This window comes from Schistocerca serialis, chromosome 11, assembly GCF_023864345.2.
Source record: "Schistocerca serialis cubense isolate TAMUIC-IGC-003099 chromosome 11, iqSchSeri2.2, whole genome shotgun sequence".
In the NCBI taxonomy this organism is placed as follows: domain Eukaryota; kingdom Metazoa; phylum Arthropoda; class Insecta; order Orthoptera; family Acrididae; genus Schistocerca; species Schistocerca serialis.
Window position 1 is genome coordinate 86,990,030 of NC_064648.1, and position 1,153,433 is coordinate 88,143,462.

At 43.8% G+C, this 1,153,433-nt stretch overlaps 1 protein-coding gene, 1 non-coding gene and 1 pseudogene across 2 annotated transcripts; 2 read left to right on the forward strand and 1 right to left on the reverse strand.

Moving 5' to 3' along the window:
• Positions 1 to 31,554: 31,554 nt before the first annotated feature.
• Positions 31,555 to 890,423, reverse strand: LOC126426481 (adenylate cyclase type 5-like). Its single transcript, XM_050088392.1, has 21 exons — positions 890,052 to 890,423; positions 609,656 to 609,805; positions 472,251 to 472,372; positions 445,503 to 445,595; positions 298,308 to 298,454; positions 292,729 to 292,887; positions 279,301 to 279,472; positions 267,592 to 267,686; positions 256,342 to 256,498; positions 249,490 to 249,587; positions 235,354 to 235,438; positions 225,988 to 226,104; positions 202,607 to 202,744; positions 184,719 to 184,849; positions 179,990 to 180,141; positions 156,067 to 156,179; positions 132,154 to 132,373; positions 119,513 to 119,644; positions 106,696 to 106,820; positions 44,761 to 44,967; positions 31,555 to 31,651 (listed from the first exon to the last, which is right to left on the reverse strand). The coding sequence occupies exons 1-20, from the start codon at positions 890,421 to 890,423 to the stop codon at positions 44,761 to 44,763; spliced, it is 2,985 nt and encodes a 994-aa protein (XP_049944349.1). The 3' UTR covers positions 31,555 to 31,651.
• Positions 348,330 to 348,403, forward strand: Trnat-ugu (transfer RNA threonine (anticodon UGU)). The gene has a single exon. It is a non-coding gene; the product is annotated as a tRNA-Thr (tRNA).
• LOC126427561 (5S ribosomal RNA) lies at positions 625,591 to 625,708 on the forward strand (annotated as a pseudogene).
• Positions 890,424 to 1,153,433: the final 263,010 nt, after the last annotated feature.

Sequence of the window (1,153,433 nt, forward strand, 5' to 3'; positions counted from 1 at the left end):
GAATGCGACTTGCAAAGGCGATGTTTTTAATTACTGTAGTACCATCTTCTTCAATTTCCTGAAAAATGTGTACGCCTAAAGCGGTGTTAGAACTGTCTGTGGCAATGGAAAAATTTCTGGTAGGATCTGGGTGTGATAAAAGTGGTGCATTCAACAAGGCATGTTTCAAATTAACAAACTCAGACTGTGCTTGGCTTTCCCAGGACCAAATAGTGTTTTTACCCGTCAACTGGCATAATCTAGGGGTGTCTTAAGCAGAGTAATGAATAAATTTACGGAAAAAGTTAATTAAACCCAGAAAGCTGCGTAGTTGTTTCTTCGTCGTTGGAACGGTAATGTCACGTAAAGCTTGAAGTTTTTCCAGGTCAGGCGCAATGCCTTCTGCTGAAATTACATGTCCAAGAAATTTTATAGAAGTCTTGCCAAAGTGTGATATGCTAAGATTAACTGTGAGTCCTTGTGCACGAAAAGTTTGCAACAGTTGTTCAAGAATCAGACCGTGTTCAGACCAGTTAGCTACGGCGATAAGGATGTCGTCTACATATGTAGTGATTCTGTCTTTGAGTTCTGTCGGAAGTATAGTATTTAAACCGCGAATAAATACTGCTGAAGAAATTGTTAATCCGAACGGTAATTTGCAAAATTGATAACAATCACCAAAACAGAGAAAAGCTGTGTACTTTCTGCAATTCGGATGGAGCTGAATTTGCCAAAATCCCGATTTCAAATCTAATGTGGAATAAACAGCAGTACCATGAAATTTCTGTAGAAGTTCTTCTAGTGTCTGTGGGCGATCTGTTTCATTAACAATAATGTCGTTCACATGACGCGAATCAAGTACGAGGCGAAGTGAGCCATCCTTTTTCTTAACAATATGGAGCGGGTTTATGTACGGACCAACTGCCGGTTCAATAATTCCTTGATCTAGCATAGCTTGTAATTCTTTCTTAGCTTGTTCTCTGTGAATATAAGGAATAGGGTAATGTTTGGCTTTAAATGTGTCGTGCTGTTTAAATTGAAATTCATACATGAAACCGGACATAGTACCAGGGATGTTGTCAAAAACTGGAGCTTGCTGTAAAAGAATATTGCGTAGTTGAGTACGTTCGACGTCTGTATTTACACTGCTTTGTTTTACTTTTTCACAAATCATCTGCATAACGTCTTAGTCAGCTTCGTCTGGTGTATTATAATTGTGTACGTACGTATCGGTGAACAGTGTCGAATGACAGTCTATGTCACGCGATGTAGAAATGACCTCTGTTCGATTAATTACCTGTTTGTCTGCAGATAAAACGTGCTGAAATTCTAATGCCAGTTGTACATTTTCATCCTTTAACATTAAATAGGAATTTTGAAAGTCAATAACTGCGTCCTGTTGTACCAAAAAACTCGTACCTAAAATAACGTCTGTTGTCAATAAGGGAACAATCCAAAAATTTGAGTGGAACGTATGACCTGCAATACAAAATGATAAGTGTGTCTGTAATTTTACATCTACTCCTTTACCAGATACTGCTCCTTTTACTTTAGTTTTGCCTAATGGTAACGTCGGATAGGTATTCTCTTTGTTGCACTCGTTGAAAGTTTCCTCATTTATAACTGACATAGGTGATCCAGAATCGATTACTGCTGAAAATGTGTATGATCCAATCTTTACATCAACGACAGGGTGGGAAATGGTTGTTTGAATAACTGGTTTTTCATGTAAAAGTGTGTCTCGGATGTCGTCAAAAGTAATAACATTTTCGTGAACAAGAGTCTGTGTATTGCTTACGTTGGAGGAAGGTTCTATCTTCACTGTATCTAGTCAAATTCTATCTGACGTGCTGTTATTTGCGGGAGGATGCTGTGGCATTTCGACTATTTGTACTATTCTGTTATTTCTTCCTGACGCATTAGGTTCGGGATGATATCTACTGTCTGGTTCATTCATCTGTTGTTGCGGATGATTCTGCTGCTGGTAAGACCGACTGCTACGCTGAAAACTGTGCTCATTACTTTTACGTCTGTCATGATAATCATTGCTATACGGCGCGTTGCGATAGGAATTGAAATGATGTGTCTTCTTTACGTAGTGATTTCCTTGATGCTGCGCGTTACTATTTGGCGGAGCCGACGCTATATGTGTAGGCGGCGAAACATTAAGACTTGGTTGACCTTGCAGACTACATTGTTGCTTAGGTATGCTAACCGACTGGTTTTGTTGATGTTGTGGGGAAAAGCCTCTATTGTTGCCAAACTGTCTTTGCTGTTGCTGATAACTACGAGGATACTGATAATTAAAATTTTGTATGTTATTAAAGTTTTGATGGTTGTCATTCCTGGACCGTCTATCACCTTTGCTATTAAAATAGCGTGGCTGATCGTAATTGCCGTATGCTTGGCGGCCTTGGGTATGGTGTGAAAAATTTTTGTTTATGAACGAATAGTCTGATTGCTGAACTTCCAAAAGCTGTAACAGATCTCTAAATGCTGAAATATTTTCTTTCTGCTGTCCTGTTAAAAAAGATACTCTTAACGATCGTAGTAATTTAGAAATACACAATTGTATAAGTGCTGATTCACTGTATGGGTCACTTAAGTATTGGTTTTGTTGGACCATTTGTTCAAAAAATTGCGTGACAGTGGGAAAATTCGAGTTCTCATAATTCGGTAAGCTAATTAATTGATCCTTGATTCCGCGCTGTGTCGTCTTCGACCAATACGCTGACAGAAAAGCATTCTGAAATTCTTCTACTGAATAACATTGTCCCGCGATCGGTCTCATACGAGTTGCCGGTTCGCCTTCCAAAAAACCGCAAATAAATTCAAGTTTGTGTGTTACGGTCCAAGTTGGTGGAAAAGCAAAGCTAAATTGTTGTATCCAATCCAAAGGGTGAATCTGTGTTCTGTCATTTTTAAATACCTTAAATTTCCTAACGGATAGAAAGTGCTTGTAATCAAAATTTTCGCCTCTGAATGTCTGAACAGGTTCAGGATTGTATGATAATCTGTTTGTCTGTGACTGTTCTGAATCTAAGTCACGTAATCTTTGTAAATTACCTAAATTATACTGGCTGTGTGAGTGTGAGAAATGTTCGGAGAGTGGCGTATGCTGTGTCGTGTTACAGGCTGAGACATTTCTCATCTCTGTCACTTCTTGCTGTAAAGACGACACTTCTCTACGCAATGTATTATTGGACGAACTTATCTCACTGATTGTCTGCTGTAAATTTTGGAATTCGGGTGTCTGATTGAAAGAAATTGGTGACGTATCGTCTGATTCGGTATCATTGTTATTTTCGATAATGTCAATACGACTGGCCAATTCATCAAATTTTTCAGTCATTGCTTTTACCTGATCGTCATTTTTGGTGTCACAAATATTAATTTGTTTTTGGATTTTACGGGTAGTTTTGTTCAATTTCTTAACGTCTGCTTTAAATGGAATCGGGATCCTGTATTAATTCCAATTGTTCAAGTCTGCTGGTCACTGTCTGAAAGTCTACTGTGTGTGTGTCTGTTTTTGTTTTAAGATCAGAGATTTCATCATGCAATTCGGTGTTCAACTGTTTGATAGTATTGATTTCATCTGATACTGCAGCAATGTTGTTGTCTACGTATGGTTTTGCTTTCGTAAACAATTTACGATTATCTTCCTGTCTCTGTGCAGTAATTGTTTCCATGACTTGTTTCTTTACTTTGTTCTGTTCCTGTATAAATTTACGGTAACGCGTTTCACTGTTTTGTATGTGGTGATTAAAACGTTCGCCAATTTGGCTGTTTTGTTGTTCGAATTTCGTGTCTACTTTCCCATCCAGTGTGCGTGGACGTTCTGATGACATTTTAAACTCGTCGCGTAACTGTGTTGCGTTCTCAGAACATTGTTCAGCGACTGCACTAATTTCATCTCTAAGTAATTTGGTTGTGGTTGCATGTGTATTACTTAATTCTTGTGCCACAGATCTAATTTCTTCACTACTGTTCCTAGCACAAGCCTTAATTTCCTCACGTAATTGTTCTTTAGTATCATGACATAGCACGGGAACGGCTGTAATCTGTTCACTAAGTTGTTTGAAATTGTTGTCTTGTTTTTCATTCGACTGTTTGAGATTTTCATTAAGTTGTTTGTTCGATTCATTAAGGTTGTCGTGTTTTTCATTCAACTGTTTGAGATTTTCATTAAGTTGTTTATAATTGTTGTCTTGTTTTTCATTAAGTTGTTTGTTCTGGTTGTCGTATTTTTCATTGAGTTGTAGTAATAATGCCATAACTTGATCCAACCCAAAATTAGCGACTCTATTTTCTGTGCTGTGTGATGATGTATCTGCATGTGTCACGTTTTGTGTAACCATTTCGTCATTGCCTGATTCATGAAAAGGTTTGCTAATCGGATGTGCTCTGTTGGTCACTACATCGGAATCAAATAAATCTGACGCGTTTTGTGTATATTGTTCACCTTCGTTAGAAACATTTGTCTGTTCAGTGTGTAAACTTTGCAAATCAGGTGCTTCAAAATGGGCAGCGTTCATTGTAACGGAACGTGCCGCGTCATCAATTGTCGTTAAATTAACAGTGGACACAATTGAATTTGTTTGCTCATCATTAGGATTAAAATCATTACTAGTGGTCGGTACGCACTGACTATCTGTAATTAGAGGATTATCATTATGACACTGAGTGTCGATAGTATTATCGGTCAAATTATTCGAGTCGGCTTTCTCACTCATTGCACATCGCGATGTACTGTTAGCAGTTTTTCGCGGCATTTTCACAAATCAAAGCTAAGCACAAAATCAAACAAAAACAAAGCAAAAATGGAACAAATACAATTACAACAAAGAGAAATAAATTGCCGATGATCTGTGAAAGAAAGAGTGACAAGTTAGTAAATGCGTTGCGCCAGATGCAAACTCCATTTAACATTAAGCAAATAAGAGCAGATATATAACTGACTACTTCTCAGAAATTCGCAAAAATACGACCCTGGCCGGTTGTCGACAAGTGTAACCTCTCAACAATAAAATAATATAAATAATATTCACATTTAGCGTAACTACCCAACAGTGAAAATATGAATAGCATTGACATTTAGTGTAACCTAGCAACACTTTATTGTTCCGTAACCTACCAATAATAACGTGACTAATTTCTCAATAAAATTGTGCCTCACTTATAACCTTTCATTAATTGACTGTGATTTTAAACTGGTGAATTTTCGGCGTCAGCAGTGCTGCGTCATGGCCCTGAAAGATCATTATGAATAAATTGAAAATTCTTACCTCAATAAGGTCGCCGGATAACGCATATATATCTGCTCCTATAAGAAATTATTCTGGCACAGCCGAGTGCAATCCTGGCAGATGGATTTGTCGTGTAAAAAAAAAGAAACAACTGATTTTTCTTTACAATAATCGGGATGACCATGGATTGGGGAAATTAGTAAATTTTTTAAATTGAGATGAGTGATTGTCAACAGTTACTTTTTATAAGAAAGATTATTATTAAGAGATTTTTTTAGAAACATTTACATTGGATTTGATATAGCAGTACTACATACACGCGAGGCTACTTTTACCTTATACTACAACGCACAGGCTCCGCCATCGCTGCCCACGACCGGCCCAGCCAACTCGACACACACGACTGCACTATAGCAGCGTTGCCAACTCTAAAAAATCCATGTCGCTAGATTCAATATCAAAAGAACTGGTTTTACTAGGGGTGTGCCGAAAATTTCGTGCTGTGAATGGTGCAATAAGGCAGTGGGGGGGGGGGGGGGGGGGGTAATAAAATATTAATAAAAATTCTCATACGTAACTGCTATATTGTCTTAATTAAATGACGCATCTCTTGCAACAACATACATGCAAAATACGCTAACGTTTAATTAAACATGTTATCATAATTGACGCAACACCTAAATTGTTGTTTCAATAACATTAGTCAAATATACTAGAAATATACAACTATATTTGTAACAAAAGAAAGCAAGAACTCAAATTAGGTTACAAAATATATACATACCGGTATGTGTGCTATTCATCGTCGTCACTCAGAAGCTCGAATGACTCTTCCGTTTCATGCTCTGACAGAACTGTAGTTCATGTAGAGGGTTGAACGTCGATCAAAAGATGATGTTGCAGTTTGACTGGTTTTGTCGCAAAAGAATACTTTTGTTCGTTCCAATAAGCTCCAATACGTCTTGTCGCAAAAGAATAACTTTTGTTCGTTCCAATAAGCTCCAATACGTCTGACGGTATGTCAGAAGATGCACAATCTTTATTTTGTTTCTTCAGCTGGTCTCTCAATATGATCAAAGCATTCTCTTTAACGATAATCTGTTACGTTTAGTTTTTATAATGTTCATGTTGTTGTTGTTGTGGTCTTCAGTCCTGAGACTGGTTTGATGCAGCTCTCCATGCTACTCTATACTGTGCAAGCTTTTTCATCTCCCAGTACCTACTGCAACCTACATCCTTCTGAATCTGCTTAGTGTATTCATCTCTTGGTCTCCCTCTACGATTTTTACCCTCCACGCTGCCCTCCAATACTAAATTGGTGATCCCTTGATGCCTCAGAACATGTCCTACCAACCGATCCCTTCTTCTGGTCAAGTTGTGCCACAAACTTCTCTCCTCCCCAATCCTATTCAATACCTCCTCATTAGTTATGTGATCTACCCATCTAGTCTTCAGCATTCTTCTGTAGCACCACATTTCGAAAGCTTCTATTCTCTTCTTGTCCAAACTATTTATCGTCCATGTTTCACTTCCATACATGGCTACACTCCATACGAATACTTTCAGAAATGACTTCCTGACACTTAAATCAATACTGGATGTTAACAAATTTCTCTTCTTCAGAAACGCTTTCCTTGCCATTGCCAGCCTACATTTTATATCCTCTCTACTTCGACCATCATCAGTTATTTTGCTCCCCAAATAGCAAAACTCCTTTACTACTTTAAGTGCCTCATTTCCTAATCTAATTCCCTCAGCATCACCTGACTTAATTAGACTACATTCCATTATCCTTGTTTTGCTTTTGTTGATGTTCATCTTATATCCTCCTTTCAAGACACTGTCCATTCCATTCAACTGCTCTTCCAAGTCCTTTGCTGTCTCTGACAGAATTACAATGTCATCGGCGAACCTCAAAGTTTTTATTTCTTCTCCATGAATTTTAATACCTACCCCGAATTTTTCTTTTGTTTCCTTTACTGCTTGCTCAATATACAGATTGAACAACATCGGGGAGAAGCTACAACCCTGTCTTACTCCCTTCCCAACCACTGCTTCCCTTTCATGTCCCTCGACTCTTATAACTGCCATCTGGTTTCTGTACAAATTGTAAATAGCCTTTCGCTCCCTGTATTTTACCCCTGCCACCTTTAGAATTTGAAAGAGAGTATTCCAGTCAACATTGTCAAAAGCTTTCTCTAAGTCTACAAATGCTAGAAACGTAGGTTTGCCTTTCCTTAATCTTTCTTCTAAGATAACTCGTAAGGTCAGTATTGCCTCACGTGTTCCAGTGTTTCTACGGAATCCAAACTGATCTTCCCCGAGGTTGGCTTCTACTAGTTTTTCCATTCGTCTGTAAAGAATTCGTGTTAGTATTTTGCAGCTGTGACTTATTAAGCTGATAGTTCGGTAATTTTCACATCTGTCAACACCTGCTTTCTTTGGGATTGGAATTATTATATTCTTCTTGAAGTCTGAGGGTATTTCGCCTGTTTCATACATCTTGCTCACCAGATGGTAGAGTTTTGTCAGGACTGGCTCTCCCAAGGCCGTCAGTAGTTCCAATGGAATATTGTCTACTCCGGGGGCCTTGTTTCGACTCAGGTCTTTCAGTGCTCTGTCAAACTCTTCACGCAGTATCGTATCTCCCATTTCATCTTCATCTACATCCTCTTCCATTTCCATAATATTGTCCTCAAGTACATCGCCCTTGTATAGACCCTCTATATACTCCTTCCACCTTTCTGCTTTCCCTTCTTTGCTTAGAACTGGGTTTCCATCTGAGCTCTTGATATTCATACAAGTCGTTCTCTTATCTCCACAGGTCTCTTTAATTTTCCTGTAGGCGGTATCTACCTTACCCCTAGTGAGATAGGCCTCTACATCCTTACATTTGTCCTCTAGCCATCCCTGCTTAGCCATTTTGCACTTCCTGTCGATCTCATTTTTGAGACGTTTGTATTCCTTTTTGCCTGTTTCACTTACTGCATTTTTATATTTTCTCCTTTCATCAATTAAATTCAATATTTCTTCTGTTACCCAAGGATTTCTACTAGCCCTCATCTTTTCACCTACTTGATCCTCTGCTGCCTTCACTACTTCATCCCTCAAAGCTACCCATTCTTCTTCTACTGTATTTATTTCCCCCATTCCTGTCAATTGCTCCCTTATGCTCTCCCTGAATCTCTGTACAACCTCTGGTTCTTTTAGTTTATCCAGGTCCCATCTCCTTAAATTCCCACCTTTTTGCAGTTTCTTCAGTTTTAATCTACAGGTCATAACCAATAGATTGTGGTCAGAGTCCACATCTGCCCCTGGAAATGTCTTACAATTTAAAACCTGGTTCCTAAATCTCTGTCTTACCATTATATAATCTATCTGATACCTTTTAGTATCTCCAAGGTTCTTCCATGTATACAACCTTCTTTCATGATTCTTAAACCAAGTGTTAGTTATGATTATGTTGTGCTCTGTGCAAAATTCTACCAGGCGGCTTCCTCTTTCATTTCTGTCCCCCAATCCATATTCACCTACTATGTTTCCTTCTCTCCCTTTTCCTACACTCGAATTCCAGTCACCCATGACTATTAAATTTTCGTCTCCCTTCACAATCTGAATAATTTCTTTTATTTCATCATACATTTCTTCAATTTCTTCGTCATCTGCAGAGCTAGTTGGCATATAAACTTGTACTACTGTAGTAGGTGTGGGCTTCGTGTCTATCTTGGCCACAATAATGCATTCACTATGCTGTTTGTAGTAGCTTACCCGCATTCCTATTTTCCTATTCATTATTAAACCTACTCCTGCATTACCCCTATTTGATTTTGTGTTTATAACCCTGTAGTCACCTGACCAGAAGTCTTGTTCCTCCTGCCACCGAACTTCACTAATTCCCACTATATCTAACTTCAACCTATCCATTTCCCTTTTGAAATTTTCTAACCTACCTGCCCGATTAAGGGATCTGACATTCCACGCTCTGATCCGTAGAACGCCAGTTTTCTTTCTCCTGATAAAGACATCCTCTTGAGTAGTCCCCGCCCAGAGATCCGAATGGGGGACTATTTTACCTCCGGAATATTTTACCCAAGAGGACGCCATCATCATGTAATCATACAGTAAAGCTGCATGCCCTCGGGAAAAATTACGGCTGTAGTTTCCCCTTGCTTTCAGCCGTTCGCAGTACCAGCACAGCAAGGCCGTTTCGGTTATTGTTACAAGGCCAGATCAGTCAATCATCCAGACTGTCGCCCTTGCAACTACTGAAAAGGCTGCTGCCCCTCTTCAGGAACCACACGTTTGTCTGGCCTCTCAACAGATACCCCTCCGTTGTGGTTGCACCTACGGTATGGCTATCTGTATCGCTGAGGCACGCAAGCCTCCCCACCAACGGCAAGGTCCATGGTTCATGAACTGAATATTATTTCCACTTCTGCATTTGAATGCAGTAGGCATAGAACAGTCATTGCTAGCTGTGAAATAAAAAAAAAAAAGGTTTCTCCCCTGCGACATTTTTATACTGCAAAACCTCACTCCAAAATCGAACCGTGTTAGTAGTGTTATTCCACCTAATCAAGTTGATATTATGCCATTCTTGCAGCATACCGTCTACGAAGTCGCCACTAAAACCCAATTCTTTGGCTACATCCGCTACAGCATTATTTTTATTCACTTTTAGTTTTTCTTCAACATTCAGCATTGACTTTTTTCCAGGATCGTAACGTTACTTGGCAGTCTTTGTTGAATTTCTTTTATGCTATTTGTGCGTCTTTTAAAGCATGTTTAAGGTAAATCATGTAAAGATGATTTGAGTCGTCACAATACAACTTGTACAAAAGATCGGCAGTGTAACAATTGTCTTGAACCATGGCAAGTGATAAATGTAGCTTTAGTTCTTCCCACTGCTCCAGAATTCTTGATATTGCTGGTTCAATTGAAAACCAACATGTTACGCAGACCTTCAAAATTTTTAGTGGCTGTTTTCCACAATTTATTGTCTCATAAACCTTTTTATATTCCTGTTGTCTTTTGGGTGAAATGGAGAACCAATTGTAGGTTTCCCATACAAGAAACTATGTTTCTAGGTATGGTATTCACTGAGGCGTTCGAAACTGCAATCTGAAGAGTGACAAATGCAACGGATCAATACCAAATGCTTCAAACCATATTCTCTCTTGAGTTGTTCGAAAAGCCCATTGTTTATTCCAACCATTGCAGAAGCATTATCTGTGCCAATTCCTATCATATTAGCGATTGAAAGTTTGAGATCTTTCAAAGAATTCACAAGAACAGCAACCAGATTTCTTGCATCTGCAGTTTCTACTACAGCGAGTTTGAGAAATGCTGATCAAATGGTTTGGTTGTTTACACTATAGTACCGTATAACGATACCTAGAATTTTAGATATTGATACATCTGTGGATTCATCTATTAGTACACTGTATTTTTGGTTACCAATATCTTCAATGGAGCCAAAACTTAAGTTATACTGTTAGTGCACTTTGTACGATGTAATTGCATGTTTTTAGCGCCCTCATCACCGGAAAACACATTCTTGCACAGTATTCCTAAATGATCTACAGCTAAAATAGAACAATTTTCAGCAATAAATAAAGAAAGGGCGCCTTCCGCTCTGCTTGCTATTCTAACTGTAGTTTTCGGAACGATTTTCACAGGTAAGGTGGTTTGTGTTTCTTTTTAAATCAATTTTTTGTCTATGCCTAATAGTTTTCAATGCTTTCTTATATCACACAATTTAGCGTAAAGCTCTGTTGCACATACTTGACATCTTGCCTTGGATAAGTCTCCAACGACTGGTTTCAGCCATCCATTGAATGCAGGTTCTGCTTCCCACGCATCCCGATATTTTTGAGCGTACTGCTTCTTCTTCTGCGGTAAATCCATTATGTAAGCCACCACAACGTAAGTTTCACCAATTTATAATCACTGAAAATACATTAAAACTCAGGCGAACTAGAGGTCAAGAAACAATGTTCTCACTCAGTAACTCGATATCAGTCCTATTGTTCATTGTTTAAAACGTAATAATGTCTCAGATACCCCCACCGAATTATTCTGTGCATTTGGTAATAATTTGACTGCGAGTTAACATTTCGAAAAATTAGAGGTTGCTGGACAGAAATGTATTTTATTGTACTCAATATTACGTATGTTTTTTGTCAATTCGAAAAACAAAGGGAGTTCAAAAGTTGAAGAATTATAGATCGATACGCTATCGACGATAACAGGCTAGTGGGTAATAAATAATGAATTTTTCTATAGTCAAGGTTTTCTTACTCTTTAGGCAATTCCCACATTCAGGTTTACTAAATGCTGAACAGCGCTACATGATCTGCTAAGAACTTAATTTAACTTAGTAAATCTAGAACAAAGTCAGTGTAGTACCCATTCTATCGTTAAAATCTTAGTTTTGTTAATGAAAATACTGGCCCAAAACAGTTTTGATTTGTGCTTCAAAAGTCGTCAGAACTCCAAAAGTCGCCAGATTAGTCGCTAAATAATTTTTGTCACTAAAAAGTTTTCTTTTGTCGCTAAGACGAAGGCAAAAGTCGCCATTACTAGCGACAAAGTCGCTAAATTGGCAACACTGCACGATAGAAACACAGTTCCTACTGCATACAACACTGCTCTCTGGTCTGAGATTCTCTTACAGCTTACATATCGCAGGCAGCGCGTGAGCAATCCATCGAAATTACATCTGCTCGAGTGCGCTAGCAACAAATTCCTTAATCATGGACCTCTTACATCGGTTGTACCGTGTCCTGAGGCCAGATGGCCTTCAGGTGTTTTAACTTGTCCTTGAGATCCTTAACAATGACACTGGGACAGAGTTAGCATCGAATTTGGTCCTACTCATGTTATATCAGGGACAGATCTAAGGATATTGCTGGTCATAGGAGTTATAAAGGCACATTTGCATGCCGAGCGTGAGTTTCCGCGGAAACGCGAAATACTAATTAAATAAATAATCAGTGACAAATAAATAAAGCCTATGGCACACAACTGCAGCGCTGTGTCGCTGATAAAACAAAAGCACAATTACGTTACTCTTATGTTTGTTTAAGAAAGAGAGAGCTCTGGTTGAAGTGGTGCGAGAAGCACGTATTTTATTTTATTGTCTGGCACACCGCCATATTTCATGTTATAGAAGAATACTGCGAGTTGCAACCACACTAGGCACTCGATTCTGTAAAGAATTTATATTTATAAAAGTATGAACTGTAGGCTTATTCATTGAATATATCTGATTTAACTAACTGTGTAACTTTTTTATGTTTAGTAGACAATCACCTCTGTACGACGTATTGGCATGGCTGGCAAATTATTGTAATATTGAGATTTAGATTATGAGTCCGCACCTACCGCAGCAGTCTTTGGAAACGATTTAATTACGAAGTCCGATTATTCAGTTTTATTTCATGGTCAACTACGAGTAACATTGCCTTTACGAAAAAGCCATTGTCAAGCGTCTGATAACGAAAATTAAACGTCCACGTTCCACATAAGCAAATACAATTGCAATCACAATCACCATCATACAGATAGAATAATCAATATCTAAATAACAATAGATTTTTATTTATTTATTTTATTTATTTTATATTGGCGACTGCGTGTCGGACTTGTTATTTTGTCATTTGTTACATTGTTCTCTTTGTTTCATGTAAAAAAATCAACTTTCTGGACCTGGACGTCAATGTATGAGAGATAACAAAATCTGAAGATATTTTCCAATTCTGAAATTTTGCGGGAAGACGCAATGAAACTTCCAGCAAAATAAGGTAAGACGCAGCATCTTTGCATTGGTAGGCTTGACCAGACGTATAATTCAGTGTATTAGCTTTTCAGTAAATTCTGTAGTTTTTCTTTTCTGCATAACAGTTTCAGTGATAAATTTCATTCTCAGTACTTTTCCCTAAACAATAACGTATGCAACAATACCAATACACGAGTGTACAATATGGCCGACTTCTGTACGATATCATGTAACATGGCCAGCAGCCATTACCAATAATCTCAAATTCAGTTTATATTTTTATATTAACAGACAGCCATTGTTGCTACGAGCGATTCATGCTCAACTACATTTTATTTTAAAATCAGTGTCAAAAATTTTCTTGAAACATATATCACGTGTGGCATGGTAATAACTAGAAAACAATACGCAAAAATGGAACAGCAGGGACGTACTATTCAGACGCAATCCGACTCGGACGTGAGACAAGTGTTAGAAAATGACTTTACGACAGCAACCGGTAGTGACGATTCATCAAACATTGACGCAAGTGTTGACGAAAATTTTGACAATAGGCCGTCCACTACAAAAATTTCAAAATCTCAATCAGAGCCCATGTTAATGCATGACGTCACGTCTAATGACGCGGCGGGGGCAGAGACCTTGCAAACGGTAAACATTGCCGACATGTTACAAATGCTAATGAAACAAAACGCAGAAAACATGGCAACCTTAAAGGCACAATTAGAGACACAAAATGAACAGTTAAAAACACAAAATGACGAAATCAAATCTGATCTCATAGCAATCAAGATAGGTAATGACACTTTGTGTAAACGTGTGGAACTTATAGACGCCACACTGACCAAACAGATGACCGAACTCAGTACTAACTTTTCCCAGCTCAATACGAGACAAGAAAAGACTACAACTGACGTAGCACTTTTACAGACACAAGTAAAAAACCTTAATGTCACGTGTGAAGTTCTTACTGAACAAATTCAAACATATCCTTCAGTACATGACAACCTTGAAAAACGAATTACTGACGTACAGAATAAATTTGACAATGTTGAACAACACCTGACTGACATCTTACAATCAGATGCCACAGCTCATTTTCAAAATATTAATAAAGAATTTCATGATTGGGTTGAGAACAAAGACAAACATTTTGATAGATGCTTACGTGAAAATTTACCAACAATTGTGCACGACTCCGTAGCGCAATACATTACTGATAACAAACAGCTGATCAGTGACGCAGTACAATCCGTCACTGCACCCATGAGACAATTCACCGATCAACTACAGTCTGAATGTAACGAAAATATCAGTCAAAATGTACAGTTCAGAAACCAATATACATTCGAGTATGATACACACATTCCGCACACGACAAATACACAAGAACAAAACACACCATGACTACAACACATACCACGATGTGGAAACACAAACACAAGCTATTATCATGGTAAACCACAGCAACATTATCGTAATTACTCGCCAGCTGAACATACCAGTAATTACAGTGGAATAAATCCATATCACAATGCGAAGGAAGATGAAAGCTTAATGAAACACAGGCAATTTCAGATTTTTATCCCAGAAAAACGAACCATTCATCCGGTGATTTTTCTTAAATCTTTTAGTAACGCATTTCCACGCACTTGGAGTGACCGGAAAAGGATTTCATATATTGTCGGTTACATCCAAGGCGATGCAGCTGTCTGGGCATACAGTCAAGCTGACGTATGTACCACGTACAGTGAGTTTGAGCGTGCTTTTCTGAACAAATTCTGGTCGCAATCCGTCCAGGAGCGACTCAGAAGACAAATTTTAGAACCTGAAACTTTTAACAGTAAAAATGGTAACTTACGCAGATATTTTGAAAAATACTTGAACATGGGACACTTTTTAGACGAACCAGTCGCAACGCGTGATATACTCCGAGCGTTGAAGGCCAAATTGCCTTTCAACATTAAGGAAAAACTCCTACATATCCCGGATGACGATTCAGATTATTTTTTAACAGCTTTAGATTCGGTTGACATGTTACTTGAAGATCAGCGCTTCGCGCGGCAAAACAGCAGCCACAATGTTTACACTAGTGGTATGCAAAACATGCAGGCTTGCCAACACAATTCTGGCGCGCCCACAGTTGGATACGCGGTACAACAAAAACAGCAAACTCACATGCCGTCTCATTACGGAAATCAAAATCAACACGCGTATTCCAATACAAACAATAGTTACAAATGGTTCAAATGGCTCTGAGCACTATGGGACTCAACTGCTGAGGTCATTAGTCCCCTAGAACTTAGAACTAGTTAAACCTAACTAACCTAAGGACATCACAAACATACATGCCCGAGGCAGGATTCGAACCTGCGACCGTAGCGGTCTTGCGGTTCCAGACTGCAGCGCCTTTAACCGCACGGCCACTTCGGCCGGCGCAATAGTTACAACAGTAATAACATTTCATGCGGCAATCCATACAAAAGGCACCGCGGTAATAACTACAACGGTAACAACGGATACAAAGGTAATAACAAAAACACAAACAGAAATAGAAATAATAGTAACTACGAGCCAAGACAGCATCAAGGTTGGACTCGTAACGATCAGTACTTTCATTCAAACTCTGCTTTACCACAGCAGCCACCAGGTCAAAATTGGAGCATACCTTACGACCGACAGGTAAGTTATAATGCGCAACAGCAACAACAACCGCAAAAGTTTGGAGATCATAATAGGCAATATCCGAATGTGAATATAATAGAAATGACACCTGATGCACAACCTCAATCTGTGTCAGTACCTAGTACAAATGATAATCCAACAAACTAGAAACAGTCACTACTTTGCCCCAGGTCGTGGCTGAAGAATTCTTGGGGGGCGACTTCAATGTTAATCAGTTATTTGACACCACACTTGAACAACAGAATAATGATATGCCGAGTAATTCTAAACAAAAACTACCTGTTTTATTTCTAAGATACAACCACAATAACAATATATCAGATGAACTTTTACAAGACAGTACACAATGTCGTTTAAACACAAATGAAATTGTTTTAGCATCTACTACTGGTGTAGTAGGTGGGATTCCAACTACTATTATCCTAGATACAGGTGCAGCTGTGAGCGTTTTGTCTTTTAATTTCTATAAAAAGATGTGTGAATTGGAACCTGTGCCTGAGTTTCCTGCCCAAAACTGTAAAATAACTACTGCACTAGGTAATAAGTCATGTAGGGTTACGAAGCAAGTTTTTGTAAACGTTAAAATAGGTAATGGAACCGTACAATGGCCATTCCTGGTTGTACAAAACCTTGTGACAAATTGCATATTAGGAATAGATATTATGAGCGAGAAGGACTGCATTATAGACTTCTCCAAAGGTAAATGTATTTTAAATGATAAAGGCAGTGTAATTATTATTGATTTGGACAGGAGAACTCTAAAGCATGACAAACACTGTACAGGGTACAAGGTTCAGTTAGTACTTGACAATGACATTCAAGACATGCAAACACACTCATCTGACACAGAGCTAATGGACTTGAAAACATTGCTTGATCATAAGATAAGTGAAGCTACAGCTCTCAGTGTACATGAACGTATAAAACTACAGGAAGTGTTATCCAAATATTTACAAGTTTTTACCAACGATTAGGTGTCATCAACACGTATGTGTACAAGATTGAAGTTAAGCCTCACAAGATCTTCTACCATAAGACATATAACGTACCGTTATCTCAACGACCTGCTGTGTGGCAAGAATTAAAACAAATGTTAGACTGGAAGGTCATTGAACCATCCACCTCACCTTATTGTAGTCCTCTACTTGTTGTCAAAAAATCAAATGGAAGCATTAGGTTAGTGTTAGACGCACGAGCTATTAATGAAATAATTTTACCGGTTCACACAAAACCTGAAAATTTAGAAGAGCAATTACAGAAATTTCTAGATGCAAAATATTTTTCCACAATAGATCTCGCTAATTCGTTTTGGCAGGTGGGTATCACTCCTGATTCTCGGAAATATACTGCATTTATGTTCGGGGGGCGAACCTATCAGTTTTGTGTTCTACCCTTCGGACTGAATGTCAGCTCTGGGGTATTCATTACAGCCCTGGATACCGTGCTTGGCGACGATTTAGTTGAGACAGTCACACACTATGTAGATGATATACTGATAGCTACACAATCTTGGAATGAACACGTTGACACTCTTCAAAGAATTTTAGAAAAATTTGCACAAGCTGGAGTCACAGCCAACCTAATAAAATCAAAATTTGGTTGCAGTGAGATAAAATATTTAGGACATATCATTAATTCACAGGGCATACGTCCGGATCCCAGTAAATTAGATGCTATCAGAAACTTTCCTAGCCCTCGAACTAAAAAGCAGTTAAAATCATTCCTTGGGCTATGTTCATTTTTCAGACGTTTTTTGCCACAACCACTTTTGAACAGTAAACATCTGCTAAATCTACTCAGAAAGAATCAAGTTTGGATCTGGTCGGAACAGTGCCAGAATGACTTTAATACAATTAAACATGCTTTAGTGAATGCTAACATATTGAGCCATCCAGATTTCAATTTAGATTTTTGTATGACTTGTGACGCTTCACGTACTGGCTTGGGCTGTTGCTTATTTCAAGTTGTAAAGAATAAAGAGGAGGAACAGATAAGAATTATTGGGTTTGCGAGTCGCACTCTAACTGAATGTGAGCGTACATACTCCACTACTGAGTTAGAAACACTTTCCATAGTATGGGCATTCAAGAAATTCAATTATTATTTATTTGGAAAACATACGGTAATTTACACCGATCACCAGGCCCTGACATTTTTGTTAACTTGTAAACTTGTACATCCTAGACTATCACGATGGGCAGTTACACTTCAGAACTACTCTTTTGAAATTAAGTACATAAGAGGTAAGGACAACACCATTGCAGACACTTTGTCTAGACTTCCACAAGGTATGAATGATACCAACAGTGACTTAGAAAATATAAATGACTACAGGATTCTCTTAATGCAAGACAAGCAGTATCACCAATATTATATTGATATGTGCAGAAACATGGCTGAATTACAAAAATCTGATCCTCACTGGTATAAGATAATAACATTACTGGTAGAAAAACACAATCATCCTTTGACTAAGTATTACAAGTTACACAATGATGTGTTATTTTACCGCCGACATCCAAATGCTACTAACTGGTGTCTATGCATTCCCAAAGAGTCTGAACGTAATCTAATTTGGCACACACACTTAGTTTGGGGTCATTATGGGACGAAAAAGTGTTTGGCAAAGCTCAGCACATACTGTTATTTTAGCAATATGAGGAGAAAAATTTACAGGGAACTAAAAACATGTGTCATATGTCAAAAATCAAAACCTCAGAATTTATCCACAAAAACAGATTTACATTCTATTTTACCCAGTAAACCCCTGGAAATTCTGTGTACTGACATCAGTGGACCGCATCCAGCAAGCTCTGGAGGCGTCAAATATATCTTAGCTTTTTACGATATATTTTCTAAACATGTAAAACTTTATGCTTTAAAATCCGCCACTGCAAATGCTATAATACGAAGATTCTCAAGTGATTACCTGACGCACGTGGGAAAACCTAAAGCAATTCTATCAGATAATGCAGGATACTACTCTGGGTACAAATGGAGAAATTTCTTGAAGGACAATAACATCAAAAGTATATTTATTTCGAGGTTTAGTTCACAATGTAACGCGACTGAGAGACTTTTCCGAGAATTAAATCGATTCATGAGGACCTATATTTCATCAAAACATACTAATTGGGTGTCCTACCTAAGTCTTTTCGAAGACATACACAATAACTTAAATATTTACGATACGAATTACACACCTAACGAGATCATGTTCAATTGCAAACAGAACGATCAGTGGATAGAACCATTACCTAAGTTGTCAGACAAGGAAATCACACCTGAACAGAAAATAAAAGAAGTATTGACTACATTGACACATCACGCACAAATACGAAACAAACATCACAGAAACATAATAAAAAGAAAACAAAAATTCGAGGTAGGAATGCTTGTACTACTTCGTACTCATCATAAATCTGTAGCACTCAAACGACGCAACGCTAAGTGGCGTCTGCTATATGAAGGACCTTATATAATTGTTAACATACCGCATCCTGGTGCGTATCTGTTACAACATCCTAGAACTAACAAAATTATTGGGCTATACGCACACCGAGATCTTAGAGCATTTCATGCTGAATAATGTCAAGGTCATACCCATCAAAATATTGCTAAGCAACTCGAAAAACTCTGTTGTTACAACACAGATAATAAGTAGTATAGAAATTTTCATTTCAGCGGTTCCAGTGACGCAGTTGAAGACAGAAGAACTCTTCTTTCAGCGCGCGCCTCCACCTGAAAGACGGAATATTAAAGTAAAATTTATGATTACGTAGCAGTGGATGACATATTAATTTTTCACGGAACATTTGTTACTGAAGGTACCACTGACTTGGTGTGACACCTGACGAACTGACAGACGTCATCTGTGAAGCGATCTTTTACTTTGAGAAATAGATTAGACGCACATCTCTTAACACGAAAAGCATCTATCAGTAGTCAAGGCCACACAGACACTCTACACACACGCACAAAACGCGAGGAATCGAACATTTTCTCTCTCTTACTATTTTGAATATTTATTGAGTAGTGAAAACGCCTGGTCTTGCCTACTGATGTAATGAATGTTGTGTCTAACCTATCTTAATTTCAGATGACATCACAAAAAACATCGATAATATCCCAGCAAAACCGCTAAAGAGGATGTAAATATCTGCAATTCATGAAATCAAATGTGACACAATGTAATAACCTATAGCGATGTAATGATGATGTAAACATGTTTATGTGCAACTATATTATGTTTATGCTAAGAAAATATGTGACGTGGGTATGTATAATTACTTATTTTTTAAACTGATGTATAGTGTAACTGTTACTATGTAAAAATTTGAACAAAACGAGTGCCAAAAAGACATTGCATAGTGAACCACTGTTCACGGACATTAACGAACATTACTAACTCTGCAACTACGCGGAAACCTATGTGAAAGAAACTGTTAATGCCATTCATTATGCAGCGTTTCAACGTAAACGCGATGAACGATTTCCTTGATTAATAACTACGAACATTTAGGTGAGCTATATTCAGAAAAAAACTGAAAATGTGAAGTGCATAATTCGTGCATCGTCTAGTGACATTACTACAGTACCCAACTTCAAGATGTTAACTGGATTAAATGGACACAAAGTGCCTGTCCAGAAAACAACACGACGGGTGGAAGAATTTTGGTTAGAACTTCAGGGAATGAAATGTTCTCGAAATGTGACGGACACTCTTACCTGGATTGTCCAAGGATCGACGCCAGCTATGTGCCGTCCGAGGTTCTGCAACCAAGCTTCCACGGAATGTAAAAAACGAACTGCACGTGGACCAATTACTCGACGGGTCACGTCTGATCTGTAATAAGCAATGCTTTTAGTCACAACCAACTGCATCACTACGACCATAATGGAAATGAGAAATGGACACGCTTATGTATTAATCACGTTGTTATACAACGATGTTACTGTGATCAAAAAACTTTACCACGACGATACTAACCTGTAAAAAATTATTGTGCAGCGGATGAATATGAACTGTAATAACGACACGATGTGTATAGGTCAACGCACCTGAAAAATACAGACATTTTTCTTTGAAGTATTTCAAAACAATACTATGTAACTAAGAACATTCAACAATCTAAGTTGTATTGTGTTATAACAAATATTGTAAATTTAAAACTAAGTTACCTGTCATAGAATGTAGTTTTCATATGTAATCTTGGTTGAATATTTTCTTTGTGCAACGACTGAAAAACGCGCGCACACGAACAATATGAACTGCAATACTGTGCCGCGTGATCTAACTGTACGATATAACGGCAGTGCCGCAGTTACACAGACGCTTCTGCGCATGCGCACACTCTATCTGCCAACATTAGAACTTTTACGGCGCACCCGCGTCATTCAAATTTTGTATATAATGTGTATAATGTGTAATGTAAGTCATGTAAATAGTTGTAGATAACTTAGATTTTCTTGTGCCTTTAGGTGAATTGCTCGCCTGCAGGTGTGTCCTTTAGCCTCGCAATTCAGGGGGCAATATAAAGGCACATTTGCATGCCGAGCGTGAGTTTCTGCGGAAACGCGAAATACTAATTAAATAAATAATCAGTGACAAATAAATAAAGCCTATGGCACACAACTGCAGCGCTGTGTCGCTGATAAAACAAAAGCACAATTACGTTACTCTTATGTTTGTTTAAGAAAGAGAGAGCTCTGGTTGAAGTGGTGCGAGAAGCACGTATTTTATTTTACTGTCTGGCACACCGCCATATTTCATGTTATAGAAGAATACTGCGAGTTGCAACCACACTAGGCACTCGATTCTGTAAAGAATTTATATTTATAAAAGTAAGTAGGATTATGAACTGTAGGCTTATTCATTGAATATATCTGATTTAACTAACTGTGTAACTTTTTTATGTTTAGTAGACAATCACCTCTGTACGACGTATTGACATGGCTGGCAAATTATTGTAATATTGAGATTTAGATTATGAGTCCGCACCTACCGCAGCAGTCTTTGGAAACGATTTAATTACGAAGTCCGATTATTCAGTTTTATTTCACGGTCAACTACGAGTAACATTGCCTTTACGAAAAAGCCATTGTCAAGCGTCTGATAACGAAAATTAAACGTCCACGTTCCAGATAAGCAAGTACAATTGCAATCACAATCATCATCATACAGATAGAATAATTAACATATTTAAAATAACAACAATATATTTTTATTTATTTATTTTATTTATTTTATAGAGTACCTCAACATTACGTAGATAGTTGATCAAGGCACATGTAATATGTGGATGGGCGTTGTCCTACTGAGAAATGGCACTACAATACTGTTGTATGAGAGGTCGCACATGACGATGCAGGATGTCTGTGACTTACCATTATGCCATCAGAATACCCACAGTTACAATCGGCCATGACCGGAACTCACACCTGATGGTTCACCACACCATTATTCCAAGAGTAACATCACTGTACGTCTCGAAATTGTTGGAAGAATGGGGTCTCCGCCCAGCTAGCTTCCATACTTGGTGGTGATAGTCACGTGGTGTAGTGCCGAAATGTGAAACATCACTGAACAAAATACAAAACCATTCAACCACAATCCACACTGTCTGCCCATCATACCACTCTAGCCACAACCATTTGTGTTGTGGTGTTAATGGTGTTCTAAACGTAAACAGGTATTCATTAGTCCTGCCAGTGCTAGTCTCCAACCATTGGTACAAAATGACACATGATGTGGCCGGGAGTCCATTATTTGTTCTCCCATGGCAAGCACAGATGTGATGGGGTTACAATGTTCTTGTGTAAAATACGGTGATACTCCATTGTGGTGGTTAGACCTGTTTGGCAGGAACCTTGATGACATGAGTGCTTGCCATCAGGCTCCCTTGCAGCCCACATTCTGGCCAGTGTCATATCCAAATGCCCAAAAAGTCTGGATATTGCACGTGAATGTCCTTTCAAACTTTTGACCTGAAATGGAAACTCTTACAAATGCATACAGAAAACAATTCTGGATTACAGTGATGTCATCCTGCAAAATCTTTCTTTTGAAACCACATGGCGTCTGAACTGCTTGTGAATGCCTGCATTTTATATATAGCTGACAATCAACTTTTTGCTTATATTTCATCATCTTATGCGAAACCATCCTAGCTATTTGTGCAAGCAGGTGCACAGATTCCATACATTCTGTCTCTTCTATTGTGTTATTGATGCACTTCAGCACCTCATATATCTTCTCAACCGTAATGCTCTTGTCTGAGCAACACTCGTTTGGTCCATAAAAAAATCTTTTATTTCCTACTCCATCACTCAGTCACTTTCTTGATGTCTTCTTCAGTAGCAGAAATCTGATGGTGGTATGACATCCCACCTTACATCAGAAAAGTGAATAATATCCCCAGCTTAAAAAGAATGTTAATGACATATCTACTGAAACAATAATAATGCCGACCTTTAAGCCCTTTACATCCTTTATTCCAAACATATATTCCTATTTTATCAGTGCTTTTGGCTGGCATGTTCTGCTCAAATTTCTCTCCCTCAGAAGCCTTTATATTAGCAAATATCAATTTCCTAAACTTATAAATATTTTGTATTTGATTATTATTATTATTATAATTATTACTATTATTGTTATTATTATCAATGACAGCAGCAGCAGTATCAGTTGTAGAAGTACCACGTCCTTTTGCTTTTGCTACTGCCTTTATCCAGCATTGTGGGATACCCTTCCTGCCGCCACCCCATAACCCGCCCCCCCCCCCCCCAGGACGGAATTAGTGTACCCCAGCTGTCTGCATCCAGTGTAAATCGTGAAATAGTGTGAATGTGTTACAAATGTCTGCGAGTCATGTAAGTGAGGCGGGACGAGGGGACCAGCCCAGTGTTCACCTAGTCGCATGTGGAAAACCGCCTAAAAACCACATCCAGGCTGGCTGGCACACCAGTCGTTGTTAATCCGCCGGGTGTATTCGATCCGTGGCCAGCGCGCCTACCCGAGTCCAGGAAGTAGCACGTTAGTGCTCTCAGCTACCCTGGTGGGTTAGTAGAAGTACCACTTATACTAACTTTATTCTTTATTAGTATTATTTATGCACATTGTCTCTACATACATTCAAATCATTATCAGTTCTATTCATATATATTAAAATTCATATATATTAAAATTTCAGTTATTTCTTGAGTAACTATGATGTAACAAAAATGTTGTATACGTGAAACTCTGGTTTGATGTAAGAGAGGTTCAGAAGAACCTAGTTTGATCAGGTTAAGTATATACACTGATCATCAAAAATGGTAATAATGACGAAAATAATAATAATTTCCAATATTTTATGACAAAACATATACTTGATTCTTTATTTACAATGTACAACACACATACAAGTTATCTTACATTTCACAATTTGAGATTCATCTCTAATTTCATAGACAAGTTTTGAATAAGAAAAATACAACACTCACTTTAAAATTAAATGATTCTCTAAGTAACAGCAGTTGTGACAGACAACAGACTACAGAATTTTATATCTACTGAATATTTGCAGAGTAAAAAAACAACCTTATGAGTTATCATATACTGTGAAGTTTTTGGCAGAAACAGAACCTTGTACAGAATTCCTAATAAATTATTATGAATACTGTCCAGTAGGTGTCATAACACTGTAGAAATCCAAAAAAGATGTGTTTCTTTTAGTTCAATCGACCTCCTTGGAAGTAGTTTACATAATCCTAAGAAAAAATACGGATATCCAGAGTATTTAAAGTGAAAAGAAACGTGTTTGTATTCAAAGTAATGACTGAACAATTATGAGGTACGAAATTGTCAGGTGTTTGGAATTGTGTGTTTCATTAATTTCATCACATGCTGGGACAACACGTCTCTACTTCTGCAAATTCCACTTGTAGAATTCCTTCTTACCTAACGGTTTGCAGCAGAAGCTTAGTTTGGAAAATTGTGAGTTCAAGAGAAAATATGCTGGTTTTAATAATATGATAAAGGCTCATGTTTGTTCTCCCTCTGGAACGTTTTCCAGAGATAGAACTGAAGCAAACTATGTCACTATCTGAGTTTAATGAAATGGTGTCAGCTATGTGGAGTCAGAGTTTGTGTGAATTATGAGAAGCAGCAAAAGACAGTTTTTAAAATGAGACAGGGTACACAGTTAGAGACATTTGGATTTCTGTTTCATATTTTCAGTTAATGGATATCTTTCAGCATTTTGCTTATAAAAACCAAATAAATCAGCAGCAGTTACCCATTTTGTTGAAATGGGATACACTGTTGAAAGATATTGAAAATAATCTTAAGATCCTACACTTGCATGACAAAAGATGAAATATAATCATACTAAAATATTTAAAAATCTTCAGATACAAAATTACCCAGCTGGAGTTCTAAATATTTTCTAGACCCGTTGAATTAAAACATACCCTAATTGTAATTCCTGTTTCATGTCATCTCCTCGTGTTTCTTCAAAAACAGACTAAAAATTTGTAAAAACACACTGTCCATTTTTTAAATCTAATTAACATAATTTCTCATAGTAGTAACTAAATTACAGACGTCGACAGTCATTTTATTTCTTGGAACAAAAAAAGTTTGTAAAGATAATAAGATCTGAGCTTTTTCAGAAATATGTTGTGTATGAACTCAATAACATGAAGTTTTCGTCCCTACACTTCCAGTCAGAACAGTGAATGTAGAACTTTTTAAAGTCGAAAATAAGCCACTAAAACAACTACAGCTGAAGGCAAACACACGCAGACATGATACCAATCTCAAAAGCAATCGAAGTGTTTCCCAAGATACAAGGAACACATTCCACACTTGCTGCTACAAAAAAAAGAAAAATCGTGTATTACAAAGTTTAATGAAGTGTAAGAGTGAAGAATGTGGGAGTCAATAGACTACTTATGAAACCGTTATGTATCACAGGAAGCTCCTATCATAGTACGAACACACTACAACAGAAAGGTATGTTTCTAGGGCATGAAATATGTGTTTGTGTTTTCATGATTTCACGGGAATAATCTGTAGTTACACACATGTTTCTTCAAGTGACATTTATTTTGCAGTTATTCACATCTTTTAATAATTAACTGATGCTTGGAATGTAAAAACATAATTTCTATTTCTTTAATTAAGAAGAAAAATAATTAACAATGGAGATTAATCTTACAGCTGCCTGGGTTGCTAGTATTGTTCTAAGTGTCAGATGTTAATAACTTTTACTGCAGTGAGGGCCACAACTATATATGTCAGATTGTTTTTACATAATGCATGCATAACAACATTAGCTTCTCTCAGATCCAATTGCCTTACAATTTCAAGGCGGAAAACCTGATGTGAAAGTTGAACACCCTGCGGAAGAAGATTTCACACTGAGATAAACATTGAAAATTGAAAGTATGAGACCGAAACGCAGGCAGTCAACAAATTTTTACTTATAAAATTTGTATATTTGAGTGTCACTGTGTGCCAGATAAAACCACTGCGAATGAAAAAAGTAAGATGGAGTGTTGTATACAATTCAGCCTTGCAAGTGGTGAGTTTTGGATTCCCCATCCTACTGCTTAGAACGTCTTTGCAGGAGGAATAATGTCAGAAGCTGTATGTTCACTACTGGAAAACCATGACAGCAGAAGTGAATGTTGCAGATTAATTCAGGAAGTATTCAGTAAAGGTGATCAGGCTGCCAGTTTGCTTTTCAACGGTACTGTTCATCTAAACTCAATAACAGTAAGTCTTCAACCTTTCCGAAAATAGGATCGGGATATTACCAATCTGCCATAAAGAATGAATGAGACACTGCAAAGTTAAACATGTTCTGTGTTCTCTCAAAACAAAAAATTGGGTTTTTATTCCATTCACGGAATTATGACTGTTACTGCAAGATGGTTCTCCACCCTCCAGCCCTGTGGAATGCTTATGTGCTTTGCTGCTGGAATTAGGCATTCCCAGTGTGAAGGTTAATTTACGTGTACTTTAATCGGAATGTATGTGTGTGTGTGTGTGTGTGTGTGTGTGTGTGTGTGTGTGTGTGAGAGAGAGAGAGAGAGAGAGAGAGAAGCCAGTTCACTTCATGGGAATAGCGTTTAATTAATAATCTTTGTCCCTAATTAAGGTTTCATTTCTGCCAAAAACATTAATTGGCATTTGACACAACGAAAGAAAACATATAGTTCATTCCAAATGTAAATCAGTTACTTTGGAAAACCTCTTCAAATGAGGAGCAGCATATAATAACATTAAATATCAGGCAGGATTAAAGGAATATTGGAACATTGAGAGATTTTAATAATTTATGCTTCCCCTAAGTACCTCTGATACAGACATCTTACATTAATTCCTAGGAAACGGAAATTCACTTCCATTAGCTCTCATGAGTTAGCTGTTAACTTTTGAGAAAAAAAAAGTTGTTTATTCAGATGAGGCTATGAAGTACTGAATATTTCCATAAAAGAAAACAATAATACAGATTAAAAAGGCAGGCTGAAAGAACAACGTTAATTTTGATGTGACAAGAAAATGCTTTGTAAAGACAATGTTTGGTTTCAAAAGTCCTATCCGATTATGTGCTTGTGAGGTGTGGTGATGATATCATAATTCTGTTAGAGACAGGACAGGACATAGAAGAGCAGTTCAGCAGTCTTAATGGTGTTGTAAAAAGAGATTATAAGATGAATATCAACAAAAGTAAAACAAGGGTAACTGCATGTAAACGAATTAAAGTAGGCAAAGCTGAGGGAATTAGTCAGGAAATAGTACACCAAAAGTAGTTGATGAGTTTTGTTACTTCGGCAACAAAATAAGCTGCGAGGCTGAAGTAGAGAGTGCTTAAAACTGAAACAGGCTATAGCAAGAAAATCAATTCTTGACAAGCAGGTATTGCTAACATCAAATAAGAATTTAAATGTAAGGAATTATTTTGTGAAGGCATTTGCCTGGAGTGTAAGAGATCTGTACAGAAGTGCAACATGGACAATAAGTAGATCGGACAAGAAGAGAAAAGGAGATTTCGAAATGTGGTGCTTTACAAGAATGCTAAAGATTCAATAGGCAGATGGCGATACTAATCAGAAGATATTTAACTAACTGGCAAGAAAAGAATTTGTAGCAAAACTTGACTAAAAAATTCTCAATTGATAGGACACATTCTGAGGCACCAAGGAATCACAAATTTAGTACTTGGGGAAAGTGTATGGGCTTAAAAATAAAAATACCAAGGCTTAAATACAGTAAGGAGTTTCAAATGAATGTAGGTTTGCAGCCTTTGGACTGAGGACCACAACAACAACAACAAAGGATCACAGATACGTTAGTGTCAACAATGGAGATAGTCACTTGCAAATTAGTACAGATACTGGCAAGGACTTGGTTGGGTTTTGGTGTAAGAATGTTTTAGTGACTTAAGCAGCATTTCAGGGCCACCATTGCTGACTAATATGTCACCCACCGAGCACTAGTAACAGTACTGAATGACAGCAACTGGTGCGACCAATTCTAGAATATTGTTCTCGCATTTGGAGTTGTCTTCAAGTAGCCCATGACAGCAGACAGAGATTAAATTCAGAGACGCACTGCTAGATTCATAATGTGTCAGTATAGCACATACAAAGCTATGACACAATTGACAGAGGAAGTTAGAAGGGAAACATTCAGAAAAAGATGACATAGTTCTTAGGAAACCCTATAGAATAAATTTAGAGAATCTAAATATTTTCACATATACAAATTATTAAGGGTCCCAGTTTTAATCTACGCACATATACAGTTGAAAGCTGGACTAAGGAGATAGACAAATTAAGAAGATTTGAACTAAAAAATGTTTGAACATGTAAGAGTTAGCAGTACTGTTGAATGAATCATCCTACAATATCATGAAGTTTATAAATTGGTACAAAATAACAGATACAGTAGAAAAAATTAAAGCCAAAGTAGTCCTTAATAATAATAATAATAGTATCTGTTGTGAAAATATAAGCTCGCATTCAAATATCTTTCACAAAAATAGAATAAGTGACAAAAATAAAAGAGGCACCTAATTTATGGAACACAGAATTTGCAAAAACTAATGAGGCAAAAAATTTTAATATCTTGTTGAAGTAATACCGAAGAATGTCAGTGGTGCAGAGGCTAAAAAAATGCCAAGTAAGATGGAATTGGACTTTCAGTGACAAAATACGTCTACTATAAGAGCTACGGCATTACATTATAGTATTATAGTCACATAACCAGAATGTTTCTACTTATCCCAATGCCTGGGACTGACTAAGGCAGAAGAAACAAAAAGCATGCAAAAGAAAGAGAGTAAATTCTGAAGAAAAAATCTGGTACCAATAAAACGCAATGGCTATTACCAGACAAAGAGTAATGAAGACCTGTTCGAGAGAATTGGACTACTAAATGTAACAGTGGGAAACATGGAATGATGTTCTAGAGCCATCCAGCTCAGATAAATGAAAACATGATGTATAAGGGAATTTTAGAGCATGTCAACTGAAAAAAGGATCCCTGCTGCAAGCAGCTCCAAGAAATTCAAAGCGATATGATAGAGATTAAGATTGAAAAACGTGATATTCTGCATAGAGACATATTTTCACAGAATGTTTTAGATTCCCATCCCTGTAGGCAACCAAAATACAATATTGGGTTGAAGTGCTCAGATGTTCAGATATAATAGAACTCTGACTGAATAAAAAATTATTGGAAGAATACTGATGTAAAAATCAGAAGTACTCATTTATGGGGACCATAGAAGTGTCAAATTGAGTAAAAATAAGAAGTAACAACTTTTCATTGAGAGTTAATGTGTAGAAATTTGACTTTCATTTTCCACATTTTGTTATAAACAACCAAGTTTCAGAAAATATTTGTAGCTAGCTATATATATGTATATATATATATATATATATATATATATATATATACACATTGATCATAATACTGGAACATTTATAAAAATGTTTGTAAATATATGGTTACCCTGTTTTCATACATTTATGTCCATTTCACAATTAACAATTTTTTGATTTGGAAGTTTGCTATTTGATTGGTGAGTAAACATCTACTAAAAACAATCAAACACACACACACACACACACACACACACACACAGACACACACCCAAAGAGACATCACAAAAATGTACAATTTTCTGGAATGTACTTTCTTTTCTGCCATATCTTCTCGTGTAACATGTCTTCAGTGTTCACATATCATGCTGGTTTATTTAGCAGTGACATGGAAAACTGCATGTACCACAGAAGGCCAAAAAACCTAGAGACATACAAATTTATACATAGAAAAAGCACTGCTACACTGTCATTCCTTTAGAGCACCATTAGAGTGGATGAAAGATGAGAAAGTTGGGCCACTGAGTAGCCATGAAGAATTGAGGCATCGAGCTTAGGCCAGAAAAAGACGCCAAAAGTCCAGAGCATTTGGCAGTGAGTGGTCCATAGGAGTGAAGCGAAAAATAGTTTTAAACACCACCCACAAAAGATTTCAGATACTTAGGTGATTTTCTTCCTTCTCAGTGATTACACAGTTTATGTTTACAAGTATAAACACTAATTCTTATAACATCAAAAGACATCAATTCGTTTCCAATACAGTTGATTCATCTACAGCTAATGTTTAAAATGTTGTTAATTCATAGATTTTGAGCCAGTGGTTACTAGTATCCTTTTAATATAGGTATTATAATTTGTGTTTTTAAACAGTAAACTGAATTAGAAATTGTCACACTCATTTCATAAATGGAATAATTTCTCAGTATATTTTTTTCATGTCTTTGTTTCCAAGCTTCTTAGAATATGTTTTTGGAATTAGACTGTTACACCAGTTAAAATAAGTTGAAATAAATTAAGTGACCTGCACCGCTTTTCAAAGACATAATAGTGGCAGCACACTTTAATGTTAAATAAACCAGTCCTTCACACTCAAATATTATTTTGCACCTAAATGTTCATGTGTTTGCAAGTGGTGTCATGTGAAAAACTATCATTTTAGACGAGATCCTAGTCTCTTCTTAAAATTCTTATGACACATTATCCCAAACAATGGCCAATAGAAATTTAAGTTTGCATTTGTTATTAAACCCAGAACTGCAGTATCTCATACAAACGTTTGAGTCAGGAAATAATACAATTTTCTCTTAAAGGTATCATTGGAGACATACTCTCATTTGGCTGTATGGACACTCAGTTACATGGCTTTCCAACTTAAAGTAGCGTTTGTTGTCAATAAAGTTTATTTAAATATTTATAATAGGTATGAACTGTAGCAATTTAAAGGGGAAACTACTCGCTAAACTGTCGATAAATGATCATCAGTGCAGCCAACTTACTTGAAGTGTTTAAGGAAACAATACATCTATAGCCCCAGGTTTTACAGCAAAATTATTAATCCACAACATGCTGTACTTAAAATATGATGGAACCTACATATTTACTATTATCCTCTATTACTGATGGAACACATATGTGATTCATTTAGTTTGAAATAATAACACTATTCACTGAGTACATTAATGTTTTGAGACAGATACTAGAAAGTTCTTGATTTGGCACTTTATAACAATAATGTGATGGTTTCCTCCATAGTTATGAAGAAACTAGTATAACATTCTTGATTTCACTCATCCTGTCATATTGTAATAAGTCCTCTTACTTAATTGTAGTCCACACTTACATAACATTCTTCATTTCACTCATCTTATGTCATATTATTGAGACTTTCCAGTAGAAATACTTTTCATTGCAAACATGCTTCCTGTTGTTCTTATTACAGTAAAGTTCAGGATAAAGGATAAAATTCCATCACAGAGTTGTGTTCATAGCTCATAAAAGTTGCAAAGAGATTTTCATTAGGTCTCTTGCAGTATCTTGCCAGGAAGACATTCAGGTGTCACTGTTACTTCTGGGATAGCCGAAACTGGAAGAGAAAAAAAAAGCATTTTTGAGTCTACAGTACTGAGGGTTGTGGTGCAAATACATTTTAGATTGCTTACCACTACACAACATTAGCAGAGTTTAAGGTATATTTAAGTATAGTTATAATTTGCCACTAGTGCCTTGTTGTAGCCAACCAAATCTGCTCTACACACTGATCAGCCAGATATTGGGAATGAGCATGTGAAAGATACATAATGTACTAAAGTAGGTGTCTAGCAGGTAATAGGGTTAAATGGATAACTATTATTCTGGGAACAGACGAAGTATAGGGACAGCTACTAGTCGATTTTAAATATCCATACATCATCTGGTACTGTAGACACTCAGTATAGGAAACAAATGTGAGCAGTAGCATAACAGAATGTGTAGTATCTATTGTGATAGGTACAAATTTAATAGTGAATGTCATTCATTGCTTGTTATCAGAACCAGAACTTCACAAAACCCATGTGTCAGTGTACATCAGAAAGTTAGCAGATGAAAATGAGATGTGATTATGTTGTTTCATAATATTCTGCTTGATTTGTTTATATTAAGCAGGCTCTGAAAATATATTTACTGTTTCTAGTTTTCAATATGTTTCCATGTCTAATGAACTGCATTTGTTAACATATTCATTACAATGTGTAAAAAAACATTTATTGCTTTGAAAGTTCAAAACATACTTTTATGAAGAACAGACCATAAATTACCAAGCAGTGATTATTTAAGTTGTTTTCTATTACTTTGTTTGTCAACTTTTTCTATGACATCCACACAATATTTACAATCTACAGTTGGAGTAATAAATAAATAAATATACTGTCAATTAACATACCTTTGTTAACAGTTCGAAAAAGGATCCAATCCATCATAGCATCTATTCCAATAAACATTTCAGAACAGTTCCAAGTCTGTCCAACAGTTCACAGCTTCTACAGGCTCATACATTGGAGTTATTCTGCCACTCGCTATCTTGGATATTTTATGCTAACGAAATCCATGCTACTGCACTTTTGGGATAATTTTTGTCTAGAAAAAGTGATGTTTTGCTACCAGAAAACTACTTAAATAAAAGGCAGGTGGAATTCATTTATTTGTAGAAATTAATTACTATCTAAGTAATACCCACAAATCAGTAATCAACACAATATTTATCACTGTACCATCGAAAGTAGCTGTGAAGGTTATTGATGAGAAAATTGAGACAACTTTGCAGCACTAATAAAGTGGATCGATGTAGCTCCACAATATTTCCATTACTTTGTTTTAAACCTGATTTAGCTTGAGATGGATTTTATTATGTGGGTAATGAGTTACACTGAGAGATTAATGTTGTTATTAGTATGATACGAGAGTAAAAAGGAGCAAAGACCTCGCCAACATATGGATTACATCACTGAAAATACGAAAGAATGCCTGGAATCCATAAGAAATGGAACCACATGCTCTTTATATCACAAAATGCTTCTAAACCAATTCCAGGAACTACTAAACAATGTAAGAAGAGAAAAATCCAGACAGTGCTTGATTATTCTAGTGATGAAGACATATTACAAGGAGAAATTCTTGATGACAATAAAGACAAACATTTGGAACCATACAGAAGAAATCAAATGACATGTGTTAGCATCATCTACGGAGAATGAAGAGTACTTATGAAAACCACTGGCAAAATTGAAACCAATAAGATAGAGAATTCGTGTGTTTGGATGAAAGTAAACATTATCCTGATGTTATTGAAAGTTTTAACGGAGACAGTGCAACTGTAAATACCATGATAATAAACATGCATTTTTTCACAATAATGAAGGATATATTTATGGAGGTATGTTCGATCTTTGCAACTAAATGATAGGCAGTTTGTTTCTTGCCCTAGGCGTTTCCCTTCTTTTATTGATGAATCGTCTTCAGTTTCCTGTAATACGTGTTTGTTTTTATATACATAATGAGTGCATTGCGTAGCAGTTACAAGTATGTTACAATGTTACGTTTTTTTCATATTTTACTCTTGGTTTTCAGGTTACAAACAACTTTTGCAGCACATGTTTCGTGAAGTTAAACTATCGTTTGGTGCTACTTAGGATTTCCAATGTTGCTAGTCCACATGTGTGATCAAATAAATAAATAAATAAAATAAAAAAATCCACTCTCACAAAGAATGACACATTCACACATAAGAAAACACACACACATATACACACAAAAAGAAGTGAACAAATATCAAACTCCACACACAACACACACAAAAGACAAAACATAAACACACAGTGGCAGTTGGCAACACTACACACAGTTCACACACGCACATTCAACACACAATGAAAAGTGCAAGTGAAGTGTTGAACTAAACGCGATTGAAAGACACTGGAAATTGGCCATCTGGAGTATGGGGACCGAGTACACATATCTGCAGGGTCACAAAAATGGACTAGTAACATTGGAAATCATAAGTAACTCAAGCAATAACTTACATGCACGAAATTTGTGCTGCGGAAGTTCTTTCTAACCTGAAATACAAGAGGAAAACATGAGAACACGTAATATAGTAACATGCTTGTACTGCATAGCGCACTTGCTGTACATACAAAAATAAACATTTATTACAGGCCACTGCAGACGCTTTATAAACAAAAGAAGCGAAACGAGTATGGCAAAAACAAACCGTTTTTTCATTTATTTGCAAAGAAGGAACATATCTCCATGAATTTTGATGTAACTAAGGATGACAGGAAACAGAAAAAATGGGAGGATATTGTTGAATCTAGTATTTATTTTCTCAGTTCCACAGTTGGTCAACGGTCATGAATTGTGCTTAATATTTTCTTTGTTTAGTCAGTAACATTTTGACACACCAACATACCTAATGAAATATTGATCTCTTTTTTGATAGCAAAAACACTAAATTTTGTTCACGTTTGTTACTTTTTTTTTACAACTTATATTACAAAAAGTTGTGTTCCTCTGTATTTTTGTAGTATTTGTCTCTCTGATTCCAAAAAGTACATAGATGTTGGTTTAATATGGTCTTATCAGGTAACTCAATAAATTTTAAAGAGGGTGACATTGGCCCAAGCTATTACACTGTCTTAAAGTGTATATTAATTGAAACAAAGTAAGCCACTCCAGCAGCTATTTTGCTCCAATTTTTGAAAGATTATAATATTTCAAAAATAAGTCTTTGATATCATTCTGTGTTGCTAGATGGTTTCTATATTGTTCTAGAATGGACTAACTTCATTTTCAAAAGTCATTGTACAGCACTACTATGCATTACATGATTTTGTTTGAAAAACTGTCCAAAAGGGGAGGAAAGTAACCCCACTTGACAGTAATGAGAACATGGATTGTAAGAAATGTTGCTCTTATTAACACTGTGTTACGAAATTTTCTCACTATGTTCTTAACGTAAGTAATGACACCTAATAGAGATGTGTGGCAACAGTATGGAGAAATGAAAATGGTGAAGTTAACTGGTCAAAAGGAAGGACGAGAAATAAAAGAATAATGTTAGTAGGGGATATGGGAGGAAGAAAACAGAAACACAAAGGGATGAGAAACGCAGTGTAGGCAGTCTGACCATTAATGGTTCCCTGCTGGATAGAGGGAAAACAGATGGGATATGCCTAGAGGGAAGCTGCATCAATGTTAACAGGTGCACAGTGGATATGGATAAGGTGCAGGTTATAAGGTATATCTTGTTCCGGGGTCGTGTGGCTGAAGTGGAGAAAGAAATGCAAAAAGTTTAGTGTTGTGAAAAGGCGAAGCGAAGATGCTGGGTATATCCAATCTCATTTTGCAGTTATGGAATAGCTAGTGAGCACAGCAATGCTTCGCAATTGCTAAATACGAATATGTATGGAAATTGGATATTCATCCTAATCTTCTTCCCTCCACTTCTTCTGCCCCAATTTTCTGACCATCTCCTCCGCCTCCCCCTCTCCTTATGCCTCATCTCTCCTCCCCTCTTTCTGACGATCTCCTCATCCATTTCCTCCCAGCTCTGGGTTCTCTTACCTCTCTCTCTGACTTTAGACCTTCTATATTGTTACTGCAAACGAAACCTTGATTGCGAATTGAAATCGCTTAAAATAAGTAGGTAAATCGGTTTGGATCATTGGCATGTGGGGTGTGATACGCTTCGTAGTATTACAGGTGGTTACAAAATATTACGATAGCTTGGTAGTAAAGGATATTGTGTGTAACATTGGCACTGTTTCCAATATTGCAGTTCAAGACAGAAGTTAAAGGCTTGTAGAAAATAAACTAACGCTAAATCGCAGCAAGATTCAGTTTTTCCGGCTTCTAAAACACAAATCAAAGAAACCTGACGTGCTAATCACACTGAATCGGCATATGATTAGTAAGACTAAACAGTTCAAATTTCTAGGCATTCAGATCGATAGTAAGCTGTTGTGGAAAGCCCACATTCAGGGCATTGTTCAAAAACTTCATGCTGCCATTTTTACTGTTAGCTGCCGTTTTTAATATTACAGCAGTACCAGTAACAAGTGATAGTTCGACTCGAAAAGCAGTCTGATTTGCCTATTTTCATTCGATTATGACACGTGGTATTATATTTTGGAGTAAAACATCCCATTCTCAAAAGGAGTTTTCGCCTCAGAAAAGGGCGGCTCGGACCACAAGTGGTGTTAAGTTCGCGAACCTCTTGTCGACCCCTGTTCTTTGGTCTGGGTATTCAGACACTGGCCTCTCAACATTTATATTCTTTAATGTCGTTTTTGGCTAACAGTATCAGCTTATTCCCAAGAATTAGCGGTTCTCACTCCGTTAATACTACGCAGAAATCCATCTGCATTTGGACCGCACCTCCTCCTCTCTTGTGCAGAAAGGCACACAATATTCTGCTGCAGCTATTTTCGGTAAGCTGCCACAAGATATCAAAAATTTTAGCAGTGTTCCAAGCGCTTTCAAACCTAAACTGAAGAGTTTCACCGGCCGCGGTGGTGTAGCGGTTCTAGGCGCTCAGTCAGGAACCGCGAATCCTGCCTCGGGCATGGATGTGTGTGATGTCCTTACGTTAGTTCGGTTTAAGTAGTTCTACGTTCTAGGGGACTGATGACCACAGATGTTGAGTCCCATAGTGCTCAGAGCCATTTGAACCATTTTTTGAAGGGTTTCCTCATAGGTAACGACTTCTGTTGTGTCGAGGAGGTTCTTGAAAAATTAATCTACTTGCTGTGTTACACTGTTGGTTGCATTTGTATAAACTTGTAGCTTGTCGTCTTTTTGGGATTCATAAACATTTTATCCTATTTATTATTACTTTTGTGTTGTAATTTTATGTAGCGAAACGTTCCACGACCTTGGAGATTTACTCCTGAATTTGATCATACGGATCTACTCGTGTAAATTAAAAATGAAAAAAGGGACACCTGTCCAGTTTCTGTCTCTCCTTGAGAGTAGCTTTAGTGACAGTACTTATCATAGTTTTAATCTGTGAATGGCTGCGTTTACAAAGTACCGATTCAGTACTTGTATTCTAATCATAAGCCGGCAGGGCATAAATATTACTTCCCCCTCTTCTGTAAAATTATCAGAGAGGAATGAATTAAAACAGTATATTGTTGTGTTTGCAATTTTTTGTCGGAAAAATGTATGTAAGAAGAGAAAATACGTACAGGAGAAACAATTTGTCTAAAGGGTTAAATACCCTCCTATCGCAGTCGAAACTGACAGCGAGGTAGAAATCGCAATTGCTCGTTTTGGCAGCAGAGGGCAGCATTTTGTCTCTCTCAGTCGGTGGTTGATGTGGTTCATATGGGATACATATCGCCCGCTAATGTAATATGAAGTTCCGACCTTTCGAACTTCTACTTCTCACATCTGTGTAGTGCTAGCCTGTAGCGAGATGCTTTCGGAACTTGGAGAAAAATACTATGGACTATGCGGTGGATCTATAGAAGGCTGTGGGCGATCAAACGAGCCGGCACGAAAATCAGATAGAGTCACCATTTTCTCAATTCCAAGAATGTCTGAAGCAACAAATTGTGTTTTCTTGTATATTACAGACGTTCCAGAATGAAATTTTCTCTCTGCAGCGGAGTGTGCGCTGATGTAAAACTTCCTGGCAGATGAAGACTGTGTGTTGGGCAGAGACTCGGACTCTGGACCTTCGCCTTTCGCAAGAAAGTGCTCTACCGACTGAGTAAAGCTGTGAGGAGACGTTGTGAGTCGTGCTTCGGGAGCTCAGCCTTTAGTGCACTTCCCCAGGAAACGCAAAGGTCCCGAATTCGAGTCTTGGCCAAGCACGCAGTTTTTACTTGCCAGGAAGTTTCATGACAGACATTGTTTTGAAACTTTAATACATATCTCAGCAGTTATGCTAGTTCGTACATTATTTATGTATCAAGTGGGACGTATATGCCAGAGAAAACTTCGCAGAATGTAGAAAACATTGATGCGGGGTATGTCAAAGGAATCTTCAAATGTTGTACTGAAAAATTTTGTGAGGTATTTCAGTTTTTCGTTTTCATTGGAATAAATGTGTTTTGATATGGATCTGTTAAACTTTTTTCCATGATTGATAAAATCATCCTAAAATTAAAAATCTAGCTCCGAAAAATCCTGTGTTTTCATGAAAACATGGATCTAATAAGCTTCGTGGGACAAATGCGACCCACTCTACCAATTTTCGAAACTTAACAATTTTGGTAGTGCAAGTGTGTTATTTATATGCAGACGTGGTGGGTGTTCTTTCAGACATCGAATAGAACAGACGCAATACATTCGTATAATTGATTCGCCTAGGTGGACAATGGGTCCGCCTTCTTCAGTGCGGTTGCACAAGTGTATCCGAGCCCTGGCGGGAATCTCAGAGTAGCGATCGTGAAGGAAATGGGCAGTGGCTGCGGGTAGGTGACGCTCGGTGGTGTGCAGCACGCAAGGCGTGCCGAGGTAGTCGGTGCAGTTGCGCTAACGCACAGTCGTTACCACACCTGCCCAGTAAGCAGGAGGTCCTGGGTTTGAGACCCAGCCAGGCACACATTTTCACCCATCGCCGATGTTTCTGCGTAATGTCCCGAAGCAGCTGACATCAGTAATCCCTTTCGTTTCGTTTCCTTCCCCTCCTCCACCTTCAGTTTAAATATAGAGTGTTATTTATCACAAAGGAAGACAGTTTTCGACCTATTATTTTCCAAATGTATGCAAAATAAACTTCATCATGAAAGAGTTACGAGAAAACCTGTACATAGTCATCAAAGAAATACACAGCCTGTGCCTATCCAAATGTTCATTAGAATAACGTGTAAAAGTTCGAAGTAAATCTGTCAAGAACTTAAGGAGATTTTTGATAACAGCGTTGCTCCTTAATACACCGATAGAAAAGAAAAAATCGCAGCACCAAGAAGAAGTTCTGCGACATAAAAGAAAGTCGGTAGACGTGGTTGCACACCTGAAAGGAGACGTCTATTCAAGTTTCACACCAGCTCTATAAGAGTGGCGCTGGGAGCAGCAATATGAGGATGTAAATCAAGTTTTCTTTAAATACACGCTGTAACGGTCGTGAGTGTGACTCACCTATGAGACTCGACGTGGTGAGTCCATGTTGGCCGGCCGCGGTGGCCGTGCGGTTCTAGGCACTCCAGTCCGGAGCCGCGCTGCTGCTACGGTCGCAGGTTCGAATCCTGCCTCGGGCATGGGTGTGTGTGATGTCCTTAGGTTAGTTAGGTTTAAGTAGTTCTAAGTTCTAGGGGACTGATGACCACAGCAGTTGAGTCCCATAGTGCTCAGAGCCATTTGAACCGTTTGAGTCCATGTTAAGAATGCCTCTAAGGCGACAAAGACGCCATTATCAACACTGCAGTGTGTTTGAACGAGGTTGTGCAAAAGGGCTACAAGAAGCTGGATGTGCCATCTGTGGTATTGCAAAAAAGACTTGGCGGGAATGTAGCTTCTGTACACGATTGCTGCCAGAGGTGGTCGCAAGAAGACAGGGCCCCGCAGTACCATGTGGGATTACCGAGAGGGAAGTCAACTGTGTTCGGCTGATAGCTCTGGCGCATCATACTGCATCTGCAGCAGCCATTTGGCCAGCAGTTGGCACCACTGTGACACAGCGGACTGTAGCGTGCATTCCAATGACCCCACGCCACCGCCATTTGCGACTTCCGTGGTCTCAAGCGAGAGGTCACTAGAGGGCTGGGTGGAGGTCTGTTGAGTTTCCTGACGGAAGCCGGTTGTGCCTCAGTGCAAATGAGGGCCGTACATTGGTTTGAAGGGGGCCGGCTGAGGGCAAGTAACCAACTTGCCTGCATGCTAGACACAATAGGCCTACACCCGGAGGTATGGTCTTGGATGCGGTTCCATGTGACTGTGTGGAGCACTCTCGTGGTTATCCCACGCACCCTGACTGCAAATTTGTACGTCAGTCTGGTGATTCGATCTGCTGTACTGCCATTTATGAACAGCATTCCAGGCGGTGTTTACCAACAGCATAACGCTCGCCCACATACCGGCTTTGTAACCCGACATGCTCTGTGGAGTGCCGACATGTTGCCTTGGCCTGCTCAGTCACCAGATTTGTCATCAGTGAAGCATATATGGGACATCATCAGAGGACAACTCCGTTGTCATCCACACCTAGCATTAAGTGTCCCTTCATTGCCCCACCGAATGCAACAGACATGGAACTGACATCTGTCACCTGTACAACACAATGCATGCACGTTTCCATGCTCGCATTCAACATTCTGGCAGTTACACCGATTAATAATGTGCTAGCATTTCACATTTGCAATAGCTTATCTCGTGGTTACAGTAATCAGTGATCTTCCTATGTTAATCACTTAAATATGTTACCTAGACAAATGCATTCCAGAAATTTCATTATTCTGTAATGCATACGTGCATTCCCTTCACGTATTTAGGCCAAGCATTACACACATTTATACAATTGGTAGCAGCGAGGCTACACGTACATCTGACAATTACGCGTCAGCAAGGAGTATTAATGATTTTATATATATATATATATATATATATATATATATATATATATATATATATATATATACACACTGCTGGCCACCGTAAATGCAACACCAAGAAAGACAAGAGATAGCACAACAAGATTTATTTTGTAGATAACATGTTGACCGAGTATCAAATGATTACGTTTACAGACGTCTGTGACATGTGGTTCCTGCCAGAATCAGTAGCCAGAGTAGCCGCCATTGTTGGAGATCACCGCTGCCACACGTCTCGGCATTGAGTGAAAGAGACGTTGGATGTGTTCCTGGGGTACAGCAGCCCAAGCAGCTTCCACACGTTGCCAAAGATCATCTGGTGTGGCAGCTGGGGATGTAATCTGGGTCACTCGTTGAGCAACCATGTACCACATGTTTTCTGTCGGCGAAAGATCCGGAGAGCGAGCCGGCCAGGGAAGCAATTCAATATGGTGATTGACGAAGAACCTTTGGACAATGCGTGCCACGTGTGGTCGCGCATTATCCTGTTGAAATATGGCTGTGGCCGAGCCCTGAAGGTAAGGAAGGACAACTGGCTCCAGCACCTCGGATATGTAGCGCCGGCGATTTAAAGTACCGGCAATGCGTACTAGAGGCGTGCGAGAGTAATATCCAATACCGCCCCATACCATAATACCCGGTGCAAGACCAGTGTGGCGGTGCATAATGCAGCTGTCCAGCATCCTCTCTCCACGGTGTCTCCACACTCGAATCCGACCATCGTGGTGCTGCAGACAGAAGCGTGCCTCGTCAGTAAAGACAACGTCATTCCATTCTGCCGTCCACATCCGTCTGTCATCACACCATTGGCGACGGAGACGTCTGTGGTTCTGCGTCAATGGAAGACGAAGCAATGGACGTCTTGCGGACAGACCAATCTGCTGTAAACGGCGTCGAATGGTACGCGCAGACACTGGATGATGCGTTGCAGACGCAATGTGCTGTGCTATGGTTCGGGATGTCACTGAGCGATCCGTCACTGCCACGCGCACAATTTGGCTATCAGCACGTGCAATGGTGCACCGAGGTGAATGCGATCGACCACGTCGGTCCGTCGTACCCTCCTGCATCCAACGGTCACATATCCGCATTACAGTTGTTTGGTTTCGTCCAACACGACTAGCGATTTCTCTGTATGATAATCCACAATCTCGGTAAGCCACTATCCTTCCTCTGTCGAACTCGGATACTTGATGAAAAGATGTTCGCTGTTGTCTACGAGGCATAACTGATCGTCTTGTGAAACAACCACAAGGTAATCACACGTGCCGAACGTACACTCGTCGAAATCGCCAAGCCTTAAATGGCGCTATGAGGTGGCGCCACAGGCGCGCGTGATGTGCGTCTGCGCTGAAATTCTAATCAGTTGCATATATCATCGCTGCAAACCCATGGTGTAAATTTCACTTGATTCGGATGCTTACTTCAGGGTGTTGCATTTACGGTGGCCAGCAGTGTATATATATATGAAACGAGTGAGGTGTTCCTATTGGCTGAGGGAGAAAGGTGGGGTCTCTCTTGTCATTCGCCAAGACAGGGCGAGTTTGCAGCGAGGCGCCACTCAAAACGCACGGTCGAGTAACCGGGGGCGGCTCTGAAAGAACGGTCGCGAGTAAATATTCCGGCTATTAAACAAGATATAAAGTGAAGGTATTAGTTATCAGAACGCCACGTGTCGTGGGCAGTGTCTATCAAGAGTATGGAAAGTGAGAACTGTGTTAATGTGTTGTAAAGGGCTGAATGTAACGGCGTAGCCCAGAGCCGCCATATTGCAAATCCTGTGACGTGTCTTTATTAAAACGAGTGCAGTACAAAACGTTGTTGACATTTAACAATTGGCATCCCGAAACACTCCACTTCAGCAGGATCAAAACCTACACGGAACCTGGCGCCTGAGCTCCACTACTGTGCGACGAGGGACTACCGAAGCAGCAAGACACCGGGTTAGTGATACACCGACCAGAGAAGTACTCCCTTCTAGCTAAAATGCCGCTGAGGGCATTGTAAGTCTACATGAATAATACTTTGGTACTACAATTTTTTCCATTAGCGTCTATTACATATACTGGGTAATGAAAAAGTCAGTATAAATTTGAAAACTGAATAAATCACGGAATAATGTAGATAGAGAGGTACAAATTGACACACATGATTGGAATGACATGGGGTTTTATTAGAACAAAAAACAAAAATTACAAAAGTTCAAAAAATATCCGAGAGATGGCTCTTCATCTGTTCAGAATAGCAATAATAAGCATAACAAAGTAAGACAAAGAAAATCTGATCTTCTTTACAGGAAATGCTCAATATGTCCACCATCATTCCTCAACAATAGCTGTAGTCGAGGAATAATGTTGTGAACAGCACTGTAAAGCATGTCCGGAGTTATGGTGAGGCATTAGCGTCGGATGTTGTCTTTCAGCATCCCTAGAGATGTCGGTCGATCACGATACACTTGCGACTCCAGGTTAACCCCAAAGCTAATAATCGTACGGACTAAGGTCTGGGGATCTGGGAGGCCAAGCATGACGAAAGTGGGGCCTGAGAACACGATCATCACCAAACGACGCGCGCAAGATATCTTTCACGCGTCTAGCAATATGGGGTGGAGCGCCATCCTGCATAAACATCGTACGTTCCAGCAGGTGTTTATCAGCCAGGCTGGGGATGATGCGATTCTGCAGCATATCGGCATACCTCTCACCCGTCACGGTAGCGGTTACAAAACCAGAATCACGCATTTCCTCGAAGAAAAAAGGCCCGCTAACGGTAGATGTGGTAAATCCGACCCATACCGTGACTTTCTCGTCGTGCAATGGAGTTTCCACGACAGTTCTAGGATTTTCGGTAGCCCAAATTCTGCAGTTGTGGGCGTTGACAGACCCTCGGAGCGTGAAATGAGCTTCGTCGGTCCACAACACGTTACTCAACCAATCGTCATCTTCCGCCATCTTTTGAAACGCCCACACCGCAAATGCCCTCCGCTTCACTAAATCGCCAGGTAACAGTTCATGATGCCGATGGATTTTGTACGGATAGCATCGGAGGGTACGCCTCAGTGCCAACGAAACAGTAGTGTATGGAATGCCGGTGCGACGTGCGACTGCACGAGCGCTGATTTCCCCATGCAAAGACGAACCCGCTACAGTCTCCATTTCTTCCTGAACTGTCTCAGCAGCATTACGCCCTGTGCTCGATCGGCCACTACTGGGTCTATCGTCCAAACAACCCGTAGCTTCGAACTTCGAAATCATTCTCGCCATAGCTGCATTTTTCAACGGACCTTTACCCGTTCGAATCCCCTTCCTATGGCGATAGGATCGTAACGCTGAACTAGCACACAGCCCATTCCGATAATACAGCTTCACTAAAAGCGCCTTTTCAGGTAACGTCAACATGCTGTGACTGCTGGCGCATCTGATTCTCTCTCTCATTACAGCTCCTTTTATACACGATTGTCATGCGCAGTCACTGACGTTTTGCTGTCCAGCGCCATCTGTCGGACATTTTGTGAACTTTGTTTTTTTTTTTTTTGGTCTAATAAAACCCCATGTCATTCTAAGCATATCAATTTTTACCTCTCTATCTACATTATCCCGTGGTTTATTGTTTTCAAATTCATACTGACTTTTTGATCACCCGGTATAGTTAGGTATCATATACATTAAAAACAGCCTATGTCCGTCACAATGTTCATTACAGTATCGTATAAAAATATGATGGAAAATGGTCAAGAACTTTTAGAGGTTTTTGGTACGAACGTAAAACAACGACTTGATGTAGTAGTGTGAGGAGGGGTATTGAGGACACCAGAAACCAATGAAGTAAACAGTGTGTGTGAATATCGCGTCGCCTACCTGTCCACATCCAGCCTGAGAATAGGACGGACTTAGATGATGGACGAACAGAATGTTACAAACATATCTTAGGTAGGCTTTCATAGCTGTCTCGAGTCGTCTGTATTGTTAATATCCTGTACGGAACCCCGTTTTTGTGTGTTGTTTCCTGTTTTGTTAGCGAGTGCCATGACGTGCTGCCCAACAATTGAAGTTGTTCTTGTAGGTGGCTTCTAGGGAACACGATGACCAGGTGAGAGGAGGCGGCTGCTCGCAGTACCTACCTAGCTCTCGGACGCTCCACCGCTGTTACCGTCACCACTGGGCGCCGGCGGCGGCTCTGATGACGCTGGCGTCGACGGCGCCGGCGTGGTGGCGTACCCATTGAGGAAGTAGGTGACCATCTCGCCCTTGCCCTTAACCTTGATGGTGCCGCGGCAGGTGAGCGGGTAGCCCTTGGCGTGCAGTATGTGGTACATCTCCTGCGTGACCTGCACACAAGACATCTAGGTGAGGCGAAGAAGACGCTGGGGTACTATCATTATCAATTATACAGGGTGCGTCTAGGAGGTCTTTACGACTGTACAACTTTACATTGTACAAAAGAAGTTTGTTGGGGTAGTATGAAAGCTTTCACGACCGGATGACATATCTTCTGGTAAACCTTCCGGGATGTAAGGTCGTGGTCCATGAAACTCTTCAGCTCCTAACGTTTCGTCCAGAGCTGCGCAAGACTCACCGGAGGAGAAACACCCCTCTGAAGATGTCCAGTGCAGCTCTGGACGAAACGTTAGGAGCTGAAGAGTTTCATGGACCACGACCTTACATCCCGGAAGGTTTACCAGAAGATTTGTTGGGATAGCTTACAGAATCGGTAGATGTGTCATTTTGTAGCAAGCAACTTTAAGTTTGACATAAAAGTGTCAAGTGTAATTTTGGTTCGATGTAACTACCATCTGCAATGTGGCAGACATCCCACCAGTAACCAATATCTTCCCGGCCACGACATCTTGGTAGATGATTGTTGCAGTGTCTGTGTGTTTATGGGTTGTATTTTTTCATATGACTTGTCAAGCCAGTGGCAGCACGGCATCTCTTGCCGCAATTGTCACAAGTGCATCTGGCTGCTGAGGCGGGAGCAGTGGTAGCATTGTGAAGCTTTTTGTGCCTTAATCTGTCTAACAAGCCTTCATCATGCTTCGACATTACAGATGATATATCATCACGCCACTCTGGTCTCATGCTAGCCCGTGCCTCCCATCTGTTTGTGTCGATTCCAAAGCTCTCCATATCTCGTTTACAGGAGTCCTTGAACCTCAATACAGGACGTCCTACAGGTCTTTTGGCTATAGAGATCTCTCCAAGCATCACCAAGCAGGGGAGTAACATATCCATAGTCCTTAAGGAGACACCAGAGAAAGAAATCCAGTGGCCCTTTACAGCCAGTTCACCGACCTGTGAAGTGATTATCGGAGAAACCTCGAACTTCCATTAGGAGATGAGGTGGTCCACCGTCTTGCTAGCAGTAAACCATCCCGTCTCGGTCATCTTCATCGACTTGTGGAATTAAACGTTTTCGAGCACATCCAGATACACAATGCCAGCGACAGTTTTCTCCATGAAGGAGAAAGGGCTGTGCACTTTCAGTTTGCTAACAGCACAAAACACTTTAACTTTGGGGCTGTCATGAACGTGTTCCAGGATTGAATGTGGATTTTTGCTGTCTCAAATTGTTCAGCCGTTGACACAGTGGTGACAACGGTTCCTATCAGATCACCGAAGTTAAAGCGCTGTCGGACTGGGCTGTCGGACTCGGTCTGCTGAGCGCTGTTGGGAAGAGGGCTGCACTCAGCCCTTGTGAGGCAAACTGAGGAGCTACTTCATTGAGGAGTACCGCCTCTCGTCTCGTAAACTGACATACAGCCAGGAGAGCTGTGTGCTGACCACATGCCTCTCCGTATCTGCCTTCTGAGTTGCTTATGGTCTGAGGATGACACGGCGGCCGGTCGGTACCGGTGGCCATTCATGGCCTGTTTGGACAGAGTTTTAGTTTTCTTATTCTGCATTGTGGGCGTTCACCATGGCAGTGATACGAAGTTTACGCCGAACAGCTGATGCAGAATTCGTTTCATGGAACCAAAATACACAGTGAGCAAGCTCCGCATTGGTGAAAGCAGCCATTTTAACTGTGCACCACACTGGCACTCCTGTGTATGGAATGGGACGCACCAAGCATGGCTAACCTATACACGGAATATTTCGAGGAGGGAGCATTGGACACGGCTCCAGTGAAACCGAAAGCAGTTTACAGATATGTGGATGACACCTTTGTGGTCTGGCCACATGGTAAAGATAAACCACTTGAGCTCCTGCAGCACCTCAGCGGTATACATGAAAACATCAAGATTACCATGGAGATAGAGAAAAACGGAAGCCTACCCTTCATGAACATCCTGGTTACTAGAAACGCAGGAGGCACGCTGGGACATTCGGTATACAGGAAGGAAACACATACGAACCTATATCTCAGTGCTAGGAGCTGTCACCATCCAGCGCAAGTTCGGGGCCTTATTGTGAAAAACTTACAAAAAAATTATGATTCATAGTATTGCCCATCACTGGACACTACATTCTCCCGTCTTTCGGATAGCATACGACTCCCGTGTCGGAAGAACTGGGCGTCTTTTGTAGGGATCCATGAATCGATTCAATTTTGTTTTTGTTCATATGGTCGGAAGTGCTGGTCAGCCCGCCGGCAGCTGTGGCCCAGCGGTTCTAGGCGCTTCAGTCCGGAACCGTGCTGCTGCTACGGTCGCAGGTTCGAATCCTGCCTCGGACATGGATGTGTGTGATGTCCTTAGGTTAGTTAGGTTTAAGTAGTTCTAAGTCTTGGGGACTGATGACCTCAGATGTTAAGTCCCATAGTGCTCAGAGCCATTTGAACGATATTTTTGAAAGTCTGCAATCACATAAAACTTAAGGTTTTTGGCTACAAAATGACACATCTAGCGATTCTGTAAGTTACTGCAATAAATTTCTATATCATTCCAAAGTTGTTACATCCTTTTTGATTGACGCTGTATTGTGCAATAACGCTTTGACGCGGAATGATAGGCGATTAAGGCGCTGCTGTTGTGATAAGGGGACGTCCGCTAATTACTTAAGTTCAAAACAGAGGAGGGGCCCAGCAAAATCTCACCAAATTTCATTTAGAGGGTTGTGGGACTGGGGGTCAGAGGGTGGGGGGAGGGGGGGGGAAGTGGAAGGGGGGGAGGGGAGGAAGGAGCAATGAAAATCCCACGCCAACTTCTAAATTCAGAGAATATGGGTGGGGCGTTTAATAAGCAACGCAACGCATTCTTTTTTCACGGCAAATTTCGGTTGAGAAAATGCGGAATTTGTTGTGGGACATCGTCGAATGTTCCCGCTTCAGCCCCCATAGTTTGATGAAGTTCCGATAGTTGGCACTGCTATATGTCGGTTGTAACGTGGCGTCTATAACAGAGGTGAGTTCCGAGCATAGATCGGCGGTTGCACTACGTCTACAGAAATTTGACAGCTAACAAAAGCACGATGAGTCGTTGGGCGCGGCGTCTGTTGAAGTGGCCCCCAGCCTTTATGACCTCTCTGATCCGCCCTGAATGCTTTACACGCGTGCATGCCTGAGATTTCCCGATTTTAAACAAGTAGTCACGAGCACTAGAGTTCATTCAGTCATGTCAGTCGGAATCACTCCATGTCAGTCAGAGAGTTCCGTCGTGATGTTACGAAACGCATATAAACCTCAAGTTATTGAGCTCGACATGGATTTGTATCAAAACTTTTACAGTGCGTATGTTAAGCGACACGCCGACAAGTCGGAACAAACGTGTGAGCAAGATATTAATCGTTTGTGGAAGGAAGCTAAGCTGAATTTGACCTGTAAGGTACAAACAATGTTGTCTTTTATCTGCAAAGGAAGTAGAGCTTCAATAACATTTAATGAATATATATTATATCAATAAAAGATCAATTTTTCTAGGTTTCCGTCGAAAAGGTTAATACTGTTTTCGTGGAGCCATTTTCTTCCTCCGTCTGTGTCTGTCCTTCCGAATACTACTCAGGGTCGGCATATGTAAAATAAAGTGTTTTTAACAAGTGAGAAAAATGTGTTTTAATCACTTGTTAAAATCGCTTTTTAGTACACTTTACAAATAAAAAAATTAGTTTTATAAAATTGTTATAATGAATGTTTAAAAAACAAATTTTCAACATTTATTTTTACATATTTTTACCCGACCAGCTCCCCTCCCATCTTGGTGGGTTTTGGTGAAATCTCACCAAGACAGGAGGGGAGCTGCAAATTTTAAACAAAAACCTTCCTGTAATTAATTGTCATCCCCTAATGCTCTAATTTCTTGCAAGCAGAAAAAGGTGGATGAAAAATTTGGTCAAGGAGCGTTGAAGACCGCTGACGAAAACTTATGTAGAGAATTGAGTTTAAAACAAAAAACCAATGATTATCTAAGTTTTTGTGTGTTGAGGGTCCAATATTTAATACATTACTGAAAATTATTATTTCCATTGACAGGCACTTGTCCCCTCTCTCTCCCTCCCCCTGCAGATAAATTCCTTGCGAACGCCAATATCTCCATCATCAGAAAACAAAATTATACATCTACATCAATTCTGAAATTCACCATACGGTGCTTGGCGGAGGTAACTCCCCACCACTACTAGTCATTTCCTTTCCTGTTCCACTAGCAAACAGAGCAAGGGAAAAACGACTATGTACATGCGATCGTATGGGCCCTAACTTATCTAGTCTTATCTTCGTGGACCTTACACTCAATGCATGTTCGTGGCAGTAGAATCATTCGGCAGTCAGCTTTAAATGTCGGTTCTCAAAATTTTCTCAATAGTGTTTGTCGAAAAGAACGCTGCATTCCCTCCAGGAATTCCCATTTGAGTTTCTCAAGTATCTCCCTAACATTTAAATTTTGTTTGAACGTACCAATAACAAACCTAGCATCCCGCCTCTGAATTTTTTTTCTTTCTTTTTTTTTTTTAAAAAAAAAAAAAGAAGATCCGACCTGATACGGATCCGAAATACTCCAGCAGTACTCAAGAATAGTTATCGCTAGCGTCCTATACGCAGTCTTCTTTACAGATCAACCACACTTTCCTAAAATTCTCCCAATAAACCGAAGTCGACCTTCCCTACGATAATCTTCACGTGCTAGTTCCTTTCCTATCGCTTTGCAACGTTACGCCCAGATATTCAAACGTCGTGACTGAGTAAAGCTTTACACTACTAATGCTGTTTCCGAATATTCTGGGTTGGTTTTGCTACTCATCCGCATTAACTTACGTTTTTCTACATTCAGACGTAGCTGTCATTCATCACACCATCCAGAAACTTTAAGTCAACTCTATCCTCATACAGTCACCCAACTTCCACACCTCCGTACACTACAGCATCATCAGCAAACAACCGCAGACTGCTGCCCACCCTGGGCGACAAATCATTTTTCTATATACAGAACAGCAGCGGTCCTATCACACGTCCCTGGGGCGCTCCTGACGATGATGAACACTCGCCGTCGAGGACAACATACTGGTTCTGTAACTTAAGAAGCCTTCGAGCCACTCACGTATCTGTCAATCTATTTCACACGCTCGTACCTTCTTTTAACAGCATGCAATGGGGCACCGAGTCAAACGCTTTCCGGTAGCCTAGAAATAAGGAATCTGCCTGTTGCCCTTCATCTGTAGTTCTCAGTATATCATGTGAGAAACGGACACGCTGATTGGTGAGCATAAGATTCTCCATCTCAAGAAAATTTATTGAATTCTGAGAATGTGTTCAAGGATTCTGCAGCAAACCAGTGTTAAAGATATTGGTCTGTAATTTTGAAGGTCTGTTTATTTACCCTTCTTTTATACAGCAACCCCCTGCGCTTTCTTCCAGTGGGTTGGGACTTTGCTCTGGACGAGGGATTCGCGATTAATGTAGGTAGGGGGCAATGCCGTAGAGTACTCTTCGAGAAACGGAATTAGGATTCCAAACGGGTGTCACAGTTTCGCGTACCTGTTACGCTATGATACCTTCCCGCTACCAATCTTTCCAAGACTTTAAATTTACAAGTACAGTTTTACCTCACATTGTCTGAGACATACACTACTGGCCATTAAAATTGCTACACCAAGAACAAATATATTATACTAGAACTGACATGTGATTACATTTTCACGCAGTTTGGGTGCATAGGTCCTGAGAAATCAGTACCCAGAACAACCACCTCTGGCCGTAATAACGGCCTTGACACGCCTGGGCATTGAGTCATACAGAGCTTGGATGGCATGTACAGGCACAGCTGCCCATGCAGCTTCAACGCGATACCACAGTTCATCAAGAGTAGTGACTGGCATATTGTGACGAGCCAGTTGCTCGGCCACCATTGACCAGACGTTTTCAGCTGATGAGAGATCTGGAGAATGTGCTTTCTGTATCCAGAAAGGCCCGTACAGGACCTGCAACATGCGGTCGTGCATTATCCTTCTGAAATGTAGGGTTTCGCAGGGATCGAATGAAGGGTAGAGCCACGGGTCGTAACATATTTGAAATGTAACGTCCACTGTTCAAAGTGCCGTCAATGCGAACAAGAGGTGACCGTGTAACCAATGGCACCCAATACCATCACGCTGGGTGATACGCCAGTATGGCGATGATGAATACACGCTTCCAATGTGCGTTCACCGGGATGACGCCAAACACGGATGCGACCATCGTGATGCTGTAAACAGAACCTGGATTCATCCGAAAAAATGACGTTTTGCCATTCGTGCACCGAGGTTCATCATTGAGTACACCTTCGCAGGCGCTCCTGCCTGTGATGCAGCGTCAAGGGTAACCGCAGCCATAGTCTCCGAGCTGATAGTCCATGCTGCTTCAAACGTCGTCGAACTGTTCGTGCAGATGGTTGTTGTCTTGCAAACGTCCCCATCTGTTGACTCAGGGATCGAGACGTGGCTGCACGATCCGTTACAGCCATGCGGATAAGATGCCTGTCATCTCGACTGCTATTGATACGAGGCCGTTGGGATCCAGCACGGCGTTCCGTATTATCCTCCTGAACCCACCGATTCCATATTCTGCTAACAGTCATTGGATCTCGACCAACGCGAGCAGCAATGTCGCGATACGATAAACCGCAAACGCGATAGGCTGCAATACGACCTTTATCGAAGACGGAAACGTGATGGTACGCATTTCTCCTCCTTAGATGGAGCATCACAACTACGTTTCACCGGGCAACGCTGGTCAACTGCTGTTTGCGTATGAGAAATCGGTTGGAAACTTTCCTCATGTCAGCACGTTGTAGGTGGTTTCGCGTCTGGAGCACGTCATCTTCGTGGTGTAGCAATTTTAATGGCCAGTAGTGTAGTTATGTGAACTTGCCATGCATGCACTTAGGCATTATATTCGGGTAATGTAGGAAAAGATAAATATCTTCATATATAATGTACTTCCCGAGGGGGAACCTGTTCCCCTACCGGGCGCGTCCCCAGGTGGCGGATAGGGGAAAGCTCTACAGATATGTAGGGTAGGTGGGAAATAAAATACCACCCGTGGACCAACACAGGACCAGAAATCCAAAGGCGACTGTCTCACATTGGGCGGTCTTTGGTCAGCGTCTGTTCCCCAGGTTAGGGGCGGCTGGGAAAAACCTCCAGGGCTAACAACCGTGGTTGTAAATTTGTGGCTCGAAGAGTCACCCCTTACATAATACTATCAATCATGGAAGAGTGTAATGTGAAACAAATTACCCCAGGTGGACAATCCACCGCACCAAGGTGCGCAAGCAGACTATCGGATTCTGGGGAGTCTGCAGCATTGCACAGAGATGAATTGGGACATGATAAGACATCAAGCAAATTGAAATGTAAAAAAACAAGTTACATAGCTACTTTCAATGTAAACTCTCTTTTAAAAACAGGAAAATTAAAACATCTTACAGATACCCTCAAACATCATAGAATACTCATAACATCACTACAAGAAACTCGATACATAGATGAAAACAATTTTGATTCCGGAGGTTTCAGAATATACAAAGGAAAGGTAGGCAAAAGAATAATGAAAAACACACCCCACCCGGAACGGGCTTTATAATAGATAAAAGTATTTTAGACTCCATTATCAGCTTTCAATCACAATCGGAAAGACTCTCCACACTCACTTTTAAATCTGCTAATAGAGTATACACAATTGTGAATGCACATGCCCCCATAAATGAAGACAATAGGAAAAATAAGGAAAAGGTGGAACGTTTTTGGGAACAACTAGATGACGTGGTGCAAAAGATCCCAGACAAACACAACATCATACTTACGGGGGACTTCAATGCTCAAGTAGGAAAAGAGAAGAAATACAAAAATATTGTTGGAAACTACCCAGCGCACAATAGAACTAACCAAAATGGAGTCAGATTAGTAGAACTCTGCCAAGCGCATGGCTTGATCCTGAAATCCACAGCCTTTAAGAGACTACCCAGAAAACAGAAGACATGGACCTCACCAAACCCACACTTGGGTGAATTTCAACTTGATCATGTGGCGATAAAATGGAAACACCATACAGAAATACAAAATGTCAAAGTACTCAGAGGAGCAAACTTGGATTCTGATCATTATCTTTCTAAAATAAAACTCAAAATTATCCCCAAAAGGAAAGATAGAAACAGTAAACCCAAAAGCAGAAGATACGATCCAGAAAAGATAATGAATTCGAAGGAGTTTCCCCTCACGACTCAAGATATAAGGAACCAAAATTGGCATCAAATGAAGGAAAGCCTACTAACCAAAGCTGAACAAATAGCACCTATAACCAAAATCAAAAAACACGCATGGTGGACAGAGGAATGTGACAATCTTATTGAGCAAAGAAAGAAAGCATGGCAACAGATGCAATCTCAGAAAAATGAATATAATAGGCAAAATTTCCTGAGTGTAAGAAAACTAGGGAGTAAAAACCTCAAAAGAATTAAAAAAGCACAAGAAGATCAACTCCTTTTGCAGATCAACGAAGACTTCAACAAAACAAGACTAGGAGCTTTTACAGAACTTTTAAACAAAAAATAACCAAGTACAGCCCACCGACACTCCAATTACAAGATAAAAATGGTAATATTGCACACAACAACAGGGATAATTGCAAAATTTTGAGGGAATATTTCAGAAACCTTCTCAACTGTAAAGAACCAATTGAAAAAATGGATTTCAGCAACTCAATTTCAACAAGTCCTAACTCAGAACCACCCACCGTCGAGGAACTACAAACAATCATTTTGAATCTCAAAAACTATAAGGCTTCGGGAGAGAACCAAATTACAGCTGAATTGTGGAAAAATGTCAATAGAAATGCCATAGAATCTCTCCAAAACATATTTGAAGAAATATGGAAAACAGAAAGAATTCCGGATGAATGGAAGATGGCCCTCATTCACCCAATTCATAAGAGGGGATCCAGAACAGACCCCAACAATTACAGAGGGATTTCGCTCCTTGACGTAACATACAAAATACTGTCTAAAGTCCTTTTGAACAGAGCAGAACCCCAGCTAGATTGTCAACTTGGAGAATACCAGGCAGGCTTCAGGAAGGGAAGATCCTGCCCAGAACAAATTCTAAACCTCAAAAATCTTATGGCCTATCAAAAATCGAGAGCAAAAGCGTATGTCATCACATTCATTGACTTTCAAAAGGCGTACGACTCCATAGACAGGGAATCTCTAATCTCCATATTAAAAGAATTGAACCTAGACAATAAAACTACAAACCTAATTAGAGAAACCATCACCAACACATACTCCAAAATTAAATTTATGGGAGAACTCTCAGACCTATTTGAGATAAAAACTGGAGTACGACAAGGTGATGGACTCTCTCCATTGTTATTTAACTGTGCCCTAGAAAAAATAGTAAGAGAATGGAACAAGAAAATCAATAGTGGAATCCGACTAGGAACAAAAAACAAAGGCATCAAGGTTAATTGCCTAGCATTTGCAGATGATATGGCCCTACTAGCTGAAACATGGGAAGAAGCCAAAGAACAGATCCTCGAATTACAGAAACAAGCAGAGAAAATAGGCCTTAAAATTTCTTTTGAAAAAACCAAAATAATCACAAATATAAAAAAGCCAATGAAATATCTTAAAGTAAGAGACCAAAAGATCGAAATTGTTAAAGAATTCAAATATCTTGGTGAATGGATTAGCTGGAACGCCCTTGAGAAAAAAGCAATAGAATTAAGAAGAAACAAAGTTGAACTAGCCTTTCAGATTACTAAAAATACTTATAATAAAAAGTCCCTCTCATGGAATTCAAAAATAAAACATTACAACACTGTCATTAAACCAGAAGCACTATATGCAGCTGAGACATTATCTATCACTAACCATGGCCCAATTGAAAGGCTAGAGATCAAAGAAAGAAAAATATTGAGAAAAATTTTAGGCCCCAAATTTCATAACGACAAACTAATTCATACCAAAAATGAAACACTCTACAAAACCACAGAAAAACTTTCGGATACAATGAGGAAAAGAAGAATTGAGTTTTATGGGCACATTCTCAGAATGAACCCAAACAGACTTACAAAAAGAATGTTTGACTACTTCAGGAATAAAAAATCCAAACCAAATTGGTTTATCCAAACAGAGAAAGACTTAAGAGAACTACACATCACAGAAAAAATGCTCAAAGACAGGACCGCAAAAATGATAAGCAAAGACAGAAAAGAAGGATTCCAGCTCCAAAATAGAAAGAAAAGAACGATTGTCATCTCTGATGAGGAAAGAAAAGCAAGATCAGAAAGAATGAAGCAGTACTGGGCGAAAAGAAAGGCACAGAACACACAGAAGTGATTGATTCAACGTACCCCAAAGTTGGGTGAAACGAAGAAGAAGAAGAAGAAGAATGTACTTATACCCATAGTTTTGCATTAATTAAATTTTTTAAAACCATCATCCTTCAATCCTTCATGTCCCTCTGCTGCAGTTTTCTGAGCAACGAATCATATGATTCGAAACACTTTGTTCTGAACGCATTGCCCCTAACATCCGCAATGCCGACATATCGTGGGTGTCGCAGATAAAAGTAGCCCATGTGAGCATCAACGAAATGCAGTGAAATTACAGAAGCGACGGGCTGAATTGAACTTACGATTTATTTACAGTGAAAAATACATTAAAGAAGACGCTGAAAGTGAACCCCTGCAACATCAATACAGAGCTGTGCACATCAAAGCGTATTATAATACATCGGCCCTAAAGTTCGGATATCGATGGCGGCCACTTCACGGCTGGTTTGAAGGGTTTTAACCCTTAACATTCCAAGTTCTGTCTCACAGACCGCTAGGGTTCATTCTTACACTTTGCTAATGCATGATGGTGGAGTAGGAAATTACAGCGTTGTTTACCTGTTCCTTCCGGAAGCTGCCGTGGTTTCTCTCGTCAGTACCCACCTATATTATTACTGCTTCAATTACACTAGCAGTCTCTGAGACAGCACTTGCATTATGGATTCAGTAGCCAGATCTTCGTCTGCTGTTCATATTACAGACTCTGACATTGAGTACACTGTTTTAAAATGGTCTGAGGACAGTTTAAGAAGTGATGTTGGCTCAGACAGTGACAATGAAATTTCAAGTGAACATAATTCAGAACAGGAACAGTGCCAAAGTGAAGAATTTTTTTTCTGCCTGTGAATTCCTTGAATGAAACAAGTGATCAAGGTGACGGAGAAAGAAGTGTAGAGACTGAATCTTTAGCTACAAGTTTTGCTAGAAATATATGGGATGAAACAAATGTCGCTGATGGTCAAAGCCTCTTCCAATAATGGCCAATGACATTGTTTTTCAACACGTTGGTCGTAAGTGAGGTGAATGTGTTTGTCCTCCACAATTCCTACAAAGACAATATTCAGGTGAGTCGCTTTAATTTTTCGAAGCTTGCAAACCCATTGGTGATAATACCACAGACAAAAAGCGAGTCAACACTATCACGTATCCCGTGAATTTCGTGCACCCATTGTCCGTGTTTTGGGCATAAAGCAAAAGTGAAAGTCGTTGTAAGAAGATTGGATACACGTAAAAGTAGTGAGACGTCTTATACTCGTCGTTGTTGCAAGGAGCCAATCTAATTTAAAATCCCTACAACAATTTCCAACGAGAGTGTAAAGAAAACTTCCAAGGAAGAAATTAAAATCCAAAAAGTACTAGCGTAATTTTTATTTTTCAATGTTTTATGGGAGCTTTTATATTTTTATTATTCCATGTATAATAAACAATAAAAAAACTAAAATTTAGACTGCAAGGTATTTGCGTTTCCATAGCATTACCATCATCATGTAATATTATGTTCATTTTGCGCAGTTTCCTGTTTATGCACTCCTTTTTCGTAAAAATAAACTTTAAAATTTATTTGTAATATTTTTTGAGAGGTAGTAATGTAACCTTTTACATAAAAACTGAAATGTTTCACTGAAATTGCTGAATGTAATTTTTATGGATATTGATATACAGTAAACTGGATAGCAGTCTGCCATACTGCGCCTGGGAAGAGTGTTGTACTATCTCTTTATATTCGATGAATTATTCTGATACAATTCTACCCTTGAATGACGTTTACAAATTTTCTATCTTCTTACTCGCAGAATCCATGCACAAAGTAGTTTCATACAATAGCTATGCCATGAGCGCATAATTATTCTTTATAGTACTCTCTCTGGTGGTTGTTAGAAAAAAAGAAAGCTTCCGAGATTGTCTTCGTGCCGATTAGCCTGAGCCTGGTTTGGAAGAACTGTAATCTTATTATTGAGATTTATGACAGAAGATAACTGATACGAAACTGTACGATTAAAAGGGAAATATATATATATTGCTCCTTCATACAAAAGGTGTGTATTTGACATTTGAGAATTAAGGATATTCATCGATACATTGCGTAGTTGTTAATCAGAAGGGAACTTCCGAAAGACTGGATACGAACCTGCATTTAATAATCCTAGAGTTCCATTACTTCTTCGGAAGGTTAAACTTCATCAAAGCCAAATATCCGCTTGATCTGAGGTTTGCTGACTGATTATACAACGCTCCCAAAATTATGAGGCATTTTATTTGTACAGAATAGCAGACTGCCGCAAAGCACGAGCCTGCAGAGAAGAAGAATCATCGCCTGATTTCATTCTAACAAGTAAAATTTCTGAATCGTTTTGAGTGACTGAGCTATGACTGTGTTTCCTATCAATAATGATTGATCGCTCGAACGAATTGAGAACTACACAATCACGTAGATAGGAGGAAAAATTACAGTGTGATAAAAGAAAGACCTGGGAAGCTAACGATTAATAGTCAGATTAAACACTTCGTGTTAAAAAAAAAGACAAAAAAGAAGGATATAAGCGAAAACCGTTGTTTCAGCAATAGCCGCAGTCCCTAGCATAGATTTGTAAAGCACAATAACAACAGCAACAACTAATTACAAATTAAACAAGCGAAAGGTACTGTTTTCTAGGTAGGTATTTCTCACCTGTTACAAACGAAATGAAAAATTTTTTTCTGATTTTTGACTGCAAACTTGCATGATCTTATGTCCATGTCGTGAAAACTTTTGCGATGAAAAAAATTTACGCTCACTGTACAGTACCTTAATTTGCCAATTCTGAAAAATGAAACAAGTAAAATAAAAATTTCTGCATGCCGTTGCGGACAAGATGTATCTGGCGTTTGCTAAGCGATCAGGAACTTTAATTCTCAAAGTACAGCTGGGTGGTTGAAAAAGAACGAATAGAATTCAGTTGTTTGTTACAAACTATGAAAGATAGAAACGCATGTCACTTGGTCGAAGAAGGTTCTCTTTTGACACGGCTGCACCGTTGTTTGTTTTTTAGAAAAAAAAGATAGAAACACAAAGCGTAGCTCACTTGATCAAAGAAGGTTCAAACTATTGACAGAGCTGCACTGTTGTTTGTTTTCAGAAATATGGCAACCACACCACAAGAGAAATTATTTAGTCGCGATGTCAGTCCATTGTCCAAGTACAATCTCCATTTCCGCCTCCGATTCAGGAAGAAGCCGCCACCGCACAAGCATATTTGTGACTGTCATACAAAACTATTGGAACTTGGTGGGTACCCTGAAAGGGTACAGGACTACCCGACATACAGAAGATTTGGCTCATTGGGTACAGTATTACCCGTTGTATAACACCATACTTCGTTGTTCTTGTCAGGACAACGGTTTTATGGTAACACTATTTTATTCAATACACTATTTTAGTCATTTATTCATTCATTTTATATACACTATTTTATTCAATAGACTGAAAACGGATACTGATGTAGAAAAGAAGACTAGTTTGGATATTGAATTACTCATATGTGCACTTCCTTCAAAAATAGATTCCTGTATCCAGTTTTGTGATGTTTGAGAAATGAGTGAATGGTTTGTTGTCTGCTGACCACAGATAGTGAATGTAGAATCTGTAATTATCTCTGACACAGTCCTCTGGTCACCTTGGGCAGAACCAAAGAAAGGAAGTATTCCACAGCACTAGAGGCCCTGTGTGTGGTTGACCGCACTTCTGTGGAAGAGTGGGATGGCCTGGGGGACGGCCATGTTCCTGCACTTTGTCGCTGGTTCCTGAAGTGGAAACACCTGTTTTCAGTGTGCTACGTAAAAATTAAGGAATATGGGAATGGTATTCATGTGGAATATTTAAGAATAGCTAGAAATAATGATTTCCCTTTTCAGAATATTGACGAGAACAAAACTTTTTGGTGGGAGATTCAGGTAAAGGTAGGCAGGTAAAATGCATGGGGAATTTAGGATTCGTTGGTAGTGGGTAGTGGCCAACGGTCATAATGAAACCACATTTATTTTAAGCTGAGATACTTGCGTGTGTAAATTTGAGCTGAGAATATTTAAGAATTGCGTGTGCAGAATCTGAATTAGGAACAAGCACTTCCACATGGGCAGTACTGACTTTGTCTCAAACTGACCAACAGACAGTCGAAAACAGAGGTGCTTGTGCAAACTTCCAGCTGAGGATCCGTGTGTGAGCTAATTAAGTAATCATGATACCAAAATTACCGTTATTAAATACATTCGTGTGAAGCGAGTTAGAAATTTCGATACTTTGAGACAGAAAAAGGTGATTTAGCCATGTGCCCAGCAACACAATGAGTGTTACATTGCAGAGGGAGATGAGCATAAATCCTCCAGAGAGTGTGGCAGGTCCGTAGGAAATGTTACGTGCGAAATGTAATCCGAAGGTCTGGGCTGAAATTTTGCTGTGGGAAATATTTGTTACGTACTGGCAAAAGCCGGTTGTTCTGTTTTATTTACATGTTTAATCTGTGTAATTTGAATGTGGCGACTTAGTTACAAGTACTGCACCAAAAAGCAAGAATTTTCTTTGAATAACCTGACCGCTAGTAAATTCTCTAGGTTATTAATGAATGGGCTTATGAGTGTGAGTGTGTGTGTGTGTGTGTGTGTGTGTGTGTGTGTGTGTGTGTGTGTGTATGTGAGAGAGAGAGAGAGAGAGAGAGAAGTTCTAGATATCCGTAGTAATCCAGAAAGTGCAATGTAGTGATAAGGAAAAACATTAAGAGACCATAGGATACTGAAATGTGTACGTAATATCATACCCACTGGCAGAGAATTCCTTGTTTTCTTTTATATTTAAATGTATTGCAGGAAATTTTGTGTCATTGGGGTGGTACTCTCTCAGAAACTAATAGAGGAGATACGAAACAAAATGGTGGTCATGGTCATTAAGTAGAGGGTAGCCATTTCGTTCAGATATTTTTGCCATCAGCTCCTTATTACTATACTACCCAAGCGCTGATTAAAATGAATGAAATAGAATGGGAATGTGGTCTTGCCGAGGTGGAGTGAGTCCATCGGAAATGTTACAGACAGTGCCATACTTAAAATTTATTAGTCAGATGCGTTTAATTCCGTTGCGTTGAGATGATTTTTAAAAAAAAGGGAAAAAAAATAATAGCAAAACATTTGCGTAATATAGCTTTGCTATTAATTTACAGTAGCAGTGGCTACGATAAGTCATATCAACATTTCAGATGCACAAATATTAAAAGCACTCGCTTGGTAGGCCACACATCTAGTAAGCCTCACTGCTAGATGCAACAGATGGGAGAGTTGCGACCGGAAATGTTAACAGTACTAACGTCTCAATGCAAAGGGAAGAGAACCTGGTTGGCCACGCACGTCTGATGAAAATGTCGAGTGTATGGGAGACGCGTTCACACGAAGCCCTCGGAAGTCCACAAGACGGGCAGACCAAGAACTTCTACGTCCTCAAACAACGGTATGGCGTGTTCTGAAAGGACACATGCATATACACAACTGGCCATTAAAAAAGCTACACCAAGAAGAAATGCAGATGGTAAACTGGTATCCATTGGACAAATATATTATACTAGAACTGACATGTGATTACATTTTCACGCAATTTGGGTGTATAGATCCTGAGAAATCAGTACCCAGAACAACCACCTCTGGCCGTAATAACGGCCTTGATACGCCTGGGCATTGAGTCAAATACAGCTCGGACCACAGTTCGTCAAGAGTAGTGACTGGCGTATTGTGACGAGCCAGTTGCTCGGCCACCATTGACCAGACGTTTTGAATTGGTGAGAGATCTGGAGAATGTGCTGGCCAGGGCAGCAGTCGAACATTTTCTGTATCCAGAAAGGCCCGTACAGGACCTGCAACATGCGATCGTGCATTATCCTGCTGAAATGTAGGGTTTTGCAGAGAGCCACTGGTCGTAACACATCTGAAATGTAACGTCCACTGTGCAAAGAGCCGTCAATGCGAACAAGAGGTGACCGAGACGTATAACCAATGGCAACCCATACCACCACGCCAGGTGATACGCCAGTATGGCGATGAAGAATACACGCTTCCAATGAGCTTTCACCGCGATGACGCCAAACACGGATGCAGCCATCGTGATACTGTAAACAGAAGCTGGATTCATCTGAAAAAATGACGTTTTGCCATTCGTGCACCCAGGTTCGTCGTTGAGTACACCATCGCAGGCGCTCCTGTCTGTGATGCAGCGCCACGGGTAATCGCAGCCAGGGTCCCCGAGCTGATAGTCCGTGATGCTGCAAACGTCGTCGAACTGTTCGTGCAGATGGTTGTTGTCTTGCAGACGTCCCCATCTGTTGACTCAGGGATCGAGACGTGGCTGCACGATCCGTTACAGCCATGCGGATAAGATGCCTGTCATCTCGACTGCTAGTGATAGGAGGCCGTTGGGATCCAGCACGGCGTTCCGTATTACCCTCCTGAACCCACCGATTCCATATTCTGCTAACAGTCATTGGATCTCGACCAACGCGAGCAGCAATGTCGCGATACGATAAACCGCAATCGCGATAGGCTACAATCCGACCTTTATCAAAGTCAGAAACGTGATGGTACGCATTCCTCCTCCTTACACGAGGCAACACAACAAAGTTTCACCAGGCAACGCCTGTCAACTGCTGAAACTTCCTGGCACATTAAAACTGTGTACCGGACCGAGACTCGACGTCGGGACATTTGCCTTTCGCGGGCAAGTGCTCTACCACACACTCCGCTGTAGAGTGAAAATTTCATTCAAGAAACATCCCCCAGGCTGTGGCTAAGCCATGTCTCCGCAATATCCTTTCTTTCAGGAGTGCTAGTTCTGCAAGGTTCGCAGGAGAGCTTCTGTATAGTTTGGAATGTAGGAGACGAGGTACTGGCAGAAGTAAAGCTGTGAGGACGGGGCGTGAGTCGTGTTGGGTAGCTCAGTTGGTGGAGCACTTGCCCGCGAGAGGCAAAGGTCCCGAGTTCGAGTCTCGGTCCGGCACACAGTTTTAATCTGCCAGGAAGTTTCATATCAGCGCACACTCCGCTGTAGAGTGAAAATTTCATTCCTGTCATCTGCTGTCTGTGTATGAGAAATCGGTTGGAAACTTTCCTCATGTCAGCACTTTGTAGGTGTCGCCACCGGCGCCAACCTTGTGTGAATGCTCTGAAAAGCTAATCATTTTGCATATCCTGTCGGTTAAATTTCGCGTCTGTAGCACGTCGTCCTCGTGGTGTAGCAATTTTAATGGCCAGTAGTGTATAAAGCCTCAGAAGTTGCAGTTACTGGAGCAACTGCGTCCCGGCGGCCACAACAAAAGTTAGGAATTTTGCATTTCAGTTCTCCAAGATATGGCAGAAGGCACTTTTTCCGAATGACTTCATCTTCCCAGACGAATTGACCTTTTATCTACCGGTTACAGTAAATCGCCGTCATATAAGAATTTTGTGTCACAAAGTAATGGTGCTGTCGTCGAACTGAATGTATTTTCTGGTGTTTTTATTCACAAAGTTGATGGATCTTTCTTTCTGGCGGAAGAAACTGTGAAAAGAATGTAATACTATGACACGCTGCAAAATTGGTTATTTCGTCAACTTCGCGAAGATTCCAGTGATTTTTATGCATACTAACGTGCGCCTCACTGTCACCTTGAGGTGCGACGTTATCTTAACAACGCCATCCCACAACGCTGGATTGGAAGAGGTACAGAACATAGCTTTTGGCCTCCCAAGTTGGCAGACCTCACAACTTGAGTCTTTTTTTTCTGCTATAATACGTAAGACACACAGTCTTTATCCCACTTACTACAGCTACTCTTCAGGGTGTGCGAAATCGAGTCGTTGGAGATGTCGATTCAATGAACAGCGACCCGCTGATTCGCGTGTGGAATGAAATAGACTACTGTTTCGACGTTTATCGATCAACGCATGGTGCTCATTTTAAGTTGTATAGTGTCTGTGCAAACATGAAACTTCGAACCTGCTTCTAACCAGTGCGCAAATTGTTTCTATCTTTCATACACCCCGGTTCCCATAACTCCTCAAGATACACGTTGACTGTGGATATTGTACCACAGACACAGTCCCTTTGACTGTTCAGAGATGTCACTAAACCCTGCCCAAAGATGTAAACAGCCATGCATGAGCAGCGCCTTGTGGACGAAGGGGATGCGACAGCCGATCAGTTCCAGTCATTCCACCAGGAAGGAGGTGGTGTCTGTAGTTCAACCATGCCTATACGGTCAATACCGCTGTTCCATCGCGTCTGCATTGTTACTTTGTGCCACGAAGGGCTCTCAACAGGGGAAGTGCCCAGGTGTCTCGCAGTGAACCAAAGCGATGTTGTTCGGACATGGAGGAGGTACAGAGAGACTGTCTCTAGGTTATGACATGCCTCGCTCAGACCGCCCAAGGGCTACTGATGTAGTCGACGAGCGCTACCTACGGATTATGGCTCGGAGGAACCGTGACAGCAACGCCACCATATTGGATAATGCTTTTCGTGCAGCCACAGGTCGTCGTGTTACGACTCAAAATGTGCGCAATAGGCTGCATGATGCGCAACTTCATTCCCGATGTCCATGGTGAGGTCCACTTTTGCAACCACGACACCGTGCAGCGCGGTACAGATGGGCCCAACAACATGCCGAATGGACCGCTCAGGATTGGTATCACGTTCTCTCCACTGAGGAGAGTCGCATATGCCTTCAACCAGACAATCGTCGGAGACGTGTTTGGAGGCAACCCGGTCAGGCTGAACGAATTAGACACACTGTGCAGCAAGGTGGAGGTTTCTTGCTGTTTCGGGGTGACATTATGCACGGCCGACGTATACCGCTGGTGGTCACGGAAGGCGCCATAACGGCTGTACGATACGCGAATGCCATCCTCCGACCGATAGTGCAGCCGAAAGCGCAGCCCCCCTCGTGCACATCTTGTGAATGACTTCCTTCAGGATAGCGACATCGCTCGACTAGAGTGGTCGACATATTCTCCAGACATGAACCCTATCGAACATGCCTGGGATGGATTGAAAAGGGCTGTTTGTGGACGACGTGACCCACCAACCACTCTGATTGAACTACGCCGAATCGCCGTTGAGGAGTGGAACAATCTGTACCACCAGTGCCGTGATGAACTTGTGGATAGTATGCCACGACGAATGCAGGCATGTATGAATTCAAGAGGACGTGCTACTGGGTATTAGAGGTACTGGTGTGTACAGCCATCTGGACCACCACCTCTGAAGGTCTCGCTATATGATGGTACAACATGTAATGTATGGTTTTCGTGAGCAATAAAAAGAGCGAAAATGATGTTTATGCAGATCTCTATTCGAATTTTCTGTACAGGTTCCGGAACTCTCGGGACGGAGGTGATGCAAACCTTTTTTGGATGTGTGTAGTTTGTCTGTAACAAACAACTGAATTCTGTTCTTTCTTTTTGAATCACCTCGTACGTCCTGCAGTACAAAAAAAAAAAAATGGTTCAAATGGCTCTGAGCAATATGGGACTTAACATCTATGGTCATCAGTCCCCTAGAACTTAGAACTACCTAAACCTAACTAACCTAAGGACATCACACAACACCCAGTCATCACAAGGCACCTGCAGCACACTTCCTGATCTTATGTCGTTCACGTTTTTTAGTTTCTTTCCGAAATTCGTTCGCAGCTAACTTGAATTTCTCTCGGTCTCGGCAGGAACTGACGTTTGTTGCGCAGTACTACCCTTACTCGACGGTATATCGAGTGACCATCAATATTTTTATGTGACTCTTCAAGCTTCCACGGCGGATATGTTGTAAATAAATAGTCTTCACGGGTTTTACCGCGCGACTGTCCGACATCTTCAAGTGGTTGAGCCTTGCTGGTGGATAGGTACGACTGGCGATATCCGCACGTCGACGACCCTGTATATAGAACACGAGCGCGAGGAATGCGCAGGCGCGGAAATCACGCATGCGTAAATGAAATAAAATGATCGTATGACATTGTTGATGACTTGCAGATAGATGGCGCCATACTCAAACGCCCTCTGCCTAAAATCACAGAGCGGCCCTCCTGTGCGTGTACTGTATGCTATGTTTACCAACAGTGCGGCCAGACGTTGTTGTTGTTGTTGTGGTCTTCAGTCCTGAGACTGGTTTGATGCAGCTCTCCATGCTACTCTATCCTGTGCAAGCTTCTTCATCTCCCAGTACCTACTGCAACCTACATCCTTCTGAATCTGCTTAGTGTATCTTGCTCTCCCTCTACGATTTTTACCCTCCACGCTGCCCTCCAATGCTAAATTTGTCATCCCTTGATGCCTCAAAACATGTCCTACCAACCGATCCCTTCTTCTAGTCAAGTTGTGCCACAAACTTCTCTTCTCCCCAATCCTATTCAATACCTCCTCATTAGTTACGTGATCTACCCACCTTATCTTCAGCATTCTTCTGTAGTACCACATTTCGAAAGCTTCTATTCTCTTCTTGTCCAAACTAGTTATCGTCCATGTTTCACTTCCATACATGGCTACACTCCATACAAATACTTTCAGAAACGACTTCCTGACACTTAAATCTATACTCGATGTTAACAAATTTCTCTTCTTCAGAAACGATTTCCTTGCCATTGCCAGTCTACATTTTATATCCTCTCTACTTCGACCATCATCAGTTATTTTACTCCCTAAATAGCAAAACTCCTTTACTACTTTATGTGTCTCATTTCCTAATCTAATCCCCTCAGCGTCACCCGATTTAATTTGACTACATTCCATTATCCTCGTTTTGCTTTTGTTGATGTTCATCTTATATCCTTCTTTCAAGACACTGTCCATCCCGTTCAACTGCTCTTCCAAGTCCTTTGCTGTCTCTGACAGAATTACAATGTCATTGGCGAACCTCAAAGTTCTTATTTCTTCTCCATGGATTTTAATACCTACTCCGAATTTTTCTTTTGTTTCCTTTACTGCTTGCTCAATATACAGATTGAATAACAGACGTTAATCACAAAAAACCGTACTAGATCAATGTAACGGCGGGTCTGTTATAAAAAAAATCTTGATTTTCTCGCCGTGATTTAGCAGCAGCCAATGCACGGTACCAGACTGTGCTGAGTTGATCATCCCTGTTGATGAGATTATTGGCTGTACGGATATGTATTGCTTCCTTGATGTCGCAATCTCAGAAAGATGACGTCGGGGATAAGACTTCCGTCTTTTCACAAACCATGCGATGTCCTGTATTCAGGCAGTGTTCTGCAATTGCCGAATGGTGTAGTTGTGTACGACGATGATGCCTCCCCGCAGCGTTCTTGTACTGTGTGAAATGTCTGGCCTATCTGTGCCGCCCCACACTGACAAGGAATCTTATACACAGACTCGTCATAACATTGGTCTGGTATTGGTCTAGTATGTGTCGTCTAGTATGTGACGTCTGGCCGCACTGTTAGTAAACTTAGCGTATACCGCATGCCCAGGGGGCCACTCTGCGATTTTCGCCGGAGGGCGTTTGAGAATGGCGCCATCTATGTGCAAATCATAGCACATGTGTGACTTCCGCACCTGCGCATTCTCTGCGCGTGTGTTCTATATACAGGGCCTCGACGTGCAGACACCTTTTAATTCTGTGGCCAACTTTTCACCTGTGCGTGTGACTTCAGTGTCTCTTTTGTGTTCTACGAATCGCCAACTGTGTTTTTTAACTTTATGTCGACCTTTTTGTTTAAATTGTCCCCCCATGAACGTCTCCATGTCAGTATATTTTTACCTCCATTATCTCCCAGATGTGAAAATTACCGAACTATCAGTTTAATAAGTCACAGCTGCAAAATACTAACGCGAATTCTTTACAGACCAATGGAAAAACTGATAGAAGCCGACCTTGGGGAAGATCAGTTTGGATTCCATAGAAATGTTGGAACACGTGAGGCAATACTGACCCTACGACTTATCTTAGAAGAAAGATTAAGGAAAGGCAAACCTACGTTTCTAGCATTTGTAGACTTAGAGAAAGCTTTTGACAATGTTAACTGGAATACTCTCTTTCAAATTCTTAAGGTGGCAGGGGTAAAATACAGGGAGCGAAAGGCTATTTACAATTTGTACAGAAAGCAGATGGCAGTTATAAGAGTCGAGGGGTATGAAAGGCAAGCAGTGGTTGGGAAGGGAGTGAGACAGGGTTGTTGCCTATCCCCGATGTCATTCAATCTGTATATTGAGCAAGTAATAAAGGAAACAAAAGAAAAGTTGGGAGTATGAATTAAAATCCATGGAGAAGAAATAAAAACTTTGAGGTTCGCCGATGACATTGTAATTCTGTCAGAGACAGCAAAGGACTTGGAAGAGCAGTTGAACGGAATGGACAGTATCTTGAAAGGAAGATATAAGATGAAGATCAACAAAACCAAAACTAGGATAATTAAAAGTAGTCGATTTAAGTCGGTTGACGCTGAGGGAATTAGATTAGGAAATGAGACACTTAAAGTAGTAAAGGAGTTTTGCTATTTGGGGAGCAAAATAACGAAGTAGAGAGGATATAAAAAATAGACTGGCAATGGCAAGGAAAGCGTTTCTGAAGAAGAAAAATTTGTTAACATCGAGTGTAGATTTAAGTGTCAGGAAGTCGTTTCTGAAAGTATTTGTATGGAGTGTAGCCATGTATGGAAGTGAAACATGGACGATAAATAGTTTAGACAAGAAGAGAATAGAAGTTTTCGAAATGTGGTGCTACAGAAGAATGCTGAAGATTAGATGGGTAGACCACATAACTAATGAAGAGGTATTGAATACAATTGGGGAGAAGAGGAGTTTGTGGCACAACTTGACTAGAAGAAGGGATCGGTTGGTAGGACATGTTTTGAGACATCGAGGGATCACCAATTTAGTGTTGGAGGGCAGCGTGGAGGGTAAAAATCGTAGAGGGAGACCAAGAGATGAAAACAATAAGCAGACTCAGAATGATGTAGGCTGTAGTAGGTACTGGGAGATGAAGAAGCTTGCACAGGATAGAGTAGCGTGGAGGGCTGCATCAAACCAGTCTCAGGACTGGAGACCACAACAACAACAATATCTCCCCTTACTCTACTCTCCATACCCTCGCCCAAGGTGGCTTTCACCAAGTCCCCCTCCCTGATGATGCCGTCCTCCCCTCCATCTACTCCTGCTACCAACTTTGATCCTCCCCATCCACCCCCTGTGTTTTTTCCCTTCTCTCCCTCCTCACTTCCTCCCTCCTTTCTCTCCGCCAGGCCTCCACCAAACCCCTACCTTCTTTCCTCCCACTCCCATGTCCTCTGCCACTGGCGTCTACACCCTCCCCTCTCCCTCCTCCCCCACCTTTTCCTCTTTTTGGCGGGTCCTCGGACCCGTACACGTATAGTGAACATTCACACGCCAGAGATCATCGCCTAGTGTTTGTGTGTGCTGTCGTGTTCGTGTTCCAGTGTTGCAATGTTTCATCGTTTGCGCTCCAACATTCGCGTGTGTCATCTCTGTGCGTGTCCACTTTTCTGAACGTTTTTCTTTTGGACACTGCGCCCGTGAACGGCTCCGTGTGTTTTACTTTTGTATTTCTACGTTTGTATATCCACCATGTCTGTTCTGCGATTGTCTCCTTTTATATCACTAGTCGTATCTGTGGCCGAAGAGCGACGTAGTATGCCGCTGCTGGCCTACCTGTATCAGGTGTGAAAATAACAATAAAGAAAAAAAAAAACCTTACTCTGTTTTATGTCTCCCCTTTTTATCGCCTTATATGTAACATTTTATTCTAGTATTAGTTGTCATATCCAATTGGGGCACGGGAATGAAATCACAATAAAGAAAAAAAAAAAGTGCAGACACCATCAGTCGTACACAGCCCAAGGTTCAACCACCTGAAGACGTTGGGTAGTTGCTCCAACGAAATATTGTGGAATTTGTACAGTGTCACCCGATGGCAAACCCGTGCAGACTGTCTGCAGTATTATTATAGCTCTGCAGTGTCCTTCAATATATTGCGCAAAAGCGGCAACACCGGTCTCAGAGACTTGCGTATCTCTCCACTACGAAGTGATTGTTGTGCCGTGTTGTTCCGTGTCGCATCCTAAGGCATCTGTTGATGATGAGTGACGGAGCGGTTCCTGGGCCATGACGGCAAGCAGCAGATGCACTTCCCTGTCCTCTGAGGAGAGCAGACCGCAGTGCTTTACAGTGGTAGAAAGTGTTGGTGAATGTTGCGCGTAGGAGAGCGAGAATGAAGGAATTTATATACCCAAGGGCGGAGGTGGGAGCTTGGCACGAGAGAAGAAGAGAGAGAAAGAGAGCGAGAATCTCGGCATAATTACATTTTTTGCTGACAGCAGAACGTAATTGAGAGTTTAAAAAAATGCAAGAAGCCTGAAAATAACGGAATTGTGACTTGTGTTATGCCTTCATTTACTAGCTTCTTGTTTCTTTTATTGTCAGAAGTTACAATAAAAGTAGAATAAAAAATGGCGTCCTTTATTATTTCGGTAACAGACAAACGAACTATCCTCTCCGTTATACTCGCTATGCAAGCAAAGTTAAATATTTTACTTCGTGAAAAACTTGTAAATTTTTAGGGCTGCGTTCAGATATTTTCGGTATATATTTTATCTCTCTCCGGACCCTTTCCTAGATAGTAAGAAAAGTACTGCCAGCAGTTACTATAAACAGCTTCATTTGAAGCTGCACGTTTCGATTTTCCAGGATTCTTACAGTCTTTGTTGTGCTATGCGCCTACACACATCGCCAAAGTGCTCTTGTCGGCAACCTGTGCCTCGTGTCCTGTTAGGCGTTTTCGTCAGGAACGAAACTATTTCAGTCATGTTATAGAAGTTCACTTTGTAATGAATCATGCGCCTCCAACATTACATTTTAATATATATAGAGATGGAAATGTCGTGTGGCTAGGGCCTCCCGTCGGGTAGACCGTTCGCCTGGTGCAGGTCTTTCGATTTGACGCCACTTCGGCGACCTGCGCGTCTATGGGGATGAAATGATGATGATTGGGACAACACAACACCCAGTCCCTGAGCGGAGAAAATTTCCGATCCAGCCGGGAATCGAACCCGGGCCCTTAGGATTGACAGTCTGTCACGGGGCGGACGTACACTCCTGGAAATTGAAATAAGAACACCCTGAATTCATTGTCCCAGGAAGGGGAAACTTTATTGACACATTCCTGGGGTCAGATACATCACATGATCACACTGACAGAACCACAGGCACATAGACACAGGCAACAGAGCATGCACAATGTCGGCACTAGTACAGTGTATATCCACCTTTCGCAGCAATGCAGGCTGCTATTCTCCCATGGAGACGATCGTAGAGGTGCTGGATGTAGTCCTGTGGAACGGCTTGCCATGCCATTTCCACCTGGCGCCTCAGTTGGACCAGCGTTCGTGCTGGACATGCAGACCGCGTGAGACGACGCTTCATCCAATCCCAAACATGCTCAATGGGGGACAGATCCGGAGATCTTGCTGGCCAGGGTAGTTGACTTACACCTTCTAGAGCACGTTGGGTGGCACGGGATACATGCGGACGTGCATTGTCTTGTTGGATCAGCAAGTTCCCTTGCCAGTCTAGGAATGATAGAACGATGGGTTCGATGACGGTTTGGATGTACCGTGCACTATTCAGTGTCCCCTCGACGATCACCAGTGGTGTACGGCCAGTGTAGGAGATGGCTCCCCACACCATGATGCCGGGTGTTGGCCCTGTGTGCCTCGGTCGTATGCAGTCCTGATTGTGGCGCTCACCTGCACGGCGCCAAACACGCATACGACCATCATTGGCACCAAGGCAGAAGCGACTCTCATCGCTGGACGAGAAGTCTCCATTCGTCCCTCCATTCACGCCTGTCGCGACACCACTGGAGGCGGGCTGCACGATGTTGGGGCGTGAGCGGAAGACGGCCTAACGGTGTGCGGAACCGTAGCCCAGCTTCATGGAGACGGTTGCGAATGGTCCTCGCCGATACCCCAGGAGCAACAGTGTCCCTAATTTGCCGGGAAGTGGCGGTGCGGTCCCCTACGGCACTGCGTAGGATCCTACGGTCTTGGCGTGCATCCGTGCGTCGCTGCGGTCCGGTCCCAGGTCGACGGGCACGTGCACCTTCCGCCGACCACTGGCGACAACATCGATGTACTGTGGAGACCTCACGCCCCACGTGTTGAGCAATTCGGCGGTACGTCCACCCGGCCTCCCGCATGCCCACTATACGCCCTCGCTCAAAGTCCGTCAACTGCACATACGGTTCACGTCCACGCTGTCGCGGCATGCTACCAGTGTTAAAGACTGCGATGGAGCTCCGTATGCCACGGCAAACTGGCTGACACTGACGGTGGCGGTGCACAAATGCTGCGCAGCTAGCGCCATTCGACGGCCAACACCGCGGTTCCTGGTGTGTCCGCTGTGCCGTGCGTGTGATCATTGCTTGTACAGCCCTCTCGCAGTGTCCGGAGCAAGTATGGTGGGTCTGACACACCGGTGTCAATGTGTTCTTTTTTCCATTTCCAGGAGTGTATATAGAGATAACCGAGACCATGTATACTATAGATTCTTGCAGAGGTTAAAATTATCTCAGCTGTTTCACTAAAAGAATTCATATGACGTTGTATACGATGTATTGTTTCGGGCTAAAAAATGCATAAAAAAAAGAAATTAATGTGTTACAATCGATATGTACTAATAGTTAAAGTTACTGTTCTTTTAAGAATAATTGGAATAACAAAATTCCTGGCACACCTAAAATTCATGTTATTAATTGGGCAATCAAACGCTAATTATTATATTTGTTTCTAGATTTATTTATGAAATAATGATGTAATTTGGTAAAGATTCTACTCCGGTCGAGAAAGTTTGCAGAGTCTTTTGCTTTGTAAACTCTTTGGAAATGGTGTGCACTGCACATTGCAAGTAGTAGTGGGCATGCTTCAGATGGAAGTAGACGTTTTTATAAGTTTGTCACCAACAACGTAATTATTGGTTTTTTGAATGTGGGAATTATAAAGTCGGTGTGATTTAGAAGAATGGGATAAAATAAAAAGATTTTCATAGCAACAGGCAACTGTTCAGCAGTTATTTCGTCTTCAAGAACCCAGAACCTTAAATCAAAATTTTCTGCAGCAAGAACGTATTGCTAGACACAACAAAATTTTGAGCCAGCAACAACAACAACGACGAGATAGGCAAGATAAGTAAAAAAGCTCTTCTTTCGTAATCTTACTCCTCTGGAAGTTTTCAAAATTTTTGCAAGGAATGAGAACTTAAATGGGAATGTGTGTGTGTGTGTGGGGGGGGGGGGGGTAAGATTACAACTTGTTGTTGAAAGGCACAGGAAGTAATCGATAAGAAGCTAATCCCGTATATGTGAAAGTAACTCTGTCACCTTTCCAAAGCTGAACCACTGAAGCGAATTCTATCAAGTTTGGTATGGAGATAGCCTGAACCTTGAGGAACAACATATTTATCAGCTGGCAGAGATGATAGTAGTCTATAACAGTGAATGAAGGCAGCAAAAAGTTTGCTGGCAATGCACTCCTCCGCAATACGCTGTGCAGGCGATAAGAGCTGCGTCATATTGGAAAGTTCGAAACTGTAGATCTCAAAAAGATTACACGAAAGTCCACGACAGCATACGCTTATCTTGTACTGTTCAGCCATAAGCAGAATTTTTGTCTTCCGACTGCGGCCAGTGTAGCGAATCAGAAAGAGAAAAATGGTGACTGGGAGTGAACCACAGAAAATAAACATTTGTTCTCGCTGGACTTGTTTGTTGGTATCTTTAAGATCTATTTTTTAATATGACATCCAGTTATGTAGTACATACTCATTAGGCAGCGTGTTGCTCCCGGCAAATTTATTACTTTACGTGGATACAATTCTGATTAAACTAGCCTTAAAAATATTCATAGAAATCGGTCCGTTCGTGTCGATACTGTGAAGCCATAGACATACAATGACTTACAGCACCTGCGGCGGAGGGGACGACGCACATGGCGAATTATGCTTCTCCGATACTTACTCATTGTAACAATATTACTGATACGCGAGCGAAGCCGCGGGTAAAGTCTACTTGAAAACACGAATAAACGGCCGCTGTTAGTAATCGATGGAGAACTTTCGGAAATGCTTACAGATGCCACTCTTTTTAAGTACCAGTGTACAGCTATGGTTCGAAGTTATTTCATCTCCTGCCTCAGTCAGATTAATTGAATAATTCGTTTTCGCGGAAGATTCAAACTCCCGTATTCAACACAGTTCTTTGCAGCTATTAAAATTTAATTTCTTAGAAATTAGAAACTTCGACGGCATTTTTGCGCACACCAAATATAAACGTTTCTCGTGACAGTAGAAATATTTTTCTAGAAAGACTTTTCTGCATACTTTCGTTGATCGAAAAAGCTTTCTTGAAAACTTGTCATATTTTGCGCAGAAACTTTACAAGGCGCGAATCACGAAGTGATTCAATACAACGCGTTACTAAAATTAATTTCTAATATGGGATACATTGAGGTGACAGTGATGGGATAGCGATGCGCACATATACAGATGGCGGTGCCGCGCGGGATTAGCCGAGCGGGCTTAGGCGCTACAGTCACGGACTGTGCGGCTGGTCCCGGCGGAGGTTCGAGTCCTCCCTCGGGCATGGGTGTGGGTCCTTAGGATAATTTAGGTTAAGTAGTGTGTAAAATTTGAAGACATCGAAAAAGATATGATTGTCGGAAGAACAGACTCAGCATACAGGAAAGTCAAAACAACCTTTGGTGACATTAAAAGCAACGGTGGTAAAGTTCAGAGTGCAACGGGAATTCCACTGTTAAATGCAGAGGAGAGAGCAGATAGGTGGAAAGAATACATTGAAAGCCTCTATGAGGGTGAAGATTTGTCTGATGTGATAGAAGAAGAAACAGGAGTCGATTTAGAAGAGATAGGGGATCCAGTATCAGAATCGGAATTTAAAAGAGCTTTGGAGGACTTACGGTCAAATTAGGCAGAAGGGATAGATAACATTCCATCAGAATTTCTAAAATCATTGGGGGAAGTGGCAACAAAACGACTATTCACGTTGGTATGTAGAATATATGAGTCTGGCGACATACCATCTGACTTTCGGAAAAGCATCATCCACACAATGCCGAAGACGGCAAGAGCTGACAAGTGCGAGAGTTTTCGCACAATGAGCTTAACAGCTCATGCATCGAAGCTGCTTACAAGAATAATATACAAAAGAATGGAAAAATGGAAAAGAAAATTGAGAATGCGCTAGGTGACGATCAGTTTGGCTTTAGGAAAAGTAAAGGGACGAGAGAGGCAATTCTGACGTTACGGCTAATAATGGAAGCAAGGCTAAAGAAAAATCAAGACACTTTCATAGAATTTGTCGACCTGGAAAAAGCGTTCGACAATATAAAATGGTGCAAGCTGTTCGAGAGTCTGAAAAAAGTAGGGGTAAGTACAATATGTACAACAACCAAGAGGGAATAATAAGAGTGGACGCTCAAGAACGAAGTGCTCGTATTAAGAAGGGTGTAAGACAAGGCTGTAGCCTTTCGCCCCTACTCTTCAATCTGTACATAGAGGAAGCAATGATGGAAATAAAAGAAAAGTTCAGGAGTGGAATTAAAATACAAGGTGAAAAGATATCAATGATACGATTCGCTGATGACATTGCTATCCTGAGTGAAAGTGAAGAAGAATTAAATGATCTGCTGAACGGAATGAACAGTCTAATGAGGACACAGTATGGTTTGAGAGTAAATCGCAGAAAGACGAAGGTAATGAGAAGTAGTAGAAATGAGAAACTTAACATCAGGATTGATGGTCACGAAGTCAATGAAGTTAAGGAATTCTGCTACCTAGGCAGTAAAATAACCAATGACGGACGGAGCAAGGAGGACATCAAAAGCAGACTCGCTATGGCAAAGAAGGCATTTTTGGCGAAGAAAAGTCTACTAATATCAAATCCCGGCCTTAATTTGAGGAAGAAATTTCTGAGGATGTACGTCTGGAGTACAGCATTGTATGGTAGTGAAACATGGACTGTGGGAAAACCGGAACAGAAGAGAATCGAAGCATTTGAGATGTGGTGCTACAGACGAATGTTGAAAATTAGGTGGACTGATAAGGTAAGGAATGAGGAGGTTCTACGCAGAATCGGAGAGGAAAGGAATATGCGGAAAACACTGATAAGGAGAAGGGACAGGATGATAGGACATCCGTTAAGGCATGAGGGAATGACTTCCACGGTACTAGAGGGAGCTGTACAGGACAAAAACTGTAGAGGAAGACAGAGATTGGAATACGTCAAGCAAGTAATTGAGGACGTAGGTTGCAAGCGCTACTCTGAGATGAAGAGGTTAGCACGGGAAAGGAATTCGTGGCGGGCCGCATCAAACCAGTCAGTAGACTGATGACCAAAAAAAAAAAAGTGTGTAAGCTTAGGGACTGATGACTTAGCAGTTAAGTGCCATTTGCACATTTTCGATGGCGGCAGTGACGCACACACAGGGTACAAAAGGCCAGTGCATTGGCGGAGCTGTCATTTGCACTCGGGTCATTCATGTGCATAGCTTTTCGACATGGTTACGCCTACGCAGTGGGAATTAAAAGATTCTGAATGCGGGCTGTTTGTTGGAGCTAGATGCATGGGGCACACCATTTCGGAAATCGCTAGGGAATTCAGTATTCCGAGATCCACAGTGTCAACAGTGCGCCGACAGTACCAGATCTGGGGCACTACCTCTCGCCACGGACAACGCAGTGTCCGACGGCGTACGCTTAACGACCGGCAGCAGCGGCGTTTGCCTACAGTTGTCAGTGCTAACAGACAAGCAACACTGTATGAAATACCCGCAGTGTGAGACGAACGTACCCGTTAGGACAGTGCGGCGAAATATGGCGTTTGTGGGCTGTGGTAGCAGACGACCGACGCGACTGCCTGTGTTAACTAAACTCGCCAGTGGCAGTTGGGCAGTCTCTCAGTCTCGGCAAGTCTGGTCAGTTGGTCAGCCAATTTAGTCTCGGTCTGTCTCTCGTCCGCATTGGAGAGGCAGTTGTGTCTGTCTGTCGTCTGGAGTGCTAGTATGTGTTAGGCCGCCAGTCTGCTCGAGTTGCTCGGGTAACGGGCATTGGCGGTTGGATCGATCGGTTGGTCGGTCGCGCACTGAGACACGAGATGACTTGTCCGTCTGGAGCGTCGGCGCATGTGAGGTCACCACGTGAGTCCAGTGGGCCGCGCCGTATAGCGAGGGGTAGTGGCTTCGCGGCCGACACGAGAGCAACAGGAGTCAACCCACGACGTCGGTCTGGCCGGTCCGAGCTGCGACGCCGTGAGACGGTAGATCGGCGCGCCTTCCTGCGTCCGCTGAAGGCGCTGGCAGCGGACGGTTCGGGAGAGCGATTTGGGGGTGCTGCGCCAGGTCTTCGCCAGAAATCGCAGGTTATTAGAAGTTAAGTGGTTGGAGATATGTTGTTTCAGTTACTTGTCAAATTCTACTTGTGTGGTTGGTCAGTCTCTCGACCCCAGCTTGCTCCTTTGTCTCTCGTCCGCATTTGTTAGACAGTTAGTGTCGGTCTGTTTGTCTGTCGGTGTGCCGTACGTTAATAGCTGCCTCTGTCATGTTTGTCGGATTCGGTGTTAACGAATTTATAGAATTAAGGTAAGGGCCGAATTCCTGAAATATGTTTTTATCTTGCCTATCATCTTCCGAGGCGGTATATGTGTAATGTAGAGCATGTTGTACAGTTTATGTAAGTCTGAATTTCACGTTTTTTTTTTTTTTTTAAATAGTCATTTTATAAAGTTGCCACCCTTCCACAGTAAGAGCCCTTTTAAAAACAAATTGCACTTTTGGTGGAAAATAAGTTCTTAGTGTGAGTGTTTGTACCATTTCCATCCCTCTTACGGGGTGCACTGTTAATGTGTTTGTATGAGTTGTTAAAAATTTTAGTTTAAAGCAATCTGGTGTGTTGCAGCAGCAGTGTAGTTTTTCAGAGGTCGTTGTGAGCGGTCGTGACTACGGCCGTGTTGAAAGGGAGCAGGCAAGCTTCTCAGCCCGAAGGCTCCTACTGTAACAAAAAAAAATTTATTCTGCCTCTGAATTATTGTAACTTGATATTTCGAGGGTGCTTTTCCGCTTATAATTTTAAAACTGTTTTGAAAAAAGCTTTTAGGAATAAAATGCACATTTGTTAAATTGTAACTTGGTATTTCGAAGGTGCTTTTCTGCTTATAAATTTTAAATCTGTTTTTGAAAAGGCTTTTATGAATAAAATTTCCATTGGTAGAAATTTAATTTGTTTCCATCAGTTACTCCTTGGCAACTAGTTCCAAGCTCAAATAGTGTGTTAATGTTCTTGATGAATCGGTAGTAAATAAAGTAAATTCTTTAAGAAAAGATTTTGAAAGTAAATTTTCACGGTTCAGACGTATGGTTGACGACAAATGGAAGTTTGGGTATGGCCGTGAGTCGAGCACAGATAGGCATATGGTAAGGCGACCGCTGGCGATAAGCGGGAAATACGGGATCGAGTCCCGGTGCGGCACAAATTTTCGGTGTCGTCATTCCATTCAGCAGCTGACGGTAGTCGTTATTCCCAACTCCGAATTCATCTGATGAGACTGTTGAGGAGTCTTTGGGAGACATAGTCCCATTCCTCTCTCAAGGCCGTTTCCAGTTCTTGCAACGTTCGGAGAAGGTGTGTTTGTTGAGAAACACGTCTGCCAAGAGCATTCAGGGCATCTACTGTGGGGTTTAGTTGTGAGGAGTATGCAGGCTATTGCATACGTTGAATATCATCAGTCTCCACTGTGTCTCCCACACTTCAGCGGTCCTGTGTGGGCCGGTTTGACATCCATAAACAGACAGTCGCGAAATACTGCACCCCTAAACAGACAGACGTGATCCAGAATAATCTCCCCCTAATACCGTTACGGCATTCGTGAGGACGACGGTTCAATCCCGCGTCCGGCCATCCTCATTTAGGTTTTCCGTGATTTCCCAGAATCGCTCCAGGCAAATGCCGGGATAGTTCCTTTCAAAAGGCACGGCCGACTTCCTTCCCCGTCCTTCCCTAATCCGACGAGACCGATGACCTCGCTGTCTGGTCTCCTTCCCCAAAACAACCCAACCCCAATACTGCTACGCTGTAACGGTACCTCGCAAAAATATATACTGCGGAGTTCGGCCACTGAGCATAATGCCTGCCCACCTCTAGCCAATACCGATGCTGTTCAGAAAATTCTGAGCTCTGTAGCGTGTTCGCCCCCCTCTCTCTCCACACTAACCAGTGGCCAGAGTCACTTGCTAAAATGAAGAGAGATTCGTCGGAGAACTTCACTGTCGCTGGCCCCAATCAACATACGCTATGTGATCAAAAGTATACAGACACCTGACTGGAAATCACTTACAAGTTCGTGGCGCCCTCCATCGGTAATGCTGGAATTCAGTATAGTGTTGGCCCACCCTTAGCCTTGATGATAGCTTCCACTCTCGCACGCAGGTTCAATCAGAAGCTGGAAGGTTTCTTGGGGAACGGCAGCCCATTCTTCACGGAGTGCTGCAGTGACGAGAGGTATCGATGTCGGTTGGTGAGCCTTGGCACGAAGTCAGCGTTCCAAAACATCCCAAATGTGTTCTGTAGGATTCAGGCCAGCACTCTGTGCAGGCCAGTCCATTACAGGGATGTTATTGTCGTGTAATAACTCCGCCACAAGCCATGCATTACGAACTTGTGCTCGATCGTGTTGAAAGATGCAATCGCCATCTCCGAATTGTTCTTCAACAGTGGGAAGCAAGAAGGTGCTTAAAACATCAGTGTAGGCCTGTGCTGCGATAGTTTCACGTGAAACAACAAGGGGTGCGAGCCTCCTCATTGAAAAACACGATCACTCCATAATACCATCGCCTCTGAATTTTACTGTTGGCACTACACACACTGGCATATGACGTTCGCCAGGCATTCGCCATACCCATAAACTGCCATCGGATCGCCACATTGCGTAGCGTGATTCGTCACTCCATACAATGTTTCTTCACTGTACATTCGTCCAATGTTTACGCTTCTTACACCAAGCGAGGCGTCGTTCGGCATTTACCGGTGTCATGTATGGCTTATGAGTACCCTCTCGACCGTGATATCCAAGTTTTCTTACCTGCCGACTAACTGTCACAGTACTTGCAGTGGATCTTGATGGAGTTTGGAATTCCTGTGTAATGATCTTGATAGGTGTCTGCCTATTCCACATTATGACCCTCTTCAACTGTCAGCTGTCTCCGTCAGTCAACAGACGAGGTCGGCCTGTACGCTTTTGCGCTGTACATGTCTCTTCACGTTTCCACCTCAGAATCACATCGGAAACAGTAGACCTAGGGATGTTTAGGAGTGTGGTAATTTCGCGTGCTGTCGTATGACACAAGTGACACCCAATGACATGACCTCGTTCGAAGTCCTTGAGTTCCGCGAAGCGCCCCATTCTGCTCTGCCACGATGTCTAATAACTGCTGAGGTCGCTGATATGGAGTACCTGCCAGTAGGTGGCATCACAATGCAGCTAATATGAAAAATGTATGTTTTTGCTGGTGTCTGGACTCTCTTGATCACATAGTGTACTCCTTACACCAATGAACTGTTTCTGGACGACGGAGTGGTTGAAGTGGGACGCCTGATTTAAGCGCCGCGAAATGGTTCTCACAGAGACATGTGTACCGGCCACGGTTGCTAGGTCTGCAGCGATCTACCTAGGAGTGAGACGTTTGTTCCCTTTCGGCACTAGGACTATGTATCGATCTCGTTAAGGTGTGGTGATCCATCTACGACCACTGGAATGCGTTTGCATAGCATTTCCCTCTTCAGCGGCCTTTTTTAATTGCGAGATGACAATTTTGGACACACCCATTACTATGGACACAGCAGTGACATTTTGACCGGCTTCTAGCCGTCCAACTGCTCGTGTAGGATCGTAAGCTCTGAAATGGTGTCTTGCAGACATGTTGCCGTACCACACACAATGTCACACTAATCAGTTCGACAACATCCTTCGTCAGCGCTGTACTTTGCATGAACTGTCGAATGAATGTCCTTCGCTGCCGTGAACACGTCCCGCCCTCTACATTTCCTTTTACTGTAGTTGGTCAGGTGTTCCGCAGCAACTGTCGGTTGATCAGTAGCAATTGGCAGTTGTTGGTCAGCAAGTGTCGGGTGTTCCTTAGCTATTGTCAAGCAGTGAATTCCCATTTTGACGTGTTTAAAGTCAGTCTAAACAAGTTTCGTCATTTATATGCTAGAAGGTCTCCAATTAGGTGCCTCGTAGTAGAATTGCGTGTGTTAGCCCTAGAATTATGACTAGATATCTTTAAATGTTTGTTTCGTGGTAGCACGTGATATATGGATGCATTTGCACATGAATGTTGTTCATGGTGAACAGTTTCTTTTAGGGGTTTTTCATACGATCTACGCATGGTATGGTCTGAGGTGGGTCCTATATTTGGCCCTTTGACACGTCTTGGACATACATTTTATGTATATGACATAAATATGCCCCTCAACGTATATTTTGGCACGACATATAGTTCATGTCTCTTCACTTTACTCGTTACTGAGGTAGTCTCTTTCTTACGTTTTACAACTGAGAATTGTATACTTTCACACGACATATAGATCATGTGTTCACTTTACTTCCGTCTCTTTCATAAATATATCATTTGTAGTTTTTTTGCCATTCAGTAGGTTATTTAGGTGTTGTGCAGATAATGTATGTCAAACTGTCCAATAAAAATCATGGGATAGTTATTTAATGAAATTATTAATAAATAGCATAATTTTTACAATGTATAGGGTGGAAATTTGTTATGGTATACTTTAGGTATGTGACAATGGATGTATCTGTTCATTCTATCATTACTGTAAATCCACTTGTAGAGTCTTGTCCTTGATTCTCGTTCTGCTTTTAATCTGTCTTTCTATTGCATGGTTAAGTTGAAATGCTATCGTTACTATTTGTGCATACAGGCCCAAAGATGGGGCACTGAAGCGACGAAACTGGTGGGTACACAATAACTGAGATCATAAAGATGGCTGTAGGCATTTCATTTTGTTACAAAAAGCCATAAGTAGAATTCTTCTGTTTGCTAACAACGTTTCACTGTTATAAAAGTATACAGTGTATGTGTGTCTAAACGTTGGTTACAGAAACGTTAAAAATATGAAGCAAATGGAGAAGGTACTTTTTAAGATTTTTGGCAAAAATATACTCCTTTTATGAATTATATATATATATATATATATATATATATATATATATATATATATATATATATATATATATATACTCTGCAAATCACATTTAAGTGCCTGGCAGAGGGTTCATCGAACCACCTTCACAATCTCTATTATTCCAATCTCGTATAGCAAGCGGAAAGAATGAACACCTGTATCTTTCCGTACGAGCTCTGATTTCCCTTATTTTATCTTGGTGATCGTTCCTCCCTATGTAGGTCGGAGTCAACAAAATATTTTCGCATTTAGAGGAGAAAGTTGGTGATTGGAATTTCGTGAGAAGATTCCGTCTCAACGAAAAAGGCCTTTCTTTTAATGATGTCCAGCCCAAATCCTGTATTGCTTCTGTGACACTCTCTCCCATATTTCGCGATAATACAAAAAGTGCTGCCTTTCTTTGAAGTTTTTCGATGTACTCCATCAGCCCTATCTGGTAACGATCCCACACCGTGCAGCGGTAATCTAAAAGAGGATGGACCAGTGTAGTGTAGGCAGTCTCCTTAGTAAATCTGTTACATTTTCTAAGTGTCCTGCCAGTAAAATACAGTCTTTGGTTAGCCTTCCCCACTACATTTTCTATGTGTTCCTTCCAATTTATGTTGTTCGTTATAGTAATACCTAGGTATTTAGTTGAATTTACGGCTTTTAGATTAGACTGATCTATCGTGTAATCGAAGTTTAACGAGTTCCTTTCAGTACTCATGTGGATGATCTCACACTTTTCGTTATTTAGGGTCAAATGGCTCTGAGCACTATGGGACTTAACATCACTTTTAGTCAATTAATTGGTCTAAATGTAATAATTTGTTTCCATTACTGTGTCACATCATTTTAATTTTAATAGCAACTTCTTCATTTGTTCGCATTTTTCTTTTTCTAGTTTAAGTCTTTGTTCGTGAGTTTTTCATTTTTCGATTTAATGTCTTTTGTTTACTCACCCTGTTTTTTCTTCCACATTATTGTTTTCATTACATTCATAATTCACTTTGTTTGAATTTTGTCATACTTATAAAACCTTCTTTCATTTAAAGTTTCACTGGCATTATTTTGTTTATAGTTGAATAAGTATTTAGTTTATGTTTGAATGTTTCTATGATGGTTATCATGCAAAAAAAGTTGCACAGCTGGTAACGAAAAATACTTTTTCACACCACTGTACAGTAAAAATAAACATTTATTTGGTATTTTGTTTTTTAACTGATAGACCGAAATTTTCAAATAATTGAATATTGTAATAGATAACATAATTAAATTCAGATTCACAAAAATTCCGATTAGGAAAAGAATGATATAAAGAAAAAATGAAACAAATGAAAAATGTTGGTTCGGTGACTAAAATAACGTGACAAAGAAATATAGATTAAAAAATGGATTTTAACCCTACGAACGAGGGCCCACCAGGGTTAATAGCTGTAGTGTGTGATACCTGGGATCTTAACAAGCATCTCACGTCTGGGACTTCTCCATCTTAGTTTATAGCAATTTATATCTTCACATTTACTGTGTGTTCAGGTTTTTGATTGTACATAGCCACAGTCTAACATAACAGTCGCTGCAATCCGTCTCGTATTTAAAATAAGATTTTCACTCTGCAGTGGAGTGTGCGCAGATACGAAACTTCCCGGCAGATTAAAACTGTGTGCCCGAGTTCGAGTCACACAGTTTTAATCTGCCAGGAAGTGTCACATCAGTTGGCTTTAATGTATTTTTTTTCTTTCTATTCCTTTATTTTAATCACCATATGAACTTTTATCATTTGTTTCGTTTTTTCTTTATATAATCCTTTTTCAATCTGAATCCGCCCCCGTTAGCTGAGTGGCCAGCGCAGCGGAATACCACGCCAAGGGGCTCGGGTTCGATTCCCAGCTGGAGCAGGAGATTTTCTCCGCCCAGGGGCTGCGTGTTGTGTTGTCCGCATCATCATTTCATCCCCATCTCCGACGCGCAAGTCGCCCAATGTGGCGTCGAATGCAATAAGTACTTGCCCTCGGCAGCCGAACTTCCCCGAATGGGGGACTCCCGGCCCGCAATGTCGTACGCTCATTTCCATTTCCTATTGGAATGTTCGTGAATATCAATTTAGGTGTATTTATCTATCATATCATTCAATTATTTGAAAATTCCGAGTTATAAGTTAAAAAGCAAAATACTAAACAATCTATTTATATTGCCTGTGCAGTGATGTGAAAAATGTATTTTTCTTTACCAAATGTGCATGGTCTTGTTTGTAGTCGTCGTACAAACATTTAAAACATAACCTAAATACGTTTAGTACTACGGACAAAATAAAGCAGATGAAAATATAAATGAAAGAAGAGTTTATATGTATAGCGAAATTCAAAGAAAATGAGAAACAGATTTAATGAAAGGAATAACGTGGACGAAAAAGCAGGATGATTAAACAAGAGAAATTAAATCATAATTAATACATCAAATTAATTAAAAACAAGTGAACTAAAATTTCAGCTGAGAAAACAATACGAAGAAAAATGAGAGCAAATGAAGAGGGTGATATTAAAATGACGTGACAAAAGAATGGAAAGAAGAAATTACATTTAAACCAATTATTTGAATAAAACAGATGAGGAAAGTCATTCCAATAAAGATTTTAAAATGAAAAAAAATTACTGCAACTGAAGAGATTTTAACCCACAGGCCCTTGATTACGTAGACATCATCCTGCCCATTACACTATATCACCGTAGTGTAAAATTCGAGTTCTTTAACCCAAACTGCGACGCCACCGGACTTTAAAATTCGAGTTGTTTGTCGCTGTCGTGCATCACGGGGTATTCCCAAATATTTTAGTTTCGATAGTCACCTACGTGAACGTAGAGTAGGTTTCAAAATGTCGATCGCATTCCAAAGTATCTCTTCCTACTTCTATGTTTCAACGGCTTATGGAGAAATAACGCTCTCCTAAAATTCTACACGTATGTTGTATATTTGTTTTTCTTGTTAACCCGCTGCAGTGCATCACAGAATATAGCCAAACTTCTTGATTTCGATTGTCACCTATGTAGTCACCCACTTGAAGATAGAGTAGGTTTCAAAATGTCGATCGCACTCAAAAATATCTCCATACTTCTATGTTTCAACGGCTTATGAAGAAATTACGCTTTCCTAAAATTCTACACGTATGTTGTGTCTGATGTTTGTGTTTCTTGTTAACCCGCTGCAGTGCATCACAGAATATACCCAAACTTCTTGATTTCTACTAAATGTCGATCGAACGAAGGGGTAGCTCGTTACGTTATTGTTTCATTGGATACTTCTTGATTTCTACTAAGTGTCGATCGAACGAAGGGGTAGCTCGTTACGTTATTGTTTCATTGGATACTGGAGCCATAACGCTCTCCAAAAATTTTGTATGTATAATGTGTCTCATATTTACGTAAATTGTTAACCCTAATCGATTTATGAGGAGCGAATTGATATCGATGTAGCATTATGTGCATCAAACGAGTAGATATGTCGCTCCTCTTTTGCAGTCACGTTACTCGCTGTAGTAATAGTAACTGAAATAAACAAAAGTCTGTCGATGATATTTTATGTGGACAACGGGCGCTAAGTTGTTCGTTTAATGCGAAGTCTTGAGTTTGTATGCATTGGTGCCACTGGGATCTACCGGTGGCGCCGCTCAGCGGCGCAGAAGAGAGTTAGGCGTCCTCCCCACTGAGGCGCTTGCCTGGCGGACGGACTAGGCAGCGGCGGGTTCAGACAACGCCACGTAGGCAATGAACCGCGTACACAACAGCATACATAAATAACCACGGAAATTACTCGAGAGCGCACGAACAAACATTTCAGTTTGCCCTCATGAAAATCTTTCCTCATATCTGCATATACGATACACGTTTAAGAAATGTCATTTCATGATTTCATTCATCATAATCGATGTTTCTGGATAGCCTTCAGCTGTGTCATTTACGATTTAAATGTTGAAAAACTGCCTTATTTTTCACGTTTAATCCCCTCTGCAGGTGTGCCCCAGGGTTCTGTCCTCTCCCGTCTCCGCTACCTCCTGTACACGGCAGATATGCCTCACCCCCCCTTCAGTACACCTCCAGCAGTATGCCGATGACACCGCATTCCTCGCCCTCGCTCCTACGCTCCAACGGTCCCAACGCCTTCTCCAGAATCACCTTGACCTTTTTGCTGCATGGTGTTACCAGTGGCTCCTGACAATCAATCCTTCCAAGACCCAGCCAATCATCGCAGGTCGTACCACTCGCTCCTTCCGGTTCCAGAATTTCTCCCTTACTGTCTGCGCCCGTCCTGTCCGCATCTCCCCCACTCTCACCTACCTTGGCCTCACCACTGATCGTCACCTCACCTGGATCCCTCATCTCCACTTCATCCAGTCCAAAGTCCACAACCGTCTCCGACTCCTCAAACTCCTCTCTGGCCGGACATGGGGTTGCACCCCTCTACCATCCTCCATAACTACAAATCCTTAATCTGTCCCATCCTCTGTTATGCCAGTCCCGCCTGGATATCTCCCCCCCCCCCCCCCCTCCAAATTCTGTAAGTACCTCCAGATCCTTGAGCGTCATGCACTCCGCCTCGCCTTCCGTATATGCCTCCATCCCCCACGCGGAATCCCCTATGACCTCATTCCTTTCCCCTATCTGCTCCTATTCCTCGAACATATCCGCATACTCTACACCTCCCGCCGCCTTGATCCCCCTCACCCCCTGGTTGATCCTCTCCTCTCCTGTCCCTACCCCCTGCCACGCCTTCACTGTTGTGTCCCCCCTCCATCTCTACACCCTTCCTTTCCCAAGGTGGCTTCCATCAACTTCCCCTCCTGGATGATGCCCTCTCTCCCTCCATCAATCCCTCCTATCAACTCTGATCCTCACCCCCCATCCTTTCCTCCGTTCTTTTCCTGGGCTCCCTCTTCCCCCCTCTTCCATCCTGTTTTCTCCCCGCCAAACCTCTCCCTACCTCCATTCTCCCCCCCCCCCCAAGTCCTTTTTTATTCCCCTCCTCTGCCTTCCCCATTCCCTGTTACATCTGCTAAGCACCCCCTACCCCTCTTATGGGTCCTCATCCTCCATCGGCTCCTTTTCCCCCTCCCCCCTTCGCTTTTCCTCTCCTTTCCCCCTTTTTTACTTTTCCATCATCTGTCCAGTTTCCCCCCCCACCTGTTCTCGGCTGTGGTATGTCACATTTGCCAGCTTTTTAGTGCGGTGTTCCAGTGAATGTTCAGTGTTGTTTCGTCTTTCTAGTGTTGCGAACAGAAACTATGCTGTTGCTGGGTGTCAATTTTATGTCTTCTGCGAACAGAAACCATACTGTCGCCATGTTTTTTTTAATTGTCTGTCTATTATTTTACCTGCCTGCTTTTTATGTATTTTATTAGCATCATCACCCCTTTGTTCTATGTTTTAAGTTCCACAATTTTTTATCCATGTTACTGTTTAAGTCTCGGATTTTATCACCTGTTTTTATTATTTGTTCTCTTCATCTTATTAAAACAAAGTCTGTAGGCTGAAGAGCGGCATACTAAGCTGCTGCCAGCCCGCCCCCTTTGGGGGGGGGAATCGAAATTCAATAAAGGAAAAAAAAATCACGTTTAATATGACGCCTTTTGAGAAAAGCTTTTCACTGCACCAATCTTCTTTTACATCCTTTACTTTTTATATGTAAGCTTAACATCATCCACAGTGCAGCAACTTAGAAATGAGGTGGATGCTGTAGCTTTGTACGATTCCATCCGCTTATTCCGGTTTTTGTTCTCAGCATGCTTTGTGTTCTTCGTACTCTTCAACGACCATTTCCCCCTCATCGGTCCGAATCCTCCCTCCACCCCCATCTGCCACCGTGTCGCCACTACAGTGCTGTTTTAAGTGAATGTTCAGTATTGTGCGTCCCCTGTCAGGGTTGCGAACAGCCACCATACTGTCGCTAGTTGTATTTCTTATCTCGTGCTTACAGAAACCAGACTGTCGCATTGTTTTTTTTTTTAACTACTTGCTGTGTGTGTTCATCCCCATTGTCAACGCCGTATTTTTACATTTTAAATTCCACAACTTCCCGTCATTTTACAGTTTTTTACAATGTCATCGTTTTATCACCTGTTTTTATTGTTTGTTTATATTCCCATTATGTTTTTTAACTTTTCTGCAGGCGGTAGAGCGGCCTATTTCGCTGCTGCCAGCCCGCCCCTCCCTCGTGGGGGGAATTGAAATGCAATAAAGAAAAAAAAAATTCAATGATCAATGCGGTGGTGGCGACGTACCGGATACATTTCACCATTTTATAGCTTAAATGCACTAAAGAAAGCGAGGCTACATGTAAACAGCGGCCCTCGCTCTAACTTTTATCGAAGATTTTTGCTACAGGCTTTCTTACTACATGGCCACGCTTCGAGCATCGTGACGTCATGACTAGGCGTCTCCAAGCCGACGTTTATCCATGAGTCACAGAGTCCCGTACAGCACACGAAAACATTTCATACTTTCACGGAAAACTGCGAACGGCGTTTTTGTACGTAAATCCGTAAACGGGAGTGGACGGCACGTTTTCTCACTACTCACCATCCGAATGTCCCGTGATAGATTCCATTCACGTTGACAGGGTGCATACCGCACGGTCAGAACATTACGCCTACGTAAACAGAAAGACGCAACTCTCAACGGTTTCCTAGAAAACCGAGTTTCAATTTTTTTTTCTTTATTTTGAAGCCTTTACAAGAACGGTAGGCCGGCAACGAACTATCTACGCCACTCTTCGGCCACAGAGCAAGCATGCAGGAAGCATGAAGACAGCAAAACAACCGAACATGGTGGATAAAAATGGGAGACAGACATAGTAAAATAAATGCAGCCATTCACGGGCGCACTGTTTGGATAAGGAACGTTCATCACTGTACACAACGGGGAAGAACAAGCTTACACACGCGAACGGAGGAGCACAAATGAAGAGACACTGAAGCACTGACGCGAAGACACACACGAGCACTGGCGACGATCTCCAGCACACATAGATGAACTGTTCACGGACAAAGCTGGGGACCTACCAAAGGGTAGAGGCGCGGGTAGGAGGGAGAGGGGGAGGATGTTGATGCCAGTGGCAGAGGAGAAGGGAGGGGGAGGGCGGAGGGTAGGGGGGGTTGTGGAAACCCAGGGGGACGGGTGGGAGGGAGGAAGAGAGAAGTGAGAGAAGGGAAAGAGGGTGCCCTGGAGGAAAAACACAGGGGGAGGAAGGGGATTATCAAAGTTGGTAGGAGGGGTAGATGGAGTGGATGATGGCATCATCAGGGAGGGGGAGTTGGCGGAAGCCACCTTTGGCATGGGTATGAAGAGTAGAGAGATGGAGAGCGGGTGGGAGTACAGGCACGGCAGCGGACGAGGGTGGGAAAGGATGGGAGAGACAAGCAGGTGAATACTTTCAAAGTTTAAGCAGTGCTTATATACTTCGCAGGACCGCTAGTCTTCGAGGTGTCTACAACCGAGCCGATAAGTCCTTAATTTTATAAGCACAATGTTTCTAGATCGAATCTTGCACTGGTGCTACTTTTTTATTTTCACGTAATTCGCACTACAGGTATATTATGATTGTGCAAATTCTCAATATGTAATGATTCATTTGTTTTTCCTAATCTTTACCCACATAAAGGAGTAAACTTATTCTTCTGAAAGAGACTGGGGAAAAAATGATACACGAGAAACTTTTGCCAAGTCAGTAGGCCATTTCGTTCATATTCTTGTATATACAGGGTGACAATTACTGAACTATATGAAATAAAATCGCCGTAACTTCTGAACGGTTTGCGTTAAGACGTTAAAACTGCACGGTTCGCCGAGGGGCACGATGGGAATTAGTATGCGCTGTACGGTTTGGTTGAGCGACGTAGCACACCTTCATTTGGATGGCTTCCTCAATAAACAAGACTGGAACATTTGGGGGACTGATGTCGCGATCCAGAAGTATCTTTACCTCAAGGGGTGGCTGTGTGGTGTACAGCGTCCCGTTACGGAATAATCGGCGCGATATTCCTCGATGGCGCGGTGACTCCCGAACGCTACATGAAGGTTTTGGAAGATAATTTCATTCATCCCCATTACCCAGAGTGACCCTGAATTCGACAATATGTGGTTCGTGCAAGACGGAGCTCGAGCCCATCGAAGCAGGAGAGTGTTTGATGTCCTGGAGGAGCACTCTGGGGACCGCATTCTGGCTCTGGGGTGCCCACAGGCCACTTCCATGGGCCTCGATTGGTCACCGTATTCTCCGGATCTGAACACATGCGACTCTCTTTTCTGGAGCTATAGTAAAGAAGAGGTGAACAGCAATAACCCTAAAACCACTGCTGAGCTGAAAACAGCCATTTAGGAGGCCATTGACAGCATCGGTTTTCCTACATTTCAGGGGGTCATGGAGAATTTCGCTATTCGTCTGCGTCACATCATCGCCAATGATTGCAGGCATATCGAACATGTCATAACCTAAATCTGAATATCTGTAGAGACGTTTCTCACATAGTTCAATAATCGTCACCGTATACAAATGTGACAAGTATAATACGTAACCTATGCAACTCTGCACGAATCAGGATAATACTGATCACAGGAAAATCGAAAGCATTATTATGACGCATGGCACAGGCAAAGAGCCCCAAATTTTTCCATGTCCATTATTTTTTCGGTACATCTATTGCAAAACGGACTTCGTACAGGTTCATAAACAGTTCCCAGTAGTCACACAATTTCGCGACGTATCACGCATATCGAACAATATTACAGAATATAGCTGCAGACAGGTAAAAAAATGGTTCAAATGGCTCTGAGCACTATGGGACTTAACATCTGAGTTCATCAGTCCCATAGACTTAGAACTACTTAAACCTAACTAACATAAGGACATCACACACTACCATGCCCGAGGCAGGATTCGAACCTGCGACCATAGCAGCAGCACGGTTCCGGACCGAAGCGCTTAGAACCGCTCGGCCACAACGGCCGGCGCAGACAGGTAAAAAAAATGTTGTATCGGTAGCGAGATTCGATCTGGAGAAGTCGCCTTTACGAAACTAAGAACTTGGTCACTCGGTTGCGGATTTCGTACAGTCACAGCGACACTATAAAGTACAACATGTGATAAAAAGTATCCGGACACCTCCAAAATCATACATTTTTCATATTAGCTGCATTGTGCTGCCACCTACTACGAGGTACTCCAATAAGCGACCTCAGTAGTCATTAGACATCGCGAGAGAGCAGAAGGGGCGCTCCATGGAACTCATGGAACTCCAACATGGTCAGGTGATTAGGTGTCACTTGTGTCATACCTCTGTACGCGAGATTTCCACGCTCCTAAACATCCCTAGGTCCACTGTTTCGGATGTGATATGAAGTGGAAACGTGAAGGGACACGTACAGAACAAAAGAGTACAGGCGGAACTCGTCTGTTGACTGACAGAGACCGCCGACAGTTGAAGAGGTTCGTGATGTATAATAAGCAGACATCTATCCAGACCATCACACGGGAATTCCAAACTGCATCACGATCCACTGCTAGTACTTTGACAGTTACGCGGGAGGTGAGAAAACTAGGATTTCATGGTCGAGCGGCTGCTCATAAGCCACACATCACGCCGGTAAATGCCAAACGACGCCTCGCTTGGTGTAAGGAGCGTAAACATGGGACGGTTGAACGGTGGAAAAGCGTTGTGTCGAGTGACAAATCACGGTACACAATGTGACGATCCCATGGCAGGGTGTGGGTACGGCGAATGCCCGGTGAACGTCATCTGCCAGCGTGTGTAGTGCCAACAGTAAAATTCGGAGGCGGTGGTGTTATCGTGTGGTCGTGTTTTTCGTGGAGGGGGCTTGCACCCCTTGTTGTTTCGTGTAGCACTATCAAAGCACAGGCCTACATTGATGTTATGAGCACGTTGTTGCTTTCCACTGTTGAAGAGCAATTCGGGGATGGCGATTGCACCTTTCAACACGATCGAGCACCTGTTCATAATGCACGTCCTGTGGCGGAGTGGTTACACCACAATAACATCCCTGTAATGGACTGTCCTGCACAGCGTCCTGACCTGAATCCTATGGCACACCTTTGGGATGTTTTGGAACACAGACTTCGTCCCAGGCCTCACCCACTGACATCGAGACCTTTCCTCAGTGCAGCACTCCGTGAAGCATGGGCTGCCATTTCCAAAGAAACCTTCCAGCACCTGATGGAACGTATGCCTGCGAGATTGGAAGCTGTCATCAAGGGTAAGGGTGGGCCAACATCATACTGAATTACAGCGTTACCGATGGAGGGCGACACACGAAGTTGTAAGTAATTTTCAGCCAGGTGTCCGGATATTTCTACTCACATAGTGTACATCAGTACGTCAAAGATTGTCAGACTCAGTTTCCTAGGAACCGTTTGAGAGTTTCGTCGCTTACATATTTCAAATGGTTCAAATGTCTCTGAGCACTATGGGACTCAACATCTGAGGTCATAAGTCCCCTAGAACTTAGAACTACTTAAACCTCACTAACCTAAGGACATCACACACATCCATGCCCGAGGCAGGATTCGAACCTGCGACCGTAGCGGTCGCGCGGTTCCAGACTGAAGCGCCTAGAACCGCTCGGCCACACCGGCCGGCTGTACATATTTCAAAGTCCCGCTCATGCCATACATATCCTTAAGTCATTTTCAGCCAGGTGTCCGGATACTTTTACACACATAGTGTGCATCAGTACGTCAAAAATTCCTAGGAACCGGTTGAGAGTTTCGTCGCTTACATATTTCAAAGTCTCGCTCATGCCATACGTATCCTGTCAATACGAATCGATATCGTACGCTCCTATTGTCAGCGCGTTCTGTAGGGTGACAAGCCCACCTCTGCATTAAAAAGCTAAGTGAAGTGTTCAGTGATGGAAAATAAAAAATGCGACATCTGAATAGCATCACTGACAAAAAACACTACGAAGAAGCAGAGAAAAAGGAAGATGACGAAAATATGACTAGCGTCGTCCCATTTCTTGCAGAAAGACCCCTGTTTGATTCCTGGTACCCACTCACATTATATTCTGGAACAGGGGGCATTCAGTGTCGTAATACATGATGAGGTTCTAGAATAAAGATCAACGGCATTATCAGGATTTATATACTGGAAATGACGGGTGGTAGCATTGTCGATATGCTGATCACACGCACCCCGGTCACAGGTCCGTCCCCTAACTGCCCTTTAGGGGGCATTAGGAACAGGCCTAAGTACTAATCCCTAAGTGATGTTTACCTTTTAAATCTGCATACATTGTATATTATTACACTGTTTATAGTGTTGCTTACAATTCGCAAACGAGAGCTCCAAACGCAGAATAGAATCCACCATTTTTAACTGTAAAAACTTGATTAAAAACAGTTTGAAAGGTGGCTACACTGAGCCACAGCGCCAGAGATTGCGCCAAAGAGTATTATTCAGCCGCCTCCACTGGCAGTGCTTGGGGAGAACTTGTAGTAGTCAGTGCTTGTTGAGAACTCGTGGGAGTCAGTGCTTGCTGAGATGTGGTAGTGAAGAGTGCTTGTCGAGAGGTCGTGGTGGAGAGTTCTTGTTGAGATGTGGTAGTAGAGAGTCGGTGTGGAGATATATTGTAATGATTAGAGTGATTTTGGTCAATATATGAAGGTAAAAGAAAAAAATTTTTTCCTTTTCTTTTTATTATCTCAGTGTCTTAAATAATGCAGCATTACAGGTTCAGTCAACAAAGCATCTGGCTTGTGTTCTTGTATTAGAGTGTAATTCTGCTTTCCTTACGCAATTATAGTATTTATATTTTTTTAATTACTTCAGTGTAAATGATATTTAAAATTTCTTGTCTTAGTGAAGAAGAACCGTGCCAGATGTGTACGTTGAATCACACTTCCACACACAGAACAGCTACACTTGTGCTTTGTTGGATTCGTAGGTTTTATAGTTGCTGGGGACTTAATTAATTAATTGTATTAACGAAAATTTTCATTTCATTCTTTGTTGTTGTTCCATACAGTCAGATTGCGGACAAAAACTAGTCAGGGCCAACCGTTTACGAGACACAGCGTAATCGGACATACAGCTACGAACGAAAAATAAAAAATTATTTTCAAGTATATTTAATTAAGCCCCCATGCAAGTTGCATAGATTTTTTCACAGTTTGTTTCTATGCAACTTGCATAGATTTTTTCACAGTTTGTTTCTATTTTCGCTCTCTCTCTCTCTCTCTCTCTCTCTCTCTCTCTCTCTCTCTCTCTCACACACACACACACACACACACACACACACACACACACACACACACACACACACACACAAAAGAGTGTGCGCAAGCACACACGGGTGGGACAGCAATGAGACACAGCTAATGACATAAAAACAAATAAATTGAAATAAATAGACGTTACTAAATGGCTCTGAGCACTATGGGACTCAACTGCTGAGGTCATTAGTCCCCTAAAACTTAGAACTAGTTAAACCTAACTAACCTAAGGACATCACAAACATCCATGCCCGAGGCAGGATTCGAACCTGCGACCGTAGCGGTCTTGCGGTTCCAGACTGCAGCGCCTTTAACCGCACGGCCACTTCGGCCGGCTAGACGTTACTACCAGTCTTGCAACTTTCGCAGGAGAGCTTCTGCGAAGCCTGTAAAGTGGAAGATTAGGTACTGGCGAAAGTGAAGCTGTGACGACGGGCTCATTAGCTAGAGCTTGCCCGCAGAAGGCAAAGATCCCGAGTTCGAATCTCGGTCTGGCACACACGATTTTTATCTGCATGGAAGTTTAAATTTTACCAGTACAGCGAAAAACTAATCCAAGTTGAAAATTTATTGATTCGATGCCTAGTTTTGGGCAGAGACTCATTTTGAAATCGTCGTAACAAACTCGAAAATCGTATTTCCAAAGAAGTCAAAAATGTGCAGTGAACATTCACAGAGCATGAAGATTTTAATTTTACGTCTGCTGTAAGTTTCAGTGCTTATACGCTGAGGTGACAAAAGCCATGGAACACCTAAAAACGTGTCGGATCTCCTTTTCTACGGCAGAGTGCAGCAAATAGACATGACATGGACTCAACAAGTCGTTGGAAGTCCTGGGCAGGAATATTAAGCCATGCTGCCTCTATGGTCGTCCATAACTGCGAAATTGTTGCCGGTGCACCATTTTGTGCACGAAGTGAGTTCTCGATTAGGTACGGTAACTGTGCGATGGGATTCATGTCGGGCGATGTGGGTGGCCAAATCAATCGCTGGGGTTACCCGGCACGTGCCTCAACGAATTCGTGAAGAATTGCGACCTGGTGGCATGACACTGTTATTTGGAAACACGAACTCCTCGAATGGCTGCAATTCCTATCGATTTCTGTTGAATGTTCAACGAAATCCACGTCGTCAGGAATCCAACAGAGGGTGCCTCCTGTAACACGATGAACAGATTTAATGAAATCATTGAAGATTTATGTGTTTCTGTATTGTGCTTCTGATGTTTTACAACTATTTGCTTCGAGCTAGTTTCAGTGCCTGGCAATTTCTAAGGAACAGAGACATTATTGGACAGGAATAATCACGGGGGGATGGTGGACGACATGAAACACAGTAAATACGAAACAGAGTATATTCATAAGGAAAAATAGTGTATCCTGATTATTCTTCTATCAAGATGGCTCAACCAATTCCTATCGTTCTCCTTGTACTGTACTCAGGAAGCTAAATCCTCGACATTCTGTGATATAGGGAGCATGATTCTGTGCTTCCACCTTGCAGTGGAACGTATTTGTTTCTAATACATATTTACAAATGTTGTAAGTTTTTTGATCATTGAATCTCGTGGATATTTAATAACATTAATAAGCGGTTGCAACTTAAATAGCGGCAACACTTCTGCAGATACGCAATCCAACAGAATCATATGGCATTGTTTATACCATACATTATTTCATGGTGATATGCTAACATTTTAATATGTTATTCCATGAGTAAAACTAAAGAAAAAAGTGCATATAAACGTAGGTCCGCAAACATTTAGTTACGGAACTACGGCTGATAAAAGATTTTTGACTGAAATTTAGCGACTACGCTTGTACGACGCCATCGAAAAGCTGTACGAGGTTAAAGTAAAGCACGATTTCCATTTATTTTGTTCTTATTGGTCTGGTGAATCTAATAAAACATGTCCCAGACGTGAATCTGCAGTAGTTTTCCATAACATCCAGAGAAGCAAATATTATTACACAAGTAAATTTGTTTACTTTCCATTAAGAACGTAGAAACGTTTATAACACTTGCACTTGGCGGCCGAACGCAACTGGGACATCCCAGCCAACAATGCCATACAACATTTAATTATGTCATTGTTGGCAACCGTTAGTGAGTTGTTTCAGTCTTTTGCTAAACTTGAGTCGATTTTGTTTTCTGTATTGTTCAGTGAAAGAACACAATTACAACAGTGCATTAAAGTAGACGTCTTAGATTGTTTGCAGATGATGCTCTCATTTACCGTCTTGTAAAGTCATCAGGTGACCAATACTAATAGCAAAATGACTTAGAGAAGATATCTGTATGGTGCGAAAAGTGGCAATTGATCCCGAATAAAGAAAAGTGTGAAGTTATTCACATGAGTACTAAAAGAAATCCGCTAAATTTCGATTACGCAATTCAACTAAACGATTAAAATTACAAATACCCTAAATTGGAACGATCACATAGATAATGTTGTGGGTAGAGCCGACCAAAGACTGCGATTCATTGCCAGAACACTTAGAAGGTGCAACAGGTCCAGAGACTGCTTACACCACGCTTGTCCGCCCTATTCTGGAGTATCGCTGTTCGGTGTGGGATCCGCATCAGGGGGGATTGACGGATGGCATGGAAAAAGCACAAAGAAGGGCAGCACGTTTCGTATTATCGCGAAATAGGGGAGATCGTGTCACAGACATGACACGTGAATTGGATTGGTAATCATTGAAACAAAGGCGTTTTTCGTTACATCGGGATCTTCTCATGAAATTTCAATCACCAATTTTCTCCTCCGATTGCGAAAACGTTCTGTTGGCACCCACCTACATAAGGAGAAATGATCATCACGATAAAATAAGAGAAATCAGGGCTCGCACAGAAAAATCCGAGTGCTCGTTTTTCCCGCGTGCCGTTCGAGAGTGGAACGGTAGAGATACAGCTTGATGGTGGTTCATTGAACACTTTCCAGGAACTTTATTGTGAATAGCAGAGTAATCACGTAGGTGTAAATGTGTAGATGAACCACATAGCAACTGTTGCGGTTTGTAGATTACTTGTGAAATTGGGGTACTTCTCAAATTTACGACGATGGAATATGCCGATACAGCATTTATTTATGGCAAATCTGATGATAACAATGTCCGTTTAAAACTTTGTGCAATTGTCTGGAATTTAAAAAGCAAATTGGGCCAAGTTGTTAATAAATTAAAATTTTCCGAAATTACATCTTTGCTTCTCTGGATGTTCTGGAAAACTACTGCAGATACACGTCTGGGACATGTTTTATTAGATTCACCAGATCAATAACAGCAAAATAAATGGAAACCGTGGTTTACTTTAATCTCGTACAGTTTTGCGATGGCTTCATATTAGCGAAGTACTAAGTTTCGCCGGCCGGAGTGACCGAGCGCTTCTAGGCGCTACAGTCTGGCACAGCGCGACCGCTAGGGTCGCAGGTTCGAATCCTGCCTCGGGCATGGATGTGTGTGATGTCCTAAGGTTAGTTAGGTTTACGTAGTTCTAAGTTCTAGGGGACTGATGACCTCAGCAGTTAAGTCCCATAGGGCTCAGAGCCATTTGAAGCATTTTTTTATTAAGCTTCAGGCAAAATCTTTTTTTAGCCGTAACTTCGTAACTAAACATTTGCAGACCTATGTTTATATGAAGTTTTGTTCTTTAGTTTTACTTGTAGAATAACATATTAAAATATTTGCATATCTTAGTGAATCATCCCGCATATGTCACAGCGCAAATGCACTTTCCTTTTCCAAATGACACGCGTGTGCAAGTATGAGAGGGACAGGGCCTTGCGTAGTGGATGGTCTCATACAGTCATGTCAACATGTTTTATAAACGTCAAAAACACTGTTGAATAAAACCTGGATGTTCCAGAGTGCGTACAGAATGACAGTGTCCTTATGGTCTGAAATAGGTTTATGGGAAATCTGCATTGCCTTACGATGGACTCAAAGCACTGGAATGCCATAAAGTGACAGTTTAAAATGTCTATTTTTGGCATTCAATGAATGTGATGTGAACTCTAACTTCATTCGATGTACTCATACTTGATGCCTGTACTCTTCACATTTGAAACAAGAGTTTTCAATAGTCGACGTGTTATGCCACCTAGGTTTTGAGTACAAGCACCGTGATCTTTGATTGTTAGTAGCATTGTCGTTGCTGCAGCGGGTAACACGTCTCGTTCCAGAACCGTTACTGCAAATGTGACGTCATTTTGACAACGTACGGAATATAGACTACCGCGTGATTGGCTGTCGACTTTTGTTAGCGTTCGATTCAGGCGTCTCACAAGACTTGATCACTACCTTTGCATACGACACGTCTTCCGAAAGACGAAATCCGAATTTAGGAAACCGTTTCTCGCTGTCGTATTTACATGTTACTATCTGAAGCGGATTTGGTAGCCCAGTTAAATATGGTGCCAGGAAAACAGCTGATTCAGCCAGTACAAACGCTGTTTCTCTTCGATTAGACGAGGTACGAACAGCTTCAACGTAATATTTCTACTTACCTTTAACTATACAAAAAGCCACTCCCTTCATATTAGGCGAAAATTTTTAAAAACAAGACGATACATTACAGCACAAGCATGTTTCACAGCCGGTTACTGTTTACTCGGGAAGGAAAATCGATTGCTGAACTGCAACACCGGTAACTAGAAGAGGATTTCCAGAATCGATTTTGAAGTGTTTACATGACCGCCCAGGAGCAGTATTGGGAAATCGGTTTAAGAAATCCGGTTTTGGGACCCCCGTGTAAATGGGGTGCATGCACTTGTGTAGGAGATTTATAAAAACACGTCATTCATGGAATTATTTATTATAATTATTGCTATAATTAAATGTCACATAATGATTTATCGACAGTTAATGCCTTCATATAAGAGTGCTGTCTGAGGAGTGGGTTGCTATCGACAATAATTTACAAATAAAGCATGAAACACGCTCATATTATAATATGTAGTATGGTGTTTCGAGGTAAGAGAGCACTGCAAATTTATCACAAACACATTATAACATTACTTGTTTACGGTTCATTTAAATTTTTACAATTTTTTTGTTTTTGTTTAAGAATTTTCGTCTATTTGCTATACTGGAGTTTGAAGTTCTATGCATTGTATGTGAGTAATGCATGTAAAATACTACGTAAATTGTTTATTATGTTAAATAATTTTCTGATGACATTTTGTATTTAAAAATATTTGCGTGTATAAATTGTTCATGTTGATGTAAATTTGACAATTTAAGAAATGGTCACACTTAGGAACAACGTAAGAAATAGGTTGTGCAAAAACAGACATAATGTCTTATGGGATAACAGCAATCAGTGATTTTATAATGTTACTTAAAATCCGTCTTGATTGCAAATTTTGTTTTTTTATTCATATGACCGGTTTCGATTCATTCAGAACCATCTTCAGATCTGATATTTCAGTTACGTCACGTAGCATGTGAAAGTTGCTGGATTTGGACGGGTTACTCCTGTGACTGAAATATCAGATCTGAAGATGGTTCTGAATGAACCGAAACCGGTCATATGAATAAGGAAAAAAAAATGCAATCAAGACGGATTTTAAGTAACATTAAGAAATAGGTGTTATGTAAAAGCCAGTGTGCTTTTGTTCGAAACGAAAGTGTATCTGGGGAGTGGAAAAGGGGAAATGGCGCGCTACCTAGAGCAGGCGTGGGAAGTAAGTAACACAGTGTGTAAGCAGCAGAGGCATTGTGGAGCAGAGGAAGCTTTGCCTGCAAATTTGCACAAAAATGCCTCGGATGAAGACTGCAAACGGCTTACGGCATATCTGCGAGTTGTTGGGTAGCTCTGTGTAGAACTGAAAGACTCCAAGAAGACAAATTTAGCCCATACAGCAAGAGACTTCCAGCGTAGTGCAGCCGTCATAATTGTTCGCCACACCCAAGCCTACAGCCACCAGAGAAGATTTTTTTTGTTGTATTTTTACTTTTGTACAGCGTTAACCATTAATTTAAACTGCGTTTTAAAAATCATTCTTGAACTTTAAAGAAACTGGTTCACTCTGTTATTTCATCCTAATCATACACCTATATAGGGTTCCTTCCTAGTGTTCGATTAATGCTAGTATCCTGTTTTACAGACTTATGAAGTGCCAAGTTAATACAAAGGGGCACAATTTAAATTGCTTTTCTGTGAATAATAAAAAAGTTTTCTTAACTATTGGAAAGTGTTATAGTAAAAGTTCGCTTATGTAAAATTCAACCAGAGTAAAGCCAAGTTACTTGAGTCTGTTAAATGGCTATACCGAATTAGTTCAAAGAGTAATAACTTTTGAAAGTAAATTTCTGTAAGAAAGAGGTTTTCTTGAAGTGAAATGTTCAATACAAAAAGTGTGTGCTTTAGTATCTAAGTATTTTATTATTTAAGTTGGTTGATTATGGAAAGTGCTTATCTAAAAGTCCTCCCCCCCCCCCCCTGGCCAATTTTTTTTTAGCTTCCTTTAAGTTATCTACTGAGCTTTTCCTCTTTTAAAAACGTAATGTATAAGAGTGTAGTCCAACATTGTTTAAGTGGAGTAGTAATATTTATTTGAAGAACCAAATTAAATGGTAGCAAGAAAGTAGGCAAAATTCATACTTCTGCTTTTCCAATACATCACTGTTTCATTGCCTGGATAGGCTGGCGACCGTTAGTACAACTTTTAAACTACTAAATGAAGTTGGACCCGAGTTGACATAGCATCTGAATAATAACATTCATACTGTGTTTCTATGTAACCGCTGGGTAAGGTCTTAGGAAAAGAATTGAATAGTCTGATATACTTTTCCATTAGACACAACACACGGTCAAACCCTGTAAAAAAGGTAACTCTGTTGATTAACGTTTCCTATTAACGGGACTGTCTTACCATAGTGGACTTTATTTGGAAACTAAACTAAATTTGACTTTTCCAGTGACAAGACTTTTTGTTCTGTTGGGGTATAGTATGCGTGGCAACATAGAGACAGGGTTTCCTGTTATTTAGGTAAAAGCATACTAAATTACAATAGTAGTGGTAGGGTTATAACTTCACCTTTATCATAAAATGTAACTTAATAACGTATCAGCAACATAAACCTTCAATAAATACTATAAAGACAGGAAGTAAAGATCACGCAATTGCGCGGTAACTTAATGGATAACGTCGTTGTTTCAGGAATCTGTTGTTATGGGTTCGAATTTTGCTATACGCCAATATTTTTTTCCGTGTTTGCGTTGCTATGATGAATGTAATACAAGTATTTCCTGCAATATTTGGTGTTTTTACATTCCGTCTGATCTGAGAACGAAGGATGAAACAAATATTTAGCGATTACCGAGCGTGCGGTTAGGCAGGAACCAAAGAGGAAGGTTTAAATTGCTGCGAGTGAATCGAGGAGCAATAACATTCATATTCTTCCTCGTCACAGCCAATCATGCGGTCGTCAGTATTGCACGCGACTTCAGAATAACGTCTCGTTTGCAGGAAATGTTGTAAAACGACTGTTATCCTAGCTGTAGCATTCCAAGAGGAGCCAAGTAAGTGCGATACTGGACACACTACTGGACAGTTTGGAAATAGTTTGCTACACACGGAAACAAAAGTACACAGGGTGTTCAGATCTGGAAATGTAATTTGGTGCAGATTAATTTGAGAAGTGAAAATTTTCAGGTAACGTTGCTGCTGCACTGCTTTCTCGTGCGTAAATTGTGATGTGTCTGAATAAGGGAAAGACTTAATGCATTTTTCTTCATCGGTTTGGGTTACTTAGTTCGATTAATGAAACGTGTTTGGACAAAGTTACCAGTTCACATATCTTGCACTCGGGTTCAGAAATTTACCACTGCTTTACCATTCGTTTAATTCACTTCAAGGCAAAGTAACATTTTTTGCAAAAAGTAATTTTTATAAAGATCATTGGAATTGTCAAAGAATGAGCATTCACTGTAGAGTATTTTTGGATGGTTAACTTCTTTTCAATCATTTAGCAAGTTTAAAATTCTACCACTGTCTCCTCACGAGAGTTTATTCCTTGATTACACTACTGGCCATTAAAATCGCTGCACCAAGAAGAAATGCAGATGATAAACGGGTATTCATTGGACAAACATATTATACTACAACTGACATGTGATTACATTTTCACGCAATTTGGGTGCATAGATCCTGAGAAATCAGTACCCAGAACAACCACCTCTGGCCGTTTAACGGCCTTGATGCGCCTGGGCATTGAGTCAAACTGAGCTCGGATGGCGTGTAGAGGTACAGCTGCCCATGCAGCCTCACCACGATACCACAGTTGCGTATTGCAACGAGCCAGTTACTCGGCCACCATTGACCACACGTTTCCAATTGGTGAGAGATCTGGAGAATGTGCTGGAAAGGGCAGCGGTCGACCATTTTCTGTATCCAGAAAGGCTCGTACAGGACCTGCAACATGCGGTCATGCATTATCCTGCTGAAATGTAGGGTTTCACAGGGATCGAATGAAGGGTAGAGCCACGGGTCGAAACACATCTGAAATGTAACGTCCACTGTTCAAAGTGCCATCAATGCGAACAAGAGGTGACCGAGACGTGTAACCAATAGCACCCCATACCATCATGCCGGATGATACGCCAGTATGGCGATGACGAATACATGCTTCCAATGTGCGTTCACCGCGATGTCACCAAACATGGATACGACCATCATGATACTGTAAACAGAACCTGGATTCATCCGAAAAAATGACGTTTTGCCATTCGTGCACCCAGGTTCGTCGTCGAGTACACTATCGCAGGCGCTCCTGTCTGTGATGCAACATCAAGGTTAACCGCAGCCATGGTCTCCGAGATGATAGCCCATGATGTTGCAAACGTCATAGAACTGTTCGTGCAGATGGTTGTTGTCTTGCATACGTCTTCACCTGTTGACTCAGGGATCGAGACGTGGCTGCACGATCCGTTACAGCCATGCGGATAAGATGCCTGTCATCTCGACTGCTAATGATACGAGGCCGTTGGGATCCAGCACGGCGTTCCGTATTACTCTCCTGAACCCACCAATTCCATATTCTGCTAACAGTCATTGGATCTCTAAACCGCAATCGCGATAGGCTACAATCCGACCTTTATCAAAGTCGGAAACGTGATGGTACGCATTTCTCCTCCTTACACGAGGCATCACAACAACGTTTCACCAGGCTACACCGATCAACTGCTGTTTGTGTATGAGAAACCGGTTGGAAACTTTCCTCATGTCAGCACGTTGTAGATGTCGCCACCTGCGCCAACCTTGTGTGAATGCTCTGATAAGCTAATCATTTTAATATCACAGCATCTTCTTCCTGTCGGTTAAATTTCGCGTCTGTAGCACATCTCCGTGGTGTAGCAATTTTAATGGCCAGTAGTGTATGTGTGTTGTCGATAGCACTTTCCGGAACACCGTCTTTGAAAGCATAATCCACTGAGAAAATTCCTTGTACTGGACTGAGCAAGGCTGTATGTCTTATGTACTTGGTTTGTTGCTGCGCTGTGATTTCGTTCTAGCAATACCTAGTGTCCGTTGCTACAGGTAAGCCATGAAAATTAGTTGGGGCCACTTTCACATTACAGTCAGGATAAGAGATAAACCATTTACAGTTAGTCATTGCATTCCAGATGTATCACCGCGTCCAGTTTATGTAAAATTCAGTTTTAAATTACACTGATGTGGCAAAAGTCATGGGGTACCTCCTAATATCGTGTCGAATCTCCTTTCGTCCAGGCATAGTGCAACAGCTCTATGTCGCATGGATTCAACAAGTCGTTGGACGCTCCCTGCAGAAATATTGAGCCATGCTCGCTCTTCAGCCATCCATAATTCCGAAGGTGTTGCCAGAGCAGAGTTTTTTGCACGCACTGACCTCTCGGTTAAGTCCAATAAATGTTCGATGGGATTCACGTCGAGCGATCTGAATGGCCAAATCATTCGCTCAAACTGTCCAAAATGTTCTTTAAGCGAATCCTGAACAAGTGAGGCTCTGTGACATGACGCATTATCACCAACAAAAGTTCCATCGTTGTATCGGAACATGAAGTCTATGACTGGCTGCAAACGGTCTCTGTGTAGCAGACCATAACCAGGATCCAGTCCATTCCACATAAACACAGCCCAGACCATTATGGGGCCACCACTAGCTGGCACAGTGCTATGTTGACAACTGGGGTCCACATCATCTTGTGATCTGCGCCGCACTCGAACCTTATAATAGGCTCTTGCCAGCTATTTGAGGATTCATCTCAGCATCCACTGTTTTCCAGTCGTCTAACGTCCAACCAATATGGTCACGAGCCCAGGAGAGGCGCTACAGGTGCTGTTGTGGTGCTGCCAAAGACACTCCTGTCAGTCGTTTGGTGTTGTAGCCCTTTCACACAAAATTTCGCTCTAATGTCCTAACGGATACGTTCGTGCCACATTGATTTCTGCGCTTATTTCGCACCGTGTTGCTCGTCTGTTAGCACTGACAACTCTACATAAATGGCGCTGCTCTCGGTCGTTATGTGAAGACCGTCGGTCACTGCGTTGTCTGTGGTAAGAGACAGCGCCACTAACCTGATATTCTCGGCACACTCTTGACACTGTGGATCCCGCAATATTATATTCCCTATCGATTTCCGAAGTGGAATGTCCCAAGCATCTAACTCCAACTACCACTCCGCGTTCACAGTCTGCTAATTCCCGTCATGCGGCTATAATCACGTCGGAAACCTGTTCATGTGAATCATCTGAGTACAAATGACAACCCCGCCAATACAATGGTCTTTTATACCTTTTGTTCGTGACACTACTGCTATCTGTATATGTGCATATCACTCTCCCATGACTTATCATCTCAGTGTGGTGTCCGCAGCTCGTTGTCTAGTGCCTAGTGTTGCTGCCTCTGGATCACAAGGCCCAGGCTGGCTCGGGGATTTTCCCCGCCTAGGGACTGGGTTGAGCCGTGGTAAAAATTGCTGTTTTGAAGAGCACGATGCAGCGAGTAGTGCGAAGCAGTCGCCCTCCGTTTCTGGATGTGGCGCCGCTGTGGCAATCGCAGCTTTGGTGTCTCCCTCTGGTGGGAAAGGGGAAAGGTTGCCTGTTCACGTGCATTTAAGGGGCGCTATCAGCTCGCCAGTTGTACACCCTTCATCTCCTTTCCCAAGGTGGCTTCCACCAACTCCCCCTCCCGGATGATGCCCTCACTCCCTCCATTTATCCCTCCTATCAACTCTGATCCTCACTCACCCTCCTTTCCTCTGTCCTTTTCCCGGGATCCCTCTCCCCCCCTTCCATCCTCTTTTTTCCCCACCTCTCCTCTCTCTGCCCCCTTCTCTCCCCTGAGTCCTTTTGCATCTCCCTCCTCTCCCTTTTCTCATTCCCTCTCGCATCTGCCCTGCCCCTCTCCCCCCTTACGAGTCCTCTCCCTCCTTGGTTCCCCCCCTTTTCGTTTTTCCTCTTGGGAAGTGTTGCGAATGGCCATCATACTGTCGCTGGCTGTGATTTTTTATCTCTTGCAAACAGAAACCGGACTGTCGCCAAGTTTTTTTTTTTTTAAAATTGTGTGTCTACTATGTTACCTGTCTGATTCCTGTGTATTTTATTAACATTGCCAACCCCTTTGCTTTCTGTTTTAACTTTCCGCATTTTTTCGCCATTTTACACTTTGTCACCGTTTTATCGCCTGTTTCTTGTTTCTTTTCTTCTTCCGTTTTTAAAAAAGTATATAGTCTCTAGAGCAGCGTACTAAGCTACTGTCAGCCCGCCCCCTTCGGGGGGAATCGAAATACAATAAAGGAAAAAAAAAACCTCGCCAGTCGGTCAGTCGGGGTCAGTCTCTCGTCCCCACCTTGCTATTCTGTCTCTCGTCCGCATTTGTTAGGCAGTTAGTGTCTGTCTGTCGTTTGGAGTGCTAGTATGTCTGTCGTCGGATCAACCTTTAAAGCCGGCAAAATGAGAGTCTTTCCACTCCGCCAGTAAGAGAACTCAGCGAGTGGTCGCCCAGTCGGGGCTTAGTTCCTGCATCTGAGTCTGCGCGTTAGGCCGCCAGTCTGCTAGAGTTTGCTCAGGCAATGGTCATTGGCGGTTGGATCGATCGGTTGGTCGGTTGCGCACTGAGACACCAGATGACTTGTCCGCCTTGAGCGTTGGCGCATGTGAGGTCGCCACGTGATTCCAGTGGGCCGCGCCGTATAGTGAGGGGTAGTGGCTTCGCGGTCGACAAGAGAGCAACAGGAATCAACCCACGACATCAGTCTGGCCGGGGCGAGCCGCAACGCCGTGAGACGGGAGATCAGCGTGCCTTCCTGCGTGCGTTGAAGCGGCTGGCAGCGGACGGTTCGGGAGAGCGATTTGGGGTTGCTGCGCCAGATCTTCTCGAGAAATCGCAGTTTATTAGAAGTTAAGTGATTGGTGATATCTTGTTTGATTTACTCTTGTTAAATTCTACTTGTTTTCTTGGTGAGGTCACCAGCCGTTTTGCTTTGGGGTCGTCCCACCATTCTTCTCCGTTTGCCCACCAACATCACAATCATTTCAGTGTAATGCACTCTGATGAGCATTCTACCTGTCACACAGACCTGCAGCTTTTATCATTTTCATACCCACCAATGGTATGCCCCTATTTAAGATTCCAACCTTACTGTAAACGTGTCAGTCCAAATGGAGATGCTGATCTGTAGGGTCCACACCAGCGACCTGTATGTTCTGTAGCAGTACTCAGTCAGCCAGCACAAGGTTAGATCTGTCACAACCCACATCCCTGGCATCAGAAGCTACCACACCACTGACCTGTATCTTGTCGAGCACGCCTGTGGAGTCCATGCGGCTGGCCACGTTCACGGCATTCCCCCAGATGTCGTATTGGGGCTTGCGGGCTCCGATCACTCCAGCAACCACCGGGCCGATGTTGATGCCTGAAACACGTGCACCAAACCCAAAGTAGCTTTCGCTCTGACTCTTTTGCTAGACTAGAGAAGATGAGCCATACTTGTCAATGTAGGTAAAAAGGGGAGGCCACGACGCTGGGGGGTCACAGATTAGCGAAATGCCTTGTACATGCAATTTGGTAAGGTACCCAAAACCACTTTGCACCTCGACACTTCGAGCTGCAAACACAGGGGCACGACCCATTTGGCAGTTACCCTGCGTAGTGGTGAGACGTTGCTAACGCAGCAACCACCAATACTGTAGTTCCAAATTTTTCAAATATCACAGAATTTGCACTCCTACGACAAAAATTATGTTGGAGCGGGAGTCGAAACGTCGCTTCATACACGTTCGTCCAACGGCGCTACACCGCTAACCACATAACCACCATGAATTCGAACGTCCGCTAGCTGTGCACAGATACATAAGCCACATAACAGATGCGAAAAACTTCTCTTGAACTTTTCTAGGAATTGCCAGAGTAGTGCATCATACGGCTTGCACGTTATGTCGCTTTAATTGCCTATTAAAGGTCTACGGAGTTTGAAGTAAATCCGTGATCCCAAAGTCATGGCCTCCGCTCGTAAGTCAGTATCCATGTAGTGCTGTGCTGGCAGTCTAGATTGCGGTTGCCCGCAGTTCGTGGTCTTGTGGCTAGCGTTGCTGCCTCTGGATCACAGGGTCCCAGGTTAGATTCCCGGCCTGAATGGGGATTTTCTCTGCCCGGGGACTGGGTGTTTGTGTTGTCCTCATCATTTCATCATCATCGTCATTCGTGACAGTGGCTAAAAATTGGACTGTGTAGAAACTGGGACTTCGTATGGGCGCTCATGACCACGCAGTTGAACGCCCCACAAACCAAACATCATCATTAGAGTGCGGCTAGGTAGTTATCCAGTGAGTTACAGGTTTCATACATCATTTCAACGATTCTTTAATCCAAATGCGGCGGAACGAGTCAGTTTAGAGAAGATGTATACGTGATTACTGCCAGAACTAATGAACACATTATTTTATTAGTCCTACTCATGCAACTACACATAAGAACAAGGTGTTTTTTCTATATAACGTCTACGCCTCCATGACCACTCCGGAATTTACAATCAAGTGTCTGGCAGAGGGTTCATCGAACCACCTTCAAGTTACATCTCTACTGTTCCGCTCTCGAGAAGTTCGCGATAAAAACGAACACTTAAATCTTTCCGTGCGAACTCTGATTCCTCTTATTTTATTACAGTGACCATTTCTCCCTATGTAAGTGGACGCCTACAAAATATTTTCGCATTCGGAGGAGAAAGTTGCTCACTAAAATTTCATCAGAAGATCCTACCGCCACGAAAAACGCATCTGTTTAAATGATTACCACCCCAATTCGCGTATCATATCTGTGGTACTCTCTCCTCTGTTTCACGATGATACAAAACGAACTGCCCTTCTTTGAACTTCTTCGATGTCCTCCGTCAATCCTATCTGATGCGGATCCTGCACCGCACAGAAATACCCAGAAGAGGACGGACAAGTGTAGTGTAAGCAATCTCTTCGGTACACCTGTCTAAGTGCTCTGCAAGGAAAACGCAGTCTTTGGTATGCCTTCCCCACAATATATTGCATGTGACTGTTCCAATTTACGTTATTCGTAGCAATAATCCCTAAGTATTTAGTTGTATTCACATCCTTTAGATTTGTGTGATTTATTACGCAACCGAAATTTAGCGGATTCCTTTTAGCACTCATGTGGTTGAGTTCTCACTTTTCATTATTCACAGTCGACTGCCACTTTTCGCATCGTACAGATATCTTGTCTAAATGCTTTTGCAATTAGTTTTGATCATCTGATGACCTTACAGGACGGTAAATGACATAATCATCTGCAAATAATCTAAGATGAAGGTCAGATTGTATCCTAATTTGATTATGTAGATCAGGAACAGCAGAGGGCCTGTAACACTTCCTTGGGGAACGCCAGATATGACGTCTGTTTTACGCGATGAATTTCCGTCAGTTATTACGAACTGTGACCTTTCCGACAGGGAATCACGAATCCAGTCACACAACTGAGACGTTACTGCACAGGAACGCAATTTAATTAGAAGCCGTTTGTGAAGCATGGTGTCATAAGCCTTCTGGAAATCTAAAAATGTGGAACCCATTAGAAATTCCCTGTTGATAACACTCATTACTTTGTGTGAATAAAGGGCGAGCTGTATATCACGATAACGATATTTCCTGAATCCATGTTATTTGTTTGTCAATAAATCGTTATATTCATGGTAACTGATAATGTTGTAAACATAAATTCGTCCACGGAATAGAAGAAATTATCCAGGAGACGTGATTTGCGCTTACATTTAAATTTTGCTGTTATTTCCAATAATTATCCCTTTTTGGGAAATTTGTAACAGAGGATTACTAAGTGGAGATTGTTGAAGCAGAAGTAGCGTTTGCAGTTTTTGAAATGAAGTGTGTAGTTGGGTGGTAATCGTATGAGAATATGAGACGAGCATTAGCAGAAAGAGGCATAGAAACCAGAACAGCAGAAGAAACAGGAAGAGTAATTAAAACCAGAACTGGAATTGAAATGAAAATAGAAAAAAAAGATGAAAACAATATACGACATAAAAAGAGTAATCTACAATTACAAGAATAGAAACAAAACCAAGAACGGATAGAAACAGGAAAGAAAATACGACTGAAAACACTATTAGGAAGAGGAAAAGCAACACCAATAAACCCTAATAGGAATAAAGCCTGGAACAGAAATGAAAACAAAAGATGGAACGAGATATGAGAATAGAAATAGAAATTCTAAAGAAAATAGAAACTGACACAAGAATGTAAACTGAAATACGAACACAAGTAGGAACTAACGTAGGAAAATGAATATAGGGGATGTAAGGAAAGCAATAGCAAAAAATAGCGCGTGGTTAAGTATTCAATAATAGAACAAATAGGTTCTGTTAAACATGGATTGGCAAATATGCCGTTTCCAAGATAACTGCGAGTGTATGCATGTGAGCCACCATAGTGAAGTATTGTCCTGTTTACAATGCGTTCATCGCAAGAATAAATCTGATGTAAACATTACATAGTGTATTCTCCCGCATTCGTTAGAACCTCTTTGATTTTCGTTTCACGTGGAGCCGAAACCAAGCTCCCTGAAATACATTGAAGTACGATAATAAGGATATGTTTTATGCTGTGCGTTACTCGCACACAGACTCAGCGATGATACGGAGGGGCCGCTATACGGAAACATTTACTTTGACGGCATTGCCCAGCCATCTAGTCCAAATAAGCTCCACTGATGTAAGCAGCTGCAGTTAAGACGTAGAAAGAGACGAACACAGCAACAATATAGCTTCGAATGTCATTTTATTTTTAAACAGAATGAAACAATATATGCAAAGCTCTAGTAACATGCTTCCTAGGTGACCAAGCAGAAAACATAACGTGCTCTCCTTTCTTAGCTAACATAGTATTGTAATAAAGAACAACTTGAAAACAGCTACGTGTGATGTGAAAGTGTGTTGCAAGGATTTCATCCTGTAATTAAACACGATTTTCTCAAAAGCGGTTGAGACTTTCGTCTTGCTGTTTACGTCTGTTAAAGTCCTAGGCGTGTCCTGCACACCCTGTCAATATGAATCGAAACTGTGAGGGGAAGTTCGTACGGTCCCCAAGTAAGTGTGATGCTAATAACTGCTCATATGCTCTTTCTAGCAATAGTATTCACCTAACATTCTCGATGGGTTTATTAACTTTACTAACCATCTTACCCGCGATGAAAATTTGCTGTACACTCGCACGACTTAAAGAGGCTTCACACGCCTAGTTGTCGTAATTGAATGCAGATCATCTCGTAAATCTTGAGAAGAGTATACAGGGTGGTCCCTTGATAGTGACCGGGCCAAATATCTCACGAAATAAGCATCAAGCGGAAAAACTCCAAAGAACGAAACTCGTCTAGCTTGAAGGAGGAAACCAGATGGCGCTATGGTTGGCCCGCTAGATGGCGCTGCCATAGGTCAAACGGATATCAACTGCGTTTTTTTTTTAAATAGGAACCCCCATTTTTATTACATATTCGTGTAGTACGTAAAGAAATATGAATCTTTTAGTTGGACCACTTCTTTCGCTTTGTGATAGATGGCGCTGTAATAGTCACAAACGTGGTATCACGTAACATTCTGCCGGTATTTGCTTCGTGATGCATAACCCGAGTTAAAATGGACCGTTTACCTATTGCGGAAAAGGTCGATATCGTGTCGATGTATGGCTATTGTGATTACAATTCCCAACGGGCGTGTGCTATGTATGCTGCTCGGTATCCTGGACGACATCATCGAAGTGCCCCGACTGTTCGCCGGATAGTTACGTTATTTAAGGAATCAGGAAGTGTTGAGCCACATGTGAAACGTCAACCACGACCTGCAACAAATGATGATTCCCAAGTACGTGTTTTAGCTGCTGTCGTGGCTATCCGCACATCAGTAGCAGACAAATTGTGCGAGAATCGGGAATCTCAAAAACGTCGGTGTTGAGAATGCTACATCAACATCGATTGCAGCCGTACCATATTTCTATACACCAGGAATTGCATGTCGACGACTTTGAACGTCGTGTACAGTTCTGACACTGGGCACAAGAAAAATTACGGGCTGACGACAGATGTTTTGCACGCGTTCTATTTAGCGATGAAGCGTCATTCACCAACAGCGGTAACGTAAACCGGCATGATATGCACTATTGGGCAACGTAAAATCCAAGATGGCTGCCACAAGTGGAACATCAGCGACCTTGGCGGGTTAATGTATGGTGCGGCGTTATGGGAGGAAGGATAACTGGGCCCCATTTTATCGATGGCAATCTAAGTGGTGGAATGTATGCTAATTTGCTACGTAATGTTCTACCGATGATAGTACAAGATGTATCACTGAATGACAGAATGGCGATGTACTTCCAACATGATGGATGTCCAGCACATAGCTCGCTTGCGGCTGAAGCGGTATAGAATAACATATTTCATGACTGGTGGATTGGTCGTCGAAGTACCATACAGTGGCCCACACGTTCACCAGATCTGACGTCCACGGATTTCTTTCTGTGGGGAAAGTTTAAGGATGTATGCTATCAGATTTAAAAACAGCCGACCCGTTGCAAAGGATAAAGTAATCTTTACCTAGGTTTCGATAAGTTTAAACCTATCTTCTTCAGAAGTCGGCACTATTATATTAACATGGCGTAATACGTCGTTGCCATTTTTACAAACGTCTCCGTAGCTCCATTAGTCAAAATCAGATTATTTATCTGACAACCCTACTCTTAGGGCAATATCTGATTTTGACTAATGGAGCTACGGAGACGTTTGTAAAAGTGGCAACGACGTATTACGCCATGTTAATATAATAGTGCCGACTTCTGAAGAAGACAGGTTTAAACTTATCGAAACCTAGGTAAAGATTACTTTATCCTTTGCAACGGGTCGGCTGTTTTTAAATCTAATTACGTGGAACCCTTGCTGTTACGCAGCTATGTTTAAAATAATATATGCTATCGTTATCCACCGACAACGCCTGACAACCTGCGTCAGCGCATTGTCAATGCATGTGCGAACATAACGGAAGGCGAACTACTCGCTGTTGAGAGGAATGTCTTTACACGTATTGCCAAATGCATTGAGGTTGACGGACATCATTTTTAGCATTTATTGCATTAATGTGGTATTTAGAGGTATTCACGCTGTAACAGCATGCGTTCTCAGAAATGATGAGTTCACAAAGGTACATTTATGACATTGGAACAACTGAAATAAAATGTTCAAACGTACCTACGTTCTGTATTTTAATTTACAAAACTTACCTTTTACCAACTGTTCTTCCAAAATTGTGAGCCATATGTCTGTGACTATTACAGCGCCATCTATCACAAAGTGTAAAACGTGGTCCAACTAAAACATTCATATTTCTTTACGTACTACACGAATATGTAATTAAAAATGGGGGTTCCTATTTTAAAAAGCGCAGTTGATATCCGTTTGACCTATGACAGCGCCATCTAGCGGACCAACCATAGCGCCATCTGGTTTCCCCCTTCAAGCTAGACCAGTATATAAAATAAATAAATAAAATAAAATATTAATTATTAATTATGTATGATAGTGATTGTATGTAATTAATATTTGCTTATCTGGAACGTGGACGTTTAATTATTCGGTATCAGACGCTTGACAATGGCTTTTTCGTAAATGTAATGTTATTCGTAGTTGACCGTGAAATAAGACTCAAATAATCGGACTTCGTATTTAAATCGTTTCCAAAGACTGCTGCGGTAGGTGCGGACTCAAATCTAAACCTCAATATTAGGATAATTTGCCAGCCATGTCAATACGTCGTACAGAGGTGACTGTCTACTAAACATAGAAAGTTTACACAGTTAGTTAAATCAGATATATTCAACGAGTAAACCTACAGTTAAATAATTCTACTTACTTTCATAAATATAAATTCTTTACAGAATCGAGTGCCTAGTAAGATTGCAACTCGCAGTGTTCTTATATAACATCAAATATGGCGGTGTGCCAGTCAATGAAATATACGTGCTTCCCGCACCACTTGTCCAAGACCTCTCCTCTTAAAGAAACATAAGAGTATCGTAATTGTGTTTTTGTTTTATCAGCGACACAGCGCTGCAGTTCTGTGCCATAGGCTTTATTTATTTGTCACAGATTAATTATTTAATTAAGATTTCGCGTTTCCGAGGAAACTCACGCACGGCATGCAAATGTGCCTTTATAAGTATCGTTCTTTGTAGTTTTTTCGTTTGATGCTTATTTCGTGAGATATTTGGCCCGGTCACCATCAATGGACCACCCTGAATACTTTGCCGCTGCAATTCGTCAATCGCGTCACTGCCATTAGTGTACACTTCACTTTTGAGGTGAGCTGAGACAAAGGATCCCAGGGGACTGCGGCAAGGTGGCGTTGCCGACTGAGGCACAGGATCTCTTCGACTTGTTCACCTCGGACCACATCAGTGCTGGCTCATCACGCGTGAAGTACGTCCCCTAACCGTGGGATGTGGCTGAAATTTCAATCCATATACGGAAAGCCTTCCAAATTCGTCTGTACTAACTATAATGGTAGCTCATGCCGTAGTCAGTGGCGACTTGTAACCACTGCTTGTGGACGAGTTTCCTCTGGAGTGTTTTCGCCGCTACTGTCATACACACGGTCCAGTCACATTAATTCGGCCACCGCCTGTGTTCAGCGCCAACGTGCAATAGCCACTCACAGGCTGCAGGTGACAGCAGCAGCTGTGGAGGGTATATAAAACGTGTTGAGCAATGTCGAAAGCAGTGCAATCTCGTCGTAATGTGGAAACGGAGCGATTTAGCTGGCATTCAAAAGGGCATCATCTCGCCTTTCTGGCCAAGGGTGGAAGTATTTCCGCAACGGTTTGTCATCGACGTTGACATATACTGTGCATGACAAAGCGGCTCTATCCAAAAGGGTGCCAAGGCAACTGCGATACACCACGGGCCATAGTTGACAGGGCTGAACTACCACAGTGGAGGTGTGTGCCGGCGAACAGACATGCAGAATGTTGAGCATCTGATGGCCCAGATGAACCGAAGGGCTGCCTACAGCGTCTCCTCAACGACTGTTCAGTGAACGTTGCTGTGTACGGGCCTCCGCGTTAGGCACCTGGTTCGTACCCCCGTGCTGACTGCTCTTCATCAGCGATGAAGGCCTAAACTTTCACACCAGTACTGCAACTGGGCAAGCGACAGGTGGCCTCTTCAGATGAATCGTGTTTTACGCTCCATCAGACGGAGGGCTGTTGGTGTGGAAGTACATGCAACAATCGTCAGAAGTGTCCAGGACGTAGGAGGGAACGTTATGGTCTTGGAGCTGTTTTCGTGGAATCCCCTGGGTGATCTCATCGTTATGGAAGGCACAATAGATCAACACAAGTATGCATCTATCCTAGAGCACCGTACCCACCCATACATGCAGTTGTTTTTCCTCGGCAAGATGGTATCTACCAGCAGGACAACACAATGTGTCACACAGCTCATAGTGTATCTGCGTGTTTCGAAGAGCTCCAGGATGCGCTTACCGTGCTCCCCTGACCACTGAACTGCCCTGACTCAAACCCAATCGACAATGACGATGATGTTTCCAGAATGATATTTTCACTCCGCAGCGGAGTGTGCGCTGATATGAAACTTCCTGGCAGATTAAAACTGTGTGCCGGACCGAGACTCGAACTCGGGACCTTTGCATTTCGCGGGCAAGTGCTCTACCAACTGAGCTACCCAAGCACGACTCACGCCCCGTCCTCACAGCTCTACTTCTGCCAGTACCTCGCCTCATACCTTCCAAACTTTACAGAAGCTCTCCTGCGAACCCTGCAGAACTAGCACTCCTGGAAGAAAGGATATTGCGGAGACATGGTTTAGCCACAGCTTGGGGGATGTTTCCAGAATGAGATTTTCACTCTGTAGCGGAGTGTGCGCTGATATGAAACTTCCTGGCAGATTAAAACTGTGTGCCCGACCGAGACTCGAACTCGAGACCTTTGCCTTTCGTGGGCAAATGCTCTCCCAACTGAGTTTCATGACGATGTTTGCTTTTGGGGGCGCTCAACTGCGCGGTCATCAGCGCCCATACAAAGTCCAATCTAGCCACTGTCACGAATGATAATGATGGTGATCATGATGATGATGACGATGAAATGATAACACAGAAACGTAGACCCTGATCATAGAAAATCCCCAACCTGGCAAGTAATTGAACCCGGGACCCCATAATCCAGAGGCCGCAACGCTAGCCACTAGACCACGAGCTGCAAAACCAATCGAGACTCTGTGGGGCGAAGTTGACTGGGCTGTTCGCAGCATGGAGCCTCAAGCGAGAAACTTGGAGCAGCTGGCTACGGCACTGAAATCGGCACGTTACATCCTTCACGCTACCTTCCGGAACCTCACTTCCTGCACGTCTCACAGCAGTCCACTCTGCAAAAGGTGTCTACTGAAGCTTTCGAAATGTGCGCACATTAATGTGAGTGGACAGTGCACTTTTACCCACACTAGTTTTCCTGTTACTTATGACGCAACCTGTGTACAGGAAAATAGGTAGGAATAGATTAGAAAAGAGTGGAACATTAGTAAAACAGAATACGAATGTTGTTTTCCCGTTCCGTCGCGAGCCACAGCGAATTAGAAAAATGTTTTATTTGCAACATTTAACTACACCTGCCAGCTGTTTCTCTACGTAGTCCCCACTCTAACTAAGACATTTGTTGCAGCTTGGCACAAACTTTCCAATACCCTCATCTCATCACAGAAAGCTGCATGAAATCAGAGGAAATCCCTCAGCAGGCTTTTCACACTCACCCAGACAGACCACTGATCTAGGCATCTTTATGTGCTCACTGTGTGCACAGAACTGAAAAGTGACATGATGCAATCGACAGACATACCAGTGATACTGCGCAAAACATCCAAAGTGTGATTTTAATTCCGCGGCTGATCGGAGGTTTCAAAAAGTAGCCCACACACATTAAAACATTTTTGATCCCGTTTAACAGTTGCAATATTATGTCGTTAACTTTGTCTGGATTTAAAGTAAACATGAGTACAAGAGCGAGGTCAAAGTTTGTAGGTGTAGCAACCTGAGACTGTTTTTCTGAGGCCCATTTAACATTCTCTTTGGGAGTAGATCCCGTACCAGAAGGCCTGTAATCCAAGCGCTTTGGCAGGTTCAGTCTCTTCTTTAAACTAAGAAAGTTTTCCAGACATAAACATGATATCAAATTCGGCTAATAGGACAGATTCTTCATACCCACTCCATCTTCCCAATGGGATAATAAATAGTGTCTCAATCCCCTCACAGCCATGTTCCATCAGTGCTGAATGAATACTAGTACCCCTCTTATGTGGGCTCCATGAGCTGTACATGAAGTGGAATGGGTAAAAATCAAATACCTCTCATAGCTGCGCTGTGTTTGGCAACGAACAGGTATCGGCATCCCCCCCCCCCCTCCCCTCAGGTGAACTTCACTCAGCGTTGAATGGATAACAATAATCCACCCCCTCCTTGGAGGCAGGTTCCGCTCAGCATTGTACATGTACCAACCCCCTGTAGGTGGTCTATTTTCGGCATTGAATGGGTATGAATACCGTCCCATAGGTGGCATAGCTGCTTGATGCATCAGTCCATTCCCCTGTTCCCCTGATAGCGTGGCAGGTGATGTATATAGGTTTTCACCAGTTATTTCACAAAGAACAGTGCAATAGCACATATCACCAGTGTGTCTGTTACAAAATTACCAGGAGAACACAAAGTTATGGGGTGTGTTCTCGCGTTGTTCTGCTTGAAATAACCGCGCATAATTTCGTTATTGTCAGTTCGGGATGTGTCTTCGGATTGTACTGCATGAAATTACCGCAGATAATTTCGTTAATTGTTAGTTCTCTCAAAAAAGGTTGCAGTGTATTACTCATGTACGTATTATATCTATCATGCGAAACCCAATCTGCACTTTCACACATGACATCCTGAAAACCACGGATCAGGGCTAATAAGTAGATTCAGCATTTCTTGACTTCCGTTAATGTCGAACAAGCCGTTTGTTTCCCTGATACACTGAATTATTCACGAAGGATTTATCCGAATGGGGCTGAAATCGGTAGATGTGATGCAGAGGTACAGACAAACAAATGTTTACAATTTCAGAAAAATTGGATTATTTATTCAAGAGAAAGAGCTTCACAAATTCAGAAAGTCAATAAGGCATTGGTCAACTTCTGGTCCTCATGCAAGCAGTTACTGGGCTTGGCATTGCCTCACACTGATTGACACATTTGTTGAATGTCCTCCTGAGGAATACCCTTCCACATTCTGTCCGACTGGTGCATTATATCGTCAATATCCCCAGCTCGTTGGAGGGTCCTACACTTAATGATCCAAACGTTCTCAATTGGGGAGAGATCCAGCTACCTTGTTGGCCAAGAACGAAAACAAGCAGCGGAAGCACTTGTCGTGTTCGGGCAGTCATTATCTTGCTGAAATGCAAGCTCAGGATGGCGTGACATGAAGGCAATAAAACGTGGCGTAGAATATCGTCGACGTACCGCTGAGGTTTAAGGTGCCTCGGATGACAGTTAAAGGATCTTGCTATGAAATGAAATGGCATCCCAGACCATCACTTCTGGGTCGGGCTGTATGGTGGCTGATAGGCTGGTATACCACCGCTGTCTGTGGCCCCTCCAGACACGTCTTTGCTAATCATCAGGGCCTGGAATCTCGTTGTCTGGAGGGGAATTACGAGTCCCGCTTCGAACTGAGCACCAGTGATCAGTGAAGACTTGTCTGGAGATGGCCCAGACAGCGCTGGGATACCAAGCAGACTGTCACCTGTCATACAGTACGACAACCGGAAGTGATGGTGTGGAGTTTCATTTCATTTCGTTGCAGGACCCATTTGGATGTTATCAGTGGCACCCTTCAGTACAGTGGTACCCCGTTCTGTTGCCCTTCATGGCAAGTCGTCCTGGGCTCGCATTTTAGCAAATGGTTCAAAATGGCTCTGAGCACTATGGGACTTAACTTCTGAGGTCATCAGTCCCCTAGAACTTAGAACTACTTAAACCTAACTAACCTAAGGGCATCACACACATCCATGCCCGAGGCAGGATTCGGACCTGCGACCGTAGCGGTCGCGCGGTTCCAGACAGTAGCGCCTAGAACTACTCGGTCACCCCGGCCGGCGCATTTTAGCAACAGAATATCCATCTGCACATCGTGAGAGTTTGTACTGCTTGTCTTCTTGCCCAGTAAACTCTACCTTGGCCAGCAAGATCGTCAGATGTCTTCCCAACCAGGTCGGGACAGTGATGATCTAGCGCGTAGCTGGACAAAATGTGGCATGATATCCCTAAGGCCCTAAGGAGACATCCAACAACTCTATCAATCAATGTCAAGCCGAATAACTGCTTGCGTAAGGGCTAGAGGTGGACCAAAGCGTTATTGACTTGACGAATTTCTCACTCTCCTTCTCTTGAATAAACTATCAATTTTTCCTTAAATTGTATTCATTTGAATGTCTGTACATGTGCGTCGCATCTATTGACTTCCGTCCCGTTCGAATAATTCGTTCGTGATACGTCGTGTTTGTTTTTCTTTTTTATTTCTTAGAATGTACATATTAGAACTACTGTCTCACTTCTGTACATATTGTAGACAGCCTTTTGCTCCCTGTGTTTCATCCCGTTTATCCTCTGAAATTTAAAAAGGCTAGAGCAGAAACCATTGTCAAAGACTTGTTCTGGATCTTCAAATCATATAAATTTAAGGTTACCTTTCTTCAACTTACAGTATATTCTATGAAAAGTCGTAGTGCCAGTATTACGTTGAGTGTTCCTGTATTCCTCCAGCATCCAAACTCATCTTCCCCGAGATTGGCTTGTACCAGTCTCTCCATTCTTCCGTAGCTAATTCGTGTTATATAGCAGCCACAAGCAGCCACGACTCACGACACCTGTTTTATTTGGCTGACTGACTACCTCTTCAGCCGGGCAGTATTTACGGGACAGACGCACCGCCAGTAAGGCGCCAGCAGCAGCATTAACATTTTTTTCTGGCTATTACAGCAAAATTTGGACCGACAGACTTACCGATACGGATGCGGAAGTTGTTGAAGGAGTGTTCGTTGACGTACGCGAGCTGCTCTCGGATCCTGAGGGCGTAGTCCGCCATGGCCGAAACGTGCCGGTAGCCCTTCAGGTCGCACATGCTCTTCGTAAGCCCTGGAACCGAAAACAAAGAGTCACACTGAAGTTGCCGCACGCTCTGCGGCGGTGCAACCGGCTAACAATTCGGGTGCATCGATGCTGGCGAATTGCGTCGTTTTTTAAGACATATCAATATAAAGAGCGGATGGTACTTCAGCAGAAGAACCACAGGAGGTTTTGAACAGATGGCAAGAATATATTGAATGTTTGTTTAAGGGGGAGGAAATACAAAGCGAAATTAATGTCGAAGAGGAGCAATATGTGCCAGAAGATGGAAAGGGATTCACCATCTTGGAAGTAGAAGTAGAAAAGGCGCTGAAGGAGATGAAGAATAGGAAAGCATGTGGAATTGATGATTTTCCAGCAGAACTGTGGAAGAGTCTGGGAAACAAGGCAAGAAAAGAAATAGTCTACCATGGTAATGAGATATATGACAAAGGGGAATGGCCTGAGGACTTCCTTGCAACAGTTATGGTACGAATAGAGAAAAAGAGAAACACTAAAAAATGTGAGGCGCGTAGGATCATCAGTCTAATTTCTCATGCAGCTAAAGTGTTGCTGAAAGTGTTGAAAAGAAGGCTATATGGCCAGCTGGATAGAGGGATTGCAGAGGAGCGGTTCGGATATAGAAGAGGAAAAGGAACAAGAGATGCTATTGGCCTGTAAAGAACTATAGGGGAAACATATATGGAAAAAGGTAGAGAAATCTTTGCTATTTTTATAGATTTAGAAAAGGTTTTTGACAGAGTTCAGTGGAACAAGCTGATGGATATTTTGAAGAGGAAAGGAGTAGATTGGAAAGAGAGACGACTGGTACAGAGTCTATATTTACACCAGAAAGTAAGGATAAGGATTGGAAATGAAATGTCAGAAGGAAGCAGCATTTGACGAGGTGACAGACAAGGTTGTTGCCTTTCCCCACTGTTGTTTTACACATACTTTGAAGAGATTATTGCGAAGGGCTTAAATGGGAAAAGAGGAATATGTACTGATGGAAAGAGAATAGAATGTGTAAGATTTGCTGATGACATGGTATTAGTGGCAGGAAGTGAGCGGATGTAAATAGCATGCTGAAAGATCTGAATGAAGCTTGTGTGGAATATGGGATGCAAATAAACACAGCAAAAACAAAGAGTATGGTCATCAGTACAAGATGCAGACTGTCCAATATTAAAATAGGACTATCTACCATTAGCCAAGTAAGTGCATTTGGATATCTTGGAAGCACAGTAACTGAAGACTTGAGATGTCACCAGGAGGTAAAAACTCGAATTGCCATAGCAAAGGAGGCATTCAACAGAAAGAGGAGACTGTTATGTGGCAAATTAGATAAAGGACTAAGGAAAAGGATTGGCAAATGGTTTCTCTGGAGTGTGGCACTATATGGTGCAGGAACATGGATGGTGAGACGAGAGGATGAAAAAACGTTAGAAGCATTTCAGATGTGGATGTGGAGAAGACGGGAGAGGAGAAGCTGGATGGGAAGAGTGAGTAATGAAAGAGTATTGGAAAGGGTTGGTGAGAGAAGATGTCTGCTAAAGGTTATACGAGAAAGGAAGGAGAACTCGTTGGGAAATTCTTTGAGAAGGGAGTGCTTGCTAGCAGATGCTTTGCAAGGACTGCTTTGTGGGAGAAGACTGAGGGGAAGAAGTAGGTACGAGGTGATAGACGACATAAAGAGAAGAGGAAATAATGCGGACCTGAAGAGGATGGCAGAAGACTGGACAGCCTGAAGAACTACCATGTTGAAACCTGCCCCTTGGCAGAACAGTAAAGATGATTAAGGCGCGGTTCTCCCTTAAAAATGTCAAAAAATCGATTTCTTTCTTACTGCATTTTTTGAAAGGTATATGTGTCTAGACTGTTGGGATGAAAAGGTTTTTCAATTACTGCATTACAAAAGTTTCTATAGCCTGTTGTTGAAAGCAGTGTCACGGCCGCCGAGGGAGCTCTCAGCCAGAGAGTGCCGGCTCAGGTAGAAAACTTGTCACGCCGTGACGCACGGTCACAAAATGTGCGAGCATGCAGATTCGCCAAAAAATCTGACCAACAACGTGTGCAGACTGCCCAGTTCAGCATATCCGGCTCAGCCATCTCGAGTTTTCTGGCCAAGAAGAACGAGGGAACTTCTCTCCAGGAACAATTCGACTTAGAGGAAGGGTAGATTTACGACCCTGGAATTTCAGATTAAACGTAAGTAAGGAAAACAGTTTGTTGGTGAAATTTTGGTCAAAATGGGTCAAAACATAATTTTTGGTCCGCCATATTGGATTAGCCGTTTTGAAATTTGAAAATCTAATCCCTGATTTGTGTTCAGCGACATCAGAAATATATAATAACAAGTAGCTTTATGAAAATTGAGCTGTCAATACATATAAAAGTTTCCCTTTAAACTTTACACAGGTAACTCTCGAGAGACGATTTCTCAAAACTGCGTTCAGCATAAAATAAAGACGGTTCCACCTATTAACTTCTAACTTTGATCCCCAAAAAGTAAACACTTTTCTTGAGAGATTATACCTAAAATATATGAAACTGGGTAATATTAACCATTTTTTGTAAGAGTATAAAGAGTGAAACAGACTCCCAAAAATCGAACTCAAAGTTCGAGTTAGCACCACATCGCTAAATTTGAGGTTATTTCATTGTGGTTAGGTATAAGCTCCCATAAATTTAATGTGGTATCGACTGACGTTATCCATTTTTGATTTCGGACAACTCCTGAGGAGCTAAACTACACGCAGTCTGCATGCTTCATACTCGCAGGCCCTTGATCAGACCATAATTACAGGCTCCATTTTGTCTTTTTTTTTACTGAAAAGCAAAAGCAAAGTTAAAAGTATAATCAATCATAGCTCCAAAACAGATCCTTTGTCTGTCTTTTCATTGTTTAAAAAAAATTCCCAGCTTTGCCTATTTTTTGCTCATTTGAATAAGAACCTCGCCTTAAGACACAACCTCTTACATCTATGTGTATGCTTCTCAAGGTACCTTACGGTGTGTGGTGGAGGGTACTTCTAGTGCAATTATTATTCTGTCCTGCGCTGTCCTTGTTCTATTGACGAATGGTGCGTGGGGAAAACAATGGACGGTTAGTCTCTGTACTGCCTCTAACTCCTCTCACCTTCACGTGGGGGCTATTTCGCGAGACAGACGGGCCAAAAAACAAAAAATAAAAAAAAAAACCATGAGAAATGCAGAAGGCACAAAACCTGGACTGTGAAGCACTGGAAGAAAGTATTCTGGTCAGATGAGTCTTGTTGCACACTGTCTCCAACTTCTGGCCAACTTTGCATGCCACGAGTCAAAGACGGGGGAGGGGGGGGGGGGGAGGAAGCGGCTGCGGTGATAATTGGGGCAGCCGTATCATGGTATTCCAGGGGCCCCATGAATACACAGCAAGGTCTCGTTATTGGCAAGCATTCTGCGATCATTTTGGCTGAAGAGGTCCATCTCATGGCACAATGTCGGTTCCCAAATGATGACACTGCGTTGCAAGGCTACAGGGCCCCAGTTCACACAGCTTGCGTTGTGTAGGTGTGGTCTCGTGAGTTCGAGAATGAACTGTCACACATCCTCCTGTCCACCACACGATCACCTGATCCCGATATTACTGAGCCTCTGTAGTCCATTTTGGAGAGAAGGTTGTGCGATCGCTACCCACCTCCTTTGTCGTTACCGGAACGTGCCTCTATTTTGCAGGGAGAACAGTATAAGATTCCCTTGAAAACCATGCAGAACTTGTATTTATCCATTACGAGACGACTCGAAGCTGTCTTGAATGCCAACTACGGCGTATTAGGCAAGGTAATGGGCTGTGTTTTTTGGTGTTTTCATATCTTTGTCCTACCCTGTATGTGGGACGAAGTATTACTCTGTCAGCCTAAAAGTTTTAGACGCTGGAGTAAGAAAAAAAAATTGAGAAAAGCTCAGACGGGGGTTTTACTGCTCCAAGTATTCTATGTAGTCTCTGTCAGTTCAAGGGGGGAGGAAGAGATTAATGTTTAACGTCCCGTCGACAATGAGGTCATCAGAGACGGAGCACAAGCTCGGATTAGGGAAGGATGGGGAAGGAAAACGGCCGTGCCCTTGCGGAGGAACCATCCCGGCATTTGCCTTAAGCAATTTAGGGATGTTGCAGAAAACCTAAATCACGACGGCCGGACGTGGGTTCGAAGCGTCTCCTCCCAAATACGAGTCCACTGCACTAACCCACTCGCTCTGTCAGCGAGCACGTTCGTACGACCACCTTGGAACCGTCAGGAAAGCCCTTCTTTCGGATATTATTCAATTCGCAGGTTGCCTTCGTTCGAATGTTGGTTATGTCGTCAACATATTGACGTTCCACTCGAATTTTTATTTCTGGAAGCAAGAAAAATTCACTCGGTACGAAATCGGATGCACATGAAGGTCCGTTGAGAAATGAGACTTGTTTTAAGTGTTCCCCGCCTGAATCGGTGGAAACGGAACCTTTACAGCATAGCTTTGCTGTCTGTCTGTGTGTCCCACTGTTAACAGCCCTTTGTCTCGGGAACGGAGAGATGTATCGAGTTGTAATATATGGCACATTTTAAGGTCTATGGATCATTGGCAATGTAAAAATGTGAAGTGTCTAAGGCGACGCGGTAAAAAGTCACGGTCGTATATGTCACATATTTTGATACTCGCAAATTCGTTCATCAAAACCTAACGTGTACTTGCCCTTGACGTAGAAGCATGAAAATTGGTAAAAAGCAAAGTTTCGCAATATAAGTAAAGAAAGAAAAAGTCAGAAAATTCCGACTTCGAACTTGAAATTAAAATATTCTCGCAATTCTCGGTATAACTGGGACCGATACCTTGGCAGTATCACCGTCGATAACAGGCGAAAATCTTCTCAAACCTCTGTTCACGAAATGGATAAACTGTCTATATACACAATGAAGTCCGCATGGAAGACTCAGTGCGCGAGTCTTGTTCGCACAGTGTGTCCAGATTTTTCATCAGATACCGCACTATAGCTGCACACGTCCGAGCCGGCGTGCTGTCGTGAAGCAAGGAGAACTCCCTCCCCTTCAACTGTTGCTGACGACGCCGCTGAATCTTCTTGCAGAATCGACCCGTGACAGCTAAGAAATACAGGAAATTTACAGCGGTGCAGTCGGGAATGCAGTCCCTGTGGGTAATGTCTCGAGCATCAAACAAAGCGACTGGCGTTGTCTTCACTTTCGATTTTGTCATTCGGACATGCTTCGGTCTTGGCGAGACTTCGGAGACACATTCTGCACTTTGTCGTTTTGAGATAGGTTCGAATTGATAACACGAATCTCATTTGATCCATTATAAATGGTTTTTGAAAGCCAGCGACTGTGAAAACAATAGGTTGGTTCATAAATAAATCTTCTGCTATCAGCCACGATTTTCTTTATTTACTTTTCGCACGACGCGTTTCGGGAAATAATTCCCATCTTCAAGTGCGTTTTTTGTGTGTATTACGCCATTCCTATTGATGTCGTCAATGTGCGAGAGTCTGCTTCATTTCGCTGACTTTTAAGTTTTCTAGTGGTTCATTTGTTTATATAAGATATTTTCGATGTTTAAAGTGTACAGTCATTCCCTTGCAGGTCTTTCGGCTACTCGCCAGTTATCTGGCGCTGCGGTCTTTCTGTAGAATATTCTGCGTATACTTTCACGCAGCGTTCTGCCTTTATCCATTACATCAGTTATTTAAGCCGTAGACGATAATGGCCTTACACTGAGGCGACAGAAGTGACGGGACAGCGATATGCACATATACAGATGGCGGTAGTATCGCGTACGCAGCGAATAAAAGGGTAGTTCATTGGTGGAGCTGTCTCTGCCCCCCCCCCCCCCCAAATTCTATAAGTCCCTCCAGATCCTTGAGCGTCATGCACTCCGCCTCGTGTTCCATATACACCTCCCGTCCCCCACGCGGATCCTCTATGACCTCATTCCTTTCCCCTATCCGCTCCTATTACTCGAACATATCCACTACACCTCCCGCCGGCTTGATCCCCCTCACCCCCTGGTTGCTCCTCTCCTCTCCCATCCCCGCCCCCCTGCCACGTCTTCACTGTTGTGTCCCCCCTACCCTCCATCTCTACATCCTTCATTTCCTTTCCCAAGGTGGCTTCCATCAACTCCCCTCCCGGATGATGCCCTCTCTCCATCCATTTATCCCTCCTATCAACTCTGATCCTCACTCCCCCTCCTTTCCTCTGTCCTTTTCCCAGGCTCCCTCTCCCCCCCCCCTCCATCCTCTTTTTTTCCCAACCTCCCCTCTCTCTGCCCCCTTTCGCATTTCCCTCCTCTGCCTCTTCTCGTTCCCTCTCGCGTCTGCCCTGCCCCTCTGCCCCCTTATGAGTACTCTCCCTCCTTCGTTCCCCCCTTTTCGTTTTTTCCTCTCCTCCCTCCTTGTTTTTCCCCTCCCCCAGGTCCCCCCCCCCCCATCTGCTTTTGGCTCGGGAGTGTCATCTTTGTGCCACCATTTTCGTGCAGTGTTTTACAGTGAGTGTTTTTACAGTGAGTGTTCCGTGTTGTGTCTTTTGGGAAGTGTTGCGAACGGCCATCATACTGTCGCTGGGTGTGATTTTTTTACCTGTTGTGAACAGAAACCAGACTGCCGCCATGTTTTTTTTTTTTTTAATTGTGTGTCTCCTATGTTACTTGTTTGATTCCTGTGTATTTTATTAACGTTGCCAACCCCTTTTGCTTCCTGTTTTAACTTTCGGCATTTTTCTGCCATTTTCACCTTAAGTCGCCGTTTTATCACCTGTTTTTCTTGTTTCTTTCTTCTTCCGTTTTTAAAAAAGTCTGTAGGCTGTAGAGCAGCGTATTAAGCTGCTGCCAACCCCCCCTTCGGGGGGAATTGAAAATCAATAAAGAAAAAGAAAAGTGGAGCTGCCACTTGCACTAAGGTGATTCACATGATAAAGTTTATGGCCTCACGACGTGAATTAACAGACTTCAGCTAAGCATAGGACATTCGCTTTCGGAAATCGTTAGTGCTTTCAATATTTCGAGATGTACAGTGTATAAAGTGTACCGAGAATACCAAATTTCAGGTAGTACGTCTCACCACGACCGACATAATGCCCGAGAGCCTTCACTTTACGGCCGAGAGCAACAGAGTTCGCCTATAATTGTCAGTGCTAACAGACAAGCAACACTGCGTGAAATAACCGCAGAAATCAATGTGGCACGTACGACAAATGTATCTGTTAGAACAGTGCGGCGAAGTGTGGCGTTAATGGGCCACGGCAACAGACGACCGACGCGAATGCTTTTGCTAACAGCACGCATCGCCTCATCTGGGCTCGTGACCATACCGGCTGGACCAAAGGCGACTGGCAAATCAGATACATATCAGTCTGGGTTGGTAGGAGCTGATGGTATGGTTCGAGAGTGATGCAGGCCCCATGATTCAGCTTGTCAACAAGGTAGTGTACAACAAGCTGATGTGAGCTAGATATGGTATGCACTGTCTCTACATGGAACAGCCTACAAACACCAGACAGGGCTTCGTGGACCAATGATACCGACCAGCCTTAGTCATTAGGTGTCGCCGGATGCAGATATGGTGCCGCTACTTCTCAGTCAAGTAGCTCCTCAATTGGCTTCACAAGCCTGAGTGGAACCCCGCTCGCCAACAGCACTCGGCAGATCAGTACGAGGAAGCCCTAGATCACTTAACTTCGGTGATCTCAGGGGAACAGCGTTATCACTGCGGCAGGTCCGCTGGCCATGAAATGCACTTGGTCCTGATTGTGTTCGGCTACTTCGAGACCATTTCCTGACATTCGTGGACTTTATGTTCCCAAAGAACGATGGATGACATGTCACTGGGCCGTAGTTGTTCACGATTGGTTTGGAGAGCATTCTGGGCAATTCGAGAGAATGATCTGACCACTTAGATCGCCCAACATGAATTCCATCCAACATTTATGGTACATAATCAAGAGGTCAGTTGGTGCACAAAATCCTGCACTGGCAAGACCTTCAGAATTCCGGATGCCTATGGAGACAACATGTACCTAATTTTCTGCATCGGACTTCCAACAACTTGTTGAGCCCATGCCACGACCATTTGTTGCATTACGCCGGGTAAAAGGGTGTCTGAAAGGATACATACACCTTAGTGTATAGTATGTCCTATCAGTACTTCCGAAATTACATTTACGTTGATCAGTTTTGCTCCTTTACGAATAACGTGTTGAGTTCTGCCTGCAAGGAAGTCTTGAATATAGTTACAAATCTAGTCCGACACTCGGTAAGTTCGCATTGTGCCTACTGGGCAACTGTATCGAACACCTACCCGAAGTCAGGGAACGCGGTATCTACCTCGGCACCGGTATCTGCTGCCTTTTGGGTGTCATGGAGGAACGGACCTAACTGCGTTTCACAATACCATTGGTTACGGACTCCGTGTCGATTCCTGCAGAGGAAACACCGATTTTGCACAACTGAGCTCACCCTGTTCGTCCACGAGAACCAGAAGTCGGCAGATACCGGCGCCGAGGTCGATGTACTGTTATTTGGCTTTCGGAAGGTGTTCGATACAGTTGCCATCTAATCCACAGTAGCAGACCAGCTGTGACACTGGACTGAAGAGTTTCTAGCAAAGAGAGCACAGCATGATGTTCTGAACGGAGAGAAATCTTCAGATGTAAAAGCGACATTGGGCGACCGAGTGAGGTGGCGCAGTGGTTAGCCGCTGGACTCGCATTCGGAAGGACGACGGTTCCAACCCGCGTCTGGCCTCCCTCATTTAGGTTCTCTGTGATTTCTCCAAATCGCTCCAGGCAAATGCCGGCCGTCATGGTTGCTCCGAAAGGGCACGGCCGACTCCCTTCCCCATCCTTGACACCTCGCTGTTTGGTCCCCTCCCCCAAATCAACCAACCAACCAGTATTGGGCGCACCCCAAAGGAGTGTTACAGTAGCACTAACCTAGAACTCTGTGCTTCGCTCCGGTAGACTAAGGTGTGCACAGATTTCTTTGTTTTTATTTAAGATTTCGTGTGTTGTTACGCCTGTTACTCATGTGTAGATCTACACACTGTGCGGAAAGTATACAAACTCAACGCAAACTAACCTGTAGATAGGGCGTTAAAATTTAATAAAGCATCTATATCTCCATCTGCATGGATAGTCTGTAAATCACACTTAAGTGTCAGGCAGAGTGTTTGTTTAACCCCCTTCACAATAATTCTCTATTATTCTACTCTCCAAAAGCGCGCAGAAAAAAAACGAACGTCTGTATCTTCCCGTTCGACCTCTGATCTTCGCTTATTTTAGTATTATGATCGTTTCTCCCTGTGTAGAAAAGAGTCAACAAAACATTTTCGCATTCGGAGGAGAAAGTTGGTGATTGAAATTTCCGTCGTAACGAGAAACGCCTTTCTTTTAATAATGTTCACCTCAAATCCTCATCGTGTCCGTGACGCTCCCTCCCCTATTTCGCGATGATACAAAACATGCGGCTCTTCTTTGAACTTTCTCGATTTGGTAAGGATCCCACACATCGCAGCAGTACTCCAAAAGAGGGCGGTCAAGCGTAGTGTAGGCAGTCTCTGTAGTAATCTGATGCATCCTCTATGTGTTCTGCCAGTAAAACGCAGTCTTTGGATCGCTTTCACCACAACATTTTACATGTGTTCTTTCCAACGTAAGTTGTTCGTAATTGTAATTCCTAGGCATTTAGGTGAATTTATAGCGTTTAGATTTGGTTCATTTATCGTGTAACCGAAGTTTAACGGATTATTTTTAGGACTCACGTGGATGAGGGTTAATTGCCAATTTTCGCACCGAATAGGTATCTTTTCTAAATCGTTTTCCAATTTGTTTATCTTCTCATGGTTTTTCTAGACATGAACGACAGCATCATCTGCAACAATAAGAACTGAAAATTAAAAAAACAATTAATTATATTTATACATTCTTCCACACATTGTCCACGTGCGAATCAACAATCTAGAAACACCGTCCCTGGTCATGACAAACGGATATTCCTGTGGATGGAATCATATTTAAACGTGGCATCAGTAATGATTAATTTGCGTAGTAATTGCAACAAAAATAATTTTGTAAAGATATTTTAGGGCTACTAAAAAACTGACGTGTTATAGATCCGTTTCTTTTCCTGTGTAATTATGACAAAGTCGTTATGTCGTGGTGATACATTTCTTTGATTTAGTTCACAAACTGCAACATCTTTTAAACTTTTCTGATTAATCGAGGCCATAGTGGCATGATCTTTCCCGGATGTACTTCTGACGAAAAAGCTGTCCTGGTAGTCGGAGTTGGAGGTGTTTGTTAATTCTGCCTTTTGAGATCATGCGGTAATATTTCCACAGAAAGTTTCATCTGCTAACACATTTTTTTTTCTACCGGAGAAAAAATACCGATTTCCATTTAAATATGTTTAATATACCGAAATCCCCTATTACATTTGCTCAGAGATTGAATTTTCAAAAACATTGAAACACGTACTTCTTTTTATCTCTAACCGATAAGGTAACTACAAAGTTTCATAAATTTAACTTTAAAAATGCTTTCATAACGAAATATTTTCACAAAACTTTCCTTTCCCTATTTCCTCCCCCTCCCCCTAAGGGATTGAATTTCCAAAACCACTGACACACATATTTCTTTATTCATAACCGAGAAGTCAAATACGATTTTTCATAGCTGTGACTTTAAAAGCTTTAGCAGTTAAAGTCACGTGATAGCGAAATGCAAATATACATATGGCGGCAGTATCCCGTACAGAAGGTATAAAAGTGCGATGCATTGGCAAATCTGTCATTTGTACTCGTTGTGACCCTAGTGAAAACATTTCCGACGTGACTATGGCCGCAGGGCGGGAGTTAACAGACTTTGAACGCAGAATGGTAGTTACAGACAGACACATGGGAAAATTTGCATTTCGGGAATCTATACGGTGACGTAGGTTAAGGTCGAAAGAATCACGCCTTGCCACCATTCACCCTAGTGAGCCTTAGTTTGCTAGAACCAGACAAAAAAGACTGGTTGCATAGTGTAATGGTTAAGGTACTGACCTCTCATATGAACGTTTGTTGGTTCAAATCTCGTAAGTTACGTTAAATGTTTTTTTAATTTTTAATCTTTATCCAAATGAACTTGATCGTTATTTTATTCAATTAATATGTTTACCCATAGTTTATTTTTTCTATTCCTCTGTTACTTTAATCAACGTTTTAACTACTTCAATTGCTGTTAATTTTCTTCCTGCCATTCTTTTTACAATTGGAACCTTCGTCCTTGCGAATTTAATTATTTTTATGTATCTGTCATAATGTTTAAACATTTGAAAATGCCGATCTGTCGGTTAAAAAACAAAAGACGAAATGATCCATTTATACTGACTGTGCAGTGATGTCAAGAATATATATTTCGTGTGGCCGATCGGTTCTAGGCGGTCTAGTCCGGAACCACGCTGCTGCTGCGGTCACAGGTTCGAATCCAGCCTCGAGCATGGATGTGTGGATGTGTGTGATGTTCCTAGGTTAGTTAAGTTTAAGTAGTTCTACGTGTAGGGGACTGAAGACCTCAGATGTTAAGTCCCATAGTGCTTAGAGCCATTTGATATATTTCGTTACAAGATGTATATCTTCGTGCATGGCAATCATCAGACAAACATTTAAAAGATATTCTAGAACTGTGGACAAAATACCACGGATGGTGATTTAATGAAAACAAGGTTCATAAGTAAAATGAAATTCAAGAAAAATGAAAAATAGAAATAAAGAATGCAATAACATTGATGAAAGTATAAGGTGCAAAAATAGAAACAATTAAATCGGAGTTAATACATAACAGTAGTCAAAATCACATGTTCACGGATTACATGTGGGAAAAGACTGACAGCAAGATAATTGAGAGCAGATGATGTATTTCATACGATGACTAATAGGACTTCACAAAGGAATAGTAAAAAATATATTTAAACCGATTGATTGTATAAATATAATGATCGAAGTCATCTTGATATAGATATAAAAATACAAAAAATTGAAAGTATTCAACAAGACTGGAACCCACACCATTTTGCGTATGAGGCCAGTACATTAAACCTTATTCTACGGAACCAATCTGTAAATTTTTACTATTTTTAAACATATAGAGCATCACGTGAAATTTCGAAATTATTTCGTCAATTATTCGCAGACAAGAGGCCACCAGGGCGAATAGCTGCAGGATGTGATTCCTTGGTCCTTAACCTACATCACCACACAGATGGTTTCAAAAAGCCGATCCCACCGCTATCTCACATTTGGACATGTTAAACACAATAAGTGCACATAGAAGGGGTACATGGATTCTTCTCCAAGGGATGGGACGGCGGAAGCAGGCAGTTTTAAAAATATCTCTGGGAATGGCATTCCATTTTAATTAGGATCTCTGTACACGTATACCAATCCATATCTGGCGTTGCACGGTTGCTCGGCGCCGAGAAGGGAAGGAGTAAGGAAGGTAGGAAGGGTTTCAGCCGAGCCGACCAACCTGAGGCGGCCATGTAGGTGGCGCCGGTGGTCTTGATCTTCTCGACGCACTGGAAGCGCTCCTCGGACAGCAGCTCGTCGAAGTCGGCGATGATCTCGTTGAGCAGCCGCAGGCACTCGACGCCCTCGTTGTTCGCCTCCAGCTCGACGTAGAACTCGGAGAAGTTGGGGATGGTTGCGAACATGACGCACACCGACTCGCACTGCTCGTGGTACAGGTCCTACAGACATACATACACACTGGTGGGGGTTTCCACATGTGGTGCAATGGAACGAATGCTTGCTTGATCAAGAGTACTGCGACACCTGTTAGCGGACAAAATATGACGGGTGTGAACCCTCCTCCTTTATGACGGCTTAAATTGTGCTGGGGACACTTTTGGTGAAGTATCTGAATGTCTGTGGAAGAATGGCAGCCCATCCGTCCTCAAGAGTCGAAACAAGAAAAGGTAGTGATGGTGGACCCTGAGATCTGGACCTAAGTCGACCCTCTAACTCATCCCAAAAATATTCAGTTGGGTTCAGGTGTGGACTGTGGGCAGTTCAGTCCACTTCAGGCATCTTATTCTCCACAAATCACTGCCACACAGATTCTGATTCATGAGGGGGTCCAATGTCATGTTGCGCCAAACTATCATCATCTCAAAACTGTTAAATATGTCCCACATCCTACCACATTTAGCTTTTTCTCATGTGCAATAAAAAAAAAATCACCCCATTACGACGAAAAACACTCCCACACCATAGTAGCACCTCCTCCGCAACTTCATTGTAGACACTACACATGATTGCAAGCAATTTTTTCCAGGGATTCGCCAAATTCTAACCCTTGATTGCTAAAAATGTAGTGTGGTTCATGTCTCCATATCACTCGCTTTCATTCATCTACTCTCCAGTGGCGTCTCTCTTTACACCATTTCAAGCAACACTTAGCACTGAAAACAGAAATGTGTAGCTTATGAGGAGTTGCTTGACCATTGTATCCCAGTCATTTCAACTTGATATGCACAGTAATTTGCAAGATGGATTGCTGGTGGTACTCTGCTACTCCCGACTGACTCCTTGCACTGGTTTCATGTGATCTTTTATCAGCCTCAGTAATGCTCGTTGTTCCCTGTCCATCAGTACATGCCATCTGGAGGTCTTGGTTTAGCTATGGTTATTTCTTCACCTTTCCACTTCAGAATCATATCACCATCAGTCGACGGGGGCAGCTTCAGAATGACTGAAATGTCTGTGGTGGATTTATTATCCGTGTAGCATCCTATGAACTACTCCAGTTTCGAAGTCTCTTAGCTCTCCTATGCTTTTCTATTGAAAACACAATACTCTCTGCATCAATTTAAACTGTTGGGTCCTTCTCCTGTAATATCTAGCGGTTATTTCCGCATTAAATAGGAGTTTTCAGATACTTTTGATCAAGATAATGCATATTGATGAGCCAAACCTGTTCAAAAACGCCTTTGTCCACCTCTGGAACGCTAAACTGGAGCGGTTCTGCGTGTCATGGATGGCAAGTGATCGGTTGGTTCCAAAGGTATGGAGCACCAGATTTCCACATACAAGTGATGCAATTTTGGATCATTTGTTTGTCATCGCGGTACAGTGCCGGTGCAGGTGCGTGCGTTTTGAAGTTCAGTATTCAGCCAAGATTTTTGAGGATGGAACTTCACAACAGACGACCCTTACATGTTCCCATGCTGACTCAATGATATCATCAATTACGATCGCACTGGGCATGAGTTCATCGAGATTGGAGCATAAATCAATGGAAACGTGTTCAAATAACTTATGGGCTTGCTGCCGGTTGTCGTCGTCGGCCACCGCCGATATTTCGACGGGAGCACACCCTGCCATTCTCAAGGCACAACTGGTAAGGAGGAAGCAGTGTGCAAGGGAATTTAATACCTCGGTTCACAGAGCAGAAACAAGTAAGATACCTTATACAGAACAAGTAACCGCAGAGTCAACACAAAACCAAAGATAACCAACAGCAGAAATATAGTGACTATTAATAAACAGGTGAGGTAGCACTAATTCTGTCCGTCTGTTTATTGACGAGAGACAGAGCCGGATTCCAAGCAGCATTTAAACAAAATCCACCATCTCTGTTTATAACGTTGCTTGATAGTTTGATTTCAACAGCTTCCTTAATGATACTATCCAAATAGCTGGGCGTGCAAAGCCAGAATCTCCGTGTTGTTGTATTCCATAGGATGAACGGTGTCAAGGCAATGTTCTGCAATAGCGGATTTGCTCGGCAGAAATATGGTGTAAAATGTGTTTTTCGACCACTTTCTAAGATTAAGGTCCTGTTGGCGTCCGTAAAAGATGATCTTGGTTTGCGTAAGGCTAGTGTCAATCGTATTCGTTGCAGCTGTGGCATGTCATATATTGGTCAGACAATCAGGACTGTGGAAGACCGGTGTATTGAACATGAACGTCACACACGCATACAACAGCCGAGCAAATCCGTTATTGCAGAACGTTGCGTTGACACCGGTCATCCTATGGAATACAGCAACACGGAGATTCTGGCTTGCACGTCCAGCTACTGGGACAGTGTTATTAAGGAAGCTGTTGAAATCAAACTATCAAGCAACCTTATAAACAGAGACGGTGAGTTTTGTTTAAATGATGCTTGGAATCCGGCTCTGTCTCTCGTCAAAAAACAGAGGGACAGAATTAGTGCTACCTCACCTGTTTATTATTTCCGATGTTGGTTATCTTTGGTTGTGTGTTGACTCTGCGGTTACTTGTTCTGTACAAGGTATCTTACTTGTTTCTGCTCTGTGAACCGAGGTATTAAATTCCCTTGCACACTGCTTCCTCCTTGCAGTTGTGCCTTGAGAATGGCAGGGTGTGCTCCCGTCGAAATATCGGCGGTGGTCGACGACGTCAACCGGCAGCAAGCCCGTAAGTTATTTGAACATTCATTTCGCCGGGAAAAGTTAAGGTCTCACAATGGAAACGTGTTTCTGATACAGATATAAAAGATATGACAATGATGGGACACTGTGTTTACGAACATATGACGAAAGGTGAAAACTTAAGTTCAAATGAACATGTACAGTTTCCCTTTGGCCTTTTTAAAATTAAGTTTCTGTTATGAAAATGTTAAATAACAATATTGAATTTAATTCCAGTTTCATCTTTAAATTACAATAACAATAACAACTTAATTTTCATCTTTTCTTAAATGTAATGGTTCCTAGGTATGTAAAAAATATTTTCATTTTCTTGTTAAATGTAAAAGTTTGTGTGTGCTAGAAAAAATAATATTTTCCTTTGGAACCACTCTGCATCACGTTATTTAAAAATCTTCAGTGGGACAGTGTTCGCACCTGTGATGAATTTCTTAACTGATTTTGAGATATCTTCAGCTGCCATTATCTTTATTTGATATGCGTTTGTATAATTTTGGCCTTCAGCTATTTTCACGTATCTGAAACAGAAGCACTGCGCATTGAATCCATTGATACCACTTCCGAATTTAACATAGAAATGAGTCATATCCTAATATGTACCAGGAGGATACTAGCTTAATTTATAGAGACGTTGCTAATGGTATCTTATGCCACGATAATCTTTGCTCCTATGCTTGCATATAATTGTCAAAATATAAACTGTAAGTAGTTTCTCGTATTGTAGTAGCATGTTAGTTTTGAGCAGTTGTTTCTAACATGCATGTACTAGAAAGATTATAACTATTTTCGAGAAATTCGTTAATGGTACATTAAGCCATATAGGTCTTTGATCCTATGTCTGTTTCATATTTTATTAATAATTTATCGTCCATCGTTGTTGTAAATATGACTGCATGTAATATCCAGAAGCAGGTTGGAAATATTTATTGGGGCACACCACTTCCAAGCAGTTGTTACAAAGAACTTGTAGATTTGGTTTAATGTACCATTTACGAATTTCCATAATAATTACAATCTTTCTTGTGTATGTACATCACCAACATTGACCATATATATGAATTTTGCAACAACTGTTCAAAACCAACAAATATGAAAAATTATTTCCAATTTACTTTATGACAAATTATGTAATCATGGGAGCAAATATTTAATAACATGATAAACCAATAACGAATCCTCTATTAACAATCTTATAATTCTTCTAGGATGTCTTAGGCTATGACTTGTTCTTAAGTTCAATTCGTAAGTGATAACACATCCAATGTAAAATGCTTCCGCTTTGTTGTTGTTGTTGTGGCCTTCAGTCCTGAGACTGGTTTGATGCAGCTCTCCATGCTACCCTGTCCTGTGCAAGCTTCTTCATCTCCCAGTACCTACCACAACCGACATCCTTCTGAATCTGCTTAGTGTATCCATCTCTTGGTCTCCCTCTACGATTTTTACCCTCCATGCTGCCCTCCAATAATAAAATTGATGATCCCTTGATACCTCAGAACATGTCCTACCAACCGATCCCTTCTTCCAGTCAAATTGAGCCACAAACTCCTCTTCTCGCCAATTCTATTCAATACCTCCTCATTAGTTATGTGATCTACCCATCTAATCTTCAGCATTCTTCTGCAGCACCACACTTCGAAAGCTTCTATTCTCTTCTTGTCCAAACTATTTATCGTCCATGTTTCACTTCCATACATGGCTACACTCCATAAAAATACTTTCAGAAACGACTTCCTGACACTTAAATCTATACTGGATGCTAACAAATTTCTCTTCTTCAGAAACGCTTTCCTTGCCATTGCCAGTCTACATTTTATATCCTCTCTACTTCGACCATCATCAGTTATTCTGCTCCCGAAATAGCAAAACTCCTTTACTACTATAAGTGTCTCATTTCCTAATCTAAATTCCCTCAGCATCGCCCGACTTCCGCTTTAGATACTTGAAAATGGCCTAAGACCGAATTGTACGACTGCACAACGAACTAAGAAAGTGTGAGCTGATGGCATCACAATTCTATAAAAATACATTATTTAGCGTATTTTTGTAACTCTATCAGCAATTTTTGTGTAGGGCACAGGCCATTTTGCGTGGTTGTGCGATTCAGATATAACCAGACGATGGCGTAAGAGGTGGAAAACCAGTTTCTAACCAAATAAATAATATTTTGCAGCATATCACGAAGGTAATTCCTTTTTAATATTAAAGTACTTAGATTTGTTATCAACAAAATCAGGTGTTTGTCCATGGGCTTAACAGCACCCTGCAATCGTATTATCAACAAATAAACCGTAAAAACAGAAATTAACTTAACTTCATTCTGACTGACTGAGTGTGTAAGAGTTACACTGTGAATCTTTTCATTGTGGCTATATTGAATGGTTGATGGAAGACTGTATAAGACTGACTAGGGACCATATGGTTTTTTCAAGAATGAATAAAGTGGGTTAAAACTGAGAGACTGTTGTCATTATAGCACTGTTGGGAAGCAACAGATCCCTATATGCACAGGGAGCAGTGTGCAGGTTGATTTTAGCACATGGTAAAATTCAGTAGCTGCGTATGTATCTGATGTAAACTCTACGACTTTCATTCTCCCGATAACCGCTAATATTCCATGAACTATTGTTATTAAAATAAATATGAAATAATTAACTGGGGGATGCTGTTCTTTAAGTAGTGAATTCATACTTAATATTGAAATGATAATTTCAAGCTAAACGCACATAAATTCGTAGTATTAAACCAATCTGGAGGTCGTATTATGTAATGGAGGAGTGTTTCATAAATTTCCATGGTCCTTACTACTTAGTAAATGAAAGGCATATACTGAAAAAAAGTAAATGGAAAAATAGTATCTGGTAGTTGGTTATTGACCGACATATTTTCACTAGGACTTCACCGAACTGTGCTACCATACCAAGGAAATGAAGTGGAAGAAAAAAATTAAAGAAATGTAACATCTATTTAAACAATTCTGTGTACATTTTTGCTAACGCAAAAACATTAACTGTTAGGAACATTAATCTTCATGTGCTTCGAAAAGAGAATAAGTAAGGAAATCGTCATTATAGCACTGAGGTGCAAAAACAAATGGAAATATAAATTGCTATTCCTTGATAACTACTCTGGGTGTTTCATGTAAAAGGATATTTACAGTAAATGTCTGATATACACTACTGCTCACGAAAATTGCTACACCACGAAGATGACGTGCTACAGACTCGAAATTTAACCGACAGGAAGAAGATGCTGTGATATGCAAATGATTAGCTTTTCAAAGCATTCACACAAGGTTGGCGCCGGTGGCGACACCTACAACGTGCTGACATGAGGGAAGTTTCCAACCGATTTCTCATACACAAACAGCAGTTGACAGGTGTTGCCTGGTGAAACTTTGTTGTGATGCCTCGTGTAAGGAGGAGAAATGCGTACCATCACGTTTCCGACTTTGATCAAAGGTCGGATTGTAGCCTATCGCGATTGCGGTTTATCGTATCACGACATTGCTGCTCGCGTTGGTGGAGATCCAATGCCTGTTAGCAGAATATGGAATCGGTGGGTTCAGGAGGGTAATGCGGACCGCCGTGCTGGATCCCAAGGATCTCGTATCATTAGCAGTCGAGATGACAGGCATCTTATCCGCATGGCTGTAACGGATCGTGCAGTCACGTCTCGATCCCTAACAGATGGGGACGTTTGCAAGACAACAACCATGTAATCAAATGCAGTTGCAGTATAATATATTTGTCCAATGAATACCCGTTTATCATCTGCATTTATTCTTGGTGTAGCAATTTTAATGACCAGTAGTGTATATGTAATCGCATAAATAAATTTGGGAGCTTCATTATCATAGCACTTTCAAACCCTTTCCCAGGCATTCTAATATAAACTATTCAAAAAATAAAAAAACAGTTGTCACTTCTGCGAAATCATGTACTTATACCCCATTGCGAAGGATACGTTTAAAATTTGGCTCAAAGGTGCATCGAACTTCCTCTGTAACGATGCAAAACCGTGGCGGAGGGCGACATCACTCTCGAGGTTTGGAATACGTCAAACAGCAAGGTGTCGAAACGTGCGAAAACAAGGCCACAGCTAAGAAGTTCATGGCTGTAAGGTTGGTTAATGGTGTTACACTGGCACGAGTTTTCACCATAATTCTCCCCAACGCCATAATGGAAGTGTCCATGATGGGACAGTCGCCACACTCTGCCTTAGGTACATCTCACCCCTTCTATAGACAACTGTGCTATGGACGTCAGAACACCAGCATCCAGCATTGGAATCGCAATTTTCTTATGGGTGGCCGAAGAAAGCATTTCAGACACACCGTGGCTCACGATCGACACGAACGGTCCTCAGCAGGTGGCGTAAAGGGTGTCAGTGTAACCATCCCTTCCCTTAGGGCGTCGATTCCACCCTACTTCAAACCCTATTGTACGTGAGAAGACCGCTCTGCTGTGTAGTGCGACGACAATTTTTAGCAGGGTGGAACCGCTAGAGCTCATTCAAAAGCATTCGAGGAAATATGGAGTGATCTATAGCCACAAAGGTTGTTTATGCTTTTTATCTCTCCTGTTTCGCACCCTCCTGTGGCGTGATGCTACCTTGACATGTGTGTGAATAAAATGGCAAACGGTTCCTCTAAGATTCCCCAGCTTCAGCAACACACATGCACCTTTGCCGAGCACATTAAAATTGTACCTGTCGGAGATCGACGTCCATCCAATTTAAGTGGTGGCTTGCAGTTGCGCCTCAGGGCAGGTGAGCTCCCCCCCCCCCCCCCCCCAACACTTAGGTGGGGCTGCCTGCCCTCAGGTGCTAGAGCAGCTGCGAGGCACTACTCAGCTGAATGGGTGTCGGTGCCTCTGACATGTGCATTTTTAACGTGCTCGGCAAAGGTGCATGTGTGTTGCTGAAACTGGGGAATCTTAAGAGGAAACGTTTGCCATTTTATTCACACATATGTAAAGGCTGCATCCCTCCATAACGACAACACAGGAGGGTCCTAGTGATTCCACTCAGTATACCAGAGAAAAGGATTGTGGTCGTACTACACACTAAGTTGGTCAGATCAACGTTCATAGTTTTACAGCTCCATGATGTTATGGTGTACTGGGTGCGACGAATTGATATTGCGGTGAACGGCTTATACCGACTGCAAGAATCGGACGTTCCGTGCTACGAACCCTTCTCTGTGTCTTACCGAACCGTTGTTTAATGGACTCTTCGTGAAGGAAATGGAGAGATCGGGCGTGTGAGAGAGAGAGAGGGATTGTATTGTTGTCAGACGCCATTACGGTATACAGGGTGAGTCACTAACTATTGTTACCAACAATAACTCCGAAAGTATGATAGTAGCTGAAAAGTTCGTGGGACAAATGTTGCATAGGGCAACTGGCGCCATAATATGACGCTGCTTTTTTGTTGCTAGGTGGGGTCGCTTCAGAGACGTGAGGGTCAACTTTGTTTTTTCTTTTTTTTTTACGTGAGATGGTATAGTTTGGTACTTATTTTCTGATAGCTGCTATCGAGACGAATCCAATGATGTGCAACAGTAAGGTCAACGAAGGTCAAAAAGGTGACATGAACGCCCATTTGTAGGTGTTCGAAGTGATGACTATTGGTGTCGATGCAGTGCTGCAGTCTTCTTGTAATGGAGTGAGTCGTATTCCTTATCACTTCGGCACTTATCGAAGCACATGCTCTGACAATTCTCTCTCGTGTATCGTGCAAATAGTAAATATCCACCGAATACGGCGTATCCATCTAACGTGCCATTGACATGTAAACACCATTCGACAGTTTCGCAATACAACACTAATAGGAACGGTAAGACTAGTATCATCGAAGCAAGCCAATGTGAATTATGTATTCCTTCGAAGAACAAGTCGATATGCTTCTCATTTACAGAGAAAGCTAACGAAATTCAGTGACAGCTAGAGACTTATACGCTGAAAGATATCCTCTACGTCCTCACCCTACACGTCGTACATTTAAATATTTAGTGCGACGCACACAACCCGTACCAGTTAATTCTTGGTGGAGACTGATACGGTAAGGATGATATTTATGGCGATGCAGAACACGAACAACACTACTCTGGCTCATGGCAGATTGCCTTGCGATTTGACGCGAACTAACACAAGAATCTCAAACCATAGTGGCAAGAGTACCAATTTCCGTTTCCTTGTCAGTAACTTTCCTTTGTCGGATATGTTTCCGACGCGTTAAAGACCCAGATGTGCTAAATTTATCATACACATATTTAAATATACGAGGTGCAGGGAGAGTACGTTGAGGCTATCTTTCAGCGTATAAGCCTCTAGCTCTCACTGAATTTCGTTAGCTTTCTCTGTAAATGAGAAGCATATCGACTTGTTCTTCGAAGGAATACATCATTCACATTGGCTTACTTCGACGATACTAGTCTTACCGTTCCTATTAGTGTTGTATTGGGAAACTGTCGAATGGTGTTTACATGTGAATGGCACTTTAGATGGGTGCTCAAAAATGGTTCAAATGGCTCTGAGCACTATGGGACTTAACTTCTGTGGTCATCAGTCCCTAGAACCTAGAACTACTTAAACCTAACTAACGTAGGGACATCACACACATCCATGCCTAAGGCAGGATTCGGACCTGCGACCGTAGCGGTCGCGCGGTTCCAGACTGTAGCGCCTAGAACAGCTCGGCTACTCCAGCTGGCTAGATGGATGCGCCGTATTCGGTGAATGTTTACTATTAGCAGGACATACGAGAGAGAATTGTCAGCGCATGTGCTTCGATAAGTGCTGAAGTGATAAGAAACCTTACTGTTACACATCATTGGATTCGTCTCGATAGCCGCTATCAGGAAATAAGTACCAAACTATGGCATCCCATGTAAAAAAAAACAAAGTTGACCTTCATATGATCTGAAGCGATCCCACTTAGCAACCAAAAACCAACATCGTATGGCCCCCGTTGTCCCATGCAACTTTTGTCCCACAAAGTTTACAGCTCCTACTTTCGGAGTTATTCTAGGTGGCAATAGTTAGTGACTCACACTGTACAGTAAATGTTCAAATACTTCTTTGCACAAAATAAAATCCAATAATTAACATCAAGTATTCATGGCGTGTATAATTACATTCAGAAATTAGTTAATTGTCATGTACAGGTACTACGAGACGTAGATCGTTCGGAGGTGAAGTTTGGAACGATAGCGCTAACCTGCATTTTCCACGGTCTCAATTCGTCGAGAGATTATCTCCGAATTAATAAACTTTAGCTTGTCACATTGTTGGACCTGTCGCCCAGATTCATCAAACAACATAGCACACAGTTGCGTCGAACGATCTGAGTAGCGAGTAAAAGGTTTTAGAGATTTCAGGCAGAGCAGATAACGACGAGGAATTCCCGCGAGATCGCCGCTGCGGAATACATCCCTTGCTCTCCTGTGGTATTTAAAACGAAATATTTATATTTTCCACGTTTTCAGGAGAATAAGGATAAAATTAAATAAGAAACTAAATTAAACCACTAAAGCCAATAACTAAACCAATAATTAAAATAAAAGCACGTATAAAGAACATTTATTTATAATAATGAGTACATAAAGGGTCCCATGCATCAACCTGTGACTCTGGGCCCATGGGAGTGAAACGCGTCATTCATTGCCTGTCACATGCAACCATAATATATAGGATTCAGTAAGAGAATCTAACCAGCCTCTTTCACTCCACCTCCTATAAGAGGTGCCCCTGTCAAGCCGAGCAACCCAGTGGAAGGGTGGGTAACTAATCCCAGAGAGAAGCTGGGTCGGGGAGCCGATCAGTGCTGGGGGCTCCAAGGCTCACAACCTTGACAGGATCTTGGTCAGTGCGAAATATCGTCAACCCCAAGAAACAGTTTTCAACTGACAAATCGATGGAGGAAAGCTCAGCAAATCCTAATGCCCCAGGTGGTACCCAATCCACCGTCGCCTTGGATGACGCATGCAGGCTTTTGGATTCTGGGGAGCCCGCACCAACATGCTTGCAGGTATCGGAGACTCCTGCAAAGATTAAGCACAAGCGCCCAAATTACTTTTCCACCTTTAATGCCAACTCAGTTATGAAGCCAGGTAAACTAAAACAACTTACAGATACCCTGCAGCAACGTAAGATACTAATTGCAGCGATTCAAGAAACAAGATTCACAGATGAACATACTTTGGAGTCAGAGGGCTACAGAATTTTTAAAGGTAAAACTGTCAAACGCGTTGTAAAAACTATTCCTCATCTTTCCACAGTATTTATAGTCAACAAGAACATTCTAGATTCCATCATAGACTTTAGCTCACGAAATAGACGAATCCCTACAACTTCTTTCCGAAGCACAAGTAGAGTTTGCAGCATTGTGAATGTTCGTGCACCTACCTACCAGGCAAACAAGAGAGATCCGAAAGAAACAGATGAATTTTGGGAATAACTAGAAGACTTCCTACCCAAGATCCCAGACAAACACATCATCATCCTGGTTGGATACTTCAGTGCGCAACTTGGCAAGGAGAGAAAATTCCTAGACATTGTTGGAAATTACCCAGCACATAAAAGAACCAGCCGTAATGGAGAGAGACTCGTGAAATTGTGTAAAGCTTTTAACCTAGTCATGAAATCAACAGCGTTCAAACACTTTCCAACAAAACAGAAAACTTGGTCAATCACAAATCCGCATCTTCTAGAATATAAAACTGATCACGTTTCCATCACCCGAAAAGCACAGCGGGAGATCCAGAAAGTTAAAGTTCTGAGGAATGCCAATCTGTATTTAGATCACTATCTTTCAAAGATTAAAATTAGGCTAATTCCAAGAAGTTCCAGAAAAACCTAGGCAAAGAAGATAGACAGATTTGACACGGAAAAGCTGATGTCCAGTCGAGAATTCACTCGTAAACTTTAATCCTTGGATCCAGAGTGCTGGGAATAATTGCAACAAGCTCTGGTCAGAACAGCAAAGGAAACTGTTCCGCGTCTGAAACCGGAGAAGCATGCTTCGTGGAACAGTGAATGTGAGGAAGCAGTGAAGCAACGACAGCTTCCGTGGCAGAGATGGAATGCCAAAAAAAAAAAAAAAAAAAAAAAAAAAAAACGTGAAACTAAAAAAACTAACTTCCTGGATGGTAGAAAACATGCTGCAAAGATCATACGGGGCGTGAAGCGTACATTTGAGAAAATGAAGTTGGCACAAATTGAACAAGACTTCCAGACGACAAATACACGAAACTTCAAAGCTCCAAACGGGAAGCTAGCTCACAATAATAAAGACAAATGCCAGATATTGAAGAATTACTTTACAGCTCTTCTGAATTGTGAACCTCCAAACTCCACATTTCCCTTTACCAACTATGTAGGAGTACACCAAAAGTCATCATGAGCCACGAAAGAGGAAATCAAGCTAATTATTCACTCGCTTAAAAACACGAGGGGAAGATTCTACAATTGCTGATCTTTGGAAGTATGCCGGGTATAAGGCAGTGGATAAACTAACAGAAATTTTATCAGCGAGATTTGAGAAACTGAAAGACTTCCACATGGCCAGAATTATGCTCTAATTCATCCTCTTCGTAAGAAAGGAGACAGATGTAAATAACTATCGTGGTATCCCTCTCTTATCAACAACCTATAAGATTCTGTCGAAAGCTCTGCAAACTATGTCAGAAGAACAGCTAGACCCACAGCTGGGAGAGTGTCAAGGAGGTTTCAGGAAGAGCGATCATGCGTCGAACAGATATTGAACCTCGGATCCATCCTTTCTTACCTGAAGCTCAGGAATAAAAATTTTGTTGCGACCTTTGTGGATTTCAAAAAGGCATGCGACTCGATTGATCGTAAAACTCTGATCAGAATTCTAGAAGAACTTGGGGGATTTCAAAAAGGCATGCGACTCGATTGATCGTAAAACTCTGATCAGAATTGTAGAAGAACTTGGCCTAGACAAGAAGACCAAAGCGATAATCCAGCAAACACTAACCGACACAACTTCAAAAGTTAAATTTAGAGGATAAACACCAGAAGCTTTTGAAATAAAGACTGGAGTGAGGCAAGGAGATGGTCTCTCACATCTGCCCTTCAACTGTGCCCTCGAGAAGGTAATTAGTGAGTGGCGCAAATAACTGGAAAACCAAGGAATTGAAACTGGTGTCAGGCTGGCTTACAAGAAACAAAATCTTGAACTTGATTGTCTCGGTTTTGCGGATGATCTTGCAATTTTTTTCTGATTCCACGGAAACAGCTGAGAGACAGATTAATGAGCTTAAAGTACAAGCGCAGGAGACTGGCCTCCAAATTTCATTTGAGAAAACCGAGTTTATAACGAACATAAATTCACCACAAAGGGAGCTTGTAGGGGGTCAAGGCAAAAATTAAGCCAGTTTAAAAGTTTAAATATCTTGGAGAATGGATAACAGCCATCTTATCAGAGAAAGAAGCCTTTATACCAAGCACGAACAAAATGGGAATGGCATTCCATTTAATCAAAAACATCTACAACAAAAGATCGGTATCGTTCAACCTAAAGTTAAGGCATTACTGCATTGTTATCCGTCCGGAGGTCTTGTACGCTTCTGAATGCCTAGCAATGAACAAAAAAGGCCTAATCGAAAAACTGGAGGCCAAGGAAACGAAGATTTTGAGAAAGATCTTAGGTCCCATCAAGGAGAATGGAGAATATAGAAGACGTCATAATCATAAACTGTATTCCGACATAGAGAAGATAACCGATACCATCCGGAAAAGAAGGATCATGTTTCGTGGACATATGGCCCGAATGAGCCATGGAAGACTCACCAATCGTATGATCACCTACTTTCAGGAGAAGAAAAGAAAATGGGCTTGATTCATAGAGGTGGAGAAAGGTCTTAAAGAAGTGGGGATCACCCATGATGACATCTTAGAGCGTGTCCCACTCTAGGAGAAACTTATGGCGTCGCAGGATTTCCAAGAAAGGCCAAAACTAAAAACAGGAAAGGCTTGGACCCAGGAAAGGAAAGAGCAACAACGAGAACGAATGCGGGAGCACTGGGCAAACGTCAACACACGACAAGCAGGACAGTTGAAATAACGTGGTCCAAAGATGGCCTATACGAAATGAATGAATGGATAAATAAATAAATAATATTTTTAATTAACCAATCAATAATAATATATTAAAATGTTCGGACCGTCCAGGGAGTGTCAGCGGTGTCGAATGTTGTCAAGAACATTCCCTTGCTCACTGGACTATGAACTGTAGTTTTCGACCGCGAACGGTGTGGGAATCAAAGCCCCAAAGGAAGTAATGGTCACGTGGACACCCTTTATGCCCCTTTCTCATGGCTCTTCGTGTCGATTCCGAGCGTCGGTGTGTCTCAAATGTTTTCCTCGACCACCCCTAGGAAATCAGCTTGATTCCAACGCTGTGTGCCGCTGTTTTGACGCCCATCACAGAGAAATCCAGAGGTGAAATGTGGGTAAGAGGCAGTTTGACGACTTTCCAATCGTGTGTCACGTCCATGAAGCGCTGGGCACAATTTTCTTGGAATTTGGTGCCAGTGTGACGGCATTAACGCACCGTAAGCCTCACACGAGCTCCTGAGCTGCGGCCTTTTTCTTCGCATGTGTCGACACCTTCTTGTCTGAAACGTCGCCAAGCCCGAGGGTGGCGTTGCAGGACGCCATGCTCTTGCACCGTCACAGAAGAAGGTTTTAGAGACATTTGTGTCAATTATATGCTTCTCAGTGGGAGCCAATTACAGGGATTCGCAAAAGCGACAACTGTTTTACTTTGAGTAGTGTATATACACAGCAACACAGAAAAAACAAGCGTCCAGAAGGTATGGTCGGGCGTCAATATACACTCCTGGAAATGGAAAAAAGAACACATTGACACCGGTGTGTCAGACCCACCATACTTGCTCCGGACACTGCGAGAGGGCTGTACAAGCAATGATCACACGCACGGCACAGCGGACACACCAGGAACCGCGGTGTTGGCCGTCGAATGGCGCTAGCTGCGCAGCATTTGTGCACCGCCGCCGTCAGTGTCAGCCAGTTTGCCGTGGCATACGGAGCTCCATCGCAGTCTTTAACACTGGTAGCATGCCGCGACAGCGTGGACGTGAACCGTATGTGCAGTTGACGGACTTTGAGCGAGGGCGTATAGTGGGCATGCGGGAGGCGGTGGACGTACCGCCGTATTGCTCAACACGTGGGGCGTGAGGTCTCCACAGTACATCGATGTTGTCGCCAGTGGTCGGAGGAAGGTGCACGTGCCCGTCGACCTGGGACCGGAACGCAGCGACGCACGGATGCACGCCAAGACCGTAGGATCCTACACAGTGCCGTAGGGGACCGCACCGCCACTTCCCAGCAAATTAGGGACACTGTCGCTCCTGGGGTATCGGCGAGGACCATTCGCAACCGTCTCCATGAAGCTGGGCTACGGTCCCGCACACCGTTAGGCCGTCTTCCGCTCACGCCCCAACATCGTGCAGCCCGCCTCCAGTGGTGTCGCGGCAGGCGTGAATGGAGGGACGAATGGAGACGTGTCGTCTTCAGCGATGAGAGTCGCTTCTGCCTTGGTGCCAATGATGGTCGTATGCGTGTTTGGCGCCGTGCAGGTGAGCGCCACAATCAGGACTGCATACGACCGCGGCACACAGGGCCAACACCCGGCATCATGGTGTGGGGAGCGATCTCCTACACTGGCCGTACACCACTGGGGGTCGTCGAGGGGACACTGAATAGTGCACGGTACATCTAAACCGTCATCGAACCCATCGTTCTACCATTCCTAGACCGGCAAGGGAACTTGCTGTTCCAACAGGACAATGCACGTCCGCATGTATCCCGTGCCACCCAACGTGCTCTAGAAGGTGTAAGTCAACTACCCTGGCCAGCAAGATCTCCGGATCTGTCCCCCATTGAGCATGTTTGGGACTGGATGAAGCGTCGTCTCACGCGGTCTGCACGTCCAGCACGAACGCTGGTCCAACTGAGGCGCCAGGTGGAAATGGCATGGCAAGCCGTTCCACAGGACTACATCCAGCATCTCTACGATCGTCTCCATGGGAGAATAGCAGCCTGCATTGCTGCGAAAGGTGGATATACACTGTACTAGTGCCGACATTGTGCATGCTCTGTTGCCTGTGTCTATGTGCCTGTGGTTCTGCCAGTGTGATCATGTGATGTATCTGACCCCAGGAATGTGTGAATAAAGTTTCCCCTTCCTGGGACAATGAATTCACGGTGTTCTTATTTCAATTTCCAGGAGTGTAACTTTCATCGCATGAACACCATCGGGACGAGGGTATATGAATGATTAGAGTTGCAATTTTCTGTGTCAGGTGGAAAGGTCAGGAACCTACATTAGTATGGTTGGTATTTAGGTTTGTTACCAGGCCTGTAAAGGTATATAAGCAACTTGAATAGCGTCAGATGTTGCACGATCGCTGTGAAGACACGGAGATGTGTACTCGTGTGAGACCGCTTTATCAGCATTGGTCAGAATTTCGAATAGACCTCATTTTGGGTTCAAATGAAATTGCTCTGAGCACTATGGACATCTGAGGTCGTCAGTCCCCTAGAACGCAGAACTACTTAAACCTAACTAACGTAAGGACATCACACACATCCATGCCCAAAGCAGGACTCGAACCTGCGACCGTAGCAGTCGCGCGGTTCCCCTGATTTTGGGTCTCCAACATGCCAGCTGGTCGAATTGTGCAATATATCCACATTATTCGAATGTAATGGTGTCCGGATGCTGGGCTGTATAGAAACGTGAGGGTAGGTACATTCACTGTCAAGGCTGGAGCCGACCACGTGTAACCACCACAGGGAGGAGGAGCACTGTCCTGTGCACCAAGCACATAGTAAACCCTTTCAGATCTGCGGCTGCCATCAGAGAGCAAGTAATGGATTCCCTGCAACATTCTCTGTCATCCAACTCCATCAGAGACTAGCAGCAGCCGAGTTACGGAATTATTGTACCATGCGGAAGCTGCATTCAGAGTGGTACGAAATGTTCAAATGGACCAAACTGCTAAGGTCATCAGTCCCTAGACTTCACACCTAACCCATGGCCTAGGTAGGACTCGAACCTCCAGCGGGAGAGTGGTACCGTGAGCAGGTGACATGGAATACTGATCAATGGCGTCGCATTGTGTTCAGGGATGAATCGCGGCTCTCCAGTGCCCTGCATGTCCACTGTCGGCGAGTATGGAGATGACCTTTGATGGGGTCCTTTTCTTCGAATGTTTTGGAGAACCACAGTGTTGTTACTCCTGCTGTTCCGGCGCGGGGACGCATCGGGTATGACTTTAAGGGTACTCCGAGGGCACAGCAGTATGAGGACATCCTGCGCCCTCGTGTGGTATCCTTCATGCAATAGTATTGGAGCGCCGTTTTTCAACACAACTACGCTAGTTCACAGATGACACGTGGCTTCATGAACTGCGTGCATGACGCTGAGGCACACTCGTGGTCAGAAAAAGACCCACATCTGTCCCCAGTAGAAGCTGTGTGGGAGCAGCTCAGATGTAAACCCTGTCCTGTTGCCAGTATCTAGGATATCGAAGACAGAAAGGCTATAACGTCATAGTGATAAGTTGCCTCAAACTGCTAAGTTCTCTCTGATTTTGAATTGAGTTTCCAAAGACTAGGTTTAATTTCATCTTCTTCTCGATTTCTGGGTGCTTCCCCTTTTTATTTGCCATGGAAACATCCAAAAGAGCAAGAAGAACGGAGACTGTATACATGTAGGATGTCCATAGTTAAAGTTACCAGTTTCAAAACGCCGTAGAAAGAGAACCACCGTTCAAAACCACCTTAAATTTGAACACCATGTTATTGGTGCTGGGAGATACGTCACGGAAAGGAAAACAAAAACAAACCGAAAATTTGGCCAGAAAGCACACCAACAGGCGCGCGGCTGTTCCTCAGGTTGCGTCCGAGACGCCCAACATGACTCTTCATGAAGGATCGCGCGCTGCTTGTGAAAAGCTTTTTTACACTAAAGCACCACAGAGGGGTTGGGTTGGGTTGTTTGGGGGAAGAGACCGAACGGCGAGGTCATCGGTCTCATCGGATTACAGATGGATGGGGGATGAAGTCGGCCATGCCCTTTCGATGGAACCATCCCGGCATTTGCCTGGAGCGATTTAGGGAAATCACGGAAAACCTAAATGAGGATGGCCGGACGCGGGACTGAACCGTCACCCTCCCAGATGCGAGTCCAGTTTGCTAACCACTGCGTCACCTCGCTCGGTCGAAGCACCAAAGAAACTGGTTAACGCATGCGTGTTCAGATACAGAGATATGTAGACAGACAGAATACGACGCTGCGGTCGCCAAGGTCTATATAAGACAATTGTCTGGCACAGTTACATCGGTTACTGCTGCTACAATGGCAGGTTATCGAGATTTAAGTGAGTTTGAACGTGGTGTTATAGTCGGCGCACGAGCGATGGGACACAGTATCTCCGAGGTAGTGATGAAATGGGGATTTCCCCGTACGATCATTTCACGAGTGTACCGTGAGTATAAGGATTCAGGTAAAACATGAAATCTCCGACCTTGCTGCGACCGGAAAAAGATCCTGCAAGAACGGGACCAACGACGACTGAAGAGAATCCTTCAGCGTGACAGAAGTGCAACCCTTCAGTAAGTTACTGCAGATTTCAATGCTGGGCCATCAACAAGTGTCAGCGTGCGAACCATTCAACGAAACATCATCGATGTGGCCTTCGGAGCCAAAGGCCACTCGTGTACCCTTGATGACTGTATGTCACAAAGGTTTACCCCTCGCCCGTCAACACCGACGCAGACTGTTGATGCCTGGAAACATGTTGCCTGATCGGGCGAGTCTCGTTTCAGATTTTATTGAGCGGATGGACGTGTACAGGTACGAAGACAGCATCATGAATCCCTGCACCTTGCATTTCAGCAGAGGCTGTTCATGCTGGTGGAGGCTCTGTAATGGTTGTGGGCGTGTGCAGTTGGACTGATATGTAACGGGACTGCTCATATAGCTAGATACGATTCTGGTGACATGTACGTAAGTATCCTGTTTGATCACGTGCATCCATTCATGTCCATTGTCTGTTCCGACGGACTTGGGCGATTTCAGCAGGGCAATGCGAGATCCTACACATCCAGAATTGCTATACAGTGGCTCCAAGAACACTCTTCCACTGTCCACCAAACTCCCCGGACATGAACATTATTGAGCATATCTGGGATGCGTTGCAACGTGCTGTTCAGAAGAGATCTCCACCGCCTCGTACCCTCACACGAATTTATTACAGCCCTACAGGATTGATGGTGTCAGTTCCCTCCAGCACTATTTCAGGCATTAGTCGAGTCCATGCCACGTCGTGTTGCAACACTTTTGCGTGCTCGCGTGGGCCCCATATGATATCAGACATGTGTACCAGTTTCTTTGGCTCTTCAGTGCATGAGAATGGTGGCTGTGCGCCAGTAGCCCTACAGAAGTTCTGGACACTCAGGGGTATGAGAAAAGACATTGGATAGGGAGAACATGATATCGAAATTCGAAAAGACAGCTTCTTTTGACTTGCGACGGAGGGAGGAAAGCAGTCGATCCACAGTCTGTCAAAGATGTAACCACAACATTCCAGGAGCGGTCGAACAGTGGTCTGCAAACATGCAACACTAGGGGAATTGCCTGAACATTGCACATGCCTGCAAGCATGGTGCATGAAATTCTACGAAAAATCCTGCAGTGCTATGGATGTAAAATCACCCATGTTCAGGAGTTGCTTCCTGCTGACCTTCCAGAAAACCAAACGTTCGGTCTCTTGTTCACACGGAAGCGGACAACAAGTAGATTATGGGAAAATGAACATCGACACGCACGTGAACTGGTTCAAAAATGGTTCAAATGGCTCTGAGCACTATGGGACTTAACATCTGTGGTCATCAGTCCCCTAGAACTTAGAACTACTTAAACCGAACTAGCCTAAGGACATCACACACATCCATGCCCGAAGCAGGATTCGAACCTGCGACCGTAGCGGTTCCGCGGTTGCAGACTGTAGCGCCTAGAACCGCTCGGCCACCCCGGCCAGGGCGGATCTTGGTCTGAGGACAGTTACAAACCGATGTTTTCCGTCCGACATGGAACGACCTTGCCTTGGTGGATGAGCTTACCCAACACTGCGACAAATGTTGACTGCCGATCTTGTTCATTCATGAGCACTGAACAGTACGGGTGGCGTGTGTGCAACTTGAACCATAGCCGTCCTACTGCGATTAATCTGTGATTTGAGGGCGACCCCACTACGTTAAGACACCTACAGCTCCATCTATTTTTGAAATTTTCGTTAAGTTTCTTTCGTGCAATGTCCTTTTCCCCTGTGCCAATAATGTACTGTTCATATTTGACGTCAGTCTGAGCAGTCGTTTCCTTTCTACAGCGCTTTGAAAGCGACACCCTGTACACCGTGTTTTTCCTTAAGATTCAAATGGTTGAAATAGCTCTGAGCACTATGGGACGTAACATCTGAGGTCATCAGTCCCCTAGAACTTAGAGCTACTTAAACCTAACTAACCTAAAGACATAACCCCCCCCCCCACCCACCTACCCACCCATCTGCCCTTGGCTATTCCGAAGTGTTGTGAACAGAAATCATACTGTCCCTGGGTGTGATTTTTATATCTCTTGGGCACATAAACCAGACTATCGCCATGTTTTTTTAATTGTCTGTCTACTATTTTACCTGTATGCTTCCGGTGTATTTTATTAGCATTGCCAACCCTTTGTTTTATGTTTTAACTTTACACAATTTTCCGCCGTTTTACAATTTACGTCACCGTTTTATCGCCTGCTTTTATTGTGTCTTATCTTCTTCTTACGTTTTAAAAAGTCTGTAGGCTGAAGAGCAGCGTACTAAGCTGCTGCCAGCACGGCCCCTTAGGGGGGAATCGAAGTTCAATAAAGGAAAGAAAAAAAGACATCACACAAACCCATGCCCGAGGCAGATTTCGAACCTGTGACCGCAGTAGCCGCGTGGTTCAGGACTGAAGCGCCTAGAACCGCTCGGCCACCGCGGTCGGCTTTTCCGTAAGAGCGTGCAAAAATGTAACCGGCCACAGACACTGCTCCTCTGAACAATTTGACGTAGGGAAAAGCCAGCTTAAGGAGACTTGGAAGGAAACTTCATTGTCTAGCAATCCTGTTTTCCAGCTTATTTACAACTAACATGCATACAAGTTTATACGTATTGTCCTGTTTATTTACATGTATACTCTTTATTTGCTGCAAGGAAACGAGGAGCACGAGACTGATTACCAGGAAGTCATCATGCAGGTTTTGTTTACTTTAGTTGTGCATATCGTATTTACATTGTCCCATCACAGAATGTGCTCTGAATCAACGATAGACGCATTAATGAATCAGTGCTATTCAAAGATGTACCAGTACAGTGCGATGGAGTTGTACCGTTACAGTTTTGCAGAACCCACTGACATGCAACTTGTGTATGGGGAAGTACGGTGCAACGCTTTCACTGCTGAAAGGCTGTACAGGGAACGATTTCGTAACAGGCATGACGAGTGTTTATTTCTCTCGATCGACGAATTCGGGAGACTGGTTCATTTGGAAGAAGAAACGAGGGACCTGGCAACATGAGGAGCACTGGCATACCTGATTTTGAAGAGGAGATGCCGGGACGTGTTGCAGTGGACCCCAATACAAGTGCTCGTCGTATTGCACGTGAAATGGGCGCTGCACATGCTAGCGTGTGGCGAAGTACTCCACGAACAACAATTACAGCCACATCACCCGCCACGAGTCCATGCAATGCTTGTGACTGACTTTGCACCAAGGCTCGCAGTGTGTCAGTGGCTGCTCCAACAACTGATTGGTAGACCAGATTTCCTGCAAATCGTGCTGCTTACTGACCAGGTCTCACTGGATCCTGATGGTATTGCGAACAGCAGGAATAGCCATGTATGGGATGAGGTAAACCCTCACACTGTTGTAGAGACACGCCATCAAGCAGGTTTTGCAGTGAATATCTGGGCCAGAGTTGTAGGCGACAATCTCAGCCGGCCGTTGTGGCCGAGCGGTTCTAGGCGCGTCAGTCCCGAACCAAGCTGCTGCTACAGTCGCAGGTTCGAATCCTGCCTCGGGCATGGATGTGTGTGCTGTCCTTAAGTTAATTAGGTTTAAGTAGTTCTAAGTTCTAGGGGACTGATGACCTGAGATGTTACGTCCCATAGTGCTCTGAGCCATTTGAACCATTTGATAATCTCATTGGGACATATCTTCTACCTGGCCATCTGAATGGCCACCCGTACTTGAGCTTCGTGCAAAGAGTTCTACTTGGGTTGTTGGAAAACGTATCCTTGGCTGCTCCTGAGAGGACGTGGATACAACACGACGGTGCACCGCCTTACTTCACTGTGGATGTCCGCAACCATCTCAGTGCTGTATTTCTTGGTCGGTTGATTGGAAGGGGAGTTCTTATTCCATGGCCTGCGAGGTCACCTGACGTGAATGGCCTTGATTATTTTCTGCGAGGATATCTAAAGTCACTTGTGTATGAGACCCCAGTGGATATGGAGATGGAATTAGTTGCCAGTATTGTAGCTGCCTGTGATGCGATTCGAAACACACCAGGGACATTTGTCAATATTACGCACAGCCTTGTCATCAAATATGGGGTGTCTAGGAATCCTCCATACTCGGTTCGCTAGACAATCAATTCAAAGAAGTCATACTAATGAATTTTATTACCAAACGAAAAGAGAGAAAAATTTTGCAATTACGCAGCTGTGTAACAAGCCAGGAGCGACTTACAAAATGAGCAATCTTCTTCCGTATAAACAATTCAAAGTCTGTGCTACATGGAGTGTTCAAGCGAAGTAACCAGAGTTGAAGCTGCTATAGAGTTCGCTAGTCTTGAAGCTGCTATTCAGCTGGGGCGTCACCAGTCGGTCGCGGCGCTTATGTCCTCTTCACATAGGGACCGCTGCTGTTGCGTTGTCGTCCTGGAGAGGGGTCGGTCAGCGTGCGATTGGCTGACGTCTTCTTCACAGCCTTCTGTTCCCTGTCGTTCCCGACTGGTGTGCCGGCGCTTGGCTTTACGCCGTAACAGTCAGCGTGCGTCAGAATCTTGTTCGCCTGTGTCATGCTTGCATTGAGGCTGGTGGCCGTCAGTTACAGTACATTTTGTAAGGTACAGTACACATGGCCCGTTTATTGTGTGAATGAAGGTATTTCCAGTTACCTGTCATCATCTTTGTTTCCCCTGTATCCAACATCTGGTACCAATGGTACTTCCCCACTTTACTCGGTCTTACCACCATTCTTCTTCCACAATTTGGTCCCCTAGCAGGTTTTTCCTCTTTAAACTCATCTTTAGTGTATCAATCCATCTTGTTCTCGGTCTTTCCAGTTACATGTAGCTAATGTAAATAAAAAAGTACACATGAATTTGATTTCGTACATATTACATCCTTAAGCTGGCTTATCCACCCCAGCTTCCCTACTCAAATTGTTCAGTAGAGCATCCTCTATGTCTTGTTCAATTTTTGCACGCCCTTATGGAAACACCCTGTGCGTGTAGTTAAAGAGAGAGATAAAAGTTTGAACTCGTGTAAAAGGAAATGCACAATCTCTTAATACTTAAAAAGGTCGTAATTCGTAGTGTTACAGCAATCTTAAGCCTCGAATACTTGACTTGGTTGTCGATAATTGTGTTTTTGTTGCTGTTACATTCTCAGTGCGTAAAAATCACGAAAAATGGGGCTCGGATTAACACCTGGCTTGTTACTTGTGAGAGAGAAGGGTGAGCACTTGGTTCGTTCGTGGGGCTGAGCTGAGACAGAGCGTTAATTCGCTCGACTGAGCGACACGCCCTCGCTTCTCTCTACCACAGACCTCACTGAGAAGGGGGTCTCCATAAGTACTAGGGGCTGAGTGGAGGCAGCCGCCGCAGCCGCGCTGACACTCACGTCGACGGAGTTCTTGTCGCCGCGCAGGAAGTGCTGCGCCACGTGCACCGGAAGTATGTTGGCCAGCAGCTTCCGGTTGTACGCCTGCAGGTGCTCCACGTCCTCCTTCTCCTCTGCAACAAGCCAAGCGACGCGCAGCGTTAGTCCTAAGTGCCTGGTGCAGAGTTAAAGTGGAGCGAATCCGCTGAATTGAGAGAAAGGACAGTAAAAGTTAAATCACTTGAATTAATTAACAATGCGATTGAAACAAAGTTTGCGAATGATCGGTATGTATGTAAATGATCAGTCGCATCTTGATAAGCTTTCAAAGTGGTGCAAAGATTGGCAATATGTCAGACAGAAGTTCCTCGCAGATTAAAAGTGTGTGTTGGACCGAAACTCGAACTCGGGACCTTTGCCTTTCACGAGCAAGTGCTCTACCGACTGAGCTACCCACTTAAGACTCACGACCTCTCATCACAGCTCTACTTCCGGCAGTACCTAGTCTCTTACCTTCCACGCTTCACAGAAGCTCTCCTGTGATCCTTGCAAGACCAACACTCCTGGAAGAAAGGATGAATGAAATGGCCGTACGGCATTGCTGGCCGGGAGACCCCATCCTGCGAAGTTCGGCCGCAGAGTGCGAGTCTTATTTCAGTCGACGCCACATTGGGCGACTCGGGTGCCAGTGATGAGGATGAAATGATGATGAGGACAACACAACACCCAGCCCGCAAGCTGGGAATCGAACCCAAGCCCGCTGCATGGGAGGTAAGGACGTTACCGTCAGGCTAAGCATGCCGATGGAAGAAAGGATATTGGGGAGAGATGGCTTAGCCACAGCCTGGGGGATGTTTCCGGAATGAGATTTTCACTCTGCAGCGGAGTGTGCGCTGATATTAAACTTTCTGGGAGATTAAAACTGTGTGCCGGACAGAGACTCGAACTTGGTACCTTTGGCTTTCAAGGGCTTTCATATCATCGCGCACTCCGCTGCATAGTGAAAATTCCATTCTGGAAACATCCCATAGTCTGTGGCTAAGCCATTTCTCGGAATTTTCCATTCTTTCAGGAGCGCTAGTCTTGCAAGGTTCACAGAAAAGCTGTGAAGCATGGAAGGTAGGAGGCGAGATACTGGCGGATGTAAAGCTGTGATGACGTGGTCGTGAGTCGTGCTTAGGTAGAATGGGAAAGCACTTACCCGCGAAAGGCAAAAGGCCCCGTATTTCACTCTCGGTCTGGCACACCGTTTTAATCTGACAGTAGGTTTCATATCAGTGCACATTTCGCTGCAGAGTGAAAATTTCATTCTGGAATACGTGAGACCTTAGTTTCTACCGGCGTATAAGATGTTCAAATAACTTACGGGAATGCAGCCGAATGATGTCGCCGACAATCGTCGATATTTCGACAGGACAACAACCTGCCATTTCCAAGACAAAACTGCGGCATTACGCGTTGCGCAAACGAATGTAAAATCTCGGTTTTCAATAAACTCCATAAAGATAATACACACACACACACACACACACACACACACACACACACACACACTGCTAGCATTAGCGCCATCACAAACCAAGGATGACCGACGTCGGAAGTCATCGATAGTGAAATTTATAATCAGCGGGTGGGCTCGCATAAACCCTGCCCCTCTGTTTCTTGTCAAGTGAAAGAGCTGGTTTAAATACGGAACTCAAACAAATACCGCCATCTCTATTTATATGGATATTTACTAATTTATTTTCAACAGCTTCCTTAGTAACACTATTCCAATAACTCGAAATGCATACCAGAATATCCATGTTGTTATACTCCATACCATGACTGGTGTCAAAACAATATTCTACAATAACGGATTTGCTGGGCTGTCGTAAGTATATGTGCCGGTTATGCTCAGTACACCTGTCCCCCATAGCGCTGGTAGTCTGACCAATGTAAGACATGCCACAACTAAAACTAAATCCGATATGTCGACATTAAAAAATACCCTATCGGTCCCAGACGTTTAAACAAAAAATATACATACATCAACGGAGTAAATATCGACGTATCGGCCTATGAAAATATCGGCTGCACGTTGTAAATATAATGCCAGTTTTTGAGTTGTATGTTTAATTACCGACTCATTATTAGATATTCTGTATATAAACGAGCTGTACGTCACAGTTTCTGTTGGTAGCGCCGAGCGCCGATTACGTCAGCATTTCACGTCTCCACCTGCCGCAAAGACCGGTCTTGTCGTTCACATTGTTCTTCATCAAAAAAATGGCTCTGAGCACTATGGGACTCAACTGCTGTGGTCATCAGTCCCCTAGAACTTAGAACTACTTAAACCTAACTAACCTAAGGACATCACACACATCCATGCCCCAGGCAGGATTCGAACCTGCGACCGTAGCAGTCGCACGGTGTTGTTCATCATTTTGAGCAAATGATTCTGAAGAATACCGATGTGATGAAATAGTACACCAGCTGCCTTAATTTTTTTAACCCAACTTGTGAGCTCTTTCTTGCTTTCTTGACATCGGAAATCTTGATATTCCATTCAAACTTACGCCCCCCCCACCCGCCCCCACCTTCTAGTGCAATCTAACTTCTTGTTTTGTGCCACCTGTATTTGCTTCACACAGTCAAAGAGAAAGACTGGACCTGTTGAAAGCTCAGAGCTGTATCACTCCTTCATACATTGAATGAAAAATTATGCTCGACTAACATTTCAAAAGAACAACTTCAAATATTTACCGCACACTGCGAAAAAAATAAAAATATCGCGACTCGATATTGCCATTTTGATATCGACATATCGGAGAAGAAATTATCGCCATTGCATATTGACATTTCCTGGGGAATATATCGATATACCGATATTTTATCAACAGCCCTAACCACAACTGCAACGACAACTCTAGACACCCGCCTTACGCAAACCAAGATGATCCTTCACGGAATGGGCCGGCCGCGGTGGCCGTGCGGTTCTAGGCGCTCCAGTCCGGAGCAGCGCTGCTGCTACGGTCGCAGGTTCGAATCCTGCCTCGGGCATGGGTGTGTGTGATGTCCTTAGGTTAGTTAGGTTTAAGTAGTTCTAAGTTATAAGGGACTAATGACCACAGCAGTTGAGTCCCGTAGTGCTCAGAGCCATTTGAGCCTTCACGGAACGTAAAAGGACCCTGGTCTCAGGTAGTGGTCGAAAGACACACTTCACATCATATTTTCGCAAAATATGACCAATCCTTTTTGAAAAGCTCCCTGCGTAGGACGGAAAGGACTTTGGCGCCAAATTAGTGTTATCAACACTCACCCGATGCACAGTTGGTCGGTAGCGGAATGCTCGTTTAATCTGTCTTTCAGTATATAACCATTCTGACGAAAGTTGACTTGAAGATGGGCTAACTCAGCTGACAAAACTTCAGGGTCTGAAATGACGTGTGCCCTGTGAGCCAAGGGAAGAACTATCCCCCTCACCTTGAGCTGTCATGCACTTTCAGCTATTGTGATAGTGTTATTAAGGAACCTGTTGAAATTAGATTAGCAATGAACCTTATACACTGAAGAACCAAGCTTAATATTGTGTAGGGCCCCTTTGAGCACGCAGAAGTGCAGCAACACGACGTGCCATGGTCTCCAGTAATGTCTAGAACAGTCGTGCAGGGAACTGACACCATGAATCCTGCAGGCCTGCCCATAAATCAGCAAGAATACGAAGGGGTGGAGATCTCTTCCGAACAGCACGTTGCAAGGCGTCCCAGATATGCTCAATAACGTTCATGTCTGGGGAGTATGGTGGCCAGCGGAAGTGTTTAAACGCAGAAGAATGTTCCTGGAGCCACTCCGTAGCAATAATGGACGTGTAGGGTGTCGCACTATCTGCTAGAATTGCCCGAGCCCTTCCGAATGCACAATGGACATGAATGCATGCAAGTGATCAGACAGGATGCTTACGTATGTGACTCCTATCAGAGTCGTATCTAGACATATGAGGCGTCCCATATCACTCCAACTGCACACACCCCACACCACTACAGAGCCTCCACCACCTTGAACAGTTCTCCTGTTGACATGCTGCGTACATGGATTCATGATCTTTTCTCCATACCTGTGCACTCCATCCGCTCGATGCAATTTGAAACGAGACTCGTCGGACTAGGCAACATTTTTCTAGTCATCAATAGTCCAATGTGACTGTTGACAGACCCAGGCCATGAGTAAAAGCTTTGTGTCGTGCAGTCATCAAGGGTACACGAGTGGGCCATCGGCTCCGAAAGCCCATATCGATGATGTTTCGTTGAATGGTTCGCACTGACACTTGTTGACAGCCCAGCATTGAAATCTGCAACAAATTGCGGAAGCGTTGCACTTCTGTCATGTTGAACAGTATGATGTTTTGTAAAACAGCGCACACTCCGCTGCAGAGTGAAAATCTCATTCTGGAAACATCTCCCAGGCTGTGGTTAAGCCATGTCTCCGCTATATCCTCTCTTTCAGGAGTGCTAGTTCTGCAAGGTTCGCAGGAGAGCTTCTGTAAAGTTTGGAAGGTAGGAGACGAGGTACTGGCAGAAGTAAAGCTGTGAGTACCGGGCGTGAGTCGTGCTTCGGTAGCTCAGTTGGTAGAGCACTTGCCCGCGACAGGCAAAGGTCCCGAGTTCGAGTCTCGGTCGGGCACACAGTTTTAATCTGCCAGGAAGTTTCATATCAGCGCACACTCCGCTGCAGAGTGAAAATCTCATTCTGGAAACATCCTCCAGGCTGTGGCTAAGCCATGTCTCCGCAATATCCTTTCTTTCAGGAGTGCTAGTTCTGCAAGGTTCGCAGCAGAGCTTCTGTAAAGTATGGAAGGTAGGAGACGAGGTACTGGCAGAAGTAAAGCTGTGAGTACCGGGCGTGAGTCGTGCTTCGGTAGCTCAGTTGGTAGAGCACTTGCCCGCGACAGGCAAAGGTCCCGAGTTTGAGTCTCGGTCGGGCACACAGTTTTAATCTGCCAGGAAGTTTCATATCAGCGCACACTCCGCTGCAGAGTGAAAATCTCATTCTGGTATGATGTTTTACCGGATTCGTGATATTCACGGTACTCTCGTGAAATGGTAGTACGGGATAGTCCCCACTTCATCACCATCTCGGAGATGCTCTGTCCCATCGTTCCTGTGCAGACTATAACACCACGTTCAAACGCACTTAAATCGTGACAAACTGGCGTTGTAGCAGCAGTAACTGATGTAACAACTGTGCCAGGCACTTGTTGTCTTATATAGGCGTTGCCGACCGGAGCGTCGTAGTCTGCCTGTTAACATACATCTGTACTGGAATACGCATAGCCAGTTTCTTTGGCACTTCAGCGTAAACAGAGGTGGTGGTTTTTGTTTGAATTCTGCATGGAATCCTGCTCTCTCGATTGTCAAAACACAGAGGAGCAGCGTTTATGCTACCTCACCCGTTGACTGTTAATTTCACTATGGATAATATCTGACGTCGCTCATCTTTGGTTTGTGATGGTGCTAGTGTTAGCGATGTTCTTGCACAGCGCTTACTTGGTTCAGTTTTCAATTGAAAATGATGAGTGATTTGAACATTGGCAATACGCTTTTTGTGTTCAGATGTGTAAAACTTTTCACTTCACGAAATGAAGAAAGATAGTATCCTATGACTACAGCAACAACGAGTCACAATTGAGATAGGACAAGTCATACAAACAGCTGGGTGTTATTCTTTGCAGGGATATTAAATAGAAAAATATGAAACAGAACAATCACATAGGCCTATTTGTGTGTAAACCAGGTAACAGACTACAGTTTATTGGTAGAACACTGAGGAACAAGCAGCCGATCTGCAAAATAGACTGCTTGTTAATCATTTGTTCGATGCATCCTAGAATACAGCTCAAGTGTGTGGGACTCATATCAAGTAGGACTAATAGGGGATATTGAACATATACAGAGGAGGGCGACACGAATCGTCACAGCTTTGTTTAACGCGTGGGAGACTAGCTCAGAGATGCTGAAATAACTGATGTGGCTGGCACTTGAAGATGAAGGCAAACTATCTCGAGAAAGCCTACTTAAAAAGTTTCAAAAATCGGTATTAAATGACGTCTCTAGGAATAGACTACAACTCCCTACTTATTGCTCACACAGGGATTGTGCGGACAAGATTAAATTAATCACACCATGCACAGAGGTGATACATAATCATTCTTCCCGTGCACATACGTAAGAGGTCTGATCAAAAAGTAACTGAAATTTTTGTTTTCCTTAAGGGGGTAGGACGTCAAACAGGCCGACTTGGAGCAGGAGAGGCACCAAAGGGAATTTTAGTTTCCACAGTCTATACTTTTACAAATAAATTCATAAAACTTTGTCAGTATGAACAGGAAGGATTCAGGATTCACAGTCGTAGCTGTGGAAGTTGAAAAACATAGCAAAATACATTATTTTTACATTTGAAGTTTCATCATTTTTCACTTACTATTGGCTGCAGTTGTTGCTATCGTTACACTTTTCTTCATAAGTAAGAGAGTTTCTTCGATGAATTTTGCACAGCATACAAACCATGCTTACAGGTGTATGAAACTCTAGAATTTATTTAATTTATGAAAAAATGAATGAGGTGTTACATTTTAACCTTAATATTTAGAAAAAACTAAAATTTTATAGTTATATATCTCAATTTTTATCACAGTTCTTAATAGATTTGAAAAACTCTAGAGTTTCACACACACCCCAAGTATGGTTTGTATGCTGTGCAAAGTTCATCAAAGAGTCTGTCCTACTTATGAAGAAAAGTGTACCTATAGCTACAGATGCAGCCATTAGTAAGTGAAAAAATTATGAAATTTCAGATGTAAAAAAAATTTACTTTGTTATGTTTATGAACTTTCACTGCTATGAGTGTGAATCCTTAATCCTTCCTGGTCATGCTGACAAAGTTTTATGAATTTATTTGTAAAATTATAGACAGTGGAAATCAATGTGTCCTGTCTTGCCTTTCCTGCTCCAAATCGGCCCGTTTGACGTCCTACCCCCTTTGAAGAATCTTTATTTATTCACTAACATGAACTCAGCCGGCTTCAAAGTAATCCCTCTCTGGTATAATACACCTGTTCCAGTCCTTCTTTCAACCTTGGAAGTACTTCTGGAAGTCACACCTTCAGACGTACCGGTTTTATCTCATCAGTGGTGGCAAAACGATGTCCTTTCGTGGCTCTCTTCAGGCTCGGGAGTAGAAAGCAGTCGGCGGGTTCAATATCAGCCCGCGGCTTCAAGGTCAACATCGACATCGCGGCGCACCACCACCTACTGCTAAAATGTTCCTGCGCCTCTCGTTGTCACTATAAACCTCAGTTAACGGATCAGTGTGACTTGAGCAGATGTGCAGGATGCCTCGGAGACGTATATGCCAACGATACCGTCAAATCAATTAGTTTGAAAAAGGGCGCATTATTGGCATGAGAGAATGTGATGGCTCCATCCGGGAAATTGCTACTCCTGTGGGACGAGGTGTTGGGCAGTGCAACAGATGTGCGTGTGCAGAATGGTTCACGGAAGGCCGTAGAACACGACGAGATGGATCAGGTCGCACCAGCCAGACCATCCCCCGAGAAGATCGACACCTCACCAGAATGGCACTGCAGGGCAGATCTGCGTCCTATTCAACACTGGCGCAACAGTGGTAAACCGTAACACATCATACACCATCAGGGGTGACATCCCGTCGCCGTTTGTTACGGTATGGGTTACGTGAGCGTCGTCCACGTCTCCACCTACCTTTGACGAATGTACAGAAGCATGCTAGATGACAACGGTGTACGCAACGACATCACTGTGGATAGGAATGGCATCAGATAGTGTTTTCAGACGAATCCAGCAACAGTTCGTCTGAAAATGGTGGCCGCATTTCGGTTCTCCGCAGACAGGGGGAGCGGCATCTTAGGTTAGGTTAGGTTAGGTTAGGTTCACAGTTGGTGTGTGTTCAGAAGAACGCGGCCGGTATGACCCACGTGAATGACATCCTGCGAGTTGTAGCCACACCCTTTCTGCACAACATCCCACACGCCATTTTTCAGCAAGACAATGCACGACCTGCTTGATCCAGCAGGATGTCAGCCTTTTGCCCTGGCCCACCACAAGGTCAGACTTGTGGCCAGGGAAAGTGTGTGGAATATGTTGAAACAACAGATGCAGCGCTGTGTCCCAGTGCCACCGACAACAGATGAACTTTGGTACCAGGTCAGAGCAGAATGAATGGCTATAACACAGGATGCCATTCGCGCCTTATACGCGTCGATGCCATCATGCATGAAAAAAAGTTACCAGGGTCCTCTGCCTACTTGACAACAGGACACACGCTGAACCGAGGTGACTGAAATGCTAATCACTTCTGCAAGGCGTATTAATGTACATGTCCTATGAATATGGTCCTATATTCTAGTCGTTCATGGTGTTGTGTTTTTTCTCAACATGAGTCTCCGAGTTTCATTGTTTACTTATGAAACATTTAAACCCAAAATATACACCATAACGCTGTATCATAAGACTGCATTACTGCGATTTACTAGCGCCCTGAAAACAATTCACTGTACTTCTCAGGGAGAAAGATCTAGATAGCATTTGGCAGACAGAATTTTAACTATCGAATTGGTTCAATAATACACTGAAATGTAATGTATCTTTACCATACGACAATAACGTCTACCGAGACCGAGCGGGGTGGCGCAGTGGTTAGACACTGGACTCGCATTCGGGAGGACGACGGTTCAATCCCGCGTCCGGCCATCCAGATTTAGGTTTTCCGTGATTTCCCTAAATCATTCCAGGCAAATACCGGGATGGTTCCTCTGAAAGGGCACGGCCGACTTCCTTCCCAATCCTTCCCTAATCCGATGAGACCGATGACCATGCTGTCTGGTCTCCTTCCCCAAACCAACCAACCAACGTCTACCGAGAACTACACAAAAACTGACTTGGTTCATTTTATCTACATCTACATCTACATCTATACTCCGCGAGCCACCTTACGGTGTGTGGCGGAGGGTACTTATTGTACCACTATCTGATCCCCCCTTCCCTGTTCCATTCACGAATTGTGCGTGGGAAGAACGACTGCTTGTAAGTCTCCGTATTTGCTCTAATTTCTCGGATCTTTTCGTTGTGATCATTACGCGAGATATATGTGGGCGGTAGTAATATGTTGCCCATCTCTTCCCGGAATGTGCTCTCTCGTAATTTCGATAATAAACCTCTCCGTATTGCGTAACGCCTTTCTTGAAGTGTCCGCCACTGGAGCTTGTTCAGCATCTCCGTAACGCTCTCGCGCTGACTAAATGTCCCCATGACGAATCGCGCTGCTTTTCGCTGGATCATGTCTATCTCTTCTATTAATCCAACCTGGTAAGGGTCCCATACTGATGAGCAATACTCAAGAATCGGACGAACAAGCGTTTTGTAAGCTACTTCTTTCGTCGATGAGTCACATTTTCTTAGAATTCTTCCTATGAATCTCAACCTGGCGCCTGCTTTTCCCACTATTTGTTTTATGTGATCATTCCACTTCAGATCGCTCCGGATAGTAACTCCTAAGTATTTTACGTTCGTTACCGCTTCCAATGATTTACCACCTATGGCATAATCGTACTGAAATGGATTTCTGCCCCTATGTATGCGCATTATATTACATTTATCTACGTTTAGGGAAAGCTGCCAGCTGTCGCACCATGCATTAATCCTCTGCAGGTCCTCCTGGAGTACGTACGAGTCTTCTGATGTTGCTACTTTCTTGTAGACAACCGTGTCATCTGCAAATAGCCTCACGGAGCTACCGATGTTGTCAACTAAGTCATTTATGTATATTGTAAACAATAAAGGTCCTATCACGCTTCCCTGCGGTACTCCCGAAATTACCTCTACATGTGCAGATTTTGAACCGTTAAGAATGACATGTTGTGTTCTTTCTTCTAGGAAATCCTGAATCCAATCACAAACCTGGTCCGATATTCCGTAAGCTCGTATTTTTTTCACTAAACGTAAGTGCGGAACCGTATCAAATGCCTTCCTGAAGTCCAGGAATACGGCATCAATCTGCTCGCCAGTGTCTACGGCACTGTGAATTTCTTGGGCAAATAGGGCGAGCTGAGTTTCACATGATCTCTGTTTGCGGAATCCATGTTGGTTATGATGAAGGAGATTTGTATTATCTAAGAACGTCATAATACGAGAACACAAAACATGTTCCATTATTCTACAACAGATTGACGTAAGCGAAATAGGCCTATAATTATTCGCATCTGATTTATGACCCTTCTTGAAAATGGGAACGACCTGCGCTTTCTTCCAGTCGCTAGGTACTTTACGTTCTTCCAGCGATCTACGATAAATTGCTGATAGAAAGGGGGCAAGTTCTTTAGCATAATCACTGTAGAATCTTAAGGGTATCTCGTCTGGTCCGGATGCTTTTCCGCTACTAAGTGATAGCAGTATTTTAAGCATTTTTTATTCTCACAACCAGCCGATTATCCGTGCTTGCCCACATGCTCGTTTTGGTTAAATGCTTGAGGCGATCGAAAACAACACTCCCTAGAAATTACGCAATCAATCTTTAAATTTTTTTCCGAATTTCCATAGCCAAACAAAGAGTAGGAAATGCACAAATGAGGTATCGTAGTGACCAAAATGAGATGTACTTTTGTAAGACAGATTGACTTGCTTTAAAGTGATCAGGGTAATTAATTAGTGACCTGAGGGAAAGCGAAATATTTTATAAACAGGTGCTGCCAGCTATGTACTGTCAAAAATATTACAGTACAAATTGAGGCTTCTCTACTTTCTCGTGATCTGTATACTATTAATGATATTATCACACGATCGACATATAAATATAGAATGTATGGAAAACAATCATCCGGTTTTAAAAATTCGTAACTATTATGTTATTTTACATAAGTGCGTGAACAACTATAATACGTGGATCAGAATTCTCACAATGTAATCTACAAACTCGACCGCTGTTGAGGATTCAAATCCAAAAAATCAGGATACCTGATCTTATGGTGCAGGGAACTAACTGGTGTCTAGTCAGAGGGTGCAGTATATGTGACTACGGATGTTCATGTTTTGACGACATATATTGGAGATTTGTATCATTTTAACTGTAACGAGTATAAAAAACTTAAGCATTGAATTTCAGGCTTGCACAGATTCGTACGAGATTTAAACTAAGCAACCACCAACTGTTTGGGTGATGAAAGATGAACCGAAACCCATAACTGAACCTTGTTCGAGGATTATTTGCACCGCTACGGCCGCAGGTTCGAATCCTGCCTCGGTCATGGATGTGTGTGATGTCCTTAGGTTAGTTAGGTTTACTCAGTTCTAAGTTCTAGGGGACTGATGACCTCAGATGCTAAGTCCCGTAGTGCTCAGAGCCATTTGAACCATTTGAGCCATATTTGAGGAATAGAAGCGAGTGATTAATGTCTCATTGCCCGTTTTTATCTCCTTTATCCCCTAACGTCTTTTCTTTTCGTTTCCTGATGTCAAACAGATATGTATACACAGCGACTGTCATCACTTCAAGATGCAGTTCAGCCCTTATGAGGGCCCAGAAAAAATAGTGAGAACAATGGGTGTAGAATAGGTACAAACAGATGCAAAATTGTGTAAATGTAAAGGTGAATACTTTGATTAAAAAAAAGGATATATAAGATTTGAACTGGACAAGGTATAACTAACGACCTTTACATAAAAAATGCCTCTCTAATAATGTATAAAAAAGGCATTACAATACAGTGGCGAGAATGTGTACATGCAAGCGAAATTCTACATTAAATTTTAATTTCGATAAATTGAAATATCATAAAGTCGAACCATTAGGAACATATTAGACTCGTGAAAAGCTATGAAAGGTTGGAAACTATGGAGTAAGAATGAAATTCATCGAAATGTAGGAAACATATGAAAGTAATGAGGAAAACAAGACAGACATTTTTTGTACACTTATACCGAAGGAAGTCCGCAGCTCATGGTCTCGCTTCCCGAGCACGGTGTCCCTGGTTCGATTCCCGGCGGGGTCAGGGATTTTCACCTGCCTCGAGATGACTGGGTGTTGTTGTGTCGTCTTCATCATCATCATTCATCCCCATTACGGTCGGAGGAAGGTAATGGCAAACCACCTCCGCTAGGACCTTGCCTAGTACAGCGGTGCGGGTCTCCTGCATCGTCCCCCACACTCTGTTACGGAGTATGGGACTTCATCATCATCATACCGAATGAAAGACAGTAGATTAAGCAAGGAGATCTTCAAGGTTTGTGGGATAAAAAGTCAGAAACAAGTTTGATCGACGAAGTGAAAAAAGATTTAGAAATATGAAAGCCGAAAAAACAACTGACAGATAAGTATTTAGAGAAAAATTATTGAATATGTTGGGAAAAAAATTGTTTTGAGATGGTCAGAAGACAGGATGAAAGAAATGGTGAACAAATGGAACAGTGGAGAAAGAAGAGGACAGAACAACGAGTAAGAAATTGAAATTGGCATGTGGCCCTCACTTGCCCCATCCGAGAACAAAAATTGTATGTAACGAAACGATTTGCCACCAGTGGCTTTGCTAAAACTATAAAGGTATCCGTCATATAATAGGACAAGAGCGAGAAAAAGATTGTAAATAGCCTCTGGTCGCCTTCTATTGCTCAGCATTGTGTAGCATGACACGGGTCGCCAACCTTCAGAGTGTCCAAATTCAGGAAAACATAACTTTCCGAATGATAACAGGGGGATGGGAGATACGTACCCACTGCACAAATTGAGTCTGAGTATTACTCGCCAGAGCAATCATGAAAATTAGATATCATTGTATACGGCAACTTTAAAATATCACCGATGGCTTTGTTCTCAACAAAACGCAAATTTTACAGTATTTTGACAAGATCATCGGTGCCAGCTGCTAACACAGTCATATACACTGGCGAATAGTTTACCACTCCCTGATACTATAAACTGCAGGAACGCGCTCTTCTCTGATTGGCTGATTCCAGTGGTGGGGTTGGGTTGGGTTGTTTTGGGGAAGGAGGCCAGACAGCGAGGTCATCGGTCTCATCGGTTTAGGGATGGACGGGGAAGGAAGTCGGCCGTGCCCTTTGAAAGGAACCATCCCGGCATTTGTCTGGAGCGATTTAGGGAAATCACGGAAAACCTAAATCAGGATGGCCGGACGCGGGATTGAATCGTCGTCCTCCCGAATGCGAGTCCAGTGGTGGCCAATGAGAGTTGTACTGTTCTCATATACGAGTAATTAAGAAAAACTGACTATCTCAGCTGTAAATTGGAGTTTGTATTAATTTTCAAAATATGATTTCCTAAAAACCAAATGAAGAACAATTAATCATAGCTTTACTCGTATTGTACACTGATCCGCCGGAGCATAACGACCACAGATCTACTATCCATATAAGCCAGTCCAGGCGATAGTAAAGTCACGTGGTGAGGAATGACGGCTAGTGAAACACGCAAGGTGCATATAGTACAAGTCTGCGCGCTGTCTCTGCGTAGAACGGGGAAGGCGCGCGATCTGTCTTAGTTTGACTGAGGGCAGATTATGACGGCCTGGAGGCTCGGAACAAGCATTTTGGAAACTGCACAACTTGCCGAGTGTTCGAGGAGTGCTGTGGTGAATGTTCCAACACGTGCCAAAACCAAAGTGAAACAACGTCAAGATAATGTGCGGTTGGGTGACCGCTCCTAATTTAAAAAATTCGGACATTGTACGCTGGGCAGATTGGTAAAACAGGAAGGCGGTGAACTGTGGCGGAATTAACATTAGACTTTAATGTTAGACGGAGTACAAGTATGTCTGAACACACAGTGCACCGAATACTCCCAACAGCGGGCCTCCACAGCCAACGACCCGTGAATGTGCCAGTGTTAACACCACGACACTGGCAACTGCGGCTGAAATGGTTACGTGATCATCGGCACTGGACGCTAGCTGAGTGGCAGAGCGTTGCACAGTCTGGTAAATTCTGATACCTTCTTCACCATGTCGACGAGAGGGCGCGAATCCACTGTCTTCCAGGGGAACAGCTCCTTGACACCTGTACTGTAGGATAGAGACAAGATGGCGGCGCCTCCATTATGCGCTGGGGAAAGTGCACGTTGGCATCCGTCCGTCCAGTGGAGTTAGTGTAAGGCGCCATGACGGCCAAGAAGTATTATGCATTGGGTGCAGACCACGTACACCCCTTCGCGACGATGGCGTTTACCAGTTTCCAACAAGATAATGCGACATGTCACAAGGCCATGGAATGGTTCAAGGAGCACGGTGCCGAGATCCAATTTATGAGCTGACTCCCCAACTCGCCAGATCTGAACCCCATCGAACCCATCTAGGGCGTGACTGGACGTTGTCTCTGAGGTCATCGCCCCCCTCCCAGAAATTTGGGGGAATTAGGTGACTTGTGTGTGCAGGTGTGGAGACGTGTCGCCGTTGTTATTCATGTCAACGATGGACATACAAGCAATTAGGTAGGTGGTCCCAGTGTTTTGGCTGATCAGTGTAGAGCAGTGTTAAGATATTGCTTCTCCGATATAATTAGCAGCCGTTTCCACAATTTCGTTTCACCCACTGAACGTGTCCCCGTCCACTATTGCACAACATCCTCTCACAGACTGAGACATTCGTAACTGCTCGCACATACGAGATTCATTCTTCGTGTATGTTTCACATTTACTTGCCACATATTCTAATAACATGTAACTAACGCAAAGTTTTTATTTTAAGGAAATTTATCCATCCCCAAAATAATAAAAAACGTTAACTTGAAATTTCAGTATAACTGCAGTATATGAAGGGTCTTTAACACTGTTTCATGGAAACAGATAAAAGTAAAATCGCAAGCTGGCACACGTTTTTGCCTCTTGCTACGAGGATCTCTCCAAAATAAATAGTCAAAGTTTTTTTTAACATACAATTTATATCTTTCATATACCACCGTGAACCATAGACCTTGCTGTTAGTGGAATGGCTTGCGTGTCTCAGCAATACAGATAGCCATACTGTAGGTGAAATCACAGTGGAACGGTATCTGTTGACAGACCAGACAAAACGGTAAAAACGGATGCCTTATAAGATGGCTACGCTGTATGTCTGTCTATCTGTCTATGTGTTTGACTGTACAAAACCCTTTCCCAAAGGACCAATGGGACGAATCAAGCCTACATTACATATTAAAGTCTACGCTACACTGGCTGTGTGAAAAAAATGAAGCTCCAAAGTCAATGCAATCAAAACATACGTCCATTTATGTCACATATTTAGAAACTCACAAACTCACTTATCAAAACCTCCACACTACTTCCCGCTGACCGAGACTCATGAAAATTGCCAAGAATCAACGTTTCACCCTACAACGACGAAGAAATGCGAAAATTGTTAATCTGTAAGATATCTTTCCAGTATCAATGTCAATAACAGGCGAAAATCCTCAAGACTCTCGATTTTCGGAATGGATGAATTATCTATATAGATAAATAAGTTTGTACAGAACCCTCAGTGTGCGAGTCCATCCCACACCTGGCCAATTTTTATTCCAAATAGTCTCAAAACCTTTGTGCGCCTGCTTAGCTGGGTGGTAACGTCCTCGCCTCCATTCAAGCGGGCCTGGGTTCGATTCCCAGTCGGGTTAGAGATTTTCTCCTTTCGGGGACTGGGTGTTGTGTTGTCCTCATCATCATTTCATCCTCATCGCCGGCGCGCAAGCCACCCAGTGTGGCGTCGAATCAGATAAGACTTGCAATTGGCGGCCGAACTTCCCCAAATGGGGACCTCCCGGCCAACGATGTCATACGCTCTTTTCCATTTTTTCCATCACTTTGAACGGCATTACGCCGCAGTGGAACAAAGGGCTGTATACCTGTACCGCATTAGTCAGGACCAGTACGCTTGAGACACTGTTTAGCGGCCTTCACAGCGGAGTCATCATCTTTAAATCTCGTTCCTCGAAGCGATTCCTTCAGTTCACCGAAGACGTGGTGACCACACTGTGTCAGATAAGGGCAGTAGAATTAGAGTTTCAGTGTTGTCCGCCCAAGCTTGGTAACCTCGGTGCAGGTTTCGACACTGACATGTGGCCGGGTGTATTCTACAACAGAGAAACATCGTCTTTTTCCCGACGTTGTCGAAAGCGACACATTCGAGCGCCAGGTTTTGGAGGATTGCTACATACACTTCAGGACTGATAGTAGTTTCGTGTGGATTGGTCCATAAGGATAAGTGTTTCTGAATTTAAAAAAACGACACAGCAACGGTCAGTATCCCTGCTCGAAGCACAGCTTCGGACTTCTTCTGCTTCAGCGAGTTTGGATAATGCAATGCCATCGATTGCCTCTTCGTCCCAGTTCAAAATGACGCAACTAGTTTTCATCTCCGGTCACAATTCTTCCAGGGAAGTCGTTTCCAAAATCCTCGAACTGTTACAAAAGTTCACAGCACACTGTGTTCGATTTTTTATTTATTTTATTTATTTTTTTGGCATCATTAAACATTCTCGGAACTGCCCTGGTGCATAACTTTTTCAACTGTTGAGTAGTCTGCACACGTTCGCTTCTCCCATTCTCACTTGGATTGACAGCCAGTTCACTGTCACACGTTTGCGAGCCAGAAATCAGATTGTGAATACGGTGCACGTTATTACGACTGTTCAGAAAAGTCTAACGCTGAGTGGGAGGTCCTGAACATTGTTGTGCCCACTCTCATCAGATAACCTGCTTACCCACCGACTGACTGTACTGCGGTCAGCAGCGTCATCTCCATATACCTCTCAAAATCTCCTGTGAATGTCAGTCAGTGTCTATGTCTCACAACTTAGGAAGTCTACACTCATCAGTCAAAACATTATGACCACAGTCGACAGTGAGGTTGGATGCCGCTTGGTGGTGTTGCTAGTTCGTGACGCGTCAATTAAAGTGGGTAAGCGGAGCTTACACGGACGGGGGATCACCATAGTGAAGATATGAGCTGAGAACGGGGAAATGCACTGACATAAGCGACTTTGACAAAGGGCGGATCATTATCACTCCGAGCCTGTCAACGAGCGTCTCGAAAACGACGAGGTTGTTCGAATGTGCACGTGCTACTGTCGTGAGCGTCTACGGAAAGAGATCGGACAGTGAAACTACCACTAGGCGATAAATGGTTGGAGGTCTACGGCTCATCACAGAATGTGGAGTTCGGAGGCTTGTCTGCTCTATACGGTTAGACAGATGGTGATCTGTGGCATCTCTGCCTAAAGAGCACAGTGCGGTACGAGAACAAATGTTCTGGTGCACGCCGTTCATCGTACACTGTAAAACATAGAGCTCCACACGACGCGTTCACATGTTGACCCAACAACATCGTCAATTACGATTGGAGTGGCCATGGGACCATCAAGACTCGACCGTCGATCAATGGAAACGTATCCGCTCTTCGGGAGAACCATACTTGTGCTACATTAGGTGGACGGCAGTCTCGACAAACTCCGTGATCGGGGTGAACGACGGCTCGTAACTTGCAGCGCGCCACGAGCACTGGCTGGTGCGAGCAGTATTACGCTATGGCAGACATTCTCTTGCGCTTAAATGGCGTCTGTGATAATAACTGAAGACACGCTGACAGCTGCGAACCACCTGCATCCGTTCATGCTTGATGTCTTCCCCGACGGCGATGTCATCTTTCAGCAGTATAACTGTCCGTGTCTCGGAGCCAGAACATTTCTACACTGATTTGAGGAGCATTGTAGTGAACGCACATTGAGGTCTCGGCGTCCAAATTCGCCTGATGTAAATCCTATCGCGCCCATCTGGGTCGCTATCGGTGCCATCACAACCTATGCAAATCAGCGGCCGGTTATTACCCGAATTACATGACCTATGCTTAGATATCTAATGCCACCTACCTCCATAACTGATCGGTTGTTGGACCCCCTCCGTCTAATAGGCGCTGCTCATGCATCGTTGTTTACATCTTTGGGCGGGTTTAGTGACATCTCTGAACAGTCAAAGGCACTGTGTGTGTGATACAATATCCGCAGGCAGCGTCTTTCTTCAAGAGTTCTGGGAACCAGGGTGATGCAAAACCTTTTTTTTTTCTTTTTGTGCGTAGCAACAACGCATTTTTAGGAATTTTTTCGAAAGTCACTATTACCAGAGATATACTGAGCAATAGTTTACCGTCCCTAACCCATTTTACGTGTTAGGTATGGGAAACTACTGTTACGTTATTAGTAAAAATATTGTTACGAGACTGGTAACAAAACTTTTACTGAGAAATTACTATGCATTAGTATTATTAATACTTCACAATCAACTGATCACTTTCTCACTTGACTAATCTTCACCTACGCACTTACTACCACCAGGACTTTTTACTTATTCTGCTTCTGAATGTAAACAAGCTTCCTATTCGGCGAGTAGTCCGCATTTATAACGCTACGTACCGAAGATTCTCTGTACAAGAAAATGATAGAATATTCGCGGCTTTTCTCGAACATATGTCAGAGAGATTAACGTATCAAGATCACTAGAATGGCCGCGACATTTCTTGTAGGTATGTGTGCCAGACAGATACGTATAAAATACGATGACGCGGACGCGCGTTGTACATAGGAAAGTACAACTACTCCATAACTCGATTCAGTGAAATCGACTGACGAAAGAAACGAACGAATTGCGTGCAGGTTGCCTGGCGGGAGTGGCGCGGGTGGCAATCATGGCGGCCCCGCAAGGGGGGGGGGGGGGGGGGTTAGTTGCTTGCTCATACAGCCACAGGAAGATGCACCCCCTCATTGCGTTAGGAATCATCGCAATTCGATAGTAGTTGACTGGCGGAACGTAATGTGGTCTGACAAATCACATATTTGCCTATATCGAAATGATGCATGTCACCGACGGCAAATGATGCATTTCATACTGAATGTGGGCAAGGTCCGTTTCAAGCTGGAGATGGGTCTGTGATGTTTAGGCGGTGTTTTTCTTATCGCGAATTGGGCCCCTCCACTGAGATGACGACTAACTTCAACCAGGATGTTTATTTAGACATTCTGAACGGTCGGGTGCTACCTTTCAGTCAACATTTGCATCATGAGTATACTGTTGATACCCCTATTTTACAAGACTAAAACAGAGTACATCGTGCTGGAAGAATATGTGACTGGTTTCCAGAACACTCCACACACTCTATTTCACCTCGACTGGCCTGCAAAATCACCTGACTGTAATCCCACAGAAACTCTCTGGAACGTCAAAATATCCACGGGTGTCCTGCCGGTCTACAGTTTCCAACGGCCACAATATTTCGGCGATCTTACATGTCCCCATCATGAGGTGAACTGACGGACTGAGCTCCTGTGAACGTGCCGGTACGGAGATCCGTACGCTATGGCTGCTCAGGGGGAACTGGGTTCGGTCGCGGCGGCGGCCGATTTAAATACCCTCCGCCCGCGGCGCACTCCCTCCACCGTCAGCGCCCCGCGCCGCGGTCGCGCGGTGGAACAGATTGCGACGGTGTCTAAGATGATGTCGGTGAGATGGCTCTGTCCGCCGTGGTCGTCACAACTATACGTTTGCTCGATTTACTCTTGATTAACCCAATCGCTGGTTCCCAAGCCTTGCTAAGATTATAGCCACAGTCACGGTTTATGAGGTCGTCATTGGTGCTTGGGATCCAGCCATTGGGTTAATCAAGAGTAAATCGAGCAAACATATAGTTGTGACGACCACGGCGGACAGAGTCATCACACCGACGTCATCTTAGACACCGTCGCAATCTGTTCCACCGCGCGACCGTGGCGCGGGGCGCGGACGGCGGAGGGAGTGCGCCGCGGGCGGAGGGTATTTAAATCGGCCGTCGCCGCGACCGAACCCAGTTCCCCCTGAGCAGCCATAGCGTACGGATCTCCGTACCGGCACGTTCACAGGAGCTCAGTCCGTCAGTTCACCTCATGATGGCGACATGTATGATCGCCGAAATATTGTGGCCGTTGGACACTGTAGACCGGCAGTACACCCGTGGATATTTTGATTATCAAATACGCCGGAAGTAACTCAAGAATCTCTGGAACATGTTCAAACAGCTGGTAAAATGCCAACATCAGCGTGTCCACAATTTGGTGGAATTCCGAGATCATATGCTCAGCGAGTGGTTTAATCCAGATGCGACGTACATGCACAACATTACGGACTCACTTCCTAACCAAATGCAAGTGGTTGCCAAGTCCAGAGGTGGAATTACACCGTATTAAGTGATCCCCCCCATGAACCATGGACCTTGCCGTTGGTGGGGAGGCTTGCGTGCCTCAGCGATACAGATAGCCGTACCGTAGGTACAACCACAACGGAGGGGTATCTGTTGAGAGGCCAGACAAACGTGTGGTTCCTGAAGAGGGGCAGCAGCCTTTTCAGTACTTGCAAGGGCAACAGTCTGGATGATTGACTGATCTGGCCTTGTAACAATAACCAAAACGGCCTTGCTGTGCTGGTACTGCGAACGGCTGAAAGCAAGGGGAAACTACGGCCGTAATTTTTCCCGAGGGCATGCAGCTTTACTGTATGATTAAATAAATGATGATGGCGTCCTCTTGGGTAAAATATTCCGGAGGTAAAATAGTCCCCCATTCGGATCTCCGGGCGGGGACTACTCAAGAGGATATCGTTATCAGGAGAAAGAAAACTGGCGTTCTACGGATCGGAGCGTGGAATATCAGATCCCTTAATCGGGCAGGTAGGTTAGAAAATTTAAAAAGGGAAACGGATAGGTTAAAGTTAGATATAGTGGGAATTAGTGAAGTTCGGTGGCAGGAGGGACAAGACTTCTGGTCAGGTGACTACAGGGTTATAAACACAAAGTCAAATAGGGGTAATGCAGGAGTAGGTTTAATAATGAATAGGAAAATAGGAATGCGGGTAAGCTACTACAAACAGCATAGTGAACGCATTTTGTGGCCAAGATAGATACGAAGCCCACACCTACTACAGTAGTACAAGTTTATATGCCAACTAGCTCTGCAGATGACGAAGAAATTGAAGAAATGTATGATGAAATAAAAGAAATTATTCAGATAGTGAAGGGAGACGAAAATTTAATAGTCATGGGTGACTGGAATTCGAGTGTAGGAAAAGGGAGAGAAGGAAACGTAGTAGGTGAATATGGATTGGGGCTAAGAAATGAAAGAGGAAGCCGCCTGATAGAATTTTGCACAGAGCACAACTTAATCATAGCTAACACTTGGTTTAAGAATCATGATAGAAGGTTGTATACATGGAAGAACCCTGGAGATACTAAAAGGTATCAGATAGATTATATAATGGTAAGACAGAGATTTAGGAACCAGGTTTTAAATTGTAAGACATTTCCAGGGGCAGATGTGGACTCTGACCACAATCTATTGGTTATGACCTGTAGATTAAAACTGAAGAAACTGCAAAAGGGTGGGAATTTAAGGAGATGGGACCTGGATAAACTGAAAGAACCAGAGGTTGTACAGAGTTTCAGGGAGACCATAAGGGAACAATTGAAAGGAATGGGGGAAAGAAATACAGTAGAAGAAGAATGGGTAGCTCTGAGGGATGAAGTAGTGAAGGCAGCAGACGATCAAGTAGGTAAGAAGAAGAGGGTTAGTAGAAATCCTTGGGTAACAGAAGAAATATTGAATTTAATTGATGAAAGGAGAAAATATAAAAATGCAGTAAATGAAGCAGGCAAAAAGGAATACAAACGTCTCAAAAATGAGATCGACAGGAAGTGCAAAATGGCTAAGCAGGGATGGCTAGAGGACAAATGTAAGGATGTAGAGGCTTATCTCACTAGGGGTAAGATAGATACTGCCTACAGGAAAATTAAAGAGACCTTTGGAGATAAGAGAACCACATGTACGAGGATCAAGAGCTCAGATGGAAACCCAGTTCTAAGCAAAGAAGGGAAAGCAGAAAGGTGGAAGGAGTATTTAGAGGGTCTATACAAGGGCGATGCACTTGAGGACAATATTATGGAAATGGAAGAGGATGTAGATGAAGATGAAATGGGAGATACGATACTGCGTGAAGAGTTTGACAGAGCACTGAAGGACCTGAGTCGAAACAAGTCTCCCGGAGTAGACAACATTCCATTGGAACTATTGACGGCCTTGGGAGAGCCAGTCCTGACAAAACTCTACCATCTGGTGAGCAATATGTATGAAACAGGCGAAATACCCTCAGACTTCAACAAGAATATAATAATTCCAATCCCAAAGAAAGCAGGTGTTGACAGATGTGAAAATTACCGAACAATCAGTTTAATAAGCCACAGCTGCAAAGTACTAACACGAATTCTTTACAGACGAATGGAAAAACTAGTAGAAGCCGACCTCGGGGAAGATCAGTTTGGATTCCGTAGAAATACTGGAACACGTGAGGCAATACTGACCTTACGACTTATCTTAGAAGAAAGATTAAGGAAAGGCAAACCTACGTTTCTAGCATTTGTAGACTTAGAGAAAGCTTTTGACAATGTTGACTGGAATACTCTCTTTCAAATTCTAAAGGTGGCAGGGGTAAAATACAGGGAGCGAAAGGCTATTTACAACTTTTACAGAAATCAGATGGCAGTTATAAGAGTTGAGGGACATGAAAGGGAAGCAGTCGTTGGGAAGGGAGTAAGACAGGGTTGTAGCCTCTCCCCAATGTTATTCAATCTCTATATTGAGTAAGCAGTAAAGGAAACAAAAGAAAAATTTGGAGTAGGTATTAAAATCCATGGAGAAGAAATAAAAACTTTGAGGTTCTCCGATGACAATGTAATTCTGTCAGAGACAGCAAAGGACTTGGAAGAGCAGTTGAACGGAATGGACAGTGTCTTGAAAGGAGGGTATAAGATGAACATCAACAAAAGCAATACGTGGATAATGGAATGTAGTCGAATTAAGTCGGGTGATGCTGAGGGAATTAGATTAGGAAATGAGACATTTAAAGTAGTAAAGGAGTTTTGCTATTTGGGGAGCAAAATAACTGATGACGGTCGAAGTAGAGAGGATATAAAATGTAGACTGGCAATGGCAAGGAAAGCGTTTCTCAAGAAGAGAAATTTGTTAACATCGAGTATAGATTTAAGTGTCAGGAAGTTATTTCTGAAAGTATTTGTATGGAGTGTAGCCATGTATGGAAGTGAAACATGGACGGTAAATAGTTTGGACAAGAAGAGAGTAGAAGGTTTTGAAATATGGTGCTACAGAAGAATGCTGAAGATTAGATGGGTAGATCACATAACTAATGAGGAAGTATTGAATAGAATTGGGGAGAAGCGGAGCTTGTGGCACAACTTGACCAGAAGAAGGGATCGGTTGATAGGACATGTTCTGAGGCATCAAGGGATCACCAATTTAGTATTGGAGGGCAGCGTGGAGGGTAAAAATCATAGGGGGAGACCAAGAGATGAATACACTAAGCAGATTCAGAAGGATGTAGGTTGCAGTAGGTACTGGGAGATGAAGAAGCTTGCACAGGATAGAGTAGCATGGAGAGCTGCATCAAACCAGTCTCAGGACTGAAGACCACAACAACAACAACAACAAGTGATGCTTGTAACGATTTCTCCACAAGTGATCAATTTTTTGTGAGGTAAGCTTATTTTATTAAAAAGGTTGAATTCAATTTGATTACCAGCGGGAAGGATATGTCTGTGACCTCTGCAAATAGCAAAGGTATAGAACTAATGCTAGATTGTTTAAAAAACTTTGTGAAAATTGTTTGAAGTGATTTTCATATTGGCTCATGCACTCTGGCATGCCAGATAACACATCACATAACTTGGTAACCAGCCACTTGGACTCTTTTTCCTCACAGCATCTGCCATGTGCAGAACTGCCTCTACGAATAAACTATGTATCGGTATGCGACACGCTTACTAGCGTGGTGGCACCTGGGAGCTGAGTGGTGTGGCGCGGCGGCTCACCTGTGGCCTGCAGCTTCCAGAGGAAGTCCAGCCGGTAGGTGGCCTCGGTCTGCTGCGCGTGGATCACCAGCGCCGCCAGGCAGCCCAGCAGCACCACCACCAGCAGGTAGCGCGACGGCAGCTCGTCGTCCGGCCGCGTCCGCGTGCTGAAACTGCCGCCACAGGGGGGTGAGCGAGCGCACCAGAAGGGAGGACAACAGCGTGCTTCAGTTGCCAGTTCCCAAGCAGAAATTGTTCCGCTCGTATTCAGGGTTAAATGAAAATTAATTGATGCAGTAGTAACAAAACATATGGTGCATGGAACTTGTGGTGCACTTAACCAAAATTCTGTGTGAATGAGAGATGACAAAACTGCAAAAAACTTGCTAAAGATAAATTTAGTTGGCCCATGACTTTGAAGCTTGCACTAGTCTTGAAAAAGTAAAATATATTTATAAATATGAATGTAAAGGATATGATAGTGCAACTATAGAAGTAGGCAGTCAAAAAACACATGGGAATGAAGAAGTTGAAATTGAAGTGGTCAATTTTGTGAACAGCCATGTCAAGCGTTGTGGCATATTAGTGAATTTCCAAATCATTTTCAGTTGCACACCGTCATTGATCTTGACATTTATTTACAACTGATACATAGGGTTTACTTCAGAATAGGAGAAGAATGAGAAGCAGTGGAAAATGTGGAAAAACCGAATTACTATCATTCTTTGTATTAAATGAAACCCCAGATGACTGGACAACCTTGGCCTCATCAGACGAGTCCACATTTTAGTTGGTAAGACCTGATGGAGCGAGTGTGGCACAGAGAGTCTACGAAGCCATGGACCCAAGTTGTCAACAAGGCACTGTGCAAACTGGTGATGGCTCCATAACGGTGTGGGCTGTGTTTACATGGAATGGACTGTGGTCCATCGAACCGACCAGTGGCTGGAAATGTTTATGTATGGCTGGTTGGGGACCATTTCAAGCCATTTATGCAGTTCGTGTTCCCAAACAACGATGGAATTTTTGTGGATAACACTGGACAATGACGCGAGGCCACAGTCGTTAGCGATTGGTTTGACTAACATCCTGGACAGTTCGAGCGAATAATTTGGCCACCCAGATCGCCCGACGTGAATGCCATAGAGCATTTATGGGACGTAATCGAGAGGGCAGTTGGAGCACAAAATGCTACACCAGTAACACTTTCGCAATTATGGACGACTATAGAGGCCGCATGGCTCAATATTTCTGCAGGCGACTTCCAACGAGTTGTTGAGTCCATGGCACCTCGAGCTGCTGCAGTTCGCAAGCCAAAAGCACATCCGACACGATATAATGAGGTATCCCATGACTTACGTCACCTCTGAGTATTTTACATAATAAATGAAATCATTAGAGAAAAAATTAACTTTGAAATGATTGGATGCTACATATGCTCAAAGATATTTCTGTTATCATGAAATTCAGTGTTCCAAATCAGCATTGGTCAATGTTTCAGCTCGAATTTATAAACACAGTCGAAATTTTGCGAGTACATGGAAATATGAAAAGTAAAGAAAACAGATTCTGAACTAAAATAAAATAAGAAATATGCGCTGTTGCCATACTATTCTTGACCACTACATTGGGTGCAAGTTAATGCAAGATCCCATCTGCAGTTGACACCACAAAAGCCTTGAGGTATGTGTTTAAGGTATGGTAAGAAATTCCTCGGGCTTACAGTTGTTATACGTAATTAGGCAGCCTAGTAGAATTTGTACCGAATGTATTCGTCACATGACTGAAAAATGAAACAATTAAGGAGTCCTGGTACTCCAAAGTAGCTGAAACTCCAACATGATAAAAATTTTATCGGTCGAAAAAGAACGAGACAGGAGAACAAATACAATCTTCCATGGGTAGTACACTCAGTCTACGAGCCACATGGACATACAGATTACGACGCCATGTTGCAGTAGTTTACCTGAGCGCATCAGGCCCGAGAGGTTGTGCGGAACCTGTTGATTTCGTGACCAAATCAGTTTACTATCTTGATGCTCATTAGTCGCGACAGTTAGATACATCAGAATTGCGATGGTAACTCACAATTACGATAACATCTGGTCCACAAACGTCTCTGTGGTAGCACTTGTTAGCAACATTTTTGGTATGAAGAAAGTGAATGCTTTCTTTGCTGTGTGGCGAGTACTGAATGCCGAAATGAAATCACTTTTTGGCAATCAGGCTAAATGTTCTTGTGATACACTACCCTCTATACAGGTGCTCAAAAATTACCGTCACAATCTTCTAGGGATTGTAGAGGGGTGTGAGTATATAATATTTTGAATAGGAATCCATGTCCGGAAACGTATTGTTTCCGTGCTGCAGCCGTTTAAAAACTTGTCTGCCATATAGATATGCAACAGCATACTCACTGTAGGGGTTGGTTACGGCTGCAGTCATTTGATGTCCATCCTACGTCTCTGAAGTGGTTCGTGCCTCATTCAGGCGTCTGTGAATAATAAAGCAATGCGGTTGAGTGCACGTTTGCAAAATACACGGACATGACCCTTCTGAATGGCGAAGCTCACGCTAATGCGAGAGCTGCTCGTCACTTTCAACAAGATCGTTCTCCACAACGTCCCAATCCATCGCATACCCTTTTCGCCACAAGGCAGCAACAGCTTTGAGAAAGGGGTACCTTCACCGTCAGCAGGCGCGACTGCGATGCTCCAAGGAGACGCCGGGCACCCGAGCTAGAAGAGGCCGTGGTGGACCACGTTGAAGAGAAGTCGTGGACGACTACACGAGCAACTTCTTTGGATGTTCATGAGAGGAACTATGAAACAAGTTAGGTACCGGGTCGCGCTTAATTAATTATTCGTAAAAGTGGTCGCATTGCCAACATGTTGTCAAATGCTTATGTAGCACGGAAACGGCACTTTTCTGGAAATGGGTTCCAATTCAAAATATTGTCTATCCGTTCCCCTCTAGGTGTCCTCTATTTGTACCGATATTTCCAAACACCCTGTATATTGCAAACTTCGAAAATGCTGGTGATCTTTATCAAACAACTGTCCTGACGCGACGTATCGCCGCAAATCGGAAAGTAAATATTTTTAGGCACTATTGCTTGCATTTATTTTTAGTCTTATGCTACTCATTTCTTTAATTCTGAGGACTTTCTTGCTGTTTACATTTGAGAATACTATCATGACACCGTCTCTTTTTTTCAGGCAGCCTACACGAAATACGTAGGCTGCAGTAAGCACAGAAAAAAAGAAACATGATTACGTGGAAAGTTAATCTGGTACAGATATTTTGAAATTAAAGTTGGATTCAGTGGCAAATTATCTTCCACAAACAGAGTATCTCCTTCTTGTAACTATAACGGATTCTTTTGTCGACTAGTGAATTGTTCGACGTCATAGTGTTGCGTAACATCACTGAAGAGACACTCTCTCGCTCACCCCAAATTATCATGTTAGATTTCTGAAATCATCTGTTTTCCATGATTTTTTGTGTGCGGTACTTCCTTGCGGAGCAAATGCTCGCAGCCGGTCCATTAAACACAGTTTGTCTACAGTAAGATAACTTTTGCTGCTCATTTCAGTTATTTCAAATTTAATGAATGTGCTAATATTCTTGTAAATGTATTCGTGGGTCTCTGTGAAGCAATACATGTCGTTAGTAGTGTCTGTAAGTCGATTCTCGGTTGAGAAGAATTGTGCTGTTCCCTTCTGTTTTTATTTTTAACCATGGTTGATCACCTCGGTGTAATATAGCTTGAGGCTAAGAAGGGTATTAGTATTAACCCTAGCAATACCAATGCACTTTTAATAACGGAGTGATATATTCTACACCAATTCATTGTGGGCAGGAGGGGGAGGGGGAAAAGGGGGGTACTTTATGTCCACTACAGAAAAGGGGTAAAAATGACAGATACAAATTTCGTTATTTGCTGTTGAGTTTTATTGACAACATGCTCTTCGTGAAACGTAAACTTTCACAGACGGAAATCTCACAATTCATAAAATGTTCCAGGCTGTTATGTCACGGACGAATAGATGTCACTTTAAATCTGATCTTTCGTCCCCATCTGTGGAGGACATTTTCAAGGCAGGTTGCAGCTTTGTTGAATGTCCTCTTTACACCCTCGCTCAGTTGCGAGCCAAAGTGTGAACGGGACATTCAACAGAGCTACAATCACCCTTGAAAATGTCCTCCACAGATGAGGACAAAGCATCAGGTTTTAAAGTGAAATACATTCGATCATGGTATAATACCCCAGAACATTTTATTAATTGTAACATTGTTTCTAAAGTGATACCGATGAATATGTAGAGTTCAGAAGGTGAAAATACCTCTTAATACAATTATTTACTAAATAAGACATTGACTTCAAGAAGTAACATCTACTGCTAAATGTTGCAGGGGGAGAAGGGTGGAGGCAGGATGGAGAGAGAATTTATGACCACCTGAGTTACACATAATTCTTTGGTCAAGCTGATCTGAAAAAAAATTTAAACAGTTTTAGAAACTAGGTGAAGCATTCATTAAAAACTCAATTTTAAAATGTAAAGTACCCATTTAGATTACAATATTTAAAAAAACATGGGCATAAATCACCCTCCCCGACCCATCTACACTCCACAAATACTATTGCCAGGAAAAAATCCTGCAGTTGGTGAAGAATCTAGTGCTGTGGAGCAAGAGTGTTCATTTCTAGAAACCCTGCTGTATGTGGAGACCGTTTGCAGAGACTCACCTGGCATGGAGTGTCAGCAGACCGAGGTAGCCAAAGCAGATGCACGAGAGCACCAGCAGCTTGGCCAGGCTGATGAGGATCTGGTAGACGGCGCACATCACCATCGCCATCATCACGCACAGCGTCAGGAACTACAACATGGTGGGAGATGGGATGTACGGTGAAAAGGTGATGGAGCCTACATGAGAGGTGTACGGGCTACTGCTGACCATTAAATTAGAAACGCCGGTAAAGTTGCCGAGTAATGCAGATTTTGCAAGTAAAAAATATTTATGAGAATATCTGATTAAAATTGTAAGGCATTTTGCGAAATTTAGAACACAGAGCAAGAGACTGTCGAGATGACCTCATCTTGGGTGTCAGACAAGTGCACAGAATTCTGTGCTGTTTCAGTTTATACAGGCTGAGTCAAGAAGGATTTTACAACTTTGGAATGATATAGATATTTATTGAGATAGCTAACAGAATTGGTACATGTCTCATTTTGCAGTTAATATCAAGTTTGATACAAATAGTGCATCAGTACCCCAATGTTCTTGATAAACCTGCTTCATCGATAAATAATGCATCTTTTCATTATAGGATAGCTCATCCAAATTGGAAGGTCTTAAACTTTTGTCATCTTCATCAACTATTTAAACAATCTTACAATATTTAAGCGTATATAAATAAAGGTGCTTCTACTATTTACAAAAAATGACCAAGTGGTGAAGTAGTGTTATTTGTTGGCAATCTAATATATATGACGAATTTACATTCATTACAATTAATGCCAGGATATCTAAAGCTACTACCTAGTACAGGATTAAATCAAGATTTAAATTAGATGGTGTACTCAATACATTTTCATGTAGAAAGTTTTTATTCTTTGATTTTTTCTCTATGCACAATTGGATGAATATCGTTTTAAGATTAAAATGTGAGGCACTATAAACAGACAATTTTCAGAATTATCTGCAGGAATAAATTCTGTGTTTAGATATATTAGTAAGATGATGTGTTTTTTCAAGGATAGTACATTCTGTGAATATAATGAATTCGCAAAAAAGTATTTAGAGCAGGTACTGCTGACTTATTTTTGTTTGCTAGTGACTGCAATAAATTTTCAGCATTAGCTTGGGAGCTAATAAAAATATTCAAAGATGGATTACAAAAACTAAAACATACAAATTTCTAAACTTTTCTATTAATTTTTTTTCTAGTAAAATGGAAGAAGCAAGATGTATGAACCAGCAGCTAAAGCAGTCTTCGGATTGGATGCAGTCCAAAGACAGCACCAGCTGTTATCTGCTAAACTGAGAAGTCAATTTTACTTCGCAGAAAAACACAAAAGTTCGTTATAGGACAATGTATATTATTATGTTAATCACTTGAAATGGCTTCTGAGTAGGGACATTTGAAGATATTGTTGTCAATGAAAAATGATGGAAAGGATCAAATTGAAGGTGCAAAAATGTGCTGTCAAGAAATTGAAGATTTAGATAGTTTTTATCCAAACCTATAACGCAAATGCAAACATTCAGCTACTTGTAAGAATTGTCATCTGTAAAATATCAACAATAAGAAATCTGTATGTGATAAGTCAAATTAATTTCAAATTCATATGAAATTTTATTTTTAATACATATGATACTTAAATGGAGTAGTTCACGATTTCTCAACTGCATGATGACTGTAGAAGAAATAATTTGACTGGAGGTAGTAAATTAAGTAAAGCTGCTCTAATTACATGTATTAATATTTATTGTTGGAAACTGTTATCTTATTCTAAGATTGGAAATGATGAAATTTTTCAAAATACTGAAAATAAACCATTCAAAGAAATATTTCCTTGTTCTGCTAATGTATTTGAGAAATCAAGAGACAGAAGAACAGATAGAAATTATCTATTTGATGAAACATTTTCTGACAGACTACTGACAGTATATAACGAAAGTAATCTGGAGTTAATTGTCCTAATTTTTCTTGAATAAATCAAAGCCCAAAAGTTCTGATTATAGGGAAAATGTATCTAAAATTTCACTGTGGATAGAAATTAAATTTCAATTGTTTTTGTGACTACAAAATGCAGACAAGTAAAAATATTGTGGAATTTACATTTCAAATACAAAACTATAAAATCAGTAGAGTAAGAGAGAGTTAATTAAAAAAGTGAGAGAGGGAAACAAAATATTTTATCAAGAACATTGAATTTTCTAGATCATGATTCTGATTGAACATTGAACATTTTACTAGCTTGCAATTAGTAATTGATAGATATGTTCCATTAAGAGGCTCATCTTACATCCAAAAAATGAAAAATTAAAAATGCATTAGTGTACTAAATATTTATCAAAATTTAGGCTATTAAACACGCTTTGTTTCCTGCAGGTAAGAATGCAGATAGCATCGCAAAATACAGAAATGTTGATTGTGATACTGATCAGAAACTTGAAAATCTTGAATACATGTGGTGGTTGACATTAGTCCAAAAATTGAGATTTAAATTAATGTATTTATTAGTGTTAATTAATTTGATGAAAAGTATCAAGAACATCCATTAAAAATAACGAAATGTAAGAGAGAGAGAGAGAGAGACATATATATTTATTTCATCTAAAAAATGGCGAACATTCACATTACTTCCACGTAAAAATTTATATAGGCTTCTTTTGAGGCAAATTACACAACAGAAGAAGCAAAATCCATTTGAGATACATGTTTGTTCCACTTCAACAGGAAGGTGGAATTAGTCATGTATCAAACAGCTTAGTTAACAAACCATTAAAAGTAGACTTACCAAATAAAGGTCCATATGTTGGTTTTCAAAATTATCGGTGTACATATAAAGTTCCATTTGGTATTTATGCAGATTCTGAGATTTTTTTATCAAAGATGGACAATTGTCAATCAAATCCAGAAAAATCATATTTAATGAACCATCAGAAATATAAACCAAGTGATTCCCATTGTTATATTAAATAAATAAATGGACACTACAAGAATTTAGTCACATATTGAGAACAAAATCGTCACAAAAATTCTTGGTAAATATGAAAAAAGATAGTGAAGAATTTGGAAAAAATTATTTTGAAATTGAAGAAATGAGACCATTAACATCTGAAGTTTAGTCAAGACACATAAGATTTAATATATATGCTCGTTATATATACATTATTATACAAAAAAGTAAAAATTTAACAGGAAAGTACATCAATCTGTTGTATAAGAGATCTCATTTATAACTGAAGAATCCTAGTTTTGTACCGATTTATTTACATAATGTCTCACAATATGATTCTCATCTCTTCAAAAAATAACTCAATTATGATAACAAAGCATCTGGGAAAAACTTTCTAATGTTTCGCATGTGATCCTTCCTCCTTGATGAAAGAATTGAAGATTTGCAGATGAGATTTACTGAAAAATGTAAATTTATGGATTCAAGTCTTGACTTTCATCAAGTTTGAGGAAGGATCACATGCGAAACATTAGAAAGTGTTTCCCAGATGATTTATTCAATCTAGTGATTATAAAAGGCGACTATCCATATGATTACATGGGTTCTTGGAAGAAATTTGAAGAGACACAGCTTCTATCAAATGAAGCATTTTACAGTAAACTGAATGACTGTGAAAAGTGATCAATATGATCACCATGTGAAAGTAGTTTAGGAAAAATTTAATATCAATATATGTTTAAAAATTTCCGAAAAACGTGTAAAATGTATAACTGGAATGATTCTTTGTTTATCTTGAGACACAATGCAAAAAGTGCTAGCACAACTACTAGAATTATATATGGTTATGACATTACTCTAGTAATAGAAAAAGGAGTAAGAGGTGACATATCGCAGTGATGTAAAAGATATGTGAAAGCAAATAACAAATATATGAAAGATTATGAGGTACAAAAGATATCCCATTATTTAATGTATTTAGATGCAACAGTCCATAAGGCTATGCTATGACTCAATATTTGCTATATAGAGAATTTAAATGTGATTATCCAGATAATTTTGATACTAGAAAAACAAGTGGAATGTTAGACACTTCCCAAGTAGGCTAAATATTTAAAGTATGAGTAGATTTAGTCTATCCTAGAGAACTCAATGATCTACAAAAAGCTATACTATTAGCTCCTCAAAATAAAATTGTGCATGGAACTAAAGAAAGTAAGCTGTTGACTACTTTTGCTAACAAGTGTAATTGTGTACTGGTTTTAAGAAAGAAGATAACAGAAATACACAGAGTCTTAAAATTTAAACAATGTGATTGGTTAAAGAAATACACTCCTGGAAATGGAAAAAAGAACACATTGACACCGGTGTGTCAGACCCACCATACTTGCTCCGGACACTGCGAGAGGGCTGTACAAGCAATGATCACACGCACGGCACAGCGGACACACCAGGAACCGCGGTGTTGGCCGTCGAATGGCGCTAGCTGCGCAGCATTTGTGCACCGCCGCCGTCAGTGTCAGCCAGTTTGCCGTGGCATACGGAGCTCCATCGCAGTCTTTAACACTGGTAGCATGCCGCGACAGCGTGGACGTGAACCGTATGTGCAGTTGACGGACTTTGAGCGAGGGCGTATAGTGGGCACGCGGGAGGCCGGCTGGACGTACCGCCGAATTGCTCAACACGTGGGGCGTGAGGTCTCCACAGTACATCGATGTTGTCGCCAGTGGTCGGCGGAAGGTGCACGTGCCCGTCGACCTGGGACCGGACCGCAGCGACGCACGGACGCACGCCAAGACCGTAGGATCCTACGCAGTGCCGTAGGGGACCGCACCGCCACTTCCCAGCAAATTAGGGACACTGTTGCTCCTGGGGTATCGGCGAGGACCATTCGCAACCGTCTCCATGAAGCTGGGCTACGGTCCCGCACACCGTTAGGCCGTCTTCCGCTCACGCCCCAACATCGTGCAGCCCGCCTCCAGTGGTGTCGCGACAGGCGTGAATGGAGGGACGAATGGAGACGTGTCGTCTTCAGCGATGAGAGTCGCTTCTGCCTTGGTGCCAATGATGGTCGTATGCGTGTTTGGCGCCGTGCAGGTGAGCGCCACAATCAGGACTGCATACGACCGAGGCACACAGGGCCAACACCCGGCATCATGGTGTGGGGAGCGATCTCCTACACTGGCCGTGCACCACTGGTGATCGTCGAGGGGACACTGAATAGTGCACGGTACATCCAAACCGTCATCGAACCCATCGTTCTACCATTCCTAGACCGGCAAGGGAACTTGCTGTTCCAACAGGACAATGCACGTCCACATGTATCCCGTGCCACCCAACGTGCTCTAGAAGGTGTAAGTCAACTACCCTGGCCAGCAAGATCTCTGGATCTGTCCCCCATTGAGCATGTTTGGGACTGGATGAAGCGTCGTCTCACGCGGTCTGCACGTCCAGCACGAACGCTGGTCCAACTGAGGCGCCAGGTGGAAATGGCATGGCAAGCCGTTCCACAGGACTACATCCAGCAGCTCTACGATCGTCTCCATGGGAGAATAGCAGCCTGCATTGCTGCGAAAGGTGGATATACACTGTACTAGTGCCGACATTGTGCATGCTCTGTTGCCTGTGTCTATGTGCCTGTGGTTCTGTCAGTGTGATCATGTGATGTATCTGACCCCACGAATGTGTCAATAAAGTTTCCCCTTCCTGGGACAATGAATTCACGGTGTTCTTATTTCAATTTCCAGGAGTGTATATAGAGTTGAATACAGAAATGAGGGTGAAACGAAAGACTGATTTTAAAAAAGACTTTTACAAACTGATGAATAATTCAGTGTTTAGGAAGACAATGGTGAATATAAGAAACAGAGTGGATAGAAAACTAGTTTCCGATGCAGATAAATGTAATGGACTTGTGCCGAAGCCAACCTTCAAAGCAAGAGAAATATTTAGTGAAAATCTTATTGTCATCCTTATGGATAAGACAAAAATTGCTTTCAATAAATTCATGTTGACATGAGTACTCTTGATGTACGCTGAGGTATGAAATTGATGATGTAATTATTAAACCAAAATATAGTGAAAATCAAGATACAGACAGCTATAGTATAACATACATACTGAAGATTCTTATGAAGAGATGAAATCAATGCGAGATAAATTTTATACTAATGTTTATCCAGTAGATAGTATCCATGTTATTCCATAAGAAAACAAGAAAATTTTAGGAAAAAGAAATATAGTGGAAAAATAATGTAAGAATATTGTGGTCTGAGAACAAAAAATGCTAATAAAGTTGTTGACCATATAGAGAAAAAATCTAAAAGAGTCAAGAAATGTGCTTTTAAAAATAAAATATATATAGAAGATTATAAAAAATGTTTCTTTTAATATTATTGAGCAATACAGCACTATGAATGTGATACAAAGCATTAAACTTGGAATTTAGTCAGTTGGCATAAGGAAAAAGGCGCTGAGCCCACAAGATGATAAAGGAAACGTTTTGGAAAAAAAGAGATGTAATGCCATACAGACATTATTCATTATTATCAACAGTATAGTCTTCGTTTTCTTTACAAAATAAAAATATTAATAAAAATGTTCTCTATGTAATTGGAATGCCTACTGAAGAACCTCAACAACATAAGCAATTCTAATTTCTACAAAGAAATTAGTGAGTACAGGAAAATGTTTTTTATAATATTACTTGCTGTGAATACTTGAGTACTACTAGCAGGGTGAAAGCTGAAGAGATTAAGATTATGTTACCAGATAAGATATTTGAAATTAATAGCTGAAGGGATTTTTAATTTTTTGGAGAAGGGCAGAATAAATTTAAATGCAAAAAATGAAGAAACTTAATAATAATGAATTTCATGATCTCTACTTTGAAATTTTTTCTTAATTTTTATAATTTTTAAATGGCCAATGCAAATCAGTGCAGTCAGCATACAGAAATAAAAAAAATCTTGAAAACTTCTCTAATGATAAACATCGACAAGATAAGTATTACAATATGTATAATGAATCTAATAAAGAGATACCAGAAAATTAAAGTTACATGGTAGAACTGTGGTCAAGTGTGCACCCGGACAACATGAAAAATCAACAGTTCATAACAATCTTATGTCTGCTGAAGAAGAAAAAATTAAAACAATTTTAGGGCAATATTAAATAATAAAAGAATTTGTTTCCCTCGTTTTCTTAAACTTGATTTTCGTTTTCCTCCTTAGGAAAATTTGATTTTCTTAGGCAAAAGGGAAAAATAAGAAAAAACAAAGGTTAATTAAAAATAGAAAACATATTGAAAACTGAAAAATTCGTTAACAATCAGAAAAAAACAGTTTATAGTAGAAAAAATCTGTTGGTGTTTGGGTTCGATGGATTTGGGAGAAATGAACCAAACCTACAGATTTTTATTACTTTTCTCATACGCCCTTTCTTTGCATACGCCACTGCTGTGGCGGGGATATGGGAGTTCCTATTTTAAGGCAGCGAGCAGGTAAACATGTAATAACATGAAGATGTGTTAAGCTAGCTAACAAAATGTATTCAGTGGAGCAGAGCAGCGTCAACACAGTAGCCATTGCCAACAAACGACGCGACAAACTGAACTCCCCTCCCCCTTTCCCTGGCACTCCCCCCTCCCCATGCTCGCCTCAGGAGCGTCGACCCTGTGCGGCCACATAACGAGGCCCTCACAGCCCTTAAGGGCCTCTTAGGGCGGCTTGAGCCCGCTAAGCTCAGCCTGTGTATACGAGACCCGCTTACGTGCGCCGATGTCAGGAAACGAACTGATAAACAAAAATAAAACATAGAGTTTTGAGAGTGAGGAAATAAAATGGAACTACGCTCAATTGCCAAGCATAAAGGGCTGGTTTAAGGCCTAAGCAACACAAACGGCGCAAGCTCACATGTGCAGAATATGTGTAAACGGTTTACTGAAGGCAATTTGTACTGAAAACTGACACAGGGAATGAATATGGTTACCGAAGCGAACCCCACTCCAGTAAACATCTATCCACAAACATTCCGTTTGTGAGATAGTTGCAAGGGTCTAACTACCAACCTCAAACTTTGTCTGAATGAGCACCATATTCTATAACGAACTTACGAGCGGCTCATAACCATATATTTTCAAGTAAGGGAACAGATGGCTTTGGAGCAATATCAACAAAACTAACAGAAGCAAGTAGCAGAGTAAAAGGAAATTTTAGTGTAGACCATTACGCTGCTGTTGAAGTCTTTTGTTATCCTTTTATTGCAGATTTCCGAATCAGAATTCCGTCAAGTACGCTAACAAATCCAGTGGCGGAAATAAATCGGAACATCAAAAAATAATTAACGCACAGTAATGAAATTTCGGGAATACATGTGTGTAAATAACATACACTGGCGTGCAAAAGTAAAGCAACAAACAGAAATTTTGCAACGTTGCATTTATTTTGCAGCAAAACAGTACAATCAGGCGACAGTAAAGTAGAAACGGTATAAAGAAAACAGAACAGAAAAAACTGCAACATGCGTAACGGTAGACAAAAATGTTCTTCATTTTTTCCTACTTAGCGGATTTACGTACAGATTCCGACAACTGGTTTAATGCACTCAGTATGGAGTGTGGCCACCTCTGGCAAAAATACAGGTCTCACAAACGACAAGGCACGCTGAAATGGTGCCATAAATCTCATGTTGAAGCAATAACCGGCATTCTTCCTGCAGCGTTACTCGCAAGACATGAAGAGTGGTTGGTGGATGCTGACGTGATGCAACCTGTGACCCTAGTGCATCCCATACGTACTCTATGGGATTCAGATCGGGAGAGCGAGCAAGCCGCGCCATGCATGCAGTATCTTCCATTTCCGAGAAAGTATCAACAACGCGTTCTCTATGAAGTCAAGCGTTATAGTCCAGCAATAAGAAGTCTGGGCTCACAACACCTCGCAACAACCGCACATGATGTCCCTACGTCTCGTCACGATACCCGACAGAAGTTAACCCTTGCCGATTTGACCGTACAGTTTCATGAAGAGGGGTTCGAGTGGTCAACATAATCCCTGTCGTCATCATTAAGGGTCGTCCTCGATTTTAGTCTCTTTCCACTATGGTTGGGCGCCACCAAATCGTGTTCTAAGGCAGTACCGTCGTGCCTTTACAGCCAAATAACGGTCGCCTCTTTATGGCATTTCACTTGGTCGGCCCCACCCTCGTCTTTGGGATACAGTTGGGTTGTTTTGAGGGAGGAGACCAGGCAGCGAGGTCATCGGTCTCATCGGATTAGGGAAGGGCGGGGAAGGAAGTCATCCGTGCCTTTTGAAAGGAACCATCCCGGCATTTGCCTGGAGTGATTTAGGGATATCACGGAAAACCTAAATCAGGATGGGCGGAGCTGGGATTGAGCCGTCGTCCTCCCAAATGCGAGTCCTAGCCACTGCGCCACGTCGCTCGGTGGATACAGTTCCGATCACTATAAACTGTCGCCACATCTGAAAAACAACAGAACGATTCACAGTAAGCCATCGGGCGCCACCAGTTTGCTACAGTCCAACTTCTGTTCTTCCTATGGGCTTCCACCGTAGAGAGTCTGGTAGGCGTCTTCTCTGTGTCATACTGCACCGTCTGCAACTGTGCACACAACGATTGTGGATGCGGAACTAACTGGAAAACACGATCCCTTTAGACAGGTGCCTTGATTTCATCGTCGGAGTGGTTGTATGTTGACCAAAATGCCTTCTTCCATACAGGACATTATCGTACAGACATCTGCTGACAGTTTGTCTGATTATATTGCGAATTAGACACAGGACGGGGAAATAGTGGTTTAGTACTTTAATTTTGGCCACCAACGTACGTAAGTGATTAACACTGCAAAATCACAGGTTAATATAAGCGAGATATAAGCCACTGCGCCGGCCGCTGGTGGCCGAGCGGTTCTGGCGCTACAGCCTGGAACCGCGCGACCGCTACGGTCGCAGGTTCGAATCCTGCCTCGGGCATGGATGTGTGTGTTGCCCTTAGGTTAGTTAGGTTTAAGTAGTTCTAAGTTCTAAGGGACTTATGACCTCAGCAGTTGAGTCCCATAGTGCTCGGAGCCATTTAAGCCACTGCAGGATGTGAAGTGCTGGTGCATTAATAACCGGTGTACCCGCCAAATTTTGAATGGAGGCATGCAAACGTTCATTCATTGTACAGATTCCGGATGTGAGTTTATGGGCTGGAGTTCCACGCCTGTTGAACTTGGTCAGTCAATACAGGGACGGTTAACGGTGGAGTCATCGTTCGATGACGTACTACTTGTGCTCGATTGGAAGCGGATCTGTTGAATCGGGCTGGCCAAGGCAACGAGTCGATGCTCTGTACACTATTTTGGGTTATAATAGCGGTATGTGGGCGAGCGTTATCCTGTTGGAAAACACCTCCTGGAATACTGTTCATGAAAGGCAGTACGGCAGGTTCAGTCACCAGAGTGATGTACAAATTAGCAGTCAGGGTGCACGGGACAACCACAGCAGTGCTCCTGATGTCATACGAAATCGCACCTCAGACTGTAACTCCAGGTGTAGGTCTGCTGGTGTCAGGCTTGGAGAGAAGTTTATTTCAGGCTCACAACTGGCCTCTGTTTTCATCTGTCAGTGTATTTATACTTATTGACCTAGTACCTCATGCGATTGGAAGTAAATATCACGAAATTCCACACTTAGCCCAACAAACTGCTACTATCTGCCGATATTAACACGGCAAAAGACATACGAAAAGAGAAGGAATGCCAGACAAATGGTTCAAATGGCTGTGAGCACTATGAGACTCAACATCTGAGGTCATCAGTCCCCTAGGACTTAGAAGTACTTAAACCTAACTAACCTAAGGACATCACACACATACGTGCCCGAGGCAGGATTCGAACCTGCGACCGTAGCGGTCGCGCGGTTCCAGACTGAAGCGCCTAGAACCGCTCGGCCACTCCGGCCGGATGAATGCTGGACAGTACAAGTACGTATGACTAGGCAAAGGTAGATGGTGCCTATTGGAAAATTAAAGAAAGCTACAGCGAAAAGAAAACCAGTTGCTTCAATAACAAGAGTGCATGCGGAAGTCAATGCTAAGCAAAGAAGATAAAGCAGAAATTTGAACTGAATATCTAAAAGTGTTACACAAGAGAAATAAATTCAAAGACAATACAATAAAAACGCAAGGGGAAGAAAATGATACTGCGAGAAGCATTCGACAGAGCACTCAAAGAATTAAATCGAATCGAGGCCCCTAGGTTGGACGGCAGTCGCTCAGATTTATCGAGATCTTTCGGAAAGCCAGCGATGACACAACTTTTCCACCTGATAGGAAATACTGGCGAATATCCTCAGACCTTACGAAGAATGCAGTAATGCCAAAGGCACATGCTCACAAATGTGAGTACTGCCGAACCATAAGTTTAATACACGGAAGTGACTGAAGTTATGGGATAGCGATGTGCACATTTGCAGATGGTGATCGTATCGCATACAGAAAGGATGAAGGTCAGTTCATTAGCAGAGCTGTCATTTGTACTCAGGTGTTTCATGTCAAAAGATTTCCGGCGTGGTGATGGTCACTGGGCGGAAATTAGTAGACTGCCGGCCGGAGTGGCCGAGCGGTTCTAGGCGCTACAGTCTGGAACCGCGCGATCGCTACGGTCACAGGTTCGAATCCTGCCTCGGGCATGGATGTGTGTGATGTCCTTAGGTTAGTTAGGTTTAAGTAGTTCTAAGTTCTAGGGGACTGATGACCTCAGAAGTCCCATAGTGCTCAGAGCCATTTGAACCATTAATAGACGGTTGATGCAGAATGGTAATTGGAGGGAGACACATGGGACATTCCATAGGAAATATAATATTTTGAGATCCACAGTGTCAAGAGTTCGCCGAGAATACCGAATTTTAGGCACTGTCAGTGACCATGAACAACTCAGTGGCCGACGGTCTTCACTTAACCACAGGGAGCAGCGGCATTTGCGTAGAGTTGTCAGTGCTAACAGATGAGTAACACTGCGTGACATAACCGCAGAAACGACGAACTCATCTGCTAGGATAGCGCTGCGAAATTGGGCATTAATGGGCTATGGCAGCAGAGGCGGACGCGAGTGTGTTTGCTAACAGCACAAAGTCACCTGGGCTCGTGACCATATCGTTTGGAACCTAGACTACTGGAAAACCGTGGCCTTGTCAGATGTGCCCAGATTTCAGTTGGTAAGAGCTGATGTGTGTGGCGCAGACCTCACAGAGCCATTAAAGAAAGTTGCCAACAAGGCACTGTGAGTGTTGGTGGTGGCTGCTTATTGGTGTGGGTTGTCTTTGAATGGAATGGACAGGGTGCTCTGGTCCAACGGAACCGCTTATTAACTGGAAATGGTTACGTTAGACTCCTTGGAGACCATTTGCAGCCATTCATGGACTTCATGTCCCCAAACAACGATGGAGTTATTATGGATGATAATGGACCATCTCACTGGGCCACAGTTGTTTGCGATTGATTTGAAGAACATTCTGGACAGTTCCAGCGAATGATTTGGCCCAACGTGAATCCCATGAACATTCGTATGATGTAATCGAGAGGTCAGTTCGTGCACAAAACCCTGCATTGGCAAAACCTTTGCAATTATGGACGACGGTAGAGTCAGCATGGTTCAATATTTCGATAGGCGACGCCCAAAGACTTGTTGAGTTAACGTCAAGTCGAGGTGTTGGACTACACTGGGAAAAAGGAGGTCCGACACGGTATAAGGAGGTACTTCATGACTTCTGTCACCTCAGTTCGTGGCACGACGTGACTGAAAGAAGGGTTTGGTTGATAGGATTGTATCTGCAGTGTTCAGGATTGGTCATTTTAGTAAAGGAGAGAAGTGTAGGAGATACAAATTGTAGATGGAAATCAAGAATGTAATACAGTAAGCATGTTCTAATGGAGGTAGGTTGCAACACCAATGCAGAGATGAAGGGGCTGGCTAAGGATAGAGTAGCATGGAGAGCTGCATCAAACCAATACTCGGACGGAAAACCACCACGAGAGTAGCGCTTCTGCTACCCATTATGGAGCAGCGGTATTTTACATAAGAGAGGATTCATCCAGTCGCAATCACCATCTGTAGTGCACTGTTAATTGGTGTACCCTGTACGCGGTACATAGTCACTTATTGTGGACACAGATGCAATTTAGTTGACGTATTTTATGACATACACTGACGGAAGGAAATGTGGAACGAAAGTCAGGACGCATGTTTCTACATCTGAAAGATGATATCTACTCAAATTTCGCGCCAGTCGGATAAGAGCGCGACTATGAGGATGAAAATCAGGTTTGCTTTTAATATACGTTGTAACGGTCGTAACCGTTATCTACTTTTGAAACCGACGTAATGAACTGATGTTAATGAAGAATTCCTTTAAGGTGACAAAGACGCCATTATCAACTTCTCACTGAGTTCGAACGAGCTTGTCCAATAGAGATACCTGGATGTTCCTTCTGCTAAATTGCAGGAAGTCTTGGCAGGAATGTAGCGACTGTACAAGTACGTGATTGCTGGCAGAGGTGGTCACGAGAATGTACGGTCGCAAGAAGACCAGTCTCCGTGCAGCGACATGGCACTATCGAGAGGGAAGACCGACGTGTTCGGCGTATGGCTCTGGCACATTGCACTGCATCTACAGCAGCAATTTGGGCGGTAGTAGGAATCACAGTGACACAAAAAAACTCTTATAAATAGGTTACTTGAAGGACAGCTTCGAACCAGACACCCTGTAGCGTGCATTCCAATGACACGAAACCACCGCCTTTTGCGAATCCAGTATGTCAGCGAGAACTCATTGGAGGACAGGTTGAAGGTCTCTTGAGTTTTCTGATGAAACTTCGTTCTACCTCAGTGCCAGTGATGGCTGCGTGTTGATTATTAAGAGGCCAAGGAGAGCTTCTGTAAAGTTTGGAAGGTAGGAGACGAGGCACTGGGCAGAAGTAAAGCTGTGAGGACGGGGCGTGAGTCGTGCTTCGGTAGCTCAGTTGGTAGAGCACTTGCCCGTGAAAGGCAAAGGTCCCAGGTTCGAATCTCGGTCCGGCACACAGTTTTGATGTGCCAGGAAGTTTCATATCAGTGCACACTCCGCTGCAGAGTGAAAATCTCATTCTGGAAACATCCCCCAGGCTGTGGCTAAGCCATGTCTCCGCAATATCCTTTCTTTCAGGAGTGCTAGTTCTGCAGGGTTCGCAGGAGAGCTTCTGTAAAGTTTGGAAGGTAGGAGACGAGGTACTGGCAGAAGTAAAGCTGTGAGGACGGGTCGTGAGTCGTGATTGGGTAGGTCAGTTGGTAGAGCACTTGGCCGCGAAAGGCAAAGGTCCCGAGTTCGAGTTTCGGTCCTGCACACAATTTTTATCTGTTAGGAAGTATCAAGTACAGACAGTTCAAAATCATGACCTCCACGTTTACCAGACATAACCCCTTTGACTTTCTTCTGGGATTACGACAAGAAGAATGTGTTCAGAACACCAGTTACTGATGTGCAAACTGTTATGGGACGAATACAAGATTCTGCCGAGGCGATGACAGAAGAGATGTTGGCAAAGACAGGAAGACGTGGAAGGAAACTGAGGATCTCCTAGACGTTCTACGGGCAACGAACAGTATGAGTTAAGCTACGAGGCGCGTTGAATAAGTAATGGAACACTTTTGCGGTATTTGTTGTGGAATATGGTGGACTATTCCCGCTTCAGCCCCTGTAATTTCATGAAGTTCCGATAGGTGGCGGCGCTGTACGTAGCCTTCAAACTGAAGTCCGTAATGGAGGCGAGTTCCACGCAGAGAGCTGTTCCTGAGTTTCTTTTGGCGAGAAACCAGAGCCTCATACATATTCATAGGCGCTTGCAGAATGTTTACGGACACCTGGCAGCAAAAAAAAGCACGGTGAGTCGTTCGGCGAGGTGTCTGCCATCATCGCAATTAGGTCGCGTAAACTCGTCCGATGTCCCGCGTGCCGCCCGCCCACACACTGCAGTGACTCCTACAATGTTGGAACGCGCGGACAGTCTCATTCGAGGTGATCCGCGGCTCACAATCAAATATCTCGCTGCATCACTGGTCGCCTCCGTTGGTAGTGGTGGTACACTCATCCACCAGTCTAAGTACTCAAAGGTGTGTGCGCCCACAGCACTCCTTGCTGTCTAGCAAAAGACCATGCAGAACAACGAAGGACCATCGCTGCGCAATTGCTCGTGCTTTTGCGAGGCTGATCGCGACAGTCTTTTGTCTAGTATTGCCAGAGGCGATGAAACACAGATTCAGCACTTCAAACCGGACACAAAACCACCGTCCAATGAGTGGCGTCACACCACTTCTCCTCCGAAGCAAAAGTTCAAAGCCGCACCCGCAGCCAGTTAAGCCATGGCAACGGTCTTCCGGGTTTCTGGAGGGGTTATTATGTTTCATGTCTTCCTTCATGGGGCAACGGTCAACTTTAAAGTACTCTGTGCTACACTCGGAAAATTGAAGAAACAACTTCAGTGTTGAAACTCCCTGGCAGATTAAAACTGTGTGCCCGACCGAGACTCGAACTCGGGACCTTTGCCTTTCGCAGGCAAGTGCTCTACCATCTGAGCTACCGAAGCACGACTCACGCCCGGTACTCACAGCTTTACTTCTGCCAGTATCTCGTCTCCTACATTCCAAACTTTGCCCGCGAAAGGCAAAGGTCCCGAGTTCGAGTCTCGGTCGGGCACACAGTTTTAATCTGCCAGGAAGTTTCATATCAGCGCACACTCCGCTGCAGAGTGAAAATCTCATTCTGGAACTTCAGTGCTTTCGTCGCCACAAAACTTCAAAAGAACTTGCTTTTTTTCTTTTTTAATGACAACACAAGTTCTCACAGAAGTGTTCGGATCCATGAGGAGATCACAAAACTTCATTGGATTGTTCTTCCTCATCCACCCTACAGCCCGGATCTCGCACCTTCCGACTTCCATCTGTTTGGAGCAATGAACGATGGACTCCGTGGGAAGCAGTACTTGGAAGTGCGGAGGTTATTGATGCAGAACGACTTTGTCTCCGATGTCGACCGATGTGCCATGTAGGAACACAGGCGTTCCCAGTAACATAGTTTAAGGCCATCGCAAAGATACAAAAATAGAGTTTTGCATCCAAAAGAGTAGTGAGCAAAATGGTGTACTGGAATCCTGGAGAAAAGCAACATGTTTTCAGAAAAAAAGTGTTGAATAACTTACTGAAGGCTCCTTGTATCATTCGCAAGAACCTGCACAGCTGTAGTTCCTTAGAAATACATTTGTATAATCTCTGAATGAAATTATGATCACCCTGTTGCTTCTTCAGGAAAAAAAGGAATATAGCGGGCTTTTATGTAGCTGTATTCCACAGGGATATGCACAGTTTTTGAGTGATTTGCTGTAAGGACATTGGACGTGCTAATATCGCAATAGAAGATTCTGCCCACAATGATATTCAAATTCATGGCACTTCAACTTTTTTAGTCCTGTCTTCCTCAGTTGCGTGTAATATTACGCTATATTGATTATTTTTACTTATGGACCGTCTGACAGCAACTGAATAAAACAAAACTTTAGTGCCACACGCGTTTCGCCTTTATTTTCTGTAAGGCATCATCAGTGGCCTAAAATATGTACATATCTTGCCTATCTTATGGTGCATGAAATATTTTACGGGCCAGTTTTATTCTGGCCACGCTGCACCACTGCAGTCGTGTTTTCTAGAGCTTTCGAATGCCATTACAAATAGTCTACCATTTCATTTAAGAAAACCGTACCTGCTTCAATACCTCAGGTAATACAAGACCTAAATGTGTCGACCATTCAAAAAAATTACGTTCCGCTCTGCATACTATCATTTGCCGAAACCTCTTTCCCACCGTATTGTAGCGTTCACAAACTAAAACTTAAGTAACTGTCCCCCGCATAGCCACAATTTTGTGACACTTAGTTGAAAAGATGAAGAAGAATGTTAGCGAAACAAACAATAAAATCCTTTTCAAGTGGTATTCGACAGCAGCAATACCTTCTGAAAAATGCGTGGCAGAAAGTTCTTTGTATTCACTTGTTATTACGTAGGGTTCTAATCATAAATCACCATCCTGGTGTGAAACAATGGACAATACGTCTCATATTTCACAGAAACTGGGCCGTGGAAAAAGATTTCCTGTATATTCAGTACAATTTTGCACATGTTGGATAGTGAAAATTCACAAACATGAAGCTGAGGTCCGTTTAACAGCTACACACTAAGGGTTGCAATAATAATAAATGAATACAAAACAGCTTTTTGTGATGCATGTTTGAAAATTACTATTAATAACAACAACAATGGTTAGTAATGAAGATTGTCTCTAGGGTACTGTGGTGAGATTTTGTGACACTCTCCCAGTGTGGTTTATTGTGATGGTAGTGGTGTTAATGGTACTGGTCTTAATGGTTAATGGTTAATGGTGTGGTGTTAATGAAGGTAGTGTAATGATGGAATTGATGATGCTGGTAGTGCTGCTTATGAACGTTGCAGTGAAGGTGTGAGAGTGATGCTGATGATAATAATGGTGGGGGTTACAGTAGTGGTGGTGTTGGTTGTGGATGTTGTAAGGATGTCAGTTATGGACACTGACATGGAAATGGTTGTAACGGAAACAATGGTGGTGGTACTAGTATTTGTGGTTCTGGAGTTAGATGATGATGGTAGTGGGGGTTGCGCTAATAGTGTGAGGGTAGAGATGAAACGGTGATGGTGGAAATGAAGGAGGAGGAGGAGGAAGACCGTTTTTGGATTCAAAGTAATGTAATATTAGGGCCCATTTCAAAAATATTGAGATATGATGCTCATTGTGGGAAGATGTATTGGTTTCGTGTAACACTCCATGTGCTGGAGACTTGTAGGAGGGTCATTGGAGGTGACACCCTGAGAGCAGACAGCTGGACTCACGTCAAACACGTAGGCCTCCTGGCAGCCCGCCTCCTCCTGGAGCCTGAGCCTCTCCAGCGCCGCCACGCTGGAGCGCGACGTGTTGGGGGAGGCCCACTGGTCCAGCCGCGGGTGGTGGCACGGCTCCAGCCGCACGAACTGCAACATAGTGACAGAGTGGAGCACGTCACGTGCCAGGTTCCGTTCACACACTCATTCGTCAGCAGTCCATCAAAGTTCAGAGTAATTCAAAGCAGATGTCAATTATTTTTTAAAGAGAAACTATGGAAGCTAGAAACACATTGTGCATGTCTCTAGACAGAGAAAGGACCAAAGTCTTATGTTCGCACAGACAATATACTATATACTCAACATGACCACCATGCCTTACTCGAGAAACATCGAAACGGTAGTCCATATGATTCCACACACTAATCAAAAGGTCCATGTTTATTGACTCGACAGTTTCAACACATCGATTTGTCAGCTCTTGAAGAGTTCCTGCCATAGATGGCACAAAGACTGTGTCCTGTATGTGCTCCTACAGAAGAAAAACTCAAGGTGTGAGATCTGGTGACCTGGGAGGCCAAAAGCAATTAGCACGACCTTGTTGTCCACCTCTCCCAATCCAACGTTGTCGGATGGTATTGTTAAGATAACGCCATACCTCACTGTGAAAGTGAGGTGGGGCGCAACCCGCTTAAAAATGAAATCATTAGAACCTTCGTGAAGCTGAGGAAACAACCAGTTTCGTAGCACGTGCAGGTATGACATTCCTGTCACACTTTCCTCCCCAAAAGAGGAAGGTCCTCAAACATTATGAACAGAAACGGCCCAAAACAAATTCAGTTTCGGTGAGTCTTCTGTATGTTCGAAGACGACGCCAGGACTTTGTGAACCCCCCAAAGTCTTGCTTACGGCGCTTTACTTTAGCCGATGGGTGAAACGTCGATTCATACAAAAAGACGAGTCACTCGGAAAAAAAGTGTCCTCTGCCATATCCTGGAGAGCTGGTCACTGGTACGCAATTGCTCCAGTACCTGCCACTTGTAATGCTTCATGTGGAACAAGCCAGACCGTTGTTTGAGGAAGTTGAAACTCTTGGCCTGCCCGTCTTGTGGACTTTCGAAGACTCCGTGTGAACGCATCTCGGATACATTCGGCATTTTCATCAGATGTGTGTCGCCGACCAGTGCTCTTCCCTTTGCATTGAAACAACCAACTTCCAAGAATTTTTTGTGCCGGTCACAAGTCTGCTTGTGTACTTTGCACTTGAACAGTGGATTATTTCGCGTGAATTCCAGCACACAAAATGATTTCTCTTGTGGAGTATTCACCACATTGTTACAAAAGAAACAAAAAAAAAACAGTGCAGCTGTGTCAAAATTTTACACCTTCCTCTATCTAGTGACATGCGGAATGTGTTTCTCTTATTTTTTGTCTGTAATACACAACTGGAATGTGTTCTTACTTTTTTAATCACTCTGTATATCTGTGCAGCCCCACCATGATGTTAGCAGTACAGCAGTCAGCTAATGGCCATAGCCTAACTACGCATCGCTCCACGGGCTGTAAGCAATTCGGACACCGCAGGAGGCGGTACAACAGCTCTGCTTTCACAAAATATGTAATGTTACATCCACTTTTATGAAGTTTAGAATGCAGCTGACAGTCGTAGGGCAACGGAGCAGCAGTTTGCAAGCTTGTAGTATTTGCTGCGGCGCCTGCAGTTGTTATCAATAGAGTTAGCTTTCAGAATTAGCAGATTTTAAACGAAATTGTAGAATTTGCGGCTGCGGCACTGCCTGTGGCTGTTGTCAATACAGTATTGCAATCAATGCAGTTTTAATTTTCAACCAAGTCTGCAATATTATAACCACTGTTTACTAGGATTAGTATAATTTTCAAAGTTTTTGAAAAAAGAATTTTTAGTATTTGTATGAGAATGTGATTCACACGAAAACATATTGCTCGTGGTGTCTGTCAAATACGCCGTATCACATTTCCTAAGTTGGCCCAGTGCGTGAAAGTCAACTGTCGAAAGGACAGACAGTTCGAATATATACTGTAAGAACAACGTTTATATATTAGACTGGAATTACAGTTAACCCAGAAAAGTCGTGGATACATCCTCATATCGTGTTAAAAAAAAATGTTCAGATGTGCGTGAAATCTCATGGGACTTAAAAATAGGTTCAAGTGGCTCTGAGCACTATGGGACTTAAGATCTGAGGTCATCAGGCCCCTGGAACTTAGAACTACTTAAACCTAACTAAGCTAAGGACATGACACACATCCATGCCCGAGGCAGGATTCGAACCTGCGATCGTAGCGGTCTCGCGGTTCCGGACTGAAGCGCCTAGAACCGCACGGCCACCGCGGCCGGCGGGACTTAACTGCTAAGGTCATCATTCCCTAAGCTTACACAGTACTTAACCTAAATTATCCTAAGCACAAACACCCACACACACCCACACACACCCATGTCCGAGGGAGGACTCGAACCTCCGCCGGGACCAGCCGCACAGTCCATGATTGCAGCGCCCAAGACCGCTCGGCTAATCCCGGGCGGCTAATATCGTGTTGGACCTCCTTTTATCGAGCGCAGTGCAGCAATTCGAAAAAGCATGGACTCAACAACTCTTTGGAAACTCACCTGCAGGTATACTGAGCCATACTGCCTCTATAGCCGCCCATAAATGCGAAAGTGTTGGTGGTGCAGAATTTTGTGCACGAACTGACCTGTCCATTATGCACCACAGATGTTCGATAGGATTCATGCCGAGCAATCAGTGTGGCCATATAATTTGCTCTGATTATGCAAAATGCTCTTCAAACCAATTCCAGACAATTATGGTCCGGTGACATTGTCATCCACAAAAATTCTACTGTTGTTTGGGAACATTGAGTCTTGGAAGTAGCTGAACGTAAACATTTCCAGTCGACGATCGGTTCAGTTGGACCAGAACACTCAGCCCCCATTCCATGTAAACACAGCGCACACCATTTGGGAGCCACCACCGGTTTGCACAGTGACTTGTTGACAACTTGGCTCCATGCCTTCGTGGGATCTCCGCCACCCTAGAAGCCTACCATCAGCTGTTACTAACTGAAACAGGAGCTCGTCTGGCCAGGCAACGGTTTTCCGTCGTCTATGGTCCAACTGATATGATCACGAGCCCAAGAGAGCCGCTGCAGGCTATGTCTGCTGCCATATCCCAGTAACGCCAAATTTCGTCACGTCGTATCTGATACGCTCGTCTTACGTCGCACATTGATTTCTGTGGTTATTTTATGCAGCGTTGCTTGTCTGTTAGCACTAACAACTCTACGCGAACGCCGCTGCTCTCGGTCGTTAAGTGAAGGCCGTCGGCCACTGCGTTGTCTGTGGTGAGAGGTAATGCCTCACATCTGGTAGTCTCAGCACACTCTTGATCTGTCGATCTCTTGTATTCCATAACGGTTTATTAAGTGGAATGTCCCATGCGTCTAGCTCCATCTTACATTCCGCGTTCAAAGTCTGTTAATTCCCGCAGTGCTGCTACAATCACGTAGGAAACGCTTTCTCGCGAATCAGCTAAGTACAAATGAAAACGCCGCCAACGCACTGCCCTTTTATACCTACTGTACGCGGTACTACAGCAACCTGTATTTGTTCGTATCGCCATCCCATGAGTTTTGTCACCACAGTTCGTTTTACATCGCATGATAAAGACGCAGGTGCGTCAGAACCGTTGTAATGAACCTTCGTGCCCGCGCGGAGTGGCCGCGCTGTTTGAGGCGCCTTGTCACGGATTGCGTGACCCCTTCCGCCGGAGGTTCGAGTCCTCCCACGGGCGGGGTGTGTGTGCTGTTCTTAGCAATAAGTTAGTTTAAGTAGTGTGTAAGTCTAGGGACCGATGACCTCAGCAGTTTGGTCCCTTAGGAATTCACACACATTTGAACATTCGTGATTTGTACGTGAGGATGCCTCAGAATTATTATGTACTTTAACATGTTGTATTTATATTTTTCGCTAATGACGGACTTTTTGGCATAAGCAGTGCTTCGAAAAGGAACAGACTCGTTCGAAAAATAGTCACCATTTACGAGTATGTATGCAACGGTGACTGGAAACTAAATAAACAATAGTAAATATTTCTGGTTACGAACGGCCTACTGTGGACATTCCACATGTGATTTATATTTGTAGAGAAAAGTTGGAAAGATACCACTATGTTTCCCTCTGTTCTTTGTATCATTACAAGTTCTATACGAGTTTTCTCAGGTCATAGGGAGACTGGTGATATTAAGTCAGTACTGTATCTATAGAGATGTTTGTAGACTGCCAAGCCAAAGAAAATAAGCTTAGCAACACGGAACATAGCTAAGAATCATCCCGACTAAACCAGCTTTCAAATAAAAAAAAAAACTACATTAAAATCGGATCTTTTGTTTGGGAGATACGATGCCACACACAGGTACATACGTTAAACTCTTAACAGCCCTCTGTTTGCGTGGGGGATTAAAAAGGCACGAGTATTGATTCCTATGTCCTGTGCATCATTGGAAGCCCGAAGCTGCGTTTAAACGCGTGTGGCTTCCGTATGGTCGCCTGTGTTTGCCTCACATGCAAGCAGATGTATGAGTGTGAGCGCACGCCGCTTTCACGACATGCGCGCGTCCCTGACTCCAGTAACACCTAGGCAGAAGTGTGCAGTGACCAAGATGTCCGCCCTGCTAGCACCAGCTGTGGCCGCAGCCGGCACATTGTGAGACAGACAACTAAATCGTACAAAGAAGCCTACATACTGTGATAATAGCACATTTTGCATGTTGCATGTGTGAGAGTCGTTAAGAGATTAAGATGGAAAGGAAAAAATGAAATAATGGTATGGCATAGCCGGCCTGGAGGCCCCATCCAGGGAAGTTTGACTGCCGAGTGCAAGTCTTATTACAGTCGACGCCGCACTGGGCGACTCACGTGCTGGTGATGAGGATGAAACGATGTTGAGGACAACACAACAGCCAGTCCACGAGCGGAGAAAATCTCCAACCCTGCGGGAATCGAACCCGGGCCCACTGAATGGCATGCAAGCATGTAACCACTCAGCTAAGCAGGCGGACAGACAGCAAGCAGAATTGTATTTAGTAACTTCATGCACGAATTCGAAGTGAAACTTATTTCTGTTTTGGGAAACAAAACAAAGAGATACTTTATCAACAAGAACAAGATTACCTCTGCTCCGACACTTCGAATCTTTAGCTACTGGGGACAGTTATTAGCCCAGTTTGTGGGTCCTTTCAACCTACCGAGCGAGATGGCGCAGTGGTTAGCACACTGGACTCGCATTCGGGAGGACGACGGTTCAATCCCGTCTCCGGCCATCCTGATTTAGGTATTCCGTGATTTCCCTAAATCGCTTCAGGCAAATGCCGGGATGGTTCCTTTGAAAGGGCATGGCCGATTTCCTTCCCCATCCTTCCCTCACCCGAGCTTGCGCTCTGTCTCTAATGACCTCGTTGTCGACGGAACGTTAATCACTAATCTCCTCCTCCTCCTCCTTTCAACCTACCCACTGCGTCGACATCTGTTAGTATTGGGACAAAGAGTGTCAGTCCACTCTGCATTGTTGCCAGGTGTATCCAAGATGGCGTCGTTTAGACTTGGCAACAGTGCATGACATCATCCAAGATGGCGGCCATGACGTCATTCAAGATGACGGGAAGTTTGACTTTTGGCGGAAAGAAGGTCAGTTGGGCTACCTCCACTGACCTAACCCCCCCAGAAAATGGCTGGAAGTTCAAATTCCAACAGAATAATGCATCACACCAAGGTTGTCTCTAATAAACAAAAAGAAAACCGCGTGAAGATAGGTCACTCAGGCTAAACTAAGGCACCCGACCACTACTTCCTCCTTCAAACTTGCGCGAAGTTCAAATTCCAACCGGATAATGCACCACACCACTGTTATCTCTACTAAGCAAAGAAAATCGTGGGAAGGTAGGCCACTCGGGCTACCTCCACTAACCTAAGTCACCCGACCGCCACTTCCTCCTACGAACTGACACCAACTTTGAATTTTGGCGGTAAACAAAACTGACTTGCTGTTTCGCTGCTAAGGTAAAAAAAGATGGTGAGAAAGAAAGCACACTTGTACTAACCTCACTCGCCATCTCCTCCTAATGATTCATGGGAAAAAAGGACTTCTCTTAATTGTTTAAACAATTTCATGCAGATGTGTTCACCACTGGGTCCAGAGCCCAACTGGCTTAGTACGCATCGCCACCAGCAGAGGGCGCTCTCATGACATCAGGTGATGACGCAAGTACCATAATCCAAGTTGGCAGCACCCAGTGTGTCACCACGAGGTCCAGACCCCAATGCACTTAGTACATTTCATCGCCTCCCGAGGGCGCTACCGTGATGTCAGGTGATGGCGCAAATAGTTATTCAAGATTCTTGCATACATTTTGTTCTCCACGTGCTCGAGGACATAGCCAATGCAAGATCCCATTACACAATCGAAGATCGTCTGCTCCTCTCACACGTTTATAACAGGATACGAGGCGAGTGTATGGCCAGCGAGCATGCGACTGATGACGTCACAGCCTCCAGCCAGCATGTTCATACTCGCACCACAGATAGTCTTCTGAAAATACCCTAACGGATTTAACTGAACACATGTGACACAAATAGTGCATCCAATATATCAGTTACCTAAGGACTAAATTACAATTCAATTTCAATTATATTCTGTAAATGAATGTACCATTTCGATATTGTATTATGAAATGAGAATTTTCACATTTTCCCACTAGGAGCACAATGTTCATTCATTCATGTTGTAGAAACCCACCAACCCCTAAAATGCTGCACTCCTATTGGCTACTGCGTTAATCACGTGATTCTATGCCATAGAACCACAGATGGTAGTCTGTAGGGGGAAAATGCGCGAAAATGACTCAGGCTGCACTGGGATGCTGCTGTTTGAGAGTAAGGAAAGATTGCATTCTATTTATTTTTGAACATTTTATTTATCACACTGATACAAAAGACATGCTTGGGGCTATCTCACACAGCCCACAGACCTGTAAACTACTCCTAAATAACGCTCTCCAGACACGCAAACAACTTCTAACAAGGGAACCTCCCCATCGCACCCCCCTCAGATTTAGTTATAAGTTGGCACAGTGGATAGGCCTTGAAAAACTGAACACAGATCAATCGAGAGAACAGGAAGAAGTTGTGTGGAACTATGAAAAAAATGAGCAAAACATACAAACCGAGTAGTACATGCGCAATATGGGCAACTTCATTGACTACATAACCCAGGAGCGCCGTGGTCCCGTGGTTAGCGTGAGCAGCTGCGAAACGTGAGGTCCTTGGTTCAAGTCTTCCCTTGAGTCAAAATTTTAATTTTTTATTTTCAGACAATTATTATCTGTCCGTCCTCCGACCGATGCGAGGTAACTGCGCGGTAGTGAATTGCAGTGCGTCAGGAAAAATGGAGAAAAGACTGGTGAAAGACTTTAATGAACGTGTGATTGCTCCTTACGCGGACAAAGATTTTGCCTTACTCCTTGACAGCTATACAGGACAGAAGGATCAGGCATTGTACAATTTTAGTGTGGGAGTAGACGTGATTGCCATTCCTCCAGGTTGTACAACTCTTGTGCAACCGTTAGATATGTTTGCTTTTCGGCAAGTGAAATACTTTGTGAAAAGATTCTATGATTTTGCGAAGCTGCACAGGTACACAGAGCAGTATTGTTTACGTGATCGTGTGTCAATTATCAAAGTTTAGGCACTCACACATAATCAACTTCGCTCTCCAAAATTCCAGGACATGTTCAGATTTGCTTGGAAATATGCAGGATTTGACGGTCTCACACGGAAAAATTTGAAAACGTTAAAAACATATGTTTTGACAGAGCACAAGGAAAACTGTGCGACTGTGAAACTGTTCCATTCATTTGTTGCAGTTTATGTGACAAACTCTTATGTTTTCATCACTTTCTTGGGAGTGATTATTACATCCAGAAGAAAACCTAAATCGGGCAAAGTAGAAGAATCTTTTCACCCATTCGCCAAGTGCACAAGTTAGGTGCGCCGACAACATATTCCTGTCATGTGACGCACATGCCGTCACCAGTGTCGTATAGAATATATCAGACGTGTTTTTCTGTGGAGGAACCGGTTGACCTATGACCTTGCGATCAAATGTTTTCGGTCCCCATTGGAGAGGCACGTCCTTTCGTCTACTAATCGCACGGTTTTGCGGTGCGGTCGCAAAACACACACTAAACTTATTGCAGTGAACAGAGACGTCAATGAACGAACGGACAGATCATAACTTTGCGAAAATAACGAAAGTAAAATTTTCAGTCGAGGGATGACTTGAACCAAGGACGTCTCGTTCCGCAGCTGCTTACGCTAACCACGGGACCATGATGTTGCCTATATTGCACATGCACTACTCAGTTTGTATATTTTGCTTATTTTTTCAGAGTTCCACACAACTTCTTCCTGTTTTCTCGATTGAGCTGTGTTCAGTTTTTCAACGCCTATCCACTGTGCCAACTTATAACTAAATCTGAGTGGGGTGCGATGGGGAGGTTCCCTTGTAAGTTTCCTAAATAATTTCATTACACACTTGCAGACTCCTCCTAAATAATGCAGCACACGGATGTGTAGACACGCTCAATACTCGTAAACTGTCGAAATAACGCATAACGCAGCCGACAGACCTGCTCACAAAATAATGCAATCAATGCAAGCAAGCATCCTCTGCCCACTCAGTCTGCCAGCTCAGTAGAGTGCACAGGCAACCCCAACGAAGTGGCACTGCCGTCAGCTGTCAAACTACACACAGGTGCCCTTTTCATACTTGACACCAGAGAAATTCCTATTGCAATACAAGGTCAACTAGACACCGATGATCACGTGATCAGATAGGAGTGAAGACTTATTTACAGAACGCAGACGCTCCAAGCTGCGCCACACGCACGTGGTCCGATGCGGCCGACGTGAACGGGCGGGAAAGCAGACGTGAGCCGCTGCCGGTGCAGGTGTAAGCTGCTTCTATTTTTGAGTATGCATTTACTGTTGTATACTGACGTTACAGATCTTCAAGGCTCAGACCCCATATGTGAGACACCTTAGGGCAGCACTTGTCTTTCCCGCTGATGACAGAATAGCACAGCCTGCTGTCCCCCTAATGGAACATACGAGATGTGTACCCACCCTAGCGTCACTGACACCTCAATGCGAAACGTCCATGTGGCGACTCGCCGTCTAAAATTCTTCCAATGTTATTCTTATGCCGCATTGCTTTTTTAAAAAAATAAGAACCAAGTCGTCCTCTCAGGAATTGTATATAGTCCTACAAATAGTGAATGCTCGTTCCCTAAATGTCTCAGCTTGCATGCACCAAAATTGTTGTCCTAACACAACCTGTTTACGAAAATAGCGCCGAATGCAGTCCTCCTCAAGGGCCTAACGTTGTACCCAGTCCATCACATGGGCCTTCATGCTTCCAACATACACAAACATTCCCTCCGCTATACAGGCTGTTACAAAAAGGTACTGCCAAACTTTGAGGAAACATTCCTCACACACAAAGAAAGAAAATATGTTATGTGGACATGTGTCCGGAAACGCTTAATTTCCATGTTAGAGCTCATTTTAGTTTCGTCCACCTACGCTCAATGGAGCACGTTATCATGATTTCATACGGGATACTCTACCTGTGATGCTAGAACATGTGCCTTTACAAATACGACACAACATGTGGTCCATGCACGATGGAGCTCCTGCACATTTCAGTCGAAGTGTTCGTACGCTTCTCAACAACAGATTCGGTGACCGATGGATTGGTAGAGGCGGACTAATTCCGTGGCCTCCACGCTCTCCTGACCTCAACCCTCTTCACTTTCATTTATGGGGGCATTTGAAAGCTCTTGTCTACGCAAGCCCGGTACCAATAGTAGAGACTCTTCGTGCTCGTATTTTGGACGGCTGTGATACAATACGCCATTCTCCAGGGCTGCATCAGCGCATCAGGGATTCCATGCGACGGAGGGTGGATGCATGTATCCTCGCTAGAGAGGACATTTTGAACCTTTCTTGTAACAAAGTGTTTGAAGTCACGCTGGTACGTTCTGTTGCTGTGTGTTTCCATTCGATGATTAATGTGATTTGAAGAGAAGTAATAAAATGAGCTCTAACATGGAAAGTAAGAGTTTCCGGACACATGTCCACATAACATATTTTCTTCTTGAGGAATGTTTCCTGAAAGTTTGGCCGTACCTTTTTGTAACACCCTGTATAGATGCTCCTATATCCCAGCACAAACGATGCGAATGAATCGAGCATTCTTATTGGCTATTATCGAATCTGCCCGCCGAACTACTGACACCGCGCGGTATCGAACCACTGCCCGCCTTTCTCTTTTCCTTCTGCAGACGAGACTTTCATCAGTTATTTTACACAGATCGTCATTTTGCACTGACAATTAAATCATACAGACTACCATACATATCGCCAAATACAGAAAGACTCTTATCATAGGACACACTCATCCTCTCTAGCCATCCCATAACATACACCATATTAACTTTACAATGCAATATATAGACTTTTTACACACGATAAGCCACAGTAACTTTACAATACAATATATACACGTTTTACACAAACAGTGCAGTTATCTTTTATATCTGTACAGCACCCAAAAAAATTATCGTATGCATACACTCACACTGGCTATATCTCACCATGCTACCCAGTCTTAGGGAAGCGCCATCTGCACCGACAACTAAACCTCGCAAAATCTCATATATATCATCAAATATGGAAAGACTCTTACTCAACTACACTGTTCTCCCACTGAGGACAGCAGCTTGAATATTGAACTACAACGGCTACACGGCAGAATGAACTCCAAGTGGTATATTTAAAGGGAGAGTGTCACGTGCATAAACGTGTACTAAGGCGCACCCGTTTACCCTCGGCATAAACGCGTTACTGCTCCTGCTTCCTTGCTTGCTCACTTTTTTCTGCACACATCTCCAGACTCGGGGATTACAAGAACACACATATTGTCGCCATAGTATTATACCACTTTCCCGGTACTTCTCGAAATCAAGCACTACACAGTATCCTACCTATTCCCAGCGCAACACAATTCCAAAGATATAGACTGGAAATTATTTCTCTACAACCCCAAACTTTAGTGAGGTGCGGCCTGCTGTAAACTACTGGGTAACTAGAAACCAATAGAGGAAACTGTTATTTCCACTCTCGAATACTGATGTAGGTGATGTAACAGATCCCAAATCAGTCCTATAATTTACAAGCGAACTAAGGTCTTTCCCATTGCTACAGAACAGGCAAACGTGTCTTCCATACACCACAGTTGATCTTCTCTCAACTAAATAAAGGCGCTAAGTGCGCAGAAGCAGTCAAGTGAACGATTTACATGAGAGGGAATAACGGTCCAACGCAAACGCACCATCTTCTCAAATTTCCACTTGATCACGACAGCTGCCCAATACATACTAAGTGTTAGTTCACTATTCGGTCGTCTAGAGGACTGCAAAGTTAACTTAGATACATTCCTGCACTCCAACAGGCCTATGCATTCGGACAGGTGCTGCTGTTAACGAGAAACCTGAATCATTACCACCATGGGCCATGCATACATGTAATCATTCTAGAAAGCCGGGCCGGCCGCGGTGGCCAAGCCGTTCTAGGCGCGCAGTCCGGAACCGCGCGACTGCTACGGTCGCAGGTTCAAATCCTGCCTCGGGCATCGATGTGTGTCATGTCCTTAGGTTAGTTAGGTTTAAGTAGTTCTAAGTTCTAGGGGACTAATGACCTCAGATGTTAAGTCCCATAGTGCTCAGAGCAATTTTTTTTAGAAAGCCGGTCATATATATCTTTTATCATTGTACTTGCAATTATATGTTACTATCGTGGTCTCAATTCAACGGAATTCGACAATGAGCGAAGTATCGGAAATACACGCTGCTGTCAGCAGTGGCTCTGAAAATGGAAATATCTGTACCCTCCTTACGACTGGACATACTCTTCCCTTTGCTATCACAGTACTCCAAGTCAAATCCATACCATAATTTCCACTGTACATAGAAATTTCCTCCACACAAATATATATTTTATAAAACCTGATGCTCAAATGCGAACATATGACGCAGCCCTTACTACTAAGTATGATATTCCGTCAATAACTGATTGCCCACGATACGAAATAATAGTGAACGAAAATCAGCGATGGGTGTGCACGTCTACTACGTTTGTCTTGCCAGTCATACCATTGTGTCTTAGAAAGAGAGTCGTAATTGGCTAGATGTTAAAGAAAAAACCGACTGCACCAACCACAGCATGTTACTGCCACAAGCAGTCTTGGTTCTACAGGTGCACACAAGTATCCAAGTTAAAAGCTATACCCGCTTTACAAATCAAGGTACGACATGAACCCTGAATGAGGTAGGTTTTTTTCCGAACTAGATAATTCTATAGTATTTTTAGCGCATTCTCTCTCGATACCGTATCAGAGTTTCGGCGATATATCGACTGATTGAGAAGGAGCACAAACAGTAGTAGTAGATGATGTGCCAATTGAGGTCGTAAGAAGAAAAATGTACACTAGCTTCTCAGATCTCTACTGTTACGCTATCCGCTAGAAATGATATTAATGATTTGGAATCAAGTCTTTCGATTCAAGCACATACCTGCATCGGATCACACCCACAAGTGAATCATATTTCTCACACTCCCATATCTCGAAACGAGTCACCTTCCTCGAACCTATGTGCTACAGTAAAATCCCAACCTTGTTTTAGCCAGCCGCTACGCATCTTGCACCTGATCCCATTTCTACAACCTCGCGCATGTGATCGTTCCATTTTAAGTCGGAACAGAGCAGAAGTCGGAGAAAACCATACCCACAACGTTCTGCAACCTGCGTAGAAACAGAACGACCTGAGTTAGTGCAACAGGGCCGTGTTTTGACCATTCGACGGAAATGCGCGCAATATGCTACATCCCCAAACTACATACAAGTACTGCAGATCCGCATCCATTCAAATCAATCAGTCTAATATGCTGTCATCGTTATTCTCTATCTCCCCCCCCCCCCCCCAAACAGAGAAAAATTACGAACTATAGAATGTCCACTAACTTCATCCGATATATAAGTCACCTAGACACCGATGCTGACGCAATTACTCAAAGTCGCAGTGGAGCTCCAGCGTGGAGGAAGAGAGGAAGAGATTTCGCAATGCTCCCCCAGAATAACACAGCGTGCAGCCATCCACGCATTCCTAACGGTTTACCAAGTCCATCACCTCAAACTGCTGCTGCTACTGCCGCCTATTAAATATACAGGCACCTCAGAAGCCACTTTAAAGTTTGATCACCTATACTGTAGGCGAATGATCGTCTGAGACGCTCCATATGGTCCTGTTTAGCTGCTTCATACTCTGTTTTCTAACACGCCTTTGTACAATGTCAAAGATTTCGTTGTTCTGCCACAAATTCGAGACCTGGGCCAGATTGCAAACTGACATTAAGAAGTTCTGATCCACGGCCTCTCGCAGGAAACTAGACGTTGCACGGTGTAAATCATATTCTTATGGCGGATAGCAAAACACTGGATGATTTTAAATAAGAGAAAATTACAACATAAACAAATTGGAAGAGTTTTAGGGCGTTGCATTCCGAAGTTGATTCACGAGCTATACATTTAGTTAGACTCATCTCTCACGCTGATGGAATAGCTGACGACTCTGCATTCCCATTCGACTGATTTCTCATATTGCACTCATGTACGCGATCACTGTTTCGCTGCTAGCAACCCCCCAGAAGTTGCCCCCCCCCCCCCCATCCACCAAAACTTGGTCCCCAACTCAAACAAGCGATATCAGTCAATCATTATGTGGTAACCAGTGCACAGATGGGCTGGAAAAGACACCACCAATGTACTCTAATAATAAAAATCACATTTCATAGCACAAAGAATTTCACAATAACTTCAGCACTGGCCACTCATGTCCCCAATTTCAGTATCATCTAAACCAGCCCCTCTCCACTTTGCTTGTATCATTGCGAACATGGAGAGATGACTGTGCAATATGTCCATTCAGTGTTAATTCTCGAACACATAAATCATCAAAGTTTACCAGACAGCGCTCCACATATTTCTATCACCTTGAGCATAGTGTTTAATTTACCATCTATCTCACTGTGTATGGGAGTCACAGAGCATTCTCGCTGTCTTAGGATAAAATTAGAGAGTGAAAGACCCTCCTCACACTGTCGTTGACCAACCAGCCCTGCAGCACCGCTAGCGAATTAATCTGCAACGGACCAGAAGAAGACCGCTACACTCCACGTCTCGTGAATGAATTGAGCTTTTCGAGTCCTAACCCATCCAAGTGCACGAGATTTCTCGAGATGCGACCATGTCGAGGAGCTCAGCACTCCTTATCGATGTACAGTAACAGGCTTCAAATTGTCATCATGTAACAGCAGACAGTTAAGAAGAACAAGAAAGGAATGATTTTTGTAAGCGATGGAGCTCCAGATGGATGGAGTTCGACGCATTTTTACGTAAATCAACCAAGCTATCAACTCTAAAGTACTGTTCTAGAGTCTAGAATCGGTACCTGGAAGGTATTGGTAAGAGAGAACATAAACACACGCACTCCTAAGGCTACAACGTTCTACACTTAGAACGAGCCTATAATGTTTGATCACTTGCGTTTCCAACCTATCAGACATATGAAATGTAGCGTTGTTAATATTCCATTGTGAGAAATATATTTAAAGCGCATAACATAAACTATGTTATCGAACCGTAAAACACTTGCTCTGCATGATATGAGCACAATATAGCTTTGGTTGGTTGGCTGTTTCGGGGAAGGAGACCAGACAGCGAGGTCATCGGTCTCATCGGATTAGGGAAGGACGGGGAAGGAAGTCGGCCGTGCCCTTTGAAAGGAACCATCCCGGCATTTGCCTGGAGCGATTTAGGGAAATCACGGAAAACCTAAATCAGGACGGCCGGACGCGATATTGAACCGTCGTTCTCCCGAATGCGAGTCCAGTGTCTAACCACTGCGCCACCTCGCTCGGTCAATATAGCTTTCCGGAGCTGTATAGTGTCCACTGCTCACATCCGAATGCCTACATCAGAACTATATAAAATGATCGCTAGTAGCGGGCGATACATCCTAGAAGGAAACAAATAAACGCATAGCAGCAGCGTCCGTCATGTGAAAATTACGTCATTCCATCACTAGCTCTGTAAACAGACATCTGTCAGGCAATTGTGTACACGGGGATTGCAACGCCTCACAGGCTCCTATCACTAACTTAGTTATGATGCTGAAGTCTCAATATTACAACCAAGATGCGTTAGGGGGGATGGAATACATCACATGAATCAAAGTTCATTTAGAGGGATGTGTCAAGTTTCATCACACATGAGCTGGAAGTCCTCTGATGACAGACAGGTTTACCATTAACGATCGAAAGTAGACAGTGCATTAAACCGCATACAGAACATGTGGCTGTATACGAGTAGAACGTGGGCTATGTCACGTGACTGATGCATCCGGACAGAACACTGGAAAAAAATAGACCTGCAGCAACTTCTCCTTCTCTAGAATGAATCAGTCAACCATTAAATCGTACCTCATTACATCTCTATCCAAATCTATCACCCCATCCACTCTCTGTTATCCTTAATTGCAGATGCACGTAAGTTCGGTTGTGAATCGTTCTCTGTCCTCCTGAAAAGCATCAAATAAAGTAGTCAACTCGCCTGTCCCACTGGTACCTCAATAATATAGTATAATACTACTTCAATTCCCTTTGTTTCGAAGTCGACGTTTTCCTGGATTCCTCCTGTTACCACATACTTGTTCCCATGTACAAATTGTTCGGAGCGAACCAGAAGATACGCAAGTACATCCTCAATTTTACAGCATTTTGGTGTATACTCTGTCGATTTCTACCTATTCCCTCGTTATTTCTCGCAATTCTATCGATTTTAGGTCAGATCTATCCACGCAATCAGGACATAACATTTCATTCTGTGTTCTAAAATTTCCTGTAAATGTAGCACAGCTGCCAGCACATAGCCCAAATGCACTGATCGGGAGGCATAATATAGCACTGTACTTGACTATATCCAGTCACCTCCACATTCGAAGAGCGTTTGCTCTGTTTTCTGTATGTCTGTGTATATGCACACCTCACAGATGGCCCCAGGAGCCACCCCCCTCTGCTGGTAGACCACACTTCGAACATAGAAGACGTGTCCAGACGTAATGCATGGTTGGTCCACCCGCGAACCCTGTCACAGATGTGGCGTATGGTGGATCCGTCTCCGAACATAGGTATGTATATATAGTCCACAGCAGATCCACACTTGAATGCTAACTTGGATGTGGTATATTGTGGACCTGCATCCCAACACCGCTTCGTACATTGTGCGTGACAGATCCACTTCCAAACCCTATCCTATGTGCACCATATTGTGGATCTCCATCTCAACACCGCTCTGGAAATAGTGCATGGTGGATCCACCTTCAATCCCTATCCCAGGCATGGCATATTGTGTATCCACATCTCAAAACCGATCCAGATATAACACATGGGGGATCCACATTCAAACGCTAACTCGAGACTACTATGGGTCCTGGGGGCCTGTCGGCTGTCATTCGTTTCATTATGCCTTTATCGACCATGGAGAATTAGACGATTCGGCAAAATTACTAAAGTGTAAGTAAATTTGAATGTGTGTAGAAGGCCTGTATCTGCTAACACAATGAGGCTCAGTAAAGAAAACACCAGACAGAGAGACCAGGAGACAGAATAGCTCGGCAGTTGCAATACACGTTTCTGTCCATGCACACAAACCACAGGTACACGTCGCTTTGCAGCTTTATATGTGCCCTTTTGCCTCTTCGTGCAATGGGCGCATTTGTCAAGAATGCATGGAAAGCTGCACAAGTGGAGTGTGCAAATGATTCATCACCAAGTAGATAACTGACTCGCTTTGTACATATGATAATTTATGCTATCCTTATATTCTAAGCCGGCCGCTGTGGCCGAGCGGTTATAGGCGCCTCAGTCCAGCACAACATGGCTGCTACAGTCGTAGGTTCGAATCCTGCCTTGGGCATGGATGTGTGTGATGTCCTTAGGTTAGTTCTAAGTCTAGGGGACAGATGACCTCAGGTGTTAAGGCCCATAGTGCTCAGAGCCATTTTTTTATATTCTGTATAGTAAATTTGGTTGGAATCCCTACAGACGTTCAAGAAGTATAGATTAACATAAGCAACCATATAGACACATACATTTTCCTGTTTGCACCACTGTCGTGCCTTTCCCACTTAGTATAAGCAGCGTTCAATAACTGATGCTACACTTATTTTTCTGAGAGCAGTTTGGTTTTACACTGAATTTCAATACACTATATATATATTCTCCAGTCTATGGCTACAAAACCCCGTTATTTAACATAAAATTCTTTCAGTGTGATGGCCTTATGCCACCTTACTGGGAGGCCCTGGATGACCGCGTGGTACTACTGTACTGGTCGATGTCCAAACCAACATCTTGCTGCATCAATAACCTCCCAATCATCAACACACTGATTTCCACGGAGTGTATCCTTCTTTGGGCCAAACGGATAGAGTCAGAAGATTCGAGATCCAGGTTGTAGGGTGGATGAGGAAGAACGCTCCCATGAACTTTTATGAGATCCTCTCAGGTGCGCAGACTTTTGTGAGGTCTTGCGTTATCATGGAGAAGCAGAAATTTATTTTCTGAAATCGTTTCTTCAGTTTCATTAGGGTAGCGCAATACACTTCAGAGTTATTCATTGCACCATGAGAGAGGACATGAAACATGGTAAACCCTTCAGAGGCCCAGAAGACTGTCATGGCTTTGCCGGCCGAAGGGGGCGGCTTTGAAATTTTCTTTCAGAGGAGGGATGGTGTGGCGCCACTTCATGGATTGCCTTTTTTCCGATTAGAAGTGATGAACCCATGTTTCATTGCCTGTGACGATGTTCGACAAAAGTTTGCCGCGATCAGTCTCGTAACACGCAAGCAGTTAGATGCAGATAGTACTTCGATGCTATTTATGATCTTCTGTCAGTGATGAGGAATCCAGCAGGTGCACACCTTTGAGTACCACAATACGTGAACAAGTGTGTCAGCACTACCAAGAGAGACGTTAAGTTATGCACCCAGGTGATCCATCGATCACCTCGAATGAGAGTCTGCACATGTTCCAAAATTGCATAAATCACAGCTGTGTGCGGCCGGCCGGCATGTTGGAGATACTTGTTTCGATGACGACAGACACCATGCTTTTGTTGACTACCAAGTCTCCGTAGAGGTGTTAGAAGTGCAAACGAATATCTGCAATGTTCTGATTTTTCGCCAAAAGAAACTCAGTTGCAGCTCTGTGCTTGGTACGGATCTCCATTACAGACGCTATTTTGAAAGCTAAGTATAGCGCCGCATCATATCGAAAATTCATGCAACTAAATGGGTTGAAGTCGGAATATTCCACGATGTTCCTTTACAAATTCTGCAGTGTTTCAACCAAAACTGACCGAGAAAAAAAAAGTCGTGCATTACCTGTTGAGCGCCTCTCGTATTTGTTTTTAATTGGACATTAGCTTCTCAATATTTTTTAGTCCATCATAAATAGTTACGAACGGCAACCTGTCAGCTGAATGTAAAAATCACCCTGGATTCTCAGTGCAGTTGAAAACAGTGCGCCCACTCTCCATTCGTGAATGATGTGATAAAATTCTGTTTAATTCTTCTTTCGAGTGATTTGCGTGTTATGTCCGCTTATTCAATGCCTCTGCTGACCATGGCCAGTTTCTAAATAAGAATAGAAATGTCAAACATTCCACGCAACATTTTCCACAGAAGCCGTGTTGGTGGTATTGTGTTTTTGAAATTCTGTTCCATGTTCCTAGACTCGTTCCAAGTGCAATATCGTGGAGACATGGTTTTAGAAATCCATTACTACACTCATGCTCATAAATTAAGGATAATGCTGATACATGGTGAAACAACGCTCTGGTGGGCGGTTTGCGGGTTTAAATCATCTCAGGGCATGACCATGCAGTGCGGTCGTCGCACGGTGGCGCTGGCAGCAGTCCACATACGCAGAGGTGTGTTGGTGCATGTCAGAGTATGGTGCAGCGAGTAAGTGTGCAGAAGGTTTCAGACGTGCTAATGGTGACTGTCTGTTGAAAATGGCCCAAAGAACACATATTGATGACGTTATGAGTGGTAGAATACTAGCGCGACGGAAGGCTGGTCAAACACAGCAGGTCGTAGTACAGGCCCTCCGTGTGCCACAAAGTGTGATCTCAAGATTATGGCAACGATTCCAGCAGACAGGAAACGTGTCCAGGTGCTACAGTACGGGACGTCCACAGTGTTCAACACCACAAGAAGATCGATATCTCACCATCAGTGCCCGCAGACGGCCATGGCGTATTGTAGGTAGCCTCGCTTGGACCTTACCACAGCCACTGGAACAGTTGTCTCCAGACACACAGTCTACAGACTGAAGAGACATGGTTTATTCGCCCAGAGACCTGCAAGGTGCATTCCATTGACCCCTGGTCACAGGAGAGCCTGTAAAGCCTGGTGTCAAGAACACAGTACGTGGCCACTGGAACGGTGGTCCCAGGTTATGTTCACGGACGAGCCTAGGTATAGTCTGGACAGTGATTCTCGCTGGGTTTTCATCTGATGTGAATCAGGAACCAGATACCAACCCCTTAATGTCCTTGAAAGGGACCTGTATGGAGGTCATGGTTTGATGATGTGGGGTGGGATTATGATTGATGCATGTACACCCCTGCATGTCTTCGACAGAGGAACTGTAACAGGTCAGGTGTTTCAGGACGTCATTTTGCACCAGTATGTCCGCCTTTTCAGCAGTGCAGTGGGTCCCACCTTCCTCCTGATGGATGGTAATGCATGGCCCCACTGAGCTGCCATCGTTGAGGAGTACCTTGAAACAGATCAGGCAAATGGAGTGGCCTGGCTGTCCTCCAGACCCAAACCCCATCGAGAACGTCTGGGATGCTCTCGGTTGACGTATTGCTGCACGTCTTCAAACCCCTATGACACTTCAGAAGCTCCAATAGACACTGGTGCAAGAATGGGAGGCTATGCCCCATCAGCTGCTCGACCACCTGATCCAGAGTATGGCAACCTATTGTGCAGCGTGTGTGCTTGTGCATGGTGATCATATCCCATACTGATGTCGGGGTACATGCGCAGGAAACAGTGGCGTTTCGTAGCACATGTGTTTCAGGACAGTTTTCTCAACTTATCACCAATACCATGTACTTACAGATCTGTGTCATGTGTGTTCCCTATGCACCTATGCTATTAGCGCCAGTTTTGTATAGTGCCACGTTGTGTGGCACCACATTCTGCAAATATTCTTAATTTATGAGCATGAGTGTAGATGGTGCCTGGTGTTTGTGACAAGCAGTGCTTCCCAATGGAGTTGCCAACAATAAGAGAATAACAAAGAAAGTACTACAGTTACTTATTTGGGATGATTATGCAGCGGAGTTGTTATGTAAATAAAATAAAAGTGTATTACAGCCCACTGAAGATGCTACATATATATAAAGAAGCAGAACTCCTATGGCACAACACAAACAGCTGGAATATACCTTCAAGAATGTATATGATATTTTAAAAATACTTTGGCAAATACTGCTGACATGTTCCTTGGATGCAAACAAGCAAAAAGTTCATATAAACATACGTCCAAAAAATCTTTCGTTATCGAGTTTTTCATGAAAGTCTACAATTTAGGTGTTGGTAGCTCATTAACATATAAGCTCATAATAAATGCTCGAAATGTCCTCCTCTTTTTCCTAAACACGCTGCACTCATCGAAGTACTGACTGTCGATCCACTTCAAATACTCCCTGATAGTTTTAAATGGTTCCACATGTTTGCATGACACGTTAATGAAGAGTTTCTGCATTCAGCTGGTTAGCTGCATATATCGTTAGTTTTAGGTCCCCCAGAGACAATAATCTAGTGCTTGGAGGTGTATGGAACGTCCAGGCCATGGAACTGTTCCTCATCTACCTGTCCATCTGTCACAGTGGGTACCAGCATGTGCATCTACAACACTGAAACTGAAAGATGGTGGAGCTCCATCACGCATAAATCATGCGTTTCTTATTAGCTGCAAAGTCACTGCTTCCAGCAGGTTTTTGAGTGTAGACAGTACCTGTCAGATGTGGCGTGGAGAAGTAGGACCCTACCAGACAGTCATCTACAGTTGCAGCCCACACATTAATCTTAAACTGATGCTGATGTTTAGCCTATGCTGTAGCTCAAGGACTGCGATTGGCCCATGTGTATTGCTTATGGCAATTTATTAGTTCATCTCTTCCAAACATTACCTAAGCTGTAAACAAAACTGATGAGATAAAATACATATTGGCAGCTTGTACAACAAATTAAGGACAATAGTTTTCCTGCGGTGAGTGATCAGCAGTCATAACACCCTGCACACGTTGAAGAGGATATGGGTACACAAGCTGCTTGTAAACTGTGCTTTATGCTGAAGTTGGCGACGTACGTACCAGATGCCAGGGTCACTTGTCTTGAGCTGATAGCTGCCTCTTCCTCAACAGGCCATAAAACATGCTCTTCCTGATCTGGTGTACGAGTAAGATATGGTCTTCCTAGATCTATAGTTTATGGTGCTATGTTCACTCCTCGGCAAGTGCAGCTGTCCACCATTGAATCTTTTATCATTAATGCGGCTGTCGCAAAACCGTGTGTGGTCGTTCACAAAATGAATTCCCTGCTGTGCTTGAATGGGGCAATTCCAGTTAACACACACCTGTACTACATGTATACAATGGGTACAATGAAGACAGAGGAATGATGGACGTGAACATTTGTCGGAGGTCGCCACCTGGGATACAGAGAGTCAAAAGAGTGCATGTACAAGTGGAGGTGTTGGTCTGAAACTGGAAAGCCTCTGAGTAGCAACTTTCATCAACAACTCCCAAGGGCCAAGAGGAGACACCTCTGCATGAAAGCAGGAGAGCTATTGGGAATGTGTTAAGCATCGATAAAGGGAGTGGAGCATTATTAGAATTGAATTAGTTATTCTCAATGTTTACAAATCATAGTTCTTCTGCAGCAACCTGAGGTGTTGCTAATTCAGCTGCGTGTTGGATCCTAGCTGACATCCATCTTCTGCCTCCATGTCCGGCATGACATGAATTTTCCCGAGGCTATGTGAGTGATTTTGAATAAACCTTTTTCTAATTTCTACCCCATACTATTCTGTTTCATACCAAATAACTCAGAAACGAAGTATTTTGTGACATATGTTTATTTGGACTGTTTCCTTGTTTTTCTTTAACGAACCTGTCCCCTAAGTTTGTAAAAATATTTTTTAAACACCTTGCAGAAGCAAATAACGAACGATGGAAAATATTAAAATTCACAATTCTTTTCTTAATTTCGTTCATCATATTAGACGTTTTGTGAAATCCTACAAATATATCATTACGATTTAAATAATGAAAATCACACATGCAATCATCACCAAACATATTCATGTAAACAAATGCACAAATGTACTTGAAAATGAGAAGAAATTCTAGAAACGCATTGTGCTAAGCTGCAAAAAAGTAACTGGTGCAGAGTTCATAATTTAAATCAGAAGAATTTCTTATTATTAGTGTTTGTAGCTGAAGACATTGTTTGACAGAGTGAAGCATCCGGTAGTAGCAGTGCAACGCCATGAATAGCTCGCAGGTGCTCGGCGATGCGCTCGCTGCCATGGTGGGAGCGACTTACCAGGGGGGGGGGGGGACCACCAACGTGGTAGGGGTAACTTACCATGGGGGGGGGGGGGGGAGGAACGCCACCAGCGTGGGAGGAGCGACTTAGCAGGGGGAGAGCGTCACCAGCGTGGTAGGGGCGACTTACCAGGGGGGAGAGTGCCACCAGCGTGGTAGGGGCGACTTACCATGGGGGAGAGCGCCACCAGAGTGGTAGGGGCGACTTACCAGGGGGGAGAGCGCCACCAGAGTGGTACGGGCGACTTACCAGGGGGGGGGGGGAGCGCCACCAGCGTGGTAGTGGCGACTTACCAGGGGGGGGAAGCGCCACCAGAGTGGTAGGGGCGACTTACCAGGGGGGAGAGCGCCACCAGCGTGGTAGGGGCGACTTACCATGGGGGAGAGCGCCACCAGAGTGGTAGGGGTGACTTACCACGGGGGAGAGCGCCACCAGAGTGGTAGGGGCGACTTATCAGGGGGGAGAGCGCCACCAGAGTGGTAGGGGCGACTTACCAGGGGGGAGAGCGCCACCAGCGTAGTAGCAGCTAGCGAGACGGCCGCCAGCAGCTGCGCCGCCGCACGGTCCTGGAACACCTTCTCTGACAGCCTGCGGATGGGGCCCGGCGCGGACTGTAACAACACACAGTGAAATAAGTGGGTGGGCAGCCATCTGCGGTTGTTTCCTGACGCTGCTGTTATGTACAGGAGGGAGTCAAAGGAGAGTGATTGTAGAAAGATACAAGGTGAATTACAACAAAAGTTTTATAGCCTCAGTCTCTATGTAGAAATTTTATTTTTTCCTATCTCAGGGAATAAATCAGACTTGCAGTGCGTAATTGTAAGATGTACACTGAAGCGCCAAAGAAATTGGTATAGGCATGAGTATGCAAATGTACAGATATGTAAACAGGCAGAATACGGAGATGTGGTCAGCAACTCCTATATAAGATGACAAGTGTCTGGCACACTTGTTAGATTGGTTACTGTTGCTACAATCGAAGGTTATCAAGATTTAAGTGAGTTTCAACGTGGTGATATACTCAGCACACGAGCAATGGGACACACCATCTCTTCGGTAGCAATGAACTGGGGATTTTCCCATACAACCATTTCACGAGTGTACTGTGAACATCAGGAATCTGGTAAAACATCAAATCTCAGACATCAGTGCCCTGGAAAAAGATTCTGCAAGCATGGGACCAATGTCGACTGAAGAGAATTGTTCAGCATGACAGAAGTGCAACCCTTCCGCAAATTGCTGCAGAGTTCAATGCTGGGCCATCAACAAGTGTCAGCGTCCAAACCATTCAATGAAACATTATCCATATGGGCTTTTGGAGCTGAAGGTCCACTTGTGTACCCTTGATGACTGCACAGCACAAAGCTTTACACCTAGCCTGGGGCTGTCAACACTGACATTGGACTGTTGATGACTGGAAACAGTTTGCATGGTCAGACGAGTCTCAATTCAAATGGTATCGAGCAGACGGATATGTACAGATATGGAGACAATCTCATGAGTCAATGGACCCTGCATATCAGTAGGCGACTGTTCAGGGTGGTGGAGGCTGTGTAATGATGTGGGGCGTATGCAGTTAGAGTGATATGGGACCCCTGATATGTGTAGACAGGTGAAACGCATGTAAGCATTCTGTCTGATCACCTGCATCCACTCATGTCCATTGTTTATTCCAACGGGTAATTCCAGCAGGACATCACGACAGCCCAAACGTCAAGAATTGCTAGAGAGTGACTGCAGGAGCACTCTTCTGAGCTTAAACACTTCCGCTGGCCACCAAACTCCCCAGACATGAAGATTATTGAGCATATATGGAGTGCCTTGTAACATGCTGTTGAGAAGAGATCTCCACCCTGTCGTACTCTTATGGATTTATGGACAGCCCTGCAGGATGCATTGTGTCAGTTCCGTTCAGCACTACTTCAGACATTAATCGAGTACATGCCACGTCCTGTTGCGGCACTTCAGAGTGTTCGTGGAGGCCCTACACGACTTTAGGCAGGTGTACCTGTTTCTTTGGCACTTCAGTGTACTTTACAACGTGTGCTTTCACTGTATCACTTGTTTTCCATCTCTGCATGTTCCGAGTGGATTGCACCAGATGCTCAAAAAAGGTGTTCATCACAGTGTCAGTACGTCTTCGAAAAATGAACTTGATTTCTGTATGTTTTTAATAATTTTGTACTAGAATGTGTTTAGGCCCTGCTGTAATATGCTAATAGAGCCGACACTATAGAGTAGGTGGATGTTTATTTCATCACAACAATATAGCCATTTATTGTTTTTGGTGCTACACAGGGACTACATTTGGCAACTACCGTACTTATATTTTCATACTTCAGTGACATTGTTTTTATAACTTTTAGGTGTTTAACATTGAATTTTCCAGATGTTGCACATATTCAAATTATTTTCTAACATAAATACTGTTCACTTCGAACATGTTCTATAACTTTTATGAATCACACCAATTTTTTAATTTCAGTATTTTGCGCAAGAACAATGCATTGATCAACAATATAAACTTTTCATTCACAAAATCTAAGCTTAGGACTGAGGAGAATAGTCCGACTGAAATTACCTGACAGTTGAGGTCTGTCACTCGCCGCTACAGTGTTGCCACGTCGGCTGCCGGCCACCTCTCGGTTATAGGCGAGACACAGACATGGCGGGTCATTTCACAAATGCCGTTAAGGGGGGTAGGACCTGAAACGGGCGGACTTGGAGCAGGAGAGGCACCACAGGACATTTTAATGTCCACTGTCTATACTTTTACAAATAAATTGATAAAACTTTGTAAGCATGACCAGGAAGGATTCGGGATTCACACTCGTGGCAGTGGAAGTTCAAAAACATAACAAAATAAATTTTTTTACATGTGAAATTTCATCATTTTTTCGCTTACTATTGGCTGCATTTGTTGCTATAGGTACTTGTGAAGAAAACTGTACCTATAGCAACAAATGCAGCCAACAGTAAGTGAAAAAATGATGAAATTTCACATGTAAAAAAATTTATTTTGTTATGTTTTTGAACTTTCGCTGCTACGAGTGTGAATCCTGAATCCTTCCTGGTCATGCTGACAAAATTTTATGAATTTATTTTGTAATATCTCTTTATATTCGATGAATTATTCTGATACAATTCTACCCTTGAATGACATTTACTAATTCTCTATCTTCATATTCGCAGAATCCATGTGCAAAGTAGTTTCATACAATAGCTATGCCATGAGCGCATAATTATTCTTTGTGGTACTCTCTCTGGTGGTTGTTAGAAAAAAGCTTCCGAGATTGTCTTCGTGCCGATTAGCCTTAGCATTGTTTGAAGAATTGTAATCTGAATATTGAGATTTATGACAAAAGATAACTGATACGAAATTGTGCGATTAAAAGGGAAACATATATATATTGCTCCTTGATACAAAAGGTGTCTAACAATTTACATTATTTGACATTTGAGAATTAATGATATTCATCGATATATTGCGTAGTTGTTAATCAGAAGGGAACTTCCGAAAGACTGGATACGAACCTGCATTTAATAATCGAAGAGCTCCATTAATTCTTCGGAAGGTTAAACTTCATCAAAGCCAAATATCCGCTTGATCTGAGGTTTCCCGACTGATTATACAACGCTCCCAAAATTACGAGGCATTTTATTTGTACAGATTAGCAGACTGCCGCAAAGCACGAGCCTCCAGAGAAGAAGAATCATCGCCTGATTTCATTCGAACAAGTAAAATTTCTGAATCATTTTGAGTGACTGAGCTATGACTGTGTTTCCTATTATGAATGATTGATTGCTCGAACGAATTGAGAACTACATAATTACATAGGTAGGAGGAAAAATTACACTTTGTAAAAGTATAGACAGTGGAAATTAAAATGTCCTGTGATGCCTCTCGTGGTCCAAGTCGGCCCGTTTGACGTCCAACCCCCCTTAATGGTAGACGACGCGTTTTGTAGCCCAGAGCCTAAACTCATGTCCTGACCTAACCATAGCCTCATGATATGCTATGTATTCGAGAAAGCTGCATTCAAGAATCTGCAGCAGAACTAAAATCACGATCGCTTTATTTACGGCGTTTGGAAAGCTGCAAACCCAGAACAGAAGACCGAGCGAGGTGGCGCAGTGGTTAGCACACTGAACTCGCATTCGGGAGGACGACGGTTCAATCCCGTCTCCGGCCATCCTGATTTAGGTTTTCCGTGATTTCCCTAAATCGCTTCAGGCAAATGCCGGGACGGTTCCTTTCAAACGGCACGGCCGATTTCCTTCCCCATCCTTACCTCACCCGCGCTTGCGCTCCGTCTCTAATGACCTCGTTGTCGACGGGACGTTAAACACTAATATCCTCCTCCTCCCAGAACAGAAGAAATTTAGTTTCGGCGCTAAAAGAAAACTGTAATTTCTCGATATCGTGGGTTACATGAAGGTAAAATCAAACTCGCTACACGAACTGCTGAGTTACCAACTGGTCGGCGGTCCTCATTCGTATTTGGTTACAGATTATAGGCGATACAGGCACATTCCACACGAAAAAAGAATGATAGGAAGAAAATGAGAGAAAATAAAAAAAATCAGTACGATAATGAAAATGATGTGACGAAGAATTAGAAATAAAAAAATACATTTAAACCAATTAATTGAATGAAAATAATAATCAGAGGCATTTGATTAGACTTAGAAGTAAAAATTTTCGTTGCATTTAAGGAGATCGAACCGACAGCTTTCAACACAGCAGGTTAATACGCAATCCATTGCTCTAGCCTGCAGCACTGAAGTAAGTTCTTATATTTATGGCTGCGCTCATTCAGTCACAGCGATGAATTGCAGCCTTAAAAAATTCGGCTTCACGCAATTTCGCGCGAAGCTGATCCAATGTAAGCCTATCTTGGTAATGATGCTAAGTGTATACCTGGTGCTGAATCGCAGAAGTATCGAGCAGTGTTTACTTGGTGCTGTGTATGAAACGTCTATATTTGATTAGCGTAGTTGGGTGTGTGTGTGCGCACCCTCGCTTGTGTATGTGCACGTGTTGCTTTTGGTGTGGTTGTCATTTTTGATTAAATACGAAATAAAAGTGCCAGACCCATGATACGGGTTCCAAACACGTCTAGAAAGAAGGAACTGGAAGTGAATAGACAAAGTGTTGACGCAGCTTGGCAACAGCGAACGGTTCTGGCGTGAAGTTCAGCGCTCTGATTGTAGGACACTGGCTCCAACGCTTGAAGTGTCAACTATCAAGCAATTTTAATCAGAGTATTGTTGGTGAGAAGAATTCCAGCTAGCTCTGAATGTAGAACAAAGGAAGTTGATGCAGATAAGTAGGAAAAACAGATCCGTAATGTTCCGATAGAGCATTAGTACAGTCCTGCTTGACACAGTCACCTCATTTAAATGTCTGGGCTTAACGTTGCAAAGTGACGTGAAATGGGACAAGCATGTGAGGACTGCGATAGGGAAGGTGAATGGTCCACTTTGCTTTACTGGGAAAATTTTGTGAAACTGTGGTTCATCTGTAAAGGAGGCCACGTATGGAACGCTAGTGCGACCTGTTCTTGAGTATTGCTCGAGTGTTTAGGGTCTGCTCCAGGTCGGATGAGAGGAATACTTCGACGAAATTCAGAGGCGGGCTTCTAGATTTGTTACCAGTATGTTTGAACAACACCTAAGCGTTATGGAGATGCTTCGGGAACTCACGTGGGAGGGTAGGCGACGTTCTATTAAGAAAAGGAGGCTGTAAACGTGGAACGGACAAGGTTTCAGATCGATTATATAATGATAAGACAGAGATTTCGGGACCAGAATATAAATTGTAAAACATTTCCAAGGGCAGATGCGAACTCTGACGATAAATTATTGGTTATGAAATGAATATTAAAACTGAAGCAATTGCAAAAAGGTAGGACATTAAAGAGCTGATATTTCATACGTTGAACGAAAGGTTTTTTAAAGTTCGGGGGGGGGGGGGGGGGAGTTCTGGGCAACGATTGCCTGAGAACAGTTGAAAAGGAATGCAGCAGAAAACGAATGGGAAGCTTTGAGACATGAAATATGATGACAGCAAAGGATGAAATACGTAAAAAGACAAGGAAGTAGAAATACTTCATAAAACGGGACATATTAAGTCTAACTGCTGAAAGTAGAAAATATAAAAATGCAGCAAATGAAGCAGGCTAAAGGGAATACAAACGTATAAAAATGAGATTGACAGGAAGTCGAAAATTGCTAAGCAGGAGTGGCTAGAGGACAAATGTAATGATTTAGAAGCATCTTTAACTAGGTAAAAGATGAATACCGCCTACAGGAAAATTAAAGGGGCTTTTGGAGAACAGAGAGGCAGCTGCATTAATATCAAAACCAGTCCTAGCAAAGAAGGGGATGTTCAGAGGTGTAAGAAGTAAGTAGTGGATATATACAAGGGACATAAGCTTGAAGGCAGTATTATGGTAATCGAAGAGGATGTAAATGAAGATGATATTGGAAATATAATATGTGAGAAGAATTTGACAGGGACCTAAGTCAAAACAAGGTCTCAAGAGCGGACGACATTCTGTGAGAACTACCGATAGCCTTGGGAGAGCCAACGGTGACAAAACTCTTAGATGCAAGATGTATGAAACAGATGGTATACCCTCAGACTTCAAGAAGACTATAATAATTCCAATTACAAAGAAAGCAGGTGCTGACACGTGTGAATATTACCGAACTACCAGTTTAACAACTCACGATTGCAAAATACTAACACGAATCCTTTACAGGAGAATGGAAAAAACTGGTAGAAGCCGACTTCTGGAAAAATCAGTTTCAAATTTGGAGAAATGTAAGAAGACACGAGGCAATACTGACCCTACGACTTCTCTTAGAAGATCTGATAAAGAAAGGCATACTTACGTCTATAACGTTTGTAGACTTAGAGAATTCTTTGGAAATGTTGAGTGGAATACTTCATTTGAAATTCTGGAGGTAGCACAAATAAAATACGGGCAGCAAAACGCTATTTACAACTTGTACACAAACCAAAAGGCAGTTATAAAAGTAGACGGACATAACAGGGAAGCAGTGGTTGAGAAGGGAGTGAAACAGATTTGTAGGCTATCTCCCATGTTATTCAATCTGTACACTGAGCGAGCTGTAAGGGAAACCAAACAAAACTTCGGAGTTAAAGTTCGGGGAGGAGGAACAAAAGCTTTGAGATGTGGCGATGACATTGTAATTCTGTCAGAGACAGCAAAGGACTTAGAAGAGTAGTTGAGCGGAATGGACAGTATCTTGGAAGGAGGATATAAGATGAACATCAACAAAAGCAAGACAAAGGTAATGAAATGTTGTCGAACTAAATCAGGTGATGCTGAGAGAGTTAGATTACGAAACGAGACACCTAAAGTAGTGGATGATTTTTGGTATTTGGACAGCAAAATAACTAATGAAAGCTGAAGTAGAGAGGATATAAAATGGAGATTGGCAATGGCAAGAAACGCGTTTCTGAAGAAGAGAAATTTGTTAAAATCGGATTCAAGTATTAGAAATTTTCTGAAGGTAATAGTATGGAGTGATGTATGGAAGTGAAACAGAGGCGATAAACAGTTTAGATAAGAAGAGAATAGAAGCTTTTAAAATGCGGTGCTGTAGAAGAACGCTGCAGATTTTTGGCATAATTTGACTAGAAGAAGGGATAGGTTATAGGATACTTTCTGAGACATCAAGCGGACGACAGTTTTATGCTTGAGGAAGTGTGGGGGTAAAAACCGTAGAGGGAGATCAAGAGATGAGTACAGTAAGCAGATTCAGAAGGATGTAGGTTGCAGTAGTTACTCAGAGATGAAGAAGCTTGCACAGGATAGAGTAGCATGGAGAGGTGCATCAAACCAGTCTCAGGACTGAAGACCACAACAAAAACAACAACATGTTTCGCATATAGCATTAGCAGTGTTCTGCTTGATACAATCACGCCATTTAGATATCTGGACTTAGCGTAGCAGAGTGTGAAGATTGCGGTAGGGAAGATTATTAGCCAGCTTCGGTTTATTGGGAGGATTTTGTGAAAGAGTGGTTTGCCTGTAAAGGAGACCTCATATAGGACGCTAGTGCGACTTATTCGTGAGTACTGCTGGAGCGTTTGGGATATATACCAGGTCAGATTGAACGAAGACGTCGAAGCAAATCAGACGCGAGCTGCTAGATTTGGTACCGGTAGGTTCGAAAAACACGCAAGTGTTACGGAGATGCTTTGCGAACTCAAATGGGAATCCCTGGAGGGAAGACAACGTTCTTTTAGTGGAGCACTATTGAGAAAATCTGGAGACCCGGTATTTGAAAGTGACTACAGAACGACTCTACCGCCGCCATTCAAAAATTTCGCGTAAGGGCCATGATGAGAAATTATGGCGCATACAGAGGCATACAGGCAGTTGTTTTTCCCTCGCTTTGTTTGCGAATGGAACAGAAAAGCAAATGACTTGTAGTGGTGCAGGGTACCTTCCGCCACGCACGTATTGTGACTTGTGGAGTGTGTATGTAGATGTAGTTGTTGTAGAAACTCGTGAGCTCGTACGTAGTCCTGCCATACGTCGCTGATACATGGTTTTTCTTTGCATTTTTCGCCTTATTAGAAACGCAGTAGTAATGAGTGCGAAACCATGTGATGATTAATAAGAGTCTAAAGGTCATTCTTCATTTTTTAAATGTTTTGGCGGAGCGAAAACAAACCGCTCTACGTATTACACAGTGGAGCCTTGTTCGATTTTCATAGCGAAACGAAGTGTGTGCGCAGTGGGTAAACGGCGCATCAAATTGAGCAGAATGAAGTCTAGTTTCAGAAAAAAATACATTTAATTACTTGAATAAATGAAAAGCACCAGTAAATGTCTTAAGATGGCCTTGTAAGCAGAAGACCAGTTTACAATAAAAGTAATATTGTAGAACAAAAGCAAACTGGTGCTTTTCATTTATTATAATGTTGTTCTACCAAGAACCGACGGAAGATTCTGTTAATATAATTACTTGAAAGTTCCCAGGGTAGTTAAGAGACTCTTGACTAGTGATTTGAGTTAAAACTAAAATATTGGACAAAGAGCTGGTTATAGCTACGTAAATGATATATCAAAAACTTGATCTCTTCGAGGTCAAGCTATTTTGCGCACAAAAAGGAACATTGGTGTCTTATTTAACAGTTAGACAGGTGTTTTTCTGTAAAGTACTAAATTCAGGACATTTCACGGACAAAGGACGCTAGAAAAACAATTCATGCTGGCTGAACAAGTCTTGAAAATAACAAAAAATCTTTGAAAAAAAAAAAGGTGAAACGTGTTGTGAAATGGTTGTCTAAATGTAAGAAATTAGATACAATATAGATACATTTGATGTACCTTTGAAATTTAATGTTCTGTTGGGAACTCATTCCTATAGTTTCAGTGTATGGCTGAAGACGGAATTACACTATTCCGAAACCGGTCGTAAACCATAAAATAGTTTCGGTTCAACAACTGTCGAGGTTTTCGTATTTTCTGAAAACTGGCATAGAAATAAAATGAGTGTTGTGATGTTGCGTGTTACACAATTATTACTTCTACACAAGTTCTGACAGCAAATCCCGTAGATCTACTCCAGTATTTTTCTGTGTAATAATTCTATGGTAGTAGCTCTTAGTGTGGAAATTCAGTTGAACATACCCCATTCCATCGGAGGGCAGAAAATAATAGTGCTACGAAAAGTACCCTCCGCCACACACCATAATTTGGCTCGCGTCGTACAAACGTCGATGCAGGATTAATGCAGAGGAGTGTGTGCAGCACAACACGGAATCTGATACCTTTTCGTCAGCTGGTGTGCTAATGAACTGTGCAGCTACTGACCTTAGAACCGTCGACTATGATTATGTAGTTGACAGCCACCAGGACAATGACCCCAATGGCCATGCAGACGTACATCGGTATTGAGCTGCAACAAGGGAACGAGAGATCATGTAAGGCAAGTCGCTCTGGTCTGCAACAGTAAAAGACTGCTAGTTATGTAAAAAGAAGTAACTTAGTCCGTAAAGTTTTTGCCTAGTAAACATTAAACAGATTCTTCAATTTACAGTGATAGCAGCTTCCTTTACCCGTATTTGAATTCTACATTTATCATCGTATTCAAGAGTTAATTAATAAATATGCAAACATTATTGCTTTATGAAAAAAGTTATTTTATTTTTAATTAGTAATCCCATGAATATGTGGGTATACCTAATAAAATTATGCAGGGTGTTTCAGGAGGTATTGTAAATATTTCACAAGGTGATAGTGTAGAGGAATTGAAAAAAAAAAAAAACATATAACATGTGTCCAATTTTTATTGAGTACAGAGATGCAGTTGTTGGTATGTAACTCAAAAAAAAACTTAAAGCAAAGGCAATACCAATGCATTTTTGACTTCTCTTGACAACTTCACGTGCAGCTCATCTGAGGTCGTCTTTGTCTCACCGCGCGGAGTGGCTGCGCAGTTTGAGGCGCTATATCACGGATTGCGCGGCCCCTCCCGCCGCATGTTCGAGTCCACCCTCGGGCATGGATATGTCTGTCGTTCTTAGCATAAGTCAGTTTAAGTAGTATGTAAGTATAGGGCCCGATGACCTCAGGAGTTTGGTCCCTTAGGAATTCACACACATCTGAACATTCGTCTTTGCGTCCTTTTATGTGGGCTGCACTACTCACAATCGTAACGATCAAATAGGCTCTTGTTGTTACTTTTTCTTTGTAGACTTCGCCTTTCAACCATACTCACAGGCAAAAAAAGGCACCACACGACCACCCCACACCGAATCCAGGGTTATTGTGCGATTCGATCCCCAGTGGATCCCCCCCCCGGGAACGTCTCATACCAGACGAGTGTAACCCCAAATGTTTGCATGGTATAATAATAATGGTAAAGGGTATGTGGAGGCAGTGTTTGTGCAGCAATCGCCGACATAGTGTAACTGAGGCACAATAAGGGGAGCCAGCCCGGATTCGCCGAGGCAGATGGAAAACCGCCTAAAAACCGTCCACAGGGTGGCCGGCACACCGGACCTCCACGCTAATCTTCCGGGTGGATTCGTGTCGGGGAAAAGCACGCCTTTGCGCTCAGGAAGCAGCGAGTTAGACCACGCGGCTTACATGTGGGTACTTGTCTTGCTCCATACAACGCTATTTCCTCACTCGCAGCTTGACACGTGGCTGTGAAACACCGTACAGTCCAGCGAAAAAATCTGTCTCCTCTCAGGCGCTAGTCGTGTGGCGCTGTATAGATCTGCATAGCGGTGGTGAGTACATTGATTTCACAGTCATGTGATAGTTGTGGGATCGTGACCACAGTCCTGTACCTGCAGAATTCCTACACCTGCTGATACGTTTTTCCTTCTTACAAGACGTAGAGCACGAATGTCTGACAAACAAACACATTCGTATGTGGTATCTCAATGAGAAGCCTGTCCACCTCGGTAGCTGTGTGGTCATTGAAGCGGATTTCTAAGCGAGGTGCCCATGTTCGATTCCCGGTAGCTCGCAGATTTCCTCCACTCGGGGACAGGGTGTTGTGTTCTCCCTACATTAGTATCGTCGTAGTTGATATTATGCTGTTAAGATGTGTGAATGTGCACGGTCCAAAAGCCAGTAAACTGGAAAAAAATGTGAAACCCACTTTGTTAATTTTCTTACATTCTGTTACACCACAGAATAGTAAGAGGTTGAAAATTAGAAAATTTTACTAAAACTCACTCGCCTTGCTACAAGCAAAGTGTGGCCACGCCAGAGGTAGAGACAGAAGCAGAAAATAAGTGGTATGTCGCAAGTGGAACGGGCTTCAGCATGTTACAACACCGCACCGAGACAGAGGGCGAACACGAACTCGGCAGAAAACAGCAAGGGACAGAAAACCAATGGAAACATAACAAGCATATCAGTTAGCTTGTAAGAGATGGTGGCAAGAAATTGAACATATTTCATGAGAACCAGATCAGAGTTGTTAAGAGCCTGTTAGGTAAATACAGCAGAATCAGAATGACACATGCAATCACTACGAACCGAGCATTGCGTCATAGCCTCACTTTAGCTCCCTTGAATACTCCAGCTCTCCACCTCTCTAGGAATTGATCATTGGGATCGATGGCGTTGACAGTAATAGCACTCGATTCCGTGATTACTATACTGTAGGAAATCTACATACCCCAGAACAGTCTACGAACCGGCCGATGATATACTTCTGATGACGATCTTCACCTGATGAACGTCATACTGTTTGCCCCCTACCAACTGCTGATGGAGAAGCTGACTGCCTTCCGACAACACCACACCAGCACCGAATTTCAGCGTGGAAACCGGCAACAGGGCCTCGTGGGGTCCACCATGCCGTTCAACACTTAGGTACCTCTGAGTGCTGAAACCATTTTGGCCGGTAGGAAGGAGATCGACCGGCCACACGACTTCAGACAACACCACATCGCGGATGCGTCATCAAGGATCAACATAGGATTCGGAGTGGGATCGAGCACAAACTCCAGCAGAGCTGGCTCGGAAGCCATGAACATCAATCCAACACGCAGCTGAATGAGACATCGGCTACAAGGCCTGTGTGGAACAAGGCGACTGTACAAATGGTTAACAAATAATTGAACTTTTACAGCGTTTTCAATAGTGACAGAGACGCTTCACAGGTACCCAATTGGTATCCTCACTCATGCGCAGGAGTCTCAGCTTGGCCTCTGTATAATTCGTAACGTAGATAGCATTACTGATACCTGCTCTTTCGGTCACACTGAAATGTTAATAGTCTGCACATCCAAGAACGTAGTACACTTAATGTTGATCTGATACTTGTTGCACACTGTGCGTTGGAATTTTAATGGGCAACAGTGTGACTGACGACTGCTAATGCAGTTCATGTCAGTACGTTCCACAGTAACAAATAACCGTAAAACATCCATGTGGTGTCCCAAACCAACGATAGGCGGTAGAAATTGAGCATTTAATAGCTGGAGCTGAATATAAAGACCGTCCGGGGTGGCCGAGCGGTTATAGGCGCTACAGTCTCTTCTGTGTGTTTTCAGTACTGTAGCTATTATCATTTCAGCCGGTCGCGGTGGTCTAGCGGTTCTCGGCGCTCAGTCCGGAACCGCGCGACTGCTACGGTCGCAGGTTCGAATCCTGCCTCGCGCATGGGTGTGTGTGATGTTCTTAGGTTAGTTAGGTTTAAGTAGTTCTAAGTTCTAGGGGACTGATGACCTCAGGAGTTAAGTCCCATAGTGCTCAGAGCCATTTGAACCATTTGAATACAAAGTTTGTTGTTGATGTTAAATACGACTGAATCAGGCAATGTATCGCAAATGCTAAATATGTGCCGGATTCGGATGAGCGTTCTAATACCCTTTGCCCCCTCTGTGTCTGTCCATTTCCTCCCCCTCTCAGTCCAGCTCCTCTTCCCCCCTCATCTCTTTTCCTCAGACTTGTTTACTTGTACTGTAAACGAAACCTTGATTGGCCACTGAAATCGCTTGAAATTAATACATAAATCGCTTGGTACCACTCGAATACGCGTTATGAGACACACCTTTCCAGCTGCTGGATATGTGACGACAGCAGATACTGTGACAGTATTTGAGCATAGTTTTCATCGGCGAACGGGTAGGATTACAAAGTTCCGGACGATTCATATTCCGTAGTAGTATTTTAACCGTAAGTCGATAAGCCATAAACATAGCTTTGCTGTTTTCTCCTAAAGCCTATCGTGAGGAAAAAACAAAAACTACCTTGGTGTAGATGCAGTTCTTGTTTGAGAAACAATTTGTCAAATGGTTTAAATACCCTCCGACAATAGTTAACACCGACTATCTGAAAGAAAACGAAATGGCATATTTTAGCAGCACAGCACTTTTTTTTCACAGTCAGTTTTAAGAGAAAATCTGTTCATTGTTCTTTAAAAACATACGTAGCCTATGTCCGTCCAAACCTTTATTAGAGTATTGGCTAAAAGTTTGAAATAAATTGGTTAAGAACTTTTCGAAAATTTTACAAACTATGTTGCGACTGTATATATCGTACTCACTCAGTCTTCAGGCCACGAGTGGCCTACGGGGACCATCCGACCGCCGTGTCATTCTTACAGGAGGATGCGGATAGGAGGGGCGTGTGGTCAGCACACCGCTCTCCCGGTCGTTATAATGGTTTTCTTTGACCGAAGCCGCTACTATTCGGTCGAGTAGCTCCTCAGTTGGCATCACGAGGCTGAGTGCACCCCGAAAAATGGCAATAGCGGATGGCGGCTCGATGGTCACCCATCCAAATGCCGGCCACGCCCAACAACGCTTAACTTTGGTGATCTCACGGGAACTGATGTATCCACTGCGGCAAGGCCGTTGCCCGCTGTATACATCGTACATCTGTATATTACATGTAGAAAAACTTGCAGCCTACCATGACCTTCTGAATACTTATTAGAGCTTCGTATAAAAATTTGAAGTAAATCGGTCAAAAGCTCTTCGAAACTCTTGCTAACTTTTACCTGTTATGTCTTATATCTGTCTATTACATTTACTAAAAATATTGTATATGGCCTATGTCTGTCAAGATGCTTATTATAGTATCGCGTACAAATTTGAACTAAATCGGTCAAGAACTTTTCTCGACATTTTTGGTAACAGCATTAAACAACGTCTTGTCTTTTTACAGCAATTCAGGTTTACCCTGTGGTGACATCAGACATAGGGTAGCTATATGCACATACCCGAATGGCGGTAGCATTCCATACACAAAGGGCACTGGTTGGACTATCATTTGTACTCAGGTGATTCATACGAAAAGTTTTCCGAAGTGAATTTGGTGACACAACGGAAATTAACAGATGGTGAGCGCGGAATGGTAGCTGGATCTAGACGCATGGGACATTCCATTTCGGAAATCGTTGGGGAATTCAGTATTCCGCGATCCACTGTGCCAAGAGTCTGCCGAGAATACCAAATTTCAAGCATTAGTCCTCACCTCGAACGGCACAGTAACTGACGGCCTTCAATTAATGACCGAAAGCAGCAGCTTTTACGTAGAGTTGTCAGTGCTAACATACAAACAACACTGTATGAAATAACAGCAGAAGCAGAAATCAATATTGGATGTACGACGAACGCATCCATTATGACAGTGCGGCGAAATTTCGCGTTAATAAGCTGTGGCAGAAGACGACCCACTCGTCTGACTTCTCTAACATCACAACATCGCCAGCAGAGCATCTCCTGGGCTCGTGACCACATCGGTTGGACCCTAGACGACTAGAAAACCTAGGCCTGGTCAGACGGGACCCGATTTCAGTTGGTAAGAGCTGACGATATGGTTCGAGTGTGACACAGACCCCACGTTGCCGTGGATTCAAGTTGTCAACAAGGCATTGTGCAAGCTGTTGGCGGCTCCACACTAGTGTGGGCTGTGTTTACATGGAGTGGACTGAGTCCTCTGGTTCCAGTAAACCAATAATTGCCTGGGAATGGTTATGTTCAGCTACTTGGAGACCGTTTGCAGCCGGCCGGAGTGGCTCAACGTTTCTAGGCGCTTCAGTCTGGAACCGCACAACCGCTACGGTCGCAGGATCGAATCCTGCCTCGAACATGGATGTGTGTGATGTCCTTAGGTTAGTTAGGTTTAAGTACTTCTCCGTTCTAGGGGACTGACGACCTCAGATGTTAAGTCCCATAGTGCTCAGAGCCATTTGAACCATTTGCAGCCATTGATGGACTTCATGTTCCCAAACAACGACGGAATTTTTATGGATCACAATATGTCGTATCACCTGGCCATAATTGTTTGGCGATTGGTTTGAAAAACCTTCTGGACAGTACATGTCAATACTTGGGCCTCTCAAATTGGCTGACACGAATCCCATCAAACATAATTGAGAGGTCAGTTCATGCACAAAATCCTGCACTGGCTACGCTTTCACAATTATGAATGGCTGTAGAAGTAGCAATGCTCAATATTGTTGAAGGAGACCTCCAACGACTTGTTGAGTCCATGTCACGTCCAACTGTTGCACTATGCTGGACAGGTATCCCATGAGTTTCTCCCCTCTATGTATACTTCAAAGGGATAATGTGACCTCATAGCAGCTGCACAAGTCAATGCCCTTCAGTCTCAGTGTGGAAATTAAGTCTCGCATGCTGTCTGTGAAGTGGTCGGTATGTTGTTGCTCAAGCACGTGCCATTCCTGAGACCATCAAGCGAGTGAGGAGGTTTCCCACGACGACATACTGCAAGTTGCAACCGGCCGCAGCATGATGAGTGGGGAATATGTCAGCAGACACAGCAAGCCACTCCATTTCGTTGCTCCTTGCGTCTTGAAGGAAGGCATTCACGAGGACAGGCTTCAACACTTCAAAGGACAAATCCATCGCCAGGTTATCGACTGTGGGGCTGCTCAATAATTTATAGGATCCTGTCCTAATACTGCACAGTCCTCAAACTACCCTTGCTAACGAAGAGAGATGTCCCACATCCAAATGCGGTACTGGCCCAAGACGTGACCGATCCACATCCCTGCTCAAACCGTGAGACTGAAAGCCTGAGACATGCACTGTTAGTTGGCCGCCTCCACATCCTTCTACCTCACCTGTCGGGCATTACGCAAACCCTGAATTCGTTGGTAAGAACAACCTGACGCGACTGATACAGGTTCCATTACATGTGCCCCTTGCTCACCATCTTCCGCACCGTGGTGCTGGGAGGTGGGTGGTGTTCTTCGTAATGGAAGCCTAGAGTCTAAATTAATGGTGTGGAGACGGCTGAGTAATTGCCGGATCGAAAAAGACTTTCTGCAGTTAAGAAGAAGCTCAAGTGTCTTCTTTCCTTACGGAAATTAACATCTATGGCTATTTGCCTGTTTCAAATAACGAAGCAAATTCACGAACAGTTCTTTTTCTGGGCAGCTGCAGCTGTACAAGTCCACTTTGTAAATCGAAGGAACTGCACAGTAGTTGCTCAACCAACAATATGTTATTGCTTGCACGACCCATTTCGGTATACTAAATTCCCACTATCTGGCGTAAACACTATGTACGTATTACTACATAGTATTTTTTTTTTGTTTTTGAATTGCATCTTAGATCTTCTGTGTTTTAGCTGATCCTTGTTTTCTCGTTATGATGTCATTTTGGTAAATTCCTAGATTCTCCCCTTTTACACTCCTGGAAATGGAAAAAAGAACACATTGACACCGGTGTGTCAGACCCACCATACTTGCTCCGGACACTGCGAGAGGGCTGTACAAGCAATGATCACACGCACGGCACAGCGGACACACCAGCAAGTGCGGTGTTGGCCGTCGAATGGCGCTAGCTGCGCAGCATTTGTGCACCGCCGCCGTCAGTGTCAGCCAATTTGCCGTGGCATACGGAGCTCCATCGCAGTCTTTAACACTGGTAGCATGCCGCGACAGCGTGGACGTGAACCGTATGTGCAGTTGACGGACTTTGAGCGAGGGCGTATAGTGGGCATGCGGGAGGCCGGGTGGACGTACCGCCGAATTGCTCAACACGTGGGGCGTCAGGTCTCCACAGTACATCGATGTTGTCGCCAGTGGTCGGCGGAAGGTGCACGTGCCCGTCGACCTGGGACCGGACCGCAGCGACGCACGGATGCACGCCAAGACCGTAGGATCCTACGCAGTGCCGTAGGGGACCGCACCGCCACTTCCCAGCAAATTAGGGACACTGTTGGTCCTGGGGTATCGGCGAGGACCATTCGCAACCGTCTCCATGAAGCTGGGCTACGGTCCCGCACACCGTTAGGCCGTCTTCCGCTCACGCCCCAACATCGTGCAGCCCGCCTCCAGTGGTGTCGCGACAGGCGTGAATGGAGGGACGAATGGAGACGTGTCGTCTTCAGCGATGAGAGTCGCTTCTGCCTTGGTGCCAATGATGGTCGTATGCGTGTTTGGCGCCGTGCAGGTGAGCGCTACAATCAGGACTGCATACGACCGAGGCACACAGGGCCAACACCCGGCATCATGGTGTGGGGAGCGATCTCCTACACTGGCCGTACACCACTGGTGATCGTCGAGGGGACACTGAATAGTGCACGGTACATCCAAACCATCATCGAACCCATCGTTCTACCATTCCTAGACCGGCAAGGGAACTTGCTGTTCCAACAGGACAATGCACGTCCGCATGTATCCCGTGCCACCCAACGTGCTCTAGAAGGTGTAAGTCAACTACCCTGGCCAGCAAGATCTCCGGATCTGTCCCCCATTGAGCATGTTTGGGACTGGATGAAGCGTCGTCTCACGCGGTCTGCACGTCCAGCACGAACGCTGGTCCAACTGAGGCGCCAGGTGGAAATGGCACGGCAAGCCGTTCCACAGGACTACATCCAGCATCTCTACGATCGTCTCCATGGGAGAATAGCAGCCTGCATTGCTGCGAAAGGTGGATATACACTGTACTAGTGCCGACATTGTGCATGCTCTGTTGCCTGTGTCTATGTGCCTGTGGTTCTGTCAGTGTGATCATGTGATGTATCTGACCCCAGGAATATGCCAATAAAGTTTCCCCTTCCTGGGACAATGAATTCACGGTGTTCTTATTTCAATTTCCAGGAGTGTATTTTATACTTGACATGGAACTTTTGTTCCATAACAACATTGGGGTGGAAGATGACCTCAGTCCGTTAAGTGCTCCTTTTTTATTGATTCATTTCGAAGGTTTTAAGCGTATAACCGCTTATCCATTACATTTTCCATTTTTTGAGAATTTCGTGCCCTAGTCTCTTAACATATTCTTTTAATCCTTACAGTCCACACCAGTTGATGAGGTTTTAGCATTCTGAAACGATTTGTGTAAGCAATAAAGTATCGTTGATTCATCAACTGTTGTGTGGGTTCTTCAGTTTGCAAAATGAAGCAAGTGCTCTCATTTTCGCCCAATTACTCTTCCTTTGCCATTTGTCTCTCAGTTGGTCATGGTTCATTTGTTTACACCTTCTCTTCATCATTTCTGTTCTGTCACGTTCGTCTTTCTCCCCCTCTGATAACACTTCGGTCACTTCCATTACTGGTACTGCCCACAGTTTGCATCTACCTGTGCGTAAGATATTGTCCTACGTTTCACGAACAACTAACTTTAAATGAGATCATTATTAACCACCGCCCCTACACGCCCACCCCAAATGGGAGCAGAGGTCGCTTTTCAGCGCTGTAGACAGTGTATGGTTGCTGACGTAAATAGCAGCAGGGAAGTGGTGTCTAACGTGCCCATCGGTTGCATGGTATCAGGGCAGTAAAATGGGTGGACACAGAGACATGACAGAGTTGCACAAAGGACTTACCATGTATGGACGTGCCCATGCTTTCACCTTGAATAAAGCCACTGGATTTGTTAAAGTATCAGCGCGGTAGGTCATAAAATATATAGCCGGCAACGATTTGATATGAATGTCACACCTTGTCAACGACAATCGCGTTCAGACCTGACAGTGCTGCTGTCAGTGAATGTACCGGGTGATCAAAAAGTCAGTATAAATTTGAAAAATCAATAAATCACGGAATAATGTCGATAGAGAGGTTCAAATTGACACACATGCTTGGAATGACATGGGGTTTTATTAGAACAAAAAAAAATACAAAAGTTCAAAAAATGTCCGACAGATGGCGCTTCATCTGATCAGAATAGCAATAATAAGCATAACAAAGTGACACAAAGCTAAGATGATGTTGCTCAATATGCCCACCATCATTCCTCAACAATAGCTGTAGTCCAGGAATAATGCTGTGAACAGCACTGTAAAGCATGTCCGGGGTTATGGTGAGGCATTGGCGTTGGATGTCTTTCAGCATCCCTAGAGATGTCGGCCGATCACGATACACTTGCGACTTCAGGTAACCCCAAAGCCAATAATCTCACGGACTGAGGTCTGCGGAACTGGGAGGCCAAGCATGACGAAAGTGGCAGCTGAGCACACGATCATCACCAAACGACGCGCGCAAGAGATCTTTCACGTGTCTAGCAATTTTTTTTGTTCTAATAAAACCCCATGTCATTCCAAGCATGTGTGTCAATTTTTACCTCTATATCTATACTAGTCCGTAGTTTATTAAGTTTTCAAATTTATATTGACTTTTTGATCACCTGGTAGTTAGATCTCAAGCAATTTCTGAACAAACACTGCGAACTGCGTGCAACACAGACATTTGGAGCAGCATACCACGCAAAAGGCTGCCGCTCAGAACGGCAGAGAAAACGTCACGCCTTCAATTGCCAAAACAACACAGAAGCCGGACAAAACCTTCCAGCAACTGAGTAGGGTGGTCCGATGAGGCATGAGTTTGCTTCTACTCATAAGATGCTACGCATCAAGCTCTCTAAAGGTTCAATGACGCTTTTACTAAGAAGTGGACCTTTGACGTTTTGAGGGTGTTTCTTCATAGCTCGAGGGTCAGGGCGTGACTGGTACGGTGGTGAGTGAGTCGGCTGATGGAAAATGAAGCGTCACCTCCAAGGCTGAAAGTGGGCAGCAGCTGTGGGGGTACCTAGAATTGTTGGGCAAATTGCTAGTAAAACATCCCTGGTTGTAACAGCCTCTAATTCATACCAACTACACTGGTAGAGCCCTACCCAGAGAGCACATTTTTGGTCTCAACGACACGTGTATTTGGGAAACAGGACACCCGATGTTGGGAATAGATCACGATCTCGTTATTTTACATAGACAGGACAAAGGCAATAAGCTGGACCTAAAAGAACAGATGGAAATTACGATACATAGCGTGGACAATCAGAACACACTGAATGAACAGCTAACTGGTGATACAAATAACTTTTTCAAACATTCCACTGGTTTCTTTTAGTAACTACATTTTTAGCAATTGGCAGTATACCATCATTTCATGAGGTCCTTGGAACATGTGTACGCTATCTGTTTGTATAGACATCTCTGTGACTACCTTGTTTACTTGCGCGTGAGCTCACTCGCGTTTCAGTGTCGTGTTTGGCTACGTGGTGTGTGGTATCAACGAAGACGCACGGGCGGTTTACGACGATAGAGGAGAGAGCCATGTGGTTAGATGTTGAACACCATAGGCGACACCATTTTAGAGTTTTTTATATTTTGACGACTATGTGGAGATGCACCTTGGAAGACACGGCTGCAACAAGGGAAGTAGCCACGATGTTTTAATTTTATTATCAATTTTATTGTGACTGGGGCATGTTCCATTTTAAAGTTTTAACAGGTTCTTTTACTTTTTATTATTCTGATCATGGAAGCTTGACTTCCGAAACGCGTCAATCTTAGTGTTTTACAGTATAAACAAGTGGTTGAGCAGATATATTTTTTAACATTGACATTCACAACCACGATCTCTAATGCAGTATGGATAAAATCAAAGTTCAATGACGCGTTTACTAAGAAGTGGATCTGTGATGTTTTGAGGGTGTTTTTTCATAGCTTGAGGATTAGGACGTGACTGGTGCGGTGGTGAGCGAGTCGACTGATGGAAAATGAAGCGTCACCTCCAAGGCTGAAAGTGGACAGCAGCTGTGGGGGTACCTGGAATTGTTGGGCAAATTGCTAGTAAAACATCCCCGGTTGTAACAGCCTCTAATTCATACCAACTATACTGGTAGAGCCCTACCCAGAGAGCACATTTTTGGTCTCAACGACATACGTGGATACTGGAGCACGGTGTACCAGTGTTAGCACTTTGTCCGCCCAGCAGACAAACCATGCGAGAAGCCACAGTTGCTGACGTCCACAAAACCACAGAGCCCTGACACAAGCGCTGTATGATCGGTGAGGGATCACCATGGCAGCTCCACATGGTTCAACAGCTCCACTGTTGTAGTGACAAGACACCAGGATGAATGGTCTTTAAACTGTGGAGCCCACCATCACCATAGATGATGGCGAGTGCCCACCCTGAGCCATGGATTTTGGCTCACTCGTTCAGATTATTGTTAACACAAAACACGATGTTTATTTCAATATTCTTGGTAATCAAGTGTTTCGTTTCCTGTACACCTCATGGTGAGTATATCGTCGACAGTCCCATCTGCCGAGATGAGAACAGCCATGTTCACAAGGCTGCATCCATATTTTCCTGGTTGACGAACACTCTGGTACCTTATTGCATCTTGACTGGGCTGCCACACCACTTTACCCTATTCTCACATAAAATGCCTGGGACTATTCTGAACAGTGTGTGAAATGTAGCAAACAACGGCCTTGCAATTTGGGAAATTTACGAGATCTAATCAGCGCTGAGTGTCTTCAGCTGGGTATGGCATACGTGCAGCAACTTGTAGACTCTCTTTGTTGCACAACTGGGTGCATTACCAAGGCTAGAGGTGGTGCCACATGGATTAGTGTCACAGCTCGTGGGTGGGTGACAAATTTTTATTTCATTTCATTATCAACTCAGAATTTTTAAACGGTTTTTACGGAATCTGTTACAGCTACTACTTAGCCTTGATTTCCATGCTTATCATAAGACCATTCCCAAAATACACACATCAAAAAACTTTTTGCATCACCCCAGTTCCCAGAACACTTGAGGATAGACTTTCACTGTGGATATTATATCACAGACTGCTCAGAGATGTCATTAAACCCGCCCAAAAATGTAAAGAACCATGCATGAGAAGCGCCTACTAGACGGAAGGGGTCCGACAGCTGATCAGTTACAGTCATTCGACCAAAAAGTAGGCACACGGCTCGTGTTGTCTGTTGTTCTATCATGTCTAGGTCAATGGCGCGATTCGGTCACATCCGCATCGTTACTTTGTGCCAGGAAGGGCTCTCAGCAAGGGAAGTGTCCAGGCGTCTCGGAGTGAGCCAAAGCGATGTTGTTCGGTCATGGAGGAGATACAGAAAGACAGGAACTGAAGACGACATGCCTCGCTCAGGCCGCCCAACGGCTACTATTGCAGTGGATGACCGCTACCTACGTATTGTGGCTCGGTGGAACCCTGACAACAAAAGCACCATGTTGAACAATGCTTTTCGTGCTGCCACAGGACGTCGTGTTATGACTCACTCTGTGGGCAATAGACTACATGGTGCGCAGCTTCACTGCCGACGTCCACACCGAAGTCCATCTTTTTCAACCACGGCACCATGCAGTGCAGTTCAGATGGTCCCAACAACATACCGAATGAACTGCTCGGGATTGGCATCACTGATGTCGCATATGCCTTCAATCGTTGGAAACGTGTTTGGAGGCAACCCGGTCAGGCTGAAGGACTTAGACACATTGTCCAGCGAGTGCAGCAAGGTGGAGGGTCCCTGCAGTTTTAGGGTGGTGTTATGTGAGTCCGACGTACGCTACTGGTGGTCAGGGAAGGCGCCATAATGACTGTACGATACGTGAATGCCATCCTCCAGCCGATAGTGCAACCATATCAGCAGCATATTGGCGAGGCATTCGTCTTCACGGACGACAACTCGCGCTCCCATCGTGCACATCTTGTGAATGACTTCCTTCAGGATAACGACATCGCTCGACTAGTGTGGCCAGCATGTTCTCCAGGCATGAACGCTATCGAACATGCCTGGGATAGATTGAAAATGCTGTTTATTGATGGCGTGACCCACCAACCATTCTGAGGGATCTATGCCGAATGGCCGTTGAGGAGTGGGACAATGTGATCCAACAATGCATTGATGAACTTGTGGACAGTATGCCACGACGAACACAGGCATGCATCAGTGGTACTGGGTATTAGAGGTACCAGTGTGTACAGCAATCTGGGCCACCACCTCTGAAAGTTTCGCTGTATGGTGATACAACATGCAATGTGTGTTTCTCATGAGCAACAAAAAGGGCGGAAATGATATGTTGATCCCTATTCCAGGCTGTACAGGTTCTGGAACTCTCGAACCGAGGTGATGCAAAACTTTTTTAAATTTGTGTACGTGTCTTGTCACTATAAAGAAGTACAATAACAAAAAAACTATCCTACTGAGAGAAAAAATCAGAACAAAGGATATGAATGTAAAACTTACTGTGGCATGATGATGAGCTCGACCAGCATGATGGACAGGAAGATGAAGAAGGAGCTGAAGAAGTAGGTCGACATCATGCGATCGCCCTCCTTGGAGTACTGCAACACAGCGAGAAGTCCTTTTTTATGTGTAAAGCATGCCCACAGCTGCAGCACAACATAGATATCACCACTGTGCACAGAATTTCTGGTATGGCTCAAGCGCTGTGAGCCTGCCGTTGTACAGCAAGCAACCCATGCTCTGACTCCGTCAAGTTGTCTTAGCCTCGTTATGTGGGTTACGTACGGCCTTGGAAAGATATCAGAGGAAATCGTTGCACCACGCAATAGTCGCATCTCCACAGTATATGGTAATGTATGCTATACAATATCTTATACAGAGTGAAAATTATTCAAAAACCGACTAAATTTTAGGGCTTGTGTGGGAATCCAAAACAAACGTTTTCTCTAAGGTAATAATGTGATTTTAAAATGAATTGATCCACATCATCACGGTTCATCAATTATGTAACCTTCTTGGACCCATAGCCAAAAAACACAGCAGATGTAACATTTTATCACTTGTGGGGGGGGGGGGGAGGTACAAGAAAATACATGGGTACATATAAGCTAATGTAGCTTTTACTGCTCGAAAGATATTTGAATCAAATTTGACATGTTGACAATATGTTATTGGTTTTAAAGAAATTTATTTTTTTAACTGTTTATCAAGTAATTTGATGAGGCTTGGCTGGATACTTTTGGAACACTTGCTATCACACGAGGAACATTTTCTCAAACATTACTTCACTTATCACTTTCAAAATGCGGTAGGTTATTCTTGGCAATTAGATAAACAAATATGCACAGCAGTTTTTGAGTATCAGTCTTACAACCCAGCAATAATTTTTTAAATTTGTGTGTGTAATACAGAGTAATTTTTACTTTAAAAAAATAAATAAATTGGACAGTGAGAAATTTTGTAGCACAGTGGTATTATAGTAAGTACAAAACTTCAACTATTTATCTGAAATGGTTCAGAAGAAAATGTCTCTTATACACAGAATAACGAAACTTGCAACAAATGTAGAAAAAGCATTTTGCTAGGATTTATTAAAGAAACAAGTACCTTAATGTTGTGCATCGTCATACATTTGGCCTGTTGGTCTTCATGTAGATCTTTCCTTCTAGTCTGAGCCTTCTGGCATGCTCTTTTGGAAATGTCCTTCGTTGACATTTCAGAAATAGCATTAAGCACATCATCAGCCTTCTTCAACAGGTTTTCAGAGAACCAATCAACGTCAAATGCTGGTCTCATCACAGTCCTGATTCTTCCAGTGTTACCACCATTGAATGCCAGACATGCATCATATGTGTAAATTTTAACAATAGGAGATAAGCAAAATGTTGTCTTTGTGCTTCTCTTCTAAATGAAGTTATTAAAGCTGTCATTCAGGTTTTGTCTTCCACTGTGTGTGCACTTCTTTAATAAATGGTAATTAATCGATTGAACTATCTCATGGTGAGAAATTAGAAAGAGCGATCTGTTTTACTTGGTAAAAACTTTCTAAAGCCAATATCACATCAATCTTTCTTTATTTACAGACCTTATATACCGTCTAAGGTGGTCCTTTAGTGGTTAGGACATTAAAGTTAACAGATGTGCTAATGTGCTTTTTATTGTGTACTGGGTTTATATAATGTAACAGTCATCTGTGAGCGCTGCATATATAAACACACCCTTGGCCACAAGGTGTTGTTTGATAATATGTGTTTCATTTATGACTGACATTTGTATAGTGCGATACATTTTATCTACATGGGAATTTGGCGCGAGGTCCAACTCAAAATAAACATATTTGAGAACATATTTTTGAAGACCTGGAGATGACAGCAAAGTATGTCGACATCGTTGTTTGTAAGTAAAGAAATATTTATGCATCCTCGACTTTAGAAAGTTTTTACCTGGTAAATCAGCTCACAACATTATATACCGGGTGATCAAAAACTCAGTATAAATTTGAAAACTTAATAAACCACCGAATAGTGTAGATAAAGGGGCAATAACTGACACACATGCTTCGAATGACATGGGGTTTTATTAGAACCAAAAAAAGCAAAGTATTGCTAGATGCGTGAAAGATCTCTTGCGAGCGTCGTTTGGTGATGATCGTGTGCTCAGCCGCCACTTTCGTCATGCTTGGCCTCCCAGGTCCCCAGACGTCAGTCGGTGCGATTATTGGCTTTGGGGTTACCTGAAGACGCAAGTGTGTCGTGATCGACCGACATCTCTAGGGATGCTGAAAGATAACATCCGACGCCAATGCCTCACCGTAACTCCGGACATGCTTTACAGTGCTGTTCACAACATTATTCCTCAACTACAGCTATTGTTGAGGAATGATGGTGGACATATTGAGCATTTCCTGTAAAGAACATGATCTTTACTTTGTCTTAGTTTGTTATGCCAATAATTGCTATTCTGATCAGATGCGCTATTTTTTGAACATTTGTATTTTTTGGGTTCTAATAAAACCCCATGTTATTCCAAGCATGTGTGTCAATTTGTACGTTTCTATCTACATTATTCCGTGATTTATTCAGTTTTCAAATTTATAATGACTTTTAGATCACCAGTACTCTACGGTTGTCTTCTCTGACGGTAAAAAATTATGAAATAACGAAAACATGGGCACAGTTGTGTAGAAAATAGGGCGTGGGCTGTGCACTGATTAAAACGATTTTATATATATATATATATATATATATATATATATATATATATATATATATATATAAGAGAGAGTCCCCCCATGAACCATGGACCTTGCCATTGGTGGGGAGTCTTGCGTGCCTCAGCGATACAGATGGCCGTACCGTAGGTGCAACCACAACGGAGGGGTATCTGTTGAGAGGCCAGACAAACATGTGGTTCCTGAAGAGGGGCAGCAGCCTTTTCAGTAGTTGCAGGGGCAACAGTCTGGATGATTGACTGATCTGGCCTTGTAACATTAACCAAAACGGCCTTGCTGTGCTGGTACTGCGAACGGCTGAAAGCAAGGGGAAACTACAGCCGTAATTTTTCCCGAGGACATGCAGCTTTACTGTATGATTAAATGATGATGGCGTCCTCTTGGGTAAAATATTCCGGAGGTAAAATAGTCCCCCATTCGGATCTCTGGGCAGGGACTACTCAAGAGAACGTCATTATCAGGAGAAAGAAAACTGGCATTCTACGGATCGGAGCGTGGAATGTCAGATCCCTTAATCAGGCAGGTAGGTTAGAATACCTAAAAAGGGAAATGGATAGGTTAAAGTTAGATATAGTGGGAATTAGTGAAGTTCGGTGGCAGGAGGAACAAGACTTTTGGTCAGACGAATACAGGGTTATAAATACAAAATCAAATAGGGGTAATGCAGGAGTAGGTTTAATAATGAAAAAAAAAATAGGAGTGCAGGTTAGCTACTACAAACAGCATAGTGAACGCATTATTGTGGCCAAGATAGACACAAAGCCCATGCCTACTACAGTAGTCAAGTTTATATGCCAACTAGCTCAGCAGATGATGAAGAAATAGATGAAATGTATGATGAGATAAAAGAAATTATTCAGGTAGTGAAGGGAGACGAAAATTTAACAGTCATGGGTGACTGTAATTCGTCAGTAGGAAAAGGGAGAGAAGGAAACATAGTAGGTGAATATGGATTGGGGGGAAGGAATGAGAGAGGAAGCCGCCTTGTACAATTTTGCACAGAGCATAACTTAATCATAGCTAACACTTGGTTCAAGAATCATAAAAGAAGATTGTACACCTGGAAGAATCCTGGAGATACTAAAGGGTATCAGATAGATTATATAATGGTAAGACAGAGATTTAGGAACCAGGTTTTAAATTGTAAGACATTTCCTGGGGCAGATGTGGATTCTGACCACAATCTATTGGTTATGAACTGCAGATTGAAACTGAAGAAACTGCAAAAAGGTGGGAATTCAAGGAGATGGGACCTGGATAAACTGAAAGAACCAGAGGTTGTAGAGAGTTTCAGGGAGAGCATAAGGAAACAATTGACAGGAATGGGGGAAAGAAATACAGTAGAAGAAGAATGGGTAGCTCTGAGGGATAAAGTAGTGAAGGCAGCAGACGATCAAGTAGGTAAAAAGACGAGGGCTAATAGAAACCCTTGGGTAACAGAAGAAATATTGAATTTAATTGATGAAAGGAGAAAATATAAAAATGCAGTAAATGAAGCAGGCAAAAAGGAATACAAACGTCTCAAAAATGATATCGACAGGAAGTGCAAAATGGCTAAGCAGGGATGGCTAGAGGACAAATGTAAGGATGTAGAGGCTTGTCTCACTAGGGGTAAGATAGATACTGCCTACAGGAGAATTAAAGAGACCTTTGGAGAGAAGAGAACGACTTGTATGAATATCAAGAGCTCAGATGGCAACCCAGTTCTAAGCAAAGAAGGGAAGGCAGAAAGGTGGAAGGAGTATATAGAGGGTGTATACAAGGGCGATGTACTTGAGGACAATATTATGGAAATGGAAGAGGATGTAGATGAAGACGAAATGGGAGATAAGATACTGCGTGAAGAGTTTGACAGAGCACTGAAAGACCTGAGTCGAAACAAGGCCCCCAGAGTAGACAACATTCCATTAGAACTACTGATGGCCTCGGGAGAGCCAGTCATGACAAAACTCTACCATCTGGTGAGCACGATATATGAGACGGGCGAAATACCCTCAGACTTCAAGAAGAATATAAGAATTCCAATCCCAAAGAAAGCAGGTGTTGACAGATGTGAATATTACCGAACTATTAGTTTAATAAGTCACAGCTGCAAAATACTAACGCGAATTCTTTACAGACGAATGGAAAAACTGGTAGAAGCCGACCTCGGGGAAGATCAGTTTGGATTCCGTAGAAATGTTGGAACACGTGAGGCAATACTGACCTTACGACTTATCTTAGAAGAAAGATTAAGAAAAGGCAAACGTATGTTTCTAGCATTTTTAGACTTAGAGAAGGCTTTTGACAATGTTAACTGGAATACTCTCTTTCAAATTCTGAAGGTGGCAGGGGTAAAATACAGGGAGCGAAAGGCTATTTACAATTTGTACAGAAACCAGATGGCAGTTATAAGAGTCGAGGGGCATGAAAGGGAAGCAGTGGTTGGGAAAGGAGTGAGACAGGGTTGTAGCCTTTCCCCGATGTTATTCAATCTGTATATTGAGCAAGCAGTAAAGGAAACAAAAGAAAAATTCGGAGTAGGTATTAAAATTCGTGGAGAAGAAATAAAAACTTTGAGGTTCGCCGATGACGTTGTAATTCTGTCAGAGACAGCAAAGGGCTTGGAAGAGCAGTTGAACGGAATGGACAGTGTCTTGAAAGGAGGATATAAGATGAACATCAACAAAAGCAAAACGAGGATAATGCAGTGTAGTCAAATTAAGTCGGGTGATGCTGAGGGAATTGGATTAGGAAATGAGACACTTAAAGCAGTAAAGGAGTTTTGCTATTTAGGGAGTAAAATAACCGATGATGGTCGAAGTAGAGAGGATATAAAATGTAGACTGGCTATGGCAAGGAAAGCGTTTCTGAAGAAGAGAAATTTGTTAACATCGAGTATAGATTTAAGTGTCAGGAAGCCGTTTCTGAAAGTATTTGTATGGAGTGTAGCCATGTATGGAAGTGAAACATGGACGATTACTAGTTTGGACAAGAAGAGAATAGAAGCTTTCGAAATGTGGTGCTACAGTAGAATGCTGAAGATAAGGTGGGTAGATCATGTAACTAATGAGGAGGTATTGAATAGGATTGGTGAGAAGAGAAGTTTGTGGCACAACTTGACTAGAAGAAGGGATCGGTTGGTGGGACATGTTTTGAGGCATCGAGGGATCACAAATTTAGCATTGGAGGGCACCGTGGAGGGTAGAAATCGTAGAGGGAGACCAAGAGATGAATACACTAAGCAGATTCAGAAGGATGTAGGTTGCAGTAGGTACTGGGAGATGAAGAAGCTTGCACAGGATAGAGTAGCATGGAGAGCTGCGTCAAACCAGTCTCAGGACTGAAGACCACAACAACAACAACAAGAAGAGAGAGTGTCTAAATGTCATCTCGTTTCAACCAGTGCACAGCCCACGCCATATATATATCGAGAGAGAGAGATAGGAACACTTTTTTTAAAGGAGAAATCAATGTAGAACTGGTCAACACTGATTTCTCCTTTAAAAAAGTATTTTTATCTGCTCTAAAGAAAGCAAAATTTTGTATACATCTACGTGTGGTATCTGTTCTTTAGGACATGTCCCATGGAGCAGACACCATTTTAATCTAGCAGCCAGTATGAATTAAGCTACAAAGGAGTCACAGACACTGGCTGCTTAAATCAATGGGGGAAGTTGAAAATTTGTGATGGCTTAGGATCTGAACCTGGACACCCTGCTTATTAGGGAGAGGCTCTCACCACTAACCCATCTAGACAAAGTGGTCATCGCAGTTGCATTGACTATGCTAGCATGTCTCCCGTCATATCTTCACCCTGCTCGAACTCTTACAGGAATCGGCGAAACGCTGCGAGTAAAGTGGATAATGGGCAAGCGGTACTACACAAGTAGAGTATGGATAAGTTGGGGTAATCCGTGCAGTCCTGGCCATCGCTGTGGCCAGATGGGTTGCTGGTCAGAGTATCTGCCTAGTATGCAGGAGAGCTGTATTCGAGTCCCAGTGTGGCAAAAGTTTTTAGCTTTCCCCATTGGTTTAAATCAATGCCCAGTCACAGTCAATATCTATAATTCCTCTGTCTTTTCGTATTTATTGTTTTGCTACACACTGTATAGAGGATAGAGCGAGCGGTGCGGGCGTACCTTCTCCTCTATGTCGGCCTTGCGGAAGGTGAGCAGCAGACTCTTGCAGTGCTCGGCGCGCAGGCGGTCTATGCTGCGGGCGTCGATGGCCCGCATCAGGTACTCGTTGACCTCGTCCTCAGGGTCCTTCTCCTCGAGGCTCTCCCCGTAGCCCAGCCTGTGCAAGGACAGAGAAGTAAACACGTCACACCACGTTACCAGTCGTATTCCGTGCATCACGTGAATAGGGGACTTTGGGATTAGGAAACACGTCACTCACCTTCAGCCTACAAGAGGCTCCGTGTTTGTTGAAATCGTGAAATACTCAATTGTTTCATTGATCTTAATATACTGAATTTCCACTTTTCAATGATACATAACGCAAATATACATTGATGTGACAAAAGTCACGGGATAGCGACATGCACGTATACAGGTGGTGGCAGTATCGCATACGAAACATGCACTACTGGCCATTAAAACTGCTACACAAAGAAGGAGTGCAGATGATAAATCGGTATTCGTTGGACAAATATATTATACTACAACTGACATGTGATTACATTTTCACGCAATTTGGGTGCGTAGATCCTGAGAAATCAGAACCCAGAACAACCACCTCTGGCCGTAATAACGGCCTTGATACGCCTGGGCGTTGAGTCAAACAGAGCTTGGATGGCGTGTACAGGTACAGCTGCCCATGCAGCTTCAACACGATACCACAGTTCATCACGAGTAGTGACTGGCGCATTGTGACGAGCCAATTGCTCGGCCACCATTGACCAGACGTTTTCAGTTGGTGAGACATCTGGACAATGTGCTGGCCAGGGCAGTAGTCGAACATTTTCTGTATCCAGAAAGGCCCGTACAGGGCCTGCAACACGCGGTCGTGCATTATTCTGTTGAAATGTAGTGTTTCACGGGCATCGAATGAAGGGCAGAGCCACGGGTCGTAACACATCTGAAATGTAACGTAAACTGTTCAAAGTGCCGCTAATGCGAACAAGAGGTGACCGAGACGTGTAACCAATGGCACACCATGCGCTTCCAATGTGCGTTCACCGCGATGTCGTCAAACACGGATGTGGCCATCATGATGCTGTAAACAGAACCTGGATTCATCCGAAAAAATGACTTTTTGCCATTCGTGCACCCAGGTTCGTCGTTGAGTACACCATCGCAGGCGCTCCTGCCTGTGATGCAGCGTCATGGGTAGCCGCAGCCATAGTCTCCGAGCTGATAGTTCATGCTGCTGCAAACGTCGTCAAACTGTTCGTGCAGACGGTTGTTGTCTTACAAACGTCCCCATCTCAGGGATCGAGACGTGGCTGCACGATCAGTTACAGTCACGCAGATAAGATGCCTGTCATCTCGACTGCTACTGATACGAGGCCGTTGGGAGCCAGCACGGGGTTCCGTATTACCATCATGAACCCACCAATTCCATACTCTGCTAACAGTCATTGGATCTCGACCAGCGCGAGCACTAATGTCGCGATACGATAAACCGCATTCGCGATAGGCTACAATCCGACCTATATCAAAGTCAGAAACGTGATTTCTCCCCCTTACACGAGGCAGCACAACAACGTTTCACCAGGCAACGCCGGTCAACTGCTGTTTGTGTAAGAGAAATCGGTTGGAAACTTTCCTCATGTCAGCAGGTTGAAGGTGTCGCCACCGGCGCCAACCTTGTGTCAATGCTCTGAAAAGCTAATCATTTCGATAGCACAGCATCTTCTTCTTGTCGCTTAAATTTCGCGTCTCTAGCACATCTTCGTGGTGTAGCAAATTTAATGGCCAGTGGAGTATATAAAGGGCGGAGCTGTCATTTATACTCATATGATTCACCTGAAAACGTTTGCGATGTAATTATCGTCGTACGACGCTAATTAACAGATTTTTAACCTGTAATGGTAGTTGGAGCTATACAGATGGGACATTCCGTTTCGAAAATCATATGGGAATTCAATATTCCGAGATCCACGATGTCAAGAGTGTCTAGAGATTACCACGTTGCAGCCAGTACGTCTCAATGCATTGTCCGACGGCCTACGCTGAACGACCGACATTAGCATCGTTTGTATAGAGTTGTCAGTGCTAGAAGACAAGAAACACTGTGTGAAATAGCCGTAGAAGTTAATGTGGGAGATACGACAAACGTATTCGCTGGAACAGTGGGGCGAAATCTGGCATTAGTGGGCTGTGGCAGCAGACGGACGACGCGACTGCCTTTGCTAACAGCTCGACGTCGCCTGCAACGCCTAACCTGGACTCGCGACCATATCTGTTGGACTCTGGACGACTGGAAGACCGTGGCCTCCTCAGATGAGTCCAGATTTTAGCTGATGTTAGGGTTGCAGCGTGGCGCAGATCCCACGAAGTCATGGACCCAAGCTGTCAACAGGTCTCTGTTCAACCTGCTGGTGGTTGCATAATGGTGCAGGCTCTGTTGACATGGAATAGACTAGGTTCTCTTGTCCAGCTGAACCAATCATCGAATGAAATGGTTATTTTTGGCTACTTGGAGACCATATACAACCATTTGTGGACTTCATGTTCTCAAACAACGATTGAATTTTTATCGATGACATTGTGTCATGTCACAGGGTCACAGTTGTTCGTGAAAGGTTTGAAGAACATTCTGCAAAATTCTAATGTATGATTTGTCTACCAAGTTCGCCCGATATGAATTCCATCGAACATTTATGGTACAAAATCGACAGGTCGGTTCGTGCACAGCCAATTTACAGTGACAACACTTTTGCAATCATGGATGGCTATAGAGTCGACATGGCTCAGCATTTCTGCTGGGGATATCCAACGACTTGTTGAGTCCATGTCACGTCGAGCATGGTCTCAAACTGGGTGAGGAAGAGAATCCAGAGAAAATGTAACTATCACTAAACTGCAGTGCGTAGATCATGTGTAAAAGTGAGAGGGGTATGAGGATGCGGTGACTCATAACTGTTCACAAGGGAAACACATTGGAAGATGGCAGAGGATTAGATGGTAAGGACAGAATTCCAGAATCTGCCATTGATAAAATTCAAAATAATAATGGCACAGTCATCATGCGAAATGTTTGTAGTGTAGAAGACATGTCAAAAGTTATAGGGGCAATTACGTTTCACCTCTCTTCGACAGACCATAAACCCATTCATGGCCTGCACTGTGCAGGAAATGCCTCATCGTGCAAATACAACAGACTATAGAAAAATGATGAAAAATGTATTCACAAATCAGCTGTACTTATCTAGTAAATGTAGAAACTTTCTTATTTATGATGTACACTTTTAACAGAAAATAATTATTATCTTAAAAATAAGCACTATATTTAGAAATCCTTGTGCGAAAATGGTTAGAAATATGTAACTCACAAGCCATGATTTTTCCAAAATTTTATTCCCCAATATTTTCTGATAGAACATACCTTCCATATAAACAAGTTTTACTTTATTTAACATAGGTATTATCAACCTGTCCAGATACCCTTAAGAACAAACAATGAACTGACATAACACTACAAGCCAACATTGTCTTACAGTGTTAATATTGCATTGCATGGCCAAAAACTGAAACTCCCAGAAGAGGAGGAGGGAACAAAATGAAACTTGACAGTTTGACAGGGTTTGTATTCTCATTTCAGTGAATTAAAAATTGAGTCGAATTTATAAATAACTTTACAGTATCAGTCCACCTATCAGTATGACGTTGCACCACCTCTGCTCTGGCTTCATGCACAGATTCACTTTGGAAGGATGTCATAGAACAGTCGTATCTCCTCCTGAGGCAGGACAACTGTTGTAAGTCATCTTTGACATCCCAGGTACTGACAGTGGGACAGAGTTTACGTCTCAGCTGTCCCCAGCATGTTCTATTGGGGACAGATCTGTGGATCTTGCTGCAGACAGTTCCCAGAGACATGCGCACTGTCCTGTTGGAAAATGAAACCACGATGCTATCGCATAACATGTAACGCATTAAGACACGGGATGGCTGTGATTTACTGCCATATTAACAGAGTGCCTTCAACAACTACCAGCTGTGACCCAAAGCCAAACCTGGTAGTTCCCACATCATAAGACTAGTACCAATACTGTTGTGCCTCTGTAAAACATTGGAACAGTGGAACATCTTCCCAGGTCATTGCCATAATCATTGACTATGGTCATCTGTGGTAATGCACAACTGGAATTCATCATTGAAGACAATGTAGCGATACTCACAAGCAGTCCATGCGTCCCAATCATAGAATCACTCCCAGCTCAGCCATTTTTATTTTAGTTATGATCCCATTGTTGCTAATCTTTTAAATGTCTATTTGACACTATGGTTTATTTGACTATGGTTTATTATTTGACTATGGTTTATTTCACAATATGGTTATTATCTAACCAATGCTCTGCAATAACACAAAATGTTGCACAAAGTCCATTACTTGTACTTGGGTAGAAGGTGCTGATGTAAAGTGATTGTTGGACAATCCTCCACTGTGATGGTCAGACGGTGTCAACCACAACCTTGCTCACAAATATGCCTGCCCTCAATTTCCTATGCAGCCCCACAATAAGCCACTGTCACATCCAAATGTCGTGCAGATCTGGATATCGCATGAGTCAACCAGCTGGCCAAATGCACACCAAAAATAAGGCCGCTTTCAAATCCGGTGAGCTGCTGGTAATGCTGTCTCAAATGAGTACGTGGCCTCTCTGTATCCTTCAAAGTGATCATTCAACACCTGGCGGTGTTGTCGTCCATTATATCTCTTACCAGTCCTTGTAATAACACTGAATACGAACACCACTAACATACACTGGTGGACATTCTACCAGTCTCAGGTACTCTATTTCTACCCATGTAAATATTCACTGATGATATGTAGATGAATGAAGTTACAATGCCATCCAATGCTGTCTTTGGGTGCTTCACTTTTTCTCTTCAGAAGTGTACAATTAAAGAATTTAATTTTCTCCACTGACACTCTGTTCCCCATAGCCAGTACACTTAATATGTGCAAGAAATGTTTATACTCCTTCCGCAGGTGCTAAGTGTAATAGGTAAAAAAAATGTGAAACACCTTTTTATCTAAGAACTGCTACCACACAAACATATAAACACACATTTCAAACGCATATTACATGTAACTGCATAACGTGTATATTTACAAAGCTTAGTTAGACAGTCCACATTACTGTGATGAAGTACTGTACAAATCAGATTTTACATAAGTCATGCTTTTTGCTATTATTAACTATATATATATATATATATATATATATATATATATATATATATATATATATACTACGGAATTCTACAGGGGAGCAGGAGCAGTTGGTCACCTCTAGCTATTCCTGGCTTATTGTTAGTAAATGTTATTAATGATGATTATTTATGCTTGTGGCAGTTAATACAACTCATATTTACCAAATGTAGTTGTTATTTTGAGTATTAGTACTCATCCTCATGCATAAGTAATACTTCATAGCCATAAGGGAGAACAGCCAGTTGAGTCCATACCATAAATAATTCGTACTGCACGTTTTTGGAGGTGAATAAAATTAGCCTGGCTCGATGAGTTACTCCTACACAGTGTGTTTCAAAAATAATTTTACAAACTTTGGGGACAGGTTCCTTACACCAAAAGAAAAAAAGAGTTCGTGTAAACGTATGTCCGAAAATCCTTAGCTTTCGAGTTATTAGTGAAAGATTATCTTCAACGGATTTTGAAGTGCAAACCAACTTCACTTGTCTATGCACGCATTTGATGCATTGTATCCTAGTTGATGCTGGATCACAGGGAGACTTGTTTACATTCGCCACACATCTGTCTTCAACGTGTCCATTGTGAACATGTACTACAGGTAGTGTGTTAGCTAATAGTGCTCCATTCAAACATGATAAGGTATTCATTTCTTGAGCTGGCAGACATATTCTTTGTGTACAGTTACACGAATGGTAATGAACATGGGGTTGCACGGCTGTACCAGACGACGTTAGTCACCCAATCTTCATTACTGTGTATTGTCATATAGAAGAGACGGGAACTGTAGCACGACAGACTCTTCAGCGAGGAACACCATCTGTTGCTCTTAAAGCGGCTGGAACAGCACCTTGTAAGGGCTGTTGAGGAAGAGCCAGACCAGTGGCTCTAACGTGGTACATCGCTAAGTTCATCATAGATGATATGTGCAGGGCCGGTCAGCCACCATGGGAGAACTTTCGACTGTGGGTCGTTGCACAAACTGCCAATCCATTGTTTACAAGGACATTATTCAGAACACCCTTAACTACTAGCACATGTACCCCTCCAAATAATAAAGGTTTAAGCATGATGTAGCTGCAGCACATTTCTGTCTCAGTAGTAGAGATGGATGAACTGGTTTCTACCACGACAGATGGACAGGTAGCGGAGGACCATTTCCATGGCCTGCACATTCCCTTGACTTTCACGGTTTGGATAATTAACTCTGGGAGCCACCGTAAACAATTTAAACTATGTGATCAAAAGTATCCGGACACCTCCAAAAATATACGTTTTTCATATTAGATGCATTGTGCTGCCACCTACTGCCAGGTACTCGATATCAGCGAACGCTTTCAGCTGATTGGGTGTCACCTGTGTCATACATCCGTACGCCAGATTTCCACAGTCCTAAACATCACTAGGCCCACTGTTTCCGATGTGATAGCGAAGATGAAACGTGAAGAGATGCGTACAGCACAAAAGCGTACAGGCTGACCTCGTCTGTTAACTGACAGAGACAGCCAACAATTGAAGAGGGTCGTAATGTGTAATAGGCAGACATCTATCCAAACCATCACACAGGAATTCCAACTGCATCAGGATGCGCAGCAAGTACTATGACAGTTAGGTGGCAGGTGAGAAAATTTGGAGTTTATGGTTGAGCAGCTGCTCATAAGCCACACATCACGGCGGTAAATGCCAAACGACACCTCGCTTGGTGTAAGGAGCGTAGACATCGGACCATTTAACACTGGAAAAACGTTGTGTAGAGTTACGAATTAGGGTACACAATGTGGTGGTCCGATGGCAGGGTGTGGGTATGGCGAATGCCTGGTGAACGTCATCTGCCAGCATGTACAGTGCCAACAGTGGTATTCGGAGGTGCTGGTGTTATGGTGTGGTCGGGTTTTTCATGGAGGGGGCTTGCACCCCTTGTTGTTTTGCACGGCACTATCACAGGACAGGCCTACACTAATGTTTTAAGCACCTTCTTCCTTCCCAGTGTTGAAGAGCAATTTGAAAATGGCGATTGCATCTTTCAACACGATAGTGCACGTGTTCATAATGCACGGCCTGTGGCGGAGTGGTTACACGACAGTAACATCCCTGTCGTGGACTGACCTGCACAGAATCCTGACCTGAATCCTGTAGGACACCTTCGGGATGTTTTGAAATGCCGACTTCTCGCCAGGCCTCACCGACCGACATGGATACCTCTCCTCAATGCAGCACTCCTTGAAGAATGGGCTGCTATTCCCCGAGAAACTTTTCAGCACCTGATTGAACATATGCCTGCGAGAGTGGAAGTTGTCATCAAGGCTAATGCTGGGCCACCAGCATTAATGATGGAGGGCGCCACAAACTTGAAAGTCATTTGCAGCCAGGTGTCCCAATACTTTTGATCACATAGTGTATTACGAGAAGAATGTGAAACTAAAGCTAAGGTTGTATCCAGCTGTATTGTGAAACAGTTGGTAATCAGCGCTGCTGAATAAAATGAATGTAATGTGTGCATTCGTCACAGTCCTGCTCTCTCTCTCCCTCTCCTTCTTTTCTATCTCGTAGTTTTTTCATCTGCTGCAACCATCAGCCGAGACAATTTTGACGCCATGTGCAAATTTGATACATATGCTAGGCTATCAGGTTCTCTTGTAGGCACGCCATTTACTAAATGACGACGAGAAACGCGAGAATGTTTCGAAGTAGTCCATTGCTTACGATCAACAGTATTCCTCTTCAGTGCTGTGGTCCAAGCTATCCACTTAGTCGTGGGTTGCTTATCATTTGGAAAGGAGAAGAACTATGTGACTGTATGTGAAGTTAAAACCAATGACAGAAGAACTGTAACTATCCTTCCTACAGCCTGAAGTTCGCTGCTTGATGAGTAATCGTTTACTCACTGGAGACTGTTGCAAGGCTGTCTGCTAGTCTGTAGTACTTGCAGTGTGCAAGTCTCCATTTAGACATGTATAAATAAACGGAAAGGATTTCAGATCATCAAAGGAAACTCAACATCAACCTTCTGTTGTCATCAGTACTGTTGACAACGCAACGGAAACCTCTTGCGGTATGTTGTTTTTGAAATGAGCTCTTCTTATCATTAGGTTCAAATGGTTCAAATGGTTCTGAGCACTATGGGACTTAAGAGCTATGGTCATCAGTCCCCTAGAACTTAGAACTACTTAAACCTAACTAACATAAGGACAGCACACAACACCCAGTCATCACGAGGCAGAGAAAATCCCTGACCCCGCCGGGAATCGAACCTGGGAACCTGGGTGTGGGAAGCGAGAAATCATTAGGTATGAGGGTCATTCAATAATTAAAGAGACAAATTGGTCTGGAGAAAAAAGCGTTTATTTTTACAAAACATTACCTTTCTACTTTTCATCATAATCTACGTGAAAATTTATGCACTTGTTCCAACGGGTTACAAGCTTTTTGATTCCAGCTGCAAAAAACTCTTTATCTTGATGTTTGAACCAATTTCCCTCAAACTTTTTTACGTCCTCGTTGTCCTGGAACCTCTTCCTAAGTAATGCCTCCTTCAGAGCACCAAACAAATGGAAATCACAAGGTGATAAATTATAACTGTAGGGGGGATGGGGCAGTATTTCCCAGCACATTTTGTGGATGGTATCACGGGTTAGTTGAGCAATATGAGGAGCTGCGTTGTCTTGCTGGAGAATCACACCTCTCCCCTGAGATCCACGACGTCTCTCCCTCACGGCTGGCTTCACCTTGTTTAAAAGCAAATCCGAGTAGTGTTGGCTGTTCATTGTACGCTGCTCTTCGAGATAATAACAATACTGGACCTTCGGCATCCCAAAACACTGCCAACATGACTTTTCCTGCTAATGCTTGGGTTTTGAATTTTTTCTTGACAGGTTAATTGGCGTGCTTCCATTCCATGCTCTGTCTTTTTGATTCTGGCTCATAATAGTGAACCCAAGTTTCATAACAAGTTAAAATTTTGTTGAGGAAGTGCTCACTCTCTCTTTCATAACATTCCTTTAGCTCTGTGCACACTCTCAACCTTGTTTCCTTGTGTAGCCGCGTCAACTCCTTTGGGACCCATCTTGCACGTGTGTTGCGGTACTTCAGCTTCTTAGAGATAATGTTATGAACTGTACCATTACTAACTTGAACCTTATCAGCTATCATTTCCATAGTCACAGGGCTGTCGGCACGAATAATGTCACCAATTAGACTTTCAAGTGAGGGAGTTGAAATTGTAACTGGTCAGCCAGAACGGTGTCCATCAGTCACTGAGTTGCGACCATTTATGCACTGCTCTACCCATTTGTAAAAATTTGCACCATTCATACAACCATCACCATAAACGTTAGACATTCTGCAGTATATATTCTCTGGTTTCTCGCCTTCAGCAAGTAAAAAAGAATAACAGGACGTTGTTCAACTAATGTGGATGTTTCAAGCCGACTAGCCATCATGAAATGCGTTTTTGAGGTTATAAACAAAACAATGTAGATACACCAGCTGATCAGGACTCATCCCAGTGATGGCAACTTAAAGGCATAAAAGTACTAAACGTGCCCCACAAACAGTTATTTCACGAGACGAAATTGTCTTTTCTATTATTGAATGACACTCATAGATAGTTACTCTGCAGATTTCATAGATACTGTAATGATTTTTATGTCATATTTTTATGTACTAACGGTGTAAAGATGAACCTCCGGTTAGCACAAACCCGTTAGAGCATTGTGGAATGATCTCATGTGATTTTATCGTAAAAATATAAAAACCGTATCCAATCGCTTAATCTACAAAGACAGTATGTATTGGAACATTGTTCCTGTGAAACAGCGATCCAAATTTAAAGTAAAAGCTTTTGATTAATGTAAAATGTTGAAATTTAAAACTAAATAATCAAGTGACTGGTTTTGATAGTATTACGATCATCATCAGACCATTAAAACTATCCAAGAAGAGTAATAAAAAGTTCCAGAGCATAAGAGTTACGTTGTTGTTGTTGTGGTCTTCAGTCCTGAAACTGGTTTGATGCAGCTCTCCATGCTACTCTATCCTGTGCAAGGTTCTTCATCTCCCAGTACCTACTGCAACATACATCCTTCTGAATCTGCTCAGTGTACTCATCTATCGGTCTCCCTCTACGATTTTTACCCGCCACGCTGCCCTACAGTACTAAATTGGTGATCCCTTGATGCCTCAGAACATGTCCTACCAATAGATCCCTTCTTGCAGTCAAGTTGTGCCACAAACTCCTCTTCTCCCCAATTCTGTTCAATACCTCCTCATTAGTTATGTGATCTACCCATCTAATCTTCTGTTCTCTTCTTGTCTAAACTATTTATGGTCCACGTTTCACTTCGGTACATAGCTACACTCCATACAAATACTTTCAGAAACGACTTCCTAACACTTAAATCAATACTCGATGTTAACAAATTTCTCTTCTTCAGAAACGCTTTCCTTGCCATTGCCAGTCTACGTTTTATATCCTCTCTACTTCGACCATCATCAGTTATTTTGCTCCCCAAATAGCAAAACTCCTTTACTACTTAAGTATAAACGCAAATAATGCAACTAATGTAATTAATTTAAATTTCACAATTAAAACTCTATTAAAGAGTGACTCATTGTTTCAAAGGACAAAACTAATGTAAATTATTTAAATTAGTTACATTATTTACATTTATACCTATGTCTTGCCCTCTGAAACTTTGTGTTACTCTTCCCAAATAGTTTTAATTGTCTGATGGTGATAGTACCTGATTATTAAATTTTAAATTTTAACAAGGTAAATGCTGTTCTAGAGTGTTTTAATTTAAAAACTTTTTTTTCCAAAAACAGTGTCTCCTCTTATTACGAGAAACTCGGTTAGCTGCGTGTCACTATAGTTAGCACCTATTAACCTGGTTCTAGTTAATTTAACTGAGAACGTGAGAACTAACGTTCGGCTGATACGAGATTACATGCGTGGTTGAGACTTGCAGGGATTGCCTCAGTTGGTAAAGCTCCTTGTGTGTACTTACTTTGAGTACTTGCCGGACTGTGACCCGTGACCCATCATCCGCATCTCCTTCGACACGCTGCCGTTCATCGAGAACGTGTGGTTCGGCCGTTTTACCTGAAACACGAAATCCGTTCATTCACGATTACAGTTTACATTTTTCCAATTCGTACGTTGTCATGAAGTGCATAAAAACCACACTTTCTTGAATTAAAGAACAACCAAATAAAAACGATTACTATGACAACCACAATAAAACCAGCGTCTCCAATGACCCAAACCTCAGATGTGCACTTGAGGCCAATCGCATTACATCAAGTGTTACTTATGACCACCGCTGATGTGAAAGAATGCTTCAGCATGTCTCGTGATCGTACTTGCATGCGTTCAAAAACCTTAGGCCTATTCTGAATGCATTGACTACCATCAATAATGGGTTCTTGGTGTTCACTGACAATGTCAACAGGGTTGAAATACACCAAAGCCTTTAAATATCCCCACACAAAAGAAATCCAGTAGGGTTCAAGTCTGGGGAACCTGCGTGCCCATGGTATGGGCGAACCATGACCAACACACTTGTGATCTACGATTTTTCCTACATATCGCCAAACAGTGACACGAAAGTGTGCCAGCGCACCATCATGCATGGGCCAAATACGGTATGCATCCCTTCACCATAAAGGACATCATCCAAAGCGTAGCCATAGGCCAGAGCTCTACCTGGAGTGTCGAGTAGCAGCATCAAGGTTATCACGAGACTAGTAAACTCAAAATGTAAAACAAACGATTCATTAAAAGAAAACTTTGGAATAGGAATTAAAGTTCAGGAAGAGGGTATAAAAAATTGAAGGTTGCTGACGACATTGTAATCCTGTCAGAGACAGTGTAGGACTTGGAAGAAGAATGTTTCAGAAATTGTTTTGGAAGGAGGATGAACATCAAAAAAAGCAAAACAGGGATAGTGAAACGTAGTCGAATTAAATCGGATCACGTTGAGCGAATTAGATTAGGAAACAAGACACTTAAAGTAGTAGATGAGCTTTGCTATTTGGGCAGCAAAATAACTGATGATGGACGAAGTAGAGAGGATACAAAATGTGGACTGTTAATGGCAAGAAAAGCGTGGAGAAGACAAATTAGTCAACGTTGAACACAGATTTATGCGTCAGGAAGTCTTTGCTGAAAGTCTTTGTGTGGAGAGTAGCCATGAATAAAAGTGAAACATCGACGATTAACAGGTTAGACAAGAAGAGAACAGAAGCTTTCGAAATGTAGTGATACGAAAGGATGCTGAAAATTAGATGGGTTGATCATGTAACTAATGAGGAGGTACTGAACAGAATTGGGAGATAACAAACTTGTGGAACAACTTGAGTAGAAGATGGAATCGGTTGATTCGACACATTCTGAGGCATCAAGGGACCGCCAATATAGTACTGGATTGAAGTGTGGGGAGTAAAAATCATAGAGGGGGACAAAGAGATGAATATATTCAGCAGATTCAGAAGGAGGTAGGTTGCAGTAGTTATTCAGATATGAAGAGGCTCGCACAGGATGGAGCAGCATGGAAAGCTGCATCAGACGAGTGTCCCAATTGGAGACCAAAACAACAACAAAACAAATGAAATACTTGCATTATCTCGTAGGTATATAAATTAAGAAAATATTCTACGGCTTCCAGCCGTGTCAGGTGACTAATATCCCACGAGCTTTCAACCGAGCTCTCCCCGATCTTCGTCAAGTGATAAATGATAGCTGTGTCGCCATGACCTTCCTGTTATATAGCCAAGCAGTTGGTTGTCATTTCACTGGCCCCCTCTTCCTTTGTCCTGGGTCAATCGCGCCTGCTTTAGCTAGAGCTATCTTTCTTAATTTTGTACAAATAGTAGCCAAATCTGAAGAAAGAAATGCTCCTTACGAAAGAACTATGACTGCAGACTTAAAACCAACATTAGTGAAAAGGGTGTTCCTTTTTAACACGCTATGAATATCGCTTGGACGCTTTTCATGCTTCATTTTAATGGTGGAAAGTTCCTTTTTATTCCTGAAAAAAATGTAATTTTGGACTTGTCCAGTCTTAATAAGCCTCTCATGTACCCCGCTGAATGTACATGCAAATTTATACCATAGTACGAGATACAATTCAGGAGATGTGGCGTCATAAACATTGAGATGCGTGACAAACTAGTTTTCTTAAAACGGACGTGTTTTATACATGCGAATTTGATTTCTTTACGAATTGGTGGGGGAGGGGGGGGGGGAGAGGTGGAGAAGAAGTTTCTAATACTCTCCAAGCGACACGTCTGCAATGTAATTGAAGAAACAGATTGATTCTTCGATGTTTTCAATGCAAATTCTAATAATAATTTCATTACGACTTGGAACTACGTTCGGTTAGGGTAGTTTCAATTCTCTTTGAATAACGGGACTGCTTACTGCAGTATCTCTCATTTGTGAACGTGATCATCTTTCAAACAGTAGTATGTTAGTATAGTGTCTTTATCTGTGAACACATTTTAAATTATTTTTTTTCTTTTGTTGTCATTTTGAGCACCAGACTCATCCATGTGGGACTGGATGGAAGGTTCGGATACGTCTGTTGACGTCATATAGAAGCAGAACTTCCCGGTGTGTTTGGAACTTGACAGCGAAAACTATTGCATTCTTGTCGCACAACCCTCTCCTGAGGATACGAGAGTTATCACAATTTTTTTCTATCAGTTTTTGTACATAATGTATTGAAGTACACTGAAGTGCCAGACAAACGTATAGGCATGCGTACTCACATGCAGAGATATGTAGAAAGGCAGAATAGAAAAACATCAGATCTCCGACATCGCTGCGATCGAAAATAGATCCTGCAAGAACGGGATCAACGACGACTGAAGAGATTCTTTCAACGTGGCAGAAGTGCAGCCTTTCTGCAAATTGCTGCAGAGTCCAATGCTGGGCCATCAACAAGTGTCAGCGTGGGAACTATTCAACGAACCGTCATCGTTATGGGATTTCGGAGCCGAAGGCCCCGTCAACACCGACATTGCACTGTTGATGACTGGAAACATCGTCAAACTATATCGAGCAGATGGACGTGTCCGGGTATGGAGGCAACCTCATGAATCCTTGGACCAAACCTGTCAGCAGGGATTGTTCAAGCTGGTGGAGGCTCTGAAACGATGTGGGGCGTGTGCAGTTGGAGAGATATCGGACCCCTGATACGTCTAGATAGACTCTGACAGACGACACGTACGTAAGCATCCTGTCTGATCACTTGCATCCGTTCATGGCCGTTGTGCGTTTTGACGGACTTGAGCAATTCCAGTAGGAGAATGCGACACCCCACACGTCCACAGTTGCTACAGAGTGGCTCCAGGAAAACTCTTCTGCTGGCTACCATACTTCCCAGACATGAACATTATTGAGCGTACCTGGGATGCCTTGCAATGTGTTGTTCAGAAGAGCTCTCCACCCTGTCGTGCTCTTACGGATTTATCAACACCCTTGTAGGATTCATGGTGTCAGTTCCCTCCAGCACTGCTTCAGACATTAGTTGAGTCTATGCCATGTCGTGTTGCGGCACTTGTGCGTGTTTGCGAGGGTCCTGCGCCGTCGGACTTTCTGACGCGGGTTTGTGTCGTGGTGCTCGCTGCAGGGGTAGCATGTCCAAAGTCTAATCGTGGAAGAAACTTTCACCACCAGAATCGGACCAGTAGGTGGACGAGAGCTGGTAGCCTAGAATCCCCCATAATGAGATTTTGTGCCAATATCCTGGATTACCTGTCGGACTTCTTCGTAGTGTCTCATAAAGTGGGGCCATGTGAAACTGTTGGCAGTGATCGGTACACGGGGTGAAGCTGTCGTACATTTGAGAATTGCCTCAGTCACCCTGGATGGGGCATGCGGACTGCTGTTTATCACACATTGCCTTTCGTAACGGTGAATGAATTAAATGTGTTCGAGATTTAATTTCAAATGAGGAAACTTGGTAGCTCTAACCTTAAAAATGTTATTTTGAAATGTTAAAAGTAGCAGAGATTTGAAATGTTTTACTAAATCATGTTCTCATTCAGAAGATAAACTGGCTGTTTGCTTACATCGGAGCACGCTTTGACGACACATGTTGTGTGACATTTCTTATGGCACTTTCTACTATCAGAGTTATTTTACGAATACTTCGGCGCTACAGTATTTCAAACGCTTCATTACATTTTTGTCCTTTGTGCAGTACGTATCTGGCCATTAGGACAAACAGAATTCTGGATCAGTATCATGATCATCAACTACTCCTTATGAACTGGAATTTCTCTTTTCTTAATCCAGGACAATGAAACCACTTCTACCATCGAAATTTCCTTTGTCAAAACTATGTAGAGCGCGAGCCGTGGGCCAACAATGCTGCAGGTGACAGACGAAAGCAGTATGTCATTGACAAGGGGGAAGGTCGCAGACAGGGACAGCCGATTCTGCTCATGTTTCGCAGGTCGCTTGTGTACAATCTACAATGAAAGGAGCTAAGATATTCTGGTTCAACACTCCCAAGGGTTTTAGAAAACTGCTCCTAAATTACACTGAAAAGCCAAAGATACAGGTACACCAGCTTAATACCGTGTAGGACCCTGTGAGTACGCAGAAGTGCCGACACAACTACGTGACTTGGACTCGACTAATGACTGAAGCAGTGTTGGACGGATCTGACAAAATGAAACCTGCAGGGGTGTCCATAAATCCGCAGAAGTACGACAGGGAGGAGACCTTTTCCGAACAGCACGTTGCAAGGTATCCCAGATATGCTCAATAATGTTCATGTCTGGGGACTCTGCTGGACAGCCGAAGTTTTTAAGCTCATAAGAGTATTCCCGGAGCCACTCTGTAACTTCTGGACGTTAGCGGTGCCTCGAATTGCCTAAGTCCATTGGGAGGCACAATGGACATGAATGGATCCAGGTGATCAGACAGGATGTTTACGTACGTGTCACCTGTCAAAATAATATCTAGACGTATCAGGGGTCACTCCAGCTGCACACGCCCCACACCATTTCAGAGCCACAATCAGCTTGAACATGTCTCCTGCTGACTTGCATGGTCCATGGATTCATGTGGTTGTCTCCATACCTGTACACGTCCATCCGATCTACAGAACTCGAAACGAAACTCGTCTGACCAGGCAACATGTTTCAACAGTCCAATATCTGTGTTCATGGGCAAGGGCGAGCGGTAAGGCTTTATGTTCTTCAGTCATCAATCGTACGCGAGGGGGGCTTTGCCTCCGACACCCCACATCGGTATTGTTTCGTAATAGTTTGCTTTCTGACACTTGTTGATTGCCCAGCATTGAAATCTGCAGCAAACTACGGAAGAGTAGCACTTATGTCACATTGAGTGATTCTCTTCTGTCGTCGTTGGTCCCATCCTAGCAGCATGTTTTTCCGGCCGCAGCGACTTCTGAGATTTGATGTTTTACCGGATTCCTGATACGGTTCACTCGCGAAATGGTCGTACGGGAAAATCCCCACTTCATCGCTACTTCTGAGATGCTGTGTCTCGCCACTCGTGCGCCGACTATAACACCACGTTCAGATTCACTTAAATCTGATAGCATGTCATTGTAGCAGCAGTAACCGATGTAACAACTGCGCCAGACACTTGTTGTCTTATATAGGCGTTGAGGACCGATGTGCCGACTTCTGCCTGTTTCGTCTGGCACAGTGTTACATCGTTTACTGTTGCCACAATGGCAGGTTATAAAATGAAAGTGAGTTTGAACGTGCTGTTAAAATCGGCGCACGAGCGATGGGACACAGAAGCTCCGAGGTAGCGATGGAGTGGGCATTTGCCCGTAAGACCATTTCACGACTGTACCGTGAATAGCAGGAATCCGGTAAAACATCAAATCTCTGACTTCACTGCGCCCGGAAAACGACTCTGCAAGAACGGGACCAACAACGACTTAAGAGAATCGCTCAACGTGACATAAGTGTAGCCTTTCCGCAAATTGCCGCAGACTTCAGCGCTGGGCCAACATGTCAGCATGCTAACCATTTGATATGGCCCGTCAACACCGACTTTGGAATGTTGATGACTGGAAACATGTTGCCTGGTCAGACGAGTCTCGTTTCAAATTGTATCGAATTCATGAACATGTTTGGGTATGGAGACAACCTCATGAATCCATGGATCCTGCATGTCAGCAAGGGACTGTTCAAGCTGGAGGAGGCGCTGTAATGGTGGGTGTGGGCAGCTGGAGTGATATGGGACCCCTGATCCGTCTAGGTACGACTCTGACAGGTGACACGAACGTAAGTGTCCTGTCTGATCACCTGCATCCATTCGTGTCCATTGTGCATTGTGACCGACTTAGGCAATTCGAGGAGGACAATGCGGCACCTCACAAGTCCAGAATTGCTACAGAGTGGCTCCAGGAACAGTCTGAGTTTAAACACTTCTGCTGGTAGCCAAACTCCCCAGATACGAACATTATTGGGCAAATGAGGGATGCCTTGCAACGTGCTGTTCAGAAGAGATCTCCATTCCCTGCATTCTTACGCAGATCTCGTACTCTTACAAATGTATGGACATCCCTGCAGGATTCATGGTGTCAGTTCCCTCCAGGACTACTTCAGACATTAGTCGAGGCCATGCCACGTGGTGTTGTGGCCCTTTTACATGCACGTGGTGGCCCTACATGATATTAGGCAGGTGTACCAGTTTATTTGGATCTTCAGTGTTTGATGATGAGAAATACTGGTTTCAATTACCAATAACTCCTGTCAGTTTTTAGTCAATTGCGCATCAAGTACTTCAGGGGCTACTTTCTCAAAAACGGGATAGGAGAGGTGTGAGGGCGGGTGTTGAGCGAAAATATGTTAGGGTTTTTCATTTACTTTCTACACAGGCGACTTTCTAAGTAAGTGTCGAATCGGTGCCCCACACCTTGTGAAGTTTACGTCGTGAGCAGAAATATAGAAAATAATTTTTTGGAGTGTACATAGTTCAAAATTCGATAATTGCGTGGCAGGAAAAAGCATAGACTCTTCCGCGTGCGGTCTACACGGCTACCAACAGATGCTAGGGGGCGCAATGTTAGGTATGAATTTTTACGGACAACACGAGCAGGACGCTGGCGCTGTCTGCCGCCTGGAGTCCTTCTCCGGTTCCGTCCAATAAGTTCCAACCCTTTAAGAGGGCATGACAGACATATCTCGAAATCTGACATAAATCCAAGGTGAGTGAGGGTGAGAAATTTTCTTGTCCAGTGTGATTGTGCACTGATCAGCCAGAGCATTGTGACTATCGACCCATTGTCGATGTAAACCCGTCCAGGTGATGGCAGCGTCACCCTGCGAGGAGTGACTACAAGTCAGTCACACGCACAGTGCTGGTAGTACCAGTGAGTGTGCTGTCCCTGTGTAGAATGAGGAAGGCATGTGATCTACCTGAGACTGACCGTGGGCCGATTGTGTTGGCCTGGAGGCTCAGCACGAACATTTCGGAAACGGCACGACTTGCCAGGTGCTCGAGGAATGCTGTGGTGAGTGTCTTCAACACGTGGGAGTACCAAAGTGAAGCCTCGTCCAAATGTCGTTGGGTGGGCACCCCACATTACAGGTGTTGGACGCTGTAGGTTGGGCAGACTAATAAAACAGGACAGGGGGCGAACTATGGCGGAACTGATATCACACTTTAATGCTGGACAGGGTACTAGTGTGTCTGAAGACATAGTACACCGAATACTATTAAAGATGGGCCTCCACAGCCGACGACCCCTGAGTGTATGTCGGTGTTAACATCACGACATCGGCAACTAAGACTGAAATGGGCACACAGCCATCAGCACTGGACGTTCACGCAGAGCGTTGCACAGTCTGATTAATTGGGATACCTTCTTCATAATGCCGAAGTGAGGGCGCGAATCGGTCGTCTTCCAGGGGAACAACTCCTCAACGCCTGTACTGCGGTACGGAGACAAGCTGGCGGCCGCTCCATTATGCTCTGGAGAACATTCACGTGGGTATCCATGAGTCCAGTGAAGCTCGTACAAGGCGCAACGACGGCCAAGGAGTGAGCCGTGGTAAAAATTGCTGTTTTGAAGAGCGCGCCGCAGCGCGTAGTGTAAAACAGTCGCCCTCCGTTTCTGGCGGTGACGCCGCTGTGGCAATCGCAGCTTTGGTATCTCCCTCTGGTGCAAAAGGGGAAAGGTTGCTGTTCACGTGCATTTAAGGGGCGCTATGAGCTCGCTAGGCGGCGAATGGGGTCAGTTGGTCAGTCGGGGCAATGTGGGGCAGTCAGTGTCTGTCTGTCGTCCGGAGTGCTAGTATGTGTTAGACCGCCAGTCTGTTCGAGTTGCTCAAGCAAAGGTCATTGGCGGTTGGATCGATCGGTTTGTCGGTCGCGCACTAAGACACGAGATGACTTGTCTATCTTGAGCGTCGGCGCATGTGAGGTCGCCACGTGAGTCCAGTGGGCCGCGCCGTATAGCGAGGGGTAGTGGCTTCGCAGCCGACACGAGAGCAGCAGGAGTCAACATCACGACGTCGGTCTGGCCGGTGCGAGCTGCGACGCTGTGAGACGGGAGATCGGCGCGCCTTCCTGCGTCCGTTGAAGCGGCTGGCAGCGGACGGTTCGGGAGAGCGTTTTGGGGGTGCTGCTCCAGGTCTTCTCGAGAAATCGCAGTTTATTAGAAGTTATTAGTGATATGTTGTTTCATTGATTTGTTAAATTCTACTGGTTTTCTTGGTGAGTCTCTCACCCCAGCTTGGTTTTCTGTCTCCCGTCCGCATTTGTTAGGCAATTAGTGTCTGTCTGTCTGTCAAACTGCCGTACGTTAATAGCTGTCTTTGTCATGTTTGTTGGATTCGGTGTTAACGAATTTATTCCTTGAAGTGTAACGGCCGAATTCCTGAAATATGTTTTTATCTTGCCTATCATCTTGAGAGGCGGTATATGTGAAATATAGAGCATGTTTTTACATTTCATATAAGATTGCATTTCATGGGTTTTTATTTAAATGGTCATTTCAGTATATAAAGTTGCTACCCTTCCACCGTAAGAGCTTTTTTTTTTTTAAGTCAAGTTACACCTTCGGTGGCAAGTTAAATTTTTTAATGTTAGTGTTTTGTACCATTTCCATCCCTCCTACGGGGTGCATAGTTTCTGTGCTTGTGTGAGTTGTCAAAATTTTTAGTTTAAAGTAATCTGGTGTGTTACAGATTTGCACCAGTGTAGTCTTTCAGATGTTGTTGTGAGCGGTCGTGACTACGGTGTGTCAAAAGGGTGCGGCAAGGTTCTCAGCCCGAAAGCTCATAGTGTCAAAATTTGTTCTTTCTGCCTCTGAATAAACCGTACCTTTATATTTAGAGGGAGCTTTCTGATTATAATTTTAAATCTGTTTAAAAAAGAAAGAAAGGGCTTTTAGGAATAAAATTTCCATTTGTTGAAAGAAATTTAATTTGTTTTCATTAGTTACCCATTGGCAATTACTTCCACGCTCACATAGTGTGATTAAATGTGTTAATGCTCTTGAGGACTCGCTAGCAAATAAAGTAAATTCTTAAGAAAAGGTTTTGAAAGTAAATATAACGGTTCAAGGAGTATCGTACACTGGTTGCGGATCATGTATGCCTGTTCGTGACGATCATGTTTCCCAGTGGCAGTGTCATTTTTCAGCAAGGTAATGCCCCATGTCACAAGGCCAGGAGTGTGATGGAGTGGTTCGAGGAGAGGCGAGTTCTAATTGATGTGCTGGCTCCCCAACTGGCCAGGGCTGAGTCCGGTCGAGCTCATCTGGGATGTGAGTGAACGTGGCGTCACAGCCTATCGCCCCTGTTCCACGAATTTACGAGAATTAAGTGAGCTGTGTGCGCAGATGTGGCGCCAACTGCCTCCAGCGACCTGCCAAGGCCTCATTGCTTCCGTGCCACGACGCGTCGACGCTGTTATCCGCGCCATAGTTGGACATACTGGCTATTGACGGGGTATCTAGCAGAATACTGAAGTATTGTTCTATGTATGTTAGCCCAGTACTTAGCCATATCTGTAACTTTTCCTTTAGGAGTGGTCGGTTTCCTAACTCGGTAGTGAAGAAGCTTTATAAAAAGGGAGACAGGGATAATGTTGACAATTTTAGACCTATTTCTATGCCATCGGTATTTGCTAAAGTTATCGAGAAGGTTGTATATACAAGGTTACAGGAGTATTCAAATTCACATAATACGCTGTCAAAAATACAGTTTGGTTTTAGAAATGGTTTAACAACTGAAAATGCTATATTCTCTTTACTCTCTGAGGTTTTGGACGGATTAAATAAAAGGTTGCGAACGCTAGGTGTTTTCTTTGATTTACCGAAGGCTTTTGACTGTGTTGACCACAAAATATTACTGCAGAAGTTGGACCATAATGGAGTAAGGGGAGTAGCTTACAATTGGTTCGCCTCTTACTTTAAGAACAGAAAGCAGAAGGTAATTCTCCGAAATATTGAGAATGGTAGTGATGTTCAGTCCCAATGGGGCACTGTTAAGTGGGGCGTTCCACAAGGGTCGGTGCTGGGGCCGCTGCTGTTTCTTATTTATATAAATGATATACCTTCTAGTATTACAGGTGATTCAAAAATATTTCTGTTTGCTGATGACACAAGCTTGGTAGTGAAGGATCTTGTGTGTAATATTGAAACATTATCAAATGATGTAGTTCATGAAATAAGTTTGTGGCTTGTGGAAAATAATTTGATGCTAAATCACAGTAAGACTCAGTTTTTACAGTTTCTAACTCACAATTCAACAAGAACTGATATTTTGATCAGACAGAATGGCCATATTATAAGCGAGACGAACATTTCAAGTTCCTAGGCGGTCGGATAGATAGTGAGCTGTTGAAGCCCATGTTCAGGATCTTGTTTAGAATCTAAATGCTCCTTTATTTACCATTAGAACAGTATCTGAAATAAGTGACAGTTCAACACGAAAAGTAGTCTACTTCACATATTTTCATACGATTATGTGATATGGTATTATTTTTTGGGGTAATTCTTCTGGTTCAAAAAGGGTATTTTTGGCTCAAAAACGGGCTGTTGGAGCTATATGTGGTGTAAGTTCGAGAACCTCTTGTCGACCCCTATTCAATAGTCTGGGAATTCTGACACTGCCCTCACAGTATATATTTTCTTTAATGTCGTTTGTTGTTAGCAATATTAGCTTATTCCCAAGAGTTAGCAGCTTTCACTCAGTTAATACCAGGCAGAAATCAAATTTGCATGTGGAATGCACTTCCTTGACTCTTGTGCAGAAAGGAGTGCACTATTCTGCTGCACCCGTTTTCAATAAGCTGCCACAAGAACTCAAAAATGTTAGCAGTAGCCCAAACGCTTTTAAGTCTAAACTTATGGCTCACTCCTTCTATTCTGTCGAGGAGCTCCTGGAAGAGCTGATAAATTAAGGAAATTCCAGTGTTACATTGTTGGTTTTCTTTATTTAAACTTACGAATTGTCGCCTGAATACGTTTCTTGTATTTTACCTGTTTCTACTATCGTGTTATAATTTAATGCATTGACTCGTTCCATGACCATGGAGACTTCTCCTTAATTTGGTCCCACGGAACAACAAATAAATGAATAAATTACGTAGGTGGCCATAATGCTCTGGGTGATCGGTGTATGAGGTGTGTTGTGGGACTCGGTGTGGCAGTGCAGCGGCGGTGCGTGGGCCGAGCGGCTGGTGCCGTGCCGTGGTGCGGACTACTCACGGAGGCCCTGGAGGCGGGCGTGGACGCCTGCCCGCCGCCGGACTGCGGCACGATGAGGAAGGTCTCGATGTTGTGGTCGCGCAGGTAGGCGTTCCGGTCGCCGCCGTGGCCCGCCTCCACCGCGTAGTCGCCGCCCAGGCAGCGCAGCGTCTCGCTGGTCACGTGCACGCGTCTGCAAGGAAAAGACACGTGCCAACACGGTTACAAATCCACTACCAATGATCAGACCTTCCGGATGTTAACAGTCGAGTAGTGACGTCGTGTTGTCGCCACGTTTCGACGAGTTTCCAACTGGTCATCTTCAGGCGAAGACCGATTGACTGCATCTCCATTGGGAAACGGAAATGAGCGTTTGGCGCCATTGGCCGGGAGGCCCCTTAGGGGCAGGTCCGACCGCCTTGGTGCAGCTCTTATTACATTCGACGCCACACTGGGCGATCTGCGCGCCGGATGGGGATGAAATGATGATGAAGACAACACAACACCCAGTCCCTGAGCGGAGAAAATCCCCGACCCAGCTGCGAATCGAACCCGGGTCCGTAGGACGGCAATCCGTCATGTTGAGTGCTCAGCTATCGGGGCGGACATCTCCATTGGGGACTCGGCTGTTTGATACATGATGTCAAATCAAACACTTTTCAGTCGTCTACTTTCCGAACTTATTTTATTTGGCTACCAGTTTCGGCGATTTACTACCGCATCTTCAGGCCGCAGACCGACGTATAGGAAGATTCCATCTCGATTCTGATCAAAACAGGGGCCAGAAATACTGCTATTAGCAGATTTCTGCTTGCTATAGCGATTCATGGTGGAAGGTACCGCTATAGCTAGCAGTAGTCTATTAGTACCAGTATTGCTCGCCCCTATTTTGACCAGAACCCAGGTGGAATCTTCCTACAGATCGATCAGGGGCTTGAAAATGGCGTAGTAAATCGACGAAACTGGTAGCAAAACTAAAATAATTTCGGAAACTAGACGGCTGAAACGTGTTTAATTTTACATTCCCGGACCGAGTGATGTGGCGCAGTACGTAGCACATTAGGCTACCATTGTGGACGAAGATGTTCCAGATCTGTGTCCGGCCATCCAGATTTAGCTCACATGATTTCCCTGAATGGCTCCTGGCAAATTCCGAAATGGTTTCTTTCAACAGGAAACAGCCGATATCCTTCTCCATGCGTAATTTGAGTTCGTATTCCGCCTCTAACGACCCCTCTGTCGACGAGACATTAAAGAATAATCTATCTTCCTTTCTTCTTTGCTCATGCGAAGGTGAAGAGTATAGGAAACTCGCTAAAACGTTGCGACTACACGATGCCGCGAATGAGCTGAAAAGCCGAGAAAATTTCATCAAAGCAGTTTGACGAAAAAGCCTGCATATCAGTAACATTAATTACCATCTTTGGTTAATTATGCGAAGCTGGGGTTCATCGTTGGAAAAAAAATCCGTCAACACTTTGTTCGTGGCCTTCCATTCTTATTGTTAGCTCCATCTACGACAACCAAGAGTGAACCATAAGAATGCACAACAGGGAACGAAGTGATCGGAGTGGAAAGTTTGTAACAGAATTATGCAGTGTGTCTCTCTACTGTTAAATCATTAACAGGAAGCAAAGGTTTAGGAGTCCAATTTAAATTGAGGGTGAAAGGAAATCACTGGTTGCAGTCGCTAGTGATGTTGCTATCAACAGTAAAAGTGACGAAGACTTACAGAATCTTTCGAACGAGATGTACAGTCTATTGAGCACAGAAAATCGGATGAGAGTAAAGCCAAGAATGAGGAAACTAATGGATGGTAACAGAAATAAGAACAGTGAGAAACTTAACATTAAAATTTGGGACTATGACGCAGATGAAGTTAAAGAATTCTGCTACCTTGCAAGCAAAATAAAACATGAAGCAGGAAGCAAGGAGGATATAAAAATCAAATTGGCACAATTGAAGAGGGCATTCCTTGGTGCAGAGAAGTCTAGTGGTGTGAAACATAGACCTGTGTGTGAAAAAGAAACTTCTGAGAATGCACTTTGGAGCACAGCATTGTGCTGTAGTGAAACATGGACTGTGGAAAAACCCGGACACAAGAGAATCGAACAATTTGAGATGTGGTTCTACAGAGGAGTAGCGAAAATTAGGTGGACTGGTAAGGCAAGGAAAGAGGATGTTCTTCGCAGAATCGGGGGGGACATAAGTATGTGGAAAACACTGATAAGGAGAAGGGACAGGATGATAGGACATCTGCTAAGACGTGAGGGAATGACTTCCATGGTACTAGAGGGAGCTGTAGAGGGCAAAAGCTGTAGAGAAAGACAGAGACTGGAATACACCCGGCAAATAACTGAGGACGTAGGTCGCAAGTGCTATTCTTGAGATGAAGAGGTTGGCAGAGGACAGCAATTCGTGGCAGGCCGCATCAAACCAGTCAGAAGACTGATGACTTAAAAAAATCGAACTACTTAGGTGTGTGGTATTTTGTTGAGCACTAGAGAGTAGACACTGTAGGGAACGACAGAGGCTGGAATACATGTAGCAAATAATTGAGGACATAGGTTGAAAGTGCTACTGTGCGATGAAGAGGTTGACACAAGAGAGGGATCTGTGGTGGGCCACATGAAGCCAGTCAGAAGACTGATAATAAAAAAGATTATATTATCGTCGTCGTGTAAAGGGACATCTCTAGCATTATTTTTCCTCAATAGTAGTAGTAGTCGATACCAGCAATATTTTTCGAAATCTGGGCATGTCAACATTATCTCAGCTGCTTTTCTGAAAAATTTTATGTAATTTTATACACAACATGTTATATTTCAAGCTAAAATTTATGTAAAGGAATTACTTTATTTTCGTTGTTACAGTCTATATGTACTAGCTCTGAATGTACAGTTAAAATTGTTTCCTTTAATTTACGTCTATGGCCACAAACTTTTTGTTAAGAGATTACCGGTTTCCGTCTTTAATGACCATCATCACATCTGTTTCATAAAAACAAAGTCCTAATGTACTGCAGCCATAGTGGCATCGCAGTACATTACCACTTTGTGTTTATGAAACAGATCTGATGATGGTCATTAAAGAACGAAACCGGTAATCTGCTAACAAAAAGTTTGTGACCATAGACGTAAATTAAAGGAAACTTATTACATACGTGGGTCGCTGTTTTTTCGTGACAATGTCGCAGCTTGTGAGTTAAAACTGTGTTTTTAGAAACATCTGAAATTACGAAATATTTGACACAGTTAAAATTTCTGTTATTAACTACACACTGTAGTACTGTTTATTATGTTTATTTATGGATTAATTTATGAAATAATAATGAAACTAATATAAATTCATTTGCGAAGAAAAATTGTACACCCTTTGGAATATTGTCATTACCATAGAGTGAGGTAGTTGTAAGTATGCCTCTGATGTTCTCGGACGTATTTTTGTATTTTAGGCGAACAATGTAATTTCGGCTTTGTTAATGTGAAAATTCAAAAGACAGTGTGATATAGTAAAATGTGACACAATAATTTTGAAGAATGTCGTTCCAGATTTTTTTACGTTAATGTAATTAGATCTGTTGAATCATGAGAACCTAAAATGTGAGAATTTCAGGTTCAAGTATCAGACCCCTAGACATGAAGAACTGGAGCCAACTGTGCAAGGAAAGATAAATAAAAAGTTTATTCTAAATATTACTCCTCTCAAATCTTCAGAAAAAGGCATTACTCTTGTGGACAGAAGCAACAACAATGAAGGCGGTGTTGGATTACAATGGGATACTACGTTTTCTGCAATTCGTGCATATTACATGTGTTAGACGAGCATTCGGGCTTACTGCAACCTTGCTACACGGCTAAATCACTTCCTCTTAAAGATTTCCAAAAAATATTCTATTTCTTGCTCTCTTCACCTGCAACTTATCAGTTCAGTTCAGTGTAGAAATGCCCATTGCTAATTATAGAATATATAAAATAAAGACAATAGTGATTACTTTTCATTCTTGAACCAACGACTTTAATTCATCTTTCGTAAACGCATAAGAAATAGTGAAAATATTTTACGTGAACACTATTTTAAATCTTTGTCTCACTGTTTTCATTGTGGGGACCATGTTTGTTACGTCAACTACGCAGCTCAGCAGTCGTGGGGTAGCAGAATGACGGCATTTGCTGGTAACTACTGACGTTTAGCTTGCATGTCGAGCCTTCAGCCGTAAATAGTACGCGTTTCCGGTCTTCCCTGCTTATGAGATTTCCATTGTTGCTGATGCTTCCTGCCTTCTTCCCCGCGTGCAAGTTGTAAGAGAGTCTCGGTTTCTCTCGGTGGTAGGTGGTATCGTTTTCAGTATTTCGTATTGTGTGACGAAAGTAATCACGACGCATCAGTTTTGGCGCTAAACGCTACAATCATGGGTGGTTTCAGCTAAAACTCCCTCCACCAGCTCTGGTGCGTCCATCGGTATCGACCGACCGCCGTGTCGTCCCCTGGGAAGGACGTCACTGGATGCAGTGTGGAGGGGCATGTGGTCAGCACACCGCTCTCCTGGTCGCTGTCAGTTTTCGTGACCAGAGTCACTACTTCTCTGTCGAGTAGCTTGAAAGATGGCACCACGGGGCTGATTGAACCCAGTTACAGTCCTGCCACGAACGAAAAACATCCGTGGCACTACCGGGAATTGAACTCCGGACCTCTGCATGGCAGTCGCCGCGCTGACCACCTATATGCGAAGGAGGACGTGATTACAGATACTCGACGAATTCCCAAATGATGAAAAGTCATTGGTACCGGACAGTGACACAGAGAGAGACATGCTTGCACCATCCAAAGGCAGCGTAATATTTAGCCATATTAGTGCAGAATATGTTAGCTGATGTGTGCACAATGCCGAGGTTTTAAGCACTTCAGAAAGTGTAATGAGTCTGAAAAAGTGTAGAGGTGTTGTCGTTCCACAGATTATCTGGTGCTTCAGTTTGTTTCCAACAAGAGCAAATAAAACTGTATCCTTCAGCTATCAGAAAAGCATATGTTCCACAAGCTAAGCGGGTAAATGAAATGAAACTGCACTTATGCCTGCAAAAAGAACATGTACCAGGTGTGCATGGTGTAGGATAGCAGGACACCGCCATGGTCTAAATGGATGCACAAGACATGTGGTGTTGGTCTGTATTTGGTATTTGAGTAATGATAAGAGCACTTGCCCGTGAAAGGCAAACGTCCCGAGTTCGACTCTCGGTCCGGCACACAGTTTTAATCTGCCAGGAAGTTTCATATCAACGCACACTCCGCTGCAGAGTGAAAATCTCATTCTGGCAAGTTTCAATGATAAGACATGTTTCTCAGAGCACCAGAGCAGGTGAACTGTACCCTAGCTTGGCGGTGGTTTTGCTGTGAAACCATATACAGAATGTTTTGGGAGAAATCGACAGCCTTAAGCTCGATTTGTCTGTGCGTGACACTGTAAGCCCGCACTCCACCCACGCAGCCTCTTGACTGTTGTCTGGTGTGGTAGCCTTTCATCCCCATCCATGAAGAACGTTTGGCTTCTGATCTTCAGCAGTTGGGTTCGAAGATATCAGTGTCAAAAGAAGACATCGCACCAATAGACATCTTCAATGAAGTTGGTGAAGCAGGTATGAATTGAGTCCAGAAGTAACCAAAAAAAGGTGAGAATGTTCTAGAACGGTCTAAATAGAATATTGTGGACGAAGGAGAACATTCTAGAATGTTGCAGAATCTTCCAGAAGGTTCTAAAATGTTGTAGAATGTTCCAGAAAGTTATAAAATTTTTCAGAATGTTCCACTATATTCAAGAATTTTCCAGGATATTCCAGAACGTTCTCGAATGTTTCATTATCTTATTCTAGTGGGGCTACGTTCCAGCTTAGAAGAATACATGCACATAAGAGTATACAGGCGATGACAAGATGCATGGGTCAGTATACTTTTGAAAATACATTATATCGCATCAAGAAAAAGTGGAAGTGATAGAAACTGAGATAAATTTAACTGAGACTGACATTCTGAAGATAGTGAACAGTGTATTAACGTTTAGTGTGTTAAGTAATATTAACATTTTACAGGATGCTGAAACATGAAAGAGAAGTAGATCTTGCCAGTGGTGGACTGAAGAGGTGAAAACAGAAAGGACACCGAAGAAATGAATCAGACAAGGAGCAAAATGAAAATAAGTACGAAGAGAAGTGGATGTAATTCAGCTGGTAGCAAATATTTTAAGAGGTGGTAACAAAGCCTAACTCGAATAATACTTTCCACGTAACATAGTCTTCGTTTTATTCATTAGAATAACTCAACAGTGGTATAATACGGTCAGCAAACGTAAGTAATTAAGTACAATTTGCATTTCCATAAATTTCACCTGCGAACTGAGTACGCTTACGAATTCTCCAAGCAACGGAGTGTGTAGCTATTCTGTAGTCATCTTGGCGTGCTTGTATGATGGCAGCGCTATGCAAAATTTCAGTGATCGATTCGCATTTTGTGCTTCGTGTATCTTTGTGAACTTCGCCTTTTAGCCATCCCCACAGACAAAAATCTAATGGGGGTGTGGTCCGGTGATCTTGGTGGCCCAGAAACGTAAAGATTCCTGACGATCCTTCTTCCAGGGAATGATAGCTTCAGACCTGGTAAGTAGAATGTGCTGGGGTCCTGTCAATTTTGGAATAACATAACCATAACCTTAGCCAAAGCAACATCTTTCAGTAATGCTGGTTTACAAGACAGACGACATATACGGTGCTCGGAAGACAAAGTAAGAACATGAAAGGCCCAATAAACTGACTGTCTACCATCCCGCACCACACATTTACAGAGACCGTTCTTGTATGTATGCTTCCACGAAGGCGTGTGGCTTTTCGTCTGACCACTAATGTTAGCCGGCCGCTGTGGCCGAGCGGTTCTAAGCGCTTCAGTCCGAAACCGCGCTGCTGCTACGGTAGCAGGTTCGTATCCTGCCTCGGGCATGGATGTGTGTGATGTCCTTAGGTTAGGTAGGTTTAAGTAGTTCTAAATCTAGGGGCTGATGACCTCAGATGTTCAGTCCCATAGTGCTCAGAGCCATTTGAACCATTTTGAACCACTAATGTTAGTTATGTGTGTTTTTGACACCATCATGAGTGAAAGCAGGTTCGTACTAAACTTTGTTATTAGGATCATTCGGTGATTTGCAGGTAGCCAGCGACTGAATGCCAATCGTCTACCTTTATCCCCTTCTCGAAGGTGTTGAATGCTTTGCCAGTGAAGTACATAATGTCCGCCACATTCTTGTACAAGTAAAATTTTTGAGTGCTGTTCTGAAAGGACGACGTTCATCGACACTGTTCAAGCTGATACTCTGCTGTTAGGAAATTGTCTAATGTATTCTCTACAAGCAGCGCAAGCAGCGTTTCCACTTCAATACCCCTACATGACTTCCATGTCGCTATACACGGGATTTATAAAGACATGTCTCATGTTTAAAGTAAACAGTATAATTGGGCGACATATCACAGGCGAAATATTCAATTGTGTAAACTGAAGCACAACTTCGCCACTTGAAATTCAAAAATGATAATCAGTCGCTAGATCTATAGCAAACTGAGTACCAACAAGTGAAGCGAAAACTTATCGCTATAAGTGGGTGTACCCCTGTAATCAATGAAAGTCAGACAAATGTTATATGAAATGTTTTACTCGAATTAATCTTTGAAACCATCTCCCATAATGTTTACTATATCTTCTGAAATATCCTAGATAACAAAAATAGCTGCTAGCACTTTTTTTTTTTAATTTGACGTGTACTACGTCGAGAAAATAATAATTCAGAGAAAGCTTTCATGCGTGGTGGACAAAGGGACGAGCAGAATTCATCTCTGTGTGACAGCTTATCGGGTGGTTCAACTGGGGAAAAAATCATTTTTTATTGAAGACCATGGGCGTAGCGGGAGGCACTGCTACGTAAAAAGCTTCATCTTATCACAAGAAAGTGTCCGGTACTGACACGGAATACAGGGCGATTTTACAAAATGGACTGCAGGAAACGATCGTTGAGACTATAAGAAGCAAAAACGTCATGTGGACATACAGCTGGGAATGCGTTCTCGAGGGGGTACACTATGAGGGATGAACACCCATTTGCAGGTCGAGATATAAGATATTTGACAGTGTAGGTTTCAATAATTGAAAGCTCACAAGAGAACTCACCAGATGGGCATGGTGAACAGTTTTAATGAGAGTAAAAACGAGTTTTGCAAATTATTGGAATTTTCCATTTCAATTGTCTTTCACATAATGTACAGTACTGTCCCTCTGGTATGACAGTGGCTGAGCCTGGACCACAGCAGTACCGGAGGTTTCGCGCAACACCCACGTTCAGTCCATGTGACCATCGTCGATAACGAACTGGCGTCTCCATTATGTCACATAAATCTTCGATGGGATTCGTGTTAGATGATCTCAGTTACCAAAACGCTCGCTCAAATTGTCCAGAATGACCTTGGAAGCAATCTCGAACAATTGTGGCCCAGTGACATGACATTGTTGTTTGGAATCACGAAGTCCAGGCATTGCTGCAAATAACCGAGCACAACAGTTTCCAATCAATGGTAGTTTCAGCTGGACCAGAGGACCCAGTCCAATCCACGCCAACACAGCCCACACCATTATGAAGCCACCACCACCTCGCACAGTGCCTTCTGACATCTTGGGTTCACGGCTCGGTGAGGTCTGCGCCACACTCAGACCCTACCATCAGCTCTTACCAACCGGAATCGAGACTCATATGACCAGTCATCTAGGGTCCAGCCGATGTGGTCACAAAGCCAGGAGCGGCGCTGCAGCCCACGTCGTGCTGTCAGCAAAGGCACTCGCATCGGTCGTCTGCTGTCACAGACCAGTTACGTCAACTTTCACCAGACTGTCCTAACGGATAAGAACGCCGTACGTCCCACACTGATTTCAGCGGTTATTTCACGCAGTGTACTTGTCTGTTAGTACTGACAACTCTATGTAAACGCCACTGCTCTCGGTCGTTAAGTGAAGGCGTCGGCCGCTGAGTTGTCCATGGTGAGAGGTAATGCACACTGTTGAGACTGTACCACTTGGGATATTGAATTTCCCAATGATTTTCGAAATGGAATGTCCCATGCGTCTATCTGTGACAGTCACTCATCGTTCAAAGTCTATTAATTAACGTCGTGCGGTCATTATCACGTTGGTAATCTTTTCACACGAACCACCACACGAAACGACGGCTTCGCCAACGCACTGCCCCTTTATAACTTGTGTACGCGGTGCTACAGCCATTTCTATACGTGCAAAGCTGTATCCCTTAATTTTTGTTACGTCATTGTAAGTCTGCAGGTTTTCATAGCCGTTCTCACTGATGCCAAAAAATTCTGAACTGTGTGGTTGCATTATATTTCTCCTCTGACTTCTTTATCACACAACAATCCTATGGAGTATCTTTGCAAATATGTTATTGGCTGGCCCCAGGAAATCGTCGTAGGACCTCTGATGTGTGCACTGTATGCAAGTGATTTACCATGTAGAGCCAGCAGCACGTAAGGTTGTTCTATGATTATGCCATTATAAACAGAAAAGGTTCGTTGTTCAACAACCGTATGGAACTGTAGAACCACTTGGACAGTTCCACTTGGGATAATGTACAATATAGCAGATCCCTTTAAATGTGGGTAAATGTAAGATAATGCACACAACAAAGAGGACAAACCCGATATATCTAATTGCGTGATTAGCAGTGAACATCTTCAGCAAGTCATATAATAAAAGTATTTAGAGACGGCGGAAAATTGTTCCTCTCGGAGCACAAGAAAGGCGAATATCCTCTTTAAAAGACTGTAACAGAAGGTATCATAAAGATTATATACTGGTAAGACAGAGATTTAGGAACCAGGTTTTAAATTGTAAGTCATTTCTAGGGGCAGATGTGGAATCTGACCACAACCTATTGGTTATGAATTGTAGATTAAAATTGAAGAAACTGCAAAAAGGTGGGAATTTAAGGAAATGGGACCTGGATAAACTGACTAAACCAGAGGTTGTAAAGAGTTTCAGGGAGAGTATAGGGGAACAATTGACAGGAATGGGGGAAAGAAACACAGTAGAAGGAGAATGGGTAGCTTTGAGAGACGAAATAGTGAAGGTAGCAGAGGATCAAGTAGGTAAAAAGACGAGGGGTAATAGAAATCCTTGGGTAACAGAAGAGATATTGAATATAATTGATGTAAGGAGAAAATACAAAAATGCATTAAATAAAGCAGGCAAAAAGGAATACAAAAGTCTCAAAAATGAGATCGACAAGGATGGCTAGAGGACAAATGTAAGGATGCAGAAGCACATATCACTAGGGGTAACACGGATACTGCCTACAGGAAAATTAAAGAGACCTTTGGAGAAAAGAGAGCCACTTGTATGAATATCAAGAGCTCAGATGGAAACCCAGTTCTAAGTAAAGAAGGGAAAGCAGAAAGGTGGAAGGAGTATATAGAGGGACTATACAAGGGCGATGTATTTGAGGACAATATTATGGAACTGGAAGAGGATGTAGATGAAGATGAAATGGGAGATGCGATACTGCGTGAAGAGTTTGACAGAGCACTCAAAGACCTGAGTCGAAACAAGGCCCCGTGGGTAGACAACATTCCATTAGAACTGCTGACGGCCTTGGGAGAGCCAGTCCTGACAAAACTCTACCATCTGGTGAGCAAGATGTATGAGACAGGCGAAATGCCCTCAGACTAGAAGAAGAATATAATAATTCCAATTCCAAAGAAAGCAGGTGTTGACAGATGTGAAAATTACCGAACTATCAGTTTAATAAGTCAAAGCTGCAAAATACTAACGCGAATTCTTTACAGACGAATGGAAAAACTGGTAGAAGCCGACCTCAGCGAAGATCAGATTGGATTCCGTAGAAATCTTGGAGCACGTCAAGGTCAATACTGACCTTACGACTCATCTTAGAAGAAAGATTAAGGAAAGGCAAACCTACTTTTCTACCATTTATATAGAGAAAGATTTCGACAATGTTGACTGGAATACTCTCTTTCAAATTCTGAAGGTGGCAGGGGTAAAATACAGGGAGCGAAAGGTTATTTACAATTTGTACAGAAACCAGATGGCAGTTATAATAGTGGAGGGGCATGAAAGGCAAGAAGTCGTTGGGAAGGGAGTGAGACAGGGTTGTAGCCTATCCCCGATGTTATTCAATCCGTATATTGAGCAAGCAATAAAGGAAACAAAAGAAAAGTTCGGAGTAGGTATTAAAATCCATTGAGAAGATATAAAAACTTTGAGGTTCACCGATTGTAATTCTGTCAGAGACAGCAAAGGACCTGGAAGAGCAGTTTAACGGAATGGACGGTGTCTTGAAAAGAGGATATAAGATGAACATCAACAAAAGCAAAACGAGGATAATGGAATGTAGTCGAATTAAGTCGGGTAATGCTGACGGAATTAGATTATAAAATGAGACACTTAAAGTAGTAAGTGAGTTTTGCTATTTGGGGAGCAAAATAACTGATGATGGTCAAAGTAGAGAGGATATAAAATGTAGACTGGCAATGGGAAGGAAAGCGTTTCTGAAGAAGAGAAATTTGTTAACGTCGAGTATAGATTTAAGTGTCAGGAAGTCGTTTCTGGAAGTATTTGTACGGAGTGTAGCCATGTATGGAAGTGAAACATGGATGATAAATAGTTTGGACAAGAAGAGAATAGAAGCTTTCGGAATGTGGTGCTACAGAAGAATGCTGAAGATTAGATGGGTAGATCGTATAACTAATGAGGAGGTATTGAATAGAATTGGGGAGACGAGGAGTTTGTGGCACAACTTGACAAGAAGAAGGGACCGGTTGGTAGGACATGTTCTGAGACATCAAGGGCTCACAAATTTAGCATTGGAAGGCAGCATGGAGGGTAAAAATCGTAGAGGGAGACCAAGAGATGAATTCACTAAGCAGATTCAGAAGGATGTAGGCTGCAGTAGGTACTGGGAGATGAAGAACCTTGCACAGGATAGAGTAGCATGGAGAGCTGCATCAAACACGTCTCAGGAGCGACGACCAGAACAACAACAACAAGAGAAAAGCATGTGTCTCAATCTTGATTCGGCTTTCCTCACCAAAAAGTTATGTCAAGTAAACATATTAGCAGTTTTCCAACACAGAACATTCTAAATCATATTATGCTGTCTCTCTTTTAGTGAACCTTTCATACAAGTACTCAGCATCTTCTCTCACTGCCACTCACTGTGTATGTCTCTTTTCCACTGTCTCCGTTTTCTCCCACTGATTTTTAGTGCGAGAGTTGGCATTTAAATAGTGGCAACTGTTTATTCATAGCCGATACAACAGAGTCACGTGTTTGCACCTGTTACTGTCCTTCAAAGTAGCCACCAGCGTTGTGTACAACCCGTTGCCAGCGATGTGGAAGGCGTAGTATACCGTTACCTGAGGCTTTTCTGTTTATGGTGCGAATGGAGCGGTCTAAAGTTATAGTGATTCCCGTGTACGACTGTGATGGTGTTACCCTAACGCATTACGTTCCTCCACAGCACACCGTCAGTGCACAGTATTTCTGTTCGTTTTTGGAGCATCACCTACGACCAGCTTTGCGAAAGAAGCGGCGACACTGCGCAATCCACCCATCATTTTGCACGACAATGTGCGGGCGCATACAGCGCAAGCTGTGGCTGCTCTGTTTGGTCGATGGGACTGGAAAGTACTGTACCATCCACCGAACTCCCCGGACTTAAGTTCTTGTGATTTTGATTCGATTCCGAAGGAGAAGGAACCACCTCGTGGCATTCGCTTCAGAACTGTTCCAGAGATTCGACAGGCAGTAGACCGCTCCATTCGCACAATCAACACAACAGGCTCTGCTAACTGTATACTACGCCTTCCACATCGCTGGCAACGGGTTCTGCACAACGCTGGTCACTACTTTGAAGGACAGTAACAGACCCTACACCAGTTTCTTTGGCTCTTCGGTGTGTTTTTAGTACTGTAGCTATTATCATTTCAACTGGAACATCATTCTAAAAGAAATTATCTGTTGTTGAAATGGGCTACTACTTTCGTGTAGGGTTTAAAAAAAGTAAGATAAGAGAGATTAGGGTGCGTACGCACGAATATAGACAGTTGCTCAGTACGTTAATGGAATAGGAAAGAAAATGAATAACACTGGTATGGTGTACCATCTGCTAAGCGGTAAACAGTGGCTTGCGGAGCGGAGTATGTACATGTAGCAATTTCAATTCCTCTGCCTGGTCTACTGGTGTCCAAGGGCAGTTCAGTATTCAGCCTCACACGACACAAGAACTTTTCTGAAGAGGGCCTTGGCAGAGGAGGCCGAAACGTCGAGGGTGGAAGACGCCTTCAGGGGACTGCGTCGCAGGCCTGGACGCTATGCTGGGTTCCGCAGCCCACTTACCCCGGCAGGCCGCCGCTCTCCATGTAGTTGGCCAGCGTGACGTCGTTGGACCAGACGTCGAACTGCCACTTGCGCAGGCCCAGTACGCCGCAGTGCACGCGGCCCGTGTGGATGCCGACGCGCATGTTCACGTTCACGCCCATCACCTCGCGCACCAGCCTGCGGGCACGAGATTCTGCGTAATAGACGTGTAAAGGAATTAATGGTTTACATCTCGAATGACAAAAGTAGTCAGTACCACTGTGCTGCGTAGTATTGATACTATGGAGCAGGCAAAGATTTGTCGTTAGCGGAAATTTATGTTAGTGGTGTCCCACAAGGTTGAATCTTAGGCCCACTCCTTTTCGTCGCAAACGCTCTTCAATAATGACATGGGGTAATTAATTTCTTGTTTTGTAGTCGCGTCTGACTGTAACTGAAAAATGTAAAACATAAACAACATACATACAGAGCTGCACTAACATTATGCCATTCATACAACAGTTACATTACATAAAAATAGCAAAAACAGCACACTATTTGTACTGTCCTTTAGCATATGACTATATACAGGGTGAGTCAGGAGGAAAGGTACATGCTTTGACGGGTGATAGGATTAGTGATCATGAACAAAAAACTTAATGTGGACGTATGCCCTATTCCGAATGGTTTCCGAGATAGAACACATTTAATATCACTTTTGTAAGTTTTCCTTGAATAACTCGAAAACCGTACCGTCCAGCGAAAACGCGTCGCAGTAGAAAATTAAACTATCTTAAATTTCCTACAAAAAAAATCCTTATCATTTTTTCCTCTATAACTAATAGTCCGTGCGAAGAGAGCGCGAGAATGTTGAAAAACTCGCTCGACGCCCATGCAGTGTAGCTTACGTAGATCTTGTAGGCCAATTTGAGGTAGCATATTGAGGTAGCAAGTTGAGACGAACAGTTTGATATGGGACACTTGTCGTCTGTCGAGCTGAGAAACTACCTCAAATTTGCCTACAAAAACTACGTAAGCTACAGCTCACGCGTGTCGAGCGAGTTTTTCAGTATTCTCGCGCCCTCTTCACACATACCATTAGTTCTAGAGAAAAAAATGAAAATGACCATTTTTATAGGAAATTTAATATAGTTTCATTTTGTACTGCGACACGTTTTTGCTGGACGGTGCAGTTTTCGAGTTGTTCAAGAAAAACTTACAAAAGTGATATTAAATGTGTTCTATCACGGAAACCATTCGGAATAGGCCACACGTCCGTATGAAGTTTCTTTGTTCAGAATCACTCATACTATCACCCCTCAAAGCATGTACCTTTCCCCCTGACTCACCCTGTATATATTCATTTGCAGTTTAACGACAAAATCACCTGCTTTCTATAGGTTTTTTTTTTCACTGAACTCCTGAGCAACGTCGATGGAATGTCCCCTTGCTCAGATTCAGGCTTGACTCCGTAGTGGCATATTATCGATGAGATCATCAAGCTTGTCCTGGTACAAATTGGCCCATTATTCAATGTCGAGTCTGTGTAAGTCGCACAGATTACATAGTAGCTGTCGACGCCCCAAAATAGCTCGTTTCGGTCGATCCCACACATGCTCGATTGGATTCACGTTAACGGAATAGGCAGGGCACTCCATTCTGGTGATACTATAATGTTGAAGGAACGCGTTCACAAGAACAGCACAGCAGCCATGCGAGTTGTCGTCGATCAGGACGAAATTGTTGCCAAAATGTTGGTGATACTGTCAAACTATCAGCTGCAGTATCTCATCCCTGTACTGTCGATCAGTGATGGTGCCTCAACAACCATGAGAGGCATACGGTAGCCCCACGTAGTGCCAATCTAGGCGTCACTCCACCACCACCTTGTAGCATAGGTGGGACACAGTGTTGGAGGAGTTCGATAGTACCAGGGCTGTGAACACGTTATCTGGGATTATTGGGATACAAACAGATCCGAGTATGGCCCATAAACAACACCCAACGCTAATCCTGTGGCGTCTGTTGTGCATGATTTCTTGCCCATCTCTAACGGTGTTGTGGTGTACGATGTAGTCTTCGCCATGGTCTTTGGAAATTGAGGTTTGCAACATGCAGTTGTCTCTTAACAAACTGATGCGGTTCCTTTGACTCAAAAGTCGTAAGTATCGATCATCCTGTGCAACTGTCGAAAATATAGGGCCTGTGCAGTGCAAGTCCTCAACACTAACTGGAACCGATTCCATGTTAACACCACATTACTTTATCCGCAGTGCACATGTCGAGCAATTTCGCCAGTTGACAAGCCTTCTGTGCAAGGTGATTATGTGGACCCGATCACTGACTGCTAATGTCCTTCATGGCATGATGGATGGTCTTCTACTGTTCCACAGACGTGTCTAGTATGACCCTACTGGTGCTTCAGTTTCGACTAAAATGGTGCAATCGATTTGAGTTTGGTGTTAAACCCATAGGTCACGCTTATGGTAACTGTGTATATGTTTGCAACCAACGTTAGGGGTGACTTTCCTGTTGGTACAGAAACAGACAATGGCTTCACACCTCCAAGATCTAATGGAGTGACGCAAAACTTTTGTTGATGTGTGTATGTTATGATACAGTCATAAGGTGTGAGGCACGCAACAGGATGTTGATCTTTTATGATATAGAGTGATAGTAGAGATGTTACATATCCCAAAAGACTTCAGTGTTTCAGATGCTCTTTATTATGTGGCAGTAACAATCACACATTAAATGTGTATACATTGCACTCCATCTCCATCTCTCTGCATCCCATCCTGTCATTGCAGACCTGCCCAACCTCCAAATTCGTCCTGGCTTTATGTCTTCCGACAATCCTCCCCTAAAATCTATCTTCATTTCCGTAGATATCAATCAACGGCATATATATTTCATTTACACACCTCCTTCTGTCTTCCATCCCCCCGCCCCCCGCCCACACACACACAGAACACCCTACGTTTATTGTACCTACAACCATTTCATTTCATTGTTAGTGTTTTTTTTTTTACTTTTGTTACTGCAAGTGCATAGCTCTTCAATGAACATCGCCATTCCTTAAAACGAATTCCAATATCTACACCACTGGCCATTAAAATTGCTACACCACGAGGATGACGTGCTACAGACGCGAAATTTAACCGACAGGAAGAAGATGCTGTGATACTCAAATGATTAGCTTTTCAGAGCATTCACAAAAGTTTGGCGACGGTGGCGACACCTACAACGTGATGACATGATGACAGTTTCCAACCGATTTCTGATACACAAACAGCAGTTGACCGGCGTTGCCTGGTGAAACGTTGTTATGATGCCTCGAGTAAGGAAGAGAAATGCATACCATCACGTTTACAACGTAGATAAAGGTCGGATTGTAGCCTATCGCGATTGCGGTTTATCGTATCGCGACATTGCTGCTCGCGATGGTCGAGATCCAATGACTGTTAGCAGAATATGGAATCAGTGGGTTTAGGACGGTAATACGGAACGCCGTGCTGGATCCCAACGGCGTCGTATCACTAGCAGTCGAGATGACAGGCATCTTATCCGCATCGCTGTAACGGATCGTGCAGCCACGTCTCGATGCCTGACTCAACAGGTAGGGACGTTTGCAAGACAACACCCGTCTGCACGAACAGTTCGACGACGTTTGCAACAACATGGACTATCAGCTCGGAGACTGTGGCTGCGGTTACCCTTGACGCTGCATCACAGACAGGAGCGCCTGCGATGATGTACGCAACGACGATCCTGGGTGCACGAATGGCAAAACGTCATTTTTTCGGATGAATCCAGTTTCTGTTTACAGCATCACGATGGTCGCATCCGAGTTTGGCGACATCGCGATGAACGCACATTGGAAGCGTGTATTCGTCATCGCCATACTGGCGTATCACCCGACGTGATGGTATGGGGTGCCATCGGAAACACGTCTCGGTCACCTCTTGTTCGCATTGACGGCACTTTGAACAGTGGACGTTACATTTCAGATGTGTTACGACCCGTGGCTCTACCCTTCATTGGATCCCTGCGAAACCCTACATTTCAGCAGAATATTGCACGACCGCATGTTGCGGGTCCTGTTCGGGCCTTTCTGGATACAGAAAATGTTCGACTGCTGCCCTGACCAGCACATTCTCCAGATCTCTCACCAAATGAAAACGTGTGGTCAATGGTGGCCGAGCAACTGGCTCTTGACAATACGCCAGTCACTACTCTTGATGAAATGTGGTATCGTGTTGAAGCTGCATGGGAAGCTGTACCTGTGCAAACCATCCAAGCTCTGTTTGACTCAATGCCCAGGCGTATGAAGGCTCTTATTACGGCCAGAGATGGTTGTTCTGGGTACTGATCTCTCAGGATCTATGCACCCAAATTGCTTGTAAATGTAATCACATGTCAGTTCTAGTATATTATATTTGTCCAACGAATATGAGTTTATTATCTGCATTTCTTCTTGGTGTAGCAATTTTAATGGCCAGTAGTGTACCTTCACCTTTTACAAGGAGCGTTCAATAAGTAATGTAACAAATTTTTTTCTAGAAGCAGTTTGGTTTTATTATAGATTCCAGTACACTGTATTATTACATACTCTTTTGGCAACAAAACACTATTTGTTGACACACAACCTCCGGTTGGTGCGACGGTCTTACGCCACCTTTTTCGGAGGCCTGCATGCCTGTGTGGTACCAATCTACTGGTCGTCATCAGAGCCAGCACTTTGCGGTACCAGTAGCCTCCCAAGCATCAACGTGCTGCTTCCCACGGCGTGCATCCTTCATTAGGCCTAACAGATGGAAGTCAGTAGATGCGGGATCTGGGCTGTAAGGTTGATGAGAAAGAACAGTCCAGCGAAGTTTCGTGAGCTCCTCTCGGGTGCACAGACTTATGCGAGGCCTTGCTTCGTCATGGAGAAGCACAAGCTCCTTTGCATTTTAGGGGCGGTGAACACACTAAAGTCGTTCCTTCAGTTTACTGGAGACAGCACGACGCCCTTCAGAGTTGGTCATTGCACCATGAAAGCAGACACTGCACTCTTGAGACTCCCAGAAGACTGTCGCCATGGCTTTAAATCAGCTTTGAACTTTTTCTTTGAAGGAGAGGTGGTGAGGCGCCACTCCATGGACTGACGGTTCGAAGTGACGAACGCATCTTTCAGCGCCTTTGACGATGATCGGACAAAAATGGTCGCAATGAGCTTCGCAATGGGCAAGCAGTTCCGCGCAAACGGCCCTTCGTTGCTCTTTATGGTCTTCTGTTAGGTGCCTAGGACCTAGGAGGAACACACTCTTGAGTATCCCAACTGGTAGACACGTGCATCAGCACTGCGGACAGAGACGTCCACTTGTGCAGTGAAGTGTTTGACTGTGATCCGTCAGTCAACTCGGCTGGGAGTGTCCGCTCATTCCAAAGCTGCAGGAGCCACAGCGGTGTGCGACAGGTCAGCAATTGGGAGATCGACAGGTTTGAGTGACCTCGCTCTGTGTAGCTGGCGCAGCTTGCTGAAATCCCTGGCACTATTTGTCCAGATCGATGCCCATTAGAAATATATCACATGTGGGAGTACACGAGGTAAGTAGGTGGTGGAGGGTACTTACGCGATGGCGTCGATCATGTCGAGGCCCATCTCGACGCAGCAGTGGGCGTGGTCGGGCCGGGGCTCCGGCAGGCCGGACACACAGTAGTAGCAGTCCCCCAGCAGCTTGATGCGCAGGCAGTGGTGCTCCGCCGCCAGACGGTCGAACCTGCACACAGGAACAAACCAGCCACTGTATTGCTCGGAAAACGAAAGTGGCTACTTGCTGAAAGTGGCAGCACCGCCGTGGTTACGTCCAGGAAGCAGGGAGGGGAAGCAGCAGTAGCGTACACTTCACTGCTCTTATACTATGAGGAGACCCCAGTCGTGCGACAGCTGTTAATATCGTGTTGAACCTCCATTTGTCCGGCATAGTGCATCAACTCGATGGGCAGTGGACTTAACAAGTTGTTGGAAGTCCCCTGCAGAAGCATTGAGCCATGCTGCCTGTGTAAAGGTCCATAACTGCGAAAGACATTTCCAGGGGCAGATGTGGACTCTGACCGCAATCTATTGCTTATGAACTGTAGAGTAAAACTGAGAAAACTGGAAAAAGGTGGGAATTTGAGGAGATGGGACCTGGATAACCTGAAAGAACCAAAGGTTGTAGAGAGCTTTAGAGAGAGCATTAGGGAACGATTGACAAGAATGGGGGAAAGAAATACAGTAGAAGATGAATGGGTAGCTTTCAGAGACGAAATAGTGGAGGTAGCAAAGGATCAAGTAGGTAAAAAGACGAGGGCTAGTAGAAATCCTTGGGTAACAGAAGAAATATTGAATTTAATTGATGAAAGGAGAAAATATAAAAATGCAGTAAATGAAGCAGGCAAAAAGCAATACAAACGTCTCGAAAATGATATCGACAGGAAGTGCAAAATGGCTATGCAGGGATGGCTAGAGGACAAATGTAAGGATGTAGAGGCACATATCACTAGGGGTAACATGGATATTGCCAACAGGAAAATTAAAGAGATCTTTGGAAAAAAGGGAGCCACTTGTATGAATATCAAGAGCGTTGATGGAAACGCAGTTCTAAGCAAAGAAGGGAAAGCAGAAAGGTGGAAGGAGTATATAGAGGGTCTATACAAGGGCGATGTTCTTGAGGACAATGTTATAGAAATGGAAGAGAATGTAGATGAAGATGAAACAGGAGATATGATACTGCGTGAAGAGTTTGACAGAGCACTGAAAGACCTAAGTCGAAACACGGCCCCGGCAGTAGAGAACATTGCATTACAACTACTGACAGCCTTGGGAGAGCCAGGCCTAACAAACCTTTACCATCTGGTGAGCAAGATGTATGAGACAGGTGAAATACCTCAGACTTCAAGAAGAATATAATAATTCCAATTCCAAAGAAAGCAGGTGTTGACAGATGTGAAAATTACCAAACAATCAGTTTAATAAGCCACGGCTACAAAATACTAACACAAATTCTTCACAGACGAATGGAGAAACTGGTAGAAGCCGACCTAGGGGAAGATCAGTTTGGATTCCGTAGAAATGTTGTAACACGTGAGGCAATACTGACCCTACGACTTATCTTAGAAGAAAGATTAAGGAAAGGCAAACCTATGTTTCTAGCATTTGTAGACTTAGAGAAAGCTTTTGACAATCTTGACTGGAATACTCTCTTTCGAATTCTGAAGGTGGCAGGGGTAAAATACAGGGAGCGAAAAGCTATTTACAATTTGTACAGAAACCAGATGGCAGTTATAAGAGTCGAGGGGCATGAAAGGGAAGCAGTGGTTGGGAAGGGAGTGAGACAGGGTTGTACCCTCTCTCCAGTGTTATTCAATCTGTATATTGAGCAAGCATTAAAGGAAACAAAAGAAAAATTCGGAGTTGGAATTAAAATCCATGGAGAAGAAATAAAAGCTTTGAGGTTCGCCAATGACACTGCAGTTCTGTCAGAGACATCAAAGGACCAGGAAGAGCAGCTGAACGGAATGGACAGTGTCTTGAAAGGAGGATATAACATGAACATCAACAAAAGCAAAACGATGATAATGGAATGTCGTCGAATTAAATCGGATGATGCTGCAGGAATTACATTAGGAAATAGACGTTCAAAGTAGTAAAAGCCGGCCACGGTGGTCTCGTGGTTCTAGGTGCGCAGTCCGGAACCGTGCGACTGCTACGGTCGCAGGTTCGAATACTGCCTCGGGCATGGCTGTGTGTGATGTCCTTAGGTTAGTTAGGTTTAAGTAGTTCTAAGTTCTAGGGGACTGATGACCACAGCAGTTGAGTCCCATAGTGCTCAGAGCCATTTGAACCATTTGAAAATAGTAAAGGAGTTTTGCTATTTGGGGAGCAAAATAACTGATGATAGTCAAAGTAGAGAGGATGTAAAATGTAGACTGGCAATGACAAGGAAATCGTTCCTGAAGAAGAGAAATTTGTTAACATCGAGTACAGATTTAAGTGTCAGGAAGTCGTTTCTGAAAGTATTTGTATGGAGTGTAGCCATGTATGGAAGTGAAATATGGACGATAAATAGTTTAGACAAGAAGAGAACTGAAGCTTTCGAAATGTGGTGTTACAGAAGAATGCTGAAGATTAGATGGATAGATCACATAACTAATGTGAAGGTATTGAATATAGTTGGAGAGAAGAGAAATTTGTGGCACAACTTGACTAGAAGAAGGGATCGGTTGGTAGGGCATATTCTGAGGCATCAAGGGATCACCAATTTAGTACTGGAGGGCAGCGGGGTGGGTAAAAATCGTAGAGGGAGACCAAGAGATGAATACACTAAACAGATTCAGATGGATGTAGGTTGCAGTAGGTACTGGAAGATGAAGAACTTTGCACAGCATAGAGTGGCATGGAGAGGTGCATCAAACCAGTCTCTGGACTGAAGAGCACGCCACCACCAAATACGAAAGTGTTGCAAGTTTAGAATGTTGTGCACAGGTAGACGTCCCTATTACGTTCCACAACCACAACTGAATCTCAATGTAGACAAGTGTAATGTGCTGGGAATACATAGAAAGAAAGATCCTTTATCATTTAGCTACTATATAACAGGTCAGCAACTGGGAGCAGTTAATTCCATAAATTATCTGGGAGTAGGCATTAGGAGTGATTTAAAGTGGAAGGACCATACAAAATTAATCGTCGGTAAATCAGATCCCAGACTGGGATTCATTGGAGGAATCCTAAGGAAATGCAGTCCGAAAACAAAGGAAGTAGGTTACAGTATACTTGTTCGCCCACTGCTTGAATATTGCTCACCAGTGTGGGACCCATACCAGATAGGGTTGATAGAAGAGATAGAGAAGATCCAACGGAGAGCAGCGCGCTTCGTTACAGGATCATTTAGTAATCGCAAAAGCGTTACGGAGATGATAGATAAACTCCAGTGGAAGACTCTGAAAGAGAGACGCTCAGTAGCTCGGTATGGGCTCCTGTTGAAGTTTCGAGAACATACCTTCTCCGAGGAGTGAAGCAGTATATTGCTCCCTCCTACGTACATCTCGCGAAGAGACCATGAGGATAAAATCAGAGAGATCAGAGCCCACACAGGGGCATACCGACAATCTTTCTTCCCACGAACAATACGAGACTGGAGTAGAAGGGAGAACCGATAAAGGTACTCAAGGTACCCTCCGTCACACACCGTCAGGTGGCTTGAGGAGTATGGATGTAGATGTAGTTGCAGATCCAATTCGCGTCGGCCGATCTGGGTGGGCAAATCATTCCCTTTAATTGTGTACGATTTTCTTCAGCCAGTCACAAACAGCTGTGGCCGATGATATGGTGCATTGTCATCCATTCTAGTGCTATCGTCATTTGGAAAACTCCATGAATGACCGCAAATGGTCCCTGAGTAACTGAACATAACCATATCCAGTCAATGATCATTTCAGTTGGACCAGAGGATCCAATCTGTTCCATGTAAAAACAGCCCATATGATTATTGACCCAACGTCAGCCTACACAGTGTGATGTTGTCAATTTGGCTCCATGGCTTTATGGGGTCTGCATCACACTCGTACCCTACCACTAGCTCTTACCAACTGCAACGGCGTTCAAAATGGTTCAAATGGCTCTGAGCACTATGGGACTTAACATCTGAGGTCATCAGTCCCCTAGAACTTAGAACTACTTAAACCTAACTAACCTAAGGACATCACACACACCCATGCACGAGGCAGGATTCCAACCTGCAACTGTAGCGGTCGCACTGTAACATGGACTCAGATGATCAGGCACAGTTTTCCACTGCTCACAAGCACAAAATGGGCACTGCAAGCGATGTACTTTTAGCAAAGGCATACAGTTATTTCATGTAGTACTGCTTGTCTGTTAGCACTGACAACTCTATCCAAATCCCGCAGCACTCGGTCGTTAAGTGAAAGCCGTTGGCCACTGAGTTGCAATAGTGAGAGGTAATGCCAGGAATTTGGTCTGTTTGGCACACTCTTCAAAATGTGAATGTCGGAATAGTTATTTCATTAACGATTTCCGAAATGGACTGTCCCACACATCTAGCTCCAGCTACCACGTTGCCTTTAAAAACTGTTAACTCCTGTTCTGCAGCCATAATCACATTGGAAACAATTTCAATGAATCACCTAAGTACAAAGGGCAGCCCTGCCAATGAACTGCCCTTTTATACCTTGTGTACGCAGTACTACCACTATTCATATATGTGCATATCGCTATCCCATGACTTTAAGCCGGCCGATGTGGCCGAGTGGTTGTAGGCACTTCAGTCTGGAACCGCGCGACCGCTCCGGTCGCAGGTTTGAATCCTGCCTCGGGCATGGATGTGTGTGATGTTCTTAGGTTAGTTAGGTTTAAGTAGTTCTAAGTTCTAGGGGACTAATGACCTCAGACGTTAAGTCCCATAGTGCTCAGAGCCAGCCATGACTTTTGTCATCTCACTGTAAGTGTAACTGGTGCCCTATGACACGCTATACTCTGTAACTGTCACTGAATTGTTAGCACATGTTACACTCTGTGAGTGAAGTGCTACCACACCTTACACTCTGTACATGCTTTTGACTGAACTGCTACCACACTTTACGTTCTGTATGTGCCTCTCAGTGAAGTGCTACCATACCTTACACTCTGTATGTGTCATGGAGTGAAGTGCTACCACACGTAGCACTTTTTATGACCCACTGACTAAAGTGCTACCATACTTTACACCAGGGGTATCAAAAAATTTGGTTCATGGGTCATGGCCTGGCATGAGTAGCATATGCTCAGCCTGGCTTGCACACTTCCATCACCACCACGGCACGCTGTCTGATCGTGAGGAGAGGAAAAAGTGGAGAACTGTGAATGCACCACATTTAAATGGCAATGCAGTACACTGCATGTAACTTAGTTTTACATTACACATTTCTCAACAACATACATCATAAAGAAAACGAATTTTGAGTATTATTTAATTATTTTTGGCGTGCTGAGCATTGTGTAATTTTTATCTGGTATAAACTGCCGGCACAGCACACGCAGGCACGTAACAATGATTTATCTAGTTTCGTAATCGAAATATGGTCTTTCACACACATACTCAGTATTTTGATCGAAATATTTTATCACTTCTGCAACCTCATTATGGAGATGTGGAAGAACTACCTGAGGAAAACAATGGCTCTGAGCACTATGATACTTAACTTCGAAGGTCATCAGTCCCCTAGAACTTAGAACTACTTAAACCTAACTAACCTAAGGACATCACACACATCCATGCCCGAGGCAGGATTCGAACCTGCGACCGTAGCGGTCGCGCGGTTCCAGACTGTGGCGCCTAGAACCGCTCGGCCACCTCGGCCGGCAAAACAGTGTAGATGACGTGGACAGTTTTAACGTAAAGGAATTGTCTTTATAATGGAAATTACGTCGCAGATCAATCAGCTGCATCTGCAAATGCACAAGGATAGTTTCAGGTCAAACATCAAACAGTCTCGAAATGAAGTCGAAAATACATGTTACTTGGCAGTGTCCTCAGAACGTTACAAAACTACTCTTGTAATTCCTTCAAGGTCACAAGGGATTCTTCGAATCTCACGTTTTCTTTAACGCCAGCGAGCACAGGAAAATGCACTGTGATTGCCTGAATTTACCCTTCTACATGTGAGTTTCTTTCTATATGCATCCCCATCACATCAGAAATAAGTTGTTTCTCACCTTGCAGTGTCTTACTGTTGGCAGTGTTCAATCACGTCCACTCAAAATGCAATGTCTGAAACCCATTCCAAATGTTCTAATTTTCATTTCTGCATTCCCTTTTTACTCATGAAATCGGCATCAATCGGTTTTAAATGGAAAAATCGTTTCAGGAGCGCACTTTGCAGTTATATGTAAACTCTCCATATTCCCATTTCACTTCCATCAAGAACTGTCAGAAGTTACAGTGCAACTACGCGTGCAACTTCAGAAATTTTTCTGTTCCTACCACCAATCTCTTCACATGCTCTACGTTTGCAAATGTAATGCAACATGCTTCTTTACATACAGAGCAATCCATTCCATCTCTAGATCGTTGTAATTGCTTTTTCTTTCATTGTATTGTTATATCGTTTCATAGCAAACTTGCGGTACCCATCGATTATGCGACTGTATGGTAGATACTGTATGATAGATATTAAGAATTCTCCCCTCTGTCATTCTCATTCATTTCTAAAGGCTTGTGACGGTACACCTCTGTACTGCCTCTTTTGGCGCAAACAGCCACTGGACATGTGAACACCCTTCACACCATGAACAAATAGCGATAGGTAAACAACGCTGATACCACGATACCAGCGAAGTGTAGAGATTCCTTCCGACCAAAAAATACCACGCTGCAATACTAAATGAAAAGTCACGCTGTACCAAGTACTTCCAAGAAGGACCGAGCAAAGCTGAGACAGGCCAGCCAAGCCTCGGCTCACACGCGACCCGCACATCCAGCACCTGTGTGGTTTGACACGCCATGGCCGCCGTTACACTCTGTACGTGCCACTGAAGGAAGTTCTGAGGCACCCTACACTCTGCATGTGCCACTGAATGAAGTGCTGCCACACGTTAAACTCTGTACGTGTCACTGAGTGAAGTGCTGCCACACCTTTCACTCTGTACATGTCGCTGAACGAAGTGCTGCCACACATTACACTCTGTACATGCCACTGAATGAAGTGCTGTCACACACTACACTCTGTACATGAAGCTGAATGAAGTGCTTCCACACGCTACACTCTGTAAGTGCCACTGAATGAAGTGCTGCCACATGCTACACTCTGTATGTGTTGCTGAATGAAGTGCTGCCACACGTTACATTCTGTACATGCCAGTGTATAAAGTGCTGCCACACACTACACTCTGCATACGTCACTGAGTGAAGTGCTGCCACACGTTCCCCTCTGTATGTGCCACTGAATGGAGTGCCCATTTAGAACAAGAACAGTGTACATTAACAGGTGCCTAAGCTTCGCTGGTACTATCCACCGTACTGCGTTTCCCGAAGATATCATTATGTTTCTCAGTTATTTTTGTCGATTGATCAACTGCTCTTTCAAACAGAGACCAAATGCCCATTCTTGTTTCGAATCTTCCAGAATTATTGAGCTCGTGCTGCAGATATTAAGGCTGCAGAAGTTCCCTTAATGCCTTTCACGTTCCACTCACAATTAGTCATATGATGGAGTCTACACCCCAAAGATAAAAGGAATGTGGGATACATTTTCAACTCTTCAAATCCTCAACGCTGATTTATAATTTTCTACTAGATCTGACGAAGGATACCATTCTCGTTTAGTGAACAAGCGGTAATAACGGCATCGATTCCTTTCAATCTCATGAATTAAGCCAGATCATCGACTTGGCAGTTACGGTATAGAAAAGTGTGACAATTATATCAATAAAAGTAGAGTATTAAGCAACTCACGTTCAGTAGGCACTGCTCTAAAATGGATTGCTGAATAGTGCAGAAGGAGATGAGTTTGTTTTATTATGTTTCAGAAGAACTTACCACCGAAGATAACGATGAAGATGGACTCATTATTTTAAACATAACTGCGTAATGAAGATGGAACAATAAAGTAGAATTGTACGTGTAAGGGGAAATGCGTACATGAGCTCACATTATGGCTTACATACAACCTTAGATTGTGCCGTCCTGCAAAGATACGTTACTAGTCCCACTTACAACATAGATAGCCATTGCATGTCTACTTATTACAGCTGATCTATTTCGTATTCTTTCATCCAAATTTGTAGCAGAGTCAAATCGTTTTGAAGTAAGAGTACCTCCTAGTTGGTGACATCTGGACACAAAACACTTTAGCAGTATCAATACGACATCGAATTTCACATTCACTGCTCGTCAGAACACACGGCATTTGTTCGACTGTATACAAACAAAAGCAGTTACAAACGTTTCATGAATGAAACTGTTAGTGCAGACAAGAAAAACTGACGCGTGTAGCATGCTGCTGATAATAGAACTGAATCTGAGGTTGTCTGCATTTAGTTTCAAAAAGAAAATAACTTTTAATGCAATGTAAACTTAAATATGATAGTGACTGACTTCATAAACCACACACCTTGAGAAATATCAACAACAGTTGCGCATAGTGCACAGCCATAGTTTTGAGTGCGGCGCGTCGTAGTTTGTCGCTGCCAAATATATCGCATATTTACTCTAGAATGGAAATTGGTACAGCTTTCCCTCAAGCATTGAAGACAATTTAGTTATCTTAGTTGTAGTTAATATGCAGCAATGTATGACCTGAAATGCAACAAATACACTATGTGATCAAATGTATCCGGAGACGGCCGGGATGGCCGAGCGGTTCTAGGCACTTCAGTCTGGAACCGCGTTGCTGCTACGGTTGCAGATTCGAATCCTGCCTCGGACATGGATGTGTGTGATGTCCTTCGTTTAGTTAGTTTTAAGTAGGTCTACGTCTAGGGGACTGATGACCTCAGATGTTAAGTCCTATAGTGCTTAGAGCCATTTGGACGATTTTTTGAACAGATGACGTTCACCGGACATTCAGCATACCCACACCCTGCCATCGGATCGGCACATTGTGTAGCGTGATCCGTCACTCCACTGTTCAATCGTCCAGTGTTTACGCTCCTTAGACCAAGCGAGGCGTCGTTTGAAATATACCGGCTTGATGTGTGGCTTATGAGGGACTCTCGACCATGAAATCCAAGTTTTGTCATGTCCCGCCAAACTATCATAGTACTGGATCCTGATGCAGTTTGGAATTCCTGTCTGATGGTCTGGACCGATGTCTGCCTATTACACATTACGACGCTCTTCAACTGTCGGCCGTCTCTGTCAGTCAACAGACGACGTCGGCCTGTACGCTTTTGTGCTGTACGTGTCCCTTCACGTTTCCAATTCACTATCACATCGGAAACAGTGGACCTATGGATGTTTAGGAGTGTGGAAATCTCGCGTACAGACGTATGACGCAAGTGACACCAAATCACCTGACCACGTTCGAAGTACGTGAGTTCCGCGGAGCGCCCCATTTTCGTCTCTCACGATGTCTAATGACTACTGAAGTCGTTGATATGGAGTACCTGGCAGTAGGTGGCAGCACAATGCACGTAATATGAAAAACGTATTTTTTTGGAGGTGTCCGGATACTTTTTATCACATAGTGTATAAATCGGCCAATGACTAGGCACTTTTCGAGATCTGCGCTGTGTTATTTTCGAAGTGTTACAATAACGATGAATAATTACGAAGAGAGAACCAGTTCATTATCATTATTATGTCAGACAATAAGGTGTCGAATAATAACTTCTTATATCGATAGCTTTCTCAAAATCGAATGAGAAAGATTAGGTGCACGTGAATCCAAAAACAGTGGTTTTTCACTTTTTACACAAAAAGTGAAAGTTTAACTGAGAAATGGATGTAGCTTTGCTTCATGTACATAAAACCTTATTTGATTTGACTACAGCCAGAACATTTACATTGTCCGAAGGAGACATGGTGGCATGTTACTAATTTTGGTGACGAGTCCAAGTATCCACCACATCACATGTCACATCATCGCTTGTTACGCCACGTCGGTGGGCGTCCTGTACAGGGTCCTGGGATCAAGCCAACTTGTGTTATGGAGCTTGTAGTAAGGGAGAGTTGCCGCTGTTTTGTTTATTTAGCACTAAGTCTGACAACTTGTGTCATTTAATACCTATGAAAGGGTCCTGTAGCCACCTTTCATTGCCAACTCTCGTAGTGGTCAAGTCGGCAAAGAGGTCTCCGCTACTTGTGAGAAATCCACCTGCGTTAGGTTGGTGGCGGAAATGGCATCCTGGGGTTTTCCGGTCCACGCGGAGCGTGGAAGAGGCTGGAGAAGCGGGAGGCTGTCTGCCGCCGGTACGGGAAGCGTACACAGCTGTGCTCCAGTCGAAGAACGGTGAGTTGGACTGACCGCGTGGCGCGTTGTCACATAGAGAGGGGAGCTTTTAGCTTTTGGTCACGAATTTCGTCTTATAAAGATTTACTTGCTGGGTTGCAGCAGGGAATGCAAGGCTTTTGTAGACTTTCAGTTTGATTCCCAATGCAGTCTTGACTTTGATCCGTGAGAGGAACGCAGCACAAGGGAGTTGCATATGTTGAAGTGCCCTCGGTTCAGTGTGAGTGTTTATGTGCCTACAACTGTGTGTGTATGCTTCTAATCTTTTCCGGATCTTGGTAATTTTTGTGTATTTGTGGATTTTCTTTGTCTCATGTGATTAAAATTTGGCCACGGTCCATAGAAGCTGTCCCCGCGGACCGAGTGGGCACGCGAGTCTGTTATGAAACGTATAGTATTTCACAAGCAATTGTACATAGTTAGCATGCAACAGCAGTCTATAGATGCACTACATCAATGTTTTAAGGAATAAATAATTTTGCCTTCAATCTTATCTTGTGTACCGATGTTACGTCGCCGTTACCTTCGCCATTTACCTTGTAGTTTTCCTTGTTGGCCCACCTATACTGTTTGTATAAAGCGTTTATTTTGCATTTTGTTTACGACCTTCCACTAAGGAAGGGATTCTATTTGTGTTTATCTGCTCTGCATAGTAACTAACAGTTCTTGATAAAACTTTACGTAGTTTTCGTGTTAGATTTCTTAGTGTTTTCTTGATCGTTTAGAACAGAAAGCGCCCTAAAACCGTCTTTTGTTTGTTTCGCGGCCGTTAGCCACTAGTCACTTGAATCAGCAGTTGTCTTGTGACAGCCAGAGCGAGAGCACCAGCAGCAGCGACTACTGTTTGTATAAAGCGTTTTTGTACTTATTTGCTGCGCTTAGCTTTTAAATAGTTTTTCTGGGAAAACCTAGCGTAGTTTTCGCGTCTCGTATTTCAGTGAGTGTTTCTTGATTATCAGAGTAGCCCATCAGAAGATTATCTTGGGAATTTGTCACCGTATAGAGTAGGGTAAACATAGTCATGTGTAGGGACTGTGGTTGTTGTGAGCGGACGCAAGGAGAATTGGCCACTCTTCGGGGGCAGGTGGAGGCTTTGTCTGTTAGGCTCATCGAGCTCGTGGCGCAGGCGTCGGCTCGTAGTGGCGTTGGGGCAACTGTGGTGAGACCTATGCCTACTTCGGTGGCCTTGGAATCACATGGAACCCCTGATGTCGCTGCGTCTTCCGGCAGTGAGCATCTTACCGGTCAGCCATCACTCCAGGGTGAATGGCGGACAGTGGTGGGCTCGCGCGTGCCTGGCCGAAAGGCGAAGGTGGGATCTGGCCGCGTGGCAGCTGCCTTACCCCTTTCCAACAGGTACGGGGTGCTTCCTAGTGGTGATGACATCGTTTCCGAGCCACCACAGGATGCCTCGCCTGTTGGGCCAGTGGCCGATTCTCCGGCAGGGTCCCGACAGTCACAGAGGGCGGGCCTATTAGTTATAGGGAGCTCCAAAGTTAGGCGGGTTATGGAGCCCCTTAGGAAAATAGCGGGTAGGTCGGGGAAGAATGCCAGTGTGCACTCGGTGTGCTTGCCGGGGGGTCTCGTCCGTAATGTGGAGGAGGCCCTTCCGGCAGCTATTGAACGCACTGGGTGTGACCGGCTGCAGATAGTAGCACATGTCGGAACGAATGACGCCTGCCGCTTGGGTTCTGAGGCCATCCTTGGTTCCTTCCGGCGGCTGGCTGATTTGGTGAAGACAACCAGCATCGCACGCGGAGTGCAAGCTGAGCTTAATATCTGCAGCATAGTGCCCAGAGTCGATCGCGGTCCTCTGGTTTGGAGCCGTGTGGAGGGTCTAAACCAGAGGCTCAGACGACTCTGCGACTATAATGGTTGCAAATTCATCGACCTCCGTTATTGGGTGGAGAACTGTAGGGCCCCCCTAGACAGGTCAGGCGTGCACTACACACCGGAAGCAGCTACTAGGGTAGCAGAGTACGTGTGGCGTGCACACGGGGGTTTTTTAGGTTAGAGGGACCCCCCCTTGGGCGAAACGGTAAAATACCTGACGGCTTACCAGAGAGGACATTATCATCGTTGATAAAGAACGTCCGTCCTCAGAGACCAAAAACAGGAAAAGTCAACGTAATATTGGTAAACTGCAGGAGTATCCAGGGCAAGGTTCCTGAATTAGTATCTCTTATTGAAGGAAATAGTGCGCATATAGTATTAGGAACGGAAAGTTGGTTAAAACCGGAAGTGAACAGTAACGAAATCCTAGACACAGAATGGAATATATACCGCAAGGATAGGATAAACGCCAATGGTGGAGGAGTATTTATAGCAGTAAAGAATTCAATAATATCCAGTGAAGTTATTAGCGAATGCGAATGTGAAATAATCTGGGTTAAGTTAAGTATCAAAGGTGGGTCAGATATGATAGTCGGATGCTTCTATAGACCACCTGCATCAGCAACCGTAGTAGTTGAGCGCCTCAGAGAGAACCTGCAGAACGTCGTGAAGAAGTTTCGTGATCATACTATTGTAATAGGGGGAGACTTCAATCTACCAGGTATAGAATGGGATAGTCACACAATCAGAACTGGAGCCAGGGACAGAGACTCTTGTGACATTATCCTGACTGCCTTGTCCGAGAATTACTTCGAGCAGATAGTTAGAGAACCAACTCGTGAAGCTAACGTTTTAGACCTCATAGCAACAAATAGGCCGGAACTTTTCGACTCCGTGAATGTAGAAGAGGGTATCAGTGATCATAAGTCAGTGGTTGCATCAATGACTACAAGTGTAATAAGAAATGCCAAGAAAGGAAGGAAAATATATTTGCTTAACAAGAGTGATAGGGCACAAATCGCAGAATATCTGAGTGACCACCATCAAACGTTCATTTCTGAGGAAGAGGATGTGGAACAAAAATGGAAAAAATTCAGAAACATCGTCCAGTACGCCTTAGATAAGTTCGTACCGACTAAGGTCCAAAGCGAGGGGAAAGATCCACCGTGGTATAACAATCATGTACGAAAGGTACTACGGAAACAAAGAAAGCTTCATCATAGGTTTAAGAGTGGTCGAATCATAGCTGATAAGGAAAAGCTGAACGAAGCGAAAAAGAGCGTAAAGAGAGCAATGAGAGAAGCATTCAACGAATTCGAACATAAAACATTGGCAAACAATCTAAACAAGAACCCTAAAAAGTTTTGGTCATATATAAAATCGGTAAGCGGATCTAAATCCCCTATTCAGTCACTCGTTGACCACGATGGCACCGAAACAGAGGACGACCGAAGAAAGGCAGAAATACTGAATTCAGTGTTCCGAAACTGTTTCACTGCGGAAAATCGTAACACGGTCCCTGACTTCAGCCGTCGCACGGACGCCAAAATGGAAAATATTGAAATAAACGATATCGGAATTGAAAAACAACTGCTATCACTTAGTAGCGGAAAAGCATCCGGACCAGACGAGATACCCTTAAGATTCTACAGTGATTATGCTAAAGAACTTGCCCCCTTTCTATCAGCAATTTATCGTAGATCGCTGGAAGAACGTAAAGTACCTAGCGACTGGAAGAAAGCGCAGGTCGTTCCCATTTTCAAGAAGGGTCATAAATCAGATGCGAATAATTATAGGCCTATTTCGCTTACGTCAATCTGTTGTAGAATAATGGAACATGTTTTGTGTTCTCGTATTATGACGTTCTTAGATAATACAAATCTCCTTCATCATAACCAACATGGATTCCGCAAACAGAGATCATGTGAAACTCAGCTCGCCCTATTTGCCCAAGAAATTCACAGTGTCGTAGACACTGGCGAGCAGATTGATGCCGTATTCCTGGACTTCAGGAAGGCATTTGATACGGTTCCGCACTTACGTTTAGTGAAAAAAATACGAGCTTACGGAATATCGGACCAGGTTTGTGATTGGATTCAGGATTTCCTAGAAGAAAGAACACAACATGTCATTCTTAACGGTTCAAAATCTGCAGATGTAGAGGTAATTTCGGGAGTACCGCAGGGAAGCGTGATAGGACCTTTATTGTTTACAATATACATAAATGACTTAGTTGACAACATCGGTAGCTCCGTGAGGCTATTTGCAGATGACACGGTTGTCTACAAGAAAGTAGCAACATCAGAAGACTCGTACGTACTCCAGGAGGACCTGCAGAGGATTAATGCATGGTGCGACAGCTGGCAGCTTTCCCTAAACGTAGATAAATGTAATATAATGCGCATACATAGGGGCAGAAATCCATTCCAGTACGATTATGCCATAGGTGGTAAATCATTGGAAGCGGTAACGACCGTAAAATACTTAGGAGTTACTATCCGGAGCGATCTGAAGTGGAATGATCACATAAAACAAATAGTGGGAAAAGCAGGCGCCAGGTTGAGATTCATAGGAAGAATTCTAAGAAAATGTGACTCATCGACGAAAGAAGTAGCTTACATAACGCTTGTTCGTCCGATTCTTGAGTATTGCTCATCAGTATGGGACCCTTACCAGGTTGGATTAATAGAAGAGATAGACATGATCCAGCGAAAAGCAGCGCGATTCGTCATGGGGACATTTAGTCAGCGCGAGAGCGTTACGGAGATGCTGAACAAGCTCCAGTGGCGGACACTTCAAGAAAGGCGTTACGCAATACGGAGAGGTTTATTATCGAAATTACGAGAGAGCACATTCCGGGAAGAGATGGGCAACATATTACTACCGCCCACATATATCTCGCGTAATGATCACAACGAAAAGATCCGAGAAATTAGAGCAAATACGGAGACTTACAAGCAGTCGTTCTTCCCACGCACAATTCGTGAATGGAACAGGGAAGGGGGGATCAGATAGTGGTACAATAAGTACCCTCCGCCACACACCGTAAGGTGGCTCGCGGAGTATAGATGTAGATGTAGATATAGCGTTTCCATGTGCACAGGTGTAGTGATTAGTGTCCCTTTTTTTATCTGAAACAAATGCTCTGGAATAGATCGTAGTTTCACGAATCTTGCTGCAGGCTGCACTTACGCATGGTGTTCACGACCTATTTACTTTACTCAATATTTGAATCACGGGAAGAATGCCTGGATCATATTAATAACTACATCCCATTCTTTATCAATGACTTTACAATGAATGTTCTTTTGTGAGATTTTCTTATTAATAAATTAAGTAATTTTCCGACTCAGTGCTACCTCTTCTTTGTCGTGTGGCTAGAGTTGGTGGCGACCCTATCTTTTATATTGATTTCAGTGTCAAATAGCATTTTCTTATTCAAAGTGCGCGTGGGTCTTTTAGCTATCAGGATACAATCAAAGGGCGCTTCATGCTTCTTGCACATAGCGTCCTTTTATTCACGCTACTTACACCTACTTTTGCGTTAAATTTGTTTTTGTGCTTTTGAATTTCTATGGCCCCTCTACACACCACAGAAGAGTGGTGGCTGGATCTCAATACAACCATAATATTGAAGAAACGGATCTGGAGCTTCCATGGTCCTAGTGGAATATCTTCCTTCAAAAATATGTTGTCTGCACAACTATAAAATGTTTGTGTAGCTCTTGTCAAGATAATTTCTTAGGGACTACATGTTCTCAAACTCACTGAATACATTATACGAAAAAATGCTGTTTTTGAATCTTGCCCCTTCCTGGATCAGTTTCTGTGAACGCCTACCAAATAGCACCGGGTTGCTCGAAGTATAATCACACCTCGTGTACAACAGGTGCCGAACGTTTAGAGAGGAGGAGACAATGGCATTGGGAAAGAGACGTAAAAGAAATAAATGATGGAAGATAGTAGACAGTGGTTGTGGTAGAGAAAGAGCGAAGGACAGAGCGGAATTGTGAGAGAAAGAGAGGGGCACAGTGGCACTGGTATATAGCTGACAGTGACAGAACAATGTTAAGTAAAGAGTTAAGGAGAGAGTGCCATTGTGAGAGGAGTAAAAGGAAGGAAAAGTGGAAGTGGGTGAAGGCCAGTGGTAATGAAAGACGGAATATATGACAATGGTAACGAAGAAGAGACAGACACTCGAGAGAGACAGCAGCAGTAGGAAGGAATGAATGAGGCAGTAACATTAAGAAGAGAGTGTAGTAGTAGGACAGAACAAAGGAGACTGTGACTGTTGCAAAGGAGACAGTGATAGTTAGAGAGACAAAAAGAGATAATGACAATAAGTTGGGCTGAATGAGTGAGAGAGAATGAGTAAGTGGGAGTGGAGCCACTTCCAGCGATGTACTAGTGGGTGTGAGGGAGTTACAGTTAGGGTAGGTTGTGGGAGTGAGATGTGAGCTGCATGCTGAAAAGAGTGTGAATATGCCTGCGTGCCAAAATTTACGCAAAATTTTTTTAAGGTGTTGAACAAGGTAGAGTCAGGCAGTTACTCCCGCTTTTTTCAGTCAGAATCTTTTAAAACAGTATCATATCAGCTTTTTTGAGCTCTGATAAAATCATTTTACCACTGGTTTAACTCTTTACCGATGTCTTGATGACTCATTGGTTACTGCTATCTGATAGCTATGCAATATTCACTTTAAGTTGCGCTTAAATTACGGTGTGTGTGTGTCTGCCTGACTATTCAGGTAGCCACTGCGGGTCGAATTGCGTTCACTTTTACATTCTGAAACGTAATGGATACTTGAACATTTGAGTACTTTTCTGTTCACTGCTCACGAAGAAGTTAACTTGTTATATGTGTCTATTACAAAAAATTACAGTGTATCACTGGAAGCTTTAAAGAATGGCGATAAATTGAAATGTTTCGTATAGTTACGAAAATGAAGCAGTCAGACATCAACTATTGATGTGCCATTAATATGGAAATATCTGACACTTTCAGTAACAATATTAGAAGTTTGATTACTGGAAAACCAGAAAAACGATGCTAGTTACATGTAAAAATTACCGAAAGTATTTAAAGGACGGCTAAGAAGAATGATATCTTAAGCGGCTAGTAAAAGAACAATTCATCTCTCGTTGGCGCTCCCTGCATCGAACGAATAAAGAATAACCATCTCTGGTCGGTGGTATAGCAACGAAACATAAACAGCATTCAGTTACTGTTATCTCACGTTATGGTCGATACTGAAAACGTATCTACATACAAACAATAAATATTCTTGGCAAGAACCTGCATATAAATAGACATCTTACTTATGTGCAAATAATTAAAACATATATATATATATATATATATATATATATATATATATATATACACAAGAAATATGATGTTTGTGCTATGCCAGAGTACAGTCAGATAAAAAAAGTGTACCACGGCAACGGGTACCAACCGTAAATGGAGAGCAATAATTCCGACGCGAACGGTGCTGTCAAACTGAGACGCTATTTCCTGAGCAGTAAAAGCTGCAACATAAAACCAGCCACACAGTAGCACCAGGTACACAAAGGTTTTTCAAATCGCGCGTAATTCATTCCTATATACTGTATGCATGAGCCCTGTGGGCACAGTGTCGATGAAATTTTATTACTCCTGATAAACTGTTGACAGTAGTACTGATATATCTGAGTAACGTCCAGACAGATTTGTATTCATACGAGAGCTGACCTTAGTCTACCCATCCGCCCGGCGAGAGTACGACTTCTCCTTTTATTCTTTGTGTCCTCGTGTCCGGCAGGTATTTTCAAATCCGAAGAAAGTACCACATTTTACTCTATATGGATTTAGAACTTATAATGTTGCAAATCGTTTTTTATTCGCTTTTTAAATTTCTGTCACATTGCGAACACATGCTTCTGATTATTTTAAACTGATACATAGTTTCAATCAAAGAGAAAGGTTGATTCGAGAAAATATTTCCTCGCAACTGACTTGTCATTTCGCGTCACCTCCCTCTCTTTTCTGGAGACAGTAGTTGCCTTCCGTGAGGTTTTACTCATTTTACTAATGTCATAGATATATTTATCTGCTTTCGTACTGGGATTTATACTTTACTGTTAGCAGCAAAAATTTAAACTGAGCCGCCCGTCGCCGAAATAGCGTCATATGCCTAATATAGTGTAGTGACCCCGCGAGCACGCAGAAGTGCCGCAGCACGACTCGGCATCGCCTCGACTTCTGTCTCAAGTAGTGCTGGAGGCAAGTGACACCGTGAATCTTGCAGGGCTGTCCATAAATCCGTAAGAGTACGAGGGGGTGGAGATCTCTTCTGAACAGCACGTTGCAAGGCATCCCAGATATGCTCAATAATGTTCATGTCCGGGGAGATTGGTAGTCAGCGGATCAGTTTAAAATCAAACGAATACTCCTGGAGCCACTCTGCGGCAATTCTGCTCATCTCAGCAAGACAAAACAGGAGTCACAGTCCCTTGAAGCCCTCTGGAAGTCAAGATTAGAGGCACAGATCGACACTTTTAAAGAAGAAAATGAGAAGCTAAGACAACAAGTTGAGGAGCAACTTTAAGACTATGTACCAAATACTAACGAGAAAATTCAAAATTTGGAAGACGAACTGCGAAATGCACTCGATGAAAATAACCACTTTCGGAACAATGGAAACAGGATTTTTGCCCAGTCCTTCGCATCCGTCGCAGCAGCTGGAACCTAAAAAAAAAAAAAAAAATACAAAAGACCAAAGAAAAACAGGCTACGACTATATTCATAAGAACTAACGATAATCAAGACACGAAATACGTCAGAGAAACCGTAACCAGAGCGCTTAGAACTACACTGACTGTACTTACTGTAAGGATGGAGACACAAAAATTTCTAGTCAGAATATTAAATGTGAAGAGACAAAGAAGCACAGACCACTCATAGTCACGTATAAGGTCTAAACAAGAGTAACGGAGGACGAATTCGTGTCACAGCTCTACAAACTAAACCGTGAAGACAACCCAGCAAGAGAAGGATTTGAGGAAGAGGTCAATATGAAGCTGAAAACAGGCCCCAAAGAACGAAGCACAGTAAATATAGTTCTATATGTAACACCAAGGGTTCGCACAATGCTACTGAACTAAAATAGAATTTTTAACAACCTCCTTGCACTGAGCATAGAGGATTATTGCGAAAAATCAAGTGCTTCAAATACTGTGGACTGGGACATGCGCCTATATACCGCCGAGAGACATGATAACCTGTGCCAAGTGTGAAGAAACACGACATAAACAAGCAAACTGCACATCGAGAAAACCCCCCTGGGGACCGCATACCGCGTAAACAAAGAAACAGAACTTGTAACATAGGTGGAGGACCGGACTGTCCCACCTACAGACAGCTGCACGACAGACTTACAGCAGAAATCGAGTATGAGTAATCGTCAAAACAAGAAACAACTGAAGATACTTCAACTTAATATATGAGGACACTAGTCATTAACGAACATCCAAAAGCAATGGGTGAAGCAAGAATAGACGTAGCACTCCTGCATGACCCATATTCAAGCAACAACAGATTGGTATGTGTTCCAAAAACGGCAGAACGATAGCAGGTGGCAGAAAAAACAGTGATAGCGACAGACATAACAGTGACCGAAACATCCCAACTATATAATAGTTACGTGGCAGCGGTAGCACCAAGGCAAGGAAATGCCACATGAATTGTAGCTTCAGTAATGAAATGACAGGATCTTATAGTATTGATGGCCAGGGGGCCCCATACAGGGAAGTTTGGTCGCCGAGTCTCAAGTCATATTTCAGTCGGTGATGATGAAATGATGATGAGGACAAGACAACACCCAGTCCACGAGCGGAGGAAATCCCCAACCCGGCCGGAAATCGAACCCAGATCCGCTGCATGGTAGGCAAACACGTTACCACTCTGCTGAACTTCAGTATATGCACAAACTCACATGAGAGCCAGCCATATGCAGAGTGGATAAAACACAGCAGCAGAGAACGAAACGAGGGGGAAGCTATTGATTTAAGTCGATATACGAGGTGCATTCAAGTTCTAAGGCCTCCGATTTTTTTTCTCCGGACTGGAAAGAGATAGAAACATGCGCATTGTTTTAAAATGAGGCCGCGTTCATTGTCAATACGTCCCAGAGATGGCAAAACCGTACAGCAGATGGAATTTTACCGCCAGCGGCGAGAATGAGAACTGTTTTAAATACTTAAAATGGCGACGTTTTCCTTACTTGAACAGCGTGCAATCAATTCGTTTTCTGAATTTGCGTGGTGTGAAATCAATTGAAATTCATCGACAGTTGAAGGAAACATGTGGTGATGGAGTTATGGATGTGTCGAAAGTGTGTTCGTGGGTGCGACAGTTTAATGAAGGCAGAACATCGTGTGACAACAAACCGAAACAACCTCGGGCTGGCACAAGCCGGTCTGACAACATGATCGAGAAAGTGGAGAGAATTGTTTTGGGGGATCGCCGAATGACTGTTGAACAGATCGTCTTCAGAGTTGGCATTTCTGTGGGTTCTGTGCACACAATCCTGCATGACGACCTGAAAATGCGAAAAGTGTCATCCAGGTGGGTGCCATGAATGCTGACGGACGACCACATGGCTGCCCGTGTGGCATGTTGCCGAGCAATGTTGACACGCAACGACAGCATGAATGGGACTTTCTTTTCGTCGGTTGTGACATTGGATGAGACGTGGATGCCATTTTTCAATCCAGAAACAAAGCGCCAGTCAGCTCAATGGAAGCACATAGATTCACCGCCACCAAAAAAATTTCGGTTAACCGACAGTGCTGAAAAAATGATGGTGTCCATGTTCTGGGACAGCGAGGGCGTAATCCTTACCCATTGCATTCCAAAGGGCACTACGGTAACAGGTGCATCCTACGAAAATGTTTTGAAGAACAAATTCCTTCTTGCACTGCAACAAAAACGTCCGGGAAGGGCTGCGTGTGTGCTGTTTCACCAAGACAACGCACCCGCACATCGAGCTAACGTTACGCAACAGTTTCTTTGTGATAACAACTTTGAAGTGATTCCTCATGCTCCCTACTCACCTGACCTGGGTCCTAGTGACTTTTGGCTTTTTCCAACAATGAAAGACACTCTCCGTGGCCGCACATTCACCAGCCGTGCTGCTATTGCCTCAGCGATTTTCCAGTGGTCAAATCAGACTCCTAAAGAAGCCTTCGCCACTGCCATGGAATCATGGCGTCAGCGTTGTGAAAAATGTGTACGGTTGCAGGGCGATTACGTCGAGAAGTAACGCCAGTTTCATAGATTTCGGGTGAGTAGTTAACTAGAAAAAAAAAATCGGAGGCCTTAGAACTTGAATGCACCTCGTACATAGGCGTTGCTGGTCGCAGCGTCGTATTCTGTCTGTTTACATATCTGTGTATTTGAACACGCATACCTATACCAGTTTCTTTGTCGCTTCAATGTATATTTCACTGAGCCTGGGGTAAAAAAAAAAAAAAAGGGAGAGGGAGAACTTTGCATCAACGTCCGAACCCTACTCCTAACACAGCGACGAAAGCGTGCAGAGTAAACTGCTACAGAGTGCAGCACACAAGGAAGATGGGCAGGCAAGCAGGACTTCTTTACCCTGCTTGGGTTGGGCACAGCCTGGCTTGGATGGGAGCAGAGCAACCCGCCTGAGTCCAGGGCGCAGTACCTACCACATCTAGTTCTAAACTAGCTAGCCCGGCTAGCCGTCCGGTCTAACACACTGCTTCCCGAAAGGGAATGTGTGCCGGTCACCAGAACGATTTCCACGGTGGATTGGTGCTGAGGCCCGGTGTGCCTGGTAGCTTGTGTATGGTTTTTAAAGCGGTTTTCCATCTGCCTCGGCTAATGCGGGCTGGTCCACCTTATTCTGCGTCGTTATGTCGGCGATTGCTGTGCAAACACTGTCTCCACGTACACATACACCATAATAACTCTGTATTTGAATACGAATGGCTATACCAGATTCTTTGGCGCGTTAGGCTGAATAGAACCTAGCGAAAGAAGCTAAGCGATGTCTTTATGTTTTTAACAGGCGAAGTGAAATCAGTAAATCCATACATCCTAGCAAAGTAAATTGAATGTTCGCTTGTATTCGTAAAGATAAGGTTGCAGTAGTTAATTCTGTGACTGATGTAAAATTCCGAAAATTCGTCTGTCTCAAAGGTAAAAAACCCTCCTAGAACAGAAGTAAATAGAAATAAAACCTATTCAAAGAAGCATAGCAACAGAATGAGATTTTCACTCTGCATCGGAGTGTGCACTGATATGAAACTCCCTGGCACATTAAAACTGTGTGCCGGACCGATACTCGAACTCGGGACCTTTGCCTTTCGCGGGTAAGTGCTCTACCAACTGAGCTACACAAACACTAATCACGCCCGGTATTCACAGCTTTACTTCTGCCAGTACCTCGTCTCTTACCTTCCAAACTTTACAGAAGCTCTCCTGCGAACCTTGCAGAACTAACACTCCTGAAACAAAGGATATAGCGGAGACATGGCTTAGCCACAGGAGCGCTAGTTCTGCAAGATTTCGCAGGAGAGCTTCTGTAACGTTTGGAAGGTAGGAGACTAGGCACCGGCAGAAGTAAAGCTGTGAGTACCGGGCGTGAGTCGTGCTTCGGTAGCTCAGTTGGTAGAGCACTTGCCCGCTAAAGGCAAAGGTCCCGAGCTCGTGTCTCGGTCCGGCACACAGTTTTAATGTGCCAGGAAGTTTCAAGCATAGCAACGTCGTTAAGTATTTAATACACAAAGCGAAATCAGTGAAGCCATACATTCGAGCCAAATAAAATCGCTGAGGCGAGATTGTGGCGCTTAATCCTATCACTGATGTGAACTACCTAAAGTACGTCTGTCACTCATATAAAAAAACTAACAACACCGTCTACTGGTTATTTGGTGTGCGAAACTAACAGCACCACCTCTTGGCTTTGGTGTACTACTCTGTGATGATTGAACATCCGAACTGCTAAACCGAGCAGATCATTTAAATTACTGTATCTTCTTGCCTGTGATCCAATTTTGATGAAGTAAAACCTAAGAGGCTAATCTGGAAAGTAAGGTTACAAGAATTTTTTGAAGTACAAAAAGTGAATTTATTTTAACAAAATTTACATACATTGTAGTAATTTACATGCATTGTAGTAAGGTCATGCCTGATTTTTCCACATAATCACCATTTATCTCAACACATTTTGTCACCGGTGGGACGAGTTTTCTGATTCCTGTGTCATAGACGTCTCCCACCGCCTTTTTCAGTCGATTTTGACCTCGTTGTCGTCGGAAAAGGGTTTTCGGCGAAAGTGTTCCTTCAATTTAGTGCCGAGATGATGGTCACTAGGTGCGAGGTCAGGGCAGCGAGGGGGTACATCCCAACCAAACGAAGTCAACAACTCTTGTGCTGCATGAGCGGTGTGCGGACGAACGTTGCCATGGAGGAGACAGACTTCCTTTGTCAGCACCCCGCGACGTCTGTTTTGTATGGCTCTGCGTAGTTTCTCCACGGTCTGACAATATCTTGAATTATTTATTGTTTCACCTCTTTCCAAAAAAAAAAGAGAAAAAAAACGAGCAGAACCCCTTTTTTGTCTCGAAACACTGGCACCATGATTTTCCCCACTCTTTGCTGAGTTTTGAATTTTTTTGTCGAAGGAGAATAAGTATGGCGCCACTGTCTTGATAGTCGTCTGCTTTCTGGAGTATGGTGATAAGCCAGAGTTTCATCCCCTGTCACCATAGAGCTGATGAAAGTCTCGCCTTCAGTCTCAAAACGGTCAAGAAATTCGCGAGCGGCACTGACTCTGTTCATTTAGGGCGCTTCGACAAGCATCTTGGGCATCCATCGCGCAATCAGCTAACAATAATTTAGTCGATCAGTTGCGATTTGATGAGCAGCAGTTCGTGTAATGTTTGGACTAACTACATGCAGGTCGTCAATTGTCGAACGGCGAACGGAGAGAAGACTTTTATCAGTCGCAACAGCCAGTCTTCCGCTTCTGTCTCGATCGTGAATTTCCGGCCTTCCAAAATTGAAATTTCGCATCCATTTCGTCACATTCTCCCTTTACATCACGTCCTCTCCATAAGATGAAACAATTTCCCGATGAATTTGAAGCCATTTTGACTATTTTTCGATCGTGACTGTCTCAGGAAATATGTGAAGGTTTTTCTAAATTACCGCTACCACTCACAAACTTTGTCAACCATTGTACACTACTAGCCATTAAAATTGCTACACAAAGAAGAAATGCAGATAATAAACGGGTATTAATTGGACGAATATATTATACTAGAACTGACATGTGATTACACTTTCACGCAATTTGCGTGCATAGATCCTCAGAAATCAGTACGCAGAACAACCACCTCTGGCCGTAATAACGGCCTTGATGCGGCTGGGCATTGAGTCAAACAGAGCTTGGGTGGTGTGTACAGGTACAGCTGCCCATGCAGCTTCAACACGATACCACAGTTCAGCAAGGGCAGTGACTGGCGTATTGTGACAAGCCAGTTGCTCGGCCACCATTGACCGGACCTTTTGAATTGGTGAGAGATCTGGAGAATGTGCTGGCCAGGGCTGCTGTCAAACATTTTGGGTATCCAGAAAGGCCCGTACACGACCTGCAACACGCGGTCGCGCATTATCCTGCTGAAATGTAGGGTTTCGCAGGGATCGAGTGAAGGGTAGAGCCGCGGGTCGTAACACATCTGAAATGTAACGTCCACTGTTCAAAGTGCCGTCAATGCGACCGAGACGTGCAACCAAAGGCACCCCATACCATCACGCCGGGTGATACGAAAGTATGGCGATGACGAATACACGCTTCCAACGTGCATTCACCGCGATGACGCCAAAAACGGATGCGACAATCATGATGCTGTAAACAGAACCTGGATTCATCCGAAAAAATGACGTTTTGCCATTCGTGCACCCAGGTTCGTCGTTGAGTACACCATCGCAAGCGCTCCCGTCTGTGATGCAGCGTCAAGGGTAACCGCAGCCACAGTCTCCGAGCTGGTAGTCCATGCTGCTGCAAACGTCGTCGAACTGTTCGTGCAGATGGTTGTTGTCTTGCAAAAGTTCCCATCTGTTGACTCAGGGATCGAGACATAGCTGCACAATCCGTTACAGCCATGCGGATAAGATGCCTGTCATCTCGACAGCTAGTAATACGAAGCCGCTGGTATCCAGCACGGCGTTGCGTATTACCCTCCTGAACCCACCGATTCCATATTCTGCCAATAGTCATTCGATCTCGACCAACGCGAGCAGCAATGTCGCGATACGATAAACCGCAATCGCGATAGGCTACAATACGACCTTTATCAAAGTCGGAAACGGGATGGTACGCATTTCTCCTCCTTACACGTCGTATCACAACGTTTCACCAGATAACGCCGGTGAACTGCTATTTGTGTATGAGAAATCGGTTGGAAACTTTCCTCATGTCAGCACTTTGTATGTGTCGCCACCGGTGCCGACCTTTTGTGAATGCTCTGAAAAGCAAATGATTTGCATATCACAGCATCTTCTTCCTGTCGGTTAAATTTCGCGTCTGTAGCACGTCATCTTCGTGGTGTAGCATTTTTAATGGCCAGCAGTGTATTACTTATTTATTTAGCGACATGTTTTCAGGGTTAAACCTCATCTTCAGGCTAGATGGCATTACAAAAACAACTTTACGGTAAGGTCACGCTCTTCTGGCGTGGCAGTCTCGCTGTGATGTGTTGCGGTGTATCCATTTCCGTGGCTCTCTTGGTCACTGTTCACAAATTTTCACTAATATAGCTGTAACTTGGAAATGCCATTTAGCCTGAAGATGAGGTTTAACCCTCGAAACATGTCGCTAAATAAATAAGTAATACAACTGTTGAGAAAGTTTGTGACTGGTAGCGGTAATTTAAAAAAACCTTCACAAATTTCGCGACGAATTTAGGTAGCGAGTGACAGCGCGCGCTTCGCACAAGGCGGGAGACGGATTGCGAACGCTCATTGCTAACAGTCACCACAACACTAATCGACGAGCCACTGATTGTTGGGAATGCTAGTTCCTTCCGCTGGCTATCCGCTACACGGCACTGGTACCAACGTCCCCCATGGACATTGTACGCTCAAGTTGCAGGCCTTGTAACCTTAGTTTCCGGATAACCCTCGTTATTGCCTTAGCCATACTCAAATCATCTGTTTTTTTTAGCACTTTTGAAGATTAGCGTGTTCAAACACATACATACAACGGTTTTAGATAAAACTCTAAATTACGATATCTATATTTTTTTGTGATCCGATACTGAAGAAATAAAGAATTTGCATTGCCTCAAACTACGCTCAAGTTACCTCTGAGAACCTCACGAAACATCGTTATTAGCTTGTTGAAACAGACAAACGGATTTTACAGTTTTGTTATTAATATGAATATAGATTAAATGAACTGTGTTAGCTGCTGCTCGACCGAACGTGGTGTATGTCGGACAACTCTATAAAGACAGCGGAGCTCTATGAGTGTACAATACGCTGGTGACACAATAGCCTTTCTCATGCCGTCTGTCTGCAGCCCGCACAATGGCCGCTTCCCTTCACTCGACTTCTCTCCAGAGAGACTCATCTGCCAGTAATCCTCCAGAGCTCCCCCAGGAGCCGGCATCATTTCTCCAGCCTCCCTGTTGTGTTGCCGCCGTCGTTTCTGCCACAGCCTCGGAAGCTCCTTTTTTTTCTACTGCACACGCGTTTACAAGACGGGTCGTAACTCGGATGACGGGAGATTTGAGCGTTGCGTTCCCTACATGCCGAGATACGAAGGACCCAGAACGAATCCCTGTGGGACAACGCAGTCTACACATTGGTTGTTCCGTTCAACTGGATTAAATTTCGCAAGTAATAACGTGTTCCATAAAATTTCGGGTGTGCAGCCGCATAAATTCAGATTCTTCTTCTAATATTTCGGCTCAATACCGTCCAGCCATCTTCAGAGTGAACCAAGGTGACTAACACTCCACTCACTCGCTCGCTCTTTACCTAATTGGATAGTGCCTGACTGTCTCTAGGTTACGCAAGTTAAGTGCTTTGAACTATTGCTGCACTTCCTAATGTGCACGGCTGTATTAAGAAGGGTAGAAGGACGGATCCTCAAAATAACAGACCAATATCCTTAACATCGGTTTGTTGCAGGATTCTCGAACATATTCTCAGTTCGAATATAATGAATTTCCTTGACACAGAGAAGTTGCTGTCCATGCATCAGCACGGCTTTAGAAAGCATCGCTCCTGCGAAACGCAACTCGACCTTTTTTCACATGATATCTTGCGAACCATGGATGAAGGGTATCAGACGGATGCCATATTCCTACACTTCCGGATAGCATTTGACTCGGTGCCCCACTGCAGACTCCTAAGGTACGAGCATATGGGATTGGTTCCCAAATATGTGAGTGGCTCGAAGACTTCTTAAGTAATAGAACCCAGTACGTTGTCCTCGATGGTGAGTCTACATCGGAGGTGAGGGTATCATCTGGAGTGCCCCAGGTAAGTGTGGTAGGTCCGCTGTTGTTTTCTATCTACGTAAATGATCTTTTGGATAGGGTGGATAGCAATGTGCGGCTGTTTGCTGATGATGCTGTGGTGTACGGGAAGGTGTCGTTGTTGAGTGACTGTAGGAGGATACAAGATGACTTGGACAGGATTTGTGATTGGTGTAAAGAATGGCAGCTAATTCGAAATATAGATAAATGTAAATTAATGCAGATGAACATGAAAAAGAATCCCGTAATGTTTGAATACTCCATTAGTAGTGTAGCGCTTGACACAGTCACGTCGATTAAATATTTGGGCGTAACATTGCAGAGCGATATGAAGTGGGACAAGCATGTAATGGCAGTTGTGGGGAAGGCGGATAGTCGTCTTCGGTTCATTGGTACAATTTTGGGAAGATGTGGTTCATCTGTAAAGGAGACCGCTTATAAAACACTAATACGACCTATTCTGAGTACTGCTCGAGCGTTTGGGATCCCTGTCAGGTCGGATTGAGGGAGGACATAGAAGCAATTCAGAGGGGGGCTACTAGTTTTGTTACTGGGAGGTTTGATCATCACGCGAGTGTTACGGAAATGCTTCAGGAACTCGGGTGGGAGTCTCTAGAGGAAAGGAGGCGTTCTTTTCGTGAATCGCTACTGAGGAAATTTAGAGAACCAGCATTTGAGGCTGACTGCAGTACAATTTTACTGCCGCCAACTTACATTTCGCGGAAAGACCACAAAGATAAGATAAGAGAGATCAGGGCTCGTACAGAGGCATATAGGCAGTCATTTTTCCCTCGATCTGTTTGGGAGTGGAACAGGGAGAGAAAATGCTAGTTGTGGTACGAAGTAGCCTTCGCCACGCACCGTATGGTGGATTGCGGAGTATGTATGTAGATGTAGATGTAATGCGTATTTTAGGTGGTCCTATTGTTCGAGTTGGTCCTATTGTGTGTTTAGCATTTTATGGTGGTTAGTATACATCACTGTGGCAGTTTTTCACTGCCTTAGCAGGTCGGGCCATCTCGTTGTGCCTCTTCTGTGTGGTTTGTTCCTGAAATTCGAGACAAGCCTATTTTCGGACAGCTGTGACTTCTCGTAGAAAAGTCGAGCCGTCTGTCTAATTCTATCCATAGCTGTCTGTACTCCTGTGATATTATGTAGCTCCCTAGTTGGGAAGTCGCGTGGGAGTTTCATGATCATCCTAAGCATTCTACCCTGGAGGTCCTGCAGTCTTCAGATGTGGCAGTCTGCCGCACTGCCCCACACGGCTACCGCATACTCCATTACCGGCCTTATAAGGGCGAGAAACAGCGCAATACTGCAGCGTCTGGGTAGGGTTCTCTTGGGGTTCAAGATCAGGTAAAGGGTTCTCAATCTTCCATAGGCTTTACCCCTATTGTCCCTTCTGTGTGGCCCCCTCGTGAGGCGCTGTCGAGGGTCACCCCGAGGTACCTAGCAGTGCAGGTCCGTGGGATGGGGCCTCCCACGATCCGCTCTGGCTGGGGATCTTTTTCCTCATGAAGATGATTGCCTGACTTTTGCCGGCATTGTATTTAAGGCGCCACTTTGTAGCCCATGTGCCTAGAGCGTCTGCAGGCGGCGGCGCATGAGGTTCGTATTCGCACTTATGGTATACAGCGCGGTGACGTCCGCGTATAATGCGAGCGAGACTCTGTTGGTCTCTGGCGTGTCCAAGGTTTACAGGGAGGACAGCAGGGGTCCGAGAACAGAACCCTGCTGTACTTCCGCCTGTGTGGGCCTTGCTGTCGATAAGCCCTCTCCTGCACGGACATTGAACGTTCATCCGCTGAGGTAGGACTCGATACGACGGACGTGTGGAGTCGGTACCCCCAGTGTGAACAATTTCTATAGGAGGCCCTTCTGCCATACACAGTCGAAAGCCCTAGAGACATCAAGCAGCACGGCCCCTGCATACTGTCGATTCTCCAGCGCACTCAGCACTTGCTTCGTCCTTTCAAACCCGAGCAGTGAACCGCTGTGTATGCGGCCAAGGATACACAAGGCGCCAGAGACGTTGATAGGCGGCAGAGAGGTGTACCATACGCATGGAAATTAAATCTATGGCTGCGTAGTCGATCCACATGGTGATGTTGATGTGTCACGGAGAGCTGCACTGTCGCAACGTCTTTGTGATTTAATTACAGAAATTGCCGGATTCCACGATTTTTGTAAGCTGAAGCCGCTATCTCTATTAATCAAATTCGTCTCCAACCTGGCCGGCCGAAGTGACCGAGCGGTTCTAGGCGCTACAGTCTGGAACCGCGCGACCGCTACGGTCGCAGGTTCGAATCCTGCCTCGGGCATGGATGTGTGTGATGTCCTTAGGTTAGTTGGGTTTAAGTAGTTCTAAGTTCTAGGGGTCTGATGACCACAGCAGTTAAGTCCCATAGTGCTCAGAGCCATTTCGTCGCCAACCGAATTTCATATGTGAAGATAGTAACTGTTCTCCAAAGAACAGATACCATTGATGACTGTGCAGCTTCCTTAGAATAAATGATAATTAATTGAAACCGTCAGATACCGACAGGTGTTGTTAGTATACCTCGATGGGGACATCTGAAAATGTGTGCCCCGATTGGGACTCGAACCCGGGATCTCCTGCTTACATGGCAGACGCTCTATGCATCTGAGCCACCGAGGACACAGATGAATAGCGCGACTGCAGGGACTTATCCATTGCACGCTTCCCGTGAGACCCACATTCCCAAATGTAGATTGTGGTCAGTTTGGAAATGTGGGTCTCGCTATTCATCTGTGTCCTCGGTGGCTCAGGTGGATAGAGCGTCTGCCATGTAAGCAGGAGATCCGAGGTTCGAGTCCCAGTTGGGTCACACATTTTCAGCTGTCCCCATCGAGGTATATCAACAACACCCGTCGGCAGCTGAGGGTTTCAACTAATTTTCATTTAATCGAATTTCAATTGATTCTTCCACTACTGAGTCCCAGAAAGCCGAAGTGGAAGCTAAAATTTCGAGATCATCGTACACCATAGAGGGCTGCGGTGCTTCGTGCATATCTCCTGGACTGTACGTGTCGTCTGTCCGATGTATGAACGGCCGCACTCACAGGGGATCTTGTAAACCCCAGACTTCAGAAGCAACAAATCATCTTTAATGGAACCCAGGAGTATTGCAGTCTTTGGTAGAGGGCGAAAAATCACTTTCACTTTGTGTTTACTGAGGATCAGTCCTATTTTTGACGAAATTCTTCCCACGTATTGCAGGAAAGCCATGGATTTAAAACTTTCCGTGTCCTCTTCCGCTTTTCTTATGCCCACTGTTGATTTCATTTGTAGTGCCTTACGTATTTTCTGTGGAGAGTACCCGCTGTCTTCAAAAACTCTTCTCGAGTGTAGAAGCTCGTCCTCCAGACTGCTCTCATCAGCAATGACGTGTGCTCTGTGTACTAGATTTCTGAATACACTCATCGTCTGCGAAAGATGGTGGCAGCTATTTTCACGTAAATATAAATCCGGATGGGTCGGTTTTCGATACACTGCTTGTCCCAAAGTTCCGTCATCTTTGCACCATACCAACACATCCAAAAGTGGAAGGTATCCATTTTTCTCGATTTCCATCGTGAATTGAGTTTTTGGATTTGTTGGTATGGTGCAAATGTGATGGGACTAGGGGGACTTTTTTTTTGTTCGTTGCATTTATTCGGGGCGGACGTCCCATGACACCCACTGAAGTTCTTTGTTGAGCCATTCACTCAGTCTTTTGTTACAGAGGTCGGCTAGCCCTCAGACCGAACACGCTGAGCTACAGTGCCGTCGCTCTCAGCTAAGCAGGCGGACGCACACCCTTCCTTGATGACTGCATGACACAAGCCTTTCCGCCTCGCCTGGCCCCGTCAACCGCGACATTGGACTGTTTAGAAACATGTTGCCTGGTCGGACGAGTCTCGTTTCAAATTGTATCGAGTGGATGGACGTGTACATTGTAAGTAGGCTGTTTAGGTTTTTGTATTGGTAACGCCACCTCTGTATGAAAATCACTGGCTGTGCTGTGTGCAGTCTGTGGCTGCTTTGCATTGTTGTAATACTCGCCATTGTAGTGTTAGGCAGCTGGCTGTGAACAGCGCATAGCGTTGCGCAGTTGGAGGTGAGCCGCCAGCTGTGGTGGATGTGGGGAGAGAGATGGCGGAGTTTTGAAATTTGTCATGAACTGCTATATATATTATGACTATTAAGCTGGCAGTAGTGGCGCTCGCTTTATTGCAGTAGCTCAAGTAACCAAGATTTTTGTGAGGTAAGTGATTTGTGAAACGTATAGGTTAATGTTAGTCAGGGCCATTCTTTTGTAGGGATTTTTGAAAGTCAGATTGCGTTGCGCTAAAAAATATTGTGTGTCAGGTTAAGGACAGTCGTGCATAATTGTTCTAAAGGGACGTTTCATAACATTTATGGAGATAACCTCATGAATCCATGAACCTTACATGTCAGCAGGGGACTGTTCAGGCTGGTGGAGACTCTGTGATGGTGTGGGGCGTCTGCAGTTGGAGTGGTGTGGGACCCCTGTTACGTCTAGATACGACTGTGTCAAGTGACACGTACGTAAGAATCATGTCTGATCACCTGCAACCATTCATGTCCATTGTGCACTCCGACGCACTTGGCCAATTCCAGCAGGACAATGCGGCTCCACTCACGTCCAGAATTGCTACGGAGTGTCTCCAGGAATATTGTTCTGAGTTTAAACGATTCCGCTTTCCACCAAGCTCCCCAGACATGAACATTATTGAGCATATCTGCAGTGCCTTGCGAGGTGTTGTTCAAAAGAGATCTGCACACTCCGCACTCTTCTACATCTACATCTACATTGATACTCCGCAAGCCAGCCAACGGTGTGTGGCGGAGGGCACTTTACGTGCCACTGTCATTAACTCCCTTTCCTGTTCCAGTCGCGTATGGTTCGCGGGAAGTACGACTGTCTGAAAGCCTCCGTGCGCGCTCTAATCTCTCTAATTTTACATTCGTGATCTCCTCGGGAGGTATAAGTAGGGGGAAGCAATATATTCGATACCTCATCCAGAAACGCACCCTCTCGAAACCTGCCGAGCAAGCTACACCGCGATGCAGAGCGCCTCTCTTGCAGAGTCTGCCACTTGAGTTTATTAAACATCTCCGTAACGCTATCACGGTTACCAAATAACCCAGTGACGAAACGCGCCGGTCTTCTTTGGATCTTCTCTATCTCCTCCGTCAGACCGATCTGGTACGGATCCCACACTGATGAGCAATACTCAAGTATAGGTCGAACGAGTGTTTTGTAAGCAACCTCCTTTGTTGATGGACTACATTTTCTAAGCACTCTCCCAATGAATCTCAACCTGGTACCTGCCTTACCAACAATTAATTTTATATGATCATTCCACTTCAAATCGTTCCGCACGCATACTCCCAGATATTTTACAGAAGTAACTGCTACCACTGTTTGTTCCGCTATCATATAATCATACAATAAAGGATCCTTCTTTCTATGTATTCGCAATACATTACATTTGCCTATGTTAAGGGTCAGTTGCCACTCCCTGCACCAAGTGCCTATCCGCTGCAGATCTTCCTGCATTTCGATACAATTTTCTAATGCTGCAACTTCTCTGTATACTACAGCATCATCCGCGAAAAGCCGCATGGAACTTCCGACACTATCTACTAGGTCATTTACATATATTGTGAAAAGCAATGGTCCCATAACACTCCCCTGTGGCACGCCAGAGGTTACTTTAACGTCTGTAGACGTCTCTCCATTGATAACAACATGCTGTGTTCTGTTTGCTAAAAACTCTTCAATCCAGCCACACAGCTGGTCTGATATTCCGTAGGCTCTTACTTTGTTTATCAGCCGACAGTGCGGAACTGTATCTAACGCCTTCCGGAAGTCAAGAAAAATGGCATCTACCTGGGAGCCTGTATCTAATATTTTCTGGGTCTCATGAACAAATAAAGCGAGTTGGGTCTCACACGATCGCTGTTTCCGGAATCCATGTTGATTCCTAGTAGGAACTTATGGACAGCCCTGCAGGATTCATGGTGTCAGTTCCCTCCGGCAATGCTTCAGATATTAGCCGACTCCATGGCACGTCGTGTTGCGGCACTACTGCGTGCTCCCGTACACGATTTAGTTGGGTGTACCGGAGTCTTTGGCTCTTCAGTGTACTTGTGCCTCCTCCAGCATTGTACTCGGCGCTTGTCCTACATTACACAACGATGAGTTCTCCAACCTTCATATTCTGTGACGAGTCACGGACGGCCAACACCTTGTCATCACCTTGTCACCGCCGTTCAACCACTTTCCTTATATGGCCATCACAGCAGCACGGCAACAGCCCACCCCAGCCAGGTTCGCCGTTTCCGAGATGGTCGTTCACAGGCGCCCACCCGTAACACTCAGCATCCTGTATCCTCGCTACAATGATTCACCTGTTTTTTTTTTTTTTTTTTTTTTTTTTTTTTTTTTTTTTTTTAATGGCTGTGACAAAGTGGTAACAAATTACAAGGAGAGGTCCCCAGCTGTGGGATCGATTTTTGGAACAATGTGTGCGACGATGTGCGTTAAGATCCAATGAAACGCACCCTGCATCGATTCACTCTGGTGTGCGCTCGTTTGCGAGTGATTGACGGAATAAATTTCGGAATTTCGCGTGATGTCGTATGGCTGTAAAAACGGTTGCATAGTTAATGGTGACGCTTCTGACCTCACATGCAGAAGATTGTCGCTTCGACTCTCGCCAGGTAGATAAAAAAGTAGTTTTAAATCTTTATGGTAATGCCTTTGTGGGACATAATCGAGAGGCAAGTTCGTGCACAAATTTCTGCTCCGCCAACATTATCGCACTTGTTGCGTCCATGCCACAACGAGTTGCTGCAAAAAGAGGCCCAACACAATATTGAGAGGTATCCCGTGACTTCTAACATCTCAGCGTACACAGTTTCTTGCTATAAGACTTGTCTTACTGTGTTAAACGTTTAGCATAAGATTGTGCCTCTTTAATGAGTGTATTATGTCACCAATAAAAATATTTAAATAACTTCAATAAATATACAGAATACTGAAAATCAAATTTTTGTTGCTCCTGGAAGTTATTGGACAGACAATCTGGATTCCATGAATCATGATAACTGTTCACTAACAGGCACTGAAATGCCAAAGAACTGGTACAGGCATGCGTATTCAAGTACAGAGACGTGTAAACAGGCAGAAGACGACGCTACGGTCGGCAACGCCATAGTCGGCGTACGAGCGACTCGGGGGTAGCAATGAAGTGGAGATTGTCCTGTACGACTATTGCACGAGTCTACGGTGAATACCAGGAATTCGGTAAAATATCACATCTCCGACATCGCTGCGGTCGGAAATTGATCCTGCGAGAACGGGACCAACGACGACTGAAGAGAATCGTTCAACGTGGCAAAAGGGCAACCCTTCCGCTGCGCATTTCAGGGCTGGGCCATCAACAAGTGTCAGCGTGTTAACCATTCAGCGAACCATCATCGATATGGGCTTTCGGTGCCAAAGACCCACTCGTGTACCCTGGATGACTGCACGACCCAAAGCTTTACGCCTCGCCTGGGCCCGTCAACACCGACATTGCACAGCTGATGACTAGAAATATTCAGTGCATATTACTTGTGAATCTTGCATCACAGCCCCATGCCGCCACCACTAGCGCCAGTGTAGTGCACTGTTGAAATAGCTACTGTCACTTATGCGGAGCATGCTCCCTACGGCTTTGGATTCATGAAACGAACTGTGTAACAACTGGTCGGCCTTGTTTTCAATATTGCTTGTGTTTCCAAATCCTTCCTTTTCATATCGTGTCCGTGTTCATATTTCTCCAGTACGGCGTCTATATGTATGAAGCATGCTCACTACCGAATCGAAGTACCATGAAAATTCTTATGTGTCTATTAAGTAAAGAACTGTTGTTTATAAACCAGGTGATCAAAAAGTCAGTATAACTGTGGAAACTTAATAAACCACGGAATAATGTAGATAGAGAGGTAAAAGCTGACACACATGCTTGGAATGACATGGGGTTTTATTAGAACCAAAAAAAAAAAAAGATGTCTTGCGGGCGTCGTTTGCTGATGATCGTGTGCTCAGCCGCCACTTTCGTCACGCTTGGCCTCCCAGGTCCCCAGACCTCAGTCCGTGCGATTATTGGCTTTGGGCTTACCTGAAGTCGCAAGTGTATCGTGATCGACCGACATCTCTAGGGATGCTGAAAGACAACATCCGACGCCAATGCCTCAACATAACTCCGGACATGCTTTACAGTGCTGTTCACAACATTATTCCTCGACTACAGCTATTGTTGAGGAATGATGGTGGACATATTGAGCATTTCCTATAAAGAACATCATCTTTGCTTTGTCTTACTTTGTTATGCTAATTATTGCTATTCTGATCAGATGAAGCGCCATCTGTCGGACATTTTTTGAACGTTTGTATTTTTTTGGTTCTAATAAAACCCCATGTCATTCCAACCATGTGTGTCAATTTGTACCTCTCTATCTACATTATTCCATGATTTATTCAGTTTTCAAATTTATACTGACTTTTTGATCACCTGGTATACACAGACATACTTGTACATCCTGCCAATTTTGCCACAACCAGAGGTTGCTTGTATTCAGTTTCGCATAAAGCGAAGATCGTTTGAGTACTAATCGTTGTAACAGTCAATTATGACTTTGTTCTGCACAACCGTCTTTGCATTGTTGTATACCGCTGGTTTATCATTTACAGTGCGCAACTAAGTTATGTTCGTACATGAGGGGATTTGTTAACTCGCCAGTCAAATCTTATGTAACCTCATTTAGGTCAAGGTAAGGAGTTACCGCTGTACAATAACGGTTTTTCACTCTGTTCTGCAAACAATCCAACTGGCTCTGTCTAATCCATTTCTCCACAGATCCTTTCTTCCAAGGATGTCAGTGCGGAAACGTATACGGAGAAGTTCTGTGAAGTTTTGGAGGTAGGACGCAGACGTCTGAGCGCGTCTCTTTAGTAGCGCTTGTATAGCTCGGCTGGTATAAGGCGAAGATAAGAGAATCGAGGCAGGAACATAGTTATAAACTGCCAGGAAGTTCAAAAGCACAAATTCATTACGTAACTTTATTTTTTTCAAGATGGTAGTTCATACATCATGTCTGCCTCCCATCAGAAAAGAAATAAACCGCCACTGAGAGCGGCCATTATTATCCTGTTACCTGCCGTTTGCCGGCCGGAGTGGCCGAGCGGTTCTAGGCGCTACAGTCTGGAACCGCGTGACCGCTACGGTCGTAGGTTCGAATCCTGCATCGGGCATGGACGTGTGTGATGTCCTTAGGTTAGTTAGGTTTAATTAGTTCTAAGTTCTAGGGGACTGATGACCTCAGCAGTTAAGTCCCATAGTGCTCAGAGCCATTTGAACCATTTTGAACCTGCCGTTTGCTTAATTTTCATGCCCACCTGTTAACTTTGAGTCGCGCTCGTATGTTAGCCCTTACTGCAGAATAGAAATTCTCGAGTACAGGAATATGGAAGTTTGCAAGAGCGACCACTGAAAAGGGCCATAGAGCAGCACCTGGGCTTTTAAATGCGCTAGAGATTCAGGTACGCACGTTACAGGGCTAGCTGGAACTTCCATACCCCGTCACAGGTCGCTACTGTGACATTTAGTAGTTTGGAATGCAGCATTACAACCACGTAATTACCAAAATGTCTCCCCTCTACGTCCTAACGGCCCTGTCGCAATAGTAACACCGGCTCCAGTCAGACCACTGAAATTTTGCAAGAAATGGTTCAAATGGCTCTGAGAACTATGGGACTTAACATCTATGGTCATCAGTCCCCTAGAACTTAGAACTGCTTAAACCTAACTAACCTAAGGAAAGCACACAACACCCAGTCATCACGAGGCAGAGAAAATCGCTGACCCCGCCGGGAATCGAACCCGGGAACCCGGGCGCGGGAAGCGAGAACGCTACCGCACGACCACGAGCTGCGGACATAAATTTTGCACTTGGATAGCTTACGGATCGGTTCTGCCGAGTGCTGTTGGCAAATGGGGAGCACTCAGCTCTTTTGAGGCCAGTTGAGGAGCTGCTTGATAGAGAAATAGCAGCGCCGATCACGAAAACTGACAATGGCCGGGACAGCGGTGTGCTGACCACGTGTCCTCTGTATTTGCATCCGGTGATTCCGAAGGTATGAGGACGACATGGCGACCAGCCGGTACCGTTACACCTTCAAGGTCTGTTCAAACTAAGTTTGGCCTGCCGGGGTGGCCGAGCGGTTGTAGACGCTACAGTCGCAGGTTCGAATCCTGCCTCGGGCATGGATGTGTGTGATATCCTTAGGTTAGTTACATTTAAGTAGTTCTAAGTTCTAAGGGACTGATGACCCCAGAAGTTAAGTCCCATAGTCCTCAGAGCCATTTGAACCATTTGAACCAAACGATGTTTGTTTGTTCACCTCCACGTTGTTGTCAGCATCTATAGGGGCTGGACAAAAACATGAAAAACCCACGAGAATTGCAGATGTTAGGCAAGCCTGCAGGCTGTACTGTTGTATTTGACCTTGAACGGAACCTGTGCAATGCCCTCACTACATTTCAAGCGTCACTCGTGGTCAGAACTGTGTAGCTGCGCGTGCATCATGTCGGAGCTAAGTACAGGGGTCCAGAAAAATGTACACACTCTCTGATAGTCAATATTAATTAAATAAAATTACATACCATTACAATTCTTACACGGGGGTAAGGTTATTTAGTGACCGCCATTGGCACCAATACAACATCGATGCCGCTGAACTAAACCTGTCACTGTTGCCAATGTGATAGCCTCACAGGAGCCCTCAATGGTATCTCGTAGCTCATTCATTGTGGCTGGCTTCTGTTGATGAATTTCATTTTTCGAGGTCCCCTGTTGGTAGAAGAGGTGTAAGGTCTGGAGACCGTTGTGGGTACTCAACTGCTAGCTGCTCCTCTTTGACCTCTCCATCGTCCAGGTAGATTTCCACCCAAGTAGGCTCTGACATCTCTGTGATAGTGTGGCAGAGCGCCATCTTGTTCCAGGCAAAATCTTTCATTTCCAAACACCTCTCCAGTGGCAGCTAAAATCGATGTTTGCAGCTTATGAAGATATCCAGGGTGCGTCAAAAAAATGTATACACACTTTGAACTGTCATAGACAATTTATTTCCCGTTCTACAAGGTTAAATATCTGTGAGAAAGTAATGTTATGTTTCTTCAAAAGGTGGCAGCAGTTTGCCACTGCTGTAACTGCAACATGCCGCACGTGCGTTTGAGCTTGAAGCGCGGAAGCAGATAATTAAGTGGTACTGGAAGTTTGAGAATGTAGCTGCGGTTCGAAGACAGTGGAGAAGTGAGTATGGTACAGAACCACCTTCAAGGTTAACAATTACTCGTCTGCGAGACAAATTCGAAATTCATGGAACAGTGTGTGATGTGCATAAAGGTCGATCAGGGCGACCTCGTACAGCTGCAAGTGACGATTCCACAACTGCGGTCACGGAACTGTTTCAGCGTCGCTTCAAAAATCTTCAAGGCAAGCAGCATGCGAGAGTAATGTAAGTGCTAGTAGTGTGCTAGGCATTCTGAAGAAAGGCAAGTTTCGTGTGCACATTCCAAGGCCGGTGCAACAGCTAAGTGACGACGACCCAGATCGAAGGTTAGAATATTGTGAATGGGTTCAGGGGATGGTGAGACGTGAACCGGGATTTATGGGTAGCATAATTTGGTCGGATGAAGCCCAATTGAAACTCAATGGAACTGTCAATAGGCACAATTGTGTGTACTGGGCTGAAGATAATCCTCACATTGTAGTTGAAAAGGTTGTGAATTTGCCTGGTGTAAATGTGTGGTGTGGTTTGTCTGCAAGGGGACTCATTGGGCGTTTCCACTTTGAAGGTACTGTTACTGGAGAAACGTACCTAACAATGCTTGCTGACTCCATATTCCCTGCCATTCGTGCGTTATACGGTAATGATGAGTTTTATTTCCAACAAGATGGCGCCCCGCCGCACTATCATAGGGACGTACGAGCATACCTGGATCACAATGTGCCAGGCCAGTGGATAGGCCGCGGGGGACCAATCGAGTTTCCTGCACGCTCTCCAGACCTCACGCCGCTGGATTTCTTCTTATGGGGCACAGTAAAAGATGAGGTGTACTAACGTAACCAGGACACACTTTGGAATGAGATTCAGGTGGTGTGCGCGGCAATCTCATTGGACACTTTGGTACGATGTACGGAATCAGTGGTGGCTCGTACCCAGAAATGTATTGATGCTGAAGGCCACCAGTTTGTACATTAATCACATTTGCAAAGTACATTTATTTTTGCAATTGGACTTTCAGCTTTCCATTTCCGGAAATTTAACATTGTAGAACGGGAAATAAATTTTCTATGACGCTTCAAAGTGTGTATACATTTTTTTGACGCTCCCTGTACATCACAACTTACGGTAACTTTACAGAAGAATGGTTCAATCAGACAGTGAGGTGACAGACTACACCACACATTAACACCTGGTAGATTAACACGTCTGTCCGCATGAACTTGAGGAGATTCAGAGGCCGACACGCGATGTTGTGGCAGTCTACAAAACCGGTCAGTTTCAATCGCGCCTCGTCAGACCAGGAAACCATCCCAGCAAACCGTTCATCCTCTCGAAGCGTGCCTTCAAACCACTTGCAGCACTCCATACTTCGAGGCGGGTCGTTCTTTTTCATAGCGTGCAGCGATCTTGGAGTGTACTCATTCCACTTTGCAGCCTTCTGGATGCGTCGTACGCTCGTTCGGGCTTACCCCGCTTGCACGTGCGCCCTGCTTCACAGTCTTTTCAGCTGACCCAGTAAAATGTTGCAACACAGCAACGCTGGAAGCTGGACTACTTGACGTTTTTGGTCGGTCAGACCTTCCCTTATGCGCATCCTGAGCAATACCGCCAGATTCAAATTCATGCTGGGTACGATAAATGGATGTACGTGTCAGTGGCTGAGTTCCATACATATTACGTGATTGCCGTTGTACCTCCATCTTGTTTTCACACTTTCAGTACTACTTCAATACAGCATTTCGATACTCAGACGACATTCTTACTTCATTCATTGTTTCTAAGTCATCTACCAAGAAACGCGCGCCAAGATCTGTTGAGAAAGCAATGGATTACGCTACAGCGCAAAATTGCAACGATATCAACTTGTTCCAAAGATACTATCAAAGAGTGTCTATATTTTTCTGGCCCCTCTGTACATTCTAACGTGGGCCAATAGTTCGCGCTCGTGTGCAAGGGCAACTATACGATACCGTGACTCCCAGGGTATATATGACCATTCATAGTACCCTTCCCTGTACATGTCCAATACCCATGTGACGCCGTCCTCTCACTTAACGTGAAAACGCATACGGATGAGTAGCTGCTGACGTAGCAGCATGAAATTCCGCGTTACACTCTAGTGGCGGGCGCCAAATGAAGAATGTGAGTTAAACTACGTACTTTGCGTGTTTTCTTTGTCATAGAGAACGTGACATAAACTGTTTGGAAGCATAATCGAACTCAGGACCTCTCGAAAACGCTTCCTTTTAGCTATGATTTATTGTAATAAAATAACGGGAAAGTACATATCGGCAGGTAACGGTATCGCGTAGTTCGTGTTTTTAGCGTTATAGCATGTGTGCTATGGAAGTAGACTGACGATGGGGGTAAGTTCCTATGGGACCACACTACTCAGGTCTTCGGTCCCTAGGCTTACACATTACCTAATCTAACTACTTACGCTAAGGACAACATAGACACCCAATCCCGAGGGTGGACTCGAACCTCCGACGGTGGCAAGATGCCTCACACCACGCGGCTACACTGAAGAGCCAAAGAAACTGGTACACCTGCCTTATATCGGGTAGGGCCCTGCTAGCTCGCAGAAGTGCCGCAACACGACGTGACACTGACACGACTAATGTGTGAAGTAGTGCTGGAGGGAACTGACACCATGAATCGTGCAGGGCTGTCCTTAAATCTCTTGTGAAAAGCATGTTGCAAGGCATCCCAGATATGATCAATAATGTTCATGTCTGGGGAGTTTGGTGGCCAGTGTATAAGCTCAGATTTCTGTTCCTGGAGCCACTCTGTAGCAATTCTGGACTTGTGGGGTGCCGCATTGTCATGCTGGAATTTCCCAAGTGCCTCAGAATTCACAATGGGCATGAATGAATGCAGGTGATCAGACAGGTTGCTTACATGCGTGACACCTGTCGTTTCTAGATATATCAGGGGTCCCCTATCACTACAACTGCACATGCTCCACACCGTTACAGAGAATCCACCATCTTCAACAGTCCCCTTCTAACATGCAGCGTCCATGGATTCATGAAGTTGTCTCCACAAACGTACACGTCCATCCGCTCGATATAATCTGAAACGAGACTCTTCCGACCAGGCAGCACGTTCCCAGTCATCGACAGTCCATTGTCAGTGTTGACGGGCCCAGGTGAGGCGTAAAGCTTTGTGCGTGCATTCATCAAGCGTACACAAGTGGGCCTTCGGCTGCGAACGCCCATATCGGAAATGTTTTGTTGAATTCTTCGCACGCCGACACTCGTTGATGGTCCAGCAGTGAAATCTGCACCAAGTTGCGGAAGGGTTGCACTTCTGTCACGCTGAACGATTCTCTTCAGTCGTCATTGGTCCAGTTCTTTTTCCGGACGCAGCGCTCTCTGAGATTCGATGTTTTACCGGTTTCCTTGTATTTACGGTGCACTCGTGAAATAGTCGCGCAGAAAATCTCCACTTCATCGCTACCTCGGAGATGCTATGTCCCATCGCTCGTGCGCCGACTGTAAAACCACGTTCAAACTCACTTAAATCTTGATAACCCGCCATTGTAGCAGCAGTGACCGATCTAACCACTACGCCAGACACTTGTTGTCTTATACAGGCGTTACCGACCGCATCGACGTACCTTGCCTGTTTATGTATCTGAAGTATTTGAATACGTATACCCATACCAGTTTCTTTAGCGCTTCAGTGTACATTACACTGAGCCTGGGAAAAAAAGACAACTTTTCATCAACGTCCGAAGTCTACTCATAACAGTATAAGGAAAGCGTGCAGAATAAACTGCTACGGAGTACAGCGGCAAGATGGGCAGGCAAGCAGGACTCCTTTATCCTGCTTGTGTTGGGCACAGCCTGGCTCGCATGGGAGCAAAGCAACCCTCCCGTTCGGCTGACAACGTGCGGCGGCTTGCCTGCCTGGCAAACAGGCGAGCGCGGCCACGTTAAGAGTGGGACATGTACGCCTCAGATTACCGCACAGAATTTCAACCTACGCCACCCGGACAGACCACACATTACCGTCAGTGTGGTGGTGAAATTAATCGCGAATTTCTCTGAAACTGGGTCTTGCACAGCCCGAAAGTTGGATGATGGAAAACGGTTACGGGTGAAGAAACATCGACCTGTGTTTTGGCGTCGTTCAGTATGAGACCAGGGTGCAGTACTCACCACATCTAGTTCCAAACTAGCCCGCCCGGCTATCCGCGGGTCTAACGCGCTGCTTCCCGAGAGGCAACGTGTGCCGGTACCCAGCACGAATTCCGCCGGTGGATTAGTGTCGAGGTCCGGTGTGCCAGCCAGTCTGTGGATGGTTTTTAAGGCGGTTTTCCATCTACCTCGGCGAACGCAGGTTGGTTCCCCTTATTCCGCCTCAGTTACACTGTGTCGGCGATTGCTGCGCAAACACTGTCTCCACGTACGCGTGCACCATAATTACTCTACCAAGGAAACATTTGGCGTTACACTCGTCTGGTATGAGACGTTCCCAGGGCGCCGAACCGCACAATAACCCTGGGTTCGGTATGCATCGGCGGTGTGGTGGGTGGACTGCTTTGGCGTGTGTGGGGTTGTGAACCGCTGTGGCCTACGGCGGGATGAAGCTTCTCCGTCGTTTCTTGATCCCCAGTTTAATACATGGCAATAGAATACAATATTCTAAACTGGCGTCAGCCGCACACAAATAACGAGAATTTTGGGAACATGATTTTGGTGCATGTATTGGTTACAGTCTGCAATCAGTGGGTGAAGCGGCTTAACAGCAACATTACGACGTACTAGACAGAATGTCTAGCAGGTGCTCTTGCCTTTATGTTTTATTAACTTAACGCGCTTCATTCAGCGCAAAATGCGACTTCACTCGATAACACGTAAAGGTACAGTCAAATAAAAGATAATATTTTTTTTCTCATGTAGTTTTGTATGTGTCTGGTATGTCACTTGACCACTCTGCATTTCAAAAACAATACTTATTTTCAAAACGGTCGACATTTTGCTTACACAGTCTCACAGGTTTTTCTCTCTGTCCCATCTAATACCGCTGACTTTGTCTTTCTCTTTATCCACCTGTTTTTGTCATAGAATCACACCAATGAACCATCGCGTATTCCATACTGTCATAACAATTTACGCTGAAGTATTTGTACGACTTTACTGATCCAAACTTTGATAGACTCACTGATATTTTAGTTGCAGTGCCAGTAACCCACCCACGCATCCCGATTCTTTAAATAATTGATCTCACGTGAATATAACAGCGTCAAGAAACAAATTACTTTTCAGATGAGATTAGTCTGGGTGATTTCCGCACCACATTATTAAAAGCTAACTTCTCATGCATGTGAATGTTTACGACGTCACTTCTCCTGAACTACAATGATGAAATCTTGCAGGTACACTCTGTGCTGTATGTCGATAGCGTCTGCACCATATTTTGTGAACAGATTTACTAGTAAACATGATATGAATTAAAACGTCGTGTCTGAGACTGAAGTCTGAGCCGGCCAGAGTGCCCGAGCGGTTCTAGGCGCTACAGTGTGGAACCGCGGGACCGCTCCGGTCGCAGGTTCGAATCCTGCCTCGGGCATGGATGTGTGTGATGTCCTTAGGTTAGCTAGCTTTAAGTGGTTCTAAGTTCTTGGGCACTGATGACCTCAGCAGTTAAGTCCCATAGTGCTCAGAGCCATTTGAACCATTTGAACTGAAGTCTGATTGCAGGAGCAGTGAAAATGTAGCAAACGATAAAGTGTTTTTCTTTCATCATACTGTGGGGGTAGTCAGCGAGGAAATTTTTCGTGCAGGTTTTGAAATAATATGTGAAGTTTGTTGGAAGTCGTTAATTTCTCTCTTTCTCACTGAATGAAAAAAGTCGGGGTATTTGCGCGCCATCACTTACGCTGCATCAACACAAAGACACAGCTCCTAACTGTATTACTTGCCTTATTTTGTTAAACTCTTACCACAAGATGATACCTCTTAATGAGTTGAATATAACAGCATTAAAATTTTCAAATTCGGTCAATAATCACGCGAAATACTGAAAATGAAATTTTTGTTGACCTTGCAAAAGGTTAGCGCTGCAACCTGCAAATAGTACAGATGAGCTACAGGTAGTTCATTGCCCCTCTCACACTGAGCTGTAAGTCCATATGAAACCTACCTGGCATTTTTGCGTTTGCAGACACTCGCACATTTCTTATTGCAGGTGTCATTTGTGTACCACTCTGCTTTACATTTCATATATTAAAACGGCTTTTATTTTTTGATGTCTTTATGCTTTATCAGTATATATTATAGAAGTAAGTATACAATGTGCATGCCGCTAAAACTCAGAAACGAGTTCCGGTACGTGCAAGGGAGTTATATGATGTTATAGCCCTTTATCTTCCATCCATGAAGAAGGTTCCCGTTTTCACCTGACGAACGTGGTTTTGAACATACGAGGTTTGGAACTTTAATAGTGGCAACTATGTATTTACAGCTCGTACAAAATAGATACGTGTTTCAAAGTTTTACTGACCTTCGAAGCAGTCACCAGCATTGCGTATAACCCGTTGCCAGCGATGGGGATGTCGTAGGAGACTGTTAGGAGTGCCAGTTGTGTTGACAGTTCGAGCGGCGCGGTGTACTGTCCGATGAATTTGTAGCAGTTCTGAAGAGAATGCCGTGAAGTGGTTCCTTCAGTTTAGGAATCGAGCTGAACTCACGAGGGCTTAAGTCAGGGGAGCGCAGTAGGTGGTATAGAACTTAGCAGCCCCATCAGTCAAACAAATCAGTAACAGTTTGCACCGTACGTGCTAGAGTATTGTCCTGCAAAATGATGGTCCGGTCCTATGAAAGTGTCATCATTTCTGTCTCTAAGCTGGTCGTAGGTTGTGTCCAAAACATTCGAGAACATTCTAGAGTATTCTAGAGCATTCCGCAACATTCCAGAATATTCCGGAATAATCCACAATGATGCAGGATGTTCGTGAATAGCCTGGAACATCTCAGATCATTATAGAACATTTCACAACACTCTCGAATTTTGTGAAATAGGCGAAGGCACGTATCCTGCAGAACAGACGACCGTTTCGTTGCACTTTGTAGCTACAGAGACTGAGCTTCCGTTACAGCGAGGTAATGCCACCCCACACATGAGGGTAGTCTCTACTGTTGCCGCCGGCCGCGGTGGTCTAGCGGTTCTAGGCGCGCAGTCCGGAACCGCGCGACTGCTACGGTCGCAGGTTCGAATCCTGCCTCGGGCATGGATGTGTGTGATGTCCTTAGGTCAGTTAGGTTTAGGTAGTTCTAAGTTCTAGGGGACTGATGACCGCAGATGTTAAGCGCCATAGTGCTCAGAACCGTTTGAACCGTTTCTACTGTTGCCAAACACTACCTCGTCCAGCAAGGTCGCTAGATCTCTCCCAGGTTGACAACATTTGGACCATTATGGGCAGGGCCCACCAATCAGCACGGTATTTTGACGAACTATCGCGCCAGGTGAACAGAACTGACACGACATCCCTCGGGATGACATGCAACAACTCTATCAGTCACTGTCAAGCCGAATAATTGCAAGTATAGAGATTGTGGTCGTATGTGAAGTTTGGTAGCGGCAAGACACAATCAATGCCTTCTCTGCGCGTTAGCAATGGAAATACTATCTAAGACAGTGTGGCCAAAGCAGAGTTACTAAAAACAGCCTCTCGAACTTCCTTCACCAATGAAGACGAATTGAATATTCCTGAGTTCCAATCCAGAACAACTGCCAAGATGGGAAACATAGAAGTAGATTTCCTCGGTGTAGCAAAACAGTTTAAAACATTTAACAAATGCAATTTTACTGGTCCAGACCGTATACCAGTTAGGTTTCTATCAAACTATTCTGGTAGAATAGCACCATACTTAACAATCATATACAACCGTTCACTCGCTGAAAGAGCCGCACCCAAAGACTGGAAAGTTGCACAGATCACACTAATATTCAAGAAAGGTAGTAGGAGTAATCCACTAAATTGCAGACCCGTGTCATTAGCGTTGAAATGCAGCACATTTTGGAACATGTGTTCGAACATTACGAATTACCCCGAAGAGAACGGTCTATTGACACACAGTGAACACGAATTTCGAAAACATCATTCTTGTGAAACACAAGTACGAGGGCTATCGACAAAGTACATTACGCTTTGGAATTAAAAATAAATAAAGTATTAGAAAATTTTTGTATTATATACAGGTGAAAGCCACACTTAAATACTACTTTTCTACATAGTTGCCATTTAAATTAAGGCACTTATCGTAGCGATGGACGAGCTTGGAAATTCCTTCGTCGTACAATTCGGCCGCCTGCGCCTTCAACCACGTGGTTACCTCTTCTTGAAGCTGTGCGTCGTCATCAAAACGCTGCATAGCCAACCACTTGTTCATTGCTGGGAATAAGTGGAAGTCGCTCGGTGACAGGTCGGGACTGTACGGCCGATGAGGAAACAACTCCCACTTAAAAGATTCGAGAACTTCACGAGTGGCATTTGCCGTGTGGGCCCGGGCGTTGTCGTGAATCAGCTAGATCTTTGAGCCCAACTTTCCCCTGCGCTTGTTTTGTATTGCTCTTCTGAGGTTGTGCAGAGTTTGGCAATACCTATAAGAGTTTATTGTAGTGCCTCTTTCCAGGAAATCCACAAAAATCACACCTTTTCTGTCCCAAAAGACAGTCGTCACGTGGTTGAAGGCGCAGGCGGCCGAATTTTACGACGAAGTAATTTCCAAGCTCGTCCATCGCTACGATAAGTGCCTCAATTTAAATGGCAACTATGTAGAAAAGTAGTATTTAAGTGTGGCTTTCATCTGTATATAATAAAAAAAATTTCCAATACTTTATTTATTTTTAATTCCAAAACGTAATGTACTTTGTGGATAGCCCTCGTAGCTCCTTACTTGTACGAAGTGTTGCTATTGACATGAGATTTCAAATTGATTCCGTATTTCTGGATTTACAGAAGGCTATTGACACTGTACCACACAAGCAGCTTATAGTGAAATTGCGTGCTTGTGAAATACCGTCTCAGTTATGTGACTCGATTCGTGATTTCCTGTCGGAGATATCACAGATCGTAGTAACTGACGAAAAGTCATCGAGTAAAACAGACGAGATTCTGAGGTTGACCCAGGTAATTTTATAGGCCCTTTGCTTTTCCTTGTCTATATAAACGATTTAGGAAACAATCTGAGCAGCCGTCTTAGGTTGTTTGCAGATGACGCTGTCGTTTATCGACTAGTGAAGTCATCAGAAGATCGTAACAAATTGCAAAACGATTTAGAAAGTATGGTGTGAAAATTGGCAATTGACCATAACGAAATGTGGGAGGTCCTCCACATGAGCGCTAAAAGGAATCCGTTAAACTAGGGTTACACGAAAAATCAGTCAAATGTAAAGGCCATAAATTTGACAAAATACCTAGGAATTACAATTACGAACAAGTAGAACTGGAAGGAACGCACGGAAATGTTGTGGGGAAGGCTAATCAAAAACTGCGTTTTATTGGCAGGACACTTAGAAAATGCAACAGTTCTACTAAAGTGACTGGCTACACTACGCTTGTCCTTCCTCTTTTGGAATACTACTGCGCGGTGTGGGATCCTTACCAGATAGGATTAACGGAGTGCATCGAGAAACTTCAAAGGAGGGCAGCAAGTTTTGTATTGTTGCGAAATAGGGGAGAGAGTGTCACTGAAATGATACAGGGTTTGGGGTGGACATCATTAAAATAAAGGCGTTTTTCGTTGCGGCAGAATCTTCTCACGAAATTTCAGTCACCAATTTTTTCCACCGAATGTGAAAATATTTTGCTGACGTCGACCTACATAGGGAGAAACGATGATCATAATGAAATAAGGGAAATCGGAGCTCGCACGGAAAGACGTAGGGGTTCGTTTCTTCCGCGCTCTGTTAGAGATTGGGCCACGCGGGATTAGTCGAACGGTCTTGGGCGCTGCAGTCGTGGACTGTGCGGCTGGTCCCGGCGGAGGTTCGAGTCCTCCCTCGGGCATGGGTGTGTGCGTTTGTCCTTAGGATAATTTAGGTTAAGTAGTGTCTAAGCTTAGGGACTGATGACCTTAGCAGTTAAGTCCCATAAGATTTCACAAACATCTGAACAACTTTTGTTAGAGATTGGAATAAAAGAGAATTACTGGGCAGGTGGTTCGATGAACCCTCAGCCAGGCACATGAATGTGATTTGGAGAGTACCCGTGTAGATGTAGATGAGGGCCAGAGGTGGACGAATGCTTACTGATTTGGCCAATTTGTGAAGCTCATTCTCTTGATTACAACATCCAAGTTTTGTGAAACGGTAATCCTCTGTTTGTCGATACAGGTGCATTAAGTATACCAATTCCGTCCTATTCGGATAATTTCTTCGTCGTGCGACCTTTTTTTTTTATTTGCTCAGCGTGTGCAAATCATCATTATGGCGAAGGTTGGACACATGTCACATTTATACGAAGACAGTAACTTGTTCTCGAAAGAACAGTTACTGTTGATGACCATGCAGCTTTTCCCTGGAATATATGATGACTGACTGACAACCTCAGCTGCCGACAGTTGTTGTTGATATACCTCGATGTGGACAGCTGAAAATGTGTGCCCCGACCGGGACTCGAACCCGGGATCTCCTGTTCTTTCGAGAACAAGTTACTGTCTTCGTATATATAGTTAAAAGGCTACCCAGCCATTGACCTTCGTGTGTGCGAATGCGCACGGGTTGCCCAAAATCTTACGGGAATCGCCAAAGAGTGCGTGAGTAATGAGTGGGTGGGCAAATGTCTGTAAGGTACAATACATATGTAGAATTGTGGACAGTTGGGAATGTGAGTCTCACGGGAAGCGTGCAAGAGATAAGTCCCTGCAGCCGCGCTGTTCATCTGTTTCCTCGGTGGCTCAGATGGATAGAGCGTCTGCCATGTAAGCAGGAGATCCCGGGTTCGAGTCCCGGTCGGGGCACACATTTTCAGCTGTCCACATCGAGGTATATCAACAACACCTGTCGGCAGCTGAGGTTGTCAGTTAGTCATCAAATGTCACATTAATGTGCTCTAATAGGCATCTGGGCACTTTCGATCAGAAGGTGTAACTAAAATCAGCAAGGACTGAATGCAACGTTTAGAATGCCGTGGAAATGATATATGCGACAGATGGAATAACCAACTGAGAGGAGCAATCTAGTTATCTGATGTTCTCCATGTGGACCCACTGGCCACAAATTGTCGCTGCTGGATGAGGTTCTCTTCAGACCGAGGTAGTCCGTGCCCCCCACCCCCCACCCCCCCCAGCCCTGTGTCAAAGCACCGCCGCATGTGTCCCACGAGGTTGGAGTCCCGCCCGCAACTGTAGCAGAGCTCTCGGACTGCCAGAGTAATTACTGCAGTCTGCCCGCACAGAGACCGGCTCGGTCCAGAGCTTCTCTGAGTGACACAGCGTCCGGCTGTGGGTCTGTGGCTATACTGGTGTGCGAGCAAGGTGGAGGGTGCGTGATGCCTTCTGCGCAGAACGGCATGGAGAAAGGGAGGGGGGAGGGGAGACGCAGAACCATTTGAGGAGTCGCCTGTGTGGCCCGTTTCCGTCCCACGCCACCAAAAGTGTAGAATATCATAGAGAGGCGACACTGTGACGACAGTGAAGCAAACTGAACAACCCGTCGCCATGTTTCACGCCATCAAAACAGAGGGGCGACGTGTAGGGTAGAGGCAGATAAAGTGTCAGGTAACTACAAAATACGCTGTGTCATCTAACAACCCTACCACAACAAAGGTCAAAATTTAATAAGGATTGTGGTGTTGCTCACGCTGCTAAATACAGCATTTTCGGGCAACAACAAAGTTATGTTATGTGGCAGGTGTCATTAGGACACAATTAATAAAGTCATTTCATGTAATAATGAATAAACTAGGCACTCATCTTTTTGTGTTTCCCACGCTGGTCTCGTTGTAAAATCATGGCTCAATCGTCGAAAATCTAGGTGGTGATGATTCCAAGCTCGGATGCAAAGAGGCCTAGGTTTTATTCTGCTATATTCAAAAGTTTTGTAGATGCGCTTCAGAAACCATTCTTGAACATTACACTTTTGCAGGGCAATGGTAATGTAAAAAAGTAATCAGCACTCCGAATTTAAGTTATACTTCTTTTTTATTACTTTTGCTGCAATATCACGTAACACACAAAACATCACTTCACAATACAAAACATAATTGAAAACATCTTCCTCACTGTTAAAGTTCACATTTTATAAGCTGACTACAATATGTGTCTTTCTCACATGACGTCCAAGACTTGACTTTTTCAAGGTCCGACTCTCTAACTAACTAATAATCGCTTACGCGCCCAAAAATCGAGATACAAGTACGTCAAAGATCATAGTGACAAAAGAAACAATACACATAAGAATAATATCATTGCAACATAAACATATCGATGTATGAAAGTACCTCTCTACATTAATGAAATCAAATCTGAATGTTGTCTCAGAAATATGTTAACTACTTTACAGAAACACAGTAGAATATTGCTGGTATCGAGAGGTTCAGGTGAAGTGCCGTAATGGTTGCGTAATTCAAGTACCATTACAGTCACAAAAAAAAAGTGAAGCATATAACGACATCATCAGATGTCAACACAAATTCGTCCACGTACATACACTATGCCATCAAAAGTATCCGGACACCCCCAAAAAGATACGTTTTTCATATTAGGTGTATTTGGCTGCCACGTACTGCCAGGTACTGCATATCAACGACGTCAGTAATCATTACACGTCGTGAGGGAGTAGAATGGGGCTCTCCGCAGATCTCACGGACTTCGAATATCGTCAGGTGATTGTGTCACTTGTGTCATATGTGTGTACGAGAGATTTCCACACTCCCTAAACATCCCTAGGTCCACTGTTTCCGATGTGATAGTGAAGTGGAAACATGAAGGGACACGTACAGCACAAAAGCGTACAGGCCGACCTCGTCTGTTGACTGACAGAGACCGCCGACAGTTGAAGAGGGTCGTAATGTGTAACAGGCAGACATCTATCCAGACCATCAGACAGGAATTCCAAACTGCATCAGGATCCACTGCAAGTACTATTACAGTTAGGAGGGAGGTGAGAAAACTTGGGTTTCATGGTCGAGCGGCTGCTCATGGGTCACACGTCAGGCTGGTAAATGCCAAACGGCGCCTCGCTTAGTGTAAGGAGCATGAAGGAGTGAAAATCACGGTACACAATGTGCCGAACGGATGGCACGTTATGGGTATGGCGAATCCCCAGTGAACGTCTTCTGCCAGCCTGTGCAGTGCCAACAGTAAAAATCGGAGGCGGTGGTGTTATGGTGTGGTCGTCTTTTTCATGGAGGGGCCTTGCAAGCCTTGTGGTATTGCTTGGCACTGTCACATAACAGGCCTAAATTGACGTTTTAAGCACCTTCTTGCCTCCCACTGTTGAAGAGCAATTCTGGGATGGCGATTGCATCTTTCAACACGATCGAGCACCTGTTCTTAATGCACGGTCTGTGGCGGAGTGGTTACATGACAATAACATCCTTGTAATGGACTGGTCTGCACAGAGTCCTGACCTGAATCCCATAGAGCACCTTTGTGATGTTTTGGAACGCCGACATTGTGTGAGGCCTCAGTGCAACACTCCGTGAAGAATGGGTTGCCATTCCCCAAGAAACCTTCCAGCAAGTGATTGATTGTATCCCTGCGAGAGTGGAGGCTGTCATGAAGGCTAAGGGTGGGACAACACCATATTAAATTCCGGCATTACCGATGGAGGGCGCCACGAACTTGTAAGTCATTTTCAGCCAGTTGTCTGAATACATTTGATCACATAGCGTACTATTGCCGGATATGTAAATGCTAGTCGCAGCTCTGTGTGACAGGTACCATGACCACTGGAGTTCATTACTGTTGTTTCTATTTAATATTTTTAACAGGCACGTGAGGGTATGCAAGATGCATGAATGGTGTCACGTGTCAGGTTATCAATGTCAAGGACACAGAGGTCCCACATACTCGTGTGAGACAGCGTTATCATCTCCTGACAGAGTACGAAATGCGGCTCAGTGTTTGCCTTTATTTGCCCAGCTAGTCTATTCGTGCCATATCCTGCCCTGCATCGGAACATGTGGGCAGACATCATTGGGCATGGAGCACACATCTGTGGCTACCATCCGAGAACAAGTAACGGACTCCCCTGCAATGCTCTGGTTCATTCAGCACAACTGGTCGGAGGCAAGCAGTAGTTAGACAAGGCAATCATCTTCCCATGTGTAGGCTGCCATTAACATCACGAGAAAACAGTAAGTTGAAGATGTGAATTGAAGTATGCATTAGGCAGGACGTTGGACTAAGGTAGTCCGTGCCGCATCTGTGATGGCATATTGGCTTCGCATTCCTGCCTAGTAAGCAACGAGACACAGGTTCAAGTTCTGGCTAGGGCACAGATTTTAATTCATTTCTTCAGCTTCCATCATTATCATGGATAAAGATTAGACTAAAATGTCTGGAGCAAAATTTAATTATATGGTATCTATGAACAGCTGTGTTCGGTTAAACTGGTGAAGAACAGCATCAAATTGTGTTTAGGGACTGTTTCTCCTTAGACACTGGACTCGAATTCTGGAGGACGACGGTTCAATCCCGCGTCCGGCCATCCTGATTTAGGTTTTCCGTGATTTCCCTAAATCGCTCCAGGCAAATGCCGGGATGGTTCCTTTCAAAGGGCACGGCCGACTTCCTTCCCCATCCTTCACTAGTCCGTTGAGACCGCTGACCTCGCTGTCTGATCTCCTTCCCCAAACAACCCAACCCGACTGTTCTCCATTTTAAACTACCTGTACGACCATTGCCAGACAGTACAGAGGCGACATGGGGAGAGGTAAGTTTATTGCAGTTGTAATGTCCCCACAGCAGATACCCTCTACCACGCACCAATTAATCATTTTCAATCGAACCATCCACATTCATCCACTTTGGAAAAGTTATCTGATCTGATTTTCTCGTAATATATGTGGCGACAGCTCGTCGACGCCAAAGTATTTTCTAGTTTATTTATTCTTTGAAATAACAAAGATGCATATATGCATTCTCCATGGTTGTTAGAGTGGTAACTAGGACAGCTTCTGGAGTATCTGTTGAGGCATTGACGTGTTTTTGAGAGATACATATTCTGCTTTTCTTCTCGCTAAAGCGAGATTTGTGGCGCTAGCAGTTTGTTTTGAAGAGAAAGAGATCTGGACATGTAATGGAGATGGATTTAATACACGATTTCCTCCATAAATAAGGTTTGTGACTTTTTTGTTCTGCAGTGAATGAACGAATGAGCTTTTTCTGAATCATTGGTTGATCACGTTGGCCCTGTAATTAGTGGGGAAGTTTCAGCTGTGTCTAAGAGAGCCTGCAATCACTGAGTTTGTGTTAAATCGCCAAAAAGGCTTCGTACACATCTGGAATTCGCAATCTTTCGTAAAAGGAACAAATTGATTCTCCCGACTGACTGCAGTGTTTAACAGTAATAATAAATGTAAAGATCTCTTACAGCCAGCCAGCCGCTGATTACCAAGACGAAGGACTCCACCAAAGATTCTATTTAGCTGATTCTTTTTATCACTATATCACGTAATGAAATCCTATATTAAAAACTATACATAGATAAAGGCGAGAGAGCGAATGAAAATAGAGATAATACTAATAATCCTCCATTAGTCAAATTTTTCGCCTGTCTTATCACGGATCAGCCAAGAACTGGGAGGGCCTTACTTCACTGTATATATTTATGTTTGAAGGTGAAGGGATCTTAAAGACAACAGATACACGTCTATACAGACAAGACATCACACAGAGATAGCGGCTAGCTGCATAGATCATCTATTCTTAGATTAAAGAGACGGCAACCTATTATCCGAACATTAAAATGTTAAACAGTATTGTGGACAAGCACAGCCGTGTTAGTTGTGCCGTCACAGTGTGGGGGAGCCATCGCGTATGACTTCAGGATGTGGCTGGCAGTGTTTGAAGGAAATCTGACAGCACAACAGTGTGTCGTAGACATTCTGGGACCTCACGTGTTACGTCTCGTCTGACAGTATTGTGGTGCCAGTTTTTCAACAGGACAATGGAGACCCACAGAACACACGTGCCTCTATAAAATGTCTGTCCCATGTTCAGGAGTGGTCTGCAAGATTCCCAGATCTCTCCCACATAGTACATCTTCGGACCACCTTGGACGTCAACTCTTTCCCAGTGCTAGTACGCGGGATATCAATGACCAGTTACAACACTTGTGGGCCAGCTTACCTCAGGAAAGGTTACAACGACATTTCCACACCCTTCGCAACCGAATAATAAAATACACTACTGGCCATTAAAATTGCTACACCAAGAAGAAATGCAGATGATAAACGGGTATACATTGGACAAATGTATTATACTGGAACTGACATGTGATTACAATTTCACGCAATTTGGGAGCATAGAGCTTGAGAAATCAGTACCCAGAACAACCACCTCAGGCCGTAATAACGGCCTTGATAAACCTTGGCATTGAGTCAAACAGAGCTTGGATGGCGTGTACAGGTAAAGCTGGCCATGCAGCTTCAACACGATAACACAGTTCATCAAGAATAGTGACTGGCGTATTGTGACGAGCTAGTTGCTCGGCCACCACTGATCAGACGTTTTCAATTGGAGAGAGATCTGGAGAATGTGCTGGCCAGGGCAGCAGTCGAACATTTTCTGTATCCAGAAAGGCCCGTACACGACCTGAAACATGCGGTCGCAGGCATCGAATGAAGGGTAGAGCCACAGGTCGTAACACATGTGAAATGTAACGTCCACTGTTCAAAGTGCCGTCAATGCGAACAAGAGGTCACCGAGACGTGTAACCAATGGCACCCCATACCATCACGCCGGGTGATACGCTAGTATGGCGATGACGAATACACGCTTCCAACGTGCGTTCACCGTGATGTCGCCAAACACGGATGCGACCATCATGATGCTGTAAACAGAACCTGGATACATCCGAAAAAATGACGTTTTGCCATTCGTGCACCCAGGTTCGTCGCTGAGTACACCATCGCAGGAGCTCCTGTCTGTGATGCAGCTTCAAGGGTAACCGCAGCCACAGTCTGCGAGCTGATAGTCCATGCTGCTGCAAAAGTCGTCGAAACGTTCGTGCAGATGGTTGTTGTCTTGCAAACGTCCGCAGCTGTTGACTCAGGTATCGAGACGTGGCTGCACGATCCGTTACAGTCAAGCAGATATGATGCCTGTCATCTCGACTGCTAGTGATACGAGGCCGTTGGCATCCAGCACGGCGATCCTTATTACCCTCATGAACCCACCGATTCCATATTCTGCTAACAGTCATTGGATCTCAACCAACGCGAGCAGCAATGTCGTGATACGATAAACCGCAATCGCGATAGGCTACAATGCGACCTTTATCAAAGTCGGAAACTTGATGGTACGCATTTCTCCTCCTTACACGAGGCATCACAACAACTTTTCACCAGGCAACGCCGGTGAACTGCTGTTTGTGTATGAGAAATCGGTTGGAAACTTTCCTCATGTCAGCACGTTGTAGGTGTCGCCATCGGCGCCAACCTTGTGTGAATGAAAAGCTAATCATTTGCATATCACAGCATCTTCTTCGTGTCGGTTAAATTTCGCGTCTGTAGCACTTCATGTTCGTGGTGTAGCAATTTTAATGGCCAGTAGTGTAAGTGGGCACAAAAACTAAGTTGTGGCTGTGCGTTTGTTAGTATACATACTGATTGAAAATCAGTGGTCCAGCAATATTAATTTTCAATATTATTAAGACACAACAAAAACAATGTCCCCAGACGCAACCACACGCTTTAATCTAACAAACTATATTGAATTCTTTAACTCAGGAAATGACACAATACCTATACAGATAAAATTAATTGCCGCATCTACGAAAGATCATCATCTGAGAACGGCTAGACAGATTTGATTGAAGTTCTTTGTTTCGTTATTGCCACGACGAGGATAGTACGAAAGAAAATGTTTGGAACATCCAACAGAAAAGTCGGAAATTAATGTAATTTTCTGCATGAATGAAACGTCATCATTTAAGAGCGGGTCGACATATTCGGTTAATTTTTGTGTTTGTTTGTCTGGTCACCAGCATCCATTCATGTCCATTGTGCATTCCAACGCCGGCCGGGGTGGCCGAGCGGTTCTAGGCGCTACAGTCTGAAACCGCGCGACCGCTACGGTCACAGGTTCGAATCCTGCCACGGGCATGGATGTGTGTGATGTCCTTAGGTTAGTTAGGTTTAAGTAGTTCTAAGTCCAGGGGACTGATGACCTCAGCAGTTAAGTCCCATAGTGCTCAGAGCCATTTGAACCATTTTTTTTGCATTCCGACGGACTTCGGCAATTCCAGAAAGACAATGCTACTACCCACACGTCCACAATTGCTAGAGAGTGGCTCCAGGAAGACTCTTCTGAGTTTAAATACCAACTTCTTTGGCTCTTCAGTGTACATACACATGTAATAAAGGGGAAATGTTGTTACCAAAAACCCCGAATAATCTTGATGGATTTACGTACAACAGTCTGCTGAACACCCAAACAGAAACATACGTGGAGAGGGAGGGAGTAGGAGATGGACAGAGAGGGGGGGGGGAGGTTTTGCACAGAGAGACGGGGGAGGAGGAGATATACGGTGAGAGAGCGGGGGGAGGAAGAGAAGATGGGCAGAGGGTGGTGCTAGCAAGGTACTTAGAAGTATATGCAATTCCTATACATATTTAGCAATTGCAAATTCACTAGTTAATAATAAATAACACGTAACCTACATGTACCTCAGGTCTGTGCTGCTAAGATAATGGTTGTTACGGTTAAGGAAACAAGTGTAATTATTTCTCTCATGACTGAATGCCAAATGTTCCCTCGGCTTCTAGTATGAAGATGAGTAATTAGTCGACTCAAACAATAGTCTACACGATTATTAGGTCTAGCTGTCAATGCATCACACAAGTGGTTAACTCATAGAAATAACTAAGTGTAACAACGTGTAGAGAGATGAAACGGACCAATCACACAGGCTCAGCCATAGGTGAAGCAGCTGCCAGACTACGTTTCGCTGCTGGAATACTAGGGGAAATGCATTCAAGCTTAAAGGACTCGTACCAGGGGCTACTCAGCCTGTACAGAGAATGTCACACAGACGCTGAAGAAACTGAACTGTCAGCTGGACACGAACCATCCTGGGAAATCCCACTTACGAGGATTCAAGAAATAGTTTTAAATTGCTGAACAGTTCAGAGAAAATTTGAGTCTCGTAACAAATAAATACCCCACTCATACGGTTATAGTTGGTGGGTACTTCAACCTTCCCTCGATATGTTGGCAAAAATACTTGTTCAAAACCGGTGGTAGGCAGAAAACATCTTCCGAGATTGTCCTAAACGCTTTCTCCGAAAATTATTTCGAGCAGTTAGTCCACGATCCCACGCAAATTGTAAATGGTTGCGAAAACACACTTGACCTCATAGCCACAAACAATCCAGAGCTAATAGAGAGCATCATGACTGATACAGGGATTAGTGATCACAAGGTCGATGTAGCTAGGCTCAATACCGTTTATTCCAAATCCACCAGAAACAAACGCAAAAAAGCGGATAAAGTGTCACTAGAAGCCTTCCTAAGAGACAATCTCCATTCCTTCCGAACTGACTATGCAAATGTAGACGAGATGTGGCTCAAATTCAAAGATATAGTAGCAACAGCAATTGAGAGATTTATACTTCATAAATTGGTAAGAGATGGAACTGATCCCCCATGGTACACAAAACAGGTCCGAACGCTGTTGCAGAGGCAACGGAAAAAGCATGCGAAGTTCCGAAGAACGCGAAATCCCGAAGATTGGCTAAAATTTACAGACGCGCGAAATTTGGCACGGACTTCAATGCGAGATGCCTTTAATAGCTTCCACAACGAAACATTGTCTCGAAATTTGGTAGAAAATCCGAAGAAATTCTGGCCGTATGTAAAGTACACAAGCGGCAAGACGCAGTCAATGCCTTCGCTGCGCAGTGCCGATGGTACTGTTACCGACTACTGTGCCGCTAAAGCGGAGTTATTGAACGCAGCTTTCCGAAATTCTTTCACCAGGGAAGACGAATGGAATATTCCAGAATTTGAAACACGAACAGCTGCTAGCATGAGTTTCTTAGAAGTAGATACCTTAGGGGTTGCGAAGCAATTCAAATCGCTTGATACGGGCAAGTCTTCAGGTCCAGATTGTATACCGATTAAGTTCCTTTCAGATTACGCCGATACAATAGCACCCTACTTAGCAATCATATACAACCGCTTGCTCACCGATAGATCTGTACCTGCAGATTGGAAAATTGCGCAGGTCGCACCAGTGTTTAAGAAGGGTAGTAGGAGTAATCTATCGAACTATAGAACTATATCATTGACGTCGGTTTGCAGTAGGGTTTTGGAGCATATACTGTATTCAAACATTATGAATCACCTCAAAGGGAACGATCTATTGATACGTAATCAGCATGGTTTCAGAAAACATCGTTCTCGTGCAACGCAGCTAGCTCTTTATTCGCACGAAGTAATGGCCGCTATCGACAGGGACTCTCAAGTTGATTCCGTATTTCTAGATTTCCGGAAAGCTTTTGACACCGTTCCTCACAAGCGACTTCTAATCAAGCTGCGAGCCTATGGAGTATCGTCTCAGTTGTGCGACTGGATTCGTGATTCCCTGTCAGGAAGGTCGCAGTTCGTATTAATAGACGGCAAATCATCGAGTAAAACTGAAGTGATATCAGGTGTTCCCCAGAGAAGCGTCCTGGGACCTCTGCTGTTCCTGATCTATATAAATGACCTGGGTGACAATCTGAGCAGTTCTCTTATGTTGATCGCAGATGATGCTGTAATTTACCGTCTAGTAAGGTCATCCGAAGAGCAGTAGCAGTTGCAAAGCGATTTAGAAAAGATTGCTGTATGGTGTGGCAGGTGGCAGTTGACGCTAAATAACGAAAAGTGTGAGGTGATCCACATGAGTTCCAAACGAAATCCGTTGGAACTCGATTACTCGATAAACAGTACAATTCTCAAGGCTGTCAATTCAACTAAGTATCTCGGTGTAAAAATTACGAACAACTTCAGTTGGAAAGACCACATAGACAATATTGTGGGAAAGGCGAGCCAAAGGTTGCGTTTCATTGGCAGGACACTTAGAAGATGCAACAAGTCCACTAAAGAGACAGCTTACACCACACTCGTTCGTCCTCTGTTAGAATATTGCTGCGCGGTGTGGGATCCTTACGAGGTGGGATTGACGGAGGGCATCGAAAGGGTGCAAAAAAGGGCAGCTCGTTTTGTATTATCACGTAATAGGGGAGAGAGTGTGGCAGATACGATACGCGAGTTGGGATGGAAGTCATTAAAGTAAAGACGTTTTTCGTCGCGGCGAGATCTATTTACGAAATTTCAGTCACCAACTTTCTCTTCCGAATGCGAAAATACACTCCTGGAAATTGAAATCAGAACACCGTGAATTCATTGTCCCAGGAAGGGGAAACTTTATTGACACATTCCTGGGGTCAGATACATCACATGATCACACTGACAGAACCACAGGCACATAGACACAGGCAACAGAGCGTGCACAATGTCAGCACTAGTACAGTGTATATCCACCTTTCGCAGCAATGCAGGCTGCTATTCTCCCATGGAGACGATCGTAGAGATGCTGGATGTAGTCCTGTGGAACGGCTTGCCATGCCATTTCCACCTGGCGCCTCAGTTGGACCAGCGTTCGTGCTGGACGTGCAGACCGCGTGAGACGACGCTTCATCCAGTCCCAAACATGCTCAATGGGGGACAGATCCGGAGATCTTGCTGGCCAGGGTAGTTGACTTACACCTTCTAGAGCACGTTGGGTGGCACGGGATACATGCGGACGTGCATTGTCCTGTTGGAACAGCAAGTTCCCTTGCCGGTCTAGGAATGGTAGAACGATGGGTTCGATGACGGTTTGGATGTACCGTGCACTATTCAGTGTCCCCTCGACGATCACCAGTGGTGTACGGCCAGTGTAGGAGATCGCTCCCCACACCATGATGCCGGGTGTTGGCCCTGTGTGCCTCGGTCGTATGCAGTCCTGATTGTGGCGCTCACCTGCACGGTGCCAAACATGCATACGACCATCATTGGCACCAAGGCAGAAGCGACTCTCATCGCTGAAGACGACACGTCTCCATTCGTCCCTCCATTCACGCCTGTCGCGACACCACTGGAGGCAGGCTGCACGATGTTGGGGCGTGAGCGGAAGACGGCCTAACGGTGTGCGGGACCGTAGCCCAGCTTCATGGAGACGGTTGCGAATGGTCCTCGCCGATACCCCAGGAGCAACAGTGTCCCTAATTTGCTGGGAAGTGGCGGTGCGGTCCCCTACGGCACGGCGTAGGATCCTACGGTCTTGGCGTGCATCCGTGCGTCGCTGCGGTCCGGTCCCAGCTCGACGGGCACGTGCACCTTCCGCCGACCACTGGCAACAACATCGATGTACTGTGGAGACCTCACGCCCCACGTGTTGAGCAATTCGGCGGTACGTCCACCCGGCCTCCCGCATGCCCACTATACGCCCTCGCTCAAAGTCCGTCAACTGCACATACGGTTCACGTCCACGCTGTCGCGGCATGCTACCAGTGTTAAAGACTGCGATGGAGCCCCGTATGCCACGGCAAACTGGCTGACACTGACGGCGGCGGTGCACAAATGCTGCTCAGCTAGCGCCATTCGACGGCCAACACCACGGTTCCTGGTGTGTCCGCTGTGCCGTGCGTGTGATCATTGCTTGTACAGCCCTCTCGCAGTGTCCGGAGCAAGTATGGTGGGTCTGACACACCGGTGTCAATGTGTTCTTTTTTCCATTTCCAGGAGTGTATTTTGTTGAGCCCAACCTACATAGGTAGGAATGATCACCAAATAAAATAAGAGAAATCAGAGCTCGAACAGAAAGGTTTAGGTGTTCGTTTTTCCCGCGTGCTGTTCGGTAGTGGAATGGTAGGGAGATAGTGTGATTGTGGTTCGATGAACCATCTGCCAAGCAGTTGAATGTGAATTGCAGAGTAATCGTGTAGATGTAGATGTAAATGACTCTTGTAATATAATACAAACCGCTATGTTGAGAACAACGCTAAGACTGATCCCAGTGCGCAAGGACGCGTAAAAAGAATCATTCTTCCGGCGCTCCATCCCTGAATAGAACGGGAAGGAACGCTAAATAACTTCAGAAGGGTGACATGGGACAACTGATAAGCAATCGTTTGGAAATTTTGACAGAAGAGGCACTTACACCACATGATTAAGTGCGGTATAATAACTATGTATAATAACTAAATTCATTTACACAGTCGCTAACGTTTTTCCTCATTTTGTGCCATTATTTTCGGAGCTTGTTTATGTGTACTTCTACACCGAAGAGCGAAATAAAACTGGTACACCTGCTAATATCGTGTACGGCCCCCGCGGGAACGCAGAAGTGCTGCAGCACGACATGGCATGGAAGTAGTGCTGGAGGAAGCTCACACCACGAATCCTGCAGGACTGTCTATAAACCCGTAAGACTGCGAGGGGGTGGAGATCTCTTCTGAACAGTACATTGCAAGGCATCCCAGAATGAAATAAAAGTAAATAGAAACCCTTAGCTGCCGACAGGTGTTGTTCATATACATCAATGGCTATATCTGAAAATGTGTGTCCCGACCTGGACTCGAACCCGGGATCTCCTGCTTGCATGGCAGACGCTCTATCCATCTTTTTTTTAATCTCATTTTGTTCGTTTCAATTGTTCGTGGCGGACGTCACCTCACGCCCCTTGAAGTTCGTTAATGATCCATTCACTCAGTTTTCTTTTTATTACATCGGGCAGCTAAACCCTCTGACCGAACACGCTCAGCTACCATGTCGGCAATCCATCTGTGCCACCGAGGGACTTATACCTTGCAAGCTTCCCGTGAGGCCCACATTCCCAACTGTGCATTACCTACATTCGTAGTGTCCCTAATAGATATTTGCCCATTAACGCATCACCTGACATATTTTCTCCATGTTGAATATTTCAATTGAAGGTTTGACAGCACTGTTACGAAGTTCCCTCAGGACGTTTGGCGAAAAACAGATGACCTACATCTGTCCCTTTTTAAGAGACAGTCTCCACTCCTTCCGATCTGATCACGAAAGCGTAGAAAAGATGTGGAAAACTTTCAAAGGGATAGTAGCGACGGCAATTGAGAGATATATACCACTTAAAGTAATAAGAGATGGCTCTGATCCCCCATGGTACACAAAACAGGTCGTATCGCTGTTGCAGAAGCAACGCAAAAAGCACACCAAATTTAAAAGAACTTAAAATCCCCAAGATTGGCAAAATTTGAAGAAGTTCGAAATATAGCGCGTAGTTCAATGCGAGATGCTTTTAATAATTTGCACGACGAAAGTGTGTCTCGGAATCTGGCAGAAAACCAATAGAGATTCAGGTCACACATAAAGCACACCAGTGGCGAGACGCAATCAATACTTTAACTAAGTGATAACAACGGTGAAGTCACTGATGACAGTGCCGCTAAAGCAGAGTTATTAAACACGATTTTCCGAAACTCCTTCATCAAAGAAGACGAAGTAAATATTCCTGAATTCCAATAAAAAACAACTGCCAGGATGAGAAACATAGAAGTAGACATCCTCCGTGTAGCAAAGCAGCTTAAGTCACTTAATAAAGGCAAGGCCTCTGGTCCAGATTGTATACCAGTCAGGTTCCTCTCAAGAGTATGCTGATAAAATAGCTCCATATTTAACAATTATATACAATTGCTCGCTGATAGAAAGATCCGTACCTAAACACTGGAAAATTGCTCAAGTCACACCAATACCCAACAAGGCAAATAGGAGTAATACGCTGAATTACAGGCCCATATCCCTAACGTCGATTTGCAGTAGGGTTTTGGAACATATACTGTTCTCGAACGTAATCAGCTACCTCGAAGAAAACGATTTATTGACACATAGTCTGCACGCATTCAGAAAATATCGTTCTTGTGAAACACAACTAGCTCTTTATACTCACGAAGTAATGAGTGTTATCGACAGTGGATGTCAAAGTGATTCCATATTTGTAGATTTCCAGAAGGCTTTATACACCGCCCCTCACAAGTGTCTTCTAACCAAACTGCGTGCCTATGGAGTATCGCCTCAGTTGTACGACTGGATTCGTGACTTCCTGTCAGAAAGGTCACAGTTCGTAGTAACAGACGGAAAGTCATCGAGTTAAACAGAAGTAACATCCGGCGTTCCCCAAGGAAGTGTTACAGACCGTCTATTGTTCCTGATTTATATTAACGACATAGGAGACAATCTGAGCACATCTCTTAGATTGAAACTTGCTGGCAGATTAAAACTGTGTGCCTGACCGAGACTCGAACTCGGGACCTTTGCCTTTCGCGGGCAAGTGCTGGTAGAGCCCGCGAAAGGCAAAGATCCCGAGTTCGAGTCTCGGTCGGGCACACAGTTTTAATCTGCCAGGAAGTTTCATATCAGCGCACACTCCGCTGCAGAGTGAAAATCTCATTCTGGATCTCTTAGATTGTTTGCAGATGATGCTGTCATTTACCGTCTTGTAAAGTCTTCAGAGGACGAATTGCAAAATGATTTAGATAAGATACCTGTGTGCTGCAAAAAGCGGCAGTTGACCCTGAATACAGAAAAGTATGAAGTTATTTGATTCATTGGCTCTGAGCACTATGGGACTTAACAGCTGAGGTCATCAGTCCCATAGAACTTAGAACTACTTAAACCTAACTAACCTAAGGACATCACATACATCCAGGCCCGAGGCAGGATTCGAACCTGCGACCGTAGCGGTCCCTCGGTTCCAGACTCAAGCGCCTAGAACCGGTCGGCCGCCCCGGCCGGCTGAAGTTATTTACATGAGTACTAAAAGATATCCGCTAAATTTCGATAGGGCGATAAGTCAGACAAATCTGAAGGCTGTAAATTCAACTAAATACTTAGGGATAACAATTACAAATAACCTAAATTGGAACGATCTCATAGATAATGTTGTGTGTAGAGCAAACCGAAGACTGCGATTGATTGGCAGAACACTTAGAAAGATTTTTGTATTGTTTGTGGGAAGAGACCAGACAGCCAGGTTATCAGTCTCATCTGATTATGGAAAGATGGGGAAGGAAGTCGGCCGTGCCCTTTCAAAGGAACCATCCCGGCATTTGAAGTGATTTAGGGAAATCACGGAAAACCTAAATCAGGATGGCCGGACGCGGAATTGAAACGTCGTCCTCCAGAATGTACTTAGAAGGAGGAACAGGTCTACTAAAGAGACTGCTTACACCACGCTTGTCCGCCCTATTCTGGAGTATTGCTGTGCGGTGTGGATTCCGCATCAGGTGGGACTGACGGACGACATCGAAAAACTTCAAAGGGCAGCTCGTTTTGTATTATCGCGAAGTAGGGGAGATAGTGCTACAGACATTATACGTGAATTGGAGTGACAATAATAAAAAACAAAGGCACTTTTCGTTGGGACGGGATATTATCGAGAAATTTCAGTCACCAGTTTTCTATTCCGATAGCGAAAACATTCTGGTGGCACCCAACTACCTAGGGAGAAATGATCATCACGATAAAATAAGAGAAACAAGGCTCGCAGAGAAAATTTAAGTGCTCGTTCTTCCCGCGCGCCGTTGGAGAGTGTAACGGTAGAGACATAACATGAAGGTGGTTCATTGAACCCTCTGCCAAGCACTTTATTGTGAATAGCAGAGTAATCACGTAGATATAGATCCTCCACAAGCCACTTAGGGGGATTAGCGAAGGGTACACTATACCACTGCTAGTCATTTCCTATCCTGCTCCACTCGCAAACAGAGAGGGGGAAAACTACTGTCTACATGCCCCCGTATGAGCGCTAATTTCTCCTGTCTCATTTTCGTGCCTCCCTCCCTCCTCCCCCCCCCCCCTCCCCCTAGAATGTATGTTGGCGGCTGTAAAACCGTTCGGCAGCCAACTTCAAAACCCAGTTCTCTAAATTTTTCCAATAATATTTCTCGAAAGTAACGCCACCTTCCCTTCAGATATTCCCATTTGATTCCCTGAAGCATCTCCGTAACACTTACGTGTTGCTCGAATATACCCCTAACAAACCTAATAGCCCAGCTCTAAATTATGTCGATGTCTTCCTTTAATCCGAACTGTTGCGTATCCCGAACACTCGATCGTTACTCAAGAACAGGTCGCAGCAGCGTCTTATACGTGGTCTCCTTTACAGATTGAAACGCGTACGTATTCAGTACCAGCGATGGCGAGGCATGACAGAATCTCTGACCAGAGAGTTGTTTATCGTTACTAGTCTGCGCTTGACCGCGCGAGAGTGCAGTTGTTGTACGTAGCGAGTCGCGAGAGCATGTAGTTCAGTTCCGAGTTGGACGCTGTTGCGTGTTGGACTCAGTTGCGAGTCGGTGTTGTGTGTGAGGGGTCGGCGGGCGTCGACATGGGTCTCTGGTCAAGGTTCGGGACGAGGTATATTGTTAAATAAGGTAATGAAGCAGCATTGCGCATATCTGATAATGAAATGTATGTTAATTGTAATTAATTTGTTCAAGAAATGCCCCAATAATAATTTTGTTTTTAAAGCAATCCTTTTTAAGAAAAGAATCATTGCAATTGAAACAATATTTCCTATGCTTTTCCTCCCAGAATCAAATTATCAGATTAATTATTGCACAGGGCCTAAGGTCAGCGATGCTGCCATCAATTTATCAGATTAGTTATCGCACAGGGCCTAAGGTCAGCGATGCTGCCCTATTATTGTGGGTTTAATGATTAATGTTGACTTCTCAATTTTTGTGTCGAGTTTACATTGGGCGATTATTTTTCAATATTTTTGTAGCGAAGTTACAGTCACTTTCATCTCAATTTAATGATGTTTTGTGGGAGCTCAACAACATTTGCCTCTATTCCGATTAACATTCAAATATAGTCATTTAAATTATTTTCCAGGAATATATTGACATTTACAATTTTTGTGGGAAGGTTACACTTGGTTCTATTCAATTCTTTTCATTTTCATATTTTTACGGGGAGGTTACACTTAGCCCGATGACCAATTTACATTAAAATATAGTCATAAAATTTTTGTGGGGAGGTTATAAGATGAGCTGTTTGTCGTCGGAGATTAGGGGAGAAACAGACTTCTAGGGACTAGATTACCCAAGCTTGCTTTTCTGAATTCTGCACTAAAATAGTTAAATACAAAGAAATAGCTTTGATGACAAAAAATTAATTTTCAATGGAAGATTAATTTTATTTAGTTTCGATATCTGATTTATGTAAATGTAGTTGATCATCAAATCGGTAGGTATCATTGCGCCAAGAGTAACGTAATGTTAGAAAGTTGGGTGGATTTGTGAAAATGTTCAAAATGTGTGTGAAATCTTATGACACTTAACTGCTAAGGTCATCAGTTCTTAAGCTTACACACTACTTAACCTAAATTATCCTAGGGACAAACACACACACCCATGATTTGTGAAGAGATAGGTAACTGTTTCCGGTTGTTCGTGTTTATCTCTGACCACACACAACTTACGTTCTTCTACTGAGATAATTAAAAATAAAAACATTTCGACGTGCTTTTTCTGATATTTCAGAAGCGGCTGTAGGGCTAGTAAAATCAACTATATAGGTAGCATCGATGGTTTTATGAACGATCGTGCAACCCTAGCCGTTGCTCATTAGTTTGGACGTATGGAGTTTCTTTAAATGGTTGATGGGGCAATTGCAGCGATGTTTGTTGACTTCTATGTTTTTATAGATTATGGTGCAGTAGTGGGCTTTGCTCGGGCGTGGTTTGGACGGGTGGAGTTTAATAATTTATGGGGCACGTGCGCCGTCCACGTGTGCGCAACATTTTACTAGCCACGTAAATGGAAGATGCATGTAATCATCAGAAGAGGTTAGACTATAGTGCGTTTAAAAGTAGTTGCGACTTTTGACGTTTGGTTCAGCGGAGGGGGTGACACGCCGTTGCCCAGGAAACAGCTAAGGCGAGCCGTCTTTCCCTACCAGCAATTCGGCTGGTAAAGCGCCCCTGTTGCCACGCCGAGGGTAAACAGTACGAAGTGGTGTCGCGCATCAGACGCACCAATGTTCATTAGCTCTCGTTGTAAAGTGATATATTCCGGCGTTAAAGTGTTCTGTAGTCGTCAGGTATTGTGAATGAGTGTTTCGTGTTGGTGCTATGTTAATGATAACAGTGCAGTACGTCTGAAAACACAATATTCACAATAAAAATGGACGTTCAAGAAACACATTCACTGGCAGTGAAAATAATGTTCTGCTGTCAAATATGTCTCCATATTCAACAATAATAATGGACGTTGCGCCATACCACTCTGTTGTCAAGAATAAAGCTACAACTACGCATTGGATGAAACCGGATATTTGGTTCCAGGTACAAAGAAATGTTCCACTGGATAAAGTTGAATGTAGCATGTATAAGGTGAAGTTAATGGAGCTTGAAATGCTGTACGAGCAAAAAGCCCCAAGGTACCAGGTTGACAATCTGATGACGCCAAAGGACATAGTTCAATCATCCTTCATCCGTATCACGCTACTTTAAATGCGACTGAGAATACGCTCAATGAGGCTAAAATTCTGAAAGAAGAAGCCATTGGAAATGTTACACCACAGGACACGTTTCGAGTTGTCAGCCATACCAAGTAGGTAGTTGGATCCACAAAGGCCTATGACGAGTTTTGAGTAACACGTAACTTCTCCTGTTGCCATGTTAAAATCTGCTTCTTTTGTCAAAACACAGGATCGTTTAAAATTGTTCATCTCACTAACATTCTAATGCCGTTGAAACTGCGACACAATCATGAAACAGTGTGTTATTAAAACTAGTAACTGAGGGCAAGTCAGCTCAACAGTTTATGAAACAATCCATTCTCAGAATAAAATAAACGCCTAACTTCTTCACTTATATTGTCACAAAACCCAAGTAATTCTCTTTTCACCCGATATGGAAGGTCCTTAAGAATTACATTACTGCACTGAAAAAAATCTGTAGTTGCTTGATTATCGCAGTGGATTTAAAAGTTCCACATAATCATGGCAAAATACTCTGCTCTTTGTGTGTTATCATTTGTCAAAAATCTTGTTCCGACAGCGTGAACAGTTTATTAGATACGTGCGATTTATAACTATTTCTTCCCGTTTTTTTCGCTGGCGCGTGCTTTCATGGCAGAGTGGTTTTCATACATTCCATTTCCTCGAGACTACAGACACATCACCTTATGTTTAAAGAATAATTCAGTATGTTTTCTACGTATCATACGAAGCAACATATAATCTAACATGCACGAAACGGAAATTCTTTGCGACCCATATTTTTCACTGCAAACCTTAACAATTCTTGGCCGTAGTTTAGGGTGACCAAATTACTTTCGGTGAAAACCGGGACACATTCACCCGAGTGCCAATGGACACCTCATTCCACATGTACCCAGGTTTCTTAATTTTAAATATTAATGTTTTGTTGATACATTTTGTTAACCCGATTATTATAACTAATAAGAGGATACAAAAGATTGATATAATCTAGATTATCTGTATAATTAATGACATTTAATAAACGTATACAGTAATAAAGAAATGTATTACAACATTTTACAGCCATTCAACTTTTAATCAATCACTATTAACATGAGCTTTAATATTACTGACCACTTGTAGATGGAATTGACTGTTCTTGGAGAAAAGGGTATTTTTCACTGCCTCCAGCCTTCTTGATCATGTCTTTGTTCTTTAGACACAGTGATAAAACTCGGCACAATCCATTTTGTAGTTGTACAGAATCTACAGGATTGCTTCAAGAGAGTCCATCTCCATTCTGTTTCTTTCATCAGTCCACTGGATATTCATGAACGAAAATATTCTTTCCACATTGGCATTATGGACTGGGATTGCAAATAAATACCCTGCAATTATTACCAACTCAGAGTAATGCTGAAGACAGTCACAGCTTTTAAAGAAACTCACCCACTTACGATATTCCAATGGTGTTTTTTTGCATCATTCCACTTGTGAAGACTTTCTTCAAATTTGTCAGTATGCCGAACTGATCAAAGAGAATGGAATCATGGATTTCAATCTCTTTACTCTTAAAATAAGAAACTGTCTCTTCAACACTTTCCCATTTTGACACTCTCTTCAGTAACATCCAATCAAACATCGGCGATGAGGCTAAACATGAAGTGCTCCACTTGCTGAGATATTCTACACAAGTGTCATAAAACTTGTTAACTTCTTCTCTAAAACTCCTTTCCACTGCTTCTGATACTTCTGCTCTTGTAAGTACAGATTTAACATTAAAAGAAATGAACTTCTGTTCTCTCCTCTTAGTAACAGTTTCCAGAGTATTTTTCAAAACATCATTTACCTCTATTACACTTTTCGTGCTTCCCTCAATTTCCTTTATCCCATGCTGCAAAGTGCTAAGCTGACTGTGAATGAACCATAAGTAGGCTTCACTTAAAGGATTACTGAAAAACTGAACCAATATTTTGGGGGCTTTGTCTTCATTTAGGAAAAAATCTTTTAACGGTTCAAACAGGCGGATTACTCTTTCAACTGCTGGAAACAGTGATAACCAGCGAGTTTTCGAGTGACACATTACATTCATATATTCAGTTCTTACATAATCACAGAACTCCTTAAGCCTGTCTGTTCTGGCAGTATATATGTAAAAGTGTGAGTATACCTTCATGACGGTAGTTTCAACATCACAGCTTAAACTGTCAGCAGATGTCTGCACGCTATTGTGTAAAACATGTGCAGGGCACCATATGCCTTCAATGTTTTCATGCAATGTTGCCTTTAATTTGGTAAATACGTTGCATTTGCCTTGTCGTTTTAAACCACCTAAGTTTGTGTTGGTGTTGTCTCCACAAAATGCCACACATTTATTTTTCTCAAGATCAAACATTTCGATAGTATTCATACAAAATCTTGAAATTTCGTTAAATGTTTCATTCGGTAGGGAACTCACCTTCAGAAGTTTGGTCTGAATTCCCTGATTAATATCGAAAAACTGAACAACAAACAGAAATATTTTAGTGACCTTATGATTGCTGGCATCAGTGGATATCCCCTAGAAAGAATACTTTTTGACGTATTCAAGGCTTTCCTTTACACTCTGGTGAGCATAAACTCCTTTCACTAAGGCTGACACTTTAGTTCTTGCTGAACTAAACTTTTTTGCATTGGAAGAATCATCAAACTTAATGCTGTTAAGCTTATTAGCACAATCACTAGATCTATAAGTTTGGTGATGTTTTACCGTGTGCTAGGCCAGTGTAAGCTCGGCTGCTCGAACTTTCGTCTCTTCTCTTGACTGATTTTTCACAAAATAATTTTGTAGAGTTTTACTGCAGCTCGGTGCACTATATCTGTTAACGTGTTTCTTTGGTCTGATGTGATCAACTATGTCTGAACGTCCACCATGAATTATACTAATAAAACAGTTACATACGGAACACTCTGCTTCGTAATCAAAACGACCTTTCTTAATGAAGTTCCATTCCTTGGCATAACAGTCACTGAACTTGCAGGCACGTTTCGGCATTGCGTTTCACAGTACTGCAGCAATAATACCACTAATATGAGAAAAAAACTATTGCAGTTTGTCTGACGAAACATCAACTACTACACTATTCTGACAATGCTTGTGTGAGTACGTGGCGCGACAATCGGAAGGTTTCATAGCTCTGTTACAATAATACAACTTACTACTTATTGGCCAAAGTACCGCTCAAAGTAAATTATTGCCTGAGTGTATAAATACTCATACTGTGATTACTAGTATGGGACAATGGAGGTTTTAGACAAATAAGCTAAAATATATTAATTTCTTGTGTTGTATTTCCTTTAATATAGCTAAATCTCAAAAATTTGAGAAAGTTTCACGAAATGTATTTAAAAACTGAATTCCGGGACTTTTGAGCGTACCGAAACAAATTTTCGGGACACCGGAACAGAGGGATGAAAGCCGGGACAATCCCGGTTTTTCGGGACGTTTCGTCACCCTACCGTAGTTCGAAGTATCACAACGACTCCGAATTTCAACGAAATGCTACGTAGCTCATTACAACGCTAAAAAATAAACTTAGATTATTGTTCGTAAATCTCATGACATTACCTGATCGTTTCTTAGCAAACATCGTGCTGCAAAATCTATTAATTCGTCTCTGTATGTTACATTATTGTTCGTAAATCTCATAACAGTACCTAGTTTCTTTGCATGCATCATGCTACATATCAATGATACTTGATTATGATTGGATCATTTGTGGGGCGCATCGGCCCTCCAAATACTAGTTAGGATAAATGACCATGGTGGCGTCACATAATTGATCGTAAATTTCGAAACATTACCTGATAATTTACTTGCATGCGTCATGCTGCATAACACAAATACTTGAGAATGATTGGTTTTGAAACATTGCTTCATAGTTAGAATGATTGGTTAATTTGTGAGGCACATCTGCCCTCCTAAAATTCAAACATTGCTTCATAGATAGAATGATTGGATAATTTGTGAGGCACATCTGCCCTCCAAAAATTCGTTAGAATATATAGTCAAGGTGTTAGGCTCTTGGCCATGTGTACATATGGTACAAAAAGATTTATATACACGCAGGATTGGCTGATTTGAATGGGTAGCGATGTTTTCCTGGTTCTTCAGCACCGGTATATGTTTCCGTAATAGTAAAAGCAGTTAGCAATATATATAGCACTTATAATTTCCTGTCTTACATTCAGCAATTATTTGCACTTTCATCGTTTTTAAATTATATACGGCGTTGTAAGACTGAGCTACCAGTGGCGCCGCACAGCGCCGGGAAAGGGATTTACTTCGGCCTCAGACCGATGCCCCGAGTTCTAACACTCAGCTACCAGTAGCGCCGCTCAGCGGCGGAAATGGGAATTATTTCGGCGTCAGACCGCAGCGCCGAACCGGGAGTGCAGTTCTGAGGACAGGGCGGATGGTTGCACGATTCTTTCATACTTACAGAGGGAACTGTGGTCTATTCTGACATTGCTAATGTCAACGCTGCCTTGCCTGCAAACATCGCACTATCTGAGAAGAAACACGCTTCCCGTTCGTTAAGCATGTGCATCGAAGAAACATCTCCGTCCACTTTAATTTCATTTATGAAGTACCTTACATGCACCCGTCCGTCCCCCCCCCCCCCCCCCCCCCCACCCCACCCCCACCCACCGCCCGACAAGTTTTGGTATTTTCCACATAAGTTTTTTTTTTTTTACGAAAAATCTTCGATTATTATCATCTGCTTTTATGTAAAAGCTTCTGTTATCGTCATCTTTGTATGTATTTTAAATATCTTTTAAATGCAATAAATGCGAGCTTTGGCTGAAATGCGGTTTTTATCAGCTGCTAAGCCACCCTCTTTTTGCGGAATTCAAACTACGATTAGGAAAAGAACACAGAACGCCTAACGTTTCCTCTCCCCACAATATCTTTTCTCACCAGTGTAAGTCATTCGGCTTTTTAATGGAAGTGACAGGTTGTAATGCGCCAAACCGTTTTTAGCCCGAAAATGTGCATCACTTTTTTGTTTCGCCTCAACTTATTATCCAATTGTATGTGCTAGAAAAATGAAGGTATTATGTTGTTCATACAGCTTATTGTGTTAAAACGTGTTCGATATGTGACACTTGATGGTCGAGAAAATCTGTGTCCTGTCAAGTCAGTGAGCTTGCAATGCCCAGCCGATTGCTAGATCGCAGCGTGTGGCAGGAATGGCAACACATTTATTGTTAAAGAAAGAATTAGAGTGGTTTGTTTGCTCGCAGAGAACGATTCTTAGCTTGTCCTTTTAGCATTTAGTAGTATTCGAGTAGTATCCGAATATCATTCGAGTAGTGAGCCGCGAGAGAGATTACCTCAAGAGGGTGATGGGATGGTCTCAGACATACTATACGTGAACTAGTCTGCTATGGGGACAGAACTCAGATGTGTTCAAAGCAGTTCTAAGTCGCTTAGAAAGGTAGAGAAGATAATCGACTTATTTAGGAAATGAATATTTCGCCGGTTTTTGGTAGTGTGTCTTTCTTTTTTTTCTTAATTGTGTTTCCTTCCCCCCCCCCCCTTCCCCACAGAGGGCGGGGGTGGGTTGGTAGCAGCGTAATATGCCACCCTGGAGCCTACAGAAGAGTTTAAAGATATAATGAGTAGAGAACAAACAATAAAAAAAGGGCGATAAATTTGTAACAGGGCGAAAATTTGCAGCTGGTAAAATATAAACACAAGTGTTTGGAGATGGTGATTAAAAACACATAGTAATTAGACAGGCACATTTAGAAAAAAACATGGTGAAAGTGTGGTTTCTGTAAGCAACAGTTAAGAAACACACAAAGCGACAGGATGGTGTCTGTTCACAATATTTGCTCCTACTCTTTGTTTCTTCTTGAACATCCTCTGCGCTGCGGATTCCTGTTAAATCTGTTGCTGAAGTGAAACTGGAGTGAGTTTTGACAGAAAGTCATCACTTTGGATGTAATTATCTGCACTGAATGAAATGTTTCGCATTGTCATTAATTCAGCAATTACTGCTGCATTTTCTTGAACTTCGATCTCCACGGAAGCCTCTTGTTCTTGACCGCCCAACCATTCTTCGTTGAAGCATTTGGTAACAGTTTAGGGTTTCATTTCCAATACTGCCGAGCCAATCCAATTTACTGCATCCAATACAGAAACTCACTGTGCAAGAGAAAACGCACTTTCGGCTTCTTCAACAAGAAGAATATGAGATTGCCTTTGTAATCGCCTATAATGACACTCGACTGTGTAAATAACCCCTGGTCCATGGGTTGTGGTGGGGTTGGTTGAACGTGGAGGGAACCAAGCCAATTTCATGTTTGATAACGTTACTTTCGGGAGGCAGGTTGCACTGTCTAGGAAAAGCATAATTTGGCGAATTCCTATTCTCATTTTGACATTGAAAGAGCCCAGTCATCCTTCGATGAAACCACTCATCATCCACGCCATTTTATTGTTTCGCCATGTCACTGGAAGCTTACTCATGTCTGTATTTTCGAAACAACGCGATTTTGCCGCCTTTCCAATCACCAGTGATCTCTCCATTTCACCTAACATGTTTCCACACAGCAGTACAGTGAGTCTTTCATTCGACAGTTTACTTTTCACCTCGAATTCCTAGCGATTTTGAAGGCAGCACGCGATAAAACAGTTCCGTTTCATCGGCATTGAACGTGTCTTTCGGGTCATAATTCACAATTAAGTTGGACAGTATTGTCTTCCATTCTGTTGCTACACTTGCCCGTACAAGTTTAGCTTACCCACACACTTCGCTCCAAACGATGTTGTGCTTAGCTTGTAAGCTGTCCAGCCATACTGTGGATGCTTTAAATTCCATATTTCCAAGCTCTTTGGCGACTTTAAGCCTCACTCCTCAACATGGGTCCAGATAAAGGTACGTTTTTTGCCTGCGCACTTGCAACCCGTTCCCACACTATTTCGTTAACCAGAACGCACTCTCAAATACGAGTTAGAAGAAAACTGTATCTGTCTCTTTTTGCACACATAACTGGAACCAGTAACCAATTGTATTTTGTTGAGAAAAGAAATACTTATACATTCTCAATAAAGATGAGGTGCTGACAAAAAGCGATGAGTTTGGTTTTCAAATACTTACATTTATTTCTGAATGTGGAGGCACTGTTTACACAAGAAGACACTTGACTAAAGATATTCTAAAAACACCTAAGAATAAAAGTGCGAGTGCTGTGACTCGAAATAAAAGACAGAGATAAACTAATCATAATGCTCATATATGATGTTGATTAATAATTTAACACAAAACTTTTTTTGAATACGTTAATAAAAGAGTTTACTTTAACAATATGCCTACAAGAGCGCCACATATAATATATAAATATAATCACAAGTTTATGTAATTGAAATTATAAGGGAATCATTGTTACCAATTATTTTCGAATGATTTTTCTCCGATTCACTTCAAATCTTCGCAGAACACTGTAATGAACATTGGAATGTACAACGACTACGAAGAAGGCCGTTGTCAGCAACTACCTCAAAAAAAATTCACGAACAAATTCAATAACAATATGCCTACAACAGCACCACATATAATATATAAATATAATCACAAGTTTATGTAATAGAAATTATAAGGGAATCATTGTTACCAATTATTTTTGAATGATTTTTCTCCGATTCACTTCAAATCTTCGCAGAACACTGTAATGAACATTGGAATGTACAACCACTACGAAGAAGGCCGTTGTCAGCAACTACCTCAAAAAAAATTCATGAACAAATTCAATAACAATATGCCTACAAGAGCGCCACATATAATATATAAATATAATCACAAGTTTATGTAATAGAAATTATAAGGGAATCATTGTTACCAATTATTTTCGAATGATTTTTCTCCGATTCACTTCAAATCTTCGCAGAACACTGTAATGAACATTGGAATGTACAACCACTACGAAGAAGGCCGTTGTCAGCAACTACCTCAAAAAAAAATTCACGAACAAATTCAATAACAATATGCCTACAAGAGCGCCACATATAATATATAAATATAATCACAAGTTTATGTAATAGAAATTATAAGGGAATCATTGTTACCAATTATTTTCGAATGATTTTTCTCCGATTCACTTCAAATCTTCGCAGAACACTGTAATGAACATTGGAATGTACAACCACTACGAAGAAGGCCGTTGTCAGCAACTACCTCAAAAAAAATTCACGAACAAATTCAATAACAATATGCCTACAAGAGCGCCACATATAATACATAAATATAATCACAAGTTTATGTAATAGAAATTATAAGGGAATCATTGTTACCAATTATTTTCGAATGATTTTTCTCCGATTCACTTCAAATCTTCGCAGAACACTGTAATGAACATTGGAATGTACAACCACTACGAAGAAGGCCGTTGTCAGCAACTACCTCAAAAAAAATTCACGAACAAATTCAATAACAATATGCCTACAAGAGCGCCACATATAATATATAAATATAATCACAAGTTTATGTAATAGAAATTATAAGGGAATCATTGTTACCAATTATTTTCGAATGATTTTTCTCCGATTCACTTCAAATCTTCGCAGAACACTGTAATGAACATTGGAATGTACAACCACTACGAAGAAGGCCGTTGTCAGCAAGTACCTCAAAAAAAATTCATGAACAAATTCAATAACAATATGCCTACAAGAGCGCCACATATAATATATAAATATAATCACAAGTTTATGTAATAGAAATTATAAGGGAATCATTGTTACCAATTATTTTCGAATGATTTTTCTCCGATTCACTTTAAATCTTCGCAGAGCACTGTAATGAACATTGGAATGTACAACCACTACGAAGAAGGCCGTTGTCAGCAACTACCTCAAAAAAAATTCACGAACAAATTCAATAACAATATGCCTACAAGAGCGCCACATATAATATATAAATATAATCACAAGTTTATGTAATAGAAATTATAAGGGAATCATTGTTACCAATTATTTTCGAATGATTTTTCTCCGATTCACTTCAAATCTTCGCAGAATACTGTAATGAACATTGGAATGTACAACCACTACGAAGAAGGCCGTTGTCAGCAACTACCTCAAAAAAAATTCACGAACAAATTCAATAACAATATGCCTACAAGAGCGCCACATATAATATATAAATATAATCACAAGTTTATGTAATAGAAATTATAAGGGAATCATTGTTACCAATTATTTTCGAATGATTTTTCTCCGATTCACTTCAAATCTTCGCAGAGCACTGTAATGAACATTGGAATGTACAACCACTACGAAAAAGGCCGTTGTCAGCAACTACCTCAAAAAAAATTCACGAACAAATTCAATAACAATATGCCTACAAGAGCGCCACATATAATATATAAATATAATCACAAGTTTATGTAATAGAAATTATAAGGGAATCATTGTTACCAATTATTTTCGAATGATTTTTCTCCGATTCACTTCAAATCTTCGCAGAATACTGTAATGAACATTGGAATGAACAACCACTACGAAGAAGGCCGTTGTCAGCAACTACCTCAAAAAAAATTCACGAACAAATTCAATAACAATATGCCTACAAGAGCGCCACATATAATATATAAATATAATCACAAGTTTATGTAATAGAAATTATAAGGGAATCATTGTTACCAATTATTTTCGAATGATTTTTCTCCGATTCACTTCAAATCTTCGCAGAACACTGTAATGAACATTGGAATGTACAACCACTACGAAGAAGGCCGTTGTCAGCAACTACCTCAAAAAATTTCACGAACAAATTCAATGATAATCCTTGGGAATGATCGTTAAAACATTCAAACCGCCACTGACTACAGAAGCAAATTCAATAACAATATGCCTACAAGAGCGCCACATATAATATATAAATATAATCACAAGTTTATGTAATAGAAATTATAAGGGAATCATTGTTACCAATTATTTTTGAATGATTTTTCTCCGATTCACTTCAAATCTTCGCAGAACACTGTAATGAACATTGGAATGTACAACCACTACGAAGAAGGCCGTTGTCAGCAACTACCTCAAAAAATTTCACGAACAAATTCAATAACAATATGCCTACAAGACCGCCACATATAATATATAAATATAATCACAAGTTTATGTAATAGAAATTATAAGGGAATCATTGTTACCAATTATTTTTGAATGATTTTACTCCAATTCACTTCAAATCTTCACAGAACACTGTAATGAACATTGGAATGTACAACCACTACGAAGAAGGCCGTTGTCAGCAACTACCTCAAAAAATTTCACGAACAAATTCAATGATAATCCTTGGGAATGATCGTTAAAACATTCAAACCGCCACTGACTACAGAAGTGCTTCAAACAATAATATACGGGTACTCTGCTAAATCCGACTGCGAGAAAAAGAAAGCCGCGGTGGGTAGTCGTGCGGTCTTCTGCGCTATGCCACGGTTCGTGCGGCTTTCCCGTCGGAGGTTCGAGACCTCCGTTGGGTATGGGTGTGTGTGTGTGTGTGTGTGTGTGTGTGTGTGTGTGTGTTATAATATCATAAGTTAGTTTTAGTTATATTAAGTAGTGAGTAAGCTTAGGGACCGATGAACTCAGAAGTTTGGTCCCATAGAACTTACCACAAATTTCCGAGAAAAAAATGTTGTGTTGTCCTTTCCTCTGCAATAGTGCGGGTTTTTCGCATAGTCTGTCGTAACTACGACAGTAGGGCAGCTAAACCACTTGACAAATTTGATTCACACACTTTATTATTATGCATATTTTGAACCAAAAATTGTGACAAGATAATTTGCTTTATTGTTTACTTCCTCGCAGTTGGTTTTACGTTTATGTATTATCAGCATATCATTAGAATACTATTATGGTCATCTCCTTCATCAGGGCAACTTCCAGCGCCTCCCCCTCCCGGATGACGAACTTCGCCGTGACATCTACCCTTCCTTCCAACTATAACCTGGCCTTGTTCCCCCCCCCCCTCCCCAGAGCCCCCTTTTTCCTCTCCCCTCCTTCTCCCAGAGCGGATTTTCCTCCTTCCCCCCCCCCCCTGTGACCCCGCACCCCATCCTTGCCTCTTTCCTTCCCACATCCCTCCCTACCTCGCCCTCTTCAGCGCGCTCCCCATCCATCTCCTCCCCCCTCTCTTCCCCTCCCTCCCTTCTTCCACTCTCCCTCATCTCCTTGCACCTGCCAGATCCTCCATTTTGATCATCATCAGTGTGCCACGTCAGTGTTGTGTTTAGTGCTGTTTCTCCTATGCATCAAGAGGTGTGATTTTAATTGTGTACTGCCTTGAGGTTTGCTGTCAGTGTTTGTTATGTGCTACACCATCCGTCGATACTTTTTATGCTCCTTGTGTTCTTTTAACTGTCGCAGTGTGTGGCTTTTTGTGTGCGCTACTTTTAAACAGTTTCTTTATCCCCATTTTACAGTCGCCCCTTTTTTTGTCTATTGCCTTCCACGATGATCCCCCTTTTTTATATCTATGTTCACCATATTCTCTCCTTTGTATATTTTTCACTGTCTTCTATTGTTTGTTCTATGTCTTTCGGCTGAAGAGCAGCGCATATGCTGCTGCCAGCCCACCCCGATGGGGAATTGATATACAACAAAGAAAAAAAAAACTACTACGGACCTGAACTTGCGATAACGTTAAAAAAGGCTCAGGATCAAAGAGAGTTGGAAGGAAATATGGACAGAGAGAGTCTGAGGAGGGGATGGAGATATGGAGGTGGGAGGAGACACTGGGGGAAGATTAGGACGTGTGTTCAATTCCTATACATATTTAGCAACTGCTAAGCATTGCCGTGTTCACTAAGTCCTAACAAAATGAAAAAAAAAATTGTAGCTGCAAACTACCCTGACAGGAAATTCTCCAGCTTCTTCCAGGTCTGCCCAGAGAAGCACTGCCACTACCCTCGCATCGTCTAGGACGGGTTTTGCGAACACGGGTATAAATTCTCGCACTTACCCTGGCCACAAGTCACCAGACAGCAATCTACTGAGGCAACAGAGCTCGTGGGCAGCCACCTGCCCATACACCTATGGCAGTAGTACCACGTGCACAAGGTATAAGAAGGCAGTGGACTGACGGAGCTGTCATTTGTCCTCAGGCGGTAGCGATGTGAAATTGTTTCCCACGAGATTACGGCAGCACCACGGGAATCAATAGACTTTAAATGCGGAATGGTGACTGGAGGTAAACGGAAGGGCCATACCATTCCGGAAATGGTTAGGGAATTGAATATTACAAAATCTACATTGTCATCAGTATGCCGAGATTACCAAATTTCAGGCATTACCTCTACCTATGGACAACACACTGGCCGACAGCCTCCACTTAACAACCGAGAGCAGCAGCGTTTGAGTTGTCAGTGCTAAGAGATAAGCAACACACAGAAATCTATGTGGGACGTACGACGAACGTATCAGTTAGGACACTGTGGCGAAATTTGACGTTAATGGGCTATGGCAGCAGACGCGAGTGCCTTTGCTAACATCATGACATCGCCGGAACCGCCTGTACAGGGCTCCTGACCGTATCTGTTGCATCCTACACGACTCGAAAATCGTGGTCTGGTCAAATGAATACAGATTTCAATTGGTAAGAGCTGATGTTAGGGTTCGACTGTGGCGCAGACCCCACGAAGCTATTCGTCCCGGTCGTTAACAAAACACTGTGCACACTGTTGGCGGCTCCATAATGGTGTGGGCTGTGTTTACATGGAATGGACTGGGCCCTCTCGTCCAGCTGAACCCGTCATTGACTGGAATGGTTATGGTCGGCTAGTTGGAGAGCATCTGCAGCCATTCATGGAACTCTCGTTCCCAAACAACAATGGAATTTGTATAGATGACAGTGCGCCACCTCACAGATCGACAATTGTTAGCGATTAATCTACATCTTCATCTATATTTATACTCCGCAAGCCACCCAACGGTGTGTGGTGCAGGGCACTGCATTACGACGTGAACCACCAACCATTCTGAGGGATCTATGCCGAATCGCCGTTGAGGAGCAGGACAATGTGGACCAACAATGCCTTGATGAACTTGTGGATAGTATGCCACGACGAATAAAGACATGCATCATCTACTACATCTACATTTATACTCCGAAAGCCACCCAACGGTGTGTGGCGGAGGACACTTTACGTGTCACTGTCATTACCTCCCTTTCCTGTTCCAGTCGCGTATGGTTCGCGGGAAGAATGACTGCCGGAAAGCCTCCGAGCATGCTCGAATCTCTCTAACTTTACATTCGTGATCATCTCCGGAGGTATAAGTAGGGGGAAGCAATATATTCGATACCTCATCCAGAAACGCACCGTCTCGAAACCTGGACAGCAAACTACACCACGATGCAGAGCGCCTCTCTTGCAGAGTCTGCCACTTGAGTTTGCTAAACATCTCCGTAACGCTGTCATACTTACCAAATAACCCTGTGACGAAACGCGCCGCTCTTCTTTGGATCTTCTCTATCTCCTCTGTCAACCTGACCTGGTACGGATCCCACAATGATGAGCAATACTCAAGTATAGGTGGAACGAGTGTTTTGTAAGCCACCTCCTCTGTTGGTGGACTACATTTTCTAAGGACTCTCCCAATTAATCTCAACTTGGCACCCGCCTTTCCAAGAATTAATTTTATATGTTCATGCCACTTCAAACCGTTGCGTACGCATACTCCCAGACATTTTACAGAAGTAACTGCCACCAGTGTTTGTTCTGCTATCATATAATCATACAGTAAAGGATCCTTCTTTCTATGTATTGGCAATACATTTGTGTATGTCAAGGGTAAGTTGCCACTCCCTGCACCAAGTCCCTATCCGCTGCAGATCGTCCTGCATTTCGCCGCAATTTTCTAATGCTGCAACGTCTCTATATCCTACAGCATCATCCGCGAAAAGCCGCATGGAACTTCCGACAGTATCTTTTAGGTCAGTTATATATACTGTGAAAAGCAATGGTCCCATAACACTCTCCCGTGGCACGCCAGAGGGCACGAAGAACATCTGGACAATCCGAGAAAATGATATGACCACCCACATCGCCCAGCATGCATCTCATCCAACATTTATGTGACATCACCGAAAGGTCAGTTCGTGGACAAAGTCCTGCAGCAACATTGTCACAATTCTGGACGGCTGTGGAGGGAGTATGGCTCAGTACTTCTGCAGGGGGCTTGCAGCGAATTTTTGAGTCAGTTCCACATGGAGTTGCTGTACTGCGCCAGACAAAAGGGCGTCCGACACGATATTTCATAAGTTATGTCACCTCAGTGTCTTGTTGCGCTTCTGTGGTCCGCTTTGAAGAGAAGGCTACATCATCTCTACTTGCAGTGGCCCCTATTTTACAGCAACAATGATGTAAACAATGCAGGGCTTGATTTACCAGCCTGCCGCGGTGGCCGAGCGGTTCTAGGCACTTCAGTCCGGAACCGCACGACGTCTACGGTCGCAGGTTCGAATCCTGCCTCGCGCATGGATGTGTGTGGTGTCCTTAGGCTAGTTAGGTTTAAGAAGTTCTAAGTTCTAGGGGACTGATGACCTCAGATGTTAAGTCCCGTAGTGCTCAGAGCCATCTGAACCATTTTTTTGTATTTACCCATTCTGAGACGACTGGAAGCTATTTCGAATGCCGTCGAGTTTTCTGCACCATATTAGCCGTGCGAAAGCGATATGTTTTGGGTGCTCCATATTTTTATGCACGCAGTCTATAGCAGAACGGCAGCGTCCGAGCGCTGGCAGTGATCCAGTAGAGAGGTCAAACTCGGCCGACCTTTTTCCTTTCCATTTCCTTTCTTCGGCACATTCCGCGGTGTGGGAGTGGTCGGTCGGTCTGCGAGACTGCCGGGCAGATATTTCATTCCGACAGTAATGGTCCGACCCCGCAGGGAAAGGGCAACTGGGACTGGGTCGCTAGGGTGCGCCGTCCGAACAGCCTAGTGGGCGGGAAACCAGCGGTGCGAAATAATTGTTGAGCGGGGTAGCGGGCAGCCACTGCAGGTAATTAGCCTGCAGCGCTCGGTCTGAAACGCGCAGTGTGCCTTTCCGCTGCGTACTGCTATGCCAAACTGGCATGAAGTGTACTAGATTGGGCTTTCAACACGTAATGCAACACATTTCTTTTTCAAAATGGTTCTTATGGCTCTGAGCACCCTCGAACTTAGAACTACTTAAACCTAACTAAGCTAAGGATATCACACACGTCCATGCCCGAGGCTGGATTCGAACCTGCTACCGTAGCGGTCGCGCGGTTCCTGACTGTAGCACCTAGAACCGCTCGGCCACTCCGGCTGGCACATTTCTTTTTCCTCTAGCAGATTCGTTTTATTGAGGAATCCGACACACCATATTCTTGCCGACTCTTTTGGCTACAAAAAAAAATCTATTTTCCAGCATTATCTCCATTCAGTACAATGGCCTTACGCCAGCTTACTGGCAAGTCGTGTATGCGTGCGTGGTATCAGTCCACTGGTCGATGTCTCGCTGCATCAATAACCTTCCCCGTCATCCACGTACTGCTTCCCACGGAGTGCGATCTTCACTGGGGGTAGACATTTGGAAGTCGGAAGGTGCGAGATCCAGGCTGTTGGGTGGATGAGGAAGAACAGTCCAATGAGGTTTTGTGAGCTCCTCTCGGGCGCTCAGACTTCCGTCAGGAGTTCCGTTGTCGTGAAGGAGACGTTCATATGCATTTTTATGGCGAGGTAGACGCTGATGTCGTTTTTTTCTGTTTCCTGATATAACACCACAACGACCCCTTAAAGTCAATTAAGACAGAATATCATAATATGAAGTAGGGAAGAGTTATCTTGGCAAATACGACATCTTTGCCGAAAAGATAGCACCAAGAAGTTTTGATAACAACAACATTATACAGGGTGTTACAAAAAGGTACGGCCAAACTTCCAGGAAACATTCCTCACACACAAAGAAAGAAAATATGTTATGTGGACATGTGTCCGGAAACGCTTACTTTCCATGTTAGAGCTCATTTTATTACTTCTCTTCAAATCACATTAATCATGGAATGGAAACACACAGCAACAGAACGTAACAGCGTGACTTCAAACACTTCGTTACAGCAAATGTTCAAAATGTCCTCCGTTAGCGAGGATACATGCATCCACCCTCCGTCGGATGGAATCCTTGATGCGTTGATGCAGCCCTGGAGAATGGCGTATTGTATCACAGCCGCCCACAATACGAGCACAAAGAGTCTCTACATTTGATACCGGGGTTGCGTAGACAAGAGCTTTCAAATGCCCCCATAAATGAAAGTCAAGAGGGCTGAGGTCAGGAGAGCGTGGGGGCCATGGAATTGGTCCGCCTCTACCAATCCATCGGTCACCGAATCTGTTGTTGAGAAGCGTACGAACACTTGGACTGAAATGTGCAGGAGCTCCATCGAGCATGAACCACATGTTGTCGTACTTGTAAAGGCACATGTTGTAGCAGCACAGATAGAGTATCCCGTATGAAATCATGATAACGTGCTCCATTGAGCGTAGGTGGACGAAACGAAAATGAGCTGTAACATGGAAATTAAGCGTTTGCGGACACATGTCCACATAACATCTTTTCTTTATTTGTGTGTGAGGAATGTTTCCTGAAAGTTTGGCCGTACCTTTTTGTAACACCCTGTATATCACTGACAGTTTTTGTTATGAAAAGAGGAGGAAGAAACCTCAGATTTAATTAATGGACAAATATCCAATTGATAATTGCAATTAATATCTTGAAAGCTATGTCCAAGGTGATGTTAGTCAGAGATAACTTTTATGTGGAAGAGTGTTTTAAGCGCAAACGAAGAAATTCAATGCGCCTACAATACTCTTTCCCAGAAGAAGTCGCTCGCTGGCTCTCGTCCTGTAAAGACGTGCGAGAACAATTCTTGTCTTAGTTATTGAGAGTACGGAACGCGACGAGATTTTTTTTGCGTTCAGAAGTGTTTCTTGCGTGACGTGATTCACGAACTTCGGAAACTGATTTTCTAAGCAGAGACAGGAACTGATAGACGCGTTTAACCGTGCATAGCGGGTTAATTCTTTATTGACGAAACTAGTGAATATTGGACTTGACTTTCAGGTAGTTGAAACTAAAAGAAGAGTGGATAGTATATCAAAGGACTACACTCCATTAGTCTCGAGTAGGACACAATTACACGACTTCACGAAGATAATACAATTACGCTGAAGAGTCAAGTTGTCGTAATTGTCAAGAAACTTAATTTTAATAGAACTGACTTTACCAACCAACTGCGTGTGAGTGTGGTGCGAAAGTTATAAAGTATTTAGCGGCCAAGGAACAATAAACTGTTCGTTCCAAGTGAAATATCAAGCGTGGACTACATTATTAAGTGATTTAATCAATGATAGTTAACCAACGACTGTTCAGCAGGGACAATTTAATCTGAATATCAAAATATCTACTTCATTAAATGAAAAGAGAACTTTTGAACTTTTTTTTTTAACATTACAGCGTAGGTTCACTCAGACGTGATCAAATAGTATCTGTGGATCTCGCTTCATACAGGTTCAACAACTCCATAGCAACGAGCCAACAACGTACGAGAAGACTGATATTTACAATGTTTCCTCGCAATTGGTGGTGTGTACGATGCGGATGAGATAAGATTTAACAACTACTGCATATCCGGGTAATGAATCGTTCAATCTTAAATCAGAAGAAGCGTCCGTCGTACGAGTTCGCATTTCTGTCTCCCGTTCACCAACGGCGACCTACGTCATCGCGCATCGTGTCTCAACTCCACTGCGAGAACTGTGGCAGTAGCAGCTCTACGGCGTCCACAGTATCAGCACGCGGTTGGAGTGCGGCAGCAAAATGCGCTTTTTCAGAGTTGATCTTTGCGCCATGAGAGAGGGCATTACACAGAATAACCCCTTCAAAGTGCCAGAAGAAAGCCTCCGTGACTTTACCGCCTGAGGGTGCGGCTTTCAACTTTTTACTCCGACGAGAGGCGATTCGAAGCTATGAACACCTGTTTCACCACCTGTGAAATTTATCACTGTCAGCCTCGTAACGCTTAAGAAATTCCGCACAGACGGTCCTTCGTTGCTCCTTATGGTCTTCTGTTAAGCGGCGCAGAATCCACCGGACACACACCTCTGAGTACCGCAAGTGGTGGACGAGTGTGGCAGAGACGTCCAGTTCAGCAGTGAGGTGTTTGGGATCCGTCGACCACCTCGAGTGAGAGTGTCTGCACGTTCCGGCTCTGCAGGAGTCACAGCTGTGCGCGGCCGGGTAACACGCGGGAGATCGGAAGGGTTTGCGCGACGTTGTTGCGATGGCGGTAACAGACGCCTCGCTCAACGACTCACCCTGCTTTTGTTCCCTGCCAGGTCTCCGCAGACATTCTATAAGCGCCTATGAATGTCTGGGATGCACTGACTTCCGCCAAAACCAACTCAAATGACAGATCAATACTTGGGACAAACCCCCGCTACAGACGCCATTTACAAGGCTGTGTATAGTGCAGCCATCTATCACAGCTTCTTGAAGAGCTGAAGTGGGAATATTCCACGACGCCCCACAACAAATTTCGCATTTTTTCTATTGAAACCGGCCGAAAGCATTACTTACTGAACGCCACTCGCACATTTGCAAAGTTCTCTGCCGTTTTCTTGGCCAATTGTCCACTTCCCTTCTCGAAACAGTGATCAAACTATGTGATCAAAAATATCGAGACACCCCCAAAAACATACGTTTTTCATATTACGTGCATTGTGCTGCCACCTACTGCCAAGTACTCCATATCAGCGACCTCAGTAGTCATTCGACGTCGTGAGAGAGCAGAATGGGGCGCTCTGCAGAACTCACGGTCTTCGAACGTGCTCAGGTGATTGGGTGTCACTTGGGTCATACGTCTGTGCGCGAGATTTCCACACTCCTAAACATCCATAGGTGCACTGTTCTCGATGTGATAGTGAAGTGGAAACGTGAAGGGGCACGTACAGCACAAAAGCGTACGGGCCGACCTCGTCTGTTGACTGACAGAGACCGCCGACAGTTGAAGAGGATCGTAATGTGTAATAGGCAGACATCTATCCAGACCATTACACAGGAATTCCAAACGGCCTCAGGATCTGCTGCAAGTACTATGACAGTTAGGCGGGAGGTGAGGAAACTTGGATTCCCCGGTTGAGCGGCTGCTCATAAGCCACACATCACGCTGGTAAATGCCAAACGACGCTTCGCTTAGTGTAAGCAGCGTTAACTTCGCATCTTTCATCGACCGAGCACCTGTTCATAATGCACGGTCTGTAGCGGAGTGGTTACACAATAACATCCCTGTAATGGACTTGCCTGCATAGAGTCCTAACCTGAATCCTACAGAACACCTTTGGCATCGTTACCTCTCCGCAGTGCAGCACTCAGTGAAGAATGGGCTGCCTTTTTTTTTTTTTTTTTTTTTTTTTATGGACTTGTAGTCCGGGGTGATATGTTACAATACAGCATCACCGCTCTATTGCAGTCTAACTGTGTTGGTGAGGCAGTAAATTTCCACAGGGCAGTGACTGCGTCACTGCAATTCACTTTGGAGGTGTGGCGGTGGGACTTGTGGTCCCGTACCACCCTCTGACGGTGATAGTGCTACATGAGTCAGGCAGAAAAGTTTTGCCTAACATGAGCGGGTGAAGGCGTGGCGGTGGGACTTGTAGTCCCGTACCAGTGTGTGGGAAGGAATGGCCTGCCATTCCCCTACAAAGCTTATAGCACCTGACTGAACGTATGCCTGCGAGAGTGGAAACTGTCATTGAGGCTAAGGGTGAGCCAACACCATACTGAATTCCAGCATTACCGATAGAGGGTGCCAGAACTTGCAAGTTATTTTCAGCCAGATGTCCGGATACTTTCGATCACGTAGTGTAGGTTCTCTGACCCATTCAACTTAACCTTTATACCGAGTTTATTTATTTTCTTCCATTACACATAGTTGACTAATCTCAAATATCTGTCAGTCTGTCTAATTAATCTTGAAGCATCTTTTCTAATTACCACCAACGTGCCATGTGCATTTTCCGCCTTGTTACTTCACCTTGTTTTGAATCCCTTGTCCCGTTACAAATCGTCATTCAAGCATGGCCGTTTTTTCGTCTTTGTAAGCGAATCTGGTTTTGAGTAGCGCTGATAAATACGTGTCTCTGTTACTGGCAATTTGTCGTTGCTAGAAGTAGTACTTGGATTTTACTAGTATCAAATTTAGGAATTACCTACATCCTTTCGCTGCGTTTTTGGGACTTTACGTTTAGTTTCATAGCGGTTACGTAATGATGTGACTCAATAGTTGCTCCTTTGCGTACTACTCGAACATTTACAATTTTCCTGTCAGTTGGATACGTGATTGCAACAGGATCCATTTGGAATTCAGTTACACTCTTGTTGGGTAGTCGCCACGTCTTTTCTTCTGAGGGTTATTTGTTGACATGTGTTAGCATAATACTGACGTGGAAATTTCTACATAGTTCTGTCAGTCTCTTTCCATTTTGACTGGTGTATTTGTGCGCAAAGGGAATTCACTCGTCGTTTTCATGAAATTTCTCTGTTTCCTCACAGTGTAAATCAAAATCGTGAATTAGAAGTTTTGGATGTTTTTCTTGAATTGTGAAGATTACATTTGCTTTTTCTGGATTTCTTTTCTTTTTTGAGTGATCAGTATGTGTTTGTTGATTGCCGTGTACAGTTTCTGTGCACATATCACAGGAACTGTTATTAACAAGCTGTTCACGGGGATTATGGAACTAAGAATATTTTATCAAACTTGAAATGGAACAGCCAGATAGGATATATTTGAGAATTATTTTGTATGTTTTTCTGTTGGACTGTCAGTAATCTCTTGAAGCTGTGCTGTTCTCAACTGCCAATCTTGCTTCTTGCATGATTAAAATTATAATTGGTATGTTGTAGAATGAAGGCTTTCACGACCGGGTGACATGGCTGTTGATATACTTTCCGGGATGTGAAGTCGTGGTCCAAGAACTTTTCTGCTCCTTACGTTTCGTCCAGAACTGCGCTGGACTTCCTCAGAGGCGCTGCTCCGCTGAGTCTTGCCGACTCCCCTGCATGACAAGTGTGTAGCGTGGTAGTAGTATCGGCCTTGTTAATAGACCTCCTTTACAAAGCAGCTCACATTTGAGGGCAACAAACAGTTTTTGAGCCCCTGATGTGTAGGCTGCATGGTATGATAAGTGTGTTGTTGTGTTGGAGTAGTATTAGCCTGTGTCATTGAACTGACCTGTAGGGCAGTGTATATTATGAATGGGAACAGCTGTTTTAATATTGAGATAAGATAGTGAAGGGGACGATGGAAGGGGAAGAAGCAGATGGGCAGAGAAAGGGGCAGGAGGTGATGGACAGGGAGAATAAAGGGAGGGGGAGAGGGATGGGGATAGGGCAGGTACACAAGAAGTAGGAGGAAATGGATGGAGCAGGAGATAGATAAAGAGAGGGGGAAGGAAAGGAGGAGGGGAGAAGGAGATTCTTAGAAAGAGGGGAGGAGGTGCTGGGCAGGGAACAGTGGGCAGAAGAGGATGGTCAGGGTGATTTGGAGAGGAGTAGAGACCAAGAGGGGGGACGAGAGAGACAAGCAGGAAGGGGAGCAGGAGTCAGTCAGATGGAGAAGGAGGAGGAGATGTACAGAGAGGGAGGGGTAGGATGTGGTAAAGGGAGGGGGAAAGGTATGATCGGCGCCAGGGGGCTGAGATTGTAGAGGGGAGGAAGAGATGGATAGGCAGATGTGGGAGGCTGAGGGAGGGAAGAGATGAACACAGGAAGGAGGAGAACTAGAGGTGTGCAATATATATGCGAAAAGTGTAGGTGGGTGAGGTCATGGGGAAATAGTAGAAATGTATATGGTTGTTGGTCCTTTACACATGTAAATATATTTTATGTAAAATTCTTGAAATCGTTAGAAGGGATTAACATATAAAATAATTTTTCAGAATTTTTTTTTAAAAAAAAGCTCATTGAAGGTAGCACATTAGGTGCTGAAAAGCGTTTGGGCAATAACTAATTTATGAAACAGTGTCTCGCGTAAGGCAAAATTCCTCTCGGATTTTTTTATGTACTGTTTACTGATGTAGGAACACAGATCGAAATCAGTCATAACATGAAGAAACAAATTTCATTCACAGTCTGTTTTGAATTCTGCAAGTTGTGGGTCAGTGTATAGTTCAATTTTATTATGTCACAGTTGATCTGTACCACTACTATGGTGAGATGTGGGCGTCCACTTGAGACGATGCTGCCCGTGACTATTGAGCAGAGCGATACAGGGAGCTGTAGCCGTGTTCGGCGGCTGGGCGCCGTCTGACAAAGCGCACGACCGGAGCGAGGGGGCCGCGGTCGATAGCCCGGTCGACCAGCGCCCGCGCCCGCCCGGGGAAGCCCCCGACCCCTCGCGGCGCTCACCCCTTGTTTCCGCTTCCTCCGCGGATTGGCCACCTGTTGGCGCCAGAATAGCTCTCCGCTCGCCTGCCCTGCCCCTCGCATCTGTCAGCCGGCGGTTCGCGCACGCCGCAACTCGCTACTGGGGGTGGGGAAAAACGGACCGGTTAAAACCAGTATTTTTGGACACTTGTTTGGTCGCGGTTATAACAGGTGTTTCTACTTTTTACTAATAATCTTGTAAAAAACCGAAATATACACTACTGGCAATAAAAATTGCTACACCAAGAAGAAATTCAGATGATAAACGGGTATTCATTCTACAAATATATTATACTAGAACAGACGTGTGATTACATTTTTCACGCAATTTGGGTGCATAGATCCTGAGAAATCAGTACCCAGAACAACCACCTCTGGCCGTAATAACGGCCTTGATACGCCTGGGCATTGAGTGAAACAGAGCTTGGATGGCGTGTACAGGTACAGCTGCCCATGCAGCTTCAACACGATACCACAGTTCATCAAGAGTAGTGACTGGCGTAATGTTCACGAGCCAGTTGCTCGGCCACCATTGATCAGACATTTTCAATTGGTGAGAGATATAGAGAATGTGCTGGCCAGGGCAGCAGACGAACATTTGCTGTATCCAGAAAGGCCCGTACAGGACCTGCAACATGCGGCTGTGCATTATCCTGCTGAAATGTAGGGTTTCGCAGGGATCAAATGAAGAGTAGAGGCACGGGTCATAAGACATCTGAAATGTAACGACCACTGTTCACAGTGCCGTCAATGCGAACAAGAGGTGACCGAGACGTGTAACAAAGGCACCCCAATACCATCAAGCCGGGTGATGCTGATGACGAATAGACGCTTCCAATGTGCGTTCACCGCGATGTCGCCAAGCACGGATGCGACCATCACGATGCTGTAAACAGAACTTGGATTCATCCGCAAAAATGACGTTTTGCCATCCGTGCACCCAGGTTCGTCGTCCAGTACACCATCTCAGGCGCTGCTGTCTGTGATGCTGCGTCAAGGGTAACCGCAGCCACGGTCTCCGAGCCGATAGTCCGTGCTGCTGCTAACGTCGTCGACCTGTTCGTGCAGATGGTTGTTGCCTTGCAAACGTCCCCATCTGTTGACTCAGGGATCGAGACGTGGCTGCACGATCCGTTACAGCCGTGCGGATAAGATGCCTGTCATCTCGACTGCTAGTGATACGAGGCCGTTGGGATCCAGCACGGCGTTCCGTATTACCCTCCTGAACCCACCGATTCCATATTCTGCTAACAGTCATTGGATCTCGACCAACGCAAGCAGCAATGTCGCGATACGATAAACCGCAATCGCGATAGGCTACAATCCGACCATTATCAAAGTCGGAAACGTGATGGTACACATTTCTCCTCCTTACACGAGGCATCACAACAACGTTTCAGCAGACAACGCCGGTCAACTGCTGTTCGTGTATGAGAAATAGGTTGGAAACTTGTGTGAATGCTCTGAAAAGCTAATCATTTGCATATCACAGCATCTTCTTCCTGTCGGTTAAATTTCGCGTCTGTGCACGTCATCTTCATGGTGTAGCAATTTTAGTGGCCAGTAGTGTAGTAACAATGCCGACAGATGAGCAACAGACGTGGAATAAGAACTGGTAGCGCATTGCTGCGTATCTTTTACCATGTGACGTGGCCTACTAGGGGGTACACATATGTATGTGGAGGGTGCAAGACTTGGGTCCATCTGGTAAAATCCCACTCTCGTCGGCAGACATCAGCTGTATTACAGAATGGTACCACTCCTACTTTGTAAGTATTTCACGAAGTGCGGTATCAATGAAATACAATGTTCCATTAGTTTTAAAAGATTATATACTGGAGGGGTCACAACAAACTTGCGACATAATATACAGAGAAACCTTGAATCTTAAGAGTTCATTCACAGTTTACAATAAAAATAGAAAGCACCCGATATGCTGTCCGTGTCTACACAACACGCTTTTATCTGCTTTTAGCCCTTGCAAACGGAGAAATTAAAACGAAAAATGAGTTTTTTCAATTCATTTTTCACCCTTTAGCACTAACTATTCGTAATGCCCAAACGGCGGGACGGTCCTCGATTACAACATGAGTTGTGAGTAGAGTTTCAAAAAACTAGAATTGATAGAAGAATTCGACAAATGTTGACCAATCCGAATCTGTGGAAAAAATTAATATTTGGATCAACATTTATAAAACTCTAATTACTCTCTCTCTAACCCCAGCCTAGGGGAGAGAGGAAGAGTTGTAGTTTAAGTGAATCAAAATTTACGAAGCAAATAAGTATTTTTGGTTTATCCGTAACCATTTTCCACTCAAAAATGAGAACATGGATTTTCTTGAATTACAGCGACAACTAACAAAAATCAAAAGAAATTTTTAAGACAAAATGTACGTATTTTTTATGTACAATCTGATTCTGCAATAAAAAAAGGGTGTTCCCATTTGAAATTTTAAAGTTGTCTTCCGCCCCCCCACTCCCCCCAAGGGGGTTGGGGTCGCGGGCTAATTTTAGCACCAGCTGATATCCTCCTCGAAAATAATCAACTTTGGATTCTACACATTTTTTGTGTTAAGCTTATTTTTCGAGTTATTCTGGTTTGTCAACTTAAAAAATTTACACCTTGTATTACGAATGTTTACTAATGATGTGTCTATTTCCAGATCGTCGTCATATTTGTTTTATCGCTTAGAATTAACCTTAGTGTGACAGCTTAGATTAAATTTGAAGCAGTCAAAGTTACAAAAGTGTTAGTCTGTATCACATTGCCCCTAATCAGTGAAAATCTCGAGTTTTACTGTTAAAATTAGTACGATGTTGAAAACACTGAGTTTAGATTAAAGTTCAGTCTTGATCACGTTATATCTGTTTTAATGAGTAACCGGTTTCGGTTTTTTTTTCTATAAAACCATCATCAGACCCATTGGCTGATCAGTTGACTGCACAGCAGCAAGGAGAGCTCCACCTACCAACCCAAGGGAGCCAATGGGTCTGATGATGGTTTTATAGAAAAAAAAACCGAAACCGGTTACTCATTAAAACAGATATAACGTGATCAAGACTGAACTTTAATCTAAATATAACAATTGATCACTGTATTCCAAAAATGTTTACCAAAATTGTGAAAACACTGAGTTTAATTTTGACGCTAATATAGCGGGTGATTCGCTTGAAGCTGATAAAGACACAGACAATGGAGAATTTAGTAAAGAGGAAGGTTTTCTTGAAGAATATATTGTTGTTTTTGTACAAATGATAGTGGTACAGACAGACTTCCAAGCTGCAAATGAGGTGAAGGAGGAATCAGGAGAGGAATCCCTGGGTGACCAAGGAAGGCCGAGATAGGTCTTGCTTGGACTGTAATAACAGTGTCTAAAGCAGAAGACCCTCTACTCATTCTGTGTATAAAATATTCTTGGTGTTATAATTATAATAATCTGTAACTAGATCATAGATTGAGAAGGAAGTGCTTGCTAGCAGATGCTTTGTAAGGATTGGTTTGTAAGACAAGACTGAGAGGAAGAAGGAGATACAAGATGATAGACGACATAAAGGGAAGAGAAAATTATGCAGACCTGAAGAGGATGGCAGGAGACCGGACAGCCTGGAGAACTACCATGTGAAAACCTGCCTTTAGGCAGAACACTGATGATGATGATGATGATGATGATGATGGTGATGACAGCATAAATTATCACTTCTTTCCAACAACATGCTGAACAGTAAAACTGCCACTATAGGGTGTAAAACAGGACATTTTGTACGTGTTTTGTATATAGCTTATCACTGGATAGGTAATAACTGTAACTGGCCCATAGCCTATAAATTATGACTTCCCTTAAATAAAATTTGGAGTGGTAAAATTTGCTATGGTTTAGTGGCAATGTAACATTTTTTCCTCTCACTACTGTTCTAGAGTTAATCACACACAATCACATTTCCCGCTTTAGTTCGGTCAGCCTCCACCTCCGTGTCACTTTATTTCACTTATCTTAACGCATTATTTGTTCGGTTGGTATTGTGAGAAGATGTGCGTTTCATGACATTATTGTGCAATACCAACTTCTGCGATGTAATACTGCATGGAATCGACGTGCGCAGAACACTAGTTTGTTTCTGCTCTCAGCACTGAGCGTGCATGCATGCTGACACACTTCAAGCCAAAATATCTACCCGCAAGCTTGTATGCACTACCACAGACGGTGCTCCAGACCTGAGAGGGTCTAAACATGGTTTTCTTTCTGAGTGCCGAAGAGATAAAAGTTTTCCATAGTTTTCAACGTGTTATTGTATTTCACACCAGCAATCTCTGTGTGCAGTCTCAAAACTGTTGTGAAGATGGCCGGCCGAAGTGGCCGAGTGGTTCTAGGCGCTACAGTCTGGAACCGCGCGACCGCTACGGTCGCAGGTTCGAATCCTGCCTCGGGCATGGATGTGTGTGATGTCCTTAGGGTAGTAAGGTTTAAGTAGTTCTAAGTTCTAGCGGATTGATGACCTCAGAAGTTAAGTCCAGCTACTGAGATAAATTTGAAATTTCAGGGTAATGAGTAACGTATTGCTAATATGATATCTGAAGTAAATTCTTTTACTGATGAATTGTGTTTGTGGGATTGATGCCTTAAAAGAAATTAGTTAAAATACTTTCCAACTGTGAAGACGCAAATGGATGAAGGTGAGATACCTTGCGGTACTGAATGCAAAAACTGTTGGCCTTTAATAAATCAGGACAAATACCCAATATTAATTAATGTTGCACTTAGGTTAAAGGCATTCTTTGAGTCTACTTAACTTTTTTAATTATTATTTTCAAATACGAATTTTATTAAAAAATAAGCGCAGAACGAGGGAGACTGATGAACACATGGACTCCTGTATTCGACTAACGGCAGGCGCCATAACATGATTTCCCAGGAACTTGACGCAGTGGCAGAGGAGTCAAAATAAGCGAACACGTGTCTCGGCTTATCTGTAGATACTCGACCATTTATGTTTTACTTTCATTGATATACCCATATCTGTAGAAGATTACTATACGAATGTGATCCTGCATACACTGGTATACCATTGTCCTCAGTGCTATACTACTTGTATGTCTGATGAATGAATTTAAAAAAATGAGAAAATTATTTGAAATTTTATGGTGAAATTCTTCTAGTCTATCTTGAATTATAACCAAAAGTTATGTGTTGTACATGGTTTGCCGCGATATTATTGCTAGTGTGCGAAATCTTCACCAATGTTGACGATGTTTCTTTCCCGACTGAGATTCCTATGAAGAAATGAAGGGCTTATCTTATTTCAATAGTGGTACAAGTCCATTTTTGTTTATTTTGAGATACAGAGTCCTAAAATTAAATGAGCGCTGAAAACTCTGCAGCTGAGATACCAGAAATGGCTTCTTGCTAGAGATGAATCTTTCTTTGTGTTTGTTTGGATCATTAATTTCAGAAGCATTATAGACAGAAAAATGGAGGTAATGGACTTGTACCACCATTGAAACAAGCCCTTCAAATGTCGCTGTGGAAAACCTGCTTCTGTGCGATGCTTGCAGTGTTCGGAATAACCAATGTCTGGAATGTTTCTACGATAATATCATGTAAGGGAATGCACCAAATGTTGCTGAAAAATAAACATATTAATAAAATTTAAGAATTAATACTGTATAAGAATTGATACGAGAATAAAATATCAGAATATGAGAACTTAAAAAAATCATAACTCGTCAACATACCATACACACGTATGTTATGCGAAAATGTATGACACTCATTATGAAATCCAGTTGTAACTTCTCTGTTGAAAAAATGGTTCAAATGGCTCGAAGGACTAAGGGACTTGACATCTGAAGTCATCAGTCCCCTAGGCTTAGAACTACTTAAACCTAACTAACCTAAGGACATGACACACATCCATGCCCGAGGCAGGATTCGAACCTGCGACCGTGGGAGTACTGTGGTTCCGGACTGAAGCGCCTAGAACCGCTCGACCACAGCGGCTGGCTTCACAATTGATATAATGCCCTTGTACAATGGGAAGTAAGCTCTGTCATGCGCCTCAGGGTAGTTTACAGTGTATAGATGTAGATGTAGTTGTAGTATCCCCCAGTTTGATAAGAAGCATTCGTGTAGTAACTTGCTATGGGGATGGGTAAATAAACGAAAACAATAAAAATAAAATAAATAAGAACAATAATCTAGTTTCGTACATGGGACGCAAAATTAAAAAGCAGCGATGCTTACCACTGAGCCACCATTTCGTCTGAGGATATTGCGTGGGAAGAAAGCACATACATACTTTGACAACCGTTTCTTTTTTTTTCAGAAACGGACGTGTATCTATGGATAAGCCGATACAGGGGGTCACTTATTCTGACTCCTGTTCCACTGAGCGAAGTTCCTGGGAAATCAGGTGACGGTATTTGCCGTGTTCTCCAAAGTGTAACACGTTATACACCAAACATCAGAGACATTGTTAACAGAACATTACTCAGGTACATAGTAAATGTTGGATAGTTCTTGTGTTATGAATATAAGAATGTGTTTATTGATAAAGACTTGGTTATGTGTTTTAAAGTTGGAGATATGCAAGTGAAAATATTGGCAACTATGGATACTTCAGTTAAAAGCTGGCACGGCAAATAGTTTAAGTGAATAGTTGGAGATGCACGTAAAAGTTTCCCTGAGTACTACAGTGCTGAAAAATACCCATATTGTTAACTTTTGATAAATACAGGGTTATTACAAATGATTGAAGCGATTTCATAAATTCACTGTAGCTCCATTCATTGACATATGGTCACGACACACTACAGATACGTAGAAAAACTCATAAAGTTTTGTTCGGCTGAAGCCGCACTTCAGGTTTCCGCCGCCAGAGCGCTCGAGAGCGCAGTGAGACAAAATGGCGACAGGAACCGAGAAAGCGTATGTCGTGCTTGAAATGTACTCACATCAGTCAGTCATAACAGTGCAACGACACTTCAGGACGAAGTTCAACAAAGATCCACCAACTGCCAACTCCATTCGGCGATGGTATGCGCAGTTTAAAGCTTCTGGATGCCTCTGTAAGGGGAAATCAACTGGTCGGCCTGCAGTGAGCGACGAAACGGTTGAACGCGTGCGGGCAAGTTTCATGCGTAGCCCGCGGAAGTCGACGAATAAAGCAAGCAGGGAGCTAAACGTACCACAGCCGACGGTTTGGAAAATCTTACGGAAAAGGCTAAAGCAGAAGCATTTCTTAAACAGGAGATGGATCGGTCGTGGTGGAGATCATGATCAACAATTCATGTCATGGCCTCCACGCTCTCCCGACTTAACCCCATGCGATTTCTTTCTGTGGGGTTATGTGAAAAATTCAGTGTTTAAACCTCCTCTACCAAGAAACGTGCCAGAACTGCGAGCTCGCATCAACGATGCTTTCGAATTCATCGATGGGGACATGCTGCGCCGAGTGTGGGAGGAACTTGATTTTCGGCTTGATGTCTGCCGAATCTAAAGGGGCACATATCGAACATTTGTGAATGCCTAAAAATACTTTTTGAGTGTTTGTATGTGTGTGCAAAGCATTGTGAAAATATCTCAAATAATAAAGTTATTGTAGAGCTGTGAAAGCGCTTCAATCATTTGTAATAACCCTGTATTTGGTAAGAGTTATGTAATGGACCACCCTCGAATTTTTCAAAGTTGATGTGTGATCAATGTGCATAATACGCATGAAAACATTCGTCAGGACCCCGTCCATTACGTAGTACACGGATTCTGAATTTACCTTGCAGTTTTAGTTTTTGAGACGAAATGTGCGCTAGGTGTGTTTAAATATGACGCAAACGTAAGTATTTTGCTACACTGCAGGTGAATCTGTTTCTATACTCTGTCCGGCATTCACATTCGTTGCCTTCACCGACTCTCAATAGAATTACCACCTTCCAGCCTGACGTAGACCTCGGGCTACGCTGCACGACCGATACCACACACTGCCAGAAGCCGGGCGTGGTGTGAAGGCGACGCCCTGTTCATCGGCTGATCTGTGGGTGTGCACGTTACACTGATGCTGAATCTGTCACAGGAGATCATAGAAAGTGACAGATGGCCGCCATGGAGCTAACAGAATAGTCGAAAAATCAACTGTCACATTCATCGGAAAACATTATTTTATGAGTTACTGAACTCGTCAGGGGCATCGCCTTTTGCTTATAGTTGGAGGACCAGTGCATTTCACTTGAATAATTCACTTTAAGGGGCTCCGGAAAGGCTCAAAATCATGAAAAGTTCAATTTTTACTTTTTTGCGTTTTCTGAATCTGCAGACTATTACCTTTTAATAGATATATAATTTATTCAATTGCGAAGACAACAACTATTTTTAAATTTTTTTTGAAATGTGTTCTACATGGGCGTGACCCACTGTGGCGCTGTTAAACTGCTGTCAAATGGTGTTATTATTAGCGTCCGTGTTCATCAGGTACATTTTAGTGATGTGAGATAAAGTATGTGTTCTGGCTAACCTGTGATGGTTCAATATATATCGCTGGTGTGATTGTCTATTGTTTCATGTTTATTTACTCTGTCGTTATCTCGAAAATATTCGTAATTAATTCTGTTTCTTGAGTCTCTGTTTTGTTGAAGTATAATAATGAGTAAAAGTAAAGTTATTAGAAATCCTCTGAAGGCTTTTAAGAAAAGGAGAAATGTTGGAAAGCCAAAGGTATGTGTTATTACTGTAAACAATAAAGACGATAACCAAGTGAGTGAACCTAACCTCTCAAGTACACCTGCCCATAGCAGTCAAAGTGGGAAAGAAAATACTTCACAGAAGAAGCTTGGTTCAATGAGTGAAAACTATGAATGTTTTATGGGCGAATCGGATGTGAATGAAATATTTGATATGTCGGTTCTCAAAGGAATTTTTTCAAACTGTGTAAGATGTATTCATTGTAGTGAAGTTGGTCTGGAACTCTCCATAATAAAGCACGTAGGACTTGCTAGTGAAATACAACCGAAATGTGATAAGTGTTCATACATGACCACCTTTTGGAACAGTGTTGCAGTAACTGCAACTGAAGAAAATGGTAGCAAAATCTACAAACACAACAACGAGCGATGCTTGCTTTAGACAAGGAACGCCTTCGGGCTGCAGACAGGGCTGTAAAGAGTCTAGAAATACAAGCAAGAGTAAACAGGAGGAGGAGAAAGAGGAAGCTGGAGGAGGAGTTTGCAGAGGATGAAGATAATCCATCCTATGGACATGGAATGCACTAAAAAGTTAATCCAATCTTTGTCGCTCGATTCCCAAAACTTTTATTTTCTCATACTAATTACATGTTTTCTAAGGATCTTCCAAACATATTTGTTTCAAACTTTCAGTAAATGTTACACAGTACCTTCTGCATAATTTAACACAGCCTTTTTCCAAAACACTGTATATTTTTGAATATATAAATAAAAAATTGCAAAAAAATGTTGTGAATTTTCGTTACAATTGAAAAAAAATCATCTTTAATAACTGAACTAAAATTTTGTAAAATCCCAGTGTTAAGTTGTAGCCCATATTCCAATAAATAATCTGTAAAAAGTTCAACTTCCTACCTCAAATACTTTGTGAGGAAAGATGTAATTTATAAGCGTTATTTTAACATTGCAAGTATAGGGCGTTCCGGAGCCCCTTAATGTTTGTTGAATGATAAGAGTTTGAACTGGCAAAGTAACATTTGTTCAAGCAATGAGCAGAAAATACTCATGACACATAAACGTAGAGGTTATAAAGCAATTAGAGAATCAGATTACATAATTAAAATAGAGCACTGATAGGAAAGACGAATGGTTATTAGGGTCATCACCAGCATGATGCTAGAGTTACGGTTTGAGATGGAGACCACACAATAAATGACACGAATTACAGTTGTGATTGCAAAACTTTAAAATTACACAATAAAGGATATGAATTCGAATACAGAACGTAACAGATCAATGAATAAAGGAAAAATCAGAAAGAATCATCACCAGATGGACAAGCTCCAACGAACTTAACTCCATAAAGGAACAAAAACGTGGGTCTACGATAATGTTGGAAGCTAAAGAAATGGAGTTGTGCCGCAGCCGGGACTCGAACCCGGGTCTTCTTGCTTACTATACGGAAACGCTGACCATTACATCACCGTAGCTGTACGGTCAACATTGCTGCACGAACTACCCAAGTCGAATGTCCTCCCAAAGACAAACTTCAGTTCATATCTCCAGCTTATGACCCCTTTACACTGTCACTATTACCAGGGCTCTCCGGCACTGGAATGGCATTCCAGGGTTGGGCGTAGTGGGGAAGTTCAAAATGGCTCTGAGCACTATTGGACTTAACTGCTGTGGTCATCAGTCCCCTAGAACGTAGAACCACTTAAACCTAACTAACCTAAGGACATCACACACATCCATGCCCGAGGCAGGATTCGAACCTGCGACCGTAGCGGTCACGCGGTTCCAGACTGTAGCGCCTAGAACCGCACGGCCACTCCGGCAGGCCAGTGGGGAAGTCCTGTACTACATGTGATCGTATAGATCTTATATAATTAAATTTTCCGTGAAACGTGAGTGGCTACGAAAAAGAACATCCCCTGTGAAGCGAGAATTGGATTGCAGAAAAATATACATAGGGGTGCATGAGGTGCGTAGATCATGGAGACTAAAAATAGAAACCGGGAATGAGGTCCTCTTCCTCTACTATGCCGCGAGTTCCCAAGTCGCGAGTGCGCATTCCAGAAGCGCCCATACCGTGAATGCCGTCGAGGAGTCTTCGGACAAGTCGCTCTGGGCCGAACTGCCGCCGCTGTTAAATGTTGCTGGGCCGAGCCGATGTGATGCGCATCACGGTTCTCGCCATGCTGCTGATCACCTGCCGCAGATATGCGTCAGCTCAAAGTGAAACTCTGAACATTTGGTAGAGCGCCAAGGTTAAGAAGAACACTCACGACTGCAGAGTCCAGACTCACCAACATCTACATCTACGTGATTACTCTGCTATTCACAATAAAGTGCCTGGCAGAGGGTTCAATGAACCACATTCATGCTCTCTCTCTCTCTCTACCGTTCCACTCTCGAACGGCACGCGGGCAAAACGAGCAGTTAAACTTTTCCGTGCGAGCCCTGATTTCTCTTATTTTATCGTGATGATCATTTCTACCTATGTATCTGGGTGCCAACAGAATGTTTTCGCAATCGGAGGAGAAAACTGGTGACTGAAGTTTCATGACAAGATCCCGTCGCACCGAAAAACGCCTTTGTTTTAATGATTGCTACTGCAATTCACGTATCATGTCTGTGACACTATCTCCGCTATTTCGCGATACTGCAAAACGGTCTGCCCTTCTTTGTAATTTTTCGATGTGATCCGTCAGTCCCACCTGATGCGGATCCCACACCTCACAGCAATACTCCAGAATAGGGCGGACAAGCGTGGTGTAAGCAGTCTCTTTAGTAGACCTGTTGCACCTTCTAAGTGTTCTGCCAATGAATCGTAGTCTTTGGTTTGCTCTACCCACAATATTATCTACGTGATCGTTCCAATTTAGGTTATATATAATTGTAATCCCTAAGTATTTAGTTGAATTTACAGCTCTCAGATTTGTGTGACTTATTGCGTTATCGAAATTTTGCTGATTTCTTTTAGTACTCATGTGAATGACTTCGCACTTTTCTTTATTCAGGGTCAATTGCCACTTTTCGCACCATACACATATCTTATCTAAATCATTTTGCAAGTCGTTTTGATCATCTGATGACTTTACAAGACGGTACTCAGGTTGTCTCCTCATGTCGTTAGTATAGATCAGGAACAATAGATAGCCTATAACACTTCCTTGGGGAACGTCGGATATGACTTCCGTTTTGCTCGATGACTTTCCGTCTATTACTACGAACTGTGACCTTTCTGACAGGAAATCACGAATCCAGTCGCACAACTGAGGCGATACCCCGTAAGCATGCAGTTTGATTAGAAGACGCTTGTGAGGAACGGTGCCGAAAGCCAAGCAGAAGTTCGAATCAGAATGCCGCTCTCAGATTTGTTAGCCTTCCTTCAGACATCGGAAAGGCACGGGGCACATCCTTTTCTAGTTAATCCCGGTATGGGCCGAAGTGCTCTTCCAGTCATGGATGTGGAAGTCGCTTCACTACCTGCCACTATAAAGTTGAAAATGCGCCCATGAATGAGATACGTGTCTACTGGAAACGGGAAACGAGTGTAGCCACGTAATCAGTTTCAGACGGGCGATCACCCGAGAGAAGATGGGGAAATCTGTTGAGATCAGCGACTTTGACAAAGGTGAGATTATTATTAAGCAGAGCCTGTGAACGAGTATCTCGGAAACGGCTGGTCGAATGTTCACGCCCTTCTGTCGTGAGTATCTGTGGAAAGAGATAAAGGACAGTGAAACTACCACTAGGCACTAAATGGTTGAACGCCCACAACTCTTTACAGAACGTGGGTTCGAAGGCTTGCCTGCCCTGTAAACCAGGACAGATGGTGATCTGTGCCATGTCTGCCAAAAGAGAACAATGCTGGTGCACGCACAAGTGTTTCGTAGCACACTGTTCGTCCTACACTGTTGAATATGGAGCTCCACAGCAAACCATCCCTGCGTGTTCACATGCTAACCCAATGGCATCGTCAATTACGAGTGCAGTGGGCACCTGACCATCGGTATTCGATGCTCGATCAGTGGTAAGGTGTCGGCTCTTCGGGTTAATCACATTTTTGCTACATCAGGTCGATGGTCGTCTCCACAAACGGCGTCATCTAGGTGAACGGCCGCTCGAGACAGGCAGCGAGCCACGAACGCACGCTGGCGGGAGCCGTATTGTGCTATGGGAGACTCTGTCCGCCCCCAGTAGCTGAATGGTCAGCGTGACGGATTGTCAGTCCTCTGGGCCCGGGTTCGATTCCCGGCTGGGTCGGAGAATTTTCTCCGCCCAGGGACTGGCTGTTGTGTTGTCCTCATCATCATCCTATCATCCTCATCGACTGCAGATCGCCGAAGCTGACGGGGGGCCCTAGCCATACGATTAAATAAATGAAATAAATGGGAGACATTCTCCCGCAGTTGCATGAGACCTGTGATAGTAATCGAAGACACTCTGACAGCTACGAACCACCTGTATGCCTTCATGCTTGATGTCGTACACGATGGCGATGTCATCTTCCACCAGTATAACTGTCCATGTCTTGGAGCCAGAACTGAGCTTCAGTGGCTCAAGAAGCATTATAGTGAACTCACTTTCATGTCTTGCCCACTAAATTCGCCTGATGTAAGACCTATGATTTATACAAGGGCGATATACTTGAGGACAATATTATGGAAATGGAAGAGGATGTAGATGAAGACGAAATAGGAGATAAGATACTGCGTGAAGAGTTTGACAGAGCACTGAAAGACCTGAGTCGAAACAAGGCCTCGGGAGTAGATAACATTCCATTAGAACTACTGATGGCCTTGGGAGAGCCAGTCCTGACAAAACTCTACCATCTGGTGAGCAAGATGTATGAGACAGGCGAAATACCCTCAGACTTCAAGAAGAATATAATAATTCCAATCCCAAAGAAAGCAGGTGTTGACAAATGTGAAAATTACCGAACTATCAGTTTAATAGGTCACAGCTGCAAAATACTAACGCGAATTCCTTACAGACGAATGGAAAAACTAGTAGAAGCGGACCTCGGGGAAGATCAGTTTGGATTCCGTAGAAATGTTGGAACACGTGAGGCAATACTAACCTTACGATTTATCTTAGAAGAAAGATTAAGAAAAGGCAAACCTACGTTTCTAGCATTTGTAGACTTAGAGAAGGCTTTTGACAATGTTAACTGGAATACTCTCTTTCAAATTCTGAAGGTGGCAGGGGTAAAATACAGGGAGCGAAAGGCTATTTACAATTTGTACAGAAATCAGATGGCAGTTATAAGAGTCGAGGGGCATGAAAGGGAAGCAGTGGTTGGGAAAGGAGTGAGACAGGGTTGTAGCCTCTCCCCGATGTTGTTCAATCTGTATATTGAGCAAACAGTAAAGGAAACAAAAGAAAAATTCGGAGTAGGTATTAAAATTCATGGAGTAGAAATAAAAACTTTGAGGTTCGCCGATGACATTGTAATTCTGTCAGAGACAGGAAAGGACTTGGAAGAGCAGTTGAAGGGAATGGACAGTGTCTTGAAAGGAGGATATAAGATGAACATCAACAAAAGCAAAACGAGGATAATGGAATGTAGTCAAATTAAATCGGGTGATGCTGAGGGAATTAGATTAGGAAATGAGACACTTAAAGTAGTAAAGGAGTTTTGCTATTTAGGGAATAAAATAACTGATGATGGTCGAAGTAGAGAGGATATAAAATGTAGACTGGCAATGGCAAGGAAATAGTTTCTGAAGAAGAGAAATTTGTTAACATCGAGTATAGATTTAAGGGTCAGGAAATCGTTTCTGAAAGTATTTGTATGGAGTGTAGCCATGTATGGAAGTGAAACATGGACGATAACTAGTTTGGACAAGAAGAGAATAGAAGCTTTCGAAATGTGGTGCTACAGAAGAATGCTGAAGATAAGGTGGGTAGATCACGTAACTAATGAGGAGGTATTGAATAGGATTGGGGAGAAGAGACGTTTGTGGCACAACTTGACTAGAAGAAGGGATCGGTTGGTAGGGCATGTTTTGAGGCATCAAGGGATCACAAATTTAGCATTGGAGGGCAGCATGGAGGGTAAAAATCGTAGAGGGAGACCAAGAGATGAATACACTAAGCAGATTCAGAAGGATGTAGGTTGCAGTAGGTACTGGGAGATGAAGAAGCTTGCACAGGAGAGAGTAGCATGGAGAGCTGCATCAAACCAGTCTCAGGACTGAAGACCACAACAACAACAAGTCCTATGGAACCCATCTTGATAACTATCGGGCACCATCACCGCGTACGGAAGTCAGCGAATTACTCGTCTTATGCGTAGAGATCTAACGCCATGTACTTCACAAAACTACCAACAAACTGGCGGATATCTGATAGCCAGAATCAGTGATGTATTTCGTTCCAAACACGGTCAAAGAAGCTGTTAAGCAGGTGGTGATAATGTTTTGGCTCATCAGGGTACCATTGCTGCTGCTAGGTAAGACATCCAAGTGTAACCATTTATTAGTAACGGCAACATTTCTCTTGTTGACACGTTTAATTCTACTTCCTTTGCCAAAATACGGCGTAATCTGCACAAACTCATCTCGCAGCCGCTATTGCGACAGAATTCTGAAACAGAATGCCTCATTAAACGAGTAATTGGCAATCAAAGAGCTCAATAGCTTACGAAAAACCTCATACTGTCGGTCTGCAGTAACATAACAGAAGAAATGTCATGTTTATTTTCATATTAGGAAGCTCTCATTTCACTAGCTGTCAATAACTCTTAAAAAATTACACTGACTAGAGTGAAATAAATAAGAAAGGAAATATAAGTACTGATATATCGCCACAGATACGAAAGTTTCGTGTGTTTACGAAGTGACAAAATACTCTCCTCCTTGTGTGCTATCATTCGCCAAAGACTCATTTCGTTGTCTCGAGCGGTTTAGGAGACACGAGGGATGTTGTGAATATTTCATTCTAGCCGGCGTGCCATCGGGGACCGAGTGCGCTACATGGGATCCATTTCCACGAAATCGGAGGCAGATAGAGACTTTGTCCCAAGTCTAAAGAAAAATTCAACATGTCAGCTAAATTTCATACGCAGCAACATATGGTGTAACACGCAACAAACGCAAAATCATAGCTACCCCTATTTTTCTTTGCAAACTTTTCGAATTTTGCGTAGCGTCTTACTAAAATGTATATATCACAATAAGTATGACCATTAGCGAGGTGATGGGCACTTCGCCTCGAAACTGACATAACGCTACAAGCAAGCTAAAAATAAAATATTTTTACTGAACAGTGTCTGTAAAATCGTTGGACAAAGATTACAGTGCGAGCGCACTTCGTTTCTGTCAGAGCAGAGCGTCACCAAAACCGGCGCGTATAAAGTAAGTGTACGTGTCTCAATGTGCGTTGGACCCGCGCGACATGTGCTGAACGTGTGCTTAGCCTAAAGAACAAAGTATGAACGTTGGTCAACAGGTAGCACTCGGTGTTGAATTTTAAATGCTATTTTTAGTTACTACTTGCCTCTTCTACACTCCTGGAAATTGAAATAAGAACACCGTGAATTCATTGTCCCAGGAAGGGGAAACTTTATTGACACATTCCTGGGGTCAGATACATCACATGATAACACTGACAGAACCACAGGCACATAGACACAGGCAACAGAGCATGCACAATGTCGGCACTAGTACAGTGTATATCCACCTTTCGCAGCAATGCAGGCTGCTATTCTCCCATGGAGACGATCGTAGAGATGCTGGATGTAGTCCTGTGGAACGGCTTGCCATGCCATTTCCACCTGGCGCCTCAGTTGGACCAGCGTTCGTGCTGGACGTGCAGACCGCGTGAGACGACGCTTCATCCAGTCCCAAACATGCTCAATGGGGGACAGATCCGGAGATCTTGCTGGCCAGGGTAGTTGACTTACACCTTCTAGAGCACGTTGGGTGGCACGGGATACATGCAGACGTGCATTGTCCTGTTGGAACAGCAAGTTCCCTTGCCGGTCTAGGAATGGTAGAACGATGGGTTCGATGACGGTTTGGATGTACCGTGCACTAGTCAGTGTCCCCTCGACGATCACTAGTGGTGTACGGCCAGTGTAGGAGATCGCTCCCCACACCATGATGCCGGGTGTTGGCCCTGTGTGCCTCGGTCGTATGCAGTCCTGATTGTGGCGCTCACCTGCACGGCGCCAAACACGCATACGACCATCATTGACACCAAGGCAGAAGCGACTCTCATCGCTGAAGACGACACGTCTCCATTCGTCCCTCCATTCACGCCTGTCGCGACACCACTGGAGGCGGGCTGCACGATGTTGGGGCGTGAGCGGAAGACGGCCTAACGGTGTGCGGGACCGTAGCCCAGCTTCATGGAGACGGTTGCGAATGGTCCTCGCCGATACCCCAGGAGCAACAGTGTCCCTAATTTGCTGGGAAGTGGCGGTGCGGTCCCCTACGGCACTGCGTAGGATCCTACGGTCTTGGCGTGCATCCGTGCGTCGCTGCGGTCCGGTCCCAGGTCGACGGGCACGTGCACCTTCCGCCGACCACTGGCGACAACATCGATGTACTGTGGAGACTTCACGCCCCACGTGTTGAGCAATTCGGCGGTACGTCCACCCGGCCTCCCGCATGACCACTATACGCCCTCGCTCAAAGTCCGTCAACTGCACATACGGTTCACGTCCACGCTGTCGCGGCATGCTACCAGTGTTAAAGACTGCGATGGAGCTCCGTATGCCACGGCAAACTGGCTGACACTGACGGCGGCGGTGCACAAATGCTGCGCAGCTAGCGCCATTCGACGGCCAACACCGCGGTTCCTGGTGTGTCCGCTGTGCCGTGCGTGTGATCATTGCTTGTACAGCCCTCTCGCAGTGTCCGGAGCAAGTATGGTGGGTCTGACACACCGGTGTCAATGTGTTCTTTTTTCCATTTCCAGGAGTGTAGTTGCGACTTGTCACTGAAATCCCAGCCAGTCTCGATAGCGTGGCATTAAGTCCCCAGTAGGAAGTACGAGCATCAGGCAAGGAATGGCACATGCTGCATGTGAAATGCAACTTATAGTTGCTGCCTGTGACTTCAAATTGTGACTGAAATCGCAGCCGGACACCACAGAGTTATTATTGTGAAGACAACGATTTGTCGATCACTGGGACCTGTAACAGCTGCCTGACTTATTGCCCACCCGTAGCGAATACGCTCAAGTAGCCAGACGTGGGTTCTCGGTTCGGTTCTGCGAAGGGACGGTGAAAGTACTTGGTGAAAAATGTTTTAAGGGGCAGAAGTATCGAAGTCATACTTGATTCGTGATTTCGATCTCAAACGAGTTCATCTACGCAAACTGTTTAAACGTGTCTGAGGGAACGGTCGGGTCCTCCCTGCATCAGACGCTAAGATCGCGGAATCGAGTCAATACTTCCACAGTTGTCAGCAGTGTACAGCCACTCACTCGACGAAAGATCGGTAACTAAGGTCTGGAAAGTTGCATGGGCCACTGCAGTAAACAACTGAGCAATAGAAGTAATCTGCTGTGTTGCGGACACACATCACTCATGCCGACTCGTAGTAGGTTTGTCGAAGATATACTGTGTTCATCATCATCAACAGTGTTCTGCCAAAAGGCAGGTTTTCACATGGTAATTCTCCAGGCTGTCCGGTTTTCTGCCACCCTCTACAGGTCTGCATAATTTCCTCTTCCCTTTATGTCGTCTACAATCTTGTATCTCCTCCTTCCTCGCAGTCTTCTCCCACAAACCAGTCCTTCCAAAGCATCTGCTAGCAAGCACTCCCTTCTCAACGAATGTCCCAGCCAGTTAGCCAGTTCTTTTTCCTTTCTCTTACAACCTTCAGCAGACATTTTCTCTTTCCAATACTCTTTCATTACTCACTCTTTCCACCCAGCTTATTCTCTCCATTCTCCTCCACATCTAACGCTCTCACCTGAAGATGGCGGCCAGTTGGACCGCGGAAATATTGCGTCAAGATGACGTTATGATCCGACTGCACACCCGCTTAGAATATTATCACACATTAAGATGCTTTCACGTGTTTGATTCACTTCTTACATTCCAGTTTGTCCTAGCTAACTGTATGAGGATTCAGCATTTTACAAGTAATTCACATCATGTAAAAATGACAGCTTGGTAACTGAAACATATAATAGCATTTATAGTGACAGCAGGAAAGACACAGAATGGCGCCCATTTCTCTTCACGTGACATCCACGACTGTTATTCATTGTCAATGACAAAACCTGCTAGATGTAAAAATTATTTATTTGTAAAAAGGTAACCACTACCCAATTTCAGGGCATGCATCTCATCTACAGGTGCATATTAAAATGTGAGTCCACAAAGAACTTTTTTTCAGCTTTGGATTGTGTGTCGTGCTAGTCCGACGCATGTCTATGCCCCAACGTTTTCGAAAGGTCGCCCATTTGTCTTCATGCAGATCTATGATGCATGTGTGACGCCCACCTATGCTGGGGCAATTTTCCTCCCCTATGTGGGGATTTCTAGGAGACCTAGGGCTGAAAGGGATATTCTCTTCCATGTAATGTACTAATAACGCACTATTTTAACATATTTTAACTTATTTTAACCTTGTGCCTTGTGTCCAAAACCGGGGTCCTAGAAACGACAGAGAGGCTTCGTCCTGCTGTAGCCCTCAGTGGTGCACAACCCCTCAGCAGGCCAGATCAGTTGATCCACCCCACCCCACCCTGCCCTGCACCGAACCCAGGCCTATTGTGCGGTTTGGCCCCCAGTGGACCCCCTTTGGAATGTCTCATACCAGACGAGTGTAACCCCAAATGTTCACATGTTACAGTAAGCATGGTGTGTTGGTACATGAAGAGGTGTTTGTGCAGCAATCGCAGACACAGTGTAACTGAGGTGGAATAAGGGAAACCAGCCCGCATTCGCTGAGGTAGATGGAAAACCGCCTTAAAAACCATCTACAGGCTGGCCAGCACAGTGGACCTCGACACTAATCCACCGGGCGGACTCGTGCTGGGGACCGGCCTGCCTCCCCATTCGGGAAGCAGCGCGTTAGATGGCGTGGCTAGACAGGCGGGCTTATTTTAATCTTAGTTATGCATCCTTCAAGGACTCACATTTTAATGTGCAGCTGAAGATGGGACGAATGTCCCGAAACTGGGTAGTGCTTCCCTTTTTAGAAATTAATGATTTATACAACTGTAGCGGATTTTATCATTGACACACTATTCATGATCTCTTGATTATTAAATAGATATATTAAAGCAATGAAGCCTTTTACAACCGGATGTCTTCGATGCTGGTGCATCACCTGGGATGTACAGTCTTGGTGCATGAAAAATTTTGTTCCTCGCGTTTCGCCCAGAGCTGTGCTGGACACCTTCAGCTGGCAAGACCAGACAGCAGCATCTCTGAAGATGTTTCATCACAGCTCTGGTCGAAACGTCAGGAACGAAAAAGTTTCATGGACCAAGACCCTACAAACTAGTAGATTCAACAGCAACGCTAATATACTCCCATTATCAGAAAACAGTTTTTTCTTTAAAAATTAGACAATTTCATTTACCAAGTAATGATCCAAGCTTCTATCGAGGTAGTCCCCTTGGCTACTTATACACAGTTGCCAATGTTTCTGGAGGTCTTGGAAGTAAGCGGGGAAATTTTCAGCTGCGATTCTTCTAAGATAATTTGTCACGGGCCACTGGATGTCTGCAACATCTTGATGAGGCTTTCATTTCAGTCATCTTTTCACTCGCAGAAACAAGAAAAAATCGCAACGCATGAGAGCGGCCGAATATGGCGGATGTAGGATGAGAATAACAGAATGTCTGGCCAGACACTCGGTAACATATAAAGCAGTATGAGGTCTCGCATTGTCATGCAGTGAGAATCAGTCCTGCCAACGCGACAAATCATGGCGGTGACATCGAATTGTTTACCGCAAATGTTTCAAGGCTTCTATGTAAATAGTGTAGTTTACTGTTTCACTTTGAGGAACATACTCATGGCGAATTAATCCTTTACTATCAGAGAATGCGATCAACTTTGTCTTTGTTCTCCAAGAGTGTCGTCTGACTTTTTTTTCGTCGCTGGATATCCAGCTTCGTGTGAGGGTGTCATACTGGTAGCACCAACTTTCATAAGCAATAAGCTTTGACAGAAACATGGGAACCCGTCAGAAATTCTTAGTCTTACATTCCCCTTGAACTTGGTCTGTTCCTCTGTTAGAGTGTGAGGGATGAGTTTTGCATTACGTTTCCGTTTCTGTAAATCGCGTAAAATCTTGTGACACGCTTCAAATTAAGTTCTGAAATCGCTCGACCAGTTACATGATGAGCTTCTTGCTACAATTGCCTTACGCGCTCCACGTTTGCATCGGTATGTGCTGTAGACGGGCGATCAGCTCTGAGGTCGTCTTGCACTGAATCTCTGCCTTCACGAAACCTTTCGTGCCTCTCGAAAACACGGCTTCTTGAAAGCGCGTCGCCTACATATGTATTCTTAATCTTTGTCCACGTTTCACTAGGGTTTTTCCGACTTTAGCGCAGAACAGAATGTTCACTCTTTTTTCACAGTCAGCATCCAATGTGCGACCGTAACTAATGCGCCGAAAAGGCCAAACAGCGTGTAGCTAAGCACAACTCTGCCACATAGAGAGTTTGAGCAGACAAATGGCCAAGGTCACTTCAAGGACGCACACATAACAGACAACATAAAGACAACATTTCTTTCTTTTTAGTATTCCAAACTCAGAAATAAAAATCTTGTCCCGGAACTTTTCTGACAAACCAGATTGACAACGAACCAGAAAACATGAAAAAAGAAAACGAACTTGAAGACAGTATTATGGAAAGTGAAGACAAATTAGATGATGATAAAGTGGAATGCGTGACGGAACAGAATTTAATTGCTCAGTGAAAAGTAGAAATAAGGAACCTGCGAGTACTCGTCATCACCTCAGAATTGCTACCATTTAGAGAGTCACCCAACACAAAATTCTTTCAGCTGATATGCTTAACATGTGAGTCATGCAAAATACAGACCAAGTTCAAGGGGAATGTAATAATTCCATTTCCAAAGAAGGATGGAGCTGAAAGGTTTGAACATTACTGAACATTAGGGTTGCAAACTATGAACGTGAATGATTTACAAAAGAACTGAAGAAATGGTAGAACGTGACGCTGGGATAGATCAAGTTGGGTTCCGGCAATTGTAGGAACATGCGAAGGAATAGAAACTCTACGTCTTATCTCGAAAGGTAGGAGTGACAGAAGACAAACCTAAAATTAGAACATTTGTAAGTTCACAGCATGTTGACCCGAATAAACTCTTTGAATTTCTGGATAAAAGATGGAGTGAAAGGTTATTTACAACTTGCACAGAAAAAAGACTGAAAGATTACGAACTGAAGGTCAAGCAAGGGAAGCAAGACTTTAGAAAGGAATGAGGCAGGATTGCAGCTACTCCCGCACGTTATTCATCCTGTAGATCGGGCAGGCAGTATAGGAAAACAAGGCGAAATTTGGGAAGTGAATCGAAGTTCATGTCATTGAAAGACGCGATAAAAGGAAAAGCAGTGCTGAAAAAGATAAATTTGTTAGTAGCAAATGTAAATGAAAGTATTATTCGATGTTTTATGAAGGTGTTTGTCGAGAGTGTGGCCTTGAGTGTGAGTAACAGGTGGGTGACAGACGATTTAGACAAGAAGAGAATACAGGTTTTTCAAATGTGGTGCTACAGAAGAACGCTGAAGATTAGATGGATATATGAGGTACATAAAGAAGACATACTGAACGGAATTGGTAAGGAAAGAAAATTATGGCATAACTTGAGTAAAACTATGCATTAGTTGATAGGGACATCGTGAAGCTATAAAGAATTCTCAAATTAGTAAATAATGTATGTGTGTGTGTGTGGGGTGTGGGGGGGGGGGGGGGGGGAGGCGCATATATTTGTAGAGGAAACCAAAAAAGACTTCCAATACACATGCTTTGGAGTGATGACTTCAAAACAGCAACAATAAGACGTAACATCAGTATGTTCGGAGGGCAAGGGTGATGCTATAGCGTTCAGAAATGCCGGGAATTTCATATCAGCGGACAACTGTGGGCGGAAGCATTTCAGTGAAAGCAATAGCAGACCGAGGAATGCAATTGCAGCGACGGATACACTCTGAGTCAATGCATGATGTTACGAGATGAAAGAGTTATTTCTGTGGGTACATAATTACTCATTTAGACCAAATAGGTGTGTAGTCGAAAATGTTTACAGTACGCGCAGCAACGCCGGAGATTGAAAATATGCTTCCAAATACTGTTGATGAATGGTAAGCATCAAAATAATATATTTTTAGTTATCTTGAATATATGTTCTTCGTGAGACATTGTGTTTATTGATCATGAATAAAAAATCTCTTTTTAAAATGTTTCACATGTTTTATTTCGTACGTCATTGTCTTGGGGGAAGCCACGTTTCTACTGTAGATGTATTGTTTACACGGCGTTAATCGTTTCTTCTGGCGTGTTCTGAAATAGAGTCACTACAACCAAAGGAATTAAGTAGTAACTGAGATAGATCGTGATATTATCGTTACGGGAGTTGCCTTTAAAGGTTTTAGAAACTGCCCCTACGTGGCACTGTTGAGGTGGTACGTTGCTATTTTAAAATCTGCCGTTTATTATTTTTAAATGCCCTAGCGGCGTGCAGCACTGCTGCGGAGAAGGGGTTTTAATATGTACGATGTACATCTACATCTATCTACATCTACATTTATACTCCGCAAGCCACCCAACGGTGTGTGGCGGAGGGCACTTTACGTGCCACTGTCATTACCTCCCTTTCCTGTTCCAGTCGCGTATGGTTCGCGGGAAGAACGACTACCGGAAAGCCTCGGTGCGCGCTCGAATCTCTCTAATTTTACATTCGTGATCTCCTCAGGAGGTATAAGTAGGCAGAAGCAATATATTCGATACCTCATCCAGAAACGCACCCTCTCGAAACCTGGAGAGCAAGCTACACCGCGATGCAGAGCGCCTCTCTTGCAGAGTCTGCCACTTGAGTTTGCTAAACATCTCCGTAACGCTATCACGCTTACCAAATAACCCTGTGACGAAACGCGCCGCTCTTCTTTGGATCTTCTCTATCTCCTCCGTCAACCCGACCTCGTACGGATCCCACACTGATGAGCAATCCTCAAGTATAGGTCGAACGAGTGTTTTCTTGATGGACTACATTTTCTATGGACTCTCCCAGTGAATCTCAACCTGGTACCCGCCTTACCTACAATTAATTTTATATGATCATTCCACTTCAAATCGTTCCACACGCATACTCCCAGATATTTTACAGAAGTAACTGCTACCAGTGTTTGTTCCGCTATCATATAATCATACAATAAAGAATCCTTCTTTCTATGTATTCTCAACACATTATATTTGTCTATGTTAAGGGTCAGTTGCCACTCCCTGCACCAAGTGCCTATCCGCTGCAGATCCTCCTGCATTTCGCTGCAATTTTCTAATGCTGCAACTTCTCTGTATACTACAGCATCATCCGCGAACTCAACAAAAACAAAAACTTAAATACGTAACTACATTGTCACAGAGGTGATAAGTGATACTTTATGACTAGCTCTCTAAAAATGTTCTCGGTGTATTCGTCGCGTTAAATCTCTACGAAAATTCGAGCGTTACCTTCGTAACGAAAACAAGTGATCGTCGAAGATGTAACGGAAGTACATACAGATGACGGTGCCCACTGTGATCACAGCATACGAGTATCCATGGAGTGACTATAGCGTACTACAGATGTCATCAACATCAAACCGTACCGTAAATGTTACGTGACATTTGGTATAACACAGTAAATAATTGTTGCTGCTGCAAATTCATATTGGGATACTCACACCTTGCCCGTAATGGAATTGCTTCTTAAGGAATCCGCTTCAGACATTTAATTCACTCCATGGACCAGTAACATTTCCCGCAAAATGTTTTTTTTTTAAATTTTTATTTACAACCTTGCAGATACTAACGTATTAGCTTCTTGTGTAGTAATATAAGACGAAAAGTAAGAAAGCTAATTTCATTTCAATATTGCAATTCTAAAACTGTCATAAGTTTTTTGTTCTTTTGTGTAACCAGCAACACCGATTATTTTTGTTATTTTTATATTCATGGATATTATCAGTATCATAATTGAGTATTAAAATAATAAAATCAGTATAATAAACTGTAACTAAATGTGCACAAACTTACTTTTACCACACTTTTACCTGTGTTACAAAAGATACTAATGTCACATAATACCTTTGATTGTTTGGCGGGAGATTGTTGGTCGTAGTCGCAGTATAAAAGTGTTACTGACCCTTTACATGGCTGCCAGTATTTGTATAGTTAAAATTGTTCCAGAGGGAGTAATTTAATTTCATATAGCGAGTTAAAAAAAGAAAGAGACTAATCTGATAAGTGGTTCCGTGGTTAACAGCGCCGATCTAATGTTTGCGACTGAATTTTCCTATCTGAAATCGATATTACTGTACATGGAATCGCATTTACACACGATATCTATTTGGTCATCAGTAATGATTAGATTGAATATTAAGTACAACAAAAATAATTTTATAGAGATATATTAGCCCAGCTGAAAAATTAATGTATTAAAGATCTGTTTCTTTTTCTATGCAATTGCGACAAAGCCGATTTGACGTGGTGAGTGTTAAATAGGTTTCTTTTATTTAGTTCACAAATTGCAACACCTCCTACACTTTTCAAGCTAATTAAGGCCAGAGAAGTACTGTCTTCTCCAAGTGTACTTCTGACCAAAAATGCGATTCTGCTTTCATAATGAAATATTTTCATAAAACTTTTCATCCCCTATTTCACCCCCTTGGTGAATGAATTTCCAAAAAACACCGAAACGAGTATTTTTAAAAAATTTCTGACCGAGAAGTCAAATACCGATTTACATAGATGTAGCTTGTAAAACGCGTTAGTAGTTCTTTAACAATGATTTACTTTCGAAGTAAAATTACACCATATCAGCCCATAAGGGGTTAAATTTCCAAAAAAATGCTGAAAGGTGTAATTATTGTTTTTGACCGAGAAACCAAATACCAACTCTCGTAGTTCTAGCTTCAAAATTGCCGTAACAGCTATATATTTTCGAAAAACCTTTCATCCCCTTACGCGTAGAGCTTCGAAAAATCCCTTTTTAAGTAATGTGAAACTTCCTGCCAGAGTAAAACCGTTTGGCGAACCGAGACTCGAACTCGGGACCTTTGCCTTTCGCGGGCAAGTGTTAATGCGCTTCTTGGTTTAGCCGGCTGTATTCAACCACTGGAATGTAAGTGAAGGTCTTTTCCTCCTCCGTTAATGATGCCCACAAATGCTTCAAAAATGTTGTGAATGTAAAGCGCCGAAGTCAGAGTAATGACAGAAGATGGGACCAATAGTGCAGCGTGCAGACACTGCACACCAAAACCCAATGTTGTGATTAGGTAATGGTGTTTCGTGGAAGTTATGCGGATCTCAGCTGCCCACAACATATGATTCTGTGAGTTGACGCAACCACTCAGTTCGAACCAGGAATAATCAGACATAAAGAACAGATCCGTGTCCAAGCCACTAATTGTTGTCTGAATAAACAGCCGCTCACAAAACTGGAGGCGTTGAGGACCATCTGTTGGTTTTAAAGTATGAGCAACAAACACTCGGTAGGGATGCACGTGCAGTTCCAGGTGGAGTTGTTGATGTTACATCGTCCAGGCCACTTTTATTAGCCCCATCCTGTACGTATGTCACGAAGCCACTAGGGGAAGCACGCGGGGGAGGGGTGGAGGGAAAGACACCGCCTCCTTAAAGAGCGAGACTGCAGACGCAATGAAAAATACGTAAGGGGCATTGCCGGCAGGAGTGGCCGAGCGGTCCTAGGCGCTACAGTCTGGAACTGCGCGGCCGCTACGGTCGCAGGTTCGAATCCTGCCTTGGGCATGGATGTGTGTGATGTCATTAGGTTAGTTAGGTTGAAGTAGTTCTAAGTTCTAGGGGACTGATGACCTTAGAAGTTAAGTCCCATAGTGCTCAGAGCCATTTGAACCATTTGAACATAAGGGGCATTCAAATGAGAACAAGACAGATGGGAAAAAAGTAAGTAAATTGTTTATTATTTCAAAATCAACTGTTAATACATCTATTCCGCAGTGAGACAACACGGTCATTGCCTTCATGGAAACATGTTTGCGCTTGCCTACGGAATCCTGATTTAAGCCACGCTTACACTTCTTCGTCAGAAGCAAAACGACACCAATAAAGGTCTCTCTTCAGGCGTACAACAGTATGAAAATCGCGTGGGGAGAAATCGGAAGTGTATGGAGGAAGGGAGGATATGTACGGGCTTCTCAGTGAAATTTCTGTGCCGTAGTCGAAACAGCCTGCTCGCAAAATATGCGTCCACATATTGGCAAGGATGTTTCGAGTAAGATGCCGCAGTTTTTGCTCGTGATGGAAACAGTATGGTCCGTTCAAAACCATCCGACGAAGTTTCAATGTGATCTGAAGCACCAAATGGTGCTTATGGTCTTTTAGCCCTCCTGTTCCAGGTCCTACTGTCGCGTAACCCAGGTGTGGGGACATGGGGCTGAAATATTCACGCGTGTACAAAAAAAAACGTCAAAGGTGTGGTAATAAAGAAAATGGACTCATGCTCTAACTCTTCACTGAAAAAACTTTCACAACTGAAATGTGGTCCCCTGCACTGTAGTTCCCTCCCTGATCCCTTCACTGCTCCATGCGAATTTTCCACTGTTGGTGGAGGCTGCGCTGAAAGTCTGTTTCTGTTACGCTGTTGAGGAGGCTCGTCGTTTTTACCTTCACTGCATCCTCGGACTCGAACCTGGTTCCTATGAGCGCAGACTTCAGTTTAGGGAAGAGAAAGAAGTCGCATGGTGCTAGGTCAGCCGAATACGGCGGATGTTCCATCGCTGGTTTGTTGTTTTTCACCAAAAATATCTTCACAGACTGAGCGTTAGGGTGCGGCGCGTTGTCCAGAAGAAGAATCCGTTACCGATTCTTGCACAGTTCTGGTCTCCTTCGTCGCACACATTCACGTAGGATCCTCAGAACAGTTACATAACACGCTTCATTGACAGTCTGACTCTCGGGCGCCCAACCAGTGTACATAAAAACTAAAACTAGCCTCAGCCCAAACAGGCCATGAAGGCCCAACGGTACCGACCGGCCGCCGTGTCATCCTCAGCCCACAGGCGTCACTGGATACGGATATGGAGGGGCATGTGGTCAGCACACCACTCTCCCGGCCGTATGTCAGCTTACGAGAACGGAGCCCCTACTCCTCACTCAAGTAGCTCCTCAGTTTGCCTCACATGGGCTGAGTGCACCCCGCTTGCCAACAGCGCTCGGCAGACCGGATGGTCACCCATCCAAGTGGTAGCCCAGTCCGACAGCGCTTAACGTAGGTGATCTAACGGAAACCGGTGTCATCGCTGTGGCGAGGCCTTTGGCTAATCAGTGTAGATAACCCCTTTGGATATCGAAGAAAACAATCACTATTAATTTGAATTTTGATTTCCTTATACGCGCTTTCTTCTTACTGAGGGATTGAGGGCTCTTCCAATGCATGGATTGTCTCTTAGTCACTGTTGCTTTATCTCTGAATCGTATTGGAATATCAATGATTCGTCACACGTAATTACTTTTCCAAGGAAATCAAGAGTGCCAGCACAGCTTCAGTGTCCTGCGGTCAGCAGGAAAGAACTAAAGATCAAGTTTGAACACACATTATTTGACTAAAACGCCTTCTTGGCGTGCACTAATTTCCAAACACAAGAATAACAAGAAACCTAACAATTCTTGTGGTAGATAAGAGTACAAGACAATGAAAAGAAATAATAACAACCAAAATACTACGCTACACAATTACAAAGTGGCGATGCGCCCAACAGGATACAACTTTCTACTGAAGGCTATAGCGAGTATCTACTGGGCTAGAGCCGGCATAGGTATTGGCTGGAGCTCTCCTGGTACACACCGCCAGTCTCACTCTGCTGGGGTGCTTATAACACCGATTCTGCCGAGTGCTACACTTAGTCAGATTAGTTCCAATTGGTGGACCACTGTTACATGGCTTTTCACGAAGTACTGCCGTCTTTGTGCAGAAAGTCTGTTGATGTTTACATCCACAGGCGAGCTCTTGAAGGGAGGTCGGCAGCCCACCTTGCTTCTCTGTTGTGCGGGTCCTCTAACTAATAAGTGACCGCTTCGACAACAGCAGTCGACTCGATGCTGCTTTAGCTCGTTTGTGAATATTCTTGGCACCACTTTAGCAAAAACCTTTGTCATGCCTAAATCTTTGTGCATAATCTGCTAAAAAAAAAAAAAAGGTTCAAATGGCTCTGAGCACTATGGGACTTAACATCTGAGGTCATCAGTCCCCTAGAACTTAGAACTCCTTAAAACTAAATAAGAAAAGGACATCACACACATCCATGTCCGAGGCAGGATTCGAACCTACGACCGTAGCAGTCGCGCGGTTCTGGACTGAAGCGCATAGAACCACTCGGCCACCGCGGCTGGCGCATAATCTGTCTAACGGTTTCGTTGGTGATGCAGGCAAGTTCTGAAATTGCTCCAATGCTTAGGCAGCGGTCTTGTCGAACCATTCTACTGACGTTCTCAACGTTCTCTTCAGTTTTCGAAATGAATGGACAGCCCGACTTTGAATTGTCTTCGACGTCTTTCCTACGGTCCTTGAACCTCTTAACCAATTCAGAATCTTGTGTACGAGGTAGATACTGATCATCAAAAAAAATGGTAAGTTTCTGCAGTGGATTTACCAACTTTTGTGAGGAATTTGGTGTTAACACGTCATTCCACTTTAGAGCACATCATAATTCCGACAGAGCTCAGACAACACGCCACGTTTCTAAACTGGCTCATAGCCAGACGAACCATCACAGGGGAGTGAAATTTTGTATGCTTGTCAGGCAGGATACCAGGGCTATTCCCGCACTCTTCTCTTTATCACTGATGAAGCTGGAAATGCGCACAACTAGTCTGGATTCTTTATTGCCACATCTCGTATAGTACATCACGTCTGCACTAAATAATTATGACTAATTTTGCTTATGTGGGAGATGAATCAGTGTCCCTGACGGCTTGAAATTTAGGTACTGTAGTGTGTTCAAACACAGCGCGCTGCAGTTATACGGCTAGTGTGGAAATTAGGACTGCGAGAGCATGAGGCTCTGTGGACCTCATGTTTACTCCATTCAAGTTGGCGGCCATACTCCACCTTATTGGGAAACGCCGTATGTCCGCATTGTACCGCTCTAGTGGTAGACGTCGGGAAAAACGATATGTTGCATCAGTAACTTCCCCATCGTCCACGTACTGCTTCTCGTGGAGTGCGTCCTTCATTGGGTCAAATTTCAATCCTGCACAGATCCATTGTCGCTCTTTATGGTCATCTGTTAGGTGACGAAGAACCCAGTGGACAAACACCTTCGAGTACTTCAGCTGGTGGATGAGTTTGTCAGCACTTCCAACAGAGACATCCAGTTGAGGAGCTTTATTGTGATATGTCAATCAGCTCCAATGAGAGTGTCTGCACTTTCCAAAATTGCGGGAGGCACAGCTGTGTGTAGCCGGCCAGCACTTGGGAGATCGGACAGATCTGTGCGAACTTGTTGTGATGACAGATGCATCGCCCAACGACTTAGCATGCTTTTGTTAACTGTCAGGGTCCTGTAGCTATTCTATAAGTGCCTATGAATACCTGTCATGTTCTGGTTTTCAGCCAAAAGAAACTGAATAACAACTACGCACTTAGAATGCACTTATGTTACAGACGCCATTTTGAAGGCTTCGTATAGCACCGCCACCCATCGGATGTTCATGAAACCATAGAGGCTGAAGTGGGAATATTCCACGATGCCCCACAGCAAATTCAGCATTTTTTTCAACCCAAAATGGCCTAAAAAATTCTTTTGCATTACTTGTTGGACGTCCCTCGTAGCTACACGTAAACTATCTCGCAAAAGAGTATTTGCTTCAAGTACCAGTGTTAAGTGAAGAACAACGGGATATGCTTCAACTGCTACATATCACTCCCAGAGTGCAAGAAGATTAAAGAAGTCTCTAAAATTGCCATTTCCTATATAAATGAGCTGGTCAGTTTCGAGACGTGTCATGCTAGAAGAACCAAATTTTGTGAACGACAGAAGCAACCATAGCATAAAAGATTTATCACATGCGTATGCAATTCTATACTGAATAAAAACTCTGTACGCCAAATTACGGAGGGGGGGAGGGGAGAAGTGCCCTGTCTGCCCGCTCCACCCCCCACCCCCCACCCCCGCTGCCCATTGCCTACGCCTACAATTACAGCAGGCTTGCGAATAAAACCATTTTTATCATTTTTCCCACGTCCCGTACGAGAATGGAACAGGAAGAAATTCTGCATCTGCATGGATACTTTTCTGAGGTAATCAAGGTCACATTTAAGTGCCTGGCACAGGGCTCATCGAACCACCTTCACAATTTTCTATTATTCCAATCTCGTAAAGCGCGCGGAAAGAACGAGCACTTATATCTTTCTTTCAATACGAGCTCTGATTTCCCTTATTTTATCGTGGTGATCGTTCCGCCCTATGTAGGTCGGTGTGAACAAAATATTTTCGCATTCGGAGGAGAAGGTTGGTGATTGGAATTTCGTGATAAAATTCCATCGCAACGAAAAACGCCTTTCTTTTACTGATCTCCAGCCCAAATCCTGCATCATTTCAGTGACACTCTCTCCCATATTTCGCGATAATACAAAACGTGCTGCCCTTCTTTGAACTTTTTCGATGTACTCCGTGAAACTTATCGGGTAACGATCCCACACCGCGCAGCAGTATTCTAAAAGAGGAGAGACAAGCGTAGTGTAGGCAGCCTCCTTTAGTAGGTCTGTTACATTTTCTAAGTGTCCTGCCAATAAAACGCAGTCTTTGGTTAGCCTTCCCCACAACGTTTTCTATGTGTTCCTTCCAATTTAAGTTGTTCGTAATTGTAATTCCTGGATATTTAATTGAATTTACGGCCTTTAGATTTCACTGATCGAAGTTTAACGGATTCCATTTAGCACTCATGTGGATGACCTCACACTTTTCGTTATTTAGGGGCAACTGCCAATTTACACACCATTCACATATCTTTTCTAAATATTTTTGCAGTTTGTTTTGATCTTCTGATGACTTTATTAGGCGATAAACGACAGCGTCATCTGCAAACAACCGAACACAGCTCCTCAAATTGTCTCCTAAATCGTTTATATAGATAAGGAAGAGCAAAGGGCCTATAACACTACCTAGGGCAACGTCAGAAATCACTTCTGTTTTACTCGATCACTTTCCATCAATTACTACGAACTGTGACCTCTCTGACAGGAAATCACAAATCCAGTCACATAAATGAGACGATATTCCAAAAGCACGCAATTTCACTATGAGCCGCTTGTGTGGTACAGAGTCAAAAGCCTTCCGGAAATCCAGAAATACAGAATCGATCTGAAATCCCTTGTCAATAGCACTCAACACTTCATGCGAATAAAGAGCTAGTTGTGTTTTGCAAGAACGATGTTTTCTAAACCCATGTTGACTGTGTGTCAATAGACCGTTTTCTTCGAGGTACTTCATGTTGTTCGAACACAATAATGTTCTAAAAACCTGCTGCATATCGACGTTAACGATATGGGCCTGTATTTAGTGGATTACTGCTACTACCTTTCTTGAATATTGGTGTGACCTGTGCAACTTTCTAGTCTTTGGGTACGGATCTTTCGTCGAGCGAACTGTTGTATATGATTGTTAAGTATGGAGCTAATGCAACAGTATCTTCTGAAAGGAACCTAACTGGTATACAGTCTGGACCAGAAGACTTGCTTTTATTAAGTGATTTAAGTTGCTTCACTACTTCGAGGATATTTACCTCTCCGTTATCCATGTTGGCAAGTGTTCTTGATCCGAATTCTGGAATATTTACTTCATCTTCTTTTGTGAAGACATTTCGGAAGGCTGTGGTTTATTAACTCTGCTTTGGCAGCACTGTCTTCGGTAATATCTCCATTGCTATCGCTCAGAAAAGGCATTGATTGTTCCTTGGTACTAACATATTTCACATTTGACCAGAATCTGTTTGGATTTTCTGCCAGATTTCGAGACAAAGTTTCGTTGTGGAAACTGTTATAAGCATCTTGCATAGAAGTCCGCGCTAAATTTCGAGCTTCTGTAAAAGATCGCCAATGTTGAGGACGCACAGTGGCAAGTACTCTCTGCCATGTAGTTCACGGTGGTTTTCATCCTATGAATGGTGATGCAGATGTACACGTTGAAAGCAAATAAAAGTTCAGTGTTCAGAGTCAGAAAGCGTACGTGCCAAGAAGACTCGGACAACGAATTACTTCCTCCTGCGTACGTCTCGCGAAGTGCCCGAAAGGAGGAAATCAGGGCCGGCCGCTGTGGCCGAGCGGTTCTAGGCGCTTCAGTCCGGAACCACACGGCTGTCACGGTCGCAGGTTCGAATCCTGCATCGGGCATGGGTGTGTGTGATGTCCTTAGATTAGTTAAGTTTAAGTAGTTTTAAGTCCAGAGGACTAATGACCTTAGATGTTAAGTCCCATAATACTTAGAGTCATCTGAACCATTTCTGAGGAAATCAGGGAAGTTGGAGCTAATACAGGGTCTTACCGACAGTCTTTGTTTCCATGCACGATTCGAGAACGGTATTTCTGTGCCTGAAGCACCCTCGACCATATACCATAAGGCGGCCCTTGAACTACGCACGTTACTGGTTGACGAACCTTGGCGGAGATGAAGCAAGGAGATCGTCGGGATCGTATGAACATGTAACTCAGGCTAAGGTTTTCTCTCTCTCTCTCTCTCTCTCTCTCTCTTTCTCTCTGTCTCCACTTTTTTGTCCTCTTTTTTTTCATAATGTTAGTATTACCCCCTAGAGAGAGAAACTATTCACCTTAGTAATTGAAACTACCGGTTTATTTACCGAGTGTGTTCAAAGCAAATGTTCCTTTGCCAACTCTCGGCGAAATTCCTGCCAGGCAGTTCCGTTAGTTTGCGAAGCTTACGTAGAACTTTATGTAAGTAGCGGATGTGATTACGAAACTAGGAGCACAGGATAATGTGTTAAGTTTCGGGCTCTTGTGTAAGGGGTCTAGATTAAAATTACAACCCCTCCCTACGGCCCGTGTTCTCGGCGTGAAGCCGTTCGGCACACGGCTCTCGGATGCCTCCTCGCAACAGACCTTTCAAATCCCGCTTGGCCTCACTGATTAAATCTTCCTTCTTACATGGCGGGGCAGCGCCTTGTTTGTCCAACGAAAACAGGGGAGTAAATTTGCTTCGTCAGACTTCCGACAGGTTCCATGCAACGCGCCACAACCTCCTGTACTGAGTCAGTCTGTTCTTCTAAGAGTAACTCATGCACCAAACAACGGAAATTAACTTTAAGATAGTGTTAGAGAGAAGGAAGAGGATGTAGATGAACACGAAAGTACTTAGTAGCAAAGCCGCTTTATAAAAAGGGAGAAAGGGATAATGCAGACAATTTCAGACCAATTTCTATGCGATAAGAGTTTGCTAAATTTACTGAAAAGGCTGTGTATGTAAGGATAATTGATCATTTCACAGCGCACTATTTGCTATCAAATGTACAGTTTGACTTTAGAAGTCGTTTAACAACTGAAAATGCTATATGCTTTTTTCTCTATGAGATACGGGATGAGTTAAACAAAAGTTTTCGAACGCTAGGCATGTTTTTTTTATTTGTGTTGATCACAAAATATTGCTCCAGAAGTTGGACCATTACAGAATACTGAGAGTAGCTCACAATTGGTTCACCTCTTACTTTAGCAGCAGACAGCAAAAGGTCATTATTGACAGTGTTGATGTGGGGTCTGAGTTGGGTACGGTCAAGGGGGGGGGGGGGGTGCCCCAGGGATCAGTGTTGGGGCCGCTCCTGTTCGTTATTTATATAAATGATATCCCCTCCAGTATTATAGGTAACTCTAAAATATTTCTGTTTGCTGATGACACTAGCTTGGTGAGCCGTGGTAAAATTTGCTGTTTTGAAGAGCGCGCCGGAGCGCGTAGTGTGAAGCAGTCGCCCTCCGTTTCTGGCGGTGGCGCCGCTGTGGCAGTCGCAGCTTTGGTGTCTCCCTCTGGTGCGAAAGGGCAAAAGTTGCCGGTTCACGTGCATTTAAGGGGCGCTATGAGCACGCTAGGGGCGAGTCTACTCTGTTGGTCACCCTGGTGTGGGGCAGTGAGTGTCTGTCTGTCGTCCGCGAGTGCTAGTATGTGTCAGGCCGCCAGTCTGTTCAGGCAATGGACATTGGCGGTTGGATCGATCGGTTGGTCGGTCGCGCACTGAGACACGAGATGACTTGTCCGCCTCGAGCGTCGGCGCATGTGAGGTCGCCACGTGAGTCCAGTGGGCCGCGCCGTATAGCGAGGAGGGGTAGTGGCTTCGCGGTCGACACGAGAGCAACAGGAGTCAACCCACGACGTCGGTCTGGCCGGTGCGAGCTGCGACGCCGTGAGACGAGAGATCGGCGCGCCTTCCTGCGTCCGTTGAAACGGCTGGCAGCGGATGCTTCGGGAGAGCGATTTGGGATTTGGGGGGTGCTACGCCTGGTCTTCGCCAGACATCGCAGTTTATTAGAAGTTAAGTGATTCGTGATATGTTGTTTCATTTACTTGTTAAATTCTACTTGTGTGGTTCGTCAGTCTCTCGTCCCCAACTGGCTCGCCTGTCTCTCGTCCGCATTTGTTAGACAGGTAGTGTCTGTCTGTCTGTCTGTCGGTCTGCCGTACGTTAATAGCTGCCTCTGTCATGTAATCGGATTCGGTGTTAACGAATTTATAGAATTAAGGTGTAAAGGCCGAATTCCGGAAATATGTTGTTATCTCATCTTGAGAGGCGGTATATGTGTAATGTAGAGCATGTTGGACATTTTATGTAAGACTGAATTTCATGGGTTTTGTTTAAATAGTCATTTTTATAAAGTTGTAAGTAGGCTGTTTAAGTTTTTATATTGGTAACGCCACGTAGCGCTCTGTATGTGCTGCGTGCAGTCTGTGGCTGGTTTGCATTGTTGTTGGAATATCTGCCATTGTAGTGTTGGGCAGCTGGATGTGAACAGCGTGTAGCGTTGCGCAGTTGGAGGTGAGCCGCCAGCAGTGGTGGATGTGGGGAGAGAGATGGCGGAGTTTTGAAATTTGTAATACTGGATATCATGAAGTGCTATATATATTATGACTATTAAGGTAAATACATTGATTGTTCTCTATTAAAATCTTTCATTTGCTGACTATGCCTATCAGTAGTTAGTGCCTTCCATAGTTTGAATCTTTTATTTAGCTGGCAGTAGTGGCGCACGCTGTATTGCAGTAGTTCGAGTAACGAAGATTTTTGGTGAGGTAAGTGATTTGTGAAAGGTATAGGTTAATGTTAGTCAGGGCCATTCTTTTGTAGGGATTATTGAGAGTCAGATTGCGTTGCGCTACAAAAATATTGTGTGTCAGTTTAAGCACAGTCTTGTATAATTGTTCTAAGGGGACGTTTCATGCGTCGACCCTTAGCCGAGGATACCTCACTGGAATCTTCTGATTTTTTTCTTGTAGTTTGTGTAATTAGTGTAGCTTTTTTTATTGCTAGCGCGTAATTATAGAGAGAATTTCCTTTGTAGTTGCAGTTTTTCATTGTTGTACAGTAAAGCAGGTGTGGCACGCATGTAGATTTGCACCAAGTATTTCGCAGCTGCAATTAACTAGATATTATTTTCATTGCTATGTTAATGTGTTCTCTTATTTTTGCTCTTCAAATTGTGCTTTTCTGTGTTGTCGTGTGAAATATTGTGACAATAATGGCGTGTGAAAAACGTAACACTAGGCTCCAAAGTAAACTGAGAAATAATAGTGACGACGAGCGTAGCTTATCAGCACCACTGTGTAGTGAATTAACAGACGTTCAAAATAGTAATTTGGTAACTGTGCATACGGAAATGGAGCGGGCGTCAAATAATGGTGTAGACAGTGAAACAGGTAGTGAACAGGGAAGCATTATCGATCGATCGGTCGGCATCAGCTCGCCTCAGGAATCGGGAATGACAGAACACAATATTGCAAATACTGTAGACTCAGGTTTTGGGTCTCATCGTTTTCTCAAATGAGTCAAGACACATTTTCCGCTTGGCAAAATGTGAATGTTGCCGGTGCAAATTCACTACCGAAAAGCACCGAGGAACATGTTTCAGACACCAGTGCATTGTTATTACAATTAATGCAACAAATGGGGCAAAAGCTTCAAAAGTTAGACACAATGGAACAAAATCTTCAAAAGTTAGACACAATGGAACAACACCAGAGACAAACACAGCAACAGTTAGAGACAATGGAACAAAATCTTCAAAAATTAGACACAAAGGAACAACACCAGAGACAAACACAGCAACAGTTAGACGCAATGGAACAAAATCTTCAAAAGTTAGACACCACGCTTGAACAAACACGTGAAGATTTAACTACTGAGTTACATAACATTGAATCGAAATGTCAAAAAGTCTGTAATGACGTAAAAACACAAATTTGTGAGCATTTTCAACCTATTTTTTCGCGGCATGAAAATGCATTACAGAATCACGAAGCAGCCATAAAAGAACTGCAAACTATTGTTCATGAAAATCATGAGTCCTTGCAAGCTAAAATTGACTCAGTTGCATCTACTGATTTGGTTACGCAACTTGCAAAAACTCAGGAAAACTTAAAGGACACAGTAGATACTCTGAAAATTGGTTCAGAAAGACACATGGAGGAAATTAGTACATTATCAGAGAAAGTAGTTGAACTTTCGAATCAGCTAAATAATTTATCTACGAAGGTAGATGATAAACTGAATGACACAAACCGGTAGTCTTTAATGACACAGAAGAGTGCGAACAAATTAGAAAATTCAAACAAAATCAAAATCAAATCAATACACAGTACAAAAGAGAAATCCGGGAAGTACAAGATCAGCTGACACAGGTAATACAAGAACTACGTATTTCAGAGGACACTCGCGCCCCAATACGGGAAGAGGGACATAGAAATACGGAACAGCCACAAAATAATAACACAGGGCATTTCGGAAGTTATGAAAGAAATTGGCAATGTGCACCGAATTTTGAGATGGAGCCGCCGACACGACGTAACAATGACCGACATGCGACTCGTCGACAACATGATTTTGACTATATTTTGACTATAAGCTGTTCATTACTACACGTAAATTCAAAACGTTTCAGAATTCTGGCAACGACATTCATCCACAAGCGTGGCTCCATCAATTCTCTCATTGTTTTCCTCCCAACTGGTCATTAGAGCACAGATTAGAATTTATGTGTGGCTATTTAGAGAATGAACCAGCTGTAAGAATGCGATCGGTCTTTCACGATTGTCACAGTGAAGATGAATTTTATCATGCCTTCCTCTCAGCATATTGGTCTCAAGCTACACAAGACCGAGTAAGACATAGCATCATAATGATGAAACACTTCGAACAATCTGCATTTTCCAGTCTTGTGAAATATTTTGAAGACATGTTGCACAAGAATCAGTACCTGTCAAACCCATACAGCCCCTCAGAACTCATCGGCATTTGCTTAACCAAACTGCCTGAACATTTACGACATATTATTTTGGCAGGACGTTGCAAAGACGACATTGAAGCTTTTCAGGGACTTTTACAAGGATTAGAAATTGACACTGACAATCGCGGAACGCGAAAACAGGAACACAACAATTATAGGTCACATCTGTCGCAATTCCGCAATGAAAGAAATAATAACTGGACACGGCAAGGCTATTCTTACAACGTAAATCGTGACCAAAACAGACACCACCCGTATGCCAACCGTTGGCAGAATACTAGTTACAGAGAAAGATCGCATTTCCGTAGTAACGAATATGACAGAGATTACCATAGAAACAGACAATATCGGAACAAAAACAATTATTATCAAGAGAGACAGAATAACTTCAGACGCAACAGTTCAGCGCGCAGTTACGATTCCGGGAGAAATTCTCCACCACATGACCGACAAACAAGAAACAATGTAAACTACCGACAAAACGACAGACCTGAATTCCATCAGAACTGGCGAGCTTCAAACAGGGCAGAGCCTTCTCGGCAAGGTGAATTTGTAGAAGTTAGGTCTCCTAATCCCAATAACGACGCGCGCCAACAAAGGGACAGACAATGACTCGCACCGCAGGCAGCCGCGTGCGCCGGCTGGCTCAGAGAAAAATAACATAGACGCTAACCTTGAGAAAAAAATTCCAGTATTCTTTACCGACGTATACCACATGACAATTGCATTCAAGTTCAAACTCTGAGTACTGTGAAGAGTAAAGGTTTACACCACATTTCACATGTAAAACCGTTTATTGAAAGATAATCTGCTTTTTAACTTTGTCTTTGCCATAAAACTCTTCACTTCACATTTCTAGTATGCATTGTCAGACTTAGAAACTGTTACCATGCAACAATGTTTGAAGTTAAATATCCAATCAAGAACCAAGAGAACTTATTTAAACAGAAATTACGAATGCATTGTTATGGTGAACAGATGACACAGTGAAACTTCCTGGCAGATTAAAACTGTGTGCCCGACCGAGACTCGAACTCGAGTTCGAGTCTCGGTCGGGCACACAGTTTTAATCTGCCAGGAAGTTTCATATCAGCGCACACTCCGCTGCAGAGTGAAAATCTCATTCTAGATGACACAGTGTTATTGTGTGTGTACATTCTTGTGTGTTAGTTGCACGATTACGTAACGACTATAAGGCTTACATACTTAGAACATTTACCAGTACTGCTAATGAGATTTTAATGCAACATTTTAGTTTACTTGAAAATACGATTCTGGATTTAAAGTACTTTCTGTGAGATACCAGATGACACAGTGGTTAGTTTATGTGACAGCTACACGATTTTATCACGACGCTACTAATGAGTGACAATATACAATGTTGCTTTTGCGGTGTATCTGTTTTATATCTGCACAGTTTTTCTGAATTCTTCTGGAAAGTAAAACATGTTTTAGTAGTAACTCTTGTGGTATAGCTACAAGGAGACAGCCTTTTCCGTAGCACAACAATACGTTACAGCACAGTACTTTCTTGATCACGGTAAGGTACATAATAACTACGATATCTATACGCAAGGCATTTCACTTTCGTTTATGATGAGGTAAGTACATTGACTTCAGCAGAACTTTGCTTACAGAGGACGATAACTACGACAGTTCGACAGAGATTATCCTACAGCAAGACGCACATTTAGCGCTACAGGACACGCATTTGACTGATTAATTTTGCACTTGAACCATTTATTTGTCAAGATTTTTGAATTACAAAGAAAGTTTTCCGTGATACATTTCATTCCATTGCTGTAATCTGTAACACCTGAGGGTGTAATTACATTAATCCTCAGGGGGGTACACGCCTACTTCGTGTACCATGTGTTTGGCAAGAACAAGGAGCCCTAGCTAATATGGTATTTCCTTATACAACTTTACACATCGGTACCATATTTCTCTAACACAGAATTACACAGCTATCTGATCATTTAACAGAGAGAGACAAACTTTTTTACTACGGCAGTGACAGATGTTTACGTAATTACACCGTTGGATAACTTCACACTTACAAAATTGTATTTGGTCTGTACTTTGTCAACTGTTCATCCTTTTTCGGAACCATTGTGATACTACGAGAGCTTTGAATGATGTATTTGGTAAGGGAGCATGTTTTTAAAGTACGTTTGAGGTATATGACACTATTGAAATGAGCAGAGAATTTTTTTTTAGGTTTTTAAATTATTGGAGGAAGCTACGACGATTTTGAGAGTTGACTGAGGTGTTATGATGTTATTATTACGATGACTACGTGTATTATGCTGTTGCGGTATGTTTATGATCAATAAGCTGATGCGATATGAGTTATTTGAGTATGCTACGTATCCGTTATGATGAAATATTGAAGAAGTGTCGACGAATATGTATATGTGTAATAAGGTAAGGAGTAATGAATAGTGGTTAGGGACTCTGACTTGTGAAAAAGGATGTTGGAAACCGAGAATCGTACTTTAAGAGTTGTGAAATATGTGTATATGCGTGAATGTATCACAATGCCGACGAGAACTTTTTGAACACTGTTATATTCATAGGATTTTGTTTCTACACATTTGCAACGCAAATTCTCGACCTATGAAATTTTTATATGAGACTGTCACTGTAGTGGAAACTGCTGTCGCAAATATTTCGTTAAGAAAGGTAAGTGACCTTGGCGTAATGCGTTTTTGGCGCCCAGCTGAGAGGTAGTCGTCTGACAAAAGAAAGCCATTAGGTGGAGGAAAAAAAGAGGCCATTATCCTCGCCATCGACATTCCTTTAGAGAAAGCATCGCAAATACGACACGCTCATTACTTGGAAAGATACATCTGCACACCTGATTATGACTAGCGTCTTTCTACGAGAGTTGAGAGAATTTCTACTAACTAATGAAATGTCACATGACTGTTGAATGATATTTTTATGCTTTGCTTTTCATAGTTGCTTATTTCATTTGATATCTAGTTTCTAGCTGCACTGCAGCATTGGTTAAAATAAAATTTAATAGATGTACTAATATAAATATTTTATGCCTACAGATCCAGTAAATAGTAACTTTATGATGGAATTAAAAAAAAAAACCAAGGTGCACAAAAAAAAAAAACATTTCCCTTCACAGGAATTGCATACAGAATTTTCTTTCCAAGTACTTGGTAATTTCTTTTGTAGAATAAGTTGTGGTGCACCACTTTAATTACACAGACATTAAGATGTGAATATACATTTCCCTTGTCTGCACTGTTGTCTTTAGTGTAATATTTTTTTCTGCTTGAGCTTTGTCATGTTTAGATATAAGTTATTGCATTTGCTGCTGCTGTTTGCCAGGCATAATGTTACTGAATTTGACTTTGTATTACGCTGTTAAGCCAGTTTTACTACGCATTTATTTTTCTTGTTTGCTGCACAGTGCCTTATATTAGTTGTAATATTGCAATTGCTTTGCTAATTCGAATTTTTTGTCATTGATGTTTCTGTTAATTGTTTTGTGCTGCTGCATTGCCTCGTCCCTTAGTATATATATCTGAGCTCAGTAGATTTAAGTTAGCTTAAAATGGGGTAGGCTATGTAAGAGAACAAGTTGTGATGAATTGGGAGAAATGCATTGAGAAGCTATAAGAATATGGTTTACCCAACAAAGTATTTTGAAAGAGGATATGAACAAAAAAGTAGGTTTTAGATACCACAAGTTTAGGTAGGATTTTCTTGGAAATAAATGATGTAAGATAATGGAAAATAAATAATGAGGTAAGAAATATGTGAACATATAAATACAGAAAGCATGCTTGGAGAGGATTTTTTTGGTGGAAACAAATGTTGAAATAAGACGAAAGATCTATGGAATGAAGTTTTGGGTTGGACTGCAGTACCAATGTCACACTTAAAACGAACCCTGTCTTTCCTTTTGTATTATTTTGCTATGTGTGTATGTACCATTGTGTATTTGTCTTTTTCCTGACTTTAAGTGTTTAGCTAACAAGATTTATGTTGTAGAATTTTTCAAATACTATGTTATTTTCCTTGTAAAGATGCTTAGACATTATTTATTCTGTTTTAATGCTCATGTGTGAAGTTGATGTTTCAAAAGTTATCCTGATCTTTTATATATTTACTTATGTCATAATTCCTGTAACACTGATGTATATGTCTATTCTTTTGTAAAGCCTGTTTTACTACAAATGTTATCTGTATTGTTATGTTCTTTAATGATGTGATTTTGTACCTTTGTTATTGTATTCTCATGTTATAAAATTGTAATTGACACCAGTTCATCAAATTAAGCAACTTGTAAGTTACATTTCACTGCACACGTTTCTGTTGGTCATAGTATATGGACAATATGTGAGAAGTAGGGACTGACAGTGTTTGCACATGTGTTAATAATTCAGCAAGGGACTCGTTAACAGCATTGCTGGTTCTAAGGACAATTAGAAAAAAACTTTGAGTGCACAAGTGTTGGTTTATGGACTTGCTACATTGTCCACAAGACCCTTCGATGGTGATTGTGCACCTGCACAGTTGCAACAGATGGCTACTGGCCGTCTCTACAAGGACTACAGTGGGTCTGCAACTTTGATGGCCCACCAATACTGTAATCTCTACCAGGACTACAGTGGGTCTACTCTGTGATGACCTACCTACCAATATTCTTCAAAACTTCGACTGACTCTGCTGTGGGTTTGCTCTGTTGTGGCCCATTACCTGTCTGCATGTCAAGAGTCAGCACTGTCTTTTCGTTGGAAGGAGAACACTACTTCTTCAAGACTGCATGGAAATCCACTACTTCCGTGTGCATTTTCTTTCACTGCTCAGACTTTGAGAAAAACACTGCAATTTTACTGTGATGAATGGTCAGGACTGTCTTTATGGACTGTGAGAAAATCTTTTCTTTTGACCAACAGTGTATCAATAAGTGTGTGCATTTGATATCTTTCTTACCGTAATTATGAAAAATTTTTTCAAATCTGTATTGGCCAGTGCCCAAAACAATTTGTAAAATTTTTTGTGGGGAGCATGGGGGATATGTAAGTAGGCTGTTTAAGTTTTTATATTGGTAACGCCACGTAGCGCTCTGTATGTGCTGCGTGCAGTCTGTGGCTGGTTTGCATTGTTGTTGGAATACCTGCCATTGTAGTGTTGGGCAGTTGGATGCGAACAGCGCGTAGCGTTGCGCAGTTGGAGGTGAGCCGCCAGCAGTGGTGGATGTAGGGAGAGAGATGGCGGAGTTTTGAAATTTGTAATACTGGATATCATGAAGTGCTATATATATTATGACTATTAAGGTAAATACATTGTTTGTTCTCTATTAAAATCTTTCATTTGCTAACTATGCCTATCAGTAGTTAGTGCCTTCCGTAGTTTGAATCTTTTATTTAGCTGGCAGTAGTGGCGCTCGCTGTATTGCAGTAGTTCGGGTAATGAAGATTTTTGGTGAGGTAAGTGATTTGTGAAAGGTGTAGGTTAATGTTAGTCAGGGCCATTCTTTTGTAGGGATTATTGAGAGTCAGATTGCGTTGCGCTAAAAATATTGTGTGTCAGTTTAAGCCCAGTCACGTTTATAATTGTTCAAAGGGGACGTTTCAAAGTTGTCACCCTTCCACCGTAAGAGTCCTTTAAAAAACAACAAATTGCACTTTCTGTGGCAAATAATTTCTTAGTGTGAGTGTTTGTACAATTTCCATCCCTCTTACGGTGCGCATAGTTAATGTGTTTGTGTGAGTTGTTAAAATTTTTAGTTTAAACTATTCTGGTGTGTTGCAGATTTGGGCAAGTGTAGTCTTTCAGAGGTTGTTGTGAGCGGTCGTGACTATGGCCGTGTTCAAAGGGAGTGGCAAGCTTCTCAGCCCAAAGGCTCATACTGTCAATATTGTTCTTTAGATAAAATTGTAACTTGATATTTCGAGGATGCTTTACTGCTTATAAATTTTAAATCTGTTTTTGAAAAGGCTTTTATGAATAAAATTCCCATTTCTTAAAGGTAATTTTATTTTCATCAGTTATTTCCTGGCAACTACTTCCATGCTCACCTAGTGTGATTAAATGTGTTAATGTTCTTGATGAATCGCTAGTAAATAAAGTCTTTAAGAAAAGATTTTGAAAGTCAATTCATGGGTTACTTGGTAGTGAAGGATGTTGTGTGCAACACTGGCTTAGTTTCAAACAATTCAGTTCACAACATAAGTTCATGGCTTGTAGAAAATAAACTAACGCCAAATCATAGTAAGTCTCGGTTTTTACTGTTTCTAACGCATAATTAAACAGAACCAGACATTGTAATTTCACTGAATGGGGATATGATTATTGAAACTGAACAGTTCAGATTTCTAGGTGTTTAGATAGACAGTAAAGTGTCGTGGAAAGCCCAAGTTCAGGATCTTGTTGATAGATTTAATGCTGCCATTTTTACTATTCGAAAGTTATCTGAAGTAAGTGGTCGTTCGACACGAAAATTAGTCTACTTTGCTTATTTCCATTCCCTTATGTCGTATGGTATTATATTTTGGGGTAACTCTTCCCATTCTAAAAGGACATTTTTGGCTCAGAAACGGGCAGATCGGGCAATAAGTGCCGTAAGTTCGCGAACCTCTTGTCGCCCCTGTTCACGAGTCCGGATATTTTGACATGGGCCTCTCAATACATATATTCCTTTCTGTCATTTCTTGCTAACAATATCACCTTATTCTAAAGAATAAGTAGCTTTCAGTCAGTCAGTACTCGGCAGAAATCAAGCCTGCATTTGAATCGAACTTCCTTAACTCTTGTGCATTGTGCACAAAGGTGTGCAGTATACTGCTGCATCCATTTTCAATAAGCTACCACTCGAATTCAAAAATCTTAGCAGTAATCCATGCGTTTTAAAATCTAAACTGGAGAGTTTCCTCATGGGTCACTCGTTCTCTTCTATCGAGGAGTTCCTTGAGAAATTAAGCTGATTCTTATTGTATTGTTGACTGAATTTACTTCACTTATGGCTTGGCTTTTTCGATAAACATTTTATTTTTATCTGTTTATGTTGTAATTTCATGTACTGACTTGTTCCATGACCTTGTAGAGTTGCTCCACAATTTGCTCCTTTGGAACCTGACGTGTAAATAAATACATAAATAAATAAATGAGATGGGAGATACGAAACTGCGAGAAAAATTCCGGAAAGAACGTAGTCGATACAAAGCCCATAAAGCCAATCATGTTCCACAGAATTACAGCTTGCCATAACAAGAATATTCTGACTCGTGTGCTAGACGTTCCACAGAGACAAAATGTCGTGAGAGTTCAAGAAGAATGTACACTGACTGAAAAAATCGCAACACCAAGCAGGAGTTGTGCACCATTACGAAAGTTGGTTGACGTCTGAAAGATGAGATCTATTCAAATCTCGCGCCAGTCGCCCTAGAGCGGCGCTAGTAGCATAATTGTGAGAATGCAGATGAGGTTCGCTTTAAATGCACGCTGGATCGGTCGTGAGAGGTGGCTGCCTTTGACATTAGGCGTGGGGGGTTGATGGTAGTCCAGAATGCCTTTAAGGCGACAAAAACGCCATCATCAGCAGCTCACTGAGCTTAAACGATGCCGTCTAATAGTGCTACGAGAAGCTGGATGTTCGCTCTGCGATACTGCAGAACGACTTACCAGGAATGTAGCCACTGTATATGGGTGCTGGCAGCGGTGGTCACGAGAATGTAGGGTCGCAGGAATATTGGGCAGTGGATGGCCACGTGACACCGCCGAGAGCGAAGGCCATCGTTTAAGAACCTTCAGCATCGCAGCGCGTCAGCTATCCTTGGTTAATATATTAGAAAACTAAAAACCAGCCTCGACTGCGAAAAAAGCACCTAGTGTTGAGTGTTAACCCAGGTGTCGGCGTAGATAACTACACCTTCTTCAGAACAACAATAAAACCCACAAGTGCCTAAGAAGACCTTTGTCAATGATTAAAAGAACTCAATGGCTATAATTTATAAACTAAAAAGAAAAGGAAAACACAAACAGCACATATGTACAAAGTCAGAACCACTACTTAACTTAATAGTGTATGTTCCACCTCACACCGGCCAATGTTCGATGGGCCATCACCCGCCATAAACTGCAGCTGCAAATGTTCGCTCACTTACAAGCCCTAAGCACATGCGCAAGACAAGGGAAATTACTTGTATGCGCATGCGCATACGAATACGAGAAAGTTTATACATGGGTCGGGGCTAATTAGCCCATATATTCCCAACCGTGGATCAACCTATATCAAAAAATGAAATGGATAGAACAAGAGACGAGCTAAATAGGAGACGAAACCTAAAAATAACCGCACACGGCCGCTTGTGCTAGTAAAGAAACTTATATATGAGGCTACCTGTGACAACAGGAGGAACATCCCTACGCCCATAAGATGGCCTTTTTTCATTCTAATATTCATTGAGTTACAGCTATCCCTCTTACACCAGATGCGGTAGAAACTGAACTGGCCACACTTGAGAATATTGCTGTAAATAAAGGTTACAGGCCTCAGTTCGCAAGACAGATGTATAACAAGAAAATAAATAAAAATATTACTTCTTCCACCCCAGGGGAGGTGTTAGATGGAAACTGGTCGGAACGATATCTATCCATTACATATGCAATATAAGTTACAAATTGGGGCGTTTACTCAGAGCCCATAATTTCAGAGTCGCCTATTCTACTAATAATAGTTTACATAGGAATTTAATTCAATCCTTGCAGAGTAAGAGCGATAAACTCTCCCAATCAGCAGTATATAAAATTACATGCGGGGATTGTCCAAAATTTTACATCGGGCAAACGGGACGAGCTCTGGGTCTCAGGTATAAAGAGCATATTTCTACTAGAAGCGGTGACGGTACTAAGGGCTCTACTTATGCGGAACACCTTGTGCAAACGGCTCATGCGCCGAGCCCTCCAGTTAATATCGAGTTACTTCGTGCCGAGGTTAAGGACTTAAAACTGGATCTTTTGGAAGAAATGCAGATCTTTAAGCATCTGCAACATGTTAAAGACAATATCCTCAATGACCAACTCCTACTAAGAAATAGAAAATTTTTTGAAGGTTTCGCACCTTTACTTTGTTCTTCATACTTGTAAATCTGATGATCTGGGGATTTTCACATGCGCGCGCTGATCGGCGAGCGCCGTTGGTCAAGCTGTTCATCTTCTTTCTTTTTATCCTCATTTTCCTTCTACGACGAAGGTGATTTTAGCCCATTGAACACTTCATGTTTTATCCCTATATCTTTATTACCACGACGTCTTTACATTACGTCCTCTCAGCCCCCCCTCCCGCCCCCCCCCCCCCCCCCCCCACGCTAACCACTGGCTGTAGGTATAGTTCTTAAGAATTCCTCCTGTTGTCATAGGTAGCCTCATATATAAGTTTCTTTACTAGCATAAGCGCCCGTGTGCGGTTATTTTTAGGTTTCATCTATTTAGCTCGTCTCTTGTTCTATCCATTTCATTTTTTGATATAAGTTGATCCACAGTTGAGAATATATGGGCTATTTAGCCCCGACCCATGTATAAACTTTCTCGTATTCGTATGCGCATGCGCATTCAAGTAACTTCCCTTGTCTTGCGCATGTTCTTAGGTAGCGTGTCAGGCTTGTAAGTGAGCGAACATTTGCAGCTGCAGTTTATGGCGGGTCATAGCCCATCGAACATTGACCGGTGTGAGGTGGAACATACACTATTAAGTTAAGTAGTGGTTTTGACTTTGTACATATGTGCTGTTTGTGTTTTCCTTTTCTTTTTAGTTTATAAATTATAGCCATGGAGTTCTTTTAATCGTTGACAAAGGTCTTCTTAGGCACTTGTGGGTTTTATTGTTGTTCTGAAGAAGGCGTAGTTATCTATTCCGAAACCTGGGTTAACACTCAACACTAGGTGGTTTTTTCGCAATCGAGGTGGGTTTTTAGTTTCTTAATATGGAAGACCTTCGTGTTTGGCATATGGCTTGGGCGCACCACACTGCTTTGCAGCAGCAATTTGAGTAGCAGTTGGCACCACAGTGGAACTGTTACGAATCAGTTACTTCAAGGACAGCTCTGGGCTAGACGTCCTGCAGCGTACTTTCCACTGACCCCAAACCATCGCCATTTGGGAGTTCTGCGGTGTCAAGCGAGCGCTCACTTGAGGCAGGGTGGAAGTCTGTGTTTTCTGACGAAAGCTGATTCTGCCTCAGTTCCAGTAATGGCCGTTTGCTGATTAGGAGGAGACCAGTTGAGTGCCTGCAACCAGTCTGTCTGTATGCTAGGAACACTGGAGCTACACCTGGGGTTATGGTCTGGGATACCATTTCATGTGACAGCAGGAGCACTCTCATGGTTATCCCACGCTCCCTGACTGCAACTTTGTATGTCAGTCTGCTAATTCGGCCTGCTGTGCTACCATTCATGAACAGGATTCCATGGCATGTTTTCCAACAGGATAACGCTTGTCCTCATACTGCTGTTATAGCCCAACACACTGTACAGAGTGTCGACACGTTGTCTTGGCCAGCTCAATCACCAGATCTCTCTCCAGTCGAGCACACATGGCATATCATCGGACGAGAACTCCAACGTCATTCACAAACAGCATTAAGCGTCCCTGTATTGACCGACCAAGTGCAACAGGAAAGGAACTCCATCCCATAGACTGACACCTGACACTTGCACTCACAATGCTTGTCTCGCTCAGTGATCTTGTAGCGTTAATCACTTACATATGTTACCGAGACAAATATATTATTACTCGACGCTAAATATTTTTAGTGTGTAAGGCACAGTCGATTCAGGTTGTTATATAATGGTGAGACAGAGATTTCTAAACCATATTTAAAACTGAAAGACATATCCAGGGGAAAATGTAGTCTCTGACAATCTACATCTACTTATACCGGGCGATCAAAAAGTCAGTATAAATTTGAAAACTGAATAAATCACGGAATAATGTAGATAGAGAGGTACAAATTGACACACATGCTTGGAATGACATCGGGTTTTATTAGAACCAAAAAATACAAACCTTCAAAAAATGTCCCACAGTTGGCGCTTCATCTGATCAGAATAGCAATAATTAGCATAACAAAGTAAGACAATGCAAAGATGTTGATCTTTACAGGGAATGCTCAATATGTCCACCATCATTCCTCAACAATAGCTGTAGTCGAGGAATAATGTTGTGAACAAAACTGCAAAGCATGTCCGGAGTTATGGTGAGGCATTGGCGTCGGATGTTGTCTTTCAGCATCGCTAGAGATGTAGGTCGACCACGATACACTTGCGACTTCAGGTAGCCCCGAAAGCCAATAATCGCACGGCGGTTGAGCACACGATCATCACCAAACGACGCGCGCAAGAGAACTTTCACGCGTGTAGCAATACTTTTTTTTTTGTTCTAATAAAACCCGATGTCATTCCAAGCATGTGTGTCAATTTTTACCTCTCTCTCTACATTATTCCGTGATTTATTAAGTTTTCAAATTTATACTGAGTTTTTGATCACCCGGTACATCTACAAGATTACTCTGCAACTAACCATTAAGTGCCTGGTAGAGGGTTCGTCGAACCACCTTAAAGCTAGTTTTCTACCATTCCACTCCCGAACGGCGCGCGGGAGAATGAACACTGAGCACATTCCGTGAGATATCTGACTTCTCTTATCTCATTATGATCATCATCTCTCCATATGTCTATTTTCAAACTCTGAGGAAGAAGTTGGTGGTCGAAATTTCATGATAATGTCCTGCTGCAACGAAAAACGCATTTGTTTTAATGATTTCCTCCTCAATTCGCGAATCATTTCCATGTCACTCTCTGACCCACTTCGCGATAATACAAAACAAGCTGCCCTTCTTGGAATTTTAACGATGTTTTTCATCAATCCTATATGAATCGCATCCCACACTCCACAGCAGTCTTCCAGAAGAGGCCGGACGAGCGTAGTGTAGGCAGTCTCTTTAGTAGACCTGCTACATTTTCTAAATGTTCTGCCGATAAATCGCAGTCTTTGGTTTTCTTTCTCCACAACATTATCTATGTCGTCGTTTCAGTTTAAGTTTTTCGTAACTGTAATGCCTAAGTATTTAGCTGAGTTTACAGGCCTTAGATTTGTGTGATTTATCGTGTAACTAAAATTTAGAGGATTCAGTTTAGTGATCATGTGGATGACTTCACACGTTTCATTGTTTAGAGTCAATTGCCAGTTTGTGCCCCATATAATATGTAATCTAAATCATTTTGCGATTCGTTTTGATCATCTGATGAGTTTCAAAGAAAATAAATGACGGCATCTGAAATCTGAAGGCAGTATAAGTGGGCTGCACAGTTCGTTTCGTAAATCGTTTGTATAGATCAGGAACAGCAGTCGGCCTATAACACTTCCTTGGGGAATGCCAGATATTACTTCTTTTCTACTCTATGACTTTCCGTCAGTTACTACGAACTGTGACCCTGTTCATCATCTGGATTTGCAGCTCCTTGTGTTTATCGTGTTTTAAGTTAAAATTGTGTAATGTAAGGTTCGCCAGTTACGCAAAACACCGATTTTTACTAAAGGATTACAAAATAACGGGAATAGTTAGTGCAAAGAACAATTTGTTTCTTTTAGTTAATACCTTTACTCTCGGTGTGCATGGTTTTGCACGACCACTTGTGTATTACTTATTACAGGTAGCTTGTCACCTGCAACAAAATCATTTGGTTGCAGATGATAATGTACCTGTAATAAGTAATACACAAGTGGTCGTGCAAAACCATGCAGACCGAGAGTAAAGGTATTAACTAAAAGAAACAAATTGTTCTTTGAACTAACTATTCCCGTTATTTTGTAATCATTCAGTACAGATTAAATAAAACAGAAACCCACTGATGATGGTGCTGAAACATGTTTGGACACCTGAAAAGAACGGTTTTTTTCATAACTGGCGGACCTCACGTCCGAACTGTGACCTTCGTGACAGGAAATCACAAATACAGTCACACAGCTGAGGCGATACTCCACAGGCATGAAATTTGATTAGCAGACGGTTGTGAGGAACAGTGTCGAAGGCCCTCTGGAAATCTGAAAATATGGAATCCGTTTGACTTTCCTAGTCGATAACACTCATTACTTCGTGAGTACAAGGAGCTAGTTGTGTTTCACAAGAACGATATTTTCTGAATCCGTGTTGGCCATTTGTGAATCAGTCGTTTTCTTCGAGGTAATTCATAAGGTTCGAAACATTGTATGTTTCAAAGTCCTATTGTAAATCGACATTAGCGATATGAGTCTGTAATTTACCTGATTACTCGTACTTCCCTTTTCGGGTATTGGTGTGACTTGCGCAACTTTCCAGTCTTTGGGTACGGATCTTTCACCGAGTGAGCGGTTGTATATGATTAATAAGTAGGGAGTTATTGCACCAGCATACTCTGAGAGGAAGCTGACTGGTATATAGTCTGAACCGGCGGCCTTGCTTTTGGTTGGTTGGTTGGTTGGTTGGTTGGTTGGTTGGTCTGGGGGAAAAGAGCAAACAGCGAGATCGTCGGTCCCGTCGGATTACAGAAGGATGGGGAAGGAAGTCGGCCATGCCCTTTCAAAGGCACCATCCCGGTATTTGTCTCCAGCGACTTAGGGAAATCACGGAAAACCTAAATCAGAAAGTCGGACCCGGGTTAGAACGTCGTCCTCCCTAATGCGAGTCCAGTGTGCTAGCCACTTCGTCACCTCCCTAGGATGGCCTTGCCTTTATTAAGTGTTTTAAGCTGATTTGCTACACCGTGAATATTTACTGTAGTTCTAAGCATGTTGGTTCAAAATGGCTCTGAGCACTATGGGACTCAACTGCTGTGGTCATAAGTCCCCTAGAACTTAGAACTACTTAAACCTAACTAACCTAAGGACATCACACACATCCATCTAAGCATGTTGGCCTTTGTTCTTGATTCGAATTGTAGAATAGTTACTTCTTCTTCTTTGGCGAAGGAATTTCAGAAGACCATGTGTAGCAACTCTCCTCAATATGATCTCCATTGGTACGGCACAATTAAGGTATTGACTGCGTCTTGCCGCTGGTGTACTTTACATACGACGAGAATCTCACTGTGGTTTGTGTCAGATTTGGAGAGAGAGCTTCGTCATGCAAACTACACTACTGGCCATTAAAATTGCTAAACCACGAAGATGACGTGCTACAGACCCGAAATTTAACCGACAGGAAGAAGATGCTGTGATATGCAAATGATTAGCTTTTCAGATCATTCACACAAGGTTGGTGCCAGTGGCAACACCTACAACGTGCTGACATGAGGAGAGATTTCAACCGATTTCTCATACACAAACAGCAGTTGACCGGCGTTGTCTGGTGAAACGTTGTTGTGATGCCTCGTGCGAGGAGGAGAAATGTATACCATCACGTTTCCGACTTTCATATCGCCTATCGCGATTGTGGTTTATCGTATCACGGCATTGCTGCTAGCGTTGGTAGAGATCCAATGACTGGCAGCAGAATATGGAATCGGTGGATTCAGGAGGGTAATACGGAACGCCGTGCTGGATCACAACGGCGTCGTATCACTAGCAGTCGAGATGACAGGCATCTTATCCGCATGTCTGTAACGGATCGTGCAGCCACGTCTCGATCCCTGAGTCAACAGATGGGGACGTTTGCGAGACGACAACCATCTGCACGAACAGTTCGACGAAGTTTGCAGCAGCACGTACTATCAGCTCGGAGACCACGGCTGGGGTTACCCTTGACGCTGCGTCACAGACACGAGCGCCTGCGATAGGTTACTCACTGACGAACCTGGGTGCACGAATGGCAAAACGTCATTTTTTCGGATGAATCCAGGTTCTGTTTACAGCATCATGATGGTCGCATCCGTGTTTGGCGACATCGTGGTGAACGCACATTGGAAGCGTGTATTCGTCATCGCCATACTGGCGTATCACCCGGCGTGATGGTATGGGGTGCCATTGGTTACACGTCTCGGTCACCTCTTGTTCGCATGGACGGTACTTTGAGCAGTGGACGCTACATTTCAGATGTGTTACGACCCGTGGCTCTACCCTTCATTCGATCCCTGTGAAACCCTACATTTCAGCAGGATAATGCACGACCGCATGTTGCAGGTCCTGTACGGGCGTTTCTGGATGCAGAAAATGTTCGACTTCTGCCCTGGCCAGCACATTCTCCAGATCTCTCACCAACTGAAAACGTTTGGTCAATGGTGGCCGAGCAACTGGCTCGTTACAATACGCCAGTCACTACTCTTGATGGACTGTGGTATCGTGTTGAAGCTGCATGGGCAGCTGTACCTGTACAGACCATCCAAGCTCTGTTTCACTCAATTCACAGGCGTATCAAAGCCGTTATTACGGCTAGAGGTGGTTGTTGTGGGTATTGATTTCTCTGGATCTATGCACCAAAATTGCGAGAAAATGTAATCACATGTCAGTTGTAGTATAATATATTTGTCCAATGAATACCCGTTTATCAACCGCATTTCTTCTTGGTGTAGCAATTTTAATGGCCAGTAATGTATTAAACGCATCTCATACTGAAGTTCGCGCTAAATTTCGAGCGTCTGTAAAACTCCGCCAATCTTGAGAGTTTTGCGTTCTTTTAAATTTGACGTGCTTATTTTAGTTCCATCTGGAACAGATTTCTGATCTGGTTGTGTACCAAGGTGGGATCATTACTAGCCTTATTAAATTACTTGGTATATATGTCTCAATTGCTGTCGATACCATTTCTCTGAATTTAAATCACATCTTATCTACGCTTACAAAGTCAGAGAGGAAGGAGGGCAGACTGTGTCTTAGGAAGGTGTTAAGCGAATTTTATCTGTATTTTATACAAATATATTTAAATTTATTGCTTACGAACTGCAAACTAAAACTAAAGAAATTGCAAAAAGTTAGGAATTTTAAGCGGTGGTAGTTGGATAAATTGAAGGAAAGAGGTTTTTGAGACACTTACAGGGAAAATTAGACTACGTTGCACAGAAACAGGGGAAATTAATATAACGGAAAACGAATGGGTAGCTTCGAGAGGTGGAAAAGGGTAGGCAGCAGAGGATCACCTATGAAAAAAAGACACATTCTCTACGACAAGGCGAGGAGGTCACTTAACTTGACTGTATTGTTCTTTCTCATCCACCCTACGGCTCAAATCTCGCACCTTATCCCTTCCATCTGATTGGTCAAATGAATGATGCATTCCACGGGAAGCAGTAACTAAATAATGGGGAGGTTATTGATGCAGTAGCACGGCTCCGACGACACTGGTACCATGAGAGCATACACCCCGTCCTAGTAACGGGGTGTAAGGGCGTCCCATTAAACAGAGATTGTGTTGAAGAATCGGGTTTCGCAGAGTGGGGAATGACATGGTTTATCGGAACGCTGCTGAACGGAACCAACCTAATATCAGAAAAAAAAATTCTCTACTTATTGAACGCCCCTTTCAATTCTGTCAGATACTGTAAAGTTATTACAAGAGCGGTTGAATGTAATGGGTGGTGTCATGAAATGAAGGTATGACATGAATATCAACAAAATTACGAAATTAGGTTCAAAAAATGGTTCAAATGGCTCTGAGCACTATGGGACTTAACATCTGTGATCATCAGTCCCCTAGAACTTAGAACTACTTAAACCTAGCTAACCTAAGGACATCACAGACATCCATGCCCGAGGCAGGATTCGAACCTGCGACGGTAGCGGTCACGCGGTTCCGGACTGAAGCGCCTAGAACCGCGCGGCCACACCGGCCGGCACGGAATTAGGGAATTATACCAGAAAATGAGAAACTGAAAGCAGTGGATAACGTTTGCCATTTGGACAACAAGATCCGTAGTAGAAAGGATACAGAACAGGAAAGAAACCATTTGTGAAAGAGAGGAAACTATTAATATCTAATGTAGATAGGTAAACAGCTTAGATGAGAAGCGAACAAAAGGCCTTGAAACGTGGTGTGATAGAATATTTTGAAGATTAGATGGGTAGATAGCGTAACTAATGAGGAGGTAACGTATCTAATTTGGATAAAATAGAAATCTGTAGCACAGCTTGACTGAAAAGGAGGAATCATGTGATCGGACTCATCCTAAGACAAGGAATCGTCAGCTTGGTAGTGGAAGGAAGTATAGCGGGTACAAATTTTAAGCAGAAACCAAGGCCTGAATGCAGTAGGTAGGTTAAAGTGCATTTCGGCTGCAGTAGTTATCCAGAGATGAGAGACTTACAAAGCATGGAGTAGCGTGGACAGCTGCACCAAGCCAGTCGTTGAACAGAAGCGAACAACATTTTAAAAATTTGAAAAGTTGCGTCAGTACAATCTATTCATCTTTGCAAGAGATTTTTCACTCGTTAAAAAGACGAAACAAATACCATTCGATAAGAAAACTGGTTTCACTACCTGGGTTGATAGATAATATACTGGAGAGTAAAAGCTATGTTATTTCTTACGGCAGCCGCCCTGTACAAAGCCACCTGTTTGGGAAGACCGTTGGAGTACCGAGAAGATAACTGAAGTGTACTCACCTCGCGAAGAGCTCGTTGAGCAGGCGTACCAACTCTTCGGCCGTGCACTGGTCTGAGAGGCTTGTGAAACCGCAAATGTCGGCGAACAGGATGCTGCAGAAAGACAGAGGTACAATTAGTGTAACGGCAGTTTAGTAGCAACTAAGTGACTGAATATTCAGGGTGATGTAGGTGCGCCTACCGATCCACAACACGTTCAGAAACCGTATTTTCTCTCACTCGCTTTCTTAGAGATCAAAATGGACAGGACTTTTTTGTAGAAAATTTAATGCAGTTAAATTTTGCACACAGATAGTTTTTAATGGACACCATGGTTTTCGAGTTATTCAAGAGATACGTGTCAGAAGGTCATAGTTGTACGTTTTCTTGAATAATTAGAACACTATAACCTCTAGTGAAAAGTATCACGGTACATAATTTAACTACATTAAATTTCCTACAAAAAGCCCTGTATATTTTTTCTGCAGGACTAATGGTTGCATATGGCAAGTGAGAAAATATGAAAATATTGCATGCGGTATTTGAGGGCATTGGAGGTTGCATAAAACATATCGATAGGGGCAGCTAGGTGACCCTGTATTCACAGGCTTTCAGAAACAATCTGAAAAAAGTTGTGAGGGTGTGGCAGGGTAGGTTGTGCTGAGAGACAATTTTTCAGACAAAATTCGATACGTTGCGCTGTTTCCGAGTCAGTTAGCATTGAAGTTACCCAATCAGTCCATTTCGTGCGCAAAGTCAAGTGGTCCGCCAGAGATGGTGCCACCAAACGTGTTTCTCGTTTGGTTTCCTAAAACCGAACAAGAGAGCAATAGTGATCGAACGCGAGACAAAGACTGAGCTCCAGAATGGGATTTTCACTCTGCAGCGGAGTGTGCGCTGATATGAAACTTCCTGGCAGATTAAAACTGTGTGCCCGGCCGAGACTCGAACTCGGGACCTTTGCCTTTCGCGGGCAAGTGCTCTACCATCTGAGCTACGGAAGCACGACTCACGCCCCGTCCTGACAGCTTTACTTCTGCCAGTACCTCGTCTCCTACCTTCCAAACTTTACAGAAAGAAGTACAGCTGTGAGTACCGGCCGTGAGTCGTGCTTCGGTAGCTCAGATGGTAGAGCACTTGCCCGCGAAAGGCAAAGGTCCCGAGTTCGAGTCTCGGTCGGGCACACAGTTTTAATCTGCCAGGAAGTTTCAAAAACTGAGCTGTCTCGCGCACTATCATGCATTCTATCAGAATAACTGACATTAATTGTATCTGGCATACGGTTTGTATTTGCGTGCGGGGTGGTCAACTTTTATCTTTTAAATTTTGTTATTTTAGATTCGGATTCTGCGGCAAAAAATCTTAAAAAATGTTATCATTCTTGGTATACGATGCTGCAATCGGTGGAAGAGTTACGAAAGAGCACACTGACATCAGTCAGCGTGATGTTGAGATTGAAGGGGATTCGCCGAAATCAAGCATGCTGATGGTTCGGGGGCTCACCGAAATCGGTCCTGAAGCGAACAAGAAAGTATGTAACTTTAAATGTAGTTTATTTGTCAGACTCTTTTACATGACTAAATGTAAAAGTTTTCCTGTAACACCTAATTTGCAAAACAAAATTAAAATTTTAACTATAATATCAACTGTTTGGAACAGAAAGGTAATGTAAAGTATATTAAGTGAATCGGTTCATAACTGCAAAACTGGAAAAAATTTTGTTTTGTCGGCAACAGCAATAATCAGCTACGAATGGGCAAAAAAATGTTTCTGGTAAACTGTAGGCTTTTTTTTTTGGTAGAATTCGAATCTGCAATACATATGGTGTGTTCCCATTTGAAAACTGAAAGTTCATCTACAAGAGGTACGGGGGAGGGGGGCGAGGGTGGCTGGTGGAGGAGGGGACAGTTTCAGAACAGAGAAGTGCCCTTCTTGAAAATATTAACTTTTCACGTGAAACAATTTTTTCGTACAATGCGCATTTTTCGAGATATATAGTTAGTCCATGTTAAAACGAACACCCCATACACGAACGAGAAGGTACAAAACGGAGTGACGTGGGAGAATGTTGAAGAGGTGATTGTTCAGCAGTGCATCGATAGGGTCTACAGGAATTTTCGATACTATCTGTCAGGTTTGACCACAGACGTAACGGTGATTGCTGCTTTGCTGCAGATTTCTTTATACCGCTATATGCTGTCATATTTTAGTCAATTTGGAGAGAAATTACGTTTATAATCTCAACTGTGTGTAAGAAAGAAAACACCATCCTTCGCCTTTTGGAGGGAGTTATAATATTTAGTCGACTTATCCATCTGTTTTTCTTTGCGATGAACATTTTTTCTCAAAATTTTTACTCTTTCTCAGGGCACCCACTACAGCTGCTTTTTTATGGTACTTGGTTGGTGTTATTTCTGATAAATATTTGAAGTCCTTGTGTTCATAAATGGTTCAAATGACTCTGAGGACTATGGGACTTAACTTCTAAGATCATCAGTCCCCTAGAACTTAGAACTACTTAAACCTAACTAACCTAAGAACATCACACACATCCATGCCCGAGGCAGGATTCGAACCTGCTACCGTAGCGGTCGCTCGGTTCCAGACTGTAGCGCCTAGAACCGCTCGGTTACTGCGGCCGGCAGTTCTTGTGTCATAACCGTTTCGATTTACTACTGATACATGCACTATCACATTAATGGTATCTGCTCAGTCTCACATAATACTTAATTGACCACTAGTTGTTGCGAGAGGCAAGTTCGCCAATGTCAGTGGAGATGGGGAGATCGTGTTGTCACTACAGAAGCAGCAACAACAGCAGAACTGGTCGGTCAGAGGAGCAAAGTGTGGTCCGCACTAAATGCCGCGACCGGTAGATGCACAGTTGGCTGGATGTGTGTGGGGATAGTGGTAGTGGTGGGAGCCACGGGCAGGCGCTGTAGGGGAAATGCAGAGCACTGGAGGGGATGCGCCACTCTAAACTGACGCCTACACTCACATTTTTTGTAAATATTAAGTGGGACCACTCCACGCCCACAATTGCATGGTGACCATTCAAAAAGCTCTGGCAGCCTGTTTTGATTAGTAATCTGAAAAGAACTCCGCTGAAAATGCAGCGATTGATTTTCGCTTGGCTTGTTAACCATTTGTAACTTTCAGAGAAGAGTAACTAGTGGCGAATTTTGACTATAATTTACACATTTGCCTGGTTACCATGTTAAATTCGCTTCTTCTGCCAAAGTACAGCGGAGTATACATAATATCAACTTTCTAGCATGCTCTGTGGAGACGCAAATTTGAGAGAATTCTGAAACTGGTTTATTAATTTTATTAAATTGGGAATTGAGGAAAAATGACGTCAGAAGCTTATTAGAAAAACACAATTTCGGTACAAAATAAACGTGTATTGTCTACGCTTATGCTGTTCCAAAACCCAAAGCATTTCTCGTTTCAGCAGTTATTCATGGCACCTAAAAAGTACATTATTTCATCAAAAAAATCTGTAGTTACAGAATTAGCGCGGTAGATAATGAAGTTTTGCATAATAACTACACTGCAAAATACAGTTAGTGTACTATGATCTGCCAAAATGTCATTTCGATATCTCAAACCATTGAGGAACGTTGTGGATATTTTATTCTGGATTCATCACTGCCACAGCGAGATCGGAAATGAGTGTGTTACATCAGACAATTTTCTCGAGACTGGTGACAGATAGAGACCTCTACTTAAGTCTAAAGAAAAATTCGATATCTTAGCTAAATTACTTACACAGAAACATATCATATAATTTGCACCAAACGCAAAATCACAGCGACCTCCTTTTCCCCTTATAAAATTGTTCGAATTTCGTGCAGTGTCTTACTTTCACTTAAATGTCACAATAACTTTGACAATTAACGAAATGAAGGGCAAACCATGAACCTGACACATAAACCTATAAGTAACACAAATTTTTTTTTTTACCGAATGGTTTCTGTAAAAACGTTTGAGAAAGGTTACATGGCGTGTGCCTCGATTCTGTCATGGCGGCCAGCCGAAAGGTGGCAAACACTTGTTGGCCTTCTTTTCCAAACAAAAGAACGAACTCGTGCAGCGCTTTTGACGGAAACTGGTCACTGCATATTGGCCACTTTATCCTGCACGAACTACAGCTTCCAACGTGGACGAGCCATTGGATGTCATCTGAGTAAAAGATCCATCAGGAATATTTCAACTCTTCTCGACTGTAGGTGGCATCAGTGTGAAGTGGAAACCCGAAGAAATAACCACAACTAAACCGACACCAGACCGATATCATCTACTGACAGAGCCGGCGAGCATTTTCGAGGGTGCTCATCAAAAATTGTATAGATCAGCAGAAGAAATCACTTGTGCATTCCAAAGTTCTCCCATCAGTCCAGCTACCACATCGACTGTGTGTGGCGTGTCAACAAATATGAAGTACAGTGGTCAAGCAGCTCTCATTACAGGTGGTACAGACCATCCGTCGTGTGAATTACTTTGGAACCCATTATACGAAAACTGTCTTGAGCAGCTAAATCGATAGCCAACGCGTAATGCAAATATTTTAGATCTGGTAGCCACGAACAGACCAGACCTCATCGACGGTGTCAGTGTTGAGACACGGATTAGTGATCAAGATGTTGCCATTACGACTACGGTTACGAAAGTTGAAAAGTCGGTCAAGAAGGCTAGGAGAGTATTCTCACTAGAAAGAGCAGATAAGCAGTTGTTAGCATCCCACTTAGTACATGAATCTACTTCATTTACTTCCAGTACAATGGACGTGGAAGAATTATGGGCAAAGTTTAAACACATTGTAAATCACGCATTGGAGAAGTATGTGCCGAAAAAGTGGGTTAGGGACGGAAAAGACCCACCGTGGTTTAACAGCGCAATTCGGAGCATGCTCAGGAAGCAAAGGCTGTTGCACTCGCGGTGCAAGAAAGATCGTGAGAATGAGGACAGGCAAAAGTTAGTAGAGATTCGTGCTGCTGTAAAAAGAGCGATGCGCGAAGCATACAACCACAATCACCGTCATACCTTAGCAAACGATCTTGCTGAAAACCCAAGGAAATTCTGGTCTTACGTAAAATCGGTAAGTGGGTCGAAGGCTTCCATCCAGTCACTCATTGATGAGTCTGGCATAGCAACGGAAGACAGCAAAATGAAAGCTGAAATTTTAAATTTAACATTTGAGAAATCGTTCACGCACGAGGATCGTACAAACATACCGCCGTTTGAGTCTCGTACAGATTCCCTTATGGAGGACATAGTGATAGACATCCCCGGGGTTGTGAAGCAGCTGAATGGGTTGAAAATAAATAAATCGCCAGGTCCTGATCGGATTCCAATTCGGTTTTACAGAGAGTACTCTACTGCATTGGCTCCTTACTTAGCTTGCATTTATCGCGAATCTCTTGCCCGACGTAAAGTCCCGAACGACTGGAAAAAAGCGCAGGTGACGCCTGTATATGAGAAGGGTAGAAGGACGAATCCTCACAATTACAGACCAATATCCTTAACATCGGTTTGTTGTAGGATTCTCGAACATAATGAATTTCCTTGAGACAGAGAAGTTGCTGTCCATTCATCAGTACGGCTTTAAAAAGCATCGCTCCTGCGAAACGCAACTCGCCCTTTTTTCGCATTATATCTTGCGAACCATGGATGAAGGGTATCAGATGGATGCCATATTCCTTGACTTCCGGAAAGCGTTAGACTCGTGCCCCACTGCAGACTCCTAACTAAGGTACGAGCATATGCGATTGGTCCGAAGTATGTGAGTGGCTCGAAGACTTCTTAAGTAATAGAACCCAGTACGTTGTCCTCGATGGTGAGTGTTCATCGGAGGGTATCATCTGGAGTGCCCCAGGGAAGTGTGGTAGGTCCGCTGTTGTTTCCTATCTACATAAATGATCTTTTGGATAGGGTGGATAGCAATGTGCGGCTGTTTGCTGATGATGCTGTGGTGTACGGGAAGGTCGTTGAGTGACTGTAGGAGGATAGATGATGACTTGGACAGGATTTGTGATTGGTGCAATGAATGGCAGCTAACTCTAAATATAGATAAATGTAAATTAATGCAGATGAATAGGAAAAAGAATCCCATAATGTTTGAATACTCCATTAGTAGTGTAGTGCTTGACACAGTCACGTCGATTAAATATTTGGGCGTAACATAGCACATCGATATGAAGTGGGACAAGCATGTAATGGCAGTTGTGGGGAAGGCGGATAGTCGTCTTCAGTTCATTGGTAGAATTTTCAGAACATGTGGTTCATCTGTAAAGGAGACCGCTTATAAAACACGAATACGACCCGCCACGCACCGTATTGTGGATCTCGGAGTATGTATGTAGTTGTAGATGTAGATGTAGGTGTAAGCCACACATATGTCTGTAGTCGATGCTAAGTGATGCTTGGGAGAGGTGTACAGAGCAACGCCAGTGGGCAGTGGATGGCATTTAGAAAAATGAACCACAACATATCCTGTGGCGACCCGATGGAAGGGTTTGGGTTTGGCGAATGTTTGGAGAGCATGATCTGCCATCATGTGTGGTGCCAATAGCAAAGCTCGCAGGAGGTCATGTTACGATATGGGGATGTTTTCCATGACTAGGATGTGGTCCCATTCTTGTGCTTCAGAAAACACAAAATGCAGAAGGGTGTGGACCCATTTGTCACCACTGTGCACTGTGCGCCGTAGAGGGACAGTTTGAACACGATGGTCGTTTCTATCAGCATGACAATGCACCCTGTCATAAGGCAGCATATCTGATACAATGCATTGTGATCAGAAACATTTCTGGACTGGCCTGCCCAGAGTCCGACCTGAAGGCAATGGAACACATTTGAGTTAGAACGTCGACTTCACCCCAGATCCCCGTGTTCAATATCAGTACCATTTCTGATTTTGGCTCTTGAGGAGGAATGGGCTGCCACTTATACAGACATTCAGGCATCTCTATTCAGAACCTCCCTCACAGAATTCAAGCTGCCATATTAATGTCCACTAATAGGGCCCAATTGCGTTTCGACTGTGTGTTTAGTTTTGAGATATCTTGAACAGAATGACCTCTTCAATGCCAACCAGCATGGATTTCGGGAAACACCGATCATGTGAAACCCAACTCGCACTTTCCTCACATGACATTCTGAAAGCTTTGGATCAGGTAGATGCAGTATTTCCTGATTTCCGAAAAGCATTTCACTTAGTACCGCACCCACGCTTATTGCAAAAGTACGATCACATGGGGTATCAAGTGTAATTTGTGATTGATTTGAGGACTTTTGGTAGGCAGGACACAGCATGTTATGTTGGACGGAGAGTCATCGTCAGATGTAGAAGTACCCTACTAACCATTAAAATTGCTACACCACGAAGATGACGTGCTACAGACGCGAAATTTAACCGACAGGAAGAAGATGCTGTGATATGCAAATGATTGGCTTTTCAGAGCATTCACACAACGTTTGCGCCGGAAGCGACACCTACAACGTGCTGACATGAGGAAAGATTCCAACGGATTTCTCATACACAAACAGCAGTTCACCGGCGTTGCCTGGTGAAACGTTGTTGTGATGCCTCGTGTAAGGAGGAGAAACACGGACCATCACGTTTCCAACTTTGATAAAGGTTGAATTGTCGGCTATCGCGATTGCGGTTTATCGTATCGCGACATTCCTGCTCGCGTTTGTCGAGATCCAATCACTGTTAGCAGACTATGGAATCGGTGGGTTCAGGAGGGTAATACGGAACGCCGTACTGGATCCCAACAACCTCGTATCACTAGCGGTCGAGATGACAGACGGTCGAGATCCGCATGGCTGTAACGGATCGTGCAGCCACGTCTCGATCACTGAGTCAACAGATGAGGACGTTTGGAAGACAACAACAATGTGCACGAACAGTTCGACGACGTTTGCAGCAGCACGGAGTATCAGCTCGGAGACCATGGCTGCGGTTGCCCATGAACGCTGCATCACAGACAGGAGCGCCTGCGATGGTGTATTCAACGACGAACCTGGGTGCACGAATGGCAAAACGTCATTTTTTCGGATGAATCCAGATTCTGTTTACAGCATCATGATAGTCGCATCCGTGTTTGGCGACATCGCGGTGAACGCACATAGGAAGCGTGTATTCGTCATGGTCATACTGGCATATCACCTGGCGTAATGGCATAGGGTGCCATTGGTTACACGTCTCGGTCACCTCTTGTTCGCATTGATGGCACTTTGAACAGTGGACGTTACATTTCAGATGTGTTACGACCTGTGGCTCTACCCTTCATTCGATCCCTGTGAAACCTTACATTTCAGCAGGATAATGCACAACCGCAAGTTGCAGGTCCTGTACGGGCCTTTCTTGATACAGAAAATGTTCGACTGCTGCCGTGGCCGTCACATTCTCCAGATCTGTCACCAATTGAAATAGTCAATGGTGGCCGAGCAACAGGCTTGTCACAATACGCCCGTCACTACTCCTGATGAACTGTGATATCGTGTTGAAGCTGCATGGGCAGCTGTACCTGTACACGCCATCCAAGCTCTGTTTGACTCAATGCCCAGGCGTATCAAGGCCATTATCCCGGCCAGAGGTGGTTGTTCTGGGTAGAGATTTCACAGGATCTATGCACCCAAATTGCATGAAAATGTAATCACGTGTGAGGTGTAGTATAATATATTTGTCCAATGATACCCGTCTTTGATGTGCATTTCTTCTTAGTGTAGCAATTTTAATGGCCCATAGTGTAACTTCGGGGGTGCCTCAGGGCACTGTGTTGGGACCACTGCTGTTCATATTGTGTATTAACGACCTTGCAGGCAATATTAATAGTAAAATAAGACTTCTTGTAGATGATGCAGTTATCTATAATGAAGTACTATCTGAAACAAGCTGCATAAATACTTAGTTAGATCTTGATAAAATTTCAACATGGTACAGAGATTGGTAACCTGTTCTAAATGGTCCGGAGTATAAAATTTTGCACTTCACAAAACGAAAAAAACGTATTATCCTATGATTATAATATCAGGGAGTCACTGTTGGAATCGGCTAATTCATACAAATACCTGGGTGTAACACTTTGTAGGGATATGAAACGGAATGATCACATAGATTCAGTCGTGGGTGAAGCAGGTTATAATCTTCGATTTACTGGTAGAACAATGTGCAGTCAATCTAGAAAGGACACTACTTAAAATCAATCGTGCGATCGGTTCTCGAATATTGCTCACGTGTGTGGGACCCATATCACACAGGACTAGCAGGTGCCGGCCGTTGTGGCCGACCGGTTCTAGGCGCTTCAGTCCGGAACCGCGCTGCTGCTGCGGTCGCAGGTTCGAATCCTGCCTCGGGCATGGATGTGTGTGATGTCCTTAGGTTAGTTAAGTTTAAGTAGTTCTAAGTTCTAGGGGACTGATGACCTCAGATGTTAAGTCCCATAGTGCTTGGAGCCATTTCAACCATTTTGAGTAACAGAGGATATTGAACCTAAACAGAGAAGGGCAGCACGAATGATCGCCGGTTTGTTTATTCCGTGAGTGTCACAGAGATACGGAAGGAACAGAACTGGGAAGACAGAGGGAAACTATTCCGAGAAAGTCTATTAACAAAGTTTCAAAAACCAGCTTTTACTGATTACTCTAGGAATGTACTACAATCCCCTACATATCGCTCACATAGCGATCGGAGGAGAAGATTGGAATAATTATTTCACGCAGACAGGCAATCAAACAATCGTTCTACCGGCGCTGCATACGTGAATGGAGCAGAAACAAACCATAATAACTGGTACAATGGGACGTACGCTCTGCAATCTACCTCGTAGTGGTTTGCAGAGTATAGATAAAGGTCTGTAGTTGACTTATTAGTCGGTCTCTTGTGAAGCGTTGAGACATTCTTTTTGAGGCATAGTGGCGTGCAGTTGAGTTTTAAAGCGAATAATGTCTGTCACTGTCAATCTGGGAGAAACTGTCTGGAATACTATATTTTAGGGACGCAAATTTATTTGATACTTTCTCGTTATTTATATTAATATAGAACATTTTGGAGGAATTTTAAAGGCATGTTTGCAGTTTCTTGGTTAAATGTTTGATTTCCCAAAAACGATTTTCGTAAAAGCAAAACAAACCTCCATGATTTATAGCAAAGTTTTGAATTTTTATAATGAGTGCATTGCAACTAATGTTACACGAAACGACAGACTGTTTCCGAGAAAAAGGATTTAGAGTGGATAATTTATCTGTAAGTACATTAATTTTCAGTGAACAGTGTTGGTAATTTCAAACAATTATTACCTTCCCAGTAGATCAATCTAACATTGCACTTTATATCACGCATCGTCCATAATGTGTTTCGGTACTGAGTTCTCGTCATATAGTTTTGATTGAGCACACAATTACTTTCTTTTGATATTTAATTAGATTTATTTTCTTTATTTCAAATTTTTGCACTCCATGAAGTTTTAATATTTTATTTCACGACACAGTTCACATGCGCAATACAGCGTCAACCAACAGCTGGTATTGCTCTGCAAGTGAAATGTTATATAATGTACAGATTACATGATGCGAATATTTATGAAATCAATATAATCAGTTTTCCCACACACAGACAAACATTTTATAGAAAGCTTACACATATCGACCCTTTTCCCCTGGGACAGTCCTCTGGTTTTTCTGTAATTACATAACTGCAACACAAGTTCTCGAAAGCAAATCACTGCTACGTCTATATGAATCAACATTGTATTTTATCTTTCAGCTACTGTTATTTCATTTCTATATTGGTGTATGATTTTGTCGGAATTTGTATTTTTTTCTTTTGCAAGTAAATATTGAGTGAGTTGACCTTTGTTGCGTAGAAAGACAATAGCATAATCCGTGTGAAACATTTCAGTGTTACATAGATTTTTCGCAGATATTTCAGTTGTGTCAAAGAATTTATTGTTTTCGATCATTTGAATACAAATAAAAAATTTTGTTTCTTAACTCAGTTTTTACTTTTCAACATAATTCGTCCTGCTACCAGATTGCAAACACGGCACAAAGTAATGATGCAATTATTAATGTTACAGGACAAGCAGAACAATCGTTACACATCAATAATTTATTTCTAATTTCAGGGAATGCAAATAACTGTCGAATACAAATGAGTTTTTTTTTATTAGGAAATGCGACAGAAGAGATTTCCAACAGTGAACAAGACATTTCAAAAGACGAATCAGCATGTGACAAGTCGCCTCAGCTGTCCGTAAATTCGCACTGAGTATTTGCTGAGACAGGCGATTTGGGTTTTGATTTCGTTTCTTTCAATAAAACGGTACAGAAGCCAACCTCAGTTACTGACAATACACACTCAGACGTTGCAAATAGGGTAAACATGCATACGGATATTAAGAATTCAACTTTATTAGAGTTGCTACAAAATATGAATTAAGCCTGAATAGGTACAAGTAAAACACTTGAACAAAACACAAAACAGTTTCAGAAAAGAGACAAAAGCCTTCAATAAAATACAAAATCACAAGAAGAAATTAGTATAAACATCAAGAAATTTGAGGAAAAACAGCTAAATCCGTCTGTGGAAATTCGACAATGACTTGCAACCATTTATTAAGAGGTTAGAGACCAGGCTGTGTATCCTTGAAACTGGACAAAATAATTTAAAAACGACACAGTGACACAACAAATAAGAGCTTGTCGCAAAAATTAATACCACTGTACTCAGTGTAGCAGTCTCGCAAATTCGCAGAACGTCACGATCACCTAAATGTTGAAACAATTAGTGAACGCATAAACGCATTACGACTGAACTCTGATGAACAAAAATAACAAATATGTACGTTAATAGATAACAAAGCATTAGCCGACACGAGTTTAAACACTGACATAAATCCGCGGGAAGACGAAATATTACAACTCTCTAAAAAAACTTTGTAAAATACTGTACCACTACAGCTGATGGAGAACAAATCAAACACCTTGCTATCGGAACCCGTGAAGAACACGAACAAAGAGCTATGATTTAGAATAACGTAAGCAGGGGCTCAGATAACATTTTTACTAACTTAGTCTTCACGCGTATAGCCCGCGATCACTCGCTTTGTTAGAAAAAACGAACAGTTATGATTTTAGTTAAATATTCCAGAACATTTCAAAGCTAATGAACTGATGATCTAGAAATGCTTTCTTTCACATCCATGCTTCAGTTAATCCGTGACTTGAAAATCAAATTTCAACAATAGCTTGCTAGTTGTGCCATTATTTGAAATGGTGCGCAGTGTTAGATTTTTTCTAACACGGGAGACTTTATGTAACAATTACTTCACCTTTCGTGGAATACCGCCTTGCTTCACTTTCAGTGTGTTTCTTGTAACACACGGCTGTGTTCGTTTGTTTTCTCCTGAAAGTGTTCAGCGTATGTTACGTCTTTTATAAGAAAAGTAAGTACACTTATTGGGTTTTACGAATTGAATGAAGGAATTGTTTATACAGAGGACATGACATTCTCTGTCGGATATGAAAATATACAGGGTGTTACAAAAAGGTACGGCCAAACTTTCAGGAAACATTTCTCACACACAAAGAAAGACAATATGTTATGTGGACATGTGTCCGGAAACGCTTCCTTTCCATGCTAGAGCTCATTTTATTACTTCTCTTCAAATCACATTGATCATGGAATGGAAACACACAGCAACAGAACATACCAGCGTGACTTCAAACACTTTGTTACAGGAAATGTTGAAAATGTCCTCCGTTAGCGAGGATACGTGCATCCACCCTCCGTCGCATGGAATCCCTGATGCGCTGATGCAACCCTGGAGAATGGCGTATTGTATCACAGCCGTCCACAATACGAGCACGAAGAGTCTCTAAATTTGGCACCGGGGTTGCGTAGACAAGAGCTTTCAAATGCCCCCATAAATGAAAGTTAAGAGGGTTGAGGTCAGGAGAGCGTGGAGGCCACGGAATTGGTCCGCCTCTACCAATCCATCGGTCACCGAATCTGTTGTTGAGAAGCGTACGAACACTTGGACTGAAATGTGCAGGAGCTCCATCGTGCATGAACCACATGTTGTGTCGTACTTGTAAAGGCACATGTTCTAGCAGCACAGGTAGAGTATCCCGTATGAAATCATGATAACATGCTCCATTGAGCGTAGGTGGAAGAACATGGGGCCCAATCAAGACATCACCAACAATGCCTGCCCAAACGTTCACAGAAAATCTGTGTTGATGACGTGATTGCACAATTGCGTGCGGATTCTCGTCAGTCCACACATGTTCATTTTGAAAATTTACAATTTGATCACGTTGGAATGAAGCCTCATCCGTAAAGAGAAGATTTGCACTGAAATGAAGATTGACACATTGTCGGATGAACCATTCGCAGAAGTGTACCCGTGGAGGCTAATCAGCTGCTGATAGTGCCTGCACACGCTGTACACGGTACGGAAACAACTGGTTCTCCCGTAGCACTCTCCGTGCAGTGACGTGGTCAACGTTACCTTGTACAGCAGCAACTTCTCTGACGGTGACATTAGGGTTATCGTGAACTGCACGAAGAATTGCCTCGTCCATTGCAGGTGTCCTCGTCGTTCTAGGTCTTCCCCAGTCGCGAGTCATAGGCTGGAATGTTCCGTGCTCCCTAAGACGCCGATCAATTGCTTCGAACGTCTTCCTGCCGGGACACCTTTGTTCTGGAAATCTGTCTCGATACAAACGTACGGCGCCACGGCTATTGCCCCGTGCTAGTCCGTACATCAAATGGGCATCTGCCAACTCCGCATTTGTAAACATTGCACTGACTGGAAAACCACGTACGTGATGAACACTAACCTGTTGATGCTACGTACTGATGTGCTCGATGCTAGTACTGTAGAGAAATGAGTCGCATGTCAACACAAGCACGTATTACAACATTACCTTCCTTCAATTGGGCCAACTGGCGTGAATCGAGGAAGTACAGTACATACTGACGAAACTAAAATGAGCTCTAACATGGAAATTTAGCGTTTCTGGACACATGTCCACATACATCTTTTCTTTATTTGTGTGTGAGGAATGTTTCCTGAAAGTTTGGCCGTACCTTTTTGTAACACCCTGTATAAAACTTTTCAGGGGGAGGAGTCACGTCAGGGGAACAGATATTATGTGGCTAGATGAACCACTAGTCGAGGATATTTACATAGAGGGTCTGTCATCAGATACTGACGCACCGTCTGAGCATAAAGGGATCAATACCGCCACAGATCATTCAGAGACCGAATCTGATGCTGTGGTACAGCTGTTTCTCAGTATACAGATCGTGAAACCTTTCTTGATAAGGATGGAATAACAGAATGGTTGAAGCGACACGCTCCTCCAGCAAAAGCTGCCTATCAGAATATTGTAACACATCTTCCAGTTGAGGTGTTGCAAAAAAATTCGAAAAAAATTGGAACGTTGGAAATTATTTTTTTACAGATAGTGTAATTGGTCGCATTGTGTAGTACACAAACCAAGAACTCGGCAGAATGGCAGCATCTCATTCACGGAGTGCCTAAGACTGCCCACAGAGAGTTTCTGAAGAGTTAAAAAAAATGTGTGTGAAATCTTATGGGACTTAACTGCTAAGGTCATCAGTCCCTAAGCTTACACACTACTTAACCTAAATTATCCTAAGGACAAACACACACACCCATGCCCGAGGGAGGACTCGAACTTCCGCTGGGACCAGCCGCACAGTCCATGACTGTAGCGCCTGAGACCGCTCGGCAAATCCCGCGCGGCTCTGAAGAGTTATCTGCTTTCTTTGGTGCAGGAGTGAAAAAGGGACAGCATCTCAGTACTGATGAGCTATGGGCCACTGATGGGACTGCACCGGATTTCTTTATTACACTTCTCCAAGCTAAACATTTTGACGACAAATCAAGAGAAAGGAAACAGATAATCTGGCACCTCTAGAGAAATATTTGACTAATTTGTGGATGTTTGCAAAAAGGAGCTATAGTGCCGGTGCACTGACAACGATAGATGAGATGTAAGAACCGTTCTGTGGACGTTTCAAATTCAGGCAGTAGCAAACAAGCCTGCAAAATACGGCGTCATGGCATATGCGCTCTGTGATGCCAGAACGTTTTATATGTTAAATATGGAAGTATATGCAAACAGCCTACTGGACCATATCAAGTACCCAATGATGCAGAGAATGCGGTGTTACGATTGATTAGACCGACTGACAAAACAGTCAGAAACGTGACGATGGACAATTATTTTATGTCTATACCATTCGCTAACAAAATGTACGCCAATCATCGACTCACAGTAGTAGGTACTCTACAGAAGAATAAAAGAGAAATTCTACCGGAACTTCTGGACGTAAGGTATAGGCAACTAAATAGCAGTATATTCGCATATGGAGAAGAATCAAGCAACAACTGCTTGATTTGCTCATACGTCCCAAAAAAGAAACAGAAAAAGGAAGTTCTAATGTTATCCACCATGTACAGCGACGATGCTATAGACGCTCACAGCGGCGAAGCGAACAAATCTGAAGTCATAACATTTTACAATCCCACAAAAGGAGGTGTAGATATTGTCGACCGTTTGAAATCAGGATATTCTGTTTCAAGTAAAAGCAACCGCTGGCGTCTTACACTGTTTTTCAGCTTGTTCAACATAGGAGCAATAAATGCTCAAATAATAAAGGTAAAAAAAAAATGGTTCAAATGGCTCTGAGCGCTATGCGACTTAACTGCTGAGGTCATCAGTCGCCTAGAACTTAGAACTAATTAAACCTAACTAACCTAAGGACATCACACACATACATGCCCGAGGCAGGATTCGAACCTGCGACCGTAGCGGTCGCTCGGTTCCAGACTTTAGCGCCTAGAACCGCACGGCCACTCCGGCCGGCTTAAAGGTAAAAACAAATAATTTAATCCCACAGAGAAGATACATCACAGAATTGAGTATGCTCCTCACAAAAAAAAACACATGATCAAACGCATGTCGATTCCGAGGATATCACTTCGCTTGAAGGAGAAAATGAAAGGTGTTGTACACATTTACAAACTACCGACAGCTAAAGAAGAAAATGAATAAAGAGAAAAAACGAGATGTCACTACTGCCCTAAAAGGAAAAACAGATTCACACAGCATCGCTGCCGTCATTGTTCCAGTCTTATCTGTAAAGAACATGCAGCATCGAGTGTTCTTTTTTTTTAGCAGGGGTGTATGTCACAAGAAGCCATATATCAGTCTGACGAGTAAGAAGGAGTGTGATCAGCCTTAATTCATCACTTGCTGTAAATATTACGAACTGTTGTTCACACAGGTGTTGTAATTGTAAACAAAAAAGTTTGTGAAATCTTTGCATGTTGAAAGATTTTTAAGTTTAGCAAATTACATGTTCCATACCATGTTTATACTAATTTATAATGTTTTGGTAATAATAAAGAAATGATTTATTGTATAAACGTGTCTTTGTCTGGAATACAGAGATAAAAAAGGTGCAAGATCTCATTGTTCGAAAAAATCTAACACGGGAGTTATAACGTTACAACAATATACCCCAGCGACCGCGGGACTTTCACTGTGTAAGCTGTTGCTCCATTATTCTTACATGATATTCTTCATGGTGTTTCAAAGCTTTGCGTTTTTATATACGTGAGGCCAAACTAGTAAAATGTTATGAGCCCCTGTTTACGTTACTCGAAATCATAGCTCTTTGTTCGTGTTCTTCACGAGTTCCGATAGCAAGGTATTCGATTTGTTCTCCATCAGCCGTAATGGTACAGGATTTTACAATATTTTCTTTAGCGAGTTGTAATATTTCGTCTTTGCGCGGATTTATTTCACTGTTTAAACTCATGTCGGCTAATTCTTTGTTATCTATTAACGTACATATTTGTTATTTTTGTTCGTCAGAGTTCAGTCGTAATGCGTTTATGCGTTCACTAATTGTTTCAACAATGACATTTAGGTGATCGTAGCATTCTGCCAATTTGCGGGACAACTGCGCTGAGTACAGTGGTATTAATTTTTGCGAGAAGCTCTTATTTGTAGTTTCGCTGTGCCGTTTTTAAATTATTTTGTCGAGTTTCAAGAATACATAGCCTGGTCTCTACCCTCTTAATAACGGGTTGCAAGTCGTTTCTCATCTCTTGTCAAATTTCCACAGAAAAGTTTAGCTGTTTTTCCTCAAGTTTCTGGATATTTTTACTGGTTTCATCTCGTGATTCTGTATTTTATTCAAGGCTTTTTTCTCTTTTCTGAAACTGTTTTGTTGATCGTCACGGCCAACTGTTAGTGAACAGATAAACGCATTATGACTGAACTCTGACGAACAAAAAAAAAAAACAACTTTGTACAAAAAATTTGCCGACACGAGTTTAAACAGTGGAACAAATCCACACAATGACAAAATGGTATTTTAATAACCTGTACCATTATGGCTGATGGAGAACAAATCGAACACCTTGTTATCGCAACCCGTGAAGAACACGAATAAAGAGCTATGATTTTGAATAACGTAAGCAGGAACTCAGAGAACATTTTACTGGCTTGGTCTTCACGTGTATAGAAACGCAAAGCTTTGAAACACCATAAAGCCTATCATATAAGAATAATGGAGCAACAGCCTACACGTAGTGAAAAAAAATGGCTCTGAGCACTATGGGACTTAACATCTGACATCATCAGTCCCCTATAACTTAGAACTACTTAAAACTAACTAACCTAAGGACAACACACACATCCATGCCCGAGGCAGGTTTCGAACCTGCGACCGTAGCGGTCTCGCGGTTCCAGACCGAAGCGCCTAGAACCGCTTGGCCACACCGGCCGGCCATAGTGAAAGAAAAAGCAAGTGCGATGCTTTTGATTATCCTTGTTTATATTTTGGCACTTTCTGCATTATTATGTATTCATGGCATTTAGGTGAATTTCACCAGAACACAGTTCTACGCGCAGTCTAAACCGTAAACAGCCTTGGCTGCATACCCCAGAAGTATTGTGGGACAGACAGATTACAGCCACGATTACAAACATTTTCATACAGTCAACTTATGTGATCATTTGCTTCTACAAAAATGCACTTTCATGCAATACAGCGAAGAGTTCGCGCGTTAGTAACTGTCTCAGCGAAAAACTGCAAAAGAGGTGACAATCTGAATTCCACGCATTTTCCTACGTCAAAATGTGGGTGGGGAATACGTCAACTAGTGAACGATGTCTCCCTGAGCTGGATGTTACTATTTTTCAGTTTCTTGGCATACTCGTCTTCTACTATACTTTTTAATCGATAAGTACAAAAAATGTTCTACTACCATCGTAATGTAAATGGGCGGAAAATAATTCTCGTGACTTTTGAGCTATTCTTAAGAACGTGTCACATTGGCGACGAAGTACATCCCGATTCTGACAACTAAAAAAAAAAATTCGATTACACACGTTTAGAGACTGTAACGAAATGTGACTCGGTTAGAGACTTCCTACTGATGGTCCTGAGCAAGGAGTTAAACTACTCAACACAAAAAACTGAAACAGGAATTGTACTCTTAGTAAACATTTTCTAATGTGAAATTTTTGGAAGTGAAACATACTGATGAAACATGTATACAGATTTGAAAACCATCATTTTTACATACAGCAGTAACAGTCATGTGTTATAAAATGATATTTAGTGGCAGTTCTGAGGAGACATACAGATAATTGAGATTATAGTTGTCTGTCCAAATGGAAAAATCAGTTTTGCAAAATAATAGTGGTAATGATGAATTACTAGTATATAAAGGATTTTCCACCAGTTCAAAGAATAGTTACAAGCTGTTAAAGGTAAGGCAGTGTTGTCTGGAAGAATTATCAGTCTCCAATGTGAAATGTATTTCTGTGACGATTTTCTTTTCATGATCAGTTATGCAGTAATGAAGGTAGATTCTGTAACCTAAGTTCTAACACTTGTAATGTCATTTACAGTTGTAATTTATTGTACTCTTTCCTTTGTAATATTTAAAAAAAAATCATTCTTCTTGCCTTACAACGGCTAAGGCAACCCTTATTACTTTTTTCTGGGGGACAGGGGAAAGGTAAGGTTCTCATATGTTTTCTGCTATTTTAAATAATTTACCTCTACTGTACTGGGACAAAGATGAATGAGCGCAGGGGATGAGAGTGAATAAGAGCCTTGACACTGCGTTTAGTTTTATCTGTGGTTGATTTGCTAGTCAATCTGTTACACAGCGCTTATATCAGGTATAGTGGCGAGCAGTTGAGTTTTTCAGGGAAGGAGATACGTTATTTGTGAATCTGGAAGAAACTATCTTGAACAGTTTATTTTGGGAGTGGAAATTCATCTTATTTATGTTAAAAGGATTATTTTAGTGAAATTTTAAAGGTGTGATGGTAGTTTCTTTATAATGAGAGAATTTTGTTGTCGTTAGAGTCCTCTTACGTTGGGCAGTCTTTTTCTCTCTAATCAGAGTCTGATTTCTCAAGATCGATTTACTTTAAAGAAAAATTCACCTACATGATTTATAGTAAGGTTTTGAGTTTTTACCGTGTGTGCATTGCATCTTACGTCACAAGAAGCGACAGGCTGTTTCTGATAAAAAGAATTTAGAGTAAATTATTTACCTTTAGCTACTGTATCTGTTGATTTTTATATCCTTTCGAGAACGACAGTACTCCAGAGACAGAAGCAGCATGCTGAGCAAGAGGTAAGTGACTTTGATGTCAGGGAGCATCTCACCCTGCATTCTTGTGCAAACAGTGTGTAGTCAGGATTGTCATGTGTCGTAGTAGCAAGTACAGTAATTTTTAGTGAACAGTGTTGAAAATTTCAAACAATTATTTTCTTCCGAATAGAGCAGTGATTTATTTTTTGGATATTCTTAGTCTAACTTTGCACTTCATATCACAAGTCGTTCATAATGTGCTCCGGTACTGAGGTTTAGTTACATAGCTTGGATTGAGCACACAATCAGTTTCTTTTGGCATTTAATTAGATTCGTTTCCTTTATTTCAAATTTTTGCATTTCATGACGTTTAAGGTGTTATTTCACGACACTGTTCACATGTGCAACTCAGGGCCAACAAACAGTCAGCTTTCCTCTACAATTATGTTATCTTCAGTACATGATACATGAGCAAAAAGTTTATGAAATCAATATATTCAGATTTCCCACATGAGGACGAGTATTTTATAGAAAGCTGTAACTGCGTACTGCAGTCTTCACTTGAGTTACGTTGCTAAAGTGTATTTTTCGATACTGAGTTTGGTTTCATTTCCATGTACTCTATTTTCTGTTCGAACTGTGTATCTAGGTATCAGACATATCTGTCGATACTTTTTCTTTTTTTAGCTTCTCTGTTCGTCTCCTCTCCGAAAAATAGCTGAAGTTACTCTTGTCAAAACCATTCTAATTTTCTACTAATGTGCACATATCTTCGTAATTGTCTATCTCGCTCTCCAGTTCAGCTACACAGCTAAAGGCAGTTTTCTGATATTACACAAGATCCATTTACGATACATAATTTTTCAGTTCTAGGTATGTGTCATTATGACCATAACAGCTGCAGAACTTGCTTTTAAGGTACTCGATTCGTTTTGTTTCCAAGAAATGTTTCTCTTATTTATATGCAGTTGATCATAATAGTTGTAATTTGAACGATTTTTTGCGATGTAGTGAATTGCAAAATCAGTATTGTGAGTGTTGTTTACGTTTAAAAAAAATCGCTAATGATATGACGTCGCCATGTTGTTCACATCGATCGTTGCATGTGTACTACATCACTGGACAAAGTAAACGATTACTGTCACAGTTTCTCCTTTATCCCATGGATTACGTCTCAAGAAGAAGAAGATGATGATGAGTGGGAGCCGCAGAAACGAAAATATATCTATCAAATGCATAGTGTACGGTCCAGTCACATTAATACGATTACCGCCTAAGTTGGACGTCAACGTGCAATAACCTCTCACAGACTGCAGGTGGCAGCACTAGCAGTGGAGGGTATGTAATGTGTATCAGGGCGACGCGGGTAACAGTGAAGTCGTTGTCGTAATACGGAACGGAAGGATTTATCTGATGTCCAAAAGGACACGACCATTGGCTTTCCGGCCAAGGGTGGAACCATGGCTGAGGAAACAGCGCTATCCAAATCCGGCGTTTAGGCAAGTGAGGTCCGCCAATGACTAGATAACAAGAGTGAACGACGGCTGCGAAGGTATCTACAGTCGAACATACACTATGTGATGAAAAGAATCCGAACGCCTTAGCTGCAGGTGTGGCAGGTGGCAGCCTTGATGACAGCTTCCACTATTGCAGGCATACGTTCAGTCGGGTGCTGGAAGGTTTCTTGGGGAATGGCAGCCCATTCTTCACAGAGAGCTGCACTGAGGAGAGGTATCGATGCCGGTCGGTGAAGCCTGGGACGAAGTCTGGGGTCCAAAACATCCCTAAGGTATGGTTTTGGCCCACTGTAAGCCTTGCTGACAGATTCCACTCTTGCAGGTATAGGTTCAGTCAGGTGCTGGAAGGTTTCTTGGGGAATGGCAGCCCATTCTTCACAGAGTGCTGCACTGAGGAGAGGTATCGATGTCGGTCGGTGAAGCCTGACACGAAGTCGGCGTTCCAAAACATGGCAAAGGTGTTCTATAGGATTCATGTCAGGACTCTGTGAAGGCCAGTCCATTACAGGGATGTTATTGTCGTGTAACCACTCCACCACAGGCCATGCGTTATGAACAAGGGCTCGATCGTGTTGAGAGATGCAGTCGCCATCACCGCATTGCCCCTCAACAGGGCTAAGCAAGAAGGTGCTTAAAACATCAATGTAGGCCTGTGATAGTGCCACGCAAAACAACGAGGGGTGCTAGCCCCCTCCATTAAAAATACGACCACACACTACACACGCTGGCAGATGCCGTTCACCGGGCATTCGCCATACCCACACCCTGCTATCGGATCGCCACATTGTGTACCGCGATTCGTCACTCCCCACAACGTATTTCCGCTGTTCAGTCATCCAATGTTTACGCTCCTTACACAGAGCGAGGCGTCGTCTGGCATTTACTGGCGTGATGTGTGGCGTATTAGCGACCGCTCGACCATGAAGTCCAAGTTTTCTCACTTCCCGCCTAACTGTGATGGTACTTGCAATCGATCCTGATGCAGTTTGGAATTCCTGTGTGATGGTCTGGACAGATGTCTGCCTACTACCCATTATGATCCTCTTCAACTGTCGGCGGTCTCTCTCAGTCAACAGACGAGGTCAGCCTGTACGCTTTTGTGCTGCACGTGTCCCTTCACGTTTCCACTTCAGTATCACATCGAAAGCAGTGCACCTAGAGATGTTTATGAGTGTGTAAACCTTGCGTACAGACGTATGACACAACTGACACCCAATCACCTGACGGCGTTCGAAGTCCGTGAGTGCCGTGTTGATGCTTGTGAAGAACTCCTTCGGCGCTTTGAACGAGAAGGTGATGGCTTCCTTCCGAGAATCGTTACTGGGGACGAAACCTGCGTTCACTTCCACCAACCGGAAACGAAGAGAGCGAGCAAGGAATGGCGCCATTCCTCATCACCAAAACCAAAGAAGTTTCGAACAGAACCATCAGTAGGGAAAGTTATGCTGACTCTCCTTTGGGACGAAAAAGGCATCTTTTTGGAGCATTACATGCCTAGAGGGACCACTGTGACCAGTGCATCATACACAGATTTAAAAAAACCATCTGCGGCCTGTAATCAAATCAAAGGGACGTGGATTGCTGTCAGCAGGTGTCCTTTAGCAACATGACAATGCAAGGCCCCACACTGCACGTACAACAGTTGCGACAATCACAGACCTGCATTCTGAGTGTCTTCCTCATCATCCATACTCACCAGACCTTGCCTCAAGTGATTTCCATAAGTTTGGACCACTCAAGGACGCAATGGGAGGAAAAAAGTTCCGTTCTGATGGAGAGGTACGCCACGCGGTGCATGAGTGGTTGCGTGGACTACAAAAAGAATTTTTTTCTAAAGGAATTTATGCACTTTGTAAGCGCTGGAGGACTTGCATTGAGCGTGGGGGAGATTTTGTTGAAAAGTGATACAGATTTGAACCACTTCTGCACAATAAGTGGTATTTAAAACAAATATTTAAGGTATTCATTTGACTCGTCCTCGTATAAAATAGCGTAAATTCTACATTAATTATTGAATCTAACGGGAGGAGTGCAGGAAAGTGGGAGTTTTGGGAGGTGAGAAACTAAAATGTATCAGAAAAACGGGAAAATTAAATGAATGACAACAAATAGGAAACAGCAGCATAAAATGTGGAGCGATCGACGCACTAAATTCTAAAAGAAAAGCCAATACATGACAAACGAATATCAATGAAAAACAAGTAATATTGGAATCCATAACTAGAATTAACCAATGTAGTTCCAGTTACCGATTCCAACCGCTCCATGATTCATATGTAAATTATTTTTGCAGTTGTATACACTGAAACGTAATAGCATTTGTAATTGCTCTCTAAAACTACCGCGGTGCATAACAAAAATTGGAATCGGTAACTAGAACTGACCTTCTATATAGGTCAATTATAGTTGCCGATTCCAATATTAGTAACTTTTTTGCAGTATTTCAGAGAGCGAATACAAATGCAGAAATCATATTAGCCTACATTTTAGTACACACACTTGCTGAAATAATGATCTAATTAATGAACCACCAAATGGATGGAATCGGTAACTAGAATTGACGTATGTAGGAGGTCAAATTTCGTTACCGATTCCAACTTTTCGATGGTTAATAATTTCGGACATTTTTGGTTTAAATCTGTGAGCTATGGTTTTGTAGGATTTCTACATTTCCTATTGATCTCAGAGCTACTACGAGAAGCAATTCTTTCTCTTTTTCATAGTAATGAAGATAGTAATACCATACGGATAAATACTGCAATACTTTAGTGTGTACACTTGTTTAAACGATCTAAATAACGAATCGTGCAATGGTTAAAATTTGTTAGTAGAATTAACTCCAGTTACCGATTCCAGTATTTGTTAGACCCTTTACTTGTGTACTCGTCCCGTTGTATTTAAGGATTAGTATTAAAAGTTATCGCTGATTCATAATTTTATGACTTCACCATGCGTTAGACTGTACTGCATTTAAAGGTCCTTACTCGAATAAACTACGATAATAATTTATTTCAGTCATGTATACTTGTCTATTTCTATTCTTATTTATTTTCGTTACCTTTAATTCTTGTCGGTATAATTTGTGGCTAAGTCATTAATCACATGAACTGTGTTGGTAATTTTATGGTATTCTACATTCGTTTGTATACGAAAATAAATTCTGGAGTATTGGTGTGCGGGGTGGCATCCACAGCAGGTAGGACTGACGGATGACATCGAAAAAGTACAAACAAGGGCGACTCGTTTTGTACTGTCGAGAAATAGTGGAGAAAGCGCCACAGACATGATATGTGAAATGGAGTGGCAATCATTAAAACAAAGGCGTTTTTCGCTGCGACGGGATCTTCTCATGAAATCTCAATCACCAGTTTTCTCCTCCGATTGCGAAAACATTCTGTCGGCAACCACCTATGTGAGGAGAAATGATCATCAGGATAAAATAAGAGAAATCAGGAATCGCACAGAAAAATTTAAGTGCTCGTTTTACGCGCGCACCCTTCGAGAGTGGAACGGTTGAGAGACAGCTTGAAGGTGGTTCATTGAACCCTCCGCCAAGCACGTTATTGTGAATAGCACATGTAGATGCAGAATATGATTGGTTGCTTTCAAAGATTGCCCCCTACGAAGTGTCTCTGCCTTAGGAATGACGTCATTGCTAAAAAAAGCCGAAGAGTGCAATCAGACACTAGAATTGACCCCAGAGTACTGTAATGACTATAGTGCGCGACATTTACCACGGCGGCCGAGTTTAGGTTCGTTCTGCGCATCTGACGTCACAAAACACAGTCAGTCAATGAACAGAGAACGACGTTGCCAGAGCTCGATTGCAGTGCAGAGCACGGACGAGTGTCTTCAGTTTTAGAAATGTTCATTCATAAACAAAGCAATTCAACAAAAGCAATGTCTTGATAGCAGACTTTCTTTTATAGAAAGTTTGGAAAAAGCATTTTTTATACCAGTTGCTTCATATTCCATTAATTAATTAAACCAAACAAGCAATAAGCCTCCTCATTCAGGGATAGCAAGGAAAGGTGTTTGTATCACTCTCACGAACCGCTTTTTTGCAATAAAGAACAGCGATAATTGTTTATTTCGACGATACGTCAATAATTCATAGCCTTACCAACAGTGTTTGTCGGTATTTTGCGTGATGTTTTATACTCCTCCAGGAGGTTGGTTGCAAGACTAGCTGCGTTAGTGAAATGGTTAAGATGTTGGGCTGCTCAGTCCAAGGATCAGAGTTCAAACCTCGTTCTGTGGTTAATATTTTCTTTATTTAGAAACAATATCGAAGTGTCTTACGTCATGAATTTTATTCGTTTGATTGCAATTTTTTGAAATTTCTAGTGCTTTGTCTCTTCATTATAAGCATAATAAGTTTTCGGTTTTTCTAATTTTTGTCCTCCAATATTTCTTTTCACAGCAATTAAAAACAATGAAAAGACACAGATACTATATTATTTCATCTGTTTTGTTTGTATATCTTCTCTTCCGCAGTCGGTGTTTTACTATTCATATTGAGATATATTCTTTTGCGACAGTATTAAAAGTATTATTTAGAGCAGAATTTCGGCTCGTACGTTGCCGAGCTACTTGATTGTCTGACGCAATACTTTGCTTCGCTGCTTTGGTAACATCATGATATTCAATGTTTTAGTCTACCTATGTTTTGGCAAGTATTTGCTGTCGGTTGTGACAAACACAAATTGTTTGCGCACTGGACCTCACTGACAATATATTTTAGTTTCTATGTTTTATTGCGTCCACAATTCAGTTTTGTGTAATTCGCCAACTGCGTTTTAATCAGAACGTTTTAGAAAAAACCGAAATGACTCTGGTATAAATAAAAGTTTTATTACAGTCTCTGAAGACGGAATATTTCTCAATATTACATATGACACCTATCTGGTACTTAAATTAAATGAGATATTGTTATACAGTAAATTTTATATGAAACTTAGGTATCTTCTCCACATTTCATTCTCAACATTGTGGCAACTAAAATGGACCATACGGAAAGTATACGCTATGGACTTTTACCTCTGCAAACTCTTCAAAATTTCAAAATGGTTTATTACATTTAATGCTGTTTACTATATTTAATGCTGTTTACTACATTTAATGCTGCACAATAACTGCGCTGAACATCGAAACAAAATTAAGTCATTTATGGGGGAAGGTATCAGTCAAGAAGATGTGTAAAAATCAAATTTTTGGACCAAATAGTTTTTGTGAAATCGAATGATGAAGTGTGTCAAAGCAGTCGGAACACCATGTGTCTGCACAGGCGAGCAGTGCAGTGATGACAAAATCGCGCACAGCGCGGAATGCGGGGAGCCCGTCTCTGTAGCAGCGAAAGGGTTAATGCGGCCGTGGTGGCTTTACTGCATAAGCTGCGCGCTCCCCCCTAAACGTAAGTTTGCGAACTATACTGTACTATACCATGGCGCTGATTCTCTTGGCGCGTGCGTCGTTTGCAACTGGCAACGCAGCAATCTCCGGCGTCTGGGCGGGCATGCGCGAGCCGCCAAGATAAAAGAATTGAACTATAGTGACTGTAATGAACAGCTGTGAGTTACCTGACGTTCTCATGCCGCTGGATGTAGATCTTGTGGAACATGGAGTCCTTGGGTTTTCCCGCGATGTCTGCCTTCATCTCCATGGCAACGTGGCGGGGCAGAACCGACAGCAGCAGCCGCTCCTGCAACAATCATATTCACGTCAAACACGGTGACTCCGCTAAAGTTGACATCAATAGTAGCAAAATGGTGGACGATACCACTGCGAAGAGTACTTTTGCGTTTGAAGGGCACTCTGTGGCATTTAATAACCTGTACGCGTTTCACAAGAGAGCAAATAATAATAATATGTGGGTAATCCCAAAAGTAAGGTCTCCTATTTCTTTATAAGTACACTACTGGCCATTAATATTGCTACACCACGAAGATGACGTGCTACAGACGCGAAATTTAGCCGACAGGAAGAAGATGCTGTGATATGTAAATGATCAGCTTTTCAGAGCATTCACACAAGGTTGGCGCCGGTGGTGACACCTACAACGTGCTGACATGAGGAAAGTTTCCAACCGATTGCTCATACACAAACTTTTCTCGTGTTTGCTGGGCAAATTGTGAGCGAGTATTTTCGTACAAAAATACGACGTCGGAAATCGAGAGAGTCTAAAACTTCACAAAACTTGTCCTCATAGACATATGTCCATAGTTTTACCTATTCTGTACGTATCGCAGTGTTTTGTGTGTTCTGAGCTGCGTGCAGAAAACGGTGAAACTACAGGTATGTGAAATGATATAAAACCCAAAGGCAGCGGAAACAAAAGCCGGTTCGTAAAAGAGGAAAAGTAGTGGAAGGTGAAACTGAAACTAAGTTTTGTTTTCCTTTATGACTTCAGCATCCGCTAACAACGAGGGAAAAATGTCCAGTGGGCTGCACGACATGTAAAAGAGAGCGACAAACATCAGTGACCACTGATAACGCTCTGTAAATAAAAGTGGAACGCGTCTAGCAGAAAACGGGAAACAGAAAAAAAAATAATAACTGGTAACATCTGCTACGGAAAATGGACACGCAGACAGATACATTGTTTCGACGACTTTCTGCACCAGGTCGTGGCCGACTACACACGGATGGCTGCATCCTTTGTCATGAACATCCATCTATCTACTTTTAAAGCAACTTTAACATCCATGCACAAAACCACCGCTCACCATGTATAGAGCACAAATTTCAGAGCGATTCTCAACAGTTTGAGATACTCTGCCGCTGAAACCTACATTTCCGAAGAGATGAACCATTTCTTGGGATTTTGTAGTTCAGCGCTTTTTCTGAACAGTGTAACGCCCCAAGGACAGAAAACCCCAATTAACAAACTTTGTGGAGACTTAAAGCAGGAAAGCGAGTCATCTTGACAGTGACGGCAACTGTTGACGATAAAATCTACACTGGTAATATTTTGATTAACACCTATATTATTCAAATACCGAGAATGGCAAACGAAAAGGGGAGATAAGAGGAAAAGTTTATCCTAGATTCTTTATCAAACATCTGTAGAATAAATTCAAAATCATATGAACAAAGGTTAAATCCAAGAAAGTAATCTACATCTACATCCATACTCCGCAAGCCACCTGACGGTGTGTGGCGGAGGGTACCTTGAGTACCTCTACCGGTTCTCCCTTCTATTCCAGTCACGCATTGTTCGTGAAAAGAAGGATTGTCGGTATGCCTCTGTGTGGGCTATAATCTCTCTGATTTTATCCTCATGGTATCTTCGCGAGATATACGTACGAGGGAGCAATATACTGCTTGACTCTTCGTTGAAGGTATGTTCTCGAAACTTCAACATAAGCCCGTACCGAGGTACTGAGCGTCTCTCCTGCAGAGTCTTCCACTGGAGTTTATCTATCATCTCCGTAAAGCTTTCGCGATTACTGAATGATCCTGTAACGAAGCGCGCTGCTCTCCGTTGGATCTTCTCTATATCCTCTATCAACCCTATCTGGTACGGATCCCACACTGCTGAGCAGTATTCAAGCAGTGGGCGAACAAGCGTATTGTAACCTGCTTCCTTTGTTTTCGGATTGCATTTCCTTAAGATTCTTCCAATGAATCTCAGTCTGGCATCTGCTTTACCGACGATCAACTTTATATGATCATTCCATTTTAAATCACTCCTAATGCGTACTCCCAGATAATTTATGGAATTAACTGCTTCCAGTTGCTGACCTACTATATTGTAGCTAAATGATAAGGGATCTTTCTTTCTACGTATTTGCAGCACATTACACTTGTCTACATTGAGATTCAATTGCCATTCCCTGCACCATGCGTCAATTCGCTGCAGATCCTCCTGAATTTCAGTACAATTTTCCATTGTTACAACTTCTCGATATACCACAGCATCATCCATGAAAAGCCTAAGTGAACTTCCGATGTCATTCACAATGTCATTTATGTATATTGTGAATAGCAACGGTCTTACGACACTCCCCTGCGGCACACCTGAAATCACTCTTACTTCGGAAGACTTCTCTCCATTGAGAATGACATGCTGCGTTCTGTTATCTAGGAACTCTTCAATCCAGTCACACAATTGGTGTGATAGTCCATATGCTCTTACTTTGTTCATTTGACGACTGTGGGGAACTGTATCGAACGCCTTGTGGAAGTCAAGAAACACGGCATGTACCTGGGAACCCGCGTCTATGGCCCTCTAAGTCTCGTGGAGGAATAGCGCGAGCTGGGTTTCACACGATCGTCTTTTTCGAAACCCATGCTGATTCCTACAGAGTAGATTTCTAGTCTCCAGGAAAGTCATTATACTCGAACATAATACGTGTTCCAAAATTCTACAACTGATCGACGTTAGAGATATAGGTGTATAGTTCTGCACATCTGTTCGACGTCCCTTCTTGAAAACGGGGATGACCTGTGCCCTTTTCCAATTCTTTGGAACGCTACGCTCTTCTAGAGAACTACAGTACACCGCTGCAAGAAGGGGGGCAAGGTCCTTCGTGTACTCTGTGTAAAATCGAACTGATATCCCATCAGTTCGATCAAAGATAACATTTACCATGGAAGAGAGTTGTAGCCGCATCGAAAACGAAATTCAATGCGACTACAATGCAACTCGGACATGGAAATGTTCAGTTAGTTCGTTGGTCTTCAGTCCCTCTAGAGTACTATAGCGATAGTTGTCTGGACGCAAACGCTATTAGATTGCTTCAGTTTTGGAAGCTTGATAATTCGTGACGTAGAGACTGAAGTATTGCTCAGTGATTCGACTGATGAAAGTTTATCTTTACCGTTCTCAACGCGACGGTATAGTAAGACTTCACTTGAGTGATATTGGTTTATCGCACTTAGCGTTCTTACTGATGAACAGTTACAAACCTTGAGAGCAATGGATCAACGAAAGAAAGACAAATCGTAGTCTTGAGTAGGACCCAATAAAACGAAGACACGAAGAAAGACGAGTACACCGATTAGTCAAAAGTTGTCGTCAGTGTCACGATTACTGTGTGTTGTAGGGACAAACAATTAATTACAGAAACAACAATGAAATCTGAGTCAAAAGGTAAATCTTACGTGTCGCCAAACTCTTTAAACATTTTAAGTAACTAAGTGAGTACATGAATAATGAACAGTGAAGAGTGATTACTTTAAACCAGTATTACGGCATATAAAAAAAAACGGCACTTACTCCAACATAAGTTATCCCTGGAGTTACGTCGGACCGTTGTTTATAACTGGACGTAGCAACGGCATAGCAACGCAATATTAGACAGCAAATTTTCATCCTCGCTACGTATGATGTGAAAAACGACCGTAATGATGAAATCAAGAATCAAGATTTTATTTCACCACGCAAGTAAACGGGCATAAAAGTAAAAATAACACTGGTCAACACTCATTTTCTTGCCAAGGATATTTGAGTGGCTTTAGGATGGGTTAGTGGTGCTGAGGACGAATATAGCAACCATTTATGCAGTTTGGCTCTAGTTTTTGAGATGATGCATGATTTATTCAAAAAATTAGAAAAAATTGCTAATACTGAACTCGAGCGCTACAAACTACAATGAAAAAAGAAAATAATCTTTATAAATAGCTTCTATGAAAACCTGATAGGCATTTGTCCACGTATAAAACATAATTGAAAAGTTTCTCTGTAAGTATATCATTTTCCGTCCATGACGAACCGCTTCCTGCACGCTTTCCTTTTATAGGTCTCTTCAGAACAGTCACGTTACACATTCCAGCAATAATCTGCCATCATATGCCTGTCCCATCTTCCTTTATATCTTTGCTCTATTCCTTTCATACCTTGATGGAACCGCTCTCCTTGTTCCTCACTGAAATCACCTAGATTACGAGGAAATCGATCCAAGTGGCTGTGAAGGAAGTGCAATTTTATGCTCATGTTAGCTCCCAAGTTTTGAAAGTTAGTGAGCATGTTTTTGACCAGTTCCTCGTAATTGGGAGCTTTATGATTGCCCAAAAAACATTTTACAACAGCGACAAAACTGTTCCAGGCCGATGCCTCAGTGACAGTCATGACACTTGTAAAATTGGTATCGTTGATGAGCCTGCGAATTTGAGGACCATCAAATATTCCTGCCTTAAGTTTTTCACTACTGAGTCCAGGGAACGTATTGCAGATGTATGTGAAGCAATTACCATTTCTGTCTAAAGCTTTGGTGAATTGCTTCATTAGTCCTAACTTAATATGTAATGGTGGAAGAACAATCTTGTCCCTACTAACCAGAGGTTCATTAATGATGTTTGCTTCACCAACAGCCATATGTTCCCTTGGAGGCCATGTTTTCTGCTTCCAATGTTCGTGCTTTGCCCTACTATCCCACATGCAGATAAAACATGGGTGCTTTGTGTATCCACTTTGTTGTCCAAGCAAGAAGTTCACCATTTTCAAATCAACACAAATCAATCACTGGTGCTGCATATACTGAATTTTCTGCAGAACCATCTTGATGTTAGCATATGCTTCACAAAGTTTTGTTGAGTGGGCAATTGGAATAGATGCGTAACGATTGCCATTGTGTAGGAGAACACATTTTAAACTTCTAGTGGAACTGTCTATGATGAGACGCCAGTCCTCTGGTCTATATACCGGCAGCCCCAATTCAAGTAAAAGTCCAGGTATATTGCTGCAATACACTATAACCTCTTCTTGGTTGAAGTATGGAAGAAGGTTTTCTTCTCTCGTCCGGTAAGCTGTTATTTTAACACTTGGATGAAGACAGTTTTTTTCCTTAAGCCTGGATGCTAAGAGTTATGATGCTTGCTTTGAAAGGTTGAGTTCTCGTATCAAGTCACTGAGCTCCTTCTGGTCGAACTGCTGGGGTTGTGTCTCACGTCCTTCGTATTCCGAACCGCTACTTGTACATTCCTCGCCGTGCACATCGTCATCTGATGATGTTAGCGTTGGTAATGTTGTGAAGGTTGGTACAGGAACATCGTGGCTGTGCACCACCGGTCTTCTTGCTGACTCCAAATCGGGATATTCCCACTTTCGTTTTTTGAACCTATTAAAACCTTTCACATTAACAATGCAAAAATAGCAATCATCTGTAAGGCTCTTCTGCTCTCGCCATACCATAGGCACTCCGAAGTTTAAGCTTTTCCTTTTTCGTTTTGTCCACTGCCGTAAGCACTCCACACAGCATTTACAAACTTTATGGGGTGCCCACGCCTTGTCTTGATCTCCAACTTTAATTCCGAAATATGCCAGATACGCTTCCTTCACAAAAGGAGTGATATTCTTCCTGTTCTTTTGAAGAACGTATTCACCACAAATGTAGCAGAACTCATCTGGATGGTTCACGCAAAGACGGCGTGAAGAACTCATGTTTTCCTAAAACAAAATTGCACAAATACTACATATTATGCAGAACTTTCTTGTATTTGCATGTCAATCACATCCAACAAATATCATTAATTGTTTTGTGTGAAATGAATACTCACCTCTTATTTGCTACGTCACGATGAAAAGGTTCTATCTCCTTGAAGCTGCACTGCACATGTGTGTGACTTTCGACCATCGCCATTTTTCTTGTTTACACTGAACGCTACCTATCGGCTGTTGCGGGGATTACCTCGGCCAACAAATGAATGTCGAGTACCGCCGAATTCAAATCTGCACAACCCTCAATATCTTCAACACACGCACCGCACAACAGGACTGAACACATACTGACAGTGTGATGTTTGCATGATGTAATCCTCAACCACACAGATGCACTCCCTGAGCACAATTGTTTAATAAAGATAGTACAATATCACTAATTAAAAAACAGGTAGCAAATACATTACACCATATATGGACCCTGCAGTCGATATTATCCACATGAAACTCTCATTTCCACAAATAACCTATATCTCAAAAACCAGAGCCAATTTGGAAAAAGTACAAATATACTCGGAATGAATATCATAACAATATCCCATTTTCGTTCAAACTTCCCTGGCAACGAAAAAAAATTTTATTTTGTAGAGCTGTGTAATCGATTGCAGTTTACCAGTTCGCACTAACTGAGAAGACTCTTGCGGAGAGATGGCAATATTTCTAAACCACGCGAGGAGTTGTGTTTTTACGAGAGTTGCAGGTGCTGTTCCACGTCACATCGGCGGGAACGAACATCGTTAGGAGTCGCGTCTCCTCTCGGCGAGTGAAGAGTGTGTGTGTGTGTGTGTGTGTGTGTGTGTGTGTGTGTGTGTGTGTGGTTTGAGGTTTTCGGGCGCTAAACAGCGTGGTCATCAGCGCCCAAACGCATAGAAACAGGAACACATGCGGTGAAGGGACGAAGACGGACAGTGAACAAGGAGAACAGCTAAAAGGCACAGACCTGACGCAGTTCCAAATCCTCACATACAGAGGCAAAACAAGAGGAGAAGAAACCCACTAAAAAGGAAAGGAAACACAAGGAAAAGAGAACAGAAATCGACGTGAAACAAGTAGGTAATCGTGACTGGCGGACCTCTTACCTAAAACCTGGGTGAGCCAGTCACGCAGCAGCACATTAAAATCCTCTCCCTAAAATCCGAGGCAACAAATTGGACAGGACACAAAACCGTAAGACCTTAACCACAGTCGTTGCGTCGTCTTGCAAAATAGAGGGCAAATCCGGTGGCAAGGAAACCACCGCCCTCTGGTCAGAGAATAAAGGACAGTCAAGTAAAATGTGGCGGACAGTAATCTGGACGCCACAAGCACTGCAGATTGGGGGATCCTCCCGCCGGAGTAAAAAAACCGTGCGTTAAGGGACTGTGCCCGATGCGGAGGCGAGTGAGAAGAACCTCATCCCGCCTGCACGACTGGTAGGACGTACGCCATGGCCGCGTGGTGGCCTTGACCAGACGCAGCTTATTTTCACCGACTGCCAGCCACTCCTCTTCCCACTGACGCATAACGCGAAAACGCAGGAGGGAGGTAACAGCATGGAGGGGGACGGCACATTCAACAACGTGAGGGAGGGAACATGCATCTTTGGCAGCCACATCCGCCAGTTCGTTTCCCCTAATACCCACCTACGTGCCCCGGCACCCAGCAGAAGGAAACCTCCTTCCCCTGCCTGCCGCTGCAGGTGGAGTAGGGCATCATGGATGTTCTGGACGACCGTATCCGCTGGGTACAAGTGTTGCATGGTCTGAAGGGCACTCAGGGAGTCAGAACAGATGAGGAACTTACGACTGGGGACACATCTCATCTGCTCCAATGCCCGCAAGATCGCAAACAATTCGGCATCAAAGATGGTAAACGCTGCAGGAAGCCGTAACTTGACGACTCGATCAGGGAAAACAACAGCACAACCAACAGAGTCCCCCTGTTTAGAGCCATCCGTAAATACTGGTACATGGTCGGCATGCTGGTTTAAAATATCATAAAATAAGGAGGTAAAAACAAACGCAGGAGTGCAGCTCCTCCAGTACTCTGACAAGTCTAAAATGACGCTGGGCCTCTGGAGCAACCAGGGAGGCAGGCGGGTAAAGCCCTGGAGTTGAGGTGCCACACGCTCCTCACCAAGGGACTCAAGCAAATGCTTGGCACGAATCCCAAATGGTCTCGTTGCCCTTGGACGACTGGAAAAGGGACGTTCCATCACAACAGCTACTGCAAGTGAAAGGGGATTACTTATTCTTTAGCGCAGGCCATTGTACACATACTCTGTTGACAATATTTAGCAGCGTATTTCTGTTGACTAGGTGGAGGTACGGAAATAAAGCGGTGTTGTCATGACGCCGTACACTTGAATCTCACGTCTTGCACGTCATTTGTCCCAAACAGTATCTTCAGGTAGAAGTGTTTTGATAAAAAATGTCAGCTTGCGTTATACAGCGTATAATGGGTATAAGTACAAATATTTGCACATGTGTTACCTTAATATGTACACACGTTAGTGTGTTCGTTGTTTTCTTCTGTAAATCGTCAGGCCTTCCTAGAAACATGCAACATACTTTATGACAAGATGTATTCTGCACGGTCATATTGCACCGCTAAGAGGACTACACGTATCAGAATAAACTGCTCTTTTTTCGTTCACGTACCCACACTTCAACATGTGACCGGCTGCCCAGGAACATGCAAGTATTAATTGCTTGCTGCTGACACGTGTACTTGGAGGTGCCAACCATTCTAAAAACGCACGAGTTTCAATAACTATAATCATTACTCTGCAGATGATGTAAATACTGCTGTAATGTTCTCCAGTACACTGTCCTCGGCCACCAACAGAAATATCTGCGCTTGTACGTGTTACATCCTGTATGCTAAACTGCAAATTAATCACGTTTCATTCGTAACTGGACGCGTTCAAGCGCTATTTTCTTTAGTGTACATCAATTTTGCTTGTGCTGAATACTTGTACTGCAGCGGTTTTATTTCTGTCATTCGACTTTAGATTTCATATCAGTCCAACTCTAAAAGCTCTCCGGGTGAAGCTGTGAGAAACAAAGACTGGACACTGATCACACATAACAAAAAATATGTTCTAATTATTTTCATGTTCAGGACATACACGAAACATCCGATACTTTGACGATGCTAAATGCATCGTATATGCGTTTAACATTGTAAGTAGGCTGTTTATGTTTTCTCTATGTAAGTAGGCTGTTTATGTTTTCTCTATGTAAGTAGGCTGTTTAGGTTTTTTATTAATAACGCCACCTCTAGGCTGTGCTGTGGGCAGTCTGTGGCTGCTTTGCATTGTTGTAATACTCGCCATTGTAGTGTTAGGCAGCTGGCTGTGAACAGCGCGTAGCGTTGCGCAGTTGGAGGTGAGCCGCCAGCAGTGGTGGATGTGGGGAGAGAGATGGCGGAGTTTTGTAATTTTTCATGAACTGATATATATATATTATGACTTGTGATGATATTAAGGTAAATACATTGTTTGCTCTCTATTAATATCTTTCATTTGCTAACTATCCCTATCAGTAGTTAGTGCCTTCAGTAGTTTGAATCTTCTATTTAGCTGGCAGTAGTGGCGCTCGCTGTATTGCAGTAGCTTGAGCAGCGAAGATTTTTGTGAGGTAAGTGATTTGTGAAAGGTATAGTTTAATGTTTGTCAGGGCCATTCTTTAGTAGGGAATTTTGAAAGTCAGATTGCGTTGCGCTAAAAATATTGTGTGTCAGGTTAAGCACAGTCCTGTAGAATTGTTCAAAGGGGACGTTTCATATGGCGACCCTGCCAGGATACCTCACTGGAATCTTCTGATTTTTTCTTGTAGTTTGTGTATTTAGTGTAGCTTTTGTTTATTGCTAGCGCGTAATTGTAGAGAGAATCTCCTTTGTAGTTGTAGCCTTTCATTGTTGTACAGTAAAACAGTTGTGGCATGTATATAGATTTGCACCAAGTATTTCGCAGCTGCGCTGGTAATTAACTAGATATTATTTTCAGTGTTATGTTAATGTGTTCTCTTATTTTTGCTCTTCAAATTGTGTCTTTCTGTGTTGTCGTGTGAAATACTGTGACAATAATGGCGTGTGAAAAACGTAATACTAGGCTCCAAAGTAAACTGAGAAATGACAGTGAAAATGAAAGCAGTGTGTTAGCGCCACCGAGTAATGAATTAACTGATGTTCAAAGTAGTAATTTGGTAACTGTTCATAGGGAAATGGAGCAGGCGGCAAACAATGGCGTGGACAGTGAAACAATTAGTGAAGAGGGACGCATTATCGATCGATCGGTTGGCAACAGCTTGCCTCAGGAATCGGGAATGACAGGACACAATTTTGCGAATACTGTAGACTCAGGTTTTGGGTTCTCGCCGTTTTCTCAAATAAGTCAAGACACATTTTCTGCATGTCAAAATGTCAATGTTGCCGGTGCAAATTCACTGCCGAAAAGCACTGAGGAACATGTTTTAGACACCAGTGCATTGTTATTACAGTTAATGCAACAAATGGGACAAAAGCTACAAAAGTTAGACACAACACTTGAACAAAATCAGAGACAAACACAGCAAAAGCTTGAAAAGTTAGACACAATGGAACAACATCAGAGACAAACACAGCAACAGTTAGACACAATGGAACAAAATCTTCAAAAGTTAGACACCACACTTGAACAAACACGTGAAGATTTAACTACTGAGTTACATAACATTGAATCTAAATGTCAAAAAGTCTGTAATGACGTAAAAACACAAATTTGTGAGCATTTTCAACCTATTTTTTCGCGGCATGAAAATGCATTACAGAATCACGAAGCAGCCATAAAAGAACTGCAAATTATTGTTCATGAAAATCATGAGACCTTGCAAGCTAAATTTGACTCAGTTGCATCTACCGATTCGGTTACGCAACTTGCAAAAACTCAGGATAACTTAAAGGACACAGTAGATTCGATTTCAACACAAATGGACACTCTGAAACTTGGTTCAGAAAAACACACTGAGGAAATGTGTTCATTATCAGAGAAAGTAGTTGAACTTTCGGATCAGCTAAATAATTTATCTACGAAGGTAGATGGTAATCTGAATGACGCAAAACCGGTAGTCTTTAATGACACAGAACAGAGCGAACAAATTAGGAAACTGAAACAAAATCTGAATCAAATTGATACGCAACACCAAAGAGAAATCCGGGAAGTACAAGATCAGCTGACACAGGTAATACAAGAATTACGTATTTCAGAAGACACTCGCGCTCCAACACGGGAAGAGGGACTTAGAAATACGGAAAAGCCGCAAAATAATAACACAGGGCATTTCGGAAGTTATGAAAGAAATTGGCAATGTGCACCGAATTTTGAGATGGAACGGCCGACACGACCTAACAATGACCGATATGCGACTCGACGACATGATGATTTTGACTATAAGCTGTTCATTACTACACGTAAATTCAAAACATTTAAGAATTCTGGCAACGACATTCATCCACAAGCATGGCTCCATCAATTCTCTCATTGTTTTCCTCCCAACTGGTCGTTGGAACACAGATTAGAATTTATGTGTGGCTACCTAGAGAATGAACCAGCTGTAAGAATGCGATCGGTAATTCACGATTGCCACAGTGAAGGAGAATTTTACCATGCCTTCCTCTCAGCATATTGGTCTCAAGCCACACAAGACCGCGTAAAACATGGCATCATAATGATGAAACATTTCGAACAATCTGAATTCTCCAGTCTTGTGAAATATTTTGAAGACATGTTGCATAAGAATCAGTATCTTTCAAACCCATACAGCCCCTCAGAACTCATCCGCATTTGCTTAATCAAACTGCCTGAACATTTACGACATATTATTTTGGCAGGACGTTGCAAAGACGACATTGAAGCATTTCAGGGACTGTTACAAGAATTAGAAATTGACACTGACAATCGCGGAACGCGAAACCAGGAACACAACAATTACAGGTCACATCCGTCGCAATTCCGCGATGAAAGAAGTAATAACTTGACACGACAAGGCTATTCTCACAACACATATCGTGACCAAAACAGACACCACCCATATGACAACCATTGGCAGAGTAATAGTTACAGAGAAAGATCGCATTTCCGTAGTAATGAATATGACAGAGATAACCATAGAAATAGACAATATGGTAACCAAAACAATTATTATCAAGGGAGGCAGAATAAATTCAGGCGCAACAGTTCGACGCACAGTTACGATTCAGGGAGAAATTCTCCACCACGTGACCGACACGAAAGAAACTGTGTAAACTACCGACAAAACGACAGACATGAATTCCATCAGAACTGGCGAGCTTTAAACAGAGCTGGGCCCTCTCGGCAAGGCGAATTTGTGGAAGTTAGGTCTCCTAATCCCAGTAACGACTCGCGCCATCAAAGGAACAGACAATGACTCGCACCGCAGGCAGCCGCGCGCGCCGGCTGGCTCCGAGAAAAATAACATTATAACCAGTACTGCTAATGAGATTTTAATGCAACATTTTGGTTTACTTGAAAATACATTCTGGGTTTAAAGTACTTTCTGTGAGATACCAGAGGACACAGTGGTTAGTTTATGTGACAGCTACACGATTTTATCACGACGCTACTAATGAGTGACAATTTACAATGTTGCTTTTGCGGTGTATCTGTTTTATATCTGCACAGTTTTTCTGAATTCTTCTGGAAATCAAAACATGTTTTATTAGTAACTTTTGTGGTATAGCTACAAGGAGACAGCCTTTTCGTAGCACAACAATACGTTACAGCACAGTACTTTCTTCATCATGCCAATAAGCATAATAACTAAGATATCTCTACACAAAGCATTTCACTTTCGTTTCTGATGGGGTAAGTACATTGACTTCTGCAGAACTTAGCTTTCGGAGGACGATAATTACGACACTTCCACAGAATTATCTTACAGCAAGACGCACATTTAGCGCTACAGGACACGCATTTGAGAGATTTTGTACTTAAAACATTTATTTTTAAAGATTTTTTAATTACAAAGAAAGTTTTCCGTGATATATTTCATTTCATTGCTGTAATCTGTAACACCTGAGGGTATAATTACATAAATCCTCAGGGGGGTACACGCTTACTTTGTGTACCATGTGTTTGGCAAGCACAAGGAGCCCTAGCTAATATGGTATTTGCTTATACAACTTTACACATCGGTACCATATTTCTCTAACACACAAATTACACAGCTATCTGATCATTTAACTGAGAGATAAACATGTTTTTTACTACATCAGTGACAGATGTTTACGCAATTACACCGTTGGATAACTTCAAACTTATGAAACTGTATTTTGTCTGTACTTTGTAAACTGTTCATATTTTTTCGGAATCATTGTGATACTATGAGAGCTTTGAATGATGTATTTGGTATGAGATCATGATTTTTAAAGTACGTTTGAGGCAGCTGACACTTTTGACATGAGCAGAGAATTATTTTAGGCTTAGAAATTATTGGAGGAAGTTACGACGATTTTGAGATTTGACTGAAGTGTTATGATATTATTACGACGACGATGTGTATTATGTTGTTGAGGAATGTTTATTATGCTACGTATTTCTCACGATGAAATATTGAAGAAGTGTCGACGAATATGTATATGTATAATGAGGTAAGGAATAATGAGTAGTGTTTAGGGACTCTGATTTATGAAAAGGATGTTGGAAACCAAGAAACGTACTTTAAGAGTTATGAAATGTGTGACTGTATCACAATGCTGACGAATATTCTTTTTTTGGACACTTATATTTATAGGATTTTGTTTCTACAGATTTGCAACGCTAATTCTTGACCTGTGAAATATTGTTAAATAGACTGCCACGGTAGCAGAAACTGCTGTCGTAAATATTTCCGTACGACAGTTAAGTGACCACCTGCACGTAATGCGTCGCGGGCACCCAGCTGTGTCAGACGCCTGGAGAAAAAGCCATTATTGCGAGCCCTTTTCAGCGGCACAGGTAGAAAAAAAAAAAAGGGGACGTGGGACGTGTCAAACACCTGGAGAACAAGCCATTAGGGTGTGCCTTTCATCGCTAATGCGACACCCTCGTTACTTGAAAACATATGATTACTCGCACTTTGTGCTAATTACTGAAATGCTTATGAATTGATGGGAAATATTCGTACATCTGCACACCTGATTACGACAAGCGTCTTTCTACGAGAGTTGAGAGCTACTAACTTATGAAATGTCACATGACTACTGAATGATATTTTTATGCTTTGCTTTTCATAGTTGCTTATTTCATTTGATACCTGTTTTTCAGCTGTGTTGCAGCACTGCTTTTATAAAATAAAATGCATTTGCTAATGTGAACACTTTCTGTCAACAGATCTATTAAATAATTATTTTATGATCCACATTCTTTAAAAAAAGGAGCACTTGGAAAGGAAAGAACAATAAGAAGGAACTAGTAACTGCATTCATAATTTTCTTTTCAAGTAATTGGTAACTTTTTGGTAGAATAACTTCTTGTGGTGCACCACTTTAATTACTTAGACATTAAGATGTGATTATACATTTCCCTTATCTGCATTGTAGTTTTTAGTGTAATATTTTTTCTGCTTGCTCTATGTCATGTTTAGGTATAAGTTGCTGCTGTTTGCCAGGCATAGTGTTATTGAATTTGACTTTTGCTAATTTATACTGTAGCTTGCTTTGCAATTTTCCATTTTTTTCATTGCTGTTTATAATAATTGTTTTACGTGCTGCTGCATTGCCTCATCCCTTAGTTTAGCATCTGAGCTCAGTAGATTTAAGATAGCTTAAGAGGGGGTAGACTATATGAGAAACTGACTATGGAGAATAGGTAAAGAATGCATTGCGAAGTTATATAAAAAGGATTTGGGCCCAAATGAGTATTGTACAATCAGAAATAATTATTTTGAAAGAAATATGAACAGAATACAGAAAGCATGCTTGGATAAGATTTTTTGGTGGAAGCAAAGGTTGAAATAAGACGAAAGATCTATAGAATGAAGTTTTGGGAATAATGATGAATGAAGGGCGATCTCCAAGAAGTAAAGAAAGTTTTGTTCGCAAAATACTGCAGTACAACAAACCCTGTCCTTTCCTTTTGTGTTATCCCACTATGAGTTTGTGTACCCTTGTGTATTTGTTTTCTTCCTGTCTCTGTGTAGTTTCATAGAATTTTTTCTTCTTTTAATATTAAGCTACATTCACTATGATGAGGAATACTGTTATCCTCGAATATAATTGGCATTAATAATATGTTATTTACTTTGTAAAGATGTTAGACATTAATTCCGTTCTGTTTAATGCTCATGTGTGAAGTTGATGTTTCGAAAGTTATTGTGATCCTTTATGTATGTACTCATGTCATAATTCCACTGATGTATATGTTTATTTCTATTCTTTTGTAAAGCCTGTACTACAAATGTTATCTGTATTATTATGTTCTTTAATGATGTATTTTGTACCTTTGTAATTGTATTTTCATGTTGTAAATTTATAAAATTGTAATTGACACCAGATCATCTTATTATTAACTTGTAAGTTACATTTCACTGCACACGTTTCTGTTGGTCATAGTATATGGACAATATGTGAGAAGTAGGGACTGTTAGTGTTTGCACGTGTGTTTATAATTCAGCAAGGGACTGGATAACAGCATTGCTGGTTCTAAGGACAATTCCAGAAACTTTGTGAGTGCACAAGTGGTGGTTTATGGACTTGCTATATTATCTGCAAGACTCTTCAATGGTGATTGTGCACCTGCACAGTCACAACAGATGGCTGCTGGCTATCTCTACAAGGACTACAGTGGGTCTACATCTTTGATGATCCATCATTATCATTATTTCTACAAGGACTGCAGTGGGTCTGCACCTCTGGTGGCCCACCAATACCACAATCTCTACCAGGACTACAGTGGGTCTGCTCTGTGATGACCTACCTACCAATATTCTTCAAAACTTCGACTGACTCTGCAGTGGGTTTGCTCCATTGTGGCCCATTACCTGTCAGCATGTCAAGAGTCAGCACTGTCTTTCCGTTGGAAGGACAACACTACTTCTTCAAGACTGCATGGAAATCCACTACTTCTGTGTGCAATTTCTTTTACTAATGAGACTTTGTGAAAAAAAAACCTGTGATTACCGTAACGAATGATCAGGACTGTCTTTATGGACTGTGAGAAATTTTTAGCTTTTGACCAACATTGTATCAATAAGTGTGTGCATTTGATTTCTTTGTTACTGTAATTGTGAAAAATTTTTGTCAAATCTGTATTGGCCAGTGCCCAACACCATTTGTAAAAATTTTTTGTGGGGAGCATGGGGGCTATGTAAGTAGGCTGTTTATGTTTTCTCTATGTAAGTAGGCTGTTTATGTTTTCTCTATGTAAGTAGGCTGTTTAGGTTTTTTATTAATAACGCCACCTCTAGGCTGTGCTGTGGGCAGTCTGTGGCTGCTTTGCATTGTTGTAATACTCGCCATTGTAGTGTTAGGCAGCTGGCTGTGAACAGCGCGTAGCGTTGCGCAGTTGGAGGTGAGCCGCCAGCAGTGGTGGATGTGGGGAGAGAGATGGCGGAGTTTTGTAATTTTTCATGAACTGATATATATATATTATGACTTGTGATGATATTAAGGTAAATACATTGTTTGCTCTCTATTAATATCTTTCATTTGCTAACTATCCCTATCAGTAGTTAGTGCCTTCAGTAGTTTGAATCTTCTATTTAGCTGGCAGTAGTGGCGCTCGCTGTATTGCAGTAGCTTGAGCAGCGAAGATTTTTGTGAGGTAAGTGATTTGTGAAAGGTATAGTTTAATGTTTGTCAGGGCCATTCTTTAGTAGGGAATTTTGAAAGTCAGATTGCGTTGCGCTAAAAATATTGTGTGTCAGGTTAAGCACAGTCCTGTAGAATTGTTCAAAGGGGACGTTTCATAACATGGGAAAGATACACTCTGTGATCAAAAGTATCCGGGCCGGCCTTGGTGGTCGAGCGGTTCTAGACGCTTCAGTCCGGAACCGCGCTGCTGCTACGGTCGCAGGTTCGAATCCTGCCTCGGGCATGGATGTGTGTGATGTCCTTAGGTTAGTTAGGTTTAAGTAGTTCTAAGTTCTAGGGGACTGATGACGTATGTTAAGTCCCATGGTGCTCAGAGCCACATTGAACCATCTTTTTGATTCTCGTGTGCGACTGTGATGGTGTTATCCTAGCGCATTACGTTCCTGCACGGAAGACTGTCAGTGCACAGTATTACTATTTGGAGCATCACCTGCGACCAGCATTGCGAAAGAAGCGGTGACACTTTCTGCTCAACCCACCCATCATCGGCACTTATGCAGTTTAGCAGGTACGGAAAAAATTTTTCATTCCAAATGTATCTGGCTTGGAGAGCTTTGTGGGTGAATATGTAAAGTTTGTTGGTGATTGTACTTTGTATTTTCATAAATAAAGTGATATGTAGCGTAGCCCACTTGAGGTTAGGTTGGGAGTTTTTTTTTTGGAATGCGGCCGCGGCAGCGGCCGCCTATGATTTGAAAATACTGATTAGTTAGTGTATTACGCAATGTTGCGTCATCGGCAGCGCCGCGCTTATCGGGCAGAAGATATCGCCGACGGTCAAGGCAAAATGAAAATGGATGTTATATTCGAAATCAGCGCATCACAATTCACTATATCGACAAAATATAGAAAAATAAAAAATTTAAAAAAAATTTAAAACAATTTTTTTGATGTAAATAATTGACTGGGGCGAAAATAAATATCGTATTCGTAATCAGCGTATCAAATTTGACTATAATCGATCAAATTTTGAAAAAAATTGATAAATTTTTTCCGTACCTGCTAAACTGCATAAGTGCCCCATCATCTTGCACGACAATGCGCGGGCGCATACAGCGCAAGCTGTGGCTGCTCTGTTCGGTCTATTGGACTGGGACGTACTGCGCCTGTGACTTTGATATGATTCCGAAGATGAAGGAACCACTTCGTGATATTCACTTCAGAACTGTTCCAGAGATTCTAGAGGCAGTAGACGGTTCCATTCGTACCATCAACAGAACTGGCTCTGCTAACGGAATACTAGGCGTTCCAGATCGCTGGCAACGGGTTCTACACAACGGTGGTGACCACTTTGAAGGACAGTAACAGGTGCAAACATGTAACTCTTTTGTATCGGTTGTGAGTAAATATTTGCCACTATTTAAGTTCGAACCATTGTACATATTTATTTGTCAACATACTCACCCTGACGATGAACACATTTCTCCAAACGAGAGACCACTTTTGTTTATTCCGTCACTGTAGAATGTTTGACTTCGTTGACAATGCGAGCACCTCACCTCTCCATGCACTGCTTCGTTACTATCACTGTGACGTCCTCGAAGGTGCTCCTTAAGTCCTGGAAACAGCTGAAAATTGAATAGCGCCAAGTTGGGGATGGAGGGTGTTCGATGATAGTGAACCCAAGGTGACGTATTGTTGTAGATGTCGTAGCGCTCCTATGTGGTTTCGCAGCGCCATGTTGAAGGACAGTGTTCTCCATGTGTGGACAAATTCTACGAATTCGAAACTCGATTACAGCACGCTGTTTCTCACGCACCGACATACACTGATGACCCAAAACATTATGACCACCTACTTAAAAGAGTGTTGGTCCACTTCTGGAACGCAATTCAGCAGTTAATCTGCGTGCCACAGATTCAGCAAGTACGCGATATCTTTCCAGAGATTTGTGGCACAGATGCCTAGACACAGGTTACAGAATTACTGTGACTTACGCCCGACTGGTTAGTGGACGCGGAAATGGCGCCCAATAGCGTCATAGTGGGTTTGTCGAATCCACATAAGCCGAATTTCATGACCAAAACATTGGCTGTCATGCTACTCAAGGCACTGCAGCACGATTGTCGGCTTGTGACACGGTTAGTTATCCTGCTGGAAGATGTCATCGTTGTCAACGGAAGACATCAAACATAAGGTTATAGGTGGACCATAATAGTGTTCACGTAGTCCACAGCTATCATGATGCCTTCGATTACTATCGCAGGTACCACTGAAGTCCAGGTGAATGTTCCCCATACCACAACACCTGTCCCACCAGGCTGCGTCCGTGGCGCGCTGCAGGTTTCGAGCAGCCGTTCGCCAGGATGATGGCGTACCTGGACACGACCATCGACCTGGTTAAGCCACAAACGGAATTGATCCTACCAGGCGAGACGGTTCCATTGATCCGTGGTCCAATGTCGATGATTCCGTGCCAACTTCAATCATGATTGACGATGTTGTTGGTTCAACATGGGAACACGTAGGCGTCCTCTGATGAGGGAACACCTCGTTCAACACTGTGCGCTGGACGGTGGGCTTCAAAACACTGGTGGCTGCACCAGGTCTGTACTGTGTCGCCAGATCTGCCACAGATCGCAGCCTATCCTGCTTTACAGAGTGGGGGAGCCTCTGATCCCTTTCTTCTGTGATGAGGTACGCACATCCAACTTCTAGCCACCTACTCGTATTTCAGCATTCTTCAACCACTCTCCACAGGTGCTCACGACAGTGGCACGCCGGCCGGACTGGCCCAGCGGTTCTAGGCGCTACAGTCTGGAACCGCGCGATCGCTACGGTCGCAGGTTCGAATCGTGCCTCGGGCATGGATGTGTGTGATGTCCTTAGGTTAGTTAGGTTTAAGTAGTTCTAAGTTCTAGGGGACTTATGACCACAGCAGTTAAGTCCCATAGTGCTCGGAGCCATTTGAACCCCCATTTTTTATTTTATTTTTTTTTTAATTTTTTTTTTTTTTTTACAGTGGCACGCAAACAGCCGACCAGCGACGCTGTCTCCGAGACGCTCGCTCCCACCCATGGGCTCCCACCCATTGGGCCACAGCCACAGCCGGCAGATTTCCGCATTTGCGCCACTTATCGTTGCTAGAATAATTCCCCATTCGTCTCTCCTACACTAATATACTTCTCTTACCGCGTCACGTACTCTCACCGCCGGCCGCCGCGCTAGCCGCGCGATCTAACGCGCTGCTTCCCGAGCGGGAAGGCGTTCAGGTTCCCGGGATGAATCCGCCCGGCGGATTAGTGTCGAGGTTCGGTATCCTGGGCAGCCTATGGATGGTTTCTAAGGCGCTTTTCCATCAGCCTCGGCGAATGCGGGCTGGTTCCCCTTATTTCACCTCAGTTACACTATGTCGGCTATTTCTGCCCAAACACTGTCTCCACATATGCGTACACCATAATTACTGCACCACCCAGACATTTGCGGTTATACTCGTCTGGTATGAGACGTTTCCGAGGGGTGGGGTCCACTAAGGGCCAAACTGGACAATAACCCTGGGATCAGTGTCAGGCAGTGGTGGGGTGGGTAGACTTATGTGGTCTGTTGTGGGGTTGTGAATCACTGAAGGCTACGGCGGGATGAAGTCTCTCCATTGTTTCTACGTCCCCAGTTCAATACACAATACACAACCTCAGCGCCACCAGCAAGCATACAACATGGCGATGGGCAGTGGTCATAATGTTTTGGCTCATCAATGTAGTTACGTTACACAGAGCCAGTTTACGCGCTACATTTCTGAGCACTGTAGTGGCAGAGTTCATAGAAAGGTAACATCCAATTTGGAGCGTGTAGCGTTAACCACGCACAGCCTCAGACGTTTACTAACATACAATATGTCATCAAAAGTATACGGACACCTGGCTTAAAATGACTTACAAGTTCGTGGCACCCTCCATCGGTAATGCTGGAATCCAATATGGTGTTGGCACACCCTCATCCTTGATGACAGTTTCCACTTTCGCAGGCATACGGTCAGTCAGGTGGAAGGTGCTGGAAGGTTGCTTGGGGAATGGCAGCCCATTCTTCACCAAGTGCAGCACAGATGAGAGGTATCGTTGTCGGCCGGTGAGGCCTGGCACGAAGTCGGCGTTCCAAAACATCCCAAACGTGTTTTATAGAATTCAGGTCAGGACTGTCTTCAGACCAGTCCATTACAGGGATGGTACTCTCATGTAACCACTCCGGTGCACACCGCGCATTATCAACAGATCCAATCGCCATCGAATAGCTCTTCAACGGTGGGAAGCAAGAAGGTGCTTAAAACATCAGTGTAGGCCTGTGCCGTGATATTGCCACGCAAAACAACAAGCAGCGCAAGCCCACACCATGAAAAACACGACCACAGCATAAAACCACCGCCTCAGAATTTTACTGCTGCCAGTACGCACGCTGGCAGATCACTGGGCATTCGCCATACCCACACCCTGCCATTCCATCGTCACATTGTGTACCGTGATTCGTCACTCCACACAACCTTTTTCCACTGTTCAATCGTCCAAAGTTTACGCTCCTTACACCCAGCGAGACGTCGTTTAGCATTTACCGTCGTGAACTGTGGCTTATGAGCAGCCGTTCGACCATGAAATCCAAGTTGTCTCACCTCCCGCCTAACTCTCACAGTAGTTCCAGTGGATCCTGATGCAGTTTGGAATTCCTGTGTGATAGTCTGGATAGATGTCTGCCTATTACACATTACGGCCCTCTTTAACTGTCGGCGGTCTCAGTCAGTCAACAGACAAGGTCGGCCTGTACTCTTTTGTGCTGTAGTTGTCCCTTCACGTTTCCACTTCAGTATCACATCGGAAACAGTGGACCTAGGCATGTTTAGGAGTGTGGAAATCTCGCGTACAGGCATATGACACAAGTGACACCCAATCACCTGAACACGTTCGACTCCGTTACTTCCGCGGATTGCCCTATTCCGCTCTCTCACGATGTCTAATGACTACTGAGGTCGCTGATATGGACTACCTGGAAGTAGGTGGCAGCACAATGCACTGGATACTTTTGATCACATAGTGTAGATGTTGTACATGTCCATGCACATTTCACTACAACATTTCACGTTTCCACAAGTGTATTAATTTTTAGAAATGCGTCGTTTCTACGTTTGTTGCCTGCCTCCAGTACCACTAGTTGCTGTTATCCACACTTCTGCAATCTTTCGTGTTCAAAAATGTGAACCGAAGGTGGAGGGAGGAGAAAGGAAAGAAAATGTAAGGAACTAATAATACGAGCTGCATTGGGACTCTATCCGGAGGTACCACCGACGAGCGAAAATGTTTGCTGCACCGGGACTCGAACCCAGTAGCTCCTGATTACTAGGCATTTGCTTTAACCACTGCGCCACCGGTACACCGTGTTTATCGGAAAGGCGCGGACTATCTCGACGCACTGCCTGCCTGACTCACATTCCCACCCAGCGCACCTGCCCGCAGTCCCCGTTCATGTCCTCGATGCTCGCTAATTTTAGATTGCCGCTGGAGGTCGAACGCAACTGTGCATCCGCGCTGAAAGTTCAGCATTCATTGTCCATTCATGTCTGAGTGAGAAGACACGAAATGTTCATATAATTGACTATCTTAGCTCCCCCTGCTACGTTCGCGTGTGGCCTGCTGAAATTTTTTTTGTTTTTTTTTTGTTTTTATTTATCGAGCTTTTATGTTCTTCAAAAACTGCAACGCCCTCCAAGATTTTCTAGCTAATTAAGGCTATATATGAATGGTCTATTCCGAATCTACTTCCCACGAAAAAAGCCATTATGGTAGCTGGAGTCCAAAGTTTTCGTTAATCATCTCTTTTGCGATCTTAGGGAGGTATTTCGATAGCAACTTTCATGCTCTAACAAATATTTCTTTATATCTAACTCAGAACTAGTATGCCAGTTTTCATAAATTTTTAGCCTTAAAATATTTTTAATGAAACGAAATATTATCTGAACAACTTTCATCCCCTATTGCCCTCCTTTAGCGGTTGAATTTCCAGAAACATGTTTTTAATTTGTAACTGTGAAATCAAATACCAATTGTCATAGAAGCATCTTTAAAATCCTGTAGTACTTGTTTCGTAATTATTTATTTTCAAAAAGCTTTCGCCCACTATTTAACCTCCTCATTGCTTGAATTTCCAAAAATGCTGAGACACGTATTTTTTATTTTCTGACTGAGAAACCAGATACCAGTTTCCGTACTACTAGCTTCAATATTCTCTTAATAGCGACATACTTTCAGAAAGTCTTTCATCCCTTATTTCGTCCCCTTAGGAGTGGAATCTCAGACAATACCTTCTTAAACCATGGGTGCAGTATAAGATCCACACCCTCTCCAGACATCATGGTTCTATCCTCAGTGGTTTGGGCTGCGCAATGATCAGTCAGAGAATCTGTCTGACCCTGTTTCACTCCCTTACAGGTTGAATTTCCAAAAAAACAGACACGTATTTCTTTACCTCTAATCGATTTTCAAAGATTTAGCTTTCGCAACGAAATATTTTCATAAAACGTTTCAGTCCCTATTTCACCCCTCATGGGTCGAATTTCCAAAAACTGAAACACTTACTTTTTTATTCATAACCAATATCAATAGATGTAGCTTTAAAAATACTTTAACAGTTTTTTAATAATGATACATTTTCATAAGAAGGTCTACCCACTATTTCACCTGCATACGGTTTATTTCCCTAAACTGCTGAAACGTATATTACTTTATTGCTGACCAAGAAACTAAATACCAATCTTGGTAGGTCTAGCATCAAATTTGCCTTAATAGCGACATTAAAAATAACCCTTCATTCCGTAAGTCGCCTCCTTAGGGTTGTAATTTCGAAAAATCTCTTCTTAAAAGACGCGTAAGGTATAAGATCCATACCTTATCCAAATCTCAGTTTCCATCCTTAGGGGTTTCGGCTGGGCTATAATGAGTCCGTCAGTCGGTCAGGACATTGCCTTTTACATAGAAGATCAGCCTCTATGGGGAGTGGATCCACAGCCTTCTGTGCTGATGACTGCTGACAGGCTAACCTAGCTGTCGACTGTGACGTCACTGATGCTCATGGCATCGGCGTACCTGGGCAGATGTTGATTCCACGTTCGCTGTGGCAGCTTGAGTCTGACTATCGCCGGATCCCACGCCACCCTGAGCTGTAAGGTGGCGTCTCTATTGACAGTGCGTCCGGTGGCTTTTATTTCGAGGTCTTCTTTAATCATATTCATTGCAGGTTTTCACATTGTAACCCTTCACGCCCTCCTGTTCTCTACCATCCTCTTCACGTCCACTTCCGTTGATGCCGTCTACCAATTTGCGTCTCCTCCTTCTTCTCAACTTCCTCCCACAAACTAGATCTTACAAAGCGTCTGTTAGCACACACTCTCGTCCCAGCGAATGTCCCATTCAGTTCTTCCTTTCTTTGCAGCTTGCAGCAGTCTCCTTCTCTCACCAACTGTTTCCAACACTCTATTTTTCTTTTCCAGTATACATTTCATCCACTAGTTGCAAATAAATTTAATTATGCTTCACCGGTGCCGACAAATTAATTTGTCATCTTCAGAAGCTTACAGAGTTATGGATATTATAAATCTTTAAACCTTGGCTATACATTTATGTGAAGTATAAGAAGCATATTACAGAAACTGACTTACTTTAGCAGACAGTCAATATCTTCTTCAAAGAAGGATAACGCCATGGTACATTCAGAAATTTGCATATTGTATGTGATTATTGTAAACACAGTAGGACAATTTACAATAACTGAATCACATCCGTGTATTTGTTTTGCTAGCAGCAAGAATCATATATAAAAGAATATATAAAAAATATAGCCAAGACATTTAAAGAAATTAAACACAACATATTTGAAAAAAAAAACAAAAACATGACACATAACTCTAGTATATGAAAGGAATGGGCTAATTCTTACATTTCGTAAGAGATGATAGACAATCAAAACAGTGCAAGTTGATCATTCATATTTTGATTGCATAGAATCTCTTACAAAATGTGCAAATTAGCCCATACCTGTCATATGTTGGAATTATACAGGGCGTCCCATTCAGCATGATTGCCTTCGTTGTAGCTTTGTTTTTTTACAAAGATATGAACAGCGGTATGATTTTTTTTAAACGGCATCCTGTATTTTTTATTCGGTAATTCATTTCCTCCCCTTAAGACCTATTCAAAAATGTGTCATAGTGTACCATTCACTGAAACGCAACGTTATTAATTACATAACACAACATTGACTTTTAGCTTGGGTTCACAAACTCATCCACTTGCTGGAGTTGTCAGAAAACAAATGGAAAGAAAGTAAAAACATAACACAAAATTGACTTTGACTCTCCTGTACCATTGCCCACGAGTAGAACATTCAAAGGTTCTCAAAGTGGTGACCCTGGAAACAGATACACTGGTGCTCTCGTTGAATGAAAGAATTATTTACTGCTTCCAGTGGTGCCTGCTGAAGGGAATTACAAGCAACCACGATACGTTCCTGCATGTCCTCTGGAGTTGTTGGAATATCGCGATAGACAATGTCTTTAATGCATCGCACAAGAAAAAAGTCCAGAGGATTTAAATCAGGGGCCTAGCAGGCCAAGTAACTGTTCCTCCACCACCGATCCATCTGGCAGGGTACCTTCGGTTCCGAACACGACGTGCACGCAAGGCATTATGTGCTGGACATCCATCGTGTTGATACCACATACGCATCCTGGTTCTTAGCGGCACTTAATCCAGAGGAGGAGGAAGAATTCGTCTGAGGAAGTTGGCATACGCTGACCCGTTTAAACTACCATTGATGAAATAAGGGCCAATAATTGTAGTACCAAGCATCTCGCACCAGACGTTAACCATCCATTAACGCTAATGTCGCACCTGTCTAAGCCATCGTGGGTTGTCATGCATGTTCCTTGTATTTACCTGTCCTTTGTTTGAGAAGGAACATTCATCGGTAAATAGAGCGTTGGAGAAGAACATCAGGTTGGCGAGGATTTGCTGCTGTGTCCACTGATAGAACTGTACACGATTCTGGAAATCATTCCCATTCAATTGTTGATGTAGGTATACATGCTAAGGATGTAACCGGTTACGTGTAAGAATACGATGTACACTAGTTTTAGGAACGCCAATCTCGTGTTAAAGCTATCGTGTGCTCACATGTGGATTCATAGCAACGGAAGCGAGAAAAGTAACTTCGGCTGCTTCGTCTGTGCGAGTGCTAAGACGATTGCGTTGCCGTCGGTTGAAACTTCCCGTTTCCTGAAGACGAGAAAACATCCGTCTGGAAGGTGGGTTCTTGTAAGGATATCTCTCTCTGTACAGTTCCGCTGCCTGCGTAACATTTCGTCTACCTTCAACAACAACAACAACAATAAAAGAAACGTTATGTCAATGCAGTTTTGTACGAAAGACAGCCTTAACTGTATGCATACTCTACACAACAGTATTTAAAAGGACTAAAGTACTGTACTGAATGTACTCGTACATAAGAAAACAGTACTGCAATTACTGTTCTGCTAACTTACATTCCCCATAGATCAGTAGCATTTCTACCTTCTCTTCGCTGGTGTACATTCTACTCACACAACTGTTCAACTGACGATGCTTGTTGCAATGACTGGTGCGCATTCCACTTACTTTTACACTTGTGCTCTGTCAACGTCAGCACGTGGATGTGTTCCATTACCTCGAATACCTGCACTAAGCGCTGGAAGCGCCAGCGTCAGTGTTGTGTTATGTAATTAATAACGTTGTCTTTCAGTGAATGGTACACTGTGATACATTTTTGAATAGGTCTTTAGGAGAGGAAATGGATTACCGAATTAAAAATAGAGGGTGCCATTTAAAAAAGTCATACCGCTGTTCATATCTTTGTAAGAAAGCTACAACGAAGACAATCATGCTGATTGATGTCCCCCTGACGGCTAAAGAACATTTGCTTGAAACATTTTGTAATTTACATCTGGACAAACAGTTACTTAGGGTGGTCAAGATGAATGGGACGCCCTGTATATCAGGGTTTTTCAAATGTATTACATACAACTTCTTTATATGCTTGGCTTTATTTTTATATATACTTTTATGTATATTACTTACTGCTATAACAACAGATACATAGATGTGATTCAGTTATTGTAAGTTGTCAAACAGTGTATAAAGTATATTCACATACAATATGTAAATTTATGAATACACCATGGCATTATCATTTTATGAAGAAGATATTGACTGTGTGCTAAACTAGATAAGTTTCTCCAATATAGTTTCTATACTTCACATAAATGTATAGCTGAGGTCTACAGAGCTATAACATTCGTAATTTCGTGGGCTTCCGAAGATGATTAATTAATTTGCCGAAACTGGTAAATCATAGTAAAATTTATTTGCAGCTAATGACTGAAAGGTATCCTGAAAAAAAGAATACTGCAGTTATTGAAAATTACAGCCATGAATAAAATAACTCTTTCTCTAGTTATAGGAGGTGCATTCAAGTTCTAAGGCCTCCGATTTTCTTTCTCTGGACTGGAAAGAGATTTGCGCATTGTTTTAAAATGAGGCCACGTTCATTGTCAATACGTCCCAGAGATGGCAGCACCGTACGGCAGATGGAATTTTACCGGCAGCGGCAAGAATGAGAACTGTTTTAAATACTTAAAATGGCGACGTTTTCCTTACTTGAACAGCGTGCAATTATTCGTTTTCTGAATTTGCGTGGTGTGAAACCAATTGAAATTCATCGACAGTTGAAGGAGACATGTGGTGATGGAGTTATGGATGTGTCGAAAGTGCGTTTGTGGGTGCGACAGTTTAATGAAGGCAGAACATCGTGTGACAACAAACCGAAACAACCTCGGGCTCGCACAAGCCGGTCTGACGACACGATCGAGAAAGTGGAGAGAATTGTTTTGGGGGATCGCTGAATGACTGTCGAACAGATTGCCTCCAGAGTTGGCATTTCTGTGGGTTCTGTGCACACAATCCTGCATGACGACCTGAAAATGCGAAAAGTGTCATCCAGGTGGGTGCCACGAATGCTGACAGACGACCACACGGCTGCCCGTGTGGCACGTTGCCGAGCAATGTTGACGCGCAACGACAGCACGAATGGGACTTTCTTTTCGTCGGTTGTGACAATGGATGAGACGTGGATGCCATTTTTCAATCCAGAAACAAAGCGCCAGTCAGCTCAATGGAAGCACACAGATTCACCGCCACCAAAAAAATTTCGGGTAACCGCCAGTGCTGAAAAAATGATGGTGTCCGTGTTCTGGGACAGCGAGGGCGTAATCTTTACCCATTGCGTTCCAAAGGGCACTACGGTAACAGGTGCATCCTACGAAAATGTTTTGAAGACAAATTCCTTCCTGCACTGCAACAAAAACGTCCGGGAAGGGCTGCACGTGTGCTGTTTCACCGAGACAACGCACCTGCACATCGAGCTAACGTTACACAACAGTTTCTTCGTGATAACAACTTTGAAGTGATTCCTCATGCTCCCTACTCACCTGACCTGGCTCCTAGTGACTTTTGGCTTTTTCCAAAAATGAAAGACACTCTCTGTGGCCGCACATTCACCGGCCGTGCTGCTATTGCCTCAGCGATTTTCCAGTGGTCAAAACAGACTCCTAAAGAAGCCTTCGCCGCTGCCATGGAATCATGGCGTCAGCGTTGTGAAAAATGTGTACGTCTGCACGGCGATTACGTCGAGAAGTAACGCCAGTTTCATCGATTTCGGGTGAGTAGTTAATTAGAAAAAAAATCGGAGGCCTTAGAACTTGAATGCACCTCGTATTAGTGTAACGTTGTTATCCACAAACCATTGCATCACAGATGCTGCTTGATGACACGATATGCTGTCACACTGATACCGTCGTGGTCCACAGAGCGCTCCTCTGCTGTACGCAACATGGAATGCTGCAAAATGTCTTCGTATCCTTCCGCATTTTCAGTTTTCTTTAAGCACAGTGAGGGAACCACACGTTAGTCACGAAAAACTCCCCCCTACCGTAGCATCACATCCTCCGTACAACAACGCTGCCACGATACTAGATGGCAGGTAACGTCCTTCAAGCATTCGCTAAACCCAGACAGTTCCGTCCGACTGCTGCAGGGTGATTCATCGCTGCAAATCACTCGTTTCCAGACATTCACTCTCCACTGGCGTCGCCCTTTACACCCCATCAAGCGACACTTTGCACTGGCGTATGAGGAACTGCTCCGCCAATGTACGCCTATAACACTATCGGCTGCCACTCAATCGGCAGTACACCGATAATGTTACTCCTTTGAAAGGTTATTTATTTGGCAGTGGTCGTGCGTAAGGTAAAAGGTATCGGGCTATTTCTGTTTCTTTAAAGATTTGTATAGAAAGGAAGCACCACCAGAACAAACGGGAATCGAACTAAGATTCTATTCGTAGCGAAGCAAACTGCAATTACGTTAAAGGAAACGGTAGCGAGTCTAATTATGCAAATTTATACCAAGTACTAGCATGGTTAATAATAAAGTCAACTATTGGGACTGATACCGAAATTCTGTTTTGCTGAAAAGATACAAGACAGTAGCACAATTTAGCAAGTAATGTACCAGTGGTTTGACCTGGAGTACACAGGAGGAACATTAATTCCTTTAGGCAACAAATGGCTCTGAATAACACTACATGTACATTACAGTAGGAAGTTAGTGATCATTATAGGTAACATTACTAATGGTGCAGCACTACTAACTTGGAGAAGAGAGTCTTTTGTCAGTTTAGTTATTTGTTAGCTCAGATGGGACATGTGATACCTGAACCTAGTACAGTTAGACTCATTGAAGTTGTTTGCTTACTGTAGTACACACAAGTCATAAGAATGAAAGCTGTACCTCCTGACTACTGTTATTGCAATGTAAAATTTTTATCGGGCTACACTATTAGCATAGTGACCCACAAACTATCCATCAGTAGGCTGGAATCAATGTTCAACAATTTAGTCACAACAAGATAGTAGAAACACACTGAAGAACCAAAGAAACTGGCACACCTGCCTAATATCGTGTAGGGCCGCCGTGAGCACACAGAAGTGCCGCAACATGACGTGGTATGGACTCGACTAATATCTGGAGTAGTGCTGGAGGGCAATGACACTATGAAACCTGCAGGGCTGTCCATAAATCCGTAAGAGTGCGACGGGGTGGAGATCTCTTCCCAAAAGCACATTGCAAAGCGTCCCAGATATGCTCAATAATGTTCATGTCTGGGGAGTTTCGTAGCCAGCGGAAGTGTTTGAATTGAGAACTGTATCCCTGCTCTGTACCAGACCTGGACGTGTGGGGTGTCGCATTGTCCTGCTGGAATTGCCGAAGTCCGTCGGAATGCGCAACGGACGTGAATGGATGCAGGTTATCACACAGGATGCATACGTACGTGTCATCTGTGAGAGTCGTGTGTAGACGTATCAGGGATCCCATATCACAATTACAGAGCCTCCACCAGCTTGAACAGTCCCCTGCTGACAAGCAGTGTCCATGCATTCACGGGGTTGTCTCCACACCCGTACACGTCCATCCGCTCAATACAATTTAAAACAAGACTCGTCCGAGTCATCACCAGTCCAATGTTCGTGTTGACAGGCCAAGCTAAGGTGTCAAGCTTTGTGACATGCGGTCATAAAGGGGGCACGAGTCGTCCTTCGACTCCAAAAGCCCATATCGATGATGTTTCGTTGAATGGTTCGCACTTTGACACTTGCTGATGGCCCTGCCCTGAAATCTGCAGAAATCTGTGCAAGGGTCGCACTTCAGTCACGTTGAACGATTCTCTTCAGTCGTCGTTGGTCCCGTTCTTGCAGGATCTTTTTCCGGCCCCAGCGACGTCGGAAATTTGATGTTTTAGCGGATTCCTGATATTCACGGTACACTCGTGAAATAGTGGTACAGGAAACTCCCCACTTCATCGCTACCTCGGAGACGCTGTGTCCCATCGCTCGTGCGCCGACCATAACACCATGTGCAAACTCACTCAAATCTTGATAACCTGCCATTGCAGCAACAGTAACCGATCTAACAAATGCACCAGATACTTTTTGTCTTTAATAGGCGTTGCCTACCGCAGCGCCTGTTTATTTACATATCTCTGTATTTGAATACACATGCCTACTCCAGTTTCTTGGGCTGTTCAGTGTATGTAACACATGAAATTGTAAACATTGTTATTTCAGTAAGGAGAATCCTTAAACTAAATACTTTACACCTTCTCTTAGTAACTGTACTTTGATGAAACTTCAACTATGCTTTTATGAAAACTAAGTGGAGTATTTACAAACTTATGCTAACTAAAGAATTATGTACTCTGGAACTCCACAAGGTGTATTAACTTTCGTTAAGAAAGGTAATTGGTTTTCATTTTAGTGAAATAGAACACTCGGAATTATCAAGCACTTGAGATAGGACACTGTTAGGTAAACGACTGAGGTGACTCGACACAAACTTTAGAGAACACAAAAAGCACGTAACTGGTCCAAGCAGTTATACAATACTCAACTGATGATTTGAGATGAAGGTGGTGGCATTGTCGATCTCCTGTGCTATTCAAAACAAGGCGCCAGAAGTATCCATGGCACTGAAGAATTCTCTTCTCAGCGTCGGATTTTCGTAGTACAGAGCTAACAGAAGTATGCCATGAGTAATAAGCCAAATTACTTCCGCTCCCGAGGCTATATCCAACCATCAACTGTCACTTGACAGTTGATGGTTGGAGGACTGACACATTATGTGCGAATCCAGCAATGCTGGCAACTGATGGGTTATGCGTGGGGGTCCGCAGCTCGTGGTCGTGCGGTAGCGTTCTCGCTTCCCACGCCCGGATTCCCGGGTTCGATTCCCGGCGGGGTCAGGGATTTTCTCTGCCTCGTGATGACTGCGTGTTGTGTGATGTCCTTACGTTAGTTATGTTTATGTAGTTGTAAGTTCTAGGGGACTGATGACCATAGATGTTAAGTCCCATAGTGCTCAGAGCCATTTGAACCATTTTTCATGCATGGGGATCGTATCAACCTGTACCGCATCAAAACAGCCTGGTGAGTTGAAACTGGTAGCGACAAAATAAAATCAAATCATAAGGACCGCTGTGTTTTTACCTTTTTTCACGACAGTAAACGGCCGTCGTCCGATAGTCCTGCTAAAAGGATGGACACACAATTGCGAGAAAGTGGAGACCGAAGTCAACACGTCGTTGTGTGTCCTGTGGTTCAAGCTGCTGTAGGATATGGACCTTGTGCGGGTACCGTATGAGAGTGGTTCGAAGCACCTTCCGCACAGTGGACCACGGGAAGTTCAACTTTCATGACACAGCACGCACAATACCTGACGATCGGGAATTGCGCGCAGCATTGTCTGCCATAGCAACAGCGATTTCATCAACCACCTGTGGTGCAACCAGTCGCTGCCCTCTTCCTGGAGCGACGCCCAGTTCTCCGGTCGATTCGAACTTCTTCCTCATGCTCCTCACAGCAATTGGAGAAAGAGGACCCTTCCGCAATCGTTTCACATGGCGATATTCTTGAAGTTCAGCTGAGCATTACTGCTGTTTCGATAATAAAGCTCCTTTTGTCCAAGTTGATTTTGACACGTTAACAAGTGCACTGTGACTGTTCAGGTGTGAGAGACTGTGAATCACGATGACTGGTCTCGGCAACTGGTAGCCGTAGTTGGAAGTGGACGATGGCGCTGTGACGCGTAGAAATCATCTAAACATTCTGCGTGGTGTCTGTCTGTTCTATGTCGTGTCTCCCTACCACTTTCGCGCAACGACGCTCTGAGGGTGTTTTTTAGGGAATTGAATAGTTTGAACCTGGGACCTGTTGCTGGCAAGGAGACGCCAGACCACACACGACATGTAGAGTTCGGAAGAGTTCAGTGAGACTAGCGATGATATAACCAAATACTTAATGATTTCAGCGTCAGCTCCACTGCACTCCCTGTAAAAGAATCTTAATACTAACTAAATTTAGTGGACGGGGTCCAAGGCTTTCCTATTTTAGTTAGCTGGTAAAATAACGTCGAAAAAGCAGTCAAGTTTACCATTGGAAATTTTATTCTACTCACAAAACATCGTTTATAAATTGCACTATTGATAAAAGGAAATGTTTTAATACAGGATGGTAAAAACCAACTGCGTTCAACAAAAATGTGAACGAATATTCCCTGAATGGGTTTCCAAGTTCTACAATGGATCGAAGGATGACCTATGCCATATCACATCTATAATCTAGGTTTAAATTAAGTTTCACAAAAGAGAAAACTATCAAAATGGTCTACAGTGACCATCAATTAATTACTTATCTAACTTGTCGTAAATTACAGTGGCTGATGTGGCTTCTCAATAACTGTATAACAGAAAACTCATCGCGTTTCAGATTTTTACTTCAAGTGGCAAGTGTGAACACCATGAGCTTTAATTGACGATCGACACTAGTAGTACGCAAAAAGGGGGTGTAACAGATGAGACTTCTGCAGTTCTGAGTGAAGCCTTATGCGCTGTTATGCGACATCGCGTGCGTTCATTACCTTGTCGGTGTTCGTCAGGGGGCGGCGGACAGCACAGCTCCACTCACCTCGCCGTCTCGAAAGCAACTCTCTCCCAACTTCTCCTTACTACAATTTACCGAAGTTGGTTTAAAAAAAACTATCTGGCTGTGTTCTCATCTGACCAATCAGGGTCTCAATGTTAACCTTAAGCTCTGCCTACAAAAATTCTGTCTATCCAATGAGAAACGTTATACTTTTCGTGGTGGGGCAATGTTTTTAAAGTTTGCAACGTAACAGAGTAGCGAAAAAGTCTCACGCTAAAACTTGCAGCTGGTGTGGTCCTTTTAGCGTTATCGTAAGATCTATACTGTTCTTCTGGAGGGCTCTAGCATTTAACATGGGCTGGGGGGTGGTCCTAACGTAACAGAGACGCGAAAAAGGGTCACACTAAAACTTGTGGGTGGTGTGGTCGTAGCGGTTAGCTGGCGACGTGGGTGTCCGTCCCTTATTGTAGGGCCTTCCAGCTTAACACAGTTCTGCTCTCGGCTCCTGTTCTCGTTTCTTCCCTCGGAACTGCGTCTGTCTCATGGTGGGAAGGTATGACATGCATTTAGGCATTCTTGTGTTGGTCAGTGGTATTCCATTTGCTCACTCGTTACTCGTATTACTTTGGTTAATTTAATGTCACGATTTATTCGGAGTTATGTGACATACTACTGGATTAGCTTATCATGTCAGGGTTTTCATGGAAGGTGTTGGATTTGCCTGACACCTTGCAATCATGCCCCCCATACTCTGGACACTTATGGTACCATGTTTGGTACTCGTACGGTTGTTAGTTTCCGTGTTATACAGAATTAAGAAGGGAAATTTTGATTATAACCACCCGGTACTTTGAATACACTCATCAATCCAGTGACATGCACGATGCGTTTCTATATTTTATAGTTTGTCTATAATAAACAATTCAAATCTATTCTTTATTATACTACTTTCTTAGGACTACTACTACCAGTACTGCTGCTGGTGCTAGTACGTGACTCGCGTTGAGCAATCTCTGACAGCGAGACACTCCAACCCGTGTCAGCTTAGACTGGGCAGCCGCTAGCTGTCGCCCTGGAAGGGCTTAACGTCACCAGGTATCGACTGCAATCTTATGCCGCAGCTGGGGGGCAGCGGCAGCGGTAGTGGTGCGAACGAAGCGCCCCCTCGTGGCGGCAGCGCTCGACACAGTCTCAGAAGACACGAGATAGAGGTGGACGTCGCACCAGACATCACGCGGTGTGAAACGTGGCGAGATATTTACTATAGCTTTCCATACCTTTTCATTTGCCACTCGTCCTCACCCACAGCTGTTACTTATTTGTGATGGGATTTGTACACTACTGGCCATTAAAATTGCTACGCCACGAAGATGACACGCTACAGGCGCGAAATTTAACCGGCAGGAAGAAGCTGCTGTGATATACAAACGATTACTTTGTCAGAGCATTCACACAAGGTTGCCGCCGGTGGCGACACCTACAACGTGCTCACATGAGGAAAGTTTCCAACCGATTTCTCATACACAAACAGCAGTTGAGCGGCGCTGCCTGGTGAAACGTTGTAGTGATGCCTCGTGAAAGGAGGAGAAATGCGTACCATCACGTTACCGACTTCGATAAAGGTAGGATTGTAGCCTATCGCGATTGCGGTTTATCGTAACGCGACATTGATGCTCGCGTTGGTCGAGATCCAATGACTGTTAGCAGAATATGGAATCGGTGGCTTCCGGAGGGTAATACGGAAGAACACCGTGCTGGTTCCCAACGGCCTCGTATCACTAGCAGTCGAGATGACAAGCATCTTATCCGCATGGCTGTAACGGATCGTGCAGCCACGTCTCGTTGCCTGAGTCAACAGATGGGGACGTTTGCAAGACAACAACCATCTGCACGGACAGGTCGACGACGTTTGCAGCAGCACGGACTATCAGCTCGGATACCGTGGCTGCGATTAACCTCGACGCTGCATCACAGTCAGGAGCGCCTGCGATGGTGTACTCAACGACGAACCTGGGTGCACGAATTTGCAAAACGTCATTTTTTTTCGGATGAGTCCAGGTTCTGTTTACAGCATCGTGATGGTCGCATCCGTGTTTGGCGACATCGCGGTGATCGCACATTGGAAGCGTGTGTCTGTCATCGACATACGGGCGTATCACCCGGCGTGATGGTATGGGGTGCTATTGGTTACACGTCTCGGTCACCTCTTGTTCATATTGACGGCACTTTGAACAGTGGACGTTACATTTCAGATTGGTGACGACCCGTCGATCTACCCTTCATTTGATGCCTGCGAAACCCTACATTCCAGCAGGATAATGCAGGACCGCATGCTGCAGGTCATGTACGGGCCTTTCTGGATACAGAAAATGTTCAACTGCTGCCCTGGCCAGCACATTCTCCAGATCTCTCACCAACTGAAAACGTCTGGTCAATGGTGGCCGAACAACTGGCTCGTACCAATACGCCAGTCACTACTCTTGATGAACTGTGGTATTGTGTTGAAGCTGCATGGACAGCTGTACCTGTACACGCCATCCAAGCTCTGTTTGACTCAATGCCCAAGCGTATCAAGGCCGTTATTACGGCCAGAGGTGGTTGTTCTGAGTACTGATTTCTCAAGATATATGCACTCATATTGCGTGAAAATGTAATCACATGTCAGTTCTAGTATAATATACTTCTCCAATGAATACCCGTTTATCATCTGCATTTCTTCTTGGTGTAGCAACTTTAATGGCCAGTAGTGTAGTTACTGTAACACACAGAAAAATCAGAGACGAGAGGAAATCTTTCAAGGATGAGGATTAGATCTTGCCAAGCTTTGGTAAATGGTACCCTCATGCCTCGTCGTACTAAGACGACCACTTCTAAAATGCCCTGTATTCATAAAAGCTAGTTTCTTAAAAAAAAAGACAGCTACACAAAAGCGTGTTTTAAAACCGAAGTATTCATCCTATAACAATTTGGTTTTGTGTATCAGTAGTGAACACAGAATATATTCGGTAGCAAAACTGTTGTTTTCATCTTTACATTCAGTTTTAAGAAAGATATGCACTGATGAGCCAAAATATTATGACCACTGCCCATCGCAGTCTTGCATGGTGCCTGGTGGTCTTGCAGGCACGTGACGCGGTGACATAAGTATGTAAGCGGAGCAGATACGGATGGGGGATCACCGTAGCGAAGATATGAGCTGCAATTGGGCAAATCCATTGGTAAAAGCGACTTTAACAAGGGGGAGATTATTATTACACATAGCCTGTGAATGTGTATCTCGAAAACGACGAGGCTGATCCAGTGTTCACGTGCTACTGTTGTTAACATCTACGGAAAGAGGTAGAAGGACAGTGGAACTACCAATAGGCGCTAAACTGTTGCATGTCCAAGACTCTTCACAGAACGTGGTGTTTGGAGGCTTGTCTGCTCTGTAAAGTAGGGCAGATGGTAGTCTGTGGCACCTCTGTCGAAAGAGCACAATGTTGATGTATGCACAAGTGTTTTGGAGCACAGTGTTAGTAAAGGGAAAAGGGCAGTGCTGGTGCATTTTGTTAGTGTGGGTTGCCTACATCAGGGACAAGCATAGATTCAGGGTCAAACCTACTGTTTTCTTTCGATTGACAGGTGATGACTCCATAATGATAATCATTCCTTTTGATTGACATGTTCTTAACCTATTTTTTCCCCACCCCTTCCCCTGCTCCTCCTCCTCCCAACTTCTCAGGTAACCTCCAATCATCCCCCATCCCTCTCGCTGATACACATACACTTTCAGCCCTGAGTCCTCCTATCAGTTTGATTATATACTTAATTAAATTGATCAAGTAATTAACCCATCCCTCACTGGTAAACCTCCCAACCCACACTGCCTCTATCCCCTCCCTGGAAATTGATGGCTCTTTGGTGGAGAGGAAGGATCTAACAACAGGAAATTCAATTAAAAATCAGGAGGTATATTATTTATTTATAAAAAATACAGTTTGCAGGGGTTGAATCTCTCTTACTCATCATTCTCTACTGTTTGGGAAGATGCAGGTCTTGTAAAATAAGTCGAAAAGAAGTAATGTAATCGGTGGCTCTCCTTTCTATGCTGGTCATGCACGGAATACCATCATGAAACACACATCACACGTAATTACGTTGTTAAAAATTGTTCGATCGCAAAGCTTGCTCCGTGTGCCATCCCCTGTGCACTGGATCGCGCCCAATCCTGGCTCTGCAAAGTGACACATCACGTGCCTGTCCAAGAGTGACCGTTCGAGTCCTCCGACTCACAAACCAGATGTCACGCTAATCCTCGAACAAAAGCATCCAGAAATTCCCGTCGTAACATGTGTTGTTTGTCTGTTTCTCCTTCTGTAATGTGCCACTGCCAGATCTACACGCACCGTCAGTCGCTGTCGGACTGAACCGCAAACAAAGCAGTGCTTACCCAGTAAACCCCGCTGAATATCAATGCACACGAGATGCCTTCCTTTGAAGGCAAATCCCTGACTGAGAATGGATTCCGCCATGGGCTCTACACTGCCGCCTGTACTGGAGAGAAGGAATCTCATAACAAGAAATTCAATTACATACAGTGCGCGTCATTTACGATGGCGGCCGAGTTTAGGTTCGTTCTTCGCATCTGACGTCACAAAACACAGTCAGCCAATGAACAGAGGACGGCGTTGCCAGAGCTCGACTGCAGTGCAGAGCACGGACGAGTGACTTCAGTCTTAGAAACGTTCAGTCACAAATAAAGTAATTGAACAAAAGCAATGTCTTGATAGCAGACTTTCTATAAAAGAGTTTGGAAAAAGCATTCTTTATACCAGTTGCTTCATATTCTATTAATTAATTAAACCTAACAAGCAATAAGCCTCCTAATTCAGGCGATTGCAAGGAAAGGTGTTTGTATCATTCTCACGAACCACTTTTTCGCAATAAAGAACAGCGGTAATTGTTTATTTCCTATTGTACTTCGACGAAACGTAATTCATAGTCATACCAACAGTGTTTGTCGGTATTTTGAGTGACATTTTATAGTCCTCCAGGATTTCTATTGAATGATGAGCTGTGTTAGCGTAATAGTTAATGTATTTGGCTGCTAAGTGAAAGGTTGTAGGTTCAAACCTTGTTTGAGGCTTAATATTCTCTATATTTAAAAACAGTATCGAAGTGTCTTACTTCATGAATTTTATTCGTTTGAATGTAATTTTTTGAAATTTCTAGTGCTTTGACTCTTCATTATAATCATAATAAGTTTTCGGTTTTTCTAATTTTGTCCTCCAATATTTCTTTTCACAGCAGTTAAAAACAACGAAAAGGCACACATACAATATTCATGTTATCCGTTTTGTTTGTATATCTTCTCTTCCGCAGTCGCTGTTTTACTATTCATATTGAGATATATTCTTTTGCTACAGTATTAAAAGTATTATTTAGAGCAGAATTTCGGCTCGTATGTTGCCGAGCTACTTGATTGTCCGACGCAATTCTTTGCTTCGCTGCTTTGGCAACATCATGATATTCAATGTTTTCGTCGACTGATCTATGTTTTGGCAAGTATTTGCTGTCTGTTGTGACAAACACAAACTGTTTGCGCACTGGGCCTCACTGACAATATATTTTAGTTTCTATGTTTTATTACGTCCACAATTCAGTTTTGTGTACTTCGCCAACTTTGTTTTAATGAGAACTTTTTAGAAAAAAGCGAAATAACTGATATAAACAAAACTTTTATTACAGTCGCGAAGGACGGAATATTTCTAAATATTACATACGATACCTATCTGGTACTGTTATACAGTAAATTTTATATGAAATTTAGGTATGCTGAGGGAATTAGATTAGGAAATGAGACACTTAAAGTAGTAAAGGAGTTTTGCTATTTGGGGAGCAAAATAACTGATGATGGTCGAAGTAGAGTGGATATAAAATGTACACTGGCAATGGCAAGGAAAGCGTTTCTGAACAAGAGAAATTTGTTAACATTGAGTATAGATTTAAGTGTCAGGAAGTCGTTTCTGAAAGTATTTGTATGGACTGTAGCCATGTATGGAAGTGAAACATGGACAATAAATAGTTTGGATCAGAAGATAATAGAAGCTTTCGAAATGTGGTGCTACAGAAGAATGCTGAATATTAGCTGGATAGATCACGTAACTAATGAGGAGGTACTGAATAGAATTGAGGAGAAGAGGAGTTTGTGGCACAACTTGACTAGAAGAAGGGATCGGTTGGTAGCACATGTTCTGAGGCATCAAGAGATCACCAATTTAGTATTGGAGGGCAGCGTGGAGGATAAAAATCGTAGAGGGAGACCAAGAGATGAACACACTAAGCCGATTCAGAAGGACGTAGGTTGTAGTAGGTACTGGGAGATGAAGAAGCTTGCACAGGATAGAGTAGCATGGAGAGCTGCATCAAATCAGTCTCAGACCTGAAGACCACAACAACAACAACAGGTGCTACGGTGTGGTCGTATTTTTCACAGAGAGGCCTTGCACCGCTTGTTGTTTTGCTTGGCACTATCACAGCACAGGCCTACATTGATTTTTTAAGCACCATCTTGGTTCCCAATGTTGAAAAGCAATTCGGGGATGGCATTTGCATCTTTCAACACGATCGAACACCTGCTCACAACGCACGGCCTATGGCGGAGTGGTTACACGACAATGACATCCCTGTAATGGACTGGCCTGCACAGTGTCCCAACGCAAATCCTATAGAACACCTTTGGGATGTTTTGGAACGCCGACTTAGTGCCAGGCCTCACCCACCGACATCGATACCTCTCGTCAGTGCAGAATGGGCTGCCATTGCCCAAGAAACCTTCCAATACCTGGTTGAACGTATGCCTGCGACAGTGGCAGCTGACATGAAGGGAAAGGGTGGTCCAACACCAAACTGAATTATAGCATTACCAATGGAGGGCGCCACGAACCTGTAAGTCATTTTCAGGCAGGTGTTCGGATACTTTTGATCACATGGTATGGGTGCACGTAATACAACCATTGGAAACAAAAAAACTGATCAATCGGGATATTGATGTCGCGATTGCGTTTTAAGACTACTATAGACTTGTTAAATTGATTCTTTCCACTACATTCGGAAGGAGGGAGTAAGGTTCTACTGCGTGATAGAATAGAGGCAATAGCAAATACCACTGCAAGACAGAGACCACTGTGGTGTATTGAGTAGCTCTATACGTGACACACTTAAACCACGATCCAGTGGGTAGCAATAAAGTGTCAGGGCTAGATGTCGGAGATAGCTGGAAACTCTAGCACGTCCCCGCGCGCTAGTCTCCCGAGGTCCACACGCCATGCCTCCCCCCCCTCCCCCTCCCACCCTCGCAACCATGTACACCGGCAGCGCTGACGTAAAGAGGTTAGTCAAAATTTCCACCACGGCCGCAGTTGCAGTCGTGGACGCACGTGTATCCCAAGGTGCACCAACCCCAGCACATGGGGCATTCGTGGATGATTGACGTGGTAGGAATTCGAATGTTATCAATACGTCCACGTCCGTCATTCTGAATCTTCTCTGACGTAACACACACAGGTTATAACAACACTAGTCTATGAATGATCACACAATTTCTACTTGTTTAACGAAGTTCGTTTCATAAGTTGTGCTGAACATTATTCTTGTAAATGTTTCGTCAAGTTACAAATGGTATTTGTTATTTAAGAAAGAGGCTACGCATCGAATGTTAACATTTTGTAAGTAGACGCACTGGCTTAGTCAGGGAAAATATGTTCCCAAAAAGTGTAATACATTGTAAATCTACGAGACGTGTTTTTTTTAAGTAAGTACCGTTTTGAAATTAAAAAAAGTCGTGCTAAGATACCTCAATAATTTTATTTTTACATGAAAGCTTGTACCTTAATCTACTTTTCTACATAATTTCCGTCAATACCGAGGCACTTGTCATAACGTTGTACCAGTTTTTGAATACCCTCCTCATAGAAGTCTGCCGCCTAACTTGTTAACCACTGTATCACCATTGTTTTGACTTCGTCGTCTTGAAGACGCTGACCGCCCAGGCGTTTCTTCAAGTGCAGGAACAGATGGTAGTCACTGGGCGCAAGATCGAGCCTGTACGGAGGATGATCTAGAGTTTCCCATCGAAAAGATGTGATGAGATCTTTGGTCTGATTCGCCACATGCCGACGGGCATTGTCTTGTAGCAAAACGATGCCCTTGCTCAACTTCCATGGACTGTTGCTTTGATTCTGGTGTGACGTAGGCCACCCATGTTTCATCGCCCGTAACAGTTTGACTTAAGAAATCATCACCGTCGTTGTTGTACCGCTCAAGTAAAGTCAATGCACTGTCTACACGTTCGGTTGTGTGCACATCCATCAACATTTTCGGTACCCAACGTGCGCACAATTTTCGGTAATTCAACTGCTCGGTCACAATGCCATACAAAACACTATGAGAAACATTAGGAAAGTCATCCCGCAGGGAGGAAATCGTAGAGCGTCTGTTTTCTCTCACCTTATTGTCCACTTCCTGCACCAAACTTTCATTAACTATCGAAGGACGTCCACTTCGTTGTCCATCAGGCACATTTGTGCGGCCATCTTTAAATGCTCTCACCCACTTTCTTACCATTCCATCACTCATAATGTTTTCTGCGTAAACTGCACAGATCTCACGATGAATATCGATCGCTTTTAGGCCTTTAGCACTGAGAAATCTTATAACAGCCCGTACTTCACAGTCGGCGGGACTCACGATTATCGGAGGCATCTTAAACACTCAGTGCACAACGTAAACAAGGAAGAATCAGACTGTAATGGCGTCAGTGCGTAGATTAAGGTACAGGCTTTCATGTAAAAATAAAATTAACGAGGTATCTTAGCACGTCTTTTATTAATTTCAGAACGGTACATACTTAAAAAACACACCTCGTATTATCGCTGGGCGTGCGAGCGCGCGAAAAGAGTAACAGTTCCAAGTCGCGAGGAGACGATTGGTGTCCTTGGTTCTGCGTATTCCCGGTGGGGCTGCGCAAAAGTGCGGAGATAAAACGTTTGTTTCCAAAGTGCGGAGCAGTGATAACTGAAATGGCTGTTTTGGCGGATGTTTAATATGGGCAAGCTATGTGTATGCCATTTATTGGGCGCAGTTCAATTGCAGCAAGAGTAATTCACATAATATCAAGAGTATTGTGGGATCTTGTTACTGGCTACGGAATGGCAAGAAGATCAATGTTTGCCATATTTTACCCCAAATCTTTCCATTCTACCACAAACCTGCATTGGATCCTCTGGAGATGTCTTTTAATGACTACAGCCGCTAGTGAATCATATTCGTGGCACTCTCATATCTCGAATCGAGTCATCTTTTCCGAACCTACCTGCTACAGTAAAATTCCAACGTGGTTTTGGATACTCCCTATACAACTTGTAACCTCCCCAGTCTCTGGCCCACCTTCCCTGCTGCTTTGCCCATGTGATCGTTCCAATTTGAGTCGGAACTGAGCAGAAGTCGGTGAGCGGAATATCTACCAACTTCTGCAATCCGTGTAGACACACGGATGCGACAGAATCGTGTTTTGACCATTCGGTGGAAATGGGAACATGTCGTAGCTCCGGCAACAGTGGAAAATGTGTAACGTCAGCACCAAACGAAACCTGATACTGCAACCCAAGGTAGTATAAAGACAGTACGAACGGTTACGGTGGTGTCGCTTATTGGGAAAATTAGGAAGACTCCACATCATGCAAGTACTGCAGTCCAAAGCACATCTGGGTCCCTCAGTGTCCGTTCACCAACGGCATCATAAAGCGAAGTAAGATCTAGACCTTTTATAACTGGAAGTGTAAATAGGCTGACCAGTCTAGTGGGAATTTTATAGCTTAAAAACCATTTTTTCCGTGCATATTGTCACATACATAATTTTCCTAAGTCGTTATCCAAGTAAGATCCATTCTATCTTTTTGTACGAACTGAGATAATTAGGAAACGAACTCGAAATCAAGTGAACATTAATTTATTAGATTATCAAAACATAATTTTTCCAACTTTTGGACAATTACGTAATAATGAAATCTTTGGCTGTAGTACTAATAATGTCAGAGACATAATGATGCAAAAGCCAGTATTAATTCCTTTGCTAAAAACAGAGTAACTTTTTTCATAAAAAATTAGTACTAAAAGTTCACGTAACTTTGACATTGGATTTCGCTGTCAAAGCACAGTTCTAATTTACAGTTTGTGGCATAATTTACAGTTTTATAAGAAAGAAATATTAGAGTAACTGACAGTCAATCAATTCAAACAATCTTCCTTCTTGGGGCATGGGTGTGTGTGTTGTCCTTAGTGTAAGTTAGTTTAAGTTTGATTAAGTAGTGTGTAAACCTAGGGATCGATGACCTTAGCAGTTCGGTACCACAGGAACTTACGACAAATTTCCAAATTTCCTTTCCCCTTGCTACAATTACGGCAGTCAGAATTACGGAGAGTAACGTAACAAAAAGTTTCTGCTCACAGCCAGTAAAGAATCTTACTTTAATTGCCCTTCGAAAATTAATATAATACGTTGTATGTGTTTGATATTTGATTGTCATTGATTACTGTGACGTGTCTGATGTGAAGTATTTGAATGTGAGCGTTAGGTACTGTTCCTACGTCATGACGCCAATAACTATTCTTATGCAAAATTTCTTACGAATATAAAATTCAATTTCAATTTAATGATTCTTGTTACGGTGAGGAACTGGCGACCGTTGGTTATTTTTACTAATGACATACTTTGAAAACCTTTCTTCCAAATTTTCCTTAACTGCTGTTAATTAAAAACTAGTTTACGTAATGAAAATATAGAAACTTAAACGAACTTTGAAACTTCCTGGCAGATTAAAACTGTGTGCCGGACCGAGACTCGAACTCGGGACCTTTCCGAGCGGTCTAAGGCGCTGCAGTCATGGACTGTGCGGCTGGTCCCGGCAGAGGTTCGAGTCCTCCCTCGGGCATGAGTGTGTATGTGTTTGTCCTTAGGATAATTTAGGTTAAGGAGTGTGTAAGCTTAGGGACTGATGACCTTACCACTTTAAGTCCCATAAGATTTCACACACATCTTTTTTTTTCGGGACCTTTGCCTTTTGTGGGCAAGTGATCTACCATCTGAGCTACCCAAGCACGACTCACTCCCCCTCCTCACAGCTTTACTTCTGCCAGTACCTCCTCTCCTACCTTCCAAACTTTACAGAAGCTCTCCTGCATACCTTGCAGAACTAGCACTCCTGAAAGAAAGGATATTGCGGAGATATGGCTTAGCCACAGCCTGGTGGATGTTTCCAGAATGAGATTTTCAATCTGCAGCGGAGTGTGCACTGATATGAAACTTCCTGTCAGACTGAAAGTTCGAATCTCGGTCCGGCACACAGTTTTAATCTGCCAGGAAGTTTCATATCAGCGCACACTCCGCTCCAGAGTGAAAATCTCATTCTTGGAACCGAACTTTGTTTCTAATCGTCATTGCTAAAGTACTGAGCAGTGGCGATTCGGTTAAAGCTTCATCTGCTTCTCTCCGTTTTGCACTGTTCTTCGTAACAGATGCCTTTTCCCCACAGATAAGGTACACTGTCGGATAGAGAAACCTAATTAGCCGGAGAGGTAGGAGGGTTATACGACTCGCTTCTGTCTACGACTCGCTTCTGTCGCGCTCACCCAGCACGCTGGTCACTTCGCCAGCCCTCGCTGCCGCGGGCAAGATCAGACAGGTAGGGGCATCCTCTGTACACGTCAAAGGCTGAGGTAATCCAGTACTTCCGGTTGACAATTACTTGCTACCCCCCTTGCAGGCAGTCACGGTGCACTGCGAAACAGGTAGCTGCAGCTTGGACTATACTGTAATTCTAAACAATCCCACCGCCACACAGAACCGCCAGTTTAAAAAATCGACTTCACACAACCCGAGACAGCGATGTTCTTCACGATCCACCTCCAATTTCTCACGCTAAATGTAGATGCATGACATGACAGCTAAGGAAAGATGCTTTTATACTTCATAAAAGAATGCTTAGAGGGAATATAGTCTATGCCATAGTTCTGTACGGGATTTTCACAACTAACGACACCTCTGCGACGTGAAAACGCGTGCATTATCCATTTTCTTTTATTTTCGAAAATAACTAGTACAAACGACTTCCTGACACTTAAATCTATACTCGATGTTAACAAATTTCTCTTCTCCAGAAGCGGTTTCCTTGCCATTGCCAGTCTACATTTGATATCCTCTCTACTTCGCCCATCATCAGTTATGTTGCTCCACAAATAGCAAAACTCCTTTACTACTTTAAGTGTCTCATTTCCTAATCTAATTTCCTGAGCATCACCCGATTTAATTCGATTACATTCCATTATCGTCGTTTTGCTTTTGTTGATCTTCATCTTATATCCTCCTTTCAAGATACTGTCCATTCCGTTCATCTGCTCTTTCAAGAATTACAATGTCATCGGCGAACCTCAAAGTTTTTATTTCTTCTCCATGGATTTTAGTACCTACTCAGAAATTTTCTATCGTTTCCTTCACTGCTCGCTCAATATACAGATTGAATAACATCGGGGACAGGCTACAACCCTGTCTTAACTCCCTTCCCAACCACTACTTCTCTTTCATGCCCCTCGACTCTTATAACTGCCATCTGGTTTCTGTACAAATTGTAAATAGCCTTTCGCTCCCTGTATCTTACCCCTGCCACTTTCAGAATTCGAAAGAGAGTATTCCAGTCAACATTGTCAAAAGCTTTCTCTAAGTCTACAAATGCTAGAAACGTAGGTTTGCCTTTTCTTAATCTTTCTTCTAAGATAAGTCGTAAGGTTAGTATTGCCTCACGTGTTCCAACATTTCTACGGAATCGAAACTGATCTTCCCCGAGGTCAGCTTCTACCAGTTTTTCCATTCGTCTGTAGAGAATACGCGTTAGTTTTTTGCATCCGTGACTTACTAAACTGATTGTTCGGTAATTTTCACATCTGTCAACGCCTGCTTTATTTGGGATCGGGATTACTATATTCTTCTTGAAGTCTGAGGGTATTTCGCCTGTCTCATACATCTTGCTCACCAGATGGTAGAGTTTTGTCAGGACTGGCTCTCCCAAGGCCGTCAGTAGTTCTAATGGAATGTTGTCTACTCCTGGGGCCATGTTTCGACTCTCTCTCAGCTCTGCAGATAGAGTAACGAAGATTTTTGTGAGGTAAGTGAATGATGAAAGGTATAGGTTATTGTTAGTCAGGGCCATTATTTTGTAGGGATTATTGAAGGTCAGATTGCGTTGCGCTAAAAAAAAAAAAAAAAAAAAGAAAAAAAATAATGTGTGTCAGGTTAGTGATGATCCGAATGAGTAAAGAGAAAACTGTTTGAGTACATTGAGTTTTGCTCAGCCTTTTGAAAATCAAATAACGTAAGAGTTTTCCAGCACAGTCATTCATCATTTTTCTAAGAGGACGTTTCGCCACATACGAAGGTAAGAGCATAGAGACGTTGTAAACAAAAGTTTTATACTACATAACGCTTTATAAATTCGGTAACACATGTGATTTTATTACGACGGTTGTCTCTCCCGATACAGGCGAAATATCGTTAAAAGATATCGCCACAACGAAAAACACGCCAAGTGAAGAATCATATCCGCGGTGCCCTAGCCATCGGCTATACCCGCCAGGAGCATCTCACTGATATCAGACTGATAGCCTAATAATTAAAATGATCGTCGGACTCACTCTGTATGGCTAAAATTTTTTCTTTCCCAGTAGTCCGATTATACTCATCAGACTAACGGAAAAACTGGTAGAAGCCGACCTCGGGGAAGATCAGTCTGGATTCCGTAGAAATGTTGGTATACGGAAGCAATACTGGTCCTACGACTTATCTTAGAAGATAGATTAAGGAAAAGCAAACCTACGTTCCTAGCATTCGTAGATTTGGAGAAAGCTTTTGACAATGTTGACTGGAATACTCTCTTCCAAATTCTGAATGTGGCAGCGGTAAAATACAGGGAGCGAAAGGCTATTTACAATTTGTACAGAAACCAGATGGCAGTTATAAGAGTCGAGGGACATGAAAGAGAAGTAGTGGTTGGAAATGGAGTGAGACGGGGTTGTATCCTATCTCCGATGTTATTCAATCTGTATATTGAGCAAGCAGTAAAGGAAGCAAAAGAAAAAAATGGAGTAGGAATTGAAATACGCGGAGAACAAATAAAAACTTTGAGGTTTGCCGATGACATTGTAATTCTGTCAGAGACAGCAAAGGGCCTGGAAGAGCAGTTGAATGGGATGGACGGCGTCTCGAAAGGAGGATATAAGACGAACATCAATAAAAGCAAAACGAGGATAATGTAGTCAAATTAAATCAGGTAATGCTGAAGGAATTAGATTAGGAAATGAGACACTTAAAGTAGTAAATGAGTTTTGCTATTTGGGGAGCAAAATAACTGACGATGGTCGACGTAGAGAGGATATAAAATACAGACTGGGTATGGCAAGGAAAGCGTTTCAGAAGAAGAGAAATCTGTTAACATCGAGTATAGATCTAAGTGTCAGGACGTGTTTTCTGAAAGTATTTGTATGGAGCGTAGTCATGTATGGATGTGAAAGATGGAAGATAAATAGTGTAAATAAGAAGAGAATACAAGCTTTCGAAATGTGGTGCTACAGAAGAATGCTGAAGATTAGATGGGTAGATCACGTAACTAATGAGAAACTACTGAATAGAATTGTGGATGAGTTTGTGGCAAAACTTGAGCAGAAGAAGGGATCGGTTGGTAGGACATGTTCTGAGGCATCAAGGGATCACCAGTTTAGAGTTGGATGGTAGCGTGGAGCGTGAAAATCGTAGAGGGAGACGAAGAGATGAATACACTAAGCAGATTCAGAAGGATGTAGGTTGCAATAGTTAGTCAGAGATGAAGAAGTTTGCACAGGGTAGAGAAGCATGAAGAGCTGGTTGAAACCAGTCTCTGGACTGAAGACAACAACAACAACAACAAACAGATCTGCTTAGGTGATAAATGTATGTTTCCTTTCGAACTCTTACCTAATAACTGCACTGCGCCACACCTGCTTCAGTTTCTCAAGCAAAAGTGGACGAGTTAAACATCTTAACTTGAACCCTCGTAGGAAGGGAACAGCACGTTTCTGGACATCGGTTCCTATTCAAAATATTACGCATCCTCTCCATTCGATAAGTCTTAGAATTTGTAACGGAAATTCGGAACGCGTGCATGTATTGTACGTCTATGGATACGTATATATACCAAAATAAAACTGTAAAACTGACGTGCCTCTCTCTTTGTAGCTTGAAAACACTGATCTGCAAAAATACTAGATTTTTTCATGGGGTTTTCGCAAATAACTTGAGCATAGCTTTGGAGCACCGTATAGGCTTTATTCCATCAAAATTGGGAGACGGAAAAAAAGACATCGTAATTGAAACTTTATCCACACTAATATTACAAATGTGGAAGTAACTCTGCTACGCATTCACAGCTAACGCGCAGCACCGATTACGATGAAATTTGGTTTGGAGGTCCCTGAGGGGGAACATAGGCTACATAAAAATAATTGTCGTATGACTAGGGCGTCCCGCCTGGTAGACCGTTCACCGGGTTGACGCCACTGCGGCGACTTGCGCGTCGATGGGGATGAAATGATGATGATTAGGACAACAAAAAACCCAGTGTCTGAACGGAGAAAATCTCTGACCCAGCCGGGAATCGACATTCTGTCGCGCTGACCACTATTTTTAATTTTTTTAATCTCATTTTGTTCGCTTTCGTTCGTTGCATCTGCTTGGGGCGGACGTCGTAAGACACCCGTTTAAGTTCTTTGTTGATCGATTAACTCATTTTTTTTTATTACAGAGGGCAGCCAACCCCCTGACCGAACACGCTGAGCTATCGTGCCGGCAACACTGAGCTACCGGGGGCGGACATAGGCTACATTAGGAAGCGTGTAGTGCAAGATGCTTATTGGTCTGAAGAGTATTACGCGAATTGTTGCAGAATCCTTGAACATATTCTCAGTTCGAATATAATCTTTCTTGCGACTGAGAAGCTTACGTCCACGCATCAGCATGGTTTTAGAAACCATCGCTCGTGCGAAACTGAGCTTGCCCTTTTCTCACATGATATACTGCGAACAATGGATGAAGGGCAACAGGCGGGTTCCATGTTTCGAGATTTCCGGAAAGCGTTTAACAATGCATGCCATTGCAGGCTGTTAAAGAAGGCACGAGAACATCGACATCTAAATGATTACTCTGCTATTCACAATAAAGTGCCTGACAGAGGGTTCAGTGAACCACCTTCAAGCTGTCTCTCTATCGTTCCACTCTCGAACGGCACGCGGGAAAAAGGAGCACTTGAATTCTTCCGTGCGAGCCCTGATTTCTCTTATTTTATCGTGATGATCATTTTCCCTATGTAGGTGGGTGGCAATAGAATGTTTTCGCAATCGGAGGAGAAAACTGGTGACTGAAATTTGATGAGAACATCCCGTCGCAACGAAAAACGCCTTTGTTTTAATGATTGCCACTCCAATTCACGTATCATGTCTGTGACACTATCTCCCCTATTTCGCGATAATACAAAACGAGCCGCCCTTCTTTGTACTTTTTCGATGTCACACGTCAGTCCCACCTGATGCGTATCCCACACCGCACAGCAATGCTCCAGAATAGGGCGGACAAGCGTGGTGTAAGCAGTCTCTTTAGTAGACCTGTTGCACCTTCCAAGTGTTCTGCCGATGAATCGCAGTCTTTGGTGTGCTCTACGCACAATGTTATCTATGTGATCGTTCCAATTTAGGTTACTTCTAATTGTAGTCCCTAAGCATTTAGCTGAATTTCCAGCCTTCAGATTTGCGTGACTTAACGCGAAATCGAAATTTAGTACTCATGTGAATAACTTCACACTTTTCTTTATTCTGTGTCTACTTCCACTTTTCGCACCATACAAATATCTTATCTAAATCATTTTGCAAGTCGTTTTGATCTTATGATGATTTTACAAGACGGTAAATCACAGCAGCATTTGCAATTAATCTAAGACGGCTACTCAGATTGTTTCTTGTGTAGATCAGGAACAACAGAGAGCCTATAACACTTCCTTGGGGAACACCGGATACTACTTCTGTTTTAGTCGATGACTGTCCGTCTATCACTAGGAACAGTGACCTTTCTGACAGGAAATCACGAATCCAGTCGTACAACTGAGGCGATACTCCGTAAGCACGCAGTTTGGCTAGAAGACGCTTGTGAGGAACGGTGTCGAAAGCCTTCTGGAAATCTAAAAATACGGAATCACTTTGACATCGCCTCTCGATAGCACTTATTACTTTATGAGTATAAAGAGCTAGTTGTGTTTCACAAGAATGATATTTTCTGAATCCGTGCTGACTATGTGTCAATAAATCGTTTTCTTCGGGGTACTTCATAATGTTCGAATACAGTATATGTTCCAAAACCCTACTGCAAATCGACGTTAGTGATGTAGGCCTGTAATTCAGCGAATTACGCCTACTTCCCTTTTTGGGTATTGGTGTGACTTGAGCAATTTTCCAGTCTTTTGTTCAAATTGTTCAAATGTGTGTGAAATCTTATGGGACTTAACTGCTAAGATCATCAGTCCCTAAGCTTACACACTACTTAACCTAAATTATCCTAAGGACAAACACACACACGCATGCCCGAGGGAGGACTCGAACCTCGGCCGGGACCAGCCGCACAGTCTGTGACTGCAGCGCCTAAGACCGCTCGGCTAATCCCGCGCGGCTCCAGTTTTTGGTACGGATCTTCCTGTGAGCGAGTGGTTGTATATGATTGCTAAATATGGAGCTATTTTATCAGCATACTCTGAAAGGAACCTGACTGGTATACAATCTGCACCGGAGGCCTTGCCTTTACAAAGTGATTTAAGCTGCTTTTTTACACCGAGGATATCTAGCCTACCTCTGTGTTTCTCATCTTGGCAGTTGTTGTTGATTGGAATTGAGGAATTCCATAGAATACGTTCACAGATATATGAGTGGCTCGAAGACTGCTTAAGTTATAGACCCCAGCATGTGGTTCTCGACGGCGAGTGTCCATCAGAGACTAGGGTACTGTCAGAAGTGTCCCAGGGTAGAGTGATAGGACCAGTGTTGCTCTCTGTGGACGTAAATGATGTGGCGGACAGGGTGGGCAGAAATCTGTGGTGTTTGCTTATGATGCCGTGGTGTAAGGTAACGTGTCTAAGCTGAGTGACTGTAAGAAGATACAAGACGGCTTAGACAAAATTTCGAGTTGGTGTGATGAATGGCAACTAGCTCTGAATGTAGATAGGAAAAATAAAAACCTGTCACGTTCGGATGCTGCAGTAGCAGCGTCTGCTTGACGCAGTTACGTCGTTTAAATATTTGGGTATAACGTTGCAAACAAATACGAAGTGCCAGAATGAGATTTTCACTCTGCAGCGGAGTGTGCGCTGATATGAAACTTCTTGGCAGATTAAAACTGTGTGCCCGACCGAGACTCGAACTCGGGACATATGGCTTTCGCAGGAGAGCTTCTGTATAGTTTGGAAGGTAGAAGACGAGGTACTGGCAGAAGTAAAGCTGTGAGGACGGGGCGTGAGTCGTGCTTGGGTAGCTCAGATGGGAGAGCACTTGCCCGCGAAAGGCCAAGGTCCCGCATTCGAGTCTCAGTCCGGCACAGAATGTGCCCGGAAGTTTCAAATACGAAATGGAACGAGTATCTGAGGACTGTGGTAGAGAGGGGGAAGGGCCAACTTCGGTTTATTGGGAGAATTCTAGGAAAGTGTGGTTCACCTGTAAAGGAGACTGCATACAGGACGGTGGTGCGATCTAGTCTTAAGTACGGCTCGAGTGTTTGGGATCGACACCAAGTCATATTACAGGAAGATATCAAAGCAACTCAGATTCACGCTCCTAGATTTGTTACTGGTACGTTTGAACAGCACTCAAGTGTTACAAAGAGCCGGCCGGTGTGGCCGAGCGGTTCTAGGCTCTTCAATCTGGAACCGCGCGACCGTTACGGTCGCAGGTTCAAATCCTGCCTCGGGCATGGATTTGTGATGTCCTTAGGTTTAAGTAGTTCTAAGTTGCAGGGGACTGATGACCTCCGATGTTAAGTCCCATAGTGATCAGAGCCATTTGAACCATTTGTTAAAAAGACGCTTTGGGAACTCAAATGGGAATCCCTAGAGGGAAGGCGACGTGATTTTTAAAGAACACTTTTGAGAAAATTTAGAGAACCGGCATTTGAAGTTGACTGGAGGACAATTCTGTTGTCTCCAACTTACCTTGCGTGTAAGGACCACGAAGATAAGATATGAGAAGTCAGAGTTCATATGGAGGCATAGTTTTTCCTCGATCTCTTTGGGAGTGGAACAGGATAGGAAATGATTAGTAGTGGTATGGGGTACCATCTGCGACGCGCCGTAAGATGAGTGTAGATGTAGAATTGTGTTGTACACTCCTGGAAATGGAAAAAAGAACACATTGACACCGGTGTGTCAGACCCACCATACTTGCTCCGGACACTGCGAGAGGGCTGTACATGCAATGATCACACGCACGGCACAGCGGACACACCAGGAACCGCGGTGTTGGCCGTCGAATGGCGCTAGCTGCGCAGCATTTGTGCACCGCCGCCGTCAGTGTCAGCCAGTTTGCCGTGGCATACGGAGCTCCATCGCAGTCTTTAACACTGGTAGCATGCCGCGACAGCGTGGACGTGAACCGTATGTGCAGTTGACGGACTTTGAGCGAGGGCGTATAGTGGGCATGCGGGAGGCCGGGTGGACGTACCGCCGAATTGCTCAACACGTGGGGCGTGAGGTCTCCACAGTACATCGATGTTGTCGCCAGTGGTCGGCGGAAGGTGCACGTGCCCGTCGACCTGGGACCGGACCGCAGCGACGCACGGATGCACGCCAAGACCGTAGGATCCTACGCACTGCCGTAGGGGACCGCACCGCCACTTCCCAGCAAATTAGGGACACTGTTGCTCCTGGGGTATCGGCGAGGACCATTCGCAACCGTCTCCATGAAGCTGGGCTACGGTCCCGCACACCGTTAGGCCGTCTTCCGCTCACGCCCCAACATCGTGCAGCCCGCCTCCAGTGGTGTCGCGACAGGCGTGAATGGAGGGACGAATGGAGACGTGTCGTCTTCAGCGATGAGAGTCGCTTCTGCCTTGGTGCCAATGATGGTCGTATGCGTGTTTGGCGCCGTGCAGGTGAGCGCCACAATCAGGACTGCATACGACCGAGGCACACAGGGCCAACACCCGGCATCATGGTGTGGGGAGCGATCTCCTACACTGGCCGTACACCACTGGTGATCGTCGAGGGGACACTGAATAGTGCACGGTACATCCAAACCGTTATCGAACCCATCGTTCTACCATTCCTAGACCGGCAAGGGAACTTGCTGTTCCAACAGGACAAGGCACGTCCGCATGTATCCCGTGCCACCCAACGTGCTCTAGAAGGTGTAAGTCAACTACCCTGGCCAGCAAGATCTCCGGATCTGTCCCCCATTGAGCATGTTTGGGACTGGATGAAGCGTCGTCTCACGCGGTCTGCACGTCCAGCACGAACGCTGGTCCAACTGAGGCGCCAGGTGGAAATGGCATGGCAAGCCGTTCCACAGGACTACATCCAGCATCTCTACGATCGTCTCCATGGGAGAATAGCAGCCTGCATTGCTGCGAAAGGTGGATATACACTGTACTAGTGCCGACATTGTGCATGCTCTGTTGCCTGTGTCTATGTGCCTGTGGTTCTGTCAGTGTGATCATGTGATGTATCTGACCCCAGGAATGTGTCAATAAAGTTTCCCCTTCCTGGAACAATGAATTCACGGTGTTCTTATTTCAATTTCCAGGAGTGTATTATATCGTATATTAACCAGGGGCCTAGAAACGACGGAGAGGCTCCGTCCCCGCCGCAGCCGCAGTGGTCCACAACCCCACGACGACTACCGCCGCCCCACACCGAACCCAGGGTTATTGTGCGGTTTGGCCCCCGGTCGACACCCCCCCCCCCCCCGGGAACATCTTATACCAGACGAGTATAACCAGTATGTTTGCTTGGTACAGTAATGGTGGTGTACGCGTACATGGAGAACTTGTTTGCTGAGCAATCGCCGACATAGCGTAGCTGAGGCGGAATACGGGGAACCAGCCGGCATTCGCCGAGGCAGATGGAAGACCGGCTAAAAACCATCCACAGACTGACCAGCTCACCAAACCTCGGCACAAGTCCGCCGGGCGGATTCGTGCCGGTGACCAGGAGCTCCTTCCCAGTCCGGAAAGCCGTGCGTTAGACCGCACAGCTAAGTGGGCGGGCTAGATGTAGAGTACTTACTGTGGTGTGCGTACTGTAAGACCTTCGGTACAGACACCATCAGATTATTTGACTTGTCGCTCTAACGAAGTAGGCGAGTGTCAGCAATATGTCTCGTGGTCTTATTGTGGCGTGTTTATCTTCTGCCATTAGGTCAAGCGATAGAAATGCCACTTGCATGCTTAGAGTAGCAGATTGATGGTGACTACCTTTAAACAGAAATTGATTAATTTTCACTCATATTTATTAAAATAATAAAAAGCATAGAAATTACTTAACTTGCTTCTGGATGCTATTTACAATTGACAATCTGAAGTTCCTTTGGTCTTGGTACGTTAATCTTATTCTCACATGTCTCTGATACTTGACAAAGTGTCTATTCATGTATCTTCATGGCTGTGTACAGGAATATGATAATCTTATTAGGCGCAGACTGAAACTCGACTACAGACAAATGCAGACTAATGCAGACTAACCCAGACTGGTACAGACTAATGCAGACTGACTAATCGGAGGTCTGTACACTCGTTATAATACCGCGCGCGTTCAGGTATCACTGCGCGAGTGTGATCCGCGAGGAGAAAAGGTTCTACATTAGCAGCAATCTCGTTGAGTGCGTGACATATTAATACGCGGATCAGCGGAAGCAGAATTTGGTCCGTCTCTAAGGCAGCGCCATCTCGTAGTGCGGAGACGGACGAGCGCTGCGCCTGCGCTGTTGTGCTTAGGGGGGCGCGCTCCAGTGGGAAAGTCGTGTAGGCGCTGACTATGCGGAACTATTGACACAACACTTACTCTTTGAAAAACCGATTTAGTCTTTGTCTTTTGAATATCACATTTGTGAAAAGCCAGCCTAAGTGGCCGTGCGGTTCTAGGCACTGCAGTTGGAAACCGCGAGACCGCTATGGTTGCAGGTTCGAATCCTGCCTCGGGCATGGGTGTGTGTGATGTCCTTAGGTTAGTTAGGTTTAACTAGTTCTGTTCTAGGGGACTAATGACCTGAGAAGTTGAGTCCCATAGTGCAGCGAGCAATTGTGAAAATGCTTTTGTCTGTTGGTGTGTTGTATGTGACACAACTGAAGTAATGAATAAAATACTGACACCACCTTCATTGCCGGCCGCTGAGGCCGACCGGTTCTAGGCGCTTCAGTCTGGAACCGCGCGACCGTTACGGTCGCACGTTCGAATCCTGCCTCGGGCATGACTGTGTTTGATGTCCTTAGGTTAGTTAGGTTTAAGTAGTTCTAAGTTGTAGGGGACTGATGACCTCAAAAGTTAAGTCCCATAGTGCTCAGAGAGATTTGAACCATTTGAACCACCTTCATTGTATTTAACCCACACTTTCATACTGTTTGTAGCGTAATGCACACGTTGTATAACGAATAGCTAATTCTACAGCACGATGCGTAGACAGGCGCTCCTGCCCACGCGTTTCTGCACGCACTTCTCAGCAGTGATGTTGCGCTGGCCAACATATTGCGTCATGCACAGCGTGGGAGGGGGGAGAGTGGGATGCACATCACGAGGAATACTTGTGCGAACTGTAGACACGTGAGGACAGCTGATGCTATCACACATACATAGCTTACTTACCCATCATCACTCACCGAATCAGAACTACGGATATTGCAGTGTAGCTGCGTGAAACAGATATACTGTGTTCATCATAAGAAGAAACCTGATGGAAACTGAGCCATGGTAAAGATTGCTGTTTTGAAGAGCGCGCCGCAGCGCGATGAAGCAGTCGCCCTTCGTTTCTGGCGGTGGCGGCGCTGTGGCAATCGCAGCTCTGGCGTCTCCTTGTGGTGGGAAAGCGGAAAGGTTGCCTTTTCACGCGCATTTAAGGGGCGCTATGAGCACGCCAGTGGGTCAGTTGGTCAGTCTCGGCGAGTCTGGTCCGTTGGTCAGCCTGGTCAGTGTGGGGCAGTCAGTGTCTGTCTGTCGTCCGGAGTGCCAGTATGTGTTAGGCCGGCAGTCTGTTCGAGTTGCTCAAGCAAAGGTCATTGGCGGTTGGATCGATCGGTTGGTCAGTCGCGCACTGAGACACGAGATGACTTGTCCATCTTGAGCGTCGGCGCATGTGAGGTCGCCACGTGAGTCCAGTGGGCCGCGCCGTATAGCGAGGGGTAGTGGCTTCGCGGTCGACATGAGAGCAACAGGAGTCAACCCACGACGTCGGTCTGGCCGGCGCGAGCTGCGTCGCCGTGAGACGGGAGATCGGCGCGCCTTCCTGCGTCCGTCGAAGCGGCTGGCAGCGGACGGTTAGGGAGAGCGATTTGGGGGTGCTGCGCCAGGTCTTCGCCAGACATCGCAGTTAAGTGATTGGTGATATGTTGTTTCATTTAACTTGTTAAATTCTACTTGTTTTCGTGGTCAGTCTCTCGTCCCCAGCTTGCTCGTCTGCCTCTCGCCCGCATTTGTTAGGCAGCTAGTGCCTGTCTGTTTGTCTGTCTGTCGGTCTGCCGTACGTTAATAGCCGCCTCTCTCATGTTTGTCGGATTCGGTGTTAACGATTTTATTTCTTGAAGTGTAAAGCCCGAATTCCTGAATATGTGTTTATCTTGCCTATCATCTTGAGAGGCGGTATTATGTGTAATGTAGAGCATGTTTCTACATTTTACATAAGACTGCATTTCATGGGTTTTTATTTAAATGGTCATTTTAGTATATAAAGTTGCCACCATTCCACCGTAGGAGTTATTTTAAGAACGATTGCACTTTCGGTGGCAAATAATTTTTAATGTGAGTGTTTTGTACCATTTCCATCCCTCTTACGGGGTGCATAGTTTATGTGTACGTGTGAGTTTTTAAAATTTTTAGTTTAAAGTAATCTGGTATGTTGCAGATTTGCACCAGTGTAGTCTTTCAGAGGTTGTTGTGAGCGGTCGTGACTACGGCCGTGTTAAAAGGCAGCGGAAAGGTTCTCAGTCCGGAAGCTCATACTGTCACAAAAGAAAAGTTATTTCTGCCTCTGAATAAATTGTAAGTTGGTATTTAGAGGGTGCTTTCTGATTATAATTTTTAAAATAGGTTTTTTTTAAAAAACAAAGAAAGTGTTTTTAGGAATAAAATTCCCATTTGTTGAAAGAAATTTGTTTTCATCAGTTACCCACTGGCAACTACTTCCACGCTCACATAGTGTGATTAAATGTGTTAATGTTCTTGAAGAATCGCTAGTAAATAAAGTAAATTCTTTAAGAAAAGATTATGAAAGTAAATCCGCGGTTCACAAACATTACACCATGTACCCTTCCGAGTTTCCTGGAATCTCATCGGATTTCGTTCCACGTGGAGCGGAAGCCAAGTCAACATTTTATGTTGTGCGGTACGCGCTCGTCGATTGAGCAATGGTATCGGACAACAGCTTTGCCGGCGCACTGGACTTGGACAGCACTGGCCAGCCAAGAGGTGTGGCCAACCTGCTGTGATGTGAGCAGCTGCAGTGAAGACGAGAAACGAGAGGAGCAGACAAACAATATAGCTTCGAATGTCGTTTGATTTTCAAACAGAATCAAATAATATTCGGCAGAATTCCAGCATGATACTAAAATGTAAACTTTCACGGCCGGAAATATCATGTCCATTATAATTATCCGGGCTGTTATGCCGTGGTCGGTTGATGAATTCTGAGGTGATTCCCAACGTTTCGTCTCCGGTCAATTGCACTGACGTTTTCAAAACACGTGACGTCACGCCGCGGCGCGGGGGCGCGCGGACACGGAATTTAGCGGCAGTCAGTAGCGAGCCAGTGGGTGTGTGGGACCTTCCATCGAGCTACGGACCCCCTTGAAGATGTCTCCCGCAGTCGGAGACGAAACGTTGGGAATCACCTCAGAATTCATCTCCGACCACGGCATAACAGCCCGGATAATTATAATGGACAGAATTCCAGCAATACCGGACCATTCTTAGGAGACCGGACAGAGAGCATAATAACATGCTCTCGTTCTTAGGTGACACAGTATTGTAATTAAAAATAAGAATAATGAAAAAAAACTTAAACACAATATAGCAGTTCAGCAACTGGAAGCAGTTAATTCCATAAATTATCTGGGATTAGGCATTAGGAGTGATTTAAAATGGAATGATCATCTACAGTTGATTGTCGGTAAAGCAAATGCCAGACTGAGATTCATCGGAAGAATCCTAAGGAAATGCAATCCGATAACAAAGAAGTAGGTTACAGTACACTTGTTCGCCCAGTGCTTGAATATTGCTCACCGGTGTGGGATCCGTAACAGATAGGGTTGATAGAAGAGATAGAGAAGATCCAACGGAGAGCAGCGCGTTTCGTTACAGGATCATTTAGTAATCGCAAAAGCGTTAGGGAGGTGATACATAAACTCCAGTGGAAGACTCTGCAGGAGAGATGCTCAGTAGCTCGGTACTGGCTTTTGTTAAAGTTTCGAGAACACAACTTCACCGAAGAGTCAAGCAGTATATTGCTCCCTCTTACGTATATTTACGTATATCCCGCGAAGAGACCATGAGGAGAAAATCAGAGAGATTAGAGCCCACACAGAGGCATACCGACAATCTTTCTTTCCACGAACAATACGAGACTGGAATAGAAGGGAGAACCGATAGAGGTACTCAAAGTACCCTACGCCACACACCGTCAGGTGGCTTGCGGAGTATGGATGTAGATGTAGAAACACAGAGTAATTTTTTTGAGGGAGCTGTATGTGACTCAATATCGTATTTCATGGATTTCTTTGTGTAGTTAAATATTGAAGCCACCGGAGGTATTACTTAAACAATATGTCGTCTACTAATTCTTATCTCCTTCCATATCGGAATCCGTGAAATACGTTTGAGTTCTGGGCCTGTCATCTGCTACACTGATAACGAGTCGATAAGGAACAGAATCCACGGAGTCGGCCGAAGCGCCATATTTGATCCATGTGGAGCACGTACCGGTCTCACCGCGGACTTCTAGTACTCAGTCACACACAACTGATTTCATCAAAGTGTACGGGCCTTAAGATGGCGTTGACGCAACGTCGAAACTAATAGCCAAATGAATATAAAATCTTAAGTACAGCTGGAGGAGTTTCATTTTTAATAGAAATTATACCAGCTGTGTGCCACCATCATCCAATTTAAATATGGATGAACAAAGATATTTTCTCCTCTTCTTTTATGACATGCTGTACCGTACCTCGTCTGCATTCGGCAGCGACGTGCGACAAAGTTTTATGCTGTAGTTTCAGTACGCCTGCCAGCTCAAATGTCTCGTTATTTCTCGCGACGAATCCCCTAACTCGGCTCCAGATCAGTTCTGCCGGGCTCATATTGCAGTGTTACGAAGGCAACTGTAAAAAGGCAGAATTTCTGTGGTCTGCTTGATGCTGTGAAAATTATTGTTTTCCGTGTTTCCACGACGCTTACCATTATGTCTTGTATGAGACCACATCTGTGCTATAAAACAATGGACATGGTCCTAAAATTTGATTTGTTATGTTTTCTTGATTTAAAGTAACCTTCAATACAATCCTTTTTTATAAAATATCTATATTTTCATTTGCAATGAAAACAGGAATTTTCCGTATAATATGTAATAGCAAATAAGAAGACAAGCATTTTTCAGAGAAATGTTGATTACATACGTATTAACTAGCGTATATTTGTTGAATGTCACATTTGAAAGATGTAGGTGTTCAAAATTGAAGAAAAAGGATCAATGTGGAATTTCAACCATCACATATACACTACTGGCCATTAAAATTGCTAAACCACGAAAATGACCTGCTATAGGCACCAAATTTAACCGACTGGAAGAAGATGCTGTGATATTCAAATGATTAGCTTTTCAGAGCATTCACAAAAGGTTGGCGTCGCTGGCGACACCCACAACGAGCTGACATGAGGAAAGTTTCCAACCGATTTCTCATACACAAACAGCAGTTGACCGGCGTTGCCTGGTGAAACGTTGTTGTGATGCCTCGTGTAAGGAGGAGAAATGCGTACCATCACGTTTCCGTCTTTGATAAAGGTCGGATTGTAGCCTATCGCGATTGCGGTTTATCGTATCGTGACATTGCTGCTCGCGTTAGTCGAGATCCAATGACTGTTAGCAGAATATGGAATCGGTGGGTTCAGGAGGGTAATACGGAACGCCGTGCCGGATCCCAACGGCCTCGCGTCACTAGCAGTCGAGATGACACGCATCTTATAGACATGGTTGTAACGCATCGTGCAGCCACGTCTCGATCCCGGAGGCAACAGATGGGGACGTTTGCAAAACAACAACCATCTGCACGAACACTTCGACGACGTTTGCAGAAGCACGGACTATCAGGTCGGAGACCGTGGCTGCGGTTGCCCATGACGCTGCATCACAGACAGGAGCGCCTGCGATGGTGTACTCGACGACGAACCTGGGTGCACGAATGGCAAACGTCATTTTTTCGAATGAATCCAGGTTCTGTTTACACCATCATGATGGTCGCATCCGTGTTTGGCGACATCGCGGTGAACGCACGTAGGAAGCGTGTATTCGTCATCGCCATACTGGAGTATCACCCGGCGTGACGGTATGGGGTGCCATTCGAAACCCTAGATTTCAGCACGATAATGCACGACCGCATGTTGCAGGTCCTGTACCGGCCATTCTGGATACAGAAAACGTTCGACTGCTGCCCTGGCCAGCACATTCTCCAGATCTCACACCAACTGAAAACGTCTGTTCAGTGGTGGCCGAGCAACTGGCTCGTCACAATACGCCAGTCACTACTGTTGATGAACTCTGGTATCGTGTTGAAGCTCCATGGGCAGCTGTACCTGTACACGCCATCCAAGCTCTGTTTGACTCAATGGCCAGGTGTTATTACGGCCAGAGGTGGTTGTTCTGGGTACTGATTTCTCAGGATCTATGCACCCAAATTGCGTGAAAATGTAATCTCATGTCAGTTCTACTATAATATCTTTGTCCAATGAATACCAGTTTATCGTCTGAATTTCTTCTTGGTGTAGCAATTTTAATGGCCAGTAGTGTAGTTAAGGCTAATCGGCCATTGAGCTGCTTCTTCTGTGTGGATGCACACGCATTGCCCGAACTCTTACGGGACTCGGTAAGATTGTCTGCCGCGAGTAATGAGTGTAGTGGGCAGGGGCACTACGAATTTAGTGTGTCGAGAAGTAAGTTGGGAATGTGGGTCTCACAGGGAGCGTGCAAGGGGTAAATCCGTGCAGTCGCACTTTGCTCTGTGGCCTCGGTGGCTGAAATGGATTCGCCGGCACGGTAGCTCAGCGCGTTCGGTCAGAGGGATAAGCTGCCCTCTATAATAATAAAAAAAAAAAAAACCTGAGAGGACGGATCAACGAACAACCTGAACGGGTGTCATCGGACGTCCGCCACGAATAAATTCAACGAACTATATAGAACATGTATACACTACTGGCCATTAAAATTTCTACACCAAGAAGAAATTCATATGATAAACGGGTATTCATTGGACAAATATATTACACTAGAACTGACATGTGATTACATTTTCACGCAATTTGGGTGCATAGATAATTAGAAATCAGTACCCAGAACAACCACCTCTGGCCGTAATAACGGCCTTGATACGCCTCGGCATTGAGTCAAACAGAGCTTGGATGGCGTGTAGAGGTACAGCTGCCCATGCAGCTTCAACACGATACCACAGTTCATCAAGAGTAGTGACTAGCGTACAGTGACGAGCCAGTTGCTCGACCACCATTGACCAGAAGTTTTCAATTGATGAGAGATCTGGAGAATGTGCTAGCCAGGGCAGCAGTTGAACATTTTCTGTATCGAGGAAGGCCCGTACAGCACCTGCAACATGAGGTCGTGCATTATCCTGCTAAAATGTACGGTTTCACAGGGATCGAATGAAGGGTAGAGCCACGGGTCGTAGCACATCTGAAATGTAACGTCCACTGTTCAAAGACCCGTCAATGCGAACAAGAGGTGACCGAGACTTGTTCCCAATGGCAACCCATACTATCACGCTGGGTGATGTGCTAGTATGGCGCAGACGAAAAAATGACGTTTCGCCATTCGTGCACCCAGGTTCGTCGTCGAGTACACCATCGCAGGAGCTCCTGTCTGTGATGCAGCGTCGAGGGTAACCGCAGCCACGGTCTCTGAGCTGGTAGTCCATGCTGCTGCAAACGTCGTCGAACTGTTCGTGCAGATGGATTTTGTCTTGCAAACGTCCCCATATGTTGACTCAGAGATTGAGACGTGGCTGCACTATCCGTTGCAGCCATGCGGATAAGATGCCTGTCATCTCGACTGCTGGTGATACGAGGCCGTTGGGATCCAGCACGGCGTTCCGTATTACCCTCCTGAACCCACCGATTCCATATTCTGCTAACAGTCATTGGATCTCGACCAACGCGAGCGGCAGTGCCGCGATACGATAAACCGCAATCTCGATAGGCTACAATCCGACCTTTATCAAAGTCGGAAACGTGATGGTGCGCATTTTTGCTCCATACACGCGGCATCACCACAACGTCTCACCAGGCAACGCCGGTCAACTGCTGTTTGTGTATGAGAAATCGGTTGGAAACTTTTCTGATGTCAGAACGTTTTAGGTGTCGCCACCGGCGCCAACCTTGTGTGAATGCTCTGAAAAGCTAATCATTTGCATATCACAGCATCTCCTTGCTGTCGGTTAAATTTCGCGTCTGTAGCGTGTCATCATTGTGGTGTAGCAATTTTAATGGGCTGTAGTGTATATAAAAGATGGATAGAGCGTCTTCCATGTAAACAGGAGATCCCAGGTTCAATTCCCGGTCGGGGCACGCATTTTCAACTGTCCCCGTTGATGTATATCAACGCCTGTCGATAGCTTAAGGTATTGCTTTAGTTATCATTTCATCGATACATGCATGCTGCTACCGACTCAGCTATACACCACGTTTCCTAAAACTCTTTTAACTTCAGCAAATACACTCTCTCGGAAAATTGAAAGGCTGGTTTTTTTTCTGTAAAGTTGTAAGAAAAAAACAAGAATTCTCTTTTTCTCTGTCTTTTTTAGCGGTGTTCCACCCGCGTGTTTCACTATTTACGAATCACGAAGCAGCGACAGCCATTTTCACACTACGACTACGTATTAACCTATGACAATCAGAGCACAACAGTACAGGCACTGACACTGTACACGATTTTTGAAATAAAAACTACATAGGTAATGCATGACTAACAAAAATGTTGATATCTGTTAATACATTGGAATGTCTTAAAGTTCCACTTAACGTAACACAATAATAAGATACCTACATATATCTAATATATATAACTAGGACATACCTTTAAGTGCGTAAAAAGACCAGTTTACTTTTGCTACGACAGCTGACCAATAACCACGTTTATGTTTGTTTACATGAGGTTTATTCTTTTGATGATCGAGCGATTCTAGGCGCTACAGTGACCGCTACGGTCGCAGGTTCGAATCCTGCCTCGGGCATGCATGTGTGTGATGTCCTTAGGTTAGTTAGGTTTAAGTAGTTCTAAGTTCTAGGGGACTGATGACCTTAGAAGTTAAGTCCCATAGTGCTAAGAGCCATTTGAATCATTTACTCTTATGATGAACAAAGTGTAGTTGTAAAATAATTCTGAAGCATTGTTCAAGCTTGTTATACTGTGATTTACCTATCAGTAACTTTTATATTCGTACCAAGGCGCTGGCAATTCGGTTCAGTGAGCCGAAAAAAAAGCGCTCCATAAAACTTTAGTAGTGCAGCGGCATAAAGGCTATTTCTTCTTCTTCTGATATTTCGGCCACTTACCCTGCGCCCATCTTCACACTAAGCCCTCGAACTGAAGCTACCATAGTGCTCTTCGGTGCTCACTCCATCATTCTAAACCAAAGAAACGCTATCGTCAGAGAGGTTGATATGCGACGGAGGGCCGTGCGTAAATTGTATCTTTGGCTACGCAGATGCGCGCACACACACACACACACACACACACACAAATAATAATAATAAAAATAAAAGCGATCCTCGTTTCATTAGTGACTAGGGTCTGCGGCGGCACTACACTTGCTTGTGGTTCACGTGCTCTCCACGAATTTCCGTGTCCCCTTCTGCATTTGCTGCGACGAGAAACTGCCTTCCTGAGAGTTGCGTGTTGTCCGGCCTCAAAGTGAGGGCAAAGCGTGTATGTGTACGCGCGCGCGCGCGCGCGCGCGTGTGTGTGTGTGTGTGTGTGTGTGTGTGTGTGTGTGTGTGTGTGTGTGTGTGTGTGTGCGTGCAAGCGTCATGTAGCGCAGCTTCCGGTCTGTGTCGCAGCCCTCGGGCACACACTTCAAAGGGAGCCGCCATCACGTAGATATTCCGGTACCGCCGTGGTCGCTGCGATAACCCAGACTTCTGCGTGTGCTGCTGGTGTAGCCCGGAGACACTGGCAGCTGCGATGGACGCAAAGGGTACCTTGTGTCTACACCAACATTTACGAGGGAGGTCCAGTAACTAATGCAACACATGTTTTTCTGAAAGCAGTTTGGTTTTATTCACCATTCGAATACACCACATTATTTTGGCTACAAAACCCTATTTTTCAGCACAATATTCGTTCAATACGACGGCCTTACGAAACCTACTGACAAGACCTGTATGCCCACTTGGTACCACTCTGCCGGCCGATGTCGGAGCCAACGTCTTTCTGCATCAGTAAACTCCCCATCATCCAAGTACAGCTTCCCCTGGAGTGTATCCTTCACTGAGTCGAACAGACGGACGTCGGAATGTGCGAGATCCGGGCTGTAGGGAGATGGGATAGCTGTATGCGACCTTGTTGTAATGATGAAAGATGCCTCGGCCAACGACTCACCGTGCTTTTGTTAACTGTCAGGTCTCCGTGGACGTTCTGCAAACATTTAGAATTCGCACACGCCATATTATTCCCACATTTCTGGCTACAAAACCTTAGTTTTCAACACAATATACAATCAATACGACGTTCTTACGAAACCTACTGGCTGAACCGCATGCTTCGGGCATGGGTGTGTGTGATGTCCTTAGGTTAGTTAGGTATAAGTAGTTGTAAGTCAAGGGGACTGATGACGTCAGAAGTTACGTCCCATAATGCTCAGAGACATTTGAACCATTTTTTGACTAAAGTTGCGCTCTACCAAAACTACGGTCCGTTTGTTTCGGTACACTACATAATGACGTAGTAAATAGAAGGATTACCGGTACTATTGGCTGCGTTCGTGGTGAAAGAAACAAGAATGAATATGCAAGAGAGAAACGGGGAGCTGACGATTACTTACTTTTGTTTCACATAATGAGAACCGCTATTGAGTATTTTATATCCTTGCAGAATATAAACTGCATTTTAGAAGTAACAAAAATCATAGACATAGTTATAGCTCCGTCGTAAGTTGCATTAAGAAGTTGTTGTTGTTGTGGTCGTCAGTCCTGACACTGGTTTGATGCAGCTCTCCATGCTGCTCTATCCTGTGCAAGCCTCTTCATCTCCCAGTACCTACTGCAACCTACATCCTTCTGAATCTGCTTAATATATTCATCTCTTGGTCTCCCTCTACGATTTTTACCCTCCACGCTGTTCTCCAGTACTAAATTCGTGACCCCTTGATGCCTACCAACCGATCCCTCCTCCTTGTCAAGTTGTGCCACAAACTCCTCTTCTCCCCAATTCTATTCAATACCTCCTCATAAGTTATGTGATCTACCCAATTAATCTTCAGCATTCTTCTGTAGCACCACATTTCGAAAGCTTCTATTCTCTTCTTGTCCAATTTATCGTCCATGTTTCACTTCCACGCATGGCTACACTCCATACAAATACTTTCAGAAATGACTTCCTAATACTTAAATCTAAACTCGATGTTAACAAATTTCTCTTCTTCAAAAACGCTTTCCTTGCCATTGCCAGTCTACATTTTATATCCTCTCTGCTTCGACCATCAGTTATTTTGCTCCCCAAATAGCAAAACTCCTATACTACTTTAAGTGTCTCATTTTCTAATCTAATTCCCTCAGCATCACCCGATTTAATTCGAATACATTCCATTATACTCGTTTTGCTTTTGTTGATGTTCATCTTATATCTTCCTTTCAAGGCACTGTCCATTCCGTTCAACTGCTCTTCCAAGTCCTTTGCTGTCTCTGACAGAGTTACAATGTCATCGACGAACCTCAAAGTTATTATTTCTTCACCATGGATTTTAATACCTACTCCGAATTTTTCTTTTGTTTCCTTCACTGCTTGCTCAATATACAGATTGAATAACATTGGGGAGAGCCCACAACTCTGTCTCACTCCCTTCCCAACCACTGCTTCCCCTTCATGTCCCTCGACTCTTATAACTGCCATCTGCTTTCTGTACAAATTGTAAATAGCTTTTCGCTCCCTGTATTTTACCCCTGCCACCTTCAGAATTTGAAAGAGAGTATTCCAGTCAACATCCTCAAAACCTTCCTCTAAGTCTACAAATGCTAGAAACGTAGGTTTGCCATTCCTTAATCTTTCTTCTAAGTTAAGTCGTAGGGTCAGTACTGCCTCACGTGTTCCAATATTTCTACGGAATCCAAACTGATCTTCCTCGAGGTCGGCGTCTAGCAGTTTTTCCATTCGCCTGTAAAGAATTCACGTTACTTATTACTTATTAAACTGATAGTTAGGTAATTTTTACATCTGTCAACACCTGCTTTCTTTGGGATTGGAATTATTATATTCTTCTTGAAGTCTGAGGGTATTTCGCCTGTCTCATACATCTTCCTCACCAGATGGTAGAGTTTTGTCAGGACTGGCTCTCCCAAGGCTGTCAGTAGTTCTAATGCAATGTTGTCTACTTCCGGGGCCTTGTTTCGACTTAGGTCTTTCAGTGCTCTATCAAACTCTTCACATAGTATCAAATCTCCCATTTCATCTTCATCTACATCCTCTTCCATTTCCATAATATTGTCCTCAAGTACATCGCCCTTGTATAGACCCTCTATATACTCCTTCCACCTTTCTGCTTTCCCTTCTTTGTTTAGAACTGGGTTTCCATCAGAGCTCTTGATGTTCATACAAGTTGTTCTCTTTTCTCCAAAGGTCTCTTTAATTTTCCTGTAGGCAGTATCTATCTTACCCCTAGCGAGATAAGCCTCTACATCCTTACATTTGTCCTCTAGCCATCCCTGCTTAGCCATTTTGCAATTCCTGTCGATCTCATTTTTGAGACGTTTGTATTCCTTTTTGCCTGCTTCACTTACTGCATTTTTTTTATTTTCTCCTGTCATCAATTAAATTCAGTATCTCTTCTGTTACCCAAGGATTTCTACTAGCCCTCGTCTTTTTACCTACTGGATTCTCTGCTGCCTTCACTACTTCATCCCTCAGAGCTACCCATTCTTCTTCTACTGTATTTCTTTCCCCCATTCTTGTCAGTTGTTCCCTGATGGTCTCCCTGAAAATCTGTACAACCTCTGGTTCTTTCAGTTATTCAAGGTCCCATCTCCTTAAATTCCCACCTCTTTGCAGTTTCCTCAGTTTTAATCTACAGTTCATAACGAATAGATTGTGGTCAGAGTCCACATCTGCCCCTAGAAATGTCTTACAATTTAAAATCTGGTTCCTAAATCTCTGTCTTACCATTATATAATCTATCTGAAACCTTCTAGTATCTCCATGGTTCTTCCATGTATACAACCTTGTTTCATGATTCTTGAACCAAGTGTTAGCTACGATTAAGTTATGCTCTGTGCAAAATTCTACCAGGCGGCTTCCTCTTACATTTCTTACCCCCAATCCATATTCACCTACTACGTTTCCTTCTCTTCGTTTTCCTACTGTCGAATTCCAGTCACCCATGACTATTAAATTTTCGTCTCCCTTCACTACCTGAATAATTTCTTTTATCTCATCATACATTTCATCAATTTCTTCATCATCTGCAGAGCTAGTTGGCATATAAACTTGTACTACTGTAGTAGGAATGGGCTTCGTGTCTATCTTGGCCACAATAATGCGTTCACTATGCTGTTTGTAGTAGCTTACCCGCACTCCTATTTTTTTATTCATTATAAACCTACTCCTGCATTACCCCTATTTGATGTTGTATTTATAACCCTGTATTCACCTGACCAAAAGTCTTGTTATTCCTGCCACCGAACTTCGCTAATTCCCATTATATCTAACTTTAACCTACCCATTTTCATTTTCAAATTTTCTAATCTACCTGCCCGATTAAGGGATCTGACATTCCACGCTCCGATCCGTAGAATGCCAGTTTTCTTTCTCCTGATAACGACGTCCTCCTGAGTAGTCCCCGCCCGGAGATCCGAATGGGGGACTATTTTACCTCAGGAATATTTTACCCAAGCTGACGCCATCATCATTTAATCATACAGTAAAGCTGCATGCCCTCGGGAAAAATTACGGCTGTAGTTTCCCCTTGCCTTCAGCCGTTCGCAGTACCAGCACAGCAAGGCAATTTTGGTTATTGTTACAAGGCCAGATCAGTCAATCATCCAGACTGTTGCCCCTGCAACTACTGAAAAGGCTGCTGCCCCTCTTCAGGAACCACACGTTTGTCTGGTCTCTCAACAGTTTGTCTGGCCTCTCAACAGATACCCCTCCGTTGTGGTTGCAGCTACGGTGGCCATCTGTATCGTTGAGGCACGCAAGCCTCCCCACCAACGGCAAGGTCCATGGTTCATAGGGGGCATTAAGAAGTACCATTTCTATTTATTGATGGTGACTAGCTTCGAACAGCTATGTCAGCTTTCAAACCATCCGTATCGTAAGTGTGATACCATCAGCAAACAGAAAAGATACTTCTTAATGCAACTTATGACGGAGCCACAAGCATTTATTTCAAACATAAAACAAGTAGCGGACCTACTTGTTACCTGCAGCATGCTGCAAGTTCGTAATAATAATTAGTTGATCGCGTAACTTCTGCTCTTTAATGTAACCAAAGCAATTACTTCTGGTGTAAGTACAATTTACATACACAAACATAAAAAATACATAACTACTATTGTTTTTTTCTACTCAACAGAACGTTCTTCATCATTATCAAAGGACAGAGTTTCCTGTTATTACCGATAAATGCAAAAGCTGTTTATGAGAAGCAGAAATATGTTTTATATACGTTACAGGAAATATTGGAGCGACGTTTGTTAAATTTTTATTTTGCTGGTTTTAATTTTGCTTTTTACTGAGAAAATTGCATTTTCTAGGGCCGTATGGTAAATCTGTACTTTTTTTGTATGGTAAATCTGTACTTCTTTCTTTATTTTTACTACAACATCCCTCTGTTTCATGTGACAAAGCAACTATTTTCGAATGGCACCTGAATTAAACATTGTACCCGTGGTCTAGGGGTAGTGTCTTTGATTCATAATCAAAAACGTCTTCGCTCCCGGGTTCGATCCCCGCCACTGCCTAAATTTTGATAAAGAATCAGCTTTGGCGGCCGAAGACTTCCGGCATAAGAAGTCAGCCTCATTCTGCCAACGGCCTTGTCAAAGAGGGCGGAGGAGCGGATAGAGGTTCAGGGCACACTCTTGTCCTAGGGGTGGGAAATTGCCCCAAAAGGCGGAAGAATCAGCAATGATCAACGACATGAGGATGCAGAAGGCAATGGAAACCACTGCATTAAAGACACGTAACGTGTATCCACAGGACATGTGGCCTGTAATTGAAGAAGTGTCATGATGATCTCTCCATTGGCAAAAGATTCCGGAATAGTCCCCCATTCGGATCTCCGGGAGGGGACTGCCAAGGGGGAGGTTACCATGAGAAAAAGATTGAATAATCTACGAAAGGATAACGTTCTACGAGTCGGGGCGTGGAATGTCAGAAGCTTGAACGTGGTAGGAAAACTAGAAAATCTGAAAAGGGAAATGCAAAGGCTCAATCTAGATATAGTAGGGGTCAGTGAAATGAAGTGGAAGGAAGACAAGGATTTCTGGTCAGATGAGTATCGGGTAATATCAACAGCAGCAGAAAATTGTATAACAGGTGTAGGATTCGTTATGATTAGGAAGGTAGGGCAGAGGGTGTGTTACTGTAAACAGTTCAGTGACCAGGTTGTTCTAATCAGAATCGACAGCAGACCAACACCGACAACGATAGTTCAGGTATACATGCCGACGTCGCAAGCTGAAGATGAACAGATAGAGAAAGTGTATGAGGATATTGAAAGGGTAATGCAGTATGTAAAGTGGGACGAAAATCTAATAGTCATGGGCGACTGGAATGCGGTTGTAGGGGAAGGAGTAGAAGAAAAGGTTACAGGAGAATATGGGCTTGGGACAAGGAATGAAAGAGGAGAAAGACTAAATGAGTTCTGTAACAAGTTTCAGCTAGTAATAGCGAATACCCTGTTCAAGAATCACAAGAGGAGGAGGTATACTTGGAAAAGGCCAGGAGATACGGGAAGATTTCAATTAGATTACATCATGGTCAGACAGAGATTCCGAAATCAGATACTGGATTGTGAGGCGTACCCAGGAGCAGATATAGACTCAGATCACAATATAGTAGTGATGAAGAGTAGGCTGAAGTTCAAGACATTAGTCAGAAAGAATCAATACGCAAAGAAGTGGGATACGGAAGTGCTAAGGAATGACGAGATACGTTTGAAGTTCTCTAACGCTATAGATACAGCAATAAGGAATAGCGCAGTAGGCAGTACAGTTGAAGAGGAATGGACATATCTAAAAAGGGCCATCACAGAAGTTGGGAAGGAAAACATAGGTACAAAGAAGGTAGCTGCGCAGAAACCATGGGTAACAGAAGAAATACTTCAGTTGATTGATGAAAGGAGGAAGTACAAACATGTTCCGGGAAAATGAGGAATACAGAAATACAAGTCGCTGAGGAATGAAATAAACAGGAAGTGCAGGGAAGCTAAGACGAAATGGCTTCAGGAAAAATGTGAAGACATTGAAAAAGATATGATTGTCGAAAGGACAGAGTCAGCATACAGGAAAGTCAAACCAACCTTTGGTGACATTAAAATCAACGGTGATAACATTAACAGTGCAACGGGAATTCCACTGTTAAATGCAGAGGAGAGAGCAGATAGGTGGAAAGAATACATTGAAAGCCTCTATGAGGGTGAAGATTTGTCTGATGTGATAGAAGAAGAAACAGGAGTCGATTTAGAAGAGATAGGGGATCCAGTATTAGAATCGGAATTTAAAAGAGCTTTGGAGGACTTACGGTCAAATAAGGCAGAAGGGATAGATAACATTCTATCAGAATTTCTAAAATCATTGGGGGAAGTGGCAACAAAACGACTATTCACGTTGGTGTATAGAATATATGAGTCTGGCGACATACCATCTGACTTTCGGAAAAGCATCATCCACACAATTCCGAAGACGGCAAGAGCTGACAAGTGCGAGAATTATCGCACAACCAGCTTAACAGCTCATGCATCGAAGCTGCTTACAAGAATAATATACAGAAGAATGGAAAAGAAAATTGAGAATGCGCTAGGTGGCTTTAGGAAAAGTAAAGGGACGAGAGAGGCAATTCTGACGTTACGGCTAATAATGGAAGCAAGGCTAAAGAAAAATCAAGACACTTTCATAGGATTTGTCGACCTGGAAAAAGCGTTCGACAATATAAAATGGTGAAGGCTGTTCGAGATTCTGAAAAAAGTAGGGGTAAGCTATAGGGAGAGACGGGTCATATACAATGTGTACAACAACCAAGAGGGAATAATAAGAGTGGACGATGAAGAACGAAGTGCTCGTATTAAGAAGGGTGTAAGACAAGGCTGTAGCCTTTCGCCCCTACTCTTCAATCTGTACATCGAGGAAGCAATGATGGAAATAAAAGAAAGGTTCAGGAGTGGAATTAAAATACAAGGTGAAAGGATATCAATGATACGATTCGCTGATGACATTGCTATCCTGAGTGAAAGTGAAGAAGAATTAAATGATCTGCTGAACGGAATGAACAGTCTAATGAGTACACAGTATGGTTTGAGAGTAAATCGGAGAAAGACGAAGGTAATGAGAAGTAGTAGAAATGAGAACAGCGAGAAACTTAACATCAGGATTGATGGTCACGAAGTCAGTGAAGTTAAGGAATTCTGCTACCTAGGCAGTAAAATAACTAATGACGGACGGAGCAAGGAGGTCATGAAAAGCAGACTCGCTATGGCAAAAAAGGCATTTCTAGCCAAGAGAAGTCTACTAATATCAAATACCGGCCTTAATTTAAGGCAGAAATTTCTGAGGATGTACGTCTGGAGTACAGCATTGTATGGTAGTGAAACATGGACTGTGGGAAAACCGGAACAGAAGAGAATCGAAGCATCTGAGATGTGGTGCTATAGACGAGTATTGAAAATTAGGTGGACTGATAAGGTAAGGAATGAGGAGGTTCTACGCAGAATCGGAGAGGAAAGGAATATGTGGGAAACACTGATAAGGAAGAAGGGACAGGATGATAGGACATCTGCTAAGACATGAGGGAATGACTTCCATGGTACTAGAGGAAGGTGTAGAGGGCAAAAACTGTAGAGGAAGACAGAGATTGGAATACATAGAAAACATTATTGAGAAGGTTGTGCGGCCCTTTAAACATCCTCACCTAGTTTCTAAATGGTTCACGACTTCCAGTTTCTAGAGGAATCTAATAAGACACTGACCTATGTAAGACAATACATGTGTAAAGAAAACAGTCGGTGTGAGGTAACGCCGAATAGATACGCAACACTTCCAACCTACAGGCTATGCAGGTACAACCGTAACTGACCAAAGCTACTAGGAAAACTCGCACAGTCTATACTTACATACGTTAGTATATTGTAGCCTATGGCAGTTTTGCAATCTTAGGAATGGAAGTGGAAGTTTAAATGCGTGTCCATGCTGTAATTAGTCGCTGTAATTAGTCCGATCTTGACTTTGCGATCTGTAGTGGAGCGATACACAAGAAGATATACTATATTTCTAGCTGTACCACTGGTTCTTTAAACTTCGTTGAGAGGCCTTTCTCTTGATAGTTTGCATTTATCTTCTGGTGCTAGCCAGCTCAGTATCTTCAGCATCTCCCTAACACAGTGCTATGAGTCAAACAAACCAGTGATCATTAGCGCTGCCCTTCTCTGTATACCACAAATTTGATATATATTGTAGGCTGAGTTCAGAAGTGATTAATAGGCATTTCCCCAGCATCCTACCGATAGACCGAATTGTGCCGTCTAGTTCAGTCATATGAGGGCGGTTTGAAAAGTTCTCAGGACGGAACAGAAAAAAAATACTTACAGCACTAAAAATTTTTTTTAGTTTTCAATGTAGTCTCCTTGTAGATCAATGCACTTGGTCTAACGATATTCCATTGCCTTGATCCCATTTCGAAAATAAGTTTCCTCCGTGCCTGCAATATACTTGTGAACAGGACGTGGTTTCAACAGGACGTTGAAACATCGTAGGTGTGCTCGCGGAGTATGCTGAAAAAAGTTATAGTTCCACTTTCTGCCACGAGGTGAAAATGTGGCGCTGCAAGCAGTCAGAATGTGGTGTGCGTGCAGGAGAAGGGAAGGAACAGCCCAACGCAAGATAACGGTGGATCTGGCACATTTATTACGTTATGCTGACAAGCTTCAGAACTTCAGAACCTCCCGACTCAACAACATGCTGTATCCATAGCACAGCACAGTCGACAGTTGCTAACAGTATATCCAGTGTAGTCATATATCGTCATGCCCACCCGGCTAGCCACGCAGTCCAACGCGCTGCTTCCCGAGTGGTAAGGCCTGCTGGTCCCTGGCACTAATCTGCCCACCGGATTAGTGTCGTGGTCCTGTGTGCCGGCCAGATTGTGGATGGTTTTTATGGCGGTTTTTCATCTGCCTCGGCCACTGCGGGCTGGTTCCCCTTATTCCGCCTCAGTTACACTATGTCGGCGATTGCTCCGCTAACGCACATACGCACACACGATAATTACTCTACCATGCAAAAATTTGGGGTTACCAGTTAAAGTCGGAAATCATTTTATTTATGTTGTTGTTGTGGTCTTCAGTCCTGAGACTGGTTTGATGCAGCTCTCCATGCTAATCTATCCTGTGCAAGCTTCTTCATCTCCCAGTACCTACTGCAACCTACATCCTTCTGAATCTGCTTAGTGTATTCATCTCTTGGTCTCCCTGTACGATTTTTACCCTCGACACTGCCCTCCAATGCGAAATTTGTGATCCCTTGATGCCTCAGAACATGTCCTACCAACCGATCCCTTCTGCTAGTCAAGTTGTGCCACAAACTTCTCCCCAATCCTATTCAATACCTCCTCATTAGTTACGTGATCTACCCACCTAAACTTCAGCATTCTTCTGTAGCACCACATTTCAAAAGCTTCTATTCTCTTCTTGTCCAAACTGCTTATTGTCCATGTTTCACTTCCATACATGGCTACACGCCATACAAATACTTTCAGAAACGACTTCCTGACACTTAAATCTATACTCGATGTTAGCAAATTTCTCTTCTTCAGAAACGCTTTCCTTGCCATTGCCAATCTACATTTTATATCCTCTGTACTTCTACCATCATCAGTTATTTTACTCCCTAAATAGCAAAACTCCTATACTACTTTAAGTGTCTCATTTCCTAAACTAATTCCCTCAGCATCACCCGACTTAATTCGACTAGCACTTTTATTTTCACAAGTCCGTCTTGATGACCGGTCATAAGGTGTAAAGAAACAATGTGATCAAGACGGACTTGTGAAAATAAAAGTGCTATTTGGGGTTACACTCGTCTGGTATGAGACGTTCCCGGGGAGGGGGGGGGGGGTCCACAGGGGTCGAACTGCACAATAACCTTGGGTTTACTGGGGGGCGGCGGTGGGGTGGGTGGACTGCTGTGGCCTGTTGTGGGGTTGTGAACCACTGAGGGCTCTCCGTCGTTTCTAGGTTCCCGGTGCAATACACAATACAATACACACAATATATGCTATCCTTCAGACCAGGAAGGGTCTGGATCCATCCCTGATAGACGCGACATTTCAGATAGACCCACAACCAGAAGTCATATGGATTTAAGTCGGAGGATCTGGAAGACCACACATCTTGAATGGCCTAGAGATGATGCAGTTGTTATTCAATGTTTCTCAAAGCTTCACCAGCAAACGACATGTTGTGTTGCCCCATCTTGCATGAAAATAGTGGCATGGATGCCATTGCTTTCTGGCAAAGCTGGAATCACATCTAGGAGCAGGAGGTCCTTACAACGTGCAGATGTCACTGTAGACCTAAAGGGCATGTGGGGTGTCATCTCCTCGAAGAGAAACGGACCTGGACTGAAGGAGCTTGCGAAACACACGACACAGTCACATAATCTGAGTGCAGTGGATGTTCCAGAACAACATGTGGTGGAGTAGAGTACCATATGCGACAGTTCTGCGCGTTCAAGGCACTGCGCAGAAAAAATAAGCTTCGTCTATCCAAAGAATATTCCCCAGCCCTGTCTCATCCATTTCCAGGTGTGCCACAAAACTAAAGGCAAAGTCACGGTGTTGTAACCTAACTTGGGGCTTTATTTGGTTCCAAATTCTAAATCTCCTAGAATGTGAAATTTTGACCTGGGCAGAGGCAATTAACCGTGACACAGCTGCAGGATTTTAGGCATGTGCTGTATCGTCGGCTTCGCCTACATCACGTCCATGAACACCCCAACAGTATTTCGCTATAAAACTAGTGTTGAATATCTTGTGAAGATGCGTAAGTATTTAGGTGTAATAATACTAGGAAGCAATATAATTTGGGAAGATCGTGTAAAATAAAAGTCAGGAAAGGCGATCCAAATTCGTATACACGTCGCTCGTGCGACCAGTTATCTAGCTGCAGTGCTGGAGTTCCTATGAATCGTCCCGGAGACGCACTGCAATAATCTGTTCATCAAAAGAATAAACCTGATGCAAACATTGCACTATGTATTCCTCCGCATTTGCTGGAACCTCGTTGGATTTCCGTGTCACGTGGAACTGCAGCCAAGCTGTCTCGAGAACTGTCAAGTACGATAATGAGGGTACGTTTTGTGCTGTGCGTTACGGGCACATCGACTTAGCGACATCGACTTAGCGAAGATACGGGACAACAGCTTTACCGGCGCATTTAATTTGGACAGCACTGGCTGGTCAGCTGTTACAGCTAGCCTGCAGTGACTAAAAAGAGACAAGCATGGGAGCAATACAGCTTCGAATGTCACTTAATTTTTAAGCAGAATAAAATAATACTCTGAAAATCTCCCACGATACGCTCCTTAGACAACTAGACGAAAACCACAACACGTTATCGTTTTTAGCTAACTTACTACTGTATTTAAAAACAAGAATGATGAGAATTCCTGATTTAACCACGGGATAATTTTTCTGCATAAGCTGTGTGTAACGTAAGAATTGGAGGATTTCACCGTATAGTTAAATATTGAAGCCACCGAAGGTATTAATCACGGTTAGTCTCTTAGCTCCTTCCTTATCCGAAGTGGTCTAGCGGTTCTAGGCGCTCAGTCCGGAACCGCGCGACTGGTACGGCTGCAGGTTCGAATCCTGCCTCGGGCATGGATGTGTGTGATGTCCTTAGGTTAGTTAGGTTTAAGTAGTTGTAAGTTCTAGGGGACTGATGACCAGAGATGTTAAGTCCCATAGTGCTCAGAGCCATTTGAACCTTATCCGAATCTGGGAGATACATTTGTCTCAGGGAAAAATATAATTAAAAGAGCTAAAAAAAATACATTTCAGTTCTGGAAGTTCTAAGAACCCTACCACAACAAAGGTCAAAAATTAATTATGATTGTAATGTTGCTCACGCTGCTAAATATTGCATTTTCGGGCAACAGCAAAGTTATATTATGTGGCAGGTGTCATTAGAGCACAGTTAATAAAGTCATTTCTTGAAATAATGGATAAACTATGCACTCATCTTTTCGTGTTTCCCACGCTGGTCTCGTTGTGAACTCGTGGCTCAATCGTCGAAAATCAAGGTAGTGATGATTCCAAGCTCAGATGCAAAGAGGCCTAGGTGTTATTCTGCGATATTCAAAAGTTTTATAGACGTGTTTCATAAACCACTTTTGAAGATTATACTTTTGCAAGTTAGGACAATGGTGATGTAAAAAGGATTCAGCACTCCGAATTTAAGTTACACTTCTTTTTTACTACTTTTGTTGCAATATTACGTACCTCGTTCCAAAACATCGCTTCCCAATGTAAAACATACTTGAAAATATCTTCCTCACTGTTATAAAGTTCACATTTCATAAACTGACTACAATTTGCGTCTTTTTAACATGACGACCGAAGCTTGACTCTCTAATAACCGCTTATGCGCCCAAAAATCAGAGTTACAAGTACGTCAAAGATTATAGTGACAAAAGAAAGAATACACATAAGAACAATAACATTCCAATATATACATATCGACGCATCGAAGTATCTCTACATTAATGAAATCAAATATGAACGTTGTCACAGAAATATGTTAACTATTTTACAGAAACACAGTAGAATATTGCTGGTATCGAGAGGTTGAGGTCAGGTGCCGTAATGGTTACGTAATTCAAGTACCATTACAAAGTGTCACCTGCTACGTTGATAACGAGCCTATCAACAACAGAATCCACGAAGCCAACCTGGCGCCGCATTTCCTCTTCTTTTATGACGAGTCGTTCGGCAGTGACGTGTGAAAAATCTGCGTGCGTTAGTTCCAGTACGTCTGGCGGCTTAACAGTCGTGTTACTTCTCCGGCCAAATCCCGCAGCTTGGATCCAGATCAGTTTTACAGCAGCAAATGCTGTAAAAAGGCAGCATTTGTATGACGTGCTCGATGCTGTGAAAATTATTGTTTTTCATGTTTCTACGATACTTATCTACCTCAGTGGCATAAAAATATGGACATAGTCCTAATAAAGAGGTTTTGGGTTTTCATTTTAGCCTTAAAAATTAAATTGTTATGTTTTGTTAATTTAAAACACTTTTATTAACAGTCTTTCATTTTAAAAAATTTGATAACTAAGAATTTTTATTTCTAAATGGAAACAGGAATTTCAAGTCCAATATGTAATTAGAAACAAGAAGACGTGCATTATTCATAACAAAATGATGACGAGTTTTATAATTACGAGATGAAGGTATTTCAAACTGAATGGAAGAAAAAAAAGTGATAGTGGAGAGATTTGAACCAATGCAAGAATAGCCGCATGTGGTTCACGTTCTATTACGCTCCTAGCCGCGCTATATGGTCTATGTGGAATGGTTCTCAGATGCATTATATACAACACTAGGAAAACTTCAAAGCCGATTATCTCCGTAAAGCCGGCCGGAGTGGCAGAGTGGTTCTAGGCGCTTCAGTCTGGAACCGCGCGACCGCTACGGTCGCAGGTTCAAATCCTGCCTCGGGCGTGGATGTGTGTGATGTCCTTAGGTTAGTTAGGTTTAAGTAGTTCTAAGTTCTAGGGGAGTGATGACCTCAGATTATAAGTCCCATAGTGCTCAGAGCCATTTGAACCATTTATCTCCGTAAATTTATAATAAAATTAAAAGCAGCCTATTTCTCGGCACTTTCGTTCCACGTGCGTGTTTCACTACGGAACAGGAAGCAGCCTCAGCCATTTTCGTACTGCTCATTAACAACGCGACAATCAGAGCACAACATTTCAGAGGCGGTTACTATACACGATGTTTGAAATAAAAACTAGGTAGCTAAAGCGTGATTACGAAAGACGTTGATGGCTGTTAATACATTTGAACGTCTTAAAGTCTCATGTAACGTAACTTAGTAATGTTGTTGTTGTGGTCTTCAGTCCTGAGACTGGTTTGATGCAGCTCTCCATGCTACTCTATCCTGTCCAAGCTTCTTCATCTCCCGGTACCTACTGCAGCCTACATCCTTCTGAATCTGCTTACTGTATTCATCTCTTGGTCTCCCTCTACGATTTTTACCCTCCACTCTGCCCTCCAGTACTAAATTGGTGATCCCTTGATGCCTCAGAACATGTCCTACCAACCGATCCCTTCTTCTGGTGACGTTGTGCCACAAACTCCTCTTCTCCCCAATTCTATTCAACACCTCCTCATTAGTTATGTGATCTACCCATCTAATCTTCACCATTCTTCTGTAGCACCACATTTCGAAAGCTTCTATTGTCTTCTTGTCCAAACTATTTATCGTCCATGTTTCACTTCCATACATGGCTACACTCCATGCAAATACTTTCCTGACACTTAAATCTATACTCGATGTTAATAAATTTCTCTTCTTCAGAAACGCTTTCCTTGCCATTGCTAGTCTACATTTTATATCCTCTCTATTTCGACCATCATCAGTTATTTGGTCCCCAAATAGCAAAACTCCTTTATTACTTTAAGTGTCTCATTTCCTAATCTAATTCCCGCAGCATCACCCGATTTAATTCGACTACATTCCATTATCCTCGTTTTGCTTTTGTTGATGTTCATCTAATACCCTCCTTTCAAGGCACTATCCGTTCCGTTCAACTACTCTTCCAAGTCCTTTGCTGTCTCTGACAGAATTACAATGTCATCGGCGAACCTCAAGGTTTTTATTTCTTCTCCATGGATTTTAATACCTACTCCGAATTTTTCTTTTGTTTCCTTCACTGCTTGCTCAATATACAGATTGAATAACATTGGGGAGAGGCTACAAACCTTTCTCACTCCCTTCCCAACCACTGCTTCCCCTTCATGTCCCTCGACTCTTATAACTGCCATCTGGTTTCTGTACAAATTGTAAATAGCCCTTCGCTCCCTGTATTTTACTCCTGCCACCTTCAAAATTTGAAAGAGAGTATTCCAGTCAACACTGTCAAAAGCTTTCTCTAAGTCTACAAATGCTAGAAACGTAGGTTTGCCTTTCCTTAATCTAGTTTCTAAAATAAATCGTAGGGTCAGTATTGCCTCACGTGTTCCAATATTTCTACGGAATTCAAACTGATCTTCCCCGAGGTGGGCTTCTACTAGTTTTTCCATTCGTCTGTAAAGAATTCGCGCTAGTATTTTGCATCCGTGACTTATTAAACTAATAGTCGGGTAATTTTCACATCTGTCAACACCTGCTTTCTTTGGGATTGGAATTATTATATTCTTCTTGAAGTCTGAGGGTATTTCACCTGTCTCATACATCTCACCAGATGGTAGAGTTTTATCAGGACTGGCTCTCCCAAGGCCGTCAGTAGTTCTAATGGAATGTTGTCTACTCCCGGGTCCTTGTTTCGACTAAGGTCTTTCAGTGCTCTGTCAAACTATTCACGCAGTATCATATTTCCCATGTCATCTTCATCTACATCCTCTTCCATTTCCATAATATTGTCCTCAAGTACATCGCCCTTGTATAGACCCTCTATATACTCCTTGCACCTTTCTGCTTTCCCTTCTTTGCTTAGAACTGGGTTTCCACCTGAGCTCTTGATATTCATACAAGTCGTTCTCTTTTCTCCAACGGTTTCTTTAATTTTCCTGTTGGCAGTATCTGTCTTACCCCTAGTGAGATAAGCCTCTACATCCTTACATTTGTCCTCTAGCCATCCCTGCTTAGTCATTTTGCACTTCCTGTCGATCTCATTTTTCAGATGTTTGTATTCCTTTTTGCCTGCTCCATTTACTGCATTTTTATATTTTCTCCTTTCATCAATTAAACTTAGTAATAATATATCTAATGAACACGTAGGCCGTACTTCTAAGGTCGTAACGACACCAGTGTACGTGTGCTACGGCTTCTGACCAATCATCGCGTTTCTATTTGTTTACATCATGTTTATCCTTATGATGAACGCATTATAACACCGTAACATGCCTCTATAGTCAGTAGGAAAATGTAACAGAAATACTTAGGGAACTTTAATGGGAATCTTTACAAGACAGACAATATTAAAGGTGTCGATAATTAAAATTGTATTTTAAAAACGCTGTAGAAAGGGAACCACTGCTCAGAATGACGTCACATTTGAATGCGTACTACTGACGCAGAGGGAAGCGCCATGGAACAAAATATTTTAACGAAAATTTTACCAATAGATGGTGCTGTAAACGTCTTAACGTAAATGAGTTCAGCTGCAATACGACTTCCATGGTTTGAGCTGCACGTTACACCATCTGTAGTGTTCAATATGCATGATTGCCCATGTCGGCCAGTCAACGGTTGCGGCGCTGTTAGGTAAGTCCACCCACCACGGCCAGATCGTACGTCATCGGATTGGAAAAATCGGCTTTTAATTGTTCTGATTCGAAAAAACCGCACAAGAAGCAAATTGACATCGGTTTTTAATATTCCACGGGCCACAAACCGCATAAGAAGCAAAATAACTTCGGTTTCTAATTGTCTTGAGACTGGCGCAACGCATCTCCAAAACGCTGTCCACAATTTCTGTCACAAGTCGTAATCGGGATAAGCATGTTCCACAACAGATCGGAGTGCCCCAGGGGCTATGTTCAGAATGCGATGCGCAATGCGTCTCTGCAGTTCAGTTACTTTCGCAGTTACGGATTAAGATCAGACGATCGGGACGGCCAGGCTGTAGGGAAGTGGCGGCTGATAATTCTAGCATTTGGCTCTGCAGTAGCTACACTGTCTGGGCAATGAGGGAAAGAGCGCCACCTTGCATAAAAGTGATCCCAACCACACACACACACACGCACACTGTCGAAGGTTGGAATGACGTTGGCGCTCAAAAGACTCTCATAGCGTTTACCTGTGACCGTAAAGGTAAAAGGACCCGCAGAAGTCATCACCTCGAAAAAATATGGCCCTACGCGAAACGATGCCGTGAACCCGCACCGCACAATGATATACGCAGAATGAAGTCGTACGTCTTGATGTGTGCGCGAATTTTCCGTTGCCCACATTTTGCGGAAATGAGTATGGACTTCGTATGTCAACAGAATGTTCCATGGCCTTCCTTGTCTACTTCTATGAGAGTGAACGTTTTTGTTGCTCGCAAGTCAGGAGAAAGCAACTCCTGAACATGATTGATTTGTATGGATGGCAATGCAGAATGTCTCGTAGGATTTTATGCACCGTGCTCGCAGGCATATCCAACGTTCGGGCAATTCTCAGTGCACTGGATTTCGCACCCCACCCCTCGATCCCTCCTGCAATGCAATTGATCAGCGTTTCGTATTTTCTTTTTTTGTTCTACCATGGCGTTTCCTACTGCGTCAATAATGTGCAGTTCAAATTTGATGTCGTTCTAACCAGTAGTAGTCGTTCTATAGAATTTTGCAACTGGAATTTCTATTATGGACGCTCTGTACATCTCATGAATGCATTTCGCGTAAATTTACGTACCTGATTGATTGACAGTTCGTAGGTACAATAGGCATATATATATATATATATATATATGTATATATATACACTCCTGGAAATGGAAAAAAGAACACATTGACACCGGTGTGTCAGACCCACCATACTTGGTCCGGACACTGCGAGAGGGCTGTACAAGCAATGTTCACACTCACGGCACAGCGGACACACCAGGAACCGCGGTGTTGGCCGTCGAATGGCGCTAGCTGCGCAGCATTTGTGCACCGCTGCCGTCAGTGTCAGCCAGTTTGCCGTGGCATACGGAGCTCCATCGCAGTCTTTAACACTGGTAGCATGCCGCGACAGCGTGGACGTGAACCGTATGTGCAGTTGACGGACTTGGAGCGAGGGCGTATAGTGGGCATGCGGGAGGCCGGGTGGACGTATCGCCGAATTGCTCAACACGTGGGGCGTGAGGTCTCCACAGTACATCGATGTTGTCGCCAGTGGTCGGCGGAAGGTGCACGTGCCCGTCGACCTGGGACCGGAACGCAGCGACGCACGGATGCACGCCAAGACCGTAGGATCCTACGCAGTGCCGTAGGGGACCGCACCGCCACTTCCCAGCAAATTAGGGACACTGTTGCTCCTGGGGTATCGGCGAGGACCATTCGCAACCGTCTCCATGAAGCTGGGCTACGGTCCCGCACACCGTTAGGCCGTCTTCCGCTCACGCCCCAACATCGTGCAGCCCGCCTCCAGTGGTGTCGCGACAGGCGTGAATGGAGGGACGAATGGAGACGTGTCGTCTTCAGCGATGAGAGTCGCTTCTGCCTTGGTGCCAATGATGGTCGTATGCGTGTTTGGCGCCGTGCAGGTGAGCGCCACAATCAGGACTGCATACGACCGAGGCACACAGGGCCAGCACCCGGCATCATGGTGTGGGGAGCGATCTTCTACACTGGCCGTACACCACTGGTGATCGTCGAGGGACACTGAATAGTGCACGGTACATCCAAACCGTCATCGAACCCATCGTTCTACCATTCCTAGACCGGCAAGGGAACTTGCTGTTCCATCAGGACAATGCACGTCCGCATGTATCCCGTGCCACCCAACGTGCTCTAGAAGGTGTAAGTCAACTACCCTGGCCAGCAAGATCTCCGGATCTGTCCCCCATTGAGCATGTTTGGGACTGGATGAAGCGTCGTCTCACGCGGTCTGCACGTCCAGCACGAACGCTGGTCCAACTGAGGCGCCAGGTGGAAATGGCATGGCAAGCCGTTCCACAGGACTACATCCAGCATCTCTACGATCGTCTCCATGGGAGAATAGCAGCCTGCATTGCTGCGAAAGGTGGATATACACTGTACTAGTGCCGACATTGTGCATGCTCTGTTGCCTGTGTCTATGTGCCTGTGGTTCTGTCAGTGTGATCATGTGATGTATCTGACCCCAGGAATGTGTCAAAAAAGGTTCCCCTTCCTGGGACAATTAATTTCCCGGTGTTCTTATTTCAATTTCCAGGAGTGTATATGTGTGTGTGTGTGTGTGTGTGTGTGTGTGTATGGGAAATACGCAGTTAAAAATTTCTTTATCTGACAAGGCGATTACTTCACTTTATCGCCAAACCAATTAAAGTTCTAATATATTTTATCGAAACACAGCTCAGGCTTTTAATATGAGGTTAACTATCGCAGAGCACAAAAATCGTGAGTTGAATAACTTATAAAGTTAAAACGATACAAGCCTCTTTTGAGAATAACTATCTTTTTCCGACTACAATCTTGGATTTAAATTTACAGCTTATCTGAAAACAAGTCACAATTTCCTCAGCACTTCTTTTAAACCCAGTCTCAAGCTTCCCATTACAATTCTTCAATTTCCTAGAGTTATCAAGAACTTCTGCTTAAATTATTATTTCAACAGACAACTTGAAACAATAGCAAAACATTTTATTTATAAAAGAAAAAGGAATACACAAATGTTATGAGCTACAGTTTTAGGATCTTAACATTGATTGACGCAGTGATTTCAACTAGACTTGTAATGTATGTGATCTCATAAATGAGTTTTCGTTTATCCATGAAAATATGGTTATACTGCCTTTGATGCTAATAAACTCCTCTACGTTGTAAACATACATTGCCGTTTATATGACGTTTACTTACAAATGCGTTAGAGCTGTGATGGTTGGTCTGCCTGTTCCTAGAATATTACGAATAAGGCATTTCGCATTAGCACGTCGTACTTGCAGTAAAATTGTGAACAATTTGAGCGAATGATTTGGCCACCCAAATCGCCCGACATGAATTCTATCGAACATTTGTTAGACATAATCGAGAGGTCGGTTCGTGCACAACATCCTGCACCGGCAACACTGTCGCAATTATCGACTTGAAATGACTTGTTGAGTCCATGGCAAGTCGAGTTGTTTCTCTACGCCGGGCAAGAAAAAAAGTCCGACACGATATTAGGAGGTGCCCCATGGCTTTTGTCACTTGAGTGTAATTGACTGCCTCAACTTCAAATTCGCAGTTTCATCCTTGCAAATATATGAAGAAATCCAGTGTTCCAAGTTGGAGATTTTAAAACAAAAGTGCGATTAAAACTAAATAAGGGGTTCTTCAGAAGGAAACTCGGAATGATACCAGATGTATCGGGAAATCCGTCAAGAAGAACAGATTGTCCTTAAGAGAGGCTCCCGGAAGAAAGCAGTCTGAAATGGATCTGGTGAGGAGTAAATGAAACTTAAAGTAAAAGTAACTAAGTTTCGTAGAATAACAAAGTAATTACACGGGAAGTGACAGTCGAAAGACACTTTCGGATTGCAAGAAATTGAGTTAGTAATGGTACGTATGCAAAAAGTGAAGCACCTCTTGCTTACGATGAAAATATCGTGTTGCGATGCTCAGGAAAAGAACATCCCAAATAAAACGGCGTCTTCAGATTTCGCTACTGGGAATATTGCACACTGGAGCACCGCATAACGGAGGCTTCACTGGGGTGTTGTTTCTGTAGCTGTTTATTACGCTAACAAGTTAATGCCATTATTAGGATAGCTGTAGCGTTGTAGATTTAATATTCAAGCTCCGGCGAGCAAACGTCAAGCAAGACTCGCATCTAACGTAGCCAGCAGGGCATAGAAAATTAAGTCCCCGTAGCTTTGACTGCTCAGCTTGAACAATCGCCTGAAGCTAATTTAACCAGTAAACTACTCTCTGTGGCATCTGCGCTCGTGTCGGTATTTGGCTGTTGTTTTATAACGTTAGCTCCACAGCGGTGCAAACTTCCAATGTGTGGTTGTGTGGCAAATTTTATTAGATCTGACGCTTCTGATCGTGCTACGACTTTATTGTCTCGTATTTACGCTGCATTTTGTACGAATTTTGTTAAGAAAAGTAAAGCAAATTTTTGTTGTTTGGAAATTATTGCATTTATTCGCCTACATCTATGATATTCCCTTCAAAATAGTACCCACTGAATGTTATACACTTATGCCAACGCTTCTTCCATCCCCCGAAACACTTCTAGAACTCGATCTTTGGAACAGTTTTTAACTCTCTGAGCGATGCGCTTTTAATCTCATTTACACCTGTTGTACAAGCCTTTAAGATTTCCTTTATTCTTAGGAACAGAAGAAAATTCACATGGGACCATCTCTGGCGAATATGGAGGCTAGGGCATCACTGCAATATTGATTTTGGCCAAAAACTGACGAATGAGCGACCGAGAATGGGTAGGTACATTATCGTGCTGCAAAAGCCGCGAATCGTTTCGACACGAATCAGGGTGTTTATATCGGATTACTTGAGCCAATTGGTGTTGGACTTATAAGTAGCGCTCCTTACTGATTGTTCGACATTGTGTACCATGCTGATAAGAACGGAAAACACAGTGACCGTAACATTCACATTTACAGCACTTGTCGATATTTTTATCGGTCTGGACGATCCAGAATGCTTCTACTGGGGCGGCTGGACCTTAATCCCATGTTTCATCCCCTGTCAGCACACGTTTCAGTAGATCTGCATGGTCGCAGAAGTCATCTAGAGATTCCTGAGCAACTTGAATTTGTCACTGTTCCTGTTCCACATTCAAGAAGTTCAAAATGGTTCAAATGGCTCTGAGCACTATGGGACTCAACTGCTGAGGTCATTAGTCCCCTAGAACTTAGAACTAGTTAAACCTAACTAACCTAAAGACATCACAAACATCCATGCCCGAGGCAGGATTCGAACCTGCGACCGTAGCGGTCTTGCGGTTCCAGACTGCAGCGCCTTTAACCGCACGGCCACTTCGGCCGGCACATTCAAGAAGTTTGAAACAAATTTTGCTGTCACGTGTTTCGTATGCAAAATAACGGAAAAATTTCATATAATGAGAAAACTGAATTGTCGACATTACCAGTGATTTTTCATATTGTAATTTGGTGATTCTGCATATAACTATTGCTTCTACTTTTTCCACGATTTGTTGTTTGATGGTGTGCTGGGGCGTCTAGTGCACTCGTGATCTTCGAAAATGGTTATACTACCCGTAATCCGTTAGTCACGTTAAAAGCAATATTAAACATTTCTGAAAAGTTGCTAGACTGTACACTGATGAGGCAGGCAGAACATTATGACCCCTCCCCACCGCGGTGGCGGTGGGAATACGTGACGCGGTGAGAGAAGTATATGAGCGCAGAAGAGACGAATGGGGAATCATTCTAGCAACGATCAGGGACGCAAATGCGGAAATCTGAGGCGCGGGCGAGCCAATCTAAGGCTTCTTGTCGCGGTCCGCGCGGCTGTCCCCGTCGGAGGATCGAGTCCTCCCTCAGGATGGTTGTGCATAGCGTAAGTTACTTTAAGCTAGATCAGGTAGTGTGAAACGCCCTGCTAAGCCCGCAGGACAGGTAGTTTGAACCGTGGAAAGGGGCGAAGCTGTCAGTTACACTCGAACAAACAACTTTATTTATTTGAACAAACATCACAAGAACCAAGAAAAATTAAAAAAAAAAACAGCATTAATTTTTGAAACTTAATAACAGGCTGAATAAGCCACATAATCTCATGCCTGAAGGACAAGATCCTTTAATTTAAAATCGGCTGAAAGCCAATAACTTAAAACTCAAACAAACTCAGAAATTCAGAAGGCCTTATCTTAAAGCAGTTCTTTAATTAGGCTGTAGACCAAAAAAATCTGACGCCTTAAGGGCAAAACAACCTTAACTCAAAAATCGGCGCCGACCGAAGTGGCCGAGCGGTTCTAGGCGCTACAGTCTGGAACCGAGCGACCGCTACGTCGCAGGTTCGAATCCTGCCTCGGGCATGGATGTGTGTCACGTCCTTAGGTTCGTTAGGTTTAAGTAGTTCTAAGTTCTAGGGGACTGATGACCTCAGAAGTTGAGTCCCACAGTGCTCAGAGCCATTTGAACCAATTTTAAAAATCGGCTAGAAGCCATACAAATACAAACAAACAGAACAAATAAGAAAAGGCAGTACCCCCAACGGCGCTAAGAGGCTTCCGAGGGTCAGCCTGGAATTCAAACACCAACGTTCGCTTAGGTGAGACAGGCAGTCGACGCAACCATTCTCGATCCGACGACAATCCAACCGATAGACAGTGAACGGAACCACCGACAAGATAACTTCCGCTCCACCCGACCAGCACACACAAGGGAATTGAATGGAACAACGTAGGAAGTATTGGCGCCCACAACCAATTATACATGGAGCTGTCAAGGTACACACCGTGCTGGACAGCAAGAACATGATGAGGAAAATATACGTCAATGGCCAGGGCAGGTAACCAGAATGTTAATGGTCACAAGGCAGAAGATTCCGCTGGTGCACTCCAATTCAAAATAACCAAGTTCAGTGAAACTCCACTGGAGGGTGGCTAAAATTTGTCAACTTGAAAATAAACGTTGTTACTCGCGGGAATGTCCCAACAGCTGGCAACGAAATCCAAACGACACAATGTGAAGAGTCGTGAGTTGCTGATAGATTAAGTCAAAACTCAACTTTCGTGTCTGTTGTGTACATAGCTCCGTGTAGTCAGCGGGTACACACGTTTCCCACTAGAGCGCGCCCCGCTAAGCACAACAGCGCAGGCGCAGCGCTCGTCCGTCTCCGCTCTACGAGATGGCGCTGTCTTAGAGACAGACCAAATTCTGCTTCCGCCGATCGGCGTATTAATATGTAACGCAGCCAATGTGATTGCTGCTAATGTAGAACCTTTTCTCCTCGCGGATCACACTCGCGCAGTGATACCTGAACGCACGGGGTATTATAACGAGTGTACAGACCTCCGATTAGTCAGTCTGCGTTTGTCTACATTTGTCTGCACCAGTCCGTACGAGTCTGCATCAGTCTGCATTAGTTTGCATTAGTCTATAGTCAAGTTTCAGTCTGCGCCTAATAAGATTATCATATTCCTGTACATAGCCATGAAGATAAATGACCAGACACATTGTCAAGTATCAGGAACTTCAGATTGTAAACAGCATCGAGAATCAAGTTAAGTAATTCCTATGCTTTTTATTATTTTAATAAATGTGTGTGAAAATTAATCAAGTTCTGTTTAAAGTTGGTCACCGTCAATCTGTTACTCTAAGCGCGCAAGTGGCATTTCTATCGTCTGACCTAACGGCAGAAGATAAACACGTCACGTTAAGACCACGAGACATATGGCTGACACTCGCCTACTTCGTTAGAGCGACAAGTCAAACAATCTGATGGTGTGTGTACCGAAGGTCTTACAGTACGCACACCACAGTGTCCAGGATCAGTGAGCCACGGGCCTCGTAGCAATGGGAACAGCACCGCGCGTGAACGCTGCCAGCGGCATCGGCCAAACCACGCGTCGCGGACATTTCCTCGCTGCTCCACGCCAACCGACCAACTGCCCAGGCCCAGAAACGGTGAAAGGACCAAATATACTTCGGCCGATGAGACGACCAACCGAACGACCAACCAACGGTCATCCCTCCATCGGACAGTTGATGTGTGTCGCCAGCGGTCGGCGAGCACTGGCTGTCGGCGCCTCACCGGCGCTCCGTCCCCGACTTCACTGCTGCTGCATCCCGACTGCACTGCTGGTCCGTCTCTCACTGACTCCCAGACACACAACGACCCGGAAATACTGTAGGCCACTCCAGAGATGGTACGACAGTGCACTTATCGGCACAGGCTGCTACTGCCGATCACGCGCAAGCAAGGCAGGAAGTTAGTGACGCCAGTAAATGGAATAAGAAAACGAGGCGGCAGTACCGTAATAGAAGATGACAAACAATAAATGGCATGAACGCGAGCCGTGCGCGGCTCACAATGTGTGCTCACAACGTGTGCTCTACCAGAAATTCAGAAGGCCTTATCTTAAAGCAGTTCTTTAATTAGGCTGTAGACCAAAACAATCTGACGCCTTAAGGGCAAAACAACCTTAACTCAAAAATCGGCGCCGACCGTAGTGGCCGAGCGGCTCGTCCTCACAGCTTTATTTCTTCAAGTACCCCGTCTCCTACCTCCTTTGGGTCTTACGTAATTCCAAAGCCGGTTACAGTTTTCCGACTGATGAGATAGAAACGATGTCTGGACACTTACTTTGAAAAGCGAGAATTTTATGTCAAACGACTACAAAAAACTGCGGAGCAAACATGTTTCAGAAGCGTTGCGCAAATATTTTAACGAGTCGACAATTGGGCTGTACTGAAATCAACATTTATGTTATGTATGCTGCCTGACAAAAAAGAGAAGCACCCGGAAGGCACGGTCGGATATCGATGTCACTTCATACATGTACACACCAACAGTGGGTATGTAAATGATGAGAGCTGCGATTGTCTGTGACATGTACAACAGCCACCAGAATGCATCAGCGTTGTTCGTCTTTATTGTTCAAATGGCTCTGAGCACCGTGGGACTTAACTTCTGAGGTCATCAGTCTACTAGAACTTAGAGCTACTTAAACCTAAATAATATAAGGACATCACACACGTCCATGACCGAGGCAGGATTCGAACCTGCGACCGTAGCGGTCGCGCGGTTCGACATTGTAGCGCCTGGAACCGCTCGTCCATCCCGGCCGGCCTTTATTGTTCTTAGAACTCCAGGTAGGATATACAGGGTGTCACAAAAAGGTACGGCCAAACTTTCAGGAAACATTCCTCACACACAAAGAAAGAAAACATGTTATGTGCACATGTGTCCGGAAACGCTTAATTTCCATGTTAGAGCTCATTTTAGTTTCGTCAGTATGTACTGTACTTCCTCGATTCACCGCCAGTTGTCCCAATTGAAGGAAGGTAATGTTGACTTCGGTGCTTGTGTTGACATGCGACTCATTGCTCTACAGTACTAGCGTCAAGCACATCAGTACGTAGCATCAACAGGTTAGTGTTCATCACGAACGTGGTTTTGCAGCCAGTGCAATGTTTAGAAATGCGGAGTTGGCAGATGCCCATTTGATGTATGGATTAGGACGGGGCAATAGCCGTGGCGCGGTACGTTTGTATCGAGACAGATTTCCAGAACGAAGGTGTCCCGACAGGAAGACGTTCGAAGCAGTTGATCGGCGTCTTAGGGAGCACGGAACATTCCAGCCTATGACTCGCGACTGGGGAAGACCTAGAACGACGAGGACACTTGCAACGGACGAGGCAATTCTTCGTGCAGTTGACGATATCCCTAATCTCAGCGTCAGAGAAGTTGCTGGTGTACAAGGTAACGTTGACCACGTCACTGTATGGAGAGTGCTACGGGAGAACCAGTGGTTTCAGTACCATGTGCAGCGTGTGCAGGCGCTATCAGCAGCTGATTGACCTCCACGGGTACACTTCTACGAATGGTTCATCCAACAATGTGTCAATCCTCATTTCAGTACAAATGTTCTCTTTACGGATGAGGCTTCAATCCAACGTGATCAAATTGTTAATTTTCACAATCAACATGTGTGGGCTGACGAGAATCCGCACGCAATTGTGCAATCACGTCTTCAACACAGATTTTCTGTGAACGTTTGGGGAGGCATTGATGGTGATGTCTCGATTGGGTCCGCATGTTCTTCCACCTATTCTCAATGGAGCACGTTATCATGATTTCATACGGGATACTCTACCTGTGCTGCTTAAAATGTGCCTTTACAAGTACGACACAACATGTGGTTCATGCACTATGGAGCTCCTGCACATTTCAGTCGAAGTGTTCGTACGCTTCTCAACAACAGATTCGGTGACCGATGGATTGGTAGAGGCGGACCAATTCCGTGGCCTCCACGCTCTCCTGGCATCAACCCTCTTGACTTTCGTTTATGGGGGCATTTGAAAGCTCTTGTCTACACAACCCCGGTACCAAATGTAGAGACTCTTCATGCTCGTATTGTGGAAGGCTGTGATACAATACGCCATTCTCCAGGGCTGCATCAGCGCATCAGGGATTCCATGCTACGGAGGGTGGATGCACGTATCCTCGCTAACGGAGGACTTTTTGAACATTTCCTGTAATAAAGTGTTTGAAGTCACGCTGGTACGTTCTGTTGCTGTATGTTTCCATTCCATGATTAATGTGATTTGAAGGGAAGTAATAAAATGAGCTCTAACATGGAAAGTAAGCGTTTCCGGACACATGTCCACATAACATATTTTCTTTCTTTGTGTGTGAGGAATGTTTCCTGAAAGTTTGGCCGTACCTTTTTTGTAACATCCTGTATAAGGGGAGTAGAGAGTGTCAAATGTTTGAGTGATCACTGTGGAAGTGCTTTTTGTTACAAATTTTTGTGTTTTCAATACAACACCACGTCAAATCCCATCCAAATGTTTACTTTTTGCGTTTGAAGGCTTTTATTTAGCACCATACCACATTCTAAAGCAGATATTGCATACACACACTTCAGCAACATCTATTCCACTTGGACGCCGAGAGCAGCCATTTTTAGTGGATAATGAAGATCTGACGAGAGAGGTCCAGAGATTATGTAGTATCCAGGACCTGCCGAGGACGTTAAAAAGATTGGGAGCTACGAGAAACACGTCACAGTTCGTTAAGTGCAGACTGTATTCGTTCTATCACAAGAACTGCAGTTAGGTAACTTGGTGTACGTGACGATTAAATTACAAGGTGCGTCATAAAAGTTTGATGAATGATCTCAGAAAAGCACCATTTTGACATCAGTTGTGCAGTAAGTTGCCACAATATATGGGCTCTAAAATTCATACCTGAGGAGCTATGAACACTTGCTCAATAGAGGAGATGCGTTTCAGGTTAGTCGAGATGAACGAATGGTCATAGATCCTCAGGTATGCATTTTAGAGCCCACGTTTATTGGACATTTTTTCTCGTTTTCGTACACATTACCACCACTGAAACCTACCAGCCCTACAGTCTTCGCAACACAAGAACCGGTACATGTATTCCACTGTTAGAGGTATCAGAACGGTTTTCGTTTATGACTTTCGAGTCGTTCGTTTCCGGTACAGGGACCCATACTTCTAATTAATACATTCATCGTTCTCCATCACCCTAGAAAGTCTGCAACATCATCACGGAATCAGCCCGTGTATACTTACATTTACCGACGCCGGCGCCTATAACTCTGACGCTCTGTAGTCTCGTTGGGTGACGTTTCCGGACATGCGTTCCTATTCAAAATACGATGTACTCACTCCGCCCTAAAAGCCCTAGAAGTCTGTAACGGGAATTTCCGACCACCCTGTATATCCTGTATATATACACGATATTAGGCAGGTTAATCACGTCTTTGGCTCTCAAAATATATATATATATATATATATATATATATATATATATATATATATATATATATATATACTGTAGTTGTATATATAAGTTTTGAAGTAGCTGTATTGCGTTAATGTAATGGTGGATATTGTGTGGTATGACTCCTGTAGTTGACAGTATAATTGGTATAATGTCAACTTTATCCTGATGCCACATGTCCTCGACTTCCTCAGCCAGTTGGATTAGTTGTGTTAATTTCTTGTTTTTATTGGTGAGTATGATGTCAAGTTTGTTATGTGGTGTTCTTTTATCTGTTATAATGGTTCTGTTCCAGTATAATTTGTATTCATCATTCTCCAGTACATTTTGTGGTGCATACTTGTATGTGGGAACGTGTTGTTTTATTAGTTTATGTTGTATGGCAAGTTGTTGATGTATTATTTTTGCTACATTGCCATGTCTCCTGGGGTATTCTGTATTTGCTAGTATTGTACATCCACTTGTGATGTCATCTACTGTTTCTATTTGTTGTTTGCAAGGTCTGCATTTATCTGTTGTGGTATTGGTATCTTTAATAATATGCTTGCTGTAATATCTGGTGTTTATTGTTTGATCCTGTATTGCAATCATGAATCCTTCCGTCTCACTGTATATATTGCCTTTTCTTAGCCATGTGTTGGATGTGTCTTGATCGATGTGTGGCTGTGTTAGATGATACGCGTGCTTGCCGTGTAGTGCTTTCTTTTTCCAATTTACTTTCTTCGTATCTGTTGATGTTATCTGATCTAACAGGTTGGAGAAGTGGTTATGAAATTGCAGTGGTGTAGCCGATGTATTTACATGATTGATTGCTTTGTGTATTTTGCTAGTTTCTGCTCGTTCTAGAAAGTATTTTCTTAAATTGTCTACCTGTCCATAATGTAGGTTTTTTATGTCGATAAATCCCCTTCCTCCTTCCTTCCTGCTTAATGTGAATCTTTCTGTTGCTGAATGTATGTGATGTATTCTATATTTGTGGCATTGTGATCGTGTAAGTGTATTGAGTGCTTCTAGGTCTGTGTTACTCCATTTCACTACTCCATTATTATTATTACTATTATTATTATTATTATTTTAAGAGCCAAAGAACTGATACACCTGCCTAATATCTTGTAGGGCCCCCGCGACCACGCCGCAACACGACGTGGCATGAACTCGATTAAAGTCTGAAGCAGTGCTCCAGGGAATTGATACGATGAATAGGGAAGGTCGTTGTGGCCGAGCGGTTCAAGGAGCTTCAGTCCGGAACCGCGCTGCTCCTACGGTCGTAGGTTAGAATCCTTTTCAGGCATGAACGTGTGTGCTGTCCTTAGGTTCGTTAGGTTTAAGTAGTTCAAAGTTCTAGGGGACTGATGACCTCAGATGTTAACTCCCACAGTGCTTAGAGTGATTTGAACCATTTTGAACCATGAACAGGCATCCGAGATATGCTCAATAATGTTCATGTCTGGACAGTTTGGTAGCCAGCGTATACGTTCAAACTCAGAAGAGTGTTCCTGGAGCCACTCTGCAGCAATTCTGGACGTGTGGGATGTCACATTGTCCTGCTGGAATTGCCCAAGTCCGTCGGAATGCACAATGGACATGAATGGATTCAGGTGATTAGACAGGATGGTTACGTACGTGTCACCTGTCAGAGTCGTATCTAGAAATATCAGGTGTCCAATATCACTCCAACTGCACACGCCCCACACCATTACAAAGCCTCCAGCAGCTTGAAGAGTCACCTGCCGACATTCAGAATTCATGGATTCATGAGGTTGTTCCAGAACAGTACAAGCTCATCCGCTGGATACAATTTGAAACGAGACTCGTTCGACCAGGCAACATGTTTCCGGTTATCAACAGTCCATTGTCGGTGTTGACGGGCCCAGGCGAGGCGTAAAGCTTTGTGTCGTGCGAAACCCCATATCGATAATGTTTTGTTGAATGGTTTGCATGCTGCCAATTGCTGATAACCTAGCATTGAAATCTGCAGCAGTTTGCGGAAGGGTTGCACATCTGTCACGTTGAACGACTCTCTTCAGTCGACGTTAGTCCCGTTCTTTCTTCGGCCGCAGTGACGTCGGAGATTTGCTGTTTTACCGGATTCCTGATATTCACGGCACACTCGTGACATTGTCGTACGGGAAAATCCCCACTTCATCGCTACCGCGGAGATGTTGTGTCCCATCGCTCGTGCGCCGACTATAAAACCACTTTGAAACTGACTTAAATCTTGATAATCTGCCATTGTAGCAGCAGTAACCGATCTGACAACTACACCAGACACTTGTTGTCTTATACAGGCGTAGCCGATCGTAGCGCCGTATTCTGCCTGTTTACATATATCTGGGGGACACTGCAGGAGCCTCCACGAAGATTGCGTTCACCACTCGAACAACAAGCAATCGGGCGTCCCCTGGAAACGACTTAGTCGGCCAATCCTGCAAACACCGGAGCACCAAAACCAAAGATGACAAAACAACTCTCCGAAGAGACTCAAAAAAGGCCTTTATCAAGGCCATCACTAGTGACAACTTCCTGCAATATTGAAGGCTTATCTGTAAATAAAGAAATTTTATTATCTGACATGTGCAAACGAAACAACTGTGATGTTTTAGTGATACAAGAAACACACAGAGCACCAACTAGCCATAGACCAAAAATACAGGGCATGAAATTAGTTCTTGAGAGACCACACGAAACGTACGGAAGTGCTATATTTGTGAAACCGAACTTAGACGTACGCTCCTGTGCTCTGACCTGCGAAAAAAATATGGAAATTTTAACTATTGGGCTACATTCATGTACTGTAACATCCGTGTACAAACCACCCAGTGCGAGGTTCAAATTTACGGAGCCTGGAAATTTCCATTCAAAAAACATTAAAGTTGTACTAGGAGATTTTAACTCTCACGGTCTCGCATGGGGTTATAAAGAGACAAATGACGATGGCGAAATGCTGGAGACCTGGGCAGACCAGGCTAAACTGAAATTGATACATGACCCAAAGTTGCCTGCATCATTTAACAGCGGAAGATGGAATCGAGGATTTAATCCAGATAACATCTTTGTCTCCGAAAAGGTATCCCTGCAAACTGTAAAGCAAATCGAGGACCCAATTCCAAGATCGCAACACAGAGCAATAACTTGCTGCATTACTGCAGTAATCAAATCAGATGTAATGCCCTTCAAGAGACGCTTCAATTTCAAAAAAGCTCGTTGGGAACTTTTCACAGAGGACCTTGATAAGGAGATCTTGTAAATTAAACCAGAGACACAATCATATGAAACTTTTATAGACCTTGTCAAGAAAATCTCTCGACGGCGCATACCTAGAGGGTGCCGCACCCAGTATATCGCTGGACTCTATGGTAGCAGCAAGGAAGCTCTGAAAAAGTATGAAGAACTGTACAATAAGGACCCCTTCTCAGAGGAAACGATCCAGGCAGGTGAGGTACTGATGTCTGGTATCTCCGAAGCGCGAAAGGAAAAGTGGTGCAACCTCCTACAAGAGATGGACATGAAGCACAGCATTAGGAAGGCATGGAAACTGCTCAAAAGTCTCAGCAACGACCCAACAGAACCACAACCAAATTACAGCGAAGTTACACCTGATCAGATAGCTCACCAACTACTCATGAACGGAAAAATTAAAAGGAAGATCAGGAATGGCAAAATTAAAAGAAAATTGAACGAGGAGATTAGCTTCCTAGCTCGCCCGTTCTTCATTCAGGAGCTACAAGATGCCATCAACGATTTGAAAAACAATAAGGCCGCTGGCCTCGACGATCTGAGATCTGAGCAAATTAAACATTTTGGACCGGGAGTACAAGCATGGATCCTAGAGCTAATGAATAACTGTATTACAACAATGCAAATTCCTAAACTGTGGAGGAAAGCTCGGGTTATTGAGTTACTAAAACCAGGGAAAGACCCAGCTGAAGCTAAAAATTTCCGGCCTGTCTCACTGCTTTGTCATTTATTTAAAGTGCTGGAGCGAATGATCCTCAAACGCATAGCTGATTATGTGGACAAAGCCCTCATTAACGAACAAGCTGGATTTCGACCAGGAAAATCATGCTGTGGCCAAATCCTTAATCTCACACAGTACATCGAAGACGGCTATCAGAGGAGAGAAGTAACTGGGGTCGCATTCCTGGATCTCAGTGCTGCATATGACACAGTTAACCATAAGTTGCTTACCCAGGAAGTGTATAATGTCACTAAGGACTACACCCTTTCTATGTCCGTGCAATGCATGCTACAGAATAGACGCTACTATGTAACCTTACAATCTAAAAACAGCCGATGGAGGACACAGAAAAATGGTCTTCCACAGGGTAGTGTCTCTTATTTAACATCTATACCAATGATCTTCCCATCAGCCACCAGACACGAATGTTCATATATGCTGATGATGCAGCAGTGGCCACACAGGATAAAACCTTTGAACAAGTGGAGGAGAATCCTACAGCAGCCTTAACAGAACTTGCTACCTATTACGACGGCAATAATCTCAAACCAAATCCTAGTAAATCTCAAGTATCCGCCTTCCATCTTAGGAACAAACAAGCCAAACGTAAACTCCGAGTCACGTGGCAAGGGGAAGAACTGAAACATACAAACAGCCCAAAATACCTGGGAGTAACATTGGATAGAGCACTTACTTTTAAGCAGCACTGTCACAACACTAAAAAAAAGATCTGTGCCAGGAACAACATACTGCGGAAGCTAACAGGTTCATCGTGGGGAGCTCAACCACATGTTTTGCGCACCACGGGTCTGGTGCTGAGTAGCTCAGCAGCGGAATATGCGGCGCCAGTTTGTAGGAACTCTGCTCGCACTAAGCAAGTTGACGTTGCCGTAAACGAAACTGTACGTATTGCCACAGGATGCCTCAAACCAACTCCCACAGACATCATTTATCCCATCATAGGCATAGCACCACCCACTATCCGCAGACAAGTAGCCGCCGAGATCGAAAGATCGAAACTAAAGAATGATCCTCGACACCCGATGCATATGCACCGAAAACAACGTGTCCGGCTGAGATCCCGCAGGAGTTTCATTGAAACTACTGAAGACCTCGCCACCGAGCCCGTCGCAAGGCGGCTATCTCTCTGGGAAGAAATGGTGCCACACTCCACAATGGAACTACTTGAGGAGGGATCTGCAGGATTTCAACTACCTTTTACAACTTGGAGGTCATTAAACCGACTGCGCACTGGAGTAACAGGGTGCAAATCAAACCTATTTAAATGGGGTTACAGTGATGGCGACAGGTGTGAATGCGGAGCAATACAGGACTTGGACCACCTACTGATCTGCCCAGACATGTCTATGACATGCACTAAAGATGATATTTTGAAAGTCAATGACAAAGCAAACTACGTTGCTAAGTACTGGGAAGGGAAGATATAATTGGTGCATCCGGATACGGAAGAAGAGGAAGACATATATCTGTATTTAAATACGCGCGCCTGCACGACTTTCTTGGGTGCTTCAGTGTTATATAAGGTGGTTACACTGAAAATGCGCTAACGAATGATCGAAGGGTAATGAAACTTTGTGGAAACATTCGTGGGGACATGCTTAAGAGAAATAACGAATACGCCATTGAAAGAAACACATTTTAACCGCCGGGGAAAATTTGTTTGCTGCGTACCACGTTTACACTCCAGGTTACAAACGATGACCAATGTGAGGACCATCCGTGTCCACGAGACCCTGGAACAGCACTTGAGATACCATTACACAATTGTTCACAGCACTTTTCTAATGGTGGAACTTAACAGTTTTAGTTTTCGTACACAGTTCCTGCTCTGCTTGAAAACGCAAGATGTGTCCAGCATTCACAGCCACGGCAATAGTAACTTCCTAAACAATTTATGGTGCAATTGGCCGTCGATCTTTCCCTGGAGCATTTCCCTAATCGCCAGCTTATCCGAACTCCCAAATAATGTTCTTCTACCTCCGTTGCGGCAAGAGGACCTCTCCGTATTCCTTTAATGCGTCGATACTCGCAAAACTTGATAAAACTGCTTTACGGGTACAGTCCTTCTCGCCTTGTGCAGACCGGTGTTTACTATCTGCAGCTGTAATGCAAATGGCGCTTGTGTTTCAACCCCACGTCAGCATAATTCAGGATTTGACAGGCCTCTGTAAATGGATTTTATGATATCCATGACTGCTGCTGGGCTGGAATGTTTATGGCTGTATGAACTGTTTGAGTACTGGGCATTGCGGTAAGTGCACCATGAATCAGGTCCAGGAGGGCAAAGCTGGTGTACTGGATTTTCATGAGTTGACGGTCTGTGGAAGAAGGTAGCCCATTCTCCCCGCTTCATGTTCAACAAATCCTCAGTATTATTTCTGATGGCCATCCCATAATACTGCTGTAGTTCCTGTCAGCCTGCCTCTCTTAGTTGTTACCATTTCGACATATAAGGTGTGTTTAAACTATGAGAAGATACGATACTCTTTTTGACAGTGCTGTCAATACGAAAACGTAATTTAACCTTTATAACACAGCAATCCACAGCCTTCTATATAAGAAATTACAGATTTTTATTAGATCATGAACTAATGCACATAAAGCCCGCGCATTTGGCCGTGCGGTCTAACGCACGGCTTTCCGGGCGGGAAGGAGCGCCTGGTCGCCGGCACGAATCCGCCCGGCGGATTTGTGTCGAGGTCCGGTGAACCGGCCAGTCTGTGGATGGTTTTTAGGCGGTTTTCCATCTGCCTCGGCGAATGCGGGCTGGTTCCCTTTATTCCGCCTCAGCTACACTATGTCGGCGATTGCTGCGCAGACAAGTTCTCCACATAAGCGTACACCACCATTACTCTACCACGCAAACATTGGGGTTACACTCGTCTGGTGTGGGACGTTCCCTGGGGGGTCCACCGGGGGCCGAACTGCACGATAACACTGGGTTCGGTGTCGGGCGGGGGAAGGGGTGAAGTGGACTGCGGTAGTCGTCGTGGAGTTGTGGACCACTGCGGCTGCGGCGGGGACGGAGCCTCTCCGTCGATTCTAGGTCCCCGGTTCTCATACAATACAATACAATTCAATGCAGATAAAAATTTTAACATTTTCAATCGGTGTAGATTATATTAAAAAAAACCTTCTCATGTTAGTTTATAAGTGATATATATTATTTTATTAGAAAATTGCAAATCTTATAATGAGATAGAAATCCGAAAATGTAAAAAAAAAAAATTCCTTTCTAACTTCCCTTATAGGCATCATCTCAACATGTCCCATCTCACAAGTAACAAAAGCTGCCGCGCTGGATTAGCCGAGCGGTCTACGGCACTGCAGTCATGGACTGTGCGGCTGGTCCCTCCTCGGGCGTGTGTCTGTGTATTTGTCTTTAGGATAATTTAGGTTAAGTAGTGTGTAAGCTTAGGGACTGATGACCTTAGCAGTTAAGTCCCGTAAGATTTCACACACATTTGAACACAAACGCTCACGACCGTTACATCGCATATTTAAAGCAAATCTGTTTTACATCCTTATAATGGCGTTACTAGAGCCACTCTTATGCGAAATTCGAGTAGACATCATCTTTCAGAAGTACGCGTTCTAAAACCGAACAAGAGAGCGATACAAAAAGTGCACATGGGCCGGTAGTAAGGATCGAACCAGAGCCAAAGGCTGAGAAATCTCCGCGCCGTCTTCTACGCTATGAGTACAACTGACGCTAATTCTATCTGGCGGACCGTTTGAATTTGTACGCGCAATGGCGTGGTTGGCTAACTTCAATGCTAATTAGGTAGGAAACGGCACAACGTATAGAAACTTTTTCTGAACAATTATTTCTCAGTACAACATACCCGGCAACATTTAGAGGCATCGGTGTACGAGTGCCTTACACACCGGCAATGTGCTGATGTTACAGGATTGTGTGAGCAATGCATGTGACGCTGTCCGATGTTAGATCACTGTGAACAAGTGTTGAAGGATGCGTCAGGATGTTTGGCAACCGCATGCAGCACCGTCTATAGTGGCTACTTCTATCTAACAGGCATACAGTATGGGAATGAGGGGCAGATTAGCCAATTTTTCAAGAGGTGTTGGTTTCTCCACATATTATTATAGCAACTTTGCTTCTAGTTTTGGGCAGTGCTTCTCTCGTGGAGGAACAAGTGACACTTTTAGAAACGCCTGTATGCTTGCAACAAGAACTATTTAACTGAAGATAGCTAATTTCTTAGTGAGAGATTTTGGTGCGAATGTCATGGATACCGTAGAAAGCGTAATTTTTTTATTGAAATACAACAGAGAATTGCTCTTCTAGTGGGCCCACAGCGCGCATGAGGTCAAAGAACGACATACGATGTTTTATTTTTGGTACACGTTTCTGTTGCAATATTGATTTATTTACTCGTAGTGATTACGAAGTTACGTGATGAGCTCTTCGGCGTTTCTACCATTATCAAGCGTACCAACGCAGCTGGTATAGTAGGTATAACGCTGCTCCTTACGTCTGTGTCACTACTGGTGTCCACGTATGTCACACTGAGCTTATGTCTTAGCTACTATCTCGTGGTCCATGTCACACGCGTCAAAGGCGTAAGCATAGTGTACCATACGTACAACACGTTCTGACGCAGAAGTAAGCAATAATATCAAATCTGTTATACCATCCGCACAAGTACGGTTAATAATGGTAGAAACGCCGAAGCGATGAGTAAATAAATCAATAATGCAACAGAGTCCCAGACAAAAAATAAAACAGTAGAGGATGTGTAACATGTGTAACTCTTTCGCAGGCGGAACACTGACAAGTCAATATACATCTACGTCTTCTGGTTATAACAATGGGTAATGCTGTGATTATCATCAGACGGTCTAGCTTTCCATTCTCGTACGCATTTGGCGCCTTACATTGTTGTTCATTTTAAACAACGGCGCTCCCACCATAGAATGCAACAACATTATAGCATGGCTGGTAGAGATGGGCAAACTGAAACAAGTAACTGTTTCGAAACAAATGAAACAGTACACTGTAACGTTTCGATACGCTGTTTCGAAACAGTTTGTATTTTGTAATCTAATAAACCTACACATTTTATCATCTTGAATGTCCACTGTATAAGTATGTCCATATAAACACAAATGAGGTGCGAGAGCGCTAATCATATCGCAGAAAGTATGAAACTATCACTCAGGCGTCTTGGCAGTTTCGTATTTCCTGCAGCAAATGCGCTGCTTTCGTGTCGTGTGACTTTCATACTTTTCAACTGGCTGCGGACAGCCATAGCTGAAGACAGAAGAACCACCACGAACGGAACTGGAGGTGGGAGCGAACTGCAGAGACAACGGATATGCTACTGGGATTCCCACATTCCCTTAGTGTGGGTAATATACCCATCCTGCTAATTTCCATGCACACAAAGGGAATCATTGTGGATAATAGGCACAGAGACTCACAAATAACGCCAAATAATTCGAATTAATAACAAAATATAACAGAAAAAAATGTTGTATTTCAAGGTGTTTCGAACCGTTGCAATAAATTTACTATGCTTCCCAGCCCTTCCCGTTCCCCATTACACTATCAGTGATATGTCAAACAGATTGCTTGCAATTATACCTACATCAAATTTATGTATGTTTCTTAATATGATTACTGTACATGAAAAGAGAAGCGTATGTTATTAAAAAAAAGTGTAATTTAATTGAATGATTTTCACATATTTATTATTTTGAATGCGAATAGTATGCGTTGTTTTATTGTTTGGTTAGTGTTTATAAAGCAGATGTCACGCCATTTCGTAATAGGATAGTCAGCTAGAAACGAAGCTTCATTTTCGGATATCTTAGCTTCATGCTATTGCTTGTCAAAAAGATTTCGACACTCTTGAAAGTGTTTCATGAAGTGTTGTGTTTCAGTACCTGTGCCGAGCCCGAATCTCGTACGACACAGAGCGGAATGAAACAACACTGTTTCGATACAATTAGTCCGTTCCAAGCACAGGCGGACTGAAACAGCCTTATTTTGAAACAACGATACAGTGTCTGGCTCGAGGTCGAATCTGGTCCGGTTATCCGAGACAGGGGCGGAATGAAACATCACTGTTTCGAAACAGCGAACCACAGTCGTTCCGAAACACTGAAACAGTTCCGCGTATCGATACACTGTATCGAAACATAGAAACAGTGGCCAAGTCTAATGGCTAGTTGCTATTCAGGGTATCGTGGAGATGCTGAGTTGCAGATTGTTGGCTGAAAGCTCACTTACTGACAGTTTTTCTGTCGTGCATATTTCCGAGTCAGCAACTCCGCTATACGGTGAGTAGCAACTGTCCTTTTCATAACATGCTCATGTTACTTTTCTGCGTGGATATGGTAACTGAGCGTTATCGACATCAAACTGCATTCTCAGCAGGGAATGAAAATTCGTGTTTTTTGATTATCATACAGCTGTTTACTACAGGAAGTGGCAGTAGGTTACCAAACAATACTCAACGCTTTAAGATGTTCGTCCTCGGTTTGATAGCTTGATAAATGACAAATGTTATGAGCGACAGACTATTAATGTTATTGTAATATATTTCGTAATTTCATTTTGTTTCAGCACGTGTACTGGATGAATCTGTAGTGATACAACGTAACTGGTTATTTTGTGTGAAACCTACCAGTATGGATAGGTATGGATATAATTTCTTAGAAAAAAATATAGTACAACATTTCACACAAGTTAATGTCGTGGCCTTCAGTCCAAAGGCTGGGTTGATACAGCTCTCCATGCTACTCTATCCTGCGTAAGCCTCATTCTGAATCTGTGTGAAGTATTCGTCCTTTGGTCTCTCTCTGTAATTTCACTCCCCCCTCCCCCCCCCCCCCCCCCCCATTTCCCTAGACCACTAAATTGGTGATTCCTTGATGTCTCAGAACGTGTCCTACTAACCGATCCTTCTTCTAGGCAGGTTGTGTCACAAATTTATTTGCTTCCCTATTCTGTTCAATACCTCCTCAATAGTTATGTGATCGTCAGCGTTCATCTGTAGGACCACAATTCATAAGCTTTTATTTTCTTATAGTCTAAATGGTTTGTCGTCTGTGTACCACTTCCACACATGACTACACTTCGGATAAATACTTTCAGAAAAGACTCCCTAACTTTTAAATCTATATTCGACGTTAACAGCTCTTTTTTTTTCTTCAGGAGCGCTTTTCTTGCCATTGCCAGTCTACATTTTATATCCTCTTTACTTCCGCCATCATCGAATAACAAATCTCATTTACTACGTTACGTGTCTCGTTTCCTTTTCTCGTTCCCTCAGCATCACCTGATGTAATTCGTCTACATTCAGTTATCAAATGGCTCTGAGCACTATGCGACTTAACTTCTGAGGTCATCAGTCGTCTAGAACTTAGAACTAATTAAACCTAACCAACCTAAGGACATCACACACATCCATGCCCGAGGCAGGATTCGAACCTGCGACCGTAGCGCTCCCACGGTTCCAGACTGTAGCGCCTAGGACCGCACGGCCACTCCCGCTGGCTACATTCAGTTATCCTTTTTTTTTATTTTGTTGATGTTCATATTATACTCTCCTTTCAAGACACTGTACAGTCCATTCAACTACTCTTCCATGTTCTTCGCTGTCTCTGACAGAATGACAAGGTCATCGACAGATCTGAAAGTATTTATTTCTTCTCCCTGAACTTTAATTCCTGCTCCAAATTTTTCTGTTGTTTCCTTTACTGCTTGTACAATGTACAGATTGAGTAACATCAACGATAGGCTAAGACCCTGTCTCACTCCCTTCACAACCGCTGCTTCCCTTTCATGCCCCTTGGCTCTTATGACTGCCGTTTGGTTCAGTTGAAGTTGTACATAGCCTTTAACAACCCGTATTTTACCACCGTTGCCTTCAGAATTTAAAAGAGGGAGTATTGCAGTTAGAATTGTCAAAAGCTCTGTCTAAGTCTGCAAACGCTATAAACGTTGGTTTGTCATTCTTTACTCCATCTTCTGCGTCATAGGGTCAGTATTGCCTTGCGTGTTCTTACATTTGTCCAGAATCAAAACAGATCTTCCTCGACGTCAGCTTCTACCCGTTTTTCCAATCTTCAGAAGCAATTCGTGCTATTATCTAACTTATTAAACTAATAGTTCGGTGATATTCACACTTGTCAGTACCTGCTTTCTTTGGAAGTGGAATTATTATGTTCTGTCGCACTGTCTTACATATCTTGCACAACAGGTGACATCGAAATAAGTGTCCAAGGAACAGAAAAGCAACTGGAATCACTCAACAGAGGAAAGTCCACTGGACCTGACGGGATACGAATTCGATTCTACACAGAGTAAGCGAAAGAACTTGCCCCGTTCTAAAAGCCGTGTACCGCAAGTCTCTAGAGGAACGGAAGGTTCCAAATGATTGGAAAAGAGCACAGCTAGTCCCAGTCTTCAAGAAGGGTTGTCGAGCAGATGCGCAAAACTATAGACCTATATCTCTGACGTCGATCTGTTGTAGAATTTTAGAACATGTTTTTTGCTCGAGTATCATGTCGTTTTTGGAAACCCAGAATCTACTCTGTAGGAATCAACATGGATTCCGGAAACAGCGATCGTGTGAGACCCAACTCGCTTTATTTGTTCGTGAGACCCAGAAAATATTAGATACAGGCTCCCAGGTAGATGCTATTTTCCTCGACTTCCGGAAGGCGTTCGATACAGTTCCGCACTGTCGCCTGATAAACAAAGTAAGAGCCTACGGAATATCAGACCAGCCGTGTGGCTGTATTGAAGAGTTTTTAGCAAACAGAACACAGCATGTTGTTATCAATGGAGAGACGTCTACAGACCTTAAAGTAACCTCTGGCGTGCCACAGGGGAGTGGCCGAGCGGCTCTAGGACCTACTGTCTGGAACCGCGTGACCTCTACGGTCGCAGGTTCGAATCCTGCCTCGGGCATGGATGTCCTTAGGTTAGTTGGGTTTAAGTAGTTGTAAGTTCTAGGGGACTGATGACGTCAGAAGTTAAGTCCCATAGTGCTCAGAGCCATTTGAACCATTTGAGCCATTTCATTTCCTGGTGTTTATGCAAAGCCTTTAAGCGTAGTGTAAGAAAATATTTTTTTGTGGGGCCTCTGTCGAGTGGGAGACCCTGATTAATCACTCTGCAACCTTCCAGTGTCTCTGCGTCTCTCCACGTAAACAGCCTTCTTCCATTATTCTCAGACGAAGTGTTAGCGATGATTAAATCAATGCCCTACGCAAAGTTCTACCAGGCAGCTTCTTCCTTCATTCCTCTTTCCAACCCCCCTCCCTGTCCACATTCGCCAACAATTTTTCATTGTCTTCGTTTTTCTACAATCAAATTCCAGTCCCTCATCACAATTTTCGTCTCCCTTAAGTGTCTGCATAACTTCTTTTATCTCATCATACATTTCTCCAATCTCTTCATGACATGCATGGCTAGTTGGCATATAAACTTGTACTACTTTGGTGGGTGTTGACTTTGTGTCTATCTTGGCCAATATAACACATTCACTATTCATAGTAGCTTTTATATATGTATGTATGTATTAAACCATGAACCTAGAAACGACGGAGAAGCTTCGTCCCACTGTAGCCCACAGTGGTTCACAACCCCACAACAGGCCACAGCAGTCCACCCTCCTCACCGCTGCACACCGAGCCCAGGGTTATTGTGTGGTTCGGCTCCTAGTGGATCCCCTGCCCTGGGGAACGTCTGATACCAAATGAGTGTAACTCCAATGTTTGGGTGGTAGAGTAATTATGGTGCACCCATACGTGGAGACAGTGTTTGCGCAGCAATCGCCGACACAGTGTAACTGAGGCGGAATAAGGGAAACCAGCCCGCATTCGCCGAGGCAGATGGAAAACCGCCTTTAAAACCATCCACAGGCTGGTCGGCGCACCGGACCTCGGCAGAAATCCCCCGGGTGGATTCATGCCGGGGACCGGCACGCCCTCCCGCTCGAGAAGCAGCGCGTTACACCGCGCGGCCAGCCAGGCGGTATCATGGTAGCTTACTCGCAGTCCAATTTTCTGATTCCTTATGAAACCTTCTATTGCCTTACCCGTATTTGATTTTGCGTTTATAGCCTTATATCCACTTGACCAGAAGTCCTATGCTGCCTAGAAGTCCTATGCTGCCTCCTGCCACTTCACTATTTCCCACTATACCTGACTTCAACCTCTCCATGATTTCCCTTTTTAAATGTTATAACATACCTGCGCGATTAAGGGATGTGACATTCCACGCTCCGATCCGCAGAACGCCAGTTTTGTTTCTCCCGGCGACTATACGCTCGTGAGTGGTCCACGCGCGAAGAACTGAATGAGGGACTATTTTAGCTGCGGAATATTTTATCCAAGAGGGTACCATCCTCATTTAACCGTACAGTAGACTGTAGTTCACGATGGAGGGGGTGCGGGGAGTGGGGGGCGGGTGGACTTGACACAGCTCGCCAGTGGCCGAAACGTCAGAGAATTTTATATACTAACAGTGTAGTCACATACCCTGATGAATTCCGACGACATTGATAACGGCCGAGGAAACTTACGGTGACATTTCACATATGTTGTAGAAGAATAGCCAGAAAACTATATCCTTCCTCTCCTACTCTTGTGAAAGCAGTGAACTAAACGACTCACAATCCTACAAAAAGGGAAATTCGGTGAACACGTGTACTCCAGTCGTTTGTAAAAATACAGAACTGCCAGTACAATGTTTGGAACTGTTTGTTACCTTTTCAGCCGTCTAAAAGTTAAGGACGGCCACCGTCGCATTAATGTTCAGAATTTCAGACAAATCAGGCTAACTGCATTATTACATGTGTGATACTAACACAAGTCGTTCAGCTGCTAAAACCAGTGCCTGATTGCAGCTATGACTGAAATAAAACCATATCTGCAGGATCGAGTTGTCGCAAAAAAAATGGATCAATTGACTCTGAGCACTATGGGACTTAACTGCTGTGGTCATCAGTCCTCTAGAACTACTTAAACCTAACTAACCTAAGGACATCACACTCATCCATGCCCGAGGCAGGATTCGAACCTGCGACCGTAGCAGTCACGCGGTTCCAGACTGTAGCGCCTAGAACCGCTCGGCCACAACGGCCGGCGAGTTGTCGCAGCTCGTAGCGACTGAAATGTACTTCATGCACTCCATCACGTTGCTCAGACCTAAACACGGCGAGCGCTCCATCCGCTTACTTAAGGCTAACTTAAATTAGCTGCTTTGTGCAGAGTTTACCTTGCGGCATTTTCTGCTACTGCTGAGGTGGTGTGTGTTTATGTTATCATCTTTATTTTTGTGTGATGTGTACGGTCTAAATTCAGTTTTGTCTGCTGCTTTCATTGCGATGTATTTTACCATCATTCCCATGGTGTCAATAAGCCTACAATTACGGCATGTCTTACGAACCAAATTAAATTTCTTGTAATTATATCGATTGCATCACAATTGCCGGCTCTGACTGCATGAAAATATTATATTGATACGAAATTGACTGAATGAGGTTTCAAGCTTGCTTGATGACACTAAAGCATCGAATTTTAGGTAAAGCTTCGCGTCAGAATCTGGGTATTTCGTGCCTCGTGCTTCGACCGAAGGTCATCAGTTGCTGCATATAGGTTTGCAAATAATGGGCTCTCGCAATGTTGAACAATCTGCTGAAAGTATACTGAGATGTTTTTTTTATACTTGTAATGGAAGACACGCAACTCGCCTGCGAGAGAGCTCGACGTTCTTAGAACTCTAGCGGCAATTTCTGGAAAGTCAATTTCGTTGGCAGGTTACTGTAATGAAAGGATTCACTTTTGTCTTGAGATCTGGTGAGAGACTACGCGTATAAGTATCAGTGTCAACTTGTATAACAAGGGTACTCTTGCTGGCTGCCATTAATGATTGTCGGAAGTTAATACAATGTAACCGACGCAAGTAGTGTCAATATTTCGTCTGCAAATTGATGTAAAGGACTCAAGAATATATTTGCGTGGAGAAAATCGTGTAAAACAGTTTATTTCTTCAGTGACTGATCTACTATTGTGACTGTTGACTACATACATACAATTTGTGTCGTGCAGTTGTCAATGGTATACGATTGGGCCTTTGACGCCAAAAGCCCACATCGATGATGTTTCGTTGAATGGTTCACACGCTGACACTTGTTGATGGCCCAGCATTCAAATGTGCAGCAATTTGCGGTAGGGTTGCAATTTGGTCACGTTGAACGTTTCTCTTCAGTCGTCATTGGTCCTGTTCTTGCAGGATCTTTTTCCGGCAGCAGCGATGTCGGAGATTTGATGTTTTACCGGATTCCTGATATTCACAGTACACTTGTGAAATGGTCGTTTGGGAGAATCACCACTTCATCGCTACCTTGGAGATGCTGTGATCCATCGATCGTGCGTCGGCTATAACACCACGTTAAATCTCACTTAAATCTTGATAACATTTACATTTACATTTACATTTACATGCATACTCCGCAAGCCACCTGACGGTGTATGGCAGAGGGTACCTTGAGTAAGTCTATCGGTTCTCCCTTCTATTCCAGTCTCGTATTGTTCTTGGAAAGAAGGATTGTCGGTATGCCTCTGTGTGGGCTCTAATCTCTCTGATTTTATCCTCACGGTCTCTTCGCGAGGTATACGTAGGAGGGAGCAATGTACTGCTTGACTCCTCGGTGAAGGTATGTTCTCGAAACTTCAACAAAAGCCCGTACCGAGCTACTGAGCGTCTCTTCTGCTGAGTCTTCCACTGGAGTTTATCTATCATCTCCGCAACGCTTTCGTGATTACTAAATGATCCTGTAACGAAGCGCGCTGCTCTCTGTTGGATCTTCTCTATCTCTTCTATCAACCCTATCTGGTACGGATACCACACTGCTGAGCAGTATTCAAGCAGTGGGCGAACAAGTGTACTGTAACCTACTTCCTTTGTTTTCGGACTGCATTTCCTTACGATTGTTCCAATGAATCTCAGTCTGGCATCTGCTTTACCGACGATCAACTTTATATGATCATTCCATTTTAAATCACGCCTAATGCCTACTCCCAGATAATTTATGGAATTAACTGCTTCCAGTTGCTGACCTGCTATATTGTAGCTAAATGATAAGGGATCTTTCTTTCTATGTATTCGCAGCAGATTGCACTTGTCTACATTGAGATTAAATTGCCATTCCCTGCACCATGCGTCAATTCGCTGCAGATCCTCCTGCATTTCAGTACAATTTTCCATTGTTACAACCTCTCGACATACTACAGCATCACCTGCAAAAAGCCTCAGTGAACTTCCGATGTTATCCACAAGGTCATTTATATATATAGTGAATAGCAACGGTCCTACGACACTCCCCTGCGGCACACTTGAAATCACTCTTACTTCAGAAGACTTCTCTCCATTGAGAATGACATGCTGCGTTCTGTTATCTAGGAACTCTTCAATCCAATCACACAATTGGTCTGATAGTCCATATGCTCTTACTTTCTTCATTAAACGGCTATGGGGAACTGAATCGAACGCCTGCCATTGCAGCAACAGTATCCAATCTAAAAACAGGGCCAGACAGGGCTTATATATGCATTTCCGACCGCAGCCCCGTATTCTCCCTGTTTAAATATCTCTGTATTTCAATACGCATGCTTATACTAGTTCCTTTGGCGCTTCAGTGTAATTTAGCCACATTTCCACATAAACAACTACATGTGTTCTCTCTATTAACTAATCTCATTCATGTATCAACTCATATTTTATGAGCCACACAATTCTTTTGGTGTTGGCTACTGGATATTAAGGAACGACATCTATCTACATCTACATGATTACTCTGCAATTCACATTTAAGTGCTTGGCAGAGGGTTCGTCGAACCACAATCATACTATCTCCCTACCATTCCACTACCGAACAGCGTGCGGGAAAAACGAACACCTAAACCTATCTGTTCGAGCTCTGATTTCTCTTATTTTGATGATCATTCCTACCTATGTAGGTTGGGCTCAACAAAATATTTTCGCATTCGGAAGAGAAAGTTGGTGACTGAAATTTCGTAAATAGATCTCGCCGCGACGGAAAACGTCTTTGCTTTAATGACTTCCATCCCAACTCGCGTATCATATCTGCCACACTCTCTCCCCTATTACGTGATAATACAAAACGAGCTGCCCTTTTTTGCACCCTTTCGATGTCCTTCGTCAATCCCACCTGGTAAGGATGCCACACCGCGCAGCAATATTCTAACAGAGGACGAACGAGTGTAGTGTAAGCTGTCTCTTTAGTGGACTTGTTGCATCTTCGAAGCGTCCTGCCAATGAAACGCAACCTTTGGCTCGCCTTCCCCACAACATTATCTGTGGTCTTTCTAACTGAAGTTGTTCGTAATTTTAACACCCAGGTACTTAGTTGAATTGACAGCCTTGCGAATTGTACTATTTATCGAGTAATCGAATTCCAACGGATTTCTTTTGGAATTCATGTGGATCACATCACACTTTTCGTTATTTAGCGTCAACTGCCACATGCCACACCATACGGCAATCTTTTCTAAATCGCTTTGCAACTGATATTGGTCTTCAGATCACCTTACTAGACGGTAAATTACAGCACCATCTGCGAACAACCTAAAAGAACTGCTCAGATTGTCACCCAGGTCATTTATATAGGTCAGGAACAGCAGAGGTCCCAGGACGCTTCCCTGGGGAACACCTGATATCACTTCAGTTTTACTCGATGATTTGCCGTCTATTACTACGAACTGCGACCTTCCTGACAGGAAATCACAAACCCAGTCGCACAACTGAGACAATACGCCATAGGCCAGCAGCTTGACTAGAAGTCACTTGTGAAGAACGGTGTCAAAAGCTTTCCGGAAATCTAGAAATACGGAATCAACTTGAGATCCCCTGTCGATAGCGGCCATTACTTCGTGCGAATAAAGAGCTAGCTGCGTTGCACAAGAACGATGTTTTCTGAAACCGTGCTGATTACGTATCAATAGATCGTTCCCTTCGAGGTGATTCATAATTTTTGAATACAGTATATGCTCCAAAAGCCTACTGCAAATCGACGTCAATGATATAGGTCTGTAGTTTGATGGATTACTCCTACTACCCTTCTTAAACACTGGTGCGGCCTGTGCAATTTTCCAGTCTGTAGGTACAGATCTATCGGTGAGCGAGCGGTTGTATGTGATTGCTAAGTAGGGAGCTATTGTATCAGCATAATCTGAAAGGAACCTAATTGGTATACAATCTGGACCTGAAGACTTGCTCGTATCAAGCGATTTGAGTTGCTTCACAACCCCTAAGGTATCTACTTCTAAGAAACTCATGCTAGCAGCTGTTCGTGTTTCAAATTTTGGAATATTCCATTCGTCTTCCCTGGTGAAGGAATTTCGGAAAACTGCGTTCAATAACTCCGCTTTAGCGGCACAGTCGTCGGTAACAGTACCATCGGCACTGCGCAGTTTGGCATGACGTCACGACACCGCTGTCTGGCCGTGTCTCCAGGTGTTGCTCGTGACCAGCAGTCGGCGCCAGATTGTGTTAGCGACGGCGTTGACATAGAAGGCGGTGGGAGCGTCAGAGAAGTTAATCTGAATTCATGCGACGCAGTGACTTAAGAAGGCTATGGCCGGCCTAGCTGCCGGCTGACAGGCGCCAATACATAAATTCATGAGGCTGCTTAGCAAGTCTCCCGAGATAGCCGCAGATGCGGTACTGATGTAAACAGCGCCGCGCCTCGCCTAGAAATTCTGGGCTAACTTCAGCTGCCTACCTGGCATTAGTGTCGTAGGTCATCTTGCGATGCTCCCGTACTGCTTAAGGATTCATGAGACACAACAGTCATATCATTATCGTTTGTTGGCATCGGTAATGCGAAATTATCGCACCATCTACCAGGGACATGCAATAATTAAAGAGTCAGATTGGTCTGGTGAAAAAAGCGTTTATTTTTACAAAACAATACTTTTTCTACTTTTCAAACCCCCTTGAACATATGTGCACCTGTCCAACGGGCTGCAAGCGTTTTTATTCCGGCTGAAAAGAATTCTTTATCTTGATGTTTGAACCAATTTCCCACAAACTTTTTCACGTCCTCGTTGTCCTGGAACCTCTTCCCAACTAAAGCCTCGTTCAGTGTACCAAACAAATGGAAATCAGTAGGGGCTAAATCATGATTGTAAGGTGGATGAGGCAGTACTTCCCAGTCCATTTTGTCGATGGTTTCACTGGTTAGTTGAGCAATAGAGGACGTGCGTTGTCTTGCTGGAAACTCACACCTCTCCTCTGAGATCCACGACGTCTCTCTCTCATGGATGTCTTCATCTTGTTTAAAAACAAATCCGAGTAGTATTGGCTGCTCATTGTACGCTGCTCTTCGAGATAATCACAAAAAACTGGACCTTTAGCATCCCAAAACACCGTCACCATGAGTTTTCCTGCTGGTGCTTGGGTTTTGAATTTTTTTCTTGACAGGTGAGTTGGTGTGCTTCCACTCCATGCTTTGTCTTTTTGCTTGTGGTTCATAATAGTGAAACCAAGATTCAACACAATTTAAAATTTTATTGAGGAAGTGCTCACCATCTCTTTTCTAACGTTCCTTTAGCTCTGTGCACACTCTCAACCTTGTTTCCTTGTGTATCCGCGTCAACTCCTTTGGAACCCATCTTGCGCATGTTCTGCGGTACTTCAGCTTGTTACAGATAATGTTATGAACTGTACCAGTACTAACTTGAACCTTATCAACTATCATTTCCACAGTCACACGGCTGTCGGCACTAATAATGTCATCAATCCGAATTTCAAGTGAAGGAGTTGAAACTGCAACTGGTCGGCCAGTAAGGTGTTCGTTAGTCACTGAGTCGCGACCATTTTTGAACTGCTCTAGCTACCTGTAAAAATTTGCACGACTCATACAACCTTCACCATAAACTTTAGACATTCTACAGAATATATATGCACTGATTTCTCGCCTTCAGCAAGTAAAAAACGAATAACAGATCGTTGTTCTACTAATGTGGACGTTTCAAGCGGACATGCCATCCTAAAATGTATTTTTGAGGCTATAAACAAGACAACGTTGATACATCAGGTGATCAGGGCTCATCCCAGTGATGCCAACTTAAAGCCATAAAAATAACAAACTTGCCCTACTAACAATTTTTCCCAGACGAATTTGTCTCTTTAAATATTGATTGACTCTCGTACATTTTTAACAACGTCTATAACTGCAGACCGCTGTGACGTTCAAGGCAGAGAGTACTTCTCACATTGCTTGTTTCTCATCTTCTTCCATTTCCTTTGCGTACGTCAGGCTGGAATAATGATGGCTTCAGCGTCTCTGTTGTTGTTGTGGTCTTCAGTCCTGAGACTGGTTTGATGCAGCTCTCCATGCTACCCTATCCTGTGCAAGCTTCATCTCCCAGTACCTACTGTAACCTACAGCCTTCTGAATCTGCTTAGTGTATTCACCTCTTGGTCTCCCTCTACGATTTTTACCCTCCACGCTGCCCTCCAATACACCACTGGTGATCCCTTAATGCCTCAGAACATGTCCCACCAACCGATCTCTTCTTCTAGTCAAGTTGTGCCACAAATCTCTCTCCTCTCCAATTCTATTCAGTACCTCATCAATAGTTATGTCATCTACCCATCTAATCTTCAGCATTCTGCTGTAGCACCACATTTCGAAAGCTTCTATTCTCTTCTTGTCTAAACTATTTATCGTAGACGTTTCACTTCCATATATGGCTACACTCCATACAAATACTTTCCGAAATGCCGGCCGCGGTGGTCTCGCGGTTAAGGCGCTCAGTCCGGAACCGCGCGACTGCTACGGTCGCAGGTTCGAATCCTGCCTCGGGCATGGATGTGTGTGATGTCCTTAGGTTAGGTTTAAGTAGTTCTAAGTTCTAGGGGCGTGATGACCACAGAAGTTAAGTCCCATAGTGCTCAGAGCCATTTTTTGAACTTTCCGAAACAACTTACTGGCACTTAAATCTATACTCGATGTTAACAAATTTCTCTTCTTCAGAAACGCTTTCCTTGCCATTGCCAATCTACATTTTATATCCCCTCTACTTCGACCATCACCAGTTATTTTGCTCCCCAAATAGCAAAACACCATTACTGCTTTAAGTGTCTCATTTCCTAATCTAATTCCCTCAGCATCACCCGACTTAATTCGACTACATTCTCAATTTTCTCCACGCGATCCCTACGGCAACGAAATATATTGGCTTGTGGTACACTGAGGTGACGAAAGTGATGGGATACCTCGTAATATCGTGTCGGGCCTTCGTTTACCCGGCATAGAGCAGCAACTCGATGTTGCACGTACTCAACAAGTCGTTGGTAGTCCCCTGCATAAATATCGAGCTACGTTGTCTCTACAGCAGTCTACAGCTGCGACAGTTTTGCCGGTGCAGGATTTTGTGCACGAACTGAACTCTCTATTATGTCCCATAAATATTCGATGGGATTTACGTCGGACGATTTAGTTGGCCAAATCATTCACTCGAATTGCCCAGGATGTCTTCAAATAAATCACGAAAAGTTGTGGCCCAGTGACATGCTTGGGAACCTGAAGTCTATGAATGGCTAAAAATTGTGTCCCATTAGGCGAATTTCCAGTCAACGACCAGTGGGCCCAGTCCATTCCACATAAACTCAGCCCACAATGGTATGGACCCACCACCAGCTTGCACAGTGCCTTGTTGACAATCTGGCCCCATGGCTTCGTGGGATCTGCGACATATCGAACTGTACCATCAGCTCTTAAGGGGGGTAGGACGTCAAACGGGCAGACTTGGACCAGGAGAGGAGGCACGGGACATTTCTACTGTCTATACTTTTACAAATAAATTCATAAAACTTTGTCAGCATGGCCAGGAAGGATTCAGAATTCACACTCATAGCAGTGAATGTTCGAAAACATAACGAAGTAATTTTTTGTACATGTGAAATTTCATCTTTTTTTTCACTTACTAATGGCTGCATTTATCGCTATAGGTACACTTTTCTTCATAAGTAAGTGAGATTCTTCGATGAATTTTGCACAGCATACAAATCATACTTAAAGGTGTATCAAACTCTAGAATTTTCAAAATCTATTAAAAACTGTGGTAAAAATTGAGGTAATTAAGTACAAAATTGGTGTTTTTTTCTAAACATGAAGTTTAAAATATAGCAGCTCATTCGATTTTTCATAAATTAAACAAATTCTAGAATTTCATACACCTTTAAGTATGGTATGTATGCTGTGCAAAATTCATGGAAGAATTTCTCTAAGTTACGAAGAAAAGTGTACCTATAGCAACAAATGCAGCCATTAGTAAGTGAAAAAATGACGAAATTTCACACGTAAAAAAATTACTTCGTTATGTTTTCGAACTTCCACTGCAATGACTGTGAATCCTGAATGCTTCCTGGTGATGCTGACAAAGTTTTATGAATTTATTTGTAAAAGTATAGACACTGGAAATTAAAATATCCCGTGATGCCTCTCCTGGTCCAAGTCGGCCCGTTTGACGCCCTACCCGCCTAACAACTTAAATCAGGAGTCATCTGACCTGTGCGACGGTTTTCCAGTGGTCTAGGGTGCAACCGATACGGTCACGAGCGCAGTTGGCCAAACAGGCCTGTCATGGCAACTATGAAAAATATATTATCTTACTGCGGCTAGTGTTGGAGTATTCGTTTTCATTATGTCTTATACTGATGTATACTATACTGCAGGTGCAATGGAATGTAAAGTATTGAATTTCATTTCATAAAATAGTCATAAATACTTGTCACTTAAACAGTAGATACGTAGTTTTCAGAATGATTTTATTGCATCGTTGCTAGTTTCGTGCTTAAGCTCATCGTAGGATGGTAGCGTTGAGTTCTTTGCAAGTTTTACATTTGTCTCTTCCTGAAAAGCCCTCCTTTACAAATTATAAGAAAAAGGTTTCATTTTATTTTACAATCCATAGTGAACGACGAACTGAACTAAAGACAAGGTCGCGGAGACATTTTTTGGCCAATGTTTACAAACAAATGTACCCGCCATCTTGTATTTAGTTCAGTTTATTTGTTTACAAACAAATGTGTCCGCTATCTTGTATTTATTTCAGTTCATTGATCAGCACGGACTGTAAAAGAAAATCAAACCTCTGTCTTATAACGCGTAGAGGAGGGCTTTTAGGAAGACATAAAAGTAAAACTTGCAAAGAAGTCAACGCTACAATCTGACGATGTCCTCATGACGAAACTAGTAATGGTGCGATAAAATCGTTCCAAAAGGCTTGCAGTATTTCCTACAGCGTAACTTACGAAAAGGTGTTCTCCAACCAAAATGGATAAAATAAATACTTGTCGTCTTTAATTACTCAAATAACTCATTTTATTTGCGAATGCTGTATTTTTCAGTTCTCATCTATTGGTAGGATACTTCAGAAAAAATGTAACGATTCTGCAGCCAAGTCGGCCAAAAGGTGGTAACTGGAGTGATGTGTAGCCACCACACAGACATTTGTTGCAGCCAGTATTTGTACTAGGTGGCAAGTTTACTTGACTCTCAGCTGTTTCGACCCCAACTTTAATATTATTAGTCGAAAGAGTGAGGGAGGGGGGGGGGGGGGGGGGGGGAATTGAAAAGACAGACTTGCGGACCCCACCAGCTCAAGGGAGGCATTTCCCAGTCTAGAGAGACAGACAGATGCCTGACTGAGATACCTGGCCAAGGTGCTTTCCGCAAATCTCCGCAAATCCCGCTCGCCGCATACCTCCGTGTCGGCGTCTCTCCGGCATTCCTCACAATCAGCGCACAACGGCACGATGCCGGCGGTAATAACGAATGCAGTTGTTGTGAACCGCCTTATGGACGAAACATTAAATCATTTGAGCAAGGGGGGAGGTAGATAAATGATTTAATCAATAAAAAGGGAGATGTTTTCATGGCAGAAAAATCTAACTAGGGAACAGTCACATGTGTAAATAAGCGATCTTGACGAAAGTTGCCGGGTATGTAGAGGGAACAAAATAGTGCAGTATGTAGTTTTAGTTTTTGTCCAATTCCTCTTTTAAGGGATAAAACACACCCCAAAAGATAATATGGCATATTACATTTAAAGCAGGGGTGTCCAATAATTTAGCTTACTCGGGCCACATTGTAACGTGACGAGTATTTCTGGGCCACACATAATATACCTAACACTAACAGAAGAAAATGACCTAAGGTACACAGTTAACAATTTAAGTAATTTACAATTTATTAGTTCATGATTTTTCTACTCTAAAGAATCAAGACTGTATTCATATGATGTTTTATATATGTATGACATTTCATTAATAATTTTATACACAAGTAATTACAAATCACGGAACTGAGATCACTGAAGTTGGGAAAGTAATTTGTCAGTATCTAGTTCGACTGAAGTGGCTCCAAGCCTCAAGATGTCACCCTGAGATTTTCGTTCTACTTTTACTCTCTCTGTGCTTCATTCTCAAAATACGCCCAAACTGAGATATATAAATTCATAACTGTGCAGGAAGAGATATTTGTCTCTGGACCGGTATAATCTGTAGAAATCCAACAAAGATAAATGCTGAAATTTTCCTTTTAGCTACGTGTCACACTACGGCTCTATGCATTCCATCCGAAAATCTTTGGGCTACGATTCTGTATTATGTTGTCACAAAAACACAAAAATCGATTTTTTTAAATGCTTGCATCAAATCGCATAATATGGCTACGTATTTCTTCCAATCCTTAGGATTATGTTTCATTTCATCGTAACATTACATAAACGGAAATCTTTCTTTTACTTATTGTGTGATAGTTACACACTTCTTGGGTTGCATTCATAGCATTGATATTTGATTTGGGCTGCATGCAGAATGCTGGCCATGGGTTGGACAAGGCTGGTTCAGAGGGAATATCTTCAAGACACTGATATACAAAAAAGGTTTTTCATATAAAAATTGAAATGTTATTAACGTCTTCAAAAACTGTATAATCAACTTTTGTAATAACAGAAATTTGGCAAAATAACGCCTTCAGCATCAATTACTTTCGAAAAACGAAAACTTTTGTTCCAACATAAATTAAAGAAGTTTTCGTGTTAGACACACCTATGGCTAATAAAGCTGGTTTTCCAAGTACAGTTTTTTGGGAAAATAAGGTATACACAGTGCACTTTAGGAGCATTTTCAACATACGCAACTAAAATATCTAAACATTCATTACTCTTCTAATTATTTATTTTAATTACTTTGTTTTATGTTTTAAGCGGTTATTTTACGTTTTAAATACTTGTTTCTTTGTTTCGTTTTTTTACTATTTCACATACACGTAATTTATTAATTGAAAATAATAAGTAATTCATTATTACGATACACAATCATTACAATAGCGATAATGAGTAAAGAAATGTTTAAAACATAACTTTTTTTACGCTATGCATATAGAATGAACGAAATTGACTGGCATAATATACATAAGATACAACAGAATATAGAACAGACTCCAGCAGTATTTCATATTGTGACAGGGGATGCTATAAATGTTCTGATTTCTGTTAATACACTCCTGGAAATGGAAAAAAGAACACATTGACACCGGTGTGTCAGACCCACCATACTTGCTCCGGACACTGCGAGAGGGCTGTACAAGCAATGATCACACGCACGGCACAGCGGACACACCAGGAACCGCGGTGTTGGCCGTCGAATGGCGCTAGCTGCGCAGCATTTGTGCACCGCCGCCGTCAGTGTCAGCCAGTTTGCCGTGGCATACGGAGCTCCATCGCAGTCTTTAACACTGGTAGCATGCCGCGACAGCGTGGACGTGAACCGTATGTGCAGTTGACGGACTTTGAGCGAAGGCGTATAGTGGGCATGCGGGAGGCCGGGTGGACGTACCGCCGAATTGCTCAACACGTTGGGCGTGAGGTCTCCACAGTACATCGATGTTGTCGCCAGAGGTCGGCGGAAGGTGCACGTGCCCGTCGACCTGGGACCGGACCGCAGCGACGCACGGATGCACGCCAAGACCGTAGGATCCTACGCAGTGCCATAGGGGACCGCACCGCCACTTCCCAGCAAATTAGGGACACTGTTGCTCCTGGGGTATCGGCGAGGACCATTCGCAACCGTCTCCATGAAGCTGGGCTACGGTCCCGCACACCGTTAGGCCGTCTTCCGCTCACGCCCCAACATCGTGCAGCCCGCCTCCAGTGGTGTCGCGACAGGCTTGAATGGAGGGACGAATGGAGACGTGTCGTCTTCAGCGATGAGAGTCGCTTCTGCCTTGGTGCCAATGATGGTCGTATGCGTGTTTGGCGCCGTGCAGGTGAGCGCCACAATCAGGTCTGCATACGACCGAGGCACACAGGGCCAACACCCGGCATCATGGTGTGGGGAGCGATCTCCTACACTGGCCGTACACCACTGGTGATCGTCGAGGGGACACTGAATAGTGCACGGTACATCCAAACCGTCATCGAACCCATCGTTCTACCATTCCTAGACCGGCAAGGGAACTTGCTGTTCCAACAGGACAATGCACGTCCGCATGTATCCCGTGCCACCCAACGTGCTCTAGAAGGTGTAAGTCAACTACCCTGGCCAGCAAGATCTCCGGATCTGTCCGCCATTGAGCATGTTTGGGACTGGATGAAGCGTCGTCTCACGCGGTCTGCACGTCCAGCACGAACGCTGGTCCAACTGAGGCGCCAGGTGGAAATGGCATGGCAAGCCGTTCCACAGGACTACATCCAGCATCTCTACGATCGTCTCCATGGGAGAATAGCAGCCTGCATTGCTGCGAAAAGTGGATATACACTGTACTAGTGCCGACATTGTGCATGCTCTGTTGCCTGTGTCTATGTGCCTGTGGTTCTGTCAGTGTGATCATGTGATGTATCTGACCCCAGGAATGTGTCAATAAAGTTTCCCCTTCCTGGGACAATGAATTCACGGTGTTCTTATTTCAATTTCCAGGAGTGTATATTACAGTAGTTAGTAAACCTTGGGAAAGAGGACTGCTTATGTACTAGTGAGCGCAGCTTTATTTTCTTGTTACTCAGGTGGAGACTGACATCGTAATCGTCCAACAGAACCATATCAGAAAATCTCTCCACAAAGCTCTTCCAACATCGAAAGTTGTATACATCCCGCAGTTGTATCTGTGCCGTCAAGCGTTTTGGGATCACCAGATGAGGAGCATCCCTGTCCACATGTATGACACTCAAATCGGTTTATTCACAATGACAAACCATCGTCTTATAGCTTCGAAAGAAAGTAAAGGTGAGCTATGTTTGAGAATTCGAGAACCTGTTTCTCAAGCCCCAAAAGACCTTGTGATAGTATCGACATATGGTAAACAAACATCCGCTTATAGGGTTCTATGGGACAGGCACATCCATTGGCAATATATGCCTTTCGATGTTAGAAGAATGCTGTAAGAAGATTTTCAGGTCAAGCTCTGCCGAACAGTTATGATGTCAATCTGCTCTTGAGAAGCAATGTTATCAAGCTTCAGTCACTAGTATATAATGAATTCTCGTGGCCAAGATTTTCCAACGTACTGATGAAATTCACGATACTTACAGGGTCACCCACCACAATGCGGGAATCCTAATGAATTTTCCTTTCTAGTGTTTCATACGTCCTGCGTATTATGAGAAAATATTTCGTTCGTGATGTAGAATAAACGTTATGCTTTCAGCATTTCTTTATAGTTTAACATTACTGTAATGATTTTGTATCATAATAATGAGTTATTTATTACATTAAATTAATAAAACGCACGTATGTGTAACAGTAAACTAAGACAAAAAGCACCGATTTAAAATGTAAAAAAATAATTTGAAACTTGAAACTAAAATATACAGGGTGGTCCATTGATGATGACCGGGCCAAGTATCTCACGAAATAAGCGTCAATCGAAAAAACTACGTTGACCCGTTACATGGCGCTGCCGTAGGCCAAACGGATATCAACTGCGTTTTTTAAATAGGAACCCTCATTTTTTATTACATATTCACGTAGTACGTAAAGAAATATGAATGTTTTAGTTAGACCACTTTTTTCGCTTTGTGATAGAAGGCGCTGTAACAGTCACAAACGTATCCTGGACGACATCATCCAAGTGTTCGGACCGTTCGCCGGATAGTTACGTTATTTAAGGAAATAGGAAGTGTTCAGCCACATGTGAAACGTCAAATACGACCTGCAACAAATGATGATGCCCAAGTAGGTGTTTTAGCTACTGTCGTGGCTAGTCCGCACATCAGTATCAGACAAATTCCGCGAGAATCGTCTGTGTTGAGAATGCTACATCAACATCGATGGCACCTGTACCATATTTCTATGCACCAGGAATTGCATGGCGACGACTTTGAACGTCGTGTACAGTTCTGCAACTGGGCACAAGAGAAATTACGGGGCGATGACAGAATTTTTGCACGCGTTCTGTTTATCGACGAAGCGTCATTCACCAACAGCGGTAACGTAAACCGGCATAATATACACTACCGAGCGGGGTGGCGCAGTGGTTAGACACTGGACTCGCATTCGGGAGGACGACGGTTCAATCCCGCGTCCGGCCATCCTGATTTAGGTTTTCCGTGATTTCCCTAAATCGCTCCAGGCAAATGCCGGGATGGTTCCTCTGAAAGGCCACGGCCGACTTCCTTCCCCATCCTTCCCGAATCCGATGAGACCGATGACCACGCTGTCTGGTCTCCTTCCCCAAATCAACCAACCAACCACTATTGCGCAACGGAAAATCCACGATGGCTGCGACAAGTGGTACATCGGCGACCTTGGCGGGTTAATGTATGGTGCGGCATTATGGGAGGAAGGATAACTGGTCCCCATTTTATCGATGGCAATCTAAATGGTGCAAAAAAATGGTTCAAATGGCTCTGAGCACTATGGGACTTAACTTCTGTGGTCATCAGTCCCCTAGAACTTAGAACTACTTAAACCTAACTAACCTAAGGACATCACACACATCCATGCCCGAGGCAGGATTCGAACCTGCGACCGTAGCAGTCCCGCGGTTCCGGACTGAGCGCCTTAACCGCTAGACCACCGCGGCCAGCTAAATGGTGCAATGTATGCTGATTTCCTACGTAATGTTCTACCGATGTTACTACAAGATGTTTCACTGCATGACAGAATGGCGATGTACTTCCAACATGGTGGATGTCCTGCATACAGCTCGCGTGCGGTTGAAGCGGTATTGAATAGCATATTTCATGACAGGTGGATTGGTCGTCGAAGCACTATACCATGGCCCGCACGTTCACCGGATCTGACGTCCCCGGATTTCTTTCTGTGGGGAAAGTTGAAGGATATTTGCCATCGTGATCCACCGACAACGCCTGACATGCGTCAGGGTATTGTCAATGCATGTGAGAACATTCCGGAAGGCGAACTACTCGCTGTTGAGAGAAATGTCGTTACACATATTGCCAAATGCATTGAGGTTGACGGACATCATTTTGAGCATTTATTGCATTAATGTGGTATTTACAGATAATCACACTGTAACAACATGCGTTCTCACAAATGATAAGTTCACAAAGGTACATGTATCACACTGGAACAACCGAAATAAAATGTTCAAACGTACCTGCGTTCTATATTTTAATTTAAAAAACCTACCTGTTACCAACTGTTCGTCTAAAATTGTGAGCCATATGTTTGTGACTATTACAGCACCGTCTATCACAAAGCGAAAAAAGTGGCCCAACTAAAACATTTATATTTCTTTACGTCCTACACGAGTATGTAATAAAAGTTGGGGGCTCCTATTTAAAAAAACGCAGTTGATATCGTTTGACCTATGGCAGCGCCATCTAGCGGACCGACGATAGCGCCATCTGGTTTCCCCCTTCAAGCTAGACAAGTTTCGTTCTTTGTTGTTTTTTCGTTTGACGCTTATTTCGTGAGATATTTGGCCCGGTCACAATCGATGGACCACCCTGTATGTAAATGATCTAGTAAAAAGCGTCCGATGCTCGCTAAGGCTGTTCTCAGACGATGCGGTTGTCAATAACAAAGCAGTAACGCCAGAAGCTAGTAACGATTTGCAGAATGACCTCCAGAGAACTGATGAGTATGCAGGCTCAGGCATACCCTGGGCGTAAATAGATGAAACATATAACGCATATGTAGGTAAAGAAATCCACTACTGTACAGCTACGCTACTGATGGCAAACTTCTGGAAATACTATTTGCTGTAAAATATCTAGGAGTAACTATCCAGAGCGGCCTAAGTGGAGTGACTACATAAAACAAATAGCGAGAAAAGCAGATGCCAGACTCAGAGTCACAGGAAGAATCATAAGGAAATGTAGTGGCTTATAAGGCGCTTGTTCGACCCATTCTTGAGTATTGTTCATCCAACCCGGATCCCTATCAAATAAGACTGATAGAAGAGCTACAGAAGATCCAACTAAGAGCGGCGCGTTTTGTCACAGGATCGTTTAGTGCTCACGAGAGCGTTACGGAGATGCCAAACAAACACCATTGGCAGACGTTACAAGAGAGGCGTCGTTCATCACGGAGAGATTTACTATTGATATTTCGAGAGAGTGTTTTTCCGGACAGAGTCGGAAAACATATTACTTCCATCTGCATGCCTCTCATGTAATGACCACGAGGAGAAAATTCCGAGAAATTAGAGCCAATTATTATTTAACGCTACAGTGCACTTTCTGGATAGGATGGTGGATCTTTTGCTATATCTCACATTCCGACTCTCACAACCATCATCACGAAACTTTCCTCCAGACCGAGCGGTACAAAAGGAACACGCATAACCCACTACCTCTGAAACTACCTTGCTACTCTCCCATGCAAACCACACATACTTAAATTACATGACATACACCACACTACAACATGAAATACAACACAGGGAATAGTCACAACATTATCACTTTCACCCGCATCTCGTGGTCGTGCAGTAGCGTTCTCGCTTCCCACGCCCGGGTTCCCGGGTTCGATTCCCGGCGGGGTCAGGGATTTTCTCTGCCTCGTGATGGCTGGGTGTTGTGTGCTGTCCTTAGGTTAGTTAGGTTTAATTAGTTCTAAGTTCTAGGGGACTTATGACCACAGCAGTTGAGTCCCATAGTGCTCAGAGCCATTTGAAGCCATTATCACTTTCAGCTTTCCCACTTCAATTAATATTTATCCCAGTTTCACACGACACTGCCCCACTTCGTAATTCTACTTTCCTACTATGAACTCTGGAGATATATGCACGTCTTCCTGTGCAATGCAAGCCAAGTGGCGTTGCTGGATTGACGGGTGACACACCTTGCTTCTCTCTCAGAGTATTATAGTTTGAATCAAGCGTCACACGGAAACATATCACGCAAAGTAATATTAAGAACATATTCATCACACACACGAGTGCTCAACTGATACCATGGATGAGTACTTCTCTTTATCCTTTGTCTCATACACAGATTGAGACTCACACAGTACTCAACACGTGGAAGTACTCGTCTCTAATTTCAAGTCCTGCACACGCTATTTCTTAAATATTTCAACTTATAGTACACACGCTAGTAATTCAGCTTAACTAAAGCACACGGGAGTATTTCAACTTATTGCTACACGTGGTTTCATTGTGACCGTTGGTCACTTCCGAAGATTACTACGATCCCATTAATATTACCTACCTGACATTTAATTCTCCCCACAAAAGTTCCTGAAATAGAGAAATTATTATTTCAAACTACTCTTAACTATTCCACATGCATACCATGTCTCCACTCTTTTGTCCTTACGGAGCACACCTAAGACAGGTCTCAACAGCACAAGATCCAGCGGCAGAGTGCTGAAACGTGGCCGGTCTTCAGGTTCTCTCGCACATCCGCAGAAGTGGGGGAGCACCTTGCTACCGTATTGGTCACCCACATTTCAGGCGCTCAAAGCTCAGGTATATTTCATCTCTTTGGTCCCACCAAAGGTGGCCAAAGGATCGTCTTGAAGATGATCATATATTCACATTCACTATCTGCGGTTAGCAGACGATCATACATCCATTCATTTCACAGATCTCAACAAACTGGATGTAGGGACTTATTTTGTGGGAGTGCACATGTGATCAATTAAATAAATAAATTGTCATTCTTTCCCACACTGGTATCCGGCTTTGCTGTATTAATTGAAACTGAGTTATTTTACAAAAAAATGTGTTGTTCTGGCAAAAATAATGAAGTATGTTGCACCTATTTTCAATGTCGGGCGGTACTGTACCCTTTCACCTCCTCATTAGTTACGTGATCTACCCATCTAATCTTCAGCATTCTTCTGTAGCACCACATTTCGAAAGCTTCTATTCTCTTCTTGTCCAAACTATTTATCGTCCACGTTTCACTTCCATACACGGCTACACTCCATACAAATACTTTCAGAAACGACTTCCTGACACTTAAATCTATACTCGATGTTAACAAATTTCTCTTCTACAGAAACGGTTTCGTTGCCATTGCCAGTTTACATTTTACATCCTCTCTACTTCGACCATCATGAGTTATTATGCTCCCCAAATAGCAAAACTCCTTTACTACTTTAGGTGTCTCATTTCCTAATCTAATTCCCTCAGCATAAACCGACTTAATTCGACTGCATTCCATTATCCTCGTTTTTCTTTTGTTGATGTTGGTCTTATATCCTCCTTTCAAAAGACTGTCCATTCCGTTCAACTGCTCTTCCAAGTCCTTTGCTGTCTCTGACAGAATTACAATGTCATCGGCGAACCTCAAAGTTTTTATTTCTTCTCCATGGATTTTAATACCTACTCCGAATTTTTATTTTGTTTCCTTTACTTCTTGCTCAATATACAGACTGAATAACGTCGGCGGTGCTAGGCGCTACAGTCTGGAGCCGAGCGACCGCTACGGTCGCACGTTCGAATCCTGCCTTGGGCATGGATGTGTGTGATGTCCTTAGGTTAGTTAGGTTTAATTAGTTCTGAGTTCTAGGCGACTGACGACCTCAGAAGTTAAGTCGCATAGTGCTCCGAGCCATTTGAACCATTTTGAATAACATCAGGGAGAGGCTACAACCCTGTCTTACTTCCTTCCCAACCACTGGTTCCCTTTCATGCCCCTCGACTCTTATAACTGCCATCTGGTTTCTGTACAAATTGTAAATAGCCTTTCGCTCCCTGTATTTTACCTTTGCCACCTTTAGAATTTGAAACAGAGTATTCCTGTCAACATTGTCAAAAGCTTTCTCCAAGTCTAGACGTTAGAAAGGTTGATCTTCTGTTAGCGAACCACTCGCGAAATTCACTTCGCCTATCGGGATTATCCTTATTATCAGCTTAGAAAAGTCTTGGAGTGTAAGACTTGAATTTGTGAGCCTCAAAGTTCTATGAACACAGCTTTCGCAGATACCTGTCTCACGCGAGCATTGCCTCACAGATTTCTTCGGTGATTGCGTGTACGCCTGGATCGCTGCACCAACACTTTCACTGTCTGTTGAACCTCTCTTTCTTCCGAAATGCTCCTTCTTCATATCCTGCATCGTTCCTTCGACGTCCAACTTTTTTCAGATTGCCGTCCGGAGTGGCCGAGTGGTTCTAGGCGCTACAGTCTGGAGCCGCGCTACTGCTACGGTCTCAGGTTCGAATCCTGCCTCGGGCATGGATGTGTGTGATGTCCTTGGGTTAGTTACGTTTAACTACTTCTAAGTTCTAGGGGACTGATGACCTCAGAAGTTAAGTCCCATAGTGCTCAGAGCCACTTTTTTCGGATTCTTGCAATTGCTGCCCTTGTTGCCGGTGGTGTTCCAGATTCAATCCTCCAACGTCGTCGTACCTCACTCACATTGTAGGTTTTCCAACAACACTTTATCGCCTGTTTCCGTTAAGCCAACGACAAAAATGGTTCAAATGGCTCTGAGCACTATGGGACTTAACCTCTTAGGTCATCAGTCCCCTAGAACTTAGAACTACTTAAACCTCACTAACCTAAGGACATCACACACATCCATGCCCGAGGCAGGATTCGAACCTGCGACCGTAGCGGTCGCGCGGTTCCAGACTGTAGGGCCTAGAACCGCTCGGCCTCCCCGGCCGGCAACCAATGACAACGCCGTGTTTGTTTACCATCCTGAAACAAAAAGAAACTTTGATATGAAACTTCCTGGCAGATTAAAACTGTAAGCCGGCTCGAGACTCGAACTGGGGATCTTTGCCCTTCGTGGGCAAGTGGTCTCCCGACAATTTTTTTTATCTAATTTTTGTACGTCATTGATCGTTGAATTTGTCCAGGGCGATCGTCTCAGGACCCCCGTTCAAGTTCATCGTTATCTATTCACTCAGTTATTTTATTTCAGAGAGCACCTAACCCTCTGCCGAACGCGCTACCGTGCCGGCTGAGCGACCGAGCTACCCAAGCGCGACTCACGACCCGCCCACACAGCTTCAGTTCCGCCAATAACTCGTCTGCTACGTTCCAATCTTCACAGCAGATCTTCTGCGAACCTTGCAGAACTAGCACTCCTGCAAGAAAGCGTATTGCAGAGACATGGCTTAGCCACAACCTAGGGGATGTTTACACATTGAGATTTTCACTCTGCATCGGAGTGTGCAACGATATGAAACTTCCTGGAAACATCCCGAAGGCTGTAGCTAAGCCATTGCTCCGCAACATCCTTTCTTCCAGGAGTGCAAGTTCTGCACGGTTCGGAGAAGAGCTTCTGTAATGTTTGGAAGGTAGGAGGCGAGGTACTGGCAGAAGTAAAGCTGTGAGGACGGGTCGTGAGTCGTGCTCTGGTGGTTCAGACGCCGTCACGGTAGCTCAGCTTTTTCGGTCAGAGGGTTAGCTGCCCTCTGTGATAAAAAAAAAAAAAACTGAGTAAATGGGTCAACAATAAACTTCAAGAAGCATCATGGGACGTCCCGCCCCTAACAAATACAGCGACCAATAACGAACAAAATGAGAATTTAAAAAAAAGGGTCTGTAGAGCACTTGCCCACGAAAGCAAAGGTTCCGAGTTCGAGTCTCGGTCCGGCACACACTGCCAGGAAGTATCATATCAGCGCAGACTCCGCTGCAGAGTGAAAATCTCATTCTGAAGCTTCGTTATGTTTTTCACCGCCTTCTCAATTATTAATCGCCAAATAATTGTGTTTCTGTCTCCTTTAATGAAAGAGATATTCAGTTTCAATGAGTGTATATACAGTATAACCTCGTCAGGGCGAACTCGCATAAGACGAACTCGCGGTTAACGAGAAAAAAATATTGGTCCCGCCAGGAATACATTAGTACTTATGGTATGTTATATCGGTTAACACGAATTTTGGTTAAGGCGAATTACGAACTCTGTTTCAGTTCCTAGCGTAATTAAATTACAAACTTCCGACCTTAAGAGTATTCTAAAGCGTAATTTTTTGCGAAATGACTGTAGGAAATGTAGCTACAAAGCTAATTATACTTACTGTTGACTCGTTTTTAACGTATTGTAGGTCGGTAGCCCCGATTATCACCTCAACAATCAGCGTATGCTGTACATTGTAAGACATTCAATAATGTGCGCAGCAGCATTTAGTAATGTACTCAGTGCCAGATTTGACAAGTGTTCTGTTAGTTTGGCCGTATCGAGTTGGAATACTGAATAAAAACTACAGTTACAACCGGTACCGTAGAACGCGAAAATGCCAAAGAGGAATCAGACAGCTCTAAATGTATCGTTAAAGCTTGAGATTCTAGATGAAGTGGACCGTGGTACCAAGAAAACAGCAATTGCAGAGCAGTTTGGAACACCTACAATCGCACCAAAAAGTATTGGCACAGTTACATTTTAGTGGTTGTAGGTTAAACGAAACATATATTTCAGAACAGAACCCATACATGTGACACCTTACATTACATAGTTTACAAATATGTCAAAATCACCTGTCCTTAAAGTAACATACAGTGTCATGAAAAAAAACATCGCTCTTCTGCACCCAAAAAAGTATTGGCACACGCATATGAATCGGACAGTGTGTTCGTTTTCTTCATTGATGTTCACCATCTAATAGCTAGTGTGCATCCCTTTAGCATCTATAACAGCACGTAAACGCCTAGGAATGCTTTGTATTAAATTCCGGGTGATATCAGGGGTAATTTTCGACCATTCCTCCAGGAGCACTTTCTCCAAGTCGTTTTTACCGGACGGACGCCTTTTTCTGACTTGTGTGTCAAGATGAGCCCACAGGTTCTCAATGGGGTTCAAATCAGGGCTCTGAGGTGGTGTTAGAACCCTTCTGGGGGCATTGTACAGTAACCACTCCCGGGTTTTCATGGCGGTATGTTTTGGGTCGTTGTCTTGCTGGAACTGAAACACCCCAGTAAGGCCCAATTTCTGTGCACTAGCGTGTAAATTACCTCGCAACACGTCAATGTATCTCATATGATCCATTGTGCCGTGAATTACAGCTAGATTTCCAACGCCGGAAGCCGCCATACAGCCCCAGACCATGATACCGCCCCCACCGTGTTTGACTGTGGGATGCATGTGTTTGATGTCGAGGTGCGTATTCGGCTTGCGCCAAATTTTCTTTCTTGCATCAAATCCGAACACATTGAACTTCGATTCGTCGCTAAATATCACAGTGTTCCAAAACTCCATCGGCTTGCTGATGTAGTCCTTGGCAAACTGCAGGCGTTTCTGCCGGTTAATTTCCGAAATGTATGGCTTCTTCCTGGGAGAACGTCCATGCATGTCAGCCTCATTCAACACATTTCGTATAGTCTGAACACTAACCGTCTTGTCGGACGTTGTCTGAACAATCTCAGCAATAGTTGCTGCACTTGTAGCAGGTTCCTTCCGAGCAAGTGCGATGATATGGCGACGCTCTCGGGTTGTAAGCACTTTTGGACGTCCAGGACGACACTTATTCACTGTTGTTCCAGTCTCTTTATATTTCTGAATGATGGCTCTTACCGTGGTGTAGCTCACAGACACCTCTGCTCCGATTTGTCGATAGCTTCTCCCTTGTGAATGGAGCAATACCACTCTCTCACGCAACGCCACTGAATGTTCCTTCTTCTTCGGCCCCATGCTGACCACTATCGCGCACTACAGCAACATACTGGCGACCGGGCCGTCAACAACACGCAGTGTCTAATGTGTCAGCAGATGGCGTTCCGGTACCTGAAAACCCAGCAATATACCGAGATGCCATGCTCTGTGCCAATACTTTTTGTGTGCAGAGGAGATACGTGTTTGCCCATAACACTGCATTTCTTTGTTAATGGTAGGCACTATGGGCAGAATTGTAATGTCTGGTATGTGAGGTAGCACGTACATGTACTGTGTACCGGAAAGTGCGGCGTTTGTAACCAGCAACGATAAATACGCACGTGTGCCAATACTTTTTGGTGCGATTGTATATCAACTTTCCCCCCATGAACCATGGACCTTGCCGTTGGTGGGGAGGCTTGCGTGCCTCAGCGATACAGATAGCCGTACCGTAGCTGCAACCACAACGGAGGGGTATCTGTTGAGAGGCCAGACAAACGTGTGGTTCTGAAGAGGGGCAGCAGCCTTTTCAGTAGTTGCAGGGGCAACAGTCTGGATGATTGACTGAACTGGCCTTGTAACAATAATCAAAACGGCCTTGCTGTGCTGGTACTGCCAATGGCTGAAAGCAAGGGGAAACTACAGCCGTAATTTTTCCCGAGGGCATGCAGCTTTACTCTATGATTAAATGATGATGGCGTCCTCTTGGGTAAAATATTCCGGAGGTAAAATAGAGCCCCATTCGGATCTCCGGGCGGGGACTACTCAAGAGGATGTCGTTATCAGGAGAAAGAAAACTGGCGTTCTACGGATCGGAGCGTGGAATGTCAGATCCCTTAATCGGGCAGGTAGGTTAGAAAATTTAAAAAGGGAAATGGATAGAATGGATAGGTTGAAGTTAGATATAGTGGGAATTAGTGAAGTTCGGTGGCAGGAGGAACAAGACTTCTGGTCAGGTGACTACAGGGTTATAAACACAAAATCAAATAGGGGTAATGCAGGAGTAGGTTTAATAATGAATAGGAAAATAGGAATGCGGGTAAGCTACTACAAACAGCATAGTGAACGCATTATTGTGGCCAAGATAGATACGAAGCCCACACCTACTACAGTAGTACAAGTTTATATGCCAACTAGCTCTGCAGATGACGAAGAAATTGAAGAAATGTATGATGAAATAAAAGAAATTATTCAGATTGTGAAGGGAGACGAAAATTTAATAGTCATGGGTAACTGGAATTCGAGTGTAGGAAAAGGGAGAGAAGGAAACATAGTAGGTGAATATGGATTGGGGCTAAGAAATGAAAGAGGAAGCCGCCTGGTAGAATTTTGCACAGAGCACAACATAATCATAGCTAACACTTGGTTTAAGAATCATGAAAGAAGGTTGTATACATGGAAGAACCCTGGAGATACTAAAAGGTATCAGATAGATTATATAATGGTAAGACAGAGATTTAGGAACCAGGTTTTAAATTGTAAGACATTCCCAGGGGCAGATGTGGACTCTGACCACAATCTATTGGTTATGAACTGTAGATTAAAACTGAAGAAACTGCAAAAAGGTGGGAATTTAATGAGATGGGACCTGGATAAACTGAAAGAACCAGAGGTTGTACAGAGTTTCAGGGAGAGCATAAGGGAACAATTGACAGGAATGGGGGAAATAAATACAGTAGAAGAAGAATGGGTAGCTTTGAGGGATGAAGTAGTGAAGTCAGCAGAGGATCAAGTAGGTAAAAAGACGAGGGCTAGTAGAAATCCTTGGGTAACAGAAGAAATATTGAATTTAATTGATGAAAGGAGAAAATATAAAAATGCAGTAAATGAAGCAGGCAGAAAGGAATGCAAACGTCTCAAAAATGAGATCGACAGGAAGTGCAAAATGGCTAAGCAGGGATGGCTAGAGGACAAATGTAAGGATGTAGAGGCCTATCTCACTAGGGGTAAGATAGATATTGCCTACAGGAAAATTAAAGAGACCTTTGGAGATAAGAGAACGACTTGTATGAATATCAAGAGCTCAGATGGAAATCCAGTTCTAAGCAATGAAGGGAAAGCAGAAAGGTGGAAGGAGTATACAGAGGGTCTAAACAAGGGCGATGTACTTGAGAACAATATTATGGAAATGGAAGAGGATGTAGATGAAGATGAAATGGGAGATATGATACTGCGTGAAGAGTTTGACAGAGCACTGAAAGACCTGAGTCGAAACAAGGCTCCCGGAGTAGACAACATTCCATTGGAACTACTGACGGCATTGGGAGAGCCAGTCCTAACAAAACTCTACCATCTGGTGAGCAAGATGTATGAAACAGGCGAAATACCCTCAGACTTCAAGAAGAATATAATAATTCCAATCTCAAAGAAAGCAGGTGTTGACAGATGTGAAAATTACCGAACTATCAGTTTAATAAGCAATAACTAACGCGAATTCTTTGCAGACGAATGGAAAAACTAGTAGAAGCCAACCTCGGGGAAGATCAGTTTGGATTCCGTAGAAACACTGGAACACGTGAGGCAATACTGAACTTACGACTTATCTTAGAAGAAAGATTAAGGAAAGGCAAACCTACGTTTCTAGCATTTGTAAACTTAAGAGAAAGCTTTTGACAATGTTGACTGGAATATTCTCTTTCAAATTCTAAAGGTGGCAGGGGTAAAATACAGGGAGCGAAAGGCTATTTACAATTTGTACAGAAACCAGATGGCAGTTATAAGAGTCGAGGGACATGAAATGGAAGCAGTGGTTGGGAAGAGAGTAAGACAGGGTTGTAGTCTCTCCCCGATGCTGTTCAATCTGTATATTGAGCAAGCAGTAAAGGAAACAAAAGAAAAATTCGGAGTAGGTATTAAAATTCATGGAGAAGAAATAAAAACTTTGAGGTTCGCCGATGACATTGTAATTCTGCCAGAGACAGCAAAGGACTTGGAAGAGCAGTTGAATGGAATGGACAGTGTCTTGAAAGGAGGATATAAGATGAACATCAACAAAAGCAAAACGAGGATAATGGGATGTAGTCTAATTAAGTCGGGTGATGCTGAGGGAATTAGATTAGGAAATGAGACACTTAAAGTAGTAAACGAGTTTCGCTATTTGGGGAGCAAAATAACTAATGATGGTCGAAGTAGAGAGGATATAAAATGTAGACTAGCAATGGCAAGGAAAGCGTTTCTGAAGAAGAGAAATTTGTTAACATCGAGTATAGATTTAAGTGTCAGGAAGTCATTTCTGAAAGTATTTGTATGGAGTGTAACCATGTATGGAAGTGAAACATGGACGATAAATAGTTTGGACAAGAAGAGAGTAGAAGCTTTCGAAACGTGGTGCTACAGAAGAATGCTGAAGATTAGATGGGTAGATCACATAACGAATGAGGAAGTATTGAATAGGATTGGGGAGAAGAGAAGTTTGTGGCACAACTTGACCAGAAGAAGGGATCGTTTGGCAGGACATGTTCTGAGGCATCAAGGGATCATCAGTTTAGTATTGGAGGGCAGCGTGGAGGGTAAAAATCATAGAGGGAGACTAAGAGATGAATACACTAAGCAGATTCAGAAGGATGTAGGTTGCAGTAGGTACTGGGAGATGAAGAGGCTTGCACAGGATAGAGTAGCATGGAGAGCTGCATCAAACCAGTCTCAGGACTGAAGACCACAACAACAAACAACGTATCAACTTTATCTACTATTATTAAGAATCGAGAAAAAATTATTAATGCTGCGGCATCTGGTTCTGGAAACAAATCTAAACGACTTCGTACCGCCGAGTATGAAGACATCGAGACGTTAGTGCTAGAATGGTTCAATCATATGTGTGCATCCGACGCATCTTTAACTGGCCCTGTGATTCAGTCAAAAGGAAATGATATTGCTAAAGATATGGGCATCAAAAACTTCCTTTGTTCTGCTGGTTGGTTGTATCGGTTCCAAAAGAGACATTCAATTTCATCTGTACAAATTTGTGGTGATGCAAATAAAGTTGATGAAGAAAGTGCGAACAGCTGGTCGCATGAATTCAACCGAGTGAGGGAAAAGTATGCCTCGTGTGATGTGTTTAACATGGATGGAACTGGATTTTCCTACAATCATTTTCCAAATAACACCCTGGGGATAAAGTGTCATAAGTCTCACAGTGGTGCACGAAGCAAACAACGTGTGACTGTTGTACTGTGCTGTAATGCTGACGGCAGTGAGAAGTTTCATCCCTCGGTTATCGGTAAATCCGAGAAACCACGTTGTTTTAAAATCATAAATATGGACTCTTTACCTTGCATCTACTCTCACAACAAGAAAGCTTGGATCGATGGCACATCATTTCTCAAGTGGCTTCTTCGTTTCAACAGTCGAATGGTTGCTCAAAATGGACATATTCTTCTTAAATGGCTCTGAGCACTATGGGACTTAACATCTGAGGTCATCAGTGCCCTAGAACCTGGAATACTTAAACCTAACTAACCAAAGGACATCACACACATCAATGCCCGAGGCAGGATTTGAACCTGCGACCGTAGCGGTCGCGCGGTTCCAGACTGTAGCGCCTAGAACCGCTCGGGCACTCTGACCGGCCATGTTCTTCTTACATTGGACAGATGTGCTGCCCATAACGTTCATGATCTGAATCTATCCAACATAAAGGTTCAGATTTTTCCACCACAAGCCGCCTTCAGCCTTTCGACCAAGGCATAATCTCACTCATAAAGAGAGCTTATCGTAAACGACTTGTAAGAGCTGCAATTCGTGCAGCTGAAAACAATAGTGCAACCCCAAATTGGAATCTGCTTGACGCAATAAAAGCCATCGCAGCAGCCTGGAACTCAGTATCGCCACATCATATAGGGAAGTGCTTTAACAGAGCTTGGAGACACTGCAACACTGAAGATGTCCACGAGTTAGAAGATGCCGCTTCACCTGATGAATGGACAGTTCTGCTGGACGTTGCGAACCCTGTGATCAGTTTCGAAGAATTCATTAGTGTAGACGACGATGTTGCCGTGTGTGCTTCTGTGGAATCGGATGTGCCAAAAGCTGTGAACGAGGTGCAAGAAGGGCCATCAGAAGAAAGTGAAGAGGAAGAGAATACAGATACCATTCCACCTACCCGTCAGGAGATGTTTACAGCCTTGGACTTTTTAGAACGGTTCGCTTCAAGATCCGACGTCACTGCTGGGTTTACGGATGCTATCACTACAATTGGTTGTGAAATTACGAAATACTATCGTTCCCATGAACGTCAGCGAACCATGACCGAATATTTTCCAAGAGAGTAACGTACATAATTTGTGAGTACTTGGATTTTACAATCATTTTATAGTGTTATAAGTCTACAATAACGTCACTGATAGTGTAGTGCATTACACATTAGTGTACTGCCGTACATGTATACTTATTAAAATCTGTGTTTCTCACTTAACACGATTTTTTTAAACACGAATTCCTGATTTTTCGGTCCCTTCCGATTCGTGTTAACGAAGCTTTACTGTATTATTTTAGGGTGCCCCGATGATTTTTGACCTCCCTACATCTCCGCCAAGTTCCGCCGAGATAGTCTGTTTACAGAATTAAATTTTCACTCTACAGCGGAGTGTGCGCTGATATGAAACTTCCTGGCAGATTAAAACTGTGTGCCGGACCGAGACTCGAACTCGGGACCTTTGCCTCTCGCGGGCAAGTGCTTGGGTAGCTCAGTTGGTAGAGCACTTGCCAGCGAAAGGCAAAGGTCCTGAATACGAATCTCGGTCCGGCACACAGTTTTAATCTGCCAGGAAGTTTCAGTCTGTTTACACCTGGGAGTGCCGCCGTGCAAGTGCCAGCTGGGGGCCTGTTTACCTGCTGCTGGTTCTCTCGCTGCGTGTTGAGCCTCGCCTCGACGCACTGGCGCGTCTCTATGAAGGCCTGGCGCTGCGCCAGCTCGCTGGGGTAGTGCGTGAACACCCCCGCTACGTTGGCCGCCAGCAGCAGCAGAGCGTTGCAGCCCAGCTGCAACAACAACAACAACAACACGTCAGTCAGCACCGGCAACACCAGCTGAAAGGCGAGCTACAGAAAGTATCGTGTCACACCATAGACAGGTGGAGAATTCCACACATATTATAGAAATCGATACTTGTTTGTATATACACTTAGAACTCATGGAATCGCCATATACACTACTGGTCATTAAAATTGCCACACCAAGAAGAAATGCAGATGATCAACGGGTATACATGGGACAAATATATTATACTAGGACATGTGATTACATTTTCACGCAATTTGGGTGCATAGATCATGAGAAATCAGTACCCAAATATACCCCCTCTGGCCGTAACAACGGCCTTGATACGCCTGGGCATTGAGTCAAACTGAGTTCGGATGGCGTGTACAGGTACAGCGGCCCATATAGCTTCAAAACGATACCACAGTTCATCGAGAGTAGTGACGGGCGTTTTCTGACGAGCCAGTTGCTCGGCCACCATTGGCCAGACATTTTCAGTTGGTGAGAGATCTGGAGAATGTGCTGGCCAGGGCAGGAGTCGAACATTTTCTGTATCCAGAAAGGCCCGTACAGGACCTGCAACATGCGGTCGTGCATTATCCTGCTGAAATGTAGGGCTTCGCAGGGATAGAACGAAGGGTACAGGCCGGCCGCGATGGTCTAGCGGTTCTAGGCGCTCACTCCGGAACCGCGCGACTGCTACGGTCGCAGGTTCGAATCCTGCCTCGGGCATGAATGTTTGTGATGTCCTTAGGTTAGTTAGGTTTAAGTAGTTCTAAGTTCTAGGGGACTGATGACCACAGATGTTAAGTCCCATAGTGCTCAGAGTTTAATAACTTCCTGTGCACGATCTGGTCCATCACATTTTCCACTTCCGTAGTCTTTCGCGTAGTACGACATATAATGTCGCTGCAAATTAAATTTCGTTTTGTGACATACTAAACATTTTGCAACACCATCTTTTTCTGTAAACAGATACAATTCCTCCCAACTGCGAAAGCATGGTTGGGGTTACACAACGGCGACTTGACATGATTCTTAACCAGCGAAGTGACTGTTAGAGCTGATCGTAGTACTTTAAACGTTACACAGTCATCCCGATTTCAATAGGCAAGCTGCGGCCCTATTCAAACGTGCGCGCGCATTTCCCCTCCCTCCCTACTCCACGACCTTGCACCTGCTCGCGAGCACGTGCCTGAGCAGACGCGAGTACTCGCGCTCAAAACCGGCCAGTTGTTAAGCCCTGATCTAAAGGTTTTGATGAATGAGTTTGCGAGTAGCAAGATATGTGACATATAACATTGACTTAGAAGCTTAAATTATTGACCTTAATATTTGAGATAAATTTCAGCTTCATACCCCTACCCGTTCTGGAGAAAAAGAGGTCTACATCTACATCTACATGGCTACTCTGCAAATAACATTGAAGTGCGTGGCAGAGGATTCATCGAACCACTTCCACAATATTCTCTATCATTCCACTCTCGAACAGCGCACGGGAAAAAAAGGGCATCTCTTCTTCCCCTGCAAGCTCTGATTTCTCGTAATTTATCATGGTGATCGTTTCTCCCTATGTAGGTCGGCGTCAGCAAAACATTTTCGCATTCGCATTCGGAGGAGAAAGTTGGTAATTGGAATTTCGTAACAAGATCCGACCGCAACGCCTTTATTTTAATGATTATCAGCCCAAATACTGTATCACTTCTGTGACACTCTCTCCCATATTTCGCGATAATACAAAACGTGCTGCCTTGCTTTGAACTTTTGCGATGTACTCCGTCAGTCCTATCTGGTAAGGATCCCACATCGCGCAGCAGTATTCTAAAAGTAGGAAGGACAAGCGTACTGTAGGCAGTCTCCTTAGTAGATCTGTTACATTTCCTAAGTGTCCTGCCAACAAAACGCAGTCTCTGGTTAGCCTTCATGACAACATTTTCTATATCTTCCTACCAATTTAAGTTGTTCGTAAATGTATTTCCTAGGTATTTAGTTGACTTTACGGTCTTCAGATCTCACTGATTTATCGTGTAACCGAAGTTTAACGGATTTCTTTTAACACTCGTGTTGATGACCTCACACTTCTCATTATTTAAGGTCAATTTCCAATCTTACATGATACATACATATTCTCTAAATCGTTTTACAGTTTGTTTTGATCTTCTGATGACTTTAGTAGAGGACAAATGACAGCATCATCTGCAAACAACTTAAGACGGCTGCTCAGATTGTCTCCTAAATAGTTTATATAGATAAGGAACAGCAGAGGCCGGCCGGGGTGGCCGAGCGGTTCTAGGCGCTTCAGCCTGGAACCGCGCGACAGCTACGGTCGCAGGTTCAAATCCTGCCTCGGGCGTGGATGTGTGTGATGTCCTTAGGTTGGTTAGGTTTAAGTAGTTCTAAGTTCTAGGGGACTGATGACCTCAGATGTTAAGTCCCATAATGCTCAGAGCCATTTTGAACAGCAGAGCGCCTAAACACTACCTTGGAGAACGCCAGTAATCATATTTGTTTTACTCAATCAGTTACCATGAACTGTGACCTCTCTGACAGGAAAACACGAATCCACTCGCATAACTGAGACGATATTCCACAATCACGCTATTTGATTAGAAGCCGCCTGTATGAGGTACAGCGACAATAGCCTTCTGGGAATCTAGAAATACGAAATCAGTTTGAAATCTCTTGTCGACGGCACTCAGCACGTCGCGTGAGTAAAGAGCTAGTTGTGTTTCACAAGAAGGATGTTTTCTAAATCTGTATAGACGACCGTAGCTTTTGATTACATCGTCTTAGAAGCTTACATTCTCTTACACCGCGAAGGGAGCTTAGTCCTTGGTGTTGTTGTTGTTGTGGTCTTCAGAGACCAAAGGCTGGTTTGAAACATCTGTGCTTGCTACTCTATCCTGTACAAGCTTCTTTATGTGCGAGTAAGTACTGCAGCCTACATCCTTCTGAATCTGCTTAGTGTACTCATCTCTTGGTCTCCCTGTGCGATTTTTACTCTCCTCGCCTCCGTCCAGTACTAAATTGGTGAACCCTAGATGCCTCAGGACGTGTCGTACCAACTGACCCCTTTTCCTAATCAAGTTGCGCCACAAATTCCTCTTCTGTCCAGTTCTATTCAGTACCTCTTTATTAGTTACGTGACGTACCCGTCTAATCTTCAGCGTTCTTCTGTAGCACCACAAAAAAAAAAAAAAGGTTCAAATGGCTCTGAGCACTATGGGACTTAACTTCTAAGGTCATCAGTCCCCTAGAACTTAGAACTAATTAAACCTAACTAACCTAAGGACATCACACACATCCATGCCCGAAGGAGGATTCGAACCTGCGACCGCAGCGGTCGCGCGGTTCCAGACTGTAGCGCCTAGAACCGCTCGCCCACCCCGGCCGGATGTAGCACCACATTTCGAAAGCTTCTGTTCTCTTCTTGTCTAAACTGTTCACTGTCCACGTTTCACTTCCGTACATGGCTACACTCCATACAAACACTTTCAGAAAAGACTTCCTGACACTTAGATCTACACTCGATGTTAACAAATTTCTCGTCTTCAGAAACGCTTACCTTGATATCGCCGGTGTACATTTTATATCCTGTCTAGTATTTGACATAAACCTCAACTTGACACCTCTAACCGCGTTCCTGAGAAAACGGACTCGTGAAAGACAGACAACAGATGGCAAAAAACGTTTTTAGTGTGATATAATAACAAATTGACAAATCTCGGATGTTTTCCTTTACTCGCACTGTGAAAACTTGCTGCTTGCGAAATTTCATTATTCTACGCCATCGGGGAAGTACCGTATAGGTTGTCGGGCAACAGTAAATGGCCGCATTTTTCCTTGCATTGACTTACAAGATTAGATTTTTTTTTTTTTTTTTTTTTTACACCGCCAAGGGACCAATACCTTAGAATGTAACATATATTACAACTTGGTAAGTCTACCAGTTCCTGAGGACAGATCGACAATAGGCAGACAGATAAACTGACGTGGAACCAAGTGATCAGCCGCGCGGTCCAAGGCACCTTGTAACGGTTCGCACGGCTACCTCACCCGTCGTTAGTTCGAGTCCTCCTTCGGGCATGTGTGTGTGTGTGTGTGTGTGTGTGTTGTCCTCTGCGTAAGTTAGTTTAAGTTAGATTACGTAGCGTGTAAGCCTAGGGACCGATGACCACAGCAGTTTGGTCCCATAGGAACTTACCACTACAGAGTGATCCTGTAGGGATCCGTTTACTCCGAATGAGGTATATAACGATAAAAAGCTTTTAATTTGGGTTGTCCTGTGCGGCTGGTCCCGGCAGAGGTTTTCGAGTCCTCCCTTGGGCATGGGTGTGTGTGGTTTGTCCTTAGGATAATTTAGGTTAAGTAGTGTGTAAGCTTAGGGACCAATGACCTTAGCAGTTAACTCCCATAAGATTTCACATACATTTGAACATTTTTTTCGGTTGTCTTTCTTCGACCTCTGCTCTAAGATAACTCGTACGGCGGTCAGTGTTGCTTTCTGTGTTTCTAGATCTTTCCGCAAATCAATTTGATCTTCCGCCACTCCTCCTCCATCCCCCCCCCTCCCCCCCCCCCCCCCCCCCCCCCCGCTGCCCACTCACCCAATCCCTCTACACCCCTGGCCTGTTTTATCCTGGCCTGTTTTATCAGTCGTTCCCTTCATCTGCAGATTACTGTTCGGTAGTTGGTTCCAGCACTACAAAATCACGCTGCATAATACCCAAAATAGGTTTTTTCTAACGGCCAAATTTTACTTCAACGCGGAGCCTTAATCTCTGCTCTAAATTTTGCGAATCTACGAAGCAGAAAATGGTACACGAAACGCCTGCGAACACTAAAAGTAGCGATTTTGTAACGAGACGAAATGACCAGCTCGTGTAGATGAAGATAACGGAGAGCTATTGCATATCCCCTGGCCGTTTCAAAGCAAACATGCAAATTAAATGTATTGTGTAAGCTGGGTTTAATTAATGGCACGAGCGATGCGGAGCAGATTAACGTGAAATAATAATTGTGTTCCATTTACAGCAAATTACGTAATCACCTCGTCTGATTACGAAGTTTGATGGGCTGGACTGTTTATCCCAGCATATATTCGGCTAACGCCCATTATTGTATTGCTCGCAATTTTTGTTCTAGCTCGTCGTCTAGTTATTTACTGGTAATAATCATCATCTTTGTAAATTACAGATTATATGTTAGATCTGTTCCGTCAAAGGTGGCGTCAGACTTTTCCCTTTTCGCTGAGACTTGCGTCTCCGTACTTAACAATGGCAGTCTGTAACCTTGCATTCGGCTCGCAATGGTCAACTACACTGAAGAGGCAAAGAAACTGGCACACCTGACTAATACCCTGTAGAGTCCCTTGCAGCACGCAGAAGTACAGAAACACTACGTGGTCTGCACTCAACTAATGTCTGAAGTAGTGCTGCAAGGAACTGACACCACGAATCCTGCAGGGCCGTCCATAAATCCGTAAGAGTACGGCGGGGTGCAGATCTCTTCTGAACAGCACGATTGGAGGCTTATATAATGATCATGTCTGCTGAATTTGGTGTATACCGGAAGTGTTTAAACTCAGAAGAGAGTTCCTGGAGACACTCTGTAGGAATTCTGGACGTGTGGAGAGTCGCATTATCCTGCTCGAATTGTCCAGCTCCGTCGGAATGCACAATGAGCATGAATGGGTGCAGGTGATCAGACAGGCTGTGAGATTACGCATCAGCTGTCAAAGTCGTATCTAGACGTATCAGGGCTCCTATATCACTCCAGCTGCACGCGCCCCACACCATTACAGAGCGTCCACCAGCTTGAACAGTCCCCTGCTGACATGCAGGGTCCCTGGATTCATCACGTTATCTCTATACCCGTACTCGTCCATCGGCTCGACACAATTTAAAACGAGACTCGCCCGATAGGCAACACGACTCCAGTCATCAACAGTCCAATGTCGGTGTTGACGGGCCCAGCCGAGGCGTAAAGTTTTGTGTCATGCAGTCATCAAGGTTACACGAGTGGGCCTTCGACACCGAAAGCCATGGATAATATTTCGTTGAATGGTTCGCACGCTGACACTTTTTGATGACCGAGTATTAAAATATGCATCAATTTGCGGAACGTTGAACGATTCTCTTCAGTCGTCGTTGGTCCCGTTCTTGCAGGATCTTTTTCCGACCACAGAGATGGAAAAATGGCTCTGAGCACTATGGGACTTAACATCTATGGTCATTAGTCCTCTAGAACTTAGAACTACTTAAAGATAACTAAGCTAAGGACATCACACAACACCCAGTCATCACGAGGCAGAGAAAATCCCTGACCCCGCCGGGAATCGAACCCGGGAACCCAGGCGCGGGAAGTGAAAACGCTACCGCACGACCACGAGCTGCGGACCCACAGAGATGTCTGAGATCTGATGTTTTACCGGATTCCTGATATTCACAGAACACTCGTGCAATGGTCGTGCAGGAAAGTCCTCACTTCATCGCTACCTCGGAAATGCAGTGTCCCATCGCTCGTGCGCCGACTATAACACCACTTAAATCTTGATAACGTGCCACTACAGCTGCAGTAGTCGATCTAACAACTGCGCCAGGCACTTGTCTTATACAGGCATAGCCGACCGCAGCGCCGTATTCCGTCCATTATACCTCTGTATTTGAATACGCATGCCTATGCCACTTTCTTTGGCGCTTCAGTGTATTTTTCTATGTAATCTATCATCGTCTCATATTGTATGGAGCTGTGTTCAGTTATCATCCGTTGTTTGTTGGCCAAACCTCTCTACACCATTAGTTCGTCTTAACATGCTAGTCCTCTTCGAAAATTTCAAAATATTAGATTTTTTTGCTTCAATGTCCGTCACAAGTTTTCCAGAAACTCCATTAACGAATTACAAAGCGATTTGTAAAAAGGTGACTCCGAAAATCATTCACAGCGTGAAAAGAAATGGTCTGTTTGTCTTTTCAACGACAATATAACAGACATTATGGAAATTATGGACGTGCTCGAACTAGAGAGCGGATCAGCCTACGGATGGTTTTACCCAAATTTGAAGATGCATCCGACTTAAAGATGAGTGCGAGACGTGTTTCTGACATCATAGAAATGAAACTTAGCTGAAGACATTTCAAGACGCTTCCGTTCCACACAGAAACATAACATCTGGCGAACAACTTGTGAGGTATTTCGTTGTAAACGTCCATTTCGGCAATATATTCCTTCAAAAACAGAAAAAATGTGGATTGAAGTTGTGTTCTGTATGTGACAATGCCACTTTTACATCCTCAACCTGCAGATTTACTCTTGTCGATAACGAAACAAATCACGTGAAGTTGGTCAAGGCAAGAGAGTTGCTTTAGGTATGGTGCAAGGCTTGGAAAACAGAATCAGTTATGTATCAGTTGACAATTTTTCCACAAGAGCCGTTACGTATTGTCCAATAATGGGACAAAGTTATAATTTTGCTTAGTACAGTGCATTCAAGCAAAGAAGTGGACGATAATGAAGAATCCAAGGTAATGAAGACGCATGATTATAACAAAACAAATGGACAAGTTGGTTAGAACGCGCGCTACAAAGAAGATGAGTAGAAAGTGGCCAATTATATTATTTAACAACACAGTTAATATTATCACAGTACAAATGGACAAGCTGGTTAGAACGTACGCTACAAAGAGGATAAGCACAAAGTGGCCAATGATATTATTTAACAACACGGTTAATATTATCACAGTTTATCGTAAGAGTCGTGACATTCCATCTTCTTTTGTTATCCACTGCGATAGGAGCGCCCCAAGCGGCCAGCAAGAGATATTTCTGAATACGATATCAGACGAGTGCGAATGCAAACGTTCATATCGATTTTAACGTAGTTTCTGCAATACGAAACGTACTTAGTGCCACTAAAATGAACAAAAAAAAAAAAATGACACCACATTTATGATTATTTGGCTTCCTAAGGACCAAGGGACGTATGAAACAGTACGTTACAGGATTCTCTCGTAATGTACGGATATTTACTGAAGAATGTCGTTTTTTCTTCAATAACAAAGAGCCGGCCGCGGTGGCCGTGCGGTTCTAGGCGCTCCAGTCCGGAGCCGCGCTGCTGCTACGGTCGCAGGTTCGAATCCTGCCTCGGGCGTGGATGTGTGTGATGTCCTTAGGTTAGGTAGGTTTAAGTAGTTCTAAGTTCTAGGGGACTGATGACCACAGCAGTTGAGTCCCATAGTGCTCAGAGCCATTTGAACCAATAACAAAGAATTGCTAGTAAATACCAGTACATCTGACTGTCGGCAGAAAATCTTATAGCTACCCAAAAACGCGACTTTTCGCTCGCTGTGTACACTTCTAGCTGAATCAGTCAACATCGAACATAGCAAATATGTACGGAATATAACACCTGCATTGCTTAACGTACCAAATACGCCACGACGCCCTTAGCCAAAGCGAAAACCATAGAGATGTGATACTAAAACTTCAAAAGCAATAAAACTAATTCCCAACAAAGAAGAAACCAATCCCACAGTTTTGCAGTTGTACAAATCCACAGTGCCAGGGTTGGCGTCGTGGTTAGTGCATACGCCTAGCGAGCAGGAGACCCGCGTTTGAATCCAGGCCTTGTTACAAATTCTGATTTGTCGCTTCATTCTGCATACGTACCTTCCACAATTGTTGCTACATCTGAGCCACAAACAGCAAATTTTGTTTCTGCAAACCACACTGCTTGCGCGTTCTTCTGTGGATTCGCCATTTTCACTTCATGCGACCATGCTGCACTCTGACGACGATACTTGGCACTTCTGACGCGTGAATATAAATTCTTTGAGATGCTCTACAATGTGGTGTATTTTTCATTGTCGTATCTACTGTGGTTTTTCTCTCCTGGGAGTTTTGAGTGGGACACCCTGTGTTATAGGTTTGCTGGTTAAATTTGTGTGCTTTTCATGGTAATAATCCTCAAGCAGTTCTCACTCGATACGAAGCTAGTTTCATGTTCTGCATGTTGAGCGGTAATGCTATGGAATGAGTCATTTCACACGTAATATGTAAATATGGCTATAGGCTGAAATTTTGTATGTTATTTTCGTTTTGTTCTTTATTCAAATGGTTCAAATGGCTCTGAGCACTATGGGACTTAACGTCTGTGGTCATGAGTCCCCTAGAACTTAGAACTACTTAAACCTAACTAAGGACATCACACACATCCATGCCCGAGGCAGGATTCGAACCTGCGACCGTAGCGGTCACGCGGTTCCGGACTGAAGTGCCTAGAACCGCACGGCCACACCGGCCGGTCTGTTCTTTATTTACTATTGTCATTATTAGTATTATTACTATTACATTTATTATTTTTATTATTATTACTACGTTAGTATTAGTATTAAACACAGAGGAGATGCGAAAACTGTGATGTTCAAATAGAATTGGTTTGCATGGCTAGTTGTTTACGATGAAGCCAGCAAAATGACGCAGGAAAAACATTGTATGTGCCTCAATTCTCACGCAGATCCTGTCTGTCTTAACATTATACCAAAGATTTGCGTACATAAATAAAGTCCGCAGCTCGTGGTCTTGTGTTAGCTTTCTCGCTTCCCGAGCTCGGGGTCCCGGGTTCGATTCCCGGCGGCATCTGGGATTTTTCCTACCTCGAGATGACTGGATGTTTTTGTGCCGTCTTCATCATCACCATTCATTCCCATTACGGTCGGAGGAAGGCAATGGCAAACCACCTCCCCTAGGACCTTGCCTAGTACGTCGTTGCGGGTCTCCCGCATCGTCCCCTACGCTCCTCGGAGGATGGGATCACATCATCATTGCATACATAGCGGTTGGCGCTTTTCGCGTCTTTTCGTTGCTACTGAGAGAGAAATCTAGAAGCATAGCCCTAATGACAACCAACACAATCTTACGAAAGGCTAGCATTTACGCTCTGGCTATTAGCAACTGGAGACACTTACTTCAGTTATTGAAACTTCCTGGCAGATTAAAACTGTGTGCCAGACCGCGACTCGAACTCGAGACCTTTGCCTTTCGCGGGCAAGTTCTCTACCAACTGAGCTACCCAAACACGGCTCACGTCCGGTACGCACAACTTTACTTCTGCCAGTATCTCATCTCCTACCTTCCAAACTTTACAGAAGCTCCCCTTCGAAACTTGCAGAACTAGCACTCCTGAAAGAAAGGATATTGTGGAGACATGGCTTAACCACAGCTTGGGGGATGTTTCCAGAATGAGATTTTCACTCTGCAGCGGAGTGTGCGCTGGTATGAAACTTCCTGGCAGATTAAAACTGTGTGCCAGACACTTTTAATCTGCCAGGAAGTTTCAAATCAGCGCACACACCGCTGCAGAGTGAAAATCTGAGTCTACCTTAGTAATTGTTTCGCATTTTAGTAGCTGCTTCGTCTGAGATGCTTTCTGATGTATGCGTTTGAAGCACCCAAAGATTGTATTAAAGTACGTATTTGGAACATTATACCAATTTAATGTCATGAAAAAAAAGAGAAATGATCGTATGGCATTTATTGGCCAGGAGGCCCCATGCGGGTGAGTTCGGCCGCCGTATTGCATGTCCTTTTTAGTTGACGCCACTTCGGTGACCTGAGTGTCAAGGATGATGAAAATAATGATTGGTACACAACACCCAGTCACCTGCCGGGGATCGAACTCGGGGCCCCTTCTTCGTAAGCGGCAACGCTACCGCTGCGCTACGGAAGCGTACATACAACCTGTCATATAGGCTACTGGGGCATATCTGCTGTGTTCTCGTTGTTCGTTGGACGATAGATGGCGTGATGGAGCGAAAAACAATATTTTTTATTTTGGGTTATTACAGTAAAAGCTTCTAAAATAACAATTATGCTTCTGTGATGTATTTACAGCTTCCTTCAACGTGAGTCACGACAACGAACACAACACTCAATAATGATAGGGGACTCAGCACCAACACTGTCTGACGTACCTGTTGGAGATTTCATCAGTGGTATGAAACGAATAATTTCCACCCTCTCCAGCGATGATACGGATGAAATACGCCGGGGAATATGCCGTGGGCTCACCAGAACCGTTCCACCGACGTCGAACATCACGAAAGAGAAATGAACTGCTATTCGAGAACTGCGGAATGATCCTGAAATAATCATTCTAGCTGCGGACAAAGGAAAAGCGTGTGTACTACTTTCGCTATCAGAGCTTTCCGTTGCCCAATAGTGCATATTATGCCGGTTTACGTTACTGCTGTTGGTGGACGACGCTTCGTCGCTAAATAGAACGCGTGCAAAAAATCTGTCGTCGTCCCGTAATTTCTTTTGTACCCAGTGAAAGAACTGTACACGACGTTCAAAGTCGTCGTCATGCAATTCCTGGTGCATAAAAATATGGTACGGGTGCAATCGATGTTGATGTAGCATTCTCAACACCGAGGTTTTTGAGATTCCCGATTCTCGCGCAATTTGTCTGCTACTGATGTGCGGATTAGGCGCGACAGCAGCTAAAACACCTACTTGGACATAATCATTTGTTGCAGGTTGTGGTTGACGTTTCACATGTGACTGAACACTTCCTGTTTCCTTAAATAACGGAACTATCCGGCGACCGGTCCGCACACTTGGATGATGTCGTCCATGATACCGATCAGCATACATAGCACAGGCCTGTTGGGCATTTTGATCACAATAGCCATACATCAACACGATAGCGACTTTTTCCGCAATTGGTAAACGGTCCATTTTAACACGGGTCATGTATCACGAAGCAAATACCATCTGCACTGGCGGAATGTTACGTGATACCACGTACTTATGCGAGTTTCGTTCTTTGTAGTTTTTTCGTTTGATGCTTATTTCGTGAGATATTTGGCCGAGTCACTATCAATGGACCACCCTGTATATCTCTGCATGCCTATACCAGTTTCTTTGTGCGCTTTAGTGCATATTAAAATCGAAAAATCGGAACCACAGGTCTAAACAACCAAAGACTTTCCAGAACCACCCACGACTGTCACAGGTTCGAGTACGGCCGCTCATTTTATTATGGCGGCATGTGATGTCACTCCTTTGGCGTCAAACAAGCCCTACGTCATAATTATATAGTTTCGTAGGAATCGAATCAATATTTTTATAATTTCCAATGATGGTGAGGGCCTATTTTCAGTATGAATCAGTAGATCAAAGTAGTATTCCGGGACTTCATAGTTTTCCGGTCCGGTTTGCTTGCAAATTGTGTTTACATTGACTGGACAGGCTTGACATGGGATACAAGACCTAAAAATAAACAAAAACGAAAAATCACTCCCAAAATGGCTAAACTGAATATAATATGGTACCTCTGTACACAGGGTGGTTCAAAACTGGTTCAAATGGGTCTGGGTACTATGGGACTTAACTTCTGAGGTCATCAGTCCCCTAGAACTTAGAACTACTTAAACCTAACTAACCTAGGGACATCACACACATCCATGCCCGAGGCAGGATTCGAACCTGCGACCGTAGCGGTCGCGCGGTTCCAGACAGGAGGAAGCACCTTGAACCGCACGGCCACCCCGGCCGGCACACAGGGTGGTCAGAAACATTCTACAAAGCATGTCAGAATGTTGCAGGGTGGGTTGTGCTGAGAAATAATTCTTTGATTCGTCAGCCCCTTCCGATTTAATTAGCATTTAAGTTAGACACTTAGGCCGTTGTGCGCGCAAATTCAAGCGGCCCATCAGATACAATTAGTGTCAGATTTTCTCATAGCGTAGATCATGGCGTACAAGACTGGTCAGACTTTGGCTCAGTTCGATGCTTGCTATCGTCTCATTTCTAACGTTTGCATCACGCTCCTTTTCGGTTTTAGGAAGCTAAACGAAAAATATATTCGACGACGCCGTCTCTGGTGCACCGTTTGAATTTGCGTGCGCAACTGCCTGATTGGCTAACCTCCATGTTAATTAACTCTCTAATGGCCGAGCGGTTCTGGAACCGCGCGACCGCTACGGTTGCAGGTTCGAATCCTGCCTCGGGTATGGATGTGTGTGATGTGATGTCCTTAGGTTAGTTAGGTTTAAGTAGTTCTAAGTTTTAGGGGACTGATGACCTCAGAACTTAAGTCCCATAGTGCTCAGAGCCATTTGAACCATTTAAGTCCGAAAGGGAGCGACGTGTAGAATTTTTTGCTTAACAACAATTTCCCAACGCAACCTATGCTGCAACGCCGTTAGAAGCCTTTCAGACTGTTAATGATCTCCCTGTCTAAAAGGAAATGTCCTCACTGATTCATCAGTGTGCAGCCCAAACTGCTTAGGTCAGAAACTTGAAATATGGCGAATGTGTTGATCAGCTACCACAGGCATCGACTAAGAAGGGATTTTTCGAAATTGCGATCTTAAGGGGGTGAAATAAGGAATGAAAGGATTTTTGAAAATATATAGCTATTAACGCAATTTTGAAGCTAGAACGACGAAACTTTGTATCTGGTTTCTCGTGTTTGACAATATTTTGAAATTTAATCCCTGTGAGGATGGAATAGCGGGTGAAAGTCTTTCTTTGAAAGTAAGTCATTCTTAAAGTAGTTCTAACGGTTCTCTTTTAACATTGTATATTGGTTTTACGTTTTTTGATACTACGTAAGGTAAGAGGTTAGCATTATTTATTTTCTTTACGTAGGTGAGACCGTTAGAAGCAGAGTATCTTATAGGAGGTCGAAATAAATGTTTGTTTTCAATTTAAATGAGCGCCAGGCTCCCTACAAGACTATCATATCTGGTTTTCATCTGAATACAGTCAAGGCCAAAGTTCACAGATCTACGACAAATGGTATCTCTGAAAGTATTTGAACTCTCGCAAAATTAACTCATGGAACTATTCAGATTTAAATTAAATAATATTTCGAAATGATTTTATCACTTCTGCTCTCGTGGAAAGCTGTAAGAACAGTTAATATTAAGTCCGCAGCGTAATGGCGGCCAATTGTTGCCTGTTAGCGATCACTGCTTTCGTCTGCTTGATAGCTGAAAAATACTAATTATTCTCTCTTTTCAATTAAAAATTTAGGATTAGTGGCTGGCATGTTCTTGAAATAATACAATGAACTCACTTTTATACATATATTTCCATCAATACCCTGATACACACATTTTTTATCGTCTATTCGAAAGAACAAAAGGAACATCTGCTAGCGTTCAACTCTACACACAATCTGTAGCTAACAATAGTAACATGAGAATCAGAATAATTTATCTTTTCCATCTTCTATAGTTATACAAAGATATAAATGTTTTATTTCAAAATATTCTTTACTGCGATATGGTTTATCATCGTTATTGTCTTTCCCTACCGTAGTATCGACGTTATATTTTTTGAAAATAATTTTATATTTTTTTCACAATTGACTTTTAGTCTGGTCTGTTTGGCCTTATTCAATATTTTTATACACATGCACATCGCACATCGCAAAAGGGACACTGCATAGTATTAAAGCATTTTGTCAGGTACATCTCTGAAAATGGGTATTAAAGTATAGGTGTTTCAGTGTTTTTTAGAAATTGAACTCATAACTGGATGAAAGATGGGATGAAAATTTTTGTGAAACTGTTTTATTATATTGAAACATTTTTAAACCAGCTCTATGATGACTGGTATTTTTCTTCTAAGGAAATGTGTGTTAGGGGATGAATGTTTCTATAGAAATATCACCACAAGAGCTCAAAAGGCAGGGGTAACAAAAACCTTCGGCTCCAGCAACCAAAGTCTCTTTTTGGTCAGAAATACATTCGCAAAAGATCATATTTGTATCGCCGTAATTAGCGTGAAAAGTGTAGATGGAGTTGCAATTCTGAACAACATACACATTTGATTAAAGAAAAAAATCTGTTCATACCATACAGTCCACATCACCAAAGGTGCCAGGCGTGTGTGTGTGTGTGTGTGTGTGTGTGTGTGTGTGTGTGTGTGTGTGTGTGTCTGTGCGTGTGTAAGGAGTATCGTCAGTTATCGACGCATTTGAGTTGATGTTTTAATAAATTAATATTAATATTAATTAGAACACAGTCGTTTACTTCAATTACTGCAAAATGGCTTTTAAAGAATGTGTAGCAAAGTAAGTTCAGCAGTACGCTCACATCAAGTTTGGTGCGATTAGTTCATGGAAACTATTCCCGAGGTGTATGGTACCAGCATTCTGATTGCACAGTGAGCACATAAAGAAGTCTAGAAAACAGAGTCTCCCATCAAGTGTGAGGGCCTCATAAGACATCTCGCCTGATTCCATGGACCCCACATACTGTATCTGTCTTGTGTTTGCTTCCTCATGACAGTTCTTGGCTGCATACCGCAGGGGCAGTGAAGCTGCTCCTACAGCATTTTCGATCACAAGTGTTTGATCACCCACAACACAGCTCGTAATTGGCTCCCCTTGTCTTTCATCTCTGATCACATGAACGGCTGGCTATGATGGCAACATTTTGGCTCAGACAACCAGCTGTAGACCGGTGCAGAGATTTGACGGCAAGCCTTTTATGACGAGGGTATTGGAAAGTTGGTATAACGCTATGACGAATGTCTAAGTTGGAGCGGCGACTACGTAAATAAGTGTAACGTGTAGCTAACTGTTCCAAATATAACATTTTTAATTTTCACGGTCGTTTCCATTTTGCGACCGGTCAGGCTTAATAAACAAATACTCTAGCACGTTCAAGAGAGGTACACATATGTTTATACCACTTGCAGATTTAGAGATAGTTTTTTATAGAATTGGCTGGAATGCAATGTTTTAAATTATGAGTGTATCAGGGATAAAATAGACAACGGCCTTCCCGCAGTGGATACACCGGTTCCCGTGAGATCACTGAAGTTAAGCGCTGTCGGCCGTGGTCAGCACTTGGATGGGTGACCACTCAGGCCACAACGCGCTGTTGCCATTTTTCGGGATGCACTCAGCCACGTGATGCTAACTGAGGAGCTACTCGACTGAGTAGTAGCGGCTTCATCACGACCGGGAGAGCAGTGCGTTGACCCCACACCCCTCCTATCCGCATCCTCCACTGAGGAAGACACGGCGGTCGGATGGACCCGATAGGCCACTCGTGGCGTGAAGATGGAGTGCTATGATTGCTGTCAGGGATAAAATGCAAAGAGAGAAAGGTTATCTACAACTTGTACAGATACCAGACAGCAGTTGCAAGATACAAACGACATGAAAAGGAAGTCGTAGTATCGATGGTACTGAGACAGGTCTCTGTAGTTACTCAGTCTGTACAATGAGCAAGCTGTGAAGCAAACTGAGAGGAAAATTTAGAAACGGAATAAAAGTTTATTGGACAGAAATAAAACCTTTGGGTTTACTAATGAGAGTCTCAGAGAGGCGAAAGCTGTTGGAAGAAGAGTTGAGCGGAATGGATTGTGCCTTGAAAAGAGTCTGTAGAATGAACGCCAACAAAAATAAAACAAGGAGAATGGAAGGCAGTCAGTTTAAATTGAGCAATGCTAAGGGAACAATTTAGAAAATGTGGGACAGAAAGTAGTAGACGAGTTTTGCTGTTTGGGGCCTAAAATAACTGATAATAGCCGAAGTAGAGAGGATATAAAATGCTGGCTGGCTACAGCAAGGAAAGCTTCTCGGAAAAAGAGAACTTTGTTAACTTCTAATACATGGTCCAGTCACATTAATGTGCCCCGCCCGGTTGGCTGTGCGGTCTAATGCGCGGCTTTCAAGATTGGGAAGGAGCACCTGGTCCTGGCACGAATCCGCCTGGCGGATTTGTGTCGAGGTCCGGTGAACCGGTCAGTCTGTGGATAGTTTTTAGGCGGTTTTCATCTGTCTCGGTGAATGCGGGCTGGTTCCCCTTATTCCGCCTCAGTTACAGTATGTCGGCGATTGCTGCACAAACAAGTTCTCCACGTACGCGTATACCACCATTACTCTACCATGCAAACATAGGGGTTACACTCGTCTGGTGTGAGACGTTCCCTGGGGGTCCACTGGTAGCCGAACCACACAGTAACCCTGGGTTCGGTGTGGGGCGGCGGAGGGGTGAAGTGGACTGCTGTAGTCGTCGTGGAGTTGTGGACCACTGCGGCTGCAGTGGGGATGGAGTCTCTGCGTCGTTTCTATGTCCCCGGTTAACATACAGTACAATACACATTAATGTGAGAACCGCCCTTGTTCGATGTCAACGTGCAATAACTATACCCAAGTGGTAGGTGGCAGCACTAGCAGTTGAGGGTATATAAAGTGGGTCAGTGTGTGTGTGGGCGGGAGTGGGGGGGGGCGGGAGGGGGGAGAGCATCAACCAAGGGCTACCAACAGTGTCTCCTCAACGACCATTCAGCAAACGTTGCTGTATATGAGCCACCACACAATGTGCCCAGTTCATGCACATATGCTGACTGCTGTACATTGTTGACAAAAGCCAGAATTTGTAGACCAGTACCACTAATGGACGTTCACTGAATAGCGACAGACGGCCTTTTCACATAAATCACGTTTTATGCTCTATCTGATTCATGGCCATTGGCCTTATGCTACAGTCTTTTTCTGAAGCATCTGGGGCAGCTTGTTATTCTGGAAGGTACAATGCATCAACTTAAGTATGGATCTATCCTTGAGGACCATGTCCACCCCTACATGCAGTTCGTTTTTTCTCACCATGATGGTATGTACGAGCAGGAGAATTCAATGTGGTTCACAACACGCAGTATACGACGGGCGTTTTAAAAGTCCGAGAGATGGCACCATCGGCGTGTATTGAGGTCATGTTTAGTTAGTAGCATCTCTGAAAAGAACGCACACCAAGTTTCAGCTATATGCGTGTAAATGGTTCAAATGACTCTAAGCACTATGGGACTTAACATCTGTGGTCATCAGTCCACTAGACTTAGAACTACTTAAACCTAACATAAGGACATCACATACATCCATGCCCAAGGCAGGATTCGAACCTGCGACTGTAGCAGCAGCGTGGTTCCAGAGTGAAGCGCCTAGAGCCACTTGGCCACAGCAGCCGATCATATTGATCTATTTCTTTGAGTTTGGCATTCGTGTGAATCAATGAAGTCGAGTGATTGTCAAAAATGGACGAAAATGAATTTCGTGAGGTGATTAAACATTACTTTATGAAAGGCGCACTATATCAGGAGACTAAAGAGAAGCTTCATAAACATTACGGTGACTCTGCACCTTCGATTAGAACAGTTTATAAGTGGTTTCAAAATTTTCGGAGAGGCCATATGGGCACAAGTGATGCTGAACGTTCTGGACGCCCTATGGAGGTTACGACTCCAGAAATCATTAATAAAATCCATGATATGGAGGTGGATGACAGAAGGGTTAAGGTGCGTGAGATTGATAGTGCTGTGAGCATCTCGAATGAACGGGTACATAATATTTTGCATAAACATTTGGACATGAGAAAGCTATCCGTAACATTGGTTCCGCGATTGCTCACGCTTGACCAAAACCGGAATCGTGTGAAGTATTACAAGAATGGTTTACAGCTGTTCAGGAAGAATCCGCAGGACTTTAAGCGTCGTTTCGTCACTGTGGATGAAACATCGATACATTACTATACTCATGAGACCAAACAACAATCTAAACAATGGGTTACCAAGGGAGAATGTGCACCAAAAAAGGCGAAGACCATTCCTTTGGCGGGAAAGGTTATGGCGACTGTCTTTTGGGATTCGCAAGGGATAATCCTCATCGACTATATGTAAAGGGGTAAAAATATTACAGGTGCATATTATTCAACGTTATCGGACCGTTTGAAAACTGAGCTGCAAGAAAACCGCCGTCGATTGGACCGCAAAAAAGTTCTTTTCCATCACGACAATGAACCAGCACAGACCTCAGCACCTGTGGTCGCAAAATTAGTGGAAACAGGATTCCAACTCGTTTCACACACCCCCTGTTCTCCTGACTTGGCTCCCTCGGACTACTATTTGTTCCCCAATTTGAAGAAATGGCTGGTAGGACAAAGATTTTATTCAAACGAGGAGGTGATTGCAGCAACTAACAGCTATTTTGCAGACTTGGACAATTCCTATTATTCAGAAGGGATCAACAAATTAGAACAGTGTTGGATGAAGTGAGTCTAAAAGGAGACTATGTCGAAAGATAAAAAAGGTTTACCCCAAACACGTAAGTAGTTTTTATTTTTGCACGGACTTTTCAAATGCCCCTCGTACATGGAGGATTTGAAGAGCACCAGGATCAGTTTACCATACTCCATGGCCACCAGACTCCCTGGATTTAAATACAGTTCAGAAGCTATGGACCTCCTCCAATGGGCTGTTTATACTATGGATACTCAACCAAGAAATTTAGCACAGCTGACCATGGCAATCGAGTCGGAATGCCAGGTTCAGTGACTGAGGTCTGGTGACTGTTCTGGACATCATCAACTTCAGCTGATTATGCTATTCCGAAGACAGCCTAAGACTAGGTCGAAACCGGTCATTTTAGAAGAGAACTGTCATAATCTAGGTTCTTTTCTTCACTAATTTTATATAGCTTACAATTTCGTTGTTTATCAAAAATGTTACCAATAGTTTTGATTTCTTATAGCGCTGTACCGATGTTCCAATACCCTCATCTTAGAAGGTAGTCACATGTAATTTCCGCCACGTCTCTATGCTGGCCTGCAGTTCGTTGTATGTACCAAAACGCCGTCTTCATAGCCAGTGGTTCATGTGAGCAGAGACGAAAATCAGAGGGAGTCACATTTGGGCTGTATGGTGGGTTATCAAACAGTTTCCATCGGAAATGCTGATGCAGCAGCTTCGTTGCCCCTGCAGTGTGCTGCCGAGAATGGTCAATAAAGAAGGAAATGCATGACAGTTACGTTATGTGGGCTGCCTGATATCAGGCGAAATCTTGTGGCAGGCACCCATGCTATTTTGTAGGCGTTTTTAGGTGCTCACTGTGCGCTCAGAACCGAAAAGAGCGACGTGATGCGATTGATGAATTACTAAGGATACTCTGCAACACTTCTGTGCAATGCTTCATCGGACTTCCACTGTGGGTTTTGATCTGTGGTGAGCTGGCGCCCATGTTATTTTGTTGATGTACAATTGAGATTGATTGTGGTTGATCTAAGTTATCTTTGCTTTCATGTGTCTTATCTTACAGGTCGGTGGGTGAAGTGAGTTGGTTGTTAGCCCTCGATGGCTAACCCTTGAGATCTGATGACATTCATGAGCAGTGTCAACGGCTGCCAAATGAGCGAGATGACCATTACATGTTGTTGTGTGAAAACGGATGGGCGTTTTGCCGACATGGGTAGCTTGGAGATACAAGTTCTGTGACTTCGCTAGGAACAAAATTTGAAGGGAAGTGGTGAAGCTGTGGAACTTGCTCCCTCGCATTGTGTACCTGATATGGAGTAAATTGTCATGATTGTGTTTGTTCATCGACACACTCAGAGATTTTAAACTTAATTACTATGGTGAGACTTTCATAGTCTAACCTTAAGATGGTGGGGAAAGTTCAGCTGGCCTAGTTAGATGGTGGCCGTTATTTGAAAATTTTCTCAGAAGTTTTACTAGTGCTCTGTGTCTCTTGCAGTCAAATGATTTTATGTTGCTGTTTATAAAGCCTGCACTCTGTTAATACAGCTGACCATGTTTAAGTGAGCCAAAGGTTCTGCCAAGTGTTTCTTTGTTTCAGAGCTATTGGAATGTCTTTAGCGCCTAGAACTGTGAAATGTCATCCAAGGTCTAGGGCTGGCAGTGTTTAAGAACCTGGCCACTGCTGGAGTTGTTCACATATCGCCTTCCAAAGTTTAGTATTTATCTTCCTTTCCGTCAAGGCACGTTAAGCTGGTAGATATATATATTGAATGTAACCTGTTTGTATATGAACTTGTTTTCTTAAATATTAGGGACTGGCAACTGGCTAAATCTTATACTGTATAGCAGCTGCGGAGTTCCTTGTGCAGCTTTTTCTAGTAATTTTTTTACCACATTTGAGCACACAAACATTTATTTTTTAAAGACAAGTGTTTCTGTTGCAGTATTTGTTTTTATGTTGTGGTTCTGTCATGTAATGTAATGGCACCTTAGTTTGGCACTAGTGTTCCAGTGTTATTAAGTCACCCTTTACTTGTAATTGTTCTCATCACATCTATTTTGAGGGAAGTCCTTTATGGGAGTTTGAAGTTCCCAAGCGTTTCAGGAACCCTGTTCTCTTAATTTGGAATTGTTTGTTAGAGACTGAGTACGTTGGGTTTCTAAGTGTATTTGCAAAGTTTTATCTAGTGGCTCGTCCACAATTTGTAATTGTCAATTTTTTAAGGGGTAATGTCAATAAACTGTCTTAATTATAAATCATGACTACCAACCATCATTCCATCCCGTTCCTCTTGTGTGGTACTTAAGATATGGTGTGTACGTGCGGTACGATTACGGAATCACATATCAGTTTTCATTTCAGGTCTGATCGGACCTTACTTGCCGAATAGCCCTAGCATATTCAGTGAAAAGGCCACGAATATAAAATTAGACATTAAAGCCTAGAAGAAGCCTTACTAGTGGTAATACTTCTTTTGAACAATACATGACTGCAACAGGGAAAAGGCGAACTGCAAGTGATACAAGAAATACTCTCCGCCACACACTTTAGGGCGTCTTGCGGAAAACGGATATAGAAACAGACCCCATTTCGTTCAACTGATCTTCTGATACTTAGCCGTCTCTGTGAGAATTACAACGTCATTAGACATTCCAGTGCCCTCGTCATAGAAAGCAGCCGCGTCTGATTTCTGCCGCTTCTTTACGCTGGTCTGCAGTTCGTTGTCTTACAAACTCCTGAAGAAGAAGCGACGGTACTTGGATGCTTGTTGCAACTAGTACGGCCTCGGTCTGGCGGTAAGACAATGCACCCCTCTTCCCGAGTGCTTGGCTGGACAATATAGTTGGCCGTCTGCATCTGCGCGCGTCTTGAAGGGACCGGAAGCACAAAGGGGACGCAATTTGCTTCGGCGTGCGTGCTTTTGTCTTGCTGGGGACGAAAGAGAAGATGGTGGAGAGGGGCAGGTAAATGGAAAGCCAATATTGAAACTCACTCAGCGTTCGCCTGCCTGCCGCGGCGGAATTTAATTAATATTGCCTTAGGCATCTTTTTAATATCGCCGGTAGACCGTCGCGGAGTCGCAAAAGGCCTATTGTGTTCAGCGGAAACGTTATACTGCCTCCCTCCACTCTGCCACCCCCCCCCTCCCCCCCAAACACGCCCCCTCCCACGCCCCCGCTATTTGATCGAAACTTGAAGAAACAAGTGAGTGTCCTAGCGTCGAGCGATGCCAAGGGGCTTATGAAACACGATCTCCATCTCGTAGGGTCAATAGTGCATAAAGTATGTGGTAGACTTTGGTGAATTGATGGGATACTGGGAGAATGCAGGCTGCAAAAAGTCTACTTGCAAAAGAGTCGTGCGACATCCATTGACGCGCCAAAGAAACTGGTATAGGCATGCCTATTCAAATTCAGTGATATGTAAACAGACAGAATACGGCACCTGTGTAAGACAACAAGTGTCTGTCGCAGTTGTTAGATCCGATACTGCTGCTACAGTGGTAGGATGTCAAGATGTAATATAGTTTGAATGCGGTGTTATAGTCAGTGCACGAGCGATGGGACACAGCATCTACGAAGTAGCGATGAGGTGGGGATTTTTCTGTATGGTAATTTCACGAGTGCACTGCGAATGCCAGGAACCTGGTAAAACATCAGATTTCCGACACTGCTGCAGCCGGAAGAAAATCCCTGTAACAGCGGGACCAACCACGCCTGAAGAGAATTCTGCAGAAATTGCTGCTGATTTCAGTGCTGGACCATCAAAAAGAGTCATTGTGCGGAACATTCAACGAAACATCATAGATATGGGTCTTCGGAGCCGAAAGCCCACTCGTGTACCCTTGTTGACTGCACAACACGAAGATTTACACCGCGCCTGGGCCTGTCAACACTGACATGGGACTGTTGGTGACTAGAAACATGTAGTCTGGTCGGACGAGTCTCGTTCCAAATTGTATCGAGCAGATGGACGTGTACGGGTATGGAGACAACCTCATGAATCCATGGATCCTGCATGTCAGCAGGGTACTGTTCAGACGGGTGACACATACATAAGTAACCTATCTGATCACCAACATCCATTCAGGTCCATTGTGCATCCGACGGACATGGGCAATTCCAGCATGACAATGCGACACCCCAAACGTCCAGGGCTGCTACAGAGTGGCTCCAGGAACACTCTTCTGTGTTTAAACATTTCCGCCGATCACCAAACTCGCCAGACATGAACATTATTGAACATATCTGGGATGGGTTGCAATGTGCTGTTCAGAAGAGATTTCCATCCCATCGTACTCTCATGGATTTATGAACAGCCCTGTAGCGTTCATGGTGTCGATTTCCTCCAGCACTACTTCCGACATTAGTCGACTCCATGCCACGTCGTGTTGCGGCACTTCTGCGTGCTCCCGGGGGCCCCTACACGATATTTGGCTCTCCACTGTGTCTTTGTTACTCGAGTGTGTGCAAACTATTCCAAGCAGGACTGACCGAGGTTGTGTAACGTGTACAAGGCAGAGCAGCATGAGTGTTCAAAGGTTTCTCAGATCCAAGTAAAAGTTTCACAGAAATGCTGAAAAACGACAACTTTCAGTTGTTTCAACGTGGACACTGTTTGGGGAAATGCTACTCACGAATTTTCAAGAACCAATATAATTGAAGATCGTTGGTATACATCTAGGCATAGTCTCCAGAGTACATCTACATCTACATTTACTTCTCCATCCATACTCAGCAAACCACCTGACGGTGTGTGGTGGAGGGTATCTTGAGTACCTCTATCGGTTCTCCCTTCTATTCCAGTCTCGTATTGTTCGTGGAAAGAAAGATTGTCGGTATGCCTCTGTGTGGGCTCTAATCTCCCCGATTTTATCCTCGTGGTCTCTTTGCGATATATACGTAGCAGGGAGCAATATACTGCTTGACTTCTCGGTGAAGGTATGTTCTCAAAACTTCAACAAAAGCGAGTACCGAGCTACTGAGCGTCTCTCTTGCAGAGTCTTCCACTGGAGTTTATCTATCATCCCCGTAACACTTTCGCGATTACTAAATGATCCTGTAAAGAAGCGCGCTGCTCTCCGTTGGATCTTCTCTATCTCTTCTATCAACCCTATCTGGTACGGATCCCACACTGGTGAACAGTATTCGAGCAGTGGGCGAACAAGTGTACTGTAACCTTCTGCCTTTGATTTCGGACTGCAGTTCCTTAGGATTCTTCCAATGAATCTCAGTCTGGCATCTGCTTTACCGAAGATTAATTTTATATGGTCATTCCATTTTAGATCACTCCTAATGCCTACTCCCAGATAGTTTATGGAATTAACTGCTTCCAGTTGCTGACCTGCTATATTGTAGCTAAATGGTAAAGGATCTTTCTTTGTATGTATTCACAGCACATTACACTTGTCTACATTGAGATTCAATTGCCATTCCCTGCACCATGGGTCAGTTCGCTGCAGATCCTCCTCCATTTCAGTACAATTTTCCATTGTTACAACCTCTCGATATACTACAGCGTCATCCGCAAAAAGCCTCAGTGAACTTCCGATGTTATCCACAAGGTCATTTATATACAGGGTTATTACAAATGATTGAGCGATTTCACAGCTCTGCAATAACTTTATTATTTGAGATATTTTCACAATGCTTTGCACACACATACAAAAACACAAAAAGTTTTTTTAGGCATTCACAAATGTTCGACATGGCCCCTTTAGTGATTCGGCAGACATCAAGCCGATAATCAAGTTCCTCCCACACTCGGCGCAGCATGTCCCCATCAATGAGTTCGAAGGCATCGTTGATGCGAGCTCGCAGTTCTGGCACGTTTCTTGGTAGAGGAGGTTTAAACACTGAATCTTTCACATAACCCCACAGAAAGGAATCGCATGGGGTTAAGTCGGGAGAGCGTGGAGGCCATGACACGAATTGCTGATCATGATCTCCACCACGACCGATCCATAGGTTTTCCAATCTCCTGTTTAAGAAATGCCGAACATCATGATGGAAGTGCGGTGGAGCACCATCCTGTTGAAAGATGGAAGTCGGCGCTGTCGGTCTCCAGTTGTGGCATGAGCCAATTTTCTAGCACGTCCAGATACACGTGTCCTGTAACGGTTTTTTCGCAGAAGAAAAAGGGGCTGTAAACTTTAAACCGTGAGATTGCACAAAACATGTTAACTTTTAGTGAATTGCGAATTTGCTGCACGAATGCGTGAGGATTGTCTACCGCCCAGATTCGCACACTGTGTCTGTTCACTTCACCATTAAGAAAGAATGTTGCTTCATCACTGAAAACAAGTTTCGCACTGAACGCATCCTCTTCCATGAGCAGTTGCAACCGCGCCGAAAATTTAAAGCGTTTGACTTTGTCATCGGTGTCAGGGCTTGTAGCAATTGTAAACGGTAAGGCTTCTGCTTTAGCCTTTTCCGTAAGTTTTTCCAAACCGTCGGCTTTGGTACGTTTAGCTCCCTGCTTGCTTTATTCGTCGATTTCCGCGGGCTACGCGTGAAACTTGCCCGCACGCGTTCAACCGTTTCTTCGCTCACTGCAGGCCGACCCGTTGATTTCCCCTTACAGAGGCATCCAGAAAGTTCAAACTGCGCATACCATCGCCGAATGGAGTTAGCAGTTGGTGGATCTTTGTTGAACTTCGTCCTGAAGTGTCGTTGCACTGTTATGACTGACTGATGTGAGTGCATTTCATGCACGACATACGCTTTCTCGGCTCCTGTCGCCATTTTGTCTCACTGCGCTCTCGAGCGCTCTGGCGGCAGAAACCTTAAGTGCGGCTTCAGCCGAACAAAACTTTATGAGTTTTTCTACGTATCTGTAGTGTGTCGTGACCATATGTCAATGAATGGAGCTACAGTGAATTTATGAAATCGCTTCAATCATTTGTAATGGCCCTGTATATTGTGAATAGGAACGGTCCTACGACACGGCCTGAAATCACTCTTACTTCGGAAGACTTCTCTCCATTGAGAATGACATACTGCGTTCTGTTATCTAGGAACTCTTCAATCCAATCACACGATTGGTCTGATAGTCTATATGCTCTTACTTTGTTCATGAAACGAATGTGGGGAACTGTATCAAACGCCTTGCGGAAGTCAAGAAACACGGCATCTGCCTGGGAACCCGTGTCTATGGCCCTCTGAATCTCGTGGACGAATAGCGCGAGCTGGGTTTCACACGATCGTCTTTTTCGAAAGGCATGCTGATTCCTACAGAGTGGATTTCTAGTCTCCAGAAAAGTCATTATACTCGAACGTAATACGTGTTCCAGTAATGGAAAGAAGGCAATTAAAAGGTTTTCCAGCCACCGCTAAAGGCCTGATAATTCTGTAAACAACCATTAGAACACTCGCGACCCATCTCTCGTTCACGGTTGTTCAGTCATTTCCTCGCTATACTATGTCAATCGTAACAATTAATGTGATGTTAACGTTACACTATGTATTATTAGGCATTCGCTAGAATTTCGTAGGATTTCGACGGACGTGCAGCAAGACCCAAGCTGTCTTGAGTACAATCAAGTACGATAATAGGGATACGTTTTGCGCTGTGCATTACGCGTACATCGACTGAGAGACAGTACGAGACAACAGCTTTACCGGCTCATTAACTTGGACAGCACTGGCCAGCCAGCTGGTCTGACCTACCTGTAGCGACTTGAGCAATTGCAGACTTAAAAAAGAGACGAGCAGAGAAGCAATATACGAGGGGCATTTGAAAAGGCCGAGTAAAAATAAAAACTACTTACGTGTTTGGGGTACACCTCTTCCATTTTTCCACATAGTCTCCTTTTAGACTTATACACTTCGTCCAACGCTGTTCTAATTTGTTGATCCCTTCCGAATAATAGAAATCGTCCGAAGTCTGCAAAATAGCTGTTAGTTGCTACAATCACCTCTTCGTCTGAATAAAATCTTTGTCCTGCCAGCCATTTCTTCAAATTGGGGAACAAATAGTAGTCCGAAGGAGACAAGTCTGGAGAATAGGGGGGGGGGGGGGGAGGGGGGCTGTGAAACGAGTTGGAATCCTAGTTCCATTAATTTTGCGACCACAACTACTGAGATGTGTGTTGATGCATTGTCGTGATGGAAAAGGACTTCTTTGCGTTTTTCTTGCAGCTCGGTTTTCAAACGGTGCAATAACGATGATCAATATGCACCTGTAATAGTTTTACCCTTTTCGAGATAGTCGATAGTCCGGCCGAAGGACTGGTCTTCGCCTTTTTTGGTGCAGATTCTCCCTTGGTACCCATTGCTTAGATCATTGTTTGGTCTCAGGAATATATTAATGTATACATGATTCATCCACAGTGACGAAACGACGCTTAAAGTCCTGCGGATTCTTCCTGAACAGCTGCAAACCATCCTTGGAACACTTCACACGATTCCTGTTTTGGTCAAGCGTTAGCAATCGCCGAACATATCTTACGGATAGCTTTCTCATGTCCAAATGTTTATGCGAAATATTATGTACCCGTTAATTCGAGATGTCCACAGCAGTAGCAATCTCACTCACCTTAACTCTTCTGTCATCCATCACCATCTCATGGATTTTATCAATGATTTCTGAAGTTGTAACCTCCACAGGGCGTCCAGAAGGTTCAGCATTTGTGCCCATATGGCCACTCTGAAATTTTGACACCACGTATAAACTGTTCTAATCGAAGGTGCAGTCACCTTAATGCTTATCAAACTTCTCTTTAATCTCCTGAGGCGTTCTGCCTCTCATAAAGTAATGTTTAATCACCACACGAAATTCTTCTTCATCCATTTTTTTGACAATCACGCGACTTCCTTGATTCACACGATTGTCAAACACAAAGAAATAGACCAATATAGCTGAAGTTTGGTGTGCGTTCTTTCCAAAGATGCTGCTAACTAAACATGACCTCGATACGCGCCGGTGGTGCCATCTGTCGGACTTTTCACGGACTTTTCAAACGCCCCTCTTAGTTTCGAATGTCATTTAATTTTTAAACGGAAATCGGCAAAAATCGAGCATTACCGTTCGTTTCTCAGGGGACGAGACGGAAAGTAATAGCATGATCTTGTTCTTAGCTCTGTATTACACTATCATATTTCTTTGACAAAGAAACATGATCAATATTCGTCAAATTTCTTTGACAAAGATCTTTGACGTGACACTTATGATGATGAGGTCCGATACTCCGGGGAGCGTAAGGGACGATGCGGGAGACCCGCACCGCCTACTAGGCAAGGTCCTAGCGGAGGTGGTTTGCCATTGCGTCGCACTAAACAAGGGTATTACACTATCGTCATATTTTTCGTCAAATTTCAAGTTGGCGGACAACAACTTGTTTTTATGCATTGTGTGTGTATTTGGAAGAAAAGCGGAGGAAAAAGAGGTAACATACTTGGATGGTTGAAATGGCTCTAAGCACTATGGGACTTAACATCTGACGTCATCAGTCCCCTAGAACTTAGAACTATTTAAACCTAACTAACCTAAGGATATCACATACAGCCATGTCGGTGGCAGGATTCGAACCTGCGACTGCAGCAGCAGCAGCTTGGTTCCGGACTGAAGCGCCTAGAACCACTCGGTCACAGCTACCGGAATACATGGATGAAACCATAGGTATTACGTCAAGATTATAAAAAAATTCATTAAGATTTGTTACGAGAGCTGCTAGTGGAGGACGTGAACTCTACTACAATATAAATTACTTACGAATGGAAGAGAGTGTATTTCAGTATTTTCTCAGCAAAGTGGCTTCTCATATTACGAAACAGAACTCTCTCTTGAGAAACGCTACATCTGCAGAAGCCAGGAAACTGTGACACTGGGATTTCTTGATACAGGAGAGAACTACTCTAGTTACAACACGACACTCTAATACCGCATTGCACATTAACCAAAATAAGCGATTTACAAAACACTGAAGGGGGAATATGTCAAGCTAAATAAATGTTTAGTACATATATGGCGGTTGCAGGTTCGAATCCTGCTTCGAGCATGGATGTGTGTGATGTCCTTAAGTTAGTTAGGTTTAGGTATTTGTAAGTTCTAGGGGACTGATGACCTTAGAAGTTAAGTCCCATAGTGCTCAGAGCCATTTGAACCATTTTTTACACTATATGGGCAATGAGAACAATTTTTATTTTTGAATGATTTAATTAATGGTTCAAATGGCTCTTAGCACTATGGGACTTAACATCTGATGGCATCAGCCCCCTAGACTTAGAACTACTTAAACCTATCTAACCTAAGGACATCACACACATCCATGCCTGAGGCAGGATTCGAACCTGCGACCGTAGCAACAGCGCGATTCCGGATTTAAGCGCCTACAACCGCTCGACCACAACGAACGGCTGATGTAATTAATGGAATTAGTGATCCAACAACTACAAAATTAATAAAAAGTACGAAATAGATGAATCGCTTTTTAACTTGTGGTATCCAGAGTTCTAAAAAAGACAGAGTAGAATGGAAAGCTAAGAATTTTTTTTTATTTTAGAGTGTGACCACATCCTCTATGGTATAAAAAATGAACATAGTCCAAGTAAAGGCAATTTGATATTTCATTTTTGTCCTAAAATTTCATTTGTTACATTTTCTTAATTTAAACACTCTTGGACAACCAAGATTTTATAGCTGCAACTAAAATTGCAGTTTTGTGAGCAGTAAGTAACTAGAAACAAGAATACATACATTTTTCATAATAAATGACTGGTTACCAGTATGTGTTAATTAGCCTGTATTGGTTGAATTTTGTATTTAAAAGATGTATGTATTCCAGATTAAACGAAAGAAAAAGATCAAAGACAGATTTCAACTGCCGGTCTACGGATTATCTCAGATTACGACTCTCCAATGCTATCGATTCAACTATGTTTCCTGCTGCCAAGAACGCCTTAAATTAACGTCTTGCAAACCTGCAGAGCCAATTTTATTCTGTAAACTTGTGAAAAACCCTGCTAACAATCTGCTTCTCGCCATTTTTAACCATGTACCACACGCATGTTTCACTATGGTGCAGGAAGCAGTGTCAGCAATTTCATACTGCGTATTAACAGCGCGACAATCAGAACACAACAGTACAGAGACTGTAACTTCAAAATGGCTCTAAGCACTATGGGACCTAATAATTGGCAACCAATGCTGTACAATCACAATAAAGTCATGAGATGCTCAATTGACTCTTTAATTACAACATGTTACGCGTTTCGGGATTACACCCATCTTCAGACATCACAAACTTCAAGTTCTCAAAATAAAAATGTTCGCAGGTCTCAGACGGGATTTTATGTCCTGTATATCACTATAGGACTTAACATCTGAGGTCATCAGTCCTGTAGAACTTAGAAATACTTAAACCTAACTAACCTAAGGACACTGTGATGTCACCGCCAGACACCACACTTGCTAGGTGGTAGCTTTAAATCGGCCGCGGTCCATTAGTTTACGTCGGACCCGCGTGTCGCCACTGTCAGTGATTGCAGACCGAGCGCCGCCACACGGCAGGTCTAGAGAGACTTACTAGCACTCGGCCCAGTTGTACAGCCGACGTTGCTAGCCATGGTTCACTGACAATTACGCTCTCATTTGCCGAGACGATAGTTAGCATAGCCTTCAGCTACGTCATTTGCTACGACCTTTCAAGGCGCCATTTATCCATTGCTATGTACCTAATGAAGCATGTACAGTAACGAGAGATGTTCTACAATTATGAATTAAAGTTAAGTATTCCAGAAGCTATGTACTATTTTTGGCTACTATAATTCCTTGTCAATTTCCAGACCTCACGCCAGCCTGCGTGAGCTTAAACGCGTGCCTTTCGGCTACCCGTCCTAGTGGATTGGCTGTCGGGTCAGTCCACTACAGACACCACACACATCCATGCCCGAGGCAGGATTCGAACCTGCGACCGTAGCAACAGCGCGATTCCGGACTGAAGCGCCTAGAACCGCTCGGCCACAGAGGCCGGCGACTGTAACTATACATGATGTTAGCAGTGAAAACTACGTAGCGGAAGTGTAATTACGAGAAACGTTGGAGGCTGTTTAGACTTTGGAATATCTTAAAGTTTTATTCAACGTAATTTAGTAATAGCATAGGACCTCCTTCCTAAAGCGTAACATCAGCATACGTGAGCTACGGCTTCTGATCAATCATCCGACATGTGTTTTACAATAGGTATGTAAAGTGTAGTATGTGTTTCACTACCCCAGTGTCGTACGCTAATTACCTCCCAAGCTTTCCCTCTTTCTTACACTTATTATAATAATAATAATTATTATTTACAACAAGAACAACAAGCTTCCAAAAACATATATTCCCTTAGGTACTGAATAAGGGAACATTATAAATTTGTCCGCATCTGGTGGTCTGGCGGTAGCGTTCTCACTTCCCGCGCACGGGGACCCGGGTTCGATTTCCGGCGGGGTCAGGGATTTTTCCTGTCTCGTGATGACTGGGTGTTGTGGTGTCGTCATCATCATCATTCATCCCCATTACGGTCGGAGGAAGGCAATGCCTAGTACAGCGGTGCGGGTCTCCCGCATCGTCCCCTACACTCCTGCAAAATTATACAAGAGCTACTTTTATTTTCAACCTCCGGTCGGTCGTAAAATTAAATCCGGTGAAGCTTTGCGCAGGTGTGTTGCGTGGTGTCTCTGGTATTTTTGAGTTCTGAGCGCACAGAGAACACGCAAAGCTGACTACCGCCAACTGTGGACAGTATTGGTCACTCTGTGGGGATCGTGTGCTTCAATGCATGAACAAATACCTCTCACAGCTTCTCGCCAAAGTGAAACAGTGATTCCTGCAATGGTACTCGAGTGAATATGTCTAAGCCAAAATTGGAAAGAATATTTGATGATGGACGTCGTAAGCTCTTGAGTCGACGAACAAGGGCTTCTGAATTGCGGATGTGGTGCTCACATTTTCCTACCAAAGTGTCCAATTGTGCTGTCCGATTTTATGTTGGCGTCCCAACATTACTAACAGTTGATCGCAGTGTCACACTATCCTTATGAATCTTAGGCGACTGGGTTAATAAAATTAATAAATGCAACCTGCTTGACACACAAAAACGCCAAGAACTTGCGCACCTGATTTCATGCAGTCCACATGTGTTTCCTTCTTCGTGACAATTCCCGGGAAATTGAAGACACTCTTGCAACGTTTTCGACGAGTAGTGTTTTACGAGGGTCACTCCAAAAGAAATGCACACAATTTTTTTAAAACCTATCTTTCATTCTACATGTTTGAAAGTTTTACAGTGTGTAGATACATCCTTTAGGAGCAATATTTTCATTTCTCCACATAAATTCCACCCCTCTCAACTGCCTTACGCCATCTTGGAACCAGCGCCTGTATACCCGCACGGTAAAATTCTGGACCAACCTGTTAACGCCACTGTTTGGCAGCGTGCGCAAGGGAGTTATCAGCTTCCTTGTTCCACGAAGACAGTCCTTCAGTTTACCAAAGAGATGATAGTCACACGGAGCCAGGTCAGGACTGTAAGGCGGGTGTTTCAGTGTTGCCCATCCGAGTTTTGTGATCGCTTCCACGGTTTTTTTTGACATGTGGCCGTGCATTGTCGTGCAACAGCAAAACATCCTGCTTTTGCCGTGGTGGAACACGACTCAGTCGAGCTTGAAGTTTCTTCAGTGTCGTCACATCTGCATCATAATTTATGGCGGTTCCACTTGGCATGATGTCGAATGGCTCTGAGCACTATGGGACTCAACTGCTGAGGTCATTAGTCCCCTAGAACTTAGAACTAGTTAAACCTAACTAACCTAAGTACATCACAAACATCCATGCCCGAGGCAGGATTCGAACCTGCGACCGTAGCGGTCTTGCGGTTCCAGACTGCAGCGCCTTTAACCGCACGGCCACTTCGGCCGGCGGCATGATGTCCACAAGCAGGAGTCCTTTGGAATCGAAAAACGCCTTAGCCACAACTTTTCCAGCAGAAGGTGTTGTTTTGAATTTTGTTTTCTTGGGTGAGTTAGCATGATGCCTCTCCTTTGATTGCCTCTTCCTCTCTGGTGATGGAGCTGTCACAATTCTTCCAAGAAATTCATCTCCACCATTCTTGTACTGTTCCAAAAGTTCGCTGCATACCGTTTGTCTTGTTTCTTTGTGAGGCAGTGTCAACATCCTGGGACCCCACCATGCACAATCCTTTTTTAACGCCAACACTTTCAGTATTCTGCAAACACTTCCTTCCCCGGTCCCAACGTACCGTGACAGTTCGTTCACTGTGATCCGTCTGTCAGCAGTCACCAGTTCGTCAACACTCTGCACATTGTCTGGAGTGTGTGCAGTACGAGGCCTTTCATCACGTAACCTGCTCGCCCACCGACTAACTGTACTGCGATCGACAGCAGCATCTCCATACACCTTTTTCAACCTCTTGCGGATATTTCCCTCTGTCTCGTTTTCACAGCACAGGAATTTTATGACAGCACGTTGCTTCTAACGAACGTCAAGTGTAGCAACCATCTTGAAGACATGCTGTGACGGCGTCACTCACGGGAACAGGTTGAACTAAGTTTGAAAACAAGTGGGAAGGATGTATCTACACACTCTAAAACATTCACACATTCAGAATGAAAACTGTATTTTTACAAAAGTAGTGTGCATTTCTTTTGGAGTGACCCGCGTATCACCTACTATACAGTTCATACTTGGTTCCCTCTGATTTTTATCCCTTCGTTCACATGAACCGCTGCCTATGGGGACAGAATTCTGGCACAGACAGCGGGCACCAGAGGGTACTGGAAAGTTGGTTTCCAGGATGCGACAAAGAGAAGCAACATCCCCACATCCAGCCCCGACAGAACGTGTGGTACCAGCTTGGATGTCAGCTCCCTCAAGAGACAGAATCCAGGTTTTCTAGGACAAGTTGCAACAGTCATGGGCTAGCTTACCCCAGGAGACGATACATCACCTTAATAACACCCTCCCAAAGGGAATTACTGCGTGCATCCAAGTCAGAGAGCCACCGGCCTTGCCGCAGTGGTAACACCAGTTCTCGTCAGATCACCGAAGTTAAGCGCTGTCGGGCTGGGCTAGCAATTTGTTGGGTGACCATCTGGTTTGCTGAGCGGTGTTGGCAAGAGGGGTGCACTCGGCCCTTGTGAGGCAAACTGAGGAGCTACTTGACTGAGAAGTAGCGACTCCGGTCTCATAAACTGACATACGGCTGGAAGAGCGGTGTGCTAACCATGTGCCCCTCCAAGTCCACATCCAGTGATCCCTGTAGGCTGAGGATGACATGGCGGCCGGTCGGTAACGTTGGGCCTTCATGGCCTGTTCGGGCAGAGTTTAGTTTTAGTTTTTTTTATCGAAGTCAGAGGGGGTGCAGTGATGAGCTGGCTTATACTGCCAAGTTCTTTCACTCGATTTTGGATTCGGTGATATAATATCACGTACTCTATCAAACCATGAAGTTCCATTTCGATTCACCCTCCCATTCTGGGTGGTCTACTTTTTCTGTTACACTGTGTTATTTCATCTTTAATAGGCTGTGTCACATGCATATGCCAGTATGAAAACATGTGTCCTCGTTTTTCTTCCAAGCGGTGGTGGGGGATGATGAATTTCTTGATTATCTGCTCTGTAAAAAGATAGAAAAGCGAGTGTGACGTAGAGACAGTTTTGTACCTTACTTCTAAAATTGGAGTTTTCAGTGCATATTACTTATGCTAGCATGCGTTAATGTATACGACTGCATGTGAATAAATGTGAAAGTTGCAGTGCTCTTTCGTCACACATCGTAAATGAGGCTTTATGTTACCAGCAGCGGTGACAATAGCAGCGTGAAAGGAAGCAGAGTACGTGCTTAGGAATTTGCATGAAACAGCCGTGAGGTCTTTATTCTCGGTTTCGCCGCTACTCCGCAAATGCATGCTTTGTTACCCGGGCACTTCTCTCCACGGCAGCTTCCCTAATGGTTTGCAGTTTGCTCTCTGTGTATTCTCTCCTTCACACAATGAAAACACACGTTCGTTGCATTCTACGTGTATAATAAAATAAGAGGTATATTTCCTTCTTGCACGACATTACAGTAGCAAGCACCAACAATGGGTCTATGGGTAAATGGGATGAATCAAACTTTTATTTATCACCTGAACAAAATAAAGTTATATAATTAGCTTTTTTCGTTTGTATTTTTGGAAGACCAAGGCATCACAGGAGGACTCTGACGTCGCACTTGGTAATGAGAGCCAGACTTAGAGCAGAAAAGACACTTTCATAGAATTTGTCGACCTAGAAAAGTCTCTGACAAACTAAAATGGCACAGGATGGTCGACATTCTCAAGAAAATATCTGTAAGCTAAAGGGAAAGTAGAGAAATCTCCAATATATATAAGAACCAACAAAAGAAATGGTAGAACGAAGTGCTACTGCTCAATCTATGCTTCGATAAAGCAATGACAAAATAAAAGGCAGATTCTGAAGTGGAATTAAAATACAGTATCAAAGTACAGAATGACAATTATTAAACTATATGAAATAAAATCATGATACATTCTGAATGGTTTGGGTTAGAGCGTTCAATCTGCATGGCTGACCGGGGGGGAATGATGAGAATTAGTATGCTCATGTATGGTTTGGCTTAGCGATGAAGCCCACTTTCATTTGAATGGGTTCGTCAGCAAGTAAAATTGGCGCATTTGGGGGACTGGTAATCAGCACTTCGTGACCGAAAAGTTTCTTCACCCTCAATGGGTGGCTGTGTGGTGTGCAATTTCCAGTCACCAAGTAATTGGCGCAGTATTTCTTGACGCCACGGTGATTACCGAACGGTACGTCAAGGTTTTGGAAGACAATTTCATTCCTATTATCCAAAATAACCCTGATTTCAACAGGATAACTGCTTGTGTAATGGCCAAAGATGGACTAACATGTTATTGACTTGCTGAATGTCTGAAACGTTTTTGACATGTGTTATTGTTTCAAAAACCAAAGTTAAATTAGAAATTTAAAAACATAAAACTGGAGAAAGAAGTTCAGGATGCAGCCATGATAGCACAGTATAGCATTTTGTTCATAAATGATCCATATAGTACAATTGGAGCAATGTTTTAATGACTTACATGATGTACAATAATAAGTATAATTAGAGAACTAAATAGACGGAATTATGCAGAAGTATATAACATCTCACTAACATTGTAGCATAAGAATTTGTCGGTGTAATATGCAGATAGTAAATGTAGATCACAATATTTCTGTGAAAACAGGGATGAACAAAATTAATAATTGAAAGTAATAAAATTATGGAAAATGTATAGGATAGGCTCCAAATACCATAGACTTACATTTTTTGTTGTAATATGCAACTGGTAAATATGGAATTAGCAAAAAAATTAATGAATGATATCACAATAAAAAGCAAAATTAGGAAAATAAATTGATAAAATTAAGCAGAAGGATGTGATTCATCACTAACTTTGTAACATAACTGTTTCTCTCTGTGTTATGCCACTACCAAATTTAATGCACTAGATTCCAGTGAATGAGATGGTGCTATATGAGTAAATAAAGTTTGAAAATTAAATGCATAGAAATAAAGAAAAAAACAGATTCTAAAATTGCAGACTAAAAATATTTATGTCTGTTATGTAAACAATGAATTCAGTGCATAATGTTCAGTTGAATTACATGGAGGAAAATTGGAAAAGTAAAAGATATGTAGTTAGGGAAAAAAGGACAGGATGCAACAATATGGTGTTGCATTATGCTAGTAGTTAATTTATTGCTTAATGTTCCACTGAATAAGGTGATGCAGCACTAATTGTTAAAATTGGACAAAGAATTGACCAATCTCAGGAGTAAATAATAATACGTGACATCATATCATTAATTTTTTCACTACATTCTATATTTATACTGATTTGTTGATGTAATATGTAAATAGTAAATTTAGAGCATAATATTCCAGTTAATGAGATGATTTCACATCAATAAATGAAACTGAAAAAGTAAATAGATAAAATTAAGAAGAAGTATGAGGCCTGTCTCTAATAGTGTATCACAACGATGTGTTGCTGTGTTATGCTAGCATTACATTTAATGATAATGTCGAAAAGGAACATATAATGCCATATGAGAATGTAAAGCTGGGAAAGTAAATAAACAGATTAAGGTTTCTTAACTTTTGATCAATGATATTATGATGAATTACACACGTTTTAAATTTAGGGTTTATCTTCTGGAGAATGACTTTGCACAAATAAGTAAAATTGGAAATTTTTAATACAGAAAATGAGGTAGAATTACAATGCACATCCCAAATATTTGAGATTAAAAGTTTTTTGGCATATTATGCCAACATTGCATTTAGAGTATAATGTTCCAGAGAGTAACTTGATATCATATGAATAAGTAAAATTAAAGATGTAAAGAGATAAAATTGAGTGTCTCCCTAATATCATAAAATAAAGATTTGTTGATATACAGATAGTAAATTAAGATCGGAGTACACTTGTAATTGGCATGACAACACTTAAATATGTGAAATTAGTAAAAAATATGTGAAATTAGTAAAACAAAGTAACAAAATTAAGGAGAAGTGTACAGGAGATGTCCCTAATATTAGAACATAGCAATTTGTTGATGGAATATGCAGATAGTAAAATTAGAGCTTAATGTTCCAATAGATGAGATGATGTCACATGAATGAGAACAAATAGAAAAAAAGTATGCGACGTCAAGTAGAAGTTCAAACTGCATCCCTAATATTGCAGGATAAGTCATTGTTGCTGTACTGTGCCAGTGGTAAATTTGGAGTGTAGTGTTCCAGTGAATGAAATTATGTTACGTGAATAAAATTGTAAAAGAACTGACAAATAAATTTAATTAAGCAAAAAACACAGGTTGTATTTGTTATAGCGTAATGATATGTGAACTTGTAATGGAAACTTAGATGATAGTGTGACGGTGAATTAGGTGATAGCGCAAGAATAAGTAAAATTAGACAAGTAAATAGATAGAATTAAGGAGGCGTGGCGGAAATATTTGGTTAATGCGACGGCTGTCGGAGTGTTTTGTCTGTGCTGTGTGAGAGCTTTGGCTGCGGCGCGCAGCCGGGAGGCCGGCTATCCGTTGCTCGCTTTAGTCTCTGCTGGAGCGGCACTAACCGTGGAGAGACACACAGCAGTGGGGGGGAATAAAAAAGGGAGGGAAAAAAGGGCGCACCGGCCGGGGCCCTTTGACAGCAAAGGGCGCGCGCCCCAGGGACGCAGCGGAAGGGCCGGAGGGCCAGCGGAAAGCGCGGAATACTTGGAGCGGTTCTTCGCAGAGCTATCGAAGAAACAGACGGGAGTGGAGTGGCGGATTCCGACTGAGATATTCCACAGAGGGTCTGTGTAAATAAAAATAAAAGTAAAAATATAATCCTGGAGCAGCAAAAGAGGGCTCTGTAATCGCTGCACTATGCCCGTCAGTACTTACACTTTATATGGCGTTCATCTGTATATTTATTTCCTCTGGCAAAATTACCTTCTCTTATATGTAACCAGTCATCCTTAAGAGGTTCTTTAATTATTTATATCTTGTTTTATTGGTTGAATGCAAAGCCCATTTCACCAGATATAGACTATAGGGTATTCAAAATTAAAATTCCAGTTTAAAACCGCTGTAGAAAGAGAACCGCTGCTCAGAATCACGTCAAATTTGAACAGCATATTATTGACGCAGTGGGGCAGAAGAAGTGGACAGTGCTAAATTCTTGAGATTACAGCTTGATAATAAATTCAACTGGGAGGAGCACACTACAGAAATGCTAAAGCGTCTTAACAGATCTCTATTTGCAATGCGAATTGTGTCAGGCATAGGGGGTATAAAAATGAAAAAGCTGGCATACTATCCGTACTTTCATTCCATAAGGTCATACAGGACTATTTTTGGGGCAATTCGTCAAGCCAATCTGAAGTTTTTCGGGCACAAAAACCTGCAGTAAGAGTTATATGTGGTGTGAACTCAAGAACATCTTGCAGAAGCCTGTTTAGGGAACTAGGAATACTAACTACTGCTTCCCAATATATTTATTCCTTAATGAAATTTGTCATTAAAAATATATCAATTTTTCAAACCAACAGCTTAATTCATTGAATCAATACTAGAAATAACAATCATGTTCGCAAGGATTTAAAGTCACTTAGTCTTGTACAGAAAGGTATGCATTATTCAGGAACACACATTTTCAATAACTTGCCAGCAGCCGTAAAAAGCTTAACAACCAACGAAATTCAGTTTATGAGAAGCCTAAAGGATCTATTGGTGGCCAACTCCTTCTACTCCATTGATGAATTTCTCAGTAGAACCAACTGATATATATATATATATAACTTCTGCACAATTTCAGTGCAGTAATGCGTTCATTGTAAATAAGTGTGTGTGTGTGTGTGTGTGTGTGTGTGTGTGTGTGTGTGTGTGTGTACAATCTAACTTCTGCACCAGTTCAGTGCAGTAATGTGTTCATTGTAAATAAGTATTTAGTAGTTGTATTACACGTTTATTACCTTATAAATAAATAAAAAACCTTTCTATTTTAAATTCAGTGCATTAGTATTTGTAAAATGATTCTTTCATACAGCGTTCATTAAAAAATGTCCACCATGCCACTTGGGGCCTGTGGAATGGTACATTAGCTTACTTGTTTGAGTTGTAAATATTTGTCATGTATTGTTTTTCTGGAGGACCTCCTCACTACGGATAATTTGGAATGAAAGTAAATCTAATGAAATCTAAGCGCCACAGAACAAAAGAAAATTTGACCAGCAGATGGTACTGTAAGCGTCAGAATACTGAAACCAACAGGCGCGCGGCACACAGCTGTCTCGCAGATTGCGTCCGACATGCCCGACATATCAGAAGCCCTGCAGAAGTTCAGAACACAAAGGGTACGAAAAAAGGCACTGGTCCGATGTCTGATAAAGGTCTGTAGAAAAGTCCATAGGAAATCACCCATGTTCAGGAGTTGCTTCCTGCTCAAGTGTCAGCAAGACAGTCGTTCGCTCTGGAATTTCTTGCTCTGTGAAAGTGGACAATGAGTGGCCATGGAGTATTCTCTGGACGGGCGAAGACTATTTCCGGCTTCAGTGACATGTCACTACGCAGAACTGCAGAATATGGGCAACGGAAAATCCGCACGCACGTCAACCAGTACCACTTCATTCTGGAAGGGTGACTGTGTGTTGCGGATTGACGGCATAATTTATCGTAGAGCCATACAGGGTGTTTGTAAATGAATATAGGGGTTTTAACGCTTTATAATATTTATTATATTAAACCAACAGTTATAAATGAAATGTCCAATGAAAGAGCAACTGCCGGCCGCTGTGGACGTACGGTTCTAGGCGCTTCAGTCCGGAACCGCTTTGCTGCTACGGTCGCAGGTTCGAATCCTGGCTCGGGCACGGATGTGTGTGATGGGTTGGTTAGGTTTAAGTAGTTCTCAGTCTAGGGGACTGCTGACCTCAGATGTTAAATCCCATAGTGCTTACAACTATTTATACCATTTTTTTGAAATAGCAACTCAAACAGTTCTACCAAGAATCTTATAAATCTTCAATGTCAACACAGGACGACCAAGAGTTTGTGAAGAGACTGTTGAGCGAGTGAGATAGTAGTTCACTCGTAGCCCAAAGAAATCAATCCGGAAGGCTAGTCATGAATTACAAGTCGACTGTTTGGAAAGTTTTAAGAAAACGCGTACAACTACGTCCTTACCGTTTACAGTTATTACAGCCTCTAAAGCCGGCAGACCATGGATTACGTGCCAACTTCGCAAACGAAATGTTGTTTCATGACGATGAAGATTTTCTGGATCATGTTGTCTTCAGTGACGAATCGACCTATCACCTTAATGGACATGTTAACACAATGTGTGCATCTGGGGCTCAGAAAATCCTCACGAGGTGGTACAAATGCAACGAGATTCCCCTAAAGTGACTGTTTTTTGTGCCGTACCCCAGCGGAAAGTTTGTGGGCCTTTCTTTTTTGGTGAACCTACTGTAACTGGCACTTCTAACCTTGATACACTAGAGCAATGGCTTTTCCCTCAGTTGGAAGAAGATGAGCGAGAGAACTTCATTTTCCAGCAAGATGGTACGCCACCTCACTGGCATAGCGAAGTACGCGATTGGTTGATCTTCACTGTACCCAAGCGCTGGATAGGCCGCAAGGGGCCCAATAACAGGGCTTGCTTTGCATGGCCTCCACGTTCACCCGACCTAACGCCATGCGATATTTTCCTTTGGGGCTTCATTAAGGATCGTGTGCACGAGCCTCCGCCTCCAGCAGGCCTTTCTAAATTAAGAAACCGTATTGAAGCAGCTGTTGCTACAATCACTGAAGACACACTTATCAACATTTGGACTTGATGTGTGCCGTGTGACAAATGGTGCTCGCATTGAACATTTATAAGGTTCTTGATAAAACTGTTTGAGTTGCTGTTTCACTTGGCATATCATTTATAACTGTAAGTTTAATATAATAAATATTATAAAGCGTTAAAACCCTATATTCATTTATAAACACCCTGTATTATATTTTCCTGTTACGTGCGCCATCACTGGTAAACGCTATGAGAGTCTTTTGCGGACGAAGTCATTCCAAACTCTCAGCATCGTGGAAGTGCGCTTAAAACCATTTTTATGTAAGATGAAGCTCCTCCGCATATTAGGCAGTGAGGTAACTGCTGCAGAGGCATTTCGGAAATGCCGGAATTATCAGCCGTCACTTCCCTACAGCCTAGCCTTCCAGATAATCTTCTCTTAATCGGTGCGGTCATCTGAAAGATGATGTGTCGAGTGCTCCAGTTGCAAAGCATTGTGGAAAATAGAGATATCATTAAGCTTTTTTGCGGTTTTTAGCTCCAGGAAAATTAAAAAGCCGGTGTCACTTTGCTTTTTGTTAGGTTTTTGGACTCAGGTGAATTAAAAATCGGTATTTTTCCCGTCCGATGTGGTACGGCCTTGTCGTGGAGGATGGGCTTACATAACTAACAACGACGCAACTGTTGACTCACAAACTTGCGCATTCGTGACGTTCAATAGAACGTGTGAGGTAGTATGCAGCTCAGACCATAGCTGTCTATTGCTTCTCATCTGTCATTTGTAGCCGACTCCACTATTGTTAAGACGCTTGCAGCGCCATGGTGAAATTTTCGATAAATTTGTTTTGTTCCATGTCGTGTCCCCCCGTGTCACTAATATGCTGTTCAAATTTGACTCATTCTGAGCACTGCTCCTCTTTCCACAGCGTTTTGGAAATGGAACATTATTTATGCACCCCTTGTAATTACAGTGTCGGGAAGAAAGTGTAATGCCATCAAGATCTATGTTCAGTTGCACAAGGGTATAATACGAGTATGTGCGTAAAGGAAACAAAAGAAAAATTCACAGGATTATGGCTTGGAGGAACCCCGACAGCGACGCTACCATGTTGAGTAATGCTTTCCGTGCAGCCACAGGACGTCGTGTTACGAATCAAACTGTGCGCAATAGGCTGCATGATGCGCAACTTCTCTCCCTGCGTCCATGGCGAGGTCCATCTTTGCAACCACGACACCATGCAGTGGGGTACAGATGCGCCCAACAACATACCGAATGGACCGCTCAGGATTGACATCACGTTCCCTTCACCGTTGAGTGTTGCATATGTTTTCAACCAGACAATCCTCGGAGTCGTGTCTGGAGGCAACCCGGTCAGGCTGAACGCCTTAGACACACTGTCCAGCTAGTGCAGCAAAGTGGAGGCTCTCTGATGTTTTGGGGTGGCATTATACGGGGCCGACGTACGCCGCTGGTGGTCACGGAAGGTGCCGTAACGGTTCTACGATACGTGAGACCCATCCTCCGACCGATAGTGCAACCATACTGGCAGCACACTGGCGAGGCATTCGTCTTCATGGACGACAGTTCGCGCCCCCATCCCACACATCCCGTGAATGACTTCCTTCACGGTAACGACATCGCTTGACTAGAGTGGCCAGTACGTTCTCCAGGCATGAACCCCATGGAACATGCCTGGGATAGATTGAAAAAGTCTGTTTGTGGACTACGTGAGCCACCAATCACTGTGAGGGATCTACGCCGAAATGCCTTTGAGGAGCGGGACGATCTGGACCAACAGTGCCATGAACTTGTGGATAGTACGCCGCGACGAATACAGGTAGGTATCAGTGCAAGAGGACACGCTACTGGGTATTAGAGGTACTGGTGTGTACAGAAATCTGGGCCACTTCCTCTGAAGGTCTCGCTGTATGGTGGTACAACATGCAGTGGGTGGTTTTCATGAGCAATAAAAAGGGTGGAAATGTTTATGTTGACCTCTATTCCAATTTTCTGTACAGGTTCTGGAAGTCTCAGAACCGAGGTGATCCAAAAAAATATTTTTATTTGTGTATTTTTGTAGTTTAGACCCTGGTTGTGTGGGCTCTCCCTGAGGGGATAACTACATCCTCGGCCAAAAGTACTGAGCACCTTAGAAATGTAGCACGTGTGCGATGTACATAACAGTGAGTAAACCCTTTGGCTTAAAAAGTAGTCTGTTAACATCGAAAAAGACCGAAAACAATGATCTACATTGAATTTGTCATTTGAATGTTTTCCTGTGTACCAATCAGTGCGCTACATTCGCTCGTTGTGGACGCACACCACTAATCTAGTGCTCTTTTCATCTTTAGATCTGTGGCATCGGTGATCCTGCTGCATTACGCCTAAAAGAAACGAACTTAGTTTGGAAAAACGAGTGCAGATAAAGCTTCTGCATGAGCAAGGGAAATCACAAGCGAAGATTTCTAAAACTGCGGAATGTTCATGACGATATGTAGAATATGCTACTGGGCGATTCGCCACCACCAGGTCACATGTTAACAGGCCCAGAACCGGGCGCAAAAGGATCACAGTAAACCGCAAGGACAAAATGGTAGTAAGAGAGTCGTTAAAAAATAGGAAGAAAACACCTTTAGACCTCGCTGCTGAGTTGTCTGAAAGGTTTAAGAAAACAATATCTGCTCGGGCCACTAATAGACGAGTTCGAGAAACTGGTCTAAAAGGCTGTAAAGCCAGGAAGAAGCCATGGCTCTCTGACAAGAATAGAAAGGCATGGCATGAATGGGCCCTAAAACACCAAACGTTCACTGACCAAGATTTGTCAAATATCGCGAGGTCTGACGAAGCAAGCATTCGGGTAGGTCTGCCAACTTGATGCTCTAACAACGCACACCAATTTACACTGCTGGCCATTAAAATTGCTACACCACGAAGATGACGTGCTACAGACGTGAAGTTTAACCGACAAGAAGAAGATGCTGTGATATGCAAATGATCAGCTTTTGAGAGCATTCACACAAGGCTGGCGCCGGTGGCGACACCTACAACGTGCTGACATGAAGAAAGTTTCCAACCCAACTCTCATACACAAACAGCAGTTGACCGGCGTTGGCTGGTGAAACGTTGTTGTGATGCCTTGTGTAATGAGGAGAAATGCGTACCATCACGTTTCCGACTCTGATAAAGGTCGGATTGTAGCCTATCGCGATTGCGGTTTATCGTATCGCGACATTGCTGCTCGCGTTGCTCGAGATCCAATGACTGTTGGCAGAATATGGAATCGGTGGGTTCAGGAGGGTAATACGGAACGCCGTGCTGGATCCCAAAGGCCTCGTATCATTAGCAGTCGAGATGACAGGCATCTTATCTGCATAGCTGTAACGGATCGTGCAGCCACGTCTGGATCCCTGAGTCGACAGATGGGGACGTTTGCAAGACAACAACCTGTGGTGTCACCGCCAGACACCACACTTGCTAGGTGGTAGCTTAAATCGGCCGCGGTCCATTTAGTACATGTCGGACCCGCGTGTCGCCACTGTGTGATCGCAGACCTAGCGCCACCACAAGGCAGGTCTCGAGATACGATATGGCACTCGCCCCAGTTGTACGAGGAGATTGCTAGCGACCATACGGACGAAGCCTTCCTCTCATTTGCCGAGAGCCAGTTAGAATAGCCTTCTGCTAAGTCCATGGCTACGACCTAGCAAGGCGCCATTAGCCTTACCTACTTTGAGAGTTATAGTATAAATGTCTCAAGAAGAATGCTGTAGTCATCAAATAATAAAGTTAAGTATAAAGCAGCTACGTACTTTTCTTGCTACCATTCAATAGTTATCCTGTTCCAGAATTGACGCCCGTCGGCGTGAGTGTGTACGCGTGCCTTTCTATCGGCTACCCGTCACTGTGGACTGGCTGCCTTGTCAGTCCACTTCACAACCATCCGGACAAACAGTTCGACGACGTTTGCAGCAGCACGGACTATCAGCTCGGAGACCGTGGCTGCGGTTATCCTCGACGCTGCATCACAGACAGGAGCGCCTGCTATGGTGTACTCAACGACGAACCTGGGTGCACGAATGGCGAAACGTCATTTTTTCGGATGGATCCAGGTTCTGTTTACAGCATCATGATGGTCGCATCCGTGTTTGGACACACCGCGGTGAGCGCACATTTGAAGCGTGTATTCGTCATCGCCATACTGCCAAGGGGTGCCATTGGTTACACGTCTTGTTCGAATTCACGGCACTTTCAACAGTGAACGTTGCATTTCAGATGTGTTACGACTCGTGGAGCAAGTGGAGAAAATGGTCAGTAGATTGCAGTGCAATAAAGCAGCTGGGGTGGCTGAAATTAAGTCGGAACTCATCAAATACAGTGGAATGTCATGTCTTAAATGGCTATACAAGATAATTGAAATGGCCTCGGAGTCGGGACAGGTTTCATCAGACTGGACAAAAGCAGTAATCACACCAATCTTTAAACATGGAAACAGAAAAGATTGTAACAACTACAGAGGTATCTCTTTAATCAGCGTTGTGGGTAAAATCTTCTCAGGCATTGTTGAAAGGAAAGTGCGTGTATTAGTTGAGGACCAATTGGATGAAAATCAGTGTGGGTTTAGGCCTCTTAGAGGTTGTCAGGACCAGATCTTTAGCTTACGGCAAATAACGGAGAAGTGTTATGAGTGGAACAGGGAATTGTATCTATGCTTTATAGATCTAGAAAAGGAATGTGACCGGGTTCCTAGGAGGAAGCTATTGTCTGTTCTACGAGATTATGGAATAGGAGGCAATCTTTTGCAAGCAATTAAAGGTCTTTACATAGATAGTCAGGCAGCAGTTAGAGTTGACGGTAAATTGAGTTCAGAGTAGTTTCAGGGGTAAGACAAGGCTGCAACCTGTCTCCACTGTTGTTCATATTATTTATGGATCATATGTTGAAAACAATAGACTGGCTGGGTGAGATTAAGATACGTGAACACAAAATAAGCAGTCTTGCATATGCGGATGACTTAGTTGTGATGGCAGATTCGATTGAAAGTTTGCAAAGCAATACACTCCTGGAAATTGAAATAAGAACACCGTGAATTCATTGTCCCAGGAAGGGGAAACTTTATTGACACATTCCTGGGGTCAGATACATCACATAATCACACTGACAGAACCACAGGCACATAGACACAGGCAACAGAGCATGCACAATGTCGGCACTAGTACAGTGTATATCCACCTTTCGCAGCAATGCAGGTTGCTATTCTCCCATGGAGACGATCGTAGAGATACTGGATGTAGTCCTGTGGAACGGCTTGCCATGCCATTTCCACCTGGCGCCTCAGTTGGACCAGCGTTCGTGCTGGACGTGCAGACCGCGTGAGACGACGCTTCATCCAGTCCCAAACATGCTCAATGGGGGACAGATCCGGAGATCTTGCTGGCCAGGGTACTTGACTTACACCTTCTAGAGCACGTTGGGTGGCACGGGATACATGCGGACGTGCATTGTCCTGTTGGAACAGCAAGTTCCCTTGCCGGTCTAGGAATGGTAGAACGATGGGTTCGATGACGGTTTGGATGTACCGTGCACTATTCAGTGTCCCCTCGACGATCACCAGTGGTGTACGGCCAGTGTAGGAGATCGCTCCCCACACCATGATGCCGGGTGTTGGCCCTGTGTGCCTCGGTCGTATGCAGTCCGGATTGTGGCGCTCACCTGCACGGCGCCAAACACGCATACGACCATCATTGGCACCAAGGCAGAAGCGACTCTCATCGCGGAAGACGACACGTCTCCATTCGTCCCTCCATTCACGCCTGTCGCGACACCACTGGAGGCGGGCTGCACGATGTTGGGGCGTGAGCGGAAGACGGCGTAACGGTGTGCGGGACCGTAGCCCAGCTTCATGGAGACGGTTGCGAATGGTCCTCGCCGATACCCCAGGAGCAACAGTGTCCCTAATTTGCTGGGAAGTGGCGGTGCGGTCCCCTACGGCACTGCGTAGGATCCTACGGTCTTGGCGTGCATCTGTGCGTCGCTGCGGTCCGGTCCCAGGTCGACGGGCACGTGCACCTTCCGCCGACCACTGGCGACAACATCGATGTACTGTGGAGACCTCACGCCCCACGTGTTGAGCAATTCGGCGGTACGTCCACCCGGCCTCCCGCATGCCCACTATACGCCCTCGCTCAAAGTCCGTCAACTGCACATACGGTTCACGTCCACGCTGTCGCGGCATGCTACCAGTGTTAAAGACTGCGATGGAGCTCCGTATGCCACGGCAAACTGGCTGACACTGACGGCGGCGGTGCACAAATGCTGCGCAGCTAGCGCCATTCGACGGCCAACACCGCGGTTCCTGGTGTGTCCGCTGTGCCGTGCGTGTGATCATTGCTTGTACAGCCCTCTCGCAGTGTCCGGAGCAAGTATGGTGGGTCTGACACACCGGTGTCAATGTGTTCTTTTTTCCATTTCCAGGAGTGTATTTCAGAGCTAGATCAGAAATGTAAGGACTATGGTATGAAGATTAGCATCTCCAAAACGAAAGTAATGTCAGTGGGAAAGAAATATAAACGGATTGAGTGCCAAATAGGAGGAACAAAGTTAGAACAGGTGGACGGTTTCAAGTACTTAGGATGCATATTCTCACAGGATGGCAACATAGTGAAAGAACTGGAAGCGAGGTGTAGCAAAGCTAATGCAGTGAGCGCTCAGCTACGATCTACTCTCTTCGGCAAGAAGGAAGTCAGTACCAAGACTAAGTTATCTGTGCACCGTTCAATCTTGCGACCAACTTTGTTGTATGGGAGCGAAAGCTGGGTGGATTCAGGTTACCTTATCAACAAGGTTGAGGTTACGGATGTGAAAGTAGCTAGGATGATTGCAGGTACTAGTAGATGGGAACAATGGCAGGAGGGTGTCCACAATGAGGAAATCAAAGAAAAACTGGAAATGAAATCTATAGATGTAGCAGTCAGGGCGAACAGGCTTAGATGGTGGGGTCATGTTACACGCATGGGAGAAGCAAGGTTACCCAAGAGACTCATGGGTTCAGCAGTAGAGGGTAGGAGGGGTCAGGGCAGACCAAGGAGAAGGTATCTGGATTCGGTTAAGAATGATTTTGAAGTAATAAGTTTAACATCAGAAGAGGCACCAATGTTAGCACTGAATAGGGGATCATGGAGGAATTTTATAAGGTGGGCTATGCTCCAGACTGAACGCTGAAAGGCATAATCAGTCTTAAATGATGATGATGATGGTACGACTCGTGGCTCTACCCTTCATTCGATCCCTGCGAAACCCTACATTTCAGCAGGATAATGCACGACCGCATGTTGCAGGTCCTGTACGGGCCTTTCTGAATACAGAAAATGTTCGACTGCTACCCTGGCCAGCACATTCTGCAGATCTTTCACCAATTGAAAACGTCTGGTCAATGGTGGCCGTGCAACTGGCTGGTCACAATACGCCAGTCACTACTCTCGATGAACTGTGGTATCTTGTTCAAGCTGCATGGGCAGCTGTACCTGTACATGCCATCCAAGCTCTGTTTGACTCAATGCCCAGGCGTATCAAGGCCGTTATTACGGCCAGAGGTGGTTGTTCTGGTACTGATTTCTCAGGATCTATGCACCCAAATTGCGTGAAAATGTAATCGCATGACAGTTCTAGCATGATATATTTGTGCAATGAATACCCGTTTATCATCAGCATTTCTTCTTGGTGTAGCAATTTTAATGATCAGTGGTGTAGGTAGAAAACAAAATGTATTAATTTTAAAAAATCATGAAAGAATTCTCTGCAGACTTTTGGTACACCAGGTGTAACGTATGCCCGTCGCCAGATGGGCGAGGAATATAAACCAGAGTGTGTGGTACGTACCGTGCAACACAGTAGAGGGAGCATCATGATCTAAGGCTTCATGAGTGCTGCATGAGAGGAGCAAATGGTCGTATGTCAAGGCCGCATGGATTCCACAAAGTACACAGACGCCCTAGAATCTATTTTACTGGCCTCTTTTACAACCCTTTCTGGCGACACAATCATGGACGTTGTTAAATTCCAGCACGATAACGCAACATGACATAAACCTGTCTGCACAATGATTTGGCTTCTGGAAAGTAACATCGAGCTTCTGGACTGGCCAGCCGAATCACCAGACCTGAATGCCACAGAGCATTTATGGTGTTTGCTGACGTTAATTACACAATGAAATCAAAAGAAGATTTATCAAAAGACCGCCTGCACCTTGAGTGCAATGACATAAGTGCCCAATATTATCGGTGTGGCCGAGCGGTTCTAGGCGCTACACTCTGGAACCGTGCGACCGCTACGGTCGCAGGTTCGAATCCTGCCTTGGGCTTGGATGTGTGCGGTGTCCTTAGGTTAGTTACGTTTAAGTAGTTCTAGGGGACTGATGATCTCAGAAGTTAAGTCCCATAGGGCTCAGAACTATTTGAATCATTTTTGAACCCAATATTTAAAGAAGCTAGTGTACTCTCTACCAAAAAGAATTTCTACTGTAATAAGGACTTAGGGTGGGGGGCACCAAATATTGATTTTTTTGTTAGTAATAAACATTATAAACTCGAAAACACTGTTCCTATTTATTTAATTTTAGTATTTTTCACAACACTCATTATTACCCAGGGTTCTCAGTACTTCTGGCCAAGGGTGTATCAGTCGAAGGCATGAGGTTTTAAGTAGCTAGGAAGGTCAACAGAAGAGCCAGTCCCGAAGCAATTACAAGACAGGGAGAGAAAGGGAACGCCACATCGTCAAGAATGGTACTACAGTAACAGAAGCACGGTAGTCTAATTATCGCAAAGTAGCAGCAGTATCACAAGCATTTCCCCTCTTGTTTTCCTTTTCTGTCAGTCTTCTGCAGGAGAAGCGTTTCCAACAAGTAAAAATCGTTCAAAATGGTCAGCTAGCCTTCGCTGTAAAAACGTTCAAACGACATTTTTATTTTCCTTTTCTTCTGGAGGAGGGAACTAGAGTCAGGAGAAATCAAGCCCCGAATGAGAAAGGGTTGACTTCACGCGGCAGTGTTACGTAACAAAGGGGATTCTTAATAAGGTCTAGAAGAGGCCAGGTGGTGAGGTAGCGATGGTGTGGGGGAGGGGGGGGGGAGGCGAGGGAGAATCGGAGCAGCGCAGTGTGCCAAAGAGCTTAAGGGCGCGCGCAGAACACCCAGTCCGCCGGCGCAGCCCGTCTGTCTAATTTTAATTAAGAGCTCTGTCGGCGAAGCAGCGTTCCAGCTCTTTGTCTTCAACGATCGCGCTCGTGTTCGTCTCTTGTCAGCGGACGAAATCCCAGGCGCGCTCTGGCGACAGCCTAATGAACTTAGGGTCGTGGCGCGTGGCTCCCCCAGTCCGCATCTTAACGTTCGAATTTACACGAGGCGCCATTGCCCTACGAGTAAAAGACTTATCCAGACTTATCTTTACTTTTAATTTATTCGTTATCCGCTCCATCATCGAAAATAAACAGGAAAAATTAATTAATTAACTCAAAATGAATTTTTAACATACCAAGTTTTATATCGGACTAAAAGGTGTAAAATAATTTCTCCTAGCCCCATTCAGATTTCTAATACCATACATACAGCCATAAAAACTTGTGACTGACTGTTTTTGTATCTATGAAAGCACTTGTAATTGGTATTTCAAATGAAAAAGTTGGGTGCATGCGATAGAGGTGACTCATTCATGCATCGATTAGTAAGTACAGTAATAGTAAAGAGGCAAACTACTCATGCCTCCATTATTTTTTGCATGCGCCCCGTATCTTTCGTTTTAAATTAAAAATTATTATCATTGTTGTTGTTGTGTTCTGAGAAATTACGGCTGTAGTTTCCCCTTGCTTTCAGCTGTTCGCAGTACCAGCACAGCAAGGCCGTTTTGGTTAGTGTTACAAGGCCAGATCAGTCAATCATCCAGACTGTTGCCCCTGCAACTACTGAAAAGGCTGCTGCCCCTCTTCAGGAACCACACGTTTGTCTGGCCTCTCAACAGATACCCCTCCGCTGTGGTTGCACCTACGGTACGGCTATCTGTGTCGTTGAGGCACGCAAACCTCCCCACCAACGGCAAGGTCCATGGTTCATGGGGGGGTTGGGGGGGGGGGGACGGGGGGGGGGGGTTTATCATAGCTACTAAAATTTCAAACTCACAGATTGTAAAGATTATGAAATTACTAACTGGGGCAGTACGTCTTAGGGACGTTAGTGGCGGCTCGCAACCACAAATTCGCAATTATTTCGCAAATGGCTCGTATGATGAGTCATGTTTGCTGGGCATTTGTTTAACGCTCAGAAACAGAGCGAGTTGTGCATACGGTACGTGGATGCAACGTGGATACACGATGACAGAGCGCTATAGCAGCTGTTGTCGGCTTATGTGGCTCGCACATTACACTGTTTACGGAACCGGTGGCCGTAAAATCCTACGTTAGCTCTATTAAAACGCACTTTTTCCCCCTTGTCCATACGCAAGTTATGTTGTTATGTCTGTAGTGTACATAAATAAAAACTACGATATCCATGGACGCGTTATAAGGCAAAAACGAAAAGTGTATTGTGCAGTCAGTAAGAACATCGGCTTATAAAAATACCGTTACTAATAGTGCGATACAGATTCGTACTTGATCACTGTTCCGATTCGTCAGCAAAATCTTTATAACGTATGAAATAAGAAATTTTGAACAAGAAAGCGCAAAATATCACACGGCACGTAGTGCAAGCAGTTTTGTACGAGGCGTGTTTTTTTTAAGTAAGTACCGTTTTGAAATTTAAAAAAGACGTGCTAAGATATCTCAATAATTTTATTTTGACATGAAGGACTGTACCTTAATCTACTTTCCTACATAATTTCCGTCAATATTGAGGCACCTGGCATAACGTTGTACCAGTTTTTTAAAATCCTCCTCGTGGAAGTCTGTCGCTTGACTTGTTAACCACTACATCACCACTGTTTTGACTTCGTCATAGTCTTGAAGACGCTGACCGCCCAGGTGTTTCTTCAAGTGCAGGAACAGATGGTAGTCACTGGGCGCAATATCGGGGCTGTGCGGAGGATGATCTAGAGTTTCCCATCGAAAAGACGTGATGAGGTCTTTGGTCTGATTCGCCACATGCGGACGGGCATTGTCTTGCAGCAAAACGATGCCCTTGCTCAACTTCCATGGACTGTTGCTTTGATTCTGGTGTGACGTAGGCCACCCACGTTTCATCGCCCGTAACAATTTGGCTTAAGAAATCATCACCGTCGTTGTGGTACCGCTCAAGGAAAGTCAATGCATTGTCTGAACGCTTGGTTTTGTGCACATCCGTCAACATTTTCGGTACCCAACGTGCGCACAATTTTCGGTAATTCTAGTGCTCGATCACAATGCCATACAAAACATTACGAGAAACATTAGGAAAGTCATCCCGGAAGGAGGAAATCGTAGAGCGTATGTTTTCTCTCACCTTATTGTCCACTTCCTGCACCAAACCTTCATTAACGACTGAAGGACGCCCACTCCGTTGTTCATCGTGCACATTTGTGCGGCCATCTTTAAATGTTCTCACCCACTTTCTTACCATTCCATCACTCATAATGTTTTCTCCGTAAACTGCACAGATCTCACGATGAATATTGATCGCTTTTAGGCCTTTAGCACTGAGAAATCTTGTAACAGCCCCTACTTCACAGTCGGCGGGACTCACGATTATCGGAGGCATCTTAAACACTCATACCTGCATACTATACATACAGTTCCGGCGAGTTAGTGTGATGACTGACTCACCTGAAGATGGCGACTAGGTGGACCGCCGAAATATTGTGTCAAGATGACGTTATGTTTCGGTTGGACACCCGATTTTAATATCATCAATCACTACACCACTAAGGTTTATCGAAGGACAAATGAGGAGCTGTCTAGAAGAAATCACCCAGAATACCTAGATGGCATTAGTTAGCCTCCCTGTTCCATAGATAAAGTAAGTGATTTTTTTTATTGAAACGATGAGGGACGAATCGGTTCACAGGATAGCTTCACCTACTTGTGCAACTACACTTAAAAGAATTTTTTTCCCTTCGAAGCCTATCAGTTTGTAAGTAAAAACTCGTTTGTGAAGTACAATCGGGTCTCCGGCCGGTATGTAACAAAATCTAGACACAGTTGATTTCAGTTCCGGCGAGTTAGTGTAATGGCTTACTCACCTGAACATGGCGATCTGGTGGACCGCCGAAATATTGTGTCAAGATGACGTTATGTTCCGTCTAGACACTGGATATCAATATCATCAACTGCTACACAACGAAAGTTTACGGAGCCACATACGAGGGGCTGCCTAAAAGAAATATATTTATGTTTAAAATATACTTTGGTAATGGGCAATTTCTATTGCTGTGCAACTGGACAAAAATATGTTTGCCAAGGCCGGGAATCAAACCCAGGTCTCCTGCTTACAAGGCAAGTGCGCTAGCAACCTTGGCTCAGCAGTTCACACACCTGCACGGATTACCCTGGCACACCTCAGTCCTCGATGCAAATTCTCACTGCCGCTCCAGTCTACTTTCAATTCTCCCATTCACACGATCAGAATGGCAGAGGCTCCCCATGTTCGTCTGTAAGGGGAAATTTACAGTAGACTGGGGCAGCAGCGAGAGTTTTGGTCGAGAAGGGAGACACGCCATGGTCATCAGTGCAGTTGTATAAACCGCTGTGCCAAAATGGGCTTAGTGGTTAACGAACCTCCCTAACAAGCAGGAGACCCGGGTGCGATTCCCGGCGTTGTAACAAATTTTCACTCGCCGCTTCAGTTTGTATACATAAAATCATATATGTATGAGACTAGTCAAGTATCTGAAATTGCGTCATTTCGTTTGAACAAAAATAGCTGCTTTCTCAGCCACTGAAGGCTTTGATGACTAGCAATTACACACAGAGTGAAAGATGCTGAATTTCATTGTTTGGTCAGGTCAGTAACATGTTTCTGGCACAAGAAGTGTGCAACGTTATCCGGCAATTGCCTGAACACAAGAACACATCACCATAACTAAGAAGAAGACGAAAAGTTAAAATTTGAATCATACTTAGAACTATTACCATTATGTTGCATTATCACTAGGCACAATAATTTGAAGTTATTAATAAATTTCGTAATAAAATCTGTAATCGATATATACACTAAAAATTTGGAGCGTCCTATCCTGTTTAATGTGGTCCACTGATGTGCTACATCAATTGTTCTATGATGTATTTTTTTTGTGTAAATCTCTGACCCCGCCGGGAATCGAACCCAGGACCCTGTGCTCGGGAAGCCAGAAAACTTCCGCGAGACCACTTTTTTTCTTTTTTTATTCAGAAAATTGGACAGTATCACACAACGCATTAATCATATACAGTAGGTGTTCCTTCTTTTAAAAAAAAAAAGAAAAAAGGAAGCCAGGGCGTGGTACACGCCGCACTAGCAGTGGGGTCTCTTCACGGCACTGCCGGTGCGTCGAGGCCCAAACCCCTCCCACCCCTTTTTTCATGTCCCCAGTTGGGTCATCGCACTAAGTGTGCAGAAATCCTAACACAAAATTCCCATTCTCCGATGTAAGAAAGACAAAGAAACCTCTTCTCTGAGTAGAAACTGAACACTGACAAAAACTTAACAATTCTTCTTGAATCACACAAATACTTTGGAAGTCGAACACGAGTAATTCTGAACAAAATGTTTTGAAAAAACTCTTCGTGTAACATAGAAGTTTCGCAAGAAAGGTAATAGTAAATAATAATAAGAACACAAGTGACTTTTAATTATCTTCTGTTCGTTTTCGTTCAAGGTGTTGGTGGTTCCACATATTTAACCGACACCCATTCTTTCAAAAATGATCTTCAGCATGTTGCCGTAGTGCTTCTTGTGATTGCGATACGTGCTGATTTTTGCGTATTCACACTTCATGTAAACGCGGAATTCTATCTCGTTGTCCGACACAAGTTTGTTGATGACATAACTAACATATTTTCCCAGTAACCAGCTAATGGCTTTCCTTTTTAATTTCGGAAAGTACATCATCTCTGGTCTCAGGAAGAGCGATGGCGTTATATATTCCGTCGAGGATCTGGTGAGAAAGGCGCTTTGTTGCCTGATCCAATTCCAGTTATTCACACTGCCGCCACAGGTGAATCTGTGGATGAGTGTATCCACCAGATTGCGTTTTCCACAAAGGTGTGTCTGGTTTAAACCGATCCCATATAGTCTCTCGTTGGTGCTGATGACATTGATAACTGTTTTGTACCATGCGGAAATAGCGTCTGTCAGTACAAAATTCAATTCAGTATGTTTCCTCAAACTGAAGAGAGAGCACATATTCAGAAAGCCAGCTGATAATTCATCGAAAACCATCATTAACATTTTTTCCATGGTTTTCTCTCCAGTGAGTTATATTATAACACTAGTAACCTCAGCAGTTCTGCTTGATGAATCGTAAGTATGACGATTATTTGTTTTTCAACCACTGATCAGTTCCTAAATTAAAACCTCAGTGAAAATTTGGTGAAGCTTTGCACACATGTGTTGCACAGTGTCTGTAGCATGCTGTCTATCACGTCACGTCGCACTTTTCAGTTCCGAGCACACAGTGAGAGTCTAAGGATGGCTATGAAATAGTGTCTTGTGCCAAGTATGAGGGCCTGCTGAGGTGTTCCGCCTGATTGCACGCAGCCCGCATAACACAACTGTCACGCATGTCCTTCTTCTTGACAATTCTCAGCAACACACTGCAGGGGCAATGAAGACGCACCTGCAGCGATTGCCATGGGTAGTGCTCGATCACCCACCATACAGCCCAGACTTGACTCTCTCTCTTTCTCATCTCTCCACTCAAATAAACCACCGGCTATGAGGACAGCGTTTCTGCACAGACACAGAGCTGCAGATCAGCGTAGGAAATTGACGGAAACCATAGGGCCGGCCAGTGTGGCCGAGTGGTTCTACACGCTACAGTCTGGAACCTCACGACCGCTACGGTCGCAGGTTCGAATCCTGCCTCATGCATGGGTCTGTGTGATGTCCTTAGGTTAGTTAGGTTTAAGTAGTTCTAAGTTCTAGGGGACTGATGACCTCAGAAGTTAAGTCCCATAGTACTCAGAGCCATTTGAACCATTTTTTAAACCATAGGTTTCTAAGAGCAGGATATTGGGAAGATGGATCTAAGACTGTACCTAAGGGTTACCGTTGAGAAGTTGCCCTTCCAAACAGTATTCTGTATGCGAAAACCAGTTGCGTCTTTACACGAGGTTACTCTGTTTAAAGGGAATACCTCGATATAGTCACGGGTCCGAGCCTGCTTTTATGCCCTGCAGCTAATTAGCTGCAAATAATAATCTGCAATCAAATAGTCTATGCACTGGCTTGGATTGCGAATTAATAAAATACACAGAAATATAAAAGAAAAGATAAACGAATAATTAAATAAAAAGAGTTCTATTCTAACGTCTACAATTGATGTTGATGATGGAGAATTATACTGAGTAATGTTTACTCAAGAAAGGACATCTCAAATAAATGGAAAGTGGTCCTACAATAATCACAATACAGACAGAAAGTACCTTTATCAAATGCAGTGAAATTACATTGACAGCCTTATGAGAATAGTAACGAAATCCCCAAACTAAATTGCAATGAAACATATGCGAAAACTAATTTAATTTCTAATCACAATACACGAATATTGACCAGTTCAAAGAAGTTCAGAGTTTAATATCATGATTCACAAATTGACAGAAGCTATAGAAAGAATACTAACTCAAACGCTGTCTCTCCACAGTTCCGTTATACAATCGGAAAAAGTTCACAGTACTGCACTGGAGCACATTCAGACCTCTTGAAATTTAAAGTCGGTTGTTACCATGGCAAGCACAAACGTAAATTTATCCAGAATAAAAATTTATTCTTAAAATTTGTGTTTCCTAAACGATCACACAGATTTTAAAGGTAAATACTACCTCAACCACTTCATTGACAAAACAGAACACGAAAAGACATAGTCACATGGTAAAGAAAACTTACAGGGAGCATAGATAAAATTTAAAGGAAAATAAGAACAATGATAGGAAACATCATCTCTGGTAAGCTGTACATACTTTGGAAACATACAGCACCATCGTAATGAACTGTCAAAATATCTGACAAACCAATATTTTTAGTTTCGTAACAACAATAACTATTATTCTTACCGAGACATGACAGAAAGACTTTACTACAGATCCAATATGGTCGTCACTTCAAACTGTACGTAAGTATCAGCCCAGATGTAAACATAAAACAGCCACAATTTATGTGCCAATAATCTTACTAACATTATTTCACAGTTCACTTGATAACGGCAATATCCCCCAACAGGTCTGTCATGTAAAATATTTAAGAAAAACGTATTACCGTATTGTAGCTGGTCCCTGTAGGACTCTTCCCAATCACCGTAATCTTCACTTTACATTGTCAAAATCAAATTAAGCTATACGGTTCCACAGAGCTTTTCAAGTTTCCAAACTATTATGATGTATATATTCAGACTGAAGCCATGAATGAAAATTTGTACCCAGTCCAGGATTCGAACCCAGGTCTCATAGATGTTTCAGGCTCTGTAACCATACAGTTTCATTTGATTGAAGTACCTATGCCTGTATTTCAGGCAAGATCCCTCATTTCGTTTGATACTGAGGTGCTATTCCAATATACAGTACGTAATCAAAAATGTCCAGATACACTGAAAGGTGGCTACACTGAGCCACTGCGCCAGAGATTGCGCCAAAGAGTATTATTCTGCCGCCTCCACAGTGCCTGTTAAGAACTCGTCGCAGTCAGTGCCTGTTAAGAACTCGTGGCAGACAGTGCTTGGAGAGAGCTCGTGGTAGTCAGTGCCTGTTAAGAACTCGTAGCAGTCAGTGCTTGTCCAGAGCTCGTGGCTGTCTGTGTTGAGATGTTGTAGCAGAGAGTGATTATTGAGAAGTAGCGGCAGGCAGTTCTTGCTGAGAAGTTGTGGTGGACACTGCTTGTCGTGAAGTCGGAGTGAGATGTGATAGTGGAGAGTATTTGTTCCATGTTTTATCCAGTTATTTGATGGGAGAGATAGCAGATGTTATTCTAATGAAGATATGGTAACGATCAGAGTGCATTTCGTCAATATATATGAAGGTAAAAACCACTATGTTCTTTTATTATTTGTACGTCTCAAATAATGCATCATTACAGGTTCAGTCAACAAAGCATCTGGCTTGTGTTCTTGTATTAGAGTGTAATTCTGGTTTTCTTGCGTAATTATAGTTTTTCTAATTTTTTTTATCACGTCAGTATAATTGGTATTTAAAATTTCTTGTCTTGTTGAAGAAGAACCGTGCCAGATGTGTACGTTGAGTCACACTCCCACACACAGAACAGTTACATTTGTGCTTGGGTTTTGTAGGTTTTATAGTTGCTGGGGACTTAATTAAATAACTGTGTTTATGAAAATTTTCATTTCATTGTTTGTTGTTGTTCTTTGCAGTCAGATAGCGTAATAATACTAGTCAGGGCCAACCGTTTACGAGACACAGCAGTAGAGATTAGACAAAGGGAACAGGATAGAGAACAGGAAGAAAGAGATCGCGTGATAGTACAGAAATTTTCAGAGTTAAATTTACAACGTGCAAAGGATAAGGAAGAAATATTTGAGAGAATCGAGGAATCCGTACCAAATGACAGATTAAATAACCTAAAACAACAGTATGAACAGTTAACTACTAAATGTGTTAATACTGAAACGCGAGTCGCGACACTTACGGAAGACGTAAATAAACAGAAAGAACAAATAAGTGACTTATCGGAAAGAGTTGAGGAAATTTCAGATAAACTGACAAGTCTTAGTTTAAGTGGGGACAGAGATTCAGATGATACAGCACCTTTGCCATTTGCAGAAACCGAAGAGTATCAGAACATAAATAAGCATGTTGAAAATCAGGGAAAATTTCATAAACGCGTGAAAAGGGAATTTGAGGCTTTAAAAAAGCAAGTCAGACAAATTGAAGGCGAAATAGTAGGAAAGGACAGTAGAAGAAACTTAGAGTCACAGATAGCAGAGGGGTTTGAAGAAAGTAATTTGTTTCATTTACGAGAAGCAACAGGAGAGCGCCAGGCGCGCGAGCTTGACAATAATCGACGTTGGGACTGGGACAGACGCGGTAGGTCTTTGTCGCCACGAGGCGAAAACTTTAACTATAAACACTTTTTGACTGTTCGGAAATTTAAGATCTTCCGCAATTCTAAGAATGACATACATCCATGTTCATGGTTAGATCAATTTACGTACGCACTCCCGCCAGATTTGCCACAAAGTCACAAACTAGAAATTATGTGCGGCTATTAAAGTCCTCAGGGGATTCACTACTCTAAGTGAATATGTGCCGTAGCGAGCATAGGGCCCCGAGCTGTAGTGGTGCTATTTCTCTTTTAGTTTTCTGTACCGCTACCTACTCTTTTACTATTCTTTGCATCTGTCAAAACAACTCTTCGACTATCAATCTATCTAGTGAGTAAGTAAACAATAACCGGATATGACTGTTTTACCCAAAAGTGACTTTGGAATTTACCGTTTGGCTTTACTGTATCTTCAGCAGCATTCATTCGTAGCTTAAATGAAATTTTACCTGTTTATCTTCGTGACAATATTACTTCATATGTTGACGACATTCTTATTGCTAAACATTCTTGGAGTGAACATAACAAAATTTTGGACTCATTATTACGTATCTTTGCAAGAGTTGGCATTACAGTGAACTTGGAAAAATCTGAATTTGGTCGTTCTCAGGTGAAATTTCTCGGTCACATTATTTCTACAGAAGGTGTTCTTCCTGATCCAGAAAAATTAGACGCTATTCGTAATTATGCTGTTCCTACTACAAAACGTGATGTTCGTAGTTTCCTTGGTGTCTGTAATTTTCTTCGACGCTTTGTTAAATTGGACGATTTGGCCACACCTCGTTTATGTGAACTATCTGGAAAGAAATCTAATTGGTGTTGGGATGAGGAAGCTCAGTCAGAATTTGAACAGCTTCGTGATGCTTTAGTTGCTACTCCACTTCTTTCACATCCGGATTTATCTAAAGAATTTTGTTTGGCAACGGACTCATCTTACAAGGGCCTAGGTGCACACTTATTTCAAGAGATAGAAGAAGACGGCGTTGTAGTACAGAAAACTATTGCATTTGGAAGTCGTGTTCTCTCTAAATCAGAAAAGAATTATTAGATTACGGAACTTGAAGCTTTGGCTGTTGTATGGGCTTTTACAAAATTTCGCACATTTTTGTTTGGCAGACATACTAAGGTTTACACCGATCATCGAGCTCTGGAATTTCTTATGTCAACAAAATTAACTCATGGCAGATTGTCACGATGGGCGTTGTACCTACAGGAATTTGATTTTAGTATTGTCTACATACAGGGTTCTTCAAATATTGTTGCTGATGCTTTATCACGTGCACCTATGGGTTTGAAACAAAGTGCTGAAGAGGACTGCAAAGAAAACAATTATTGTTTGATGTATATTCAAGGTGTTGCGTTTGAGAACTTTATTTCGTCTTCGCTCCAGGACATAGCTAAGGAGCAAAATAAGGATCCAATCTGGAAGGACATTAAGGAGAAGTGGAGGAGAAAGGAAAGCGTAGCGATTAGACAGCATTATTTAGTTCGCAATGACATTCTTTTTAAACGAAAATCGGTCGACAACTCTGTTTGGTTAGTTTGTATTCCTGATGAGTGGGTCAATAAATTGATTTGGTATACGCATTTCAGTTATGCACACTATGGTCCCAGAAAATGCTTTCATAAATTACGGGAAAATTGCTACTTCAGTAATATGGAAAAACGTATTCGATCTGTTCTGGCCAAATGCAAATTATGTCAAAAGGCTAAGCCGCCAACAGTTTCTCACAGAGCACCGTTGTTTCCTATCATTCTAGCGAAATTAAAGGAGATGGCTGCAGTTGATTTGTTCGGTCCAGTGGTTCGTTCTACTAATGGTTTTGCGTACATTTTCGTAGCAGTGGAGTTGACGTCAAAATATGTGTGTTTTACACCTTTACGCAAAGCAACAGCTCGTTCAGTATCTAACGCTTTCATCAAACATTTTCTTAAAGAAGTTGGTCATGTTGATAAGGTTATATCAGATAATGGAACACAGTTTCGTTCTAAAATTTGGCTTCGTACTCTACAGCGTCGTAAAATTAAACCAATTTTCATTTCACTTTTTCACCCTCAATCTAACGCTTCAGAGAGATGGATGAAGGAAATCAATAAATTGTGTCGTCTTTATTGTCATCAGATTCACAGAACTTGGGATCAGTATCTTCATATTTTTCAAAACATTCTGAATGAACTCTCTAATGATTCAACTTCTTTACCGCCTATACTGGTATTAAAAAATAAAGCACCGACAAATCGCATATCTGAAATCGTTCCTTTTCCGCCTTCACGGAAACAGCGGCATTCTGAAGTTGTCAACCTGGCTCTGCAAAATATTGCATCTGCGGCTGCTAGAAGAGAGAAATCAGCTAAGCGTCCTGGTCGTTCAAAAATCTTGTCAGTTGGTCAAAAAGTGTTAATTAAGTCTCATCGTTTGTCGCACAAAGGAAAAGGCTTGTGTCGCAAATTTTTTCTGCTTCATAACGGTCCATATAGAGTTCGCAAAATTATTCATGATAACACTGTTGAAGTAGAAACTCTTAACTCACGATGCTCTAAGGGAATACATCACATATCAAATGTTAAAATTTTTTTGGAATGACGTACTTGTGAGAAACTAACAGCTACATGTAAACACGCAGAGAGTATAAGGATACGGCGCTGTGTTTTGGCGGCGGCACATACTCAAAGCAACAGTCAAGTCTGCGCGCCGCACAAGGCAGTCGTTGACCGCGAACAATTGCTTCCTACGTCACGCGCCTACAGCTGATCGAGCGCTCAGTGCTCAGTTTAATTTCTCCGACTAAATTCAGTATAAAGCTATAGTGACTTGATGAATTATGTTATTAACATTCAGTATTTTTCAGGATACGGTTCTATAAAATATTTAAGAACTTCAGGTAAATTCTGTGTGTCTCCGACGTTAAGAGGACTTGCTATCGAGAAATTTTCAGAAAGAATGTAATTTCCAAGAAGAAACTAATAAACTAAAAAGGTAACTATTAATTAAGTTCATTTTTCAGGTAACATATTTCCACTTAGGTACGTACTTTAGACGTAATTTGCTGCTCGCGATTACGTGATTCATACTTTGTGCTAATTTCATGTTCTATGAATTTACGTGTGAAGCGACGTGCTTGCGTACATTTGCTGATTTTTGTCAATGTTTTATTAATGAACAGGATTGTTATTTGTATATATTATGCATCGCTTGGCTGCTATGCTTTTTCACTGATGTCATATTTTTTAATTATGTGCCTGCTGTGCTTATTTATTTAAATTATAATTGTCACCTGATTTATTGTGCTGATGTGGTTAGGTATGTAAGTTATACTTTGTGATTTATCTGCTTGCGCCTTCATGTTTACTTATTAAGATGACATATGAACATTTATTTGCTTATGCTGATATGATACTAATGACCTGTTTGTTATGTTAGATAACATATGTTTGCTGCTATGCGTATGGATTGCATATTTACACATTTCTGTTTTGTTGTCATAACTACTCTTTAATTTGGTGTATAGAAATGCTGATGTACAGTGTACGAATATAGAGTTTAGGTTACACTATGGTATTAGTTACAGATTGTTCGCTTGGCAGAGCCTCGTTGTAAGAATTGTGCTGCATACACTTGTTGACATTCTGTTCTCTACTGGTATATTTACTCGCTATTGCTTGTTTTGCTTACGCTAAGTGCCTTATGTTTTTAAGATAAGAAAATGAACTGCTATAATTCGACGAACGACATTAGTACAAGAAACTTCATAGAAGTCACATGAGCTGGAGGTTTTATGGAAGCTGTATAAATTTATGCTAATAGGAAGGAAGCTAACGTCATGACATACCGAAACTAGGTTTAGACCATTAACAGTTATTACACTGCATTTTTCGTGAGCAATTGAAATAGGAAGTGACACTTGATACAAGAAATACTCCACATGTTTGCTTCTGTTTGCCATAATTCTTGAAGTGGTGTACACACTGTGAAATATTATGATCATTCACACTCCGTAATCGTACTTAATTACTGAGAGTTATCCGAACTAAGTCTGTTAGAGGTCATGTATGCATTTCTTTGTTTATAATTCATAATGAGTAGAAGATTTGGATCAGATGGATTACACAGAGGTTGTGTGTTGACAATGTGTCTTCAGATTGTATGGGATGATGAACTGAAGTTTGCACTAGGATTTTATCTGTACTTGTTCGAGGAGACTGACTAGACGAAAGAGTTGTGTTGGAAGTGAGATGATATTAATAATAAGGTTTATATGTATCGATGTATTGAAGAGGTATTATTGAGGTATTATTGAGATTATGTGAAGTTGATGATTATTGGAGTTTTGGTGGATAAGAGGTAAAGTAAGTGAGGAGCATATATTGGCAATAAGGTTTATATGTATCGACATATTGAAGAGGTATTATTGAGGTATTATTGAGATTGTGTGAAGTTGATGATTATTGGAGTTTTGGTGGATAAGAGGTAAAGTAAGTGAGATGCATATTTTTTTTGTTGGTCTTATGGAACAAGGAGGATGAAGATAGCAGACTAGAACACTAAAGTAGAAGGAAGATAGTCTATACACACACTTTGTTAAATCACTAAGCAGTATATACTTTTTTTTTGAAGAGAGGAAGTATTTGCATATCTTGGCTCACTGACAGTTGTTCAACAACAGTACATTTGATCTGGCTTGGCAAACATTGGTCTTGACTTGATGACTATGACGTTGACTTAACTATTATTGACTGTTATACATTGCTGCCACTACTACTTGATACACATGATGAACATCAAATTTTGACAGAATTGCATTTACACAGTTAACACTATTCAATTACACAGTAGTACTTAATGTGGATGAAAGATGAGTGAGTGTGTTTTGTGTGTTTTCCTTTCCTAATCCTACCCACCTATCTCGTAAATATTATTTTATTTGTTTGTAGTGGCTTGCACTGACACCCATAAATATTATAGGTTTACTGATATTTGAGTATTTGTAATAGTTAATATGACAATTATCTGACATCTTTTGTGTGTTTATTAGAATTTGTATGTTTAGTGTAAGAGCATTGTAAAAGCATTTGTATGTGTATTCAAACTATTGTTCATGCCTGAACTGTCTGATTAGTGAAGGTAAATATTATGGACTGTTACCTGCACTTTTCAACGTAATGTGTGACACTTAGGAATGATTAATTTCTGCTGATGAACTGTGTGATCAGTGATAGTGAATATTATGGACTGTTACTTGTACTTTTTTGTACATGATTGGTGCCACTAGGACATGTTTAATTTCTGCTGATGAACTGTGTGATCAGTGATAGTGAATATCATGGACTGCTCTCTGCACCTGCTCAACATTACTGGGTGCACAGATGGAGCTACTTGTATGGAAATGAAGTCACTTGTTGCTGTCTGCACCTGCTCAACATTGCTGGGTGCAACAGATGGACTGCTTCTACTGAAATGATCTCACTTGTCGGTGTCTGCACCTGCTCAACATTGCTGGGTGCAACTGATGGACTGCTTCTACTGAAATAATGTCACTTGTTGCTGTCTGCACCTACTCTACATTGCTGGGTGCCACTGATGGACTGCTTCTACTGAACTAATGTGACTTGTTGCTGTGTGTACCTCTTCAACTTTACTGGGTGCCACAGATGGAACTGCTTTTACTGAAATGATGTCACTTGTTGGTGTCTGCACCTGCTCAACATTGCTGGGTGCAACTGATGGACTGCTTTTACTGAAATGATGTCACTTGTTGGTGTCTGCACCTGCTCAACATTGCTGGGTGCAACTGATGGACTGCTTCTACTGAAATGATGTCACTTGTTGGTGTCTGCACCTGCTCAACATTGCTGGGTGCAACTGATGGACTGCTTCTACTGAAATGATGTCACTTGTTGGTGTCTGCACCTGCTCAACATTGCTGGGTGCAACTGATGGACTGCTTCTACTGAAATGATGTCACTTGTTGGTGTCTGTACCTGCTAAACTGGGTGCCACTGATGGACTGCTTTTACTGAAAAGATGTTACCTGTTGGTGTCCTTTTTTTTGTATAAACTAATCATTGAAAGCATTTTATGTGAACATTTGTATAAACTGATTTTTTATGTATTGTGTAAACTATTATGTAAAGCCACATGTATGAAAAGAATATGTACTGCCTACTGTATTTTATATATTAGGTTATTGAAAGGTCAGTGCAAAGCCAAAATTTTAACTAATTATGTGATATTTAGGTATTAATATTATCTTTTATTTTTGTCTGTATTTTTCTGGACGAATTTGGTGGTATTTTCACCACCAATGCTGGCAAAAATACCATCAAATTCTGGCCTGTGGAGGAGGGGCATATGAAAGGTGGCTACACTGAGCCACTGCGCCAGAGATTGCACCAAAGAGTATTATTCTGCCGCCTCCACAGTGCCTGTTAAGAACTCGTCGCAGTCAGTGCCTGTTAAGAACTCGTGGCAGACAGTGCTTGGAGAGAGCTCGTGGTAGTCAGTGCCTGTTAAGAACTCGTAGCAGTCAGTGCTTGTCCAGAGCTCGTGGCTGTCTGTGTTGAGATGTTGTAGCAGAGAGTGATTATTGAGAAGTAGCGGCAGGCAGTTCTTGCCGAGAAGTTGTGGTGGACACTGCTTGTCGTGAAGTCGGAGTGAGATGTGATAGTGGAGAGTATTTGTTCCATGTTTTATCCAGTTATTTGATGGGAGAGATAGCAGATGTTATTCTAATGAAGATATTGTAACGATCAGAGTGCATTTCGTCAATATATATGAAGGTAAAAACCACTATGTTCTTTTATTATTTGTGTGTCTCAAATAATGCATCATTACAGGTTCAGTCAACAAAGCATCTGGCTTGTGTTCTTGTATTAGAGTGTAATTCTGGTTTTCTTGCGTAATTATAGTTTTTCTAATTTTTTTTATCACGTCAGTATAATTGGTATTTAAAATTTCTTGTCTTGTTGAAGAAGAACCGTGCCAGATGTGTACGTTGAGTCACACTCCCACACACAGAACAGTTACATTTGTGCTTGGGTTTTGTAGGTTTTATAGTTGCTGGGGACTTAATTAATTAAATGTGTTTATGAAAATTTTCATTTCATTGTTTGTTGTTGTTCTTTGCAGTCAGATAGCGTAATAATACTAGTCAGGGCCAATCGTTTAGGAGACACAGCGTAATCGGACATACAGCTACTAAAAACTAAAAATATTTTCAATCATATTTAATTAAGCCCCCATGCAACACTCCACAACGTATGTTTTTCATATTAGGTGCATTGTGCTGCCACCTACTGCCAGGTACTCCATATCAGCGACCTCAGTAGTCATTAGACATAGTGAGAGAGCACAATGGGGCGCTGCGTAGAACTCACGGACTTCCAGTGTGGTCAGGTAATTGGGTGTCACTTGCATCATACGTCTGTACCCGAGATTTCCACAGTCCCAAACACCCATAGGTCCACTGTTTCCGATGTGATAGTGAAGTGGAAACGTGAAGGGACACGTACAGCACAAAAGCTACAGGCCGACCACGTCTGTTGACTGACAGAGACCGCGGACAGTTGAAGAGAGTCGTAATGGATAATAGGCAGACATCTATCCAGACCTTCACATAGGAATTTCAAGCTGCATCAGGATTCACTGCAACTAATAGGACAGTTAGACGGGAGTTGGGAAAACTTGGATGTCATGGTCGAGCGGCTGCTCATAAGCCACACATTACACCAGTAAATGCGAAACGATTTCTCGCTTGGTGTAAGGAGCATAAACATTGAGGGTTGAAAAGTGGAAAAACGTTGTGTGGACTGACGAATCACGGTACACAATGTGGCGATCCGATGGTAGGGTGTGGGTGGGGCGAATGCCCAATGAGCGTCATCTGCCAGCGTGTGTAGTGCCAACAGTAAAATTCGGAGGTGGTGGTGTTATGATATGGTCGTGTTTTTCATGGAGGGGGCTTGCACCCCTTGTTGTTTTGTGTGGCACTAGCATAGTACAGGTCTACATTGATGTTTAATGCACATTCTTGCTTCCCACTATTGAAGAGCAATTCGGGTGTGGTGACTGTCTTTCAACACGACCGAGCACTTGTTCGTAATGCGCGGCCTATGGTGGAATGGTCCCACGACAATGACACCCCTGTAATGGACTGGCCTGGACAGAGTCTTGACGTGAATCCTATAGAACACCTTTGGGATGTTTTGGAACGCCGACTTAGTGCTACGCCTCACCGACCGACATCCATACCTCTCCTTAGTGCAGCACTCCGCGACGAACGGGCTGCTATTCCCCAAGAAACCTTCTAGCACCTGACTGAACGTAGGGGAAGCTATCGTCAAGGCCAGCACCATACTGAATTCCAGCATTACCGATGGAGGGCGCCACGAACTTATAAGTCATTTTCAGCCACGTGACCGGATACTTTCGATCACATAGTGTAGTTGCAGGGCCTCTGCAATGCTGTTTGAGCTTAGGGGGAATATGAAGTGGACTGAGTTGTGAGCAGGAATTTGGATTCAGGGTGGATGCGTGCTAGGATAGTCTGTACAGTTCCGCAAAGTCACTGTGCCAGGGTGGCGTAGTGGTTAGCGTATCTACCTAGTGAGCCGGATACCTGGGTTCAAACCCTGGCGTTGGTACAAATTTATATCAGGCATTTCCGTCTAGATATATCGTCAGAATATTCGGTAGTGCTACTAACGACATGTATTCTTTTCAGTACGTCCGCGTTTCGTTCTTCGTCAAGCGGCTGGCAGCCTGAAAGCCGTGTATTCTGTACCCACTCTGCCGCATCATAATTTCCTCCCTGCCCCATCCTTCATCCCCAGCCTATAAAGCCGTGAAACCAGTTTATCGGCTTTACGCAAAACTCTGCGTCGCCAAAGTCTGGCCCTTAAAAGCATCCATCAGGGGCGATCCGCACGCGCTCGCCATTAACTGGCGGTGGGCAGGCGGGAAGCGAGAGGAAATTTTATCCTCTGTGAGAGCTACTCTGCCGCAGATCGTATCGTCTGCAGCTCTCGAGAACGAGGTAGCCCACAAAAGTTAAACTGCGCTAAAGTTTGTATAATCCGCTGTCATCCAGAGCCGCTGACGTCTATATCAGATGACATGGCCGAAGGGAGGAAGCTTTTAGTCTAGAGTCCGGTGAACGCTGCTGCCCTTAGATGCAAACCCTCAGAGACCAGTGACAGGGCCCCTGCTTTTCACGATATACACTGCTGTCGATGTGGTCTTCTGCCCGAAGACTGGTTTGATGCGGTTCTCCATGCTACTCTATCCTGTGCAAGCCTCTTCATTACTGCAGAACTATCCTCACATACACCCATTTTAACTTGCTTACTACACTCATGTTCAGAAAAACCGGACACTTGAACGTCTAGAGATGGGACGTTCATATTCACAGGACATATACACTACTGGACATTAAAATTGCTACACCAAGAAGAAATTCACATAATACACGGGTATTCATTGGACAAATATATTATACTAGAACTGACATGTGATTACATTTTCACGCAATTTGGGTGCATAGATCCTGAGAAATCAGTACCCAGAACAACCACCTCTGGCCGTAATAACGGCCTTGATACGCCTGGGCGTTGAGTCAAACTGAGCTTGGATGGCGTGTACAGGTACAGCTGCCCATGCAGCTTCAACACGATACCACAGTTCATCAAGAATACTGAGTGGCGTATTGTGACGAGCCAGTTGCTCGGCCACCATTGACCAGACGTTTTCAGTTGGTGAAAGATCTGGAGAATGTGCTGGCCAGGGCAGCAGTCGAACATTTTCTGTATCCAGAAAGGCCAGTACAGGACCTGCAACATGCGGTCGTGCATTATCCTGCTGAAATGTAGGGTTTCGCAGGGACCGAATGAAGGGTAGAGCCACGGATTGTAACACATCTGAAATGTAACGTCCACTGTTCAAAGTGTCGTCAATGAGAACAACAGGTGACCGAGACGTATAACCAATGGCACCCCATACCATCACGCACTATGGTCTCCGAGCTGATAGTCCAAGCTGCTGCAAACGTCGTCGAACTGTTCGTGCAGAGGGTTGTTTTCTTGCAAACGTCCCCATCTGTTAACTCAGCGATCGAGACGTGGCTGCACGATCCGTTACAGCCATGCAGATAAGATGCTTGTCATCTCGACTGCCAGTGATACGAAGCCGTTCGAATCCAGCACGATTCCATATTGTGCTAACAGTCATTGGATCTCGACCAACGCGAGCAGCAATGTCGCGATACGATAAACCGCAATCGCGATAGGCTACAATACGACCTTTATCAAAGTTGGAAACGTGATGGTATGCATTTCTCCTCCTTACACGAGGCATCAAAGCAACGTTTCACCAGGGAACGCCAGTCAAGTGCTGTTTGTGTATGAGAAATCGGTTGGAAACTTTCCTCGTGTCAGCACGTTGTAGGTGTCGCCACCGGCGCCAACCTTGTGCGAATGCTCTGAAAAGCTGATCATTTACATATCACAGCATCTTCTTCCTGTCGGTTAAATTTCGCGTCTGTAGCACGTCATCTTCGTGTGTAGCAATTTTAATGGCCAGTGGTGTACATCAATGTGTTCTGCAGAAACTGGGCTTTCACTCACCCCCGTTCGGCATGTGTCCTGTTGCCTATTGGGCACAGGGTCCTCCATGGGCCCTGATATCATGTTCCATGCATGTTGGCATCGACACGTATAAAAATTCGAAATTTGCGATAAGGTCTTATGGGACCAAACTGCTGACTTCATTGGTCCCTAAGCTTACGTACTACTTAACCTAACTGAAACTAATTTATGCTAAGGACAACACACACACCCATGCCCGAGGGAGGACTCGAACCTCTGAGCGGGTGGGTCGACGCATATAAGGCGCGAATGGAGTCCTATGGTATGGGCATCCATGCTACTCAAATGGTTCAAATGGCTCTGAGCACTATGGGACTTAACATCTGAGGTCATCAGTCCCCTAGAACTTACAACTACTTAAACCTAACTAACCTAAGGACATCACACACATCCATGCCCGAGGCAGGATTCGAACCTGCGACCGTAGCAGTCGCACAGTTCCAGACTGAAGCGCCTAGAACCGCTCGGCCACCAACTATGCCGCGTTCACCTGATTCCAAAGTTCACCTATGGTGGTTGGCACTGAGTCACAGTGCTGCACCGGGCATTTCACCGTGTCTCACACATTTTTGATTGGCACCAAGTCTGGTGATCTGGCGGGCCAGGGCAAAAGGCTGACGTCCTCTGGCACCAACAAGGCCGATGTTCGCGCAGCAACCTGTGGTCGTGCATTATCTCGCTGAAAAGAAGCATCTGGGATGTTGTGCACAAAGGGTTTGGCTATGGGTCCCAGGATCTCGTTCACGTATATTACACTGACTACAGAGTCCTGGACACTCAACAGCTGTGATTCGTGGTTGTACACAGTAGCACCCCACATCATGATATCTCGAGGTGGTGCTGTATGTCTTGTGCAGATACAGTCGCTGTGTTGTTGCAGCCATTATTTTCAAACAATGGCGTCTGTCATCCTGGACAAAGCTGTGACGCCTGAGAGTTTGAACGTGCGGACACTCTCATTCGAGGTGATCGGCGAATCACAGTCAAACACCCTGCTGCAGAACTGGTCATCTCGTCCACCGGTTGGGGTGCTCAAAGCCGTGTGCCAGCTGGGTTCCTCGTCACGTAAGACCATAAAGGGCAATGAAGGACCGTCCATGCAGAATTACATGCGCATTACGAGGCTGATCAGTTTTTGTCGCGCATCATCACAGGCGTTGATATATGGCTTCATCACATCGAACCAGAAACAAAACGGCAATCGATGGAGTGGCGCCACACAACTTCTCCCCCGAAGAAAAAGTTCAAAACCGCACCCTCTGCCGGTAAAGTCATGACGCCGTCTTCTGTGACTGTGAAGGGGATACTGTTTTTCACGTCCTTGCTCAGGGTGTAACGGATTAAGTCGGAAGTGGACTGTACTACCCTCAGGAAATTTCAGATATGACTTCAGCGTGTTCGTCGCCACAAAAATGCGAACCAGCGCCTTATTCCTCACGACAGCGCAATGCCTCACACAAATCTGCGCACCTGAGAAGAGCTCACAAAACGTCATTGGAATGATCTTCCTCATCCACCTTACAACCCATGAACTTGCAGCTTCCAACTTCCACTCGTTTGGCCCAATGAACGACGCGCTCTGCTGGAAGCGGTAAGTGGATGATAGGGAGGTTACTGATGCAGCGAGACGTTGGTTCCCACGTCGACCACTAGAGTTCTGCCATCCAGGCATACGGGCCCTCCCTGTAAGGTGACGTAAGGCCACCGCACTGAACGCACATTATATTGAAAAATAGTGTCTTGTAGGCAAAAGTGGGGTGTCACCGCCAGACACCACACTTGCTTGGTGGTAGCCTTTAAATCGGCCGCGGTCTGTTGGTATACGTCGGACCCGCGTGTCGCCACTGTCAGTGATTGCAGACCAAGCGCAGCCACACGGCAGGTCTAGAGAGACGTCCTAGCATTCGCCCCAGTTGTACAGCCGACTTTGCTAGCGATGGTTCACTGACAAAATACGCTCTCATTTGCCGAGATGATAGTTAGCATAGCCTTCAGCTACGTCATTTGCTACGACCTAGCAAGGCGCCATTATCATTTGCTATTTATCTTGTGATGCATGTACCGTCAGACAGATGTTTACCAATTATGGATTAAAGTTAAGTATTCCAGAAGTTTCGTACCTTTTTTGCTAGTGTAATTACTTTATACTGACGGAGGAGATAGAGAAGATCCAAAGAAGAGCGGCGCGTTTCGTCACAGGGTTATTTGGTAACCGTGATAGCGTTACGGAGATGTTTAATAAACTCAAGTGGCAGACTGCAAGAGAGGCGCTCTGCATCGCGGTGTAGCTTGCTCGCCGGGTTTCGAGAGGGTGCGTTTCTGGATGAGGTATCGAATATATTGCTTCCCCCTACTTATACCTCCCGAGGAGATCACGAATGTAAAATTAGAGAGATTAGAGCGCGCACGGAGGCTTTCAGACAGTCGTTCTTCCCGCGAACCATACGCGACTGGAACAGAAAAGGGAGGTAATGACAGTGGCAAGTAAAGTGCCCTCCGCCACACACCGTTGGGTGGCTTGCGGAGTATCAATGTAGATGTAGATGTAGATGTACCTGTTCCAGACCTCACGCCAGCCTGCGTGAGCTTAAACGTGTGCCTTTCGGTTATCTCCTAGTGGCTTGGCTGTCTTGCCAAGTCACAACAAAAAGAGTGGAGAATAATACAGAAATCTGGTTACGCAGGACAGAGCGGATCAGGTCATGGTTGAGGAAAGGGGCCAAAATGAGTTACTGTCAGTTGGACAAAATGCACAAACTTTATTTTCCTAAAAACACTTACATATGCCCTTAAAAGGATTCAAAACAGTACGGCTAAAAGCCTGAACACACGTTATTACAATTGCTTTAAGGGGAGCCGGAGGTGCCTATGCTGGCCATGTTAAAATTACTAAGTTTGAGGAACATTTATGAATAAACTACCAAATAGAAAAATTTGAATTTTTTTTTACATATAGAGTGCTTTAGTATTGCAGTTATGACAGAGGGATTTTGGAGTATCTTTTCTAGTTTCCTTCCAATTATTTTTTTTTATTAGTGACCCAAATTTTTTTCACAAATAATTGCTTTATAATTAAACTGAAATGAAACTACTGAACATATTGCCAAATGGCTGTGTTAAAATGTAAGTTTGACCACTAGGAGCGCTGTATAAAAATTTCATCTCTCTAGCTTGAGTGGATTTTGAGAAAATGTCCCTTATATTCGAAAAATTCTAATTTACGGGAAATGGCTATCAAAGTTTCTCAATACATTCCTGCACTATAGGATGGATTATCAGGGTCTTCTTCTTCATCCTCCAAAAGCTTCCTCTTCTGTCTTCTTTTCTGGTCTGTTGTTCCATCATACTTCATATGCCTTTCTCTTCTTTCTGCTCCTCTTATCCTTTCTCTGTCAATATTTCTTAGTGCTCGTACAGTGTTCACCCCAGCTGTAAATCCTAATGCCTTCAGAACTTCACACTTCACACTGTTCCCTTGGTTGTAGGTTGCTATTGCATCATAAATGCCAAAGTGCAGTGTTTTTATGCTCACAAACACCCTTTTAGCAATCACTTTCCAAATCAAATTGTTTACGCTCTCATTAGGATTCTGCGTCTTTCCGTGCAGACATTTGTGTAACAATTCTGGCTGTGCTAAATCATGAAAAATTGGTTTTATTGTTCCCTCCTGATTCTTGTACATAGTGCATATTACCCACTTTACACAACAAGTATAATACTACCAACTACAGGCGCAACACTGAACTAATTCGAAACGGTAAACAGCAAAGAGACAATGTTCCGCGCTCTTATTCATTGTAGTATCGCAACTTGGTATTAGTGTTAATTTTCTTTTCCCTACGTTCTTCCTCTTCTTATATACACGGTTACTAAAACGTGGCATCTTAACCAGAACAAAAGTGTACGACAATATTAAATGGAGCAAGATGTTCGATATTCTGAGGAAAATAGGAGTAAGCTGTAAAAAAATACGGGTAATATTTGTCACAGAAAACAATGTAGCCAACCCTTGCACACTCGCTGTATGCGTAACATAAGGCGCTGTATGCGTAGCAGGCCGAGAAAATCCCAAGCAGTTCGCCAGGAAGTCACGAGAGGGTGTTAGATGCATTCAGCGACCGGCCATTTCCTCTGCAGGCGTGGGGGAAAATGGTAATAACTCAACTTCTAGGGCGAGTAGAACAATAATTCAAAGTTTACATTAAAGAGGAATGTTCCAATTAATTTTCGGTAGCAAAAAAAAAAAAAATTGTAATTTTTTGGATTTGATCAGCTCCGGCTCCCCTTAACAAATACACGCGGCTGAAGGCCTTACTTAAAATATTTCGCCTAAAAGTTCGGCTGAAGGCCACATACTGACCATAGAACAACTCAAGGCTTAAGGCCTGGCACAGTACTTGCGACAAAAGAAAATCACAATCACAAACAAGAGAACAGTGGTGCTCAGAAGTGTTCCAAGGGTCGCCCTGGGGAGGAAACTCTAACAACAGTTTCGGTGAGACAGGCAGCCAAGCGTAACACTAAGTAATCGGATGGCAACAAGACCCAGGGACGGATGAAGGACCAACCAACAACCTAATCAATTCCCTTCACTAGACCAACGGCACGACAACCGAAAATATCACCGACGACGAAGACACCAGCAGCACTACGTCTTCAAATATAGGCGTGTAAATACAGCTAAGGCGCAATAACCTCTCAAAAATATGAACAAACACAAAGACTGTCGAACTACACGACCTGTGGGACAGCGTCAACACAGCCAGGATGTTGTGTCTAGACAAGACAGCCTAGACACAATGAGAGGAAGCCGAAAGGCACGCGCTAAGCTAAAGCAGGAAGGCGTGAGGTCTGAAACAGGATACGTAATGAATGCTATAAAGAAAAGTACGTAGCTGCTGGAATACTTAACTTTAATCCATCCTTTTGGTACATCTGCAGATTGTGGCGATACAAGTGAGACTCTTTAGATACATGCAATGTTACTAATGGCGCCTTGCTAGGTCGTAGCCATTGACTTAGCTGAAGGCTATTCTAACTATCTGCTCTGCAAATGAGCGAGGCTTCGTCAGTGTGCATCGCTAGCTACGTCGTCCGTACAACTGGGGCGAGTGCTAGTAAGTCTCTCTAGACCTGCCTTGTGGTGGCGCTCGGTCTGCGATCACACAGTGGCGACACGCGGGTCCGACATGTACTAATGGACCGCGGCCGATTTAAAGCTACCACCTAGCAAGTGTGGTGTCTGGCGGTGACACCACACAGGAAACACACAATTGCTGCTCTGTCGCAACCGACCGACTGGGTACTCCAGTACGCAGACAGCAATCATCTGCTCAGTGGAAATCACAGAAGCTACACACACTTCCTCGTAAACACCTGCTCCAAGAACTCCGACAATCCTAAAACCAATCACCGTGGAACGACAGGGAGAAATTATAAGTCGACACACATAAGCGGTCGGCAACCAAATACACGTCATCAGATGAGGCGACCGACCGAACGACCAACCAAGGTTGTACCCACTCAAGTTGCGTGTGTCGGCAACGATGGGGCGGGTCTTGGCTGCAGCTCCAACCCGACTCAACTCGATGGCCGTTCGGAACGCGATGACCCGGGCAGACTGGCTCGGACCCCACCACACAGAGGTAACTCTTACCCATTGTCCACGATATCTCTGCACAAGCAAGGAACCGACCCACACCGGCAAGATAACCATCTGACGAGGCCCAAAAACGGTCCTACTCCAATCTCCCTCCATCGGACAGTTCATGTGTGTCGCCAGCGGTCGGCGAGTACTGGCTGTCCGCACCTCACTGGCGCTCCGTCCCCACTGAACTCCCGACACACGGCGACCCGGAAATACAGGGCTACTACAAATGATTGAAGCGATTTCATAAATTCACTGTAGCTCCACTCATTGACATATCGTCACGACACACTACAGATACGTAGAAAAACTCATAAACTTTTGTTCGGCTGAAGCCGCACTTAAGGTTTCCGCCGCCAGAGCGCTCGAGAGCGCAGTGAGACAAAATGGCGACAGGAGCCGAGAAAGCGCATGTCGTGCTTGAAATGCACTCACATCAGTCAATCATAACAGTACAACGACACTTCAGGACGAAGTTCAACAAAGATCCACCAACTGCTAACTCCATTCGGCGATGGTATGCGCAGTTTAAGGCTTCTGGATGCCTCTGTAAGGGGAAATCAACGGGTCGGCCTGCAGTGAGCGAAGAAACGGTTGAACGCGTGCGGGCAAGTTTCACGCGTAGCCCGCGGAAGTCGACGAATAAAGCAACCAGGGAGCTAAACGTACCACAGCCGACGATTTGGAAAATCTTACGGAAAAGGCTAAAGCAGAAGCCTTACCGTTTACAATTGCTACAAGCCCTGACACCGATGACAAAGTCAAACGCTTTGAATTTTCGGTGCGATTGCAACAGCTCATGGAAGAGGATGCGTTCAGTGCGAAACTTGTTTTCAGTGATGAAGCAACAGTTTTTCTTAATGGTGAAGTGAACAGACGCAATGTGCGAATCTGGGCGGTAGAGAATCCTCACGCATTCGTGCAGCAAATTCGCAATTCGCCAAAAGTTAAAGTGGTTTGTGCAATCTCACGGTTTAAAGTTTACGGCCCCTTTTTCTTCTGCGAAAAAAACGTTACAGGACACGTGTATCTGGACATGCCGGAAAATTGGCTCAAGCCACCACTGGAGACCGACAGCGCCGACTTCATCTTTCAACAGGATGGTACTATCGGTCGCTCCAAAGACAGTAAGACAGTGCTCTTATCGATAAACGCTGCTGCTGCCACTCACAGGCAGGCAACCTAGTGACGCCGGTAAATGGAAGAAGAAACGGGACGGTCGTACCGCAAAGACAAGATGTCAAGTAATGAACGGCACCAACTCGAGCCGCCCACGGCTCAAATATATTATACTCGAGTCACGAATGAAACCAAGCTGGTCTCAGAAAAAAATGTGGTGCATTGTTTATTCAAAGCCCGCGTATATCCTCCTTTCAAGACACTGTCCATTACGTTCAACTGATCTTACAAGTCCTTTGCTGTCTCTGACAGAACTGCAACATCATTCACAAACCTCACAGTTCATGTTTCTTCCCACTGAAGTGTAACTCCCTCTATAAGTTTTTTTGTTTTGTTTTCTCTACTGCTTTCTCAATGTACAGATGGAATAACATCTGGAATAGGCTACAATCCTGTCTCACTCCCTTCTCAATCAGTCCTTTCGATTCATAATTCTCGGCCTCTTAGTAATGCCATTTGATTTGTGTACAAGTTGTAAATAACTTTTCACTCCTGTATTTTGCCCTGCTACCTTCAGAATTTCGACCAGAATATTCCAGTCAACAGCCGGCCGCGGTGGTCTAGCGGTTCTAGGCGCGCAGTCCGGAACTGCGCGACTGCTACGGTCGCAGGTTCGAATCCTGCCTCGGGCATGGATGTGTGTGATGTCCTTAGGTTAGTTGGGTTTAAGTAGTTCTAAGTTCTAGGGGACTGATGACCACAGCAGTTGAGTCCCATAGTGCTCAGAGCCATTCCAGTCAACATTGCCAAAAGCTTTCTCTAAATGTACAAATGCTATAATCGCAGATCTTCCTTTCCTCAACCTATCTTCTAATAGAAGTTGTAGAGTCAATATAGCCTCTAGTGTTCCCACATTTGGCCGATTCTAGCTTCTACGAGTTGTTATATTCATCTGAAAATAATCTGTGTCAATATTTTGCGACCATGACTCATTAAAATGACTATTCGGCAATGTTCGCGCATGTCAACACCCTCTTTCTCTGAAATTCGCGTTATTACATTCTGGAATAATGACCGGGAAGTACACATAAATATTATATTGCAGTAATCAATACAGCTCTAATTTATAAAACTAACTGCACAAAGTTAAGTTCCGAAACGAAGTAAGAGGTCAGTCTCCATGAATACTTGTACAGCTTTTTCGATTTCTCATCTGTAACGAGCAACACCAAGTCCCCACGCAACGATCGTGTGAAACTCAGCTCGCTCGGTTCGTCCAGTCCACAGCTCGTGCTCTAGTGGCTAGAGTTGCTGCCTCTGGATCACGGGGTCCCGGGTTCAATTCGCGGCCGGGTTGGGGATTTTCTCCGCCCAGTGTTTGTGATGTCCTAATCATTTCATCATCATTCATGAAAGTGGCCAGATTGAACTTAGTAAAGATTGGAAATTTGTACAGGCCCAGATGAACGCGCAGTTCAGCGCCCCACAACCCGAACATCATCATCATCATCATCGGTTCGTCGACGGGACCCAGAGAGCAGCGCAGACAGACGCCCAGGTTCATTCCGTGTTCCTTAACTTCCGAAAGGCACTCTATACGGTTCCGTACTGCTGTCTAGTGAACGAAATACGAGTGTGTGGAATATCATCCCAGGTGAGTAAGTGAACTGCAGAGTTGCTAGCAAACAGAACATAACCAGGTCGTTCCCAACGAAGGGAACTCTTCAGACGTGAAAGTGACTTCGGGTGTGCCCCACGGGAGCGCTGCGGGACCATTACCTTCCATAAAAAGTGCAAATGACGCAGTGGATAATGTCGGAAGTTCCACGGGAGCCTTTTCGCAGATGATGCTGTTGTATACAGGGAAGTCGCAACGCTAGAAAATTTTGGCGAAATGCAGGAAAACACGCTGTACACTTGGTGTGGGAACTGGAAGTGAACCGTCATCGTAACAAAAGTATCGTACTGCTCATTTGTAGAAAGAAACAGACATTTTTGTACCACTAGAGAAAAAAAAAATGAAACGATCGTGAGGCATTGATGGCTGGGAGGACCTATCCAGGGAAGTTCGGCCGCAAGGGTGCAAGTCTTGCTCACCTTACGTCGTATTGAGCGGCTTGCGTGTCGGTTGTGATGAGACGATGAGGAAGACAACACAACACCCAGTCCACGAACGGAGAAAATCTCCAACCTGTCCGGGAATCGAACCCAGACCCGCTGCATTGTAGGCAAGTAAGTTACTACTTTTTTTTTAAATCTCATTTTGTTCTTGTCGTTGGTTCCATTTGTTCGGGGCGGCCGTCCCATGACACCCCTTGAAGTTCGTCGTTGATCCATTTACTCGGTTTTTTTTTATTACACAGGGTAACTAACCCTCGCACCGAACCAACACCGACTCAAAGGAAGGCCTCGGCGCTTGTTCGTGGCGTCACGTCAGCTAGGCACGGCGAACGCCAGGTCTGTTGCAGGCATACTCATCATGGTGGTGTCTCCCTCTCTGACACAGGAAATGTTAAATTATTGGCCGTAGTTGACCAACACACGTTGTTCTGAGAGATTTCTGCAATCAATTAATTGTGCAATTCATTACACTTCTTAATAAATAGTGTACTCCTGAACTTAAATTTCCACCTGTTTTAAGGATTGACATACAAAAACAACTTCGTGGTCCAGCAGCAACAGAGTTCGTGCTTCCTTACCTAATCTGAGTAAGTTACGTTTGTACTGGGTTGCTTTTAGAAGAAACTGTCAACATATTGGTGCTCTTCTTTAGGTATCTTGGTTGACTGTTTGGTGAGGAGCACTGAATGTTAATGAAATATCTTCCGATTGTACACGTTGGGGGAGGGGGTGGGGGACAGAAGAAGAGGCAAAAGAGAGATACTTGTTTTATCAAAAAAAATTTTTTTATCTTATAAAGTTTCTCCTTTCAGTTGCAAGAGGGGAATATTTATCTTTTCTAATGTGCATGTTTAAAAAAGATTAAGCTGAGCAGTATTTTCGATGTATGAAGCTATTTCGTTTCCTGTTTAGGATTCCTTTCGTTGAAAACGACTGTAATCTAATGACTGGCAACAGATGAACATTTACACATGTAAAATAGTTCACATTTCCAGTGACAATGTCAAACGAAAATAAATAAATAAATAAAAGAATCGAGTTCATTCAAAAGCGGTTGGGGTAAGTTTCGATAACAAAACGGATCAAGTAAATATAGTTAGTTGAATGTAAAATTTCCGAAGCTTGCAATGGGGCAAAGCGTCTTTTCATATTGATCTACGTTTGTTTCGACAGGATTCAGTAATACAGAACTATGATCTTCTTTTGTAGCTTTACGATAGTAAGAAAATCTTTCATCTAAATAAAACTGCAGAATCCAAAACAATGCCAAACATTTTGTCCAAAAATAAGAGATTTATAGTGATAAGCACGCCCAGGCGTTTCCGCCTGCAACAGACCTGGCGCTCGCCGTGCCTAGCTGACGTGACGTCACCAACAAGCGCCGAGGCCTTCCTTGGAGTCGGCGTTGGTCGAACGCGATGAGCGACCGTGCCAGTACCGCTCAGCTAAGCAGGCGGTCTATGCGACAAGGCGATTGCCCATCAATCACTGAAAGCATTTACATCCACAAAATATTTTGAAGTCTGCATACGGAGCGATTAAAACATAAAAGACAACATAAAAGTTATCGTAGGCAAGCCAGAGGCCAGAGTGACATTCACTGCAAGAATTCTCATGTAGCGTTGTCACCCACGAAAGCGGCATCTCACGAAACTCTACTTCGACAGAGTTCTTCAATACTACTAATCAGACTGGGACACACACAGGATTTGCTTTATAGAGGAAAAAGAGAAGCACCAAAGAAGAGCATCACGTTTCGCTACAGGTTCAGATAGCAGCGCGACAGCGTCTTGGAGATGCTCAGCCGTATCCAGTGGCAAACTCTGCAAGAGAGGCATTCTGCACCTGCGTGTGGTTCAGTATTAAAAGTTCCGAAAGCACAAGTTCCTAGAAGAGTCAGCAAATATGTTGCTCCTTCTGATGTACGTATCGCAAGAAGACCATGAAACTAAGAATAGTCCGAGTTCGCACAGGGAGTTACAAACAATCGCTTTCCCGTGGGACCATCCGCGACTGGCCAGGAAACATGGTGTACACAAACAGCCATTCACCACATACACCATGTGATCAAAATGATTCACAACTTCGTGGCGCCCTCCATAGATAATGCTGGAATTCAACATGATGTTGGCCCACCCTTAGCCTCTATATGATTCAGGTCAGGACTTTGTGCAGGCCAGTCCATTACAGGGATGATATCGTGTAACCACTCCGCCACAGGCTGTGCATTATGAACTGGTGCTCGATCGTGTTGAAAGATACAATTGCCATCTCCGAATTGCTCTTCAGCAGTGGGAAGCTAAAAGGTGTATAAAACATCAATGTAGGTCTGCGCTGTGATAGTGCCACGAAAAACAACAAGCGGTGCAAGCCCCCACCGTGAAAAACACGACCACACCGAAACACCACCGCCTCCGAATTTTACTGTTGGCACTGCACACGCCGCCAGCTGACGTTCAGCAGGCATTCGCCATACCCACACCCTGCCATCGGATAGCCACATTGTGCACCATGAGCCGTCACTCCACGTAACGTTTTTCCACTGTTCAGTCATCCAGTATTTACGCTCCTTACACCGAGCGAAACATCGTTTGGCATTTACTGGCGTGATGTGTGGCCTATGAGCAGCCGCTCGACCGTGAAATCCAAGTTTTCTCACTTCCTGCCTAACTGTCATAGTGCTTACAGCCGATTCTGATGCAGTTTGAAATTCCTGTGTGATGGCCTGGATAGATGTCTGCCTGTTACACATTACGACCCTCTTCAACTGTCGGCGGTCTCTGTCAGTCAACAGACGAGGTCGGCCTGTACGCTTTTGTGCTGAAACGTGTCCTTCACGTTTCCACTTCATATCACATCGGAAACAGTGGACCTAGGGGTGTTTAGGAGTGTGGAAGTCTCGCGTACAGTCGTATGACACAAGTGACACCCAATCACCTGACCACGTTGGAAGTCCGTGCGTTCCGCGGAGCGCCCCATTCTGCTCTCTCACGATGTCTAATGACTACTGAGGTCGCTGATATGGAGTACCTGGCAGTAGGTGTCAGCACAATGCACTAATATGTAAATCGTTTGTTTTTGGGGGTGTCCGGATACTTTTGATCATGTATTGTGTGTCAGAATCCGGCTAGAAGGCGGAACTGGTTGACAGGGTTCGTACTGCAGAGTCAAAGCATATGTACGTGAGTGAAGTGTGTGGAGGCCGATGGGGAATCAAAATTTTAGAGACCGAAGAAGTCTGGACTATATGCGACATCAAGTCGATATAATTGGCAGAAGTTACGGAGAGATAAAGAAGCTTAGGATAAAGTGGAGAGCTGCATCACACCAGCCTTTGGACTGAAGGCCAAAACGACAAGTGTGTTTGGTAGTCTTAAAAAGTATTTCCATGCACCTCCTCCCCTTTCCTCCACAGACCTGAACTTCAAGCGAAACAGTAGTCTGTCGCTGCCATTTAAGCACATAATTTCGTGTGGCTGCAAATCTGTGCAATTAATTCAGACCGCGCCACGTTAAGTCATGCCGTGATTGACTGACACCCGCCTGAAACCTTACCTGATGGCAGATGCGCTCAGGATGTACGCGTGTGATGCGGATTACGATAATCTCGCAGTAATCCGTCCCGATGCTCTTTGACCGCCGGCTGTGAGCCCACATATGTGTGCCAGTCACGCACACCCGCTGCGTATGTCAATACGCACAAGCTAATAGATACGCAAAGTGGCCCCATTGTGTGCCCGTAATCAGCCACATCAAAGTGCCGAAGTGCGCGTACCAGTTGCGTTACTGTTATGGGGTATTAGGTACCTCGTAACGTGAGAAAGTCCAGCGTGTTCGCTCGCACTTTTTATTCCTCACTCCCCCCCCCCCCCCCAAAGACATTTCCACACGTTACCATATTGGCGATTCCTTTGCGCCTCAGGATGTGATCTATCAATGAATTCCCGGAACCATGAGCCTGGGTACGGAAATGAAACACTGTTTTATTTGTAGAAGACTTGATTTTGCCAGCGGACAGCGAAAGCGCTTACCAAAAAAAAATGTTTAAAATGAACAATGTTTAACAAAGTTATCAAATGGTTATATCTGTAAATAAAACAAAATTAATGTCAATGGAAGAGAAATAGACACGAAGATCTAAAACAGTGATAAACAATAACATAATAGGTCATCTAAATTCCTTTGATCTCGGGACAGACTTACTATGATACAGGGTTATTGTAAATGATGGACCCATTTACAAAACTTCGTATTTATTCAAGTTGTTGTTGTGGTCTTCAGTCCTGAGACTGGTTTTATGCAGCTCTCCATGCTACTCTACCTGTGCAAGCTTCTTCACCTCCCAGTACCTACTGCAGCCTACATCCTTCTGAATCTGCATAGTGTATTTGTTGTGGGTTGGCAGGAGAGCCAACACCGTGTTACCAGAGGAAGCCGAAAGGCACGCGTTTTAGCTCACGCAGGCTGGCGTGAGGTCTGGAACAGGACAAGGAAATTAGAATTTAGAAAAACGGACGTAGCTGGTGGAATACTTAACTTTAATCCATAAATGGTGAACGTCGCTCTTGACTGTACATTAATCACAAGATCAATAGCAACTGATAATGGCGCCATGCTAGGTCGTAGCAAATGACGTAGCTGACGGCTATGTTAAACTATCGTCTCGGCAAATGAGAGCGTATTTTGTCAGTGAACCATCGCTAGCAAAGTCGGCTGTACAACTGGGGCGAGTGCTAGGAAGTCTCTCTAGACCTGCCGTGTGGCGGCGCTCGGTCTGCAATCACTGACAGTGGCGACACGCGGGTCCGACGTATACTAACGGACCGCGGCCGATTTAAAGGCTACCACCTAGCAAGCGTGGTGTCTGGCGGTGACACCACAGTATTCATCTCTTGGTCTCCTTCTACGATTTTTACCCTCCACGCTGCCCTCCAGTACTAAATTGGTGATCCCTTGATACCTCAGAACATGCCCTACCAACCGGTCCCTTCTTCTTGTCAAGTTGTGCCACAAACTCCTCTTCTCCCCTATTCTATTCAATACCTCCTCATTAGTTACGTGATCTAACCATCTAATCTTCAGCATTCTTCTCTAGTACCACATTTCGAAAGCTTCTATTCTCTTCTTGTCTAAACTATTTATCGTCCATGTTTCACTACCATACATGGCTACACTCCATACAAATACTTTCAGAAACGACTTCCTGACACTTAAATCTATACTCGATGTTAACAAATTTCTCTTCTTCAGAAACGCTTTCCTTGCCATTGCCAGTCTAGATTTTATATCGTCTCTACTTCGACCATCATGAGTTATTTTGCTCCCCAAATAGCAAAACTCGTTTACTAGTTTAAGTGTCTCATTTTCGAATCTAATTCCCTCAGCATCACCCGACTTAATTCGACTACATTCCATTATCCTCGTTTTGCTTTTGTTGATGTTCATCTTAGATCCTCCTTTCAAGACACTATCCATTCCGTTCAAGTGCTCTTCCAAGTCCTTTGCTGTCTTTAGTATGAATGCAAAATAAACGAGCTTTATACCAATGAAAAGAGGAAGTTTCAAAGTTTTTTTTTTCACAATCTTTGCTAACAATAACCACAAAACGCGAGACGCTTCTCTCTGTCATTGGGGTTGAGAGCCCGCGCAAGTTGTAATCGGTAGGGCTTGTCCATCAAACGCCGTCTCAGAACTTTGCATAGAGTTGGTTGGGGTATTCCAAGTTCTCGACTGGCTCTATTGGTAAATTTACTGAACTGCACACAAAACTATCTTGAATCCGTTGAACATTATCCTCTGACTCACGCGCTCGGCCTGTGCTTTTTCCTTTGCACACAATCCCAGTCTGTTTAAATTGCTTAAACCAACGGCTAATGCTTTTGCGAGTTGGTAGTTGAATACCGAATTTGGTACGAAATGCCCGCTGCATTGCAATTTGCAACTCACATTTCGCCACCTCAGGAACGCAGAAAACCTTGTGCTCCACACTCGCCATCTCCCTCACAACTCACAGTGAAACAGAACGACGGCCCTATTGCCGCTCCTGCAACCATCACCGCCCACCCGCCAAAAACTTTGAAATTTCGTCTTTTCATTGCGTTGTTCAGTTTGGATTTGTGCCTGAATACACACGAATTTTTTAAAATGGATCCCTAATTTAGAATAACCCTGTATACAGACAAGTCGTTCTTTAACGCTGTTACCAACAATCTCGAAAAGTCTTGAGCGATTTACTTTTAAATTATTGCACATTACTCTAACGAAAATTCTGGCGGACGTAGTCTATATACGAAATATATATTTTATGCGTAATAAATTTATGGGGAACGTTGTTACCAAAAGACTCGTAAAGTTCTTTACTGGTTTACTTGAGAGTTGTAGAAGATACTCTAATAAGCATTCAGAGGGATGTAAGGTATACAGGGTAAACATTAATGAAACCAACAAACTTCAGGCACGGATTTCTGACCGGAAATGGAGGGGAAAAGGTCCTACGAACACGTGTTCGGAAAAGCATGGTTAGCACGGTAGATGGGGCTGATGAATGAAAGTTCCTCTGACCAGGAGCCGTGTCCGTAGACCACATATGACGATTATGCCTGCCCTGGTAAGGGCTGTTTCTTCGGTAAAGAGGACTGATCTAAGAAGTTCCGTACTTGTGATGGTCTGGTGCAAAAACCATCGACGAAATCCTTCTTATAGAGGGAAATCCGCTGCTCATAATCCTTAGACTGATTGCAGGTGATAGAGATAGTAGCGGTTGTCATGCAGGGTACACATAGTCGTACTATGGCTTACATCATGTTGGCACGCCACTTGCCTGGATTATATACTATGGTTCGTCTCAGTATCCTGTAGGACCCGGTCCTCCAGATCTGGCGTACGCACAGACCGCCACCTCTCTGTACGTTCGTCTGTCTGAAAGGACTCATGATCACACAGACGTCCAAAAAGAGCTTGGAATGTTGTGCGATGTGGTCGATGTCTGCGAGGGTACTTGTTTTGGTACAGCCGTGCTGCCTCTCGACAACTTCCATATGCTCGGCCGTACACAAGCACCATCTCGGCTTGTTTCCGAAATGAATACTGGACCATTCTGCTGCTTACAGTACGCTGCGTCAATCACACAGTGCACTATAATATAATAAAATTAGAATAAAAAATGTGTGGCCTTTTAGATATATTGAATTAATGAGATTAATTTTGCCGGCACTCGGACAAGCACAAATAAGCTGGGCTATGCCTGCAAACGGATACAGAATCCTTTCATATTAGTTCCACATAAACGAAATAGCGCTTCTCTTGTTGTAGATTTGCCAACGGCCTAGCTGCAGTGGTAACACCGGTTCCCGTCACATCACCGAAGTTAAGCGCTGACGGGCTGGGCTAGCACTTGGATGGGTGACCATCCGATCTGCCGAGCGGTGTCGGCAAGCGGGGTGCACTGTGAGGCAAACTGAGGAGCTACTTGACTGAGAAGTAGCGGCTCCGGTCTCGGAAACTGACATACGGATGGGAGAGCGGTGTGCTGACCACATGCCCCTCCATATCCACATCCGGTGACGCCTGTGCGCTGAGGATGACACGGCGGCCGGTCGGTACCGTTGCGCTTTCATGGCCTGTTCGGGAGGAGTTTTCTTGTAGGTTTATGCTTACCAATTAATAGTATTATGTCCGATCGCAGTATCCACCTACAAACTCGTGACCGTTTCGTCGTTACTTTTGCAATCGGATCTTCGTAATTTTCCGAAGTACACAGGCAGGCTTCAGTTCTTCTTGGTATAACTCAGACAATCCTTCAGCTAAAAAAAAAAAAAAAAAGCACTCCGTTCTCAGGCCACGGCCGGCCGCAGTGGTCGAGCGGTTCTAGGCGCTTCAGTCCGCCCGCGACTGCTACGGTCGCAGGTTCGAATCCTGCTTCTGGAACGGATGTGTGTGATGTCCCTAGGTTAGTTAGGTTTAAGTACTTCTAAGTTCTAGGGGACTGATGATCTCAAATGTTAAGTCCCATAGTGCTCAGAGCCATTTGATTTTTTTTTTCAGCGGGACCGTCTGACCGCCGTGTCATCCTCAGAGGAGGATGCGGATAGCAGGGGCGTAGGGTCAGCACACCGATCTCCCGGTGGTTATGATGGTATTCTCGACCGAAGCCGCTACTATTGGGTCGAGTACCTTCTCAATTGGCATCACGACGCTGAGTACACCCCGAAAAATGGCAGCAGCGCATGGCGGCCTGGATGGTCACCCATCCAAGTGCCGACCACGACCGACAGCGCTTAACTTCGGTGATCTCATGGGAACCGGTAATCTTTCAGTTAGTAAAATAATATTACATTCTTATTTCTGATGCACACAGAAAATACTTACTCTTCAATTATTCGCATAGCCCAAAATGGCTGACTCGATTACACTCTAAGATAACGTGCGTCTACCTTCGTTCACTAGCAGAGCGCGAATCCTTCCTCCTGCTGAGGAAGAGGGAAAACATCTTGTGGTTATTTAATATCTGAAAATCAAATGACGGTAGGCACAGGGTACCGCTTCGTCTTTTCTCTTTGCCTTTAAAGTAAACGAAAACATAAAAGTAAGAAATGCAAAAGGTTTATCACAGCACACAAGGCACGTGACCAGAGGAACTGTCGTCATTCGTCAGCGCCATTTACGGTGCCAACGTTGCATTTCCTGAAATGTGCCTCCAGGAACACTCTTCTGAGTTTAAACACTTCCGCTGGCTACCATACGCTCCAGGCATGAACATTATTGAGCATATCTGAGATTCCTCGCAATCTGCTGTTCAGAAGAGATCTCCACCCCGTCGTACTCTTACGAATTTCTGGACATCCCTGCAGGATTCTTGGTGTCAGTTCCCTCCAGCACTACTTCAGACATTAGTCGAGTCCATGCCACGTCGTGCTGCGGCACTTCTGTGTGCTTGTGTTGGCCCTACTCGATTTTTGGCAGGCGTACCAGTTTCTTTGGCTCCTCAGTATATAATTAAATGTAATCTTATGCTATAAAGTAATATAAAATTACTGAACGACGTAGAGATGCGTTTCAGGCCAAAACGCAATGATTAGAATGAGGAAAAGTTTATACACAGCTTGCGCAAAAACCAGACTGGCATAAAAGGGAAGCTGCAGTTGAAAGGGTGTCAGACAGGTCTGTAGTCTATCCCAGATATAGGCCTGTCTGTATATTGAGAAAGCAGTAATGGAACCCACAGAAAAATTTATAAAGCCATTTCATGTTCACAGAGAAGAAATGACAGCTTTGAAAATGAAATGTTCAAATGTATGTGAAATCTTATGGGACTTGACTGATAAGTTCCTCAGTCCCTAAGCTTACACACTACGTAACCTAAATTATCCTAAGGACAAACACACACATCCATGCCCGAGGGAGGACTCGAACCTCCGCCAGGACCAGCCGCTTTGAAAATCGGACTGACAATGTGACTGCCATGTACAAGAAGGCATCAGCATCTCTCCATGACGTAGAAAAATATAAAAAGCTATTCCCTCTTGACCTAAAAAAGATACTTGTACAAACACTTATACTTACAATTACGGATTACACTGATGTTGTCCCACAGGGCTTTTGTCAGCAGAGCTCACGACGCCTGCAACTGGTTATGAACGTCTGTGTTGTCGTATGCGTGATGTTCGACTCTTCGATCACATTTCACCATCATAGTGCATAGCTATCCTGGCTGTGTGGGGACAAGCTCAGAGATTCCCATGCCCGCAGTCTTCTGTACTGCCTTGCCGCGGGAGTGGCCGCACGGTTTGAGGCGCCATGTCACGGATTGCGCGGCCCCTCCCGCCGGAGGTTCGAGTCCTCCCTCGGGCATGGGTGTGTGTGCTGTTCTTAACATACGTTTCTTGAAGTAGTGTGTAAGTCCACGGACCAATGGCCTCAGCAGTTTGGCCTCTTACGAATTCACACACATTTCAACATTTCTACTGTCTCATCTCAGAACACTGCCCCCCCCCCCCCCCCTCCATTTCTTTCCTCGACCTTAATGCTCTTGTCTGGACAACATGACAGAAAGGTCTGTTCCTATCAGAACAAAATCCTGTCTATCTCACTTCATCGTTCACCCACTTTCTCAAAGTCCTTCACAGTTGCAGGAACCCTCTCTGGAATAACGTCTATCATTACATTAGAGAACTGAATACCATCTCCAGCTTCAGAAGACAGTTAATGACGTATCTACCAAAGCAACAATAATGACTACCACTATTCTTGTACGCACTCGTTACCCTTTTACATCATTCTCTCACAATAGATCTTCCTCATTTCCCAGTATTCTTAGCTGGTGAAGTCTCCTTAGATTTGCTGTCCCTAGAAGTAGCTACAACTGTATTTTGCTCTTGTATAAAATATTTTTGCATCTGCCTCCATCATTACTGCTATTATTATTATTATTATTATTATTATTATTATCACTATTAGTGACAACAGCAGCAGGTGTTCAAGTACTACCAGTATAAACTTCATTAGTCCATAATTAGCATTATTTATTGACAGGGTCTATAAAGACACCTAAATCATTTTAATGCAATCTGTGATATTAAAATTGGTACTTCTCGAGTAACTATCATGTAAAAATGTATCTGCACGTGTGAAACCCTTGTCTGATTTAAGGGAGGGGCTGATGGACCGAATCAGGTCAGACTAAATGAATAAAAATACACTACCGTCCATTAAAATTGCTACACCAAGAAGAAATGCAGATGATAAACGGGTATTCATTAGACAAATATATTATACTAGAACTGACATGTGATTACATTTTCACGCAATTTGGGTGCATAGATCCTGAGAAATCAGTACCCAGAACAACCACCTCTGGCCGTAATAACGGCCTTGATACGCCTGGGCGTTGAGTCAAACAGAGCTTGGATGGCGTGTACAGGTACAGCTGCCCATGCAGCCTCAACACGATACCACAGTTCATCAAGAGTACTGACTGGCGTATGGTGACGAGCCAGTTGTTCGGCCACCATAGACCAGACGTTTTCAATTGGTGAGAGATCTGGAGAATGTGCTGGCCAGAGCAGCAGTTGATCATTTTCTGTATCCAAAAAGGCCCGTACAGGATATCCTGCTGAAATGTAGGGTAGAGTCACAGGTCGTAAGACATCTGAAATGTAACGTCCACTGTTCAAAGTGCCGTCAATGCGAACAAGAGGTGACCGAGGCGTGTAACCAATGGCACCCCATACCATCACGCCGGGTGATACGCCAGTATGGCGATGACGAATACACGCTTTCAATGTACGTTCACCGCGATGTCGTCAAACACGGATGCGAGAATCGTGATGCTCTAAACAGATCCTGGACTCATCCGAAAAAATTACGTTTGCCATTCGTGCACCCAAGTTCGTCGTTAAGTACACCATCACAGGCGCTCCTGTCTGTGATGCAGCGTCAAGGGTAACCGCAGCCATGCTCTCCGAGCTGATAGTTCATGCTGCTGCAAACGTTGTCGAACTGTTGGTGCAGATGATTGTTGTCTTGTGAACGTCCCCATCTATTGACTCAGGGATCGAGACGTGGCTGCACGATACGTTACAGCCGTGTGGATAAGATGCCTGTCGATTTCTAGTGATCCGAGGCCGTCGGCATCCAGCACGGCGTTCCGTATTACCCTCCTGAACCCACCGATTCCATATTCTGCTAACAGTCATTGGATCTCGTCCAACCCGAGCAGCAATGTTGCGATACGATGAACCGCAATCGCAATAGGCTACAATTCGACCTTTATCAAAGTCGGAAACCTGATGGTACGCATTTCTCCTCCTTACACGAGGCATCACAACAACGTTTCACCAGGCAACGCCGGTCACCTGCTGTTTGTGTATAAGAAATCGGTTGGAAACTTTCCTCATGACAGCACGTTGTAGGTGTCGCCACCGGCGCCAACCTCGTGTGAATGCTCTGAAAAGCTAATCATTTGCATATCACAGCATGTTTCATCCTGTCGGTTAAATTTCGCGTCTGTAGCACGTCATCTTCGTGGTGTAGCAATTTTAATGGCCAGTAGTGTAAATAAAATATAGTACCAAACATATGCTTTAACCTGAGAAAGAATTTTCCGAGAACTAAATCGATTCAGCTCAGCGTTGTGTGTTAGTGAATCACCGACAGTGGGAAATCTGGAAGAGAATCGGTGCTATTGAGATGCGGTACTATAGAAGGAAAAAAAAATCTTGCCATTCGAAGGCCGTGTTCGATTGCAAGTAAATCGCTAGTGAGGACTAGTGGCTAGTTTGTTAGTCATTTGTCTGTTGGAAGGGGAACTGTCAGTACGCTTACGTTTATGGCAAGGTTTGAAAATGGACGCAATGGTCCCAAACTAGTCACCACGAACAAATGACTATCAATGCAACTGTGACAGATAGCAGAAGAAAATAAAAATTTAACAATTTTATATTGGTATGTGTCGTATAACGAAAGTTCAGTTGTCATATGTACCTTCTTTTCGTTCACCTATTATACTTAATTTTCTGTATTTCAGATCTCAGACTGAATCGAACTGGGACAAAACTAAATTTATGGTGCAACTTGACTGAAAGGGGAATTGATTAATATGGCACAACCTAAGGTACAAGGGATCTTTCAATTTCTAATAACAGTAAGTGTGGGGGTAAAAACTGAAGAGGGAGGCGAAAGCTGCAATACAGTAATGAGATTCAAATGGGTACAGGTTGCAACAGTAGTGCAGTACGAAGAGGGTTGGGTGAGAACAACAAGCGGAAACGATGTAAATAATTTGATATTTTTTTACCTCAACACTTTTATGTATTTTATTGTATTAAAATACTTTATAAATTTAATAGTTATTAGTAAAATAATAGGCTTGTGTGGCATGTTAAAAATGAGGCTTGTGGCAAGTTACGAGGGAGGATGGAGGCAATAACAGAGGACAGAAAGAGAAAGTGTGTGGTGTGTGTGTGTATGTGTGTGTGTGTGTGTGTGTGTGTGTGTGTGTATACGTGTTAGTGTGTGTGTGTGGGTGTGGGTGTGTTTGTGTGACAGAGAGAGATAGAGAGAGAGAGCGAGTGTGTGTGTGTGTTACAGGGAAGGGTAGGCTGAGAAGAGAGGTTTGTGACGTAGAAAGGAGTGTAGACAAAGAAAGAGTGGGCGAGAGAGAGAGAGAGAGGGGGGGGGGGGGGGGAGGAAGGGAGAGGGAGAGAAAAAGAAAGAGGGAGGAAGCTAGAGAGGATAGCGAAGAGTCCATTGACAGGCCGTAAATTAGTCGTGAACAGTGAAAGGTTTGCGCCGACATTTAGTAGATTGCCGATGGTAGCGAAGGCAGTGTTATCCACCTGTTCATTCCGCACTCCACGTCCCCAGTGAAAGATTGACCGGCGAGAGTCGTTTCATCACAGCCTAATCGTTGCATCGTCAGGCGATTGCTCTGCGCCAAGCCTGCCGGAATGACAAATGGCCGACATCCGCTCCAATCAGCAGCTGGCTGATTGCTAGCCACGGCAGGGGGACATTGCAGAGCGGAACGAATACCACTCTGGTTGTTAATGTTGGCTCTCTAGTACACCAGCCGATTCTCATTAGCGGCAAAGGTACGTGTGTGTCACAATTATGGATCTGTCTGTCCCCACAAGTTCACTTCGTCAAGTTCAATAGCAATATTTAAAAAAAAATAGTATCCTACATTATTCCAGCAAATTCTGAGGAAAATAGAAGTAAACTATTAGCAAAGTAACAAGAAAAACGTCCGCTGCTCTGGCCCAGATGGACCAGTAGAGACCGACCGACCGCCGTGTCATCATGTGCCAATGGTGTCGTGTGAAAACAGTATGGAGGGGTGTCGGCGCAGCACATTGCTCTCCCGGTAGGTATCGGCAAAGAGCGAAACAAATAATGTATAATATGTCCAAGAACCAAGAGAAAGCAGAGTGGAAGACCAAGAACGAAATGCTCAGATTAAAAAAAAAAATGTATAAGACAAGAGCGTTGTCTTTCGCTCCTATTGCTCAATCTATGGAACAAAGAAGCAGCAACGGAAATAAAAGACAGGTTCAGGAACGGGATCAAAATTCAAGGTGAAAGGATATGAATGATCAGATTCTCTCATGAGATTACTGTCCTCTGTGAAATTGAAGGAGTATTGTAGGACCTGTTTTGTGGAATGGAGTCTCATGAGTAAAGAGCACGAATTGACAGTAAACCGAAGAAAGATGAAAGTAGTGAGAAGTAGCGGAAATGAGGTAAGAGATGAAGTTAACATTAGAAATGGTGACCGCGAAATAACCGAAAGTAATGAATTCCGCTGTGTAGGGAGGAAAATAACCCATGACCGGTGCAGCAACGAGAAGACACACTGAGATGACAAAATTCGTGTGACAGCGGTATGCACATATACAGCTACATCTACATCTACATTTATTCTCAGCAATCCACCCAACGGTGTGTGGCGGAGGGCACTTTAAATGCCACTGTCATTACCTCCCTTTACTCTTCCAGTCGCGTATGGTTCGCGGGAAGAACGACTGTCAGAAAGCCTCCGTGCGCGCCCGAATCTCTCTAATTTTACATTCGTGATCTCCTCGGGAGGTATAAGTAGGGGGAAGCAATATATTCGATACCTCATCCAGAAACGTACGCTCTCGAAACCTGACAGAAAGCTACACCGCGATGCAGAGTCTGCCACTTGATTTTGCTAAACATCTCCGTAACGCTATCACACTTACCAAATAACCCTGTGACGAAACGCGCCGCTCTTCTTTGGATCTTCTCTATCTCCTCTGTCAACCCGACCTGGTACGGATCCCACACTGATGAGCAATACTCAAGTGTAGGTCGAACGATGGGCTACATTTTCTAAGGACTCTCCCAATGAATCTCAACCTGGCACCCGCCTTACCAACAATTAATTTTATATGATCATTCCACTTCAAATCGTTCTGTACGCATACTCCCAGATATTTTGCAGAAGTAACTGCTAGCAGTGTTTATTCCGCTATCATATAATCATACAATAAAGGATCCTTCCTTTCTACGTATTCGCAATACATTACATTTGTCTATATTAAGGGTCAGTTGCCACTCCCTGCACCAAGTGCCTATCCGCTGCAGATCTTCCTGCATTTCGCTGCAATTTTCTAATGCTGCAACTTCTCTGTATACTACAGCATCATCCGCGAAAAGCCGCACGGAACTTCCGACATTACCTACTAGGTAATGTCGCGTATACGAGATGTAAAACGGCAATGGATTGGCGAAGCTGTCATTTGTATTCAGTTGATTCGTGTGAGAAGGTTTCCGACGTGACTACGGCTGCAAGACGAGTATTAACAAACTTTGAAGGCAGAATGATAGTTGAAGCTAGACATATGGAATATCCCATTTCGGAATTCGCTAGGCAATTCAGTATCCCGAGAACAACAGGGTCAAGAGTGCGTCGATAATACCGCATTTCAGGCATTACCTCTCGCCATGGAGAACGCATTCGTCTACTGCCTAGACTCATCCACCGAGGGCAGCGGCGTTTGCGTAGAGTTGTCAGTGCTTACAGACAAGCAAAACTGCATGAAATAACCGCAGAAATCAATGTGGGAGGTACGACGAACGTATCAGTTAGGACAGTGCGGCAGCGAAATCTACATCTACATCTACATCCGTACTCTGCAAGCCACCTGACGGTGTGTGGTGGAGGGTACCTTGACTACCTCTATCGGTTCTCTCTTCTATTCCAGTCTCGTATTGTTCGTGGAAAGAAGGATTGTCGGTTTGCTTCTGTGTGGCCTCTAATCTCTCTGATTTTATCCTCGTGGTCTCTTCGCGAGACATACGTAGGAGGAAGTAATATACTGCTTGACTCCTCGGTGAAGGTATGTCCTCGAAACTTCAACAAAAGCCCGTACCGAACTACTGAGCATCTCTCCTCCAGAGTCTTCCACTGGAGTTTATCTATCATCTATCATGGCGAAATCTGTCATTAATGTGCTATGACAGGAGACTACTGATGCGAGTGCCCTTGCTAACAGCACGGCATCGCCTACACCGCCTCTTCTGGACTCGTGACGATACCGTTGGACCCTAGACAGCTGGTAAACTGTGGGCTGGTAAGATGAATCCCGATTTCAGTTGGTAAGAGCTAATGGTAGGGTTCGAGTGTGGCGCTCACCTCTCGAAATCATAGACCCAAATTACCATCAAGTCACTGTGCAAGCTGGTGGTGGTTGCACACTGGTGTGGGCTGCCTCCACGTGGAATGGACTGGGTCCTCTGATCCAACCGAACCGTTCATTCACTGGATATGTTTATGCGCGTCTGCTCGGAGACCATTGCCAGCCATTGATGGACTTGATTCATGTTCCCAACCAATGATGTATTGTTTATGGATGTGTAAGGAATCCGTGATCCCACGAACATACACTCCTGGAAATGGAAAAAAGAACACATTGACACCGGTGTGTCAGACCCACCATACTTGCTCCGGACACTGCGAGAGGGCTGTACAAGCAATGATCACACGCACGGCACAGCGGACACACCAGGAACCGCGGTGTTGGCCGTCGAATGGCGCTAGCTGCGAAGCATTTGTGCACCGCCGCCGTCAGTGTCAGCCAGTTTGCTGTGGCATACGGAGCTCCATCGCAGTCTTTAACACTGGTAGCATGCCGCGACAGCGTGGACGTGAAACATATGTGCAGTTGACGGACTTTGAGCGAGGGCGTATAGTGGGCATGCGGGAGGCCAGGTGGACGTACCGCCGAATTGCTCAACACGTGGGGCGTGAGGTCTCCACAGTACATCGATGTTGTCGCCAGTGGTCGGCGGAAGGTGCACGTGCCCGTCGACCTGTGACCGGACCGCAGCGACGCACGGATGCACGCCAAGACCGTATGATCCTACGCAGTGCCGTAGGGGACCTCACCGCCACTTCCCAGCAAATTAGGGACACTGTTGCTCCTGGGGTATCGGCGAGGACCATTCGCAACCGTCTCCATGAAGCTGGGCTACGGTCCCGCACACCGTTAGGCCGTCTTCCGCTCACGCCCCAACATCGTGCAGCCCGCCTCCAGTGGTGTCGCGACAGGCGTGAATGGAGGGACGAATGGAGACGTGTCGTCTTCAGCGATGAGAGTCGCTTCTGCCTTGGTGCCAATGATGGTCGTATGCGTGTTTGGCGCCGTGCAGGTGAGCGCCACAATCAGGACTGCATACGACCGAGGCACACAGGGCCAACACCCGGCATCATGGTGTGAGGAGCGATCTCCTACACTGGCCGTACACCACTGGTGATAGTCGAGGGGACACTGAATAGTGCACGGTACATCCAAACCGTCATCGAACCCATCGTTCTACCATTCCTAGACCGGCAAGGGAACTTGCTGTTCCAACAGGACAATGCACGTCCGCATGTATCCCGTGCCACCCAACGTGCTCTAGAAGGTGTAAGTCAACTACCCTGGCCAGCAAGATCTCCGGATCTGTCCCCCATTGAGCATGTTTGGGACTGGATGAAGCGTCGTCTCACGCGGTCTGCACGTCCAGCACGAACGCTGGTCCAACTGAGGCGCCAGGTGGAAATGGCATGGCAAGCCGTTCCACAGGACTACATCCAGCATCTCTACGATCGTCTCCATGGGAGAATAGCAGCCTGCATTGCTGCGAAAGGTGGATATACACTGTACTAGTGCCGACATTGTGCATGCTCTGTTGCCTGTGTCTATGTGCCTGTGGTTCTGTCAGTGTGATCATGTGATGTATCTGACCCCAGGAATGTGTCAATAAAGTTTCCCCTTCCTGGGACAATGAATTCACGGTGTTCTTATTTCAATTTCCAGGAGTGTAGATGCTAGTATCCGATGCCCAGGTCGATAGCAGACAGGAGTCGATTGTCGAGCGCTGCAGGAGGCAATGAGACGAGTGTGGAGTGAGAAGTAGTACTCGAGAGTGTCGAGCGAGAGGTGGTACTGGAGAGACGGGCAAGAATGGTGGTCGACTGAGTAGTAAATAACCGTAATTAAAAGTGTAAGGCGAAGGTAGAAACTGCGTCAGAATTTGTGTGTTACTATAGAAAATACATATCGGTTTGTACATCGCAACCTTTGTGGTCCTTAATAATAGACAAACTCTCAATCATTAACTATTCCGTCTCAGAACAGCAGCACTCGGTTGAAACACCCCCGAAACCACAGCATAAAAACCGAAAGCCTTTCATCCATTAAGCACACGGTCATATAATCATAATAATTAACTGTTTCGCGGCTTCGATAAATCACGAAAAATCCAGTAATGAAATTAAACTGGGGTGTTTCAGATGACAATGCACCATGTCACCACGCCACAGTTGCCAGCGATTGGTTTGAAGAACATTCTGGACACTTGGAGTGAATGATTTGGCCACCTACATCGCCCGACATGAACCATCGAACATTTATAGGGCTTAACCGAGCGGTCAATTCGTGCACAACACACTGCAGCGGCAACACTTTCGCAATTACGGACGGCTATAGAGTGTACAGGGTGGTTTAAACATTTTATTCCGATGGCTCCAGTCAAATCTTTACAAGTTTTCTCCCACAGCAACTTCCACTGTGCCTACGTGACTCAAACTGCCTTCCTTTCAGAACCGGGCCACTTGTGTGTAGTTAAATCTGAAATCACTAGCAAATTCACGCCATCGGTTTTAGCCAGTAGCTTGTGTGGATGCAGCTCACGTGCAGAACACAACTGCTTCTCTCTGTTGCGTGCCAGCGTTCTTACCCTAAGGACGTGTGCACCGACACTTATCCGACCCCTGATGACGTACGCAGCCCCTGTCTGGGGATACGCTGCGCCCACACGCCTGCGCCGTCTGCAGCTCGTACAAAACAAAGTACTCAAAATCATAAGCAATGCTCCACGATACACACGCATCGCGGACCTTCACCGGGAATACCGACTTGAGACTCACGGAGGTAATCCAAAAACTCACCACAAGACTATACAGAAACTCCAGACATTGGCAGAACCCGTTTATTCTGAATCTGGGGAACTACGACCACAACCATAGATGGAAACATAAAAGACATACTTGTAAGGACCTTACATCTATGGCCAAGCACACGCAAACACGACGGTACAGGTGAGCCCCTGTTAATCAGACGCCATTACTGGATATCCAGCTGGAACACACTGCCGAATAACTGGCACCACGCAGGGAAGCCGTACCGTACACTACATGCAAACAAGCTCCACACATCCCTCCCCTCCCCCCCCCCCCCCCCCCACACACACACAGTGAGATGATCTACGGCCGATCTCCCACTACTGTATAACGATCTTGATTGTTCCAGGAATGCAGCGGCTGCAGCAAACCGGGATACATCGGCATCGCCTGCCACGGTGATGATGCATGATAGCCACACTACCAAACCTAACCTTGCATGAGCTGTCGCAGCTAGCAAGCCACTACCGCTCTTACTACCCATCCCACTGTCGCAGAGGTTTTTTTCGCACGGCACGAGCCTTGGCACTTTTTTCCCTCTGCTCTTCAAATCGCTACCCTCACTCGCGTTTCGTCCACTATCTGCCACCTGATGGACCGTGATAATGCGTAGTCTTACCCAGACGCACGGATAACATCACAGCCCAGCATAGTGTGCACCAGTCTTTTTTTTTTTTTTCTTTTTTTTTGTCATCAGTCTACTGACTGGTTTGATGCTTCCCGCCACGAATTCCTTTCCTGCGCTAACCTCTTCATCTCAGAATAGCACTTGCAACCTACGTCCTCAATTATTTGCTTTACGTATTCCAATCTCTGTCGTCCTCTACAGTTTTTGCCCTCTACAGCTCCCTCTAGTACCATGGAAGTCATTCTCTCATGTCTTAGCAGATGTCCTATCATCCTGTCCCTTCTCCTTATCAGTGTTTTCCACATATTCCTTTCCTCTCCGGTTCTGCGTAGAACCTCCTCATTCCTTACCTTATCAGTCCACCTAATTTTCAACATTCCTCTATAGCACCACATCTCAAATGCTTCGATTCTCTTCTGTTCCGGTTTTCCCACAGTCCATGTTTCACTACCATACAATGCTGTACTCCAGACGCACATCCTCAGAAATTTCTTCCTCAAATTAAGGCCGGTATTTGATATTAGTAGACTTCTCTCGGCCAGAAATGCCTTTTTTGCCATAGCGAGTCTGCTTTTGATGTCCTCCGTCTTTCTCCGATTTACTCTCAAACCATACTGTGTACTCATTAGACTGTTCATTCCGTTCAGCAGATCATTTAATTCTTCTTCACTTTCACTCAGGACAGCAATGTCATCAGCGAATCGTATCATTGATATCCTTTCACCTTGTATTTTAATTCCGCTCCTGAACCTATCTTTTATTTCCATCATTGCTTCCTCGATGTACAGATTGAAGAGTAGGGGCAAAAGGCTACAGCCTTGTCTTACACCCCTCTTAATTCGAGCACTTCGTTCTTGATCGTCCACTCTTATTATTCCCTCTTGGTTGTTGTACATATTGTATATGACCCGTTTCTCCCTATAGCTTACCCCTACTTTTTTCAGAATCTCGAACAGCTTGCACCATTTTATATTGTCGAACGCTTTTTCCAGGTCGACAAATCCTATGAAAGTGTCTTGATTTTTCTTTAGCCTTGCTTCCATTATTAGCCGTAACGTCAGAATCGCCTCTCTCGTCCCTTTACTTTTCCTGAAACCAAACTGATCGTCACCTAGCGCATTCTCAATTTTCTTTTGCATTCTTCTGTATATTATTCTTGTAAGCAGCTTCGATGCATGAGCTGTTAAGCTGATTGTGCGATAATTCTCGCACTTGTCAGCTCTTGCCGTCTTCGGAATTGTGTGGATGATGCTTTTCCGAAAGTCAGATAGTATATCGCCAGACTCATATATTCTACACACCAACGTGAATAGTCGTTTTGTTGCCACTTCCCCCAATGATTTTAGAAATTCTGATGGAATGTTATCTATCCCTCCTGCCTTATTTGAATGTAAGTCCTCCAAAGCTCTTTTAAATTCCGATTCTAATACTTTCTATGGAGGGTGAAATACTCTTTTACTCTTTCCGTACAATGTGCGGTTCACTCCGCTACCGTAGCCAGTTTTCGTGAATATTGTACCCCTCAGCGGTAGATCTTGGGAATAAAATCCATTTTTCTCCGAATCCTAAGATTTCTCATTTCACGTGTAGGAAAAACACCTGGGACGTCCACCTGAGCTCCTGATAGCATCCTGACGTGTGCAGGATGCAGCATGGCTCTGTACTTTTGCGGGCCACTTCCAGCGACCAGTTGAGTCGATGACACGTAGAGGCAAAACACGGTCCGACACGATGTTAGGAGGCATTCCATGACTTTCGTCAACTAAGTGTAGAGTCTCTCCTGTAGAAATCAACATGGCTTCAGGAAATTACGATAATCTGAAATGCAGCTCATTCTGCTTGTAGACGTGACGCATGAAACTGTAGACATCAGCGCCCAAGTTGACACAGTGATCCTTGATTTCCCTAAGGCGCTGGAAAGCGTCCCGCACTTTCCCCTAGTAAGTACTCAATATCAGACTAGAAATGGCTCTGAGCACTATGGGACTTAACATCTGAGGTCATCAGTCCCTTAGAACTATTTAAACCTGAGCAACCTAAGGACATCACACACATCCACGCCCGAGGCAGGATTCGAACCTGCGACCGTAGCAGCAGCGCGGTTCCGGACTGAAGCGCTTAGAACCGCTCGGCCACAGAGGCTAAAGAGTGTCGGGCCGACAGAAGAACAAGTCATGTGACTGTCAACAGAGACAAATCTTCAGACATAGAAATAACTTCGTACATACCCCAAGCAACAGTTAAAGGACCACTAATTTTCACAGATTCTATCACAATTAATGGCGTAAGTGCATACAGTGGAAAGTACAGCGTACTAAAAGCAAAAAACTCCCGTAGAAATGGGGTTTAAAATGTATACCTTATGAGATATATGCACTTCTTTATCTCCGATACTCTTTCTTCTACTCCAACCTCTTTGCTGTCCGTATTTTCAGATCTGGTCGTATGGACCAAAACAAGAAAAAAAAGTCTAATAAACATGGACTTCAAAATGAACACCTTAAGACCTACAGGGACTTGATCGACAGAAGAAATGTGTTTCACAGTTGCGAAGACGAACAACTGCTCATAGCTCTTAATCTATGCACTTAAAAATCCATGTTTACTGAAAGTTTTTTCTTGTATTAGCCAGAAGGCTCTCGACACCGTTCCTCACAAGCGTCTTCTAACGAAACCGCGTGCCTACGGAGTACCGCCTCAGTTGTGCGACTGGATTCGTGATTTCCTGTCAGACAGGTCACAGTTCGTAGTAATAGACGAAAAGTCATCGAGTAAAACAGAAGTAATATCCGGTGTTCCCCGAGAAAGTGTTATGGGCCCTCTATTGTTCCTGATCTATATTAACGACATAGGAGACAATCTGAGCAGCCGTCTTAGATTGTTTGCAGATGATGCTGTCATTTACCGTCTTGTAAAGTCATGAGGTGATCAAAACGACTTGCAAAGTGATTTAGATAAGATATCAGTATGGTGCGAAAAGTGGCAACTGAACCTGAATAAAGAAAATTGTGAAATTATTCACACAATTGTGAAGTTATTCACACTAAAAGAAATCAGCTAAATTTCGATTACTCGATAAGTCACACAAATCTGAGGGCTGTAAATTCAACTAAATACTTACGGATCACAATTACAAGTAACCTAAATTGGAACGGTCACATAGATAATATTGTGGGTTAAGCAAACCAAACACTGCGATTCACTGGCAGAACACTTAGAAGGTGCAACAAGTCTACCAAAGATACTGCTTATACTACGATCGTCCGCCCTATTCTGAAGTATTGCTGTGCGGTGTGGGATCCGCATCAGGTGGGACTGACGGATTACATCTCAAAAGTACAAAGAAGGTCAGCTCGTTTTGTATTATCGCGAAATAGGGGAGACAGTGTCACAGACATGATACGTGAATTTGAGTGTCAATCATTAAAACAAAGGAGTTTTTCGTTGCGACGGGATCTTCTCACGAAATTTCAATCACCAATTTTCTCCTCCGATTGCGAAAACATTCTGTTGGCACCCATCTAAATAGGGAGAAATGATCATCACGATAAAATAAGAGAAACCAGGGCTCGCACAGAAAAATTTAAGTTCTCGTTTTTCCCGCGTGCCGTTCGAGAGTGGAATGGTAGAGAGACAGCATGAAGGTCGTTCATTGAACCCTCAGCCAGGCACTTTATTGTGAATAGCAGATTATCCACGTAGATGCAGATGTAGATGTACTTTCAGCCCTCAAAAGATGGACAGCAAAGTGTTTGCAGTAGAAGATATCCGTTTGGCGCTATAGAAGATGAAGAAGCGCCCGTAGCTTTTAAAGTATACGTTTTCTAGGCAATTTTTCCTAGACTGTATTGCTTCTACCATCTGTACTTTCAACTGCATCCGTTTACGCCGTTAATTACGATACACCGCGTCTAAATGTCTTGATGGACGATCTAGTTATTTCCACGAGGCTTTTCGCGGACAGAGAACTCACGACGCTAGAGAACTGCAGCGAAATGCAGTAAGAGCCGCAGAGAATCGATGCTTGGTTCATGACTGTGCACCAGCCGCTGTGGCCGAGTGGCTCTAGACGCTTCAGTCCGGAACCGCGCTGCTGCTACGGCCGAAATATCTGGCGTATGCGTACAGAGTGAAATGGAGTGGAACGAGCACATAAAACTAATGTCAGGTGACCAATCTCTGTCTTCCTGCACAGAGTCTATCCTCTACAGATCCCTCTAGTACCACGGAAGTTATTCGCTGATCTCTTAACACACGTCCTATCATCCTGTCTCTTCTCCCTCTCAGTGTTTCCCATACATTCCTTTCCTCGCCGATTCTGTGGAGAACCTTCCCATCCCTCACCTTATTTGTCCACCTACTTTTCAATATTCTTCTGTAGCACCACATCTCAAATGCTTCAGTTCTCTTCTCTTCTGGTTTTCCTACAGTCCATGTTTCACTGCCAAACAATGCTATGCTGAGCTACAAACGTAACATTCTCAGATTAAGAACCGTGTTTGGTACTAGTAGTCTACTCTTGTCCAGGAATGCCCTTTTTGGTAGTGATATTCTGCTTTTTACGTTCTCCTCGCTGCATACGTCATGGATTATTTCGCTGCCTAGGTAGCAGAATTCGTTAACTTCATCTGCTTCGTTACCTCGGTCCTGATGTTGAGTCCCTCGCTGTTATTATTTCTGTTACTTCTCGTTACTTTCGTCTTTCTTCGACTTACTTTCAGTCTATATTCTGTACTCATTAGATTATTCATTCTATTCAACACATCCTGTAGTTCTTCATGACTTTCAAAAACGGTTCAAATGACTCTGAGCACTATGGGACTTAACATCTGAGGTCATCAGTCCCCTTGACTTGGAACTACTTAAACCTAGCTAACCTAAGGACATCGCACACATCAATGCCCGAGGCAGGATTAGAACCTGCGACCGTAGCAGCAGCGGGGTTCCGGATTGAAGTGCCTAGAACCGCTCGGTCACAACGGCCGGCTCTTGACTTTCACTGAGAATAGCAAAGTCATTAGCAAATCTTATAATTCCTATACTTTCACCTTGGATTTTAATTCTACTCTTGAACCTTTCTTTTATTTGCATCATTGCTTCTTCGATGTACAGACTGAATAGTAGGGGCGAAAGACAAGATCCCTGTCTTACACCATTTTTAATCCATTTCGTCCTTGGTCTTTCACTCTTATTGTCCCCTCTTGGCTCTTGTACGTATTATACATTACCCGTCTTTCTCTTTATCTCACCCCCATTTTTCTCAGAATGTCGAACATCTGTACCATTTAACTTTGTCAAACACTTGTTGCAGGTAGACAAATGCTTTGAACGTGGCCTCGTTTTTGTTTAGTCTCGCTTCATTATCAACTGAAAAGTCGGAACTGCGTCTGTGGTGCCTTTACCTTCCCTAAAGCTAAACTGACTGTCATCTTATACATCGTAAATTTTCTTTTCCATTCTTCTGTATACTTTTAGCAGATGCAATATTCATATAGTAAATAGAGAAGATCGAAAGAAGAAAAAAAATGGCTCTGAGCACTATGGGACTTAACAGCTATGGTCATCAGTCCACTAGAACTTAGAACTACATAAACCTAACTAACCTAAGGACATCACACAACACCCAGTCATCACGAGGCAGAGAAAATCCCTGACCCCACCGGGAATCGAACCCGGGAACCCGGGCGCGGGAAGCTCGAAAGAGTGCGTATCGTTACAGGTCCATTAAGCACGAAAGCGTCACGGAGCTGCACAGCCAACTCCAGTGGCAGACGTTGGAAGAGAGACGTTGTGCGTTACTGTTGAAGTTCCGAGTATGTACGTTCCTAGATGTGTTCCAAGATGCTACTCCAGGAGGGTGTAAAATGAATGAGCGCAACGGAGAATAATACACGCTGTCTGACTGAAGCAGATCTTAGAATATCTTAATTCTATAAATTACAATCTAAACACAAAAGTATGATGAAGGCAACTAATACTACTAAATGATAAACGTTGTTCCTGCTTATATATTTATTGTAGGTTAAAAAAATCTTTATATTACAAAGTTTACATTTCCTTAGTAAAATTACTAATCAATTGCCCAACTCTGCCCCTTATTATGACCGCGCGACCTGATTTCAATAGCCGGCCGGTGTGGCCGAGTGGTTCTAGGCGCTACAGTCTGGAACCACGCGACCGCTACGGTCGCAGGTTCGAATCCTCCCTCGGGCATGGATGTGTGTGATGTTCTTAGGTTAGTTAGGTTTAAGTAGTTCTAAGTTCTAGGGGACTGATGACATCAGATGTTATGTCCCATAGTGCTGAGAGCCATTTGAACCATTTAATTTCAATAACGCGAAATGACTGACATCATCTACGTACCAAACACTAGGAGACACTACTTTCAAAGATGATCTACGGTGGTGTGGAACCTCAGTGGAAATAAACTAACAGGATCACAGCTGTTTAGCTTTTACAGCCCTAATAAGCCGAAGCAATTTGCGATATCACCGTATGTACTGCGTCCAGTGCTTCGAAGTGATGGTTCTAGTACTCGTCTGCGACGATGGAAGAACTCCAGCCACAAATAAATTCTTTCAAACACTAGGACGGCAGAAGGAGGTCCTCTGACTAATATACTCTAATACAGTCGCCTCCTCTCTGTGTTCCACAGACGAGAAACGCGAACTGCCAGCCACAAGTAAAGAGTTCAGATAACGTCTCAACATAAGGGTAGGCAGAGGAAGTGCTCTCCATTACTGAACGCTGCGTACTCAACGAGGACGAATAAAAAAAAAATAAAATATATATATATATATATATATATATATATATATATATATATATATATATATCTTCAAATACACTTCTGGGAATGGAAAAAAGAACACATTGACACCGGTGTGTCAGACCCACCATACTTGCTGCGGACACTGCGAGAGGGCTGTACAAGCAACGATCACACGCACGGCACAGCGGACACACCAGGAACCGCGGTGTTGGCCGTCGAATGGCGCTAGCTGCGCAGCATTTGTGCACCGCCGCCGTCAGTGTCAGCCAGTTGGCCGTGGCACACGGAGCTCCATCGCAGACTTTAACACTGGTAGCATGCCGCGACAGCGTGGACGTGAACCGTATGTGCAGTTGACGGACTTTGAGCGAGGGCGTATAGTGGGCATGCGGGAGGCCGGGTGGACGTATCGCCGAATTGCTCAACACGTGGGGCGTGAGGTCTCCACAGTACATCGATGTTGTCGCCAGTGGTCGGCGGAAGGTGCACGTGCCCGTCGACCTGGGACCGGACCGCAGCGACGCACGGATGCACGCCAAGACCGTAGGATCCTACGCAGTGCCGTAGAGGACCGCACCGCCACTTCCCAGCAAATTAGGGACACTGTTGCTCCTGGGGTATCGGCGAGGACCATTCGCAACCGTCTCCATGAAGCTGGGCTACGGTCCCGCACACCGTTAGGCCGTCTTCCGCTCACGCCCCAACATCTTGCAGCCCGCCTCCAGTGGTGTCGCGACAGGCGTGAATGGAGGGACGAATGGAGACGTGTCGTCTTCAGCGATGAGAGTCGCTTCTGCCTTGCTGCCAATGATGGTCGTATGCGTGTTTGGCGCCGTGCAGGTGAGCGCCACAATCAGGACTGCATACGACCGAGGCACACAGGGCCAACACCCGGCATCATGGTGTGGGGAGCGATCTCCTACACGGGCCGTACACCACTGGTGATCGTCGAGGGGACACTGAATAGTGCACGGTACATCCAAACCGTCATCGAACCCATCGTTCTACCATTCCTAGACCGGCAAGGGAACTTGCTGTTCCAACAGGACAATGCACGTCCGCATGTATCCCGTGCCACCCAACGTGCTCTAGAAGGTGTAAGTCAACTACCCTGGCCAGCAAGATCTCCGGATCTGTCCCCCATTGAGCATGTTTGGGACTGGATGAAGCGTCGTCTCACGCGGTCTGCACGTCCAGCACGAACGCTGGTCCAACTGAGGCGCCAGGTGGAAATGGCATGGCAAGCCGTTCCACAGGACTACATCCAGCATCTCTACGATCGTCTCCATGGGAGAATAGCAGCCTGCATTGCTGCGAAAGGTGGATATACACTGTACTAGTGCCGACATTGTGCATGCTCTGTTGCCTGTGTCTATGTGCCTGTGGTTCTGTCAGTGTGATCATGTGATGTATCTGACCCCAGGAATGTGTCAATAAAGTTTCCCCTTCCTGGGACAATGAATTCACGGTGTTCTTATTTCAATTTCCAGGAGTGTATGTGTGAAATTGAAATCTTATGGGACTTAACTGCTAAGGTCATCAGTCCCTAAGCTTACACACTACTTAACCTAAATTATGCTAAGGACAAACACACACACCCATGCCCGAGGGAGGACTTGAACCTCCGCCGGGACCAGCCACACAGTCCATGACTGCGGCGCCTCAGACCGCTCTGCTAACCCCGGGCGGCCGACGACGAATCGTATAGGTTCGCAACATTACAGTTCCTAACTGTTCTAACTATAAACTCTGCTGATACCAAAGTCAGCATGTCCGTCCGTACCAACATAAGCTGATACCGAGCGACCGTCACACAGGGGCGCTCACAACGGAAGACTTCTCGTCTCTCCACCGCTGGCCTCCCAGCAAGGCTCGGCTCCCCACCGTCGCAATTCCGAAAACGAATCATATTCCCGAAACCCCGGAATATTCTCCCTCTCTACAGATTCTTCCGAACACCGACCAACCATATTTTAGTCTTTTGTCGTCCAGCGCGGAAAGTTTAAGAGGAAAAACCTATACTCGCACAATGGTACGCTTCTGAGTAAAAATCCTAGGAAATAACCCAACCCGCATGGTTAACGAGGTGCCGCATCTTCGTTCCTGTCACTTGCGTCCAAGATTTTCAGCGTTTGGAAGTATTATCCGGTTACCCTTCCGGCCCTACTAGAATAGCGGCCGGCCGTCACCCTATTGTGCTCCAGAGCTCAGGTGCCACGACGTCCGTCTAGCTAAGCAGGACCGACAACTGTGCGGGCCTTCCACGCAGAGCTTGAGTTCTGCCTGCCGTTTCATCTCCACCAAACCTCTACTAGTATAGGCAATCATTCATTACGCCGTTTTTATAATAAAGACACTCCGTCACCTTTCATGCAATAAGCGTTAACAATTATTTACAAGAAGTACGTGACAATGTCAGTCTCCTATGTATATTCATGTACAACCTATCAAACGATACCTAATTGTGGTTGTAGACCACGGCAAAGTATGTGGATGAGTTCTTGTAAGGTGCGAAATTACAGCCAACTTACAATTTCAGCCAATATATTGATTCCTATTACGTACATCGCGCGAAAAGACCATGGAGGTAAAATTAGAGACATTCAAGCCGACTCGGAAGTTCATGCCGCGAGCTATTAGTGACTCAAACAGAAAATGGGGTGAACTGACTGTAGTACACGAAGTGCTCTCCGCCACACACCATAAGGTGACGTGGAGAATATACCGGGTAATCAAAAAGTCAGTATAAATTTGAAAACTGAATAAATCACGGAATAATGTAGATAGAGAGGAACAAATTCGCACACATGGTTGGAATGACATGGGGTTTTATTAGAACCAAAAAAATACAAAAGTTCGAAAAATGTCAGACAGATGGCGCTTCATCTGATCAGAATAGCAATAATTAGCATAACAAAGTAAGACAAAGCAAAGATGATGGTCTTTACAGGAAAAGCTCAATATGTCCACCATCATTCATCAACAATAGCTGTAGTCGAGGAATAATGTTGTGAACAGCTCTGTAAAACATGTCCGGAGTTATGGTGAGGCATTGGCGTCGGATGTTGTCTTTCAGCATCCCTAGAGATGTCGGTCGATCACGATACACTTGCGACTTCAGGTAACCCCAAAGCCAATAATCGCACGGACTGAGGTCTGGAGACCTGAGAGGCCAAGCATGACGAAAGTGGCGGCTGAGCACACGATCGTCACAAAACGACGCGCGCAAGAGATCTTTCACGCGCCTAGCTATATGGGGTGGTTCTAATAAAACCCCATGTCATTACAAGCATGTGTGTCAACTTTGACCTCTCTATCTACATTATTCCGTGGTTTATTAAGTTTTCTAATTTATACTGACTTTTTGATCACCCGGTATATAGGTAGAAGAAACAGGCAGTTGTGGTGACACGAGTCGGTTCTTTGAGGATTAAGGCTAAATGATATGTCAGAAGGAGTTTTTGATAAAGCTATATTTGTTCAAGATGTTCGGTAAAACTTCACGACTACCTTTCGAAGAGCCTAATGAGGTATCAATGCATGTTGTAGAATCGTACTGTTGAAGCAAAGGGTCTCCGCAAGGCTATCCAGATATTTTTGTACGTTTCCAGCGTGGGCGCCGCAACAGCCGGGTCGATACCTGTATCGCAGGAGGCCAGAATCGGACTTCCATCGCCGCCTGTTTCGCGCCATTTCCCGTCCGCCTCGGACCGGAAATGCTGGGCCGTCCGTCACGCACGGCGAGCAGCGAATTTCCGCCCAACACCGACGCCGAGATCGGCGGGCGGAATGCGGTGTGTGTGTATATTCGGAGGTAGCGAAGCTCCGTCAGCGCGGGACTTGGGTGCCCCAGCTGGGTACAGATGCCGCGCCCGTAATGACGCGCTGATCAGCTGGCGATCAGACCGTTTCGGCAAAAGCGAAGTGAGGGGCAGAACATGCAAATGCAGCAAAAGGAAAAGCGAGTTCCAAAACGATAAAGTACTGGCGAAAGTTGAGTGTGCAACCAAGATGTTCTCGACCTCACCCTCAGCTAACAATGAGGGAAAATCCTTTGCACGGAAGTGACCACCGCGAGTCCGCTAACTACACCACTGGCCATTAAAATTGCCACACCACGAAGATGTGCTACAGACGCGAAATTTAACCGACAGGAAGGAGATGCTGTGATATGCAGATGATTAGCTTTTCAAAGTTGGCGCCGGTGGCGAGACCTACAACGTTCTGACATGAGGAAAGTTTCCAACCGATTTCTCATACACAAACAGCAGTTGACCGCCGTTTCCTGGTGAAACGTTGTTGTGATGCCTCGTGTAAGGAGGATAAATGCGTACCATCACGTTTAAGACTTTGATAAAGGTCGGATTGTAGCCTATCGCGATTGCGATTTATCGTATCGTGACATTGCTGCTCGCGTTGGTCGAGATCCAATGACTGTTGGCAGAATATGGAATCGGTGCGTTCAGGAGGCTAACACGGAACGCCGTGCTGGATCGTAACGGCCTCGTATCACTAGCAGGCGAGATGACAGGCATCTTATCCGCACGGCTATAACGACCTGTGACTCTACCCTACATTTCAGCAGGATATCCTGTACGGGCCTTTTTGGATACAGAAAATGATCAACTGCTGCTCTGGCCAGCACATTCTCCAGATCTCTCACCAATTGAAAACGTCTGGTCTATGGTGGCCGAACAACTGGCTCGTCACAATACGCCAGTCAGTACTCTTGATGAACTGTGGTATCGTGTTGAGGCTGCATGGGCAGCTGTACCTGTACACGCCATCCAAGCTCTGTTTGACTCAACGCCCAGGCGTATCAAGGCCGTTATTACGGCCAGAGGTGGTTGTTCTGGGTACTGATTTCTCAGGACCTATGCACCCAAATTGCGTGAAAATGTAATCACATGTCATTTCTAGTATAATATATTTGTCCAATGAATCCTGATTATCATTTGCTTTTCTTCTTGGTGTAGCAATTTTAATGGCAAGTAGTGTACATTCGTAACCAACAATTGTTCAAATGGTTCAAACGGCTCTAAGCACTATGGGACTTAACATTTGAGGTCATCAGTCCCCTAGGCTTAGAAACGACTGAAACCTAACTAACCTAAGGACATCAGACACATCCATGTCCAGGGCCGGATTCGAACCTGCGACCGTAGCAGCAGCGCGGTTCCTGACTGAAGCACCTACAACCGCTCGGCCATGACGGCCGGCCAACCAACAAGTGTTTCTACATCTACATCCATACTCCGCAAGCCAGCTGACGGTGTGTGGTGCAGGGTACCTTGAGTGCCTCTATCGGTTCTCCCTTCTATTCCAGTCACATACTGTGTAAATAGGCTGTTTAGGTTTTCATGTTGGTATCGGCACGTAGCGCTCTGTATGAAAATCACTTACTGTGCTGTGTGCAGTCTGTGGCTGGTTTGCATTGTTGTTGGCCATTGTAGTGTTGGGCAGTTGGCTGTTAACAGCGCGTAGCGTTGCGCAGTTGGAGGTGAGCCGCCAGCAGTGGTGGATGTGGGGAGAGAGATGGTCAGTTTTGAGAGCGGACGATCTGGACGTATGTCCATCAGAAAGAGTAAATCTGTAAGACTGGATATCATGAACTGATATATATATATATATATATATATATATATATATATATATACTACGTCATGTAACCGCCCTATTAAATTGTAAGAAACTTAGTCAGCCTGTGTCGTGATTTTGAAATGAGAGTTAGTATGAATGTCGCGTATATATATATATATATATATATATATATATATATATATATATATATATATATATATATATATCTTTTGAACATTATTAAGGTAAATACATTGTTTGATCTCTATCAAAATCTTTCATTTGCTAACTATGCCGATCAGTAGTTAGAATCTTTTATTTAGCTGTCAGTATTGGCGCACGCTGTATTGCAGTAGTTTGAGTAACGAAGATTTTTGTGAGGTAAGTGATTCATGAAATGTATAGGTTATTGTTAGTCAGGGCCATTCTTTTGTAGGGATTATTGAAAGTCAGATTGCGTTGCGCTAAAAATATTGTGTGTCAGTTTAGGGAATGTCTGAGTACGTTCAGTTTTGCTCAGTTGTTTGAAAATCAAATAACGTAGAGGTTTTCCAGCACTGTCATTTATAAATATTTTCTAAGGGGATGTTTCAACTGTTCGTGAAAAGAAAGATATGCCTCTTTGTGGGCTCTAATCTCTCTGATTTTATCCTCATGGTCTCTTCGCGGGATATACGTAGGAGGAAGCGATATACTGCTTGACTCCACGGTGAAGGTATGTTCTCGAAACTTCAACAAAAGCCCGTACCGAGCTACTGAGCGTCTCTCCTGCAGAGTCTTCCACTGGGGTTTATCATGTCCGTAACGGTCTCGCGATTATCAAATGATCCTGTAACGAAGCGCGCTGCTCTGCGTTGGATCTTCTCTATCTCTTCTATCAGCCGTATCTGGTACGGATCCCACTCTGGTGAGCAGTATTCAAGCAGTGGGCGAACAAGTGTACTGTGACCTAATTCCTTTTTTTTTTCGGACTGCAGTTCCTTAGGATTCTTGTTGACTATATGGGATTTGTTGTCTATAAGTTGCAAACCAAGACTTTTCTTTTTGCATTATCACACTTTGTCTAGTTTGTTGACACCTGCCACTACTTGCTCTACTGCGCCAACCTCTTCATCTCAGAGAAACTACGTCCTCAACGATTTGCTGGATGCGTTCCAATATCTGTCTTCACCCATAGTTGTTGCCCTCTGCAGCTGTTCTAGTATCACGGGAGTTATGCCAAGATTTCTCATCACATGGTCTATCGTCATACATAATGTTCTCGTTAGAGTGTTCTACATGTTCTTTTCTAGGTCGATTCGGCCAAGAATCTCTCATTTATTGTCAGTCCATATAATTTTCAATATTCTTCTACAGCACCACACCTTGTATTTCAATCTCTTTAATTTATGGATTTTGCACTCCACGCCAACTGTTTGAAAAACACTGGGAATATGGTAAAGATGTCTACACTCCGTTCGTCGATTTCCGACGTGCATACGCGAGCATCAAGAATCCACAGGAATAGCGTATAGAATGCACTACGTCATGTAACCGCCCTATTAAATTGTAAGAAACTTAGTCAGCCTCTGTCGTAATTTTGAAATGAGAGTTAGTATGAATGTCGCGTAATAAATATTTCACGTGAAGCGCCGTTGCGACAGAGGCAAAGGTCAATTGTGGAAACTAAGCCACTGAATATTAAAAGTAACGTTACTAAGGAATACACCCGACTGACTACACAAAATAAGAGGGCACGTACATTCACGAGGTAGTGGTTCAAAATAAGAATTAATACTGTACAGGAAATGGGTCATAAGTATAGTTACGTTGGCACACGTTCAGTTGTATACAAACGTACGATAATGATAGAGGCACGTGCATTCTACGAGGGCAGTTCAATAAGTAATGCAACACTTTTTTTTCTGAAACAGGGGTTGTTTTATTCAGCATTGAAATACACCATGTTATTCCCCAATCTTTTAGCTACACAACACTATTTTTCAACGTAATCTCCATTCAATGCTACGGCCTTACGCCACCTTGAACGCATATGCCTGTATGCCTGCATGGTACCATTCCACTGGTCGATGTCGGAGCCAACGTCGTACTGCATCAATAACTTCTTCATCATCCGCGTAGTGCCTCCCATGGATTGCGTCCTTCATTGGGCCAAACATATGGAAATCCGACGGTGCGAGATCGGGGCTGTAGTGTGCATGAGGAAGAACAGTCCACTGAAGTTTTGTGAGCTCCTCTCGGGTGCGAAGACTTGTGTGAGGTCTTGCGTTGTCATGAAGAAGGAGAAGTTCGTTCAGATTTTGTGCCTACGAACACGCTGAAGTCGTTTCTTCAATTTCTGAAGAGTAGCACAATACACTTCAGAGTTGATCGTTTTACCATGGGGAAGGACATCGAACAGAATAACCCCTTCAGCGTCCCAGAAGACTGTAACCATGAATTTACCGGCTGAGGGTATGGCTTTAAACTTTTTCTTGGTAGGGGAGTGGGTGTGGCGCCACTCCATTGATTGCCGTTTTGTTTCAGGTTCGAAGTGATGAACCCATGTTTCATCGCCTGTAACAGTCTTTGACAAGATATTGTCACCCTCAGCCACATGACGAGCAAGCAATTCCGTACAGATGGTTCTCCTTTGCTGTTTATGGTGTTCGGTTAGACAACGAGGGACCCAGCGGGAACAAACCTTTGAATATCCCAACTGGTGAACAATTGTGACAGCACTACCTACAGAGATGTCAATTTGAGCACAGAGTTGTTTGATGGTGATCCGTCGATCATCTCGAACGAGTGTGTTCGCACGCTCCGCCATTGCAGGAGTCACAGCTGTGCACGGCCGGCCCGCACGCGGGAGATCAGACAGTCTTGCTTGACCTTGCGGCGATGATGACACACGCTTTGCCCAACGACTCACCGTGCTTTTGTCCACTGCCAGATCACTGTAGACATTCTGCAAGCGCCTATGAATATCTGAGATGCCCTGGTTTTCCGCCAAAAGAAACTCGATCACTGCCCGTTGTTTGCAACGCACATCCGTTACAGACGCCATTTTAACAGCTCCGTACAGCGCTGCCACCTGTCGGAAGTCAATGAAACTATACGAGACGAAGCGGGAATGTTTGAAAATATTCCACAAGAAATTTCCGGTTTTTTCAACCAAAATTGGCCGAGAAAAAATAGTGTTGCATTACTTATTGAACTGCCCTCGTAATACTATCATTCCTCGCGGCCTGAGTAAAAACAATTGTGGCTAAAATGCATTTATTCATCTAAGAAAGAAAATAATCGGACTTCGTACTTGAATGAAAAGAAAGACTGCAGGTTTTGAATGTCGCGGCAAATATGACCTAAATACTGAACCTTACATTGGCGGCCACGGAGGGAAAGAGATGAACACACTCACGACCTCTATTGTTGAGCAGCGCCGTCGTGAGGATCGACGCCTCCATCTAAATTCTCTGCATACAATTAAAATAATAAAAATCTTCCAGAGTTACAGGAACTGGTATCCATGGTATTGTAAATGGGAAAGTCGCATAGCTTCAGAAGTTGCTTTCATTATTTACCATAATTTCACTAGGGATTACACAATATGTCTTACCATCAGGGCATGTGAACAACGAAAGGTAACTATTACTAAAACTAATAAACGAATAGCGTAAATCTTCGTTTGTCTTAACGCAATCCGTCTTCAGACCGTAAGTAGCCCATCGGAACCATCCGACCGCCGTGTCATCCTCAACTGAGGATGCGGATAGGAGGGGTGTGTAGTTAGCACACCGCTCTCCCGGTCCTTACGATGGTTTTCTTTGACCGGAGCCGCTGCTATTCGGTCGAGTAGCTCCTCAGTTTACATCACGAGGCTGAGTGCACCCCGAAAAATGGCAACAGCACATGGCAGTCTGGATGGTCACCCATCCAAGTGCCGGCCATGCCCGACAGCGCTTAACATCGGTGATTTGACGGGAACCGGTGTATCCACTGCGAGAAGGCCGTTGCCCCGTCAGTGCTAACCACTTTCCAAATTCATCTTTGCCATGAGAGTCGAATAATTATCTATACATTCATCAATAAGAAAAATTAATTAAGTTCCTTTATAGTGACTTGAGAGTCCCTGAGAAGCTAGAGAAAATGGCACGAACTTGTATGGGTTAGTTAAAGGGAGCAGCACGATTCAGAGGGGTCATGTCAGACTTGTTCGAGACTGAGACAGGTCACAGACACGGAGGTGTTCTTCTTAGAGAAACTAATAAAGGAATGTAGGCAACATGAGTGGCCTGGAATGCAGGTGGACCGTGCTTTCAAAAGTCTCCAAAATGCAGATGATACTGTACTGCTAAGCGAATGAAACCGTGAGTTGGAAAAAACGCATCAGACAATCGACAACTGCTCAAAGGAGGTTGAGCCAAAGGTGAATCAAGATAAATCAAGAGTTCGTGCAATTAGGTGGAAAGTAAGAGTAGCAAGAACTTCTTGATATAGATGGCATCATACTCGAGAGAGGTCACCGGTTCAAGTACTTGGAATCTTATCATCTTGAGATTGAAGCTCTTTTGTCCGCATTTGCTTTAACAATACGTATGGTTTAGCAAAAAATAAATGAATACAGAATACACTGTTTGCAGTGGAACTCTGTTCTGTAGAACCCCTCCCCCCTCCCATTACCCTTCACACACACACACACACACACACACACACACACACAAGCCTCTGAAAGATTCAAAACAACAGCCAGGAACACTAACTGTTCCAATGTCCGCCATCTTGATTTTACAGCTGGTAAACAGTGAAAAAATGGAACAATAACAGTGACAGCTCGATATAGAGAACTTCACAGTGAAGAAGGTGAGGGAAAAAGAAAACGTAAGTGAAAAATAATGTAAATAGACACACAGACGCACACGCACACGCATACTTACACACAGCCTTCGACATAGAAAATTAATTAATTTCAGGCATAGCCATAACATTTTCCAAATCGTAATTATTATTTAAATAATTTGTCTACATTAAATTGCATATGGCCGCAGATGACAAACTGTGAAGGAAACAGGCACTATAAAAACATAATACCTCAGGAAAACCACACCGCCGGCCGAAGTGGCCGTGCGGTTAAAGGCGCTGCAGTCTGGAACCGCAAGACCGCTACGGTCGCAGGTTCGAATCCTGCCTCGGGCATGGATGTTTAACTAGTTCTAAGTTCTAGGGGACTAATGACCTCAGCAGTTGAGTCCCATAGTGCTCAGAGCCATTTGAACCATTTTTTGAAAAGCACACCATACGGTAAAATGGTACGAATACACAACTTTACGTGTTCTTCAAAAAATTTGTAATTACGATTTTAAAAACTAATATTTACATGTGCACAAGCAGAAAGGAACATTCTTTATGCTGTAACAGACATAAAGTAGAAGTCCACTGATGACGCTGCAACTGCAGTGAAACATGTTTGGGATGCTAAACAAAATTGTGTTTTGGTAAAGCCGGACCCCATCCAAAAACATGTGTACTTGGGATCATGGTTAACCAGCCACAACATCATAGAAACGGACACGAAGGAAAGAGTAGCAGTGGGAATGAAATGCGAGTATTCAGTCAGGGAGACACTCAGCTTAAAATCAATATCAACGAATACTAAGATGAGAGTACATAACACAGTAATAGGACCAGCTCTCATGTACGGTTCGAAACCTGGAGCATGACTGCGTGAGAGAAGGAAAAACTGTTAATATTTGAACGAATAGTAATGAGGAAGATGTGGGGACCGATCTCATATAAATAAGGATGGAAAAGGAGGAAGAATGAGCAAGTCTACCGCTTGATGCAACAACCGACAATTCTACAGAAAATGAAGAGCGAAAGAATGCAGTGGGCAGGCCATGTAGCCCGAATGCCAGACGGAAAACACGTGAAGAAGGCACTTGAGGGAAAATAAAACACCGAAGGACCCATAGGCTGACTGAGGTAGCGCTGGATGGATGACCAGGCAAGGTATCCGGCAGCCCTTGTGACTGAAGATACCTGGAGGAACAGACCACAAAACAGAGGACAGAGGAGAATGGAGGCAGTGTGTGGAAGCAGCACGTGATCTGCACGGCCTGTAACCGCTGGATATGTATATGTGTATGCGTGTATACTATGTACAGGGTGTTTCAAAAATGACCGGTATATTTGAAACGGCAATAAAAACTAAACGAGCAGCGATAGAAATACACCGTTTGTTGCAGTATGCTTGGGACAACAGTACATTTTCAGGCGGACAAACTTTCGAAATTACAGTAGTTACAATTATCAACAACAGATGGCGCTGCAAGTGATGTGAAAGATATAGAAGACAACGCAGTCTGTGGGTGCGCCATTCTGTACGTCGTCTTTCTGCTGTAAGCGTGTGCTGTTCACAACGTGCAAGTGTGCTGTAGACAACATGGTTTATTTCTTAGAACAGAGGATTTTTCTGATGTTGGAATTCCACCGCCTAGAACACAGTGTTGTTGCAAGAAGACGAAGTTTTCAACGGAGGTTTAATGTAACCAAAGGACCGAAAAGCGATACAATAAAGGATCTGTTTCAAAAATTTCAACGGACTGGGAACGTGACGGATGAACGTGCTGGAAAGGTAGGGCGACCGCGTACGGCAACCACAGAGGGCAACGCGCAGCTAGTGCAGCAGGTGATCCGACAGCGGCCTCGGGTTTCCGTTCGCCGTGTTGCAGCTGCGGTCCAAATGACGCCAACGTCCACGTATCGTCTCATGCGCCAGAGTTTACACCTCTATCCATACAAAATTCTAACGCGGCAACCCCTCAGCGCCGCTACCATTGCTGCACGAGAGACACTCGCTAACGATATAGTGCACAGGATTGATGACGGCGATATGCATGAGGGCAGCATTTGGTTTACTGACGAAGCTTATTTTTACCTGGACGGCTTCGTCAATAAACAGAACTGGCGCATATGGGGAACTGAAAAGCCCCATGTTGCAGTCCCATCGTCCCTGCATCCTCAAAAAGTACTGGTCTGGGCCGCCATTTCTTCCAAAGGAATCATTGGCCCATTTTTCAGATCCGAAACGATTACTGCATCACGCTATCTGGACATTCTTCGTGAATTTGTGGCGGTACAAACTGCCTTAGACGACACTGCGAACACCTCGTGGTTTATGCAAGATGGTACCCGGCCACATCGCACGGCCGACGTCTTTAATTTCCTGAATGAATATTTCGATGATCGTGTGATTGCTTTGGGCTATCCGAAACATACAGGAGGCGGCGTGGATTGGCCTCCCTATTCGCCAGACATGAACCCCTGTGACTTCTTTCTGTGGGGACACTTGAAAGACCAGGTGTACCGCCAGAATCCAGAAACAATTGAACAGCTGAAGCAGTACATCTCATCTGCATATGAAGCCATTCCGCCAGACACGTTGTCAAAGGTTTCGGGTAATTTCATTCAGAGACTACGCCATATTATTGCTACGCATGGTGGATATGTGGAAAATATAGTACTATAGAGTTTCCCAGACCGCAGCGCCATCTGTTGTTGAAAATTGTAACTACTGTAATTTCGAAAGTTTGTCTGCCTGAAAATGTACTGTTGTCCCAAGCATATTGCAACAAACGGTGTATTTCTATCGCTGCTCGTTTAGTTTTTATTGCCGTTTCAAATATACCGGTCATTTTTGAAACACCCTGTATGTACGTATATACAATTTTGCGAAATGCATTTTCAACGAATGTGGGGCAGTTATTATGTACTCAATTTTGCATGTCAAAATTTGGAAGCCTGCTTCACCCGATATTCTTCTGGCGAGGTCTATTTTTGTGATAGCTGAAAGTAATTTTGCGAAAGATTGCAAGGTCATCCAAAAAGGCCAGGTAGTTGATTTTAAATCCATTGTGTTTCGTTCCTAGTTTTGTTTGTAGATTTAGTTAAGCGTTTCGTAACACACTTCCCCATTCTGAATGATTTCTTTTTCCGAAAACGCAATTGAAAAGTACAAGGGAGACCTCCATCCCGTTGTCAGACTCCTGACCTGACTTCAAATTGTGGAGAAATTTCCTCTTGCAATTTAACTTTTAGTGCTGCTGAGACATTATTCAGCTAAGAATTTCGTTATCCACTCGACATTGTTGTAGTACAAAGAACAGAGTTCGTCTGTCGATAGAATCGTAAGCCTTACCTCTCTCTCTGTTTTTTAATCAACAGAGTTGATGACACGGCTTTTCATCGTCATCGTGTGGTCCGTTATAAATGATTGAAAATGAATATCTGCCCGAGTAATGATCTTCCTCCGGGGAAACCTCCTTAATTTTTTTTCTCATTGTATGACCATCTAGGATCAAGTAAATAACTTCACTCCTACAGTTTCGACGTTATTTTTCCAGAACTCCGCCGAACGCGGTGGCCACGCGGTTCTAGGCGCTGCAGTCCGGAACCGCGCGACCGCTACGGTCGCAGGTTCGAATCCTGCCTCGGGCATGGATGTGTGTGATGTCCTTAAGTTAGTTGGGTTTAAGTAGTTCTAAGTTCTAGGTGACTGATGACCTCAGATGTTAAGTCCCATAGTGCCCAGAGCCATTTGAACCATCCAGAACTCCTTCATTTCCACTACACGTTGTCATTTCTGTTCTACTGTCCATTTGTTCCTCACTTCTTAATTTTTACAGCTTGAAAGTCTTCTAAATTTAGTATTGTTTTCTCAAAATGGTTGCTCTCTGTCATTTACAATTCTGTGATGATGTTTCTTTGTACAGCACTTTTTATTTTTCTAATCCGTGCTACTATCGATTTCCTTTTTCCCGATATATATATACCAGTTTCGACAAATTAATTTGTCATCTTCAGAGGCCTATAAGCCCGACAGAATACAGGTATGTGACAGATTAACTTGTTCTTATCCATTCCATAAACAGGTGCAATGAAGATTCATCTTCGCTTTGGTTTAGTTCTTATATATTCTCATATATTGTTACTTCCCATTTTCAGTTACCTGTAATTTGTATGGCAAGCCCCATTTTTCTAATAATCCGTCTGTCAAGCACCTGTATTCTGACGGGTTTATAGGCCTCTGAAGATGACAAATTAATTTGTCGAAACTGGTAAAGCATATGCAAAATATATTTACAACTGAGGATTGAAATTTGTTCTGAAAAATATTTACTTTTCCGTTAAGCATTTGCATGCTAATAAGAATTCTGGTTTGTAAAAATTTATGTTTTGGAGTTTTAAGTGTTCGGCCTACAGCCGATTTGAATTTAACTTGTTTACTTCAGCCTAGCTAAAGAACTGTTTTAAGATAAGGCTTGCCTTTTCAATTTCTGATTATGCTTGCGTTTTAAGTTATTGACCTTCAGCCGTCTTTAAATTAAAGTGGCTTTCAGCCGGTATTTAAGTCCGAAAGATTAAAGCTGTGTGTTTAAAAAAATATTTTTTGGCTCTTGTAATGTTTGATCAAATAATGAAGTTGTATGTTCGAGTGTAACTGACAGCCCCTTACTTTGGCCTCTTTCCACAATTTATTCTATCTGTCCTGTCCTGCAGGTTAAGCAGGGCATATCAGAAAGCTCTTTATTTTTATTTTCTATTTTTTTCCAGAGCGCGATCTGCTTAGAGATGCTTGGGCGAGTGTGTCCGGGAGATTAAACTGCTACTGTCAAGCGCTGTGAAACAAACCAACGTTCCATGTTTTCTATGTTTTTTCAGAATTTTTTTTACTCCTTCTGTCGGCACAATAGATGGCCTTTTTGCTCTTGCTAGCTCTGCTCTTCTGCCGCCGCAGAATTAGCGAATCGGCTTTTGTGAAACGATCCCTCACATAAGCTATCGCAGAGCGAGGCTACAGAAGAAGTTTGATTTTTGTTCAGTCCATGCTCGGGTGTTTACGAATCCCCTGCGACTAACCAGTGACTGTACAGCGCGCAACGAGAGGGTAGCGTGAACTGTACGGACTCAAAAAGTCAGCACCGGCGCCGCTGGGAGGGATCTACGCTGGATCCACTTCCAGCGTGTTGTGCTCAACACTGACATTTACACCGTGGACTGGTATTATTGTGATCAACTCACCAATACCGTATTTACTGCGGGTTACTCGACGTTGTTCCGGAAAGGGATTTCGCCATCACTTTATAAGACTATCCGAAACTGTTACACAGTGCCATTGTTAACATATACCGTGGTATGAATGTCATCGAATCTCGGTTGCAAAAACGAAAGACTTGGTTTTATCGACGAAGCCGAAGATGACAAACAGTGATGATTCTTATATGGGGCAGAGAAACATGAAATAACACAGAAAGAGAAACTCACTTTTGTCGCCGAAGGTCTGTCTACATCTACATCTACATACAGGGTGGCGCACGAAATGTGTTACCAATTGTTTCTTTCACAATTTACGACGCACATTAGATATCCCGCTGGGATCACTACAGCAGTACCAGCAGAGCTTGGAAAAACAAATGAGTTACGAAATGACGTGTAATTCACGATACTGCCGCTAGGAGACGAGTAAGCAGCAATGGCTGACAATGGAAGACTGACGACACAGCAACGATCGGCAATTGTGTTACTTTTTCATGAAACGAAAAGCCTTGTTGTGACTCAGAGGCGTTTTCGACAACAGTTTAACACACGATGGGTCCCTTGCAAGAAGACCTTCCACAGGTTGTACGATAAATTTGTACAGGGAGGAACAGTATTGGAAGCGAAGCGACCTCGGCCTAAGCCTGTTTGTTCGCCGGAGAATATTGAAGCGGTACGAGTTGCTGTACAGAGAAGTCCCGGGAAATCGTGTAGAAAGGCAGCAGTGCAGCTGGGAATATCCAGACGCTCCGTTCAATACCTTCTTAAAAGTGACCTCCATATGTACCCATACAAGATGACCTGCGCACAGAAACTCACTGAAGAACACAAGCAGCAGAGACTACTGTTTGCTCAGTGGGCGGAGGATAGGGAAGAAACTCTCAACAACGTTTGGTTTTCAGACGAGGCGCATTTTCATTTAGACGGTGTGGTTAACAAATAAAATGTACACTTTTGGGCCACTGAAAACCCACAAGTGCTTCATGAACGACAACATTATGCTCCGAGGATTACAGCATCGGCAGCAATTTCCAGTCTCGGACTTATTGGACCCTTTTTCTTTGAAGAAACTGTGAACAGCGAGCGTTATTTGAGCATGCTTCGCAATAGGTTCATTCCACAGCTTCTTGCTACTGCCTTGCCCTTCAACACGCAGTGGTCCGTGTAAGATGGAGCAAGGACACATACTGCAAACACTGTGTTGGAGTTTTTACACGAGCATTTCGACATGCGGATCATTTCACTCAGGTTTCCAGGTCGCTTCAATGACGGACAAAATTGGCCCCCCAGTAGTCCAGACCTCAATCCATGTGACTTTTTTCTTTGGGGGTACCCGAAACGTCCACGTCATTTAATGGAGCTCAGAAGACATTCTTCAAGCTTGCAGTGAAATTACGGAAGACATGTGCCGTAGGGTAATCACTAACTTGAGTGTTCGTTTGAAGGAAGTTAGGAAACGAAATGGTGGACATATTGAGCATGTGCTGAGTTAGAACAAATCTCCACGGACGGCTCTTCATTGTAGTATACGTTCCTTTCAGATTGTATTGACAATAAAGTTTATATTCAAAAAGAAAATGGTAACACATTTCGTGCGCCACCCTGTAGATACTCCTCAGCCACGTACGGTGCGAGGTGGAGGGTACCTTGGCCTGTACCGCCACTAGTCATGTCCATTCCTGTTCCACTCGCAAACAGAGCGAGGGAAGAACGACTGTCTATATGCCTCTGTATGATCCTTAATTTCTCGAATCTTATGTTCGTGGACCTTGGCGGCAGTAGAATAATTCGGTAGTAAGTTTCAGATGCCGGTTCTCACAAGGGAACCTCCCCATCGCATCCCCCTCAGATTTAGATATAAGTTGGCACATTGGATAGGCCTTGAAAAACTGAACACAGATCAATCGAACAGGAAGAAGTTGTGTGGAACTATGAAAAATTAAGCAAAATATAAAAACTGAGTAGTCCATGTGCAACATATGTAACATCAAGGATAATGCGAGCGCAGGAGCGCCGTGATCCCGTGGTTAGCGTGAGCAGCTGCGGAACGAGAGGTCCTTGGTTCAAGTCTTCCCTTCAGTGAAAAGTTTAATTTCTTTATTTTCGCAAAGATATGATCTGTCCGTTCGTTCATTGACGTCTTGTTCACTGTAATAAGTTTAGTGTCTGTGTTTTGCGACCGCACCGGTAAACCGTTCGATTAGTAGACGAAAGGACCTGCCTCTCCAATGGGAACTGAAAACATTTGATCGCAAGGTCATAGGTCAACCGATTCCTCCACAGGAAAACATTTCTGATATATTCTATACGACATTGGTGACGGCATGTGCGTCACATTACAGGAATATGTTGTCGACCCACCTAACTTGTACACTTCGCGAATGGATAAAAAGATTCTTATACCTTGCCCGATTTAGGTTTTCTTGTGGATGTGATACTCACTCCTAGAAAAGTGATGAAAACATAAGAGTTTGGCACATAAAGTGCAACAAATGAATGCAACAGTTTCACAGTTGCACAGTTTTCCCTTTGCTCTGTCAAAACATATGTTTTTAACGTTTTCAAATTTTTCCGTGTGTAGACCGTCAAATCCTGCATATGTCCAAGCAAATCTGAACATGTCCTGGAATTTTGGAGAGCGAAGTTGATCATGTGTGAGTGCGTGAACTTTGATAATTGTCTGAAAATAAAGAATTAAACTTCTCACTCGAGGGCAGACTTGAACCAAGGACCTCTTATTGCGCAGCTGCTCACGCTAACCACGGGACCACGGCGCTCCAGAACTGACACTCTCCTTGATGTTGCCTATCTTGCACATGGACTACTCAGTTTGTATATTTTGCTTATTTTTTTCATAGTTCCATACTACTTCTTCCTGTTTTCTCGATTGATCTGAGTTCAGTTTTTCAAGGCCTATCCACTGTGCCAACATATAACTAAATCTGAGGGGGGTGCGATGGGAAGGTTCCTTTGTCAGTAGTGTTTCTCCAAAAGAGCGTTGCCTTCCCATTTGAGATGCCGAAGCAACTTCGTGACACTGATATGTTGCTCGAACCTACCGGTAACAAGTCTAGCAGCCCGCCTCTGAACTGCTTCAATCCGACCTGGTACGGATCCCAAACACTAGAGCAGTATTCAAGAATAGGTCGCACCGGCGTCCTATATGCGGTCTCCTTTACAAGTGAAGCACACAAATTTTCCAGTAAACCGAAGTCGACTCTTAGACTTCTCTACCATAGTTCTTACTTGCTCGTTCCGTTGCACATCGCTTTGCAACGTTACGTCCAGATATTTTAGCGATGTGACTGTGTCAAGAAGGACAGGAGTAATACGGTAACTGATAATTACAGGTTTGTTCTTCCTACTCATCCGCATTAACTTACATTTCTCCACATTTAGAGCTAGCTCCCATTCATCACACCAACTAGAAATTTTGTCTATGTCGTGTTGTAGGCACTTTTCAGTACACCACAACACTCTGTCCGCCAAATCGTTTATGTATACAGAGAACAATAGCGGTGCTGTCACACTTCCCTGAGGCACTCCCTTGTCTCTGATGGACACTGGCCGTCGAGAACAATATGTTGGGCTCCATTATTTAAGTCTTCGAACCACTCACATGTCTGTGAACTCATTCCACTTACTCCTACCTTCGTTAACGGCCTGTAATAGAAGAAAGAATACGAACTTGGAAAACTTTCAGTAGCAACAAAACTACGGAAGAATGGCAGGAATTTTCGAGAATACAGAAGAGTTCATCCAAAGCAAAACGAAGAGAAAAACGTAGATATCATATAAGCCGGGTGAAAGAAATTGAACAAGAATTTATCGAGAACAACACCAGAGATTTTTACAAAATTTTCAAAGAAAACCCAACAGGGTATCAACTACCTAATCTGTGCTTTCGCTGGCCCGATGGATCACTGGAAATCAACCCTAAAAAGAACTCCCAAATTTTAGCAGAAAAACATCCAATCCCGATTCAAATCCACCATCACTTAAAGAGGTAAAGGAAATAATCAGTTCTTTGAAGAACAACAAGTCTCCAGGGGAAGACGAAATCATAGCAGAAGTATGGAAATTAAATGACAATAATCTCACACAAGCAACCCATACAATTATAACAAATTTGGGAAACTGCACGAATACCTGCAGAGTGGAAATGTGCATTAACTCACCCTCTCCACAAAAAAGGTGCAAAAATCGATCCAAATAATTACAGGGGAATTTGACTGCTCCCTGTAAGATACAAAAGGCCCTGTTAAACAGACTAGAAGAACAAGCGGACCAGTTAATAGGGGAGTATCAGGCAGGATTTCGCAAAGCTCAATCTTGCACCGAACAGATATGGAGCTTAAAAACAATTTTGCAAATGAGAAGATGCGGAAATACTGTGGTAATTTTTGTCGATTTTAGAAAGGCTTACGATTCAATAGACAAACATTATACCACACTTTAGAGGAGTTCAGGATTGACAGGAAAACAAGGTCAGTTATTCAACAGGCATTAACAGATATAACCTCAAAAGTTAAATTCATGGGAGAAACATCAGAAGCATTTCATACCCATACTGGTGTTCTATTTAACATGGTTCTGGAAAAAATTGTGAGGACATCGGAAAAGGAAATAAAAGGAATTCAGCTTGGGATTAAAAAAAGAGCAGAGAATCAGGGTGAAGTATCTGGCTTTCGCGGACGATCCTGCCATTCTAACGAACAATAGAGAGAAAGCCAAACTTGCAAAACTACACGAAATCTCACAGAAAACTGGGCTACAAATCTTCTAGGAGAAAACACAGTACATGGAAGGCAAAACTGTAGATAATCTCCCTATTACTACTCAATACGGGAAAGTGGCACAAGTTGCCCATTTCAGATATATGGGAGAGATAATCTAGCCATCAGGACTGAACTCAACAGCCAATAAAGATAGAATCTCCAGATTATAAAAAGCATATACGCTCATTTGGAAACACTATAATAAGAAATCTATTTCTGTCAATGGAAAACTAAGGCATTTACAACACAGTAGTCCTACCAGAAGCAGTTTATGCTGCAGAAACTACAGTGATTCATGGTCATGCGAAGATCAGAGAGACTGAAAAGCAGGAAAGAAAAATTCTGAGGAGAATGGACCAGTATTTCGGGAAGGAATTTGGATGAAGAGGCCAACTAGAGAGATTTACAAAGACGTAGAAACAATAACAGACACCATTAGAAAGAGAAGGATGAAATGTTATGGACACATCAGCAGGATGAATAAAAACAGGCTCACAAGGCAAATGTTTGAGATAGTAAACAAGAGCAAAAACAAGACTGGAACAGAAGAAGACATTAAAGAACTGGGGATCACATAAACAATAGAGAACAGTTTAGAAACATCATACAGAAACACACACTTAAACAAGAACTCACGGAGAACAGAACGGGAAAAAGGTGGTCGGAAGATTGCAAGAATGAACGCAGTGAACGTATGAAGAGAATTTGGGAAGAACGAAGAAAGAAGAAGAAATCATGACTGCTCAAGTTCAATCGCTCTCTTAAAAGGGAATAATCGAAGATGCCCTTGATCCACAGTGCGCAGTATATGATGCGAGAAAAGGGACAAGCTGAGTTCCGCCTGAGCGATGGTTTGTAAAACCATTGTGATTCCTGGACATAAGCTTCTCAGTCTCAAGAAAGTTTATTATAGTCGAACTGAGAATTTGTTCAAGGATTCTGCAGCAAACCGAAGTTAAGGATATTGGTCTGTTATTTTGTGGGTCCTTTACCTTATCCTTCTGATATACTGGAGTCACATGTCCTATGTACTAGGGCTGTTGATAATTTTAAAAATAATATATGGAATCCGACATACCGAAATTTCAATAATACCGCTGTCGTTCCTCATCGTATCGAAAAAAATTATCGATATATCGATATGTCGCTAGAGAATTACCGACGTACCGCAAAAAAAAGAGCTGTACATTGTAAATATACAGCCAGCTTTACAGCTGTATATTTAAGAACTGATTTATTAGTAGATATTCTGGACATAACAAGCTAGCAGCCTGTCCCTCCCCCTTAGACCAGGAACTGAAAAGAAAACGATGCACGTTCACGCTTGGCGATAACTACTTTGCTAATAACGGTTTCTTCATCTAAATGGCACAATAAAAGCTGTCAGATGGGCTCACCGTTCGGTTTGTCACATATCAGACTAGTCTGGAACACTTCATGTCGACTTCCTTGTTTTTACATTTTTTCAAATGCCAGAGAACTAGCAGTCGAAGTATGAAAATTGCGTGGTGAAGCTAAAGGTTACAGTTTCTGTCGGTAACGCTGAGAGCTGATTACGTCAGCATTTCCCCCTCACACGTTCCCACCCACCGCAAAGACCGGTCTTGTCACTTAGATGCTTGTCCATGAGTTGCAGCAACTGTTTTTAAACAATGTCGATGTGAAGAAATAGCTCACTAGTTGCGTTGAAAATTGTCGTTGACGAAACTGTTGTGCTACAGTATTTCTTCACATCGGATATCTTGTTACTGCATTAACGCCGCCATCCCCGCAGTGCAATCGGACTTCTTCTTTGTGGCATCTATACTTGCTCCGCACAGTCAAAGAGGAAGACTGGACGTGTTAAAAGCTCAAAACTCACTGAAACTCCTTCACACAGTGAAAGTAAAATTACGTTCTACTACAATTTCAAAAGAACAACTGCAAATCTTTATAGAAAATTGCAAAAAGTATAATATAAAATAAAAATATCGCCTCTTGATAGTGCATTTAGATATCGATATATCAGTAAAAAAGGGATCAGCGATATCTATAGATATATATTTTAGAGAATATATCGATATATGGATATAATGATACTTTGTCGACAGCCTTACTATGAACGAGGATTCCTATAGTGAATCTCTTCCTCAAGATACTCAATACAGGCCGTCTAAGATTCTCGGAATTTTTTTTTTACCCAGTATCCAATGTCTGAGAAAAGAAGGGACGCAACCAGAAGGGGAGGAGGAAGTGAAATGGTACTTCATTGGTTGAGAGAGTATATCTTATTCACGCAGTGATTACAATATGGATCCTAATTTACAAATAACTTCGCAATATGAGCCCACTTATCAATATGACGTTGCACCCTCTCTCGCCTAGCAGCATGTATTGACCCAGTTAGGATCCAGAGACAAAATGGGTCGCAACAGTTCTAACTGGTGCTTGGTGCCCCATAAACTGTGATTTGGACAGAGCTGGCTTCCCTCGGAATATTGCCGTCCATTGAAGTACCCCAACCAAACGCAGACAGTTAATGGAAACTTATGCCATGTGTCGACGAGCATTATCCTGTTGAAAAATAGTAGTTCATAGAAACGCGTGCCATGTGTCACATAGCATTATCCTGTTGAAAAATAGTAGTTCATAGACACGCGTGCCATGTGTCGACGAGCATTATCCTGTTGAAACACAGTAGTTCAGAGACATGTGTGCCCTGTGTCGATGAGCATTATCCTGTTGAAAACTAATAGTGATAGAAACACGTGTCATGTGTTGATGAGCATTGTCCTGTTGAAAATAGTAGTTCACAGAAAAGCGTGCCATGTGTCGACTAGCATTATCCTGTTGAAAAATAGTAGTTCGTAGGAACACGCGCCATGTGTCGACAAGCATTATCCTTCTGAAGAATAGTACTTCATAGAAAGACGTGCCATGTGTCGACGAGCATTATCCTGTTGAAAAATAGTAGTTCATAGGAACACGTGCCATGTGTCGACGAGCATTATCCTGTTCAAACATAGTACTTTATAGAAACACATGCCATGTGTCGACGAGCATTACCCTGTTGAAAAATAGTAGCTCATAGACACGCGTGCCCTGTGTCGATGAGCATTATCCTGTTGAAAACTAATAGTGATAGAAACACATGTCATGTGTTGACGAGCATTGTCCTGTTGAAGAATAGTAGTTCACAGAAACGCGTCCCACGTGTCGAAGAGCATTATCCTGTTGAAAAATAGTAGTTCATAGAAATGCGTGCCCTGTGTCGACGAGCATTATCCTGCTGAAAAATAGTAGTTCATAGGAACACGTGCCATGTGTCGACGAGCATTATCCTGTTGAAAGATAGTAGCTCATAGACACGCGTGCCATGTGTCGATGAGCATTATCCTGTTGAAAAATACGACCAAGATGCTGTCACACCAGAGGTAACAGATGTGGAGACCGAGCAGGGTGGCGCAGTGGTTAATACACTGGACTCGCACTGGGGAGGACAATGGTTCAAACCCGTTTCGGACTATCCTGGTTTAGGTTCTTTGTGATTTCCCTCAACTGCTTCAGGCAAATGTCGGGATGGTTCCTCTGAAGGGCGTAGTTAATTTCCTTCCCCATCCTTCCGTAATCCGATAGGACCGATGACCACGCCGTTTCGTCCAACCCCCCAAACCAACCAAACAACCACATGTGGGGGCAGGCTGTCTGGGAGTTATCACTATGCTTTCAGAGTTCCCCCAATCACTACTGGCTGTGGACCTACGACGCCAGGAGTGACATAGCTCAGCCCCTGCAAAACATTGGTGGACTGGGACGTATCTCGCCAAGAAGCCACCACACTCGCCGATGATGATCATCTGTGTCAGTGCAGAACTGAGATTCAGTGCTGGGTACAACGTGACTCCGTTCGTCAGCAGCCCATGCTTCCCCCTCAGGGCACTGCTCCGGACACAGCCATTTGTGTTGTGATGATAACGGCAGCCTATGCATGGAACAGCCATTCCACAGGTCTGTTCAATGGAAAGAACAGTCTAACGAGTGCAGAATATGGATTGAGACTAAACCAGAAAAATAAAAAGCTAACGTGAAGTCGCAAAAATGAAAATAGCGGAAAACTTAACGTCAAAAGTGGGAATCAAGAAGTAGATGAAGTTGAGGTTCTGCTGCCTTGCAAACAATGTTACTCGTGACGGACGAAATTTTTTTTTTTTTTTTTGTCATCAGTCTACTGACTGGTTTGATGCGGCCCGCCACGAATTCCGTTCCTGTGCTAACCTCTCGATCTCAGAGTAGCACTCGCAACCTACGTCCTCAATTACTTGCTTGACGTATTTCGATCTCTGTCTTCCTCTACAGTTTTTGCACTCCACCATGTCTTAGCAGATGTCCTATCATCCTGTCCCTTCTCCTTATCAGTGTTTCCCACATATTCCTTTCCTCTCCGATTCTACGTAGAACCACCTCATTCCTTACCTTATCAGTCCACCTAATTTTCAACATTCGTCTATAGCACCACATCTCAAATGATTCGACTCTCTTCTGTTCCGGTTTTCCTACAGTCCATGTTTCACTACCATACAATGCTGTACTCCAGACGTACATCCTCAGAAATTTCTTCCTCAAATTAAGGCCGGTATTTGATATTAGTAGACTTCTCTTGGCCAGAAACGCCTTTTTTGCCATAGCGAGTCTGCTTTTGATGTCCTCCTTGCTCCGTCCGTCATTGGTTGTTTTACTGCCTAGATAGCAGAATTCCTTAACTTCATTGACTTCTTGGCCATCAATCCTGATGTTAAGTTTCTCACTGTTCTCATTCCTACTACTTCTCATTACCTTCGTCTTTCTCCGATTTACTCTCAAACCATACTGTGTACTCATTAAACTGTTCATTCCGTTCAGCACATCATTTAATTCTTCTTCACTTTCACTCAGGATAGCAATGTCATCAGCGAATCGTATCATTGATATCCTGTCACCTTGTATTTTAATTCCACTCCTGAACCTTTCTTTTATTTCCATCATTGCTTCTTCGATGTACAGGTTGAAGAGTAGGGGCGAAAGGCTACAGCCTTGTCTTACACCCTTCTTAATACGAGCACTTCGTTCTTGATCGTCCACTCTTTTATTCCCTCTTGGTTGTTGTACATATTGTATATGACCTGTCTCTCCCTATAGCATACCCCTACTTTTTTCAGAATCTCGAACAGCTTGCACCATTTTATATTGTCGAAAGCTTTTTCCAGACCGACAAATCCTATGAAAGTGTCTTGATTTTTCTTTAGCCTTGCTTCCATTATTAGCCGTAACGTCAGAATTGCCTCTCTCGTCCCTTTACTTTTCCTAAAGCCAAACTGATCGTCACCTAGCGCATTCTCAATTTTCTTTTCCATTCTTCTGTATATTATTCTTCTAAGCAGCTTCGATGCATGAGCTGTTAAGCTGATTGTGCGATAATTCTCGCACTTGTCAGCTCTTGCCGTCTTCGGAATTGTGTGGATGATGCTTTTCCGAAAGTCAGATGGTATATCGCCAGGCTCATATATTCTACACACCAACGTGAGCAGTTGTTTTGTTGCCACTTCCCCCAATGATTTTAGAAATTCATATGAAATGTTATCTATCCCTTCTGCCTTATTTGACCGTAAGTCCTCCAAAGCTCTTTTAAATTCCGATTCTAGTACTGGATCCCCTATCTCTTCTGAATCAACTCCTGTTTCTTCTTCTATCAGACAAATCTTCACCCTCATAGAGGCTTTCAATGTATCCTTTCCACCTATCTTCTCTCTCCTCTGCATTTAACAGTGGAATTCCCGTTGCACTCTTAATGTTACCACCGTTGCTTTTAATGTCACCAAAGGTTGTTTTGACTTTCCTGTATGCTGAGTCTGTCCTTCCGACAATCATATCTTTTTCGATGTCTTCACATTTTTCCTGCAGCCATTTCGTCTTAGCTTCCCTGCACTTCCTATTTATTTCATTCCTCAGCGACTTGTATTTCTGTATTCCTGATTTTCCCGGAACATGTTTCTACTTCCTCCTTTCATCAATCAGCTGAAGTATTTCTTCTGTTACCCATGGTTTCCTCGCAGCTACCTTCTTTGTACCTATGTTTTCCTTCCCAACTTCTGTGATGGCCCTTTTTAGAGGTGTCCATTCCTCTTCAACTGTACTGCCTACTGCGCTATTCCTTATTGCTGTATCTATAGCGTTAGAGAACTTCAAACGTATCTCCTCATTCCTTAGTACTTCCGTATCCCACTTCTTTGCGTATTGATTCTTCCTGACTAATGTCTTGAACTTCAGCCTACTCTTCATCACTACTATATTGTGATCTGAGTCTATATCTGCTCCTGGGTACGCCTTACAGTCCAGTATCTGATTTCGGAACCTCTGTCTGACCATGATGTAATCTAATTGAAATCTTCCCGTATCTCCCGGCCTTTTCCAAGTATACCTCCTCCTCTTGTGATTCTTGAACAGGGTATTCGCTATTACTAGCTGAAACTTGTTACAGAACTCAATTAGTCTTTCTCCTCTTTCATTCCTTGTACCAATCCCATATTCTCCTGTAACCTTTTCTTCTACTCTTTCCCCTACAACTGCATTCCAGTCGCCCATGACTATTAGATTTTCGGCCCCCTTTACATACTGTATTACCCTTTCAATATCCTCATACACTTTCTCTATCTGTTCATCTTCAGCTTGCGACGTCGGCATGTATACCTGAACTATCGTTGTCGGTGTTGGTCTGCTGTCGATTCTGATTAGAACTATCCCGGTCACTGAACTGTTCACAGTAACACACCCTCTGCCCTACCTTCCTATTCATAACGAATCCTACACCTGTTATACCATTTTCTGCTGCTGTTGATATTACCCGATACTCATCTGACCAGAAATCCTTGTCTTCCTTCCACTTCACTTCACTGACCCCTACTATATCTAGATTGAGCCTTTGCATTTCCCTTTTCAGATTTTCTAGTGTCCCTACCACGTTCAAGCTTCTGACATTCCACGCCCCGACTCGTAGAACGTTATCCTTTCGTTGATTATTCAACCTTTTTCTCATGGTAACCTCCCCCTTGGCAGGCCCCTCCCGGAGATCCGAATGGGGGACTATTCCCGAATCTTTTGCCAATGGAGATATCATCATGACACTTCATCAATTACAGGCCACATGTCCTGTGGATACGCGTTACGTGTCTTTAATGCAGTGGTTTCCATTGCTTTCTGCATCCTCATGTCGTTGATCATTGCTGATTCTTCCGCCTTTAGGGGCAATTTCCCACCCCTAGGACAAGAGGGTGCCCTGAACCTCTATCCGCTCCTCCGCCCTCTTTGACAAGGCCTTTGGCAGAATGAAGCTGACTTCTTATGCCGGAAGTCTTCGGCCGCGAATGCTGATTATTTATCAAAATTTAGGCAGTGGCGGGGATCGAACCCGGGACCGAAGACGATTTGATTATGAATCATAAGTAAACAGGGCATTTTGGGCCAAGACAAATCTATTGATTTTAGACACTGGCCTTAATTTGGGGAATAAATTCTGAGGGTGTGCACTATGTGATTAAAATTATCCGGACACATGGCTCAAAAATTTACAAGTTCGTGGCGCCCTCCATGGGTAATGTTGGGCCACCCCTAGCCTTCATGACAGCTTCCACTCTCACAGGCATACGTTCAAGCTGCTGCTGGAAGGTTTCTTGGGGAATGGCAGCCCATTCTTCACGGAGTGCTGCACTGAGGAGTGGTATCTATGTCGGTATGTGAGGCCTAGCACGAAGTCGGCGTTCCAAAACATCACAAAGGTGTCCTATAGGTCAAGCCTCTGTGCAGGGCAGTCCATTACACGGATGTTACTGTCGTGTAACCAGTTCACCACAGGACGTGCATTAGGAACAGCTGCTCGATCGTGTTCAAAGATGCAATGTTTACGCTGCTTAAACTAAGCGAGGCGTCGTTTGGCATTTACCGGCGTGATGTGTGGCTTATGAGCAGAAGAATGTTGAGAGTTAGGTGTACTGATGAAGTAAGCAATGAGGAGGTTCTCCACAGAATCGGCGAAGGAAGGACAGGATGATAGGACATATGTTAAGGCGCCAGGGAATAACCTTCAGTGTACAAGAGGGAGCTGTAGAGGGTAAAAAATGTAGAGGAAGACCGGCTTTTGGATACATCCGACAAATAAGTGAAGACGTAGGCTGCAAGTGTTCCGTATTATGAGACGAAGTGGTTAGCGCAACAGAGGAATTCTCAGGGGTCGCATCAGACCTGAACGTAAATAAATATAATACACTGCGCATACATAGGTACAGTATTGATGACAAACAGCTGGAGGTAGTATCTGCCTTAAAATATCTAGGCGTAACTATCCAGAGCGGCGTCCAGTGGAATGACCATATAAAACAGCCACCAGACTCAGATTCATCGGAAGAATCTTATGCAAATGTAACTTGTCCACGACAAAAGTGGCTTATAAGGCGCTTGTTCGCCCGATTCTTAGGTATTGTTCATCTATCTGGGATCCCTATCAGGTAGGAATGATAGAGGAGGTAGAGAAGATCCAACGAAGAGCGGGGTGTTTCGTCACGGGAGGATTAAGCTGGCGAGAGGGCGTTACGAAGATGCCAAACAAACTCCACTGGCAGACGTCACAAAATAAAGAAAAAAAAATGGCTCTGAGCACTATGGGACTTAACATCTGAGGCCATCAGTCCCCTAGAACTTATAACTACTTACACCTAACTAACCTAAGGACATCACACACATCCATGCCCGAGGCAGGATTCGAACCTGCGACCGTAGCTGTCGCGCGGTTCCAGATTGCAGCGCCTAGAACTGCTCGGCCACACATCACAAGAGAGGCGTTGTGTATCGCGGAGAGATTCACTATTGAAATTTCGCGACAGCTCTTTTCAGGAGTCGGACAACATATTACTCCCCCCCCCCTCACCCCCCCCCCCCCCCCACACACACAAACACACATACATCTCTCATATTGACCATGAGAAGAAAATTCGAGAAATTAGAGCTAATACAGGGGCTAAGCCCCTATTACACGATGCGCATAAACCGTACACTTATGCACCGACGCCCCAACCGTGCATATCTGTGTCTGCAGGCTGGTTCACGTAGACCTACTACACCATCTACGCGGGATACACCTGGTGCACATGCGCAGTAGCCGGTAATAATCTGCGAAACGCAGATAGAACTGTTTGCTCTCTTGTAAAGTCGTTCGCTGTACCGCGCGAAACACAAAGGGGACTGTGTGACGTGTTGGAACGTCATTCGTTCAAATTATTTATGTGAGCACAAGGTTCCTATTGAATAAGAAATTGTTTTTATCATTATTTATTAAGTAATTGTTATTCTCTTATATAGGTTCCTACTGTTCTGAATTACAGAGTCAACAGTTAGTTTTATATTACGACATTTGGTTACAAAGGTATACGTGTTTGTACAGCATTGTGCACATGGAGGACCCACTCGTTTTTGGAGCTGTTGCCCTGCCAGTGACAGTAAATCTTCGGATTAGGGCAGAACGACGACGAAAACGAAAAACCAGACGTTGTTCAGTTCGACCCTGGCTGGCTTACGAAAGAACAGAGGTCCGAAGGCCTGCGTGAATTTCGGAACTTTGTGACGATGGACATGGGCTGTTTCGAGAAGCTGCTGTCTATGACAGAAGATGGTATTAGCACGTTTGAAACAGGCGTCAGGGAGGCTGTCTCACCTTCTCGAAAGTAAGAATTAAATCATATGTTTATACGTTTTGTGATCATACCAGGCTAGACCACTGACCAAATACTACTACATTCCCTGTTAGGTTGCAGACTGGTGGTAACATTACGTTTCCTGGTGACTGGGGAATCTTTAAAGAGTCTGGCTTTTAGGCACAGAGTAGCACAGCCCACGATTTAAAAAGTTGTTGTGGGAGTATGCACTGCAATATGCAGCATTTTAAAGGATCAACGCTTAAAGGTGCACTTGTATTATTTTTCCAAGTCTGGAAAATGGAATGCACTGTGCAATGTGCTACTCAGAGTTTTGCAGTCCTCGTCTGTTGCGCTGGGCGAAAATCCCTACCACGAAAACTTAAATTAACTACTAGCCACCGAACAATAAGCAAATAAGGAGAAAGCAATGATGTACCCCCTTTTATGCATGCGCGAGTTATTGCTGTCTAAAGCGGAAGTGCGGATTGATGGCAGTTAAGAACTGCTGTCTATTACGGTGCGCGTATAACGTGTCTGCTAATTTTCGTAGTTTCATCCATTCTACCGCTAGATGTCTGTCGCGCTAGACCAGTACCTTTCGCGGCGGACCGTCATGTGACACCCGCTTTACCGACAATCATTCTTCCCACGCACTCTTCGCGAGTGGAGCAGGGTTGGAGGGATCAGATAGTGATACCGAAAGTACCCTCCGCCACACACCATTATTTGGCTTGCGGAGTATGACGTAGATGTAGATGGAGATGAGGAAAAGAAACGGTAATTGATAGTGTGGGTAACACAGAGTAAAGTGGAGCAGTGTGTGAAATGTCTAACACAGGTTCAGCAGCTTGGGTAGTCGTTCACGAAAGTCGTAAAACAGACACCGATTGTGTATTTGCACGCATGGTCTCAAACTGTTTGTGAGCCCCACTCGTTCGGGAAATGTCTTCTTCCCGAAGGTATATGTTTAGTTACACAAGTTGAGGTTGTTAATTTTCTGAAGAGTTTTCGAACTTCTTAGTACATATTTTGTGCTCTTGATTCATTGATACGACTATTTATCAGCCCATAACTCATGATGGAAATACATAAAAAACATTCAGAAAGAGTACATACTGGCATGTTACAGATTGATTCTTGCAGGGAACAAAACAGCAAACCAGCCACTTTTTACGAGGGTTGGAACTTTCATAGTGGCAACTATTTATTTACTGCTCGTACAAAATAGATACGTGTTTCAAAGTTTTACTGACATTCAAAGTAGACACCAGCATTGTGTGTAACCCGTTGCCAGCGATGTGGAAGTCGTAGCAGTGACAGTTGTGTTGACAATTTGAGCGGCGCGGTCTATTGCCCGACGAAATTCCAGCAGTTCTGAAGCGAATGAGCAGGCCGCTGTGGGCGAGTGGTTCCAGGGCTTCAGTCCGGAACCACGCGACTGCTACGGTCACAGGTCCGAATCCTGCCTCGGGCATGGGTGTGTCTGATGTCCTTAGGTTAGTTAGGTTCAAGTACACTACTGGCCATTGAAATTGCTACACCACGAAGATGAGGTGCTACAGATGCGAAATTTAACCGACAGGAAGAAGATGCCGTGATATGCAAATGATTAACTCTTCAGTGCATTCACACAAGATTGGTGCCGGTGGCGACACCTACAACGTGCTGGCATGAGGAAAGATTCCGACCGATTTCTCATACACAAACAACAGCTGACCGGCGTTGCCTGGTGAAACGTTGTTGTGATGCCTCGTGTAAGGAGGAGAAATGCGTACCATCACGTTTCCGATTTTGGTAAAGGTCGGATTGTAGTCTATCGCGATTGCGGTTTATCGTATCGCGACATTGCTGCTCGCGTCAGTCGAGATCCAATGACTGTTAGCAGAATATGGAATCGGTGGGTTCAGGAGGGTAATACGGAACGCCGTGCTGGATGCCAACGGCCTCGTATCACTAGCAGTCGAGGTGAAAGGCATCTTATCCGCAAGGCTGTAACGGATCGTGCAGCCACGTCTCGATCCGTAAGTCAACAGATGGAGACGTTTGCAAGACGACAACCATCTGCACGAACAGTTGGGTTGGGTTGTGTTGGGGGAGGAGACCAAACTGGCGTAACACCCGACGTGATGCTATGGGGTGCCATTGGATACACGTCTCGGTCACTTTGAATGTCGGTCTCATCGGATTAGGGAAGGAAGTCGGCCGTGCCCTTTTCAAAGGAACCATCCCGGCATTTGCCTGAAGAGAGTTAGGGAAATCACGGAAAACCTAAATCAGGATGGCCGGACGCGGGATTGAACCGTCGTCCTTCCGAATGCGAGTCCAGTGTGATAACCACTGCGCCACCTCGCTCAGTCACGAACAGTTCGACGATGTTTGCAGCAGCATGGACTATCAGCTGGGAAACCATGGCTGCAGTTACCCCTGACGCTGCATCACAGACAGGAGCGCCTGCGATGGTGTACTCAACGGCGAACCTGGGTGCACGAATGGCAAAACGTTATTTTTTCGGATGAATCCAGGTTCTGTTTACAGCATCATGATGGTCGCATCCGTGATGGGCGACATCGCGGTGAACGCACATTGGAAGCGTGTATTCGTCATCGCCATACTGGCGTAACACCCGACGTGATGCTATGGGGTGCCATTGGTTACACGTCCCGGTCACTTCTTGCTCGTATTGACGGCACTTTGAACAGTGGACGTAACACTTCAGATGTGTTACGACCCGTGGCTCTACCCTTCATTCGGTCCTTGCGAAACCCTACATTTCAGCAAGATAATGCACGCCCGCATGTTGCAGGTGCTGTACGGGCCTTTCTGGATACAAAAAATGTTCGACTGCTGCCCTGGCCAGCACATTCTCCAGATCTCTCACCAATTGAAAACGTCTGGTCAATGGTGGCCGAGCAACTGGCTCGTCACAATACACCAGTCAATAGTCTTGATGAACTGTGGTATCGTGTTAAAGCTGCATGGGCAGCTGTACCTGTACACGCCATCCAAGCTCTGTTTGTCTCAATGCCTGGGCCCATAAAGGCCGTTATTACGGCTTGAGGTGGTTGTTCTGGGTACTGATTTCGCAGGATCTGTGCACCCAAATTGCGTGAAAATGTAATCACAATTACTGCAATAACTGCAACTTGTAAGGCTTCGTATGCAGCCGTTGTTTCAGAACATGCCACACCGTTGTTTGAGGAAGACGAAGTTCCTGACCTCACCGTCTTCTGTACTTCCCAGCACTCCATGTCAACGCTTCTCGACATTTTAATCAGACGGGCTCCACCGTTTATATTAGCTATATATCGCAGAATTTGTATGCCAGTCATAAATCTGCAGAGACGGCTGCTTGCTGAATCTACGGTGAAAGGCACGTCGAACTTGAAGGATGAATTGACTCCACGCAAATTCCAACACGTAAAATGATTTTTCTTCTGGTGTAGTCGCCACGTACAACGGCGCAGCTGTGTCGAAGCTTTGACCCTTGCCCTATCCACTGAAACGCGGATCGTGTTTCTGTCTTTTATTCACTGAAGAGCCAAAAAAACTGGTACACCGGTCAGCGAGCACCAAGAAGTGCCGCAACGCGACGTGGCATGGACTCGACTGATGTCTGATGCAGTGCTGGAGGGAACTGACACCACGAATCCTGCAGGGCTGTCCGTAAATTCGTACCAGGGGGTGGGAATCTCTTCTGAACAGAAAGGCATGCCAGATATGTTCAATAATGTTCATGTGTGGGGAGATTGGTAACCAGCGGATGTGTTTAATCTCAGAAGAGTGTTCTTGGAGCCACTCTGTAGCATTGTTCTGCTGGAATTGCCCAAGTCTGTCGGAATGCACAATGGACATGAATGGATGCTGTTGATCAAACAGGATGCTTACGTACGTGTAAACCGTCAGAGTCGTATTTAGATCTATCAGGAGTACCATATCACTCCAACTGCAGGCGCCCCACACCATTACAGAGCCTCCACCAGCTTGAACAGTACTCTGTTCACACGCAGGGTCCATGCGATACAATTTGAAACGAGACTCGTCCGACCAGGCAACATGTTTCCAGTCATCAACAGTCCAATGTCGCGGTTGACGGGCCGAGACGAGGCGTAAAGCTTTTTGTCGTGCAGTCATCCAGGATAGACGAGTGGGCCTTCGGCTCCGAAAGCCCATATCGATGACGTTTCGTTGAATGGTTCGCACACTGACACTTGTTGATGGCCGAGCATTGAAATCTACGGCAATTTTCGGAAGGGTTGCACTTCTGTCAAGTTGAACGATTCTCTTCAGTCGTCCTTGGTGACGTTGTTGCAGGATCGTTTTCCGGTCGCAGCGGTGTCGGAGATTTGATGTTTTACCGGATTCCTGACATTCACGGCACACACGTGGCATGGTCGTACGGCAAAATCCCAACTTCATCGCCACCTCGGAGATGCTGTGTCCCATCTCTCGCGCAACGACTATAACACCACATTCTATCTAACTTAAATTGTAGGAGCAGTAGCCGATCTAACAACTGCGCCAGACACTTGTTGTCTTACATAGGCGTTGCCCACCGCAACGCCATATTCTGCCTATTTACATATCTCTCTGTTGCATCCGCATGCCAGTTTCTTTGACGCTTCAGTGTAGTTTGTAATCTGTTCTATCTTTCTGAATGTTCAAATGTGTGTGAAATCTTATGCGACTTAACTGCTAAGGTCATCAGTCCCTAAGCTTACACACTACTTAACCTAAATTATCCTAAGGACAAACACACGCACCCATGCTCGAGGGAGGTCTCGAACCTCCGCCGGGACCAGCCGCACAGTCCATGACTGCAGCGCCTAAGACCGCTCGGCTAATCCCGCGCAGCTATCTTTCTGAATCATCCGGTATATGCACGTACGTAGCGTAAAGCACAATATACATAGACCAGGAAGTTTTGACAGCTAGAAGGATGCATTATTGAAAGTGTCTGCTGCCCCTTTACTTCTCTGCAGCAAGAAAACTGTATTTTCTACACCGCCACTGTCTGACAACGTCTGTTTTCAACAAAGTAGCACATTGACACGTACACTCCTGGAAATGGAAAAAAGAACACATTGACACCGGTGTGTCAGACCCACCATACTAGCTCCGGACACTGCGAGAGGGCTGTACAAGCAATGATCACACGCACGGCACAGCGGACACACCAGGAACCGCGGTGTTGGCCGTCGAATGGCGCTAGCTGCGCAGCATTTGTGCACCGCCGCCGTCAGTGTCAGCCAGTTTGCCGTGGCATACGAAGCTCCATCGCAGTCTTTAACACTGGTAGCATGCCGCGACAGTGTGGACGTGAACCGTATGTGCAGTTGACGGACTTTGAGCGAGGGCGTATAGTGGGCATGCGGGAGGCCGGGTGGACGTACCGCCGAATTGATCAACACGTGGGGCGTGAGGTCTCCACAGTACATCGATGTTGTCGCCAGTGGTCGGCGGAAGGTGCACGTGCCCGTCGACCTGGGACCGGACCGCAGCGACGCACGGATGCACGCCAAGACCGTAGGATCCTACGCAGTGCCGTAGGGGACCGCACCGCCACTTCCCAGCAAATTAGGGACACTGTTGCTCCTGGGGTATCGGCGAGGACCATTCGCAACCGTCTCCGTGAAGCTGGGCTACGGTCCCGCACACCGTTAGGCCGTCTTCCGCTCAGGCCCCAACATAGTGCAGCCCGCCTCCAGTGGTGTCACGACAGGCGTGAATGGAGGGACGAATGGAGACGTGTCGTCTTCAGCGATGAGAGTCGCTTCTGCCTTGGTGCCAATGATGTTCGTATGCGTGTTTGGCGCCGTGCAGGTGAGCGCCACAATCAGGACTGCATACGACCGAGGCACACAGGGCCAACACCCGGCATCATGGTGTGGGGAGCGATCTCCTACACTGGCCGTACACCACTGGTGATCGTCGAGGGGACACTGAATAGTGCACGGTACATCCAAACCGTCATCGAACCCATCGTTCTACCATTCCTAGACCGGCAAGGAAACTTGCTGTTCCAACAGGACAATGCACGTCCGCATGTATCCCGTGCCACCCAACGTGCTCTAGAAGGTGTAAGTCAACTACCCTGGCCAGCAAGATCTCCGGATCTGTCCCCCATTGAGCATGTTTGGGACTGGATGAAGCGTCGTCTCACGCGGTCTGCACGTCCAGCACGAACGCTGGTCCAACTGAGGCGCCAGGTGGAAATGGCATGGCAAGCCGTTCCACAGGACTACATCCAGCATCTCTACGATCGTCTCCATGGGAGAATAGCAGCCTGCATTGCTGCGAAAGGTGGATATACACTGTACTAGTGCCGACATTGTGCATGCTCTGTTGCCTGTGTCTATGTGCCTGTGGTTCTGTCAGTGTGATCATGTGATGTATCTGACCCCAGGAATGTGTCAATAAAGTTTCCCCTTCCTGGGACAATGAATTCACGGTGTTCTTATTTCAATTTCCAGGAGTGTATTTCATTGTTGTGCTGGACAGAACATTTTGTTACTTGAAGTGTTAAGAGCCACGAGTTGCTATTAACTTTTCTTTACCAACATTCGTGCAGTCTCTCTTGTAGCAGAGACGTAGTGATCTCCATTCTCGCAGCACTGTGCGAACTGTAGCATTAAACTAGTTTTTTGCGCTGTTTTTATTACTGTACTTGGGCCGTACTTACCCAGACCGCGGTTTGTAACAACGTACCGCTTAAACCATAATTCCGCTGAGCAGACTACACTGGCTCAGGTCCGGTGCAGAATATAACCCGGTTGGAGCCCGCCAGATCTGGAGCAGACTGGTCGGCGCTGTACTTGTGCAGCCCTCCGCCCTTGGCCCTCGGCCCTTGGCCCTTGGCCCTTCTTACGCCCTCTTGGGCGCTCAAGGGCTTCGGCGCCTCCTTTGTCCGGCCGCACCCTCGTCGACCACCCCTGCTGTCTGCTGCCACCTCACCTCAGCTCTAGGCCTGGCTGTTCTCAGTCCAGAACAACGCCTTAACGTGCGTTACAAGGGCTGTAAAAATTACATATTGCACATAACAGAAGGGGTGTTGAATAAGTAATGCAACACTTTTTTTCTGAAAGCAGGTTGCTTTTATTCATTACTTCAATATTTGATATTATTTCCCACTCTTTTGGCTACAAAACGCTGTTTTTCAACATAATCTTCGTTCAATGCGACGACCTTAGGCCACCTTACTGGCAGGATCTGTATGGCCGCGTGGTACCACTCTACTGGTGGACGTTGAAGACGACGACCTACTGCATCAGTAACCTCCCCGTCACCTACGCACTGCTTCTCGCGGAGTGCATCTTTCATTTGGCCCCTCACATGGACGTGTCAGAGATGTCCAGTTGTGTAGCGAGGAGTTTGTGATCAGTCGGCCACCTCCAATAAGAGTGTCCGCACGTTCCAGCATTGCAGGCGTTACAGCTGTGTGCGGCCGACTGGCATGCAGGAGATTGGACAGGTTTGCCCGACCCTGCTGCGATGATGACAGACTCCTAGCTTCACTCCAAGTTTAAACGCAGCCAAAACCTCTCAGACAAACAGAAGCTAAACGATGTCAAAGTTAGCGTAAGGAGGGCTATGCGTGAAGCGTTCAGTGAATTCGAAAGTAAAATTCTATGTACCGACTTGACAGAAAATCCTAGGAAGTTCTGGTCTTGCGTTAAATCAGTAAGTGGCTCGAAACAGCATATCCAGACACTCCGGGATGATTATGGCATTGAAACAGAGGATGACACGCGTAAAGCTGAAATACTAAACACCTTTTTCCAAAGCTGTTTCACAGAGGAAGACCGCACCGCAATTCCTTCTCTAAATCCTCGCACAAACGAAAAAATGGCTGACATCGAAATAAGTGTCCAAGGAATAGAAAAGCAACTGGAATCACTCAACAGAGGAAAGTCCACTGGACCTGACGGGATACCAATTCGATTCTACACAGAGTACGCGAAAGAACTTGCCCCCCTTCTAACAGCCGTGTACCGCAAGTCTCTAGAGGAACGAAGGGTTCCAAATGATTGGAAAAGAGCACAGATAGTTCCAGTTTTCAAGAAGGGTCGTCGAGCAGATGCGCAAAACTATAGACCAATATCTCTGACGTCGATCTGTTGTAGAATTTTAGAACATGTGTTTTGCTCGAGTATCATGTCGTTTCTGGAAACCCAGAATCTACTATGTAGGAATCAACATGGATTCCGGAAACAGCGATCGTGTGAGACCCAACTCGCTTTATTTGTTCATGAGAACCAGAAAATATTAGATACAGGCTCCCAGGTAGATGCTATTTTTCTTGACTTCCGGAAGGCGTTCGATACAGTTCCGTACTGTCGCCTGATAAGCAAAGTAAGAGCCTACGGAATATTAGACCAGCTGTCTGGCTGGATTGAAGAGTTTTTAGCAAACAGAACACAGCATGTTGTTGTAAATGGAGAGATGTCTACAGACGTTAAAGTAGCCTCTGGCGTGCGACAGGGGAGTGTTACGGGACCATTGCTTTTCACAATATATATAAATGACCTAGTAGATAGTGTCGAAAGTTCCATGCGGCTTTTCGCGGATGATGCTGTAGTATACAGAGAAGTTGCAGCATTAGAAAATTGTAGCGAAATGCAGGATGATCTACAGCGGATAGGCACTTGGTGCAGGGAGTGGTAACTGTCCCTTAACATAGACAAATGTAATGTATTGCGAACACATAGAAAGAAGGATCCTTTATTGTATGATTATATGATAGCGGAACAAACACTGGTAGCAGTTACTTCTGTAAAATATCTGGGAGTATGCGTGCGGAACGATTTGAAGTGGAATGATCATATAAAATTAATTGATGGTAAGGCGGGTACCAGGTTGAGATTCATTGGGAGAGTGCTTAGAAAATGTAGTCCACCAACAAAGGAGGTGGCTTACAAAACTCTCGTTCGACCTATACTTGAGTATTGCTCATCAGTGTGGGATCCGTACCAGATCGGTTTGACGGAGGAGATAGAGAAGATCCAAAGAAGAGCGGCGCGTTTCGTCACAGGGTTATTTGGTAACCGTGATAGCGTTACGGAGATGTTTAATAAACTCAAGTGGCAGACTCTGCAAGAGAGGCGCTCTGCATCGCTGTGTAGATTGCTCGCCAGGTTTCGAGAGGGTGCGTTTCTGGATGAGGTATCGAATATATTGCTTCCCCCTACTTATACCTCCCGAGGAGATCACGAATGTAACATTAGAGAGATTAGAGCGCGCACGGAGGCTTTCAGACAGTCGTTCTTCCCGCGAACCATACGCGACTGGAACAGGAAAGGGAGGTAATGACAGTGGCACGTAAAATGCCCTCCGCCACACACCTTTGGGTGGCTTGCGGAGTATAAATGTATATGTAGATGTAGAACGAGGCAACGTGCTTTTGTTCACAGCCACGTCTCCGTAGTCACTCTGCAAGCGCCTACGAATATGCGCGATGCTCTGGTTTTTCGCCACAAGGAAGTTAATTGCTTGGAACGCATTTCCTTTAAGACGCCAATTTGATGTCTACTATAGGGCCCTGCCTATTGGAACTTCATGAGATTGTAATGGCTGAAGCGGGAATATTCCACGATGTACCGCAACAACTTCCGCTATTCTTCAAACGAAACTGGCCAAGAGGAAAAATGCGATGCATTACTTACTGAACGGGCCGCGTAGTTCTCGGCAATGTTGTCTGGTAACATTGCGGGACACGGATTGCGACCACATCTACGACAGCATTACGGGCCACTATTGCCCAGCAATGTTTGTATCGACACATTTTCGGGCCAGCATTCTTTACACGGGGCCAAGCTAATGGCACGAAACGCACGAAGGCGAGCTAGCGGAAGTGATTGCGGCTATACTGCTTTTACATCACACAAGGAATCAAATAGAGAGAACAAGAGAAATAGGTCTTTGCAATTTTCTTTTAAGTAAGCGGCATGCTTCAGAAAATGCGGCTTGTCAGCTGAGGCTGAATACATGCCTTTTGCAGGATTTTATCAAAGTGTTAACCCACAATGTCGAACATCTCATATAAACAATTGGTCCGAGAATTACTACACTACTGGCCATTAAAATTGCTACACCACGAAGATGACGTGCTACAGACGCGAAATTTAACCGACAATAAGAAGGTGCTGTGATATGCAAATGATTAGCTTCTCAGAGCATTCACACAAGGTTGGCGCCGGTGGCGACACCTACAACGTGCTGACATGAGGAAAGTTTCCAACCGATTTCTCATACACAAACAGCAGTTGACCCGCGTTGCCTGGTGAAACGTTGTTGTGATGCCTCGTGTAAGGAGGAGAAATGCGTACCATCACGTTTCCGACTTTGACAAAGGTCGGATTGTAGCCTATCGCGATTGCGGTTTATCGTATCGTTGCTGCTCGCGTTGGACGAGATCCAATGACTGTTAGCAAAACATAGAATCGGTAGGTTCAGGAAGGTAATACGGAACGCCGTGTTGGATCCCAACGGCCTCGTATCACTAGCAGTCGAGATGACAGGCATCTTATCCGCATGAGCAAAGGATTACGCAAAGTCCCTCGAGTTTACAGTGGACGCAAGCTGGTGAACCAACAAGTTTACGCCTCTACACGCGCTATTTACCTTAAGCTGCGATCAGCTGTCGTCTGCTAGGCCGCTCTCCTCCGCTGAAATTTCTATAAAACTAATTACACCTTTGCTGAATTACCCAGCAGAAACTTTCCCAATGTTTCTCGTTATGCGAGAAAACATGTACTCATCCCTAGTCTTAGAATGTCGCGATATACATGTGTATGGTTGGAGCACCGTCCGTATTGTAATGCCCTCTCAGTTCTCGCAAGAACAATTAAACTAATTGGCTTGATCGTTTCTCCACAGTTGGAGCTAAACGATGCTACAGCTGATTTCTAGCTGGATACCAATCACAGTAAACGCAGTGTTCACACAAATAACTCCTCTGCGTCGTACAGAGCGTTATGCGTTCCGTTCTGCACTTGACGCCGGTTCAGAGAAGAGTCCCCCAAAATTTCCGTCTATACTCGTAGCCGAACTGTCTCCCCACCTGGGTTCTTTCGTTGTTCACGTCACGGCTTTTTTCGACCAATAGGATCGTTCCTCTTATTTTGTGGAAACTCTCTCTACCAATCGCAAGGTCCCTACCATTAAATTGCGTCGAAACTTTGGCTCTTTTCTCCTTCCTAGCGCGTTTCGGCCAATCGGACGTTTTGTGCCCGTTCCCGATGCCCAAGTACGTACATTGACTCTCTCACGAGTGCACCACTCGCTGGAATTCCAAAATGCAGTTTTCTACGGCCTTGCCTCTGCTCGCACCTCTGAAATTCCAAACTAAAATGCCTCTCGCTGCATGCTGCACCTTCTGCTCATAGACGTGCATTATATAGGAACGGTGTGTTAATTACCGTCGGTTCAGTGTCATCCCTGTTTTGCATTACATACTGACAGGCAAATTTGCTCATAACTGTCGAATTAATTTAGGTGTCATCTTCAACTTCCCATTGCAATGTATAAAGCTCTCATGTAAGGTGTGAATCTGAGCTTCATTTATTGTGCTACCTTACACATGATATCTGCATTGAGCCTTGTTACACTTGACTGAAGTGTCCCCATCACAATTCAAGTAATAAAGCCTACTGTATTAAAGTCCAATGTCCACTAACATGTGTAGTTACTGTCGGTCAGATGGTGTAGTTACATAGACTACATATTTGACAGTGCGAGCAGCAGTCTGAGACTATTTGCTGACGATGCTGCACTGTGTGCGTGACGAAACTGTCGTCGTAGAGTAACTACGAGGAAAGTCAGGACCGTTTTGATATAATTGCCCTGTGCTGTGTTGAGTAGCGGTTTACTTTACTTTTGGATGAATGTAAGTATAAGGCGCAGAGGAATGAAAACTGAACACCTGCCGCAAGGGGTTCCGTTCAAAAGTAATCACCAGCTGCTTCAAGTCATTAATGCCACTAGGAGACGAGACGATCAGTTCCAATCTCGTAGGAAGCGGTCGGCCACTGACGGGTCCACAACCACACCCCACTCTTCCACTTCCTAGTACCACAGAAATCGACGTCCACGGATGTCTTTCTTCTGGTCACCAAAGATGTGAGAACCACACTGTGAAGGAATCGAGCTGTATGGAGGACGCCACAGTTTCTCAATCTAAACGCTGAAGCGCTGACTTCGCAGAGTGGTAGCGTGCAACACGGTGATTCTGCTCGACAGCATTCCGACAGGTCGAGGGCAAACGACATAGCTACACCACAAACATCCCACTTCTTCCACGGCAAACAAACCCAAAGAAATTCACAAAAGTTCTTGTTAGGTTATGATGACCTTCTTGTCCGATTGCTGGGGCCCCTCTTCGGGTCGAATTCCTCGAGCGTGGGAAAGTCAAAACGCCCGGGAATGTTATCGGATGGAACCTTTCTTATTCTGTCTTGATTTGAGTGCCCGTCGTAGACGGCCACGCATAGCAGTAACGTTCCCGTATGTCTAAATATACACTCCTGGAAATTGAAATAAGAAAACCGTGAATCCATTGTCCCAGGAAGGGGAAACTTTATTGACACATTCCTGGGGTCAGATACATCACATGATCACACTGACAGAACCACAGGCACATAGACACAGGCAACAGAGCATGCACAATGTCGGCACTAGTACAGTGTATATCCACCTTTCGCAGCAATGCAGGCTGCTATTCTCCCATGGAGACGATCGTAGAGATGCTGGATGTAGTCCTGTAGAACGGCTTGCCATGCCATGTCCACCTGGCGCCTCAGTTGGACCAGCGTTCGTGCTGGACGTGCAGACCGCGTGAGACGACGCTTCATCCAGTCCCAAACATGCTCAATGGGGGACAGATCCAGAGATCTTGCTGGCCAGGGTAGTTGACTTACACCTTCTAGAGCACGTTGGGTGGCACGGGATACATGCGGACGTGCATTGTCCTGTTGGAACAGCAAGTTCCCTTGCCGGTCTAGGAATGGTAGAACGATGGGTTCGATGACGGTTTGGATGTACCGTGCACTATTCAGTGTCCCTCGACGATCACCAGTGGTGTACGGCCAGTGTAGGAGATCGCTCCCCACACCATGATGCCGGGTGTTGGCCCTGTGTGCCTCGGTAGTATGCAGTCCTGATTGTGGCGCTCACCTGCACGGCGCCAAACACGCATACGACCATCATTGGCACCAAGGCAGAAGCGACTCTCATCGCTGAAGACGACACGTCTCCATTCGTCCCTCTATTCACGCCTGTCGCGACACCACTGGAGGCGGGCTGCACGATGTTGGGGCGTGAGCGGAAGACGGCCTAACGGTGTGCGGGACCGTAGCCCAGCTTCATGGAGACGGTTGCGAATGGTCCTCGCCGATACCCCAGGAGCAACAGTGTCCCTAATTTGCTGGGAAGTGGCGGTGCGGTCCCCTACGGCACTGCGTAGGATCCTACGGTCTTGGCGTGCATCCGTGCGTCGCTGCGGTCCGGTCCCAGGTCGACGGACACGTGCACCTTCCGCCGACCACTGGCGACAACATCGATGTACTGTGGAGACCTCACGCCCCACGTGTTGAGCAATTCGGCGGTACGTCCACCCGGCCTCCAGCATGCCCACTATACGCCCTCGCTCAAAGTCCGTCAACTGCACATACGGTTCACGTCCACGCTGTCGCGGCATGCTACCAGTGTTAAAGACTGCGATGGAGCTCCGTATGCCACGGCAAACTGGCTGGCACTGATGGCGGCGGTGCACAAATGCTGCGCAGCTAGCGCCATTCGACGGCCAACACCGCGGTTCCTGGTGTGTCCGCTGTGCCGTGCGTGTGATCATTGCTTGTACAGCCCTCTCGCAGTGTCCGGAGCAAGTATGGTGGGTCTGACACACCGGTGTCAATGTGTTCTTTTCTCCATTTCCAGGAGTGTGCATCTATACACCACAAGCCCCGTACCGGTGTGTGGCGCAGGGTACTTTGCGGCCACTGTAACTTCCACCTTTTCTTGTTCCAGTCACGAGTAGTTCCCAGGAAAAATTATTGCTGGTACACTGAATTGAGGTGGAACCTCTCTTACCTAATCAGTATGGTTAATCTTGGAGATTTCGGAAATTTGTGGTTAGTTTCTATATGACCAAACTGCTGTCATCGGCTTAGACACTACTTAAACTGACTAACTTACGTTGAGAACAACACACAAACCCAAGCCCGAGAGAGGATTCAAACCCCCGACGGGGAAAAATGGCCGACCGCTGTGGCCGAGCGATTCTACGCGTTTCAGTCCGGAACCGCGCTGCTGCTATGGTCGCAGGTTTGAATCATGCCTTGGGCATGAGTGTGTGTGATGTCCTTAGGTTAGTTAGGTTTAAGTAGTTCTAAGGGACTGATGAGCTCAGATGTTGAGGCCCATAGTACTTAGAGCCATTTGAACCATTTTTGGGGAAGCCGCTCGAACCGTGGAAAGGCGCCTCAAACCGCGTGGCTACCCCGTGCGGTACCATGGTGTTCTCGCGAGGAATACACGGGAGGAACAAATATATTTGTTGACTCTGCTAGAAACGCAAGGTCTCAGTTTCAAGGGTAAACACCGTGTTACACAACTCTCTTGGACCATCTGGCACTAATGTTTGCTGAGGTCCTTCTCAGACGCTTTCGCACTTAAGAAATGAACCTTTAACGAGACGTGCTGCTGTTCTTTGGATCTTCTCGATTTCATCTGTCAGTGCCATTTGATGACAACGGCCTCGCCGCAGTGGTAACACCGGATCATCAAAGTTAAGCGCTGTCGAGCTGGGCTAGCACTTAGATGGGTGACCATCTGGTCTGCCAAGCGCTGTTGGCAAGTAGGGTGCGCTCAGCCCTTGTGAGGCAAACTGAGGAACTGCGTGATTGAAAAGCAACGACTCTGATCTCGTAAACTGACCCACCGCCAGGAGAGCGGTGTGCTAACCACATGCCCCTCCATTTCCGTATCCAGTAACGCATGTGGTCTGAGGATGACATGGCGGCCGATCGATACTGCTGGACCTTCATGGCCTGTTTAGGCAGAGTTTTGTTTAGTTTTACTCCCATCTGTTGGGGATCGGAGACTGCCGAGTAATAGGGCAGTACTGGTCGAACGAGCGTTTTGTAAGCACTACATTTCCTGTGGATGCTCCAGATGAATCTCAGCCTGGCATCTGCCCTACCTGTGATAAATTTTGTAAGGTCGTTCGACACTGATTAGCTTCATCCTTATACTGCTAGATATTTCATCAATGTGACTGCTTGCAATGATCGGTCTGCCATCATGTAATCTTACCGTTACGAGTGCTTGACGCACATTTCTGTGCAATACCTCACTCTTCAGTACGTTGAGTCCACTGCCGATCCTTGCACCACACGTCATTGTTGCACCTTCTCATGCCGAATCTTCACAGGATGTTGTCTGAGGGGGTGATTTCGCTTCAAGATAACACCACTTCCCACAGTGCACAGCACACAGCCGCACATGCTGCTTCTTTGCACTGTCGGGTTTTGGCTCACCCACACGTACGCTCACGTCCATCTCTGTGGCTCAGTGGCCAGTGTATCTGGCTGGAATGCAGAGGAGCTGCGTGCGATTCCCGGTGCTGCCAACTATTTTTCCCGGGGTAGGAGGACTGGAATGGCGATGCCCTCAACCGCTTGATGCCAACTCAGGGGTTACTTGATCCATAGTAGCGACTGCGACGTCAACCCCACGCACGTCCGTACAACATCTGACGACGGCATTGACAGCTAATGACAACGTCACTCTTGCTGTACTCATATTCCTGCCCACTGACTCCTTCCTTGGAAGGAGTGTCCAGACGTGCTGCTGCGTGACATTAATTTTTATTTTCACTATAGATCTGTTATGGCTAAATTGCCGTTATCGAGTGACATACGGTACAATGTGAGTGAAATTCTTATTTATGTTATGTGTTATGGTGAAAGATTGAGCGTGAATTGCTATTTACGTGTACAGAGTGTTTGCTTATGAGCGTGCAACAATGTAACAGGATACAGAGAATGCTCCACTCAACAATTTCAGGTGGGGAAACTGGGATCGGAGTAACCAGTTTAAGGAGATATGGAACTAAACTTGCCTATCGCTTTCTCTAGCATTATTGTTTCCCAACTAACATGCATACAAGTTTGCACATCCTGTGCTGAAACTTCCTGACAGATTAGAACTGTGTGCCGGACCGAGACTCGAACTCGGGACCTTTGCCTTTCGAGGGCAAGTGCTCTAACAACTGAGCTACCCAAGCACGACTCACGCCCCGTCCTCACAGCTTCAATTGTGCCAGTGCCTCGTCTCTTACCTTCCAAGCTTCACAGAAGCTCTTCTGCGAACCTTGCAGAACTAACACTGCTGGAAGGAAGGATATTGTGGAGACATGGCTTAGCCGCAGACTAGGGGATGTTTCCAGAATGAGATTTTTCACTCTGCAAGGTTCGCAGAAGAGCTTCTGTGAAGTTTGGAAGGTAGGACACGAGACAATGGCCGAATTGAAGCTGTGAGGACGGTGCGTGAGGCGTGCTTGAATAGCTCAGTTGGTAGAGCACTTGCCCGCAAAAGGCAAAGGTCGCGATTTCGAGTCTCGGTTCGGCACACAGTTTTAATCTGTCAGGAAGTTTCATATCAGGGCACACTCCGCTGCAGAGTGAAAAATCTCATTCTGGAAACAGCCTGTGCTGTTCATTTACATGTACATTCTTTACTTCGTGCAAGAAAACAGGGACTACGAGCCCCAGTACTAGGAAGTCTGAATGGCAACCTGTACTTGAGATTCGTGCAAGGACTTCGACCTGAGTTGTTGGAGAACGTTCCCTTGGTTGTTGGTGAGGGGGTGTGGGTACAACATGGCGGTGCACCGCCTCACTTCAGTCTGGATGTCGGCAATCTGTCAGTGCTGTATTTCGTGGTCGCTGAAATGGATGGGGGTGGGGCTCCTATCCATTATCTGCGAGGTCACCTGATCCCTTGATTGTTTTCTGTGAGGATATCTGAAGTCACTCGAGGATGAGATCCCGGTGGATACGGCGATGGAATCGTAGCTGCCTGTGGTGTGATTCGAAACACACCAGGGATATTTGTCACGGTGCGTCAGAATCTCGTTTGCCGATGTCATGTTTGCATTGAGATTGATCTCCCTCAGTTTCAGCACATCTTGTAAGATACAGCACAAATAGTACGTTCATTGTGTCAGTCATGACACAGTAATGTGATCTTATTCCTATTATCTCCTTATTTTGGCTTCTCCAACCCTAGGTTAAAAAAAATGGTTCAAATGGCTCTGGGACTTAACTTCTGAGGTCACCAGTCCCATAGAACTTAGAACTACTTAAACCTAACTAACTTAAGAACACCACACACATCCATGCCCGAGGCAGGATTCGAACCTGCGACCGTAGCGGTTGCGTGGTTCCGGACAGCAGCGCAACCCCAGGTTCCCCACCTCAAATTGTTCAATGGAGCAGCCTCTATGTCCTGTTAAATGTTTGCACGCTCTTATGCAAACACCCTGCATATTGTCTAGACGGTTCGACATATATCGTTGGCAACTGCATTTTGACAGTGGTTTTGTAATTGTCGAATTAAGGTAGTGACGAATTTGTTATGGGAGTAATTTGACAGTTTTGGATCTGTGATGTCATATGTTGACAAACTATAAGCCTTATCGTACAGATGACATATACAGTATTTGGTTGTACATACACCTATGGCTCCTGAAGGCTCGTAGTACTCTATGTTTATAGCGACGGTAGATGCTATTAATTTGTAGGTGCTTATTAGGTAGTTGTTCGTACACTACTGGCCATTAAAATTGCTACACCACGAAGATGACGTGCTACAGACGCGAAATTTAACCGACAGGAAGTAGATGCTGTGATATGCAAATGATTAGCTTTTCAGAGCATTCACACAAGGTTGGAGCCGGTGGCGACACCTACAACGTGCTGACACGAGGAAAGTTTCCAACCGATTTCTCATACACAAACAGCAGTTGACCGGCGATGCCTGGTGAAACGTTGTTGTGATGCCTCGTCTAAGGGGGAGAAATGCGGAGCAGCACGTTTCGCGCATCCACGTCTCGATCCCCCAGTCAATAGATGGCGACGTTTGCAAGACAACAACAATCAGCACGATTAGTTCGACGACTTTTGTAGCAGCATGGACTATCAATTCGGAGACCGTGGCTGCGGTTACCCTTGACTCTGGATCACAGGAGCGCCTGCGATGGTGTACTCGACGACGAACCTGGTTGCGCGAATGGCAAAACGTCATTTTATCGGATGAATCCAGGTTCTGTTTACAGCATCACGATGGTCGCATCCGTGTTTGGCGACATCGCGGTGAACGCACATTGGAAGCGTGTATTCGTCATTGCCATACCGGCGTATCACCCGGAGTGATGGTATGGGGTGCCATTGGTTACACGTCTCGGTCACATCTTGTTCGTATTCACGGCACTTTGAACAGTGGACGTTACATTTCAGATGTGTTACGACCCATGTCTGTATCCTTTATCCGATCCCTGCGAAACCCTACATTTCAGCAGGATAATACACGACCCCATGTTGCAGGTCATGTACGGGCCTTTCTGGCTACAGAAAATGTTCGACTGCTGCCCTGGCCAGCACATTCTCCAGATCTCTCACCAACTGAAAACGTCTGGTCAATGCTGGCCGAGCAACTGGCTCGTCACAATACGCCAGTCACTACAGTTGATCAGCTGTGGTATCGTGTTGAAGCTGCATGGGCAGCTGTACCTGTGCACGCCATCCAAGCTCTGTTTGACTCAATACCCAGGCGTATCGAGGCCGTTATTACGGCCAGAGGTCGTTGCTCTGGGTACTGATTTCTCAGGATCTATGCACCCAAATTGCGTGAAAATGTAATCACATGTCAGTTCTAGTATAATATATTTGTCCAATGAATACCCTTTTATCATCTGATCATCTGCAATTCTTCCTGGTGTAGTAATTTTAATGGCCAGTAGTGTATTTGATATGTATGCTTTTTTTAACTTCTGTTTTCAATAATTTTTCATAACAAATGACATTCTCGTTGGTATTGTATTGATGCTGTCACATATAATTCCAGCCGGCCGGTGTGGCCGTGCGGTTAAAGGCGCTTCAGTCTGGAACCGCGTGACCGCTACGGTCGCAGGTTCGAATCCTGCCTCGGGCATGGATGTGTTTGATGTCCTTAGGTTAGTTAGGTTTAATTAGTTCTAAGTTCTAGGCGACTGATGACCTCAGAAGTTAAGTCGCATAGTGCTCAGAGCCATTTGAACCATCAGAGCCATATAATTCCACAGTATGTGTAAACTACTACAAACCTACAACAACCGTAGGTATATGTGCAACCAAATAACGTATATCATCTCTGTAACAGTTGTTACACATTGTAAACATACGACATCGTGTCTGCAAAACTGTTAGATTAGTTTCATAACAAATTAATTACTGCCTTAATTAAAAAATGGTTCAAATGGCTCTGAGCACTATGGGACTTAACTTCTGAGGTCATGAGTCGCCTACAACTTAGAACTACTTAAATCTAACTAACCTAAAAACATCACACGCATCCATGCTCTAGGCAGGATTCGAACCGCGGTCGCGCGGTACCAGACTGTAGCGCCTACAACCGCTCGCCTTAATTCAACACATCTAGAATGACAGTCAAAATACAGTTGTCAACGATGTCAGATGTATGTGCATTCATCTATATATATGAATGCATGCCCAATATTCTACCATAATACATTACATACATATGTATAATGAAAATAATGTCACCCACATTGTACCGCAGGTCACTGGAAAATAGCAGTTTAGTCTAAACGGATGTGTAGCACAAGTGATAACAATATACTCTCCTGGAAATGGAAAAAAGAACACATTGACACCGGTGTGTCAGACCCACCATACTTGCTCCGGACACTGCGAGAGGGCTGTACAAGCAATGATCACACGCACGGCACAGCGGACACACCAGGAACCGCGGTGTTGGCCGTCGAATGGCGCTAGCTGCGCAGCATTTGTGCACCGCCGCCGTCAGTGTCAGCCAGTTTGCCGTGGCATACGGAGCTCCATCGCAGTCTTTAACATTGGTAGCATGCCGCGACAGTGTGGACGTGAACCGTATGTGCAGTTGACGGACTTTGAGCGAGGGCGTATAGTGGGCATGCGGGAGGCCGGGTGGACGTACCGCCGAATTGCTCAACACGTGGGGCGTGAAGTCTCCACAGTACATCGATGTTGTCGCCAGTGGTCGGCGGAAGGTGCACGTGCCCGTCGACCAGGGACCGGACCGCAGCGACGCACGGATGCACTCCAAGACCGTAGGATCCTACGCAGTGCCGTAGGGGACCGCACCGCCACTTCCCAGCAAATTAGGGACACTGTTGCTCCTGGGGTATCGGCGAGGACCATTCGCAACCGTCTCCATGAAGCTGGGCTACGGTCCCGCACACCGTTAGGCCGTCTTCCGCTCACGCCCCAACATCGTGCAGCCCGCCTCCAGTGGTGTCGCGACAGGGGTGAATGGAGGGACGAATGGAGACGTGTCGTCTTCAGCGATGAGAGTCGCTTCTGCCTTGGTGCCAATGATGGTCGTATGCGTGTTTGGCGCCATGCAGGTGAGCGCCACAATCAGGACTGCATACGACCGAGGCACACAGGGCCAACACCCGGCATCATGGTGTGGGGAGCGATCTCCTACACTGGCCATACACCACTGGTGATCGTCGAGGGGACACTGAATAGTGCACGGTACATCCAAACCGTCATCGAACCCATCCTTCTACCATTCCTAGACCGGAAAGGGAATTTGCTGTTCCAACAGGACAATGCACGTCCGCATGTATCCCGTGCCACCCAACGTGCTCTAGAAGGCGTAAGTCAACTACCCTGGCCAGCAAGATCTCCGGATCTGTCCCCCATTGAGCATGTTTGGGACTGGATGAAGCGTCGTCTCACGCGGTCTGCACGTCCAGCACGAACGCTGGTCCAACTGAGGCGCCAGGTGGAAATGGCATGGCAGGTCGTTACACAGGACTACATCCAGCATCTCTACGATCGTCTCCATGGGAGAATAGCAGCCTGCATTGTTGCGAAAGGTGGATATACACTGTACTAGTGCCGACATTGTGCATGCTCTGTTGCCTGTGTCTATGTGCCTGTGGTTCTGTCAGTGTGATCATGTGATGTATCTGACCCCAGGAATGTGTCAATAAAGTTTCCCCTTCCTGGGACAATGAATTCACGGTGTTCTTATTTCAATTTCCAGGAGTGTATTTAATCTCACACAAAAGTGCATCTGGATACCGCATATATGTCACCTACTGCAGGTTGCATGGAACATAAAACCTTCGTCTTTCCTAAAATGAAGAAACAATTTCAATTGAATCAACTGTGGGTTCTTGATGAAACATTGTAACTAAACAAACGCTGTTATAATGAAATTGGGCTCATCGCCCGAAACCTAGGTTGTGCAATAACATCAATAATAAAATTGTGAAACAAGGCCAAAAACAGTGTTTGTTTACTTGAAGAAACCATTATGTGGCACGCATTTGAAGAATGAGGACTAGGTGATCTTCGAGAACACTTAAAATGCAGGATTTCACGTCCAGAGTCTCGTCGTCATCTACCATCTTTGGCAGAATTTTGTCGCGCTGAAGGACGAATGCCTTCATCAGGATTCATGGTGGCGGCTTCAGCACTTTTTGAGATGATAGTTAAAACTTTGCGACTGTTTCTCCGGGTCGAAGCTGTTTCATTTTTTATGTGCTTTGCATTGCACAGAAGTCGCCTTTAATTTCGTATTGTAAATATGACGTTGATTAAATTTTCTGTGTACACAAATTCGCTGTTAGGGCCAAAATCAAATCTCGCGTAAGCTTCAGTACATTTTGTGAAAAGTTGACAGACGAATATTTTTATTTCCGAATACTAGATCAAAGTTTCTTACATATCCTATTTAGTTACGTAAATACATGTATTTTTGGTTTGTAAATAAGGTATGAACAAAATTTCTGCGTTTGCTTGAGAGTTGCTACTAGTACAAATAGGGAATTGTAATCGTTGTATAATATTAGCTTGAATAACGGTTGACAGATTAATTTATTTATTTCAGTTTGTTAGTTTACGTCGGTCTCCTCTTTATATGCTACTTAGTTAAGCAATCACGTGTATTTACGCATCGTAAACACGGTGCTAGTAAAATTTACTCCCTTTTGCTGAAGTTCGCCTCCAGTACAAATATGCAGTATCGGATTACGTGCAGTAATACCGTTCTTATTTGTCGCGGCAGTGCGGCATTTCCTGAGGCAGCGTTCCGTTAAGTGCGTGGGGCGACAAGGGAGTCTTTGATCGCCGCTTTGGTGTAAGCCCGGTATTTGCAGGACAGCGCGAGGGGTGTTGGTAGAGGGGGGTGGGGGTGAGGAGGGGGAAATATGGCGTCTGCTCAAAGGCGGAGTCGGAGCTGCGCGGCGCTGAATATTCATAGCGCGATGTTTACCGGCAGCGGGGGAGTCGCCGGCCGGGAAACACACGCGAATGTTCTGGGCGCCGAAATTAACGCCGGCGTGCGACTCTGCTCTCGCCTCCGGAATGAGTCGGTCCCCTAATTATCGGGGGAGGGAGGGGGGGGGGGAAGAGGGGGCGTATCTGGTCGCAAAGTGTTTCCCGGCTACCTGGGGCAGCGGAGTGGGGAGTCGCCAACCCTGTGGAGGCTACTCGCTGAGTAGGTCGGTCGGCTGTGGTTGCCTCCACGGCGTCTGCGTGTCTAATTTGGCGTCACTTGTGCCCCAAGTCCCGCGGCACGAAACTTGCTAACAACTTCGCGTAGTCGCTATGGACCGTTCGAATGCAAGATGCCCAGAATGTGGGTGTTAATGTATAAGACTGTGAGTTGATTACGTGCATAATTACACAAATGTGTACGGAAGAACAGACGCCATTTTGATCATGCAGCCACTACGAATCACGACGCAGAGTAATTAAAGACATTAGCTGCTAGAAGACATCGATTTATGTCACTGGGGGGGGGGGGGGGGTGAGTTGAAAATTTCTGCCAGACCAGGATCCGAACCCAGGTCCTCTGCTCACAGGGCAGCTGCGTTGGCCACTACGCTATCTTATATATATATATATATATATATATATATATATATATATATATATATATAATCTAAAGTCAGAAGGATAAGAACCAGCAACACACTGTAACTCTGGATGCAGAATGTTGTTAATTTATCTAGTAAGTGTTCAGTTTAAGATCGTCCATTGTGCGAGGATAGACAGCATACACTTTCCCTTTTAGTGTGCCCTGTAAATAGAAATCACGGCATGTTAAGTCCGGAGCCACAGACCTTCACGGAAGCCATTGCTGATGTGGGCCATAATTTGGATGGATGTGTGAGCAGTTGCTGCATATTGTTGGGATACTGAATTGAGCTCCTTTGCATCTGTTAATTGCGCATAGAAATGTTCAAAGACATCTAGATATCTAGCATTGCTTAAGGAGTAATTGAAAAATATGGGGCCAATAATGCACAACATTCCATTAGAACTATATATATATATATATATATATATATATATATATATATAAAGAAATAAATCAGTTTATATTTGGACATTTATTTTTAACATTGATCATTGTTCCGTTAAAATTTCACCATATTAAACTTGATTCCTAACTAAACTGGTGCCTTATTTAGGTTTGCGAAAATGTGAGTTTGTAATCTTACGGAACACATCAAATATGGAGCCAGGATTGGGAGACTGCATATAACACTGCATTCATAAAATGACACACGAAGAACGTTGAAACATGTGCAAGAGGAAATTAACCACAGCCAACCGATTCAATTTTCACCCAAAGAAGTTACGTTCGTAGTGCAATCCTGTCCGTCATGAAATTACCACACACTGGTATACTAAATACATACTAACTCTCTGTAAAATCCTCCCAAAAAGAACAGCTCAGGGCTACTTTGATGATTACGACACATGCTTCATGTGGTCAACTTGGTTTACACAAAAGAGTGTAAGTCCAGAATAATTTAGATAATTAAAATAAATTGCATCGAGACGCAGTTTACAAAAGAAAAACCTCAAACTGGTTACTATCGTCATACTATTAACCTGATGGGTCAAACAATTATATAAGCGCGTGGTACTGGTCTGACAAAGTACACCCCACGTGGGTTGAACATAAAGAAAAGTTGCTATATTTAATAATGTTGTCAAGACGAAACGTTATAATCTCGTGCACATTCGCATTTAAGAGTGATGATCTTAGTTAAGAGTTACGGATCATCCACATGTGGTTCTACTTTACTGACAAAGTAGTGACAAAGCAACAACTGGAAGATATTCTGAGCATCACACTCGAATTACACTGTGTTGCAATTTAAGATAACATAAGATATCTTAGAGCTAAACCTGAAACAAAGGTGATTAAATTTTCAGTTAGGCTGAAGTTAAGAAATCCATTGTCCTACGGACTTAGCAGAGACGCACTTAGCCGGAGATCTTACCACTTCAGATGCTCACCACGGACAGACTCCCGTGGGCCCCTACCGTGGGTGCTTCACAGATACAAACGGAAGTAACCAGAGAGGCAGCTTCCTATACCAACATGACAAGGGACGGACAGGACCATACTAAGAATAGAAACCTCTTTGCTTTTAGAAAGCGTAGCTACCTGTTCCGACGTTGGTCCTACTGTTCTCTAGCAGACAGGCTTGTCTGCTACCATCAAGCATGCAACTAGAAATACATTTGCTCATTCATCCTCTCACACAGAAGGGAAGGGGGATGACAGTATCTTATGATATACAGCATATAAAAGAAAGTGGATGTAGGTTCCATATGAGACTGTGTGACATGAATTACATATAAACTGTGTTTTAAAGTGTAGTAGTGTGACAGGTCGTTCTTGTTTATGTGTAAAAGTAACACGTTCCACTGCTCAGTCTCCTCCCAGATAGAGTTAGAAACACCACAGTAAATTTAGAAGTGGAATTTATGCCGTAAATGACAACAGGTTTAAGAAATTAACGTGAAAGGAATCCTACAGAGACCTCTCAAACGAATAAGTAGACCACCCAGGTGGCCCGACATGAATCCCATCAAACATTTATGCGATATAAGACAGGTGGAGTCATGCGCAAAACCCTGCACCGACACCATTTTCGCAATTATAGACGGATGTACAAGTAGCGCGACTCAGTAATTCTTGAAGCGATTTCCAGCGACTTGTGGAGGACGTTCCACGTCGATATGGTGCAATACGTCAGGCAAAAGGAGGTCCGACACGATATTAGGAGGTACTCCATGACTTACGTCACCTCAGCGTACATGGGACATGCTATGGCAATAGTCGAGGAGAGATGCGAGGTATATGCGAGACACTCGACAACAACCGAACAAATTAGCTGTCGCCGACCACTAACTCGAGTATACAGTCCAGTCACATTAATGTGATCAGTTGTCAGAATCCTGAACAACCACCTTCTGCAGCTCGGACGTGCAGGAAAAGAGTAGTTTAGGTGCGGGAGGGTAGCGACAGCGATGTAGAGCCATGCCTTGGCCAGCTGTGCTATCTTTCTCGGTTGAGGATCCATGCTGCATGCAGCTCGATCGAGGTGGTCCCACAGATTCTAGACTGGGTTAAAACGCGGCTAATTTGGTGGCCAAATCAGTATTTTAAAGTCATCCTGATGCTCTTCGAACGACGCAAGTACGCTGCGACCTGTGTGACATGTTGCATTGTCCTGTTGGTAGATGCCATAGTTCTAAGGAAAATCAAAGCCGGTCGGGGTGGCCGAGTGATTCTAGGCTCTACAGTCTGGAACCGCACGACCGCTACGGTCGCAGGTTCGAATCCTGCCTCGGGCATGGGTGTGTGTGATGTCCTTAGGTTAGTTAGGTTTAAGGAGTTCTTGGGGACTGATGACGTCAGAAGTTAAGTCCCATATTGCTCAGAGCGATTTGAACCATTTTTTCCTTTGTTTTGAAAGGGTGCCCAAAGAGAAATGCATACATGTGTTCACCCATTTTGCGTTCGAGAATGACGAGATCACCCAGTTCTCTTAGGTTGTTCGCAGATGATGCTGTAATTTACCGTCTAGTAAGGTCATCCGAAGACCAGTATCAGTTGCAAAGCGATTTAGAAAAGATTGCTGTATGGTGTGGCAGGTGGCAGTTGACGCTAAATAACGAAAAGTGTGAGGTGATCCACACGAGTTCTAAAAGAAGTCCGTTGGAATTCGATTACTCGATAAATAGTACAATTCTCGAGGCTGTCAATTCAACTAAGTACCTGGGTGTTAAAATTACGAACAACTTCAGTTGGAAAGACCACATAGATAATATTGTGGGGAAGGCGAGCCAAAGGTTGCGTTTCATTGGCAGGACACTTAGAAGATGCAACAAGTCCACTAAAGAGACAGCTTACACTACACTCGTTCGTCCTCTGTTAGAATATTGCTGCGCGGTGTGGGATCCTTACCAGGTGGGATTGACGGAGAACATCGAAAGGGTGCAAAAAAGGGCAGCTCGTTTTGGATTATCACGCAATAGGGGAGAGAGTGTGGCAGATATGATACGCGAGTTGGGATGGAAGTCATTAAAGCAAAGACTTTTTTCGTCGCTGCGAGATCTATTTACGAAATTTCAGTCACCAACTTTCTCTTCCGAATGCGAAAATATTTTGTTGAGCCCAACGTACATAGGTAGGAATGATCATCAAAATAAAATAAGAGAAATCAGAGCTCGAACAGAAAGGTTTAGGTTTTCGTTTATCCCCCGCGCTGTTCGGGAGTGGTAGGGAGATAGTATGATTGTGGTTCGATGAAGCCTCTGCCAAGCACTTAAATGTGAATTGCAGAGTATTCATGTAGATGTAGATGGATGCCACGAAAACATTCCTCTGACCATAGCACTCCCTCTTTTGGCCTGGACCATCCGGAGGAGGGCTGCACAAGGCATCGGTCATTTATCCGATGCATCATAAAACATGAAAAGGCTCCCCGTCGCCACTCGTTGGACGCACAGTTGCGGTACTGGAGCGCAAATTCCAGCCTTCTTCGCCGATGATTCCGCTCGGAGTGGCCACGTGGTTAGAGGCGGCGTGTCACGAATCGGGTGGCCAGTCCCACCTGAGGTTTGAGTCCTCCCTCGTGCAGGGATGTGTGTGTTGTTTTTAGCATAAGTTAGTGTAAGTAGTCTAGGGACCGATGACCTCAGCAGTCTGGTCCCATAGGAATTGACACACATCTGAACATTTTCACCGATGAAGAGCAGTCGGCATGGGCGAACGAATGAGGCGCCCAAAGCAGAGGCCCAGACGTAGCGCTGTTCGCTGAAAGGTCGTTGAGGAGACACTGCACCTCCTTGGTTCGTGTGGGCAGCCACTTGATCAACGGTTGCACGTATATTCGCCCGTGCACATGCTCGCAAGTGTCACTCTCTTCTGTGGCGAAGCTCAGTTCCCTCGGCGCTAGTTCTGAAAGGCGCCATTTCACCATGGGTGGTATACTTTAACCACGAGGGCATAAAGACAGCTTACAATGTTAGCCGTTTGGAAATGCTTCCACCCTTGGCTCGAAAGCCAGTGATAACGCCCTTTTGTATTAGACATAAATCGCTCCATCCTTGCATTACGGCGACGACTGCACTATACAGAGTGAGTCACTAACTATTGCCACCTAGAATAGCGTATGCTAGGAGCTGAAACGTTTGTGGTACAAATGTTGCATGGGACAATGGGGGCCATAATATGAGGTTGGTTCTTTGTTGGTAGGTGGAGTCACTTCAGAGATATGAAGGTCAACTGTTTTTTTTTTTTTTTTTTCTAAATGGGATGCTATAGTTTGGTACTTATTTTCTGATACAGGCAATCGAGACGAATCCAATGATGTGCAACAGTAAGGTCTTTGAAAGTCAAGGAAGGTCACAAAGGTGGCACGAACGTCCACTTACAGAAGGTATTCGAAGTGATGGCCATTGGTATCAGCGCAGTGCTGCAATCTTCTTATCATGATTGACTGATATTCCTTATCACATCGGCACATGCTCTCACAATTATCTTTCGTATATCGTGCAAATAGTAAATATTCGCCGACTACGGCGTATCCATCTAACGTGCCATTGACGTCGAATCAAACGAATGTCAATGATGTACTCTTCGGAGAACAAGTTGATATACTTCTCATTTACAGAGATTACCAACAAAATTCAGTGAGATCCAGAGACAATTACGCTGAAAGATATCCTCAACGTACCCACCTTACAAGTCCCACATTTAAATACACTCTTGGAAATTGAAATAAGAACACCGTGAATTCATTGTCCCAGGAAGGGGAAACTTTATTGACACATTCCTGGGGTCAGATACATCACATGATCACACTGACAGAACCACAGGCACATAGACACAGGCAACAGAGCATGCACAATGTCGGCACTAGTACAGTGTAAATCCACCTTTCGCAGCAATGCAGGCTGCTATTCTCCCATGGAGACGATCGTAGAGATGCTGGATGTAGTCCTGTGGAACGGCTTGCCATGCCATTTCCACCTGGCGCCTCAGTTGGACCAGCGTTCGTGCTGGACGTGCAGACCGCGTGAGACGACGCTTTATCCAGTCCCAAACATGCTCAATGGGGGACCGATCCGGAGATCTTGCTGGCCAGGGTAGTTGACTTACACCTTCTAGAGCACGTTGGGTGGCACGGGATACATGCGGACGTGCATTGTCCTGTTGGAACAGCAAGTTCCCTTGCCGGTCTAGGTATGGTAGAACGATGGGTTCGATGACGGTTTGGATGTACCGTGCACTATTCAGTGTCCCCTCGACGATCACCAGTGGTGTACGGCCAGTGTAGGAGATCGCTCCCCACACCATGATGCCGGGTGTTGGCCCTGTGTGCCTCGGTCGTATGCAGTCCTGATTGTGGCGCTCACCTGCACGGCGCCAAACACACATACGACCATCATTGGCACCAAGGCAAAAGCGACTCTCATCGCTGAAGACGACACGTCTCCATTCGTCCCTCCATTCACGCCTGTCGCGACACCACTGGAGGCGGGCTGCACGATGTTGGAGCCTGAGCGGAAGACGGCCTAACGGTGTGCGGGACCTTAGCCCAGGTTCATGGAGACGGTTGCGAATGGTCCTCGCCGATACCCCAGGAGCAACAGTGTCACTAATTTGCTGGGAAGTGGCGGTGCGGTCCCCTACGGCACTGCGTAGGATCCTACGGTCTTGGCGTGCATCCGTGCATCGCTGCGGTCCGGTCCCAGGTCGACGGGCACGTGCACCTTCCGCCGACCACTGGCGACAATATCGATGTACTGTGGAGACCTCACGCCCCACGTGTTGAGCAATTCGGCGGTACGTCCACCCGGCCTCCCGCATGCCCACTATACGCCCTCGCTCAAAGTCCGTCAACTGCACATACGGTTCACGTCCACGCTGTCGCGGCATGCTACCAGTGTTAAAGACTGCGATGGAGCTCCGTATGCCACGGCAAACTGGCTGACACTGACGGCGGCGGTGCACAAATGCTGCGCAGCTAGCGCCATTCGACGGCCAACACCGCGGTTCCTGGTGTGTCCGCTGTGCCGTGCGTGTGATCATTGCTTGTACAGCCCTCTCGCAGTGTCCGGAGCAAGTATGGTGGGTCTGACACACCGGTGTCAATGTGTTCTTTTTTCCATTTCCAGGAGTGTATGTGAATGATAAATGGAGAACACCTGGATCTTTATAGCATGGAAACATATCCGGCAAAGGAAAGTTAATATCGAGGAAACGGGAATTGGTAGTTTTGCCACGGTGATTCGAGATCCTTGTGTTACTTTGCGTCAAATCGCAAGGGAATCTGGCATGATCCAGAGTAGTGTTGTTCGTGTTCTGCATCACCATAATTATCATCCTTACCATATCAGTCTCCACCAAGAATTAACTGGTACGGATTGTATGCGACGCATTGATTTCTTCCGATGGGCTCAACTTCAGATTCAGAGCGATGACAAATTTATTAACTTGATTTTATTTACTGACGAGGCTGGTTTCACGAACCATGGAAATGTTACTTTTCATAACATGCATTACTGGGCAACAGAAAATCCGCGTTGGCTGCGGCAAGTTGCACACCAAAAACCGTGGTCGGTGAATGTATCGTGTGGGTTTCTGGAGGACAGAATTATAGGCCCCTATTTCAGCGAAGGAAATCTTAATGGTAGGAAGTACACACCTGCAAGAAACATTAGGGCTGTTATTGGAAGAAATACCTTTAGGGACAAGGAACAGAATGTGGTATCAACACGATGGGTGTCCGGCACATTCTTCGCTGATGTCTAGAAACTAGTTGCTGAGACAATTCCCAAGTCGTTGGATTGGACGCGGAGGAGATGTGTCGTGGCCGGCTCGTTCGCCAGACTTGACGCCTCTGCATTTTTACTTGTGGAGGTTGGTAAACGACATTGTTTATAAAGATGTTCCAACTACATCAGAAGATATGCGAGAGAGAATTGTCAGAACATGTGCTTCGATAAGTGCCGATGTGATACGAAATACTACTCAATCCATGATAAGGAGATTGCAGCATCGCATTGATACCGATGGTCACCACTTCGAACACCTTCCGTAAATGGGCGTTCATGTCACCTTTGTGACCTTCGTTGACCTTCAGAGACCTTACTGTTTCACATCACTGGATTCTTCTCGATAGCCGCTATCAGAAAATAAGTACCAAACTAAAAAAACAAAGTTTGCCTTCATATCTTTGAAGCGACCCCACCAAGCAACAAAAATCCAACGTCGTATTATGGCCCCAATTGCCCCTTGCAACATTTGTCCCACAAACTTTTCAGTCCCTATGATACTTTCGGAGTTATTCTTGGTGGCAATAGTTAGTGACTCACCCTGTATAAGCGGAGGCTTCCGCGGTCATTGTCATAGTCAATAAAATTTTTCTGGTTTGTGACCGCATTGTCAATATGGAAAACTACCGACGTTTCGGTCACTGTTGCAAGAGATCTTCTGCAGTTTATTTATTTTTTTTTTTTTTTTGCTTACTAAGACGAACAACACCGTGAAAAAATGCCTTGCAACAGTGACCGAAAGGTCGGTAGTTTTGCATATTGACAATGCGGTCACAAACCCAGAACAGTTTTATTGACGACGACTGCACCGTTTCGTCTGTCCTCCTGACACGCTTTGTGCTGTGCACCCTCCACTGCTAGTGCTGCCACGCGCCGTCCGCCAGTGATTATTGCACAGCGTCGCCGAACGCAGGCGCCGGGCCCATTAATGTGACTGGTCTGTACAGTCAGGAAACGAGGCCAGTATTATAGCTGGCGTAAATGTCAAATTTCTGTGACAACTTCATTAACGACTCTGTCGAAAGGAAGATGTCAGAAAACGTAATAAACAGCGGCAGACGTTTTGGTTTTAACAGGGCTTGGGCTCGTGTACTCAATTTATTGTAATCCCCCCGGCTGTCACATCCGCGGGAGCTGGAGAACGCTGAAGCGGAATGAGTCTGTTTCACGGAGCACCAGGGCGGGCTCTGGAAAACAATTAATTCCGTGATGCGGTATGCAGATTTTCTGTCCCATGGAGTCATGCATGCATAATGTGGGATTTGATTAGTATATAGGGCAGGAATCGTGCTAGTGGAGCTCACCCAGTCCTGTTTTGCGATGTTTCTGTGTGTAGTGAGTCTGTATGTAGTAACTGGACGAAGCAGCCGAGCAATGGCCGAGGCCAAATGAGGACTGGGCCGCGAAACCGGCCGGGATCTCGGCTACAGACCACTCAAATTAAACATAAAAAAAGAAAAAGAAGCTGAAACATGGCAGAAACGTTCAGGACAAAGTCCAGATCAAAACACCAAAAGTTCCAAAAAAATCCTCTTTTGGAAAAATACGCCACCTGGAAAGAACGCCTCCATCTTGGAATTTTTGAGTTTCGACCATAGTACATCTATATCTACATCTACGTGATTACACTGCTATTCACAATAAAGTGCCTGGTAGAGTGTTCAACGAACCACCTTCAAGCTGTCTCTCTACTGTTCCACTCTCGAACGGCGCGCGGGAAAATCGAACACTTAAATCTTTCTGTACAAACCCTGATTCCTCTTATTTTACCGCGATGGTCATTTCTCCCTATGTAGGTGGGTACCAACAAAATGTTTTCGCAATCGAAGGAGAAAACTGGTGATTGAAATTTCATGAGAAGATCCCGTCGCAACGAAAATCTCTTATGTTTTAATGATTGTCACCCCAATTCACGTTTCGTGTCTATGGCACTCTCTCCCCTATCTGGGGATAGTACAAAACGAGCCGCCCTTCTTTGAACTTTTTCGATGTCATCCGTCAGTCCCACCTGATGCGGATCCCACACCGCACAGCAATACTCCAGAATAGGGCGGACAAGCGTGGTGTAAGCAGTCTCTTTAGTAGACATGTTGCACCTTCCAAATGTTCTGCCAGTGAATCGCAGTCTTTGGTTTCCTCTACCCACAATATTATCTATGTGATCGTTCCAATTTAGGTTATTTGTAATTGTAATCCCTAAGTATTTAGCTGAATTTACAGCCTTCAGATTTGTGTGACTTATAGTGTAATCGAAATTAAGCTTATTTCTTTTAGTAATCATGTGAATGACTTCACACTTTTCCTTAATCAGGGTCAATTGCCACTTTTAGCACCATGCAGATATCTTATGTAAATCATTTTGCAGGTCATTTTGATCATCTGATGACTTTACAAGACGGTAAATGGCAGCATCATCTGCAAACAATCTAACACGGTTGCTAAGATAGTCTCCTATGTCGTTTATGTAGATCAGGAACAATAGAGGGCCTATAACACTTCCTTGGGGGACTCCGTATATTTCTTCTGTTTTACTCGATGACTTTCCGTCTATTACTACGAACTGTGACCTTTCTGGCAAGAAATAACAAATTCAGCAGCAAAACTGAGGCGATACTCCATAGGCATGCAGTTCGGTTAGAAGACGCTTGTGATGAACAAAGAGTCTGATTGGATTCATTTTTGCCCCACCTTAGTGCGTTTACGCAACGCTATTGTTATTTACTGTAATTACTTACTACAGCGCAGTTCTGCTTTTCAAGAAACAATGTTGTTGTTGTTGTGGTCTTCAGTCCTGAGACTGGTTTGATGCAGCTCTCCACGCTACTCTATCCTGTGCAAGCTTCTTCATCTCCCAGTACCTACTGCAGCCTACATCCTTCTGAATCTGCTTAGTGTATTCATCTCTTGGTCTCCCTCTACGATTTGTACCCTCCACGCTGCCCTCCAGTACTAAATTGGTGATACCCTGATGCCTCAGAATATGTCCTACCAACCGATTCTTTCTTCTGGTCAAGTTGTGCCACAAACTCCTCTTCTTGCCAATTCAATACCTCCTGATTAGTTATGTGATCTATCCACCTACAGCTTTCTTCTGTAGCACCACATTTCGAAAGATTCTATTCTCTTCTTGTCCAAACTGTTTATCGCCCACGTTTCACTTCCATATATGGCTACACTCCATACAAATACTTTAAGAAACGACTTCCTGACACTTAAATCTATACTCGATGTTAACAGATTTCCCTTCTTGAGAAACGCTTTCCTTACCATTGCCAGTCTATATTTTATATCCTCTCTAATTCGAACATTATCAGTTATTCTGCTCCCCAAATAGCAAAACTCCTTTACTGCTTTAAGTGTCTCATTTCCTTATGTAATTCCCTCAGCATCACCCGACTTAATTCGGCTATATTCCATTATCCTTGTTTTGCTTTTGTTGATGTTCATCTTATACCCTCCTTTCGAGACACTATCTATTCCGTTCAACTACTCTTCCAAGTCCTTTGCTGCCTCTGACAGAATTACAATGTCATCGGGGTACCTCAAAGTTTTGTTTCTTCTCCATGAATTTTTAATACCTACTCCGAACTTTTGTTTTGTTTCCTTTACTGCTTGCTTAATATAGAGATTGAATAGCATCGGGGAGAGGCTACAACCCTGTCTCACTCCCTTCCCAACCACTACTTCTCTTTCATGTCCCTCGACTCTTATAACTGCCATCTGGTTTTTGTACGAATTGTAAATAGCCTTTCGCTCCCTGTATTTTTACCCCTGCCACCTTCAGAATGTGAAAAAGAGTATTCCAGTCTTTACAAAAATAAAGAAAACAATGGACACAACTTTTTGCATTTCATGATGAATGTAAATGTCGTGTGACTAGGGTCTGCCATAGGGTAGACCATTAGGCGGCTGCAAGTCTTTCGATTTGACGCCATTTCGGCGAGTTGCACGCCGATGGGGATGAAATGATGATGATAAGGACAACACCCAGTCCCTGAGCGGAGAAAATCTCCGACCCAGCCGGGAATCGAATCCGGGCCCTTAGGATTGACATTCTGTCGCGCTGACCACTCAGCTACTGGGGGCGGACATTGCGTGATTATTTGCCGTTTTCATGTGAACACGTCATCAAAGTTTGGACGTCGTCTTCGGTATGAGTGACTGCGAAGTCCACCCGTTTTGTGTAGTCGCGGTCAGCACCGGTGTCTCTCATAGTTGCACAACATAAGCCACTTGTCCTGCGTACGCACTTGTTTACGCAAACAGGTGTAAGGTTGCAGGATACAATTTGAAATACTTGCTTCGGCGCTGGTTCGTCTTCAGTTGGTTCAGATGGTTCAAATGGCTCTGAGCACTATGGGACTTAACATCTGAGGTCATCAGTCCCCTAGAACTATAGCTACTTAAACCTAAATAACCTAAGGACATTACACACATCCATGCCCGAGGCAGGATTCGAACCAGCGACCGTAGCAGCAGCGCAGTTTACGGACTGAACCACCTAGAACCGCTCGGCCACAGTGGCCGGCCGTCTTCGGTTGCAATTGGATTAAGCTGAACGCCATGCACGTCCCCTACCCATTCTTTTTCTGGAAGGCGATTTCTCAACAGTACTTGCACATGAAGGTAATGATGCAAATCAGCTAGAGACACGAGGGTGTCTGTCTATATTAGATGAAATTAATGGATATTATACAATCCTCACCGGTGGTTAACTCGATGAGAATGCCGTCAGGTGTCTCGATAATAGAGCGATGAACCGCACTTTGTTTTCAACGTTAGTCAAAAAGGCTCCTGGAGGAGATGCTGATGATGTAGCGTCGTCAATTACAGCCTCTGCCACTGCTCCAGTAGAGTTTCTTTTGGTGTGTTCTTCATCTTTGGTACTTGGATAGTTGTAGCCGACAGTGACAACCCGACCAAACAAATTGCTGGCTAGGACTTTCGTTATTTTTAAACATATCTGGAATCCCACATATAAATACTTAAAAGGTATAATTATCGCCGCCGGCTGGAGTGACCGAGCGGTTCTAGGCGCTACAGTCTGGAACCGCGTGACCGCTACCGTCGCAGGTTCGAATCCTGCCTCTGGCATGGATGTGTGTGATGTCCTTAGGTTAGTTAGGTTTAAGTAGTTCTAAGTTCTAGGGGACTGATGACCTTAGAAGTTAAGTCCTATAGTGCTCAAAGCCATTTTTTTTTTAATTATCGCCCCTTTATAAATCGATAAAATTTACCGATGTACCCAAGAAAAAAGTATTGAGGTATGGGCCTATAAAAATATCGGCTGCACATTGTAAATATCGTATTGCCGGTTTTAGAGTTGTATATTTAAGTATTTATTTATTATTAAGTATTCTGTAGATCAACAAGTTAGCAGCCTGCCAGTCCCCGTTAGAACAAGGATTGAAAGAAATACAGTTAATTTGAAAATTTGACAGTTAATAACTTATAACACTACAAGAAAAGATGATCTTCACTAATCTGCATTAAATCTCACTGTGACACAGAAAGAAGTGAATTATGCTGCCACATAAATCTTTCTTCATTTGCCAAATAGCATTGAAAATTTGACAGCCAATCAACATTTAAAAGCAAATTAAAAGAATTTCTGAATGACAGTTCCTTCTACCCAATACATCAATTTTTAGTAACTGTAAAAAATTTGTTAATTAATTATTCTGTGTGAAGCAAACTCATCTTAAAGTGACACGGTTCACATGTTTACTAAAAGTTGTATTCATGATCTAAGGAACAAATATCAATGTTTGTATGTGTTCACGGGACCTTGTGCCTATGAAAGGCCTGTATTACAATACTTTTTCGGTCGACTGTTGTGTTGTTAACTAACCACTGTGTACATGGTGCATTTTAATGCAGTATTTCATTCCATTTAACCTCTCATATCTTATTTTCTTAATTCGTCATAGGCTACATGTCGAAATAAACCTTTCTTCATGCCTGTGTAGGAAAAGTATGTGGTGAAGCTAAACGTTCCAGTTTCTATTGTTAGCGCCGAGCGCCGATTACGTCAGCATTTCCGCTCATACGTCTCCACACATCGCAAAGACCAATTTTGTCATTTACAGTTTTGTGCGGCATTTTCAACAGCTAATTTTGAAGAATGCCGATGTGTAGAAATAGCACACTAGATGCGATGAAAATGGTTTTTTAACGTAACTTGTGTGCTGTTTCTTCACATCGGAAATTTTGTTATTCCATTCACCACCCCCATTCCGCCTCACCCTCCCCCCCTCCCCTCTAATGCAACCGGACTTCATCTTCTGTGCCACATTTACTTGCTTCACGCAGTCGAAGATAGCTCAAAAATAGAGTAGAACTCCTGCACAATGAAAGAAAAATTATGTTTTAGTGCAATTTCACAAGAACGTTTTCAAATATTTACCCAAAACTGCAAAAAATATAATATAAAATAAAAATACAGGCACTCGATATTACCATTTCAGTACCAAAATGGTTCAAATGGCTCTGAGCACTGTGAAACTTAACATCTGAGGTCATCAGTCCCCTAACTAACCTAAGGACATCACACACATCCATGGCCGAGGCAGGATCGAACCTGCGACCGTAGCGGTCGCGCAGTTCCAGGCTATTGATATTGAAACGGCCGGCCGGTGTGGCCGCGCGGTTGTAGGCGCTTCAGTCTGGAACTGCGCGACCGGTACGGTCGCAGGTTCGAATCCTGCCTCGGCCATGGATGTGTGTGATGTCCTTAGGTTAGTCAGGTTTAAGTAGTTCTAAGATCAAAGGGACTGATGACCTCAGATGTTAAGTCCCATAGTGGTCAGAGCCATTTGAACAATTTTTTCAATACCAATATATCGGCGAAGAAAATATCTGTGTGGCGAATATCGATATATCGGGATTTCATCAATAGCCCTATAATTGATGTACTTGACGTACCGTAGGCAAAGTTGCCGGTAACTTGCTGGACACAACCACTAAACCCAACTGGGCAGCGCCATCACTTCAAAAACGTCAATTAATGCAAAACTTTGTGCCTCTTCCCATCAACGCCCTGTCGAACAGCGCAGGAAGCTTCGCTGCCAGTTTTTATTTGAGATCACCGTTGTTGCCTACAACATACAGCAGTCGATGAAAAAGTTGATATGGATTTTTTTTTAGACGACAGTGCCTTTTTTGCATCTACATCTACATGGATGCTCTGCAAATCACATTAAGTGCCTGGCAGAGGATTCATCGAACCACCTTCACAGTTCTCTATTATTCCAATCTCGTATAACGCGCGGAAAGAATGAACACCTATATTTTTCCGTACGAGCTCTGATTTACCTTATTTTATCGTGGTGGTCGTTCCGCCCTATGTATGTCGGTGTCAACAAAATATTTTCGCATTCGAAGGAGAAAGTTGGTGACTGGAATTTCGTGAGAAGATTCTGTCGCAACGAAAAACGCCTTTCTTTTAATGATTTGCAGCCCAAATCCTGTATCATTTCTGTGACACTCTCTCCCATATTTCACGATAATACAAAACGTGCTGCCTTTCTTTGAACTTTTTCGATGTCCTCCGTCAGTCCTACCTGATAAGGATCCCACACCGCGCAGCAGTATTCTAAAAGAGGACGGACAAGCGTAGTGTAGGCAGTCTCCTTAGTAGGTCTGTTACATTTTCTAAGTGTCCTGCCAATGAAAGGCAGTCTTTTGTTAGCCTTCCCCACAACATATTCTAGTGTTCTTTCCAATTTAAGTAGTTCGTAATTGTAATACCTAGGTATTTACTTGAATTTACGGCTTTTATATTATACTGATTTATAGTGTAAAAAAGGTAAGTAACAGTTTTGGGTTATTGTAGGTAACGACTGAGGGCCACGACGACGACACATTCTATGTTTCGGCGAAATAATCAGAAAATCACCTTTAATAAGCAGCATTTAAATTTGTATGCGAAGACTGAGAAAGAGAATAAATTTCAAAGGGAAGATTTCATTTGTTATTATTAAGCAAGGGATAGAAATCCTAAGGAAAGATTTCATAGGTTATTGTAGAAGGGAAGGTTGCGTAACAAAAGAGATATAGAGGAGACGGGAAGGTTTCAACATCTCCGCATTTCGGTAACGCCATTTTGCCATGCACGGTATATGTTGATCACGGCGGCACGCGAACAGTTTACAAACTTAGCCGTCTCGGGAACCCTTCCATCCTTGTCCCGAACGCAACCGACCATTCCCTTTTGGCCGACAGATAAATCTCTCCTGTTTTGCGTATTACGAAAACGACCACACTGTTTAGTGTGCCCCCTTAACACGCCCCATATATCCACCACCGCTAGTGCTGCCACCTGCCTTCTGTGATTGGTTATTGCACGCTGACGTCGACCACATGCAGTGGTCACATTAATGTGACTAGTCCATGTACACAAAGTTACTAAATAAATAATTTAGTCTTGTTGTTGTTGTTGTTGTTGTTGTTGTGGTCTGTAGTCCAGAGACTGGTTTGATGCAACTCTCCTAGGTATTCTATCCTGCAAAAGCTTCTTCATCTCCCAGTACCTACTGCATCCTACATCCTTCTGAATCTGCTTAGTTTATTCATCTCTTTGTCTCCCTCTACGATTTCTACCCTCCACGATGCCCTCCAATACTAAATTGGTGGTCCCATGATGCCTCAAAACGCGTCCTACCAACCGATCCCTTCTTCTAGTCAAGATGTGCCACAAACTTCTCCCCAATTCTATTCAGTACCTCCTCATTAGTTACGTGATCTAATCTTCAGCATTCTTCAGTAGCACCACATTTCGAAAGCTTCTACTCTCTTGTCTGAACTATTTCATTTACATACATGGCTACACTCCATACAAATACTTTCAGAAAAGACATCCTGACACTTAAATCTATATACTCGATGTTAACAGATTTCCCTTCTGGAGAAACGCTTTCCTTACCATTGCCAGTCTATATTTTATATCGTCTCTACTTCGAACATTATCAGTTATTCTGCGCCCCAGATTGCAAAACTCATCTACTACTTTAAGTGTACCAGTTAACCTAATTCCCCCAGCATCACCTGATTTAATTCGACTGCGTTCCATGATCCTCGTTTTGGTTTCCTTGATATTCGCCTTATATCCTCCTTTCAAGACACTGTGCATTCTGTTCAACTGCTCCTCCAGGTCCTTTGCCGTCTCTGACAGAATTGCAATGTCGTCGGCAAACCTCAAAGTTTTTATTCCTTCTCCATCGATTTTAATTCCTACTCCAAATTTTGTTTCCTTTACTGCTTGCTCAATATACAGATTGAATAACATCGGGGAGAGGCTACAACCCTGTCTCACTCCCTTCCCAACTACTGCTTTCCTTTCGTGCCCCTCGACTCTTATAACTGCCATATGGTTTCTGTAAAAATTGTACATAGCCTTTCGCTCCCTCTATTTGATCGCTGCCACCTTCAGAATGTGTAAGAGAATATTCCAGTCAACATTGTCAAAAGTTTTCTCTATAGCTATAAATCCCAGAAACTTAGGTTTGCCCTTTCTTAATCTATCTTCTAAGATAAGTCGTAGGGTGACTATTGCCTCGCGTGTTGCAACATTTTTACGCACTCCAGACTGATGTTCCTTAAGGTCGGCTTTACCGGTTTTTCCATTCGTCTGTAAATAAATTGGGGTAGTATTTTCATTAAACTGGTAGTTCGGTAATTTTCACACCTGTCACAGCTGCTTTCTTTGGGATTGGAATTATTACATTCTTCTTGTCTTCATTCTTAGTGAAATTAAAATATTCCTCTTAGAAAAAAATGATTTCAGCTTAAATTTTCAGATCTGATTTGTACAGAAATCTGATGTGATACCGAAAATCAAAATCAGTTTTGAAATCGAAGTAGAAAATATTTTAATGCCAACTTGTAGTGATGAAACATCGTTCTAAAGCTTTAAAATGCAGACTATTGAAAAAATACAGTGTTCTGATTGTAAGCAATGTCTTGTATAGACGACATAGTGGTGGACCGCAACGGCTCCCCCATCTTTCAGAATTATTCGATACTTCGCACACGCGCTGAGGGAACTGCAAGTACGTACGTAAAAAGAAGTTTTCCCACATATGTTGATGGCTGTTATAAATAAGTACATGAATAAATAAAACAAAAATAAAAGGGGGCACTATTATATCTAAGGAAATGCAGAAAACCTAAACATTACTAATTTACAAATTTTCGAGGAAAATATGACTTTTTTAAAAAATTTAATCCATATTTCGCAGCTTCAAACGTGAGCGTATTCAATATACTAGAAGTATGAATTAAAAAACACATTATGTACACGATGCATTTCGGACCGTGTGGGTCCATCATCCGGTGTAATTTGTCTTAATACATACTTCTTTTGTCTTGAAGTGAAATGGATATTCCTGTCATGAAAAGGTTTGATGTTAGCTTACGAATTTCGTAAATCAAATGCCGAACAATGTGGGAAATAGTGGAAAAGATGAGCAGTGTAAACTTATCACATAATCGAAGAAAAGCGTTTTTAACGTTTTCGCGGCAGCATATATTTTTTTCTACATAGTTTTCGTACACATCACTTCATTCAAGAGGCGTATTTACATACACATGTTTGTATAATTAAGTATACATTGCACAAACATGTGTCTGCAAATATCCCTGTTGAATGAAGTGATGTGTACGAAAACAATGCAGAAAAGAATATATGCTGGTGCTAAAACGTTAAAAACGCTTTTCTTAGATTATGTCGTAAGTTTACACTGTTCACCTTTTCCAAATATTTCGCACATCATTTCCGCCTATGACTTACGACATTTATAACCTAACATCAAACCTTTTCATGATAGGAATATGCATTTTACCTCATTCAACCAAAAAATATGAAGCAAGTACAGTACTGGATATTAAAATTGCTACACCACGAAGATGACGTGCTACAGACGCGAAATTTAACCGATAGCAAGAAGATGCTGTGATATGCAAATGATTAGCTTCTTAGAGCATTCACACAAGGTTGGCGCCGGTGGTGACACCTACAACGTGCTGACATGAGGACAGTTTCCAACCGATTTCCCATACACAAACAGCAGTTGACCGGCGTTGCCTGGTGAAACGTTGTTGTGATGCCTCGTGTAAGGAGGAGAAATGCGTACCATCACGTTTCCGATTTTGATAAAGGTCGGATTGTAGCCTATCGCGATTGCGGTTTATCGTATCGCGACATTGCTGCTCGCGTCGGTCGAGATCCAATGCCTGTTAGCAGAATATGGAATCGGTGGGTTCAGGAGGTTAATACGGAACGCCGTGTTGGACCCCGACGGCCTCGTATCACTAGCAGTCGAGATGACAGGCATCCTATCCGCATGGCTGTAACGGATCATGCAGGCACGCCTCGATCCCTGAGTGAACAGATGGGGACGTTTGCAAGACAACAACCATCTGCACGAACAGTTCGACGACGTTTGCAGCAGCATGGACTATCAGCTAGGAGACCGTGCCTGCGGTTACCCTTGACGCTGCATCACAGACAGGAGCGCCTGCGGTGGTGTACTCAACGACGAACCTGGGTGCACGAATAGCAAAGCGTCATTTTTGCAGGTCCTGTACGGGCCTTTCTGGATACAGAAAATGTTCGACGGCTGCCCTGGTCACCACATTATCCATCTCTCACCAACTGAAAACGTGTGGTCAATTGTGGCCGAGCAACTGGCTCGTCACAATACACGAGTCACTATTCTTGATGAACTGTGGTATCGTGTTGAAGCTGCATGGGCAGCTGTACCTGTACACGCCACCCAAGCTCTGACTCAATGTCCAGGCGTATCAAGGCCGTTATTACGGCCAGAGGCGGTTGTTCTGGGTACTGATTTCTCAGGATCTATGCACCCAAATTGCGTGAAAATGTATTCACATGTCAGTTCTAGTATAGTGTATTTGTCCAATGAATACCCGTTTATCATCTGCATTTCTTATGGTGTAGCAATTTTAAGGGCCAGTAGTGTATTAAGACAAGTTACACCTGATGATGGATCCACAGGGTCCGAAATGCATCGTGTACTTAATAAAACACGAAAAGGTGTGACTGAAGGCGTTTTTTGATTCATATTTTCCGGAATATGTTGTACAGCGCTGCTGCACAAGAGGTAGCAGCGTACGGATACACGAAATGTCGCTTATATGAAGGCCATCTGTGAGGAAGGCTGAGGAGCCGTCGCCACATCTGCACTCGCGGCGGCAGGCTGCGACCTCCAGACTTGTCACGAGACCACAGTCTCCAGCTCCAGCTGCGCCGTCGCGGTACGCAGCTGGACATTAATCGTACAGACTTAGCCCACCCACGCTTCCGTAATACCTCCCCCGTCGCCTCTGGGTTTTTGGCTAACTCCTCTTTACAGGCAGTTTACCATCTCTTGGAAAGCCCATCCTCTAATCGCTCCGTCATCTCCAGCCACTTTTAAGGGGGTGATTGGAATTACCTGCGGAATGCGCTTGGCGGTATTATCCCCACCCCCTAACGCAGACAGGATTCTGAGAATACAAGATGACGGATTATGGCGAGGGCCGTTTCCTTGCAGAAGTGGTGAACTGTAGTTAGCTGGAGTACACGGTATGACAGCTTGGGGATGTGGGCGGGAGCCAGGTAAGACTCTCTTACAACAGAAGTAACGACGGGGAAAAATGTACGCGCACTTCAGAGGTAGGACATGGCTTCCGTTCTTCGCTCGGCAGGATATGGCTGATCGTGGGCAGTATTCATATTGAAGGAACGAGTAAGGTGGCGCTGTGGTTAACAAACAGGACTCGCATTTGGGAGGATGACGGTTCAAACCCTTGTCCACCCATTCTGATTTAACCTTTTGTATGTCCATCCTTTTAGCAGGACGTCTCTGGGACGACGTGCGTTTACAATCGTGACAAAAAGTAAAACCACCGGCACCCGTCCTTAAGATTTTATTTTATTTTATAGTTACCAGTTTCGACGCTTCACTGCGTCATCTTCAGGCTGGTTTGTACGGCAAGAAAAAGGAATAGAAGTGAGATAGTGTTAATACTTTCATCCTTCTTTACCTCCTCTGCATTACTGCAGATGACGTGTCACTGAGCACATTTGTACTGTGCATGCAGCACACGTGAAGTGCCTAGTTGTTTCCACTGCCCTGTGTGGAATACATAAGTTCTTGTACACTTCACTAACCTGCTGTCTTCACGATGATGATGTCCCCAGCGCAGAAAACAGCACGCAGGTCGTGGATTCTTTTTCTCGAGGCTGAAATTAACTTCGCAAGGAACTGCTGCTACGAATAAACTATAACTCGTTTGGGATGCCGCTCGCGTTTTTATTGATATAGACACGAGAAACTGTTCTTGATCACAAGGTATTGAACACATCTTTCCACAGTCATTATATCTGGCCAAAATAACATGAAATACATCCTGCCACAGACAACATGTCTGTCTAGTGGAACCGTCAGAACTGGAGAATAAAATTACACGAATCAAATACTACTATTACAGACAACATGTCTGTACCTAGCGACGGTCGGAACTGTAGTAAATAAAATTGCATGACACAAATACTGCTATAACAAACAACATGTCAGTCTACTGGAACGGTCAGAACTGGAGAGCCGGACTGCCCGAGACACTTCGCGCGCCGAGCCAGCAAGTCGTGACCCGAACGCCACCGAAGTGCATCGGCAGTAATGTCGTCAGTCTTTTGTTTTAGTTATACTTTCAATTTAATAATTTTGAAATGACTGGTTGATAGCTGGCTGTTGAGAGATGTTTATTTAAAAAGAATGAAGTAATTTGGATGACAGGTTTAATTAATAATATCAACTAAAGTTTAACGTTTTGGCGCCCTACCGCGGAACACAGCAGCCAATCACAGAGCAGCAGCATGATGCAGGCGGTCTGTATCACTCGAATGGTGCCGAATCTAACATCTAACCTCACCCCTCATTGCGTCATCTCTATGCTTCTTGCATCTCCACTGCCCTGGGAATAGCTTCCTGGGGCATAATATGATGGCTGAATAAGCCAGAAAAATTACATTTGATGCGCTACAGGTTGATACGATCCCCATGCATTGCCCATCAGGTGCCAGCGTTACTGTTGACAGTTGATGATTGGAGTGCTGACAAATTATCTGCGAATCCAGTAATGCTGGATTCGCATGGGGGTGGTATCAACCGGTACCACATCAAAACAGCGTGAAGATGACGCAATGAAGCGTCGAAACTGTTAGCGACAAAATAAAATAAAATCATAAGGGCGGCTGCTGGTGGTTTTATTTTTTGTCACATTCTGATTTAGGTTCTTTTGTGATTTCCCTAAATCGCATCAGGGAAAATCAGGGATAGTTCCTTTGAAACGGCACGGCCGACTTCCTTCCCCATCCTTGCCTAATACGATGGGACCGATGAACTCGCTCTTTCCTGCCCTCCCCAAAATCAAGCAACCAACCAACAACTGTAGGTGGCAGATAAATAATGGGCGAATGTAGTGGCGCAGTCGAGAGCGTGTTGCCATGGTTCGCGCAGCTACCCCCGTCGGAGGTTCGAGTCCTCCCTCGGGCATGGCTGTGTGTGTTGTCCATAGTGAGATTTAGTTTAAGATAGATCAAGTAGTGTGTAAGCTTAGGTACCGTTGACCTAAGCAGTTTGGTCCCATAAGATCTTACCACAAATTTACCTCAGCGAATGTAGTAACATGACCAGAGTGAAACGACAGAACTACCGACGACAACGCCTTTACTCTGCAATTACTTTAGAAGCTGCACTGTATGAAGTACTCTGCCACTTACAAAATTCGTATCTTCAATAACATTAATCATACTACGACAAACGGAATGTTAGCATTTCTGGTGCCCGTTCTTTCGGAAATGTGTGAATGGACGGACACTATTCTTGATTGGACCGCCGTGTACATACACGATGTACGAGAAATTTCGGCATTAGCTGCAAATGAAGTAAATCCAATGGCTACAGGTGAAAGACCAGGACGCAAACCTGGATTTCCTGTTTATCACGAGCGGTCGCCGTAACCATTTCCGCTATCTGCCCAATCCAAATTTCCATATGTCACACACTACATACATAGTGTACCGCGTCCCGCTCGGGGCACACACTTTCAACTGTCCCCGTTGATTTATATCCACGCCTGTCGACAGCTTAGGGTCTTGATTTAATTATCATTTCATTCTCAGAGAGCTGCATGGTCACCGATGGTATCTGTTCTTTCGCACATGTCCAAAAGAACAGATATCGTCTTCATATAGGTACTAGGCAAGGTGAACGCTCGAGTTGGGGCTATTGGCACAATTTTAGCAAAGTGTGCCGCGCGGAGAGGCCGCGCGGTTTGAGGCGCCATGACACGGATTGCGCGGCCCCTCCCGCCGGAGGTTCGAGTCCTCCCTCGGGTATGGGTGTGTGTGAATTGTTCTTAGCATAAGTTAGTGTAAGTTAGTTTCAGTAGCCGTACCTGATTCGCACAAAACGTCGAACGAAAAATGTATTCGTTGTGAAGATACCATTACTTGCCGTGAAAGAGCATATATTTATATGTCTTGTGTCTGTTCTTTTCGACACGTGTGATACCTTCGGCGCGAATGCATTCTCCATTCAACGTCTCTACGGGAATCAAATGAGGTTGCGAGCAACGAGAACAATGGACAGGGCACACTTCGTATGCAAGTACAGGGTGTATAAAAAATGACCGGTATATTTGAAACGGAAATAAAAACTAAACGAGCAGCGATAGAAATACACCGTTTGTTGCAATATGCTTGGGACAACAATACATATTCAGGCGGACAAACTTTCGAAATTACAGTAGTTACAATTTTCAACAGCAGATGGCGCTGCAAGTGATGTGAAAGATATAGAAGACAACGCAGTCTGTGGGTGCGCCATTCTGTACGTCGTCTTTCTGCTGTAAGCGTGTGCTGTTCACAACGTGCAAGTGCGCTGTAGACAACATGGTTTATTCCTTAGAACAGAAGATTTTTCTGGTGTTGGAATTCCACCCCCTAGAACACAGTGTTGTTGCAACAAGACGAAGTTTTCAACGGAGGTTTAATGTAACCTAAGGACCGAAAAGCGATACAATAAAGGATCTGTTTGAAAAATTCCAACGGACTGGGAACGTGACGGATGAACGTGCTGGAAAGGTAGGGCGACCGCGTACGGCAACCACAGAGGGCAACGTGCAGCTAGTGCAGCAGGTGATCCAACAGCGGCCTCGGGTTTCCGTTCGCCGTGTTGCAGCTGCGGTCCAAATGACGCCAACGTCGACGTATCGTCTCATGCGCCAGAGTTTACACCTCTATCCATACAAAATTCTAACGCGGCAACCCTCAGCGCCGCTACCATTGCTGCACAAGAGACATTCGCTAACGATATAGTGCACAGGATTGATGACGGCGATATGCATGTGGGCAGCATTTGGTTTACTAACGAAGCTTATTTTTACCTGGACGGCTTCGTCAATAAACAGAACTGGCGCATATGGGGAATCGAAAAGCCCCATGTTGCAGTCCCATCGTCCCTGCATCCTCAAAAAGTACTGATCTGGGCCGCCATTTCTTCCAAAGGAATCATTGGCCCATTTTTCAGATCCGAAACGATTACTGCATCACGCTATCTGGACATTCTTCGTGAATTTGTGGCGGTACAAACTGCCTTAGACGACACTGCGAACACCTCGTGGTTTATGCAAGATGGTGCCCGGCCACATTGCACGGCCGACGTCTTTAATTTGCTGAATGAATATTTCGATGATCGTGTGATTGCTTTGGGCTATCCGAAACATACAGGAGGCGGCGTGGATTGGCCTCCCTATTCGCCAGACATGAACCCCTGTGACTTCTTTCTGTGGGGACACTTGAAAGACCAGGTGTACCGCCAGAATCCAGAAACAATTGAACAGCTGAAGCAGTACATCTCATCTGCATGTGAAGCCATTCCGCCAGACACGTTGTCAGAGATTTCGGGTCATTTCATTCAGAGACTACGCCATATTATTGCTACGCATGATGGATATGTGGAAAATATCGTACTATAGAGTTTCCCAGACCGCAGCGCCATCTGTTGTTGAAAATTGTAACTACTATAATTTCGAAAGTTTGTCTGCCTGAAAATGTACTGTTGTCCCAAGAATATTGCAACAAACGGTGTATTTCTATCGCTGCTCGTTTAGTTTTTATTGCTGTTTCAAATATACCGGTCATTTTTGAAACACCCTGTATCAGACATAATGGAATTTGGAATCTTGTTTTCCACTGGGGATTAGTTAAGATGCCGAAATGTGGACACGTGGGAGTAAAGCGGTCAGTCTATACTGACAGGCGTAGTTCGCTCAGTGGTGCGCTTACAGGATAACACTCGCCCACATATCCCTGTTGTAACCCAACAACCTCTACAGTGTCTACATGTTGTCTTGGTCTGCTCGATCACCAGATCTGTCTCCAGCCGAGCACATACGAGTCATCATCGGAGGACAGCTCCAGCGTCACGCACGAACAGCAATTAAGCGTCCCTGCGTTGACAGACCAAGAGAAACAGGCGTGGTTCTCCATCCCACAGACTGACATCCGCCACCTGTACAACACAAGATATGCACATTTGCATGCTTGCATTCAACATTCTGGCGGCTACACTAATTATTAATGTACCAGCGTTTCCCATTTGCAATAGCTTACTCGCGCTTACATTAGCCCATGATCTTGCAATGTTAATCTGTTAATAATGTATTCCCGAAATTCCATTACCCTTCATTAATTATTCTTTTGTGTTGTAATTTTTTGCCGTTTAGTGTATAGCGCCGCCGTTCCTAATTCTCTCTATGAAGATGTGCTGTTGAAAAGCAGGTGCCAACCCGTTTTTTAAAGATTAAATATTAGTGTGCTTTGATCTGTGGCTAGGACTCATGATTTATGAGTATTGCAGTAATATCGTCACATACGTGCTAAAAGCAAGTACGAGAGAGGTTAGAAAGATAGGCAGGGCAGGTTCTGCTCAACTCCCGTGGAAGAAGAAAACAACAACAAAGTCGAAGTCATAATTCAGCAGCTACAGACGTCAAAAGATGCTTCCGTGCTACAGAAGATACGCCAGACTGTCCTCTGTATGTTACCGGAAACGTCAGCTTCATGTATTTAGTCATTATTGATGCATTTGCAGTAGCTTTCCTTTTACGGTTCCACCCCGTGTATTTGCCGGTATCTACAAGCTGCTGTGCCGCTAGACCCAACAAATTTCGCAACTAGTACGGACAGACAAGTATTTTGGAACTCGCAGCGATGGTTGTGCGATACGTGGAGCGGACCCTTATGTAAACACCTGGGTCTCGCTACGGGACGCCACCAGATGACAGAAGAGCATGGAGCGGAACAAACCTCTACTTTCTGATCTCTCCCACGTCACGTCGCCCCCAAATAACACAAAAAGGCATGTGTACAGTCGCTCTCTCACGTAATTGCTCTCTCGGCTACCGTTGCGTTACTACACACGGCGTATCGAAAAAAAATCGCCCGGCTTGGCACGTCTATATTTCTGAAACTAATAAACATATACAATGACTTTTGTTTTTTTTTGATGAACGGGAAACTCTAAAAGTTTTTTTCATACCTTTCCACAGATGTTCAATATGACCCCCTTGAGATGCACAGCATACGTCAGTGCGGTATTCAAATTGTTCCCACACTGCAGCGAGCATGTCTTGAGTTACAGCTTCCACAGCTGCTGTTACGCGATATTCCAGTTCACTCATTGTTGTTGGTAATGGAGGCACATAAACAGAGTATTTTATAAATTCCCCACAACAAATATACAGTCAGGCCCGGTGACCTTGGAGGCCAGCAATGTAAGGCCGAATCATTTGGTCCAGTGCGACCGGTCCATCGTTCAGTAATCCTTTGATTTAAAAATTCCCGCCCTCCCAGATGCCACTGTGACGGAGCCCCATCCTGTTGGCAAATCAAGTTACTCGAATCAGTATCCAACTGTGAGAAAAGAAAACTATGGAGGATGTGTTCGACGTCTGTGTCAGACACTCTGGGAAGGCCCGGCGATTTTGCCTTTACGCAAACAACCTGTTTCTCGGAATTGTTCGTGCCATCGTCTAATAATCGCACCAGACATAGTACGAAAGTCACGCTGAGAACTTATTACTTACCCGCACTCCGCAAAAAGTGGAAGACGAAAGACTTGCTGTTGTCCCGACATCGTTTTTACTAGAACTAAAGTGGGCGCACACTGCTCCTACCTAGCGGGGGCCATGTAAAACTCGAGAGTTTGCTCTTTCCAACAGCACGTTGCTCATGCACATATCTCAAATAATATAATAGTTATGACTTTTTCTTAAAATCGGATGATTCCTTTTGATACACCCTTTGTTTTCCACACTACGAATTTCGCATAAGGATTCCCGGTAAATGTTCCCGTTCTAGGTTCAGACAAAGCGATCTACATCTGTACTTTGTAAGCATCTGAGAACTGGATGGTGGAGGGTACTTACCATTCAACAGCTGGATACTTTGTACCACTCTTAGACGAAATGTACCTTGGCGGCAGTCGTCCCCACATAAGTACGAGGGCAGTTCAATAAGTAATGCAACACATTTTTTTTCTGCAACAGGGGTTGTTTTATTCAGCATTGAAATACACCAGGTTATTCCCCAATCTTTTAGCTACACAACACTATTTTTCAACGTAATCTCCATTCAATGCTACGGCCTTACGCCACCTTGAAATGAGGGCCTGTATGCCTGCACGGTACCATTCCACTGGTCGATGTCGGAGCCAACGTCGTACTGCATCAATAACTTCTTCATCATCTGCGTAGTGCCTCCCACGGATTGCGTCCTTCATTGGGCCAAACATATGGAAATCCGACGGTGCGAGATCGGGGCTGTAGGGTGCATGAGGAAGAACAGTCCACTGAAGTTTTGTGAGCTCCTCTCAGGTGCGAAGACTTGTGTGAGGTCTTGCGTTGTCATGAAGAAGGAGAAGTTCGTTCAGATTTTTGTGCCTACGAACACGCTGAAGTCGTTTCTTCAATTTCTGAAGAGTAGCACAATACACTTCAGAGTTGATCGTTTGACCATGGGGAAGGACATCGAACAGAATAACCCCTTTAGCGTCCCAGAAGACTGTAACCATGACTTTACCGGCTGAGGGTATGGCTTCAAACTTTTTCTTGGTAGGGGAGTGGGTGTGGCGCCACTCCATTGATTGCCGTTTTGTTTCAGGTTCGAAGTGATGAACCCATCTTTCATCGCCTGTAACAATCTTTGACAAGAAATTGCCACCCTCAGCCACATGACGAGCAAGCAATTCCGCACAGATGGTTCTCCTTTGCTCTTTATGGTGTTCGGTTAGACAACGAGGGACCCAGCGGGAACAAACCTTTGAATATCCCAACTGGTGAACAATTGTGACAGCACTACCAACAGGAATGTCAAGTTGAGCACTGAGTTGTTTGATGGTGATCCGTCGATCATCTCGAACGAGTGTGTTCGCACGCTCCGCCATTGCAGGAGTCACAGCTGTGCACGGCCGGCCCGCACGCGGGAGATCAGACAGTCTTGCTTGACCTTGCGGCGATGATGACACACGCTTCGCCCAACGACTCACCGTGCTTTTGTCCACTGCCAGATCACCGTAGACATTCTGCAAGCGCCTATGAATATCTGAGATGCCCCGGTTTTCCGCCAAAAGAAACTCGATCACTGCCCGTTGTTTGCAACGCACATCCGTTACAGACGCCATTTTAACAGCTCCGTACAGCGCTGCCACCTGTCGGAAGTCAATGAAACTATACGAGACGAAGCGGGAATGTTTGAAAATATTCCACAAGAAATTTCCGGTTTTTTCAACCAAAATTGGCCGAGAAAAAAAAATGTGTTGCATTACCTATTGAACTGCCCTCGTACATAGTTGGCCTCATGGTTGACATCAGTGGCGCCTTTGACAACCCGTGGTGGCCTTCGCTCTTCTTCTCCTGCTTCTCCTGGGCCGCTATATGGCTGTCTTAGGAGCTATTGTGTGGGAAGGGAGATCTGGCTGTCGTCCCCTAGCGGGAATATTGGCAAAAGGATCACGAAGGTGTGTCCACAGGGCTCGGTCCTGGGGCCACTCTTCTGGGATAACATGGAGCCTCTCCTGGACAGCCTGCAGAGCAGTGCAGATGTGCTAGAGGCGACAGCCTATGCGGACGACCTCCTCCTGCTGGTGGGCGGCTGCAGCTGCGAAGATCACAAGGTTGAAAGGGCAATGACTTTTCTGATACGATGGTGCCAAACAACAAAAATGAAGATAGTACCCAATAAATGGACATATTTGTTACTAATGGGCCAACTGGCCTGGAATCCGACAGTACAAATCGAGGGCTCACCAGTTATTCGGCTCCACGAGGCCCGATACTTGGGTGTTACCTTAGATGAAAAATAGAGTTTTGCCAAACACATCGATACAGTGACCCGGACGTCGTTAGAAGTACCGAACAACTTAATTGCGATTGGGGATAGGTGGTACTACCCACCAGCAGAATTAATCAAGATACATCACAACACTATTCTAACCTCTGTGGTGAGTTACAGGTCAGGAGTCTGGGCGCGATGGTCATGTTTGCCGTGGCCATGAGGAGGGCACAGCGCAACATGCTTTTGCGTTTAGTTGGGGCTTACCGAACATCTCCGGGGGGAGGGGGGGGCATTGCTGGTGCTCATGGGGCTTTATCCCATGGACATGAAAATAAGGGGAAAAGCAGCTTGGTATTGCGTCAAGAAAGGGAAAATCGAAAACATCGAACAGATTTTGGGGGTTCATGCAGGGGATAAATTCGAAATCAAAAGAAGGGGGGAATAACTACGGCAAGAGTATTGGGATAAAGAAGACAGGGGATGAAGGACTTACCAGCTACTGCCTAACATCAAAGAACGGTTACGACTCGCATATTCCAAAGCAAGTAAAGGGTTGCTGCACTTCCTTACCGGGCATGGACCGTACCCGACATATCTTTGCTGGTTCGGGAAGAGGGCTACCCCGTCGTGTGACTGTGGCGCCGAAGAAGGCACTGTGGACCATGTGATCTATGAGTGTTCCCTTTTCGATGATATAGTCAGCGAACTTAGACAACAGTTACCGAACAGAGACATTTATCATCTGATTAGGGATCAAAACACCTTCAGAAACATCGGTAGGCTCGCAAGCGAGGTCTCATCAAAAGTCCTGCTAGAATACAGAACAAGTGATTCGTAGGTGATAGCATGATATTCCTCACACCTATCCCATTCCACTGGGGCGCGGACTGGCCAATCGCCGTGACGGTCAGAAACTGCCGCGTCCTGGAACAGGGGGAAGGCGTGACGTCCACCCGGATTTGACAAAAGCTCACCAGTGATGACCAGTAGTAGTTAGTATTTTAAATAGGATTTAACCTTCTTGGAAATCTCTAGTAGTATTTGCGGTGATAACAAGTTAAAGCCCGCTTGGTGCCCTCTGGGGTTAGCTCGGTTGACATGGCCAGATGAAATAGGTTTGTAGATCCACTGGCACACCTGTAACGCTGCAGGAGTGTAGCTTGGTAGGGCAGTTATGATAGTATACTAGTAGTTAGAATACGGTTGCCCATAGAGTAACTCATCTCCTGTAGAAAGTAGACAATCTAACACATTATAATAATAGTAAAATGCTGCTAAGAAAGTCTGTTGTATTGTAAACATTTACGACCCACTAATGTTTAAGGTGGTTGGTTTATGATTTATTGATGTTATTGTTGTTGAATAAAGAATTTTTTTATAAAAAAATTACGGCAGCGATCACGGTAGATATGCTATTTTTCCATCATTTTTGTGGGCCACAAGTGATCAGGTCATGGCTGGTAGTGAGCTCTGACGACACAAAGGTACATCACGGACATCCTTCTTCTTGAAACTTCCTGGCAGATTAAAACTGTGTGCCGGAGCGAGACTCGAACTCGGGACCTTTGCCTTTCGCGGGGAAGTGGTTGTCCGTGAAAGGCAAAGGTCCCGAGTTTGAGTCTTGCTCCGACATACAGTTTTAATCTGCCAGGAAGTTTCATGTCAGCGCACACTCCGCTGCAGAGTGAAAATCTCATTCTGGATCCTTCTTCTTCATGTCCAACACATCATACGTCAGTGCCATTTTTCAACAGGACAATGATCTTCCACACGTGACGTTAGTCTCTACGAACTGCCTATGCGATCCTGAAGTCACCTGCAAGTTTCCCAGATCTGTTCCTGGTAGTTACGCGATACCAGTTTGGACGTCAACCTCGTTCCAGGGGCAGTACCCAGGATTTCAAGAACCCATTACAAACGTTTTGGGCCAGTTTTCTTCAGAAGGGGATACAATGGCTCTATGAAACCCTCCCCAAGCGAATTAGAGCATACATGCACACTGGGAGGGCGGGTGCAACACTTTAGTGGTGAGTGGCCTCATACAAGCAATTTGTAAATTGATGATGATAATGGTGGTGGTGATATATGGTTCGTGGGGCGCTCGACTGCTTGGTTATCAGCGGCCGTCCAAATTTCTAATCTTTTCACTGTCCAGTCTCGCCAATTTCGAGGATGATGATGAAATGATAAGGTCAATACAAACGTCCAGACCCCAATGTAAAGTTGACTCACTTCTGTAATCACTGAAATGACAACACATACCATCTCCTTCCGTGAGGTTCCATTTCATTTCCTCCTTCTGGGTATTTCACGCTATTTTGTCAGGTAGCGTATACAGTGTGTTCGGATGTTCCCATTACAAACTTCTAGGACTCTTAAACACCAAGTGTTAACATTAATCCAAAACAGAAAAGCGCCCAGCACACTATACGTACAGAACAGTACCGATGCACTACGATAGCGGCTCGATGTGGCGACCACCAACCTACTGTTTGTGTCTAGGAATCCTGCCTACTCGGTTCGCTAGACAAACAAACAAACAAAAATGGCTCTGAGCACTATGGGACTCAACTGCTGAGGTCATTAGTCCCCTAGAACTTAGAACTAGTTAAACCTAACTAACCTAAGGACATCAGAAACATCCATGCCCGAGGCAGGATTCGAACCTGCGACCGTAGCGGTCTTGCGGTTCCAGACTGCAGCGCCTTTAACCGCACGGCCACTTCGGCCGGCAACAAACAAACAACTCGTATTAACGACTTTTATTACAAGAAGACAATTACAGATACTTAAGTGTGGCAATCACACAGATGTGACGCAAGCAAAGGGCGACATACCAAATAACCAGTCTTTGCAGTGACTGCTGATCTCTGACAAAAGTCTTTCCTGAACTGCTGTCAATGTCCCTAGCGTTGACGCTGCTATCCGAGTGGGCCGTCACCAGTTGGGCGCGCCACTTATATAGTCTTCACGTAGGGCCCCACTGGTGTCGCGTTGTCCTCCTGGAAGACGTCTTCTCACTGCCTTCTCTTCTCTGTCGTTCCCGACTGGCGTGCCGGCGCTGACTTTACGCCGTAACACCTACGAAGCATGTTCTGGTACACAGTCTCCGCCCTTTTGTAAACCCTCATCACCAGTTTTGTAAAGGCCGCGTCGCTGCTGCTGCGGAGGCCGAGTTGCTACGGTAGGCCGAGTCTGTGACTCCGTGAAACGGCTTCTGGTGCAGTACACCGCTAAGACAATTTCTCCCTGCCACCATTACACAGCTATGATCCAGGGTCAGGTAACAGGATAGGAGAACGAAGGTTCTACAACACTCCATCAAATTAGTAGTAAAGTGAACCAAATGATAAAATTGTTAACAGCCGACCAGTTGCAATGGATAAAGAGTTTCTTTACCTAGGTTTCGACAAATATAAATTTGTCTCCTTCAGAAGGTGCCCAGTGTCTACTGCAACGGCCATAACTCATGCTAGCAAATCTGACTCTGTCTCTACAGGAGTCTCATAAATGAAGCTTTGCATACGACCACACAAGAGGAAGTGCAAAGGAGTTAAATCGTCTGAGGCAGTACGCGTCATCCTCTCTACCCTACTGCATATAAGGACATGAAACTGTGAGACTTTTCTTTTTCGCCGGCCGGGGTGGCCGAGCGGTTCTAGGCGCTGCAGTTTGGAAACGTGCGACCGCTACGGTCGCAGGTTCGAATCCTGCCTCAGGCATGGGTGTGTGTGATGTCCTTACGTTAGTTACGTTTAAGTAGTTCTAAGTTCTAGGGGACTGATGACCTCAGAAGTTAAGTCCCGTAGTGCTCACAGAGCCATTTGAAACATTTTTTTCTTTTTCCCTCAGCAGACGTGGACGCGTTACAGATCTGAATTAAACTGTCCTAGAACTGAAACGGTACGTTTATGGACATTGGTTCCTAGTCAAAATATTATGTACTAGTTCCCCTGCACCCGTCCCCGAAGTTCGTAACAAGAATTTATGAACACCCTGTACAGAGAACAAAAGATTTCCTGGCGCAGTTCCCTGGGCCACACTGTCGATTACCACTCTTGATACCACATTTGCACTGAAGCACCAAAGGAATTCGTATAGGCATGCCTTTTCAAATACAGAGATATGTAAACAGCCAATTATTCAAAATGACAGTCACAATCGCATTGTTTATTTTGCCGCCAACCGGTTTCAACACGCGATGGGGTCATCTTCAGGACAATGTACACCGTTTGGTCGCTGGCTGGAGTCGTCACCCTGCCTGCACACGGTTGGTAACTAGAGTCCAGGGAGCGACCTAATGGTGTAAATTGCCCGGAAGATGACCCCATCGCGTCTTGAAACCGGTTGGCGGCAAAATAAACAATGCGACTGTGACTGTCATTTTGAATAATTGATTATAAGTAAATTAATCGCTGTTTATCTCCATACAACCATGTTGTCTAAAAAAATATATGTAAACAGGCCAATTGCGGCGCAGCGGTTGGCCACGCCCATATACGACAAGTGTCTGGAGCAGTTGTTAGATCGGTTACAGCTGCTACCACGGCAGGTCATCAAGGTTTACGTGAGTTTGAACGTGGTGTTACAGAAGGCGCACTAGCAATGGGACACAGCATCAAAGACGTATCTATGAAGAGCAGATTTTCCCGTACGACCATTTCACGAGTGTACCGTGAATATTAGGATTCCGGTAAAACATTAATCTCCGACATCGCTGCGGCCGGAAAACGATCCTGCAAGAACAGGAACAACGGCGACCGAAGAGAATCATTCAACGTGACGGAAGTGCAACTCTTCCGCAAACTGCTGTAGATTTCAGTTCTGGGGCATCAACAAGTGTCATCGTGCGAACCATTGACCTAAACATCATCGCTATGGCCTTTCGGAGCCAAAGATTTACCCGTGTACCCAGGATGACTGCACATCTCACCTGGGCCGGTCAACATCGACATTGGACAGTTGATGACCGCAAAGATGTTGCCTAGTCGGAAGAGTCTCCTATCAAACTGTATCGAGCGCATGGACGTGAACGGGTCTGGAGACAACATCATGAATGCATCGATCCTGCCTCCCAGCAGCGAACTGTTCAAGCTGGTGGAGGCTCTGTAATGGTGTTGGGCGTGTGTAATTGGAGTGATATCGATCCCTGGTACGTCTAGATACGACTCTGACAGGTGACGCATACGTAAGCATCCTGCCTAATCACCTGCTACATTCATGTCCATTGTGCATTGAGACGGACTTGGACAATTTCATAAGGACAATGCGACTCCCCAGAGTTGCTACAGAGTGGCTCCAGGAACACTTTTCTAAGTTTAAACACTTCCGCTGGCCACCAAACTCTCCTGCATATCTAGCATCCTTGCAACGTGCTGTTCAGAAGACACCGCCGCTCCCTGGTACTCTTACGAATTTATGGACTGCCCTACTGTATTCATGGTGTCAATTCCCTCCAGCACTACTTCAACTTTCAAATGGTTCAAATGGCTCTAACAAGGGAACCTCCCCATCGCACCCCCCTCAGATTTAGTTATAAGTTGGCACAGTGGACAGGCCTTGATAAACTGAACACAGATCAATTGAGAAAACAGGAAGAAGTTGTGTGGAACTGCGAAAAAATAAGCAAAATATACAAACTGAGTAGTCCATGGGCAACATAAGCAATATCATGGAGGAAGTGTGTTTATAAGCGCCGTGGTCCCGAGGTAGCGTGAGCAGCTGCTGAACGAGAGATCCTAGGTTCAAGTCTTCCCTCGACTGAAAATTTTACTTTCTTTATTTTTGCATAGTTATTATCTGTCCGTTCGTTCATTGACATCTCTGTTCACTGTAATACGTTTAGTGTCTGTGTTTTGCGACCGCACTGCAAAACCGTGCGATTAGTAGACGAAAGGACGTGCCTCTCCAATGGGAACAGAAAACATTTGATCGTAAGGTCATAGATCAACCGATTCCTCCACAGGAAAACACATCTGATATATTCTATACGACACTGGTAACGGCATGTGCGTCACATGACAGGAATATGTTGTCGACCCACCTATCTTGTGCACTTGGCGAATGGGTAAAAAGATTCTTCTACCTTGACCGATTTAGGTTTTCTTGTGGATGTGATAATCACTCCCAAAAAAGTGATGCATACATAAGAGTTTGTCACATAAACTGAAAATAAAAAATTAAAATTTACACTCGATGGAAGATTTGAACCTAGGACCTTTCGTTCCGCAGCTGCTCACGTTACCACGAGACCACGGCGCTCCTGCGTTCCTATTGTCCTTATTCTTCCTTGTCTTCCCTTGAACTACTCAGTTTGTATATTTTGCTTATTTTTTCACAGTTCTACACAACTTCTTCCTGTTTTCTCGATTGATCTGTGTTCAGTTTTTCAAGGCCTATCCACTGTGCCAACTTATAACTAAATCTGAGGGGGGTGCGATGGGGAGGTTCCCTTGTAAGTACTATGGCACTTGACATCTGAGGTCATCAGTCCCCTACTTAAACATAACTAACCTGAGGGCATTACACACTTCCACGTTCGAGGCAGGATTCGAACCTGCGACCGTAGCAGCAGCTTGGATCCGGACTGAAGCGCCTAGAACCACTCGGTCACATCGGCCGGCTACTTCAACTTTAGTGGAGTCCATGCCACGTCGTGCTGCGGCACTTTTGCTTGTTCGCGGGGATCCTACACGATATTAGGCAGGAGTACCAGTTTCTTTGGCTCTTCACTGTACAAAAAGGCTGTTGACTAGTCTTATTCACGCAAAAAAATTAGCACTAATGCAGCGTTAGAATCACTGGCACGCAATGCTCACCTCTCTCGTGTTCTCTAGCAAAAAAATGGCTCTGAGCACTATGGAACTCAACTGCTGTGGTCATTAGTCCCCTAGAACTTAGAACTACTTAAACCTAACTAACTTAAGGACAGCACACACATCCATGCCCGAGGCAGGATTCGAACCTGCGACCGTAGCAGTCGCACGGTTCCGGACTGCGCGCCTAGAACCGCGAGACCACCGCGGCCGGCTTCTCTAGCATTCGGTCGTCTGTAAATGCCTAGCGAATGGCAGTGAAAGCCGCTGAATTAGCTCCGAATGCTCGTTCACTCCCATTCTGTCAGATGTAAATGAGAGTTTAGATGTCTTAGACCGCACGGCTGTGAACAAGAGATGCATCCCCTTTAGCGAGACGCGTACAAATCCAGAGAGGAGCAGTTGTCTGAGATTAGGAGCTGGTCGGAGTGCAACAGTGTGCAGTGCGGCAGATCAAAGAGGAGGAATTGAGCGGCTCTGTGCGGGGTCTGAAACTACGACGCCGTTACTCCAGTGATTGCGACCAGATTACGGGGTGTGGCAGAGGAATACGGTGTCACTGCCGGCGGCTGGAGGCCAGACAAAGGCGGCTGGCCCAGCTCACAGCACACTACCTGGCTTTGCTAAACTTGCTACACTGGGTGGCGCAATACCACAGGAACGTCAGCTTCGGGACACTGTTGAAACCTGATAATTAAGGATTGCAGTATTGGGTTACTATTGTGGTCGGGGGCCCGAATCAACTACTACTGGTTTGCAGTTTCACTCATTTATTTTAGTAAATCATCATCATCATCTTGGACAGTTTCCAGCCACCGGCTGGGTCTGTCGGGAACACAAGCCTCTCCATCGTGTTCTGTCTTTCCACCATTCCCCCTCTTCCACCTTCGTCCAGTTCTCTCCTCTTCTCGTCACACATTCCTTCACTCCCTTCACCCATCTATCTCTTGGTCTTCCTCTGGGCCTCTTCCCCTCCACTTGCAGATCAAACATCCTCTTTGGAATTCTTCCCTCATCCATTCTCTTCATGTGTCCATACCACTGCAGTCTTGATTTCTCTATCCTGTCCTGTACTGATTCCTCCTTTAGTCTTTCCCTCACATACACATTTCGCAATCTGTCTCGTCTTGTTACATTCAACCTGCTCCTCTGGAACTTCATTTCGCTAGCCTGTATTCTACTTTTGTCGCTTTTGTGCATTACCCATGTCTCACTTCCGTATGCCAATATGGGGACAAAGTAGGTTCGGTATATAATTCCCTTGGATTTCTGTGGCACCTCGCTCCAAATAAGCCCCCTAATGAATTTGTAGAACTGCCCTGCTTTTCTGCACCTTACATTTATTTCCATTGCGTTTCCCCCCTTACTTTCAATCATGCTTCCCAGGTACTTGAAGTTCTCTACCACTTGTAGTTTTTCCCCTCCACAAGTTATATCCACATTTGGCCTATTCTTCTTCCTTGTTGTGACAATTATTTCACTTTTCTTTGCAGAGAAATGCATTCCATATTGTGCTGCCGTTGCCTTCCATACATCTAACTGCTCTTGCACCTCCTTCTCGCAATTTCCCCATAACATCAGGTCATCGGCAAAAAGCACTGCTTTCATTTTATGATCTCCTACTGCATCTGATACTTGCTGTAGGATTTCATCCATAACAATAATAAACAATAAAGACGAAAGTGCACTTCCCTGTCGCAGCCCACTTTCCAGCTTGAACCATGCAGTACGTTCCCTCCCCACTTTCACACAACTCTCACTTCCCTCATACATTTTTCTGACTTTTCGTGTTATCTCTTCATCTATCCCTTTTGCGTTCAGCACATCCCAGAGCTTGTCCCTACAGATACTGTCATACGCCTTCTCAGTATCTAAAAAGGCCATGATTAAGTCCTTCCCGTACTCATAGTGCCTTTCCTGCAGTTGCCTTACCGCAAATATGAGGTCCGTTGTTGATCTTCGCGGTCTGAAAACGTACTGCTCCTCTTGCAGTCTACTTTCAATACTGCTTCTTATTCTCTTCTCCAGGATCTTTTCATAGATATTTCCACAGTGGCATAGCAAGTTGATACCTCTGTAGTTCTCACATCTCCTTTTATCCCCTTTCTTGAAGATCGGGACTATAATTCCTTTCTTCCAATCCTCAGGAATTCTGTTCTCCTTCCACACCACCCTCAGCACTCTGTATAGCCAGTGGGTTCCTACTTCTCCTGCTGCTCGTATCATATCCACTGTTACTTCGTCCCAACCTGGTGCCTTGCCCCCTTTCATCCTCTTTATGGCTTCTTCCACTTCATTCCAAGTTAGTAAATAATTAAATAAATTAAATAAATATAATAATAATAAATAATAAATAATAAATTAAATAAATATTATCACACTATCTGCAGCTACACCTTAAAGGATAGCCACTTTCACGATAAGCACCACCACAGTTGTCTGCCACCACATTTCATTAGTTTTCATCACCCTGTTACACCAATATGATTTTATATGCATTCTTTGGGAGTGGATACCTAGTTGATCGTCCTGCACGGTTTGTAACTCCCAAAGAGTTCGCCTTCGATTTTGATGGTGCGAACCTTTATGATACTGTGGCGGGCCGTTTTTCATTCAGTGTTTATGGTGCAAGTTAATGGTTCGTTCTGAATATTTGCTGATCTCTGCACCTTTCGGCAACTTATTTCCTGTCGCCCTCGCGATGCACGTGGTGAGTAATTAGCAGCAACACTTTCAGATGAGTCTTACTAAAGATAGAACTTGCGACCTCGCAACTCCAGGGGTTCCTAGTTAAGTTGGAGCGGCAACTACACTCCTGGAAATGGAAAAAAGAACACATTGACACCGGTGTGTCAGACCCACCATACTTGCTCCGGACACTGCGAGAGGGCTGTACAAGCAATGATCACACGCACGGCACAGCGGACACACCAGGAACCGCGGTGTTGGCCGTCGAATGGCGCTAGCTGCGCAGCATTTGTGCACCGCCGCCGTCAGTGTCAGCCAGTTTGCCGTGGCATACGGAGCTCCATCGCAGTCTTTAACACTGGTAGCATGCCGCGACAGCGTGGACGTGAACCGTATGTGCAGTTGACGGACTTTGAGCGAGGGCGTATAGTGGGCATGCGGGAGGCCGGGTGGACGTACCGCCGAATTGCTCAACACGTGGGGCGTGAGGTCTCCACAGTACATCGATGTTGTCGCCAGTGGTCGGCGGAAGGTGCACGTGCCCGTCGACCTGGGACCGGACCGCAGCGACGCACGGATGCACGCCAAGACCGTAGGATCCTACGCAGTGCCGTAGGGGACCGCACCGCCACTTCCCAGCAAATTAGAGACACTGTTGCTCCTGGGGAATCGGCGAGGACCATTCGCAACCGTCTCCATGAAGCTGGGCTACGGTCCCGCACACCGTTAGGCCGTCTTCCGCTCACGCCCCAACATCGTGCAGCCCGCCTCCAGTGGTGTCGCGACAGGCGTGAATGGAGGGACGAATGGAGACGTGTCGTCTTCAGCGATGAGAGTCGCTTCTGCCTTGGTGCCAATGATGGTCGTATGCGTGTTTGGCGCCGTGCAGGTGAGCGCCACAATCAGGACTGCATACGACCGAGGCACACAGGGCCAACACCCGGCATCATGGTGTGGGGAGCGATCTCCTACACTGGCCGTACACCACTGGTGATCGTCGAGGGGACACTGAATAGTGCACGGTACATCCAAACCGTCATCGAACCCATCGTTCTACCATTCCTAGACCGGCAAGGGAACTTGCTGTTCCAACAGGACAATGCACGTCCGCATGTATCTGGTGCCACCCAACGTGCTCTAGAAGGTGTAAGTCAACTACCCTGGCCAGCAAGATCTCCGGATCTGTCCCCCATTGAGCATGTTTGGGACTGGATGAAGCGTCGTCTCACGCGGTCCGCACGTCCAGCACGAACGCTGGTCCAACTGAGGCGCCAGGTGGAAATGGCATGGCAAACCGTTCCACAGGACTACATCCAGCATCTCTACGATCGTCTCCATGGGAGAATAGCAGCCTGCATTGCTGCGAAAGGTGGATATACACCGTACTAGTGCCGACATTGTGCATGCTCTGTTGCCTGTGTCTATGTGCCTGTGGTTCTGTCAGTGTGATCATGTGATGTATCTGACCCCAGGAATGTGTCAATAAAGTTTCCCCTCCCTGGGACAATGAATTCACGGTGTTCTTATTTCAATTTCCAGGAGTGTATGTAGAGGAGCATCTGGAAAAGATTTTTATTTTCACTGTGGCTTCGATTTCGCGAATGATCTGGAATAAACTTTCTTTGTGGTAGGCTACTTTAACTTACTTCCTTTCTCGAATGTCAAAGACCAACGAAGATCACCGTCGAACTTAGACGATTCTGAAAAAGAGGTAAGCACTTTTAATTTTCGTGGCCAACAAACATTGCGTCCCCCATACAAAAATTGTGTCTGAGGCAGACACCTACATGCACATACGGGAAAGAAGGTTCCCCAGAACACACTGTCATTTTCTTCGGGCAATACACGAACAAGAGACTTAGATTACACAGAAACAGGCTTAGATACACACACTGCAATAAGAGCCGAAGAACAATGGGCACAATCAAATGTATTGACAAACAGTGTTTCAAAAACAATTACTACTGGTTTGCTTTGCAGTTTCACTCATTTATTTTAGTAAATAATTTTTGAGAACAAGCCAGTGAGGTCGGAATCAGATTTTGAAGGAAGTAACCACTACCACGGCTGAAGGCCAATAACGCCCAAAATAGCAATTGTTAAAAAATTTAGCAAAGGATATACGATGAACATCAACAAAAGCAAAACGAGGATAATGGAATGTAATCGAGTTACCTCAGGTGATGCTGAGGGAATTACAGTCCTGGAAATGGAAAAAAGAACACATTGACACCGGTGTGTCAGACACACCATACTTGCTCCGGACAGTGCGAGAGGGCTGTACAAGCAATGATCACACGCACGGCACAGCGGACACACCAGGAACCGCGGTGTTGGCCGTCGAATGGCGCTAGCTGCGCAGCATTTGTGCACCGCCGCCGTCAGTGTCAGCCAGTTTGCCGTGGCATACGGAGCTCCATCGCAGTCTTTAACACTGGTAGCATGCCGCGACAGCGTGGACGTGAACCGTATGTGCAGTTGACGGACTTTGAGCGAGGGCGTATAGTGGGCATGCGGGAGGCCGGGTGGACGTACCGCCGAATTGCTCAACACGTGGGGCGTGAGGTCTCCACAGTACATCGATGTTGTCGCCAGTGGTCGGCGGAAGGTGCACGTGCCCGTCGACCTGGGACCGGACCGCAGCGACGCACGGATGCACGCCAAGACCGTAGGATCCTACGCAGTGCCGTAGGGGACCGCACCGCCACTTCCCAGCAAATTAGAGACACTGTTGCTCCTGGGGAATCGGCGAGGACCATTCGCAACCGTCTCCATGAAGCTGGGCTACGGTCCCGCACACCGTTAGGCCGTCTTCCGCTCACGCCCCAACATCGTGCAGCCCGCCTCCAGTGGTGTCGCGACAGGCGTGAATGGAGGGACGAATGGAGACGTGTCGTCTTCAGCGATGAGAGTCGCTTCTGCCTTGGTGCCAATGATGGTCGTATGCGTGTTTGGCGCCGTGCAGGTGAGCGCCACAATCAGGACTGCATACGACCGAGGCACACAGGGCCAACACCCGGCATCATGGTGTGGGGAGCGATCTCCTACACTGGCCGTACACCACTGGTGATCGTCGAGGGGACACTGAATAGTGCACGGTACATCCAAACCGTCATCGAACCCATCGTTCTACCATTCCTAGACCGGCAAGGGAACTTGCTGTTCCAACAGGACAATGCACGTCCGCATGTATCTGGTGCCACCCAACGTGCTCTAGAAGGTGTAAGTCAACTACCCTGGCCAGCAAGATCTCCGGATCTGTCCCCCATTGAGCATGTTTGGGACTGGATGAAGCGTCGTCTCACGCGGTCCGCACGTCCAGCACGAACGCTGGTCCAACTGAGGCGCCAGGTGGAAATGGCATGGCAAACCGTTCCACAGGACTACATCCAGCATCTCTACGATCGTCTCCATGGGAGAATAGCAGCCTGCATTGCTGCGAAAGGTGGATATACACCGTACTAGTGCCGACATTGTGCATGCTCTGTTGCCTGTGTCTATGTGCCTGTGGTTCTGTCAGTGTGATCATGTGATGTATCTGACCCCAGGAATGTGTCAATAAAGTTTCCCCTCCCTGGGACAATGAATTCACGGTGTTCTTATTTCAATTTCCAGGAGTGTATGTAGAGGAGCATCTGGAAAAGATTTTTATTTTCACTGTGGCTTCGATTTCGCGAATGATCTGGAATAAACTTTCTTTGTGGTAGGCTACTTTAACTTACTTCCTTTCTCGAATGTCAAAGACCAACGAAGATCACCGTCGAACTTAGACGATTCTGAAAAAGAGGTAAGCACTTTTAATTTTCGTGGCCAACAAACATTGCGTCCCCCATACAAAAATTGTGTCTGAGGCAGACACCTACATGCACATACGGGAAAGAAGGTTCCCCAGAACACACTGTCATTTTCTTCGGGCAATACACGAACAAGAGACTTAGATTACACAGAAACAGGCTTAGATACACACACTGCAATAAGAGCCGAAGAACAATGGGCACAATCAAATGTATTGACAAACAGTGTTTCAAAAACAATTACTACTGGTTTGCTTTGCAGTTTCACTCATTTATTTTAGTAAATAATTTTTGAGAACAAGCCAGTGAGGTCGGAATCAGATTTTGAAGGAAGTAACCACTACCACGGCTGAAGGCCAATAACGCCCAAAATAGCAATTGTTAAAAAATTTAGCAAAGGATATACGATGAACATCAACAAAAGCAAAACGAGGATAATGGAATGTAATCGAGTTACCTCAGGTGATGCTGAGGGAATTACAGTCCTGGAAATGGAAAAAAGAACACATTGACACCGGTGTGTCAGACACACCATACTTGCTCCGGACAGTGCGAGAGGGCTGTACAAGCAATGATCACACGCACGGCACAGCGGACACACCAGGAACCGCGGTGTTGGCCGTCGAATGGCGCTAGCTGCGCAGCATTTGTGCACCGCCGCCGTCAGTGTCAGCCAGTTTGCCGTGGCATACGGAGCTCCATCGCAGTCTTTAACACTGGTAGCATGCCGCGACAGCGTGGACGTGAACCGTATGTGCAGTTGACGGACTTTGAGCGAGGGCGTATAGTGGGCATGCGGGAGGCCGGGTAGACGTACCGCCGAATTGCTCAACACGTGGGGCGTGAGGTCTCCACAGTACATCGATGTTGTCGCCAGTGGTCGGCGGAAGGTGCACGTGCCCGTCGACCTAGGACCGGACCGCAGCGACGCACGGATGCACGCCAAGACCGTAGGATCCTACGCAGTGCCGTAGGGGACCGCACCGCCACTTCCCAGCAAATTAGGGACACTGTTGCTCCTGGGGTATCGGCGAGGACCATTCGCAACCGTCTCCATGAAGCTGGGCTACGGTCCCGCACACCGTTAGGCCGTCTTCCGCTCACGCCCCAACATCGTGCAGCCCGCCTCCAGTGGTGTCGCGACAGGCGTGAATGGAGGGACGAATGGAGACGTGTCGTCTTCAGCGATGAGAGTCGCTTCTGCCTTGGTGCCAATGATGGTCGTATGCGTGTTTGGCGCCGTGCAGGTGAGCGCCACAATCTGGACTGCATACGACCGAGGCACACAGGGCCAACACCCGGCATCATGGTGTGGGGAGCGATCTCCTACACTGGCCGTACACCACTGGTGATCGTCGAGGGGACACTGAATAGTGCACGGTACATCCAAACCGTCATCGAACCCATCGTTCTACCATTCCTAGACCGGCAAGGGAACTTCCTGTTCCAACAGGACAATGCACGTCCGCATGTATCCCGTGCCACCCAACGTGCTCTAGAAGGTGTAAGTCAACTACCCTGGCCAGCAAGATCTCCGGATCTGTCCCCCATTGAGCATGTTTGGGACTGGATGAAGCGTCGTCTCACGCGGTCTGCACGTCCAGCACGAACGCTGGTCCAACTGAGGCGCCAGGTGGAAATGGCATGGCAAGCCGTTCCACAGGACTACATCCAGCATCTCTACGATCGTCTCCATGGGAGAATAGCAGCCTGCATTGCTGCGAAAGGTGGATATACACTGTACTAGTGCCGACATTGTGCATGCTCTGTTGCCTGTGTCTATGTGCCTGTGGTTCTGTCAGTGTGATCATGTGATGTATCTGACCCCAGGAATGTGTCAATAAAGTTTCCCCTTCCTGGTACAATGAATTCACGGTGTTCTTATTTCAATTTCCTGGAGTGTAGATTAGGAAATGATACACTTAAATTAGTGAAAGAGTTTTACTATTTGGGAAGCAAAATAACTGAGGATGGTAGAGAGGATATAAAATGTAGACTGGCAATGGAAAGGAAAGCGTTTCTGAAGAAGAGAAATTTGTTAACATCGAGTACGGATTTAAGTGTCAGGAAGTCGTTTCTACAAGTATTTGTATGGAGTGTAGCGATGTATGGAAGTGAAACATGGACGATAAATAGTTTGGACAAGAAGAGAATAGAAGCTTTCGAAACGTGGTGCTACAGAATAATGCTGAAGATTAGATGGGTAGATCACGTAACTAATGAGGAGGTATTGAATAGAATTGGGGAGAAGAGGAGTTTGTGGCACAACTTGACTAGAAGAAGGGATCGGTTGGTAGGACATGTTCTGAGGCATCAAGGTATCACCAATTTAGTACTGGAGGGCAGTGTGGAGGGTAAAAATCGTAGAGGGAGAGCAAGAGATGAATACACTAAGCAGATTCAGAAGGATGTAGGCTGCAGTAGGTACTGGGAGATGAAGCAGCTTGCACAGGATAGAGTAGCATGGAGAGCTGCATCAAACCAGTCTCAGGACTGAAGGCCACAACAACAACATAAAATACAGGCAGCAAAAAATTTTTGAAAACAAGCCAATGTGGTCGCAATCAAAATTTTAAGCCAAGTAACCAGAATCGTGTCTGAAGGCCTTTAACGCTCAAAATAGCATTTATTGAAAAATTTACCAAACATACATAAAATACAGGCAGCAAACAATTTTTGAAAACAAGAGAATGTGGTCGCAGCTAAATTTTTAAGGCAAGTAACAACAATCACGGCTGAAGGCCTTTACGCCAGAAGGGTAATTATAAAAATTTTAACAAATACACTGTCAAACGGCGAATGGCAAAGCAAAGTTAATCTTAAAAATACAAACAACAAATCACCAAACAGGTGAGACAAATGATGCTAACTTAATAATACAATAATAGAATAAAACACAAGGGCCAGCGACAGACGGTGCTCCAGGAATCGACCTCTGTAAATGTAAATGTAAATGTCGTGTGACTAGGGCCTCCCGTCGGGTAGACCGTTCGCCTGGTGCAAGTCTTTCGATTTGACGCCACTTCGGCGACTTGCGCGTCGATGGGGATGAAATGATAAGGACAACACACCACCCAGTCCCTGAGCGGAGAAAATCTCCGACCCAGCCGGGAATCGAACGCGGGCCCTTAGGATTGACATTCTGTCGCGCTGAACACTCAGCTACCGCGGGCGGACATCGACCTCTGTGTAGGCCACACCAAAAACACTTTTGCGAGCAAAGAAAAAGGCAGCCAAGAGTTGCAATCAGATCACAAGATGGTAACTCGGACTAGTGGCAGTCTAACGAGCGACTAATGATAATCTTGGTGAGGCTACCTGACGTCCAGCAAAACAAATGGAAGATGTAAAATTACGCCAAAGCCGGACCCAGCGGTCTGGGCTACGCGCGCAGAATGCTGTGCTTAGAGCGCCCGGAACAAGAAGCAATCACTACCACCAACGTAGAAGAACGCCACCCAACCTACAATCAAGAAGCTGTCAAACTTACACCCCTCACCAGACAGCGGCGGCAAGGCGAGGAAATGTACACTGCCGATACCTACACCAACCCCCAGGGCAGGTAACTGGGGCGTTAGCGGCCACAAGACAGGAAAATTAGAAGCTCAGGAAGGCTAACCAGATCCGCCTTACCCTGGTACTCCACTCGCTGCTCTTCGCCTCGGCGACACTGCTAGCAGCAACACGAACCCCAGTCACTGGAGAATCGTGGGATTTCACCATGGAGGTAAGAATAGAGGGAGACGCCGTGACGTCACAGCTGTGAAGCTATGTGAAGCCGAGGGTAGCCATCTCAGTCAGACCAAAACATTGCTGCTGTAAGCTTGTGTGCATAGGCTTGTCGCTCGTTTTTGGAAGGATTTTGCGTTATTATTGTGACTTGTGTGGTGTTCGGATGTACGAATCGTTCTGATAGTGATGCGAAATCGAAGGTAATGACATTTCATGTGTAAGTTGTCTCGTTAAGTGTGATTTTACAACTTCATTGTGAATGAACGTGTGCTACATCGGTACTTGTACTATAGCGTGTTTTTCTCCTGTATGATTTTAATTTCCTAAAAATGAAAGTCGGAAAGCTCTGTGGGAGAATGCCGTGAGGAGGAAGAATTGGCGTGCGTCTAAGTGGAGCACTATATGTTCTCAGCATTTCCGAGAAGAGGACATAGACCGAACTTCCCTTTCAACAGTAAGGCTCCGAGAAAATGCTGTAGTTTTCCCTACACACCCAAAACATTTGCGAAAGGTATGTTAATTCAAAGAATTAAATTCTTAGTTTTCAAGTTCACGTTTCAGTATAATACGTACGTATCGTCGATAATCGAAGTGTTGAGTAACTCACTTTGTCTTCATCATGTACCAAATTAAAAGCTAACACTACATTAACTGGCGTAAAGTACAGGCCTAAACAGGACACTGTGTAGATTTGCCATTCTATGTACCGCATTTCAGTAAATATTGGTGGTAATGAACAGTGTTTCCCATTAGTGTAACGTAACTGAAATGTCCCAGTACGTATTACAAACAAGATGTATTTATGGGGCTTTGGAGGGAGGGTACAGCTAACTTAGTTTTCAGTTTCTATTATTGAGTTTGTGATACACGTTTATTACTGAATTAACAAAATTGTATCGTTTACATTGAAGACTAGCTATTCGTAATATTACATTAAAACCTATTTTTAATCAGAAGAGACGCGGAATTTCGCCTTCACAAGATTTTATTTTAAACAAAAACTTTGAAACAACCAATCTGATGACGTTACATGCGTATACGGTGCAGTCAGCGACTGTAATACACGCAGCGCTATAGCACACTGGCAATGTTTTGGTCAGAGTGTCATGGCAGCGAGCCACGCCCCCATGGCTTCAAAACGTAGTACGGCTGGGATACGTAGCGCCATCTCCCCTTATTCTTACCTCCATGGATTTCACAATGGTGGAGGTTCCTCTAAGCGAATTGCAATGCACTCAAACTTGCAGGATCCGGTTTCGACGAGGTCGTGCACCCTCGCGACCCCTGCCCTTCGACCCGGCAGTCCACACACACGCCGCCAGCGGTCCCGGCGTGTCGTCGCTCTGCGCAGACCTCGCTGCTCCTGCGCCCCCAACCGAACTCCACACTCACACCACACGGAAAAGGCACGAGGTCTCTCCAAAGATAGGGCAGCAGAACTACATAAAGATAAGCGCCGCTGCTGCCACTTGCGGACAGGCAACGCTTACGAAACCGAGTGGCGCCAGTGAACAGCGCAACCGTGCCAACTGAACGATACAGTCTGGGAGAAACCTAGACACGGCGCCAACACGAGCCGCAGCACGGCTCAACTGTTTTCACCTGCCAGCATGAAGTGGCACTAACAACTCCTTGCAAACTGATCCCTGATTTCCAGTTTTTTCATCGTAATTATCATCTTTCGCTAGATTACTGTTCATCTGCTTCACCACAAAAATCAACGACGTCAACATCGTCATCATCAGCGTCAACACCACTACTACTACCACTACCACCTGTTCCATCTATTTTTACACAGCTACCAGCACCACCATACATAAGTACAACCGAAAATCATTCTAAAGCCAAGATTGCATTAGTATTTTTGTTTAACACAACTGGTTTCAACAGACTTTGCTGAAACTTTTTGATCTTAAAAAAATCTTTCTGTTTGAAAATTATTCATTTTAAGTTGTGCTTCGTGCCAAATTATCATGTGGACAATTCATTACAAAGGATTTGCATTGTAAGAGGTACGTGCTGCCTGCAATACGCAAGGCATAGGAGAGTCTCTGACCAGAGAGCAGTATGTTGTTAGTTGTTGCTTGTCGCTAGTCTGCGGTAGTCTGCAGTAGTCTGCACGTGTCTGCAGTAGTCTGCAGTAGTCTGCGCTAGTCTGCAGTAGTCGGCAGTAGTCTGCGCGTGTCTGCAGTAGTCTGCGCTAGTCTGCAGTAGTCGGCGGTAGTCTGCGCTAGTCTGCAGTAGTCTGCGCGTGTCTGCAGTAGTCTGCGCTAGTCTGCAGTAGTCTCCGCGTGTCAGCAGTAGTCTGCGCTACTCTGCAGTAGTCTGCACGTGTCTGCAGTAGTCTGCAGTAGTCTGCGCTAGTCTGCAGTAGTCTCCGCATGTCTGCAGTAGTCTGCAGTAGTCTGCGCTAGTCTGCAGTAGTCTGCGCTAGTCTGCAGTAGTCGGCGCTAGTCTGCAGTAGTCGGCAGTAGTCTGCGCTAGTCTGCAGTAGTATGCGCAAGTCGGAAGTAGTCTGCAGTAGTCTGCGCTAGTCTGCAGTAGTCTGCGCGTGTCTGCAGTAGTCTGCGCTAGTCTGCAGTAGTCTCCGCGTGTCAGCAGTAGTCTGCGCTACTCTGCAGTAGTCTGCACGTGTCTGCAGTAGTCTGCAGTAGTCTGCGCTAGTCTGCAGTAGTCTCCGCAAGTCTGCAGTAGTCTGCGCTAGTCTGCAGTAGTCTGCAGTAGTCGGCAGTAGTCTGCGCGTGCCTGCAGTAGTCTGCAGTAGTCTGCAGTAGTCGGCAGTAGTCTGCGCGTGTCTGCAGTAGTCTGCGCTAGTCTGCAGTAGCCTGCGCGTGTCTGCAGTAGTCTGCAGTAGTCTGCGCGTGTCTGCAGTAGTCTGCGCTAGTCTGCAGTAGTCTGCGCTAGTCTGCAGTAGTCTGCAGTAGTCTGCGCGTGTCTGCAGTAGTCTGCGCGTGTCTGCAGTAGTCTGCGCTGGTCTGCAGTAGTCTGCAGTAGTCTGCGCTAGTCTGCAGTAGTCTCCGCACGTCTGCAGTAGTCTGCAGTAGTCTGCGCTAGTCTGCAGTAGTCTGCGCTAGTCTGCAGTAGTCTGCGCTAGTCTGCAGTAGTCGGCGCTAGTCTGCAGTAGTCGGCAGTAGTCTGCGCTAGTCTGCAGTAGTATGCGCAAGTCGGAAGTAGTCTGCAGTAGTCTGCGCTAGTCTGCAGTAGTCTGCGCGTGTCTGCAGTAGTCTGCGCTAGTCTGCAGTAGTCTCCGCGTGTCAGCAGTAGTCTGCGCTAGTCTGCAGTAGTCTGCACGTGTCTGCAGTAGTCTGCAGTAGTCTCCGCGTGTCAGCAGTAGTCTGCGCTAGTCTGCAGTAGTCGGCGCTAGTCTGCAGTAGTCTGCAGTAGTCTGCGCGTGTCTGCAGTAGTCTGCGCGTGTCTGCAGTAGTCTGCGCTGGTCTGCAGTAGTCTGCAGTAGTCTGCGCTAGTCTGCAGTAGTCTGCGCTAGTCTGCAGTAGTCTGCAGTAGTCTGCGCGTGTCTGCAGTAGTCTGCGCGTGTCTGCAGTAGTCTGCGCTGGTCTGCAGTAGTCTGCAGTAGTCTGCGCTAGTCTGCAGTAGTCTCCGCATGTCTGCAGTAGTCTGCAGTAGTCTGCGCTAGTCTGCAGTAGTCTGCGCGTGTCTGCAGTAGTCTGCGCTAGTCTGCAGTAGTCTCCGCGTGTCAGCAGTAGTCTGCGCTACTCTGCAGTAGTCTGCACGTGTCTGCAGTAGTCTGCAGTAGTCTCCGCGTGTCAGCAGTAGTCTGCGCTAGTCTGCAGTAGTCGGCGCTAGTCTGCAGTAGGCGGCAGTAGTCTGCGCTAGTCTGCAGTAGTCTCCGCATGTCTGCAGTAGTCTGCAGTAGTCTGCGCTAGTCTGCAGTAGTCTGCGCGTGTCTGCAGTAGTCTGCGCTAGTCTGCAGTAGTCTCCGTGTGTCAGCAGTAGTCTGCGCTAGTCTGCAGTAGTCTGCACGTGTCTGCAGTAGTCTGCAGTAGTCTCCGCGTGTCAGCAGTAGTCTGCGCTAGTCTGCGGTAGTCGGCGCTAGTCTGCAGTAGTCTGCAGTAGTCTGCGCGTGTCTGCAGTAGTCTGCGCGTGTCTGCAGTAGTCTGCGCTGGTCTGCAGTAGTCTGCAGTAGTCTGCGCTAGTCTGCAGTAGTCTCCGCATGTCTGCAGTAGTCTGCAGTAGTCTGCGCTAGTCTGCAGTAGTCTGCGCTAGTCTGCAGTAGTCGGCGCTAGTCTGCAGTAGTCGGCAGTAGTCTGCGCTAGTCTGCAGTAGTATGCGCAAGTCGGAAGTAGTCTGCAGTAGTCTGCGCTAGTCTGCAGTAGTCTGCGCGTGTCTGCAGTAGTCTGCGCTAGTCTGCAGTAGTCTGCGCATGTCTGCAGTAGTCTGCGCTAGTCTGCAGTAGTCTGCAGTAGTCGGCAGTAGTCTGCGCTAGTCTGCAGTAGTCTGCGCTAGTCTGCAGTAGTCTGCAGTAGTCGGCAGTAGTCTGCGCGTGGCTGCAGTAGTCTGCAGTAGTCTGCAGTAGTCGGCAGTAGTCTGCGCGTGTCTGCAGTAGTCTGCGCTAGTCTGCAGTAGCCTGCGCGTGTGTGCAGTAGTCTGCAGTAGTCTGCGCGTGTCTGCAGTAGTCTGCGCTAGTCTGCAGTAGTCTGCGCGTGTCTGCAGTAGTCTGCAGTAGTCTGCGCTAGTCTGCAGTAGTCTGCGCTAGTCTGCAGTAGTCTGCAGTAGTCGGCAGTAGTCTGCGCTAGTCTGCAGTAGTCTGCGCTAGTCTGCAGTAGTCTGCAGTAGTCGGCAGTAGTCTGCGCTAGTCTGCAGTAGTCTGCGCTAGTCTGCAGTAGTCTGCAGTAGTCGGCAGTAGTCTGTAGTAGTCGGCAGTAGTCTGCGCGTGTCTGCAGTAGTCTGCAGTAGTCTGCAGTAGTCGGCAGTAGTCTGCGCGTGTCTGCAGTAGTCTGCGCTAGTCTGCAGTAGCCTGCGCGTGTCTGCAGTAGTCTGCAGTAGTCTGCGCATGTCTGCAGTAGTCTGCGCTAGTCTGCAGTAGCCTGCGCGTGTCTGCAGTAGTCTGCAGTAGTCGGCAGTAGTCTGCGCGTGTCTGCAGTAGTCTGCAGTAGTCGGCAGTAGTCTGCGCGTGTCTGCAGTAGTCTGCGCTAGTCTGCAGTAGCCTGCGCGTGTCTGCAGTAGTCTGCAGTAGTCTGCGCGTGTCTGCAGTAGTCTGCGCTAGTCTGCAGTAGCCTGCGCGTGTCTGCAGTAGTCTGCAGTAGTCTGCGCGTGTCTGCAGTAGTCTGCGCTAGTCTGCAGTAGTCTGCAGTAGTCTGCAGTAGTCTGCGCTAGTCTGCAGTAGTCTGCGCTAGTCTGCAGTAGTCTGCAGTAGTCGGCAGTAGTCTGCGCGTGTCTGCAGTAGTCTGCAGTAGTCTGCAGTAGTCGGCAGTAGTCTGCGCGTGTCTGCAGTAGTCTGCGCTAGTCTGCAGTAGCCTGCGCGTGTCTGCAGTAGTCTGCAGTAGTCTGCGCGTGTCTGCAGTAGTCTGCGCTAGTCTGCAGTAGTCTGCAGTAGTCTGCGCGTGTCTGCAGTAGTCTGCGCATGTCTGCAGTAGTCTGCGCTGGTCTGCAGTAGTCTGCAGTAGTCTGCGCTAGTCTGCAGTAGTCTCCGCATGTCTGCAGTAGTCTGCAGTAGTCTGCGCTAGTCTGCAGTAGTCTGCGCTAGTCTGCAGTAGTCGGCGCTAGTCGGCAGTAGTCTGCGCTAGTCTGCAGTAGTATGCGCAAGTCGGAAGTAGTCTGCAGTAGTCTGCGCTAGTCTGCAGTAGTCTGCGCGTGTCTGCAGTAGTCTGCGCTAGTCTGCAGTAGTCTCCGCGTGTCAGCAGTAGTCTGCGCTACTCTGCAGTAGTCTGCGCGTGTCTGCAGTAGTCTGCGCTAGTCTGCAGTAGCCTGCGCGTGTCTGCAGTAGTCTGCAGTAGTCTGCGCGTGTCTGCAGTAGTCTGCGCTAGTCTGCAGTAGTCTGCGCTAGTCTGCAGTAGTCTGCAGTAGTCTGCGCGTGTCTGCAGTAGTCTGCGCGTGTCTGCAGTAGTCTGCGCTGGTCTGCAGTAGTCTGCGCTGGTCTGCAGTAGTCTGCAGTAGTCTGCGCTAGTCTGCAGTAGTCGGCAGTAGTCTGCGCGTGTCTGCAGTAGTCTGCGCTAGTCTGCAGTAGTCTGCAGTAGTCTGCAGTAGTCTGCAGTAGTCTGCGCTAGTCTGCAGTAGTCTGCGCGTGTCTGCAGTAGTCTGCGCTAGTCTGCAGTAGTCTCCGCGTGTCAGCAGTAGTCTGCGCTACTCTGCAGTAGTCTGCGCGTGTCTGCAGTAGTCTGCGCTAGTCTGCAGTAGCCTGCGCATGTCTGCAGTAGTCTGCAGTAGTCTGCGCGTGTCTGCAGTAGTCTGCGCTAGTCTGCAGTAGTCTGCGCTAGTCTGCAGTAGTCTGCAGTAGTCTGCGCGTGTCTGCAGTAGTCTGCGCGTGTCTGCAGTAGTCTGCGCTGGTCTGCAGTAGTCTGCGGTGGTCTGCAGTAGTCTGCAGTAGTCTGCGCTAGTCTGCAGTAGTCGGCAGTAGTCTGCGCGTGTCTGCAGTAGTCTGCGCATGTCTGCAGTAGTCGGCAGTAGTCTGCGCGTGTCTGCAGTAGTCTGCAGTAGTCTGCGCTAGTCTGCAGTAGTCGGCAGTAGTCTGCGCGTGTCTGCAGTAGTCTGCAGTAGTCTGCGCGTGTCTGCAGTAGTCTGCGCTGGTCTGCAGTAGTCTGCAGTAGTCTGCGCTAGTCTGCATTAGTCGGCAGTAGTCTGCGCGTGTCTGCAGTAGTCTGCGCTAGTCTGCAGTAGTCTGCAGTAGTCTGCAGTAGTCTGCAGTAGTCTGCAGTAGTCTGCAGTAGTCTGCGCGTGTCTGCAGTAGTCTGTGCTAGTCTGCAGTAGTCGGCAGTACTTTGCGCGTGTCTGCAGTAGTCTGCGCTAGTCTGCAGTAGTCAGCAGTAGTCTGCGCGTGTCTGCGCTTGTCTGCAGTCTTTTTTAAATTACTTTATATTATAAAAATTATTATTAGGGCATTTTTTTAAAAAAAGTTGGATGACAGTTCACATACATTACTAGATATGCGCAAGGCAGCTTCTTTACCTTATACAATAATACTCATCCTCCAGAGTCCCGACCAGAGCAGACTGCAGACAAGCGCAGACACCCGCAGACTACTGCCGACTACTGCAGACTAGTGCAGACTACTGCAGACACGCGCAGACTACTGGAGACTACCGCAGACTAGCGACAAGAAACTAACAACATACTGCTCTCTGGTCAGAGACTCTCCTATGCCTTGCCTATTGCAGGCAGTGCATACCTCTCACAGCATAAATAAAAATTTTAGCAGTATATAGAAGCTTTTTGTTTGAAAAACGTCCATTTTAAGTTGGGCTACACGCCAAATCATCATGTGGACAGCACATTAGAAAGAGTTTGCATAACTAAAATTTTTGGTGGTGTATTTATACAGGGTGGTCCATTGATTGTAAGCGGGCCAAATATCTCACGAAATAAGCGTCAAACGAAAAAACTACAAAGAACGAAACTCGTCTAGCTTGAAGGGAGAAACCAGATGGCGCTATGATTGGTCCACTAGATGGCAGTGGTATAGGTCAAATGGGTATCAACTGTGTTTTTTCAATTAGGAACCCCCATTTTTAACTACACATTCGTGTAGTACGTAAAGAAATATGAATGTCTTAGTTGGACCACTTTTTTCGATTTGTGATAGATGGCGCTGTAATAGCCACAAACGTATAAGTACATGCTATCACGTAACACTCTACCGGTATTTGCTTCGTGATACATTACCCGTGATAAAATGGACCGTATACCAATTACGTAAAAGGTCGATATCGTGTTGATGTATGGCTATTGTGATCAAAATGCCCAAGGACGTGTGCTATGTGTGCTGCTCGGTATCCTGGACGACATCATCCAAGTGTCCGGACCGTTCGCTGGATAGTTACGTTATTTAAGGAAACAGGAAGCGTTCAGCCATATGTGAAATGTCAACCATGACCTGCAACAATGATGATGCCGAAGCAGGTGTTTTAGCTGCTGTCGCGGCTAATCCGCACATCAGTAGCAGACAAATTGCGCGAGAATCGGGAATCTCAAAAACGTCAGTGTTGAGAATGCTACATTAACATCGATTTCGATTACACCCGCGCCATATTTCTATGCACCAGGAATTGCATGGTGACGACTCTGAACGTCGTGTACAGTTCTGCCACTGGATACAAAAAATTACGGGACGATGACAGATTTTTTAACGCGTTCTATTTAACGACGAAGCGTCATTCACCAGCAGCGGTAACGTAAACCGGCATAATATACAGTATTGGGCAACGGAAAATCCACGATGGCTGCGACAAGTGGAACATCAGCGACCTTGGCGGATTAATGTATTGTGCGGCATTATGGGAAGAAGGATAATTGGCCCCCATTTTATCGATGGCAATCTAAATGGTGCAATGTATGATGATTTCCTACGTAATGTTCTACCGATGTTAGTACAAGATGATTCACTGCATGACAGAATGGCGATGTACTTCCAACATAATGGATGTCCGGCACGTGGCTCGCGTGCGGTTGAATAGCATATTTCATGACAGGTGGATTGGTCGTCAAAGCACCATACCATGGCCCGCACGTTCACCGGATCTGAAGTCCCCGGATTTCTTTCTGTGGGGAAAGTTGAATGATATTTGCTATCGTGATGCACCGACAACGCCTGACAACATCCGTCAGCGCTTTGTCAATGCATGTGCGAACATTACGGAAGGCGAACTACTCGCTGTAGAGAGGAATGTCGTTAAACGTATTGCCAAATGCATTTAGGTTGACGGATCATTTTGAGCATGTATGGCATTAATGTGGTATTTACAGGTAATCACGCTGTAATAGCATGCGTTCTCAGAAATGATAAGTTCACAAAAGTACATGTATCACATTGGAACAACCGAAATAAAATGTTCAAACGTACCTACGTTGCTTATTTTAATTTAAAAACCCATATGTTTTGCCATATGTCTGCGACTATTACATCACCATCTGTCACAAAGCGAAAAAAGTGGTGAAAGGGTCCTGTAGCCACCTTTCATTAGTCCGGTAGCCCAATTTCACTAGTATTTCTGTTTCTTTTCCTTGTTTCTCTTCTCTCGTAACTCTCATAGTGGTGAATTTGAATGAATGTGGTTGTGTGTCACGTTGCAAGACGGTGGCGTAGTCTGCTGCAGAAAGTCTGCGGCAGTCGCACAGGTTCAGCAGCAGTTGTACAGAATAGCCAACTCGCGTGGTGGTCAAGTAGGCAAAGAGGTTTGCGCTACTCGTGAGAAATCCACCTGCGTTAGGTTGGTGGCGGAAATGGCACCTTTGGGTTTTCCGGGCCACGCGGAGCGTGGAAGAGGCTGGAGAAGAAGCGGGAAGGCAGTCTGCCGCCGGTACGGGAAGCGTCCACAGCTGTGCTCCAGTCGAAGAAGGGTGAGTTAGACTGAGCGCGTGGCACGTTGTTACTTGGCGAGGGGAGAGCTGTTAGCTTTTGGTCTCGCTTTTCAACTCTGAAAGATTGCTTTCCCCTGTCGCAGCAAGGAATGCAAAACTTTGGCAGATGTTTCACTTAGTAAATTTCTATAGCAGACTTGGATCCACCGGAAGAGCGCCACACAAAGGTGTCGATAAGAAGTGAGCACTCGCTTCTGTATGAATGTCTGTTTGCCTTCAGCTGTGCCTGCATAAGCTTTCATTTTTCTAAATATTAATAGCTTTGCCTTCTCGTAAATTTTCCTTGCTTAATGTATCTTTCGTCCGTGGGGAGCCGACCACGTGGTTGAACATTAAAAGTTTTGTTGGGCTACCGTCACCACTAACTGTCCAGTCTCATGCTTGTTTTAAAGAACTTTAACCGCTCATGATTGTGTGATGTGATATTGTTGCAACTTGTACACGATACCTACGAAGTACGTCTCCACAAACCACGTGGGTACGCGGGTGTACTGCGAAACGTGTACCGCTTTACGAGTTATTCCGATCAGTTATCAGGCAACAGCAGTTGTATGAATGATTCACAACAATGATTTTAGGAGTAGATTATAACGGTGAATGTATCGATGCTTTTCTTTAATGTCTTAGGAATAAATGATTTTATCCACAATTTTCTCTTGTGTTCCGAGGTTACGTTTTTGCACCTCATAGCTTTCCCGTCAGCACATCCAACGCGTTTTCTTACGCACAGGTCCAGTGATTAGTTTCGTTTTTTAGTTTAAAACAAGTGCTTTAGATTAAGTCTTATTTTCAGGTGTGTTCTGGAAGCTGATCCTATGCAGTGTTAATACATTTTCTATTTTATTTTAAATGTTTGATTGTCGTGAACAGTGCACGGGCAATATTATTAATTATATTGTATCCGCTATGAGCGACATCACAACGTATGCATTTTTGTGTGTTTTTGGTCTGTGATCAAATTAATTTATTTTCCGACTCGACCAAACCTTCGATTAGTTGTATGGTTAGAGTCGGTGGCGACCCTAATCTTCTCACGTTAACTTCCCAAGCAATAAGTATTTACATTCGCAATAGTACGTAATAACCCGTAGTAACAGGTTAGTTACAGTGGTCCAACTAAACCATTCATATTTCTTTACGTACTACACGAATATGTAATAAAAATGGGGCTTCCTATTTAAAAAAAAAAGGCAGTTGATATCCGTTTGAGCTATGGCAGCGCTACCTAGCGGGCGAACCATAGCGCCATCTGGTTTCCTCCTTCAAGCTAGACACGTTTTGTTCTTTGTAGTTTATTCGTTTGACGCTTATTTCGTGAGATATTTGGCCTGGTCATGATCAATGGACCACCCTGTATAACAAGGTGCATTACGTTTTTTAATGTTCTAGTTATGACAAAAATTTTGTACTGTGTTTTTTTATCCGCATGACAACCTTACGTGAGGTCCAACTGAAAAAGAACACATTTCATAACAAAAAGATTTTTAATACCTCGACACGTCAGCGAAGTATGTCGAATGCGGTAGTTTTAAATAAATAAGTATTTACGCGATCTTGGTTTTACGTTATTCTGAACAGGTAAAACACACCGGTCCTTCTATCTTCTCAAAATGAATAATTTCAATCATTTCCTTGATCACTGTCACCGTCGATATTGACAGTGACATCATAATCATCCTTCTCATAACCATCGCTACAATCATTATATCTACCACCAATGCCCTGACTCTCTTTTTCAACTTCATCACCATCTTCATCGCCACTGACGTAATATCATCGTCATAACTGTCATCATGATCACCATTCTCATCAGCAAATCTGCCATCACCACCACCTTCCTCTTCAACAATTTTTTGCCATCAACATTGACATAATCATAACCATCATCATCTTCACCATCAGCACCCCACGAACCACTTTACACTACACACACTCTGCAAGTAGTGTTCAGTACATGCTACAGAATCATCACGCTGGAATTTTGTGGTTCATGAACCATTATAATATTTGAAGCAAGTAAGCTTACTGCCCGGTATTACTAGTACACTGAGACGACAAAACTCATGGGATAGCGACACGCAAACATACAGATGGCGGTACTGTCGCGTACACGAGATGTAAAAGAGCAGCTGTCATTTATACTCGGGTGATTCATGTGAAGAGGCTTTCGACGTCATTATGGCCGTAAGACAAGAATTAATAGACTTTGAACACGGAATGGTAGTTGGAGCTAGGTGCAAGGGACATTCCATTTCGGAAATCGTTGAGGAATTCAGTGTCAACAATGTGCCGAGAATACCAGATTTCAGTCATTAACTGTCCCCAAGGATAGCGCGGTGGCCGACGGCCTTCACTTAACGACCGACAGCAGCGGCATTTGCGCAGAGTTGTCAGTGCTAACAGACAAGCAACACTGCGTGAAGTAACCGCAGACGAACGTATCCGTTAGGGGAGTGCGTCGAAATTTGTGGTCTCGTTAGATAAGGCCTGATTTCAGTTGGTAGGAGATGATAGTAGGTTTCGAGTGGGGCGCAGACCGCAAGATGCCATGGACCCAAATTGTCAAGAAGGCACCGTGCAAGCTGGTCGTGCCTCCGTAATGGTGTGCACTGTGTTTCCATGGAATGGAGGGGTCCTCTCGTCCAACTGAATCGATCATTGGTTGGATATAGTTATGTTCGACTACTGGGAGACCATTTGCAGCCATTAGTGAACGCATGTTCCCAAACAAGGATGTCATGTCACCGAACCACAACTGTTCACGATTGGCTTGAAGAACATTTTGGAGAATTTGTGTGAATGATTTCCCCCCACCCCCTCCACCCAGATCGCGCGACCTGAATCCAGTCGAACGTTGAGTCCACTTTGTCGACAAAATCCTACACAGGGAATTCTTTCGCAGTCATTGGATGGCTGTGAAGGAAGCAAGGCCGAATATTTCTGCAGGGGCTTCCAACGACTTTTGGAGGCCATGCTACGTCGAGGTACCGCACTTTGCCAGACAATAGGATCAATTGTAGAGACTTGTTTCCTACCTTGTTAGCGTTTTGAATTTCTCCTCTAGCCAGTCCTACAATACAACTGTAATATGCTTTCTTGTTCCATTTTTAAATGATGCCACTAGCGTTTCATGTGCTGTAATCTTTTTCTGAAATTAAAAAAAAATTACTCCGAAAATAAATGTTTTTTTTTCCAAACGTGAAAACTTGTTCCAAGACACATCATGGCTACGTACATAGGAACAATATTCTGTTGAAATTTAAATGTGTTGCTATCGAGAGCATTTTGACAATAATGTATTTAGTAGATCATTACTCTAATAAACAGCAAAAATCAGTAAGAGAAATTAAATTAAGAAGAAATATTATCAAAAAGCAGTTAGAAGTACTTTTTGGAATACATGGTACTGGCAACTAAGACGAATTTATAATTTCAGGACATATAAAATAGTTTTGATGTTCAAGAAACTTAGTGCATTAGTAAGTAACACATGTTCCCTGTTAAAGACTTTCTTCTGTCTGACGATACCAGATGGAGCATGAATGCTGAAGTATAGCTTTAGTGTCCGAATGGGACGGAAATCGGTACATGTGATGTAGTTGTACAAACAAATGATTACAATTTCTGAAAAATTGGATAATTTATTTAAGAACGAGAGCTTCATAGACTTAGGAAGTCAATAACAGATGGTCCACATCTGGCCCTGTGCAGAAAGCAACACGGGTTAGCATTGATTCACTGAGTTGCTGGATCTCCTCTTGATATCGTGCCAAAATCTTTCCAATTGGCTCGTCAAATGGTCATAATCTGAAGCTGGTTGGAGGCCCCTGACCATAATGTTACAAACATACTCGACTTCGACTGGCGAGAGATCCGGAGACCTTGCTGGCCAAAGTAGGGTTTGGCAGGCACTAAGACAAGGAGTACAAACTCTCGTCGTGTGCGGGCAGGCATTATCTTGCTGAAATGTAAGTCAGGAATGGCTTGTCATGGAGGGCAACAAAACAGAGCGTAGAATATCGTCGACATACCACTGCTACGGATGACAACCGAAGAGATGCTGCTACGATAAGAAATAGTACACATACCATCACCCCTGTTTGTCAGACTGTATAGCGTGCGAGAGTCAGGTTATCTCACGGGTGTCCAGGGCGGTTCCAAACACGTCTTTGACCTGAAACGTCATAGACTGTGGTAGCATTGCCTTCAGTGATGAGTCGTGCTTCGAACTGACCGCTGACGATCAGCGGAGACGTGTCTGGAGGTTCCCCAGACACTGGCGGGATGCCAACATGAGTTTCGTTCGCCATACGGTGCGACAAACGTGAGTGATCGTCTGGGGTGAGATTTGTTTTCATAGCAGAACCTCTTTGGTTATCATACACAGAACACTTAGAGAGCACTGCGGTACGTCGATGATATTCTACGTCTCGTTTTGTTGCCGTTCATCATAGTCCGACTCGGTCTTACATTTCAACAAGATAATGCTCGCCCTAACACTTTCTACAGCTTGCCAAATCCTATCCTGGCCGCCGGATGTCTCCCCAACTGAGTACATTTGGAGCATTATAGGCTCTCCAACCAGTGCACGTATTTTATGATTTTTTTTTAGTCATCAGTCTTCTTACTGATTTGATGCGGCCCGCCACAAATTCCTCTCCTGTGCCAACATCTTCTTCTCAGAGTAGCACTTGCAACCAACGTCCTCAATTATTTGCTGGATATATTCCAATCTCTATCTTCCTCTACAGTTTTTTTCCTCTACACCTCCCATTAGTACCATGGAGATTATTCGCTGATAACACTTGTCCTATCATCCTGTACTTCTTGCTAGTGTTTTCCATATGTTACTTTCCTCGCCGATATTGTTGAGGACCTCCTCATTCCTCATACAATATTAGACATTCGTCTATAGCACCACTTCTCAAATGCTTCGATTCTCTTCCGTTCTGGTTGTCCCAGTCCATGTTTCACTACCATACAAAGCTGCGCTCCAAACGTACATTCTCAGAAATGTCTTCCTCAAACTAAGGCCAATGGTTGGTAGTAGAAGGCTTCTCTTGGTCAGCAATGCCCTTTTTGGCAGTGCTAGTCACCTTTGATGTCCTCCTTGCTCCATCCATCATTGGTTATTTTGCTGCCTAGGTAGCAGAATTCCTTAACTTCATCTACTTCGTGATCACCGAACTTAATTTTCTCGCTGTTCTCATTTTTGCTGCTTCTCATTACTTTCGCCTTTATTTGATTTACTCTCAATCCATATTCTGTACTCATTAGACTATTCACTGCATTCAACAGATCGTGTAATTCTTCTTCACTTCCACTCATGATGGCAATGTCATTAGCGAATCGTATCATTTATATCCTTTCACCTTGAATTGTAATTCCACTCCTGACCCTTTCTGTGATTTCCATCAATGCTTTTTCGATGTACTCTTTGAGCAGTAGGCGCGAAAGACTACATTCCTGTCTTACATCCTGTTTAATCCAAGCACTTCGTTCTTGATCGTCCACTCTTGCTATTCCCTCTTGGCTCTTGTACATACTGTATATTATCCGTCTCTCTCTGTAGCTTACTCCTATTTTTCTCAGAATTTCGAACATCTTGAACCATTTTACATTGTCTAACGGTTTTTCCAGGTCGACAGGTCGCATGAACTTGTCTTGATTTTTCTTTCCTTTCGCTTCCATTATCAACTGCAACGTCAGAATTGCCTCTCTGGTGCATTTACCTTTCCTAAAATCAAACTTTTCGTCGTCTAACATATCCAATTATGTATCGCGGGAAAAGCACAGAATTTATAACTACATCCCTCAGGAGGAGATCCAACAACTCTGTCCATTAATAGCAAGGCCGAATAAGTGCTTGAGTAAGGGCCAGAGGTGGACCGAAGCGCAATTGACTTGCTCAATTTGGAAAGCTCTTTGTCTTGAATAAATCATCCAATTTCTCTGAAATTGTAATAATTTGTTTGTTTGTACATTTACAGTCGTGGACAAAACGAGCGAGGCCCCTCGCCTTTTCGTTATGCTGACCCGCACAGCTTTAAAGTCTGCCACACGGCATAACAGGCAAGGCGACGAAGTGCTACCAACATACTATGCACAGGCGTGAAACTGATGAACTATGCAAACTTTGTCAGACTGTTGTCAATCATATGTAGGACTATACGAGGGTTGGAACTTTAATAGTGGCAACTATTTATTCACAACCGATACAAAAAAGTTAACATGTTTGCACCTGTTACTGTCCTTCAAAGTAGTAACCAGCGATGTGTAGAACCCGTTGCCGTTACTCGTTAATAACAGTATTTTGTTATTTCGATTAACATCCCGAATGATTGTCACATTAGCGGTGACATAAAGGTAGAAAATTCATGTTTTAGAGTCCAGAAAGCTCTATGCAACAGAAACTGCGATCATTTTGCCATTTTCATTGCGAAATTGCTGGCTTATTCATGTCTGGGGTAATAATAGAGGGCTGTTTGCCTGGGTTGTCTGCTAGCGTAGTGAAACGTGTTTGCTGCTGCAAGGGACGTCTGGTTTGTTTTCGGTTCTAATCTCGATGGAGGCAGCTAGACTATCAGTAAAACAATTTTAAGAAATTCTCGCGTCCCCAATACGTTTCATCGCTCCTTTATTCTGTACTGGCGCCCTGTGGATGTCAATAGGAAACTCTTGTGGACTTTCATACTTGTTACTGCCTACGTTTTTCCGCTTCTGTCAGTAATTGAATTGACGTAAGTGTCGCACTGAATGATTTTTAACTGAATTTCGTTATGAATCTTCACGTACTGCTAAATTTGCACACTTTCATGGTAGGTCAGCAACGGTAACCCACTATGACTGGTGTGAAAGTAGACACAAACCGTTTCGCGGCCGAATGCGCATAATATTTTGCTAATTCGTAACGATCTGGGGTACTTTGTCTTACTAGAACAGTTGTGTTATCTCGATAAGCTGAAATTCATTTATATAAATACAGTTCATAGTAATTAGCGTTTCTTCTTTGATTTATATCTTCTATTTACGTGTTTAACACACTAGTCAGCATTAATATAGTCTTACACATGATTGAAAACAGTCCGACGAAGTTCGGATAGTTCGTCAATTTCAAGCCTGTGCATAGTATGTTGGTAGCACTTCGTCGCCTTGCTTGTTATGCCGTGTGGCAGACTTTAAAGCCGTGCGGGTCGGCATAACGAAAAGGCGAGGGGCCTCGCTCGTTTAGTCCACGACTGTACATCGTATCTAGCGATTTTCGTCGCATTAAGATAGTTCCTCCGTCTTTTTTTCCCTTTTTTTCTTAGAGTGTATTTACAGATATTGAACAAAATACAACGTCATGTCAAAAAAATGTAGCTGCACAAAATGGCGGAACCATCTTAAGGTGGTCTCTAGTACGCATTCTTTCATTTAATTCTAATATCAGTCACTAGACTGAAGTATCTAGCAAGAAGCATCATGTGAACGTAGGAGGACTATCCTAAAGACAGAACGTTCTTCCCTGGAATGAACTTTATGTCGGCCATCCCTGTTTTGTTACACTGTCGCAACACGTAACATGGTTCGATTGATGCGTGTCTAAGAAGGATGGCACGCAGCACTCTACGCCACACACCATACAGTAATATGCAAATGTCTAGAGGTCGGGACGGAATGAGGGGGCAGAGATGAACGTTGAGGTGGGGGGAAACCGATGCTGCCCTAACAAAGACACACAGTATTCGCGCCGCGCCGGGAATACAGTTTCGTGCTTTTGTTACCGTTTGTATAGCGAACAGCCGCTGCCCTACTGTGTTTTTATTTGCAGCGCGGGTTTCATAAACACAGCTCGTCCACCGCTCAGAACAGAGAAGAGAATCCGCATGTCCGAGAGTTTGAAGGTAGCGGCGAAGGGAGATGTAGGGGAAACGAAAAAGAACAGCAAATGCAGGCAGCGTATGAAATACGTGGTTGTGCCTACATACGTATGTTTTAAATGGGATTTGTGATAAACACCTGACATTGTCACTTGTATTGGAGGCGATCTCAGAATCTAAACATGGTTGTACTTTTTATCACAGCAGTTTATTTCCACAGATCGCACAAAATTAAATCGTCATCTGGAGACGATTCGTATAGAAAAAAATTTTAGTTGGTCAATCCATTTCGTTGTCTGTTCACTTTAATTGGACGGCATTCCATAGTACCGTCTGTTGTTACACATTAATAAGGAATAGATGTGCGAACTGTGCAAAATGGTTGCAAAGAAAATACATAAGATACGATTTCATGTTGCATATATGCATATATGACGTGTGATGGGCCAACGAAAATGAGTGTCTACAGACTATGTTGTTGTATGACAGACCGGCCGGGGTGGCCGAGCGGTTCTAGGCGCTACAGTCTGGAACCGCGCGACCGCTACGGTCGCAGGTTCGAATCCTGCCTCGGGCATGGAAGTGTGTGATGTCCTTAGGTTACTTAGGTTTAAGTAGTTCTAAGTTCTAGGGGACTGATGACCTTAGAAGTTAAGTCCCATAGTGCTCAGAGCCATTTGAACCATTTTTGTTGTATGACATATGGATATGCGTACTCGCATTATGTAACATCGTCACCAATGTATTTAGTAGTAATGACAACGACATATATGTGTCAGCTCATTTTACGTTGAAATGGCCTAATTGCCATAACATATTCACTTGACAATGACCTAACACCGAAATTACAATCGTGAAATAAAGAAAGTGTTACAGTCACTGGCGTAAATATGATGTCTTTTGTAAAACTCTCTCCCCTATTTCGCGATAATACGAAACGTGCTGCCCTTCTTTGAACTTTCTCGATGTACTCATGTCTAGTAAGGATCCCACATCGCGCAACAGTATTCTGAAAGAGGGCAGACAAGCGTGGTATAGGCAGTCTCCCTAGCAGATCTTTAGCATATCTTCTGAGTGTTTTACCAAAAAAAGTGTTTGTTTCGCCTTCCCCACAACATCTTCTATGTGTGCTTTCAAGTTTAAGTTGTTCGTACTTGTAATTCGTAAGTATTTACTTCAATTTGCAGCATTTGGATTTGATTGATTTATCGTGTAACCGAAGTTTAACGGATTCCTTTTAGCACTCATGTGGATGACCGCACACTCTTCATTATTTAGTGCCAATTTTCGCCCTTATCCTTATCTAAATCGTTTTGAAATTCATTGTGATCTTCATTATGACTTCACTAGACAATAAACGATAGCGTCTTCCGCAAACAACCGAAGACGGCTGGTCAAATTAAATCGTTTATATAGATGAGGAACAGCAAAGAACCTATAACAGTATGTTGGGGAACACCAGAAATCACTTCTGTTTTACTCAAAGACTTTGCGTCAATTACTACGAACTGTGACCTCTCTGACAGGAAAAATACGGATCCAGTCACAGAACTGAGTCGATGTTTTATAAACACGCAATTTCATTACAAGCCGCTTGTGTCGTACCGTGTCAAAAGCCTTTTGGAAATCTAGAAATACGGAATGAAGTTGGAATCCCTTGTCTACAGCACTCATCACTTCATGTGTGTAAAGAGCTAGTTGTGTTTCACAAGAACTATGTTTTCTAAACCAATGTTGATTGTGTGTCAACAGACCGTTCTCTTCGAGGTAATTGCCGGCCGCGGTGACCGAGCGGTTCTAGGCGCCTCAGTCTGCAACCGCGCGACCGCTACGGTCACAGGTTCGAAACCTGTCTCAGGCATGGATGTGTGTGATGTCCTTAGCCCTTAGGTTAGTTAGGTTTAAGTGGTTCTAAGTTCTAGGGGACTGATGGCCTCAGATGTTAAGTCCCATAGTGCTCAGAGCCACTCTTCGAGGTAATTCATAATGTTCAACCACAATAGATGTTCGAAAATGCAGCTGCATATCGAGGTTCATGATATGGGCCTGTGATTTAGTGGAGTACTCCTACTGTATTTCTTGAATGTTGGTGTGACCAGTGCAGGTTTCCAGTCTATGGGTACGGACCTCTCGTGAAGCGAACGTTGGTGTATGATTGTTGAGTACGGAGCTATTGTACCGCGTGTAAAGTTTGATATCAGCAATTAGCAGTTTCAAGGACTGAACGTGCTGTCTACGAAAAGTCCAAATTATCGCAGTTTCACGCTTGCGCGGGCGCAGCTACACTCCGTAGCCCTAGCCCCCTGCACCTGAAATGCAGAAGTTTATCGGCGGATCGGTGCGTGCGTTTCGGACAAAGAGAGGCTGGTCGTGTTTACGTCGGGTCTGCTAAATGCTTCCATCCACTGCGAGCGTATCGGATGGCCCGGTTTGTTCAGCGGCTCCGGACTCCAGATAACGGCCGCCCAACAAGAGACCAAGGGTTTGCCCAGCTGACTCCGGCGCCAGCATTCGCCACGCGTGACGTGCGCAGCTGCGCGTGCGTGCACGTGCGGGGGGGGGGGGGGGGGGGGGTCGGAGGGGGAGCTGCGGTCGCCGAGCAGAGGGAAAGGGCGAAGGGTTATGCGACCGCCAGCGGGCGGTTTTGCCTGCCTCGCTAACGCACAGATGCGTAGCTGCTTTACCACAGAAAGGCCTCGGGCTCTGTCTTGCTCAGTGTCTGCTTTGGCACTGGGTGTTGGGGAGGAGTGCATGTGTTCACGTGAATCTCTATGTCAGTCTCTATCTCTCTCCCTCTCTCCGTGTGTGTGTGTGTGTGTGTGTGTGTGTATACAGGGGGATCAAAAAGTCAGTGTAAATTTGAAAACTTAATAAACCACTGAATAATGTAGATAGAGAGGTAAAAATGAACACACATGCTTGGAATGACATGGGGTTTTATTAGAAAAAAAACACAAAGTGTCCGACAAATGGCGCTGGACAGGAAAACTGCTACCGTGACGGGTGAGAGGTACGCCGATATGTTACATAATCGCATCATCGCCAGCCTGGCTCATAGACACCTGGTGGAACGTACGATGTTTATGCAGGATGGTGCTCCAGCCCATGTTGCTAAACACCTGAAAGATCTCTTGCGCGCGTCGTTTGGTGATGATCGTGTGCTCAGCTGCCACTTTTGTCATGCTTGGCCTGCCATGTCCCCAGACCTCAGTCCGCGCGGTTATTGGCTTTGGGGTTACCGGAAGTCGCAAGTGTATCGTGATCGACCGGCATCTCTAGGGATGCTGAAAGACAACATCCGACGCCAATGCCTCACCATAACTCCGGACATGCTTTACAGTGCTGTTCACAACATTATTCCTCGACTACAGCTATTGTTGAGGAATGATGGTGGACATATTGAGCATTTCCTGTAAAGAACATCATCTTTGCTTTCTCTTACTTTGTTATGCTAAATATTGCCGTTCTCATCAGATGAAGCGCCATCTGTCGGACATTTTTTGAACGTTTGTATTTTTTGGTTGTAAAAAATCCCATGTCATTCCAAGCATGTGTGTCAATTTGTTCCTCTCTATCTACATTTTTCCGTGATTTATTCAATTTTCAAATTTATACTGACTTCTTGATCACCTGGTATATATATATTTGTGCGTGTCTGTGTGTGTGTGTGTAACTGTGTTTGTGGACACAAAACGCAGTTGTTTCGGCATTTGCACACGTCCTCAGCAAATCTCAATAGTAGTAAATTTTCTTGCACTCAGTACTCCACACACCTGCACCCTCTACGAGGTCTGTTCGAAAAATTCCCAGACATTCGTAATTTCACGCCAATGCCGTGCTGAGCGAAATGCGGTGGTATTTCTGCACTCGGCTGTGTTTAATGTGTAACTGCCGGAAGTTTCATTGTTGTATGTCTGTTGGTTATTGTTGAGTGCTATATAGGGTTTAACGTTGTGTTGCACAGTTTGCGAATTTAGAGATGGCAGAGGAGCAGCGCGTCTGCATTAAATTTTACGTGAAACTAAAAAAAAAACTTTTGAGAGACACACGAAATGCGTACAGTTGTCAGTGCTAACAGACAAGCAACATTGCGTGAAATAGCCGCAGGGAGCCTATGGTGACGAGTGCTTAAGCTGCACTCGGTGTTACGAATGGTCCACACAGTTTACAAGTGGCCAGACGGAGGTTAAAGATGACCCTCGTTCAGAACGCCCTTCGACGTCTGCTTACGACGCTGATGTCAGGACCGTCAACGAAATTGTGCGTAGCAGTCTAAGACTCATGGTCCGAGAGGTTACAGAAGAATGCAACATTTCAGTTATATCACGTGATGGTTAGGTGATTTGGGGGGAGGGAACCAAACAGTCAGGTCGTCCCATTGGATTACGGAAGGAAGTCGGCCGTGTCATTTCAAGAAACCATTCCGGCATTTGCCTGAAGCGATTTAAGGAAATCACGAGAAACATAAATCAGGATGGCCGGACGCGGGTTTGAACCGTCGTCCTCCCGAATGCGAGTCCAGTGTGCTAACCACCGCGCCACCTCGCTCCGTGATCGGTGTCAGCATCTTGGAATGCACCGTGTTGCCGCCAAGTTCGTCCCACAGGTCAAGAGTCAAGATCGGAAAGACCTCCACCTGGCAATCATGCTAGGAGCTTTTGGATCGCGAAAAGGAGATGTTCCTTAAGAGAATCATAACTGCTGACGGATATGGTGTCGAGAAACGTTCGGTCTTGACAGTGGCTCGGGAAAGGATCTCAAAAGCTCGTCAGATCAGGTCAAATGTCAAGGCTTATACACTCCTGGAAATGGAAAAAAGAACACATTGACACCGGTGTGTCCGACCCACCATACTTGCTCCGGACACTGCGAGAGGGCTGCACAAGCAATGATCACACGCACGGCACAGCGGACACACCAGGAACCGCGGTGTTGGCCGTCGAATGGCGCTAGCTGCGCAGCATTTGTGCACCGCCGCCGTCAGTGTCAGCCAGTTTACCGTGGCATACGGAGCTCCATCGCAGTCTTTAACACTGGTAGCATGCCGCGACAGCGTGGACGTGAACCGTATGTGCAGCTGACGGACTTTGAGCGAGGGCGTATAGTGGGCATGCGGGAGGCCGGGTGGACGTACCGCCGAATTGCTCAACACGTGGGGCGTGAGGTCTCCACAGTACATCGATGTTGTCGCCAGTGGTCGGCGGAAGGTGCACGTGCCCGTCGACCTGGGACCGGACCGCAGCGACGCACGGATGCACGCCAAGACCGTAGGATCCTACGCAGTGCCGTAGGGGACCGCACCGCCACTTCCCAGCAAATTAGGGACACTGTTGCCCCTGGGGTATCGGCGAGGACCATTCGCAACCGTCTCCATGAAGCTGGGCTGCGGTCCCGCACACCGTTAGGCCGTCTTCCGCTCACGCCCCAACATCGTGCAGCCCGCCTCCAGTGGTGTCGCGACAGGCGTGAATGGAGGGACGAATGGAGACGTGTCGTCTTCAGCGATGAGAGTCGCTTCTGCCTTGGTGCCAATGATGGTCGTATGCGTGTTTGGCGCCGTGCAGGTGAGCGCCACAATCAGGACTGCATACGACCGAGGCACACAGGGCCAACACCCGGCATCATGGTGTGGGGAGCGATCTCCTACACTGGCCTTACACCACTGGTGATCGCCGAGGGGACACTGAATAGTGCACGGTACATCCAAACCGTCATCGAACCCGTCGTTCTACCATTCCTAGACCGGCAAGGGAACTTGCTGTTCCAACAGGACAATGCACGTCCGCATGTATCCCGTGCCACCCAACGTGCTCTAGAAGGTGTAAGTCAACTACCCTGGCCAGCAAGATCTCCGGATCTGTCCCCCATTGAGCATGTTTGGGACTGGATGAAGCGTCGTCTCACGCGGTCTGCACGTCCAGCACGAACGCTGGTCCAACTGAGGCGCCAGGTGGAAATGGCATGGCAAGCCGTTCCACAGGACTACATCCAGCATCTCTACGATCGTCTCCATGGGAGAATAGCAGCCTGCATTGCTGCGAAAGGTGGATATACACTGTACTAGTGCCGACATTGTGCATGCTCTGTTGGCTGTGTCTATGTGCCTGTGGTTCTGTCAGTGTGATCATGTGATGTATCTGACCCCAGGAATGTGTCAATAAAGTTTCCCCTTCCTGGGACAATGAATTCACGGTGTTCTTATTTCAATTTCCAGGAGTGTAGTTTTCTTCGACTTTGAAGGATTGGTTCAACGTGAATTGGTGCCACAGGGACGAACTGTTAATCGATCGGGACACGATGCAACGCACCTGAGAGAAAAAGTGGGAAGGAAACGGCGTGTAATACGGCGACACAATTCACGGCTCTTGCGTCATCATAACGCACCCGCACACTCATCCCTGATGGTGCGTGGCTACTGGGCAAGCAACGATATCACTCTGCTGCCTCATCTTCCGTTCTCTCCACACCTGGGCTCTGCGGGCTTTTTTTTTTTTTTTTTTTTTTCTTGATAGCTGAAATCTCCGATGAGAGGATAAAGATTTGCAACGATAGAAAAGGTAAAAGAAAATTCGCAGAGGGTGCTTCGCGGCATCCAGCAAGAGGCGTATCAAGACTGCTTCCGGAAGTGGAAACGGCGTTGGTGGCGGTGTATCAATTACGCTGGCGTGTTATTTCGAAGGAGGCCATGCACAATAATAAAAGATAAGCGCAGAAATTGTGGACAAATTTCTGTAATTTTTTGATCAGACCTCGTACAATCTCCCCAAAAAGCAGTTGAGGTGTGTGGCAGAGAGAGCTTAATGTAATACCAATACAGTCACGTATGGAGTTGTAACACTCCGGTTTAATCTACTGACTTATCCCGATCGATCGGGATCTGATAGCAGCCCAAATAGATAATAATTAATGTGACCGTGTACCTAATGGGGCTGGCAATCGGATTGGACTGCTACGGAGTTGTTACATTCCATCTTTGTCCTTCTCAAATGCTGTAATAAAGAAATGTCTGGTGCCAACAAGAACGACAACACAGCTTAATTAATCAATGACCTATATTCATCACAAAAACACAAAGTAAAGAGACAGCCACTGCCTTCGTCGTACAGAATTAATAACGGCTAATCTCAGCACAGGCCCTTTAGTTATTCATTATCGTCACACGCAATTTCAATCATTGTAATCCAACACTATAATCCAACACTGCAATCCAAATACTGCCGGCGCGGTAGACGCGTAATTACAAATATCGGCACAAAAATATCACTGAATCACACTAGTAACTATACTTTTTCACTTTCCCGTATATTTCTAACACAAAGGGATTAAACCACGGCGATGGCCGCTCCCTTTGTCGGTACGGTCTTGCATTCCAGCAACAGACCTCCACCCGGCTCGGCCCGCAGCGCGTACCACACTCCACTGTCTCAACACTCGCTCTCGCTCTCGCAACCCGACACACACTATCGATTGTTTGTCCTGTCGACCTGTGCTGTCGCAAAACTTATAGTAAGGGCCTACGGACCCCTTACAGAGTGCATGAACCATGATTGCTTGAAGACTGCATGTGCACTGCAATTACACTTAAGTGACAAAAGTCACGGGATAGCAATATGCACTGATACAGATTGCGTTAGTATCGCATGCACGAGTTATAAAAGGACAGCGCATTGGCAGAGTTCTCATTTGTGCTCAGGTGATTCACGTGAAAAATTTTCTGCGAGCGATATAATATGACTATAGCTATTCCTGGATATTCTCAATGCTAGTTCTTAAAACTTAATGTGTGTGTTTTCGTCTACAGCAACAGAAGGACCAGCTAAAGACGGCACTTTCCCAGCGCATCAGCAAACAACCACAGACTGCTACTCACCCAGTCGGCTGATGATGTTGGTGTATCAGATGAACAATTGCCGTTGGAAACAGTGTACTGGCTTTTACTACATAAAAGCTCTTCTAGTGATTCACATGTCATCAGTCCCTAAGCTTACACACTACTTAAGGGGCTCCGGAACGCCCTATACTTGCAATGTTAAAATAACGCTTATAAATTACATCTTTCCTCACAAAGTATTTGAGGTAGGACGTTGAACTTTTTACAGATTATTTAATGGAATATGGGCTACAACTTAATGCAGGGATTTTACAAAATTTTAGTTCAGTTATTAAAGATGATTTTTTTTCGATTGTAATGAAAATTCACAACATTTTTTTGCAATTTTTTATTTATATATTCAAAAATATACAGTTTTTTGGAAAAAGGCTGTGTTAAATTATGCAGAAGGTACTGTGTAACATTTACTGAAAGTTTGAAACAAATATGTTTGGAAGATCCTTAGAAAACATGTAATTAGTATGAGAAAATAAAAGTTTTGGGAATCGAGCGACAAAGATTGGATTAACTTTTTAGTGCATTCCAGGTCCATAAGATGGATTATCTTCATCCTCTGCAAACTCCTCCTCCAGCTTTCTCTTGTTCCTCCTCCTGTTTACTCTTGCTTGTATTTCTAGACTCTTTACAGCCCTGTCTGCAGCCCGAAGGCGTTCCTTGTCTAAAGCAAGCATCGCTCGTTGTTGTGTTCGTAGATTTTGCTACCATTTTCTTCAGTTGCAGTTACTGCAACACTGTTCCAAAAGGTGGTCATGTATGAACACTTATCACATTTCAGTTGTATTTCACTAACAAGTCCTACGTGCTTTATTATGGAGAGTTCCAGACCAAGTTCACTACAATGAATACATCTTACACAGTTTGAAAAAAACCCTTTGAGAACCGACATATCAAATATTTCATTCACATCCGATTCGCCCATAAAACATTCATAGTTTTCACTCATTGAACCAAGCTTCTTCTGTGAAGTATTTTCTTTCCCACTTTGTCTGCTATGGGCAGGTGTACTTGATAGGTTAGGTTCACTCACTTGGTTATCGTCTTTATTGTTTACAGTAATAACACATACCTTTGGCTTTCCAACATTTCTCCTTTTCTTAAAAGCCTTCAGAGGATTTCTAATAACTTTACTTTTACTCATTATTATACTTCAACAAAACAGAGACTCAAGAAACAGAATTAATTACGAATATTTTCGAGATAACGACAGAGTAAATAAACATGAAACAATCGACAATCACACCAGCGATATATATTGAACCATCACAGGTTAGCCACAACACATACTTTATCTCACATCACTAAAATGTACCTGATGAACACGGACGTTAATAATAACACCATTTGACAGCAGTTTAACAGCGCCACAGTGGGTCACGCCCATGTAGAACACATTTCAAAAAAAATTTAAAAATAGTTGTAGTCTTCGGAATTGAATAAATTATATATCTATTAAAAGGTAATAGCCTGCAGATTCAGAAAACGCAAAAAAGTAAAAATTGAACTTTTCATGATTTTGAGCCTTTCCGGAGCCCCTTAACAGTCTGCAGAGTAGCAGTGTGTCAAAAGCTTTCTGGAAAAGTAGGAATAACGAAACTGACTATTGTCGTTCGTCCATGGTTCAAAAATGGTTCATATGGCTCTCAGCACTATGGGACTTCATATCTGAGGTCATCAGTCCCCTAGAACTTAGATCTACTTAAACCTAACTAACCTATGGACATCACACACATCCTTGCCCGAGGCAGGATTCCAATCTGCGATCGTAGCGGTCGTGCGGTTCCAGACTGAAGCACCTAGAACCACTCGGTCACAACGGCCAGTGTCCGTGGTTCGCACAATATGATACGACCAAAAGTCAAGTTGTTTGCCACGAGCGGCGTTCTTAAACCTGTGTTGTTTGTGGATAGGCTCTTTTACATCTCTATGAAGGTCATACACTGAAGCAACATAGAAACTGATACAGGCATACAGAAATAGATAAAGAGGCAGGTGTCTGGCGCAGTTGTTAGATCGGTCACTGCTGCTACAATGGCAGGTTATCAAGATTTACGTGAGTTTGAACGTGCTGTTGTAGTCGGCGAACAAGCAATGGGACACAGCGTCCCGTACGACAATGTCACAAGTGTGCCGTGAATATCAGGAATCCGGTTAAACATCAAATCTCCGACATCGCTGCGGCCGGAAAAAGATCCAACGAGAATGGGAGCAACGACGACAGAAGAGAATCGTTCAACGTGCCAGAAGTGCAACGCTTCCCAAAATTGCTGCAGATTTGAATGCTGGGTCATCAACAGGTCAGCGTGCGAACCATTCAACGAAAGAGCATCCATATGGGCTTTCGGAGCCGAAGGGCCCGGTCGGACGATTCTCGTTTCAAATTGTATCGAGCAGATGGACGTGTACTAGTATGGAGACAACCTCAGGAATCCATGGAGCCTGCTTGTTCAAATGGTTCAAATGGCTCTGAGCACTATGGGATTTAACATCTTAGGTCATCAGTCCCCTAGAACTTAGAACTACTTAAACCTAAATAACCTAAGGACACCACACACATCCACGCCTGAGGTAGGATTCGAACCTGCGACCGTAGCGGTAGCGTGGTTCCAAACTGAAGCGCCTAGAACCGCTCGGCCACAGCGGCCGGCACCCTGCATGTCAGCAGGAGACTGTCAAAGTGGTGGAGGCTTTAATGGTGTGGAGTGTGTGCAGTTGGACTGATGCGGGACACGTGACACGTCTAGATACCACCCTGTCTATTCGTAAGGGGTTCCTTTCCGTCCTTTAGTGAGTAACATCGGCGATCCGACATATCGTGTAGCCAAGCATCTTGCTTCTCTGTTCAGTCAACAATTGGTCGGTGTCAACATCATATCGGGAAGTCAGCTGATTTCTTACGTCGTTTGGAGCGACTGCGGTTCAATGACTTTGATATTTTAGAGAGTTTCAATGTGTTCCTCAGATTCGTTGCAGTTAATTGAGGCTAGGTTTGGTGCTGAATTAACTAAACTCTTTCGCCATGTGTTGGTATCCACTTACTTTTTATTCAATGACCAGTATTACGAGCAGACAGATGGAGTTGCGATGGATAGTCCGTTGTCTCCTGTGATAGCAAATTTGTTTATGGAAGACTTCGAGGTACGTGCAATGGAGTCGGCGCCTTTGAAACCCGCCTGTTTCTTCAGATATGTTGACGATACCTTTGTTGTTTGGCCTCGTGGCAGGGAGAATTTGAATGCCTTTGTAGAACATCTGAACTCGATCCACCCGAACATTCGTTTTACGATGGAGGTGGAAGAGGATGGTTGCTTTCCCTTTCTTGACGTGTTGGTTAGGAGGAAGGATGATGGATCATTGGGACATGCAGTCTACAGGAAACTTACTCACACCGACTTGGATTTACAGGTTAATAGTTGTCAAGATCAGGCTCAGCGTTAACCTTGGCACAAAGGGCACTTGTCATTTCCGACACTGAGACTTTGCCTGCTGAGCTGTCCCATCTTGAAGCTACGTTTCGTCAAAATCGTTATACGGAAAGACAGATTGAACGTGCGTTGCGCTGTCGACCACCTGTGCACCGGGTGACAGATGATAATACTGAGTCGACATCTAAGTCTACTGCCTTTTTGCCTTACGTAGGAAGCAGTTGCAACAAGATCGGTCGTATTTTACAGAAATACGATGTGAAATGTGTTTTCCGACCTCCATCTAAAACTACCCTTAAAGATGATATTGGTCTGCGTAAGGCGGGTGTATATCGTATTCCTTGTAGCTGTGGCATGCCATATATTGGTCAGACTATCAGGACCGTGGAGGACCGATGTACTCAGCTTAAACGGCACACACGATTACAGCAGCCAAGTAGATCTGCTATTGCCGAACACTGTTTGGATACTGGTCACCTTATGTTATAATACAACACCGATATATTGGCATGGACGTACAGCTATTGGGCCGGCCGGAGTGGCCGTGCGGTTCTAGGCGCTGCAGTCTGAAACCGAGCGACCGCTACGGTCGCAGGTTCGAATCCTGCCTCGGGCTTGCATGTGTGTGATGTCCTTAGGTTAGTTAGGTTTAGTTAGTTCTAAGTTCTAGGAGACTGATGACCTCATAAGTTAAGTCGCATAGTGCTCAGAGCCATTTGAACCAGTTTTTGAACCAGCTATTGCAACAGTGTTATTAAGGAGGCAGTTGAGATTCAATTGGCGAGCAACCTTGTAAACAGGGATGGAGGTTTTTGTTTAAACTCTGTCTGGAATCCTGGTCTCTCTCTCTTTCTCTTGTCAAAAACTGCTAGTTCGTAGTCTCACTATCGACATCTCTCACTTTGGTCATCTTTGGTGGCACTAGTGTTCAGTGCGTGTGTTATCTTTCCCGAATTACTCCAAGAACCGAGGTTTTAAATTTGCCTGTACGTCCCCTGTCAGTTGTAGTTTGCCTTGAAAATTGCGGGGTGCGCTCCCGCCGAAATATCGGCGGTCGCTCTTAATATTACCTGGCTGAAGTCCCGTAAGTTGTATACGTCAGGAGAAACTCAGGTCTCAGCTAATACCGCTACATTCGTTGACAGTGTAACAGGCGTTGTTGTGTTACTGCGGCAAATGGAATCTACGTTTACGAGTTTCAGTCCACGAGCGCACGTCGATCACAACAGCATTATTTAACAGTGAACGTACCTATCAATTCCTTTCGCGAAACTCACTCGGGTGAATAAACCCTGGTTAATATGGACGATTTTTATGAAAACTTAATTGCTCGCGGTGGTCATCAAATACATCACGGGAATTACTACTGTATTGAGGGGCAGCGTGGCACTCCGGTCCTATTAAAGCGTCGTTCTCTATTTACTTCTTTCTGGCTCTCTCTCTCTCTCTCTCTCTCTTTCTCTCTCTCTCTCTCTCTCTCTCTCTCCCCTGCTGTAGCCGTTTTGATCAGATTCGCCGTCAACGATAACAACACCCACGCTTTCTACTGCCATATACATCGTGTCTCTCTGGAGAGCCGCACTACAACACTACACAACGGAACACAGACTGATGGGCTTCCGGTGCACAGACAGACACGCGAACTGTACCTGACTCAAGTGTTTGCTTGCTTTTGATACACAAGGGCAGGCGTGCTGCTTCTCCTGAAAGCGGGACACTGTTTAGGATTTTTTTTTCTATATGTTCTGTCCAATTGAAGTTGTTTGTAATTGTAAATCCGAGTTGAACTTGCAGCCTTCAGATTCGACTGACGTATCGTCTAAGTGAAGTTTATCGGATTTCTTTTAGCACTCATGCGGATGACCTTACACTTTTCCTTATTTAGGGTCAACTGGCAATTTTCGTACCATATAATAATAATAATTCACGCGATCGGGCCCAGAGGACCGCGCGCCACCACAGTTAGAGCTCTCCATCCGTCTCTGCCTTCTGCTACCTGTCTCCAGTTTTCCGTGACTTCCAGCTGCAACAGCTCTTCTCTCACTCCATCGATCCACCTCTTTCTAGGTCTACCCACTGGTCTGCTGCCTGACGGGATCCAGTCCATTGTGATTTTGGGCCATCTTGTTGCCTCCATTCTAACAACATGTCCAGCCCATTGCAGTCTTTTGCTTCTCATCGCTCCCAAGATGTTAGGCTCCTTGTACAGCTCTTCTAATTCAGTGTTATGGCGTCTTCTCCATTCTCCAGTAGTCTGATCTCTGACTGGTCCAAATACTTTACTGAGGACTTTCCTTTCAAATGTTAGCAGTCGCTTAAGGTCTTGTTTTCGAGTGCTCCAGGTTTGAGAACCATAAAGTACTACTGGCATTATTAATGTCTTATACAACCGTAGCTTTAGTTGTTGCGAGACACTTCTACATTTTAATATAGGGTCTAGAGAGTGATAGTATCTGTTTCCCGCCTGCAGTCGTGCTTTTATCTCTGCTTCAGTTGATGTTACTTCTGTAAAAAATGATCCGAGGTATTTTAACTCTTTCACATGTTTATACCTGGTGTTGTTCACAATTAAATCTTGAGAGTTCTGGATCTTTCTTCCTATGGTCATATACTCTGTCTTTTCAGAGCTAATTTGTAGACCGATCCTAGCTGCCAATAACTCCAAGGTCTGGATACTTCTCTTCAGATCTTCTTGTGTGCGTGTTAATAGTGCAATGTCGCCTGCATAGGCGAGATATGTAATGTGTTCATTACCAATTTGAATGCCCTTGATGTTTTCTTTGTTGAAATCCCGCATTACCTTCTCAAGTGCCAGGTTGAAGAGGACAGGTGATAGCCCATCTCCTTGGCGTAATCCTGTTACAACTTGGAAGCTTTCTGTCATTTGATTGCCTACCTTAACCTTAAGTTTTGTGTCATTTAGGCATACCTCTACCAGTTTGACCAACTTCTTTGGTATACCAAACTCTGTCATAGTTCTAATCAGGCTAGGTCTATGGATACTGTCGTAAGCCTTCTTGAAGTCTACAAACAGGAGATGTATCTCTCGTCCGTATTCGTACATTTTTTCACAGACCTGTTTTAGGACAAAAATCTGGTCCGTGGTTGATCGCCCTGCCTGTTCCTTATCTACATAAACGATATAGATAAATAATTTTACAATTTTGTTTTGATCTTCTGATGACTTTACTAGATGATAGACGGCAGCACCATCTGCAAACAATCTAAGACGGCGGCACAGATTGTCTCCTAAATCGTTTATGTAGATAAAGAACAGCAGAGGGCCTGTAACACTACCTTGGGGGACGCCAGAAATCACTATTGTTTTACTCGATGAATTTCCGTCAGTTACTATGGACTGTGACCTATCTGACAGGGAATCACAAATTCAGAAACAATATTTCATTAGCAATTTGATTACAAGGTGTTTGTGAGGTGCAGTGTCGAAAGACTTCTGGAAATCTAAATATACAGAACCAATCTGAAATCCCTTGTCAGTAGTACTCAACGCCTGGGGCGAGTAATGAGCCAGTTGGAACTTCCTGGCAAATTAAAAGTGTATGCTCCACCGAGACTCGAACTCGGGATCGTTTCCTTTCGCGGGCAAGTGCTCTACCATCTGAGCTACGACTCACGTCCCGTCTTTACAGCTTTACATTCGCCAGTACCTCGTCTCCTACGCACTTGCCCGCGAAACGTAAAGGTGCCGAGTTCGAGTCTCGGTCCGGCACACAATTTTAATCTGCCAGGAAGTTTCATGTCAGCGCACACTACGCTGCAGAGTGAAAATTTCATTCGGGAATGACCTAGTTGTGTTTTAACAAGAACGATGTGTCGTAAATCCGTGTTGACTGTATGTTTCATACTCGGCAGGAGACACCACTGTTCTATGTATCTTCACGTGCTCACTGTCAGCGTGGAACCGGTAAGTGTCACGTGACACGAGCGAATCATATACTACGAGGGCAGTTCAATAAGTAATGCAACACTTTTTTTTTCTCGGCCAATTTTGGTTGAAAAAACCGGAAATTTCTTGTGGAATATTTTCAAACATTCCCGCTTCGTCTCGTATAGTTTCATTGACTTCCGACAGGTGGCAGCGCTGTACGGAGCTGTTAAAATGGCGTCTGTAACGGATGTGCGTTGCAAACAACGGGCAGTGATCGAGTTTCTTTTGGCGGAAAACCAGGGCATCTCAGATATTCATAGGCGCTTGCAGAATGTCTACGGTGATCTGGCAGTGGACAAAAGCACGGTGAGCCGTTGGGCAAAGCGTGTGTCATCATCGCCGCAAGGTCAAGCAAGACTGTCTGATCTCCCGCGTGCGGGCCGGCCGTGCACAGCTGTGACTCCTGCAATGGCGGAGCGTGCGAACACACTCGTTCGAGATGATCGACGGATCACCATCAAACAACTCAGAGCTCAACTTGACATCTCTGTTGGTAGTGCTGTCACAATTGTTCACCAGTTGGGATATTCAAAGGTTTGTTCCCGCTGGGTCCCTCGTTGTCTAACCGAACACCATAAAGAGCAAAGGAGAACCATCTGTGCGGAATTGCTTGCTCGTCATGTGGCTGAGGGTGACAATTTCTTGTCAAAGATTGTTACAGGCGATGAAACATGGGTTCATCACTTCGAACCTGAAACAAAACGGCAGTCAATGGAGTGGCGCCACACCCACTCCCCTACCAAGAAAAAGTTTAAAAGCCATACCCTCAGCCGGTAAACTCATGGTTACAGTCTTCTGGGACGCTGAAGGGGTTATTCTGTTCGGTGTCCTTCCCCGTGGCCAAACGATCAACTCTGAAGTGTATTGTGCTACTCTTCAGAAATTGAAGAAACGACTTCAGCGTGTTCGTAGGCACAAAAATCTGAACGAACTTCTCCTTCTTCATGACAACGCAAGACCTCACACAAGTCTTCGCACCCGAGAGGAGCTTACAAAACTTCAGTGGACTGTTCTTCCTCATGCACCCTACAGCCCCGATCTCGCACCGTCGGATTTCCATATGTTTGGCCCAATGAAGGACGCAATCCGTGGGAGGCACTACGCGGATGATATTGATGCAGTACGACGTTGGCTCCGACATCGACCAGTGGACTGGTACCGTGCAGGCATACAGGCCCTCATTTCAAGGTGGCGTAAGGCCGTAGCATTGAATGGAGATTACGTTGAAAAATAGTGTTGTGTAGCTAAAAGATTGGGGAATAACCTGGTGTATTTCAATGCTGAATAAAACAACCCCTGTTTCAGAAAAAAATGTGTTGCATTCCTTATTGAACTGCCCTCGTAGAGACACAACGCAACTCATCTCCGCAAAAGAGTCATCGGGTTTCGCTGTGCCTTTAATTTCGCGACCGATCGGACCTCGAAATAAATATACCTGTCGCACAAGGGTTCATAATTGTACGTCTTTGCTGTAACTAACGTTCTTTTTTTGTATCTGTGGTCTGAGCGTAAATGGTAACTTTAATAAAGTTACATATAGCTATCGTAAGAATCATAACTTTTCAAAAACTCATCTCCTTTGCTTTTATCAATTTCTGAACAATGGTTTGTGCTAAGTTTTCTCTCCTATCTGTGGCCCTGAAGACAAATCAGAACACGTTCATACGCTTTGTCGAACTAGAAAAAGCATTCGAGAGTGTGAAATAGAGAAGGATCTTCGAAATTCTAACAAAATAGGAAAAAGTTATAAGAGAAGATGGGTGATATACAATACGTACAAGAGCTATGAAAAATGAATAGTAATGGAAGATGATCGAAGCGCCCGTATTAAAAAGTGTAATACGCCCCTAATATTCAATCAATACGTTGAAAAATAAGTGACGTAAATAGGAGGATGGTTTAAGAGTGGGATTAAACCTCGCGGTGAAACGATTTCATTGGTAACGTTCATTGGTATCACCAGTCGAAGTGAGAATGAATAACAGGGCCTGTTAAATGAAATGAACGGTCTAATGCGTACAGAATGTGGATTGAGAGTAAATAGAAGAAAGACGAAAATAATGAGAAGTAGCAGAAATGAGAACAGCGAGCAAGCAAACTTCAGAAATGGTGATCACGACGTAGACGAAGTTAAGGAATTCTGCTACCTAGGCAGCAAAATTATTCCTGTGTGACAGAACAAGGAGGACATCAAAAAGAGACTAGCACTGGCACAAAAGGGCATTCCTGGCCAAGACAAGTCTATTAGTGTCAAACACAGGCCTTATTTTGTGGAAACAATTTCTGAGAATATACGTTTGGAGCGCAGCATTGCATGGTAGTGAAACATGGACTGTGGGAAAACCGGAACAGAAGATAATCGAAGTATTTGATATGTGGTGCTTGTAACGGAATCTATTAAAGGCTTTACTTTACCGAAGTATGCGATACCCTCCAAATTCAACCAGTTTAACGAGTATTTATGATATAGAATGACTGCATAACATGTCTCCATAAACAGTCAACCCATTAAATTATACTGAATAACTGACCCACACAAAAGTTAATATCACTTGATCACTGATACAGCAAATGTCATCAGGTAAAAAACACTAAGTTAATCTTAAATAATTAATATGAGGTACAAAAAATAGCGGCCAACTTACGTATTTTGGATCTCCTTAAATAAAAATCACCCAGTGAAACCTATTTGTTCACTAGGACCGTTATCACTCAGTATTCACGTAAACACTCCTATTTTAGACGAAAACCAATGTAATTCTTAATAATTCATGTTATTTACTTATTTATGCAAATTAGAGAAGTCAATTGACAAACTTCTAAAAAACGGCCTTTTTGTAACAAAGAATTATTGTCAAGTCAACAAATCTGTCTGTCATTTTAATAACCTGTTAAATTATGTCACTCGATATAAATTAATAACTTTTCTGCACAAATTACGATAACAGATGTACATTTGACTTACAAACTATATCTCTTTTTGGTAGTTCTTTGACAAGGCTATAAATACAAGCAGCAAGAAGGGTCGGGAGCGGAGTCTGAATGTCACTTTGGTAAAGTGTATGTGTGTTATTGTTCGAGGTGGATAAGCATTGCAAAGAACATGTAAAAGAATGGATACTTTGTGTTGTGTCATTGTCTTTGGTGGAGAGTGGAATTAAGATGGCCACCAGAGTAATAAATATTTGAAGTTTAAATATTTGTTGGTTTCGCTCATTATTTATCGTCAAAAGCACATCAAAAACACGGGACCTGATCTTTTTACCCCCAGACAACCAGATTTAGAGCCAGCATTAGCCTCGAGACACAGCAGCGATCCAGCAAGCAGCAGCCATTACCACAATGCATTTTAATGGCGCCAACCTAACATCAGGTGCCAACAAGCTCCGTAAATGGGAGTGAAACAGTGCGATTATAGCAATATCTAAGACTAGGCGACCATTATATGCTACAGAAGAATGTTGAAAATTAGGTGGACTGATAAGGTAAGGGATGAGAAGGTCCTGCACAGCATCGGAAAAGGGAGGAAGATGTGGAAAACACTGATAAGGAGAAGAGACAGGATGATGGGACATCAGTTAATGACATGAGGGAATGACTTCCGTGGTACTAGAGGGAGCAGAGAGCAAAAACTTGACGACTTCGGTCGCAAGTGCTGCTCTGAGATGAAGAGGTTGGCACGGGAGAGGAATTCGTGGCAGCCAGCATCAAACCAGTCAGAAGACTGATCACAAAAAAAACAACTGTTGTTGACATGACACTACTTGTTGTACAGAACAGAATATAGTGTTTCCTCAAAAGGAATGGACCTAGCACTGAACCCTGTGCGACACCCTTTATGATTTTTCCCCAGTGACTAAAATCTGCTCTCCTTCAAACATTTTTTGAATTATGCAACACGACCTCTTGTATTTTGTTAGTTAACTATTATTTAGAGCAATTGTTAGTATATCCGTCAGACCCATAAAACTGAAGCTTTTTTCTCTGACAAGGGGAGGCCGCCAATTCTGAAATTCAGATTCGATTCATACTGCGCATAATAAGAGCTCATGGCCAGAGGTGTAATGTGGCAAATCACCAAGATGCACTTCTCAGCCGTTGTCGAGAAAATCGACAGTTAAAATAAACCGTTCGGTGAAATACTCTCTACGATTAATAATTTTCTACAGCGTCGTGGCGCAGCGGTAAGCGCACGGGTTCGTAATCCGAAGGTCGCCGGATCGAATCTCGCGCCATGCAACATTTTTTTATTATTAGCTTTTTGTAATTCAAATATATATATATATATATATATATATATATATATATATATATATATATATATATATACGTACCAACTATTAATGAATTGGTTATGCATGTTGGCGAAGGCGGATCGCTCTCCAATTGTACCGCCTCCATTTTTCCGTTTGTTTAACAGGGTGTACCAAAGCTCTCACGTCCGCACTGATTTTCGACGATGTTATAAGTTGCGCTAGGGACCGCATCTACCTTCTTTCGAAGTTAGCAGGGAACTACGCTGTTATGCGGCGGCTCGTTTCGGCCCATTCAGCATCTGTCCTTCAAGTGTAACGAGAGAGTAACGGAGCTTATATTTCATACCTGCCACAGCAAATTTGTGTTCGTGGGGTCTCTATTCTAATTCGAACCTTTGACTTACGCTATACGTATTCGTTTCGGAATATCGATTCTACGTCTTCCGTTAACTATACGTGGTTAACATTATGAAGACAATTAATAACATTTGTGAAATACAGCTTTGTTTGCGGAAAACATAATGATGTTCGAAGTCGCCAGTTTTTCCACGACAAACGACTTTCAACAACTTATTATATGTATAATTGTTGCAACTGATTGCCGGGAATATATATATATATATATATATATATATATATATATATATATATATATATATATATGTGTGTGTGTGTGTGTGTGTGTGTGTGTGGGTGTGTGGGTGTATATATACACACACATTTGAATTACAAAAAACAAATACTAAAAAAAAAGGTTACATGGCGCGAGATTCGGTCCGGCGACCTTCGGATGACGAAACCGAGCCCTTACCGCTGCGCCACAACGCTGTAGAAAATTATTAATCGTACAGAGTATTTCACAGCAACGGTTTATTTTAACTGTCGATTTTCTCGACAACAGCAGAGAAGTGCATCTTGGTGCTTTGCCACATTACACCTCTGGCCATGAGCTTTTATTATGCGCAGTATGAATTGAATCTGAATTTCACATGCGGTAGCGTTCTCGCTTCCCACGCCCGGGTTCCCGGGTTCGATTCCCGGCGGGGTCAGGGATTTTCTCTGCCTCGTGATGGCTGGGTGTTGTGTGCTATCCTTAGGTTAGTTAGGTTTAAGTAGTTCTTAGTTCTAGGGGACTGATGACCATAGATGTTAAGTCCCATAGTGCTCAGAGCCATTTTTGAATTTCACAATTGGCGGCCTCCCCTTGTGAGAAAAACGTCATCTGCACAGTCAGTTCTTGGAAAGATGGCAAAAAATACCAACTGCCGATATAGTATTATTTAGGGCCTGTAATTTATGTATGAAAGTGCATAGTGTTGTAATAATAATCCAACAGAACAGCTTTTCAATACATCTTAATTGAGTCTACCGGCTTAGTGCGATGGCTTACTCTCTCGAGCGGCAGCGAGATACAATTAAGGTTATTGGATCTTAAACGTTATTTCTCAATTATGATCTACTTTTATTTTGCTATATTTGTACAGGCCTTGATTTATCTCGATAGCGCTGGAGAACGATTAATCGCTGGTAAACCGGTAGCGGTAATTAAGATGATAAGAAAGCAGCGCTGGCGGATGGATATTACTATCGGATGCATCTAACACAGTTGCTGAGGCTTCTGAACACCATGCACAAGAAATACTCCTGTAATATTTGCTGCACAAACCTGCTCGATTCCAACATGTGAGTAAGTTTTTTCAAATTAAACCAGTAACCTGCATCGTGTGTTACAAGACAGCATCATACTCCCCGTCACCTGACAAAAGAGTTAACGGGTCAAATATCTGACGTAAAACGTGTAAAATCTTCATAATTCAGGACGTAGAACGCTAATAATGTTGGTTTCATTACCTTCGGATCCCTCAGCCATAGATTACTGAAAAGTCAAAATGAGTGTAGTCTGGGTTATCTGAGCTCAGCTATAAGGAAAGCTAGTGTTAATATTTACGATGTCTATATCTCCCGGGCTGTGTGCCCTACAGTGATATAATTTTAGAGATTGTATGCTGACTGTGTATACCGCCCGCGAAATATGTTGCGGGTGAATTTAGCAGTAATGAAGCAATACATTAAAACGCCACGTAAGTGGCTAAGCGTTCTCGTTCTGAAACAATTGAAGGATATGGTCAAGGTATTATTCTGAAGGTAGAAGAATTAAAATACAGGGGGCAAAACGCTGTTTGCAACTTGTACAGAAATCAGACGGTAGTTATAAGAGACGAGGGGCCCGAAAGGAAAGCAGCCGTTGAAAAGTGGGTGAGAAAGGGTTGTAACCTATCCCTGTTGTTATTAAATATGTATATTCAGCAAGCAGTGAAGGAAACAAAAGAAAAATTCGGAGTAGGTATTAAAATCCATGGAGAAGAAATAAAAGCTTTGAGGTTCGCCAATGACATTGTAATTCTGTCAGAAACAGCAAAAGACTTGGAACAGCAGTTCAACGGAATGGACAATGTCTTGAAAGGATGATATAAGACGAACATTAACAAACTCAAAACGAGGATAATGGAATGTAGTCGAATTAAATCAGGTGATGCTGAGGGAGTTAGATTAGGAAATGAGACACTTAAGATAGTAAATGAGTTTTGCTAATTGGACAACAAGATAACTGACGAATGCCGAAGTAGTGGATATAAAATGTAGACTATCAACGGCAAGAAAAGCATTCCTAAAGAACAGACATTTATTAACATAGAGTATAGATTTAACTGTTACGATATATTTTCTGAAGGTACTTGTCTGGAGTATAGACGATAAACAGGATAAAAAGAGAATGTGGTGCTACAGAAGAATGCTCAAGAAAATGGGTGGATGACGTAACTAAATACAACTGGGGAGACAAAAAATTTGTGGCACAATTTCACCAAAAGAAGGTATCGGTTGATAGGACACATTATTAGACGTCAAGGGATCAACAAGGTAGTATTGGAGGGAAGTGGGGTAGCCGACCGTAGTGGCCGAGTGGTTCTAGACGCTTCCGTCTAGAACCGTGCGACCACTACGGTCGCAGGTTCAAATCCTGCCTAGGGCATGGATGTGTGTGATGTCTTTAGGTTAGTTAGGTTTATGTAGTTCTAAGTTCTAGGGGACTGATGACCTCAGACGCTGAGTCCCATGGTGAGAGATCGAAAGATGAATGCAATAAGCAGTTTCTGAAGAATGTAAATTCCAGTAGTTACTTGGAGATGAAGACGCTCGCCCAAGATTGAGTAGCATGGAGAGCTACACTACTGGCCATTAAAATTGCTACTCCAAGAAGAAATGCAGATGATAAAGGGGTACTAATTGGACAAATACATTATACAAGAACTTAAATGTCATTACATTTTCACGAAGTTTGGGTGCATAGATCCTGAGAAATCAGTACCCAGAACAACCACCTCTGGCCGTAATAACGGCCTCGATACGCCTGGGCATTGAGTCAAACAGAGCTTGTAACTGGCGTATTCTGACGAGCCAGTTACCCGGCCACCATCGACCAGACGCTTTCAGTTGGTGAGAGATCTGGAGAATGTGCTGGCCAGGGCAGCAGTCGAACATTTTCTGTATCCAGAACGGCACGTACAGGACCTGCAACATGCGGTCGTGCATTATCATGCTGAAATGTAGAGTTTCGCAGGGATCGAATGATGGGTAGAGCTACGGGTCGTAACACATCTGAAATGTAACGTCCACTGTTCAAAGTGCCGTCAATGCAAAAAAGCGGTGACCGAGGCGTGTAACCATTGGCACCCCATACTATCACGCTGGGTGATACGCCAGTATGGCGATGACGAATACACGCTTCCAATGTGCCTTCACCGCGATGTCGCCAAACACGGATGCGACCCTCGTGATGCTGTAAACAGAACCTGGATTCATCCGAAAAAATGACGTTTCGCCATTCGTGCACCCAGGTTCGTCGTCGAGTACACCATCGCAGGCGCTCGTGTCTGTGATGCAGCGTCAAGGGTAACCGCAGCCACGGTCTCCGAGCTGATAGTCCATGCTGCTGCAAACGTCGTCGAACCGTTCGTGCAGATGGTTGTTGTCTTGGAAACGTCCCCAGCTGTTGATTCGGGGATCGAGACGTGGCTGCACGATCCGTCACTACCATGCGGATGAGATACCTGTCATCCCGACTGCTAGTGATACGAGGCCGTTGGGATCCAGCACGGCGTTCCATATTATCCTCTTGAACCCACTGATTCCATATTCTGCTAACAGTCATTGGATCTCGACCAACGCGAGCAGCAGTGTCGCGATAGGCTACAATCCGACCTTTATCAAAGTCGGAAATGTGATGGTACGCATTTCTCCTCCTTACACGAGGCATCACAACAACGTTTCACCAAGCAACGCCAGTCAACTGCTGTTTGTGTATGAGAAATCGGTTGGAAACTTTCCTCATGTCAGCACGTTGTAGGTGTCGCCACCGGTGCCAACCTTGTGTGAATGCTCTGAAAAGCTAATCATTTGCATATCACAGCATCTTCTTCCTGTCGGTTAAATTTCGCGTCTGTAGCACGTCATCTTCGTGGTGTAGCAATTTCAATGGCCGGTAGTGAATATAATGTACAAACACTTAGTGCAAGTTGTTTGAATTACGATGAATTAAAACTCTGATGACGATGCCATTGCCACCTATCGAATTGCCGCCACGTTTCAAGATAGCAGCCGTGGTCCGAGTTAGCAAAAAGCGTGAACTAATACGTATCTGGTGTTGTGGACTCTTCGTAAAGCGTTTTGCTAGAAACCACGAGGTTTGCAGGATGGAATCCTGCCTGGTTCAACTTCTTTCACTTCGCCTTTTCAACTAGCATTCACCAGTCAGTGATGTGAAGATTCACCAGGAACAGAACGTGGCTCAGATTGCTTTTTAAACTGTATCTACCTGCTTCCCGGTTTGGTAACCGGTTCAAATGGCTCTGAGGACTATGCGACTCAACTTCTGAGGTCATCATCAGTCGCCTAGAACTTAGAACTAATTAAACCTAACTAACCTAAGGACATCACACACATCCATGCCCGAGAGAGGATTCGAACCTGCGACTGTAGCGGTCGCTCGGCTCCAGACTGTAGCGTCTAGAACCGCACGGCCACTCCGGCCGGCTTTGGTAACCGGTTAGGGACTTGTAAGTCGCCTAATTGACATCAGCTTTTAGAACAGCTGCATGACGAAAACACAAGCGAGTACAGAACCTGTAGCTTTCTACTATTTGTGTGGACAGTAACACACGGCATGGGACCCAGCTTCAGTACGTTTATATAACGAAAGTTTTGCAGCAGCGCATGAAATGATTCAGCTTTGGGCTTCCCGCTTTCAAATGGTTCAAATGGCTCTGAGCACTAGGGGACTTGACATCTGAGGTCATCAGTCCCCTAGACTTAGAACTAACTGACCTAAGAACATCAGACACATCCATGCCCGAGGCAGGCGTCGAACCTGCGACTGTGGCAGCACCGCGGTTCCGGACTGAAGCGCCTAGAACCACTCGGCCAGAGTGGCCGGCGCATCCTGCTTTTCTTTAGTTAAACATAGACGTGAAGGTGTTTCTCTGCATGGCGATGAGTAAGGTTTTATTTTATTTTATTTTTGGAAAAGTTCAAATTATACAGAAGACTTACTGGCGTAAGTGATAGAGGTTTAGGCCTTTGAAAGTTCATAAAGATATCGAGTCGATCTTCTTGAATGCAGTTCAGAAATTTCTTGCGTATGAATAGACAAGATTTCGAAGTATACAGATGTTTGAGGGACGCATTTCGAAATATGAACAGAATTTCAAAATGGTAGTTCCTACTTCCTTCGGATTAGCAGTCGCAATTCGCACTCACAATTCACTACAAATTCTTCGAACAACGGTCAGTAAGTTAGTCATCTTCGATGTATCGTAATACGAAGTAAGTATGACCTTCACTTAAATCTTCATGGCTGATAGGCCGTGGTCGAAGTATAAAACTCTCCCCTGACGTTTCGTCTCCGACTGCGGGAGACATCCTCGGAGGTACAGCGGTGAACTGCGAAGAAAACTCGAGGAAGTGCTGATTATACAGGATGAGTCACCTAACATTACCGTTGGATATATTTCGTAAACCACATCAAATACTGACGAATCGATTCCACAGACCGAACGTGAGGAGAGGGGCTAGTGTCATTGGTTAATACAAACCATACAAAATTGCACGGAAGTATGTTTTTTAACACAAACCTACGTTTTTTGAAATGGAACAACGTCAGTTTTGTTAGCACATCTGAACATATAAACAAATACGTAATCAGTGCCGTTTGTTGCATTGTAAAATGTTTAATTACATGCGGAGATATTGTAACCTAAAGTTGACGCTTGAGTACCACTCCTCTGCTGTTCGATCGTGTGTATCGGAGAGCACCGAATTACGTAGGGATCCAAAGGGAACGGTGATGGTCCTTAGGTACAGAAGAGACTGGAACAGCACATTACGTCCACATGCTAACACCTTTTTATTGGTCTTTTTCACTGACGCACATGTACATTACCATCAGGGGTGAGGTACACGTACACACGTGGTTTCCGTTTTCAATTACGGAGTGGGATAGAGTGTGTCCCGACATGTCAGGCCAATAGATGTTCAATGTGGTGGCCATCATTTGCTGCACACAATTGCAATCTCTGGCGTAATGAATGTTGTACACGCCACAGTACATCTGGTGTAACGTCGCCGCAGGCTGCCACAATACGTTGTTTCATATCCTCTGGGGTTGCAGGCACATCACGGTACACATTCTCCTTTAACGTACCCCACAGAAAGAAGTCCAGAGGTGTAAGATGGTCAATTTATGCGTTCTCCACGTCCTATGAAACGCCCGTCGAACATCCTGTCAAGGGTCAGCCTAGTGTTAATTGCGGAATGTGCAGGTGCACCATCATGCTGATACCACATACGTCGACGCGTTTCCAGTGGGACATTTTCGAGCAACGTTGCCAGATTATTCTGCAGAAACGCGATGTATGTTGCAGCTGTTTGGGCCCCTGCAATGAAGTGAGGACCAATGAGGTGGTCGCCAATGATTCCGCACCATACATTTACAGTCCACGGTCGCTGTCGCTCCACCTGTCTTAGCCAGCGAGGATTGTCCACGGACCAGTAATGCATGTTCCGTAGATTCACTGCCCCGTGGTTTGTGAAACGCGCTTCATCGGTAAACAGGTAGAACTGCAACGCGTTCTCTGTTGATGCCCATTGACAGAATTGCACTCGATGATTAAAGTCATCACCATGTAATTGCTGATGTAGCATGAAACGGGTGAAAGCGGTGACGATGCAGTATGCGCATGACACTACTTTGACTCAGTCCACCGGCTCTCGCAATGTCCCGTGTACTCATGTGTGGGTTCATGGCAACAGCAGCTAACACACCAACTGCACCCGCTTCTCCTGTGACGGGCCTGTTACGGACCCGTTTGTGTGCTACGACCATACCTGTTGCATACAGTTGGCGGTAGATGTTTTGCAATGTGCGGCACGTTGGATGCTCTCTGTCCGGGTACCGTTCTGCATACACCCTGCAGGCTTCAGCTGCATTTCGTCGACACTCGCCGTAGATGAGTATCATCGCCGCCTTTTCAGGGTTCGAATACACTATGGTCACAGTTCCTACAACACTACACTATCACAGACGTCTGGTAACACGGTGTACTACAGTTGGTCTGCGTGCGGAGACGAATGCAGAATAACAATAGCAGCAAGCGCTACATGCGGACACTGCGACAGCTAGACCAAACCACAACAGTGCACTACAGCCACACTCGTAACCACGGTCGTCATCGTAAACATGCCCCTGCAGATGCTGCTCGCCGACCGTGGCCCGTGTTTGTTACAACACGCAACTGAACGTCGGAGGTTTCAAGCGTCAACTTTAGGTCACAATATGTCCGGATGTAATTAACATTTTACAATACAACAAACGGCACTGATTACGTATTTGTTTATATGTTCAGATGTGCTAACAAAGCTAACGTGGTTCCATTTCAAAAAACCTAGGTTTGTGTTAAAAAACATACTTCCGTGCAATTTTTTATGGTTTGTATTAACCAATTACACTAGCCCCTCTCCTCACGTTCGGTCTGTGGAATCGGTTCGTCAGTATTTGATGTGGCTTACGAAATATATCCAGCGGTAACGTTAGGTGACTCACCCTATATATATATATATATATATATATATATATATATATATATATAATTTTATGAAATATAAAGTATATTTTATTGTAAATAGCTTTGTTTCTTCATATTGTGTATTTTTTTAATTTCGAGTAGTAATCTGTTCAGATAAATTATGTTGTATTTGAAATAGTTTATAGATTATTGTTGTAACATTATTGTAAAGCTGTACAATAATGAGAAAGCGCAGGACTGTTCGGGTGAAGAAGAAAAAGACCGAATGGGATGGGATTTCGAAAAAATGACTTTTACGACGAATACGGGTGCACAGTTGTAGCGTACATTAGGAACAGCAGCATGCTTATTTGAAGTTTATTTTATTCATTCATCATTTTTCAAGGACGTGTTTCACCCGTCTTAACAGCCGTATATGCGTGCATAAGAAAATGAGTGTCTGTTATTTTGCTCCGTATTACAACATATCAAAAGCCGAACGAATGGTTGTGTACCCTCGGGTAGGTTTACTAGTCAGTATTGTGCGACAAATCTTGAGCGTGTGAGGACCGGTTTATGTCCACTACCCATCCTGGTAGCATTACTAAACACTATAGGGACCGTTCTACCTGTCACAGAGAGCCACAACTCTAAATCATTCACATAGGCCCCTGTGGAGTGTAGGTGTACGGAGGTACACTGATATCCGACCACGTCTTCTGTGCGCTTCACTTATTTGCCAGGCAGCGAAGGAACTTGCCCCCCTTCTTGCAGCGGTGTACCGTAGGTCTCTAGAAGAGCGTAGCGTTCCAAAGGATTGGAAAAGGGCACAGGTCATCCCCGTTTTCAAGAAGGGACGTCGAGCAGATGTGCAGAACTATAGACCTATATCTCTAACGTCGAACAGTTGTAGAATTTTGAAACACGTATTGTGTTCGAGTATAATGACTTTTCTGGAGACTAGAAATCTACTCTGTAGGAATCAGCATGGGTTTCGAAAAAGACGGTCTTGTGAAACCCAGCTCGCGCTATTCGTCCACGAGACTCAGAGGGCCATAGACACGGGTTCACAGGTAGATGCCGTGTTTCTTGACTTCCACAAGGCGTTCGATACAGCTCCCCACAGTCGTTTAATGAACAAAGTAAGAGCATATGGACTATCAGACCAATTGTGTGATTGGATTGAGGAGTTCCTAGATAACAGGACGCAGCATGTCATTCTCAATGGAGAGAAGTCTTCCGAAGTAAGAGTGATTTCAGGTGTGCCGCAGGGGAGTGTCATAGGACCGTTGCTATTCACAATATACATAAATGACCTTGTGGTTGACATCGGAAGTTCACTGAGGCTTTTTGCGGATGATGCTGTGGTGTATCGAGAGGTTGTAACAATGGAAAATTGTACTGAAATGCAGGAGGATCTGCAACGAATTGACAAATGGTGCAGGGAATGGCAATTGAATCTCAATGTAGACAAGTGTAATGTGCTGCGAATACACAGAAAGATAGATCCTTTATCATTTAGCTACAAAATAGCAGGTCAGCAACTGGAAGCAGTTAATACCATAAATTATCTGGGAGTACGCATTAGGAGTGATGTAAAATGGAATGATCATATAATGTTTATCGTCGGTAAAGCAGATGCCAGACTGAGATTCATTGGAAGAATCCTAAGGAAATGCAATCCGAAAACAAAGGAAGTAGGTTACAGTACGCTTGTTCGCCCACTGCTTGAATACTGCTCAGCAGTGTGGGATCCGTACCAGATAGGGTTGATAGAAGAGATAGAGAAGATCCAACGGAGATCAGCGCGCTTCGTTACAGGATCATCTAGTAATCGCGAAAGCGTTACGGAGATGATAGATAAACTGCAGTGGAAGACTCTGCAGGAGAGACGCTCAGTAGCTCGGTACGGGCTTTTGTCAAAGTTTCGAGAACATACCTTCACCGAAGAGTCAAGCAGTATATTGCTCCCTCCTACGTATATCTCGCGAAGAGACCATGAGGATAAAATCAGAGAGATTAGAGCCCACACAGAGGCATACCGATAATCCTTCTTTCCACGAACAATACGAGACTGGAATAGAAGGGAGAACCCATAGAGGTACTCAAGGTACCCTCCGCCACACACCGTCAGGTGGCTTGCTGAGTATGGTTGTAGATGTAGATGTAGAACACTGCAGCGGCAGCGTTGCTCCCTGGACGCTGTGGGGTGCACACATGTCGTGAGATACGTGCCTGGGTGTTTGGGGCGCGCCGCACGTAAGAGCTTATCTCTGGTGTTTGCTCTATCGGCCACTCGCCCTTCACCCGGTGGGGGCTCTGCCGATACATGCAGGTCGGCCAGCCATTTGCGACCACTCCGGCAGCAGGCCGGGCGCAGGCTATCTCCCCACCTACGCAAACAACTCGTGTCCGGCCGGGTGTGGGCGTCTGCTACGACACACGATACACAGTCACCGACCGCTCGGCAGCTACACCTCTGCCGTGGCGACGCAGAGACACGGTACCGAATGAAATGTATCAATACCATGCTCGGGAGTACTAGATCTACACTGACAAGCCAAAACGTAATGACAACTGCACACCGCGACGTCGGATGCCTCCTGGTGGCGTTACCGGCTGTTGTTTTCTATCTACGTAAATGATCTTTTGGACAGGGTGGATAGCAATGTGCGGCTGTTTGCTGATGATGCTGTAGTGTACGGGAAGGTGTCGTCGTTGAGTGACTGTAGGAGGATACAAGATGACTTCGACAGGATTCCTGATGGGTGTAAAGAATGGCAGCTAACTCTAAATATAGGGTAATGTAAATTAATGCAGATGAATAGGAAAAAGAATCCTGTAGTGTTAGAATACTCCATTAGTAGGGTAGCGCTTGACACAGTCACGTCGATTAAATATTTGGGCGTAACATTGCAGAGCGATATGAAGTGGGACAAGCTTGTAATGGCAGTTGCGGGGAAGGCGGATAGCCGTCTTCGGTTCATTGGCAGAATTTTGGGAAGATATGGTTCATCTGTAAAGGAGACCGCTTATAAAACACTAATACGACCTGTTCTTGAGTACTGCTCGAGCGTTTGGGATTCCCATCAGGTCGGATTCAGGGAGGACAGAGGTGGGCTGCTAGATTTGTTACTGGTAGGTTTGACCATCACACGAGTGTTACGGAAATGCTTCAGGAACTCGGGTGGGAGTCTCTGGAGGATAGGAGGCGTTCTTTTCGTGAATCGCCACTGAGGAAATTTAGAGAACCAGCATTTGAGGCTGACTGCAGTACAATTTTACTGCCGCCAACTTATATTTAGCGGAAAGACCACAAAGATAAGAAGATTAGGGCTCGTACAGAGGCTTATAGGCAGTCATTTTTCCCTCGTTCTGTTTGGGAGTGGAACAGGGAGAGAAGATGCTAGTTATGGTACGAGATACCCTCCGCCACTCACCGTATGGTAGATTGCGGAGTATGTATGTAGATGTAGAAGTGGATCAGACGAGGACGGGGGATCACCCTAGGGAAGATGCGGGTTGAAAATGGGGAGAACCCCGTTCAGGTAATCGACTCTGCCAAAGGGCAGATTATTATTATGCAGAGCCTGTGAACGAGTATCTCTAAAAATGCGAAGCTGGTCGAATGTTCACGTGCTACTGTCGTGAGCATCTACGGAAAGACGTAGAAGAGAAGTGAAACTATCAGCAGGCGTTAAATGGTTCGACGTCTACGACTCTTCAAAGAAGTTGAGGTTTGCTCTGTAGAGTAGGACAGATGGTGAACTGTGACATCTCTGCCGAAACAGCACAATGCTGGTGCACGCACAAGTGTTTCGGAGCACACCGTTCTCCGTATGTTGTTGAACAAGAAGCTCTGCTGCAAACAACCCCTACTTGTTCATGTCTTGACTCAACGATTTCAGTGGGCACGAGACCATCGGGATTAGACCGTCGATCAATGGATACGTGTCGGCTCTTCCGGTAAATAACCGCAGCTCGTTGTCTAGTGGCTGGCGTTCCTGCCTCTCGACCGAGCGAGGTGGCGCAGTGGTTAGACACTGGACTCGCATTCGGGAGGACGACGGTTCAATCCCGCGTCCGGCCATCCAGATTTAGGTTTTCCGTCATTTCCCCAAATCTTTTCGGACAAATGCCGGGATAGTTCCTTTCAAAGGGCACGGCCGACTTCCTTCCCCGTCCTTCCCTAATCCGATGAGACCGATGACCTCGCTATCTGGTCTCCTTCGCCAAAACAACCCAACCCAATCCCGCGTGTCGACCACCGGGTCCTGGGTTCGATTCCCGGCCGGGTCGGGATTTTCGCTGACCAGGGACTGGGTGTTTGAGTTATGATTTCATCATCATCATTCGTGACAGTGGCTGGATTGGATTGCGTAGAAAAATTGGAGTTTTTGAAATTGAGGCTTTGTATGGGCGCTGATGAGCGCGCAGTTGAGCGCCCTACTAACCAGACATCATCATCGTCTTCGGGTGAACCAAATGTTTGCTACACTACATCGCTGGTGGTCTCCACAAACGCCGTCATCGAAGTGGACGGCGGCTCGAAACGTGCAGCGCGCCACGGACGCAGGCTGGTGGCAACAATACTTACTATGGGAGATTCTCTTGCGCTTGCTTGGGACCTGTGGTAGTAACTGAAGACACGCTGGCAGCTGGGAACTACCTGCATATCTCCATGTTTCATGTCTTCCCCAATGTGATGTTACGTTTCAGCAGTATAATTGTCCGTGTCTCGGAGCTAGTGCCGGCGGCGTGGCCGAGCGGTTCTAGGCGCTTCAGCCTGGAGCCGCAGATTGGAATCCTGCCTCGGGCATGGATGTGTGTGATGTCCTTAGGTTAGTTAGGTTTTAGTAGTTGTAAGTTCTAGGCGACTGATGACCTCAGAATTTTAGTCCCATGGTGTTGAGAGCCATTTGAACCATTCGGAGCTAGAACCGTGCTACAGTGATTTGAGGAGCAATATAGCGAAATCAAGTTGACGTCTCGGCGACCAAATTCGCCTGATGTGAATCCAATGGGACCCATCTTGGTTGCCACTGGGCTCCACCACCTCGTACGGAAATCAGCGGCGCGCTATTTACACGAATTAGATGACATGCGCGTAGACATCTAATGTCACATACCCACACACACGTACCAACAAACTGTCAAAACCCTGATACGCAGAACCTGTGATATATTTCGTTCAGAAGACAGACAAACAAGCTATTAAGCAGGTGGTCATAATGTTTTCGCTCATCAGCGTACATTCCGCAATTCTTAGTGCCTGGCAGACGCAACTTCTCTATCGTTCCAATCTCGCACATGGCGTGTCAAACACTGAAGGGGATTGGGACGTCTAACGGGCAGACTTGGAGCAGGAGAGTCACCACAGGACATTTTAATTTCTACTATCTGCACTTTTACAAATAATTTATAAAACTTTCTCAGGATGACCAGGAAGGATTCAGGATTCAAGTTCATAGCAGTTGATGTTCAAAAACATACCAAAATAAATTTTTGTTACATGGGAAATTTCATTATTTTTTCGCTTACTGTTGGCTGCATTTGGTGCTATAGGTACACTTTTCTTCATAAGTAAGAGAGGTTCTTCGATGAATTTTACACAGCATACAAACCATACTTACAGGAGTATGAAATTGTAGAACTTATTTAATTGATGAAACAACTGTATTAGCTGTTATATTTTAAACTTCATATTCAGAAAAAACTCAAATTTTATTGTTAATAACCTCAACTTTTTCCACAGTTTTTAATAGACTTGGAAAATTCTAGAGTCTCATACACCTCTACCTGTACGTATGGTTTGTACGCTGTGCAAAATTCATCGAAGAATCTCTCTTACTTATGAAGAAAAGTGTACCTATAGCAACAAATGCACCCAAAAGTAAGTGAAAAAATGGTGAAACTTCACATGTAAAAAAATTATTTTGCTATGTTATTGAGCTTCCATTGCTATGAGTGTAAATCCTGAATTCTTCCCGGTCATGCTGACAAAGTTTTATGAATATATTTGTAAAAGTATAGACAGTGGAAATTAAAATGTCCTGTGGTGCCTCTCCTGTTCCAAGTCGGCCCGTTTGACGTCCTACCCCCCTTGAAAGTCTCTCGGTGTGAGCTCTGACTTCTCTTATTTTCTTACGGTGATGATTTCTCCTTGCGTAGGCATGCATCAAAAAAAGATTTTGACATTCGCAGATGAAAGTTGGACACTGAAATATCGTGAAACGATACCACCGCAACGATAAACACCTGCATTTTAATGTTTCCCACCCAGTATCAAAATGGTTCAAATGGCTCTGAGCACTATGGGACTCAACTTCTGAGGTCATTAGTCCCCTAGAACTTAGAACTACTTAAAGCTAACTAACCTAAGGACATCACACACATCCATGCCCGAGGCAGGATTCGAGCCTGCGACCGTAGCGGTCTTGCGGTTCTAGACTGCAGCGCCTAGAACCGCACGGCCACTTCGGCCGGCCCACCCCGTATCATCTCAGTGACACCCCCTCCCCTATTTCGGGAGAATAAAAAACTTGTTGCCGGTGTTTTCACTTTTCGATGTTCTTCGTCAGTCCTATCAGTTAAGGATCCGATACAGTACAGAAGTACTCTAGCACAGAACCAACAATAGTAGCATAGGCAGTCTCTTCCATCTTCTAAGTTTTCTGCTCGTAAGACGCAGCCTTTGCTTCGCTTCCGGCACAGCCTTATGTACGTGATCGTTTCAGTTTAAGCTTCTCGTAATTGTCATTCCAAGGTATGACACTGGACTGGCAGCCTTTAGATTTGAGTGAATTATAGTGTAACCGAGAGCTGACAGATACCTTTCTGTTACTCATGTGGATGACCTCACATTTTTCATTATTTAGAGTCAATTTCCACTTTTCGCACAGCACAAACATATTGTCTGAATTATTTTGCATTTGCTTTTGATCTTCTGAAATCTTTACGACAACGCCATCTGCAAACAATCTAAGAAAAGCCCTAGGTTTGCCTGCTAAATCATTTATGTAGATCAGGAGTAGCAGAGCGCTTGTAACATTTCCTTGTGGAACGCCAGAAATTACTTCTTTTTTAGTCGATAACTTTGCGATAGTTACTTGTTTTTTTACAGGAAATCGCAAATCCAGTGCACAACAGAGCCGAAGCTCCAAAAGCACCCAATCTGATTAGAAGTCACTTGTGTGGAGCGGTGTCACAAGCCTTTTCGAACTGTAGAAACACAGAATCAATTTGAGGTGATCCCCTATCTATAGCACTCAGTACTTTGTGCAAAAAAAAGAGGTAGTTGTGTTTCACAAGAACGATATTCTCTGAATCCGTTTCCACTGTGTGCGGATAGGCGGTTGCCTTTTCGAGGTAATTCAAGATGTTTGACCACAGTATGTATTCCAAAATTCTGCTCCAAATTGACGTTAGTGATATTGGTCTGTAATTCAGCGTATCACTACTTTTTACCTTCTAGAGTCTTTGTGTGACTAGTGATACCTCTCAGCCTTCCGTTACGGAAGTTTCGTCGAAGGAGTGATTCTGTACGTTAGCCATATATGGAGCTAATACATAGGCATATCTTGAAAGGAACTTGACTAGTATGTAGTTTTGATCTGAAGACTTACCTTTATTATACAGTTGAGCTACTTCGCTGTACCAAAGATATCTATTTCTAATTTAGCGTATTTTATGGACTATAAGACGCACCTTCATTTTTAAGTAAGTTTAAAAAAGATATTTGCTATTTCTAATATTAGATTGGAAAAGCAGACTAAAAGATACTATTAGTTTATAAACTCGAACTAACCATCAAAAGCCCCTAAAAATCTTCGTCTTGTTGTTGATATTCTTCTTTTTCTTCTTCTCCTTCTTCTTCCTCTTCATCGTCATCGTCGTGTTTTTCATATACAAAATGGTCTCCACTGCCATCGAGAGCGTTACTTACGCCGCACTTCTTCAAAAGTTTAACAATAATGTCTTCTTTCACTCTAGACCAGGGCTGTTTCATCCACCGACACACCTGTTTGGTTGTGGGTCTTTTTAAAGCTCCCTTCGGCGTGAATTCATGTTGGGTTTCATCCATTTTTTTATATTCCTCTGTCATATACACATTAAATGGTTTATTTACTGGGACATCAAGATGTTGGAATTGTGAAGTAAACCCTCCCGGAATAACAGCAAGCTCTGTATATCAGTGTCTCAATTTCTCTTCCACAGAATTTTTCAAATAACTACTAAGCATAGCACAAGAAGAGAATTCTTGTTCAATGAAGCACCGTTCTTTCTCTCCCACACTATGTTATTACAAAATTTCAGAGTACGTGAACAACAACACCTTGCGATATTTCTGACGGTTTTCGTATTGTTTTGAGCTTGAAAATGATCACTGGATTAAGTTTAGTATCGTCAGCCCAACATGAAAGGACAACAGTGTAGGGCATTTTTTGGGTCCACTTGCCCTCGCATGGCAACAGTTCTGTTACTCGGCTCATCAAATGCCAGAGGACTTCCGTTCATATTCGGTATCTGGCTTAATTCAACACTGATTTTCTTTCAATGTTGAGTAATATAGCGAGGGAAAGATAATACAGGGCTATTACAAATGATTGAAGCGATTTCATAAATTCACTGTAGCTCCATTCATTGACATATGGTCACGACACACTACAGATACGTAGAGAAACTCATAAAGTTTTGTTCGCCTGAAGCCGCACTTCAGGTTTCTGCCGCCAAAGCGCTCGAGAGCGCAGTGAGACAAAATGGCGACAGGAGCCGAGAAAGCGTATGTCGTGCTTGAAATGCACTCACATCAGTCAGTCATAACAGTGCAACGACACTTCAGGACGAAGTTCATCAAAGATCCACCAACTGCTAACTCCATTCGGCGATGGTATGCGCAGTTTAAAGCTTCTGGATGCCTCTGTAAGGGGAAATCAACGGGTCGGCCTGCAGTGAGCGAAGAAACGGCTGAACGCGTGCGGGCAAGTTTCACGCGTAGCCCGCGGAAGTCGACGAATAAAGCCAGCAGGGAGCTAAACGTACCACAGCCGACGGTTTGGAAAATCTTGCGGAAAAGGCTAAAGCAGAAGCTTTACCGTTTACAATTGCTACAAGCCCTGACATCCGATAACAAAGTCAAACGCTTTGAATTTTCGGCGCGGTTGCAACAGCTCATGGAAGAGGATGCATTCAGTGCGAAACTTGTTTTCAGTGATGAAGCTACATTTTTTCTTAATGGTGAAGTGAACAGACACAATGTGCGAATCTGGGCGGTAGAGAATCCTCACGCATTCGTGCAGCACATTCGCAATTCGCCAAAAGTTAACGTGTTTTGTGCAATCTCACGGTTTAAAGTTTACAGCCCCTTTTTCTTCTGCGAAAAAAAACGTTACAGGACACGTGTATCTGGACATGCTGGAAAATTGGCTCATGCCACAACTGGAGACCGACAGCGCCGACTTCATCTTTCAACAGGATGGTGCTCCACCGCACTTCTATCATGATGTTCGGCATTTCTTAAACAGGAGATTGGAAAACCGATGGAACGGTCGTGGTGGAGATCATGATCAGCAATTCATGTCATGGCCTCCACGCTCTCCCGACTTAACCCCATGCAATTTCTTTCTGTGGGGTTATGTGAAAGATTCAATGTTTAAACCTCCTCTACCAAGAAACGTGCCAGAACTGCGAGCTCGAATCAACGATGCCTTCGAACACATTGATGGGGACATGCTGCGCCGAGTGTGGGAGGAACTTGATTATCGGCTTGATGTCTGCCGAATCACTAAAGGGGCACATATCGAACATTTGTGAATGCCTAAAAAAACTTTTTGAGTTTTTGTATGTGTGTGCAAAGCATTGTGAAAATCTCTCAAATAATAAAGTTATTGTAGAGCTGTGAAATCGCTTCAATCATTTGTAATAACCCTGAACAGAGTCCGATACAAAAATGTATACAGTCTTTGTCAGGCTCTATCGAGATATCGATATTGTCGCTCGATTTGAGTTGCGAGTGTGTTGTAGTATGGTCTTTGGCTCAACAGATGTCAGTACTTTCATCTCGGCGTTGAGAAAACAAGATGACTGGAGCACCCTTGACATTCGAGCAACGAAAATGTATCGTGAAGTGGTTTTCCAAGTTTGATTAATGCCGTTGAGGTGCAACGTCAGTGGAGGCGGGAGTTTGAAACACGAGTGCCAATCCGCCTAACAATTAGACTCATCATTGACACGTTTGAATTGCATGGAACGACTTGTGATGTTCACAAAGGAAGATCAGGAAGACAGCGTTCAGCTACAAGCCCTGATTCGTCGGCTCTCGTGTCGGAAACGTTGGTCAGTTCTCCACAGAAGTCTGCTACGCAGTGTGCACGTGAAGTGGGGGTTAACAGTACAAGTGTACGAAGAATCCTGAAAGCTGCTAAGTGGAAAGTTTACATTCCACGATTACTGCACGCGATTAATGATGACGATCCGGATCGCCGAAAGAAATTTTGCGAATGGTGTCAGCGAATGATAACTGATGACAAACAGTTTGTGACGAAGGTAGTGTGGAGTGACGAGGCACAATTTAAACTTAATGGAACCGTGGATCGGCATAACAGCGTGTACTGGGCACCAGAAAATCCGCATGTTTATGTAGATGAAGCGGTCAGTCTACCAGTGATTCATGTGTGGTGTGGACTATCATCTAAGGGGCTTAGTAGGAACCTTTTTCTTTGAAGCTACTGTCACTGTAGAAGTGTACATGGAAATATTACGCACATCAATTTGGCCAGGGAAATGTGCGCTTCATGGAGCTGACAAAGAGGTCTTCGACCAACAGGACGGGCCGCCACCACACTACCACCTAGCCATACAAGCCGTCCTGGATGACAATTTTCCGGGGCATCGGATTGGATGAGGACGGCCCATTGAGTTCCCTCCACGGTCGCCATATCTAGCATCTATAGACTTTTACTTGTGGGGACCTTTGGAAGATAACATCTATCGACGTAAGCCACGCACGCTGGAGGAACTTCGCCAGGAGATTACAGCGACATCTGCAGCGATCTCCACTGTAACATTCACTGGCGCAGTTGCGGCGACTGCTCATCGTTCTGTTATGTGCATAGCCGCCAACGGTGAACATTTTGAATATTTGAAGTAACCGTGTGCTAAACTGAGGGTTGTGCAACATGTGTGGTCAATGTACACTACTGTCCATTAAAATTGCTAGACCACGAAGATGACGCGAAATTTAACCGACAGGAAGAAGATACTGTGACATGCAAATTGATTAGCTTTTCAGAGCATTCATACAAGTTTGGCGCCGGTGGCGGCACCTACAACATGCTGACATGAAGAAAGTTTCCAACCCAACTCTCATACACAAACAGCAGTTGACCGGCGTTGGCTGGTGAAACGTTGTGATGCCTCGTGTAAGGAGGAGAAATGCCTACCATCACATTTCCGACTTTGATAAAGGTCGGATTGTAGCCTATCGCGATTGCGGTTTATGGTACCGCAAAATTGCTGCTCGCGTTGGTCGAGATCCAATGACTGTTAGCAGAATATGGAATCAGTGGGTTCAAGAGGATAATACGGAACGCCGTTCTGGATCCCAATGGCCTCGTGTCACTAGCAGTCGACATGACAGGCATCTTATCTGCATGTCTGTAACGGATCGTGCAGCCACGTCTCGATCACTGAGTCAACAGCTGGGGACGTTTGCAAGACAACAACCATCTGCACGAACAGTTCGACGACGTTTGGAGCAGCATGGACTATCAGCTCGGAGACCATGGAAGCGGTTACCCTTGGCGCTGCATCACAGACAGGAGCGCCTGAGATGGTGTACTCGACGACGAACCTGGGTGCACGAATGGCAAAACGTAATTTTTTCGGATGAATCCGGGTTCTGTTTACAGCATCATGATGGTCGCATCCGTGTTTGGCGACATCGCGGCGAACCCACATTGGAAGCGTGTATTCGTCATCACCAGACTGGCGTATCACCCGGCGTGATGGTATGGGGTGCCATTGGTTACACGTCTCGGTCACCTCTTGTTCGCACTGACGGCGCTTTGAACAGTGGACGTTACATTTGAGATGTGTTATGACCCGTGGCTCTACCCTTCATTCCATCGCTGCGAAACCCTACATTTCATCAGGATAATGCCCGACCGCATGTTGCAGGTCCTGTACGGGCCTTTCTGGATACATAAAATGTTCGACTGCTGCCCTGGCCGGCACATTCTCCAGATCTCTCACCAATTGAAAACGTCTGGGCAATGGTGGCCGAGCAACAGGCTCGTCACTATACGCCAGTCACTACTCTTGATGAACTGTGGTATCGTGTTGAAGCTGAACGGGCAGCTGTACCTGTACACACTATCCAAGCTCTGTTTGACTCAATGCCCAGGCGTTATTACGGCAAGAGATGGTTGTTCTGTGTACTGATTTCTCAGGATCTATGCACCCAAACTGCGTGAAAATGTAATCACATGCCAGTTCTAGTATAATATATTTGTTCAATGAATACCCGTTTATCATCTGTATTTCTTCTTTGTGTATGGTGTAGCAATTTTAATGGCCAGTAGTGTATTAAATGTAAAACAAACAAAAAAGTAATACTTTTCGTTCCTTAAAGTGCGTATACATTTTTCCGTCGGAGCTGTATTTTCTCTTAATACTCATGTTGCATTTTCTGAGATATTTTGGTTTTGGTTCGCACCCTGTCTCCGTGACGCTATATGAGCCCAACTCCACCCTTCAAGTATGGTAAGTTCCGCTATAACGTTAGCCTACGAGTCTGTATTTGAAACACTTTTGCACTAATTTCTTCAGTTCTCCTTCACCAGCCCGCCAACCGCGAATGGTTTTTCTGTTGTTGGGGGGCCGAAATGCCGCTCACCCGCTCTGTTTCCATGTTCTGCATATGCTATTACTTTCAGTTTATAGCACGCATTTATCAATACTTTTAATTTTTTCCGTTACGAAACTAACAATTAAAAAAAATCTACTATTACCAATAACTCAAATTACTTTCAGTTCAAGTTCACTGGCACCGTAGACTGGAATGACGCCATCATGAACCAGACAGTATTCTGGGTTTGTGATGGCGCGGCGAGAAGGAAACAGTGTTAGCAAGATTGTGAAAGCCCGCAACTTTCGTTCGTCGTATCGGTGCACCGATGCTGCCAGTTGAACACAGTGTTGCCACATAGACAGTGAGGTTACCTGCGTCACCGAATATATGGCAATTTTTAAGACTGCCGGGAATTTTAAATGGAACACTGGACATTTTTATGTTAATTTCGAGTATAAGACGCACTTGAATTTTGGAAACAACTTTTCGAAGCAAATAATGCGTCTTCTAATCCGAAAAATATGGCTCAAATTTGCTGCAATTCATGATTCGTATTCTTGAATATTTACTTCGTTTTCTTTGGTGAAGGAATTTTGGAAAACCGTACTTACTAACTCCACTTTAGTGACACTGTTTCGGTAACATTACTTTCTCTATCGCACAGTGGAGGTATTCATTGTGTCATGTTGCTGACGTGCTTTACATACGGCCAGAAATTCTTTCGATTTTCTGCCAGATTTCGAGACAGAGTTGCCTTGTGTAATCTATTAAAAGCGTCTCGCATTGAAATTCGCGTTATATTTCGAGATTCCGTAAAGGTTTATCCCGTCTTGGGGATTTTCCTTTCCTTTAAATTTGGCATGTTTATTTCGTTGACAAAATAGTCGTACACATAAGAGTATCCAAAAAGATATATCGATAACTTGAGGTATCGACACTTACATTTGATGAAAAGGTTAGAAGACATACTTTGTAAGTATATGCTAAAATTATAAACAAACTATTAATATCAGTAGTGGGACCATGTGCATTAGAGATACAACATGCTTGACATTGGCGCAAGTAACTCAGAGAAGAAGAAAATTCAGACTGCTGTGCAATAAATCACGTTTGTGTTACAAAAAAAGAGTTTAAATCATCAAATCAGCAACCGACTGGAAAATTGAAGTATTTACTGCGACAGCTATTGAACGTTATGCAGCAAAACAGATTAAGGAATGGGGAATAATCAGGAACAGGAAAAAACTGTTTTGTTTTATAGCAAAATTCAGTCTTATCTTTTGCTAAATTCATTGTTAATTTTTCCAATTTCCGTGATATTTTTTTCTACTGCCGGTAGTATTTTTTTGTCAAATTAAACGCCATTTTTTAAGAAATTCGGTTTATTTTTACCAATTTTGGTGTCACTTTTCTCTTCTTTCCATGTCTTTTTTACAATTTCAGTGTTATTTTTCTAATTTAGTAATACTTTTGATAATTTTGGTGTTATTTTTGACGATTTTGGTATTATTTTTTTGGCAATTTAGCATTTCTTTTGGCAATTTTGGTGTTATTTTTTGGCAAATTTAGTGTTGTTTTTGGTAAATTCAATATTGCTTTGTAGCAAATTTCGCATTCTTTTTGTGCAAATTAGGTGATAATTTTTGCCGAATTCCATGTTAATTTTTTCCGGATTCGGTGTTACATTTTTTCCAGATACGGTAATTTTTTTTTGCGAGATACAAAGTTTTTTGCCAAATTTGTTTCTTCTGCCAATTTCACTGTATTTTTGTAAATTTCGATAAGTTTGTAGCTAAATTTGGTACGTTTATTGCACAATTCGGTGTTTTTTGCCAGTTTTGGTGATTTTCTTGACGTCACAACTTATTTCGTTACGCGGGAAATGAACTGTCATTTTAAGAATAAACACATACCTCGACTTTGAGAGAAAAGAAGGTAAAATAGTTTTAACATTCAATGACTTTCAATTATGAATATAGGTAACCTCGTCCTAAGAATTATAGCATTTTCCTGTCCTGCGAAAGGACGGATTACAGACTATTTCGTAAAAATGATCGGAATCTTGATATTTTGCATAGAACTGTAAATTTCGCGTCATTTTTCGCGTTACAGTTTTCGCGGAATTTTTCTGTCCCTAGGAATAATACAAAATTATTAAAAAAAAGTACAATGTGCGCCCGTCACTCTGCATTTGATGTAAGATTTCGCAATTAGGTTGAAACACTTGCATCTGGCGGCACTCAATTGGTTACAATATTTTGAATGCCTGAACCATTCATATCCGTACGAAGTGTCGTGCCTTAAATACCGAGCTACGTGGTGCTCGGAGCGTAGAAGGAATGTAGAGAGGTAAGCTATGCGACTGCTGTCCTCCTAACTGGAAGAAATTCATCGCCTTGGATAGAAAAGCAAGGAAAGCTGGAATGTCCAAGCTGCAGAGCGCTGGCATAGTTTCCCGACAAAGAGCTGTTCGCACAGTAGAATTCCAGTTATTTTGCCAACTGTGAAGAGTAATGTAAATTCCTGTACTGCTTCACACGCAGTATCAAGCAGCGTACCTTAGGTTTCCGCGCTCGTTTCAGTTTCCCGTTTGTCCCTCGCCTTACATCTTATGACAAATACCAGTTTTCAGTACAATTGTACTCTGCAGTGTTTCCATGGCCGGTCGCCTTCATATTTGAAGTAGTCGGTGTCCTCTCTCCATGTCGACAACCATAGTTCTTAGTGGATACTCTAGTACACCCCCTGCTTCCTTATCTGGTATCCTCTTGTTCTGACGAATTTTGACATTCTGTATGTAAGATGAGAGGTGTCTTACAATAGTACATAGCCTTATATCATTTACTGTAGTTAACAGTATTTATTTTCGGACTTTCAACTCAATGCAGTCGTTCCGTTGCCATCTATGTTACTAAAAGGCTAATCCTATCGCAAATGCAGGGTGTCTGGCTGACAAATTTCAGGGGCTACATCAATCTGATTTTCAATATTTCATGTTGTTATTGACCGAATTTAAATGAGTTCTGAAATTGAAGGTGGAGGGGAGAGAAAGTTCTCCCAATAAACCGAACATTCCCATTTCCTACTATAGCCGTTAACGTGCTCGTTCCATTTCACATCGCTTTGCAGAGTTACGCCTAAATACTAATTTAATCAACGTGACTGTATCAGGAGGCATATCATTAATACTGTACTCGAACATGACGGACTTTTTTTCCTACTCATCCGTATGGACTTACAGCTTCTCTACATTTAGAGCAAGCCGTCATTCATCAAATCAAATAGAAATTCTAGGTAACCCTGCGTCCTTACAGTCACCCAACGACCATTCGTTCCCGCACACTACACGCGTCATCAGCAGACAGCCGCACATTAACGCTCATCCCCTCTTTTAGATCATTTATGCACGTAGAGCGTACTCTACCTGAAAACGGCTACATAAAAAATAAAATGGAAATCAGTAACGGCGTAGGATATTTATTTGAAGAAGTTTATCGCAGCGGTAAAGTTCGAGGAGCCGGTGCTGGATTGTCTAGGCCAATAATCATCTTGGGTTTGAAGCTCTTTTTTTCCGTGTTTGATTTAACAATACAGGGTTATTACAAATGATTGAAGCGATTTCACAGCTCTACAATAACTTTATTATCTACATCTACATCTACATCTATACTCCGCGAGCCACCTTACGGTGTGTGGCGGAGGGTACTTATTGTACCACTATCTGATCCCCCCTTCCCTGTTCCATTCACGAATTGAGCGTGGGAAGAACGACTGCTTGTAAGTCTCCGTATTTGCTCTAATTTCTCGGATCTTTTCGTTGTGATCATTACGCGAGATATATGTGGGCGGTAGTAATATGTTGCCCATCTCTTCCCGGAATGTGCTCTCTCGTAATTTCGATAATAAACCTCTCCGTATTGCGTAATGCCTTTCTTGAAGTGTCCGCCACTGGAGCTTGTTCAGCATCTCCGTAACGCTCTCGCGCTGACTAAATGTCCCCATGACGAATCGCGCTGCTTTTCGCTGGATCATGTCTATCTCTTCTATTAATCCAACCTGGTAAGGGTCCCATACTGATGAGCAATACTCAAGAATCGGACGAACAAGCGTTTTGTAAGCTACTTCTTTCGTCGATGAGTCACATTTTCTTAGAATTCTTCCTATGAATCTCAACCTGGCGCCTGCTTTTCCCACTATTTGTTTTATGTGATCATTCCACTTCAGATCGCTCCGGATAGTAACTCCTAAGTATTTTACGGTCGTTACCGCTTCCAATGATTTACCACCTATGGCATAATCGTACTGGAATGGATTTCTGCCCCTATGTATGCGCATTATATTACATTTATCTACGTTTAGGGAATGCTGCCAGCTGTCGCACCATGCATTAATCCTCTGCAGGTCCTCATGGAGTACGTACGAGTCTTCTGATGTTGCTACTTTCTTGTAGACAACCGTGTCATCTGCAAATAGCCTCACGGAGCTACCGATGTTGTCAACTAAGTCATTTATGTATATTGTAAACAATAAAGGTCCTATCACGCTTCCCTGCGGTACTCCCGAAATTACCTCTACATCTGCAGATTTTGAACCGTTAAGAATGACATGTTGTGTTCTTTCTTCTAGGAAATCCTGAATCCAATCACAAACCTGGTCCGATATTCCGTAAGCTCGTATTTTTTTCACTAAACGTAAGTGCGGAACCGTATCAAATGCCTTCCTGAAGTCCAGGAATACGGCATCAATCTGCTCGCCAGTGTCTACGGCACTGTGAATTTCTTGGGCAAATAGGGCGAGCTGAGTTTCACATGATCTCTGTTTGCGGAATCCATGTTGGTTATGATGAAGGAGATTTGTATTATCTAAGAACGTCATAATACGAGAACACAAAACATGTTCCATTATTCTACAACAGATTGACGTAAGCGAAATAGGCCTATAATTATTCGCATCTGATTTATGACCCTTCTTGAAAATGGGAACGACCTGCGCTTTCTTCCAGTCGCTAGGTACTTTACGTTCTTCCAGCGATCTACGATAAATTGCTGATAGAAAGGGGGCAAGTTCTTTAGCATAATCACTGTAGAATCTTAAGGGTATCTCGTCTGGTCCGGATGCTTTTCCGCTACTAAGTGATAGCAGTTGTTTTTCAATTCCGATATCGTTTATTTCAATATTTTCCATTTTGGCGTCCGTGCGACGGCTGAAGTCAGGGACCGTGTTACGATTTTCCGCAGTGAAACAGTTTCGGAACGCTGAATTCAGTATTTCTGCCTTTCTTCGGTCGTCCTCTGTTTCGGTGCCATCGTGGTCAACGAGTGACTGAATAGGGGATTTAGATCCGCTTACCGATTTTACATATGACCAAAACTTTTTAGGGTTCTTGTTTAGATTGTTTGCCAATGTTTTATGTTCGAATTCGTTGAATGCTTCTCTCATTGCTCTCTTTACGCTCTTTTTCGCTTCGTTCAGCTTTTCCTTATCAGCTATGATTCGACTACTCTTAAACCTATGATGAAGCTTTCTTTGTTTCCGTAGTACCTTTCGTACATGATTGTTATACCACGGTGGATCTTTCCCCTCGCTTTGGACCTTAGTCGGTACGAACTTATCTAAGGCGTACTGGACGATGTTTCTGAATTTTTTCCATTTTTGTTCCACATCCTCTTCCTCAGAAATGAACGTTTGATGGTGGTCACTCAGATATTCTGCGATTTGTGCCCTATCACTCTTGTTAAGCAAATATATTTTCCTTCCTTTCTTGGCATTTCTTATTACACTTGTAGTCATTGATGCAACCACTGACTTATGATCACTGATACCCTCTTCTACATTCACGGAGTCGAAAAGTTCCGGTCTATTTGTTGCTATGAGGTCTAAAACGTTAGCTTCACGAGTTGGTTCTCTAACTATCTGCTCGAAGTAATTCTCGGACAAGGCAGTCAGGATAATGTCACAAGAGTCTCTGTCCCTGGCTCCAGTTCTGATTGTGTGACTATCCCATTCTATACCTGGTAGATTGAAGTCTCCCCTTATTACAATAGTATGATCACGAAACTTCTTCACGACGTTCTGCAGGTTCTCTCTGAGGCGCTCAACTACTACGGTTGCTGATGCAGGTGGTCTATAGAAGCATCCGACTATCATATCTGACCCACCTTTGATACTTAACTTAACCCAGATTATTTCACATTCGCATTCGCTAATAACTTCACTGGATATTATTGAATTCTTTACTGCTATAAATACTCCTCCACCATTGGCGTTTATCCTATCCTTGCGGTATATATTCCATTCTGTGTCTAGGATTTCGTTACTGTTCACTTCCGGTTTTAACCAACTTTCCGTTCCTAATACTATATGCGCACTATTTCCTTCAATAAGAGATACTAATTCAGGCACCTTGCCCTGGATACTCCTGCAGTTTACCAATATTACGTTGACTTTTCCTGTTTTTGGTCTCTGAGGACGGACGTTCTTTATCAACGATGATAATGTCCTCTCTGGTAAGCCGTCAGGTATTTTATCGTTTCGCCCAAGGGGGGGTCCCTCTAACCTAAAAAAACCCCGTGTGCACGCCACACGTACTCTGCTACCCTAGTAGCTGCTTCCGGTGTGTAGTGCACGCCTGACCTGTCTAGGGGGGCCCTACAGTTCTCCACCCAATAACGGAGGTCGATGAATTTGCAACCATTATAGTCGCAGAGTCGTCTGAGCCTCTGGTTTAGACCCTCCACACGGCTCCAAACCAGAGGACCGCGATCGACTCTGGGCACTATGCTGCAGATATTAAGCTCAGCTTGCACTCCGCGTGCGATGCTGGTTGTCTTCACCAAATCAGCCAGCCGCCGGAAGGAACCAAGGATGGCCTCAGAACCCAAGCGGCAGGCGTCATTCGTTCCGACATGTGCTACTATCTGCAGCCGGTCACACCCAGTGCGTTCAATAGCTGCCGGAAGGGCCTCCTCCACATTACGGACGAGACCCCCCAGCAAGCACACCGAGTGCACACTGGCATTCTTCCCCGACCTACCCGCTATTTTCCTAAGGGGCTCCATAACCCGCCTAACGTTGGAGCTCCCTATAACTAATAGGCCCGCCCCCTGTGACTGTCGGGACCTTGCCGGAGAATCGGCCACTGGCCCAACAGGCGAGGCATCCTGAGGTGGCTCGGAAACGATGTCATCACCACTAGGAAGCACCCCGTACCTGTTGGAAAGGGGTAAGGCAGCTGCCACGCGGCCAGATCCCACCTTCGCCTTTCGGCCAGGCACGCGCGAGCCCACCAATGTCCGCCATTCACCCTGGAGTGATGGCTGACCGGTAAGATGCTCACTGCCGGAAGACGCAGCGACATCAGGGGTTCCATGCGATTCCAAGGCCGCCGAAGTAGGCATAGGTCTCACCACAGTTGCCCCAACGCCACTACGAGCCGACGCCTGCGCCTCGAGCTCGATGAGCCTAACAGACAAAGCCTCCACCTGCCCCCGAAGAGTGGCCAATTCTCCTTGCGTCCGCTCACAACAACCACAGTCCCTACACATGACTATGTTTACCCTACAAGCGAACGGTGTACTCGCCTTATTAGCAGCAGGAAATCGAAGTGCTCTCTCACTGACAGTCTAACCGACACTGAGCTGTTCTAACCAAACAAACAAAAGCCTGTACGATACGAGGGTCAGTAGCAACGGCGATACTGTACACTACACTGTTATTAAAATGAAAGGTTGTGTCTAGTAGGCACTCAAACACGCAAGAAATTACAAAAATAAAATAGTAACTACCCAGATAACTGAAAATAAGTTGTACCTGTTTGAAGCTCGTAAAAATGTGTAATAAGCGAACGGTGTACTCGCCTTATTAGCAGCAGGAAATCGAAGTGCTCTCTCACTGACGGTCTAACCGACACTGAGCTGTTCTAACCAAACAAACAAAAGCCTGTACGATACGAGGGTCAGTAGCAACGGCGATACTGTACACTACACTGTTATTAAAATAAAAGGTTGTGTCTAGTAGGCACTCAAACACGCAAGAAATTACAAAAATAAAATAGTAACTACCCAGATAACTGAAAATAAGTTGTACCTGTTTGAAGCTCGTAAAAATGTGTAACAAGCGAACGGTGTACTCGCCTTATTAGCAGCAGGAAATCGAAGTGCTCTCTCACTGACGGTCTAACCGACACTGAGCTGTTCTAACCAAACAAACAAAAGCCTGTACGATACGAGGGTCAGTAGCAACGGCGATACTGTACACTACACTGTTATTAAAATAAAAGGTTGTGTCTAGTAGGCACTCAAACACGCAAGAAATTACAAAAATAAAATAGTAACTACCCAGATAACTGAAAATAAGTTGTACCTGTTTGAAGCTCGTAAAAATGTGTAACAAGCGAACGGTGTACTCACCTTATTAGCAGCAGGAAATCGAAGTGCTCTCTCACTGACGGTCTAACCGACACTGAGCTGTTCTAACCAAACAAACAAAAGCCTGTACGATACAAGGGTCAGTAGCAACGGCGATACTGTACACTACACTGTTATTAAAATAAAAGGTTGTGTCTAGTAGGCACTCAAACACGCAAGAAATTACAAAAATAAAATAGTAACTACCCAGATAACTGAAAATAAGTTGTACCTGTTTGAAGCTCGTAAAAATGTGTAACAAGCGAACGGTGTACTCGCCTTATTAGCAGCAGGAAATCGAAGTGCTCTCTCACTGACGGTCTAACCGACATTTTCACAATGCTTTGCACACACATACAAAAACTCAAAAAGTTTTTTTAGGCATTCACAAATGTTCGATATGTGCCCCTTTAGTGATTCGGCAGACATCAAGCCGATAATCAAGTTCCTCCCACACTCGGCGCAGCATGTCCTCATCAATAAGTTCGAAAGCATCGTTGATGCGAGCTCGCAGTTCTGGCACGTTTCTTGGTAGAGGAGGTTTAAACACTGAATCTTTCACATAACCCCACAGAAAGAAATCGCATGGGGTTAAGTCGGGAGAGCGTGGAGGCCATGACATGAATTGCTGATCATGATCTCCACCACGACCGATCCATCGGTTTTTCCAATCTCCTGTTTAAGAAATGCCGAACTTCATGATGGAAGTGCGGTGGAGCACCATCCTGTTGTCCTGTTGTCCTGTCGGTCTCCAGTTGTGGCATGAGCCAATTTTCCAGCATGTCCAGATACACGTGTACTGTAACGTTTTTTTCGCAGAAGAAAAAGGGGCCGTAAACTTTAAACCGTGAGATTGCACAAAACACGTTAACTTTCGGTGAATTGCGAATTTGGTGCACGAATGCGTGAGGATTCTCTACCGCCCAGATTCGCACATTGTGCCTGTTCACTTCACCATTAAGAAAAAATGTAGCTTCATCATTGAAAACAAGTTTCGCACTGAACGCATCCTCTTCCATGAGCTGTTGCAACCGCGCCGAAAAGATCAAAGCGTTTGACTTTGTCATCGGTGTCAGGGCTTGTAGCAATTGTAAACGGTAAGGCTCCTGCTTTAGCCTTTTCCATAAGATTTTCCAAACCGTCGGCTGTGGTACGTTTAGCTCCCTGCTTGCTTTATTCGTCGACTTCCGCGGGCTACGCGTGAAACTTGCCCGCACGCGTTCAACCGTTTCTTCGCTCACTGCAGGCCGACCCGTTGATTTCTCCTTACAGAGGCATCCAGAAGCTTTAAACTGCGCATACCATCGCCGAATGGAGTTAGCAGTTGGTGGATCTTTGTTGAACTTCGTCCTGAAGTGTCGTTGCACTGTTATGACTGACTGATGTGAGTGCATTTCAAGCACTACATACGCTTTCTCGGATCCTGTCGCCATTTTGTCTCACTGCGCTCTCGAGCGCTCTGGCGGCAGAAACCTGAAGTGCGGCTTCAGCCGAACAAAACTTTATGAGTTTTTCTACGGATCTGTGTTGTGTCGTGACCATATGTCAACGAATGGAGCTACAGTGAATTTATGAAATCGCTTCAATCATTTGTAATAGCCCTGTATGTATGTTTTTGGATAGGGTCCGGCTTAAGCAAAAGAAACAAGAAACATAGCCCAACAAACATCAGTACTGATCTGAAAATTCACAAATGCAGCAACAGCCCCCTGCAAAAACTAATAACTGAAGAAAATTATCAGATACAAAAAGCCATAGTGGAAGGAAAACAAGTGATAATTGAATACACAGCTCTCTGTAATGGAACTCTGTTCTCTGCCCTCAAAGAATTATTAGACAAGACCAACCTATAGAGCTCTCGCCCCCAAAATCACAGACACCTCTGAAAGAGTCAGAACAACCGCCAGGAGCACCTTCAACTGTTCTACTATCAGCCATCTTGTTTTTACACCTTCAACTGTTCCACTGCCCGCCATGTTTGTTTTTACAGCTGGTAAACAGTGAAACAGTGACAGTGAAACAGTGGCAACTCAATACATAGTGTTTCAGAGTGATGAAGATGACGAAAAAGAAAACATAAGTGCATAAGTGAAACATAATGTAAATAGACACACACACATTTCCGGTATAGAAATAACAATTTTCAGTTTAACTACTTTAAGGTGTAAGTGGTTGCAGATGACAAACTGTGGAACAAAACAGTCACTCTGATGAAGGCCCTCCTTTATGTGGGCTCTCTGATGCCGTGTCCCAGGTGGTAGGTTTGCGGGACCAGATTTTTGCTCCAGCAGTAAATGGCTTTGTACATATTAGTGATAGTGTGCTCAGGAATTGTTCCTCATCACCATTCTTAATGCCATGATAGTTTTTTGCACAATGTTCGGAAAGTGAACAAATTGACTGGCGGATGTAGTTGTAGAAAAACCACACCATGTGGTAAAAAAGTACGAATTCATAATTTTTGTGTTTTTCCAAATATCTGTCATTACGATTTAAAAACTGATAGTTACATGTATACAGACAGTAAAGAACAGTCTTTATCTTTAACAGCCATAAAACAAAAGCCCGCTGAAGATGCTGCAACTGCAGTGAAACGTGTTTGGGTTAAAAAACAAAATTGTGTTTTGCTGAAGGCGGACCCTATCCAAAAAGATAGGTCTAGGCGAAGATTCGTCAATAAAGACCCCTCAACCTCCCTGTGCGGTGAACTGTTTGGAGAATACTGCGGTGCAGAAGAAGTCACAGTCCTATATCACAGACTGCGTGGCCAGCCCGTGGAGCCGAATATCTGACGTCGGGCTGCCGCGGGTCGTGTCGATATCTGCGACGCTAGTGCCTCCAGGCGAAACGAAGGCAAGTCGTAAAATTTTCTCTGTATTACATGAAATGTATTCGCAGTTGCGAATTCGAACAATCATCAGGAATTATGACAATGAAAATTTGTGCCGGACCGGTACTCGAACTCAGATTTCCCGCTTTACACGGACGACCGCCTTAACCGCTTTGCCTATCCGTCAAGGAGTCACGGCCACACCCAAACTTCCATAGGTCGTCATTCCTGCGTCACGAACTGTTCTCGTAAACACATTATGTATTGTAATTCCCGTACAGGGGTGGACACTTTTAATTGAAAATCGCTGCCCTATATTGGCGAATAAATGCAATATTCCAGTGCCCATGTTGTTAAGAAGCACGATTCATTCATGTCTGGAGGAACAGTGGATCTTTCTTGTTAGCACAACACGCACTGGAATGTCGTAGTTTCTCAGTAGTTTCTCTACATCGAGAGAGTTTTTACGCACCGTTAAAATTATGTGGGTTGTCCCAGTTAGAGTTATCGCTGAAAGTCCTCCTTTCTGTGGCCTCTCTGATGCCGAGTCCCAGATGGGACCAGATTTTTGCTCCAGCAGTAAATGGATTTGTGTATATTAGTGATAGTGTGCTGAGGAATCGTTCAGTTTTCTTAATCACGATTCTTAATGCCATGATAGTGTTTTGCACAATGTTCGGAAAGTGTACGAATTGACCGGCGGATGTACTTGCCGCTCTCACAAACACGCGAACGCACACACACACACACACACACACACACACACACACACACACACACGCATCTACATGAGCGCGCAGAAAAGGCTCACAACATATTCATACGGTAATATGTATACTGACATTAAACACTACATACTTATTCGCTGCTTCACCTTCAACAAATAACTGGAGCAAAATAGTAGCTATAGACAATGTACATGTAACACACCGAGAAGTTAAAACAGTCATGCCACAAACCCAGTGGAGGAAGGAGTATTCTTGTACAATCTTCCACAAAACTGCTCTTATTTCATAATCGTTGCTTCACGTCTCACAACTAACACCTAAAATTCCTAGCACATTGTTATTTTGACGTTTTTTGTTATAATTTTCTTATCTTTTGTTGTATTTTGTTTCATTCGCAATTTTAACGCCACTATTTTTCACTAATGAATCGCTTACGTCTTTTTATTTGTGGAATTTCTTGTCTTAATGTATTGTTCCGCTTTCCAAGAAGGAAGAGAAATGTTCAACAGTGAAAAAGTGTACTGGCTGAATGACATATGTAGTTGTTTCCACGGTGACAAAGGGTGTTGAAAACTTTGGGAACCCTGATTACATGACTGTCATTGAGAACATGCGGACAATAGAAAACAGCTATAGTCCTAATGATAATTGTCAAGTTGTTAAGCTACCAGTTGTGAAATTATCAAACAAAGTCTTTGAAATTTGCGAAGGACATTGTAGGCATCCATTGCTTCAACCTACTTGAAATTAATATTCACTGAAGTTTAAGATTCTTGTTGAAACACACGTAAATATTTGCGTTGGAATTTAAAAGAATAATGGTGCTGTGTTCCCTTATCAAACGTAGTGCATTTTCAAGGTTGTTTGTTCATTAGTGGTGCAGAAACAACCAGAAAAAAACCGAAGTACTTCTGTTGCATAGTACCAGAAGACGTATAGGAAAAAGTATTTCGAAGTTTTATGTACTTCTAACTTTTAAATTTTACTCGCGTTCTTTTGAATTAATGCTTTTCTGCTCCGTATCAGCATCATACGAGTCATACCTATTTTTTTCTTTTCTTCTTCTTGACTCTTCCCTGAATTCTGACTTCTTTGGTGCAGTTGACAGAATATCCATATATCAGTAACTAGAAAAAAGTTCGAGCATCCTGTTCAATAACAAACACTATCTGTTGTTTAGAGGGTTCACATTTGGCACTTGGCACATTAACAGCTTCGGCTATAGAGCAGCGTCGATGAGTGAGAATGTGTTCCATCCCAAGATGAGACTGAACAGGGCAAATACACCATATTGTGAACTGTAAAGTTTATGTCTTCAGAGGAGAGCCAAACTTTCCACCCGTACCTGTTGAGCAATATCATTACATTCTAAAATCTTGAGACGGTGGAGCCGTTACTGGTCGAGGGATGAAGTGTATGAATATGACGTATAACCAACTCAGAATGTGTATGTGGATAGTAGCGGTAAGCATTGAGGCCTTACCTAAGGAACTGTGTCGTCTCTTGGTCATACTCGAGAATCTTAAACACATATTGTGAGATTTTAAGAGGACAAGTATAGCTATTAGCAATTAAGAAAGTTTGGAGAATTCACGGGTTTCCACCAACGTCGTGTCTCCACGATGTTTCGGCAAACAGACTCGTTACCATCTTCAGATGCTACCTGATAAATGGTTCTCTGCTCTTCTCAGCATCCTATACACACCGATCGGCCAGGACACTATGACCACCTGCGTAAGATCCGGTATGTCCACCTTTGGCACAGATAACAGTGGCGAGGCGTCGTGGCATGGAAGCAATGACGCCTTGGTAGGGAGCTTGAGGGCGTTGGTACCACGTTTGCAAACGCAAGTCACCTACTTCAAATGGTTCAAATGGCTCTGAGCGCTATGGGACTTAACTTCTGAGGTCATCAATCCCCTAGAACTTAGAACTACTTAAACTTAGCTAACCTAAGGACATCGCACACAACCATGCCCGAGGCAGGTTTCGAACCTGCGACCGTAGCGGTCGCGCGGTTCCAGACTGTAGCGCCTAGAACCACTCGGCCACTCCGGCCGACAAGTCACCTACTTCCCGTAAATTCTGGGAAGGTGGGCAATGAGCTCTGATACCACATATATTCACATACTAGATGCGTTCCATTGGGTTCAGATCTGGTGAGTTGGGGTACCACCACATGAACTGGAAGTCGCCACTGTGTTCCCCTGGTCCATCACACCCTTGGCTTTGTGACATGGAACGTTATCTAGATGAAAAATGCCGTTGCCATCTGGATACGTGATCTACATGGAGTGTACCTGATATGCGACCTGTGTACGAGACTCCTTAACCGCCATGGTGCCTTCCACGAGCTGCACTGGACCAACATGTGGCCACGGGAATGTTCCCTAGAGCATAATGGAGCCACTGCGTGCCTGTCTCTGTCCCACAGTACAGGTGTCAAGGAGCTGGTTCCCTGGTATACGATTGATTCGAGGCCTTCTACCGCCACGATGTAGAAGGTACAGAGATTCATCAGACCGTGCCCCGCTCTGCCACTGGGCCAACATCCAGTACCGATGGTCATGCGCCCATTTCAGTCGTAGCTGTGGAGATCGGGGTGTTAACGTTGGCACTTGCCCGGGACGTCAGCTGCGTAGGTCCGTCATTAGGAATGTTCGGTGCACTGTCTGTTCAGGCATACTTGTACTCTACCCAGCACTAAAGTCTGATGTCAGTTCCGCCACAGTTTGCCAACTGTACTGTTTTACGAGTCTGGCCAGCCTAACATGTCTGACATCTGTAATGAGGGGTGGCCACCCAACCCCACGACACCTGGTCGTGGCTTCACCTTAGTTTCGCCACGTTTTGAAGACACTTACCACAGCACTCCTCAACCACCCAACAAGTCTCATAGTTTCTGAAATGCATGTGCCAAGCCTCCAAGTCATCACAATCCTCCCTCTGCAAAACTCAGATTGCGCGCTTTCCCCATTCTATGCATGGGCCTCACGGTCACTGATACTATGTGCACCGTGTGTGTGTGTGTGTGTGTGTGTGTGTGTGTGTGTGTGTTTGACTGGGAGGCATCCCTGGCCAAGTGACGCTGCTATCGCCTGGACCGGTTTATACCGATAGTAGGTCGGTGGTTATAATGTTCTGGCTGGTCAGAGTATGTAGGTCATTACCCCCTGCAGCACATGCAGCTGCTGGAGTTGGTTGTGGTGATGCTAGAGGTGGTGGATTGGGGTTGCGACGTCAGTACCCACGTTATGGTCATTATCTGCACATCTCACTGCATGGGATTGCCTTGCTTCCTCTTGGCTCAGTGCCCGACAGAGTTGTTAGTCACCATCCTGGCCTAATTAAAATGGCGTTTTTACTCAAGCATTCCAGAGGGAGGAACATTGCCTAAGTATTGCAGTTTAGACAGTTTGTACCCAGATAGCAGCAGGAATAAGGTGCATAAATTACTGGTGTTCGTCCTGTTTCTTGGTAACACCTTCATAAACATGAGTAGAATCTTGGAGTGACACAGTGTCAAATGCGCATTTCGATCATCCATTAGATCTTGAGACTACTAGGTTCAACAAAAAATGGTCTGGGCTTTCGCCATCATGGGTTATACCAAATTCCATACTGGTGAGGCAAGGCATATGTTGGGAAGACTGTATGGACAATAGAAGAGAGATTCCTTGAACATACACGCCACAGTAAATTATGCCAGACCATCAATTCAACCATGGCTGAGCTTAGTACAAAAAATGGCCATACTGTTGGCAATCTTTTGCTTCATTGAGCCCATAACTAAAACTGCCATAGAAAGTAGGGCCAAAGATGTCAGTAACAAAGATAATGACCCACAAACACGATGGAGCCTGCACTGAGCTAAGGAAAAGCTAGTGTGCTCACACAGTGATGCCCATACCCGATGGCGATGGCACAGAGGCTTGAGATTGCAGTTAAAGGCAGGTGCTGCCAGTCTCTACACAACCACTACCACCGCCAGAACCACCACCACCATGCAATGTGGCAGCTGCACAGTCAATGATAGTTGAACACAGTTGTTGTGTTAGTACTCTGGTAGTTGGCAGACTGGTGTAGTGTGTTGGTCCAGCTGTTGACATGGGTGCGAGCAAAGAACAGCAGAGAGGTGTAGTTCGTTTCCTGCTGGGTGAGGGTGCTGGAACACGCGAAATTCTTCATCATACGTCAGCACTGCGTGTGCCTGACATGTGTACAAACATAGCAGAGGAGATTGCAGGAAGGGGATACATCACTGTACGACGATCCACGTGCTGAACATGCTCTTCTTGCCATCACCCCTGATGGGATGGGGTGGATTGATGGCCTTATCTGGGGACACTGACGAATCACAGAGGATGAAATTCGTGTTCAACTTGATGTTATCCATGGCTCCGAGCATGTCATCATAGAAGACCACATGCATTACCGGCAAATCTGAGCACAGCTAGTGTAAAACCAGCTGATGGGGGTACAAAAGATGGACAGAACTGTGCCAAGTACGGGTCATCTGCTGCGATATCATAAGAATGTGCACGCGTTTCTGACCTGTGTCATCAGAAGGGATGAAAGCGGGTGCTACCATTTGCCCGAGGGCAAATGGCAAAGCGAACAGTGGGAACATCCCATACCTCCCTCGCCAAAAAAAATTCAGAGCTGTTCACACAAGTTCCAATAAGGTGACGATGACCTCCACCTGCGACTGCAGGGGCCTTCAGCTTGTCGAGTTACTCGAGCATGGAACCACAATCAATGTGCAGCACTATGGAGACACTTTGCAGAGCCTGCGATGTGTAATAAAGTGAAATGGCCAGAAATGCTGTCAGACGGAATGGTCCTGCATGATCGTGCATGGCCCCACACTATGAATCAGATGAATGCAACGCTTCAGCGATTTGGTTGGCAAACACTACAGATCTCGTCATACAGCTAAGAACTTACACTGTGTGGTTTTTCACATCTTTGGCGACCTGGAGAAAGATATGCATGGACGTCGGTTTCAGTCGAACAAGAAAGTGCAAGAGTGGGCGTGGTTGTCGATCCATCAGCTGCTGACCACTTTCTGCAAAACAGGAATTGATTGCCTCATGTCCCAGTGGGGATAAATGTCTTATAGCGTGTGTTAATTTTGGAATGGAACCATTCCACGGTTCCATTGTAGAGGGTATTCAGTTTTCATCTGAGTGTCCCTCATAAATCGGATGTCAAGCCGAGGTGAGTAGCAGTCATCACGAACCACGTGAAAATAGCCAAGTGTATGAATGCGTGGTTTCGCGGCGATATAAATTAATAAAATTTTCTCGGGCTTCAGGTGGATAAAATCCCACGAGCTTTCGACGAGCTCTCCCCAGTCATTGTCAAGTGGTAAAACTGACTGCTGTGTCGCCGTGGCCGCACTGCTGGCCGTGACGTCACTGGTGCTCTTTTCCTCGCCATATACGGTAATGTTTTCATCCCGCGTCCATAGCGCCCGTTTTAACATCACAATAGCCGAATCCCAGGCTGTGCTGAGCTGCAAACCGCCGTCCTTGTTGATAGTGTTTTCAGCGGTTTTTATTTCAGTAGCTTCTTTTATGACTCTATCCCAAAATCCCTTCGTCTTCATAACGACACATGTTTCGTCGAATAGAATTCGATTTTCTAAGGCATTATCTGGCACGGCTGATGGCATAGGCGTAAGCACGTCTCGTGTTCCGTCCGGCGTTGCTCCACAGCGCGTACTGTATGGCCGACGTATTAGCACTTGAGAATGAGCGGGGAGAGCTCGGTGGAAAGCTCGTGGGATTTTAACCGAGGCGGCTGGAATTCCGAGAAAGTTTTATTAAGCTACAAGTGTGTTTGCTGAAATACCGTGGAGATTTTATGACGTGATGCAGGTGTACTAGAGGGGAATTGTGCAAATTGAGTGAGGAAGTGTTACCTGCTGCCAGAGCGCGTGCGCGGCGCCCGGCTGGGCCAGCATGAGGCCGCAGCCCAGCTGGAGCACGGCGATGAGCACGCCTGCGCACACGGCCTCCTGCAGCCGCACGGGCAGCAGCGCGTACGTCACGTACGTGAAGAGCACGGCCGCCCACGCGCCCGCCGTTGCCCGCGGCACGGCCGCCGCCACCGGCTCCAGCTCCAGCTCCAGCTCCAGCTCCGGCTCCGGCTTCCCCTCAGAGGCGCCGTCCTGCTGCCACTGCGTGATGGAGGGCGCGATGCACAGCGCCAGGATCACGGCCAGGAACGTGGCCAGGATCACGTACGAGACCGCCAGCAGGTACAGCTCGTTCATCGCAGGACGCACCAGCATCGCCACCAGGCCTGCAACACACACACGACACACCGACCGCGTCAGCACACGGCGATAAAAATAAGAACTCAAAATTCTGCTGTTCGCTTTGCGATCGAATTTTCTTGTGTTTTTTTTTTTTTTTTTTTTCCTTATTGGATTTCGATTCCCCAACAGTGGGAGGGGGTGGGGTGGGGCTGGCCGCAATGTAATATGCCACTCTGCAGCCGACAGAAAAGTTAAATAAAAACATAATGAGGAGATATAAAAATAAAAACTGGTGATAAAACGGGACTTGCAAACAATGAAGGCTTTCACGACCGGATGGTATTGTTGTTCATAGTTCTTCCGGGTTATATGGCCTTGGTCCATGGAATTCTTCTATTCCTAACGCAGGACTCAACATGACCAGACATACCTCTGAGGATGTCCAACGTAGTATTGGACGAAACGTTAGGAATAGAAGAATTCCATGGACCACGGCCATATAACCTGGAAGAATTATGAACAATAAAACGGGACCGCTTAAAAAGGAACATGGTGAAAAGTTGCGAAAAAAATATAGAAAACGTAGGATGGGCGATGCTGATTAATTAGACAGGCACAATTAAAAAAAACACAGCGACACACCTAAAAAGGGGGACGCACAACAGTGAACACTCACAGTACATTGCACTATATGGGATAAATGCAGATGGGAGGGGGGTGGTGGGAGGACTCAGACATAGGAAGGGGAAAAAGGGGGGAGGAAATGTAAGAAATGTGGTAAGCCAATGGAGGGAGAGGGTACAAAAAAGGGGGTGCAGGGCAGATGCTAGAAGGAGTTAGGAAGGCAGTGGAGGGAAAGCGAAAGGACTTGAGGGAGAGAAAGCAGTCAAAGAGAGGGTGGGTGCAGAAAAGGAAACAGGATGGAAGACGGGGGGGAAGGGAGCCTGAGGAAAGGATAGAGGGAAAAAGGGGGAGGTGAGGATCAGAGTTGATAGGAGGGATAAATGGAGGGAGACAGGGCATCATCGAGGAGGGGGAGGTGACGGAAGCCACCTTCAGATAGATGGAGGGTGTATAGGAGAACAGCAGGGGGACACAATGGTGAAGGCGCGGCAGTGGGCGAGGGTTGGAGAGCAGAGGAGCAACCAGGGGGGGGGGGGGGGGGATGAAGTTGGTGGGAGGTGTAGGGGACACAGATATGTTTGAGTAGCAGTTGGGGGAAAGGAATCAGGTCTCAGAGGATCCGCGTGGGGGACAGGAGGCATATACGATAGGTGAGGTGCAGTTCATGACGCTCGAGGATCTGCCGTTCGCTTTTCGATAAAATTTTCTTGTGTTTCTTTTTTTTTTTTTCCTTACTGGATTTCGATTCCCCCACAGAGTGGGGGAGGGGGATGGCTGGCAGCAATGTAATACTCTGCTCTGCAGCCGACAGCAAAGTTAAAACATAATGATGAGATATAACAATAAAAACTGGTGATAACACGACGACTGGTTAAAAACAAACATGGTGAAAAGTTGCGAAGAAAATATAAAAAACAAAGGATGGGCGATGCTGATTAAGGCATGTAGTAGTTAGACACAATTAAAAAAACACAGCGACACACTTAAAAATAGGGACGCACAACACAACGCTCACAGTACATTGCTCTATAGGGGACAAATGCAGATTGGAGGCGGGTGGGGGGAGGACCCATACAGAGGAAGGGGAAAAAAGGGGGGGAGGCGAGGAAAAGCAGGAAATGGGGTGAGCCAATGGAAGGAGAGGACACAAAAAAGCGGGTGCAGGGGAGGTGCTAGGAGTTAGGAAGGCAGTGGAGGGGAAAGCGAAAGGACTTGGGTGAGAGAAAGCAATCAGAGGGTAGGTGCAGAAAAGTAAACAGGATGGAAGAAGGGGGGGGGGGGGAGGAAGCCTGAGAATAGGACAGAGGGAAAGAGAGGGAGGTGAGGATCAGAGTTGATAAGAAGGATAAATGGAGGGAGGGAGGGTGATTCAGGAGGGCGAGTTGACAGAGGCCACCTTCAGATAGGAGATGGAGGGCGTAGAGGAGTAGGGGGGATAGACTGGTGATGGCATGGCAGTGGGCGGGGGTTGGAGAGCAGAGGGGCAACCGGGGGATGGGGGGATCAAGTTGGTGGGAGGTGTAGAGGACACAGATATGTTTGAGTAGCAGTTGGGGGAAAGGAATCAGGTCTCAGAGGATCCGCATGGGGGACAGGATGCGTATTCAAAAGGTGAGGTGGAGTGCATGGCGCTCGAAGATCTGGAGGGACTCATATAATTTGGGGAGGGGGGGGGGCGATATCTAGGTGGGACAACCATAACAGAGGATGGGACGGATTAAGGATTTGTAGGTGTGGAGGATGGTAGAGGGGTTCAACCCCCATGTCTTGCCAGAGAGGAGTTTAAGGAGTTGGAGGTGGTTGTGAGCTTTGGATTGGATAGAGCAGAGATGAGGCATCCAGGTGTTATGACGGTCAATGGTGAGTCCTAGGTAGGTGAGGGTGGGAGAGATGTGTTTCAGAATAGCGCCAGATTTGTTTCGCTAGTAACCACAAGACCAGAGTACAATTAAAATTACTTGCTGCTACAGAGTTGCCACATCAGCTACCTTTTTGTTTTCTCGTGTGCAATACTGTGTGTAAATATTATTATTAGCCTATGTCTGTCGTTTATTTTCATTGTGATTCCAGGTGATGGGCATGAAACCTGGTCAGTGCGTCTACCTTTGGCTTACATGTAAGGTAGCATCACGTAACTGTGCGTTTGGTGGCGCCATTTATTGGTAAAGAGACTGACGCGTGCGCATCGTTTGATGATGCATAACGCCAGTGTGGTTTCACGCCGAAGAGAAGGTGGTCATAGAAGTTATCATCCACTATCGAACATGCAGGCGAGTAAGCTGGAACAACGAGGAGTGACTCGATTTTTGGTGTCGGAGGGAGTTGGGGGCCGTGAAATGTATCGACTGATGAAGGCTGTGCACGTAGAGTACAGTCTGAGTCGTTCAAGTGTTGTGGAATGGCGCAAACGATTCCTTGAGGGGCGCGAGTCACTGGGAGACGATGCTCGTCCTGCTCATCGTGTCATCACGCCGGATATGGTTGCGGAAGTGAATGCTTCAGTCTCGGACAACCGCAGAATCACCGTGGGCGAGATCGTTTTGTTACTGGGTATTAGCGTGGCCACCGCCCACTCCATAATGCATCAACACTTGAACTTGCGAAAAATCTGTGCACAGTGGGTTCCCAACCAACTGACCGGCGAACAGCTCAATACTCGAATGGTGCAGTCTTTGAGTCATCTGAAACGTTATTATGAAGAGCAATACGGCTTGTCACAGGTGACGAAACATGGTGTCACCATTTTGAACCGGAAAGCGAGCGTCAGAGCAAGCAATGGAAACGGGCGACTTCACCATCTCCAAAGAAATCGAAGGCCGTGCGCACCAGTTCTGGTAAGGTCATGGTGGCCTTCTTTTTTGAACACGAGTGCCCACTGCTTGTCCAGTTCCTGGAACATGGAACCACCATGAATGCCAGCGTTATCAAGCCGCTTTACACAACCTTAGCCGACCCATCAAGACGAAACGGCGAGGCGTGTTGTCCAACGGCGTTATCCTCCTGCATGATAATGCCCGCCCAGACGCGGCCAATGCGGTGAAGATGACACTGCAGCAGTTTCGGCGGGAAACGCTGGAACAGCCACCGTACAGTCCCGACATTTCACCGTGTGACTTTCACGTGTTTGGGACCTCTAAAACAAGCTATTTACAGACGTCAATTCGCAACGGACTACGAAATGTGTGACTGGGTTCAGGCCTGGATCCGACAGCAGCCTACTAGCCTCTTCAAGGAGGGAATCGACCGGCTAGAGTCGAAATGGGATAAATGTGCCAACAGTTTTGGCGACTAGTTTTGAGTATGCGTACAGTGTATAACTACTTTTTTGAGTTAATAAAACTGGTAGAAGCGGACCTCGGGGAAGATCAGATTGGATTCTGTAGAAATGTTGGAACACGTGAGGCCATACTAACCTTACGACTTATCTTAGAAGAAAGATTAAGAAAAGGCAAACCTACGTTTCTAGCATTTGTAGACTTAGAGAAAGCTTTTGACAATGTTGATTGGAACACTCTCTTTCAAATTCTGAAGGTGGCAGGGGTAAAATACAGGGAGCGAAAGGCTATTTACAATTTGTAGAGAAACCAGATGGCAGTTATAAGAGTCGTGGGGCATGAAAGGGAAGCAGTGGTTGCGAAAGGAGTGAGACAGGCTTGTAGCCTCTCCCCGATGTTATTCAATCTGTATATTGAGCAAGCAGTAAAGGAAACAAAAGAAAAATTCGGAGTAAGTATTAAAATCCTTGGAGAAGAAATAAAAACTTTGAGATTCGCCGATGACATTGTAATTCTGTCAGAGACAGCAAAGGACTTGGAAGAGCAGTTGAACGGAATGGACAGTGTCTTGAAAGGAGGATATAAGATGAACATCAACAAAAGCAAAACGAGGATAATGGAATGTAGTCAAATTAAATCGGGTGATGCTGAGGGAATTAGATTAGGAAATGAGACACTTAAAGTAGTAAAGGAGTTTTGCTATTTAGGGAGTAAAATAACTGATGATGAACGAAGTAGAGAGGATATAAAATGTAGACTGGCAATGGCAAGGAAATCGTTTCTGAAGAAGAGAAATTTGTTAACATCGAGTATAGATTTAAGTGTCAGGAAGTAGTTTCTGAAAGTATTTGTATGGAGTGTAGCCATGTATGGAAGTGAAACATGGACGATAACCAGTTTGGACAAGAAGAGAATAGAAGCTTTCGAAATGTGGTGCTACAGAAGAATGCTGAAGATAAGGTGGGTAGATCACGTAACTAATGAGGAGGTATTGAATAGGATTGGGGAGAAGAGATCGGTTGGTAGGACATGTTTTGAGGCATCAAGGGATCACAAATTTAGCATTGGAGGGCAGCGTGGAGGGTAAAAATCGTAGAGGGAGACCAAGAGATGAATACACTAAGCAGATTCAGAAGGATGTAGGTTGCAGTAGGTACTGGGAGATGAAGAAACTTGCACACGATAGAGTAGCATGGAGAGCTGCATCAAACCAGTCTCAGGACTGAAGACCACAACAACAACAACAAAGTCGTTACCGTTGCTTTACACTAGTGTCCGGGTTTCACTTGAATCCCGAAACTGGTCGTGGTCTAAGCACTGAAAATTTAAAAAAATCTTACAGCTTAAGCCAGGCTCGCCAGCGCCCCGGGCTGATTCGTTTGTTGTCGCAGTGGCCGAGCCGTGTCGCTCAGCTGGCCGTGCAGACCGCCCGCCGAGCCTCGCCATGCCGCTGTACGCAAATATTGCAATAGATAAAAATTTATTTTGCGACCACACATCGCTGTTCTTTTCAGCGGAACTTGGGGAAAACGCATCTAAAACCAATCTTTTTTGTTAGTTTCTTTATTCGAGTTTCAATGAATGATAAGTGATAATAGTGATTTAACAACAGGATTGTACAAAATTTATTGTATGTTTTTTTTTGGCGAGGTACGAGCAGGAAACAGGTGGGCAAAGTTTGTGCGCAAGGTACAAACGATCGCTGAGAATTGGGAAAGCAAGGAAACCCTTTGCTGCTGGGAATGTCATCAAGGATTGCCTGGTCGAATCGGCGGCTTGTATTTGTCCACCAGACCTCACGGAAAAATTTGAAAAAATAGCTCGTTCGCCTCAAACTGTTGCTCACAGAGTCGAAGATATGGTCTCAGATACGGAGCAGCAATCAATGGAGAGAGCGGCAAGCTTCATTTCACTTTCTACCGCTCTTGAAGAGTCCGCGGACGTTGCAGGATCTCAGCTCGTCATATTCATTCGAGGTATCGAATCTTATACCATTAAAAGACACAATCACAGGTTTTGATATTTTTCTAGCCGTGGAAAACGTGTTTCAGTCAATGGGTTTAAAATGGGAACGTCTGACCAGTGTAACAACAGATGGAGCCCCTGCGCTACGAGGAATACCCACTGGATTCCTGGGTTACGTCAGGTCAAAAATGGCAGAAGTCGGCTGTTCCTTATTCGCGGCAGTCCATTGTTTGATATACCAGGAGGCACTTCGTGCGAAGACTGTCAACACAAAAAATGTTATGGACACAGTTCTTCGAACGGTTAATTATCTTCGATCGCATGGACTCACACATCACCAATTTAAAGAATTTCTGGCTGATATCGAAGCGAAATAGCCGGAAATCCCTTACCACACCGATGTAAGATGGCTGAGCAGAGGAAAGGTGCTTCATCGGTTTTTCTCCTTGAGGGGCGAAATAAATACCTTTTTGGAAATGAAAGGACGTCCAGGAGAATTACTTTGTGATCCTAAGAGTGTGGCGAATTTGGCTTTTTTGAGCGACCTTACTGGTCATTTAAATACTTTGAACATTTCACTCCAACGCGAAAATCACTATGTCGTTGATTTAGTGTAGACGATTCAAAGATATGAAAAGAAAAAAAAAATATTTTGTAGGATAAACAATTGCGCGAGAAGAATTGTGGACACTTTCCTGCACTAGACAGCGTTAAAGAAGATGCGGATTTTTGAGATTATGTTGCAATCACTTGCGAATTACAAGAACGGTTTGAAAACAGATTTTTGGAGATAAGTGAGCTTCAACCGGCCTTAGATATATTTGTTCGTCCGTTTTCCTTTCGGGCAGACGACGTCTCACAAGTGCTTCAACTAGAGCTGATTGACCTGCAGTGCGATATCCGCCTGAAGAACCGCTGCTTTCTTATGTGTAAAACTCTGGATGACTTTCACAGTTGTCTTCCACGAGAGAAATGCCCTCTTTTGCACAAGCACGCGGCCTCTCAATGTTTGGTTCCACGTCTATCTGTGAGCGCTTTTTCTCTCTTTTAAAGCTTGCTAAAACTAAGAACCGTTCATTACTTGGCGATGAAAATTTGTCTAATTCTTTGAGGTTATCAATCTCAGAGAATATTGTACCAAACATTGACAAAACCGTTTCCTCGAAAAAAGAAAAAAGTGTAAAATGTTGATTGTCTTCTTTAACTATGTTGAGTGTAAGAATTAAAGAGCTTTATAACCTTAATTCTATTTTTAATAAGTTCTCAAACTTGGTCGTTTAAAATTATTACGTACAAAACAGCAGACTAAGGATCCGAATTCTAAACTCTGAAAAGGGATACAAAGAGATGTAGCCCAAAGTATAACAAAAAATATTTACTTGTAACTGCTAACAGTAATAATAAGACTCTATATCCCTTACATCAAGTTATTTGTGAAATAGAATATTTATGACTAGTTCATTTAAGAAACTGATATAATTTTCAGAAGACGCCTATGGTACACATGACGAGTGTGCATGTTCAGTGCTAATAGAATGAACCTGTGGTTCAGAAAACAACTAAGATGTTCTTCGATTCTTGGTTGGTTGGTTGGTTTGGGGAAGGAGACCAGACAGCGAGGTCATCGGTCTCATCGGATTAGGGAAGGACGGGGAAGGAAGTCGGCCGTGCCCTTTGAAAGGAACCATCCCGGCATTTGCCTGGAGCGATTTAGGGAAATCACGGAAAACCTAAATCAGGATGGCCGGACGCGGGATTGAACCGTCGTCCTCCCGAATGCGAGTCCAGTGTCTAACCACTGCGCTCTTCGATTCTTGTTTTGGATATTGTTGTCTAAAGCTTTGCGTAGTAATACTGCCACACGAACACTAGTTGTTACCTAAACGGTAAGAGGTTTGCTTGTTTTACCGCTCATCGGCCGCTCTTACAGAGGTGCGCTTCCTCTGTTGTTTTGCGCTGGATCTGACTGTTCCGTCTCACTCGCTCCGCAGCTACCCCTCTCTCTCTCTCTCTCTCTCTCTCTCTGTCTCCTATGGCGACACAGGGTCGCGGACGGGGCGCTGAACTACACTGCCTTGCGCCCGCGGGCGCAATTCTTGGATGAGCCTGGCTTAAGCGGTATGTTCAATTTCTGGTACAGTCGCTTAGTAGTGGAAAGGTATCAGCGCCACATAAGATTCTACAAAGATTATGGGGAAGAACTTGCTCCCACTCTGTCAACAGTTGTAGAGCACTGGAACAACGAACGGTATCTAGTGACTGGGAAAAAAGGACAGATTATTCACGTTTTCAAGGAAGGTCGTAGGAGACATGCACATAATAGACGCCCGTATCGTTGATGTCAGTCTGTTGCAGTAGTATGGAACATGTTTTATGCCCAATACTTCGACGTTTTTGGGGAATCAGAGTCTTTAAGTAACCATTTGCACGAGCACAGACAATATTTAATTTAGTTAACTTAGATTATATGTATCGATTTTTTAAGACAAGAGAATGCAAAATAAAGCAATTAACACCGCTGTCTTGTCACAGCCAGTAGGCATCAACACTCTCATGTCATTCGTTGTCCTAGAAGGACTTAATATTTTGTGCGGCTCCACAGTTAGCCATATTGATATTTATTAGCAGAAAAGAGGCGCAGAATTAATAAGTCGCTCTCATTTGTGAATGATCTGCCATTATTTATCTAGAATTTTACGTAAGTGTAATTTATATCGTAATGTATATGTTGAAATGAATATATGTTTATTTAATCTTATGCTTTGCTTAGTTTTAGTAGTTTTAGTCACTCCATTTTCATGATTGATGCTGAGGTCAGATATCAGACTCTGTCTACAAAGCTCGATTAATTCACGGCGTAAAATTTTAATCCCTCAATTACTTATCCAAACTAACAAATATTATTATTACAAATTATTATTACATATTTTATTATTATTATATTTTTTATTTGTTACAAGTCGCCTCTGTAAAAAAGTCAATACAGATTTCACAACCAGATACACTACCGGAAATGGAAAAAAGAACACATTGACACCGGTGTGTCAGACCCACCATACTTGCTCCGGACACTGCGAGAGGGCTGTACAAGCAATGATCACACGCACGGCACAGCGGACACACCAGGAACCGCGGTGTTGGCCGTCGAATGGCGCTAGCTGCGCAGCATTTGTGCACCGCCGCCGTCAGTGTCAGCCAGTTTGCCGTGGCATACGGAGCTCCATCGCAGTCTTTAACACTGGTAGCATGCCGCGACAGCGTGGACGTGAACCGTATGTGCAGTTGACGGACTTTGAGCGAGGGCGTATAGTGGGCATGCGGGAGGCCGGGTGGACGTACCGCCGAATTGCTCAACACGTGGGGCGTGAGGTCTCCACAGTACATCGATGTTGTCGCCAGTGGTCGGCGGAAGGTGCACGTGCCCGTCGACCTGGGACCGGACCGCAGCGACGCACGGATGCACGCCAAGACCGTAGGATCCTACGCAGCGCCGTAGGGGACCGCACCGCCACTTCCCAGCAAATTAGGGACACTGTTGCTCCTGGGGTATCGGCGAGGACCATTCGCAACCGTCTCCATGAAGCTGGGCTACGGTCCCGCACACCGTTAGGCCGTCTTCCGCTCACGCCCCAACATCGTGCAGCCCGCCTCCAGTGGTGTCGCGACAGGCGTGACTTGAGGGACGAATGGAGACGTGTCGTCTTCAGCGATGAGAGTCGCTTCTGCCTTGGTGCCAATGATGGTCGTATGCGTGTTTGGCGCCGTGCAGGTGAGCGCCACAATCAGGACTGCGTACGACCGAGGCACACAGGGCCAACACCCGGCATCATGGTGTGGGGAGCGGTCTCCTACACTGGCCGTACACCACTGGTGATCGTCGAGGGGACACTGAATAGTGCACGGTACATCCAAACCGTCATCGAACCCATCGTTCTATCATTCCTAGACCGGCAAGGGAACTTGCTGTTCCAACAGGACAATGCACGTCCGCATGTATCCCGTGCCACCCAACGTGCTCTAGAAGGTGTAAGTCAACTACCCTGGCCAGCAAGATCTCCGGATCTGTCCCCCATTGAGCATGTTTGGGACTGGATGAAGCGTCGTCCCACGCGGTCTGCACGTCCAGCACGATCGCTGGTCCAACTGAGGCGCCAGGTGGAAATGGCATGGCAAGCCGTTCCACAGGACTACATCCAGCATCTCTACGATCGTCTCCATGGGAGAATAGCAGCCTGCATTGCTGCGAAAGGTGGATATACACTGTACTAGTGCCGACATTGTGCATGCTCTGTTGCCTGTGTCTATGTGCCTGTGGTTCTGTCAGTGTGATCATGTGATGTATCTGACCCCAGGAATGTGTCAATAAAGTTTCCCCTTCCTGGGACAATGAATTCACGGTGTTCTTATTTCAATTTCCAGGAGTGTATCTTGAGAAACACAGCTCGCTGTGTTCCTCCGTGAGACGACACATAGCGATATGGACAACAGCGCTCCGGGTGAGACCGTGTTCCTTGACTTCAGGAAAGTATCTGACACCGTCCGGCTCTCCGTTTAGTGAAGAAAATACGAGCATCCCGAGTAGGGGACAGATCTCTGACTGGACTGAAGACTTCCTTGCAGACGGAACTCAACACGTAGCTCTTAAAGGAACAAAATCCAGAGATGTGAAGGTAATCTCACAAGTACCCCAAGGAAGTATCACAGGTGCCGTACTGTTAATAATGTTGTGCCCTGGCGGCGGAAATCCCGATCGATTCTCGATCGTTGTGACTCCGAGTGGTGTTTCTTTCTCCGTTGCGGGGCGCCACCTGGCGGCGGGTGGCGTGTTGTGTGTGCGCGGGCAGTCAAGTTGGGGCGCGAGCATTGCCTTTTTGCGTCGGACGCTGGGTCCCCCCGAGCTGTCGCTCGCTGGGCCTGGTGTTACACTCGCTGATCCCCGGGTCGGGTTGGTTACCAGCTTTCCTGCCCTGTCTGACTGCGCCCTGCTGAGGCCTGCGTGACGACACTCTCGTGCCGGATCATCTTTCTCGCGGCGATTTCCCTCGGCCGCGCCTCGGCAGGAGCCTGTGGCTGTGCTGCTCTCGGATATAGCTTACAGGGGAGTACTTTTCCGTCCTCGGAAGTCTGGTGCTGTTTGTGTGTTTCAGCGTGCTATGGCCGGATGAAGAAGATTATATTCATTGTTATGATTGTGTCGGAAACGTGGGCAAACCACAGTGTTCGTGTTTCTCGGCATTCTGTGGGGTGATGTACCTTGCTCAGTGTGTTTTTCTTGACATTCTATTGTGCCGTTGCAGAACTTTGTTTAACCTTTCAAGATTTTAAACATGGCTGCAGCAGCAACTGTTGAAATTCTTCACGATAATGGATGACAGCCAAAAACAGTTGCAGGATAAAAATTTATTAAAATTCTTGACCAAGGTTTCGGTACATATAAATATACCTTCATCAGAAGTAAAAAATCTAAAATTACATCATGCAATGGAGATTAATAAAACAATTGTGCCAAAGGCGTCATATTGTACAAATGGAGAAGATGTCTTAATTATTGACGACGCCTTTGGCACAATTGTTTTATTAATCTCCATTGCATGATGTAATTTCAGATTTTTTACTTCTGATGAAGGTATATTTATATGTACCGAAATCTTGGTCAAGAATTTTAATAAATTTTTATCCTGCAACTGTTTTTGGTTTGTTTAACCTTTTCCTTCCTTACTCTTCTGCAGAGTGCCTTTGGGTCCTGTGGCCTGTAATTTCGCTTGTGCCAAGTTCCTGGGTTTTGGGAGGGGGGGGGGGATAATTGATTAAATTATGTTTTGGAATTTATGGGATTCTGTGCGTTTTTGTGGGGTTTTTGCTGGCCGGTGCCCGTACGATTTCCCATTGCCTCGCCCGGGCGTCGTACGTAAAGTTCAAAGTGAGCGAATTTTGGTAGTTCCCATCCAGTGGTTCTGTGGGCCTCGCGCCACATTTTTTTTTTTTTTTTTTTCCACCCCGTCTGTCCAATGTCCCTGGCTTACGGTTGGCTCCTCTGTGATCGTTTCCTGACTTGTTTACCGTTTCTTACCCACTCCTCTGCATTGACTGCCGAATCTGTAATTTGGTCTATGCCATGTTATAGTTGCTTCACGTTGGTTCGCACACTCCCCTTGGTAATGACATCTGCGCACCTATGAGATTCAATAATGTTTTGAACTATTGTAAGCTGGCGGTTGTCACCATGTGTGTTAAATTTTAACTTGTATTTGTGTTTCGGTGTAATTGTATTTTGTTAACTGAGCTAATTTTATCTTGCCTACTGCTGCGATGTCAGAAATGTTAAAATCTAGCCTTGAACTCCTTGTGAATTTTTATGTTGATAAATGATGCAGTATTTTAGTGTAACGATTTATCTTTTACATTTTGGGAAAATTTTATCTTGGCAAATCCTTGGGGTTAAATTGTGCAACTTGTGTCTATGATCTATGGAAATGTTGGGGAGGATTGCACTTTCTCGTTAGGCCTATCACTTATTGTTTTACTAAAGGTATTAAGGGACATTTGTTGAACTTTTTTTTAAAAAAAATTAACAATCATAAATTTAATCTTACCTGTGAAGCCATATTTGTGGAGAGTTGTTATTTAAATTTCATTGTCTTCTCAGCTTGCCCTTTTCCACTTTATTAAAAGTGTTTGTTGTTTTGATTAATCGCAGCTGCTTGCGTTAAAGGACTAAAGCTGATTCTCAAAGATTGAGAATTAGTGTAACTCTTCACTCCAATAAAGCCACCCTGTTAAAAGAAAAATTTTTGTGCCACCATTTGTTTCCCCCTTGTTCCCCTTCCATGGCTCAAATGTTTATAAATAATCCAGCAGAAATCGTCGAATGCTCTCTAAGGCTGTTCACAGATGGTGCGGTTGCCTATAACAAAGCAGCAACGCCAGAAAACAGTAGCGATTTGCAAAATGACATAGAGAGCATTGATGCACGGTGCAGGCTTTGGCAATTGACCATGAACGTAAACGAATGTACCATACCGCCCATACAGAGCAAAGGATATCCGCTGCAGTACCACTACATTATTGACGACAATTTTATGGAAGCAGTACGTACCGTAAAATATCCGGGAGTAACTCTATCCAGAGCGACCTTAAGTGAAACGACCTCGTAAACAACTAGCAGGAAAATGAGATGGGCAGACTGAGATTCATAGGAAGAATCTTAAGAAAATGCAACTCATCCACGAACATAGCGGTTGTGCAACCGATTCTTGAGTATCGTTCATATATCTGGGATACAGATAGGACTGATAGAAGAGGCGTTTCCTCACTGGATGGTTTATTCTGGCAGACGATGCAAGAGAGTCGCTGCACGTCACTGACAGGTCTACTACTGAAATTTCGGAGGAGCACTTTACGCGAAGAGTCGCACAGCATATTACTTACTCCCACATACGCATCCCGTAATGACCACGAGTGTAAAATTCGAGAAATTAGAGCAGTTACAGAGGCTTACCGACAATCTTCCTTCCCGCGCGCAATCTGCGAGTGGAACCAGCGAGAACCAGTGGTAGCAAAATTACTCTCCGCCACACACCGTCAGGTGGCTGGCGGAGTGTTGACGTACACGTAGACGGAACTCGTCATGAGTCATTATTTAATTGCCTCCATGTGTGCTGTTAGTAATCGGCTCTTGTCCCCATGATTTCCATAACGAGGTTATCGTTCGAAGCTGTTTCTTGAAAATTTGTCAATAGGCTTTCTCGGGACAGTATACGTCCATCTTCAAGAGTCTACTAGTTCCGTTTCATGAGCACCCCTGTGACACCCTCCCGTAGGTCAGACATCTTCTCTGTAAGCGTTCAGTGTCCGTTGTTACTTGGCATGGGTTCCACACATTTGAACAATATTCTACGATGTGTTGCAAGAGTGATTTGTCAGCAATCTCCTTTCTAGACTGACTGCATTTCCCCACAATTATACAAACAGAAGTGTACCACCCGCCACCAGCTTTACCCATGTGAGCCTATGTGATCATTCCATTTCATATCCCTATAGGGTGTTACACTCAGGTATTTGTATGATTTGCCTAGTAACCTAGTAACATTTGTGAGTCATTGGCATTCTGTTCATAGGATACAACGTTTCTCCGTTTTGTGAAGTGCACACTTCTACCTTTCTGAACATTTACAGGTAGTTCTCAATCTTTCAATCACTTTCAAATCTTATCAATCTGGCTGAATAATTGTGCAACTTACTTCAGTTACTACTGCATCATTGATAACTACATCCTCTATGAAAGGTCTGAGGTTACTGTTAATATCATCCTTTAGGTCACTGATATAAACATGAACAGCAAGGGTGCCAACACTCTTTCCAGGACATTCAGGTAGATTTTTCTACATCTGTTGTTGACTCTCCTTCGTGCCAAAAAAATTCTCAATCCAATCACATGTGTCGATTGACACCACATATGATTCTACTCGTACTTTTGATGATATCTGTAGATGTGATACTAATTCAAGAATTGCAGCTACCTGACTTTCTTGATCGAAAGCTTTCAGTACGTTATGCGACAAAAGTGCGGTCTGGATTTCATATGATCGATCGTTTCGAAATCCGAGCTGGATGGCATGCATAATGGCAGAGCCCAGAATTAATACATTCTCTTTGTAAGTGTTTGTCGTGCTTTCTTTTGTTTTGCCTGTGACTTCATTGTACCACTGTAGTTACATGAGCGTGATTATTACGATTTAGCTTCGTCTAACGTTATAAAGTTGCGTAATGTGCAAAAGAATTTAGCAAAGCCATCGATTTGGAAGCCGTTGTGCCCGAACTCAAAGTGAAACTAAAAAAAAAGAAAAAGTTGGCCGGAAAATACGTGAAAATAGGTATTAAATTGAAAATTACGAAGTAACGAAAGATATCAGCTGTTACGATTAGCAAATATGCTGGTATTAATAGAAAAGCAAATCAGATGAAAGCGCGCAGCGAAAGCAATCCTGAATGCCCAAAAGTCCAGCGTTGGCCAAATCCGTCAGCTACGGTAACATCTAAAAGGAAATGAGAAAAACCATCACACGGCAGCCATGACAGTCCAAACTTGTGCTTTCTCTCTTCTGCAACCATATTTAGTTCTGTGCAACCCCCGTATTAAAGAGGTAAGTACTCTTTTACGGTCGGCCAGAGGGGCCGAGCGGTTCTAGGCGTTACAGTCTGGAACCGCGCGACCCCTACGGTCGCAGGTTCGAATCCTGCCTCGGGCATGGATGTGTGTGATGTCCTTAGGTTAGTTAGGTTTAAGTAGTTCTAAGTTCTAGGGGACTGATGACCTCAAAGTCCCACAGTGCTGAGAGCCATTTGATTTGAACTTAATTACGTATTAATACGAAACATTTAGTTATCCCGACTTTTCACGTAAAATCTATAGCGTCGACCCGAACTGTACACACAGAATTTTTTTAGTTCTATAAACAGGCTCGATTACACAGACTTACGCTAAATTCATAGGTTTACTTCATTATGCTAATTTGACAGACATTACACTGCAGGCATTTATGTTGACCGTACTTAACACTATTTACGTGGGTCAGTTGCCATTTTGTTCCTTACACATATATGTCCATCATGATTCCAATCTACTACTATGTTAGATTTTAGACATCTTAACGGTAGACACGACAAGAAAGATTTCAGGGCCCCTTTCCTGTCAATAGTATGCAGTCTACAAAAACGCTAGTTTTCATTTATGTTGATTGTAATGTTTGTACACACAGATATCCATTAACTGTATTATGTCTTTATTCTTAAGGAAAAATGATTCTGTATATTACCTACACACGGAAAAAGTCTGCAATACTTATTACACATCTTCGGTGAAATTGTTTTTCTTTCATGTGATGCAGCCAGTCACGCCTTCCTTATTTATTACCAGCTATTGTGGATTATTCTTACGTTGCACATGTTTATACTGTTGTTGCTGAGATGTTACTACTTTCCAGTTACATTACAATCATGTAAAACTGATCTTTAAATTCAAAGTAAAATTTCTATTCTACTCTTACATGCAGAATCAATGTATTATGTACCATCATAGTAACTTTTGCGTGAAGAAGTATTAGTTGTATCATTGCTTTCGTTTCTGCTTCATAAGAAACATGTATCAGTAGATACTCTTTGATACACTTACACGGATTTCAAATTGGACAAACCATGTCTTGGACAGGAGTACCTGTTTAGTTCCGTATATTTTTAGAAGTTCAAATGACGCACTAATTATATGGGTCATCATATTGCTGTCATACACTGTAACATGTGATCAATATTTGCTCTTTTACAAGTATTAATTTATTCCACCTACACTATGCGATCAAAAGTATCCGCACACCCCGGAAAACATACGTTTTTCATATTAGGTGCATTGTGCTGCCACCTACTGCCAGGTACTCCACATCACTGACCCCGGGTGAGTGGGTATCACTTGTGTCACACGTCTCTATGCGAGATTTCCACACTCCTAAACATACATGGGTCCATTGTTTCCGATGTGATAGTGAAGTGGAAACGTGAAGGGACACGTGGAACACAAAAGCGTACAGGCCGACCTCGTCTGTTGACTGGCAGAGAACGCCGACAGTTGAAGAGGGTTGTAATGTGTAATAGGCAGGCATCTACCCAGACCGTCACACAGGAATTCCAAACTGCATCAGGATCCACTGCAAGTACTATGACAGTTGGGCGGGAGGTGAGGAAACTTGGATTTCACGGCCGAGCGGCTGCTCATAAGCCACACATCACCAAGGTAAATGCCAAACGACGCCTCGCTTCGTGTAAGGAGCGTAAACATTGGACGGTTGAACAGTGGAAAGACGTTGTGTGGAGTGTCGAATCACGGTACACAATGTGGCGGCCGGCCGGGGTGGCCGAGCGGTTCTAGGCGCTAGAGTCTGGAACCGTGCGACCGCTACGGTCGCAGGTTCGAATCCTGCCTCGGGCATGGATGTGTGTGATGTCCTTAGGTTAGTTAGGTTTAAGTAGTTCTAAGTTCTAGGGGACTGATGACCTCAGAAGTTAAGTCCCATAGTGCTCAGAGCCATTTGAACCACAATGTGGCGATCCGATGGCAGGGTGTGGGTATGGCGAACGCCCAGTGAACGTCATCTGCCAGCGTGTGCAGTGCCAACAGCAAAATCTGGAGGCGGTGGTGTTATGGCGTGGTCGTGTTTTACATGGAGGGGGCTGTTTTGCGTGGCTCTATCACAGCACAAGCCTTCATTAATGTTTTAACCACGTTCTTGCTTCCTACTGTTGAAGATCAATTCGGTGATGGTGACTGCTTCTTTCAAAATGGTTCAAATGGCTCTGAGCACTATGGGACTTAATATCTGTGGTCATCAGTCCCCTAGAACTTAGAACTACTTAAACCTAACTAACCTAAGGACATCACACACATCCATGCCCGAAGCAGGATTCGAACCTGCGACCGTAGCAGTCGCGCGGTTCCTGACTGAGCGCCTAGAACCGCTAGACCACCGCGGCCGGCGACTGCTTCTTTCAACACGATCGAGCACCTGTTCATAATGCACGGCCTGTGTCGGAGTGGTTACAAGACAATAACATCCCTGTAATGGACTGGCCTGCACAGAGTCCTGACCTGAATCCTATAGAACACTAATGTATGAATAAATACATTGTAAATCGGGATTTGCTGATGTATTTTAAAAGTGATATGCCAATACGCTTACTGATTTTATATAAAAAAAGAAATAGGCTTAAATCTGCTATATCAAAAACACTGGGTTAGTTAGTTTCTGGGATACAGAGGGCGTTACACCATATTCCGAAATTCCTTCACCACAGAAGACGAAGTAAATATTCCAGAATTCGAATCGAGAACAGCTCCAAACATGAGTAAATCAAAAGTAGATATTCCCGGAGTAGTGAACCAAGTTAAATCACTTAATAAAAGCGTCTTTCTGTCCTGTTTGTATATCAATTAGGTTCCTTTCAGAGTTTGCTGATTCAATAGCTCCATTCTTAACAATCATATACAACCGTTCACTCGACGAAAGATCAGTACTTAATGACTGGAAAGTTGCACAGGTCACACTAATATTTAGGAAAGGTAGTAGGAGTAATCCAATAAATTACAGGCCCATGTCGTTAACGTGGATAAGCAGCTGGATTGTGGAACATATATTTTGTTAGAACATTATAAATTATCTCGAAGAGAACAGTCTATTGACACACAATCAACACGGATTTACAAAACATCGCTCTTGTGAAACACAACTAGATCTTTACACGAACGATGTTTTGAGTGCCATTGACACAGCATTTCAAATTGATTCTGTTTTTCTTGATTTCCAGAAGGCATTTTACAGTTTACCACACAAGCGGCTTGTAGTGCAGTTGCGTGGTTATGGAGTATCGTCTCAGTTATACGAATGGATTCTTGCTCTCCTGTCAGAGAGGTCACAGTTCTTAGTAATTGACTGAAAGTCATCGAGTAAAACAGATGTGATTTCTGACGTTCCCCAAGGTAGTGCTATAGGTGCTTTTCTGTTCCTTACCTACATAAACGGTTTACGAAGCAATCTGAGCAGCCCTTTTAGATTGTTTGCAGGCGACTAGTAAAGTCATCAGAAGATCAAAACAAGTTGCAAAACGGTTTAGAAAAGATATCTGTATGGTGCAAAAATTTGCAAGTGACCCTAAATTACGAAAAGCGTAAGGTCATCCACACGAGTGCTAAAAGGAATCGTTTAAACTTCGGTTACACGATAAATCAGTCAAATGTAAAGGTCTTAAATTCAACTAAATATCTAGGAATTACAATTACAAATAATTTAAGTTGGAAAGGACACACAGAAGATGTTGTGGGGGAAGGTAAGCCACAGACCGCGTTTTACTGGCAGAAAACTTAGAAGATGCAACAGATCTGCTAAAGAGACTGCCTACACTACGCTTGTCAGTCTTCTTTTAGAGTACTGCTGCGTGGTGTGGGATTCTTAGAGATATGAATAACGGAGTAAATAGAGAAAGTTCCAAGAAGAGCAGCACGTTTTGTGTTATAGAGGAATAGGGGACTGCACTGCTATGATGCACGATTAGGGGTGTATATCATTAAAAGAAAGGCGTTTTTCGTTGCGGCGGAATCTTCTCACCAACTTTGTGGTGCTCAGAGTGCAAAACTATTTTGTTGTACATAGTGAGAAACGATCATCATAAGAAAATAGGGGACATCACAGCTTGCGCGGAAATATAAAGGTGTTCGTGGGTCGATGAACCATCTACGAGGCACTTAACTGTGATTTGCGGAGTATCCTTGTAGATGCAGACATGGCGCAAACAGAGTCTGTTGCACTTGTTATATAAACAAAAACGTTTGTTTTCTTGACTGTATACCATAATACCGTATGGTAACATGTAGTGATGGAAGTTCTTTGGATTGTAACTCAGTCAAATGTTACGTTGACTGAAATGGATCACTTCTATAGAGTAACCTGACGTTTTGGTTATTTTTCTATGGAAATCAGTTCTGATTCTGTAATTTTCTTGTATTTTGCCACTGAAAATGTGTATTTATAGCACAAAATCAGAAATGCAAGTATATATTGGATTGCGATTGGTTGCTGTACTCCTATACGTCGTTACTTCCTTATGAAATTGTATTAAATGCTTTCTCCGAGAATTACTTTGAACAGTTAGTTCATGAGCCCACACGAATTGTAAATGGTTTCGAAAACACACTTGACCTCTTAGCCACAAATAATCCTGATCTAATAGAGAGGGTCATGAAGGATACAGGGATTAGTGAACACAAGGTCATTGTAGCGAGGCTCAGAACCGTATCAACTAAAACCTCTAAAAATAACCTCAAAATATGTCTGTTTAAAGTACCAGATAAAAATTCACTTGATGCCTTCCTAAGAGAGTGTCGCCATTCCTTACAAGCATTCCAAATTCAGAAAACTCAAAATCCCCAAGACTGGCTAAGTTTCAAAAAAATGGTTCAAAATGGCTCTGAGCTCTATGGGACGTAACTGCTGTGGTCATCAGTCCCCTAGAACTTAGAACTACTTAAACCTAACTAACCTAAGGACATCACACACATCCATGCCCGAGGCAGGATTCGAACCTGCGACCGTAGTGGTCGCGCGGCTCCAGACTGTAGCGCCTAGAACCGCTCGGCCACATCGGTCAGCGGCTAAGTTTCACAGAAGCTCGAAATTTACTGCGGACGTCAATGCGAGATGCTTTTAATAGTTTCCACAATGAAATATTGTCTCAAAATATGGTAGAAAACCCAAAGAGATTCTGGTCGTATGTAAAGTACATCAGTGGCAAAAAACAGTGAATACCGTCACTGCGCGATAGCGATGGAGAAGTTACCGATGATGGTGCCACTAAAGCGGAGTTACTAAATACAGTTTTCCGTAATTTCTTCACGGAAGTAGGCGAAGAAAATATTCCAGAAATCGAAACCAGTGACATAAAAGTAGATATCTTAGGTATTGCGAAACAACTCAAATCACTTAAGAAAGGTCCAGATGGTATACCAATCAGGTTCCTTTCAGAGTATGCAGACACAATAGCGCCTTTCGTAGCAATCACATGCAACCGCTCACTTGAAGGAAGGTCTGTTCCTAAAGACTGGGGAGTAGCATAGGTCACACCAATATTCGAGAAAGGAAATAGGAGTAACCTATTGAATTACAGACCCATATCACTGACCTTAATTTGCAGTAGGATTTTGGAACATATACTGTGCTCGAACATTATGAATCATCTTGAAGAAAATGACTTATTGATACATAACCAACAGGGATTCAGAAAATATCGTTCTTGTGCAACAAAGCCAGGTCTTTATTCCCTGCATTTGGAGTATCGTCTCAGTTGTGTGACTGGATACGTGATTTCCTCTCAGAGAGGTCACAGTTCGTAGTGATAGACGGTAAATCATCGAATAGAACAGAAGTGATATCTTGCGTTCCGCAAGGTAGTGTCATAGGCCCTCTGCTGTTCCTGATTTACGTAAATGATCTAGGTGATAATCTGAGCAGCCCCCTTAGATACTGCTGGCACATGATGCTGTAATTTACCGTCTAGTAAAATCATCAGACGATCAATTCCAATTAGAAAATGATCTACTCTGTATGGTGCGAAAACTGGCAATTGGCACTAAACAAAGAAATGTGCGAGGTCATCCATATGGGTACTAAAAGAAATCTGATAAATTTTGGTTCAAATGGTTCAAATGGCTCTGAGCACTATGGGACTAAACAGCTGTGGTCATCAGTCCCCTAGAACTTAGAACTACTTAAACCTAACTAACCTAAGGACATCACACACATCCATGCCCGAGGCAGGATTCGAACCTGCGACCGTAGCAGTCGCGCGGTTCCGGACTGCGCGCCTAGAACCGCGAGACCACCGCGGCCGGCGATAAATTTTGGGTGTACGATAAATGGCACAAATGTAAGGGCTGTCAATTCGACTAAATACCTAGGAATTACAATTATGAGCAACATAAATTGGAAAGACCACAGAGATAAAGTTGTGGGGAGGGCGAAACAAAGACTGCGCTTTGTTGGCAGAACACTGAGAAGATGCGAGAAAATCACTAAAGAGGCAGCCTACATTACACTTGTCCATACTCTGCTGGAATATTGCTGCGCGGTATGGCATCCTTAACCTGGTAGGATTGACGGAGGGCATAGAAAGAGTGCAAAGAAGGGCAGCTCGTTTCTTGTTATCGTTCAGTAGGGGTGAGAGTGTCACTGATATGATACGCGAGTTGGGGTGGCAGTAACTGAAACAAAGGCGGTTTTCTTGGCGGCGAGATCTATTTACGAAATTTCTCTTCCGAATGCGAAAATATTTTGTAGACACGCACCTACGTAGGGTGAAATGATCATCGTAATAAAATAAGAGAAATCAGAGCTCAAACGGAAAGATTTAGGTGTTCCTTTTTCGCACGCGCCATTCGAGAGTGGAGTGGTAGAGAAGTAGTATGAAAATGGTTCGATGAACCCTCTGCCAGGCACTTAAGTGTGAATTGCAGAGTAACTACAGGGTGTTTCAAAAATGACCGGTATATTTGAAACGGCAATAAAAACTAAACGAGCAGCGATAGAAATACACCGTTTGTTGCAATATGCTTGGGACAACAGTACATTTTCAGGCAGATAAACTTTCGAAATTACAGTAGTTACAATTTTCAACAACAGATGGCGCTGCGGTCTGGGAAACTCTATAGTACGATATTTTCCACATATCCACCATGCGTAGCAATAATATGGCGTAGTCTCTGAATGAAATTACCCGAAACCTTTGACAATGTGTCTGGCGGAATGGCTTCACATGCAGATGAGATGTACTGCTTCTGCTGTTCAATTGTTTCTGGATTCTGGCGGTACACCTGGTCTTTCAAGTGTCCCCACAGAAAGAAGTCACAGGGGTTCATGTCTGGCGAATAGGGAGGCCAATCCACGCCGCCTCCTGTATGTTTCGGATACCCCAAAGCAATCACACGATCATCGAAATATTCATTCAGGAAACTAAAGACGTCGGCCGTGCGATGTGGCCGGGCACCATCTTGCATAAGCCACGAGGTGTTCGTAGTGTCGTCTAAGGCAGTTTGTTCCGCCACAAATTCACGAAGAATGTCCAGATAGCGTGATGCAGTAATCGTTTCGGATCTGAAAAATGGGCCAATGATTCCTTTGGAAGAAATGGCGGCCCAGACCAGCACTTTTTGAGGATGCAGGGACGATGGGACTGCAACATGGGGCTTTTCGGTTCCCCATATGCGCCAGTAGTTCTGTTTATTGACGAAGCCGTCCAGGTAAAAATAAGCTTCGTCAGTAAACCAAATGCTGCCCACATGCATATCGCCGTCATCAATCCTGTGCACTATATCGTTAGCGAATGTCTCTCGTGCAGCAATGGTAGCGGCGCTGAGGCGTTGCCGCGTTTGAATTTTGTACGGATAGAGGTGTAAACTCTGGCGCACGAGACGATACGTGGACGTTGGCGTCATTTGGACCGCAGCTGCAACACGGCGAACGGAAACCCGAGGCCGCTGTCGGATCACCTGCTGCACTAGCTGCGCGTTGCCCTCTGTGGTTGCCGTACGCGGTCGCCCTACCTTTGCAGCACGTTCATCCGTCACGTTCCCAGTCCGTTGAAATTTTTCAAACAGATCCTTTATTGTATCGCTTTTCGGTCCTTTGGTTACATTAAACCTCCGTTGAAAACTTCGTCTTGTTGCAACAACACTGTGTTCTAGGTGGTGGAATTCCAACACCAGAAAAATCCTCTGTTCTAAGGAATAAACCATGTTGTCTACAGCACACTTGCACGTTGTGAACAGCACACGCTTACAGCAGAAAGACGACGTACAGAATGGCGCACCCACAGACTGCGTTGTCTTCTATATCTTTCACATCACTTGCGGTGCCATCTGTTGTTGAAAATTGTAACTACTGTAATTTCGAAAGTTTGTCCGCCTGAAAATGTACTGTTGTCCCAAGCATATTGCAACAAATGGTGTATTTCTATCGCTGCTCGTTTAGTTTTTATTGCCATTTCAAATATACCGGTCATTTTTGAAACACCCTGTATGTAGATGTAGATGTAGATGACGTAGATGTTGACTGCCACGTGTCGCCATGTGAGACGTTTCGCATACATCACGTCAAAATTACTTTGCACCTGCGACTCTTTGCACCCCGCACGGACGCCCACGTCTGAGATCTTGCAATCTCGACTGCGCCAGAGAGATGTGTCCATTATTTGTCCGCTCCCTAATTGGCAGTAGCTCTCCGGGCCAGAGAGGGGCGGAAGGTGGCGGGAGGGGGCAATTTGTGCCGAGGGGTGGGGGTGCCCGCCAACGTGTGCCACCCCCACTCCCGCTTCCCCTCCTACCCTCCCCTCCGACCTCACCCCCAGCTGCTACCTGTTGGAAACACCGCAAGCCCTTCCGACGCTGCTTTCATCCCGTGCTCCGTCACAGCGCGCCCTTGTCGGGCCAGAATTGTATCCGCCACAATGCGGTGTGGGCGGCAGAGCAAATTGCGCGCCGGAGATTGGATGCGAGACTGACTAACGGCCCCCGCGCGTGGGAAGTCAACACTGTGCCAAGTACCTGCGGCGAGGATGCGTCCATTGTACTGTGGGACACAATACTGCCCGACTCTCCGCTTCTTTTACCTACGTCTAATACGTCCACACCCGTACTCCAAAATCAATGTTATGGTACGTGGGAGAGGGTACTGTATGACCCCTCTCTTCGCTGTTCCATTCGCGAATGGCGCATAGGAAGAATTATTTATTAAAGCAGAGTCTCGCGGCGATAACATTGAATAAAATGTTCTCGGGTTTCCAACCGCGTCAATTGCTTAAAACTACACGAGCTTTCGGCCAAGCACTCCTTGGCCATTGTCAGGTGGGCTGTTGGTGCGCCCTTATATACGCTAGCTGCCGGCTGTGACGTCACTGGTGCCCGTGGCATTGCCATGTATGGTCATGTTTTGAGTCGGCGTTCGATGCGCCCTCTTCAACCGCGCGACCGCTGCATCCCACGCAGCGCTGAGCTGTAAGCCACCGTCTCTGTTCAGGGTGTTTTCGGTAATTTTTATTTCAGTAGCTTCCTTTATTAAACTGTCCCAGAAGTCGTTAGTGCGAGCCACGACAGAGGTATCGTCAAATGTTATGTGGTGACCGTTTTCTAACACACGCTCAGCTGACGCAGATTTCTCTCGATAGCGTAGGCGCTAATACCTCTCATGTTCTTTCCTGCGTTGTTCCACAGTGCGCACTGTTTGTCCGATGTACTTCTGCCCACACTCACAAGGTATTTCGTAGACTCCAGGTGTTCTGAGACCTACTGCGTCTTTAACTGGTCTCAGTAATTGACGGATTTTCGTTGAAGGCCTGAAGATCGATTTGATCTTGTGTCTTTTCAACAGGCGGCTTATCTTGCCCGACACAGAGCCACGGAATGGCAGCAAAGCAAGTTTCTTTTCCTGCTCTTCGTCGCTGGTCTCATTCTGATATTTCCCAGAAATCACTTCTTTCACTTGATGGGTGCTGTAGCCGCTATTCCTGAAAACCTTGCGTAGGTGGCTCAGTTCGTGGGGCAGGTTGTCGTCGTCTGATATTACTCTTGCACGATGCACCAATGTTTGAAACACTGTGCGCTTCTGTGCAGGTACAGGTCTGTGTGCGTGGGTTTTCTGTAGACGCTGTGGCCAAAGCACCCATTTCGTTTACGGTGGACAAGGACGTCGAGGAAGTTCAATGCGTTACCTTTTTCCACCTCCATGGTGAACTGGATATTACTATTAGTGCCATTCAGGTGTTCCAAAATCTCGTCTAATTTCTCGCGTCCGTGTGACCACAAACACCCTGAACAGAGACGGTGGCTTGCAGCTCAGCGCTGCTTGTGATCCAGCGGTCGCGCAGTTGAAGAGGGCGCATCGAACGCCCACTCAAAACATGCCCATATATGGCAATGTCACGGGCACCAGTGACGTCACAGCCGGCAGCTAGCGTATATAAGGGCGCACCAACAGCCCACTGGCAGTCATAACACCTGACAATGGCCAAGGAGTGCTTGGCCGAAAGCTCGTGTAGTTTTAAGCAATTGACGCAGTTGGAAACCCGAGAACATTTTATTCAGGAAGAATGATTGTCGGTAAACTTCTACTGTGGTGTCACCGCCAGACACCACACTTGCTAGGTGGTAGCCTTTAAATCGGCCGCGGTCCGTTAGTATACGTCGGACCCGCGTGTCGCCACTATCAGTGATTGCAGACCGAGCGCCGCCACACAGCAGGTCTAGTCTAGAGAGACTCCCTGGCACTCCCCAGTGGTACAGCCGACTTTGCTAGCGATGGTTCACTGACAAAATACGCTCTCATTTGCAGAGACGACAGTTTAGCATAGCCTTCAGCTACGTCATTTGCTACGACCTAGCAAGGCGCCACATTCAGTAACTATGAATGTATTCTGAACAGATAATATTGTGAATCATGTACCGTCAACAGCGACGTTCATCATTAATGGATTAAAGTTAAGTATCAACTCATTAGTCCGCTTTCTGAGTTCTATTTCCTTGTCATGTTCCAGACCTCAGGCCAGTATAATCCTTCCCTCCTCACGCCAGCCTGCGTGAGCTAAGATGCGTGCATTTCGGCCTCCATTAGTAACACGGTGTCGGCTCTTCTGCCAACACATCTGCATCGGTTGTAATTTCCCTGATTTTCGTTTTTGTGCTCATTTCGCGAGCAATATGTAAAAGCGTTCTCTTGAAATTTCAATTATAAAACTGTCTGTGATGTACAGCACCTGCCATGCAACGTCTGTCGCTAGTGTGAATTTCGAGGAGAAGGCACTAGAATGAGCCAAACAAAAACCAACTTGTTTCTTCCGCTACTTGGATGACACGTTCCGTGTTTGGCCACATTGACGGAACAGCTTAAATGAATTTCTCGAACACCTCAACTGGCTGCACCCGAACATACAGTTCACAATGGAGGTGGAGCAGGATGGTGCCCTACCGTTTCTTGATGTCCTGGTGAAACGGAAACCTGACGGCAAGCTGGAACACAGTGTACACAGAAACCCTACGCACACCGATTTGTACCTGAATGCCTTCAGTTGCCACCACAACTCCCAGCGTGAAGGCGTTTTGCGCACACTCGTTCACAGGGCACGATCGATCTGCGGTCAAGAGAGCCTTCCAGTAGAACTGCAGCACCTCGAGACAACGTTTCGGAAAAATGGGTACAACCAGCAGCAAATAAGACACGCACTCAGACAGACTGCGCCAAGAGAAAAAGAAGAAGAAACAGAAGAACACAAGTCATTGTCGTGCATTCCGTTTGTCGGAAACACCTCAAGAAAAGCGAGTGACTGCGTGTGAGATCGCTCTCTAAGTTTTCATATATTTTTAGGTTTCAGACACATATTTTAACAGTTTTTGTGATAATATTTACTATATAAGTGACGTATTAGTGGTTTCTTCATTCACCTCTGCCTTTCTTGTGTTGTGATCTGATATTTGTGAGTGTTTCGTATCGAGCAACTTAACCTCTTGCCTGTCTTTACATTCCGCGCTGACCAGTTGCAGCTGTAGCGGCGCATCGAAAGCTAAGTACTAATTAATTGTTTGTGTATAGTGGTTTATTTAGGAACTTTAGTAGTCTTCAACCGGTGTTCTTGGTGTTTTCTGGTGAAATAATTTCAGAATAACCTTTTGGGAACCGTTTTCAGCTTCGTTACTGTGTCATTAGACGTTTGATTCTCTTTCTGTATTAGTCTTTTGTTATATTCACATTTGTTGTTTATTAATACTGTTAATAATAGTCGTTACTTCCCTTGTAGAGTAAGTTTGTGATTATTGTAGTCAGGTTTTTAACATCTTCTTATTGTAGTAGCGGAACGTAGAAAAAGTAATATTTTACCATCAGTGAGAAGTGTGGGCTTTGCCGTAGGTTCGTGAGCAGTGGATTGCGGTGTGAGGCTTGTTCGAAGTATTTCCACTGGGGGGAATGCAGTGGGGAAGCCAGTGCGCATTCTGGTGAGATCCTCTCCTGAAACTGCAGGTTATGTAGCAAGAGTAAATTGATAGAGGAGCAGGAGCGTAAGATCTGTGCCCTTCAGGTGCAGTTGAAAAACGCACAGGAGGAGCTAGATAGGATGAGGAAGGAGAAGGGGGTTGGGGAATGGGAGCTGGCTGTTGACAAGAGATCTGCTAGGAGAAGAAGACTTTCTGATAGTGTTACTATTGGTGTTTACAATAGATATGACCAACTGTCAGAGTCTAGTGGAGAGGAATCTCTAGTAGCTGTAGATGTAGGAAGTATGCAGCAGACCTCAGCAGTTACTGTGCCTAGAACAGCTGCAAAGTCGAAGAGGAATCAGAAGGTTCTGCTGTTAGGTAGTTCTCATGGCAGAGGTGTAGGCCAGCAGTTGCAGGAAGTGCTGGGGAGTGAGTACCAGGTCACCAGCATTGTGAAGCCAAATGCAGGGTTGGCTCAGGTGACTGTTAACATAGGGGGGTTAAGTAGCGATTTTACTAAAGAGGATCAGGTAGTGATTGTGGGTGGGGCTGGTAATAGTATTGATAGGGATGGGGAGTATAACATCGATGGTGACCTGGAAAAGATAGCCACTCAGACTGGCAACACGAATGTGCATTTCGTGGAACTGTTTCAGCGTCACGATCGGCCTCATCTTAATACAGCCGTCAGGCGTAATAACATGAGACTTGGGGGTGCGCTGATGACAGAAAGCATGGGTCACATTTCAGTGGTGTCGGTGGAGTCTATCAGCAGGACGGGTTTCACTAGACATGGCCTGCACCTCAACAGGTATGGGAAGGGGAGGTTGGCAAAACTTATAGGTGACAGCATAGGTGGGGTTGGTGGAATCACTCATGGGAAAATCCCTGCAGTAGTGGGTGTTAGAGCTGCACCTTTTTTAGATTGAAGTCAGCTGATAGGTATTCCTGCTTAAGGGAAGTCTCTCTAACAAGGAAATCACTTTTGACAAAGCTTAGGTATCCGAGTAATGAGGAAACTAGTATATTTCATCAAAATATACAAGGTATTAGAGATATAGTGAACTGCTTATAGATGTTGACTCTGAAATTATTGGTATATCTGAACACTTCTTAAATAAGGAGATAATTCAGAGGCTTCCTTTACCAGGATACAGGTTAGCTGGCAGCTTTTCGAGGAGCTCTTTGCGGTGTGGGGGAGTAGCCATGTATGTGAAAAACGGCATCCCATTTGAGTCAATTGATGTTTCAAAGTACTGCACTGAAAAGGTGTTTGAATGTTGTGCAGGTGTGGTTAAATTTAACGGAGCTAAACTTCTAACTGTTGTTATTTATAGATCCCCAGTCTCCGATTTCACAACATTTTTGTTAAAGCTAGGGGAGGTTCTTGGTTCACTTTATAGGAAATACAAAAAGTTAGTTATATGTGGTGACTTCAGTATTAATTGTATAAGCGATTGTGCAAGGAAGAGGATGCTGGTAGACCTCTTTAATTCATATAATCTTATGCAAACCGTATTATTTCCAACGAGAGTGCAAGGGAACAGAGGAACAACCATAGGCAACATTTTTGTTCATTCCCCATTACTAGAAGGGCATTCTGTTAGCAAAAAGGTGAATGGCCTTTCAGATCATGATGCACAAATTTTAACTGTAAAAGATTTTTGTGCTGCAACACGTGTTAAATATAGTCATCAGCTGTTCAGGAAAGCTGATCCAGTTGCTGTAGAGACCTTTGTAAACCTTATAAAGGAACAAGAGTGGCAAGATGTTTATAGCGCTGATACAGTAGACGATAAATATAATGCTTTTCTCAAGACTTTTCTCATGCTCTTTGAAAGTTGCTTTCCGTTAGAACGTTTAAAACAGGGTACTAGCACAAACAGGCAGCCTGGGTGGCTGACTAGAGGGATAAGAATATCTTGTAGAACAAAGTGGCAATTATATCAAAACCTTAGAAACAGTCGAAATCTAAATGCAGCAGCCCATTACAAACAGTATTGTAAGGTGCTTAAAATGTTATCAGGAAGGCAAAAAGTATGTGATATGCAGATACAGTAGCTAAGTCTCAGGATAAAATTAAAACCATATGGTCAGTCGTAAAGGAAGTTGCTGGTCTGCAGAGACAGGTCGAGGATATAGAATCAGTGTGTAGTGGAAATGTCCGTGTTACTGATAAGTCGCATATATGTACAGTATTTAATAATCACTTTCTGAATATAGCAGGTGAACTAAATAGAAACCTAGTCCCAACAGGGAATCATATAGCGCTCTTAGAAAAAAGTGTTCCGAGACTGTTACCTGAAATGCTCCTCCATGATACTGACAAGAGGGAGATTGAGTTAATAATTAAATCACTAAAGACCAAGGACTCTCTTGGATATGACGGGGTATCTAGCAGAATACTGAAGTATTGTTCTATGTATGTTAGCCCAGTTCTCAGCCATATCTGTAACTTTTCCTTTAGGAGTGGTCGGTTTCCTGACCGATTAAAGTACTCAGTAGTGAAGCCACTTTATAAAAAGGGAGACATTGACAATGTTGACAATTTTAGACCTATTTCTATGCCATCGGTGTTTGCTAAAGTTATCGAGAAGGTTGTATATACAAGGTTACTGGAGCATTTAAATTCACATAATTTGCTGTCAAATGTTCATTTTGGTTTTAGAAATGGCTTAACAACTGAAAATGCTATATTCTGTTTTCTCTGTGAGGTTTTGGACGGATTAAATAAAAGTTTGCGAACGCTAGGTGTTTTCTTTGATTTAACGAAGGCTTTTGACTGTGTTGACCACAAAATATTACTGCAGAAGTTGGACCATTATGGAGTAAGGGGAGTAGCTTACAATTGGTTCGCCTCTTACTTTACGAACAGAAAGCAGAAGGTAATTCTCCGCAATATTGAGAGTGGTAGTGATGTTCAGTCCCAATGGGGCACTGTTAAGTGGGGTGTTCCCCAAGGGTCGGTGCTGGCGCCACTGCTGTTTCTTATTTATATAAATGATATGCCTTCTAGTATTACAGGTGATTCAAAAATATTTCTGTTTGCTGATGACACCAGCTTGATAGTGAAGGATCTTGTGTGTAATATTGAAACAGTAACAAATAATGTAGTTCATGAAGTAAGTTCGTGGCTTGTGGAAAATAATTTGATGCTAAATCACAGTAAGACTCAGTTTTTACAGTTTCTAACTCACAATTCAACAAGAACCGATATTTTGATCAGACAGAATAGGCATATTATAAGCGAGACGGAACAGTTCAAGTTCCTAGGCGTTCGGAGTAAGCTGTTGTGGAAAGCCCATGTCCAGGATCTTGTTCAGAAGCTAAATGCTGCTTTATTTACCATTAGAACAGTATCTGAAATAAGTGACACTTCAACACGAAAAGTAGTCTACTTCGCATATTTTCATACGCTTATGCCGTATGGTATTATTTTTTGGGGTAATTCTTCTGATTCAAAAAGGGTATTTTTGGCTCAAAAATGGGCTGTTCGAGCTATATGTGCTGTAAGTTCGAGAACCTCTTGTCGACCCCTATTCAAAAATCTGGGAATTCTGACATTGCCCTCACAGTATATATTTTCTTTAATGTCGTTTGTTGTTAGCAATATTAGCCTATTCCCAAGAGTTAGCAGCTTTCACTCAGTTAATACTAGGTAGAAATCAAATCTACATGTAGAATGCACTTCCTTGACTCTTGTGCAGAAAGGAGTGCAGTATTCTGCTGCATCCATTTTCAGTAAGCTACCACAAGAACTCAAAAATCTTAGCAGTAGCCCAAACTCTTTTAAGTCTAAATTGAAGAGTTTCCTCATGGCTCACTCCTTCTATTCTGTCGAGGAGCTCCTGGAAGAGCTAAAAAATTAAGCAAATTCCAGTGTTACATTGTTGATTTTCTTCATTTAAAGTTACGACTTGTCACCTGAATATGTTTTTTTATATTTCATTTCTGTTTCTAATATCGTGTTATAATTTCATGTATTGACTCGTTCCATGACCATGGAGACTTCTCCTTAATTTGGTCCCACGGAACAATAAATAAACAAATAAATAAAAATCGGTAGAAAAAAATGGTTCAAATCGCTCTGAGCGCTATGGGACTTAACATCTGGGGTCATCAGTCCACTAGAACTTAGAACTACTTAAACCTAACTAACCTAAGGACATCGCACACATCCATACCCGAGACAGGATTCGAACCTGCGACCGTAGCAGCCGTGCGGTTCCGGACTAAAGTGCCTAGAACCGCTCGGTCACACCGGCCGGCAAATTTCCTGGGGAAACACAACGTTAAATGTGTATTCCGACCCCCTGCAAAAACCTTGACTCTACTAGGTTCAGTGAAAGACGACCTAGGCCTTCGAAAACCATGCGTTTATCAAATTCCCTATCAGTGCGGAAAATCATACATTGGGGAGACAGTCCGCACTGTAGAAGAGAGGTGCCGCGAACACAAACGGCGTACCGAATTACGCCAGCCGACTATATCAGCCGTGGCTGACCATTGTATAAAGACTGGCCATACTGTGGAATATGAAAAAACAAAAATACTCTGTCAATCCTCCTACTTCTGGGACTGCGTTACTAAAGAGGCCATCGAAATCCGACTACAGGACGATCTAATTAATAAAGACAGCGGCCTTCAACTTAGTCGGGCTTGGAACCCTGCACTCAGCCTGGAGAGAAAGGTGCGGTCCCAGAGATCGAGGGCCGCCCCCGATGGCGGCAGCAGGGAGACTGCAGACCCCAGTTCAGACCCAGGCGACGCTTCCCCCACCACGTCGAGTAGTCGCCGCGCCGGCCGCACCGAAGACACCAAGATAGGAACGGTGGAGGGGATAACGGCTGGCATATATAGCGCGCCGAGAGGAACAGCATGGCAAAACCGTGTCCTCCAGGAGTTCACGGATAAAGCTACTGAGTACCTAACACACATAACGAATGCCATACTAAAACACCAACACTTCCCCGCCTTTTGGAAGACGGCCAAGGTCCTGATGTTCAGGAAGCCGGCGAAAGACCACAGCCTCCCACAAAATTACCGACCCATCAGCCTTCTGAGCTCTCTCAGTAAGATTGTTGAGAAGGTGATTCTCAAACACATCACTAGGCACTGCATAACAAATGACATCCTGAGACCGGAGCTATTCGGCTTCAGGAATCAGCACTCCACAACAACTCTTACCGGTCGTTGAACATATAACACATGGCTTCAACATAAACAAAGCTACAGAGGCGGTGTTCCTGGACATCGAAAAGGCTTTCGACCGTCTATGGCACAACGGCCTCATCCGCAAACTCAGCGACGCGGGATTCCCCGACGGGCTGCTGCGTCTAATACACTCATACCTCACAGACAGGAGTTTCAACTGACGTGATGGACACAGCCATCCTCGCGCAAGATTGGAAACCATCAAACATTACGTCACGCCTACAGACTGCACTCAGAGTGGCTGAGCCTTGGTTGGAGAAATGGTGTGTTAGAGTAAACGTCGACAAGTGCGAAGCCGTTCTGTTCACTAGAAGACCGAAGCAACTGCGCAAACACCGATACTGCAGACCAATAACTCTACATGCGAGAAGGTCAAATACCTCGGTGTCTTGCTGGACCGGAAGTTACTCTGGGGGGACCACATACAACACATGACCAACCGAGCTAGCGCGAGGCTCAAACAGCTCTACCCTATGCTCAACAGGCGTAGCACACTGAACAGAAGGGTGTCGAGGTCCATGTACATGACACTTATCCGACCCCTGATGACGTACGCAGCCCCTGTCTGGGGATACGCTGCGCCTACACGCCTGCGCCGTCTGCAGCTCATACAAAACAAAGTACTCAAAATCATAAGCAATGCTCCACGATGCACACGCATCGCGGATCTTCACCGGGAATACCGACTTGAGACTCTCACGGAGGTAATCCACAAACTCACCACAAGACTATACAGAAACTCCAGACATTCGCAGAACCCGTTTATTCTGAATCTGGGGAACTACGACCACAACCATAGATGGAAACATAAAAGACATACTTGTAAGGACCTTACATCTATGGCCAAGCACACGCAAACACGACGGTACAGGTGAGCCCCTGTTAATCAGACGCCATTACTGGATATCCAGCTGGAACACACTGCCGAATAACTGGCACCACGCAGGGAAGCCATACCGTACACTGCATGCAGACAAGCTCCACACATCCCCCACACAGTGAGATGGTCTACGGCCGATCTCCCACTACTGTATAACGATCCTGATTGTTCCAGGAATGCAGAAGCTGCAGTAAACTGGGATACATCGCCATCGCCTGCCACAGTAATGATGCATGATACCCATACTAACAAATCCAACCTTGCATCAACTATCGCAGCTAGTAAGCCACTACTGCTCTTACTACCCATCCCACTGTCGCAGAGGTTTTTTTCGCACGGCACGAGCCTTGGCACTTTTTTCCCTCTGCTCTTCAAATTGCTACCCTCACTCGCGTTTCGTCCACTATCTATCACCTGATGGACCGTGTTAATGCGTAGTCGTACCCAGACGCACGGATAACATCACAGCCCAGCATCCTGTGATAAAAAAAAAACGGAACAGTATTCGTCTGGAACTACCTGAAGATGGCAACGTGTACGTCTGCCGAAATATTGTGGAGAAATTTCGACGCTACCCGTGTAATATCTCTTCTACTTGACCATGTATATACTCGCAGAACCAATGCGCAAAGTAGTACAGTACTATTATTATTCCATGAGAGCATAATTACTCTCTGTAATATTCTCTCTGGTGTGTTGAGGGGAGTTCTAGGATCTTCTCCGTGCCGAATAGCCGCATTGAATAATTGTAATTTTGCTATCGAGATTACTGGAAGAAAGAGATTGAAAATATATTGTATGCTACTCAAGAAAATATGCAGGGTGTTACAAAAAGGTATGACCAAACTTTCAGGAAACATTCCTCACACACAAATAAAGAAAAGATGTTATGTGGATATGTGTCCGGAAACGCTTAATTTCTATGTTAGAGCTCATTTTAGTTTCGTCAGTATGTACTGTACTTCCTCGATTCACCGGCATGATTTCATACTGGATACTCTACCTGTGCTGCTAGAACATGTGCCTTTACAAGTACGACACAACATGTGGTTCATGCACGATGGAGCTCCTGCACATTTCAGTCGAAGTGTTCGAACGCTTCTCAACAACAGATTCGGTGACCGATGGATTGGTAGAGGCGGACCAATTCCGTGGTCTCCACGCTCTCCTGACCTCAACCCTCTTGACTTTCATTTATGGGGGCATTTGAAAGCTCTCGTCTACGCAATCCCGGCACCAATGTACAGTTTCTTAGTGTTCGTATTGTGGACGGCTTCAGCGCATCAGGGATTCCGTGCGACGGAGGGTGGATGCATGTATCCTCGCTAACGGAGGACATTTTGAACATTTCCTGTAACAAAGTGTTACGCTGGTACGTTCTGTTGCTGTGTTTCCATTCCATGATTAATGTGATTTGAAGAGAAGTAATAAAATGAGCTCTAACGTGGAAAGTAAGCGTTTCCGGAGACATGTCCACATAACATCTTTTCTTTCTTTGTGTGTGAGGAATGTTTCCTGAAAGTTTGGCCGTACCTTTTTGTAACACCCTGTATACTGATCATTTACATCAAAGGTGTGTAAGGAATTTCATTAGTTATGTATTCTCTAATTGGAAATTTGGACGGAGATGTCGTTTCGTTGGTAATCGGATGGGAACTTCCGATGAATTGGAAACGAACCTGCAATTATTAGATCCAAGAGCTCCATTATTTCATCGGATAATTAATCTCTACCAAAGCAAACTTTCCGCTTGATCTGACGTTTCCCGACTGACTACGCAACGCAAGAAGACCAAGACGCTTTAAATTACACAGGACTGCAGATCGCTTCGAATCATCGAGACTACGAACAAGGAGAGTCATCGTCCGATTCTGATTAAACAAGTGAAGCTTAATTATAACTTTCTTGAGCGACTGTGATGACTGTGATATGGCTGCTTACGAATAAGATCATTAATAGAATACTAATAACTGACTTTCCTCCTCACCAGCTACCAACACAATATTAATTAAAATTATACCCGGTCAGATACCCGAGAACCGTTCAGTTTGGAAATACGCCGTAAAACTTCAGATCGAAAGTCTGTCGCTAGTGTTTGTTGAGGATATCTGTAACGCTCTCTTGTACGGGGTGTTCAAAAAGTCACTCCGTAGTGCCGTATGATTGTTAGCCGCGCGTGCCGTATCATTGTTCGCCTGCCTGGGTTACTCCCCTTCAACTGGACTCTCCCAACATTCCACTGTTTCGTTCATCTCAGCCAGCGTCAATAGTATCGTTGGTGTGTGTCGTTACGTGTTGACGTCAACGTTTAAGTTTAGTTCCTTTGTTCGTTTGTTTCGTTTTTTGTCACTGTTAAAATGCGAACCACTGAAGAACGTGGGTTTTTAGTCGAACAAGTGTTCAAAGCTGGCGATAAATACACAGTTTCAGTGCGTCAAACATTTAATTCAGTTCTCCGGGAGACAAAACTCCCACATCGCGACACTGTGCGAAGTTTGATTAACAAATTTCGAAGTACGGGTTCAGTGACGGATGCACCGAGAAGTGGTCGTCCTGGCGTTTTGTCTGAGGATAAACTACTCGATATTCCCGATAAAATGTCCACGAGTCCGAACAAGTCAGTAAGAAAACTCGCCCAGGAAATCGACGTTAGTGTCGGAACGGCCCACACAGCTGCAAGGAAAAAAATTAGAGCTTTTCCCATACAAAGTGACAGTCTTGCAAGAACGGAAAAATACTGACCATGGCAAGAGACTGCATTATTGTCGATGGTTCAGAAATTTCGTTCAACAAAATGGAAGGGATATTCTTAATGAAACGTTTTTCACTGTTGAATCGTGGTTTCATTTATCCGAGTACATGAACTCGCAAAATTCTCGTATGTGGAGTACTGCAAATTCATTGTGTATTCATGAGGAACCACTTCATTCAGTGAAAATAGGAGTTTTGATTGCAATTTTTAGACGTCGGATTGTGCGTCCCATATTTTTCAACGAAACAATAAACGCACAACGGTACCGCAGTGATATTCTGTATCCATTCACACGTGAAGTTGTGTTAAGTGAAATACTGAACGGTTATTTTCAACAAGATGGTGGAACCGCGCATACAGCTCGCGTTTCAATGTCTCTGCTTGCTGATGTTTTTGGCAATCCCATAACTTCACAGGGACTTTGGCCTCCACGATCGCCTGGCCTAACACCACCTGACTTTTTCTTCTGGGGTGCGGCGAAAGCAACTGTCTATAAAAAACGGTCCAAAATCCATCGATGAATTGAAAACTGCAATATCCATTTTCACTGCTTCTGTTACGGAAGAAATGTTACAGCTTGCGTTTGGAAACATGATTAGACGAATTGAATTGTGTATTCAACAACAGGGGAGACACTTTCAACATTTAATGTGAAAATCTGTAAGTAAAAATGAATATTCAATAAATTAATAACTTATATTTCACTCAGTTTTATTTCCGTATATTCAGTGCGGCATACGGCACGCGTGGCTATCAATCATACGGCACTGCGGAGAGACTTTTTGAACACACCAACATATGTAAGTGATTAACATTGCAGCGCAATATAAACCACTGCACATGTGAAATCCTTAACCATCTGCAAGCAGACAGCCATGCAGGCGTTGGGCTGTACAGGTGGCGGAAGTCAGTGGTCGGTCAATGCAGGAACAGTTAATGCTGTTTGTGGATGATGCTGGAGTTATCGTCCCATTATGTCCCATATGTACTCGATTGGAGACAGATCTGGCGGTCGAATAGGCCAAGGCAACATGTCGACACGCTGTAGAGTATGCTGCGTTACAGTAGCGGTATGTGGGCGAGTGTTATCCTGTTGGAAGGGAATCCTGGAATGCTGTTCATGAATGGCATTACAACAGGTCGCATCATCTACATCTACATATATACTCCGCCAGCCACCAAGCGGTGTGTGGCGGAGGGCACAATTCGCGCCAGAGTCATATCCCCCCCCCCCCCCCCCCCCTCTGTTGCACTCGTGGATCGCGCGAGGGAAAAAGTACTGTCTGAACGCCTCAGTACGAGATCCAATTTCCCTTATCTTTGAATGGTGTTCATTGCGACGAGATTTCAAAGTTGGTGGTAATAATATATGCTCTATATCCTCGGCAAAGATCGGATTTCGGAATTTAGTGAGCACCTTCTTGCGTTTAGCGCCCCGTCAATCTGCAAGTGTGTCCCACTTCAAACTTTCAATGAGATATGTAGCGCTCTCGCAATAGCTAATTGTACCAGTCACGAATCTTGCCGCTCGTCTTTGGACCGTCTCAATCTCTTGAATCAGACCCAACTGCTAACTTTCCTTTAATTTACGTCTGTGGTCACAAACTGTTTGTTAACAGATTACCGGTTTTGGTCTTTAATGACCATCATCAGATCTGCAGAAAATGGGTAAAACATAAATACACTCGCAAACTGTATACAGCTTAAGAACAATACATAGACCATAATGAAAAATAGCACTGACAAAATTTACATTTGTGCGCTTTAAATATGAAGAGGCATACCTGTTTCATAAAAACAAAGTCCTAATGTACTGCAGCCATAGTGGCATCGTCAAATGTTAAATGCGGAATCAGCACCAGCATCGTCAAATACATATAATTTTTTTTTTATAGCATGGTGAAGACACATTGTACGATGTCGCAGCTTGTCCAACTGATAAGGGTCCCATACAGACGAACAGTACTCTAAGACTGGACGAACTAACGTATTGTAAGCTATTTGCTTTGTTCAAGGACAGGGTCGCTTCAGGGTTCTACCAATAAACCACAATCTAGAGTTCGCCTTGTCCATTACTTGTGTAATCTGATCATTAAATTTGAGATCATTTCCAATAGTCACACCCAGATATTTGACGGATGTTACCGCTTCCAAAGACAGAGCATTTATTTTGTACTCGTACATTGATAGGGATTTTCGCCTGGTTATACGCAGCAGGTTACACTTACAAATATCGAAAGATTACTGCCAGTCATTACACCACGCATTTATTTTCTGCAGATCCTCCTTGATTTCTCCACAAAGTGTGGTACTACTTTCCTGTAGACTACAGCATCGTCGGCAAACAGTCTAAGGCCGCTGTCAATACCATCAACCAGATCGTTTATGTACATCGTAAAAAGCAGAGGACCTATTACGCTGCCCTGGGGCACACCTGAAGTTACTCTTGTTTCTGTTGGAGTCACCCCGTTCAGGACGACATACTGCTCCCTGTCTGTTATAAAACTTTCTATCCAACCGCATATGTCATGGGATAGACCGTAAGCGCGCACTTTTTGGAGCAAGCGACAGTGCGGAACTGACTGAGTCAAACGTCTTTCGAAAGTCGAGAAATATGGCATCAACCTGGGAGCCGGTATCTAGAGCCTGTAGATGTTGATAATTTTAGACCTATTTCTGTGCCATCTGTGTTCGCTAAAGTTATTGAAAAGGCTGAGTATGCAAGGATAATTGATCATTTTATATCATACGATTTGCTATCAAATGTACAGTACGGCTTTAGCAGTCGTGTAACAACTGAAAATGGTATATTCTCTTTTCTCTGTGAGGTACTGGATGGGCTAAACAAAAAGTTTCAAACGCTTGGCGTATTTTTTGATTTAACTAATCCGCGCGCTTTCAAATCGAAATTGAAGAGTTCCTCATGGGTGACTCCTTCTATTCTGTCGAGGAGTTCCTTGAAAAATTAAGCTGATTCTTATTGTATTGGTAATAGCGCTTACTTAAAGTTATAAACTGACTTTTTTCAGGTTCATGAACATTTATTTTTATCTGTTATTACTTTTGTGTTGTAATTTCATGTACTGACAAGTTCTATGACCTGGACATTTGCTCCTCAATTTAGTCCTACGAAACTTGACGTGTAAATAAATAAATAAATATATGTTGTATATCACGCACAAAGTCTCTCTGTGTCTCGCATAACCGCTGTTTCCTAAAACCGTGCTGGTTTCTGCAGAAGGGCTTCTCAGAGTCTAAAAACGTCATATGTCTGAACACAAAATATGTTCCATGATTCTACAACAAATCGATGTCAGTGAAATTGGCCGGTAATTATGTGCATCCGATTTTCTACCCTTTTCATAGGTTGCTATGACCTGGGCCTTCTTCCAGTCCCGTGTAACTTTCCGCTGTTCCAATGATCTCTGACAGATGATGGATAAGAATGGTGCTATATTTGTAGCATAGTCAGCATATAATCTTACGGGGATACCGTCTGGGCCAGATGCCTTCCTGGCATCTAAGGATCGTAACTGTTTATCCCAGATAAACTAAACACTATGTCAGCTATCATTACGTTTGTTCGATTAAAGGGGGAATGGTGCTGCAGTCCTCTACCGTAAACGAGTTTTTGAAAGCTAGGTTTAGAATTTCGGCCTTCTGTTTATCATCATCAGTTGCATTACCCGTAGTGTCAGCAGGAGAAGGTATTGAATTATTTCTAACCTTCGTAGATCTTACGTACGACCAAAGTTTTTGGGGTTGTTTTTAGAATCTGTAGACAAAATATTGCTTTCAAATTCGTTAAAAGAATTTCTCATTGTCCTTCTGACAGCTGCTTTCATTTTACATAATTTCTGTTTGTCAGCGGGGCAGTGACTACGTTTAAAACGACTGTGCAAAATTCTCTGTTTTCTCAGCAACTTCCTAATATGTTTGTTGTACCAAGGTGGATCCTTTGTCTCCCCTATATTTTTGCTAGGCACATACTTCTCTAGTACATGGTGGACAATACCTTTAAATTCCGACCAAAGATGCTCAATATATTTGTGTCCCGCGGTGAATGCTTGGAGCTGACTATGAAGATATTCATTAATGACACTTTTATTTGCTTTCCCAAACAAGAAAACCCTACGCTGTTTCTTTCTTTCTTTTGAAACTTCCACTTACATAGAAGCCACAACGACATTATGGTCGCTAATACCTACGTCTAGATTAACTTCCTCAAAAAGATCACGCCTGTTTGTCGCCAAGATATCTAATATGTTCCCATCTCGAGTTGGTTTTGGTTCAAATGGCTCTGAGCACTATGGGACTTAACTTCTGAGGTCATCAGTTCCCTGGAACTTATAACTACTTAAACCTAACTAACCTAAGGACATCACACATACCCATGCCCAAGGCAGGATTCCAACCAGCGACCGTAGCGGTCGCTCGGCTCCAGACTGTAGCGCCTAGAACCGCATGGCTACTCCGGCCGGCTGTTGGTTTTCTAACCAATTGCTCAAGGTTGTATGCTGAGAGCGCTTCTAGAATAAATTTACACGAACCTTTTCTTCTGCCCCCTGTGATAAACGTGTAATTTTTCCAGTCAATGGTCGCCAGATTAAAGTCTCCACTTGTAACTAATGGATAATTTGGATATTTATTTCCTATGTACTCAAGACGTTTGTTGCGGATGCTGGCGGTCAATAAAAACATCATAATACAGTGGCCACTCCTTGTCTGGTTAACAGCTTCATCCAGACTATTCCACAGTCCGACCCAGTATCGATCTCAACTGCGTTTAGACAGCTTTCAACTGCAATGAACACATCACCTCCCATAGCATCAGTCCTATCATTCCTAAACATTGTCCAATCCGAGTTCAAAATTTAACTGCTATTTATGTCTGTTTTCAACCAGCTTTCGGTACCTAATACAATACTGGCATTGCTACTGTTTATTTCGGAGAGTAACTCGGGGCTCTTGCTACAGACACTTCGACAATTTACTAACATCACCATAATAACGTACAAATTTGCAGTCATTGTGGCGTGGGATAACCACGGGAGTGCCACTGCTGTCGTACGAAATCGCACCCCAGACCCTAACTCCAGGTGCAGGTGCAGTGTATCCAGCACGCTGGCAAGTTGTTTGTAGGCTCTCGACTGGCCTCTTCCTAACGGCCAGCTTTCGTCAAAACCAGCTTTCGTGAGAAAACGCAACGGACCTTCACACTGTCCTGCAACGGGCTCTAGCTGAAAACCACTGAAGCCGGAAATTTAATTCGCTTAGATCTCAAAGAAGTACCGAGGCAATTTTACTTTTTTCATGTCGAACTATATAATTGTTAATGGTATTTGAAAGCTCTAGAAAAATGATATAGCGGTTGTTAATGTTGATGTTGAAGATTTTCGCAAAAACATCTTCGGCAACCGATAGCTCCGTTGCTGAAGTTGAGATAGTCAGCGACATTCCGTTATGGCTCCTCTAGCGACGTGCAACGGTATTGCGGCGTGGGTTTTTCAGTGCGTACCAAGCCAGCATGCATCTGCCTGCTAACAAACATAAGATTAATTACCTAATTTTGAGGATTACTATTTCCTTCCACACGTTTCTATGACTCAGTTTGCTTTAATAGAAAAGAAAGAAAAGGCAAAGCACGCGTTTGTAATATGTATGGGAATTGGATATGCGTCCTTCTCCCCCCCCCCCCCCCCGCCCCTTGTCACTCTTCATGCCCTCCTGGCCCCTCTCTCTCCTCCTTTCTCCCTATCACTTCCCGCCATCCCTTCGTCCGTATTCTCCGTCCCCTTTCCTTTCTCCATCTTCTCCTGCTCCTCTCTCTCCCCACCTACTCCCCATTTTCTCTGTCGATCTTCTCCTGCCTCCTCTTGTTTCATCTTCTGCTGCCCCCTCTCACTCATCCTCTGTCAATCAACTCCTCCCCCTTTCTGTGTCCATCTCCTCCTCCTCCTCTTTCTCCATCTTCTACTGACCCCTATCTCTGTGCATCCCCTCATTACCGTCTTCTACCTCCATTTCCTCCTACACCTCTATCTCCTCTTCATCACTCTCTCTGGCCTTGAGCCTTGTTTACTGTTATTGCATATTCATATTCTGTAATAGTATTCTCAACATGGGCCAATAAGCTATAAATACTACTTTCCTGTTTGCTAACTACGTGTCAATGTACATGTACCCTTTACCTGTGTGAATCTTCATTAGAGTATTGTGAAAAATTGAAAGTAAGTACGTCACGAACTTTTAGAGATTTTTTGTAATAACGTTTCCACCTCTACATACTACATATTATTTATATATTCTATACATATATTTACAAAATAGGCATGTAAAAAGATGGGTATATTACAATGCAACGTAATTGTAATTTATTATTTGATTGATTTACACCTCTTTTCACTGTAGGATGTGCCTAAGCTTGTAATTTTTAACATATTTTGTTCATATATAATATTACAATTTGTATCTGTTAGCATCTACAAGTACTGTATAATTATGACTCGTTCAATATCCATGCTGTTGTCTTGCATATTGGATAAATGGAACACGAATAAATAAATAAATAAATAAAGTCACAATTTCAAAGTAATTGGTGAAGAATTCTGGAGAAGAACCATTTTGTGCAAACGAACAAACACATTTTTATTGATTTCACCTGTAATTATTACATTACGTACCTGTATATTATATGTGGACCTCTAGCACGTATATAAAAACACGCTCATATTCGAATACAATGTCGTGTCAAAATTTAGAAGCAATCGGTGAAGATCATTCGGAGTTTTACGATTTTGTACAAACGATCATTTACATTTTTATTGATTTCCGCCGGTCATTGTGGCCGACCGGTTCTAGGCGCTTCAGTCCGGAACCGCGCTGCTGCTGTAGTCGCAGGTTCGAATCCTGCTTCGGGCATGCATGTGTGTGATGTCCTTAGATTAGTTAGGTTTAAGTTGTTCTGATGAGCTCAGTTGTTATGTCCCATAGTGCTCAGAGCCATTTGAACCATATTGATTTCGCCTATAATTATTACACATGTATTTATATGTTTTATGTGGCTCTCGAGCAGGTATACGAAAACGTGCGTATTCGAATTTCGTTGTGTGATACTTTCGAAGCAATCGGTGAAGAACTTTCGTGATTTACGATTTTCAACAAACGAACATTTACACTTTTATTCATGTAGATAGAAAATAAAATACGTGGTGCTCTTGGAATCCGTTAGATAGGCATCGTGCAACGGGGATCGGTGGACCATTCTATTCATTTAGTAACACAGAAGTGTGATGGGAGACAGGAGTTGTACTGAAGTGGAGAGAATGGATGGTGCGCGACAGAGACGAAACTTAGCATCGACGTGCGACTCTCCCTCGAGGTCACACAAAATAACATGACGCAGGGCACGCTACGAGATAACATTTTTCGATATTACGGTTCAGTCTTATGGCAATAGCGGCAGTGGAGCTGAAAGAGTATGCAGTCAAATGAAGTCAGCCGTCTCCTGCAGAAAACGCATCTCATTTCTCTGGCCTGCAATATTGTCACATCTGCTGTTACGACCAGTGACGCGCGTATTTTTCATTTCTTCGGCCCACGCCTTTCCTTCAGCACATTTCTCTAAAAGCGTCGCCCACAATGGAGCAATATACACTAGCAGCATCTGGGGCATCTTTCTGTTCGCGTACTCGGTATGAGTCTCATTTAGTTAGCATCTCCATAGATACGCCCAGTGGCTTGCGTCAGAACTCGTCTGAAGCAGTCACGAGAATACAAGTAACGGAAGCGTAACTTGTGACAAAAATTTTGTTTACGAAGTGAAACTACACTGCGAAACCAAGTTTCCAAACTATGCTGTGATCCACTTCTCATACGTGACGTGTAATGGAGAAAGTCGTTGACGAAACTATTGAGCCTCGCGGACCAAACAAACAGTTGAAACGTCCCCTTAGATAAATTACGAATGACTGTGCTGGTAAACTTCTAAGTTATTTGATACGAAGACAGCTGAGCAAAACTGAACGTACTCAGACATTTCTCTCTTTACTTACTCTGATGATCACTAGACTGACAATATTTTTTTTAGCGCAACACAATCTGACTTTCAATAATCGCTATAAAAGAACGGCCCTGACTAACAATAACCTATACCTTTCATGAATCACTTACCTCACAAAAATCTTCGTTACTCGAACTACTGCAATACAGCGAGCACCAATACAGCCAGCTAAATAAAAGATTCTAACTTTTGAAGGCACTAACTACTGATAGGCATAGTTAGCAAATGAAAGATTTTGATAGAGAACAAACAATGTATTTACCAGTCATATATATATATATATATATATATATATATATATATATATATACACTCCTGGAAATTGAAATAAGAACACCGTGAATTCATTGTCCCAGGAAGGGGAAACTTTATTGACACATTCCTGGGGTCAGATACATCACATGATCACACTGACAGAACCACAGGCACATAGACACAGGCAACAGAGCATGCACAATGTCGGCACTAGTACAGTGTATATCCACCTTTCGCAGCAATGCAGGCTGCTATTCTCCCATGGAGACGATCGTAGAGATGCTGGATGTAGTCCTGTGGAACGGCTTGCCATGCCATTTCCACCTGGCGCCTCAGTTGGACCAGCGTTCGTGCTGGACGTGCAGACCGCGTGAGACGACGCTTCATCCAGTCCCAAACATGCTCAATGGGGGACAGATCCGTAGATCTTGCTGGCCAGGGTAGTTGACTTACACCTTCTAGAGCACGTTGGGTGGCACGGGATACATGCGGACGTGCATTGTCCTGTTGGAACAGCAAGTTCCCTTGCCGGTCTAGGAATGGTAGAACGATGGGTTCGATGACGGTTTGGATGTACCGTGCACTATTCAGTGTCCCCTCGACGATCACCAGTGGTGTACGGCCAGTGTAGGAGATCGCTCCCCACACCATGATGCCGGGTGTTGGCCCTGTGTGCCTCGGTCGTATGCAGTCCTGATTGTGGCGCTCACCTGCACGGCGCCAAACACGCATACGACCATCATTGGCACCAAGGCAGAAGCGACTCTCATCGCTCAAGACGACACGTCTCCATTCGTCCCTCCATTCACGCCTGTCGCGACACCACTGGAGGCGGGCTGCACGATGTTGGGGCGTGAGCGGAAAACGGCCTAACGGTGTGCGGGACCGTAGCCCAGCTTCATGGAGACGATTGCGAATGGTCCTCGCCGATACCCCAGGAGCAACAGTGTCCCTAATTTGCTGGGAAGTGGCGGTGCGGTGCCCTACGGCACTGCATAGGATCCTACGGTCTTGGCGTGCATCCGTGCGTCGCTGCGGTCCGGTCCCAGGTCGACGGGCACGTGCACCTTCCGCCGACCACTGGCGACAACATCGATGTACTGTGGAGACCTCACGCCCCACGTGTTGAGCAATTCGGCGGTACGTCCACCCGGCCTCCCGCATGCCCACTATACGCCCTCGCTCAAAGTCCGTCAACTGCACATACGGTTCACGTCCACGCTGTCGCGGCATGCTACCAGTGTTAAAGACTGCGATGGAGCTCCGTATGCCACGGCAAACTGGCTGACACTGACGGCGGCGGTGCACAAATGCTGCGCAGCTAGCGCCATTCGACGGCCAACACCGCGGTTCCTGGTGTGTCCGCTGTGACGTGCGTGTGATCATTGCTTGTACAGCCCTCTCGCAGTGTCCGGAGCAAGTATGGTGGGTCTGACACACCGGTGTCAATGTGTTCTTTTTCCATTTCCAGGAGTGTATAATTTTGTGACATCCAATTAAACAAATTTCCATTTTCTAACGGACACAGGTCCAGATCGTACGCTCAAATATCTGCCATCTCTCCCCCCACATCCACCACAGCTGGCGGCTCACCTCCAACTGCACAACGCTACGCGCTGTCAACATCCAGCTGCCCAACACTACAATAGCGAATATTCCTACAATGGCAACCAGCGACAGACTGCACACAGCAGTCAGTGATTGTCATACAGAGCGCTACATGGCGTTACCAACACAAAACCCTAAACAGCCTACTTACACAGTTTTTCAGCATTAGAAGTAGTCACTGGTGTACAAAGAAAAAAAGCAAATATTCTCGTCGTTCGGTTAATCTAAGGGTTCTGAAGGCCAATGGGACGTAGCAAAATTGAGTTTAGCTTAGTTCGAAGAAGAAGGACACACAAAATTGTCGACTAACTTATACTGAAAATTACAATTACGATAATTCAGCATCGTGTACTAGTGTAAATGTAATTAGGAAATTATATGGCATAGATAGATATTACAGGAACAATGTAATAATCATATCAAAGGTGTAAAACAGAGTTTTCGTGTACTAATTTTGAGAATGAACCAATTAGAAGCTGCCAGTAAGATGGGAAACTGCAACAGCTATAATATGTAAATTCTTAGCGGCCTCAACTAACCATTAGTACAGACTGTCATTCCTCAATGTGAACAGTGTCGGCGTGGCGGGCTATATCGCTCCTGCCTGGATCCTGTGTATCGGGAGAATGGCTCATGCGCGTACAGTGACAGATGGTCTGAAGCGGCATCCCCCGAGTGTGTAAGTACTTCTAATTTTCATCATCTAGAAGACTATAGCGCACAGAGACATTCAAGAAACAGGTCAAGAGAATGTTTTTGTAAATTATTCTGTTTAGCCGGCCGGAGTGGCCGTGCGGTCCTAGGCGCTACAGTCTGGAACCGAGCGACCGCTACGGTCGCAGGTTCGAATCCTGCCTCGGGCATGGATGTGTGTGATGTCCTTAGGTTAGTTAGGTTTAAGTAGTTCTGTGTCCTAGGGGACCGATTACCTCAGAAGTTACGTCCCATAATGCTCAGAGCCATTTGAACCATTTTTTTTATTCTGTTTATTTCTTTAAGGCTTTTCTGTTTATTTATGTTCGTACAGTTTTTTATATGGTTTTAGTAGTGTGAATGATGCGTGAATGTCATCTAAAGTAACTATGTAGACTATTGTTCCACTGATGAAGGCTGTACGAAATAGTGTGAGAAAGTTTTGAGACGGTGTGAATGCAGACGACGGGGAATTTTGTATCATAATATGTTAACGAAGTTTATGGTAAAAGGAGAGCTAATTCGAGTGCAAATGAAAATAGTGAATGGCGTAAAGTATGAACAAGATATCGGAATGTTAAATATTTATTTCGGGAAAAAGTACAGTTCGAAAGTGTGTTATTTGCTGAATGATTAGTCGCGAAAACCGCGGACTAACGCGGGAGAATGATGTTTTTCTATTGGATTTAGAGAAATCTGAACAATCAGAGCGGAGTATTGTTGGTGCGTATTCTGTCTTGGAGACAGAGAATGCTTACAGTAGTCTAAAGCGGTCAGAGTCCAGCCTTTCAATGGTACGGTTGTGTGTAGTATGAGCTCCGAAGGAAGTTATAGTTTGTCGGTTTTAGTTGTGCTACATGTTCCGAAAGTGTTTTAAAGTGAAGGCATACTTATTCCAGAGTATTTTTTAGGAAGTATGGATTTTTAAAGTAATTTTGTGTACGAGAAGAGACAGTAATGTCGCGTGGCATGTTGGGAAGATTGTTGACTAAAAACTTGAGTGCATTAGACGCCGATAAACTTAATACTAAGGCGAGTATTTTCATTTAAGAACACTCTGTGCTTACTAACTGTTCAGATTTCGGGAAATACGTTACCATCAACTTGATAATGTGAATGAAAGGGTTTGTGCATGACTGTTTTAAGATTAGCACGGGCTTGGCAGTGGAAATTTACATCTCAAGGATCAGAATATACCGAAGTTTAGCCAGTATTTTCACCTCTCATTCAAAATTAACACCTTTTCCAGTTTCTTGGAGTAGTTACGTTGTATGCAGCTTGGTGCGAGTCGCAGTGCGGTAGGTTTCTGCTCGACTTTCCTATCGGCGATCTGCTGAACGAGTTCGCGGTTAGGTGCACGAAAAAAGCGAGAAAGGAACCGCGCGCCGCAAGTGGTGCGTAAAATGAGCTCTACCTATTCTCGATTCTATCTGTTTTTGTGTTTTAGCACCGATAACGACTACGTTTTAGACGAAATCTAGATCTTCTTACAATCTCATTCCTCACAATTTGAGCAGATCATACTGATTCTGTCGTCACAACAGAATGGAAAGAATTTGCATGTGGCACATTTGGAGTTAAGATTCGGGCCACTGGAACATCGTGTTGAAGAATTTCCCGCCGGCCGGGGTGGCCGAGCGGTTCTAGGCGCTACAGTCTGGAACTGCGCGACCGCTACGGTCGCAGGTTCGAATCCTGCCTCGGGCATGGATGTGTGTGATGTCCTTAGGTTGGTTAGGTTTAACTAATTCTCAGTCTTTGACTCATAATCAAGTCTAGGGGTAGCGTCTTCGATTCATAATCAAAACGTCTTCGGTTCCGGGTTCGATCCCCGCCACTGCCTAAATTTTGATAAATAATCAGCATTGGCGGTCGAAGACTTCCGGCATAAGAAGTCAGCCTCATTCTGCCAACGGCCTTGTCAAAGAGGGCGGAGGAGCGGATAGAGGTTCAGGGCGCTCTCTTGTCCTAGGGGTGGGAAATTGCCCCTAAAGGCGGAAGAATCACCAATGATCAACGACATGAGGATGCAGAAGGCAATGGAAACCACTGCATTAAAGACATGAAACGTGTATCCACAGGACATATGGCCTGTAATTGAAGAAGTGTCATGATGATCTCTCCATTGGCAAAAGATTCCGGAATAGTCCCCCATTCGGATCTCCGGGAGGGGACTGCCAAGGGGGAGGTTACCATGAGAAAAAGATTGACTAATCAACGAAAGGATAACATTCTACGAGTCGGGGCGTGGAATGTCAGAAGCTTGAACGTGGTAGGGAAACTAGAAAATCTGAAAAGGGAAATGCAGAGGCTCAATCTAGATGAATTAGGGGTCAGTGAAGTGAAGTGGAAGAAAGACAAGGATTTCTGGTCAGATGTGTATCGGGTAATATCAACAGCAGCAGAAAATGGCATAACAGGTGTAGAATTCGTTATGAATAGGAAGGTAGTGCAGAGGGTGTGTTACTGTGAACAGTTCAGTGACCGGGTTGTTCTAATCAGAATCGACAGCAGACCAACACCGATAACGTTAGTTCAGGTATACATGCCGACGTTGCAAGCTGAAGATGAACAGATAGAGAAAGTGTATGAGGATATTGAAAGGGTAATGCAGTATGTAAAGGGGGACGAAGATCTAATAGTCATGGGCGACTGGAATGCAGTTGTAGGGGAAGGAGTAGAAGAAAAGGTTACAAGAGAAGGGGACAAGGAATGAAAGAGGAGAAACACTAATTGAGTTCTGTAACAAGTTTCAGCTAGTAATAGCGAATATCCTGTTCAAGAATCACCAGAGGAGGAGGTATACTTGGATAAGGCCGGGAGATATGGGAAGATTTCAATTAGATTACATCATGGTCAGACAGAGATTCCGAAATCAGACACTGGACTGCAAGGCGTACCCAGGAGCAGAAATAGATCACAATATAGTAGTGATGAAGAGTAGGCTGAAGTTCAAGACATTAGCCAGGAAGAATCAGTACGCAACGAAGTGGGATACGGAAGTACTTAGGAATGACGAGATACGTTTGAAGTTCTCTAACGCTATAGATACAGCAATAAGGAATAGCGCAGTAGGCAGTACAGTTGAAGAGGAATGGACATCTCTAAAAAGGGCCATCACAGAAGTTGGGAAGGAAAACATAGGTACAAAGAAGGTAGTTGCGAAGAAACCACGGGTAACAGGAGAAATACTTCAGTTGATGGATGAAAGGAGGAAGTACAAACATGTTCCGGGAAAGTCAGGAATACAGAAATACAAGACGCTGAGGAATGAAATAAATAGGAAGTGCAGGGAAGCTAAGACGAAATGGCTGCAGGAAAAATGTGAAGACATCGAAAAAGATATGATTGTCGGAAGGACACTCAGCATACAGGAAAGTCAAAACAACCTTTGGTGACATTAAAGGCAACGGTGGTAACATTAAGGGTGCAACGGGAATTCCACTGTTAAATGCAGAGGAGAGAGCAGATAGGTGGAAAGAATACATTGAAAGCCTCTATGGGGGTGAAGAATTGTCTGATGTGATAGATGAAGAAACAGGAGTCGATTTAGAAGAGATAGGGGATCCAGTATTAGGATCGGAATTTGAAAGAGCTTTGGAGGACTTACGGTCAAATAACGTAGAAGGGATAGATAACATTCCATCAGAATTTCTAAAATCATTGGGGCAAGTGGCAACAAAACGACTATTCACGTTGGTGTGTAGAATATATGAGTCTGGCGATATATCATCTGACTTTCGGAAAAGCATCATCCACACAATTCCGAAGACGGCAAGAGCTGACAAGTGCGAGAATTATCGCACAATCAGCTTAACAGCTCATGCATCGAAGATGCTTACAAGAATAATATACAGAAGAATGGAAAGGACAATTGAGAATGCGCTAGGTGACGATCAGTTTGGCTTTAGGAAAAGTAAAGGGACGAGAGAGGCAATTCTGACGTTACGGCTAATAATGGAAGCAAGGCTAAAGAAAAATCAAGACACTTTCATAGGATTTGTCGACCTGTAAAAAGCGTTCGACAATATAAAATGGTGCAAGCTGTTCGAGATTCTGAAAAAAGTAGGGGTAATCTATTGGGAGAGACGGGTCATATACAATATGTACAACAACCAAGAGGGAATAATAAGAGTGGACGATCAAGAACGAAGTGCTCGTATTAAGAAGGGTGTAAAACAAGGCTGTAGCCTTTCGCCGCTACTCTTCAATCTGTACATCGAGGAAGCAATGATGGAAATAAAAGAAAGGTTCAGGAGTGCAATTAAAATACAAGGTGAAAGGATATCAATGATACGATTCGCTGATGATATTGCTATCCTGAGTGAAAGTGAAGAAGAATTAAATGATCTGCTGAACGGAATGAACAGTCTAATGAGTACACAGTATGGTTTGAGAGTAAATCGGAGAAAGACGAAGGTAATGAGAAGTAGTAGAAATGAGAACAGTGAGAAACTTAACATCAGGATTGATGGTCACGAACTCAATGAAGGAATTCTGCTACCTAGGCAGTAAAATAACCAATGATGGACGGAGCAAGGAGGACATCAAAAGCAGACTCGCTATGGCAAAAAAGGCATTTCTGGCCAAAAGAAGTCTACTAATATCAAATACCGGCCTTAATTTGAGGAAGAAATTTCTGAGGATGTACGTCTGGAGTACAGCATTGTATGGTAGTGAAACATGGACTGTGGGAAAACCGGAACAGAAGAGAATCGAAGCATTTGAGGTGTGGTGCTATACAAGAATGTTGAAAATTAGGTGGACTGATAAGGTAAGGAATGGGGAGGTTCTACGCAGAATCGGAGAGGAAAGGAATATGTGGAAAACACTGATAAGGAGAAGGGACAGGATGATACGACATCTGCTATGACATGAGGGAATGACTTCCATGGTACTAGAGGGAGCTGTAGAGGGCAAAAACTGTAGAGGAAGACAGAGATTGGAATACGTCAAGCAAATAATTGAGGACGTATGTTGCAAGTGCTACTCTGAGATGAAGAATTTAGTACAGGAAAGGTATTTGTGGCGGGCGGCATCAAACCAGTCAGTAGACTGATGACAAAAAAAAAAGTTCTAGGGGACTGATGACCTCAGATGTTAAGTCCCATAGTGGTCAGAGCCCTTTGAACCATTGCTGATGCCGGCCGCGGTGGTCTCGCGGTTCTAGGCGCGCAGTCCGGAACCGCGCGACTGCTACGGTCGCAGGTTCGAATGCTGCCTCGGGCATGGATGTGTGTGATGTCCTTAGGTTAGTTAGGTTTAAGTAGTTCTAAGTTCTAGGGGACTGATGACTACAGCTGTTAAAGTCCCATAGTGCTCAGAGCCATTTGAACCATTGCTGAAGAACTTCCTGTTTGCGTGCTTCCAAGAATAATCGCTGATTGCTCGTTTCGTGGCAGCTTTCTTACAGCTTTCAGGTAACACGTGAGTAGGGGTATTTGTAACTCATCAAGAAGTCATTCTCCCAAGGCATAGAATGTGAGGAAGCTGTGATATCTGACATTTTGTCCTGTTAGCTCATGTGTCACATCCGTCTTCTCTTTCCCAGGTTTTTGGCCAGATGACTTTGTTGTATGGATTTGTGCTGTCAGAAGCAAGAATTAGCACTAGCGCACGATATCCATGCTTGTATTCCCTATTTCAGGCTCTACTTGGTATTTATCGCTTTAGTGAACAACGTTCGCAGAAAGCCACCAATTGCTCGTCTAAGGGTACATTTGTACCCGCTATTCCCACAGAAGTAACAGATGCTAGCTTATCATTTGCTACCGACATTTCTACATGTTATGAATTTGAGGATTAACTATGCAGAAAGTAAAAGAAAGCGAAGGGATCAACTAGTGAACGCCTGCGTTTCAATCCAAAAACGATATAGAAGAACTGCCTCCCTTCTCTGTCATGTTGACCTAAATATTACGGTAGGGTTAAGTACGCACGAGTGTAAAATTGTTCACTTCACAAAATGCACAAAAGTAATGTGCTGTGACTACAATATATATAAGGCACTGCTAGCATTAATCAACTCATTTAAATATGCAAGTGTAACTTTTCAAAAAGATATGAAATGGAGTGGTCAGGTATGCTCACTCGCAGGTAAATCAAGCAGCAGACTTCTGCCCATTGGTAGAATACTAGGGAAATCTTGTGAGTGTGAAAAGGAGATAGCTCTTTTGATCCATGCTGTACTATTTCTCAAGCGCTTGGGACGAGTATCAAACAGAACTAACAGGGGACATTGTAAGTACACAGAGAAGGATAGTACGAGTGGTCACAATTTAGTTATGGTGCAAGGAAAGTATTTGCGTTCGAACGAACGTTTCTATACGAAATTTTGGTTGCAAGACCGTTACGTGCCTTTCAGTGTGTCGGTGAGTGCTGTTTTTCTGCAAGACTCTGCAAAATGGTTCAAATGGCTCTGAGCACTATGGGACTTAACATCTGTGGTCATCAGTCCCCTAGAACTTAGAACTACTTAAACCTAACCAACCTAAGGACATCACACACATCCATCCACGCGGCAGGATTCGAACCTGCAACCGCAGCGGTCGCGCTGTTCCAGACTGTAGCGCCTAGAACCGCTCGGCCACCCCGGCCGGCCAAGACTCTGCAAGCGTGCTCTAGATGTCGCTGTTGAAGGCTGTGCAATGCGCGTATGTTAAATACAAACGGAACTGGTGACTTTCAATGAAGTACTCATAGCAGTATGAATGACTGCAAAGCGCACAGTGAAGGAAATGACGTTGATCAAGTGTCACAGTTGCATGGGCTATTATATTCCAAGATGCTACTCCAGGCACATGTAAAAATGAGTGTGCGCAACGGAAAATAATAAACTCTAAAATGATGATTTGGCCCTGTCTGACTACCCACTGAAGCAAATCTTAGCATCTATTAACGCTCTTTTTACATATAAATTGCAATCTAAACATAAATGACTGATGAAGGCAAGTAATACTAATAAATGATGTAATGTTGTTGCCTTAATTTATTCTGAAAGCGGTGTTGATATTCAAGACCATAAAAGTGGGTTAAAAGCTGTGAGCTATGTGGGGAAGTTAACCTTGCATTACTGAGCAACTGTTTCACCAGGTATCCAGTCTAGCTTACCAAATTCCCAACCAGACTAACATTAATTATAATCTTTTAATAGTCATACGACAACCTGTGATATATATATATATATATATATATATATATATATATATATATAAAGAGAATTTAAATAAAAAGAAATAAATCAGTTTATATTTGGAAATTTATTTTAACATTGATCATTGAAATTTCAGCATATTAAACTTGATTCCTAACTAAACTGGTGCCTTATTTAGGATTGTGAAAATGTGAGATTGTAATCTTACGGAACACATCAAATATGGAGCCAGGATTGGGAGACTGCATACAACACTGCATTCTTAAAATAACACACGAAGAACATTGAAACATATGCAAGACGAAATTAACCACAACCAACCGATTCAATTTTCACCCAAAGAAGTTACGTTCGTAGCGCAATCATGTCCGTCATGAGATTACCACACACTGGTATACTAAATTCATACTAACTCTCTGTGTTATCATCCTGAAGAGAATAGCTGAGGGCTACTTTGATGCTTACACCACATGCTTCACGTGGTCAACTTGGTTTACACAAAGAGTGTAACTGCTCAATAATTTTGATAATTAAAATAAATTACATCGAAACGCAATTTACTAAAGAAAAACCTCGAACTGCTTACTGTCGTCTTACTATTAACCTGATGGGTCAAACAATTGTATAAGCACGTGGTACTGGTCTCACAAAGTACACCCCACGTGGGTTGAACATAAAGAAAAGTTGCTATATTGAAAAATATTGTCAAGACGAGACGTTATAATCTCACGCACATTCGCATTTAGGATTGATGATCTTAGAGTTGCTGATCAACACGTGGTTCCACTTTACTCACAAAGTAGTGACAAAACAACTACCGGAAGATATTCTGAACTTCACACTCGAATTACACTGCGTTGCAATTTAAGATAACATTAGATATTTTAGAGCTAAACCTGAATTAAAGGTGATTAAATTTTCAGTTAGGCTGAACTTAAGAAATCCATTGTCCTATGGACTTAGCAGACACGCGCTTAGCCGAAGATCTTACCACTTCAGACGCTCGCCGCGGTCAGACTGACCTGGGCTCCTACCAAGGGTGCTTCGGTATACAAAACGGAAGTGACCAGAGAGGCAGCTTCCTATACCAACATGACAAGGGACGGACAGGACCACACTAAGGATAGAAACCTCTTTGCTTTTAGAAAGCGTAGCTACCTGTTCCGACGTTGGTCCTACTGTTCTCTAGCAGACAGGCTTGTCTGCTACCATCCAGCATGCAACTAGAAATACATTTGCTCATTCATCCTCTCACTCAGAAGGGGGATGACAGTATCTTATCATATACAGTATATAAAAGACAGCGGATGTAGGTTCCGTATGAGACTGTGTGACATGAATTACATATAAACTGTGTTTTAAAGCGTAGTAGTGTGACAGATCGTTCTTGTTTATGTGTAAAAGTAACACGTTCCACTACTCAGTCTCCTCCCAGATAGTCAGAAACACCACAGTAAATTTAGAAGAGGAATGTATGTTGTAAATGACAACAGATTTAAGAAATTAACATGAAAGGAATCCAACAGAGACCTTTCAATGATAAACGTTGTTGTTCAATGAATATTTATTATAGATTAAAATCAACCCTTTAAGTGTAATTGTCTGTATTTCCTAACTAAAATTACTAATCAATAACCAAACACTGCCCCTTATTATGACTTCGCGATCTAATATCATTAACGCTAAATGACTGATATCATCTACGTACCAAACACTAGAAGACACACGGTGGTGTGGAACCTAAGTGGAAATAAACTAACGTGATCACAGCTGTTAAGGTCTATAGCCCCAATAATCTGAAGCAATTTGCGGTATCACCGTATTTACTGCGTCCGGTGCGTCGAAATGATGGTTCTCATGCTCGTCTGTGACGATGGAAGAACTCCAGCTACAAATAAACTCTTTCAAACACTAGGATGGCAGAAGGCGGTTCTAATATACTCTAATACTGTCTTCTTCTCTCTGTGTTCTACGGACGAGAAACGCAAACTCCCAGCCACAAAGACGGAGTTCAGATAAAGTCTCAACGTAAGTACAGGCAGAAGAAGTGCTCTCAATTACTGAACGCTGCGTACTGAACGACGACTTCCAACCCGGCGGTGAAGTCCAGAATCGTATAGGTTCGCAACAGTACAGTGCCTGACTGTTCTAACTATAAACTCTGCTGAGACCAAAGTCAGCATGTCCGCCTGTACCAACAAAGCTGATACTGAGCGACCGTCACATACGGGCGCTCACAACGGAAGACTTCTCGTCTCTCCACTGTTGGCTTCCCACCAAGGCTCGGCTCTACCCACCCTCGCAATTCCGAAAACGAATCATATTCCCGAAACCACGGAATATTCTCCCTCTCTACAGATTCTTCCGAACGCCGACCAACCATATTTTAGTCTTTTCTCGTCCAGCGCGGAAAGTTTGCGAGGAAAAACCTATACTCTTACAATGGTACGCTTCTGACAAGGGAACCTCCCCATCGCACCCCCCTCAGATTTAGTTATAAGTTGGCACAGTGGATAGGCCTTGATAAACTGAACACAGATCAATTGAGAAAACAGGAAGAAGTTGTGTGGAACTTTGAAAAAATAAGCAAAATATACAAACTGAGTAGTCCATGGCCCACATACACAATATCTTGGAGAGTGGGAGCTCAGGAGCGCCGTGGTCCCGTGGTGGCGTGAGCAGCTGCAGAACGAGAGGTCCTTGGTTCAAATCTTCCCTGGAGTGAAAATTTTACATTCTTTATTTTTGCATAGTTATTATCTGTCCGTTCGTTCATTGATGTCTCTGTTCACTGTAATAAGTTTAGTGACTGTGTTTTGCGACCGCATCGCAAAACCGTGCGATTAGTAGACGAAAGGACGTGCCTCTCCAATGGGAACAGAAAACATTTGATCGTAAGGTCATAGGTCAACCGATTCCTCCACAGGAAAACACATCTGATATATTCTATACGACACTGGTGACGGCATGTGCGTCTCATGACAGGAATATGTTGTCGACCCACCTAACTTGTACACTTGGCGAATGGGTAAAAAGATTCTTCTACCTTGGCCGATTTAAGTTTTCTTGTGGATGTGATAATCACTCCCAAAAAAGTGATGAAAACATAAGAGTTTGTAACAAACTGAAAATAAAAAATTAAACTTTTCACTCGATAGAAGGTTTGAACCTAGGACCTTTCGCTCCTCAGCTGCTCACGTTACCACGAGACCACGGCGCTCCTGCGGTCCCAGTGTCCTTGATGTTGCCTATCCTCCCATGAACTACTCAGTTTGTATATTTTGCTTACTATTTCACAGTTCCACACAACTTCTTCCTGTTTTCTCAATTGATCTGTGTTCAGTTTTTCAAGGCCTATCCACTGTGCCAACTTATAACTAAATCTGAGGAGGGTGCGATGGGGAGGTTCCCTTGTGAATAAAAATCCTTGGAAATAACTCAGCTTGGGTGGTTTCGGAGGTGCCGCATCTTCGTTCCTCTCACCTGCGTCCAAGATTTTCAGCGTTCGGAAGTATTATCCTACTACAATAGCGGCCGGCCGTCACCCTATTGTGCTCCAGAGCTCAGATGCCACGACGTCCGTCTAGCTATTACCTGTGGACCAACACACCTGTGTGGGCCTTCCACGCAGAGCTTGAGTTCCGCCTACCGTTTCATCTCCACTGGCGTTCCAACCTCTACTAGTATAGGCAATCATACATTACGCCGTTCTGATAATAAAGACAATCAGTCACCTATCATGTAATAGTCGTTAACAATTATTTACAAGGCTTACATGACAATGTCAGTCTCCTTTGAATATTCATATATACGATGTACAACCTATCAAATGATACTTAATTGTGGTTGTAGTTCACGGCAAAGTAGGTGGATGAGTGCTTGTAAGGTGCGAAATTATAGCCACCCTACAATATCAGTGCTGAACACAACTTTAATGATAGGGCAGAGCGAACAGGGTGGGCAGCAAACTGTCGTTGTTTGTTGATGATGCCATGGTGTACGGTAAGGTGTCGAAATTGAGTGGCTGTAGGAAGATACGAGAGATACGAGACGACTTAGATAAAATTTCCAGTTGGTGTGATGAATGGCAGCTAACCCTAAATGTGGAAAAATGTAAGTTGATGCCCATGAGTAGGAAGACCAAACCTGTAGTGTTCGCATACAGTATTACTAGCGTCGTTTAGATATCTGCGCTTAGCATGTGAGAACTGTGACTGGAAAGGTGATTGGCCGACTTCGGTTTATTGAAAGAATTTTAGGAAAGAGTGGTTCACCTGCAAAGGAGACGGCTTATAGGACGCTGGTGCGACCTGTTCTTGAGTACTCCTCGAGTGTTTGGGATTCGTAACAGGTGGGACTGAAGAAAGATATCGAAGCAGTTCAGAGGCGGGCTGCTATATTTGTTACCGGTAGGTTTTGAGCAACACGTAAGTTTTACTGAGATGCTTCCGGAATACAAGTGAAATACTCTGAACGGAAGGTGACCTTCTTTTCGAGGAACACAATTGAGAAAATTATAGAACCGGTATTTTGGCAGTGGTACAGGATACCCCCTTCCATGTACGGTGGCTTGCGTTGTAAACAGGGTGGTCCAACTGATGTTGCCTATGAGATTATCTCGAAAACTATACATCAGGTAAAAATAGTGGGTAAGAAAAGTTCGTAAACTCAAAGCTTCAGAGACAAACAAGAATACCGAAATCAATTGTTTTGAGGGTTTTGAAGGCACATACATATCATGCGTGTCATATCACACTGACACAGGCATTAACACCAAAACATATGCAAATGCTCGCGAATTTCTGCCAATGGGCTTTGGAGATGATAAGAGGTGGAAATGGTTTTTTTAGTTGCGTTATGTTCACCAATGAAGCCACATCCAAAAACAATGGCGAATTAAATCGTCATGATTGTCATTATTGGTCCCCTGTCAATACACACTGGCTCAGACCCGTTGACAATCAACACAAAAGGTCGTTAATGGTCTGGTGCGGAATTTTAAACGGTTACCGGTACTTGATAGGACTCTATTTTTTTGACCGAAATGTTACTGGGGGATCTTATTTAAAACTTCTCCGTAATGATTTGTTGGAGCTAATGGAAGATGTTGATTTAGAAGCTAGGCAACGAATGTAGTTCCAACAGGATGGAGAAGTTCATCATTATGCTAAAAATGTGAGGAACGTTTTAAATTTATGGCACCCTGGTCAGTGGATAGGACGTGGCAGACCAATTCAGTGGCCTCCACGTTCACCAGACCTAACATCTCCTGATTTTTTCTCGTGGGGTTATTAAAGAAATATTGTTTATGAAAGACAGCCTACAACCCGGAACGATATGGAGCAACGCATTCAAAGAGAGTGTACAGTCATACCATGGGATGTGCTGCTCACAACTGTGGACAACTTTCGCAGACAATTGCGTTTATTCTTTGGAGCAAATGGGGATGATTTTGCACAATTTGTTCATGGCTAATTTCATTAATTAAGCACCTGAAATTGTGAGAGGCAAGGGGATTCACACTAATGAAGCACCCCAACATGTGAGAGGCAAGTGGACTCACACTAATGAAGCACCCCAACATGTGAGAGGCAAGGGGACTCTCACTAACGAAGCACCCCAACATGTGAGAGGCAAGTGGAATCACACTAATGAAGCACCGCAACACGTGAGAGGCAGGGGGACTCACACTAATGAAACACCCCAACATATGAGAGGCAAGTGGACTCACACTAATGAAGTATCCCAACATGTGAGAGGCAAGGGGACTCACACTAATGAAGCACCCCAACATGTGAGAGGCAAGTGGACTCACACTAATGAAGCACCCCAACATGTGAGAGGCAAGTGGACTCACACTAATGAAGCACCCCAACACGTGAGAGGCAATGGGATTCACACTAATGAAGCACCCCATGGGAAAGTGTTCATTCTGGAACACTTTGAAGACGTATATATGCAGCGATTATGTGTACGCTATGGCACCGTACCCATCTGGCCGTTGCGCAAGGTCGGGGCAGCCATCCAGATGAGTTGGTTACGTACACACACACACACACACACACACACACACACATATATATATATATATATATATATATATATATATATATATATACACTCCTGGAAATGGAAAAAAGAACACATTGACACCGGTGTGTCAGACCCACCATACTTGCTCCGGACACTGCGAGAGGGCTGTACAAGCAATGATCACACGCACGGCACAGCGGACACACCAGGAACCGCGGTGTTGGCCGTCGAATGGCGCTAGCTGCGCAGCATTTGTGCACCGCCGCCGTCAGTGTCAGCCAGTTTGCCGTGGCATACGGAGCTCCAGCGCAGTCTTTAACACTGGTAGCATGCCGCGACAGCGTGGACGTGAACCGTATGTGCAGTTGACGGACTTTGAGCGAGGGCGTATAGTGGGCATGCGGGAGGCCGGGTGGACGTACCGCCGAATTGCTCAACACGTGGGGCGTGAGGTCTCCACAGTACATCGATGTTGTCGCCAGTGGTCAGCGGAAGGTGCACGTGCCCGTCGACCTGGGACCGGACCGCAGCGACGCACGGATGCTCGCCAAGACCGTAGGATCCTACGCAGTGCCGTAGGGGACCGCACCGCCACTTCCCAGCAAATTAGGGACACTGTTGCTCCTGGGGTATCGGCGAGGACCATTCACAACCGTCTCCATGAAGCTGGGCTACGGTCCCGCACACCGTTAGGCCATCTTTCGCTCACGCCCCAACATCGTGCAGCCCGCCTCCAGTGGTGTCGCGACAGGCGTGAACGGAGGGACGAATGGAGACGTGTCGTCTTCAGCGATGAGAGTTGCTTCTGCCTTGCTGCCAATGATGGTCGTATGCGTGTTTGGCGCCGTGCAGGTGAGCGCCACAATCAGGACTGCATACGACCGAGGCACACAGGGCCCACACCCGGCATCATGGTGTGGGGAGCGATCTCCTACACTGGCCGTACACCACTGGTGATCGTCGAGGGGACACTGAATAGTACACGGTACATCCAAACCGTCATCGAACCCATCGTTCTACCATTCCTAGACCGGCAAGGGAACTTGCTGTTCCAACAGGACAATGCACGTCCGCATGTATCCCGTGCCACCCAACGTGCTCTAGAAGGTGTAAGTCAACTACCCTGGCCAGCAAGATCTCCGGATCTGTCCCCCATTGAGCATGTTTGGGACTGGATGAAGCGTCGTCTCACGCGGTCTGCACGTCCAGCACGAACGCTGGTCCAACTGAGGCGCCAGGTGGAAATGGCATGGCAAGCCGTTGCACAGGACTACATCCAGCATCTCTACGATCGTCTCCATGGGAGAATAGCAGCCTGCATTGCTGCGAAAGGTGGATATACACTGTACTAGTGCCGACATTGTGCATGCTCTGTTGCCTGTGTCTATGTGCCTGTGGTTCTGTCAGTGTGATCATGTGATGTATCTGACCCCAGGAATGTGTCAATAAAGTTTCCCCTTCCTGGGACAATGAATTCACGGTGTTCTTATTTCAATTTCCAGGAGTGTATATATAGACACAACGTTTACAATTACAGTTTCCTTCGCGATCAAATATACTTTGATTTGTTTCTTTAAAGGTCTTTAAAGGACACACAGACACACACACACACACAGTCAACCACCAACAAAGTTCGGTTTAAGTATAACGTCCTGTCTACCACGATTGATCAAGTCTGTCGTGGAGCAACAGAAACCTAAATATCCATCAACATATCTTGTTGAAAACATCATATGCAAAAAAGGAAACAAAGCCTTGGTGAAATGGCTCGGATTCAGCAATTCACACAACAGCTGGATTAATTTGAAAGGGGGGGGGGAGGGAAATAATCACAGCCATTGCTCGTTACAACACATAGAATATGTTGATTTACATGTGTTTGTGTGTGTGTGTGTGTGTGTCTGTGTGTGTGTGTGTGTGTTTTATTACGGCTAGTTTCTCAGATGCTCTGGTAAAGTTGAAGGATAGCGAAAGACTTGATCAATCGTGGTACACAGGACGTAGTATACAGAACAAACTATCTCTGTGATACTTAAACTGAACGTCGTTGGTGGTTGACTGTGTGTGTGTGTGTGTCCTTTAAAGACCCTTAAAGATACAAATCAAAGTATATTTGATCACAAAGAAAACTGTAATTGTAAACATTGTGTGTATACAGATGTGTGTGTGTTTGTGTACGTAACCAACTCATCTGGACAGCTGCCCCGACCTTGCGCAATTTCCAGAGGGCGATGACTCAGATGGGTACGGTGCCGTAGCGTACGCGTAATCGCTGTATACATACGTCTTCAAAGTGTTCCAGAGCGAACGTAGATATACTACTATCATTCTACTATGTCCATGTCGTTGTTCCTGGGTAATGCTGAAAGTAGAATACAGTACATTTTGTACAAAAATAGCTTAATTTGGCATAACGAAAGAACTGGGTCACATTTCTTATCGATTTGATGAGTCTTTCTTGGATAATTCAAAATAAATTAGAGTTCTTCCCCAATTTTAATTTTTCTCGATTTCAGCGCCATCTATCAACGGTTTAAAAAAAATGTTTCAGACAATAATTGATTACTTTTTTATGGAGAATCCGAATCTGCAGTAAAAATGGGGGTTTCCATTTAAGATTTAGAAGTCGCCCCCCCGCCCCACCCAAGGGGGCGGGGACTGGGGGGTTACGTGTAGTATCATTTGACGTCCCCCATTGGGCTTACGAACTTGTCTTAACCATCATTTTTACCTGATGTATAGTTTCCGAGATAATCTCATCCGAAACTTCAGATGGACCACCTCGTACGTGTAGACGCAGATGTAGAAGCGAAAAAATGGGTGTGAAATCTTAAGGGACTTAACTCCTGAGGTCATCAGTCCCTAAGCTTACACACTGCTTTTTAACCTAAATTATCCTAAGGAGAAACACACACACCCATGCTCGAGGGAGGACTCGAACCTCCGCCGGGGCCAGCCGCACAATCCATGACTGCAGCGCCTGAGACCGCTCGGCTAATCCCGCGCGGCATGTAGAAGCGATCGCAATACATTAGTAAAGTTGGTTATTACCAATCGCCGACCTGTATGACGCTTTACTGCACAAATTACGTATACACTGCAGCGTCTCGAATGGCATCGACCGGTGTAGCGGCAGCCAAAGGTCGAATTCGGCATGGCGTACTCAGCAGTGTCTAGTGAGTGGCTGCGCATGTTTCCAGATAAACGGATATTACCGGTGCCAAGAAGGGACCTTTAAATGATCACTTACGGGACTGAGGCGTTGAAGTGTTTTGTGCGAGCCCAAATTCTCCCCTTGTGACGCGAAGAGACTCATGGAGGACTGACGAAGAGCTGTGCCAAGCCACTGTTCGTGCGAAATACCACAGTAAACATCAATTAAATGTCATTGTTATTATGTAGCAAATATTGGTGTCTGTCAGTGACAAGATGGCGACCACGCAATTATCGGAAATAGCCACTCGTTTCTCAATTTGTTTCCCCCACCCCCTTTTTTTTCGATTGTGTCGCCTCTACACTGCTGTTGTTATGTTATCGCGTGGTAATTCATTAGGGTCGCGTTTTGTATTGGTGGCTCTACACCGAATACGTGTTGATTAATTTGCTGCACGTCGCTACAAGTGGTTGCTTCTGTTATTGGATGTCGGAAATGTGTGTCGAACACAACAGCATTCACAACGGGATACACGCATAGCAGACTGCATTTCAAAACGTAAGCACACCAGAGGGGGAAATTATTCTCGCGCCGGAGACATCTTAAAAATGGTTCAAATGGCTCTGAGCACTATGGGACTTAACATCTATGGTCATCAGTGCCCTAGAACTTAGAACTACTTAAACCTAACTAACCTAAGGACATCACACAACACCCAGCCATCACGAGGCAGAGAAAATCCCTGACCCCGCCGGGAATCGAACCCGGGAACCCGAGCGTCGGAAGCGAGAACGCTATCGCACGACCACGAGCTGCGGGCCGAGACATCTTATTAATAATAATAATAATAATGTCGTGTGACTAGGGCCTCCCGTAGGGTAGACAGTGCGCCGGATGCAAGTCTTTCGATTTTACGCGCCTTCGGCGACGTGCGCGTCGATGGGGATGAAATGATGATGATTAGGACAACACAACACCCAGTCCCTGAGCGGAGAAAATCTTCGACACAGCCAGGAATCGAACGCGGGCCCTTAGGATTGACATTCTGTCGCGCTGACCACTCAGCTACCGGGGGCGGACGACATCTTACTAATCCAGTGTAATACCACCTCTGTCCCCCCCATGAACCATGGATCCTGCCGTTGGTGGGGAGGCTTGCATGCCTCAACGATACAGATAGCCGTACCGTAGGTGCAACCACAACGGAGGGGTATCTGTTGAGAGGCCAGACAAACGTGTGGTTCCTGAAGAGGGGCAGCAGCCTTTTCTGTAGTTGCAGGGGCAACAGTCTGGATGATTGACTGATCTGGCCTTGCAACACTTACCAAAACGGCCTTGCTGTGCTGGTACTGCCAACGGCTGAAAGCAAGGGGAAACTACAGCCGTAATTTTTCCCGAGGGCATGCAGCTTTACTGTATGGCATGGGGAGCTGCATCAAACCAGTCTCTGGACTGAAGACCACAACAACAACAACAACCACCTCTGTCTGTGGTAACGGCCTCAGTTTGGGAAGGAGGTTCGTGCAAAAGTTTCAGCAGCTTTGCTATGTCCAACAGAAACTATTTATTGATGATCAGAACTCTAACCCGTTCTATTTATTGATGATCAGACCATGCAGAGCTACCAAAATGGGGGGATATTAAGTCATGCGTTCCACCCGCTGTTGCAAATAGCCGCTGATGTTTCTACAGGATAAGCGCCGGGTGATTTTTTGGGACAGTCGTGTGCGACAGGTTACGTGACTTCTGGTGAAACCAGGGACGTATACAAACATAGCTGTTGACCTCTTAGAAGAAATGAGTGTCTACAGCACACTCCTCGTGAAGTTGTATAGGAAGGGGCAACGCTTTGTCACCAATAATGACGAAACAAATATCCTGGTTTACAGGTGGGCTGAGGCTTTCCTTCAGCGTATATGCTGGTTTCGTAGTTCACGGGTGTACGGCCGGATACTATCGCCGAAAGGTCACGGTATTTCGGCACACAACCGTTGCACCACCATAAGGTGGTGATGATCGAATGAAGTGTTAACGGTGCGATCGCGATATTTATACCAGCTAGTCTAGAGTTTAGGCCTCGCCGTATAGGCGCCACACTTGGTGATGGCGATGCGTGCGGTTGCAATGGTGGAACGGAGAGTCTCTCAAAGAGACATACCCAGAGGTGGAATCGACGTTTTGCAACGATCTGTACGGTGATGTAGGTTGAGATCCCAGATATCAAACCCTGCAGCCATTCAGAATGACGGGGCCTCGTTGGCGAGTAATTTCCAAAAATAGATTTCGGAATTTTGCGTGACGATCAATAGCATTAAAACAGGAGCTTGATATTGACTGGTTGCCTCGTGTAACGGATAGGGTTTAGACTTCCATTTGCAGCAGGTCATCGGTTCGAGTCTTCTCAAGTGCTCTAAATTCTTTTTTATTGTTAAATTTTTATCGAAATGATTTTCATCATTCATATTATTCAGTTGATTGGTTAAAATCTAGCTGTTTATTCCTGTTTCTCATTACATAATTTTAATCATCATATCAACTTCTTCCTTTGCTCTCATTTTTCTTCCTGTCATCCTTTCTCTGCCCGAAATCTTTGTTCATGTGATTTTAATTAAATTTATTCATTAACTTCGATTCAATTTCTTTCAGCTTATCATTCTTTCTTCCATGTTATTGCATTCATTATTTCTATTCCTCATTTTATTCGAATTCCGTTTTATTTATAACCCCTTCTTTCATTTAAATCTTCATCTCTGTTATTTTGTACATAGTGAGATAGAAATATAGGCTATCTTTTAAATATAAGTATCTCGACTAACATAAAAAATGGACATCGTGTAACAAAAAATACAGGGTGACACGAAAAAACGGGAACATTGCACAAAAATTGTTCAAATGGCTCTAAGAACTGTAAGGTAGCAGATTTTGCACCTTACATGATGCGAAATCAGTACTAATACACCGAATAATAATTGATAATTGGCCCACCGGTAGGAGAGAATGGACAGAGAAAAGGAAGTCGTGTGTGTCATGTCAAACTAACGACATGTCCGCAGAGGCTGGAACACGGCCGGACCCCTTTGTCGGCTGGCACTTCATACCACCAAAGACGATGGGAGAGGCTGGGTCATCACAACAAGAAGTGAGAAGGAGCTATATGTGAAAGAGAGAAAGACGCTTCAGCCATCATATTAGGCTCCAGGAAGCTATTCCCAGGGCAGTGGAGATGCAAGAAGCATAGAGATGACGCAGTGTGGGGTGAGGTGCCGGTGACAGATGTTAGATTCGGTACCATTCCAGTGGTAAAGACCGCCTGCATGATGCTGCTGCTCTGTGATTGGCTGCTGTGTTCCGCGGTAGGGCGCACAAAACGTTAAACTTCAGTTGCTATTATTAATTAAACCTGTCATCCAAATTATTTAATTTTTTTTAAAATAAACATCTCTCAACATCCAGCTATCAATCAGTCATTTCAAAATTATTAAAATCAAAGTATTACTAAAACAAAAGACTGACGATATTACTGCCGATGCACTTCGGTGGCGTTCGGGTCACGCCTTGCTGGCTTGGCGCGCGAAGTGTCTCGGGCAGTCCGGCTCTCCAGTTGTGACCGTTCCAGTAGACAGACATGTTGTCTGTTAAAGCAGTATTTGTCCCGTGCAATTTTATTTACTACAGTTCCGACCGTCGCTAGGTACAGACATGTTGTCTGTAATAGTAGTGTTTGATTCGTGTAATTTTATTCTCCAGTTCTGACGGTTCCAGTAGACAGACATGTTGTCTGTGGCAGGATGTATTTCATGTTATTTTAGCCAGATATAATGACTGTGGAAAGATATGTTCAATACGTTGTGATCAAAAATAGTTTCTCGTGTCTATATCAATAAAAACGCGAGTGGCATCCCAAATGAGTTATAGTTTATTCGTAGCAGCAGTTCCTTGCGAAGTTAATTTCAGCCTCGAGAAAACGAATCCACGACCTGCGAGCTGTTTTCTGCGCTGGGGACATCATCATGATGAAGACAGCAGGTTAGTGAGTGTACAAGAACTTATGTATTCCACACAGGGCAGTGAAAACAACTAGGCACCTCACGTGTACTGCATGCACAGTACAAGTGTGCTCAGTGACACGTCATCTGCAGTAATGCAGAGGAGGTAAAGGGGGATGAAAGTATTAACACTATCTCACTTCTATTCCTTTTTTCTTGCCTTACATTTCGCGCCACAGTGGAAAATTTGCGGAAGACTGTGACGGGATTGGCGCAGAGCGCGTAGAGATACATATTAAACGTTTGGCGTCAACAGTAACCGCGGGAAAATTCTGTGTCGTGGTTGGGTACAAACGCGCACCGATCCGTGCGGCGAAGAACGGCCAAGTTGGCAAAAAATCTCTATGGGGGCACTGGGGTCGGGAATGGACCGGAGCAGTCGCGGTGTCTGGCTAAATGGCTCTGAGCACTATGGGACTTAACATCTATGGTCATCAGTCCCCTAGAACTTAGAACTACTTAAACCTAACCTAAGGACAACACACAACACCCAGCCATCACGAGGCAGAGAAAATCCCTGACCCCGCCGGGAATCGCGCGGTGTCTGGCTGCCCTGCTTGGAGAGCGTGGGAAGAAGTAGGGTGGAGAAGTTACCGCCATTGAGTCCAGAGGTTACTCTCCAAGTCTGAATAGAGCATACGACTCCACACACGTAGCATTATCTGTTCCTCCGAGGAGAGAAACAGATTTGTACTAACCTGTGGTGTTCATATGCAATCTGAAGTGTACCTTTGCTGCCGCGCACTTTGAGGCGTAGCGCCTTCGCATCGCTCCTGTCACTTCTTAGTACGATATCGTTATAGGCATGAGTCATCGACAGCTGACATGGACCTGACAAGGGAACCTCCCCATCGCACCCCCCTCAGATTTACTTATAAGTTGGAACACAGATCAATCAAGAAAACAGGAAGGTGTGGAACTATGAAAAAATAAGCAAAATATACAAACTGAGTAGTCTATGTGCAAGATAGGCAACATCAAGGGGAGCGTGAGCTCAGGAGCGCCGTGGTCCCGTGGTTAACGTGAGCAGCTGTGGAATGAGATGTCCTTGGTTCACGTCCTCCCTCCAGCGAAAATGTTAATTTCTTTATTTTCGCAGTTATGATCTGTCCGTTCGTTCATTGACGTCTCTGTTCACTGTAATAAGTTTAGTGTCTGTGTTTTGCGACCGCACCGCAAAACCGTGCGATTAGTAGACGAAAGGACGTGCCTCTCCAATGGGAACCGAAAACATTAGATCGCAAGGTCATAGGTCAACCGATTCCTCCCCAGGAAAACACGTCTGATATATTCTATACGACACTGGTGACGGCATGTGCGTCACATGACAGGAATATGTTGTCGACCCACCTAACTTGTGCACTTGGCGAATGGGTAAAAAGATTCTTCTACCTTGCCCGATTTAGGTTTTCTTGTGGATGTGATAATCACTCCCAAAAAGTGATGAAAACATAAGAATTTGTCACATAAACTGCAACAAATGAATGCAACAGTTTCACAGTCGCACAATTTTCCCTGTGCTCTGTCAAAACATATGTTTTTAACGCTTTCAAATTTTTCCGTGTGTGGACCGTCAAATGCTGCATATGTCCAAGCAAATCTGAACATGTCCTGGAATTTTGGAGAGCGAAGTTGATTGTATGTGTGTGTGTGCCTGAACTTTGATAATTGTCTGAAAATAAAAAATTAAAATTTTCACTCGAGGGAAGACTTGAACCAAGCACCTCTCGTACCACAGTTGCTCACGCTAACCACGGGACCACGGCGCTACTAAGCTGAAGCTCTCCTTAATGTTGCATATCTTAAACACGGACTACTCAGTTTGTATATTTTGCTTATTTTTTTCATAGTTCCATACAACTTCTTCCTGTTTTCTCGATTGATCTGTGTTCAGTTTTTCAAGGCCTATCCATTGTACCAACTTATAACTAAATCTAAGGGGGGTGCGATGGGGAGGTTCCCTTGTGAGTTACAGAGCTGCACCTAGTTGTACTAGTAGGCGGCAGAGGTCAGCAGTTGACGGACAGTGCTAGCAGTCGTAGTCAAAACAATGTTGTAAAGTTATGTTTGATTAATATTTAATGTATTTGCATAATTATAATTTTTTATATTTATAGTAATTAGCAGTGTGAGTGTTGTATGAGTGAAGAAGAACAGAAGTAAATTAAAATTGTTTTGTTTATTCACGGAGTACCAGTTAAACTATACAGGGGATTTACTGTAGTTAAATGTGCAGTCAGTTCATGGTACTAATAAATCGTGAGTAGAACACAAATTAATCGGTAATTTGAGAAGGAGTAATTTTACATTTGATAGTTTTCTAAATTTATTTATTTAGCAATTGCCATAGAAAGAAATGTTTTACTATGATTGGTCATTGAAGTAAAGCGCGGGTTAGCGCGGGAAAATACTGCAACCTGATTTGCTGTTTGTGATATCAACCAATCAGAAAAATGCAGGCTCGCGCCAATCTATGCTGTGAGCAAAGCCTTTGGTGTGATCTAGGGAAGTCCGGGCTGAGGGTTCGAACTAGTAAGGTCTCATTGACAGCAGCTCAGACGAAAGTACTGTAAAATCGAGGAAAAATGATAGTTACGAGTTCGCGAAGTAGTACAAAGTGTATTTCAGCGAACGACGTAGTGGAAGTCGTGTGGAATTTCGGACGGAATATCAAAATTATTGTTTTTGACTGTTAGTTAAAACCGCGTGGCGTGCTGTGCGATCCAAGACTGGAACAAGTATTACGTGTAGAGCAGAGTGCACAACATTTGAGCGAGCATTTTCATAGCTAAACGATCCGGTGAACTCTATTAACTTCGGTAACGGGTGTAAATACCATAAACTGGCTACGTGTGTGATTGTGGTGTGCGTGTGAACTTAACATTGTGTTGCCACTTAGTACGGACTTGGCAGTATTAACTGTGATCTTTATCGTAAAAATGCACCTGAAAATTTACATTGCCAAGTTAAAACTTTTATTTCAGTAGCTAACCACATCCCGTTTCCCGGACAATTCTATGTATGTTGCGACCTGCAATAGACAGTAGTGGTACAGTATTTTCTATTACAGCTTTTAGCTAGACAAATGAACATTGCTAGACATTGGAAGGGCAGTAAAAAAAAACAAAAAAAAAAAAAAAACGTGCTGAGCTGCAACTTCAGTCGACCAACTACTCTTGGCATATGTGCAAGTAGCTTGAGTATTGACTCGTGACGGACACTGCAATTGAACACTCACGTACACAAGTTTACGGAGGCAAATCACGTCCACGTTTGTGTAGTAACCACAGCCAACAGCGGGAACGCCTTGGGCTGCGGCAGACCAACGGCAACTGACAACAACCGACCACGACTCTGACTATGAGCGACACACCAAGGAAGAGATAAACAAACGGAGCCTTGTTGAAACCACAACACCAAACACCAAACGTAAATCCACTCGGAACCAGAGCCAGGCAAATGTCAACAACGAGCAACGACCAGAACGCAGTACCGCCGAGATAGAAACGAAATCCAGAGCGAGTACCAGACTGGCTGGACTAGGTTTTTTTTTTTTTCTTTATTGTATTTCAGTTCCCCATCGGGGCGGGCTGGCAGCAGCATAGGCGCTGCTCTTCAGCCGAAAGACATGGAACAAAACAATAGAAGACATTTAAAAACAGCAAAGGAGAGAATAAGGTGAACATAGATATATAAAAGGGGGAACATCATGGAAGGCAATAGACAAAAAACGGGGTGACTGTAAACTGGAGATAAAAACTGTTTGAAAGTAGCACACACAAAAAGCCACATACTGCGACGGTTAAAAGAACACAAGGTACAGTACGACAAGAGCATAAAGGTAGCGACGGATGGCATAGCACATAACGTAACACTGACGGCGAACCTCAAGGCAGTACACAATTAAAATCACACCTCTAGACGCACACGAGAAACAGCACTAAACACAACACTGATGTGGCACACTGATGATGATCAATACAGAGGATCTGCCAGGCGCTAGGAGATGAGGGAGACCTGAAGAAGGGAGGGAGGGGAAGAGATGGGGGAGATGAGCGGGGGGCGCGCTGAAGAGGACCGGGTACGGAGGGATGTGGGAAGGAGAGAGGCAAGTATGGGGTGCAGGGTCTCAGGGGAGGGGGGGAGGGAGGAAAATCCGCTCTGGGAGAAGGAGGAAAGAGGAAAAGGGGGCCCTGGGGAGGGTGGGGGGTGAACAAGGCCAGGTTATAGTTGGAAGGAGGGGTAGATGTCACGGCGAAGGTCGTCATCCGGGAGGGGGAGGCCTTGGAAATTGCCCTGATGAAGGAGATGGAGGGTGTGGAGGTGGAGAGAGGGAGGGATACAGCGATAGAGGCGCGGCAACGGGCAGGGGGTGGAGAGGAAGGAGGAAACCAGAGGCGTTCAAGGATTTGGAGGGCCTTATAAAAGCGGGTGGGGGCGGAGATCCAGGCAACGCTGGCATAACAGAGGATAGGACGGATGAGGGATGTGTAAGTGTGGAGGATGGTAGAAGGATGCAATCCCCATGTCCGGCCAGACAGGAGTTTCAGAAGGCGGAGGCAGGAATGGGCTTTCTGCTGGATGGTCTGGAGATGAGGGGTCCAGGTGAGGTGTCGGTCGAGGGTGAGGCCAAGGTATTTCAGGATGGGGGTGAGCTGGATAGGACGACCATAAAGGGTGAGGTAGAAATCATGGAGGCGAAAGGAGCGAGTGGTGCGGCCTATGATGATTGCCTGGGTTTTGGAGGGGTTGAGACAGAGGAACCACTGGTTACACCAAGTGGTGAACTGGTTAAGGTGGGTTTGGATGGTATGTTGAGACCGTTGAAGGGTAGGATAGAGAGCCAGGAAGGCGGTGTCATCAGCATACTGGAGGAGGTGGACTGGTGGGGGTGGCTTGGGCATATCAGCTGTGTCAAGAGATAAAGGAGAGGGGAGAGGACAGAACCCTGGGGGACACCAGCCGTGGGATAAAAGATACGGGAGTTGGTGTTGTGGAGGGTGACATAGGAAGGACGGTGCGAGAGGAAGGAAGCGACCAGCCAAAGTATGGCACTGTAATAGTAAATCAGTTCGGAGTCCACTAGCTCTCTGACTGGCGACTGGTGCTCTCTGAGTCTGTGTCGGTTCAGGCAGAAGTTCGCTAGAGTCTCTTGCGAGTTCAGTGTTGATTTAAGGAGTTAGGAAAAGAGGATACATTGTGCCAATGATAGGCTAGTTAGGTTAGCGAGTGTACTGGATTATCATGTTAGGCTAGAAATATTGCTCATCCTGTTTTCTGAATAAATCTTAATTTGGTATCATATGCTAATCCCCGCATTACTGACTTTGTAGCTAGCAATCACCATATTTTGGTTTAATAATTAGAGACAATTAATGATAATTTCGATGCAAATGATACTGGAGGCATCACAACGGGTTTAAACAGAGCCAAATTAAGTCAGATAGCAACTCAAGGTCGACTAAGATACCAGTAGATATTTTTCAATATATCGATAATTTCACCCCCCCCCCCCCCCCCCCGTATGTTGAAGCACTATGGGACTTAACATCTGAGGTCATCAGTTCCCTAGACTTAGAACTACTCAAACCTAACTAACCTAAGGACATCACACGCAACCATTCCCGAGGCAGGATTCGAACCTACGTCCGTAGCAGTCGCGCGGTTCCAGACTGAAGCGCCTAGAACCGCTCGGTCACAGCGGCCGCCCACATTTTCACAATCCAATAAAACTAGAAGTGATGAGAGAAAGAAATTGCATTCATAGTAACTGAAACCTTACAGCTTTGTCATGTACGACACATTTATGGCATTTATCAATTTTTTTTAAAATTACGTTCTTTAGATGGCGTCCTTCTGTACGAATACATTCGTGAAATCTGCTGTTGAGATTTCTCATTGACCACAGCCTCATCTCAACTGAGATACTGGGAATTACATCGCGAATTCTATGTTTTAACTCATCCATGGTTGAGTCGTGTAGACTCTGCTCTTGAGGTAGCCCTACAAGAAAAAAAATCATAAACAGGGAAATCTGGCGATATAGGGGGCCAGGGAATGTTACCGAATCGTGAGATCACACGGTTGCCAAACAATTCCTGCACATATGCCATTGATTGGTGTGCGGAGTGTGATGTCGCTCCGTCCTGTTGAAACCAGGCTTCTTGAACGTTTCGAAAGTTGTTCAATGCAGGTGTAACGAAAGTTCGTAACATCCCCACCTAACGATCGGCATTGACAGCTATTGTGTTTCCCTGTTCATTTGCAAAAAAATACGGTCACGATAATCGAATGTCATGAAACACTACACCATACTGTCACTTTAGTAGCGTATAGAGGGCGCTCATGAACGTCATCAGGATTTGTGTTTACCCAGTACCGTTAGTTCTGTTTATTCACATAACCTGTGAGGTGAAAATGTGCCTCATCTGGCGTCCACAACTTCTTTCGAAATTTATCGTCATTGTTTATTTTTCTTATCATTTGTTGACAGAATCCTAATCGTAGCCGGTAATCGTTGTCCTTCAATTGTTACACCATCTGTGGTTTGTACGGATGAAATTTTAAATCGAGATGAAGAATTCTGCAAACACTCTCTCGGGACATTCCAACCACTGCTGCTTGCTTACGAATTGAACGCTGTGGGCTCTGTAAGACAGACTCGTGTACAACTTCTACGTTCGCTGGAGAACGCACACTTCTTGTTCGTCCTGTTGGGCAGAGGGCACATCCAGTCTCTTCAAACTTATTACACCAATATTTTATCGCGTGTTTCGTCGGAACTGCATCATGTCATCCTAAATAATAAAAACGTCGAAACTTCCTCTGCGCCGCTACCATGACCCAAGACGAGGCACAATATTCAGGGACACACATTTCCAATAAATTGCCAGTAACCATTAAAAATTGGTTTCGGATAAACCACAGTTTAAACAGAGTTTGAAATACTATTTGGTGGGCAGCTCCTCCTACTCTGTAGATGAATATCTTAACAGGGACTGTCAGACCAGCTTAAGTAAAAACGTCTGTTAGATTTCAGTTTTGATAGCGCTTGACCACAAGTCAAGATTAGGTATTCTGTGTATGAAAAATTTATTAAAAGTGCATGGCTGGGGAGAAGAGGACCTTATGGCACAGCCTGACTAGTAGAAGCTATCGGATGGTAGGACATGTTCTGAGGCATGAAGGGGTCACCAATTTAGTATTGGAGGGATGCGTGGAACGTTAAAATCGTAGAGGGAGACCAAGAGATGAATACACTAAGCAGATTCTGAAGGATGTAGGTTGCAGTAAGTACTGGGATAAAGCCTGCACAGGATACAGTAGGATGTAGAGCTGTATCAAAGCAGTCTCTGGACTGAAGATCACAACAACAACAACTATGTTTAGTTCTGACAGTGTTTTAATTCTGTAAGTATTAGCAGTTCCAGTTTACTATAATGTATTCACATATTTTCACAAGCTCCTGACAAATGGTAAGCGAAATGAGTATTATATTCAGATGTTCTACGTTTTTTATGTTATACTTTCTGATATGTTCCACACCAGCGAGAATCGTTTCATTTTTTGTCCACAGACCGAAAACCGAATCTGATCTTATCTACCCTAATCTGAGAAAGAAGACTGCATTGAAATTGTTAATTACAGGTAAATTAGTAACCTGAGGACCAACCATTATATTCTGAGTTAACAGTCTTGCTTCAACAAAGCTGAGTGACCGTGAAACGTAAAATTAAATGTGCGCTAATTCCCGTTCACAGTAGCAAATCGGACTTTGCCAATACAAAACAAGCAGGTTCCATGTAATGTCTCAATGAGACGGTGTAAGACATCATGGTCTCCTGACCGTCATTGCTTACATATTCCGCCCCCACAATCATATTCCGCACATCAAGACGCTTCATACGAACCCAAACTCGATAAGATAAAGACAATGTTGTATGAATTCATGTAAACGATATGCAAATAACAAGTGCGCACCAGGGTTGAGATACTCGAGGCTGGCGTACACACAAACATTCAAGACACGATGGCCACAAGAGCTTTTAGATCGGGAGAGGCGGACCGCACACTGAGAGGGCGGTCGCTTCAGAGGACGACCCAGCCTATCTACGTTGGACGGCGACCGCCTGTGGAGCGGACAGCGTTTGCCCGAGTGAAAGGGGAGAACGACCCCGTGTTCGGCTTAAAAGCAAATTCCGTTACATTGTGTGGGAGCGCCCAGCCTACACATTCTTTACAAACATAGCACGCAGTTTCAGAGATTTTGACAGGGAGACTGCAAACGCCAAACACTGATGCTACAGATTTCCGGATTGGTCGCCTTAAACGAAACATCATCCTCCCGTTTTAGAAGAGCAATGCTTATTGGCAGACGATATTCCTGACACCTTGAGCTGAAGGGGTAATGGAAGAGACTGAGAGATATACCCCTTCAGGTCTGGCATGGAGAGAGGCCATTCCGTTGTCGCTCTTGGAGCGAGACCACATAACGAGAGCATGCGTGCTCGTACGTGTACTCAAAGAGCGAGGAACAAGTCTCTCCTCAGTACTTCACTGGGAGAGCACCTCTGTCGAGAGCGAATCGGAGTGTGACTCCATATTGAGTCCTTGCGATTAAGCGTTGTTCACTGTGTTGGCCGCCACACTTATTGTGCGGTGTGAACGGACAGAGTTATAGTTAAACACCTGCGAGCGAATTTTTGAGTGGCATCGTGGTGGACTGGTTATCTGACCACTGTATCATGCCAATAGTTAGACTAGGGGCGAATAGGGAGCGTTTGATTGGCGAAGGTCAATCCAGATAGAACAAGAGTTATCTTATTTGTCAGCAGCGAGCGGCGCAGACAGCAGTCATTGCAGCTTACGGTATTGTGTGCTACAGCTCTTGCGAGCCCCATATTTCCTCCACAACAGTACACTTCACTGCATTTCACACGCGACAGCCTCGACCGTACCTAGCAACATTCTAACGGATAATTACTCAAGTTGAGTAGGCACGGCTCTCAGCCATTCTGCCGAGTAAATAACAATCTTTAACTTTGTATAGAAATTTCATTAGCGAATCCTATCCTTAAGAGGTAACTTCAAATTCCGAAAAGAACCCGGAGCTCCCAACTAACAACAATCACTCCCTCTTTTGATGAATGAGAGTGTCCGCACGTTCCAGCAGTACAGGAGTCACAGCTGTGTGCGACCAGCCAGCGCGCGGCAGGTCAAACAGATCTGCGAGACCTTGTGTTAATGACAGACACATCGCCTGACTACTCGCCGTGCTTTTGTTCACTGCCAGGTCTCCATAGACATTCTGCAAGCGTCTGTGGATACCTACAACACTCTGGTTTTCCGCCAAAGGAAAGTCAATGATAACCCTCTGGTTGGATCGCACGTCCATTACAGACGCCATTTTGAATGCTACGTGTAGCGTTAACACCCGTCAGAACGTCATGAAACTATAGAGGCTGAAGCGGGAATATTCCACGATGGTCCACAAAAAAATTCCGCAATTTTTTGAGGTAGCGTTATTTATTGGACGCCCCTCGCAGTATAGCGTGTATATGCAACAAATAAAATTTCGTTATGTGCTATCCTTCCTGATCTACATCTACATCCATACTCCGCAAGCCACCTGACGGTGTGTGGCGGGGGGTACTTTGAGTACCTCGATCAGTTCTCCCTTCTCGTACTGTTCGTGGAAAGAAAGATTGTCGATATGGCTCTGTGTGGGCTCTAATCTCTTTATCCTCATGGTCTCTTCGCGAGATATACGTAGGAGGGAGCAATAGACTGCTTGACTCCTCGGTGGAGGAATGGTGTCAAAACTTCAACAAAATCCTGTACCGAGCTACTGAGCGTCTCTCCTGCAGAGTCTTCCACTGGAGTTTGTCTGTCATTTCCGTAACGCTTTGCGATTACTAAATGATCCTGTAACGAAGCGCGCTGCTCTCCGTTGGATCTTCTCTATCTCTTCTATCAACCCTATCTGGTACGGATCCCACACTGCTGAGCAGTATTCAAGCAGTGGGCGAACAAGCGTACTGTAACCTACTTCCTTTGCTTTCGGATTGCATTTCCTTAGGATTCTTCCAATGAATCTCAGTCTGGCATCTGCTTTACCGACGATCAACTTTACATGATCATTCCATTTTAAATCACTCCTAATGTGTACTCACAGATAATTTATGGAATTAACTGCTTCCAGTTGCTGACCTGCTATATTGTAGCTAAATGATAAAGGATCTATCTTTCTGTGTATTCGCAGCACATTACACTTTTCTACATTGAGATTCAATTGCCATTCCCTGTACCATGCGTCAATTCGCTGCAGATCCTCCTGCATTTCAGTACAATTTTCCATTGTTACAACCTCTCGATACACCACAGAATCATCTGCAAAAAGCTTCAGTGAACTTCCGATGTCATCCACAAGGTCATTTATGTATATTGTGAATAGCAACGGTCCTATGACACTCCCCTGCGGCACACCTGAAATCACTCTTACTTCGGAAGACTTCTCTCCATTGAGAATGATATGCTGCGTCCTGTTATATAGGAACTCCTCAATCCAATCACACAATTGGTCTGATAGGCCATACGCTCTTACTTTGTTCATTAAACGACTGTGGGGAACTGTATCGAACGCCTTGCAGAAGTAAAAAAACACGGCATCTACCTGGGAACCCGTGTCTATGGCCCTCTGAGTCTCGTGGACGAACAGCGCGAGCTGTGTTAGAATACGAGTCAAGATAGATGTAACGGAACTTGAATAGCGTATTTGCCTCTATTGGGTACGCTAGAGAGATCGATCTTTCGGTCGTGTCTGTATATCTATATATAATATTGCATGAATAGAGGGTGGACGAGTGTAAAGCTATCGTTAAAAACGCACACCGCACGATTTGTTACGATTTGGTCGGTCATAACAATAATAACATGCTTTTGAATACAATTAAAATATAATGGCGATACCTGTTTAGTGTTATTGGAAATAATATGTAGTAAATTAGTGAGCAAGGTAGCCGATCCTATAACAAGAGGTAAAATTGGGCATATTGAGGTGTTTTGCTTTATATCGACGAAGCGGATGATACGGCGTCGTTTTTTCGTTTACTCTTATGAATAAAGAAGTAAAGAAGTGCTAATTGTGCGTTGTTAAAAAATATAGGGGCGAGTTTTAAATAACTACGGTATACGATCAGAGTAAGAAAAGGACATTTACTTACACGAAATCGCCATTGAAATTAGTACACCTCTAGGGCGGTCAATTCCGGGATAAATCAATACGCATCTCACGAGGGACGCGGTATGGAGACCTTTTTTTTTTAATTATATCGCGGAGACCGGGCTCCGATTTATGAAAAGGAAAAAAACGTCAACTTTTACGCGAACTCTTAATAATAGCGGATTGGAGAGAAAAGTGTGTAATTGTCTTACGCCTAACAAACATTCGTGGAGGGCGATGGCTAAATTAGAAGAGCCAGTAACAAAATACTGTATCATTATCATTGACTGTTGGTGTCGAGCAATCAAAACTGTTCATCAAAGGGTTTCGATGGAACTTGGGAGTTAGGTTTCAGGCACTCGCATATACTCCACATCAGGGTGTGAATGAGTGGTGAATGCGAAATAGAATTGTGAACGAAGTTACGTTAAATATAACAGAAGAAACAAGACAGTTTGGGCGTATCTGTTATTATTGCATAAACTGTAACGTTTTTTAACGTTGTGCGAAGCCTTTATAGACGATTTTTATCACAATTTGCTGCGAAGGGATCTCGCTACAAGTTAAGTTTTGGGGACCTGGTCAAGAGGGGGTAGTTCGTAGATCCTAACTGCTGCAGCTATTCTGGAATCAGGTGCTACCGTGACCGTTGTGTGTTGTCAATGACTTGTTGTTGTTGTGGTCTTCAGTCCTAAGACTGGTTTGATGCAGCTCTCCATGCTACTCTATCCTGTGCAAGCTTCTTCATCTCGCAGTACCTACTGCAACCTACGTCCGTCTGAATCTGCTTATTGTATTCATCTCTTGGTCTCCCTCTACGATTTTTACTCTCCACGCTGCCCTTCCAATACTAAATTGGTGATCCTTCGATGTCTCAGAACATGTCCTACCAACCGATCCCTTCTTCTAGTCAAGTTGTGCCACAAGCTCCTCTTCTCGCCATTTCTATTCAATACCTCCTCATTAGTATGTGATCTACTCATCTAATCTCCAGCACTCTTCTGTAGCACCACATTTCGAAAGCTTCTATTCTCTTCTTGCCCAAACTATTTATCGTTCACGTTTCACTTCAATACAAGGCTACATTCCATACAAATACTTTCAGAAACGACTTCCTGACATTTAAATCCATACTCGATGTTAACAAATTTCTCATCTTCAGAAATGCTTTCCTTGCCATTGCCAGTCTACATTTTATATCCTCTCTACTTCGACCGCCGGCCGAAGTGGCCGTGCGGTTAAAGGCGCTGCAGTCTGGAACCGCAAGACCGCTACGGTCGCAGGTTGGAATCCTACCTCGGGCGTGGATGTTTGTGATGTCCTTAGGTTAGTTAGGTTTAACTAGTTCTAAGTTCTAGGGGACTAATGACCTCAGCAGTTGAGTCCCATAGTGCTCAGAGCCATTTTTTTCTACTTCGACCATCATCAGTTATTTTGCTCCCCAAATTGCAAAACTCCTTTACTACTTTAAGTATCTGATTTCCTAATCTAATTCACGCAGCATCACCTGACTTAATTCGACTACATTCCGTTATCCTCATTTTGCCTTTGTTGATGTTCATCTTATATCCTCCCTTCAAGACACTGTCCATTCCGTTCAACTGCTCTTCCAAGTCCTTTACTGTCTCTGACAGAATTACAATGTCATCGGCGAACCTCAAGGATTTTATTTTTTGTCCATTGATTTTAATAGCTACTCCGAACTTTTCTTTTGTTTCCTTTATTGCTTGCTCAATATAGAGGTTGAATAACATCGCGGATAGGCTACAACCCTGACTCACTCCCTTCCCAACCACTGCTTCCCATTCATGCCCCTCGACTCTTATAACTGCCATCTGCTTTCTGTACAAATTGTAAATAGCCTTTCGCTCCCTGTGTTTTACCCCTGCCACCTTCAGAATTTGAAAGAGAGTAGTCCAATCAACATTGTCAAAAGCTTTCTCTAAGTCTACAAATGCTAGAAACGTAGGTTTGGCTATCCTTAATCTTTCTTCTAAGCTAAGTCGTAGGGTCGGTATTGCCTCACGTGTTCCAACATTTCTTCGGTATCCAAATTGATCTTCCCCGAGGTCGGCTTCAACCAGTTTTTCCCTTTCGCCTGTAAAGAATTCGCGTCAGTATTTTGCAGCTGTCACTTATTAAACTGATAGTTCGGTAATTTTCACATGTGTCAACACCTGCTTTCTTTGGGATTGGAATTATTACATTCTTCTTGAAGTCTGAGGGAATTCCGCCTGTCTCTTACATCTTGCTCACCAGATGGTAGAGTATTGTCACGACTGGCTCTGCCAAGGCTGTCAATGAGTTAAGGTTACCATATCTCATGCTCTACGATCGACGCGCCTTTCCACTTGGTATAACGGTGCCTCACGGCAACAACGCCGACGCCGATACGGTAGACTGGGTTTCACACGATCGTCTTTTTCGACACCCATGCTGATTCGTAAAGAGTAGATTTGTAGTCTCCAGAAAAGTCATTACACTCGAACATGCCAAATTAATGGCCAGCAGCGTACACATGTAGATGAAAAATCCTGTTCTGCACTTCAGAATTGACACTACTGTATTTTCACCAACTGCGACATAATCGCGTGTACAAACAGTGATCCAATACTGTAAAATGCTTTTTTATTCCAGTCTATGATCACAAATGGATTCTTTAGACGATGACCGATTTCAGTCTGCAATGAGCATCCTCAGATCTGTTTTTACACCATGTCCTAAAGTGATACGGCCGTAATGGCATCGTCAAGACATATAAATATAATCAGCATAGCATCGTCACAAAGATTTAAAATATGTTGTTGAATAGGCCACATCGTCCACATAGTGCTTATTGCCAACTACAGTTCAATCCTTTAATCTGGCGGCTCGCGCATGCCCGCCCAGACGCGGGAGATTGCTGCCTGCGTTGCCAAGTTGCAAACGACGCACGCGCCAAGAGAAGCAGCGCCATAGTACAGTATAGTTCGCAAACTTAACGTTTAGGGGGGAGCGCGCGGTTTATGAAGTAAAGCCACCACGGCCGCATTACGCCTTTCGCTGCTGCAGAGACGTGCTCCCCGCATTCCGTGCTGTGCGCGATTTTGTCACCACTGCACTGCTCGCCTGTGCAGACACATGGTGTTTCGACTGCTTGACACACCTTATCATTCGATTTCACAAAAACCATTTGGCCCAAAAATTTGATTTTTACACATCTACTTGACTGATACCTTCCCCCCATAAATGACTTGATTTTGTTTCGATGTTCAATGCAGTTATTGTGCAGCATTAGATGTAGCAAACCACTGCACGAAATTTTGAAGAGTTTGCAGGGGTAAAAGTCCATAGTGTATACTTTCTGTATTGTCGATTTTAGTTGCCACTAGAAATGTCAAAAAATTACAATCAAACGAACAAAATTCATGTAGTAAGACAGTCCGATACTGTTTTTAAATAAAGAAAGTATTAAGCACCAAACAAGGTTTGAATGCAGAAGCTTTTGCTTAGCAGCCAAACACTTTACACTAACACAGCTCGGCATTCAGTGGATCTCCCGGATGACTTTAAAAGATCACGCAAAATACTGACAAACACTGTTGGTATGACTATGAATTACTCACGTTTCGTCGAAATACAATAGGGAATAAACAATTAGCGTTGTTGTTTATTGCGAAAAAGCGGTTAGTGAGAATGATACAAACACCTTTCCTTGCTATCGCCTGAATTAGGAGGCTTATTGCTTGTTTAGTTTAATTAATTAGTAGAATATGAAGCAATTGGTATAAAGAATGGTTTTTCCAAACTTTCTATAAAAGAAAGTCTGCTATCAAGACATTGCTTTTGTTCAATTACTTTATTTATGACTGAACATTTCTAAAACTGAAGACACTCGTCCGTGCTATGCACTGCAGTCGAGCTCTGGCAACGTCGTTCTGTGTTCATTGGCTGGCTGTGTTTTGTGACGTCAGATGCGCAAAACGAACCTAAACTCGGCCGCTGTCGTAAATGACTCGCACTTTAGCTACTGTGTATGCTGATTATATTTATATGTCTTGACAATGCCATTATGGCTGTGTCACTTTAGGACATGGTTTAAAAAAGATCTGAGGATGCTCATTACAGACTGAAACCGCTCATCGTCTAAAGAATTCATTTGTGATCATTGGAATAAAAAAGCATTTTACACTACTGTATGTCCGTGTAGGTGAAGGGCGTGCGTAGCCTCTGATCTGGGAGTGTTCTGTCGCTGCTGGCTAAAATAGCGGGGGCGTAACCCAGGAGATCAGAGAGACGAGCAGATTTTGGGAGGTGTAATAATCCGTTCTACTGTGTGGTGGGGGGGGGGGTGAGGTGCGGGCCTGTTGCGTGCCGCACTGGAGTGGCATTAGCCGGTCTCTCTCTCTCTCTCTCTGGCTCTCTCGCTCACTTTCTCTCTCCCTCTCGCGGAGCCGAGTTGCGGCTGTGACGTCAGAGTCCGCGGCGTGTCCCGTCCGCAACAGAGTCCGCTGTCCGCCAGGGTGGGATGGTGAGGGGGTAGGGGATGGGGTGGAGAGGGAACAGTAGCGCAAGAGGTGGAGTGGGGGGGGGCGAAAGAGGGGAGGGGTATAGGGCGCGCAGACCGCAGCCGTCTGATCGTTAATGGCAGGTCCGTCGAGGGGCCAGGGCCAGGGTAGAAGTGGGGGTATCACTGTGGTGGAGGAGAGGGTGAGGGGCTGGGTGATGACGTGGTGGCGCCGGGGGTTAGGGCAGGGGGTTGAATGGGGCACGGCTGAGGCGCGGCGCGGCAGGGCGAAGCGCATCTGCAAATTACGCGCGGGCCGCGCGTGTGAGCGACAGGCGTAGGGTGGTATGGGGTGGGAGGGGGTGAGGGGAGGGGGTGTAGCGGGGCACCGGTGGCAGTGGCTGGCCGCCTGGACGCATCGATCAGACAGACGGACGGACAGAGGCTGGATGCGGCCAAATGAGCGCCGCTGTACGCCCTAACGAAGACGCGGCCGCAGCCGATTACCGCGGCCAGTTAACTGCGATGCCCGCTGCGCCCGCACCCAGCTTTATAAGTGCCGGTCGGCTCTGCGTTAATAGCTCTGTCCAGGGAGAGGAGGCAAAAAAAAAAAAAATCACTGCGCCGTTGAGTGCTGCACGGGTCAGTAGCGCACGGCATCTCTATCTAGGATTTTTCGACGTGGGAAAAAGCGTTCGGCAATGCGTAACGGCGCAAGACGTTCTGAAAAAAATAGGAGTAAGCTGTAGGAAAAGACCGGCGATCTGCAATATGTACAAGGACCAGGAAGGAGTAACGAGAGTGGAAGACCAAGATCGAAGTGTTCGGATTAAAAATGGTGCAAGTCCCGGACACAGCATTTCGCCTGTTCTGTTCACTCTCTAAATCGGAAAAAAAAGTTCAAATGTGTGTGAATTCTTATGGGACTTAACTGCTAAGGCCATCAGTCCCTAAGCTTACACACTGCATAACCTAAATTATCCTCGGGACAAACACCCACACCCACACCCATGCCCGAGGGCCGGCCGGAATGGCCGTGCGGTTCTAGGCGCTACAGTCTGGAACCGCGTGGCCGCTACGGTCGCAGGATCGAATCCTGCCTCAGGCATGGATGTGTGTGATGTCCTTAGGTTAGTTAAGTTTAAGTAGTTCTAAGTTCTAGGGGACTGATGACCACAGCAGTTAAGCGCCATAGTGTTCAGAGCCATTTGAACCATGCCCGAGGGAGGACTCGAACATCCGCCGGGACCAGCTGCACAGTCATGACTGTAGCGCCCCTGACCGCTCGGCCAATCCCACGCGGCTAACGACAAACGAGTGGTATTATATTCATAGTGAAAGAATACCAAACACAAGATTCACTGACGGCTATGGTATCGACAGCACCTACGTCGACCTGAGTCAGTGGCTACAAGTGGGAGGGCATATCTCAAACCCCGACGTCGGGCTAGCTCGGTCTTCCATTGCTCGCTGTTCTCCGATCAGTGGACGCCACGCATGCACGGCAAGAGAGGGCGCTAGACACTTATGAAGCCGCTGTTTGTCACGATCAGTGGCCGATGCGTCTTTTTTAACTGGCCAGACATTGAGATTCAGTAATCTTACATATTATCAACATTAGTGCTGAATACTGTAGTGATAACATTTACCGACATTCTACGACGCTTCTAAACATTACTATCTGTCAGTGACTTACCTAGGTGCGTCAATATTCAAGACTATTTGTTTGCTCTATCCTGTGCAAACCTCTCCATCTCCAAGTAACTACTGCAACCCACGTCCTTCTGAATCTGCTTAGTGTTTTCTACTCTTTGTCTTCCTCTACGACCCCCCTACCCCCGCATCCCTACACTACTAAATTTGAAAGTACCCTAGCAACTGATCCCCTCTTCTAATTACCCTGTGCCACAAGTTCCTTTTCTCCCCATTTCTATTCAGTACCTCATCATTACCTACATGATCTACCCAGCTAATGTTCACCATTCTTCTGTAGCACCACATTTCAAAACGTTCTATTCTCTTTCTGTCTAAAATGTTTATCAGCCAGGTTTCACTTCCATAGCCGGCTGAGGTGGCCGAGCGGTTCTAGGCACTTCAGTCCGGAACCGCGCGACCGCTACGGTCTCAGGTTCGAATCCTGCCTCGGGCATGGATGTGCATGATAGGTTAGTTAGGTTTAAGTAGTTCTGAGTTCTAAGGGACTGATGACCTCAGAAGTTAAGTCCCATAGTGCTCAGAGCCATTTGAACCATTTCTCACTTCATATCTGGCTGCAATCCATACTAATACAAATACCTAACAATTAAATCTGTATTCACTGTTGACAAATTTCTCTTCTTCACAAACGCTTTTCTTGTCGTTGAAAGTCTACATTTTATATCCTCTCTATTTCATCCATCATCAGTTATTTTACTCCCCAAAAAACAAAATTCGTCTACGATCTTTAAGTGTGTCGTTTCTCAATCTAATTCCCTCAGCAGCACCTAATTTAAGTTGACCACCTTCCATTATCCTGCTTTTGCTTTTGTCTGTGTTCATCTTACATCCTCCTTTCAAAAGACACTGCGCTGTCCATTCTGTTCAACTGCTCTTCCAACTCCTTTGCTGTCTCTGACAGAATTACAGTGTTATCAACACACCTCAAAGTTTTTATTTCTTATCCTTGAACTTTGATTTCTGCTCCAAATTGTTCTTTCGTTTTCTTTTCTCCTAGCTCAGTGTACAGATTGAATAACATTGGCGATAGGCCGTTGTCAACTGCTGCTTCTCTTTCATGCCCATCAACTCTTGAAACTGCCATCTGGCTTCTGTACAAGTTGTAAATAACCTCTCGCTCCCTCTATTTTACCCCTGCTACCTTCAGAATTTGAAAGAGAGTGTTCCATTTAGCATTTCCAAAGGCTTTCTCTAAGCCTACAAATTATATAAATGTAGGTATGCCTTTCTTTAGCGGACATTCTAAGAGACGTCGTAAGGTCAGTATTTGTCGAGTGTTCATCGTGTGTTCACACATATCTCCAGAATCCAAACTGAATTTCCCTGACTACAGCTTCTACCAGTTTTTCCATTCTTCTGTTAACAATTCGGGATAGCATTTCGCAAGCATCACTTATTAAACTGATAGTTCGGAAACATTCACACCTGCCAGCACCTTCTTCTTTATGGAATTGGAATGATTATTTTCTTTTTGAAGTCTCAGGGTATTTCGCTAGTCCCATACATCTTTCACGGCAGATAGAAGTTTTGTAATGGGTGGCTCTCCCAAGGCTGTCAGTAGTTCCGTCGTCTACTGCCAGGGCTTCTTTCCACTTAGGTCTTTCACTGTTTTATCAGTTTGTTGTCCAAGTATCATATCTCCCATATCACCTTCCCCTACATGCTCTTCCATTTCTATATTATTGTCTTCAAGTTCATCTCCTTTCTCTAGATCCTCTATATACATACTCCTTTCAATTTTCAACCTTCCGGTATTTCTTAGGACCGGTTTCCCACCTCAGCTCTTGATATTCATAAAACTACTGCTCTTCTCTCGAAAGGTTTCTTTAATTTTCCTGTAGGCGTCATCTATCTTTCCTCTCGTGCGATATGCTGCTAAATCTGTCCATTCGCCCTCTAGCCACTCCTGTTTTGTCATTTTGTATTCCCTGTCAATCTCATTTTTTAGACATTTGTACTCCATTCCGCCAGCATCACTTCCTGCATTTTTATTACCTCCTGCGCTACCCCAGGATTTCTACTTGGCTTTGTTTTTTTACTTATTTGATCCTCTGTTGCTTTCACTATTTCATCTCTAAAAGCTACCCATTTGTCTTCTGCAGTATTGCTTTCCCCTGTGCTAATGTTGCCTAATGCACCCTCTGAAACTCTCATCAACCTCTGGTCCCTTCAACATGTCCACGTTCCACCGCTTTAATTTTCTATTATTTTTACATTTCTTTAGTTTTAGTCTGCAGTTGTCAGAGCTCACATCTGCCCCTGGAAATGCCTCACAATTTAAAAGCTGATTCCGAAACCTCTGTCTTACCATTACATAATCAACCTGGAACCTTTCGGTGTCTCGAGGTCTCTTTTACATATACAACCGTGTAAGGCGCCAGGACATGTGCACTTACACGTTAGCTTTTTTTTTGTAATCAGTCTACTGACTGGTTTGATGCGGCCCGCCACGAATTCCTTTCCTGTGCTAACCTCTTCATCTCAGAGTAGCACTTGCAACCAACGTCCTCAATTATTTGCTTGACGTATTCCAGTCTCTGTCTTCCTCTACAGTTTTTGCCCTCAACAGCTCCCTCTAGTACCATGGAAGTCATTCCCTCATGTCTTAGCTTACCAACATTAATATTAATAATAAAGGGACCGGCAAGGGCATCACATCATGACTCTATTGAATTATGATAAAGATGAGGCACTCTCGAGCAGTATTGCCTGCTCGTCTGCATTATTGAGTCACTAACTCAAAGCGTTGGTGACAAGTGTCGGAAGTTGAGAATTGTGGAATATAAAGTCTGCAGATGGCCGTAGCTCGCCGGGTCGCCGTGGCCGGCAGGTAGCGGACACCGGAAACGTGGGACAGTACGGAGCTGGGCAACACGTGGCGAAGACGGGAATTTCGTTTGCCTAGGGGCGTTATGACCTACTCGATCATTGGGTAGATCTGAAAAATGCCGTTGGAGGGATTTGGGCGATGATAGAGCGTTCGACTTTGGCCGAAACTGAGTATTCTTCCGCCGCGTTTTCGTACGCGTGGGAGACGGGAGAATTGAGGACTTCGCCTACAGCCATCGAGCGATACGGACTTGGAGACGGCGTCTTGGCCATCGTCTTCGAAGCGAGATATACGGTCTGTATCGCAGCACTGCACCAACGCGTGTTCCGTGCAGAGTTCTGCGGTTAGAGCTCTTTGTGTGCTTAGAAGCGAGATTTTCACCAACGCTTAACCACTTCCAACAACTTACCTAATATTCTCGATCTAGAAGTTATCCTTGCGCGGTGCAGAGTATTTATCAACGCAACTGCCGGTAATAGGGGCGCGTAATTGCAAATTGTTAATGTGCCATTCTCAGGAGTGTGTGGGTGGTCAAAGAGATTTGCAATTTTTTTTTTTTTGTAAATTTTGTCAGTTGTGGGGAATATCAAATTAAAATGCCAATATTACGATCGAATTATCGACTTCATTGTAGCTAGTATTTATCCTGTCCCAGTAAGCTTTACATGTACTGTAGTCACTGCACAGCTTGCCCAGACGGGAAGGAAAGAAGGTTTGCAGTCTTCTATGTCAGCGACTGAACAATGTACGCAATGTGCAAAATTCTACTAAGCGCCTTCTTCTTTCATTCCTCCCCCCCCCCTCCCTCCCTCCAATCCATATCCACTTACAATTTCTCCTTCTCTTCCTTTTCCTGCTGTCGAATCACAGCCCCCCATCACAAATTTTGTCTCCCTTAACTATCTGATTAATTCCATTGATCTCAAAATACATTTTTTCAATATCTTCATCATTTGCAAAGCTAGTTGGCAAATATACCGAAGAACGAAAGAAACTGGTACACCTGCCTAATATCGCGTAGGGCCCCCGCGAGCACGCAGAAGTGCCGCAACACGACGTGGCGTGGACTCGACTAATGTCTGAAGCAGTGCTGGAGGGAATTACCGACATCAACCCTGTAGGGCTGTCTATAAATCCGTAAGACTACGAGGGGGTGAAGATCTCTTCTGAATAGGACGTCGCAAGGCATCCCAGATATGCTCAATAATGTCTATGTCTGAAGAGTTTGGTGGCGAGCGGAAGTGTTTAGAAGCAGAAGAGTTTTGCTGGGGCCCCTCTGTAGCAATTATGGACGTGTGGGGTGTCGCATTGCCCAAGTCTGTCGGAGTGCGCAATGGACATGAATGGATGCAGGTGACCAGACAGGATGCTTACGTACGTGTCACCTGTCAAGTCGTATCAGCGGTCTCATATCACTCCAACTGCACACGCGCCACACCATTAGCGAGCATCCACCAGCTTGAAAAGTCCTCTGCTGACACGGGGGGTCCACGGATTCATGAGGTTGTTTCCATACCCGTACACGTCCATCCGCTCGATACAATTTGAAACGAGACTCGTTCGACCAGACAACACGTTTCCAGTTATCAACAGTCCAATGCCGGTGTTGACGGGCCCAGGCGAGGAGTAAAGCTTCGTGTCGTGTGCTCATCAATGGTACGTGAGTGAGTCATTGGCTCTGAAAGCCCTTTCGATGATGTTTCGTCGAATAGTTCGCACGCTGATTCTTGTTGATGACCCAGTATTCAAATCTGCAGCATTTTGCGGAAGGGTTGCACTTTTGTCACGTTGAACGATTCTCTGCAGTCGTCGTCGGTCCCATTCTTGCACTATCTTTTTCCGGCCGTAGCGATGTCGGAGATTTGATATTCTACAGAATTCCTGATATTAACGGTACACTCGTGAAATGACCGTACGGGAGAATCCCCACTTCATCGCTACCTCGGAGATGCTGTGTCCCATCGCTCGTGCGCCGACTATAACACCACGTTCAGACTCACTTACATCTTTCCATTGCCATTGTAGCAGCAGTAAGCGATCTAACAACTGCGCCAGGCACTTGTTGTATTATATAGGAGTTGCAGAGCGCAGCGCCGTTTTCCCCATGTTTACAATAGTCTATATTTGAATGCCGATGCCTGTAACAGTTTCTTTGGCGCTTCATTGTAAACTTGAATTACTGTGATAGGTGTTGGCTTTGTGTCTGTCTTGGCTATGATAGTGCTGTGCTGTTTACAGTATTTTCTTCTTCTTTATTAAACCTACTCCAGCCTTACCCATATCTGATTTTGTATTTATAACCCTGTAGTTCCCTGATCAGAAGTCATAATTCTCCTACCACCGAACATCGCTAATTCCCATTATATGTGACTTCACCCCTCCAATTTTCCTTTTTAAATTTGCTTGGCTATCTGCGCGATTAAGGTATTTATGTGTAGATCGCCGCCGGGCGGGGTGGCCGAGCGGTTCTATGCGCTACAGTCCGGAACCGCGCGACCGCTACGTCGCAGGTTCGAATCCTGCCTAGGGCATGGATGTGTGTGCTGCCCTTAGGTTAGTTAGGTTTAAGTAGTTCTAAGTTCTAGGGGACTGATGGCCTCAGAAGTTAAGTCCCATAGTGCTCAGAGTCATTTGAACCATTTTTGTAGATCGCGAGTTTTGTTTCTCCTGACAAAGACATCCTCCGCCCAAAGCAGTATAGTCTAATTTTCTGTCAAAAAATGGTTCAAATGGCTCTGAGCACTGTAGCGCCTAGAACCGCACGGCCACTCCGGCCGGCCCTTTGGTCTCACTCAGCACGCAAAGCACTTCCAGGTCACGTGTGTATCAATTATTAAATGTATGCATCGGATAGAAACCTTTGAAGCTCTTATCTTTGTGCAGATTTCTGACTGTCTGTTTACTGCCCACCTCAAGTGCTGACACATCAAACGTCCATTTCCAATGACTCTGCTTTTACCATGACAGTTATTAGAAATCGGTAAAATTTCTGATAATGTTTGTATGTAGCATCGTCTGTTTCAAATGTCTTAAATATGTGTGTGTAGTGGCTACTTCTGGAGAGCAATCATTCACTGCACTTATTCGTTTTCAGACCCAACAAATCGACTACTTACTCGCAACTGGGACCGATGGCCCTAGCTGTGTGGTCCCATCAATCGCACAAACCAACCAACCAACTTACAACTATTGGCAGACGAATGCACGCACTACCACTCCAGTAAACAACAACGACTGAAGCACAGGAAGCTAGCAGCCAGATGCCGCCGCGTGCTCCACCCTTCGGTCTTTCCATGCACAGCAAGAGCAACAGGCAGAGTACAATGAGCAGCTCGATCAACGCTTCGATCCGCATACAACATATCACGAGAACAATGACATTCCTTCTTTTTTTTAACAGGTAAATAACGTATAGTTTTAGGTGGTGTAGCATATGAGAGTTGGAACTTAAATAGCGGCAACTACGCTCGTGCTCATAAATTAAGGATAATGCTGCTACACGGTGAAACAACGCTCTGGTCGTCGGTTTGCGGGTTTAAATCACCTCGGGGTATGTCCATGCGGTCCATTTGACCTGCGGCCGTCGCACGGTGGCGCTGGCAGCAGTCCACATACGCAGAGGTGTGTTGGTGCATGTCAGAGTACGGTGCAGCGAGTAAGTGTGCACACGTTTTCAGACGTGGTAATGGTGACTGTGTGTTGAAAGTGAGTCAAAGAACACATATTGATGACGTCATGAGGGGCAGAATGCTAGGGCGACTAGAGGCTGGTCAAACACAGCAGGTCGTAGCACGGGCCCTCCGTGTGCCACAGAGTGTGATCTCAAGATTATGGCAACGATTCCAGCAGACAGGAAACGTGTCCAGGCGCTACAGTACGGGACGTCCACAGTGTACAACACCACAAGAAGACCGATATCTCGCCATCAGTGCCCGCAGACGGCCACGGAGTACTGCAGGTAGCCTCGCTCCGGACCTCACCACAGTCACTGGAACAGTTGTCTCCAGACACACAGTCTTTTATTTTTTTTTTTGTCATCAGTCTACTGACTGCTTTGATGCGGCCCGCCACGAATTCCTTTCCTGTGCTAACCTCTTCATCTCAGAGTAGCACTTGCAACCTACGTCCTCAATTATTTGCTTGACGTATTCCAATCTCTGTCTTCCTCTACAGTTTTTGCCCTCTACAGCTCCCTCTAGTACCATGGAAGTCATTCCCTCATGTCTCAGCATATGCCCTATCATCCTGTCCCTTCTCCTTATCAGTGTTTTCCACATATTCTTTTCCTCTCCGATTCTGCGTAGAACCTCCTCATTCCTTACCTTATCAGTCCACCTAATTTTCAACATTCGTCTATAGCACCACATCTCAAATGCTTCGATTCTCTTCTGTTCCGGTTTTCTCACAGTCCATGTTTCACTACCATACAATGCTGTGCTCCAGACGTACATCCTCAGAAATTTCTTCCTCAAATTAAGGCCGGTATTTGATATTAGTAGACTTCCCTTGGCCAGAAATGCCTTCTTTGCCATAGCGAGTCTGCTTTTGATGTCCTCCTTGCTCCGTCTGTCATTGGTTATTTTATTGCCTAGGTTCCTTAACTTCATTGACTTCGTGACCATCAATCCTAATGTTACGTTTCTCTCTGTTCTCATTTCTCCTACTTCTCATTACCTTCGTCTTTCTCCGATTAACTCTCAAACCATACTGTGTACTCATTAGACTGTTCATTCCGTTCAGCAGATCATTTAATTCTTCTTCACTTTCACTCAGGATAGCAATGTCATCAGCGAATCGTATCATTGATATCCTTTCACCTTGTATTTTAATTCCACTCCTTGCTTCCTCGATGTACAGATTGAAGAGTAGGGGCGAAAGGCTACAGCCTTGTCTTACACCCTTCTTAATACGAGCACTTCGTTCTTTTCGTCCACTCTTATTGTTCCCTCTTGGTTGTTGTACATATTGTATACGTCCCGTCTCTCCCTATAGCTTTTTTCAGAATCTCGAACTGCTTGCACCATTTTATATTGTCGAACGCTTTTTCCAGGTCGACAAATCCTATGAAAGAGTCTTGATTTTTCTTTAGACTTGCTTCCATTATTAGCCGTAACGTCAGAATTGCCTCTCTCGTCCCTTTACTTTTCCTAAACCCAAACTGATCGTCACCTAGCGCATTCTCAATTTTCTTTTCCATTGTTCTGTATATTATTCTTGTAAGCAGCTTCGATGCATGAGCTGTTAAGCTGATTGTGCGACCATTCTCGCACTTATCAGCTCTTGCCGTCTTCGGAATTGTGTGGATGATGCTTTTCCGAAAGTCAGATGGTATGTCGCCAGACTCATATATTCTACACACCAACGTGAATAGTCGTTTTGTTGCCACTTCCCCCAATCATTTTAGAAATTCTGATGCAATGTTATCCATCCCTTCTGCCTTATTTGACCGTAAGTCCTCCAAAGCTCTTTTAAATTCCGATTCTAGTACTGGATCCCCTATCTCTTCTAAATCGACTCCTGTTTCTTCTTCTATCACATCAGACAAATCTTCATCCTCATAGAGGCTTTCAATGTATTCTTTCCACCTATCTGCTCTCTCCTCTGCATTTAACAGTGGAATTCCCGTTGCACTCCTAATGTTACCACCGTTGCTTTTAATGTCACCAAAGGTTGTTTTGACTTTCCTGTATGCTGAGTCTGTCCTTCCGACAATCATATCTTTTTCGATGTCTTCACATTTTTCCGGCAGCCATTTCGTCTTAGCTTCCCTGCACTTCCTATTTATTTCATTCCTCAGCGACTTGTATTTCTGTATTCCTGATTTTCCCGGAACATGTTTGTACTTCCTCCTTTCATCAATCAACTGAAGTATTTCTTCTGTTACCCATGGTTTCTTCGCAGCTACCTTCTTTGTACCTATGTTTTCCTTCCCAACTTCTGTGATGGCTCTTTTTAGAGATGTCCATTCCTCTTCAACTGTACTGCCTACTGCGCTATTCCTTATTGCTGTATCTATAGCGTTAGAGAACTTCAAACGTATCTCGTCATTCCTTAGTACTTTGCGTATTGATTCTTCCTGACTAATGTCTTGAACTTCAGCCTACTCTTCATCACTATTATATTGTGATCTGAGTCTATATCTGCTCCTGGGTACGCCTTACAGTCCAGTACCTGATTTCGGAATCTCTGTCTGACCATGATGTAATCTAATTGAAATCTTCCCGTATCTCCCGGCCTTTTCCAAGTATACCTCCTCCTCTTGTGATTCTTGAACAGGGTATTCGCTATTACTAGCTGAAACTTGTTACAGAACTCAATTAGTCTTTCTCCTCTTTCATTCCTTGTCCCAAGCCCATATTCTCCTGTAACCTTTTCTTCTACTCCTTCCCCTACAGCTGCATTCCAGTCGCCCATGACTATTAGATTTTCGTCCCCCTTTACATACTGCATTACCCTTTCAATATCCTCATACACTTTCTCTATCTGTTGATCTTCAGCTTGCGACGTCGGCATGTATACCTGAACTATCGTTGTCGGTGTTGGTCTGCTGTCGATTCTGATTAGAACAACCCGGTACTGAACTGTTCACAGTAACACACCCTCTGCCCTATCTTCCTATTCATAACGAATCCTACACCTGTTATACCATTTTCTGCTGCTGTTGATATTACCCGATACTCATCTGACCAGAAATCCTTTTCTTCCTTCCAATTCACTTCACTGACCCCTACTATATCTAGATTGAGCCATTGCATTTCCCTTTTCAGATTTTCTAGTTTCCCTACCGCGTTCAAGCTTCTGACATTCCACGCCCCGACTCGTAGAACGTTATCCTTATTATTCAATCTTTTTCTCATGGCAACCTCCCCCTTGGCAGTCCCCTCCCCGAGATCCGAATGGGGGACTATTCCGGAATCTTTTGCCAATGGAGAGATCATCATGACACTTCTTCAATTACAGGCCACATGTCCTGTGGATACACGTTACGTGTCTTTAATGCAGTGGTTTCTATTGCCTTCTGCATCCTCATATGTCGTTGATCATTGCTGATTCTTCCGCCTTTAGGGGCAATTTCCCACCCCTAGGACAAGAGAGTGCCCTGAACCTCTATCCGCTCCTCCGCCCTCTTTGACAAGGCCGTTGGCAGAATGAGGCTGACTTCTTATGCCGGAAGTCTTTGGCCGCCAATGCTGATTATTTATCAAAATTTAGGCAGTGGCGGGGATCGAACCCGGGACCGAAGACGTTTTGATTATGAATCGAAGACGCTACCCCTTTTTTTTTTTTTTTTTTTATAATCTCATTTTTGTTTGCTTTCGTTCGTTGCATCTGCTCGGGGCGGACGTCGTAAGACATCCGTTTTAAGTTCGTTGTTGGTCGATTAACTCAGTTTTTTTATTACAGAGGGCTGCTAACCCTCTGACCGAACACGCTGAGCTACCGTGCCGGCGCCCCTAGACCACGGGTACAACACACAGTCTACAGACGACTAAACAGACATGGTTTATTCGCCCAGAGACCTGCAAGGTGCATTCCACTGACCCCTGGTCACAGGAGAGCCCATAAAGCCCAGAACACAGCATATGGTCATAGGAACAGTGGTCCCAGGTTACGTTCAAAGACGAGTCCAGGTATAGGCTAGTGTGAACAGTAATTCTCGTCGGGTTTTCATCTGGGTTGAACCAGGAACCAGATACCGATCCCTTAATGTCCTTGAAAGGGACCTGTATGGAGGTCGTGGTTTGATGGTGTGGGGTGGGATTATGATTGGTGCACGTACACCCCTGCATGTCTTTGACAGAGGAACTGTAACAGGTCAGGTGTATCGGGACGTCATTTTGCACCAGTATGTCCGCCTTTTCAGGAGTGCAGTGGGTCCCACCTTCCTTCTAATGGATGATATCGCACGGCCCCACTGAGCTCCCATCATGGAGGAGGACCTTGAAACAGAAGATATCAGGCGAATGGCGTGCCTGTTCTCCAGACCTATACCGCATCCAGTACGTCTGGGATGTTCTCGGTCGACGTATCGCTGCACGTCTTCAAACCCCTACCACACTTCAGGAGCTCCGACAGCCACTGGTGCAAGAATGGGAGGCTATACCCCAGCAGCTGCTCGACCACCTGATCCAGAGTATGCCAACCCGTTGTGCGGCCTGTGTACGTGTGCACGGTGATCATATCCCGTACTGATGTCGAGGTATATGCGCAGGAAACAGTCGCGTTTTGTAGCACATGTTTTTCGGGACGGTTTTCTCAACTTATCACCAATACCGTGGACTTACAGACCTGTGTCGTGTGTGTTCCCTATGTGCCTATGCTATTAGCGCCAGTTTTGTGTAGTGTCACGTTGTGTGGCACCACATTCTGCAATTATCCTGAATTTATGAGAATGAGTGTATTTATTCACAACCGATACAAAAGAGTTACATGTTTGCACCTGTTACTGTCCTTCAAAGTAGTCACCAGCGTTGTGTAGAACCCGTTGCCAGTGATGTGGAAGGCGTAGTATACAATTAGCAGAGCCTGTTGTGTTGATTGTGCGAATGGAGCGGTCTGCTGCCTGTCGAATCTCTGGAACAGTTCTGAAGCGAATGCCACGAAGTGGTTCCTTCATCCTCGGAATAAAATCAAAGTGACAAGGACTTAAGTCGTATTACTGTTCGTTTTTGGAGCATCACCTGCGACCAGCTTTGCGAAAGAAGCGGCGACACTTTCTGCGCAACCCACCCATCATTTTGCACGACAATGCGCGGGCGCATACAGCGCAAGCTGTGGCTACTCCGTTCGGCCGATGGGACTGGAAAGTACTGTACCATCCACCGTACTCCCCAGACTTAAGTCCTTGTGACATTGAGTCCGAATATGAAGGAACCACTTCGTGGCATTCGCTTCATCAGTGTTCCAGAGGTTCGACAGGCAATAGACTGCTCCATTCGCACCATCAACAGAACGGGCTCTGCTAACGGTATACTACGCCTTCCACATCGCTGGCAACGGCTTCTACACTACGCTGGTGACTACTTTGTAGGACAGTAACAGGTGCAAACAAGTGACTCTTTTGTACCGGTTGTCAATAAATAGTTGCCACTTGTTAAGGGGCGGTTTACTATCTTTGGCCCGAAAAAAGCATGCTGTTTAAGAATATTTTTCTCGGGATGTGTTATAAACATCAACGTCAAATAAGGTCAAACTGGAATTATTTGGACCGGAAATGTCGAAGAGCAAACGCAAAAGTGCCGTTGGAACGAAACAAAATTTCGATGTAGACCTCCACGTGCGGTATATCACAGGTCAGCCGGCTCGTCTGAAATCAAAAGTGAGTTGATATTAGCGAAGTATATGAGATTCTTGAGGAGTTGCACCTCGCGTAAGTTATTTGGACCATAGGAAACAAAATGGCGGCCATTTGAAAAAATAGGGATTTTGTCATCGATTTTTCGACTTCGTCGGCCAAGTAAAAATATTTATAGTTGATGGATCGGAATAAAAGTGGTACAATTCCGAGACAATTTAGTTAGCTTCGTCGGAAACAAAGAATCATGTCAATCGGTTCAGTAGATTTGAAGTTACCACACCGCGCGTTAAAAAAAGTCATTTCGAGAAAAGAGCGTTTGAAGTTTTGACTACATATAGATGCAATATTATGCAACGTGCGTTCAATCTGATATTCCGGGTCCATAAACTAGTCCTTCCTCTCCCTCACAGAGGGCGTTCTGCTCGATCTGGGCCATCCTGCGCTGCTCTAGAGCCGCTCTTACGGCCGGTGACAAGTGGTTTTGGCAGCTCGAATCCGGTGGTCGTCCGAATGCTTGGCGAACTGCGTCGAAAAGTGTCCCAGGGCGTCGTCCATCGTTGTCACGGTCTTCAGAATTGCTGAAAACCCTTCGCTGAAGCTGCTCACTGCCAGGAAAGTCGCAATCTCCACAGTCTTTGAGCCAGAATGCAAATGCTTGGGGGATAACTTCAAAACACACCCGTTCATTTGAATTTTGTGTGTTACCTCCCAAGCACCGGTACAATAACTCGTCCTCCGAAAGGGACTCGTAGATCGGATTGATCACTTTTTGAACTTCTTTGGAGAACTGCTGGTCGTGTTGATGATATTCGTCCAGATGTCCAATAGCCTCTGCAATGCGCCACTTACACCAACTGTTTCCCCAGCCGGACAATTTTGGTGTTGTGGGTAGTAATCCGTCGAACACTTGTGCAAAAACCGCGCGACTGCTACGGTCGCAGGTTCGAATCCTGCCTCGGGCATGGATGTGTGTGATGCCCTTAGGTTAGTTAGGTTTAAGTAGTTCTAAGTTCTAGAGGACTGATGACCACAGCTGTTAAGTCCCATAGTGCTCAGAGCCATTTGAACCATTTTGAACTTGTGGGAATACGTTGCCCAATTGCCTTCTTCATCTGTTCCACCGAACTGGAATGCCGTCGGATTGCCAAGCCGTAGTACGTCGTAAGATCCTTCATCACTTTATCAGTTTTAGTCATGGGCAAGCACATAGAATAATTTTTCGCGGCTACAAAGTCGAAGTTCCCGAAAAAAAACTGGTGCGTGGAAAAGACAGATTTCAGGTAGGTGCATTTTTTTTGTTCAACCCCGAATAACAAACATTTCCGATCCGTATTCGGAAAACCCGTTTCAGGGGTGGATTCTTCTTTTACGGATCCAAAAATGCAATTTAAAAAAAAATCGATTTTTTGAACCAGAAGATAGCAAATCTTTCCTTAAATTCCGACCTCGTATATTCCCCTCAGTTACAGACCTAAAGCGTATCCTATGAAGACATCATTAGTTTCTTCGAAACTCATGTAGCTGTTTCTCATTTCAAAATTCCCTGTACAAAAAAAATGGTTCAAATGGCTCTGAGCACTATTGGACTTAACATCTGACGTCATCAGTCTCCTAGAACTTAGAACTACTTAAACCTAACTATCCTAAGGACATCACACACATCCATGTCCGAGGCAGGATTCGAACCGTAGCGGTCTCGCGGTTCCAGACTGAAGCGCCTAGAACCGCACGGCCACACCGGCCGGCATTCTCTGTGTATGTCGTTACAATAATCTGACTTAATAAGAAATGGACCGCCGAGCTCAAGGGCATGGGTTGGAACAATAGATGTAAGTGCTCTCATAACAGATTACCGGCTGAGGTTCTACAGCATTGCAATCCTGCTTGAATGGCGTTCTTAAAGCAAGCACAAGTCGGGAAGTTGGAGACTTTGCTGCCGTTGACTTTGATGTGCCTATATACACTGACGCGGAAAAAGAATCATAGCACGATGAAGTTTTACTATACAAACGAAAGTTGGCACGCGTGTTTCTACATCTGACACATGATGTCCATTGAAATTCCGCACCTCTGTGCGGATGCAAATCAGGTTTGCTTTAAATACACGCTGTAACGGCCAAGAGCGTTGGTTACTTGTAAGATCGGACGTCGTGAGGTGATGTTAATGATGAATATCTGTAATGCGACAAAGACGGCATTATCAGCACCTCATTGAGTTTCAATAAGGTCGTGTAACAGGGCTACTACGCCTATATTCACTCATTGCTTTCATATGGCATCATATTTTGGGGTAATTCATCACTGAGGAATAAAGTATTTATTGCACAAAAGCGTGTAATCAGAATAATAGCTGGAGTCCACCCAAGATCATCCTGCAGACATTTATTTAAGGATCTAGGGATATTCACAGTAGCTTCTCAGTATATATACTCTCTTATGAAATTTGTTATTAACAACCAAACCCAATTCAAAAGTAATAGCAGTGTGCATAACTACAATACTAGGAGAAAGGACGATCTTCACTATTCAAGATTAAATCTAACTTTGGCACAGAAAGGGGTGAATTATACTGGCACTAAAGTGTTTGGTCACTTATCAAATAGTATCAAAAGTCTGACAGATAACCAACAAGTATTTAAGAAGAAATTAAAAGAATTTCTGAATGACAACTCCTTCTACTCCATAGAGGAATTTTTAGATATAAATTAAGGAAAAAAAGAAAAAAAAAACAAAAATATTTAAAAAAATAAATAAAATAAAAATAAAAAATAAAGAAAAAAACACAAAAATAAAGTTGTTATATTAACTTAAGTATGTTGTTAAATTAACCTAATTATGTCATGTATTGAAAAATTCGACTCGTTCCACATCATTACGAAATATCGTATTCATGATCCATGGAACTAGTATTAATCTAATCTAATCTAATCTAATCTTGCTGTTCCTTCTGCGATATTCGCCCCGGCCACGGTGGCCGAGCGGTTCTAGGCGCTTCAGTCCGGAACCGCGCGACTGCTACGGTCGCAGGTTCGAATCGTGCCTCGGGTATGGATGTGTGTGATGTCCTTAGGTTAGCTAGGTTTAAGTAGTTCTAAGTTCTAGGGGACTGATGACCCCAGATGTTAAGTCCCATAGTGCTCAGAGCCATTTGAACCATTTTTTTGCGATATTTAAGAAGGAATTTGCAGAAATGTAAGCACAGTATACGATTGTTGCCTGCGGTGGTCACGGCCACGTGGAACTATATCCACATCATTGCCAGCCACCTAATGGTGTATGGCGGAGGGTACTGTCGGTAACACTATCTGATCCCTCCAATACCGTTACACTCGCGAATAGTGCGTGGGGGGAATGATTGCCGGTAAGCCTCTGCATTGGCTCTGATTTCTACAATTTCCTTCTTGTGGTCAATACGCGAAATGTATGTGTGTGGGAGGGGGGGGGGCGGGAAGTAATATGTTGTCCGACTCGTCAAAAGTGCTGTCCAGAAATTTCAGTAGTAACTCTCTCCGTGATGCACAACGCCTCACTTACAACGTCTGCCAGTGGAGTTTGCTTACCATCCCCGTAACGCTGCCTCGCCAGCTAAACGATCCCGTGACGAAACGGGTATGTATCTATCTCCTCTATCAGTCGTACCTGTTAGGGATCCGAGAGAGATGAACAATTCTCAAGAATCGGGCGAACAAGCACCTTATAAGCCACTTCTTTCGTGGATGAGTTACATTTCTTTAAGACTCTTCTCCCACTATCTGTTTTATACTGTCATTCCACTTAAGATCGCTCTGGTTAGTTACGCCTAGATATTTTACGGCAGACTCCGTCTGCATGTGTTTGCCATCACTAGTGCAGCTGTACAGTATGTGCAATATGTTACATTTATCTACGTTCAGGGTCAACTGCCAGAGTCTGCACCATTTCACCAATTCTCCGCTGGTCGTTCTGCAAATTCTTACTATATTCTGGCGTTGCTACTTTGGTATAAACAACTGCATACGAAGATTGCAGCACTGCAGTGATACCAATGGTCATCACTTCGAACACCTTCTGTAAATGGACGTTCATGCCACGTTTGGGACCTTCGTTGACCTTCGAAGACCTTACTGTTACACATGATTGGATTCGTCTCGACAGCCGCTATCGCCGGCCTCTGTGGCCGAGCGGTTCTAGGTGCTTCAGTCGGGAACTAAAGGGCTGCTACGGTCACAGGTTCGAATCTAACCTCAGGCATGGTTGTGTGTGATGTCATTAGGTTAGTTAGGTTTAAGTAGTTCTAAGTTCTAGGGAACTGATGACCTCAGATGTTAAGTCCCATAGTGCTTAGAGCTATTTGAACGATTTGAACAGCTCCTATCAGAAAATAAGTACCAGACTACAGCATCCCATTTAAAAAAAAAGTTCACCTTCATATCTCTGAAGCGACTCCACCTAGTAACATAAAACCAACGTCATATTATGGCCCCCATTGTCTCATGCAACTTTTGTGCCACAAACTTTTCAGCTCCTATCAGAGTTTCGGAGTTATTCTTGGTGGCAACATTTAGTGACTGCTGTGACAACTGTCTGACGAAAAGACTCAGTGCGGATGTACAACCAACGTTCTAAATCCTACTGGTATCTGAAACCTCCGAGTAGGACTTTGGTGGGTGGGCGCCATTGAGGTGCGGCGAACTGGAAGCTAGAAATTTTCTTCAGAAGGAAAGGCTGTCCAGACGATCAAGGTTCTGCAGAAGCGGATCATCTGGGTTCGACTCGCGGTGGGGCACAAATTTCCTACTCTGCATTGCCGCGGTGAGCTGTGTGGCAGGCAGTTGCTATTTCCTTGCTAGCTCTTTCCAACCCGTTTCTTTTCCGTTCCTTTTACCCCAGTTATTGATTCAATGTACCTGTTCTTGCAACACTGGCTGCGTGTAGCTCACGCCAGCCGAAGTACCGCGTGGCATACAACAACCGCCGCCACGGACCACAGTGTAAACATAGCAGCAGCTTCTTCAGCTCATTCAGATGTATGGAAGTACTGTGTGACATACAAAATTGTTAAGGCTTTAGTGTCCACTTGTTGACAAACTGCCTGTTGTCTTTTGCCTCGGGTTCTTTGCGCGGTGTGTCTTTGATGATTTTTCTGACGTTTCGCCAGCACGAGTGGCAGAATTGTCAAAGCCTCAGTCTCCATTGCTGGTGATGGATTGTTGTCGATCTCGCGGCCGCAGATGATATGTACCTGGCGCACCAACATCCACGGGCTTATCCTTGGTCACTTCCACTGCAGTTCTGCCCTTGCTGTCTGCAACGTTCGTTCGCTGCAGCAAAGGGGAATTCCCGATCCGTTATTTGGAGGCTTTTTCTTTCTTGCTGAAGCTACTATCACGTTAGTGTATTTGTAAAGCTACTATTCTCTACAGCAACAGCTTTCATGTCGGCGAATTTTACTACGTAGTTAGCCTCACACAGCCGGGCGAAGTGGCCGCGAGGTTCTAGGCGCTGCAGTCTGGAACCACGAGACCGCTACGGTCGCAGGTTCGAATCCTGTCTCGGGCATGGTTGTGTCTGATGTCCTTAGGCTAGTTAGGTTTAACTAGTTCCTAGGGGACTAATGACCTCAGAAGTTGAGTCCCATAGTGCTGAGAGCCATTTGAACCATTTTTTTAGCCTCACACAGCGCTTGCTCCAACTCCCCAGCCTATAATGTTGTTTATATTCGGTGATCCTGGTGTTGACTAATCATCCAGTCATTCTAATATTCCACATGTGCATGGTACATTGTATATTGCGTACATTGAAAGTCGATCCCTTTTCTCCGTTGTCAGTTTGAGACATCGTTTGATATTCGTTGTCAGTTTATAAATAGTCTTTGCGACGTGCTCGCGCAATGTATGCCCGATGGCCGACAATTGGAAAAACTGGTGGAAGCCGACCTCGAGGAAGATGTTCCGATTCTATAGAAATGTTGGAACACGCGATTCAATACTGACCCTACGACTTACTTTAGAAGATAGATTAAGAAAGGGCAAACCTGTTCTAGCATTTGTAGACTTAGAGAAAGCTTTTGACATAGTTGACTAGAATACTCTCTTTAAAATTCAGAAGGTGGCAGGGGTAAAATACAGGGAGCGAAAGGATGTTCACGATTTGTACAGAAACCAGATGGCAGTTATAAGAGTCGAGGGGCATGAAATGGAAACAGTGGCTGAGAAGGGAGTGAGGTTGTAGCCTATCCCCGATGTTGTTCAATCTGTATACTGAACAAGCAGTAAGGGAATCGAAAGAAAAATTAGGAGTAGGAATTAAAATCCATGGAGAAGCAATAAAAACTCTGAGGTTTGCCGATGATATTGTAATTTTGTCTGAGACAGCAAAGGACCTGGAAGAGCAGTAGAACAGAATGGACAGTGTCTTGAAAGGAAGATATATAGGATTAAAATCAACATAACCGAAACGAAGATAATGGAAAGTTGTCGAATTAAATCAGGTGATACTGAGGGAATTATATTAGGAAATGAGACCCGTGAAGTAGTAGATGAGTTGTGCTATTTGGGGAGTAAAATAACTGATGATGGTCAAAGTAGAAAGGATATAAAATGTAGACTGGCAATGGAAAGGAAACCGTTTTTGAAGAAGAAAAATTTGTTACCGTCGAGTATAGATTTGTCAGGAAGTCTTTTCGGCAAGTATTTGTATGGAGTGTAGCCATGTATGGAAGTGAAACATGGGCGATAAATAGTTAGAAGCTTTCGAAATGTGGTGCTACAGAAGAATGCTGAAGATCAGATGGGTAGATCACATAACTAATGAGGAGGTATTGAATAGAATTGGGGAGGAGTTTGTGGCACAACATGGCTAGATGAAGCGATCGGTTGGTAGAACATGTTCTGAGATATAAAGGGATCACCAATTGAATATTGCAGGGCAACGTGGAGGGTAAAAGTTGGAGACCAAGAGATGAACACACTAAGCAGATTCAGAAGAATGTAGGGTGCAGTAGGTACTGGGAGGTGAAGAAGCTTGCACAGGATAGAATAGCATGGAGAGCTGCATCAAACCAGTCTCAGGAGTGAAGACCACAACAACAACAATATGGTCGATTCTGTCCGTCACTCTGGGAATGGATGTCAGAAAGGCCGTACCTGACATTCCTTTTTGTCACAGAATCAAACACTCTGCCAAGTGGTACATTTCATTTGTGTAAGGTTGACTACGCAGTTGAGTTCTTCAACTTGGAAGTTTCTGCTGTACAGAAGAGGTATCACAACCGCTTATCGAGGGCAGTTTTACAAATACACATGCATAATAATAGCTTCAAGAAACAAGAAGAAAGCCTGTAGCTGAACGGATCATGAATTCCCCTGTGCTGCAAGGAATAACTGTTGCATGTAGGAAGGGGAAAATCACAGTGGAAATGACCGAGGAAAAGTCCCTGGATCTTGGCGCAGCAAGTACATATAACCTCATTGTTAGCAATGTTATGTAATGCATAGCTGCAAAAACTTCCTTCTCCATCACTACCATAAATCAGGACACACAGACACACACACACACACACACACACACACACACACACACAGAGAGAGAGAGAGAGAGAGAGAGAGAGAGAGAGAGAAAATGTGCATGAAAAAGAGCCTGAAAATACATTCTGTCTCGCAAAAATCTCGCCTTCAGTAAATGGAAATAAATATTATTTGGCATTCTGCATCTGTATCCACTACTGGTAGTCCACACAGGCAGTCCTGACACAAGTAACGTAGTCACACAGTGGAACACTCAGTGTGGAACTTGCCTCATTCTAACAAGCTCTCCTCCAACCTCAATTAAAAGTTAACCAACGAAAAGTCGGAAATTAACCGTGTTCAACCTAAAATTTCGGAGCGTCGACCTTGATCAAAGTTAATTGACAGGTTTTGTTGAGACGACTAAAGTTTAATAAGGGTACAGTAGTAAGATGGTGGCGCGTTTCGATGTACTGAGGCAGGCTCAAAGCATCGTATACCATACCCCCCTATAAGTAAGATAAACCGAGGAAGTTTGAGTCATAAATCGATAACTTTAGGAAGAGTAGAATTCAATTGTGCCTCCAGATGTACCAACATTGCCCATCCTTTTATAACAAGGTGACCACATGACAGCCTCATTTTCGAAATTTTTTATGTTTATAGTTCATGAAGTCCGGAGTTCGAAATACCTCTCCCGAAGCAGTTAGATGCAACTCCCAAAAATTTTCGACAAAATAGACTTCTAAGTATTCGAACCATGTTTAATATGCTGAGGTTGTAAAGGAGTCCTTCGACAAACAGCATTGCCCTGTAATCCACACTATGTGACCAAAAGTATCCGGACACCTCCAAAAACATATGTTTTTCATATTAGGTGGATTGTGCTGCCATCTACTGACAGGTTCTCCATATTAGCGACCTCAGTAGTCATTAGACATCATGAGAGAGCAGAATGGGGCGCTCCGTGGAACTCACAGACTTGGAACGTGCAGGTAATTGAGTGTCACTTGTCTCATACGTCTGTACGCAAGATTTCCACACTCATAAACATCCCTAGGTCCGCTGTTTCGATGTGATAGTGAAGTGGAAACGTGAAGGGACACGTACAGCACAAAAGCGTACAGGCCGACCTCGTCCGTTGACTGACAGAGACCGCCGACAGTTGAAGGGGGTCGTAATGTGTAATAGGCGGACATCTATCCAGACGATCACACAGGAATTCCAAACTGTATCAGGATGCACTGCAAGTACTATGACAGTTAGGCGGGAGGTGAGAAAACTTGGATTTGACGGTCAAACAGCTGCTCACAAGCCACACATTACGCCGGTAAATGCCAAACGACGCCTCGCTTGGCATAAGGAGCGTAAGCATTGGAAAATGTGTGGAGTGACGAATCACGGTACAGAATGTGGCGATCCGATGGCAGGGTGTGGGTATGGTGAATGCCCGGTGGACGTCACCTGCCAGGGTATGTAGTGCCAACAGTAAAATTCGGAGGCGATGGTGTTACGGTGTTGTTTTGGGTGGCACTATCACAGCACAGGACTACGTTGATGTTTCAAACACCTTCTTGCTTCCCACTATTGAAGAGCAATTGGGGGAAGGCGAGTGCTGGTGACTGCATCTTTCAACACGATTGAGCACCTGTTCATAATGTACGGCCTGTGGCGGAGTAGTTACACGACAGTAACATCCCTGTAATGCACTGGCCTGCGCAGAGCCCAGACCTGAACACTATAGAACACCTTAGGGATGTTTTGGAACGCCGACTTCGTGCCAGGCCTCATAAACCGACATGGATACCTCTCCTCAGTGAGCACTCCGCGAAGAAAGGGCAGCCATTCCCCAAGAAACCTTCCAGCACCTGATTGAACATATGCTTGCGATAGTGGAAGCTGTCATTAAGGCTAAGGGCGGACCAACACCATATTGAATTCCAGCATTGCCAATGGAGGGCGCTACGAACTTGAAAGTACTTTAAGTCAGGTGTCCGGATACTTCTGATCACATAGTGTAGTTACAAGGATTCCATATTTTTATATTTCCAGAAGGCTTTCGACACCGTTCCTCACAAGCGTCTTCTAATCAAACTGCGTGCCTACGGAGTATCGCCTCAGTTGTGAGACTGGATATGTGATTTCCTGCCAGAAATGTCGCAGTTCGTAGTAATAGACGGGAAGTCATCGAGTAAAAGAGAAGTAATATCCGGCGTTCCCCAAGGAAGTGTTATAGACCCTCTACTGTTCCTGATCTATATTAACGACATGGGGGACAATCTGAGTAGCCGTCTTAGATTGTTTGCAGATGATGCTGTCATTCACCGTCTTGTAAAGTCATCAGATGATGAAAACGGCTTGCACAATGATTTATGTAAGATATCTGAATGGAGCGAAAAGTGGAAATTGACCCCGAATTAAGAAAAGTGCGAAGTTTTTCACATGAGTACTAAAAGAAATCAGCTAAATTCCGATTACTCGATAAGTCACACAAATCTGAGGGCTGTAAACTCAACTAAATACTTAGGGATTACAATTACAAATAACCTAAATTGGGACGATAACGTAGATAATATTGTGGATACAGCGCACCAAAGACTGTGATTCATTGGCAGAACACTTAGAAGGTGCAACAGGTCTACTAAAGAGACTGCTTACACCACGCTTGTGCGCTCTATTCTGGAATACTGCTGTGCGGTGTGGGATCCGCATCAGGTGGGACTGACGGATGAGATCTAAAAAGTACAAAGAAGGGCAGCTCGTTTCGTATTATCGCGAAATAAGGGAGATAGTGTCACAGTGGTGGTGGTGTGCTGGGGCTTATGGGCGCTCAACATCGAGGTCATCAGCGCCCTGACACACATTAAAAGGAACGAATGTGGACAGACCTAAGAAAACTAAAGCACACACTCAAACAAAGCAGGAAAAGAAGTAAAATGCTACCTAAGAAAGTAAAACCTAAGGAAAGGGGAAACATAGCAACAAGAATGTCACAGGAAATTGTTATTGGCTGGCCACTTACATAAAATATGGGCGAGCTTGTCACCGGAAGTCCAAGTGACCCATCTCGATGGCAGTGCGATAGCGGCAGAAATCTGGATCACAGTTAATAGTGGCAGTAGATTCCGCAAACTGCCGGTGTCTGGGCAATGTCTCTCGGCGCCGTGAGTAGACAACCCTGATGCAGCAATGCCATGACAGGTAGTTGGCTGCGTTTCCCGGAAATCCTCCTGATGGCTTCCCATACTTTCATAGAACTAGTGGAGCGGGAGATGGCGTGCCATGACCGTCGTTTGCTCTCTTTAATCACTCGCCGCGCCTTGGCCCTTGGCCTTGCCACCCGAAAGGCTGCAAGATTGTCAGCTGAGGGACGGCCCTTGAAGCAGCGCAGAGCTGCACGGTGGGCTCGGATGGCTGAGCGGCACTCAGTGGTCCACCAAGGGACAGGACTCCTCTTGGGATGACTTGAGGACCGTGGGATCGACAATTCAGCAGCATGGGAGATCACGGCTGTAACATGGTGGACGCTGGCACTGGTACTGTGTTCCAAAGCAGCTAAATCGCTGAAAAGTGTCCAGTCAGCTCTGCAGAGGTGCCACCTGGGCGGCACTGGTAATGCCACAGCCTAATCCAGGAGGTCAGCTGCAACCTCCCACAGAGCAGAATCCGTGAGTGCTGGAGAGCAAAAGGAAAGGCCAATAGCTGATGACCACCCAGGTAGTAGTAGTAGTAGAGGGGTTTTTGGGCGCACGACAGCAAGGTCTTCAGCGCCTGTTCAGAAACATAGGGAGACGGGCGTCAACATGATACGTGAATTGGAGTGGCAGTCATGAAAACAAAGGCGTTTTTCGTTGCGACGGGATCTTCTCATGGAATTTCAATCACCAGTTTTCTTCTCCGATTGCAAAAACGTTGTGTTGGCACCCACCTACATAAGGAGAGATGATCATCACGATAAAATAAGAGAAATCAGGGCTCGCACAGAAAAATTTAAGTGCTCGTTTTTGCCACGTGCCGTTCGAGAGTGGAACGGTAGAGAGACAACACGAAGGTGGTTCATTGAACCCTCTGCCAGGCACTTTATTGTGAATAGCAGAGCAATCACGCAGATGTAGATGTAGACCTGTTGAATCCGTGTAGCCAACGTGTCTGTGTGCCAGATGCGGTGGACCTACTCTTGGGAGTTATCGTCTGTGATGTAATTTCGTATCACAGCAGGAACACTCTCGTGGTCATCCCATGCACCCTGACTGCAAAATTGTACGTCGCTATACTCCTTCGACCCTTTGTGCTGCCATTCGTGAACAGCATTCCAGTGGGTGTTTTCCAATAGGATAACGCTCGCCCACACACAGAGTGTCAACGTGTTGCCCTGGCCTGCTCCATAACCGGTTGTGTCTCCAGTCGGGCACATACGGGACGTCACCGGGTGACGACTCCAGCGTCATCCACAAGCGGAATTAACCGTCCCTGTATTGACCAACCAAGTGAGAAAGGCGTGGGACTCCATCCCACAAACTGACATCCAACACTGTATAACACAATGCGAGCACATTTGCATGATTGCATTCAACACTGTGGAACTCACATCCGTTGTTAATGTACCAGAATTTCGTATTTGCAACAGCTTATCTCTCGCTTACATTAACCCGTGATCTTGTAACGTTAATCACTCAAATATGTTACCTACAAAAACGCATTCCCGAAATTTCATTACTATACATTAATTACTTTTTGTGTTGCGATTTGTTTTTCCCCGTGAGTATATACTCAGTTCCAGGAAGTACATTAGGTGATAGACGTAAGGCTCTATGGGAAATTGATGTGGCCACGAAAACTGTTTCACGAAATAATAAGTTATTTTCTAGAACGTTCAGTGATGAACAGTAAACAATATTTTATGACCATGTTAAATATTTAAATAGCCAGCTACGCCTTTGGGGGAAGAAGACTTCTTAGCGCCAGTGTACAAATAGCAGAACATCTGAAAATAAAACATCTGTTTAATGAAACATAAATGAAAGCAGATAAAGACTTTTACTACGATTTTTCGAAAAGATGTCAACACTTAATGGCTAGGACAGCTGAATCCACGAATTTTCCAACGAGCACCAGGTTGTGGAAGGAACCAGTTGAAGGAATCTTTGAGAAACTTGGTCAGCGTATGGACAAGAACACGTTTATAGCCAGTTACGAAACAGTTAAAAAATTTTGTAACATAAACTTGTTTTCTGCACTTTGCAATTTCGTATCCGATACAACCTTTCAAATAGGTAAACGATCAAACAGAAAGGTTGAAAAAGTATTTAAAAAATTAATGAACATTCTTATGGCACTGAGTTTTATATTTCTGTTATATAACATATGACAGATTTGTTTAGTGTGAAGAAAGTTCCAATAAATCCTTCACAAAAAAATGACATTTGCGAAATAACTTACGTGTGCAATACTGCCAGTGGTTGTTTTTTTTTGTTTCTGTTGTTGTTGTTGTTGTTGTTGCTGTGGTCCTCAGTTCGAAGGTTTGTTCGTTTCACCTCTCCCTGTTATCCCATGCTGCAGAAGCCTATCATTTCTGCGTAACTTCTACAATATACTTCTACTTGAACCTGATACTCTATTCAAGCATGGGTCCCTTTCTAAGACCTTTACTACCAACACTTCCTTACGTTACCGAAGCATCAGTTTCCTTCTTTTAATCAAGTTATGTCATAAATTTCTTTTTTCTCCCAATTTAGTTCCCTAGCTCCTCATTTGTTATTCGATCTCCAGCACCACATTTCCGAATCTTCTAATCTTTTCTCGTCTCAAAAGTTCATCCTCCTCTTTTCATATCCATACAAGGCTACACTTCACACAGATGCCTTCAGCAAAGACTTCCTAATATTTACATTGATATTACATGTTCACAAATATTACTTTTTCAGAAACGCTTTTCTTGCTACAGCCAGTCTGCGGTCATATCCTCTCTGCTTTGGCTACTATCGTTATTCCGCTGTCCAGGCAGAAAAATTCATGTATTACATTGAGTTTCTCATTTCGTAGTCTAATTGTCTCAGTATCACCTGATTTAATTCGACTACACCTCATTACCATTGTTACACTCTTACAGATGTTCATCTCATAATCTCTGCTCAAGACACTACGCATTCCATTCAGCTGCTCTCCCAAGTCTGTTTCTGAAACAACTGCAATATCCTCAGCAGATGTCAACTTTTTTATTTTCTACTCCTCAACTTTAATTCCATTTCCAAACATCTCTTTGCTTTCCTTCGCAGTTTGCTCATTGTACAGACTGAACAACATCGGCGATAGGCTACAACCTTCTGTCAGTCACTTCACAGCTACTATCTCCCTTCGTATGTTATAACTCAGTACTTCCCAACCTAGGCGTAATTACTCCAGGGGGGGGGGGGGGGTAAAATGAAATTTTCGGAGGGGTAAGAACTAAATAATACTAACGCGAATTCTTTACAGACGAATGGAAAAACTAATAGAAGCCGACCTCGGGGAAGATCAGTTTGGATTCCGTAGAAATGTTGGAACACGTGAGGCAATACTGACCCTACGACTTATCTTAGAAGATAGATTAAAGAAAGGCGTTTCTAGCATTTGTAGACTTAGAGAAAGCTTTTGAAAATGTTGATTGGAATACTCTCTTTCAAATTCTGAAGGTGGCAGGAATAAAATACAGGAGCGAAAGGCTATTTACAATTTGTACAGAAAGCAGATGGCATCCATACGAGTCGAGGGGTATGAAAGGGAAGCAGTGGTTTGGAAGGGAGTGAGACGGGGTTGAAGCCTATCCCCAATGTTATTCAATCTGTATATTGAGCAAACAATAACGGAAACAAAGGGAAAGTTCAAAGTAGGTATTAAAATCCATGGAGAAGAAATAAAAATTTTGAGGTTCGCCGATGACATTGTAATTCTGTCAGAGACATCAAAGGACTTGGAAGATCAGTTGAATGGAATGGACAGTGTCTTGAAAGGAGGGTATAAGACGAACATCAACAAAAGCAAAACGAGGATGATGGAATGCAGTCAAATTAAGTCGGGTGATGCAGAGGGAATTGGATTAGGATATAAAATGTAGACTGGCAATGGCTAGGAAAGCCTTTCTGAAGAAGAAAAATTTGTTAACATCGAGTATAGATTTAAATGTCAGGAAGTCGTTTCTGAAAGTATTTGTATGGAGTGTAGCCATGTATGGAAGTGAAACGTGGACGATAAGTAGTTTAGACAAGAAGAGAATATAAGCTTTCGAAATGTGGTGCTACAGAAGAATGCTGAAGATTAGATGGGTAGATCACATAACTAATGAGGAAGTATTGAATAGAACTGGGGAGAAGAGGAGCTTGTGGCACAACTTGACTAGAAGGAGGGATCCGTTGGTAGGACATGTTCTGAGACATCGAGGGATCACCAATTTAGTATTGGAAGGGCAGCGTGAAGGGTAAAAATCGTAGAGGGAGACCAAGAGATGAATACACTAAGCAGATCCAGAAGGATGTAGGCTGCAGTACTTACTGGGAGATGAAGCAGCTCGCGCAGGATAGAGTAGCATGGAGAGCTGCATCAAACCAGTCTCAGGACTGAAGACCACAACAACAACAAGAACTAAATGATTCGATTATGTTTCAGTCACGAAACTGAATTATTTTCAAAAGATTATTACTATTATCACAATTCTGTAAGATTGTAATATTTTTTGTAAAGATGATCAGTAATTACTTTGAAAAAAAGTAGCATTAACTAGGTGGAAGTTATAGGTTCTTCACATAGTACACTCACGACACACATATGTTGTGCTATGTCCCGTACATCTCTGATGATAAAAGTGAGATATATACGTAACAGATGATAAATATCTCAAGAAAATGTCTTCTCCAAATTGTAGATAGTACCTACAGTACCCTCGAAATTGCTTCATTATTCACTTCGAAACAGATAAATGAGTTAATTGACAGAACAATACAGGAGTAACTACATATGGGCTACTATAGTGTTATATGCAGTACTATTATTATTATTATTATTGCTATAGCGGCTGTGATCAGACACAAAGTATTAGCAAACTCAAGTCTTCCAATTTCCGCCTGTTAAAAAGTAAGGAGTGCACCAATCAACTGATTTATGGACAGCAAGTACAGTGCTCACACCTGAACCTGTTTGATTTTAAATGGGGGTAGCAGCGTGCTGGTCAAGAAAAGTGCCACAGTGGAGAGGAGTAACGCAGGGGAAGTATGTTTTGTAACAAGCGGCTACCCTCACTGTGGATAGTTAGCTTGCTTAACTGAAGATTTGTGGGTAGCATTTGTGATGCACCACAAATTAATTCGTCATTCATTCTAACACACACACACACACACACACACACACACACAAACTAAATGTAATTCATCCTTCATAATTTTTAAACTAAAAGTGTTCCAAGAAAATCTTTTATTCCACAGCTCTGTTAGGTGCTAAAGATGGTGATAATATGGGGTCGGGAGGGAGGAACAAACGGTAAGGGGGAGGGGGTACTAGCCAATGTCTAATTGCACTCAGGGGTAATGGTCTAAAAAAGGTTGGCAACCACTGTTATTGCAGTGTGGTTTCTGTACCGGTTGTAGATAACTTTTCGCTATCTGTTTTTTGTCCCTGCTACCTTCAAAATTTCACGAAGTGTAGTCCAGACAACATCGCCAAAGTCTCTCTCTGTATCTGTATCTGCAATGTAGATTTGTCTTTCTTCAACTTTCTGCTAATACTCGTATAACGGTGTCTAGGCCGTTCACGGCGTTTGGATAGCGAGGGGAATTTGTTTACAATTGGCTGTAGGGTGACAAATTAACAGCGGTTGTCAAGTTACTCTGTAAACAATTACACAGCAGCTAATATTTGAGACCCAGCGCGAGAATACTGCGAATGGCGAAATTAAATTAGAGCGCGCTTGCACTCTACATAAACTGCAAAATGCCGCCGACGGACGAATTAGGATCTGTATTTACTTGAGAGCAAATGGTTCTCCGTCCAGTTTAATAACGGGACCGGATGTAGAGCAGCACGGCGATGCGGCAACGTTTCGGACCCCCCGTCTGTGTTCCATCCTCGGGAGTTAATATCGCGTGTCGCTGCCGCAGCGGACTGGTAAATAAACTTGTTTGGCTGAACGTTGGAGCCAGGCCGGAAACGGGCGGATGTCCGGGAGGAGTGGAAGGGGAGGGAGGGAGATGTTATGGTAGGGGGGGGGCGGGTGAGGGGATGTGGAGGGGATGGGTGCTGGTGGGGGGAGGGGCTGCCTGTTGCCTGCCGCTCTCAAGCAAAATTGCTTCCGTCCCACGAGACTGCTTGCTACAGTCTCCGGCTTGACTTTTGCGGCGAAAGTGAAGTTGTAACGTAAGACGGAACGATTCCGCCTTTCTGTAACGGAAATTTTCTTTAATGTTTGTTTATCGGAGGAATTTCTGCCGCAGGGAGTACGAATCGAGAGCATTCGTCAGTTCCACTTTTTGTGATTTCTTGTGAACATATACCCTTTCACATCTACGTAATTGCTCCACAGGTAACTCATCTGGACCGAATGGAGTTTCCAACAGAGTAGTAACAACTTGTTCCCACGTAATAAGCGTTGTCTTTTCTGAGACACCCGCAAGACCCCAGTTCTTTAAATTCCCGAATTACCATATACAAAATAAATAAATAAATAAATAACTGCAAACTTCTGATTACATTGCAATTGAGTTACTGAGTTCAATAGTTGAGTCAAGTGTATGGGAGAGAAACATTTGGGAAAAACAAGTTTGTTTGCATGGCCATCAGCTGCAACAAGCGCAGAAATATTCGTCTTGTGAATAAAATTGCCTTTTAATTACTGCTGTGTATTTTATGTGTTCTAGATCCAGTTGAATCTAGAATGACACAGTTTTGTTTTGATATGCGATATTTGTAGATTACAAAACCTGCCACATCATGTTTTTATGTAAATATGTGATTCCTGCTTTTGGCTGGCATCTGCGCTTCATCTCAACTATTCACATGCTGGAGGTCGCACTATAGCTTCACATAAGAAACACAAGTCCATTTTCACGTTATGATCTTTTTAACAATTTTCGTATTCTTTGTACTAATTGCTGGGAGCACTATTATTCTTCTGTCACAAGTTGCTGATTTTTGGCGTAAACTTCGATTTAAAGACGTAACATATATATATATATATATATATATATATATATATATATATATATATATACTATCGCTCTCTCTCTATCTCTATCTCTTACACACACACACACACACACACACACACACACACACACTGATGCAAAGAGAACAGAAATGAAGGGACGTTACTTTTTAGCATGTACTTCGTTAGGTTGGTGTTGTGTACATAGTTCCGCGTAGTCAGCGCGTACACAACTTTCCCACTAGAGCGCGCCCCGCTAAGCACAACAGCGCAGGCACAGCGCTCGTCCGTCTCCGCACTACGAGATGGCGCTGCCATAGAGACGGACCAAATTCTGCTTCCGCCGATCCACGTATTAAGACCAAAGGAACTTCAGATTGTCAATTGTAAATAGCATCCAGAACCAAGTTAAGTTATTTTTATGCTTGTTATTATTTTAATAAATGTGTGTGAAAATTAATCAAGTTCTTGTTAAAGTGGGTCACCATCAATCTGCTACTCTAAGCGTTGCAAGTGGCATTTCTATCGTCTGACCTAACGGCAGAAGATAAACACGCCACGATAAGACCACGAGACATATTGCTGACACTCACCTACTTCGCTAGAGCGACAAGTCAAGTAATCTGATGGTGTGTGTACCGAAGGTCTTACAGTACGCACACCACAGTTGGCAACATGTATATAAACAAACAAAGAGGGTGAAACATAACGTGGACACAGAGGAACGATGACTTTAAATTACAGGTTATCGTAACAACCCCTTGGCAACACATCCTCCACACAGTCCCGATCCCTTCCCGCTGCGATTCCCATATTTTTGGAGTCTTGAAAAAGGACATCTGTGATGGTCATTGCTTCGGACGAAGAGTTACACGCCTGAGTACAACCATGGTTTTGTAGGCAACCACACACATTTTTCCACGAAGACAATGACAGCCTTGTTTCACAGAGGGATGAATGTATTAACTGCTATGGCGGTTACTTCCGAGATAAACATTTTACTTACTTTATTTCCATCTGTCTCGATTTCGTTTGACTGCCTCTTACACTACCGAAGTTATAAACTAAAACGACATGCTTGATGCGGCAGTTTTATTGCACAAACAGCGGAAACTTTTTTGCCTTTCATCGTTTCTTGGCCTTCAGTAACATAAATTTTGGTAAAGGTTCGAAATTATGTGTAAAGTTTGTCACAAATCACTAAGGTCTCTTATTGGCAAATAGGGTGATGTAGTCGGCGTGTTTGCGGGTATTCAATTACGATAGATCAAGATGTGTCCACTGTAATACATGCTTGCGGTGTTACCATTCAAAATAGGATTGTACCTCTTAAGGGGTGGTTGTGGTCGAGACCGTTGAAAAAAAAAACTTTTTTAAAAAACATATTTTGCATCGTTGAAGTATACAGATTATGGTCGCTAAAGGATTTTTCGATTATGAAAGTATTTTAGAAGTTAAAAAGTGATGAACGGAACCGTACACTGATCGAAATATATGCAGATTTGGGCGCTCAGTGAAATAGTTGGAAAAACAGATTAGACCCCTACACGACAATGAAGACCTGTTTAAATGATCGACCAGTGTGAATATGCAAAATGACAACGAGAGCTTCAAAGCGTGCATTTGGAAACTGGTACGGAAACATCTTCATTTTGGGTCATAAACTGTTGAAACAGAGGTGTATTTAGCTACAGGTAAGACAGATGCGGCCTACAGGATAATTAAAGAGACCTCTGGAGAAAGGAGAACCACCTATGTGAATATCAAGGGCTCAGATGGAAAGCCAATCTTATGCAAGGAAGGGAAAGCAGAAAGCTGTAAGCAGTATATAGAGAGCCTGTACAAGGGAGATGTACTTGAGGGCAATGTTATGGAAATAGAAGGGGAACTAGATGAAGATGATAAGGGAAATACGGTACTACGTAAAGAATTTGAAAAAGCACTGAGAGACTTAAGCTGAAACAAGGTGCCGGGAGTAGACAACATTCTGTTAGAGCTACTGATAGCCTTGGGAGAGCCAGCGATTACAAAAGTCTTCGGTCTGGTGAGCAAGGTATGTGAGACTGGCGAAATACCCTCGGACCAAGAAGAATATAATAATTCCAATCCCAAAGAAAGCAGTTGCTGACAGGTTTGAAAATTACCGACCTATCAGTGTAATAGTTGATAATATTCTTCTCGGGTGTGCAGCCGGATCATAACCTCTTCATGACAGGTCAGTCAGTCAGTCAGTTCCTGCGAGATCGTTTACCACCACTCTCACCTGAAGATGGCGGCCAGATGGACCGCGGAACTATTGTGTCATGAAGACGTTATGATCCGGCTGCATACCCGAGGAGAATATTATCAGTTATTACGCCGGGAAAGCCTTCGTAGTCACAGTGTAATAACTCACAGTTGCAAAATACTAACAGGAATCTTTTATGGAAGAATGGAAAAACTGACAGTACTGAGCCTACTACTTCTCATAGAAAATAAGTTGAGCAAAGGCAAACCTACTGTTATAGCCTTTGTAGATTTTGACAATCTTGACTGAAATACCCTCTTTCAAATTCTAAAGGTTGCATAGGTAAAATACAGGGAGCGGAAAGCTATTTACAAGTTGTACAGAAACCAGATGGCACTTATAAGAGTCAAGGGGCACGAAAGGGAAGCAGTGGTTGGGAAGGGAGTGAGACAGGGTTATAACCTATCCCCGATGTTATTCAATCTGTATATTGAGCAAACAGTAAAGGATACAAAAGAAAAACTCAGAGTAGGGATTAAAATCCATGGAGAAGAAATAAAAACTTTGACGTTCGCCGATGACATTGTAATTCTGTCAGGGACAGCAAAGGACCTGGAGGAGCAGTTGAACAATGCACAGTGTCTTGAAAGGAGGATACAAGGCGAATATCAAGGAAACCAAAACGAGGATAATGGAATGGAGTTGAATTGAAACGGGAGATGCTGAGGGGATTAGTTTAGGAAATGAGACACTTAAAGTAGTAAACGAGTTTTGCTATTTGGGCAGCAAAATAACTGATGATGTTCGAAGTAGAGAGGAAATAAAATGTAGACTGGTAATGGCAAGGAAAGCGTTTCTGAAGAAGAGAAATTTGTTAACATCGGGTGTGGAGTGTAGCCATGTATGGAAGTAAAACATGAACGATAAATATTTTGCACAAGAAGAGAATAGAATCTTTCGAAATGTGGTGCTACAGATGAATGCTGAAGATTAGATGGGTAGATAATATAACTAATGAGGAAGTGTCGAATAGAATTGGAGAGAAGAGAAATTTGTGGCACAAGTTGACTAGAAGAAGGGTTCGGTTGGTAGGACATGTTCTGAGGCACCAAGGGATCACCAGTTTGGTACTGGAGGGCAGCGTGGAGGGTAAAAATCGTAGAGGGAGACCAAGAGATGGATAGACTAAGCAGATTCAGAAGGATGTATGTTGCAGTAGGTACTGGGAGATGAAGCACCTTGCACAGCAGAGCTGCATCAAACCAGTTTCTGGACTGAAGACCAGAACAACACCAACATATTTACATTTTAAGCACAAACCTTCATTCTCCTTCAAAGTGCTCTCCACTTGCACTAATATAGTTGTGTAATATTTTATTCCGTTTCTCGGAACATTGTTTACATTTATCTTTTGTAATGCTCCGTCGTTACTTTCTTCACCTCAGCAACATCAGCGAAACGCTTTCCTTTCTTGTCTCTTTTCGTTCTAGGAAACAAAAGGAGTCGCACGGGGAGAGGTCGGATGAGTAATGAGCGTGAGGAACAACTCTCATACCATTTTGGTCAAGAATCGTCTTACAGACAGGCTTCTGATAGCAGGAGCATTGTCATGATGGAAAGACCAGTCACCCGACTGACAGAAATCAGGGCGCTTCCGCCGCACGCTGCTGCGAAAGCTTTTCAAAAGTTCCAAGTGTCTGGTTAACTGTCCGATCCTGTGGAACAAACTCAATGGACGACTCCTCTCATACTGAGAAAACAAATCAGCATTTCACCTCACGAGCTTTCTCGGGGCGAGTCAAACTTGAAGTCATTCACTGGCTTGACCGTTGCTTTGATTCAGGATCGTAAGTGTAACACAATGTTTCGTCAATTGTGACATTTTTGAGAAAAAAGTTTCGATCATTTCGGGACTGCAATCAGCATGACTCCATGCGACCTTGTTGTTGTTCAGTACTGAACAATCTTGGCGCGAATTCGGCAGCCACGCTTTTCATTCTCAAATCTTGTGTCACAGTTCGCTGCACTTCTCACTGCCAATAGCTCCGTAATTTCATCAATGGTACATCGTCGATCTTCGTAGACATTTGCATGAATGTTTTCACACTTTCATGTTTTCGGGCTGTGCAAGGAAGATCAGAAGGAAATTCATCATCAACTGACATTTCACCATTTTTGGAGAGGGAAACCACTCAGACACTTCAGTTTTCACCGTAGCATCGTCTCTGTGCGCCGTTTTTAACACGTCAAGATTTATATTTCGCCACCGCACGCTGTTAACGAAAATCTGTCATTCCTAAAACGACAGTCACAGCTAACAGTTGTCACTGTAAACTCTGCCGAAACCAGTTCTCACCTCCTTCAGCGACGACAGCACGCGGCTTACTGAGTGCGAAATGTTGTAATACTAATATATGATTCGAGATGAAATTGGACGATCAAGTACGAGAAGGTAGGCTACCCCAAAAGAAACGAAGTAATTTTACGGCGAGCAGAGTTCTGTAGTACCGCGTTTTGCCGCTAGGAGCGCATAGAGCCTGTATACGGAGAGAGTGGCCATAGGTGAAGTTGGCCGTGATTGGTGGATTAGCTTTGGCAGAAAAATGGCGCCAAACGTCTCTCGCGCTTCCTATGTTCGGCGTGCTTTTGAGTTGAATTGAAGTTCAGAGGACTTTTGGAAATGATAAAAAGGTATTTGAATTATTGAGAGACTTGTTATGCGTTGTGCATGCATGTTCGATTTAGTTGTATATCGTGTTTAGTACGTAATTAGCGTTTGCGATCTTAAATACGAGTTGAAATAATGAAGCGTTTTGTAATGAAGTCGGTAGGCCTACATGTTTGAAGTAAACACGTTAGTAATTGCACAGTATTGTTTTTGACATCTGGAATTCGCTCTGCAGACGTTCGTAAACAATGCCAGCCAGGTTGTGCTGGGTACTTAAACGATGTAATGTTGTCAGCATGTTGGCCTAGATCGTTCCGTGCACAATAATACACTGTAGCAAAAAGCCGCGAGCGAAAATGTGGTTTTTCATGGGGTCAGATCTCGGGATGTGTTCATAACAGACATAACATGTCAAATGCCCTTGGCCTAGCGATGATTCCGAAAGCTATCGCAAGAACTGGCATCCTTAAAATATCCTACAGCGTACAGGATCGAAATTTAGGTATTAGACACATCCTACAGCCCATGCAAATTAGAAATCGATTGATTCTCTTGCATTAGGTCTGCTCTAGGGTGGACCCCAGGCAGTTTATAAAAAGCACTACGAGATGGCGCTGCCATAGAGACGGACCAAATTCTGCTTCCGCCGATCCACGTATTAAGACCAAAGGAACTTCAGATTGTCAATTGTAAATAGCATCCAGAACCAAGTTAAGTTATTTTTATGCTTGTTATTATTTTAATAAATGTGTGTGAAAATTAATCAAGTTCTTGTTAAAGTGGGTCACCATCAATCTGCTACTCTAAGCGTTGCAAGTGGCATTTCTATCGTCTGACCTAACGGCAGAAGATAAACACGCCACGATAAGACCACGAGACATATTGCTGACACTCACCTACTTCGCTAGAGCGACAAGTCAAGTAATCTGATGGTGTGTGTACCGAAGGTCTTACAGTACGCACACCACAGTTGGCAACATGTATATAAACAAACAAAGAGGGTGAAACATAACGTGGACACAGAGGAACGATGACTTTAAATTACAGGTTATCGTAACAACCCCTTGGCAACACATCCTCCACACAGTCCCGATCCCTTCCCGCTGCGATTCCCATATTTTTGGAGTCTTGAAAAAGGACATCTGTGATGGTCATTGCTTCGGACGAAGAGTTACACGCCTGAGTACAACCATGGTTTTGTAGGCAACCACACACATTTTTCCACGAAGACAATGACAGCCTTGTTTCACAGAGGGATGAATGTATTAACTGCTATGGCGGTTACTTCCGAGATAAACATTTTACTTACTTTATTTCCATCTGTCTCGATTTCGTTTGACTGCCTCTTACACTACCGAAGTTATAAACTAAAACGACATGCTTGATGCGGCAGTTTTATTGCACAAACAGCGGAAACTTTTTTGCCTTTCATCGTTTCTTGGCCTTCAGTAACATAAATTTTGGTAAAGGTTCGAAATTATGTGTAAAGTTTGTCACAAATCACTAAGGTCTCTTATTGGCAAATAGGGTGATGTAGTCGGCGTGTTTGCGGGTATTCAATTACGATAGATCAAGATGTGTCCACTGTAATACATGCTTGCGGTGTTACCATTCAAAATAGGATTGTACCTCTTAAGGGGTGGTTGTGGTCGAGACCGTTGAAAAAAAAAACTTTTTTAAAAAACATATTTTGCATCGTTGAAGTATACAGATTATGGTCGCTAAAGGATTTTTCGATTATGAAAGTATTTTAGAAGTTAAAAAGTGATGAACGGAACCGTACACTGATCGAAATATATGCAGATTTGGGCGCTCAGTGAAATAGTTGGAAAAACAGATTAGACCCCTACACGACAATGAAGACCTGTTTAAATGATCGACCAGTGTGAATATGCAAAATGACAACGAGAGCTTCAAAGCGTGCATTTGGAAACTGGTACGGAAACATCTTCATTTTGGGTCATAAACTGTTGAAACAGAGGTGTATTTAGCTACAGGTAAGACAGATGCGGCCTACAGGATAATTAAAGAGACCTCTGGAGAAAGGAGAACCACCTATGTGAATATCAAGGGCTCAGATGGAAAGCCAATCTTATGCAAGGAAGGGAAAGCAGAAAGCTGTAAGCAGTATATAGAGAGCCTGTACAAGGGAGATGTACTTGAGGGCAATGTTATGGAAATAGAAGGGGAACTAGATGAAGATGATAAGGGAAATACGGTACTACGTAAAGAATTTGAAAAAGCACTGAGAGACTTAAGCTGAAACAAGGTGCCGGGAGTAGACAACATTCTGTTAGAGCTACTGATAGCCTTGGGAGAGCCAGCGATTACAAAAGTCTTCGGTCTGGTGAGCAAGGTATGTGAGACTGGCGAAATACCCTCGGACCAAGAAGAATATAATAATTCCAATCCCAAAGAAAGCAGTTGCTGACAGGTTTGAAAATTACCGACCTATCAGTGTAATAGTTGATAATATTCTTCTCGGGTGTGCAGCCGGATCATAACCTCTTCATGACAGGTCAGTCAGTCAGTCAGTTCCTGCGAGATCGTTTACCACCACTCTCACCTGAAGATGGCGGCCAGATGGACCGCGGAACTATTGTGTCATGAAGACGTTATGATCCGGCTGCATACCCGAGGAGAATATTATCAGTTATTACGCCGGGAAAGCCTTCGTAGTCACAGTGTAATAACTCACAGTTGCAAAATACTAACAGGAATCTTTTATGGAAGAATGGAAAAACTGACAGTACTGAGCCTACTACTTCTCATAGAAAATAAGTTGAGCAAAGGCAAACCTACTGTTATAGCCTTTGTAGATTTTGACAATCTTGACTGAAATACCCTCTTTCAAATTCTAAAGGTTGCATAGGTAAAATACAGGGAGCGGAAAGCTATTTACAAGTTGTACAGAAACCAGATGGCACTTATAAGAGTCAAGGGGCACGAAAGGGAAGCAGTGGTTGGGAAGGGAGTGAGACAGGGTTATAACCTATCCCCGATGTTATTCAATCTGTATATTGAGCAAACAGTAAAGGATACAAAAGAAAAACTCAGAGTAGGGATTAAAATCCATGGAGAAGAAATAAAAACTTTGACGTTCGCCGATGACATTGTAATTCTGTCAGGGACAGCAAAGGACCTGGAGGAGCAGTTGAACAATGCACAGTGTCTTGAAAGGAGGATACAAGGCGAATATCAAGGAAACCAAAACGAGGATAATGGAATGGAGTTGAATTGAAACGGGAGATGCTGAGGGGATTAGTTTAGGAAATGAGACACTTAAAGTAGTAAACGAGTTTTGCTATTTGGGCAGCAAAATAACTGATGATGTTCGAAGTAGAGAGGAAATAAAATGTAGACTGGTAATGGCAAGGAAAGCGTTTCTGAAGAAGAGAAATTTGTTAACATCGGGTGTGGAGTGTAGCCATGTATGGAAGTAAAACATGAACGATAAATATTTTGCACAAGAAGAGAATAGAATCTTTCGAAATGTGGTGCTACAGATGAATGCTGAAGATTAGATGGGTAGATAATATAACTAATGAGGAAGTGTCGAATAGAATTGGAGAGAAGAGAAATTTGTGGCACAAGTTGACTAGAAGAAGGGTTCGGTTGGTAGGACATGTTCTGAGGCACCAAGGGATCACCAGTTTGGTACTGGAGGGCAGCGTGGAGGGTAAAAATCGTAGAGGGAGACCAAGAGATGGATAGACTAAGCAGATTCAGAAGGATGTATGTTGCAGTAGGTACTGGGAGATGAAGCACCTTGCACAGCAGAGCTGCATCAAACCAGTTTCTGGACTGAAGACCAGAACAACACCAACATATTTACATTTTAAGCACAAACCTTCATTCTCCTTCAAAGTGCTCTCCACTTGCACTAATATAGTTGTGTAATATTTTATTCCGTTTCTCGGAACATTGTTTACATTTATCTTTTGTAATGCTCCGTCGTTACTTTCTTCACCTCAGCAACATCAGCGAAACGCTTTCCTTTCTTGTCTCTTTTCGTTCTAGGAAACAAAAGGAGTCGCACGGGGAGAGGTCGGATGAGTAATGAGCGTGAGGAACAACTCTCATACCATTTTGGTCAAGAATCGTCTTACAGACAGGCTTCTGATAGCAGGAGCATTGTCATGATGGAAAGACCAGTCACCCGACTGACAGAAATCAGGGCGCTTCCGCCGCACGCTGCTGCGAAGGCTTTTCAAAAGTTCCAAGTGTCTGGTTAACTGTCCGATCCTGTGGAACAAACTCAATGGACGACTCCTCTCATACTGAGAAAACAAATCAGCATTTCACCTCACGAGCTTTCTCGGGGCGAGTCAAACTTGAAGTCATTCACTGGCTTGACCGTTGCTTTGATTCAGGATCGTAAGTGTGACACAATGTTTCGTCAATTGTGACATTTTTGAGAAAAAAGTTTCGATCATTTCGGGACTGCAATCAGCATGACTCCATGCGACCTTGTTGTTGTTCAGTACTGAACAATCTTGGCGCGAATTCGGCAGCCACGCTTTTCATTCTCAAATCTTGTGTCACAGTTCGCTGCACTTCTCACTGCCAATAGCTCCGTAATTTCATCAATGGTACATCGTCGATCTTCGTAGACATTTGCATGAATGTTTTCACACTTTCATGTTTTCGGGCTGTGCAAGGAAGATCAGAAGGAAATTCATCATCAACTGACATTTCACCATTTTTGGAGAGGGAAACCACTCAGACACTTCAGTTTTCACCGTAGCATCGTCTCTGTGCGCCGTTTTTAACACGTCAAGATTTATATTTCGCCACCGCACGCTGTTAACGAAAATCTGTCATTCCTAAAACGACAGTCACAGCTAACAGTTGTCACTGTAAACTCTGCCGAAACCAGTTCTCACCTCCTTCAGCGACGACAGCACGCGGCTTACTGAGTGCGAAATGTTGTAATACTAATATATGATTCGAGATGAAATTGGACGATCAAGTACGAGAAGGTAGGCTACCCCAAAAGAAACGAAGTAATTTTACGGCGAGCAGAGTTCTGTAGTACCGCGTTTTGCCGCTAGGAGCGCATAGAGCCTGTATACGGAGAGAGTGGCCATAGGTGAAGTTGGCCGTGATTGGTGGATTAGCTTTGGCAGAAAAATGGCGCCAAACGTCTCTCGCGCTTCCTATGTTCGGCGTGCTTTTGAGTTGAATTGAAGTTCAGAGGACTTTTGGAAATGATAAAAAGGTATTTGAATTATTGAGAGACTTGTTATGCGTTGTGCATGCATGTTCGATTTAGTTGTATATCGTGTTTAGTACGTAATTAGCGTTTGCGATCTTAAATACGAGTTGAAATAATGAAGCGTTTTGTAATGAAGTCGGTAGGCCTACATGTTTGAAGTAAACACGTTAGTAATTGCACAGTATTGTTTTTGACATCTGGAATTCGCTCTGCAGACGTTCGTAAACAATGCCAGCCAGGTTGTGCTGGGTACTTAAACGATGTAATGTTGTCAGCATGTTGGCCTAGATCGTTCCGTGCACAATAATACACTGTAGCAAAAAGCCGCGAGCGAAAATGTGGTTTTTCATGGGGTCAGATCTCGGGATGTGTTCATAACAGACATAACATGTCAAATGCCCTTGGCCTAGCGATGATTCCGAAAGCTATCGCAAGAACTGGCATCCTTAAAATATCCTACAGCGTACAGGATCGAAATTTAGGTATTAGACACATCCTACAGCCCATGCAAATTAGAAATCGATTGATTCTCTTGCATTAGGTCTGCTCTAGGGTGGACCCCAGGCAGTTTATAAAAAGCACCATTTCTTCACGGGCTGTTCCTGAGGAAAACCCAAGAAACAATGCTCGGTACGAAGAGTACCAATTGTGGGGGTAGTCACTTCTATAATTTCTATTCATAACACATAGTCGAAATTTTTTACCATAGTTCCTTAAGGTGACACTATTAGGGAACTTCGAAACTTTTTTTGGTACCTGTGTCCGTTACCGGAATCCAAAGGATAAAAATTACCGTACTTGTGCAGAAAACAGCAGAAAACTGTTTCCATTTGTTTTTGCACCATGGACCGCAATTATTTAAGTAATTAACGATAGCAAAATGGTTCAAATTTTAACCGTATACTCTTTAGACATTCATCTAGAATTAACATTTTTCCCCGTTTTCAAAAATCTTAATCCGTCGTCAAGATACGCACGATTTTTGAGTATGAAAACTATCAATTGTGACGATGAGCAATTCTATAATCTGTACTCATGGCAGATCGTTGATATTTTTACCATGTGTCCTTAAGATGATATTCTCGGGGTACCTTGAAACTTTTTCCCATATCGTCATCGATTACCGAGATCCAGAGGTTCAAAGTTACTGTACTTACGCACGTAGTATCTGGTATCAGGCATACGTGTAGTTTTAACAGTTCTAGCGAAGACGTTGAAAGGGTTCTATGGTTATCGCCAGGATTCTGAGGTCACCAAACTATTAGTCACCATTTTTTCATCCATAAAACTTTATGACACACAGTCTTTATATAATGGGGACTTAACAAATAACCACCAAAAGTTGCACTGCAGTGTTAAAAAATTGGCTATAAAGGGTATTAACATGCCTAGAAAGAACTTAATATGACTGCTAGAAATTATGTAAACTGGAAAGAGTGCAAATTCAGTAAAATATTTCTAATAACTATTTTTACTCCTGTAAGATACAAATTGTCTGTTGGGCGTTTTGGATAAATTGCGACCTACGAGGAAAGTGTCTAGAAAAAATGCAACGGAAACGAATTTTTGTTAAACTTATGTTGTGCCTTTTATATCTTGGTTTTAGGCGTCAATGTATACGTATGATCGGTCAAAATTTTACTGACCTATACAATTCGTTTTATATAAACAGCACACCTGCTGCGGCACAGAAAAGAAGAGAACCAGAGGAAAAATGCTTGTGTCGGAGTACAAAAATGGCGAATATGTTCCTCTATAACCCATTCCGTCTTCCTCTGCAAACAATTTGGCATGCAAACAAATTTGGTCTTTTTTGTACTGAAAGAGAAGAGCAGAGAGACAGTAACGATGGAAGAGAAGTGTGACGGAAAGAGAGACGAGACAGTGGTGGTGGGGTAGAGGAAGTCGCAGTGAAAGAGAAAGAGAGATGGATGAAGACCATGGCAGTGGGAGCGAAAGAGGGGGAGGAGGAATTGATGGTGAGTGAGGGATTACAGCAGTAAAAGAGAAACAGAGATGAATGGAAAAAGAAGTAGTGGGAGCAAAAGAGAAAGACGACAGTGGAAATGAAAGATGTTGATGAGTGGAGACCACACATGAGTTTGAGGAATACGGACCCTCTCAGACCTACGAGATTATCTGTGTCTTTAATAGGGAATGCTCAAGCCAGAAGACTCAATGTGGTGCAAACGTGTGATGCAAGCAGGCAACCATGCCACAGAGACGCACTCGTGCTTCTTACAGCCAACTGAGAGAGTTTGAAAGTGGTCCAGTTGTGGCGTTCCAAGTGTCGGGATGGTCCTTTCGAAGAATTACAAATTGGACGTCCTGCATCTGTTGTGCAACGGTGCTCGTATCAGTGATCACGTGAACACACTGTGACACTCGAAGATGAGGTTCTGGACATACACGCATCACTGGCGCCAGGCACGATCGTCGTATTGTAAGGTCAGCAGCGGCAGATCGTACAGATACCAAGCACACAAAAGACGGCTTGTAAGTCCAGACATGTCAACACGAACTGTTGTGAACCAATTATTAGCAGTGGGACTACGGGCAGCCGGCCGCTGTGGCAGAGTGGTTCTAGGCGCTTCAGTCTGGAACCGCGTGACCGCTACGGTCGCAGGTTCGAATCCTGCCTCGGGCATGGGTGTGTGTGATGTCCTTAGGTTAGTTAGGTTTAAGTAGTTCTAAGTTCTAGGGGACTGGTGACCTCAGATGTTAAGTCCCATAGTGCTCAGAGCCGTTTGAACCATTTGACTACGGGCACGCACACCGATAGCCCGGTTTCCACTCACGGGACAGCACCGACATGCGCAGTTGGACTGGTCCCGTCAGAGGATCACTCGGAAGATGGAACGGCGCGTCGTGGTCTTCAGCGATGAAAGCAGATTCTGCCTGCATGCAGGTGACGGTCGTTTGCGCGCACGTCACAGACCCGGTGAAGGCTGTTTCGTAGAGTGCATTCATTTGAGACGCACCGCCTCCACCCCAGGCCTTACGGTCTGGTGTGTGATAAGCTACAACTCTCGCTCACCTGTGGTGTTTGTGGAGGGGACGCTAACCAGCGATCGGTATGTGCAGAATAGTTTCAGACCCGTTCTTTTGCCATTCATGAAAAAGGAAGGTGATGTGTTGCTCCAACAGGATAATGCCTGCCTACATACCCAACGTGCTCTGTAAGACGTCCAGAAACTTCCCTGGCCAGCACGATTTCCTGACTTGTCTCCAGTTGCACAAGTCGGGCAGTGATGGGGCGAGAGGTGACTCGTACAACGTCAACCAGCAACTCTTACACAGCTGGATGAACAGTTCGAACAGGCGTGGCATAACGTATCCCAGGACAGTATTCGCCATCTGGAAGTCAGCACCTTAATGTGTCTTTTTTGTGCTAAGTAGCAATCTATTGTTTGTAATGTTTCAGTGGCCAGCTGAAATAATACCATCGACATAATTCTGTGTGCAGCAAAACAACGTGACTACACATTAATGGGAGAAACTAATTTGAAATTGTCGATTTGGTAGTAATTTGGTTATGTTTTTGATGGCAAGGAGAAAATCAATGTTGCAGTGGTCTGACTTCCAGGTAAAATACAGAAGTAAATTCTCCCACATTGAGCACACTTCAAATTTGTTAAATCATATTTCATGAATAATATGGTCTACATTACTTAATATATTTCTTTACTTTTAATGTCATTTCAGTTCATGTCATTACCAGATCTGTAATAAGATTAAAGGAACATAAGAATTTAATTACAGCTCTAATGATGGCATTAGCCGAAACAATTTTATAAATATAGATATTAAGTGATCTAAAGGCTTCATTCAAAAAATCCATAATGATTGCAGACTAATTCAGGAAATGTATTTCTTTTACTAATTATTAAAACGTAAGTGTAAGGCTGGACAAAACAGATTAATTAATTTTTTTAATACTTTGTGGAGAATACACCACTTAATAACTTGGTTGCTTCGGCATGGGTCGATACCTGATACACTATGGGATCAAAACTATCCGAACACCCCCAAATAACATACGTTTTTCATATTAGGAGCACTGTGCCGCCACCTACTGCCAGGTACTCCATATCAAAAATGTTGAGATGTGTGTCAAATCTTTTGGGACTTAACTTCTAAGGTCATCAGTCCCTAAGCTTACACACTACTTGACCTAAATTATCCTAAGGACAAACAGACACACCCATGCCCGAGGGAGGACTCGAACCTCCGCCGGGATCAGCCGCACACTGCATGACTGCAGCGCCTTAGACCGCTCGGCTAATCCGGCGCGGCTACTCTATACAGCGACCTCAGTACTCATTAGACATCGTGAGAGAGCAGAATGGGGCGTTCCGCGGAACTCACGGACTTCGAACGTGGTCAGGTGATTGGGTGTCACTTGTGTCAGACGTCTGTACGCGAGATTTCCACACTCCTAAACATCCCTAGGTCCGCTGTTTCCGATGTGATGGTGAAATGGATACATGAAGGTACACATACAGCACGAAAGCATACAGGCCGACCTCGTCTGTTGACTGACACAGACTGCCGACAGTTGAAGAGGGTCGTAATGTGTAATAGGCTGACATCTATCCAGACCATCACACAGGAATTCCAAACTGCATTAGGATCCACTGTAAGTACTACAACACTTATACCCACGCCGGCGAAACATTGCACTTGACAGTTCGCTTTTTGTCAAGTTAGGTTGGCTGTACTGTAATAGCGATATTGCAACGGCAGCCTCTACGCACACAGCAGACGATACAGTTTTCCGTCCCGTCTCGTAAACGCAAGCGATGGAGCAATTACAGAGTATATAAAAACTCGTTTTTAGTTATACTACAATAACAGGAAGTAAACAACCGTATAATAATGCACATAAAAGCATAATAATGCACACCCTTTCGATAACGGAGCAAAGAAATAGAGAAAACAAGCATCTGACGACTGGTACTTTAAAATCAGCACTGTACATAGTTTACAAAATAAATAAACGAGATTGCAATAAATAACCAATATTAGTTATTTTTCTCTCACCAATTTACAGCAATAATGGCGCAATTCCATCCATCTCGCCATCGCCACTGTCGCCAAAACCGTCTTCATCGTCGTCGTCAGCAAGACAAATCATTAACTGTTCATGGCCACTGATAATGCCTTCTGTTGTCTGTGCTGCTCGTATAAGCTTCTCGACGTGCTCAGCTTTTTTCCTCCATGAGACTGCATCCACAGTCACAAGAGCTTCACGCAACAGCTTGTCCACCTCTGTTATTGTAAACGACTTGTTGCTGTTCCTTACATACGTTTTTACATCACTCCATACTAACTCAATAGGGTTGAAATGGCAGTGATACAGTGACAACCTTATTACACTATGACCCTGCTCCTTGGCAATTTCGTGTACTACATAGGTAGGCGTCGTAGGCTTATTTTCCTTAACAAGAGAATATAATAGAACCTTTGTCGTACGCATATCCGCTGCAATATTTCGAGCATGTAACCACGGCACCATAACTTCTTTCCGATCATTTGTGGTTGGAGCTTTGTTCAGTATCACCGAATGATATGGCGCATTGTCCATTACAATTGTTGTAGGAACAGGAAATTGTTTTAAAAGGTTCCTGAACCACTCAACAAATCGCGTGTGATCCATATCTTCATGATAATCACCAGTCTTTTTTGATCCAAAAACTATAAGTGCGTGGGGGACAAAACCACTGGAGGAGCCTGCATGGACCACAATTAATCTAGCTCCTCTTCCCGTCGGCTGATGGCCGCTACTGCTGGGTGTGTTATCCGTCCAGCATTTACTGACAGCTTCCCCGGCATTAACCCACGTTTCGTCTACCGAAATTATGGAATGAATGTCTCTGCCCACAATTTTGTGCAAGAAAATGCTTTGAGCGGTAACAATGTGTGCCCTTTCTAACAGTACTTTGCGTCCGTCTAGCGTTTTGTAACGGTAACCCATATTTTTTAGCACAATTTTTAGTGATGTTTTACCATTCCTGAAGAGCTCACTTTCTTTTAAAGAGACTAATAACTTAGCTACACTTGGATACTCTTTTCTGCTGTAGTAAGCATAAACATGCCAGCGAATTGCATCAGTCTGGAAAGCATCTAAATCTGTGATAGGACTAGGCTGCTTTTTCTTCTTTCCCGGGGTCGTTAAAAATGTATTATTTGATACAGACAGCTCGGGATCATTATGGCTCACTTCAGTATCTTCCAAGTTTTGTAGTAATACTCCCTTACTTACTACGGTTCTTGCACTAATACCAAGAGTTTTCTACGTACATTCCACCACTTTATTGGCAGGAATTGATGGCTGTCCATGAATGCTTACGTAGTTTTTCTCCTGCTCGTAAAACTCACGAGTTCTGCGTAGTAACTCCAGTGCCTGGCTGTTTAGTGGCACCCCTCGACGCAAAGGATTGTCACTAGGTGAACGAAGTCTTTTCGGTGGCATTTTCCAAGTATGTAAACTCACAACGCAACAAAAGTCACAACGACATAGAACACAGTACAACGAAAACACGCGGTAAATAACATACAATTCACGTTGTTTACACATTCACTAAACAAAGCCGGCAACGCGGCAACTTTGACGTCACAGCACGTGGGTAACAGCAGTGCTTACTGCGCTGTGATTGGCTGGCGCCCCACGCTGAACGCCTAGCGCCTCTCGTTCTTCACTTGTTACTCTGTTACGCTGCCAACTTCATACGCAAACGTCAAGTGCAATGTTTCAGCGGCCCGGGTTTAGGTGGGAGGTGAGAAAACTTGAATTTCATGGTCGAGCAGTTGCTCATAAGGCACATTGGACGATTGAACAGTGTAAAAAGGTTGTATGGAGTGACGAATCACGGTACATAATGTGGCGATCCGATGGCAGGGTGTGGGTATGGAGAATGGCCAGTGAACGTCATCTCAAAAATAGTTCAAATAGCTTTGAGCACTATGGAACTTAACATCTGAGGTCATCAGTCCCTTAGAACTACTTACACCTAACTAACCTAAGGACATCACACACATCCATGCCCGACGCAGGATTGAAACCTGCGATCGTAGCGGTCGCGCGGTTCCAGACTGAAGCGCCTAGAACCGCTCGGTCACACAGGCCGGCTGAACGTCATCTGCCAGCGTGTATAGTGCCAACATTAAAATTCGGAAGCGGTCGTGTTATGGTGTGGTCGTGGGTTTCATGGAGGGGGTTGGCACCCCTTGTTGTCTGGCGTGGCACTATCACAGTACACGCCTACATTGATGTTTTGAGCACTTTCTTGGTTCCTACTGTTGAAGAGCAATTCGGGATGGCGACTGCATCTTTCAACGCGATCGAGCACCTGTTCATAATGCACGGCCTGTGGCGGAGTGGTTACACGACAATAATATCCCTATAACGGACTGGCCTGCACAGAGTCCTGACCTGACTCCTACAGAACACCTTTGGGATGTTTTGCAACGCCGACTTCGTGCCAGGCCTCCCCCACCGACATCGATACCTCTCCTCAGTGCAGCACTGTGTGAAGAATGGGCTGCCATTCCTCAAGAAACCTTCCAGCACCTGATTGAACGAATGCCTCTGACAAGGGGAGGCCGCCAATTGTGAAATTCAGATTCGATTCATACTGCGCATAATAAAAGCTCATGGCCAGAGGTGTAATGTGGCAAAGCACCAAGATGCACTACTCAGGCGTTGTCGAGAAAATCGACAGTTAAAAGAAACCGTTGCGGTGAAATACTCTCTACGATTAGGAATTTTCTGCAGCGTCGTGGGGCAGCGGTAAGCGCTCGGGTTCGTAATCGGAAGGTCGCCGGATCGAATCTCGCGCCATTTAACCTTTTTTTTTTTTAGTATTTGTTTTTTGTAATTCAAATGTGTATATATATATATATATATATATATATATATATATATATATATATATATATATAAAATTCCCGGCAATCAGTTGCAACAATTATGCATATAATAAGTTGTTGAAAGTCGTTTGTCGTGGAAAAACTGGCGACTTCGAACATCATTATGTTTTCCGCAAAGAAAGTTGTATTTCACAAATGTTATTAATTGTCTTCATAATGTTAACCACGTATAGTTAACAGAAGACGTAGAAACGATATACGATATACGAATACGTATAGCGTAAGTCAAACGTTCGAATTACAATAGAGACACCACGAACACAAACTTGCTGTGGCAGGTATGAAATATAAACTCCGTTTCTCGCTCGTTACACTTGAAGGACAGATGTTGAATGGGCCGAAACGAGCCGCCGCATTAACAGCGTAGTTGCCTGCTAACTTCGAAAGAAGGTAGATGCGGTCCCTAAAGCAACTTATAACATCGTCGAAAATCAGTTGAATTACAAAAAAAATAATAATAAAAAAATTGCAATGGTGCGAGATTCGATCCGGCGACCTTCGGATTACGAACTCCAGCGCTTACCGCTGCGCCACGACGCTGTAGAAAATCATTAATCGTAGAGAGTATTTCACCGCAACGGTTTCTTTTGACTGTCGATTTTCTCAACAACGGCTGAGAAGTGCATCTTGGTGCTTTGCCACATTACACCTCTGGCCATGAGCTTTTATTATGCGCGGTATGAATCGAATCTCAATTTCACAATTGGCGGTCTCCCCTTGTGAGAGTGGAAGCTGTCATGAAGGCTAACATATTGAATCCAGCATTACCGATGGAGGGCGCCACGAAGTCTTTTTGAGCCTGGTGTCCGGATACTTTTGATCACATAGTGTACTTCAGAACCGTTTGTGCTATTGATCTGTAAATGTAGTCATTTCATGCACTACATATGCACTGCTGCAACAATAAATCTTGAGTAAACTGGAAACCACTGAAATGGTCTCTCTCTCTCTCTCTCTCTCTCTCTTTCAGTCTCACTCTCTCTCTCTCTCTCTCTCTCTCTCTCTCTCTCTCTCTCTCTCTCTCCCTCTTATTTTTTTTTTCGCGGCAGTGTGGATGTGGGTTGTTGCATTATTTATGCAGAAACGAAGAGACTGGCACAGAATAGTGTAGCAAGGAGAGCTGTATGGAACCAGTCTTACGGCTAAAGACCGCAACAAAAATAACAAGATCTGTGCTAAAGGGGTTTCCATAATAGCTGACATGAACAGCACCATTAAATGGCATTACAAGTAAAGGGTTTTACTTCAGCAGAGTGAGCTGAAACAAGCATCTGTCGCGACCAGCAACTACTAAGGATAGTTGGTGGAGCGAAATTGTGCGCCATCAACAAATGAGTCGTTGTTTCCTGAAATCCGCTTTGAATGGCGGACACACACACACACACACACACACACACACACACACACATCCACGACAGCACGAAACGGCTCGACAGGCTGCGTATGTAAGGAAATGTAAGTCAGTGCGGAGCGATGGCGCACATCAGGGAATAGTCAACCCACTATACTCAGGAGGCAAGTTGCCGCTCTCCCGCTATCTAGATACACGTGTGTTCACTTAGGCGCGCCGCTCCACATGTGTCTCGAGAATCGGAACGTTCGCATGGACCCAGCGGAAAAGCACCAGCACTGTATGCGAAGTAGGACATGACTCGATCGCTGTCTGGCGCCAACTGAAGGAGCCGATACACAGGGTAGTTACGTCCTATGCACACAGTAAACGTTCTTATTGTAGCTGCTTTGATGCATTACTTCACTGTAATGAATCTTACCTCCTCAAGTGAAATGTTCGATTCCGTATAACTTCCTGCCTAGCTGGAGTTAATTTTTGCGCTTAAATAATACAATCCAAATTCAGAGATAATTTTGCACATATCTGATTAACAAAACAATATTTTTCTGATAATTCATGTTTATTTTTCATATCCAACCATTTAGCAGCATAGAACTTGCGCAATGAAAATGGGTAATCACAATTGCTAACTTAAATAGCGCTTTACGGTGAAACTAATGTTATTACGCTTTAATTTTTATGTAAACAAAATTTCTGATTTCATTTTCAATTTTTTTAACTTTACTATCGACAGTTACACAAACTGTATCCCCCATAGTTAACTATTAGGGGCATAAGTCTTTATACAAATAAGTATTTGCAGCCAGCCGCAGTGGCCGAGCGGTTCTAGGTCGCAGATTCGAATCCTACCTCGGGCATGGATGTGTGTGACGTCCTTAGGTTGGTTAGGATTAAGTAGTTCTAAGTTCTAGGGGACTGATGACCTCAGATGTTAAGTCCCATAGAGCTCAGAGCCATTTGAACCAATTATTTCCAGAAAACGTTATGTCAGTTATACTTGAAAAGTACTTTCACTTAAGACACTCATAATAAATTTCATTGAAACTACATCCTGTTCTACAGCGAAGCGCCAAAAAAACTGATATAGGCAAGCGTATTCAAATACAGAGATACGAACAGCCAGAATACGGCGCTGCAGTCGGTAACGCCTACTCAGGGTGGTCCATTGATCGTGACCAGGCCAAATATCGCACGAAGTAAGCATCAAAAGAAAAAACTACTAAGAACGAAACTTGTCTAGCTTGAAGGGGGAAACCAGATGGCGCTATGGTTGGCCCGCTAGATGACGCTGCCATAGGTCAAACGGATATCAGCTGCGTTTTTTAAAAATAGGAACCCCCAATTTTTATTAAATATTAGTGTAGTGCGCAAAGAAATATGAATGTTTTAGTAGGACCACTTTTTCCGCTTTGTAATAGACGGCGCTGCAATAGTCACAAACGTATAATTACGTGGTATCACGTAACATTCCGCCAGTGCGGACGGTATTTGCTTCGTGATACATTACCCGTGTTAAAATGGACCGTTTAACAATTGCGGAAAAGGTCGATATCGTGTTGATGTATGGCTATTGTGATCAAAATGCCCAACGGGCGTGTGCTATGTATGCTGCTCGGTATCCTGGACGACATCACTCAAGTGTCCGGACCGTTCGCCGGATAGTTACGTTATTTAAGGAAACAGGAAGTGTTCAGCCACATGTGAAACGTCAACCACGACCTGCAACAAATGATGATGCCTAAGTAGGTGTGTTAGCTGCTGTCGCGGCTAATCCGCACATCAGTAGCAGACAAACTGGACGAGAATCGGGAATCTCAAAAGTCGGTGTTGAGATATTTGGCCCGGTCACTATCATTGGACCACCCTGTATAAGCCAAGTGGCTGGTGCAGTTGTTACGTCGGCTACTGCTGCTGCAATGGCAGGTTACCATGATTTAAGTGAGTTTGAACGTGGTGTTACAGTTGGTGCACGAGCGATGGGGATCAGCATCTCAGAGGTAGCGATGAAGTGGGGATTTTCCCGTACGACCATTTCACCAGTGTACCGCGAATATCAGAAATCCGGTTAAACATCAAATCTCCAACATCGCTGACGCCGGAAAAACATCCTGCAAGAACGGGACCAACGACGACCCAACAGCACCGTTCAACATGACAGAAGTGGAACCCTTCCGTAAATTGCTGCGGATTTTACACCAACAAGAGTCAGCGTGCGAACCATTCAACGATACATCATCGATATGGCTTTCGGAGACGAAGGCCCATTTGTTGATTGCACGATACAAAGCTTTACGCCTCACCTTGGCCCGTTAGCACCGACATCGGAAGGTTGATGACTTTAAACATGTTGCGTGGTCGGACGAATTGTATCGAGGGGACGGTCGTGTACGGCTATCGAGACAACCTCATGAATCCGTGGAGCCTCCATGTCAGCAGGGGACTGTTGAAGCTGGTGGAGGCTCTGTAGTGGTGTGGGGCGTGTGCACTTGGAGTGACATGGGACCGCTGAAATGTCTTGATAGCACTCTGATAGGTAACACGTACGTAACCGTCCTGTCTGATCAGCTGCATCCATTCATGTCCACTGTGCATTCCGACGGACTAGGGCAATTCCAGCAGGACAATGCGACACGCTACATGCCGAAAATTGCTAAAGAATGGCTCCAGGAACACTGTTCTGAGTTTAAACACTTCCGCTGGGCACCAGATTCCTAAGACATGAACATTCTTGAGCATATCTAGGATGCATTGCAACGTGCTGTTCATAAGAGATGTCCACCACCTCACACTCTTATGGATTTATGGACAGCCCTGCAGGATATACAGGGTGTTACAAAAAGGTACGGCCAAACTTTCAGGAAACATTCCCCACAAACAAAGAAAGAAAATATGTTATGTGGACATGTGTCCGGAAACGCTTACTTTCCATGTTAGAGCTCATTTTATTACTTCTCTTCAAATCACATGAATCATGGAATGGAAACACAGCAACAGAACGTACCAGCGTGACTTCAAACACTTTGTTACAGGAAATCTTCAAAATGTCCTCCGTTAGCGAGGATACATGCATCCACCCTCCGTTGCATGGAATCCCTGATGCGCTGATGCGGCCCTGGAGAATGGCGTATTGTATCACAGCCGTCCACAATACGAGCACGAAGAGTCTCTACATTTGGTACCGGGGTTGCGTAGACAAGAGCTTTCAAATGTCCCCAAAAATGAAAGTCAAGAGGGTTGAGGTCAGGAGAGCGTAGAGGCCTCGGAATTGGTCCGCCTCTACCAATCCGTCGGTCACCGAATCTGTTGTTGAGAAGTGTACGAACTCTTCGACTGAAATGTGCAGGAGCTCCATCGTGCATGAACCACATGTTGTGTTGTACTTGTAAAGGCACATGTTCTAGCAGCACACGTAGAGTATCCCGTATGAAATCATGATAACGTGCTCCATTGAGCGTAGGTGGACGAAACTAAAATGAGCTCTAACATGGAAATTAAGCGTTTCCGGACACATGTCCACATAACATATTTTCTTTATTTGTGTGTGGGGAATGTTTCCTGAAAGTTTGGCCGTACCTTTTTGTAACACCCTGTATGTGTCAGTTCCCTCCAGCACTACTTCAGACATCAGCCGAGTCCATGCCACGTCGTGTTGCGGCACTTCTGCGTGCTCGCGGGGGCCCTACACGATATTAGGTGTACCAGTTTTTTCGGCTTTTCAATGTAGAAGCATCTGAAAATTACGTACGTAATACTTACAGAGATTGTAGGTGCCAAACGCGCCATAATATTTTTTCACGTATTGTCGAGATTGATCAATGTATCAAGTTTTTTTTGCGTTACGTTGAAATGTTGCGCATGAATCTACATAACAAGTGATGTTGCGTAAAGTGTCAAGGATTTATGAGTAAGTACGGAGGATGTCAAAGGCAACAATATTCCAGCGACTTTTACTGAAACAAATAACCTTGAACGTATTAACTGAAAAGCATAAACAGGAAGCGCCACTCTTGACAAGGAGACAGCCATAGCAAGAGAAGTAACATTTATCGGGTAATATATCTTGCTCCATTAAGGAAATTATATAAACGTTGGTAACACTAGAATAGTTAGTTCAACGTAGGATATTTACTTTCTGTACACCTACGAACATTTTGATATTACAGGTTACGTAACATTATAACACGCTAACCTATTCTCTACACGTATTTTCGTCGATGCATGACTACGGCAACATCTACTTGAATCCGGTTATTGTACTCAAACCTTCACCTTCCTGAACAACTTTTAGCCTACACACTACCACACTCAATATACCTCTATGCTTCAGTGCTTCACGACGTACCCTACGAACCAATACACTCTCCTACGGAAGGTGTTTTTCATAAATTTATTTCTCCCGTATTCAATACAGCATCTGTTAATTAGTTACGCGATCTACCTCTGTAATCTCCGCATTATTCTGTAGCAGCACATTACAGAAATTTCCATTCCTGTCTGAACTTTCTATCGTCCACGTTTCATATCCACACGAGTACAATGCTACAGTCCAGAAATTTACCTTCAGAAAATACTTTCTACCTTTCAAGTTATAATCGATATAAATGTAGCCCTAATTTCGAATATGATTTTCTTCCTACTGTAACTCTGCCTCTAATATCATCTCTTACTTCCAGCCGGTCAGTGTGGCCGAGCGGTTCTAGGCGCTTCAGTCTGGAACCGCGCGACCGCTACGGTCGCTGGTTCGAATCCTGCCTCGCGCATGGATGTGAGTGATGTCCTTAGGTTAGTTAGGTTTAATTAGTTCTAAGTTCTAGGGGACTGATGACCTCAGATGTTAAGTCCCATGGTGCTCAGAGCCATTTGAACCATCTTACTTCCACCATGACCAGTTATTATACTATTCCAAACAGGGAAGCTCATCAACTAGTTCTAGTGTGAAATTCCCTTGTCTAACCTGTAAACCTAGGCTTCGGTAATGAATCGAACTCCAAGGTATGAGAAAAATTTGAACTTCTGATTACTTCAGGAATGAGTTAAAGTGTAAAATATTTGACTTTAAGTAAACAACACTGTAGGAGTGTAATCCAACTAACTTGCACTCCGTTTTAAGCAAAAGATACTTTTTCACGTGCATCAATGTTTACAGTTCAAATGGCTCTGAGCACTATGGGACTTAACTTCTGAGGTCATCAGTCCCCTAGAACTTAGAACTACTTAAACCTAACTAACCTAAGGATATCACACACATCCATGCCCGAGGCAGCCGTAGCGGTCGCGCGTTTCCAGACTGTAGCGCCAAGAACCGCTCGCCCACACCGGCTGGCTCAATGTTTATGACGTCATATGCTATTAACTATGCATCGTACAGTGATATCATTTACCAGCTACATCTGGTAGTATCTTCGATGTTGCTGTTGTGGTCTTCAGTCCTGAGTCTGGTTTGATGCAGCTCTCCATGCTACCCTATCCTGTGCTAGATTCTTCATCTCCCAGTACCTACTGCAGCCTACATCCTTCTGAATCTGCTTAGTGTATTCATCTCTTGGTCTCTCTCTACTATTTTTACCCTCCACGCTGCCCTCCAATGCTAAATTTGTGATCCCTTGATGCCTCAGGACATGTCCTACCAACCGGTCCCTTCTTCTTGTCAACTTGTGCCACAGACTCCTCTTCTCCCCAAATCTGTTCAATACCTCCTCATTAGTTATGTGGTCTACCCATCTAATCTTGAGCATTCTTCTGTAGCACCATATTTCGAAAGCCTCTTCTTGTCCAAACTATTTATCGTCAATGTTTCACTTCCATACATGGCTACACTCCATACAAATACTTTCAGAAACGACTTCCTGACATTTAAATCTATATTCGATGTTAACAAATTTCTCTTCTTCAGAAACGCTTTCCTTGCCATTGCCACTCTACATTTTATATCCTCTCTACTTCGACCATCATCAGTTATTTTGCTCCCCAAATAGCCAAACTCCTTTACTACTTTAATTGTCTCATTTACTAATCTAATTCCATCAGCATCACCCGACTTAATTCGACTACATTCCATTATCGTCGTTTTGCTTTTGTTGATGTTCATCTTATATCCTCATTTCAAGACAATGTCCATTACTGTCTTCAAAATGTGTTGCGGACAGAGTTAGAAGTAAAGAAGTACTAAAATAAAATGTTATGTCTGACTCTGATTTTGTACTGCGTCTAGTAAGCAATTAACTTTTCACCTTTCTTCATTTTCTTAGGTGAGATAAGGGTGGGAGAGGGAGGGGAGGGGGGTTCAAAGAGCAAAAGTTTCGTAACTGTTTGAAACTATGTGTGAAGTTCGTTGACAGCCGCTAAGTGCTCTCATCATCAAATACTGGACATATGTACTGATTTGACAGACGTCAAGGGATTACCACATGCGCTCTACAGATGGCAGCTACCACTTATACTCAGGTGATTAATGTGCAGAGATTTGCGAAGTGATTCCAGCCGCACGACGGGAATTTTCAGACCTTGAACGCGGAAAGGTAGTTGCAGCCCTAGGCGTACCGGACATTCCATTTCGTAAATCGTGAGGGAGTCGACATTACGAGATCTACAGTGTCAAGAGTGTGCCGAAAATAACAAATTTCAGGCATTACCTCTCCGCCCGACGTCTTTCACTTAACGACCGAGAGCAGCGGCGTTCGCGTAGAAGTGTCAGTGCTAACAGACGAGAAATCAATGTGAGACGTACTACGAACGTATGCTTTAGGACGGTGCGGCGAAATCTGGTATCAATGGGCTGCGGTAGCAGACGACTGAAGCGAGTGCCTTTGCTAATACACAAATTAGAAACAGTTTTGCAGCACCCCGGTTCCCAGAACTGCTGAAGATAAACGTCGACTGTGGATATTGTATCACAGACACAGTAGCTTTGACTGTTCGGAGATGTCACTAAACCCGCCCAAAGATGTAAGCAATCACGCATGAACAGCGCCTATTAGACGGAGCGGGTCTGACAGTATATACAAAGTTATCATTGTTGGCTCTATCACTTTCTGACGATTTACAATTAATGTATACTACTGTATAAAGACTTTGCTACAAAGAGTCTCGAAAATACAGTTCCCCACAGTCGTTTAATGAACAAAGTTGAGCATATGGACTATCAGACCAATTGTGTGATTGGATTGAAGAGTTCCTAGGTAACAGAACGCAGCATGTCATTCTCAATGGAGAGAAGTCTTCCGAAGTAAGAGTGATTTCAGGTGTGCCGCAGGGGAGTGTCGTAGGACAGTTGCTATTCACAATATACATAAATGACCTTGTGGATGACATCGGAAGTTCACTGAGGCTTTTTGCGGATGATGCTGTGGTATATCGAGAGGTTGTAACAATGGAAAATTGTACTGAAATGCAGGAGCATCTGCAGCGAATTGACGCATGGTGCAGGGAATGGCAATTGAATCTCAATGTAGACAAGTGTAATGTGCTGCGAATACATAGAAAGAAAGATCCCTTATCATTTAGCTACAATACAGCAGGTCAGCAACTGGAAGCAGTTAATTACATAAATTATCTGGGAGTAGGCAAGAGGAGTGAGTTAAAATGGAATGATCATATAAAGTTGATCGTCGGTAAAGCAGATGCCAGACTGAGATTCATTGGAAGAATCCTAAGGAATAGGGTTGACAGAAGATATAGAGAATATCCAACGGAGAGCAGCGGGCTTCGTTACAGGATCATTTAGTAATCGCGAAAGAGTTACGGAAATGATAGATAAAGTCCAGTGGAAGACTCTGCAGGAGAGACGCTCAGTAGCTCGGTACGGGCTTTTGTCAAAGTTTCGAGAACATCCCTTCACAGAGGAGTCGAGCAGTATATTGCTCCCTCGTACGTATATCTCGCGAAGAGACCATGAGGATAAAATCAGAGAGATTAGAGCCCACACAGAGGCATACCGACAATCCTTCTTTCCACGAACAATACGAGACTGGAATAGAAGGGAGAACCGATAGAGGTACTCAAGGTATCCTCCGCCACACACCGTCAGGTGGCTTGTGGAGTATGGATGTAGATGTAGATGTAGACCCATTTTCTTCAGATTTTTACACATACTCCAGTGAACGTTCAGACTGATACAAGTTATAAATTTTTTAAGCAGAAGTGTAGAGGTTTTCTGTTAAAACTGACTCCAAGGAAGACAATGCTGTACTGTGGAAATGTTCGGTTTACTTTTCTTCCTTGCAGCCAGCTTTAACTACAATAGCAGAGGAGTTAAACTATAAGAGAAATTGTTTTTCCCACATACCTTCTTTCTCCATAAATTAATTTTAGACAAAAACAGTACAGACAATATTGTGCTGCAGATAGTGTTAACAGAGAAAAGGAAAGCTGGATTTATGGATTCACGGTTTATGATAAGATTGTTGTTGAAACTTCCTGTCACATTAAAATGTGTGCTGGATCGAAACTCTAACTCGGGACCTTTGCCTTTCGCGGGCAAGTGATCTACCGACTGACGTACTCAAGAAGGACTCACGACCCGTCCTCACAGCTTTACTTTCCCAAGTACCTTGTCAGCTAGCTTCCGAACTTCACTTAAGCTCTCCTGCACGGGAGTAAAATGTCGAGTGAAGAGTCTCACCTTAAAGAGGTGGTGTGGTCATTCCAAAACTGGTCTTAGATTTTTCATGGCAGTCATATTTCCAAAGTTATGTATAGTTTTATAATCAGATTAATATTTTTGTATATTGGTTCATCTGATGTGTCTGGGATCCAGTCGTAGGTGTGAGAGACATCACCTTTTGTCCTCTGTCCGCAGCTCGTGGTCGTGCGGTAGCGTTCTCGCTTCCCACGGCCGGGTTCCCGGTTCGATTCCCGGCGGGGTCAGGGATTTTCTCTGCCTCGTGATGACTGGGTGTTGTGTGATGTCCTTAGGTTAGTTAGGTTTAAGTAGTTCTAAGTTCTAGGGGACTGATGGCCATAGATGTTAAGTCGCATAGTGCTCAGAGTCATTTGAACCATTTGAACCACTAAATCAATAGTTAAACAGAGAGATCTAAGACCGGCAGTATATTTACAATGTGCAGCCGATATTATGGCCGGTTGATCGATAGTTTTTTCCTCGGAGGTACACCGATATATCGATAATTTTGTTCCGTTTATCGATGTACGACTGTGATATATTTTTAGATCGATATATCGGGTCGCGATATTTTTAAAAATATCAACAGTCCTAGATTGTAACCAGAAGTATACCCCTTCGGTGCGAAGCAAACGAACGACCACGAGTATGGTTCAAATGGCTCTGAGCACTATGGGACTCAACTGCTGAGGTCATTAGTCCCCTAGAACTTAGAACTAGTTAAACCTAACTAACCTAAGGACATCACAAACATCCATGCCCGAGGCAGGATTCGAACCTGCGACCGTAGCGGTTTCGCGGTTCCAGACTGCAGCGCCTTTAACCGCACGGCCATTTCGGCCGGCCCGCCACGAGTATCTTTGTTGGGGGCCCTAAAAATGTGGAAGTCTCATGGGGAGAGATAAGGACTGTATGGAGGCTTCCCAGCGAAACTTGTGTAGCACAGTCGAAACAATAGGCGCGCCAGCTGCAGGAACGCCACGATGACCTCTTTCCTTGACTGCAGGGGCCTGCCGTTCGTTCACGTTCTGCAGCTGGGGGGAACAGTTAACACACCGCGGTATGTGAACACTTTGCAAAATTGAAGCGCCTGACCAAATCCGAACGTCCAGCAATGTTATGGACGGCATCAATCTGTAGCAGGATAACGCCCGCCCACATGTTGCGAAGGTCGTTTCGACGCAGCTGCAAAAGTTCCCTTACACATCCTCCATACAGTCCTGATCGCTCCCCAAACGATTTCCATATTTTTGGAGTCCGTAAGAAAGACATTCGTGGCCGTAGATTTGCTTCACACCAAGAGGTGCACGCTTGGGTTCCGTAGGCATCCGCAAACACTTCTCCATGAAGGCACTGAACGTCTTGTCCCACAGTCAGATAAATGTATTGAGAGTTGTGACAGTTCATTTTGAAATAATAGTGACGAGAATTCATCCGGGTTGTATGGACGTGGTCCATGGAACTTTTATACCCCTGGCAGCCGGTAAGACTCAGCACAACGAGGAGCACCTCCGAAGATGTGCAACGTAGCTTTGGACGAAACGTCAGGGGTATAAAAGTTCCATGGACCACGGCCATGCAACGCGGAAGAATTGTCGGCAGCCGGCCGGAGTGGCCGTGCGGTTCTAGGCGCTGCAGTCTGGAGCCGAGCGACCGCTACGGTCGCAGGTTCGATTCCTACCTCGGGCATGGATGTGTGTGATGCCTTTAGGTTAGTTAGGTTTAAGTAGTTCTAAGTTCTAGGCGACTGATGACTTCAGAAGTTAAGTCGCATAGTGCTCAGAGCCATTTGAACCAATTGTCGGCAGCTGAAACATCCGGTCGTGAAAGCCTTCATTTTATGAGTTTACTTATTTTTTCCCGTCTGTCTCGTTTCCGTTTGACTGCCCCTTACGCGTGGTGTTTCCATAAGAGTGTGCAAAAATGTAACAGGACGTAGAGAAAGCTCCACTGAACAATCTGAGGTAGGGGACGTACGGTCGGAGAAGCCAGCTTACGGAGATATGTAAGTAACCTTGTCGACCGCTTTGTCTAGCATTACTGTTCTCCACCTTATTTACAACTAACATGCGTGCAAGTTTACAAGTACTGTGCTGTTTATTTATACGTACATTCTCTATTTGCTGCAAGGAAACAAGGAGGTTCAAATGATGCAAGTCGCTCTTAGCACTGTGGGACTTAACAGCTGAGGTCATCAGTCCCCTAGAACTTAGAACTACTTAAACCTAACTAACCTAAGGACATCACACACATCCATGCACGAGGCAGGATTCGAACCTGCGACCGTAGTGGTCGCTCGGTTCCAGACTGATGCACCTACAACCGCTCGGCCACACCGGCCGGCCTAAACGAGGAGGACGAGCCTGATTACTAGGAAGTGATCACGCAGGTATTTCTTTGCTTCACTTGTCCATAAGATGGCTCTGTTGTATCGTAACAGCGCGGAGTGGCCGCTCGGTTTGGGGCGGCATGTCGCGGATTGCGTGGCCCCTCCCTCCGGAGGGTCGAATCCTCCCTCGAGCTTGAGTGTGGTGCGTTGTTCTTAGCATAAGAAGGAGTAAGTAGCGTGTAAGCCTAGGGACCAATCATCTCAGCAGTTTGGTCCCATAGGAGCTTACCACCACCTCAATGCTGTATTTCCTGATCGCTGGATTGGAAGGACAGGTTTTATACCATGGCCTGCTACGTCAGCTGACCCGAATCCCCTTGATTTTTTGCTATGGGGATAGCTAAAGTCACTCTTGTATGAGGTCCCAGTGGATACGGAGATGGAATTAGATATCAGAATTGTACCTGCCTGTGATGTGATTCGAACCACGCATGGATATTTGTCAGGGTGCGTGACCATCTTGTTCGCCGATGTCGCGCTCGCATTGAGGTTGATGGTTGTCAGTATTGTAAGACACAGTACAAATGGTACGTTAATTCTGTCAGAGATCGTATTTGCAGCTAAGTAATATAAATAAATAGTACACAGTAACGTGATTTTATTCCTGTAATCTCCTCAAGCTGGCTTCTCCGATTCCAGGTTCCCTACCTCGAATTCTTCAGTAGAGTGTCCTCTACGCCGTATTAAATTTTTGCACGCTCTTACGGAAACACGCTATGTAGGGATGGCTATAGCATCGCGTATACAAAGTAAAAAAGGCAGTGCATCCTTGGAGCTGTCATTTGTACTCACGTGATTCACGTGACAAGGCATCTAACGTCATTACGGCCCCGTTAATCAACAGACTACAAGCTCGGAATAGTACGAGGGCAGTTCAATAAGTAATGCATCACTTTTTTTTTCTCGGCCAATTTTGGTTGAAAAACCGGAAATTTCTTGTGGAATATTTTCAAACATTCCCGCTTCGTCTCGTATAGTTTCATTGACTTCCGACAGGTGGCAGCGCTGTACGGAGCTGTTAAAATGGCGTCTGTAACGGATGTGCGTTGCAAACAACGGGCAGTGATCGAGTTTCTTTTGGCGGAAAACCAGGGCATCTCAGATATTCATAGGCGCTTGCAGAATGTCTACGGTGATCTGGCAGTGGAAAAAAGCACGGTGAGTCGTTGGGCAAAGCGTGTGTCATCATCGCCGCAAGGTCAAGCCAGACTGTCTGATCTCCCGCGTGCGGGCCGGCCGTGCACAGCTGTGACTCCTGCAATGGCGGAGCGTGCGAACACACTCGTTCGAGATGATCGGCGGATCACCATCAAACAACTCAGTGCTCAACTTGACATCTCTGTTGGTAGTGCTGTCACAATTGTTCACCAGTTGGGATATTCAAAGGTTTGTTCCCGCTGGGTCCGTCGTTGTCTAACCGAACACCATAAAGAGCAAAGGAGAACCATCTGTGCGGAATTGCTTGCTCGTCATGTGGCTGAGGATGACAATTTCTTGTCAAAGATTGTTACAGGCGATGAAACATGGGTTCATCACTTCGAACCTGAAACAAAACGGCAATCAATGGAGTGGCGCCACACCCACTCCCCTACCGAGAAAAAGTTTAAAGCCATACCCTGAGCCGGTAAAGTCATGGTTACAGTCTTCTGGGACGCTGAAGGGGTTATTCTGTTCGATGTCCTTCCCCACGGTCAAACGATCAACTCTGAAGTGTATTGTGCTACTCTTCAGAAATTGAAGAAACGACTTCAGCGTGTTCGTAGACACAAAAATCTGAACGAACTTCTCCTTCTTCATGACAACGCAAGACCTCACACAAGTCTTCGCACCCGAGAGCAGCTCACAAAACTTCAGTGGACTGTTCTTCCTCATGCACCCTACAGCCCCGATCTCGCACCGTCGGATTTCCATATGTTTGGCCCAATGAAGGACGCAATCCGTGGGAGGCACTACGCGGATGATGAAGAAGTTATTGATGCAGTACGACGTTGGCTCCGACATCGACCAGTGGAATGGTACCGTGCAGGCATACAGGCCCTCATTTCAAGGTGGCGTAAGGCCGTAGCATTGAATGGAGATTACGCTGAAAAATAGTGTTGTGTAGCTAAAAGATTGGGGAGTAACCTGGTGTATTTCAATGCTGAATAAAACAACCCCTGTTGCAGAAAAAAAAAGTGTTGCATTACTTATTGAACTGCCCTCGTAGATATGACCATTTAATTATGGAAATCGTTAGCGAATTCAGTATTCCGAAATCCACAGTGTCGAGAACGGGCGGAGAACACCAAATTCCGGGCATCGCCTCCCACCACGGACTACGCAGTCAGAGACAGCCTTCACTTAACGACCGAGAACAGTGCCGTCACAATCTTGTTCGCCGATGTCATGCAAAAATCTAACAGCACATTGAGGATGCTCCACTGAACAACTTGAAGTACGGAACCTGAGGTCAGAAAAGCCAGCATGTCCCATCAGTTACAGCACAAAGTATGCGTTCACTGTGTCAGTGCTGGTATCTGCAGTTAATTGTAACTAATGTAAATAAAAAAGTACTGAGTGACGTGATTTTATTTCTATTGTCTCCTTAAGCTGGCTTCTCCGACCCTAGGTCTTCATTCTGCTAAATTTTTGCACGCTCTTACGGAAAAACCCTGTATTTTCGGCAACGGAGACTAAACAGTTCTCTAAAAGTGAAATACGAAGTGTGGCTAGAAAAAAACCGGACTAGTACTGGTGAAACAATAAAACGAATGCAATAAGGCTGAAAGTCGCGTGGCCTGTCACGTGACTCTCGCTCCGCCTACTGCTCGAGTTTCATCTGCCTCCTGCACTCAGTCTGCCCGTGGCGTCTGTTTTAAGTAGTTGACGTTTTGTCTGTGCGTCGGAAAATGTTGAGTGTACAGAAAGAACAGCGTGTTAACATCAAATTTTGTTTCAAACTAGGAAAATCTGCAAGTGAAACGTTTGTAATGTTACAACAAGTGTACGGCGATGATTGTTTATCGCGAACACAAGCGTTTGAGTGGTTTAAACGATTTAAAGATGGCCGCGAAGACACCAGTGATGACACTCGCACTGGCAGACCATTGTCAGCAAAAACTGATGCAAACATTGAAAAAATCGGTAAACTTGTTCGACAAGATCGCCGTTTAACAATCAGAGCAGTGTCTGAGTTAACAGGATTTGACAAGGAAAGTGTTAGGCAGATTCTTCATGAAAGTTTCAACATGAACAAAGTGTGTTCAAAAATGGTTCCAAAGTGTCTCACAATTGAACAGAAGGAACGCCGAAGAATGATTTGTTCTGACATCCTGGAAAACATTGAAAGTGATCCCACCTTCTTACAAAATATTATTACTTGCGATGAATCGTGGTTTTTTACTTACGATCCCGAAACTAAACGCCAATCGATGCATTGGAAAACTCCTGGTTCTCCACGACAAAAAAAAGCACGAATGTCAAAATCGAAATTCAAGGCAATGATGATTGTTTTTTTTTTTTTTTTTGACATCAAAGGGATTGTGCACATTGATTGGGTACCAGAGGGACAAACAGTGAATCAGCATTACTACATTAGCGTCCTGGCTACCCTACGTGAGCGAGTACAGAGAAAACGGAACGATTTGTGGAGAAAAAAGTCATGGATCCTTCACCAAGACAATGCCCCAGCTCACAGTGCGTTGTCAGTGAAGACGTTTTTGGCAAAACACAACATTCTCATCTTAGATCATCCACCCTACTCACCTGATTTGGCCCCCTGTGACTTTTTTTTCCCCCTAAAGTCAAGTCAGCTTTGAAAGGAACTAGATTTGAGACTGTTGAAGCAGTAAAAGAAAAAGCGACGGAAGTAATGTATGGACTTACCGAAAATGATCTGCAGCATTGCTATGAACAGTGGAAAATTCGTATGGAGCGGTGTAGAGACCGAGGAGGAGAGTACATTGAAGGAGATAACATGAAATTGTAAATAAATGTTTTTTTCCAGCATCAGTCCGGTTTTTTTCTAGCCGCACCTCGTAAAGCGGGATAACTTGTTTGCAATGAAGCGCTGCAGAAAAAAATATTATTATTTCCGTGGTAGGCATCAAGCGCGGTAGTAGAGTGAAACTTGGCCTCTATTGGCCAGTATGTATCCAAGAGTGGGTCATAAAGGTTTCATTGGGAAGATCTTTCATTCGTCTATAATATTTTACACCGAATACCATTATATCGATTATTTCATGATTCCTCGTTGATAATTCAAACTTCCGTCACATCGAATTCTGAGTTATTGGAGCTATTTCTGAGAGTCTACCAACTTGTAACTGTCTTTCTTAACAGACGTGAAATAGAGGCTGAAACGAGAAATACAACGATATACGAGGTGCGACAATATAGTAATGAGACTGATTTTCTTTCCAAGATGTTGCAACCCTGCAGGTTTGCGTATAGCCACAATATATTTAACCTTGGTCTATAAGCTGCTTCTAGTCCAACTGGCACATCGATGCAAGTGCTCAGTCGTGCGTTGTGCTGTCATAAGTTAGCACGTGTTTGTGTCTCTCGTCACGGAAATGGAACCGCATAATATTGCGCAACGGTTTACCATTTCTTTTTGCGTTAAATCGGATGAAAAGCCGACGACAACTTACGGTAAGCTTCAGAAGGCTTTTGGAGAGGAGGTTATGTCAAGAGCACAAGTTTTTCGTTGGCATAAAATGTTTAGTGAAGGCAGAATGAAGACCGCAGTAGACGACCATCAACCTCACGGACGGATGTCAACTTGGCCAGGGTGCGTGAACTCGTACGATCTGATCGAAGATTATCCGTGAAAATGATTGCAAAAGAACTGAACATCAATCGAGAAACGGTATGTGAAAGATTTGTGCAAAAATGATCCCCAAGAATCTCACACAACAGCGGGAAACACGGAAAAATGTGGCAGCCGATGTGTTTTAGAGCAAACGGAAATCAATCCAGAATTGGTGAGCCGTGTTATCACTGGTGATGAAAGTTGGTTCTTTCAGTACAATCCACAGACAAAACGACAAAGTTCGCAATGGTGCTTAAATGGATCACCCAGACAAGAAAAAATGCTCGCATGTCAAATTCAAAGTGAAATGCATGCTTGTGTGCTTCTTTGATTCCAAGGGAATTGTTCATAAATAGGGGGCGCCTCCTGGAGAAACAGTTAACCAATATTACTACAAAGAAATTTTAGATAGACTTCGTAAAATAGTTCTTCGTGTCCGTGTCAACATTGCTGATAGTTGGATTCTGCATCACGACAATGCGCCATCCCATACTGCTCTGTCAGTACAGCAATTTTTAACCTCAAAACAAATTTCAGTACTACCACAGCCACCTTATTCACCACATATCGCTCCGTGCGACTTTTCTCTATTTCCAAGAGTCAAAACGGCGGTCAAGGGACACCATTTTCAAACAACACACGATGTCCGAAAAGTTGCGACAAGGGTCTTGAAGGATATCACAGAAGATGAGTTTCAGAAATGTCACCATCAACGGCAGAAGCGCTGGAAAAAGAGTGTGCATGTTAAAATATATATCGGCTCAACCACTTGTTTATAGTGTAAAACACTAAGATTGACGCGTTTATAAAGTCAAGCTTCCATCATCAGAATAATAAAAAGTAAAAGAACCTGTTGAAACTCGCTGAAATGGAACATGCACCAGGCACAATAAAACTGATAATAAAATTGAAACATCGCGGCCACTTCCCTTGTTGCAGCCGTGTGTTCCAAGGTGCATCTCCACATAGTCGTCAAAATATAAAAAACTCTAAAATGGTGTCGCCTATGGTGTTCAACATCTAACCACATGGCTCTCTCCTCTATCGTCGTAAACCGCCCGTGCGTCTTCGTCGATACCACACACCACGTAGCCAAACACGACACTGAAACGCGAGTGAGCTCACGCGCAAGTAAACGAGGTAGTCACAGAGATGTCTATACAAACAGATAACTTATACATGTTCCAAGGACCTCATGAAATGATGGTATCCTACCAATTGCTAAAAATGTAGATACAAACAGAAACCAGTGAAATGTTTGAAAAAGTTATTTGTATCACCAGTTAGCTGTTCATTCAGTGTGTTCTGATTATCCACGCGATGTGTCGTAATTTCTAGCTGTGTCGTGTTTGGCTACGTGGTGTGTGGTATCAACGAAGACGCACGGGCGGTTTACGACGATAGAGGAGAAGAGCCATGTGGTTAGATGTTGAACACCATAGGCGACACCATTTTACAGTTTTTTATATTTTGACGACTATGTGGAGATGCACCTTGGAAGACACGACTGCTACAAGGGAAGTAGCCACGATGCTTTAATTTTATTATCAATTTTATTGTGCCTGGTGCATGCTCCATTTTAGCGAGTTTCAACAGGTTCTTTTAGTTTTTATTATTCTGATGATGGAAGCTTGACTTCCGAAACGCGTCAATCTTAGTGTTTTACACTATAAACAAGTGATTGAGGCGATATATTTTCTAACATTGACATTCACAACCACAACCTCTCATCCAGTATGGATAAAATCAAAGAGTGTGCAATCGGAAGGGAACTACTTCGAAGGAGACAGCACTAAACTTGACTAAAACGGTAAGCAACAATTTTTTTTTTCACATCAGTCTCGTTACTTTGTAAGAGGTATGCGCTATATGCGCTGCCTGCAACAGGCAAGACTTAGGAGAGTCTCTGACCAGAGAGCAGTACGTAGTTAGTTGTTGCTTGTCGCTAGTCAGCAGTATTCTGCAGTAGTCTGCGGTAGTCTGCAGTAGTCTGCGCGTGTCTGCGCGTGTCTGCAGTCTGCTCTGGTCAGGACTCTGGAGGATGAGTATTATTGTAGGAGGTAAAGAAGCAGCCTTGCGCATATCTAGTAATGTATGTGAACTGTCATCAAATTTCTTTCAAAAAATGCCCCAATAATAATTTTTATAATATATAGTAATTTTTTTTAAAAAAAGCATTCATTTCAATTTAAAGATTTTATCCAATGAATAATTAATTCCTTTCACGTGTCACAAAGCATAGGTCAGCATTGCACGGAGCTGTGCAGAAATTTTTTTTAGGTAAGAGCAGATATATTCGCAGTTTTTATTGAGGTAAGAATTTTTGCTTTTTTATTCAGAATACAGGGCCGTGACGCAGCGCTGCTGTCGTCATAAAATTTACCAGGTTATTGAATATTTTTTTATTATTTTTGGGTGTTTAGGAATTTTTCTGTTTCGAACTTAACATTAAATGATAAAAGAATTTTGTGGGTACATCAAATGTGAATGCATTTCTGCACAGAGATAATAAATGGGAGCCAATTTTGTTCAGAGGTTACAATACTTAAAATTCATTTAATTATTATTTCTGTGGGGAGGTTACAACTTCATTGACGCACCAGGTATATGTTGGTAGCGAAGCGCTGTTGAAAAAATAGAATTTTTGTTGTTGTTGTGCGCAGCACCGCGACATTTCATCTCTGTTGGCGGGTTAATACTGCGTAACGAGTCATTAATGTTTCATTAGCAGGTAATTCTTTTGTTTCGGGAGGGAGGGCTGGTATGTCCTAAGCTGCCTGTCCATGTGTGTGCGTGAGTGTGTGTGTGTGTGTGTGTGTGTGCGCGTGTGTGTTTACACGCGCGTAGTTCCCGCATTAACGCGCGCGTGCCTTCATTGGCGGTAAGGCGGTAATCCCTTTCCGGACATTCTGCCTGCTGGTCACGTCTCATATGCAGAAAGATGGTACGGAGCTGGCGCGGGATTGTGCCGACATCCACCTGGGTCGATTCCACTCCGCACGCACCACACGTACGCACGGAGCTAGTCTCTGCACTGCGATTGGAACCCAGTGGCTCGTTTGCTTCGCAGATTAGCTCCCCCCCCCCCCCCCCCCCCTTAGCTGGAATCCATCCCCCCCCCACCCCTCCCCGCCACAACGTCACTTCCGTCCTCTTCTATCCTGCTCCCCTTTCCACTCGTCTGTCGCCACATTCCAGTCGCCCAACTCTCCTTCGTTAGCGTCTACAGTCTACAGTTCCGGTCTTGCGCGTACTAATGGAGGTGAGACATTAAAATAACCAAAACGCGCTGTGATCTAGAGAAAGCTTCTGACTTCGCTATCTGGAGCAATATGTTCAGTTCAAATGGCTCTGAGCACTATGGGACTTAATCTGAGGTCATCAGTATCCTAGAACTTAGAACTACTTAAACCTAACTAACCTAAGGACATCACACACATCCATGCCTGAGGCAGGATTCGAACCTGCGACCGTAGCGGTCGTGCGGTTCCAGACTGAAGCGCCTAGAACCGCTCGGCCACAGCGGCCGGCAGCGATATGTTTGAAGCAGCTACAACCTAATCCACTGAATTACAGGCCTGTATAAAAAAAAAAATAAAAGGTTCAAACGGCTCTGAGTACTATGGGACTTAACATCTGAGGTCATCAGTCCCCTAGAACTTAGAACTACTTAAACTTAACTAACCTAAGGACACCACACACATCCATCCCTGAGGCAGGATTCGAACCTGCGACCGTAGCGGTCGTGCGGTTCCAGACTGAAGCGCCTAGAACCGCTCGGCCACCAAGGTCGGCTACAGGCCCGTATCACTAACGTCGATTTGCAGTAGAGTTCTGGAACATATACTGTATTCGAACATTATGAAGTACCTCGAAGAAAACGAGCCGGCCGGGGTGGCCGACCGGTTCTGGGCGCTGCAGTCTGGAACCGCGCGACCACTGCGGTCGCAGGTTCGAATCCTGCCTCGGGCATGGATGTGTGTGATTTCCTTAGGTTAGTTAGGTTTAAGTAGTTCTAAGTTCTACGGGACTGATGACCTCAGAATTTAAGTCCCATAATGCTCAGAGCCATTTGATAAAAGACGAGAAATCAGAGGGCGCAGAGAAAAATTCAACTGCTCGGTTTTCCCGCGCGGCGTTCGAGAGTGGAATGGTAGAGCAACAGCTTGGAGGTGGTTCACTGCCTCTGCCAGGTACTTTATTGTGAATAGCAGAGTAATCACGTAGATGTAGATGTGGATGTAGAACCTATAGGGTGTTTCTGTAAGAGCGTGGAAAAAGTAACAGGACAGAGATAATGCTCCGCTGGACAATTTGAGGTAGGGAACATGAGGTCGGAATAGCCAGCTTAAGGACATATGGAAGTAAATTTGTCAGCTGCTTTGTCTAACATTACTGTTCACGAGCTTATTTACAAGTAACATGCGTCCAACTTTACACATACTGTTGTGCTTAATACATGTGCATCCCTTATTCCCTGCAAGAAAAAGAGGAGGATGAGCCATATCTTCTGGTCCAGATAGTACGTCAATTAGGTTTCTTTCAGAGTGTGCTGATGCAATAGCTCCACACTTAACAATCACACTCAACCGTTCGGCGGACGAAGGATCCGTACCGAACGAGTGGAATGTTGCACAGGTCACAGCAACATTCGAGAAAGGTAGTAGGAGTAATCCACTAAACTACAGGCCCATATCATTAACGTCGATATGGAGGAGGATTTTGGAACAATACTGTGTTCCAAAATTATGAAATACGTCGAAGAAAAGTATCTATTGACACACACTCAACACGGATTTAGAAAACATCGTTCTTGTGAAACAGGACTAGTTCTTTTGTCGCACGAAGTGTTGTGCTACAGACAAGGGTTTTCAAATTGATTCCGTATATCTGGATTTCCAGAAGGCTTTTGACACGGTACCACACGAGCGGTTCGTAGTGAAGTTGCGTGCTTATGGGATATCGTCTCAGTTATGTGACTGGATTCGTGATTTCTTGTCAGAGAGGTCAAAGTTCGTAGTAACTGGCGGAAAGTCATCGAGTAAAATAGAAGTGATTTCTGGCGTTCCCCAAGTTAGTGTCATAGGTCCTTCGCTGTTCCTTATCTATATAAGCGATTTGGGAGACAATATGAGTAGTCGTCTTAGGTTGTTTGCAGACGACGCTGTCGTTTATGGACTAATAAAGTCATCAAATGGCTCTGAGTACTATAGGACTGAACTGAGGTCATCAGTCCCCTAGAACTTAGAACTACTTAAACCTAACCAACCTAAGGACATCACACACGTCCATGCCCGAGGCAGGATTCGAACCTGCGACCGTAGCGGTCGCGCGGTTCCAGACTGTAGCGCCTAGAACCGCTCGGCCACTCCAGCCGGCGCGAAAATTGGAAATTGAGCGTAAATAACAAAAAGCGTGAGGTCATCCACATGAGTGTTAAAAGGAATCCGGTAATCTTCGGTTACACGATAAATCAGCCTAATCTAAAGGCCGTTAATTCAATTAGTTGAATCACCCAGGTATTACAATTGCGAACAACTGAAGTTGTAAAGAACACATGGAACATGTTTCGTGTAAGGCTATCCAAAGACTGAGTTTTATTGCGAGAACAGCTAGAAAATGTAGAAGGTCTAATAAAGAGACTGCCTGCATTACGCTTCTCCGACCTCTTTTAGAATACTGCTTCGCGGTATGGACTACATCGAGAAAGTTCAAAGAAGGGCAGTACGGTTTGTATTATCCCGAAATAGAAGAGTGTCACTGAAATTATACAGGATTTGGGCTGAACATCATTAAAAGAAAGGCGTTTTTTGTTGCGGCACAATCTTGTCACAAATTTACACCAACTGTCTCCTCCGAATGCCAAAATACTTTGTTGACGCCGGCCGCGGTGGTCTCGCGGTTAAGGCGCTCAGTCCGGAACCGCGCGACTGCTACGGTCGCAGGTTCGAATCCTGCCTCGGGCATGGATGTGTGTGATGTCCATAGGTTAGTTAGGTTTAAGTAGTTCTAAGTTCTAGGGGACTGATGACCACAGAAGTTAAGTCCCATAGTGCTCAGAGCCATTTTTGAACTTTGTTGACGCCGACCTACATGGAGAGGAACAGTAACAGTAATAAAATAAGGGAAATCAGAGCTCGCACGTAAAGGTATAAGAGTTCGGTATTTCCGCTTGCTATACGAGATTGGAATAGTAGAGAATTGTGAAGGCGGATCCATGAACCGTCTGCCAGGCACCTAAATGTGTTTCGAAGAGTATCCATGTAGATGTAGTTGTAGATCTTCTACCTGTCCGTCGGAATGACCACCTCTACTTGAGGTTTGTGCAAAGAGTTCCGCCGGAGTCGTTGGAGAACGTACTCTCGGCTGTTGGTGACAGGAGCACCGCCTCACTTCAGTTTGGATGTCCGCAACCTTTCAGTGCCGTATTTCCTGGTCGCTGGATTGGAAGGGGATGTTCTATTCCATGGCCTGCAAGGTCATCTGACCTGAATGACCTTGATTATTTCCTATGGGGATATCTAAAGTCACTTCTGGTTGAGACCCCAGTGGATACAGAGATGGAATCAGTTGGCACAATTGTAGCTGCCTGTGACGTGATTCGAAACACACCAGGGATGTTTGTGAGTGTGCGTCACAATCTTGTTCGCCGATGTCTTGCTTGCACTGAGATTAATGGCCGTCAGTTTCAGCAGATTTTGTAAGGTACAGTACAAATGGTACTTCCCTTGTGTCAGTGATACTATCTGCAGCTAACTGTAATTAATGTAAATAAAATATACACTGCAGTGTGATTTTATGGCTATTATCTCCTCAAGCTGGCTTCTGCGATCTCAGGTTCCCTACCTCACAACCTCAAATTATTGAGTGCAGCACCCTCTATGTCCAGTTAAATTTTTTCACGCCCTTACGGAAACACCCTGTGTAAGTACGAAGAGGAAAAATTAGTTTTATTTTATGGCCGACTTCTGCTCTTTTTTTTGTAATATACATCCATAATTCAGTGTATTTCGACATATTTAATCTGCATTACCAAACAGTTGAAACCGTCGTACAATCCCAGTTGCACGTTGCCTGTCTGATGGTTTCTAGGGGCAACAAAAATTGCTTTTTAGTATGTTATATGATTATCGACTGCGTTCAAAAATTTAAGATGTCGTAATGTACTCACTGAACCTAATATTAAGTCAAACGTTTATCCCAATCATTCACACGCTGAAGTTGGAAATTATGCATATGTTCTGAGCTAGTGTAATCACGGCGCAACGAATTACCCAGACTAAGTTCATGTAGTATTTGAGAATGAGAGAACGAGGTAAACTCTGAACATAATTTCAAACCTTTCCTAATTTTTTCTCCCTTACAAAATATTGAACCGAAAACGGTTTACCGCTTACTAAACGTCTGCAGTACAACTCGATCATCTAGCATGACGTTTTAATATATTACTTATTTAATATATTACTTATTTAAAACTAACTCTTTTCTCTACGCAGTTTGCAGACATATATTGTATGTTAACCGGGCACCTAGAAACGACGGAGAGGCTCCGTCCCCGCCGCAGCCGCAGTGGTCCACAACCCCACGACGACTACCGCAGTCCACCCCTCCGCCACCCCACACCAAACCCAGGGTTACTGTGCGGTTCGGCCCCCAGTGGACCCCCCCAGGGAACGTCTCACACCAGACGAGTGTAACCCCAAATGTTTGTGTGGTAGAGTAATGGTGGTGTGCGCGTACGTGGAGAACTTGTTTGCACAGCAATCGCCGACATAGTGTAGCTGAGGCAGAGTAAGGGGAACCAGCCCACATTTGCCGAGGCAGATGGAAAACCGCCTAAAATCCATCCACAGACTGGCCGGCTCACCGGACCTCTACAGAAGTTCGCCGGGAGGATTCGCGCTGGGGATTCGTGCCGGGGACCAGACGCTCCTTTCCAAACCGCAAAGCCGTTAGACCACACGGCTAACCGGGCGGGCAGACTTACATTACTAAATATGCCTACAAAATGACATCATTGTCTAACGCGCACTTTAGGAACAAAACTAGATCATCAGGAAAACGTTAACTGGACTCGGTTTTCGGTTATATAAATGGTTTGAATTTTGCATTACTTTATTCTCGAACAATTCGAAACTAATAAAATCGACATAATTGGAGTTTGGCGTCTTCCCCAGTAACTTATTTTGAAGTAATAAGACGTCTGAAACTGTTTTCGGAACGGGAGTTTGTCTCTGTAAGGTGTAGGGGTGCAGGAGGGGTAGGGGGAGGGGAAAGGGGAGGGGTACGAGGGAGGGAGGGGGAAAGGTTACTGATTATTTTCTGACGGCTTATTTTTGAGGTACCATACATTGTTCATTCTTGTGTTATTTAATTCTTTTATTGTGTTCGGTGTATTTTGATTTACTACATACCAATTACATTACAAACTTTGTTACTGCACAAAAAATAAACTGATATAAAAATATATCTCCTAAGAAGAAATTTTACGCTTCGAGAATAATTACAGGTCTGAAATTAGCCAACCAGTCGCAAAACGTTTATTAGTCCTTGGCCTAGGTTTCGATATTTCTAAAAAAAAAACCTTTTTCAGAAGGAGTGGGCCTTATTATTACCGGAATTTTATGTTGACAGGAGCATCTACCAGTGGGCATTTACCAGTGAGCATTCATTCTGACGTACGGTAAATGTCATGTGGCTGCTATCTAAAGCGTTGGCTCGGGGTAACTGTTGTTTTGTCAGTTTTGTGTATGACAACAGCCGTTCGGCTCCATCTTATCTAATGTACCACCGTGTGATGTAACAAGGCCCACTCTTTCTGAAGGAGACATTTTTAGAAATATCGAAACACAGGTCAAGGGGTAGTAAACCTTTGTTTTGAAACTGGCTGGCTGATTTTTTTCATCCTCTTCAGTTTAACGCAGTTGCTGATTCGTAGCCATGTTTAAGATTATAACAGACTCTATGCAATGCCGCACGAACGTACTTCATCATGATGATAAATAAATAATTCCGCCTCAGCTACACTATGTCGGCGATTGCTGCGCAAACAAGTTCTCCACGTACGCGTACACCACCATTACTCTACCACGCAAACATTTGGGGTTATACTCGTCAAAATAATCATTCTCTGACTGAAAGAACAACCTAGGGCTGTGAGCCCAGACTGGCATGGCTTGTGGCCTAAAAGTTGACAGCCAGAGCTTTTCACCGTATCTTCCACCTCTGTCAAAGGTATTTGTCCGTCCATATTCTGCAAAAGCTTACTGATCCCATCTCCAAAACAACCTTCAACCGCAATACTGAAGCAGTTTCACGCGGTTTCGGTAGTATCTGGTGCAATCCAATCCAATATCTCGCGAACAAGACTATTAAAATTCGTGAAATATAGTGCACTTGTAAAAAATTAACTGTTTCTATTGCACTTTATTCATTCACGTACATTACGCATTGCTGCATCATTTGATCAAAACGCAAGGAAACAATCAGTACGATGTACTTTATAATACTTAAACCTAATACAGGACGTTGATTTATCATAATTTACACTGTACTGAGTTTTGCCTTCTGCTTTGAACTGACTGTAGTAGTCTACAGCAACGCGTAGTCCATGTGGATGAAACAAACTGAAATCCATACAGTCTATTTTATCGATGTAGTCGACCTCTCCAGAAACACTTCCAGTGTGCCATTAACTTATTCGCTGTGTCTCTACCACCTTTGAACAAAGGTAAGAGCTCTATCCATTGACGTCGTATTGGCCGACTTTTTTTTTTGCGAACCAAATCGTACCGAACTAGACCTGTTTGGACAATTCAATGCGGTGCCTATTTTATTAGAACTAAAATCACCTAGTACGGCTCTTTAGCTTCACAAGCACGTAAATCAACATGCCATGTGCTTGGTTTGGTTCTACCAGCCAACTGCAGCACATGACATGCGGCGTGACGCAAAATCGTCGGTGAAACGGTCTTCATTTCAGTATTTGCTCAGTATCACTTTCACAGTTTTCTGAATGAATTTTGCGGTGACATCCAGATACGTTGGGTAGCCAGAGGTCTTGATACGCTGAAAGGCGACAACTGGGTTCTGAGTTTAGCGAAACCAGTTAACGTCCCATTGCAACAGCAGTAACTGATTTAACAACTGCGTCAGACGCTTGTTTCATGTAGGCGTTACCGACCGCAGGGCCGTATTCTTCCTGTTTACTTGTCTCTGTATTTGAATACGCATGCCTATACCAGTTTATTTGGCGCTTCGGTGTATATTGGCCACATACAAAATTCTAAAACAAAAAAACCACATAAAAATTCCTTAGCGCTACAAATAAATTTTACAGGCCCTAAATGCGTTTGGGTGGGGGGATGGTGACTGAAGAGTGTACTAGCTCCAACAGTCTCAAACATAAAATTGAACACTTACCAAACAATGGGTAAATAATTATCTGACGAAATGAGGAGTCAAACGAGTAAAGTTACACGCAGAAAAGAATGGGCCAAGTGCATGTATAACGCTAAAATTCGGAACAATAGCTATGGTCGGAACTTGTACCTAAAATAAGAGCGACATTAGCAATAAGAGAGAAACAGCTTAAAGCCTACCTTGTGAGGGCATACAGCTATGTGGTAACACACCACAAGCCAATAATGGTAGTTAAAAAGAATTCTGATACGGTAAGCTCAAGTGAGACTTTTTAAAAATATAGGTTCTGCCAACAGCACGGAAAAACTATCTGGAGTAGGAAAACAACACTGTTTTTTTTGTTTTTTTGTTTTTGTTTTTGTCATCAGTCTACTGACTGGTTTGATGCGGCCCGCCACGAGTTCCTTCCCTGTGCTAACCTCTTCTTCTCAGAGTAGCACTTGCAACCTACGTCCTCAATTATTTGCTTGACGTATTCCAATCTCTGTCTTCCTCTACAGTTTTTGCCCTCTACAGCTCCCTCTAGTACCATGGAAGTCATTCCCTCATGTCTTAGCAGATGTCCTCTCATCCTGTCCCTTCTCCTTATCAGTGTTTTCCACATATTCCTTTCCTCTCCGATTCTGCGTAGAACCTCCCCATTCCTTACCTTATCAGTCCACCTAATTTTCAACATTCGTCTATAGCACCACATCTCAAATGCTTCGATTCTCTTCTGTTCCGGTTTTCCCACAGTCCATGTTTCACTACCATACAATGTTGTACTCCAGACGTACAACCTCAGAAATTTCAAATTAAGGCCGGTATTTAATATTAGTAGACTTCTCTTGGCCAGAAATCCCTTTTTTGCCATAGCGAGTCTGCCTTTGATGTCCTCCTTGCTCCGTCCGTCATTGGTTATTTTACTGCCTAGGTAGCAGAATTCCTTAACTTCATTGACTTCGTGACCATCAATCCTGATGTTAAGTTTCTCGCTGTTCTCATTTCTACTACTTCTCATTACCTTCGTCTTTCTCCGATTTACTCTCACACCATACTGTGTACTCATTAGACTGTTCATTCCGTTCAGCAGATCATTTAATTCTTCTTCACTTTCACTCAGGATAGCAATGTCATCAGCGAATCGTATCATTGATATCCTTTCACCTTGTATTTTTATTCCACTCCTGAACCTTTCTTTTATTTCCATCATTGCTTCCTCGATGTATAGATTGAAGAGTAGGGGCGAAAGGCTACAGCCTTGTCTTACACCCTTGTTAATACGAGCACTTCGTTCTTGATCGTCCACTCTTATTATTCCCTCTTGGTTGTCGTACATATTGTATATGACCCGTCTCTCCCTATAGCTTACCCCTACTTTTTTCAGAATCTCGAACAGCTTGCACCATTTTATATTGTCGAACGGTTTTTCCAGGTCGACAAATCCTATGAAATTGTCTTGATTTTTCTTTAGCCTTGCTTCCATTATTAGCCGTAACGTCGGAATTGCCTCTCTCGTCCCTTTACTTTTCCTAAAGCCAAACTGATCGTCACCTAGCGCATTCTCAATTTTCTTTTCCATTCTTCTGTATATTATTCTTGTAAGCAGCTTCGATGCATGAGCTGTTAAGCTGATTGTGCGATAATTCTCGCACTTGTCAGCTCTTACCGTTTTCGGAATTGCGTCGATGATGCTTTTCCGAAAGTCAGATGGTATGTCGCCAGACTCATATATTCTACACACCAACGTGAATAGTCGTTTTGTTGCCACTTCCCCCAATGATTTTAGAAATTCTGATGGAATGTTATCTATCCGTTCTGCCTTATTTGACCGTAAGTCCTCCAAAGCTCTTTTAAATTCCGATTCTAATACTGGATCCCCTATCTCTTCTAAATCGACTCCTGTTTCTTCTTCTATCACATCAGACAAATCTTCACCCCCATAGAGGCTTTCAATGTATTCTTTCCACCTATCTGCTCTCTCATCTGCATTTAACAGTGGAATTCCAGTTGCACTCTTAATGTTACCAGCGTTGTTTTTTTTAATGTCACCGAAGGTTGTTTTGACTTTCCTGTATGCTGAGTCTGTCCTTCCGACAATCATATCTTTTTCGATGTCTTCACATTTTTCCTGCAGCCATTTCGTCTTAGCTTCCCTGCACTTCCTATTTATTTCATTTCTCAGCGACTTGTATTTGTGTATTCCTGATTTTCCCGGAACATGTCTGTACTTCCTCCTTTCATCAATCAGCTGAAGTATTTCTTCTGTTACCCATGGTTTCTTCGCAGCTACCTTCTTTGTACCTTTGTTTTCCATCCTAATTTCTGTGATGGCCCTATTTAGAGATGTCCATTCCTCTTCAACTGTACTGCCTACTGCGCTATTCCTTATTGCTGTATCTATAGCGTTAGAGAACTTCAAACGTATCTCGTCATTCCTTAGTACTTCAGTATCCCGCTTCTTTGCGTATTGATTCTTCCTGACTAATGTCTTGAACTTCAGCCTACTCTTCATCACTACTATATTGTGATCTGAATCTATATCTGCTCCTGGGTACGCCTTACAGTCCAGTATCTGATTTCGGAATCTCTGTCTGACTATGATGTATTCTAATTGAAATCTTCCCGTATCTCCCGGCCTTTTCCAAGTATACCTCCTCCTCTTGTGATTCTTGAACGGGGTATTCGCTATTACTAGCTGAAACTTGTTACAGAACTGAATTAGTCTTTCTCCTCTTTCATTCCTTGTCCCAAGGCCATATTCTCCTGTAACCTTTTCTTCTACGCCTTCCCCTACAACTGCATTCCAGTCGTCCATGACTATTAGATTTTCGTCCCCCTTTACATACTGCATTACCCTTTCAATATCCTCATACACTTTCTCTATCTGTTCATCTTCAGCTTGCGACGTCGGCATGTATACCTGAACTATCATTGTCGGTGTTGGTCTGCTGTCGATTCTGATTAGAGCAACACGGTCACTGAACTGTTCACAGTAACACACCCTCTGCCCTACCTTCCTATTCATAACGAATCCTACACCTGTTATACCATTTTCTGCTGCTGTTGATATTACCCGATACTCATCTGACCAGAAATCCTTGTCTTCCTTCCACTTCACTTCACTGACGCCTACTGTATCTAGATTGAGCCTTTGCATTTCCCTTTTCAGATTTTCTAGTTTCCCTACCACGTTCAAGCTTCTGACATTCCACGCCCCGACTCGTAGAACGTTATCCTTTCGTTGATTATTCAATCTTATTCTCATGGTAACCTCCCCCTTGGCAGTCCCCTCCCGGAGATCCGAATGGGGGACTATTCCGGAATCTTTTGCCAATGGAGAGATCATCATGACACTTCTTCAATTACAGGCCTCACGTCCTGTGGATACACGTTACGTGTCTTTAATGCAGTGGTTTCCATTGCCTTCTGCATCCTCATGTCGTTGATCATTGCTGGTTCTTCCGCCTTTAGGGGCAATTTCCCACCCCTAAGACAAGAGAGTGCCCTGAACCTCTAGCCGCTCCTCCGCCCTCTTTGACAAGGCCGTTGGCAGAATGAGGCTGACTTCTTATGCCGGAAGTCTTCGGCCGCCAATGTTGATTATTTATCAAAATTTAGGCAGTGGCGGGGATCGAACCCGGGACCGAAGGCGATTATGAATCAAAGACGCTACCCCTAGACCACGGGTAAAAAACAACACTGTTAAAATACGTAAACCACCACTTTATACACACATAAAAGAAGTTTTGCTTCACCTCCTGTGGCTGCACAAAAAGCATTATTCAACATGGTGGCGTTGCTGTCAGGGTTCCTCCGAGCCACAATCCGTAGGTAGCGGTCATCCACTGCAGCAGTAGTCCTTGGGCGGCCTGAGCGAGGCAAGTCGTCGACAGTTCCTGTGTCTCTGTATCTCCTCCATGTCAAAACAACATCGCTTTGGTGCACTCCGAGACGCCTGGACACTTCCCTTGTTGAGAGCCCTTCCTGGCACAAAGTAACAGTGAGGACGCGATCGAACCGCAGTACTGACCGTCTAGGCATGGTTGAACTACAGACATCATGAACCGTGCACCTCCTTCCTGGTGGAATGACTGGAAATGATCGGCCGTCGCACCCCCTCCATCTAATAGACGCTGCTCATGCATGGTTGTTTACATCTCTCTGCGGGCTTAGTGACATCTCTGAACAGTCAAATCGACTGTGTGTGTGTGATGCAATATCCACAGTCAACATCTATCTTCAGGAGTTCTCGCAACTGGGGTGATGTAAAACTCTGATGTAAAACTTTGTTTGATGTCTGGAACAGGAGAAGCAAACTGCCTGCACGTCGAAATAGCTAAGCACAGACATCATTTTACTTAGAATATGTTCCCCAGGGAAGCGTCCTGGGACCTCTGCTGTTCTTGATCTATATAAATGACCTGGGTGACAATCTGAGCAGTTCTCTTAGGTTGTTCGCAGATGATGCTGTAATTTACCGTGTAGTAAGGTCATCCGAAGACCAGTATCAGTTGCAAAGCGATTTAGAAAAGATTGCTGTATGGTGTGGGGGGTGGCAGTTGACGCTAAATAACGAAAAGTGTGAGGTGATCCACATGAGTTCCAAAAGAAACCAGTTGGAATTCGATTACTCGATAAATAGTACAATTCTCAAGGCTGTCAATTCAACTAAGTACCTGGGGGTTAAAATTACGAACAACTTCAGTTGGAAAGACCACATAGATAATATCGTGGGGAAGGCGAGCCAAAGGTTGCGTTTCATTGGCAGGACACTTAGAAGATGCAACAAGTCCACTAAAGAGACAGCTTACACTACACTCGCTCGTCCTCTGTTAGAATATTGCTGCGCGATGTGGGATCCTTACCAGGTGGGATTGACGGAGGACATCGAAAGGATGCAAAAAAGGGCAGCTAGTTTTGTATTATCGCGTAATAGGGGAGAGAGTGTGGCAGATATGATACGCGAGTTGGGATGGAAGTCATTAAAGCAAAGACGTTTTTCGTCGCGGCGAGATCTATTTACGAAATTTCAGTCACTAACTTTCTCTTCCGAATGCGAAAATATTTTGTTGAGCCCAACCTACATAGGTAGGAATGATCATCAAAATAAAATACGACAAATCAGAGCTCGAACAGAAAGGTTTAGGTGTTCGTTTTTCCCGTGCGCTGTTCGGGAGTGGAATGGTAGACAGATAGTATGATTGTGGTTCGATGAACCCTCTGCCAAGCACTTAAATGTGAATTGCAGAGTAATCATGTAGATGTAGATGGAAATGATGCCCCTCAAATACAAAATATGGTCTATTTACATCTCTGATATATATGTATTCCTACGTGCTAGCACTTGCCTGACTAGACGAAAACTAAGGCCTACAGTGTCGTATGACCAGAAAGCTATAGCATTGTGTGTCACTACCAAGTAACATAGTTGGTTGAAACTTGGACCATACATAGAAAGAACTGATACAGTATTGCAGTATTGTACAGAAAGTAATTAAAAGAGATTTGCAATGGGACGAACAGAAAAGACACTTTTACTCAAAGACAGGAATTACACTGAAGGCAACGTGATTCACGATGGTGCCCTGACATTATAAAATGTGGGACGTGGCACTTAATGAAATGTGCGATCACTGCAATGCTTTCAAACCCTGTGTGTTACTGTCACTCTAGTCCCCAGGTTTCTAAAAATGCATGTTGTTGTTGTGGTCTTGAGTCCTGAGACTGGTTTGATTCAGCTCTCCATGCTACTCTACCCTGTGCAAGCTTCTTCATCTCCCAGTACCTATTGCAGCCTACATCCTTCTGAATCTACGATTTTTACCCTCCACGCTGCCCTCCAATACTAAATTAGTGATCCCTCGATGTCTCAGAACATGTCCTACCAACCGATCCCTTCTTCTAGCCACGTTGTGCCACAAGCTCCTCGTCTCCCCAATTCTATTCAATACCTCCTCATTAGTTACGTGATCTACCCATCTAATCTTCAGCATTCTTCTGTAGCACCACATTTCGAAAGTTTCTATTCTCTTCTTGTCTAAGCTATTTATCGACCACGTTTTACTTCCATACATGGCTACACACCATACAATACTTTCAGAAACGACTTCCTGACATTTAAATCTATACTCGATGTTAACAAACTTTTCTCCTTCAGAAACGCTTTCCTTCCCATTGCCAGTCTACATTTTACAGCCTCTCTACTTCGACCATCATCAGTTATTTTGCTCCCCAAGTAGCAAAACTCCTTTACTACTTTAAGTGTCTCATCCTCAAGACACTGTCCATTCCGTTCAACTGCTCTTCTAAGTCTTTTGCTGTCTCTGACTGAATTACAATGTCATCGGCGCGAACCTCAAAGTTTTTATTTCTTCTTCATGGATTTTAATACCTCCTCCGAACTTTTCTTTTGTTTCCTTTATTGCTTGCTCAATATACAGGTTGAATAAGATCGGGGATAGGCTGCAACCCTGTCCCACTCCCTTCCCAACCACTGCTTCCCTTTCATACCCCTCGATTCTTATAACTACCATCTGCTTTCTGTACAAATTGTAAATAGCCTTTCGCTCGCTGTATTTTACCCCTGCCACCTTCAGAATTTGATAGAGAATATACCAGTCAGCATTGTAAAAAGCTTTCTCTAAGTCTACAAATGCTAGAAACGTAGGTTTGTCTTTCCTTAATCTTTTCGTGATGACTGGGTGTTGTGTGATGTCCTTAGGTTAGTTAGGTTTAAGTAGTTCTAAGTTCTAGGGACTGATGACCATAGATGTTAAGTCCCATAGTGTTCAGAGCCATTTGAACCATTTGAACCTTAATCTTTCTTCTAAGATAAGTCGTAGGGTCAGTAGGCCTATTGCTTCACGTGTTCCAACATTTGTACGGAATCCAAACTGATCTTCCCCGAGGTCAGCTTTTTTCCATTCGTCTGTAAAGAATTCGCGTTAGTATTTCGCAGCTGTGACTTATTAAACTGATAGTTCGGTAATTTTCACATCTGTCAACATCTGCTTTCTTTGGGATTGGAATTATTATGTTCCTCTTGAAGTCTGAGGGTATTTCGCCTGTCTCATACATCTTGCTGACCAGATGGTAGAGTTTTGTCAGGACTGGCTCTCTCAAGGCTGTCAGTAGTTATAATGGAATGTTGTCTACTCCTGGGGCCTTATCTTTGTCAAAAGTGAAATTATAATTATAAAGTAACTGAAAAAAGTTGCTCTTTTGACAAATATTCTCGAGGGAAGCCGGCCACTGTGACCGAGCGGTTGTATGCGCTTCAGTCCGCAACCGCACTGCTGCTACGGTCGCAGGTTCGAATCCTGCCTCGGGCATGGATGTGTGTGATGTCCTTAGGTCGGTTAGGTTTACGTAGTTGTAAGTCTAGGGGACTGATGACCTCAGATGTTAAGCCCCATAGTGCTCAGAGCCATTTGATCTCACGAGAAATGTTTTGTGTGCCAATTCCAGGGGTCTGTGTTTAGGTTTTGTCCTGTGAGGACACTACTCTAGTCCGTCTGCAATTAACTTACTGTATGCTGCGCCACTCGTCTGAAAATGTTTGCCGTCTGTCTCGCTCTTCCCTGGAAGGTGATCGTGAAAAGTACTTCTGATGTTAGTCAATGACAACAAGACGAAGATATGTGATTCATTGATGACATAAAAATTTGATCTTCGACAACGAGCAATAAGGAAGAGGGAAAGAGAAGTACAGCATATGTTCTTTGTAATTATGTCCTCCCAATGACAGTTAAGTAGCGCAAGAATTATGACTACCTATACATAAAATGCACTTACTTTTTTCCATGCTGTCGCACACTGATTGGGATGGTATGTTGGAATCGGCACCTGGACATGTGCCCATTCTCGCGGCAAGATTGTTGTAATTATACTCCATTTGAGTAACGTGCATTCGCGATAACGTAACAGCCTGTGTTTATCTTTCATACAAAAAGCTCATTTCAACATCAAACGGATTTTTATTTAAGGGATGCCGTAAAAAAGTTTTTAAAAGGAAACCTGCTGCCTCGAAAAATAAATTACTGGAAAAAAATATTTTTACCCACCAGGGTACACAGCGTTGTTGCACAAAGCAGTTCTTTTCAGATAAAAATGCTTTTCCAGGACTTGTAATTAGAGGCGTCTTGTTATTTACCTTTCCAGCAGGTACACTGTAGCTGTTTGCGTCCACTCGTTTTTCTCCCCCATCCCCCCCCCCTTCTCTCTCTCTCTCGTCCACTCTTCGTTACCGCTGCTTATACCGTCGATACTTACCTCATTTGGATTCATCTTGTTTTCCGATCCATATTAAGTGGGTTACTCTACCGTGAAGATGCTCTAACATGTCGTTTACGCAACAACAATTTGCGGGGACAATGAAGCGTTTCGCCCAGAGTGGTCAGCAGGTCAAAATATATATACAGGGTGAGTCACCTAACGTTACCGCTGGATATATTTCGTAAACCACATGAAATACTGACGAACCGATTCCACAGACCAAACGTGAGGAGAGGGGCTAGTGTAATTGGTTAATACAAACCATTAAAAAAAATGCACGGAAGTATGTTTTTTAACACAAACCTACGTTTTTTTAAATGGAACCCCGTTAGTTTTGTTAGCACATCTGAACATATAAACAAATACGTAATCAGTGCCGTTTGTTGCATTGTAAAATGTTAATTACATGCGGAGATATTGTAACCTAAAGTTGACGCTTGAGTACCACTCCTCCGCTGTTCGATCGTGTGTATCGGAGAGCACCGAATTACGTAGGGATCCAAAGGGAACGGTGATGGACCTTAGGTACAAAAGAGACTGGAACAGCACATTACGTCCACATGCTAACAGCTTTTTATTGACCTTTTTCACTGACGCACATGTACATTACCATGAGGGGTTAGGTACACGTTCGACGGGCGTTTCATAGGACGTGGAGGACGCATAAATTCGCCAGCCCGTTCTCCTGATCTTACACCTCTGGACTCCTTTCTGTAGGGTACATTAAAGGAGAATGTGTACCGTGATGTGCCTACAACCCCAGAGGATATGAAACAACGTATTGTGGCAGCCTGCGGCGACATTACACCAGATGTACTGCGGCGTGTACGACATTCATTACGCCAGAGATTGCAATTGTGTGCAGCAAATGATGGCCACCACATTGAACAGATGTGCCTACAACCCCAGAGGATATGAAACAACGTATTGTGGCAGCCTGCGGCGACATTACACCAGATGTACTGCGGCGTGTACGACATTCATTACGCCAGAGATTGCAATTGTGTGCAGCAAATGATGGCCACCACATTGAACATCTATTGGACTGACATGTCGGGACACACTCTATTCCACTCCGTAGTTGAAAACGGAAACCATATGTGTACGTGTACCTCACCCCTCATGATAATGTACATGTGCGTCAGTGAAAAAGACCAATAAGAAGGTGTTAGCATGTGGACGTAATGTGCTGTTCCAGTCTCTTCTGTGCCTAAGGTCCATCACCGTTCCCTTTGGATCCCTACGTAATTCGGTGCTCTCCGATACACACGATCGAACAGCGGAGGAGTGGTACTCAAGCGTCAACTTTAGGTTACAATATCTCCGCATGTAATTAACATTTTACAATGCAACAAATGGCACTGATTACGTATTTGTTTATATGTTCAGATGTGCTAACAAAACTAACGGAGTTCCATTTAAAAAAACGTAGGTTTGTGCTAAAAAACATACTTCCGTGCATTTTTTTATGGTCTGTATTAACCAATTACACTAGCCCCTCTCCTCACGTTCGGTCTGTGGAATCGGTGCGTCAGTATTTGATGTGGTTTACGAAATATATCCAGCGGTAACGTTAGGTGACTCACCCTGTATATATATCCCTTCTGATTGCACACACATTTTCCAGCGCTTCTGCCGTTGATCGTAACATTTCTGGAACTCATCTTCTGCAAAATCCTACCAGACCCTCATCACAGCTATTTGGACATCTTGTGTTGTTTGAAAATGGTGTCCCTTGACCGCCATTTTAACTCTAGGAAATAGAAAAAAAGTCGCAAGGAGCGATATCTGGTGAATAAGGTGGCTGTGGTAGTACTGAAATTTGTTTTGAGGTTAAAAATTGCTGTACTGACAGAGCAGTATGGGATGGCGCCTTAACGTGATGCAGACTCCAATTATCAGCAATGTTGGCACGGACACGAAGAACTATTTTACGAAGCCTTTCTAAAATTTCTTTGTAGTAATATTGGTTAACTGTTTGTCCAGCAGGCAGCCACTCTTTATGAGCAATTCCCTTGGAATCAAAGAAGCACACAAGCATGCATTTCACTTTGAATTTGACATGCGAGCTTTTTTTGGTCTGGGTGATCCCTTTAAGCACCATTGCGATTTTGGCGTTTTGTCTGTGGATTGTACTGAAAAAACCAACTTCCATCACTAGTGATAACACGGCTCAACAATTCTGAATTGATTTCTGTTTGCTCTAACAGATCGGCTGGCACATTTTTCCGAGTTTCTCGCTGTTGCGGTGTGAGATTTTTGGGGACCATTTTTGCACAAATCGTTCTCATACCAAGATCTTGAGTTACTATTAGACGAACCGTTTCTCGATTGATGTCCTTCTGCAATCATTTTCACGGATAATCTTCGATCAGATCGTACGAGTTCACGCACCCTGGCCAAGTTGACATCCGTCCGTGAGGTTGATTGTCGTCCACTGCGGTCTTCGTCTTCAAGATTTGTTCTGCCTTCACTAAACATTTTATGCCAACGAAAAACTTGAGCTCTTGACATTACCTCCTCTCCAAAAGCCTTCTGAATCTTACCCTATGTTGTCGTCGCGTTTTCACCCAATTTAACGCAAAAAGAAATGGCATACCGTTGCGCAATATTATGGAGTTAGATTTCCACGAAGAGAGACACAAACACGTGTTAACTCATTACAGCACAACTCACGACTGAGCAGTTGCATCGATGTGCCGCTTGGACTAGAAGCCGCTTATAGACCAAGCTCAAAGATATTGTGCCTACACAAGCCTGCAGGGTAGCCACATCTTGCAAAGAAAATTAGTCTCATTACTTTATTGTCGCACCTCGTATATATATATATATATATATATATATATATATATATATATATATATATATATATATATATACCATCAGTTATCTGCTATATTAGCAGGTCCTTTGCCTCTCCATTTTCTGCGATCCATTGCTTCCTTCTTAAGGCTGCTGTATGTCGTACTATCCATCATGTCATCCAGTATCTGGAATCTCTTCCTTCCTCGGTTCCTTTTCCCTTCTACAGAAGCTTCTAAAACTGTTTTTATCTGTCTGTCATTCTTTCTTAATATATGCCCAATCAAATTTCTTTTTATTCTCTTTATTGCATCTAGTAACTGTCTTTTCTCTCCCACTCTTCTCAGTACCTCTTCATTTTTTACTCTGTCCATCCAACTTATTCTTTCCATCTTCCGCCATGTCCAGATCTCAAAAGCCTCCAGCCTTTCTCTGTCTTTTTCCCTCATAGTCCATGTTTCAGTGCCATATAGAACACTCCATGCAAGACATTTTATGAGTCTCTTTCTGAGTTCTCTGTCCAGAGCGCTGCAGAAGATTCTCCTTTTCTTATATATACACACACTTTGAACTGTCATAGATAATTTATTTCCCATTTCAAAATGGTTCAAATGGCTCTGAGCACTATGGGACTCAACTGCTGAGGTCATCAGTCCCCTAGAACTTAGAACTAGTTAAACCTAACTAACCTAAGGACATCACAAACATCCATGCCCGAGGCAGGATTCGAACCTGCGACCGTAGCGGTCTTGCGGTTCCAGACTGCAGCGCCTTTAACCGCACGGCCACTTCGGCCGGCTATTTCCCATTCTACAAGGTTAAATATCTGTGATAAAGTAATGTTATGTTTCTTCATCAGGTGGCAGCAGTGGCAAGGAAGTAACTGTAACATGGCGGACGTGCGTTTGAGTTCTGAAGCGCGGAAGCAGATAATTAAGTGGTACTGGAAGTTTGAGAATGTAGCTGCGGTTCGAAGACAGTGGAGAAGTGAGTATGGTACAGAACCACCTCCAAGGTTAACAATTACACGTCTACGAGACAAATTCGAAGTTCATGGAGCAGTGTGTGACGTGCATAAAGGTCGATCAGGGCGACCTCGTACAGCTACAATCGATGATTCCACAACTGCGGTCTTGGAACTGTCTCAGCGTTCGCCTAAAAAATCTTCAAGGCAAGCGGCACGTGAGAGTAATGTAAGTGCTAGTAGTGTGCTACGCATTCTGAAGAAAGACAAGTTTCGTGTGTACTTTCCAAGGCTGGTGCAACAGCTAAGTGACGACGATCCAGATCGAAGGTTAGAATTTTGTGAATGGGTTCAGGAGATGGTGAGACGTGAACCGGGATTTATGGGTAGCATAGTTTGGTCGGATGAAGCCCAATTCAAACTCAATGGAACTGTCAATAGGCACAATTGTGTGTACTGGCCTGAAGATAATCCTCACATTATAGTTGAAAAGGCTGTGAATTCGCCTGGTGTAAATGTGTGGTGTGGTTTGTGTGCAAGGGGACTCATTGGACCTTCCCGCTTTGAAGGTACTGTTACTGGAGAAACGTACCTAACAGTGCTTGCTGACTCCATATTCCCTGCCATTCGTGCATTATACGGTAATGATGAGTTTTATTTCCAACAAGATGGCGCCCCGCCGCACTGTTGTGGTGTCACCGCCAGACACCACACTTGCTAGGTGGTAGCCTTTAAATCGGCCGCGGTCCGTTAGTATACGTCGGACCCGCGTGTCGCCACTATCAGTGATTGCAGACCGAGCGCCGCCACACGGCAGGTCTAGAGAGACTTCCTAGCACTCGCCTCAGTTGTACAGCAGACTCTGCTAGCGATGCTTCACTGACAAATACGCTCTCATTTGCCGAGACGATAGTTGGCATAGCCTTCAGCTACGTCATTTGCTACGACCTAGCATGGCGCCATTATCAGTTGCTATTGATCTTGTGATTAATGTACAGTCAAGACCGACGTTCTTCATTAACGGATTAAAGTTAAGTATTCCACCAGGTACATCCGTTTTTCTAAATTCTAATTTCCTTGTCCTGTTCCAGACCTAACGCCAGCCTGCGTCAGCTAAAACGCGTGCCTTTCGGCTTCCTCTGGTAACACGGTGTTGGCTCTCCTGCCAACCAAAACACTATCATAGGGACGTACGAGCATACGTGGATCACAATGTTCCAGGCCAATGGATAGGACGCAGGGGACCAATCGAGTTTCCTGCACGCTCTCCAGACCTCACGCCGCTGGATTTCTGCCTATGGGGCACAGCGAAAGATGAGGTGTACTAACGTAAACCACGCAACCTGGACACACTTTGGAATGAGATTCAGGCGGTGTGCGCAGCAATCTCATCGGACACTTTGGTACGATGTACGGAATCAGTGGTGACTCGTACCCAGAAATAGCCGGCCGAAGTGGCCGTGCGGTTATAGGCGCTGCAGTCTGGAACCGCGAGACCACTACGGTCGCAGGTTCGAATCCTGCCTCGGGCATGGATGTTTGTGATGTCCTTAGGTTAGTTAGGTTTAACTAGTTCTAAGTTCTAGGGGACTAATGACCTCAGCAGTTGAGTCCCATAGTGCTCAGAGCCATTTGAGCCATTCGTACCCAGAAATGTATTGATGCTGAAGGCCACGAGTTTGAACATTAATCACATTTGCAAAGTACATTTATTTTTCCAATTGGACTTTAAGCTTTCCATTTCCAGAAATTTAACATTGTAGGACGAGAAATAAATTTTGTATGACGCTTCAAAGTGTGTATACATTTTTTTTGACGCACCCTGTATATTGTCCTGCTGAGCTGTTGGCGTCGCGCTATAACTTCATTTTGTCCTCTTCATCCGAAGTTTCCTATGTTTTCTACACACCTTCATATGGTCAAAGTGTTGTTTCTTTAGTTCTTCCGTCTGAGCATGGCGCACGTGAGAATCGATTTCTGCTGTTCACGAAACTACTCTGTGTGTCGTTTCCAAACGACGGATTGGGCGGAAGATTACGAGAGAGGAAGGAGTCGATCGCAGTTTTCCCTTCTCGGCCCAGTACACTGAGGTGACAAAACTCAGGGAACGCCTCCTAACATCGTGTCGGTCCTCCTTTTACCCGGCGTACTGCTGCAGCCCGACGTGGCACGGATTCAGAATTTTGTGCACGAACTGACCTCTCGATTACGTATCGTAAACGTTCAGTGGGATTCGTGTCGGGCGATCTGAGTGACAAAATCATTCGCTCGAATCATCCAGAATGGTCTTCAAACTAATCGGTGACATGACACCCTTGTTTGGGAACACGGAGTCCATGAATGACAGCAAACAGTCTACAAGTAGCCGAACATAAACATTTCCAGTCAGTTAACTTGGACCAGAGGACCCAGTCCATCCAAGTGAACAGCTCACACCAGTATGGATCCAACATCAGCATGCCTTGTTGACAACCTAGGCCCACGATGAAATTTTCACTCTGCAGCGGAGTGTGAACTGATATGAAAGTTCCTGGCAGATTTAAACTGTGTGCCGGACCGAGACTCGCATGAGCAACCTTTGCCTTTCACGGGCAAGTGCTCTGCCATCTGAGCTACCCAAGCACGACATACGACCCGCCCTCGCTCCTTCAACTGTGACAGTTTTCCGAAATTCCTTCACCAGGGAAGATGAATGGAATATTCCAGAATTTGAAACACGAACAGCTGCTAGCATGAGTTTCTTAGAAGTAGATACCTTAGGGGTTGCGAAGCAACTAAAATCGCTTGATACGGGCAAGTCTTCAGGTCCAGATTGTATACTGATTAGGTTCCTTTCAGATTACGCTGATACAATAGCTCCCTACTTAGCACTCATTTACAACCGCTCGCTCACCGAAAGATCTGTACCTACAGATTGGAAAATTGCGCAGGTCGCACCAGTGTTTAAGAAGGGTAGTAGGAGTAATCCATCGAACTACAGACCTATATCATTGACTTCGGTTTGCAGTAGGGTTTTGGAGCATATACTGTATTCAAACATTATGAATCACCTCGAAGGGAACGATCTATTGATACGAAATCAGCATGGTTTCAGAAAACATAGTTCTTGTGCAACGCAGCTAGCTCTTTATTCGCACGAAGTAATGGCCGCTATCGACAGGGACTCTCAAGTTGATTCCGTATTTCTAGGTTTCCGGAAAGCTTTTGACACGGTTCCTCACAAGCGACTTCTAATCAAGCTGCAGGCCTATGGGGTATCGTCTCAGTTGTGCGACTGGATTCGTGATTTCCTGTCAGGAAGGTCGCAGTTCGTAGTAATACACGGCAAATCATCGAGTAAAACTGAAGTGAAATCAGGTGTTCCCCAGGGAAGCGTCCTGGGACCTCTGCTGTTCCTGATCTATATAAACGACCTGGGTGACAATCTGAGCAATTCTCTTAGGTTGTTCGCAGATGATGCTGTAATTTACCGTCTAGTAAGGTCATCCGAAGACCAGTATCAGTTGCAAAGCGATTTAGAAAAGATTGCTGTGTGGTGTGGCAGGTGGCAGTTGACGCTAAATAACGAAAAGTGTGAGGTGATCCACACGAGTTCCAAAAGAAATCCGTTGGAATTCGATTACTCGATAAATAGTACAATTCTCAAGGCTGTCAATTCAACACCTGGGTGTTAAAATTACGAACAACTTCAGTTGGAAAGACCACATAGATAATATTGTGGAGAAGGCGAGCCAAAGGTTGCGTTTCATTGGCAGGACACTTAGAAGATGCAACAAGTCCACTAAAGAGACAGCTTACACTACACTCGTTCGTCCTCTGTTGGAATATTGCTGCGCGGTGTGGCATCCTTACCAGGTGGGATTGACGGAGGACATCGAAAGGGTGCAAAAAAGGGCAGCTCGTTTTGTACTATCACGTAATAGGGGAGAGAGTGTGGCAGATATGATACGCGAATAGGGACGGAAGTCATTACAGCAAAGACGTTTTTCGTCGCGGCGAGATCTATTTACGAAATTTCAGTCACCAACTTTCTCTTCGGAATGCGAAAATATTTTGTTGAGTCCAACCTAAATAGGTAGGAATGATCATCAAAATAAAATAAGAGAAATCAGAGCTCGAACAGAAAGGTTTAGGTGTTTGTTTTTCCCGCGCGCTCTTCGGGAGTGGAATGATAGAGAGATAGTATGATTGTGGTTCGACGAACCCTCTGCCAAGCACTTAAATGTGAATTGCAGAGTAGTCATGTAGATGTGGATGTAGATAGTACCTCGTCCCCTAGCTTACAAACTTCACAGAAGCTCTCCTGTGAAACTCGCAGAAGGTAGAGGTCCCGAATTCAAGTCTCGGTCCGGCACAAAGTTTTAATCTACCTATCCCCATTGAGCCGTGCATGGCTCGTGTTCCCGCCATCATGTATTTTACACCCTGTTTTTAACGTACTTCCATCTGACTATGTTAATTTAAATTACTACTGTCACTGAGTTGCGTTTTAGACTGACTGTGAGCGGCGTTAGAAGCGCGTATCGATTTATCCCCTTTTTATAGTATCTTTGCTCGACTGCTGTTACTTCCCGGTCGTAAGGGAGTTCGGGTCGCGAGTTCGGGCCGCCAGTCAGTTGGAACGCGTCTGGAGCGCAGTGCGGACCTGCCAGTGGGGGAGTTGCAATGCGGCACTAGTGCAGTCGGGTTGGAGCAGCAGTGAGGCCTGCTTCGACCTGGCTCGCCCGACCATTGCCGCCACGCATCACTTGAGCCGGGCCACGGCCTTGGTGGATCGGCGGTCGGTCGTCCTACTGGACGACGCGTTTTGGGACATCGATCGTTCATGAGTCAGCTGTGTGTGTGTGTGTGTGTGTGTGTGTGTGTGTGTGCATCGACTCCCGATTTGTCTTCGGGCGTGCTTAGTTACTGTTGGGTATCGTTCAGATCTTCGCGCAAGTGTTTGTCAGGTTGTATGTGTAGTTGGTGTTATTTGCACTGACGACTATTTTAGATGTTGTCGGCTTTCTGAGGTGGTCGGTCGGTTGCTGCGGACCAGGGAGGTTATCTCCGCACGGTGCAGTCGGATGGGTGCGCTGGCGGTCCCTGCACAGTGTCGGAGCGTGTGTGGTGCTGTCCGATCGCTACGGGCTTCGTGGTCCACCGACCCAGGACTTCAAACTTGAGCAGTGGTTTCAACTACCCAAGCCACGTCCATTCATGTTGTGTGGTTCGTTTCGGTGATTCGCTGTTGGGGAGGTTTTCCTGTGAGCAACACAGAGTATTCCTACTGCTGAAATCTATCCGCCATGCGGTGGAATTAACTATATTGATTGACTACAATTCAAGTTCACCAGCGGAATTTCCTGTCTTGTGGCCGTTAGTGTTCCGGTTACCTGCCCTGGCCCCTAAGGTAATTTCAGGCATCGTCCTTTTCTCACCTGTTGTCGCTGTCCAACACGGTGTGTAGATTTGACAGCTTAATTCGTATACATATTTGATTATGGTTAATTACGTCCGTAACACTTTATGTTTTTTTCATGTACCGATTGGTGGCAAGCAAGTCGTTTGTTGGTCAGTGCGTGGCTGTCCCTTGGTTGGGTTCTGACGGATCAAGTATAGTTGGGCTCACCACCCGTCTCACCTAAGTGAACGAGGGCAGACCGACCCCCTGGAGGCTTCAGAGTGCCGTTCTATTTAGTGTGTTTCTCACCGGTGTTTGACTGCCTGTTTATAATCTATCATAGCCAATGATAACAGAAAAATAGTTGGTTTTGCTTTGTTTTATGTAAGTAAGTTTGAATTCCGGCAAGTGGATATTTGCTCAAAGGTTATTACCGTTGTGTTGTCTTAGTCTGGTTTCAGCTACTTAAAATGTAAGTAGGCTGTTTAGGTTTTTATATTGGTAACGCCACGTAGCGCTCTATATGAAAATCACTGGCTGTGCTGTGTGCAGTCTGTGGCTAGTTTGCATTGTTGTCTGCCATTGTAGTGTTGGGCAGCTGGATGTGAACAGCGCGTAGCGTTGCGCAGTTGGAGGTGAGCCGCCAATAGTGGTGGATGTGGGGAGAGAGATGGAGGAGTTTTGAAATTTGTAAGACTGGATGTCATGAACTGCTATATACATTATGACTTTTGAACACTATTGAGGTAAATACATTGTTTGTTCTCTATCAAAATCTTTCATTTGCTAACTATGCCTATCAGTAGTTAGTGCCTTCAGTAGTTTGAATCTTTTATTTAGCTGGCAGTAGTGGCGCTCGCTGTATTGCAATAGTTGGAATAACGAAGATTTTTGGTGAGGTAAGTGACTTGTGAAAGGTATAGGTTAATGTTAGTCAGGGCCATTCTTTTGTAGGGATTTTTGAAAGTCAGATTGCGTTGCGCTAAAAATATTGTGTGTCAGTTTAAGCACAGTCATGTATAATTTTTCTAAGGGGAAGTTTCATATGTCGACCCTTAGCCGAGGATACCTCACTGGAATCTTCTGATTTTTTTCTTGTAGTTTGTGTAATTAGTGTAGCTTTTGTTTATTGTTAGCGCGTAATTATAGAGAGAATTTCCTTTGTAGTTGTAGTTTTTCATTGGTGTACAGTAAAACAGTTGTGGCATGCATGTAGATTTGCAGCAAGTATTTCGCAGCTGCGTTTGCAATTAACGAGATATTATTTTCAGTGCTATGTTAATGTATTTTCTTATTTTGCTCTTCAAATTGTGCTTTTCTGTGTTATCGTGTAAAATATTGTGACAATTATGGCGTGTAAAAAACGTAATGCTAGGCTCCAAAGTAAACTGAGAAATGACAGTGAAGACGAAAGCAGTGTGTTAGCGCCACCGTGTAATGAATTAACTAATGTTCAACATAGTAATTTGGTAACTGTGCACAGGGAAATGGAGCGGGCGGCAAACAATGGCGTAGGCAGTGAAACAATTAGTGAACAGGGAAGCATTATCGATCGATCGCTCGGCAACAGCTCGCCTCGGGAATCCGAAATGACAGGACACAATTTTGCAAATACTGTAGATTCAGGTTTTGCGTCCTCACCGTTTTCTCAAATAAGTCAAGACACATTTTCTGCTTGTCAAAATGTGAATGTTGCCGGTGCAAATGCACTGCCGAAAAGTGTAGACGAACAGATTCCAGACACTAATGCATTGTTATTACAGCTAATGCAACATTTTGGTTTACTTGAAAATACATTCTGGATTTAAAGTACTTTCTGTGAGATACCAGACAACACAGTGGTTAGTTTATGTGACAGCTACACGGTTTTATCACCACGCTACTAATGAGTGACAATTTACAATGTTGATTTTGCGCTGTTTCTGTTTTATATCTGCACAGTTTTTCTGTATTATTCTGGAAAGTAAAACATGTTTTAGTAGTAACTTTTGTGGTATAGCTACAATGAGACTGCATTTTCCGTAGCACAACAATACGTTACAGCACAGTAATTTCTTGATCACGGCAATAAGTGTAATAACTAAGGTATCTATACGCAAAGCATTTCACTATTGTTTATCATGAGGTAAGTACATTGGCTCCTGCAGAACTTAGCTTTCGGAGGACAATAACTACGACACTTCCACAGACATTATCTTACGGCAAGACCCACATTTACCACTACAGGACACGCATTTGAGAGATTAATTTTGTACTTGAACCATTTATTTTTCAAGATTTTTGAATTACAAAGAAAGTTTTCTGTGATACATTTCATTCCATTGCTGTAATCTGTAACACCTGAGGGTATAATTACATTAATCCTCAGGGGGGTATACGCTTACTTTGTGTACCATGTGCTTGGCAAGCACAAGGAGCCCTAGCTAATATGGTATTTGCTTATACAACTTTACACATCGGTACCATATTTCTCTAACACACAAATTACACAGCTATCTGATCATTTAACTGAGAGATAAACATTTTTTACTACATCAGTGACACATGTTTACGCAATGACACAGTTGGGTAACTTCACACTTACGAAATTGTATTTTGTCTGTACTTTCTGAACTGTTCATATTTTTTCAGAACCATTGTGATATTATGAGAGCTTTGAATGATATATTTGGTAAGGGAGCATGATTTTAAAGTACATTTGAGGTAGATGACACTATTGAAATGAGCAGAGAATTTTTTTTTAGGTTTTGACATTATAGCTGAAAGCTACAACGTTTTTGAGATTTGACTGAGGTGTTATAATGTTATTTTTACGACGACGATGTGTATTATGCTGTTGAGGTATGTTTATGATCAATAAGATGATGCAACCGTAAATGAGGAATTTGATTATGCTATGTATTCATTTTGATGAAATATTGAAGAAGTGTCGACAAATACGTATATGAATAATGAGTAGTGGTTAGGGACTCTGACTTGTGAAAAAGGATGTTGGAAACCAAGAATCGTACTTTAAGAGTTATAAAATGTGTGTAAATGCATGAATGTATCACAATGCCGACGAAAACTTTTCGAACACTGTTATATTCATAGGATTTTGTTTCTACACATTTGCAATGCAAACCTGTGAAATTTTTTATATGAGACTGTCACTGTAGCGCAAACTGCTGTCGTAAATATTCCGGTAAGGAAGCTAAGTGACACAGGTGGCGCCCAGGTGTGCCAGTCGCCTGGAGAAAAAGCCTTTCAGAGGCACAGGTAAAAAAAAAAAGGTGAGGCCATTATCCTCGCTATTGACATTCCTTTGTAGAAAGCATCGCAAATACGACACGCTCAAACTTGAAAACATATGATAACACTGGGGAGCTCTTAATTTATGATATTTACTGAAATATCTAATGAAATGACGAGAAATATTTTATGCCTATACACCTGATTATGACTACTGTCTTTATAGTTGAGAGATTTTTTTTTACTACCTTATGAAATGCCATATGGCTAATGAATGATGTTTCATGCCTTCCTTTGTACATATTTGCTCATTTTCTTTAATATCTAGTTTCTAGCTGCACTGCAGGATTGGTTAAAATAAAATTTAATAGATGTACTAATATAGTTATTTTATGCCTACAGATCCAGTCAATTATAAATTTATGATCTACTTCCAAGAAAACGAGGGCACATAAATAGAGATTTGCTTTCACAGGAACTGCATAAATAATTTTTTAAACGATTTGGTAACTTGTCTGCTACAGTAACTTAGCGTGATGCATCACTCTAGTATTAAGATGTGACATAGGTATTAGACATGGCCATCTTTAGTGTAATATTTTTTCTGATTGAACTTTCTCATGTTTAGTTATAAGTTATTGCATTTGCTGCTGCTGTTTGCCAGGCATAGTGCTACTAAATTTCACTTTGTATCACTCTGTTAAGCTAGTTTTACTACTTATTTATTTTTCTTGTTGCTGCACATTGCCTCATATTAGTTGTAATGTTACATTGCTTGGTAATTTAGATTTACTGTAGGTTACTTTGACAATTTCCATTTTTTTGTCATTGCTGTTTGTGTTAATTGTTTTGTGTTGCTGCATTGCCTCGTCCCTTAGTTTAGCATCTGAGCTCAGCAGATTTAAGTTAGCTTAAGAGGGGGTAGGCTATATAAGAGAACGAGTTGTGATGAAATGGAAGAAATGCATTGAGAAGCTATAAGAAAATGGTTTGGCCAAAAAAGTACTTTGAAAGGGGATATGAGCAAAAAAGTAGGGTTTAGGAACAACAGGTTAAGGTAGGATTTTCTTGGAAATAAATGATGAGGTAAGATAACGGAAAATAAATAATGAGGTAAGAAATATGTGAACATATAAATACAGGAAGCATGCTTGGATAGGATTTTTTTGGTGGAAACAAATGTTGAAATAAGAGGAAAGATATATGGAATGAAGTTTTCGGTTGAACTGCAGTACCAAATATCACACAGAAAACAAACCCTGTCCTGTATTTTTGTGTTATTTCGCTATGAATATTTGTGTTTTTCCTGTCTTTATGTGTTTAGCTGATATGAGTTATGTTGTGGAATTTTTCTAGTAATATGTTATTTACTTTGTAAAGATGTTTAGACATTATTTATTCTGTTTTGTTTTAATGCTCATGTGTAAAGTTGATGTTTCAAAAGTTATTCTGATCTTTTATGTATTTACTTATGTTATAATTCCTATAACACTGATGTATATGTTAGTTCGATTTTTTGTAAAGCCCATATTACTACAAATGTTATCTGTATTGTTATGTTCGTTAATGATATATTTTGTAACTCTGTCATTGTATTCTCATGTTATAATATTGTAATTGACACCAGTTCAGCAAATTAAGTAACTTGTAAGCATTCATTTCACTGCACACATTTCTGTTGGTCATAGTATATGGACAATATGTGAGAAGTAGGGACTGATAGTGTTTGCATGTGTGTTCATAATTCAGCAAGGGACTGGTTAACAGCATTGCTGATTCTAAGGATATTCCAAAAAGTTTTGTGAGTACACAAGTGGTGGTTTATGGACTTGCTATATTCTCTGCAAGACTCTTCGATGGTGATTGTGCACCTGCACAGTCCCAGCAGATGGCTGCTGGCCATCTCTACAAGGACTACAGGGGGTCTGCATCTTTGATGATCCACCAATACCATGATTTCTACAAGGACTGCAGTGGGTCTGCACCTCTGGTGGCACACCAATACCACAATCTCTACCAGGACTACAGTGGGTCTGCACCTCTGGTGGCCCACCAATACCGTAATCTCTACCAGGACGACAGTGGGTCTACTCTGTGATGACCTACCTACCAATATTCTTCAAAACTTCAACTGACTCTGTGGTGGGTTTGCTCTGTTGTGGCCCATTACCTGTCTGCATGTCGAGAGTCAGCACTGTCTTTCCGTGGGAAGGACAACATTGCTTCTTCAAGACTGCATGGAAATCCACTACTTCCGTGTGCATTTTCTTCTACTGCTCAGACTTTGAGAAAAACACTGCTATTTTACTGTGGTGAATGATCAGGACTGTATTTATGGACTGTGAGAAAATTTTAGCTTTTCACCAACATTGTATCAATAAGTGTGTGCATTTGATTTCTTTGTTATTGTAATTGTGAAAAAAATTTTAACAAATATGTATTGGCCAGTGTCCAAAAAAATTTGTAAAATTTTTTGTGGGGAGCATGGGGGCTATGTAAGTAGGCTGTTTAGGTTTTCTTATTGGTAACGCCACGTAGCACTCTGTATGAAAATCACTGGCTGTGCTGTGTGCAGTCTGTGGCTAGTTTGCATTGTTGTCTGCCATTGTAGTGTTGGGCAGCTGGATGTGAACAGCGCATAGCGTTGCGCAGTTGGAGGTGAGCCGCCAGCAGTGGTGGATGTGGGGAGAGAGATGGAGGAGTTTCGAAATTTGTAAGACTAGATGTCATGAACTGCTATATACATTATGACTTTTGAACACTATTGAGGTAAATACATTGTTTGTTCTCTATCAAAATCTTTCATAGTAGTTAGTCCCTTCAGTAGTTTGAATCCTTTATTTAGCTGGCAGTAGTGGCGCTCGCTGTATTGCAGTAGTTGGAATAACGAAGATTTTTGGTGAAGTAAGTGATTTGTGAAAGGTATAGGTTAATGTTAGTCAAGGCCATTCTTTGTAGGGATTTTTGAAAGTCAGATTGCGTTGCGCTAAAAATATTGTGTGTCAGTTTAAGCACGTCATGTATAATTTTTCTAAGGGGAAGTTTCAATACATATATTTTTTTTAATTTTGGAAAATTTATTGTGGGCCTTCAGCCTTGGAACCTTATTCTTAAAATTACCTTTCTCAAGCTTAAACATTGCGGCCTTCTGCCTTTGAAAGGTTATGGTAATTTATATTAAAACCTTGAAAATTTTAATGTGGGCCTTTAGCCGTTTGTATTGCATCTTCTTTATGTTTGTCTATCTACCCCTTGCCTTGAGGTTTTGAGTGTAGCTGTGAAACATAAATTTTAATTATTTGATTTGTAATTGTAACTGCATGTTTTCAGTTACTTGAAATTGTTGATTTTTTAAGATTTCTTGTTTAGAGGCCATCAGCCGTGACAGATTTGGAGTTAGAAATTCATAGTTGTAAAAGTTCGACGATGTGCCGCTTTGGTTGTTAAGGTGTTATTAAATTACAATAAATTACAATTTTAAGGTGAAACTGAACGGTACCTTATTTGGCCCTTTCCACAATCCTAATCACCTGTTTTGCCGAGCGGGTTTCGCGGGCGTTTCAGCCTTGTTGACAACCTATGGTTCAAATGGCTCTGAGTACTATGGGACTTAACTTCTGAGGTCATCAGTTCCCTAGAACTTAGAACTACTTAAACCTAACTAAGCTAACGACATCACACACATCCATGCCCGATGCAGGATTCGAACCTGCGACCGCGGTGGTCGCGCGGTTCCAGACTGTAGTGCCTAGAACCACTCGGCCACCTCGGTCGGCTTGACAACCTAGGCCCATGATGAAATCTTCACCCTGCAGCGGAGTGTGCGCTGATATGAAAGTTCCTGGCAGATTAAAACTGCGTGCAGGGCCGAGACTCGAATTAGGGACATTTGGGAATGAGATTTTCACCTTCCAGCTGTGTGTGCGCTGATATGAAACTTCCTCGCATATTAAAATTGTGTGCCAGATCGAGACTGGAACTCGGGACCTTTGCGTTTCGCTGGCATGTGCTCTAACAAGGGAACCTCCCCATCGCACCCCCCTCGGATTTAGTTGTAAGTTGGCACAGTGGATAGGCCTTGAAAAACTGAACACGGATCAATCGAGAAAACAGGAAGAAGTTGTGTGGAACTATGAAAAAAATAAAATATACAAACTGAGTAGACCATGCGCAAGATAGGCAATATAAAGGATAGTGTGAGTACACGAGCGCCGTGGTCTCGTGGTTAGCGTAAGCAGCTGCAGAACGTGGGGTCCTTGGTTCACGTCTTCCCTTGAGTAAAATTTTATTCTCGCAAAGTTATGATCTGTCCGTTCGTTCATTGACATCTCTGTTCACTGTAATAAGTTTAGTGTCTGTGGTTTGTGACCGCATCGCAAAATCGTGCGATTAGTAGACGAAAGGACGTGCCTCTCCAATGGGAACCGAAAACATTTGATCGCAAGGTCATAGGTCAACCGATTCCTCCACAGGAAAACACGTCTGATATATTCTATACGACACTGGTGACGGCATGTGCGTCACATGACAGGAATATGTTGTCGACCCACCTAACTTGTACACTTGGCGAATGGGTAAAAAGATTCTTCTACCTTGGCAGATTTAGGTTTTCTTGTGGATGTGATAATCACTCCCAAAAAAGTGATGAAAACATAAGACTTTGTCACATAAACTAAAAATAAAAAAGTAAAATTTTCTCTCCAGGGAAGACTTGAACCAAGGACCTTCCACTTCGCAGCTACGCACGCTAGCCCTGAGACCACGGCGGTTCTTGGTTGTATTTCCATTATGTTGCATATCTTACGCATGGACTATTCAGTTTGTATATTTTGCTTATTTTTTTCATAGTTCCACACAATTTCTTCCTGTTTTCTAGATTGATCTGTGTTCAGTTTTTCAAGGCCTATTCACTGTGCCAACTTATAACTAAATCTGAGGGGGGTGCGATGGGGAGGTTCCCTTGTAAGAAATGAGCTACCCCAGCACGACTCACGCCCCGTCCTCACAGCTTTACTTCTGCCAGTACCTCGTCTCCTACCTTCCAAATCTTACAGAAGCCCTCCTGCGAACCTTGCAGTACTAGCATTCCTGAAAGAAAGGATATTGCGGAGACATGGCTTAGCCACAGCCTAGGGAATGTTTCCAGAATGAGATTTTCACTCTGCAGCGGAGTGTTCGCTGATGTGTTGCCAGACCGAGACTCGAACTCGGGACCTTTGCCTTTCGCGAGTAAGTGCTCTACCAACTGAGCTACCAAAGCACGACTCACGCCCCGTCCTCACAGCTTTACTTCTCACAGTACCTCGTCTCCTACCTTCCAGACTTTACAGAAGCTCTCCTGCGAAACTGTTGTTGTTGTTGTTGTTGTTGTTGTTGTGGTCTTCAGTCCTGAGACTGGTTTGATGCAGCTCTCTATGCTACTCTATCCTGTGCAAGGTGCTTCATCTCCCAGTACTTACTGAAGACTACATCCTTCTGAATCTGCTTAGTACACTCCTGGAAATTGAAATAAGAACACCGTGAATTCATTGTCCCAGGAAGGGGAAACTTTATTGACACATTCCTGGGGTCAGATACATCACATGATCACACTGACAGAACCACAGGCACATAGACACAGGCAACAGAGCATGCACAATGTCGGCACTAGTACAGTGTATATCCACCTTTCGCAGCAATGCAGGCTGCTATTCTCCCATGGAGACGATCGTAGAGATGCTGGATGTAGTCCTGTGGAACGGCTTGCCATGCCATTTCCACCTGGCGCCTCAGTTGGACCAGCGTTCGTGCTGGACGTGCAGACCGCGTGAGACGACGCTTCATCCAGTCCCAAACATGCTCAATGGGGGACAGATCCGGAGATCTTGCTGGCCAGGGTAGTTGACTTACACCTTCTAGAGCACGTTGGGTGGCACGGGATACATGCGGACGTGCATTGTCCTGTTGGAACAGTAAGTTCCCTTGCCGGTCTAGGAATGGTAGAACGATGGGTTCGATGACGGTTTGGATGTACCGTGCACTATTCAGTGTCCCCTCGACGATCACCAGTGGTGTACGGCCAGTGTAGGAGATCGCTCCCCACACCATGATGCCGGGTGTTGGCCCTGTGTGCCTCGGTCGTATGCAGTCCTGATTGTGGCGCTCACCTGCACGGCGCCAAACACGCATACGACCATCATTGGCACCAAGGCAGAAGCGACTCTCATCGCTGAAGACGACACGTCTCCATTCGTCCCTCCATTCACGCCTGTCGCGACACCACTGGAGGCGGGCTGCACGATGTTGGGGCGTGAGCGGAAGACGGCCTAACGGTGTGCGGGACCGTAGCCCAGCTTCATGGAGACGGTTGCGAATGGTCCTCGCCGATACCCCAGGAGCAACAGTGTCCCTAATTTGCTGGGAAGTGGCGGTGCGGTCCCCTACGGCACTGCGTAGGATCCTACGGTCTTGGCGTGCATCCGTGCGTCGCTGCGGTCCGGTCCCAGGTCGACGGGCACGTGCACCTTCCGCCGACCACTGGCGACAACATCGATGTACTGTGGAGACCTCACGCCCCACGTGTTGAGCAATTCGGCGGTACGTCCATCCGGCCTCCCGCATGCCCACTATACGCCCTCGCTCAAAGTCCGTCAACTGCACATACGGTTCACGTCCACGCTGTCGCGGCATGCTACCAGTGTTAAAGACTGCGATGGAGCTCCGTATGCCACGGCAAACTGGCTGACACTGATGGCGGCGGTGCACAAATGCTGCGCAGATAGCGCCATTCGACGGCCAACACCGCGGTTCCTGGTGTGTCCGCTGTGCCGTGCGTGTGATCATTGCTTGTACAGCCCTCTCGCAGTGTCCGGAGCAAGTATGGTGGGTCTGACACACCGGTGTCAATGTGTTCTTTTTTCCATTTCCAGGAGTGTATATTCATCTCTTGGTCTCCCTCTGAGATTTTTACCTTCCACGCTGCCCTCCAATACTAAATTGGTGATGTCAAGTTGTACCACAAACTCCTTCCCTATTCAGTACCTCCTCATTAGTTATGTGATCTACCCATCTAATGTTCAGCATTCTTCTGTAGCACCACATTTCGAAAGATTCTGCTCTCTTCTTGTCCAAACTGTTTATCGTCCATGTTTCACTTCCATACGTGGCTACACTCCAAATACTTTCAGAAACGACTTCCTGACACTTAAATCCATACTCATTGTTAACAAATTACTCTTATTCAGAAACCCTTTTCTTGCCATTGCCAGTCTACATTTTATATGCTCTCTACTTCGCCCATCATGAGTTATTTTGCTCCCCAAATAGCAAAACTCGTCCACTACTTTAAGTGTCTCATTTCCTAATCCTATTCCCTCATCATCACCAGAGTGAACTGTACTACATTCGATTATCCTCATTTTGCTTTTGTTGATGTTCAAGACACTGTCCATCCCGTTCAGCTGCTCTTCCAAGTCCTTTGCTGTCTCTGACAGAATTACAATGTCATCGGCGAACCTCAAAGTTTTTATTTCTTCTCCGTGGATTTTAATACCTACTCCGAATTTTTGCTCACCTGCGAAACTAGCACTCCTGAAAGAAAGGATATTGCGGAGACATGGCTTAGCCGCAGCGTGGGAGATGTTTCCAGAATGAGATTTTCACTCTACAGCCGACTGTGTTCTGATACGAAACTTCCTGTCAGATTAAAACTGTAAAGTTTGGAAGGTAGGAGACGAGGTACTGGCATAAGTAAAGCTGTGAGGACGGACGTGTGTTGTGCTTGGGTAGCTTAGTTGGTAGAGCACTTAACCGCGAAAGGCATAGGTCCCGAGTTCGAGTCTCGGTCCGGCACACAGTTTTAATCAGCCAGGGAGTCTCAACCTAGGCCCTTTGGTTTCGTGGGGTCTGTGCCAGACTCGAACCCTATTATCAGCTCTTACGAACTCGAATCGGGACTCATCTGAGCAGGCCACCGTTTTCCAGTCGCCTAGGGTCCAACCGATGTGGTCACGAGCGCTGCAAACGATATCATGCAATTAGGAAAGGCATTCGTGTTGGTGGTCTGCTGCCATAGTCCATGAACACCAAACTTCGCAGCACTGTCCTAACAGATAGGTTCGTCGTACGCCCCACATCATTTCTGTGGTTATTGCAAGCAGTGTAGCTTCTCTGTTACCACTGACAACTCTCGGTCGTTAAGTGAAGACCGTCGGAAGCTGCGTTGTCCGTGGTGAGACGTGATGCCCGAAATTTCGTATTCTCGGTACACCGTTGACGCTGGGAAGATCGGAATACTGAATCCCCTATCGATTTCCGAGATGGAATCTCCTATGCGTGTGGTTCCAGGTACCATTCCGCATTCAGAATCTGCTAATTGCCGTCGTGGTGCGATAATCACGTCGGAAATCCTTTCACATGAATCACTTGAGTACAAATGACAGCTCCGCTAGGGCACTGCCCATTTATACGTTGTGTATGCGATACTACGGCGTCTGTACCTGTGCATATACACTACTGGCCATTAAAACTGCTACACCAACAAGAAATGCAGATGATAAAGGGGTATTCATTGCACAAATATATTATACTAGAACTCACATGTGATTACATTTTCAGGCAATTTGGGTGCATAGTTCCTGAGAAATCAGTACCCAGAACAACCACATCTCGCCGTAATAACAGCCTTGATACGCCTGGCCATTGAGTCAAACAGAGCTTGGATGGCGTGTACAGGTACAGCTGCCCGTGCAGCTTCAACACGATACCACAGTTCATCAAGAGTAGTGACTGTCGTATAATGACAGTTGCTCGGCCACCATTGGCCAGACGTTTTCAGTTGGTGAGAGAACTGGAGAATGTGCTATCCAGGGCAGCAGTCGAACATTTTCTGCATCCAGAAAGGCCCGTACAGGACCTGCAACATGCGGGCGTGCATTATCCTGCTCAAATGTAGGGTTTCGCAGGGATCGGATGAAGGGTAGAGCCACGGGTTGTAACAGATCTGAAACGTAACGTCCACTGTTGAAAGTGCCGTCAATGCGAACAAGAGGTGACCGAGACGTGTAACCGATGGCACCCCATATCATCATCCCGGGTGATACGCCAGTATGGCGATGACGAATACACGCTTCCAATGTGCGTTCACCGCGATGTCGCCAAACACGGATGCGACCATCGTGATGCTGTAAACAGAACCTGAATTCATCCGAAAAAATGACGTTTTGCCATTCGTGCACCCAGGTTCGTGGTTGAGTACACTATCGCAGGCGCTCCTGCCTATGATGCAGCGTGAAGGGTAACCGCAGACATGGTGGTCAAGCTGATAGTCCGTGTTGCTGCAAACGTTGTCGAACTGTTCGAACACATGGTTGTTGTCTTGCAAATGTCCCGATCTGTTGATTCAAGGATCGAGACGTGGCTGCAGGATCCGTTACAGCCATGCGGATAAGATGCCTGTCATCTCGACTGCTAGTGATACGAGGCCGCTGGGATGCAGCACGGTATTCAGTATTACCCTCCTGAACCCACCGATTGGATATTCTGCCAACAGTCATTGGATCTCGACCAACGCGAGCAGCAATGTCGCGATACGATAAACCGCAATCGCGATAGGCTACAATCCGACCTTTACGAAAGTGATGGTACGCATTTCTCCTCCTTACACGAGGCATCACAACAACTTTTCACCAGCCAACGCTGGTCAACTGCTGTTTGTGTATGAGAAATCGGTTGGAAACTTTCCTCATGTCAGCACGTCGTAGGTGTCGCCACCGGCGCCAACCTTGTGTGAATGCTCTGAAAAGCTAATCATTTGCATATCACAGCATCTTCTACCTGTCGGTTAATTTTCGCTTCTGTGGCACGTCATCTTCGTGGTGTAGCAATTTTAATGGGCAGTGGTGTAGTTTGAGATAAAGGTCCAGTGTGTCTAGCGCTTAGAAAGGTTGGTTGCAGGCCCTCCTCGACCGGCCTCCTCCTAACCAACTCACGGCCATCACTGGCACCGAGGCAGAACCAGCTTTCATCAGAGAACACAACAGGTCTCTAACATGTCCTCAAATGAGCTCACGCTTAACACCACGGAAGTCGCAAATGACGGTGGTCTGGGGTCAGTGGAATGCACGCTACACAGTGCCTGGCTCGAAGGTCTCCTCTAAGTGACCGACTGCTGCAGATGCAGAGCGATAATCCAGAGCCCTCATTGAATACGCTGCTCTTCCCTGTGCATAGTGGCACGTGGCCGTCCAGCGCCCGGTCTTATTGCGACCGTACATTCTCGTGACCACCGCTGCCAGCAGCCATCAGCAAGTCTTTCTGCAGTATTGCAGGACGAACACCCAGCTTCTCATGGCCCCCATGAAACGACCTTGTTTAAACTCATTGGTGTGTTGATACGAAAATCTTCGTCGCCTTAAAGGCATTCTTGACTAACACCAACTCACTACGTCCAATCTCAAGTGTGCCTCACACTCACGAAGCTAACAGTGTGTATTTGAAGAAAAAAACCTGATTTTCAGTCTCACAAGGGAACCTCCCCATCGCACCCCCCTCAGATTTAGTTATAAGTTGGCACAGTGGATAGGCCTTGAAAAACTGAACACAGGTCAATTGAGAAAACAGGAAGGAATTGTGTGGAACTGTGAAAAAATAAGCAAAATATACAAACTGAGTAGTTCAAGGGAAGATAGGCAACATTAAGGACGATGAGAACGCAGGAACGCCGTGGTCTCGTGGTAACGTGAGCATCTGCGGAACGAAAGGTCCTTGCTTCAAATCTTCCATCAAGTGAAAAGTTTAATTTTTTATTTTCAGTTTATGTGACAAACTCCTACGTTTTCATCACTTTTTTGGGAGTGATTATCACATCCACAAGAAAACCTAAATCGAGCAAGGTAGAAGAATCTTTTTACCCATTCGCCAAGTGTACAAGTTAGGTGGGTCGACAACATATTCCTGTCAAGTGACGCACATGCCGTCACCAGTGTCGTATAGAATATATCAGACGTGTTTTCCCGTGGAGGAATCGGTTGACCTATGACCTTGCGATCAAATGTTTTCTGTTCCCATTGGAGAGGCACGTCCTTTCGTCTACTAATCGCACGGTTTTGCAGTGCGGTCGCAAAACACAGACACTAAACTTATTACAGTGAACAGAGATGTCAATGAACGAACGGACAAATAATAACTATGCAAAAATAAAGAAAGTAAAATTTTCAGTCGAGGGAAGGCTTGAACCAAGGATCTTTCGTTCAGCAGCTGCTCACGCTACCACGGGACCACGGCGCTTCTAAGCGCATTTGGTCCATAATGTTGCTTATGTGGCCCATGGACTACTCAGTTTGTATATTTTGCTTATTTTTTCACAGTTCCACACAACTTCTTCCTGTTTTCTCAATTGATCTGCGTTGAGTTCTTCAAGGCATATCCACTGTGCCAACTTACAATTAAATCTGAGGGGGGGGGTGCGATGGGGAGGTTCCCTTGTCAGTCTTACGCGACTGGCGCGAAATGTGGACAGATATCACCTTTCAGCTGTAGAAACTAGCCTACGATCATTTATATCGCACAACTTCTTCTTGTTGTTGCGATTTTTTTTTCTTCAGTGTAGAAAGCAGCGGCGTAATTTTAGCCTGTGAATGCACGAAAATTTGGTAGATCTCGACATAATGAAAACCCCTGCTTCGATGTTAATTCTAAGCAATTAATGCAGTTAAGATCTTTATTGCTTTTTGTCTTAACTGGAGAACCTCCAACCACATTTCAGGTTCAGAAAAATGATGCTGTTTTCCAGCAAAATTGTTAAAACACCAGTATGGAATGCCTTCAATAAAATGACTGAAGCTCGATGCAGTTTGCTGACACGAAAAATAAATCGTCTAACCGTTGAAATTCATAACCAAATTTCAAGTTTTTGCATGATTTTCCTTCGTTTGTTAAGTGTAGCACTGACTCCTAACTGTTATAAACAATTTCTTCGTTTGTAAAATATCAAAAAGCAATTCTCCAAATAATCGGCTGAGAACTGTACCAAAGACTCCTTAAAATCATAATTCTTAAGGCTTCTCTAAAAGCCTGTAGGTCAAGGTTGTAGGACTCCTGTAATTTTATATCCAATACAAAACCATTGTATAATTGGTTGTTCAGGATCCTTCACTAAAGACGTCAAATAGCTATCAAATGTAATGTGTATCTCTGTAGTATCACTTGAACAAAGTTTAATGCGAACAATTTCAGCTGCTTCATCAAACGTTTGTGGCAAGGAGAATTCGACCTACTAGTTCAACGTCGATCTGTGTTGGCTGCACCATATGGACTTCACATTCCAGTGTCTCGGCCAATGTGTGTTTATCTGCATTTTCTTCCGTGGCTAATAACAAGTAGGCGATCATTTTCTGCACTGCTTGTTTATCTTTATTCAAGTGTACCTCGAAGGTACTGAAGGTACCTCGAAGGTACTGATTTAAGAGCAAACTGAAAATCAGTAGCATATGAAAAAACCGTTTTACAAGTAGAAATCTCTAATAAAATATTTTTTATCGATACTATCATTAAATGCACTGATGATACTTTGAACCAGTGTCGTAATACTGTGAGGTATTTGCAGTATCCAAACTGGATGGCTACGCATCTTTGCCATAAAAGGCGCAGAAATAAAACCGCAAGGCAACCCCATACCATCATGTTTCCAATAAAATTATTTACATTTCATATACAGTTATATAACGAAACTAGATGGGAATTCACTCACACAAGCTTACCTCTTTCCACTTGGAAACGTTCCATTATTGCCTGTAGAAAGGGAGGGAACCTTACTTTGCTTTTATTTACATCTTTTACTCCTGACTGGTGCTAAATTTTTCAGGAAAACGTATGAAAGCAACTATAGAAAAAATATTTGAATATGTACGAAAAATTTTTTTTACTTAAAATAGGTGTGCTAAGGTATGTGACTGCGGCCGTAGCCTGTTTTGTTTATTTGTACATTAGACTGTATAAAATATACATTTTATTACGTCCGTCTGGAGGGAAGGTCGATTTGATATCTTGTGGTATCTGAGATGAAGAGGTTGCCACAGGCCAGTAATTCATGGCGAGCCGCATCAGACCAGTCAGAATGAAGGGAAAAGAAGCTTAAGACGAGTAGAGTATTAAAAATCTAGCAACGCAGGTAGCTAATTTAATTCAGCTTCGTTAACAAGTGGTATGGGCATATTATCAGCAAATTTATCAAATAAAACCGGCTTTCTGCTGTAAACTTTCAAGAGCATTTTTTAAGTAGCAGAGTGGCCGAGTGAAGTTTTCAAAACGAAAGCCTCTTTTTGCGGATGGCGACTCAGTAATAATAATTACGCCTGCAGCTAATCTTTTTGTAAACGAAAGGAAAAAACGAGCAGAGAGCGGGAGAATTAAATTTAATTAAGGGATATTTTGGATGGTGGATTGTAGCACTTTCCGCTAAAGCCGACGGCTATTGCAGATGACGGGACGGGGGGGGGGGGGGGTGAAGTGGGAAGTAAGCGCGTTTTATTAACTTGTCTGAAAAGAGGGGAGGGGGGTGGTGTTGGTGGAGCACGGCTTCTAGGAATGGTTTGTCCCAATGTAGGGGATAAGGGAGGGGGGGGGGGGGAGGGGAATACGACGGACCTGCCACCTACAGGGGGCATTCTGAGTAATGAGGCCGACGCCCCGTGGCATGTTTGGGGACGAAGAGAAGTTTTTACAAAGACGAGGGTACTGCAAAAGGGCTCTTTTGACGACAAGAGTGATATTTTGGTAGCCGGAGAAGGCCAGGGCAAAGTAATTAGCGAGGCGCGGTGTTTATCGGATAATTGCGCTTTCGCCCCGGCTGAAAGCGCGTGTTTTGTTTCTGTGCCTCTCTCTCTGCGGCTTTTCTCTCTCCCCTCTTGCGCGTTCCACCTGAAGCCGTGCCTTTACCGCCACAGAAACGGTACGCAGTGCCTGTTGAGCACAAGAGTAAGTGTGGAACGCGTGCATCTCATCAAACAGTGATTTCACTCCAAGAGAGGCGAACATCAAACCACATATCCAGTTACATATAAGCATCTAGTGCCATAATTACAAATCCCTATGGTGGTAGGGGAGCTGTCGGCGAGTAGCGGGGAAGCTTGAAAAATTCTGAAGGGTAACAACACGAGACACATTCATGGAACTTATCGACGTAAAAAAAGGTGTTCAGGAAGGTAATTCTGAGAAAAGCAGGAGTAAGGTACTAGGAAAGGTCTCATAAGTATCCTTGCTCCTGTAGGAGTGGTGAAATGGGCAAAAGTGTTTTTATTCGAGCTTCTGGTGGACAGGTAGTCTAGTTAACCTGTTTTGGAGGACAGCCTAAATGTCAGGAGCAATAAAAAAATTTCTGGCCCCCAAATTGTAGTCTTTCACTGCATGACAGCTCTGTTGTGTTGCAGTAGTATTGGCGTAGTTTGTGAGCAAGCCTACCATGGCAGCCTGTATGTCAGAGCCAAATAAATGATTGTAGAGCCCTACATCTACATCTACATGGATACTCTGCAAATCACATTTAAATGCCTGGCAGATGATTGGTCTAACCACTTTCACTATTCTCTATTATTCCAATCTCATATAGCACACGGAATGAACAATTTCCCTTATTTTATCACGGTGATCGTTTCTCCCTGTGTAGGTTGGTGTCAACAAAATATTTTCGTATTTAGAGGAGAAAGTTGGTGTTTGGAATTTCGTGAGAATATTGCATTGCAATGAAAAACGCCTTTTGTTTAAATGATGTCCAGTTCAAATCCTGTACCATTTCAGTGACTCTCTCTCCCCTACAAAACGTGCTGCCCATCTATGAACTCCCACACCTGGAACACTACACATGCCGTAAGGTGCAAGCCGCCGTATTGCGATTCATCTGTCATAAGCGACCTCACTTACGTTAAGGCGCTTACGGCTGTATCTATTCGTAACATTTTCGTTGAATTTGCTATTTCTTCCATTACTTTCTATATTGAGTCTTGAAGTAATAGGATAGTTCTCTCACTACAGCGTTTTGAAACTGGAACTTTACCATGGAAACCTTATAAGCACAAAATAAACTGGTATAGGCATGCGTATTAATAATATAGAGATATGTAAACTGGCAGAATACGGCGCCTATATAAGACAACAAGTATCTGGCGCAGTTGATAGATGGGTTACTGCTGCTACAATGGCAGGTTATCAAGATGTAAGTGTGTCTGAACGTGGTGTTATAGTCGACGCACGAGCGATGGGACACAGCATTGCCGAAGTAACTATGAAGCGGGGGATTTCCCCGTGCGTCCATTTCACGAGTATACATACCATCAATATCAGGAATCCGGTAAAACATCAAATCTCCGCTGCGGCCGGAAGAAGATCTTCCAACAACGGGATAAACGGCGACTGAAGAGAATCGTTGAACGTGACAGAAGTGCAATCCTTCCGCAAATTGCTGCAGATTTCAATTCTGCGCCATCAACAAGGCCGACCGCGGTGGTCTCGCGGTTCTAGGCGCGCAGTCCGGAACCGCGCGACTGCTACGGTGGCAGGTTCGAATCCTGCCTCGGGCATGGATGTGTGTGATGTCCTTAGGTTAGTTAGGTTTAAGTAGTTCTAAGTTCTAGGGTACTGATGACCACAGCTGTTAAGTCCCATAGTGCTCAGAGCCATTTGAACCTTTTGAACCATCAACAAGTGTCAACGTGCGAACCATTCAACGAAAGATCATCGATAGTCGCACACTCGTGTCCCTTTGATGACTGCACGACACATAGCTTTACACCTCGCCTGGTCCGTCAACACCGAAATGGGACAGTTGATGACTGGAAACATGTTGCCTGGTCGGACGAGTCTCGTTTCAAATTGTATCGACCGGATGGTCGTGTACGGGCATGGAGACAGCCTCATGTATGCATGGATCCTGCATGTCAGCAGGGGACTGATCAAGCTGGTGGAGGTTCTGTAATGGTGTGGGGCGTGTGCGGTTGGAATGATATGGGACCCCTGATACGTCTAGATACGATTGTGACAGGTGGCAAGTACGTAAGCATCCTGTCTCATCACCTGCACCCATTCATGTCCATTGTGCATTCCGACGACGGGCTATTCCAGTAGGACAATGCGACACCCCACACGTCCAGAGTTGCTACAGAGTGACTCCAACAACACTCTTCTGAGTTTAAACACTTCCGCTGCACCATCGAGCATATCTGGAATGCCTTGCAACGTGCTGTTCAGAAGGGATCTCCACCCCCTCGTACTCTTATGGATTTATCGACAGCTCTGCCGCATTGATGATGTCAATTCCGTCTAGCATTAGTTCAGACATCAGTCGAGTCCAAGCCACATCGTGTTGTGGCACTCCTGCGTGCCTTTGGAGGCCCTACATGATATTAGGCAGGTGTAACAGTTTCTTTAGCTTTTCAGTGTAAATAACAGTGCCTTAACTGTTGATCTCCAAAAATGATCACATGTGTGTGAATTCCTAAGGGATCAAACTGCTGAGGTGATCGGTACCTAGACTTACACATCACTTAAACTGTCTTATGGTAAGAACAACACACACATCCATGCCCGAGGGAGGACTCGAACCTCTGGCAGGAGGCGCCGCGCAATCCGTTACATGACGCTTCAAACCACGCGGCCACTCCGCGCGGCTATTGATCTCTGAGCTTGTGGAGTCATACACATGAAAAAATGGTTCAAATGCCTCTGAGCACTATGGGACTTAACACCTGAGGTTATCAGTCCCCTAGACTTCGAACTAAGCTAAGGACAGCACACACATCCATGCCCGAGGCAGGATTCGAACTTGCGACCGCAGCAGTAGCGCGGGTCCGGACTGAAGTGACTAAAACCGCTCGGTCACAACGGCCGGCCATGCACATGAAACAGTACGGATGTTATAGCGTGCAAATCAAACCATAGACCATAGCAGGCGTATTGCGATTCCACAGTGATAACCGACTCCATTCACGTCAAGATGCTTACAACTGCATCTGTTTGTAAGGTTTTCGTTAAATTTTCTTTTTGTTCTATGAACTTTCCCCCTGCCTAAATGAAACACCACTGTTCAAATTTGACGTCATTCTGGGCAGTGGTTCTTTTTCTGCAGCGTTTTGAATCTGGAACGGTAAATAAGGACACCTTAGTGTCATAAATAAAAATTAAAATACAGATTTCGCTGGACGAAGGTGATACTCTTGACATCGATAGATTGACACAGTAGACAAAATTCTTACGTAGAAGATCTAACAGAAAAATATGACAGTTGTGGTTGCCGCGAAATATTCTTTTGAAGAGTGAAAAAAAATTTGAAACTGCAAGCGTTCGATATCTGCTGACCTGCATCAGGAAACTGGAATCTTATTGTATGGTCGTAAGTAAAATACAGAAGAGAGAAAGACAAAAGAGAAATAAGGTTATTCCAATATTATTAGTCATGGCAACATAAAAACGGTGAATTCCATTTCCGGATGAAAGGGAGCGATATTTGATGCTATATTCCAGCTCCCGCACGGGCGCCGCTTCAGAAACAAAGGGACTGCGTTCAGAAAAAAAAGGGGAGCAAAGTTTTAGAAAGGAGGGTAATTTTCCAGCCGAGCAGAACGTAAATGGAGCGTGGGTAATTAAAGGCGCCCTGCGTTTGACGGCTAAGCCCCCCTCCGCCACGCACTTCGTACGCGTGCAGCCGAATTTATTCAGCCTGTAATTCGCGTCTCCCTCTGCGTGCCTTTTGCGACTTGCCGTGCGGCTGTTGAGTTTCGTCTGGACGGCTGATCTGTTTTGTTTTGTTCCGCTCCGTTGCTGTGTACACCACAGCTCCGCGAAAATAGCTCACGAAGACAGTGTCCCTATTAATCTATCCCTTTAAGTCAAGTTTCATTTGTTCAGACGCAGTTACCTGCACAGGATTTTAAAAAATCGGTATACATAAATGGTCAAGAACAACGTTACGAACCATACAGGGTGCGAAAAACAAATTATACAAGTTTGAATTGCTGGGTTTGGGCATAGATTCGTAGTGTTTTTCCATAATTAATTTTTCCATAATTAATTAATTATACAAGTTTGAATTGCTGGGTTTGGGCATAGATTCGTAGTGTTTTTCCATAATTTTAATAAACACAACAGATACACATAACAGAGAATACCAGAGACTTTAGTCATCACTTCTTCACTGTTTGCCAATGATGGGGCAATTTTTCGATTCCGCCACCGTAGAAATCACGTGATTTCGAGGAGAATAACTTATCCAGACATGTTCCTAGCGCATTTTCATCCGGAAACTTGAAGGTTGTTCGATAAGAAGGTGAAAATCTGAGGGCGCAAGATCAGGTGAATGACTTCCCATCTCAACTCCTGTATAGCCTTTTATTTTCAGTCTAGCAGAATGCTGGAGGGCGTCACCGTGAAACAGCACCACTTCACACTGTGTTCCTTCTAGTTGTTCTTGGAGTGTGTCATCAAGACGTCTCAGTTGATGACAATATATGTCAGCAGTGGTGGTTACATCTCAGGGAATTCGTAGTACATCACAGAGCCGATGTTCCACCACACGCATAACATTATCTTTTGTGGGTGCACGCATGTCTTGGTATGGGATTTTGATGCTTTGTTTGGGCTGAGTCATTCCTTTCTTTTCATTATGTTAGCCTTATGTTGGCATGAGAGCGTCGAATCATTCGACCACACACATTCGAGTCGAAAAGCTTGGTCTGTTATCAGAAAACTGGATTCAATAAACTCAGCACCGGTGAGACTTAAAACTGCCATCAAGCTGAATGATTTTGCCAAACACCTAATCTCAAATTCCAAGAGCCCAAAGGATAAGCAGACAAGAAGGGAAATCAAAATCCAGCTCAACGCCAAGAAAAGAGTAGTCCCAAATTTCTCTAAATTTTCCAATCCATTCCATGAAGAGGGAGTAAGAGATGCCATCAGAAACATGAAAGTTGGGAAGGCAGCTGGATTCGATGGGATGTACCCTGAATTTCTCACACACTGTGGACCAGCAACTATCAAATGGCTTTCTAACTTCTTCTCAGACGTTCTCTCCACTGGAAATCTCCCACCATTATTCAAGAAAAGCAAGCTAATAGCAACCCTTCAACCGAACAAAAATAAGCAGAAAGTTACCGCCCAATAGCCCTGTTAAGCGTTACTTACAAACTACTTGAACGACTCATCTACAACAGGATCTATGAAACGATTAATAAAGAAATACTCATAGAGCAAGCTCGATTCAGGCCTGGTAGAAGATGTAATGACCAAGTGTTTGCATTAACAACCATATCGAAAATGGATATGAGAAGAAATGTGTAAGCATAGCTGCTTTCTTGGACTTATCCGCCGCCTACGACACCGTATGGCGACAAGGCCTTCTCTTAAAATTTGTGAGCATCATTCAGTCTCGCAAACTCACAAACCCACTTAGAAACATGCTAAACAACAGACTTTTCCATATTTACTCTGATAATGACAGAAGCAAAGTCTTCAACGTAAGTGACGGACTACCTCAAGCATCTGTATTGCCCCCTCTCCTTTTCAATTTATACATTTATGACCTGACAGCCACAACGTCAAGGAAACGCATATATGCGTATGACATCTGTTTAGTAACTCTGCAATATCCATGAGCTATTTTATATTAACGTGACAAACCCTAATTCTAGGGCTATATTTCATTTCTGACACACGGATCTACGCCGACAATTGTAAAAACGGCGATGGTACATTAGTCCTTACTAATGTAAAATTGTTACCTCCTGAAGAAGGCAAATTTATATTTGTCGAAACCTTAGGTAAAGAATTTCTTTATCCATTGCAACTGGTCGGCTGTTTACAATTTTATTACGTGAAACCGCTGCTGTTGTGAAGCTATGTTTAAAACAGTGTACTAAATGCAAATGTACCGCTGCTACGTATAAACCTTCTGCAGTATTTTATCACTCACGAGGAACACATATTTGGCACTTAAACTCTATAGTTACTATAGTCTACTCATATTTATCTACTAAAACAGTGTGTGACGTTTCTTTTCCTTGAAACTCAGAAGACGTTTGAGAGCAGCACGATCGCATAGTTGTTTCTGGCTCACTTTCTGGGTAAACCATCAGTTTTTCTGTTCCGCTTCATCTGCAAGAGGCATTATTTCTTGCCCTGGAACGACACATTTGTTGTCTACTTCAACGTAACTGTGGTTCTTCGCAGTACAAGAAGTGGCAATACGAATTTCGTCGTCGGTCATCATGCAGTAGCCTGTATCACGGTCAATTTGCAATCCTGCATCTAAGACTCTACTGTGTGCATACAAACTAGCCGCAATGTTTACAATCATTTCAAGGAATTCAGAGGTCTTGAAAACTTCACAAGCTTCAGAGGGGGAATCACAAATACTAGGTTACACTGTTCGCCATGACTTCCGGAACGTTAGCTGAGCAGTTTCATCCAAAGATGATGAAACAGTAAAAATCACGTCTTCCCTATTTATCAACTTCAGTACAGGATTATTTTACCCAACGGCTACCTTTTGTATACACTGAAGAGCCAAAACACTATGACAACCTGCTTAATAGCTTGTTTGCCCGTCTTTGGAACAAAGTACATCAGCGATTCTCCGTATCAGGGATCCGACAGTATGTGAATAACTTTGTAGAGGAATGAGATTTTCACTCTGCAGCGGAGTGTGCGCTATTATGAAACTTGCTGGCAGATTAAAACTGTGTGCCGGACCGAGACTCGAACTCGGGACCTTTGCCTTTCGCGGGCAAGTGCTCCACCATCTGAGCTACCCAAGTACATTCGAGTCTCGGTCTGGCACATAGTTTTAATGTGCCAGAAAGTTTCAACTTTGTAGAGGGATGTACCGTTACATGTCTCCGCAAAGGTCATATAACTCAAGTAAATAACGGGCTACTGATTTGCGTACATGCTGATGGCGCCCAATAGAGACCCAGATGGGTTGCATATGATTTAGATCAGGCGAATTTGGTCGCCGAGACATCAACGTGAGTTCACAATAATGCTCCACAAATCACTGTAGCACAGTTCTGGCTTTGACACTCGGACAGTTATACTGCTGACTGATGACATCGCCGTCGGGGAAGACACCAAGCATGAAGGGATGTAGATAGTTCGAAGCTGTCAGCGTGTCTTCGATTACCACCACAGGTCCCAAGCAAGCGCAGGAGACTCTCCCGTAGTAAGTATTGTTCGCACTACTCGTCGATGGCGCGCTGCACCTTTCGAGCCACCATTCACCTCGCCGATGGCATTTGTGAAGACGATTATCGACCTAGTGTAGCAAAAGAACCGACACGTTTCCGCTTCTTGATGTTCGAATCTGGATGGTCCCGAGCCAACTGCAATGGTAACTGACGATGTCGCTGGGTCAACATGCGAAAACATAGGGGTGGTTTACTGGGTAGCTCCATTTTCAAAAGTGTACGATGAAGGGTGAGCTCCGAAACACATGAGCAGCACTGCGCTCTTTCGGCAGAGATGCCACACATCACCATCGTTGAGTGGTACTTAAGATAGGTAAATAAATTAGTGAAATCAATGTGAAGTGAAGTAGAGGTTGGAAAATAAATGAAAAACTTAGTTTAGTTTGGAAGAGTTGCACACTGGCAAACAGTGGGCAGAGCAGAAGAGGCAATGACCGTGAAGTCAGCAAGTTCAGGAGAAGCCATCGCCCACCCCACATAAGCGGACGCTGTCGATTCAGCCGTCAGGGCATCGCCCGACCGGCTCACGTGTTTCTCAGTTGTCACATGTGAGCAAAGGCCCTCGCCTACACTCCAAGAGCCAATGACCGACGTTAAGAAGATTCCTCGAGAAGCTTTTCAACGTGACAGAGGAGGCAATGACCGTGAAGTCGTTCACCTCCAGTGAACTGAAGTGAATAAATACGCGAGACGCAGTGGGCCCGAGAGTAGTTTTCAGTTCAGTTTCGGAGCTGAAGACCGTCATGCAGGAAGAGTCTACATCGTACACAGAAGCACCAAGTCCGCCGCTGTAATGAAATAACAAGCAGCAGCCTCGCCGCCAGAAGGTATTTGAGAACAGATTTTTACGTACCCGGGTGGTGAGGATGGGAAGGAGGCGGCCTCACATCAGCAGTCACCTGTGAGCTGGGATGAAGACCTGACAGCCGAAGACTGGCAAGCGGGAGTCCGTTGTTCGAGTCCGGGACACTGGCCTTCCCCCGCCGCGCAGCTCCGCTGGCCGACGCACGACACACGCGGCCGCTTAGAGAAGAGAAACACTGGGACGCCACATCCAACGTATCACCGTCCGTTCTCAATAATTAAATGGGCCATGTCGCGATGCACGTCTCCAGTCAACTGGGCGAGACGGCGACACGAGATACACACCGCCACGCGTAATCAGACGCCGCCGCTGCCGCAGCAGAAGGCTTCGCAAACGACACAGCTGCCGCTCTCCCAGCCAGAACAATCCAGTAAGGAAACCATTGTACAAATCTTTCAATAAAAGTTATCTTATGTAAAAAATGCTGTTTCATTCTACCTCATACCCGAGCCAAGGAAGAACCCATCCTGCCCACATTTTGTTAAGAGAGAAAAAGTAATTTATTTAGTGTTTTTCACCCTGACATAACGCTTTAGAATCAAATGCCCTTTGTAGTAATGCTCATTCTGACAATTGACTAGCATCAAAAGAGAAAACCCAGTTACACCATCTATCCCACTTCACAGAGCACGTAAACCTCCAAGCCCCACATTCTGTGAGGAGTCATGGACGTCCAACCATTTACTTTCACTGTCCTCACGACAGTAGCACGTGCACATTCGACCAGCTTCGCGGTTTTTGAGATACTCGTTCACAGGTTCGTGACTCGTTGTCAGAGTCACTTATCTCAGTGGATTACCCCATTTGCAGCCTTTATCTTCGCTAGGGTCATCCCCTGCTGGTGTCTGCTCCGCTTACATACTTTTGTTACCGCCTCACGTGCGCGCAACGTCACCAGGAGGCATCCAACCTCGCAGTAGGCAGTTATCATAATGTTTTAGCTTGTCAGTGTACACATCTGATGCTCTCTACTGCATCTTGACGCGTTTTTATGCAGGTGTATCATCAATTGTTGGTGTAGTAAACTTTATTACAACAGCAATTAATATACGATCAGAAAGCATAACTTTAGACCAAACACCTTTATTTGTTTGGTCTGTAGCTATTACAGTCCTTCTTCTTCTTCTTTCACTTCCAGTTTCAGCAGGAGCTATTACTATATTATTAACAGACCGAAACCTAACTACATCATTCTTTGACCCAGCGGAAGAAGAATGTGTTGCCAAATATCAACTGTAGATACACTGTACGGTACTATATCAACTGGATACATCACAATTTCCGATTGAAAAAAAGCAAAGGGAAAGAAAAATGAAATCAGGATAAACCAGAAATCCGAGTTAATGAGGTTCCGCGGCTCGAACATTCGCAGATGGTTACACTACTCCAAAACTCTTTAGTAAAGGAATTTTTCCTGATGTTTCGCCTATCTGCCATCGCCCAGCAAAAGTTTGGACCTAGATCTTAAACTCAAAATTAATGTTTTGTCAGTGAATAAAAAAATACTTATGTAACTGAACCATTATACGGTTCGCATCCTTTCTATTTATTTTACCAATGTTGACAACTGCTGTGTCCTCATCACATTATCCACATGAAAACGACCTACAATGGGGCAACACGTTCGATGAACTCTCAAAACAAATTTTGAAGTTTTCCGAGCGACTTCAGTTCGCTGAAGTTAACGGAATTCTCTTGATGTGCCATATGGCTGGGTGCTAGAATGCTTTCCTGCTGTACTGAAGTCCAGCGTTCGATCCCTGACTAACACAAATTTTTAGTCAAAGGTGCGTGTTCTGCAAGTATTTCTATGAAGTGTCTGACACATAAAGACGTAAGAAAGAATTCGGAAGCGTTTGTAAATGCTTATCGCTGGTTCGAGTCTCGTTCTATAATCATTTTCTCAGATATTTTTGGTCAGTTAAAACAGCTATGTCATTTAAGTATAAAATTCATCAAACACATGCTAACTGACACATATATAATTATCATTTTTATGAAAAATTCACGTCTTACTTGTACACAAAAAATTCCAGTTTCCATTACAAATATAAATTCTAAAATATCGATATTTTATGGAAGGTTTTCAATAAAATTGTTTAAATTCTAAAAAAATTAAAAATTAAACTTATACAACAAAAATGGAAAATTACGAGCTCTTTATTTGGACTGTGTCGGTTGTGTTATACCGCAAATGTGGTCTCACATGAACGAGAGTGGAAATACGGAAAACAATTTTATAGCATCAGCTGCACCATAAAAATATCGCATTTTTTCCCTTTTCCCTCAACTCATATTCAGTTTTAATGAAAACGATAATTAAATTTGAGTTAATTACCATACATTTAATGAAGTTTTTGTTCAAATCAGATAGGCGTTCTAAGTGAAGGGGAAAACAACGGAAAAAATAATTACCGAAACAAGACTCAAACCAGCGACTAAATCTTGAACGCCACTGCCCTTTGTTGATCTTTATGTTCCTTATGCTCCACGGGAATGCTAATAGAACATGGATCTGTCTTTAAATGTATGTCAGCTGGAAATAAAACCCAGCCCGACTGAAGAGCAAGCAAGCAATCTACATAGAGTCACACAGCCCATCGAAAACTTAAATTATCTTTAGCGAATTAAAGACACTTGGAAAACTTCAAAGTCGATTGTATCGAACATTTTTTAGAGTTGCATGAAAATTATTTGGGAGACTGATACCTGAGCTCTGATCGTCAAAAATCACAAATATAGTAAATTACAAAAATGTAATTGCTGTGTGGTATCCCTGTTAGATATAGAAACAGCAGTTTTGTAGATTATGACGAATACTGTTGTCGACGGCGAACATGATTTCTTTTATACTATTCAATCAGACTACAGTCCCAAGTCAAATACAACAGTGGATAAAAAGTTACTAATTCCGCAGGAGAGACCACACTGATACCATCTAACAAGTCCTGTATTCTTAGTAACGGGCTCAGTTCAGCAGGGAAGAGAGTTCTTTATGTACACTGTATCCAGCTGAAGTCCTTGACTGATGATTAGATCTCATAGATCACTTGCGCTGCATAGAGATATCATGTGCTACTGCAAACTTCTGTTAAAGTTTACTCTAACCAGCGCTAACCCAAGTCAAAGCAGGCCAGAGTCCTATGTATAGCAATCATAATGACGAAGCTCGTACTGGAAATAATATGGCACACACCAGAAGGCATTCCTTCATTTTGCTTGAGCGGGAAGTCGGTAATTCGGCAACATGACTTCACTGAGGAAGAATGATAATGTTATTCTGACAGAACAGTACGACGCCGCAAGAACGAGTAAATGTTCCATAAGAACACCTATCAACCCCCTGACACAGCAGAAAAGCATCTACACCATGTGGTCAAAAGTATCCGGACACCCCCAGAAGCATGCGTTTTTCATATTTGGTGCATTGTGCCACCACCTACTGCCAGGTACTCCATATCAGCGACCTCAGTAGTCATCAGACACCGTGAGAGAGCAGAATGGGGCGCTCCGCGGAACTCACGGACTTCGAACGTGGCCATGTGATTGGCTGTCACTTGTGTCATATGTCTGTATGCGAGATTTCCACACTCCTAAACATCCCTAGGTCCACTGTTTCCGATGTGATAGTGAAGTGGAAACGTGAAGGGACACGTACAGCACAAACGTGTACAGGCTGACCTCGTCTGTTGACTGACAGAGACCGCCAACAGTTAAAGAGGGTCGTAATGTGTAATAGACCATCACACAGGAATTCCAAAATGCATCAGGATCCACTACAAGTACTATAATAGTGAGGCGGGAGGTGAGCGGCTGCTCATAAGCCACACATCACGCCAGTAAATGCCAAAAGACGCCTCGTTTGGTGTAAGGAGCGTCAACATTGGCGATTGAACAGTGGAAAAACGTTGTGCGGAGTGACGAATCACGATACACTATGTGGGGATCCGATGGCAGGGTGTGGATATGGCGAATTCCCAGTGAACGCCATCTGCCAGCGTGTGTAGTACCAACAGTATAATTCGGAGGCAGTGGTGTTATGGCGTGGTCGTGTTTTTCACGGAGGGTTCTTGCACCGCTTGTTGTTTTGCGTGGCACTATCACAGCACAGGCCTACACTGATGTTTTGAGCACCTTCTTGCTTCTCACTCTTGAAAAGCAATACGGGGATGGATGGCGAATCCATCATTCAACACGATCCAACACCTGTTAATAACGCACGGCCCGTGGCGGAGTGGTTACACGACAATAACATCCCTGTAAGGGACTGGCGTGCACAAGGTCCTGAGCTGAATCCTATAGAACACCTTTGGGATTTTTGGAACGCCGACTTTGTGCCAGGGCTCACCGACCGACATCGATACCTCTCTTCAGTGCAGCACTCCGTGGAAAATGGGCTGCCATTCCCCAAGAAACCTTCCAGCACCTGATTGAACGTATGCCGGCGAGAGTTGATCACGTAGTATAGCTAGAACTGAAAGCCACAGTTGTGCCACCGAGCCGTAGCAAGGAATGCTGATATGCCTACGAAACGAGGACACATATGGACAGACTCGGTAAGACGTATCATTGCCTCAGACAGACAGTAATAAATATTAGGCTTCCAAGACCATATCATGTTCAGTTCTAGTGAGCCAGTTATGTCACGAACCCTGTGACATTCTGCCTACTGTTAACGAGATGATTTCTACCTGCGAGGTTGCTGTCTGCCTGCCGATCATGGTTGCTGCCAGCTACCAATATCTCATGCACTAATGTCGAGTCTTGGAGATTTTTACCTTCGCCTCGTTTAGAGCAGAACTGGTGGCGTTTGGTGAACTGGCTACCTGTCGCTGTATCTGGGAGGTGTACTAAGGGCTTTTGCCCCTGACTTGCATCTCTGAGCAGAAGCTGGCGCAGAGGGCCAACCCCTGGGGGAGAGGCACGTCATAACTCTACAGCAGCATGCACATCACCTGCAGAGCTGCTGGAGTTTACTTGAGCGCAACCCACTGATGTCCTCTACAGAGCCCAAATAACGAGCAGTGTACGATCTGGTAGTCAACGTCACTGTAGAGGCCGTGGCCGCCATCCACTACCCTACCCTACCCAAGCATTCCTCGTTGCTTATGTGGAGAAGGTGATTCAGTTAAAACGCTTAACTCGAATAAGTGTATGTGCTGCTAATGCTGTTCCACTAGCACGGAGAACACCAACTGGTCACCATATTGCTATCCCGCAACTGTGAGGTTCGTGCACCATGGCCTTACAGAGTTGCCCAATTGTGGGAATGTGGACTGTGTTTAAACCACTGTTCCAGTACTCCTAGACATTTCATGAATGATTAAGATCAGATGATTCAGTGGGACACTTGATAACGTGCCATAGGGTTCGTCAGTTACATCTGTGAACAAGTTCATTATCATCTTGGGACAGTAAAATGTCCACAGAAGACGTAGAAGAAAGGGCGACACTTGGTTGCCTAGCAAATTGAAATAAACTTTCTGACATGTCCCGCGAACTGAGGTAATCAAGAAAGACAATCAGTCAGCTTCAAAAATATAATGCATTAATAAGTTTACTTGAAAGTAGCTGAGTAGATGGCGTTGCTAGAACATGTATTTATTCTAGTAGTTCATCTCCTCCTTCCCATCCTCTATCCATCCACTTCTCTCTGTCCACCTACTCCCACTTTCTGTCTATCACAACCGTCCAACCCTCTAGCCATCTACTTCTCCAACTTCTCTTTGTTGACTTCACTCCCATTTTCTGTCCATCTCCCCACTCTCACCATCTATCCATCTACTTCTCCAACTTCTCCCTATCCACCTACTCAACTCCCACTCAATGTCCATCTCCTTCTCCCCTCTCTCTGTCCACTTCCCCTATCCCACCTCTCTAGCCATACTTGTCCAACTTCTATTTGTTGACTTCACTCCCATTTTCTGTCCATCTCCTCCCTCTCACCATCTATCCCTCTATTTCTCCAACTTCTCCCTATCCACCTACTCTACTCCCACTATATGTCCATCTCCTCCTCCCCTCTCTCTGTCAACTTCCCCTATCCCACCTCTCTAGGCATAGTTCTCCAACTTCTCTTTGTTTACCTACTTCACTCCCAGTTTCTGCCCATCTCCTCCCTCTCACCATCTATCCATCTACTTCTCCAACTTCTCCCTATCCACCTACTCCCACTCAATGTCCATCTCCTCGCCTCTCTCTGACCACCTCCCTTATCCCACCTCTCCCTGGTTGTCTCCTCCCCTTTCTCTGTCCATTTCCTCCTCTCTCCTCTCTGTCTCGTACAATGAGACAATTTTGTAAGTACATTGGGCGGCATATGCGGATACAGTGTGCTAAACGTGATGCTAATAGAATTAGTCACAAAGCAATAATAAATTTAAAAGTTGTCACATCATGCCTAATGCGACAGTTCTACCACATGAAGAGTGAAAATGTAGTAAGTGAAACTTTTTCCTGTCATCATTTTGTTGAAGGTGTCTAGGGGAAAATGTTTTGTAAAGGTTTCAAATTATGTGTAAAGTTTGTTACAAGACACTAAGTGGTTGCAAATCGGTTCAGTAGTTTCAGAGGAGGTTTGAAACATACATACCTTCATTTTTGTTCTATTCATGGATATATTTTTTCCTGTTGTGACCCAAATTTGATCAAATGAAGCCTATACATTGTGCAAAGCTACATTAAAGTTACCTGCGAAAACTCCGTGAAAACTCGTCGAACAGTGCTGGGGATTAGCGTGTTCATGCAGAGAGATAGATAGATACACAGAGCAGAAAATCGGCATCTTTCTTTTCTCCTGTTATCCGATTTTGATGAAATAAAGCCTATGCTTTGCCCAAGCTAGGCTGAAAACTGCATAGAAATCCTGTAAGAAGTGTGTCAGAACTCTCCATTACATTGAAAAGAACATAGCCAACGTAACGCTATTCTTACCATTGTGTAAGATCAGGAAATAACTAAGCACTCAGATATCGATAGTACCAATCTGAGGGCGATACATGCAAGCGCGATTCTAAGCATTGTTGTGAGACGAAGTCTGCCTGCGGTAATGGAAGCAGCAGTGTCGGTCGAGAGCTCGGAGACAGAAGTCCGCAACTCGTGATCTAGCGGTCGCAGTCTCGCTTCCCGGGCGCGGGTTCCCGGGTTCGATTCCCGGCGGTGTCGGGGTTTTCCCTGCCTCGAGATGACTGGGTGTTTGTGTTGTCCTCATCATTTCATCATTCACGAAAGTGGCGAGATTGGACTGAGCACACAGATAGGGACTTCCTACAGGTGCTGATAACCGCGCAGTTGAGGGCCCCAAAAACCAAATATCATCATCATCATCATCATTATCGGAGACAGAAGGCGTGTCGCACTGTCCTCACGTCAGTGGTGGGAGACCTGGCTCTGAGCATTATGGGACTTAACATCTGAGGTCATCAGTCCCCTAGAACTCAGAACTACTTAAACCTAACTAACATAAGGACATCACACACATCCATGCCCGAGGCAGGATTCGAATCTGCGACCGTAGTGGTCACGTGGTTCCAGACTGAAGCGCCTAGAACCGCTCGGCGACTCGGGCCGGCGGTGGCAGATCTTACCACACTCAAGGCCTGATTTAAATGGCTTAACTGCGATTGAAGATGGAATTCGAGGTAAAATACGCAAGCATAGCGCAAGAGCCATTGCACGGTTAGGCTCGTGATTATTAGTCCGAGGTTGCCATAATCCCGCGTTTTCCTTGTCAGTGAAAGAAGCCTTCTTATCCTCCAAATAATAATAATTATTCTCCAAATCCCATTCATGGATATGCTGTTGTTATTTAGTGTTAATGTATCTTTGAAACTGAAATAATTTGTTAATCTACCGGGTGATCAAAAAGTCGGTATAAGTTTGAAAAATGAATAAATCACGGAATAATGTAGATAGAGAGGTACAAAATGACACACACGCTTGGAATAACATGGGGTTTTATTAGAACCAAAAAAATACAAAAGTTCAAAAAATGTCCGACAGATAGCGCTTCATCAGATCAGAATAGCAATAATTAGCATAACAAAATAAGACAAAGCAAAGATGATGTTCTTTACAGGAAATCCTCAATATGTCCACGATCATTCCTCAACAATTGCTGTAGTCGAGGAATAATGCTGTGAACAGCACTGCAAAGCATGTCCGGAGTTATGGTGAGGCATTGGTGTCGGATGTTGTCTTTCGGCATTCCTAGAGATGTCGGTCGATCACGATAGACTTCCGTCTTCAGGTAACCCCAAAGCCAATAATCACACGGACTGAGGTCTGGGGACCTGGGAGGCCAAGCATGAAGAATGCGGCGGCTGAGCACACGATCATCACCAAACGACGAGCGCAAGAGATCTTTCACACGTCTAGCAGTACTTCAATACTTTTTTTTTTTTTGGTTCTACTAAAACCCCATGTCATTCCAAGCATGTGTGTCAATTTTTACCTCTCTGACTACATTATTCCGTGGTTTAAAAAGTTTTCAAATTTATACTGACTTTTTGATCACCCGGTACTACACAGACATGTCACGGTCATCGTCTATTATTGGTGATGATGATTTCTTAAGTTTTATATAGACTTAATTTATGAAATCCTCTTTCACAAGTTATTTAGTAGTTAACAGTACCCAAACAAACTCCTTTTTATTAAATTCATTCTTAATAACAATAAGCTTTAGCTGCTGCTGCATGCTGCTGCGAATTGCTGTCAGTCATCTAAAGAGGTGAGTAACAAAACTTAGGCACAAAACAGAGACACTGACACACCACAACATGTCATCTACTCTAACCCGGCAAATTCCGTTGCACAAGCAAGATTCTGTATCACTTGTAAGTTCTTGTTCAGAAACGCAGTAAGATAGCTTATCCAAACGTTAGTTTTAAGTTTTTCGTGCTACGATCTGTTGTGGTCTTAAATGACAGTGAAACTGACACTCATACTACACGCACACAGTATTATGCAGTTTAGATTTCGAGTATTGATAGCTCAGGTCGCTTATCGAGACCATTTTCATAGACGAACATAGGCATATTTGTTGTAGCTACATCACTTATTAGTTGCAGCTACGTTACAATCCATCTAGTAGTTTTGGAGATGTTGTTGTTGTGGTCTTCAGTCCTGAGACTGGTTTGATGCAGCTCTCCATGCTACTCTATTTTTTGCAAGCTTCTTCATCTCCCAGTACCTACTGCAGCCTACATCCTTCTGAATCTGCTTAGTGTATTCATCTCTTGGTCTCCCTCTACGATTTTTAACCTCCACGCTGCCCTCCAATGCTAAATTTGTGATCCCTTGATGCCTCAGAACATGTCCTACCAACCGGTCCCTTCTTCTTGTCAAGTTGTGCCACAAACTCGTCCCCAATTCTATTCAGTACCTCCTCATTAGTTATGTGATCTACCCATCTAATCTTCAGAATTCTTTTGTAGTACCACATTTAGAAAGCTTCAATCCTCTTCTTGTCCAAACTATTTATCGTCGATGTTTCACTTCCATACATGGCTACACTCCATATAAATACTTTCATAAACGACTTCCTGACACTTAAATTTATACTCCATGTTAACAAAGTTCTCTTCTTCAGAACCGCTTTCCTTGCCATTGCCAGTCTACATTTTATATCCTCTCTACTTCGACCATCATCAGTTATTTTGCTCCCCAAATAGCAAAACTCCTTTACTACTTTGTCTCATTTCTAATCTAATTCCCTCAGCATCACCCGACTTAATTCGACTACATTCCATTACCCTCGTCTTGCTTTTGTTGATGTTCATCTTATATCCGCCTTTCAGGACACTGTCCATTCCGTTCAACTGCTCTTCCAAGTCCTTTGCTGTTTCTGACAGAATTACAATTTCATCGGAGAACCTCAAACTTTTTATTCCTTCTCCATGGATTTTAATACCTACTCCGAATTTTTCTTTTGTTTCCTACCAACCGGTCCCTTCTTCTTGTCAAGTTGTGCCACAAACTCGTCCCCAATTCTATTCAATACCTCCTCATTAGTTATGTGATCTACCCATCTAATCTTCAGAATTCTTCTGTAGTACCACATTTAGAAAGCTTCAATCCTCTTCTTGTCCAAACTATTTATCGTCGATGTTTCACTTCCATACATGGCTACACTCCATATAAATACTTTCATAAACGACTTCCTGACACTTAAATCTATACTCCATGTTAACAAAGTTCTCTTCTTCAGAAACGCTTTCCTTGCCATTGCCAGTCTACATTTTATATCCTCTCTACTTCGACCATCATCAGTTATTTTGCTCCCCAAATAGCAAAACTCCTTTACTACTTTGTCTCATTTTCTAATCTATATCCCTCAGCATCACCCGACTTAATTCGACTACATTCCATTACCCTCGTCTTGCTTTTGTTGATGTTCATCTTATATCCGCCTTTCAGGACACTGTCCATTCCGTTCAACTGCTCTTCCAAGTCCTTTGCTGTTTCTGACAGAATTACAATTTCATCGGAGAACCTCAAACTTTTTATTCCTTCTCCATGGATTTTAATACCTACTCCGAATTTTTCTTTTGTTTCCTCTACTGCTTGCTCAATATACAGATTGAATAACATTGGGGAGAGGCTACAACCCTGTCTCACTCCCTTCCCAACCACTGCTTCCCTTTCATGCCCCTCGACTCTTATAACTGCCATCTGGTTTCTGTACAAATTGTAAATAACCTTTCGCTCCCTGTATTTTACCCCCGCCACCTTCAGAATTTAAAAGAGAGTACTTCAGTCAACATTATCAAAAGCTTTCTCTAAGTCTACAAATGCTAGAAACGTAGGTTTGCCTTTCCTTAATCTTTCTTCTAAGATAAGTCGTAAGGTCAGTATTGCCTCACGTGTTCCTATATTTCTACGGAATCCAAACTGATCTTCCCCGAGGTCGGCTTCTACCATTTTTTCCATTCGTCTGTAAAGGATTCGCGTTAATATTTTCCAGCAATGGCTTATAAAAATGATAGTTCGGTAATTTGCACATCTGTCAACATGTGCTTTCTTTGGGATTGGAATTATTATATTCTTCTTGAAGTCTGAGGGAATTTCGCCTGTCTCATACATCTTGCTCACTAGACTGGCTCTACCAAGGCCGTCAGTAGTTCAAATGGAATGTTATCTACTCCCGGGGCCTTGTTTTGGAGATAGACGTGTTCAAAGACAAGCAGACACTATGGTTTTAGAGTTTTGTTGTTGCGAGTGGTATAGACATACACACATAATAATTCAGGTATACATAACATTGAGTGGAACTGCTGCGGTTTCTTCTGCAGCGCTTCCTTATATGCAATGAGAGTAATGCTCTAGGTAGCAAGAACTAGTCTTGAATGCTTACAAGACCACATGGCATTCGGATTTTTATACTCATACATACTTTTATATTGACAAATCTAAATTATTGTAATTACGGTACGTGAAATTCAGAACTCAGATATGAATGTCGCAAAGCAGTGCGATGCAACTGTAAAAAATTATCGAACAAGTCGATCATGAAGTTTTCCGAGCGCATTAATACCCAAAAGTGGCGCTACGTTTACGACTGGCTGCGTGGCTCTGTGGTAGAATGCTCGCCTCGCAAGTGGGCGGCTTGGGTTCGATTCCTGGCCGTGGTAGATTTATAAAGAAAAAGATGCGTGTTGTACGAGTGTTTCCGTGAAATGTAAAATATGTAAATATGAAAAACGTTTAATTTATAATGCTTTCTTGAATTTAAACGACATTTATTAACAGTGTTTCATAAAAGAGCGCTTATTAATAATTTTTCTTCGCGATGAGAATTGGATTTTAGTGTGCGACATATGATTAGAAATAAGACCAGCATTTTCACAAAAATGGCAGATATGCGTTAATTACAATATATTTGATGAACTTCATATTTAAATTACGTACGTATCCGAATTAAATGTAAAAAATGGGAAAAAAAGACTGGAGCGAGACGCGAACCAATGAGTGAGCGAATACCAGTCTCGAGTGCTGCCGTTTTTCCCTCATCATTATGTATTTTTGCTTCACTGATACGCTTGTATAACAAGCGCCTCTGTTTAAAAGTTGGCATCTGCTGGGAATGGAAACCAGGACCCCACATGGTAGGCGAGCGTTCTACCACAGAGCCACGAAGCGTGACGAAAAATCTGCTTTGCGTCAGGGTGTTACCAACTCTGGGGGTTTTCTCGAGAGACAAAAGTTACGTCGAACTGTTTTGAGTAGTTGTTATTTGAGTTCTGAACTAAACGTAACATAAAAATAAAAATAAAAACTACAAAATCTATTTGTCTCCTTGTTAGTAGTGTTTCTGCTATCTCATTGGAGTCTTCCGTATTAAGGTTGGCGCAAGACTGTGGCGTTAAAATAGCATCATTTCTTCCACTTCCTTAGATGGTCTCTCCGAAAAGACACACGGATTCTCTGCCATAATACTTTGCACCTGAACAGTAGCTATAACTGTCTGCAGTCAGTAGACAATTGGTCGTTGGACAGACGGCATCGCAGTTACAGGCAGTCTGCGTAAGTCAAACGTCGGCTATTGATGCGTCGTATATATGGATCGTGATAACCCATGCTGCATAAACTAAAGCCTGAAGATGGCGCACTGAAGTGCCGAAACTGGTAGGTACACAATAAGTAAAAACATAAGGGGTGCTGTGGGTGTTTATTTTCTTATAATAACTAACAGAAGTATCCATTTTTAGAAAGCTGAGAATTAGGGTTACAAGAATTTTGGTATCATTTGTTCAAATCTTATTCAGTTTTACAAAAGAATATTCTAGAAAGCGGAATTTTTATCATCATTAATTTTTCAAAGAAATTATTTTTGGAATAAATATTGTTTTTTCAGAACTGAAGCACAGGAGACTTCGAAAGAGATATAGCAATGCTAACAAAAAATGGTTCAAATGGCTCTGAGCACTATGGGACTCAACTGCTGTGGTCATCAGTCCCCTAGAACTTAGAACTACTTAAACCTAACTAACCTAAGGACATCACACACATCCATGCCCGAGGCAGGATTCGAACCTGTGACCGTAGTGGTCGCGCGATTGCAGACTAGCGCATAGGAACGCTCGGCCACCCCGGCCGACGCAAGGCTAACAGAAATAACTTTCAACTACCAAGAAATTTTCGGTAGCAGTATATACTTCGTAGGTGTAATTTTTGCACGTCTCATTAAATAAAGTTTTTGAATGGATCTGCACTATTACCATTAGGAGAGTGATGAACTTAAAACTGGGTTGCAAAGTGTAATATGAAGCGTCTGCAATAGACTTTAAACAATTTGAGGAACATATCGATTACACATTACGTATTTAAGAGACGGTGTAAAACAAATATAAAACCGTTATCTGGAACATTACTTATCTGTTCTGTTATTAATAAACATTTATTTTACTGTAAATGACATGGCGTGACAACGAACTACGACTGCGGAGGCTTAAGTTAATACCGAGAACGTTTACAAACGGCGGTATCGACTACTACAGATATGGAAATTCACCTACCTCCCAGTTACGTACCTCTCTGTCACTAGTTGCAACACAGCACAATTTCACAATTTCTTCATCAGCTGAATCAAATGATGCAGTCCCTTCGCTCTGCTAAAATTTCTCAGCAAATGAGCATCACTGTTTTAATTTGTACAAAGAACTACATTTCTTTATTGAGACATGACATTACTGCTGTTTTAAAATTCGCATTCTGTTGTTAAAACAACTGGGCGAGTAATTCACACCAGTTAAAGACCCCGCCTCCCCCCCCCCCCCCCCCTTCCCACTCTATTTCCTCTCTAACATGCAGTACACCGTCGAGATTCTTTCAAGAATCGAACTTCACTCAAATTATTTGACACAGCTGTATGGAAAGGGAGAGGGACGATTGCGTACCAGGGGTTGTCCTGACGATGGTAATGTGTACCGAAACCACTAGTCAGTAGGCAAAATATATAAACTGCGGCCAAAGACTAAAGCACAAACATTTACTGTATTGTCTTGGCCTATGTTCTGAATGGGCTCTGAGCACTATAGGACTCAACTGCTGTGGTCATCAGTCCCCTAGAACTTAGAACTACTTAAACCTAACTAACCTAAGGACATAACACACATCCATGCCCGAGGCAGGATTCGAACCTGCGACCGTAGCAGTCGCACGGTTCCGGACTGCGCGCCTTGAACCGAGGGACCACCGCGGCCGGCCAGGCCTATGTTCTACTGATAGTATATAGCAGAAGGTAGTTTGTTTCTCACGCATCTCAATGTTTATGACGTGATATCTCCTGTACTTCGTGTCATACATGATATGATTTTGCATGTACATTCACAGGTATATGTGATTACTGCCTCCGAAATGTGTTGCGAACAGACACTCCGTACTAAAGAAGTTCAAATTGGAACGTCATGCGTAGCGCTGAAGTTTTACTACATCAACAACGAATTTGTAGTAACCGAAACGAGCGATCTAAGGCGCTGCAGTCATGGACTGTGCGGCTGGTCCCGGCGGAGGTTCGAGTCCTCCCTCGGGCATGGGTGTGTGTATATTTGTCCTTAGGATAATTTAGGTTAAGTAGTGTGTAAGCTTAGGGACTGATGGCCTTAGCAGTTAAGTCCCATAAGATTTCACAAACATTTGAACATTTTTGAGTAACCGAAATACTTTTTCCTCTCATTACACACTGAGGTGGCAGAAGTCATGGGATAGCAATATGTACATATAGGGTGTTTCAGTCAGAGCATGAAAAAATGTAACAGGACATAGAGGGTGCTCCGCTGAAGAATTTGAAGTAAGGAACCTGGGGTCGGAGAAGCCAGCTTAAGGAGATATGGAAGCAAATTTACCTACCGCTTTGTCTAGTATTACCCTTTTCGAGCTTATTGACAACTAATATGCGTACAAATTTAGAAGTACTGTGCTATTTATTTAGAAATACACTACTGGCCATTAAAATTGCTACACCACGAAGATGACGTGCTACAGACCCGAAAATTAACCGACAGGAAGAAGATGCTGTGGTATGCAAATCTTAGCTTCTTAGAGCATTCACACAAGGTTAGCGCCGGTGGCGACACCTACAACGTGCTGACATGAGGAAAGTTTCCAACCGATTTCTCATACACAAACAGCACTTGTCTGGCGTTCCCTGGTGAAACGTTGCTTTGATGCCTCGTGTAAGGAGGAGAAATGCGTACCATTACGTTTCCGACTTTGATAAAGGTCGGATTGTAGCCTATCGCGATTGCGGTTTATCGTATCGCGACATTGATGCTCGCGTTGGTCGAGATCCAATGACTGTTAGTAGAATATGGAATCGGTGAGTTCAGGAGGGTAATACGGAACGCCGTGCTGGATCCCAACGGCCTCGTATCACTAGCAGTCGAGATGACAGGCATCTTATCCGCATGGCTGTAACGGATCGTGCAGCCACATCTCGATCTCTGAGTCAACAGATGGGGACGTTTGCAAGACAACACCCACCTGCACGAACAGTTCGACGACTTTTGCAGCAGCATGGACTATCAGCTCGGACACCATGGCTGCGGTTACCCTTGACGCTGCATCACAGACAGGAGCGCCTGCGATGGTGTACTCAACGACGAACCTGGGTGCACGAATGGCAAAACGTCGTTTTTTCGGATGAATACAGCATCATGATGGACGCATCCGTGTTTGGCGACATCGCGGTGAACGTACATTCGAAGCGTGTATTCGTCATCGCCATACTGGCGTATCACCCGGCTTGATTGTATTGGGGTGCCATTGGTTACACGTTTCGGTCACCTCTTGTTCGCACTGACTGCACTTTGAACAGTGGACGTTACATTTCAGATGTGTTACGACCCGTGGCTCTACCGTTTATTCGATTCCCGCGAAACCCTACATTTCAGAAGGATAATGCGCGTCCGCATGTTGCAGGTCCTGTACGGGCCTTTCTGGATACAGAAAATGTTCGACTGTTGCCCTGGCCAGCACATTCTCCAGATCTTTCACCGATTGAAAACGTCTGGTCAATAGTGGCCGAGCAACTGGCTCGTCACAATACGCCAGTCACTACTCTTGATTAACTGTGTTGAAGCTGTACGGACAGCTGTACCTGTACACGCCATCCAAGGTCTGTTTGACTCAATGCCCACGCGTATCAAGCCCGTTATTACGACCAGTGGTTGTTGTTCTGGGTACTGATTTCTTAGGATCTATACACCCAATTTGCGTGAAAATGTAATCACATATCAGTTCTAGTATAATATATTAGTCCAATGAATACTCGTTTATCATGTGCATTTCTTCCTGCTGCAATTTTAATGGCCAGTAGTGTACATTCTTTACTTGCTGCAAGGAAACAAGAAGGGCGAACCTGATTAGCGGGAAGTTATGATACAGATTTTATGTACTATACGTTGCCGTAAGGTGGCTCTGTTGTGTCGTATTTACGCTGTCCCGTGACAGAACGTGCTATGAATCAACGACAGACCCATTCATTACTCAGTGTTATTCAGAGACGTACAGTACAATACGACGGAGCAGTACCGGTACAGTTTCGCATAATTCATTGACGTGCACCTTGTGTATGAGGAAATACGTTGCAATGCTCTCAAATGGTTCAAATGGCTCTAAGCACTATGGGACTTAACGTCTGAGGTCATCAGTCCTCTAGAGCTTAGAACTACTTAAACCTAACTAACCTAAGGACATCACACACATCCATGCCCGAGGCGGGATTCGAACCTGCATCCTCTCACTGCCGAAAGGGCGCTACAGGGTACGATTTGCTAACCTGCGTCATCCGGCGTTGTAGGCGAAAATCTCATTGGGCCATATCTTCTACCTGGCCGTCTGAATGGCCACCTGTACTTCGGGTCCGTGCAAAAAGTTCCGCCTGAGTTTTTGGAGAACGTACCCTTGGCTGTAGGTGAGAGGATGTGGATGGAACCTGACGCTGCACCGCCTCACTTCAATGTTGATCACCGCAACGATCTCAATGCTGTGTTTCCTGGTCGTTGGAATGGAAGGGGAGGCCCTAGTTCATGGCCTGCTAGGTCGCCTGACCTAAATCCCCTTCATTATTTCCTATCGGTATATCTAAAGTCACTTGTGTAAGGGATGGAATTGTAGCTGCCTGTGGATATGATTCCAGACACACCAGGGATATCTGTCAGGGAGGGTCAGAAACTTGTTCGCCGATATCATGCTTGCATTGACGTTGATGGCCGTCAGTTTCAGTACATTTTGTTACAGTACAAATGATATGTTCATTGTGTCAATGATCATATTTGCAGTTAACTAACGTAGAAAAAAAATCATAGTATTCTGATTTCATTCCTATTATCTGCTCAGCTTTCCGGGCGGGAAGGAGCGCCTGGTCCCCGGCACGAATCCGCCCGGCGGATTTGTGTCGAGGTCCGGTGAGCTGGCCAGTCTGTGGATGGTTTTTAGGCGGTTTTCCATCTGCCTCGGCGAATGCGGGCTGATTCCCCTTATTCAGCCTCAGCTACACTATTTCGGCGACTGCTGCGCAAACGAGTTCTCCACGTACGCGTACACTACCGTTACTCTACCACGCAAACATAGGGGTTACACTCCTCTGGTGTGAGACGTTCCCTGGGGAGGTCCACCGGGGCCGAACCGCACAATAATCCTGGGTTCGGTGTGGGACGGCGGAGGGGTGAAGTGGACTGCGGTAGTCGTACTGGGGTTGTGGACCACTGCGGCTGTGGCGGGGACGGAGCCTCTCCGTCGTTTCTAGGTCCCCAGTTAACATAACGTAACATCTGCTCAGCTTGGCTTCTCCGCCCCAGGTTCCCAACCTCAAATTGTTGAGTGGAGCGTCCTCTATCTCCTGTTAAATTTTTGCACACTCTTTCGGAAACACCCTGTGTGAGATGGCGGTAGCAACGCGTACAAAAAGTAAAAAAGGCAGTGTCAGGCGCGGCCGCCGTTTGTACTCAGATGATTCATGTGAAAAGCTGTCCACTGTCATTATGGCCACACCATGGGAATTAACAGACTTTGAACACGGATTACTAGGTAAAGTTAGACGCATGGGACATTTTTTTATGGAAATCGTTAGTGAATTCAACATTCTGAGACCCATAGCTTCAATATAGCTGAGAGTACCAAATTTCACACATTACCTCTCACCACGGGCAACGCAGTGGCCGACGGCCTCCACTTAACGACCGAGAGCAGCGGCGTTAGCGTGGAGTTGTCGGTGCTAACAGACAAGCAACACTGCGTGAAATAACCGCAGAGATAAGTGCGGAGAAATCTGACATCACTGTGCTATGGCAGCAGACGACCGACGCGAGTTCCTTTGCTAAGAGCACGACATCGCCTGCAGCGCCTCTCCTGTGGCCGTGACCATGTCGATTGGCCCCTAGATGACCGGAAAATCACGGCCTGATCAGATGAGTCCCGATTCCAGTTGTTAAGAGCTGATAGTAGGATTCGAGAGAGACACAGACCCCACGAAACCAGGTTGTCAACAAGGCACTATGTAAGCTGGTGATGGCTCCATAATGGTGCAGGCTGGCTATACATGGAGTGGACTGGTTCCTCTGGTCAAAGTCCACCGACCATTGAATGGAAATTGTTACTATCCGCTCAAAAGTATGCAAACACCCTCAAAAACATCTTTTTTCATATTAGCTGCATTGTCCTGCCACTTACTGCCAGGTACTCCATATCAGCGACCTCAGTAGTCATTAGACATTGTAACTTCGCACGTGGTCGGCTGACTGGGTGTCACTTGTGTCGTAAGTCTGTACGCACTCCTAAACAAAATGGTTCAAATGGCTCTGAGCACTATGGGACTTAACTTCTGAGGTCATCAATCCCCTAGAACTTACAACTACTTAAACCTAGCTGACCTAAGGACATCACATACACCCATGCCCGAGGCAGGATTGGAACCTGCGCCCGTAGCGGTCGCGCGGTTCCAGGCTGTAGCGCCTAGAACCGCTCGGCCACTCCGGCCGGCATTCCTAAACATCCATAGCTTCATTGCTTCCGATGTCACAGAGAAGTGGAAACGTGAACGGACACCTACAGCACAAAAGCGTACAGGCCAACATCGTCTGTGGACTTCTGTGGACTGACAGAGACGGCCGACTGTTGAACAGGGTCTGTAACGCCGGAAATGCATATCCTCCTATTTCCATCTATTGTACTACTATTTTTTTTCCTTGTTTTGTTACCTCAAGATATGACATCTCTGTCTCTTTATATATTGTAATTGTTTTACTGTTTGATTATATACATATATATATATATATATATATATATATATATATATATATATATATATATGCATTTATGTCGATGTATAATTGGTTTGTTGTGTAAAGATTATTTGTATTTTTACGCTGGGTCTTGCCTAGGGAAAACTGCTATCGAACGATTACATCGATAGGTCGTGTGAAGAATCAAAGTGTGTAGGATCTTTGGTAGTGTTAACTCTGCCGCGTGGAGCGCGGGCAGAGAGGGAGTCTGGCTGGTGTAGTGCAGTGGAGCAGGTGTGTGGTGTGGAAGCTCCAGCGAGTTGCCGCGCTTTCTGGGTTGGGCAGCATGTAATTGCGCTCGACTTGCGATGATAGTTTCTGACATGGTGTCGCGGACGGGAAGCATTAGCTGGCGCACATCAAGAGCCCGTTTCGCCTGGTGACCGTGTCGAGAAGAAGGCGCGCCAACATCCGGCTTCTGCAACAGCGACGGCCGACAATGAGTGACTGTCGCCACATCCTCGATCGACGGCTTCAAACCTTCAACCAACCAACAAGGAAGGCTGGAAGCACGTAAAGTTTTAGAACTGTATGGCAGACCTCAGCTTTTCAAACTTTTAAAATTGTTGCATCACAAAATTACAGCAACTTAGCATGAACCTTTGTTGCTCATTGTCCCAATTGCATTACCAAGCAGGGTCCCTTCCTTTTCCGAAATGAACCCGAGTGTCGTTGAAATTCAAACGCCAGCATAATTCCATTTCACTGCTTTAATTTCAAAGTTCAGTTAAAGTATTCATAGCTGGCTAAATATTTAGATAACGCAAGCACAAATTAAGAGTGCGAGTTTTGTTACCGTATTTTAGCTTACCTGTGACTGCAGCTCAGCTTGGTACGTACTAAATTTTACTATTATTAATTGTTCAGAATCATTTAATTCAAGTTCAAAGCTAAATCTCTTATTTCTAAATTGCGTAGATTCAAGTAGCTTTTGAAATGATTGTTGAGGTAGTCCAAGACTAACCGTATTTTACTGAATTTCGATGTGCTTAAGAAAGAAAGCTTCTTATTAATTTCAGTCACTAAATTAACTTTCAGTTTTCCGGTTTTATTAATTCTTTTGCTAAATTACGTCAGAGTGCAGCGAATGATATTACTTCTGACAAACTTTCAGTTTTCACACTACACGTGTCAACCTTCAGTTGCCACGCTTCTAGTGCTAATTATATGTGTAATTACCTTTCTTTTTCAGTTACTATAGTAATTGTCCTTAGGACTGGCGACCGTAATTTCCCCCAAATCTCAAATATCTAATTACCGCTAGTTAATTGTTAACGTAACGGCCGCACATTTACTTTCTTCATTAACTTTACCCCTTATCAAAATTAATTTCCACCAGTTTCATTTGCATTTTTCCTTTCATTTAGATGTAACCCTTTCCTCCCTCTTTACCGACAGATTAACTTCGGTGACGATTGCTTTTTCCCAAATTTCCATTAGGTACACGCGGTTTAATTTTTCACTGTCATTAAGGTCGATAAGTCAGGGGGAGGTTACAGGTCGTAATGTGTAATAGGTAGATATCTATGCTGACCATTATACAGGAATTCCAAACTACATCAGGATCCACTACCATGACATTTAGGTGAGAAAACGTGGACTTCACAGTCGAGTAGCTGCTCATAAGCCACACATCACGCCGGTAAATGCCAAACGACGCCTCGCTTTGTGTAAGGAGCGTAAACATTAGACGATTGAACTGTGGCTGAACGTTGCGTGGAGTGACGAATCACGGTACACAGTGTGGCGATCCTATGGCTGGGTATGGGTGAACGTCATCTGGCGGCGTGTATAGTGCCAACAGTAAAATTCGGAGGCGGTGGTGTTATGGTGTGGTCGTGTTTTTCATGTAGGGGGCTCGCACCCCTTGTTGTTTTGCGTGGTATTATTCACAGCACAGGCCTACACTGATGTTTTAAGAACTTCCTTGCTTCACATTTTCGAAGAGGAATTCGGAGATGGTGATTGCAGGTTTTAACACGATCGAGCACCTGTTCATAATGCACGGCCTGTGGCCGAGTGGTTACACGACAGTAACATCCCTGTAATGGACTGGCCTGCACGTAGTCCTGACCTAAATCATATAGCACCTATAGAACATCATTGGGATGTTTTGCAACGCCGACTTCGTGCCAGTCTCCACGGACCGATATCGATACCTCTCCTCAGTGCAGCACTCCATGAAGAATGGGCTGCCATTCCCAAAGAAACCTTCCAGCACCAGCATGTATGCCTGCGAGAGTGGAAGCTGTCTTCAAGGCTAAGTGTGGGTCAACACCGTATTGAATTCCAACATTATCTATGTGACTTGTAAGTCATTTTGAGGCAGGAGTCCGGATAATTTTAATCACATGGTGTATGTTTGGCCTCTTGGAAACTATTTTCAACCAGTCATGGACTTCATATTCCCAAACAACGATGTCATGTCACCAGAGGACATTTGCTCGCGATTGGTTTGAAGAACATTCTGGACAATTTCAGCGAATGATTTGGCCAGCCACATTGCCCGACATGAATCCCATGGAACATTTGTGGAACATCCGCAGCTCGTGGTCATGCGGTAGCGTTCTGGCTTCCCACGCCCGGGTTCCCGGGTTCGATTCCCGGCGGGGTCAGGGATTTTCTGTGCCTCGTGATCACTGGGTGTTGTGTGATGTCCTTAGGTTGGTTAGGTTTAAGTACTTCCAAGTTCTAGGGGACTGATGACCATAGATGTTAAGTCCCATAGTGCTCAGAGCCATTTGAATATTTGTGGAACATAATCGAAATGTCAGTTCGTGTACAAAATCCTGCAGCAGCTACACTTTCGCAAATATGGGCAGCTATAGAGGCAATTTGGCTCAGTATTTCTGAAGGCAACTTCCAGTATTTCTGAAGGTAACTTTTTGAGCTCACATATTACGTCAGGCAAAAGGAGGCCAGACACGATATTGGTTGGTAATGCATGACCTTTATCACCTCAGTGTAACCCACATATTAACGTGTATCATCTTACGTGAAAATTCAACGCAATAAGACACATATTACAGTTACAAACTGTGTACATGTATTGAGGCACAGTAACTCACTGCATGCATATATCCATACTATGTTCCCTCTGTATTAGAGAATGGCGGCGCATATGACTTCCAACAAACTTAACAAATAATTTCAAATCATTTATAAAGTTTTTGTTGTTTATATATGCTTGTTGTTGTTGTGGTCTTCAGTCCTGAGACTGGTTTGATGCAGCTCTCCATGCTACTCTATCCTGTGCAAGCTTTTTCATCTCCCAGTACCTACTGCAACCTACATCCTTCTGAATCTGCTTAGTGTATTCATCTCTTGGTCTCCCTCTACGATTTTTACCCTCCACGCTGTCCTCCAATACTAAATTGGTGATCCCTTGATGCCTCACAACATGTCCTACCAACCGATCCCTTCTTCTGGTCAAGTTGTGCCACAAACTTCTCTTCTCCCCAATCATATTCAATACTTCCTCATTAGTTATGTGACCTACCCATCTAATCTTCAGCATTCTTCTGTAGCACCATATTTCAAAAGCTTCTATTCTCTTCTTGTCCAAACAATTTATCGTCCATGTTTCACTTCCATACATGGCTACACTCCATACGAATACTTTCAGAAATGACTTCCTGACACTTAAATCAATATTGGATGTTAACAAATTTCTCTTCTTCAGAAACGCTTTCCTTGCCATTGCCAGCCTACATTTTATATCCTCTCTACTTCGACCATCATCAGTTATTTTGCTCCCCAAATAGCAAAACTCCTTTACTACTTTAAGTGCCTCATTTCCTAATCTAATTCCCTCAGCATCAACCGACTTAATTAGATTACATTCCATTATCCTTGTTTTCCTTTTGTTGATGTTCATCTTATATCCTCCTTTCAAGACACTGTCCATTCCATTCAACTGCTCTTCCAAGTCCTTTGCTGTCTCTGACAGAATTACAATGTCATCGGCGAACCTCAAAGTTTTTATTTCTTCTCCATGAATTTTAATACCTACTCCGAATTTTTCTTTTGTTTCCTTTACTGCTTGCTCAATATACAGATTGAACAACATCGGGGAGAGGCTACAACCCTGTCTCACTCCTTTCCCAACCACTGCTTCCCTTTCATACCCCTCGACTCTTATAACTGCCATCTGGTTTCTGTACAAATTGTAAATAGCCTTTTGCTCCCTGTATTTTTCCCCTGCCACCTTTAGAATTTGAAAGAGTGTATTCCAGTCAACATTGTCAAAAGCTTTCTCTAAGTCTACAAATGCTAGAAACGTAGGTTTGCCTTTCCTCAATCTTTCTTCTAAGGAAAGTCGTAAGGTCAGTATTGCCTCACGTGTTCCAGTGTTTCTACGGAATCCAAACTGATCTTCCCTGAGGTTGGCTTCTACTAGTTTTTCCATTCGTCTGTAAAGAATTCGTGTTAGTATTTTGCAGCTGTGACTTATTGAACTGATAGTTCGGTAATTTATATATGCTTATGCTTAGCGTCAAATATTTATAAGGTTGACTTTTTTTGTAAAGTAATCAGAAGTTTCAAGCTATTTTACACATGGCAGTTAGACTCTTTAAGGAAAAGCATGTCTACTGGCTCATCTCTAACATAGCACTTCAAAAGCGTCTATTCTTGTCTCATATGTAATGTTTATCACCCATGTTTCACTTCTGTATAAGGATGCACTTCACACAAAAACCTTCAAAGACTTCACAAGCCTTAAATTTATATCTGATTAGGAACCCCCCTCCCCCCTTCCCACCCTTCTGCACTGCACACCGAGTTTTGCATGGACACCGGTAGGTACGCAGTGTCACACGACTTATAATTATTTTCAGCCATAATGGCTATGTTTGTGCACCGTGACAGTATGAGCTTATTATTTATTTCAAGTTTTTGCTACCACTCACCTTTTATTTTATGCTTGGTCTAACATAATGCAACGCTTTTCGAACATGTTCTGTTCATCTTCAGGTGTTTATACATACATACATGCAAAAAGAGAAATGTTACTTATAATAAACAGCCTTAAACTAGATTAATCTAGAACTCTTTGTCCATTATTTTTGACTGTAGCTGCCGGTGTGGCATTTGGGGGGAAGGAGTGGGGCAGTGTAATTGACTACAAATCTGACAGTACCAAGAATATCGATACAAAACCTCCATAATCGATACAGACTTAAATGCTACAGTCCGCCATTTTGTGTTGTGTGTATAACATCGAAGCAATCTGTGCAGTGAATCACGTTGGCAATCGGTCACAAAATATAATGTGCAATAGTGTAATGTCAACCAACAGCTCCGCCATAACACAAGTGATGCAAGTGAAGCAGCAAGACGATGAAATTATAAGTGATCAACTGTCACATAAATGCCTTTCACACTATTTTCGTAACACCCAACTGATGCAAATCTATTTCCATCAGCATACATAATCAATCAAAAAGAAGAAAACCAGCAGAAGACATCACTGATTTCGATTTCTAGCAATAACTGCCCCCCCTCTTTCGCCCCAAATGCCACACTAGCAGCTACAGTAAAAAACGATGGACAAAGAGTTCTAGATTAATCTAGTTGAAGACCGTTTATTTTTAAGTAACTTTTCTCTATATGTATGCATGAATGTATAAACGTCTGAAGATGAACAGAACATATTCGAAACACATTACATTACGTTAGATTAAGCATAAAATAAAAAGTGACTGGCAGCAGAAACTTGAAATAAATAATTGTCACACGACTTGTTTATAGTAAGAAGAGGGATACATCAGTTTTCTTCGTGAATCACTCTACATATTGCTGAAAAGCATATCAAAGTCCCTCCAGTAGTTCTTGTCGTTAGCTCAACCATACAGACAGAAACAGCGATGGGGGACTTTAATTTATAATATGTATAGGCAGGTTTACAGGGTGGTTAGAAACAATCTAAGAAGTTTAGAGGATGCCGCAGGGTAAATTGTGTTGAGAGATAATTGTTAAGAAAAATAATTCGATAGGGTGTGCCAGTCCCAAGTTAATTGGCACTGAAGTTAGCCAGTCACGCTGTTACATGAGCAAAACCAAGTGGCCCACTAGAGATGGTGTTGCCAAACATGTTCTTGCTTTGGTTTCCTAAAAGCCAACAAGAAAGCGATACAAAAACTGGTCAAGGGACAGTAGTGATGATCGAACCCAAGCCAAAGACTGAGCAGTATTGTGCGTTACCACCTACACTATGATAACAACTGACACTACATGTATCTGGAGGGCCGCTTGAACGTTTCTCGCACAACTGCCTGACTGGCTAACTTCAGTGCATTTCTGCAGATGTTATAGCATTTAACATAATGTATTGTTTTCTTTCGGTTAGACGATCAAATGTAAGGTAAGGAAGGATTCCTCCTGTCTGGAAAACTGCTACCGTCGTAAGGGCCCCTTATCAGTTAGAGGGCCCGCACAACAGACAAGCAAGGTGGGCTGCCGATCTCCCTTGAATAGATCACCAGTGGATGTAAACACAAACAGGCTTCCCGCATAAACACAGTACTACTTCGTGAAAAGCCACGTGACAATTGGACCTAATGTACAATTTTGGTAAATATTTTTGGAATACAATGATCAAAATAGATTATTATATTTTAACTAAAGTTCAGTCTTGATCACAACACTTATGTCTCAATAACATAGGTTACCGGTTTCTGTTATATTGATATAACCATCTTCAGACCCATGGCTTCCTTGGAGGATGATAGGCGGAGCTCTCTTCAGCTGCTACGAAGTCAACGACCGGTTTCGGTTATATTTACATAACCATCTTCAGACCCATGGCTTCCCTGGAGGATGATAGGCTGAGCTCTCTTCAGCTGCTACGAAGTCAACTCGTGACTTCGCAGCAGCTGAAGAGAGCTCCGCCTATCATCCTCCAAGGAAGCCATGGGTCTGAAGATGGTTATATAAATATAGCCGAAACCGGCCACCTATGTTATTGAGAGAAGTTTTGTGATCAAGACTGGGCTTTAGTTGAAATATATATATAAAAAAATGGGTGTGACTACGTGTATCACACAACCGAATCGTTGTTATAAGCACGCCAGCAGAGCCATACCGGCAGGGTGTACCTACAGCTAGGACAGCTCTGGCCAGTAACTGCGCTGGCGTTAGCCTACTAGACACGTGCCGTTCCCTGCAGTAGAAAGTTGTATGTAGTTGGGCGTCACGCCACTTATAATTGTGTAGCGTAGCATTTTGGTTATTATTTCTTTTCATTGTCTTGTACTCTTATCTGGCTTTCGCCACCACAAATACTGTTGTCTTTCTTCTTGCTCCTGACGTTGAAAATTAGTGCAGGCCAAGAAGGCGTTTTAGTTAATCCAGAGCTTCCCAACGTGTGGTCCGCGGACCCCTTAGGGGTCCGCCGGCTCTTTCTAGGGGGTCCGCGGCCACCTTTCAGCAAATATGTGTAAAGTAATGAGTAAAATTATTGAATTAAAGTGTGAAAATCAAATTCATCACAATTTTTTATTTTCATGTGAAAAACATGTGTACTTTTACTTCAGGTCGTATTCCCAAGCAGCCTTTGCGGTTCCTGAGTGAGAACGCATACACAGTTTAGTGCCGGAGAATGCGGCTTCTCTGATCGGCTGTTTCGCAGCAATACGGGGGTCGTCTGTGCGCCGACTCACGGCTCTAGGTGCGCTGAAACCTTTTACGCATGCGCGGAGCGAGCTTTGTCGACCAATCACAGCACACGCTGGCACGTATGCGGCCCCAGGCATCATTAAATGTTAAACTCGCTTTGTCAGTGCACTACCTATTTCATAAGTCGATTTTTGACCAGCTTATTACTTCTAGCATGGATCAGTGGCTGAAGTCAGGATCATTGAAGAAGGGTGCAGTTTCTCCATCGCCTTCACAACAAGGGAAGTTTCCAGTTGAAATGAATGGGGAGGGAGGACGAGCAAAGGAAGGACAATCACAAGAAGCTCCGCAGCCGGATTTATTATGTGAAAACGCTGCAAGTACTCTATCGGTTGCAATATCCAGTGATAGTGGAATAACCCAGAAGTGTAAGTACAACGAAAGCTATTTAGAAATGAGCTCTATGGAGACAAAGTAGGGTAAAACATTGTGTGATTTGTGCGCGAGTCCTTCCGAACAGTTCAATGGCTCCAGTTAAATTGCGCCGTCATTTTGAAGGTACTCATCCGGATTTCCATGCTAAACACATCGATTTTTTCAAAAGGAAGAGTGGTGAACTAGCTGCTTTTCAGCATTGCATGAAAACTCATGCAAAAGCAATTAATGAAAATTTGGACGTGACGTTGATTGCTCTTGGCGGAACGTAGCTCCGACGTGTGAAATGTCCATTACCAAGTACTTTAATCAGGCTATAGTGTGTTGAACAAAGGGAGTAAATCCACTAGTAAGAGTCTGGATACAGTGGGAATTCAAACTGGATCGTTAATTTCAAGTTGTTTTCATTCATCTCAAAACCAAAGACTATTGATACTTCTGGGGGGGGGGGGGTCATTGGGAACATGGCATTTGCATTAAGAAGCGTTCAGTTCCCATGCGTTTCTTCCCATGCGTTTCGCTCTGAAATTTAAAGTTACTGTGCTCTGCCCTCTGACTAGGGGACCACCACGGATTTTCGACTGAGGAAAGGGTCCGCCAGCTCAAAAGGCTGGAAGCCCTGACTTAAACAAAGTGTGTTCAAACTTTATCAGTAGTTCTTTCCTGCCGACTACAGGACACTACAGCCGCAGTTTCACCATATGTAACACTGAGGGAAAAAATGAAGACTAAAGGCTGAAAGAGAGACAGAGATAGAGTATGAAAAATAAATCTCTACCATAAAAGCGACAGCAAAATATTGGGACCGCAGGCCCGCTCTATCTCCGCTGCGTGCTGGCGACGACGCTGTAGACATATGCGAAGTTAAAAAACAAAAAGCCGAAGAGGAAACACGGCTTTCCATACATCACGCCTGTGGACCCAGGCTCGAAAGGTTCACAAAGGGTGCGCTTATCGCGCGCCCTCCTTCGGAAGGGTCGTTAAGTCCAGAATGGTGTCTGCCGAGCTGAAATGTTTGTAATTACAAGAGCGCTGTGTGTATCACGGAAAACGCGGTTCCAAAAACACCACCACATCCTACCCCATTCTCCCATTCCCTCCCACCCCCTCCCCCGCTTCCCGCTCACCCTCCCACAGAGACAAATCGCCCTCTGACGGACACTCTAATTTGCTCCATTCTCTTAACTCTGCCTTCCAACATTGCCCAGCTTTACACCATACTGCCCTTGTACACTCTAGCACTCCAGTTCGCAATCATTCGCGTCTTCCTACCTCACTCCTACTCTCTCTTTCTCTCTCTCTCTCTCTCTCTCTCTCTCTCTCTCTCTGCGTGTCTCTCCCTTTCTCACTCTCTTTGTGTGTGTGTTCTCCAATTACGATCACACACACGCATATGTCTCTCACTGTTATCAATTAGCGAGACGATCAAAGAAGCAGAAGGCACCACAAGGACCCGAAAAAGTACTCCTCCTGTTTCGCACGATATTTCTGCCTCGGCACAGGGGCGCCTGTTAATACCACAAACCGATCAAAGTTACGAGGGCGAGTCAAATGAAAACCTTAAATTTGTAATATAAAATCGAAATCTCGCGCCGTTATCCATTAAGTTGGTACAAACAGCGTGCAGAATGGCCTGTAGGGGGCAGCATATCGAAATTTCGCGCCATTATCCTCTAAAATGGTAAGCGTGCTACAAACAGCGTGCAGAATGGCCTGTAGGTGGCAGCGTAGTGCAGATGCAAACATACCGTCGCAGTATCAGTATAAAGATGGTCGCCCCACTTGCGACTTGCACCAGGGAAGAACAGCGTTCTGTTATTCGGTTTTTGCGCAGTGAAGGTGTGAAACCTATAGAAATTCATCGACTAATGGAGGTTCAGTACGGTGATGCGTGTTTGTCACAGCTGCAAGTCTACGAATGGAGTAGGAAGTTGGCAAATGGTGTGCCTTCAGTGGAAGATGCTCCTCGTCCAGGTCAGGCACAACGAGTTGTGACTCCACAGAACATTGCAGCAGTGGAAGCCATAGTGAAGGAAAACCGCCGAGTGAAACTGAATGACATTGCAGCGTGTTTACAGATTAGTCACGGGTCAGCACACCACATAGTGCATGATGTGCTCCAGTTTCACAAAGTGTCTGCAAGATGGGTGCCACAGCAGCTGACTCCTGAAATGAGACAACGACGTGTTGATGCTTGTGAAGAACTTCTTCGGCGCTTTGAACGAGAAGGTTATGGCTTCCTTGCAAAAACCACTACTGGGGAATAAACCTAGCTTCACTTCCATTTTGAGTGCCTTCCCCATCCACCCTACTCACCAGATCTTGCCCCAAGTGATTTCCATGTGTTTGGACCACTCAGAGACGCAATGGGAGGAAAGAAGTCCCGTTCTGATGAAGAGGTACGCCACACGGTGCATGAGTGGTTGCGCGCATTACCAAAATAATTCTTTTCTAAAGGAATTTATGCACTATGTAAGCGCTGGAGGACTTGCATTGAGCGTGGGGGAGATTATCTTGAAAAGTGATACAGCTTTATACCACTTCTGCACAATAAATAATATTAAAAAAAAATTTAAGGTTTTTATTTGACTCACCCTCGCACTTGGTAACCAGCCACGGTGTATCTTTGACAGACTCTGTAATGTTGTTGGGAGCTGGTGTTGAGTGGAACGATACTGAGGTACAAATTTATTAATATACACTGAAGAGCCAAAGAAACTGATAACATCGTGCAGGTCCCCCGCGGCCACGCAGGAGTGCCGCAACACGACGTGGCATGGATTCGACTAATGTCTCAAGTAGTGCTGGAGGGAATTCAGACGATGAATCCTCCAGAGCTGTCCAGAAATTCGTAAGAGAACGAGGGTGTGGAGATCTCTTCTGAACAGCAAGTTGCGAGGCATCCCAGATATGCCCAATAACGTTCATGTCTGAGGAGATTGGTGGCCAGGGGAAGTGTTCAAACTCAGAACAGTGTTCCTGGAGCCACTCTATAGCAATTCTGCACGTTTGGGGATATGGCCTTGTCCTGCTGGAATTGCCAAGTCTTCGGAATGCACATGAATGGATGCACGTTATCAGACACCTAGGCGTATCACGGGTCCCATATCACTCCAACTGCACACGCCGCACACCATTACAGAGCCTCCAGCAGCTTCAACAGTCCCCTGATGACCTGCAGGATCCACAGATTCATGAGGTTGTCTCCGTACCCGTACACGTCCCAAGCGAAGCGTAAACCTTTGTATCGAGCAGTCGTCAAGGATACACGAGTGCGCCTTCGGCTCCGGAAGCAAGGCCATATCGCTGATGTTTCGTTGAATGATTCACTCGCTGACACTTGTTGATGGCACAGCACTGAAATCTGCAGTAATTTCCGGAACGGTTCCAATTCTGCCACGTTGAACAATTCTCTTCAGTCGTCGTCGGTCCCGTTCTTGCAGGATCTTTTTCCGGTCGCAGCGATATCCAAAATTTAATGTTTTAGCGGATTCCTGATATTCACGGTACACTCGTGAAATGGGCGTAGGGAGAATTCCCACTTCATCCCTTTCTCGGAGACGCTGTGTCCCATCGCTCATGCGCCGACTATACCACCACATTAAAACTCACGTAAATCTCGACAAGCTGCCATTGTAGCAGCAGTAACCGATCTGACAACTGCGCCAGACACTTGTTGTCTTATACAGGCGTTACCGACCGCACCGCCGTATTCTTCCTATTTACATGTATCTGTATTTGAGTATACATGCCAATACCAGTTTCTGTGGCGGTTCACTGTATGTACTAAAAACATGATGAACAGCCAGGATGACCACTGAGCGACACACAACATTATCGTGCACACGGTAACCGGATGCTCACAATAATTTCTTGCAGATCGAAGCGGTAGTTGAGAACCGCTCGACCATGCGTGGCATCAAGCAGGTGTTATGACGAGTTTGCTAAGAATGAGTAAAGGAAGCTATTCACCAGATGCAGACAAGAACCCAACACACCACCGCCATCTAGCGGGTCAAACATAGCGCCATCTGTAACTCTTCAGGCTTTCCCGACGATCTAATGACATCTTGGGTTGTCGGGTGTTCTGCCGGATATCAGCGTCGTACTTGCACGATATTTCGGTCACGTAGCCACCTAGACTGTATGGTCTGCCTAAAATACACAAGGAGGGCGTGCCCCTACGTCCTATTGTCAGTAATATTGGGGCACCTACGTACACAACAGCCAACTACCTGAAAGGTCTCCTGGCTCCATATGTGGGGAAATGTATTCACCACATCCGCAACTCAGAAGATTTCCTGCAACGCCTCAAGCAACTGCACATCACAGATTCGGACATCATGGTTAGTTTCGATGTGGTATCGCTGTTCACCAGGGTCCCACTGAAGGACTCACTAGAACTGATTGCAGAGAAATTTGATGGTGCTCTGTTGGACCTGTTCAGTCATACACTGACATCCACATATTTCCTGTACAGAAACCAATATTACGAGCAAACTGAAGGTGTAGCTATGGGCAGCCCACTGTTCCCTGTGGTTGCCAACATGTTTATGGAGAGTTTTGAGGAGAGGGCATTGGAGACAGCCACATTTAAACCCACATGCTTCTTTAGGTATGTGGATGACACCTTCGTGATCTGGCCACATGGGATGGACAGGCTCAATTAGTTTCTTGAACATTTTAACTCATGCCACCCTAATATCAAGTTCACCATGGAACTGGAGAAGAATGGCCAGCTGTCATTTCTGGATGTACTAGTCCAGAGGAAAGCAGATGGATCAATTGGCCACAGTGTGTACCGAAAACCTACACACACTGATTTATATCTGCAGGCCAGCAGATGTCACCACCCTGCACAGAAGAATGGGGTTCTGAAGACTTTAGTCCACAGAGCACGTACCCTATCAGACCAAGAGAATCTACCCATAGAGATAGAACGTCTCAAAACAGTTTTCTCCAAGAATGGATACATGGACAGACAAATTGAGAGGGCACTCCGACCAGCCACTATACCACAGGTTCCTGAAGAAGACCAAGATGAAGCAAGGAAGGTGGCATATCTGCCCTATGCTGGCTCTATTTCTGCCAGAATCAGTAGGATCCTGCGTAAACACAATATCAAGTGTGTTTTCTGTCCATCCAGCAAGATCTGGGGACTGCTGGGGAGTGTCAAAGACGACCTGGGGTTACGAAAACCAGGGATTTACAATATACCTTGTCAATGTGGCATGTCCTACATTGGCCAGACGACAAGAACTGTGGAGATCAGGTGCAAAGAACATCAGAGGCACACTAGATTAAGACAAGTGACTAAGTCAGCCATTGCTGAACACTGTCTAGAACTAGATCATGCCATGAAGTATGAGGATACCAAGATTCTAGCACAAACACCCAGATTTTGGGAAAGTGTTATAAGAGAATCGATTGAGATTAAAATGGCTGACGATCTTATGAATCGTGACACAGGGTACCAGCTAAGCAGAGCCTGGGATCCGGCTCTGGAATTGTTAAAGGAGCAACGGGGCCAGCTGCAACACTACACAAACAGAAGAACCAGAGACATGGAGATGGTAAACGAGCCCCTGACGGACTGCCAGGAGCACCAGACCGAAGATGGAACACCCAGAAGTGGGACTGGTGGGCGCGGACCGCAGAGGGAACATCTAGAGCCGCATCAGACGAAAAACGGAACGGCAACGCTCCAACAGGTCGTGGTGAGCGGGCGCGGACCGCAGGGGGAACGGCTGGTACCCCAGACCGTAGATGAAACCCCCAGGAGCGGATGTGGTGGGCGCGGACCGCAGAGGGAACACCTAGAACCACAGCGGACGGAAAACGGAGCAGCAACGCTCCAGCAGGTCGCAGGGAATGGGCGTGGACCACAGAGGAAGCGCCTGCAGCCATTGGTGGAGGGGGAAGGCCATAGGCATAAATACTGGACCAGGTCCACTCGAGAAGCAGTCTCAGGTCGCACCTGATGAAGGTCTCGAGCTACGTGACCGAAATATCGTGCAAGTACGACGCTAATATCCGGCAGAACACCCGACAACCCAAGATGTCATAGCGCCATCTGTTTCCCCCCTTCAAGCTAGGCGAGTTTCGTTCTTTGTTGTTTTTTCATTTGATGCTTATTTGGCCTGGTCACTATCAATGGACCACCCTGTATACATTGGAGGTAAATGATGCCCGTTCACTGAATGGAATGCTTACAACTACTTATATATATACAGCTCCAGCGTGATGCAAGAAGAGAAATTACGGACAAAGTTAGAACTGACTGTAAATGGAGAAGTAAGTGCCAAGTAAGTGGATTGAGGAAAGAAAAAAATCCACTGTGGTTTAATAACGATATCTGTAATGTGTGAGGAAGCAGAGATCAGGTGAAAGCTAGTTGGAATTCGTGCATCTGTAAAGAGATCGATGTGCGAAGTTATACATCCACCTTAATGCAAAATCGCACCGACAACCCGAGAAAGTTGTGGTCCCACATAAAATCACTAAGTTGGCTGAGGATTCGCATCCTGTCACTCGTCGAACTGCCTGATGTAGCAATAGAACAGAGCAAAAGGAAGGCTGTTAGGTGCCATTTGAAACATTTGAACGATCAAATGGCTCTGGGCACTATGCGACTTAACTTCTGAGGTCATCAGTCGCCTAGAACTTAGAACTAATTAAACCTAACTAACCTAAGGACATCACACACATCCATGCCCGAGGCAGGATTCGAACCTGCGACCGTAGCGGTCGCTCGGTTCCAGACTGTAGCGCCTAGAACCGCATGGCCACTCCGGCCGGCTTTGAACGATCAGATTTCACAAGTAAGCGGGTAAGACGAACTCTACATTGCGGTTTATTGGTAGAATCCTGAAGCGATGTAGTCCTTCAACAAAAGAAATAGCTCACAATACGTTAGTTCGTCCAGCCTTAGAGTATTGTTCGTCTCTATGGGATCCTTACCAGTTGGGTCTGATTCACGAGATTGACAAGGTCCAAAGACGAGCGGCAAGATTCGTGAGTGGTACATTCAGCCATGACGTGAGCGTTACAAATTTCATAGAAAGTTTGATTTGGGACACATTTGCAGATAGACGGCGCGCTAAACGGAAGGGGATGCTCACTAAATTCCGAAATCCGATCTTAGCCGAGGATGCAGAGTATATATTATTACCACTAACTTCCGCGCGCCGCGCGGGCTTAGCCGAGCAGTCTAAGGCGCTGCAGTCGTGGACTGTGCGGCTGGTCCCAGAGGAGGTTCGACTCCTCGCTCGGGCATGGGTGTGTGTGTTTGTCCTTAGGATAAGTTAGGTTAAGTAGTGAGTAAGCTTAGGGACTGAGCAGTTAAGTCTCATAAGATTTCACACACATCTGAACATTTATTGAACTTTCGCTCAATGACCAGCATTCAAAGACAAGGGAAATAAGAGCTCGTACTTGGGCGTTGAGGCAGTCGTTTTTCCCTCGCGCGATCCGCGAGTGGAACAGAGGGGGTGGGGGGATATGAGTTTGGCGCGAATTGCGCCCTCCGCCACACACCGCTTGGTGGCTAGCGGAGTATAAATGTAGATGTAATTTCGGACATGTTACTCAATGGCCTTTGGATATCCAATGACACGTGGGACCCCACCTCCATGTTGCGAGCGTAGGACAGGCCAGTATTTCGTAACTTGTAATTGGAAACCCCATTCGCAACGTCGTATTCCTCCGACATATCAAACAGGGGAAATCCCGAAGCGCCACCTTGACCGTGGAGCGAACTACGGCGTATCATAACAAGCAGCAAACTGCCACCTGAGTTCACGTATGGTGCAGACGTAGACCGGATAGCGGCTGTAAACACTACAGTACTTGTGCAGTGTTTATTGCGTGCATACCTACAGGGTGTTTCAAAAATGACCGGTATATTTGAAACGTCAATAAAAACTAAACGAGCAGCGATAGAAATACACCGTTTGTTGCAATATGCTTGGGACAACAGTACATTTTCAGGCAGACAAACTTTCGAAATTACAGTAGTTACAATTTTCAACAACAGATGGCGCTGCGGTCTGGGAAACTCTATAGTACGATATTTTCCACATATCCACCATGCGTAGCAATAATATGGCGTAGTCTCTGAATGAAATTACCCGAAACCTTTGACAACGTGTCTGGCGGAATGGCTTCGCATGCAGATGAGATGTACTGCTTCAGCTGTTCAATTGATTCTGGATTCTGGCGGTACACCTGGTCTTTCAAGTGTCCCCACAGAAAGAAGTCACAGGGGTTCATGTCTGGCTAATAGGGAGGCCAATCTACGCCGCCTCCTATATGTTCCGGATAGCCCAAAGCAATCACACGATCATCGAAATATTCATTCAGGAAATCAAAGACGTCGGCCGTGCGATGTGGCCGGGCACCATCTTGCATAAACCACGAGGTGTTCGCAGTGTCGTCTAAGGCAGTTTGTACCGCCACAAATTCACGAAGAATGTCCAGATAGCGTGATGCAGTAATCGTTTCGGATCTGAAAAATGGGCCAATGATTCCTTTGGAAGAAATGGCGGCCCAGACCAGTACTTTTTAAGGATGCAGGAACGATGGGACTGCAACATGGGGCTTTTCGGTTCCCCATATGCGCCAATTCTGTTTATTGACAAAGCCGTCCAGGTAAAAATAAGCTTTGTCAGTAAACCAAATGCTGCCCACATGCATATCGCCGTCATCAATCCTGTGCACTATATCGTTAGTGAATGTCTCTCGTGCAGCAATGTTAGCGGCGCTGAGGGGTTGCCGCGTTTGAATTTTGTATGGATAGAGGTATAAACTCTGGTGCATGAGACGATACGTGGACGTTGGCGCCATTTGGACCGCAGCTGCTACACGGCGAACGGAAATCCGAGGCCGCTGTCGGATCACCTGCTGCACTAGCTGCGCGTTGCCCTCTGTGGTTGCTGTACGCGGTCGCCCTACCTTTCCAGCACGTTCATCCGTCACGATCCCAGTCCGTTGAAATTTTTCAAACAGATCCTTTATTGTATCGCTTTTCGGTCCTTTGGTTACATTAAACCTCCGTTGAAAACTTCGTCTTGTTGCAACAACACTGTGTTCTAGGCGGTGGAATTCCAACACCAGAAAAATCCTCTGTTCTAAGGAATAAACCATGTTGTCTACAGCACACTTGCACGTTGTGAACAGCACACGCTTACAGCAGAAAGACGACGTACAGAATGGCGCACCCACAGACTGCGTTGTCTTCTATATCTTTCACATCACTTGCAGCGGCATCTGGTGTTGAAAATTGTAACTACTGTAATTTCGAAAGTTTGTCTGCCTGAAAATGTACTGTTGTCCCAAGCATATTGCAACAAACGGTGTATTTCTATCGCTGCTCGTTTAGTTTTTATTGCCGTTTCAAATATACCGGTCATTTTTGAAACACCCTGTACCTGTCATTTGTAGAACAGAGATGCAAGTGAACGATGAATGTTGCAACTAAAAAAGAAAAAAATGAAATGATCCTAATTTAGAGAGAATTTAGGAAAAATGTTGCGACTGGTGTTACCTTGTATGTCGAAAGTTTTCCTTAGAAAGCTCGCTCTCGTTCGTTCTATTACAAGATTGTGGACGCCCTATGTCTGATGGCAGCGTACAGAGCGGCAAAAGGAAACGAAGCAAACCTGCTACAGGAGAAGCTAATGATATACCCTACTGCCATTAAAAATGCTACACCAAGAAGAAATGCAGATGATAAACGGGTGTTCATTGGACGAATATATTATACAAGAACTGACATGAGATTACATTTTCACGCAATTTGGGTGAATAGATCCCGAGAAATCAGTACCCAGAACAACCACCTCTGGCCGTAATAACGGCCTTGATACGCCTGGACATTGAGTCAGACAGAGCTTGGATGGTGTGTACAGGTACAGCTGCCCATGCAGCTTTGACAAAATTGCCAGATTTCATCAAGAGTAGTGACTGGCGTATTGTGACGAGCCAGTTGCTTGGCCACCATTGACCAGACGTTTTCAATTGGTGAGAGATCTGGAGAATGTGCTGGCCAGGGCAGCAGTCGAAGATTTTCTGTATCCAGAAAGGCCCGTACAGGACCTGCAAGATGCGGTCGTGCATTATCCTGCTCAAATGTAGAGTTTTGCAGGGATCGAAAGAAGGGTAGACCCACAGGTCGTAACACATCTGAAATGTAACGCCCACTGTTCAAAGTGCCGTCACTGCGAACAAGACGCCAGGTAATACGCCAGTATGGTGATGACGAATACACGCTTCCAATGTGCGTTCACCGCGATGTCGCCGAACACGGATGCGACCATCCTGATGCTGTAAACAGAACCTGGATTCATCCGAAAAAATTACGTTTTGCCATTCGCGCACCCAGGTACGTCGTTGAGTACAGACGGCCGCGGTGGTCTCGCGGTTAAGGCGCTCAGTCCGGAACCGCGCGCCTGCTACGGTCGCAGGTTCGAATCCTGCCTAGGGCATGGATGTGTGTGATGTCCTTGGGTTAGTTAGGTTTAAGTAGCTCTAAGTTCTAGGGGACTGATGACCACAGATGTTAAGTCCCATAGTGCTCAGAGCCATTTGAACCATTTTTGAACGTTGAGTACACCATCGCAGGCGCTCCTGTCTGTGATGCAGCGTCAAGGGTTACCGCAGCCACGGTCTCCGAGCTGATAATCCATGCTGCTGCAAACGTCGTCGAACTGTTCGTGCAGATGGTTGTTGTCTTGCAAAGGTCCCCATCAGTTGACTCAGGGATCGAGACGTGGCTGCGCGATCCGTTACAGCCGTGTGGATAAGATGCCTGTCATCTCGACTGCTAGTGATACGAGGCCGTTGGGATCCAAAGCGGCGTTCCGTATTACCCTCCTGAACCCACCGATTCCATATTCTGCTAACAGTCATAGGATCTCGACCGACGCGAGCAGCAATGTCGGGATACGATAAACTGCGATCGTGATAGGCTACAATCCGACCTTCATCAAAGTCGGAAAGGTGATGGTACGCATTTCTCCTCCTTACACGAGGCATCACAACAACGTTTCACCAGGCAACGCCGGTCAACTGCTGTTTGTGTATGAGAAATCGGTTGGAAACTTTCCTCATGTCAGCACATTGTAGGTGTCGCCACCGGCGCCAGCCTTGTGTGAATGCTCTGAATAGCTAATCATTTGCACATCACAGCATCTTCTTCCTGTCGGTCAAATTTAGCGTCTGTAGCACGTCATCTTCGTGGTGTAGCAATTTTAATGGCCAGTAGTGTATTTCCTAAGGGAAATGCAGCGTCAGATACTACAAGCATCGTATAGGATACTTAGCCCAGTTGTCAATCGTGTGATTATCGCGACAAGATACTTCGGGACATCATCATCCCAACTTTCAAGTGCTGGAAACAAGGAAACCATATAAAATAATCCTCTTTATACAGACAGACGTATAAGGATTGCAGGCATCCTGAGTTATAACCTACCTTAAAATTGTTTTGAATGCTATTAGACCTCGTCGCAACTTAAGAAACTGCACACCAGCAATGTCAACTGAAACCATAAAATCTGAAACGTCACAAGCTGGTGCGTACACACTTTCCGAGGCACAGTGGCAAAATTAAAGCCGCTGCCACCACCTACCTGCGACAATGTTTACTTAAAGCCCAATGCTCACAAGGGAACCTCCCCATCGCACCCCCCTCAGATTTAGTTATAAGTTGGCACAGTGGATAGGCCTTGAAAAACTGAACACAGATCAATCGAGAAAACAGGAAGAAGTTGTATGGAACTACGAAGAAAATAAGCAAAATATACAAACTGAGTAGTCCATGAGAAGATAGGCAACATCAAGATTAATGTAAGCTCAGGAGCGCCGTGGTCCCGTGGTTAGCGTGAGCAGCTGCGAAACGAGATGCCTTTAGTTCAAGTCTTCCCTCGAGTGAAAAGTTTCAATTTTTTATTATCTGTCCGTCTGTCCGTCCGATGCGATCACTTTTTTGGGAGTGATTATCACATCGACAAGAAAACCTAAATCGGGCAAGGTAGAAGAATCTTTTTCCCCATTCGCCGAGTGTACAAGTTAGGTGGGTCGACAACATATCCCTGCCATGTGACGCACATGCAGTCACCATTGTCGTATAGAATATATCAGACGTGTTTTCCTGTGGAGTAATCGGTTGACCTATGACCTTGCGATGAAATGCTTTCGGTTCCTTTCGTCTGCTAATCGCACGGTTTTGCGGTGCGGTCGCAAAACACAGACACTAAACTTATTACAGTGAACAGAGACGTCAATGAACGAACGGACAGATCATAACTTTGCGAAAATGAAGAAAGTAAAATTTTCACCCAAGTGAAGACTTGAACCAAGGACCCCTCGTTCCATAGCTGTTCACGCTAACCACGGGACCACGGTACTCTCAATGTAACTTTAACCTTGTATTGCTTATGTTGCACATGTACTACTCAGTTTATATATTTTGCTTTTTTTCATAGTTCCACATAACTTCTTACTGTTTTCTCGATTGATCTGTGTTCAGTTTTTCAAGGTCTATCCACTGTGCCAACTTATAACTAAATCTGAGGGGGGTGCGATGGGGAGGTTCCCTTGTCAGCAATAACGATACTACTCTCTATCATAAAATAGGCGAGGTCGTTTAACAGGAAAGTGGTTACAAATTCCTTCAAGACGGACAACATATTAGGACAGAGGCTGTGGCATAAAATCAACATAGGTAAGGTCCGCCCCCGCTAGCTGAGTGGTCAGCGCGACAAAATGTCAATCCTAAGAGCCCGGATTTCTCAGCTCAGGGACTGGGTGTCGTGTTGCCCTAATCATCATCATTCCATCCACATCGACGCGCAGGTCGCCGAAGTGGCGTCAAATCGAAAGACCTGCACCAGGCGAACGGTCTACCCGACGGGAGGCCCTAGCCACACGACATTTCCATTTCAACACAGATGAGAACTGTAAGTGGAAGTCTAAACTGTATTATATAAATTGTCGGGATTCTGAAGCGAGATAGTGCGGCAGGCGGGTCTGAATTTTAAAGTTAAAGAGCAAAATAAATAAGATAACGGCCTGTCGGCTGTAGCAAAGCATCTCAAGAACGAGCAGCATTCGTTGGGGGATGTAACGGAAAGCATGAGGGTGTCGCACGTTGAAGAAAAAGGGCGGTTGCTATCAAAGTTAGAGGAGGTAAAGATTCATTGCGCCTTCAAAGGGGAATGCGTCGGCGTGTTAAATTAGAGGACAGAAGTGTCTAGATGGCTCTTCTGGACACGCTTTAGCGATATCCGCGTTAAGAAGCAGCCGCCAAGCTACACAGAAGCGCCAAAGAAACTGGTATACACAAGCGCATTCAAATACAGAGATTTGTAAACAGGCAGAATACGGCGCTGCGGTCGGCAACGCCTATACAAGTGTCTGGCGCAGTAGTTAGATCGGTTACTGCTGTTACAATGACAGGTTATCAAGCTTTAAGTGAGTTTGGGCGTGGCATTATAGTCGGCGCACGACCAATGGGACACAGCATCTCCAAGATACTGACGATGTGGGGATTGTCGCGTACGACTATTTTACGAGTGTACCGTGAATATCAGGAATGCAGTAAAACATCAAATCTCCGACATCGCTGCGGCCAGAAAAATATTGTGGAACAGCGGGACCAAGGACTACTGAAGAGAATCATTCAACGTGACAGAAGTGCAAACCATCCGCAGACTGCTGCAGATTTCAATGATGGGCCAACAGCAAGTGTCAGCGTGGGAATCATTCAACGAAACATAACCGATATGCTCTTTCAGAACCCTACGCCCACTCGTGTAACCTTGATCAGTGCGCGATACAGATACGGCTCGCCTGGTTCAAATGGTTCAAATGGCTCTAAGCACTATGGTACTTAACATCTGAGGTCATAAGTCCCCTAGACTTAGAACTACTTAAACCTAACTAACCTAAGGACATCAAACACGTCTATGCCAGAGGCAGGATTCGAATCTGCGACCGTAGCAGCAGCACGGTTCCGGACTGAAGCGCCTAGAACCGCTCGGCCACATCTTCCGACGCCTCGCCTGGACCCGTCAACACCGACATTGGACTGTTGATCACTGGAAACATGTTGCCCGTTCGTAGGGGTCTCGTTTTTAAATTATATCGAGTGGATGGACGTGTACAGGTATGGAGACAACCTCAAGGATCCATGCACCCTGCATCTCAACAGGAGACTGTTCAAGCTGGTGGAGGCTCTGTAATGGTGAGCGGCGCGTGGAGTTATATGGGACCCGTGATACGTCTAGATACGACTCTGACAGGTGACACGTACGTAAGCATCCTGTCTGATCACCTGCATCCATTCATGTCCATTGTGCATTTTGAAGGACTTGGAGAATTCCAGCAGGACAATACGACATCCCACATGTCCAGAATTACTATAAAGTGTCTCCAGAAACACTCTTCTGAGTTTAAACACTTGCACTGGCCACGAAACACCCCAGACGTGATCATTATTGAGCATATCTGGGATGCCTTACAAGGTGCTGTTCGGAAGAGATCTCCAACCCGTCGTACTGTTACAGATTTATGGACAACCATGCAAGTTTCATGGTGTTAATTCAATCCAGCACTACTTCAGACATTAGTCGAGTCCACGCCACGTCGTGTTGCGCCACTTCTGCGTGCTTGCGAGGGTCCTACACGATAATAGGCAGGTGTACCAAATTTTTTGCCTCTCCAGTGTGTTTCACCTAGTGACGTAGGATTTATGGATGCTATTTCCGTTCAGACTGCAACGTAGAGGAATTTTTCAAGTTAGAATTTGCATGGAGCAGACCGACATTTCTGAACGATTTTATGACAGTTGTTGCTGAGCATTAGGCTTTAAGTACCAGGTGTACCGGTATGAAATGAGCGGTTTTTTGTGAAAATGAAACACTAATTTTGAATTGAAAAGTAAAAACATTTTATTCAAAGTACTGACCATTGCTTTCTATACATTTTGACCACCTTTCTGGAAATTTGTGGACACCACGCAAATAGAAATGTTCGTCTTTTGAAGCAAACCAATCAGACACCCAAGTTTCGACTTCTTCGTAGGAATCTAAGTGTTCCTCAGCGAATACGTGTCCCATTGATGAAAGCAAATGGTAGTCGAAAGGGGCCAAGTCTAGTGAATACTGCGGGTGGGGGTAGCAGCTCCCAGCCAAGTGTTTTGATTGTATGGCTCTGAGCACTATGGGACTTAAACATCTATGGTCATCAGTCCCCTAGAACTTAGAACTACTTAAACCTAACTAACCTAAGTACATAACACAACACCCAGTCATCACCTTTTCATTGTACCCTGAACCAGTTTTGCTTTGTGTGCAGGTGCATTGTCGTGTAAAAAAAATTCTTTGCCATGTCTTCTGGCCAATTCTTGTCTTTTTTCGATGAATGCGTAGTTCAAATTGAGCATTTGCTGTCTGTAGCGATTAGCATTCACAGTTTCACCGGGTTTTAGAAGCTCGTGATACACCACACCTTTCTGATCCCACGAAACACAGAGCATTGTCTTCTTGCCGAATCGATCTGGTTTTGCCGTCGATGTTGAAGGTTGTCCCGGATTAACCCACGATTTTTCCCGTTTAGGATTCTTAAAATAAATCCATTTTTCATTTCCAGCAACAACTCGATGCAAAATTGATTTTCTTTCATGTCTTTATAGCAAAATTTTACAAATGGTTTTTCGGTTTTCCATCTGCCTTTCATTCAATTCATGTGGCACCCATTTTCCACATTTTTGGATCTTTCCCATAGCTTTCAAACGGTCAGAAATTGTTTGTTGTGCAACATTTAGCATTGCTGCCACTTGCTTCTGACTCAAAGTATCATCTTCATCCAATATAGCTTGCAATTCGGCATCTTCGAACTTTTTTGGTGGTCTTCCACGTTCTTTATTTCTTACATGAAAATCATTATTTCTGAACCGTTGAAACCATCTTTTGCACGTTGCTTCCGATAGAGCAGGATCACTATATGCCTCGACAAGCATTTGATGCGACTCTGCAGCAGTTTTTGTCAAATGAACACAAAAAATTGATGCTTTCCGCAAATATCACTTTCTGGTACAAGATTCGACATTGTTAACACGATGAAAACATATGATGTTGTTTGTTCCATGACTTGATGTATACTAAATATCTTTGACACATGTCATACCAACCCAAAAAAAATTAAGGCTCGTTCACAACAAATGTTCCCTACCGACACATTTTGTATCTTAACGCACATTTCATACCGGTACACCTGTTAAATATCGTCATTTGTAGGTGATGGCAGTGGCTTTCGGTTTGCAACTGAGCCTCGGGAGCGGTGGATGGACCGGCTTGTGATGTTTCACACTTTATTGTTTCAGTTGACAATGCATGTGTTCGGATTGTTTTTAAGTTGTGACGAGGACTAATGGCATAAAAAAATATGGTAAGGTCCGTTATAACTGAGGATGTCTGTAATCCTTATATGTCTGTCGGTGTAAGTATGACTGTTTTACCTGCTCTTCTTGCTTTTAGCACTTGGAAATAGGATCGCGATATCCCGAAGCATGTTGTGGCAATAATCACATGATTGCCAACTGGGCTGAATATCGTCAATACTGCTCAAATAGCAGTTGTATGATGGCTTCACATCAGTTATTCTTAATGAAATTCTCCGTGGACCCTGGCAGGGAAATGGTGCGCCAATGACGTTTCTGCCGCATAGAGAAATATTCTTTTTGTCTCCTCTAAACAATCTACATATTCGATATCGCTTGTATTTTTACGTCCAGTATATCGTCTCTCTGGAGTTCACGAAATTTTCGTTCGCACACACAGTGTTTCATTTCCTGTAGGCATTCGAGTGGAAGATACTACCCGCCACACTGAACAATTTAATCAGAGCCGCACAATTCTCCGCATTACACATTTATAGCCGTTTAAATTAATGTGAAGCCATTCGAGAGTGCCTTTCCTCAAAAGGCAGCTCTCCCCACATTATATGCGCCGTAAAGCGTTTCCCATTTCATTTTATCCGTTCCCTTTGTAGCTCTCCTACGCTGTCAGGGCACACACGAATTTCTGTGAAATGGATATACGTATATCTCGCGTCATCACCTATGTCTCCCTCAGGTAACTCCTGGGGACAGACTTTCTCAATGCATAAAAGAGCATACGGTTACTCTGATATACCACAACGGGTAGGATTTAGTAAGATTGCCGTTGTAATGGGAATAACGACTGCAAAATGCAGAAAGGCCTATTGTAAAGGCAATGGTAAGTTAAGTTTCGTGCTCCCGCCACAAGCACAAATTAATTTTTAGCGTTACAGAAGGTAAACGGAACAGAGTAATTATCGTCTTTACCAAGACAGTTCTGCAGGTATAAGTTTCGACACAATGTAAATAACACATATCCACAATACTATACGGCTAACCCAAGCACAAATCCAGTTGTAGGTTGCCTATCTAATGGTTCGCAGGGGCAACAGAAATTTGAGTTTCAGTATTTCTAACACTTATGAAAGGGAAGCAGTGATCGGGAAGGGAGTGAGACACGGTTGTAGCCTCTCCCCGATGTTATTCGATCTGTATACGGATGAAGCAGTGAAGGAAACAAAAGAAAAATTCGGAGTAGGTATTAAAATCGATGGAGAAGAAATAAAAACTTTGAGGTTCGTCGATGACATTGTAATTCTGTCAGAGACAGCAAAGGTCTTGGAAGACCAGTTGAACGGAATGCATAGTGTCTTGAGAGAAGGATATAAGAAGAACATCAACAAAAGCAAAACGAGGATAATGGAATGCAGTCTAATTAAGTCGGGTGACGCTGAGGGAATTAGGTTTGCTATTTGGGGGGCAAAACAACTGATGATGGTCGAAGTAGATAGGAAATAAAATGTAGACTGGCAATGGCAAGGAAAACTTTTCTGAAGAAAAGGAATTTGTTAGCATCGAGTATAGATTTAAGTGTCAGGAAGTCGTTTCTGGAAGTATTTGTATGGAGTGTAGCCATGTATGGAAGTTAAACATGGACGATAAATAGTTTGGACAGGAAGAGAATAGAAGCTTTCGAAATGTGGTGCTACAGATGAATGCTGAAGATTAGATGGGTAGATCACATAACTAGTGAGGAGGTATTGAATAGAACTGGGGAGAAGAGGAGCTTGTGGCACAACTTGATTAGAAGGAGGGATCGGTTGGTAGGACATGTTCTGAGGCATCGAGGGATCACAAATTTAGTATTGGAGGGCAGCGTGGAGGGTAAAAAACGTAGAGGGAGACCAAGAGATGAATACACTAAGCAGATTCAGAAGGATTTAGGTTGCAGTAGGTACAGGGAGATGAAGCAGCTTGCACAGGATAGAGTAGCATGGAGAGCTGCATCAAACAACAGCAACAACAACAATTGCCAATTTAACCATTTGAAATGCTGTAGTTAACAGCTATAATTTTTTTTGTTACAAGCTGAACACAGTAAGTTGTCTTCTCCTGCTAGCTGAGTGGTCAGCGCGACGGAATGTCACACCTAACGGCCGGGTTCAATTCCCGGCTGGGTCGGAGATTTTCTCCGCTCAGGGACTGGGTGTTATGTTGTCCTAATCATGATCATTTCATCCCAATCGACACGCAGGTCAGCTCGAAAGACTTGAACCAGGAGACGGGAGGCCCTAGCCACACGGCATTTCCAACACAGTAAGAACTACAAAACAGAAACTGTATACAGGGTGTTACAAAAAGGTACGGCCAAACTTTCAGGAAACATTCCTCACTCACAAATAAAGAAAAGATGTTATGTGGACATGTGTAGGAAACGCTTGATTTCCATGTTAGAGCTCATATTAGTTTCCTCAGTATGTACTGTACTTCCTCGATTCACCGCCACTTGGCCCAACTGAAGGAAGGTAATGTTGACTTCGGTGCTTGTGATGTCATGCGACTCATTGTTCTACAGTACTAGCATCGAGCACATCAGTACGTAGCATCAACAGGTTAGTGTTCATCACGAACGTGGTTTTGCAGCCAGTGCAATGTTTACAAATGCGGAATTGGCAGATGCCCATTTGATGTATGGATTTGCACGGGGCAATAGCCGTGGCGCGGTACGTTTGTATCGATTTCCAGATCGAAGCTGTACCGACAGAAAGACGTCGAAGCAATTGATCGGCGTCTTAGGGAGCACGGAACATTCCAGCTTATGACTCGCGACTGGGGAAGACCTAGAACGACGAGGACACCTGCAATGGACGAGGCAATTCTTCGTGCAGTTGACGATAACCCTAATGTCAGCGTCAGAGAAGTTGCTGCTGTACAAGGTAACGTTGACCACGTCACTGTATGGAGAGTGCTACGGGAGAACCAGTTGTTTCTGTACTGTGTACAGCGTGTGCAGGCACTATCAGCAGCTGATGGCCTCCACGGGTACACTTCTCCGAATGGTTCATCCAACAATGTGCCAATCCTCATTTCAGTGCAAATGTTCTCTTTAGGGATGAGGCTTATTCCAACGTGATGAAATTGTAAATTTTCACAATCAACATGTGTGGGCTGACGTGAATCCGCACGCAATTGGGCAATCACGTCATCAAAACGGATTTTCTGTGAACGTTTGGGCAGGCATTGTTGGTGATGTATCGATTGGGCCCCACGTTCTTCCACCTACGCTCAATGGAACACGTTATCATGATTCCGTATGGGATTATCTGTGCTGCTAGAACATGTGCGTTTAGAACATGTGGTTCATGCACGATGGAGCTCCTGCAGATTTCAGTCGAAGTGTTCGTACGCTTCTCAACAACGGATTCGGTGACCGATGGATTGACAGAGGCGGACCAATTCCGTGGCCTCCACGCTCTCCTGACCTCAACCCTCTTGACTTTCATTTATGGGGGCATTTGAAAGCTCTTGTCTACGCAACCCCGGTACCAAATGTAGAGACTCTTCGTGCTCGTATTGTGGACGGCTGTGATACAATACGCCATTCTCCAGGGCTGCATCAGCGCATCAGGGATTCCATGCGACGGAGGGTGGATGCATGTATCCTCGCTAACGGAGGACATTTTGAACATTTCCTGTAACAAAGTGTTTGAAGTCACGCTGGTACGTTCTGTTGCTGTGTGTTTCCATTCCACGATTAATGTGGTTTGAAGAGAAATAATAAAATGAGCTCTAACATGGAAAGTAAGCGTTTCCGGACACATGTCCACATAACATACCTTCTTTCTTTGTGTGTGAGGAATGTTTCCTGAAAGTTTGGCCGTACCTTTTTGTAACAGCCTGTATACGTCTATGTCTTCAGGCAGCACACAAATTGTCTTGCAAATTACTCACATTATATCCATCCACTATTTGAGAATGAGATCCAACGGCGGTAACAAAGATCACTCACGTTAAGTGCTGTGGGACTTGGCTAGCACTTGGATGAGTCACAGTCTGGGCCTGCCGAGGGCTGTTGGCAAGCGAAGTGCACTCAGCCCTTGTGACGCCGGTTGAGGAGCTACTCGGCTGAGGAGTAGCGACCCTGGCCACGAAAACCGACAACAGCCGGGACAGTGGTGTGCTGACCACATGCCCCTCCGTATCCGCATCTGGTGACGTCTGAGGGCTGAGGGTCACACGGCGGCCTGTCGGTACCGTTGGGCCTTGCAAAGCCTGTTTGGACTGTGTTTGTTGGTTTTTATTCGGGTAACAGAGGCCTTAGCGACTTCCAACAATTTCTACACATGATTTCTAATCTCTTACAAAATTTTCTCGCTGTTGTGGCTTATTACATTTTCGCTTATTCTGCAATACAACTACATCATCATGACTTGTTTACTACACATTTTACGGAGAGAATCCACATATACTAATGAATGTATCTGCCAAATTATGTCAAAGCACAATACCTAAGAGGGGCAGTCAAATAAAAACTGAACACTTGCCCGGAATCGTACCATTCAGAAGTAAAGCACGACATGCTTTAAGACATTTATCACAGTGTGATACAAGTCGATCAATCCCTGTTTTGCAGAATGCATTCGCCCGCTGACTGGTCCACAAATGCATCCACTCGTGTGCTTCCTCGTTCGACTGAAACCGACGTCCATAGAAGTCTTACTTCAGGTCGTCAGAGATGTGAAAGATCCTGACTGTATGGTGAATGTTGCAGAGTTTCCCAACCAAATCACTAAAGTATGTGCTTCGTTCGGCTGGCAATTGGGAGGGGGGGGCGCTTTCGTGCAACAGGATGACTCTGTCTGACAACGGACGATGGAATGGTACAATTCAAAAGTGATTACCGCAAGGATCAAGACATTTGTAAGTAGGCTGTTTAGGTTTTCTTATTGGTAACGCCACGTAGCGCTCTGTATGAAAATCACTGGCTGTGCTGTGTGCAGTCTGTGGCTAGTTTGCATTGTTGTCTGCCATTGTAGTGTTGGGCAGCGGCAGCTGGATGTGAACAGCGCGTAGCGTTGCGTAGTTGGAGGTGAGCCGCCAGCAGTGGTGGATGTGGGGAGAGAGATGGCGGAGTTTTGAAATTTGTAATACTGGATGTCATGAACTGCTATATATATATTATGACTATTAAGGTAAATACATTATTTGTTCTCTATCAAAATCTTTCATTTGCTAACTATGTCTGTCAGTAGTTAGTGCCTTCCGTAGTTTGAATCTTTTATTTAGCTGGCAGTAGTGGCGCTCGCTGTATTGCAGTAGTTCGAGTAAGGAACATTTTTGGTGAGGTAAGTGATTTGTGAAAGGTATAGGTTAATGTTGGTCAGGGCCATTCTTTTGTAGGGATTTTTTTTTAAAGTCAGATTGCGTTGCGTTAAAATATTGTGTGTCAGTTTAAGCACAGTCGTGTATAGTATTCAAAGGCGACGTTTCATATGTGATGTTTACGTAGTTTGCAGTGCATTCACACCATTGCCATCCCCGTACCCGTCCCGACTTGTCCCGACTTTGCTCGACTGCCGCTCCATTTCCCTATGCACAATTACCAAATTACTACTTCGAATGTCTGTTAATTCACTACACAGTGGTGCTGATAAGTTACGGTGATCGTCACTATTATTTCTCAGTTTACTTTGGAGCCTAGTGTTACGTTTTTCACACGCCATTATTGTCACAATATTTCACACGATAACACAGAAAAGCACAATTTGAAGAGAAAAAATGAGAGAACACATTAACATAACACTGAAAATAATATCTAGTTAATTGCAAGCGCAGCTGCGAAATACTTGGTGCAAATCTACATGCATGCCACAACTGTTTTACTCTACAACAATGAAAGACTGCAACTACAAAGGAGATTTTCTCTACAATTACGCGCTAGCAATAAACAAAAGCTACACTAATTACACAAACTACTAGAAAAAATCAGAAGATTCCAGGTTCGAATCCTGGCAGGGTCGCCATATGAAACGTCCCCTCTGAAAAATTATACACGACTGTGCTTAAACTGACACACAATATTTTTTTGCGCAACGCAATCTGACTTTCAATAATCCCTACAAAAGAATGGCCCTGACTAACATTAACCTATACATTTCACAAATCGCTTACCTCACAAAAATCTTCGTTACTCGAACTACTGCAATACAGCGAGCGCCAATACTGCCAGCTAAATAAAAGATTCAAACTATGGAAGGCACTAACTACTGATAGGCATAGTAAGCAAATGAAAGATTGTAATAGAGAACAAACAATGTATTTACCTTAATAGTCATAATATATATAGCAGTTCATGACATCCAGTCTTACAAATTTCAAAACTCCGCCATCTCTCTCCCCACATCCACCACTGCTGGCGGCTCACCTCCAACTGCGCAACGCTACGCGCTGTTAAGATGCAGCTGCCCAACACTACAATGGCAGACAACAATGAAAACTGGCCACAGACTGCACACAGCACAGCCAGTGATTTTCATACAGAGCGCTACGTAACGTTGCCAATAAGAAAACATAAACAGCCTACTTACACATTTATCCCACTGGGAGGAGACGAGTCTATCAATCCCTGTTTTGTAGAACGCGTTTGGCCGCTGATCGGTCCACAAACACTCTCACTCATGTAGTTCCTCATTCGACTGATCTCATCTTCCATGGAAGTCTTACTTCAGGTCGCCAAATATGTGAAAATCACACTATCAAAGATCTGGACTGTACGGAGGATGTTGCAGTGTTTCCCAACCAAATCAATAATGTATGTCTTTCGTTTGAGTGGTAGTATGCGGGCGGCCGTTATCGTGCTACAGCATGATTCTGTCTGACAGCATTCCAACAGTATGAGGCCAATGGGAAAAGCCAGCTGTGGAAACATCCAACATCTCCACAGTGAAACAAATCTAAAGCTGTTCACACAAGTTCTAGTAAGGTTACGATGACCTTCTTCGACTGCAGGGGTCCTCTGCTCGTCGAGTTCCTCAAGCGTGGAGCCACGGCTACGCGCTGTGGTATGAAGACACTTTGCAGAAACTGCGGGCCACAGACGAGGACATAGCTGACTTTGACAAATGGCTGATTTTTATGGGGACTTGCATGTCGGAAACCCGAAGCTGGTCGGCTGTTCGTGTTCTGTTGTCGTAGGCGTCTACAGAAAGTAATTGAAGGGCGGTGAAAGCAGGATCAGGCCACAAGGTGCTGGATGTCTACACCTCAGTACAGAATGTGGAGGACGAACACTCACCCACTCTCTTAAGTACCACAGGCTGGGAAATCTGGCGGGTCTGATGACAGAGTACAAACTGTTGAATAAACACTATGGGACATGGTGCTCCGCAGCAGCCGAGCCCCACATGTTACCATGCTGAACCAGCGATGTCGCCACTTAAGACTGCAGTAGACACGGCATCATCGAGAATGGACCGTGGATAATGTGGAAACCTGTCGCCTGGTCAGATGAATCACGTTCCTTGTTGCAACAGGCCTGTGGCCGTATCTGGATGCACCATCATCTGAGCCGATGCCTTATCAAAACATGTACTGCACCCAGATGTGGGATTGTCGGGACAGAACTATGCTACAGGGAACACTCAGCTGTGCTTCCATGGGACCTATGATAGTAATCTGAGGCACCACGACGGCTATGGACTTACCGAAGATCGTGCTATTGGCGTGTGAGGAGCCTAATAGTGAACTCACGATCATGTCTTGGTGACCAATTCAGCAGTTCTGAACCCAACGGAACACATATGGGATACTGTAGGGCGCCTGATCCGCACCTCCAAAACCACTGGCCCATAATTTACGGGAGTTTGTGCGTAGACATCTAATGCCACATAGCTTCGACAACCCATTAAGGGCTTTTCGAATATATGCTACGCAGAATGACAGCTGTACTTCATTCTGAAGGTGGGTTAGCATGCTGTTAAGCAGCTGTATATAACGTTTTGGGTTATCAGTGATGCTTTGGTCTTAAAACGTGTGCAATTGGTGTAACGTTGGAAGAGAATGTAAACACGAAATCGGTGTAAAGTCATATCCTCATTGCCTTCAGTGTTGGTCATTTTGACATACACGGTCAAGTCACATAACGTGACCATTTGTCAAAAGCCTAAATAACCACCAGTTGCAAGTGGACATGTAGGAACAGAGTCAGTGAGGTTCTGCAAAGCACTGATATGGAGCTATGCTGAATCCAGTGCTGTGGCCAGCTGCTCTAGGTATCTTGGTTGAGGATCAATAGCGACAACAGCCTGATCGATTTCTCTCACAGATTCTGGATTCGGTTTGAATCCAGGAAGTTTGGGTGCCAGGGGAGTAGGGTAAACTCTCCTGCTGTTCTTTACCACACACGTGCACTGCGAGCTATGTGACATGTTGTGTTGTCCTGCTGGTAGATGCCATCGTGCTGAGGAAAAATCTGGATGTAGTGGTGGACATGGTCCTCAAGGATAGACTGATACTTGCTTCTATCCACAGTGCCTTTCAGAATGAGGAGCTGACTCAGGGAATACAATGAAAACAGTCCCTACACCACAACGTTTCCTCCTACAGCCTTGAAGCCCTTTCCTTTCAGATATTTCACGCTGTACACGCAAATGGCCTCGTGTCCATTGGAGCATATAATGTGACATCTCACAAAAAGCCACCTGTCGCCTCTCATTTAAAATCCAGTTGAGGTACTTGCGTGCAATTTCCAGCTGTCTTCACCGATGAACAGCAGTCAACATGGGTGTAGATATCATGTGCCTGCTGTGGTCAGCGACCACAGCAACATTCCCTGAACGGCCGCTGATGTCACACTTTCGGTAGCATCTTGGTTCATCTGGGCTGACAGTTGCTCTACAGCTGCACATCTCTTCGCCTGTAGACATCCCAACAGCCGTCATTCAACCCTGTCATCTATGGCCTGTGGTGCACCGTAGTTCCTTTGGCGCCAATTTAGTATAGTGCCACTTTCCCATGCACAATGTCCTTCAAGCACAGCGACACGCGAACAGTTTACAAAGGCAATCGTTTCGAAAACGCTTCCATCTTTGGCCCAAAAGCCAATGATCAAATGGCTGTAAGCACTATAGGACTTAACATATCAGGTCATCAGTCCCCGCCGGCCGGGGTGGCCGAGCGTTTCTAGGCGCTACAGTCTGAAACCGCGCGACCGCTACGGTCGCAGGTTCGAATCCTGCCTCGGGCATGGATGTGTGTGATGTCCTTAGGTTAGTTAGGTTTAAGTAGTTCTAAGTTCTAGGGCACTGATGAGCCTAGAAGTTAAGTCCCATAGTGCTCCGAGCCATTTGAACCATTTTTTCATTAGTCCCTTACACTTAGACCTACTTAAACCTAACTAAGGACACCACACACATCCATGTCCGAGGCAGGATTCGAACCTGCGACTGTTGCAGCAGCGCAGTTCCGGACTGAAACGCCTAGAAACGCTGGGCCACAGTGGCCGGCAGCAAATGATCAACCTCTTCCAGACGTCAGATAAATCGGCCCTTTTCCACAATTAGACGACTTTTTCAGCGTCCCGTTGACATACTTCATTTACCCTTCAATGGTAGTGCTGCCAACTGGCGCCTGTCAGTGGTTATTGTACACTGAAGAGCCAAAGAAACTGGTACACCTGCCTAATATCGTGTAGGGCCCCTGCGAACACGCAGAAGTGCCGCAACACGACGTGGCATGGACTCGACTAATGTCTGAAGAAGTGCTGGAGGGAACTGGCCATGAATTCTGCAGGGCTGTCCATAAGAGTACGAAGGGGTGCTGATCTCTTCTGAACAGCACGTTGCAAGACATCCCAGATATGCTCAATAACGTTCATGTCTGGGGAGTCTGGTGGGCAGCGGAAGTGTTTAAACTCAGAAGAGTGTTCCTGGAGCCACTCTGTAGCAATTTTGGACGTGTGGGGTATCGCATTGTCCTGCTGAAATTGCCCGACTTCGTCAGAATACACAGTGGACACGAATGCATGCAGGTGATGAGACAGGATGCTGACGTACGTGTCACCTGTCATAGTCGTATCTAGATGTATCAGGGGTCCCACATCAAGTGCATACGCCCAACACCATTACAGAGCCTCCACCAGCTTGAACAGCCCCCTACTGACATGCAACGTCCATGGATTCATGAGGTTGTCTCCATACCCTTACACGTCCATCCACTCAATACAATTTGAAACGAGACTCGTCCGAGGAGCCAACAAATTTCTAGTCATAAACAGTCCAAAGTCGGTGTTGATCGGCCCAGGCGAGGCGGAAAGCTTTGTGTCGTGCAGTCATCGAGGGTACAGGAGTAGGCCTTCGGCTCAGAAAGCTAATGTCGATGATGTTTCGTTGAATTCACACGCCGACACATTTTGATGGCCCAGTACTGAAATCTGCAACAATTTGCGGAAGTGTTTCACTTACGTCACGTTCAACGATTCTCTTCAGTCATTGTTGGTCCCATTCTTGCAGGGTCTTTTTTTCCGGCCGCAGCGATGTCGGAGATTTGATGTTTTACCGGATTATTGATATGCACGGTACACTCGTAAAATGGTCGTACGCGAAAATACCCACTTCATCGCTACCTCGGAGATGTTTTGTCCCATCGCTCGTACGCCGACTATAACACCACGCTCAAACTCGCTTAAATATGGATAACCTGCCATTGTAGCAGCAGTAACCGATCTAATAACTGCGCCAGACACTTGTTGTTTTATTTAGGCGTTGCTGACTGCAGCGCCGTATTCCGCTTGTTTACATATCTGTATTATAATACACATACCTGTTTCTTTGACGCTTCAGTGTAAATCGTTCAGTTTCCCCAGTACGACAACGACGGCGCTCTTTCTCCACGTTCTGTGGACATAATTTATATACCCTTCACTGCTAGTGCTACCACCTGGCGTCTGAGGGTGGTTACTGGACGGTGGTCACATTAATGCGGCTGGACAGTGTACTATTTCTTGTATTTAGACGATATTGAACGTTAGTTCTTGTAGACATTTGTTAGCTCTGTTTTCTTCCGTCTACTCGGCAACTTTTTGGTTTGGGGGTTGAACGGCACATTATTCATTCCATTTCATTCCCTTAATGTAATATTTTTCCTATTTACACCAGAACGTGGAACACGATTTTTGGTAGCCAAGTATCACTGCTATACACGAAATTCTAGGCGTGTTCGGAAAGTAAGTGGTTTCCATTTTGCGACCGATCGTACCTAAATTTCCGAATCGCCTTCGTATATTTTAGCTTATACTGGGCCCACAATACAAAACTCGCCCAGAAGGTATCTCATGCATCTTAATATAGGCAACCCCGCTTGCATCATCCGAATCTGGGGTAGAAGGTTTGCCTACCTCAATGGGCATGTAACGGGACATTATCCTCTACCATTACTTTTCCTCAATAGTAGTTGTCGATACCAGTATCATTTTTCGAGTTTTGGACTAGTCGATATTACCTTAGTTGCTTTTCTGAAAACTTTCATATAATTTTATAAGCAGTATGTTATACTTCAAGCTAAAATTTATGAAAAGGAATTACTTTATTTTGGATGTTATAATCGATAAGTACTAGTTCGGAATGTACCAATAAAATTACTTTTTTTGAGAAACATCTAAAATTACGGATTATTTGGCACACTCGAAATTACTATTATTAATTACGCAATCTAATACTGTATACTATGTTTATTTCTGGATTGATTTATGAAATAATAATCGAAACTAACAGAAATTCATTTGTCAAGCAGAATTGTAAAGCCTTTGGAATACTGTTATTTCCTCTCATGTGATGGGATGTATTTTTGTATTTTGTCCGAACAATGTAATTTTGACTTTGTTAATGTGAAAAATCAAGACTGTATGATATACTAAAACGTGACAAAATATATTAACGTAGCAACAAAAATTCTGCAACAACAATCTTCAAATTCATTTAGATAAATTCACCCATGAGGACCTAAAATGCGCGAATTTCAGCTTCAAGAATCAGACCGCTAGACATGAAGAACTGGAGCCTACTCTTCGTGAAAAGATAACTAAACTAGAAAGCTTATTGCAATCTTCGCTCCTCTCAAATCTTCATAAAAGGCTAATGTGGTCAATAGCCGCAAGTAGGGGAGGGAGTAGATTATAGGCATAACGTATTTTGTGGGACAATTTAGTGTTGTTGACCCTGTATGGATAACGAGAGCGCCGTAAGCTTTTACAGTACAAAACTTTCCATTGTGTGGTATATTTTGAAACACTCTTCAGGGTGGAGAGCTGTGTTTCGTGAGCATTGTTTCGCAGTAACACACAGTTTCATGCCTGCCACCTTTCTTTTTTCTGCCTGAGCACACTCCACAATCCTTATGCTTGTTCGCAGGAAGCTTGTTGATAATTTGCAACTTTCCATTCGAGCGTTCCTCGTCGTCAGAAGTTGAACGACGTCCTCCTCCTTTCTTCGGCAACTAATCCTCTTATAACACTTTTACGGAATGCTTTGTGAGACGGTATCGTCAAGTTGTTTTTCTCACAGTGGTTCTTGTACTGTAAATAGCTGTTTACAAGTCCTACCTCCAACAGCCAGAAGTATAGTTTTCGCCACCACTTGAGACTTTTCATTAGAAAACCGTAACTGGAAGTAAAATGGTCAGATCGATCAACTCCACCCATATTTGAAGTATAATCAATAACCACATTTGGTTTCTTTATTTCTTCCCTTTCCTTTCTGTTTCTCCTTTCTATAAGTGACACTGAGTTATTGGCTTTTGTAGAAAGCACGAGAACTGTTCGTTTATCTTGCCGTGCCAGAACCATCATTTTGTTGTTGCGGATGCATTTTATTTCGTGTTTCCTAAGACGCAGAGCTCCTTTCTCGATTGCAGCTGGAAGGTTTTTGTGATTGGCCTGAATCGTTCCTGTGAGATGCATGTTCTGTTTCAACAGCTCATCAGCTAATGCAACAGTTGTATAAAGACGGTCAGTGTACAAATGATTTCCCTGTAGCATTTCTGATATTAGCTAGCAGCTGAAGAACTATTCTGTCAGAAAAATTCAAGTGTGGACAAATCAATGACTCAGTAGGGTACCAAACTGCAGATATAACCATTTGATGAATCCGAAATTATATTAACTCTGAGTCCCCATTTTGTTGGTTTTTGAGGATTGTACATTTTGAATAATACACGACCCTCGAACGATACTGTAGATTCGTCAGCAGCTAAATACTGATACGCGTCGATAAATTTCGAGAAACGTGCCAGACAGGTAGTTCAGTACATTTGTCACTTTACTCAGACGTGACTGAACCTGACTGTTGACACGTGTAGCACTCGTCGGATTAAAAACATGAAGTGCCCAGAAAATTTGCGTAAATCTTCGGTGACTAAAACAGTCTGGAAAGAAGTTGGATGATTGTAACCATTCTCTTGAAAAAAAAAAAAAATCCTGCAAGTTCTTACACTTCTGTAATGCCATATTCAGTAGCACACCATGGAAGCGTTTCATTTCTTCGATGGTAACATTTCTCCAGTCCCACCTTGCAGAATGTTGTGGAAGTGGTGTCACTTTACGTATTTTTGGTGTAGCATACCTAATTCGTTTCATCTGCTATTCGTTGAAATAGGTTATCTGTAAAAATTAATTGAAAGAACCCAACGGGCGATGATGGAACACAACTACTTTCTGATATAAAACCACACTTTGATTCGTCAAAAGGAAAATCTGTGAAGTCGGTGTCAGTCTCGCTCCACATTCGCCACGAATCCTCTGCCGAATCACTAGAAACATGCACATTGTCACTGTTTTCTTCGTCATTGTCACTCGAATTGTTTTGAAATGAATCACTATCACAATCAAAATCATTTTCACTCTCGTTTCCGCTTAGAGATTGCTCTAACAGATCTAAAATCTCTTCCTCAGAAAGGACTGTACGTGAAGAACTAGCCATTTTGAGCACGTGGACTTTAACGTAACAATTACGATCTTTGACTTAACACAGCTGCTACTGTTCGACACCGAGTTAACACTAGTTCTGCTAGATGGCGGTACACTGCAGCAATAATGCCTAGTAGACTCAAAATACGTCTGAGAGCTTCGAAAAGTCGTGTCGAACGAGGCTCGACATCGGACCGGAAAACAAATTTCGCGATGTGGCTCAATGGCTCTGAGCACTATGGGACTTAACAGCTTTGGTCATCAGTCCCCTACAACTTAGAACTACTTAAACCCAACTAACCTAAGGACATCACACAACACCCAGTCATCACGAGGCAGAGAAAATCCCTGACCCCGCCGGGAATTCAACCCGGGAATTTTGCGACGTCGAGTGGCACTCGACATTGGAGTGGAAGGGGTGAATACATCCCTCGGCATGCACGTAATGAAGTACTACAGAGCCCTGCACGGGAAAATAGCAGCATTTCAGATGAATAAGTCATGTGGTATTTTTTACTGTGTTTTAGAATAAATAGATAATTTCTGCTACGAATTTCTCGTTATTGATTCTCTGACGAGAAACGAACTGTAAACCCTCTTTTTTTTCCAATGCCTGTGGAAGCACAGAGTTTTATTTTGCCTTTGCGCTAATTTATTCACGGGCGTAAACAGTATTAAGAGATGCATTGAAATGCATGCATCCAATAGAGACGGATTTAATTACATTTTTATTTAATTAACGTTTTCATAGGCTCGTTAATGAAGTAGAAAATTATCAATTTTAATTTCCGCATCGCAATAGCTGTATTATCGTCTGAGTGTATAAACACTGACTGTGCTCATTACGTGCACTATTTACTTCTGAATACTTTTTGGGGCTAAGTATCAAGATGTGTGCGCCAAACATTATTGAATACTCACTCCTAAGAGCGATTAAAGAGAAGGAAAACTGGGAAAGGAACGTAAATTGTAACATAGTACGTCTACATATGTCTATATGCGCCACAAGCTAGTGTACAGTTTGTTACAGAGGGTACTTCACACTTACGTCATCATTTTGCTGCGGTATTAGATTCGCATGTTGAACGAGGGAAAAATGTCTTCCTGTACCTCTTTTAACGCGCACTAGTCTCTCTTCATTACTCTACTGATACCTGCGGGAGGTATGCATTGTTGGAAATCCTTTTAGAATGCCGTGACAGCTATTCCACAAGGAATTTTTTTTTTTTTTTTTTTTTGCAAAAGGAGTAGTAGCATGTGCGGTCCAGTAAATAAACAATTAACTAAAAGATTAGTGCAGTTTTTTCCACAGTGCCGAAACATGACCACTGTTGCACGGAAAGACGACAAATTCTTACAAGGCAAGTGCGTGACGTCGAGCGATCAGACAGACACATACAGAAGGCGGTCAGAATATAAATCACTCGTCTCAGAACTTGAGGCATGAGACGTTCGCACGCAAAACTGCACCGCTCACCATGAGTACCATTTGAATGACCACCTACTCTAGTTCTAGGAGAGGAACTCTGCTAACGCAACGAAACAAATTATCGATATAACAGGAGCAAAACCACATATATTTCAATGTCATGACTTATGTCACCATTTCCCTGAGCTTAAAATCATTACGCTGTCTGGAAAACAACTGAACTGGAATGACATATTCAGTCTTCAAAGGGCAGGGGTGAGATTTCAGTGAATTAGGAAAAGAGATGTATTGCTGAAGAGTTTCTCAAACACGTGAGGTGCCCATAGTTGGAGCTTTCTACCATGAATGAAGTTTTTCAAGTAAGATTACGATAGGAACGCCATCACTTTTAATGTATTTTGACAGATATTTTAGATGCTGAAATACGGTTTTGAAGATTGTCGTACATTTTGACAAGCTGTGGTATTAACACTGGCATAAACATTGTGTGGCTGGAACATCTGGAAACATTTTTAAGGTTTAATTAATATTGTGACACGTAATGATCATCACAGAAGAGTTTGTATGTGGAAAATGAGTCGATCTTTACGAGCTTGGTACAGAGATCGAGTTATGGATGTTTACAAGCGCTGCTTGTCCTGTAAATTCACGGCACAAAAATGGCGTGTGTGAGTTTTGCAGACGTTCTTCAGATGTGCAAATATTACTTTTTATGTAATTTATTGGATAAATACTTGTGAACAGGTAACAAAAATTCCAGATCATTTAGATACTTTTGAGTACCAATACAAGATGGCTCCTCTGGGGCTATATCTACATCTACATCTACATGGATACTCTGCAAATCACATTTAAGTGCCTGGCAGACGGTTCACCGAACCACCTTCGCAATTCTCTATTATTCCAATCTCGTATAGCGCGCGGGAAGAACGAACACCTATATCTTTCCGTACGAGCTCTGATTTCCCTTATTTTATCTTTGTGATCGTTCCTCCCTATGTAAGTCGGCGCAACCAAATGTTTTCGCATTCGGAGGAGAAAGTTGGTGATTGAAATTTCGTGAGAAGATTTCGTCGCAACGAAAAACGCCTATCCCAAATCCTGTACAATTTCTGTGACACTCTCTCCCATATTTCGCG

Bases quoted from the DNA above. Each gene is read 5' to 3' on its own strand.
- LOC126426481 (XM_050088392.1), bottom strand. From the start codon at position 890,423: ATGCTGGTGCGTCCTGCGATGAACGAGCTGTACCTGCTGGCGGTCTCG. The intron at 249,588-256,341 runs GTACGCCCGCAC...GCTGTGTTGCAG, and splicing joins AGGCCGACATAGAGGAGAAG to TACTCCAAGGAGGGCGATCG. The intron at 226,105-235,353 runs GTCAGTAGCTGC...GTGTTGTTACAG, and splicing joins TCATAGTCGACGGTTCTAAG to TCCGCGCCGGGCCCCATCCG.